Below are 1,108,394 nucleotides of genomic sequence, written 5' to 3'. Positions count from 1 at the left end.
TGTGATCATGGCTGTTTGCCCCCGATCAATAACCCGTGCCTGCCTTCTCCCCATATCCCTTGATTCCACAAGCCCCTAGAGCTCTACCTAACTCTCTCTTAAAGCCATCCAGTGATTTGGCCTCCACCGTCCTCTGTTGCAGGGAATTCCACAAATTCACAACTCTCTGGGTGAAAAAGTTTTTTCTCACCTCAATCTTAAATGGCCTCCCCTTTATTCTAAGACTGTGGCCCCCTATTTCTGGATTCACCCAACATTGGGAACACTTTTCCTGCATCTAGCTTGTCGAGTCCTTTTATAATTTTATATGTTTCTATCAGATCCCTCCCTCATCCTTCTAAACTCCAGTGAATACAAGCCTAGTCTTTTCAATCTTTCCTCATATGACAGTCCTGCCACCCCAGGGATCAATCTCGCTGCACTGCCTCAATCCCAAGGATGCCCTTCCTCAAATTAGGAGACCAAAACTGTACACAATTCTCCAGATGTGGTCTTACCAGAGCCCTATACAACTAGATCCCCACACAACATCCTCCACTCCAAGGCAAACCATCCCAACTTTTCCAGTCGATTCACATCTCATATCCCTCATTTCTGGAATAATTTCATTAAATCTCTTCTGCACCCTCTATAAAGTATTTAAATATTCCTAAAGTGTACCATCCAGAAGTGGATACAGGTACTTATCACTTTCAATCAATCAATCAATCAATTTTATTTGTATGGCACATTCAAAAACAACTCACATTGACCAAAGTGCTGTACATCAATGCAGATACTAATGTGCTACATACAATGGTACACAGACCTAACAATACATACATAAACTGTTTACAGCGTCCCCTCAGAGAGCCTCAAAAACACTAGGGAGTAGAAATAGGTTTTGAGCCTCGATTTAAAGGAGTCGATGGAGGGGGCAGTTCTAATGAGGAAAGGGATGCTGTTCCACTTACCTCACAAAACTCCTTTAAGCTTTACACCTCTCGTCTTAAATCTGTGCCGTCTGGTATTTGACGGGAAAAGACTCTCTCAATCTGTCTCCCATTATTTATATGCTTCTGTCAGATCACCACTCAACCTCCAATGCTCCAGAGAAAACAAGCCAAGTTTGTCCAATCTCTCCTTGGAGCTAATATAGTCATATAGTGTTATATGGAGTTATATAGTGCAGGCAGGTGGGACTAAGGGAAAAAAGTTGTTCGGCACGGACTTGTAGGGCCGAGATGGCCTGTTTCCGTGCTGTAATTGTTATATGGTTATATGGTTAAATATCAGTAATATAAAGATTTTTAGTAAACTGATGTGAACAGTAAATTTTTTTTGAGTTCCATCTGCAATGTTTCATGAAATTCAGGTGTGTTTATACCTGTCACTAAATAGTTCAACATTTAAAATTATATTCCTACCAACAACAGAACTTGTGCTGGGAAGCTGTTCCAGGTAGGAGTCTTTAAGTGAAAAGTTATTATTGCCCTAACTACTGCTGCAATTTAGTAACTTCCTCTACTATCTGATCATTTCAGAATGGCAGGCAGTGGCGAGTGGAGTGCCGCAAGGCTCGGTGTTGGGGCCGCAACTGTTTACTCAATTGCTATCCCAACTCTAAACTTTCAGATCCACTCCAATTCTCTGACCACAGTGTCCGACTGTACGTGTTTTCTGAAGATGGTCGAGCGATAAGAGGAAAAGTGACTTTAAACATGCAATGCCTGGGATATATATTGGGATCATGCACAATAGAACTTATGCTGGCAGTTCCCAGCATGAAATGTATTGGTTTGCCACAGACCTATGGCCCTATGCATTTGAGTATTTAATTTATAAATAGAAAATGAGAAGATACTGCTGAATGGAAAAAGATAATATGCACCCGAACAAAATAAAATGCACATTTCAACCCTTATTGGATCAGAAGAAACTACTTAATAGGAATAGGTCAGGTACCACAGAGATGGCATCATTTCAATTGGTGAATGGTGGTTATGGATTATCACGTTTCTAACATGGAAATACAGGACATCTCTAAATTCGAGGCTTGGTCAGATTTTCAATTGACGGCATTTGCACTTTATTTAAAATAATTTATAAAATGTATTTAAAATTAATGTTTTTATTACTCAAATTAAAAATGCATTTTCATGTATTACATATTAATGACTCCTAATGTGCTTTTCATTTAAAGATGTTTTGTAGCTTTAATAAGTAGTAACAGAGGGGATGTGGTGTGCTGGCCTTTATAAATCAGAGCATTGAGTATAGAAGTTGGGATGTAATGTTAAAATTGTACAGGGCATTGGTGAGGCCAATTTTGGAGTATGGTGTACAATTTTGGTCGCCTAATTATAGGAAGGATGTCAACAAAATAGAGAGAGTACAGAGGAGATTTACTAGAATATTGCCTGGGTTTCAGCAACTAAATTACAGAGAAAGGTTGAACAAGTTAGGGCTTTATTCTTTGGAGCGCAGAAGGTTAAGGGGGGACTTGATAGAGGTCTTTAAAATGATGAAAGGGATAGACAGAGTTGACGTGGATAAGCTTTTCCAATGAGAGTAGGGAAGATTCAAACAAGAGGACATGACTTGAGAATTAAGGGACAGAAGTTTAGGGGTAACATGAGGGGGAACTTCTTTACTCAGAGAGTGGTGGCTGTGTGGAATGAGCTTCCAGTGAAGGTGGTGGAGGCAGGTTCGTTTTTATCATTTAAAAATAAATTGGATAGTTATATGGACGGGAAAGGTATGGAGGGTTATGGTCTGAACGCAGGTGTATGGGACTAGGGGAGAATACGTGTTCGGCACGGACTAGAAGGGTTGAGATGGCCTGTTTCCATGCTGTAATTGATATATGGTTAGATGGTTATATGATGATTTGAGCAGATCGTTTTTGAAGATAAGAAGATATGAACCTGGTTGAAACTTTGGGAATGGGACACTGAGCATTTGATGGGTGAAATTATTGAATCAAGAAATACTTTGACTCAGAAACAAATATATATATATAACAAGAAACTGCAGATGCTAGTTTACCAAAGAAAGGCACAAAATGCTGGAGTAACTGAATGGGCCAGGCAGCATCTCTGGTGAATCTGGATAGGTGATGTTATTGGTCAGCACCATTCTTCATACAAAAAAAATGCTTGTTTTCACTTAGTCATTTGCTGATGGGATACCTTTGAAAAGATAACATCATATATAAATATTTAATCAGAATCACAAACATATTCTTTATTTTTGTTACCACAATTTTGGGCTTGCCGCCAGTTAAAACTTACAATAGACAGTAGACAATAGGTGCAGGAGTAGGCCATTCGGCCCTTCGAGCCAGCACCGCTATTCAATGTGATCATACCAAATCAGTACCCCATTCCTGCCTTCTCCCCATATCCCCTGACTCTGCTATCTTTAAGAGCCCTATCTCAACTCCTCTTGTTATGAAGGCCAACATGCCATTCGCTTTCTTCACTGCCTGCTGTACCTGCATGTTTACTTTGATTGACTGATGAACAAGGATCCCCAGATCCCGTTGTACTTCCCCTTTTCCCAACTTGACATTATTTAGATAATAATCTGCCTTCCTGTTTTTGCTACCAAAGTGAATAACCTCACATTTATCCACATTAAACTGCATCTGCCATGCATTTGCCAACTCACCCAAACTGTCCAAGTCACCCTGCGTTATCATAGCGTCCTCTACACAGTACAGACTGCCACCCAGCTTTGTGTCGTCTGCAAATTTGCTAATGTTCATTTGAATCCACTCATCTAAATCATTGATGTAAATAGCTGCAGTCCCAGCACCGAGACGTGGTATACCCTATAACAGGGCTGCCAACTCTCACGCATTGAGCGTGAGAATCACGCATTTTGCCAAATTCGCACATCCTCACACTGATCACAAATTTCTCACGCTCAACAAAAATTTCAAAACTCATATCAACTGCATGGGCCACGGGTGTTGGAGAGCCGCGGCTGAGGGAGGGATGGAAGCAGAAGCAGCGGCGGGGACAGATGTGGACGAGGAGCCGGGGCTGGGGCTGGCGAGTGTTTGGCGAGTGTTTGCCAGGCTGGCGAGTGTTTGCCGGGCTGGCGAGTCGCTCGCTGCAGCTCCGGCCATGGAGCAGCCTCAGTGAAGGAGTCCCAGGCCATCGGAAGCATTGCGTCCCTACCGTGGGAGGAGGGACACCCCCCTCCCCCCACTCGGTTGCTCTACTCCCTCGCCGGGTACCCCCAAGGCCAGTGATCAGTGATTGCTCAGCCTCCCCACATTCAAAAATGCTCCGTGGCCCCTGGTCCAGACAGAGAGCACTGCCAAATGTGAGCGGGGAACTGAGGCCAGTTGTCCGTGATGTCTGGATCCCAATGCTCAGCGCTTCGTGTTTTGGAGTTGATGAATGTCATTGATTTGTAATTAGCCTGATGTAATTAGTTGACAAAACCTTAATTTATTAATCTGGAATATCCAGGGAGGTGGGATAAGTGAAATATTAAAATGACATGCAAGGTGTCAGGCTGTCTGTCACAACATACAACCCCGACAAACCCATTATTTCCTTCAGTCAAATATTGGGAAGTTAGTACTATTGTCATTTGTCACTCAACTATTTTGTTTGTTTTCCTCACTGACTATTTCTAAACCCCCCACTCAAATTCCTTTGACAGGTTGAATAGAAATGTCCCCAATCTCGTTGTTTTATTAATTGAACACGTAGATGAACATCCTCAAAGAGTGTAATTAGATGGAAACGGATTCAGATGCGATGTTTAAGAACTTGTTCAAAGAAGACGCATATTTCAAAGGAGTGACAGAGATACTTGCAGGGGAATGTGTGAGCAGATTATTATATGTCTTTAATTTTAGCTTGAACCAGGACATCTGAAGATTCAAAGTTTAATATATTAATTGTGCTGATACTGACTACAACCGACCACGTAATGAATATCATCCATTCCGAAGGTTTTTTTTTTTTTGATACCATTTAAACTTCACTTGGATTTCAATCACTTCAATGTAAAAGTAATTGGGAATGGGGAGAATCGGAAAAAAAATTGCCCTCGGTACATATTAACTGTAATATAATAATGTATGCATGTTGCTAGGTGCAAACAAAACAAAGATCTTTTCATCATTGTTGTGTTATGAATACCACAGAAAACATGATATACTCTCAAGATCACATTTGATAGAAAAATATTGCTTCAATATATAGTTATTAGACTTTTGCATTTTGGTAATTTCCCAGCTGTGAGGAAGACTGAAAATACTGAATATACTACAAAATACTGAAAATATTGGGGGTGAAAATGACTTCAGAACAGTTTGTTAGGAAAATGAAGGAAATGGAAATAACAGAATATACAGTATAATTTTATGGATGAGAAATTGTGTTCAACCAATTGATGACTTCCTTGACAAAGTAACTTGCATGTTAGATAACAAGGAAGCCAATGGATGTAGCAAATTTTGTTATACAAAGTTTGGTCTGTGAAGTGCCCCATAAAAGATTACTGCATTAGATGACACCTTGGACTTAACATAATAGGTTAAGTCCAAGGGGTCAGATATGGGGCTTTATGTGTGGGCCAGATATATTGTCAGTGCAGAGGGGCTAGGAGCAAGGCCAAGCGTGCATCCAGAGTCAAGGTCTGGAATAGGACTGGGTGTGCAGTCAAAGCTGGGACAATGGGAGTGTTCAGCACTGGGAACCTAAGCAGGTAAGCAGCTCTGATCAGGGTAGAATAGGGGGCCAGGTGTAAGGCTGGACTCAGGGTCAGGAATGAGAGAAGGTATGCAACTGGAGTCAGGGTCAGGAGTAGTATCAGGTGTGCAGTGAGACTCAGGTTGGTCAACATGGGCCAAGTGTTTGATTATAATCTGATTTCCATACATGAATATACTAAGATCATTCATGTGCTGCACTTGTTGATCAGAGACTGGCTCTACTGTGGAATGTAATTAGGAATGTAATTTAGCCTAACCTTATTCTTCACTTGTTGTATTTCCGGTGGCGCTGGTGCTGGCTGCCTCCGCCTTCGGTCCGGTATTTTTTTTTTTGTTATGTTGAAAAGCGTTTTCTGTGTTTTTTTGTGTTTTTTTTAAATGTCTTTATGTGGGGGAAGAGGGTACAGTAAGGTGGATACCATCCTTCAGTCGCTTCCTGGAGAGGATGCGACTAACATTCGAGTCCCCCCCCCCCCCCCCCCCCCAGCGGCCTACCTACTGGATTGGCGCGGCCTTTCCTGCTGCACCAACATCGCAGAGCTGTGGTTCGCGAAGCTCCCAACGCGGGCGGCGCTGATCAACATCGCGGAGTCCTGCGACTCCGCCCGGCTCGGCCTGTGGACTTCGGGAGCCGTGGACTCCAGTGGGAGGTGGCTGATCTGGACGTCCGGGCCGCTGAGGATGTTCTCCGTCGGGGTTTGGCGTCGGTGTTCCATCATCCCGGCATGAGGGCCTTAGCATCGGGCCGCCCGTGGCGGCGATTGCGGGTGAACATCTGGGAAGATCGGCGGGGAGGCTGGCTGGACTATGGTACCTTCCTCAACTTTGGTGCCACTGTGTTGTGTTGTGGTTATGTTGTGTCGTGGACTTCTGTGTTTGTGCTTTAAAAAATATATGTTTTATTTATTTATTATTTATTTTTATGTTACTTGACTGTAAGAAAAATTCATTTCATTGTCTCTAATATGAGATAATGACAATAAATTGAATACAATACAATACAATTCATAGCTAATCCAATTTAAAGCATAAATATTGCACTCAAGTGTAAGTTAGACTCGCTAGCATATGCACCTGATTGCACAATTTCAAACTGAAAAATGCAAAAGCTCCATACCTAAATTTGAACTACAAGTTCATGTTCACATTTATTGCCACATGCAATTAAGGCACAGTGGAATTTGATTTACCATGCAGCCACACAATCAAAAGAGCACAATACACAATAGAATACAACATGAACATCCACCACAGTGGAATCAACATTCTGCACTGTGGTGGAAGGCAATAATGTTCAGTCAGTCTCCCTCCTGTGTTCATCCGTGGTCGGGGCCATAAACCCTCCGCAGTCACTGCTACGGACAGCCCGATGTACAGGCCCTCTCTTCGGGATGCTCGAAACTCCGACGTCAGAACGGACAGACAACCGCGGCTTGGAGGTCCCGATTCAGCCACTTCCTACCGGAGACCGCGGCTTCATGATGTTTTAGGCCGCAGGCCGGCAGTCGGAGCTCTTCTCTGGCGATCCCCAGCGAGGGATCCCAGACTCTGCAATGGAAAGTCCACACTGCGTCAGCGGCTAGAACCTCATCAGACCGCGGCTTCAGGATTTTATAGTCTGCTGGCCAGCAGTCGGAGCACTTCTGCTGGCCATCCCCGGCAAGGGTTAACCCTGCTCCACAATGGAAAATCCGCGCTGTGCCCGCTGCTGATGCTTTGGGCCTGACTCTGGGAGAGACCACACCAATCCAAACTGTTAGGCCGCGAGGGAGGGCGAAAATGTGACTAGGAGAAAGTGACCAAGGTAAGTGACTGAGTTTCCCCCTTCCTCCCCCCCCATTCCCCCACACTAAAACACACTTTTAAACATACTAAAAACAAAAAAATGTTGAAAGGATGAACAGCTGCTGGCGAGGCCGATTTGAAATTGAACTTGAATTTGAACTAAACCTATTCCTTACTTTCTCTCTTCTTTGCTTTGTAAACTTTTATCCCACAAACTTCTCTGAATCTTATTTTTCTCAGGTTTCCTGAGAACCTATTTCCTTTTTCCACAACATCATCAGTCATGCATTCATTTGCCAAAGGTCTAAAATTCACTCCCTGAATATCTCCATCACTCATTCCTCCTTTAAGATTAATTTAAATTCCTCCCCGATTCTCTTCTAACACCCATCAGTTTGGTTCAGTATCCTTTATTCATCAGGCATTTGTGAAGTATTAGGGATTGTTTTAATCGTGTTTTAAAATTTCATTCCTCCAATCTTCTTCCATTCTTCTTAAAATGCTTCCTCTAGTTTCACTTGCAATGAGCATAGCTTCATGCTCTTTCAACAAGGGATTGGACACTACCTCCTAAATTTTCCATTAAATATGATCTTTGGACTTAATAGAAACATAGAAAATAGGTGCAGGAGTAGGCCATTCGGCCCTTCGAGCCTGCACCGCCATTCAATATGATCATGGCTGATCATCCAACTCGGTATCCTGTACCTCCCTTCTCTCCATACCCCCTGATACCTTTAGCCACAAGGGCCACATCTAACTCCCTTCTGTGGCAGAGAATTCCACAGATTCACCACTCTCTGTGTGAAAAATGTTTTTCTCATCTCGGTCCTAAAAGATTTCCCCCTTATCCTTAAACTGTGACCCCTTGTCCTGCACTTCCTCAACATCAGGAACAATCTTACTGCATCTAGCCTGTCCAACGCCTTAAGAATTTTGTAAGTTTCTATAAGATCCCCCTCAATCTTCTAAATTCTAGTGAGTACAAGCCGAGTCTATCCAGTCTTTCTTCATATGAAAGTCCTGACATCCCAGGAATCAGTCTGGTGAACCTTATCTGTACTCCCTCTATGGCAAGAATGTCTTTCCTCAGATTAGGAGACCAAAACTGTACGCAATACTCCAGGTGTGGTATCACCAAGACTCTGTATAACTGCAGTAGAACCTCCCTGCTTCTATACTCAAATCCTTTTGCTATGAATGCTAACATACCATTCGCTTTCTTCACGGCCTGCTGCACCTGCATGCCTACTTTCAATGACTGGTTCAATGACACCCAGGTCTCGTTGCATCTCCCCTTTTCCTAAATGGCCACCGTTCAAATAATAGTCTACTTTCCTGTTTTTGCCACCAAAGTGGATAACCTCAAATTTATCCACATTATACTGCATCTGCCATGCATTTGCCCACTCACCCAGCCTATCCAAGTCACCTTGCAGCCTCCTAGCATCCTCCTCACAGCTACCACTGCCCCCCAGCTTCGTGTCATCCACAAACTTGGAGATGTTGAATTCAATTCCCTCATCCAAATCATTAATATATATTGTAAATAGCTGGGGTCCCAGTACTGAGCCTTGCGGTACCCCACTAATCACTGCCTGCCATTGTGAAAAGGACCCGTTTACTCCTACTCTTTGCTTCCTGTCTGCAAGCCTGTTCTCTATCCACCAATACTGAACCCCCAATACCGTGTGCTTTAAGTTTGTATACTAATCTCTTATGTGGGACCTTGTCGAAAGCCTTCTGAAAGTCCAGATATAACACATCCACTGGTTCTCCCTTATCCACTCTACTAGTTACATCCTCGAATGAATAATAATTTAGTTGTGCAGGTTCCTTGCTTGCATTGTTGTTCTTCCATTTTCAACCATCATTTTCGGAAAATACCCACTGAAAATCTAGGCTGCAAAGTTGAAAGGAAATATCAATATGATTCAGAATTATATATCATAATTTCAACATTACAATACTATTAACACGGCAGCAAATTCACAAATGTAAAGCGGGCAACCAAGAACATTGGGTCCAACAAAATGCAAAAAAATTGAAAGCCCACAGTCCTTTACAAAGAATGAAATAAATTTAAATTATTGTGAAAATGTGCTTTTAGTGAATCTCATCTCCTGGTCTCTATCTCCATCCTAAAGGTTTCCCATTGACAATGTCCTTTTTCTTGTTTTATTGATGGAAGAAAGGAACAATGAAGGCAAGACAAGTTGCACCCCGGCCATTCCCTCTTCTCCCCTCTCTCATCAGGCAGGAGGTAAAGAAATCCAGATTCAGGGACAGTTTCTTCCCAGCTGTTATCGGGCAATTGAACCACCCTACCAACAACTGGAGAACAGTCCTGAGCTCAGAAGACCCTCAGACTATCTTTGATCGGACTTTGCTGGACTTTATCTTGCACTAAACATTATTTCTGATATTCCCTTTATTGCATATTTGCACACTGTGGCTGGCTCGATTGTAATCATGTATTATCTTTCCCCTGACTGGTTAGCATGCAACAAAGACAATGTGACAAAACTAAACTCAACTAATCTCAACTCAACTACCACTATAGTAAACTAGAAACACCTGATTACTGCTACCCCTGCACCAGAACAGACAGGCCAAAACATGTATCTTCAGCTGAGTCGGAACAAGAGTAGTAGAGAGTCAAGAGTCAAGAGTCAATTTAATTGTCATTTGGACCCCTGGAGGTCCAAACGAAATGCCGTTTCTGCAGCCATACATTACACACAAATAGACCCCAGACACAACATAATTACATTTTTACATAAACATCCCTCCCATAGCCGTGATGGAAGGCCAAAAAAACTTATCTCTCCACTGCACTCTCCCCCCCCCCCGATGTCAGAGTCAAAGTCAAAGCCCCCGGCTGGCGATGGCGATTGTCCCGCGGCCATTGAAGCCACGCCGGGTGGTGCGAGGTCGCACACCGGGTCTTGGTGTTGGAGCCCCCGGTGTGCGCTCGCAAAGTCCCGCGGCCATTAAACCCACGCCGGGTGGTGCAAGGTCGCACACCGGATGGGACAAGGTACACACACTGCAAGATAGAAATTGTGAATAATTATTTTAATCTGAAACCTATCCCTCAGCCCACCTTCCCATGGGGACTGCGTAATAGATGTATATAAACAAGCCACAGCTTCCTGAATGTTGTTGCTACTGAGTCATTTCACTCCAATCTTCAACTGAAGATGACAACACCAGTTGAGCGTTGCTGCAATGAGTTTTGATTCAACCACCTGGGATGTCACAGAGCACGCAACTAGCATGCTGCGCCATTCATGGTTCTTTAATTTGCCTGTAATCCTCTCCCATCTACTCTGGTTAAAAACTGGCTGGAGAGGTTGGTTGCTGCAAAACTACAAATAGTTCTCAACATGGAGGCCCCAAAGAGGGCAGAGAGAATGATCCAAAGTGGCACCAACCGCCTACCAAGAATGGAAAGGAAGGCCTTTTGTCAGCCACAAGATATATTTATGTTATTTTCCTTAACAAAGATTTATTTCAGCACAACTCAGCAAAAGGCAGTAGAATAAAAAGTGAATCATGTTATAGGCAGAAGTTAATTGTTGTTCTTAAAAGATAGAGGATGAAGGGGCCAACAAATCTAATACCATGTTCACAAATGTGTATCGAATTAGTTGATATTTTCAAGTTGCAGCTTTTCAGTGATTTTAGGAAGTACTTGGAATTAGACAATAGACATTAGACAAAAAAAGTGCGGGAGTAGGCCATTCGGACCTTTGAGCCAGCACCGCCATTCAATGCGATCATGGCTGATCATCCCCAATCAGTACCCTGTTCCCGCCTTCTCCCCATATACCCTGACTCCGCTATCTTTAAGAGCCCTATCTAGCTGTCCCTTGAAAGTATCCAGAGAACCGGCCTCCACCGCCCTCTGAGGCAGAGAATTCCACAGACTCACAACTCTGTGTGGAAAAAGTGTTTCCTCATCTCCATTCTAAATTGCTTACCCCTTATTCTTAGACTGTGGCCCCTGGTTCTGGGCTCCCCCAGCATCGGGAACATTAGAAAGTATAACTGGAAACAAGCGGGAAGCCATGTTCAGAGGGGCATTTGTCATAAAGGTACCAGATGCTTTTTGTAGATTATAAACTAGACAGAAACTTTTCTTAGTTGTTGTGGAAGAACCGACTCCGGAAAAACAAGTTTTCATTGTTGCCGCTGGTAACTTTTTCCATCCTCTGTACTTTTTCTGCACAACTACAAGTGTCATTGATGTTTTTTTTCTGATTTACAATTTGTGCAGTAGCTCTAATCCTTGTTAACCATGAGTTACCACAGTTTACCACCTCTGGAAAACTGGAGAGGATACAATTGGAGTTACCTTAAAAAGTATATAACATTCTCTCATATAATCAGATGTAGGAAAGTACCAAGTAAAAAAATAAGCTTTAGTATTAAAATAACAATGCATCCTGCACAGTTTGTAACCAGTATGTACGTGCTCAGTTACACTCTTTCAGTAATTATCGCATTCTCAATCAATAAAATGGTTAAATAGACAGGGGCCAGTGATTCTACTCGGCATTTCCTTTCTTTGTGGCAGGCAATGTGGCAAAAATAAATTTGAGTGAAAAAGATATTTCAGAAGGCATCATATGCCAATTTATCTTCAAAAACAAATAAAATACACGATGACAATTGGATCCAATTCATACGTTGCATCCACAGACATATCAGTCCTGTAGTTATTGCCTTTGTTATTGTGCTTGGTAAATGTGTCATTGAAGTGGATCAAAACAAACAACTTGGTCCAACCTGAGAATGGAATATAATAGAACAAACAGTGAAAAGTGACGACCTTAGGGGAAATATTTAAACACTTCACAGAATCCTAGAGTTCTAAAATACTGTCCTCAAAGTGTGTTTCTAAAGCAGGTGAGTTTGAAAGATCAATCAAGCATTGCATACAAAGAAGAAACAGACATAAACAGAGACAGAAAAAAAGTGTTCACACCCAATTTCTACATGCAGGCACACCCAGCTGCATAGGTTGATTTTGGGTAGTTGTATCTCTAAATCTGTTAACAGTGTTAATTGTGGAGTAGCAAGCAGCACATAACTAAAAACGTGTAACCAACTTTCTGAACATGTTCTATCTACCCTGATACACAGTTGCAGTGCCAAGTGGCTCATTTATTTATTCAGCGTGGACATCGTTTGCTGGTATACCTGATCATTATTAAGGATCTTAAATACAGTTAACAAGGAATTGTGCGCTCAGAGCTCATTCTACTTCCAAATGTATTTTACCTGGCCAAGTGTCTTTTAAATGTTGTTATGGTACCTGCCTCAACTACCTCCTCTGGCAGCTCATTCCATATACCCACAATCCTCTGCGAAAAAGTTGCCCCTTGGGTTCCTGTTAAATCTTCCCCTCTCACTTTAAACATGTCCTCTGGTTTGTGGTTCCCCTACTGTGGTGAAGGAATGTGCATTCACCCCATCTATCCCCCTCGCTCCTTAAAGAAGACGTTAACTGAAAACTTGATTCATTTTCTCTGTCTGCCTGGTAATCTCCCACAACAGAGTTTGGAATAGAGTGTCTGTTTTGGGAGTGGGATGTTGGGAATGTGAATGGCAGCTCGCCCATCATTGCTACCTGAGAGTGACTCAAGCCTCAGTGTTGGAAATGCTTGCCTGAGAGAGGACACCGTTGTTGAGTGCTTTTCCTTCAAGTGAATTTGGAAAAGTTTGCAAAGACAGTGTTGGTCGTATTTTCCCTGTGCCCTGAACTGTTTGCTGTTGATAAGCAGGGATTATTACTGCCTCAAAGACCATAAAAGCGTTATGCCAGATCTGAGATGTCGATCTTCAGTGCAGTGCCCTTGCTTGAAGAACAACAGCCCAGAATTACCTTAAACAAATTTCCAACACTTCTTTTAGTCATTGTAGTATTTTATCTTACTTTCCTTTTTAGGATGTCTAGGCTGGTTTTAATTGGTCAAATAAGTTTTAATAGTCACTGCATTAAATCTGGGGATGGGCAATGAAGAGTTTAATTATCAGTTAGTGATACAGTGTGGAAACAGGCACTTCAGCCCAACATGCCCACACTGTTTAAATGTTCAACTTGCAAATGATTAAGGAATAAGGCAACAATATACTGTTCCATTTAAACATGGTCCTTGGCTCAATGATCAGATGACCAAAAGATAAGCAGGCATCAAATCATTTGATCCACTTTTTTTTAAATTCACATAATTGGTAAGAGGGTCAAATCTTTTTACAGGTTATGTCATCCCATTGTTTGAATTGAATGTATACTCAGTGTCATCATTAAAATTGTTCATGAACACCCCATGTGCTTTTCAAACTTTCATTCCAGGTGCACAATTATGCATAATCATGGCTAAGGTTGTGATATGACAGCACCAATCATTCCCCAAATGAAATTATGCAGAAAGAAATAAACAAGTGACAATACATCTTTGAACAGCAACCTTGAAAGGTCCTATTAAAAATCAAATTCTCAAACTGTGACAGCCAATGAGTGGAGTTAATTAACACTTCTCTGGAATGCTGTATTTTAAAGAAAAATAATGATTACAGAAGGGCAGGTGATGAGTATGTCTGTGGAGATCATGCACAAAATAATAGTTTGTTGTACAATAAGACAGGGTGTGCTTCCCAACAACATCAAGTCCAATTGTGCACAGTGTCTATTTGCAAATGCCCCAGGCACATTAAATGCTCTGGGTAGTTTTTTTCAAAGACATGAAATTACTATCTTGAAATGCTTACATAAGTTTTTTATTGAGTCAGATCCCATAGATTTGCTTTATTTTTCTGACGGGATCCTTGATTAAAATCCAGGCATTGAACCAGGTAAGGAGAAATTCAAATTATATGGGGATGGAATGTGGTCAAGATGGGGTTGTGGTTTAAATTCAACTGCAAACTGCACTTGCCGACCACTGATTTGATGCAAATAAAAAGACCAAATCAGCCATTTTATTCTCTAAAATAAACATATTTAATGCAATAAAATAAAACTCCAGTTAATTTGTCATTTACCCTCAAATTAATGGCTCTAATTACAAACAAATAGAATCACTGAATGAGATCTCCCAACATTTTGCTAAAAATATCAGAATTTTATTGTGAATGTTATTGAAACACTGAAGTTGTGGCGCTGGGGCGGAGCGTATATTGATGTAACTGGTTACATTCATTTATCTATTTCTTTCTGCCTCCATCTTTCTTTATCTGTTACTTATTATTTTCTGCCTGCCATTCTCCTGTTTCTTGATTTGTGTCATTTCCTTCCTTTTCATGTTAATTTTCCTGTTTATGACTTAGTTAAATTGAAATGAGGTGTCAGAACACTACAGCACTTGTGCAACTTTGTTTCATGCCCATGTTCAATGTTCGGAACTTATATAACTATAATATTCACAGGTGTCTTGAGCTAACTCTGCAGTTCACACTGCTGTAAATCTTTGTTTCCAATTCTTTTTATCAAGATAAAAGCCTCAACAAAACTTGATAATAACTTGGTGTTTCTATTTATTTTTATCAAGATAAAAGCGTCTGAACACAGATTAATAATAAGACACCAGAGGTGCAATGAGAGATCAAAGAAGTTAGATTATATATTAGAAACACACCTTCCTAAAATTCTGAAACCATTGATAAACATTATCTCCAAAATGTTTGGGATAACTGCTAATTTGGCACAGTCTCAAGCTCAGAGAGTTTCAAGTCAGCAGATTTTTCATACTTCAGTTTTGCAATAATGTTATAATAGTATTTCCTTCTGGTGTTTGCTGTTGCACTTTTGTATTGTAAAACCGTATAGATTACCTCGCTCTTGAAACAGTTGCCAAGCAAGGAGGCAAATTGCACTGGTTTTATTCCCAAATTACTGAAATTAAAAAGATGTCAGAGTAAAATCAAAAGAACTTGTGGAGCTCACAGTCCCTTGGGAGGATGCTGTGCAGGAAGCCTTCGAAAGAAAGAAACTGCGATATACAGAGCTTGCAGTGGAGGCTGAACAGCGGGGCTGGAGAGCTAAGATCTGCCCGGTAGAAGTTGGATGTCGAGGATTCGTGGCAACATCTACGTTAAGACTGATGAAGGACCTGGGGATCAGCGGACAAGCCCTATGCCAGGCCATCAAAGAAACATCACGGGTGGCAGAGGGGAGTAGCCAGTGGCTCTGGCTGAAGAGGAAAGACCCCATTTGGTCTCCCAAATAACCGACTAGACAGATGCAGAAGGGGGTGGTTCTAGGACGCCAGAATGCACCGCTGAGCCTACTGGAGACGTCGTGGGTTCAATCAGCGAAACGTCGATGAAAGTAGGTGCCCACTTGATAACCCCAATGACGTGTCTGCCTTGCCTTTCTCAACATCGGAGGAGCATAGGTGAGTGCAGAAGGCTCCCATCACCATCGGGAGTAAAATAATATTTGGCACTTTGGGCTTTTAACATTTAGTCCTGTGTATTTGTAAACATTGTAATAAAGCATTCTTGTAATAAAGAAAAACTGATAAAAATTATTCTTGTAATAAAGAAAAACTGAATCCAAACAGCAAAGACCAACATTGGGTAAAATCTGGTCTGGTCTCAGTGACCTGTGCTGGTCGATATTAGAAACCAGTGCTCAACAAACAGATGCGAATGGATAAAAAACCATTGGGGCAGAGTGAGGGAAAAAACATCACAGGGCAGACTGACCATGCTCAACTGAGAGGAGAGGGAGGGAGAGAGAGAGAGGAAAGGAAAGAGGAAGACCAGTTAAACGTGAAAATATAAATAGGAGTGTAAAAACAGCGGCACGAGAGAGTTTGAACAGAACCTCAGAGATGGTGAGAATAAACCAATAAACCAGTGACGCAGGAAGTTGGAGAAAGAACTAGAAAGAAGAGGCAAAGCTGATCTCGAATAGCTCAAGAGATAGCATATGAGATTCACTTGGAGTGAAGGAGGTCAGTGAGTAATGGACTTGGATCAATTAAATCTCAATCTAAATCAAATCCAGTATTCAGTATCTGAGCATTAATCCTTCTTTCCCATCGACAACACTCCCAATGTTCAAGATATAAATTACAGACTCTCTTTACAGTTTTATTTAGACAAATGGCAGCTTGGAGGGGATGAAGGTATTGAACGCCGAGCTGTAGTCTATAAACAGCACGTAAGTGTTTTTATTGTCCAAGTGGCCCAATGCAGAGTGGAGAGCCAGTGAGATCACAATCTCCGTTGACCTGTTGTGGCGGTAGGCGAACTGTAGTTGGCCAAGGTTCTTGATGAGGTAGTAGTTGATATGCACCATAACCAACTTCTCAAAGCACTTCATCACCACAGACGTTAGTGCCACTGGTCGATAGTCATTGAGGCATGTTACCTTACTCTTCTTGGGCACCGGTATTATGGATTCCCTCTTAAAGCAGGTGGGAACCTCAGACCTCAGAAGTGAGAGGTTGAAAATGTCCATAAAAACTCCCGCCAGTTGGTCTGCACATTTTGAGAACTCGACCGGGTATACCATCAGGTCTGGGCGCTTTCCGGGGGTTCACTTCCCTGAAGCATCTACTGACATCGGCATCTGTGACTGTGACTGTAATACCATCAGGGCGAATGGGGACTCGGGAAGGAACATCGGTGTTCTCCCTATCAAAGCGTGCGTAGAATGCATTGAGCTCTTCAGGGAGTGATACTTCGCTGTCGTTTGAGCTGCCTCCTGATTTCGCCTTGTAGGAGGTGATGGCATTCAAGCCTGCCATAGTTGCCGAACATCTGCCTTATCCTCCATCCCTTTTGGCCTTTTTGATGGCCTTGGTAAGATCGTATCTGGATTTCTTATAGACCTTTGCGTCACCAGACCTGGATGCCTGGGATCTGGTCTTCAGAAGATGCGGATCTCGTGGTTCACAAATCTTGATAATTTTCTTGATTATTTTGTGTCTAGCAATGGCTAGGTGACCTTTAGGGTCGGGTCCATTCTTCAGGCATTTTTTAAGGGGTTGTGAAAGATCGAAAATTTCATGTATTTAAATATGTTGTTACGAATATAACTATAACGAATGTGGGAGAAAATTCCATGAGCCATAATTGCCATATACATACCCAAAAGTAGAAACGTAGAAAGTTACAGTGTAAAAAAAAAAGATATTATGAGCTTTGTAGTCTCCTTGTACCAATCAAATGTTAAATTCAAAATTCTATATTTTGAAAATAGGCAAAGCAAAAAGTAGCATCTCTCGAAAGGCTTATCGGAGGGGTGTGATTTTCAGTCCGGACGTCTGTACCATTCAGTCAGTGAGCTCGCGGTCCGGTGAGCTCGCGGTCTTTATTACCCCTCTACATATAAACAAAGTGTCAATGCCTCTTCAAGGTCTACTAATCCACCTCAGTTCTTCAGTTCTTCAGTTGCAGGTACAGCTGAAGGGATTTGGCGCTCGGGCAACGCTATGAATTTATATGAATTTTAAAAATCCGATACGTTTAAATTGTTCAAAGTTACAACCACAACGTGATAAATAACACAAAACAAAACTGAACCAAATAAAGGCAAACAGAAGAACTAACCTTGAAGGAGAGAAAACAACATGCATAAACATTAAAAGAAAAATTCATATAACATCCCTAAATGACGGGTACAAATTACTAAATATTGTGGGTGGACAAAAATGCTGGAGAAACTCAGGGGGTAGATGCTGCCTCACCTGCTGAGTTTCTCCAGCATTTTTGTCTACCTTCGATTGTTCCTCATTTGCAGTTCCTCCTTAAAATAACGTGGGTGAATGACTGTGCCTGCACAGAAGAAGCCCGTGCTCGCGGTCTGGAGCCCTTAATGACAGTAAGTTTTAAGAAATTCTGCCAGGAATTTTATTCAAAGGAACGCGGCTTCATTAATACTTGGTCAAAACACAATTATATTGACTGAGGAATGCAGATCGATGTATTGGTGACACATTGTATAACTACGTGTTAACTACTGGCTGTTAACAAGTGCTAACAGTGGCAGTTAACAAATCATTTTTGTCTCAGTTGAATCAAGTGATAAGCTGGAAACTGAAAAGTAGGGGAACGCCGTCCCTCTGTGTACCCCCCCATTTCCATCACTGGTGCTGGTGACAGTATTGAGAGTTAACCACGGGGCTATGTTGTTGTCGGTGAGGAATTTCACCTACTGGGGTCGCTGCTGAGGGGATAGAGTGTGTTGCCCACCAGTCTAGCTCGGGGCCCCCTCAGGCACGGGGCCCAATTGGAAGCAATTGGAACAATTGGCTCTGGCCGGCCCTGTGTAGAAGGCAGGAGAATGGGGTTGAGAGGAAAAGATAGATCAGCCATGATTGAATGGCGGAGTAGACGCAATGGGTTGAATGGCCTAATTCTACTCCTTTGACTTATGAACATGAGTCAGGTGCCAAGCTAATCAACTGTAAACCTAGACTGGAACTACATACATTGACAGCTCAAGAAGAAGATGGATTGAAGAAACTCAAATATAGAATATTGGTCAAAATTTCAAAACCTAATTTCTCTGTTCTGGCTTTACAAAATTGACTGGCTTTGCAGGGATTATAAAGTGACTTCAGCCAAGCTGAGGGTATTGTATAATATCTTTTGTCTAAGTGGCAGAGTTTGTATTCTGAGTTGGCAGGGGCCAAGATGTTTATCATGTTAGGTGGATTTCTTGTTTTGTTACAATTAAATATGGATATAGAAAGCCAGTATTATCTAATGGTCAATATGCATAGGAGGCTTTTTCCCCCCATATATGGTTGAAGTTTATTAACTAAAGTATTTCAAACCACAATTAACAACTATTAAAAGGAATCCAATTCTATTTATGTGACAAATGAGGAGGGAAATCTCTGTAAGCTTAATGAAGTATTCAGTAAGCTCCATACATTATGCCAAGCTCCGGAAAAGTAAAATACCTTGTGAAGGAAGAGGTGGTTTATTGAGGCCTGAGGTTAGATAAAAATAATCTACCGCCCAAGAAGTGAGAGTAAGGAAGCCTGATCTACCGAAGTCCAACATTCATTTGACATTAATATCTTTTCAGGTTTCTGCCACATCTTACAATGTTGTTTACAAGTTGTTAAAGCAGGATGAATAAGGAAAGAACAGCGGGAGATATACACCCACTGCAAGACAAGTCTCACCAGTGAGTCTTATTTTGGTGTATGGTGGCACCATCTGAGCCCTGAAACCTTGTGCCATACCTCCAGTTATGGGGTTGGTACAGTGAAAAGACACCTTGTAGCAGAAGAGCCAACTCTCTTTGTGCCACTTACATTAATGACAATTGAGAACAAAATATGCCCAGATAGGTAAGGAGGCTTATTGTGCATTCTCAAAATTGTTATACAAAGATACTGACAGTAGAGGATGACTTTCCTTGAACAGTGAGACTGTTCTAGAAGGTCCCGGCTCTGAAGTGAGCATATAGTTATACTTTGAGTAGCTGGAATACAAAGCCTTTTCACCACAGATGTTGTACATTGTCAGTAAATCAGGCCACATCGATTGTGAAGTAGCTATATTGAGTATGAGGAATAATAATAGAAGAACTTCATTCACAAGATCTGGGCAATGTTAACATGAAAGCAAAAATACGGCTTTTTTTTTTTTCTGCTGGCACATCACAGATAAGAATCCAGTAAAGCTAGCAAGTATTAGAACAGATTATCAAAACTGCAGACCATGGGACTGAGAGTACCATTCCAATGGGGAAGTAGGCTACAAGATTATTCCGCTGAGTTCACATAGATTACAGTTACAGAGATGTAGATAATATATGGGTGTTAGTGGACAATAAGTGGCTCGAGGCAGAATGTGTAGGGTCATGAGATATTATGGGACATAGCAGGGGTTTAGAGGATTTTTAAATATGCATTTCAAAAATTGACGTTTTATGAGAGATTCAGAAAGGTTCATGTGGATGACTTTACCGTAAGTGCAAGAACCCTATGAAATAAAATATTTAAATTGTACTTTTGAAAAAACTCCAGAAATGGATCTATCAATAGCAGAAGAGTAGACATTGGACATAATTGAAAAGAGACCAGAATTTTCATGAGTCCTGAAATTAATGCTATATCAATAACATGTATGTTCAAAAGCAGCACAAGCACTTAACATATTTAAGAAAGTTGAAGAGTTTGAAGATCAGCAAATTAATTAAATTTGTAAATGTTGCAACATTTACATCACACTTCCTTTACTTTAAAGGGGGCAAGCAACATGATATTTATAAATTTGTGATATGATTCATTACATTATGATTACGTCAATCATTATGTGCATGAACAGAGTCTGAGAAGATTCATAACTAACCGTGACCTTTTACAGCTCATCATGTTTCCTGCCTTTCATGCTGCACACATTGCTAGTCGCTGCACTAAGAATTCACCAGAGTATATACCATAGAGGAAATGTGTTTGATGGAAGTTGGAAATGGTAGAACGATTTTGTGAATTTGGTTTTGCCCCTAAATGTGGAAACCTAACTGTCATAGAAACTCACACAAAATGATGGGTCTGGCTGGTCTATCTATCAAAATATTACTTGCTTTGTCTCCTTTTAGGAGTAAGAATGCATTGTGTTTGTATAAATGAACGTATTGAAAATAATTAAAGTGAATTATTTAGTGCTCTCAGTCATTAACTCTTGAACCCTTAGAAAAAGTTCCTTCTATGTCTTTACCCCCTAGCATTAGCATTCATCCAGAACCACCACTTTCCTTTGATGGACCAAAAATTTTTCCCTCGACACTGAGAATAGACACACGAAGATATCTACCACTTTCTTTAAGATATGATTAAGCAATTGTTTTAGTTTCTCATTTTGTCCCTAACTTTTTTTTTGAAGATTGTTCCCTCGACACATTGGCTGCACTTTATCACAACTATCCCCTTCAACTGGTCTGCTAGTAAAATTCTTAGTTTTATCTATTTCTGAGGCTTTCTGGCTATTAATCTGAAATAAAATGATTGGAAACTTGCAGTTTTCAATTGACATTTCAAGCCACATTTCTGTCAGCACAGCACCATTGATTTTGTCCCTAACTTTTGTTTTTTAAAAAAAAAGATAATTGTTATCTTGACAAAACATTGGCTGCACTTTGTTCACAACTTTCCCTCTTTTTTCCACGGTCACGTGACGCTCAATATTTTGCCCTAGTGGTCCCTGCGAGCGTTGCTACTGTCTGATAAACCTGTATGCTGCAACTTGAGCAGTTTTGTTCTTAGTTTTGCCCACTTCTATCGTTCTGATGAAGATAGTGTGTTCCCGCAGAATCGGCCAGCACGAGCAGGGCTCACCGGCCTTCAAACTGCCAGCCTTTTGGCCTGATCAACCTCAGGTGTGGTTTGCCCATGTGGAGGAACAGTTTCATCTGCATGGACACCATGTTTTTCTATTTCACACTGCAGTTGTTATGGAAATCTGAAGGCCCTGTTAATAAAAATAGGACATATTTTGGAAACATTCAGCAAGTTTATGGAGCACCGCCCCTGCTTGTTTTTCGAACAGGCGTTCTTAGAACATCTGTCAAAAGGGATTTCAAGACATTTCAAGCCACATATCCTCTGTCAGCACAGCACAGCACCATTGACTGTTCCTCTTTCTGCATCTGCTAACGAAAGCGATCGGCCCCTGATCTGTTGAGTGTCTTCAGCAAGTTCTGTTTAAAAAAAAAAAAATTGATGCAGGGTCCTTGATTCAAACACTGCCCGTTCCTCTCTGTATTGAATTTACTTAAAGTGCTTCTTACTTTATCGTTTTGGTTTCAGAGTGCCTCTTACACTTTCCACGCACATTATTGTTACAGCCAAAACAATATTTAAAAGAGTAGCAGTGCCTGCTAGTGCACGCAGATATCGAACCCGGCGTTCAGAAGCCGCGGTCACGTGACTCGGAAGGGGCTGTTGTTTTCACGCGGTTTTTCCCTTGCGAGCTAATGCGGTACCGCTCAGGCGTTTGAACGCTAAAGATCCGCAGGTTAGTCCCAACGCCACTGTGGAAGGGTACATCCCTAGGGCTCAAATCCCATCCAAACAGCCCTCACCCCTTTCGGCCTTTTGGATGCCCTTGAAGACTACAGACGTCCAGAGGCTAATGGATCGGTAGGCGCCGTTTATTTTCATCTACCCCTCTGGAGCAGCCGCTCGGGCAGCACCTCCGTACATCGCTGGGGATGTGCCGCGGTGGTCCATCGCGTTCTTCAGCATCACCTCTCAGTGAGGCAACACTGCAAGCCCCCAAAGGTAAATACAGCACTTTCGACAGGGAGTTCCTTGCGCTTTACCTAGCAATCCGCCATTTTCGTTATTTCCTGGAGGGGCCCGCTTTCACTACGTTCACTGACCACAAGCCGTAAACTTTCGCCTTGTCCAAGGTTTCGGACCCTTGGTCTGCCAGACAGCAACGGCACGTCGCCTACATTTCCGAATTCACATCTGACATTCGGCATGTGGCAGGCAAGCTGAATGTTGTGGCCGACGCATTGTCCCGTCCAGCACTGCCCGAAGTTTCAGCGCTTAGTCTCCGCGTTGATTATGAGGAGCTGGCAGCCGTTATGGAGATTTATCACAACGCTGAATCAGGACTGAAGCTGGTCAAAATGCCATGTGGAGCCTCCGGCGTGCAAGTCCTTTGTGATATTTCCAATGGTAAAGCCCGTCCTAATGTCCTGATTGCTTGGAGACATCGGATTTTCGACACCAGCCACAGCCTAGCGCACCCGTCGATTCGCGCCACCTCTGCCTTGGTCGTAGCGAAGTTCGTCTGGCACGGGTTAAGGAAGCAGGTCTCTGCATGAACTCGTTCCTGCGTCCCATGGCAGACCTCCAAAGTGCAGAGACATGTGCACGCGCCGGTCCAGGATTTTGCCGTCCCGGACGGCAGGTTCCTGCACATCCATGTAGACCTGGTTGGTCTCTTGCCATGTTCGCGCGGGGCTACCCACTTACTGACTATCGTAGACAGGTTTACCAGGTGGGCGGAGGCAATCCCGTTGGCGGATACCTCTGCTGATGCATGCGCGAGGGCCATGGTATCCCATTGGATCGCCCGTTTCGGGGTCCCCTCACATATTACCACCGATAGGAGGGCCTAGTTCACGTCTTCATTGTGGTTATGGTATGGCGCAGCTGTATGGGGCGAAGTTGCGCCAGACCACCGCTTATCACCCAGAGTCTAACGGGTTGGTTGAGCGGTTCCACCGGCACCTTAAGTCGGCGTTAAAAGCCAGACTCACCGGCCCTGATTGGGTCGACCAGTTACCTTGGGTCCTCCTTGGCATCAGAACAACGCCTAAGGAGGACCTCAAAGCCTCCTCGGCCGAGTTGGTTTATGGCTCAGTTTTGCAGGTTCCAGGGGACTTCTTGCCTGTCCCTCCGGACCAGGAGGTTCCAACCTCACAGTTGTTGTCGGACCTTCGCGAGCAGGCACGCGCTTTGGTCCCGGTTCCCCCTTCCCAGCATAGTTCCCGGGCATGTCCCTACTATGTTACGGGATTGTGCTTATGCTTTTCTCCGTAGAGACGCTCATCGCTCACCGTTACAGCGGGTGTACGAGGGTCCGTACAGGGTGCTCAGTACTGGTGTTTCGACGTTCACGTTGGACATGGGTGGCAAGGAGGAGTTCGTCTCTGTGAGCCACCTTAAGCCTGCACACATTGACGAGGATAGCCCAGTAACAGTGGTGGCTACATGGCGTTTTGCCGCCCTCTGCACCTGTTTCCTCTGGTCGCGTTTCTCCCGTCCCCTTTGTTACGCCCGTCCCTCGTTCCACGTTTTTCGCGTCCCTCCAGTCCTGTTGTACCGGTCCCAAATGTTACGCACCCCCTGCGACCTCGGACTACGCGTTCCGGTCGTACTGTCCATTTACCCACGCGTTTTCGTACTGCGGATTCTGGAGGGGGCCATGTAGCGGCGCCTACTAGCGCACGCAGATATCGAACCCGGGGTTCGGATGCCGCGGTCACGTGACTCGGGAGGGGCTGTTGTTTTCGCGCAGTTTTTCCCTTGCGTGCATTAGTTAGGTATGTTACAAAACCTACCTGAATCGTCGTTGAGAATCTGTCCCAGCCCCGTGTGCGTGATTTTGGCGCTGTTTAGAGGGGGCGGGTTTAAAACGCGATTTTTACTAGGCTGTTGCAATCGAAAATGTTCAGCCTAGTAAATCATTAACGGAAAATCGCTGAAAGACCCCGTCGCAAAAGGTATTATTAGTTTTTATGGCCTTGTATAATAGTTATAGTAGTTTAAAAATCACTCTCTCAACCCGCGACCTCTCGCAGCCCCAGGGTTTTATAAAGCAAACAATTAAAGGTATGTACCTTATTTTTACATTAAAAGGGGCTTCTTAAGAACCCTGTATATAAAGTTTTCTATAGCGAGTAGCTCATTTTGGGCTCTTTATATCCCGCAGTATTTTTCTGGGCATTTGAGGGCACAAATCCAGCGCAATGTGAACGTTCTAAACCAGCGCGTTCACAGGATCCCACTAGAAAACCGATTTAAAATGGACTTTAATTTACAGCAATTGAACACTAAATTCCTTCCATTTGGCCTATAAATTGATGTAAATGAGATTTAAAAATCATGTTTTATTGTGAATTATTTGTGAATATTATTTGGACACTTGGGCTATTTAAAAATGTTAATCATTTATTAAGAAATGGATAGATGTTTAGATCTAGTAATTGAAGTTTTGAAATTAGCTAAATTGGGTAACTAACTAGTTATATGCTTTAATTTCAGGTCATCCAAGTAAGATTATTTTACATTTTTTTGAGAATGCTTCAATCTATGATAACTGAAAATTTCATTCAGTTCTCTTAATTTTTAAGAAGGTTATGGGCTTTTGACTGTCCATGATCACAGCTTTTTTGTTATGTCCATAGAAAATCAATAGGGATCAAGATGCTCATTTCCGAGTATGAAAATGGCCATAACTTTTTTATTACTTGAGATATGAAAGTGAATTAGGTGTCAAATTAAACTTATTGTTATGCTTTATCTGATGGGATAAATTGCAGACTTGATTTTTTAAATCTCAAAATTTTGTAACATTGCTACATTAGTTCACCGCTGACCACCGATGTGGGCAGACGTGTCTGATAAACATGTATGCTGCAACTTGAGCTTTCGAATAAAGTTTTGTTGAAAACTCCAGTAGTCGTTTCTCAGACCGCTAAAAGAGCGGCATTACTAAAACAAACAATTATTGTCCCATAACATTTGATGTGTCACATATGTTGCACCTTGTTATTTTTCTTGGAAAGTTTCACGTTCAATTAAGTACAAGAGGTATTGTTCCCTCTCCTCCCTTCAGGGTTATTAATTCAGCACTTTCCATACACTTGATTGATTTACACTTCATCCCTCAGTTCAGTGCACGTCCCTGTTGCACTGCCTGCGCCTAATGATATCAATTTGTCATTTTTTGACAGTTTCAGACCGGGAGCGTTACCCATTCCTTCTCTTGCAGAGATGCATGCAGCCTGTCCCGCTGTGTTACTCCAGTATGTGTCATTGCGTCTCATTGTATCATTGTGACTGTGCGCCTGCGCTGAGCAGCTCACCGCCCCCACCCCCCCACCCATCCTGCTTTATTGCGCAGGCGCAGCAGCGGGGTGGACTACATTCCCCGGCAGGCAGCGCATGAAGGTCCCGGATGCAGCCTGTTCCGGGCAGCTTGAGGTGAGCGGCTTTGGTTGGAGTTGGGGTCGAGTCTGGTCGAGGCCTCGGAGAGAGGGAGGAGGGAAGGGAAGGAGGGAGGGAGGGGGGTGGTTACCCGCCGCCGCCTTCCTGCCCGCCAGCCCGGACGGGTACACGCGCAGACGGAGCGGACTGAGTTGAAGGTGCGTCGGGTTCCGGGGAGCGGGAAGTAAGAAATCGAAAGTAAAGTTGCAGTGAGACAAGGATGGAGGGCGACTGAAAGTTGGGTGGTGGCGAGTAAGGATGGACAAGTGGGGTTGGGTGGTGGGGGTGAGGGCTAGTGGCCGCTTGGAAGTCTCGGCTTGTGTCAGTCTCGGAGGAAGATATAGTTGATGGGTGTGGCGAAGTTATGGAGGAAGGGTTTGACCGAGTCAGGAGCAGTGGAGGATTCATGTGATTTGAGGTAAGAGAAGGAGTCGATGGAGTCAAATAGTGTATTTATTGTCATATGTCCGAAACGGAGCAATTACATTCTTGCAGCAGCGCAACAGATATGTAGACGGAGACAGTGTAAGGAAAAAGAGAGACTACATTCTGTGGGTGGATAATGTAACTGGGTGGGTGAGAAATGGAAGGGCACGAAGTACAGTAATGTGTGGGCTGGGGTAGAGAACATTAACAGAAAGGGAAGTACCTTTAGTCGTTTATGTTGCTTGGTTCCTTTGAGGCAGCTGTTCTATGTACAAACATTTTCCATGACATATAGAAATTATTCAATTCAATGAAGAAAGTTCCCGACCTGAAACATCACCCATCTTTTTTTTCCCCCCAGAGATGCCACCTGATCTGCTGAGTTACTCCAGCACTTTGTGTCTATCTTTGGAATTCAATTTGATATTTTGTTGAAATATGCACTTATCTGCTCACAAGCAAGATCTTAGTTAAAACCACTGAGTAATTGATGATTATTTCCCAAGTACAATCTAAATTGTTACTCATTTACTTCAGGTATTTATTATAATGTAATTTCACTTTTTGGGTAATTTCACTTTTTGGGTTTCCTGAGAACCCGATTGCATTGTTCCAGCAAAATAAAATCTGCTTTAATTAAGCTGATAATATTTTTATTTTCCATCTAAAGTAGCAACAGCCCATCAGAATTGCTCCAGGGAGATCTAGCAATTTCAACTTGTGTTAAAAATTTGGCCCAGTATGGTTGCCATTTTACAAACAGCAGAAGTCAGTTGCCACTCTGATTAATTAAAATTGTAAAAAGGTTGCAGAGGGTCTACAGAATTGACTTTTACTTATGATAGCTACAGGTTTGAAAGCTACATTTCTGTGAAATGTTCCATCATTTTGTCTAATTTGTTGGCCATTTGACTTTGACTCCTAATTGCTTTGCAGCTGACCTTGATTGGAAGGGAGCCATAAAGCTCAGTAGTTGGAGTGGATGTTGGATACTGAACTGTGTTTTAATGCCTGTTAATTTTTTGTTAACAGAGTGTGACCTTCATACTGCATGAATAATGCAGACTATAAAATGCGTGGTTGTTGGAGATGGTGCAGTTGGGAAGACCTGCCTTCTCATTAGTTATACAACCAATGCTTTTCCTGCAGAATATGTCCCCACTGTGTTTGACAACTATAGTGCACAGATGACTGTTGATGGAAGGACTGTAAGCCTGAACCTTTGGGATACAGCAGGGCAGGAAGAGTACGACCGACTTCGCACTCTATCTTACCCACAGAGTAACGTGTTCATCATCTGTTTCTCCGTTGCTAGCCCTTCTTCCTTTGCCAATGTTCGCCATAAATGGCAACCTGAAGTTTTGCACCACTGTCCAAACGTTCCCATACTTTTGGTTGGTACGAAGAAGGATTTAAGGAATGATTCTGAAACCATAAAAAAGCTCAAGGAGCAAAGTCTTTCCCTGACAACCATGCATCAGGGAGTGACCTTGGCCAAACAGATTAGAGCGGTTAAGTACCTGGAATGTTCAGCACTCAATCAGGAGGGCATCAGAGAGGTGTTTGTGGAGGCTGTGAGAGCAGTCCTTTATCCTCACAGAAAAAAGAAAAGCAAAAATTGTGTGCTTTTGTAGCCCGAATACACGAACATCTTGGTTGCACATGGATTGGAAGCCATGGATCAGCTGCGCTTCGGTTGCATTGTGGTGTAACGCAAGGATCTTGCACAAAACAAGTTTGTATGACTGAAACTGGAAACTGTTGAAATGCTGCTTTATTGGCTGGGTGTTATTTTTACAGAAATGCAGGCCCTTAATGAGTTATTCTGATATAATAGCACTGGACTTTCTAGCTTGCAATAATTGTCCCTGAGCGGAGCTAAACTGATTGCCTTTTAACAGCTGCTTTAAAGATCTTTTTTAAGCATCTTAATCCGTTTAAAAAAAAAAAAAAAATTATAGCTTTACTCACTGGCTTTTTTTGATATAACTGTTTGTGCACGACAAACATGTGCTGATCACTTTTTAAACAAATGGCCATTGCTTTTCTCCATTGCTCAGGTTTCAAATTGTTGATGTTGGCTTTCAGAACTCTGACTGATTAATAAGCATTGTGGCTTTCACACATTGGCACTAATCTGGAATCAAAAATGATCATGGGCAGATTTCATGTGAAATCCTGAACTAATACCTACTACTGTTTACTATTATCTTAATGAAATACAGTCCTTGTATGTGTTGGCACTGTCAAAAGACTTGGTAAAACACCTACTGCACAGTAGACAAAATGCAATGATATTTACATTTGTCACATTTAGTAGATATTGTTTTATGATGTGGTTTATTTAAATTTTATAAAACTGGCCTTGTGTCCCCAATACATTTGGTACAAAATAACTGTGTTAAAGTTCACTGGGTGTTGTAGTTTTATATACATGAGATTTCAATTGATGACCAACTTACTTTAATATGTTCCTCAACACCAAAAACAATTAAGTTTGGATAATACTCAATCAATTTTTTTCTTGTGTATAAAAGTCACTTTCTATATTGCACAGCTGCAAGGTCTGACGAGGTACGAATTCTAGAATCAATGCCATAGTGTGTGAATTTGCAGGTGTTTATTCCATTGCAGGCGGTACTGACATAGGATAAAAGGGAAAATTAGAAATTACTGACATTTGCCAATGCGTAACAAGAAGATGGCTAATATGAATTGTATTTGAGCCTGGTCTGAATTGTTGGTATTGTATTGTACACTTCTACCTATAGTGGTACATTTGTTGCACAGCGCTTATTGTTTAAGATTAACTCAGTGACTAAATACTGACAACCCCACCTCAGCCTTCAACTCTTCCATATGGAGACCTTCCAACATTTTGTTTACACCATCAAATCCCAATCCATATCATTTCAATCTGATTGTTCTTGAGAAACAGTGATACTTTATTTTCAGCTTCTGTTGTTTGAGTTTTGATACTAAGGTGTTAAAGGATTCTTTGATCTGTGTTTAGTTAGCTCTGTGGGATAAACAAAGTATACCCTGTTTGTAGTATTTAGCAGAAATGGATGACCAGAAGTGAGCTAAACTGAACAGATCAATGTAGGCATATTAGCTGTCTGACCTTTTTTGGTGAGGCGTACACAACCAATGCAAGAACATGATGGAAACGGAAAACTGACGGTGCATTTAGATTGTGTAGCATTCAACCAATCTAAAGACTGAAAGTTTGTTTTCTCCAGTCATTCAAAACTCTATTCCTCAACTGTATCATTGAAATCGTATCTCATAGTTAAATCAAACCAATTTATTCCACGTCCTATTGTAGAGGAGATTTAATGCATTTTCTCAGTACAGCATTCGGAGCCTGTATTAGATTTGCGGTTTTACAATGACCCAATCCTAATTACAGTGCTGTTTAAATGGGATCCAATAACTGACGTTTGCTATTATTATTGGTACATTGATATCGGTGAAGCAGACAAAGAAAAATCTTGCCAGTCTAAGAGTAGGATTGAGGAATGTAAAAATCCTTTGTTTTGTCATTATCATGCTTTTCACTGCGCTGTAACCACGGTGGGTAATGCCATTACTATGCACTAGAAACCTGAGTTGTGTTTTTAGAATTAAAAAAAATTAAGACTGCATTGTTTTGAAATGATTTATAAAAAAATTGTACTGCTGAAATAAAATTTAATTTTCATTCATAATTTAGTCGTCTAACTTTGTGAACTGTAAATGCATTGCAAGACTATAACAAAATTAAAATATTTTTTAAATTTTCAAAATGTTTTGCATAATTGCCATTGCAATTCAAAATCAGTTTTACAACAACACCTAGAGCTTGTTAATTTTTAGGCCAACAAAATGTGTTTACAATGCTTCGGTTCCTGAATCTGTATTTTTTTTTTTCAGTGTTACACAGATCTCAAGTTTGTGGTCATACTTGGATCAAACATTTTGCTATTAGTCAGATATTTAACTGCAAAGCAAGCTTACTGAGTTCTGATCTCGCCTACATCAGTTCCATATCTGAGAATTGGGTGCTTAACCGTCTTCAAAATTAGCAAAATTACTCAAATATCACTTTCTATTCAATCCTTGGCGTGAACATCTAAACTTCCAAATTTTTTTTTTACCCATATCTTTTACTTGGAGAAAACAAACCACATTTCTAGGTATACATAGAATCATAGAAAATAGGTGCAGGAGGAGGCCATTCGGCCCTTTGAGCTAGCACCGCCATTCATTGTGATCATGGCTGATCGTCCCCTATCAATAACCCGTGCCTGCCTTCTCCCCATATCCCTTGACTCCACTAGCCCCTAGAACTATCTAACTCTCTCTTAAATCCATCCAGTGACTTGGCCTCCACTGCCCTCTGTGGCAAGGAATTCCATAAATTCACAACTTTCTGGGTGAAAAAGTTTTTTCTCACCTCAGTCTTAAATGACCTCCGCTTTATTCTAAGACTGGCCCCTGGATCTGGACTTGCTCAACATTGGGAACATTTTTCCTGCATCTAGCTTGTCCAGTCCTTTTATAATTCTATATTTCTATAAGAACCCCCTCATCCTTCTAAACTCCAGTGAATACAAGCCTAGTCTTTTCAATCTTTCAGTTTCAGATGTTTGTAAAATGAATTCATTCCCATCTAAAACTGTTGCTTATAACTAAATCCACGAACTAACCACAAGGCAAAATTTGAAATTTTATATAAACTGCAACCCTTCAGCCTTTTACTATCTTATTACCATTATAAAACAGTTTCCAATCAAAAATTATCTAACGGTATAATGCATGTGCATTCACCACTGATTGTAAAGGTCCAAGGTTAATTATCACTTGGGTGAAATGTTGCATTTGAGCGATATTTAGCAATGATGCTCATTTCAGAGCATAATCACACAAAATTGCTTGAGCTGCATCATATTAAATGGATACAAATGTTGCATTATAATTGGCATATTTAGAAATATATTTTTGAGATTAATTGTCGTGCTCAAATATTGATTTTAAATCTTTGTGCACAAATTTGGGCCTTCAGATATATTGAAAGATTAAGTGAGAAGGTTTATAGTTTGCAGTTTAATAACCATGAAGGCACAGTAAATCACAAGACCCTTCACAGCATTGATGTACAAATGTCTCTTGAGATTCATGTCCAGAGCCCCCTGAAAGTAGCAACTAAAGTAGATGGTGGTAAGGAAGGTGTATGGTATGCTTATCTTCATGGATTGGGGCATTGAGTATAATAGTCGGGAAGTCATGTATGGGACTTTGGTTAGGCTGCATTTGTAGTATTGTGTGCTGCTCTGGTCACCCCATTTCAAAAACGACGTGGAGGCTTTGGAGAGGGTGCAGAAGAAGTTTACCAGAATGCTGCCTTGGTTGGAGAGTGTAGGAAGGGACTGCAGATGCTGGTTTAAACTGAAGATAGACAAAAAGCTGGAGTAACTCAATGGGACAGGCAGCATCTCTGGAGAGATGGAACGGGTGATGTTTCAGGTCGAGACCCTTCTACAAACTAGTCTATCATAGATGAGGCCCTCATTCGTGTCACTTCGGTACCCCGCAGCTCTGCCCCTGCTCTCCCTCCCCTTAGTTACATCAGAGACAAAGTCCACCTAGTCCTTGCCTTTCGCCCCATCAGTCGTCGCATACAACATAATCCTCTGACATTTTTTTTGCCACCTCCAACTAGATCCGAACACTAGTCGCATCTTCCCATCTCCACCCATTTCCGCCTTCCGCAGAGACCATTCCCCCGCAACTCCCTGGTTAACTCATTCCTACCGCAGGGGATGCAACACCTGTCCTTGTACGTCCTCCCTCCACTCCGTCCAGGAGCCTTTTGAGATTGGGCAGAGGTTCGCTTGCACCTCCTTCAAACTCATCTACGTATTCGTTGTTCAAGTTGTGGACTCTTGTACACCAACGAGACAAAACATAGGCTGGGCGATCATTTCGCTAAACCCTTTGCTCAGTCCGTTTGAACCTACCTGATCTCTCATAGCTGAACAGTTTAATTCTTTCTGTCCTACGCCTCATCTATTGCCAGAGTGAGGCTAAATGCAGATTGGAGGAACAACATCTCATATTTTACTTGGGTGGTTTACAGCCCAGTGGTATCAATATTAATTTCTCTAACTTCAAGTAACCCTGGCATTCACTCTCTATCCCTCCCCCACCCAAGTCGCACCGGCTCCTTGTTTTCACCCAACAAACAGCTAACAATGAATTGTTACATTTATCTTTGTTACTATTTTACATATCTTTCATTGTTCTTTATCTCTCTACATTGTCTATATCTCTTGTTTCCCTTTTCCCTGACTGGTCAAAAGAAGGGTCTGACCTGAAACATCACAATTCCATCTCTCCAGAGATGCTGCCTGTCCAGCTGAGTTACTCAAGCTTTTTGTGTCTATCTGGATTTGAAAGTATTAGCTATTCGGAGTGGTTAGGTAAACTCTCTTCTCTGGGGCATCGGAGGTTCAGAGGAGACTTGAAAGAAGTGAATAAAATTGAGGCATGAATAGGGTAACTGTCAGAACCTTTTTCCCAGGACAGAAATGTCGAAGGCTCGGGGGCATGGTTTTAAGGTGAGATGGAGGAAGTTGAAAGGAGCTGTGTGGGAATAGCTTTTTACAGTGATAGGTGCCAGAACGTGCTGCCAGGGGTGGTAGTGGCGGCAGATACAATGGGGTATTTATGAGGGTTTTACACAGGCACATGAATATGCAGGAAATGGAGGGATACGGATCACGTGCAGGCAGAGGAGATTAATTTAATGATATGTTTACATAGACAATTGAACTACATTTTTTCTCTACATAATAGACAATAGGTGCAGGGGTGGGCCATTCGAGCCAGCACCGCCATTCATTGTGATCATGGCTGATCATCCAGAATCAAAACCCCGTTCCTGCCTTCTCCCCATATCCCTTGACTCCGCTCTCTTTAAGAGCTCTGTCTAGCTCTTTCAGAAATGCATCCAGAGAACCAGCCTCCACTGCTCTCTGAGGCACAGAATTCCACAGACTCACAACTCTCTGTGTGAAAAGGTTTTTCCTCATCTCCGTTCTAAATGGCTTCCTCCTTATTCTTAAACTGTGGCCCCTGGTTCTGAACTCCCCCAACATTGGGAACATGTTTCCTGCCTCTAGCGTGTCCAAATCCTTAATAATCTTATGTTTCAGTAAGATCCGCTCTCATACTTCTAAATTCCAGAGTAAACAAGCCCAGCCGCTCCATTTTATCAACATATGACAGTCCCGCCATTCCGAGAATTAATCTGGTGAACCTATGCTGCACTCCCTTAATAAAAAGAATGTCTTTCCTCAAATTGGGAGACCAAAACTGCACACAATACTCCAGGTGTGATCTCACTAGGGCCCTGTACAACTGCAGAAAGACCTCTTTGCTCATATACTCAACTCCTCTTGTTATGAAGGCCAACATGCCATTTGCTTTCTTCACTGCCTGCTGTACCTGCATGCTTACTTTCATTGACTGATGAACAAGGATCCCCAGATCTCGTTGTACTTCCCCTTTTCCCAACTTGACTCCATTTAGATAATAATCTGCCTTCCTGTTTTTGCCACCAAAGTGGATAACCTTACATTTATCCACATTAAACTGCATCTGCCCACTCACCCAACCTGTCCAAGTCACCCTGCATCCTCATAACATTCTCTTCGCAGTTCACACTGCTACCCAACTGTGTGTCATCTGCAAATTTACTAATGTTACTTTTAATCCATTCATCTAAATCATTAATGTATATTGTAAATATCTGCAGTCCCAGCACCAAGCTTTGCGGTACCCCACTAGTCACTGCCTGCCATTCTGAAAGGGACCCGTTAATCCATACTCTTTGTTTCCTGTCTGCCAACCAATTTTCTATCCATGTCAGCACCATACACGCAATACCATGTGCTCTGATTTTGCCCACTAATCTCCTATGTGGGACCTTATCAAATGCGTTCTGAAAGTCCGGGTACACTACATCCACTGGCTCTCCCGTCCATTTTCCTAGTTACATCCTCAAAAAATTCCAGAAGATTAGTCAAGCATGATTTCCCCTTCGTAAATCCATGCTGACTCGGACCAATCCTGCTACTGCTATCTAAATATGCTGCTAATTCATCTTTTATAATTTTATAATTGCTGAAAATGATAACGCTACAGAAACACAATTCAAGTACACTTTGAGGCTGGTAATGGAAAAGATATGACATCAACCCAATCCAGTAACAGACTGTCAGCATGTGTTTTGCTGTGTTGATTATATTTCAATATAGTATCAATATAAAGAGGGATTACCTGTTTTGGCCTTGAGGCTAAGATGCAGACTGAAAGTTTTTTTTCATTTTGGGTGTTTTATAATATCCTATGTAAAAGTTTCAGTGGAAAATAATTAAGGAACTAGAACTGGTGTAATATACTATAAATAAATCAATGTTGGCTGGCAGGAAGGAGTTTGTTTCTCGATGGTAAGTGGTGATCAGTGGATTGCACCAGGATCAGGGCCTAGGTTCCAGAAACTCGCTATACAGGTGTATTCATTTGGATCAATGAACTAAATGTACACTCAATTTAGAGTTTGCAGATGGGATAAAGCTGGGGTGGGGTAAATAGAGTTGTGTAGAGGGTGCTTAGAGACACCAGTATGATTTGGACATAATGGGCAAGTGTCAAATACAGGGGAAATGTAATTTAAAGGGGATAAATGTAAGTTTGTTCACTTTTGTTATAAGTAGAAAAAAACCCATCTGAATGGCAGTAGATTGAGGGAAAGGAAGATGGAAGAAGCAGATAAGTGTTGTGCTTGATTTGTTGCAAGATGACTTGAGTGCAAGAGCAAGAATGTGCTGCAGTTGTATAGCACCTTGGTGAGATTCCAACCTGATGCTTTGAGTGCTGTTTGGGTCAACTTATCTGAGAAAGGATGTTCTTGTCATGAAGAGAATGCAACTAAGACTGATCCATGGGGTGGCAGGATTGGCATAGGAGGAGAAATTGTCGTTTGCCTCGTATTCACTGGAGTACAGAAGAATAAGAGGGAATGTCATAGAGACCTTAATATTTTGACTAGACTAGCGAGGTAGGATATGGTAAGGATGTTCCCACTGGCTGAGGCGACTGGAACCAGGGGTCAGAGTCTCAGGATATAGGGTATGCTGTTTAGAAGGGAGAACGGGAATGAAATTTTGGAATTCTCTACTATAGAAGGCAGCAGAGGCTGTCATTAGAAAAAGAGATTGATGTATTTAATGTCACAGATCAAGCATTGTTTGGAGAAGGCAGGGACAGAGTCCTAAAGTGGATGAATGGATTTTGAAATTAAATATTAATTGTTTCTTTATCCATAGATTCTTCCTGAGTTCCGGTTTGCAACATTTTTTGTTTCTAATTTCCATATGCATGTTCTTGAGTTTCATGTACTGAAGTGGATTATTTAATGATTGCGAATGATGGAGTTACCTCGAATGCCTACTTTTCCCATTTTTGGCTATTTAATTGTATAACAACTAAGTGGAGGATAGCAAAAGCATCGAGCCTACCCAGCACTGTAACCCTGAAGTACGTGTTAATTATTTTCGGAGCTTTCCAATTGAGTAAAAATTAGCACGTGATGCATAAGTGAGGAAATATCAGGGCTCTTTGGTTCTTCAACCCTGGGATAATCCCTAATCAGTATTGCTGAGTGAATGCTTCTGGGTTGGCACAGCAGGAGTGATGTTAAAAATATTGGTGTGTGTGGAAACATGGTGAAGTGGGTGCAATGATCCACAAATTTATTTCTTGTCAATCCAAAAATTCATTCACCTTGTGTACTTAACTCTAGATTTTTACATTTTTAAAATGTACTAGACCAAGTGCAGACCCGTTGGGTTTGCTCCCCCAACGCAGCCGTTCCCTACCCGTAGCCCCCACAGGAGACGTGGTCCTCCAACTGAAGATTCGAGCATTCAGCAGTGCGGCTGTTTTTAAATGGCGTCTTTGAGTCGAGAGGCGGGCGTTATGGTCGCTGGCCAGCAGGAGGTGACGAGTGGGGTGGGAGAAGGATTTTATTAAAAATGTGTACATAAACACGACAAAATTTAATGAGGAGTGGATACTTGGAATGAAAGTGAAATCTCTACCGAAATGGAAAAAATCTGGGCGTTTGTGGGTCTGGTAACGAATCAAAGGCTGGCACCCACAGGCTGGCAACCACAAGACAGGCAGAAACACGCACACACACACAGTGTTAATATTATATAGTATATAATATAATATATAACATAGAAGATATAGATATAGAAGATAGATATAGATAGACAGATATAGATAGAAGATACATAGATTTACATGAGAAGTGGACATTTCTCAACATCAGTGTTTATTGCTCTTCCTTCTAGCTCCCTGAATCCAGGGAGCCATTCAGAATCAAACATGTTCGCAATCCAATTATGTCAACAGCAAACAGCAACATACTCATACTTGGCTAATAAAGTACAACTATGTTTTGCAACATACGAGAAATTTCATTTGCCATACAACCATACTAATAAAAAGCAACTGAACACACACACAATACATTTTAACATAAACATCCACCACAGTGACTACTTCACATTCCTCACTGTGATGGTAGGCGAAAAAAATGTTCAATCACTTCCCTTTGTCCTCCAGCAGTTGGGGGCCTCTAACCTTTCGTTGACAGGACGATCTTATTCCCTTAACCGGTGGCGGGCCTCCTAGTTGGGTCGACCAAGCTCCTGCATCGGGGGGGAATCTCAGCGTCCCTGTGCCGGGTGATCTACCTCGGGTCAGGGCTTGTCCAACGTCGTGCAGTTTTGTGGCTTCCCGACTCGGTTTCTCCTGAGACTGTGGGCCCCTAATGTTAAAGACTGCAGGCCACGGTTGGAGCATCAATCCCAGGCAAGGAATCTGCTCCGATGGTAAGTCCACGCCCTGCGGTGGGGCTCAAAGTCAGTCCCGAGCAAGGCCTCCAGCTCCATGATGTTAGGCCGCTGAGTGACTGGAGATACGACCCAGAAAACAATTGCATCTTTGACAAGGTAAGAGATTGAAAAAACTTTTCCCCTAACTCCCTGCCCACCTCTCACATAAAACAAACCGGAGAACATTAACACAAACTTTTTAAACACACTAAAAATTAAAAAAAAATACAAAAAAGACAGACAGGCTATAGGCCATCGAAGCACCACCCGGTGACATACAACTCTATAGCCTGTGATCTAAATTAACTTATATTGAAAGGTTGAGACAGCAATGCAAATGCCTGTAGAAATAAACTATCTGTAACAATCTGTCTATTGGAGTATTTGATCAGTATCCCTGTCATTTACAGGCTACCCAAGTGGTATGATGTGTTCTTTATCCAATTTGCGTGCAGCCCCACTCAGGCAGTGGAAGAGGCCGAGGACAGAAAAGCTGGAATGGGAACGAGAAGGGGAATGAAAGGTTAATGAAAGGGAGCTCCAGCAGGCCCTGGCGGAATACCCTGGTGGAAGCAGATAACAATAATGGTATTTAATTTATTTTCAATAGCATGTCAATATGCAGGAAATTGAAAGATTCTGTAGATATGAATCACAAGAAGAAAAAAGGGGTTAATTTAATTTGGCATCATGGTTCAGCACAGATATTGTGGGCTGGCGGGTCTGGTCCTGTGCTGTACAGTTTTATATTCTGTCCCTATTTACATTATTCTAAATTGTTCACCTGCCTCTCTCAATTGGCACCTCCACTATTTGCACTATTTAATTTCACTTGGATCCCACTTCATTGCAATTGTTCCCTTTGCTCCATCACCCTTCTCCTCTCCTTGCAAATTAAACATGCCTGTTTTTGTAAATTTGTCTAACTGTCATCAACCAGAAATATTAATTGCTTCTATCGTCCTTGATACTGGCCGATCTGCCAAGTACCTCTAGCATTTTCTGTATTCATTACATATCAACACATATAGTTAATTTTGAATCTTAAGCTTAGTCTCCTGCGGATTAAACAAAAGGGAGAACAAAGTCACCTTTATTCCCTGAGGTTGTCAAATATATTGAGTCACTAAAGATTTCATCTGACATCCCACGGGAGTGCAGATTTGGAGCAAGGCACAGAGGAAGAAATTTAATAATGGGAAAGAATGAGAACAAAAATTATTGCAAATGGACTGTTTAATAAAGAATTAACCAAAACAGGAAATTTAGCTTGATAATTAATATTGTTTGAGAGCTATACATTTTCATTTATGGGTGTTAATATAAAATGTTGTTTTGGATATTATTTGTTTTGGAATTATGATTCCACTAATTAATTTTTTATACATTACAGAGTTAATCTTTAATAATTTATTATGTTGACCAGCCAGCAAGAATGTTCACAAACATCTTTAATCTATCCCAACAGCAAACAGTGCTTCCCACCTGCTTTAAAAAGACCAGTAACATTTTCACCATGTAGAAATTACAGCAGTGTTTATACATAGTCCCCCCATTTCAGGGCACCATATGTTTGGGACACAGCAATGTCATGTATATGAAAGTAGTCATGTTTAGTATTTTGTTGCATATCCTTTGCATGCAATGACTGCTTGAAGTTTGCGATTCGTGGACATCACCAGTTGCTGGGTGTCTTCGCTGATGATGCTCTGCCAGGCCTGTATTGCAGCCATCTTTAGCTTTTGCTTGTTTTGGGGGCTAGTCCCCTTCAGTTTTCTCTTCAGCATATAAAAGGCATGCTCAATTGGGTTCAGATCGGGTGATTGACTTGGCCACTCAAGAATTGACCATTTTTTAGCTTTGAAAAACTCCTTTGTTGCTTTAGCAGTAAGTTTGGGATGAACTGCCATGCCAGCCAATGAGTTTTGAGGCATTTGTTTGAACTTGAGCAGATAGGATGTGTCTAGACACTTCAAAATTCATTATGCTACTGCCATCAGCAATTCACGAAGGGGAAATCATGCTTGACTAATCTTCTGGAACCTTTTTGAGGATGTAGCTAGGAAAATGGACAAGGGAGAGCCAGTGGATGTAGTGTACCTGGACTTTCAGAAAGCATTTGACAAGGTCCCAACATAGGAGATTAGTGGGCAAAATTAGAGCACATGGCATTGGGGATGGGGTACTGACATGGATAGAAAATTAGTTGGCAGACAGGAAACAAACAGTAGAGATTAATGGGTCCCTTTCAGAATGCCAGGCAGTGATTAGTGGGATACCACAAGGCTCGGTGCTGGGACCGCAGCTATTTACAATCTACACTAATGATTTAGACGGAGGGATTGAAAGGAACATTAGCAAATTTGCAGATGACACAAAGCTGGGTGGCATTGTGAACTGTGAGGAGGATGCAGGGTGACTTGGACAAGTTGGGCGAGTGGTCAGATGTAAATGTATGGAATGATCTGCGTGGATAGCAAGCGAAACAAAAATTTTCACTGTCTCAGGACATACAATTATCATCCAATTAATCTGCGCCTCCTCCATGGCCAGTGTGAGTTCCACCGCAAATTGGAGTAGCAGCACCTCATATTTTGCTTGGGTAGTTTACACCCCAGCGGTATGAACATTAATAATAATAATAAATTTTATTTATGGGCGCCTTTCAAGGGTCTCAAGGACACCGTACAAACATTTAGCAGGTAGAGGAAAAACATGTAAGGGGAATGAAATAAATAGTAGAGACATGACTAGTACACAAAGTAAATACAGAATTCAATACAAAACACAGAACATTGACTTCTCCAATTTCAGGTAGTCCCTGCTTTCTCCCTCCTTCCCCTCCCCTTCCCAGCTCTCCCACAGCACACTGTTCCCGCCTCTTTCTTTCTTCTTCACGCCCCCCCCCCCCCTCCCCCCAACATCAGTCCGAAGTAGGGTCTCGACCGGAAACGTAACCTATTACTTCGCTCCATAGATGCTGCCTCACCCGCTGAGTTTCTCCAGCCTTTTTGTCTACATCCAATTATTATGGTCACTATGAAGCAGGCTTATTGTTGAAAAATTTATCTTGTTTATCATTGTTCTTTGGGGAGAGAAATTTGCTGACTTTACTCAGTCTGACATATATGTGACTCTGGGCCCACAAGAATGTTTTTGTTCTTCACTAACATTCCATAGCAAAGCTCGCTGTTGTGCCAAGAAGCAACATTCTCAAGGTCAATTAAAGAAATATCAAGGCTGGCCTTACTGACATTGTATATTTTTAAATATGAATGATTTTAATAATGATTCATGGGGGTGGCTTTCTTCAGCCAGTTCGGTGTGGTGACGCCTTGTGACAGTGGCTTGACTGCAGTCCATCCGTTTTATCTTTCTTTTTGTCCCGTTAGATGTATGTTTGTGGTTTTATTTTTTTGAAGTGTATATGTGAGGGGCGGGGTGGGAGGGGGGGGCGCGGCTGCGACCCGGCTTCGGAGCTTCGGTGGCTCCAGCTGCAGGCTCTGTGGACGGTAACATTGAGAGCTCGCAGCTATCTGGTGGGAGACCGCTTTTCGGAGCTCCCGCAATGGCAACTTCTCCCGTCCGAATCGTGGGGTTAAAATGACCCGGAGCAGGGCCTTACATCGCCCGGCGCGGCTTAAACGGCCGCGGGTCTTACCATCGCCCGCCAGGGGCTCTAACATCAAGACCCGGAGCAGGGCCTTACATTGCCCGGCGTGGTCTTGACGGCCGCGGGACTTACCATCGCCCGCCGGGGCCTTTAACATCGGGAGCCCCAATCGCCTTGATGCAGCAGTTGGACTGCTTAACCGTGGGGGAAGAATAAAGAACAGGGAAGAGACAAGACTTTTGCCTTCCATCACAGTGAGGAGGTGTTTGGAGATTCACTGTGATGGATGTTTATGTAAATTGTGTTAATTGTGTGTCTTGGTTTGTTTTTGATGTTATGACTGCAGGAACGAAATTTCGTTCGGACCATGTTTGTTTGAATGACAATAAATGGCATTCTATTCTATCAAATACTTCTCAAAAGTTAAGGCTTCTGGCTGGAGGTTATCTTTTATTCAAAGCTTCATTTGTAATATAAATGCATAGAAGATTCAGTAAACACCAGTCTGCCAACACCTTAAAGGTGCTTACCATGCCCTCCTGCAGAATACCCAATAAATTATCGAAGTAAAATTATTGTTACAAGGATGTAGATTTTCCAGCAAAAAAAAAAAACTGCTGGAGGAAATCAGCAAATCAGGCAGCGTCTGTGCAGAAAAATGGACAGCGATGTTTTGGGCCGGGGCCTTTCTTCAGCCAGCAGTTTGTTTCAGACAATGCTTTGGGTTTTTTTTTTGCTTGAAATTAGAGTATCTGCAGTCTCTTGTGGCTCCACATAGATTTTTCAAACATTTTCTTTGCAAAGGAAGCCCTTTGTGTCCACGGCAGCTGCAACTTATTTTCTCTCACATACGGAACTCCCATTTGGTTCTTTTGGTGCTTAACTACAACGTGGAGCAAATAATTGAACAACACGTCTTTGAGATGTGGGAGGAAAGGAGCCCCTAGTGACAACCTTGGGAGCCATAGAGTGAAAATGCACCCCCACACACACAGCCCCAGAGGTCAGCATTGTTACTGCTCACAGACGTGGGGTGAGAACACATTTGTTTCCAGCTGTTCCAGCTGCAACGATGCGTCTGATTCCTCTTTTTTGATTTATGCTTTAATGGATTTATGGTGCTGTTGAAAATCGTCAGGATGTTTCACAGACAAGAAATACAGAAAGAAAATGCTGGAGAAACTTAGCAGATCAGACGGCTTCTATGGGAAGAAAAACATCCCAACATGATTTAATTTCACTGATTGTATGCCTCGGTGTCACCTTCCCCTCAGGCAACAATGAGAACCAATCTACATTTCCTTGAACATTGTCTGCTTTGATCTGTCGTTTTCACACTTCCATATCTCTAGCAAAGATCTTATAGCGGAGCAAGATGGCCTACTCCTACGTAAAATATGTAGTACAGTCATGGGCAGATTCATGGGCAATTATAGGACCCATTTTAGCAACCAGCCTCCGCCATCTTGCTTCCGGCCAAAGATCGGATCTTTGCTTCCGCCTCCGCTCTGGAATCTAAAGAATCTTCACTTTGTCCATAGCGGCGTCCACATCTACTAGTGTTGCATTCTGCTCTGCTGTAAGTTGCTCCAATCGGCAATGTAGGCAACCCAACTTGTCTTTCTCCAGGTTCCCTGTTAAGGAGGAAAGGTAAGAAAACATTTATTACTTCTGTGGCATATTGAACATTTTATTTAGTCTGTTCAATCTCTCACTGTAGTTAGATCATAGAGCTCAGATAGTCGAGTCCTTGTGGCAACATCCTCTTAAAAATCTTCTCCTTGAGAGCATTTTCATTGTACCTCCTGTCTGTACTCACATACTGTATAAACACGTGGTACTCCAACTGCAACTGCTCAGACAGGAAGGCTCTGCAGAGGGTAGAGAGGGGAGCAGATAGGATCATCGGTGTCTCCCTACCTTCGGTACAAGAACTGTTCCAGAGCCGCTGTCTGAAAAAAGCTCTGAGAATAGCTAAGGACAAACTGCACCCCCTCCACACACACCTGGATCTCCTGCCATCAGGCAAGAGATACCGTAGCATCAAAACCCGGACTACCAGACTGCTAAACAGCTTCCTGCCACAGGCTGTGAGGCTGCTAAACAGTCACTCTGTACTCAGTCACCTGATTATGCGGCTTTGCACTGACCTTTTTTTTTAAATTTAAATTTTAATTTTTATTTTTTATTAGAAGTACAGTAAATTACAGTAATACACATCACATATATCTTATTGCATTTTTTTGTACCACTTCATTTTTCGTGCTTTAAAAAAGGTAGAAATAAAAGAAGTAAGGAAAGTGAGCAAGAGTCGTGAAGGTGCAGGAAAATGTTGGGAAAAGAAAGCCCCTTAGGGAAGAAGTTAGAGAAGGAAGTAAAGAAAGGAAATAGACCCTAGAAAGAAAAGAAAAAAAAAGGAGAAACAATCGCTCTATTTTAACACAAAACTCCGCAAAAAAGGATATACCAACCGTGTTTTCTTTTTTTTTACCCCCCGTTACCAGATCCTGGTACCATTTATTTTTTAAATTACTATTGCACCTTATGCTTGTAATAGTTCCATAAATGCAGACCACGTCTTTTGGAAGTGGTCTGCTTTGCCTGCTAGGAGGAGTCTCATCTCTTCCAGGTGTAATGTTTCGAACATGTTTGAAATCCACATTTTTATTGTTGGTATTGGAGTGTTTTTCCAGAATTTGAGTATAAGCTTTTTTCCCATTATTAGCCCGTAATTAAGTAAGTTCTTTTGAAACGCCTTTAGTTCGGGGTTACCTTCCGATATTCCAAAAATGATCCATTCTGCTTTTGGTAAAAGTTTTATTTTAATTAATTTTGTAAAGATTTCAAATATTTCATTCCAGAATTTTGCACTGACATTTTAATAATTCTGGCACTGGCCACTCAAATCAGCTGCCCTGGACATTTTAATGATTGTTTTTACTGTATTTTAATGTTGCTGTTTTACCTGCTTTTAACTATTTATACTGTTTCATCAGGGACTGGATTGTTTTTATTGTTATTGTGTGTGAAATGTTTTAAGTTTCATGTGCGATGCTCCGGTATTCCCTGGGAAACGTCTTCTCATTTTGCACTGTATAACTGTTGCTTTGCAAGATGACAATAAAGGTTGATTGATTGATTGATTGATTTAATGCAGAATATGAACAGATTGACTCTGTTTTGTACTGAGAATTTTATTAAGTCTGCCCGAACTTTCACTATAGTTTAGATCTTAGAGCTGGGTGCTCCCCTTTGTCTCAGGTACAGTCGGGGCCTCAATAGACAATAAGTGCAGGAGTAGGCCATTTGGCACTTCGAGCCAGCACCGCCATTCAATGTGATCATGGCTGATCATCCACAACCAGTACCTCGTTCCTGCCTTCTCCCCATATCCCCTGACTCCACTATTTTTAAGAGTCCTATCTAGCTCTCTCTTGAAAGCATCAGGAGAACCTGCCTCCACTGCCCTTTGAGGCAGAGAATTCCACAGACTCACCACTCTCTGAGAAAAAGTGTTTCCTCGTCTCCGTTCTAAATGGCTTACTCCTTATTCTTAAACTGTGGCCCCTGGTTCTGGACTCCCCCAACATCAGGAACATGTTTCCTGCCTCTAGCGTGTCCAAGCCCTTAACAATCTTATATGTTTCAATAAGATCCCCTCATCCTTCTAAACTCCAGAGTGTACAAGCCCAGCTGCTCCATTACCTGCATGCTTACTTTCATAGACTGATGTACAAGGAACCCCAGATCCCGTTGTACCACCCCTTTTGCCAACTTGACGCCATTTAGATAGTGCTGGAATAGGTGCAGGAGTACTAGTTGCCTCATGGCAACATCCTTGTAAAAATCTTCTCAAGAGCATTTTCTTTCTACCTCTCGGTTATATAATGCAGAAGAAGAACATATTGACTGCATGATATTTTCTGTAATTTCAGATGTCGACAGTGTGTCCAGAATACTCGCCGACATGATCTCCTACACTGAACCGCGGAGTATTTGTCAAGTAACTGCCATCTTATGTACATTGTGTGAAATTGTGATTTGTTAGCTGCGCAAAACAATGCAAATGGCGATTTATTTATTATTGTATCTACGTTGGACGTTTCCTCTTTGGTGTAAGCAGGGGTGGGGCTATCATTGTGTTACATATGTTGAATTGTACATCACTTTCACTGGTTAGCTGATATGTTGATCACTGCAACCCTGTATATCTCGTGCACAGAATAATGTGAATTATGTAAATCTTACAATGCATGTCAGAAATAAAGTGTTAACCATGTTAATGGATTTCTATTATGAATTATTTAAAAATGGAGTGGGTTGGTGCAATATTGGTGCCATATGCTGCTAATGTGTCGTTATCAGATATTCAGTGTTAAAAATAGAAATAAATCACAAATCCACAGCGTGACGGGAGTCTGGCCCGGATCAGCACGGCCGAGACACCAAAGTGAAGTTGCGAGGAGGTTTACAATGTTCTTAATTTAATTTTGTCCCTTGTCTAGTCTGAAATAAAGTACATCATTGGATATAAAAATCGGAAGAAATGTAAATGTGTGTGTTATATTATTATATACATCTATATTCAGATTCAGATTCAACTTTATTGTCATTGTGCAGTGTACAGTAGAGACAACGAAATCCAGTTAGCATCTCCCTAGAAGAGCGACATAAATATGAGCAATAAATAAATCTATTTACGTGCATAGTCATAGTATTTTTTTCCTGGTGGGGGGGGGGGGGGGGTTGATTGGCAATCACCGAGGTACAGTGTTGAATACTGTAACAGCTGCAGGGAAGAAGCTGTTCCTGGACCTGCTGGTCCAGCAACGGAGAGACCCGTAGCGCCTCCCGGATGGTAGGAGGGTAAACAGTCTGTGGTTGGGGTGGGAGCCGTCCTTGGCGATGCTGAGCGCCCTTCGCAGACAATGCTTGCTTTGGACAGACTCAATGGAGGGGAGTGAGGAACTGGTGATGCGTTGGGCAATTTTCACCACCCTCTGCAGTGCTTTCCGGTCGGAGACAGAGCAGTTGCCATATCATACTGTCATACAGTTGGTAAGGATGCTCTCGATGGTGCAGCGGTAGATGTTCACCAGAAGCTGAGGAGACAGATGGACCTTCTTTAGTCTCCTCAGGAAGAAGACGCTGGTGAGCCTTCTTGACCAGAGTTGAGGTATTGTGGGTCCAAGAGCGGTCATCGGAGATGTTGACCCCCAGGAACCTGAAGCTGGAAACCCGTTCTACCTCCGTTCCGTTAATGTGGATGGGGGTGTGCGTGCCGCCCCTAGACTTCCTGAAGTCTCCAATGAGCTCCTTGGTCTTCTTGGAGTTAAGGGCCAGGTTGTTGTCAGCGCACCATGCTGCTAGGAGCTGGACCTCCTCCCTATAGGCCGACTCATCGTTGTTGCTGATGAGGCCAATCACCATTGTATCATCTGCATACCTAATGATGGTGTTAGTACCATGTACAGGTGTGCAGTCATAGGTGAAGAGGGAGTAGAGGAGGGGCCTCAGCACACAGCCCTGTGGAACGCTGGTGTTCAGGGTGAGGGTTGAAGAGGTGTGCTTGTCTAACCTAACAGACTGGGGTCTGTTGGTTAGAAATTCTAGTATCCAGTTGCAGAGGAAGGGGTCGATGCCCAGGTCGCTGAATTTGGTGATCAGTTTAGAGGGCTATGACAGTGTTGAAAGCTGAGCTGTAATCGATGAACAGCATTCTTATGTAAGTGGCTCTTGTCGAGGTGGTAGAGAGCGGAGTGAAGTGCCATTGAGATGTCATCCTATATAACATTCATGTATGTGTGTTCTTTCCAGCACAATCTAATCAGTTGTATGCTCGCTGAATAAAACCATCCTTAAGTTATACATCATTTGTAAATCTTGCTTAAACAAATTTAATTTTGTGAAATACTTAATTTAGATAACCACACCATTTACAGACAGATCTCATTCCACTCTCTGGCTATTGGGAAGACCAGACCCATTTTATTGTTGAGAAACAACTGCATAGACACAAAAACATTAAGGAACATTCCAGGGCAAGAGCAACTGGAATCTTCATATTGCTATTATTTTCCCAAATGCTGCAGTTGTGAACAGTGTGATTAGATGAATGAATTACAGAGTGCAAGTGCAATACAAAATCAACTCAAACACAGCATATGAGCCATTTAAAAATACATTATTTTAAAAAACATTAAAAAATAAAATTACCGCAGTCACATTTTATTCTTTAAAAAGAACTAACAGAATTATGAATCTAACCCTATATCACACACACAAACTGTTCTCCCGCAACGTTGATTACGCTGCGAGTCGGGTCGGGTTGGTTCCGGTTACTGGAATGGACGATAAAAATGCCCACGATCCGCTCCGTAGCGTACTACACGTCAGCCCATTGCATTTCGCAGGAGTGGCCTATCTTGCTCCGCTATAAGATCTTTGATCTCTAGTGTCCCTCTCCCCTGACTCAGTCTGAAGAAGGGTCTCGACCTGAAATGTTATCCATTTTTTCTCTCCAGAGATGCTGCCTGTCCCGCTGAGTTACTCCAGTTTTTTTGTCTCACTTCAATGCGATGACTGGCTGGTCCTCCGGCGCCGCGGGGGGGGGCGCTGTGTCCCGTTCGGCGATGGGAGGACTCGCTGGTCCGCCGGCGCCGCAGGGGGCGAGGGGGCGCTGTGCCCTGTCCAGGGATGGGAGGACTCGTTTGTCCGCGGGGGGCGCTGTGCCCCGCCCGGGGATGGGAGGACTCGCTGGTCCGCCGGTGCCACGGGGGTCGCTGTGTCCTGTCCATGGATGGGAGGACTGGCTGGTCCTCCGACGCCGCGGGGGGCGCTGTGCCTCGCCCGGGGGATGGGAGGACTCGCTGGTCCTCCGGCGCCGCGGGGGGCGCTCCAGCCGGAGGTTGCTGGGGGGTTTTGTGTGGTCGTGTTGGGGAAGGAGCTGCGGGAGTGAGGTGAGATGTGATGTGTTTTGGTGGCGGTGAGAGTGGAGCAAACTGTTCGGGTGCTGCAGGGACGGGACGGGACGGGATGAGTGAGGCCTGACCACGGCGATCTACGGGGACGTGCAGGAGGCCGGGGACTGCGGCAGCGGTGCTGGGAAGGGCCGCTGCTACCCTGGTGTAAATTGCAAAGAAAAGCGGGTTCGAGCTGTGAAAATTAATGATCTGACGGGAGCCCTAACCCAGGGTCTGAGATTGAGAGAAAGATCCCGTGCAAATAATGTTTAAAAAGTCCTGTTCTATCAAACTACGAGATTTGGTAATTCGGAGAAGATAGGATTCCTAGATAGCAAATGGGTCCTGATACAATAGTCAAAGTAGGACTGATGAGGGGACCCGGGTTGGTAGGTTCTCGAAGATATACACAAAAAGCTCAGCGGGTCAGACATCATCTCTGGGTAAAAGGAATAGGTGACGTTTCGGGTCGAGACCCTTCTTCAGACTGAGAGTCAGGGGAAAGGGAAACATCTGCATGTTGCCTCCCTTCAGGTCTTTCTGTAAAAATATATATACTGTGCGCTCCATAATGTTTGGGACAAAGACCCATCATTTATTTATTTGCCTCTGTACTCCACAATTTGAGATTTGTAAGAGAAAAAAAATCACATGTGGTTAAAGTGTACATTGTCAGATTTTATTAAAGGGTATTTTTACACAATTTAGTTTCACCATGTAGAAATTACAGCTGTGCTTTTCCGTAGTCCCCGCATTTCAGGGCACCATAATCTTTGGGACACATGACTTCATTGGTGTTTGTAATTGCTCAGGTGTGTTTAATTGCCTCCTTAATGTAGGTATAAGAGAGCTCTGAGCACCTAGTCTTTCCATCACCTTTGGAAACTTTTATTGCTGTTCATCAACATGAGGACCAAAGTTGTGTTAATGAAAGTCAAATAAGCCATTAGAGACATCAGCCAAACCTTAGGCTTACCAAAATCAACTGTTTGGAACATCGTCAAGAAGAAAGAGAGCACTGGTGAGCTTACTAATCGCAAAGGGACTGGCAGGCCAAGGAAGACCTCCGCAGCTGATGACAGAAGATGACAGAAGACTTCATGAACAGAAATACAGAGGCTACACTGCAAGATGCAAACCACTGGTTAGCCGCAAAAATAGGATGGCCAGGGTACAGGTTGCCAAGAAGTACTTAAAAGAGCAACCACGGTTGTGGAAAAAGGTTGTTGTCAGATGAGACGAAGATTAACTTATATCAGAATGATGGCAAGAGCAAAGTATGGAGGAGAGAAGGAACTGCCCAAGATCCAAACCTACCACCTCATCTGTGAAACACGGTGGCGGGGGTATTATGGTCTGGGCACCTGTGGCTGCTGAAGGAACTGGCTCACTTATCTTCATTGATGATACAACTGCTGATGGTAATAGCATGATGAATTCTGAAGTGTATAGACACATCCTATCTGCTCAAGTCCAAACAAATGCCTCAAAACTCATTGGCCGGAGGTTCATTGTACGTCAAGAAATGATCCCAAACATAGGAGTTTTTCAAAGCAAAAAAATGGTAAATTCTTGAGCGGCCAAGTCAGTCACGCGATCTGAACTCAATTGAGCAAGACTTTTATATGCTGAAGAGAAAACTGAAGGGAACTAGCCCCCAAAATAGCATGCTAAAGATAGCTGCAATACAGACCTGGCAGAGCATCACCAGAGAAGACACCCAGCAACTGGTGATGTCCTTGAATCGCAGACTTCAAGCAGTCATTACATGCAAAGAATATGAAAAAAAATATTAAACATGACTACTTTCATGTACATGACATTGCTGTGTCCCAAACATTATGGTGCCCTGAAATGGGGGGAACTATATATAAACACAACTAATTTCTACATGATGAAACCAAAATGTATAAAAATGGCCTTTGTTAAAATCTGGCAATGTGCATCTGAATCACAAGTGATTTTTTATCTATTACAAATCTCAAATTGTGGAGTACAGAGGCAAATAAATAAATGATGGGTCTTTGTCTCAAACATTATGGAGGGCACTGTAGAGGGTGATGTCGAGAGAGAGATATAGAACAAATGAATGAAATATGCAAATAAATTAACTGATAAAGGATATTTCTACATCAACAAAAGTTGCAGAAGCAATCTGACAATGTTGGAAAGGAAAGTGAGATTAAAGCAGCAAAAGTTGTCTGGATACATGCGAACTGTTGGATGATTTGGCTAAATGACAACATTTAGGTGGAAAGAAAACATGGAGGACAGATCTTTTAGGGATATTGTAGATGCCCACTACTGGTGATAGTGATTGATCGGGTTGAGATTGGAAGAGACTTCCCAGTTGTGGTACATCATGAGTTTTCAAACTTAGCAATGTTACACCTTATATAATTATTCTCTACCATGCACCTCTGATTGAGCAAGTTAAAATCAATATTCATTACATTTCAAGGTAGGACATTGGAATGAATATTTGCATTTATCCTAATAATTTAAGATGATTGTGGGTCATTATGCTGAACAAATTGTGCACTCAGACACTTATTTTCTCTCCCATTCCCAGAGATAGATTGGTAGAACGTCTGAAAATGTCGGATTCAGACAGCGATGAGGACCATGAGCAACCATTTTCTCTCGCTGGTTTTCTGTTTGGAAATATCAATGAGGATGGACAATTGGAGGATGACAGTGTTCTTGACAAGGTATGCACATCATTGGGAATAATGATTGTATCATAATAGGGTAGAATATGCAGAATACCAATTATATCATGCAAACGGTTCAATCCTCTGATAGGCAGAAGTGGTTATGATTAAATCCAACCTTTTTTTATCATTAATCCTATGGAATTAATATTTAAAATGTTATCTATGTAAGTATCTTCAATCACCTTCAATCACCTTCAACTCTTATGATCAGTCTGTTTCCCATTTTTCCCATTCCATTATTAAAGTTACTTTTCGCAATTAGGCTAATGGTTTAGAGAATCCACTCACTAAGTACCACATTTTGGTTTTGAACAATATTCCAGTTTAAGTATACTTCCCTCCTGGCCGCCTATCTTTCTTTACTGCCCATTTTCTGCTTTCTGTTCTATAAATCCTTGCTTCACCTAAAAGAGGTTTTATAGAGACATGTTGCAAAGGAATTTTCGGCATGGTTCCATTATCTCTTTGTATTTTGGTATCTCTATTCGTATTTTTAATAATCTTTCTAAATTAGCCATCTGGTTTTCATATTTTGCCTGCGTTAATAACTAATCTGCAATGATTTTCATTTAATTTGTGCAGTAAAACTTTGATAATGTGGCATGGGATTGTTTGGGTATCCCGATGGTTCAGCAGATGGCTCAATCTTTAGTCTGGAATGTCACCTGTGGCTCCAGAATTGAGGATTGGGGTTCTGAGCACCAAGGGTGTGGAACGTGGGTTGGTTAGTGGCTGTAGTAGAGATCCAGAGAGTGTGCATATTTCTCGCTCATTTTTAACCTACCAGGTTCACTGTAAAATGTATTGTTCTACTGTACAATATATTGGGGAAATAAATGTTTAAATATTAAACTACATCAAGTTTTAATAGCTATAATTATATCATTTATTTTGATATTTTGAGTCTGATAAAAGGTTCCATTGAATTATACATTTACAGAGTGGCTGACAAGCCACCTCTGAATGTTCAAACACTTTTGCTGGGACAAAGTAATTCATATAGATGATCTAAAAGTTTCTGAAAACTGACAATCTGGACACCCAAAATTATTGTTGTTAATTTGAAACTAATTACTGCGTCCAATGTACGTTAGAACAGATATCTGAAGACTCATTCTTGTTGTGAAATAATGGCTGCTACTTCCACATAATTTTATAAATCCTGAATAATCTCTAACAGTAGGAGTCACATTCAGTAGTTATGAAAATCTGCTTGTTCAACATACCAGTGTCTGTAGAGTACCAGATTATCAGTTTTACTGTTTCTTTTATGATATACAGCATGAAACAGCTCTTTTGCCCTATTTATCCATGCCAATTGAGATCCCCATCTAAGCTAGTTGCGTTTGCCCGTGTTTAGTCTATATCCCTTTAAACCTGTCCGAGAGAGTTTAATTGTCGTGCACTGAGAACAGAACAATTAAATTATTGCATGCTGCAGCTTTACAGCATATTAACGCAATAACACAACAAATTACAATAATCAATAAAACAATAAATTATCAATAATATTAGGTAAACTGAGCATAACAGTGCAATCCGAAGTGCGGAGTGCAACCTAAACAAAGTCCACAGTAGATTGTTGCTGAGATAGGGTAGTGCAGTGTAGCTCAAGAGCCTGATGGGATGGGACAAAGCTGTTCTTGAACCCAGAGACCATGGTTCTCAGGCTCCTGTACCTTCTTCCTGATGGTAGCGGCAAGATGAGAATGTGGCCAGGGTGGTGTGATTCTATATTAGCTGTCTTTTGGAGATAGCATGTCCTGTAAATCCTTTCGATAGTGGGGAGGTCAATACCTGTGATAGACCGGGCATTGTCCACCACTTTCTGCAGCCTTCTTAGTCTTGGACGTTTAAATGTTGTTTTTGCCCCTGCTCCATCCACTTCCTCTGGCAGCACGTTCCATGCACCCACACACCCTCTATGTGTAAAAGTTAACCATCCAGGTTCCTATTAAATCTTTCTCTTCTCACCTTAAACCTATGCTTTCTAGTTCTTGATTTTCCCCTACCATGAGAAAAAAGACTGCATTCACTGGGTAATTGTGTAGAACAATTTGTGATTATGGAGCACTGCTTGTGAGATTTAAAAAAAAATCGATCAAGATCATCCCTGCTCCAGAGTTAAGACATTCTTCGACTAATTTGAATATTCATCTATTTTTCTTTTGCTGGATTGATCAGGGTTATATTGCCAACAGCTTTCCATTTGCAACCAAAGAATGGAACATACGATTGAAATGGAGAGAACAGGATTAAAATCTTCAAACGTTCAGTTGTTTTAGGATTTTAATCATTATCTTCATTGCGTATTTATTTTCTGCTTCTGCAAATTTTACTGATCCAAAAGAACAGTTTTGTTTTGTTGATGTACCTGTGTGCATAATTAGCTGAAACGTGCATTCAAGGTGGGCTAACGTGTACACTCTTTGTGGTCAGGAGTCAAAGAAGCATCTGGATGGCTTGGGGACATTGGGCCTCGGCACCCTAATCAAGGAAATCACAGCCAATGAAGAGGAGTCCGATGAAGAGAGCACCAATTCAGAGGGTGTGTAATGTATTTGTGTTAAAGAATGAACTTGTTGATCATCATAAACCATCTTGAAGGTATTTCAGTACTGTTGCTCATTTTATTTTTTTGCTCTTATTGGCTTGATGGTCATAAACTTTTAATTCCCGTTTGATTTAGCTCCAATTTCTGTTGAAATCTTTTCCAACTTTATCTTTTAAAGCATATTTTGTGCTCTTCCAATTGTTTTTTTTTTTGCACAAATAATTTTAAGGGGATGAGCAGATACAGTGAGTATGTTTCATGTGTTTTAGAGATGCAGGGAGATTCCAGAGCTATGGGTCATAGCCTCAAGATAGGGACAAGGAAAGGAAAGGAGTTTCTTCTCTGATGATCGTGAATCTATGGAAGGTTTAAAGCTAAAGACCTGCACGTCAGTCTAAGTTATACTGGGGGCTGAGATAATGTCATCAAAGGTTTACATATCACAATGGAAATTGAGTTATCAGGTATATCGGCCAATATTCTTGTTGAATGACAAAGTCGACATGAGAGCTAGATTATAATTTATTTAACAGTACAGATTCTCCAGCTTTATCCATATTTGAAGGTCAGTTACATAATTTACAACTCCAATGCTTTCCTTGCTTGACTTGCATTTACTTTTCCATAAACTCTAGCATGTCTAAATCTTTGTGCATGCCCTATCCCACACCAGCTTCCTTATCAGTCTGATTCATGTTGGCCAATCATGTAAAAGTTTTCATTTTGCTTTTTATAGTCATAGCCCTCTCTCTGCTTACCTTCGTACAGCTCTTTTAATCTGGGGTTTTGGGCATTTTCCATTAAAAAAAAAAAAGTATTCCACTATTAATTGTGGAATACTTCAGTCATGGGGCTCACTCTAATAAGGGTATATTGGGGGCACTCTCAAACCTTTATCTCCATCTCTTTTAAGTTTCTTCTTTAAGTCATTGGTCATTCCTCATAACCTCTCCTTAGTTCAACAACCATGATCAGGATGATGCTTCTAGTAAACAAAGGTACTATGTAAGCCACGGTCTCCAGTAGAGAGCGGCCGATTCGGAACTCCAAGCCGCCGAGAGTGTTCTTCCGAAGCCGGAGCTCCATCATCCGGCGAGAGGGCCTGAAACATCGGGCCTCCGCTGCGGCGACTGCGGAGCCTCAATAGGTCCTGACCACGGGTGAACATAGAGGAAGAGGACTGAACTTTGTTGCCTTCCCCCACAGTGGGAAACATTGATTCCGCTGTGGGGGGACGTTCATGTTAAATTCTATAGTGTGTTGTGCTTTTCTTTTTATTTGTATGGCTGTATGGCAACCCAAATTCTTCCATGTACAGCACTTTGGTCAACGTGAGTTGTTTTTAAATGTGCTATATAAATAAAATTGATTGATTGATTGATGTAAATGCCAGCCAGCATTCCAATCAAGTGTGTAAGTTGTGGCCTTTTGTATTAATCTACATGGATGCACAACTATTACCAAATCAAATGGAAAAGCTTTACTCTTTAGTGCAAAGTGTGTGTCCATTTTCATCTCTGAACATTAGCTGTATTCTACTTTTAATACCTTCTGCCGAAGCTCAGTTGTTGCTTCTGGATTCAATCATTCTAAAGCCATCTAACGCTCTCCTCATGAATCTTACCTTTCCTCTTACTCTGTTGCATGACTTGCACAATTTCCCAATTGACATTGTGATTTCAACCCATTTACCTTTAGAATTTGTGTTTATCTTCTTTTGTTGCCTGGTGCCCATGTTTTTTTGTGCTTGTGCAAAAAGCATGACACTGTATAAATGCAAAATACTTTCATGTTTTCCTGAAGACCTAGGAACAAAGCCAGAGCTGTAAAGTGTTATTCGCACATTGGGCTTGCATTTGGTTGAAGTGAGTAATAATTATCCTGTTCTATTTAGGATGGATTCAAAGTAAAGATGATGCCATTGATTACTCGGATATCAATGAGGTAGCAGAAGATGAGACCCGCAGATACCGTCAAGCGATGGGGAATCTTCAACCTCTAAGGAAATTGGGTAACTAGGATAATTCAATTAACGAATGTCTACTTTGATGACTTATTTAACTTGCAAAAATAACACTGATTATATTGTAATATATAGCAAAGGCTGCATTACTATAGCCTGGCAAGAAATTATATATATTGAACATACACTATGCATTTGGCTTGGGGTATTATGATCTTGTTTACGTAACATTATTTGTATTGTTCCGTTTAATATGTCGTAAAGAGTCATAGAGACATACGGCATGAAATGGGACCTTCGGCTCATCTTATCCATGATAACCAAGATGCCCCATCTATGCTAGTCCCATTTGCCTGTGTTGGACCAATATTCCTCTAAATCTTTCCTATTCATGTACCTGCCCAAATGTCTTTTAAATGTTGTGTTATACCTGCCTCATCTATGTCATCTGGTAGCTCATTCCATATACCCACCTATGAGTGTAAATCTTCCCACTTGTAGATCACCGTGCTGCTCCCTCTGGTGGGCAAGATATATCCTGGGGTATCCTTGTGATGGGCTTCAACAAAAATGCTTTGCTTCGTCATTGCTATAACTAGTTGCTCGCCAAATTTTAGACCTTCAACTCCATAGCTGCTCTAGTGGGATTTGAACTTGGATCTCTGGATTGATAGTTTAGGTTTTTAGGCTTCTGGTATGATAATTTAACCACAATGCCACTGCTGCACTGTGATTTTCTCTGCATCGTCAACATGATTAACTTGTAAGCCATATTGCAGTGGAATAAGAATATATTACAAAAGATTATTTTTTGACTGTTAATGATATTAATTATTCAGGAGAATTTAGGAAAGTTTTAACTTAAACACAGAAAAAGCTGGAATTGTAACTGCAGTAAAGAAAGTTACTTTTGCTTTTGATTTTTGATGAAAGGTTATCAAACTACCTTGCAATACTCAAACTGCCGTGCTGAACATTTTTAGCACCTTTTGTTTTTATTTCCAATTTCTAGTTTCAATAGTATTTTACTTTTGTATTAGAGAATACTTGAAATATGACATTTACTAATTCATTCAATCATTTTTTTCCTTCTTGGCTACAGAAGACAATGACGACGATGACTATGATGCAGACAATGAAGATGTTGACTCAAAGCTCATGCCACCCCCACCACCACCACCTCCATTAAGCAAAGAAGAGGGAGGTTCTCAGGAATCAAGTGGTGAGTACAGGTGAATGGCCCCGTAGAGAGAGAGAGAGAGAGCTAAGTAAGGAAGGAAAAATTGCTGAATACTATTTTCATAAGTCATAGGAGAAGACGTAGGCCATTCGACCCATCATGTATACTCGAGTCTATTCTATTCTGTGATGGCCCATATGTCCACTTAAATTTTTTTGATAATATGGAACTATTATGTTTTGTTATGGGTCCAGTAATTGTAGTCTAGTAACCCTGTAATCAATCTGAAGAAAGGTCCGATCCAAACCGTCACCTATCCATGTTGTTCAGAGATGCTGCCTGACCCGCTGAGATACTCCAGCATTTTGTGTGTTTTTTTTTATTGTAGAAGACCTTCCATATAGTGATGTAACAAGCTTCATGATTGTTGACAACACCTTCCAATTTATAGCAACTCCTGACAATTATATATTATCCTGACAATAACTCCTGACAGGTCTATATGCAGGATAATAATTTCGAGTTTTTTTTACTTTAAAGGAAGAACCTTTCTTAAACTTAGAACTAGCGTATAATAACATTGTAATAGAAAATTCCCAGGTGCATGAGAGTAGAGCAGTGTGAGCCATCTGCTATCTCTGCTGTGCAAAATCTGATTTGCTAATTTTCATCTTTATTTTTCTAGCAAATGGGGTAAATTCAGCATTACCCAATTCCGGCACCGTTGGAGGATCTCGTGCTTCCGACAGTCTATTCCCTAGCCCGGTAGCTGATGAGAATGATGGGATAATTTTACCTTCCATAATTGCTCCTTCATCCTCGTCGGACAAGGTTGAATTTAGCAGTTCCTCTGATTCAGAGTCTGAGACAGATCGACAGGTTTCACGAATAAGGACGAGTGAATCTCAGAAGGAGGATAAACTCACATTGCCACTCGCGGGTATCATGCAGCATGATTCAACCAAGCTGCTGCCCAACGTCACAGAACTCTTTCCAGAATTTCGGCCAGGACAGGTGAAAGATTATACATTCGGATATTGTGTAGTGAATTACATAATGACATGTAAATATTGTGTAGTGAATTACATAGTGACGTGTCTGTTAAAAAACACAGCTATGGTCTTGGATCATTGGACGGGCAAATGATTGGGTTTCAGAATATTATGAGAGGAATGCTTTGGTCCGAACTCCTTGCTGGTATACATGTTTCCATATATGCATATCTATATGAAACTTTAATAAAGCTGATATGACAATCAGGGAATCCAGAAAGTTGTAGTTCTATTACCTTCTAAGGAAAGTATCCCCTGGCATCCAATGTAGTTAAGCCAATACATCTAATGTAGTTAAGCCAACACATTTTAGTGAAGATCAGTTTTGAAAGTTCCAATAATTTATGACCATATTCTAATTTATAACCGAGAATATCGTTAATGAACACAAGAAAACAGGAACGGGCAAAGGCCGCCAGATCCCTTGAGCCTTCTTGGCTGATCAGGATGATCATGACTGTTCAATGCTGGTCTTGATTCCTTTTCTGTGCCATAAACTAATTTTCTTGCTTTTTTAAATATTTATATTTTTCCATCTTAAATATAACATGATTCCAGAGATTTACTGAGAAAGAAATTTATCAGAAAATCCCTAAGGGAAAAAAATTCTACCACCTCGGTTTTAAATGACTGGCCCCTTATTTTGTAGTGATGTTTCCTTATTCATGACTCTCCTGATCATGAAAACATCTCAACATTTACTGTTGTATATTTGAATAAGGTCAGCCATCATTCATAAATTCCAAGGAATGCAGACCTCAACTGTCTAATCTTTCTTGATAGGAAAATCCTCCAATTCCAGGAACTAGCTCCATAGATTGTGCCTCTTACTATGGAATCCCTCTTTCTAATTGGAATAAATTCCTCCTGAGTGTTGTAAACCAGTTATTTGCATATCTGCAACTGTTCATCTGACAGTGACTCTTAACTTATTTTCACAGTCCACTTCAGACAACTCTACCTTCATATCATTCGAATTTTCCTCATTTAAATTAAAGGCACTTGTTGTGGTCCTGTGATATGTATCCTCAAATTGCATCTAAAATTCTGACAAATTGTGGTCACTAACTTTGAGCGGATCTTATAACCACAAGATCTCTTGTAAATCCTTCCTCATTACTCATGAGGAATTCATGCCCATTAATACCTTACAATAAACATGGGGCATCATTGGGTACCTAGAGTTACACTATTATATATTTAATTATACAATTTAGGATCTCACTCATGATGAATGCTGATTGCTCTCATTGTGTAGGTATGTTACAAAACCTACCTGAATCGTCATTGGGAATCTGCCCACAGCCATGTCCGCGATTTTGGCGCTGTTTGGAGGGGGCGGGTTTAAAACGCGATTTTTACTAGGCTGTACTAATCGCAGATGTTCAGCCTAGTAAATCATTAACGAAAAATCGCTGCAAGACCCGGTCGCAAAAGGCATTATTAGTTTTATAGGCCTCGATAATATAGTTATAATAGTTTTAAAATTACTGTCTCATTCCGCAACCTCTCGCAGCCCCAGGGTTTTATAGAGCAAACAATTAAAGGTATGTACCTTATTTTTACATTAAATGGGGCATATATATAACCCTGTATATCAAGTTATCTATAGAGAGTAGTTCATTTCGGGCTTTTTATATCCCGCAGTATTTTTCTCGGCATTTGAGGGCACTAATCCAGCGCGATGTCAACGTTCTAAACCAGCGCGTTCACATGAACCCACTAGAAAGCCGATTTAAATGGGCATTTATTTACAGCAATTGAACACTAAATTCCTTCCATTTGGCCTATAAATTAATGTAAATTAGATATAAAAATCATGTTATATTGTGAATTATTTGTGAATAATCTTTGGACACTTAGGCTATTTAAAAATGTTAATCTTTCCTTAAGAAATGGGCTTTTGACTATCCAAGATCACAGCTTTTTTGTAATGTCCATTGAAAATCAATAGGGAACAAGATGCTAATTTCCGAGTATGAAAATGGCCATAACTATTTTAATACTTGAGATATGAAAGTGAATTTGGTGTCAAATTAAACTTATTGTTATGCTTTATCTGATGGGATAAATTGCAGACTTGATTTTTAAAATCTCAAAATTTTGTAACATTGCTACATTGTGACAATACCCAAAATTACCAATATAAATATACATACATAATTAAATTCCAATTGTGTCACAACTGTTAGTGGCTTAGACTAACAGTTCATATTTGCTATTAAACTGGAAAATATGCAAAAACATTTACAAGGATGTTACGAGCCTGGAAGCTTTGAATTATAAGGAGAAGCTGAATAGAGTTAGGTTTTCACGTAGAGGGCAATGCACATATGGAATCGACTGCCAAAGAAATGGGGAGAGGAGGATACAATTATGACATTTGAAAAATGTTTGGGCAGGTACATGGAGAGGAAAGTCTTAGATTGATATAGGCCAGGTGCAGGTAAGTAGATCAGCTTGGTTTGGCGTCATGATTGGCATGGACGCATTGGGCCTAAGAGCCTTCTTCCATGCTGTATAGTTCTGTCACTTTGTGTCCATTCATTCCCCCTTCATTTGCAAATGCTATACCAAGAAACTAGTGATGGATGATAAAGATCAACTATGTGAGTTTCTACAACTATCAGATCTCTGTTGGTGTATGGGAACATTGTGTTTCTCTCATGGATTATGGAGAGACATTTTAGTAGATAAATTAACTCCCATTGTGGACAGGTTTTCAGATGATTTTTTTGTTGCGCGTTGGGGTGTTTGTTGCAATATTAAGCAAGATTAATTTTGCAGGTGTTGCGTTTTTTGCGCCTGTTTGGACCTGGAAAGAATATTCCATCAGTTTGGCGAAGTGCTAGGAGGAAAAGAAAAAAGAAACATCGTGAACGTCTGCCGGAGGCTCCGGCGCAGGAGGGAGAAGGAGAAGAGACAGCCAGGGACCAAAAATCTGGCTGGGAGTATCATTATGCAGCGCCTCCACCGCCTGAACAGTGCCTTTCTGATGATGAAGTGTGTAATATGCAAAATAAGTAGATGTTGTAATTGGGGAAACTGTATTTTGAAAAATCTAAGACATGATTCTGCTACACTTGTACAATATACATAATTATCAATTGCAAATCTGAAATAGATACAAGTCTACCTTTTAGTGGAACCACATACACAGCACTGTGATAATTAGTGTAAAATACATCTTCAGAATACCATCCGTTCCATCCCTCCTGACTATACCTCTGAGGTGCATTCCTCAACAATGACCAGCTCTGATAATAGCAGAAGATATTACACATTTATATATTTCTCAGCCTGAAGGTATGTAAAACTATATTGCAGCACAAACAATGAATGATGTTGATATAAATTGCCAACCTACCATGCTGTAGCAGTGTTCTCTGAGCCATTGATATTGGTTGGATAAGACAGCAAGTCGTATTTCTATGCTTTTCTCTTTGGAGAGAGGCAAAAGAGTGAATGTTACAGGAATGCAAGGTGCTTGAAGGAACATGTGCTGATAAATATTTATTTAATTAAACATTGATAATACTTTAGACTTCTTACCTTTAATGCCATTTAATAATTCTGAGCCGCCAAGACTGCCATTTCTGATTATAACTTTCAGATTACCATGATGGCCCCTGTGGAGTCCAAATTCTCACAATCCGCTGGTGACACTGATAATATAATGGACATGAGACCAAAAGTTGCAGAATGGCGCTATGGACCTGCACAGCTTTGGTATGATATGCTGGGGGTGCCTGAGGATGGCGAAGGATTTGATTATGGCTTCAAATTGAAGCAAATAACAGAGCAAGAAAATGTACTGGAGGATAAATTAACCTGCCTGGTGGAGGTACAGGTGAGTAAAACAAGTGTAAATGTTTCCTAACCAGGCAAGAGCTGTATTCCAAAATATAGTTTAAATCCAGGTTTAAACAAGTACAAAATAATTTTACATTAAGGGTGCTGCAGAGACCAACTGAGCACTGTTTGTTGCCATGAACAAACTAGCATTTTATCCGAGTTATTATTAAAGATAGAATATAACAGGATCTTCATATTATATTTGAATCTGGATATTGGAGAATGACAAGATATACATTTTTCATTAGTTGCGCTGTCTTGCTCCTGCAGTTTGTTGAATAACTTGTGCACAAATATAAATATTTTTCTTGTTCATTTCAAAAATTCTGTGAATTGAAGTGAGTTCTGTCCATTATCTAATGTCAAATATGTTTATTATTAAATCTTGTGTGATAACTAATAAATTAGTATGTTTTTTTAAACAATGTTAGATAATCATGTGAGTCATAGGTTTTGAATCTGAAATAGCTTGCTGCTTAATTGTACTATCCTTCAAAAGCTTTGGTTCAACAGTTTTCAGCACATTTGCCATCAAAAGCTATTTTGACTGACCGTACATTGATGATTCAATAAACTTGTACTCATCCGTCCACAATAGACGTACTAGCAATCTTTGCATTTTTTATTATGAATTTTACCTTTTCCTTATTTTTACGTTACATTCAACCTCAACCCCATAAATCATTTAAGTATAAATCATATGGTCCTTTTGTGTCTCCGCAATCAGACGAGCTTCCTTCCCCACATTCTCAACACTTCCTGTTATTGAGTTTGTTTACATCCCTCTCATTCATATCTCTATTGTAGATGTATTGCAGGTGCACACTTAGCTCTTAGATCAAGCCCTACTCACAGATATTAAAGCAAAAACACTTGGACTGACATCCCTGGACAGCAGTGAATCAATGTGTACATTGATAGAGAGCAACTTTCAGTTGAGATATTAAACCAAGATTTATTTGTAATCTCAGAAGAACATAGGGCAGGGGAGACAAGGATAGACACAAAGTGCTGTAGTAACTCAGCGGGTCAGGCATCATCTCTGGAGAAAAGGTCTGAAAAGGGGTTCTGACCCAATATGTCACATATTCCTTCCTATCTTTGGTATAAACCAGCATCTGCATTTCCTACAGTTCCTTCCTACACAGGGAGTTCTCCTTGTCTTGGCCAATATTTATTTGTCAATCAATATCGTCACATGCTCGGACAATTAGCATATTGCAAATTGGCTGTCATATTTCCTGCATTACTACAGTCATCCACTTCTGGCATGAAAGGTTTTATTTATTTCTCATCCTGCTATCTTTGCCATTGGACATGATCACAAATATTAAATTATATATAATTTTAGCTATATTTTTGGATTATTTTCTTTCAATCATCTCGGTTTTGATGGAGAGAAGCACTTGAAAACCATAGATTCATGCTCATTTCTAGGCTATAAACTCATGGCAATACAGAGAGGGGGTGCAGCAGTATAAGATGATCTTTTCAATTATCTGATACTTCAAGGTTATGTTTTCGAGAGAAGAGCAGGGGATTTCTTCAGTAAATATAGTCTGCTCAGTTGTCAAATAAACTGAAGATAGACACAAAAAGCTGCAATAACTCAGCGTTTTCTCAAGGTCTCGAGCCAAAAGATCACCTATTCCTTTTCTCCAGAGATGCTGTCTAGCCCGCTGAGTTACTCCAGCTTTTTGAGTCTATCTTTGGTTTAAACCAGCATTTGCAGTGCCTTCCTACACATGCCACAAAAACTGATTAACTAATCACTTATCTTTATAGGATTTGTAGAGAACAAAAATACACATTGCAATTTAAACATTTATTGGGTTTAAAATGCCTTTGAATTAAATTAATTATTTGTTCATTGTTACCGTGTTTCATTATGGCACCTCCTTTTCCAAAAAAGTACTTCAGTTGATATTTCTGCAGTTGATGTCTTTGATTGTAAATATGTGCATGTGTGATCATAGGAGCCTCCTGAAGATATGGCAAAATCAACAGATGAGAAGGAGTTTGAGAATGAATTGGAGGCTCTTCTAGATGAGCACTTTCTCATGGTCACTCAGCTGCCTTGGGAAGAGGACATTATTTGGAATGGAGAGGATGTTAAACATAAGACGACAAAATCCCAGCGAGCCAGTCTAGCAGGCTGGTTGCCATCCAGTATGACTCGAAATGCCACAGCGTACAATGCACAACAAGGTATGAGATTTCCTCAGTCCCGAAAATTTTAAGGCAACTTATCAGTGAACGTTGAATAATAAAATGCAATGGATTTATTTTTTGTTTCAAATTAAATAATTTTATATTAAATTAATTTAAATAAGGCAGCAACTCTATTGGTGCACCACTGTAATATTAGTTAATATTTTTATATATTCACAATTTCTAATTTTAGAAACGATGTACTTTCCAACATCATGATGTGCAATGTTATTTTTTCCCTGTTAAGGGCTCAGTCGTGGTGGTACTTGGTTGTCGAATCCTGTACCTTCCACTCCAGTTCAGAAAACGACAATGCCAGGTCCTCCAATCCCAGCCAAAGGAAAGGACAAGCATGCACCAGAGCAGCACGGTACACCATCTCAGCAAATAATACATGTGTTTTAGTAGTGAGTGAAAAGAACATTGACTGGGAATCTGTATGGTACAGAGTGAAGCCAACAGAGCAGGGAAAGAGAATGTGTTGTTCTGGGAGTAAGTGTGTGTGTATATCACTGGATGCAGATTATTTACAACAGTCTTTTACTTGACTGAGGCTGAGGAGAAGAGTTGCACTTCGGAGGAATCGAGAAAATAACATATATATTAACGCTTGTTTAAGAAAGAACTGCAGAAGGTGGAAAAATCGAAGGTAGACAAAAATGCTGGAGAAACTCAGCGGGTGAGGCAGCATCTATGGAGTGAAGGAATAGGTGACGTTTCGGTTCGAGGCCCTTTTTCATACTTAAAGCTTGAAATGTGGTGAAGCGATGCATAATACAACTAGGGATTAAAATGGTCACAAATTTTAGAAACTGTATCGTACCATTTGTGCCAACTCCACCCCAGCCACTCCCTACGTTTGAACCACACTTTTTTTAAACCCTAATGTGAAGCTGTCTCCATAGATTCAACATCACTGAGAATACCTAATACCCAATTCAACCTTCATAACATCACATGTCTTTTCCCTATCTCCCGAGATGGGCTACTGAATTCATACTTAGTGAATTAACTATTTTGATGCTTTCCTAGACTAATTTGCACTCTTTATAAGTTAGACACAAAATGCTGGAGTAAATCAGCGGGACTGGCAGCATCTCTGGAGAGAAGAAATGCATGACATTTCAGGTCGAGGCTCTTTTTCACACCGAAACGTCACCCATTCCTTCTCTCCAGAGATTCTGCTGTCCTGCTGACTTACTCCATTTTGTGTCTATCTTCAGTGTAAACTTGCAATGTTTCTTCCTACACTCTTTATGTTGATGTTTAATATTTTATGTTGCATTAGAAGGAGTGGTTAAATCCACAAAATCAGTAATTAATATTTGTTTTGCTGTCTCTTTCTTTAAATAGTTTCCCAGGAAGATGAAAAGACATGGTATTCCATCTTTCCAATTGACAACGAGGAACTGGTGTATGGAAGATGGGAAGATAACGTCATCTGGGATGACCAGGCCATGGATAAATTTTTGGAACCACCAGTGTTGACTCTTGACCCAAATGATGAAAACATTATTCTTGGTATGGTCTAAGAAAATCATTTTACAGGAAAACAGTGCAGGATAGAAATTGACATATCAAGTTATCAAAAAATTGACATGTTGGGAGGCCATGTAGGAAGTAGAACCAGGAAAGGGATTTTTCATTACTCAAGCTTCTTTGGGGATCTTGGGTTCAGGCTGACATTTATGCTGAGTCTTCAAATGCTCAAATGCTCTTAGTATCCATGTCTATTGGTTCCCAGCCCTGAATAATAGCTCTCTTAAAGTTGAAAATTCAAAGATTTATACCAGTTTGTTTACTAAAACTTCACTTTCTCTGAGTCTGAAATGTCTGATCCCTTGTCCTGACACTATGAGGCAAGCCGTCCAATTGCAAGTACTTCCCTGACAGTTTGTGCATACAATGTGGACAGCATGGAAATGTGGGACATCTGTAAATTTGTGGATTTTTGTCATGAAGATATAGTGGAGATGTGGGTAGTGGTGTTGAGTGAACAAACTAGTGATAGATTGGCAGACAGTTTCAAGTGAAGGCCTTGGGTAGAGAGGATAAGTGGGTCAATGTTTTGGGGATGATGGAGGACCATTAACTGGATGGGAAGGTTAGGCTGATGATCAGTAGTGCTTTGGTGTGCGATTGGGCAGCAAGAGACTTTGGACAAGTAAATCACTACTGAAAAGATTAACTAATACACTATTTCCCCCCTGATAATAGATGACAAGACCCTGGGCATGTTTTATTTAACAATGTAAAATAAATATAAATTGACATTAAAATATATAAAGTATAATGGGCACCTATTAAATATGAGAGTGGGTGCATAATGAAAAGTTAGGTAATCGCTATTCTATCATATTGAAGTGTGTGGTATTGGAGATGTTTGCTTTAAGATGAGATATGTAGTCGTGGATCCATCGTTCCATTCTGATGTACATTATACAATTCAAAGAGTATTGTTGCAGTTCGTCTGGTTAATATTTGTCAATCAGCGAGCACACCAAAATAATTTACTGTAATTTTCCCTATCTCCCGAGATGTGCTACTGAATTCATACTTAGTGAATTAACTATTTTGATGCTTTCCTAGACTAATTTTGTTTGTGACCTTATTGTGAAATCAACTAGTTGCCTTGTATACTTAAATTACCACAGTAACATTGTAAACATATATTTAATTGCTTTGGAAGTGCCTTTGTTCTTTAAGTAAGTTTATAGTCTTGGAGGTTAATGTAAGAATAAAGGCAGTCATTTGTTGATGATGACGATAAGAACGCCTTTCTGATTTCTGAAATTTTAGAATCAGCAGTCGATAATGTGATGTTTTCTGTTTCATTATATGATGTTTTGCTGCATTGTCCACTTAACAATATTGCAGTCAGTTACTAAGTGTGCATTCATGTCTCCACTGCATTATTCCAGAAATTCCTGATGAGAAAGAAGAGATGACCTCTAACTCTCCTTCCAAGGAGAATAAGAAAGAATCATCAGCTCGGAAGAGTAGGATTCTGTTAGGAAAAACTGGGGTCATCAAAGATGAGCCACAACAGGTTAGTTGGAGAGGGATAAATAAAGCCTTCTATTCAGATGACCCATGATATAATAAATTCCTCATTTCAGTTGTTAATAGTTTTCAGAACCTTCTACTATGTAACACAATCTGTTTGCAATGTAAGGCTGAGAGACTGCAGCAGAATTCCAGGATTGGTCAAGGCCTTTTGCCTGATAGAAGGTAGCTATTCATAAATTGCTTACAGAGAAGGCTAGATCTATCAGTGTTTGAACCATTTGATAAACACCATTCACTGCCACCCATAGACAATAGGTGCAGGAGTAGGCCATTTGGCCCTTTGAGCCAGCCATTCAATGTGATCATGGCTGATCATCCCCAATCAGTACCCCATTCCTGCCTTCTCCCTATATCCCCTGATCGTTTAGATATCTTTTAGAGCCCTATCTAGCTCTCTCTTGAAAGTATCCAGAGAACCGGCCTCCACCGCCCTCTGAGGCAGAGAATTCCACAGACTCGCAACTCTCTGTGAGAAAAAGTGTTTCCTCGTCTCCATTCTAAATGGCTTACCCCTTATTCTTAAACTGTGGCTCGTGGTTCTGGACTCCACCAACATCGGGAACATGTTTCCTGCCTCTAGCGTGTCCAAACCCTTAACAATCTTATATGTTTCAATAAGATATCCTCTCATTCTTCTAAACTCCAGAGTGTAGCTTCACACCATTTCAAATATTTCTTCATCTGACCTCCATTTTGCATGTCTCATGGTGAGCTGTTATCTGTATACATTCCAAACATATGAACTTAATTAAAACGTAACCAATAGCTTAATCCCACCACTAGTTGCACCTTACCATCCCCACCCTTTTCTGTTTTCTGAAGAGACCATTACTCCATATTTACATGCTTCACTCATCCATTCTCTCCCAAACTGTACTCCCCCGAGGTACTTTCGCTTGTAACTGCAGGAGATGTAATACCTGTCCCTACACCTCCGCTCTCACCTCCATTCAGAGATCGCAACAGCCCTTCCAGGTGAGACTGCGATTCACATGCGGCTCTTCTAACCTCATCTACTGGATTCAGTGCTCCTCGTGTGGCCTCCTTTAAATCGGGAAGTCCAAGCATAGACAAGGCGGACCTGTGTGGGTGAACACTTGAACTCATTCCAACAAGGTCTGTTGGATTTTCCAATTGCTAACCACTTTAACTCCCCTTCCCATACCGACCTTTCTGTTCTTAGTCTCCTCCACCGTCAGAGTGAGGCCTCACTCTGACGGTGGAGGAGACTCAGAACAGGAACTGAAAACTGGAGAATAAGCACCTCATATTCCAGTTGGGTAACTTACAACCCAATGGTGTGAACAATTTTAGGTATCACCCTCCCCCCTTTTCCCATTTTTTTTCCTGTGTCCCCCTGCCCGCCCCCCCCCCCCCCCCAGCTTTTTACCAGGATCTTGACCTCCTTTCGCCCCTCCCCCATCTCCTCTCTGGCTTTACTTTTCACTCACCTGTCACTCCAGTTCTCTCTTTATCTGACATCCTTTTATCTCCTTGACATCTTTTTTCTCAGCAAGAGGCAGTTCAGAAGAAACTCACCAGGTCAGGCAGCATGGGTCAGGGTGTGGAGAACATGGATAGATTACTTTTAGTGTCAGGCCCCTTCTTCAGACTTCTTCAGTCTGCCTGACCCGCTGAGCATGTGCGTTCTATGCAAGATTCCAACATTTGGAGCTCCACATATCTCCTAATTGCTTTAGATTCTGAATGAAGTTGATGAGGGGGCCTCAGTTAAATTCAACCGTAAGATTTTGGATCCCCATTGAATATTTATGGGGGGGGGGGGGGGGGGTGAAATCCACATTTCTACAAACATAGCAGGAAGGGCATCATAGTTGGCGAGAAGACTGCATATTTTATGGAGTGAGAGAACTATACACCCATCTCAAGTTGGACATATTAAGAAATCTACCCACCCCTTGCCTGAAATGAAGTGCAATGTTAAGATCTATTGTCAGGACTGTTGATGTGGTATTATATACACTTGTGAATAACATTCACATTCACATTCACATATCTGAGTGCTCAGCTACACATGCAGATTGTCTGTACAAGGTTGTTCTTGTTTGTTCCTTTTGCTTATACTGTATATACACTGTCAACAAACACCATTCACGTCTTTGCTCTTCGTTCTAAATTATAAACTACTAAACCATGTGAACCATTGCAATGACACACAAGAATGTATTTTCCTCATTCTCCCCAATGTCTTTGGTAGAACATGTCACAACCAGAAGTCAAGGACCCATGGAACCTATCCAATGATGAGTTTTACTACCCCAAACAGCAAGGTCTGCGAGGGACATTTGGAGGGAACATCATTCAGGTGAGTGGAACTGTGTATTTGTATTCTTTTCAACTCTGGCTTCATTTTAGTCATGCTCCAGTCACAAACTCGTAAATGTGCAATAGAGATGGGGAAGTGAATGTAATTTAATGACTTTATAGTTAAGGTAGCCAAACAGTAATTAGGAAAGGAGATCCTGCCTACCTTGTAACTGGAAGTATTTGTAATGACTAGTCACCTAGTTGAGATTAGAAACCAAACATAAATTCAACCCTTGACTTCCCATGTGCAAGTAACTTTTGTCAGTGGAATCATCAGGAGATCAAGTTAGAATTGAAATTTAAAAAAGCCTTAAACATACAAGGTTTGTTCTGACAAAATATAATGAACTTATCTTTTCTCTTCCTCGTAGATATTGAGCTGTGCATTTGCAATATTTTCAGATTTTATTTCAAATTTCTAGCATCTGCGGGTTTTCTAAAATTAGCTGAGGTTAAATGCTTCCTCATCAAAGTTTTCTGCTCAAATAGAAGTCTCATTGAACTAAAAATGACTGGAGATTTCAGTTGGCCCATGATAAATTGAGCAGTAAATGATACACTTTTAGATACTTTAGATTCTTCTTCCAAAACAAGTTTGCCACATCATTTATGCCAGGGCACCAGCACAGATATATTATACTTGGTCCTAGTTATCCAAGAGGGAGAGGGGCACAAACTTTCTGTGGTTCATAAAAAGTAGGAATACCACTGAGGCCCTCTCCTATGTAACAGCATTAACATGAATAGATGTCTCCTGTTCCTAGCTCCAGAAGCTTAAAATATAATTTGGTGGTGATGGAGGAAAGATGTCTTGCTGAGATTCTCCATTATTTCCATGGCAACCCGCACCAAAATAATCTTTCTTAATTGCAGTCATCTCAAAACCTACAGGCCCAATTTATTACCATTGGCTAATTGCCACTGTTCTTTTACTTTTGGAGCCACACTGATGTTTTGTTTAAAGTTCGGAAGACTGTCAGAATCTTCAGATGTTGCAACTCTCATTCAGAGCAGAGCCCTGTTCTGACCACATAATTAGATTATGAGAAAGTCCTGTTTCCCAGGAAGTCACAAGGAGTAGTCCCCCTAAGACTCAGACACTAATGAAGAGAGCTCTGGGGCATTTTTTACCCACTCTCCCAACATTTGAGTATGCACATCTGCAGAGAGCAAATCAAGGACTGGGTGTTTAAGCTTTTGCTAATAAAGGGCCAGAAGACCAAACAACAAGGAAAACTTTGTAGTTACCATGTCTATATATGAAGAAAGCATGAAAAAAGCTTTTGTTGACATGTAGCTGATTTAGGATTAAAGTTTGGGTTTGGGTGATGCTTGGGGTATTGAACAGGACACAAGATTAGAGTTAGAATATTAGCTTGGCAAAGGAAGAAAATTCAGTCCATGGCCAGGATAAGTGATTATGGTAGAGACTGAAAATATTGACTTGGACTTTTAAAATGTTACTGGGCAAAATTCTGGCATGCTCAACAAGTTACAGACTTGGCCTGACAGCACAGACGTAACTGGGATGTTGAGGGTATGCTTGATGTTGTCAAAAGAAAGCAATGCTCAAGGTATAATTGCACAAGAGTAGTTGTGCCCAACTAGGCAGTAAAGTCAAGGCAATTCAGGAGGGTGACTGTTGAATGTTGAGGAAGTTATGATAGTTAAAGTTGCAGAGCAATATAAATACATTTTAAGTAAAATACATTATTATTTATGTACTTGGTCAGAACAATCATGGTACTGAAAACAAAATTTGATTGTAATTTTGGGCATGGTTTTGGAAATCAGTGAATTGTTAAAGAGCATCACAGTTGAAGGGTGGGAGAATGGTTTGTCAAAATGAGTGAAAGAAAGCAGAGTTCAAGCAGAGTTTTGCAAAGGGATGGGGGACAGTGCCAAAGGTAAGACGGCTATAAATGTTAACAAGCATAGGGCTTTAACAACATTACTGGGAAGGAGAACAATGAAATAAGAAGTGGATCTCAAGTGAGTGATAAATTTGGGGAGGAAGAGATGGGTGAAATAAACAGAAATAGAATTGAGATTCCTTGAGGGGGAAGAGTCAGGATTCGGCAATGCAGGAGGTTATAATATAAGGCCTCATTATTGAGGATGTCTGCAGTTTCATGTGAGAGTGAGGTATTTGAAAACATAATTAGTCTTGCAGAAAATAAGTTGGACTTTGAAAATAATTAGAGTATAGTTATTTTACTGAGTATCAATGTAATATTGATATTCAATAATAGAACTATGCTCCATTTCTTTTATATTAAGCTTTCAGCCTGTCAATTTGAATAGAACACATATTCTGTCAAGTGTATGGTATAGTGGGACAGAAGCATTTTTAAAACCAAGTTGAAGACGCAAGCTAACAATAATAGAGGTATTTCACCAAATGGAGAGTCAGAGAAGAGAACATCAAAGTTTGGGAGTAGTTTTTTTTGTTGTTCTATGAAAAGTGATGTTAGCCAGGAAAGAAAGAAGATGAGAGGGAAGCGATGAGTTTATTGATGAACAAGATCTATCATCGATACATTGAATGGGTGGTGAGATCAGTGGAGCACAGGAGAATGAGAAAAAAGCTGAAAGAGGAGAGATATGTAGTGATGGTAACCACTGGATAGTTATGCCTCTGTCCCACTTAGAAAACCTGAACGGAAACCTCTGGAGACTTTGCGCCCCACTCAAGGTTTCCGTGCGGTTCCCGGAGGTTTGTGTCAGTCTCCCTAATGGTCGAAAGTGGTTTCCGCTTCTTCTATGTTCCAGCGATTATTTCAAAAAATTCAAAACTGGCCGCAACTGAAAATAGGTTGCAGGTAGTGGAAGGTAAGACCTGCAACCTCCGGCAACCACCTTCAACGAGCATCGCAACTGGCTTCGACTAAAAAATTACCGATTTTAAAAACGGAAACCTATTTTTAGTTGCGGCCGGAAACCACTTTCGACCATTAGGGAGACTGATAAAAATCTCCGGGAACCGCACGGAAACCTTGGGTGGGGCGCAAAGTCTCCAGAGGTTTCCGTTCAGGTTTCCTAAGTGGGTCGGGCATTAGGATCAATGATGGGAGTTTGGTCAGATACCAACAAAAAAGGGAAATGGTGGAACTCACTTTGGTGTAAAACTAAAGGCGCCACTGTTTGGATTAGGAAATGTGAGAGCACTTAGTGGTGTAGAGAATCCTCAAACAGAGCCCGCGTTTCTGTTTCTTGCTTTGCAATGAGCTAATGACAAATTACATTTGAAAAATCAAAACTGGAATAATGTTTTGTACGGGTAGAATATAGAATAATACAGAAAAATAGGATTAGAGTAGATAGTTTTGGTTGATGGGCTGATTGGTCTCCTCTTCTGGTGTAATTTCTATTTCTATTTTCCTAAGATGAACATTTTGTAGAAGATCAGCTTAAGGAGAATCTTCAAATGAGTTCACCATTCGTCCCAAAGGAAGAAAGTGGGATTATTGTTTATCCAACAGACGAGATTTCTGGGTAATAGTGGGACATTGTGGAGAAGTAAATCAGTTGAAGAGAGGGAGAAAACTGATAAGGCACTGGGACAGGTCAGTTTACACCCAACAAGAATAACACCTTGCATTTATGTAGCGCCTTTACCATAGAAAATTATCCCAAGATGTTTCAAAGATTTTATATAAAATGAAATGACTATGAGCCAATAAAGAGATATTTAGAGTGAAGATATGAGAGAGGGGTTTTAACGAGGAAAGGGAATAGATGGGAAGGTGAAAATTTTGCCTAAAATTCCAAAATATAGTGTGTCCAACAAAATATGGGACTGAGTAGAAATAATACATTTAAGGTGTTTGGGGAGGTTATAGGGCTGAAAAATGATAAAGAAACATCAAGGAGTAAACGCATGGAAATATCCTCAGATGAAAGGTTGAGAGCAGTGATTATTAAGAAGGTGGACCTGCTTGCCGACTGTGCACATGTGGAAGCTGACCCAATGTCTGAGGATAATGTTGCCAAGGGGAAGTCTGCAGTTGAGGAAGAATTTTTACTTGAATTCCAGTGGTAATAAGGCAGTGACCAGAGAACATCTGATTGGAGTGATTCAAACAAATAAGTTACAGAAAAGATGTGTATAGGCTGTGGAATTCAAGACATTTCAAGGACTGAAGGGGAAAGACTGTTATAGGTGAGGACTTAATTTGTAAGATAATATGGCCATGGAGGGAAAGTGGCAAAGGCAGTTTTGGTGACAAAGAACATATTAAGGATAAAACTGGTGGGTGTAATAGATGAAGATAGTTGAGAAGGATCCAGGTAATTAAGGAGAATACTTCTGTGGGATGTATGTTCTCTAGGACCATCCTTGAGCAATCTTAGAAGAAAATTTTACTGGTATTGTTTAATGCAGTCAATTGGATTTTTGAATTGATGATATGCATATCCTAATAGAAACATAGAAAATAGGTGCAGGAGTAGGTCATTCAGCCCTTCGAGCCAGCACCGCCATTCAATGTGATCATCCAAAATCAGTTCCCCGATCCTGCTTTTTCCGCATATCCCTTGATTCCTTTAGCCCTCAGAGATAAATCTAATTATCTCTTGAAAACATCCAGTGAATTGGCCTCCACTGCCTTCTGTGGCAGAGAATTCCACAGATTCACAACTCTCTGTGTGAAAAAGTTCTTTCTTATCTCAGTCTTAAGTGGCCTACCCCTTATTCTTAAACTGTGACCCCCTGGTTCTGGACTCCCCCCAACATCAGGACCATTTTCCTGCCTCTAGCTTGTCCAATCCTTTAAGAATTGTATATGTTTCTATAAGATACCCTCTCATCCTTCTAAGTGAATACAAGCCCAGTCGACCCATTCTTTCATCATAAGATCAAGGGAAACAAAATTGATTCTTGGGAGCGAAAAATTGGAAGGCATGACTGCATTTGGTGTAGCATGGCACTGGGTAGGAATGGTTTGGAGAAAGGAGGGAAAAGCGGGAAATAAGTTTTTGGTATGCGTCAAATGTATCAATGATCGGGAAAATAAGCGGTTGTGCAGATTGACATAGTGCAAAGGTTCTGGGGAAGATAGAGAGCCAAAAACTAAGCAATTGACAATGCGAATTGAAAAGAGTTCTTCCAGTGACAATGTAGGATGTCTGAAAATGAGGTAAGTATCTAAGGAGTGGAATGTTTTTAGTGTGGTGTTAAACTTTGTATATTTAAAGTATATTTATATTTTTCTTATTTCCAAGTGAGATTATTATCATTGAATTACTTTATGGTAAGTGATATGAAATATTGGAACGTGTTTCTATTATATAGATTAAATATTGATTTCTGTTGCAGCACTCTATTCCTGCTGTGGAGCTCCGGCAGCCATTTTTCCCAACTCATATGGGCCCAATGAAACTCAGACAATATCATCGGCCGACACTCAAAAAGTATTCCTTTGGTGCTTTGTCGCAGCCTGGGCCACATTCTGTGTATCCACTTCTGAAACATATCAAGAAGAAAGCCAAGGTAAAGATTCTCGTCAGCCACATACAGTGTTTACTTTCATGTTACTGACGGTATTTTCTCTATTATGATTTGGATGTGCATTGATTGTAATAATTGGCAGACATTCTTTGTTCTGTGGTTCCATTATTTTGTGTTCTTGCCTTTCATCTTCCCATACATTTCTATTTTGGCTCTTCCTTTTCATTGAATATTCACACTCCTTTCCTGTCACAATCTACAATCCAGGTACTTTGTAGATAAGCATATTTTTAGGAATGGGTGACGTTTCGGGTCGAGACCCTTCTTCAGACTGAAGAAGGGTCTCGACCCGAAATGTCGCCCATTCCTTCTCTCCAGAGATGCTGCCTGTCCCGCTGAGTTACTCCAGCATTTTGTGTCTAACTTGGATTTAAACCAGCATCTGCAGTGCTTTCCCACACAACATATTTTTAGTTCAATTTAATTTAGAGATACAGCGCGGAAGCTAGCACTTCAACCCACCGAGTCCGCACCGCACAGTGATCCCCACACATTAACACTATCCTGTATACACGAGGAACAATTTATCATTATACCAAGCCAATTAACCTACAAACCTGTACATCTTTGGAGTGTGGAAGGAAATCGCAGATCCCGGAGAAAACCCACGCAGGTCACGGGGAGAACATACAAACTCCGTACAGACAAGCAGCCGTAGTCAGGATCTAACCCAAATTTCTGGCGCTGTAATGCAGCATCTCTACCGCTGTGCCACCGTGTCTTCATAAATGCCTACTCCCTTCCTAAATGTATGACGGCCTGTCTTTTACTCCAACCTACAGCGCTCCCCATAATGTTCCGGACAAAGACCCATCATTTATTTATTTGCCTCTGTACTCCACAATTTGAGATTTATAATAGAAAAAAATCACATGTGGTTAAAGTGTACATTGTCAGATTTTAATAAAGGCCATTTTTATAAATTTTGGTTTCACCATGTAGAAATCACAGCAATGTTTATACATAGTCCCTCCATATCAGGGCACCATAATGTTTGGGACATAGCAATGTCATGTAATTGAAAGTAGTCAAGTTTAGTATTTTGTTGCATATCCTTTGTATGCAATGATTGCCTGAAGTCTCCGATTCATGGACATCACCAGTTGCTGGGTGTCTTCACTGGTGATGCTCTGCCAGGCCTTTATTGCAACCATCTTTAGCTAATGCATGTTTTGGAGGTTAGTCCCCTTCAGTTTTCTCTTCAGCATATAAAAGGCATGCTCAATTGGGTTCAGATCGGGTGATTGACTTGGCCACTCAAGAATTTACCATTTTTTAGCTTTGAGCTAAAAAATAGTCTTTGGAGCCTACCAGGGAGAAGGCAATTCTGGATTTAATGTTGTCTAATGAACCAGGATTTGGTAAGGGAACACGAGGTAAACGAGCCATTAAGAGGTAGTGACCACAATATGATACGTTTTAATCTACAATTTGAGAGGGAGAAGGGAAAATCGGATGTGTCAATATTACAATTGAACAAAGAGGACTATGGAGCCATGAGGGAGGAGCTGGGCAAAGTTGACTGGAAAGATACCCGAGCAGGGATGACAGCGGAATAACAATGGCAGGTATTTCTGGGAATAATACAGAAGTTGCAGGAACCGTTCATTCCAAAGAGGAAGAAAGAGTCCGAGGGGTGTAAGGGGCGACCGTGGCTGACAAGGGAAGTCAATGACAGTATAAAAATATACATAAGCATAACATAGCAAAGATGAGTGGGAAGCCAGAGGATTGGGAAACTTTTAAAGAGCAACAATTTATTTGTCATTTAGATAACTAAAAAGACAATATGGGGAGAAAAGATGAGGTATGAAGGTAAGCTAGCCAGGAATATAAAAGAGGATAGTAAAAGCTTCTTTAGGTAAGTGAAGAGGAAAAAATTAGTTAAGACCAAAGTTGGACCCTTGAAGACTGAAACAGGTGAATTTACTATGGGGAACAAGGAAATGGCAGACAGGTTGAACAGGTACTTTGGATCCATCTTCACTAAGGAGGACACAAACAATCTCCCTGATGTACTAGTGGCCAAAGGATCTAGGGTGAAGGAGGAACTGAAGGAAATTCACATTAGGTAGGAAATGGTGTTGAATAGACTGATGGGACTGAAGATTAATAAATCCCCAGGGCCTGATGGGCTGCATCCCAGGGTACTTAAGGAAGTGACTCTAGAAATTGTGGACGCATTGGTGATCTTTTCCCAATGTTCTATAGATTCAGGAGCAGTTCAACTAGGAAAATTGACAACGGAGAGCCAATGGATGTAGTGTACCTGGACTTTCAGAAAGCATTTGATAAGGTGCAAATAGGAGATTAGTTGGCAAAATTAGAGCACATGGTATTGGGGGTAGGGAACTGACATGGATAGAAAATTGGTTGGCAGACAGGAAACAAAGAGTAGGGGTAAACGGGTTCCTTTCAGAATGGCAGGCAGTGATTAGTGGGGTACCGCAAGGCTCGGTGCTGGGACCACAGCTATTTACGATATACATTAATGATTTAGATGAAGGGATTAAAAGTAACATAAACAAATATCCAGATGACACAAAGCTGGGTGGCAGTGTGAACTATGAGGAGGATGCTATGAGGATGCTGGGTGACTTGGAATGGTGAGTGGGCAGATGTATGGCAGATGCAGTTTAATGTGAATAAATGTGAGGTTATCCACTTTTGTGGCAAAAACAGGAAGGCAGATTATTATCTGAATGGTGTCAAGTTGGGAAAAGGGGCAGTACAACGAGATCTGGGGGTTCTTGTTCATCAGTCACTGAAAGTAAGCATGCAGGTACAGCAGGCAGTGAATAAAGCGAATGGCATGTTGACCTTCATAACAAGAGGAGTTGAGTATAGGAGCAAAGAGGTTCTTCTGCAGTTGTGCAGGGCCCATGTGAGACCACAGCTGGAGTATTGTGTGCAGTTTTGGTCTCCAAATTTGAGGAAGGACATTCTTGTTATTGAGAAAGCGCAGCGTGGGTTCACAAGGTTAATTCCTGGGACGACAATACTGTCATATGTTGATAGAATGGAGTGGCTGGGCTTGTATTTTCTGGAATTTAGAACGATGAGAGGGGATCTTATTGAAACATATAAGAATATTAAGGGTTTGGACACACTAGAGGCAGGAAACATGTTCCCGATATTGGGGGAGTCCAGAACTAGGGGCCATAGTTTAAGAATAAGGGGTAAGCCGTTTTGAACGGAGATGAGGAAAAACTTTTTCACACAGAGGGTTGTGAATCTGTGGAATTCTCTGCCTCAGAAGGCAGTGGAGGCCAGTTCTAGGATGCTTTCAAGAGAGAGTTAGATAGAGGTCTTAAAGATAGCAGATTCAGGGGATATGGGGAGAAAGCAGGAACGGGGTTACTGAATGTGGATGATCAACCATGACCATCTAGAATGTCGGTGCTGGCTCGAAGGGCCAAATGGCCTACCCCTGCACCTATTGTCTATTGTCCTTTGGATAGGATGTCTAAACACTTCAGAATTCATTATGCTACTACCATCAGCAGTTGTATCATAGTGCAGATAAGTGAGCAGCCATACATGCCCAGGCCATAACACCCCCACCACCGTGTTTCACAGATGAGGTGGTATGCTTTGGATCTTGGGCAGTTCCTTCTCTCCTCCATACTTTGCTCTTGCCATCACTCTAATATGTTAAACTTCGTCTCATCTGCCCACAAGACCTTTCTTCAGAACTGCGGTTGCTCTTTTAAGTACTTCTTGGCAACCTGTAACCTGGCCATCCTATTTTTGCCACTAACCATTGGTTTGCATCTTGCAGCGTAGCTTCTGTATTTCTGTTCATGAAGTCTTCTGTGGACAGTGGTCATTGACAAATCCACACCTGACTCCTGAAGAGTGTTTCTGATCTGTCGGACAGGTGTTTGTTTTTTTTTTCTTTATTTGTAGAGAGAATTCTTCTGTCATCAGCTGTGGAGGTCTTCCTTGGCCTGCCAGTCCATTTGCGATTAGTAAGCTCACCAGTGCTCCCTTTCTTCTTAATGATGTTCCCAACAGTTGATTTTGGTAAGCCTAAGGTTTGGCTGATGTCTCAAAGTTTTATTCTTGTTTCTCACTCATAATGGCTTTGACTTTCATTGGCAAAACTTTGGCCCTCATGTTGAGAAACAGCAATAAAAGTTTCCAAAGGTGATGGAAAGACTGGAGGAAAGACTAGGTGCTGAGAGCTCTCTTGTACCAACATTAAGGAGGTAATTAAACACACCTGAGCAATTACAAACACCTGTGAAGCCATGTGTCCCAAACATTATTGAGGAAATATTGTACAATAAGACCGCTCAGAAAATAAAAGTAAGCTATGTCGTGGTTTTAATGTTGCAAGAGAAAGAACTTAAGGTTTTCAAAAACACATGGCCCTGTAGAAACAGAGCACAAAGACCTTCACACACACACACACACACAGGGCACAGATGGTTTATCAAAACATGAAAACGCTAATCCAAACGTGCATTGGCCAAACACATAATTCACTGTTACAGAGGGCCTCGTTTATTGCTCTGAAGCAGTTACAAAGTTGCAAGGAATTTATAATCTTGTATTGAAAAGAAGTTGTATCTTAAAAGCCAGAGCCCATTTGCTCTTTCTCGATGTCACATTCCTGTGTAGTGCTGTAACAACATGGCTCAGGGTTTATGACTGTTTATACTAAGTCAAAGACAACAAGGCTGGAAAGATAATGGATTATGTGATTCATTCTTTTGCTACATTTAATTATATTTATGTTGAGATAAGAAATAAGACGTGTGCAAGGGAGTTAGGGTCGCCTGAAGGGGAAAGGTGTTCAGGTGATGGTTATGTGACCTTTGTATAAGTTTGACCGTATGTTTATAGAAAATGGAAAAGGCGACTTTGCTCTGAGATGATAGTGATTGTGGTCTGCAGCTGTAACATTGCAATTGCTCTGTAATGCTATTAGTGAGGAACACAGTCGTAAAGAGGCCCAACAGATGAGATTGAAGCTCTTTTTTCCCCCCGAGAGATAAAAGGAGAGGGGGAGACTGTTTTAGAATGAAGCTAAATTTGAGCTTGGCAAGAAACACTTATCGTCAACAAGCTGGACAGTTATATGGCCCCAGTGTGCTTGGAGTTAGGAGGTGTGTGATTGGAATCAACTTACAAATCTTTGTAGACTTTGTAGAGATAAGGCAAACTTATATATTTAATGTTTGTAATACATAGGTAATTGTATTTTAACTATGTAATTTGTAGTGAAACCATTTGTGAAATGTATTGTGTTTTAATTAGGATTGTAAACATTAGACCTTGTTTAGATCTGTAGTTTTAAAAATAACTTTATTCCCGAGAATGGGAACATGTGTCTTGTTTGTATGAATTGTGTGATTGTTGTACTATATGTGTCTTATATTTTGAGGGGTGGTCACTGAGAATTGAGCCCACTTTTCTGTGGTTTCGCTTTGTGAAATGAAATGATTCTAAACAAAGAAGGTAAAAACCACGAGGCAAACAAGGGTTATAAAAAGAGGCCAGTGAGGGGTCTTGTGACTACAACTGTTGCAAATCACCGGAAGGACTCAGATGATTGGTAAATAGCTTGCCATCCCCTCTGTACCGCGACTGTCTAATACCTATATAATGCCTTGATTTTGTACCAGAGAGAGAGTTCTCCTGACTTGCCCCCGAGCCGTTGGCAGGTTCAGAGAATTATCGCAGCGTTGCAATAACAAAGTATTAAGCTGAGACGAGTGTTTGAGTCAAGTTTTCTTGAACTAGATTGACGTAAAATAATCCGATTCGTCATTATGATGCCTTGAAATGTGGGGACTATATATAAACACAGCTGTAATTTCTACATGGTAAAACCAAAATGTATAAAAATAGCCTTTAATAAAATCTGAAAATGTGCACTTTAACCACATGTGATTTTTTTTCTATTACAAATCTCAAATTGTGGAGCACAGAGGCAAATAAATAAATGATGGGTCTTTGGCCCAAACAATATGGAAGGCACTGTATGTTTCATGTCATTCCTTTAATAATACGTCCAGTTTCTCTAGAGCAAGAAAGATTGCTCTTATGTAACTGCAAAAAAAAACCTTGTTAAATTCAACGCTCCTCTGGGTGTAAACCACTTCAATGTTATCCCAGCTTCCTCCTCACTCCGATAATTCGGAATGGACCTCCTGTCCTCTTCTAAATTTGTCTACAAACTGACTTCACATTACAAATAAGACATTACCCATTATGTCAATCTTGGATATTTTATTGTTGACTAGACCGTTGGGTCTGCTCCCCCAATGGTGTGCGTTGGGGAGCTGATGAAACTGTTTGAAATGAGGCCCCTCCCCCTGACGTTACTGGAAGGTGGTGGTGGCAGCAGCTCGCGGGGGGACGTCACTCGCAGCGCAGACGCAGCATGCAGAGCTCGCAGAGCCATTGTGACGTAATCAGCCGAAGGTGCTCGGTTTTATTTTCAAAGAGATTTCAGATTTGTGAACATTTTCATAAATAACTCGGGAAATAAAACATGGATTTTTCAGATAAGACAATTTTGCACTCCACTGGGATAAAACTCTACAGGAATATGTAAAAATGTTCCCGTTCGCGCGTCGTTTTTTCGAATAGATGTGATCAGACATATACAAATAAAAACACACACACACACACACACACACACACACACACACACACACACACACACACACACACACCACACACACACACACACCCCCCCCCCCCCCCCCCCCCCCCCCCCCCCCCCCCCCCCCCCCATTAAGTATTATTACTTGGCCCTTTTTCAGTATCCTTTCCGTTACTGATGGGATGTTCATCCATATTCTATTCCTCTGCAAGCTTAAATTATTCCATTGATATTTTTCTGCACTGCTGTGCTATTGCTCAGTCACTGACCTTGCCTCAGCAAATGTTTACTGCGCATCCATTGACTATCTACATCAATGATATTGGATTTTCATCCTCATTTCTAAACATATAAATGATCTTATACTACTTATAACTTTTGAACTTTCTCCATCCTAATATCTTTGTGTATGTTCTCCTCAACTCCAGTTCCATTAACCATGCATTGTCCTTTTTTAGTGCGTTTATGTACAAACCATAAATAATAGAGGATGGCTAGTATTTGACAATATGCTGATAGTACCAACACTATCCGAAATACAAAGGAAATTCGGGTAAATAGATCAAATTGCAAGGATGAGCATAGCAATAGCAAGGAAGACAGAGCAATAATATTTTATGTTGATAAATGCAAGTTGGTGTACAAAATTTCAGTATCAGCTCATAAAGTTGTTTGCCTGGTCAAGGATAAACAGACCAAGGGATTTCTCAAAGTTGTTTACATTTTTGTTGTTAGGTTTCTTTATGGGGTAAAAAAAGTAAATCAAGTGAAAAGTTGAACTTTTGTAGGTCCACAAAATCACGACCCAACAACAGATGTTGGGAGAAACCTGGCCTTGTGTGAGAAAATTGAGCACAGGGAAGTGGGGAGAATACTGCTTTACTCAATGGGTTGTATGGCCTCATTTTATTTCATAAGGAAATATGAGTATCTGTGAAAATATTAGTATCTGCACTTCATTGGCACATTTGTTTGGTATTTCTTTCTATTCTGTTTGATAATATGCTCTGTGTTTTTTCAAAATTGACCAGGCTGATGTCCTCTTTCTGATTTACTTCTAGATGCGTGAGCAAGAACGTCAGGCCTCTGGCGGTGGAGAAATGTTCTTCATGAGAACTCCTCAAGATTTGACTGGTAAAGACGGTGACCTCATTCTTGCGGAGTATAGTGAAGAATACCCACCACTTATGATGCAAGTTGGAATGGCAACTAAAATCAAAAATTATTACAAACGAGTGAGTTGAAATTTATTACAGAATTATTTTACAGGAAAGGTACTATGCATATTAATGTTTACTTTATCCACTCTGAGTGTACAGATTAATGACTCAAACCGGAGAACAAGTAGAGAAACCTTTCATTGAAACTGACATTTAATTTCAGTTGACATTTAAAGTTTTGGTTTACATAAGTTTACATAAGTTTTGGTCTCCTAATCTGAGGAAATACATTCTTGCCATAGAGGAAGTACAGAGAAGGTTCACCAGACTGATTCCTGGGATGGCAGGACTTTCATATGAAGAAAGACTGGATAGACTCGGCTTGTACACGCTAGAATTTAGAAGATTGAGGGGGGATCTTATAGAAACTTACAAAATTCTTAAGGGGTTGGACAGGCTAGATGCAGGAAGATTATTCCCGATGTTGGGGAAGTCCAGAACTAGAGGTCACAGTTTAAGGATAAGAGGGAAGTCTTTTAGGACTGAGATGAGAAAATCATTTTTTACACAGAGTGGTGAATCTGTGGAATTCTCTGCCACAGAAGGTAGTTGAGGCCAGTTCATTGGCTATATTTAAGAGGGAGTTAGATGTGGCCCGTGGCTAAAGGGATCAGGAGGTATGGAGAGAAGGCAGGGATGGGATATTGAGTTGGATGATCAGCCATGATCATATCGAATGGCGGTGCAGGCTCGAAGGGCCAAATGGCCAACTGCTGCACCTATATTCTATGTTTCTAAATGTTCGAATTTTTGAAATTCTAAAATTGCTAAATATGCCATTTATGTAATTGGATTGTATTATTCTACATTCCAGAAGCCAGGCAAGGATCCTGGTGCACCTGACTGTAAATATGGAGAGACTGTTTATTGCCACACTTCTCCATTTCTGGGATCTTTACATCCAGGCCAGTTATTGCAGGTATGTATGATTCTGCATTGGATGCAAAATGATGAGCAGCTAAAATGAAATATTAGGTAATTTGAACAATACCCAAAAAGATGCAGTGCTGGAGTAACTCAGCGGGTCAGGTAGCATCTCTGTGGAGTACATGGATAGATGACGTTTCAGGACGGGGCCCTTCTTCAGACTGATTGTGGTAGGGAAATAAAGCTGCATCACACATGGAGGCAGGACATTGCCTAGCAAGTAATAGAAACAAGGAACTGCAGATGCTGGTTTACAAACAAAAGACATAAAGTTGTGAGTAGCAGCGAGTCAGACAGCTTTTCTGGGCGGGGGGGGGAAGAAAGCTGGAAGAGCAGGGGGCAGGATAAAGCCTGGTAATTAAGAGATGGGTGCAGCTGAGGGGGGAGTTTGGTGGACAGATGGTTGGAGAAAGGTCAGAGATGAGACGAGAAGGTATGAGACAAAAAGATTGAGGAGTTGCAAATTGTCAAAGCCTTTGCTATTTGTAAAAAAAATTGCTAGGGGAAGGTGGAAGGGGGTGGGGGGAGGAGAGGAAGAAATATATGGGGGGGAGGGGGAGAAATATGTGCGAGTTCAGGTGGGTCACAAGGGAGAGAGGGATGTGGGGGAAAGAAAGGGAGAAGGGGCGGGTTCTAATGAGCAAAATTAGAGAATTCAATCATGAGTCAAGAGTGTTTCATTGTCACACGTCCCGAAGTAGAACAATTAAATTCTTACTTGCAGCAGCACAACAGATATGTGTAAACAGAACTCTGTAAACACCATTATACACAACAACAAAATTAAAATAACAGTGCAAAGACAAAAACAATGTCTCCAAGTCAATTTAGTTCAGAGCTTCTCAGGCTCCAATACCTTTTTCCCCAATGGCAGGAATGAAATAAGAGCGTGACAAGGGTGGTGTGGGTCTCTGATGATGCTGGCTGCCTTTTTGAGGCAGCGACTCCTGTAGATCCCTTCGATGATGGGGAGGTCAGGACCTGTGATAAATTGTTGTTCATACTGTAAGCTATCCAAGCGGAATATGAGGTTCTGTTCCTTCAACCGGAAGATTCAGGAGGCGGGTCGAGCGCAAGCCACACATTTGCGCTCGGTTTCCCTCGGGCCACTGCATCTCCTGCATGCTAACCATTTTAACTTCATCCCATTCCCATACTAGAAACATAGAACATGGGTGCAGGAGGAGGCCATTCGGCCCTTCAAGCCAGCACCGCCATTCATTGTGATCATGGCTGATCGTCCCCAATCAAAAACCCGTGCCTACCTTCTCCCCATATCCCTTGATTCCAATAGAAACAACTGACCTTTCTATCCTGAGCCTCCTCCATTGCCAGAGTGAGGCCACACGTAAACTGGAGGAACAGCACCTCATATTCTGCTTGAGCAAATTGCAACCCAATGGTATGAACATTAAATTCTCCAATTTTAGGTAACAAAAAACGTTGGGGGTGGGGGGGGGGGGGGGTTGTTTGTCAGTTAATTACCTGAAATTGGAGAATTCAATGTTCATGCCTTTAGAAACCGACGGGGAACCATCCTCGACATATCATATTTTGCGTTTCACAGTGATCGTTGTCATTGTTCATATTTATCAGTTTGCTTATAATCACTTGAACAACTCAATGCTGGGAACATATTTTTATTGCTACTCGCCTTTCCAGTATTAAAAGGCATATTACAATCGTTTTTCAGGTTTAAGTTGAAGATTTTGGCTCATTCCACCTGCTTAATATGTCCTGCACAAATCTACTGCAAATTAGTTGATTATAGATGACATGGAATGGCATATTTACATTAAGTTAGGATAGGGTCTGGGTTTGATAGAACATCAGAAAGAAGATAATACAATACAGTTTCTGTGCTACAAGAACTAGATTTATTGTTCAGATTCCAACGTTGAGTCTTGAAGCCATAATCTCTTGATTAAAAAACGAGGCAATAGCGATGAGACTATAGACAACTCAACGAGAGACAAAGTCACCTAAACAGAGATGTCTCAAGTAGTTGCAGCAGAGGGATTTAGCATTTAATGAAATTAGAACCATGATAGTGCGAGTAGAATCCAGATATAGGACTGAACACGGTGGGTGCTGTGTCCTGGCATACATCTTTAATCCATTATTTTATTTTTAAAGACCTTTTTCAATGAAAAAAGTTTTAAAATAACCATGGTATCGTAACTTTGTGATATGAATCTTGACCGGTGATGCTTTGTCTTCAAGTTTGGTCTACATTTGAGGTTCATTGATTCCTAAATTATATTAATTTGTGAAGTTCCGAAATGTAAACAAAGTCGATAAAGAAGGGGACAGACAACACTGAACATAGGTCGTTGAAATATAAATAGAATAATTTGAGTTTTAATTGATGGCTCTTCATTTGTTTTGACAGGCATTTGAAAACAACCTCTTCCGTTGTCCAATATACCTACACAAGATGCCAGAAACTGATTTTCTGGTAATCCGAACTCGTCAAGGATATCATATTAGAGAGCTAGTTGATATATTTGTTGTAGGCCAGCAATGTCCGCTTTATGAAGTTCCTGGTCCAAATTCAAAACGTGCAAACACACATGTGCGAGATTTTCTTCAGGTAAGCATGGTGATAATATTGAATAATTCCCATATTTCAGTTTAAGGAGGCCTTTTGACCCATGAGGTCTACCCCAGCTCTCAGAACTTTCCCATGAGCCCCATTCCCCAATTTATATTCCTGAAACCTAATCTGTCCCACATGTCACAGAGCTAACTTAGCTTGTAAATTGTAACCCTTTATAAGACTGATATACAATATTTATGCTAACATTTTTATAGGTATTTATTTACCGTCTTTTCTGGAAAAGTAAGGATCGCCCACGTCGAATCCGCATGGAGGACATAAAGAAGGCATTTCCTTCCCATTCTGAGAGCAGCATCAGAAAGCGATTAAAGTTGTGTGCAGACTTTAAACGGACAGGTATAAGCTTTTGAATGTATACAGTAATGCGCTCATGCATTACTTAAACATTATTACAACATATATATATATATATTGGGGGGGATAGAGGGAGAGGAGGGGTAGGGTGGGAGGAGGAGGGAGTGTGGGGGTGGAGGGGAGGATAGAGGGTGATGATGGGGGGGAGCGGGAGAGGTAGGGAGTGGGGATAGAGGGGGAGAGGAGGGCAGTGGGGGTTGGGATAGGGGAGGAGGGGGATAGAGGGAGAGGAGGGGGTAGGGAGAGGAGAGGGGTTATGGAGGGAGGGAGTGACTGAGGGTAGGGGAAAGAAGAGGGAGGGGTGAGTGATTGAGTGGGAGGGGAGGAGGAGAGGGGAAAGAAGGGAGGGTGAAGGGGAGGGAGTGCTGGGGGATGAGGAGGAATGGAGGAGGATCGGGGTAGGAACAGAGATGGCGAGGTAATGGAGGAGGGGAGGGGAGGGAGGGGGTGAGAGGAGGAAGCAGAGGAGGGTTGGTGGAGGGTAGGGAGAGAGAGGACAATGGACGAGGCGAATAGGGACTGAAGAGGGAGAGTGAGATGCGTTCACATTGACCTTATATTTTACATTATTGCCATTTTAAACTTTAAAAATGTCATCCGTGCCTGCACAGTTTGGGCTATCGGTGAGTGGTGGAATATTGCGTTGGGGGAACGGACCCAACGGGTCCGCACTTTGGCCTAGTTGTATTATAGTAATGTAAAGCTGACTATTGTTACAGCAGTAATAGAAAGAACTTCGGTCATATGATTTCAGTATTGTAAGGCTTGTAGCCAAATTACTGTATATGTACTGAACAGGAGCCTTCTGTGTTACTTTATAAACATACTTTATTACATTACATTACTTCAATCTGCCTTTGAAGGGATGGATTCAAACTGGTGGGTGCTAAAACCAGACTTCCGATTACCAACTGAAGAAGAGATTCGAGCCATGGTATCTCCAGAGCAGTGCTGTTCATATTACAGCATGTTAGCAGCAGAGCAGCGTTTAAAGGTTAGATGAATCATAGCAATTATGAAACATTCAGTTTAGTACTCTGTGTTCCATTTATATACCATTCACGCCGGCAGGCAAAATACATTGTTCAAATGAAAACAATCTATGTTTTGCTTCTAAAATAAATCTCTGTTTGAAAGTAATTATTGGATTTTATCAAATAAACTTATCACTGAATGTTGATTGACTGCACTAAGTTACATATTCAATACTTGCAGGATGCTGGATATGGTGAAAAATCATTCTTTGCACCAGAGGAGGAGAATGAAGAAGAATTTCAGATGAAGATTGATGATGAGGTATCAAAAAGGAAACTTAATTCCTTAAAGTAAAATCTTCAACGGTTGAAATTATAATAATGCACATAAGCTCTAGACGTCACTGCATGATACTCCCATGGGTTGCAATGATCATGTGGTAACTCTGCCTCAGGATAATCATAGGCACTCAAAAACAGTTGAAGTATGGGAACAGATGTAGGACAATTGTACAATAACTGTTGTACATTCCTGTCTGACGTAAGGATACAAAATGGATCAAAAAGTCAAGGGTAGTATTAGATCCTGAGCGGTGTCATATAAGCTTGCCAGACAAAGTAGCAAACTTGATGATTGGATTAGTTTAGATATCAGTAAAGGATAAATCCTTGATTAGCTCCCGATCCATGCAATCCTCAGGCTGCTGCAGGGCCTCCAGTTGCCCACTTTATAGACACGTCGACCTACGAATGCGCTATCCCTTGTACAAGAACAGGGGGGAACCACAAATGAAATGTGTTAAAAGTGGGCTGTGTTAAAATGGAATACTTTGCTTGTTCAAAATAAAGATTTTCACTGTGACTTGTCACATGTGACAATAATGTATCATCGTCATCATCACCCCTCAGCCACCTTGCACTGGGGCGCTTCTCACAGTCAACCTCGGAACAACCACAGCACCTCCAAGGGCACGGGAGGCGAGCCTACAGTCTGCACACCAGCACAGATCCTAAGTCCTAAGTCCATAGCCATCGTTATCTTGAAGGACAAGATCAAGGGCATATTTGCTGACCTTTCCATCATCTCACCCTCTTGCAGGTCAGAACGGCACCTTGGAATACAACTCGGGCGTTCATTGCTGCAATGAAGGGCAAGTGCCTACTGGAGGTTACAGGAGTTGCTGATCCTACTGGCTGTGGTGAAGGATTTTCCTATGTCAAGGTTCCCAACAAACCACAGCAGCAGAAGGTAATATCTTGGAGTTTGAGTACTGTTCTTCTATTTCTACTGACTATTTACTGCAATGGAAACTTTATCAACCATTGCAGCAACCATTTTACTTTTCGTACTGCTTGTTATTTGTAGCATCAGTAGATGTATGGAATGCATCGTAAGTGCCTACTTGCTCATCTATTCAATTTATTTACAAAGTTTCAAATTAAAACAGTTCCATTAGTACAAGCCAGAATTACTTGGATGAAATCATTAACATAATATTACTATATTATTAGTTTGATTTGAGTGCATTTTGGTATTATTAACGGAAACCATTTTTTTGTTTTTTGACAGGGCAGTCAGTAATATCCAGTGTAGTATGCTCTAGGATTCTATTTTTGGATCAAATGTACAGACAGTTTAGTTACATTAGTCATTAATTTTCAACACCACAAGTTCGTAACTGACCTTGTGGTTATAATGTGAGGAGGAATGTATGCGGATAGTATATAATCATTGAGTACCTAAACTAGTAGGCCAGTCTTCGGATGAAGATGACAAAGAAATTGTCACCCTTCGACAGGCTACATTCAGTACCAGTAATAGACACAAAAAGCTGGAGTAACTCAGCGGGTCAGACAGCATCTCTGGAGAAATGGAATAGGTGACGTTTCGGGTCGAGTCCCTTCTTCAGACAGAGCCTCAGGGGAAAGGGAAATTAGAGATATAGACAGTAATGTAGAGAGATATAGAACAAATGAATGAAAGATATGCAAAAAAGTAACGATAATAAAGGAAACGTATTGTTAACTGTGTGTTATGTGAAAACGAGTACAGACAATGAGACTTAATAAGATGATTTTGAAGCTGGTACGACTTGGGTGGGGGAGGGATGGAGAGAGAAGGGATGTAAGCGTTTACTCGAAGTTAGAGAAATCAAGAAATCAACAATAATCATTGTAAGCTGCACAAGCGAAATATGACATGCTGTTCCTCCAATTTGTATTTGGCCTCACTCTGCCAAAGGAGGAGGCCTAGGATGGAACGGTCAGTGTGAGAATGGGAAGGTGAATTAAAGTGTTTGGCCACGGGGAGATCAGGTAGGTCCAAGCCGACTGAGCGAAGGTGTTCAGTGAAACGATCGCCCAGTCTACGTTTGGTGTTGCCGATGTATAAGAGTCCACACCTTGAACAACGATAGAGTAGATGAGGTCGGAGGAGGTGCAGGTGAACTTCTGCCTAACCTGAAAGGTCCCTGGACAGAGTATAAGGACAGATGTTGCATTTCCTGCTGGGGAAGGTACCTGGTGAGAGGGTGGTTTGGGTGGGAAGGGATAAGTTAACCAGGGAATTGCGGAGGGAACGGTCTCTGCGTAGGGCGGAAAGATTCAAGATTCAAGAGATTCAAGATTCAAGAGAGTTTATTGCCATGGGGTGGAGATGGGAAGATGTAACTAGTGGTGGGATCCCGTTGGAGGTGGCGAAAATGTCAGAGGATTATGTGTTGCATACGACAGCTGATGGGGTGAAAGGTAAGGACTTGGGGGACTCTGTCCCTGTTGCGACTAGGGGGAGGGGGAGCAGAACTGTGCGGTACCCAAGAGACACGTGTGAGGGCCTCATCTATGATGAAAGAGGGGAACCCCCCATTCCCTAAAGAATGAGGACATCTTGGATGTGCTGGTATGGAACACTGCATCTTAGGCGCAGATGCGGCATAGGCGGAGGAATTGGGAGTAGGGGATAGAGTCTTTGCAGGAAGCAGGGTGGGAAGATGTGTAGTTTAGATATGGGAGTCAGTAGGTTTATAATAGATGTCAGTCGATAGTTTATCCCCTGTGATGGATTTGTATCAAATAACATGCTCAGTGTTGGGAGCAGAGTGTGGCCAACTCTTTATTGTCTCCATCTAGGAATTTTCATGGATCTCCTCACAAAATAATTAGAGTAATATTTGATGTGGTAGCTCTGGACAAATATGGTGAACTTATTGTTACTAATCAAATGAACATTGGATAATGTAGAATACTGACACACAGAATTTGTTTAAAAGCAAGCCTGGGTGGTGGACTTTGCATTTGTTATTCTAAAGCCTGTACATGATATCAGAATAGAGAGAAAGTCTGATTATACCACAAATATCAACCTGTATTTTTTGTTTTGCTGAAGGACCTGCAGCTGCTTTTACAGAATCTTAAGATTTTATATTCCAACTTATTAAAAATTAAATTTGAGTTGCAGATTCCAATTTATCTTGCAGTTTTATTAATTTTATTAGTGAAGATAAACATTGAACCTCTTGTTTCATGTATCGCAAATTAATTTATGTTGCCTCATTAAATTCAAAATTAAAAGAAAAATTTTATTTTACATTTCTAGGATGACAACCAGCCTCAACCAGTAAAGAAGACAGTTACAGGAACAGATGCTGACCTCAGGCGACTATCTTTGAAAAATGCCAAACAGCTCCTTCGGAAGTTTGGAGTTCCAGAGGAAGAAGTAAGTTGTTCCAGTATGTAGCTTTACCAGCAATGCATCCTTCACTGGTCTCTGCTGGAACAAAAGTAACATTGATTTTTAGAACCTTTTAGATATCAGGTTATTTTAATAAAACTTTTTTTTTATTAATTATGCCAGCGCTACGATACAAAATTCGGTCTAATTTTATGCGGAAAATTTGTAAGTCTGAAATATTCAATTAAATTTTTTTTTCATTTTATGACAGATCAAAAAGCTCTCTCGATGGGAAGTGATCGATGTTGTGCGTACAATGTCAACGGAGCAAGCCAGGTCAGGGGATACTCCCATGAGCAAATTTGCCCGTGGATCACGATTTTCAGTGGCTGAACATCAGGAGCGATACAAGGAGGAATGTCAGCGCATTTTTGATCTTCAGAACAAGTAGGAAACAATTGTTATCATTATATCTTAACTTTAGGTGTAAACGTCAATCAAATATAGAATCAGATATTGGTATCTATCTTTTGATAATGCAAGTGTGTAGAAGTTATGAAGGGTATACAATGGATTTAAAATTAGCTTAAGAATTTAGTCTGAATGATTATGACTGAAGGATAATTTTTTAACTTGTTGGGTTACTCTTTTATTCAGACTGGAAACATGCTCCTATCTAACAATTTTTTGATCCTTACAGTTAGTCATATTTTCTAAAGATTGAAATGATTTGCAACTTCATAATATCTCAATTAAAAAATGGGATTAACATTCAATTTGTGTAACCATGTGGTTGATTGGTGTGGACTTGAGGGCTTGTTTTCCTGCTGTATCTCTCTCACATTATGACGTGAATACAGTATAGAAGTAGGCTGTCACTGTAAAGGATGCTAATACTTAATCTACACATTTACACCCTGGGGATCACAAGAATTCCATCCATCAACTTGTTTTCAAAAATATCTGACTACTCAATTCAAATGCTAATGTTGTGACAGGAATTCTTCATGCTAATGCCAAAGAAAGGATTTGGACTGATCTTCAGTTTGTCGAGATGACCTTTGGGCTGACTTCCGAGCAAGCTGAAGATTGCATTGTTTGACAGTCCCGTTAGTGGTTTCAAAATTGAAAAATAAATGCTTTTCACACGATTGACAAGTGTAATTCAGAATGCTGAATTCCTTTATTCACTTTTAGGGTCCTGTCTTCAACTGAGGTTCTCTCTACAGACACAGACAGCAGCTCAGCAGAAGACAGTGATTTTGAGGAAATGGGAAAAAATATTGAAAACATGTTACAGAATAAGAAAACAAGCTCACAACTTTCTCGTGAGCGTGAGGAACAGGAACGCAAAGAACTGCAGAGGATGTTAATGGGAGAAGAAATTGGAAATGATAAAGACCGTGATAAGAAGGAGAAGAAAGACAGAAAAGGTTCATGTGAGTGACACTTGCTTGGTATTGTTGCAGGAGAGATATTTGGTACCATTTAACTTATGTTATTTGTGTACTGGTGCTGGAGTAGAAAGAACTAATGCCAAGTGAGTCTGAGGGAGAACAGTGTGATGAGTCAGTACATGAGGGTAGATGGTGAAAACTGGTACGACAAGTATCACTGGTCTTAAATGGATCAAGGTGCAAATGTTGATCGAAGCTCTTGTTTCTTGTATGAAAATGCTCAAAATCTCCATGCCTATGTTATTCAAAATGCATGTTTTTAAATATCAGAGATAGGTGAACAGAACTGTACATTGTTTTTTGGTGCGAAATATGTAGAAATTATTTATATTTTTAATCTTTCATGATGTTAGAGTTTGTTTTAATAGACATAAGTCTTCGGTAAAGCCCACGGTCGTTTTTTTCAAGAGGAGGCTGTGACACCAGAGTGGCAGCCACCTGGCAGTATCACTGTGAAAAAAAAAACCCCATTATAGAGGGTTTAGCCAGGGGAAGGCGGACGAGGGTCCTGTGAGGGTGAGGGACTTGGATGCTGTTGACTACCTGGGGCCTGGCGGTGAGAAAGTCCAGGACCCAGGCACACGCTGGTGGCCATCCTCGGAGTCGCCCTAAGAGATGGTCGGGCAGGTCGCCCCAGGAGACAGCGAAGAACAGGTCCCGGGGAGGTGGTGAGAGTTGGCGACAGCGGCGGTGGTCCCGGGAAGATAGTGAAGAACGGCGACAGTGGCGTTGGCCCCAGGGAGGAGGTGAGAGTCGGCAGCCGTGGCAGTTTCGGTAGTCCAGGTCTGGGTTTAGCCTGGAAGGCGGTGAGGGTCGGAGATGCGGTGGATGCTGTTGCTGCTCCTCGTGGTGGCCATCTCAGCCCCAAGGTGGTCGGGCAGGCGGTGCAGCGGTCCAGCGGTGGAGCTCCGGGCGGGCGGGCAGTCGAGTCAAGGAGTGTCAGTGGAGGGACCGGCGAGTTGGTGCTGGGCCAGCACCTCTATAAAAATACATGATTACAGCATTTTTCTTTACTTGCTTGATAATTATATTTCATGATAATTAATGTGCAATCATGCAATATTTTGTTATATTATTAAATTATGTGTTTTATTGTACTCGTTATACACTGGGATGTAGTGATAGGCTATAATCTTGTTTGACCCTCTTTGGAGACCAGCTTGCCCCGCTGCCACAGCAAAACCTGAAATGACGCCCCTGTTTAACACAAAGAATTAGCACTGCAACACTGGACTTCGGCAAAATATAAGTTTTGTGCCAAGAATGTGGGGTAAACTGTGGGAGTTCTTGAAATGGGCTGATCAGTGATCAAGAGTGGTAAACACATTTGAATTTCCCTTAAATATTACAGAGCTTAAGCATAATACGACTGAGTGAAGGCCCATATTTCCATCCTGAATAAGATTAACAATGCTGAGTTAAGAGATTGTAACATGTATGAGTGAATTACTTCAATTTTTTTACCAATGTTGGTGTCTTAATCTTTTATGTAACAATACTTAGATTCATACATGAGTGAGATATTCGAGGGCAGTTGGTACCATGGAACTGAGTCCATATCTTCTGAGTACTGAATATCAACCAGCATTCTCCAAAATACAAAGGATATTGAACTTATTGCCATATATTTTATTGCTGTGCCATTCTTTGCATAAGGTTATTTTTATCCCTCCATCCTTTTTGTTTATATGAGATATGAGAGTCAGAGAATATATATATTTTTTAACAATTTCACCCCTGGTACTGATATCAAGCCTAAAATACACAACAATAGAACTAGCAGATTTAAGTTTGTCTATTTTGATCATATTTTACTGCATTGCAGATGAACACCACAATAGCCATCCTCTGCTCTGTTTGGTGAAACAGCATTTCAGTGCCAAATTTTCTATGTTTTGCTATGAAGTGCCATTGAAAGGAGGAACTAATTTAGGACAGCCTAAACTTGTTTCATACAGGATTTGACTGCATCATAGTAATTTGACTTTTATCTCTTTTGTCTGAACTGTTTTTGGATCCAGGGGAGAGTGGAAAAGTTCACTATTTCAGGAACTGCTTTTTATTATTTTGTTTGGATTACAAACAATAAAGCCTGGTAACATTAGCAATGTGACATCCACATTTTTTCTCTTTTTTTTAGCATGTAGCACACCCACCCCAGGAATATTTCACAAAGATGATGACACAGCCTCCATTACCAGTCTTAACTCCTCAGCTACAGGACGACGGCTGAAGATCTATCGTACATTCCGAGATGAAGATGGGAAGGAGTACGTTAGATGCGAGACTGTTAGGAAAGCTGCTGTTATCGATGCATATGTTAGAATTCGGACAACAAAGGATGACGAGTTTATGTAGGTTAAATTTTTGTTGCAATAATGTAAATTCAACTTGCACTGCATAGTAATTGTAGTTCATCGTTGTGCATGGAGCTTAAATTTACATTTGAAGCCATGTAATGTTTGGCTTGAACTTTGCAAAGGAATTTATTAGAAAATAAAACTAACTCTTTGGGTAGGTTTGTAACAACAGTTCATTGAAGGACAATTGTGTTCAGAATCAGCAGTGAATGATGCAATGGTGCACTGTTGGATGATGCTGCACTGTTGGAGATGCAATCTGTGGGGTGCGATGACAAATTGATACATTATCTCTCTTGGATGGAAGGAATAGATATATTTTGAAAATGTTTTATCACCATGTAATGGTCTAAGCAGGCAATGGACACAGAACTCAAAAACATAGGCATTTGAAAGAAAAGGACTCATTATGTTTTGTTTTAAGATTTGGTGTTTATTTTTCATAGCCGTAAATTTGCACTATTTGATGAACAACATCGTGAGGAAATGCGACGAGAACGTCGCAGAATTCAGGAGCAGCTTAGGAGACTCAAGCGAAATCAGGAGAAGGAGAAATTAAAAGGACCACCAGAAAAGAAACCCAAAAAAGTCAAAGAAAGACCTGACCTTAAGGTAACTAATTCCAGAATGTACTCTGAGTGGGGGACTTCATTGTCCATCATCAAAGAGTGTCAGAATCACTATTGAGTGTGCTGCCCAAATCCTGGCAGGGAACGGGAAAAGCAGCTGCAAAGATCAGCCTATTTAACATTCCCACCAGTGTTCCTGTGCCAGCTGCAGTGCATTGGTTGGAGTGACCACCGCTTGGTCCCAATGGAGACCATATCTTGTTTTTGATTTCAGGACATGTTATTGTGTGGATGTCCCAAAATGCTAATGAGATAGACTAATGAGCTCATGTTAAATGACATTCTTGCAGGTTTCCCTGCAAATCGGATACCACCTGATTTGGAAGTTGTTTATTGTGTGGGTGATTTTCGCACCACCTTTCCTTTAGTCACTTTTCTGGATCTATTTTCCCAGCGATTGTTCTGGGAAAATAGCACTGTCAATAGCAAATTTAAGGCAGGTTGGAATTGCATTTAGGATGTGGTCCTGAGAGCACATATATTAAGCAAAGAATAATAAGAAATGACTCTATCCTTTCTGTATGCATACACCAGATTTGTACTTGGCGCATAGAGGAACCATGTTTGGAGCTAGTTTATAAATAACCTCTGGAGTCAAAATGTGGTTTCTAAAGCCATTTGCAATTGGTGGTTCAGCATGAAACTCAAATCTCCTTGTTTCTTTCCCTTTCTAATAGTTAAAATGTGGTGCTTGTGGTGCCATTGGACACATGAGGACCAATAAATTTTGTCCTCTGTATTATCAAACGAATGCTCCACCAAGTAACCCAGTTGCTATGACAGAAGAACAAGAGGAGGAACTTGAAAAGACTGTTATACCGAATGACAACGAGGAACTTATTAAAGTAGAAGGAACCAAAATTGTTCTGGGAAAACAGTTGATTGAGAGGTAAGAAATAAATTTTGATTTTTTAATGAAAAACAGCAATTGATGAATTCAGTGTAGTTGACCTCTGCAAGGCAGTATTGAAAAAGAAAATGGGTATCTGTTTTGATAAAATTAGAACAAAAATGTGTGTGGCAGGTTTGTGGTCTCTTGATTAAAGACCGCAGGGCCTTTTTGGTGCTGAATGATCCATGAGATTTACCCCAAAGGTGGTATCATGCAAGGATTATTCTCACTTCTGTCTGTTTTTCCAGTTTACCCTCTCTCAAATACTCCCAGATCTGGAAGAGAAATTTAATCAGTATCACATCCTGAGATATTCCATCTCTCAGTCTGCAAATGGTCTTGCTTGCTCACATGTGTGGCCATGAGGCAGACCATATCACATTGTGACAATGCTGATTGCTGGCTAGGTAAATTGTTGTTTTCTTACCATGAGACAGGTTAGTTCTATCCTACTGATGATGTGTTGTCGCAACAGTAATCCAGCTCATACACGAGGAACCACAGGATCAGATATTTGGTGTATGTGTGAGCTGAGGAACCAATGGTGCAAAACAACCATTGCTGGTTTATGACTGAATGTCTCTCTGTCATAATATTGAAATAAAATAAAATTGAAATTACATGGCATGAAGTTGGATCACTTTTTAATTTCAAATTTTGTATACAGTGCCCTCCATAATATTTGGGACAAAGACCCATCATTTATTTATTTGCCTCTGTACTCCACAATTTGTGATTTATAATATAAAAAATCGCATGTGGTTAAAGTGCACATTGTCAGATTTTAATAATGCCCATTTTTATACATTTTGGTTTCACCATGTAGAAATTACAGTTGTGTTTATACAAAGTCTCCCCCATTTCAGGGCACCATAATGTTTGGGACACATGGCTTTGCAGGTGTTTTAATTGCTCAGGTGTGTTTAATTGCCTCCTTCATGCAGGTATAAGAGAGCTTTCAGCACCTAGTCTTTCCTCCAGTCTTTCCATCACGATTGGAAACTTTTATTGCTGTTTATTATCAACATGAGAACCAAAGTTGTGCCAATGAAAGTCAAAGTAACCATTATGAGACAGAGAAATAAGAATAAAACTGTTAGAGACATCAGCCAAACAGGCTTACCAAAATCAACTGTTTGGAATATCATTAAGAAGAAAGAGAGCACTGGTGAGCTTAATAATCGCAAAGTGACTGGCAGCCACAGCTGAGGACAGAAGAATTCTTTCTATAATAAAGAAAAATCCCCAAACACCTGTACGACAGATCAGAAACACTCTTCAAGAATCAGGTGTGGATTTGCCAATGACCACTGTCCGCAGAAGACTTCATGAACAGAAATGCAGAGGCTACACTACAAGATGCAAACCACTGGTTAGCCACAAAAATAGGATGGCCCGGTTACAGTTTGCCAAGAAGTACTTAAAAGAGCAACCACAGTTGTGGAAAAAGGTCTTGTGGACAGATGAGATGAAGAATTACTTACATCAGAGTGATGGCAAGAGCAAAGAATGGAGGAGGAAAGGAACTGCCCAAGATCCAAAGCATATCACCTCATCTGTGAAACACGATGGTGGGGGCGTTACGGCCTGGGCACATGTGGCTACTGAAGGAACTGGCTCACTTATCTTCATTGATGATACATCTGCTGATGGAAGTAGCATAATTAATTCTGCAGTGTATAGACACATCCTATCTGCTCAGGTTCAAACAAATGCCTCAAAACTCATTGGCCAGTGGTTCATTCTACAGCAAGACAATGATCTCAAACATACTGCTAAAGCAACAAAGCTAAAACTTTTTCAAAGCTAAAAAATTGTAAATTCTTGAGTGGCCAGGTCAATCACCTGATTCTGAACCCAATTGAGCATACCTTTTATATGCTGAAGAGAAAACTGAAGGGGACTACCCCCCAAAACAAGCATAAACTAAAGATGGCTGCAATGCAGGCCTGGCAGAGCATCATCAAAAAAATCACCTAGCAACTGCTGATGTCCAAGAATTGCAGACTTCAAGCAGTCACTGCATTGAAAGGATATGCAATATAATACTAAACATGACTACTTTCATTGACATGACATTTCTGTGTCCCAAACATTATGGTGCCCTGAAGTGGGGGGACTATGTATAAACACTACTGTAATTTCTACGTGGTGAAACCAAAATATATAAAAATGGCCTTTCTTAAAACCTGACTGTGCACTTTAACCTCGTGATTTTTTTCTATTATAAATCACAAATTGAGGAGTACAGAGGCAAATAAATAAATGATGGGTATGTGTCCCAAACATTATGGAGGGCACTGTATCTGCCTATGTTCCATTCAAAAAAATTCACAATAACTTTTGCATTGAAATTATAAAGTATAATTGTTTTTGGTGTGACAATGAGCTTGCGGCTCCTTTTGCATGGATGAGTGTTATGCAAAAGAAGGATGCTGTTTTGCATTCATCCTATAGAATTAAACTGAAGTATGTCATTACAAGGTTAATGCGTTCTTTTCAGTAGCAAACACTGTCATCATAAAAGTTTCAACTCATTTAAAATTTATGTTTATTCATGGGTTTGCATATGAAAGACATAGACAGCACAGAAAAGTGGTGCATCTCGATGAAAGCTGCCGTGGCGTTACTGAGTGGTGGAGCAGCATAAGCGCTGAATGGGCTTCTGCTTGTATTTCTTAAGTTCTTGTGCAAGTTACTTAATATACAATGGATTTAAATGTCTTGAATGCTTTGCCAGGGGCATTGCTGAAGGCAGATTCGATAGTGGCATTAGAAGTTTTTAGGTATGGATAGAATACGTTTTAGGTTAGAGTACGGATCATGTGAAGGCAGATGGGGTTAGTTTATCTTGGCATTATGTTCGGCACAAGTATTATGGGCTTCAGGGCTAATTCAATGCTGTACTTTTCTATGTTCTATGAAAAAAAGGTAAGGTACATTTACAAATAATGTGATCGGTGGTGCTGGCTGATAAATTAAACTTTTTGGAACATTGATAGTGACAGGGAGCACAGAAAATCAACTTTTGACATGTAATAGAGGGCAATAGTAAGTAAAAATATTAAGTTAATTCTGCCCACTTTATAAATAATGGATACAGGTAAAGACTACTGGTTACCACAGTACAAAAAGAATATTGCAACATTTCAAAGAATGTTATAAAATAATATTTTCTTCAGTAAAGCTTTCGACAACGTTCTTCATGGTAGGCTGCTCTGGAAGGTTAGATCACGTGGGAAGGATAGAAAATTGGCTTTATGGAAGGAAGCAGATGGTGATGGTGGAAGGTTGCTTCTCGGACTGGAGTGCCTCAGGGTTCGGTGCTGGGCCCGTTACTGTTGGTCAACTATATCAACGATTTGGATGATTAGCAAGTTTGCAGATGATATAAAAATGGGTGATTTTGCAGATAGTGAAGATAGTTGTGAAAAATTGTAGCAGGATCTTGATCCATTGGCCAAGTTGGCTGAGGATTGAGTGATGGAATTTAATGCAGAAAAATGTGAGGTGTTGCATTTTGGGAAGTCTAACCTGGTCAGGACCTACACAGTGTATGGTAGGGCTCTGGGTAGTGTTGTAGGGCAAAGGGATCTAGGAGCGCAGTTGCATAGTTCCTTAAAGTCAAGTCACGGGTAGATCGGGTGTTCAAAATGGCTTTTGACACATTGGCCTTCATCAGCCAGAGTATTGAGTATAGAAGTTGGGAGGTCATGTTGCAGTTGTATAAGACATTGGTGAGGCCACATTTAGAGTATTGTGTTCAGTTCTGGGCACCGTGTTATAGGAAAGATGTTGTCGAGCTGGAAATGGTACAGAGAAGATTTACAAAGATGTTGCCAGGCCTAGATGGTTTGAGCTGTAGGCAGAAGTTGAGTAGGCTGGGACTCTCTGCCTTGGAGCACAAGAGGATGAGGGGTGATCTTGTAGAGATGTATTAGATCATGAGAGAAATAAAACGGGTAGATCCACAGAGTTTCTTGCTCAGAGTGGGTGAATCGAGGACCAGATGGCATAGGTTTAAGGTGAAGGGGGAAAGATTTAATAGGAATCTGAGGGGTAACTTTTTCACACAAGGGTGGTGGATGTATGGATCAAGCTGCCAGAGGAGGTAGTTGAGGCTGGGACAATCCCATAGTTTAAGAAACTGTTAAACAGGTACATGGATATGACAGGTTTGGAGGGATATAAACCAGGTGGGACTAGTGTAGCTGGTACATGTTGGCTGGTGTGGGCAAGTTGGGCCAAAAGGCCTGTTTCCATACTGTATCATTCTTAGTAAAACAAATTGTGTGGAATGAATTATGGTAATTGATTGTGTTGGACACAATTCTCATGTTAAGTGAAAAAAAGAACACTGGAAATATTCAACAAGTCTGGCAGCAGCTGGGGAAACTGATGTGGTTGTTTCAAGCTGAAATGAATTCAATCTGAGACTCTGTTTCTTGATATGATAAAGCTGGCTGACCTACTGAGATTTACAGAACGTTTGTCCAAAAGATTTTATTTTTCAAGTGGCAATGTGAATACTGTTTTGGGGATTCCAAGTGGATTTATAATGTCTAGCATAAAGAGTTCACATTTTTCCAGAGCAATAGAACAGTTTCTTCATCATGAAATGCAGTAAATTGAAAACAGATTTCTGGAAACATTGCATTGAATGTGGGATAATTCTTTGGAAAAAGCTTCCTTGGGAGATGGGGAAGCAGATAACATTAATTGTCCAAATGTAAATAAGATGTTTTTCATTCCGAAAGCAATATTTGTGAACACAACTTCTCATTACTTTGAGATTTGAAATGTAACAGACTTGAGTGAAAATAATCTTTGGATTTCAGATTCACGAATACATTGTCTCCGGGATTTTCCTCCTTTGGAATTAATTTTCATGATTGTTTTTGTCCATTATTATATCAAACAACAACCAAAACATTGGAAGGCAAAATAAACAGCTATATTGTTTAGTAACTAATGCATGCCTCTGAAGATAAAATGCTACCATATCTGAACATCAATTTTTTGCGCTCTCAGTTGCATGTGAAATCTACGTAAATCTGCCTATGGCACATGGCATTGTGCAGTAGCAAAGTTTCATCTGAAATGTGACACAAATATTTCTGTATCTTAATTTCTGATGCATCCTTCAACTATATCCTTTCTCTAATTTGTACTTTACTTTATTCTTTGCTACTAAAGTGCAGATGAAGTGCGCAGGAAATCTTTGGTCCTCAAATTCCCCAAACAGCAGCTTCCTCCAAAACGCCGCAGAAGGGTAGGAACTACCGTCCACTGTGATTACCTGAATGTAAGTGTTTTCACTTGTACGGCTTTCCTTAATGCAACTATCATTGTCTGAGCTAACATTAAAACAATTTATGAATTATTAAAGGAGTTTAATGGCAGACTAGGACTTTATTCCTAGGAGTGCAGAAGACTGAGGGTGATCTTAAAGAGGTATATAAAATCATGAGAGACATAGGCAGGGTGAATGCACAGTCTTTTACCTGAGGGCAGAGGAATCAAGAACCAGGGGACATAGTTTTAAGGTGAGAGGGGCAAGATTTAATAGGAACCTGATGGGCAAATTTTGGTGGTGGGCATATGAAAAAGCACCCAGAAGAAGTAGTAGAGGTAGGTATTGTAACATAATTAAAAAAAACACTTGAATAGGCACAAAAATAGGAAAAGGTTTAGAGGGATATGGACCAAACATGGGCAAATAGACCTAGCTTAGACTATGATTTTCCTTATGTTTCATTCTTAGCACTTCATTTGTTAAAATTCAATGTTTTGCCACAGATGCTTGGTGTGAATATATTCAGAAAGATACTTTGTGTGCTAAGTTAGCATGTTTCCATTGAGAATAATAACCTTTGAGTTGGTCGCATCTGATACTGTAAAATGAGCAGTTGACATGACTGATGAATGGAGGGAATTGACTGATAAATAATAGAAACGGCGACAGTCGATTTAGATAAGTCTGAAAACATTTGTGAATGGGGCAAGGAGTAAAGTCAGGTTTTTTGTTAATTGAGGATGATAATTAAAATGAGAAAAGTTGGATGGTATGAAGTCTGCTTAGAGGTGCAGGGGAGAAGAGTGAGCCCAGAGCCCATCACTATCTTCTAAAGAAGGGTTCCAACTTGAAATGTCACCAATTCCTTTTCTCCAGAGATGCTGCCTGACCCGCTGAGTTACTCCTGCATTTTGTGTCTAGCCCAGAGATTATATAAGTGGTGATGATGATTAAATATGAGAGGCGATGGGTAATTTTCCAGAGGAATAGATTATTTTGATGAGAGGATAAAACTTTTGAACTTTAACTTTGAAACTTAGTCAAGCAGGAGACCAAGATTGCCATGGTTAGAGAAAAGACTGATGGGGATGAAGTCAGCCAAAATATACAGAGTTTGACAGGAGCCAAGTAGGATGATCTTTGTTTCAACATTATTAATTTAAAGAAAGTTTGTGCTTCTTCTTCTGCACTAGATTTTCTGGTGAGGAACAAAATGTTTATATACATGAGGAAATTATTCAGTTAAAGTTGAATTTTATTCTTGGTTTAGTCGGGGAACTGCAAAGATCTTGAATTTTGCTTTTGTTTTCTCTTAATAGAGACCTCACAAGTCCATTCATAGAAGGCGGACAGACCCGATGGTGACCCTGTCAAGCATACTGGAAGGAATTATCAATGAGATGCGAGACCTAGCAAATGTGAGAGTTTTATAGATGGAATATAATTTAACCTCATCAGGGGGAAGGCCAATTATTAGAAACATAGAACTTGCCACATCACAGCAACAGACCCTTCAGCCCACAATGTCTGTGCCGAACATGATGCCAAATTAAACTAATCTCGCCTGACTGCATGTAATACATATCTCCCGATTCCCTGTAAATTCATGTGTCTTTTTAAAAGACTCTTAAACGCCACTATAGTATCGGCTTCCACCACCAAGCACTGGCCACGATCTATGCAAAAAAACCTGCCCCGCACATCTCCTTTAAACCTTCCCCCGTTGACCTTAAAGCTATTCCCTCTAGTATTTGATATTTTCAACCTGAGAAAAAGATTGTGACTGCCTACTATTTCAATGCCTCTCATAAACCTATATACTTCAATCGTCTCCCCTCATCCTCCAACACTAGAGAAAACAGTCCAAGTTTGTCCAACCTCTCCTTATAGCTAATGCCCTCTAATACAGGTAGCCTCATGGCAAACCTCTTTTGCACCTTCTCCAAAACCTCCACCTCTTCCTGAATTGGGGTGACCTGAACGGCAATACTCCGAATGCGGCCTAACCAAAGTTTTATATAGCTGCAACATTACCTCCTGACTCTTGCACTCAATGCCCCGATTCTTGAAAGTAAGCATATCATCATATTCCTTCCCCTTACATTCGATTTTCCAAAGCGCAACGCCTCACACTTGCTCAGATTATCGTCATCTGCCATCCCCCCCCACCACCATAATTGTAACTGATATGTATCCTGCTGTATCCTTTGACAATGTTCTTTGCTATCTGCAACTCCACCAATGTCTGTGTCTTCTGCAAACTTACTAACCAATTCATCTACATTTTTGTACATGTATGTGTAATTACTAGCTTCACAGACCTCCAGCCAGAATAACACCCTTTCACCATTATCCCTTGTCCTGTGTGGGCAAGCCAGTTCTGAATCCAAACCAGCGTCATTGTGGATCCCATACATCTTGACCTTACTAATCAACCTAACAAGATGGATTTTTTTGAATCTTACTAAAATCTATGTAGTCCAAATTACTGACTTACTTTCATCAATCACCTTGATCACCTCAAAATACTCAATCAAATTTGTACGGAATGTCTTACCAATGTGAGTCAATGCTATTTTTAAGAATCCTTTCCAATAGCTTCCTTCCAACCTATGTGAGGATCACCTGTCTATAATTTCCTAGATTATCTCTAGTTCCCACTTTAAACAATGCAATAATATTGGCTACTCTCTTGTCCTCTGGAGCCTCGCCTGTGGCTCGGGAGGATACAAAGTTCTCTCTTGCCCCACTCAATAACCAATGACAGGTGCCATTAGACCCTATCCATATCCATTTTAATGCTCTATTGATAAGAAATGAAATTTGAGGTCTTGTTCCCTTGGGCCTTTATTAAGATTCATTTCAGACTGATTGGATAAAAGTTTTTCCGGGTTGTATGAGTCCAATATTGGCAGTTCAGGGAATCTTGATCCAGTTCTTCGTGGATTTTGCTGGATCACGCAAAATGTTTTAAATTGGTGCAGTGGACACCAGCTAGAGACATTAGACATAGAGGTCCCTAAAATGCAATCTTTGAACCTTCTTGGAATAGTATCTACTGGATATACAACCCTTTGGAACATTATGTTAACATGTTGCATAATAGTATTCGGTTTCAATTTTCTTATTAAATTGTTTTATGTATTTGTGTCAGCAGATAACATGTTAGTTCAGATGAGAGAGACACTTGAATTTCATTGCATTTTCTGCATTAATTTTTTCTCTTTCTCCGTCAGACTTATCCATTCCATACACCAGTTAATGCAAAGGTTGTAAAAGATTATTACAAAATTATCACTAAACCAATGGACTTGCAGACGTTGAGGGAGAATGTCCGCAAACGAATGTGTCATTCACGGGAAGAATTCCGAGAGCTTGTAGAACTCATTGTTAAAAACTGTGCTACTTATAATGGTGAGAGCAGTAACTTTGCTTAAATTCACAGTTGTAATTACATTTTAGAGTGCTTCTGTTTTTCCAATACTCCTTTTGGAATCTGCTCTGCCAAAATAGTAATTGTGGTGGTAGCGTTGTGTACCTAGTAATTGAGTAACTAATATTAGAATGGATGAGCAAACAAATAACAGCAGAAATGCTCTTTTGGGGAAAAAATTGTGGAATGAGAATGAGAAAAGGAAAATAATTGTAAAGGCTGTTTTTGTAAGTAGATCAGAAGAGCAAAAGAAACACTATAAGAATATAGAAGGACACAAAAAACTGGAGTAACTCAGCGGGTCAGGAAGCATCCATGGAAAACATGGATGGGTGACATATCGGGTCGGGATCCAAAACATCACCTATCCATGTTATTCTGGGATGCTGCCTGACTTGCTGAGTTACTCCAGCATTTTGTGTCCTTCTTTATAGCATCTGCAGTCCCTTGTTTCTACTATAAGAATATAAGAATAAGATCGTACAATATGAGGAAATGGGCTTCTTTAAAATGAAATATTTAAATTAAACAATATTTAATTAGAAATAATATGTACATTTTTGGGGACCTCAATATATGAAGGATATACAAGCACTGATATAAATATGATATTTATTTGCGAGGATACGGGGTAAAAATGTTGTTGTGAGGAATTAAAATGTGACACCGTTTTCATTAGATTGAGATGCTAAAGGGACAATCTATTGAAAAAGATGATTGTGAGCATTGTATAAAACTTCAATAATTGGTAAGACAGTAATATGAAGACACGCAATATTTGTGGCAAGGTGATCACACAGTTGAATTACTTAAATAGTCTATAAATTCTGCGAAATTAAAATTAGATAATTACTTGGAAATGGAGACTACAAGAGGAGATACAAGTTGGTGATTTTGCTTACACTGTATGACTTATGGCTTATCTGAAGAAAACCTGAGGGAGAATTCACCTGTCGCTAATTGAGCTGTAACTCCATTCAGATGAATAGTACGATATAATCATTTTATAGGAAGTAAGTATATTAGAGATTTTCCAAGTCAAGGGTGGCAGGGTGGCGTATCAGTAGAGCTGCTGCCTTACAGCGCCAGAGATCAGGGTTTGATCCTGACTGTGGAATCTGTCTGTATGAATTTGTACGTTCTCCCTGTGACCGCGTGGGTTTTCTCCGGGTATTCCAGTTTCCACCCACACTCCAAAGGCATACAAGTTTGTAGGTTAATTGGCTTAGGTAAATTTGTAAATTATCCCTAGTGTGTAGGAGTGATAGTGTACAGGGTGATCGCTGGTTGGCATGGACTCGGTGGGTCGAAGGGCCTGTTTCCATGTTGTATCTCTAAAGTCTAAATTAAAATATAAAGTCTATGGCTTGGGTGATGATGGTTGTATGAGGATGGTGCAATGGTGGGTTATATGTATCTTGGTATAATGCCATGGAAGTGATTTGTGGAGTGGCTCTACTAAGCATCTGTTTGACTCTGCAGGTGTGAAGCATCCTCTGACCCAAATTGCCCAAAGTATGGTGGACCTTTGTGACATGAAATTCAAAGAGGTGAGTTGTTAGACTTCAAAAGGTATAAAACTGCAGATGCTGTAAATTTGAAATAAAAACAGAAAATAATGGGAATAGAAACATAGAAAATAGGTGCGGAAGTAGGCCATTCGGCCCTTCGAGCCTGCAGCACCATTCAATATGATCATGGCTGATTATCCAACTGAGTATCCTGTACCTGCCTTCTCTCCATACCCCCTGATCCCTTGAGCCACAAGGGCCACATCTAACTCCCTCTTAAATATAGCCAATGAACTGGCCTCGACTACCTTCTGTGGCAGAGAATTCCAGAGATTCACCACTCTCTGTGTGAAAAATGTTTTCCTCATCTCGGTCCTAAAAGATTTCCCCCTTATCCTTAAACTGTGACCCCTTGTTCTGGAATAATTAACAGGTCAGGGAGTATCCAAGGCAAGAGAAACATTTGTCAATGACCTTTGATCAGAACTGGGAAATGTAAGAAATTCTTCTTCTAACCTTTCTCGATTCTGATGCAAGATCACTGATCCGAAATATAAACTTTTGTTTCTCAATTCACAGATGAGTATTTCCAGCATATACTGTTGTCATTTCAGATTTACTGCATCAGCTTCATTGTGCTTTTGGATTATTTAGTACCACTTCACTTTCTCATTGCAACCCATAGCAGCTGTTTTTTTTACAATTTAAGGTCAGACTTTAAAATGTGTAAAAAATTAGATAAAACAGGAAGTACATATAAAAGAAGAGTTATGTTCCATGTGTTAATTTTCTGAAATAAACTTTTCTGTCAAGCAGTTATTGTCATTTAAAATATTTCTCATGTAATGTTGGTGAGAATTCTATACAATGCGGAAGGTTTCTTTATAATAGATGATAATCAAATTGACCATTTTTCAAGCATAATTTTTTGAGATGTTGAATTACTCATTTGCTCAACATCCAGAGGTTGAATGACCCTATCTATCACTTCCAACCAAAAGCCCCTAGGAAGAGTAATCATCATTAAACGTGACTGCAACTTTATCCAAATTAAGGCAGTAAATTACGGATATTTTGTATTATATATGTTGGGTAAGAATAAATATTGACCTGGGCTTTAGCGAGAGTTACCCTCATCTCTTTTAAAATCGTACCACAGTATAACATTCACCTACATTGGTTTAATGCTGCACAGGAATGTGAGCCAAGATGTACTGCTTAAATCTCTGGCACAGTTGCCTGTCTTTTGAACATTAGGTAAGTCTGCTCTCCGCCTCTCTCCGTTCCCCTCCATTGGCTTAAATGAAGAGAATCCAGGTATGAATATCACTTAAATTAGGGCTTTAAAATTCTGTTCCTAATACCTGGCACCAACTTTAGAACTTGAAATTGTATTCACTTAGTTTGTAATATGATGCTATCAGTTGGGTAGAAGTATTATAATAAAAATATTAATTGCTTTCATTAGAAAGAAGATAAACTGGTCCGCCTGGAGAAAGCCATCAATCCTCTTCTGGATGACGATGACCAGGTTGCATTCTCCTTCATACTGGATAATATTGTCACTCAAAAGATGATGGCTGTTGCAGATGTAAGTCAGACTTTGTCTTTTGCAAAGCACACATTCAAATTAAACATGTATTGTAATGATGTGAACAATTTTCTTTCCATCTTTTAGTCCTGGCCCTTTCATCATCCCGTTAATAAGAAGTTTGTTCCTGATTATTACAAAGTAATTACAAATCCAATGGACCTTGAATCAGTGAGAAAGGTATGAAAATTAAATTGAAAATCTTTTGGCAATAGTTGTGCATAATATATGCATTTGATTGTTTCTTTTGTGTTGCAGTTATTAAAATGTTTCCTTGTTCTTGGCATTGCAGAATATTTCTAAACACAAATATCAGAATCGTGACGTTTTCCTGCAGGATGTGGAACTGGTTTTGTCAAACAGCATCAAATATAATGGTAAAACACATGGCCTGTCCTTTCATTAGTGTTCCATCAAGCAGTGAAGAAAGCTAATGGCATGTTGGCCTGCATAACGAGAGGATTTAAGTTTAGGAGCAACGAGGTCCTACTGCAGGTGTACAGGGCCCTGGTGAGACCACACCTGGATTATTGGTCTCCTAATTTGAGGATGGACATTCTTGCGACTGAGGGAGTGCAGCGTAGGTTCAGCAGGTTAATTCCCGGGATGGCGGGACTGACATATGATGAAAGAATGGGTCGATTGGGCTTATATTCACTGGAATTTAGAAGGATGAGAGGGGATCTTCTAGAAAAATATAACATTCTTAAAGGATTGTACAGGCTAGATGCAGGAAAAATTTTCCCGATGTTGGGGGAGTCCAGAACCAGGAGTCAGTTTAAGAATAAAGGGTAGGCCATTTAGGACTGAGATGAGGAAAACCTTTTTCACCCAGAGTTGTGAATCTGGAATTCTCTGCCACAGAAGGCATTGGAGGCCAATTCACTGGTAGTATTCAAGAGAGAGTTAGATATAGCTCTTATGACTAATGGAATCAAGAGATATTGGGAGAAAGCAAGAACAGGGTACTGACTTTGGATGATCAGCCATGATCATATTGAATGGCGGTGCTGGCTGGAAGGGCCGAATGGCCTACTCCTGCACCTTTTTTCTATTTCATCACTATATTGTCATGGTTTTGTTGATTTGGTGTGCATTATTTTGTGCAGCTGTAATTCGAGGCATGGATTCTTGAAGAGGTGGATGGGAGTTAACAGTGGGTGAAAAGAATATAATTTTGCAAGCAAAAATGTTCCCAAATATGACCACCAGTAAACGCTTACAGTACTGACATGTAAATGGTTATGAAATGGAAACAAAATGTAGCTGACTGCTTCCAATTTTTGCAGATCCTATCCACTTCAAGTCCTAGGGTGGCACAGCACAAGAGACCCAGATTTGATCCTGACTAAAGGATACTGTCTGTGCAGAGTTTCCACGTTCTCCCTGTGACCAAATGTTTTTTCTCCGGGTGCTCTGATTTCCTCCCACATTCCAAAGACGTAGGTTAATTGGCTTTAAATTGTCCCTCGTGTGAGCACATAGAACTAGTGTACGGGTGATCGATGGTCGCTGTTTCCATGATGTATCTCAAGCTCCTCTTGGCTTGTCCTCATTATGGATATGGTATGAACTGGAAAATGGAAAAGGATAGCCCTTTTACAATTTAATTGTTGTAAAAAGGAGAGGCTAGTCTGTTTTGGGGGATTTGTGACCACCTTGACTAGAGAAACATTTTTTGAAGGTACCACAAAATAAATCCTTTGATAAATGTTAGAGTAATAGATCACAATGGTATTTGCGTGACTGATGGTGTACAGACGAAAGGATAATCTAGTGAGAGGGAGAGTAAACATTGACAAGAACTGATTCTATGCATTGGTTCAATATGTTGCTGTCCAACAGGATAATGATTAAAAGGAAATGTTGGAAGGTTAACTGGAATGCTGTAAATGACAATATCAGTAGGCTGTTCTGAGCATTTTAAAGACCTTATTACTTTCTACTTTAACTAATCTTCTCCCCCCCCATCCAAGTACCCTAAGAGTATCTCCAAATCAGACAGTAATTCACGTAGTTCCTCCAATCTAAATAGTGCATCCAGTACTAATGGCCTCTGCTATAGAGGAGAAACAAATTGCAGATTATGTGATGGCTTTGTGGAGCACCACTGTCCAGCCGATTGGGGCAATCAATGGTGTCCAAAGCATTGGGAGAATGTGACAAATTTACTTACTTCAGAGGGAGACTGGGGCTTGATTTGACATTGAATCCCGAAGGGGTGCAACATGCCTGTCAGGATGCATTTGTTGTGGTGCCTAAATCCAGGACCTCTGCCACAGAGGCAAAATTGCTGTCAAATGGGATCTTGGGATTTTAAATATTGAGGTAAATATCTTAACTGCCTGTTCTTTTACTCAAAAGTTGGAGGGCAAGCAAGGCTGGGGTGGGGTGATGGAGGGAGGGCAGAAAAATAAGAAGCGAATCAGCAAACTTACTAACAGGCCAAAACGATGTGGCAACATATATGGAGAGTGTGGCCTGCCATTTATGGGTGTTGCCTGCCATTCGTGAAACATTTTCCAAGTGAAGGAGTGATTCAAATCTAGTGAACTGCATTTGGTGAACCCCCTACTTTATAAAAAAAACAAACACAGATTGGATACTTCTTTGCAGTACATCTGCATTCAGTATACTGGGGTAACTAGCAGCTCTATCTTTCTCTCTCATTGATGTAACTGTCCATGAACCCCTGCACTGTGACAAGGGGATCCGCTGTAAGCTTAGGAAACATCATTTCACTTTCTATCTTGGCATGTTGCGGCATTCCATACTCAATATCAAATTCTATAATTTCTGGTAATTTGCTTTCTCCGTCATCCATTTGTGATATTGGCTCCGTTTTTCACTCTCCATTAGCACAGTGACCTGCTGGGCATGTCCTACAACCGTGCACTTTGAAATTTTTATGTTTCTTTGTATTCCCACTCTCCATCTCATAGCTTTTGTTCATTTTCTTTCTCTAACTGCCCACTTTAACCCATTTACTGGATGTGTATAATGCATGCTCATGACAACCCAGGTCTTGCCCTACTCTTTGTCCTGTCAATCCCTCCCTACCCTCTGCAATATAAAACAAATGTATTTTCCCAGTCCAGGTGAGGTGTCTTTAATCTGAAACATTAAGTATGTCCAGCATTTTCAATTTTTATTTCATTTTCAGTATTTAGTTTCCCACTCCCTACAAACAATCACCTTTTAATTTTATGCACAATATTCAAAATAAATATTATTAACAAAGATACTTGTGAGCTTCATAATCTATCTGGTCATACATCCAGAATAAAGTATGAGATTCCAATCTTTACTTAAAACATACTGAAAGTTTAATATCAATTGTCATTGTGCAACTTTGTTTTTAAAAACAATCATTTATCTTTGTATAAATACTAGAATGAATCTTAGCATAAAGTACCATGTGCCAAACTTACAAAGTTAGCAGAGAGCAGTGACAAATAATAGAGCCTCTGCCTCAACATGCCAGTGATCCAGGGCCAGTCCCGACCACAGGTGCTGTGTGTGTGGTGTTGCACATTCCTCTAAGCTCTGGTTTTCTCCTGCATCTGAAAGACACATGGGTTGGTAGGTTAATTGGCTATTGTAACTTGCCCCTAGTGTGTAAATGAGAGGTAGTATCTACTGAGTGTTTGATGGGAATTTGGGCTGCAAAATATTATAATAATGGGTGCTTAATGGTTGGTGTGGACTCTGTGAGCTGAAGGACCTGTTTCCATGTGGTATCTCTCAATGATTCTATAACAATACCCTCATCTTTTCTATTTTTATAATGGAGATTACTTGTATGGTAGGTGAGTGTCCTAGGTAAACTAACCAATTGTTTCTTTTTTTTCACTTGCAGGCACAGATAGCCCATATTCAAAAACTGGCCAGGAGATTGTGAATGTCTGTCATCAGACTTTGTCTGAGGTAGAAATCTTCAAAAATCCTTAATTTAAATTCATTTTCACAGGAATAAAAATCAGTGAATTAAGAAACACAGTGCGTGGTGGGTATACACAACAAGCTGCCAGACAAGGTAGTTGAGACAAATACTATAACAATATTTAAAAAATATTTGGACAGATACACGAATAGGAAAGGGTTAAAGGAATATACGCCAAATACAGACAGGTGGGACTAGTGTGGATGGTCATCTTAGTTGGCATGATCGAATTCAGTCGAACGACCTGATCCATTCTGTATGACTAACCGTTCTGATTGTCACCTGGTTGAAATTTATTGGAAGTCCTTTCTTTTGTTTGTTAATGATGGTTTTTCCTTTCCAAATTCCGATCTTGTGATTTATCATTTAATAGTGTTTCACACATTTCCTCCCCAGTTTCCTGAAAGAGCACAGTTTAAAAGGCAGTGAGATACCTTTTGTACATGACTAAATGACTAGATCTGATACTTAACCCAAGACAGCAAATATCAACAATTTCCATTTGTCGGAAGCTAAATTGAGGCCAATCTTTTTTTTGCCTAATCTATGTAGAAATCATTTTTTTTCTTTGTATTGCATAAAATTATCAAAATCCACAATGCTGTTCAAAATAAGAATAGTTCAAGTGTGTAAAATGCATGCATGGCCACAAGAAGACACAGATTAATTTCTCTGCATACCTTTAAGTCTCTAATTCTGAAGTACACTTGGAGCAGTCAACATTGGCAGTTCAATAGAACTATTTGTAGCTAATGTAATGGTTTATAGCAGACTTCAAATTTAGTCTGCTTGAATCAAGTGGAATGGTTCTAAGTAAGTCTATATCTTAGGAGAGGGTTAATGGTGGCCGATTGGGAAAGGGGGAGATGCAGCGAGACCTGGGTGTCATGGTACACCAGTCATTGAAGGTAGGCATGCAGGTGCAGCAGGCAGTAAAGAAAGCGAATGGTGTGTTAGCTTTCATTGCAAAAGGATTTGAGTATAGGAGCAGAGAGGTTCTATTGCAGTTGTACAGGGTCTTGGTGAGACCACACCTGGAGTATTGCGTACAGTTTTGGTCTCCAAATCTGAGGAAGGACATTATTGCCATAGAGGGAGTGCAGAGACGGTTCACCAGACTGATTCCTGGGATGTCAGGACTGTCTTATGAAGAAAGACTGGATAGACTTGGTTTATACTCTCTAGAATTTAGAAGATTGAGAGGGGATCTTATAGAAACTTACAAAATTCTTAAGGGGTTGGACAGGCTAGATGCAGGAAGATTGTTCCCGATGTTGGGGAAGTCAAGGACAAGGGGTCACAGCTTAAGGATAAAGGGGAAATCCTTTAAAACCGAGATGAGAAGAACTTTTTTCACACAGAGAGTGGTGAATCTCTGGAACTCTCTGCCACAGAGGGTAGTTGAGGCCAGTTCATTGGCTATATTTAAGAGGGAGTTAGATGTGGCCCTTGTGGCTAAGGGGATCAGGGGGTATGGAGAGAAGGCAGGTACGGGATACTGAGTTGGATGATCAGCCATGATCATATTGAATGGCGGGGCAGGCTCGAAGGGCCGAATGGCCTACTCCTGCACCTAATTTCTATGTTTCTATGTTAGGTAGAAATAGTTGACACAGCTTAAATTTAGCTGATCACTATGGTTCATTTTGTTTTTGATTTTTTTTCATTAAAAAAATAGTATGATGAACACCTGACTCAACTGGAAAAAGACATTGCTTCTGCCAAGGAGGCTGCGCTTGATGCTGCAGAATTTGATGGTCTTGAACCACTGACCCCAGGGCCTCATACTCCTCAGGTCAGTCTTAAAACAAGGTGATACAACGAACTGCAGATCCGGTTTACATTTTATTTTTAAAGCACAAAGTGCTGGAGTAACTCTGTGGGTCAGGCAGAATTTCTGGATGCTCTCCAGAGATACTGGCTCACCCGCAGTTACTCCAGCACTTAGTGTCTTTTGATGTATATATGTGTTTTCTTAATTGGTTTATATTCTTGCCTGGGTAATTTCATGATTTACGATACAAAATGTTTCTCTCGTCTTCCTTTGTTCTTTCACAACGTGTAATTGTTTTCATGCCAGGGTTAAAATAGTGAAAATTTTTGGTGCTTTAACTCTGTATGGCCTTAACAATAGCAAGTTGTTTTTTGCTTTCTGCAATTCTGCTATTTTTCAGAATCATCATGATCCCCCTGGAATTCAACAGTATTTTAAGCCCAAATTATTGCATTTATAGAAATGGATTCTGTTACAGTTCTGGCCCTTAAGTCGAACTACTTGGATAATTCTGGAAATAGTACAAAACCAGGCTATATTTAGTTTGTTTGAATAATTAAAAATCAGCATGATGCGCTTTTTCACTTTCTCCAAGGCCTGAAGTACTGCTCAACTAATTCTGATTTAATCTTTGATAAAGTTACTCTATAACATTTTGTTTTGTTCACAGTACACATCATTATCTTGGGCAGAATCAAAACATTGCAGTACTATTTAATTTGAATATGGAATTAAAATACTACTATGCACTCAATGACATTGCTGTTGCTTAAAATGGCTAAAAACATAATAGATATTTCCAACTTAAATATAAATATTTACAATATATAGCCTTGAAGGACAGTCAGGCGCTTTGAGGCTGGATTGAGAACTTTATACAGCTGGGTTATTGAAATTAGGGTTTCAGTCGGGTTATATACACCGAGTGTTTATTATTTCCAAATGATTGAATTTTCACCAACTATCAAATTTCCTTCATCAAAGCTACTGCAAAGTTTCAGAAATCATCAGATGTTTTTGGATCAAGATCAATCTTCTTTAAAAAGGGTATTAATCAGATTCTATCTTCTTTAAAAAGGGTAATACTCAGCACTAACAAAATGTGTGACTAACATCAGCAATCCTGATATTGTCTGACCATTTGTACATATAACATAGCATTGGTCACTGCAGAGAAATTGTAAGGGTTTTCTTCCCCTAAATATTTTCTAAAAACACATAGTGATGCCAAAAGTAGAACTCGTTAAGTCACTGGATGAACACAATTTCCTTTGCATTGACCATGGATTGGTCCAGAGATTCTACTGGCAGAAAGTCCTTTAAAGTATTTCAAGTTTCATGTCGTCTGTTTGTTTCTTAGGGACATTTCCGTGAGGGACGCTTAAGAACAGGTGAGGAGGAATCTGATGTGGATGTCGAAGGTTTTGAGGAAGACGATGATGGCAAACCAAAAACCCCTGCCCCAGCAAGTGACTTTTACCATCCTCTGCATGTAATATTTCATTATGATTCTTGAATGTTTCATCTGATTTTGAATTACATTTTGTACATTTCTGATTTAACCATAAATATTCTGTGGTCTGTGACAGGAAGTATCTGAGGGAGTATGTGAAATGGAAGATGAGGATGAGATCTCTGTACCACAGCGTCAGGCAAGTATATTGTATGAAGATTTACTGATGTCAGATGGAGAGGATGAGGATCACAGTGAAGAGGAAGAAGGTGACAATCCATTCTCGTGTAAGTAGGATGTTCCATACTATTCCTTGATGTTTTGACAATTTAAATCAAACTTTGAACCATTTAGGAAAGCTCCAGCAGTCTGTGTTCAATCCCGACCTCTAGTGCTGTAAGCATGGAGTTTGCACATTTGTTCTGTAACCATGTAGAGGCACATGTTTCTTCTCCTGTCCCTAAGACTTATGAGATGGGATGTTAATTGGCAACTATAACCCTCGTGTACAGGTGAATGGTATGATCTGGGGGTTGATGGAAATGTAATATTTACAAATAAAATACAATTAATGGGTGCATAATAGCTGGCTCCGACTCAGTGGGCCAATGTAACAATTTCCATGCTGTTTGCCACTATGATTTCTAGATTAATAATATTCTTCCAAATAATAAATATAAATAATAATAATATTTCCTAATTGGTACCACATGTAGTAGGAATGCTACAAAATTTTGAGATTTTAATAATCAAGCCTGTAATTTATCCCATCAGATAAAGCATAAAAGGAACTTTAATTTGATACCTAATTCACTTTCATATCTTCAGTATTAAAAAAATTATGGTCATTTTCATACTCGGAAATTAGCATCTTGCACCCTATTGCTTTTCCATTGACAACACAAAAGCTGTGATCGAGGACAGTCAAAAGCTCATAACTTTCTTAAAAATTAAGAGAACTGAATGAAATTTTCAGTTATTATAGATTGAAACATTCTGAAACAAATATCAGAATCAGTGGATGATCTGAAATTAAAGCATATTATTAGTTAGTAACCTAATTGTGGCTAATTACAAAATTGACCGTTGTAACGGAAATAGTAAAAAACACCGAGACTGCCTTGAAAATTCAAAAATGTGATATTCTCAAGATCAGAACTTTAATATTATTGTATTATATGCTGTAAGTCCGTAACAGTCCATAACAGACAGGTAAAGAAATTACAATTTCTAGCAAAACACCAAGTCTTTATGGAGAAGATCAGTTGCTACTTGGAACATTGGCATATCATAATCAGTAGCATCATCATACTCCTCAGATTGTAACCAATAAGCTTGTTTTTCCTTAACTTTTCAATTTTGGCATCGTAAACTTCAGGTTTTTGCTCTTCAAACCACGCATCACATGCCTTTCTGCCCACTACTTTCCCATTATGAATGTCCTGTAGATCATCGCATTTGGAATAGTCCAAATTCGGATAATCTCTGCGAAAACTGTCTAAATCTGCCTCTTTTGCTGGGCATTTGGATTGACAATTTTGCATTTCTTCTTCGGAGACATCTGTTAAAAATGTAAAGAAAATAAATACTGAACAGCATTAACAAAAACAAGTTATTATTAGCAGTTTTAGAAAAATGGTAGAAATAATAAAGTTAAACGCTAAAACAAATAGTAAATACCCAACAAAAAAATAATATTCATCGGTTTCATCAAATCAATTAAATTCATCTAATTAAATTCATCTAAATTCAATTACTAGATCTAAACATCTATCCATTTCTTAAGAAAAGGCAAAAAAAATTAAATAGCCCAGGTATCCTAATAACAAATAAACTGATCCCATTCACATTAGAATTCAGAATATAACATGATTTTTAAATCTCACTTTGTCATGAATTTATATGCCAAATGGAAGGAATTCCCATAAATTAATCCAGAAATATCCACTCTCAAGATAATCAAAATCTTTATTTTTGCCCAATACATCTGGCTAAAACTGTACTGTGGATATTTAGTATGAAAATATTGATCATGGATAGACGATAACGTAAAATATAAATGATTTAGATGTTCTTATGACATGATTGTGCCAAAAAAGACTGAATTTGATTATCTTGACAGTGGATGTTTCTGGAATGTGATCGATTGGAATGTTGCCGTTGCCATAAATTTTAAGCCCATATCAGCAAGCAAGACACGGCCAATTCGTATGTGGGCCTAAATAAAATTTTTCGCATCATAAAATTAAAATGAAGCCACACCAAAAAGCAAGATAATATGTTAAATAAACGACATACCTTTTGTTTTGTCCTGATATTGCTATCCGTGATATTGAAGGCGTTTGAAGTCACGTTTAACTTCAATCCAGCGACTCAATCGTCCAGCAAATTTTTTGTTTTTAAACGGGGACGGAAACGTGAACAATTTTTCTTCATCAGCTAGCAGCCCAAGGAAATCCCTCTCCAACAACCAATACAAACCTGCATTTAATCGTGCCCCCCCCCCCCCCCCCCCCCAATGCCTCCGGAATCGCACGCACAGGCAGTGGCAGATCTGTAGCGCCACTGATGGTAGGTTTTGTAACAAAGCTACATGTAGAACTAGCCTTTTTGGCCTGGTCTTTATGTTTGAAATCCTTGAGGCTTGAAGATTTGAGAAGTGCCCTTTACTATTTTTTGGAACGAACGGTGTGAATCATGCTCAAGCGTCTCCCTTATGTGACACTGGTTTTCTTTCAAGTGGTCATTTCCTGTCCACTTTTTTAACCAAAGCATATTTTGGTCTTTGCCCAATATTGAATTTTTATTCCTACTTTCTCCTTTTTTCATAGTTATGCTAAATTTAACCAAATCAGGATCAAGTCAGGGGATATGGGGAGAAGGCAGGAACGGGGTACTGATTGTGGATGGTCAGCCATGATCACATTGAATGGCGATGCAGGCTCGACTGGCCGAATGGCCTACTCCTGCACCTATTGTCTCTTGTGTATTGCTCTCCCACATTCCACTTGCCCATATTCACCCCTGAGGTTCATCTCCAACACCCACACTCTTTTTGGACTTGCTACATTGAACCATAAGGTTCATTTGAAAGCATTTTAAGAATTCTGTTGCACTTATGTGCTTCTCTCTGGTATTGGCTCGTAGTGGTGCAGCTCTTCAAGTACATATCCGTTTTACTGAAATAATAATGCATTTTATTTATGGGAGCCTTTCAGAACACCCAAGGCCACCTTACAGTTAAAACAAGCAAATTACAAATATATAATTAAAATGAAACAAAAACAACATATACAGCAATAATACATAATTCGGAGAGAGAGCAGCGGCAGCTAGTCGCTCCAGCATTCACTCTCCCTTCCGGCAGACATTGTTAGTAGTCGCCATACAGCCATACGAATAATAAAGAGCACAGAACACAATAGTCTTTAACACAGACATCCCCACACAGCGGGATCAAAGTTTCCCACTGTGAGGGAAGGCTCCAAATTTAGTCATCCTCCTCCACAAATGCGGTGAGAGTTTCTGCTTCTCCCACCATGACACTGAGTTCAGGTCGCAACCACTCTCTGGAAGGTAACATTAGTGTATTGATGTTGGCATACCAAATGATTTTGAATAATATGCACTGGGGTGCTGATTTCCTATTTTATTGGCAAATAGCAGTTCCTTGTACTTTTATGTTAAATTGATCCATACATTCTTCTGTTACATATACTCCAGTTGTAGCAGAGTTTTCCAGATGCTATGAGTTTCTCTGAATATTGCAGTATTAAGAACATTTGTTGGTTTATTCAAATCCTTCCTTGTTTCATTCAGCCATTCAACTTAGTGAGAGTGGCAGTGACTCTGAGGTTGAAACAACTGCCATGCGACCAAAGAAACTTCATCTAATACCTGAGAACACATGCATGGGAATAGAAAATGAGGAGAGTATGATGTCTTATGAGGGAGATGGTGGTGAGACTTCCCAGATCATGGAAGACAGTAATATAAGGTAACATTAACCCCCCTCCCATTATTGTTTTCTGGATATGCGCATTCAGATTTGTCCATCGTCTTCTTGCATATGGCGTGCACAGCCTAAAGTTGTAATAATAATAAGAATACATTTTATTTATGGGCGTCTTTCAAGAGTCTCAAGGACACCTTACAAAAAATTAGCAAGTAGAGGAAAAACATGTAAGCGGAATGAAATAAATAGTAGAGACATGACTAGTACACAAATTAAAGACAGAATTCAATTCAAAACACAACATGAGGTAATTCAAGCACAGATGAAAAGGGAAGGGGACGTGGGGCTAAGGATAGGCAGAGATGAAGAGATGGGGCGGGACTGGAAGATGGTGAGGGACACGGAATTGCGGATCAGTTGGGGGAAGGAGTTTCAGAGCCTGGGAGCTGCCCTGGAGAAGGCTCTGTCCCCAAAACTGCGGAGGTTGAACTTGTGGATGGAGAGGAGACCGGCTGATGTGGATCTGAGGGACCATGAGGGTTGGTAGGGGGAGAGGAGGTCAGTGAGATATGGGGGGGGGCCAGATGGTGGAGGGCTTTGTAGGTGAGGACCAGGATTTTGTAGGCGATCCGGTGGGAGATGGGAAGCCAGTGAAGTTGTTTGAGGACTGGAGTGATGTGGTGTGGGTGTTGGTGTGGGTGATGAGTCCGGCGGCTGCGTTCTGGACCAGTTGGAGTCGGTTGATGTAGGTGGAGCTGATGCCAAGGAGAAGTGAGTTGCAGTAGTCCAGTCGGGAGGAGATGAAGGCATGGATGAGTCTTTCAGCAGCGGGAGGTGTGAGAGAGGGTCTGATTTTGGCGATGTTGCGGAGGTGAAAGAAGGAGGTTTTAATGACATGGCGGATGTGAGGCTCAAGGGAGAGGGTGGAATCAAAGATCACTCCAAGGTTGCGGGCCTGGGGAGACAGTGGTGCCGTCGATGGTGAGAGCGGGGTTATTCATTTTGCTGAGTGGATTTGGAGCCTATGAGGAGGAATTCTGTTTTATCGCTGTTGAGTTTAAGGAAGTTATGTTGCATCCAGGTTTTTATAGCTGACAAACGAGTTGATATGGGAGGGGGGGGTTGTGGGGGGATTTGGTGCCGAGGTAGATCTGGGTGTCATCGGCGTAACAGTGGAAGTCCAGGTTGAAGTGGCGGAGTATCTGACCAAAGGGGAGGATGTAGATGATGAAGAGGAGGGGGCCAAGTATGGAGCCTTGGGGAACGCCTTGCGTGACTGTGGCTGTAGCAGAGGTGTGGTTATGGAGAGAGATGAAGTGGGATCTGTTGGAAAGGTAAGAACAGAGCCAGCTGAGTGCAGAACCTTCAATGCCAAGGTCCCCAAGTCTGGTAAGCAGCATGTTATGGTTCACTGTATCGAAGGCTGCACTCAGGTCGAGGAGGATGAGGATGTTGAGGGAACCAGTGTCAGCAGAGGTGAGGAGGTCATTGAGGACTTTGAGGAGAGCAGTTTCTGTGCTATGGAGGGGGCGAAAGCCAGATTGGAGGGGTTCAAATAGGTTATACGCAAGGAGGTGGGAATGAAGTTGTGACGCAACGATACGCTCCAGGACAACTTGCTCTATTTGATCTTATTTGAATGTGCACACCAGGTTGATTGCATTCGTCAAAACAGAGCGGACCACGTGAAGGTTGCAATCTCCCATCCCAGATTTATCCATGAATACCATGAACTTACAAAGTTCAACAGTTGGTTTACTCTTAACTATATTACCATTAACAGACATGAGATCTCAATAATTTGACAAATCATGATGTAGCACATATTCTGCTGAGTAACAGACACACAGAAGTATGTTTTAAGGATCATTGGTAGAATATAATGTGCTGTGGGACAGCAACTACATTTAATAAAAGTAACTCATAGATTATGAGAAGCAATGAGGCAAGACAAAATGTGAAAACTGCCCAGTGGGTAAACATAAACATAGGCCAAAATACAAAAACTATAGATGCTGGATACCTGAAATAAAAATGGAAAAATGCTCGACTAGGCAGCAGCTGTGCAGAGAGGACAGAGTTAATGTTTCAGGCTGATGATGTGTGATCAGAACTGAGCTAGTGGATAAAAAGAAATAGTAAATCTAAATATTTAAAATTTGGCTACAATGTTTGAAAATGGAACAGAAAATTGTTCTGCCTTGTGAGGTATCATCTGGGCACAATTTGTAGTGAGGGAACCATTGAGAGATGGGATAAAATCGCAGATAGCTGTCGAGGATGATATCCTTCACTACAGTAGTTGAGTTTTTACCTTGTCTTTAGTAGTTGCGTTGAAACCAATCACTTCTGTGGTGTAACAAGTAGATATAAAATGGAAGAGCAGTTTTGATATTTCATATGAAATCATGCAGGTACCAAGGATGTAATCAAAATGTTTTTTGAATAGAAAATTATATTTAACAAATTACTGTACGCTAAATTAACAAGATATTTACAAATTTATGGTGTTCATTGTATGGCTTGATTAGGTCCAACTTTACTTGTTTCTTGATTTTGTCAAATCATTTTCCTCTGAAATTGAATACAGCTTTATTTTTCTCCAGTTATGAGAGCTACGAAGAAACTGAACTGAAGTCAAATACTCGGGATACGACCTTCAGCAGTGGAGGATGTGATTATGAGTTGTCAGATGAGGAGGAGGAGGAGGATGATGAACAAAGGCACGGTCCAAGTGTTCTTAACGAGGTTCAACTGAGTGAAGACGAGGATGATAGTGAAGAATTTCATTCCATTGGAGGGGACAGTGACGTGGACTCAGATATCGAGAGCTGATGATTACATTTTACTACCTGTTGGCAAGATTAAGTAGCATCAACTCCAGTGTCAATTTCATCGACATGCGGACAGATTTCATTGGAGGCAAATGTCATTATAACATTTCTTTACACATGAAAGAGAAGATACCATCGATTATTTGCTATATTCCTGCAATACATTTTTTACAATGGATAGGAATCTTCTGTAAAGTTATGAGAAAATACAAAGTCTATCACAGGTTGTTTTTGATGCCAAAACACATTAAACTGTATATATGGTGGTTCCTGGAATTTGTAAAAAGATTGTATGTAAAAAGAGTTTTTGAATTTTTATTCTCTTCATGAGGTAGCCCTAAAGAATGTTCCCGATCAGTGATGGTGTATCATAGAATATGTATCATAGACTAAATATCACTGCTTTAAATGGCTTCTCTCAATCGCTCCCAAAAACTAAAATTAATCTTGTCACTCCAGCAGAAAACATTATTTGTATCTAGCAGCTGATGAGCCTGTTATTTCCAAATCTATAGCCCCTGGTGTAATTGCAGCTGTTAAAGTACCTTTTCTTTAATGTAAGCCATTTTTTTGCTGTTATCGCAGTACTTGTTTTTTTTTAAACATGAGCAACTAAAAACTTTGCCTAATTCCAGGCTGAACACAATATTGCACTTTGAATTTACGAATACAAGGATGGATTAAGACACCAACCTATTATGGAAAAGTTGGATACTTGTCTGCCCAATGTTATGTTACTTCAAGGTTAAGCCAACGAGAAAATGGAAAGTGAATGAATATGGAAATCCAGAGTGATGTAACAATGATACTCGAGCTGTCACTCCCAGATTAAAAATACAAAGAACTGCTGGTACTGAAGTAAAAAATACTTCAGACCATAAGTAATGGTAAAGTTGATATATTTTTGGAAATATACCCTCACAGTAAAAATTTTGGTGAGCTGTAGCTATTTGTACTTGTCTTGGGTGGTTAATTGAGATTATTTGTTTGTGGAAAACATGTTGATCCTTTCTGTACATATATGTTTTTAATTTGATTTGCATTTATCATGATAGTACTCCCAATTGCCAATAAAAGTATTACCTTCTGTAATTCTAATTCTTACCAGGTTAATGATATATTATCATTCATAATTTTTTGATTATTTACCTGATTCAGTATTCTGAATCAGGAATTCCTGTTCTTCTCTCAGTATTTTCAACGAGAATTCCTGGGTAAGAACTATTTTGAACCGTGATCAACACTGCAGTGAAATATAACCTGTGAGTATTTAGTGTCTGGATTCTTATGAGAGGTCACTTGGATACGTTTTGTAGCATGGTTGGTACTTCAAAAACTGAACAAAGGGTCAGTGCCTTTGTGTGGGGGAAAAATATATCATGATTAGTGTTTTGACAATTATGATCAAACAAAACTTGATTCTACTGGTTACATTTTATGCTGTACATATTGCAATTTTGTAAATTCCTCTATTTTGTGAATGACCAACTAAAACTATTGTTTGAAATGCAGTTTTCCATTGAAATGTCAACATTTGGAGAAACACAATTTTATTTTCATAGAAAGAACCTGTGTGTTGTAAACATCTCGGGTAAAGTTACATTTGCAGAGTGTTTGGTACTTTTGATTTGAATGTTTTTCAGAAACAAGTAACATTCTCAATGTTTAAAATCAGTTTTGTGGAAATATTTTTATTTGGGGGAAGATTTTTTTAGTTTCATAATTATTCCTCAAACATTGCTGTACACAGATTTTGGGCCTTTTCAGTTAATAAATAATTCGAATGACTAACTTTTCTAAACCAAGTGTATCACCATTTAGTTCCTTCCTTTGATATTAAAACCTGGATATACATAAGCGTGTCAGCACATTAGGGTTTTATATAGGTTATGGAAAAAAGTAGTTTTAAAGATGCAATGGGACATTAAAAAATGGCAGATACTTCTGTGTGTTAGCTAGGCTTCAACGTGCTGGCTAGGCTTCTTGTAATATAGTTTACATTTTTCACCTCCATTTTCTTTGCAGCTAGTGGTTACATTGTTGAGGTTTAACAATGTAGCCACTAACATATGTAATGTGGAAGAATGTTACCTAACAAATCCTGGTAAGGCTATTACATAAAAATCAGAAGAGTTAAGGGCCTGTCCCACTTTCCCGAGTTACGAATTATCCCGAGTTTTCCCCTTGATGAAAACTCAGAGAATGTCCGTAACGAGTCCGTAGGAGGTACTCGGGGGTATTTATTTTACTCGTGGACTTTTTTCATCAGGCCGAAAAAACGTCCCGACTTACCTGATGCCCCGAGTACCCACGGCTGGCATAATGAGCCGCTACGATATATCTACAGACTCGTTATGGACATTCTACGAGTTTAAATCAAGGGGAAAACTCAGGAGAACTTGTGAGTAACTCGGGAAAGTGGGACAGGCTCTTTAAGTGGAGGCCAAAACAGTGGGGTGAGTAAATAGATTAGAAATTGAGGAATTCAACACACAAGAGAAATAACAACAGATTATAGAGTTTTTAAATTGTCATACCACACAAGAGATTCAGTAAATTTATCGTCTTGGGCAGAGAAACAAATTCAATGGCCTTTGCAATGAGGAGGGGGCCAACAAATCAATTTGGGGTTCATTTCTTCACTAGATAGTGGTGTTTGGCTTAGGAAGGTGATGTTATCAGTGGCAAAGTTAGTTTATGGGGAACCTATAGTATTACCTTGCCAGTGCTTAATTGTAGGAAACTGGAGCTCATATATGCCGTCCAATAACAAAATATAGGAATGACAGCTGAAGGTGAAGTAGAGTTAACTGTTCTAAATCTATGGAAGGTGATCATCTATGATATTACTAGACGAAGTGGGACCCATTGGTCCCATGTTCACACGGGAGGGCTGGTCCGCCAATGCAATATTCCACCTCTCCACCAATTGCAATATTGGTGGCCAGTGGTGGTGGTGAGGGGGAGGCACTAGTATGGGTATTGTGGGCTGAAGGAACTGGTTTCCAGAGGGCTAGTATGGACATTGTGGGCCAAATGGATTATTGGGGTGACAGCTCACTCACAGCTAGTGGGCGAGCAGTTGACTCACGGCTATTCCCTGAAATTCCATTTCAAGCAGGGTGCAAGGCCACGAAATTCAAGTGTAGTTTCTTACCACTTTAAGCAGGGTGCAAGGCCACCAAATTCAATTGCAGTTTCCTACCATTTCAAGCAGGGTGCAGGGCCACCAAATTCAAATGCAGTTTCATACCATTGCATGCAGGGTGCAAGGCCACCACATTCAAATACCGTTTCATACCATTTCAAGCAGGATGAAACCACCATTAAACACCACACTCACATTCAGTGTGTTCAGTTGATTCACAGCTCAGACAGAGTCGTTATCTTTCCCTCCTCCATCTTGCAGAGACAGAACCACACCCAGAATTCCGGGTTTTATAATTCCTCCCACCGGAAGGGGCGTGGCCTTCATGGCGTGATTGACAGGAGAGAGATTCTCAACATTTCTTTTAGACACTAATAACACTTTTATTTTTCATTGATGGAAAGAATCCTCTGCACCCGATAAGCGGAGGGGGCTGAGTAAGATGGCCAAAAATCACAGCCGTAAGTGGTAGCGTTTTATATAAAATCAATATACAGTGCAAACAGGAATTTGTGCAGTTACCACCACCAACAACCATTTGCAGTGCAGCATTTCAAAGCAGTTACCACCATCTTATAGAAACTTACAAAATTCTAAAGGGGTTGAACAGGCTAGATGCAGGAAGATTGTTCCCGATGTTGGGGAAGTCCAGAACAAGGGGTCACAGTTTAAGGATAAGGGGGAAATCTTTTAGCACCGAGATGAGGAAAACATTTTTCACACGGAGAGTGGTGAATCTCTGGAATTCTCTGCCACAGAAGGTAGTTGAGGCCAGTTCATTGGCTATATTTAAGAGGGAGTTAGATGTGGCCCTTGTGGCTAAAGGGATCAGGGGGTATGGAGAGAAGGCAAGTACAGGATCTGAGTTCGATGATCAGCCATGATCATATTGAATGGCAGTGCAGGCTCAAAGGGCCGAATGGCCTACTCCTGCACCTATTTTCTATCACCAACAACAACAACCATTTGCAGTGCAGCATTTCAAAGCAGTTACCACCACCACCACCAACAACAACAACCATTTGCAGTGCAGCATTTCAAAGCAACCACATTTTCATTTTCAAACCACATTAAGGGCACTCACAGTTGAGTAGACATGTGTTCAGTGTTATTCACAGCTGAGAGAGACGTGACCCAATCGCTTCCTCCATCTTGCAGAGACTGAGTGAGGCACAACACTTCCGGGTTTTATAGTACCTCCCCCTCCCACCAGCAGGGGCAGCAGAGAGAATGTCAACATTTTTTAAACATAATAACTCTTATTTTTCATCGATGGGAAAAATCCTCGTGTTCTGCACAGCGTAGGGGGTCAGATGAGTAAGATGGGCAAAAATCACAGCCGTAAGTGGCAGTGTTGTTTCAAAAATCATGAAACAGAAAAACAGGAAGTGGTCAAGATCTTACTTTTAGTAATATATAAGATTAAAAGATATGATTAGAACGAGGTAAAAGTCAACAATCCTTAAGAACATGAACCAGCAGACGAAAGAGACCCTGCCCCCTCCCTCGCATCCACCAACAGGGATTGAGCCCGGAGAAAATTGACGCCCAGCAATGGCTGGGAAACATCGGCAACTGTAAAAGTCCAGGTAAAATGACAGGTGCCAAAGATGAGCGGACGGTACGAACCCCATACGTCCAATGGAGCTGCCATTTACTGAGGTTAGAGAGGGCCCCCGCGTGCCAGAATGAGTGTTGACCCCCAATGGGGGCAAAACGCTAACATCCACACTCGTGTCAACGAGGAACTGTCGACCGAATGTCGGTCCCAAGCATAGAGGCCACAGCAACTACTGGCGGCCGGCCCCGGCGTTTCCCGGATACGAGCAGGGCGGGCGGCACTGACGGGCTGCGGAACCCCAGCGCTGATGATAGTAGCACCACTTCCCTTTACCGTCGTCGCCCGGGACCAACTGCAAAGCCGAACCCCTGGTGGATACAGGGCATGGTCGCTGGGCCTTCCAAGGCTCTGCCGACACCTGATCGATCGAAGCGCCGCCCTGCTGCTTGAACTGCCACAGATCATCCGCATGTTCCGCTAGCTGCAGGGGGTCAGCAAAATTCTCACCCGCGAGGTGCAGGCGGAGGAGCGCTTTGAGGCCCCCGTATTTGTCCTCAGCCGGCGGCGGGGGTAGATAATGGACCAGGTGACCGGCCGTCTCCTGATTCAGCACGCCGACCACATAACAGTACTTAGTGTCATCAGCCGTGATACGTCTAATGTGTAACTGGGCCTCGGCCTGCTGAAACCACACTTGGGGCTGCGATATCCTGAACACAGGCAGCTTAAGAGAGACGGCATTCTGCTGGGCTGGATTGATGCCGATTTTGTGTTGCTGGGGTAAATCGTTGGCTGCGTCCATTATGCAAATCCAAAATAACCGTTTTGGATCGTCGGTGTCACCACTATAGCGAGACATGCGTTATGAACTAAAAGTGATCTTTATTAAGTAATACAGAGAACAGCACACACATGCGACTGGGGAGGGTTCTCCCAGAGTTCTGACGATATACTAGGGCACACCCCTCAACCACGTGATGAATTCTTCCCGCCAAACACAGTTATGTGACCCTGCCAGTCCTAGTGCCAAGGGTTCGCTCAGTAAGTGGCCTAACTAACAGGTGGTGCCACATGCTTTCTTTAAAGGGCTTGTTACTGTTTGTGTTCCAGTATGTTGTTTACTATTAATATTTTATTTTTGCATATTCTCATTAGTTTACTTTGGACACCTGGCAAACTACATGCCCTTGCTTTGTTAATACTCAACCAAAATAATTTAACATGTTCATCATCGTCTTGCTTTTATTTACATTAATAGCTATTGATGATTTATACCTAATTAAAGGATTGTTTTGTTATCTTTTGGTCTTTGTACCTAACCTGCATGCATTATTTGATTTATACATTGCCCTTGCTTTGATAATTGTTGTCCCTGAGCTGTATAAACTGCTTTTGCACTGTTAACTTTGTAGTGGCCATTTGGCTTCTTTTGCGTGTCATTAATGATGGCATGTGTCTTTAAATTTTAGACTGCCCGTTATATGGGATTCATGACGTATTTTGGGGTGCGTTTGGGGCTATGAATCTTGCGCAGAAGCTTAGTTTTTAGTTTAGTTTGGAATGAGCATGGAGAAGGTTTACCCTTCGACCATGTGAAGTGTAACAATACACGAGGAGTTTTCTGTTTAATGCAATAAGCTGGAGTTCGATAAAGATTATAGTAACGAGTCGGAAGAAGTTTGGATGTAACTTATTGTTTTCATCAACAATATAGAATTTATTCATCAAAAGACTGTGTTTTGGAAGACTTATCTGTGAAGAAGCTCTGAAGGTCTCTGATGGTGAACTCGCATGCGTACGGAGACATTCCCCTTAACCATGCTGTCCATTTAGCGGCTAGAGGGACTAATCTCTTGAACGATATGAACATCTACCACTCCATTAAGTCGAAGAATACCTCCAGCAAAGGGGTAAATAGAGTCTCAGAGATTGGGACAGAAGACTGGTTCCAGCGAGGAACTGAAGAAAATACCAGTCCCAGATATTGGGACAGAAGATTTGACTAAGATCTCTGAGAGGTTTGGCCAGAATTCCGGTTCCAACCAAGGAACTGAAGACAATAGATCTCGGCCAGAGAAGGCCTTGAGGTCTATCGACAACATCAAGACTTATCTGAAGACATATCACAGAATTGTGAGTAAAGATCTACTATATTTCTTTGAATTTGAAGCTACGTTTTAGTTTAAAAAAGACTTCTGAAGAAGAGCCAGAAAGATGTTTTTTCCAGTATGTCTGGAGAAACGAGACCGACCTTGGATTGTTTTGAATCTTTTGATAAACACACATTCCTTTTAAATTATCATCATCTTTAAGCCCATGGATGTTGGAGAGATGTTCTCTACAATATCAGTTTGTTATGGTTCTGATGGAAATGTTGACAAAACTGGGACTTTAAATCTCAACCACCGGCCTGCGGCCTACACAATCTTGAAGCCGCGGTCTCCGGTGAGGAAAGACCGATCCTGGACTGGACTCTGGTCTTGTCCACGGGGGGGGGGGGGGGGGCGTAATGGAGGAGGACGGCCAAAATTTTTTGTGCCTTCCACCACAGTGATGAATGCTGTGGTGGATGTTTATGTTACATGTTGTGTCCTGTTTATGCATTTTATTATTTTGTTAACCCATCTTTATGCTTTGTATGGAACTGATTTTTAAATTATGTAAAGCACTTTGGGGTCAATGAAAATTGACTATAAATGTGCTATATAAATAAACTTATTGTTATTATTATTATAAAACAAAATTAGAACTACAAGCAGAGGACTATGTTCATTAAATTTAAAGACTTGGCAACCTGCCAAGCCCTCTTTAAAATTATGGATCCAGAAGATGAAGAAAGTGCCATGCCTGAGGGACCACGAGGTGGCGATGAAAGACCAATAAGACAACTTAAACTCATGTAGCGAGAAGAAACAGATAATTCACAAGCTGCCTGCTTGAAAGAGACCGAGAACGAGAGAAACAAATTATGGAAACAGGTTACCAGATTAATTGAGAAACAGAAGAAACTAATGGAATCAGAACAGAATGTGATCAAGGTGAAATCTAATATGGAACTATGGAACCTCTGCCAGGAGGTTAGCAAGAAACAAGATGTACTGCTGTGTTCACAGTCGTCTCGGGAAGAACGCAGAAGACAAATCCAATGGGAGGAAGACAGGTTGAAAATATTCAATGGTTTCAAGAAGGAGGCAGAGGAGTGGTTACCTGAAATTATACCATAACTTACGAGCTTAGTAGCTGGAAGTGCGAAGCAACAAGCTGTCAGAATGGAAGATGAAATTACACAACGAGATAATATCTCCAATGTATCTCCACGCCGATCAAGACATAAATCTGGTTCTTCAGCCAGTTTGGTATCAAGGGCTTCTGCTCGATTGGGAGTTGAAGCTGACCTAGCCACTCTCTCAATAGAAGGAGAGGCCATAAAGATGAAACATGAAATTGAGCGGAGGAAAGAAGAGATAAGAAGACAAGAAGAAGAGATGACGCGACAAGAAGAAGCTACTAGAAAGTGAGGGGTTAAGATGCAGTTCTAGAACATCGAAGGTGATTAACTCCGATTTGGGAAGAAAGATTGCTCGAAGTGAATTAGCAGTCGGATCAATTCCACAATCGAGGTCAACCGGATTTCATGGCTTTGAAAACCCATTGGAGCAGAGGATGATGGGTGAAACTTCATCTCAGCAAATGGGTGCTAGATCGAAACCAACTACTATTGGAGCGTCAGTGGATGCTCGGGACAAACCAATAGCGGACCACACTTTTCCGAGACCTGGTGCACAGACTCGAGCAAGGTACTTGTAGAAAGTTGTCAAAAGGAGCCAGGCAGCCAAGGCTATAAAAAGGTGAGATTACTTACCTGAACAAAGGATGAACAAAGGATTGTAAACACATACATGGAGAAGGCTCGTGCTTGGAAAGGAATCAAGCCAGAAGATGGGGAGGCATTGAGTGATTATGCAATATTTCTGAGAGATTGTTGCAGCTCAATGAGAAATCTCGGCCACATGGAGGAAATGAATCTTCCAAACAATACTAGACTCATCATTAGCAAGTTGCCCAGAAGACTGAGAGAAAGGTGGAGATATGAAGCAGGCGGAATAATGGATAAGAGGAACCAAGTAGCCAGCTACCAGACCTGGTGGAATTCTTGGACAGGGAAGTAGGGTACTTACACTACGGGACTATTGAAGATTGCAACTAACAAAGGTTCTACCTTTACCAAAACTGAAGAAATATCAGAACCTAAGAGAAGTAGTTTTGCTATCACAACCAGACCTGTGGAAAAGACTGATGGAAAGAAAGGAAATGTGTCTACTTGCAAGCAAATAGTATTTTGTTTGTTATGTGATGAAGTTGGTCACACCATAAGATGGTGTCGAAGATTCAAGATGAGAAAATATGAAGAAAAGATGGATTTCTTCAAAGAGAAGGGAATCGGTTTTGGATGTTTGGAAAAAGGACATATGGTGAGAGACTGTAAGAGTCCTATGATTTGTTATAAGTGCAGGCAATATCATCCTGAAGCACTTCACACTGAAGAAGAGCTACCAGAGTACTGGGAAGAAGAACTGGAACAAACGGATGATGAGCTATCAGAGCAAATAGAAGAGGATGAACCGGAGCAAACAGAACAGAAGAAGCCAACTACTAGTGATGCTATCACCTCGCCTCAAGTAACTGCTCATATTGGGGCCAGGGTTGAAGCTTGTAACTTTTCTATCTTACCAGTGCAGGTAAGGAACAGCAAGACGAATACAGTGTTGCAAACATATGCTTTTCTGGATCATGGACGTTCGACTACCTTTTACACAGAAAACCTGACGAGAAGGCTGAACATCACAGGAGAAGAGACTAAGATTCGATTACATACCATGACTAAAGAGAAAGAGAGCATGAGTCATTACATTACTAGTATGGAGATATCCAGTCTGGAAGATAATTTTATACCAATATCTGAATGTTTACACATGGAACCATGCCTGTTGGTCGTCAAAATATACCGAGACATGAAGACTTGAAACAATGGCTTTACCTGAAGGATGTCAAGATATCTGAAATAAATTCAAGTGTTGATCTACTTATCAGAACAAATGTTTTGAAGGCATTGGAATCTACACAGATTGTTAGGAGCCAAGGCGATGGACCGTATGCTATGAAAACCCGACTTGGATGGGTTATCTATGGCTCCTTGAAAAGGAACAACGAAAATGAGAATCAGAAGAACTATCCTAGTATTGCTGTTAATCAAATATCTACTGATGAATTAGAAAAGCCGGTGATGAAGCCATACAATCATGACTTCAAGGAAAGTACCAGCAAGGAATCTGAAGAGACGTTGAATGAAGAGTTGAAGTTCATGGATATTATGAACTATTCAATAAAGACTGACGGACACTATTGTGTGGACTTACTTTTCAAACAAGAAAGTGTTAGTTTGCCGAATAATCGTCGTATGGCAGAACAATGTACCCAGAATTTGAAACGCAAGTTTGATGAGAATACTAAATTTCATGAAATAAGAATCTCTTTGAAAAATAATTTCTACATGGATTATTGCTTAAAATCCATGTCTACTGAGCAGGAAGCAATTCTACCAGTAGAACATCTGACTTCTCTTTGCAATAAGGGAGGATACACACTTTCCAAGTGGATCAGCAACAATTGTGAAAGCATTCCACTAGTAATAGAGCCAAAGATACCAGAGAGTTAGATTTGGACAAAAACAATCTGCCAATGGAAAGATCATTGGTAGTTACTAATTTTGTACAACTGAAATATGTTAACACAGAAGAAAATTCTGCAAATGAGTTTTCCAGAGAACTGACAGTGAACCGCTTTTTAAGCGATAAGAGATGGATCAATGAACTAAAGTCTCTCTGCAAGCCAGACAGAGAAAGGCCAAAGCTCGAGCTGGGATTTGAAATCTCAGCTAATGATCCAGAAATTAAATCAAACCTAACGGTAAACTTTATTGCTAAAGATCCTGTTATTCCTTTGAAGGATTTTCACACTTCAACATTACTGTTACAACACATCCATGAGTTGATCGGACATGGGGAAGACGTTTCATGCTATCAAAGCTTTGGACTGTTACGTTTTGGACTATATACTGGGTATCATGCCTGATTTTAAGGGTTTGGTGCGCACGGTACGACTTTGAACTAAAACCAGTGTTTTAATAAGATTAATAATCAAGTTATGCTTGCTTCTAGAAGGCGAAAGTGAGGATGCAAGAGTCGATGAAGAATTTTGATTGCGGATATATAGTGCATTCTATTTTTTCCTCGTTGGTATAGTGGTTAGTATCCCCGCCTGTCATGCCGTAGACCGGGGTTCAATTTCCCGACGAGGAGCCACGGGGTTCTATTCCCTGATTTTTTACTTTTGATATATGTTAAGCCTTCATGGCTACTTTTTTTATGTTTATTAGGAATTGCCTCATTATATACTCGGAACAATTAGTGGCCATTTGTCTTGTTTTGCGTGTCATTAATGTGTCTTTAAATTTTAGACTGCCCGTTATATTGTGGGTGGGATTTATGACGTATTTTGGGACGTGTTTGGGGCTATGTATCTTGTGCAGAAGCTTAGTTTTTAGTTTAGTTTGGAACACGCATGGAGAAGGTTTATCCTTCGACCATGCGAAGTGTAATGGAGACTCGAGGAGTTTTCTAATGTTTAAAGCAATAAGCTGGAGTTCGATGAAGATTATAGTAACGAGTCGGAAGAAGTTTGGATGTACCTTATTGTTTTCATCAACAATAAAGAATTTATTAATCAAAAGACTGTTTTGGAAGACTTATCTGTGAAACATAGAAACATAGAAAATAGATGCAGGAGTAGGCCATTCGGCCCTTCGAGCCTGCACCGCCATTCAATATGATCATGGCTGATCATCCAACTCAGTATCCTGTTTCTGCCTTCTCTCCATACCCCCTGATCCCTTTAGCCATAAGAGCCACTCAGGTGAAGAAGCTCTGAAGGTCTCTGATGGTGAGCTCACATGTGTACGGAGACATTCCCCTTAACCATGCTGTCCATTTAGCGGCTTGAGGGACTAATCTCTTGAACAATATAAAAATCTGCCGCTATAAACTTCACTAACTATCCACCTATTGTTAGTTTTGTCATTAACAGCTTATCACACTTTACTGGGGAAATCTCATATCATGCTAAACTTAGTCCTGTCTTAATCTTAAATCCTGGTCGCTATTTTACGTTTCCCCAGTAGCATATAAAATTAAACTTGAACACATTTCTGCATTCATTTCACAAATGAAATGACTCCATTGGGCTGATAACTGCAACCTGGTCTTGTTAAATATTAAATGTAGTTTGTTCAATCACCACAGCTCCTAGACTTCATTGAAAGGCACTGAGAACTGGATATGCAGCTAATGTCTTAATCCACACACAAGTTAAAATACTCGACTTAAATCACTTTGCTTTAATCTCTGCATTAGAGATTCACAGCTGCAACCAAAGCTTAGTGCAAAGTTCTTAATTTTGTATTAAATTTTGTTCACCATTTTACCTCCCATCATGAAGTAATTTAATCTTTAATCAATAATACTAACTGAAAATACCAGTAAGAAACTGCACCTCCACTGACTCCCCGTCAAGCTGCTCAGGTTTGCAGATGATCATATTGAATGGCGGTGCAGGCTCGAAGGGCCGAATGGCCTACTCCTGCACCTAATTTCTATGTTTCTATGACAAAGCCCTGATTGGACTGATCCAGGATGGGGAGCTTACAGCCAGGAAGTGACACTGCTGGCATCCTGGTGCCATCGCAACAACCTGGAGCTCAATGCTCTTAAGACAGTGTAATTGATTGTAGACTTTAGGAGAGCCCCCCCCTCCCTCCCCACACCATCAACAACACCACAGTCACATCTGTGGAGTCTTTTAAGTTCCTGGGAACCATCATCTCCAAGGACCTTAAATGGTGGGCCACCATCGACTCCACAGTCAAAAAGGCACAACAGAGGATGTACTTCCTGTGGCTGTCCTACAATTATTGGCTGCCCTCTCCCCTCCCTGATGGACATTTACACCTCCCGCTGCCTTAGCAGGGCAAAGAATATCATCAAGGACAGCTCCCATCCTGCGTTTGGACTGTTCGACCTGCTGCCCTCTGGAAGGCGCTATAGGTGCATCAAATCCAGGACAAATAGACTCAGGAATAGTTGTTTTCCGAAAATTATAACTACTCTTAATTCACACATGCACTGACTTCACAGCCCAACACCCGGACTTCCATCTGTATATATGTATATAACGCCGCAGAATTGTGCACCTATCCCCCCCCCCCCCCCCCCCCCCCCCTTCTCCCTTTTGTTTTTGTTTTCTGTTTCTTGTTTTTTGTACTAAATTATATGTATGCACTGAGTACGAGCAGCTTTTAATTTCATTGTACATGTATAGTGACAATAAATGGCATATCATATCATATCAGCTGAGGAAGCACAATCTGCCGCAGGCAATAATGGTCCAATTCTATACGGCCATCGTAGAGTCTGTCCTCACCTTCTCCATCATGGTTTGGTTTGGCTCAGCCACCAAGCACGACATCCGGAGGCTGCAGCGAATCGTTCGATCAGCTGAGAAGGTTGTTGGCTGCAACCTTCCCTCCATTGAGGAACTATACACTGCAAGGGCCAGGAAACAAGCGGGTAAGATCATCTCTGACCCCTCTCACCCTGGCCACAAACTCTTTGAATAACTTCCCTCTGAAAGGCGATTCTGGACTGTCAAAGCTGCCACAGCCAGACATAAAAACAGCTTTTTTTCCACGAGTAGTAGCTCTACTCAATAATCAAAAATATGTAGCCTCCTATTGCTCTGGTATTTTATTTAATTCACATGTTTAATCGATAATGTTCATTATTAATGTTTTATGTTTCATTCCTAACTGTCACTGTATGTCATGTTGTCACTTGCAGGCGGAGCACCAAGGCAAATTCCTTGTATGTGAATACTTGGCCAATAAACTTATTCATTCATTCAAGAAATGAGAATCTAGTGGGGGGGGGGGGGGGGGGGGGGGGGGGGGGGGGGCAGAATTGTACAGAGTTCTATTTTGCAGCATTTTTTTAAGTTCTTTCAAGATGGTCTAAAACCTCTGAGCTCAGCTTAGTATTTATGGTTCAGTGCAGTTATTTTTCTGATAATAACATTGAAGCGATGTGTACAATATATTGGAGATAAACTGAAAATGTATGAAGAACTTTGGGATGACCACAGAAATATTTGATACATGCAACCTCTTTGTACATTGTAGCAACTTAAAACCAATACTTGTAACCTTTGTACTTGCTGTCAGAAGTCATTCACATCTGTAGAAGTTATCCTTCTTAATCTTATTATTTTGTACATTGTGTAAGGTTCCTTGAAACATTATGTGGATAGTCCAACATGAGTGGGTTTGAAGTAAGTCCACATCAAACAAATGGGACTCGAGGCATTGCTGATGCGGGCATCTTGCGTAGAACACAAAGTGCTGTAGTAACTCAGTGGGTCAGGCAGCGTCTCTGGAGAATGTTGATAGGCAACGTTTTGGATAGGCTCTTCACCCGAAACGTCGTCTGTCCATGTTCTCTAGAGATCAAGTCAAGTCATGTTTAGTTGTCACATACACATACGAGATGTGCAGTGAAATGAAAGTGGCAATGCTCGCGGACTTTTGTGCAAAAGACAAACAACCAAACAAACTATAAACACAATCATAACACACATATTCTTTTACATAATAAATAATGGAAGGAAAAACGTTCAGTAGAGTTAGTCCCTGGTGAGATAGGCGTTTACAGTCCGAATGGCCTCTGGGAAGAAACTCCTTCTCAACCTCTCCGTTCTCACCGCATGGCAACGGAGGCGTTTGCCTGACCGTAGCAGCTGGAACAGTCCTTTGCAGGGGTGGAAGGGGTCTCTCATGATATTGTTGGCTCTGGAGTTGCACCTCCTGATGTATAGTTCCTGCAGGGGGGCAAGTGAAGTTCCCATAGTGCGTTCAGCCGAACGCACTACTCTCTGCAGAGCCTTCTTGTCCTTGGCAGAGCAATTCCCAAACCAGATGGTAATGTTCCCGGACAAGATGCTTTCCACCGTCGCTGCGTAGAAGCACTGGAGGATCCTCGGAGACACTCAGAATTTCCTCAATTGCCTGAGGTGGTAAAGGCGCTGCCTTGCCTTACTCACGAGTGCTGAGGCGTGTGATGCCCATGTCATATCCTCGGAGATGTGAACTCCCAGATATTTAAAACAGTTCGCCCTATCCACAGGATCCCCATTTATCCACAATGGAGTGTACGTCCTCGGATGATGTGCCCTCCTAAAGTCCATGATCAGCTCCTTCGTTTTTTTGATGTTCAAGAGGAGGCTGTTATCCTGGCACCAGAGTGCTAGACCAGCCACCTCCTCCCGGTAGGCCTTCTCGTCGTTGTCTGAGATCAGGCCCACCACCACAGTGTCATCAGCAAACTTAATTATTGAGTTGGAGCTGAACCTAGCCACACATTCATGTGTGTACAGGGAGTACAATAGGGGGCTGAGGACACAACCCTGGGGCGATCCTGTGCTCAGGGTGAGGGACTTTGATGTATTCCCTCCCATCTTGACTACCTGGGGCCTGGCGGTGAGAAAGTCCAGGACCCAGGCACACAGGGAGGTGTTGAGCCCCAATTCCATTAGCTTCCCGGCCAGTCTGGTAGGGACTATCGTGTTGAAGGCTGAACTGTAGTCTATGAACAGCATCCTCACGTAGCCCCCCTTCTGGCTGTCCAGATGGGAGAGAGTGGTGTGCAAGACCTGGGAGACCGCATCGTCCGTGGATCTGTTCGGACGGTATGCGAACTGCAACGGGTCCATGTTCCGAGGGAGGAAGGCGCAGATGTGTTTCTTCACCAGCCTCTCAAAGCATTTCATGACTACCGAGGTAAGGGCCACCGGACGGTAGTCATTCAGACAGGCTGGGGAGGCATTTTTTGGTACCGGTACAATGATGGATTTTTTGAAGCAGGCAGGGTCCACGGACTTGTCCAGGGAGAGGTTGAATAATGTAGTGGGCACTGGAGCTAGCTGCGTAGCACAGGACTTGAGTACTCGCCCCGAGATGCCATCGGGGCCTGCAGCTTTTCTCGTGTTCACCCGTGTCAGAGCCCTCCTCACGTCATGCTCGGACAGCGAGAATATGTGCACATTCCTCCCTTCAGCTTCGGTAGCCAGCCCGCTGGTGGTATTGTCGATAGTCGGCAGACCTGGAGTGGTGTTGCCCCTCTTGAAACGAGCGTAAAAGGAGTTCAGGTCATCAGCTAGGGAGGTGCCGGCACTTGCGGATGAGGGAGGGGTGCTCCGGTAGTTGGTTACAATCCGTAGCCCCTGCCACAGGCTTCTGGTGTCCTGCTGCTCCATCTGTAACTCCATCTTGTCTCTGTACCTTCTCTTTGCGTCCTTCACCGCCCTTCGCAGTTGGTAGGACTCTGCCTTGTAGACGTCCATGTTTCCTAATGCCAGGCCCGAGTTGTAGGCAGCGGTGTGAGCATTCAGGGCCACACGAACAGACCTGTCTACCCAGGGTTTTTGGTTCGGAAAGGTGCTTACCCTTACCGTGGGGACGATGTTGTCGGTTACTGTTGCGATGAAGTCCGTGACTGCTTCCGCGAACTCACTGACGTCACTGGAACTTGCTTCGAACATATTCCAGTTGACATCACTCAGTGCATCTTGCAGCCGGATCCGCTGCGATACTCCAGACTTTGGTACGGCAGCTGCACCACAGCTGACAGGAAGGCACTGCAACAGGTGGTGAAAACCGCTCAGCACATCATCAGTGCCCCGCTCCCTGCCATGGATGCCCTCCACTGCAAACGGTGTCTGAGACGGGCCGGGAAAATCATCAAGGACCCCTCTCACCCTAATCCTGGACTATTTGCCCTCCTCCCATCAGGGAGGCGGTACAGGAGCCTCAGGTCTTGCACAAGCAGGCTAAGGAACAGCTTTTTCAATAACACGATTACACTGCTGAACTCAGTCCCATCGCTAGCTATCTTTTATACTCTCCCATTCGTATACATTTATTTGCCTATGTACCATTCATCCACAGTCCACACATTGTTAACCAGTATTTTTATTTCTACTATCTTGCACTATGACCAGACGCTAAACTGCATTTCGTTGTACCTGTACTCGTATTTGTGCAATGACAATAAAGTTGAATTTAATTGAATTTGTGTTCAGACATGTGGAAGTTGTTTAAATTTCAGTTGGTTGGAGGGATAAGGATGGCAAGGTGAGGGAAGCTCGGGTGACCAGAGGTGGCAAATCTTGAGAAAAAGCCTTTGAGGATTATAAAAAAGAGCAGAGTGGGTCAAGCAGGCAATTGTCATGGCCCCTCTGCCCATTCTGTTATTGACAAATCAGATTTTTTTAAATCCCAAGGCTTTTTATATATGTACATTAAAAATCAAGAGGGTAACCAGGGAGAAGGTCAAATCAGTCAAGGATAATAGAGAGAATTTATGGTTAGTCAGGATGTCAGCGATAAACTAAACAAGTACTTTGCATATGTATTCACTAAGGTGAGGGACATGGAGGATAGTGGGATCAGTGTGAGATACTAATATGCGAGGGCAGTTTGAGATTAAGAATGCTGTGTCTGTGGTGCTGTGTCCTGGAAAAACATTAAGGTGAATAAATCCCCAGGGCCTGATGGGATCTATCCCACGTTGTTTAGAGTCGAGGGTGAAGATTGCAGGATCCATGACAGAGATTCTTGAATCCTCTCTCTAGCCACAGGCCCAGAAGACTGGAGAGTAATTAATGTTTCAGGAGGGAAGTGAGGATCATCCAGGGATTATAGGATGGCGAACCTCATGTCAATGGAGGAGGGCTGCTCTTGGAGAGGATTATTTGGAAAAGGATTCACTCCCATTTGGAAGAGAATGCAATAATTATACAACATTGCTTTGTCCATGACAGTTTATGCCTTACTAACTTGATTGGGTTATTTTAGGAGGCTGAAGGGCCTGTACATGTGCTGTTCTGCCTATGTGCCATATGTTTTATATAAGCAAATAATTCAAGTATTTACAAAGTTTGCATCCGCACATCTGTCAACTGTGATGCCTCTCTATGCTAATCCTATTTGTCAGTATTGGAACCAAATTTCTCTCTGCCTTTCCTATCCAAGCACTTCAGTTCATAATGTCTGTGCCTGATTGAATGCCTTTAAAAAGTTACCATAGCATATACTTCCACCATAAGCTTTTTCCAAATGACACTGCCCTCTTTGTGGAAAATCATAGCCTACAAGGTATTTCCAAAACATTTTGATTTTTTTATTTAAATTGTCTCGTGTAGTGAAATACAGTGGAAACATTTGTTTTGTCTGCTATCCAGGAAAATCATACCATAAAATATTACATCAGGTAGACAATAGACAATAGGTGCAGGAGTAGGCCATTCGGCCCTTCGAGCCAGCACCGCCATTCAATGTGATCATGGCTGGTCATCCCCAATCAGTACTCAGTTCCTGCCTTCTCCCGATATCCCCTGACTCCGCTATGTTTATGAGCCCTATCTAGCTCTCTCTTGAAAGCATCCAGAGAACCTGCCTCCACCGCCATCTGAGGCAGAGAATTCCAGACTCACAACAGTGAGAAAAAGTTCCTCGTCTACGTTCTAAATTGCTTACTCCTTATTCTTAAACTGTGGCCCCTGGTCTGGACTTCCCCAACATCGGGAACACGTTTCCTGCCTCTAACGTGTCCAAACCTTTAACAATCTTATATGTTTCAAAACTGCACACAATACTCCAGGTGTGGTCTCACTAGGGCTCTGTACAACTGCAGAAGGGCCTCTTTGCTCCTATATTCAATTCCTCTTGTTATAAAGGCCAACATGCCATTCACTTTCTTCACTGCCTGCTGTACCTGCTGAAGAGAAAATAAACCAAGGTCAGAGTGCACCTGATAGTTGCAGAGAAAGTCCAGTTTTTTTTTAAAGTTTAATGGCCATAACAAAGGATTGGAATTGGATTGGAATATCAGGAACTTATCCAAATATGAGACATCCATTCAAGAGTGATAATAGCGGGCCCTAAATCTGGTAATACATGTTAAGTTTTTGTATCTTGTCTGACAAGAGAGGGAAGAAGAGATAATGATGTAAGGGTATTAAGTATAGATATGGGTGGGAAGGTGTGTTGTGATGGACTGAGCTGCACTCACAATTCTCTGCAATTTCTTGCGGTCTTGGACAGAGCAGTTGCCAAACCTAATTGTGATGCATTTGGATAGGATTATCTTTGATGCATCTGTAGAAATTGGTTTAAAATGCTGAATTTCCTTGAACATATCAGTGTGAGAGGAACTTATTGGGTCATGCAGCATCGGTGGAAGGAATGGACCCGTGATGTTTCAGGTTGGGACCCTTTCTCAGATTAATGGAATGGTCTCCCCCCTATTCCAGTATCAGCTTTTTGGAGTCTGCAGAATTTCTCCTTCCCCATTTGCTACCTTACTTGCTGAGTATTTGCAGATTTTTAATTTTATTTAAGAAGTGTTATATATCCTGCTTCCATTTACCTTATTCCAACGTGGTTTCATGCTCTTGGAGTTAAAGGTATACGTTCAAGGTAGACGGGGGTAAAACGCAGGAACGGGGTACTTATCACCCATGATCATATTGAATGGCGGTGCTGCTACTCCTGCACCCATTTTTGTTTTTAAGAGGAAGGGTGCTTGGAGGACGAATATTTGTTTTTCTATCAAATCAGGGCACCTTGCAGTCAAGCTCGTTTAAACCAACGTCTGCACTTCCTTCCGACACCTTATAGTTGATCCAGTGTCGCCGCAATTAATTTACAGTATTTCTGCTACATATATATTGATCCTATATTTACCATCCTCATTGGTGCATTCATTCATTTCAAAATCTCTAAAGTGGCGTGTTTAAAAATATAAAATAAAATTCAAGCGTTGGTTATTTTTGTTGTCATTGTTTTTTAAAACAAGGCCCTTGGTCGGCATCCTCCGTCACAACATGGCGACCGCGGCGGTGGCACGAACATTCTGGACTTTTCCACACAATCACCTTTGTTGCGCATGCGATGACCAGACCGTCGCAATGCTGCCGCGCAGCGATACCAACTGGTAAAGCAGTGGGAAGAGGCAACTTTCATGTTTATAATGCCAAGCCCCTTCCGCGAAAAGGTTATGAATTGTGAAATTAATTAATCCGTTCAGAACAGGAAAATCACATTGCTTGGATTCTCAGTAGTGAAAACAAATTCATCGGATAAGGGGCAGAAATTTGAACATTGGCGTTAAAGCGACGGGGTTATTGTTTCGTGAGATTGAGGACTCTTTGCTGTGAAAGTAGTCCGGAGCTAACGCCAGCTCCCCGGAGGTGACGGCGAGTTTACAGTCTCGGTGCGAGCATCATTCAGGGCCGGGCATCGGCAATGTGGCAATAGGAACAGAGAAATTGTGGTCGAAAATCGGGTTATTAGTGGACACGGGTCCGTGGTAACGGAGTGTTGGGGGAGGAAGAGTATAAAGCGAAGGCCTTTTCATAGTGTCTGGGCCCTTGGCTTCGGGCGTACCCTCTGATCGGAAGGAAAACTCTCCCCTAGTGGAAGCGGCCCGGAACGAGGAAAACCCCGGACAGGCAAATGGCGGCGTCGGTCGGCGGTGTGGCCGATAGCACAGGTGAGAAAGCACAGAGGAGATCAGTGTCAATTTGGGCCTCAATCTAATGACGAAGTTGCTTTCCTGTGTGCAACCAGGCATTCAGCTTCTGATTGCTTATACAGAGCTACGTAAATCAGAGATAGGCACAAAAAACTGGAGCACGTCCGGAGAGCAGCATCTCGAGAGAAGGAATGGGTGACGTTTCGGGTCGAGATCCTTCTTCAGAAGTAATCAGAACTACATTTCATTGTGGATAAGAGAGGCACTGGAATCAAGATCAAAACACAAAGTGTTGGGGGAAAAAAAAGCTTTTCACGGTGCATAGGTACGCGTGACACTAAACAGCGGGTTAGGTGGCATCTAAATACGATCAAATAGAACAAGTTATCCTACAACTTTAGGCTGTGCACGCCATATGCAAGAAGAAGAAGAAGGTGGCATCTGGAGAGAAAGGATATTTCATTGGTGGAATGGGAACTATTGGATAACGACAACTTTTAAGGAAGTGGGAGAATAGAACATGGGGACTATTTAAACTACATTGGAAATGGTTTCATGAGCGTGGAAACTAATTGGAAAAGGTTCATCTTGTTCTCCAATTAATTTTACAGAGTATTAGCATGTACATAAACGTCGAATCCATAAAACGTGATCTAAGATGAATGAAATCTAGACTGGTGAATAAAATGATGTATGTTTCATAAAATTAGCAGGAATTCATAAGCACAGAATAATATAACTAAACTAAAACCAGTTTTAGTTGGTCAAGCAACATCTCTGGAGAACATGGAGAGACGACCTTTGGGGTTGGGGAGGTCCCGACCCCAAACTTCATGGTCTCCAGAGATGCTGCCTGACTTGTTGAGGTACTTCAGCACTTTGTCTTTTTTTGGAAACCAGTTCCTGCAGTTACTTGCGTCTCCATTACAATATATTTGTTGATCTGTATTTGCAAATACTTTGTTTTACAACTGTGTACAGGAATCACAAAACCTTTTTTTTAATCAGTATTTCAATACATGGGGTTAATTGGAAGATGCTGCTCTAGGTCTCTTTAGAAAAATATATTGACTCAAAAATGTTTGTACTGATAAATCTCATCCTGGATCTTTGAATATTCATGTTGGATTATGTTTTACCCTTTATTTACAAATGTTCTGTGCTTCGAACTTGTGCAGGTTGCAACTAATCAAATTGTAATTTCAACTCTGCAAACCTGCCTACTTAAAAAAATCTTTAATCTCCATGTTTATTGTTAATTTATCTCATCCTTGAAAATATTCAAAGATTCTTATGTATACTATTTGGAGAACTCTGTTGGGAAGTCTCCAGAACTAGACAAGAAAAAAATTACAGTTGTAGATGAACTCCTAAATTACAATTAAAACACAAAGTACTTGGTGCTATAACTCCAGGATAAATGCTCAACTAAGAAAACCAAGCCCAAAACCAAAGTATCATCTACCTAAGTACACCAACTTACAATAAATGTCTTCAAATGCAAAAAACCCCCAGCTACCTACATTTTAATTGTTTAAACCCCACCCCCCCAACAAATCCTGTACATCATTGGGGTTATCAAGTGGGCACCTTGTTCTACATAGGGGCCGTAACGCATGTCTGAACGGATGGCGGGCCACATCTATCATATGTTCACATCATCTCGCCCCGGATGGCAGGCATCAAATCACATGTTCCCATAGTTCCCACCCCTTTGTCTGTCCTGAAGGCGATGGCTCAAATACTCCCATTCACCTGTCCCCAGCCTATTGACAAACTATCCCGACAGCGAAGCCCGGACACAGAAGGTGTGTGGCGATGCTGGCGGCTTTGCGCAGGATGTGATACAGCCAGCACTCGGCGACTCCACAATTGCAGCCACAAGCACAGGCCTCCTTGCGTCACCGCGCCTGGGCGCTTCGGGCTCGGGAGGTATCGCTTCGAGATGAAGTATGCGGGCCGGATGATTACCAGAAAAACAAAACGCCTGCGGGCCGGATGATTTTGGGTTGCGGGCCACATTCAATAGACAATAGGTGCAGGAGTAGGCCATTCGGCCCTTCGAGCCAGCACATTCAATGTGATCATGGCTGATCATCTCCTATCAGTACCCCATTCCTGCGTTCTCCCCATATCCCCTGACTCTGCTATCTTTAAGAGCCCTATCTAGCTCTCTCTTGAAAGTATCCAGAGAACTGGCCTCCACCACCCTCTGAGGCAGAGAATTCCACAGACTCACAATTCTTTGTGAGAAAAAGTGTTTCCTTGTCTCCGTTCTAAATGGCTTACTCCTTATTCTTAAACTGTGGCCCCTGGTTCTGGACTCCCCCAACATCGGGAACACGTTTCCTGCCTTTAGCGTGTCCAAACCCTTAACGATCTTATGTGTTTCAATGAGATGCCCTCTCATCCTTCTAAACTCCAGAGTGTACAAGCCCAGCTGCTCCATTCTCTCAACATATGACAGTCACGCCATCCCGGGAATTAACCTTGTAAACCTACGCTGCACTCCCTCAATAGCAAGAATGTCCTTCCTCAAATTAGGGGACCAAAACTGCACACAATACTCCAGGTGTGGTCTCACTAGGGCTCTGTACAACTGCAGAAGGACCTCTTTGCTCCTATACGCGACTCCTCTTGTTATAAAGGCCAACATGCCATTCGCTTTCTTCACTGCCTACTGTACCTGCGTGCTTACTTTCATAGACTGATGACCAAGGACCCCCCGTTCCCGTTGTACTTCCCCTTTTCCCAACGTTTAGATAGTAATCTGCCTTCCTGTTTTTGATCCCAAAGTGGATAACCTCACATTTGTCCACATTAAACTTCATCTGCCATGCATCTGCCCACTCTCCCAACCTGTCCAAGTCACCCTGCATTCTCATAGCATCCTCCTCACAGTGCCACCCAGCTTTATGTCATCTGCAAATTTGCTAATGTTACTTTGAATCCCTTCATTCAAATCATTGATGTATATTGTAAATAGCTGCGGTCCCAGCACCCACTAGTCACTGCCTGCCATTCTGAAAGGGACCCGTTAATCCTTACTCTGTGTTGCCTGTCTGCCAACCAATTTTCTATCCATGTCAGCAGTCTACCCCTAATACCATGTGCCCTGATTTTGCCCACTAATTTCGTATGTGGGACCTTATCAAATGCTTTCTGAAAGTCCAGGTACACCACATCCACTGGCTCTCCCTTGTCCATTTTCCTAGTTACATCCTCAAAAAAATCCAGAAAATTAGTTGAGCATGATTTCCCCTTCGTAAGTCTATGCAGACTCGGACCGATCCTGTTACTGCTATCCAAATATGCCACTATTTTATCTTTTATGATTGACTCCAGCATATTCCCCACCACCGATGTCAGGCTAACTGGTCTATAATTCCCTGTTTTGTCATTCCCACCTTTCTTAAACATTGGGCTAACATTAGCTACCCTCCAATCCACAGGAACTGATCCTGCATCTACAGAACATTGGAAAATGATCACCAATGCGTCCACAATTTCTAGAGCCACTTCCTTTAAATACCATGGGAATTTATCAGCATTCAGTCCCATCAGTCTACCCAACACCATTTCCTGCCTAATGTGGATTTCCTTCTGTTCCTCCGTCACCCCAGATCCTCTGACCACTAGTACATCAGGAAGATTGTTTGTGTCCTCCTTAGTGAAGACGGATCAAAGTACCTGTTCAACTCATCTGCCATTTCCTTGTTCCCCATAATAAATTCACCCGTTTCAGTCTTCAAGGTCTTTGGTCTTAACTAATTTTTTCCTCTTCACATACCTAAACAAAGCTTTTACTATCCTCCTTTATATTCTTGGCTAGCTTACCTTCGCACCTCATCTTTTCTCCCTGTATTGGCTTTTTAGTTATCTTCTGTTGCTCTTTAAACGTTACCCAATCCTCTGGCTTCCCATCTCTTTGCTATGTTGTACTTCTTCTCTTTTCTTTTTATACTGTCCCTGACTTCCTTTGTCAGCCACCATTGCCCCTTACTCCCCTTGGAATCTTTCTTCCTCTTTGGAATGAACTGATCCTGCACCTTCTGTATTATTCCCAGAAATACCTGCCATTGTTGTTCTACTATCATCCCTGCTAGGGTATCTTTCCAGTCAACTTTGGCCAGCTCCTCCCTCATGGCTCCATAGTCCCCTTTGTTCAATTGTAACACTGACCCCTCCGTTTACCCTTCTCCCTCTCAAATTGTAGATTAAAACATCATATTATGGTCACTACCTCCTTAAAGCTTCTTAACCTCAAGTTCCGTTATCAAATCTGGTTCATTACACAACACTAAATCCAGAAATGCCTTCAGCCTGGTATGCTCCAGCACAAGCTACTTTAAGAATCCATCACGGAGGCACTCCACAAACTATCTTTCTTGGGGTCCAGTACCAACCTGATTTACCCAGTCTACCTGCATGATGACATTCCCCAAAATAACCGTAGTATTACCTTCTCCAGCAAATCTACCTATTGCATTGCTCTGCTGCCGCTGACATTTGCTTTACAGCCTGACGCAAACTCTGTCCGCGAATTCCAAGTGCTCCAAACAGCGACGTGGTTGATCTCGCTATGAAACTGCTACAACCCACTTCTACTGGACGTACTCTTGCTCTTCATCCTCGCTGCTCAACTTCTGCTGCCAACTCTACATATCTAAGCCTTTTCCTTTCATAAGCATCATCCACTAAGTTCTCCCAAGGCACCGTCAGTTCTATAAAATACATTATCCGCAGACTAACTAACCATATGATATATCAGGCCTCAAACTAGTGGTAATTATTTCCTGCAACACAACAAGCTTTCCTCTTAAATCAAGATTCAAGAGTTTATTGTCATGTGTCCAAGATGAAATCTACCCACATCTCCCAATCATTGGCTCCCTGTTACTGGCCTGACTCATGCCTATCTGCAAACGTCCCTCCTCTACCTTTCTCTCCCTCACTGACAAAACAAATTGCTACACTCCCAGTCCTGATACCTACTGAATTTATCTGTACTCCTCTCAATTGCTGCAGCTATGCACTTTAATACCTAGTTATGATGCCAAGTATACCGACCCTAGTCCTACATCCTGATAAAATATGCCTCAACGTTGCCACCTCTGAACACAAGGGACACGCCGGGTCCCCACCTATCCATTGTTTAATGTTCTGCGGTGATGGCAGCACATTATAAATTGCCCGTGTAAGGAAACTTACAAGACTCGCCTCCATGCACCACAGGTCCCTCCAGCTAATCCTCTTTTCTACACTTTCCCAGTTCATCCACTGTCCCTGCTTAACCTAAGCTACTGCCCTTACACATCTCACTGCCTTCTCATGAAGACGTACCTGCTCTACAACCAATTTCCTTTTCTCTGTTGGACCTACCATACGCCACACTGGTTTCCCTGTGCTGAGCTGTGGGCTGAGCATCGAAAATGTGTCTAGAATTTAACTTTCGTGACCTATGTCTCGGAACTACATGAAATTTTGCATAGATTTAGATAAAATCTAATTGAGAAGGAAGTCATAACTCGTCAGTGCCAAAAGTTGCACATTAATTAATTATAATTATACCATATATATATATACGTCATATATATGACGTGAATATGACTGTAATCATATATAATTATGTATAATTATATTATATAAAAATAATACAATGAATATAATTGTGAGTGGGTGTTTTGAATGAGCTCCTGATCCAGTCTATTTAATGGGTGAGGACAGTTCCAGTGGTTTCCCCCGTTTACTGAACCCCGCGGACTGCCAGTGTGCCAGGCTTGGGGGTAGGCTAAGTGCTTCTTCGACTTACAGGAAAACTCGCCCCCCTTCCAGAGCTGCCCACGGCTGGAGCGGGAGCCGTTTTGGGACTGGCTGCCGCCTCCGTACGTGTGGGCCCGCAGCACGTCCACCTCGGCCAGCATGCCCTTCTCGATCATCGTGGTGGGGAGCAGCACTGCCCTGCACTGCACGCCGCCCGGGCCACCTTCAGCACCCCATAGCACCGGCTCCGTCAGTCCGCCTGCTCGCTCGCTGCAACATCAGCCTATCGACAGCCTGACTGACCACTCGCAGCCCCCACCGGCCGTCTGACCACTCGCAGCCCCCACCGGCAGTCTGACCACTCGCAGCCCCCACCGGCCATCCGACCACTCTCAGCACCCACCGGCGGCCCGACAGCCCGAACGATCCTCCACAGCATCCATCGGCCTACCAACAGACTGACTGACCGACCAACCAAAATCCTAATCCTAACCCTAGCTCTACATTTGTTATTTATCATTTTTATTTAACAGTTCACATCATAACTTTATAAAGATAAATCAATTGAAAAACAAAATAATCAGCAAGGTTAGCATTACCTTTATTCCTTGGAAACCTTGTTATTGTTTTGAGATAATTAGGAGGCAGCCATGATCCCAGGGTCCTCGCTGCCAAGCGACCATAAAACAAAGCGTGGGATTGGTCAATTTACGTCCGACCTCAATGTCAAACGTGCATTGATTGAACAATTACTACTCTGAAAATTTGTGGTTTTTCCTCATATTTTTAAAAAATGTGCAGGTTTAGGTCTTGACGAGAGTTTCAGGTATGATTTATATAATATTTTACACAATATGTTAAAAATTCAGCTAGTTCCGTGAGTTGGGTCATGAACTTGAACGAAAAAGGTCCTCGGCCCACAGCCTATTTCGCTTGCTGCACCCTACCAACAATGTCCGTATGCTTCAGAGCTTCAGAGCTTCTTGTGCTTCTTCTACTGCCTGCTTTGAGTTCCACTTCTTCCCTCTAGTTACATTTGGCACCAGATTACTAACTAAGATATCCTTACTCCCTCGATAGACACAAAAAGTTGGAGTAACTCAGCGGGACAGGTAGCATCTCTGGAGAGAAGGAATGGGTGACGTTTCGGGTCGAGACCCTTCTTCTGACTCTTACTCCCTTTCTAATCTGTCAGTAACATCCTTTCTAAGTTGCTGAACCTGTTCATTGTCATCCAACTTCCTGTTATACCACCTACCCAATCTTTTAACTGGTTTCTTCATTATAGACGGGATTTTTTCTTCATTTACACAGACCATTTTCTCTACAACTTTCCCTCTTGCCAAAGAAATACTCCGTGACTTACTAGGCTTAATCATCAATCTAGCCCATTTACGATTATCATTGAACTTCTCTAACAACGTTCTTGTACGAGCTACTGTTGCGGTCACCAAGGTCATATCATCCATATAGGCCCTGATTGGAGGGAGGCACAGTCCGTCCTTCCTGCCACTGTGATGCTCTAATCACTAGTTACATTGCCATTGTCAACGCTAACGGAGAAATAGTACACCCTGCCATAATGACCATCTCTAGTCTTTGCCATGCTGTCGCAAAGTCTGCTGTACTAAAACACATTCGGACATCTTAGAAATATGCTATCACTCAATTGCTAGAATGCTGCATTTTCTTAGACATTTATTTCACTACACAAATGTTGGATATGATGGTGGATGTAACAAGCAAATACATTTTGTGCCTGGGATCAGGCTATGCTTTAGTCATCCAAGTAGCGGGAAGAGAAACTATTGTCGAGAGAGAAAAGATTAAGTAATTTCCTTACCGCCAAATGACAGGATGGTCAGAGGAGAATGACTTACTTTTACAGTCATTTGATATTGTTGCAGATAGTTGTTCAGGGTGGACTTCTCATGCCGATGTGCAAGATAGGTGAAATATTGTGCCAATTGAAGTTATTATGTAGAATCAGATTCAGATTCAACTTTAATTGTCATTGTCAGTGTACAGTACAGAGACAACGAAATGCAGTTAGCATCTCCCTGGAAGAGCGACATAGAATATGATTTCAATAAATAAATCTATTTACATGCATACAGTCATAGTATTTTTCCTGTGGGAGGAGTGTCGGGGGGGGGGGGGGGTGATTGGCAGTCACCGAGGTACATTGTTGAGTAGTGTGACAGCCGCAGGGAAGAAGCTGTTCCTGGACCTGCTGGTCCGGTAACGGAGAGACCTGTAGCGCCTCCCGGATGGTAGGGGGGTAAACAGTCCATGGTTGGGGTGAGAGCAGTCCTTGGCGATGCTGAGCGCCCTTCGCAGACAACGCTTGCTTTGGACAGACTCAATGGAGGGGAGCGAGGAACCAGTGATGCGTTGGGCAATTTTCACCACCCTCTGCAGTGCTTTCCGGTCGGAGACAGAGCAGTTGCCATACCAAACTGTGATACAGTTGGTAAGGATGCTCTCGATGGTGCAGCGGTAGAAGTTCACCAGAATCTGAGGAGACAGATGGACCTTCTTCAGTCTCCTCAGGAAGAAGATATGCTGGTGAGCCTTCTTGACCAGAGTTGAGGTATTGTGGGTCCAAGAGAGGTAATCGGAGATGTTGACCCCCAGGAACCTGAAGCTGGAAACACGTTCCACCTCCGTCCCGTTGATGGGGGTGTGCGTGCCGCCCCTAGACTTCCTGAAGTCTACAATGAGCTCCTTGGTCTTCTTGGAGTTAAGGGCCAGGTTGTTGTCAGCGCACACCATGCTGCTAGGAGCTGGAGCTCCTCCCTATAGGCCGACTCATCGTTGTTGCTGATGAGGCCAATCACCGTTGTGTCATCTGCATACTTGATGATGGTGTTAGTACAAGGTACAGGTGTGCAATCGTAGGTGAAGAGGGAGTAGAGGAGGGGGCTCAGCACACAGCCCTGTGGAATGCCGGTGTTCAGGGTGAGGGTTGAAGAGGTGTGCTTGTCTAACCTAACAGACTAGGGTCTGTTGGTTAGAAAGTCCAGTATCCAGTTGCAGAGGGAGGAGTCGATGCCCAGGTTACCGAGTTTGGTGATCAGTTTAGAGGGTATAATGGTGTTGAATGCTGAGCTGTAATCGATGAACAGCATTCTTACGTAAGTGTCTCTGTTGTCGAGGTGGGAGAGGGCGGAGTGAAGTGCCGTTGAGATGGCATCCTCCATACTCCTGTTCTTGCGGTAGGCCAACTGATAGGGATCCAATGTGGGGGGTAGGCAGCCTTTAAGGTGTGCCAGGACCAGCCTCTCGAAGCACTTGGTGATGATGGGAGTAAGCGCAACTGGGCGGAAGTCGTTGAGGCTTGTCGCAGTGGAGTGTTTTGGCACCGGCACGATGGAGGTGGTTTTAAGGCACGTGGGGACAACTGCTTGGACAAGTGACAGGTTGAAGATGTCAGTCCAGACATCTGTCAGCTGCGCAGCACAGGCCCTGAGGACGCGCCCGGGGTTGCCGTCAGGACCAGCAGCCTTACGTGCATTAGTCCTACTCAGTGCCACGTACACGTCGTAGGGGGTGAGTGTGAGGGGTTGGTGATCAGCAGGGAGCACAGCCTTGATGGCTGTCTCTAGATTGTCCCTGTCAAAGCAGCCATAGAAGTGGTTAAGCTCCTCAAGGAAGGAGGCGTCGCTGGATGTGGGGGTGGTGTTGATTGGAATATAGTCCGTGATGGCCTGGATGCCTTGCCACATGCGTCTGGGGTCAGAGTTGTTGTTGAAGTGCTCCTCAATCCTAAGCTTATGGCAATGCATGGCCTTCTTGATGCCCCTCTTCAGGTTAGCCCTGGATGAACTGTAGGCTCGAGCATCGCCTGACCTGAAAGCGGTGTTCCGTGCTTTCAGCAGTAGCCTGACCTCGCTGTTCATCCATGGCTTCTGATTCGGGAATATATGGTCACCCGTTTGAGGGAGGTGACACTATTGATGGTGGAGTTTATAAAGTCCAGAACAGAGGATGTGTAGGAATCAATGTCCGTGTGGGAGTCAAGGGAGGAAACAAGGAACCATAGATGTTGATTTACATAAATGGGCACCAAGCGCTGTAATAACTCAGTGGGTCAGGAAACATCTTTGGGGAACATGGATAGGTGACTTTTAACCTAAACTAGACTAAGTGGGTCCCTGTCACACAGGAGGCTTGGTCCCCCAACACAATATTCTACCACTCACCCATAGCCCCCAACTGCACAGGCGCAGCTCATTTCCCCTCATCCTTAGCACTCTCTGCCCCTCCTCCACTCTCCCTTTTCTTTTCCCTCGCCTCCTCCCTACCCCCAATCCTTCCCTCACCTCTCTCTTCCTCTCCTTTCCCCTACCCTCAGTCACTCCCTCCCTCCCACCATAGCTCCTCTCCCTATCCCTCTATCCCCCATCTCCCCACTCATCACCCACTGTCCCTCCTCACCAACCCACTACCCTCCTCTCCCTCCATTCCCCACTCCCTAGCTCCCGCACTTTCCCCCTCCTCTCCCTCTATTCCCCCCTCCTACCCCATTCTCCCTCCTCGCCTCTGCCCTCTTCTTTTCTCTCTCTTCTTCCCCTCCCCAGATTCATCCCACACCTCTCCCTCTCCCTCTCCCTCTCCTTTCTCCTACCCTCAGTCACTCCCTCCCTCCATAATTCCTCTCCCTCTATCCCCTCTCCTTCCCCACTCTCCCTCCCCAGAATCTTGAGGTTGCCGCTCCTCTCCCTTCTTGCGTGCCCCGGAGGAGCATCAGCCTGGTAGCACCAGCAGCTACAGCCGCGCCCAGCGTGTGTGGGGGGGGGGGGGGGGGGGAAAGAGAGCCATGGGGTGAGGGGGGTAACACGGGGCATGGGGCAGGAGCCAGCAAGAAGGACAAGAGGGGAAAGGGGTGGAGCTGCGGGGCGTGGTGATGGCAGTGCGTTTGGGACTCACATCGGGCGCTGGATGCTCTCCTTCCCCGGGATCAGACTCTCCGTTTTCCGTTTGGCCACATTGCCGGGCTGCTTCAGATCCCTCCGAAAGTCAGGTTGGAAACCTTCGCCGGCTTTCCTCAGCTCCAGTAAAGATGCGATGGCGCAGGAATGGACGGGCCGTCCCGAGGAGTGACAGGGGAAGAGACTAATCCGCGCGGCGCAGGAAGGCAGGAGTAGAGATCGATCTGCGCACTTGCTTTTTTTATGATTTTTAAACCTTGCTAACTTTGACAACATTCAACCAATCGGAACGAAACTTGTTGGACTCGGAGCATAGGAGAACGGTGAGTGAACTGACGAAAAGTCGTAGCGCTATCGCGAATCATATTTGCGCAAATAGAATGACCGCCAAACCAGAAGATAACAAGATCAGAGTTTTAGGTATGTATAGATAACATAATTTCATCCATTCATCTTATTTATGTATACCATAGTTGACCCCTATTTTTTTAAATGATACTTGCCTGTGAGTTTATAGTTCCTTCACTGACAATTGATATGTTTTCTTGGAAACTGCACTCTTCTAGAATAACAGTGATTAATTTGAATATCAAAGGACTTTTCAAAGTGAGTTTTTTTCCAGCACATGAATGCTCTGATTGGACTGATCCAGGATGGGGAGGAATCTACCTACAGAAAGTGACTCATCTGGCGTCCTGGTGCCACCACCACAACAACATGGAACTCAATGCTCTTAAGATAGTGGAATTGATTGTAGACTTTAGGAGAGCTCCTCCTCCCATCCCCACCCACTCACCATCAACAACACCACAGTCACATCTGTGTAGTCATTTAAGTTCCTTGGAACCATCATCTCCAGGGACCTTAAATGGGAGGCCACCATCGACTCCACAGTCAAAAAGGCCCAACAGAGGATGTACTTCCTGCGGCGGCTGAGAAAACACAATCTGCCACAGGCAATGATAGTCCAGTTTTATACTGCCGTCATGGAGTCTGTCCTCACTTTCTCCCATCATGGTCTGGTTTGGCTCAGCCACCATGCATTACATTCGGAGGCTGCAGCGCATCGTTCGATCAGCCGAGAATGGTGTTGGCTGCAACCTTCCCCCCCCCTCGCCCATCGACGAACTGTACACTGCAAGGGCCAGGAAGCGAGCAGGGGGAAGAGTGGGTGGGGTGAAGCGGGGTTGTGGGGGTGGGGTGGAAGGGTGTATGGGAAGGGTGTAGGGGGTAGGGGGAAGGGTGTGTGTGGGGGGGGGGGGGGCGGGTTGTGGGGGCAGGGCAGCGAGCGTTGTTGAGCCGGAGAGGGGTGTGTATGATTGTGTGGCTGGGGGCAGGTGCAGGGGTGGGTGGGTTGTTAGGGCGGGGGAAGAGAGCACGGAGAAAAGACAAAGCAGAGGGTGGTATCACGGGGGAGGAGGGCAGGAGCCAGTGAGGGGGCTGTAGCTGACGGTGCGCTGAGACTCACCCCAGGTGCTTTTCTCTGGACGTTCTGCGCCGGGATCCGAGTCTCCGTTTTCCGCCTTGCGACATCTCCGACACCGCATCTGGTTGGAGACCAGGCCACCCAGAGCCTCCTTCAGCTCCAGTAGAGTCTCCGTTTTCCGTTTGGTGACATCGGCGACATCTCCGTGCCAGGCAGGGTTGGGCGGGGTCGCTTCAGGTCCCTCTGGACCTTCTGTCTGGTTGGAGATCTCTGCCGGCCATCCAGAGCCTCCCTCAGCTCCAGTAATGACACGATGTCGCAGGAAGTGGCGGACCATCACGTGAAGTGACAGGAGAACAGACCAATCCACGGGGCGCCGACTGGCAGGAGAGAAGATCGATTTGCGCACGTGCGATTTTTAAACCCTCGATAACTTTTACATTAGACCCCCGATCGGAACGAAACTTGGTGCACTCGCAGCAGAGGAGAACGGTGAGTATGCTGGCGAAAAATCGTAGCGCTGCCGTGTACCGTTTTTACGCAAGTAGAAATATCCCGCACACCAAAAGATAACAAGATCAGAGTTTTAGTTATGGATAGAAGATATAGATAGATAGATAAAGGAAGAGGTCACGGAGTACTTAGAAGTTCATGATAAAATAGGCTGCAGTCTCCATGGCTTTGTGAAGGGGAGGTGCTTGACAATTTTGCTGGAATTCTTTGAAGAAGTAAATAGCAGGACAGACAAACTAAAATCAGTAGATGTTGTTTAGTTAGATTTTCAGAAACGCTTGGATAAAGTGCCACATGTGAGGCTGCTAAGGAAGATGAGAGCCCACGGAACAAAGGGCAAATACTAGCATGGATAGCCGGTGATTGGCTTCATCAGCAACAACGATGAGTCGGCCTATAGGGAGGAGGTCCAGCTCTTAGCAGCATGGTGCGCTGACAACAACCTGGCCCTTAACTCCAAGAAGACCAAGGAGCTCATTGTGGACTTCAGGAAGTCTAGTGGCGGCACGCACACCCCCATCCACATTAACGGGACGGAGGTGGAACGTGTTTCCAGCTTCAGGTTCCTGGGGGTCAACATCTCCCATGACCTCTCTTGGACCCACAATACCTCAACTCTGGTCAAGAAGGCTCACCAGCGTCACTTCTTCCTGAGGAGACTAAAGAAGGTCCATCTGTCTCCTCAGATTCTGGTGAACTTCTACCGCTGCACCATCGAGAGCATCCTTACCAACTGTATCACAGTTTGGTATGGCAGCTGCTCTCTCCCCGACCGGAAAGCACTGCAGAGGGTGGTGAAAATTGCCCATTACATCACCGGTTCCTCACTCCCCTCCATTGAGTCTGTCCAAAGCAAGCGTTGTCTACGAAGGGCGCTCAGCATCGCCAAGGACTGCTCTCACCCCAACCACAGACTGTTTACCCTCCTACCATCCGGGAGGCGCTACAGGTCTCTCCGTTGCCGGACCAGCAGGCCCAGGAACAGCTTCTTCCCTGCGGCTCAACACTGTACCTCAGTGATTGCCAATCTCCCCCCCGGGACACTCCTCCCACCAGGAAAAAAATACTATGACTGTTTGCACGTAAACAGATTTATTTATTGCTCATATTTATGTCGCTCTTCTTGGGAGATGCTAACTGCATTTCATTATCTGTACTACACACTGCACAATGACAATAAAGTTGAATCTGAATCTGGTTAGCTCGATGGCAGAAGACAAAGAATAGCAATAAAGGGGTATTTTTCTGGTTGGCTGCCAGTGATTAGCGGAGTTCCGCAGGGGTCGCTACTCTTCACGTTGTATATTGATTTGGACGAGGGGATTGAAGGCTTTGTGGCCACATTTGCAGTTGATACGAAAATAGGTGGGGCGGCAGGTAGTGTAGAGAGAAAGCAAGGACTGTGCAGAAGGACTTGGACAGGTTGGGAGAGTGGGCAGAGAAGTGATAGATGGAATATAGTGTAACAAAGTGTGGAATCATGTATTTTGGTAGTAGGAATAAAGGCATAGACTATTTTCTAAATGAGGAGAGAATCCAGAAATTGGAGGTGCACAGGACTTGGGAGTGCTGTTGCAGGATTCCTAAAAAGTCAATCTGCAAGTCGAATCAGTAATATAGAAAGCAAACTCAGTGCTAGCATTTATTTCAAGAGGATTTTTAGACAAAAACAGGGATGTATTGTTGAGGGTCTATAAAGTGTTGGTAAGGCCGCATTTGGAATATTGTGAGCCGTTTTAGGCACCATATCAGACGAAGGATGTGCTGGCTCTGGAGAGGGCACAGAGGGGTTTGTAAGATTGATCTCAGGAATTAATAGGTTAACCTATGATGAACATTTGTCGGCACTGGGCCTGTCTTCGCTGGAGTTTAGAAGAATGAGGGGGACCTCATTGAAAGATACAGAATAGTGAAAGGCTTGGATAGAGTGGATATGGAGAGGATGTTTCCACTAGTGAGAGAGTCTAGAACTAGAGGTCATAGCCAAAGAATTAAAGGGTGTTCTTTTAAGAAGGAGATGAGAAATTTATTTTGTCAGAGGGTGGTGAATCTGTGGAATTCTTTGCCACAGAAGGCTGTGGAGGCCAAGTCAGTGGATATTTTTAAGGCAGAGATAGATTCTCGGCCGAAAACGTCACCCATTCCTTCTCTCCAGAAATGCTGCCTGCCCTGCTGAGTTATTCAGCTTTTTGTGTCTATCTTTGTTTTAAACCAGCATCTGCAGTTTCTTCCTACATAGATAGATTATTGATTAGTACAAGTGTCAGAGGTTAAGGGGTGAAGGCAGGTGAATTGGGTTAGGAGGGCGAGATAGATCAGCCAAGGATGAATGGTGGACTTGATGGGCTGAATGGCCTAATTCTACTCCTATCACTTATGACCTTATGTTATTGAGTTAATGTAATTTTTAGACCCATAGTAACGGTTTATTTTAAATCGTGTCACTTTTTTACAATTGCCCTCATTCTTTCTCCCCTTGTTTGTCAGTACAAACATTTTGCTTTACTTTACTTTGAGGTGATATCTCCATTTTGTTGTTCCTTTCGATCCATTTGAAATCCTTTACCATTTCTGCAAACCAGCAGCATCATGTTTTTGACAGCTTCTGGTTTGCAATCTTAGGACATGTCGTCCCTTTAATTTAAAGATTTTCTCAACTGTAGATTACATTTTCTAACTTTATATGAAAAAGTATTCTTGGTCGATTGTACAGATTGAATGCTGTTTTTGTGTGCTAACTCTTTTAAATATGCCTTTACAGTTTTATTCTTTTGGTAATTTTATCTTAATGCTTTTTATTTCTCAAATGTGCAAAATTTATCGTATGTAATCTTGAGTTTGGTGGTCAATTTTATGATAGCTGAATATAGTGAAAAAATACCGTCACATTTTGTAATATATTGAATCTATTTTACAATTGTTGGATTTATGATCTTGCCTTCTAAAGGTCTTGCAAAGCTGCAGTTTTATGGGTATTGAATTCTGTCTGCTTTCATTCAAGTTCTCTGGATGCATTTTGAATACGCATCTTAATAGCATTGTGGATAGCATTTGTGGACAGTTATTCAACAGGATTTGTTCTGTTTTTGTACATGTTTACATCCTATATCCATGGTAATCAGGAATACATTTCTCAACTCATGTTTTTTTTGTTGCTCTGCAGATGAGAATTGTGCTGAGATCAGTTGTAATACTCAGATTTCCTTATTTGATTTATGATAGCAGGGAATTAATTTAGGATCTTCTGGACTGAATGTTTTGCTGCTATAATAAGGCACTCAGCTTTTTCACCATTGAGACTACCTGTTAATCTGTAGCACAGCTACATTCATTGATTCTATGTGTAAGCTCCAGGTCACACTTCAAGATAATTTACTGACCAATTTGGGAGCAGCATCTGACATTTCACCTGATATTTCACTCTAAAAATAGTGAGTCAAATCCATTTTTTTTCATTTAGTTTTACATTCCACTTTTCAGGCAAGGCCAGCATTAATTATCTTTAAACAGTGTTATGGTTCACATTGGTCTCAGATGTATTGTTAAATCCACTGTTTAGAAGTAACAGCAAAAGAATAGAGATATGTTCAAGTCTTCTTCTTTTTCTCGCGTATGGCGTGCACAGCCTAAAGTTGTAGGACAACTTGTTCTATTTGATCTTATTTGATTGTGCACGCCGGCCGGGTTGATTGCATTCGTCAAAACAGGATGGACCACGTGAAGGTTGCAATCTCTCACCCCATGTTCAAGTTTTATTAATATATAACTTGGAAAGTGGCAGGGGTAATGTTCCCTTCTTACTGCGGCACTTCTTGATGGTTGTGGATTTGGGAGGTATTGAATGAATCGTCTTGATGGGTAACTGGAATACATTTTGTATTTGGCACTCACCTCTGCTATTGTGATAGACACAAAATTCTGGAATAACTCAGCGGGACAGGCAGCATCTCTGGATAGAAGGAATGGTTGACGTTTCTGGTCTAGACCCTTGAGACTGAGAGTCGGGAGAGGGAGTCACAGAGATAAGGAAGTGTAAGAGATCAAAAGAGATGAAGATCAAGAAAAATGTGGAATAGACCATTGTTAGCTCAGAGAAGGTGACAACAAAGCAGATAAAATGTAATCGGGGACAGTCGGACTGGTCGGAGAACTGGGAAGGGGAAGGGATGGAGAGAGGGAAAGCAAGGGTTCCGTGAAATTAGAGAAGTTAATATTCATACCGCTGGGGTATATGCTGCGAAATATGAGGTGCTGTTCCTCCAATCTTTGCTGGGCCTCACTCTGACAATGGAGGCGACCCAGGACATTGTGTGCTTGGCCCAGGGTGTGCTATTGTTATGTTGGACAGTTATAATGTTTTATGCAGTTGAGGTGGGGCCAAAGAAACTGGTTTCTATGTTTGAAAGTTGTTGAGATCTTCAGAGTTGTTGGAGTTGCATTCATTCAGGTAAATAGAGAGTTATTCTCCTGCCATAAAAACATCGAGAATATTTGTCATAGAAAAGTCAGCTTCCAATCTGGGGACAGTAACAACATTTATGGCCAGCCTAGTTCAATTTCAGATTTATGCTGACCTCCAGAATGGTGTTGGTGAGAAAACTAATGATGTTAATGCATGCAGCATCAATTGCTTTGTTTGCCGAAATGTTGCAAATGGAGATTGGACACTGCTCTTAGGAACTTGAGGGCAAGTTACCACAAGGCATTCTGAGGGGGAAGGTTACTGGAAGGGAATCTGAGCGACCGATCTGCCATCATTTGGAAAAGCAAGGATTGATTTCAGATAGTCTGCACGTCTCCGAACATAGTAAATCATGTCACTCAAATATGAGTTTTTACTTTTTGGTGATTAATAAGATTAATGCGGGCATGGTGGTAGACATTGTTAATATGGATTTTCAGCAAGATCTGGCATGGTAGGAGTACAAGGAACTGCAAATGCTGGCTTACAAAAAAAAACAGTGCTCCATCTTGGAGAGAAAGGATAGGTAATGTTTCTGGTCAGGACATTTCTTCAGACTGATTGTGGTGGGCGGGAGAGTGTGGACTGGAAGAGAGGTAGGGGACAAAGCTTGGCAAGTGATAGGTGGATACAGGTAAGGAGGGATTTCAATAGGCAGATGGTTGGACAAATGCCCAGATGAAAAGACAAAAGATGTGAGATGAGGATAGAAGAGGTATGAATTGTGATGACAAGGGAAAGAAAAACGGTAGAAGGGAAATGGATGAAATTCACGGTGGGGCACAGGGAAAAGAGGGGAGATTCAAGCTTCCCAAATGGAAAATGTGCTGTTTTCCTAGTTTTTGTGTTGCCTCAAGGATGAGAGGGAATCTAATAGAAACATAAAAATTCTTAAGGGATTGGACAGGCTGGATGCAGGAAAAATGTTCCTGATGTTGTGGGCGTCTAGAACCAGGGATCACAGTTTAAGAATAAGGGGTAGGCCATTTAGGACTGATTTGAGGAAAACTTTTTCACCCAGAGAGTTGTGAATCTGTGGAATTCTCTGCCACAGAAGGCAGTGGAGGCCAATTCACTGGATGTATTCAAGAGAGAGTTAGATATAGCTCTTCGGGTGAACGGAATCAAGGGATATGGGGAGAAAGCAGGAATGGGGTACTGACTTTGGATGATCATATTGAATGACGGTGCTGGCTCGAAGAGCCGTATGGCCTACTCCTGCACCTATTTTCTATGTTTCTATGTTAACTAAGGTGTGCAAGATGTTGGAGTATTGCATGCAGTTTTGGTCATCCAGAAGGATGTCATTAAGCTGACAAGGCTGCAGAAAAGATTTGCTAGAATGCAAGGCATATGTTAAAAGGAAAATGTGGGTGGTCTGAGTGTTTTCTAATGGAGCATCTGAGGTTGAGTGATCTTGTGGCTAATAAAATCATAAGATGGATGGTTAGTCTTTTTCCTGGGATTGTTGTTGGAGGAGGATGGGCGAGAGTGGTCAGGGGAGGCATTAAAAACTGGAGGGCATAGCTTTATGGTGAAATTGGAAAGATTTAAAATGAATGTGAGGGACATTTGTTTCACACAGGGTGGTGGATATAGCAATTAAGCTGCTAGTGGATACTCTAGAGAGCAGGGGTCATCAATCTACGGCCCCCAGGCTGAATGTGGCCCATAACGCAAAATCATCCGGCTCGCAGCGGATGTTTTTCCCCGTAATCATCCGGCCGCCGACGGCCGGGCACCCCGTGCAGCAGCGACCCGAGCAGATGCCGGGCGCCGCGAGGAGCGGACGAGCACACCGAGCAGCAGCGGCCGGGCTCTGGCTGTACTGCATCCTGCGCAAAACCGCCGGCACGGCTGTGCACCTTCTGTGAACACGTTTAAGAAAGAACTGCAGATGCTTGAAAAATCCACGGTAGACAAAATGCTGGAGAAACTCCGCAGGTGAGACATGCAAGGATTGCATGAGGCTGTTTCTCCAGCATTTTTGTTTACCTTCTGTGAACACGTGATTTGATGCCTGCCATCGGGGCGGGATCCATGTGTATCCATGATACCTGTGGCCCACCATCCGCTCACAGACATACACAGACAGGCCCCTATGCAGAACACGGATCCCGACCCCTGCTCTAGAGGTACAATTACAATATTTAGACAGGTTACATAGAAAAGGTTTAAAGTAAAAAGGGGCCAATCCCACACAAATGGGACTAGTACCCTGTAGGAAGGGACTGCAGCTGGTTTAAACTGAAGATAAATATCCCCAGTTGGTAAAATGACGAGTTGGCATGTTGGGCCTCATCCCTTGCCGCCTAACTATATACTCACCGACTATTTCCTGGATCTGGACGCTTAATCTCCAACAGACACCGTAATCGTTTATGCAAAGTTTGAGTCTAAATGTTTGGGAAAAGTTTTTCCCCTTCATGTCTGTTGATTAGTTTTATGGGGGAGGGGTGCTTGATTTGGCTCACATGATGTTTGATATGAGGAGCAGTTACAATTTGTTGGTATTTTTTGGCAAGATTGCAAGGTCTGTAACTTGGTCTGGTGCAATTGATACCAGATGTTATCCAGCTGGTAACAAAAGGAAGTGCCTCTTCATGGCATCCATGATTTTCTCATTAAAATGTAAAGGACTGCATTGACTACATAGGATTCAACTGAATTTTTCTGAATCGGACAGACCAGGCACTGTATTGTCAGGATAATCCCAGTACAGGTGCACAACCTTTTATCCGAAAGCCTTGGGACCAGACACTTGTCGGATTTCGGACATTTTCGGATTTCAGAATGGAAGATTTTTAGCGTAGATTAGGGAGGTAGCGCGGGCGGCTTGAAAAGTCTGGATCAGCTGCCTCCTCCCCGGAGACCGGGAGAATCATTGCATAAATGTTAGTCAGTTAGTTTGGAGGGATTTTATGTGGTGGTGGTGGTGTAGGGGTGAGGGGTGAAACTTTAATTCTTAGCCCCCTACCTACCTGGTCGGCGACTCCCAACCTCGCGGAGCTAATGGATACTCTAGAGAGCAGGCTCCGTCCAATCCGCCCCCGGCTGCGCCGGTTGTAGCTCCGACGCAGCCCGGCAACTCTACCCCGTAATGCATCGCTCCAAATCCCGCGCGGCCCGCGACCCCGGACGCCCCAGCTCCGAGAATGTCGGGAGTTGGCGGCGTCGCAGCGCTGGGATACCAGCGGGGAGCGAGCAATGCCTTACCGGGCTCTGGCCGTGCTGCAAGCTCCAGAGCGCTGCACGGCTGTGCACCTTCTGTCCAACACGTTCGCGGAAGAACTGGAGATGCTTGAAAAATCCACGCTCCGACAAAATGCTGGAGGCGGCGCCGGTTGGAGCTGCCGACCCCATGGCAACTCTTCCCCAGCATTTTGCGCGGCTCCAAATCCAGCGACGCTGATTTGAACGCCATCGGGGTCGGGATCCACAGCGTATCCGGATACCTGTGGCACGGCCATCCGCTAAGGCATTGCCCGCTCCAGGCCCCTATGCCCAGCACTGCGATCCCGACCCCTGCTCCCGACATTCGCGGAGCTGGGGCGTCCGGTTACATAGGCCGCGCTGGATTTGGAGCGCCTCGCACACAAAGGGGACTAGTTGCCCTGTCGGAGCTACAACCGCAGCCGCCCGCAGCCCCTGAAGATACAGCGCCCAGTTGGCTTACTGCACAGCGGCCTCATCCCTTGCCGTAAGGCATTGACCGACGCTTCCCTCCCCGCCTCTCCGACCAGGTAGGGGACTAAGAATTAAAGTTTACCCCTTCACCCCCCCTTCACATAAAAGCCCTCCAAACTAACTGACTAACATTTAAGCAATGATTTACAGATGTTGAAGCGTCTATGGGGGAGGGGTGCTTGATTTGTCTCCAGGATGTTTGATAGAGGAGCCGTTACAGTAGTACAGACAGATTGGGTCTGTAACTTGGTCTGGTTTTGGGTCAGATGTTTGGCGCCAAACGCGAGTGCTTTGGTCATGGCATCCACGACATCTCATTAAAATGTAAAGGACTGCATTGACTTTAGGATTCAACTGAATTTTCTGGAACACCGGATAGACCAACTGTATTGTGCATCCTGTATTGTTAATTTACTGAAACAGCTTGTCTGAAGTTGTGGCTTCTTGTGTGACTGCTCCTTTCTTCCCCCTCCACCCCCCCCCCACCCCCCAAATTCAGAGGTGCGCACACTTTAATATAAAAGCCTAGTGTCTTTTTGTGCTCATCATTCCAGAACTAACGGGGCACATGCTTTCATTCCAGGGCTAGCAGAGTTGGCACATCGTGAATATCAAGCAGGAGATTTTGAGGCAGCTGAGAGGCACTGTATGCAGCTTTGGAGACAGGAACCTGACAATACTGGTGTGCTACTGCTTCTCTCTTCCATTCATTTCCAATGTCGCAGACTGGACAGGTAATGTGCAAAATGCATATCTATTTCATAAGCTCTTCGGGGCCCTTTCAATAAGTGAGTTCGCTATTCCAAAAAACGCAAGGATTCATGGGATTTGTCAAAAGTAATTTGCGATAAAGAAAAAGCGAACGAAGCGCTGGCAGTATAAACTGTCTATAAATTCTTATCTTTATTGATAATTTATGTCTAAAAATATATTTGACCTGAGGAACGGGGGTGCCAGGTAGCGGGAGAGCGGATGTAACAGCGAGCAAGAGGAGGGCAGATGCGACTGGGAGATGGGGAGAGATTGGATCGATGGAGAGACATTCTCGGCAGCTGTGCTGCTGCGTGTGTACAGTTCTGCGCCACATCCGCAGCCAGGATCGAACCCAGATCCCCAGCACTGCCACTGGATCATCCGCCTGTCCCTGTGTTGTCATCGTCGTCATTTCCCCCCCCCCCCCCCCCCCCCCCCCGAGTGTCCCATCCCTGCCCAGGGGGCGGCCTGAGACGCCTGGGGCGACCCTGGACCGACGGGACACCGATCCAGAGCAGCAGCGGCCCCCAGGCCCACAGCCAGCGCGGAGAAGAGGCGCCAAACCCAGCTCAACTCTGCCTGCCCCACCGGGCCAACCTACAGCCCCGGACCGATGGAGAAGAAGCACCAACCCCGCTCCAACTCCCGAGGAACCAGCTGCCTGACGGGCCAGCGACCGCCAGCCGCGCCCCCTGCTCCACCTGACGGCTGCTGTTCAACCCCTCCCCGGCGCCGGCGAAAGCCATCAATGGGAATACAAATGCTGCAGCAACTCAGCGGGACAGGCAGCATCCCCGGAGAAAAGGAATGGGTGACGTTTCAGGTCGGGACCCTTCTCCAGAGATATTGCCTGACCCGCCGAGCCACCACAGCACCCTGCATGCATCCCCGCCAATGACTGGTGCTTGGTCCCCGCTGGTAACGAGTGGGCGAACCGACAGCCACTGGACAAGGCGTGAGGCCGGAGGGGCCGAGCCGGAGGCAGTGACCCCCCCCCCCCTGCACCGGCTGCACCGTGAGTGACCTATGACCTGGGCACGTGCAGTCGGAATACCGAACTCGCTTATTGGGAATGTAGCAGAAAATTATTTCACAAGTATCACTTGTAATTTGGTAGTGGTTTATTGCCACGTACTGAGATTCAGATGCATGTTATCCAGGCAAATGTGAGTGCAACAGGCAGTGCAAAAAGAGGAAGGAGACATTGCAGAATGCAGTGTTAAGGTTAAAGAGTTAAGGTTAAGAAATAGGTACAGTGGCCTCCATGCAAGCAGATTGGAAGATCAGGAATATTTCCTTCGTATATGAGAGTTTCTGTACTCAAATTAAGGCTAGCTATTTTGTACTTTTAAGATAAAGTTATTAATCATTGAATTTGATGACAAACATAGAAACTACATTTGATTGGAAGGGCTGAGAAATGTGGATGTAATTACAAAAAATACCCTGTTCTACCAGGATTTATTTTTTCATTTTAGGTCTGCTCACTTTAGCACGCTGGCTATTAAACAGAACCCCATGTTGGCTGAAGCCTACTCAAACTTGGGGAATGTCTACAAAGAGCGTGGCCAACTTCAGGAGGCTATTGAGCATTATCGACATGCCCTCCGGCTAAAACCAGACTTCATTGATGGATATATCAATCTGGCAGCAGCATTGGTTGCAGCGGGCGACATGGAGGGAGCTGTACAAGCCTATGTATCTGCTTTGCAGTACAATCCTGTAAGTTGCCACATGCTTTTTGTGTTGCTTAACTTAATCATATCCATTTCAGTTTCAATGCAAGTTGAATAACCCGCCACAATTTTAGGATGTATCAGAATAAGCAGATTTTATTCTACATATGGCAAGAACATTGTTCCCGATGTTGGGGAAGTCCAGAACAAGGGGTCATAGTTTAAGGATAAGGGGGAAATCTTTTAGGACCAAGATGAGGAAAACTTTTTTCACACATAGAGTGGTGAATCTCTGGAATTCTCTGCCGCAGAAGGTAGTTGAGGCCAGTTCATTGGCTATATTTAAGAGGGTTAGATGTGGCCCTTGTGGCTAAAGGGATCAGGGGGTATGGAGAGAAGGCAGGAACAGGATACTGAGTTGGATGATCAGCCATGATCATATTGAATGGCGGTGCAGGCTCGAAGGGCCGAATGGCCTACTCCTGCACCTATTTTCTATGTTTCTAATGTAACATAATAAAAACAGAAATGGGACATTTGGCCTCTCAAACCTACCCTGCCATTCAAGAAGATGGCTGTTCTCATATTGACCTCTCACTGCTATCCCACTATTTCCTGACACCCAATGACTCTCTTGTATTTAAATTTCTGTCAATCCTCACACTAATTATAGGCAGTGATTCTGCCGCCACAGCTATCTACACATTCACAACCCTATGGGAAAAGAAATGTTTCTTGAAATGATTACCCTTTAGTTTTGAATGCTCCAACAAGGCGAAGCACCTTCTCAGTATCCACCCTGCCAAACCCACTCAGAATCTTGTGCATCACTAAGATATTCTCTCTTATTTCCAAATGTTGTTTGGGCTCAGGCTGTCTTTAGACATTCAGTCTTTTTCAATAACCTTTTCAATAAATTCAATAAATAAAGTAACCTTTTCAATAAATTCCAACAATGTTATGTTTTTCCTACGCTTTGATTAAACCTTGTTAATTCTGTTTGACTGTCTAAATATATTCTAAATATCCTGTTATGACTGCAGTATATTCCCATCATTTTCCCATGACTGTGACACAAGGTGACTAACTGCCCTGTAGTTCCTATCTTGGTATCCCCCCCTTTCTTGAATAGTGGTTATATTTAAGTTTTCCGATCCTTGGACCTCTATTGAATTCAGAGAATTTTGATAACTTCTACACTTTTAATGGAAGTTGAATACAACAACTTGGTAAACTTCTGCTTGTCCATCCTGGAGTAATTGATGCATATTCATTCCACTAGTTAGAAATGGAGGATACCCCCTAACAATATGGTTTTCAGTGGTCAAGTATGTCCATCTAGTGAAGCCCAATTTTATGCCCTTTCATTTCTAGGAAGGCAAAAATGTGACGTTAATTTGACTTTTTCTGGGGAAATTGCACGTTTCTCAAATGGCATCTATATACTACTTACCAGTAACAATAGTAGCAAATGATTTTGAAATGATAGTATAAGTTATGGCAATAAAAATACAGATGCTGAAAATGTGAAGGAATAAAGATAAAGCTAGGAAAACCCAGCAGATTGGGTAACATTTGTGGAAATAGTAACGGTTACTGTTCCATCTTGAAGATTCCATGTCATGGGTATGTTGAGGAGCATCATCCCGAAACAATAAAAGAGAAAATTTTACATAAACGTAGTAAGTTGAGGGTGGCTGGGAGGCAGGTAGGTGAAGCTAGATTGAGGTTGGGTTGGGGGTTGTTATAGAACTCATCCAGTTAATGGGGTTGTACAGTGGGAATACAAACTAGGAGCATGAAAAATTGTGAAATGCATGGGTGCAGGCATGGACACGAGGTCAAGCTGAGTTGTATTTAAATATAATATCCAAATGTATGAATCTCAGAATTGAATACATTCAGTGACTCGCACTCGTTTGTCTAGAGTGGCAAATTTCTACGTTTAATGACACGGTGCCTTCATCTTAAATGTGTAGCCACTTATTCTGAATAACCTGCCACAATTTTAGGATGTGTCAGAATACATTTTGAGATTTTAAAAATCAAGTCTGCAATTTATTCCATCAGATAAAGCATAAAAAGTTTAATTTAACACCTAATTCACTTTCATATCTTCAGTATTAAAAAAGTTATGGCCATTTTCATACTCGGTAATTAGCATTTTGTTCCTTATTGCTTTTGCATTGATTTAACACAAAAGCTGTGATCGAGGACAGTCAAAAGCCCATAACTTTATTAAAAATTAAGAGAACTCGAAATTTTCAGTTATTGTAGATTGAAGCATTCTGAAACAAATACCAAACATCTTACTTGGATAACTTGAAATTAAAGCATATAATTAGTTAATTACCTAATTGTAATCACTTACAAAATTGACTGTTGTGACAAATAATAATAAATATCCAGACTGCCTTGAAAATTCAAAAATGTGATATTCTCAAGATCAGAACTTTAATATTATTATATTATATGCTGTAAGTCCGTAACAGATACAAATGACAATTTCTAGCAATAGACCAAGTCTTTATGGAGAAGATCAGTTGCTAGCTGGTACGTTGGCATATCATAATCAGTAGCATCATCATACTCCTCAGATTGTAACCATTAAGCAACTCTGTACACCTTGTTTTTCCTCAACATTTCAATTTTGGCATTGTAAACTACAAGTTTTGCCTTTCTGCCCACTACTTTCCCATTAACAATGTCCTGTAGATTCCATTTCTTAAGAAAAGGATATATTTTTTAAATAGCCTAAGTATCCAAATAACAAACTAATCCCATTCACACAAGAATTCACAATATAACATAATTTTAATATCTCAGTCATGACTTCATATGCTAGATGGAAGGAATTTGATGTTTAATTCCCATAAATTAATCTAGAAACATCCACTCAATATAATCAAATTTTTTTTTTTGCACAATACATGGGATTAAAACTGATATTTAGCATAAAAATATTGACTATGAGTAGACAATAACACAAAATCTAGACGATTTAGATGCTCTAGATGATTATCCAAAAAAAAAGAGCATTTAAATCATCTTGCGAATGGGTTTTTCTGGAACGTGATCGATTGGAACGTTGCATTTGCAGTGCATTTGAACTCCATATCGGCAGGAAAATCATTGCCGGTTCGTATGGGGCCCAAATCAAATTTTGCAACATAAAATTAGATTAAAGCCATCCCAAGAAGCAAGTTTATATGTAAAACTAGACCAAGTGCAGACCCTCCTGGGTCTGCTCCTCCAACGCAGCCGTTCGTACCCATAGCCCCCACGGGAGACGTGGTCCTCCAACTCAAGCGGCTCAGGAATCAGCAGTGCGGGCGGCTGTTTGAGGCGAGATGCGGACGCCAGCAGCCGTTATGGTCGCTGGCCAGCAGGAGGTGACAAAATGAGTGTGGGGGGAGGGGGGTGGAGAAGGATTTGATTAAAAAAGTGTACATCAACACGACGAAATTTAATGAGGAGTGGATACTTGAAATGAAAAGTGAAATCTATACCGAAATGGAAAAAATCAGGGCGTTTCTGGGTCGGGTGTTGGCATAGCAACGAATCAAAGGCTGGCAGCCACAAGTCAGGCAGAAACACACACAGCCAGCCGGCAGCCACACAGTTTTATATATAGATAGATAGACGACTTACCCTTTGTTTTGTCCCGTTCTAGCGATCCTTCACGTTGTAGGCGTTGAGGGCATTAGAAGTCGCATTTTATTTTAATCAAATTATTAAATTGTCTTGCGATTTAAAATTTAAAAAAAATAAATAAATAAAAAATCGGGACCAGAAGTCGGATTGCCACTGTATGTAATATGTTTCATCCTAATCATTTTCTTTGGCCAGCAGATTAGTTGCATTGTCTCAATTTGCAGAGTCAATTTTGAACATCAAACTGTTCAGAGGGAACATTGTGTTTTGATATAGCAAGTCATTGCATTTGAGCAAATTAGTAACTTTTAAATCTGTGCTGTTCATGCTATCCACAAAGGAATAACGGCATTATTAGACAATGAGTAGAGCCAAGGCCATTTGACAATTGCATAAAATGTTTAATTAAATCTCATAACTAAGCCATATTGTTCGGGGGTGGGGGGAATAGTAAAATTGATGTTTTGGGTATTGATTTAGTTTATTAATTCAGTTTTATAATTTAGTGTTTGGATCCAACCTAGTTTAAATGATGTATTTGAAAATATGGAACCAGGATCACTGTACGGGATAATTTTATGTATAAAACATTTGTACATATTTAAAGATTGAGGTTCTAGGTGACAGAACACAGGACATGTTGGCAGAAAATTGGTTGAAAGTCAATGGAAAACTAGAATAAGAATTGAAATAAATGCCTAAATGATTTGGTTGAGTTTTAGAAGAAATATTAGTTAAGAATGGCTTGGGTAATCACTTCAATGAATCATGAACATACCTATTGGTGTTCTCTTGCAGGATTTGTATTGTGTTCGTAGTGACCTAGGGAATCTCCTTAAAGCCCTTGGTCGCTTAGAAGAAGCCAAGGTAAGTGTTGTTTGTTGCTAATTGGACCATATCGTGAAGATAAACCTCCACATGATTCACAATAGAAATCCATTATCCTGACTGGTTAGATAACATTGACTGGATAGTAACCAGATAATCAGATATACACTTTAGCACCAGAGCTGACAGAACATTCTGACTGAACAAGTATAGGAAGAAAATAAGATTCCCCATGCTACCTGAAGACACTTCCTGAGCAAAGATCGGCTGAAATGGTCTGACTTAGTGCAGACTGATTCATCCTTTTTTTTTAGCCCTCTCTGTTACAGAGATACATTTCATCTATTTTATTATATCCACCCCTGGTGCAGACCATCAACGTGAATGGGAAGAAAGGCTGCAATAGCGCCTCAGAAGTCGAAAACCAAGTATCCAAATTTTGAGTTATGGTTTGCTTTTCCGTCACTGCTGGTTTGGTCTTTAAGTGAACCGATGTACCAGATTTGCTTAGTTAATAAGGTGGCTTGTAGTAAATTTTTTCCGATATGGTTTAGTTGTGAGTTCGAAATGGTGTTAATCACCCATGTTTTAAAGTCTCATTGTTAACGTATGTGTATGCAGATATGTGTAAATTCTATCCATATGTATGTGTGTATACACACATAGTTGTAACCTTTTTGGAGCATTAAAAGCCACCTTATGAAAAGCCACTGAGGGGCAAAGAATGGGAGGAGAAAGGGACCTTGTCCAGAGTCCCTTGACCTGCCATTCTGAGTCCCGCGCGCTTGCAAAGTGGAGTGTCTGCGCAGTGTAGCTGTCCATTTGACTTTGTGTATGTGTGCTTAAGGGGGGGAGGGGGGGGGGGGTATATACAGGGAGTGACAGATCATTGGGGTAAAGAGAATCTCAGCCCACATCTCAGTTGAATGGAGAGCTAACATTCAGTGCATTCCACTGCAGCTTCAACCTGTATAAAGTGAGACTGCGCTTGCTCCTGGATGCTGACTTTTTTATTTCAGCGGTGGAAGGTGATAGTTAGCAGTTTTGTTCGATGAAGTATAAAATTAGATTTAATTTCAAGGTCTGATCGGTACATTTAAAAGACGAAACCAGCAGACCTACAGTGTAGTTGGGTTCTAAATTAGAATGAACTCTTAAAATATATTAAGTTCCTTTCTTCCTTGAATTTGAAGCTGTCTGGCACGAAAAGGGATTTACGCATTCCCCACTTGGACACTCATGTCTAGGTGTTGTTTACAATTTGGATAGGCAAAAATTATTTACACTCTAAAAGGAAAAGGAGAAACCATACTTTTTTTTAAATTTGCTATATTTTTGTTGATTGACCAGAAGTTTTTCGACTCCCATCATGTTTCACAAAGTTGGTGTTGTGAAAATGTGATTATCAGATGCAGTTATATATTGCAGCACTTCACTTGCATGAACTGAATCTGAACACTTGGACTACATTTGAATTTCAATGTGAAATTGCATCTATTTCTTTTCTTTCAGAAGATTGCATTTTAGAACAAATCCAGGAAAATGTTGTTGGATTCTTTACTAACTATTTTGTCTTTCTTATTTGTCTTTTTCGTTTTCATGATTGATATTATACATAGAAGGTTTCAGGCGGGTGAAAGCTCTCCCTTGTAGGTGCCTCGCTGACCGGAGCTCGAGGCCTGGATCTAGGGGTGACACCGTCTGCTCTTCCCACCATCGACTACCTTGAAAATGAGATGAAATAATGGTAACGGGTTTGTAGCACTGCCACAAACAATTTGCCTCCATGCCTGAGTTCTTCTGTCTCGTGGCTTCCAAAAAAGTGTCTAAATAATTAAGTATTTTATATTTACTTTTTTTTAAATGGGAAAGATTGTAATTTGGAAGAGAGAATTTTCAATTTGATACATGTTTTTAAAATGGCCACTGTCTTAGACAAAACTAGTTTAATAAGTAAAATTGGCAATAGCTCTACAAAGTACCAGTAATGCTTCTAACTACTGATTTTGTTAATTTCTTTCCTCTTTGTTTGGTTTGCAGCATTCTGCTCTACTGATCATGCGCTGTGAGCCTGCAGTAACGCATAGGCTGCGCAGCGAAGCGCTTGCGTGCGCCAGCGTTAATCAGTGGATGGCTGGCTGAGTGTTTACCTTCGATAGTTCTGAATGAGATGTTCAGGTTGTCCTTGTCCCCGGTTAACCCTGACGAAAATCAATAGAATCATGGCTGCAGCATGGCCTTGAAGAGCTACTAAAATGCAGTGGTGTATTTTTATTTTTATTTTCCCTTTTATTTTAATGTTATTGAAATGGTAACATTTCAATTTCATGTTGATTGATTTCATCTTGGGTTCAATAAAATTGGAGTTGTGCAGTCCACGTAGTCTGGGCAAGTTAGCACCTGTATACCTAGCGATTTCTGTGGTTCTGTGCCAGAGTTTAGAGGTGCTGCTGACCACCTATGGTAAAATCTCAGTTGGCTATTTACTCTCAGCAATTTCGCGCCTGCGGATGCGGTGCGCTGTGCTGCACTTTCTTTTTTTAATTAATTATTTTTCAAATCTGCGCCTGCGAACTGCTGATGTCGCCGCTGCAACTTGTTGCAGAGCAGTGCATGGCGCATTGGCAAGTGCGCTTTGCATTACAGGGACCTTGATCTTCATCCTGCATTGTCATTTGAGGTTGTGCATTTCATTCTGCAATAGATTTTTACAGATACTGGAAATACACTTATATTAGCTACCCCACACTTGGTTGTTGATGTGTGTGGCCTAAACCTTTAAAAATCTTTAGTAAAATAAATAGTACATTCATAGGTTGGTTAAAGTTTAGGTTGGTTAAAGTGCTAAAATTTCTAAAAATAATTTCTCCTCAAAAATCTCCCAAATTCATTGGGTGTTAAAGTACTCGAATTAGGTAGCTATGTTTTAAAATTTCTGCATAGGTCCTTGCTGTAATCCATTTCTATTAAAAAATTATCTGATTATTGAAGTGGAAGAGCCATTTTTAACTTGGCACTGCATAACTGAAAAATGGCTGGCTGTATGTGGGTTGAGGTTTTATTTTGCGCATGGTCTCGGGCCAGTGAGCGAATTCAGCGCTAGCCTTTGCTGCAGGTTCACTTTTGTCTGGTTTTAGAATGAACACTAATAACGTTTTTCTTCCCCCCCCCTCCCCTCCCCTCTTTTCAATCTTTGTTACAAATCTCCCATCCCATCTTTCTGATACTCCTTCCCTCCCTTGCCCTTGTTTCAATTAAAATAATAAAGGCTTGTTACCTGAAAGCGATTGAAACTCAGCCCAACTTCGCTGTTGCCTGGAGTAATCTTGGGTGTGTGTTTAATGCCCAGGGAGAAATCTGGCTAGCTATACACCACTTTGAAAAGGTAAGGGAATACCCTTTTGATATATCACTCCACTCGAGGACAAAGCTCGAACCAATTGTATTTTGCTCCATCACTCGTTTTGAACTGCTTGTTGTGATGTTTTTCTGATGTGATAAATGAGCACAGATTGGTGGTCAGTTTAGTCATCTAGCTTGTCGTTAAGCAGATAATTAATGTGCTGCAGTTTTAGACTACTGAATGGTAACTTGGGCAACTGTCATGGAGCTAGAAAGTATGATAAAAATGTGTATTTTGGAAAATATTTTAATAATTCGAACCATTGGACAGGTGGCTAATCTTAGTTAAGAATAACTCATGGGGAATCGTCTATCTTTTGCTCATTAGTTAAATCACTAACTAGTATTTGTGTAGTATCTTATGAAGCACTTAACAAGAAATGTTAAGACTGAACTGCAGAGTAATTAAAGCTGATGCTGGAGCTTGAGGGCATAATTGAGAGAATCCTAAACCAGGTGCTGTGGGTTTTGGAAGGGAATTTTAAAGTTCCGCAGCTAGCTCGCAAAGAACTGGAGGAATACGAATGGGACTGTGGAGCTGGAAGGAGATCAAATCATGGAAGGATTTGAAAATGAGGATGAAAGATTTGAGGCATTGCTTAATTTACAGTATACATTGACAATTTTACAGTTTTTGGGAGGAGGGAGAATACTGCACTGAAATTACTGATTTACTGGAAGAAGAATCAAGGATTTACAGTGCATTCAGAAAGTATTCAGACCCCTTCACTTTTCCACATTTTGTTACGTTACAGCCTTATTTTAAAATGGATTGTTGTGCAATTTTTGGAAAAGGCGGCACCACTCTGATGTAAATCACAATGAAAGGGAGAATTTTATGTTTTGCTTGGCTAAACTAGGTTCAGTCTGCATCCCAAGCAATGCTCATAAACCCAATATAGATACTATTGTGTTTCTGTCCTACAAAACCATGAGAGGAATAAATTGGGTAGATGCACAGTCTTTTGCCCAGAGTAGGGGTCCAGAGGACATAGGTTCAAAGTGAAGGGGGAAGGATTTAATAGGAATCCACGGGGGTAACTTTTTAACACAAAGGGTGGTGGGTGTGTGGAACAAGCAGCTAGAGGAGGTAGTTGAGGCTGGGACTAAGCGCAGGCAAGTGGACTAGCAGCGCTGCCAAGTGGTATGGAATTATCGTATTTTGTGCGGAAATGCGATTAGAATACGGATGTGTGGTTTTGTGTTATTAGTTATTGATTTGTAATACAGAGTTCAGTTTGGTCTGAAGAAGGGTTTCGACCAGAAACGTCACCCATTGCTTCTCTCCAGGCTGCCTGTCCCGCTCCAGGTTTAAACGGAGCACTGTCAGTTTAACACGTGGGAATTTAAACGAAGAGCTGTCGGCTACAATGCTATGGGTTCTAAAAATAGCGCTACCAGTTGGAGCGCTATGGGCTTTACACATAGTGCTATGGCCACAGCTCTATGGGTCACATAGATTGTTCAGGAATTGGAATTATTTTTCTCAGTGGTAGTTGAGCCGTTGATTATTTTTCAGGCAGTGGTAGAATTCTGGATAAGCCTAGTGGTAAAAGGTTACCAGTGGGATTGCAGTTACATTGGGACTGGCCTTGATTTTGGGTGGGCTCAAGGGGGAAAGAGGGAGGGGTGGAGAGAGTGAGAGGATGGAGAGTGGAGGGAGAAGGCGTGAGGGACGAAGGGAATAAGAGAGGGAGGGAGAGAGAGAGAGAGAGGAGGGGGGAGAGCGAGAGAGAGGGAGCGAGGGAGGAGGGAGAGAGGGAGGGAGGGAGGGAGGGAGGGAGGGAGGGAGAGGGAGGCTTCCAAAATGGTTTCTACATCATCATCTGGTGCTAAAAGCAGGAAGCACCTGTTCAAACAGCAGTATACAAAGAGATGGCAATGAATGCACTGCCAAGTAAGGTGCGTAGAAGACATGTCAATTGGTAGCAAAGTTATGTACTCTTACATTGGTATGACTGCACATCAAAAAACTTTTTTCAGCAAAGTGGCACCGCGTAAAATTACTGATTTCCTCAGCAAAAACTGATTTTCAGGTACCAGAATACTGAAATGCTCTGACAAAATTTGGCAGCTCTGGACTAATGTAGCTGGGACATTGTTGGCCAGTGTGAGTTGGGCCGAAAGGCCTGTTTCCACACTGTATCACTCTATGACATAACCCTTAACACTCTCCACCCCCCCCCCCCCCCCCCCTGCCTATGTCAACCTAGTACCTGCCATACCTGTCAGTCTGAAGTAGGGTCTCGACCTGAAATGTCACCCATTCCTTCTCTCCAGAGATGCTGCCAGTCCTGCAAAGTTACTCCAGCATTTTGTGTCTATCTTCGATTTAAACCAGCATCTCCAGTTCTTTCCTACACATTTTGTATGCTTCTGCTTGTGCTAGTTTTCCTCCCCACCACACACAATTCGTACAAAGGATTTCTAACCAAAATGTCACCCATTTGCGTTCTCCAAGGATGTTGCCTGACCCACTCAATTACTCCAGCACATTGTGTTCTTTGGCTTTTGTAACTTCAATATCAGAAAATGTTTATCCCAACATTGAATCAATAGAAAGTCTTTGTGTAGAATTATTTTCATTGGACTTGTTAATTCAATTGCAGGCTGTTACTTTGGATCCAAACTTCTTGGATGCTTACATCAACTTGGGAAATGTTTTAAAGGAGGCACGTATTTTTGACAGGTGAGCAAATAAAAATTGCAACATTTCAATATGTTCTTTTACTTGTTGCAGGTCATCCAGTGTTAATTTCTATGGCTGAAATCCAATTGGCTATACGTAAAATGAATAGCAAGATAATTATTACACCAGGTTTTCCATTCCATTTCTGTTCATTTAGTTTTCCACTAACAAGCACTACGATTGGCTAGTAGGAAATAATCAATCTCCATCTTTCCTTGTAGAAACAAAAGAAAGCATCAGTACATAGGAACATGGTGGCTAAGCAATATAGGTAGCGGAACGTTAATAACGCAGATGGCGAAGTTTGTATAGTTACACAAAATCACCGTATCTAAAGGGTGGCCTGCTAACCCGTCCAGCACGTGTGCGGTACGAATTCGCCTCACCTCCTTTCATCGGGGAAGATACCGGGGAGGAAGGGGGAATGTGACCAGGGACCCGATGGGGCGGGGAGGGGGTGAGATAGGCAAGTTGGGCACCAAACGCCGCGGGGAGGCTGCGGTGGAAACGGTCGCTGATAGTGGAGCTACAGGACTGGTAGTGGGAGGGTATACAAAACGCGAGATATCTGGATATGGAGTCGCAGAACGCGGCTCCTTCACTGGAAGGATATGTTGACGGTTGCGTCTGTAAATGGCTCCGTCCGCTTCAACCAGATAAGAGCGCGCTTCTTTGGCAGGGCTGTAGATGTGCCCCAAACGGCCATAGCCCTTGTTGGTCTGGAGGCGAACCACCTGTCCACTGGTGAGAGGTTTAAGTGGCTTACTGGATTTGTCAAAAAAAATGTTTCTGTGCATCGCGTTTGAATTGTAGTTTCTGGACCGCAGGCGGAGAACAAACTTGTGGCTGCAAAAGCTGCTTGGACACAGGCAGGGGAGCACGGGTTTGGCGAGACATCAGTCGTTGGGCTGGGGAACCCAGTATGGGATCCCTTGCAATGTTCCCTAAGTTGAGCAGGTCTAGATTTTGCAAGATATGACAGCTCCATTAGTTGTTTTGCTGTTTGGACGGCTCGTTCGGCGAGTCCGTTGGACTGCGGGAACTCAGGGCTGCTGGTAATATGTCGGAAGTCCCATAGTTTTGCAAAGTGTTTGAAAAATTGGCTGGTGAACTGTCTGCCGTTGTCGGACAGAATACGTGCTGGTGAGCCGTGCACGGAGAGGTGACGCTGCAACTTCTCGAAAACCGCTTCAGATGTAATGTTTTGGGGTAAATCAATGTCGAACCAGCCTGAATAAGAGTCAACAAGAACCAGATAGTTTCCCGTGCCATTCGAATATATCAGTGGCTAATGTGGACCATGGGAGAAGAGGAGCCGGTTGCAGCAGTAAGGGCTGCTTATGCTGATGTGGCGTCAGGCTTTTACAGACAGCGCAGACTTCGGTTGTGTCACGTATATACTTGGTCATACCAGGCAAGTAAAACATGCTTTGTGCCCGTTGTAGGGTTGCCTCCACGCCGGGGTGGCCCCTGTGGACGGCATTGAAGTACTTGTCCCCAAGGACAGCTGGGACAACTGCCTTGTGGCCCTGAACTATAATCCCATCCTGTAACACCAGTTTGTCGCGAACCAGGAAGTATGGGCGGATTGTGAGCAGGGTGTTGTGTTTATCTGGCCAGCCACGCCGGAGGACTGCAGACAGCAATTGTAAAGTCCCGTTAGCAGCCGTGTGTTCTGCTAGGCTGCTCAAACAATCAGTAAGAACATACGATATCTTCATTACTGAGAACTGGTCCTGTACAGAGAGCTGCAACTTGAGAGTGTCAAAAGCTCGTTGGTGCTACGGACACCAGGACCATTCATCATCTTTGTGTGTCAGTTCTTGCAGGGGGGCAGATATGTCGCTGAGGTTGGGAATAAATTTCCCCAGGATCATTCCAAGGAACTTCCAAACAGCATCAGTAGGAACCGGCATTTCGGTGATAGCTGTAGTTTTTAATGGGTCTGGTCTGAAACCATCCCTTGTGAAAACGTGTCTTCATTCGTGTTATTCAGATTGCCATTATGTTCAGCCAGGTCGCTTCCGTAGACGAGAATGTCATCAACAATGATGGTGCATGGATACTCTGCAAACAATTGTTCCATCGTGCGCTGGAAAACTTTGCTGGCAGAGTTGATGCCAAAGGGCATTCTCAGAAATTTGTAGCGGCCGAAGGGGGTGCTAAACGTAGTAGGATTGGATGAGCCTGGGTTCAGTGGAATCTGCCAAGACGAGCTGTTGACATCCAGAACGGAGAACACTGTTGCCTATTTGAGCAGCAACTTCCTCTACTGTTCGCATAGGGTAGTGCGGACGTTTGATAGCAGTGTTAAGATCTCTGGGGTTTATGCAGATACGGATGTCCTTTTTTCCCGTTGCGACCACCATGGTGGAAACCCAGTCAGATGGGTCGGTAAAGGGCCTGTCCCACCAGCATGCGATTGCATGCATCTAGCGCGTCCAAACGTGGTCGCTTGAGATGTACGGTCGCGTGGGGCCAGTCCCACTTCGAACCGCGGAGGTGTATGGAGTTGTGCGGGGCTAGTCCCGACATCGCGCGGGACTCCGACAATCCTGCACTGTCCGACAAATTCCGTGCGCCAACGGCCTGTCGGCCCGCAGGCGTATTGAGGGCGTACGCAGCGTCTTGACGGCGTACGCCTAGCGTGTGGCGTTGAGCGATGACGTCACCGCCCGGCGTACCGTTGCGCGCTGACGTCACCGCCCGACGTCGTGCAACGTCCAAATTCATTCGGCCCGCCTCCTGCCCAGTTGATTGGTGAGTGTGGCGTAAATTACGTCACGCGCGAACTTTACGCGTACTTACCGCGTCCTTAGGACTTACGTTTGCGTACTTACCGCAAACTTAGCGCAAACTCCGCTTCCGTTTGGTCGCGCTAGACGCATGCAATCGCATGCTGGTGGGACAGGCCCTTAACTTCAGCTATAACACCCATGGAGACCATCCGCTTGAGTTCATTGTGTACTCTGTCACGCAAGGCATGCGGAACACTATGTGGTGCTCGGACCACAGGAGTGATGTTGGGATCAACGACAATGTGGTATTTGAGGGGCAACTTGCCAAGCTCGTTGTTAAACAGTTCTTTGTATTGAGAGGGTGCATGCTGAGTGGGTCCGTCAGTGAGAAAAAGTTGATGGACAGCGCGGCTAAAGCATACCAGGCCTAGATCGTGGCATGCATTGATACCGAGCAAAGTCTCTGAATCCCCCTTGAAGATATAAAACTTCAGGGTATGGGGCTGCGTGTCTACGGTGCATTTTTAATTAGTTTGTCCAAGTGGGTGTAGAACATCCCCGTAGGCCCGAAGCGTGGCCGAGGCCTTTTAAAAATGTTCAGCATTACGAATTTTTTAAAACTCTGATAACGAGATGACGTTGCATTTCGCGCCCGTATCAACCTTGGCGATCAAAGGTCTATTATTCACAAACATGTTTAGCTCAGGGTCAAATTGCTCGTTCTTGGTTCTTGGGTCCTCCAAAATATTCCAACTGGAATTTAAACTGGAGGTGGTGAAGGGAGGGATTAAGCCAGAAAGGGTATAAAGAACACACACTATTGAATTTAACATAAAACATCCCCACACAGCAGAATCAAAGTTTCCCACTGTGTGGGAAGGCACCAAAGTCAGTCTCTTCCTCCACTGTTCCTCATGGTCAGGGCCTCCCCAAGCCCTCTGCAGTTGCAGCTACGGGCGGCCCGATGTCCAGGACCGCTCGCCGGGGTGATACAAGTCCGACATCGGGGCTGCGGGACGTCCTCAGCGGCGTGGACACCAGTCGACCCCCTCCTACTGGAGTCGGCGGCTTCCAAAGTCCGCAGGCCGCGCCGGGTGGAGACTGCTGCTGTAGGCCCTCTGCAAGGAGCCCCAGGACTCCACGATGTTGTTCAACGCCGCCCGCGTTGGAAGCTCTCCGCACCAGAGCTCCACAATGTTGGAGCAGCGGCCCAACGCTCCAGAGCTCCAAACGGCGACCCAGGTAGGCATCGCCCACTCCGCAGTGACTCCAGCGCTGCGCCGCCGCTGTAGCAGCCCTGGTCCGGTCCTGGTCCCCGGTCCCCGGCAGGAAAGGCCGCTCCGGTCCAGCTGGTAGGCCGCGAGGTGGGGGGCGAGGACGCGACTAGGAGAAATAGTTGCCTCCCCGCCAGGAGAGAGCTGAGCGGGGGATGGCAATTCAGGCTCTTGGTGTTCGTTATCAGCAAGCTCATGTTGTAACAGGTGCAGGCTTGTCCTTGGGGCGGGTTGAGTCACACGGGAACGGCAGCATGTAGCAAAGTGGTTTAATTTCTTGCAGAAATGACAGGTTTTACCATAAGCAATACAGTACTGTCGACCTGTAGCATGAAAATAGTTGCAATTTTGACATTGAACAGCAGGTCCTCTCTGCTGCCAGGGGAGGGCTGGGAGCGGCTGTCACAAGAGGAAGTGTCTGTAAGATTGACACTTTACTGCGAACGCTGACCGGAGGGCACAGACTTAGTGTGAGAAGATGTTACCTCGGCAATCCGACAGGCGTGCTCGGCTTGATTATGGGTCAGGTCAGTGCTACGGAGCAGTTCATCCCTTAACTTGCTATCAAGCATACCTCGAACAATTTTGTCACGGATGAGTTCATCGCCCAGATCACAAAACTGGCGCCATGTGTTTCAAGCCACCGATAAAACGTTCAATCGGTTCATCAATCTGTTGCATACGAGCATAAAACATGGTACGTTCAATAATGTAGTTCGAGGTCAGGTCACACAACTGTCTGAGCTTTGCAAGTAAGACGGCAGGGTCATCAATCGTCTCTGCAGGCACTAGGACCTGTCTATTAGCATCTAAAATGGCAGGCTCAAATGTGAAATTGTCGGCACGATTCATTGCCTCTGGGCTAGCTAAGTTGAGTAATATAGAAGCATGCACATCAGGAGGGTCGTTGCGATGAATGATGCGAACATAGTGAGTGTAGTCACGTTCGAAAAGATGCCAGCGTTCAGCAATGTCAGAGTCAAAGATCAGAGGACTTAAGCGGTGAGACGAGTTTGCCATGATAGATAACCGTCACATAAACGAATAAAAACAAAAAAAACCCCCGATGAACGTGAACGGAGTAGGTAAGACTCACTCTCTGACACCATGTAATGAGTCGAGTCAAACACATGTTTATTAAATCTACTTACAGCATCGATCTGCAGGACATTACAGTTCCTAGCAACTACTCATACTGAATGGCGTAGGCAAGCTCGTGTTAATATGAAACGCATATTAGGCGGAGCAACTACTAACAAGCACTACGATTGGCTAGTAGAAAATAGCCAATCTACATTCTGTCTTTGAATATATTCAAAGATACTGCTTCCAAATGCAAACCAATCCTGTTTACGCATTCCTGAATCTATGTGTGTGTGTGATGCTGCTGTGAGCAAGATTTTCATTGTTCCTCTACATCACTATTAGTGCACATGACAACAAACTTGATTTGTCATGATAATATGCCCTTTCTGATATTAATCCAGTAAACGTCCAAAGCATTTGTATCCTTTAAAAAAGATCATTACTGTGCATAGTACATTGGATATTGTTTCACCATTCGTATGTAACTGCATTAGTTCTGTACAGGCCCATATATAATTCTGAATCAGCCATTTTTCTCATTAAATCATTTTATTAGCAATAACAAAGTGGTCCAGTGCTGTTATTTCACAGCTGTGGCCGACATAACGCTCGGGAGGTGGGTCATGCGAAAAAAACAATAGAATTTTGTCAATATTTAGTCACTCAATACTATAGGGCATTGATATTGGATGTGAAATCACCGTGTTGATTTGGTTGGCAGCCACAGCTGAGACCTTCCTTTGCCACGTCCCATTCAATATGAGCTGTCACACCCTTAACTGCAAGGCATTTTCAGTGATTTGCAAGGCCTGTAGGTTTAGGTGTTTAGGAAGTGGGGATATTAGGTGGGGGGAGGGAATGGAAGGGATTGGAGGATCAGGATTCTTGACGAAACGTGATATAGGAATTCGGCCATAATGGGTCAAAGTGAAGAAGCAGCGAAGAGAGAGATTGAGTCCACATGCAGACAGATCCTATTAGTTACAGTGCCCTCCACAATGTTTGGGACAAAGACCCATCATTTATTTATTTGCCTGTGTACTCCACAATTTGAGATTTGTAACAGGAAAAATCATGTGATTAAAGTGCACATTGTAAGATTTTATTAAAGGCCGTTTTTATACATTTTGGTATAAATGTATAAAAACATTTCCTTCTCTCCACACAGCAGAATCAAAGTTCCTTCTCTCCTCCATTCTTTGCTCTTGCCATCACTCTGATATAAGTTAATCTTCGTCTCATCTGTCCACAAGAGTTTTTTTCCACAACTGTAGTTGCTCTTTTAAGTACTTCTTGGCAAACTGTAACCTGCCCATCCTATTTTTGCGGCTAACCAGTGGTTTGCATCTTCCAGTGTAGCCTCTGTATTTCTGTTCATGAAGTCTTCTGCAGCCAGTGGTCATTGACAAATCCACACCTGATTCCTGAAGAGTATTTCTGATCTGTCGGACAAGTGTTTGGGGATTTTTCTTTATTATAGAGATAATTCATCTGTCATCAGCTGAGGAGGTCTTCCTTGGCTTGCCAGTCCCTTTGCTATTAGTAAACTCACTAGAGCTCTTTGTCTTCTTAATGATGTTTCAAACAGCTGATTTTGGTAAGGCAAAGGTTTGGCTGATGTCTCTAATAGTTTTATTCTTGTTACTCAGTCTCATAATGGCTTACGAAACAGCAGTAAAAGTTTTCAAAGGTAATGGAAAGACTAGGTGCTTAGAGCATGGGTGGAAATCCTGGGGGGGGGGGGGCACGTCCCCCCCATGCTTTGAGAGTTGGAGGACAATCCCCCCCATGTTTTGTAATCCGGACTTTATCTGAAGGCTTTCTAAGGGCTGAATCGGCCCGTTTGGGGGCCTTTCAGCGTCCGGCGCGGCTTTAAAAATAACAAGCTGGCCCCTGCACATGATGGTATTTCATGATGCTGCCGCACTGCAGGGCATGATCATTGAGGATCTTAATGGTATTTGGCACCAATTTGACAAGGGTGCAACTGTTTAGTAGTGTTATTTGTATAATGATAAGTGGTCAGCTAGTTGCTGGGGTATTAAATTGTGAACCACTATATCCTTCATTCAGTTTGTGTAGCAATGTAATTTGAATATTTAAATTGTAAAATTGTAGAGACTCGCACAACTATCTAGACTACACTTCTTCCCACCCTGCTTCCTGTAAAGAATCCCCTACTGCCAATTCCTCCATCTACGCCGCATGTGCGCCCAAGATGAAGTGTCCCATACTAATTCTTTAGTGAACGGGAGTTCCCTTCTCCCATCATAGATGATGCCCGCACTCGTGTCTCCTCAGTACCCCGCAGCTCTGACCTTGCTCCCCCTCCCCTTAGTTGTAACAGAGATAGTCCCCTCGTCCTTACCTTCCACCCCATTTGCCGTCGCATACAACACATAATCCTCTGAAAGTTCTGCCACCTCCAACGGGATCCCACCACTAGCCACATTTTCCCATCTCCATTCCTTTCCGCCTTCCGCAGAGACTGTTCCCTCCGCAACTCCTTGGTTAACTCATCCCTTCCTACCCAAACCACCCTCTCCCCAGGTACCTTCCCCTGCAACAGCAGAAAATGTTACACCTGTCGCTAAACCCCCTCCCTCGACTCTGTCCAGGGATCCTGACTGTCCTTTCAGGTTAGGCAGGTTCACTTGCAACTCCTCCAACCTCATCTACTGTATCCGTTGTTCAAGATGTGGACTTTTATGCATCAGCGAGACCAAACACAGACTGGGCAATTGTTTTGCAGAACATCTTCACTCGGCCCGCGTGAACCACCCTGATCTCCCGGTTGTTGGACACTTTAATTCTCCTTGCCATTCCTACATAGACATTTCTGTCCTTGGTCGCCTCCATTGACAAAGTGAGGCTAAACACAAATTGGAGGAACAGTATCTCATATTTCGCTTGAGCAGCTTCGGCAGTAGCATGAATATTGATTTCTCTCACTTCAGGTAGCCCCGGCATTCCCTCTATCCCTCCCCTACCCGTCGCACTAGTCTCTAATTTTCACCCTACAAACAGCTAACAATGGCCTGTTTCCTTTATCATCGTTACTTTTTAGCATATCTTTATTTCATTGTTTATCTCTCCATATCACACTATATCTCGTTTCCCTTATCCCTAACCAGTCTGAGGAAGGGTTTCGATCCGAAACATCAACCATTCCTTCTCTCCAGAGATGCTGCCTGTCCCGCTGAGTTACTCCAGCTTTTTGTGTCTATCTTAAGGATCTAACACTGTAGGTTTAAGAATGAACTGCAGATGCTGGAAAAATTGGAGATAGACAAAAAAAAGCTGGAGAAACTCAGCGGGTGGATTCCTTCGCTCCACAGATGCTGCCTCACCTGCTGAGTTTCTCCAGTTTTTTTGTCTACCTACTACTATAGGTTTTGTTGCTTATGATGTGTTTTTCTTTTTCTAGGGCAGTGGCTGCATACCTGAGAGCTTTGAGTCTAAGTCCTAATCATGCAGTTGTCCATGGAAACCTGGCTTGTGTCTACTATGAACAAGGACTCATTGATCTTGCTATTGATACATATAGAAGAGCCATTGAGCTGCAGCCTCACTTTCCAGATGCCTACTGCAATCTAGCCAATGCACTAAAGGAAAAGGGAAATGTAAGTATTTGAGAAATTTAGTGATGCGAGGTTTAACAGCCAGCTATCAGCAACTTTTTACTTCCTTATATTTAGTTTTCTTGTTGGGTGTAAAGGTGGGATACGGTGCCTGCCATGCAGAATGAAATGAGCAATTTTTTTTGCAATGTGGTGAACACAGTCCAATTCATCACAAGCCCGTCATATCCTCCATCCAGCCCATCTTTACAGTGCATTACATCCGGAAGGCTGAAAGTTTCGTCAAGGATGCTTGCCATTCTGACCATTCCTGTTTTTTCTCGTCTCTCTTCTGGGAGAAATTGCAAGAGCTTGAAGCATGGACTTCTTGACTTAAAACTGCTTCTTCCTCAATCTTCTTCCTAACTGCTGTCAAACTCTCGAAACAATCACCTCTTCCAAACCCCCTTTCCTGGGGAGACTGCCGTGTACATTCATTCTTAATCTACCTGTCTGAAGAAGGGTTTCGTCCCGAAACGTTGCCTATTTCCTTCGCTCCATAGATGCTGTCTCACCTGCTGAGTTTCTCCAGCATTTTTGTCTACCTCTTATTCAGTTATTCCATTGTGGCGCTGCAATATTTTTTTTGCGCTACAATCTTTGTGCCATTTTGTGGTATTTATTGTTGTATTTATCATTTACTATGCATCCCGTTTACACGGAGCTTCATGCAAGCATGCAATTTAATTACACCCTGGTGTATACCGCAACAATCTGATCTGTACTCCTTGCAGCTCACTTTTCCACTTATTTGTTAGCAAAATAAAGTATAAGCAAGTTATTAACATGCAATGTAAAAGCGGAGGCAGCTTATTAGTTAACAACATTTTTATGCTAAATATCTGCAAACTCAATCTGTGGTCAGGAGGCATATGAAAAGAGAAACGGTTAATGTTACAGGTCAAAGACGTGTTGTTAGCGGGATGCTATCTTGGATTTCAAGTGTTCGGCCAACTCAAAAATGTTGAATTTGCTTTTTGCACAGGTGCTGCTATAGCAGTATGCTCCAGTATTTTATTTTTATTAAGGATTAGCTATTTATCCTTGCTTTGCATTATCTATTAAGCAGTCTCAAACCTTAATTGGAATTTGCTATCTTGATTTTACAGCCATGTAAGGAACCTTGGCCATGGAATCCCACTGTATGTTTCTGGACATCCAAAGCCACACTTTATGGGCTGTACTTTAATGTATTCTAATAAAGGACACAGTTAAATATATTTTTCCTTGTCATAAAAACCATACTGCGTAATCATGTTATGGTTTTCCACTTGCTCTTGATTGCTTTGTTTAAATTCATACTTCCCCCATAACTGATACCTGCTGATCTGGTTCTTCTGTGGCAGGTTGCTGAGGCAGAAGAATGCTACAACACAGCCCTGCGTCTCTGTCCTACTCATGCTGACTCTCTGAACAATTTAGCAAATATCAAAAGGGAACAGGGTAACATTGAGGAGGCTGTACAACTGTATCGAAAGGCTCTGGAGGTAAGATGGAAATGGAGCAATTTGTGCACTCTGTCTCTGGTATGATTGTATTTCAAATGATACCAGAATAATGTGTTTTATATTTAATAAATGATCCTATATTTTTGGAATGTGAAATGTTATTTGCTGACTTTAATTTTACTTCCACATTTTACATGAACACAAGAACAAAATAATGGGAGCAATCATATTCCATTAGGCCCTTTAAGTCAATTCTTCTGTGCCAATTCCCCACAACCATCAATTCCTTAATCTAATCAAATATTTACTGTTGGAACATTGCAGCATCTTCTCTGTCAAGCTTCCTTAGAACCGTGTATGTTGAGTGAGGTCACCCTTTATTCTACTGAATGCCAAGGAATGTGGCCCCAGACTATTTGGTCTGTCTTGGTAAGACAATGTGCTCATCTCTGGAGTGCATCTCCTGGTGCATCTCTTTTAAACTGCGTCTGATTTAATAACCTTTTTAGTTGAGGGAAGTAAGCTAAATGTAGCATTCCAGATGTGTCCTAGCCAATGTGCTACAAGTGCAACCCACCCCCATTTTTAAACCTTAATCCCTTTACAATAAGGCCAAAGTGTCATTCCCCATAATTGTTTTTTTGAGATTCATGCACGAGAACACACCGATCTCTCTGAACTTCACTCATTGGCAATCTCTCTCAATTTAATTTAGATAATTTTGTCTTTTGGTTTCTTCCACTGAAGTGCATGACCTCGCACTTCACTACATTAAACTTCATTTGCCAATCTTTGATACCCTATACTTTTAATTTATGCAACAGTTTGTAAATACCTTTTGGAAATCTGAATACTATCTCTACAGGTTCTCCTCTAACAACTCGCCCTGTTACTTTCTCAAAAGTTGGAACAAATCGTGTTCACTTGGGTTTAATTGTATTTAGATCACAAGAAACTGCTGAGTTTATGGGCAATTTCATCCTATGGGTGCACTGCATCTGCTGCCACTTCCTTTACAACATATCTGGCATTTCTTTGTATTTATTAAGTCATGAATATTGTTCACACAAGGCCTTGCATTTACTTTAGCTACTCTTTCTATTTATGTATCCATAGGAACTTTATTGTATTTTTACATTAAAGTTCTTTTTTCTCAACATTCATTTTTAGTTTGTCGTGGTTATCTTTATTTTCAGTTTAACACTTTGATTGGGATAAATTCTAGCTGAGCATTGTACACACCTGTTTGAATATCTACCACTGTTCATCTACTGACCTGTGACTTGGCTCGTTGATCCAGTCCACCTTGGACAACTTCTTGCTTACACCGTTATAATTGAAGATACTGGTTATGAACCCATGGTGTTCATCCTCAAACAGCATTTTGATTTTCTATTATATTGTGGTCACTATTCCGGAAGGGATCTGTAACCACAAGATATCTTATTGAAATTAGACACAAAGTGCAGGAGTAACTTAGTGGCAGCATTTCTGGAGAGAAAAAGGGATGGGTGATGTTTCGAGTTGGAACCCTTCTTCGGTCTTGTTAATCCTTTCTCATTACTTAAGACCAAATCTAAAATAGCCCATTCCTGAATTTACTTCTAAAAAGCAATACTAGTGCACAATTCCTCTATGATGCCCTTGCTAATTTGGTTTGTCCAAACAAAATCTCGCATTTAAAATTTGTAGTTCACGTCATATGTGCCCACGATATTTACCCTTTTATTCTTTGACCTATTGAGGGGTGGCATTTTGGGGATCACTTGGCCACTTCAGTCCATTCCATTTGCACATTCTTTCTTCAGTTTCTATCCTCATCCAACAGGGAACAAAAATCTTGTACCCGATAGACAAGGGAAAGAAGGATCAAAGCTCCTTGGGACCGCCCTCTGGATATAGCTTCTTGCCTTTTCTGAGGTCACGGTGTCTTGTACTTGACTACTTCCCAATTTCGAAGGCACGTGATTGTCTTCTACAATTCTAATTATTCTCCCTGAGGTATTGCAGTGTTCTGAAGTGCTGCTGCTGCTTTAGATAGATTTCCTAGGGAATGAGGCATTTCATGGTACAAATCCTTAACTTAAAATCTGATATGTGAGGGGGATTTGGGATAGGAGTAGCACCATGAATTAGCCTGACCTTTCTTGTGTGATATCCACACATGATTAAAACATCCTGAGAGTGTAATAACAAGGTATATGTGAAAACAATGTTTCCTCTTACAGATTCTAGAGATAGGAGTAAATGCTTGAAGATTGAATGCTCAGTTAAGGCACATTAAAACATGATTTTCCATGGTGTACATTTTTTTGGAGACTCTTCCTCAAAGGGTGGTGGTAGCAGAATCGTTGAATATTTTTAGATCTAGTTTGTCGGTAAATGCTTGGTAATCAATTGAGTGGAAAGATCATAGGGAAATTATGAATTAAGATTTCATTTAGATTGTCCATAATCTTAAATGGTAGAACAGGGATGAAGAACTGAACCCTACTAGTTCCTACTTTGTATATTTGCGAGATTCCCATTCAGGAGGGATAAGCATTATCAGGTTGAACTATATGCAGCCTTCACCAAATGAATTTGTTGATGGCTGAAACTCAAAATTACTCTACGAGGAAAATGGCTAGAAAACAATCTAAAAATTTTAAACAAATTATTACAAAATTCTGCTTCAGGTTTGTGTGCATTTTTCTGATGTGCTTTGATTGCGAGTCTGTCACCTCATTTGTTTCAATATTCTGAATATAGTGCACTTGAATTTTTGTTATTGCTTAATATTTATTTGTATATCATGAAAATATTTTAATGAAAATGGAGTCATCAGGGTATTTTGGATGTTATAGGTGTTTCCAGAATTTGCAGCTGCCCATTCAAACCTCGCCAGTGTACTGCAGCAGCAAGGAAAGCTACAGGAAGCATTAATGCATTATAAGGAGGCTATCAGGTAACTACCCACTTGTTTGCCCATCATATTTGTCCTGACCCAATTTGTGTAGTATAAATTCATAGCTTAAGAATCTCTGTGTGTTGTGCTGAATAATTGTGATTCTTTGATTATTTGCCTTTGGTAGGCGTGAGAAGCAGTGACAGAGTACTCTGCTCAGTCCGCCTGAACCTATCTGATCTGCCAGTTGCTAAACACTTTAAGTTGCCTTCCCATTCCCACGTTGACCTTTCTGTCCTAGGCCTCCTCCATTGTCAAGAGTGAGGCCAAATGCAAATTGGAGGAACAGCATCTCATATTTCGCTTGGGCACCCAGTGGTATGAATATTGATTTCTCTAACTTCAAGTAACCCGTACATCCCCTCTCCATCCCTCTTCCACCCAAGTCACACCAGCTTTTCGTTCTCATCTAGCAAACATCTAACAATGACCTGTTTCCTTTATCATTGTTACTTTTTTGCATATCTTTCATTTGTTCTATCTCTCTCTACGTTATTGTCTATATCTCTCGTTTCCCTTTCCCATGACTTTCAGTGAAGAAGGATTTCAACCCGAAATGTCACCCATTCCTTCTCTCCAGAGATGCTGCCTGTCCAGCTCAGTTACTACAGCATTTTGTGTCTATCTTTGGTTTGAACCCAACATCTGCAGTTCCTTCCTACACACAACATATGTTAAGATCTATTGTTGTTAACAACATTGTTAAGAACTACTGATTGTGTGGAGTTCATTGATTATGTCACTGAGGGAATGGGGTGAATGCCATCATTATAGTCAACAAGGAGACTAATGTTTGTTAATATTCAAGTAGTATGGGTAGAGGGTTGGTATGGGGTGGATAATGAACTACGATGATGTTGAATGGTGAGCAACATGGAATAGCTGTTTACTGTTCCTATTTTCTATTTCTGTAATTTGTAGGAAAGTTGGCAATGGGACAGATTTAAATGCTTAATCGTGTTAAATTTAGTCCAAAAAAAACAAATGCATTATTGCCAATTATAAACATTTAAAAAATACTGAGATGTTATAATGAGCACTTCCCGTAATTGTAAAATGCAATTTGAGAAAACGAGTTTTTCTTAATAGAGCTATTTATCTGCACTCATTGTGGAATATCTTTAGGCCAGATGAAAATTATCAAAGGAAGATATGAAAATGCTTAATCCCTACCTGATGCGTACTGGCATTGTCCAATATCAGAAACCTAAACCGAGAGAGTGAAGTTTGTGTTCGGCTTTGTTCCACATCTGCAATGTATTTTAGTCAGCTGATCGTTTTCCTTTTTCTAAAAAAACTAATGTATTCCTAAGATGTTTTAACCTTTTTAGTTTTCTAGTGCATTTTTAGTTTGTAGTTTTGAGTTACTAATAAGGAAACAGCAAGTAATGTTCTGATAAATATGATTTGTCATCTTTAATTTGGCAGAATCAGCCCAACATTTGCTGATGCTTACTCAAACATGGGGAACACACTTAAAGAAATGCAAGATGTACAGGGTGCCCTGCAATGCTATACACGTGCAATACAGATCAATCCCGCATTTGCTGATGCTCACAGCAACCTAGCCTCAATTCATAAGGTAAGGGCTTGCAATGTTTTAAGATTGAGGAAGTTTGTACCAAACTTAATCCACAAATGGGGCAAATGATTCTTAGTATTATTTAACAAGATGTTGAATATTTTTAATAATGTTTACCGCATGCAATTATAACTACAAGAATTGCTAATTACTAATAAATGGGAATTGTGCTGTAGGCATTTAAACACATAATTTACCTTTTATTGTAGGATTCGGGTAATATTCCAGAGGCCATTGCTTCCTACAGAACGGCCCTGAAGTTGAAGCCAGATTTCCCAGATGCCTATTGCAACCTGGCACACTGTTTACAGGTAACTGATAACCCATGAAAAGAGAGCAAGTGCAGTTAAACTATATTTGGGCTTTAACAGATGCATTGACTGAAAGTGGAAGTTTTCTACCAGTTGAACTATAAAGATCTTGTGCTGGACAGAGCACCTCGGGATGGGTAGCATTAATTCTTGTCAACTCGATTCTGCTACAATATTTCCTTTGGTTATGGTTATACCAGGGAATACTCTTATTTCATGGTCATTGCCCATTGCATAAGGATAATTAAGGATAATCTTGACCTTGGGAGAAGGTACTAAGTTGGAATAAGGATTATTAAGTAGGAGCTAGGCAGAGTTATTGGGAGACATTTCAAGGCCAGCTGATCAGACTTGAGGACTGGCATGTTTCAATAAGAGGAGGGATAAGGATGGCAAAGTAAGAGAGCTTTGGATGAATTTGGTCAAACAGGAAAAGGAAGCCTATCTTAAGATTAAAAATCAGACAGGGCTTTTGAGAACCAGAGGGAAAAGGGAGTATGGAATGAGTTACCAAAGAGTTCACGAGAGCTGCCGAGGCTCGCCGCCCGCTCGCAGTTGGCCCCGTCCGCGCCATCTGCTCGCCGAGTCCAAGTCCGCCCTCTCCCTCTCTCTCCCCCCCTCCCCCCCTCCCCCCTTCCTCTCCCCCCTTCTCTCCCCCCCCTTTCCTCTCCACCGCCCCTCTCTCTCTCCCTCCCCCCATCCCTCTCTCTCTTTCTCTGCCCCACTTTCTCTGCCCCTCGAGATCGGGAGGGAATGGGGTAAAACGAACAAATGAATAATATTTGTATAATATCAAGGGGGGTAGTTAGTGTGTGTGTGTGACGCTGCAAACCGCCCTCCCTGCGCGTTGAGGGGACGGGACCCAACGGGTCCCCCTTGGTCTAGTCCTCTTTAAATCTTTAATTGGAGAAACGAAGAGAACACAAATGCATGTACTCACTTGGAAATGTTCTTATAGTCAGAGGAGCAAAGGTAACTGTCACGGCACATTGATGTTGTAATCCGATGCATGCATGATTCAAGATTTTTATAATTTAATATATAAATTGCATATCAATTCATTTCTCAGATTGTGTGTGACTGGACCGATTATGATGAGCGGATGAAGAAATTGGTCAGTATTGTTGCTGATCAGCTGGAGAAAAATAGATTACCATCTGTGCATCCACACCACAGCATGTTGTATCCACTGTCCCATGCCTTCCGTAAAGCCATAGCTGAACGACATGGAAATCTTTGCCTTGACAAGGTAGTATTTTAATTGTATATTGCATACAATTCTTGAGTTGGAATGTATTGTTTGATTCACATTACATTTATTTTCTATATTTTCCCAACTAACCTTATCAATTGAAAATGATGGCAAATTAGAGATAAGCTTTAGCTACACTTGGTCACTCTCTGACTCATCCATTTGTGCCTGTCTTTGTCTCTGCCCTATATTTAAGAGGATCCTCAGGGGCAACTTGATCGCTCAAAGGGTAGTCCATATTTGGAATTACCTATCCCTATGATCCTGTGCATCAAGTTAGTTAAACTTGATGTTTAAGAAAGAACTGCAGATGCTGGAAAAATCAAAGGTAAACTAATCTCAGTTTTAGAATCTTCGAAGGTAGACTAATCTCAGTTTTAGAATCTTCGACCCTGGGCAAAAAGATTGAATGCTCATTTATCCATCACATATAGCGTCTTACAACTTGATATCCTTCCTATAAGCTGGGTGACCAGAACAGCGCATAGTACTCAAGTGTGCTCTCACCCACGACCTATGCAGCTGCAACATGACAAGCCAACTTTTGTACTACATGGATGATAATGATATGTTGGAGGCAGAGACTCCTGGGGTGATGAGTCATAGCCTAAAAGTGAGATGAAAGAGATTTAAGAGGATCCTCAGGAGCAACTTGATCGCTCAAAGGGTAGTCCATGTTTGGAATTACCTATCCCTATGCTACCTCTCTCGTTTCTGTCCAGTAGATATTCCAGGTGATACAGAGGTCATCTTTACTGTTTAAGGAGCTCTCAATGTCGTTTCCTTTACATTGATGAGATCAAGCATAGACTAGGTTATGGTTTTGCTGAAAACTTGCAAGGTCTGCTAGAGCTCCGATTTGTTGGCTATTTTATCTTCCCTTCCCATGCTGGCCACAGACTGGAAGAACAACACCTCATATTAACATAGAAACATAGAAAATAGATGCAGGAGTAGGCCATTTGGCCCTTCGAGCCTGCACCGCCAATATGATCATGGCTGATCATCCAACTCAGTATCCTGTACCTGCTTTCTCTCCATACCCCCTGATCCCTTTAGCCACAAGGGCCACATCTAACTCCCTCTTAAATATAGCCAATGAACTGGCCCCAACTACATTCTGTGGCAGAGAATTCCAGAGATTCACCACTCTGTGTGAAAAATGTTTTTCTCATCTCAGTCCTAAAAGATTTCCCCTTTATCCTTAAACTGTGAACCCTTGTTCTGGACTTCCCCTGCATCTAGCCTGTCCAACCCCTTAAGAATTTTGTAAGTTTCTACAAGATCCCCCCTCAATCTTTTAAATTCTAACGAGTACAAGCTGAGTCTATCCAGTCTTTCTTCGTATGAAAGTCCTGACATCCCAGGAATCAGTCTGGTGAACCTTCTCTGTACTCTTGGGTAGCTAACAACCCAACGGTATGAACAATTCTCCAATTTCAAGTAAAACCCACTGACCTGGTCCCCATTTCTTCCCTTTCCCCCAGAAACTGGTGTGCACATGTTTCTCCCATCACCTCATCATGAGTAAGGGACCCGACCTGAAATATTGTCTGTACGTTTCCCTATCTTGTGCTGCCTGATCTGCTGAGTTCCACCAGCATTTTGATTTAAAACAAACAAAATATTTTTTCCTCAATATTCCTGCATCTGCAGTATCTTTGTTTCTCTGTCTTCACTAATGTTTCCTTTTGCCGATGGCTTTGGTATACTTTGCAAGTTTATATTCAAAATGTGTTTTTGCACTTAAACTCTTAGTCTTAAAACTAGCGTTGTTACTTTTTCTGGCAACTGAATACGTCTCTTACCTTCATCTACTGCTGTTCACCATTGTTGTTCTACATTTAAGATATTTGGATGTAATTGCTTTTTCATTTTGACAGCGCATTTGCATTGGATATTTATAAGTGACTGAAGAAAAGCTCAAGCTTGGATAATATCGCTTTACAGTGTTAAATTTGTCCTAATTTAATTAATTTATCTTTTGGAGGAACCTTTACAGGACTGTATGAAAAAATGTTTTGGAGTGAAGGAGAATGTAGTTTTAAGAATTGATGTGCAGCAGGAACTCAAAAGTAGATGCAATTTTTTTTTTTTAAAGTGCTGCTTAATTTTCACTGTTTGGTGATAACATTCTGAATGCTGATTTGTCCTTTTAAGTATGAATATAGTGGTGGTCCCTTTTTAGGAAAAGGGATCCAAAGGGATGTTTCATGCTTAAATTTAACATAGAAACATAGAAAATAGATGCAGGAGTCGGCCCTTCGAGCCAGCACCCATTCAATATGGTCATGGCTGATCAACGAGAATCAGTACCCGGTTCCTGCTTTTTCCCCCATATCCCTTGATTCCGTTAGCCCTAAGAGCTATATCTAACTTCAATATATCCAGTGAATTGCCATCCAGTGGCAGAGAATTCCACAGATTCACAACTCGCTGGGTGAAAAGGATTTCCTCATCTCTGTCCTAAATGGCCTACCCCTTATTCTTAAACTGTGACCCCTGGTTCTGGGCTCTCCCAACATCGGCAACATTTTTTTTGCATCTAGCCTGCCCTTAAGAATTTTATATGTTTCTATAAGATCCCCTCTAATCCTTCCAAATTCCAGTGAATATAAGCCCAGTCGATCCATTCTTTCATCATATGTCAGTCCTGCCATCCCGGGAATTAACCTGGTGAACCTACGCTGCACTCCCTCAATAGCAAGAATGTCCTTCCATAAATTGGGAGACCAAAACTGCACACAATACTCCAGGTGTGGTTTCCACAGGGCCCTGTACAACTGCAGTAGGACTGCCTTGCTCCTATACTTAAATCCTCTAGCTATGAAGGCCAACAGCATGCTTTCTTCACTGCCTGCTGTACCTTGCATGCTTGCTTTCAGAAACAGGTGTACCAGTACGCCTAGGTCAAGTTGCACCTCCCCTTTTCCTAATCTGACACCATTCAGATAATAATATGCCTTGTTCTTGCTACCAAGTGGATAACCTCACATTATACTGTATCTGCCCACCCACCCAATCTATCCAAGTCACCCTGCAGCCTCATAGCAACCTCCTCGTAGCTCACACTGCCACTCAGCTTTGTGTCATTCGCAAACTTGGATATGTTACATTTAATTCCTTCACGTAATGTGGCTAAACCAAATGTAATGGTTAGTTGTAATAATACAAGGTGCGTCCAGATGGAATTAACTTTGTTTAATGTCTATGCTTCCAAGAGACAAAGTCTACTATGAGCTGCTTTTGGGTTTCATGATGTTGGCTTCAGAAATGATCATCGTCCTTCCTCTTGCCACCCTCCCCCCGACCCGAAAGAAAATCTATGAGATTTATCCATGTAATGTAACTGACTTTTCTTTGCAGATTAATGTGCTTCACAAGCCACCGTATGAACATGCAAAAGATTTGAAGGCTAGTAATGGGCGTCTGAAAATTGGTTTTGTGAGCTCAGATTTTGGGAACCACCCTACATCTCATCTGATGCAATCAATCCCTGGGATGCATAATTCTGAAAAATTTGAGGTAATTTCAATTCCTGAATGATTAATTCCAGAACTCTGGAATTGAATGCTTTGAAATAGATACTAGTTGTGCAGCATGAATGATTTGGCCATTTGTATCTTGAAGCTGAATAACATGGAATTCAATTGTCAAGCATAGTGTTAAATTGTTTTCATGATTAAAACAAAAAAAATTTGGAACAGACATTGAGACAAGCTGTTATGTATGGGATCCTTAATTTATATATGTATGTGCTACAAATATGATTTCAGGATGCACGGTCTTTTAAGATGCTGTGTTAATCTTATATGCTCAAAATAGTCCCATGAAATCTCTGAAATACACTCACCAAAAGTTATTGGAACTTTTGAGACTATTACAGTGCGAAAGGAGAACATCCAAACATTCTCTTTTGAGGTGTGGACCTCAACCTGATAGTTAAGATGAGGACGTAATTAAGAAGGTAGAAGTGTGGGTAAAACCCATTGATTTTCAGCTTCCGGGAAAATGATCAATTATATCAGATGATATAAGCATGGTAATCATTTCATTGAAAATAAAGTTGAATTCTTTAAATATCATAAATGATACAAATTATTGACAGAATAACAGTAATCTTTAAAACTAAAGATGCTAAGTCTTTTCCTTACTTCTCCATATTATATTGGTTGTAGATTAATTGAAATTATTAAATGCTTATTAGCTAACAACATGATTTTCACTCCATGGAACTATCTGAAGTATAAAAGATAATCTTTTAGTTATCTAACTCTAATGGCAGTGGTGCTGGGTCTGCCTATGGAAAATATCAAAATTACTTGTTTCCTTGTATATTTATGGATTGGCAGATATATTTGACAAATTGTAATAGCTCCTTCAATAATGGTAATAATAAAGCACATTTGTCCCATGATTTACTTGAGTTACCAGCCTCAGAGCATTACCAATGCTCTATTTCTACCATTATGTATTGGAAATTATCTGGTCCTATGTTCTCAGTCTTTTATATTTTCATTACTGTTATTTAGCTGGAGGTCATGGCATGGCCTGATTTATGGGCAGGGACTGAATCCAATTTAAATTTGGGTGCTGCAACTTGTTAATGAACTAGTCAAGCGTATCCAGCCATCAAAGTATCGGTTGCAGATTAGGTGTAGAGCATCAGAGAAAATTTGTTTGTTGTAGCTTTTCTAGATAATAATATATTTATGCATCACTATTTGAAGTGCATCAGTTTATTTTATTTATATATATATATTTCTCTATTGGATAGGTTTTTTGCTATGCACTGAGTTCTGATGACGGCACTAATTTTCGTGTAAAGGTGGTTGCTGAAGCTAATCATTTTGTGGACCTGTCACAGGTAAGAGCCAGTGGAATGTGCAAATTGAGCACAACTTAAAACACCTTGTAGGAGTCAAAATATAATTCCAAAGCTGTTACTTACCTTGACTTGCTTGTGTCAAGCTTTTAGTCTGCTGTTGAATACACAGCTAAGATCAGAGTGCCTTTAACTTTTACAACATAAAATATCAAGCAATGTGTTCTTTGGTCTGTTTCGTATAAGCCATTTCCCTGGCTGATCGGCACATTGAATTTTCACCCGTGAGGCCATATTGTGGAATTCCGGCCCGGCCAGAGTTGGCAGATTCCTACCCTTAGCTGATTTATGCAGCTGGCTTTGTGGGCTGGTATCTCGACCTCCCTCCCCGAAAGCCTAGACACCGCAATTCCCGTACCTCTGAGGCCGTGACCTATGGTCTGGCAAAATGGATAATCCAGCATGGCTCTGGAACCAAGGGTGCCAGAAAACTGGTGGTGGATCTGTATTTTCTGGCTTTAGCACAAAATTAGTTTGGAATATAATTTGGAACAAATATTGAAAGGTCAAAATGTCTGTTAACAAGAGTGATTTAATAGTGCCAACACGAACAGGGAAAATAAAAAAATACTGGAAATCTGACTTTAAATTCAATTGTGGATAGGATACAGCGGGCCAGGCATGAGCCATGGAAAGAGGAAACATTTCAGGTTAAAGACCATTTGTCAGAATTGTTAATTTTGTTTCTCTATTAACAGATGTTGCCTAAACTGTGGAGAGCTCCCAGCATTTTCTATTTTTAATGTAAAGGTTCTAGAAATTGTTTCAGAAGTTTTTCAATAACATATAATAGCCTAATTTGTGATTTAATTGGAGCTATTTGAATATCTGTCCTTTAATGTCACCATTTTTTGTTGTTAATTATGTTTTTAATTAAGCCATGAAGGATTAAGCCAGTTAGATATTCGGTTGTAATAGAGTGCAGAACGAAGGATTGCTTTCAGTTTCATGTTCAATGTTTTTTCAGATCCCATGCAATGGCAAAGCGGCAGATCGTATTCATCAGGATGGAATTCACATTCTTGTAAACATGAATGGATACACTAAAGGAGCGCGAAATGAACTATTTGCTCTAAGGCCAGCTCCTATACAGGTTCGGAAACCTGTGAAATGCCCTATTCAATTTATGTTACTTGTCCCTTAAATCCTTGCCATCTGCTCTTAGGTTATTTCCACATTCTTTCCAGACTCTTTTTAATTTCCAACAGCCATGAATGTACCATTTACCTTTTAAAGTTTTATTGGGATTAAGAATTCTTGGATGAAAGCACAATAAATTGTAGATGCTGTAATCTTGAGCAGAAACCAAAGTGCTGGAGGAACACAGCCATTTGGGCAGCTAAGGGGAGAAATCAGGAAAGGTGAGGTGGGGCTGGGGCAAAGCCTGGCAAGTGAGAGGTGGATACAGGTGGGTGGGCGGGGGCGGTATGTGGTGATTGGAGTAAGTGATAAAGGCTATAGGTGAAAAGAAGATAGTGCCAGAAAAGGAAATAAGAGAAGTAAAAAGTAAAGCTGGAGGGAGGTTTTGTGTGTGGAAGTAGGGAGGAGTTAGGGAGGGATGGTAGGCGGTATATTACTTGAAATGGGAGAATCCATTGTTAATACCATTGGGTTGTAAGCTATGCAAGCGGAATATGAGGTGTTGTTCTTCCAGTTTACGTGTGTAATCACTAGTTGTTTCAAAGATGTAATCATTCTTATTCCCAAGTAGTATAATGAGAAAACCACAACTGACACAAGAGGCTTGAATCTTGAGCAAAATAATGCTTGGAGGAACTTGGCATATCACGTAGCACCCGATATGCTGAGTTCCTGAATGGATAGAATTGTTTCAGGTTGCGACTATTCTTGATAACAACACTTGATGTGATCTGTGTAGCTATATTTATAGGAAAAGCTGGAAATGTCAGTTTATGGAGCAGCATCATTGAATCATATATTTTGGATCTATAAAAATGAAAGAATATATATATTTTTTCTTCATAAATGTCCAATTTGTTGAGAATTTCAAGCAATATCTTTTGATTCCAGAATTCTGCCATTTAATTTTGGGGTGTAATTGTTGAATTTTTTTTAATGGTGTATTTGTTGTTTTTTCAGGCAATGTGGCTTGGTTATCCTGGAACAAGTGGAGCTCCATTCATGGATTATATTATCACTGATAAGGAAACATCACCACTTGATCTAGCAGAGCAGTACTCCGAGAAGCTAGCTTACATGCCCAACACCTTCTTTATTGGAGATCACGCCAATATGTTCCCACACCTTAAGGTGATGCATTGAATCCACTTTCTGATCGTCACTGTTCATGGCATAGTTGGGTATATAAGCCATTCTTACCTTTGCAATACAATACAATACAATACTGTTTATTATTGTCATTTGAACCTCAAATGAAGTTCAAACAAAATTTGGTTTCTGCAGTCATACAACAAGAAAAAAAACTAAGATCCACAATTAACACAATGTACGCAAACATCCATCAGAGTGAATCTCCTCCTCACTGTGATGGAAGGTAAAGTCATTGTCTCTCCCCTGCTTTTAATTCTTCTCCCGATGTTAAAGCCCCCGGCGGGCGATGGTAAGTCCCGCGGCCGTTAAAGCCGCGCGGGGCGATGTAAGACCCCGCTCCGGGTTGTTTTCAGCCCCGTAATTCGGGCGGGAGAAGTTGCCATTGCGGGAGCTCCGAAAAACGGTCTCCCACCAGGGACCTGCGAGCTCCCGATGTCACTGTCCACCGGGCCTGTGGCTGGAGCCTCCGAGCTCCGAAGTCGGGTCGCAGCCGCGCGCCACCACAGCTCTCCACGCTCCGATGGTGAGTCCGAGTCCGTGACTGTAGCCCCCAGGTCGTTCCGGCTGGTAGCTGCTCCACGTTGCTAGACCCCAACGACAACAGGGAAAAGGTCGGGTCCCCCATACGGAGCTGAGATTAAAAAGTTTCCCCGCCCCCCACATATACACAGCTAAAAACAATATATAAACTACAACCAAACTATACACTCAACCGGACAAAAAATAAAAAAAGACAGACGGACTGCAGAAGCCGCTGCCGCGAGGCGCCGCCATCATATGTACAAAATAGATTAGAGGCCATTTCAGCCTACCAGTTCAGAGAACGCCTGCATTCTCCCACTAATTTTCTGAGGTAACCTACAGTGCCTTCCATAATGTTTGGAACCCATCATTTATTTATTTGCCTCTGTACTCCACAATTTGAGATTTATAATAGAAAAAAATCACGTGGTTAAAGTGCACATGTCAGATTTTATTAAAGGCCATTTTTAAACATTTTGGTTTCACCATGTAGAAATTACAGCTGTGTTTATACATAATCCCCCCATTTTAGGGCACCATGATGCTTGGGACACATGGCTTCACAGATGTTTATAATTGCTTAGGTGTGTTTAATTGCCTCCTTCATGCAGGAATAAGAGAGCTCTCAGTACCTAGACTGAGCTCCAGTCTTTCCATCACCTTTGGGAACTTTTATTGCTGTTTATCAACATGAGGATCAAAGTTATGCCAATAAAAGTCAAATAAGTCATTATGAGACTGAGAAACAAGAATAAAACTTTTAGAGACATCAGGATCTTAGGCTTACCAAAATCTACCAAAACCAGAGACCAAACCTTAGGCTTACCAAAATCAACTGTTTGGAACATCATTAAGAACAAAGAGAGCACTGGTGAGCTTACTAATCGCAAAGGGACTGGCAGGCCAAGCTGCCAAACTGACAGGCTGCTCCACAGCTGATGACAGAGAAGAATTCTCTCTGATAATAGGAGAGAAAAATCCCCAAACATCTGTCCATGGTGGGGGTTTTTGAAATTTAAAAAATCAAATCAATTGTCGATTTATCCCCATCAGATAAAGCATAACAATAAGTTTAATTTGACACCTAATTCACTTTCATATCTCAAGTAATCATGAGTCGGGTATTGATTTTGTTAATGACCACTGTCCGCAGAAGACTCCATGAACAGAAATACAGAGGCTACACTGCAAAATGCAAACCACTGGTTAGCCGCAAAAATAGGATGGCCAGTTCGCCAAGAAGTACTTAAAGGAGCAACCACAGTTCTGGAAATAAATTATTGTGGACAGATGAGACGAAGATTAACATTTCAGAGTGATGGCAAGAGCAGGTATGGAGGAGAGAATGAATTGCCCAAGATCCAGAAAGCATACCACCTCATCTGTGAAACACAGTGGTGGGGGTTTTATGGCCTGGGCCTGTATGGCTGCTGAAGGTAATAGCTCACTTATCTTCATTGATGATACAACTGCTGATAATAGTAACATAATGAATTCTGATGTGTATAGACACATCGTATCTGTTCAAGTTCAAACAAATGCCTCAAAACTCATTGGCCAGTGGTTCTTTCATACAAGACAATGATCCCAAACATACTGCTAAAGCAACAAAGGAGATTTTCAAAGCTAAAAAATGGTAAATTCTTGAGTGGCCAAGCCTGGTCTGAATCCAATTGTGCATGCATTTTATATGCTGAAGAGAAAACTGAAGGGGACCTAGCCCCCAAAACAAGCATAAGCTAAAGATGGCTGCAATAAAAGCCTGACAGAGCATCACGAGAGAAGACACCCAGCAACTGTTGATGTCCATGAATCAGACTTCAAGCAGTCATTTCATGCAAAGGATATGCAACAAAATACTAAACATGACTACTTTCATTTACATGACATTGCTGTCCCAAACATTATGGTACCCTGAAATGGGGGGACTATGTATAAACACTGCTGAAACCAAAAAGTATAAAAATGGGCTTTATTAAAATCTGACTGCACTTCAACCACATGTGATTTTTTTTTTTCTATTACAAATCTCAAATTGTGGAGTACAGAGGCAAATAAATAAATGGGTCTTTGTCCCAAACATAATGGAGGGCACTTCTCGCATTCCCAACAACTCCCCAAGATTCAACTACGCTGGGGTAATTACTGAGGCCAATTAGCCCATCCATCCACATGTTCTTGGGATTTGAGAGAAAACTGAAGCACCACGGGAAGCCTATGTTGCAGGGAGAATGTTCAAACTCCACACAGCACCAGTGGTCAAGTTGGAACCTAGGTCACTGGAGCTCAGGGGCAGTCCCAGAAGAGTAATGGCATTTTTTCAGTCTGGAATCTTCCTAGCTTGCTACATTTTCACATCTGTCTAACATGACTGCAATTTTGTCTTTTGCTCTTGCTGTTTAGTTTGTATTTTATGGATGATCATTGTCATAGTCGTACAGCACACAAACTGTCTCACAACGCTCATGCTGGCTATTAAGTAATCACCTGCCCTCATTTTTGTTTTCCCTATTGGATCTCATCAATGTTTCCTGCCTCCAATTATCCTGAGCCACCTAATGTTTACTGAAAGACCAGGTGTCTTAATTTTTTCTTTTGGCTTTAGAAAAAGGCTGTTATCGACTTCAAGTCAAATGGACACATATATGATAACAGGATTGTTCTTAATGGTATTGATCTGAAGGCATTTCTAGACAGCCTCCCTGATGTCAAAGTAGTCAAGGTAAGAAGTGGGAAGTAGCACCATATAAAGATTATGCTGCATGGATTGTACACCTGTATTTTACTAAATTAAATGAAACAATTATGGTAATATGGATGATTTTAAGTGTTTTTTTACTATCAGTGCCAAATCTAAGAGCTGTGCATCTTGTATATCTCTTTATTAAATACTCTGAACAATTCTTCATTGGTTTCTATTTTGTCTCCTTGCTCAACCCTTCTTGGGTATATGATGCTTCCTGTATCCATACAGAATTTGTAATTCATTTCCTTTGTTACCAGTTTTCACCCAGGTTTCCTTTTAATATAACAGTTCTCATTTAAGATCTTTATATCTGTTTCAGGTGACAGGTTAACAATCAATATCGATTACAGATTCGCTGACTCCCTCAGTTACTTCAACTGCAGCACCTCCCCACCCTGTTCTTATAAGCACCCTTCCACTCATCCATTTTCTCTCTCTATCATATTGCTGTAACAAGTTTTTACATAATAGTGTTTTTAAAATGTGCCTCTTTACTTAACTGTGACTTCTACTCTCCCATAGTTTGGAGGGCTCTTGACCTTCCACCTCCACTTCCTACTAAACTAGAACAAGAATAGGGTTCCCATTTGAAGCTTCCTTCCACCATATCACCACCCAATCTCCAAAATTTCTGCCAACTTCAATGGGATTTCCATCTTTCATTCCCAACATTTTCAACATTCCAAAAGTACTATTCCATGCACTACTTCCTGATGGCAGTTTACTTTCTTTAAAAAGTGGAACAGTACACAATCTCTTAGTCCCACAATGCCCGTGTTAAACATGATGGCAAGTTAAACTAATCTCTGCCTGCATGTGATCTATATCCCTCAATTCTCTGCATAATCGATGTGCCTATCTAAAAGTCTCTTAAATACCCTAACGTATCTGCCTTCACCACCATCCTTGGTACCATGTTACAGTCATCTCCACTCTCTTTTTTAAATTGTGCTCTACATCTGCTTTCTTCTTTGCCCCTCTCGCCTTAAAGCTCGCCTTAAAGCCCTTTAGTCATTGATATTTTCACCCTGGGCAAAAGGTCCTGTCTACCCTATCTAGGTCTCTCATAATTTTACATACTTCTCTCGGCTCTCTCCTCGGCCTCTAACAATCCAAGATTGTCCAACCGCTCCTTGTAAGTAATACCCTGTAATCCAGGCAGTGTTCTGGTAAATGTCCTCGGCACCCTCTCTTAAACCTCCACATTCTTCCTGTAATGGGGTGGCTAGAACTGCACGCAATTCTCCAAATGTTGCCTTACCAACGTCCTATAAAGCTGCAGTATGATTTTGTGAGTTTTAAAACAAGTGTTCTATAAAAGTCCTGTAAAGTCTTGGCACTACTCCCAAGTAATTACTGGATGTGTAACACCTACCTTTTCATCTGTAAGAAACCTAAAAAAACCCACTCAGAACAGCTTTACAGACAAGACAGCTAATTAGTTCTAATGTAGTGTCATACCTCTTGAACATAGGAAGATGTGTGGATAAATGGAAGTTTAGTGACTGGAGCTCCACAATCCAGAGGGCACACTGAGCTCTCAGTTGCCTGTCAATTTAATACTCTGCCCTACTTCCCCTCTGGCCTTCTACCCAATGTAACTTCGAGAACTGCACCACATTCTCTCGGCTTTTTACTGCCCTTGAAACTTAATTTTGAATTTAACAATTTTGCTTAGCCACTCTTCTGTATTCACCCTCGAGGTGTGGCAGTATTGTTACTTAAATTTTTATTATTCTCTCTCTGCTTTCTTAAGCTGTTACTTTCTAAAGGTAAGTGTTTTGATTGGTGACAACTTTGTCACCTATCAAAAACACTCCATAGATTCCCACCGCTCCTTCACTCAGCAACATATGATTGCTTTCTCACTTTGTTCCTTCCGATGGAATAATTCTTGACCTGAATTGTTGATATTGACTCTTTCTAGAGATGCTATTTGTCCTGCTAAGTGCTTCGAGTTTTCTATATTATTTTGGATTTCAAGTATATTCTGAATTTCTCTTGTGCATTGACCCGTATAATTTTGTTTACAGCTCAAGTGCCCTGATGGGGGGGACAACTCTGATACAAACTCTGCGCTTTCAATGCCTGTTGTTCCAATGAACACTGCAGCTGAAGCCATTATCAACATGATCAATCAGGGGCAAATACAGGTTACAATCAATAACTTCACAGTCAGCAATGGACTGGCAACGACACAAGTAAGTGAACAGAATAGCAATGCGATTTGGGAGGGGATGTGAGGATGGGGAATAAAATTATTAATGGTAACCAAAGGAATAACATTTCCAAGCAGCTGTAGAATAATGTTTGAGCCGGAGGTACCTTGAAAGAAATGGAATTGTTGATCATACAGATTTTTCTTCTAGTATAACGTTTGGATGGGTTTGATGGATATGTCTTTCTTTATTTGGTGAAATGGGACCATTCTAGCAGTTGGCAGATTTCAGCTGAATAGAAATGTGTTGAAATTTTTCTGGCTATTGTGATACTATACTGAATGAAACTTTATCTTATCAAGTATTCAATCTTTCATCAGATTAACAACAAGGCAGCAACTGGAGAAGAGGTTCCACGTACAATTATTGTTACAACGCGATCACAGTATGGCCTACCTGAAGATGCTATTGTTTATTGTAACTTCAACCAGCTGTATAAGATTGATCCGTCTACCCTCCAAATGTGGGCTAGTGTAAGTATTATTATCTCAACAGTTTGTCATTGGTTGTAGTTGTGAAATTAATATCCATTGTTTACTGCTTAAAAGGGAAAGTTTTGCATTTTGGTTAAAAAGGATCAGTCCATATTTTCTGCCACCACCTCATTGCTTGGTTACTTTGATATCCAAAAACTGATGACTCTAGATTATATGTGGCATCTGAACATTCACAGCTATCTGGAGAAGAAAATTACAAAAATTCATTGTCCTTTGAGTTGTAAAATTTCAGTTCTTACTCTTCGACTATTTGTAGATTCTGACCTCTTTTGGGCTCCAAAAAGTACTGAATTAATTTGTGCAAAATTGAGGATTTGGTTCCTGACTTTATTCTGACATGATACATTCTTGACGTCATATTGAAAGAACTGCTTTTCTGATCTTGTTGCTCGATATTGTTCTTTCCGGTGAATGTTAAAATTGTTTTGTTACTCCATTCTATTCTATATCTGCCTCTGAAAAATAACAAGCATATTTGTTTTATACATTTCATGTCCAGTAAATAATGTTTCATAGATTGAGTTATTCTATAATGTGCAATTGTTATTTCTTAGTTCTTCCATTGCTTATTAATTATAAACTCCTCTAGAAGATTCTAGATTCAAGAGTTTATTGTCATGTGGCCCTGATAGGACAATTAAATTCTTGCTTTGCTTCAGCACAACAGAACATAGTAGGCATTGACTACAAAATCAGTGTGTCCATATACCATTATATAAAATATATACACACATGAATAAATAAACTGATCAAGTGCAAATAACAGATAATGGGCTATTAATGTTCAGAGTTTTGTCCGAGCCAAATTTAATAGCCTGATGGCTGTGGAGAAGTAGCTATTCCTGAACCTAGTTGTTGCAGTCTTCAGGCTCCTCTACCTTCTACCTGAAGGTAGTAGGGAGATGTGTGTGTGGCCAGGATGGTGTGGGTCCTTGATGATGCTGCCAGCCTTTTTGAGGCAGCGACTGCAATCGATCCCCGCAATGGAAGGGAGGTCAGAGCCGATGATGAACTGGGCAGTGTTTACTACTTTTTGTAGTCTTTTCCTCTCCAGGGTGCTCAAGTTGCCGAACCAAGCCACGATGCAACCGGTCAGCATGCTCTCTACTGTGCACCTGTAGAAGTTAGAGAGTCCTCCTTGACAAACCGACTCTCTGTAATCTTCTCAGGAAGTAGAATCGCTGATGTGCTTTCTTAATAATTGCATCAGTGTTCTCGGACCAGGAAAGATCTTCAGAGATGTGCACACCAGGAATTTGAAGCTCTTGACCCTTTCAACCATCGACCCGTTGATATAAACGGGACTGTGGGTCCCCATCCTACTCCTTCCAAAGTCCACACTCAGTTCCTTGGTTTTGCTGGTGTTGAGGGCAAGGTTATTGTGCTGGCACCATATGGACAGTCGCTCGATCTTTCTTCTATACTCTGACTCATCCCCATCAATGATACGTCCCACAACAGTGGTGTCGTCAGCGAACTTGATGATGGAGTTCGCACTATGACTGGCTGCGCAGTCATGAGTATAGAGTGAGTACAGCAGGGGGCTGAGCACACCTTGAGGTGCTCCCGAGCTGATTGCTATCGAGTCTGACACATTTCCACCAATACGAACAGACTGTGGTCTGAGAATGAGGAAGTCGAGGATCCAATTGCAGAGGGACGCGCAGAGACCCACTTCTGAGAGTTTGGTAACCAACTTGGAGGGGATGATTGTATTGAATGCCGAGCTGTAATCAATGAATGACATATGAGTTTTTGTTGTCTAAGCGGTCCAGAGCGGAGTGGAGGGCCAGCGAGATCGCACCCACCATTGATCTGTTGTGGCGGTAAGCGAACTGCAGTGGGTCCAGGTTTTTGTCGAGATAGGAGTTGATTTGCTCCATGATCAACCTCTCAAAGCACTTCATCACCACAGACGTTGGTGCCACTAGTCGATAGTCATTGAGGCACGTCACCTTACTCTTCTTGGGCACTGGTATAATTGATGCCCTTTTGAAGCAGGTGGGAACCTCAGACCTCAGAAGTGAGATGTTGAAAATGTCCGTAAAAACTCCAGCCAGTTGGTCCGCACAGGTTTTTAGAACACGACCAGGTATACCATCAGGTCCAGGCGCTTTTCGGGGGTTCACCCCTCTGAAGGATTTCCTGACCTCGGCCTCTGTGACTGAGACTGAAATACCATCACAGCGAATGGGGGCTCGGGAAGGCACATTCTCCCTATCAAAGCATGCATAAAACGCATTGAGCTCCTCAGGGAGTGATGTTTTGCTGACATCTGAGCTGCCTCCTGATTTCACCTTGTGATTGCATTCAGGCCCCGCCACAGCTTCCGAATCTATCTCTCCTCCAGTTTGGAGCAGGTCCCTTTTGGCCTTTTTGATGGCCTTACCAAGGTCGTACCTGGACTTCTTGTAGACCACTGTATCATCAGACATGAATGCCCGGTGTCTGGTCTTCAAAAGAGTGCGGATCTCAAAGTTCATCCAAGGTTTCTGATTGGGAAACACTCGGAAGGTTTTTGTCGGGATGCAGTCCTCCCCACATTTCGTAATGAAGTCTTTAACGACTGTGACGTATTCGTTCAAGTCCGTTACCGAGTCCTTGAACATTACCCAGTCTACAGACTCCAAACAGTCCTGTAGTTGTTCCTCTGCCAGTGTACGGTCCATACAGTGGATGGAGCACCCTTCAGGCTGGACCGCTGAGTCTGGGGAGCTGGGGGTTAGCCATGTCTCTGAAACATAACACAGAGCATTCCCTCAGCTCCCTTTATCACCTAGAAGACTTTGTCTGAGAGAACAGTTTTAAGATTGTTCATTTTGGTTTAGTTTTATTCTTCGTGATTGCCTTTCATGGCTGGATAGTAAAATAGAATAGCTTAAACATGTTAAACAAGCAGGATGCAAGAATTTGTAGATTGTTAATTCTTAGTGCAACTTGTGCATTTACATAATGAAGGTAATTTGAAAAGTTCATTTCTTTTACCTTGCAGATCTTAAAGCGAGTTCCTAACAGCGTACTGTGGCTCCTTCGATTCCCTGCGGTTGGCGAACCCAATATTCAGCAGTATGCCCAGGGCATGGGTCTGTCTACAAACCGTATTATCTTTTCACCTGTTGCTCCAAAAGAAGAACACGTGAGGCGAGGACAGCTGGCTGATGTATGTCTAGACACTCCACTATGTAATGGACACACCACTGGCATGGATGTACTTTGGGCTGGAACACCAATGGTGACTATGCCAGGTATGTGCAATGGTGGGTAATTTTTGTACTTATCTTTTAGTAGAATTTATATAAGTTGTCATAATTATTGATGGAAACATTTGTGTTGAGTACTCTGACCTTAAATACCATATTATTGTTGTTCTTTCCATGCTGTCAATTGCCTAATACTTGTCATGTGATTGTTGAACAGTTAACAAATAATAATTTGATTACTTTCTCCAATGTTTCAATTTATATTTGGGAAGGTGTCTATTAATTGTTTTCTGAAGCAGCTGCTTTCTGGCAGCACTAATCTTGATTTGATTATGTTGACTTTCAATACATTCAATTGATTTTTTTTGACTGCCTAGTAGAGTTAGATAAATTAACCTCTTCTGGTATGGTGCTGTTTTTCGATTTGATGTTTATCACAATGTTCATTTGTTTTGAAATTTGACAATCTATTTGTGTTGTGATGTTAATGATAATTACCACTGTACATCTGAAGGCATGTCACGAAATCACCTTTGTTAAAATATTGATAGATGGGATTCAATGCGAGAAATTATTATTTAAGAACACTTAGAACTGTTTCTTGTTCAGGGTGGATCAAGCCAGATAAATATTTTGAAATAAATCATTACTGAAGGCTTGTTTCTAAATAGCTTTGCGGAGAAGACATTTGAAAAGGGGCCACAAAATTAGATGTAGACTGTTGAAATGCTTTTGGACAAGGGCAAGTGGGGATGTGTTGATTAGTAAGCATCATAGGGAGCATTAATGTCTCAATGTTATAGATTTGGTCATGGAAGAGTGTCGTGCTAAATTCTGCAGATTGGAGAAGGAAACTACAAAGTGATTTGGATTAGAATGGCTAAACTATAGGAAAATGAATTCAAGAAGGGCAAATGTGAAGTCATTCAATTCAAAGACCAGGATAAATTTAAGATTCCTTGTAATAGGGTAATACCATGATCAGTCAAACGGTGACTGACTTTGATATTTGTCACATCTTAATGTCCTTACTTTTGTTTGAAGGGCTTTAAACATAGCGCTATGGCCACATAGCGTGGCCACAGCGCTATGGGTCACAGACTGTTCTGGAGAATTCTTGTATAACAATGAGTCTTTGGAATTCTCTTTCTCAGTGGAAGTTGAGCCTTTACTTATTTTTCAGGCAGTGGTAGAATTCTGGATAAGCATAGTGGTGAAAGGTTACCAGTGGGATTGAAGTTACATTGGGATTGGCCTTGATTTTACAGAACGGTGGGCGGGCTAAAGGGGGAGAGAGGGAGGGGTGGAGAGAGGGAGAGGATGGAGAGGGGAGGGAGAAGGAGGGAGATAGAGAGAGAGAGAGAGAGAGGAAGGGAGAAAAAAAGGAAGGAGAGAGGGAGGGTGGGAAGGAGAGAGCGAGGGCGAGAGGTATGGCGGGAGTGAGAGAGGGGGAAGGAGAGAGAGGAAGAAAGAGTGAGAGGGGGAGAGGGAGGCTTCCAAAATGGCTTCTACATCATCATCTGGTGCTAAAAGTAGGAAGCAGCCGTTCAAACAGAAGTATACAAAAAGATGGTCATGAATGCACTGTCAAGTAAGGTGCGTAGAAGACATGTCAATTGGTAGCAAAGCTATGCATTTTTGCACTCTTACATGGGTGTGACCGCACATAGAAAAATAACATTTTTTCAGCAAAATGGCACCCCATAAAAATACTGTTTTCCTCAGCAATACACTGATTTTCAGATACTAGAATACTGAAATGCTCTGATAAAACTTGGCAGCTTTGCATATGATGTCAAATGAAACTCATCGCCCCTGCTTGCACGTGATCCATATCCCTCTATTCCTTGCGCATTCACATGCCTATCTATAAGTCTCTTAAAAGCCATTGTCGTTTATGCATCCACCATCACTCCTGGCAGCGCATTCCAGGCACCCACTATCTGATGTGTATTTTTTTTTTTTAAGTCCTGTCATATCTCATATTTTATCCCTCTCACTTTAAAACTATATTGTCTAGTTTTTGGCATTTCCATCCTGAGAAAAAAACTGTGGCCATCCATCTATGTCCCTCATAATCTTGTAAACTTCTAACAGATCCCCCTTCAGTCTCCCAAGGCTCCAGAGAAAATAAGCCAAGTTTGTGAGAGGAAGCACTGAACCTTTCCCAAACTCAAAGAGCTGTTAGGTGGTTTGGGGCTATAGCATTAATGTGTCTTTATGTACCTTCAAGACCGTTGTATTGGGAAATACTGATAGTCCCACACAAAACTGACTTTTTACATTCTGTTTGACATGGACAATGTGGGCTGAAAGGCTTGTTCCTGTTTTTTTTTCTTTGTTCTTGTGGGAAATTTGGCCTAAAAAATTGTGGAAAATCACTTGTTAATACAAGCATGATTTTAAGAAAAGATGCCCAAAACAAAATTCAGCATGGGTAACAAGAGCCTTACCCTGGCTTATGATATTATGTATTTGTCTGGTATAATTTAATGATTCTTTTACATTGCTCATTTTTGCAGGGGAAACACTTGCATCTCGCGTGGCTGCTTCTCAGCTGATGTGCTTGGGATGTCCAGAACTGATAGCAAAGACGAGACAGGAGTATGAGGATGTTGCTGTCATGTTGGGCACAGATATGGAATAGTATGTTCTAATTCTGTTTTTTCACTAATGTCTGATTTGTGTATGGCTTTCCTGGCGTTACTTAATGAATAATTTGGAGAGTGCAAACATGCAATTTGTTCATGAATTAGTCCATCAGATTGGTATTGGCTTTGCTGCTTCTTCTTGGGATTGCTTAATTATACAAAATACTCATGACTTCTGTCAGCATTCAGTTACTTGAATATGTGAACATCATTGATTTTAAACTGTCAAATCATTGTGGTTGTTGAGAATTTACTGTGCACTGCTGCATACACTATCATCCTATATAGATGCCAAGGAGTTGCGCTATTATTTCTTAAATCATTTTATCTCCCTATTGAGTAGACTTGCATTTTTTGGGTTCCTTTCCTGCCCACCCACTTTCCTTGCACCTCTGTAATGTTTATTAATCTACCTCTAGAAATGGAGAAAGCTTAATGTTCTAAAACATTAATTGTCTTTCTCTCCAGGTTTTTAGGGGTTTTTGAGCATTGATCATTTTTTATCCCTAATCAGTCTAGCATTTCCTCAGCACAGCATTGAGAGTGTTGTGCTCAAGTTTCTTCAAGACTTGAATTCTCAGTCTCATCTCTCCAACTAACAACCTAACCAGAGCTGAGAATTGTAATAGAGAGCACGAGAAAATTAAATTGAAATACAAGTTTGCTCCAGATGTTTGAAATGAATTGTTGTTTGCTTTATTCATAAGCTTGCAAAATAACTGCTGTTGAGGTATTTTACTAATCTTTTTATTGTTGTGAAGTAGCATTTCTAATACTCAAGGTGAAATGGGAAATCATGATCTAGATTTATCTGAAGGTTGAATAGTATTTGAACACCAAACTAATTTTGGGAAATATAAGCATTTACAGATTGGAAAATATTTCACAGATGTTATATTGAAGGATACTTTATTATTATCCAAAGTATATACAGAAGTATGATGCACAAATTTCCATTAACCCTGAAACCATCAGCTAGTTTTAAATAAAACATATAAAGTGAAAGTGACTTGGAAATTTCACATAGGAAATTAAGGGCTTCAGCTATAGCAGCATTAGAAGTCAGATCTAGTTGAAATACTCATAACTTAAAATAGATGAATCTTGCCTTTCTGAACAATATAATACATCTGGGGAGAGAAGGCTCACATTTTGCCACTAGTTTTTCCAGGTCCTTGTACCCATTTGATTGTTTAGCTGCCAAGTGCAATAGGTAGATGTAACATTTGATCAACTTTGCTAACTAATATTTGAATGTAGAGAGATTTAATTTGAACATTACAATGTGTACAATTTTTGTGCAGTCTAAAGAAGATTCGCGGAAAGGTGTGGAAACAAAGAGTGAGTAGCCCGTTGTTCAACACCAAGCAATATACCATGGATTTGGAGCGTTTATACATGCAGATGTGGGAGCATTATGCTGCAGGCGACAAACCAGACCATATGATCAAACCACTTAAAGCTATGGAGACAAATGAACCTTCATAATACATGTTCCATTGGTCAAGCTTGGCAACAACACAAGACGACTTGCTCTAAGACTTGTCTCGCGATGATCGTTTTGGATTTATAAGATGAGAAATACTGGCAGTGGTGTAATTTCATACCAGCCCAGTGACTGAAGATTGGAGCCAGTTCATTGCAAGAATCTTGTTTTTGTTAGAACTAAACTGTGAACACAGGATTGGCCCAAGGACACGTGCGGAAATGCAACATTTGTAATATTTAACCAGGAACTCACAGTTATGATTTGATGTTAAAATTCTGATATTGGCAACTCATTGCTTTACAAATCGCAGAGGCTTCCCTTAGAATGTCAGAAAGCCTGATGGTCAGACAAGTTAAGGCCTTACATTAACAATTTAAAGAAGTGGCATTATGTTTATACCTGTCTTGTCAAATTATTTTTATAAACCAGAGATTTCCTTTTGTGGTAGCCTTTGTGATCTCTGCCTTGTTAGACCTTTTAGTTGCAATGTCTGTGTTTGTGTTGACAATTTGCTTTCCTTATGAAAAGGAAGAGTGCCAAATGGACAATTTCTTTATTGGGCTTCGCTTCAGTTCTTCAAATGTTGCAGCAGGATTACCAATTATCCTATGTGGCTCAAGTAATGCAATTGGATGAGTTTCATTGTGTGTCAGACACGAACTCGTGATGCAATGAAATGCATTTCCTGGTCTGACCCATAGTTTTTAATGAAGCTGTAGTATGTGTTTCTTTGCATGACATGCAGGTATAATAATTGTGCGGAGTAGCAGTGCTACAGCTGCTGCTGGGGTCTGGAATGAAGTTTTGAAGACTGCCAGTGCAGGAACCATTTGGAATAATTAAAAGCAATTGATCGGGAGAGTGGTTGTTCTTCTGCTTCACTGAATGGACTCATTTGATTTTTGTAGGATCATTTATGAAGGGCTAAGGATTCACTCCTTAGTCCCCAGGTAAGTATCTCATCTGTTATTTATATTGTGTAGATTTACCAACGTTCTACAGTTCTCAACACAAATAATATTTTGTAGTGATGCTTTTAACATAAGCCGGTGATGCCAACATTTTGTGAATGTGTTTAGAGGATTTTCTTTTGCTGTCAATCCACATGCTCAAAAGTATAACAGAACTGTTTTCAGGGTTTATTCTCAGGTCTGCGTCAACAGTCACTTCAACTTGACTCTCATCACTTCAACTTGATGGTTAATTGGTTTTCTGCGAGAAACCACGATTGTAAATATTAATTTTAGACTCCCTCTTGTCATCCAAAAGCTTTCTGAAGATAAAGCGAACAGAAGTTGAAACAGCTATATATATAATATATATATATATAGACACACACACACACACACGGAGAGGGGTAAAGTCTGATTCATAATGTTTGGTGGATTGATTTTTTAAAATTTAACAAAAATAAGCAGACGGCGATGTGGTTTGTACTGAAGCTGAGAGAAAGATGGCAACATGTACGGGTGAGCATATTCTGGGTATGGGGGTAATATTACAGACCAGAGGCAGATATTTTAATTAGTTTTTTTTTGTTATTCTTAAGGTTATCGGCTATTTTAACATGCATCTCATTCATATTTGTTGCTATAGAGATCTCTTCCAATTTTGGAATTATCTGTATTTCGGGCTGTTTAAGTATCAAGTTGTAAATACATGTGAATGAGAATCTAATGTACCTGTACATTAATAAAGCAGCTGGGTGCTTATCTAGTTGGCTTGTTTTTCACCTTTTGATGTTTTTTATGTGATCTTCATCATTAAAACATTTTTCTGCCATTCTTCACATAAGACAAGTGACAGCTGGTTACTTTACAAAATTGTTTTGTAAAATTTGATAACATCTTATTATCCTAGTGCCCATAAAAAGAGAAATAGTCACCTTTTCAGATTAAGGACCATTCATCAGAACACTGCTCAAGTTAATCTCAAAGTTAATTCTGATATGGAGATTGCAAATGAAATAGTTCAGTTTTGGACAGTTGCCATGATGTCTCAGGCTGGGAAAGTTGTTTGTGATGGGGACTAAAGAGCAAAATGAGCGTTTCCAATATTTGGAGGAAACCTTTTGTAAACCAGTGGATGTGTGATGAGGGGAGTAATGGTTTAGCAAGGGAAATTGAGTATTCAACAATTATGAGAACAGTTGGGATTACAGACAAATGGGAAGATTTCCATCATTTTTCAACCATTTTCTCTCCAGAACTTGTTGTTCAATTTAATTGTTGAACGCTGGCAAATGGGACCATTTAGATAGGCAGTTTGGTCACCATAGACAAGTTGGGTTGAAGGATCTGTTACATTGACGACTGCATCGGTGCTACTTCCTGTACCCATGCAGAACTCATGGACTTCATTAACTTCACCACAAATTTCCATCCTGCACTGAAATTCACTTGGACCATCTCCGACACCTTCCTCCCCTTTCTTGATCTTACAGTCTCCGTCACAGGAAATAGACTATTGACTGACATCTATTACAACCCACTAACTCCCACAACTATCTAGACTACTTCTTCGTTCAAAGACTCCATCTCCTACTCCCAATTCCTCCCGTCTACGCCATATCTGCGCCCAAGATGAGGTGTTCCATACTAGGACATCCTCATTCTTTAGGGAACGGGGGGTTTCCCTCTTCCATCATAGATGAGGCCCTCTCCTCGGTACTCCACAGCATCGCTTTTGCTCCCCCTCCCCCTCCCCCTAGTCACAACAGGACAGTCCTCCTAGTCTTTACCTTTCGCCCCATCAGCTGTCGCATACGGCACATATTCCTCTGACATTTTCACCACCTCCGATCACATCTTCCCATGTACAATACAATACAATACAATTTATTTGTCACTTGAACCTGATAGAGGCTCAAGTGAAATGTTGTTTCTGCAGTCATACATACAAGAAAAAAAAAGACCCAAGACACAACACAATTTACACAGACACAACACATTTACACAGAAGGCAAAAAAAAACGTATCTCTCCCCTGCACTTCCCTCTCCCCCCGATGTCAGAGTCAAAGTCAGAGTCAATGTCCACCACTTTCCAACTTCTGCAGAGACTGTTCCCACCTTAACGCCCTGATTAACTCAGCCACTGCAGGAGGTGCAGCACCTATCCGTATACCACCTCCCTCGACTCTGTCCAGGGACCCTGACAGTCCTTTCCGGTTAGGCAGAGGTTCACTTACACCACCTCCAACCTCATCATTGTATGCGTTCAAGGTGTGGACTCTTGTACATTGGTGAGACCAAACGTAGACTGGGCGATCGTATTGCTGAACACCTTCACTCAGTCCGCCTGGATGTACCTGATCTCCCGGTTGCCAAACACTTTAATTCCCAGTCCTTTCTGTCCTAGGCCTCCTCCATTGTTACAGTGAGACCAAATGCAAATTGGAGGAACAGCATCTCATATTTTGCTTGGGCAGCTTACAACCCAGTGGTATGAATATTGATTTCTCTAACTCCAAGTAACCTGTACATTCCCTCTCTCTCTCCAGCATCTGCAGTTCCTTCCTACACAGACCCATGCAAAACTTGTGTCATACAGTTAAGGGCTGACGGAAGTCAGGACTTTATTAATTGAAGTAGAAAGCAGATGATGACTTTAGCGAGGTATATAAATTCATGAGGGGAATAGATGGGGTGATTGCACAGTTTTTGAAGGATAGGGGAGTCAAGAACTAGAGGGTGTAGGTTCAAGGTGGGAGGAGAAAGATTTAATAGAAACCGGAGGAGCAACTTTTTATACAGGATGGGTATATGGAAGTAGCTGTCAAAGAAAGTAGTTGAGGCAAATAAAATAATACAATTTAAAATACATTTGATCATGTACATGGTAGATAAACGGGACTAGCTTAGATGGGCCAAGTTGGTTGGCTGCGGTGAATTCTGTCAAAGGGCCAGTTTCCTGTATGACTTGCACCATCCTGGCCACACTTTCATTTCACTCTTGTAATCCAGAAGTCTGCAAACTAACATCCAGGTTCAGGAGCAACTTCTTCACAACAACCATCATGCTATTAAACACTGCAACCTCCAAATAAACTCTGAACAACAGAGACTTGGGCATTACTTTTGTCTTAGCACTGTTTTTGAATATACTGAACTTTTTAAAATGTTTAATTATCGTGTTTACATATCTGTTGTGGTGCTGCAAGTAAAGATTTAATTGTTCTGTTTCATGACATCTCTACCTATAAAAGTCTCATATTTATGTATTTTTGCCAAAATGCTACGCAGTATCACTTAAATGTTTACATATTTTGACTCATTTTCCCCCTCCACGCAATGATCAGGTTCACTTAAGATTTGATCCTATATTTCACGTTATTGTTGAATAAAATTAAAAAAAAAAGACAAAACTGCCTTTTAAACTGCATTTCACATAGATTCTTCAACCAGCTTCGACTAATGGCATCACAATGAGATGGGCGGGCACCATGACTCGGGTTGGCACCCGTTTCACACATGCCCGCCCGCGGCCTCGCTCGGGTCCTTGGGTCCACGCCCTCCCGCGGCTTCCCTCCCTCCCTCAGCGCAGTGCTCCCTCCTCACCGCCCCTCCCTCCCTCCCACAGCGTCGTGCTCCCTCCTCGCTGCCCCTCCCTACCACACACTTCCCATCGCGAACCAAATATGATTTAAAAGTAATACGACTAACTCTCAACACCATGGTAAAGAAATTCAATCCCACTTACAGACCAAAAGTTATTCAAGGTAATTCTCCAACTTCACATTCCTGACAACAGCTCAGAAACCAGAGACTTCAATGCACATAGTTCTGAAATTTGCTAGCAAATTTGCAAAGCCATAAAGTTATCCCTTCCACAATAGCGAAGGATTAGCTAGAGGAGTAGAGGTCAAACACTGGCAAATGGGATGTGTAGGAAGGAACTGCAGATGCTGATTTAAACCGAAGATGATATGAAGAAGGGTCTCGACCTGAAATGTATCCCATTCCTTCTCTCCAGAGATACTGAGTTACTCCAGCTTTTTGTGTCTCTCTGGTAAAATGGGATTATTTAGATGGCAGTTTTGACACCATAGACGAGTTAGGTTGAAGGATTGGTTTCCTTGTAATATTGCTCCATGAATCAATAATAATAATAATAAAGCAGCCCTGGAAGCTAACCTTTATTACTTTTTATAACAGTGGAGAATTGAGGAATACTGGTAATCCTTCAACTGTCATGATTTGAAGTTTCTCTGTTTATTGAATGTTAGCTTCCATACCATCTCGGGTCTTCCTGAATGGCAGCAGCGTCATAGGCTTGACAGATGAGAATGACCATCTGCTCAATTGCCACAGTGCTCCACGCAGCATAATCAAGTTTGGAAATGCTAGTCTGTTGACGGGTTTTCTGGCTGGGATCTTGCCCTTGTTCTGGACTTCCCCAACCTCGTGAAACCAAAGATCTGCATTAAGGCATGTTAATTTTTAGATAATGTTTTTCACCGTATCTATATGTGACAATAAAAAACAAGTAACCATCTTTGGCTTACAAAAATGCTGGAGAAACTCAGCAGGTGAGGCAGCATCTTTGGAGCCAAGGAAATAAGTAACGTTTCGGGTCGAAACCCTTCTTCAGAACCATATTTTATATTATGTTTCAGAACCATCTTTAACCATATTTGGTTCAGAACCTCGTGGCAGATACTAAACCGGCCGTCGCTCTCATTCGAAGAGATTGCTGCGAAGATAGACGCAAAATGCTGGATAACTCCGTGGGACAGGCAGCATTAATATACCTCTATTAATATCAGATATTATAGATGCCTTAACCCGTGGTCCAAACTTTTTTTGTTTGTTTAGATACAACGTAGAAACTGTCCTTACGGCCCACCGAGATGCGCCGACCAGCCATCCTACACAAACTACTAGGGGCAATTTACAGAAGCCAATCAGAGTGGAAACAGGCTCTTCTGCCCAAATTGCCCACACATCCCAGCAACAAGATTCAAGAGAGTTTATTGTCATTATTGACACTGGTCCCAACTGCCCACGTTTGGTCTATAGGGGGGTTGTTGCACGTAAGGTCACTGGGTCAAAGGGCTTGACGCACGGAGCCGCTCAATCCATCTGGAGGACATCCGTAACTTCCGGTATATGTTATTAATGTAAGAAACGCGTACTTTCCTACCTGTTAAAAACCGCCAAAATGTTGAATTTTTGCGCTGAAAAAAATTGTGGAAGTCGGGGTAAGTGTGAGAGACATGTACCCAACTTCAGAATTCCAAAAGTGAAGCGAAATGAAGGTAAGAGAAGCGAGAACTGAAGGGACAACAGCAGCTAAAGTGCTTGGTAAACATTGGCCGTGCAGATATCGGAATTGAAAATATTGGGAATTATCGCGTTTGCTCACTGCATTTCATCAACAGTAAGACATTATTTGTGTTTTTTCTTGATTTCTTTGGTATCTAAAAGGTCTCAGAAGTGATAAATCTGGCTGTAAATTTTTCTTCAGATGTGTTTTCATTTTGTATGTAAAAACCCACTTGAGCATGGGCAATTTAAAAAATTTACAGCCAGATTTATTACTTCTGAAACTTTTTAGATGCCAAAAGAATCAAGAAAAAACACAAAATGCCTTAGTTGATGAAATGCAGTGAGCAAACGGCCAATGTTCGCCAAGCACTCTGGCTGTTGTTGTCCCTTCAGCTCTCGCTTCTATCTACCGTCATTTCTCCTCACTTTTGGAATTCTGAAGTAGGCTAAATGTCTCACACGCTTATCCAGATTTCCATAATTATTTACAGCGCAAAAATCGACAATTTCAGTGGGTTTTAACGGGCCCGCTACGCTGGAAACAATGGGAAGTGCCTACCTGCAGTTCATCGCGTGTACTCCATTTGGAGTAGCGTAGCAACAGTACGGGTCATGGGTCGTGACCCTGACTGCCGTGAAACCTCCCTATATCCCTCCAAACATATCCTTCCTGTATAGGAAGGAACAAACACAAGATAGACATAAAATGCTGGAGTAATTCAGCGGGCCATACAGCATCTCTGGAGAGAAGGAATGGGCGATGTTTCGGGTCGAGGCCCTTCAGTTATGGAAGGGTAAGGTGTGAAAAGACAAATCAAATCAGACGCTGATCAACGAAATGTAGAATGGTTCATTGTTGGCTGAGAGGGAGGAGACCACGAGGCGTACAATCAGTAAAATTAATCAGGACAGTAAAACGAGTCAGAGAAGTAGGGTGAGGGGGGTGTTTAAAAAGGAACTGCAGATGCTGGAAAATCGAAGGTACACAAAAAAGCTGGAGAAACTCAGTGGGTGCAGCAGCATCTATGGAGCGAAGGAAATAGGCAAGAGGAAGGGTTTCGGCCCGAAACATTGCCTATTTCCTTCGCTCCATAGATGCTGCTGCACCCGCTGAGTTTCTCCAGCTTTTTTTGTGTACCTAGGGTGAGGGAAAGAGGGAAAGCAAGGTTTACTTGAAGTTAGACAAATCATTGTCATACCCGTGGGTTGTAAGCAACCCAATCGAAATATGAACTGTTCGTCAATTTGCTTTGGCGAGGAGGTACAGGGCAGAGAGTTTAGTAAGAGTAAGAAGGAACTGCAGATGCTGGTTTAAATTGACGATAGACACAAAATGCTGGAGTAACTGCGGGACAGGTAGCATCTCTGGAGAGAAGGAATGGGTGTCGTTTCGGGTCATAGAAACATAGAAAATAGGTGCAGGAGTAGGCCATTCGGCCCTTCGAGCCTGAACCGCCATTCAATATGATCATGGCTGATCATCCAACTCAGTATCCTGTACCTGCCTTCTCCCCATACCCACTGATCCCCTTAGCCACAAGGGCCACATCTAACTCCCTCTTAAATTTAGCATAGGGTCGAGACACTTCTTCAGACAGGTCAGAATGGGAGGGGGAGTGTTTGGCAAACGGGTGACCGTGTAGGACTGAGCGGAGGTGTACAGCGATGCGATCGCCGACGCTGCGCTTAGGTTTTGCTCGCCGCGTTGCACGTTTCTCTTAGCAAATGCCCATCATTTAAAAGAACGGGGACCATGTGGTGTAATCGATGCCCCGCCCCCGCGTCCGTGACATCATCCACTCGCGCGACTTGTCCTGGCGCCGCAATTCAAACCAAAGATCCTATAGCAGACAGGATCTATTGATTCAAACGGCGCGGCCGTTACCGGACGGACCACGTGACGCGGCGAGTCCCACCTACAGCGGCTGAGACCGGGGACACCGGCGGCAACAACGGCAAGGTGCGTCCCAAGGCGCTGGTGGTATGTGAAGGAAGAGACTGCAGATGCTAGTTTGCACCTAAGAGAAGACGCAACGTGCTGCTGTAACTGTCTGAGCGACTCCAGCATTTTGTAACGACCCTAATTGTCGGCTTCTTCTCGAAACATCATTATTTTCTCGAGTAATTCGGCAAAACAGAAAATTCAGTAAATAATCATCACATCTGACGTTGAATGTTTCCAGCATTTCCTGTTCTCGTGTGTAGGAGGGTCTCGACCCGAAACGTCACCCATTCCTTCTTTACAAAATTCTTAAGGGGTTGGACAGGCTAGATGCAGGGAGATTGTTCCCGACAAAGATCCTATAGCAGAGCTCTGCTATAAGATCTTTGGTTCCCGATGTTGGGGAAGTCCAGAACAAGGGGCCACAGTTTAAGGATGAGGGGGAAATCCTTTAGGACCGAGATGAGAAAAATATTTTCCACACAGAGAGTGGTGAATCTCTGGAATTCTCTGCCACAGAAGGTAGTTGAGGCCAGTTCATTGGCTATATTTAAGAGGGAGTTAGATGTGGCCCTTGTGGCTAAAGGGATCAGGGGATATGGAGAGAAGGCAGGTACAGGGTACTGAGTTGGATGATCAGCCATGATCATATTGAATGGCGGTGCAGGCTCGAAGGGCCGAATGGCCTACTCCTGCACCTAATTTCTATGTTTCTTTAAAAGAGATGCTGCCTGTCCCGCTGAGTTACTCCAGCATTTTGTGTCTGTTTTCCTGTTCGCGTGTTGGATTTCCAGTACTTGTCGTTTAATCCCAGTGTCGCAGTTCAACGCCTGGTCCCGTTGTCTTGGAATAGACAGACGTGTGACGCCAGCCCTGTCCCTGAAAAAGTGTCTACTGTCTCTGGGTGATCCAGGTGATTGGGAAGTATAAGTGATTGGGAACTAAGTTATTCCATGGATTGGGTAGACGTACAGTCTCTTGCCCAGAGTAGGTTAATCGAGGACCAGAGAACGTAGGTTAGGTGAAAGGGAAAAGATTTCATAGGAATCTGAAGGGTAAAGGGCCTGTCCCATTTGGTGATTTTTTTTGGTGACTGCCGGCATCATTGACTGATGTATCAGGTCACCGAAAAAGTTGCGGCGTGACATGGCGTGATGACGTATTGACGCACGATGTTTCCTCGGGTATTGCAAATATTTTTTTTGTGTCGCTGCTGGATTTTGAAATCTTCAAAATCTATTGGCGACCCTGGTAAGATCAAAGATCCTATAGCGGATATCCTATATCAGATTCAGATTCAGATTCAATTTTATTTGTCATTGTCAGTGTACAGTACAGAGACAACGAAATGCATTTAGCATCTCCTTTGAAGAGCGACATAGCAAACGATTTTGAATAAAAAAAATAAATAATAAGTGTCCGGGGGTGGGGGTGATTGGCAGTCACCGAGATACGTTGTTTAGTAGAGTGACAGCAGCCGGAAAGAAGCTGTTCCTCGACCTGCTGGTTCGGCAACGGAGAGACCTGTAGCGCCTCCCGGATGGTAGGAGGGTAAACAGTCCATGGTTGGGGTGAGAGCAGTCCTTGGCGATGCTGAGCGCCCTCCGCAGACAGCGCTTGCTTTGGACAGACTCAATGGAGGGGAGCGTGGAACCGGTGATGCGTTGGGCAATTTTCACCACCCACTGCAATGCCTTCCGGTCCTCTGCTATAAGATATTTGGGTAAGACGCCGGCAGTTGCCGAAAAAATCGGTGGGACAGGCCCTTAACCTTTTCACACAAAGGGTGGTGGGTGTATGGAATAAACTGCCATAGGAGGTAGTTGAGGCAGGGACTGTCCCAACATTTAAGAAACAGATGGGTACAGTGCCCTCCATAATGTTTGGGACATAGACCCATCATTTATTTGTTTAAGAAAGAACTGCAGATGCTGGAAAATCGAAGGTACACAAAAAAAGCTTCTCCAGCTTTTTGTGTACCATCATTTATTTGCCTCTGTATTCCACAATTTGAGATTAGTACAGGTAATAGAAAAAAATCACATGTGGTTAAAGTGCATATTGTCAGATTTTAATAAAGGCCATTTTTATACATTGTGGTTTCACCATGTAGAAATTATAGCTGTGTTTGTACATAATCCCCCATTTCAGGGCACCATAATGTGCCAATAAAGGTCAAATAAGCCATTATGAGACTGAAAAACAAGAATAAAACTGTTAGAGACATGGTGAGCTTACTAATTGCAAAAGGACTAGCAAGCAAAGAAGACCTCCACAGCTGATGGCAGAAAAATTATCTCTATAATAAAGAAAAATAGAGCACCTGCCCGACAGATCAGAAACACTCTTCTGGAGTCAGGTGGGGATTTGCCAATGACCACTGTCCGCAGAAGACTTCATGAACTGAAATAAAGAGGCTAAACTGCAAGATGCAAACCATAGGTTAGCTGCAAAAATAGGATGGTCAGGGTACAGTTTGCCAAGAAGTACTTAAAAGAGCAACCACAGTTCTGGAAAAAGGTCTTGTGGACAAATGAGACAAAGATTAACTTGTATCAGAGTGATGGCAAGATCAAAGTATGGAGGAGAGCAGGAACTGCCTAAGATCCAAAGCGTACCACCTCATCTGTGAAACACTATGGTGGGGGTGTTATGGTCTAGGCATGTATGGCTGCAGAAGATACTGGCTCACTTCTCTTTGATGATACAATTGCTGATGGTAGTAGCATAATGAATTCTGAAGTGTATAGACACATCCTATCTGCTCAATTTCAAACAATTGGCCGGAAGTTCATTTTGCAGCAAGACAATGATCCCAAACATACTGCTAAAGCAACAAAGCTAAAAATTTGTAAATTTGTTTTTTCAAAACTAAAAAATTGTAAATTCTTGAGTGGCCGAGTCAATCAACCGATCTGAACCTAATTGAGCATGCCTTTTATTTGTTGAAGAGAAAACTGAAAGGGACTAGCCCCCAAAACAAGCATTAGCTAAAGATGGCTGCAATACAGGCCTGACCCAGATACCCAGCATCTGGTGATGTCCATGAATCGCAGACTTCAAGCAGTCATTGCCTGCAAAGGATATGCTAAAAATACTAAACATGACTACTTTCATTGACATGACATTGCTGTGTCCCAAACATTATGGTGCCCTAAAATGGGGGGACTATGTATAAACACGACTGTAATTTCTACATGGTGAAACCAAAATGTATAAAAATGGCCTTTATTAAAATCTGACAATGTGCACTTCAACAAATGTGGTTTTTTTCTATTACAAATCTCAAATTGTGGAGTACAGAGGCAAATAAATAAATGATGGTTCTTTGTCCCAAATGTTTTGGAGGGCACTACATGGATAGAAGTCTGAAGAAGGGTCTGGACCCAAAATGTCACCCATTCCTTCTATCCAGATGACTGTCCCGCTGAGTTACTCCAGCATTTTGTGTCTATCTACGGTTTAAACTAGCATCTACAGTTTCTTCCTATGCAGGTACATGGATAGGACAGGTTTGGAGGGATATGGACGAAAGGCACAATATGTTGGCCGTTGTGGGCAATTTGGGCTGAAGGGCCTATTTCTACATTGTATCACTCTAAGACTCTAACTGGCTTCTGTAAATTGTCACTAGTGTGTGTAGGATAGCGCCAGTGTTATGGGATTGCTGGTCTGCGCAACTCGGTGGGCCGAAGGGCCTATTTCTATGCTGTATCTCTAAACTAAACCTAAAAAAGTTTGGACCATGAGGCATCTTTTGTTTCCCACATTAATAGTGATATAATATTTTTTCATCTATTTATGGTTTGAGTTACATAGGGCAGTGCGATTCTGTACCAAGTCTTTTGGAAAGTGTCATTGTTAATTTACATTTTATAATCTCCATTTGGTTTCATGTGATACGTGTGAATATGGTCTGGTTAGGGAGTTTTGATTTTAACTACACGGCTTGCTTTCATAGGTCAGGCATTGAGTATTTGGCTGCATTTCGAGTATTCTGTGTAGTTCTGGTTGCCGCATTGTCGGAAAGATGTGGAGGATTTGGACTCAAGGGCCTGTACTTGTGCTGCACTGTTCAATATTCTATTTTCTATGATGTTACAGCTGATCATTGACTTGGAATGGATGAAACGTGCAACTTGTTCCAGCGCTTGGCTAATCAACTTGGTTGGTCCAAATACGATGATCTGGATGACCTTGAAACGGAGGTAAAGCTGATGCTAACATTGCTTTTGGTGAATCCTTATCCATTTTTAATCACATTTCTTGGAATCAAGGCAGCTTGTAATAAATACTGTAATAAATACTCCATAGATGCTGCTGCACCCGCTGAATTTCTCCAGCATTTTTGTGTAGCTTGTAATAAATGTCTGATTGGTAGCAAAATGACCTAGTGGTCATCCCCAAGAATACCAAATGTCAATTATAGTGAAAAACCATAGGGATTGTAACATCCAGTCCTACTAATCAATCTGAACATCTGGATCAAACCAGTGACCACTGCAAAAGGGCAGCTGACAACCAGGGAAAGACATAGTGATGGCCTGGAGAGTGCTGACCGGAGGGAATAGACCCCACCGGGGCTGGCATGGGCTAGCTCTTCATGCCAGCAGGTTCCATCGGTAATCAGCTTTGTGGATCCACCCTTATATTGCTACGGAAGGAATCAACTATGAATAAGACAACTAGCACAGCAATTGACAGAGCAGCAGCACTGGTAGGACATAAGCTACGAAGCTTCATCTGTGGCTGGGAAAACATAACATCAGAGAAGGGTCTCAAGATCCACCAGGGCAGGAAAAAGTGCCTGAGAGAGCTTGGTGAGGGGCCTCGCATTGGCCATTACTTTCTAAGAGATAGGCCAAATCTGTCGAGTAAAGCCCAGTGGAAGGTTAACCACCACAGTCCACAGGATATCAGCACCCTAGGCGAAGCTCAACCAAGTACTGTCCCACCAACGGACACAAGTCCAGAGCCCAACCAGCCACAGTTAGCGGTGGATAGGAAGATGGAAGAAAAAAAGCCGAATGGAGTAGTCACCGGCTGTGCCTGAAGAGAAAAGATGCTGTCTGGCTGCCACATGACCATCTAGAGGCTAACCATAAGACACACACCCAGGTCTGATCATCCTGCGGTGGGCATGCCTCGACTGAGGGTGTCTTGTGATAAAAGACCGAAACACCCAGTGACGTTGAGATACACAACTGAAGATGTTTCTGATTGGTAGCAAAATCACCTAGTGGTCATCCCCAAGAATACCAAATGTCAATTGTAGTGAAATACCTTGGGGATTGTAACATCTAGTCCTAATGATATCAATCTTATTGCAACCCATTTAATTTAAAGTCATGAATATACACGATTACATTATGCAAGCCGGCAGCCTTGCCAGCTGCGTGTCAGTTTTTTTCTACTTTTTACATTTTTTTAGCGTATCTTTGTGGGGAGGGGGGGAGGGGTAAGGGGGAAACCGCTTCGGTCGACGACTCCACGGAAAGGCGACTTTTTCCATGTTGCCTCCCCCGTTGCCTAACAGCAAGGATCGATGTGGCCTTTCCCGGAGACGCGCCTGGGGCTTCAGCCGCGGGCGCAGCGCGGACTCTCGGCGTGGAGCGGGCGAGGAGGGGGAACGCTCCGTTTGCTGGCAGCCTGAAGCTGCGGTCTGTGGAGCTCCAGCCGGCGCAGCGTCCGCAGCCTGGGATCCCTCGTTGGGGACCCTGGAGAAGAAGAGCTCCCACCGCCGGCCCGCGGCCAACTTCTACCGCGGGCGGGGACTTACCATCCGGAGCGGGGTCCCTCGTCAGGGATCCCTGGAGAGGAGCTCCGACCGCAGGCCCTGCAGTCTGCGGTGCTTCTGGCTGCGGCGCGGCGGAGATTTTAAATCTTCGACGGCCGGCCTGCGGCCTACACCAACTTGAAGCCGCGGTCTCCGGTGGGGGAGGCACCGTTTCAGGACTTACCTTGACTTTCACTCATCTGGAAGCCCGCAGTGGCGGCTGCGGGGGGTTGAGGTCCCGACCACGGGGGAAAATGGAGGAGGACTAGCCAAATTTTCTGCCTTCCACCACAGTGATGAATGCTGTGGTGGATGTTTGTGTTAAATTTTTATTGTGTTTTTGTATGTTTTTCATTGTACCGCTGCTGGTAAATTCATTTCACTTGCACTTTATGTGCAAGTGACGAATAAAACTGATTGTATTGTATTGATATTAAGCGATTTGATAGTTTGATTTTTTTTTTTTCAAATTGTGTAAAATAAGAGGGCAGCCTTTAGACCTGGACTGCACTGAAGTAGTAGAAATGTGGAAACGCACCTGTATTTCCATTAGAAAAAAAGGCCAAGGGAAGATCCATTTCAAAAGCTGGGTTTTTGTCAAAGATACTGAAGCGTACTGTAATATCTGTGGAAGGAAACATATACCTGCACTTTGCACAAGTGGCCTCACCAGGTGCAAATGTATGCAAGGCGATCTGCTTCAATAAAACACAAAGATAAAACTGCTTTTCTGTTTTTGTTTCACCTGAAGTAGATGAACTTTCATTATTCCACAATACGATTGTGTTAGTTTTCAGTAAAGCTGCAGCTACAATTTCATTGTTCTGTTCTTAGTACATACGGCAATTGAATACTCTTGAATCTAAAACAACAAAATGTTGCAAAAATTGTAATGCAATCTGAAGTAGTGTGGGGGAAAAAAAACTAAAATACAATAACTGAATAGCCAAATGAGGTAGAGTTAAGGGCCTGTCCCACTTGCATGCGAGTGCGTGGCAGCATATCCTGTAAGGGATTACTAAAGAGGTGATTGGTTCAACAATCTGATAACGATGGAGAAGAAGCTGCAAGTATGGATGTCTGGGCTTTCGAGCTTGTTTCTTCTAGACAACAGAAAATAAAAAAGGGAATAAGCAGGGTGGTGGGCATCATTGAGGATACTTCCAGCCTTTCTGATGCAACACACATGAAGATGGTCTGGCTGCAAGAAATGACCAGACTGTGGTGGACTGGGCTGTATTCACTACACTGCAGATCAGGAAGTCAAGAGCAGAGCATTTGCCATACAACCAGAATGAGATGCACCCATCTGAATACTTTTTTAAAGTGCATCTTCTGCAGTTTGAAAGGATCCTAGTGGACATGCTGAATCTTCTCAGACACCTCGGAAAGGAAACATGCTGATGCACTGTCTTGATCAACCGTATCAGTGTGGTGAAGGGATCAGGTTAGATTACTGATGATATCTACCTGTGAATCTCCTTTGCTTAAAAAAATATGTAAACTCTAGTCTAGATGTAACAAACAGGCGAATGAATTATTTAATCTCCAGTGGTAATATTCCTTCAATTCTGTCACTCGTTGTATGCTGGAAATGTTGTGCCTTTTCAGTACTGACAAAGGTGTGAAGTACAGTATTTATATAAAGTTCTTTATATCTCTAGCATTTCATTAAAAGTAATTAAGCACAATCTGGACCCATGTTTGTTCCTTTTTCTTGGTTGACTTGCATTCCTTTGATTAAGACTTGGAAAAATTGAGTTGATTTAATCTTTTGCAGACTAATGTGTAGTTTCTATTATTTTTTTTCAGATTTCATTTTCAAGTTGTAAAGCACCATAATTATAAGCTTTTTACATAGCTCAGTTGGATACAGGTTTCCCTTTGGTCTACTTTTAGAGACTACCATTTAGATGAAAACATGAGAATTCAATTTAGGAGGGAGCGAGCAAAATAGATCTGTGTATATTTGACATATGATTATGTTACTGAATCTTTGAAACTACTGTTTTGCTTCAACAGCTTCAGCAAAAAATCGATAAATCCAAGCAGCAGCGAGATTATTGTGAAGATGTTGCAGTAAATCTACCGTCAGAAACTGGGGAGAGCCCAAGTCCCAATGATTCATGTGTGTGCAAGCTGATACTCTCTAGCTCGGAGGATGAGGCTGATTCAAGCACAAAGGTTTCTCTGGATGATGTGCAAGAAGAACGTGGCAAATGTAAAGTGACTAAGAACAGGGCTGGAAAGCCACAAATCCACAGAGGAAGTGAAGTTGCCTCAGACTCCAGTGATGAGAATTATGAGATTTGTAAGTTTAGTCACGTGGCTTAGTGCTTTTTTTTTTGTTATCATATGTTGATGAAAACCCCAAAAGAATGTGTAATATTTAAAATCTTGAATATGCCATTAGTATTACTTTTTTAGAAGGGTGCAATTGTCTGACAATTTTATGTAGGTAGTTGAGGATGTGGGTATTTGTAAAATATAAATTACTGACTGTTTGTGCAGCATAATTCAATTAATCCACAGGCTCTATTTTTCCTTCTGCCTACACTTTATCATGTTTTGTGGATACAGGGCCAAGGGAGATGAATGATGAAATCACATGTGGATGGAATTCTTAAATGTCTAAATCTTTGGCAGACATTATTTCTGTCTCACTGTACCTACAAGACATTGGTCTCTTCATTGTGTGAAACCTTTGGTGTACAGAAATATTTAAATGTTGTTGTCTGAGTTTAAAGAGTGCATTTGTGTGACTAAGGATTTAATTGTAGAGCGAAACATGTACCTTTTTAAGTGGAATAAATTATATATCAAATGTAAAGCCCATAGGGCCATAATTCTCAACCAATTATCACTTTACTGCCCGTTGCTCTTTCCCCCTATCCATTCAAATCCATTCATGGATTTGTAAACTAATTCCCATAACTTTTTGAATCTGTGCAAAGGACTGACTGAGGAAGGTGCATGACATATCTGAAGGCAAATGTTTCTGGATTAATTTAATAGATGTAACTACCCAATCCAGTTTGCTTACTGAGAAATTCTGGAAACTGCTTACTCTTATGATTTCTCTCAGCTTTGACCCATCAGAAGACATCAAATTCAGACTTCAAATCAAGAGGAGCTTCAAGAATCCACAATAAAAGGTGAGAATGTATGCAAGACGATTTGCTTTAATAAAGCACAAAGATAAATGTTACAAATACTGGAATCTGAAATACACAGCTGGAAATACTGAGCAGATCAGGCAGCTTCTGAGGATATAGAAATTGGGAAAGGGTACAAGTAAACGGGTTTTAAGATCATGAAATTTGGGTGGGATTGGGAAGAGAGACAATGGGGGTTGGAAAGAGGTAGAAGGGAGAGATCAAAAGCATCTAAAGGCTTAGTGCAAGGTAAAAGGGTGACAACTGTTAAACAAAAATTGGCCTGAAGGAGATAGACATGGAAGAAGCTGGATCATTTTCAGAATGTATCCAAAGATGCTAGAAATAAGGGTAGGAGATGCATACTTAGTTATATGTTCTGCTCCTTGTGATTTCTTCAACATTGAGACCAACTAATGCAGATTGACTAATTTACAGAAGCACCTTTGTTCAGGTTGAAGCCATGATAGATTGAAATCATGACCATTAGCTTCCAGCCATGGGTATTTTAATTTCCTAATTGTTTTGATCTTCATAAAACTAGAGAAATAGTGTTTCAACTTATTTTTTAGTTTCATTGGTTTTACAGACTTGATGCGGGGTTCAGCAGTTTCCTCTGGTAATTTCAAATAATTGATCTGCCTTGAAATGCTCATGAAGAGGATACAGAGCTTCTTTATTAAGATGGCAGATATATTTAAGAAATTTAAGCTATCCTTTAGGATGCAAAAGAACAATGGACCAGAGAGAGGATTCAATGGTGCTGCTTGGTATTATAAATTCTATTCCGGGGGCATGAGAATGACATTTGTTTCTTTTTTTTGTCAACAGTTTTGTCAGTGCCCCTGTAATCTGTTCGGATTCCAGTGGAGATGAAGATTTTGAAAAATGTGAGTGGTATCTTAAATGTATTAACTTTTCCTCTTCAAAGGCAGCAATGAAAATCGTCTTTTAAACAGCACACCAGGGTATGCTTGAGCAGTGTCTTAATCCTAGCCACAAAAATGCAGTTGAGCAAGAAATAGATTCTAAGGCATTGTCTTTTGCATAATTTTAATGAAATTAAGATAGTCCAGTAACATGCTGGTTTTAAAAATATGAGATTAACTACAAGAGACAAGTCAAGTGTGTTTTATTGTCATTTATGGCCCAGATGGGACAATTAAATTCTTGCTTGCTGCAGCACAACAGAATATGTAAACATAGTACATAACGGGTGAAGAAAAAAAGTTCAGTGTGTGTGTGTATACACATGCACACATACTCAATCTCAGTAAATAACAAATATAGTGCAATAATAGTTATAGTCTGTTGCAGTTCAGAGCTTATTTGTTGTCGTGTAGTCTGATGGCTGTAGGGAAGAATCTATTCCTGAACCTGGACATTACAATTTTCAGACTCCTGTACCACCTTCCCGGTGGCAATGGTGAAATGAGAGTGTGGCCAGGATGATGTGGGTCTTTGATGATGTTGTCTGCCTTTTTGAGGCAATGACTTTGATATATCCCTTCGATGGTGGGGAGTCAAAGCCGGTGATGGACTGGGCAGTGGTCACAACCTTTTTGCAGTTTTTTCCGCTCCTGGACGTTCAAGTTGCCGAACCAGGCCACGATGCAACCAGTCAGTATGCACTCTGCTGTGCACCTGGAGAAGTTCAGGAGAATCCTCTTTGACATGCCGAATCTCCGTAATTTTCTCAGGAAGTAGAGTCGCTGATAATTCTTTATAATTTCATCAGTGTGCTGGGTGCAGGAAAGATGCACGCCCAGGAATTTGAAGTTTTTGACCCTCTTCATAGTTTGCGCAAAATAGTCCTTAAACTGCATCTGGAATACTGAGAATTGGCTTAACCATCATGCATACAAGAAAAATAGCAAGGAATAGAAATTGAGCCTCAGCAGGTTGATACTATTTAGCTATGAGGAAAGATTTAAGATGAGGTGGCATACCACCTCACAGATGAGGTGGTACGTTTTGGAAATGGGTAATTCGACTCCTGATTTAATTATGTTCAGCAGAACAGAGAACATAAATAGTGCTGGACAGGATGCTTAGTAAAACTAATCCCTTCTTTCTATATGTGATCCACGTTCCTCCATTCCCTGCATGTCAATTTGCCTATCCAAAAGCTTCTTAAAAGTTACTATTGCATCTACCTCCGCAATCACCTCTGGCAGGGTGTTAAGAGGCACCCACCACTCTATATTTAAAAAAAAAAATGTCCCTCATATCTCATTTAATCTTTATTTCCCCCCCACTCCCCTCAACTTAAAACCGTGCCCTCTAGTCATTGACATTTGTACCCCGAGGGAAAAGGTTCTGATTATTTACACTACCTATGCCTCTTATGATTTTATATACTCACCGTGTCCTCCATAATGTTTGGGACAAAGACCCATCATTTATTTATTTGCTTCTGTGCTCCTCATTTTGAGATTTGTTAAAGAAAAAATAGAAAATGTGGTTAAAGTGCACATTGTCAGATTTTAATAAAGGCAATTTTTATACATTTTGGTTTCACCATGTGGAAATTACAGCAGTGTTTATACATAGTCCCCCCATTTCAGGGCACCATAATGTTTGGGACACAGCAAAGTCATGTAAATGAAAGTAGTCATGTTTAGTATTTTGTTGCATATCCTTTGCATGCAATTACCGCTTGAAGTCTGCGATTCATGGACATCAGCAGTTGCTGGATGTCTTCTCTGGTGATGCTCTGCCAGGCCTGTATTGCAGCCATCTTTAGCTTATGATTGTTTTGGGGAGTAATCCCCTTCAGTTTTCTGTTCAGCATATAAAAGGCATGCTCAATTGGGTTCAGATCGTGTGATTGACTTGGCCACTCAAGAATTGTCCTTTTTTGCTTTGAAAAACTCCTTTGTTGCTTTTGCAGTATGTTTGTGATGATTGTCTTGCTGTAGAATGAATCGCTGACCAATGAGTTTTGAGGCATTTGTTTGAACTTGAGCAGATAGGATGTGTTTATACACTTCAGAATTCATTATGCTACTACCATCAGCAGTTGTCTCATCAATGAAGATAAGTGAGCCAGTACCTTCAGCAGCCATACATGCCTAGGCCACAACACCCCCACTACCGTGTTTCACAGAAAAGGTGGGAATTCCTTCTCTCCTCCATATTTTGCTCTTGCCATCATTCTGATATAAGTTAATCTTCGTCTCATCTGTCCACAAGACCTTTTTCCACAACTGTGGTTGCTCTTTTAAGAACTTCTTGGCAAACTGTAACCTGGTCATCCTATTTTTGCGGCTAACCAGTGGTTTGCATCTGGCAGTGTAGCCTCTGTATTTCTGTTCATGAAGTCTTTTGCAGACAGTAGACATTGACAAATCCACACCTGAGGAGCGTTTCTGATCTGTTGAACAGGTATTTGGGGATTTTTCTTTATTATAGAGAGAATTCTTCTGTCATCAGCTGTGGAGGTCTTCCTTTGACTGCTAGTCCCTTTGCGATCAGTAAGCTCACCAGTGCTCTGTTCTTAATGATGTTCCCAACAATTGATTTTGATAAGCCTAAGGTTTAGCTGATGCCTCTAACAGTTTTATTCTTGTTTCTCAGTCTCATAATGGCTTCTTTGACTTTCATTGGCACAACTTTGGTCCTCGTATTGATAAACAGCAATACAAGTTTCCAAAGGTGATGGAAAGACTGGAGGAAAGACTAGGTGCTGAGAGCTCTCTTATACCTGTATTAAGGAGATAATTAAACACACCTGAGCAATTACAAATGCATCTGAAACCACGTGTCCCTAAGATTATGGTGCCCTGAAATGGGGGGGGGACTATGTATAAACGCAGCTGTAATTTCTACATGGTGAAACCAAAATGTATAAAAATGGCCTTTAATAAAATCTGACATTGTGCACTTTAACCACGTGTCGTTTTTTCTATTGCAATTTTAAAATTGGGGAGTACAGAGGCAAATAACTAAATGATGGGTCTTTGTCCAAACATTATGGAGGGCACTGTATATACCCCAACCTCTAATGTTCTTGAGAAAACAATCCAAGTTTGTACAACCTTTGCTTGTAGCTAAGACCCTCTAATGCAGGGAGTGTTTTGGTAAATCTCTTCTGTACCCTCTTTAAAGCCTCCACATCCTTCCTGTTATGGGGCAACCAGATTGCATACAATACTCCAAATGTGGCCAACACAAAGTCCTACTTTGCAATTTGACTCTTCCTGATGTTTGTACTCAACACCCCAACTGATAAAGGCAAGCATACCATATCTCTCTTGCCATTCTATCTAATTATGTTACCACTCTTGGCGAGCTACGGACTTGAACCCTAAGATCCCTCTGAACATCAATGCTGTTTAGGGCCTTACCATTAATTGTATATTTTTGCCTCTTGCATTCGACCTACCAAAATGCAACATCTCACAATGTCTTGGATTAAACTCCATCTGCCTTTTCTCCACCCATTTCTGCTGTTGAACTATATCCTGCTGTACACTTTGACAGTCCTCCTCACTGTTCCAACTCCCAAACTACTAACCTACCCATTTATATCAGTTGTAAGGCATATATGGTGCAGAATATGAACTAAAACAAAAAATTGCATTGATGTATTTTTTAATGAACTTTAAATGTTGCTGCGGAAGTCCTCGTGAAGATTGGTTATCAAGTATTAAACTTTTATGTTTAATGTTTATTAAACTATTATGCTATCCTTGGATATATCTGTTATAACTGCAGGTAAAGATTTTCTATAATCCTAGAATATTTAATGTGATTCAAATCGATAGGAAGAAATCTATGTGTATTTGTTAACCAACAATCTCTTTCCATCAGTTCTAACACTGACAAAGAAATCCTGTTCAAATTCACAAAAATACAGAACTTCGAAGAACAATGATGACAGGTAAGTTTCTGAAAGTTGAAAATAGAGATTCCAGATCACTATAAATAATACAATATCCAGCGACGACTGGAGAAAGTCATATTTGACAGAAAGATAATTTCTGTCTCCTGCAATAGAAATGTATGTTGTTAAAATGGGTGTACTCCATATTCCAATTTTATCCCAAAATATATTTTTTTCTGTTGTGATCTCTTCAGTGCCAAATGATATTTGATGAATGATTAGCAGTCGTTATCAAAATGTAATGTTATATTTTGGCTTTGAGGCATTTCACTGCAGGTTTAGGTACTATATTTCATATAGATTCTGAAGATTGGCGGGTAGCAAACGTAACCCCACTTTTTAAGAAGGGAGGGAGAGAGAAAATGGGGAATTACAGACCAGTTAGTCTAACATCGGTAGTGGGGAAACTGCTAGAGTCAGTTATTAAAGATGGGATAGCAGCACATTTGGAAAGTGGTGAAATCATTGGACAAAGTCAGCATGGATTTACGAAAGGTAAATCATGTCTGACGAATCTTATAGAATTTTTCGAGGATGTAACTAGTAGCGTGAGTTATCCCTGGGAGAACCAGTGGATGTGGTGTATCTGGACTTCCAGAAGGCTTTCGACAAGGTCCCACATAAAAAATTAGTATACAAACTTAAAGCACAAGGCATGGGGGGGTTCAGTATTGATGTGGATAGAGAACTGGCTGGCAAACAGGAAGCAAAGAGTAGTAGGAGTAAACGGGTCCTTTTCACAATGGCAGGCAGTGACTAGTGGGGTACCCCAAGGCTCAGTACTGGGACCCAAGCTATTTACAATATATATTAATGATCTGGATGAGGGAATTGAAGGCAATATCTCCAAGTTTGCGGATGACACTAAGCTGGGGGGCAGTGTTAGCTGTGAGGAGGATGCTAGGAGACTGCAGGGTGACTTGGATAGGCTGGGTGAGTGGGCAAATGTTTGGCAGATGCAGTATAATGTGGATAAATGTGAGGTTATCCATTTTGGTGGCAAAAACAGGACAGAAGACTATTATCTAAAAGGTGGCCGCTTGGTGAAGGGGGAGATGCAGCGAGGACTGGGTGTCATGGTACACCAGTCATGAAGGTAGGCATGCAGGTGGTGCAGGCAGTAAAGAAAGCGAATGGTATGTTAGCTTTCATTGCAAAAGGATTTGAGTATAGGAGCAGAGAGGTTCTACTGCAGTTGTACAGGGTCTTGGTGAGACCACACCTGGAGTATTGCGTACAGTTTTGGTCTCCAAATCTGAGGAAGGACATTATTGCCATAGAGGGAGTGCAGAGACGGTTCACCAGACTGATTCCTGGGATGTCAGGACTGTCTTATGAAGAAAGACTGGATAGACTTGGTTTATACTCTCTAGAATTTAGAAGATTGAGAGGGGATCTTATAGAAACTTGCAAAATTCTTAAGGGGTTGGACAGGCTAGATGCAGGAAGATTGTTCCCGATGTTAGGGAAGTCCAGGACAAGGGGTCACAGCTTAAGGATAAAAGGGGAAATCCTTTAAAACCGAGATGAGAAGAACTTTTTTCACGCAGAGAGTGGTGAATCTCTGGAACTCTCTGCCCCAGAGGGTAGTTGAGGCCACTTCATTGGCTATATTTAAGAGGGAGTGAGATGTGGCCCTTGTGGCTAAGGGGATCAGGGGGTATGGAGAGAAGGCAGGTACGGGATACTGAGTTGGATGATCAGCCATTATCATATTGAATGGCGGTGCAGGCTCGAAGGGCCGAATGGCCTACTCCTGCACCTAATTTCTATGTTTCTATATCCTTTAATTTCGATTTTGTAATACAATTTTCTACACAGCCTTAAATACTTTATAGTAAGTGACTCATCTCTAGATGAAGTGGATATAAAGGACATTGTGGAACCTGAACGCAGTGCGGAAACTGGTATGTTCCATCAAGATTAATTGACCACCTTTTTGTTGTAACATTTTTATGATAAAATTAATGATTTAAGATTAATTCTCTGATCTGGAAACATTGGTTGTTAAGAAAAGCAATGGGAAGGCTATATGTTTCTGCTATAATATGTGTTGAGAGAAAGATGTCACATGGAAGCAAGCCCTTTGACCCACCAAGTCCGCACCAACCATCAGCTATGCATTTACACTCAACCTATTTTGTTTCCATTTTGTTTGTTCTCCTCATCTTCTTACCAACTCTTCTCCCTAATTTAATTACTCACATTTAGACTGAGAATAATCTAGAATGGCAGTTAAACGATATTTCTTTGAAATGCGAGCTGAAACTGGAGCACCTGGTGAAAATCCAGTCACAGAGAGAATGTGCAAACTCTGCACTGTGAGGCAGCAGCTCTTCTCGCTATGCTACTTTGCCACCTAATTTTTTTTATCCATGTACCAAATGCAGCTCTCCCTATCTCCCTACCTCCCATACAGTTGTATAGAAACTTCCCATACCTAATTCCTCATTCCAATATTTTCTAGCCTAATTTGAGTATTAAAAATTCATTTGATAAAAGCTGGTGTTGGATCTGCATGTGACTCTATTTTTATATATTGGGCCTAACTTAGTAGTGCTTATTATTACTCTATTTGTACAGTACTGAGGGGTGACTTTGATTAGGTAATTGATTGCAAAGAAGTATATGAGCAAGCGTTTATATTTTGATACCTATTGTCTGTGGAAAGTAGACTACTTTCCTGTTGGTAAAAGGAATGTTAGTAGACTTCGAGGGGTAAGGAGATGAATATTTGGAAGAATGGACAAATGTTAACGCTAGAGAAATCTCACAGCTCCTACCATGTTCCTCTTGCGTTTCCCAGGCTTCACTAGCACCGTGTATGACTTATGCCGTAATAAATATTTTAGGTCTGCAGAATCTATAACAACTCCTGCAGGTTCTACCTTTGAACAGATTCTACCAACAGCAGATACTGGGGTACCAGATTTTTCCACCCTATCCACCCCATCATTGATAGTGGCTTATGGCACCTGGAGTAGAACAAAGAGGTTAGCTCTGGTGTTTAAAGAAAAGGAAGGAATAGACAAGAGACAATAGGTGCAGGAGTAGGCCATTCGGCCCTTCGAGCCAGCACCGCCATTCAATGTGATCATGGCTGATCATCCACAATCAGTACCCCCTTGCTGCCTTCTCCCCATATCCCCTGACTCCGCTATTTTTAAGAGCCATATCTAGTTCTCTCTTGAGAGTATCCAGAGAACCTGCCTCCACCACCCACTGAGGCAGAGAATTCCTCAGACTCACCACTCTCTGAGAAAAAGTCTTTCCTCGTCTCCGTTCTAAATGGCTTACTCCTTATTCTTAAACTGTAGCCCCTGGTTCTGGAACATGTTTCAACATCGGGAACATGTTTCCTGCTTCTAGCGTGTCCAAACCCTTAACAATCTTATGTGTTTCAATGAGATTCCCTCTCATCCTTCTAAACTCCAGAGTGTGCAAGCCCAGATGCTCCATTCTCTCAGCATATGACAGTCCCGCCATCCCGGGAATTAACCTTGTAAACCTACGCTGCACTCCCTCAGTAGCAAGAATGTCCTTCCTCAAATTAGGGGACCAAAACTGCACACAATACTCCAGGTGTGGTCTCACTAGGGCTCTGCTAACTGCAGAAGGACCTCTTTACACCTATATTTGATTCCTCTTGTTATAAAGGCCAACATGGCAGGATAATGAAGAGGATTTCCAAAGTCTACAGAGTGATTTAGGCCATTTGGGAAAAATGGGCTGAAAGATGGCAGATGGAGTTTAATGCTGATAAATGTGAGGTGCTACACCTTGGCAGGACAAATCAAAATAGGACGTACATGGTAAATGGTAGGGAATTGAAGAATACAGTTGAACAGAGGGATCTGGGTATAACCGTGCATAGTTCCTTGAAGGTGGAATCTCGTATAGATAGGGTGGTAAAGAAAGCTTTTGGTATGCTAGCCTTTATAAATCAGAGCATTGAGTATAGAAGCTGGGATGTAATGTTAAAATTGTACAAGGCATTGGTGAGACCAAATCTGGAGTATGGTGTACAATTTTGGTCGCCCAATTATAGGAAGGATGTCAACAAAATAGAGAGAGTACAGAGGAGATTTACTAGAATGTTGCCTGGGTTTCAACAACTAAGTTACAGAGATAGGTTGAATAAGTTAGGTCTTTATTCTCTGGAGCGCAGAAGGTTAAGGGGGGACTTGATAGCGGTCTTTAAAATGATGAGAGGGATAGACAGAGTTGATGTGGACAAGCTTTTCCCTTTGAGAATAGGGAAGATTTAAACAAGAGGACATGACTTCAGAATTAAGGGACAGAAGTTTAGGGGTAATATGAGGGGGAACTTCTTTACTCAGAGAGTGGTAGTGGTATGGAATGAGCTTCCAGTGGAAGTGGTGGAGGCAGGTTCATTGGTATCATTAAAAAATAAATTGGATAGGCATATGGATGAGAAGGGAATGGAGGGTTATGGTATGAGTGCAGGCAAGTGGGACTAAGGGAAAAAAAAGTTGTTCGGCATGGACTTGTAGGGCCGAGATGGCCTGTTTCCGTGCTGTAATTGTTATATGGTTATATTATATAACATGCCATTCGATTTCTTCACTGCCTGCTGTACCTGCATGCTTACTTTCATAGACTGATGTACAAGGACCCCCAGATCCTGTTGTACTTCCCCTTTTCCCAACGTGACTCCGTTTAGATAGTAATCTGCCTTCCTGTTTTTGCTACCAAAGCGGATAACCTCACATTTATCCGCATTAAACTTCATCTGCCATGCATCTGCCCACTCCCCCAACCTGTCCAAGTCATCCTGCATTCTCATAGCATCCTCCTCGCAGTTCACACTGCCACCCAGCTTTGTGTCATCTTCAAATTTGCTAATGTTACTTTGAATCCCTTCATCCAAATCATTGATGTATATTGTAAATAACTGCGGCCCCAGCACCGAGCCTTGCGGTACCCCACTAGTCACTGCCTGCCATTCTGAAAGGGGCCTGTTAATCCCTACTCTTTGTTTCCTGTCTGTCAACCACTGGCCATGTCATCACCCAAAATACCATGTGCCCTTATTTTCCCCACTAATCTCCTATGTGGGACCTTATCAAATGCTTTCTGAAAGTCCAGGTACGCTACATCCACTGGCTCTCCCTTGTCCATTTTCCTAGTTACATCTTCAAAAAATTCCATAAGATTAGTCAAGCATGATTTCCCCTTCGTGAATCCATGCTGACTCGGACCGATCCTGTTACTGCTATCCAAATGTTCGGCTATCTCATCTTTTATAATTGACTCCAGCATCTTCCCCACCACCATCAGACTAACTGGTCTATAATTCCCTGTTTTCTCTCTCCCGCCTTTCTTAAAACGTGGGATAACATTAGCTACCCTCCAATCCACAGGAACTGATCCTGAGTCTATAGAACATTGAAAAATTATCACCAATGCATCCACAATTTCTAGAGCCACTTCCTTAAGTACCCTGGGATGCAGACCATCAGGCCCTGGGGATTTATCAGCATTCAGTCCCATCGGTCTATCCAACACCATTTCCTGCCTAATGTGGATTTCCTTCAGTTCCTCCGGTACCCCAGATCCTTTGGCCACTACTATATCAGGAAGATTGTTTGTGTCCTCCTTAGTGAAGACAGATCCAAAGTACCTGTTCAACTCATCTGCCATTTCCTTGTTCCCCTTAATAAATTCGCCTTTTTCGGTCTTCAAGGGTCCAACTTTGGTCTTAACTAATTTTTTCCTCTTCACATACCGAAAGAAGCTTTTACTATCCTGCTTTAAATTCTTGGCTAGCTGCCCCTCGTACCTTTTCTTCCCGTATTGTCTTTTTGGTTTCTTCTGTTGTTCTTTAAACATTATCTCTTGCTTCCCGCTCATCTTTGCTACGTTGTACTTCTTCGCTTTAATTTTTATGCTGTCCCTGACGTCCATTGTCAGCCATGGTTGTCCCTTTCTCCCCTTGGAATCTTTCTTCCTCCTAGGAATTAACTGATCCTGCACCTTCTGTATTATTCCTAGAAATACCTGCCAATTTTGTTCCACTTTCATCCCTGCTAGTGTATCTTTCCAGTCAACTTTGGCCAAATCCTCCCTCGTGGCCCCATAGTCCCCTTTATTCAACTGTGACACTGACACCTCCGATCTACGCTTCTCCCTCTCCAATTGTAGATTAAACCTGACCATATTATGGTTACTGCCTCCTAATGGCTCCTTAATCTCGAGGTCCTTTATCAAATCCGGTTCTTTACATAACACTAAATCCAGAATTGCCTTCTGTCTGGTAGGTTCCAATACAAGCTGTTCTAAGAATCCATCACGAAGGCACTCTACAAAGTCCCAGTACCAACCTGATTTTCCCAGTCTACCTGCATGTTGAAATCTCCCATAACAACCACAACATTACTTTTGCTACATGCCAATTTGAACTCCTGATTCAACTTGCACCCTATGTCCAGGCTACTGTTTGGGGGCCTGTAGATTAGTCCCATTAGGGTATTTTTACCCTTACAATTCCTTAGTACGTTTCTGACAAGTGTCTCATCACCTATATCTTTTTTTTAAAAATTGGGTTTTGTTTTAGGTTCATTTGTTCCTACGTTACTGAGAAGTATTTGAACAACATATTGTGGAAAAGTGTAGTATTTGGGGGAAAAAAATGTTTGCATTTGACAATAGACAATAGGTACAGGAGTAGGCCATTTGGCCCTTCGAGCCAGCACCGTTTGCTTATTACTTAAAAATTGTATTTTATTTAATTTTAATTTAATTTAATTTAAATATTTTCACTTCTCTGCTAGAACGACATGAATCAACATGTCAAAACCTTGAGTCAGCAAATGAATCTACCCTGGAGCAAGTGTACAGTACATCCTCTGTAACAAGATCAATGTCGCCAGTGTTGAACAACAGTGTAACTGATTTTGTTATTGATACTAAACCGAGAAGTCTGACCCTGGACAAATGGAGAAAAAAATCTGAGCAATCTAATCCTCACACTTGTGACAGAAAAAATACCCTATCTTATCCTGTGCATTCCGAGGTATTGAATAAAATCTCAAATACATCTGATACATCAAGTGATGAATTTGAGTCTCTAATCGATAGGATAAAGTGTATCACCCAAAGAACACCAGCTGCAACTTCTGGTAACTTGAAAGGAAAAAGAATGCCTGTTACTGGTGAGTGTTCTCATTTATTTCAGTTATTTACCAGCTGGCCACCAGCTACCAATATATCAATAAAATTGAAACCCTCAAAGGTCGCGACATGTTTTGATTTTTTGAATATAGTCTTTTTTACTGCTATCCTGGTAATCCATCTGAATAACTATCAATCTATCTCAAACAGTCTTGATTTGAGATTAACCTGGCCAAAAGATGTTTTTTAAGCAAATGCACAAATTGAAGATAATATGACTTCAATTGTTCCCCAATATTCTGAGCTACAGAAATGATGTAACTATGCTATCTTGAGTTAGGTTAGTGCTGTACCATCTTAATTTCCAGACCACGTTTAAGCTCATGGAGAAATTCATGGTTTTTATTCTCTGTTGGATGTCCTTCTTTGTTCTGCCATCCTAGCTGATGGCACATCCTCCAAGTTTGTGCATGTTTATTAATGCAATTGCATTCCAGTCTGATGAATGCGGTTAAAGTCTCAGTCTTTGAAGTTCATGCCCTTGTCGTCCTAAGTGTTTTATTACATTATGCAGAATAAATATCTAGACTGTGCAGCAATATTTTGTGAAAACCTGCATGCACTTTTCTGAGAACACTATCTACTGCCTCTGATGTGTAACATTATATAATATCTTGCTCAGGACAGTCAACATTGGAGTTAAAGTGGCAATTGTTAAATTGTCATGTGTTCTTGGGTATGTTCACAGTAAACCCCATAGGTCTGCAAATCTAATACTTTTTCCTTAGCTGCTTTACTTATTCCTTATATTCCTTTTTCCTTATTTCCTTATCAGGCTGACCTTGAATAGAGAGGCCATGAGTTAACCATGACAAGTTCAAGATTAAAGTTATCCATTGCATGGACTATCCCTTGCTCTTTCCCTTCAGATTTTTATGATTGTTTGGTATGTCTGTAATGTCAAGGCCTATGTACCCATTTGCTTCCTTTATTGGCTTCCTATTTAGCTGTACTTTAATATCTCTGTCTATTACATTTATTGTTCTTTGAGTGTTCGTGAACAAGATAAGATACAAGATAAGATAAGATACAATTTATTGTCATTTGGACCCCTTGAGGTCCAAACGAAATGACGTTTCTGCAGCCATACATTACAAACAAATAGACCCAAGACAACATAATTTACATAACCATCCATCACATTGCTGTGATGGAAGGCCAAAAAAACTTATCTCTCCACTGCACTCACCCCCCCCCCTCCGATGTCAAAGTCAAAGCCCCCGGCTGGCGATGGCGATTGTCCCGCGGCCATTAAAGCCACGCCGGGTGATGCAAGGTCGCACACCGGGTTCTTGATGTTAGAGCCCCCGGCGTGCGCTCGCAGAGTCCCGCAGCCATTCCAAGCCGCGCGGGGCGGTGCTGTAAGGCTCTGCTCAAGGAGCTCTTCGACCCCGCAACTCGGGCGGGAGAAGTCGCCGTTGCGGGAGCCCTGAAAAGCGGTCTCCCTCCAGGGACCCGCGGGCTCCCGGTGCCGCCGTCCGCCAGACCCGCAGTTGCAGCCTCCGAATCTCCGGAGGTCGGGCCGCAGCAGCGCTCCACCACCGCTCCACCCGCTCTGGACTCGGCCAGCTCAGCAACGGTGAGGTGAGTAGTCGGCACCAGAGCCCCCGGTCTTCCTGTTGGAGGCCGCTCCTCGTTGCAGCCCCAACGACAACGGAGACCCGACAAAGAAAAGGTCGGGTCTCCCGTGCAGGGAGAGATTTAAAATTACACCCTTCCTCCCACCCCACCCCACCCCCCCACACACACACCCCAACAAAAAATAACAAAAACTACATAAAAACATAGACAAAAAATAATAAAAACGCAGAAGGGCTGCAGAGGCCGCTGCTGACGAGAGTCGCGCCGCCCGCCCAACGGCCTTGATGTGTCTGAATGTATTTGATTTGATTGCCATTTGCTGCACTTAAACTGATTATCTGACAACTGTATCCTCTGCTGGTGTTATTGTATAATCAACGTAGGCTTTTATGTGTTTTGAGCCTGGTCTGCTTTGTTGTACTGCTTGTGGTAACTACCTTTTAACCTAATTTGGTATCCTTCAGAACTTTTTTTCGCGGTTTGTCTGTTATCTGTGAATTCCGTCTATATATCAATTTCACTGTTGTTCATAGATTAATACCACTTGTTCCACTTCATTACCTTAAATGTTTATACTCTATGATTTTGATTTTTACCTGCCGCTGAAGTTTTACTAACCGCCCTTTCATTAAATTATCCTCCCTTTTCAAATAATCAATGCAATTTAGCACTCCACCAATCGTCGGGCACCACTGCTGTTGCCAGGGAAGGTTTTGCATTTTTTCTACAATGCTCCTGTGCTTCTTCCAAGCTTTGATCTATATCAGAGGAGCTCTGATTTGCCAGCTCAAATGACAGAACGTGATAATCCGAAGAATGTTTATTTGCTTATGTTTGACCTGGTGCCATGACCCTTCATTGAGTCTGGAGTTGATTTTTGAAGACATCCCACTTGTAAATCACTGTGTGGTTGAGTCTGTCCTATTGATGGGTAGGACATAATTGGTGGCAATGGGGTGGAAACGTTTGGCTCTAAGCAATAATTCTGTGAGTATAACTTTGTCAGGCTGATGCATGACTAATCTGTGGACAGTTCTATCAGAATAGACCCCTATCCCATCAAGTACATGAAAACGACTTTTCAATTCAACTGTGTGAGAAGTGACTTTGTTGTCTGAATTTGGTGTTTAGGTTAATGCCACGTGGTCTATCTGCATTTATTATTTCTGTGTATAAAAAAAGGCAGTAATGCCATGATAGATCATTTCAGTAACCACATGGGATGCGTCTTGGGTCATGTAAAGGTAGGATTAGGCCATAATGGCAGATTTTCTCCTTGAAAGGACATGAATGAATCTGATGGATCCTGTCATAGCCTGGGTACTGGTATGTTGAAAAATGCAGAGAAATGAGTTTATATTCTAAGAGCTGCAAAATATCTGAATTTAATGGGTAGAAATTGTTTATTTTGTGTGTGACATTCATATTCATTATTATACTTTTGTTTAGAGCCAGTGAAGCGAAAAACAAAAAGTAAAATTCAAGGAATCAAGCATTTAACTGAAGATGAGAGTTTTGTTCCAGTCTTTATCCAACCAACTAAACCAAAGAAAAGTATACTATCTGATTCTACATCAGTAAACCAAGTACCAGCCTTCAACACTTCAAGTTATTCTGAGTCCCAATCCCAACGTGGAGTTCAGCGACTGTAAGTAACTAGATAAATTTTGCTCTAATTATTTCCATTATTACTTTCTGTCCTTCCTATCTCATTCTTAACTCTCGATCTGAGAAGTTGATCGGACATCGTGGTACGACATTGAGCAAAGTGAGATGCTTTTATTTCATTTTTCATGTGCCATTTGCTTCCTGTGCCTGTACTCACTTGAATATCTGCTCTTTTATCCTTTCCCCTTCCACTGAGAATCCCTGCACCTTCCTAATACCTCTATCCCTTACATGTGCAACCCACTCTAATGGCTTGCCATCCAGCTTTGATGCCTAATTTGGTTAATTTACTCATGTTTATACTAAGCTCACCCATATGATTTGAATCTGTCGACTTTCAACATGTTTTCTAACATAAATTCTTATTTCTTTCTAGCTCTAAGATTTTCTCCTATAATTTCTAGATTGTTTTTGTATTCCTGCCTAGCTCTAATAATTTCTTTCCTACTTTGCTCGTTGGAGGTTCTGCCTTGTCCCTCACCTATTCGTTTTTATGCTTTTGATTTTCTAAGAATACACTCTTTAATTTTTTTTTTGCATTGTGCAGCATTTTCCCTTTTTATCTGCAGTTTAAAAAAAAAATCTCAATTTCACATCTGTCACCATACATTCATTTCCCCTCACTCTCTATTAATATTCAGTTTGAATGCTTCTTTCTTATCTTGCTCACCCACTCTGGGGTATTGATATGAAACCGCGATCTCTTGGTTCTAGAGACCAGAGTATTTTTAGAGGTAATATTGAGAGATGCTCTAGTATTTTGAAGTGTACATTTGCAGATATTTTATTGAAGACATTGTGGGATATATGCATTAACTCTTATACCAGACAGCTGAGGATGCTGCGACAGATGAATTCCCTTTTTGCAGATACTGTCAAGTCTGTAACTAATCTTTGGGATTATAGATCAAGGGCCAAACGGCTGTTGATGTACGACAGTCTCAGACTGTGAAAAGTTCCATAATAAACAGGGTGTTTTTTTTGTTCTTAATATATAGTCTGGCGAAATGCAATAATTATTATTAATTTATCTCCAGATTTAAACTTGTCAAATACTTTTCTTTGTGATATTTTCTGTCTAATCGAAGAACAGTTTTTAGAACACATTTCTGGCACTGTTTTGTCCCTCTCTGGTTATGTTCATTAAAGTGTCCATTTTCCTTCTAATTAGATGCAAAGTACCTGGTTGTTTCCTTCAGGACCTGATTCTGAGCTCATCAAAATATGTAAGGAATTTCAAGCAAAACCGGGAACAATTAACACAGGAACTCTATAATTTATACAATAAAACTGTCTTTCAACAGAAGGTAAAACTTTATTAATCAATTATTGGCTAGCCATGCAATGAGATACTGCTGATTCAAATGTGATTGGCTTTCTGTTGTACAATTTGCAGCTTCCAGAGAAGCTGGAAATCAAGTGGAATAAAAAAATGACAAAAACAGCTGGATATTGCATCACTGGACTGAAAAAGGATGAAAGTTTGCTTCGGTATGCTAGAATTGAATTATCAGAGAAGGTGTGCGATTCGGCTGGTAAGAAGAAAACAATATATAATTGGACAAATGTGCCTTTTTGATTTAGTTTACATGCCTTAAAAGTAAGTTTTAAAACTCCATTGACAGATCTACATCATTAGCAGTCAGTAAACCAATCCCTTTCTAATGTCTTTCTGCACAGTTTTTGGGTTTCATTAGGTTTACCTTTTTTTTTACTTTTTTACTGACAACAGCATTCATTTTAAATTTCCTTATTTTCCCCATTCGATCTGGATTGCTTCCTTGTACAATTTTACTTGATAGACCTTGACAATATACAAGTATTAAAGTGTCATCTGTAAACTTGCTAATTATGCCGTGCATTCTCATCCAGATTGTTATCATTGATGACAAACAGCAATAAGGCCACACCAATCCTTGAGGCACATCTTTAATCCTAAAGCCTAAATCCGATAACCAATCTTTTCACCACCACCACCCTCTGCTTCCTACCTGAAGCCAATTCTGTATCCAGTTAGTTAGCTCACCCTGAATTCCATGCGATCTAACCTACCATGCAGAATGATATCAAAGCAACCTACCATTCAGAATGTTATCGAAGGCCATACTGAGGTCCATATATATTATGTCTACAATCCTGCCCTCATTCTTGACTACCTCTTCAAAAAACACAATCGCACTCAAAAGACTTTGTGTGGGGCATATTTTTAGTGTTGGGTGCCTGGAATGCACTGCCAGGATTTATGGTAAAAGCTGATGTGGTAGAGGTGTTTAAGAGGCTTTTAGATAGGTGCATGAATAGTCAGAGAGAGGAGGGATATGGATCTGGAAGAGGGGATTATTTTAACTTGTACTGTACTGTTTTATGTTCTGGATCTTCTGAACATAAGGATTAGTAAAAATTGAATAAACATTTAAAACAACTATCATTATTCACCAGAAAAATTAATTTTATTGTTTTGCAGAACGTCTAAGGGACACACTGATTCATGAACTGTGCCACGCTGCCACCTGGCTTATTAATAATATTCGTGATGGGCATGGAACAATCTGGAAGCATTATGCGCACAAATCTAAATTGATCCATCCTGAATTACCTGTGGTGCAACGGTGTCACACTTATCAAATCAATTACAAATACACCTACCAGTGTAGCAGATGCAAAAACATGTGAGTCTTTGTGAGAATTTATGCTTCTGTACCAACTTCTAGCCTCCGAACTGCCACACTACTATCGATTGAACTTTCTTTCATCACCTTTACCTTTCATCCAGCTTCTCACCCGCCTCAGTCTTGTATTGACCCTGCACCCCCACCATTCTAGTTTAAACCAACCCGTGAGAGAGAGGAATTTCAGACAAGTTTTCTTTTCATGTGGTTGATAACTGGAATTCGTTGTTATATGTGGTTGTGGAGTCAAATTTGATCAAGTTTAAAATACATTTAGACAGGCATTTAAACAGGTAAGGGAATGAGGAACATGCATCTAATGCAGGCAAATGGGTTGGAGTGGAAGAACAAAAGGCTTGGCATGCACATGATGGGCCATAGGGTCCCTGTCCGCTGTACAGCTCTATGAATCTACGATTAAAGTAAATGCTGCAATTGAGAAGCTTTGCTACTTGTGCCATGTATTCATGCTTGTAATTTCTTTACAGGATTGGCCGACACTCCAAGTCACTGGACACACAGCGTTTTGTTTGTGGCATATGCAAAGGGTCCATGGAGCTATTATCAAACTCTAAGTACACCACTCCTGCAAAAAGGGAGCTAGCACCATTTGCTAAGTTTGTGAAAGAAAACTATAGTTCAACCAAGAAGGAAAATGAAGGACTTAAACATGCTGAGGTTATGCGGAAATTAAGTATAGACTTTGGCAATAAGGCACAGATATCTGACCTCTAACACCTTCTTCCTAAATCAAGAAACATCTTTTTGTTGAAGATTCGTATCCTACCTTCTCAGACAATGAGCAATACAAAGATTACCTTACTTTGTTCTGACCAAGCTTAGAAATTCTCTCAGGTATTTTTCCCTTTTGCCAAGGAAATATTCCAGTTTGAAATACCGAGTATTTCATTTTAAATATAAGATCAGTCACAATTGACCATTTTCTTTAAATTCACTGGGACGGTCTAATTGTTTTCATTGATTATGAAATTAATTTCAGTTGTTTTGTGTGATAATGTGTGATAATGTGATAACCAAGTTATGGATAGTTGAATTTCTGTTTGCTGATATAAATTTTGGATCTCTCACAGCTTCGGTCCTAATATCAAGCAGTTGTTATTAAACTGATGATAACCATTTATTTCTGTAATGATAAGAATCCACTTGAAAATAGGTTCTACAATCATTGCTGTAATCCTACAGGAACATAGTTTTAATACTACAATATTTCCATGATGTGACAAGGTGAACAGGAGCGTCCTCTGTAGCATTGTTATGCTTAAAAATGGGATGTATTTTGTTTAGCAAGCTTTTGTTTCCTGATGCTGATCTTGCTCAGCTTTATTAAGAACAAAACTTGGATATTCCATCCCGCATTTGAATGTCCTGTATTTGCATAAACATTTCCTTGCACCTTTCCAAGAGGAATTTATTCTGGGGGACATTTTCGTTCTACTTGCCAGGTCAATTTCTGATTGCGAAATGACTGGAAAAATAAGAAATTAACAATTAAAAAATTACGTCATAATTTACTTAATAAAATTCATAAATCACCACTCAAAAACAGTTCAATCACTGTTCTTGCGCAAGAAAATACAGCTGTCATTTGGTGCAAAGTAATGCGCTACAATTTATCCATTCTAAACCACTGGCATACTGTGCCAAGTTTGTAATTTTCCTTTTAATTCTGATTGTTAATTGCAGTTGTTTAGCATTGATCTTTTTTACAAATTTTCAGTAGTGGTGCAAAATATATAATTTTCAGAATGGGTAGTTTTAATTTTGTTCCTGTATAATGCCACTCATTGCTCTTATAAGACCGTGGTGCACAGATGGTAGCTTCCAGGATATGGATTATGATGAAAGTGTTCACTTTAAGGCACCTTATGCAAGACCAGCAGATTTGACCAGATTTGTTAGTCCAATATAAATTATCAGAAAAATAAATGTATTTGAGATGATAATCAAGACATCCTTTCATTGCAGTACAGAATTGTATGTATATCAAAATGTTGCCGATCAAAGTGTAAATTGACAGGGAGAACCCACCTGAAATTAGCTAATGAAAGTATATGAAAGTAGTTTATGAAATCTTGTAGAAATTAGATGTGTACATGGTTGTAATTGACCATGGTTGATATTTGAGTGTTGGAAGAACTGCTGCAATATTTTTTTCTCAGCAAGATCAGTTCAAGTAATTTACACATTAGGCTTTAAAAGTGTCATTGGGTTAGTTGAAAGGGTAAAGGGAATTAAGGAGTACATTGGGATAGTTTGAGAGTCTAAACAATTAAACTATGCCTTTGAGTGGTTAAATTAGTAACTGAAATTCAGTTTGATCCTAATGCATTATGCCTAATCTATGTTAATTGTTTTTTTTAAAATAAAAGTTCTGTAATATGTTGTCTGGTTGTATTAAATAAAGTTTAACAAGAATGCTGCTTTTTTCCCCTTTATTAGTGCATCTTTGTCTAAAATTTAAAATTTGTTGGCAAAATCAAACTTGGAAGACCATTTTTATATAGAGCAGATAAATCAAATTATTTAAAAATAGAATATGTATGGAAAGCTTTAAAATAAAGTATTTTAAAGGTCACCTTACAATGGAGGTAAGATGATGACTTGTAGAAAGTTCAGAAAGAAAAAGTAAATAACAGCAAATAACATTGGTAGATTTTAGTTTTCCCAAAATGAACTAGAATAAAAAATAATCAATATAATTTAGATGGGACACGTATCCAGGTCTGCTTACTTGATTGATATTATCTTGTTCAATAAAGAAGCATTTATTATAGTTTTGGGGAAATAATAAAAGAATAGAAAAATAATCAATTAACTTTAATGGACACTTAATGGTGGTGCAGCAGTAGAATTGCTGCCTTACAATGCCAGAGACCCAGGTTCAATCCTGATTACGGGTGCAGTCTGTACAGGGTTTGTACGTTCTCCCTGTGACTTGCGTGGGTTTTCACCGAGAACTTCAGTTTCCTCCCACCATCCAAAGACATACAGGTTTGTAGGTTAATTGGCTTGGTATAATTGTAAATTGTCTCTAATGTGTAGAATCGTGTTAATGTGTGGAAATCGCTGGTCGGTGTGGGCTGAAGGGCTGTTTCCGTGCTCTATCTCTAAACTAAACTTGTTGGGAGCTACTGGGGTAACTGGTGAAATGTTGAATTTTAACAGTGGAAGAAATCTCCACAGATGGGATGATGCTAGTGGCCATGTTACATTGTAGAAATTTTAGGAGAACACATGTCCGTGGTATCCAAGTATACTAGAGATGTTAAATTAATAGGTGGGAATGTCAATGTAAATTCAATTGTAGAAAATTATCTTTTGTGTACTGGAAGAAAGAGGAGGAAGCCAGTCTGGAAATGGAAATAGACATTGGCTGAGAAGCACTCTAGACAATTTGAAGTCATGCCAGTGTGTAAAACTCGAAATGTGGTCAATGTGACACTATGAGAAGGATGGCCAAAGTTGCTGCCACTTGGTGCAATGTCATTTGTAAACAAAATCTCCAAACTCGTAATAATGCTAAAAGTAATGCTCATTTCATGATGCATCACTTAGACTAGATGAATGTCTAAGTTGCGTCACCAAACCATGTTGCAATTTTGCTTAGTTTAGTGATGGGAATGCTCAAAAACAAGGGAATGTAGAGAAGTGGAGTCTACAGAATAGGCAGCACAGTGGTAGAGTTGCTGCCTTTACAGTGCTAGAGACCCGGATTCGATCCTGACCACGGGCGCTTGTCCTGTGTGCATTTTCTCCGGGTTCTCCGCTTCCTCCCACACTCCAAAGATGTACAGGTTGTAGGTTAATTAGCTTGTTATAACTAAATTGTCCCTTGTGTGTATCAGATAGTGGGTGTGAACTCTGGGTTGAAGGGGCTGTTTCCACTCTATCTCTAAACTAAACGTGGTGGCCCAGTCATCAAGTGTTTTGATCTTCCTACCATCAAAGGGATTTACAGCACTGCTTCAAGAAGACAGCCAATATCAACAAACACAAATACCACCCTTGCCATGTTATCTTGCTGCTACAATAGCTCAGAAGGTATAGGAGCCTGAGATTTCTTATCTCCAGGTTTAAGAACAGTCAACCCCACCTTGGCACCAAATTACTATGGACAGTGCAACTTAGTAGCACAATGTACTTTGGCTTGCGTTATTGTATTGTATATCTTTATTGTCATTTCCTGAGTATTCACATACCCAGAGGAAACAAAAAAAAACGTTGCTCAACCAGTGTCCATTCAGTGTGCATTAAAAATAAATAGAAATAAAAATACATATATCATGAACAAATTTAACACTCTACTAAACATTCAACAGGCGTTCCGATCGGCAGCATTTATTATTTGTTTTACCTAATATAACTGATAATTTGTTGTATTTTTAATATGTATTGTTGGATTTAATGTGCCGGTAAAGCTGCAGCAAAGAAGAATTTCTTTGAGCTGGTCCCAATGCATTATGGCAATTAAATGTGGGTACTCTTGCCTGTCACGCACATAGTTTCGTTTTTTGTAGTTTAGAGATGCAGTTGGAAATAGGCCTTTTGGTCCACACGGACCAACGATCATCCATACCACAGAGGGCAGTGGAGGCCAAATCACTGGATGGATTTAAGAGTGTTAGATAGAGCTCTATGGGCTCATGGAATTTGCCTTCAAATTTGGAATTTGTCTATCAAGGGATATGGGGAGAAGGCAGGCATAGGTTATTGATTGGGGACGATCAGCCATGATCACAATGAATGGCGGTGTAGGCTTGAAGGGCCGAATGGCCACCTGCACCTATTTTCTATGTTTCTATTTGGGTCTGACACACTAGGAACAAATTACAGAAGTCAATAAACCTGCACATCTTTTGAATATTGGAAGAAACCCACATGATCACAGAGAGAAAGTACAAAGGTACATCAGCACCTGTAGTCAGTATCGAACGTGGGTCTCTGGTGCTGTAAGGAAGTAATTCTACTGCTGCGCCACTGGGGCCCAACCAATATAACCACCTGCATTGCTTTTCTCTCAGTTCACTTCATATCTTCCCCAAATATTTGCACCCGTTCATCATCCCAAACATATTTGGTTCCACCCATCATCCTCTGCCTCACCTTTCCTCTCTTTAATATACAGCTGACCCCCACATTATGTGGGGTTACTTTCAATTGTTTCTAACTTGAACCCCGTGTCATCAGCACAACTGTGAAATGCAAGTTGAAAAAAGGTTTATGTGAAATAACTAAATAAATTATGGAAGAACTAACTTTATTTCATCAACATTTTGGGTAGTGATTTGTGAATTCTCTAAGGGTGAATTACAGTAACCTGAAAGACCTTGATGTGGGGGTCGCCCGTACAATATTGACAATTTTCCTTTTACACTTTCACTCTTGATATAGGGTCTTAACCAGAAAAGTTAATCATTTCTTTGCTTCTTCAGGTGCTGCCCACTACTGCGCCTGGCTCCTTATTTATTGCAGATGGCACTCTGGGAGAAACGTGAGGAGAAAGGGTGTGTCTTGCCTCATTCTGCCTCTCACTGTTTTCTTACAACACTCTCCCCTCTTCTCTTTCAGTTTGAAGTAGAATCTGACCACAAATGTCGTCTGTCCATCCCTTGCCTGACCTGTTAAGTTACTCCAGAACTTTGTTTTTTTTGGGTGCTTGGTGCTTGGGTGTTACCGTATGTCTCCACTGAGCATCAGCTTCCTGATTTCCACCACGTGTGATGCGGGGAGTGATTACTTGTTATCTCTGTAATGGTCAGTTTTAATATCTCCACAATTATAAAAGCAAATCTAGGGTTTATTTTTCAAAACTACTTGATCTTGGCTTCTCCAATAAATACAGCCATTCCGTTTAAAATGGCTGCAATTTCAAGTTAAACTCGATGCCACAAGTAATTACATAATTGTGAACATCCGTCTGAGGTATGAAATAAGTTGTGCACCTTTGCGTCAGACGTACGTTTCCTTTGGTGAGTGACTGCCAGCGTCTGGCGACCTCAGCCAACAATGAAATATTCTAAGGTACACACAAAAGCTGGAGAAACTCAGCGGGTGCAGCAGCATCTATGGAGCGAAGGAAATTGGCAATGTTTCGGGCCGAAATCCAATCTAAATTTCCTTGAGCGACTGCTGCTTAGAGCTCAAGAAGGAACTGCAGATGCTGGAAAATCGAAGGTACACAAAAATGCTGGAGAAACTCAGCAGGTGCATCTATGGAGCGAAGGAAATAGGTAACGTTTCGGGCCGAAACCCTTCTTCAGACTTCTGCTTTGAGCTGTCGTTTTCACACCTTACCCTTCCATAAGTTTTTTTGGCCTTCCATCACAGCTATGTGATGGATGTTTATGTAAAATGTAAATTATGCTGTGTCTGGGGTCTATTTGTTTGTAATGTATGGCTGCAGAAACGGCATTTCGTTTGGACCTCAAGGGGTTCAAATGACAATTAAATTGACTCTTGACATAGCTCTAGTCAATGAAATATATAATTTTTTGCATGCCTTTCGTTAATTTGTTCTATATCTCTCTCTACATCATCGTTTATATCTCTCGTTTCCCTTTCCCCTAACCAGTCTGAAGAAGGGTCTCGACCCGAAACGTCACCCGTTCCTTCGCTCCATAGATGCTGCTGCACCCGCTGAGTTTCTCCAGCATTTTTGTGTACCTCTGCTGTAAGATCTTTGGTTGTTTCGACCTGCTGCGTGATGACGTCGGCCGGGCTGCGAGGCGCTGCCGCGGGTGTGCGCGCGCACGAAGGGTTCCGTGCTGGAAGGCGCGAAGACGTGCGCTCGCGCGGTGCGAGAGAGACGTGTTTGTCGGGGTTGGCGCCGGGCGGGGCGGACATCTCTCCCTCCACACACGTTATTAACAGCGGCGCTTTACAGACGTCGTCCTTCAACGACATTCTGTTTTTTTACCAAAAAAATATTCCCACACTTGCAAAGTATTCTCTTGGAGCTTGTTAGTCGTTTCACGTTTGAACACTTTGGGTAAGGGGAAACTCTACATTTTGTTTGTAAGCGTGTCAGTCACTTTATGCATTGGTGTACTCAGTCCTCCTTTCAAATACTAGAAGTTAGCTAATGCATTAAATAAGCAACACATTTATACACAAGATTCGCAGACCTTTTATCTCTGTACCTTTTTGTTACACTAACCCTCATATCGCTTAATTCCTATAATATCTGCCTTGATATATTTATTCAGTAATTGGCAACCACAGTTATCTTGGGTTGAAAATTCCCAAGTTTCACCAACCTTTTTTTTCACTTCTGCCTGAATGGCTAACCACTTCATTCTAGATACCGTAGCGGAATTAACTTTAACTCTGCATTTTTCCTGTCAAACCCTGTCAGAATTCTGTGTTTCATTGAGTTTGCAACTCATTCTTCCAAATTCGAGACACATAGGTATGCTTAATCACGCCTTACAAGACAAACTTGGGTTTCCAGGAATCAAACTGGCGAGCCTTCCTTGCACCCAAAGGGGAGAGGGAAGCAAGATATTGGGGGGAAATTGCTGTGTGTCTGTGAGGCACAGGGAACCGTGGGGGAAGAAAGGGGGAGATTGAGGGTTGGGTTGTTACCTAAAATTGGAGAATTCAACATTCATGCCATTGGGTTTATAAGTAAGAAGGAACTTCAGATGTTTAAGAGGGAACTGCAGATGCTGGAGAATCGAAGGTTACACAGAAAAGCTGGAGAAACTCAGCGGGTGCAGCAGCATCTATGGAACGAAGGAAATAGGCAACGTTTCGGGCCGAAACCCTTCTTCAGACGGGTTCTTCAGATGATGGTTTGCACTGACGATAGACACAAAATGCTGGAGTGGGACAGACAACATCTCTGGAGTGACAGAATGGTGTTTCGGGTGGAGACCGAGTCTGAAGAAGGGTCTCAACCCAAAATGTCACCTATTCCTTCTCTCCAGAGATGCTGCCTGTCCTGCTGAGTTACTCCAGCAATTGTGTCTCAGTTGGGTTATAAGCTTCCCAAGCTGAATAGTGCTGATCCCCCAATTTTCATATGGCCTCGCTTTGGCAATGGAGGTGGTCCAGTGGTGGTGTCAGTATAGGGAGGTTGCATGGCAGTCGGGTCACGACCCATGATCCGTACTGTTGCTACGCTACGCCAAATGGAGTACACGCGATGAACCGCAGGTAAGCACTTCCCATTGTTTCCAGCGTAGCGGGCCAGTTAAAACCTGCCGAAATTGTCAATTTTAGCGCTGTAAATAATTATGGAAATTGGGATAAGCGTGAGAGACATTTAGCCTACTTCAGAATTCCAAAAGTGAGGAGAAATTACGGTAGATAGAAGCGAGAGCTGAAGGGCCAACAACAGCCAAAGTGCTTGGCGAACATTGGCTGTTTGCTCACTGCATTTCATCAACTAAGGCATTATTTGTGCTTTTTCTTGATTCCTTTGACATCTAAAAAGTTTCAGAAGTGATAAATCTGGCTGTAAAATTTTAAAATCGCCCATAGTTCTCAAGTGGGTTTTTACATACTAAAAGAAAACGCCTCTGAAACAAAATTTACAGCCAGATTTTTCACTTCTGAGACTTTTTAGATATCAAAGGAATCAAGAAAAACCACATATAATGCCTTACTGTTGATAAAATGCAGTGAGCAAATGCGATAATTCCCAATATTTTCAATTCCGATATCTGCACGGCCAATGTTCGCCAAGCACTTTAGTTGCTGTTGTCCCTTCAGCTCTTGCTTCTCTTTACCTTCATTTCGCTTCACGTTTGGAATTCTGAAGTTGGGTACATGTCTCTCACGCTTTCCCCGACTTCCACAATTTTTTACAATGCAAAAATTCAACATTTTGGCATTTTTTAACAGGTAGGAAAGTACACGTTTCTTGCATTAATAACATATACCGGAAGTTACGGATGTCCTCCAGATGGATTGAGCGGCTCTGTGCATCAAGCCCTTTGACCTGGTGACCTTGCGTGCAACCCCCCTATAGGAAGAGGAGTGTAAATAGTTAGCAACTGGGCTGGTTGCTTTCCATGAATTCACTCTTTTATTGAATGCTGACCTTGTGTCTGCCATGATAACTATTGGTGCAGGTGCAACCCAGACTAGTCGGACGTGTGATGTAGTACAAACAGCCCAAGCGAAGTATGTTTGTGCCCAAGCGAAGTATGTTTGTACCCCAGCGGCATGAACATTGACTTCTCTAATTTCAGGTAGTCCCAACTGTCTCCTCCCCTTCTCAGCTCTCCCTCAGCCCTCTAGCTTCTCATCTTCCTTTCTTCTTCCTCCCCCCCCCCGCCGCACATCAGTCTGAAGAAGAGTTTTGTCCCGAAACATTGCCTATTTCTTTTGCTCCATAGATGCTGCTGCACCCGCTGAGTTTCTCCTGCATTTTTGTCTACCTTTAATAAATATGTGTTGTATCTTAAAAAAAAAGGATGATGATGCAGCTGCAGTGTTTTGATTTCAATATTGTCTGCAAAAAAGGAAAGGACATGCACATAGTTGACACCTCTATCAAGGGCCCCACGCAAAACTAGCGAACAACAGCCCTCTGAACAGGACCAGTTCTCAGTAATTAAGGTATCGTATGTTCCTACTGATTGCCTATGCACACTGGCAGAGCACACGGCTGCTGACGAGACTTTACAATTGCTGTCCGCAGTCATCCGGGACAAGTACCTTGACGCCGTCCACAGGGGCCACCCCGGTGTGGAGGTAACCCCACAACGGGCACAGAGCATGTTTTACTGGTTTGGTATGACCAAGTACATACGTGACAAAACTGAAGTCTGCGCCATCTGCAAAAGCCTGAAGCCACACCAGCAGAAGCAGCCCTTACTGCCGCACCCGGTTCCTCCTCTACCGTGGTCCACGGTACCCACCGACATATACGAAGGGCATGGGAAACACTATCTGGTTCTTGTCGACTATTATTCGGGCTGGTTTGACATTGATCTACTCCAAACCATCACATCTGAAGCAGTTATCCAGAAGTTGCAACGTCATTTCTCTGCACGGTTCCCCTGGTCTTCCTGGACCTGCTCAATTTAAGGAACATTGCCAGGGATCCCATACTGGGTTCCCCAGCCCAACGACTGATGTCTCGTCAAACCCGTGCTGCCCTGCCTGTACCCCCAGCAACTTCTGCAGCCACAGGTCCGTTCTCCGCCCGCAGTCCAGAAACAACTACAATTCAAGCGCGATGCACAAAAACGTTTTTTTGGATATGTTCAGTTAGCTACTTAAACCTCCAGTGGACAGGTAGTTTGCCTCCAGACCAACAAGGGCTATGGCCGTCAGGGTCACATCCACAGCCCTGCCAAAGAACCGCGCTCCTACCTGGTTAGTGCGAAAGGGGCCATTTACAGACGCAATTGTCAACATCTTCCTGTGATGGAACCGCGTCCTGCGACTCCGTATCCAGAGGTCTCGCGTTTTGTGTACCCACTCACTTCTGGGCTGGCTGCTCCACTACCAGAGACTGTGTCCCCCGCGGCCTCTCCATGGCGTTCAGCATCCAGCTCGCCTATTTCACCACCTCTACCCGCAGGGTCTCTGGTGCCGCCCCGGTCATATCTCTCGTCCCCTCCCCAGTCACTTCGGTGAAAGGAGGTGATGCGGATTTGTATCGCACATATGCTGGACGGGTCACCCATTAGATACGGGGATTTTGTGTAACCATTTATACTTCCCCATATGCGTTATTAACGTTTCGGCTACTGTATTGTTTAGCCACTATGTTTCCACGTATCTATGCTTTATTTTGTTTCTACAAGGAAAGACGTAAATTGGTTATTTCCTATTAACCAATTGTCGTGCTTGTTAGTAGTTGCACCGCCTAATATGCGATTTATATTACGAAGAGCTTGCTTACGTAAGTCAGTCTGAGTAGTTGCTAGTTACTGTAATGTCCTGCAGACCAATGTTGTAAGTGGACTTTAATAAATATGTGTTGTATCTTGACTTGTTTACGACTCGACTCATTAAAAACTGCCAAATAAAATGTGATTGCTTTTTAGAGTAGAGCAGTTAAGAAGGGCACTGAAGGCAATGTTTAAATTCCTGTGCTTTTTAAATTTATGTAAATAAAGATAAAATGTTTTAAGTGCATTTGGGCCACCAGTGAACACAGATGTGAGATTTAACTTCTTCAATTTAGCATTACCCCAATCCTGGCCTCACTGTCAGATATATTCCCTTTGTCCTGTCCAACCCTTCCCACTAGTTTTCCTCCTTTCACAGTTCTGATAAAGTGTTTTAGACTTGAAATATTAATTATGTTTCTTTGCCTGAGATGCTATCTGACATGTTGAGTGTTTCCAGCTTTTTCTGTTTTTATTCAAGCAATTGGCAAAGGAATTGGAGATGACATAAGAAACTGTACTTCAAATAACTATGGATTTTCTGATCCGTCAGTTAATGAAACTTCTGTTTACATCCTGTGAACCACAGGATACCCCCAGTTTATGAAGGCACAAGATACTGCAGATACTGTAATCTGGAAGTCAAGTACACCCGAAACATGATTATCCCTTTGCCTCCACAGATGCTGCCTGACCTGCTGGGCTCCACTAGCGGAGTGTTTTATCCCCAATTTATGTCTAATTTCATTGAAAGTTGAAAATGGTCAAACTGAATAAAGTAAGTATCTATTAGAAATGAGACAGAAGGTGCGATTGTTTATTCTTTCATTTTAAAGTTGCTGAATGTTTATTGAATTCACTCTAATATTGTTATTTAGCAGATAAATAATGGTGTGATTGTTTTATATTGTTAACTATGCATATTTTTGTTTTAGAAAGAAATGGATGTAACATTTATCTTCACAGAGATACAAGGTAAAACACCATGTTATTGTACATAATGTTTTGGGCATCCTTTTATTTTCTTTTATCTGAATAATTTGTGAGTGGCACCTGAGCACAACATTTTTGTTGTGGAGGGTAGATAATTTGGAACACACAACAGTTCCTTTAATTGCTTTGTTAATCAGTGGGTTTGCTCTTTTTTTTAATAAGTTTTGGAGATGGTTTGTGGTTGAGTTTGCAACTCAGTAAGAATAAGCACTCTTTATATTTCACAGAGGGCATAGATTTGGCTGACAGGGATTCAGCTTGTTTTACAGGAGATTAGTGTGCAAAATTAGAGCACATAGTAATGGGGATAGGGCATTGACATGGATAGAGAACTGGTTGGCAGACAGGAAGCAAAGAGTAGGAATTAATGGGTCCTTTTCAGAAGGGCAGGCAGTGACTAGTGAGGTGCCGCAAGGGTGGGTGCTGAGACCCCAGTTGTTTACAATATATATTAACGATTTAGACGAGGGAATTAAACGTAACATCTCTGAGTTTGCGGATGACACAAAGCTGGGTGGCAGTGTGAACTGCGAGGAGGGTGCAGGGTGACTTGGATAGGTTGGGTGAGTGGGCAGATGCAGTATAATGTGGATAAATGTGAGATTATCCATTTTGGTGGCAAGAACAGGAAGGCAGATTATTATCTGAATGGTGTCAGATTAGGAAAAGGGGAAGTACAATGACACCTGGGTGTGCTTGTACATCAGTCACTGAAAGTAAGCATGCAGGTACAGCAGGCAGTGAAGAAAGCCAATGGCATGTTGGCTTTCATCGCGAGAGCATTTGAGTTTAGGAGCAAGGAAGTCCTACTGCAGTTGTATAGGGCCCAGGTGAGACTGCTCCTGGAGTATTGTGTGCAATTTTGGTCTCCTAATATGAGGAAGGACGTTATTGCTATTGAGGGAGTGCAGCGAAGGTTCACCAGGTTAATTCACCAGGATGGCGGGACTGATGAAATAATGGGTCGACTGGGCTTGTATTCGCTGACATTTAGAAGGATGAGAGGGAATCTTATAGAAACATATAAAATTCTTAGAGGATTCGACAGGGTAGATGCAGGAAAAATGTTCCCAATGTTGGGGGAGTCCAGAACCAGGGGTCACAGTTTATGAATAAGGGGTAGGCCATTTAGGACTGAGATGAGGAAAAACCTTTTCACCCAGAGAGTTGTGAATCTGTGGAATTTTCTACCACAGAAGGCAGTGGAGGCCAATTCACTGGATGTTTTCAAGAGAGAGTTAGATTTAGTTCTTAGGGTGAAGGGAATCAAGGGATATGGGGAAAAAGCCCGAACGGGGTACTGATTTTGGATGATCAGCCATGATCATATTGAATGGCGGTGCTGGCTCGAAGGGCCGAATGGCCGACTCCTGCACCTATTTTCTGTTTCTACGTCTATGTTAGGTCTTTTACATTGCGTTGCAGATGTATTATAATTTGTTCCTAATGTGTTGTCATTCATTATTATCATTGCTCGATAAAGGCTGGTAAATTGTGCTGCCTACTGATGTAATGTTATTGTTCTGTTAAATAATTTATTTGTTTTCATAATCCATAATCTGTGTTTCTCACCACCCTCACCCCCACCTTTCTCACAATAAGCCATGTGTATATACTTAGCTAACATGCAAGTAAATGTCATGAAGACCAAGAATTGAGCAGTAATCAGATTCTTGATTTAAATAGTAAATAAATACATCCATATTTTATTCAACTGATATAAAATGCATCTGTTACTTTCTTAAATACTTAAAATCCAGGCAATTGAAAACTGTTCGCATCCCTATATCGCTTTGTTTATCACTTCACCAGCCAACAATATGCCATTATGAGCTCCCCCCTGCCTTGTTTATCTGTTGCCGGCCCTGATTTGTCCTGGCCTTTTCCTACCTCCAGATCCCCTCCTTCTACTTTTAGTCTGAAGAAGGGTTTCGACTCAAGATGTCACCCATCCCCTTTTCTCCTGAGATGCTGCTTGACCAGCTGAGTTACTTCAGCACTTTGTGTCTATCCCAGACATTCAGTCATAGGGTCACCTTTGTTCGATAGTTATTGGTTCAAGTCCCACTTCTATAAACTTTAATGCAAAAAGTTAGAAACAAAAAACTGCAGATACTGGTTAATACACAAAAGGACACAAAATGCTAGAGTAACTCAGCAGGTCAGGCAGTGTCATTCGATACCTATTTATAGGTGATGTTTCGGGTGGAACTGGAACTATGTTGGTACCTCAGTGCAATATGAAGTATGTTGGACTGTTGAAGGTGCCATACTGTGGATGAGATCCTAAATTGATACCAAAATGTTTGCTGGCTCAAGAAGATACGATGGCCCTATTTTGCAAAGGTGCAGGGAAATAGTGGCCAATATTTATCCCTCAATCAGCATCAAGCTTAAAAAAAGGTTAAATCAACTTTATCACATTGTCAGCTTAGGAGCTATTTTATTGCTATCTATGCAATGCAATCTTATATCATTGAATACAGTGTGTGTGCAGTAAAGTTGGAATACTCTGAGGTGCTTCAAGGAAAGGCACATTATAATTGAAAACCTTTCATTGTTTATCTTTTAAAGGGTTCGCTGAGGAGCTATTGAAACAACAGTCAGTTAGAAATGTAGACGAAGTGATTGACACACTGTTTGATAAAGTTGCAGTTTTGGATGAAGTAGAAATTAACAAAATCAAGGATGCACAGGTTTGTAAAACTCGTGATATCTTTGCCCAGAAGCCTACGTTGATTGATTGTCTTGTGGAGATGATGTGTATCAAGCATTTGGCATAATTTTGGAAGGAAATTAGTGCAATTTATTTAATTTACAGTTAAAGCTGGTAACTAGATTGATACTAAATCAATATCATAAATTGAAAAGGGGACTTGTAATAGCAATTTCAAACGTTTCCAATGTCCAACTTTCCGTTGCCATTACTACACGGATGGTGGGAGTGATCGTATGCAGACAAGAAAAAACTGATCTTCCAGTCGTTAATTCCAGCATATTGTTTCTTTATTTTTTATTTTTACTAAACAAAAAATGAAGATACCAGATCCTCTTTATTCTTAGACAAATTGTAGCTTTCCGTTCTTACTATCTGGTAAGAACTATTTTCTCTCCAAATCCCGTGGCTGGTCTGATCTGGTCAGTCCCTCTATCATTTATGTCACGCCCATCTACCTATCAAATGCTCACCCCCAAGCATTCAAAATAATTCTGCTAGAAATATTGAGACAAAATAATATAATATGCTAACAGTAACTAGCCTAAGCATGAATGGCTCCTACAGGACTAATACCATTTATGCAGACAGTTGTTTTTCGGATTCCCTGTTTATAAAACATTAGTACCAGTTACATAGTCACCACTGCCAACACAAATGGTATTAGTTCCTATTTCAGTTTATGATATTGAGTTAGTACCAGTCTAGTGAAATGAAAAATTGACCTGATCATTTTTGGAAGTGGTAGATCTAACAAACCAGTTGTATACAGTCTACATAAAGAAATATTATTGTGGTATGAATTGGACATAATTTGTAATAGGTTGTAGCCTTCATCTATAAAATGGAAGGACGTGGATATTGAGAATTTATGGCATGTTAATGAGTCAGTAACACAATATAGAAAAGGGCCTTTTGGCTCAACTCGACCAAGATGACCAACTATGGTGGTCCCTTTTACCCACGTTTCATCCATATTCCTCTCCACCTTTCCTATCCAGGTACTTGTTCAAATGTCTTAAATGTTATTGTACCCATCTCAGCCATTTATCTGGCATCTTGTTCTATATAGATACCACTTCCTGTGTGGAAAACGTTGCCTCTCGGGTTCCTATTAAATCTAGCTCTTGATCCCCCTACCCTTGACCAGTCTATGACCAGTGTTTTTTTGCAGTTGTAGGTGCTCAGATGTTTGTAACATATTATTTTAATGAAAAGTTTAATTAGTTTAAAAGAAGTTGGAAAAATGTGGATTGTTTTTTCCGGAGCATTGAAGGCTGAGTGATGACCTGATAGAGTTATATAAAATTGTGAGATGCATAAATTGGGGTGATATTTTTTTTTCCCCAGGATGGAAATGTTAAATACAGGAGGGCATTGGTTTAAGGTGAGAGGGGAGAAGTTCAAATGAGATTTGCAGGGCAAGTTTAACACAGCAGTAGTTTCCAAGGTAGGTGGTAGAAGCAGAAACAATAGCAATGTCTAAAAGGCATTTAGAGAGACACATTATCGAGCATGGAATAGAGGGGTACAAACCATGTGCAGGCAGATGGGGTTAGCTTAGATTGGCCTCGTGGTCAGTGCAGGATTGATGGGCTAAATATGTTGTTCCTATTCGATGTCAATATTATGTTGTTCATTTGCTGATTTTGCAAAGTTCTTTGAGAATAATAAATTATTGGCTATTTTGTATAATTTGTGCTGCTCGGTTCCACTACAATTATCAGCTAAATTTTCATAATGAATAATCAAAATGCATGTTCTGATAGAGAAGTCAAAAAATGTTTTCTTCGACTAAAGATGGAAGAGTGTGCCATTAATCTGTGGAACTGGGCAGTAACTAAAAGACTGGAATCTTCAATTAATGATGAACAAAGAACAAAATGTAAGTATATTTTTCCATTGCTGCATATTTATTTTTCTTTTACTGTTGGCATACTGTGACCTGTGACTAGCTGGCCTTCTCCCTCTTCTAAGCTAGTCTTTGCAGAAACCCTTTTTTGAATCAACATGAAGATGACGCATATGTGATATAGATCTCTGTGATGTATGATGATTTAGGCCCATTCTTAGTCACTTGTGTGTGACCAAAAATGTGGAATAATTGTGAAATACATGTCCTGTAATTCTGAAAGCATTACAGGTATATTCTTTTGTACTGTATATATACTGTAAATATATACTGTAAAAGCTAGAATGTTCATATCCTTAGCAGACGCATTATAGTTCTGTAGGTAGGAAAATAGCAATGAATAAGATTAATCTCTTACAATCATTTTTTAATGTATTACTTTATGTGATGCCATTTGGTAACGTGTGTGTGACATTTTTGGTTCTCTTTCCAAAGAATGGCCCTTTAGGACCTGCATCTGCCTCCTTAATGAGCTGTGTTGCTTTTCTTGCACATGCTGCTCCTGAAGGCCATTTCGTATTGTATTGTATTGTAATCAAATTTATTGTCATTGTTTCAATTTGAGACAACGAAATGAATTTCCCTTACAGTCAGTATCATAAAAAAAAAATCAAAAAAAAAAATAAATAAATAATAAATAAATAATAAAACATATTAAAAATAAAATTGAAATTGAATTAAAAAAAAGCACAAACACAGAAAGTCCACGACACAACATAACATAAATGGCACCAAGGTGAGGAAGGCACCATAGTCCAGCCAGCCTCCCTTCCGTGTTCATCCGTGGTCGGGGCCTTCCGAGCACCCGCAGTCGCCTCCCCGAGTGGCCCGATGTTCAGGCCCTCACGCCGGGCTGGTGGAACGCCGACGCCGAACCCCAACGATGAGCATCCTCCTCCTCAGCAGCCCGGACCTCCTGATCAGCCGCCTCCCGCTGCCAGAGTCTGCAGCTCCTGAGTCCGCAGGCCGAGCCGGACAGAGTCGCAGGACCCCGCGCTGTCCATCAGCGCCGCCCGCGTTGGGAGCTCCGCAAACCGCAGCTCCAGGATGTTGGTGCAGCAGGTCCAGCACTCCAGGCTCCAGACGGCGACCCCCGGTAAGGCATCGCCAGCCCCACGATGTTTCAGCGCTGTCCTGCCGCTGCTGGAGCTCCAGTCAATCCCGGCAGGAAAGGCCGCGCCAATCCAGGTAGGTAGGCCGCTGTGGGGGGAGGGGGGGGGGCGAGGACGCGACTCAAATAATAGTCGCGTCCTCACCAGGAAGCGGCTGAAGGACGGTATCCCCCGCACCGTGCCCTCTTCCCCCACATTAAAAACACCAAAAAAACACAAAAAAACACACTTTTACATAACTAAATAAACAAAAAAACAAAAAGATACCGGGCTGTAGGTGGAGGCTGCTGGCACCAGCGCCACCGGAAGTACAACACTTTCAATAATTATGTTCTTTATGTGATTAATTAACGTCAATTTATGATTGATGTCATTTAAAAAAACGTTGTTTTTCGACCAAAGTAAATATCTCTCCCCCGCAATAAATTCAATCTCACATTTTCATGTACACATATTTAATGAGGTCATATTGCTTTACACACTCTTTGTGCTCTCATCACAGGTTTTTACAAAGCTAGATGAGAAAGAGACTAAACAATTGTCCCAAACATTATGGAGGGCACTATACTTAGTGGAGACGCAGGAGACTGCAATTGTTCTGAGCTAAAAGCAATGCTGGAGGAACTCAGGCCAGGCAGTATACATGGAGGTAATTGGACCGATGATGCTTTGTATTTCTGAAGTCTGAAGATCAGTCTGAAGAATGGTCCCGACCCAAAATGTTGTCTGTCCATTTAGTAACATGGATGCTGCCTGACCCATTGAGTTCCTTCAGCAGATATTTAGTGCACAGTTTCTAACAATATTTTCTGTACCTTTTTAATTTTCAGTGCGTCATGTGGCTTGTAAGCTGGTCTATTTGAGTGGCTGTGCTGATCCCACTGAGGTGTCACTGCAAAGACAAATACTGGTGAGTTGAAATGTATTTGATAGATTATTATATGTTTTTAAACAGTAGAATATATGGGTTTAACTTTGCAGTAATTTCAGATTGATCATTTTTGTATCTTGTGTGGACATTATGAGTACTGTTAATTTCATTACAACTAGAATACAAAATAATTGTATATTAAGCAAATTGAACATTATCTGATAACATGAAAACCTATGTGATTGCAAATAAATGCTTATCATCTATATCATACACATTTATTTTATAAAAATAATTTATATTACCATTTGATGTTATGTTTCATATCATAGGCTGTTAATTGAATCAACATAAGTAAATATTAATCCGAAAAATAGTTTTCTATGCCATCCTTCTTACTGCCATCCAATGGCTGACCACATAACCTGAGACAAAGGCAAATTCCAGATACTCCCATCAGTGGACCTATCAACTTTTAGTTCCATTCATTTTACTAGTATCTTTTCTACTTTTTATTCTTTTGGCATGCTTTTCAATTAGGAAGACATACAAATTACTTGGTTAACATCTCTACCCTTTGTTGCCAATATTAATGTCCTAGTCTCTGGAACAAAGTGATTATCATTTACTCTTTTGTTATTCCTTTTTCACATTTTCAGAAACTTCAAAGATAAATATGTTTAATATTTCTTGCTATTGTACTTTCATATATTGCCTTCTACTTTTTCATTGCAGTTGTTTTTTTTAGTGATCCTTAGCTGGTTTCTAAAAAAATATCCCAATCTTCAGGTCCCCCTGCTGCTCTTTTTAAATTTTAATTGTAATTTCCCCCCTAGTTTAGTAGCTTCCTAGCATTCAAAAAATCATGACTGCAATCGCAACAGCATTAGCACCTGCACATGGTTATCATTCATTTCCTTGGTTATTAAGAATCTGTCTTGAAGGTTAATCTATACCTGGCCTTTGGGGAACGGTTACAAAAACAAGGGTTATAAATGGGTGAAGCATATGATAATTGACCCTTTATTCCTAGATTCTTCCATAAGAAATTGAATCCACCCTCTCAAGATCACTTGGAATCTCGCTATGTTTCATTGTCGTAGAGTAATAAAGCACTGAAGTGGGCCTTCAGCTGTGACCATGAAGATCCCATTTACACTAGTCCTACACTAATCCCGCCTTATTCTCCACCATCCCATCACATTTCCCCAGGTTCTATCACCCACCTATACACCTATGGGCCAATTTAGTGTGACAATTTAAGTTGTCTTTGCGATGAGAACCTGAGCACCCAGGACAAACCGATGCAGTCACAGGGAGAATGTACAAATGCCACAAAGTGGTAGGATTAAACCTGGGTCACTGGAGATGTGAGGTTACACTTCTACCATCATCAGTAAACTGAAAAAACAATCTATAGCTGTTTTAGTGCATTGGAAAGATTAAAGTCACTCACCATTTTGTAGTTGATACTTTGACCAATAGTAAAGGGGCCACCATGTTACACCCACAAATATGATTGTACCTTCTTATTTATCTCCATCCAAACTAATTCTACCTCCTATTCTACTGAGGCAAGATTCATTCTTAATACTGTTCCAACAGCTATTATTATCTGAGCTATCACTTCTGTCTTTTCAATTTTCCTATTTTCCTGAATAGTCAATTACTGGAATATTCAATTCCTAGCTTGCAACCTCTTTTATAACAGTCGTTGGGTTATATCCATTTTTTCATTTGTGCTGCTAATTAATTTATTTAATTATGAGTGTTTCCATGATTCAGAGGTAAAGAAACTTTAAATTTGACATGATTTCTCCCTACTCGGATTGTTTTACTGTGTACAGTATCGGTATCTGTTCTGTACCCTCGTGTGACACTCCATATTTATTTAAACAGCTACACCCGGCGACTTTCTCCATTCCATTTAACCTTTTGAAATTTGCTCTTGCTGCAATCTTATTTAACTTAAATCTTATTCATCTGCCACCTTGGCTATTTCATTCACCAGAATATTTGTCTCAGCCGTGGAATTCATTGCCACAATGAATTCCACAACGAGGCCAAGTCAATGGATATTTTTTTAAACCGAGATTGACAAATTCTTGATTAGTAAGGATGTCAGGGGTTATGGGGAGAAGGCAGGAGAATGGGGTTCAGAGGGAAAAATAGATCAGTCATGATTGAATGGTGGGTGGACTTGATGGGCCGAATGGCCTAATTCTATACATAGAATTTATGAACTTATGAAGTGAAGCCGTCAAAATGATGCCATGATGAATTGAAAAACATTGCTTGGGACCCTAATTTGAATATATTATTCCCTCCCTTTACAATTAGTAATTTTGGCTGTCATCCAAAGGCCCTGACTAGCTAGAACCCCAGTACACTTAAAGGTTTCAGATGCCATTTTAGAATCTGAAGTCTTTTAGTCTTTTTGCACCAGATGGCCTTTAACATTTTTTAAAACAGCGCTCATGCATTCATAAATGATTCAATAGAAGTCCATTTAATTTATGAATGTATAACATTAATAATGATTCTTACTTTCTATTCCAGATGTTTACAAAAACCGGACGAAGCTGGCTTGACTGTACGAAGCCACTGCTGGCAAATGAATTTCTGGACTTGGCTGTGACAGTATTTTACTTTTATATATTTGTTTACTAACTTTAATTGCATTCCTTGATTTACCTACAATAGCCATTCAATTAATAATATGTGCTCAAAACATAAATTTGTGGTTTATTTTTAAATAACAGAATATTAACTTGAAATAACAAGGTTGTACTTATTGTTTGTTTCTTTTCATCAAACTTATGTAATAACTTGGTTTTGTTTTTTAACTTTCAATTCACTTTGAGTTTGGTAAAGAGATTTCAAAGCTAGGTTACCTATATGTTAGATGCAATGTACAGCGGGATTTCCAAGAGTGGGAGAGTTATGGTTTGATTTGGGGATTCAAAGCAATGGGAGTTTAACTGTTATGGAAGCAACAGAGGTTATGGCCTGCTATGTGTTTTTGCTGTGGAAATAATGACCAAATTGGCATGCAAGGTTTCAGGATTGGGGGTGACTACAACCCTACAAACTAAAGCAGGGTAATTAGGTCGTAATGATGGGTGGGGGATAGCAGGAAAATTTGAATGGTTTTGGTCAGAATATTTTTTAGGGTGTTGGTTGCTACTCCTGGAGTGCAAGTATTTGACAAAATAGTTCCCTAGTCTATGCTTGGCCTCACCGAGATGTAAAGGAGACACCTCTACCCCATCTCTCACATCTAACCAAGGATCCCAGCAGCCCTTCCAGGTGATACCGAGGTTCACATGTACCACTTCGACCCCATCTACTGCATTCAGTGCTTCTGATGTGGCTTCCTTTACACTGGTCTCCAGCCTAGATGGCTGTAAGACTGGTATGGCAAATCAAATTGATTCCGGAAGTGGCGGCGCTGTTAACAGCTGCGGCTCGCCTGCAGTCCGTCTGTCTTTACTTTTTTTTGTTGTTTTTTTTGTCTTGTTTTGGCTACGTTTTAGTTTGTTGGGTTGTGTTATGGGGGGGGGGGGGTGGTGAAACATGTTTTTTTGTCTCTTCCTTCGGGGGAATGCGACTTTCTCTTGTCGTATCCCCCTTCTCTGCCTCCGTCTGCGCTGAGGCCTAATGGCGGAGCTGGCGGTCTCCAACCTGCGACCGACCTTGAGGCTCCGGAGGCAGAGCCAGCCAGGACTTACCAACGCGAGGCTGGCCGACTTCGGGGCCGAGGCAGCGGTGGCCCGACTCGCTGATGCAGCGTTCCAGCTTTCGGCAGCGGCCCGGAGCTGAGACTGCGGGACTCGGAGCTGATGCAGCAGCCCGGGGCTGAGGCTGCGGGACTCGGAGCTGATGCAGCGGCCCGGGGCTGAGGCTGCGGGACTCGGAGCTGATGCAGCGGGACGTGGAGCTGAGGCAGCGGCCCGGAGCTGTTGCAGCGGGACTCGGAGCTGATGCAGCGGCCCGGGGCTGGGGTTGCGGGACTCGGAGCTGATGCAGCGGGACTCGGAGCTGATGCAGCGGGACTCGGAGCTGATGCAGCAGGGCTCGGAGCGTTGCAGCGGGGCTCGGAGCTGTTGCAGCGGGACTCGGAGCTGATGCAGCGGGACTCGGAGCTGAGGCTGTGGTGGGCCGACTCGGTGCGGAGCGGAGCGGAGACGGCGTTCCGGCTTTCGGCAGCGGCGACATCACCACGGAGGTCCGCTGGACTGGAGAGCAGCATCTTCGGCCTGGATTGATCGCCTCAGCGCAGAGGGAGAACAAGGAGGGAAGAGACAGAGACTAAGACTTTTGCCTCCATCACAGTGAGGAGGTGCTTGGTGAACTCACTGTGGTGGATGTTAATTTGTGTTTATTGTATGTTTTGTCATTTATTGTTACTGAGTATGACTGCAGGCAACGTAATTTTGTTCAGACCGAAAGGTCTGAATGACAATAAAGGAATCAAATTCAAATTCAAATACCTCGTATCTTGCAAACCATACTTGGCTAATAAATTATTATTATGATTATGGTTAGTCTAGGCAATACTAGGATTCACTGACCACGTGCTCGGTCTGCCAGGGCATACAGGATCTCCTGTTTGCTAACCATTTTAACTCCCCTTCCCATTCCTATACTGACCTTTCTGTCCTGGGAATTTGATGATCGTCAATGGTGAGCCATAAAAGGCGGGCTATTATACCTGGAAAAATAAAGGTGTTTTACTCTTAGTTCTGGCAAACAGGGAACTGTTGACCTGATTTATGTTTTGTTAGCAGAAAATATAAATTTGAAAGTGGTACTTTGCACAGCTCCTGATGCGTAATGATGAGTGTCGTGGATACTCTGTGCTCTTTATAGATACGGTTATTGACCACTTGTTAAAGTGGGGGGTGAGGGGGGGGGGGGGGATGTGGGGAGGTGGAGGTGTGATTAGGTTTCATTTCTCTTCAAATTTCAATTCCATAATCTGGTGCTGACAAGCAAATTACTTTATTGCCTCACTTTTCAAATTTCATTTTTTTGATCCTGACTGTTGTTTTGATGCTGATTAATTTTGTTGTTGTCTAGTGGTTGGAAAAATTGCCAGAAATCATTTTCAAGTTTGATATATGCTGCAGATGAAATAGTTCGATAATTTCTTGTTTAAAAATTATATTCCACCTGTTCTAAGAAAGTTAATAACTTATATATGTTTTCCTTGTGTCGACACTTCCTCCACAGAGTTTGGAGATGTTATATGCAAAGCTAACGGCTGGATCTGATGGGATATCAGATGTAAATGTTCATAAGAATGATGTGGAAAAGGACCTTTTCAAAGTGCATTCCTATCAAGCAGAATCAGTATGTGGACATTTTGAGACACTACATTAAGATTATAAGAGTTAATAATTTGTATAAATGTCACCATTTCCAGTGGAACTTTATTATAACAGTCATTCCCAGGTGGATTTACCAGGGCATACTGAAAACATTGGTAGATTCTTGAGAAGTGTGCCAAACAAGTTACACTGTTTTCATCTAAAGCCTTACAAAACCTCAATTTTGTAAATGGCCTTGCATTGACTGAGATTTCATCCCCCATGGACTGCTACATAAATGCCCAATAATCAACTTCCTTATGCATTTAAACTTGCTGTTGCCCCACATATATTAATAATACTCCTTGAGAAAAGCTTCAGATATCGCTTTTCACGAGCTTCCATATTTGAATCTACCATACCAGTTGATAGCAGCTATTATGTGTAGGAAAAAACAGCAGATGCTGGTTTACATCGAAGATAGACCCAAAATGCTGGATTAACTCAGCGGGACAGGCAGCATCTGTGCAGAGTAGGAATGGATGACGTTTCGGGTTGAGACCCTTCTCTCGACCCGAAACGTCATCCATTCCTTCTCTCCAGAGATGCTGCCAGTCCCGCTGAGTTACTCCAGCATTTTGCGTCTTTCTTGTAGCAGCTATTAGTTGAGTGCTGTCTGGAATAAAACAAGACAAAAATTGTAACAGAAATTATGAATTATGTATGCATGAAATTCAAATCATGTGCTAGACTTCTTAATATTATGTTTCTAGCATACATTATAGATTACCTTGTAACTACTAGAGAGAAGATAGATGGAATGTACAGGGTGAGCTGAATTAGTATCCAAGAAACATACTGTCCCCAGAGTGAAAAAAAAATACAATTCTGTTGCTTCAGCAAGAATGTTACATTTAACAAATTGTAATCCATAATTCAGATTTGCGGATCTTCCCAGCTCACTGGTTAATTTAGCTTTGGGTGATTTTTGCTGAAGGAGGAAGTATCTTGTGGTTTCATGGGAGTCAATATTCTGTTTTAATTTATAGGTTCTATTGACTTTTCCCTCTGTTGTTAGGCTGTGATTCAGTGCGATCATAAGAATGCAGTGAATTGCATCCAGCGCTGCAAAGATATGCTGCTCAGAATGCCCAAAGAGGTTTGCTAGCGTATTTTATATTTATACACTAATTATGATCACTGTAAAATGCAAATTGTGGCATGATTGAAATCGTATATTCTGTGGATTTTGCATAGAGTACTACTAATCCGTGGGGTGTTGGATTTGATTCAAAGTTGAGTCATCAGTATAACACAAAACAAAGCCTACCTGATCAAGGGCCTTTGGCCAGAAATGTTATTTTAGTTTATTTTTCCACAGATAGTGCCTGACTTGCTGACTGTTCTTTTTTTTTTATACCTCAAAGAAAACATACATACAGTTTTCATCTTATAATTGTGATACTAGACTAAGTGGGACCGGTTGGGTCCCGGTCACACAGGAGGCCTGGTCCCCCCAACACAACCCATTCCCCAACGCAATATTCCCCCACTCAGGGGAGGGGAGGTGTGGGGGAGGGGTGTGTGTGGGGGAGGGGTGTGTGTGGGGGAGGGGGTGTGTGAGGGAGGGGGGGTGTGTGTGAGGGAGGGGGGTGTGTGTGGGGGAGGGGGATGTGGGGGAGGGGAGGTGGGGGGGGGAGGGAGGTGTGGGGGAAGGGGGGGTGTGGGGAAAGGGGCATCGGTGGTCGCAGCAGAAGCAGCTCGCACTGCGCTCACACCGCACTTTCGGCCTCACGCAGCATCTTCCGGTTTAACTCAGCTGGTTGTGTTGGTCGCCGCAGAAGCTGTCCGCAGGCTGCTCACTCCCCGCGGACTGTGCACTCCCCCGCGGGCTGCACACTGCACGGTCTGCATTGCACACTCTGCATGGTCTACTCTGCATGGGCTACTCTGCACACTGCGCCCCTTCAGCTTTTTATTCTCCTCGCCGCGATATTGACATCGGGTTCCGGAAGGGGAGTTTTTTCCAATTTTTAAACATTCATAACTTTTGTACTATTTGATCGATCGGAACAAAACTTATTTGACTTGCAGCAGAGCAGAATGGTGAGTAAGGTGGTGAAAAATCGTAGCGCTACGGGGGATTGTTTTTGCGCAAATGTAATTACAACGCAGACCGAAGTGGTCAAGATGAGGGTTTTAGTAATAGTATATATATTTTGTCATCTTCGTGCATGTTGGGAAACACCCCACAAAAGGCATGCATTTTCTATATGGTGTAATACACAGGGCTTCTTCTGAAAGTATTAAGCATTTAGTTTGCACACACATTTATAAATCAAGTCGTCAAGTTTATTCGTCACATACACATACGAGATGTGCAGTGAAATGAAAAGTGGCAATGCTCGCGGACTTTGTGCAAAAAGACAAACAAACTACAAACAGAATCACATATTATTTTACATATTGTGGGCGGAAGGAAAAAGGGAAAAAAAATAATCGCAATATATATCCAGCAAAATGAGTACAGGAAGAAGATAGATAATTTAGCAACATGGCATCAAGATAACACGCTCCCCCTCAATATCAGCAAGACAAAGGAGGTAGTTATTGACCATGAAAGGAGATGGTATATGCACCCCAGTCAGCATCAATGGTGCCAAAGCGAAGATTGTTGAGAGCTTCAAGTTCCTAGGCGTAACCACATAGAAACATAGAAATTAGGTGCAGGAGTAGGCCATTCGGCCCTTCGAGCCTGCACCGCGATTCAATATGATCATGGCTGATCATTGAAGCTACCACATTGACCCGACCAGATTGAAGCTACAACCTAGCAAGCATAGCAATACCTCCACTTCCTCAGAAGACTAAGGAAGTTCAGCATGTCTCCAATGACTCTTACCAACTACTACAGTTGCACGGTAGAAAGTATCTGATCAGGGTGCATCACAGCTTGGTTTGTCAATGTAATCAAAGACCATTTGTTCCCCGGTCATTTTCTCTTCTCCCCAAACTTGTTGGGCAGAAGATACTGTCACCCCAGCAAATTCAGGAACGGCTTCTTCCATGCTACTAGATGGTCACCTACTGGGCGGTCCGTAAGTTCTGGTTGTAGTCCCAATCTACTTCATTCTGACCCTTGTGCAATTTGTATCTGCACTTTCTCCATAATTGTAACACTATATTCTATACTCGGGTATTTTTCTCTTTGCACTTGTATACAGCTTGATTGTACTTGTGTATAGTAAGATTTGACTGGATAGAACCAAAGCTTTTCACTGTATATCGATATATGTGACAATAATATACCAATGCCAGTTATTATAAGTTAGCAGTTAGAAATAAATCGGACATGTTACTTCCAAAAGATCTAGGAAGCTGCCATAGAGAAAAGTTGTTGTACCAAATTCACACTTAGAGTCACACTACTATCAATTGGTGAAAAGAATACTTGGAACAGAACTGTGCAGCACAGGAACAGGCTCTTTGGCACACAATGTCTTTGCTGAACATGATGCCAAGTTAACCTAATTTCCTCTATCTGCACACGATCCATATCTCTCCATCACCTGCATATCCATGTTTCTACATAAATGCCTTTGAAATGCTAATATCATATCTGCCTCCACTACCACACTCCACTACCTCCACTACCACTGTACACTATGTATACAAAAACTTGCCCCAAACATCTCCTTTAAACTTTGCCCCTTTCATCTTAAAGTTATGCCATCTAACCCTCAACATTTCCACTCTAGGAAAATCGTTGTGACTATCTATGCTCTCTAAATGCATCTCAAATGTTATATACTTCTATCATCTCATCTCATCCTCCGACATTCCAGAAAACAATAAAATCTAGTTTGTCCCACCTCCCCTTCTTACCACTCGGTCAACTTGTGTTGCCACTTTCCGGGTGGTATGAACTTGGACCCCAAGATCCCTTAGTACATCTATGCTGTTAAAGATCATACCTTTAACTGTATCCTTTCTCCTTGCATTTGAGCTCCCAAATTGCAATACTTCACACTTGCTCGGATTAAACTCCATCTGCCTTTTCTCCTTCCATTTCTATAACTATATCTGATCTATATACTTTGACAACTTTCCTCAATGTCTACAACTGCGCTAATTTGGTGTTTCTGTAAACTTGCTAACTAACCCATTCATATTTATGTAAAAATCTTAATTATAGCACAGACAATATAGATTCCAGCACAGATTCCTGTGGAACTCCACTAATCACAGACCTCCAACCGTTTGAATAACTGCTTTAACTAAATGCTTAATTGTAAAAATAACATAAAATTACTTGCATCTTGGCGAACATTCTACCTATCCAAGTGTAAGATGATCAGTCTCAGACAGGCTTGTGGTTTTACTTTATTTCCTGAGTCCCAGAATCAGGATTCCTCCTCGTGACTGTTATTCCGAAGGTCTCTCTGTGATCCTGGGTTTTCATACTCTTACAGGTATGGTAAGGAATTGGTAAAGGGCCTGTTTCCGCGTTGTATCTCTAAACTAAACTAAATTTGGAGATTCATTTCTGTATTTAATTCATTATCAATCGCCTTGCATATAATTTCTTAATATTGTCAAACTTCAAAGGACCATAGATTCACAGAACTATTAATGTATTTGACAACCATCAAATATTTGTTCAAACTGAAAACAGTCTATTTTTAGTTTTGAGATTGCTGTTTTAACTCTGACTAGCATTGTGTTCAAGTGGCTAGGTGAATGTTTCTTGGCTTGTGAGACACAAAGAATATAAAATTTGCTCTACTAATTTCTTCTGGAAAAGAAATTGGTATTTTTATTAATTTTATTTTCTGCATGGTTCTTTTTTTTTAGACAGGTTATTTGTCCCTGCTGTGTTACAACTTTGGAGTAGAAACCTATCAGCAGAAGAAATATGAAGAAAGTGCTTTCTGGCTGAGGTAAAGTCAATTTATTTAATAATTTGATGGATTCCTAAACAAGGCTGTTGTGATAAAGTTATTAACCTTCAACCTTTAAAAATAACAACATAACAAGTGCACAGATAGGTCATAAGTTTTGGCACTCAGTAAGAACTTCAACATTTAGTTCATTTTCGTGCACTTTTCTCCTTTGATGCGTCCAGTGCCCCAAAATCCATCATTGCAAATCATATGTGTACTTAGAGTATCAACAGATTTTGTAATGTAATAGTTGCTCTCAGTCACAGGATCCTACCTTTAGCTTTCTCTATTATACTTTCAGAATTAGAAAGAAAATAAGAAATTAAATGTTATCACACAACCTTGATGTGTGACCATGGACATAGAATATAGAACAGTACAGCGCAGGAATAGGCCCTTCATCCTACCAGGTCCTTGCCGAACATGATACCAGGTTAAACTAATCTCCTCTGCCTGCACATGATCCATATTCCTGCATATTTATGTGTCTATTTAAAAGCCCCCTTTAGTGCCATTATTATCTGCCTTCACTCTTCTCTCCTTAAAGCTATGCCCCATTGTCTTTGACATTTCCACCCTGGGGAAAAAGGTGCCGATTGTCTACCTTAACTATGCCTCTCATAATTTTACATATATGCATCAGTTCTCCCCTCAATGTCTGACGTTCCAGAGAAAACAATCCAAGTTTGTTGAACCTCTCCTTTTAGTTAATACCTTCTAATCCAGGCAGCTTTCTGGTAAACATATTATGCACCCTTTCCAAAGGCTATACATCCCTCCTATAATGGCACACCTAGAACTGCACATTATCCAAATGTGGCTTAACCAAAGTCCCATAAAACTGGAATATGACTTACCTTTATTTTAATGCCCGATTGATGAAGACAAGGATATCATATACCTTCATTAACATTCTATCTACTTGTGTTGCCATTTTATGGGAGCTATGGAAGCTATACACCAATGCTGCTAAGGTCTTGCTGTCTATCTCATCAACCAACCCACAAGATCCTCAAGTGCCTTGATTCCCTGGGAATCCAGAATATCAATTTCATTTTTTAATGTACTCAATGATTGGGGATCCAATGGCCATGAAAGCAGAGAAATTCAAGGATTTGTATCTTTCCCTATTTAATGCTGAAATAGTTTCAGAATAATTAGTTATCTAACATTGTCCAACCAGGAAAAGTTCACTCTTGGTCTACCCCTTTATTTAATTTCGGAATCTATGATTTCACCTTTTTCTACCAATCTTCTCACTATTTTCAGTTGCTGTGATCAGAACGATGATTGTCTAGTGTTTATATATGTTTGAAATAAGCAGCTCCTGCTATCCTATCTAAAATGGACATTTGGCAAATACCTTTGTGCTTACTTTGACAGGATCTTTGACCTAAAACATTACAAGTTAATGTTACATACAACTTAGCTAATTCTTTGACGAAATTTCTAATAAGTGATTGTTAAAAATGCATTTTTTGTTGTTGCTATTAATAGAAGTCTGAAATAGCTATAGTTTGGAAGTGCATAAAACTTAAATCACTTAAACTCTATTTGATGACTTTAGCTCTTCCGTATTTTGGGGCGGCACAGTGGTAGAATTGTTGCCTTGCAGCTCCAGATACCCGGGTTCAATCTTGAGTATGGCTGCTGTCTGTACAAGTTTGTATGAACTCCCTGTGACCGCATGGAGTTTCTCTGGGTGCTCCCGTTTCTTTATACATTCCAAAGAAGTGCAGTTTTGTGGATTAATTGCCTTCTGTAAATTGTCCCTAGTGTGTAGGATAGCGCCAATGTACAGGGATTGCTGGTGGTGCAGACTTGATGGGCCGAAGGGGCTGTTTCCACCCTGTATTTCTAAACTAAACTTGAACTTTATTTCTTGACTTGAGGCATACATTAAACAAATTGCATCAGAGATTTTTTAACTGGTGTTACCTTCCAGTTATAGTTCTGAATCTATGCACTAATTATTCTTTAACTGCAAGGATGTGATTAGCCGGATGATGAAAGGAGGTTGCTCAGCACTTTAACTTCCCGTCCCATTCCCAATCTGACCTTTCTGTCCTGGGCCTCCTCCATTATCAGAGCGAGGCCCAGTGCAAATTGGAGGAACAGCACCTCATATTTCGCTTGGGTAGCTTACACCCCAGCGGTATGAACATTGACTTCTCTAACTTCAAATAGTCCTTGCTTTCCCCTCTCTCTCCATCCCCTTCCCTTTCCCAGTTCTCCCACCATTCTTACTGTCTGCGACGACATTCTATCTCTGTCCCGCCTGCTCCCCTGACATCAGTCTCAAGAATGGTGATGACCCAAAACATCACCCATTCCTTCTCTCCAGAGATGCTGCTTGTCCAGCTGAGTTACTCCAGCATTTTGTATCTACCTTTGATGAAAGGAGGATGTGATCTTGTTGGATGGATTTTGTTAATATTGTTAATGTAACTAAAGCTGTATTTTCTACCAACAGTCAGAGCTATGACATTGGAAAAGTGGATAAAAGATATTCCCCAGGTTCTCCTGTGCAGGTATGTACAGTTTATATGTTACATAGAAACATAGAAAATAAGTGCAGGAGAAGGCTATTCAGCCCTTCGAGCCGAGTTCATTTTGATCATGGCTGAATGCAGAAACAGAGGTGGTCCTTGCGGTCTATCAAACCTGTCCAAAAATGTACCAGTCTCAGTCTCATTTCATTGTGTGGTATCTCAGCTGCACAGAGGCGGAGAGGAAAGCTCCACAGAGCGCAGAAGATTATTGGGACACCGCTACCAGCCTTGGAGGGCATCTACCACACACGGTGCCTCAGGAAGGCCGTCAGCATCCATAAAGACTCCTCACACCCTTGTAATGGACTACTTCCCTCCGGCAGACGTTACAAGGCCTTCTGCGCCCGCACCTCCAGACTCAGGAACAGCTTCATTCCCAGAGCTATAGCGGCTCTGAACCGGCCCTGCTCAGTGCCCCCACCCCCACGGACTGTCTCCCTCAGATGGTCACGTCGCACAGACACATCTGCACTTTAGTCTGTTTGAACTGTTTTGACTATTTACTGTTGTAATGTTCTGTAATATTCTTTTTACAAACCATGTTCTCGGGGTATCTAAATCTAAATTTTATTAGTTATTTAAGTTATGACATCGGATGGAAGCTGCATACCAAATCTCGTTGCACTTATGTGCAATGACAATAAAATATATTATTATTATTATTATTATTAACACAGAATGACTGAATACATTCAAGCCTGCTCTACCAGATAATTAGATCATGACTAAAATTGCTTTACAAGTTCCTTTCTCATCTCCACTTTTGTTTTATTCCTGTGGACATAGATTAGATTAGATCCTTTATTTGTCATTCAGACCTTTCAGTCTGAACGAAATGTTGTTGCCTTCAGCCATACATATAATAATAAACAACAAAACACAAAATAAACAGTTTCTACAGCTATATTAATAGCAAAAGGATAACGAGGGATAAAATTGGTCCATTAGAGAGACAGAGTGGACAGTTATCTGCAGAGCCAAAAGAGATGGGGGAGATATTGAACAATTTTTTTTCTTCGGTATTCACCAAGGAGAAGGATATTGAATTATGTGAGGTAAGGGAAACTAGTAGAGTAGCTATGGATACTATGAGGTTCAAAGTAAAAGAAGTACTTACACTTTTAAAAAATATAAAAGTGGATAAGTCTCCAGGTCCTGGCAGGATAATCCCTAGGACATTGAGGGAAGTTAGTGTAGAAATAGCCGGGGCTATGACAGAAATATTTCAAATGTCATTAGAAACGGGAATAGTCCCCGAGGATTGGCGTACTGCGCATGTTGTTCCATTGTTTAAAAAGGGTTCTAAGAGTAAACCTAGCAATTATAGATCTGTTAGTTGGACTTCAGTGGTGGGCAAATTAATGGAAAAGATACTTAGAGATAATATATATAAGCATCTAGATAAACAGGGTCTGATTAGGAACAGTCAACATGGATTTGTGCCTGGAAGGTCATGTTTGACTAATCTTCTTGAATTTTTTGAAGAGGTTACTAGGGAAATTGACGAGGGTAAAGCAGTGGATATTGTCTATATGGACTTTAGTAAGGCCTTTGACAAGGTTCCTCATGGAAGGTTGGTTAAAAAGGTTCAACTGTTGGGTATAAATGCAGGAATAGCAAGATGGATTCAACAGTGGCTGAATGGGAGAAGCCAGAGGGTAATGGTGGATGGCTGTTTATCGGGTTGGAGGCAGGTGACTAGTGGGGTGCCTCAGGGATCTGTGTTGGGTCCTTTGTTGTTTGTCATGTACATCAATGATCTGGATGAAGGTGTGGTAAATTGGATTAGTAAGTATGCAGATGATACCAAGATAGGGGGTGTTGTGGATAATGAAGAGGATTTCCAAAGTCTACAGAGTGATTTAGGCCATTTGGAAAAATGGGCTGAAAGATGGCAGATGGAGTTTAATGCTGATAAATGTGAGGTGCTACACCTTGGCAGGACAAATCAAAATTGGACGTACATGGTAAATGGTAGGGAATTGAAGAATACAGTTGAACAGAGGGATCTGGGTATAACCGTGCATAGTTTCTTGAAGGTGGAGTCTCATATAGATAGGGTGGTAAAGAAAGCTTTTGGTATGCTAGCCTTTATAAATCAGAGCATTGAGTATAGAAGCTGGGATGTAATGTTAAAATTGTACAAGGCATTGGTGAGACCAAATCTGGAGTATGGTGTACAATTTTGGTCGCCCAATTATAGGAAGGATGTCAACAAAATAGAGAGAGTACAGAGGAGATTTACTAGAATGGTGCCTGGGTTTCAACAACTAAGTTACAGAGATAGGTTGAATAAGTTAGGTCTTTATTCTCTGGAGCGCAGAAGGTTAAGGGGGGACTTGATAGAGGTCTTTAAAATGATGAGAGGGATAGACAGAGTTGATGTGGACAAGCTTTTCCCTTTGAGAATAGGGAAGATTCAAACAAGAGGACATGACTTCAGAATTAAGGGACAGAAGTTTATGGGTAATATGAGGGGGAACTTCTTTACTCAGAGAGTGGTAGCGGTGTGGAATGAGCTTCCAGTGGAAGTGGTGGAGGCAGGTTCATTGGTATAATTTAAAAATAAATTGGATAGGCATATGGATGAGAAGGGAATGGAGGGTTATGGTATGAGTGCAGGCAGGTGGGACTAAGGGGAAAAAAATTTGTTCGGCACGGACTTGTAGGGCCGAGATGGCCTGTTTCCGTGCTGTAATTGTTATATGGTTATATGGTTAAAACAAATTAACATCCACCGCAGTGAGTTCACCAGGCACCTCCTCACTGTGATGGAGGCAAAATGTTAAAGTTACTGTCTCTTCCTTCCTCACTCTCCCTCTGCGCTGAGGCGATACCCCACCTGGCGATGGTAGTCAGTCCCACGGCTCAACCGAGCTCCGCGAACGGGCCCGTTCAAGCTCTGCGTCCCGGGGTGGTCGAAGCTTCCACCCTCCAGTTCAGCGGACGCAGCTGTTGCCGCGGGAGCTCCGGAAAACAGGCACCAGCTCCCGACGATGTCGTCCACTGGCCCGCGGCCGAGCCCCGGATTCAGGTCGCTGCCGGAATGCCGCCTCAGCCACTGGAGCACCGTCTCAGCTCCGCGCCGGGCCGCCCTCACCGTAGCGCCGTCTCAGCCCCGTGCCGGGCCACCCTCACCGTAACGCCGTCTCAGCCCCGCGCCGGGCCGCCCTCACCGGAGTGCCGTCTCAGCCCCGAGCCAGGCCGCCCTCACCGGAGTGCCGTCTCAGCCCCGAGTCCTGCTGCTGCCACTGGAACGCCGGAACGCAGCCACCGCAGCTCAAAGACGGCCAGCCTCGCGCTGGTGAGTCTTGGCTGGCTCTGTTTCCGAAGCCTCGAGGTCGGTCACAGTTGGAGGCCGCCAGCTCCGCCATTAGGCCTCAACGCAGGTCATGTTAAAGGTATAGTGATAGGAATTTGTCTGGTAGGCATCTATATTAACGATGCAATATGATAACAGCACTCATTTGACTCCTGTAATGAAATTCAATTTCATTAAAGGCAATCAAATTTTGGAGTTGGGATACCGAGTACATCTCTTGTGTTATGCATTTAGTGAATCGTCTAAAGGTAGCTTTCTATTCAAATATATTGAAACAAAATGAAGAATTATAGGAGATATAATTCATAACCTGCTGACATTTCTCTGTTTTAGGCAAAAGTTTTGCGTTTATTAGCTAATGTTTACCTGGAGTGGGACATCAGGCAACATCAGGAGAGAGCTCTCAATGCTGTTGTTTTGGCAAATGAAGTAAGGCATATTACACAATTCTATAAATGCACTTGCCACATGTTATGCCTGTTAATTTTGCATAAACATCTGTTTGCTCTCAATTGTGGTGTTATTATTCTGTTCGCTGCCTTTTCACACAGTTACAAGTATTTGTCTCCCTGAATGCCAGTCTTTCAGAGTGCTTCTCATATTTGCAAAATGGCATAATTTTTGATTATCTGGATTGTCAGTTTTACTATAACTGAGAATTCTATCCTTCACTTGTTCCTTTTCTTTGTGATTAGCTCCCATTGCATCATCAAAAAGCTTGTGTTCAATTACTATATTGGTGACAACAGTCTATATATCTGCACTGTCCATTAACCCAATGCTGTTGTTAAATTCTCCAATTATCCATTCAGCATTTGAGCTAAAACTAGTTAACTACTGTCAAATCTATTTGCATCATCTTTAACCATGAGGAGGAACCAGAACACTGGATGGTGGCTCGTATGTTTATTTAATCAGAGCTGTGGGCTCGACATCAGTGATGGGTAAATTACGGGAGGGAGCTGTAGAGGTGGTATAATTGTGACATTTAAAAGACATTTAGACAAGTACATAAATAGGAAAAGTAGTGGGATATGGTCCAAATGCAAGCAAATGGAACTAACGCAGTCATAAAGCCTGGTCAGCACGGATGAATTGGACCAAAGGTCGTCTACAGCTTGCTCTGGCAGCTCATTTCATCATCTTCTGTGTGTGAGGAAATTGTTGTAATATTTCCCATCCAATCTAAAACCAATGCCTTCTAGCTCTTCAGAAAAAGACTGATCATTCGCCTTATCTATTCCTCTCGTGATTTTCTAAACTTCTTTCAGGTCACCCATCAGCTTCCTATTCTATGATTCTAGAGCTAGGGATATTATACTCAGGAAGTCTTTAACAGTGAAGAGCAATAGCTATATTTGGGGACATAACATGCAAGGCTATGTGTAATAAAAAGGAAGTGCAGATGCTGGTTTATACCAAATATAGATACAAAATGTTGGAGCAACTCAACAGGTCAGGCAGCATCTCTGGAGAAAATGGATAGGTGACGTTTTGGCTCAGGATCCTTATTTGGGCTGATTGTAGTAGGGTGTGGGAGGGAGATTGGAAGCGAGGATAAAAACAGGACAAATTTAGCCCAAAAGGGATACATCTTCGTGAACTGTGAAACTGGTTAATGGACTTTTTTTAGTGGAGGGAGGGGATGGGGAAAGGGGTGGGAGGTGTTTGAAGACGTTACTTGAAATTAGAAAATTCAACATTCATACCGCTGGGTTGTAAGCTACTGAAGCGAAACATAAGATGCCATTCCTCCACTTTGCATGTGGTCTCACTCTGGCCATAGAGGAGACCCACGATAGAAAAGCCAGTATGGAAATACTGGCACCATCTTTGAGGAGGTCGGCCCTGGCCCTGGCCCTCCCCCGGGTGAAATGTGGACCGGATGCGGCGCCCGCGGACCGGACTTCCCCGAAGCCAGAGCGGGCTGCAGCTGGCCCCGCTGCCAGATCGGGCCACGGATTTTGAAATTGGGGGGAAAAAAGTCTCCGCTATAACATTTCTCTGCTATCATTTATAGTGGAGAAATTTTATAGCGGAGATTTTTTTTCCCGAATTTCAAAATCCATGGAAATCCTTTTGTATTCACATAAATTTTCTTTGTGCTCTTGTTTCAAAGCTTAGAGGAAACACTGCTGGGGAGTGGGTGGTTTGGGTGGGAAGGGATGTGAACCAAGGAGTTGTGGAGGGAGTGGTCTCTGCGAAATGTTGAAAGGGGTGGAGATGGGAAGATGTGATTAGTGGTGGGAATCAGAAGGTGGAGGGTTTTTTCTCGCTTCCAGTCCCCCCCACCTCCAGTACAAGTAGTCTGAACATGGGGCCCCTATTTATTTTCTCCAGAGAGTTACTTCAACATTTTATGTCTGTCTTTGCATGGCAACATTCCTGATTGAGATATGCTGTGAAGATATATTTCTATAGCACTAGACCAGTTGCGGACCCGTTGGGCCTGTCTCCCAAGGCAATATTCCACCACTGACCCATAGATCCCAACTGCGCAGGTGTGGCTGAGGGGTTCCCGTTGTGACGCCAGAGATCCCCGTTGTGACGCGAGTCATGGCAACCCTCCATCAACTGCACCTCGCGATCCCTCTTCCTACCTCTATCCTCCATTCCTCCTCATCCCCCAGCACCCTCCCCCTCCTCTTCGCCCTCCCTATTTTTTAAAGCTTTAATCGTGAATAATGTCAAATATAGGATGAAATCTTCAGTGAAACTGATCACTGTTAGCCAAGCCATTGTGATGTCATCAGTTGAAGCTGGTCGTTTTAAATTCAAAGTGTTTTGACCTTTTTTAAAGTTTACTCAGTAATAAGTCGAGAAATAACGCATGAAAAAAAACATAATATGTTCAGTGAAGATGTTCTCTGCCTCGAGGGGGAAAAATGTCAATCAGAATATGTAAAAATGTAAAAGAAATAATGTAATCGTTACCACGTGGTGTTTTTGCGAGGATGTAAAGACAACCACACACACATATACACATACATATACACACAAACAAGATCAGAGTTTTAATAAGTATATGATATGAAGATGATGATATGATATATGATGATAGATAGATAATTGGGTATTGAGTAATGAGGAAGGGTTAGTTAGCAGTCTTGTGTGTGGCCCCTTGGGCAAGAGTAACCATAATATGGTTGAGTTCTTCATTAGGATGGAGAGTGACATTGTTAATTCAGAAACAAGGGTCCTGAACTTAAAGAAAGGTAACTTTGAGGGTATGAGACGTGAATTACCAAGATTGACTGGCAATTGATTCTTAACGGGTTGACGGTGGATATGAAATGGAAGGCATTTAAAGACCGCATGGATGAACTACAACAATTGTTCATCCCAGTTTGGCAAACAAATAAATCAGGGAAGGTAGTGCATCCGTGGATAACAAGGGAAATCAGGGATAGTATCAAAACAAAAGATGAAGCATACAAATTAGCCAGAAAAAGCAGCCTACCAGAGGACTGGGCAAAATTCAGATCCAGCAGAGGAGGACAAAGGGCTTAATTAGGAAAGGGAAAATAGATTATGAAAGAAAACTGGCAGGGAACATAAAAACTGACTGCAAAAGTTTTTATAGGTATGTGAAGAGAAAGAGATTAGTTAAAACAAATGTAGGTCCCTTGCAGTCAGAAACAGGTAAATTGATCATGGGGAACAAGGACATGGCAGACCAATTGAATAACTACTTTGGTTCCGTCTTCACTAAGGAAGACATAAATAATCTGCTGGAAATAGCAGGGGACCGCGGGTCAAATGAGATGGAGGAACTGAGTGAAATCCAGGTTAGCCGGGAAGTGGTGTTAGGTAAATTGAATGGATTAAAGGCCGATAAATCCCCAGGGCCAGATAGGCTGCATCCCAGAGTACTTAAGGAAGTAGCCCCAGAAATAGTGGATGCATTAGTGATAATTTTTCAAAACTCTTTAGATTCTGGAGTAGTTCCTGAGGATTGGAGGGTAGCTAATGTAACCCCACTTTTTAAAAAGGGAGGGAGAGAGAAAACGGGGAATTACAGACCAGTTAGTTTAACATCGGTAGTGGGGAAACTGCTGGAGTCAGTTATTAAAGATGGGATAGCAGCACATTTGGAAAGTGGTGAAATCATTGGACAAAGTCAGCATGGATTTATGAAAGGTAAATCATGTCTGACGAATCTCATAGAATTTTTCGCGGATGTAACTAGTAGAGTGGATAAGGGAGAACCAGTGGATGTGTTATATCTGGACTTTCAGAAGGCTTTCAACAAGGTCCCACATAAGAGATTAGTATACAAACTTAAAGCACACGGTATTGGGGGTTCAGTACTGATGTGGATAGAGAACTGGCTGGCAGACAGGAAGCAAAGAGTAGGAGTTAACGGGTCCTTTTCAGAATGGCAGGCAGTGACTAGTGGGGTACCGCAAGGCTCAGTGCTGAGACCCCAGCTATTTACAATATATATTAATGATTTGGACGAGGGACTTGAATGCAACATCTCCAAGTTTGCGAATGACACGAAGCTGGGGGGCAGTGTTAGCTGTGAGGAGGATGCTAGGAGGCTGCAAGGTGACTTGGATAGACTGGGTGAGTGGGTAAATGCATGGCAGATGCAGTATAATGTGGATAAATGTGAGGTTATCCTCTTTGGTGGCAAAAACAGGAAAGTAGACTATTATCTAAATGGTGGCCGATTAGGAAAAGGGGAGATGCAACGAGACCTGGGTGTCATGGTACACCAGTCATTGAAAATAGGCATGCGGGTGCAGCAGGCAGTGAAGAAAGCGAATGGTATGTTAGCATTAATAGCAAAAGGATTTGAGTATAGGAGCAGGGAGGTTCTACTGCAGTTGTACAGGGCCTTGGTGAGACCACACCTGGAGTATTGCGTACAGTTTTGGTCTCCAAATCTGAGGAAAGACATTCTTGCCATAGAGAGAGTACAGAGAAGGTTCACCAGACTGATTCCTGGGATGTCAGGACTTTCATATGAGGAAAGACTGGATAGACTCGGCTTGTACTCGCTAGAATTTAGGAGATTGAGGGGGGATCTTATAGAAACTTACAAAATTCTTAAGGGGTTGGACAGGCTAGATGCAGGAAGATTGTTCCCGATGTTGGGGAAGTCCAGGACAAGGGGTCACAGTTTGAGGATAGAGGGGAAATCCTTTAGGACCGAGATGAGAAAAAACATTTTTCACACAGAGAGTGGTGAATCTCTGGAACCTCTGCCACAGAAGGTAGTTGAGGCCAGTTCATTGGCTATATTTAAGAGGGAGTTGGATGTGGCCCTTGTGGCTAAAGGGAACAGGGGGTATGGAGAGAAGGCAGGTACAGGATGCTGAGTTGGATGATCAGCCATGCAGGCTCGAAGGGCCGAATGGCCTACTCCTGCACCTATTTTTCTATGTTTCTATAAGGCATAGGTTTGCTGTGAGTTATGGGATCCAGAGAGCATCATCATTTGAGTTGGGGAGACAGGAAATATTGTCATCAATGTAAGACATAGCTAAAACAAAGTAAATGAATGGAAACGCACGATTTAGAATTTAAGAGAAAACGTTTGCTGTTATCTGATGAGGTTCTGGTTACTTAATCCAACAGGAAAATCCCCATCCAGCTGGACTGTTCTTAAAGATAAAAATCCTATTGAGCTGTGCTTTTCCTGATGAAGCTGTTTCAGCAGGTAAGAATCAGAAATGTATTTGAGCTCAACATGGACCACCAGAATGAACATTAATTAATGGAAGAAGATTATGGCATCATGATATTTAACTCTGGCAGTACAATACTGGCATGGTAATATTGACACAATTAAGTATTTCAGTTGTTTGTGTTAATGTTATTCTTTTCATGTTTTGATCATGTAATATTTTGTACAGCAAAAACTTATGAAGCCCAGTAGGTATGTCACCCAGACTATTGTTAACACTGTGACTGAATGTGTGGTGAATATAACTTGCTGCATCCTTGGTGTTATTACAGAAAGCTTTGGAACCCTAAAAGTCTGCACACCTCCATCGCACTTAGAAAATCATGAATTTGCACATTTTCCATAATAAACAAGTCCTTACAAGATTAATTTTCTGTGTTCTGGCGACATGGAAGAATGTTCTCTCCTTGCCTTTATGAGTGCAGTTCAGAAGACTTAGTAAAATGCTTTCTAATTATTTCTATTAATGAAGCACTTTGGACAGTGAATAAGTTGTAACTCGTTGAGAACAAAGCTAATGCATTTAATGTGGTCTAACATTTATGTGAAACATGCATTGTGTGCTCTCAACAGAATGAATGGCTACTACCCTTCAAAACATCCTCTCTGACCGATATATCTTCTTAAAAGTCTAGGAAAGCTGTTTAAACTTTAAAGCCAGCAAGGTGGATTCTAAATCGTATATCATCATTGCTTGGCTTATATTCCTGCTCCTGCGATTACCAATTCACACTGATGCCCCTTCTTCAATAATAGCACTGCTGAGCTCCTTCTCAGATAGTACTGTAATGGACCAGGAAGATGCTTCCTCACCATTTTTAATGGCATTTACAGGTAATCAATATCTCCCACCCATGTTAAACCCAAATCCTTAAATGACAATTCCCACATTGTCACATCTGTTAATAATTATCCCATTAACATCCTGCCTCCCACAAAATATGAAAGTAAAAATTAACTATTTCTATATGCCAAATATTGATATGCCTAGTTAATAGAATAAACAGAATAACTGAATCCAGAACCACAATAGCTGAAGGTAGAATGTGCATGATGATGTACTGATTCTGGATAACAGGTTAGAAAGTAGAACGTAGCAGCATCGGGAACATGCTCATCCTCTCAAGATGTCGGTGCCGAATGCGATGCCAAATTAAACAAATCTCCTCTGCCTGCATGTGATCCATAACTCTCTATACCTTACATTTTCATGTTCTAAAATTCACTATTGTATCTGCTTCCATGGACACCCATGGCAGTGCGTCCAAGCATCTACACTTAAAAGAAAAAACTTCATCCACACATCTTAAATCCACCCCCTCTTTAATCTTTGGGATTTGATATTTTCATCATGGGAAAACAATTCTTGCATTATTCCTATTTCTCCTCTTAAACAAGAGAAAAACATTGATTATTTTCCTATCCTCGTGGATATCTTGGTTGGCAATGATCTGACCAATATTTTCATGCAGGATATATTGCAATATATATACAATATTTTCTGTGCGTTGATCACTTTGGCTCATATTATCACGAGTAATATATTTCGTACTCTATTCTTTCTGTATTTTCATCGTGCATCATTCTATCAAAATGGAGCAAGTAAATTTAAAACATTTTTACATAATCTTGTTTAAAAGTTTTGATGTTTCTAATTCTAATTGACCTTTATGTTTTCCATTTTGGTATTTATGTTAGCTGTTAGAGATCTTCTTGGAAAGTGTCCCTTAGTGAAGTGCAAAACCTTACTGTAAAAATTTGTCTTGAAGCTGGTTGTATGTAAAACTACTTTCTTTTAGCCTCAACTTAGGTGATGCCGGACAGTGAAAAATCAATCCACTATTTGCAATGTTACAAAATTTGAGATTTAAAAAAAATGCAATTTATTCATAACAATAAGTTTTTTGGTTTTACTTCATATCTCAAGTGTTAAAAAAGTTATGGTTCATATGAAATTAGATGTGTGATATTGCTTGGCTATTTTCCATTTTTATAGCCTCAGTCTAAAGATTGATGCATGGACAGTGAAAAATCAATACCTTAATTATATGGAAGGAATATTTATTGCTGTAAATTGCAAGACTTTCTGGGTTTTACGCGCCTGCAGGTAGTGCCCCAAGTGCCGAGAAAAATACTGCGGGATATAAAAGCTGAGAATAGGAATCAGAGCTGCCAAGGTAAAAAAAGGTACTCTGAGAAGTTGAGGAGCAATTTTTCTATCAGAACTAGTCGACTCTTCTAATCACCTTTTGGAGGGCTTGCAGCGAGTTAATGAAATCACCAGCTACAAGAAGAAATGCCCCCCAGCTCTGGCTTGGACAATCGATCAGCTGACCAACGCAAGACTTATTTACTACAGGTGTACAATGAGTTCTACTGCAAGGAAAGGTTTGACTAGACTCTTCTTCAGTTTGGAAACGTAATCCCTGATACCCCTGACCAACCCCCCCCACCCTGATACCCCCCACCCCCCCCCCCCCCCCACACACAGCCAGACCCCAGTCTGCAAAGAATGGACCCTTCTGCACCCTCTCCACCACTTCACACCTACTTGAAACAAGACTCCAGTCTGTAAAGACGGAACCCTTTCCCACCCCAACCAACACTTCACACCCACTCACAGCCTGACCCCAGTCTGCAAAGACTAGGCCCTTCTACACCCACTCCTCCCCATTCACCACTTCACACATATTTAAAGCAAGATTCCAGTCTAAAAAGACTGGACCCTTTCCCACCCACCCCATCTCCAATCACCACTTCACACCCACACCCTCCGTGCTGCACAACATCACTTCTCCATCATCAACAATAAAAATAGAGGAGGTGGAGAGTCTTTTCAGAAGGCAGAAAAGCCGGAAATCTCCAGGACCGGACAATGCTTCCCCCTCTACTCTGACATTTTCAACCAGTCCCTGCAAACTTGTACTGTCCCTGCCTGCTTCAGTCTCTACCATGTCCCTGTACCCAAAAAGGCAAGGATTACTGGTCGACTACAGGCCTGTCGCACTGACCTCTATAGTCATGAAGACCCTTGAAAGGCTTGTACTGGCCAAGCTGAAAAATATCACGAACCCCCTGCCGGACCTTCTGTAGTTTTCATATTGGGCCAATAGATCTGTGGATTACGCAGTCAACCTGGGCCTGCACTTTATCCTCCAGCACATCGACCGCCAGGGGACCTATGCGAGCATTCTGTTTATTGATTTTAGCTCTGCATTCAACACCATTGTGCCAGAGTTACTACACTCCAAACTTTCAGAGTTGACTGTGCCTGAACCCCTCTGTCGGTGGATCACCAGCTACCTGACAGACAGGAAGCAGCATGTGAGGCTGGGAAAGCACATCTCGGACCCTCAAACCATCAGCATAGGAGCACCGCAAGGCTGCGTACTCTCCCCTCTCCTCTACTCTCTACACCAATGACTGCACCTCCACTGACTCCTCTGTCAAGCTTCTCAAGTTTGCGGACGACACAACCCTGATTGGACTGATCCAGGATGGGGGAGGAATCTACTTACAGACAGGAAGGGTCACAGCTGGCGTCCTGGTGCAGTTGCATCAACCTGGAGCTCAATGCTCTTAAGACACTGGAAATAATTGTAGACTTTAGGAGAGCTCCCCCTCCCCTCACCCCACTCACCATCAACAACACTACAGTCACATCTGTGGTGTCTTTTAAGTTCCTGGGAACCATCATCTCCAAGGACCTTAAGTAGAGGGCTACCATCGACTCCACAGTCAAAAAGGCACAACAATGGATGTACTTCCTGCAGCAGCTGAGGAAGCACAATCTGCCACAGGCAATGATGGTCCAATTTTATACAGCCATCATAGAGTCTGTCCTCACCTTCTCCATCATGGTTTGGTTTGGCTCAGCCACCAAGCCCGACACCCGGAGGCTGCAGTGAATCGTCCGATCAGCTGAGAAGGTTATTGGCTGCAACCTTCCCTCCATTGACGAACTACATTGCAAGGGCCAGGAAGCGAGCGGGTAAGATCATCTCTGACCCCTCTCACCCTGGCCACAAACTCTTTGAATCACTTCCCTCTGGAAGATTGTCAAAGCTGCCACAGACAGACATAAAAACAGCTTTTTTTCCACGAGTAGTGGCTCTACTCAATAACCAAAAATCTGTAGCCTCCTTTTGCTCTGGTATTTTATTTAATTCACATGTTTAATCAATAATGTTTTATTATTATTAATGTTTAATGTTTTATGTATCATTCTTAACTGTCGCTGTATGTCATGTTGTCATTTGTGGGCGGAGCACCAAGGCAAATTCTTTGTATGTGAATACTTGGCCAATAAACTTATTCATTCATTCACTCTTTCATTCATTGTCACATTTTCTGATTAGATTTGTGGGAAACCATACCATTTAAGCAAACTATTTAGTTAAAATATGTATTTATTGTGCTTGTATCAGTTTTGTGCTTTCTTGATGAACCAATCCTTTTTCCTAATGGTTTAAAACCTGTAAATACCCAGACAAAATTTAAAGCAAATGAAAAGGCAAAATCAATGGATTTTACCTTTTTTTTTTAAAATGTGATCATATTTTCCATGTATTTACCATACAATATTAATTATCATTAGGTTTGTGTTCTTATGCCATACTTTTACAAAGTCTGTGACCCATATTTTCCTCAATAATTGTGTTAGAGTTATGCTGTGTCCATTGCATTGTCCATTATTCCAGTGCAGACATTCCAGAAAAGGATAGCATGAGTTTACAAGAGTTAATCATCAGTGGTTCATTTTTGAAATTCTTACTGAAACGGGTAAAAGTTAATTAAAACAGCCCACCTTTCAGCATTCATGATAATTTTTCTTGATTCACTTTTTTTTTGGCCAGTTGCAAACAAGGTTATTATGAAACATTTATTATAATTAAAAGAGAATTCCGAGCAGAGATTTTCTTGGTAATCGGTTGTACTAACTCTAATAAATATTTTTTACCAAAGCCATAAATGTAATGCTGACTCAATAACTAATGCTTAATATTTCACAGAGATGTACTGTCCTTTGAATTTCTCACAACTCTGTCCAAGCAGTTTGAAACCTGTCATGATATTGGGAAAATTTTGCTGTTGCATTTCATGCAACTTTTGCAGAGAGGCAAAGAGCATCTTGCCAAGCAAAAAATAGAAGACATTATTACAGGTAAGAAATAATCAACTGGATTGGTAGTCCTCAAATTAGCAGTATTTGGGTAACATATGTCATAAACTTTTCTGATCTGTGGTTTTCACTTATTTATATTTTTTGATGAGCATCTGTTACATTTGGGCACATTCTATCATTATTTTGAAAGAAGACATATGGTATGCTTGCCTTTGTTGGTTGGTCATTGTGTAGGAGAGTCAGGAAATGATGCAACTCTATAAGACTTTGGTTAGGCATTAGTAATGCCTAACCAAAGTGGATGCAGTACTGGTCGCCCCATTACAGGAAGGAGGTTGACGCTTTGGAGAGGGTGCAGACGAGGTGGTGGTGGATGTAGATACGTTTGTGGTGTTTATGAGGTTTTTTGGATAGACACATGGATATGCAGAGAATTGAGGATGTTGATCATGTACAGGCAGATGAACTTAGTTTATCTTAGCATCAAGTTCAGCATTGACATTATGGGCCTATAGACTTGTTCCTATGGACTGGTTCTATGTTTCATGATGTTGCAGCTGAAAACAGTGCAAATTCCATGTTAGTTAGTTCAATTTGGTAATGTGGTAATGTTTCCAGGTTTTCTACCCACCTTCAGGGATGCTAGGACCTTTACATTAAGGTCGTTCTGTTCCTCAATACTTTCCAGGGTCGTAATTTTCATTGTGTATGTCTAATCTGTATTAGTCCCCTCAAAAAGCATCACCTCACACCTATCAGGATTCAATTCAGTCTGTCATGTTACTAGTTGAAATTTTACATTACTAGCTATGTAACCTAAGAATGTCCTCATTATCAACAACACACCAATTTTCATGTGAATTTGCAAATCATAATTTGAAGTTTAGGAAACCTGAACGGACACCTCTGGAGACTTTGTGCCCCGCCCACGGTTTCTGTGTGGTTCCCGGAGGTTTTTGTCAGTCTCCCTACCTGCTTCCACTACCTGCAACCTCCGGCAACCACCTGCCACCTCCGGGAACCGCACGGAAACCTTGGGTGGGGCGCAAAGTCTCCAGAGGTTTCCGTTCAGGTTTCCTAAGTGGGACAGGGGCAAACATAACTTTCTCATAGTCTTCTTTCAAGAGCAAGGGAATCAAATTTCTTCAGGCTATTTTCACAAATCATTTCTCTGTCAGCTATTAGCCTTTGAGCTTTTTATTTGTCTTCCTGCAATGGTTGAATATCTTTCTTACCTCTAATCTCATTTGGAACAGGACTCAAAAAGAGGGTCAACCAGGACCAGGATTAAATAGCATTTAGCTTATTTTGGACTTCTACCCTTGTTTGGCCAAATACAGAGCTCCAAGATGAATTGGAGCTCAGATGCCAATAATGATTGACTTGCCATTGAGCCCAGTGATAGATAACAGATGTGCTAGGGAGAGTTTAGATGCCCTTTGCACAAGGTATCATCTTTACATTATGGTTGGCTGGTATACACATAACAACTCTTTTGTTTGAATGAAATTACTGACACTGCAGAGTGAGAGTGCTTGAATAATTGTAATGTTGTATTTTTATTTATTTGCTTGTGTTTTCTTACATTAATTTTGATTGTGGAGAGCCATCAGAGGTTGTCAGGGTGTACATGGGTAGGGTCTTCAATAGAAGACAATCCTGGAATGTTCCTGTTTTACATGAGACCTCTCGAATGCAGATATCAGTTTGTTCATTCTCCATATCTGGGAAATGTTTCTGTGTGTGGGTAGTTGCCTGGGTGCAGTTTGAGTGGATCCACTTTTCTAAAATGACTTGGCTCAACAATTTGCTTCATTAATTGTGGCTCCAAAGTCTGTTTTCTACATTCAGTATCATGAAGAATTTGTTTGTTAAAATCAAATAAGCTTGTACAAAAGTTACCACTTCATGAATATTTCCAGATGGTTGTAAGACATGGGTTGGTTTGCTGGGAATTTAATGTTTGGCAAACATATTTTTCATTGAAAATTATTGAACAGTACCGAGCTTTAAAGGTTTTGTTCCATTAACCAGGTATTTCAGTTTACTTACATTGTGGTCAATTCTTTTGATGACAATTTTAGGTCATTACACTGGGAAAAGGCTGTCATCGGATATTCTGACCCAATTTCACATTGTTCTCTGGGAAAGAGCTGCCAAGTATTTTGAGGTGAGATATATTAGAATCCTCATGAAATCCAACCAAATGTTAAGTCATGCAACCTGGACTTGGGATCTTGGGATTCTGAGATCACTTTTATACTGGTCACGTTTATGCTAAATTCACATTTATACCGTGGCCATTTGTTGGTTGCATTCATTTTTCGTGAGGTCTGATATTTTTTACCATTGATGTCAGTGTCAATGGAGGGATATGGATCACATGCATGTCGTGGAGGTTAACTTAACTTGACATGATTTTCAGTACAGACGTTGTGGTTAACAGCCTGTTCCTGTGCTGTTCTTTTCTATGTTTTATGTTTATTATCCGTTTTTGCACACTGTGGGGTAGAATTTTAACCTCGTGCACAAATGATGACAAGGTAACCATTGCGAAAGGGACAATTTTAAACGTTTTTTTCTCTATTGAGTTCTAGCTCTAACTCCCTTTCATGTAAGCATATACAGAATCTCCCATGAACTTGAAGCATCAGGCCGTGTCATTCTAACATGTCATAGAGTCATAGAAATCTATGGCACAGATGACAACCATTCAGCCCAAGGATTCCATGCAGGCCAAAAAAATGACTTGAGGTTAACCCCACCTACAATGAAACGTGTTTTTAATGACGGCATGTAACTCTTGGAAATACATAGACTGTTTCTCGTTATACAGGACACAGCACTTTGGCATTTCCCTGCATGCAGGGGGAGGTGATTTGTTTGACTTGGTATCATGTATGGCGCAGACATTGTGGACAGAGGGCCTGTTCCTCTGCTGTACTGTTCTATGTTTATATTCTATCTGCTATCTGCATTTTGGATGAGGAAAATGGGAAAATCAATGCATATTTATGAGTACCAGCATCCTTGTTAGAATGGAGTATCTTTTTCTTCACGCTCTTTACCTTTCCCAGTATCAATATGTGCAGAAGGCATTTTAGATTTATTTTGGCCCAGTTGTCAGCAGGGAAGCCATGGTACAGTATAAACACGGAACAGCTGCTTTGCATGAGGTATTGAGTGAGATACTGTAAAATCCCAGGTTTCGATAAGATTCCACTCCTGAGAACTGTTCGTAAGTTGAAAATATGTGTGGGAGAGGATCACGAGCAGTTGTGATGAGAGAGTGAGCGCACACGGGAAGAGTAGCCACAAGCTGGCCTCACTGACTAGGTGAATGAATCTGCTCAGCTTGATATAACTGCCAATTTTTGCGTCAATGGTGTGCAGAGAGAGAGAGAGTACACACAAATGATCTGTTCCCACCTGACATAAAATGCTTCCATAGCAGCCGACATATCCATCACCATCAATTCTGCTGGTCTCCCAAGTGACCATTCATTATGTGCGGGGTGTTCATAAGTTATAAGACCAGAAGACATTGGAGTAGGAGTAGGCATTTCGGCCCATCAAGCCTACTCCGCTATTCAATCACGATTGATCTAGTTTTCCCTCTCAACCCCATTCATCTGCATATTCCCCGTAATCTTTGGCACCCTTACTAATTAATCCCTGCTTTTTATATACATAATGTCTTGACCTCCACAGTCGTCTGTGACAATGAATTCCATAGATTCACCCTCTTCTGGCTAAATAAACTCCTCCTTATCTCTATTCTAAAGATATATCCTTATATTCTGAGTCTTTGCCCTCTGATTCTAGATTCTCCCATTACCGGAAATATCCTTTCCATGTCCACTCCTGGCCATTCATTATACGACAGGTTTCAAAAAGATCTCCCCTCATCCTTCTAAACTCTAGCGAGTACAGGCTCAGAGCATTCAAATGTTCCTGACGTTAACCTAAAGTTGGGTGTCCAAGGAGGGCATAGCTATGAAGGCATTAGTATTTACATTTCAGTTAAGAATGTAAAATGTCTTGCAAAACAATGGATGTGAAAGATAAGCTGGTTGACTCCTTAACAAATTGAAAAACAGATGTTTAAACCTTTGTAGTTCGCAATGTGTAATCATAGAAAGTATGGTTCACTCTGGTCAACTCATTAAGTTCCTTCCGTGGTTGAGTAGAGCATTTACAGCCAGCCTTTTTCTTTTTCAGTGAAACTAGATGGTTCCTTGGTCGCTCTCTTCCCAGTTTTCAAAACAGATCATTTTTCTTCATTCTAATTTGTTTTGGCATAAGTTTAATTGTGTGTTCTGAAAAATGCAAACATTTTTTAAGTTTTGGAGAGTCGGGGATTCTTTAATGGCCAAGTTTTTCCTCCTAATTAGATGCAGAATTATACTGAGGCACTCCAATGGTACAATTATTCATCAAGTTTTTTTTCTGCTGGACAAATGGATCAGAATCTAGCTAGACTGCAGAGAAACAGAACATCGTGCTATCTACATCTGAATCAGAAGGAAAAGGTAAATTTACTCTATATTGCTCTGTTCTTGCAGGTGATTATAGCAACGTTTGTACTGACAGTTTTCTCGTGGCGTAGATCAAAATAAATTTTGGGTTATGGCATTAGAAAAGTGACTATTTGGTTATCATAAATGATGGGTTATAATATATGATAAATAGGAAGGAATGTTAATCCTAGTCAATTTGGAGAGGCCAGGACCCTAAAACTGAGTAAAGGCTTCTGGGCTGCTAGGCCATTTGGTCAATTTAAAAGTGCTTTCTGTAGAAATGGGACAAGCTGCAGAGTGATGCCAGTTTGTCTAGAGCCTAGATCAGAGCTGCAGGAAGAGAATGGGAACATCTGCAGACCCTGACAATTAGGTGCAAAATGCATAGAATGGATTGGATGAATGCAAACCAGACATGAATTAATGAATGAATAGTTTATTTCAGTCATACATTAAAACTGGGAAAGCGCTTAGGACTGCGTGATCTTCTGCAGTGTCTCTGTTTGAGAGAGGCCAAGAGGGCTTGATCAGGCAGATACGAGGATCGAACCCGCAGAGGTTAGGTACAGTATTGACAGGTGCACAACCTTTTATCCGAAAGCCTTGGGACCAGACACTTTTCGTAATTCAGAATTTTTCGGCTTTCGGAATGGAAGATTTTTAGCGTAGTGGTAGAGTGCTCGGCTCATATCCGCAAGGTCGCAAGTTTGCGCCACGATCCCAGCAGTTACTCAATCGCGAGTTTGAGCCTTCAATGTAGTTTTTTCTTGCAGAATAGGAGAGAATAGGGAGGGTTAGGCTGGGATCATTCTCTGCGAGATGATCTTAGTGCGGGAGACAAGTGTAGGAGAGGTGTACTGACTGTGTGGGCAGAACTTTGGAAGTGATTGCCCACCATTCTCAAAAGCCGCTGTGTCTCCCTGTCCCTCCAACTCCAGAGGAATTCATTCCCCGATGGGCCGCAACGGCGACAAGTGGCAGTTCGCCCACAGCCCGGAAGCGCCCCCTCATCCGCAACCCGGGTTCCTCTGGAGTTGGAGCGGGGCTGGGCTAGAGTGTGTTGCTGGCTGTGAGTCTCTGGGATCTCCGTGCTTGCAGTGGGCCTGGGGGTCGATGTCCCGATGAGGGGGTGCAGCTCGGGCTGTGGGCGAACTGCCACTTGTCGCCGTAGCGGCCCATCGGGGAGCGGCTTCTGGTGGTCCTGGCGTCTCTCAGCTCCTGTCCAGGGGGATGGCTGGAGACATCAGGACCAACAAGAACCCACTCCCCGATGGGCCGCTACAGCGACAAGTGCCAGTTCGCCCACAGCCCGAGCTGCGCCCCTCATCCGCAACCCGGGTTCCTCTGGACTTGGAGCGGGGCTGGGCTAGAGTTGCTGCTGGCTGGGAGTCTCTGGGATCTCCGTGCTTGCAATCAGTGTCCCGTTGGTCCTGACGTCTCCGGCCACCCCCCTGGAATGGAGCTGAGACTGGGAACTGTACCGCCCTTGCCCCCTCCCTCTGCAACTGCAAACAACCCCATTCTCCTGCTCACCTGCAAGGGCGGTACAGTTCCCAGCCTCAGCTCCTGTACAGGGGGGTGGCCGGAGACGTCACAGCCCGAGCTGCGCCCCCTCATCTGCAACCCGGTTTCCTCTGGAGTTGGAGCGGGGCTGGGCTAGAGTTGCTGCTGGCTGTGAGTCTCTGGGATCTCCGTGCTTGCAGTCGGTGTCCCGTTGGTCCTGACGTCTCCGGTCACCCCCTAGAATGGAGCTGAGACTGGGAACTGTACCGCCCTTACCCCCTCCCTCTGCAACTGCAAACAACCCCACAGTTCCCAGTCTCAGCTCCTGCACAGGGGGGTGGCCGGAGACGTCACAGCCCGAGCTGCGCCCCCTCATCCGCAACCTCAAGACCAAGACGTATTTTGCACACCATCAGCTTCTGTCCCTACGGGGAGCGTGTTCCTCTGTAGTTGGAGCGGGGCTGGGCTGCTGCTGGCTGTGGGTCTCTGGGATCTCCGTGCTTGCAGTGGGCCTGGGGGCCGGTGTCCCGTTGGTCCTGACGTCTCCGGTGACTGGCACTGGCTCCGACGTGAAGACAGTGCAAAGCCCCCACGCCGGTGCAATGGGCGGGGAGCTGGAGAGGGGAGGGAAGGGGTCACACACATGGCCGGGAAGCAGAGGGGCGTAGGTGGGGTGAAACTGAAGGGAGCGACAATCTTAAAAAGTTCCCACGCAAGACTCACGATACACTGTGTATCGTGAGTCTACCGTGGGAACTTTTTTAACTCAACGGGCAGGCAGCAGCAGATTGTCAATTATTAACCCTCCCGCGCAATATACCCTCACCTTCTCTTTTATGAATGGGGATTTAGTTCCCCTTACTTCGAGGACCGACCGGAGGTTCCGCTGTCACCTCTGCGGGCCGCCCTCGGTGAACGTCTTCAAGGACCTTTTTTCAAGGACCGAAAAAATGTCGCTATTCAGAGCTTTTCGTTATTTGGATCGTCGGATAAAAGGTTGTGCACCTGTATTGAGAACTGTAATTGTGTTTTTTCAAAATAAAGTTTAGATGCGCAAGAGCTTGACTGAACTGAAAATAGACTGGGGAGAAGCTTAGAACAAGCAATTTACAACTGGACTGCAAAATAACTGTGGAAGTCCCAGGCTCTAAAAGTCTCTGATATAAGGTGAACTGGGAGCAGAGCTATGCTTCCTAAATTTGTACCTTGCATATCTCATTGAAAATAGTGGTGTCTTGGGTCATTAATCTGCCTGAATTTGACTGCCAATACTTTGGTATATCCCATTCCACTTGCCAAACACATGTAACAGAAGTGGTAGCAAAGTGATATACAGTTGGGAGGAAGTAATCCTTGGAGTAACCTGGTGAGTAATTGCTGTATACTTAATTGATGGTGTGTGCTGGTGCTAAAAATAATCAATATTTGTCTTTACGGTGCTGAGTTTCTTATGTTAATGGAGTTATATTAATCAATGCAGTTGGAGAATATTCTCTCAAGCCTCGGACTTGTACCTTGTTGATGGTGGAAAGATTTTGGGGCATCGATAAGTGACGCATTCACAGGAGCAGAACGAGCCATTGAGTTGCTTCTGCAGCCAGGTGTTTGTAGGTGGTCCATATGAGTTTTTGGGTCAATTGTAAGCCGCAAGATATCAATAACAATGTTTTGTGGAGATAATGCCATTAAGTGCTAATCACGCTTATTGGACCTGGTTTCTGTCAAAAGCCTTTATGGCACTAATGTAATTACCATATTATAGATTTTGCAACATGCAAACTTAGGCTGCTTTATCTTATGATGAGATATAAACAGAATTAAACATCGTGTGCTCATCAGATGTAACAGCTAATTGTTGTTAAGGAACTCCTTATATTTCTTGTTCGTTTTACTATATGTCTTTTGTGGCAGCTGTGTGTCAGACAAATATAAATTTAGTCAATAGTCTCTGCTCAGTGTTGTTTTATTAATGTAAATCATCAAATTGCAGATGCTGGAAATGCTCAGCAGGTTAGATAGCAAGATAGTTAACATTTCAAGTAAAAGACTGGCTTACCCAACAGTTCTGATGAAGGGATTTTGACCAATATTTTAATATACATATACACACACGCACACACGCACACTCGCACACTCGCACACTCACACACAGGCACAGGCACACAAGCACAGACACATTCACACTTGCCCTTATAATATTTACAAATCATCATTCAAATATTTAAGATAAAGAATAAAATCCGTTCTTTTCGAATTTATGCGGAAAAAATGTAAATAAATCAACACAACCGTATTTTTCAATTTGTTTCTTGACGCATGCACAAATGAAGCAGTTTTTGTGTTCTGGAAAACCATGTTATGGATTTATTTTCATGAGCACAACCCATCCCCTACCTCACCCCAGTCACATGGTGGTTCCCTGTAGTTATTTTACCTGTTTTATGTCTGATTTTCTTTATTACACATTTATTCTGTTAGTTTTAAAGTGGTGTCATATATAAGATTCTCCTACTATAACAACATTTTGTTTAGGAAAGTGCCTCGAATGAAGCATCCTTTGACAGCTTCTTCAGCAGAATATTTTTATTAACTGTGTGAAATAATCACGCTAAGATGAGAAACCAGACTTTTTTAGGTTATGGATTATTTAAGTTTCATAATTAGTCTCTTTTTGTCTTTAGGCAAAAGAGGCCATAAAAGAAGCAGAACAAATTGACCCCGATAATATCTTCACACAGTTTAGTGTCTTCAAAATTGCCATTTTGGAAAATGATGTACCAAAAGGTATTTATTGCAAGAACTGAAAATGTTAGACATACTGAGCAGGCCAATCAATTTACATGATGAAGAGAACTTGAGTTAATGTTTTAGGTCTATGACCTTTTATTTCCGATTTCCAATATCTGTAGATTTTGCTTTTTGAAGCCATTTGTTTGACTCAGATCTAACAACACGGAACGGATCCTTTGGCGCAACTCATCTCTGCCGACCAAATTGCTTAACTGAGCTAGTTCCACTTACTTGCTCCTGGTCCACATATCTCCAAACCTATCCTATCCATGTACCCGTCTAAGTCTCTTTTAATTATCACTACTGCACCTGCCTTTATCACTTCCTCTGGCAGCTTGTTCCATATATGCAGCTCCCCCTTGTAAAAAAAAAAGCCCCAATTTGTGAAGGTCAGTAAGCTTTTGTCTTCATTACCGACCAAGATCCATCTGTATGTCACTGATCCTAAGCCCCCTACCATCTACTGTATACATCCCTTTTACTTTTGACCTTCCTTGTGTAGAATAAATCCACTTCCTGATCAGGGATAGTATGATAAGGAAATGTGAAGGATGATGAATACACGACAATGCAATTGTACTTTTACTTTTTGAGTGGAGTTACGTTAAATAATGTATGTATGTGTAAAATTTTCACAAATTTAACCATATATCACTGCAGAAGGAAAATGTGTACTCTAAGTTAAATAATAGTTATTTCAGTGCAATGATAATAAAATATGACTGGAAAGATTAAAATATTGTGTTTCAGCTGTGCAGGCAATTAAAACAATAGGGAAACTTGCCGAAAAACCAAAAGGACATGAGGATAATATGCTAACCAGCGGAATCCCAGTGACTGATATTTTGAGTCTCGCTACACAAGTTGCTCTAGAGGTAATGAAGATTAGTTTTGAAAGATCGGAATAATGAAAATAAATTAGATTTTCAAAAATAATTTGTCAGGAAGAAATGTTCTAAATTGTAAACGCCTTCTACAAACAATGTACACTGCATGTTAATGTAAACAGTACGTATTCCCAAATTTATTTATGAAAAGTTAATTCCATACTACTGGGAAACTGGCATACTTTCCATATTTTGTACATTGTGCTACATTAAACTTTACCATAACACTGTGATATAGATCTGTTTACATATATTTGATAGAACTGATTGATAGAAAAAAATACATATTGAGTATCAGGGTAGATCTAATGGTCTATTAAATTGAAGTTCTTTGGTGGAGTCAATGCAGAGGGAATGTTTCCATTTGTGGGAGAGCACATAGGTCATCAAGAATTCCAATAGGAAATTCAGAAGAAATGTCTCTGTGAAGAATGTAAGAATATGAAACTCAATACCACATGGAACAGTTGAAATTAATACATTTTGTTGAGAAAAGAATGGATGAGCACAGGGTTGCACTAATAGAATGAAATAACAAAAGCATTCAAGAGAATGACCAAGATCAGAATTTTTTTCACCCTGCGCTCACTGACCATAGAAAAGTTCGACCACTTCTCATACCTTGCGGCAAAGGCAAATGTCTATATTGAAATTCACTACTTCTTCAATGTGTCATCACAGCCTTATGTCCCTGTCCCACTTAGGAAACCTGAATAGAAACATCTGGTGACCCTGCCTGCGACCCAAGGTGTCCATGAGGTCGCCGGAGGTTTTGGTCATTCTCCCTAATGGTCGAAAGTGGTTTCCGCTGGTCGAGGCATCTTCTAGGTTGCTTCGATTATTTCAACATAATCAAAACCGGCCTTGACTAAAAATAGGATGCCGTTTGGCTGAAGTCAGTGGAGTGAGGTCGCTATTTACTTACAGGCAGTCGAAGGGCATCTCCTTCGCTGACCGGCCATTTTGATTGGCTCATTGGAGTTTCACGACCTAGAAGACCCACCGGAAGGTAAAATGCCCACTAAACTTTATTAAACTTCTTAAAACTGTCTCCACTCTTTCTCTCCCCTTCTCCCTACTTCTCTCTCCACTTCTCTCTCCCCTCTCTCTCTCCCCTCCCCTTCTCCACCTTCTCCTCCCCCCTCCCCCCCCGCGTTCTCTAAAGGACTTACCGTGCTCTGTCGCAGCCGTTTACCTTCCTCTTCATCGCGCAGACAGCGCTCCTCCGCTCTCCATGGCCTCCACCTTCGCGATGTGTTTGTGTGCGTGTGCAGTCGGTAGCAAAGATCCTATCGAATCTTTGGTCGGTAGATGCAGCTCACGCTTCGGTCGATCCAGCTCGAGGCTTTCCAGGCGAGTGATCAAAACCTCCGGCAACCTCATGGAAACCTTGGGTCGCGACAAGGTCACCAGGGGTGTCCGTTCAGGTTTCCTAATTGGGACAGGAGCATTGGGTTGAATGATGTAAAAGATATTTGAAAATCAAGACCTCAGACCTGACAAAAAAAACCCCAGGATCTACCTGTAAAAATATAAACATATTTTGAGAATTCGGATCAGTTATGGTAAAAGAACACCAACCATTTAAAATAATATATACAAAAAGTATTAAAGCAACAATAAAACAGCAATAAAACAATGAGTTTGACACGTCCTTCTAATGATATGTCGGGATCTCCTGCCTATACTGGCTTGACCTGGAGAACTTGTGGGTCACGACTCCGTTCTGGAACCTGGCCCAAGGAGCGGCCAGTGCGCTTGCTTGCAGTATGCAGTCGTATAATCAATAAGCCTCTGGTTCTTTCTTAATCTACAAACAATAAATGCCAGCTACATTTGAAAAAAAATAGCAAGTCACCCTAACACAGAAACAAAGTTATTTACAATATAAAGCTATTTACTGCATGAGGCATCAAGTCAATCCAAATCACCTTTTTTCATAAATAACTTGATCGTATCCCACTTCCTTATTACATGTTGTTATAGCTGCAGGCCTCACGGTCTCATTAATTATTTGTTTTCTCCTAAACAAGCTTGCTCAGCTTGGTATTATTAGCTGACCACTAACTCGATTTCAGTCACAGACATGTTTTAACCCAGCTAAGATGACAGGAGGGACGCAGCACCCATACAGCCCATCTACTTGCCCCATCAAGCACTTTCTTCCCAGCTTATGTCATAGTCTGCTAATCCCACGTTGACCTGATTAGCCACCTCAAAACCCAAAGACCAGGAGTGGAAGCTAGTCATCCTTCACTCTAAGGTACCACCCATGAAGAAAGGTCATTGATGTGTTGTCATTTCAAGAAAATATCTTCATCCTATTCAATGCTCAGTTATTGTACAAAGAATGACCTGATGGGAATGGTGCTTAGAGATCGGCCTTAATGGCACTCTAAATGTTTGATAAATGGGTTGTATTGATAAAAGCATTTCCTAGAGGTGATTAAACAAGCTCTTACTTTACAAACATTGTGATTACCTGCTGTGCTTAATTTGAAACTCCATTAAACTCCTAATTCCGCAGTTCAGCAGACAGTACAGTCAGCTATTTCGAACACTTGAGTGTAACTGATAATGTTTAGGATATGTAAAAGGATAAAAATTAATCTGGTTGCATGCACTAAACTATATAAAGTAGAAAATTTGCATTGAGCTTCTTTTGAACCTGGTCCCAAGTGGAAATCAACTGTATTTCCAGGTTTCACTAGAGAACTAATTTCTATCCTTTAACGGTTTGCAGACAATTCCCAGTGAACATCCTTTTGCATAAATATTATTATCATCAACAAATACAATGTTAAAAGTACCATTACAACGCACAGTTAAAATGAGTATTATTAATAATGAATGTTCTGAATTAACTGATGTTTCGCTTTTGTAATTATCTAAATACATCATAATATTTTACAATGTGATCAATGACACTTGTACTTGTTTATCTTTAGAATGAACAGGAGGATGTTGCCAGAAAAGCATTTGAATATTTATGCGAATATTCCCAAGACAGCACTCAATTATTCACAGCTCTCAGGTACAGAACTAGCATTAATGTGGTTTGGTAAATAAGATATCCTGTTGGTCATTCAGATAAATCTATAACTGAATTATCTTTGCAACTTTATCCTGGAATTCTACAAGTAAGAATTTAATTTTTGGCACATATGACAATTAAATGCTTTTGACTTGACTATTGACACCTCAATTCAGAGTCTTGTGGTGGCCCCTGGTGGTGAGCCACGCTCAATGCGAAGCTCTGAGGGGGGTCACGTGTCTCGGTGACGGGAGGTGGAGGTCACGGGCTGGTCACGGGCTCCCATGGGGAGTATTTAAGGTGGGGATCGCGTGCGCACCTTGGTGGTTAGTAGGGAGTTGTTAGAATAGTATTAAAGAATCATTGGTTTGGACAAACTCCGTGTCCCGCCTCGTTCTTCGCCGGGCAGTCTCAAGTAAATTTTAGATATAACTTCCTTGCAATGTTCATTTTTGACTCGCAGCACACAGAGTGGATGGATGGGAAGTTATTTTAGGATGTAAATTGGCATCAGGGTAATTCTGTCTAATTATTGTCCATGCTCTACTCTCATATCATTACAGAGTATGACAATATGATATTCACGAAGCTTCTGGGAGGTGGTTTCCGTCAGCTGCAGAAGCTTCAAGTGAATATTATATTGTCATATTACTATACTGTACCCATTCCTACACTGAGCTTTCTGTCCTGGGTTCATTGCCAGAGTGAGGCCACACGCAAACGAGAGGAACAGATCTTATTTTCCTCTTGGGTAGTTTACGATCTAATGATATAAATGAATCGTCCGATTTTAGATAGGTAATCTACAAACACCCATCACCTCCCCCCTCTCCACTTTTGTTCCCATCTCCTCCGTGTGCCCACCTAGATGTACACAGATTTCCCTTTTCCAATCCCCCCCCCCCCCCCTCCCCCCTCCCTTCCACCTATATTCCATCCACTGGCTTCACAATTTGTGCCTCTTCTTTCCTTATCCATCATCTCACATTTTGTATTTTTATCATTGTCCAACCATTTGCCAATCAACCACCTGCAGTTCCTTGTGTCTACATATTCTATGGTATAACAGTTTTTGATTATTCCTGGATCAATTGTTCTCACATTGAGATACTTGACTTAAAGTGGTGCTTTTTAATGCTAGATTCTTAATGGAGAATCCTGACTATGACCACCAATCACCACAGGCTCCAATCCCCACTGTTTTTTTACTCTCTAGGTGCATCTGAGATCCTAATCACCACACCTCTCTTTCTCCCAGGACCCAACATCAGCTCTGCATTCATCATAGTTTCAGTTGTGTGTATTTCACAGCATGCAAATGCAAACTTGCAATCAGTGATAATTCACTTTTAATGCCATAGATGTTGAATACCACTGAATTTTGCAACTGTGGCTCTTGATAACAAGTTATTGGCGCCATGGCTAGTAATCTTGTGGAGAGCTCTTCGGGATGCATATGAATTTCTAGGCATTATATATTAATGCCTGTAGATGAAAGAATATAGCTGAAGAAAACCACTTAGTTCCTCAAACCTATTCCAATATTCAGTAAGAACCTGTCTGATTTAAAGTTGACCTGATCTCCTTTCCTTCCTGTTCCCATAAACTCTTGTCCATTTCAGCCTTGAATATATTTAGTGTTTCAGCTACTCTGTGATAGGGAATTCCGAAGTTTCATGATCTTCTGATATAAGAAATCCTTGCTGTTAAATGGCTGAACCTTATTCCAAGTTGTAAGAACATTGCTTTCTCAGTATTTGAACAATTTTTTATATGGAGAAATTCTGAATGTTTCCATAATTTGTTTTAAGCAGAAGTTTAATTCGCCTTGTGCCTTCTATTTCGGACACTGATGTTAAAAACGTAAGGTAATTTCCTTATCTTTATTCTGATGGTAACTTTGTTCCAGTGATTTTGTTTCTCTTTAAGAGCTGTGTTAAAGATGGTTGCAATGTTACTGATTTGGGTGAATACAGCTTTGAATGCTTACCACTGAAGGACAACATTGTTTTGAATTTTGTGCCACTGAGACCTTAATGTAGTGTTATTGAGATCATTTTGCGACACTTTATTTTCAGTAACCAAAATTAAAAAGTACAGTTGCTTCACTTTTTATTGAGGCTTTCCACCTGAGGGCACTGTTCAGCAAGATTCAGCAATACCTGGTAATAGTGCTCATTGGTGAAAGATATTGATTTTCTTCATGCTGGTTCCCATACATTTATATTTATGCATCAATAGAAATTTGAATCAAGATTTTTTTTTTTCATTGTTGATCTCGCCACCAACATTTTTGCCAGTAACAACTAAAGCAAACATCCAAATTCTGCAAATCTTGAAAATCTTTAATTATTCAAGTATATTCAAGAATGAACGTAGTAGGTATGTCAGATCTTGGGGACGTCTCTTAGCGCTAACGGCACGTACTCGGGATGACTCGCTAACGGCAGGTAAGCATGGGAAGACTCGTGAAGATTTTTCAACATGATGAAAAATGTCCACGAGAGCCCTGAGTACCGACAAGTGGCCATTACCGTAAATCTCCGAGTTCGAATCAGGGCAAACTCGTGAGAACTCTTGGAATGAACTCGTACCGTGGGACAGGGGTTTTACTCGCTCTTTATCCATGACTGTGTGGCCGGACATATTACCAACTCTGTCTTCAAATTTGCTGATGACACCACCTTTGTTGAATGAATTATGAATGTGTAGGATCTACTGAATCCCACGACAAAAAAAGCAAAGAACAAATAATACTTAGCTGAGCCAGACACCTTGCGTCACGTTTATTCCAGAAGCACCTTTTACCTACATTCTCATCAATCATAACCCCTGGGCAGATAAGGCCAATTAGTGCGACTGACCTTGGAGTTGTTATTAAGCTCTTGTGCTGGACATTCTCGTGGGGCTGCTGGTGAGTTGCCAGCGATGACAGGCTGTATACAAAACCAACGTGGGCATGAAGGCGCCACAGCTACCCCCTCAGCCACCGAGTCATACAAGGTGGCTACTGCCTGGTTTTGTCCTGCCCTGTACCGGTCTGCCGGGTTGATTTTATGGCCTGATCTTGTTTGGTAACACAGTGTGAGATGTATTTGACAGGAAGTGTTGGGGTCTTGTGACTTTACCGGTTCGGTGGATGAGTTAGTCGGTTGGTTCTCGACATATGCTGGCTTTAATCGGTCGACAAATACGGTGTCAGTTTTTCCGTTCCGATAGATAATTAAACTTTTGGGAGGCATTGGATGACGGTATTCGTATGCTTGCTGAAGAGGACGGCGTCATGTGTGTGTAGCGTTGGGGGTCAGTCGACACAGACCATTGCAGGTGTTCGCCGCATCGGTGTTGGCCTGAGTGGCTGCATAGTTCGCCGTAATCGATCAACATACCTGCTTGGATCATAGGATCTGACTGTGGCGATTGGTTCGGCAAATTCGCCTTGCAGCTTCAGAGTTGTGCTGTAAACCATTTCCACCGACGAACATCCTCGGTCTGCTGTCACCACCATGTGAATGCCAAGCAGAACCAGAGGTAACCGTTCACTCCAGTTTGACGCGTCTCCTCCGGCTGCCAGAGGGGCTTTCATTTTCCATATTCCTGTACACACTTTCATAAATCATAATTCCTTTCAAATCTATAAATCTATTAATCTTTGTTTTGAGTAAACTCAAAGACTGAGGGCTACTGGGTAGAGAGGTTGAAGGATCACCTTCAAGTAAATAAGTAAAATGATCCGCACTACAGTTAATAGCCGACTTGTGATGGTGATTTAACAAAATCTCTCCTTGTTCTAAATTTGCGTTGTAGGCCTCGTCTTAATCGTTCCTCATACAGGAAACTTTCTGGAAACCATATAACCATATAACAATTCCAGCATGGAAACAGGCCATCTCTGCCCTTCAAGTCCGTGCCGAACAATGATTTTCCCCTAGTCCCATCTGCCTGCACTCAAACCATAACCCTCCATTCCTTTCCCATCCATATACCTATCCAATTTATTTTTAAATGATAAAATCGAACCTGACTCCACCACTTCCACTGGAAGCTCATTCCACACAGCTACCACTCTCTGAGTAAAGAAGTTCCCCCTCATGTTACCCCTAAACTTCTGTCCCTTATTTCTGAAGTCATGTCCTCATGGTTGAATCTTCCCTACTCTCAATGGGAAAAGCTTTTCCACGTCAACTCTGTCTATCCCTCTCATCATTTTAAAGACCTCTATCAAGTCCCCCCTTCTTAACCTTCTGCGCTCCAGAGAATAAAGACCTAACTTATTCAACCTTTCTCTGTAACTTAGTTGCTGAAACCCAGGCAACATTCTAGTAAATCTCCTCTGTACTCTCTCTATTTTGTTGACATCCTTCCTATAATTGGGCGACCAAAACTACTCTGGTAAACCCTATCCTGAAAATGTTTTGGGGGTAAAAAATAATTTCTAACTTATTTTAAACTTGCAGCACCTAACCATGAATAATTATTTACTTTGGCAGATATGAGCGACTGGATTCTCTGTTAACGTATTTGAAGACTGGTAGGCACAATAATATCATTTGTGTTCAGAGGTTATTACAGTGGTATTGTAACTTCTCAGCCATTTAAATTATATTATTAAAGTTCTTAATTTATTCATCAATATTAAAAAGTGAACATAGCTCTTTATAACAAAAAACAGAAATGATTTTATAATAGAGGCTGTCAGCTTCTTCAAAAAATTTCAATATTATTCCAACAGGCAGTTCTTGTTTTTTTTTTTGTGGGGTGTTTTTTAAACGTTCATTAAGTTGGTAGTACCCTTTCTCCTATCCGACAGTTGTGGGCACAAGCCTCAAATAAGTAATATGCAGTATTAAGGGAGTGCTACATTGTAGAAAAAATTGTTGAATGAGACTTTAAACAAGGGGTCAGTGACCTATTAGATAGTTATAAAAGGTGATACCATTTGGAGATAAAAATTCTGATATATACTCTGGAAATGTGTTTAGACAATAGACAATAGGTTCAGTAGTTGGCCATTCGGCCCTTTGAGCCAGTACCGCCATTCAATGTAATCATGGCTGATCATCCCGAATCAGTACCCCGTTCCTGCCTACTCCCCATATCCCCTGACTCCGCTATCTTTAAGAGCCCTATCTAGCTCTCTCTTGAAAGTATCCAGAGAACTGAACTCCACCGTCCTCTGAGCCAGAGTCACACTCACAACTCTCTGTATGAAAAAGTGTTTCCTTGTCTCCTTTCTAAATGGCTTACCCCTTATTCTTAAACCGTGGCCACTGGTTCTGGACTCCCCCAACATCCGGAACATGTTTCCTACCTCTAGCGTGTCCAAACCCTTAATAATCTTTTATGTTTCAATAAAATCCCTTCTCATCCTTTTAAACTCCAGAGAAAACAAGTATATGGAGTATATATTACCAGTTTAAATTCTGGTAATATTAGCAATTTGCTATTTTTCATCTTCTGCTTTTACCGAGTAGTATTTTGTTTCAATTTTATATTTTCAACATGTATCTGTTTTCTAAAACTACTTATCAAGAGGATAGTGTGTGTAGGAAACAACTCCAGATGCTGGTTTAAATCAAAGGTAGACACAAAATGCTGGAGTAACTCAGCGGGTCAGGCAGCATCTCTGGAGAGAAGGAATGGGTGATGTTTCAGGTTGAGACCCCGTCTTCGGAAGAGGCGAACAAAGATAGAAAGTAGTCGGAGACAGTAAGACTAATGGGAGAACTGGGAAGGGGGAGGGATGGAGAGAGAAAGCAAGGGTTATCTGAAGTTCGAGAAGTCAATGTTAATATCGCTGTGGTGTAAACTACCCAAGTGAAATATAAGGTGCTGCTCCTCCAATTTGCGCTGGGCCTCACTCTGACAATGGAGTAGGCCCAGGACAGAAAGGTCAGATTGTGAATGGAGGGGGAGTTGAAGTGCTGAGCCACTGGGAGATCAGGTAGGTTAAGACGAACTGAGCGGAGGTGTTCAGTGAAATGATCGCCGCGCCTGCGCTTGATCACGCCAATGTAGAGAAGTTGACACCTGGAACAGCAGATACGGTAGATGAGGTTGGAGGAGGTGCAAGTGAACCTCTGCCTCACCTGGAAAGACTGTTTGGATCCTTGGATGGAGTCGAGGGGGGAGGTAAAGGGGCAGGTGTTGCATCTCCTGTGGTTGCAGGGAAAAGTACCTGGGGAGGGGGTGGTTTGGGTGGGAAGGGCCGAGTTGACCAGGGAGTTTTGGCGGAACTCTGCGGAAAGCAGAGAGGGGTGGAGATGGGAAGATGTGGCCAGTAGTGGGATCCTGTTGGAGGTGACGAAAATGTTGGAGGATTATATGCTTTATGCGACGGTTGATGGGGTGGAAAGTGAGGACAAGGGGGACTCTCCTTGTTATGAATGTGGGGAGGGAGGGGTAAGAGCGGAGCTGCGGGATATCGAGGAGATCCAAGTGAGAACCTCATCTGTAATGGCAGAGGGGAACCCCCCGTTCCCTAAAGAATGAGGACATCTCCGATGCCCTGGTATGGAACACCTCATCCTGGGCGCAGATGTGGCGTAGACGGAGGAATTAGGAGTCTTCTTCTTGCATATGGCGTGCACAGCCTAAAGTTGTAGGTCAAGGTTGACATCCAGGCTAGGACAATATCAGTTGCTGGGTGGATGGCTTTGAAGCCACCAGGGGAAAGCCTCAGTGAGCAGTCATTGATGTGTGGGACGGTCTGGTCCAGATGTCTGCAGTCGCAAGCAGGGCTGTCTGTCATCCCCCATTTGTGCACGTGGTGGCTGTTTTTGCATGGAGGGTGCAGATTCTGTTCAGGGTTAGCCATTGCTTGCATTGGAGGTCAAATTTGATTCAATTCCGGTGGTTTCACTGTGAGGTCTGTGATGATCTCTCTGTTGTTGGTGTTGGCATCTTTCCAGGCTCTGTGCCACTCAGTCTTGAAGTCAAAGTCTTCCAGGGATTTGACTGAAGACCAGAAGGGTTTGTGGGACTTCAGGCGCATGTTGGGCAGATTGTTCAAATCAGCATGGATGGGAAGGTCAGGGTTAGGCTCGATGGTGCACCAATCTTTCAACATCTTCTCCCTTCTGCGTATGCTGGGAGGGGCGTTATGAGAGAGGACAGGGAGCCACTGCAAAGGTGTTGACTTAAGCGTCCCTGTGATGACCCGCATTGCAGAGTTAAGTGTCAACTCTAATGGGGTGGCAGCTATGAGCCCAAGCTGTTGAGCAAAATTTGGCTGTTGAGTAGACTAGGGCTAAGCTTGCGGTAGGGAGGGTGTGTGCATTGGATCCCCAGCTGTTGCCTGCAAGTTTCCTGATGATGTTGACCCTTGCTTTCAGTTTATCAGCCTCCCTCTTCAAGTGTTCACAATAGGTGAGGGTGCGAGAAAGAAAAGGGGAGAAGAAAATTCGGAGCTTTGCATTGGCGAGCCGATTGCTGAGGTGAAAGGCAGTGACAGTTGTCTTAGATGGGTTGGGGTGAAGTCACCAGAAGGTGAAGCACTCCTCCATCCTCTTCAAGTCTTGGCTGAGCACTCTGCTGATATCCTCAAAGGCATCTCCCTGGTAGGTAAGGGCAAGGTTATCTGTATATGCAAACTTCCTGGACGAGGTAGTTGGCATGTCACTCACATAAATGTTGACGAGTAGGGGAGCTAGGACAGAGCCCTGGGGGAGACCATCCTTCAGGGTCCTGACAGAGCTGGTCTGGTTCCCAAGTGAGACCCTAAATCTATGGTTGCTGAGGATGGATGAGAGGGCACACATAGTGGTTTGACACTTCAAGATTCTGGAAGCTTTGAGCAACAGACCATGTCTCCACATGGTGTCATAAGCTGATGGCAGATCGATGAGAGCAACACCAATTTTCAGGGCACGTTGGAAGGTAAGCCTCTATATTGGTCGTGAGGGCAAAAACTTGATCTGCGCAGCTTCTATCAGGTCTAAAGCCGCCTTGCTCTCTGGGACAAACAGGTTCTACCAATGGTGAAATATGGCAAGCAGGTGGAGTTCAAACAGGTTGTAGGATGTACATAAGAGGGAGATGGGTCGGTAACTAACTGGATCATCAGCAGAATTCCCAGGCTTGCGGATGACGATGACTTTAGACTCTCTCCAGGCCTTAGGGATGAATCCCTACAGTGGACATGAGTGAAAAAAGCAACAGCCAGTTGCGTCGATGGGGGCCAAGGTTCTTCAGAAATTCCGGGTAGATCCCATCAATTCCTACTGCTTTCCCAACTTTAGTGGAGGACAAACCTTTGTCTACATCAACTGGAGTGTATGGATTAGAAAGGGGGCCTGAGAATGGTGGAGGAGATGGACTTTGTCAGGCTCCGCCTCACTTCTTGTCGGGCTTCTTTGGTAGTGGAGACCTTCGAGTTTGCCAGCAGGCGAGAGGCTCCAGCATTTGCTGACACCTTGGGGGGGATTGTATCGGGCAGGAGCAGCAGAACCAAGATGACGATTATGTGCTCATTCAACATGGGAAAGCTTCCTGGACACTCAGTACAGTTTGAACAGCCATTGGGTCTCTGCTTCCAGACAGATCAGCTGTCAGAACTATCTTTGAAATTCATAAACATTCAGCAATACTTGGAACCTATTGGAAAAATAGTAATTACAAAATGAAGTTGTGTTCAATGATGTAACTTTTTTTGGCAGTCGCTTGGGATTCAGGGTGACTTACTTTCATTCCAATTTTGTAGGTTCTGAGGTGGTTCAGGAACCACAGTCTCTTCTGCTGATGGAGCATATTGTGGCTGTTAAACAGCTTGTATACTGTACATAAAGGGTTCTCAGCGCCATTCAAAATATTGATGCTCCACTTTGAAGTCTTAGGCTTGCGGCTGCAATTCTTTTGTGAGGCTCTTGAGGCACATTAGGGATCTTTCCCACAGTCTACGTAAGTGAAAAAAGCAACAGCCAGTTTGCGTCGATGGGGGCCAAGGTTCTTCAGAAATTCCGGGTAGATCCCATCAATTCCTACTGCTTTCCAACTTTAGAAGGGTCTCGACCTGAGGACAAACCTTTGTCTACATCAACTGATCGCTTGTGTATGGATTTACAAATGGGGGCCTGAGACATGGTGAGGAGGAAATGGACTTTGTCTGCTCCGCCTATCTTCTTGTCGGGCTTCTTTGAGTAGTGGAGACCTTCAGTTTGCCATTTTTCTCGAGAGGCTCCAAGCTTTGCTGACACCTTGGAGGGATTGTATCGGGCAGGAGCAGCAAACCAAGATGACGAGATGTCTGTCATTCAACATGGGAAAGCTTCCTGGACACTCAGTACAGTTTCCTGGGGCCATTGGGTCTTCAAAACCAGACAGATCAGCTGTTAGAACTATCTTTGAAATTCATAAATAATTCAGCAATATTGGATCCTTTTCTGGAAAAATAGTAATTACAAAATGAAGTTGTGTTCAATGATGTAACTTTTTTTGGCAGTCGCTTGGGATTCAGGGTGACTTACTTTCATTCCAATTTTGTAGGTTCTGAGGTGGTTCAGGAACCACAGTCTCTTCTGCTGATGGAGCATATTGTGGCTGATAATCAGCTATACTGTTCCCAAAGCTGTTCTCAGCGCCATTCCAAAATATTGCTGCTCCACTTTGAAGTCACGGGAGAAACGCTGCATTTCTTTTGTGAGGCTTTGAGCACATTCATGAATCTTTCCCATTGTCTACGTAAATGATCTCCTCCAACGATGATGTTTAAAATTAATCACTCGTGTCCCTTGACTCTCAGTCTGAAGAAGGGTCTCGACCTGAAACATCACCTAGTCCTTTTCTCCAGATATGCTGTCTGACCCGCTGAGTTACTTCAGCTTTTTATGTCGATCGCTTGTTTTAGATGTCTGGTGTCGGATTTACAAATGATACGACCTGAAACATAGGAGGACAAAATTCACTGTTATCTGGTAGACTATCAGTTTTGTGGCCAATGTGAGAGGTCTTATCCCTCAAATACCATTTTTCTCCATAACCCACAAGCTGTGTTGGTGCACTGAAGGTGATGGTGAAATTGATCATAGATGTCTGTCATTACCTTGTGGTTTGCCAAAGACACACAATAAATTATGTTTTCCTGGGGCACATTTAAAATACTTCAAAACATACACAGTAAAGCTCAATTTAAAACATTGAAAATAACTTAAATAATTGCCTAACCCCCATTTATCATTTTCTTGACAATTGATAATACTATAATGTTATTTAATATTTATTTCTGTTTATTATAGCTCATAAGAAACTGATAAGTCAGTTAGCTGAAGGGAGGATGAGTGTTGAGCTGAAAAGTAGTGAAGCCAATTGGTTCCGAAAGATAGGTGAGAATGTACGGCTGAATATTAAACATGTACCTTCAAATATTGCTGAAATATCAATGTCTAAGGCTATCCTTCTCAAACTTCCTGCATCCTTTGATACTTTAACTGCTTTTTATTTTCAGTGAATCTCCTATCTTTTAGAGATAACCAGTAAATCTTACTGGGTCCAGATTCTTATTTTTATATGCAGTGGCAAATCACCTCAATGCATATTAGTACCAATCACCTTTTTAAAAAAACACTTGGATGAATGCACAGGCAACTAAATTCCCATTTTATTGCCAGAGATAAAGATGTGCAAATGCCACTGATGTACTTACAACTGCACATTCACTTTAATAGAACTGTATGGGTTGGATGTGGATTTATCTGTTAAGCATTGCTGACCAAAGCTGAATATTTTCCCACTGCATTGTAAAATTCAACATTTAAATGTACTGTAATTCTACCCCACACCCGCATAAAAATTGTCTGAAGCGTATATTGTGTCCATGCATTCAGGAACAAAGGATTTATTGTTGGAATGTTTTCAGACAAAGGGGCCGCAATCCTATTCCAGAAACAATAAATGATTATGGGAATGGGAAGAGGTGAAAGACATCCAATTGAATTTTTTAAAAAGAAAGCTGAATAAATGACATGTATAATTTTTGTAGCCAATCATGTCTAATTCATTATTCTAAATTTCAACCCTAAATAACTTTATAGAAGAAAACCAAATATTCTACATTTTAATTCTATAAAATTACACTTCTGTGAATCGAAAAGCAAGTATAAACTTAATGTAAATATGTTTATTAACAATGAAAGGTTCAGACATGAATTCATGTTATAACATACAACAGTTTTTGTATACATTCAGATTTTGTGCCCTTAGAGCTGTTGGCAATGCTGCTAAGTGAGTAGATCACTTTGTATGGAATAGAAACAGCATAAGCGGACAGAATTTGGAATAAATGAAACATTTAAAAATTAATCCATTAAATTATCAGTTTGTTTTTATTACAGTAACCTAAAACAAAATTGTTTTTTTTAAATTATTACAAATAAAATCAATGTGTTTTATTTCTATAAGCATGGAATTCAGCACTGCAGTGCGAAGATTGCCCAGCAAGAATGAGGGAATTTTTCACTCTTTCTTATCAGGTGTGTATTAACCTTACAATTTGTAATGTTCCTTTCAAGCAATGTAATTTTCTTATTACTCTATATAAATAATTTATCTAACTTTATAAAATGAGTTATGGCATTTAGGAAGTGTATCTTTTTTTTATTTTTAAATATTAATTTAACGGGATGTGGATTTCATTGGTAATGCTATCATTTGTATCTATCCCCAATCATCAAAAAGAGTAATTTCTAGATATGTGAACAACAAGCTACCTTCACTGTACAGGGAGCTCCTCAATAGGTGCAGTTTATAACTTTAATGCTGCAGATATCACTTTACAGGGCAGGTCCATTAATTGCAAGGGAATCATGTTTTATGTACCCGAGAACCTGGGTCAAGGGGTGAAGCCAAAATCTTCTCAATCAAGATTAAAGCTGAACTAAATCGATTAAAGGTTGTAATCACAACTTCAGCCCATTCGACTCTCATTCATGAGAGGATGCATATGTATCTGGAAATAAATAATTGTTTCTCCGAGTTGCAACTAATACATAATGAACTGAATCAACCTGGCTCTGCCCCTTGTTTAGATTTACTGTCTGCAGCCCTACCTGCCAAAACACCCCTGATCCAGATGTTGGTGAGATATACTCCCAGAGTTGAGTGGTAAGGAATGGAATGACTTCATTGGCAATTAGGGCCAGCAGGCAGATACCACTGAGGCCCTATCCACAGAATATATGACAGCTTGACAGCAGGCAAGGCTGGGGTAACGGCATTGATTCTGTCAAAGCAGAGTGACATTTTAAAACTACAAAATGTTGTAAATAATGTATTTAAAATTAGCTTTATGACTTCAAGGGAATATACCTGAGCAGGTCCCAGGTCTGTATTGGAACCCGACTCAGATGAATGCCCTTTGAGATAGTAACCTAACTAGCTTTCTTTTGGGCCCCAGTCCCACAATCTCCCCCACACCCAGCCCTCCACTTCAGTGGAATTAACCTAAACTACTTGATCCCGTGATGAGCCAAAACCAACTCACCTACATGTCAACCTGATCCTTATGAATTTGAAATAAAAATCATATATTTTCTCCTGCCCATTTTGCATCCAACACCAAAACAATGTTTTAGATATAAATCAGTTGCTAATAGTTAATCAACGTATATTGTATATGTCTTTAGTTTTCACAGATGCTGTCAGTTGACAAGACCATTTTGGTTGGTCAAAAGACTTGTTTATTAATGGCCGCAGCAGCTAGTCTGGAGATTGGTCGAAAAGCAACAAATACGTCGGAGCAGGTGAGGTGGCTTATGTTTATCAGTGTAATGGTATTAACTCAGTATAAATTGAAATCTATATTAATTCACTATCAACCAAACTACAATGCGGTTGCAAAGGAAAGTCAATTGATGCCGAAAAAAGTTAGGGAGTTAAGCGGGTCTTTGCAAAGATGTAATGGGAAATGGCACGATTCACTCTGTACGGTGATTAGTGTGCACCTACATAACCTGATTTATGAATTTGGAATTCAAAGTATCCAACCAAAACAAATCTTTAGAATAAACTGCTAAACGTCACCCATACCTTTAGTTTTCACAGATGCTGCTGCCTGTCAAAAGCTGAGTTACTGGCCCAGCATATTGTGTCTAGACCAAGGCTAACAGTGTAATGGTATTTATGTATAAATTGAAATCTATATTAATTCACTATCAACCAAACTAATCATCTACATCAATTGATGCCAAAAAAAGTTATGCTAATCTTGCAAAGATGTAATAATCACGATTCACTCTGTAGTGAAGCTGTACATAAATGATTTAGATTTGGGATTCAAAGTACAATGTACAAATCTGCAAATACTGCAAACGTCACCCATTCCTTCTCTCCAGAGATGCTGCCTGTCCCGCTGAGTTACTCCAGCATATTGTGTCTGCCAAGGCTAGTGGAGAGAATGGTTAGGGGACATTCTGGGTCACATCCCTTCTTCAGACTGGTTCTGGTTCAGGTTGATTACTGCGCAAACACCTCATCAGTGGTTATCTCGCGCAGGTCGGAGTGAGTAGAGTAGCGATTAAAATTTGAAGTGGGCTTTTTTGACCAAGTTGAGGAGATCTAGTTGCTCAATCCCCTTTTTAAATGACTTAACATCAGGAGCAGCATGTGTGATGGGTGGTAACATATTCCATTCCCTTATCGTCTTTGGGTAAAGGGGTAGCAAATATTGAAATTTAGCAAGTTGGATTGAAAGAGAAGGGTCCCATCCTGAAACAACACCTGCCCTCTGAGTTACTCCAACACTTTGTGTTTTACTGAAGATATCAGCATATGCCTTCTTCATGTGTCTGGAATACTTGTATAGGTTTTGACTGACTATGTAAGGAAGATATATGTGCAATGTAGAGAGCACAACAAAGGTTCAATCAGGTTTGGGGGTTTGAGAGGAGGTTATGTGCATTAGGCTTAGGCTCTCTTGAATTGAGAAGAATGGGAGGTAGTCTCCTGAAAACGCCTAAAATTTGTACCAAGCCTGATCGATCCCTGAAATGCAGGCAACACTTTATTCTGGAGGACAGTCTGGTACTGGGGAAGAATCTCAAAATAAGTGGTTGGTCATTTGAGGTGGATATAAGAATAATTTCCTCACCCTGCGGTTAGTACATTTTTGCAGAAATGTAGTCAGTGAGTATATTCATGATTAATATGTTTTTTTACATATTAAGGCAATCAAGGGATATCGTATTAGTGTAGAAAATGTTGTGCTGAGGTAAAAGATCTGTCATGATTTTATTGAATCATAAAATCATTGACATTTCTTATGACAACTGCAGTTAAGTGGATATTTATATATGTGCACAAAAATGTTTTATGGTTTTCTTGTGACAAATTATTGTTATTGTGAGTTCAGAGAGTTCTCAGTAGTGCACACACAGCAGCACACCTGCAATATATAATGGTGTGTAGGTTGGAAATTGCCAGTCATCGTTATTCTCATCTCTTAGATAGGAAGTCTGACTCAAGCACGGGATGATATTCAAGTTTGTTGGGAAATTTGGACCACAATGAAATCCACAGCTGCAGGTCAGTGAGTAAGGACAATTTGGATCTACCTCAATGAATGGCTAATTTCTGTGCTTGCATGGTGATGAGAGACATAGGCTGATGGGGTTAAAGGGACTCTAACATTTCTGAATCCATTAACTGAATTTGTTTTACTTCAAAAGTTTAAATATGCAAAAAAAAAATTACTGGTAAAATTCCAGTTCCTGTATGAAATTTGTAGGTCCTTATCTGTATTGCTGAGCAACCAGAGTTCAGAATATTTGTTTGTTGGATTATATTTATGCAAGATAATCAGTGGGAATGGGACTATATTTTTGATTGGTTCCCACATGAACAGATTTTTAAATAATTCTGCGGAGATGTTATATAATCTTGACCTGCACATGTCCAACTTTTGAATTGACAGTGAGGAAACACGAGGTAAACCGTTGCCTTCAAAATATAGGTAATGATCTGGCGGTGTGGATTATTTCCTGTTATTGAACCTTTGCTATTGAGCTCTTTTCATTCCAGTAATTACAATATGATGAAAATTGGGTGAATTCTACGACAGGCAAGCAATCCACTCCATCAGAGTACCACTCATGATAAAGAACAATTTACCCAAGTGACATTACTGAGCTATATTTCACAAGTTCAAGCAATATAATGAAAATTGAACGACAAACAGTATAGAAAATCAGCATTTTTAACCTGATGGATAATGTGGAGGGGTACTTGAATATGTTTGGTGTCACTGGCTTCCAGTACAGTAATATCTGCTGAGTATTTCTTATGATTGCAACATTTTTGTTTTACAGATTGCATGTAATATAATCTAATATATAGTTCTGCTTAGGTACACAAAAAAGCTGGAGAAACTCAGCGGGTGCAGCAGCATCTATGGAGCGAAGGAAAAAGGCAACGTTTCTTGTCGAAACCCTTCTTCAGACTGCTGCTGCACCCGCTGAGTTTCTCCAGCTTTTTTGTGTACCTTCGATTTTCCAGCATCTGCAGTTCCTTCTTAAACACAACATATAATTCTGCTTTATTGTTAAAGTATCGTTGTTGTGAAATTATTTAGAGCGCTATTCCATAAATATTGGTTAATATTTTCAAATGTAAGAATCAAAATATATGTAGTGTAATCATTTTGTTGTATCACCAGTCACCCTCTCTGTGTCTGTAGGTGACATTTCAAAAGACCCTACAGAGACACTGCTACTACTTTATGAATTTGAAGCAAGAGCTAAATTGAATGATCCAGAATTAGAGAATGTATTAGAGAGAGTATTACAACTAAAGCAAATAGAACCTAAAACACTGGAAACGCTAGCTGGTAAGCATCAACCTTTTAACAAAAAGACAAACTGCTGCAATAACTTAGTGGGTCAATTAACTTTTATGGAGGCAGAGGGAATGTCGCTGTTTCAGGTTGAGGCACTGCATCACATCACCCCGAAACATTGATCATCCTTCAGCCTCCACAGATCTGCTTAACCTGACGAGTTCCTCCAGAAATAATTTTTTTCTTGAAATGACAGCATCTGCCATCTCTTGTGACTCAGTTAATTTTTTAGCCCTGATCATCTTATCTACATTACTTATAGATACCCAGTTAACTGTTAATTTGCAAGACAGGATTGGTGCAAAGTTGACAATTAATGTCACCTTAATATCAGACACTTGTTTTTAATCCATAAAATGGCCATTAAAGTCAGTATCAGGTGTTTTTTAGTTGTCATATTGTAAATAGTCAGACATTACTTGTTATATTTATCCAGGTAACAACTCTACCATTCAGAGTAATTCAGTATTACTTTGGGAAGTATTTTGAGGGATTTCTTTCTGACAAGGATCTGCATTATTATTTGAATGTTAGCAGCTTGCAAACAGATTATGTCTCTTATAAGCACAAAGGAAATTCTCCCTTTCATTACCCTTCTATTTTGCTTGCTGTTCGGCTTCACTTGGCAGTCAGTCTGCAAATTCTGTGTTGCCTGTAGTAATGTATGTAGAATCCTGTAAGATTATGTTTCGGAGAAATGTTTAATTTTAAAGTTTAAAAAAAAAAATAAGTTGTGACACTTAATAGACTGCTATAAATTATTTTAACAAATATTTTTAGATTGTTGTGAAATATTATTTGAATTATAATCATTGTTGTGAAATATTTCAATGTCAACTTAGTTAATTATTTTTGAGCAACTCTTGCAGGTAACTGGAGGCAGTAACAGGGAAAAAGTATAACTTTTGTTGTAAGCTGACAGACTTTGATATTCTTAAATTATTCATTTATCTTGGCCTTTGTTGTCTTTCACTATTAATTGAATTGAATAATGGAGAAATTAACTTTAAAAAATAGCTGTAAATGTGACCAATTCAGAAGGACCATTATGCACATATGTTTGTTATTGAGTAATGTGTCAAAAGCAAACAGGATAAACATGTTTCTGATGAAAGAGCGTATGAAGAGATATATGATGAGAATGTAAGATTGATAGCATGGTCATCTTCCTGAGTTTCCTGTTTCTACCCATAATTTGCTTATATTTAATATTTCTTTGCTATGAAAAGATATTGCATATCTAATATTGCTGGAGTTCCTCTATTTCTAGTCCAGCCACAGAATGAATAATATGTTATTAAATGAATTGAATGCCACTCTACTACATTGAGGATAATATAAATTGTGTTTTCTTGTAACTGAAGCCTTATCCATGGAATCTCCTGCTCATTACCCATCACTCTGTAAAAAACTCTTGAAGATTGCGTTATCTCTGCAAAAGAAGCAGCCTCGTATGGATGTCATACGGTGCAGGTCAGTAACCAAGCTCGAGGGAGCACCTCTCAAATACCCAATGATCCAAAGTTAGCGAGTTCACACGTTCACTCGTTCACACCAGCCCCCAAAGAGTCATAATACACGGTGTTTTCTACAGCTATCCATGAGGCCAATCACACATTGGAGGAACAAAACCTCATATTTTACTTGGGCAGTTTACAGCCCTGCAGAATCGATATTGGTTTATCTAACATCAAGTAACCCTTGCATCCTCTCTCTCTCTCTGTCCCTCCCCCACCCTAGTCATTGTACTAGTTTCACTGTCGACCTGGTGAGTTTCATTGTATAACTTGTTAACACCTAGTCCACATCAACAATGGACCATTTCCTTGATCATCATTACTCGTTTGCATAACTTTCCTTCATCTATATTACTAAAAGTAAGATCTTGACCGCATCCTGTTTTTCTGTTTCATGATTTTTGAAAAAACGCTGCCACTTGATTTTTGTGATTTTTGGCCATCTTACTGAGAGCCCCCCTCTGCTGCGCAGGAAAAGAGGATTTTTCCCATTGATAAAAAATAAAAGAATTATTAATGTTTAAAAAATGTTGACATTCTCTCTGCTGCCCCTGCTGGTGGGAGGGAGGGGGGCTATAACACCCGGAAGTGTTGTGCCTCACTCAGTATCTGCAAGATGGAGGAAGCGAGAGGGTCACGTCTCTCTGAGCTGTGAATAACACTGAACACATGTCTACTCAACTGTGAGTGCCCTTAATATGGTTTGAAAATGAAAATGTGGTTGCTTTGAAATGCTGCACTACAGATGGTTGTTGGTGGTGGTAACTGCTTTGAAATGCTGCACTGCAAGTGGTTGTTGGTGGTGGTAACTGCTTTGAAATGCTGCACTGCAAATGGTTGCTGGTGTTGGTAACTTGACAATTTCCTGTTTGCACTGTATAATGATTTTAGATAAAATGCTACCACTTACGGCTGTTATTTTTGGCCATCTTAGTCAGTCCCCCTCCGCTCATCAGATGCAGAGGATTCTTCCTATCAATGAAAAATAAATGTGTTATTAGTGTTTAAAAAAATGTTGAGAATCTCTCTCCTGTCAATCTCGTCATCAGATTCAGATTCAATTTTAATTGTCATTGTCAGTGTACAGTACAGAACCAACGAAATGCATTTAGCATCTCCCTGGAAGAGCGACATAGCAAACGATTTGAATAAATAATAATAAGTGTCCGGGGGGGGGGTTGGTGATTGGCAGTCACCGAGGTACGTTGTTGAGTAGAGTGACAGCCGCCGGAAAGAAGCTGTTCCTCGACCTGCTGGTTCGGCAACGGAGAGACCTGTTGCGCCTCCCGGATGGTAGGAGGGTAAACAGTCCATGGAGGCCACGCCCATTCCGGTGGGAGGGGGAGGGGTCATAAAACCCGGAAGTGTGGGTGTGGATCTATCTCTGCAAGATGGGGGAGGGAGAGGTCACGACTGTCTGAGCTGTGAATCAAGTAAACACACTGAATGTCTACTGAACTGTGTGTGGTGTTTATGTGATTTTATGGTGGTCTCACCCTGTTTGAAATGGTATGAAACTGCATTTGAATGTGGTGGCCTTGCACCCTGCATGAAATGGTATGAAACTGCAATTGAACCTGGTTGTCTTGCACCCTGCTTGAAGTGGTATGAAACTGCACTTGAATTCGGTGGCCTTGCACCCTGCTTGAAGTGGTCGGAAACTGCACTTGAATTTGGTGGCCTTGCACCCTGCTTGAAGTGGCATGAAACTGCACTTGAATTTGGTGGCCCTGCACCTTGCTTGAAGTGGTATGAAACTGCACTTGAATTCGGTGGCCTTGCACCTTGCTTGAAGTGGTCGGAAACTGTACTTGAATTTGGTAGCCTTGCACCCTGCTTGAAGTGGTAGGAAACTGCACTTGAATTCGGTGGCCTTGGTGGAGAAGTGGAATATTGCGGATGGGGACCAGCCCTCCCATGTGAACATGGGACCCAACGGGTCCCACTTAGTCTAGTTTGTTCTATATCTCTCTATCACCATTTATATCTCTCATTTCCCTTTCCCCTGACTCGGTCTGAAGAATGGTCTCGACCCGAAAAGTCACATTCCTCTTCTCCAGAGATGCTGCTTGACCCGCTGATTTACTCCAGCTTTTTGTATCTATTTTCAGTTTAAACCAGCATTTGCAGTTCCTTCTTACACAATATTATTACAACTTGATCTGCAGGCTAAGCCTAGCTATCAGCGACATGATAGAGACAAAAAAGCATATTCACCCTTAACTTCCACAGATTCACAGAAAGACATTCTTGCCATAGAGAGAGTACAGAGAAGGTTCACCAGACTGATTCCTGGGATGGCAGGACTTTCATATGAAGAAAGACTGGATAGACGCGGCTTGTACACGCTAGAATTTAGACGATTGAGGGGGAATCTTATAGAAATGTACAACATTCTTAAGGGGTTGGACAGGCTAGATGCAGGAAGATTATTCCCGATGTTGGGGAAAGTCCAGAACTAGGGGTCACAGTTTAAGGATAAGAGGGAAGTCTTTTAGGACCGAGATGAGAAAATCATTTTTTACACAGAGAGTGGTGAATCTGTGGAATTCTCTTCCACAGAAGGTAGTTAAAGCCAGTTAATTGGCTATATTTAAGAGGGAGTTAGATGTGGCCCTTGTGGCTAAAGGGATCAGGAGGTATGGAGAGAAGGCAGGGATGGGATACTGAGTTGAATGATCAGCCATGATCATATCGAATGGTGGTGCAGGCTCGAATGGTGGTGCCTACTCCTGCACCTATTTTCTATGTTTCCTCCATGAATCCTTTTGGCCAGACGACTCATCCCCATGACAGGGCTGGTATAGGGATGGGGCTGATAGAGGCTCTGCCTCAGTGCCGGAGACCCGGGTTTGATCCTGATCTCGGGTGCTACCTGTATGGAGTTTGTACGTTTTTTCAATAACTATATGGGTCACCTCGGAATACTTCAGTTTCCTCCCATATCCTAAAGATATGCAGATTTGTAGATTAATTGGTCTCGGCAAATTGCCCCTAGTGTGCAGGGAGTGGATACGGAAGTAGGATAACAAAGAACTAGTGTAAGCAGGTGATTGATGGCTGCGTGGACTCAGTGGACTGAAGGGCTTGTTTATATGCTGTATCTTTCAATCAATCAATCAATTACATCCCTTGCCTTATCCCATAACAGATATTCACCATTTCCCTTCATTAGCAATATCTTTCAGTTAGCAGAAGTACTGTCTTTTCTTTAATGCGAGTTGAAACATAACAGAGCAAAATTAAATGCGTCATGAGATTCTGTGTTCTAGTGTCGAATTTCACTAGATTTTGGATGAGCTGTGAACTCTTCTGTGCAATTTAACACTGTTTAATGGTATAGACCATTAATGGTATAATCTTATCCACTCTCCCCATGTAACTGGAAGCCTTATGGAATCATCAATCTTGACTACACAGGATTGGCCTCATTAATCTGGGTATCTGAGTAGATTGCCTGAAGTCAAAGGTTGATATTATTGATTATTTTTTTCAGAACCGTTTCCAATGTATATTTACAAAAAGATACGGTAAAAATATAAAATTATTAAGGGATTGGACACGCTAGATGAAGAAAACATGTTCCCGATGTTGGGGGAGTCCAGAACCAAGGGCCACAGTTTAAGACTAAGGGGTAGGCCATTTAGAACTGAGATGAGGAAAAACCTTTTCACCCAGAGAGTTGTGAATTTGTGGAATTCTCTGCCTCAGAAGGCAGTGGAGGCTGATTCATTGGATGCATTCAACAGAGAGTTAGATAGAGCTCTTAGGGCGAGCAGAATCAAGGGATATGGGGAGAAGGCAGGGATGGGGTACTGATTGTGGATGATCACATTGAATAGCGGTGCTGGCTCGTAGGGCCGAATGGCCTACTCCTGCACCTATTTTCTGTGTATCTATGTAAATAGTATAACTTAATGCTGAAATTTAATGGTTTTTGTGCAAATTTAAAGGTTATTCCCATTTTTGAAATTTAATGGGAATAACATGGCAAGAAGAATATAACATGGAGAAATGAATAGAATAGAATTTCCTTTATTGTCATTCAGACCTTACGGTCTGAACGAAATTTTGTGCCTGCAGTCATACATACAATGATACAATAATAATAACAACAATAAACACAAATTAACATCCACCACAGTGAGTCCTCCAAACACCTCCTCACTGTGGTGGAGGCAAAAATCTTAGGGTTGCAGTCTCTCCCTCTGCTCCCTCTGCGCTGAGGCGATTCCCCACCGGGCGATGGTATAAACAGTCCCGCAGCTCACCGAACCCCGCGAACGGGCCGGTTCAAACACTGCGGCCCGGGGTGGTCGAAGCCGCCGCACCTCCAGTCCAGCACACGCAGCCGCCGGCCCGCGGCTGAACCCAGGACTCCGGACACCGCCGCCAGAACGTCGTCCCAGCCACCGGAGCACCGTCCCAGCCCCCAGACCGGATCGCCCTCACGTGAGTACCGTTCCACCCTCGGGCTGGGCCACTCCGACGGGAGTGCCGTTCCTCCCTCGGGCCGGGCCACTCCGACGGGAGTGCCGTTCCTCCCTCGGGCCGGGCCACTCCGACGGGAGTGCCGTTCCTCCCTCGGGCTGGGCCACTCCGGGGAGTGCCACTCCCCGGGCTGGGCCACTCCGACGGGAGTGCCGTTCCTCCCTCGGGCTGGGCCACTCCGACGGGAGTGCCGTTCCTCCCTCGGGCTGGGCCACTCCGACGGGAGTGCCGTTCCTCCCTCGGGCTGGGCCACTCCGACGGGAGTGCCGTTCCTCCCTCGGGCTGGGCCACTCCAGCCCCTCACCATGCCGCTCTCACGGGAGCACCGTTCCATCCCGGGCTGGGCCGGGAGCGAGCCCAGGACGAGTCCTGTCAGCTGCCTCCAGAGTCCCGAGGTCGCCGGCTCCGCTAGGCCTCAGTGTAGACGGAGGCAAAGAAGGGGGATACGACAAAAAGGTCGTATTCCCCCGAAGGGAGTGACAGCAGCCCCCGTTTCACCCCCCACCCCCCTCCCCACATAAACACAGCCTAAAAAAACAAAAACATAACTACACAAAACGAAAAAAACAACACAAAAAAGTAAAAGACAAACGGACTGCAGGCGAGCCGCAGCCGTTCACAGCGCCGCCACTTCCGGAGTGCCATCCATCTTCATAGGAAAAGAAAGATCATGTTTTTTATGATGAAAAATTAAAAATTGTTGGTATTTGGGGGCATCCTGGTATCCTTATACAAAAAAAAACAATGAAAGTTACTTTGCAGATATAGCAAGCAATTAGGAAGGCAAACAATATGTTGACCTTTAATAAATGATGAAAAATATTTTACTAGAATTGTATAAGGCCCTGATGAGAATGCACCTGGAATACTGTGAAGAACCTATTTCCTTATCGAAGAAAGGATTTATTTATGATAGTGGGAATGCGATAAATATTAATTACTGGGATGGGGAAATTGCACAATGAGAAGAAATTAAAAAACAATTTATACTACCTGGAGTTTCAAAAAATGGAAAATTAATCATAGAAACATTCTTATTTGAATTTACAAGATATATACAGTTATTATTTTTCATGGCAAGGATGACTAGAACTGAGTTCCCTGTCATATTAAAGCCTTTTGGAGCTAGACTGCTGTCAGGGGAGCTGAAGTGAATTCCCATGGCAGGTAATAGGGATGACACTTCACTGTAGGACATTCCAGTTTTGGGGAGCAGGAGCTCGTCAGGACCTTAACGTCTGAACGCCATGCGAAGTTCATTAGAAAACAGACATTTTCACCCTCAACGTTGCTCGAGGACTCTGCACCCATAGGTTGAATGGGATTCACCTGGGATCCACCCAGTGTAGCGAGAAGCCCTCAGGTTGAATGGCAAAGTGTGGCATGGGGAAGATATGTCTATGTAAAACAGTGCACATAGCAGTCCCTCTCTTCTCTAAGGTAGGTAAGTCTACCTTTAAGTCCATCCAACTCTCAATCCTTTGTCAGTTGATTACTGCATTGCACCCTATTACAAATGATTCTGTTTCTATCCTTTTATTATCTGTAGATTGTCAATAAACATTTGTAATTATTTCCCCACAGCAAGTTTCTGCACAGTCTGATCCAGATCTCACTCCCCACAGGAGTGACTGAAATTGAGCCTCTGATTCTGGAGGAGGTTTGGTCTTTCTATGAGGAAGTATTAATAATTACTGAGAGCTCGGTGAGTAATTGGGATTATTAAGAGAAAATGTAAAGTGGTTAAAAATGGAAGAAAAGGTCATGTTAATGTCACTTCGGGAAAAAGCATTAGGGGCCTGTCCCACTTAGGCGATTTTCCAGGCGACTGCCGTCGACTGTCAAGTAGACACACGCACACACACACACACACACACACACACCCCCCTTCCTTCACCAGCCCTTATGCAGGCGGGGACAGGGCAAGCGGGGTGCGCTGTCTGAGTGAAATTCACACGGTCCAAAGGCAAGGTGATACAGACACACAGGAAGGCTGGCACTGTAATTAAGATGGCTAATGGGCCTGTCCCACTTAGGCTACTTGTTTGGTTACTGCAGTCGCCACATGTTCGCGGGTGGTTGCCAGGTAGTCGCCTTCATGGTCGTGAGGAGTTCCCGCATTCTGTGAACTAGTCGTGGCTTCCTTATGGTCGCTTTCCTTTCAAATTAGCATGGTTTTGGTCCGACTTGAATGGTGCTCCTTTTGGATATGAGTGGCGGTGCAGCCTTGAAGGGCCGAATGGCCTACTCCTGCACCTATTTTCTATGTTTCTATGTCTGGCTATGCAGATTGGCAAGAAGGGATGAGAGTGGAAGTTTGGGAAATGGAGGACATTAGAATGAAGACTCCATCAACTATGGTAGTCCTCATTCAAGAGAAGGTGGTATCCATGAGGAAGAAGGGGTCGTCAGTGGGAGGTGTGGACTTGTTGCCGAAGAGGTAGGTATGGAGGTAGAGGCAACAAAAGAAGAACTAGGCATCATGAAGGGTCTGTAACTCATTAACATGTGGGTACAGTGAGTTCTTTGAGCATTTCATTAAAGCTTAATAGGTTGCTTCACCCTCTCAATTCCAGATCCTTGTCTTTGTGTTGCTAGATAAACCTAGTGTGTTGCTCGTTGGAGTCAGACCACAGAATGTGTTTTATTTCCCCACCTCCCACCCGTGTATTCCATCCATGTCAAAGTGCAGATACTCCCAGACTTATGTAAGGGTTCTGATCCGTGGACCCTAGGGTAAGTCGGATGTTACATAAGTCGTAAATGAAAGTGCTATTGTGCAAACGTAAATTTACTGTTCAAAGTGGAGACCGTGTGGGACGTCCCACACGGAGACCACATGGAAGCACATGACACAGAGACCACAAGGGCATCAGCGGGCTTAAAAATTGTTTATGTAAGTGTGAATTTACGTACGTTGCAGATCAAGTAAGTCAGGGAATGTCTGCATTGGACTTCCTGTAGCTTCAGCTTCTGACAGCATCCAGAGAAACAATGGACAGATGTGGCTTTAAGCTTATCAAAAATAAGCGAAACTTCCGGAGGTTAGAAACTGTGCTTATCGTGTACTTTGGGGTAGGATAAATTTAGGCCCGTTATTTTATAAATTTTTCTGTGTATAGCAGGAGGAATACCCAGAAATAGAGATCCTGTGGCTGATGACTCGTGCTTGGAACACTGGAGCTGCCTTGTATAGTTTTGGGAAATATTCTGAAGCAGAACAATGGTGTGGACTGGGAATGAGGTTTCTGAAACATCTGGGTTCTCTTCGGGCCAGCTATGAAAGTCAGGTATGAGAGCTGTCACAATAACATTGCTCAATGTTATGATAAATTACGAAACCTTATTCTCAATTAATCTTCCCGTTTAACAATTACATTTTGAATTCATATTATAGATAACATTTTCAGGGTAATTCACAAGCATAATTGAGAAAATTACAATAACCCAATGAAAGGAATTTTAGCAGAAGGTGAGGAAAAACATGATTAAAAGGAAATTTAAAATAGGCTGCTCATAGAAAACATGGATTAAAGATGAGAAAAATGAGATGCCAGTGGCAATGTTGATAGATGTTGACAGTACAGTAATTAATGCCCTTTTCAGGTTGTCGAGATCAACCTCATGGAGTTGGAGTCACATGTATGACCAATCAGTTATCAATTCCTTCCTTAACTGAGGACTCTGTTCTGTGGAGTCTCACTAATAACTGTTACAATCACAAAAACATTTGTAAACCACAAACATTAGCTTCCTGCATTGAATCAATTTTGGATACAGTTTTTACGGGCTGTTTTACCGGCCTCAGGAACTGGCTATAACCCGAACTGTACATAAATTAGAGAAGAGCAAAAAAAGTTTGTGGGGAAGGATTACATTAACAACTATGACAGGAGAGCAAGCAAGTGAGGGAAGATTGGCCATAGTGAGTGAGCGAGTGAGTCTGGTTAGTGCTGCAGCATTGCTCAGCTCAACTCAGCCTGCCAAATGTTGCAGCTTGTGGGAACAGGAGGGGTGGCTGGAGAGAGAAGGCATACAGAAATTTCCCTGTTCCCACCTGGCAGAAGATGCCTGCACCCCTGCAACAGCAGAAGAATCTATCCCCATCCATCCCGCCTGTCACCCAAACACGCTTTGGTATATATGGTATGTCCATATGTCGGCCGTTCATAACCCAGGGAGGACCGGTACTCTCATTTGGACTTTGTGGAATCATACTGTTTTGACTGACTTGCCATAAGGGACCTTGTTGAAAACCTCACTGAAATCCATGTAGCCTATATTAAATGCATCACCCTCACCAATCCTCCATGTTACTCCAAAAAAAATGCCACGTAAGGCAGACAAATCCATGCTGATTATCCTTTTTAAAGGTAAATTATACTGTACCTAAGAATTAGCCACTTTTGAAATAAAAACCAACTGGTTTTCAATTGGTTGATTTATCCCTTCCTCACATTTCAAACAACAAGTTTGCAGATGATACAAAAGTTTGTGGTTTTGCAGATAGTGGAGATGGTTGTGAAAAATTGCAGCAGGGTCTTGATTGGTTGGCTAGTTGGGCTGAGGAATGGTTGATGGATTTTAATACAGAGAAATGTGAGTGAGGTGTGGCATTTTGGGAAATCTAACGTGGGCAGGGCCTACACAGTCAATGGTAGGGCTCTGATGAATGTTATAAAGCAGAGGGATCTAGGAGTGCAGGTACATAGTTCCTTGAAGGTTGAGTCGCAGATAGACGGGGTAGTTAAAACGGCCATCATCAGTCAGAATTGAGTATAGATGTTGGGAGATAATGATGCAGCTATATAAGATGTTGTTGAGGCCGCATTTAGAGTATTATGTTCAGTTCTGGAAAGATGTGGTCAAGCTGGAAAAGGGTACAGGGAAGACTTACGAGGATGTTGCCAGGACTCGAGGGCCTGAGCTATAGGGAGAGATTGAGTAGGCTGGGACTCTATTCCTTGGAGCGCAGGAGGATGAGGGGTAATCTTATAGAGGTGTATAAAATCATGAGTGGAATAGGGTTGGCGCTCAGAGTCGCTTGCCCAGAGTAGGGGAATCAAGGACTAAAAGACATAGGTATAAGGTGAAGGGGATAAGATTCAATAGGAATCTGAGGGGTAACTTTTTCACATAAAGAGTGGTACGTGTATGGAACGAGCTGCCAGAAGAGGTAGTTGAGGCAGAGACTATTAAAACATTTAAGAAACAATTAGACGGGTACATGGATAGGACCGGTTTAGAGGATAAGGGCCAACCGCAGGCAAGTGGGACTAGTGGAGTTGGGACATGTTGGCCGGTGTGGGAAAGTTGGGCCGATGGGCCCTTTCTTCCCCTTCCCACCCCCCCCCCCCCCCCCATCTTACACCAAGAAGGGGATATATATATATATATATATATATATATATCTATAGATATATATAGAGATATATATATAGATAGATATATAGATAGATATATATATATATATAGGGGATATATAGATATATATATATATATATATATATATATATATGTGATATATATATAGATATATATATATATATATATATATATATATATATATATATATATAGATATATAGATATATATATATATATATATATCTATATATATATATATATATATATATATATATATATCTATATATATATCTATATATATATATATATATATATATATATATATATATATATATATATATATATATATATAGATAGATATATATATATATATATATATATATATATATCTATATAGATATAGATAGATAGATAGATAGATAGATAGATAGATAGATAGATAGATAGATAGATAGATAGATGATATGTTGTATTCAATTCCATTCATGTTGCAGCAAGATTTGGACAAATTGCGGAAAGAAGCTCAGATCAAGATATGCTAAATGTGCATTGGTTCACCTCCCAGTATTGGGATCCAGGGCTATCTACAAGATACAAGATACATTTAATTGTCATTTGGACCCCTTGAGGTCCAAACGAAATGCCGTTTCTGCAGCCATACATTACAAACACATAGACCCAAGACACAACATAATTTACATAAACATCCATCACATCGCTGTGATGGAAGGCCAAATAAACTTCTCTCCACTGCCCCTCTCCCCCCCCCCCCCCCCCCCCCCCCATATCCCCCTCAGAGTCATAAGTCATAGCCCCCGGCTGGCGATGGCGATTGTCCCGCGGCCATTAAAGCCACGCCGGGTGGTGCGAGGTCGCACACCGGGTCTTGGTGTTACGGTGTGCGCTCGCAGAGTCCCGCGGCCATTCCAAGCCGCGCGGGGCGGTGATGTAGGCCCCGCTCCAGGAGCTCTTCAACCCCGCAACTCGGGCGGGGGAAGTCGCCGTTGCGAGAGCCCTGACAAGCGGTCTCCCTCCAGGGACCCGCGGGCTCCCGGTGCCGCCGTCCACAGACCCGCAGTTGCAGCCTCCGACTCTCCGGTCGGGCCGCAGCAGCAGCGCTCCTCCACCGCTCCACCCGCTCCGGACTCGGCCAGCCCCGCGACGGTGACGGTGAGTCGTAGCACCAGAGTCCCCGGTCTCTTCCTGTTGGAGGCCGCTCCTCGTTGCGGCCCCAACGACAACGGAAACCCGACGAGAAAAGGTCGGGTCTCCCGTGCAGGGAGAGAGATTTCCCCCCCCCCCCCCCCCCCCCCCCCACCCCCCCCCCCCCCCCCCCCACACACACCCAACAAAAAATACAAAAAAAACTACATAAAAATAAAGACAGACAAAAAATAATAAAACGCGGACAGACTGCAGAGGCCGCTGCTGACCAGAGTCGCGCCGCCCACACCATCTCCTCTCCCTCTTAACCTACCCCACTTTCCCCTCCCTCTCCCTCCCCCTCCCTACCCTCTCTCAATTCCCCGTCTCCTTCACCTTCCCAGAATCTCTATGTAAACCGCCACCAGCCCCATTTTGTCCACCACGTCGGCGATGAAGTTGTACTTTAGGCGGGGGCTGTGGAGGGGGGGGTGGGCCGAGCGGTCTGCAACCGTTGGAGGGGGAGGTTGAGGCTGTGGCCTAGTCCTTTCCCTGGGTCCCGCTCCTCCCCGCAGGCCCGGAGAAGCAGTGCCGCCGCCCCCAGACCTAGCTCCAGCGCCCAGGCCCCGACGTGGCCTCTCCCCGCCCCCAGATCCACCACTGCGTGGATACCGGGCCCACTGCGCACGAGCGGGGCTGACGGGCCTCCCCCAACTACGCAGGCGCGGCCGGCAAGTGGGGGTCTGTTGATCGAAACTTGTTTCATTTACATCGCAAGACAATGGTGAGTAAAGTGGGCCTAAAATTGCAGCGCTCTGGGGTACCGTTTTTGCAGAGTTTTGGGAACAAACAAACAAATACACAAACAAATATACAAAGATGAGAGTTTTAGAAATATTTATTTATTATTTACTTGACCAGGGGTCCCTTTGGGTCCCTGTCACTCGGGAGGCCTGGTCCCCCAACGCAATTTTCCACCACTCACCCATAGCCCCCAACTGCACTGACAAGGCAATAACGTCACCAAATTCAAGTGCAGTTTCATGCAATTTCAAGCAGGGTGCAAGGCCACCAAATTCAAGTGCAGTTTCATTCCACTTCAAGTAGGGTGCAAGGACACCAAATTCAAGTGCAGTTTCATGCCATTTCAAGCAGGGTGCAAGGCCACCAAATTCAAGTGCAGATTCATGCCATTTCAAGCAGGGTGCAAGGCCACCAAATTCAAGTGCAGTCTCAAACCATTTCAAGGAGAGTGCAAGGCCACCAAATTCAAATGTGGTTTCATACAATTTCATGCAGGGTGCAAGGCCACCAAATTCAAATGCAGTTTCGTACCATTTCAAGCACGGTGAAACCACCATAAAACACCACAAAACATCACATAAACACCACACTCACAGTTCAGTAGACATTCAGTGTGTTCAGTTGATGCACAGCTCAGACAAAGTCGTGACCTCTCCCTCCTCCATCTTGCAGAGACTGAGCCCCACCCACACTTCCGGGTTTTATAATCCCTCTCCCCTCCCACCGGAAGAGGCGTGGCCTTCATGGCATGATTGACAGGAGAGAGGTTCTCAACATTTTTTAAACACTAATAACAGTTTTATTTTTCATTGATGGGAAGAATCCTCTGCACCTGATGAGCTGAGAGTGGCTGAGTAAAATGGCCAAAAATCTTAGCCGTAAGTGGTAACGTTTTATCTAAAATCAATATACAGTGCAAACAGGAAGTTGTCAAGTTTAGACTTTTAATAATTTGCCATTTCAAACCAACCACCATCTCCAACAACCATTTGCTGTACTTTATTTCAAACCAACCACCACCACCAACAACCATTTGCTGTGCTTTATTCCCCTCCTGTCCTGCCAAGAGCTATGGTGGCAACATTGTTGCAAATGTCGGGTGCACTTGCTGTAAAATGCCATTGAGCTGAAAAGTTTAGTGTTCCTGCCAGTTTTCCTGTCTTGCAACTTTGTATCAACGTGTGTTGGAATCTGATTTTAAAGTAAAAACCATTTAAAATTCAAAGTATTTTTAAACATTTTCAGTAATAAGTCGAGAAATAAAGCCTGATATTTTCAGGTAAGTAGACTTTTGGACACCACGGAAAAAATCTCTACTGGAATATGTAAAAATGTTAACGTTACCGCGTTATTTTTTCGTGAAGATGTGATTACACACGAACAAAGAAACACACACACGAACAAACACATCCACATCCAAGATCAGGCATGTAATAGTTACTAGACAAAGTGCAGGCCCGTTGGGTTTGCTCCCCCAACACACCCGTCCCCTCCCCGTAGCCCCCACGGGAGGCGTGGTCCTCCAACTCAACCCATTGCCGAAGGTAAGATTCGAGCACTCCTCAGCAAAGATCATAGCTTGTGAGCCTCCCCCAGCACTGGAGTTGGGAAAAAAATTGCAATACCAATTGACCCTACCCCTCCTGCCTGCCAGGAGCTATGATGGCAACATTGTTGCAAATGTTGGGTGCACTTGCTGTGAAATGCCATTGAGCTAAAAAGTTCAGTGTTCCTGCCAGTGTTCCTATCTTGCAACTTTGAATCAAAGTGTGTTGGAATCTGATTTTAAAGTAAAAACCATTTAAAATTCAAAGTATTTTTAAACATTTTCAGTAATAAGTCGAGAAATAAAGCCTGAAATTTTCAGATGTAGATTTTGGACTCCACAGGACAAATCTTTACCGGAATATGTAAAAATGTTACCGTTAGCGCGTCGTTTTAGACAATTGACAATAGGTGCAGGAGTAGGCCATTCGGCCTTTCGAGCCAGCACCGCCATTCAATGTGATCACGGCTGATCATCCCCAATCAGTACCCCGTTCCTGCCTTCTCCCCTTATTCCCTGACTCCGCTATTTTTAAGAGCCCTATCTTGAAAGCTCTCTCTTGAAAGCATCCAGAGAATCTGCCTCCACCACCCTCTGAGGCAGAGAATTCCACTCTCTGTGAGAAGTGTTTCCTCGTCTCCATTCTAAATGGCTTATTCCTTATTCTTAAACTGTGGCCCCTGGTTCTGGACTCCCCCCAACATCGGGAACGTTTCCTGCCTCTAGCGTGTCCAAGCCCTTAACAATCTTATATGTTGCAATGAGATCCCCTCTCATTCTTCTAAACTCCAGAGTGTACACGCCCAGCTGCTCCATTCTCTGAGCATATGACAGTCCCGCCATCCCGGGAATTAACCTTGTAAACCTATGCTGCACTCCCTCAATAGCAAGAATGTCCCTCAATAGTTTTTTCAAGAAGATGTGATTACACACGAACAAACAAACACACACACGAACAAATACACATCCAAGATCAGACTTTTAATAGTTACTAGACCAATTGCAGACCTGTCAGGTCTGCTCCCACAACGCAGCCCCCACAGAGAGGGAGGAGGGTAGAGTTTGAGGGGGGGGGGCGTCGTCAGAGGGGAGGGCTGTTTCCCGAACGCATTACTCTCTCGCTCATAGCTGCAGGCCCCAATGCACCCGTCCCCTTCCCGTAGCCCCCACAGGAGGCTGGCTCCAGGTAGGGCCCGAGTACAGGGGGGGGGGGCTGACGTCACTTGCAGCGCGAGCAAGAAGTCCTGCCCCCCTTCATCGCGGTGATTGACAGGCGAGAGGACCAATCAGCTGATCTCAAGGTTTTTTAAACGCTCATAACTTTTATATTTTTCATCGATGGGAAAAATCCCCAGGGCTGGCTCAGCGAAGGAGGATTGTGAGTAAGATGGCCAAAAATCACAACGATACAGGGTAGCGCTTTTTCTATAATCAATATTCAGCGCAGACAGGAAGTGGTCAAGATGAGACTTTTAATTATATAGATATGATATGATAATACATCGATCTAAGTCACAAAGATGCAGTCAGCTTAAGCTTCACTGTTTGCTGGAAACATTTGAAAAAAAGGCTGCAGTAGTTTTGTTTAAGATCAATAGGCATGAAGGATACATTTTATAGATGCATTTTAACTTAAAAAAACTCTTGGTTTATGAAAGAGGATAAAATGTGGTGGTATTGTTGATTTATTATTTAAAATATCTGATAAAGTAGATTTTTGGCTACCCCAAAGTATCGTATTCAGTCTTGATTTAAGTAATAGTCAAATAGTGAGGTGGTTTATGGTGAGTTATAACTCATAACAAATGTTACTATTACTATGGGAGGGAGACATAATTACAGGCTTTAATCTCCTAAATATCACAATTTTATATTCCTTTATGGTTTCTGCAAGAAACATCAGGGCCTGTCCCACTGAACAAGCTAATTCAAGATTTCTCCCGAGTTTCCCCGATTCGAACTCGGAGAATTACGGTAATAGCCGCTCGTAGGTACTCAGGGCACTCGTTGACATTTTTCAATGTTGAAAAATTTCCACGAGTCTTCACGAGCTTATTGGGTTTCCGAGTACCTGCCGTTACCGTTACGAGCCGCTAAGAGACGTCCCGAGCTCCGACGTACCCGCTACGTACATTCTACGTGCTTACCACGAGTTTGATTTTTTTTTTACTCGGGAGAGCTTGTGAATTACCACGTACAGTGGGACAGGCCCTTAAGTGTAAGTGATTTTAGATGACTGACAGTTCAATTAAGTGCAGCTTTTTGATGAATGAGAATTCCTTAAAACCACAAATAGAACAGATGAGAGATAAATAAATTTTGACTGCCTATCTTGTCTATGATTTGACTGGCGCGCTACTTGATTGTTTCAACAGATGATGGGGCTCTACACTGAAATTTTGGATAGAATGGATAGAGAAAAGAAGATTCTCCCTATTGAAGAGTAACAGAATTTCTATTCACTGGACATGGGACATTTCAGGAATATAGAATGGTGGTTCTCTGGAACAGTAAACCTATCTAAATGATCTATTCTATTTGTTATTTTTCATAAGAAATGTTTGTGTTAAGATTAATTTTATATTTGTCCCAAACAATAAGACCAATGAGGAAAACGTTAAAAAAGGATATGTTTTGCTTTGTAGCTTATTTGAATTTCATTGAAGTTTAAAATAAAATATAAGGTGATATCCAATCCTAAACTACATGACAAATTTAGTATTTCAAGAATAGTATTCCATATTCTGGGTTGCAAATATCAAATTTGTGAATAATATACTGGCTTGCCAGATGTACTTTAAGAAGAATGTTTAAGAAGAAAACACAGTAATTTATTAGGATACAAACCTGTCAGCATATTTCATTTGCTCCGCTTTGTGAATGTTTTGTTGCTAGACTGTCAAGAGTATGAGACAATTGTTGTAGATAACATGCAAACAGCACGTATATTTAAAATAAACTGTGACTTTCCAGGGAATGAAGGACAGTTGTTTGAACATTAATTACCCCCTGTTAAAAAAGCATTATAAATTATCAAATCCCCATTAATATATAGAAAGAGATTCAGGGTAATGGCTTTTGCTTGAATTTCTTTGAAACAAATCAGGAGTATTATGATCATGAAATTTGATCATGAAATTTGAGTTGTCAATTTCCCTGTTTGGATTTGACCACAAGCAAATTCAAATGCATCATCTATTTCAGTTGCCATGCAGATTGTGATGTCACTGCTCTATTTAGTTTATTTAGCTGTGCTACACGTTTTTGATTAATCTAAGAAAATTATTTTGTGTGTAATCTAAATGTAAAGGTACAGCTTGTTGACATTTATCTTCTACCTGTAAATTCAGTATTATATGTTAATCGTGTAAAAGTTCTTAGGTAATTCATCAGGATGGAGGATGACTTGCTTTCATGCTGTTTTGGGGGTTTTGGAGGTAACAGATAAGCCATTGTAATTCCCATTGTAGCTCCCATGTCTCACGAATGATAGGTAGGCAGTTTGAAGGATGGACAGGTAGATGCTTCTTAACATAACAGAACCAAGGGATATGGGGAGAAAGCAGGAACGGGGTATTGATTTTGGATGATCAGCCATGATCATACTGAATGGCGATGCTAGCTCGAAGGGCCGAATGGCCTACTCCTGTACCTATTTTCCATGTTTCTAACATTGTGAACTCTGTACCCTTGTGTCATTGTGGATTTTGTATTTTTTGAAGATAGCTGTGAGAACATTCTTGAGTCATTTCCTTTATCCAGAAGATAATTTCTTATCATGAAAGAGCTCAGAATCAAGTGTTTTTATAATCTTGTGTTGAAAATACGAGCAATGAGGCTTGCCCAACAGTGCTGACTAAGTGAAGTCAGGAGTCTTTTTCTGGGAATGCTGGTATGAGAGTGGAGTCTGTTGTTGGTTTTCATATCCATCCTGTAGATTTGGAAGCATTTGTGATGATAGCATTAGAGGTATCTCTCCAATGTTTAGGTTTAGGTTTACAATTGTCACATGTATTGAGGTACAATGAAAAGGTTTGTTTTGCATGCAATCTTATCAAATCAGGTTATACTATACATAAATTCCATCAAGCCAAACTATTATATTAACGATTTAGATGAGGGAATTAAATGTAACATCTCCAAATTTGCGGATGACACAAAGCTGGGTGGCAGTGTGAGCTGCGAGGAGGAAGCTGTGAGGCTGCAGGGTGACTTGGATAGGTTGGGTAAGTGGGCAGATGCATGGCAGTTGCAGTAAAATGTGGATACATGTGAGGTATCCACTTTGGTGGCAAGAACATGAAGATTATAATCTGAATTATATCATTAGGAATAGGGCAGATGCAACGATACTTGGGTGTGCTTGTACATCAGTCACTGAAAGTAAGCATGCAGGTACAGCAGGCAGTGAAGAAAGTTAATGGCATGTTGGCTTTCAATGCAAGAGAATTTTAGTTTACGAGCAAGGAGGTCCCACTGCAGTTGTGCAGGGCCTTAGTGAGACTGCACTTGGAGCATTGTGTGCAATTTTAGTCTCTTAATTTGAGGAAATATATTATTGCTATTGAGGGTGCAGCGTAGGTTCACGAGGTTGGGACTGACATATGACGAAAGAATGGGTCGACTGGGCTTGTATTCACTGGAATTTATAAGGATGAGATGGGATATTATAAAATTCTTAAAGGATTGGACAGGCTAGATGCAGAAGAAATGTTCCCAATGTTGGGGGAGTCCAGAACCAGGGGTCACAGTTTAAGAATAATCTGTGGAATTCTTTGCCACAGAACTTCTGTGACAGAAGGCAGTGGAGGTTAATTCACTGGATGTTTTCAAGAGAGTTAGATTTAGCTCTTAGGGCTAAAGGAATCAGGGGATATGAGGAAAAAGCAGGAACAGGGTACTGATTTTAGATGATCAGCCATGATCATATTGAATGGCAGTGCTGGCTTGAAAGGCCGAAGGGCCGAATGGCCTACTCCTGCACCTATGTTTCTAAATACAGTACAATAGGTAGAGCGAAGGGAAAGAAAGTGTGCAGAATATCAGCATTACAGCGCAACAGTTCCAGAGACAAAGTCCAATGTCTGCAGTGGCAGAGGAGAATTGGACTCTACCCAAAAGTTACTCCAGCACTTTGTGGGGTTTTTTTGTAAACCAGCATCTGCAGTTAGTTGTTTCTCTATATTGAAGGATATAGCCATTCAGATACCTGATAAGAGGGGGAAAAGTCTGCTGGTGCGCACTTTCAAGCTTTTGTATGTTCTGTCTGATGGGAGCAGGGAAAAGAAGGAATGGCTGAGGTGAGAAAAATCTTTGATTATGTTGGCTGCTTCCCCGGGACAGTGTGAAGTATAGATGGCATCAATGGTGGGAATTCTGGTTTATGTGATAGACTGGACTACATCCACAACTTTCCGCAATTTCTTGCCGTCTCGGGCAGAGATACATGCATTCAGAAAGTATTCAGACCCCTTCACTTTTTCCACATTCTGTTACGTTACAACCTTATTTTAAAATGGATTAAATTCATTTTTTTAATTATCTACACACAATACTCCAGAATGAAGAAGTGAAAACAGGTGTTTAAAATTTTTTGCAAAATAATTAAAAATAAATAATGGAAATATCACATTTACATTAGTATTCAGACCCTTTGCTATGACACTCAAAATTGTGCTTCGGTTCATCCTGTTTCCATTGATTATCCTTGAGACGTTTCTACAACTTGATTGGAGTCCACCAGTCGTACATTAAATTGATTGGACATGATTTGGAAAGGCACACACCTGTCTATTTAAGGTCCCACGGTTGACATTGCATGTCAGAGCAAAAACCAAGCCATGAAGACGAAGGAATTGTCCTTAGACCTCCGAAACAGGATTGTGTCGAGAAACAGATCTGGGGAAGGGTATAGAACAATTTCTGCAGCATTGCAGGTCCCGAAGAGCACAGTGGCCTCCGTCATTATTAAATGGAAGAACTTTGGAACCACCAGGACTCTACATAAAGCGGGCTGCCCAGCCAAACTGAGCAATCCGGGGAGAAGGGCCTTGGTCAGGGAGGTGACCAAGACCCGATTGTCACTCTTACAGAGCTACAGAGTTCCTCTGTGGAGATGGGAGAACCTTCCAGAAGGACAACTATATCTGCAGCACTCCACCAATCAGGCCTTTATGGTAGAGTGGCCTGACGGAAGGCACATGACAGCCCGCTTGGAGTTTGCCAAAAGGCATGGGAAACAAGATTCTCTGGTCTGATGAAACCAAGATTGAATGGATTGAATGAAAGATTGAATGAAACCAAGACTTGCCTGAATGCCAGGTGTCACGTCTGCAGGAAACCAGGCACCGCTCATCACCTGGCCAATACCATACCTACAATGAAGCATGGTGGTGGCAGCATCATGCTGTGGGATGTTTTTCAGTGGCAAGAACTGGGAGACTAGTTAGGATTGAGGGAAAGATGAATGGAGCAAAGTGCAGAGAGATCCTTGATGAAAACTTGCTCCAGAGCATTCTGGACCTCGGACTGGGGCAGAGGTTCACCTTCCAACAGGACAATGACCCTAAGCACACAGATTGCATTCTCTGGTGCATCTTAGACATTTTGTAAGAGTCATGCCAAATTTCCTGTCTCCCGAGGAAAAAGAGATGTTTCTTGTCTCAATTCAGTATGGCTAGTTCACATCAGATCGTTGGTACCAAAAAACTTAAAGCTCTCAACTTTTTCTATTTCTGCACTATTAATGCTGACTTTGGTATGTACTCCAGCATGCTTCCTGAAGTTGTGAATTAGCTCATTCGTCTTACTGAGGGAGATGTTAATGCCCTGACACCATGGCACTAAGTTGTTTACCTTATCATTTGTTGTGATTCAACCCATCAACTCACCAGTGGTATCATCTGTAAACTTGTAGATGAAATTAGAGCCAAATTTGGTCACACAGTCATGAGTGTATAGGGAGTATGGTAGAGGACTGAGAACGCCTCCTTACAGGGCACCAGTGTGGGGAATTATTGTGGATGAGGTGGTGTCACCTATCTTCTGGGATTCTAGACTGTGAATTGGAAAGTTGAGGAATCAGTAGTGGAGGACAGTGCCCTAAGGTATAGGAGTTTGGAGATGTTTGGATGAAATTATGGGGTTGAAGGCAGAGTTATAACAGTGCCCTCCATAATGTTTGGGATAAAGGCCCATCATTTATTTATTTACCTCTGTACTCCACAATTTGAGATTTGTAATAGAAAAAAATCACATGCGGTTAAAGTGCATTGTCAGATTTTAATAAAGGCCATTTTTGCACATTTTGGTTTCACCATGTAGAAATTACAGCAGTGTTTATACATACCCCCCCCCCCCCCCCCCCCCCCCCCCCCCCCCCCCCCCCACACACACATTTTCAGGGCACCATAATGTTTGGGACACAGCAATGTAATGTAAATGAAAGTAGTCATGTTTAGTATTTTGTTGCATATCCTTTGTATGCAATGATTGCCTGAAGTCTGCGATTCATGGACATCACCAGTTCCTGGGTGGCTTCTCTAGTGATGCTCTGTCAGGCCTGTATTGCAGCCATCTTTAACTTATGCTTGTTTTGGGGGCTAGTCTCCTTCAGTTTTCTCTTCAGCTTATAAAAGGCATGCTCAATTAGGTTCAGATTGAGTGATTGACTTGGCCACTCTTGAAAAACTCCTTTGTTGCTTTAGCAGTATGTTTGGGATCATTGTCTAGCTGTAGAATGAACCGCCAGCCAATGAGTTTTGAGGCATTTGTTTGAATTTGAGCAAATAGGATGTGTCTATACACTTCAGAATTCATTATGCTACAACCATCAGCAGATGTATCATCAATGAAGATAAGTGAGCCAGTTCCTTCAGCAGCTATACATGCCCAGGCCATAACACCCCCACCACCGTGCTTCACAGATGAGGTGGTATGTTTTGGATCGTGGGCAGTTCCTTCTCTCCTCCATACTTTGCTCTTGCCATCATTCAGGTATGTTAATGTTCGTCTCAATAGTCCACAAGGCCTTTTTCCAGAACTGTGGTTGCTCTTTTATTGGCAAACTAACCTGGCCATCCTATTTTTGTGGCTAACCATTGGTTTACATCTTGCAGTGTAGCCTCTGTATTTCTGTTCATGAAGTCATCTGCGGACAGTGGCCATTGACAAATCCACATCTGACTCCTGAAGAGTGTTTCCGATTTGTCAGACAGGTGTTTGGGGATTTTTCTTTATTGTAGAGAGAATTCTTCTGTCATCAGCTGTGGGTGTCTTCCTTGGCCTGCCAGTCCCTTTGCGATTAATAAGCTGACTGGTGCTCTTTCTTCTTAATGATGTTCCAAACAATTGATTTTGGTAAGCCGAAGGTTTGGTTGATGTCTCTAAAAGTTTTATTCTTGTTTCTCAGTCTCATAATGGCTTCTTTCACTTCATTGGCACAACTTTGGTCCTCGTGTTGATAAACAGCAATACAAGTTTCCAAGGGTGATGGAAAGATTGGAGGAAAGGCTAGGTGCTGAGAGCTCTCTTATACTTGCATTAAGGAGGCAATTAAACACACCTGAGTAATTACAAACACCCGTGAAGCCATGTGTCCCAAACATTATGGTGCCCTGAAATGGGGGGATTATGTATAAACACAGCTGTAATTTCTACATGATGAAACCAAAATGTATAAAAGTGGCCTTTAATAAAATCTGACAATGTGCACTTTAACCACGTGATTTTTTTCTATTATAGATCTCAAATTGTGGAGTACAGAGGCAAATAAATAAATGATGGGTCTTTGTCCCAAACATTATGGAGGAACTGTAGTTGATAAATAGGAGTCTGACATTCTTGTTCTTGTTATCTAGGTGTTCTAGGGCGTCTGCTGTGTTGTTGATGGTAAGCAAACTGCATTGGATTAAGGCTGTCATTAACTCATGAGTATCATGAGTTAATATGCATCATCACTAGTGTCTCAAAGTACTTCATCATGCTGGATGTCAGAGCCACTGGATGGTGGTTATTTAGGCACACTAGTCTGCTTTTCTGTGGCACTGGGATGATGGTGGTCTTCTTAAAGCAGGTTGGGACCTCGGAATGTGGTAGCGAAAGGTTAAAAATGTCTGTGAATTTTTATGCGTTGGGCCGCACAGGTCCTGATGATGCAGACTGGGGTTTTCTGTGGATTCACTCTCAGGAAGGCCGATCTTACATCTGTAAAGTAATTGTTGGTACAGGCATACCAACAGTGTTTTGTGCTGTTCACTGTAGGTTGTATAGTGTAATGAGTATAATGGCACACTGAGATTTAATATGGTCAGTAGTTTAGGAAAATATGGCTAAGATGGTTTTTGAAATGCTTTCTCAAAGGATAACCCAGTTTGACCATGGATGAAAGTTACAATGCAAAATGGCCAAGTTGGTATGAAATGGTGGAACGCCTTTCTGGATAATGCTGAGTTTTTCTTTCTGCAACACAGAATTTAGTTCAATTATATGCAAAATAAACCCAGCCATGAGGTAGTTCATGTCCAACCTTTGGGACTAGATAGCCACAGGATTGCAAACACCGATTTATTTTTTGTTATTTAACTTATCTGCAAAAAGTTTGATAGCACCTGTAGAGATGGTCAAGGAATGAAGTCTGATGAGTAAATGTATAAAGCTGAGCATTTTCGGCATGTGTAAAAAAAGTTGAGAGTATTTAATTGTTATATCTACTGACAATGGAACAATGAAATTCTTACTTGCAGCAGCTTAATAGGCCTATAAACACAATACACATAAATAAATATAAGAAATAAAAGCAATCAATTAATAACCGTACTGCTAGTGCAAGAAAGCCGAATTCTATAGTACAACCAGAGACACAGTCCATAGAACTCCATAGTTGCTGAGGTCAGTGTTGTGTGGTGTTAAACAGTTTGATGCTTGTTGGGAAGATGCTATTATTGAATCTTGTGTTCATGGTTTTCAGGCTCCTGTACCATCTTCCCGATGGTTGGAGCGAATTGAGAGCATGGCCCAAGGTGGTGTGTATCTTTGACGGTGCTGCCTGCCTGTTTGAGGCAGCTCCTATTATGTGGGGGTGTCAGTACCTGTGTTGGATCCTCTACATCACTTGCCGCTCCTACACAGTGTTGGATATCTGCTAACACCCCTATAAGCGTTGGGGCTTTTAAGTTAAAGGCATTATATAAATGCATTTAAATTTCACTGATATGAGATAGGTGGTCAAAATGGCTGTATGGGAAGTCATTGATCGACACACGTTATATAGATTGTGTTGTTTCTTTTTCCAGATTTCTCTGTCAAATATACTAATTTCTGATGACACACAGATACCTTACAAATGTTGCATTGGCCCAACCTGAACCTCTGCTATTTCGCATGAGGCCGTTTAATCATGGGAAGTTATTACAAACCAGTCTTGACCTTGTCCAATGTATCCAATCAAGCAACTCAATGTGGATGAATGACATTTTACCTTTTTAAAAAACATGTTCTCATTTCTGCATTGCGGAACTTCCTACCAATATTTTTGTCGATGAGTGAGTTTGTCATTCAGTCAAAATGTTTTTGGCTTTATATACCAAGAGGAAACAGAAATAGTAATATCCATACGTTCATAATTCACAAAATTGAAACAGATTCAGACAATGAATTTGGAATGAATGTCCATGTGACACTAACAAATACATTGGCAGCAACAAAAAGGTAAGGGACTGAGCACGACTGCTGATGGAGGTTACTGGTTATTCTGCATGATTGATTGTGATTTAGGTAGGTTGGACAGCAATAAGGAAAGAACAAACCTATTTGTGTAAATAATAACAGGTAAAACTTGATTCAGTAATCTTTGGGGTGGCTTTGAAATTAGAGACAACCACAATTTAATTTGATTTTAATTAAAGTAAACAGGTTTTATTTTTATAGCCTATATTATTTTTAAATAATCTAGAATAAAACAGTATTCCTTTCAATTTGCCATTATTCCAATATTTGGAACCCTAAAGTTATTTCACACATGTAATCAGGGATTGTTATGCATTAAAGGGTTTATAAAAACTCTTCTACGGTTGTAGCCAGGAGACTTCTCATTGTAATTCCTGGATTGCAGAACCAATTCCAAATTGGAGATTTTTTTTGTAAAAAAACTTTCCAACCATTCGCATATAACTGCAGAGCTGAGAGAAAGAATGGCTTCATTACTATTTACTACTGAAAATCCCCAACAACAGCTATGTTTTCTTAAACAGAATATACAACATTTATGACCCAAGGGACAGAAACCCAAAGCTGCAGTTTTCATTTGGGCAGCTTTTATTTTGCAGGGCATAAAATGAACATCAGTGAAATGATCCTACACCAACAAATTTAATTGAGCTGTGCTTCAGATTGCCAGTCAGATCAAGAGTATGTGTATTGAATGATCAGCAGGGAAGGCTCCTGCAGATCAATCAACACTTTCAAAAATATGCATGTGTAACACACTAATCCATTTGAGTATTATTTTTTCTGTTCATATTCCAATAAAGCTAAAGATGTGATTCCACCTGGATACCACGTGAATTTTCATTACATCAGGGACTAAAGGTAAGTAATACATCACAGTTACGAAGAAGAGTTGTTACTAATAAATGCTGTTTGCCCACATAGTACGTTCATACTCTTGGTGATTCATTGATCTCACCTGCACATTATATTCAGTGCTTTTCCCAGTAGCATGATAGCCTTGACCAAGTTTGCCTGCTCACTTTATGCCCATGTGAATTTATTATGCCTAGATTATACTAGTAACATTCCCTGTGCAATATTTCCTCCCAATTCCAACCTTAAATTACATCATTTCTGCACACGGAGCATAGCAGAAGATAATTGTTATTTAGTGACAAAGTGCAAACATCAGATTAATATTCCTAAGTATTTCACCGTTAAGAGTTCAAATGGCTACATTTTTTCAAATTCTCCTTCTCTGACAATGCATTGATAATGCAGAATTTAGCCCTTTGTAGCAATTGTAACACATTGTTAGCTGGCAAAAACTATAGAGCAGGGATGAAATCTCTAGTATCTTTCTAATAGCTACAGACTATGGAAATTGTTTATTTGTAATTCGCCAATGTAGTAAGTAGGTCTTGATAAATGATAAAGATTCTCCATTTAAAAATAAAAATTGCAATCATGCGTAAACATCAGTTAAAACAATTTAGCACCCATTCTGAATGCCGTTTCAAACCTACTAAAATATTCTGCAGCTTGTACTTTACTGTATGGTGCACATAAAAGATGTCCAGCTTCATAACTTCAGATAGAAAACATTTTTGTCTCAGTTTGTCGTATATTCATTTTGTTATGAAATTGGGCAGAATTGGAAATACTAACTGAAAAAGATATCTTGTTTTAAAGGCCAGAATTTTTCTTTCAACCTGATACCATGTACTGCAAATAGTGAATAAGAAAAATAAATTGCAGATGGTTAGCCCTCTAATTATACTAAAGTTCAGATTTAAACTTACATTTTTTAAACTTTAAACTTTTTTTTAAGTATTCCCCACCTAAAATCACAATTGCCACCTTGGACTACGTTGTGCAGGCTGATTTCAAATACATATAACTGCACAATAATCAACTGGAACAGCACAGCAGGTACACAGCACATTTTACCTTGGAAATCATACTATCTCACTTTTTAAAACAATGGATAAAGTAATTTAAAGGACCTTAAACACAGTGCAACATCAAGGACTTAGTTTTCGCATAACAAACCCGACTGTAGAATTAACATTTGGATATTAAAGGAGCAGAAGAGGCAAATACCACTAACTTCAGTAACTATTACATTGTAGACAATTTGTAGATCAAAATGTCTTGCCAAATAGAAGTCACCACAGGAACTTCCACAGCCTGGCTTGTAATATGCAGAAAAATGATAATGTGGGTCTTATGGCACTGAGGACAACTAGTGAAATGAAACATTTAATTGTTTTAATGTGGCAAAATAATTTTTAAACATGTTCTTCATAAATGAACATAGGCCACAATTATTTAAAAATAAAATGACAATGCAGATATCAAAATTAAAAATTAAAAAATGAATTGGGATAACTAAGCAAAATCAAAGGAAGTCCAATAAAAAACGACTAATGAGCTTATTTTAAATCAACTTTCTCTCAATGTAAAACAAAAGTTCTAAATTCAGAACTCACATTGCAACATTAAACCTTTTGGATGTTTCCATTTGACAAATTGCATAACACTTCTCTGAGGTCTGCCACATTGGTCTTAAGTATATTTGTTAATTTTACTAAGAGCATCTTTAATTTTGCCCAATTGACAATTGCTAATCACTTAATAATATTGTGTACGGTAATTGTCAACTGTGAAAATGTGAATATAACAGTGTAGAAATCTAGGGGTAATAGACCAAAATAGTAATCTATTTAAATGATACTGCTTAGTTGCTGATATACTTCGGACATTTTGTGAGGGAAGTGAAATATTCACCCTATCAGAAAAATAGGAAATTGGATAGGCGTCCACCTGCTGTATAATGGTAAGTATCCTTCCACTGCATGCAAGTCAACATTCCAGTCTTATGTCATTCCTATTACTATATACAATAACGCTGCCTAGTTAGACAGGCATACAAGCCCCAGTCTAATGAACATGGTTTAGGCCAATTATCAAAGTTACTTCACTGAAACCCCTGAGAATTAAAAATGTTTAATTAAAAATAAAACTTCATAGCCTGTTATTTGCAGATCTGGAAGGAAGCAAAACCCTACCACAAAAGTGGAACATTTGAAAACTATTCCTGTGGCACAGGGAAGAGGGGAAATGAATCCAATGCAGAATGTCCTTCTGTGTTACAACATAGGCACTTGATCTCCCTTTCTGCCCAAAACTATGAATTATTTACTGCACATTGGTCTAAGCCTGTCATTATATAAAGTTGGACGAAATAAAATAGAAGCCACCAAGGCTTCATCTCTGTCAATTTAGCAATGCTTTCTATCTATCTATCCATTTGTTGCTGTGTGAACTGTTGCAATTACCATTAGAAAATAAATTTTACATTATAGGTAACAACAGTTGAACATAAAACAGTAGTCCACATAAATGGCCTGGAATAACTGCACTTTCGTGTTAACACAGTCATCTTCTGGGGATATCTAATGATTACTTTGTTGATCAAAGTTTCAGTTTTATTTACACTAGAAATGTATAAATAATTGAGTTTACATGCAAGGTTGATATCTTATGGATTGCAAAATGATAATGTGTTTAAATTTAAAACCAATGTCAGTGATAGATAGGTGTCAGTCATATGCTCCAAAGATGGATAAACTAACTAACCTATTGCAAGGGGAGGTGTGACAGCCAGAGCTCTCTGAACTCTCATACTTGCTTTTCTATTTAAAATGATTGCCCTACCCAAAGATGCACCTTATTCAAGGGATTGGCACATATTTCAAAAATTACACCTTGCATTTCAAACATCAATATCATTTCTAATAACCTTGTTATTTGTCCCCTGCTTACATCCCACCCCCAATAAAATACCAAAACTCTGAGTAAAAATAGGCAGAGTGCTTTAAAAAGAATGCACTCGGTCTGCCCAATTTAGATACCAGTTCCCAAAAAAATCTAAAACTACCTTTGACAAAGCCAAACTATCTGTCCTTCATGCTTTTTAGGTAAAACAACTGGCTCAGTTGTTTACACAGAGTTTCTATTAGGTCATTCTACTTTTATTTGGGAGAACCTCAAAGCAGATGATTTATCTTGGTTCCCTTACTTTGTGCAACAATTGTATATAAATACATTAAAAGATCTAAGTACTTACATTATGTATTGACAGAAAAGTTAGATCAGATTTGTAGTTATTTTTTGTTGGGTAATGATATAGTAGATTTCCTCACGACCACAAATTCAAATTAAATCCAATTGATTTTACAAAAGGGCATTTCGGACAAAGACACAATACATTTCCACTATTTCATTCGTACAAAGCCATTTGAGAACAGCAGTCAGAGCAACTTACATTTTCTTTATCATCGGTCAGCTTTTACTCAAATCACTTTTTTAAAAAACAGCAAAAAAAAAGTAACATGTCCATGCAGACAACCATGGTTTGATGTGTAAAACAATGTGCAATTTAATATGTTGAAAATTATCACTTTATATTTTCATCTAAAGTACCACAATGATTTAAATTCTAGTTTTCATTCTCTTCCTCCTCCTCCAGGATGAGGAATTGTATACAATGTGTGTCTTTAAAAGCACTGCTATATGTTATCACCGAGGAGTAGAGTGGTTTTCTTTTCTCCTTTCAAACCCATCTCCATTAGGAAATTTCAGAAAGATCATTTTTAAGGATTTGTACTGATAACCCTGTGAACACTGGTTCCTTAAAACCACTACTTAGTTCATATGAAACTTTCGTAGCTGATCTTCAGGTAATACAAACATACAAAGTCAATGCAATCCTGGTCCCCTTTCCTGAAGATGTTCTTTAAAATACTCAGGTGTGCATTTCCATGTCGTTGATGGAATTCCATAAAACCATGCAGTATGGAAACAGCCACAGCGACGGTGAGGATTCATAATAACATAATGAGAAAGATAAAACTTGATATGCAACATATCTTAAAAGGGGGTACTTTTCCCCCACAACATCTTCTCTCTAAACATTAGGGCATGCTTAGAGTTTTTCAGATGAAGGAATCCAGATGTAGGGACCAGACTGTTCTTCAATGACCTGCTTAATTTTGTTGTATATCTCCTCTAATGAATCTCCCTGTACAATAGCTGTGGAAAACAAAAAGTACAACTGTATAAAATGTAAAATACTAATGTCAGCAAAAATGTTGGCTGCAAAAATAAACAGCAAGAAATGTATGAACAGGATACAGGGGGTGGGGGAAATACAAATGTATGCAGACAGGAAGTATCAGGAATGATCGAACAACTCAACTGAACCAAGAAACAGAATTAAATGAAACGATGAACAATAGAAATGCCAGGCAAAAATTAAACTGAAATCGGCCATTCAGTCAGAAAAGACACTTTGGTATTTATTCTTCCACAGCGATAGTAGCCTTAGTTTTATTTCAACTGCCCTCTACCCTAAATCTTGACAACTTGTAAAGTCTTAACTTAATTCAATTCAACGTTAAATCTATGCACCATTGCTCTTGATCATTCAAGCATGACAAAAATTGTTCCTGTCTAGTTTGTGTCGTTCCTTCCTAATTTTAAACAACATAAACTTACTTGTTATCCTCTATAATAGAAACAATTCAATTTTCCCAAGTTTTAATATTTCATAGAATAGTGCAGCACAGGAAAAGGTCCTTTGGACCACAATGTGTTGACAACCAACATGTTGGCTCCTTTTTAAATTGTCCCGCTGCTGCTTTGTGTAACCTCTGAGCTCAAAACTGACAACCAAAGTTATTCAGGTATATATCTCCTCTATTACCTCAATATTCTTAATGGATTGTGAAGCCTACTACTATATTTGTTAGATTAATACAGTGTGGAAACAGGCCCTAAACCAGCGGTTCTTAACCTGGGGGTCGTGATCCCCATGGGGGTCGTTTGTAGTTTTTCCGGGGGTCATGAGGGGGGTTATAAATAACATATCAATTTGTTGAGCCCATTTTTAGGAACCTAACAAAGGTACATACCACACAGTATTTTCTTTGCGTATGTGTGTACGTATATGCACACGAACCGTGTCTGCCAAGAAGCGAACGTATAGTGAAGCATTTCTCAAGTTCGGCTTCACAAGCATTGTTCACAAATTCATGGTCAAGCCGCAATGTGTTATCAATGCCAAGGTTTTGAGCCACGAGTGCCTGAAGCCCAGCAAACTGAAGATCCATTTGGAGTCGTCACAGCGACAGGGCGGGGAAGGGCATGGATAAACAAAAAGCCGCACTCAAGGGTTCCCGCATCGATTCGACAGGTCACTGCGCTGGTCATAATGAAGCAGCGCTGGAGGTTTCATACCGGATTGCTTATCAAATCGCACGGACTAAGAAACTTCACACCATCGGTGAAGAGCTTATCAAGCCATGCCTTCTCAAAGCAGCTAAGTTGGTTCTGGGGGAACAGCAGTCATACAAGTTCAGGTAGATATCCCTTTCGGATGACACAGTCAAAAGTCGAATCTCGATTATGAGTAATGATATTCTGCTGCAAGTAGTGAGCGCTGTGAAGAGCAGTCCAGTGTGTTCACTGCAACTGGACGAGTCAACAGATCTTGCCTCATGCTCCCAACTGCTAGTCTACGTTCGTTACCTCGACAGAGAAGCCATGAAGGAGGAGTACCTGTTCTCGGAGCCATTGGCCACTACCACTCGGGTAGAAGATGTGTTCAGAATGCTGATCGCCCTCATCAAACATGAGCTTAACTGGGAACGACTTGTCGGGGTGTGTCCAGATGGGGCACCTTCCATGGTCGGAAGCAGATATGGCCTCAAAGCTTTCGTGAAGGATGTCACTCCCCATGTCTCCTTTACCCACTGCATGATACATTGCCATGCTTTAGCAATGAAGACTCTCCCTCCTGATCTTCCAGAAGTGCTTTCAGATGTGGTGAAGATTGTGAACCACATCCGAGGGAGCGCAACAAACTCAAGAATCTTCAGAGCGATGTGTGAAGAAATGGGCACTGATTTCACTGTTCTGATATTCCACACAGGTGTAATGGCTTTCGCATGATAAAGTTATCAATTGTGTGATTCAACTTCGAGAGGAAATAGCGCGGCTCTTGGAGAGAGGGTGTACCGAGAAGGAGAATCAGCTTCATGCAAAGATGCAGGATGAACTGTTCGTGATGAAGGTTGCTACTTGGCTGACTTTTTCGCCGAGGTGAATTCCTTGAAACTGTCACTTCAAGGAAACCTCCCAATGCTACACACGGCTCGTGACAAAGTGGCAGCATTTAGGAGGAAGATTCCTGGGAAGATCTTTACCAGAGAAGAGTCCAGGATGGTGACATGACTATCTTCCCTCAGATGACTACTCTCCTGGATGCTACGCCAGATGCTGAATGCCACTTCCACGAGGAGATCACAACCCACCTTCTGGCAGTTAGCGAAGCCATCGAATGTTACTTCCCCGGACTGGACGACCGCTCTCGTGATGAGTGGATCGTCCAACACTTTTCCGTTGAAGACGGTGCTATCAGCAATACTGACGTGGCTGTGAAGGTTGAATTTTACTGAATTAGTGAAGATGCGCAGATCCAAGAGTGATTTCATGGAACAAGATCTTGCCACATTTTGGTTGAAAGTGAAGGACTGTCCTGATCTTTCGAAGAGGGCTCTGACCCTATTGGCCCAGTCCCCCTCAACCTATCGCTGTGAGGCTGGATTCTCAACCATGGTAACTCTGAAAACGAAGGCACGCAATAGGTTTGTGATCAACACTGACATGAGGTGCTGCCTGTCGAGCATTCCTCCTCGTTTTGATCGCCTGCTGGCTGCGAAGCAAGTTCAGCCATCCCATTGACTGAGCATTGGCAGACATGTTTTAATAAATCGGGCTGGTTTTATTTCAATTTTTGTTTCGCAGGTCACGGTTCTGACCAAGAATATCTGATGGGGTCGTGGGGCCAAAAAGGTTAAGAACCCATTGCCTTAAACCTATCATATCCATGTAACTAAATGTTCTTAAATGCTGCGATAGTATCTGCCTCAACTACCTCCTCCAGTAGCTCATTCCATATATTCATCACCTTTTGTGTAAAAAAGGTTACTCCTCGGGTTCCTATTACATTTTTCACCTCTCATCTTAAACCTATGTTCTTTGGTTCTCGATTCCCCTGGGCCAGAGATGCTGTATAGCTCATGATTTTGTACACTTCAATAGATCACCCTACTGTGGTGCTCCCAAGGAATAGAGTCCTAGCCTGTTCAACCTCTCGTTATAGCTCATGCCCTTGAATCCTAGAGCCATCATCTTCTTTGCACCTATTCCAGCTTGAAAACATATTTCCTGTAACATATTTCCATGGTGCCCAAAACTGAACACAATACTCTAAATGTGGCCTCGCCAACATCTTACACAACATGACCCCCCCCAACTTCTATACTCAATACTCTGATGAAGGCCAAAGTGCCAAAGATGTTTTTGACCACCCTATCTACCTACGACGCCACATTTAAGAAACTATGTACCTGTACTCCTAGATCTCTCTGCTCTACAACACCCCCCAGAGCGCTACCATTCACTGTGTATGTCCTGCCCATGTTGGATTTCCCAAAATGCAATACTTCACACCTAAATTTCATCAACTATTCCTCAGCTCACCTGCCTAACAGATCGAGATCCCGCTGCAATTTTTGACAACCATAATAATGTTGATGATGCTACATTGATTTTTGGCAAGATGAACGGAAGTAGATCTCCCTTTATACCCCATCCATTCTACAGCAAAAGAGGTCCATTAATTCCAAGTTACAGATAACATTTCTCTTTGCTTGATTCCTGTTTCACCCAAAATGTAAAGTGGAAATTTGGATTTGGTTTAAATTTCTCACACCTTTCGTATGTTTTCCTACCACTCAACTATATATTAAAATGATTGTTAAATCTTTCAAGTGATAACAAAATATATAATATTGTAGGGAATACACCAACCTGTGAAGAATTCTCCAAATTCCTGCTCCAGCTTCAATGCTTTCTCAAAGGTTTTGGCTGCCTGTTCTTCAGTTTGTCGTTTATTCATTTCCCTAGTGAAACAAAACCTGAAGATTTAGCTATTTTGGATCTTTAACATTCACAGGGTCCTTAAATGGGTTTACAATATAAAACTCCTCTTCATTACTAGCCTGAAAATTGGATCATGTTCTGAAATCGGCAAATACTGGGAGGGCATGTGCCTGTTTGTGGACCATAAGAAATTTGTATTGGAAGAGATGAGATTCCTCTTAGCAGGCAGACCAGACCACTTCCAAAAGACGTGGTCTACGTTTTTGGAACTATTACAAGCATAAGGTGCAATAGTAATATATAAAAAATAAACAAATAAATAAATAAATAAAAGGTGCCAGGATCTGGCAACGGGGGGGCAAAACAACAAAGACAGACTTGGTTGGTAGTCATCCTTTCTGCGGAGTTTAATGTTATAATAGAGCGATTGTTTCTCCTTTCTTTTTCTTTCTTTTCTAGGGTCTATTTTCTTTCTTTACTTCCTTCTCTAACTCCTTTTCTAAGGGGCTTTCTTTTCTCAACATTCTCCTGCACCTTCACGACTCTTGCGCACTTTCTTTACTTTCTTTACTTCTATCTTTTTCTTAAAGCTCAAAAAATGAAGCGGTACAAAAAATGTATTAAGACATATGTGTTGTGTATTATTGTAATTTACCGTACTTCTAATAAAAATTAAATTAAAAAAAAAAATTTTTTTTTAATTTGTATTGGATCCAATAATGTACGCACTGAGCTAACAGAACACATATGAACGTTTTTAAAGAGGGAAACGGGATTACTGAACTAATTTAAACAACCAGTGCCTTTTAAAAATGTACCCTGTTTAAGAATAAAAGGAAACAGAACAGTCAAGCACAGGAACTGACCCTTCAGCCCACAATATAACCATATAACCATATAACAATTACAGCACGGAAACAGGCCATCTCGGCCCTACAAGTCCATGCCGAACAATTCATTTCGTTGTCTCAAATTGAGACAATGACAATAAATTTGAATACAATACAATACAATAACTGTGTCGAACAAGATGCTGTTAAATTAATATTCTCAGTGATCTACATCCATCCATTCCCTGCATATTTATATGCCTATTTAAAAGCCTCCCACATGTCACAATCTTCCTTTTTAGCCAATGAACCGGCCTCAACTACCCTCTGTGGCAGAGAGTTCCAGAGACTCACCACTCTCTGCGTGAAAAAAGTTCTTCTCATCTCGGTTTTAAAGGATTTCCCCTTTATCCTTAAGCTGTGACCCCTTGTCCTGGAACGTCCTAAAGCCATCCCTCTATTCTTTGACATTTCTAACCTGGGAAGGTGGTTCTGACTGTCTACCCTAAAGATGCCTCCCATAATTTTAGATTTTTTTTTTTTATCAGGTTATCCTTCAGACTGATACTCCGATGAAAATAATCCAAGTGTGTGCAATCTATCATAGCTAATACCTTCTAATCCAGGCAGCGTCCTGATAAATTCTTGCTATTGAGAAATTGCAGTGTAGGTTCACCAGGTTAGTTCCCGAATGGCGGGACTGACATCGTCCAAGTGAGTTTATTGTCATATGTCCCTGATAGGACAATGATGAAAGAATGTCGACTGGGATTGTATTCACTGGAATTTAGGATAGACGATAGGTGCAGGAGTAGGCCATTCGGCCCTTCGAGCAGCCATTCAATGTGATCATGGCTGATCATCCACAATCAGTACCACGTTCCTGCCTTCTCCCCATATCCCCCGACTCCACTATCTTTAAGATCCCTATCTACCTCTCTCTTCAAAGTATCCAGAGAATCGACCTCATCCGCCCTCCAAGGCAGAGAATTCCACAGACTCACAACTCTCTGTGTGAAAGAGTATTTCCTCATCTCTGTTGTAAATTACTTACCCCTTATTCTTAAACTGTGGCCCCTGGTTCTGGACTCCCCCAACATCAGAAACACGTTTCCTGCCTCTAGCGTATCCAAACCTTTAATAATCTTATATGGTTCAATGAGATCCCCGCATCCTTCTAAATTCCAGAGTGTACAAGCCCAGCTGCTCCATTCTATCGACATAAGACAGTCCCGGAATCCCGGGAATTAACCATGTGAATCTACGCTGCACTCCTTCAATAGCAAGAATGTCCTTCTTCAAATTTGGAGACGAAAACGGCACACAATACTCCAGGTGTGGTCCCACTAGAGCCCTGTACATCTGTAGAAGGACCTCTTTACTCCTATACTCAACTACTCTTGTTATGAAGGCCAACATGCCACTCGCTTTCTTCACCGCCTGCTGCACCTGCATGCTTACTTTCAGTGACTGATGAACCTCACATTTATCCACACTAAACTGCATCTGCCATGCATCTGCCCAGTGCTTATGTGGATCTTGGACAAGCAGCTATCAAAGAGAAGCAGGGAGAAGAGTTTATTGGCTGAAACCCGTGGGAAAGGTGAGTAAGTCACAGGGGAAAAACAGTTTAAAACTGAGGAATTTGGTTTGTAAATTGGTAAATTAGGCAATTTATCAGTCAATATAAGCAAGGCTGCTCTCAGCGAGCGGCATTGTGAGTAAAGTGTGAGTATTTGGCTTGAGAGTCTTCGGCGAGGACGAGGAAAGGAGGCTACGCGAAAAGCTTGTGAAGACGGGACGCTGTGAAAACATGACAGGACAGATGAGATGGTGGATGCTTGCAGAATGTGGGAGCCCAGGGACACGGATGCAGCCTCTGGCTGCTACAACTGTGGAAAGTACGTCCAGCTTCAGCTCCTAAAGGACCGTGTTGGGGCACTGGAGAAGCGGCTGGATGACATCAGGGCCATCCGGGAAAACGAGAGTTGCCTGGACAGGACCTGCAGTGAGGTTGTCACGCTGAGAATACGGGAAGAACGAAGGCGTGTGACTGAGAGAAAGGGTGGTAACAGTGGAGTGCAGGAAACCCAGGTGGCTGTGCCTAATGCAAACAGGTACGCCCTCTTGGGAACTGTCAGGGGAGATAATGTTTCCAGTCCGAGTGGCGGACACGTCGGTGGCTCCAATCCTAGAGATGGGACTCGACTAGCAAGACCAACGTTGGGCAGAGCCATAGTGGTGGGTGACCTCATTATCCGAGGAGCAGACAGGAGATTCAGTGGCGGCAGACGAGACGCGAGGATGGTCTGTTGCCTTCCTGGTGTCAGGGTTCAGGATGTCACGAGCCGAATTCAGAACATCCTCGAGAGAGAAGGTGAACAGCCAGCAGTAGTTGTGCACGTAGGCACAAACAACATCGGGAAGAAGAGGAACGAGGTTCTCCAAAGTGAGTTCAGAGAGTTAAGAAGAAGACTGAAAAGCAAGGCTTCTAGGGTGGTTATCTCTGGATTGCTTCCAGTATCTCGTGCTAGTGAGGACAGGAACAGGGAGATAGGGCATCTGAATGTGTGGCTGAGGGGCTGGTGCAGGGAGCAAGAATTGAGATTTATAGACCACTGGGATCTCTTCTGGGGTAGGGATGACCTGTACAAAAGGGACGGGTTACACCTTAACTGGAGGGGGACTGACATTCTGGCAGGCAGGTTTGCTAGGGCTACACGTGTGGGTTTAAACTAAATAGTGGGGGGGAGGGATTGACAAATTGGGAGTATAAAGATGGAGTTGAAGGGGAAGTGAGTACTGAAAAAATTACAAAAGATTCTCAAATTAATGGGAAGGAAAGCTCGAGAAGGGATAAAAGAGTAAGCTCAGGGCCAATTGCGAGCGGCGCGAGGGGGGACGTGAATACCGAGGTCAAAGTGTTGTATATGAATGTGCGATGTATAAGAAATAAAGTGGACGAGTTAGCAATTGGCAAGTATGATGTGGGAATTACAGAGACATGGCTGCAAGAGGGCCAGGGCTGGGAACTGAATATTCAAGGGTATACCTCCTATCGAAAAGACAGACAGCTGGGCAGAGGGGGTGGGGTAGCTCTGTTGGTGAGGAATTAAATTCAGTCCCTTGCAAGGGGTGACATTGAAACAGGAGATGTGGAGTCAGTATGGATAGAACTAAGGAATTGTAAGGATAAAAATACCCTAATGGGACTTATCTACAGGCCCTCAAACAGTAGCCTGGACATAGGGTGCTAGATGAATCAGGAGTTAAAATTGTCACATAGCAAAGGTAATGCTGTGATTGTTATCGGAGATTTTAACATGCAGGTAGACTGGGAAAATCACATTGGTACTGGACCTCAAGAAAGGCACTTTGTAGAGTGCCTTCGTGATGGATTCTTAGAGCAGCTTGTATTGGAGCCTACCAGGGAGAAGGCAATTCTGGATTTAGTGTTATGTAATGAACTGGATTTGATAAAGGAACTTGAGGTTAAGGAGCCATTAGGAGGTAGTGACCATAATATGGTCAGGTTTAATCTACAATTGGAGAGGGAGAAGAGTAGATCGATGGTGTCAGTGTTACAGTTCAATAAAGGGGACTATGGGGCCATGAAGGAGGAGTTGGCCAAAGTTGACTGGAAAGATACACTAGCAGGGATGACTGTGGAACAACAATAGCAGGTATTTCGAGGAATAATACAGAAGGTGCAGGATCAGTTCATTCCTAGGAGGAAGAAAGATTCCAAGGGGAGACCGTGGCTGACAAGGGACATCAGGGACAGTATAAAAATAAAAGAGATGAAGTACAACGTAGCAAAAATGAGCGGGAAGCAAGACGATTGGGTAATGTTTAAAGAGCAACAGAAGATAACTAAAAAGACAATACGGGAGAAAAGATGAGGTACGAAGGTAAGCTAGCCAAGAATATAAAGGAGGATAGTAAAAGCTTCTTTAGGTATGTGAAGAGGAAAGAATTAGTTTAGACCAAAGTTGGACCCTTGAAGACCGAAAAAGGTGAATTTATTATGGGGAACAAGGAAATGGCAGATGAGTTGAACAGTTACTTTGGATCCGTCTTCACTAAGGAAGACACAAACAATCTTCCTGATATAGTAGTGGCCAGAGGATCTGCGGTGACGGAGGAACATAAGGAAATCCACATTGGGCAGGAAATGGTGTTAGGTAGACTGATGGGACTGAAGGCTGATAAATCCCCAGGGCCTGCTGGTCTGCATCCCAGGGTACTTAAGGAAGTGGCTCTAAAAATCGTGGATGCATTGGTGATAATTTTCCAATGTTCTATAGACTCAAAATCAGTTCCTGTGGATTGGAGGGTAGCTAATGTTATCCCACTTTTTAAGAAAGGCGGGAGAGAGAAAACAGGGAATAATAGACCAGTTAGTTTGACATCGGTGATGGGGAAGATGCTGGAGTCAATTATAAAAGATGAAACAGCCGCACATTTGCATAGCAGTAACAGGATCGGTCCGAGTCTGCATGGATTTACAAAGGGGAAATCATGCTTGACTAATCTTCTGGAATTTTTGGAGGATGTAACTAGGAAAATGGACAAGGGAGAGCCAGTGGATGTAGTGTACCTGGACTTTCAGAAAACATTTGATAAGGACCCACATAGGAGATTAGTGGGCAAAATTAGGGCACATGTTATTGGGGGTAGAGTGCTGACATGGATAGAAAATTGGTTGGCAGACAGGAAACAAAGAGAAGGGATTAACGGGTCCCTTTCAGAATGGCAAGCAGTGACTAGTGGGGTACTGCAAGGCTCGGTGCTGGGACCGCAGCCATTTATAATATACATCAATGATTTGGATGAAGGGATTCAAAGTAACATTAGCAAATTTGCAGATGACACAAAGCTAGGTGGCAGTGAGAACTGTGAGGAGGATGCTATGAGAATGCAGGGTGACTTGGACAGGTTGGGGGAGTGGGCAGATGCATGGCAGATGAAGTTTAATGTGGATAAATGTGAGGTTATCCACTTTGGTATAAAAAAAGGAAAGCAGATTACTATCTAAATGGCGTCAAGTTGGGAAAAGGGGAAGTACAACAGGATCTGGGGGTCCTTGTTCATCAGTCTATGAAAATAAGCATGCAGGTACAGCAGGCAGTGAAGAAAGCGAATAGCATGTTGGCCTTTATAACAAGAGGAGTTGAGTATAGGAGCAAAGAGGTCCTGCAGTTGTACAGAGCCCTAGTGAGACCACACCTGGAGTATTGTGTGCAGTTTTGATCCCCTAATTTGCCGAAGGACATTCTTGCCATTGAGGGAGTGCAGCGTAGTTTTACAAGGTTAATTCCCGGGATGGCGGGACTGTCATATGCTGAAAGAATGGCTGGGCTTGTACACTCTGGAGTTTAGAAGGATAAGAGGGAATCTTATTGAAACATATAAGATTGTTAAGGGTTTGGACATGCTAGACATGTTCCCGATGTTGGGGGAGTCCAGAACCAGGTGCCACAGTTTAAGAATAAGGGGTAAGCCATTTAGAACGGAGACGAGGAAACACTTTTTCTCACAGAGAGTTGTGAGTCTGTGGAATTCTCTGCCTCAGAGGGCGGTGGTGGCCGGTTCTCTGGATACTTTCAAGAGAGCTAGATAGGGCTCTTAAAGATAGCAGAGTCAGGGAATATGGGGAGAAGGCTGGAACGGGGTACTGATTCTGGACGATCAGCCATGATCACATTGAATGGCGGTGCTGGCTCTAAGGGCCGAATGGCCTACTCCTTCACTTATTGTCTATTGTCACCCAACCTGTCCAAGTCACCTGCATCCTCATAGCATCCTCCTCACAGCTCACACTGCCACCCTGCTTTGTGTCATCTGCAAATTTGCTAATGTTGCTTTTAATCCCTTCATCTAAATCATTAATATATATTGTAAATAGATGCGGTCCCAGCACAGAGCTTTGCGGTAGCCCACTAGTCACTGCCTGCCACTCTGAAAGGCCCGTTAATGAGAGGATCTTATGGAAACATATAAAATTCTTAAGGGATTGGACAGGGTAGATGCAGGAAAAATGTTCCTCATGTTGGGGGTGTCCAGAACCAGGGGGTCATGGTTTAAGAATAAGGGGTAGGCCAATTTGGGACTGAGATGATGAAAAACATTTTCACCCAGAGAGTTGTAAATCTGTGGAATTAGCTGCCACAGAAGGCAGTGGAGGCCAATTCACTGGATGGTTTCAAGAGAAAGTTAGATTTAGTTCTTAGGGCAACGGAATTGAGGGATATGGGGGGGGGAAAAGCAGGAACGGGGTACTGATTTTGGATGATCAGCCATGATCACATTGAATGGCTTGAAGGGCCGAATGGCCTACTCCTGCACCTATTTTCCATGTAAACCTGATCTGCACCTTCTCCTCCCCTCTGCATTTTCACTGACAATATCTGTAACTGATCTATATTGTGTTTTATCCTTTAATGTCCTTCAGTGTCTGCAATTAATGCAAACATGTTAACCAGTCCAAATACATTTATTCCAAGCTGTTTATATAGGTCCCTGCACACAGATCCCTAAAGAATACCACTTGTCATCAACCTCTAGTCAGAATAACACCCTTGAGTAAGCCAATTCTGAGGGTACCTATGGTGTTTATTTTATATACTTATATCAGGTCTCCTCTCAGCTTCCAATATTCCAGAGAAAATAATCCCAAATTTGTCCAACCCATCTCAGAGCGAATACCCTCTTATCCAAGCAGCAATCTGGGAAGCCTCCTCTGCACACTTTCCAAAGCCTCCACATCCGTCTTGTAATGTAACACAACCAGAACCTCACACAATACTCCAAATGGAGCTTAACCAAAGTCATATAAAGGTGCAACATGACTTCCTGACTTTTATATTCAATGTCCGACCAAAGAAGAGATGATACTATATGCCTTCTTTACCATTCTATATACTTGTGTTGCCACTTTTAGGGAGCTATGGACTTTAACCTCAGGATCTCTCAATGCTTTGAAGGGTTTTGCCATTAACTGAATACATTCCCTTTACATTCAACCTCAAGAAGTGCAACAACCCCACACTTGCTCAGATTAAAGTTCACCTGCCATTTTGCCACACATTTCTGTAGCTTTCTTCACTGCCTGCCTATATATCTATTATATATTAAAACTGTGTGGCTGCAGCCAGCCGTGCGGCGTCCGGCTGCCTTTCTGCCTTTTGATTCGTTGACGGCTGCTCCTTCCTATCAGCTTCCAACACACTTCAAAACAAAGACAGGAACACTGAACTTTTCACTGCTGCAGCAGGCAGGAGAGGTGCAATTGGATTTTTTTTTTAATCCACTGCTGAGGGAGGCAGGGAACTGCTCTGGTTTCCACCCTTCTCCCCCCCCCCCCCACCCACGAGTATAGAATTAGTGCTGACCACCTGCGGCATATTAGATATTTAGTACCAATTTTGAAATTGAAATTGAAAGTAACTGATCTAGGAACTCGTCAAGAAGTGTTCTTGAAGGAGATAATTTGTAAAGGCGGAATTGAAATTAAGTACATTTTCTTTCCTTGCTGTGAAGATAAGTTGGCTGGAAGCTCACCTGCTGGCATTTGAGTGAATGTCATTTATAGATGCAGTCAGTGACTTCCAGGTGGTCCTAATTACTACTCACACAGGTTTAAAGCAATCAAACATATTCAAACATTTCCAGTAACTACTGTACGTCTCAACAAGAAACTAAATTTCCAATGAGGAACGAATAGTGAAAGTTTAATTTATTTTAAGTCTAACGGGAAGCCTCTTCAGCAAGGAATATATAAAGTTCTATCAACTCTAATTCCTTAGGACTGAATTTATTAAATTTTACATTAAGGAATACCAAGCCACAGGGAAAACCTTAATAACCACTGAATACAACTCACCCTCATACCCCAAAGAGTAGGAGTAAACGGGTCCTTTTCACAATGGCAGGCAGTGACTAGTGGGGTACCGCAAGGCTCAGTGCTGGGACCCCAGCTATTTATGATGTTATTATATTTATAATGATCTGGATGAGGGAATTGAAGGCAATATCTCCAAGTTTGCAGATGACACTAAGCTGGGGGGCAGTGTTAGCTGTGAGGAGGATGCTAGGAGACTGCAAGATGACTTGGATAGGCTGTGTGAGTGGGCAAATGTTTGGCAGATGCAGTATAATGTGGATAAATATGAGGTTATCCATTTTGGTGGCAAAAACAGGAAAGCAGACTATTATCTAAATGGTGGCCAACTAGGAAAAGGGGAGATGCAGCAAGACCTGGGTGTCATGGTACACCAGTCATTGAAAGTAGGCATGCAGGTGCAGCAGGCAGTGAAGAAAGCGAATGGTATGTTAGCTTTCATAGCAAAAGGAGCAGGGAGGTTCTACTGCAGTTGTACAGGGTCTTGGTGAGACCACACCTGGAGTATTGTGTACAGTTTTGGTCTCCAAATCTGAGGAAGGACATTATTGCCATAGAGGGAGTGCAGAGAAGGTTCACCAGACTGATTCCTGGGATGTCAGGACTGTCTTATGAAGAAAGACTGGATAGACTTGGTTTATACTCTAGAATTTAGGAGATTGAGAGAGGATCTTATAGAAACTCACAAAATTCTTAAGGAGTTAGACAGGCTAGATGCAGGAAGATTGCTCCCGATGTTGGGGAAGTCCAGGACAAGGGGTCACAGCTTAAGGATAAGGGGGAAACCCTTTAAAACCAAGATGAGAAGAACTTTTTTCACACAGAGAGTGGTGAATCTCTGGAACTCTCTGCCACAGATGGTAGTTGAGGCCAGTTCATTGGCTATATTCAAGAGGGAGTTAGATGGCCCTTGTGGCTAAGGGGATCAGAGGGTATGGAGAGAAGGCAGGTACGGGATACTGAGTTGGATGATCAGCCATGATCATATTGAATGGCAGTGCAGGCTCGAAGGGCCGAATGGCCTACTCCTGCACCTAATTTCTATGTTTCTATGTAACAGTGACTGGTTGAAAGCTTCACGTCAAGGCATTATTCAAGAGGACAATATTCAGTAAACCTACCTACTTTACTTTTCTTTACAACTTTGGTCCCAGGAGCCAGATAAATGAAATGTAATATTAGAATACATGATACTAGAATTAAAATGGTCTTTCTTCGAGCCACAGAGAGAAAATTGCATACTTACATGAGGGATTGCACAGATCTGGGTTTGATGAAAATGGCAATGGAATAAAGTAGTGCAAGCTGTAACCTCTTAATCGCATTCCCAGACACATCAAGGATGCAGTGTTTTCCCTATACAGAAGAAAGTGACAACGTCAATTGTGTGAAGTCAATGAAATGGGTTGCAATTCAAAAATTAAGATTACAAGGCTAGATAATCAATATATTATTTGGCTATCCTCTCCTGAAGTTAATTAAACATACGCATCCTGATGGTGAGCTCTAAAAGCAAAACTAATTAACAAGGTCATAATGGCTGAATACGATAGTCTATCACAAAAAAACACACATTTTTGGCTCGCATGTGAAAACAGAAGACATGTTTGATTCTAAATGAATACTTTGTTTGTCTGATTACAAACAATGAAATTAAACATTGTATTACAAATACTGGAATTGAAAAACATAGGACATTAAATAGCTCTTGTAAAATGTATCATTATGATAGTGGCATTGAAGAGGATTTTAGATAGGCACATGACACGTGCAGGCAGAGATTAGTTTAACTTGGCATCATGTATTGTGGGTGGAGTGGGCCTCTTCCAAGAACTACGGTTCTGTATATCCTACATTCCATAAAGAAGCAATTGATAAAATGCTATTAGCTCCAACAATCATTTTCCAATCCATTTTGATTGATTGTATTGATTGAAAATACCGCATGGAAACAGGCCCTTCAGCCATCGAGTCCATGCTGACTATCAAGTATCTGTTTACACTAGGTGTTTTTGTTATCCCACTTTCACATCCACTCCCTACAGAGAAGAAGCAATTTACAAAGGCCAATTAACCTAGAAATCCACGTGTTTTAGGTTGAGAGAGAAAGCACGGCCACAGGGAGAATGTGCAAACTCCACACAGACTGCACAGAAGGTCATGATCGAACCCTGTAAAATTGGGGGGATAGCTCAGTATTTAGAGACACACAGGGCAACCTGCATGGGTTAACCAAGGCAAGGTAATATTTGATAATCAATGAATAAAGAGAGACAGCGAGGTAAGTGCATTTAAACATTTCCCTTCAAGAATCCTAGCAAGGTAGGATTGCAAGGTAATCCCAGCAAGGTAAGTCTCACATTGGATATAGATAAGGCAAGTAAAAGCCTATGGAATTCATTGAAAAATGCAATAAATCAGAACATTTTAAAAGATTAATATTCAACACAAGTTGTAATGGCTTAGAGGACTGTGTGCAATGAGCTTCCAAGGTGCTTTGCACCAGACCCCGTGTATTTTAATAACATTAATCAGTTGAACTAAAATATAAAGCTTAACAATTTTGGTTTCATTGACAATCTCGGTGATATTGAGAAAGAAAATGCAAGGTTACAGAAACGTATCAATGGATTGTTTAGGTGGCAACCATAGTAACCAAGGAGTTTATTCTGGAAAAGTGAGAGGTAATGCAAATGAGAAGGGCAAACAATCAAGGAAATACCTTGTTGTTAAATGGTAAAATGCTACAAAGTACATTAAAACAGATCTTGAAGTGTGTGAATACACATCTCTGAGTGCAGCAAGATGAGTAGTTAAGATGGTTAAGGTGGTATACTGGATACTTTTATTGGTTGAAACAAATACAGAAGCAGGGACATCATGCTAGAACCACAATATAAAGCACAAGGACATAGCCAGAATGCCGTGTGCAATTTTGGTCACAACACAACAGATGCAATCAGACAAGAATGCGTAGAGGAAATGTAAGTGCATGTTGCTGAGTATCCAACTCAATGAGACAAGACAGATGATACAGGGATTATGAGAGAAAAAATGAAGATGAAGGTTCAATTTCCTTGGCTGGGAGACCAATAGCTAGGGGACATAAAAGTTAACTGAAACAATTAGCATAGAAATTATGATAACATTTACACTGAAAATGATGGGATTCTGGCACTCACTGTCTGAAGGAGTAATGGTGGCAAGAATCATTGGTCATTTATAATATACCCAGATGGCACTTGAAGAGCTATTACTAAAAGACTACAGACCAACAGATGGGGAGTGGGAGTTGCTCACATGGTTCCACTTTTCACTGGCACAGATGACAATTGTCTCCTGTGCTGTTAATTTCTACGATTGGTGAGCAGATATAGCTGACTCAAATATTCTTTCTGGCACTACCTCACACCCAAACTAAGACCACAAAGCATGTGAAGCAGTGGTAACTGATTTGGTTAACATGATGACAAGAAATCAAACCAAACTTATAGAGGCATATAAAATCGTGAGGAAATAGATCTGGTAAACACACCGAGTCTCTCGTGTAAGAAGGAACAACAGATGCTGGTTTAAACCGAAGATAAACACAAAAAACTGGACTAACTCAGCGGGACAGGCAGCATCTCTGGAGAGAAGGAATGGGTGATATTTCAGAAGGGTCTTGACCCGAAACATCACCCATTCCTTCTCTCCAGAGATACTGCCTGTCCCGCTGAGTTATTCCAGCTTTTTGTGTCTAACACTGAGTCTCTTGCCCAGAGTAGGGGAATTGAAAACCAGAGGACATAGGTTTAGGTTTAAGATGAGAGGGGATAGATTTACCATTTGTTTTTGTTTTTTTACACAAAGGGTGGTGGGTGTATGGAAGGAACTGCCAGAGGAGGTAGCCGAGGCAGGTACCATTGCAAAGGTTAAGAATAATTTGGACAGGTACATGGATAGAATAGACTGAGAGGGATATGGGCCAAATGCAGGCAGGTGGGACTAGTGTAGATGAGACATGTTGGTTGGTGTGGGCAGGTTGGACCCAAGGGCCTGTTTCCACACTGTATGATTCTATGACTCACTATGACTCTGGCTTTTTGTTGTGCAGCATACTTATCAACGTGAAAATCTCAAGAATAGAAGATCAGCAGGAAGGTACAGAATGTGCAGAAAAAAAGTGCTCAAAGAACAGCAAAAGCTTTGATGTCTGGCATTTTACAATCCAGAATGCTCTGATAACTGGCGCTTCTGAGGGAACAGTCCAGGCTGCCAATGTGCAGCACCAAGGGAGCAGACTGGGCCAGCTGATAATTAGCAGCATATTGATTGCCTGGATAATAGAGCCTTTGCATTATGCAGGTAATTTACCTTTGGAACCATCGCAGACATCAACAAGTATATTTTTAGTGAAAACAGTTGCCAGTGGTGATAATTTTTTCATGGTGCCAGGTGTATCATTTTGTATGGGTCTGTCTATGGTCACTAGAAAATATCCTAAAGACTATTTATTTTGATGCTTTTACCGGAAACACAAATTTAATCTTGCATCTATTTATTTTTTCTACCATTGTTATTGCTGCTATGTGTTTTTTTATTCAATGACAAAATGAATCTGTATTTTTATGGTGAAGTGAATATGGTGAAAGGCTAGATTTTCTTTTTACTGGGAGCTTCCCATACTATTTCCCTTGTAGTTCATGGGCAGTATCTTATCGTATGATTAAAGTAAACTTCAATTACAAGGCTTTCCTTTGTAAACAGTCAATAAAAACATTTTAATATCCCTCAACCGTACTCACCCTCTCTGCTACAGCTCGAACAGACTGAATGCTAGTCCCATAAAGATTGTCATTATATTGCCCAGCTTCAATGAACTTATTGTCTTGAATGTCTTTTTCCATCTGTTCCCGAGAAGTTACAAAATGGTAATCTTGCCCATCAATTTCATTTTCACGTCTTGATCTGGTGGTATCTGAAAGGCAGCAAAACAAGTTGATTAATGTGATTAGTTATTTAATTTAATTAATTGCATAAAATATACATAAAGAAAATGGGCTATATGGTCCAATATGCCCATGCCAATGTTAATGCTTCTTCCAAATGCTTCACCATAAAAACTCTTTTTGCTCTTCCTTATCTAAGTTTCATCGTTATCCCTCTACTACCTTCTCCCCTCCACAAAATTTGGCATTGAGTGAGAAGTAGGTTTAAAGTAGTACCTTGGGAAAGAGAGACACGCAGGCAGGTTTAAGGAGGGCATTCCAGAATTTACATGGCAAAAGAAGGCACAGCCACTATTGATGGGCTAACTAAATTGATGGCCAACTAAAACTGGAGATGCACAGGTAGTTCCAACAGAGGACGCTTATCTCAGAGCTATTGGCTTGGAAATGGTGCCAGATAAGGAGGGGGGAAAAAACAAATAGATTTTAAAATGAAGGTGCTACTTTGATAAAATTGCAATGGGAGAGGATAGGAAAATGGGGCTAAATAGATTTTCATCCAAACGTGGCACCTGGTACAAGGAGCAAAACAGACCATCTCATAAGATGTGTAATTAAAATCCAATACAGTCTACTCTTGTTATCACATACCTCTTTATAACAGATTTTGGTTACAGCGGATGGAACGTCCCCACAGTAATCTCACACTACTATCTCTTTAAGAACACAGGCTGCTAGTTACACTACAGGAGATCATTGAAATTCACAAGCAATTGCTTTGATCAACATTTGTTCAATGACTCTATTTAACAATGTAACAAACAACCATTAGTATTTTTATCTTCAAAAATATTTTTTTAGCTGTTGCAAAATAACTTTGTCTTTGAAAACAACCTGTAATTTCACGTAGTGAACCAAGTGTGGTGGAGCGAATCCCTTACTTGGTTATAGCAGATAATCGGCAATAACGGACACCCACCCACCCATGATCCTCCATAACTAGGGTTTACACTACAACACTGACATTGGGCATCAAATTATGGCCACTAGAGGTCCCCCTTTATACGTTTTTTGCAGGACTATGTTTTCATCTTGGACCATTTTCTCTTCTTTTCCAGTCTTTGGCCAGAATTTCCTTGGAGCTGCATCTGCTCTTACATTAATCTCATCAGAAGCACAGTGGAAGACCCATTGACTATTATAACAGTCAGCAATTACATGTCCTCCCAGTAGATTCAGTTTATTCACGATAAATGAACAGAGAAATTATACTTCCCTCAGATTCAGATTCACATTTTAACCCATTCATGTTTTGTGAATAGAAAATAAATGTTCATCTAAAACTAAATATGCAGATGTGGAAAGTTCCATGATAACAGATTCAAAAAAGATGAGTTTAATGTCATTTACAATATCAAATTTCAGTAGTACTTACGAGGTACACAAGAACCAAACTTATTTGGGAATTCGGAGATAAGATCGTCATTGACTCTGTCCTTCATTGGTCCCAGAATTATTATTGGTCGAGCATAGTGAACTGAAATTTAAAAACAAAAATTAGAGACCGACATTTACACTGACAACCTTAAAACAACATAGCGAACAGGATCAAACAGGTAAAGTTCCACTCAATGTATGCAGTGCAGGGCTGCAGTGTATACCAAATACCTTGCATAACTGTCCAAACTTTTTAATGAGAATCTTTCACGAACCTGCAACCTCTTCAATGAGTACAAGGTCTGGAGATGCATTAGGAAAACATGAGTTCAAATTCAGGGCCTGTCCCACAAGCATGCGACAAGCGCGACCTAACATGGTCACTTGAGCCGTACGGCCTCGCGGGGCCTTATAGTGGAGTTGTGCGGAGCTGGTCCCGACATCACGCGGGGCTCCGGAAAACTGACCGTGTTCAAAGATTCCGCATGGCAATGGCCTGCCGACCCGCAGCCGCCTCGATGCCGTACACACCGCCTCGACGGGCGTGCGCAGCGTCTCGACGCCTTACGTCACGCGCGAACTTCCCGCGGACTTCGCTCGAACTTCACGTCACTCATTCGACCTCCGCGCGGTCCCCGTTTCCGGTTTGGTTGCGCTCGCCACATGCAGGCGCATGATGGTGGGACCGGCCCTGCACGGGGATCACTCGACCTCCGCGCGGCCCACGCTTCCGGTTTGGGTCGCGCTTGCCCCATGCAGGTCGCATGCTCGTGGGACAGGCCCTTTACTCTTCAACTATTTGGCATATTTTCTCATAGAATCTCAATATGAATGTGTTTCTTTCAGATACATAGCCAAAAGGTGCAGGAGTAGGCCATTCGGCTTTTAGAGCCGGCACTGCCGTCCAATGTGATCATGGCTGATCATCCACAATCAGTACCCAGTTCCTGCCTTCTCCCCATATCCCTTGATTACGCTACCCCAAAGAGCTCTATCCAACTCTCTTTTGAATGCATCCAGTGAATCGGCCTCCACTGCCTTCTGAGGCAGAGAACTTCACAAATTCACAACTCTGTAAAAAAGTTTTTCCTCGTCTCAGTTCTAAATGGTTTACCCCTTATTCTTAAACTGTGGCCCCTGGTTCTGGACCACCCCCAACATTGGGAACGTTTTTCGAATCTAACGTGTCTAAACGCTTAATTTTATATGTTTCTATTCTATAAGATCCTCTCTCATCCTTCTAAATTCCAGTGAAAACAAGCCCAGTCGCTCCATTCTTTCATCATATAACAGTCCTGCCATCCCAGGAATTAACCTTGTGAACCTACGTTGCACTCCCTCAATAGCAAGAATGTTTTTCCTCAAATTAGGAAACCAAAACTGCATTCAATACTCCAGGTGTGATCTCACCAGCGCCTTGTGCCACTGCAGAAGGACCTCTTTCATTTATTATTCAGATAATGATCTGTCTTCCCATTCTTGCCTCCAAAGGTGATAACCTCACATTTATCCACATTATACTGCATCTGCCCACTCACCCAACCTGTCCAAGTCACCCTGCATCCTCATGGCATCCTCCTCACACTCATACTACCACCCAGCTTTGTGTCATCTGCAAATTTGCTAATGTTACTTTGAATTCATTAATCTAAATCATTAATGTATATTGTAAATAGCTGCGGTCCCAGCACCAAGCCTTGTGGCATCCCACTAGTCACTGCCTGCCATTCTGAAAGGGACCCATTAATCCCTACTCCTTGTTTCCTGTCTGCCAACCGATTTTCTATCCATGTCAATACCCTACCCCCGATACCATGTGCTCTAATTTTGCCCACTAATCTCCTGTGAGGGATTTTATCAAAGGCTTTCTGAAAGTCTAGGTGCACAACATCCACTGGCTCTCCCTTGTCCATTTTACTTGTTACATCCTCAAAAAATTCCAGAAGATTTGTCAAGCATGATTTCTCTTTTGTAAATCCATACTGACTTGGACCGATCGGTTACTGCTATCCAAATGTGATGCTATTACATCTTTGATAATCAAATCCAGCAACTTCCCCACCACCGATGTCAGGCTAACTAGTCTATAGTTCCCTGCTTTCTCTCTCCCTCCTTTCTTGAAAAGTGGGATAACATTAGCTACCCTCCAATCCATAGGAACTGATCCAGAATCTATAGAACATTGGAAAATGATCGCCAATGCGTCCCGGGTGCACCACTTTCTTCTTTCATCCCAAAATATGTTACTTGGTGCACACATGTTGATTGGTCAACGTAAATTGCCCCAATGTATGATGTTGTGGTAGAATTTAATATCAAATTGAGGAGAAAATAATGGGATTAGTGTAAAAGGGTGCTTAAAGGTTGACAAGGTAGTTGGGCCGAAAGACCTGTATCTGTGCTTTCCAATTCTCTAACTGTGATTAAGGAAAAGGCAGCCAGCCATCTTCTTAGGATAACTGAGGAAAAGCAATAAATGTTCTTTTTGCCATTGACGCTCAAAGTCCAAGGTTGAATGCTACTGCTGGTGAGAATAGTTTGGGCAATAAACAACTCATCACAAGCAGCACTTATTAAATAAATCATATAATTAATGCCAAAGAACAGGATATGGAAGTACCATCGAAACTCATGGTGCACTGACCCAGATACACAACGTTAAATCCCATCATGATAGTTGAGGAATTTGAATTCAAGTAATAGGGCAACGTTTTTTAAAGGCTGTATCAATAAAAGTTACCGTGAAAGTACGCGACTGTCGTAAAGACATATCCGATTTACAAATTTATTTAGGGAATTAAATCTACCATCCCTATCTGGCATGAACTATATGCAACTACTGACGCACCAATGTCATTGACTCTTAACTGCCCGCAGAGTTAAATTTACATGTTCAGTTGTACTCACATCCCATGACTTAATATGTAAAAAAATTTATTGCGAGAATTTTCAAAACAATAAAGGCCATCTGTTCAAAACCTGCCTGTTTGATAAAATCAGGTCTTTTAGACTCAACACCCTAAAGAGCGAACTTCCCATCTTATGTAAGCCTTGAAAGGCTGTACTTGGAAGGTCTCAGTAAAGTGAGAGTTGGGTGACTTTCTTCCTTTTTTACTTCCTCTGGAGTTTGCACAGATTTTCTTGTCTGTAGCAATGTGCAACTATATAAGCAAACTTTACATTCACATTAGATACAATAGTGGTGTTTAAGTAGCTTTTAGATAGGCACATGGAAATGCTGGGAATGGAGGTGTATTGATAATCCACAGGCAGATAAGATTAGTTTGGCACAGACATTGTGGGCTGATGGGCCTGTTCCTGCACCATGTGGTTCTATGTTCTATATCATTTTAAATCAATGTAAATGCAGATGCCCTTGAAATTGTAGATTTCTTGTACGTTGAGTTGACCTCATTCAATTATTTTAAAAGACATTAAAGAACAATCTGTTTATCACCTGAAGTGATTCCTTTCAGAGGCTGTGCTATTCATCTGTTTTTGCAGCCATTCACATGCAAGGGCAAGGTCTATTTTTGCAACATCTCTCTCACCGAATGTAACAAATATCACAATTGAATTGATGCCAGCAATAAACAGGTGGTAAATGTGACACCCTTGATCATAAAGCAGTGCAACGGCATACCTAATAACTACATGCTGATTTACATGCTTGGTGTTGGGGATGCTTTTTGAAATAATAATTAAATAAAAAAAAACAATAGACAGTGGAAATGGCTGATTCATTAAAGATTCCTAAAGACAAATTCTACTTTTAACTAACCCATGTATTTTTTTTTAAGTGGTAACAAAGTTGGTGAAGACATTATTGGCAGTAGGATAGAGAGGAAATTATGAAAATTGCAGAAGGATAGAAAGCAAAGATTTGTAATGGGTGATTAATTTTCATCCCCAGGGATAGCTGCAGAGACATCCATTTTTTGATGTGTAACTATTAACTGAATGTTAGTGTGCAAGGTAAAAACGACATTGACTTGAAGATGTCATAAGTAATGTACTTATATTCATGCAGAATGTGACAAATCTTTGGAATTCTCTGCCCCGGAGGTTTGTGAATGTTCAATCATTTAGCTTCGTTCAACATACGGGTTGATGGATTTCCAGATAAGGAAATCAAGAAGAGTGGTGAAAATGCAGGGAAATTACACTGACATTGAAGGTCAGCCATGATCTTAATGAATAGTAGCAAAGACTTGAAGGACAAGATGGCCTGTCTGGCAACAGCAAAAGAGGAAAGGCCTCATTCTATTATGAAGGCAGTTACACAGGTAGCTGTTTCAAGCAAAACTGGAGCTCTAAGGACAAGACTGCAATTTCACAGAATGTTCACAACAGTCAGTTTCCAGGCTAGTTCAGAAAATTACTATTTCATTCTGAGAACATTATTAAGGCCAACAATTCCTTTCAGCCCTAGTTGTCTTTGAGGAGATGCTGATCATTTGCCTTCTAGAGCCACTGCAGACTTGAGCATCCTCTTGTTAAATTATAACAACATTTACATCAGATCTAAAATCACATTCCATCACTTTATTAGACCTACCCAAATAATGACACTATTTTTGGTGCATAATATTACAACCTCCTGCAATTTAAAATAATGAAAAGATCTACTTACTCTCTAGGCGTGTCACTGCCTCATAGGACAGAACTGCATCATCCTGGCCCTCTGTAAAATAATAGGAACACATTACAAATGGTTCTCTTCTCATTAATTTGTCATCCCTTCCTCATCCTTCCATTTTCCCATCTAACAGTCAATAATTTTCTGTACTGCCTGCTTGCACAGTAGAAATTTAGTTTCTACCTATTTAGCTCGTAGTAATTGGAATACTCAAAAGAGTTATTAATGGACGTGCTCATGAGAATTTGTCGTTTAAAAAACCCGAAAGATATAGATTGAGTCTCTGGTAAATATCTCATGCAAGGCAAATTGAAGGTGGAACAAATTAAAAACAATAAAGTGCTCCTTCTTCAACTTCTGGGCTGAACTGCTTATTCCAGCACAGAATTTATTGGTTGCTCAATGTTGGAGGAATACATCAAAATAAATGGTCCAGGTCAACTGTTCGTTGAAAACCTGTCTCTATTCAGCTCCAATAACACTAAGTAAAACCTCTTTAGTTCAGATCAAGGCAGCCTGGACTGATGGCATAATTTCAGTTTCAACCATCAAATGTTAAGTAGTTTCCACATCATGTGTGCATCATTAATTTTTGGAGTGGCCGTCTCATCCAAGGACAAAACTTGTAGGTACAGTGCCCTCCATAATGTTTGGGACAAAACAACATCATTTATTTAATTGCCTCTGTACTTCACAGTTTGAGGATTTATAATAGAAAAAAATCACGTGGATAAAGTGCATATTGTCAGATTTTATTAAAGGCCATTTTAATACATTTTGGTTTCACCGTGTAGAAATTACAGCTGTGTTTATACATAGTCCCTCCATTTCAGGGCACCACAATGTTTGGGACCCATGGCTTCACAGGCGTTTGTAATTGTTCAGTTGTGTTTAATTGTCTCCTTAATGCAAGTATAAGAGAGCTCTCAGCACCAAGTCTTTCCTCCAGTCTTTTCACAACCTTTTATCAACATGAGGGCCAAAGTTGTGCCAATGAAAGTCAAAGAAGCCATTATGACACTGAGAAACAAGAATAAAACTGTTAGAGTCATCAGCCAAACCTTAGGCTTACCAAGATCAACTGTTTGGAACATCATTAAGAAGAAAGAGAGCACTGGTGAGCTTACGAAACTCACAGGGACTGGCAGGCCAAGGAAGACCTCCACAGCTGATGACAGAAGAATTCTCCCTATAATAAAGAAAAATCCCCAAACACCTGTCTGACAGATCAGAAACATTCTTCAGGAGTCAGTGGATTTGTCAATGACCACTGTCCATAGAAGATTTCATGAACATAAATACAGAAGCTACTCTGCAAGATGCAAACCACTGGTTAGCCGCAAGAATAGGAAGGCCAGGTTAGTTTGCCAAGAAGTACTAAAAAGAGCAACTACAGTTCTGGAAAAGGGTCTTGTGGACAGATGAAGATTAATTTATATCAGAGTGATGGAAAGAGAAGGAACTGCCCAAGATCCAAAGCATACCACCTCATCTGTGAAACACGGTGGTTGGGGTGTTACGGCCTGGGCATGTATGGCTGCTGAAGGTACTGGCTCATTTATCTTCATTGATGATACAATTGCTGATGGTAGTAACATAATGAATTCTGAAGGGTATAGACATATCCTATCTGCTCAAGTTCAAACAAAGGCCTCAAACCTCATTGGCCGGCAGTTCATTCTACAGCAAGACATTGATCCCAAACATACTGCTAAAGCACCAATGGAGTTTTTCAAAGCTACAAAATGGTACATTGTTGAGTGGCCAGGTCAATCACCCAATCTGAACCCAATTGTGCATACCTTTTATATGCTGAAGAGAAAACTGAAGGGGACTACACCCGAAAACAAGCAAAAATTAAATATGGCTGCAATACAGGCCTGGCAGAGCATCACCAGAGAAGACACCCAGCAACTGGTGATGTCCATGAATCGAAGACTTCAAGCACTCATTGCATGCAAAAGATATGCAACAAAATACTAAACATGACTATTTCCTTTACATGACATTGCTGTGTCCCAAACATAATGGTGCCCTGAAATGGGACGGGGACTATGTATAAACACTGCTGTAATTTCTACATGGTGACACCAACATTTATAAAAATGGCCTTTATTAAAATCTGATAAGTGCACTTTAACCACATGTGTTTTTTTCTATTACAAATCTCAAATTGTGGAGTACAGAGGCAAATAAATAAATGATGGGATTTCATGATGTATAACCGAATTCTAATAAAGGATGGGAAATAGATGAAGAATACCTTAGGAGTTACTTACTGGAGCTGCTTTCACTGTCACTGGTGTTGGACGTCATACACTCTGTAAAAATAAAAGGCAAATTGTCAGTATTACAGATTACGAAGGAGCAAATGACAGATGGCCAGATCGTCCTTTGAGCACATTTCTGAATAAATTGTGACATGGTCGGTTCCTGCACAATCCTCACACTGAATATTTTCACGTGGACTTGAAGAACATTCAGATCAAAGATCAACACCTGGTTTTTAATATTGCAAAACTACAGTTGTTTGGGACAAAGACCCATCATTTATTTATTTGTCTCTGTACTCCACAATTTGAGATTTGTAATAGAAAAAAAATCACATGTGGTTAAAGTGCACATTGTCAGATTTTAATAAAGGCCATTTTTATACATTTTGATTTCACCATGTAGAAATTATATAGTCCCCCCATTTCAGGGCACCATAATGTTTGGGACACAGCAATGTCATGTAAATGAAAGTAGTCATGTTGCTACTACAGAATTCATTATGCTACTACCGTCAACAATTGTATCATCAATGAAGATAAGTGAGCCAGTACCTTCAACAGCCATACATGCCCAGCCATAACACCCCTGTTTCCCAGATGAGGTGGTATGCTTTGGATCTTGGGCAGTTCCTTCTCTCCTCCATACTTTGCTCTTGCCATCACTCTGATACAAGTTAATCTTAATCTCATCAGTCCACAAGACCTTTTTCCAGAACTCTTTTAAGTACTTCTTGGCAAACTGTAACCTGGCCATCCTATTTTTGCAGCTAACCAGTGGTTTGCATCTTGCAGTGTAGTCTCTGTATTTCTGTTCGTGAAATCTTCTGAGGACAAATCCACACCTGACTCCTGAAGAGTGTTTCTGATCGGTCGAACAGGTGTTTGGGGATTTTGCTTTATTATAGAGAATTCTTCGGTCATCAGCTGTGGAGGTCTTCAATGGCCTGCCAGTCCCTTTGCAATTAGTAATCTCACCAGTGCTCTCTTTCTTCTTATTGATGTTCCAAACAGTTGATTTTGGTAAGCCTGAGGTTTGACTGATGTCTCTAACAGTTTTATTCTCGTTTCCCAGTCTCAAAATGGCTTCTTTGACTTTCATTGGCACAACTTTGGTCCTCATGTTGATAAACAGCAATAGAAGTTTCCAAAGGTGATGGAAAGACTGGAGGAAAGACTTGGTGCTGCGAGCTCTCTTATACCTGCATTAAGGAGCATTTAAACACACCTGAGCAATTACAAACACCAGTAAAGCCATGTGTCCCATAAATTATGGTGCCCTGAAATGGGGGGGGGGGGGGGGGACTATGCATAAACACAGTTGTAATTTCTACATGATTAAACTAAAATGTATAAAAAATACCCTTTAATAAAATCTGACAATGTGCACTTTAATCACATGTGATTGTTTCTATTCCAAATTGTGGAGTACAGAGGCAAATAAATAAATGATAGGTCTTTGTCCCAAACATTATGGAGGACACTTTATCTGTTGCCCTTTACCTGGTGTCAGTTGTGGGCCCAAAATATTTTTTAAATGGATCTAGGCTATTCCTAGTTTAGTGTGAATATAGCAGTGTCCCTCTAGGGGTCACAGCATGGAATTAGGCCCTTTTGCCAAACTTGCCCATGACGACCAAGGTGCCCCATCGATACTAGTCTCACCTGCCTGCATTTCAGCCATATCCCTCTAAATGTATATCCATGTACCCATCCAAATGTCTTTTAAACGTTGTACAATATAGTACCTGCCTTAACTACCTCCTCTGGCAGCTTGTTCCATATACCTACCACACTCTGCATTTTAAAAAATTGCCACTCCGATTTCTATTAAATATTTTCCCACTCACAAACCTATGTCCTCTGCTTCTTGATTCCACTACTCATTACTGAAAAATTAATTTGTTCTGCGATGCCACCCATACTTAGACGATGTTCATTTTATTCTTGCAAATCTGCCCTGGCCTGGTGTTTGGTGTCCAGCTGTAACTGTTCTTATGGCAGGGTAAGCATCACTCCCTGTGTGACCCATCCAGCACATGCAAGTACCACAGCAAGTAGTCTGCAAGTGCCTGTCAAGCATATCCACAAAACTTTAAACAGCGACGCTTGTTCACTTTTCAATTCTCATTTTATAAACTGCATACAAACTACACTGTCACTAAAACTTATATTTTTACAGAAACTATTCATACATTTTTCAACTAAAAACTCAAGGACATTGTTCTCTCTTTTATGATCTAGGTTGCACTAATATAATATGTATATAGTGCAATATGGTTTTGTAGAATGAAACAGCGAATAAAACCCAGAATTTTTAACTAGCTAAATTGCAATGTTGTCTCTATATAATGAAGATGATATAATAAAGGAAGACTGGCCTAAAGGACGTATGGCATTGGGAGAATTAATTAAATCACTTGAGGTGACGGTGGAAGCAAGAAAATGAAGTGTGGCATTAACACAGATTTTAAACTCAGATGTTTGTGATTTTACATTCACAAATACTAGTCTCTCACTTACTCAGGTTCTTCATCCCGTAATAGTCATCACTCAATCCAGGGAACTCCTGGATCCAATCACCGGATAGCAAAAAATTAGAAATAATACAGAAACAGAGATACAGAAAGAGAGGAGAGCAGTGAATTAGCAGCTGGACCTGCAGTGAAAGAGCAGTATAGAGACAGAGATCAGGACCACTGCAGTTAGTAATAAGGATGTCAGTGCTCTTAATTGGTACACAATGGGCTTTCATATTGAATTGCAAGGATGTCAAATTTAAATTGTGTGTTCGTTTTGAAATAGATTGGACAAATATAATTTTGCCTCTATGGTGACAATTTTTGTACAAATTAATAAAATAAAGCAATTTTTTTTAATGTGAAAATACAATGTCTCAATCTGCTCATTGTAAAATTTTTGTAAATCCATTCAAGTGTGAAACTGCTGGGGCCCCGATGAGAACACTGGAACCTTAGTACAGACATGTTACTTTAATGGCTACAGCACCCTGTTCCTTCCAATCAGAATTCATGTAAACCTACACAGTTACTTACGGTCATGGTCACCTGTGTGCTCCTGCACAATATTCTCTTTGCTCTTGTAGAATGCAAGCTTTCGAGACAAGAGGAAGCTCTTTTTACGCTTGGCTCTGGATGACTGTGAAGGAGAAGAGGATGGAGGACACAGGAGGACAAATGGATGTATCATTCATGCAAAACATGTTGTAAATATGGAAAAGCAGTGACTTGGTAAGTGACCTTCTAGATACAAGTGAACTTTGGCTTCTGCACTGCATCTCATCTTTTGGAGATAGCCATCCAAATTTGACTTTAACATAGCCAGGCAGTCACATTTTAATAAATGAATGTTCCCCATTACTCATTTAGGCTCTTTAGAAACACTGAAGCATTGATTAAATTTCAAGCATATGTGCACCCTCCATTTCCAGCATTTCATGTAGGATCGATCTGCACTGAAACATCATGTCCCTATAAGGTGTTTGGGATACTTGTATAAAATGAATGCTGTCTTTCTATTATATTGTACGAATGAAATCCATGACCATTGAATGGTTCATAATGTCAACAGATAGCCATGCCAACCAGTAGAACAGTCCAGTACATGTTGACCGGGATTTTCCAACCATAGTCAGATAATTAGCAATTCTCGTGGTCCAATTGGTATGTACCTTCAAATTATTTAAATGGACACATGTGGTCTCAATCTTCTAAATTGGACCATTGCAGAAACAAAGGTAATTTCAATATAAGAGAGTATTTAATTGTTGCATGTAGTTACAAGATATTAAAAAGCACCAAGGTGGACAAAGAGCAGATTTTTTAAGTCAATAGCTTGATATTAATGATCTCTGTCACTCTGTAGAGATCCCAACCTACATAGCATCAACTCACTCCAGAGACCTACCCAGCTAATCCCCTTTATCTGCCTCCATCCCCATTCATTATTACTATTACTTAACATCTGATATCTGCTTGTGGCATCGACCGAAGAAGTATTTAAAAAATCTCAATTTAAAGTCACTGCATCACCAGGTTTACAAGATTTAACTAAAGAGGAATGTTTGAAATGATAACATTATAGAAAAAAAAGTAATAGATGAAACCATTCCAGACCAGCCGCAGGATTAAGCAATTGAGCTGCACTGCACGGGCACTTTGGTTGCACTGAACCAATTCAAATGAAGCACAAGTGTAGCCAATTGCAAATGTTCCCTTCCTAGTTAGTCTGAATCACTTCAAATTTCACTTCAAGATCACAACTAAACCTGCAGTCAGAGGAAGTCATTAATCTTTTTCATACTCCTGTTGAAGTTAAGTACCATGACAGGAGTACCAAAGGCTTTGGTAGTGAAACTCAAGAAAAAAAAATCCATTTAATGTAGATCCAAAGTAGCCATGACGTATCACAGCCAGAAGAGCAGCAAAAGATTTTGATTTCAGTAGCTTCTGCCATTCCAAAAAATCACCTTGCTAATTAATCACCATTTGGGTGGCGCAGTGGCTTAGCGATAGAGTTGTGTAGAAAAGAACTGCAGATACCGGTTTAAACCGATCATAAGACACAAAAAGCTGGAGTAACTCAGCAGAACAGGCAGCATCTCTGGAGAAGGACTGAAGAAGGGTTTGAAGAAGGGTCTCAACCCGAAACGTCATCCATTCCTTCTTTCCAGAGATGCTGCCTGTCCAGCAGAGTTATTCCAACCTTTTGTGTCTACTGCGACCGAGTTGCTGCCTTACAGCGACTGACCCAGGTTCAATCCTGACTACGGGTGCTGCATGCACGGAGTTTGTACATTCTCCTTGTGACCATGAAGGTTTTCTCCGGGTGCTCTGGTTTCCTCCCACATTTCAAAGACATGCAGGTTTGTTGACTAATTGACCTGTAAATTGTCCCAAGTATGTAGGATGGAACTAGTGTAAGGGGCGGTCACTAGTTGGCGCTGACTTGGTGGGCTGATGGGCCTGTTTCCGTAAAACTAAAACAAACCTAAAACAAACCAAAGTTCTAACTTAACAAGCTTATGATCTATTACTTAAAAAGACTCCTCCCAGGATAATATTACAATGAGATAAAAGATGCAAATAATACTACCCATCTACTTCCAACCCAGGGATAACCGCTTCTATGCCGTAACATGAACCATGAGTGATGCTCCCCACTACAATGTATCAACATTCCCCGAATAGTACACACCACATAGTTAGCACCAGCTTGTACATTTCTCTGCAGCCTTTCAAGGGGAATATCCCCCATTTGGTACCACATATAAACTCCCCCCTAAAGTTACATCTCTCCTCCCTCATTTCCAAGGTCTACGATAAACAAAGAATAGGATGATTTTGATGCGTCTCCTCACACACCCAAAGATAATGTTGGAAATGAAATAAAACAGATAAATGCTGGAAATACCGAGGTCAGGCAACACCCATGACAGAGAAAAAAACATTTTCTCCAGAGTTCTCCACATACAATGCTGCGTACTTCCTACATCTTCTGCTTTCATTTCAGATTACTAAAAAAACAAAAATAGTATCTTGCTTTTTCAAATTTATAGAATGTTGGTCTGGAATGAAACAGATACTTTAAAATCATATTGCGATAAAAACCTCAAAAGTCAGATGCATCAAAAGACAATATTGGAAATCATGACTATTAGATGACATGCAGGCATGAGCAGATACTAGATGGATGGGGATGTGTCATCAACAAGAATCTGAAAATATGCAATTCTGCTAAAGGAGTTTTTCTGTTCACAATAAATATTTAAAGAGCTTAGAGCAGCTGTACACCATTGCCAAGAACTTGCGTTTACACACCACCTAGAATATAATATCTCAAGGCATTTTGCAATTACGTAATCAGTCAACAACAGATGCAGTAATAAAAGACATGGGGGTGGGGGGAATGTGTTCATGATAATGGTGAATAAAGGGAACATCAAAGGAAACGGGGAATGGAAAAGCAGAGGTACTTAAGGAGGTATTAAAACATAGTTGAACCCAGTTAGCCAATCTAGGCAACAATGGAAAGGGTACAAAATGATGTTTCCAATGGAGATGGGAGAGAGAATGGAAAAACAGGTTTCTTAGAAGTTTTATGGGGCTGAAGATGGTTTAATCTTGAGATTTCAAGGCCATTAAATCATAAAAAAAATTAGGATGTGAATTTTAAATTTGAGTCTCTGAGGACCAGGCGGCAGCAAAACTGTCACTGAATGATAGACCACTTCCTTTTTTCCAAACCTAATCTTTTCTTTTATTGAAAGCAAAGGTCACATTAGCCAGGGTTTGCAAAACCACGTGTTAGAGTTAATACAGAGACTATGTTCCCATATTCAGTCTGATCTCAGCTAAAGAACTGACATCACTATTTGAATGGGTCTGAGAAATGAGAAATGAGAAATAAAATAATTAATTTTGGGATCGGTGCATGCTAAAACAGCAAGGTAGTACGTTTTTGGATATGTCAAGGCTTGCATCCGAACTTTTAATAGGTGCAAATAGATTTTAGATTGAGCAATGTTAATGGTTGAAAAAGTGCAGTCCTGAAAGATCTCATAGGTAAGAGAGATGTATTCATTTATAATAAAATGGTCATACACATGCAGGTTAAAATACACTATGACTTTTTATCTCTGAAAAGCAAGTTTGAAAACAGAAATGGGAGAAGATTCTTTATCTTTAAATGACAATGTTAGCTGTAAGATTGGAGTAAAAATCAGTGCACTCAAAATGCCCCTGGATGTTAGGCTAAGTGAATGGTGCACTACAAGGCCACCCACCTAGTTGAGTGGAGTTGTCTGGTGAAGGATCTGTGCATCTGCCAGAAAGGGTCAGCTCAAAGCTACACTCCCATCCATTTGGTTGCTCTTGCCCTTGTGACGAATTATCTTGTTATAATTTCCATTATCTGGGATTCTCTCTTTAATCTATGAGGGTGATGTATCTCATTTGTTAGAAGAAGAGTCAGATCTGAGAATTAGTGACTGCAAGGGAGAACTCAACCGGGGGCTTATGTGATGTGTTAGAGTGGGAATGAGTGCATCCGAGAAAAGAGCAAGACAAGGCACGAATATGATAATGTGGATAAATGCGAGCACATATAGACAAGACATTTCACTGACTCAAGTCATAGAGCCATAGAGCATTGAAACAGGCCCTTCAGCCCAACTTCCCCATATCGATCAACATGTCCCATCTAAATTAGTCCCACCTGCCTGTGTTTGGCCCATATCCCTCTAGTCCTATCCCATGCATGTACCTGTTTAAAGGTTTCTTAAACATTGCGATGGTACCCGCCTCAACTACCTCTTCCGGCAGCTCGTTCCATACACCCACCAGCCTTTATGTAAAAAGGTTACATCTCAGGTCCCTTTTAAATTTTTCTTCCTATTAAATCAGGACTACGATCTCTTGTCTCTTTGGTCTCAACCGCTCAATAACCAGATACTGAAACAGAACACTTTTTATGAACTTGGAGGTTTCATTTTATTTTGTTTTTGTTGCAGGAATGAAAGTACAGAATGAAGAACTGTTTCCAAGCGGGAGCACGAGACCATGTGTCAAATTTAAGGTGAAGCCTGGGACAAATCAGAAGATTTACAGGCTACCAAAAGGTTATCAATGAACTTTATCATGATAGAACAATGCATTCATGCAACCGCAATCAGACAAGGCTTGTCAGTCCATGCTTACTCCCTTGGTGCTCGTCACCCAGAGAAGTGGCTTCAACTGGTCCCATCTGCAAAGCTACTCTAACATCTGCTCATTCCATCCACACATCACAACAATGAACAACACCTTTGCAGACCTTATGGATTATTATTAATTGATCTTTCTCCTGGTACTTCAGTTCCGTATAATACAAATTTACCAATCAGCATACAGTTGTGAAACGTGAATGGATCTCGGAAATGATGATGCGATTGGAAGATGACACACAATCGAGCAAAAAAAGGTCACAAACTTCTGAAATCTCCCAAATACTGGTTATCTGTGTTTGAGTTCAACTTACCCCTTTCATTTCAATTACTCCAGGACGGGCATGGAATTTCACCGTTTTTAATCTTGCCCTCTCTTTTTTTTCAACTCTATAAAAACACAAAATATTAGATATTTCCAACTGGAACTTGATTAAACATTCCTACTAATGTCAAGAACAACCGGATAACTGGTCTCAAGGCCATACAAAAATATATGCAATGCAAAATGGCCAGAATCCTGTACATTGACTTCAGCTCAGCATTTAACACCAATCATCCCAGAGACTTGTGGAGAAACTAACCCTGCTGGGCCTCAACACCACCCTGTGTCACTGGATCTTGGACTTTCTGACAGAGAGACCGCAGTCAGTCCGTGTTGGCAAGAACACTTCAGGTTCGACACTTTAATAACTGGCACTGGCCACTCAAATCAGCTGCCCTGGACATTTTTATGATTGGTTTATTGTATTTTAACGTTGTGTTTTACCTGCTTTAACTATTTATACTGTTCCATCAGGGACTGGATTGCTTTTAGTGTTATTACGTGTGAAATGTTTTAAATTTCATGTTTGATGCTCCGCTATTCCCTGGGAAACGTCTTCTCATTTTGCACTGTACAACTGTTGCTTGCAAGATGACAATAAAGGTTGATTGATTGATTGGACAGCCTTTCTAATTCGGTAACCATTTAGCATTCGCGTTGATATGGACCAAGGAACGAAAGTATGAAAATCAAAGTAAAACAACACAGTGAAAATCTGAACTATTAATGCAAAATGCTGGGAACACTCAATATTTGTAGAAATAGACAATCGATGATTGGTCTGTAACATTGGAACATAAACGGACTGCCTTTTGAGGCCGACAAGAGCAGAAAGAACACTTCATATTGCACTTGGGCAGCTTACAACCCAATGGTATGAACATTGAATTTAGGCAATCTCTACAAAATTCTCCCTCTTCCTTTCTCTTGCACAACGCCCCCACTTTTCATTCATCAATAGCCCCCTCTCCTGCTCGCTGACCTTGTACCAATCCCTTAATCTACATTCCTAAACAATTCAAACTTCATCAATCACCATATCTTCTCAATTCGCAACTCTCTAATAATTTTGTCTCACACCGGGTGTTTGTTCAACCATCTACCTATCAACCCCTCACCTGCCTTTGTTTTTCTGCCCTCTATTCTTCTAGCTTTCTTCCTGCCCCCTCACCCCTCCAATCAGTCTGAAGAAGGATCCAAACCCAAAACTTCACCTATCCATCTTATCCAGCGATGCTGCCTGACCCACTGAGTTACACCAGTATTTGGTGTGCTTCCTTTTGTAAACCAGCATTTGCAGTCTTGTTCTTATAAGAAAATAATTATCCAATTCCTGTTAGATGGTGGACTGTAACGGTGCCCCTTTTAAGCCAAAATTTGTGATTGGATACCTAAAACATTTCTTGGAAGCTTTACCTCTAGTGTGCTTGGCAAAATTTAAAAGTTAGTAGAAAACAATAAGTTAAGGGAAATAATTCTTATGCTTTGTTTTTTCTTGTAAATGAAAACTGATGAGGTATTAAAAGATGGCAACAAATAATTAAGGCAGGACAAGTTGATGCCATGCTCACTTCCCTTAAAAATCAAAAAACAAAAAGAGCCTGTTTCAAGTGTTAAGATTGCATTTCTTCTTTAACTTGGGCTACTTGTCTACCTTTTGAAACAAATTCAACACATTTTCTCATCGTGTTTTCCACATTAAAAAACACGCATCATAAAGTATATAAATAATCTGTCACGCCCAGACATTAGCAAAGAACATTATGAAGAAACAGGTTTAAAATATTAACCATGCTTGTGAATTAAATCAGATATATTTTTAATTTTAAGTTTCTGGAAAAGAAATCAATGTTTTGTTTGATTTTTTTTAGCTCTGTTATTATGGAATATCATCTGAAGATTGGAGCATTGTACAGATTCAATGTTCACTCCAAGAAAGAAAGCACAAATCCATAGTTCACAGTGGCTTGAGTCAATCTTGACTTCATTCTTGTTATGTACATGCACACCTAAATATAGCACCTAAAGAGTTTGAAACAAATTTCCTCAAGTGCAAGCAAGACCAATTCAACTATGATTGCGCACACAAAAAGTTGCAGATACTCATTTAAATTCTGTAGATTTTGCTATCCTATGTGAAGGCTGCTGCTTTGGGAGGCAAGAAAATAGATTGCCAAGGTTACAACCGATTTTTAAATCTGGTGAGGTGATGTGTCAAGTCACTGGAGAACAGTAAATGTGATACTTTTATTCAAGAGGGCAGCAGGGATAAGGTTGGTAACTCCAAGGAGAAGAGCACTAGCTGTGGCGAACATGATGCCAAGACCAACTGACGACAGAATTATTCTACACCAGAAAAGTCAGGGATTAGTCAAAAACAGTTGGCATGATTTCTTTGATCGGAGGGCTTAGATTTTAGGTAAGCAGTATAAGGTTTAGAGGGGATCAGGTCAAATTTTTTGATTCATACAGGTGTCAGAGGTTATGAGGAGAAGGCAGGAGAATGGGGTTAGAAGGGAGATATAGATCAGCCATGATTGAATGGCAGAGTAGACTTGCGAATGGCCTAATTCTACTCGTATCAATTATGACATGATCAGGAAGAGGGTGATTGAATCTGGAATGCACTGCCTGAAGGTGTGGCATCGCTGGGCTGAAAGACTGGTTTCCATACTTGCATCTATCTCTATGACTATCTCTGTCTCTATGACTAAAGGAATAGTGGAAGCAAGTATTGTGATTATCTTTTCATATCTGGTCAAGCTCTTAAATTACCAAGGCATGGAAAGTCATGTGCCAAGTGCTGGGAAATGGGATTAGTATAAATGAGTTATCAATGGTCGGCAGGGATGTGATCAACTGAAAGGTCTGTTCTGTGCTGTGTGACTCATCATAGGACAGAGCAGATTAACTCGTCAGATATTCTACCTGGTTACGGGAGCAGTTGGTGTTCAATAAACAGGCCAGAATTAATCTTAAAAGAAACATAGTTTGTTTGTTATATTAAACAGTGAATGCAGAAATCACAGAATCATAGTACAATTCAGATGTACAATCATATGTACTTCAGTTGTTCAGTTTGGCTGATAAAATAGTAAATATGAGATATTTGAGTATGGAATTTAAGGAGAGGGTAACATTTATATTTAAAAACTGGATAGAAGTAAGGAAGATGGATGGGAGTAAAGGTATTATCAGTCTGGTTGGAAGAAAATATGGTATCCTGAGGGCATTTTTTTTGCCCAACTGCAAACACCTGTTAATTTAGATCCTTTAAATAATGATGAACAGTGAAGAGCCTCTTCAAATTATAGAATCATGCAGTTTGGAAATAGTGCCTTTGGCCTAACTCATCCATGCCAACCGAGATACCCTAACTTAGCTAGCCCCATCTACCTGTATTTGGCCCTTATCAGTCTCAACCTTTTCTATCCTTGTACCTGTCCAAATATCTTTCATTGGTCTTATCATACCTCCCTTCGGCAGCTCAATCAACATACTCATCACCCTCTGTGAAAAAGTTGCCCTTCAGTTTCCTATTAAATCTTCCCCCTCTTACCTTAAATCCATCCCCTCTAGTTCTTCATTCTCTTACCCTGTGAAAACAAACTCTGTGCTTTTACCCAATCAATTTCCCTCATGATTTTATGCATTCGATAAGATCACCTCTCAGCCTCTTGCGCTCCAAGAAATAAAGCCCTATTCTCTCCTTGTAGCTCAGGCCCTCAAATACTGGTACCTGTACATAAATCTTCTCTGCACTTTTTCCGGCTTAATGCCGTATTTCCTATTGCAGGGTGACCAAAACTGAACACATTGCTCTAAGTGCAGTCTCGCCATCAGTACAACTGTAACCCAACAGCCCAGTTTCTATACTCTATTCCCTGACTGATGAAGGCTAATGTACTAAAAAACCTTCTTCATCCTTTCTTACTGCGATGCCACTTTTGGGGAACTGTGTACCTGTACTCCTAGATCGCTCTGCTTTACAACAAAGTAACTAGGGCCTGATCATTCACTGGGAAGTTCTTGCCCTAGCTTGACTCCCCAAATGCAACACCTCACACTTATCTGAATTATTAGAATTTCCTACCACAAATGTTAAGCATTACTGGTCTGTAGTTCCAGATTTTTTCTTCCAGCCCTTCATAAAATCGAGGCAGAACATTATTCATTTTCCTGTCTTCCAGCACCTCACCCGTGTCTAATAATGATTCATAAAAGTCAGTGATGACTCCTGCAACTTCTTCTCTAGCTTTCCACAGTGTCCTTGGATATATCTAATCAATCCCAGAAGATTTATCCATGTGTATTACTATGGAGGGTCATATTTCTGTAGTCGTAAACCACCAAAACATTTTTATGTGCCTTTATTGTATATGCCTGCATTAGGATTATATGTAAAGCCTGTTGGCAGTATAGTTTTTTATCTTAGTGTCCTGGACTTTGGAAGCTTGCCAGGCGATAAAAATGCTCTTCATTTAGTGTTATCTTTCCATGAGGGAAAGTGTCAAACACATCTCGGTCATATGCTTTATTCACAAATGGTCTTGTTTGACAAATGTCTTCTCCAGAGGCCCAGAAAGAAAATGTTATATGAAAAGCTCAATGCTGTTTGACCTTCAGAATTAAAGGGCCTCATGGCTGTTGGCAAGTCAGTTTGTAGCAGTTGGCACAGCTCAGACTGTTTGTTTGCAGGGAAGCAGAGCTGACAATGACAGATCTCTAGTCTGGAGGTGTCATATTCTGTAAAGGCAGGTGCTCGGTCGAGCAAAGAGAGTTGTAAATGGGTTGAAGATGTCTGACTTTGCTCATTGTGGATTCTTGCAATCTGCTTTTTGCCTGGTTAACACAATAGTGGAAACAGTGAAAAGGATTTCCATTTGCATAATTGTGTTAGCTGTAAACAGCAATTCAGAAATAACTGGCAACACTTAAGGAAAAAATGCTTAACATAAAGGTACAAGAATACAGGACAAAAGAATATGCAAAAAGGTTCAATGCTGAAATAGGTAAATGCACAATCCACAAAAATGTATACATTTACTACTAACAATCATGTTTCAATAATTGGATAAAGACTGGCAGTGCTACTCGATAGGATTTTACATGGGTGAAAAATAAGATGCTCATACAAACTTATTCAAAATGTCATGGACAATAGTTTGAGACTTTACCTGATTAAGTTTACAACAGAACTTGCATACAGTGGTATATTTTCTTCTGCCCTAAAAATTGTCAGTAGGAATTTGGAAACTTGTAGGTTGGAAATCTATATGTTCGCATGATGTATGCCATCAGCCAGAGTTGAAGGAATACAATTTGGAGGTGGGTGCACTGGTTAGGATCTCATTGATGAAGTAATCAATCTTTATGATGAAGAGGAGAAAATAGGATTGGTAGTTATGTTTGTAGATGGTGTGAACATTCATGTTTCAAATAATCTGGCTCAGCATGAAGAGGTGGAGGGGAATAAAATCCAAGAAATGGGATTTGAGTTTGTTGTTATGTGATCACTAATAGGATTGGGAACCTGGGATCAATGACTGGAGGATATATTGGACAGGAACCAGAAATAAATAGTTGTCACTTTCAGGTTGGTAGGGTAATTTCTGGTAATCTGCCACAGGAAACAGTATCTGGCTCTCAGCCAAGGACAACCTGTGGCAATGGTATAGATGAACGGGTAGAGTTTAATTTGGTGATAATACAAAGCCATGTAGTAAAATGAGTTGTGAAGATAACTTAGAAATATATCCATAAAAAGATGCAGTCAGGTTATGAGAGTGAACAAGAATAAAACAGATGGAAAATTATGGAGACAGTAAAAAACAAGATGATTCACTGCTAGGGTGAGAGCAGAAGAGAATATTTTTAGGTGGTGAGGAACTTGTTTCATGGTAGCACAGAGGGATTTCCAATAATTAACCTGGCGATGCAACTGGCAAGTTAAAGGACAATTAATATGTGGTCTTTATTTTGAGGTTAGGATGAGATAAAAAATAAATCATATGCAATTGCACATTGTTTTATTGAGTATGTGCGGCTTTGCTGTTCATATCACAGGAAGAAGAAATTTGCCTTAGAAGTGCTGCAGCACAGATTCATTGGAGTAATTTATGGCACTGGAGGCTAGTGCAGGGTGAGATGAGGTGGGGTAGCTGGTATTTAGTGGCGTTTAGAAAAACGAGGGGTAATCTCATGAAATGTCTGACAGCATGACCATATCAATCTCCAAGGCTTTTTCCACCAGCTGGAGCAGCTAGAATTTGGCAGCATAGCCTCAGGAATAAAGAGTTGACTATTAAGACAAGAACCGAGGCAAGAAATGTAATCTCAGAAACCTGTGAATCTTTGGTATTTAGATCAATTTCTGGCATGAGGGCCAAAGCAGGGTGAGATGATGTAAGGTATGCCAGTCCTCAGTGGAGTTTAGAAGAAAGTTCAGAAAAATAATGGAAATTCTGCTATGCAACTGTTCTACTGAGGAGCAGGACTATTCAAGATTGTTTGCTGGGAACTGCAGAGGCAAACTGTTATTTAGATGTAATTAGAAAGTATTCTTTTTATCAGAAAGTCATACATGTCCAATTATTGACTATATTCAGAGCTGACAAATATAGATTTTTAGGCATTCGATGACACAAGGGGATTGGGCAGCAAGCGGGTAGACAATAGACAATTGGTGCAGGAGGAGGCCATTACGCCCTTCGAGCCAGCACTCGCCATTCAATGTGATCATGGCTGATCATCCCCAAACAGTACCCATTCCTGCCTTCTCCCCATATCCCCTGACTCCGTTATTTTTAGGACCCTATCTAGCTTTCTCTTGAGAGCATCCAGAGAACCTGCCTCCACCGCCCTCTGAGGCAGAGAATTCCACAGACTCACAACTCTCTGTGAGAAAATGTGTTTCCTCGTCTCCATTCTAAATGGCTTACTCCTTATTCTTATGTTGGCCTCTGGTTCTGGACTCCCCCAACATCGGGAACATGTTTCCTGCCTCTAGCGTGTCCAAACCTTTAACAATCTTATATGTTTCAATGAGATTCCCTCTCATCCTTCTAAACACCAGCGTGTACAAGCCCAGCTGCTCCATTCTCTCAGCATACGACAGTCCCGCCATCCCGGGAATTAACTTGGTGAACCTACGCCTCACTCCCTCATTAGCAAGAATGTCCTTCCTCAAATTAGGAGACCAAAACTGCACACAATACTCCAGGTGTGGTCTCACTAGGGCTCTGTACAACTGCAGAAGTAAAAGATTGTTCTGAATGATGGAGGAGACTCAGGGAACCCCAAGCTTGATTTTCACCAACATTATTGCCGTATGTATACATATAAGATGGCTTCAGCGCCCTTTGGTGAGAGGGAAGCAAATTGAAAAGTCACATGATTCAATTCATTGACATATGATTGGAATGATTTTTCACTTACCGTTTCTTGCTGGGTATGACACCGATCTGCTCGCTTTCACCACGAGGTGTAACAAGTCGGGCTTGCCACCATTCATCATCAGAGGCGTTAATGACATGTAAAATATCACCATACAAGAAGCTCAGTCCTTGGCTCGGCAGACAACTATCCTTGGTTCGATCATAGTCAAAGAGAGCTCTGAGAAAAGATACAAGAGATGTCACAAGTTCAGAACAGGTGCATAAAAATATGCAACAGTTACCAGGGAAATTAGCTGACACCTATAAACGTGGAACAATACTACAGTGAGTTCAGGGAACAATGTCCTTGGACCCTGGAGGTCGGCTCCACTGAAAAGTAATTACTGCCGCCAGTCTCTGTGAGGGAGAGAGTTATATAGCATGGTAACAGGCCTTTCAGCACAACTTGTTGACGAAGATGCACTATCTACAATAGTCCCACCTGGCCGCACATGGCTTATATCCCTCCAAACTTTTCCTATCTGTGTACCTGACCATATGTTTAAGATCACCATATTCTCCAAAGTTTTGAACAAAAACAGCAAGAAAGTATACTGCAGCAGGATTCTGAGCAGGCAAGGTACAGAGCAGCCACCACTCCTCACCCCAAGATATGCAAGCATTTCCTTAATATTTCCTGAAGGGAACAGTATGAAGCATTTCTCAGAATAAAAGAAAGCAATGCTTCACTGTATCAACGCCTAACTATAACTTCTAATACATTTCAATAATAACTTCCTTCCACAAGCTCCCAGAGAGCAATGCTGATGAGCTGTGCTTCACACTAGCAGAGGTGGATTGCAGAGATTCCCACCTTGTTCTGAGCAGTGTATTCATGTAAAGCAGAATATGGGTTAAACCAAAATAAAGCTCCCTCCAGGAGACACGTCGAGCATTGAAGGTTGATTACAGTGAAACTAGGGGGGTGGAAGATTGCAACCTTCACGTGGTCCGCCCTGTTTCGACTAATGCAATCAACTCGACGTGCACAAACGGAAGATCAAATAGAACAAGTTGTCCAACAACTTTAGGCTGTGCACGCCACATGAAAGAAGAAGAGTGAAACTAGGAATACAGAATACAATGTTAGATGATAGACCAGTGTGACCTTTTTATGATTCCCATTTCGGAGAATTACTACCGAAGAACATTACAGGATGAGGGGACAGGAAAACGTCATTAAGCTTGGCGCATAGGGCAGGAAGAACAGGAGCAAATTATTCACCCTTTTACAGATAGTTCCATCATTCAATTACACCCCAATGTTCTGTTATCCTATCCATGTATCTTGGACTCCATACGTCTGACTATCCTTCTCCAAAAAAAATATATCAGACAAATTTCAATTGATCAAGTGCGCATATCAATCATCAAAATAGAATTGCTTTCTAACATTACCTCCCAACAGATCAGCTCTAATTCTCAGAGAAGTTTCAGCCAGTTCTGGACAGTCTCCAAGAAGAAATAAACTTTCCTTAAAAACATCTTCAATCTTCTCAATCTGATCACTCCTTGAACTTGTATGTTTTAGGAATCTTTAGCTTAATATTCAAAATACACAATTTTTCAACTCAACTGTCCTTATCAGTTACGCATTTTGCCTTTATAATTCAACACTAGAATACTTCCATTGTAAGGCAATTTTTCTGAGGAATAGTGTTCAGAACTGAGCAGAATAGCCCAAAGCTGACAAAACACACCCCCACGTGTTTGTTCATCTTTTTGTACATCTTTTGAAATAAAAGTTAGCATTCCATTTTGGGAGATTTTTAAACGTATATGTCCACAAACTTTGAATGATTTACTTTCTTGGACCCTGATTATTGTTCAGATTCCAACTTCACACAATTTAGAAACCAGTCACAAAGAGACACAGCATGGAAACATGTTATTCCCACCCACTGGGCCATCAACCTGCATAAATATCCCTGCATTCACATCAATTCCGCTAGATTCTTTCACTCATCTACACCTAATTTATATTGGCCAATTTCCCTACCCGCCTATAAGATGTGGGAGGAAACCAGAGCACCTGGAGGAACCCACAAAGTTACCCGCAAATTCTTCATAGAGAGCAAGCTGCGTCCTGGGTTTCTGAGGCTGTGAGGCAGAACCTCTACCAGCTGGGCCACAATGCTGTCCCTGATACATGATTGTGGCCTGGATCACATGTGCCCAGACATGAAGCACTTATCAGCTATCCTATTACCATACACTTAATCATAAGACCATAGGAGCAAGAGTAGACTATGCAATTCCATGATCTTAATGAAGACCGTGAATTTCTAGAGACCCAGTGATAGGAACTTCTAAGAGTCACATCCCCGAGTGAAGGAATTTCACATCTCATCCCAATATTCGGAAAAGATGACTCCTAATCTGAGATAATGCCTCCAAGTAAGTTTGTAACAGCCACATGTAAGTTTTGTAAGTTTGTAACAGCCACATCAACAGTGCGGCAGCTGGTGAAGAAAGAAAGGCTCATTGCTGACCCTTGCGAGTCAGAGATGGTGTTGGCAGCCGTTGGTAGGCCTGTCTGCTATAACCGACATCCGTTAAAACGAGGATTTAGTATAATTTCAAAGCAGACTGTATGAAAATGTGCAATGATATAATATGATCTCTGAGGAGATGCGCAGCAGAATTAGGCTTGAATAAACTGGTCGCATATGATCCAGAAACACATTGTGTTTCTCTGTCTTCCCTGCACTTCTTGGATTCAAAATAAGAAGGGATGCACTGAGAACAATATCATTAGCAATGTTACAAAATTTTGAGATTTAAAAAATCAAGTCTGTAATTTATCCCATCAGATAAAGCATAAAAAGAAGTTTAATTTGACACTTAATTCACTTTCATATCTCAAGTATTTAAAAGTTATGGCCATTTTCATACTCGGAAATTAGCATCTTGTTCCCTATTGATTTTCTATGGACATAACAAAAAAGCTGTGATCGTGTGCAGTCAAAAGCTCATAACCTTCTTAAAAATTAAGAGAACTGAATGAAATTTTCAGTTATCGTAGATTGAAGCATTCTGAAACAAATACAAAATAATCTTACTTGGATGACCTGAAATTAAAGCATATAATTAGTTAGTTACCCAATTGTAGCTAATTTCAAACTTCAATTACTAGATCTAAACACCTATCCTTCTTAATAAATGATTAACATTTTTAAATAGCCTAAGTGTCCAAATATTCATAAATAATTCACAATAAAACATGATTTTTAAATCTCATTAACATTAATTTATAGGCCAAATAGAAGGAATTTAGTGTTCAATTGCTGTAAATTAAAGTCAATTTAAATCAGCTTTCTAGTGGGATCCTGTGAACGCGCTGGTTTAGAACGTTCACATTGCGGTGGATTTGTGCCCTCAAATGCCCAGAAAAATACTGCGGGATATAATGGGCCAAACATGAGCTACTCGCAATATTAAACTTTGTATAAAGGGATCTTAAGAAGCCCTTTTTAATGTAAAAATAAACAGCCTACCTTCTGTTGTCTGCTCTATGCGACCCTGACGGCTGCCGGTGGTCGCGGGTTTAGAGATTGATTTTTAAACTACTAAAACTATTATACAAGGCCTTTAAAACTGATAATAGCTTTTGCGATGGGGTCTTCCAGCGATTTTTCGTTAATAATTAACTAGGCTGAACATCTTCGATTGGAACAGCCTAGAGAAAATCGCGTTTTAAACCCGCCCCCCTCTAAACGGCGCCACAATCGTGCACACGGGCTGGGACAGATTTTCAGCGACGCTTTAGGTACGCTTTGCAACATACCTAATATCATGGCACTTTATTCAATCCTATACAAAAACACAAGAAAACTATGCTCACTGATTTCTTGTTACCAGTCTTTCCAAATAGACTGAAACCATTTGCTTAAATTATTTGCTTATCATTAAAACTCTACTTCAGCATAGACCATTGAGATAGCCGCCACAATCTTATAAGAGATCAAGTGAAGGCAGAAACTAATTAATGAATTGCCATCAACAGGTGATTTGTGTGATTTTAGAAAAGTTAGGGGAGAGAGAAACAGTATTAAAGGATGTAACAGTAAAAAACATTTACAACCAGATTGCTGATTCCTATATTTAAAAAAAAAGTAAAGCAAACCCAAGTAACTATAGACCAATTAAGTTGTCTGGGGCAGAAACATTATGAATTCCTGGCTTAAAGATATCACAGAGAAATACTTAGAGGATGAAAATACAATGTCACAGAATTCAAAAGGGAAGGCCAGGTTTGATATCATACAATGTTTTTTGAAGTAACAACAAGGTAGGCAAAGGCTACACAGTAGATACAATGCTGTTGAATGTTCAAAAAATCTTTGATAGATGTATCAATATTATGGATTGTTGGGAGGACAAGGCAAAGTGATTAGCCACCTGGCTACAACACAGAAAACAGTGGTCTGCGGCATTAAAGGGAGTAGTTCAGATGCAAAAGGTGGGAAGTAGTATCAATGAGTAAACAATATTCATTGTCGTCACAGATTGACTACCATTTCAAAATTTGGAAAGTTCTGAATAAGACATGCAACAAGGTACAAAAAGCGGAAATGTAGTTGTGTAAAATAGCCTGAGATTATAAAAGATCAATGCAGAAATAATGTTCAGGGATCACGTTTTAGCATTAAAATTAAGGCCATATATTCACGATCTGCACAAGTAAAAACAGCATGGTGGTTCGATGCACAAATCAGTAAATGTGGTAATGCACATAACAGTGGAATTCATTCCGAGAACAATGATATGGAAAGTAAATATGTTATATTAAATATATTGATGTTGAAAAATAAATAGATAAATTACATAGTCGAATTTCATTGTTGTGTTGTCAGTGCATATGACAATGAAACATTCTTGTCTCTGAAGAATATTTGGTAAATTATATTGGACTGAGGTTGGATCAGTAAAGTTTGAATAGCTCGAGTCTCTGCTCTAGAGAAGATGTGACATAACTAAAAAATTAAGATTATCAAAAGGTACATGCAGTGACAATGGCATGTACACATACAAGGAGTCACAAACATAAAATACTTCAATGCAAATGAGAATTCACTGGAATTTTACTGGAATAGTGACTAAAATGTGGAATTCATTACCACAAAGAATAAATTAATTTGAAGAGAAGCTAGATAAATAGAGGGTGATGGAAATAGAATGAACCTCACTGTTTTTTATGTGCATTACTTTAAGAATTTAGAGAAATTGCAAGGACACAGGGACTACGGCCTATTGGGTCCACACCAACCAGCAATCACCCCATACACTAGCGCTATCATACACACTAGGGACGATTTACGGAAGACAATTAATCTACAAACCTGTACATCTTTGGTGTGATCCAGAGCACCCAGAGAAAACCCACGCTGTCATAGGGAGAATGTACAAACTCCGTACAGTTAGCACCCGTAATCTGGATCAAACCAGGTTCTCTGGCTCTGTAGGACAGCAACTCTACCACTGTGCCAGCCTATACTATTTCTATTAAATTAGACAGAGGCTGGGAGAAAGCTCATGTGTAGCGCAAATACCAGCATGATAAATTGGTCAGTTCTACACAATTCTACATCTGCTTACAATGCGTGATGTGGCAGACTCAGTGTGTCATTACAAGGTTAACAGCGTTGAGGAGATTTGGGGTTCACCATTTAGCTCGATTCTAAAATTACCCAAATAGTCTGGCTCAGCCTTGGATATTGGACTAGGAGATGGAATTTGTGATAAGAGAATGATTTGGCAGGTGCACAAAACAATGGATTTGATCTTCACCTAATTGGATATTCATACATTAATCATTTTTTGTCCTTTAACATGTATATATTATTGTTGTACACTAAAACTGTTCTTGCAGAACCCAGATTTCTTCAGTTGAAGAAACCTGTCGGAGCCATTTATGTTTAGGCTAGCTACTATTGGCATATTATATTATTTTGTCTAGATATATCTTGCAGTATTATTTTGGACATTTGGGATATATATATATATATATATATATATATAGGCACAGGGAACAGGAAGGGACAGACACAGGGAGGGAGAGCATACAGTTTTCACCAGATCGGGGAGAACAGCCAGCTACAACTTGTATGCAGAATAAGGAAAACCGGGTACGTTCATCTCTTTGTACAACTACTTCAATAAACAACCAATGAAACTGGAAATAACGACTAGAAGATCTGGCCTATTTGGTCTGCGTAAGATCACTCCTACTTACCAGTGTAGTAATGGCAACTGAAAAGAGGACACTGGAAGAGTCGGAAATTTGCCATTACCAAACCGAAAGTGGGTAATTCAAATTGTTAGAATGGCAAGTCATCAGAGTGAAGCTACATTGCATAATGCCACACAGACAATTCAAAGGCAATTTCATTTCATGACAAAAAAAGACACAACGTGCTGGAGTAACTCAGTGGGTCAGGCAGAACCTTTGGAGAACATAGATAGATGATGTTTTGGGTTGGGTGCCTTCATCAAACCAGAGCGTTACCTACCCATGTTCTCCAGAGATCGTGCCTGACTCACTGAGTTACTCCAGCAATTTGGGTCTTTTTTTTGGTAAACCAGCATCTGCAGTTCCTTCTGTCTTCTTATGACACTTGTGATAACACCAGCAGATAAATTAACCGATAATTAACGTTCAATTTTCCTCATTTAATAAATTTCTTCTTACCATTTGTCCCCAATTGCACTGCCTTTTATTGTAACAATGTGTAGCATTCTGTGCTTTCGCCAAGATAAATCCACAATAAGATAAATGATCAGCTGGTCTTTTTATTGATTAGTGGTGACTATAAACCTTGTCCGCCGGGATCTTTCAAGTATATATCCAAGAGAAATTAACCATCGCTGAACTTACCGAACATAAAGTGATCGTTTCTCACTGGTCCGCAGGGAGCCAGATCCAGAGCTCATACTGCTGTTCATCATCTGTTCTCTAAGGTCATGGATTTTGGACTCAAAGCGGCTGTATTCTGCGATAAATTAGAAGAAGAAGAAGAGAATATATTATGGTTTTGCAGTAGAACTGAAGCAACTTAAGTTGACTGGGCCAGAGAGCAGAATATTTAAATAAGCTACCCACAATTCTCTCATTGGGACTTTGTTCCCAAATGCTTGAAGGCAGCCGAGTCATTGCCAAAAGATAAGAAAGGAAAATAAAGTAAAAAATACATTTATGATGAAGAACCAGTTCTTCAGAGGCTGTGGAGGCCAAGTTAATGGATATTTTTAAGGCAGAGATGGATAGATTCTTGATTAGTACGAGTGTTAGGGGTTATAGGGAGCAGGCAGGAGAATGGGGTTGCGAGGGAAAGATAGATAAGCCATGATTGAATGGCAGAGTAGACAATGGGTCAAATGGCCTAATTCTGCTCCTGTCACTTATGAATTTATGATTACCAGATGGCAACAATGATCTCCCCAAGACAGTTGTAGGTATCTTCAGCTACACCTTAATTGTTATATTCATATTCAGGATCTGGGTGTCACTGCACAAGGCAGGCATCATTTACTGACCCCTAAATGCCCTTGAGAAGTGGTGTGCCAACTTCCTAAACGCACAAAAGATTTGTGGTACTGCCATGGTGGTAGGTGCGTGTGCGTGTGCATGTGCGTGTGCGTGTGCATGCGCGCTGGAGCCCATTATGGCCCATTGTTGCGAAGGGTGTGATAACAAGAGGGGAACAAGGATGTGACCAGTGGAGCTGGTAGGATGACTAGGGGTGGGGGGTAGAGGGGAGGGGAGGAAATGCAGGAGTTACTAGTTTAGATCTTCATTTGGGCAGGCAAGGATTTGCAATTGAACATTGTGCAATCATGAGTACACATCTCTCAAACTTCATACTTTCTGATCCAAAGAAAATCACTGATGAAGCATTTGAAGATGTTTCGGCCTAGGACAGATTGATGAATGTCAAGAATGTTCTGGGACTGGGATGGTTCACCTCCAACAGCTTTAACCAGCTCAATCTCTGTGTAGTATAATTGCAGACATTGGAATGCTTTTGCTTTGATGCCCAATTGACTCCAGTTTTACCAGGGATCACTGATGTCATGCTTGGTCAAATGCCATGCTTGGTCAAATGTCTCAGCATCAAGGGAAGTCATTCTCCCCTCCAAAATTCAGCTAAGGCCTGGTGCCAAGTAGTCCTGGTAAAACCTAAGCTAGTTATTTGTAAGGTCCACTTGATATCTGTCAACAATGGTTTCTCTCACTTTGCTGATGATTGAGAAAAGATTGATTGACAGTAATTAGCTCAATTATAAATGTACTTTTTTTGTTAACAAGACATAACTGGGTAATTTTCCACATTGTTGGGTAGAGGCCAGTGTATATGCAACACCCTGGCTCCAGGCACAACTAGGTTTGGAGCACTCGTCTTCGGTACTACAGCTGGGATGTTGTTCAGTTCTGAGTCTTTTGATTTATTTGGCTCTCAATGCCATGTGGAATGAATCACTTTGGTTGGAGATCAAACTCTTTGATCGCACGGATCTCAGGATGAATGAGAAATAGACCATTTATTTAGCACTTCTGGCTGAATGGTTGCGAATGGTGCAACTTTCTCTTCAGTATTCACTTGGGTAGCTCGTAATGCCTGCTCCACCCATTAGCTGTTCACCATCATTTTTGACCATGTGCTAGAAGTGCATAATTTTGATCTGATCCGTTGCAAGATCACTTAGCTCCATTCATTGCACGATTCCTTTGTTGTTTAGTCGGTAAATATACAACATAGAAAATATGTTATATGGTGCAACGGTCCCTGTTGAAGCATTGCTAGGTTGGCACCTAAATAATTTGTGTATACCCAGTGCTGCTACCAGTATGTTCTTCAGCACTTGCGATTGATTTAGGATTGATTCATTGGCTCGACAGTAACGGTAAAGTGGTGGATACACAGGATCATAATGTTACAGATTGTAATAGCGTATATATCTGCAGCCAATAGTACCCGATGGATGCCCAGTTTTGCTCTGAATCAATTCCTCTTAGCATGCTTACAATTCCAGAATACAGAGTGCAGATTATCTTAGTGTGAAGAATTTCTCTACACAGGGACTGCACTGTGGTCACCTGCACTCATGCCATCACCCATAGCCATCACCGGTCAAGATACTTTATCCATTCTGTTGGTTCACTTACTATCATTCTGGCAAACATATCTTTCAGGATTCTGCAATTTAACTCTGGTAATGTTGCCAAGCCAGTCTTGTCAATAGACAGATTTATGACTAGTTTAGAGATACAGCATGGAAACAGGCCCTTCGGCTAAACGAGTCTACGCCAACCATCAACCTACTCTTCATGTTCATTTTATGTTAACCCACTTGTTTATGTACTCCCTACAGATTTAGACCAATTTTTACAGAGGCCAACTAATCTACAAACCTGCATGTCTTTGGGACATGGGAGGAAACCGGAGCACCTGGAGGAAACCCACGTGGTCACAGGGTGAACGTACAGAATCCACACAGACAGCTCAAACTTGACTCAGGATCAAACTCAGGTCTCTGGCGCCATGAGACAGTAGTGAGCTGCGACACTATGCTCTAGTGTGAGGCTTTGCAAAGAACAGCACAGACCAGGAACAGGCCCCTTAGCCCACAATGTCTGCACCAAACATGACCCCAGGGTAAACTAATTTAATCTGTCAGTACATGATCTATATCCTGCTATTCTCTGCATATTCATGTGTCTATCTAAAAATGTCACTATCGTGACTGCCTCAACCACCACCCCTGGCAGTGCATTTCATAGACTCTCTTGGGTCCCTCAGGCACTGTGGTTACATGCTTGTTATTTCACAAAGCTGCTGATGACCAGGCATCTGAAATATTTGTGACCTTCTTCTTTAGGAATCTGCCTGAACAGACAGGTAATTTTTCTGTAGCCATCAGCAAGTATATAAAAAAAATAAAGTGGATGATATGAGCTTGAGGCTCAGTTACAAATTGATAAGTATGATGTTGTGGGATCTACAGAGACATGGCTGCAAGAGGACCAGGGCTGGGAACTGAATATTCAGGGGTGTCCGTCCTATCGAAAAGACAGACAGGTGGGCAGAGGGGGAGGGGTAGCTCTGTTGATAAGGAATGGAATTCAGTCCCTTGCGAGAGGCGACATAGAATCAGGACATGTAGAGTCAGTTGGATAGAACTGAGGAATTGTAAGGGTAAAAATACCCTAATAGGAGTTATCTACAGGCCCCCAAACAGTAGCCTGGATATAGGGTGCAAGTTGAATCAAGAGTTAAAATTGGCATGTAGGAAAGGTAATGCTACAGTGGTTATGGGAGGTTTCAACATGCAGGTAGACTGGGAAAATCAGGTTGGTACTGGACCCTAAGAAAGGGAGTTTGTGCAGTGCCTCCGAGATGGATTCTTACCGCAGCTTGTACTGGAGCTTACCAGGGAGAAGGCAATTCTGGATTTAGTGTTGTGTACTGAACTGGATTTGATAAGGGAACTCAAGGTAAAGGAGCCATTAGGAGGTAGTGACCATAATATGATAAAATTTAATCTACAATTTGAGAGGGAGAAGGGAAAATCAGAAGTGTCAGTATTGCAGTTGAGCGGAGGGGACTATGGAGGCATGAGGGAGGAGCTGGCCAAAGTTGACTGGAAAGAGACCCGAGCAGGGATGACAGTGGAACAACAATGGTAGGTATTTCTGGGTATAATACAGAAGGTGCAGGATCAGATCATTCCAAAGAGGAAGAAAGATTCTATGGGGAGTAAGAGGCGACCGTGGCTGACAAGGGAAGTCAAGGACAGTATAAAAATAAAAGAGAAGTATAACATAGCAAAGATGAGCAGGAAGCCAGAGGATTGGGAAACTTTTAAAGAGCAAAAGAAGATAACTAAAAAGGCAATATGGGGAGAAAAGATGAGGTACGAAGCTAAGCTAGCCATAAATATAAAGGAGGATAGTAAAAGCTTCTTTAGAAACATAGAAACATAGAAAATAGGTGCAGGAGTAAGCCATTCGGTCCTTCAAGCCTGCACCGCCATTCAATATGATCATGACTGATCATCCAACTCAGTATCCTGTACCTGCCTGCTCTCCATACCCCCTGATCCCTTTAGCCACAAGGGTCACATCTAACTCCCTCTTAAATACAGCCAATGAACTGGCCTCAACTACCTTCTGTGGCAGAGATTTCCAGAGATTCACCACTCTCTGTGTGAAAAATGTTTTCCTCATCTCGGTCCTAAAAGATTTCCCCCTTATCCTTAAACTGTGACCCCTGTTCTGGACTTCCCCAACATCGGGAACAATCTTCCTGCATCTAGCTTGTCCAACCTCTTAAGAATTTTGTAAGTTTCTATAAGATCCCTCCTCAATCTTCTTAATTCTAGCGAGTACAAGGCGAGTCTATCCAGTCTTTCTTCGTATGAAAGTTTTAAAATCCCAGGAATCAGTCTGGTTAGGTACGTGAAGAGGGAAAAAAATAGTTAAGACACATGTGGGTCCCAGAAGACAGAAACAGGTGACTTTATTATGGGAAACAAGGAAATGTCAGAGGAGTTGAACCGGTAATTTGGATCTGTCTTCACGAAGGAAGACACAATCTCCCAGATGTACTAGTGGCCAGAGGACCTAGGATGACGGAGGAACTGAAGGAAATTCACATTAGGCACAAAATGGTGTTGGGTAGACTGATGGGACTGAAGGCTGATAAATCCCCAGGGCCTGATGTCTGCATCCCAGGGTACTTAAGCAGGTGGCTCTAGAAATTGTGTACGCATTGATATTTATTTTCCAATGTTCTATAGATTCACGATCAGTTCCATGTTATCCCACTTTTTAAGAAAGCAGAATGGGAGAGAGAAAACAGGGAATTATAGACCAGTTAGCCTGACATCGGTGGTGGGGAAGATGCTGGAGTCAATTATAAAAGATGAAATAGCGGCACATTTGGATTGCAGTAACAGGATCAGTCCGAGTCAGCATGGATTTATGAAGGGTAAATCATGCTTGACTAATCTTCTGGAATTTTTGAGGATGTAACTTGGAAAATGGACAAGGGAAAGCCAGTGGATGTTGTGTACCTGGACTTTCAGAAAGCCTTTGATAGAGTCCCACATAGGAGATTAGTGGGCAAAATTAGAGAACATGGTATTGGGGGTAAAGTGCTGACATGGATAGAAAATTGGTTGGCAGACAGGAAACAAAGAGTAGGGATAAAGGGGTCCCTTTCAGAATGGCAGGCAATGACTAGTGGTGTACCACAAGGCTGGGTGGTTGCATCAGCAGCTCTTTACAATCTACATTAATGATTTAGATGAAGGTATTAAAAGCAACATTAGCAAATTTGCAGATGACACAAAGCTGGGTGGCAGTGTAAACTGTGAGGAGGATGCTGTGAGGATGCAGGGTGAATTGGACAGGTTTGGTGAGTGGGCAGATGCAGTTTAATGTGGATAAATGTGAGGTTATCCATTTTGCCGGCAAGAACAGGAAGGCAGATTATTATCTGAATGGTGTCAAGTTAGGAAAAAGGGAAGTATGACGAGATCTGGTGTCCTTGTACATCAGTCACTGAAAGTAAGCATGCAGCACAGCAGGCAGTGAAGAAAGCAAATGGCATGTTGACCTTCATAACAGGAGGAGTTGAGTAGAGGAGCAAAGAGGTCCTTCTGCAGTTGTACAGGGCCCTGGTGAAACTACACCTGGACTATTGTGTGCAGTTTTGGTCTCCAAATTTGAGGAAGGACATTCTTGCTTTTGAGAAGTGCAGGGTAGGTTCACCAGGTTAATTCCCAGGATGGCGGGACTGTCATACTTTGTAAGAATGGAGCGATTGGGCTTGTTTACACTGGAATTTAGAAGGAGGAGTGGGAATTTTATTGAAACGTATAAGATTATTAAGGAATTGGACACGATAGAGGTAAGAAACTTGTTCCCAACGTTGGGGGAGTCCAGATCCAGGGGCCACAGTTTAAGAATAAGGGCTAGGCCATTTAGAATGGAGATGAGGAAAAACATTTACACCCAGAGAGTTGTGAATCTGTGGAATTCTCTGCCTCAGAAGGCAGTGGAGGCTGATTCTCTGGATGCTTTCAAGAGAGAGTTAGATAGATCTCTTAAATATAGCGGAGTCAAGGGATATGGAGAGAAGGCAGGAACGGGATACTGATTGTGGATGATCAGCCATGATCACAGTGAATGGCGGTGCTGGCTCGAAGAGCCGAATGGCCTACTCCTGCACCTCTTGTCTATTGTCTAAGACATGCAATGGCTGGAGAAAAGGAACAACATCAGATTATGATAGAAATAGCTTTCTTATTTGCAAACTGCTCGTGCGGAAGGAAAGTTATGGAATTTAAGGGATATTTAATGTAGAATATCTCAACATTTCATGCAAAGCCAACTTTATTTTGTGAGAATTAAACAGGGAATTGTGAGGGGATTCCCTGCAGGTTTTTCTACACGCCGGCACTAAAGCTTACAATTCTTTCCAGCGCCCAGTCCATAATCCTATTAATGCAGAAATTCATGTTCCTCGTCTCTCTCCATATGTTTACCATCTCCTTACCAGCCTTTACATAACTCTGTCTTGACTCACTGCATATATATTAGTTTAGTTTAACATGGCAACTGGTCCCTCGGCCCACCAAGTCCCCTGGCCATTCATCACCTAGTTCTAGCTTATCCAACTTTTGGATCCTCTACTCTGTGGGCAATGTACATAACCAACATAACCAACTAACCTACAATCCTGCATGTCTTTGGAATGTGGGAGGATGTTGATGCAGGTGGAGGCATAGCCTCTGTTTAATGTCTTGTTCACATGATGCCATTGCCAGCAGTATTTCCCTGGCCAAGTACTGCACTGTTGTGTTTGTTGGAGATTTCTTGTTCGGGTCCCTGAGTAGGGCCCTGAACCTACAACTATCTGACTGCAAGTGCAGCCGTTCTGCGTCTCATTTCCCAAAGCAGAATAAACAGAGTTCATCAAAGTTAAAGGATATTCTTTGTCATCAATAAAAACTAAAGAAACCTGAGAGAATCTCCATGCATCTCCATGCACATATGGAGCGATTGAACACTCATTATTGAGTCTTGCTAGACTTCAAATCTAATTAATCTGCCAAACAATAAAACTACTTTCCATGTAAACTGATGTTGATCATACAATAGACATACAATGGTATTTAGTTTTTCCAATGTCAAACCTTTTAGCAACAATGGGAGGCGATTTCTCTATCCAATTTTGTTTACCTTGGAAATGATCATTGATACTAACTCAACCCTAGTATAATGGCTACTTTAAAATACAGCATTCTCTTCGCCTGGTGCAACCATACAAATAATGTGAAATTTGACCTTTGAGCAAATTAAAAAAACATAATGCAATAGTAGGTGGATATTGGGTCCTTCATGACTGCTCCACCCTTCAATAAAATGATGATTGATCTTTTGCTTCTGTATATTTCTCCTGGTCTGACCTTCCATCCCTCAATCCCTTGATACTGAAAACATTAATGAGTTTTGATTCAAATATACTCAGTTACTCTTTGATAGAGAATTACAAAAATTCTCTACTCAATAGTACCTTGGAAAGTCAGTACCCTCCACGTCAAGATATTTCTCTTCATCCTAGTCTTAATCACCCAACACCTTACTTTAAGGCTTGAGCCCCTGGTTCCAATCGCCCAGGTCAGGAGAAACAATGTCACCTCAACTATCCTGTTAAAAATTGTTATAAATATATCCATTTCGGTGAGAACACCTCTTATTCTTAACTCAAACATAGGCCTAATCAGCTTAATCTCTCCTTGTACAAAAAACCCGTCAGCCCAAGATTCAAACTGGTGAACCGTCAATGCATTCACTCTATTGAAAGTGTTTCCTCCCTCATACAGGGAGAGCAGACATGTACACAATATTCCAAATGCAGTCTGAACCTGGAGCTTACTTACAGCCCTACTCTCAAATTACCTTGCGACGAAGGCCAACATAACAATTGTTTTACCAACTACTTGCCAGTTTACCAACTACATATTAACTTTCAATGATGGGTATACATGCACCCAGGATCCTCCAAACACAAATCAACCTCTCAATAGAGGTTTCCTGGCAGTGTCTGAAAGGTTTAGTGGCCAGACAACGCTTAAGAGTTGTAACATTAACTGCTCCCTCCAAAAGGTGGTTTTATCTTGAAACATACTAATGTGGAATTAGTGTTCTGGGTGAAGAGCATGGAACAAAGATGTAGCAGCAATATATACAATCAACTTTCAAGGCAATACATGAGCACATACTCAGCAACTGCGTCCTAGATTCATCCTCAAAGCACAATGACTAGCAGGAGGAATGTGACTTTGTACAGGAGATTTCACAATCACGGGACATCCCTGGGTTTTATAGCCAACTAAGTACTTTGGGATACATAGATGCTGCCAAATGTGGCAGGCAGTTACCACAGAATTACATCTTGTAAACAGTGGTGAATGAAATAAATAGATCACCATTATGACAAATAATGCTGGACCCTGTGTGGCCACTCAGTTGCCCCCACCGGCAATACTGCAGCCCCTCTAATCATCTGCAGATCTACAACTCCCAATGCTGAGGCCTTGCTGCTACAGCTGTGCTGTAAAACAGCGAGCACGGTGAATGGCAGACAGACCTCAGGCAGTGCAACCAAAGGCTGGCCCCAACCATTAACTGTTTCCTGACATCTCTTAAAAAGGTTTCTAAAAAAAAATAACACATTTACTTAAAAACTCATTAAATAACCACTGCTTCATTAAAAGCAGAAATAACTCCATTCAAACACAGATGACCCTTGCTCTATGAGCTGTGACGGGGGGGGGGGGACCACGTCACAATTTTCCATCACGCTAATCCACATCATCTGCACACGTGGCAATAAGCGCGAGTTGAAAAAAAATCTATTGGTTTATTTTAATTTTTTCTCACAGATTCTGAGGGCAAATGTTATTGTGTATCTCATATTTTTGGTAATGATCTGTGAATTCTGTAAGGGTGTATTTCCGTAACCTGTACTGTCATAATGCGGGGTTGCCTGTAAATGCAACGGCCAGCACCAGCACTGAAAAGCTGTGTGCATCTGATGTCCAACAAATGACTTATCTCTGTGTTGCAGTACATAGGCATGGAAATTCAGACACAAAGTGCTGGAGTAATTCAACGGGTCAGGTAACATCCCAGGAAAACAGGGATAAGTGACGTTTCGGGTCAGTATCCTTCCTCAGACCCGCCAAGTTACTCCAGCACTTTGTCTTTTTTTTTGTATTGCAGTTCCTTGCTTCTACAAGGAAATTCAGAATGCTCTGACAAATGCAACATATCCACCTACTAGTCATCAGCAGTTTGACAATGTCTTCATTGTTGTTGGTTGAGGATGACATTAGCCGTGGTATTGCTCTTTCTCAGAACACCTGGAAATTTAAATGTGCACGAGCAAGGGTAGATAAGACCTTATTTAGTTTAGAGAGATACAGCACAGAAACAGGACCTTCGGCCCATCGAGTCCATGCTGACCATCGATCCTTGTACACTTGCATTATCCTACATACTAGGGAAATTTACAATTTTACCAAAGCCAATTATCGTACAAACCTGTACGTCTTTGGAGTATGGGAGGAGACTGGCGCACCCAGGGAAAACCCTGTCACGGGGAGAACGTACAAGCTCCATACAGACAGCACTTGTGATCAGGATTGAACCTGGGTCTCTGGCACTGTAAAGCAGCAACTCTACCACTGCACCACCATGTCGCCCTTGCATCACCCAAGAGACAGCATCTGTGACAGTGCAATGCTTCCCCTTTATTACACTAAAGGATATTACAATTCAAAACCTTGTTAAGCAGTGTGAGCTACAGCCAAGAACCTCAGAAACAGCAAGGGAAATAACAAAGTGTTATAACAGCACACGTTGTAATCAAGAACATTATAATACAGCAGGGGTTATAATTAACACCGTCAGGATACAGCATGAGTTATAACCGAGCACTTATAATGGCAATAAATGTATGCAGAGGTTATAGTAAAGCATAGCTTGATTAATGACAGAGAATTTACTACGGTGAGAGTTATACCTTGGGGCCACATAACAGATCATAATACAGTGCAAATGTCTTGTTAAGAGATGGATATTTTTTCTTACATAAGGATTTGTTAAAGTTCTATATTTCGATATTGAGTTCTAAACGCAAATTTATCCTCAAAAGTCTACTTTAAAAGTTAATTCATAGCAATTTTCAGTATAGGTGACTCTTTGGTCTGTTGCGTTTGCTATGGTTCTTCAGAGGAAATATGCATTTAATCGGTACCCAAGCTTCCCAACCCTACAAATTATTTAATTACATTTCCTATTGTCTTTTGGAAATCCTTAACTATCCGTATACTTTTACATAGAAACATAGAAAATAGGTGCAGGAGTAGGCCATTCGGCCCTTTGAGCCTGCACCGACATTCAATATGATCATGGCTGATCATCCAACTCAGTATCCTGTACCTGTGTTCTCTCCATACCCCCTGATCCCTTTAGCCACAAAGGCAACATCTAACTCCCTCTTAAATATAGCCAATGAACTGGCCTCAATTGCTGTGTTTTCCAGATCTTGGCAACTCTTTGCATGAAAGTTTTCTTCATTTATTTTGCCACCCACCCATTAGTCAGAGGGAACAAATTACACTGTGCTGCCCACACTCAATCATTCAGCACAAGTCCCTCATTCCCGTTATCATCCCGGTGAACCTCTTCTATATCTTCTCTCTTTCCCAAATGTGTCCGAAATTACATTAATTTTGTTCTCTGGAGGATTTTAATTAAAACTGCCAAGTGACCGCCATTTCACCAATGTGCCACAAAAATCCCCTGATATCCTTACCATTTTCCACTATATTCTGAAATATTTTGTCAAAACCATACTCCTAATACTCAAGCCAAATTAATTTGTGCATATTGGTCCAAGAAAACAAATCACTCTTCTCTCTGGTCATAGAAACACTCATTCACTAGTTTAAAAAAAGGCAAAGTGCTCAGTGGGTCAGGAAGCATCCCTGGAGAACATGATCGGTGAAGTTTCGGGTTGGGACCTTCCTTCAGTCTGATTGAAGCGGGAGAAAACTGGAAGTGAGGAGGGACAGGACAAAGCCTGGCAGGTAATATGTTGACAAGTGAGGGGGGTTTTGAAGGAAGATGATCAGACGAAGGTCAGAGATGAAAAGACAGAAGGTGTGAGACAAAAAGATTGAAGAGTTGCGAATTGTGAAAGAATGTAGGTGGAAGGGGAGAAGTAGTTCTAGTCCAAATGGGGAGGAAGAAAGGAGGAGCAACAGCAAGATCCAGAAGGCCTTGAGGCAATGTGTTTAGCGAAACAGTCGCCGAATCTATGCTCAATTTCACCAAGGTACAGGAGGTCATATTGGGAGAACGCCAGCTGCAATATGCTAGGCAAAGTAGGTGCCGGGACCTTCTGGTTCACCGAACACTAGCACTTAGCCTGCGAAGGCCTTTTGGATCACCACCTATAAGCTCATCTACTGCATTTGGTGTTCCCAATGTGGCCTCCTGTACATCAGCAAGACCACGCACAGACTTGAAGACCCGTTTCACTGAACACTTGCTCTTAACCCGCCAAGGCTTTCTGGATCTCACGATTGCTAATCATTTTAACCCCCCCCCCCTTGCAACTACAGCCATGTTTCCCCTCTGAATATATATCTACTGCATTATTTTCCATTAGCACTCTCAGCTACATTGATGAATTTAATTAGACTTAGATTAGTTTAGAGATACAGCATGGAAACAGGACCTTCAACCCAGCGCCAACTAGTTAGCTTAGAGATACAGCATGGAAACAGGACCTTCGAGTCAGCGCCAACCACCGATCACATACACTATCTACGCGAGGAACTATTAATGTACGACTTTGGAATGTAGGAGGAAACCGGAGCACCTGACGAAAACCAACATGGTCACGGGGAGAACGCACAAACTCCGTACAGACAGCACCTGTAGTCAGGATCGAACCTGGGTCTCTGCCACTGTGAGGCAGAACTCTACCGCTGCACCACTGTGCCGCCCCACAATTAACTATGGTTGCATTTTTATCATGTGAGAATTAGCTATACTTGACTACTTTACCTAGGTCTAATCCTATCATTACCCGAGTTGATCCCTTTTAATAAACACCTGTTGTATCTGTACACTATGGATGGCTCGATTGTAATCATACATTGTCTTTCCTCTGACTGGTGAGCACCCAGCAGAAGCTTTTCACTGTACCATGGTAAAACATGACAATAAAGTAAACTAATATTTGGTGTCCTCTGTTATCACTTCCATGCACAAGGAGAATGACAGATCACAGTCAGAGATTGCTCTATAACTGCCCTGGATTCAACCTTGACCAGATGACCGACTAAAAGATAGCTATTGCATGCCATGGAATTTGTTCCTCCTCACAGACCAAAGACAATAAATATCATGTTAGACCATATCAGCAAAAGTAACCACCTCAATAACATAGACCCTTCCTTGCAGATGTAAACCAAAGGAAGTTAAAATAGAAGCATTCAGTTATTTTAAATGGTAACTCATTGGCTCGGGCTTTTTGAAGCTTAAAATGTTGGAGGACGACTAAAAGTTGCTAGCCCTTAGTTTACAGGTGTAGTGCAGTTTACAGGTGTAGTGCAGTTTACAGGTGTGGTGCAGTTTACAGTTTACAGGTGTGGTGCAGTTTACAGGTGTGGTGCAGTTTACAGGTGTGGTGCAGTTTACAGGTGTGGCGCAGTTTACAGGTGTGGTGCAGTTTACAGGTGTGGTGCAGTTTACAGGTGTGGTGCAGTTTACAGTTTACAGGTGTGGTGCAGTTTACATGTGTGGTGCAGTTTACAGTTTACAGGTGTGGTGCAGTTTACAGGTGTGGTGCAGTTTACAGGTGTAGTGCAGTTTACAGGTGTAGTGCAGCAGTTTACAGGTGTAGTGCAGTTTACAGGTGTAGTGCAGTTTACAGGTGTGGTGCAGTTTACATGTGTTGTTTCGCAACACTGAAGTTGTTAGCAACATCTCGAGGCGACACAGAAATTCAGAAGCGACTGCCTATGATTCCCTGCTCCTCTACTGGGCGTTTGATTTTGCAGCCTTTCCCACTATAATCCATGAACTGATGATGTATTTTCACTCTGAAAAAGCCTTGAAAACCCATCTTTGTTGAGTGCAAGATAATTATTAGATTGGGCATAATCTAGATCCAGTTTTGCCTGAATGGCTGAATTTGATGGGTCACATGGACTAATTCTGGATATGTATATAATTCTCAGACGTATATGTAGTTTCTCATTCAGATAACTGTATATATTTATTTTTTTTTAAGTGATTTTTATTCTAAAAAGTTGATGGTGTCTTAACTTTTATTTTAACCCAATGGGAGGGCTTTGGACATTCTCATTTTCTCTAAAAATGATAAAAACGGAATGATATGTGCATATCCTGGTTTACTGGCTTGTAAAAATGAGTTTAAACTAGTTTGACAACTTATTGATGGTGGACACCAAGGTTGTCCCTGACCTGATTCTTGACAGCAACAAATGTTAGAAAAGGACAAGTTCATGCTAGTGCTGGCAAGAACATTTTGGCCAACTTTATTCAGGGTTTGCAAATCTTGGTGAATTTGCTTAAATCGAGACAACTCAGTGAAGAAAGCAAGGAAAACTCTGAAGTATGTACATATCATTCTAATTGCAATGTCTGTATGTTTGCTCACTGGGGTGTGACATGGCTCCTTGTCTAGTTTCGCTCCCTGTACCTAATTTGAATTTGGCAAGTGGAAGCACACCCTTAAATGTAACCATTTCCAGAACTGATATGAGAAAATATCTAAGATCTAACCAGGCTCCCGAGAATGCTACAAACAACACTTTATACCAACGCCTTCAACTAGTGTCAAGCCTGTACTACTAAGGTTGTGAGCTTTACAACAGGATAAAGGTCTTCGATAACTGGATAAAACTGATCATATTTAGGCATTCTCACTCGTTCACTGAACTGCATTCACTGGTTGACAGTATTACAATCAAACTTCATGACTGGTCAATGAGAATGTCAGCAGATTATCTACCTCTTCAATGAACAAAAACAGAATAAAGGTGCTTGCAAATTTGTGGAATTCCCTGCCAGAGTGCAGTGGAGGCCAACTCACTGAGTGGATTTCAGAGAGATCAAGCTCTTGGGGCTAGTGGAATCAAGGGATACGGGGAGAGAACGCAGGCACGTTATTGATTGGGGACGATCAGCCATGATCACAATAAATGGCGGTGCTGGCTCGAAGGGCCGAATGGCCTCCTCCTGCACCTATTTTCTATGTGTCTATGTCTAGAAGAAGGGTTTCGGCCCGAAACGTTGCCTCTTTCTTTCGCTCCATAGATGCTGCCTCGCCCGCTGAGTTTCTCCAGCATTTTTGTCTACCTTAGATGAAAGGTCATCTCCTCAGACACTGCCTGACGCGCTGTCGTTCCAGGATTGACTCTTTTTATTTCAGATTTACTGCCTCCGCATGTTTTGTTTTCCTTTGCGGAACCCGTCTTCCTTCTCTCTCTCTCTCACACACACACACGTGTTTAGATACGTCCCATTCTTTAGATGCGGTTGTGAATTTATTTCTGTTTTGTGGTAGAGTTGACTGCACAAGGACAAACAGGTGCCGCTCCCAGTACCCCTAAACAGGCTGCGGAGGGTCGGCGCTCTAGAATCTCAGGGGAACCCCAAAGTGACTGGTTTTCCTTCCCTCGGGCACCTGCCAGAGATCGGCACCCACAAGCCGTGCCAACTAACCCGCTGGAGGTGCGTGCAATAATTTAGTAACTCGAAGCAACGTTTCGTATGAGAGGAATCGCATGAGGTTGCACTGAATGGAAAGTCTGCCATTCATTAAGTATCCAAATCTGAAATCATTGTCGGCATAAAATGCTGGAGTAACTCAGTGGGCCAGGCAGCGTCTATGGAGAGAAGGAATGGGTGATATTTCGGGTAGCGACCTTAGTCTGAAGAAGGGTCTCGACCCGAAAAGTTACCCGTTCCTTCCCTCTAGAGATGTTGCCTTTCCCGTTGAGTTACTCCAGTATTCTGTGTCTCTTTGGTTTAAACAAGCATCTGCAGCTCCTTCCTACACATCTCGGCTGGAATTATTGTGATCATGTTGGTAAATGACACGTCTTTAATGTGTTCTGGGCTCAGCCAAACGATTCCCCCACCACCGACATCTCCCAAAACATCTCGTGGCCAGCCGCTTCCAAGAGGCAAATCCCTAAAACAAAGGCCCCACCAGCTGCTGCAGAATTAAACGTTGCTGAAAAAAGGATCTTCAGCCTCCACACCACACTTCCCCCACAGGATTAGCGAGAAAACACCCACCTCTTCAAGTGTCAGCAACGCTCAGGTTACTGTGGAACTGCCTGCAAGTTTGAATTGCGCTGGGACAGCACCGTGGGAGGATGAAGAGACTCCCACATCCACGCACACATCACCCCAGATTGGGCTCCCGGCTTCTGCGATCACTTCCTTCTCCCTCCCCCTGCTTCTGCCCGCGGGCGGCTGGAATTTGAGCTGCTCAGGGAAGGATAAAAAGCTGGGCTGTTTGCGACTTTGTTCTGCCTCGGCTGTGACCTGCCCACTCAATAAGACTGCGGTGACGCAAACAGCAACTCAGCACAAGGCTTGAAGCCTCGGTCCGATGCAGGCAGAGTCCAGCTGAAGGTTGAACAGCTTCCCCCAACAACCCGCTCAGAGGCAGGGGAGCAGCCGGATACCCCGTAGCCCCTGCCCGCTCCACTCCGTGGTGTCTATGTGGGTATCATACCGTGGGTTCCACTGCGCGCTGTGGTTGCAAGAGATCCACTTCAGCCTCCACCTTGGGTGAACCAGGCGAGGCCGCGCAAGTCAATCATTGACTTTCCTGCTCGGCGAAGTGCAAACTGGTTTGTGAGAATCAAAAAAAGGTAAAAACACAACCTGGCTCTCTACACAGCCAGCCAATGTAATCCACGCCTTGAACAGCTCCTCCCAATACCTCAGGAAGTCTCTCATTGCTGACAATTCACGGCGGCTGCACCAATGTCACATCGATTCCTACACTTCATACACTCTGGCAGGACATTTGCACCTAAAACCCCGCCCCGGGTGCTCCAGAACCCAGACACAGGTGCTCTAGAACCCCGACACAGGTGATCTAGAACCCAGACACAGTGCACTAGAACCCAGACACAGGTGCTCTAGAACCCCGACACAGGTGCTCTAGAACCCAGCCCTGGGTGCACCAGAACCCTGCCCCAGGTGCTCTAGAACCCCGCCCCGGGTGCACCAGAACCCCGACACAGGTGATCTAGAACCCCGACACAGGTGATCTAGAACCCCGACACAGGTGATCTAGAACCCCGACACAGGTGATCTAGAACCCAGACACAGGTGCACTAGAACCCAGACACAGGTGCACTAGAACCCCGACACAGGTGCTCTAGAACCCAGACACCGGTGTTCTAGAACCCCGACACAGGTGTTCTAGAACCACGACACAGGTGCTCTAGAACCCCAACACAGGTGCTCTAGAACCCAGCCCCGGGTGCACCAGAACCCTGCCCCAGGTGCTCTAGAACCGGTGCTGTTGGTTCACATGGCCCAGAGAGCCGCGTGTTTACGGGTAAAACACAAGAACATATGAGGGCAGCCAGCGTTCTGCCATCCATCACGATCTTCCACCTCACCTGGGAAAATCAAAAACATGAAGCTGCTGGAAATCTGAAGTAAAAATGGGGGGGGGGGGTTGAACGTAAGGTCATCAGGTCAAAGGGCGTGACGCACGGAGCAGCTCACTCCGTCTGGAGGACATGGCAGCCTCCGGCATACACTGTTAACACATGAAACGTGTACTTTCTTACCTGTTTAAAAACCGCCGAGATGGCCAATTTTTGCGCTGTAAATAATTGTGGAGGGTGACTGAGAAACAAATGCTCAAGTATCTGCTCTGAACCCGAGCACCAAGGTGTAAGCGGCCAAAGGAGCGCATCCCTCGGGACAGCCCCCACTCTCCCCCCGGGGTCAGCGCTGTCTGGCCACGACTGCCCTCCGCCCCGTCTCCCCCCAATGGGCCGCACTGTCACGGGCTGTGGGTCAGCAGCTGCCACACACGAGGCCGGGTGGAGCGGGGCCGCAGCTCCAGGCAGCGGACACACGGGGACGAAAACCCCGCAACGTCCCCGTCAGCTGCAGCATTGTTGGGGACAGTCTGGTCACTCCGCCCACTCAGGGTTACTGACTGCACTGCACTGACACCCCAAACTCCTCCTCCTCCTCCTCCCCCCCCAACACCCGGCCACGGGGATAGATGGCCCGGGATCCACGAGTGTGGAACCAGTCAGCGTGGTCCGGATGCTGGGACAGAAGAAGGGCCCGCTGTGCTGGCAGCCATAGTAAATGCTTATCTGCAGTTCACCTCGTGTACTCCAGTTGGCGTTGCATGGCAACAGTACGGGTCACTCGACTGCCATGTAACCTCCCTATAGTGTATGCTGGAAACACTCAGAAGGTCACGCAGCACATGAAAGAGAGTTAAGGGCCTGTCCCACGAGCATGCGACTGCATGCGGCAAGCGCGACCAAACCGGAAGCGGGGGTTGCGCGGAGGTCGAGTGATTCCCCGTAGAGAGCCTGTCCCACCAGCATGCGATTGCATACGGCGAGCGTGACCAATCCAGAAGCGGGGGCCGCGCGGAGGTCGAGTGAGTGACGTGAAGTTCGAGCGAAGTCCGCGGGAAGTTCGCGCGTGACGGACTGCGTCAAGACATTGCGTATGGTGTCGAGGTGGCTGCGGGCCGGCAGGCCGTTGCCGTGCGGAATATTTGAACACTCAATTTTCTGGAGCCCCGCGCAATGTCGGGACCAGCTCCGCACAACTCTATACGGCTTCAGCGATCGAAGTGGGACCGGCCCCGCGAGGTCATACGGCTCAAGCGACCACGTTAGGTCATGCTTGCCGCATGCAGTGTTCATGGGACAGGCCCTTTAGTTTCAGCATGATGTTAGATAGATGAACTGTGACTGAATGGCAATGAAGACTCTGGCAGTCTGAAGAAGGGTTTCGGCCCAAAACGTCGCCTATTTCCTTCGCTCCATAGATGCTGCTGCACTCGCATGAGTTTCTCCAGCAATTTTGTGTACCGGCAATGAAGACTCGATGGGCCGAATGGCCTAATTCTGCTCCTATGATTTATGAACTTATATCACATTGCAAACACTTTAAGGCGGGAGGGGCAAAGTTTAAAGGAGATGTGTGGGATCATGTTTTTTTTACAGAGAGGGTGGGGAGTGCCTGGAATACACTGCGGGAGGTGGTAGTTGATGCGAACATGATAGTGGCATTTAAGAGACTTTTAGATAGGCATGTGGACATGCAGGGAATAGAGGTTTATGGGTTATGTGTGGTATTGCCATCATATTTGGCACAGGCACTGTCATTTTGTACTCGTGCACAATATTTAGAAATGGGAAGAACATTACCCAAAGTATTCAAAAACAGCTGGTGGCTTTCTGAAAGTTAATCAAGATGTGGTTTTATTGAACGATGAATGGGTTTGAGGGGCCAATATTCCTATTCCTCATACAGTTATAAATAAATTGCATAGAATTACAAAATGGGTGATTTTATCATTGGCTGCCTGTCTTGTAATCTGTTGGGCAATTAAATCCACCTGCTAATGTCCAGCATTATTCCTGCAGGATACAATTTCTGAGTGGCAACATCTGAAAAATATATCTGCAAAATATATCTGCGAAATCTGCAGAGGCACAGTTAAGGCTCGGTGGACTTATCAGTGCTTGTCTGTTATCTGTGGGTCTGAGTGGGGAAGTGTTTGTGGCTTTCCCACCAGACGAACCTTGAGGGTGAAGGTTAATGCCAGGGTCAGAAAAGGTGAAATCCTCTGGCAAGATGTGATAAGGCAAGGAGTAGGAAAATCAAACTTCATTGATTCTCGTTCTGAGAAAATCCTTATTATAACCACGCACTATTTTATCAGAAACACAGAGAGATGGCCTCATGGCAGCACCTCTTAAATAACAGCATAATTCAAGAACGTTGGAATGTGGCTGTCCATATATTCATCATTTGTCACGGTCATAAAGTCGTAAGTAATAGGAGCAGAAATAGGCCATTCAGCCCATCAAGTCTACTCCGGCATTCAATCATGGCTGATCTATCTCTCCCTGCGAACACCATTCTCCTGCCTTCTCCCCATAACTCCTGACACCCATACTAATCAAGAATCTATCTATCTCTGCCTTTAAAATATCCATGGATGGCCTCCACAGCTTTCTGAGACACAGATTCACCACCCTCTGACTAAATAACTTTCTCCTCATCTTCTTAAAGGAACGTTCTTTAATCTGAGGCTATGGCCTCTAGTCCTAGACTCTCCTACTAGTGGAAACATCTTCTCCACATCCACTCTATCCAAGCACTCTTGTCAAGTGAAAAGGGTGGGCCGAAGGGCCTGTTCCTGTGCTGTTCTGTTCTTGCAATAATCTCTTCTACAATTCCTGATAGAAGTATATAAAATTATGAGAAGCATAGATAAGATAGACAGTCAAAATCTTTGTCACAGGATGGAAAAATCAAATACTAGAGGGCATAGTTTTAAGGTGAGAGGAGCGGTGTAGATTGGTTTATGCATGACAACCATGACTTTGTTCCTACAAAACAACTGCGTCGCCTAGCCGAACATACAGCTGCCGACGCAACCCTCCAGATACTTTCATCCCTGATCAAAAGAGGTTGGCCAGACAGACAATCCAACGTACCAACAGAGGTGCAGTCGTTCTTCTTAGTCCACGATGAACTGGTAATACAGGACGGTGTCATAGTTAAGGGCCACAGGGCCGTGATCCCCTCATTGTTACGTGACGAATATTACAAAGAGGCACACAGTGGTCACCCAGGAGTTGATGTCACGCTGGCCCACGCACAGAACCTGTTCTACTGGCCTGGGATGACCAAGGACATATGGGACAGTACAGCCTCCTGCCCAGCCTTGCACCACACCAGCAGAGACAGCCCTTACTGCAGCAACCTCCACCAGCTCTGCCCTGGACATCGCTGGCGGCAGACATTTTCCAATGGCACGGTAAACACTATCTTGTCCTGGTCGACTCTTATTCTAACTGGTTCGAACTCGACCTACTGACCTCCCATCACATCAGAAATGGTAATTCAAAAGCTAAAGAAACACTTTTTCACATTTGGCGCACCCGTCCGTTTGCAGACCGACAACGGAAGACAATTTACCAGCCACGCTCTCAAGCTCTTTGCCAACCGATGGAATTTCCACCATGTCACGAGCAGCCCTGAATACCCACAGAGCAACGGGCTCGCTGAACGAACTGTCAGAAGCGCAAAGCATCTAACGGAACGCGCACACCTCGCCACTTCAGACGTGTACCTCGATCTCTTAAATCTCAGGAACATTGCTAGAGATGGAACCCTGGGCTCGTCGGCCCAGCGACTGATGTCCAGAACAACGAGACCTCCAATTCCGATTGCCCAGCAGAAGCTGATACCACAGGTGCTGAAGCCAGCTACAATCCAAAAGTGTATCCAGGAGAGAAACACGACATTCAGAAACAGTCGCATGATAAGTCCAGCAAACCACTCAAGCCTCTACTACCGGGCCAAGTCATTCGTTTACAAGCTTCCATGCGACAATCCCATCTGGGTAGTGTTGTTGGCATTGTTGAAAAACCTCAATCCTACCTTGTGGACTATGATGGTACCATATACCGCAGGAGCCGCCAACACTTGCTTGCCGTGAAGGAACCACGTCCGCCACCAGTCGGTCCCTATGCTCCACCACTTCAGTTGCAGCCGTTTGCTGCCATACCTTCCACCAGCCCCAGCACGTCCCGTACCCCTCCACAACCAGCGGCTATGACTAGCCACAGAATTATCTCTCCTGCATGCTCCCCCGGTCGGTCACCACGGGTGTCCCCTGCTGTGTTCTCGCTTCCGGGTTCACCACCTCCCTTTAATCTTTCTGGCGAAGGGGGAGAGGGCTTGGTCCGTACACTTTCGGGCCATATTAGTAAATCGCCTGATAGATACGAATATATTTAAATTCTTATGACGTGTGCTCACTATACTCACTCTTTAAGGGGAAGGATGTAGGTTGTCATGCATAATCCATAATTGGATTATGCATGACAACCAATCATAGTAGAATAGCATCACTAACCCCACCCAACTGTACGATTTATATTAACACCCACTTCCTGTACTGCTCAGTCTTGGAAGCGGTTCTGATGCTCTGACGACTAACAATCTGCTGTACCGCTGTATTTTGAATGCTGATTAAAGATGATCTTGGATTTTAGATTGTATGACTCAGTTGTTTACATACGGGACAAGTTTTTTTATGCAGAGGGTGGTGAGTGCCTGGAACACTATGCAGGGGGTGGTGGTTGAGGCAGATATGATAGTGGTATTTAAGAAACATTTGAATAGGCACATGGATATGAATGGATAATGTTAATGGAAGGATATAGATTATGTGCAGGCAGATAAGAATTGCTCTTGGCATCATGTTCGGCACGGACATTGTAGGCTGAAGGGCCTGTTCTTGTGCTGCACTGTTCTACGTTCTAATTACACTATCTGATTAATGAATTCAATCTGAATCTATTGTATTCCTATTTACACTTTTTCTACACAGATTAGTTACAGATTACAGATTACAGGTTGCCTTTATTGTCAGACTGAAGTCTGAACGAAATTTCGTGCCTGCAGTCATACATACAATACAATAAAAAACAACAATAAACACATATTAACATCCACCACAGTGAGTCCACCCAGCATCTCCTCACTGTGATGGAGGCAAAAGTCTTAGGTCTGCAGTCTCTTCCCTCCTCTTCTCACTCTGCGCTGAGGCGATACCCCACCGGGCGATATTAAAAACAGTCCCGCGGCTCAATCACCGCGCCCCGGGGTGGTCGAAGCTGCCGCCCACCAGTCCTGCTGACGCAGCCGCTGGCTCATGGCCGAACCCCGGACTCAGGTCACCGCCGCCAGAACGCCGTCCCAGCCCCGAGCCGGATCGCCCTCACGTAAGTACCGTTACCATCTCAGCCTCGCGCCAGGCCGCCCCGGCATGGGCGCCGCTCCTCACTCGGGCTGGGAGCGCCGTACCTCCCCGAGCTCGGCCACTCCGACGGGAGCACTGTTCCTCCCTCGTGCTGGCCGCCCTCACAGCCCCTCACGGAAGCACTGTTCCAGCCCCGAGCCGGACCGTCCTCACGGGAGCGAGCTCAGGGCGAGCCCTGGCGGGCTCTGCCACCTGAGCCTCGAGGTCGCCAGCTCCGCCATTAGGCCTCAGCGCAGACGGAGGCAGAGAAGGGGAATACGACAAAAAAAGTCGCATTCCCCCCGCAGGGAGAGACAGCAAGCCCTGTTTCAACCCCCCCCCCCCCCAAAACACAAACTAAAAACTAAAAACTAGATTAACCAAAACGAAAAAAAACCTGTAATCTTTGCATTGCCACGTGGCTTTCATCTCCAACCAATCTAAAATCTATACTGTCACATGCCATGGATCATTATACTTCATCTTCACAGACAATTCTGACAATGTTGGAGCGACTCAAACAAGAAACCTGCATTTCTATGAACATATGCTCTCTCTGTCTCTCTCTCTCCGTCAATGATTGGGATGTAGGGCTAGTGGCCAGATTTATATGTCTGCAAATAGAAGGCAAAAATATAATGCTTTGCCAATAACCTTAAGTGTTCTCAGAAGCTGCAAGGAAATATTGATGATAGTGGTGTCAGAGAAGAGGGACTCTATTTGGTTCATCATACCTATATGATTAGCTGCCCTCCTATAATCATTTCCAGTATTTTATTCTTCTAGCACTTATGAATTCGCTCAGAGTCACAGAGTGATACAACGTGGGAACAGCCCCTTCAGCCCAACTTGCTCACATCAGCCAACACGTCCCAGCTACACTAGTCCCACCTGTTTGTGTTTGGTCCATATCGCTCCAAACCTGTCCTATCCATGTACCTGTCTAAATGATTCTCAAACATGAGGATAGTCCCAGCCTCAACTACCTCCTCTGGCAATTTGTTCCTTACAACCACTGCCCTTTGTGTGAAGTACTTACCCCTGAAATTCCTATAAAATCTTTTCCCCTTCACTTTAAACCTTGCTCCTCTGGTCTTTGATTCATCTACTCTGGGCACGAGACTCTGTGCATCTACCCAATCTATCCGTCTCATGATTTTATACACCTATATAAGATCACCCCTCATCCTCCTGCACTCCAATTAAAATAGAATCCCAGCCTACTCAATCCCTCCCTATAGTTCCCTCTAGTCCTGGCAACATCCTTGTAAATCTTCTCTGTGTCCTTTCAAGCTAGACAACATCTTTCCTACAACACGGAGCACAGAACTGAACGCAATATTCTAAATGTGGTCTCACCAACGTCTTATACAACTATAACATGACCTCCCAACTTTTATACTCAATACTTTGACTGGTAGAGGCTAATGTGATAAAAAGCCTTTTTGACCACCTTATGTACCTGCGACTCGACTTTCAAGGAACCATACACCTGCACTTCTAGATACCTCTGCTCTACAACACTTCCCAGAGCCCTACTATTCACTGTCTAGGTCCTGCCCATGTTAGACTTCCCAAAATGCAACGACTCACATTTCTATGAAAGTTATTATTGAGTCTACTGTCACCACTCTTTCCAACAGTCCATTCTAGTTCATAAACCCGAGTAAGATAATTGTTTCCTTATTGAAAATAAATAAAAACCGCACAAAAATGCTCAACGTGTTAGGCAGCATCTGTGGAATTATTGTTTTCGGTCAATGACCCTTAATCAGAACAATTTCATCACATTGCCCTTGTCTATTTTCCAGCATCTTCCATTTCTATTTTCTTGTTAGTCTTCAGTCACAGGAAATTGTTTATTTTATGTACTCTAAAGAAACGCATGACTTAAAACATCTGCATCAAAGAAGAACTGAAGTCCCTTATCTTGGTAACCACCCACCTTCTCCCCTCCCATCCCATCTCATTTCCCTGTATCCCATCTGGACATGCACGAATGTCTTCCCTTCCCTATTCCTTCCACCAATATTCCTTCCTCTGGCTTCACAATTTGCTCTTCCTCTATCCTTATCTCAAACACTTTGTTTTTTTAATCTCTGGCCTTTGTCCAACCATTTGTCTATTAAAACCACCTCTTCATATGTATCTACTTATCCCTCATCAAGCTTTCTCCTGCCTCTCCTCTCTTCCAGCTTTCTCCCCTACCCGCCTTCCACCACAATTAGTCTGAAGAAGGGTCCCGACCAAAATGTTCCATGTTTCTCTATCTTGAAATACTGTTGGAAATCCAAGTGAGAGAGTAGCTTGCAATCTGTCTACAGATGGAATATTTATCCTGGAAATAATGAATTAGGGCAAAGGTACTTAGATGCATGATCCAAATATTGTAATACATTAATTCTGGAAGTTGTCCATTTTTCCTCAGTTCCAACAGCACAGAGGTACTTCATGACTGTGTGCTCAATACCCTGCTCTACTCACTCTATACTCATGAATGTGTAGCCAGACACAGTTCCAACTCCATCCTTAAATTCGCCAATGACACCGCTGTTGTTGGATGAATTACGGACAATGATGAGAGTGTACAAACTCTGTACTGACAGCACCTGTAGTCAGGATCGACCCAGGGTCTCTAGTGTTGTCAGGCAGCAGCTCTACTGCTGAGCCACTGTGCCGCCCATACTGCAGAGAAACCTGAACAAATCTCTTCCTAAGAGGAGCTGGAGCTCCTAGTTGAGGAAGTGCATGAGAGAAGGCTCAAGCTATTTGGGGTTGATTATTTTAGAAAACAGGTGCAATCTGTATGGAAAGTTGTTTAATTATCTATTATCATTCACAATTAGAACGTGCTTGCTCTTCAGAGCTGATCTGCTGGGTATTGGATCACTTAGCATTCTATAGTGGTGCACCTGATTTCAGTGTAGCTGGAGCAAGATCTTTTAAAGGCACACTTTCAGCATTTCTGAAAATTCAACAGAAGCAATAGATCTATATTCATCATTAATCTGATAACTTCCTCTGCACACACAGCAGCAAACATTTGGTTTCAAAGTCAAAGCTGATATTTTTTCCTTGGGGTTATGTCACAATTCCTCAAAGGCTAGAGCATACATGTGCCTGCTGCATATTTGATAATGTCTGTGTTTTATGTTTTATATTTATGCATGCAGTGTTTGGTCTTTGATTCCACACTATGCCTTTAGTACTTTCTTCTGCAGCTGAACAAATATGTCCTGGAATTAAAGCTGCAATGATCATTTTAAATGATTTTGGTAAAGAAATCATGTTCCAATTGTCCAAAACTACAAACAATATTAAATTCAGAGCAGTGGTAAATACTGAAAAATATTGTTCAAAAAGATTGTGTCAAGCTCGGTCTGTGGCAGATCAAATTAATAAAAGGAAACAAAAGGTTAGGAGAATAAACAGAAGAAAGTTGATGTGGATTATTTGCTAAATTGGATTGTAGAAAAACATAATCCATGGTCTATTGTGCGTATGATCAGAATAAGAAAGAGATCTTGGGATTTAACTGGACATCATTAAAATCATCAACACAATATTTCTGGTCTGTTAAAGTAAACAAAATTATTATAAAGGATAGGAGTAGAATTAGGCCATTTGGCCTATCAAGTCTACTCTGCCATTTAATCATGGCTGATCTAACTCTCCCTCCTAACTCCATTCTCCTGCTTTCTCCCTCTGACACCTGTACTAATCAAGAATCTATCAATCGATCTCTGCCTTAAAAACATCCACTGATTTGGCCTCTGTGATGTTAGGCTCTAGCATATCATTTCAGAAAATGTGTATTCTAAAGCTTTGAGAGGTCTGGGAGTCCAAACCAAGAGGACTGTGTGCAGTTTTGGTTACTTTATTCAAAAAGGGTACTCAGTTCATTGATAGGAGACTGCATGGATTAATTTAGGGAATGACAAACAAAGAAAGATTGATCACGGAGGATTTTATTAAATCAAAAAGACATGGAGGAGATGGAACTATTTAAAATTAGGTAAGGCTTGGATATATATTTAAGTGTACCTTTCTATTGTGTACGGTGTTTAATCACGGGGAAAAGGTAAGGTAGATATGGGTGACTGATTGCAAATCCCAATGATGCAGCTAGAGAGTTTATTAGATTTTGTGAAAGAACTAATTAGATTCCTGTCAACAAATGAGATTGAGGGTTATTAGCAATGCACCTGGGGAATACTGTGGACAGATGAGCTAAGGTTTTCTCCTGGCTGAAACTTTTATCTTGTAAATTGAACACTAGAGGGCCTCCCGGTGGGAGCAAGAAAACTACTGCAATTAACACTCTAGGTTCCATTGTTTGTAATATCTAAAGGGAATGCTCCAGAACGCCTATAATTTAAAAAAAAAGCTGCCATTATATTAGCACATCAGCTTCACGGGTAACACCTGTGGTTACCAGGAATGCACCAGTACCAGCACAATGCTGTGTTGACAAGCAGTCTCCTGGAGGGTAGATCAAGTTGGACATCAGTAAATAAAGCACAGAATGCAAAGAAGCCAGCTGGATCTCTGCCCCAATTATCTAAAAATACCTGTTTAGTTTATCTATGAACATTTGAGAAAGGGCAAGAAAAGATCATGGTGCCTATCAATGGTTACCCCACCTGCTAGCTTTTACCTCCCCGTGCATGCTCTAATCAACTCCGGCAGCTGCAAACACTGGGTAGGCAAACAAAAGGAAGGAAAAATATGGTCTGGGAAATATAATGTATGAAACCACGAGACAGATTTATGTAATTCAGGATTGGAATGCAGCTTACACTATTCTTGGTTCTGAGTGTTTTAAAATGTTCTCTTTAGTTATTGATTCATTATCATTTATTCAGACAGCGTGCCACTTGTCATGTACCATGTATTACAAGTTCTTTAAGAATCCTTTCTGCTGCATCAGTTAGTCAGAGCGTTCACCAACAATGCTGCTGTAAGGAGCAGAGTTAATCCTTTCAGTACCTCAGATCACTGTAAATTTCTTACAAAAATCCATATCGTCATGGTAATGGAGGTTGGAAATTTGACCTTGGGAAAATAGCAAGGAGACTTAATCTGCTGCTCTGCTTCTCCGAGAAGTCAGCAGAATTGAGGCAAGCTAGGCACAGTTAATCTGCACCTATCCTCTCAACTGCAGATGCTCATCTAGAAATACTAATCTGCAAAGATTTTTTGTACATGTAGCACAAAGCCTGCTGTATCACACATGATGGTTTGGCCTTTAAAGGCAGGAGAATTGTGCTGCTGGCAGCAGCTTCAACGCAACTGGTATCTGTATATTAGACAACAAAGCCCAGTGTCCCAGTAAAACCTTCTCCATCTATTCCCTGTCATCGTATTCCTACACAATAGTTTAGTTCTCCTTCCTGTTTCCTCTTATTCACAGAAAATAAATTATCCACATTACGTGCATGACATCGCCTAGTATTACAGTAATACTCTGATATTCCCACACCCTTTAGACCATGTTAGTGTTGACTATTGGATGTTCTCCCTATTCATATCCAAATATTCTGCTATTTCATTTATTTATTTTATACAATAATACAATACATATCCCAGTGAACCTGGGGTGAGTACAGAAGGATCAGGACATATAGAAGCTCTCCAGACCCGAGTTCTGGCCACAAACCTACCCATGTTCTTGACACCTGATATTCCGATCACAACCCTGGCTCAGGCTGTATACTGATCGATAATCTGGATGCGGCTGGTTGCACCCTGGACTGCCAGCTCTGGCTCCAAACCCATTTAGCACCGTGAACCTCCACATACATTCTAAACTAATGAGTGATCTGTATGTTACACCGTCAATATCTTCGTACAAACGGATGCTGGATCGATTTTAACTGTTAACATTTCTCCTGCAAAATGTTGCAGCTCTTTTCTTCCCTTAGTCCTTCCTATTAATATAAGAACCAAACGATAGATCCTGGCAGGCCTGGATCATTAGATACCTCCCAGCAGATTGATAGTTATCCATACCATCCACTCATTAGCCTGTAAAAAAAATCCAAACCAGAAGGAGAAACAAGGGACTGCAGATGCTGGTTTACCAAGGAAAAACCCAAAATGCTGGAGTTATTCAGGAAGTAGGGTCTCGAACCTAAATGTTACATATCCATATTCTCCAGTAATGCTGCCTAGCCCATTGAGTTACTCCAGCATTTTGTTTAAGAAAGAACTGCAGATGCTGGAAAACTCCAAGGTAGACAAAATGCTGGAGAAAGTCAGCGGGTGAGGCAGCATCTATGGAGTGAAGGAATAGGTGACGTTTCAGGTCGAAACCCTTCACACTGATGTGAAGGTGGGGGGGGGGGGGGCAAGAAGAAAGGAATATGCAGAGACAGTGGGCTGTGGGAGAGGTGGGAAGGGGAGAGGAAGGAGGAAGAAAACAAGGAATACCTGAAATTGGAGAAGTCAATATTCATACCGCTGGGGTGTAAACTGCCCAAGTGAAATATGAGGTGCTGCTCCTCCAATTTGCGGTGGGACTCGCTCTGGCCATGGAGGAGGCCCAGGATAGAAAGGTCGGATTCGGAATGGGAGGGGGAGCTGAAGTGCTGGGCCATCAGGTTGGTTACTGCAAACCGAGCGGAGGAGTGGGGCGAAGCGATCGGTCTCACTGATGTAGGGCAGCTGACATCTAGAGCAGTGGATGCAATAGATGAGGTTGGAGGAGGTGCAGGTGAACCTCTACCTCACCTGGAAAGACTGCTTGGGTCCTTGGATGGAGTCAAGGGGGGACGGTAAAGCGACAAGTGTAGCATTTCCTGCGGTTGCAAGGGAAAGTGGTTTGGGTGGGAAGGGACGAATTGACGATTTTCTCCAGCATTTTGTTTCTTTACAAACTAGAAGGAATCTTACACTCCTGCAGATATATTTAAGTGCAACGTATCTGCAAAGTACAAAAGCAGAATGATTGTTTTAATGAAAATACTTATCCTAGGTAAACTAAAGCTGTAATGCAGGTTGGAATCATATGTGGACATTAATAGAGACAGATAAATTATGCTGTAATACAGATGAGAAAGAACGTCTCCTGGTGCTGCTTTTGGTAATGCTGCAAGTACTTGGTGTACTTGTAGCAAAACAGTTGGAAAGAATTGGCTCACAGTTTTATCAGAATACTACCAGAATTAATATTTATGAATATATTTTTGATATTAAGTGTCTGCGTAGCTCAGTCGGTGGGATTTGTATGAATACAGGTAATGAGCTGTCTTTCACCAGAACCAAATGAATTTATGAACAAATGAACCTTGCGCATTAAAACCCAGAATCCTTGACACCTTGGTAATGTTGATTAGTAGATTTTCCAGACTATTACATTTTACTTCTATCAATTTGCAAACACTTTTTTATTTCACTTTTTTTTTTAACGTTAAGCAGCGTTACAATAAATTTTCAAGTAAACTAGAAGAAAATATGAGACTGAAGAAGGGTCCCGAACTGAAACGTCAAGGAATAGACAAAGCGATGGATACAGGAAGAAGCAGCAGCTGGTGAGAAGGGAGGGAGCCCCAAGGCGACCAAAAGCATCCTGTTGGTGGCAGTGGCCTGATGAAAGCGTTGCAGCCTAGGAGCTACAATGTGAGCCACAACTCCAGCCACATCAGCCGGCCAGTGCGGCAGCTGGCGAAGGAGGGTTTGCTAGTGTAGACCAGTGGCATCGCCATCTCGTTTAGTTTAAAGGTACAGCGTGGAAACAGGCCCTTCGGCCCGCTGAGTCCGCACTGACCAGCAATACCCACACATTAACATACTAGGGACAATTTAACATTTATACCAAGCTAATTAACCTGTACATCTTCGGAAACCGAAGATCCCGGAACAAAACCCATGCAGGTCATGGGAAGAATGTACAAACTCCGTACAGACAAACTCCGTCACCTATCCATGTTCTCCAGAGATGCTGCCTAACCCGCTGAGTTACAACTACATTTTGTGTCCCTTTAAGGGAATAGGAAAATGTGCAATAGTTCTTGATCCCTGCCTGCCTGCTCTGACAGCAAACTACCCACATCCCTGACCCTAAGTGTTCTGAACGCTGGCTCTGGCTGCACAACATAGCCCACAGTTCAGACTGCAACCCTGGCCATGTTCTCGCCTCCTGGCTCACAGTGAGTTAGCCAGTTGCCAGACCATAAGAATCTCCTAAAATCAGAGCTGGCAATCCTGAGTGCAGCTGGAAATCAGGTTACAGCAACAGGCAGGGTTTTACTGAAACTGGTAAACTAGGTTAGTAATGCTTGTCTTGGAAAGCGTGAAATTCCCATCCTACCCTGCTTAAATCCACATGCGTTTTCAATCCACCTTGTGCGTTTAAGCCCTGATGCTGAAGAAGAGCTACTTTAAGGCGAGAAGAGGTATTATCACGGTAAGTGCAGCTGTCAGATCAGAAGCTGCATGCTGCTTTTTACCAGACATCTAACAGGATCGGCTTGCAGAGAAGCAAGTAACTGACATTGAACATATCATCAATGGGTTGCATATTGTGGCTTTACATCAATAGTGCCTGAATTTGCTGTTCAAAGTATTCGTCTTCAAACTTGCCACAGACACAAATCTCTAACCCCCTCAAATCCCAGTCGTGCTCCTGCTGTCCTACCACAGTCCATGCCCCCCACCGCCTGCCCACCCACCACATCTAATGTCAAACAACACCCACTTCATAACCCACAAAGCAAATCATGCAGTAGTGATTCAGCTCTCTCCACCACCGTCTATCCCCCATCCCCCTCACTCTTGTTAAAGAATGCATGGCATATCCAAAGAAGCAAGAAATTCATCACATATCCTGATCAGCGTTGTATGCCAGACATCACAAAAAACAAAAACATTGCCCATTTTAATTTTTGCCCTTGTTTTTCATTTACGATGCCGTATGCATTTAAGTCACAACAATGACACCCCATTAAAGATTTTTTTTGTAAATGATGTGTCTGTGAATTAAAAAAAAGAAGAAATAAGTACATATGAATGAGAATCACATTGGTGCTCTACCAGTTCCAGTTTTCACCTCATCATATCAATCCCTATTTCAAGTCATGTACTTGCTTTATAATTGCCTCACTGATATCCATTGGTGTTATCTTATCTTTTGGCTACAGAAGATGTATTATCTTTCCTTTGAGTTTCCTGTGGTTCATAGTTCTCCGAGACCATTCACCATTTGTAAAGGGGAAAAGGGCATGCATTAGGATATCGCACCTTTCCTCGCTCTAATCATTTTACAATCAATAAAGTACTTTGGAAGTTTAGGTACTGATATAATAATGGAGTAGCCAAGGGCCCAGAACATTCAGCCCATTCAACAGTTTCCTATTTGCTTTCTTGAGTGAGAAAGTGGATTAGAACATGGTGCACTGGCAATGGTATAAAAACACATTTATTAACATTGCCTTTGGAGACTTACCTTGAGCTGTTGTTTGGTCATATATAATACTCCTTGGGGTTATTTTCCTAATCCAGTATTATAACTAAACAGTATTGCATTTTAGATTAAAAGTTGAAATGGATCAACTAACAATGTGGGACACAATGTAAAATAGACTACTGTTGAATCGGAGCACGTCACAAGTAACACATGGATCTCGTATGGAATAAGTCAAATTATTTCATATATCCTACCTTCTGGTCGGTACTGAGCTACGATGGTCACAGTCTGACCAGCCCTTTTGAGTGCAGCTGCTGCCTGCTCATGTGTAGCACTCCGAAGGTTAACGCCATTTACCTGAAACAAACAGACAGAATTAGTTATAACATGTGTAGGAAAGAACTGCAGATGCTGGTTTAAACTGAAGGTAACAAAAGGATTTGAGTATAGGAGCAGGGAGGTTCTACTGCAGTTGTACAGGGTCTTGGTGAGACCACATCTGGAGTATTGCGTACAGTTTTGGTCTCCAAATCTGCGGAAGGACATTATTGCCATAGAGGGAGTGCAGAGAAGGTTCACTAGACTGATTCCTGGGATGTCAGGACTGTCTTATGAAGAAAGACTGGATAGACTTAGTTTATACTCTCTAGAATTTAGGAGATTGAGAGGGGATCTTATAGAAACTTACAAGTGGTAAGTGGAGAGTGGTGAATCTCTGGAACTCTCTGCCACAGAGGGTAGTTGAGGCCAGTTCATTGGCTATATTTAAGAGGGTTAGATGTGGCCCTTGTGGCCAAGGGGATCACAGGGTATGGAGAGAAGGCAGGTACGGGATACTGAGTTGGATGATCAGCCATGATCATATTGAATGGCGGTGCAGGCTCGAAGGGCCAAATGGCCTACTCCTGCACCTAATTTCTATGTTTCTATGTAGACACAAAATGCTGGAGTAACTCAGCACGACAGGCGGCATCTCTGGAGAAATGGAATGGGCAACATTTCGAGTCGAGACCCTTCTTCAATCAGATTAACTCAGCCCCTCAAGTCCTGGCAATATCCTCATGAATGTTCTCCCCATGCTTGAACACTGTACTCCAAGTGTAGCCTTACGAATGTAACATAACGTCACAACTTTTATGCTCAATGTTTATGCTCCCTGACTGAGGATGGCCAATTTACCAAAGCCTTCTTGATCTATCTCTCAATTTTCGCAGGTCTGCAGATTAGTTTGTCTGTCATCCTGTGCCTTGTCACCATCAAGGTGCAGGATGAGAAACTTGTCATCCTGCACCTTGTCCAAAAACAATGCTCTGTGGATTTCTTCCAAAACATTTTGGATACAGTATATTATAAATTTGGGACATGAAATATGAGTGCTGTAGGCTCAGGAGGAACATGACTTTCGATGAAAGGTTCTGAAAGTTCTCAACCAGAGGAACTTTTTTTCCTTTAATCTGAGTTTAATTGCTACAATTTGTCAATGTCCATTTGTATTAAACAACTCCCAATCTGTTGGAAGGTAATTGGGATAGACCTTGGTCTTTTCTGTGAAGCGGTTCCATGATCCAACAGCATCTCTGCTTGAACAATATGAGTGTAGTTCAGATGAACCTTGGCGTTGTATCCAAATTAAGCACTGAAATAAGGAGGTTAATGTCCCTACAAATTTTTCATGCTGGAATAAAACTTTATTTTTTCAATGTTGGACTGTTCTAAGTTCCCTTATGCCGCAGCAGATGCAAGATCTAATGAATTGCACTGGGGAGGTGAACAGCTTGGTGAGAAATAGTTTATGATATGAATGCAATAACAAATTATTAATGATGAATGCAAGCACCCTCATGGACATTCTTTTGGTAAAGGGACTGCAGCGACCGAATTTGCGAGTTTAGAAGAGTTTGCTTTCGACTCAAACTCGCAGCATGGTCGACACGTGGTCCTATGAGGTCCTCGGAGGTCACTGGAACTCCCCTTCATGCTTGAGGGAAGTTCCCGCATACTCTTGACCTCAGTTTGGTCGAGGAAATGTTTTCATAATGCTGAAAATTTTTCCGCGAGTAAAAATTGGTCGGCACGGTCCTTTTGAACTCGTGGTGCAGTGGATTGGGGTTGCTAGGCAGTCGAAGTAGCCATAGGCAATCCCCTTTGCTGACCGAGCATTTTAATTGGTTCATTGGAGTTTTCAGGGCCAAGGAAAACCAACCGGTAATGTTAAATGCCCGCTAAACTTTATTAAAAGTTGTCTGGCTTCTTAAAAGTGTCTCCACTCCTTCTCTCCCCCTCTCTCCCCTTCCCTCCCCCCTCCATGCTCTCTAGTTTAATATGAATAACAGATCATTCTTAGATTTTGAATAAATGCAAGACTGGGGATATAGAGGCAGGATAATAATCTCAAACAGAGCTGTTACCATAACAACTCCATCCTAATTCTGAATCACAAACGGTCAAAGCAGCTGGCAGCCTCTCTGCAACATGTGCAATGGTCAGGGTTTTGAAATAAAAAATTTATAGAGAAATATCTACAGCAGCACCTGTTAACTGTGCAGAATTGACACACAACAAATTCAATGCAACTCTACATGATTTTTAAAAATGCGGAGAAGTAACTGCCCCCATCAGGAAGGTGTTGCTGTTTTCCTCCTAAGCAACCTGCATGATACAGGCGTTGGAGGGAAAACTGAGTCATGCACACCTTAATCAAAGTACTATAATTGTAAAATCAGAATTTGTTAATAATCCGTGAAATGTAGACAATATGAAACAATATAAGGGAAAGCCAACCTAAGCTCACCCCATTAGACTTTGTTGTGGAGACAAGAATTGACTTTCACATAGGGGAAATTCTTCAATGTCTTGTTTGGCTCCTTCATAAATAGAATAAGTTCAGAAACAGATCTGGTACTTAGTATGATATGGTATTTATTTGTCACATAAACTGAGGTACAGTGAAAATCATTTCTGTATAGAGTTCAATACAGGAATCACGATACATAAGCACTTAGATGGGGTGGAAGATTGCAACCTTCACGTGGTCCACCCTGTTTTGACTAATGTAATCAACCTAGCGTGCACAAACAGAAGATCAAACAGAACAAGTTGTCTTACAACTTTCGGCTGTGCACGCCCTACGCAAGAAGAAGAAGCACTTAGACACATATTAGATAAGCATCTCAGATACAATACAAGTGTATCGTAGTGGTACACTGAGACTGGATACAGCATCGGCAGTTTGGCAGCATTTTCAAGTCCCAGTTGTTGTAAGTGCATCTGACCATGAAGACCCATTGTCCTGACAGCGTTAAAAGGTCAGCCTGGCCAAGCGTCGCCGTGGTGTCCTCCACTACTCCACCGCTGTAGGCTGCGTCCGGTCCACGTGCTCGGCCTCTTGAAGTGGCGCCTGGTCCGGTCGACCCTCAGGGCTTGCAGCGGCCCACTCCCCTCTGAATGGCTGTCCTGGCCTTCGCCAAGAGCAGAGCTTTTTATTCCACCAGTCTGTAGTGTCATAGCCTGTTCCACCCCTCTCCCTAACATTGCAGTCAAGCCATCGTGAGAAACATTGCTTCAATGAGGAGTGTAGAGCATGCATGATGTATTTACACCATGATGTAAAAACAAAGTGCAAACCTGTTGAAGCCACACACAGGATTACATACACGGTATGCAAAAGATGTGTATGGATATAGGTAGAACTGATATAGGTAGAACTATGCAATTGACAAGTTAGATCAGTTCTATTAAAGGCTTTTCCTTTCCACAGATGTCAACTGAAAGTTAATAGTGTTTCCTATTTTAATTTTAGATTTTTAGTACCAGCAGTTATTTTGGGTTTTAAGGTCAGATTGAAGATCTAAAGTCTTGTCCCATCCAGTTATGGAGTATGGAGTTGGGAAGATCATGTGAAAATCTCTTTCCTCAATATTGATGTATCCCAGCATATCAATATAAAAGGCAAGACTGCAGAATTTGAAATCCTCTTTGGACTGTAATACAGAAGTCAGCAGATGCATCGCAGTTAGTGACATTTTCTCTTTAGGCAATTCTTTGGAATCGAGGAAGACTTGCTTCAACTCTGGTTCAGTGGTTTTTGAGATGACTAATGTGGAAAGACGTGCTTGATCAGACAGACAGGTTGGGAGTTTGTGAGGAAGTAATTCTGTTGCTCATGCAGAGCTTCCGTGTACTCATAACGCATTGTTCGGAGGTTCTCAGTCCATCTTGAACGATTTTCCACTTTGAATAGTCATGGGCTAGAGATTTCCAAGAGTCAGTGGGAAATGTTGTATTTCTTCAAGGTTCCTTTCATCAAATCAACCACTTTTTCTTTAGTGTTGCTTGCAGTTCTGGTCTCCCCTTTTCAGGAAAGATGTGGAGATGATCAGCCATGATCACAATGAATGGCGGTGTTGGCTCGAAGGGCCGAATAGCCTCCTCCTGCACATATTTTCGATGTTTCTATGCAGGCTTTGGAGAGGGTATAGAGAAGTTTTACCAGTATATTGCCTGGATTGGAAGGTTTCAGTTACAGGGAGAGTTTGGATAGAATTTGATTGTTTTCTTTGGAACATTGGAAGTTGAGGGGAGACTTGATAGAAGTATGTAAAATTATGAGTGGCATAGATTGGTTAGACAGTCAGAACTTTTTTTCCCCAGGGTGGAAATGTCCAACACCAGAGGGCATAGCTATAAGATGAGAGGGAGAAAGTTTAATAGAGGAATTGCAGGGAGTAGAGGGATATGGATCATGTAAACATAGAAACATACAAAAATAGGCGCAGGAGTAGGCCATTTGGTCCTTCGAGCTGGCACCGCCATTCTATATGATCATTTAAAATCAGTACCCCATTCTTGCTTTTTCCCCATATCCCTTGATTCCTTTAGCCCAAAGAGCTAAATCTAATTATCTCTTGAAAACATCCAGTGAACAGGCATCTGCTGCCTTCTGTGGCAAAGAATTCCAGATTCACAACTCTCTGGGTGAAGTTTTTCCTCATCTCAATCCTAAATGGCCTTTATTCTTAAATCATGATCCCTGGTTCTGGACTCCCCCAATATCGGAAACATTTTTCCTGCATCTAGCCTGCCAATCCTTTTAAGAATTGTATATGTTTCTTTAAGATCCCCTCTCATCCTTCTATATTCCAGTGACTACAAGACCGTTCCGCCCATTTTGTTTCATCATATGTGAGTCCCGCCTCCCGGGAATTAACCTTGTGAACCTACGCTGTACTCCCTCAATAGCATTAATGTCCTTCCTCAAATTAGGAGACCAAAATTGCACACAATACTCCTTTTGCTGTCTCACCAGGACCCTGTACAACTGCAGTAGGACGTCCTTATTCCTAAACTCAAATCCTCTCGCAAATGAAGGCCAATTTGTCATTAGCTTTCTTCACTGCCTGCTGTACCTGCATGCTTACTTTCAGTGTCTGATGTAGATGCACACCCAGGTCTTGTTGCACCTCCACTTTTCCTTAACTGACGCCATTCAGATAATAGACATAAAAGCTCCCTGATCCTTTTTTGCGCAAATAGAAAGACCGGCAAACCAGTCAGAGTTAGTTATGTACAGATAAGAAAGAATTGCATATGTTGGTTGAAGATCGAAGGTAGACACAAAATGGTGGGTGGCAGTGTGAACTGTGAGGAGGATGCTATGAGAACGCAGGTGACTTGGACAGGTTGGGTGAGTGGGCAGATGCAATTTAATGTGGATAAATGTGAGGTTATCCACATTGGCTGCAAAAAAACAAGAAGGCAGATTTTCATCTAAATAGAAACATAGAAATTAGGTGCAGGAGTAGGCCATTCGGCCCTTCGAGCCTGCAATGCCATTCAATATAATCATGGCTGATCATCCAACTCAGTATCCCGTACCTGCCTTCTCTCCATACCCCCTGATCCCCTTAGCCACAAGGGCCACATCTAACTCCCTCTTAAATATAGCCAATGAACTGGCCTCAACTACCCTCTGTGGCAGAGAGTTCCAGAGATTCACCACTCTCTGTGTGAAAAAAGTTCTTCTCATCTCGGTTTTAAAGGATTTCCCCCTTATCCTTAAGCTGTGACCCCTTGTCCTGGACTTCCCCAACATCGGGAACAATTTTCCTGCATCTAGCCTGTCCAACCCCTTAAGAATTTTGTAAGTTTATAAATGGTGTCAAGTTGGGAAAAGGGGAAGTACAATGGGATCTGGGGGTCCTTGTTCATCAGTCAATTAAAGTAAGCATGCAGGTACAGCAGGCAGTAAAGAAAGTGAATGGCATGTTGGCCTTTACAACAACAGGAGTTGAGTATAGGAGCAAATAGGTCCTTCTGCAGTTGTACAGGGCCCTAGTGAGACCACACCTGGAGTATTGTGTGAAGTTTTGGACCCCTAATTTGAGGAAGGACATTCTTGCTATTGAGGGAGTGCAGCGTAGGTTTACAAGGTTAATTCCCAGGGTGGCGGGACTGTTATATGCTGAGAGTGGCTGGGCTTATATACTGGAATTTAGAAGGATGAGAGGGTATCTTATTGAAACATATATTATAAAAGGTTTGGACACGCTAGAGGCAGGAAACATGTTCCTGATGTTGGGGGAATCCAGAACCCGGGGCCACAGTTTAAGAATAAGGGGTAAGCTATTTAGAATAAGGATACACTTTTTCACACAGAGAGTTGTGAGTGTGGAATTCTCTGCCTCAGAGGGTGGTGAAGGCTGGTTCTCTGGATACTTTCAAGAGATAGCTAGATAGGGCTCTTAAAGATAGTGGAGTCAGGGGATATGGGGAGAAGGCAGGAAAGGGGTGCTGATTGGGGATGATCAGCCATGATCACATTGAATGGTGGTGCTGGCTCGAAGGGCCGAATGGCCTACGCCTGCACCTATTGTCTATTGTAACTCAGCAGGACAGGCGGCATCCCTGGAGAGAAGGAATGGGTGGCATTTCGGGTCGAGACGCTTCTTCAGGCTGATGTCAGGGTAGTGGGTGGGTCAAAGATAGAATATAGTCGGAGATAGGTGGGAGAACTGGGAAGGGGGAGTGGATAGAGAGGGAAAGGAAGGGCTATTGTAACTTCTAATAATGCTGTGCAAGTACTTTCACCACATCGACTGCAGTGATTCAAGAAGGTTATCAATCATGTCCTTTGCAAGAGAAATTATGGATGGAAAATAAATGCAGGTTTTATCAGTGAAGTCCACATTCTGTGAATGCATAAAAGAAACAGTGAGTCAGAGCCAATAATCTTGTTATTTCATGAGAATACCCTACAAGGGTTGCTGTATAAATAGAACAGCAAGAGTCATCTTGCAGGCGACTTTGTATGCCCAAAGATTCAAAAGAATTCTGGGAATATTTGTTGAATAACAACATGGAATATCGGCAATGAGAAAGGAAGCTCTGTCCAACCTCAGCTAGTGTGGTTATCATCCGGCCTGCTACAGTCAGACAAAAGACAAGGACAAAGTCCATTCAGGTAAGCTCAGATCAAGAATGGTACTGTCAAAATGCAAAATCATATTCTCCTCGCAATGCTCTCCCAGCAAACATTCCAGGATTAAAGAGAACACAAGATAGCTCGGTATAAAGTTCTCTCTGCTCTTTGTCAAAAAGCATGGTTGGGAGAGTAGTAATATGTAAAGTTTATTCTATTTTCCAGTTACTGGTTTCAGCAGACATTTACAACTCATGTTGTAAACATTTTCCTCCACCTTGTACTATAAATCAATCGGGCTAATATACATATATGTGAGGTTATCCACTTTGGCGGCAAAAACAAGGGGGCACATTATTATCTCAAACGGGTTGGGTTAGGTAAGGGGGAGGTGCAGCGAGACCTGAGTGTCCTTGTACACCGGTCACTGAAAGTTGGCGTGCAGGTACAGCAGGCAGTGAAGAAAGCTAATAGAATGTTGGGCTTCATAACAAGAGGATTTCAGTATAGGAGTAACGAGGTTCTTCTGCAGTTGTATAGGGCTCTGGTGAGACCACACCTGGTGTATTGTGTACAGTTTTGGTCTCCTAATTTGAGAAAGGACATCCTTGTGATTGAGGCAGTGCAGCGTAGGTTCACGAGATTGATCCCTTGGATGGCGGGACTGTCGTATGAGGAAAGATCGAAAAGACTAGGCTTGTGTTCACTGGAGTTTAGAAGGATGAGGGGGAATCTTATAAAAACATATAAAATTATAAAAGGACTGGACAAGCTGGATGCAGGAAAAATGTTCCCAATGTTGGGCAAGTCCAGAACCAGGGGCCACAGTCTTAGAATAAAGGGGAGGCCATTTAAGACTGAGATAAGAAAAAACTTTTTCACCCAGAGACTTGTGAATTTATGGAATTCCCTACCACAGAGGGCAGTGGAGGCCAAATCACTGAATGGATTTAAGAGAGAGTTAGATAGAGCTCTAGGGGCTAGTGGAATCAAGGGATATGGGGAGAAGGCACGCACGGGTTAGTGATTGGGGATGACCAGCCATGATCGCAATGAATGGCTGGCTCAAAGGGCCGAATGGCCTCCTCCTGCACCTATTTTCTATGTTTCTAGATTAAGAGAAAAATATGTTAGATAGAAAGTGACTGTCCCTAGACTCTGCACAACATAATTTTCTCAAGCTCAGAAATGCACCCAATTTGCAGCGTTCACTTTCAGTTGTGACAATTTGAATGAACTACTTCCTGTAGGTTGACTTAAAACCTACACGTTCAACAACAGACATTTGAAGTTGTACCAATGACTCAAGTCCCACTTGTGAATGTATTTGCTTCACCTCATGTATGTTTCGGTTACATGTGACAGTATTTGTGTAAGTATGTGCACACGGTAGGCGTAAATGTGGTAATCATTTAGAAATAATTCTTCACTCACTCCATCATATAGAGGTGCAGTCACCGACACAGACACAAACATTGTTTCCTCTCTATTATGTACAGTCCATGTCTAACTGTTGAACCAAATAAAGGTTCAGCCACATTCCCCCCACTAAAAGGAAAAGTAGGTCCATCTACACACCTCTCCTCGCCCACCCCACCTCCTGTGTATTAGTAATTTTTTCTGATTTGGGCATATTCCCTAATAATCAAGGCAATACAGCAGCAGAGAAGTGTTTACATTTGAAAGTTGATGGGTGATTGTGTGCTGTTATTTCACACCGTTCTTCCATCGTTCTGCACTTGGCAAAGCCATATTGATCAATACTTTTTATCTTAGGCAAGGCAAAATCTAGTTTTGTTAAGCCAGTTGGTTTCAATTGGGATTGTTGCAAGTGCAGTTGCTCTATTTTGATATGATTTTATTGATATAAGGATATCTTTTCTTCTTCAATAAATATAGTCATCACTCACAGATAAAATCCGATCTCCTCTCCGTAGTTCTCCACTGAGGTCTGCTGGTCCCCCTGCCAGAATGAATGAAACGAAGATCCCTTCACCATCTTCACCACCGACAATGTTAAAGCCTAAACCCGTTGATCCTTTGTGGAGAGTGATCTTCCTTGGTTCTCTGAAATAGACAGCATTAGAAAGAAGCAAGTTAACCAAACAAGATAACTCCAGGATCCTGATACTTTAAGTTAATTCCATTCAATTAATGATCATTAATGTGGATATGCCCACTTAACAGGAATTAACAATTTTGTTAAACGTGTTCAATTACATGGATTTTTAAAGTGAGGAAACTCTCAATTAAACTGATCATAGTTAATGTGAACGTATAGATGTAGCCCTAAGAACCTAAGATGTAGCCATAGATAACTAAGAACGCTTTAAATCATCATAAGATCAGTCCATGTTCCATCAAAAAGAATGGTTTGATTTGCTGTACCTCTTGCTTAATAATTTAATTGATTTTACTTCCCATTGGGTCATGCTTGTAACCAATTGTAAGCATTGACTGTGATATTAAAAAGTGACACCTTATCTTTGACCCAACTGAAAGATCCCTGGAGCTGAACCTCACTGTACGCCATTGGTTGCCAGGAATTCTGCCTGCCTAAGTCTATGAATACTTTGCTCATCAGATAGGAAGGCAATGCTGCCCCCAAAAACATCAATTTTAACTCAGCAGGACAGGCAGTATCTGTGGAGAGAATGAATAGGTGACATTTCAGGTCGAGACCCTACTTCAGAAGAAGGATTTTGATTCGAAATGTCACCCATTTCTTCTCTCCAGTGATACTGCCTGTCCCACTGAGTTACTCCAACTTTTTTGTGTCTATCTTCTGTTTAGACCAGCATCTGTAGTTCCTTCCTACACAATCACAAGCATCACTTTTAGACAGCCTCGGCCTCTTACCCCAAGGTCTCAACCTACTTTGGGTTAGTATCCATAGCCAACAAAGCACCTCCAGTCCTGGCATGTTGATTGCGGAGTCACTATTGACATATTTGTTAAATGGGAAGCTCGGAAACAGAAAAAGCAGAACAAATACAATCAGTCTACTTTCAATGATCAGCAAAATAATGGAAGATGTTGTCACAAGGCACTTACTCACCAATAACCTATTCATCAACGTTGAGAATTAATTTTGACAGGACAATTTTGACATCCCAGCCCTAGCCCAAACATGGACCAAAGAGTTACATTTTATAGGTGAAATGAAAGTGACTGCCCTTGAGATCAAAGGAGCATTTTAGGAAGCATGATGTCAAGGTGCCTTGGTGAACTGAATTCAATAGGCTTCAAATGAAAAATACTCCAATGATTGAAGAGTCATATTGTGCACAAACAAATTGGTTGTTGAGGTCAATATCCCAGGCCTAGGATATTTCCACAGGAGTTACTCAGGGCAGTATCGTATGTTCAAACACCTTCAGGTGCTTCATCGAGGACCTTCTTTCCATCATAACATTGGAAATAGGGATGTTTGCTGATGACAAAAAGACAACTCCTCAGCAAATGAAGCAATCAAGCATGCAGCATGACCTTGATAACATCAATGATAAATGGCAAGTTGCATTCCTGCCACGAAAGTGCAAAGGAATGAGCATTTCCAGTTTTAGTGAGTCCAACCGCCACCCTTGTGTGAAGGTTTGACATATTAACGTGGAGCGTGCCTGGTCCAGTTTCACAATCTTGAGTTAGGAAGGGACCTATGATACCTTTATAAATCCTTTTCTTACTCCTTAATTCTAACCCAAACTCACTCCATCATTGTTGAAAAAAACAGTGGCCTGAAAGCCTCAACATTTATGCTCCCAGTGTGGAAGGTTGGTACCTCAAAGAGCAGGTACAAATAATGTGCACAATGCTGCAAGTGGTCTCTCACATTGAATACAAACATTCTGACAGGTCTGTGCTATGATTACAATGAAAAGCATATTTGCTCCTGACCTCAGAATTTTTGTATTCAATTACCACCAAGTTTAGGGGCCAGTCAGTGTAACTGCATTTACTTGGTCAATCAATTTCCTCCATTCAGCAAGCACGGATTTTAACTGTAAGATGATTTTATGCATTTGGAATTTCATGACAACTTGTAGAGCCAATATGAACAATAGTTCTCCTGTGAAAAATCAGTCTACCATTTGCCTTTTGCAACCAACTGTTTAATAGACCCAGTAGAACTGTAAGTATAAAGTATTGTAGATACCTTCGCAAAGGAGGCAACACATCTACCTCATTGACTGACCATAATGATTCATATTTAGAAGGGCATCCATCACAAAAATAAGTATATCATGCCTCATAAATTGTAGCTGTAGTTACGTCAGCATCACAGCCAAAATCTTTGTTATTTTTCCACAGTCCATGTTCATGTGTGGATATCAAGAGAGAATAATTTCATGCACAGGGCAAAAGGATTAAGCATCTGCACTGCTCTCATTTAAATTTTTTATAGGGCTGAGGATGAGTCGTGAGAAAATCATACAAGTAGGAGTTGGAGAGAACGAACAGCAATGGGTATTTTAGAGCATCATAATGTAAGGTTACGTGTTCACAGAAGAGGAGCTTGTAAAGTGTATGATTACTGCAGCAGGTGGTCAGGAAGAGTGGCAAATAAATGTGATTAAGTCAATGGACCCTGACTTTTATCAGAGCATCGAAGTGCAGAATGATACATGGGTGGGAACAAGCTACAGTTTTCAGTCGCATTTCTTCATCTTCCCTCATGGCCTTCCAAAATCAAAGACTTTCTATAAAAAAAATGTACAATGGTCATTGTGACAAATTGTGAAGTGAGGCTGTCATAGACCAGCAGACTGACAATGAAACAATTGACAATCAGTCAACTTTTGCACACCTGCCAGAGAGCCTTACGGCTATTGTTCTCTTTTTTTCTGCTACTTTGACTTTGATACAATGGTTGGAATCACATTTCAGTCATGCACTGGTCCACAAACATAAAGTACATAAACTAAGCCTAGGCTTAAACCCTCAAAGTTCATGAATGAACATTAGAAGAGATGAAATCTGCCAGGCTATGAACCAAGAGTTGAGAATTGCCCTAAAGTTAGCTTGCACATGGTGGCCGAAATAGTCTCCTTCTGCAGTGCAAGGGACTTTGCAATGCCCAGTCTGGAAGATGTAATCTTATATTTAATTTCATTCAAATTCATGAAGGGAAAAAGTAGGCAAAATGTATCGCACTATACTAAGAACAGCAACTTTCTTCTAGTATCCCGACCAATCCTTCAACCAACACCATTAATACATACTATCCAACCATGTATCTCGGGGTAGAATGTGAGTAAATTAGCTGCTATATTTCCCCACATTTCAACAGTGATTGCATGTCAAAAGAAATGATTTTGCTGTGAAGTCTTTTGGGTGATCCTGAGATTTAAAAAGAGCATGTAAAAACTTTAAGGTAGACAAAAATGCCGGACAAACTCAGTGGGTGAGGCAGCATCTATGGAGCGAAGGAGTAGGTGACGTTTCAGGTCGAGACCCTTCTTCAGACTGATGTGGGGGCGGGGGGAGAGGGGTGCGGATGATGAAGAAAGGAAGAGAGGAGGAGAACTTCTTTAAAGTAGGCATACCTTTGCTGTAGCCGCCTCTTCTTTTCTTCTTCCCCCCCTCCCACATCAGTCTGAAGAAGGGTTTTGACCCGAAACGTCACCTATTCCTTCGCTCCATAGATGCTGCCTGGCCCGCTGAGTTTCTCCAGCATTTTTGTCTACCTTCGATTTTTCCAGCATCTGCAGTTCTTTCTCAAACGTGTAAAAACTTTACTCTCTTTTGCACCAGATAATATCACTCTGCCAGAAGCTTCAAAACATTGATTGGTGTTTCAAGTATTTCTGGAGTCAGTATGGAATAAACATTTCCATGGCACTTAAGGATGACAGTCAGTATAAATAAGATCACCTATTGGCATCAACACTTTGTATTGTAGTGCCCGTGTTCCAAATTGGCACCCAATTTCACATTCTAAAGCCAGACAGTGAGTAAACTGTACAGGGCCTAATGATGAAGAACCATGACAAGGGATCTGAGCTTGCGATGATTGAATAACCAACTCATATTGATTGTAACACTAATTTCGTACTCTCAGATTATATATCTGTAACTATATTATTCATTGGCTGGAGGCACCAGAAGGATGCCAATATCCAGAACGTGTAGCTACAGTTAGCGGTAGTTAATGACTAAACTAGTCTGAACCTGTTAAAGGGGAGATGTAGTACAACTGAACCAAGTTCTGACAGTAGATCTAGCAGTGAACTGGAAACACCACAGTAACAGAGAAACTGGTGGGTTTTCCCACAGTAAAACAGCATTATAACCATTCTTAGCTACTACAAGCCTTAGATTCAATCAATGGTTGACCAAACTGAGGCCATTTAAAAAAAAGTTGTTTCACTGTAACAAATAAGCAACGATGACACTGACTTTCATGATTCAACCCATTTTGAGGAAGTGAGACATTTGATCACTTTATTAAATAATAAATTGTTTCTGACAACAGAGTTATGGTACAGCAGGCAAGACGCTGTTCATATTAATTCAGAGTGCTACCTGAAGGAGTCCCACCTGATGATAATTATTCAGACATGGCTTCATCATGTTATAATTATACAATCATATATAATTATACTTTTGTGCAGCTGGCCGTTCAGCCATATGGATGGCACCAATACCTGCATTTTCCTTCTTCTGCAGAGAATGACTGTGTAGCCAGGCTTTACTCTCTCCACCACTCTTAAAAAAAACTGAAGGCTCTACCGTTCACAGAGGTATCAGGCCGACACAGTGCCACAGTTAATAGAACCATTGCCTCCCTCATTGGAGAAAACCACAACACCTGGAGGAACATCACAGAGAGAACATGCAAACTCCACACAGACACCACCTGAGTTCAGGATTGAATCCAGGTCTCTGACACTGTGCAGTGGATCGACTAACTGCCCCTGAGCAGTGCATTATGTTCTATTTATGTTTCTATTTCTATTTTATATTTCTAGTTTATTATGGAAACCTGACGTTTTTTTCCATGTAAATTCCATGAATGCGCTATTCTTTTCCAACAAGTGATGAACATGTCAAACTGGGTGAGTGCTAAACAGAAACAAAATAAACATTTGAGATTCAGGCTGATCTAAATCTGAAAGAAAAGACATTTTAATAGAGTAGTTAGAAACACACAACAACATTCTGGTTCAAGTGATGCCTCTAACATAAAACATCGTTCTTGTTACTCTTCTTATAGTTGCTGATATACTTGTCATATGATTTTGGCAATTGCTTTTGTATTTCAGATGTCTAGCATATACTTCATATTTTATACAGGAGAGTGTTTGGTTGTCACTGTTGTTGTGTCTGACTTCAGTGAATCGTTATATTTTTCCATCATGCTCAAGTGCGATTGGCATCCTAACTGCTCGCAGTCACTTCATCAAAAGGGATTCTGGTAACTTTTCAAGTTCCATTTAGCATATTCAAAAATGTTCAAAAACACATTCCTCCATCTATTTATTTACAAAGCTTTTGTTAAAAACACAGATCAGCCACCCATTGCTTCTGATGAAGGATCTTTGAGTAAGCGTGAAGAATTGCTTTTACAAAGAGGTAACAACATAGAACGTAAAATGCTGGTTGAATGAAACAGTGGAAAGAGGTCAGGATCATTCAAAGATTCCAGCTGAGGTTTGAAATGGGGTCTCGGGCATCCCGCCAACTACTTGCCACCGCTTCAACATCACTGAGAGAATGCAAGAGTATTATCATTCCCATGTGGCAGATGAGGAAATGACGGGATGAGGGGAAGATGTGGGAAATTTTTCTTGGGTTATGTGCCAACATGGCAGGCATGAAATACTAGCCCAATGGTGGTCGCAGCCGGGATTGTGGTGCTGGTGGGGCTGCTGGTGAAAGGAAAACTCAGCTGGGTTAGTGAATTTGCTGAAACAGCACACTGCCCATTTCATTATTTTCCATTACGATCCTGTCTCATAAAGGTGGGATTATAGAGGAGAATGAGGCCCATATCTCATGTAATTTATCAGCTGCGCATTTACCAGTGAACCATATATGGAGCACATTGTATTTTAATTATTGCATCTGAACAAGTGATAAAACTGAATGTGATCTTGGTGCTGTTGATTGTATTTGTAATGAATACTTCTCAAGGCCCATAAACATTCAAGCTCAGCCAGTTAACTGATCTTTCCTGAAACAAATAGTTCTACAGAGAACATTGATAGTTCTACATGTACATTTCAAAATGTCACATGTTCTTGGGGAATTGCCAAATTTGTAATTAGTGGGGTGTGGGCAGGTAGAGGCCACCAGAGTGAAAACCAAGATCACAGTCAGAAGCAATCAGGCGAATCTCTGCACAGATGGGATTGAGGGATTTGGTGAAAATATAGATTAACACATTTAATTTTGGGACCTAATGTTCCTTTTCTAGTTTCTACAGCTTCATAAGTTCTAATAGCAAATTGTAGGCCAAACAAACTGTCTTGAAATAAATTACAAGAAACTTTCCCTCATTAACAATTAAAAAGGAACAAGGTCATGATCTAATAAAACTTCTACACTTCTTCCAGTCCTGAGTAACTGTAAATTGAGGTAATCACTTTGACAGCGTCTAAAGGTTTGTGCCATTTTTACGCAAATAATATCTTTCTTGCAATCTCAAATTATCCCAAATACATTGTATCGGGCCTATAAGTCAGGCCTCTGCAAGAAATTGCGGAAAATTGTGGACGCAGCTGAGACCATCACACAAACCAACCTCACTCAACTCCATTTGCACTTCACACTGCCTTTGCAGGGTCACCAGCATAATCAAGGACGAGTCTCACCCAGTCACTCCCTCTTATCCCCTCACCCATCATGGTGTGAAAATGCACAGGGACAGTGTCTTCCCAGTGGTCATTAGGCAACTAAACCATCCGACCAACAGCCGTCTTGAGCTACCATCTACCTCACTGGTGATCCTCGGACTACCTTTAATCAGATTTTACTGCACTAAACATTATTCCCTTTATCCTGTACCTGTGTACTGTGGATGGCTTGATTGTAATCATGTGCAGTCTTTCCACTGACTGGTTAGCATGCAACAAAAGCTTTTCACTGTATCCCAGTACACGTGACAATAAACAAAACTGAACTAAATTAAACTAACTAAATAAGTATCTACTTAAAGTGACTTGGTTCCCAATCTATCCTCATAATTCATCCCTCTCGTATCAGAGACGAGAACATCTGTGTGTGGTCTCACTCTGCCGTGAGTCTGATACTTGGACCAGTACCCTTGAAGGTTTCTTTTGTCAACTAATTTTTAAAATGGGGTAATAATGGCAAAAGTGCATGAGATCAGACTAACAACAGTAATGCTGAGCATTCATCAGTAGCTGGTTGTGCCAGAGAGTGGCAGGCTTTGCCAGAATATCTGAGGCAGACATTATTGCATTTTTAAGGGAAGCTAGTCAAGGAAGTCAGAAGACCACACTGCTTACTGGGGTGGCTTTGATGTAGCAAGCATTTCCCTCTATCCATTCTGCTCACTGACACCGTATACAATCAATCATTTCATTCAGCCTTTGATTTCGTTGGTCTAACTAGTTCAAGCCCTTTTGTGTCTATCACAGCACTTAAAAGGAAAATCTGGATAAATAATTGAAGCTACGCAGAAGCATTGGAATAAGCAGAGAGCTGACACAAACAATCTGGGTAAAATATCCGGCTCCCTATTATAAAGTAATTGTTCAATGTTTAAAGGTGATATTTCAGATAGAGGTATTTCAGATAAAGGTGTTATTTCAGATATTTCAGATATATGGAAACATGCCCTTTGGCCCAATTCATCCATATTGACCAAGATGCCCCATCTAAGCGAGTCCAATTTGCCTGCATTTGACCCATATATCCCTATAAATCTTTCCTATCTGTGTAGCTACTACTAAATCCTGATTCTTCTCCCCTGGGAAAAAGACTGTGCATCCAACCTTTCTATTCCCCTCATGATTTGATGTACCTCTAAACGATTACCCCGTCAGCATCCTGCTAAATCCTAACCTGCTCAATCTCCCCCTATAGTTCAGGCTCTAGAGTCCTGGCAATATTTTCCTAAATCTTCCCTGCGTTTTTTTCAGTTTAATGGGAGCTTTTCTATAGCAGGGTGACCAAAATTGAACACAATGCTCTACGTGCAGCCTCTAAAACATCCTAACGTGCTAGGTTCTATACTCAATTCCCTGACTGATGAAGGCTAACATGCCAAAAGCCTCCTTCACCAGAACTCAAACCTGAGCTGGGAAACCCAATGGATTTCCAGTCCATCACCTTCACCACCTGGCCACAACTTCTGTGCTATATGGATGCATCCTGCATTATCAAACATAACTTTGAAAGGGTCTTAATATAGTCTTTAATAACAATGGCTGGAAATCAAAGGTAAATTATATCCTGAATGCACCTGGTCACTGAGCAAATACCTGAATACATGTCATAGAATTATACAGCACAAAAATAGGCCCTTCAGCCTGACTTGACAATGCTGCTGCTGTTCTGACATTATACAACACGTACTGACATAATACAAAATAATGATAAGACCAAATAGCTTTCAAGAAAGGCAAGCAAAGTGATTCATAGTTTTGGAGGATTAACTGATGACGAGGAATTGCACATGATTAATCTTAATATCCATTGCAGAACAAAACTGAGAATGAAACACAATGCAACTCCTTAAATAGTGAAAAGCTATGAATGTGATTGAAATAAATACAAAACAAAACTTGGACAAAGAGTGCCAAATGCAATCATTTCAGCAGTGACTGAAAAAACAAGGATAAACAACAATGGTAAAGTATTTACATCTAACCCATTATATCAAAAATTGTTTAAGGAAGGTTACTTCTAAAGCAGAAACAAGGAACTGCAGTTGTTAGTTTATACCAAAGATAGACACAAAGCATCAGCTGCCTGGCTCGCTGAGTTACTCCAGCACTTTGTGCCTATCTTTACTTCTAAAGCATTTATTCATGCTTTTGTTACACCAAGACACTTCTCATTGGTCTTTTTGCATTCTCTTTGCATAGACAGTAAATTGTTCAGAACACAATCACTCTCCTCCTGCATGATGCCTTGTACCACCCACATTACATTCAATGTTAGACAAAATGTTATTTATATTTTTCTTACAACATAGTAGGCAGCCATTTGGCTTATTAAGTGCATGCCTGCTATCAGCACAATTGCATCATTTCTATTCTCCTACATATTTACCAATAACCTATTCTTTTTTACCTACTCATTGGTTCCTCTCCATTTTCCTATTACCCAGCTATGCAAGTTGTACCAAACAGTGGCCAACTAACCTCTCGACTAACACTTGTTTGGGACATGGGGGATATGCACACAGTCACAGGATGAATATGCAAATTTCACACATATATGAATGAAGGTCAGGATTGAACCCCAGCTTGTTGGAGTTGTGAGGCAGCAGAGCTACCTGCAGTGCCATAGTGATACTCATGATCTTTAGTTTGGTTGGTCTTCAATTACCTCCCTATCATTAACATTAATTCCACTTTATTTTGCTCTACAGACAAATTATGATCCTTCGATCTCATAATGGTCTGCGCTCTCTTTGGTTTTCTGATACAAACTTTCAACTGCTTGGGTCCTGTTTCAGAACTCTCTACATCAACCACACTCAGTTTCCATCTTTTTCTCTGCCTTGAGGACCTTTTCCAGTGTTTATCTTTCCATCGAGTCTTCAATCACCACCTAAATATCTCCTTTTGGCTAGATGTACCATTCTTCTTCAATTACATGAACTATTTAGAACACATTGCATGTTACAATTACTATTACTGTTGTATAGAATGGATTGGATATCATTAAGAGGAACGTCCAAGGCCTACTCAGCTTCAGTTATTTCATTAATAATTTTATTTTCAACATAACGCTAGATGTGGTAAGTTGTTGGATGATTGCTCTTTGCTCCATTCTTTTCTCAACTTCTATGGAAGTGAAACAGTGCACACCTGCATGAGCGAAGACCCAACCAACATTCAGACATGGCTGTAACCTGCACTCGTGACATACAAAAGTAACATTTCCAAAAAGGAAGAGTCTAACATTCTACTTTTGTCATTTAATTACATTAACATAGCATTGCTGCATATCACACCCACCCTTCCCACTCTCCTGTCCCCCATCAACATCCTCGACTCATCATGTACCTGAAACTCAGCTGGATCTATTGTACTAATACAGTGGCTACAGGAGCAGATTTGAGACTGGTTATTTTATGGCTCACCCTTGTCATCCGAAAGCCCTTTCAACATCTTCAAAGAACAACTAAGACAAGTGATAGAATTCTCTCCACTTAATTGGAGCATGTAGGCCCATCAATTATCAATTTTCACCATCCAGAATAAAGCATCTTACTTGATTGATGTCCCATCCACCACCTTAAATATTTATTCCCTCTTCCACCAGCAAACTATTGTAGTAGTATATGTTATCTACACAAGGCACTGCAGTTACATGTCTAGACTCCTCTCACTGACAGCACCTTCAAAACTGTGAAGAATAAGGGGGGGGGGGGGGGGGGGGGGGGGGGGGGGGGGGGGGGGGGGGGGGGGGGGGGGGGGGGGGGGGGGGGGGGGGGGGGGGGGGGGGAATCATTACTGCTTATGGGTTCTCTTCCAAGGGCACACACCATCCTAACATGGAATATATTTCAGTTCATTTAACATCATTGTGTTTAAATCCTGGAACTCCCTGGATAAAATGAGAGTACTTTCACTAGAAGATTACTCCAATTCATGAAGGTGGTTCACCACCAACAACTCAACAGCAATTAGGGATGGCCACTAAATGGTTGCCTTCCTGTGGCAGCAGAGTGGTAGAGTTGCTGCCTTACAGTGCTAGAGACCTGGGTCAATCCTGACTACAGGTGCTGTCTGTATGGAGCTTGTGCGTTCTCCTTAAGACTGAGTGGGTTTTCACCGGGTGCTACGGTTTCCTCCCACACTCCAAGAACGTGCAGGTTTGTAGGTTAATTGGCTTCTGTAAATTGTCCCTAGTGTGTACGATAGAACTAGTGTATAAATAATTGCTGGTTGATGTGGATTTGGTGGGCAGAACGGCCTGTTTCCACGCTGTGTCTCTAAACTAAACTAAACTAATGCAAACATTCCAAATAAATGAATTTTAAAAAACGTAATCACAAATTCACCCTTAAAACTCACTATGCTTTTAACAACATTAGTTTAATTTCACTGTGACAATAACAAGGAGTCGATTGGGAGCTGCATGCCAATTTCTCCACATACAATAGGTCTACAAAGGTCTACATGGTTTATGTGAATACAAATATTTTTTATAGAAAAAACATTCTACCAAGCAGCACATAATATACCACCTTATTGTTCATGTAGTTCCTAACTGTCTTGGAATCAAAATCCAGCTCTTTTGTAGCTGGAAATACTTAGACCAGTAAATTGTTCTGTCAAAGGATTATGGGGCACACAATACAATAGATATATAATGGCAAAGAAAATCTGGGAATTTCTGTGAAGTCCATAACGTCTATGATTTCCCATCCTGTTCTTACATCTGGCTATTGAAGCACAGAACTACCTTGATACACACCAAGTAATAAGGGGGGTGGGGTGTCAAATGGGATAGTCAAGGACGGAGTTAAAGGGAAAGAGAGTAAAGGGATAGACATAGACATAGAAAATAGGTGCAGGAGTAGGCCATTCGGCCCTTCGAGCCTGCACCGCCATTCAATATGATCATGGCTGATCACCCAACTCAGTATCCTGTACCTGTCTTCTCTCCATACCCCCTGATCCCTTTAGCCACAAGGGCCACATCTAACTCCCTCTTAAATATAGCCAATGAACTGGCCTCAACTACCTTCTGTGGCAGAGAATTCCACAGATTCATCTGTGTAAAAAATGATTTTCTCATCTCGGTCCTAAAAGACTTCCCCCTTATCCTTAAAATAGTTATTGACCCCAGAATTAATGGGAAAGAAAGCTCCCACAGGGATAGGAGAGTATGGCCAAGTGTAATAGGGATCGATGTGAAAGGTGAGATGCGTAAGGAATTAAAAGTATTGTATATGAATGCATGAAGTATAAGAAGTAAAGTAGATGAGCTTGAGGCTCAGATCGAGGTTGGTAGATACGAAATTGTGGGGATTACCGAGACGTGGCTGCAGGAGGATCGGATCTGGGAATTTAATATTCAGGGATATACATCCTATAGAAAAGACAGACTGGTGGGCAGAGGAGGGGGGAGTAGCTCTGCTGGTGAGGGATGGAATTCAGTCCCTTGCGAGGGAAGACATAGGGACTGACGAGGTAGAGTCACTGTGGATTGAGTTGAGGAATTGTAAAGGCAAGAAGACACTAATTGGTGTTATCTACAGATCCCCAAATAGTAGTCCGGATGTAGGGTGTAAGTTGCAGCAGGAGTTAAAACTGGCATGTAACAAAGGTAATGCCACTGTGGTGATGGGGGATTTCAATATGCAGGTAGACTGGGAAAATCAGGTTGGTTCAGGACCCAAGAAGGAGAGTTTGTAGAGTGCCTCCGAGATGGATTCTTAGAGCAGCTTGTAATGGAGCCGACCAGAGAAAAGGCAATTCTGGATTTAGTGTTGTCCAATGAACCAGATATGATAAGAGAACTCGAGATAAAGGAACCGCTTGGAGGTAGTGATCATAATATGATTAGTTTTAATCTGCAATTTGAGAAGGAGAAGGTTAAATCGGAAGTGTCAGTGATGCAGTTGAACAAAGGGGACTCTGAAGGCATGAGAGAGGAGCTGGCCAAGGTCGACTGGAAAGAGATCCTAGCAGGAATGACCATGGAACAGCAATGGCAGGAATTTCTGGGCATAATCCGGAAGACGTAGGATCATTTCATTCCAAAAAGGAAGAAAGATTCTAAGGGGAGTAGGAGGCAACCGTGGCTGACAAGAGAAGTTAGGGATAGAATAAAACTAAAAGAAAAGATGTATAACACAGCAAAGAGTAGCCGGGAGCCAGCGGATTGGAAAACTTTCATGGGACAAGAAGGAAACAAAACGGGCAATACGGGTTGAAAAGATGAACAAGGAAATGGCAGAAGAGTTGAACAGGTACTTCGGATCTGTCTTCACTTAGGAAAACACAAACAATCTCTGAAATGTACTGGAGGACAGAGGATCTAAGGGGGTAGAGGAACTGAAATAAATTTTCATTAGGCGAGAAATAGTATTGGGTAGGCTAATGGGACTGAAGGATGATAAATCCCCTAGGCCTGATGGTCTGCATCCCAGGGTCCTCAGGGAGGTGGCTCTAGAAATAGTGGATGCCTTGGTGATCATTTTCCAATGTTCAATAGATTCAGGATCAGTTCCTGTGGATTGGAAGATAGCTAATGTTATCCCACTTTTCAAGAAAGGAGCGAGAGAGAAAACGTAGAATTACAGACCAGTTAGCCTGACTTTGGTGGTGGGAAAGATGCTGGAATCAATTATTAAAGAGGTAATAATGGGTCATTTGGATAGCAGTAAAGGGATTAGTCCAAGTCAACATGGATTTATGAAATGGAAATCATGCTTGACTAATCTTCTGGAATTTTTGGAGGCTGTGACAAGTAAAATGGATAAAGGGGTGCCAGTGGATATAGTGTATCTAGACTTTCAGAAAGCCTTTGATAAGGTCCCGCACGGGAGACTGGTGACTAAAATTAGAGCACATGGTATTGGGGGTACGGTGTTGACAGGGATAGAAAATTGGTTGGCAGACAGGAAGCAAAGAGTAGGAGTGAACGGGTCCTTTCAGAATGGCAGGCAGTGGCTAGTGGAGTGCCGCAAGGCTCGGTGTTGGGGCCGCAACTGTTTACCATATATATTAATGATTTGGAAGAGGGAATTAGGAGCAACACTAGCAAGTTTGCGGTTGACACAAAGCTGGGTGGCAGTGTGAACTGTGAAATGGATGTTAGGAGGTTGCAGGGTGACCTGGATAGGTTGAGTGAGTGGGTAGATGCGTGGCAGATGCAGTATAATATAGATAAATGTGAGGTTATCCACTTTGGCGGCAAAAACAAGGGGGCAGATTATTATCTCAATCGGGTTAGGTTAGGTAAGGGGGAGTTGCAGCGAAACCTGGGTGTCCTTGTATACTGGTCTAAACTCCAGTGAATACAAGCCTAGTCTTTTCAATCTTTCCTCATATGACAGTCCCGCCATCCCAGAGATCAACCCCGTGAACCTACGCTGCACTGCCTCAATCACAAGGATGTCCTTCCTAACATTAGGAGACCAAAACTGTACACAATACTCTAGATGCGGTCTCACCAGAGCCATATACAACTGCAGAAGAACATCTTTACTCCTAGAATGAAATCCTCTTGTTATGAAGGCCAACATTCCATTAGCTTTCTTCACTGCCTGCTGTACCTGTAAGCCAACTTTCAGTGACCGGTGTACAAGGATGCCCAGGTCTCGCTGCACCCCCCCCCTTACCTAACCCAACCCCATTGAGATAATAATCTGCCCCCTTGTTTTTTCCGCTAAAGTAGATAACCTCACACTTATCTATATTATACTGCTGCATCTGCCACGCATCTGCCCACTCACTCAACCTGTCCAGGTCACCCTGCAACCTCCTAACATCCTCTTCACAGTTCACACTGCCACCCAGCTTTGTGTCATCCACTTGTCCGATTAGGTGTGGGCGCTATCCTAGATGGACACCTGAGGTGGAAAAGCCATCCCTCAACCTCACCCGCAATCTACCCTTCCTACCAAATCCTAACCTTCACATACCACATATAGCTGAACTCGCCCACTGCACCCACGCATTCTGAAGCCCTGTCCTATCCTTACCCCATAGCTCCAACCTACCTCTCTAGTTCCTCCAATAATTATAATCCATCAACAACACTGTACCCTTCCTTCATTCCTCAATTATTATCTTCTTTTCACCCATTATCAGCACCCACTGCCATCCCTGCCAATGATCCAGTCTGTTGCTTAATGTCCCATAGACACCTGATTCTTACTTACTGGGTTTCTTTCTATCACAACTCCCTCTCCTCCAGAATTTTGATCTGCAAACTTCGCTCCAACTTTTCTTTGGAGTGCACACAGAACTTATGAATTAACATGGTACCAAATTCTTGGGGAATACCTGGGAATCTTCTCACATTTCCAAATATGAACAGAAGACAATTATGTGATATAAATCAAAAATGGGGCAGATAGGATTACAAGAGATATACCAAGATGGCTGTAATAACATACATTTTTTTAACTCTAGCTAGTCTCCCCTTGTAGATAAAAAATCTCCATCCTTATGTTTCTGTACTCTCACTAACGCCATTAGTTATTTTCTGTAATATAGTGAACTGACTGTATGTAATCAGCAGGTACACAAAAATGTTGGAGAAACTCAGCGGGTGCAGCAGCACCTATGGAGCGAAGGAAATAGGCAATGTTTTGGGCCAAAACCCTTCTTAAACACGTAATTAATCAGCACTTTAGTGTGGCCACACATTACTTGAATAACTTTAATTAAGACAGGAAAAAAATGTCATATGTTTTCATAAATATCTTATTTATCTACCCTAGCACCTTCAAGACTGCTATCTCTGTTCCTCTGCATCTTTCCGTATCCTATCATATACTATGCATTGTATCCTCTTGTTTGTTCTCTGGAAATTCATTACCTTACAGTACATTTGAATTCCATCTGCCACTTTTATTGCCCTCCCAGCAACTGATTTCTTCCTTAGTTTTCTGCCTCACTGTTATGTTTCATCTGAAAGACCTAAATATTTGAAGCTTCATAAAATACAGGAGAAAACATTTAGTGGAGTTTCATTCTCAAATGGCTTTACAATGACACCACCAATCACCATTGGTTATTGCTTCCTGACTACTGAGTCAATCTGCAATCCAACATCTAACTTTCAAATAGAACCTCTACTTTCCTGATCAGTCTGCCATTTAGGAATATGACAAAAATCGTTAAAATTCTAGAGGTTACATCTAACATGTTACTTTTATCAAAACTATTTATGTTGTTTATAATGTGTAATCCTACAAATTATACCTAGATGGCTTTATTTGCATTTATGAAGACAATGCAAAATGACTTCAGTATTCTATTTTTGCCTGCTTTGTGTGGAACTAAATCTCACTCTGGGGCAGAAGAAATCTTGATATCCCCAGCTGGAACAGTACACACTATTTTATGTGGATGAAAGATATCCTGTTCAGCACCAAACAGTGACGCAGGGTTAAAAATTAATAGCCACTCCACAATCTGTTCTCATTGACAATTACTACCACAATTACAATGGAACTAGATAACATTTTACAGGCAATAGGCTTTTTGTCAGGTGGAACCTAGGTTTATGCAAACAGAACAGAGAGCAAAGATAGGCCAGATATATTTTGAAATAGACAAATGGGCAATACTCTCAAAAATCTACTTCATTAAGCGCTGAAGAGATTTGGATATTATTCAAAAAGCACTCCAAATGAAGATGAATAACTGCACTAATACTACTTGAATGAAAGAACCCTTTAAGAGAGAAAGTAATTATTAACAAGTTTATAAAGACTAGATAGTCAAAATGAATTAGAAAGGTTTACCGGCACAAAATCTGACTAAACTATAGCATGAGGATAATGAAGAGCAGGCAGCCAAGGAAAAGATACTTGGAGTATGCAAAAAAACAGATGTCTAATGATAGAATAATAACAACCAATAATGCACAATGAAACATTGACACAAGAAACTGCAGATACTGGTTTATAAAGAAAGACACAAATTGCTGTAGTAACTTAGTGGGTCAGGCAACATCTCTGGAGAACAAGGGTTTTGGGTTAGACAATAGACGGGGTCATGCAGCATTCATAGAAGGAAATGGTCAGATGACATCTTGGGCAGGGACCTTTCTACTGACTGATAAATTAGGGGGGAGAAAATTGGTAAAGCCAATAGACAATAGGTGCAGGAGTAGGCCATTCGGCCCTTCGAGCCAGCACCACCATTCAATGTGATCATGGCTGATCATCCCCAATCAGTACCCTGTTCCTGCCTTCTCCCCAGATCCCCTGGGTTGGGACCCTTCTTCAGATAAAGAATGCACAAAGAATGGTGTTTATGAATTTAGTGATTTTTTTGGTGTCATGGAAGGACTGAAACAATGAGCTATAGCAGATATGGACATGGAAATACGAAACACCAATTTATACACGAAAATAGTAATGAAGGGATATTGGAGATAGAGCAGTGATTTTTTATTGACAAAAGTCATGGATAACATTGTGGTTTTGAAAAGAATAAATTGTTCCTGAGGTGACATGAATGTTTACAGGGCTACCCTGTGTGGAGAGTTGGTGGTTATGGACTAGTGATAATCGGTTTCAGTGAGCAATGGATGGGTCCCATGTAGTGAACTTGGAGAGGGAATGGGAAAAGAATAAGAGAGTTTGATGGTTTGGAGTAGGTATTTGAAGAGTATATTGAGAGATTTGGTTTGATTAACAATGGGAATTGGGAATAGTAGCTGGACATCCAAGTTCCTGGTGGTGGAAAGGGGGACAGGGAATAGGCATTTTAGGATGCCTTTGGCCGTGGTGTAATTGGACCCAGGGTTTACAAACTTTACAAGTTTTTTTTGTCTCCGATTTGAAACGTTGACTCAGTTGTGACCTCCTATGGATGCAGCAAGACCCGTAAATTTTTTTAGAACTAAACCGTTTTAAATTTTCAGCATCTGCAGTTTTATTGAATAAAGCCAAATGATAGATATGGAGATAGTTTCATTTACAATCAAGACCAACATTAAAGGAAATAAATATAAGAAGGTCAGTAATAAATCTAATGGAGAATTTAAGGGAAACTGCTTTTTCCAGAAATGGTTGCAATGTTGATTTCTCTACCACAATTGGTTAAGACAGATAACATGGAGATATCGGTGAGGATGCTGAATGACCACAGGTGCGAGAAAGTAAAACATTGATGGAGTTAGAGAGAGAAAGGTGTTCAGTGAAATACATGAAACAAGTACTGTCACAGACTTATGGCTTAATGGTCTGTTTCTGGACTGTGAGTACTTTGTAATATTGAAGCTGAAACCAGCTGAGTATTGTAGATCAGTCAGTATTAGTTGACCTGATCCATGTCATGTTTTACTGCATACCACTGTACATTCAAACAGCTATCTGGTTGAGTGTGTCATATTATCTAACCTGCTACTCCAGCCTCTAGTTAGATTCATCGTTGAGCTTGAGCAGACAACACCTATGTATTTGAACACTGTGTGCTTTCTTAAATAAACAACATACTGATGTATGGATTCTGAGTTATTACGCGTTCCTATATGGTGTCGGAAGTGGGAAGGCTACTGCGTTCTCTGTGTTTGATGCCATGAGCTCGTTCTGGCAAATTCCTCTTGACAATCCTTCATTGCTACTCACTACTTTCAGCACAGCCTTCGGTTGCTACAGATTTCTGCGCGTGCCGTTCGGCATCAATTCAGCCAGCGAAGTATTCCACAGCTCAATGAAGCAAATTTTTGACAGATACCCCTGCGCGATCATTGCGGATGATATTATCGTAGTGGGTAAAGACCTGCAGGAGCACGATGACAATTTGAAAAAGGTGCTCGACCACATCAGGGAGGAATTTACAGGCACATTAGAAAACATATTCTGCTGGTGAGTGCACCAAGACCATCTCAGCAGTTCTCGTATGGCTACGTCAGTGTCCCAGACTTTGTGCCAAAGACGAATGGAGAGACTGTGGGTTCAAACCGTAATGGCTCCCCAATGGCCAAAGAGCCACCGGCACTATACTGATTACAGGTTTCCATTACTTAGGCCACATTGTACGCCTCGTTACTCATATTCTTCACGGCTTTGTCGCGATTTATAAAGCACTGTATCTTCCTACTACACATTGGAAGTTTTAGTTGTATGCTTATTTAGTTGCATGATTTATTATACTTAAGAAGGAGGATGTAGATCAGTCAGTACTGGTTGATCTGATCCATGTCATGTTTTACTGCATACCACGGTACACTCAAACAGCTATCTGGTTGAGTGTGTCATATTATCTAGCCTGCTAGTCCAGCCTCTAGTTAGATGCGTCATTGAGCTTGAGTTTACAGCACCTATGTATCTGAGCTCTGTGGCTTCTGAGCTCTGTGTCTTAAATAAACAACTTATACTCATGCATGGATTCTGAGTAATTACACATTCCTATAAGTATAACTTCTGCAGAAGAGATGGGATGTGTGAGAAGTTTGAGAGATGAGTAAAAAACCTGACTGGACTAGACGAAAGATGATTTTAGAGGAAAGGTGAATATAATAATATATGTACTGATATGTACTGATAAGTGAAAATTGAATGATTACAGATTCTATATCTCATATTTTAGAACGTGAAATAAAATGTACCACAAAAGATATTTGAATCGATCAAGTACCCTTTCTCAACTTGCTAATGAGAAACTTAGACCATATATAGCAAGACACATGGATAAGCAACTCATTTTATTTGTCTTTCTTTTAATGCAAATATTGACCAGGCACAAATATTTTAACAGGAGTCAGGGGGTGTCAAGATACTAAGAAGAGTTAGGAAAATAAAATCTGGAAGGTTAGGGCTGCCTCAGGATAGTGGCAAAGACTGGGTATGGATCACTATTATTAGGGGCCTTCCATGAAGGGCACGAATTGAAGAGTGAAGGATGCATGCAATGTACCTGCATAGCCTGTGCATCCTACACACTCCTCTTTTCTTCCAACAACAGAAAAAGAAAAGCTTTTATTTGTACAAAGTCTTACACTGTCAGATCATGCCACAATGCCCAACAATAATCAACTTTGTAGTTTAGTCACTGCTGGAACATACAAAACACAGCAGTCAATTTGAATAAAGAATTATCAAGGTATAATGATAATAACCAGATGATTTGTTTTATTGATGTTTGCTGAGGGATAGGCATTAGACTGAAATCCTACTGTTTTTGCCATGGGGTATTCTGTGCCCACCTGAGCAGGCTTTGGTTTAAAATAATACATCAGAGACAGCAGCTGTTGCAGTAACGAACTGAAGTCTAGACTTCATGCCTAGGTCTCTGTTATTCAACAGAACCGCAATTATCTGACTCAGAAGTGAAAGTGCCACTCACTCAGCTGCATCAATACAGAATGATTGCCAATGGTCACAGACAAAAAAACAGCCATTCACCATTTCTCTTAAATTACTGTTAAACCCACAATTCAAAATCTTCTCATTTGCTATGTTTGTACACACCTTAGTGTCTTTGGGAAAAATTCTCAGATTTCAGTCTGACCAAGTGCCTTAAGCATGATTTCCTCATTTTGAACTTTGACTCGTTAAAAATCAGCACTTACTTTTATTTTCTAATATCCTTTCATTTAAATCATCAGCGACTCTAATAAAGTTTTATTCAGGGTAACTCCAGACACTGATGACCAGTATTATTCCATCTTTTAGTAACGCCGTGTTCAATAACATCTAAGGAGCCAGGAATGTTGGACACTTGATTGACACAAGGCATAGAAACTCTGCATAAATTGATTCCCCTTGTTTTGTTCTTCTCTGCACTTTACGAGACAGAGTTTCTGATTATATTTAAACATTCTACCGGCTTCAACGGAGTAGCTGCAAAAAGACACAAAACAGTTTGCAGTCGATCGCAGCATCAGAAAAATGTTACTCAGAAATAGCAGGCTGTCTAAAGGCATGAGATGTGGAGAAAAATGCCCCACAGTGCCTTACCTGAACGTACAATCGTTTGCAGTATGTCCTGTGTTCTGAACAAAATGTGAAACCCATTGAGCCTTTCACATTATTCCAGTGTTCTTGCAGAATAAAAACAACTTCTCATAATAACAAGTATAGATTTGCTTTTGATTCTGATTCCTTGGTGCAAGAGGTTTCTGACAATTGGCGGGCCATCAGAAATGTTACTAAAATCGAAATTAGCTCCGCTTTTTTCCACTACATGATTCCTTCATCCTGTCTCATGTAATAATTTTACATAGGTTGATTAATGTCATTTGTTTAAAAAAAATCCCTACTGATTTGCATGTGTTCTTTGCATGTGAAAACATTCTTGGCACACATCTGAAGTTAATTTTGTTTTCAAAAACATTTCCAAAATCAGAGATGTTATGGCAATAAGATCAAATGTGAAGATTCATTTTTAAGACAATGCAACTATGGCAAATTCGAACGTCATTGAAATTAGCATCAACTTTCACTCGAAAATTTAAACAGAGCAATCTACTCTAAGTTTATGCAAAATCGTGCAGCGAGTTATATTTTCAGGTCTGATAAAATATATCGATCCTCCAGGACAATATAAATTGCATGTGCATATACAAGAAAATGTATATTTTGAAGGTGAATCAAATCAAACATTTCTTTGAGTGAATATTTATCACTTGAATAAAATGGTAACATTACCTTCTAGGATGTATCTTTCTTTGTGCTTTCGGACATCCTTGCCACTTTATTGTCCGATTTGGTGAGATTGTCATGGATGAAGATACGTTGACGGTGAACATGGCTATTTACTGAAAACCCTCACTGGTGCTCAAGATCTTTTCCTTGCTGTTCTTTGCTGCGTGCATGGTATGTCATGAATGCGTTTGCAGGCTCCACACATAGCAGCCTTATCCAAACTCATGTTTAGAAAAATGTCATGACATTTAATTGCTCCATAACTCTCTGCATCTCAAGCAGCCTCTCGAAGCCAGTGCTAAATTAAACTCGGGTCTGCCTTTTTTACTGCAACGCAAATGCATTTAATCACAGGTTTGGTAAGTGCTGGGTATTGGCATGACAAAATCTTCCAATTCATTCTTGACAATTCTGTGAGCATGTCGATCAATTGCCACATCTTTTTTTAAATATTTATTTTATTGGGAGCAATTGTACAAAAAACTTGACAATGTTAAAACTTTGTGAACAGCTTCAATTTTAACATTTTCCAAACAGAATATTAAATTAAAAAGAGATGAAGGAGAAGAGCGAGAGAAAAGAAAGAAAGAAGAAAAGAGAGGAGATATATCCGTCGATCCACCCATGCGCCCATTCACCCAGCTCTATGATCAGTTACGGATTTGTGATTGGCACATCTTGATTAGGTTTCTCAAACAAATGGATCGCCTTGTATTAGCAATTTATGGATATTGATATTATGACCAAAATAAAGCAGCTGAAAATGTTACTTCCAAGTTGCACCTCTGTGCTAACATTTTCCTATGTAGAGAGATTCTTTAATTTACACCTGGGATGTTGTCAGCTCATTTTCAGGTGCCGTTTACCAGATGGAAACTGCTTTCCAGTATCCGTAGTTATGCTTGAGAGTTTCACCAGTCTGGCCTGGATCCCTAAACACCAAAGGCTATGGACTCCGAAACTCTAATAGCGTAAGAAGGCAAATGTATCGGATTTTTGTTCTCAGATGCCAACTAAATGTGGCTTCTTTACTTCAGGAAAAACTGGAAGAGAGCGTGAAATGTTCACATAAGTACAACAGCCAAAGGATAGAAAGTTCATGATATAAGAACAGTAGGTGTCATAGTAAAACAGGGGCATTTCATAGGGACTGTTGAGGTAAGCTGATGTAATCTTGATCAAAGCCTGCTTTGCTTCAATGTACGTTGAGAAAACGTAAAATATTACTTTTTGATTGTTCTTCCATTACTATACACTGTGCCTGTTTATTTTGATGTTTCTACTACCAAATTTGTGTATGTTGCCACAAATGGTAATGTGACAATGACCATATCGTTTATTTAAGAAGTGTCAGTGAAGGTATAAATATTAGTAAGTACACCAAGCATCACTCCATCATCTTCTGATTTTTTAGACCCTTCTGAAAAATTAAAGAGCTTCAAGGCCAGCCTCAAACAACAAAACATCCATAATCCTCTCTCAAATATTCAGACCAGTTAAATGCATAGATTTTCAGAATATTTTTTTAATATACCCCTGCAGATATGAACAAGCATGCATACTCTAGTGCAGAAACTGTTAACGAGCTTATAGGAAACTGAACAAACTTTATCCCTTTTCTCCAGAGTTGCTGCCTGACCTGCTGAGTTACTCCAACCTTTTGTGTCCGTCTTCAAACTGTATCAAGAACTGGGTCAAGGATTAAAAAGCCACCATGCCACTTAAATTCCTAGCCAAAAGATTACAAAGGGGGAAGGGCAAATTCTTCCAGACAACCTGTTTGCTGCCCATTCTTCAAGTTACATTTGGCAGCTCAAGGGGCTCAGCAAAGTTGATTACATACCAGGCAGAAGCCAAACAAATGGCTAGAGCATGCTATTATCATTTATCTGATTTCAGGAATTCTGAAAGCTTGGAACAGTGGTTTGCACTCAAGTAGTCACATTAATAGCGATTGTCAATCCCCATATAGTAATTTATCTTCTTCAGACCTGGTTAACATCAAAGATCCTATAGCAAGCAAGATAGACCACTCCTTCTAAATGCAATGGGCTGACGTGTAGTACGCAACGGAGCGGAATGTGGGCCTTTTTTTCATCCATTTCTGTAACCCGACTCGCAGGGTAATCAGCGTTGCGGGGGAACAGTTTGTGTTAATAAATTATAATTCATAAAATACTTAAAATAAAATTGAACCCCGACACAGAATTGATTACGCTAGGTACGTCAGAAACCTGTTCCAAGCTAACATTATTTCAAAGACGTTTCCTTAACCATGGCCTGATAACGGCAAAAAAACTAATGCTTAAATTTTGGAAACACACATCAGTCCCTACTGTGAAGATGTGGATTACAAACATATCCGCGACACTACATTTGAAAAATATTAGGCTTGTCTTGGCAGAAAAACCAGATCAATTTTTCAAGACATGGACACCATTCACTGAATTCTTACAAGGATTGTATGGAATGGGGCTCAACAACTCCCTGTGTGCCTGGGTCCTGGACTTTCTCACTGCCAGGCCCCAGGTAGTCAAGATGGGAGGGAATACATCGGATTCCCTCACCCTGAGCACAGGATCGCCCCAGGGTTGTGTCCTCAGCCCCCTATTGTACTCCCTGTACACACATGACTGTGTGGGTAGGTTCAGCTCCAATTCAATAATTAAGTTTGCTGATGACACTGTGGTGGTGGGCCTGATCTCAGACAACGATGAGAAGGCCTACCGGGAGGAGGTGGCTGATCTAGCACTCTGGTGCCAGGATAACAGCCTCCTCTTGAACATCAAAAAAACAAAGGAGCTGATCATGGACTTTAGGAGGGCACATCATCTGAGGACGTACACTCCATTGAGGATAAATGGGGATCCTGTGGATAGGGTGAACTGTTTTAAATGTCTGGGAGTCCACATCTCCGAGGATATGACATGGGCATCACACGCCTTAGCACTCGTGAGTAAGGCAAGGCAGCGCCTTTACCACCTCAGGCAATTGAGGAAATTCAGAGTGTCTCCGAGGATCCTCCAGTGCTTCTACGCAGCGGCGGTGGAAAGCATCTTGTCCGGGAACATTACCATCTGGTTTGGGAATTGCTCTGCCAAGGACAAGAAGGCTCTGCAGAGAGTAGTGTGTTCGGCCGAACGCACTATGGGAACTTCACTCGCCCCCCTACAGGAACTATACAACAGGAGGTGAAACTCCAGAGCAAATAAAATCATGGGAGACCCCTTCCACCCCTGCAACGGACTGTTCCAGCTGCTACGGTCAAGCAAACGCCTCCGTTGCCATGCGGTGAGAACGGAGAGATTGAGGATGAGTTTCTTCCCAGAGGCCATTCGGACTGTAAACGCCTATCTCACCAGGGACTAACTCTACTGAACGTTTTTCCTTCCATTATTTAATATGTAAAAGAATATGTGTGTTATGATTGTGTTTATAATTTGTTTGGTTGTTTTGTTGTTTGTCTTTTGCACAAATGTCCGCGAGCATTGCCACTTTCATTTCACTGCACATCTCGTATGTGTATGTGACAAATAAACTTGACTTGACTTGAGTTGACTTGGCGCAACCCAAATTTAGTTTTAAATCCGATTCTGGGTTGGGTGAGGTGGGCAGGAGGACGAAGGGCAGGTATATCTCCACTTTCTTTTTTTCTCTTATATCTTTATTTACTTTTTGGCCACACTACTTTGGGTAGTCTAGGGGTCTTTTCTATGTGCTTTTTCTAGCTATCTTTTCACCTCACTTTTTCCCTTTCTTGTTCTCTCTCTTTTCTTTTCTCTCATTTTCAGGTTAAAAGGTTAAAATTGAAGCTGTACAATAATTGTATAATTTTAGATGTCGAATGTTTTATCCTTCTACAATTGCTTCTAATAAAAATAATTTAAAATAAATAAATAAACAAACAAATAAATAAATAAATCATAATTCTGAAAATTAGAAGATTTTTCCCAAATAACTTTGATTTTTACAAGGATGCTTCCGTAACTGGCTTCCGTCTCCGCACTAGTATCCTATGGGATCTTTGGTGCGGAGCCGGAAGCCGGCTACGGAAATGGGGTCGAAAATTACCGATGAATCTGCCCATGACCGTACTACGTCTTTTTCGTCGAGTGATCTATCTTGCTTGCTATAGGATCTTTGGTTAACATTACTGCAAAGGACCCCTGTATAATGCGAGAAGACTGCAGCTGAGCTGCTACCTTGTATTAAGTTAACATTACAATTGCTTTGCATCTATTCTGAACTTTACAAATTACATATGGAGCCTTTCACACTCTCAGTATGGGCCAAGAGACAAAACATTTCATCAATCACCTTCCAATTGGAATAATGGTTATTATGTGGGATAAACTGTAATCCAAGTTACCCACAAAAAAGGAGTTAAGTAAATCAACAAAGGTGCAAACTGGGATATGAAAGTTATTGAGTGTACCAGAAGAACTCCTTTGATATTTTTTGAACAGTACTATTAAATTCTTAATACCCATTGGAAAAAGGGTGATGAACTTCCATTTAATATTTTATTTGAGTGACATATCTGGAGGAGTGGCATTTACCCTGTCCATGTTCTGAGGTCAATCAGGACCATGTGATGACATTTTGGAATGAGGTTTGAACAATGTCTTCCTGAGGTAGAAGTGAACTCTGAATATTGGACAAACCACCAGCATGCTCAGAGAAGTCCTGAGTTATCTCCAAAGAGCCCCCAGCACTCTTGATTCTTGATTAGTACAGGTGTCAGAGGTTATGAGGAGAAGGCAGGAGAATGGGGTTAGGAGGGAGAGATAGATCAGCCATGATTGAATGACAGAGTAGACTTGATGGGCCGAACAGCCTAATTCTACTATTCCTTATGACCTTATAACATTGGCATGGGACTTGAGAATCACAGTGTCGTCCACAATTTGGGTTTTCAGAAAGGACCAGAATTGAGGTTCCTGAGCCACAAGCAGACATGGGATCTGAGAGAGAAGGTTTTGAATTAGAGGAATTCACAAAGACATGCAGAGCTGCTGGGAGAAAGTTTCAACAATATCTGATTGTATTGCAGTTGTACCAGATTTATAGTAAAATAGAATCTAATATATATTCCCAATCTATACCTCTTCAGAACAATGCTTTCAGCATTGAAACTCTGCAAAGATTTAAAAGTAATCAAATGCTCTTTATAATTTCTACTTTTCATGCTGCCTCAGAAAAGCAGCCAACATCATCAGATTTATCACTCCAACGTCATTCTTTCTTCTCTCTGCTCCTGCTGAGCAGAAGATGTAGAAGCTTGAAGGTGTGCACCACCTGACACAGGAACAGCTTCTTCTTCTCTGTTATCCTGCTTCTGAACAGTCCCTCCGTAAACTAAGGTACTGTCTGATTCACTTCGACCCAATTGCGGATATCAGACTAAGGGTCTCTGGAACTGTTGTGCTACAATGTTGAGAATTATATTCTGTACTCTGTATCTTTTCCTTTGCTCAACCTATTGTACTTGAGTTTAGCTTGATTGAATGGAGTATTATCTGCATTTGATCGGATAGCATGCAAAACATACCTTTTCACTGTTTCTTGCTACACATGACAATAATAAATCTAAGCCTAAATCTACTGAAATTAGGCTTCTAACAACACAATCATGAACGCTGATTCGCTCTGGATGTTTGCTCTGGATCGGACAGGCTAGATACAGGAAAAATGTTCCCGATATTGGGGGAGTCCAGAACCAGGGGTCACAGTTTAAGAATTTAGGACTGAGATGAGGAAAAACGTTTTCACCAAGAGAGTTGTGAATCTGTGGAATTCTCGCCACAGAAGGCAATGGATGCCAATTCACTGGATGTTTTCAAGAGAGAGTTAGATTTAGCTCTAAGGGGGCTAAAGGAGTCACGGGATATTGGGAAAAAGCAGGAATGGGGTACTGATTTTAGATGATCAGCCATGATCATACTGAATGACAGTGCTGGCTCGAAGGGACGAATGGCCTACTCCTGCACCTATTTTTCTATGTTTCTAATATTGGGATTTATCTTTTTTGTCAGCCATTTTAAATACCAATCGTCTGAAACAAATTATTCGTAGTTTCCCTCAACGAACCATCTCCAATTCAGTATAATTTAGCGTTGTTACAAAATCCTACCATCAGTGGTGCTCCAGAACTGCCCAACGCCTACGCGTGTGATTCCGGAGGCTGTGTGTTGGGGGTGGGTTGAAGCGGGATTAAAATGCAGGTTTGTATTGGTTGTCGGAGAGGTATTTACTAGTTCCCATATTTTTTTTTTAAGTTGCGGGTCGATTGCATCGCTGATTGAAGTTAAGCGCGACTTCTAACACCTTCAACATCACGAATCGCAAGTGCATGACAAAACAAAAGGTATGTCGTTTATTTAACATTTTATCCTGCTTTTTGGTGTGGTTTCATTTTAATCTGATGATGCAAAATAAATTGTTTAGGCCCCTATATCGGCCGTGTCTTGCCTGCCGATATTGCGGGGCTTAAATCATGGCAGCGGCCACATTCCAATCTATTACACTCCAGAAACATCCACTCTCAAAATGAACAAATTCTTTTTTTTTGCACAATCATGTCTTAAGAACATCTAAATCATCTATATTTTGTGTTATTGTCTATCCATGATCAATATTTTCAAACCAAATATCTGACTGAAAACTTAGTCATGAAAATTAGTATGAAAATATTGATCATGGGGATAGACAATAACACAAAATATAGATAATTTAGATGTTCTTATGACATGTTTGTGCAAAAAATAATGATTTTGATTATCTTGAGAGTGGATGTGTGTGGATCTTGAATAAATGCTGTGTAAAACTACCCTTGCCTGCAGCAGTGTTATAAACCAACAGAGTAAAGTTTATTGGAATTAAACATTCAATTCCTTCCATTTGGCTTGAAATTCATGACAAAGTGAGATTAAAAAATCATGTTATATTGTGAATTCTAGTGTGAATGTGATCAGTTTGTTATTTAGATACTTAGGCTATTTTTAGCCTTTTCTTAAGAATGGGATAGATGTTTAGATCTAGTAATTGAATTTAGAAGAATTTAATTGATTTGATGAGACTGATGATTATGATTTTTTTACTATTTGTATTTACTATTTATTTTAACGTTACAAAAATATTAATGTTCTGATCTTGAGAATATCACGTTTTTGAATTTTCAAGGCAGTCTGGGTGTTTATTACTATTTCCGTCACAACGGTCAATTTTGTAACTATCTTCAATTTCAGATCATCCAAGTAAGATGTATCATATTTGTTTCAGAATGCTTCAATCTATAATAACTGAAAATGTCATTCAGTTCTCTTATTTTTTAAGAAAGTTATGGGCTTTTATGTCAATTGACTGTCCTCGATCACAGCTTTTGTGTTAAGTTAATTGAAAAGCAATAAGGAACAAGATGCTAATTTCCGAGTATAAAAATGACCATAACTTTTTTAATATTGAAGATATGAATGTGAATTAGGTACCAAATTTAAGTTATTTTTATGCTTTATTTGATGGGATAAATTACAGGCTTGATTTTTTAAATCTCAAAATGTTGTAACATTCCTACATAATTGAAGCAGCAAAACATATACCATGATTGTCATGTAATCTAAACAACATCCATACCTCTATCTAGATAATTGGATCTACACACCTCCCTGACCCCACTGCCAGTAAATTGAAACACTTCTGAGATGCTCAGTATAAATAATCTCAGTCAAAAGTGAAAAACATTTGGAAGACAATTTCTGTGTGGCTTTCCTTTCATTAATTCAAAGTCAGTATTTTATTCTGTAATTAGCTAATCATAGTATTCCAAATAGAACCAATAACATCTTAAGCTGCAATAATTATTCACATTTTAACCAAATATTAATTTGCTTAAATTTGAATAATGATTTCATTATTGACAATTTAACATCAGAGAAGGTAGACAGAAAATGCTGGAGTAACTCAGCGGGTGAGGCAGCATCTATGGAGAGAAGGAACCCGCAGAGTTACTCCAGCATTTTGTGTTTACCTTTGATTTACCAGCATCTGCAGTTCTTTCGTGGGGTTTTAAGGCAGCTAATGAAGATACATCTATGCTGCACAATGTATACTAGCAAATCTCCCCCTGGGTAAGTGGTCTTTATGGCAGTATGTATCTTAACTCTCTGTTTTGGTTACAACCAATGCTGTCATAAAACATCTATACAACTTTCCTCCAAAACATCAGTGAAACTGGTTATAAGATTTAAAATTAACATAAACTTAGTAATCCTGAATCTATATAACTAAAAGTCGCATCTTGACCACTTCCTGTCTGCACTTATTGATTTTAGAAAAAACGCTACCATACATCGCTATGATTTTTGGCCATCTTACTCGCAGTCCTCCTCTGCTGAGGCAGCCCCGAGGATTTTTCAGATCGATGAATAATAAAAAAAGTTATGAATGTTTAAAGAATTTTGAGATCAGCTGAATGGTCCTCTCGCCTGTCAATCACCATGATGAAGGTAACGTCCATTCCTGGGGGAGGGGGGGGGGGGCAGGACTATAAAACCCCGGATGCCTGGACGTGAGTCAATCACTCTGGAAGATGGCGAGGGAGAGGCCACAACTCTGATTCTGCTGTGAGCCTACTGAGTCTACGCTTTCTGTGGTTTATGTGGTTATGTGGTTTATGTGGTTAACCCTTCATATGCTTGCAATAAATGATTTGTTAGCCCCTAATAAAATGAAATGAGTTGTTTGGTCTGCCCTGTGCTTTTGCTTTTTTTGCTTTGCTTTGCTTGACCACACCTGAAATGAAAGCAAATGGATTGTATTGTTGGCCAGCCCCGCCTGCCCTGTGTTTGACTTGACATAAAATGGATTGAAATGGATTGTTGGCCCTGCACTTACTATGCTTGACTTGACGATGCACAACACCTATGCTGGCGCTCCCAAATCAGCACCCCGTTCCTGCCTTCTCCCAATATCCTCTGACTCCGCTATTTTTAAGAGCCCTATCTAGCTCTCTCTTGAAAGTATCCAGAGAACCCGCCTCCACCGCCCTGAGGCAGAGATTTCCACAGACTCACCACTCTGTGAGAAAAAGTTTCCTCGTCTCCGTTCTAAATGGCTTGCCCCTTATTCTTAAACTGTGGCCCCTGGTTCTGGATTCCCCCAACATCGGGAACATGTTTCCTGCCTCTAGCGTGTCCAAGCCCTTAATAAACTTATATGTTTCAATGAGGGATGGATCAGAGACCAAATCTTGGGAGATGGATCAATATTGGAAATTGTGGGTATGACATAAAAATAGAAAATGGTGCAAACATGCAGCATGTCAGGCAACAGCTGTGGAAAAATAATAACTTTAGAGGCCAAAACCCTTTAATCAGAATTGGAAAAGAGGGAAGACAGGTTGGTTTAAAATTGCAGAGAAGGTGGGTTTGGGATTAATTGGACAAAGGGAATATTTCTGATAGGATGGGATCAGTTTTGCCAGGGGATGTTGTAGGTCATCTTGCCGATGGTTTAATGGGAGCAGTTAGAGAGAAAGTAATGGAACAAAACTATGAATTAGGGGCAGCCAGAGAATCAGAATACAAACAAAAGAATGTAAACAGTAGCAAAATGCAGGACTAGCACAGCAGGCAAAACTGTGCTAACAGAGAGAAAAAAACAGAGTCAATATCACAGATGGTTGGCTTGCAGCAGAAATAACAATTCTGACAGACTGGGAAAGCAATTTTCTTAAATTATGGAAGTTGATATGCAGTCCGGAAGTCTGTAACATGCCTAGGTGGGGGGGAGAGCTAGATAGGGCTAGAGAGCTAGATAGGGCTCTTAAAACATAGCAGAGTCAGAGGATATGGGATATGGGGAGAAGGCAGGAACGGGGTACTGATTTGGGATGATCAGCCATGATCACATTGAATGGCAGTGCTGGCTCAAAGGGCCGAATGGCCTACTCCTGCACCTATTGTCTATTGCCTATTGTCTTTACCAATTTTATTCAGAAGAAAGTGTAGGTGGAAATGGTAAGCAATTATTTGAATGGGGAAAATAATGGGTTCTGGGTTCATGGGAAGTGGAGGTAAGGACACTGCAGGAATTGTGTCGGATGGTGGTGTGTATTCTAGCATGGAAAACTTCAAAGAGTGCCCAATCATAATTCAATCAAGCTACAAGGTTGACTCATGCCTGGAAGAGTTTGTTCAAATATCTGCAGTGATCTGAAATGAACCTGAAAAGGTTATTTTGCATTTTTATATAATTTTCATTTACAAAATGCTAAGAAGAGTTGCAGTACACAATTGAAATGCAACAAGCATTCCTACTTTGGACAATAACATCCAAAACAGATTAATTGATAATTTATGTTGTTCATATTGTTTTCTGTTTGTATGATCCTGCCTGCATGCCTATACAAAACCGATAACATTTCAGAATTATTTCTTTGGGTTTGCCTTCAGGAAATGGGAAGTCTATCAGTTGTCATTCACCGGAAACAAACTACAACAAAATGCTAAGATCGTGAAACTGGATATCTGGAACAAACCACAGAGGCCATTTTTATAATAACATAGACTTGAACATCCTCATTTTATTGAAAAGAACATTTGTGTTGGGATTGTAAGTAAATATCTGGGCTATATTAATAATTGAAAGCCTGCAGGGCCGGATTTAGATGAAGAGAGGCCCTAAGCTGTTCCACTTGTGAGGCCCCCTCCGCGTTGGTTTTCAGCGCTGGCGACGAGGCAGCGACCGGACAGCGATGGCGGCCAAATCTCCCACAATTCAAAGCGAGGGAGAAAGTGCCCAACACCGACCAGTTGCCGTTGCAGTGCGCATGCGCAGGGCAGCTGATGATGTGCTTGCCGTGGTTGTGCGCATGTGCAGGGGGGAGGACGTGCAGGCAGCAGCAATGCACATGTGCAAGGCGGCCTGCCGTGCCGGCGGATGAGGAGCGAGCGGAGCCCGGCGGCCCAGACACGGATAGCAGGGGTAGATGGAGAGAGGGAGATAGAGAGGGGGGCCCCGCCCAGAGTTGAACGGTAGGTGTCCTGCCTTGGCCGGAGGCCCCTAGATTTCGAGGCCCTAGGCTTCAGCCTATGAAGCCTAGTGGTAAATCCGGCTCTGCGAGGCCCCCCTAGATCTCAAGGCCCTAAGCTTAAGCTTGTCTCGCTTATAGGTAAATCCGGCCCTGAAAGCCTGCACTAAATGATACAATTCAAATTTGAATTCAAACATGCAGTGTTGTAGTTAATAAGAATTGATCTACATAGGAAGAAATATTTATGGATTATTGTTTTGCAAGTGTAGTCATTTATGTAGTACAGGAAATATGAATGTCAAACAAAAATTAATGTTGTAGAGAAGCCTAAGAAGGTTACTATTTAGAAATATCTAAGACAGTTAACTATTACATGGGTTCTATATTTGTTTACCATTTCAAGGGAATGATCAATTAAAGTAAATTTATGCAGCCCACTTTCATGTCATATGGAAATGGGAGAAATATGCTAAGTTTATCTGACAGTTATAGAGAGCTGAGGTTGCAAATATTCCAATTCAGTTTGGGGCATAGAGTTCAAGAATATATTAGAAAGTTCTGTGTAAATTGTAAATTGCAGCAACCCAGAATAATGGATTTCTTGAATGTGCTAAATTGCACAACTGGTTTAAGGATTAGTTCTTCTTCTACGAGATAGACACTTGTCCAACTGTAGTCATTGGTCTCGATTGGTTTCTTAGAGTAGCAGGTTGTGGAATCTGATAGCAGGAACAAGCTGTGATCACGTGAAAGTTCGAGGTTAACTGGCTGCACCTGCAGATACACCTGCTTGTCCTGACAAAGAACAGTGCTGTGAATGTACTGACTTCATTAATTCAGCCTTAGCACCTACTTTCATCCGCTGAGTTTCCCAGAAGCTGGGCAACATAACCCTCTATGTTTATCTAGAAAGATACACGGTGCTGGAGTAACTCAGCATCTCTGGAGAACATGGATAGATGAAGTTTCCTGTTGAGACTCTTCTTCAGACAATTTATCTGGAAACTGGATTGTGCTTCACTCACACAATAAAATCCATGAAATATCATAAAATCCAGTTTGAAATGGCATGTGGTTACAAGCATTAAAATGGGATCTCCATGATTCCCAATGGGATCCTGCTGATTTTGCACATCTCACAAACCGTTTCCCCACATCAGAGATAGAATCAGTCCTTAAAAATAGGACCAGTCCTTAAAAGCTCACCTTGCAAGTCCTGATCAATAAGATATATCCCACCCATGAGATAGTGCTGTGCATCAACATTCATCGTCCACCTTAAGAATAATCTGGCAAAAGGTGGCTGCATTCGTTTCTTCCACATAATGGATCAATGCTGAAGTAAACTTCATGCTTCATAAGATATGCTATGAAGATCTGAAACCAAGGCTTAGTGCGATAAATGTTATTTTACCTGAAGACCTGATGGAATGGAAACAAATGATGCTTTCCACAACCATCCAGGATACTTGCATATCTGTGCTTGTCTGCTGTTGTTGGGGAGTGGCCTGGTCTGAGAAACCAGGAAAGTAAAGAGCTTCTATTCTCCAGATCCATTCCTTTGAGCGATGCATGCTTCAGAAAATATTTGGCCGTGTAATCAACTCAGGATGAACTCTTGTTTGCTTCCCAGAAATATACAAGAGCTTTACTTGAGTTTTCAGTATGAGGGTAAATGGGAGAAAAGAGAGATATCGGTTGTCTTTAGTCAATGTGAAACACCTTCTTCTATTAAATAGGTGTTGTAGTTTCTACTCAAGTAAGTACATTTCAACATCCATTCAATGGACGAACAAGTCATAAACATATACGATCCACTCTTATTCTGATCCTGTTTAATAGTGGTCATGGTATGGCACTTCATGTTATGTTGGTACTGAACTAAACTCTGTTATTTTGTGTGCACCTGATGTCAGGGAAATGCTCAATCCAACTTCATGTCTGGTGTAACTTCACCCTGAAATGATCTACAGTGTTCTCAACTTAAGGAAAATTGAAATTGGACTGCAATATGCTTCTTATTGTAGTTCGATGTAGCCTAATATTTGATAAAAATGAAAGCAAGCAATCTCTTTGAAACACTCAAGGCACCAATTCACTTCCTGTGTGCAGATTAGCTGTCCTTCTGTCTTCCTGCCTCCTTTGAAATATGAAATGGGTGCACTCAAGGCATATTCAGTTATTCTGCATTTTAACCCCAACCTCTCCAAAACTTTCAGAATCTTCTTTGTGTCCTAAAAATAGTGGCTATATTGACCCTGCTACTTTGAAAAATATTAATTTGTTTTAACGCAGATTTTTATCAATACAAGAAGATAACCAAACACATTGGGAAGTTCATCCACATAATGAGTTTAGCTTGAATATTGAAAAGAAAAGATGGGGGGAAACTACAGAATGAAACAGGTTCAGTATGGGAGTAAATAGGGGAGAAGAGAAACATGTGTTTTCTTTAGACAGTGAAACACCAAAGGCAACAGAAGTGTTCTGTAAGATCTCTTTTCACTGTCAGTTTGGAGCAACCTGATTGCACTCAAACTATAATTAGAAGATCATGAGACTGATATAGTCATTTTGTTCAACAGCTATCGGCTCAAGATGTTCTATGAATCGAATAGAATTTATTTGGAGACTATTATAATTGAATGCCAGAGTGAGATTAAAATATGGGGCTTTGCATGAAGTGATGATTATTTAAATGGAGCTGTAAACTTGCTGATCATTGATAGTTATAATTTTCCCTGCACTGAATTTTTGCTTCAACATGATTAGCAGCAAGACTGTGATAACAAGGAAAAAGGAAATTTTATTTAGTGATTTAAATCAAATTATATAATTTTAGCTTCATGAATTTTTATTTCTCAAGTTTAATTTCAGCTTTCAGTCTGGTAAGCGATCTTGACAATGATAGTACCAACAGCATTAATTTTAAGGAAACAATAAGAAACAAAAGTAATGGACATGATAACATTAAATTAATATTAATTCCAAATGATAATCAGACGTTATCTCAATAATCGGCATTCATGACAGTTTTTTTTCATTACAAATCATGTCCCAACTGAAGTATTTGCTCTTTTGGATATTTCTTTTAAATATTCTTGTCACTGAGGTGCTGATGTTGGATAAATTCTCAATTTAAGTGTTTTGTTTGCAAATTGTAAGAAGTATGAACATGGATAACACAATTACTGGCACGTCCTCCTGTATTCTGCTTTCGCCTTTGTTAATCCCAGTCTGCCTGACACTGGGATCTACACATGTTTCCTAATCAATTGTGCATGGCAGCAGTATTAATTTGTACAGCATGGCAGCAGTATTAATTTGTCATTCAAGCACTACTTAAAGCTTTATAGTTTTAAGATGCTTTCGCTACCACACTAACTAGTGTGGGAACCTTTCATAGTATCTTCTTTCATTTTCTCTGCAGCAGGAACAAAACACTGACATTTATCAACATTTGATACAAGGGTGGGATCACATGCGATGTGTGGCATTGATATGGAACAAATTAACTTTGTATGATAATTTTAAACTGTTTTTGATCATTGCCTGATCATGATGTTTTTAATGTATTTTCCTTGCAGTAGAAGGTGGGTGTGAAAAAAAAAGTTAATTTAAATGCCCGGATGTTATTCTCATTGCAGCCTGCTCCTTAATTAACTCTGTGAACCATTTGGGAGATATTTTTTATGCTGCACCCACTTCACAATTTGCAAGGGAAATATATCGATGTCAGGTTGTTTGGTTGAAATGTGCTAATTTCCTGCATTGTGAATGGTCTGGGAGGCACACTTCTGTAACATTCATCTTTGCACTTTTTATTTGTTAATTACTCCATTGTTCTGAACTGAAGAGTGAAGGCATGCTAGTTTTTAACAGCAGGCTAGACTGCAGCCATGTTGCAGGTATTAATCAGCACATCAATCTCTGTTAGGCACAAGCAGCTTGCATATGCTGAAGCTTTTGAAGCGGCGTTAGTACCTGCTGGAGATAATATCAATTCCCTGGCTGACACAGTTGCGAGTGGGACCAGATGACAGACAAGGATGCATGTTACGAATTATACTGGTATAGCCTTTAGGAGATGGAGGTGGCTCACGTTGGCCACTTTGTTTGATCACCGTGCTGTAAACAGGTTCAGGCCTAGTGAATACAGAAAGAATCACTGAGATCAGATGGTGATGTACAAGGAAGACTGAACATGACAATGGAAACACCTGCAGCCATGGAGGTCACCAAACAGAACAAGTAACGATAAAAGTTATTTAGAAATTACATCATGGAGAAGATAATATGAGACAAAGTGCTGGAGTAAATCAGCGGGTCTGGCATCATCTCTGAAAGACATGGATAGGCGATGTTGTGGGTTGGGACCCTTCTTCACATATTAGTAGGGCACAAAAGCTGGAAAGGGCGTGGGGACAGGATAAAGCCAGGCAAGTGATAGATGAATACAGGGTGGAGGAGGAGGGGGGGGGAGATGATTGGCAAATGGTTGGACAAAGGCAAGAGATGAAAAGACAGCAGGCTGTGAGATGAGGAGGTAATACAAGAAGAGGTGGAGCCAGAGGAAGGAATATAGATGGAAGGGGACAGGCGTGAGGAAAGTGAGGGGGCGGGGGGTGGATTGTGGGAGAAAGGGATGACTGAAAAATCAGTTTGAAGAAGTGGCCCAACATAAAATGTTGTCTATTCATGTCCTCCAGAAATGCTGCCTGACCCCTGAGTTTACCCAACACTTTTTTTTCCATAAACTAGCATCTACAGTCCCTTGTGTCCATGAGAAGAGTACATGGTTGTGGTGGCTTTGGCAAAAATGCTCCAGTGTTACCCTTCTTTTTAAATTTCACATGATGTTCATCATAACCTTACTTATTATTCTTTGAGTGTTTATATAATACCATATTAAATACTATGATTGAAATAGTTTCAATAGTCATCTGCAATAATATATGCTTTCTTGTAATAATCCTTTACATAACAATTTCCTTTCTACATCACACTTTAATATTAATAGTAAAGTTATAAGAGTAATAGAAATAATCATTCATTACTTCTACTCAGACATCTTATAAGTCTTCAGGATGATTCTCAATGAATACAATTACACCATTATACGTCCCGGGAGATCAATGTTCACAGCACTACAACTCAGTCTGAATGGTACCTTCAAAATTATTATTTTATTTTTAGATTTAATGCCCCTTTGCCAGAAACCCATTTCCGCTTTTACAATCTACAATCTCATCTTTAAATATCTGTTCAATAGTAACTCTTCCTATTAATCTTCTTCGTAACTTAATATATATTTAATTACCGACTCCTGTTAGCAAAACATACAACTTCACCTTACCCTTAATTGTCCATATCCTCTATATTCTCCATCAGATATGTTACCTTGGCCCTGATTTGGTACCATCATCTTTCCATGTGTATCTCCAAATATTATTTTAATGAAGAATAGGACAGAACCCAACATCTGTCTTTGAACCAGCTAAGTTTTGTCGGTTGAGAGATACACCTATTTATTCCACAAAAGTGCGAGAGTAATTTAGCAGATCAGGCAACATCTCTGGAGAATATTTCAGGTCAAGAATGATTGCAGAGGTTGGAGAAGAAAGAGGGAGGCCAACTGCAAACTGGACGAACAGCACCTCATATTCCACGTGGGTAGCTTTGAATGATTGAAAGAATACATTACAACCCTATGGTATGAACATTAAATTCTCCAATTTTGGATAGCCATCTACTAAACCCCCCAACCCCCCCCCCCCCTTCTCCAGCACACACCTCCCTTTTACTTTCCCCCTCCCCATCCTCTCCCCTGTACCCCACCTAGACTCCCACCTATTTCTCCCCTTCCCCCCTCCTCTCCTGCTTCTTTCCTTGCTCTTGCTTCACAATTCACAACTCTTCAAGCCTGAATCACACCTCCTGGTTTTATTTCCGAACTTTGTTCCAACCATCTGCCTATCAATCCTCCCCTCAGCTGCGTCCACCTATTACCTGCCATGCTTTTGTCTTGCCTCTCTTCTCTTCTAGGTCTCTTCAGCCACCTACAATCAGTCTGAAGAAGTCTCGGTCTGAAACGTCACCTATCCATGTTCTCCAGACATGCTGCCTGACCTGCTGAGTTACTCCAGCACTTTGAGGCCTTTTGTGTACTAACAATCATCTGCAGTTCCTTGTTGATTCCTGTTTATTCCAATACATTGAATATGCACTGATCTTTGTCATCAGTGCATTCCTATTCAATAAGCTTCAAACTGTAAAATAGTTCATGCATAATAAAACTTCTTGAATGTTCACATATATGTATAATACAATCCTATATTTTCGATAGTTTCTTAAAAGAAACATTAGGTCAAACATATCTAAATGTCTTTCTGTATTCCAGAATATTGGTTATTACAGCCTCTCATCTCTACATTGTACATTATGGCTGAAATTGAAGGTATCAACTTGGATGCTAAAACAAAATACAATTCAAATTGCTCTGACGTGCAAAGTCTTTGTAATTACACAGGTTGAGGGAAGGCCAAAGGGTGAATGGAATGCCCTTTTAATAATGTTTCAAGTGAATTAACTGTCACCTTATAGAGTTAATCAATTCAGAGGTGATTAATCAGTTTTAGCTGGTGCAGGTCCTGGACCCTTACTACATCCCAAATTATACTCATATCATCTCTCCACTAATGAGAATTTGGTGAGGTTTTACAGACAGATTCAGATCAAATCCCAAAGTCGCCCAGAAAATCACCACTCGTATATCAATGATGTTGAGGGGATATTGATGGAGCAAGGTGACCAAATATGGGAGCTTCATCAATAACACCCAGTGACCATTAAATTATAAATAGAACAGGAACGTGGCAGATCTGAGCACTGCCTAAATTCTAGCACTCCAAATCTTCTCTACACTCCAGCATATTGATAATTTGGTCCTTTCTTCTAAGGTTAATTGGTATTCCTCAGACTATCTCATCTCATTGCACAGTATTAATTGTAGCAACTATCCAAGAACATTAACTTTTTATTGACTTAGTAAAGGCTTTAAGACAAACTAAATCCATCACATCTCTATATTTGTTTTTGCATTAATATTGTGTTTTTGCACAGTCCCTTTTAGATATTTTATGTGTTATTCATGTATAGTTTATGTGTAATTTTCTTTTTGTGCATTTGTTCTTATGTCCCATCAATGTTGCTATGTGTAAGATTTTCATTGCATCTGTAGCTCATAGTGTGGGCATGTAACTTGCTTTGAAATGTAACTCCTGGAATACAATAACCATTCTCATTCTGGAATCAGATTAATGCTATACATGGGCTAGTTTACTTGAACTGAGTGTAACTAAAATCAGTTTTATTCTGTCATACGTATCTTATTTATAGTTACATTAGGAAATAATATATTTGCAAAATAAGGTCATTATATTTAGTATTGTTGAATATTATGAGAGAATATGTGGAAACATGATGGGAGAAGAGTGCTTGAGCAAGACTGGTTCCATTTTATTTAAGAATTGTTAAACTTAATTATTAACACTTATTCAATTAAGTCACAAGAACCTGACAGTTTAAAATAAAACAAATACAATATAAAGCTGTAGCAGCCTTGCAGAATTCTGTATTTTGTGACCAGCAGAAGAAAATTATACTAACGCCCAGTGTGCAGTTATAGATCACTTGGATGCAAACAGCACAAAGGACGTTCACACAATGTGCTACTATACACGTCTAAGGAACATTACATGCTGCACAAGCACGTAGCCAAGGGGCAGTGCACAATGTGCAGCCACAAAGCCAAGGCGCACAATACAATAATGAACAACATATAGTCAAGGAGCATTATATGCTACATTGCCAGAGGACTGCACAATGCGGATTTATCTAACCTAGAAAAATACAGTAGAACCAATTAGCAAAATAGTGGGAGGGCAAGAAAATCCATACCGAATGAGAAATAAATGAGGTGCTTTTATCATTCTTGCTTGCATTGTGCACAGCTCCAATGGAACAAATTACTTGCAAACAGGAGAATTCATGGAAGGAGAAAGGGCCATTCAACTAATTCAATCAAGCAGGAAGTATTAACAATAAATCCCAACTCTCAGAGAAACACCTGTGCAGTAATATCTCAGGACAATGATGGATCAGATTAACACTGGCTGGATTGATTAGTACAGGTGTCAGAGGTTATGGGCAGAAGGCAGGAGAATGGGGTTAGGAGGTAGAGATAGATCAGCCATGATTGAAAGACGAAGTAGACTTGATGGGCCGAATAGCCTTATCCTACTATTCTTTATGACCTTATGTTGGGGAAGTATTGTGGAACGGATGTTTTCCCAGAACTAATGCCTTTCGTCCATGACTTGCTTTTTGTAATGCTGGGAGAAGGTTAAAAAGGATATCTGCATATATTCACAAAATACATCCATTTCATTTATTCAACTGGTGGCACTGCTTCCCATAATTTATATATAAATTTCTACACTTAAAATATGTTCACCGAGCACGGGATTTGCACCATGTTCACTGTATTAAAATACTATTTAAGCCAAATCAATGGAAAGAGATATGTCAGGAAAAAATGAGGATTTCTGCACTGAGTGTGCAAAACTGGGGAATATGCAGTAAAACCGTGCTTGAAATTCATTTAGTAGAATCTATCAGAAGTTGATTTATTTTTAGAATCTAATGCTATGAACTAAACCGAATTGTAAATCAGTCTAATGTTAAGTATTAGGATTATCTAGAACATTAGCTGCAACACATTGTTAGTGCTATATTGTATCATATCAATATTCACCAGCCATGGCTACAATTGATAATGTATATATTAGTTAATCATTGTACATGATAATCACTATGCTGGTCCTAAACTATCATATAGGACACGAGCAGAACAGCAGAAAAAGATTATAATTTCATGTAAGAGGGTATTAAATTAAAGGAGCTCTTGAATAGGCTCAAAAGACCAATGAAGCCATGATCAAGGCTGCAGGAAATTCTATTTTTCATCATAGACATGTAATTATGATCAGGGAAACAAATGGAGGAAATGTTTTTTTACGTGACTTCTCCAAAGGCACTCCATCAACATTTCACTTACTTCTTTGTTCCATTTGCCCTCTCCTTTCCCAGTTTGTCTTGTAATTTAGAAACATAGAAAATAGGTGGAGTAGGCCATTCTGCCCTTCGAGCCAGCACTGCCATTCAATATGATCATGGCTTGTTCTCTCTCACAGCCTATTGACTCCTCTTTGATTCCCTTACCACCCACCTGCACTAAGGAATAATTTACAGTGGCTAAATTAACTCATGCTGGGCAGAAACTCATGCGTCACAGTGATTGAAGATGACTTGCTGCTACTCTAGGTTTTATGGCAGATGAGTACAACATGGGAACTAAGAACTGTCACAGATGGGATGTAATTTTCCTCATCACTTCGAGTGTTTAAGGGCCAAGGATTGCCAGAGGTCATTGGGAATGTTGCATTTTATCAAAGAATATGTGAGTATATTTTCAGAACTTTGCCTTTGTCTTCCTGCAAATCTCTTCCCATGACTTTCAGAATAGTGTGAAAATATTTTTTTTTAAAACTGCAGATGCTGAAAATCTGAAATAAAAACAGAACGAGCTGGAATTATTTTCAGCATTTTCTGTTTATATTTTAACTCGGTGTCTTTTGTGTCTTTTTTTCCAGAGCCGGTAGTTGAGCATGTAAACAGTATGGGCTGCCCATTGTAACTGCCTGAGTGAGACCAGATCCTCAATGCTGGGGAAAATGGCTCAAGAGACAATACTGACATTGGTGTGCTTATCCTTCTATGGATTTAGAAAATTCTACCATGACGGCATTCATGGTATTCTTCCAATAGACCTGACATATAAGAGGGAAGCTATTACTCTAGTCTGTGATTTTGTGCCAGGTCTGAGATCTTGAATTCAAACATCCTTTTCCCCAAATGAGCAAACACTGCTAATGCACTGAAAGAGATGGTGACTTTCACCCTCTGTGCCTTCCTTTGACGAGAGATGGCTCCCTGGATCCATGTTTTCTAACATCTTGTTGTGAATCTTTATTACCAGAGGACAGTGTACTCCCGTAAAGTCAGGTTGGTACGGGATCTTTGTCGTGTGGATGTGCAGTGTAAGGCCCATTCTCTAGTATATTTCAGTAAACAGGCTGATGCTGACTTGAAGATCAGCTTTGGAGTGCACACAACTGCAAATACTGACTGCACATTCAGTTCAACTGCTGACTTTGGCTGACTGTGCCACCTCTATCATTTCGCAACAAACGTATTGCAGAATTTTCATACAACTACCTACGTGCTGGATTGGGTGACAGAGCACTAACTGGGAGTCCAGAAGGAATTTTTCTCACTCTATTCATTTTTCAGAAACTGCATTTCTCATCTTTTGCAGTGGGTTGTGGTTGCTGACTGCATCTTCCTCCCTGCAAATGTTTCATGGTGATACGCTTCTCAATGAGTAACAATGTAATTTCATTCGCCATTACGTTTTTGATGAAAACATTGACCAACAAGTTCCAGCTGATAGTAAAAAACCTACGATTCAGGGGAACCCAGGACCCACAGGTGTTTCTGTTGAATTTTACAACACCCCATTTTATCATCATAGGCAGCAATTTCTGTTCCAAATGCAGGAAAAATCATTTTGCCTGACAGTTTTAAGGTAGCTACATTTTAATGGATAATGTAGCTTGCATTCACCCTGTCAGATTGCCAACCCTACGTCCCTACTGTAATTCTTACAGATTCACAATCCTGCGAAATCTTGACTATAAAACTCTTATCAAATTCCTGACTTCCAGATTCAATGTTGGCTAATTCACGCAGACAAAACAACGCTACAATAGCTCCAACACATCTGTGGCTAAACTGGGAAAATATATTTCTTGAGAAACTCGAGAATTCTTTTTTATGACCAGCGAAGCGATAAATTAAAATCCTGTGAATTCCCTATCAATCGAGCAACTGAACAACAAAGGGCCCTGTCATCTGCCCTTTCAGCCAAGCCGTGGAATCATGGCAACATACATTATGGGTCTGATAAGAAGAGCAAAAGTGTGAAGAATCCCTTTTTTGCAATGAGACTATTTACCTGTAAGGTGCTTCGAATGTATAACTCCCTACCGTACACTAAATACCTGTGACAAATAGCACAGTTACATTACATGAAGGGGAAGACAACATTAGCTTATGCATGAAGAAGGGTTCCGACCCGAAACGCCACCCATTCTATTTCTCCAGAGATGCTGCCTGTCCTGCTGAATTACTCCAGCATTTTGTGTCTATCTTTGGTGTAAACCAGTCTGCAGTTCCTTCCTACACATTAGCATAAGTTGATAGGGATAGATGACAAAGGAAGGATAAGGATTATGTGCTCCATAAATGGCAGTCTGATTAAATAAATAATAATCGAGTGAATGCAGCAGTGTGTCTAATAATGCAATTTTGTTAAGAACAGCTGTCGAAAACTGACGGAAACACTCCAGTTTCTATGCATTAAGAACACTGTGTAATTTTTGCAGATTTAATTCAGTTAGTATAGACCACAGTCTCAATTAGAAGAGCACGGCTGGCTGAGAGAAATACAATGACGAGTAACATTTCCTCCTGCATCTTTTACCAGTTTGAGTACACAGCTGAAGTTGTGCTCAGTGAACCTGGCTCTGCGAGATCAGAACAGGATGCTGGTCATGTTGGGGATCAGTGAAGTTGAATTCAATTGAACCTGAAAACGGATGTGGAGATCAACAGACAATTAATCCACACCTGCTGATTACAATGCAGGCAGCAGGCCAACTTCATGCTGCCTGCTCGTCTAAATGACTACTGCATTCTGTCAATGCCAACCACACTGTTCAATGGCTGGATGTGTCAGCACTTTTAGTGGTTAGTGCCAGTGAATACTAGATTGCACTACTTATAGCTGAACCATATTTCTTTAAAAGGGGATGCATTGTGGATGCAGCTGGAGGTAGCATTTGTGCTTGAAGTGAATGGTGTGAAAAATAATGAAAGGTGGCAAACCATGAATGAGGCCTTGATAGAGAGGCGGTAAGTGGAAGAGATGTAGCATATCCACAAAGAACCAAAAAGATCTCTAGATACAATGGGAACTAAATATAACAGAGATGGATGCTGTGAATAAAATTAGAGTAATTGAGCCATAAAGCACAGAAATAGATCCTTCAGCCCAAAGTGCCCATATCTACAAAAACACTTACGCTTGTCCCACCTGCCCCATTTGAACCATATACCTCTAAACCTTTTTATTCATGCACCTGTCCAAATCTCTTAAATGTTCTTACAGTATTTGCCTCAACTATTTCCTCTGGCAGCTTGAATCATATACCCATATATGTGAAAAAGTCGCCTCTCAGTTTCCTATTAAATCTTTTCCCTCCTACTTTAAACCTATGTTCTCTAGCTCTTGATTCACCTACTTTGGGTAAAAGACAATGCATTCACCTTATCTGTCCCCTTATGATTTTATACGGTCTATAAGATCAGCCCTCAATCTCATGTGTTCCAAGGAATAAAGATCTTGCCTACCCAACCTTTCCCTCTAGCTCAGCACCTCGATTGTTGGACACATCCTTATGCCCCTGTCCCACTTAGGAAACCTGAACGGCAACCTCTGGAGACTTTGCGCCCCACACAAGGTTTCCGTGCGGTTCCCGGAGGCTGCAGGTGGTTGCAGGTAGTGGAAGCAGGTAGGGAGACTGACAAAAACCTCCGGGAACCGCACAGAAACCTTGGGTGGGGCGCAAAGTCTCCAGAGGTTTCCGTTCAGGTTTCCTAAGTGGGACAGGGGCATTATAAATCGTCTCTGCATTCTTTCCAGCTTTCTCTGAGGAAAAGATACATTATGACAATTTACTGATCGGTGACTTTGATCAGTATTAGTGAATCCATCTTCATATGCCACATTTTATCTGCTGCATCAATGGACGGGCATTTCTCATCTGAACATGCCCTCACTGCTCATCTACCAACAATGTTCTTGTCAATGTAGAAGGAATGGGTGACATTTCGAGACCCTTCTAAAGAGATTGAATATGAACCTCAGGGCAAGCTTTTCACCCAGAGGGTGATTGAATTCTGAAACACAGGGTGGGAGTGGGTGGTGGAGGCAAGGCCTCTCAAAACATGTAAGATTGATCTAGATGAACAACTTGATCGACAAGGCTAGAAGGTTGTGAGGAAATTATATCCTTCTTTGCTTCAATATGAGGCAGAGTGGTCACACAGTTTGCAAAATAATCTGAATGCAGACCCATAACTTGGAGAAACGAGAGATCCTGTCTAAGATGTGTTGCCTCTCTTTACAGGTCTCCCTGCAGTGAGAGAATGAAATGCCGTTAACTCTCATGAATAATGGTGTTAGTGACTTTATTTACACAATAAATATCTTCAACTCCAGCCTAGACGTGCAAATGTTCATGGCCTTAGTGACCTTGACAGCTACTGGCAATGTAGTAGTTGCTTGTTATGGGACGACAGCTGTGGCTTTAAGCGGCAAATTTCAGTGACATACATTTGCATGTAAATACTGTACATAAATGAGCAACATGTGCATGGGGGATGATTATGTTTACATATAACATAAGCAGAAGTGTTAGATATTGTCAGTCTGCAATAAAGTGTACTATTGTTTTTTTTGATTATGTGTGCATGTGTGTGTATATATATATATATATATATTAGACCAAGTGCAGACCCATTGGGTCTGCTCCCCCAACGCACCCGTTCTCTACCCGTAACCCCCAACGGGAGGCATGGTCTTCCAACTCAAGCCGTTTCCGAACGTAAGATTCCAGCACTCCCCTTGCCTTCCTCAGTAGTGCTCTTTAAAAAAAATTTCAATTGCACTTGCCCCGCGTGTTGCAATAGCAATTCGCCCTCCCCCTGATAGTCGAGCCATTGTGACGTCAATAAATTCCAATTGCACTAGGACTGCGTGTTGCAATAGCAATTCGCCCTTCCCCCTCTAGTCGAGCCATTGTGATGTCATCAGCTGAACCTGGTCAGTTTGAAATTCAAAGACGTCATCATTTGAAGCTGGTCGGCTTGAAATTCAAGGTAATTAATCAGTAATGTCGAGAAATAAAACATAAAATGTTCAGTGAAAGTGATCTCCGCCTCGAAGGGAAAAATGTGAATCAGAATATGTAAAAATCTCGTGAAAGTTGGCATTTTTCATGTGTACCGAGGTACAGTCAAAAGCTTTTGTTAAGTGCTAACCAGTCAGTGGAAAGACAATCCATGATTACAATTGAGCTATCCACACTGTACAGATACAGATAAAGGGAATCTCCACTGAAGCTTGTCTCTGCTAGCTGAGCCATTGTGATGTCATCATTTGAAGCTGGTGGTTTTAATTTCAAAGTCTTTTATTATAATCAGCAATGAGTCGAGAAATAAAGCATGAAATGTTCAGATAGGGTGACCCCGGCATCGACGGGAAAAATGGCAACCGGAATATGTAAAAATGTAATTGTTACCGCGTAGTGTTTTTGTGAAGATGTAAAGACAACCACATATACACACACATATACAGACTAACAAGATCAGAGTTTTAATAAGTATATATATATATATATATGTGTGTGTGTGTGGTACACAAAAATGCTGGAGAAACTCAGCGGGTGCAGCAGCATCTCGGAGCGAAGGAAATAGGCAACGTTTCGGGCCGAAACCTTCTTCAGACTGATGAGGGTTTGGGGGGGGGGGGCGGGGAGAAGAAAGGAAAAAGGAGGAGGAGCCCGAGAGCTGAGGGTGAGATAGGAAGGGGAGGAGACAGCAAGGGCTAACAAAATTGGGAGAATTCAATGTTCATGCCACCAGGATGCAGACTCCCCAAGGTCTGAGGTGCTGTTCCTCCAATTTCCGGTGGTGCTCGCTCTGGCCATGGAGGAGGCCCAGGACAGAGAGGTCGGATACGGAATGGGAGGGGGAGTTGCTGTGCTGAGCCACCAGGAGATCAGGTTGGTTAATGCGGACCGAGCGGAGGTGTTTGGCAAAACGATCGCCAAGCCTACGCTTGGTCTCACCAATGTAGATCAGCTGACATCTAGAGCAGCGGATGCAATAGATGAAGTTGGAGGAGGTGCAGGTGAATGGAGTCAAGGGGGGAGGTAAAGCGACAAGTGTAGCATCTCTTGCGGTTGTGAGGGAAAGTGCCCGGAGAGGGGGTGGTTTGGGTGGGAAGGGACGAATTGACCAGGGAGTTCCGGAGGGAGTGGTCTCTGCGGAAAGCAGACAGGGGAGGAGATGGGAAGATGTGGCACCTGGTGGGATCATGAAATGAAATGAAAATGAAATGAAATGAAATGAAATGAAATGAAATGAAATGATTCAATTAATTGTCATTGTCAGTGTACAGTACAGAGACAACGAAATGCATTTTTAGCATCTCCCTTGAAAGGGAGACACAGGGCGTCACGGTGTGCCCGCGCCTGCCGCCGTAATCATGTTGGAGGTGGCGAAAATGTCGGAGGATTATTTGTTATATGTGACAACTGGTAGGGTGGAAGGTGAGGACAAGGAGGACTCGGCCCTTGTTGCGAGTGGGGGGATGGGGAGTGAGAGCAGCAGTCGCTACTAATCAATCATAGAAATCAGTAGCAAAAGCTCCACCAGGAATAAAGCTAATGCTTAAGTGTAATAGTACAGATTCTTGTTACAGAAGCAATATCACTGCTGGTCTGTTCCGTGAAGGAAACAAAGTGTTGTATGTCAGACAAAGGGACTTTTCTCAAATGTCATGTAGATCCAAATTAAAATAACTAGCCAGAGCATTGTTACTAAATTAACTGCTGTAGGAAATGTGTGCAACAGGAATATATTAAGAGAAGTCTGCAAACCATCCAAGGTGGTTCAGAAAGAAATGACCCACATCAGAATGAAATGTGTTCAGTGGAAATGGTTGGAAGCAGCAATATTAAAACACAAAATAAATGTCTAGTCGGCTCAAATGAATAAATATACAGTAATAGTTTAGGAAGGAACTGCAGATGCTGATTTAAACCAAAGGTAGACACAAAATGCTGGAGTAACTCAGCGGGACAGGCAGCATCTCTGGAGAGAAGGAATGGGTGATGTTTTGGGTCGAGACCCTTCTTCAGACTAGTTAGGGATAAGGGAAACAAGAGATATAGGCGGTGATGTGGGGAGATAAAGAACAATGCATGAAAGATATGCAAAAATGTAACGATGATAAATGACCCAGAACATCTCAAACCATCTCGAAGGGTCTCGATCCGAAACTTCACCCATTCCTTCTCTCCAGAGATGTTGCCTGTCCCGCTGAGTTACTCTGTCATTTTGTGTCTCTCTACAGCAATCATTTGTTCTATCATGGATAGAAATGTTCAAAATTCAGCCAACCACTATTCACAAGAAGTAGAGTAGGCTCAAGATGTTCTTCCTGAAGTACTATAAGTGGATGTTAATTTGTGTTTATTGTATGTTTTGCTATTTATTATTATATGTATGACTGCAGGCAACGACAATTTGTTCAGACCGAAAGGTCTGAATGGCAAATATAGGAATCTAATCTAATCTAAATCTACCATGATAATTAAAATGTATTATGTGTTATGGTGTTTAGTGACCATGATTGTCAATAGTCATGGTTGGCCATGTAGAGCATCTGATATTACATGAAGGATTCGAGATGTATTAGTAAAATGTGTTCAGTATCCATCCAAATACTGCCAAATAACACTATTGCAGAAATATGAATGACTTTCTATGGATGCATTACTAACTACAAGGCAACTGGGCAACTGGTCTTATAGAAATAACTAAGGCCAACAGATTGTTCAGATTATGTTACAACTATGTGACTCTCAAACAAAAGTTCAGTAATGAGCAAAATGCATTGTGGCATCTCAAGGTACTTGTGCAACATTGACAAGAGCCAAGTTATTCATGCAGATAGACCGACCATTCATATATAATCAATTAAATACAGACAAAAAGATTCAATGTTATATCAGCGTAAATATACAATAGAATGTGACCTCGAGAGGAGGATACCCTTCACATTGTAAAGGAGGGTCTCAAGGAATTGCATCACATTAATGTAAAACTTAAAGTCCCTGTGGTTATTCAAATTGAAGTTATTCACCTCTGATTAAAGATGGATGCCAAATGTTTACAACCATCAAATACAGTCATTGTAAAAATGAAGAGGGCAGAAAATGTGACAAAACATGTCTCCTTTCTTAGATGTGAATCAATGTTACTCCAATTTATTAGGTTAAGCAATGCTTATACACTGCTTATGACATGACAACAGGTTTGCATGTGGTGCTTCATACCATGGAGTCAGTGCTATTAATAAGTTAAACCTCAGACGATGGACAGGAGAAGCTAATATCTTGAGTAATAATTTGTACTTTGTACTCTGTATAAAAGTGAATAGGATTATGCAAAAAAGAGAGTACATTGTGAGCTGCAGATGTCATTTACAGACCTCAATTCACATTATATCTGTTTGAGAGGGCCAACAGTATCTGTCATGTATTCATTCATTCATTTCCTCATACCATCCAGCCTAATATGGCCAAAGGTTGCATGTAATCTCAGAGAAATGTTGAAGAGACACGTTTTCCAAGGTTATTCATGTTTATTCGTGAATCATTGTTTAGTTAACTTCCTATTCAAGCACTGCACCACAATTCACCACAGAATTCATAGCAGAACAGTTGTTGGTTTGTCTACAGTCACCAATGTACTTCAGTTCATTTAGGATAGAGTGCAGAGATAGTAGTGGAAATTATGATTCATATAATCTATCAACTCATTGGGAGAAGCAAAAAGAAGAATTTTAGATCACACAAGACAGTCATAGTTTTGAATTTGACAATATGAATATGGAGACATGCGAAACTCAGCGGGTGATGCAGCATCTATGGTGTTTATCTGTGGTACAGTTTTGCAGAGAAAGAAAGCATTGTATGTTTGAATCTAAATATGTAAATGAGTCGTGTAAATCTGCCAAAATGGCATCATCATATGTGTGAAATATACAGTCTTCAGTATGTTATGCATCTTCTGAAGCACCTAGTGCAGCATTCTCAACAGCTCCCCGGGACACTTGGGTTCCGCGAGAGGTCGCTAGGGGTTCCGAGAGAAATAGTGATAAATAGGCTAATCATGTGTAAATGCATTTTTGAGTCATTTTTGTGTTAGTGAATTCTCGTGATGTTAACAGGGCTTATGTCATCCTTTGGTAATGATAAATGGTAGCAAGGCGCTCATCCATTCCACATACAATACACAAAACAGATTGCAGCAAAACCGCCTTGGAATATTACATTTTTAAAAAGCTCTCGGGTTTAATGAGTACGATTGGAGTCGTGTATTCCTCTGAGCCGAAAATTATTTGTTAACTGCCACTGTTAACATCGTATTAACACTGTTGTACGATGTGTCACCAATACATCGATATACATTCCTCAGTAAATATAATTGTGTTTTGACCTTCAAGTATTACTGATGCTTTCCTTAGAATAAAATTCACGGGAGAATTACTTAAAACTGTCTGATGCGGGTACGATTACCATTTGAACTTTGGATGTATTGGTGGATGGGAAAGATTTAAACAGGTATTGGACGGTCACTAAAGGCTCCGGTGGTCGAGCACGGGCATCCTGGCGTGCAGGTATAGTCCTTCATTCACCCACGTTATTTAGTAATTGTTACCTATCATTTAGTTATTTTACAAGGTTTTTATAAAAATAAGTATATTTATGTTTATTTTTGTAAGTTTATCAAAAGTTTTTTTATGTATGTTTTTGTTAGTTTGTGAGAAGTTTGCAAAAAAGTTGTGTGTTGTTTTCTCTCTCTCTCTCTCACTCTCTCTCTCTCACACACACTCTCCTCCAAGGTTAGTTCTGTTTGCCTTCATTTGCTTCAGTTTTATTTGTTTAAGTGTTATTTATCAAGTTATTTATCTTTTTAACATGTTTTTCTTTTTTCTTTTTACAGATATGGTTGATTTTTTTGTGTGAATGAAAACCTCTTCATGAGGTCTCTTGAACAAGCAGTTTGATTTCAGGTTTTTTATTGCAATGTCAATAAACGAGAAAAAAGTTTTTTTTTGCTGAAACCAGTTATCAGAAAAATATATTATGATTGCCTTATGCCTTATGAAGTTTATGAAAGAGAAAGAAAGAGATTAATAAAGAAAAATATTATTTTTTATGTAGGGGTTCCCTTATTTCAAGGGTTCCGCAAGGGTCAAAAGGTTGAGAAATGCTGTCCCAGTGTCTCCTGGAGATTATCAAAGAAAGCAATTACCAGTGTGACTGAGTTAAAGATGACCTCCAACTACGATGAGGAGTAACCTAAAAAGGTAACCAAAAGGTTGAGCACAAAGCATAGACTTTGGAGCTATGAACTTCAGCAAGGCATACGATGATTCTGCATGGTAGGTTGCTCTGGAAAGTTAGTTCATATGGGATCCGAGAAGAGAGAGCCGACTGGATAGAGAATTGGCCTCACGAGGGTGATGGTGGAAGGTTGTTTTTCAGACTGCTGGTCTGTGACTGGTGGTGTGCCTCAGATGCCTCAATACATAGTTGTATAAAATTATGAGGGGAATAAATTGGGTAAATGCATGGAGTCTTTACCTAGAGTATGGGGAATCAAGAACCAGAGGGCATAGATTTAAGGTGAGAGAGGAAAGATTTAATAGGAACCCAAGGGGCAAGCAACCTCTTAGAAATATGGAAGATGGTGCAGGAGTGGGCCATTCGGCCCTTCGAGCCAGCACCGCCATTCAATGTGATTATGTACCGCGTTCCTGCTTTCTGCGCATATCCATTGATTCCGTTAGCCCTAAGAGCTATTTCTAACTCTCTCTTGAATACATCACAGAGGATGGTGGGTATACAGAACGAGCTGCCAGAAGAAGCAGTTGAGGCTGGTAATGTAACAGCACTTTAAAGATATTTGAACAGGTACAGTACATGCATTGGAACGGTTTAGAGGGATATGGGCCAAACAAGGGCAAATGGGACTAAATGGTTAAATATGTAAGAAGGAACTGCAGATACTGGTTTAAAACAGAAGATAGACACAAAAAGCTGGAGTAACTCAGTGGGACAGGCAGCACCTCTGGAGAGGAGGAATGAGTGATGTTTTGGGTCGAGATCCTTCTTCAAACTGGTTAGGGATAAGGGAAACAAGCGATATAGGCGGTGATGTGGAGAGATGAAATGAATGATAGATATGCAAAAAAGTGACGATGATAAAAAAAAACATGCTATTGTTAACTGTTTTTTATGGGTGAAAACAAGAAACTAGCGTAAATGTTTCATCTTGGTCAGCATGGACGTTGGGCTGAAGGGCCTGTTTCCACGCTGTATGACTATGACACTGGAATTTTACAACTTGAGCCAAGAAGTTTTAAGGGCATGTCCCACTTACGTGTCCTTGGCAAATTTACGCGACCTCATGGTCGCGTTGAGCCGAGACGGTCCCGCGAAGGTCGGGCGCGATTCCAAGAGTACGCACAGCGGTCTGGAGCGCGTGATGTCATTTGAAGATGGACACAAAGCTGGAGTAACTCAGCGGGATCAGCAGCATCTCTGGAAAGAAGCAATGGGTGACGTTTTGTGTCGAAACTTCTTCAGTCTGAAAAGAAGGGTCTAGACCCGAAACGTCATCCATTGCTTCTCTCCAGAGATGCTGCTGGTCCCACTTAGTTACTCCTGCATTTTGTGTCTATCTTCAATTTTCTTGGCCCCGCTCTGGGAGTAGAAGTGGGGGCGGATCCGGACCGCAACGGTCGTGAGCCCCAGGCCGAGTTCGGCGATCGTTTGCCAGTTTCTGCTGCTGTTAAAGGTGAGACGTTGCATTGCGCCAGGGACTTGGGCCTGTCCCACTTTGGCCGTCAGTTCCGCGACAGGCCGTTGGCGTGCAAAGATTTTGTTCACTACAAAAATTTCGGAGTCTCGCACTGTCGCGCACAACTACATCCCCTCCACGCTTCTAAGTGGGACCGGCCCCGCGCGGCCATACGATGCCCGTGTACCTCAACGCGACCACGAGGTCACGTAACTTGCGTGCCAAGGATACGTAAGAATAATCACAACAGTCAGAAAAATAGAACAATCAGCAACTGACCTGCGAATTGCCTACTAATTATGTAAACAAGCTGGCGATGGAGTGTGAATGGCCAGGCTGGGAAGAGTTGTCTGGGTTGGAAACTTTCCTAGTGTTGTGCCATGAGAAGTTACTGGAGGTTAAATGCTGGAAAACCGAGCTCCAAAATGCAGCACAGGACTCAGATCAGCATTGGACAATCTCTACCATTGTGATTGGTCTGCTCTGCAAGCTGGTGCTGGACATTCACCCCACGTGCATTCATAACATCATGGACAAGGTGTCTGCTGTATTTTGCCATATATGCGCTGCCAAATACATTTTTCAGTTTCTGGAAACTCAAAATGCCCAAAATAAGAGCACCAACAAACTAATATCTTATCTGTCATAGATTAAAAAGAGTTTATGGCTAAGTTTAAGAACAAATATCTCACATCTCCTTTGCAAGATATCACTCTACAATATCACAACATGCACACACCAGCATGATGGTGCTTTGAGTTCCTTTAAATAACTGCAATTTAAAAACTATTTACAACATTTGTTTCTCAGGACTCTCTGAACCAAAGAGTAAATGTTCCAAGGGTGTGATATTGCTGATGCACTTTTCAGGACTGAGACACAAAATTAATCATTTTCTGACAGTGAATATTCCCTTTTAAGTTAATTTGTCTCTCACTCTCAAAATCTCAGCTCAGAATGCAGTTCGCCAGCTTCAGGTTGTGGATTAGAGTTGTACATTAGCACTTTAGCTATACAGGGGTAAAATTCGCATGCAACAAGTAAACTTTGTAAAAGTACAAATATACTTAAATAGTCAGAGTGCAATGAAGTCAATAAATTGAAAACTACATGCACCATGACAGTCATTCTTTAATACATGCTGGCTGTGTGCAAGGCCCAGAGGTGATGTGAGGCCTTGCAAGGGTTACATTATAAAGGTTTTAGTAAAGTACTGAAGTACTACTGCATTGGAACAAGTTCTGATAATCCCACTTCACTATTTGATATCACTGGTCATTTTTCCCGATTTGGACATTCAAATTGCTTGAAATTTCATGTGAAATTATGAATGTGAACTTTCGAGTTTTACAGGATTAAAACTCAAGTTTCAACATATATTTACATGCCTCAAATCAGTTTGTAATACTGGCTCTAGAATTATAGGAGATAATGCTAAATACCTTGATTGCCTAGAGTCTGAACACTAAGTCTCAGAGAAAAGTATTCCTACCGAGGAGTGACTGATAAGTACCTTTTATGCTTTGCTAGTTTCTGTATAGAATGCTGCCCAACTGTTTGAAACCTGCAAGCTGCTCCATGACCAGGAAGTACATTCCTAAAGATGCAAATGAAGTAATCTCTAGTTGTTGCTTCAACTTTACTACATTTGTAAGCCTCAGACAGCTTATTGTTCATTTAAAGAATATCACAAAATATCCTGCTACTCACACAGCCTCTTGGTATTGAATATCTCGAGACATAATAGCTCCGATTTCCAGCCGACGTCGTGAATTTGATTATAACTCCTGTAGCACAGTGGTTATTGCATAATCCATCACTCCACCTACAGGCACACAACAATCCAATCCTATATCACGCTGGCTAGAATACCTAAATGCACTGGCTCAGAGAGATTGAAGATATTTAAATTCAACAGTGCAGTTGGGAGCAAAGATCTTAGAGCAGAGATCTGCTCTAAGATCTTTGGTTGGGAGGGGATTGAAGTTCTAGTGAGAGGGCAGAGATGGGGAGATGGAAAGGGAGGGAGTGAGAGAGAGAATAAGAATGAAGTATCCTGGTGCAGAGTTCGAAGGTGAACAAGTGGTTATTTGTATTTCTGGATACCTGAATGGGGCTATAGAATTAGCTGCCTGGTTTCCACAGGAACCTCATCACCATTTTACTCAGGAATACGGTAAAGCAGTTTAGGTGCACACTTGAAACAACAGGGAGCACCATTAAAGTATTTAATGTGGTGATGTTGTGGTTTTAATAAAACCTAGTGCTCTACCCTGCAACTTAGCAAAACTTGTACAAAGACGGTTTGGACAGCACTATTTAAAGAAACAGTTACATGCGAGTAATCAGAATATCAATGTCGAACCATAATTGGCTTGATTTGTTCTCAGTGAAGAAGTAACCAAGAGGGTTGAGGAAAGCAGGGTGGTGGTCCGTCTAAATAGACTTTAGTAAGGCTTTTGAAAAGTTTCTGCATGGCAAGCTGGTTTGAAAGGGTACATTGCATGAGATTCAGGGAGAGCTAGCTCAGTGGATAAATAATTGGCTTGATGGTAGGAAAGAGGATGATGATGAAAAGATGTTTATCGGTCTGGAGTCCTGTGATGAGTGGTATGCCACAGGGGTCAATGCTGGACCAATGGTTGTTCATCATTCACTTCAATGATTTGGATGAGAAGGCAAGGTTATTAAGTTTGAAGATGACACTAAAATAAGAGATATCACTGACAGTGAAGAAGGTTGACAAAAATTGCAGCAGATTACAGCAAATTGGCCCAGAATTGCAACGTGTCGTTCAATTCAGGTAAGTATGAGTTGTTGCATTTTGGGAAATCAAATCAGGGTAGGTGTTACTCTGTGATTGTTAAAGCCCTGGGGAGTGGTGTAGAGCTGTGGCAAGCTCGCCTTCAACAGTCAGGACACCGAGTATATACTGGGACATTATGTTGCAGTCATACAAGACATTGGTGGTGCTGCATTTGGAATATTGTGTAGAGTTTTGTTTACCCTGTTATAGGAAAGAAGTCTTTAAGTGGGAAAGTGAGAGGGGAAGGATTTAAAAGTATCCTGAAGTGCAACTTCTTCACACAGAGGAAGGGGCGGATATGAAGTGAGCGGGTACAACGATAGAAATTACATGGGATTGGGATTTAACTTGGGGAAATGGGACCAACTTTGATGGACATCTTGATCGACAGGGATGAGTTAGGCCAGGGGGTCCATTTCAGTACTGTATTACTCTTTTATCTCTGTGGCAAAGTGTGTGGCCCTGGAAGTTGTTGCAGCTTTGTAAATTTCAAGAAATATGCTTAGTTGGTAAGGTGCCCTCACAGCTGGACCATGGCTGCCCCTTTCAGCAGAGGAATGGGGCAGAGTGGGCTATAACAGGAATGTGCAAATCAGCAAAGGCATCATGTAACCCCAGCATGTCCTGCTTCCACTCTTTCTCATTACAGTGTAAATAACATGGTCTGCCAATTTTGCCATAGACTTGCTTGAGATTGCAGAAGGTGATCATTGATCACCAAGTTGGTGACACCTTTTTTTGCCAAGGCCAGTATAATTAAAAATATTCCTCATGGCCACTAGGAAATGCATGGCTGTTGTGCCACAACTTCTGGATACCCTAAATTCAGACCATGACTGACTACAGCCACAGTGTTCATGGCACCTTACATTAACTTGGCTCCTAAAAATAACATACACAAAGTACTGGAAGAACTCAGCAGATCAATTAGCATCTCTGGAGAACATGGATGGGTGAGTTGAGGAGAACTTCTTCAATGTAGGCATAACTTGAGGAGAACTTCTTCAAAGTAGGCACAACTCACCTATCCATGTTCTCCAGAGATGCTGACCGACCCGCTGAGTTACTCCAGCACTTTGTGTCTTTTTTGTAAACCAGCGTCTGCTGTTTCTTCTTTCCACAGTAACTTGGCACCTCCTGACCATCCTAATCCTCTTGGTGTGATCGCTACTATCTCATCATAGTGATACATGACAATTTACTTGAGAGTTGTTAAGTGCATATGATTCATGGATAGCATGCAAAACAAAACTTTTCACTTTACCTCGGTACATGTAACAATAATAAATCTATACCCTAACCTAAACTTTAGATACAGATACAGTGCGGACGTAAGCCCCTTCAGCCCACCGAGTTCACGCCGACCAGTGATCGCCCGTACACTAGCCCTATCCCACACACTAGGAACAATTTACAATTTTACAGAAGCCAATTAACCTACAAAACCTGTACGTGGGAGGAAACTGGAGCACCCGGAGAAAACCCACGCAGTCACAGGGAAAATGAACAAACTCCGTACAGACAGCGCCAATAGTTAGGATCAAACCTAGGTCTCTGGCGCTGTAAGGCAGCAACTCTACTGTGCCACCCCAAACCATTTCAGAACTAATTGACATGGCAAGTCAAAGGCTGACTGTTAATCTCACAGTTTGGGTTCAATTTGCTTCTGGCTGATGAGCATGGAATTTGTAGTGTCATATAACATTACAGCACAAGAACAGGCCCTTCAGCACCCGATATCTGTACTGAACATGATGTCACGGCCATCACTTATCTACCTGCACATAACCCATATTCCTTGCAGTTCCATATACCTATCCAAAAGTATTTTAAATGCCACAGTTGTAACTGCTTCCACCAACACCACTGGCAGCGTTTCCCAGAACTCACCACCCTCTGTGTAAAATACTTGCCCTGCGTATCTCCTTTAAACTTTGCCCCGTCACCTTAAAACCATGCCCACAAGTATATGGCTTTTCTATCCAAGGAAACATTTTTGATTATCTACCAAATGAGGTCTCTAAAGCGGGCTATATTACCAAAGTCCTGTAAAGCTGGTTCATGATTTCCAAACCCTTATACTCAATGCCACAATCTTTGAAAGCAAGTATACCATATGCCATCTTTACCACTGTCCTCCATATCCTGCTCCTTTCTGAAAAAAGATGCAAAGTACTCGTTTAGTACCTCGGCTACATTCTCAGACTCCAAGCACAAATTCCTTCCTTTATCCTTGAGCGGTCCTACCTTCTCCCTGGTTATCCTCTTGTTTTAATATAGATATAAAAAACAGTGGGATTTTCTTTCATCTGACTTGCCAAAGCCATATCGTGGCCCCTTTTGGCCTTTCAAATTGCCCGCTTGAATTCTTTCCTCCTTTCTTTACATCCCTCAATGTCATGGTGAGTCAGCGAAAAATACTAAATTCTGACCCCAACAATTGCCTTTGATTTGCTGCACATCAAAAGAAAATATTCAGTCATCAGATGGGGAAGATCTTGATGAGGGTAAATATGGACAGCTGTTCGCTACCTGCAATGACAGTTGCTTAAACAAAGCTTCAGCTAATCCAAATCCTCCCTTTTATCCAATGTTTTCAGCTGTTTGTAGCCCAGTGTTCTTATCTTTGACACTAATCTTATGCAGCTTCAGCATGGCTGATGGATGCCATTGATATTTATGAGAACCCCAGAAATATTTATTTGTGGTAATTGCCCCACAGGTGCCCAACAGCAGGCTTTTGGCATATTGCCGGATATTGGTTGACGTGGAGACAAGAGAGGAGATGTGCTCACAGCATGCTTTGTTGAGCTTGCGGGCTGGCAGGGAGAATGAGCATGTTGTGAACAGGATAGGAGCTGGTCATAAATGAAAACCTATCAAACACTGGTGTAAGGGCTGTAAATGAAGATGTAATTTGAAAGAGAAGTAGCATTGTCCCATTGGAATAGAGAAGCATATAATGTATTCGAGGAAAATACCTAAAAAGCCAGGAAGCAGAGGTAGTGCCGTGGCACGTCTAAAGACAAATAGAGAAGGATCATATTTTTATCGGGACAGGCAGCCTCTATGGATAGAAGGAATGGGGTTAGGTTGACACCCTTCTTCAAACATTCAGATTTCTCAACCCAAAACATCCTCCATTCCTTCTCCCCAGAGATACTGCCAGTCCCGCTGAGTTACTCCTGTATTCTATGTCTATCTCTGGTGTAAACCAGCATCTAAAGGTCCTTCCTACACATAATATTTTCATATTTGATATTCACAAATGGCTACGGAGAAGATGGAGAAGTCTGAAGAAGTGTCCTGAGATGAATTGCCATCTATCCATTCCTTCAACAGAATTTGCCTGACCCGCTGAGTTACTCTAGCACTTTGTGTTTTCCTCAAGATTTCAGCATCTGCTGTTCCTTGTATTGGCAGCACTCATCCCCAGATGCCAATCGCAATCCATTCCACCTTGCAGTACAGACGAGGGACAGAAAGACATGAGCTAAGAGTTTTTCAGAGGCCTCCAAACCATAATCAAGGACCAGTCTCACCCCAGTCACTCCATCTCCCCCCCCCCCCACTCCCACCAGGTAAGAGGTACATAGATTTGAAAACGCATACCTCAAGATTCAGGGACAGTTCTTTCCCAGCTGTTATCATCCCACTGAAGTTAAAGTCAAAGTCAATTTTATTCATCACATACCAATACTGTCCTCTCACCAGCTAGAGTGGGATCTTGACCTTCCATCTTCCTGATTGGAGAAGTTTGAACTATCATTAATGGGCATTATCTTGAACTAAATGTTATACCCTGTATCCTGTATCTGTACACTGTGAACGACTTGATTGTGTAATCTATGTAATCTAGATTTTTCAATGATGATGGCACACAACAAAAAACTTTTTACTGTACCTCAGTACAGGTGACAATAATAAACTAAACTAACCTATAAACTAAACTAAAGGAAGAAATATACACCACTATTATAATTGTTTACTTCACCTTCTAACAGTGCAAGGTAACATGCTAAAAAAATCAGTACAAGGTTCCTGCTTGTCATCTAGTCAGACAAGTAGGCAGAATAAAAAACTCTTTCATGGCACAAGCTTTCTCTCTCATTCTGCTTTTCACCATGCGTCTCTTTTTCATCTGCTTCTATTAAGATACAAAAATCAATAGGAGACTATTCCTCCCGGTATTGCACGGAAACCTTGGGTGGGGCACAAAGTCTCCAGAGGTTTCCGTTGAGATTTCCTAAGTGGGACAGGGGCATAAGGGAGCATCCAAACCGCTGTCCTCATAATGCTGGTGCCCTAAAAAAATAGGCGATGATCAAAGGGGGTAGAAAGAGGTTTGGGTGGAGGTACTCCTTTCTGATGGCTACAGCCATTCTCAGTTTTTCATTCTTTATTTCTTCATTTATTTATTTATTCACATAAGCATACCTGATGGCAGTACAACATCATATCCGATCATTTCTCTGCCATAAGCTCTGCTTCCTTGCAATCATTCTAAAATATTTTTGCTCTGCTTCTGCAGCTGTCGCTGGAAGTGGAAAAATCCAACGTATTTACACATCCTAGAATTAATTATGTCTTGAAACATCTGTGGATAACTCCCTAGGAAATGCTACATATTCTCCTGCTGCAACTTGAATAATGACGTTAAAAATATAGTGTTTTAACAGCAGTGCATTGGATATTTCCTTGCATGTGACAATCCCAGTAAAATATTTACAGCCAGAGAGGAGCTTGGGGTTCTCATGGAAACATATTTATTATGTTTGCCCTCACCTTCACCTTCACCTCACAGGCTTGACATTAACAAGCTTTAACAAACACACATTGAGTTTTTTTTAAAAAGGCTTTTGTTAACTATCATCCTAATATTATGGAAATTATAAATTGTTTTATAAATTACACTCAGGATCGAAATTCTGTTTTTATGAATCAATTCCTGGTTTCTAATCTCAAAGATACCATGATAATTATTTTTCCTTTGTGCTAATATTTCATATGGCACACTATTTTCTCTTTATTATTTAAACTCAGTAGTTTACTCCATTCCACATCTTTCAATCTTGTGAACCAATCTTCTTTGGTGCAACATCAAATTTTGAGACATAAATTTTAGATTTTAATCCACTTCAAAGAAATGAACAAAAGCATTGCTTTACAAAAGATATTTCTTCCATCGCAAGAGCTGCCAGAGCAATTTGAACCACTCATAGAATTTGTGCACACTCACAGCCTGCATGCCATTGCACTGTATTAGCAGGGACTGACCTTGTGAAGTCGTCATCGCCCATTACGTGCCGAGGCACTGGAGAGTAACGGCCTGAAGTGATTGCTGGCAATGGATATGTGGGTTTGTTCTCAACTCCACCCATGTAACCCATACCAGAGTTCACATGATTATCAGTGAGGGTTGAAAATGCTGCAACATAAAGATAAATGGATTGAGTTAATGAGGAACAACAGTTTAAATTCAAATGTTATTTATTAGCCAGAATAAATGTGATCCTTTTCATGTTGCCCTATGCTCGTGTATAGGAGCAGCAAAATGTTGCTTGTTTGGAATGTGAAATGCCTTGATCCTCACGGTCTCTACACTAAGCTTCCAGCCATTTAAGCAAATAATTTCAGGGTGATATACTGATGCACTGCTGAAAGATTTCTACATTATTGGAAGTGATGTCTTTAGGAGATGATGCTGAAATCACCTGCTGTCTGAACCAGATATAAACGCTCTAATGGCAATACTTCCAAGAAGAGAACAGGCCTCATCCTTGGTATTCAATATTTATTCCTTAATTGACGCAAATCAAAATCAATTATCTGTTAATTATTATATTGATCTCAGCTGGAGCTTGCTATGCACAAATTGGCTAAGGCCTTTTTAACAGTGTTTTTTATTTAAAAACTTCATGATCAATTGGAAATTATCCTGTGATTGAAAGGTAATGCACGAATAACAAGCCTTTATATTTTTCTCTGATCTAGAAGAGCGCAGATTTCCTTCTGAATGTACAGTAAGAATTACCCTGATTTTGTACAAACAGTTGTGAGGGTGGTCAGCTATGCACCATATCTAGTCAAAGGTAGACTGGGCCAGAATGGAGACCAGGGAAGCAAAAATGCCAATAATGACACATTGGAATGTGATGTTGGTCAGACTGAGTGCATGTCTTTGAGAGTATGAAATGCACCATGGGTATGTAGGGGGTAAGGCTGTAGAAAATGTCTATGCTTAATGGATCAGGCAGAGAAATATGGAATTAAGGTGAGTGCCACCAGGTTTAGCAACTTTCAACTGATAAAGCAATCATTGGGCTAGTTTGGGGCTAATGGGTGGTGGTATGAATTAGATACTCACCCACTGTATTGTAGAACTGACTTCCAATTACAGATATGAAACTAACCTATTGGCAATCTCCAGCCAAAGACTTTCTTATGCAAGTTTTCATCTCCTACTGTGAGAAATGTAATGCTAAAATATAACTAATACACTGTAAATACTTACTGCTGGCATAGTCAGGAGGTGCATATACATCATTAAGATGACTACCACCAGGTTTAGCAACTTTCAAATAGACCATATCCGAAGTGTTCTTGAGAGCCGCCACAGCTTCTTCGTGCCGTACCTCCTGCAGGCTGATGTTATTGACCTGCCCGGCACAAATAGTGAGTGAGGTCTTTGCATTTACTCCATCCAAATATGCATCCCCACAATTCACACTTTCCCCTTGTGGTTGTCCTATCTCTTTGAGAGATAACAGATGAGATCCACTCTCTTGCTTTTACAAAAAATCACCACAAACTTTCACTTTTGAAAGTTATGATCAAATCTGCTACCACAACCCTTGGAAACACGTTATTAATTACATAATATTATTTCATCTTAAGTTCTTTTGCCAAATATTACTTTTAACTATTGAAACTTGTGGAAGTAAGTTTTCCCCAATTCTTTCAAGTTGCCATAAAGCTTTGAATATCTCTATATCCCCCCAACATTCATTGTTCAAAAGAAAACAATCACAGTTTCCTTAATTTTACTTCTGGAGTTCTTCATTTGTATTACAATTCCATAAGTGACTAATGCAACTTGTGCAAGGCAACATTCTTCCTAAAGAGTGGTGATAAAATACTCGATAGACACAAAATGCTGGAGTAACTCAGCGGGACAGGCAGCATCTCTGGAGAGAAGTTTCTGGGTGACGTTTCGGGTCGAGACCCTTCTTCAGGCAAAATACTCTGTATAAGATCCCATTGTTGATTTCTAGAAGTGCAGCATAATGACTTCCCTCTTGCACCCTTTTAGCTACATATCTATAAATCAAGGGACGCCATGTCAGTTTTTTTTTAACCATCCTTCTCAACTAGTCTGGCTATCATCAGAATTTTGAGTATGCATGCCCCCAGGTCTCATTATCAGTCCACCCACATTAGAATGCTACAATGCTTCTCATTATCTTTCCAAAATGTATCATTACTCCAAACTTGCTTTCTTGAGATGCAGGTAGACAAAAATGCTGGAGTGGGTGAGGCAGCATCTATGGAGCGAAAGAAATAGGTAACGTTTCGGGTTGAGACTCTTCTTCTTGAGATGCAGTGTACTGTCAAAATACTTTCAGTTTCACATCTGAAAGGACAAAAGGGGATCAAATGCCTTAAAGTTCGGACATATAAAATAGTGCTTACAGCAAGTAGCCGGTCCCCTGTTTGCAGTCTACCATCTTTTTGTGCTGCTCCACCTTCAATAATTTTGGTAATATAGATACTGTTATCTCCAGGAATGTGTTGATTTCCAATCCCTCCAGCAATACTGAACCCGAGGCCTAAAAGAGAAAGAATGTAAAATACAACAATATTTACTTTGTTACAGTGCAAAGCTAGTGAGGGAGATTCAAATTAAGATTCAGGCTATGATTAACAGGTGCTAATTTTTAAGGTTCTAAGGGACCCATCGGATTCTTGTATTTGTTGGTTTTCAAAGAAACAAGATTGTCACAGAATTTGAAAGAAACAAGACTGTTTAGGATTTTTATAAATAAAGCAGCTCGCAACAATTATTATTGCAGGCTAATGTAAACCAATATTTCTGGGAGCCAGACACACTTTATGCATGAACACAAACAAATTCAGAGTGGCTGAGTAAATGACATTTGTAGATATTCATTTGACATTGTTTTTCTCAATGTCATGCTATTAAAAATGACATTTACTGGATGAAATATTGTCTTCCTGAAAATTTGAGGGAGTGATTCCAGGCAGGAATCATCTTCATATTCCTGATGCAATTTCCACAATGGGGCATACTGGATTACATAATACTTTGAAGCAATTCTTTATATGAAGCGATGTGTTGGAGGTAGACCACATTATCGGAGAATCACTCGGTGATTGTCACAATTCTTTAGATTCTTCTAAAGCATCGGTGGACTTGTTGTATGAATTCCACATTTACCTTTAATCTCTCTGTTCATTCTCTAATGCTGCAATAATAATTCTCAATCCCACTACTCCCCAGTGCAACTAATTCCCACCCCGGAAGGCCCCGCTCGCCCGCTGCAGACTAAGGACCCGCGTCACGGACTGGGAACCCATCTAGAAGGTCCGTTCGCAGGAGCCGGATGGAGAGCTGGTAAGCAGACCGGCTGCGAGAGGCAGTGCACTGCCTTGATGGTGGAGTGGATCGCTGGAGACCCTGCAACAGCCTGGGGCTCGGCTGAACTGTGCGCTGCTCCAAGAGGCCGAGCGCATGGACCGTATGCAGCTTGCAGCAGTGGAGGAGCGGCAGAGGACCCCACAACTATGCTTAGCCAGGCCAATCCTGCAATGTCACCAGGACAACAGGCACTCATGGTCAGGTCAAAAACCCTGCACTTACAACTGGGACTTGAAAATTGTGCCAAATCTGGAGATTCTGTATACTGTCTCAGTGAACTACTACTATACACTTGCATTGTACCTGAGATGATAATCTAAGATTAATCTAAGTGTTTACCTATAGTGATTTTTGTACTGGACTGTATACAAAAATGAATTTCACAGTACCCCGGTGACAACACATGACAATAAAGTACCATTGAACCATCAAATCACCATCCAGACCAACCCCATGATTTTCTGATCCTCTGATACACTAACACCCTTATGTCTTGACACTGTGATCATGCAAGGCTTTTCATGGATGCACTGATCACCAACCCCATTCCTACGCACCTTTTTTTGGTCATCATCCCATTCCACAAGATAATTCTTCCCTCCACAAACACCTCCTCCACTGGTTTTTAGGCAATCATTGATCCCACACAACCTAAGCAATGGGATCTGATCCCTCTCCACAACACGTGAGCCGGCGCACATAGGTTTAAGGTGAGGGGGGGAACATTTAAGCATTTTATATCAAGCCTGCCAGGGTTAGATAATGTAGAAACTGAATGTTCATTGCTGGCTGGCATCGAACATACCAGCTCTTGTACTTTGTAGCAAATCCAACATATATATGGGGCACCACACACATTTGCTAATAAAACAGATATACAATATTGTGGAAATCATCTGATGATTGTAATCCTGAAAACTTCAAATTGTTATATTCCTTCTTGATAGGTTTATAAAAAATAATGCATGTTTGAGCATGTGGTGCCTATTTTTTCTAAGAGGAAAGTAGATTACAGTTACTACACTGATTAACGTTCGTAGACCGAAAAAAACATTTATTTGCAATCCTTGTGAACTTGACATCCATTGGATAACAATTTTTGTTTGCGAAACATCAGTTGTTTGATAAATAAAATTTCAAATTGTTCTACGAAACTGGTTTATTAGTTATCTCAGAGATAAGTATAAAAATAATTTCCTGCTTGTCAGTAAGCAACAGTTAAGAAGCATGCCCATAGTTTATATATATACAGTGGCTTGCAAAAGTTTTCACACCCCTTGAACTTTTCCACATTTTGTCACGTTACAACCCCAAACGTAAATGTATTTTATTGGGATTTTATGTGATAGACCAACACAAAGTGGTGCATAATTGTGAAGTGGAAGGAAAATTATACATGGTTTTCAAATCTTTTTACAACATTTTTTTACAAATGAAAAACTGAAAAGTGTGGTGTGCAAAAGTATTCATATATAATTTTTATATATATATATATATATATATATATATATATTAATATTGATTTTTTGTACATCCCAGTTTGTCCAATCTCTGGGTCTTCTTCTTTGCTCCTCTAACACATCTGTTGCCTAAAGATGACGTACAAAGCTGGAAAGTGCTTTTTATGAATGTGAGATTTGCTATTATGCCCTCCCAGTAGGGTACCCCTGCGAATGACAGGTTCCATAGGACATCAAATTTGCATCAGTGGTATCCAACTGGCTGTATTCAATGTTAATACAGGTGTTTAAAATGTGGTAAGGACCAGTTACTGTGTGATGGGCATCACACTTTTTCTTCTCATTTCTTAGATCAGCAGGATTCATGGACAATCAGTGACCCTATTCTTCTCATCCCACTCTAACCCAAACTGCTGGGTTTGTTCTTTCACCCCAACAAGCTAAGTAAGTATTTATGAATTAAGCCACTGTGTTGAGGCTGCAATTCCACTCTCAAGAACTAGTGCCAAACAATGCGCCAGCTGGGTTTGTTCTTCAGGCAGTAATGATTTCTCTCAACCACATGCCTGAGAACCTAACAAGGCACTAAGTACAAAACCTACCTGAATCGTCATTTATGTCGGCGATTTTGGCGCTGTTTGGAGGGGGCCGATTTTTACTGCTGTACTAATGATGTTCAGCCTAGTAAATCATTAACGAAAAATCGCTGCAAGACCCGGTCGCAAAAAGGTATTATTAGTTTTTATAGGCCTCGAGGACTAGATTTCGAAAACCTCTCGCAGCCCCAGGGTTTTTAAAGCAAACAATTAAAGGTATGTACCCTATTTTTACATTAAATGGGGCATATATATAACCCTGTCAATGAATAGTTCATTTTGGGCTTTTTAACATTTTTCTCGGTCTGAGGGCACTAATCCAGCGCGCCAGCACAGATTTTGCGTCACATAAATAGAAAGCCGACCATTGCAAGATCAATTGACCTTATCCTTCCTTGCACAGAGTTCATGTAAATTTTATCAGGCAGTAATGAATTTCTCTCCTGAATAATCTTTGGACACTTAGGCTATTTAAAAATGTTAATCTTTCCTTAAGAAATGGGCGTTTGACTATCCAAGATCACAGCTTTTTTGTAATGTCCATTGAAAATCAATAGGGAACAAGATGCTAATTTCCGAGTATGAAAATGGTCATAACTTTTTTAATACTTGAGATATGAAAGTGAATTTGGTGTCAAATTAAACTTATTGTTATGCTTTATCTGATGGGATAAATTGCAGACTTGATTTTTTAAATCTCAAAATTTTGTAACATTGCTACTGTAGTCAAATACAGTGTGAAAACAGGGCCTCTGGCCCAACTTGCTCACATACCCCATCTACACTAGTCCCACCTGCCTGCATTTGGCCCATTTCCCGCTAAACATAACTTATCCATGTCTGAATGTTTCTTCAATGTGGCGATAGTACCTGCCTCATCTACCTCCTCTGCCTGGTCGTTCCATACACCCACCACCCTTTGTGTAAAAAAGTTACCTCTCAGGTTCCTATTAAATTTTTCCCCCTCATCTTAAACGTATGTGCTCCGGTTCTCTGGGGATGGAACCACAGTCTAAGGTCCCGCTGCAACTGGACACTAAGGGGGTGAACCTACCAACAGCCTATCGAATGCAAATTGAGCGCATCATTTAAGGAGGAAAGGGTTCTCAATTCCCCTACTCTGGGCAAGAGACTTTTACCTGATATATTCCTCTCGTGATTTTATGCACTCTAAAAAGCTAGAGTTGAAAGGGAGACAAAAGGGTGATGAAAGGTTCTAGAGGAGACAAAATGGTGTTGAGAAGGAGAGAAGTGAAAGGGTGAAAAAAGGGAGTTGTTATCAGGCAACGGAATCATCCTACCACAACCAAAGAGCAGTCCTGAACTACTATCTACTTCATTGGTGACCCTCAGACTATCTATGATTGGATGTTACTGGCTTTACCTTGCACTAAACGCTATTCCCTATACGCTGGAAATGGCTCGATTGTAATCGTGTATTGCCTTTCCGTTGACTGGTTTCACACAACAAGAGCTTTTCACTAAACCTCGGTACATGTGACAATTCACTAAACTAAATCTTTGGTATAAGCATCTGCATTCCTTGTTTCCACAATGTATAGTACAACCTGGAAGTAACATGGAATTTGTGCAACAGAAATTGAGATTGCCTGGTCTTGTATCTGGAGAAAATGCAGGCGTTGCAGATGGGTCTGAGAATGTTTTTGTTAGGAAGAATATGAAAGCCCAGGTGCTGTTTGTGTTAGTGAAGCACAGAACGACGAGCTACTATTTTTGTTATGTGTGCAAAATTCATTGGTAATATTTTGGAAGAAGTCCAATACCATAATAGCACAGAGTAGACTCTGAAAGTGTATTATCAGTGGAGCTTTTAAAGTAATGTTACTACATTTCTCTAGAGATTTTACTTTAGGAAAATAACAAGGAAGCCATTTCTTTGTTTCGGCAGATAGATGAAGTCAGTGAAAGCATATTTTTGTTCCTTTACATATTTGTAAAACCACTGATCACATCAGCATCTCCAGATGCACTCAGCAATATAAATGTTACCTTTGGGTCCTTTTAAAAGATTCACTTCTAATATAGCCTCAGCAGCTGGCTGCCTTCTGCGGACTAATAGTCGAACAACTGGCCCTGCGTCTTTCAGTGCCTCCACTGCTTTACTGTGAACCACTTCAGAAACATCCACATCATTGACTCGTAGTACACAGTCATTGACCCTGAAAGTACAAACAAAAATCAATAATCTGATTCAACAGAATAAACATTCCCCATGAGTGGAGTCATAAAACAGTGCAGATACCAGAATCTGGAGCAAAAAAACAAACCGCTGGAGGAACTAAATGGGTCGGGCAGCATCTGTGGAAATAAATAGACATTCAACATTTCAGGGTGAGAGTCGATTGTCCATAAACATCGATTGTCCATTTCTCTCAATTGATGCTATCTGACCCAACCAGTCCCTCCAAGATTTGTTTTTTTCTATTTCTCATGAGTGGTCCTGATTCAACTATCATGAATATCAAGGTTTAATTGTGAAATTATTTGGCAAGAATGCAGAATTACAAAGTTAGTCATAATGCATAAATGAAACTGAGGTGATAAAAATTAAGAGACACAGACATAATCAAGATTACATTTGTGCAACAAATAGGTCCAGATTCAGGCATAACAAGACAGTGTGCACAGGCTTCTCAGAGACTGTTTTTTCAGAGGCTGCACAAAGATTGTGAGTTCTCAGTGTTTCATATTGTTCACTTCAAGAACGTAAAAAATATGGATACACTTCTTTGTTGTGGGGCCAGATAATCAGGTGCTCCATAAACTGGTGCCTCGATTTTGGTGCTATGCACAACTGGCTATGGGTTTGCTAATGGGCCAAATAAGTCAAAACACTTATAACTGTTCCTGAGGGACCGCTGAACTCAAAACACTGATCACTGGGAACAAAACATTTCCTTTCTTCTCCTCTTTATTCATAGGCAGTGCAGACGGGGGGAAAAAAATCTCCCACACTGTGATTCTAACAAGACAAAACAACCATTTAAAATGTAAGATTACTGGAATTTTAAGATTCCAGTATCTTATTGACAAAAAAACTATGCAGTTTTCATAAGGTATTTGGAGTTATACATTCCTGTTAGCGCTCTGGGGGATCACAATCTAAGGTCCTGCTGCATATTGAGCATATCATTTAAGGAAACCTAAGTGTTGTATACGCATTATAAGATAATGTATTGAATTGATTGGAAAACTAATGTTTGAAAGACATGTCCTGAATGCATTTACTGTATATATTATGAATAAAGCATACTTTTGAACTAAATAGAAATATTTATTGAAACCATAAATGGAATGCCGATAAATGCTAAGAGTTCCTGCAAATCAACAAAGGTAGAATTCCTCTGTTCAGTTTGCACTAACCAACCTGATTGTAGTGGCCATTTGGCTAATTTTGCATGTCATTGATGATGGCATGTGCCTTTAAATTTTACTGCCCGTTATATTGTGGGCGGGATTTATGACATATTTTTGGGCGTGATTTGGACTATGTAGCTTGCGCAGAAGTTTAGTTTTTAGATTAGCTTGGAGAGACCATGGAGAAAGTTTACCCTTCGACCATGCGAGGTGTAAAGGAGATCATGCGAAGTGTAATGGAGACACGAGGAGTTCTCTAATGTTTAAAGTGATAAGCTGGAGTTCGATGAAGATTACAGTAACGAGTCGGAAGAAGTTTGGATGTATCTTACTGTTTTCTATCAACAATAAAGCATTTATTCATCAAAAGACTGTGTTTTGAAGACTTATCTGTGAAGAAGTTCTGAAGGTCTCTGTGGATGAGCTCGCATGCGTTTTGAAGACATTCCCCTTAACCATGCTTGTCCATTTAGTGGCTAGTGGGTTAATTTCTCGAACGATATAAAAATCGGCCACTGCATTAAGTCAAAGGGCACCTCCGCTAGGGGGGTAAATACCAGTCCCAGAGATTGGGGCAGAAGATTTGGCTAAGATTCTTGGAGAGGTTTAGCCAGATGTCTGGTTTCAGCTGTGGGACTGAAGTAAATACATCTCGGCCAGAGAAGGCCTTGAGGTCTATCGACAGCAATGAGACTTATCTGAAGACAATATCACAGGAATTGTGAGTAGAAATCGATTATTATTCTTTGAATTTGAAGCTGCAAAGCTTTAATTTCAAATGACTTCTTTAACAGAGGCAGTAAAGTGTTTTTTTCCAAATTTGTCTGGAGAAAGGAGATTCCAGCCAGGCCAACCTTGGATTGTTTTGAACCGTTTGATAAACACGCATTCCATTTGAATAACCGTCGTCCTTTAGCCCATGGATGTTGGAGAGATGTTTAAGAAGGAACTGCAGATGCTGGAAAATCGAAGGTACACAAAAATGCTGAAAAAACTCAGTGGGTGCAGCAGCATCTATGGAGCGAAGGAAATAGGCAACGTTTCGGGCCGAAACTCTTCTTCAGACTGATGGGGGGTGGCGGGGAGAAGAAAGGAAAAAGGAGGAGGAGGAGCCTGAGGGCTGAGGGATGGGAGGAGACAGCAGGAGGGCTGAGGAAGGGGAGGAGACAGCAAGGGCTAACAAAATTGGGAGAATTCAATGTTCATCCCCGCAGGATGAGTTGGAGGGCAGGGGGGATCACAGAGAGGGGGGCAGTTAGAGAGGAGATTGTGAAACTGTCTCCGGAGAGAGGAGGAGAACTCCTTCAAAGTAGGCATACCTTGAGGAGATTTCGCAGTGGAGTAGCTTCAAAGTAGGCATACCCTACTTGGAGAGATGTTCTCTACAATATCGGTTTGTTTTGGTTCTGATGTTGACTAAACAAAGCCAGACCTACTAGCAGAACAGTCTGTTCACTTAATTTAAAGAATTGGCAATCTGCCAAGACCTCTTTAAAATCATGGATCCTGAAGATCAAGAAAGAGCAACGCCAGATGAACAACGAGGTGGTAATGAAAGACCAATTAGGCAACTTAAAGAAACTAAGAAAGAGGAAAACTCGATATGGCAGCAAGCTAATTAGTCCATTGATAGCTACAGAAAACTCCTGTATCGAGAAGGAACAGGTAATTCACATGCTGCCTGCTTGAAAGAAACCAAGAAGGAGAGAAACGAAGTATGGAAAGAGGTTGCCAGATTAATTGAGAAACAGATGAAACTAATGGAATCAGAACAGAACGTGATCAAGGTGAAATCTAATATGAGCCAACTATTGAACCTCAGCCAGGAGGTTGGCAAGAAACAAGATGTACTGCTGTGTTCACAGCCATCTCGGGAAGAACGCAGAAGACACACCCAGTGGGAAGAAGACAAGAAAAAGATATTCAATGGTTTCATGAAAAAGGCAGAGAAGTGATTATCTGAAATTATACTACAACTTACGAGCTTAGTAGCTGGAAGTGCGAAGCAACAAGGTGCTAGAATGGAAGATGAGATTGCACCTGGGGATAGTATCTCAAACGTATCTTCAAGAAGAACAGACTATAGACCTGGTTTAACAGCCAGTTCGGTTTCGAGGGCTTCTGCTCGATTGGGAGTTAAAGCTGAGCTGACTGCTCTCTCACTAGATGTGGATGCCATGAAGAAGAAACATGAGATCGAGCGAGAGAGATGAGACGACATAAGCGACGAGATGACGTGACAGCAGCAAGAAGTGATGACGTGACAGCAAGAAGAGCTGAGGCAACGAAAGGAACAACTGGAAATGAACACAAAGATGGTGGTGGCTAAAACAAAAAGTCAAGTCAAGTCAAGTCAAGTCAAGTTTATTTGTCACATACACATACGAGATGTGCAGTGAAATGAAAGTGGCAATGCTCGCGGACTTTTGTGCAAAAGACAAACAACAAAACAACCAAACAAATTATAAACACAATCATAACACACATATTCTTTTACATAATAAATAATGGAAGGAAAAACGTTCAGTAGAGAACGAGCTACTGGAAAGTGAGGGTTCAAGACGATGAGCTCTGGACCAAGAAGAAAAACTACTCAAAGTGAATTAGCAGTTGGATCAATTCCACAATCGAGGTCCATCAGATTTCTAGGCTTTGAAAACCCATTGGAGCAGAGGATGATGGGTGAAACTTCATCTCAGCAAATGGGTGCTAGATCAAAACCAACTATTATTGGAGCGTCTGTGGATGCTCGAGACAAACCAATAGCAGACCACGCTTTTTCGAGGCCTGGTGCACAGGCTCGAGTAAGCCAATTTGAATCACAGAGGCCTGTGTATCAACAGATGGTGCCAAACCAAGGTTATCATGATGGGTCATGGCATTGGTGAAAAGTCAAACTGAATTCACAGCTCGACAAAATACCTCTCTCATTCTACCACCAGCAGAAATTCCTATGTATGGTGGAGATCCTTTGCAGTATGAAGCTTTCATAAGGGCATTAGAAGAAGTATTAGAAACAAAAGTTACGGATGAAAAGGAGCGCTTACGATTTCTGGTGAAGTACACAAATGTAGTGTTAAAGTACTTGTAGAAAGTTGTCAAAACGAACCTGGTAGCCATGGCTATAAAAAGGCGAGAAGATTACTTGAAGAACGTTTTGGTGATGGACAGAGGATTGCTAACGCATACATGGAGAAGGCCCATGCTTGGAAAGAAATCAAGCCGGAAGATGGGGAAACATTGAGTGATTATGCAATATTCTGGGAGATTGTTGCAGCTTGATGAGAAATCTCGACCACATGGAGGAAATTAATCTTGCAAGTAATACTGGAATCATCAATAGCAAGATGCCCGGAAGATTGAGAGAAAGGTGGAGAGATGAAGCAGGCAAAATAAGAGATGAAAGGAAGCAAGTAGCCAGCCAGAAAAGAAGGAGAAGCCAACTACTAGTGATGCTATCACCTCGCCTCAAGTAACTGCTCATATTGGGGCCAGGGTTGAAGCCTGTATCTTCTCTATCTTACCAGTACAGGTAAGGAACAGCAAGACGAATACAGTGTTGCAAACATATGCTTTTCTTGATCACGGGAGTTCGACTACCTTTTGCACAGAAAACCTGATGAGAGGACTGAACATCACAGGAGAAGAGACTAAGATTCGATTACGTACCATGACTAAAGATGAAGAGAGCAGGAGTCATTACATTACGAGTATGGAGATATCCAGTTTGTATGAGGATATTTTCATACCAATATCTGAAGTGTTTACACGTGGAACCACGCCTGTTGGTCGTCAAAATATACCAACACATGAAGACTTAAAACAATGGCTTTACCTGAAGGATTTTAAGATATCTGAAATAAATTCTAGTGTTGATCTACTTATCGGAACAAATGTTTTGAAGGCATTGGAACCTATACAGATTATTAGGAGCCAAGGCGATGGACCGTCATGCTATGAAAACCCGACTTGGATGGATTATCTATGGCTCCTTGAAAAGGAACCATGAAAACAAGAATCAGAGGAAGAACTATCTTACCATTGCCAATAATCAAATATCTACTGATGAAGTAAGAAAGCCGGTGATGAAGAAATACCACCATGACTCTAATGAAAGTACCAGCAAGGAATCTGAAGAGATGTCGAATCAAGAGTTGAAGTTCATGGGCACTATGAACTACTCAATAAAGACTGACGGACACTATTGTGTGGACTTACCTTTCAAACAAGAAAGTGTTAGTCTGCCGAATAATTGTCATAAGACAGAGCAACGTACCCAGACTTTGAAACGCAAGTTTGATGAAAATACTAAATTTCATGAAATAAGTATCTCTTTGAAGAATAATTTCTACATGGATGATTGTTTAAAATCCATGTCTACTGAGCAGGAAGCAATTTTACCAGTAGAACATCCGACTTCTCTTTGCAATAAGGGAGGATACACTCTTTCCAAGTGGATCAGCGACAATTGTGAAAGCATTCCACTAGTAATAGAGCCAAAGAAACCAGAGAGTTGGATTTGGACAGAGACAATCTGCCAATGGAAAGAGCATTGGGATGTTACTAATGTTGTACAACTGAAATGTGTTTACACAGAAGAAAATTCTGCGAATGAAGTTTCCAGAGAACTGACAGTGAACCGTTTCTTCAGCAATAAGAGATGGATCAATTAACTAAAATCTCTCTTTTTTTTGATATATGTTAAGCCTTTAAGGCCAGTTTTTGACGTTTATTAACAATTGCCTCGTTATATACTCGGAACAATTAGGAGCCGGTATATAGTGGCCATTTGGCTTGTTTTGCATGTCATTGATGATGGCATGTGCCTTTAAATTTTAGGCTGCCCGTTATATTGTGGTTGGGATTTATGACATATTTTTGGGCGTGTTTTGGGCTATGTAGTTTGCGCAGAAGTTTAAGTGTTAGATTCGTTTGGAGAGACCATGGAGAAGCTTTACCCTTCGACCGTGCGAGGTGTAAAGGAGATCATGCGAAGTGTAATGGAGACACGAGGAGTTTTCTAATGTTTAAAGTGATAAGCTGGAGTTCGATGAAGATTATAGCAACGAGTTGGAAGAAGTTTGGATGTATCTTGCTGTTTTCTATCAACAATAAAGGTTTTATTCATCTGTGTTTTGAAGACCTATCTGTGAAGAAGTTCTGAAGGTCTGTGGGTGAGCTTGCATGCATTTCGAAGACATTCCCCTTAACCATGCTGTCCATTTAGTAGCTAGAGGGTTAATTTCTTGAACGATATAAAAATCGGCCGCTACACTGATCTCTCGGTGGCTCAGCAATTCAACTCCCCCTCCCATTCTGAATCTGATCTTTCTGTCCTGGGCCACCTCCATTGACAGAGTGAGGCCAAGCGCAAATTGGAGAAACAGCATCTCATATTTCGCTTGGGTAGTTTACACCCCAGTGGTATGGACATTGACTTCTCCAATTTAGGATAGTCCTTGCTTTCTCCCTCCTTCCCCTGCCCCTTCCCAGCTCTCCCACAAGCCTACTGTCTCTGCCTCTTTCTTTCTTTTTCCTGACCCCCCCCGACATCAGTCTGAAGAAGGGTCTCAACCCAAAACCTCGCCTACTCCTTCTCTCCATAGATGCTGCCTCACTCGCTGAGTTTTTCAGCATTTTTGTCTAAGGTAGAAATGTCAGATTGTTCGCTATGCTAGGCTGCAACAAATATCCAATAGAACGAAGACAGCAGAGAGCATGCGCCTTATTTCAACAATTCTGAATGTTTCTAACTCTCATCAACAAAGATGAAAAGATAAATTTATATAGTAATTATCTGGCAAACAAGAAACTCCAATATAACGTGAAATATAACTGGAGTTAAAGTGCACACTGAAAGTGGGAGGACTCAAGTAATAGAAGTAAATCAACTACATTGCAGTAACCTTCAAAGCACATGGAGAAGTATGTTCTCCAATCTGATTCTTTTAAGTTCTGGCAGGCTAAGGTAATTGTCTGCTCTATCACTTTAGCTGGGTCATCCTCCAATGCCATTAGGCTGTGGGCTGAGCATCATAAATGTATCTAGAAATCAACTTTCCTGACCCATGTCTCGGAACTACATGAAATTTTGCACAGATTTAGATAAAACATAATTGAGAAGGAAGTCATAACTCGTCAATGCAAAAATTGCACATTAATTAATTAAACTAATTAGAAAATGAGATCAAAAAAGTAAGCGCCATCTAGTGTCCAATGCCCATATTACACCATGGGGAGCCTACTTCCGTGTTGCAGTCTATTTAAACCATATATATATATTACATCATATATATATTACATCATATATATATATATATATAAATATATATGACGTGAATATGACTGTAATCATATTTAATTATGTATAATTTTGAATGAGACTGCCACAGAGGTCCGGCTCCTGAACCAGCCTAATTAATGAATGAGGGGTTCCTGTGGGTTGCCCCATTTACTGAACCCCACTGACCCCAGTGTGCAGAGTGGGGGCTACGGGCATGGTGGGACTGGGCAGCACCAGGATGGGGGAAAGCTAAGGCATCTTCCACTGACAGGAAAATGCCTAACCCTAACCCTAACCCTAACTCGTCCCCTTTCCAGTGCTGCCCACAGCTGGAGCTGGAGCCGCTTTGGGACCGGCTGCGGGCTCCGTACAGCTCGTGCACCTCGGCCAGCATGCCCTACTGGATCATTGTGGTGATCCATGGTGGGAAGCAGCACTGCACCTGTACGCCGCCCGGGCTGCCTTCAACACCATGATAGCGCCAGCTTCGTCAGACCGCCCGCTTGCTCGCTGCAGCACCGACCTACTGACTGCCCGACCGACCCATCGCAGCACCCACCAGCGGACCGACCACTCTCACAACCCCTCGGCGGCCCGACAGCCCGACCGATCCTTCACAGCATCCATCGGCCTACCGACAAGCCTGACCAACAGACTGATGACTGACAGACCGACTAACACACCCTGACCCTGACCCTGACCCTGACCCTAACCCTAATCCTAACCCAAACCCAAGTTCTACATTTGTTATTTATCATTTTTATTTAGCAGTTCACATCATAACTTTATAAAGATAAATCAATTGAAAAACAAAGTTATCAGCAAGGTTAGCATTACCTTTATTCCTTGGAAGCCTTGTTAAGGGCCTGTCCCACTCGCATGCGTCTGGCGCCACCAAACGTGGTCGCTTGAGGCGTACGGGCCGCGCGGGGCCGGTCCCACTTCGAAGCGCGGAGGCTTATGGAGTTGTGCGGGACTGGTCCCAACATCGCATAGGGCTCCGAAAATCCTGCACTGTCCGAACATTTTGCGCGTCAACGGCCTGTCGGCCCGCAGGCGCATTGAGGGCGTACTCAGCATCTTGACGGCGTACGCAGCATCCCGACATCGTACGCAACGTCTTGACGACGTACGCCTAGCGCGTGGCATTGCGCGATGACGTCAACGCCCGGCGTGGCGTTGTGTGATGACGTCACCGCCCGACACCGTGCGACGCCCAAATTCAGTCCGCCCGCCTCCTGCCCAGCTGATTGGTAAGTATGACGCAAATTACGTTACGCGCGAATTTAGCATGTACTTACCGCGAACTTAGCGCGAACTCCGCTTCCGTTTGGTCGCGCCAAACGCATGCAATCGCATGCAAGTGGGACAGGCCCTTTATTGTTTTGATGTAATGACGAGGCAGCCATGATCCCAGGGTCCTCGCTGCCTAGCGACCATAAAACAAAGTGCGGGATTGGTCAATTTGCGTCCGACCTCAATGTCAAGCGTGCATTGATTGGAAAATTTGAAGTTTTTGTCATCTATATTACTAAAAGTCTGTTCTTGACAGGTTTTGGCGATCTGTGCTGCGATTTCCGAGAGAACGCCATCACCTACGGCCGTCATTTTTGGCCACCTCGCTCAGAGCCCCCCTCCGCCGCATGTGTGCCGAGGATTTTTCCAGTCGATGAAAAATGACAGATATTAATGATTTTACAAAATTCCCCATTCTCTCTGCTTCCCCCGCTGGCGGCAGGGAGGATGGACTATAAAACCAGGAAGTGGAGTGCCTCAATTAGTCTGCAAGCTGGAGGAAGGCAGAGGGTCACGTTTCTCTGAACTGTGAATAACACTGAACACATGTCCACACAACTGTGAGTAAGTACCCTTAATGTGATTTGAAAATGAAAATATGGTTACAGTAAAAAAGCACTGCCTGCAAATGGTTGTTTGGGGGGTTTGGGTTGAAATAAAAAGGCACTCTCTCTCCCCCCCCCTCTCCTTTCCCCCTCTCCTCTCCCCCCCCTCTCCTCTCCTCTCCTCTCCTCTCCTCCCCCCCTCTCCTCTCTCCCCTCTCTTTCTCTCCCCCTATCCCCCTCCTCCCCTCCATCCCCTCCCCACCCTCCCTCCCCTAAACCCCCCTCCCCTCCACACACCCCTAACCCCTTCCCTCCAACCCCCCTCCCCACCTCCCCCCCCCCCTCCCCTCACCTCACCCCCCTCTCAGCACACCCCCTCACTCCCCCCCCTCCTCTCTCTCTCCCCCCACTCCTCTCCCTCTCTCTCTTCCCCCATCTCCTCCCCCCCGCCTCAACCCCCTCTCCCCCCCCCCTCTCCTCTCCCCCCCTCTCCTCGCCCCCCCTCTCCTCTTTCTCCCCTCTTTTTCTCCCACTCCTCCCCTCCATCCCCTCCCCCACCATCCCTCCCCTAACCCCCCCTCCCCTCCACACACCCCTACCCCCTTCCCTCCACCCTCCCTGCTCCCCACCTCTCCCCCTGCCCTCACCCTCTCCCCCTCCCCTTTCCCCCCCTCCCCTCACCTCTCTCCCCCCTCTCTCCCCCTCACTCTCTCACCCTCTCTCTCTCTCCTCCCCTCCGCCCCCACCTTTCCCCTCTCACCCCCACCCTCCCTCTTCTCCTCCTCGCCCCCCCCTCTCCCTCTTGCCCCTCTCTCTGTGTCTCTGCCCCTTCTCTCTCTGTCCCTGCTCCTTCTCTCTCTGCCCTCACTCTCTAACCCCGCCCCCCGTCCCTCTCTGACTGCACGTTGGGGGCTATGCATCAGTAGATAGGTTGGTTATGGGGTAAAAGGAGCCAATTAATAATATTAATATAATATCAAGGGGGGTAATTAGCGTGCGTGCGGGGGGGGGGGGGATAGTTAGTGTGAGTGACGCTGCATGCCGCCTCCCCCCCCCCCACAACTGCACGTTGGGGGAACAGACCCAACGGGTCTGCACTTGGACTAGTATTTTTTTTTAAATGTACAGGTTTTGGTCTTGGCGAGTTTCAGGTATGATTTATACATTTTTACACAATATGTTAAAAATTCAGGTAGTTCCATGAGGGGTCATGAACTTGAACGAAAAAGCTCCTCGCCCACAGCCTACAATGAACATTATGATTGAACCCTGCTATATATCAACTACTTGTCACTACCAATTAACCTGCTTCACAAAGGGGCAATACAGAAAGCCAGCCACCAACAGTGGAGATACCTCACAATGCTCAGCCGGTGTGGTATCTTATTCAACAATAAATATACTTGAACAATGCTTTTTTGAAAGTTACTAATTTGTTACCCAAGTCGTCCATCCATCGCGGCGGCCCCACCAGGGATAATTTTGGTAATAAAAATCCCTGGATCATCTGGAATATGGGGATTGTCGATTCCTCCAGCAATGCTAAACCCCAGGCCTGAATTACCCTGCAAAAGGACAGAATTTATCAATTGTTGATTTCAACCAAAAAATAAATCAATGAACTGGCAACAGAACACATCACTCAGTTAAAATTAAATTCAAGTCCTGGTAACTAAGGCCAGCTGAGGCTCAGGATTCAATTCATAGCATCACAGCGGAGCTCAAGGTTTTCTACAATTTTTTATGACCCAGTCCCTGTGACTGAAGATTAGTCGAGAGTTCAGCCCTATTAAACAAGGACTGACAATATTGGCTATCCTTTATTACATTGTGGCACAGACCTTGATTACGTATTGGAAGGCAGTGTCCCACACCATAATGTATTATTGCTAATTCATAGATGGGGGCAAATACATTTATTCCCCATAATCATACGGTATGTTCATTCCACCATTATCATATACACTCGTACTAAGTCAGAAACATTTATACTCGCTAGACACTTGGGTTTACAAAATCATTTTTAGAAAAGGATATAGCCGTACAAAGATTCTCAAACCTACAAATTAATTACTTGGATGGCATTTGGTTTATTTTGAATTAACTTATACTTGGAACATCGTTTAAAAAAACCATCTCTAGAATAAAAACAGCAAATGGGTAAAAAAATACTTAAATTGTTCTCAGTTTATGTAACCTTTAATGTTCATAAATATAAATGACTGTCTGGCATGTTGCATAAACCGAAGAATGTGTAATACTGTGCTGTAATCTGTTTTTGTAAACCTTCTGTAAGCCCTGAAGGTGCTCTTTGCAACAATTAGCAAAAGGGGTACCTGAGCACGATACCTGCTGAGCACTGACTTGTTGAGTCAACATTGAAGTTTCTATATAAAGCAACAGCACATAGATCAAGGAAATGCAGTTTGAAGTGAACTAGGTTGGGATAAATGCCAACTGTGACTTTTAAGTTAGTGACCACATTTAAGCCAGCCACCACATGATGGCTTTGAGATAAATTATTTTGATTTAAGGATTGCTAAGCATCAGATTCAAGATAATTTTCAGTTGCAATGTAGCATTGGGGTTACATTATAACAAAATGCTCTATTATCAGCTCTTTTATATATTTTCCATGGTACAGACTAGGAAAATATGCATTTTCCATAAGGTCTGCTTCTTTACCTTGCTGTTGCAGAGTATATACACACAATATTTAATGTTAGACATGTTCCTGAAATTACTATTGGATGTTCCAGATTACTAAATGACAATGCTGTATGTTTTTTATCCTCGAAATGTGAACTGGTGGACCGTCACTGCAATTATACACAGTGAGATACATGTCTTTCATTACAATTGGGATCTTTTTGCTGGATTGGGATTCAACTCTGATGGAATACGACATATTTTCCACAGATGGAAGCAGTGTGTACGTAATAAAGAAAATACACATCTATTTCCTTCTCTAGCCATAAACTTTGCCTGGGGAATTCCTGGTGCAGATCTGCCACTTAGTTGGGTTCAGTGTAAAAATATAAAATTCAGGTACAGGTGCTAACCTCATAAGCTGAAAAGGAGTGTAACATACTGACGAGAATGTTGCCAGGACTAGAGGGTCAGAGCTACAGGCAGAGCTTGAGTAGGCTGGGATTTCTTGGAGCGCAGGAGGGTGAGGGGTGATCTTATAGAGGTGTATAAGATCATGAGAGGAATAGATCCGGTAGTTGCACAGAGTCTCTTGTCCAGAGTAGGTGAATCGAGGACCAGAGGACATAGGTTTAAGGTGAATGGGTAAAGATTTTATAGGAATCTGAGGGGTGACTTTTTCACACAAAGGTTGGTGGATTCGAGAAGAAATTCTGATTTCACCTGACCAACTGTGGAAGTTATAATATTTCAAATATATTTTGTTTCGCAGTTTGAAATGTTTTACTTTTTTAATGGCAGTTTTATTGTCACCTTGGAAATTTCAAATCTGAATGACAAATGGTTTACTAATCATGAAAGATCGCTACTAAGCCATATAAGATATGGGAAAAGAAAGCCTGCGTTGAAAACGAAACCTGTGAACCTACTGGTAATGGGAAAACATGTGCAAACAATTATAATGTTGAGCCATAAAGAAAATAACCATTGCAAATATATGGGCAGAATGAGTGCAAAGATTCAATAATAACTGCAAGGGCTGGTGATGTCCCTGTTTCTCCAACCTGCAGCACTTGACATGTGAGCATTTGACAAGTGAGAGCCATTCCTAAAATGCATCTTTCCTCTTGCTCTTGGAAATAATCCATTAATCTCTGTAGGTGAGCCTTCCCAGACAGCATGGCATATAGCCAATTTTAAAAGATACAGTGTGATTCCTCCCGCAGAATCTGTTTCAGTTTGCATTGATAGGACTGTAAATCTAAGCATATACCCACAGATGAGAACACTCTCTGAATACTAAGCTCTGGCTGAAGGGTCCAGGTTTGAGTTACTTTGCCACTACGTTTGACATTTAGGAATTGAACAATAGATCTAATCTCCACTAGACCATGAGTATTTCTTTTGCGACTACTATAAGGGGAGAATAGAGGATCTATTTCCCTTGTCAAAATCAATAGGTCAGCAAATGAATGCGTGTGGCAATATTGATTATATCTAAGAGTCAGAAACATGCTTCCATCTATCAATAAAGGCACATATTAGTGGTCACTATGCCCTAACGATTGTGTACTTTCATTTACAACGGAACCATTAATGAACAAAACAGATCTAGAGACAAGAGAGTTGCCTGTGCATCATCCATCTGAGCAGAGCTCTGCAAAGCATTGTTCTTCATTAATCCCATGAATTGTTATATTAAAATTGAATCAGGATATTTGTCTAATACGTGAAAATACACTTTTCAAATAATCAGTAAATGGGCGACTAAATTTGGAGGATTGCTTTCAATCTAGGCGTGAACTTTGTTGTATTTTCATCCTTGAACTCGTTTATATGCCGTGGTCTATTTCCATTTGGATTCAACGTGTAAATGTTCAGTGTGTCCGCCAGCCATTGGGCGGCTCCTGTCTGTCTACCAGTTCGTAGCTAAATGGTGGGAGTTATGTTTTAATGATGTTATCTGTCTGCAAAAGCTTACAGGGTGAACCTGGGGATAGCTGAGTGGCAGGTAAACTGGTTATCTTCAACTGCCCATTGGGTTAAATTTCTGCCAGATGGGCAACAAAAAAAACGCTCCTATAAGAAAGCACTACTATAATCCCATGTGAAAGAAGTGTAACCATTATTATCCAATCACTTGAAGAGCCAAATTACACTACTCACACGTTCCAGGATTATCTCTTCATATTTGTACATTCCATCGCTTCCATTAGCCTAGGAAGGAAATAAATAAATAAGTTTCAACCTTTCAAACAACTAGTCAGTCACATTCCTGAATGTTTTTGAACCGTGGCCATTGTCTGCTGAAAAAAAAAATCAGAATACATTTAAAACTATATGCATTCATCAAATTACAATTATTTTAATTCCTTGTAAATAGGTACCTATCAATTGGGGGGTGGATATTCTTCCAATTGTATTTTTTAGAACATAACATCATAAGAAGAAGCACCAATAAGCCATTTGGCCTCTAGCGTCTGTTCCCCTTTCAATAGCCTCATAGCTGATCTTTTAGTTAAATGCAATTTTCTGCACTAACTCTATATTCCTTGAGTTCCTTAATATTAAAAAAAAACTATTATCTCTGTCTTGAATATGTTCAGTCACTAGTCTCTAAAGCCTTCTTGCAAAAACAATTGCAAGGATTCACTTGTTTTTTCTTATTACCATTCTGTACTGCCAACCATTTACTTTAAGCAAAATGTCCAAACCAAAATAGGCTAGCCATGATCATTATCCATGTGTTTAGCCCAGGGGTGGGGAACCTGCGGTCTCAAGGCCGTATGTGGCCTTCTTGGACATTAAGAGCGGCCTTTTGAATGCATCCAAATTTTGTAGATCAAATCCTTTTATTTTTATTTAAATGTTTTTGTTCATCTTTTATTATTTTTTATTTTAATCTTAAAATGAACGTATTTAAAATACCAAAGAGTAAAAGAAGATTCAACAAAATACGTGCTTTTCAACTATGTACTGCTGCAAATCTACATTCTCCTACCTAACTCAAATCAAGACGCCCTTAAGGTCACAAATGGCGGATACCCATCTAGAAGATCAGCTGAAACTGCGTACCTCCATGTTGCAACCAAATATTCAAATGCTTTCCCACATAAAGCAGTCACAACAAAGTCATTAAAAGCTTAGTTAACTTTAGAATTAACAAAATGTTTTCATTTTCTTGAAGTTAGTACATAGTCGTTAGATTTTTACAAAATAATGTACATTTTGAAGTATATCTAATTGAGGTTTCTTGGATGCGGCCTTATTAGATTACATAGAAACATAGAAAATAGGTGCAGGATGAGGCCATTCGGCTCTTCGAGCCAGCACCGCCTTTCATTGTAATCATGGCTGATCATCCCCTATCAATAACCCGTGCCTGCCTTCTCTCCATATCCTTTGACTCCACTAGCCCCTAGAGCTCTATCTAACTCTCTCTTAAATCCATCCAGTGACTTGGCCTCCACTGCCCTCTGTGGCAGGGAGGCCAAGTCACTAATGCCACATTACAGCTAACGTAATGTGGCATTCCTACACAAAAAGGTTCCCCACCCCGGGTTTAGCCTTTTCAGTCCTGCAAGAATATTGTAAATATCAATGAGATCAATCTTTTCTTATAGCTAACTTTGTTCACCAGACCAGGATCACTTCTCCTGTTTTTTTGTGCCTAAAAAGGAATACTATTTATTCATAATCTATTCTATTAATTCTTTAAATGTTAGCCATTGTTTACCATCAAACCTTTACCATATTTTCCAGACTACCATGGCAAAGCTATATCTCATACCAATATTGTATGCTTTGTTTCGATTTAAGACAGTAGTTTCATATTAGTATGGTGGCGCAGCAGTAGAGTTGCTGCCTTACAGTCCAGAGAGCCACATTCGATCCTGACTATGGATCAGGATCATGGAGAAAACGTGTTCGGCACGGACTAGAAGGGTCGAGATGGCCTGTTTCTGTGCTGTAGTTGTTATATGTTATATGGTTATATATGGATGCTGTCTGTACTTGCACTATGCACTAGTGCACTATGTAGGCACAATGTTTGTGTTAATCCTGGCCAGATTGGACAGGCTAGGACTTTAAAATGGGCTAAAAGCTTCAGGGCTGCTGGGAATTTTGGTCAGTTTGGAAGTGCTCTCTGCAGAACTGGGACAAGCTGTGGAGTGGTGCCAGTTTGTCTAGAGCCCAGATCCAAGCAGCAGGAAAAGAATAAGAACATCTGCAGACCCTGTCAATTAGGTGCAAAATGTATAAAATGGATTGGATGACTGCAAACCAGCCATACACCTTGTAAATACACCTTGTAAATAATGTTGCAGAGTTCTACTTTGCCGAGTGTTGATTGGATGAGGTATTGAGCCTTGTCTGGTTTTCTTGCAGATCAGGGTAAATGTTGCTATGTTTGCTTCCTTGAGAAGCCCTATTTGAATACAATGTATTAGCTGCTGTATTATTGGGTTAGGGAAATGTCTGTTATGTATGGGGTTAATCGATATCCATAATTGGATTGTTAAGAGACCACCCCCATGTGGTTCGGACCCTCAAGGTCCCGGGACCTATAAAAGTCCGCTGCTGCGAGGTCCCGCATCGATCTTCTGGGAGAGCGCTTAGGACTGCGTGACCTTCTGGAGTCTCTCTGTTTGAGCGAGGCCTAGAGGGCTTGATCAGGCAAATACAAAGATTGAACCCGTGTTGGTTAGGTACAGCGGTGGGAACTGTAATTGTGGTTTGTTAACATAAAGATTAGTTGATCAAGTGCTTGATTCAGTGGTTTTTGACTGAAACTAGACTGGGGGATAGCTTAGAATGAGCAATTTACAATTGTATGTTCTCCCGGTGATTTTGTAGGTTTTGCTCCCGCACTGAAAGAAGTACAGGTTTGTAGGTTAATTGGCTTTGGTAAAGATTGTAATTGTCCCTATTGTGAATATAGTGCTAGTGTAAGTTATTCGCTGGTCTGCGCAGACTCGGTCGGCCAAAGGGCCCGTTTCCACGCTGTATCTCTAAACTAAATTATTTTCAGTAAAATTCTATCATGTGATGGCCATGTTTCCCAAAAGGCCTCTTAACCTCTAGATTATTAACAAACCTTTTATTATCACACATCAGACTTAGCCTGTTGGTTCCTCTACATATTAATCTAGGAACAATTTCATACACACTATAAATTCATTCATTACATTATTATTACTAATTCGCTTTGTGTAATCAACATGTAGATTACAATCTTTCGTGATTATAAAAGTACATTAATGTTTATTTCTTGATTTATACTATGCCCTACATTATGAATTCTGCTTGGGGGAGTTGATCATTGCAAGTACAAAAGATAATGTGAGTTGACATTGACCTAGTTGACTTTTCCTTGGTCAGATTGACAGCCAGAGCAAACTCTAGACACTATTGTCGGGGAAGAAAAAGAGTGTGGAATTATGTACTTTACGTAAAACAATTGGGAATTATTGTTACAAAGTCCAACAAAGAAATGAAATAAGATTTGGATCCACCAACATTTTCTTACTTCTGTAGAGGTACAATTATTCAAAATAAGACATATAAAATATATATATGTATGGTATCAATGTATAATGGTCATGTTACTGGACCTTTTACCTGGAGACATGAGTTTGTATTCCACCAGCACGGCCAGTGAATTTAACTAAAAGCAAGTACAGTAACCTTCGTTATCACAGATCTTGGTGGAGGTGGGGCAAATGGTATTCGTTATTATCGATTGTCCGCTATAATCGAGAGTAATAATTTTTATTGTATATGTAGCGGGGGGAAAAACAATTGCAGTTGCTGGTTAATACACAAAAGGACACAAAGTGCTGGAGTAACTCAGCATGTCAGGGAGCATCTCTGGAGAACATGGATAGGTAATCAGTCACTGAAAGTAAGCATGGCAGTCACTGAAAGTAAGCTTGCAGGTACGGTAGGCAGTGAAGAAAGCCAATGGCTTTCATTGCAAGAGGATTTGAGTTTAGGAACAAGGAGGTCATACTGTAATTGTACAGGGCCCTGGTGAGACCGCACCTGGAGTATTGTGTGCAATTTTGGTCTCCTAATTTGAGGAAGGACATTACTGCTATAGAGGGAGTGCAGCGTAGGTTCACCAGGTTAATTCCCAGGATGGTGGAACTGATGTATGATGAAAGAATGGGTTGACTGGACTTGTATTCGCTGGAATTTATAAGGATGAGAGAAACATAAAATTCTTAAACGATTGGACAGGCTAAATGCAGGAAAAATGTTCCCAGCGTTGGGGGAGTCCAGAACCAGGGGTCACAGTTTAAGAATAAGGGGTAGGCCATTTAGGACTGAGATGAGGAAAACCTTTTCACTCAGAGAGTTGTGAATCTGTGGAATTATCTGCCATAGAAGGCAGTGGAGGCCAATTCACTGAATGTTTTCAAGCAGAGTTAGAATTAGCTCTTAGGGTTAAGGGAATCAAGGGATATGGGGACAAAGCCGGAACAGGGTATTGATTTTGGATGATCAGCCATGATCATGATGAATGGCGGTGCCGGCTCGAAGGGCCAAATGGCCTACTCCTGCACCTATTTTCTATGTTTCTAGATAACGTTTCACGTCTAGATCCTTCTTCAGTCTCAATCCGGAACTGGGTCTGGATTCCAGGTGAGTTGACAGCCCTAGTCCTTTGACAGCCAGGGGAGAGGCGAGGATCAGCGGAGTCAATGGTCATGGCCCATGGGCGGCCACAGTGCAGGTAAGGGTCGAGGGTGGTGGTAGCAGAATGGTAGTGGCAAGTCTACCAAGGAAGCAGTGTAGGCCGGCGGTGGCGGCAGAATGCCCGGCTGGGGAGGCGGTGTGGAGGCACCCGGCGTTGCAAGCAGCCGGGTGACATGGGGGCAGTTGTTGGTAGGTTGTCCAATAGAACTGAAAACCATTATAAAGAAGTCTGTTACAACAAAGGTTTGTTGTAATTGTTAGAAATGCTGGTATCACATGTAGTGACTGTAAAACCACAGGATCATTGTAAAAGCGTGTCTGATTCACTAATGTCCTGCAAGGGAGAATACCTAACGTTGGTTAGCGCTTTGCGACTCAGGCTCACACCATTGTTATTGACTTTTAATAGCTCCGTGAAATGCCCTAACCAGCCACTCACTTAATAATCGAGGAGGGACGAATAATAAATGCTTAATAATACCCACGTCCTTTGGTAGTGACAGAAGGAGCCTAATCTACGATTTGCTGCAAGATATTGGTGTTGGCAATGGTGCCACCACAGTGACCCCCCCTAGTAATTTAATAACATCATCAAGTAAGCCACAGCACAAGGAGACCACTACAGGTTGAAACATCTATATTTCACATTTTGACTGACCTTAACCTTCTGATGAGCAATAGCACGATCGTGACATAAATAGTCAGAAGATACTACAACATTCTTAACACCCTTTTCTTCTACTAAAAACATAATCTAGAAATGATTGACAAAAATTGTATCGATTTTCATCCTATATCAGTTACACACATTGAAGCATTAATTTTCAGTCATATTTCATAATACAGGATATTTATACTTCTGTTTATTCTTTAAAGATATGTTTCCAGAATCATCAAAGATGAACTACCAAAAGAAAAGGTAGTCTCCGCCTCTGATCTCTTAACCCTCACACCAGGGAGCTCCAGGTGTTAACCACGTAGAAACTAATGGAAAGAGTAATGCCCCTGTCCCACTTAGGAAACCTGAATGGAAACCTCTGGAGACTTTGCGCCCCACCCAAGGTTTCCGTGCGTTTCCCGGAGGTTGCAGGTGGTTTCTGGAGGTTGCAGGTAGTGGAAGCAGGTAGGGAGACTGACAAAAACCTCCGGGAACCGCACGGAAACCACAGTCTCCAGTCTCTAAAGGTTTCCGTTCAGGTTTCCTAAGTGAGACAGGGGCATTATTTAGGATAAACAGAAAATTCCACCTTTCATGTTTGTTTGGTTCCCGATTCAACTGAGGTCCATGACTATAACGTATTAGGATGCTTCATTCTAAAGCACCAAATCCACTGAGTCTTTTCTTTTTCTATACTTTCTTTTGTTGTAACACATCAGAAAATGACAGAGGAGCCTGGCCTCTTTTCTTCATTCTTGTACCTTTCCAACAGGTCTCTCCTTCCCTCCGAACCTCCAGCCCATAGTTATCCAACTCGTGAAATGTAGAAAGGGTGCACATAATGTGTGGGGTGAATCCATTATAAAGGGTGTTGAGAAGATCTGGGGTGAAGCTGAGGAATCAGTTGCTGCTGTCTTCTGAATCAGGAGATCCCCTGCACAGGTGAGATGTCTCCTGTGACAGATCCGAGTCATCTGGCATTTAAAATGCATCAAACATATGTTCGGCACTGGGGATGCTGACTCAGAATGTGCTGTGCATGGCGGGTTTCAAGAGTTCACAACACCGTTTGCAGGCCTAGGTAGGTGCGTGTAATAAAGATCATCTTGCAATGAAATGCCATGGAAAAACAATTCACAGCTGAATGTCTTCCATTGGAACAAAATGGAACCAAGGTTAAGCACAACATACCGGCCATCGCTGAACAATTGGATTTGGGCAGTCTCATGTATTCATCATCCTGAATAGTATTATTTGGTTGCTTTCTTGTCTATCATACTCATGAAGAGAGTTCACTGTGGTCTAACCACAGCTTTATACACTTGCAGGTGCCTCACAGATACAAAGGACTTTCTTGAAAGGAGTGCAGGTTGAACTTACATTAGGGGAAAACTAGCCATGTGACACATGAGATTGAAGATAGACCCAAACAGCTGGAGTGGGGACAAGGAAAGAGTGTTTCCACTAATCTTGCCACCACAAGAAGCACAATAAGCGCATGGCAAACACCATTGCATGCAGATGCCGAGACGTGTGTTGTGTTCAATCTTGTGGACTCGACTAGAACAAGAAGAAGCTGGAGTAACTCAGCGGGCCAGGCAGCAGTTACTTCAGCTTTTTGTGTCTATCTTCGGTTTAAACCAGCACCTGCCGTTCCTTCTGACACCTGAGATATACAGCCAGGGTGGTTGTTATGTAAGTATGATGCAGCCTTCAAGACAGGAGAATTAATCCTGTCACTCGGATGCCTCAGGAAAATTGGGTTTTGGACTGAGGAAAACAGTAGGTATACGAGGAAAGCACATCCTTCTTACGCATGTTTGATTAATATACTTTGGCCTGTAAAGACAGGCCCGGAAACCTGCCCATACACCTATAACGCTTGAACTGTGAGGCATCCTAACTTTCGTTGTATTTTCAAAAATGGTCTAAAGAAGGATATGATGAATGATGGATGCTTCTGCTGGGAATGAAGCACCCAAAAATCTTATCAGGGAAATGAAAACGAAAGTATGAAAGAGTACGAATTACAAAAGAATGTGATGAAGTTAGGATCAAGATCCTACAAAGTGTGAGAAAATGTTGCTATCTTCGATTGGAAATCTGTCATATTGCAAAATTGTTTATATTGCAAAAAAAAAAGAGAATTTCATTTATATAGAGTGAAAACAAAGTGCAGGAGGAATTCAGCGAGACACGCAGTATCTTTGGAGGAAATGGACAGTCTGAAGAATGGGCCCATCCAAAGCGGCACCTTTCCACTCGCTCCATAGTTAACACCTGACCCACTGAGTTCCTCCAGCACTTTGCGTTTTGCTCAAGTATCCATCATCTGCAGTTCTTTGTATTTTCATTTAAATAATTCCTTTCATGTTCAGGAAATATTCTGAAATACTTCCGGGCCATGAAATCTTTTTGAATTGAAGCCACCAATGTAATACAAGCAAGCCAGCAGCAAGTTTGCCATTGTGATAGGAGCCCCTTTCACAAGTGGCACCTGCACCCATGGCACATTCACATAGTACTTGGCTGAGGTGTCTGGTATTTTACACACACAGACATGTGGAGTAGAGATTTACTTCAACCCCCTGCGTCTGATGTGAGAACACACTTACTGCACTATAGCACAGTATCAATCAGCAAAGCAATGCTCAGCAGTTTATTACATTGAAACTGTCATGCTGAAATGGTTGGTTCAGATACTCTGAGTATCTCAGTTCTGGTTACTGAAGCAAAAAGGAATTTTTAATCCCTGGAAGAAGTGTAGAGAAGTGTAACTAGGTTAATCTCCAAAGACTAGGAAGGTTATGAGAAAATATCACACAACTCCCAGTCTTGAAGAAAGTGAACAAGACAGGACCTCACAAGGATGTTAAGTGGAAAGGTACAGTATTTCAAAAAAAGCCAAGTCAGTAGAATAAGTGGTATAAAAATAAATTGATAAAAACTGTGTCTAATATGAGTCTGCAATTCTTTATACAAAGCACAATCCATAACAGGAATTGCTATCTGGGTAAGATGGGAGAACTTGAGTCAGCCCTAGACTTTAACTTCGTGGAGCTCACCGTCCCTGGTTAGAGACCGACTTCAGGAGCTCCAAGCCGCAGGAGCAGAGCTGCCAAGTTTTGTCAGAGCATTTCAGTGTTTTAGTACCTGAAAATCAGTATTTTGCTGAGGAAATTAGTATTCGTAGCAAAAGGATTTGAGTATAAGAGCAGGGAGGTTCTACTGCAGTTGAACAGGGTCTTGGTGAGACCACACCTGGAGTATTGTGTACAGTTTTGGTCTCCTAATCTGAGGAAAGGCATTCTTGCCATAGAGGGAGTACAGAGAAGGTTCACCAGACTGATTCCTGGGAAGGCAGGACTTTCATATGAAGAAAGACTGGATAGACTCGGCTTGAACACGCTAGAATTTAGAAGGATCTCATAGAAACTTAAAAAATTCTTAAGGGGTTGGACAGGCTAGATGCAGGAAGATTATTCCCGATGTTGGGGAAGTCCAGAACTAGGGGTCACAGTTTAAGGATAAGTGGGAAGTCTTTTAGGACCGAGATGAGAAAATCATTTTTTACACAGAGAGTGGTGAATCTATGGAATTCTCTGCCACAGAAGGTAGTTGAGGCCAGTTCACTGGCTATATTTAAGAGGGAGTTAGATGTAGCCCTTGTGGCTAAAGGGATTAGGGGGTATGGAGAGAAGGCATGGATGGGATACTGAATTGGATGATCAGCCATGATCATATCGGATGGCGGTGCAGGCTCGAAGGGCCAAATGGCCTACTCCTGCACCTATTTTCTATGTTTCTATGTTTATACACGGTGCCATTTTGCTGAAAAAAAAGTTTTTTATGTGTGGTTATGTAAGAGTACAAGAGTGCATAACTTTGCTACCAATTGACATGTCTTCTAAGCACCTTACTTGACAGTGCATTAATTGCCATTTCTTTGTATACTTCTGTTTGAACGGCTGCTTCCTGCTTTTAGCACCAGATGCTGATGTAGAAGCCATTTTGGAAACCTCCCTCCCTCCCTCGCTCTCTCTCCCTCCTTCCTCTCTTTCCATCCCTCTCCCTCCCTCCCTCCCTCTCTCCCTCCCTCCCTCTCTCCCTCCCTCCCTCCCTTCCTCCCCTTTCCCTCCCTTTTTTCTCCCTCCCTCTCTTATTCCCTCACTCCCTCTCTCCTTCTCCCTCTCTCCTTCCATAGCGCTATGTGTAAAGCCCATAGAACTGTCTGTGACCCATAGTGCTGTGGCCATAGCACTGTGTGTAAAGCCCATAGTGCTATGTGTAAAGGCAATAGCGCTCCAGCTGGTAGCGCTATAATTAGAGCCCATAGCACTAAACTGACAGTGCTGTATAAACCTGTAGGCGGGACAGGCAGATCAATGCTTACAAAAATAATCATCCAGATCTTGAAATTTAAAATACTAATAGATTTAATCTGCCATGATTTTTTAGAGTTACAGTATGACTTTTTATATCCTTGCATTTTTTAAGCAACAAAATGAAATAGGAAGTCGGCCCGATGTAAAAAAAATCCGTATTATACGAAGCAAATTCGTACATCCGTATTCTTATCGCCTTTCCGTACAAAAAATGGAAAATCCGTACTACTTGGCAGCTCTGCACGAGCTTCGATCGCCCCGTCTGCGGTCTTCGATTGCCCCGACCACAGGAGAATAAAGAGGAAGAAGATAAGAGTTTTTTGCCTTCCATCACAGTGGGGAATGTGGGGAATCTGCTGTGGTGGATGTTTATGTTCACTTTTATTTAGTTGTGTGTCTTGTTGCTTTTTTTTTGGCATGAATGAATGGTAATTCGAGTTTCACTGTGCCTTAATTGGTACACGTGACAATAAACTGACCTTTGAACATTTGAACTTTGGGAATTGTTGTTCACAGAGCAATATTAAACCATTGGCAAATGTAGCACGAGTGCAGCTGTTACATCTCTAGTTGATATTCCGTTATAATATTCTACTATGTAATTGTGTGGAATAGAATTGGTCATGTGTACTTTGTGTGCAAAATGGACATTTTCCTCTACTGGAATATATTGACTGGTCTACCAATTAGGAAAGATTAGGAGCTATAGTGAGGGAGGAGATGTGGGATGTTGGAAATGATAAGGACTGGCTTGGTGAGACCATGGGGTTGTGAGGGGTGGGTGTGGAGGTGTGGCGAGAGGAAGAAGGGGTGTTGGGCAATGCTAGATTGGAGGAGCTTGTTAAAATTAAAAAGAGATCCGCTGCAAAAGGATTAGGGTCTCAAACTCTGTGCAGCCAGAGCAGGAAAGGCAGCATCCCTTTAACTTGTTGAGAAAGTAACCTCATTATAAAAACCTGCTTTTGCTTAAGCATTCCGTACGGTTGGTAAATCGATCTTAACTGAGTGACGTCCAAACCTACGTTGTACCCTGTTGCTGCCACTGCACATTTTTAGGCACCTTCATGTGTGAGCAGATTACATGCATGGTGAATCCAGACCAAAAATAGCAACCCATACAACCTACACAATCAGCTTTTCACTTAAATTTTAATAGTTCTGTATAGCATTAAAAACATTGCATTATGTGAATGGAATGAATAAACTCCTGATCTTACGGCCTTCTACCTGATGGAAAAAGAAGGTTTTAGAGACCAAAATCTCAGTACATTATTTTCTCCAGGTTAAAAATGACTTGTGGCATATGAGTGCTTTTGGGCGAAATGTGTAACCCTTGGTCCGGGAAGGCAATCACCTCATTGAACTGAATATGTTGAGGTTAATGATATAATTCACACGCCAGTGGGATTTGACCATGCAATTATTCTGTACCCGTTGCCAACGTAACCACAGCAAACAAGCACCATGCATGAAGTTGGCCAGAGGAAAACTTTGCCTCCTGAGAAAATTCATAAATACACAGGTTCTGGAGATATGTCATAATATGTATCAGCATTTCTGTAAGAAATGAATGTGCCATATAACTGCTCTCTGTCAGAAGTTGCCATGGATTTTACTTCCTTCAATGAAGGGTGATCTATTAATAATGATACCTCTGATATTTGTCGTTGCAAGCAGAAATACAAAAGGAGACATTTATACTGGTATCAAGTTTCTGATGTCACTTGTTTTAGTGTGGGGGAGGGAGGGGGGGGGGCAACAGGACTGTGATGCAACGTGAAGGCAATTTAGAATGCAGTTCTTAAAGTTGAGCAGTGAAAATGTTTGTATTTGTGACAGATACATTGACAAGCATGTGAGATACAAACTTACTCAACTGTCTATCCTGTACATTGAATGAGAGGAAAAGCTCCTGAGGGTGGACGACACTGTTGAAACTTGAGGTGAGGACACAGAATGGAAAAAGATAGCTATATACAAGAAGGGGAAGGCAATATTGTTGCTGGTGGTAGGATAACAGATATAGGAAATGCTGGTGAATTACAAACTCAGATAAGAGCATAATGAAAATCTAGAGTAAACTTTCCCATGTTCGATACGTACAACAAATAACACAGAAAACAGTTTAAGCTGCATTTTCTATACTTTTGTTACGGGAACAATTGGACTGGAAATGAGAAAAACAGGCAAAACTATCTGATATGTTTCAGTAATTGTTTAGGGGAGGCATGTTAAATATCTATCAGTAGCAAGATGGCACTTAAAAGAATGTGGCCATTCCAGCCAGGATACGACTGTAAAGTGTAAACAAAGCCCAAGCCCATAGCTATGACAAAGGCTTATAAATGTCCATTAACCATATAACATATAACCATATAACAATTACAGCACAGAAACAGGCCATCTCGACCCTTCTAGTCCGTGCCGAACACATAATCTCCCCTAGTCCCATATACCTGCGCTCAGACCATAACCCTCCATTCCCTTCCCATCCATATAACTATCCAATTTATTTTTAAATGATAAAAACGAACCTGCCTCCACCACCTTCACTGGAAGCTCATTACACACAGCTACCACTCTCTGAGTAAAGAAGTTCCCCCTCATGTTACCCCTAAACTTCAGTCCCTTAATTCTCATGTCATGTTCCCTTGTTTGAATCTTCCCTACTCTCAGTGGGAAAAGCTTTTCCACGTCAACTCTGTCTATCCTTCTCATCATTTTAAAAACCTCTATCAAGTCCCCCCTTAACCTTCTGCGCTCCAAAGAATAAAGCCCTAACTTGTTCAACCTTTCTCTGTAACTTAGTTGCTGAAACCCAGGCAACATTCTAGTAAATCTCCTCTGTACTCTCTCTATTGAAGATGGCCCTGTACCTAAAATGTCAAGGAGTAGGATATATTTTATTGAATGCTAGTCTATGAAATAAATAACTCTGGTAAAGATTACAAATGGAAATGCTGAATGTTATTCATTGCGTGTCGAGGAAAATTATAATGGTACATGTAAGATCATTCTATAGATGGAGGAAGCAACTGTGAGTATATGCTTCAATGATGAGTCATCAGTCTGTCAGAGGTCGGAATGCGCAGCTGAAACATTGCAACCATTTTCCAATGAGATGGAGCAAAACAGGATTGGGCACATGTGCAGGACACCCATATGCAGGAATAAAATCTTCCTATTATCATGATAAGAGCCTGTCTCCTGTTGGATTGCTCCCATCACGATAATGGGAAGATTTTATCCCATTGTGGAAAATAAATTTGTGCAAGAATAAAATGGGCTATAACTGTGTATCTTTTATTAATTATTAGTCAATTATTAGTCAATAGTCAATTATTAAAGGGGTAATAATGGGGCATTTGGATAGCAGTAAAAGGATTAGTCCAAGTCAACATGGATTTATGAAAGGGAAATCATGCTTGACTAATCTTCTGGAATTTTTTGAGGATGTGGCAAGTAAAATGGATGAAGGGGAGCCAGTGGTTGTAGTGTATCTAGACTTTCAGATAACGTCCCGCACGGGGGACTGGTGACTAAAATTAGAGCACATGGTATTGGGGGTAGGGTGTTTACATGGATAGAAAATTGGTTGGCAGACCGGAAGCAAAGAGTAGGAGTGAACGGGTCCTTTTCAGAATGGCAGGCAGTGGTGAGTGGAGTGCCACAAGGCTTGGTGTTGGGGCCGCAACTGTTTACCATATATATTAATGATTTGTAAGAGGGAATTAGGAGCAACACTAGCAAGTTTGCAGATGACACAAAGCTGGGTGGCAGTGTGAACTGTGAAGAGGATGTTAGGAGGTTGCAGGGTGACCTGGACAGGTTGAGTGAGTGGGCAGATGCATGGCAGATGCAGTATAATATAGATAAATGTGAGGTTATCCACTTTGGCGGCAAAAACAAGGGGGCAGATTATTATCTCAATGGGGTTAGGTTAGGTAAGGGGGAGGGGCAGCGAGACCTGGGCGTCCTTGTACACCGGTCACTGAAAGTTGGCTTACAGGTACAGCAGGCAGTGAAGAAAGCTAATGGAATGTTGGCCTTCATAACAAGAGGATTTCAGTATATAAAGAGGTTCTTCTGCAGTTGTGTAGGGCTCTGGTGAGACCACATCTAGAGTATTGTGTACAGTTTTGGTCTCCTAATTTGAGGAAGGACATCCTTGTGATTGAGGCAGTGCAGCGTAGGTTCACAAGAATGATCCCTGGGATGGCGGGACTGTCATATGAGGAAAAATTGAAAAGACTAGACTTGTATTCACTGGAGTTTAGAAGGATGAGGGGAGATCTTATAGAAACGTATAAAATTATAAAACGACTGGACAAGCTAGATACAGGAAAAATGTTCCCAATGTTGGGCGAGTCCAGAACCAGGGGCCACAGTCTTAGAATAAAGGGGAGGTCATTTAAGAATAAGGTGAGATAAAACTTTTTCACCCAGAGAGTTGTGAATTTATGGAATTCCCTGCCACAGAGGGCAGTGGAGGCCAAGTCACTGGATGAAGAGAGAGTTACATAGAGCTCTCAGGGCTAGTGGAGTCAAGGGATATGAGGAGAAGGCAGGCACGGGTTATTGATAGGGGACGATCAGCCATGATCACAATGAATGGCGGTACTGGCTCGAAGGGCTGAATGGCCTCCTCCTGCACCTATTTTCTATGTTTCTATGTTTTCTGGAACCCTAGGCCCTTTTCTAATCATCTATATCCGTAGGAGTAACACTATCTCTGGGACGGTTTACTGGAAAAAAGGCATATCTGTGTTTTGGAAATCCATTTTTGACCTAAGGTTTCCGTCAGCAAATGGGTATGCAATTGATTGAAGTCAACATTGAGTTAATATTTTGTAAAACATCCGTTGCACTCAAACACACGAGTTTCAACTTAATCAATTAAAAATGTTTCAGTATTGAGTTAGTAAGACAGACTTTTTTCTTCAGTCTGAAGGAGGTAACTGAGAAGAGAAATGATCTTATCGGTTTAAAAAAAATAATCAATTGCATTGTATTATTAAATCTAGAAAACGTTTAAAATTGACAGAGAATTTAAAGATCACAGAATCAAACTAGTGAAAAGCAAAATTAGCACTGACACAGGATGTTATTATTTGTATGGCAGGATGGGGGGGGGGGGGGGGGGGGGGGGGGGGGGGGGGGGGGGGGGGGGATACAGCAAAGTCCTGGAATTGTTTAAGAAATGATTGGATCCAGTATTATGGAAAACTGATGTAATATATGCAGAATGGCTTTCCTCACTTACATGTATATTATGGACCTGTGATTTCAGAACACCTTTTTCCACCTGCCATCTGTTAGCAATCTCTATTCATATAATAAAAACAATGCAGAAAGCCATTTCCCTGTATTCCTACACACAAAGCATTAGTGTATTCCAAATCCTCAAATGTACTTGACCTCAAGTTCAAGTGAGTTTATTGTCATGTGTCCCAGATAGGACAATGAAATTCTTGCTTTGCTTCAGCACACAGAACATAGTAGGCATTTACTACAAAACAGATCAGTGTGTCCATATACCATTATATAAATATAAACACATGACCTGCCAGGAAGGATAAGCATTGCACACCCCTTAGCCATCCTGACTGGTTCATAATTTGAATGTCTCAAGTATCAGGTAGCCATGGAACGCTTCACAAATGTGTGTGTCATCCTTGCGCAGGGGCCATGCTAATTTTCTCTGCATCGTTCCAATTCTGGTATATATGCTGCTGAAGCAAGCACTCTGTGGGGGAGGACCATAGTCCAGGGTCCTTCTGCTGCTGGACAGGGTGTGGTGGAGGCGCCCCTCAAAAATAAGGGAAGGGATTCCACGCCAGTGGGCCACATGAGTGGGGGATAAATTTGTGTAATTTGTGTTAACGGTATTGAATGGATGTATAGCCTCCGAGAATGTTGGATGGAGTCTTGTAAGGATCATGTATTGGATATATTTATTTCTCGAATAAAGTATATTTTGAAATTTTAAATAAAATCTGGTAGCCATATAACTGATATTCAACATGTGCATCATCTATACAGGGCAGCAAGATCAAAACTTGTTGAACTTGTTAAAGCACACGGTATTGGGGGTTCGGTATTGATGTGGATAGAGAACTGGCTGGTAGACAGGACGCAAAGAGTAGGCAAAAACGGGTCCTTTTCAGAATGGCAGGCAGTGACTAGTGGGGTACCGCAAGGCTCAGTGCTGGGACCCCAGCTATTTACAATATATATTAATGATTTGAATGAGGGAATTGAATGCGACATCTCCAAGTTTGCGGATGACATGAAGCTGGAGGGCAGTGTTAGCTGTGAGGAGGATGCTAGGAGGCTGCAAGGTGACTTAGATAGGTTGGGTGAGTGGGCAAATGCATGGCAGATGCAGTATAATGTGGATAAATGTGAGGTTATCCACTTTGGTGGCAAGAACAGGAAACATAGAAACATAGAAACATAGAGATTAGGTGCAGGAGTAGGCCATTCGGCCCTTCGAGCCTGCACCGCCATTCAATATGATCATGGCTGATCATCCAACTCAGTATCCCGTACCTGCCTTCTCTCCATACCCCCTGATCCCCTTAGCCACAAGGGCCACATCTAACTCCCTCTTAAATATAGCCAATGAACTGGCCTCAACTACCCTCTGTGGCAGAGAGTTCCAGAGATTCACCACTCTCTGCGTGAAAAAAGTTCTTCTCATCTCGGTTTTAAAGGATTTCCCCTTTATCCTTAAGCTGTGAGTAGACAGTATCCTTAAGCTGTAAGTAGACTATTATCTGAATGGTGGCCGATTAGGAAAAGGGGAGGTGCAACGAGACCTGGGTGTCATGGTACACCGGTCATTGAAAGTAGGCATGCAGGTGCAGCAGGCAGTGAAGAAAGCGAATGGTATGTTAGCATTCATAACAAAAGGATTTGAGTATAGGAGCAGGGAGGTTCTACTGCAGTGCCTTGGTGTGACCACACCTGGAGTATTGTGTACAGTTTTGGTCTCCTAATCTGAGGAAAGACATTCTTGCCATAGAGGTAGTACAGAGAAGGTTCACCAGACTGTTTCCTGGGATGGCAGGATTTTCATATGAAAAATGACTGGATAGACTCGGCTTGTACTCGCTAGAATTTAGAAGATTGAGGGGGGATCTTATGGAAACGTCCAAAATTGTTAAGGGGTTGGACAGGCTAGATGCAGGAAGATTGTTCCCGATGTTGGGGAAGTCCAGAACAAGGGGTCACAGTTTAAGGATAAGGGGGAAGTCTTTTAGGACCGAGATGAAAAAAAAAAAATTCACACAGAGAGTGGTGAATCTGTGGAATTCTCTGCCACAGAAGGTAGTTGAGGCCAGTTCATTGGCTATATTTAAGAGGGAGTTGGATGTGGCCCTTGTGGCTAGAGGGATCTGGGGGTATGGAGAGAAGGCAGGTACAGGATATTGAGTTGGATGATCAGCCATTATCATATTGAATGGTGGTGCAGGCTCGAAGGGCCGAATGGCCTACTCCTGCACCTATTTTCTATGTTTCTATGAACTGAATTGATTGCTTAAATATTATCACAAAGCTTGTTGTCAGAAATGTAAACTTTATGGCAGCCTTTATTTCTTATTTTGAATGGATTCTGGGATGGATAAAGGGTCAGGGATCAGCACAGTGCAAAAACTGCTGTAGGAAACCAAACAAGGATAGGAAAATGTTCACTCCTCAACCTGTCCAAGAGTTACTTAGCTCAATCACTTCTGCTCAATCTATAACTAATCAATCTTCTTGCCCAGTTGCATCACTGATTCTCACGTAACCAGTTCCAATCTTCAATCTTCTCAATCTCAATCTTCTTTGACCAGTTATTTACTTGCTGAATTATGTTACAATGGGTAGATGTACCTGCTCCTCTACAGGGTCTCCCCACACTGGTGACAGGCAGATTCCTATTCGTATCTGAAGCATAATAAATCAATAAATGTGCATATAATATTGGGCCACCACAATTTCTATTGAATACTTTTTTTTAGAGCTTTTCTATTCTAGTGAGCAGCAGATGCACAATAATGCAGTGATCTACAGATGACCGTTCATGAGTGCCAATGCAGTCAATTTTTCTCGGAACACATTTTGTGGTAATAATTAAGAAAACATTGCAAAGATTCAGATTAACGTGGTTTCACCATGTTACAGGTCATAATACTCACCAGTAGTACCATCATAAGAAATGTATTGTGAATACAATGTGAAGAAAATGACTGTCTGAGCCTCACCATTCTCAAGTGTCGTCAGCCCATTTCCATCAGTTTACAGTGATTTCTAAACAATATAGGCAATAAAGGCAAACTACTTACATAAGGCCCAGTATCCATGGAGTCAGCATTCACAATAATGGGAGGAGGGTTTGCCTGTAAAAACACAAAATAAAATTTGATTCCACTGTAATTGACTATCAGTTTATAGACTCTAAAAAACATCTAAAAAAGTAATGACACTAGTGTAGTGTTTAATGCTGAAATGTACAGCAAATGGGTGTAACCTAACACCATGGGACACACCAACCTAACCAGCACGGACAAGCAATCAGGCGTAGAGAAGTGTGGAAATATCTGTCAACAGACTAGCAGATTCAACTTTCACACACTAACAATGAATCACGCCAACAAAATCTTTAAACAAATTTGCATCTCATATTTGAAAACTAAAACTTAAATTGCTAATTTTTACATTTCTATGAGGTCCAGCACTTGGAAGTTGAAACTGATGGGAGAAACAATGGTGCAGCAGTTAATGCAGCTGCCTCGCAGCTCCACATATGATGACCTTGAATGCAGTCGTGCAAAATGTGCATATTGCCCCTGTGACCATATGGGTTTCCACTTGATCCTCCAGTTTCCTCCCATGTGCCAAAAAACATGTTGGTTGTTGGGTTGTTAGAGGTCTGAAGAAGGATTTCGGCCTGAAACGTTGCCTATTTCCTTCGCTCCATAGATGCTGCTGCACCCGCTGCGTTTCTCCAGCTTTTTTGTGTACCTTTGCTTGTTAGGCTAATTGGCTACTGTAAACCGTTCTTTGTGCAAATGGATGACAAGAAAGTCAGTTTGTGGTAGGCAGGACTTCATGGGGAAGCAAGAGTTAAACTGGGATCAGGATAGGTAAGTGCATGATGTTGTTGTGGATATGGTGGGCCAATATTCATGCTTTCGGACTTTGACGGGGGAAAAAAAGTATTATTTTGCTGGCTTCATAGCCCAATGCAAAATGTTTAGTTTAGTTTAGAGATACAGCGCGGAAACAGGTCCTTCGGTCAACTGCGTCCACACTGCGTCCACACTGACCAGCTCCATAATCAAGGACATCACTGACAACAAGAGCAGCCCCGCCTGCCCCCACGGTGATATCACACTGGCCAACAAACTGAACACCTTCTTTGCCCAGTTCGAAACTGGCAACACCGCCAGGAGTAGAATAACCCCGGCCATGGCGGAGGGACAGGCCTTAACACTGAGCACTCAGGAGGTACAGTGCGCTCTGCGTAGGATCAATCCACGCAAGGCTGCAGGCCCGGATGGAGTCCAGGGAAGGGTACTAAAGGACTGTGCTGTACAGCTGGCGGAGGTATTCACGAGAATCTTCAATCTATCTCTCTCAGGCAACGGTCCCCAAGTGCCTGAAAACAGCCACCATAGTGGCGGTGCCGAAAAAATGTCCAAAGTCACCAACCTGAACGACTACCGCCCAGTTGCCCTAACTCCAATCCCAATGAAGTGCTTCGAAAGGCTTGTCCTTTCCCATATCAAATCCAGCATCCCTGCCTCACTGGACTCTCATCAATTTGCATACAGGGCAAATAGATCAACAGAGGATGCCATCTCTCTGGCTCTTCACACTGTCCTGACTCACCTGGACAGACAGGGCACGTACGTGAGGACGCTCTTCATTGACTATAGCTCTGCATTCAATACGGTCATCCCACCAAGCTCACCACCAAACTCCACCAGCTAGGCCTCAGCTCGCCGGTATGCAATTGGATCCTGAACTTTCTGACGGAGTGACCACAGGCAGTCAGACTGGGCCCGCACCTGTCCTCCACTATCACCCTGAGCATCGGCACACCACAGGGCTGTGTACTAAGCCCCATGCTCTACTCCCTCTTCACTCACGACTGTGTTCCTGCATTCGACACCAACACCATCGTGAAGTTTGCAGACGACACAACAGTGATTGGGCTGATCACCAACGGTGATGAAACAAAATACAGAGAGGAGGTGCAGAACCTGGCGGACTGGTGCACGCGTAACAACTTGCCACTAAACACCTCCAAGACCAAGGAGCTGATTATTGACTTCAGGAGGTCCCATAATGGAGAATACGCCCCAATCTCCATTTACGGGGAAAGTGTGGAGAGAGTGTCCAGCTTTAAGTTTCTGGGCACTCACATTTCAGAGGACCTCACATGGTCCACCAACACCGCTGCGCTGGTCAAGAAGGCACAGCAACGACTGTTCTTCCTGAGGACATTAAAAAAGACTGACCTGCCTCAACAGGTGCTGACAACATTCTACCGCTGCACCACAGAGAGCATATTAACGTATGGCATCTCTATGTGGTATCTCAGCTGCACGGAGGCGGAGAGGAGAGCTCTTCAGCGCGTCGTCCACAGAGCGCAGAGGATCATTGGGACAGAGTTACCAGCCTTGGAGGGCATCTACCACACACGGTGCCTCAGGAAGGCCGTCAGCATCCATAAAGTCTCATCACACCCCTGTAATGGACTGTTTGAACTATTTCCCTCCGGCAGACGTTACAAGGCCTTCTACGCCCGTACCTCCAGTCTCAGAAACAGCTTTATTCCCAGAGCTATAGCGGCTCTGAACCGGCCCTGCTGAGTGCCCCCCACTCCCCCTGGACTGTCTCCCTCGGATGGTCACGAAACACAGCTTATTTATTTATTTTACTTTTCTTTTTCATCGGTTGGAGCTGCATACTAAATCTCGTTGCACTGACATGCAATGACAATAAAAGATATTATTATTATTATTATATTAATCTGTTCCTCACAACCTTAGCCTTCCGTGTAGATTAAAGATTTGCTTGTTTCTGTCTTTAATAGGTATGGCTTTTTGGGGTATGGAATTCCAAAGATTCACAATCCTTTATGAAATCCTTCTTCAATTCTATCTTCAATGCATCATCGCTACTGAAACCTTGCCCCCTTGTTTGATTTTCCCACAAGGGGAAATATTCCCTCAGCATCAACTTTATTAGGAAAACTGTTCAAAATGTGATATGCATCTAAACAAACAGCTCAAAACCCTCAAAAAAGTAAGCCCTCCATCCCAGGAGACACTATGGCACTCTTTATTTCTTATTCTGAATAGGTTATTTAAATGGACCATTAGAATGATGTGTGTACACAATCGATGCCACCTTCCTACAAGACTTTCTCTTACAGTGAATTCTACTCCAGGAGTTAGCAAGTGGCGCACAGTGGTGCAGCAGTGGAGGTGCTGCCTTACAGCACCAGAGACTTGAGTTTGATCCTGAATGCTGTTTGTACGGAGTTTGTATGTTCTTTCTGTTTCCACGTGAAGTTTCCTCCAGATGCTCAGGTTTCCTCCCACATTCCAAGGACGTGCTGGATTGTAGGTTAATTGCCTTCTGTAAATTGCCCCTAGTGGGCAAAACTGGGATAACATAGAACTAGTATATGGGTGACCAGGGTACACAGAAATGCTGGAGAAACTCAGCGGGTGCAACAGCATCCATGGAGCGAAGGAGATGGGTAACGTTTCGGGCCGAAACCCTGTATGGGTGATCCTTGGTCAGCACTGACTCAGTGGGCCGAAGGGCTTGATTCAACACAATATCTCTAAAACTATAACAAAATAATCTCAGAATGCTTGACTGGGGCCCCACAGCTAGCTTGATTGACAGGTCCTTATTAGCATGCAGATTGCTGAGATGCCAACCAGACCTTTTTGTAAATGAGTCAGAAGAAGGGATTCGATCTGAAACATCACCCATTCCTTCTCTCCAGAGATGATGCCCGTCCCACTGAGTTACTCCAGCATTTTGTGTCTATCTTTGGTTTAAACCAGCATCTGCAGTTCCTTCCTACACAATTCATCTGGAATCATTGTGATCCTGTTGGTACATGTGTGGTGGGGGGGGGGGGTAATTATAATTACACTAAGAATAATTCATTTGGCAAAGTGAGGACAGAATGGGCCCTCAAATGAAGTAGCAAATAGATTTAGACTAGTGGGAACGCCACCACTCCCTCTGAGTTGGAGCTTCAGATAAAATCAGCATTTAGATCCTGATATTAATTGCCTCATCTGCACACTTAATAAATTCCAATGTATTAGCATTCTACAGTTTTAAATTCTACACAACTAGATTGGGGTGGGAATAGCGTACGGAAGTCTGTTCCTTCATTTTAATAACCCATGTTTCAATTCTAAGTGATTTAAAAATCTACCTGATCGAATTTGACTACCGTCAGATGCAAATGTGCATTGAATTCTTAGTAATGAACCTTGATATCTTGCCCATATCTGGTATAATTACAATTTTATGCTGATGTAACCTTGTTGCAAATATTGCCTTAAGGATATGTTTGTTTTTGACAATGGAATCTAGTGTAATAAAAAAATACCTTTCTTTCCAATACCTTCTCATCTGTGTGACACTGGATATTGCACAAAATACTGTACATAACACCCTTCTCCTACATTTTAAATCTGTTAATTGCCTTTTGGATTGGATAGTTGTCTTCCTCCTTTTGCTGTTTAAGTCATACTCTTCGAAATGCCGTACTGCATGACCATGTCCATTTATTTCTTCCACTTCCACTAAACTTTCTCTTTGACTGCCCTTTTGTAGAATTATCTGTTCTGTTATTTAAGAACTGAACAGTTATCTATTACTTTGAGCAGTTACCTCTCATACAGATGAGCAAACAAACTTACACAGAGGTATAGGTTGAATTAAAAAAAAGACATCATCTTGCACACAATTTCCAGCTGAGAAGATGTGTGACTAATGTTTTACCTTTGTCAGCTCATCTCTGCAAAGCTCCTTGTAGAGGGTGAGAAAACAGTCATAACAGCTTTCTGTTCCTGAAATTCTTCAGTTCCCACAGGTTTAACTTAATAGTTTGCCAGAAGTTCTTATCCAGAACTGACCATGTGAGGAATCACGATGCTAATCCTGGGTTCCTTTGACTCCTGTGCGAACTTGGTGCAGCAATCATTTATTTATTTTTCTTCCAAGCTTGGTAGGGATCATTGAGAAAGTCCAACTTTATTGCCCAGATTTAATTTCTTTGAAAAGGAGATGATGATTTATCTTCTCGAACTGCTGCAGTCCTTCTGGTGATGGCATTTTTAAGGAGGTAAGTTTAGTTTAGTTTAAAGATACAGCGTGGAAACAGGCCCTTCGGCCCACCAAGTCTACGCCGACCAGTAATCCCACACCCCAACATTACCCTAAGGACAATTTTTGCAAGCTAGCCAACCTCCAAATCAGTACATCTCTTGGATTATGGGAGGAAACCAGAGCACCAGGGGAAAACCCACATAGGTCACGGGGGGAATTAATAAACACTGTTCGACAACACCCGTAGTCAGGATCGAATCCGGTCTCTGGTGCTGAAAGGCAGCAACTCTACCGCTGCCCCATCATGCCATTATGCAGTTCCAGAATTTAGAATTAGTGAGAATGAAGTAATGGTGAAAGACTTCCACATCTCCGTCAAGATGGTCCATGACATGAAGTGAGAACTTAGTGGCAGAGGTTGCAGTTTTGGGATGCTGTTTGAAGAAGCTTGAGCGGGTAATTATGATGTATTTTGTAGTTGGTACACAGAGTGCAGCCACAGTCCTCTAGTGGTGGATGGAGTTAATATTTAGTATGTCGGATAGGGTGCCAAGGATGTTAGCAAGGGTGTGGTTTGTCTTGGATGACGTCAACACCATAAACTACTGTTGACTTTGCTCATTCAAGCAACTGGAGAGTATCTATGCAACTCATGACCCCTGCTGTACATAGAAGCAAGAAATTAATCACTTGTTGTAGGCTTGCCAGCACTGACTTGCTGATGATGGTGAAGTTTCTGTTGCTCTGAAGATGATGATTGTGTGGTACTCAGCAAAGTTATTGCCAATTAATGTTAAACTGAGATGGTCATATTCACTCTTGTTAGCGACAATGGCACAGGTTAATGATACCTTTAGAATTTCTTGACATACAAGTTAGCACCAGGCACCATCTTTCCTTTGTTGCTGTTCATGACTTATTTACAACATTCTGCATGATTACACATATTAAAAATTGATTTGTAATATCCTCTACTATCATTCCCTAACAAAGGTTTTCACGTTTAGTAATAGAAACATTGATACCGTCCACTAGTCTGTTCATTAACAGTGGATTATTATTAACTTGTGTTATGGATGTTCATTAACAACACTAATATCCAAGATTGCATCTATTAGTCAAAGCTTTCTATCATCTCACTCTCCTAAAGTGGCTTTGATGAATTTTATGGTCTGCTTGGTTTGCTTTCTATAGTTTGTGTTGCATCCTGTATCAAATTATTCAGTTTAAGAAAGGATGTATTTATTGGGTTTAAACGATTTTCCGTATCTTAAATATTTGTCTTCTCATGATAACGTCTCTGCAAAAAATTGATTTTGAAATAATGTGCAAACCTAAAACAGTGTCTTTCTCATAGTTCTAATACTATTTACAGCACAAATTTTCCTGAAGTAATTTATATTTGTGAAAATTATGAGATGCATTGTGACACCACGTTCCGCTCTTATTTGTAAATCGATATGTTCATGACCTTCCAAACACCCAATTCCTCAGATTTTGTCCCCTTTGTGAATCTCTCTTTTCATTCTCTTGCTTTACCATTAGTATGAGGGCATTCAGCTACGTGAGATGTGCTATTTGAAACATCCTCTCCAAATGCATTTAGCATTTTAAGGACCTAGCTCCACAATCAAACTTTAAATCCTACTCCTAATTCATATCGTAGTAAACCTCTTAATAAAAATCAGAAGGATTCAGTTTTTGGAAGAGAGCTTTGAGCTTAAGCAAATTGGGGAAATAAGGTAATGCGGACAAAGATTGATAAATTATGACAAAATTAGGGTCACAAGACATTTCATAATTTTCACAAATATATCCTACTTTGAGGGAAGGCTGTTGTAAATAGCTTGGAACTATAGATATGAGTAAAAATCTGAATTTGGGTTTGTAAAATAATTATGTTGCAAATAAAACCATATATGAAAGTGTTTTTGTCAGTATGTTTATTACAAGATAGATATAGAGAACGTTGTTCATATATACTTAGAAAGTATTTACTACAACATGGAGAGAGGCCATTCAGTGCATGCCAGCTTCCAGCAGAACAATCCCATCCTTGCCAATCCTCACTTCACTTTCCATTCAGCCTCTCCTCATTTACATGTACATAACTCCCCTGTGATTCTTTTGTTACTTACTTGGATTAAGGGGTAATTTAAAGTAGCCAATTAATTGATTAATTAATTAGGGCGGCATGGTGGCACAGTAATAGAGCTGCTGCTTTACAGCGCTTGCAGCACCCAAGACCTGGGTTCGATCCCGACAATGGGTGCTGTCTGTATCCAACTATAGGTTCTCCCCGTGACTGCGTGGGGTTTCTCCGAGATCTTCGGTTTCCTTCCACACTACAAAGACGTACAGGTATGTAGGTAAGAAAGAATTGCAGATGCTGGTAGACACAAAATGCTGGAGTAACTCAGCGGGTGAGGCAGCATCTCTGGAGAGAAGGAAGGGGCAACGTTTCATGTCAGACTTCTTCTTCTGAAGAAGAAGGGTCTTGACCTGAAACGTCACCCATTCCTTCTCTCCAGAGATGCTGCCTCACCCGCTGAGTTACTCCAGCATTTTGTGTCTACCAGGTATGTAAGTAAATTGGCTTGGTATAAATGTCATTTGTCCCTAGTGTGCGTAGGATAGTGTCAATGTGCGGGGATCGCTGGTTGGTGCGCTCGTTAGACCGAAGGCCTATTTCCCCGTTGTATCTCTAAACTAAACTAAACTAATTTCTCAGCACATTTAGGAACATGGAAGAAAACCTGAGCAGAATCTCATACAATCATTGGGAGAAGGTTCAAAGTCCACATAGAGCTCAGGATGAAACTGTGTCTGGAACTGCAAAACAGAGGAGTTATCCACTATTTTACCGTCTGAGATTTCTCACTGGATCCCCAGAGATAAAGCAAATTGAATTCAAAATTTAGAGGCAAGAGAATTAATTAACACCATTAATCTAGATAATAAATAAAAACAGTATTTTTGAACTTTTTTTGAAAATATAAACCTTATTTTTCGGGATTGCTTTCTGTAGCCTTAGCCGTTGAGCAATGAGTACATTTGCATCTATGGCCTACTCTTCAGATGTGTTCATCGTTGAATTGGACATGATAAGACTGCCAGAGAATATAGTTGTAATTGCTTGGGGAGTGTGGGTATGAACATTCCAAGCCTCAGAGATTACTGCATCACAAATGCAAATTCACATCATCTTTTGACGGTCACAAGGTCGTGTAATTATAGCTTCTGCTTTTCTTTCCAGATTGTCTTGTCATTATATGCTTTTAAAAAGACAGCTAGAACCTCCCACAACTAACCTTACCTGATGTGGGATGCCAGCAGAATGAATTCATTCGCAAGCACTTGTGTTACTTAACCCATCCAGCACCAGGATTAAGAAATGAATTCTATACATTTTTTTCCCATACAGTATCTATCGTTCAAAGAGGTAAGAAAGATTGATGGGTTTAGAAAAATTTGTTTAAGAAGGAACTGCAGATGCTGTAAAATCGAAGGTACACAAAAATGCTGGAGAAACTCAGCGGGTGCAGCAGCATCTATGGAGCGAAGGAAATAGGCAACGTTTCGGGCCGAAACCTTTCATCAGACTGATGGGGGGGGTGGGGGGAGGCGGGGAGAAGAAAGGAAAAAGGAGGAGGAGCCCGAGGGTTGAGGGAGAGGTAGGAAGGGGAGGACAGCAAGGGTTAACAGAATTGTGAGAATTCAATGTTCATGCCACCAGGATGCAGACTCCCCAAGCGGAATATGAGGTGCTGTCCTTCCAATTACCGGTGTTGCTCACTCTGGCCGTGGAGGAGGCCCAGGACAGAGAGGTCGGATACGGAATGGGAGGGGGAGTTGAAGTGCTGAGCCACCGGGAGGTCAGGTTGGTTAATGCGGACCGAGCTGATGTGTTCGGCGAAACGATCGCCAAGCCTACGCCTGGTCTCACCGATATAGATCTGCTGACATCTAGAGCAGTGGATGCAATAGATGAGGTTGGAGGAGGTGCAGGTGAACCTCTGTTGCACCTGGAACGATTGCTTGGGTCCTTGAATGGAGTCGAGGGGGGAGATAAAGCGACAAGTGTAGCATCGTTTAGAAGAAAGTCAGGTTGAGCTCTAATAAATATCCAATGGAAATAAAGGCCTCAATAATATCATTGAATGTTAACATGTTAAAAGAAAAATATACAGGTTTTACACTATTATTCGAGTCGCGTCGTCTCCCCCCCCCCCCCCACAGCGGCCTACCTACCTGGATTAGGACACTGGAACATCGCGGGGCTGGTGATGCCTTACCGGGGGTGCCCTAGTGTGGACCTGCTGTCATGGAGCTGCGGTTTAGCTCCAACGCGGGCGGCGCTGATGGGACAACGCGGGGTCCTTTTTTTTATTGTACTCCGGGAGCGGGATGAAGGAGGTCCGGGCCGCTGAGGAGGAGGTGCTCACCGTCGGGGTTCGGCGTCTTATGTACAAAACTAGGATTTGCATTCGGGTGCTTGGAAGGCCCGACCCACGGGAGGGGAATCCCTTATGTGCCGTCCTCACCTGGGTGCCATTTATGTTATGTTGTGTCGTGGACTTCTGTATTTGTGCTTTTTAAAAATTTTTTAATTCAATTTCAATTTTATTTTTAATATGTTTTATTATTTATTTATTATTTATTTTTATAATTTCTTTGTGATTTTTTTTAATGATACTGCCTGTAAGGAAAATTCATTTCGTTGTCTCAAATTGAGACAATGACAATAAATTGAATACAATACAATACAATACAAGACTCAATGCATGGTGGAAAAGGGTGCAGGGAGATGAGAAATTAATGTGTAATTGGAGAAGACAATATGAACGACAGAGAAAGAGAGAGACAGACATAGATATAGACAGTGACAGAGAAAAAAGAGATCATTTTCACTGAGCAGGAGTCTGAAACAGATGATAGCAAAAAGGCAGCCATTTTAAATCTAGGTTCATGTTTATTTCAATTGTCATTCATGTAAATAAAATTAGGAGAAATCTAAACGACACCACAACTTTGCTACTCCTGTCTTTTTACCACTGTACAATCAAAAATTAACCCCAGGCAGAGATAGAAGAGATCAATCAAATGTTATTTATTAGAAAGATAAAAAGAGGCATGAAGACACTAATTATAAGAGTAACTATTGTGAAACAAAATACCAAATGAACAGTCGTGGATGGTATTTAAAATAGCAGGGAACATGATGAGAAAATGGAGAAACTCCATACACTCAGTTCCCTTCCTTCCCCAAATTTGGGAAGCAACGATTATGTTGATTGAGGATTAGGTCTAATTATTTAGCACAAATTTACTCCAATAATTGATACTTTTTTCCAATTTTCATACAAAAGATTTGTAAATATTGCAATATTTACAAATATTGAGGAATAAACTAGTGAGAAGAGATCCTAATCCTCCCAAGGTTCCTGCCCCTTAAAAATAAATCTTGGGATCACAATATGTATCTGGGTTTATATGGCCTTGCATCCTAACCCTAATACTTGTCTGCGAAATAGATTAATTCGTGCTCCTCCTCTATTTTTGCCTACTGCATACAGCGTTCTTGATGTGGCCTCCTATATATCAACGAGACTAAGCGTAGACTCGGCGACTATTTCTCTGAACACTGGTGGTCAGTCCGCCAAGGTCTACTGGATCTCCTGTTTGCCAACCATTTTAATCGCCATTCCAATTCCCATACTGGCCTTTCTGTTCTGGGCCTCTTCCATTGCCAGAGTGAGGCCACATGAAAATTGGAGGAACAGCACCTGATATTCCAGTGGTATGAACATTAAATTCTCTAAATTTAAGTAACCTCTACCAGACTACATTCCCACTCCCATTTCTCTCTCTCCCCCCCCCCCCCCCCCCCCACTCCCTTTTGCCCAACCTGGACTTGCACCTATTTCTCCTCTCCACCTCTCCCTCCACCTATATTCTTTCCTCTGGTTTCACAATTCGCAACTCGTCAGTCCTTTTGTCTCACAGCGTCTGTTTTTTCAACTCTGGTCTTTGTTCAACCACCTGCCTATCACCCCCCCCCCCCTCCACCCCAACTGCATTCACCTATTGCCAGCCACGCATTTTCATGCCCCATCTCTATTCCAGCATTCTCCCCCCACCCACAATCAGCCTGAAGAAGGGTTTTGACCCAAAATGTCACTTATCCATGCTCTCCAGGGATGCTGCCTGACCCACTGAGTTACTGCAGCACTTTGTGTCTTTTTGCCTAGCTATCTTCCACAGATCCTGCACATAAATTGTTTGTTCAATTTTCACTGCACTAGTGAATATTTCCAGATTAAAATAAGTCAATTAGGAAACTGGCACTGGCATGTCTATGTGCAATTCATTCTATGAGTCATAAATTAGCATACCCTAGGGTTACTTGTTACTGTGTTATGTGAGCAAATAATGACTGACAATTATCTGCAGGTGCCCATATATAATGAAGATCACCATGTCCTCCTTCCCTTGTACAGTATTTCTTCTCACATCTGTGGTAGCCTATTATGCAGCTATCCTGGGAGAGACATAGAAACATAGAAATTAGGTGCGGGAGTAGGCCATTCGGCCCTTCGAGCCTGCACCGCCATTCAATATGATCATGGCTGATCATCCAACTCAGTATCCTGTACCTGCCTTCTCTCCATACCCTCTGATCCCCTTAACCACAAGGGCCACATCTAACTCCCTCTTAAATATAGCCAATGAACTGGCCTCAACTACCCTCTGTGGCAGAGAGTTCCAGAGATTCACCACACTCTGTGTGAAAAATGTTTTTCTCATCTCGGTTTTAAAGGATTTCCCCCTTATCCTTAAGCTGTGACCCCTTGTCCTGGACTTCCCCAACATCGGGAACAATCTTCCTGCATCTAGCCTGTCCAACCCCTTAAGAATTTTGTAAGTTTCTATAAGATCCCCTCTCAATCTCCTAAATTCTAGAGAGTATAAACCAAGTCTATCCAGTCTTTCTTCATAAGACAGTCCTGACATCCCAGGAATCAGTCTGGTGAACCTTCTCTGCACTCCCCCTCTATGGCAATAATGTCCTTCCTCAGATTTGGAGACCAAAACTGTACGCAATACTCCAGGTGTGGTCTCACCAAGAACCTGTACAACTGCAGTAGAGCCTCCCTGCTCCTATACTCAAATCATTTTGCTATGAAAGCTAACATACCATTTGCTTTCTTCACTGCCTGCTGCACCTGCATGCCTACTTTCAATGACTGGTGTACCATGACATCCAGGTCTCGCTGCATCTCCCCTTTTCCTAATCGGCCACCATTTAGATAATAGTCTGCTTTCCTGTTTTTGTCACCAATATGGATAACCTCACATTTATCCACATTATACTGCATCTGCCAAACATTTGCCCACTCACCCAGCCTATCCAAGTCACTTTGCAGTCTCCTAGCATCCTCCTCACAGCTAACACTGCCCCCCAGCTTAGTGTCATCCGCAAACTTGGAGATATTGCCTTCAATTCCCTCATCCAGATCATTAATATATATTGTAAATAGCTGGGGTACCAGCACTGAGCCTTGCAGTACCCCACTAGTCACTGCCCGCCATTGTGAAAAGGACCCGTTTACTCCTACTCTTTGCTTCCTGTTTGTCAGCCAGTTCTCTATCCACATCAATACTGAACCCCCAATGCCGTATGCTTTAAGTTTGTATACTAATCTCTTATGTGGGACCTTATCGAAAGCCTTCTGGAAGTCCAGATACACCACATCCACTGGTTCTCCCCTATCCACGCTACTAGTTACATCCTCGAAAAATTCTATAAGATTCGTCAGACATGATTTACCTTTCGTAAATCCATGCTGACTTTGTCCAATGATTTCATCACTTTCCAAATGTGCTGCTATCCCATCTTTAATAACTGACTCTAGCAGTTTCCCCACTACCGATGTTAGACTAACTGGTCTGTAATTCCCCGTTTTCTCTCTCCCTCCCTTCTTAAAAAGTGGGGTTACGTTTGCTATCCGCCAATCCTCAGGAACTACTCCAGAATCTAAAGAGTTCTGAAAGATTATTACTAATGCATCCACTATTTCTGGAGCTACTTCCTTAAGTACTCTGGGATGCAGCCTATCTGGCCCTGGGGATTTATCGGCCTTTAATCCATTCAATTTACCCAACACCACTTCCTGACTAACCTGGATTTCACTCAATTCCTCCAATTCCTGCTATTTCCGGCAGATTATTTATGTCTTCCTTAGTGAAGACGGAACCAAAGTAGTTATTCAATTGGTCCGCCATATCCTTGTTCCCCATGATCAACTCACCTGTTTCTGACTGCAAGGGACCTACATTTGTTTTAACTAATCTCTTTCTTTTCACATATCTATAAAAACCTTTGCAGTCAGTTTTTATGTTCCCTGCCGGTTTTCTTTCATAATATTTTTTTCCTTTCCTAATTAAGCCCTTTGTCCTCCTCTGTTGTAATGTGACATGTTGTAAACGCTCGTGTCTTGTGTGATTAGTGTGCCAAAGACATGCAGCTGAATGCCTTTCATGTAGTTCCTCGTATGGGCCTGTTCCACTTAGGCGACTCTTTAGGCGACTGCCAGGGGCTAGTTTTAATGGAATTCACCTACGACATCTGGCGATAACCTACGACAGCACCTACGACAACCTACAACAGCAAATATTGTCGCACATGTTGAAAATTTTATGGCAATCGCCTGTAGTCGCCCAAAAAATCACCTAAGTGGGACAGGCCCATTCGGAACCACGTGGCTCCCATTTTGGTTACTAATTTTGGGTGTGAACTAGCCTGGCTGTTTTTAGTGCATATTTAATTTTCTGGTTGTTTTAAAGGAATATTTAGCAATTTTTTAAGGTATATTTAGCAATTTTAGCAATCAATTGGATATGAGAGCTAAATGGAGGACATATTTCGTGCACATAAAAACTGAATAAAATCCACTTTTAAGGCAATCTGAAATTCCTCTTTCCATTACTTTAGTGGAGACATAATCTGTGTATTTTAGATTAATGATCAATTCCACTACTACACCAAAGTATGATTTGCTAGTGACTGATAGCATAATTACAGGGTGTAAGAACTTATTTAAAGGTTTCATGAGAATTATTCTCAAATCTGTAATTGCAATTAAGTGTTCCACATATATGGCATTTTGCAGTTTAGTTCTAGGTAGGTTATATGTTATATGATTTACTATAGTTTCCATGAACTTCATCTTGAGATGTAAAGCATGACAAAAACAATCACATCCCTTCTTCAGTTCCATAAAGAGTAAGAAAGAAGCAAGAGTGGACGTTGGACCACTGGAAAATAATGCAGAAGTGATAATGGGGAGCAAGGGAATGGCAGAGGAGTTGAATAACTTTTTTTGCATCAGTCTTCACAGTGGAGGACAGCAGCAATGTGCTTGAAATTCAAGAGAGTCAGGGGGTGAAAGTTAGTGGAGTGGCTATTATTAGGGAGAAGTTTGCTTTGGAAGCTGAAAGGGCTGAAGTAGGGTGAGTCACGTGGACCAGATGGACTGCACCCTATGGTCTGAAAGAGGTGGCTTTAGAGATTGTGGATGCATTGATAGTGATATTTCAAGAATCACTAGAGTCAGGAGTGGTCCCAGATGATTGAAAAATTACCACTATCACCCTGCTGCACAAGAAGAGAACAAAGCAGAATAGTGGGAACTATTGGCCGGTTAGTCTGGCTTCGGTGGTTGGTAAGATTTTAGAGTCCATTATAAAGGATGAGATTACGCAGTGCTTAGAAGTTCACGATAAAATAGGCCAAAGTCAGCATGGCTTTGGGAAAGGGAGGTCTTGCCTGAAAAATTTGCTGGAATTCTAAGAAGTAAATAACAGGACAGACAAAGGAGACTCAATTGATGTTGTTTACCTAGATTTTCAGAAAGCCTTTGATAAGGTGCCACATGTGAGGCTGCCAAAGAAGTAGAGAGCCCATGATATCAAAGGGCAGATACTTGCATGGATATCAGGTTGGCTGGATCGCAGAAGGCAAAGGGTGGCAATAAAGAGGGCTTTTTCTGGTTGGCTGCCAGTGACTAGCGGAGTTCCGCAGGGCTTGGTGCTGGGTCCGCTGCTCTTCACGTTGTATATTAATGATTTGGATGAGAGGATTGAAGGCTTTGTGGCCAAGTTTGTGGATGATACAAAAATAGATAGAGAGGCAGGTAGGACAGAGAAAGCAGGGACTCTGCAGAAGGACTTGGATAGGTTGGGAGAATGAGCAGAGTAGTGGCAGATGGAATATAGCATAGCAAAGTGTGGTTCCATGCATTTTGGTAATAGGAATAAAGACATAGGTTATTTTTTAAATGGGAAGAGAATCCAGAAATTGGAGATGCAAAGGGACTTGGGAGTGCTGGTGCAGTTCCCAAAAAGTTAATTTGCAAGTGAAATCGGTAATAAAGAAAGCAAACACTATGCTAGCATTTATTTCGAGAGGGCTTGTATACAAAAAGAGGGATGTAATGCTGAGGTTCCATAAGGCGCTGGTCAGGCTGCATTTCGAATATTGTGAGCAATTGTGGGCACCATATCAGAGGAAGGATGTGCTGGCTCTGGAGAGGGTCCAGAGGAGGTTTGCAAGATTGATCCCAGGAATGAGTAGGTTAACATATGATGAATGACGGCACTGGGTCTGTACTCGCTGGAGAATGAGATGGGACCTCATTGAAACATACAGAATAGTGAAAGGCTTGGATAGAGTGGATATGGAGAGGATGGATGTCTTGGACTAGAGGTCATACACTCAGAATTAAAAGACATTCTTTTACGAAGAAGATGAGGATGAATTTCTTTAGTCAGAGGGCGGTGAATCTGTGGAATTCTTTGCCCCAGAAAGCTATGGAGGCCATGTCAGTGGATATATTTAAGATTAGTATGTGTGTCAGAAGTTATGGGGAGAAGGCAGGTGAATGGGGTTAGGAGGGAGAGATAGATCAACCATGATTGAATGGCAGAGTAGATTTGATGGGCTGAATGGTCTAATTCTGCTCCTATCACATATGATCTCCCTCCAAAATAAGTATCTGAGCTGGTAGTATACGAGGCTTATTACTAAAATGTGTTTTGTGATGAAGTGAGAAACGTGACTGCTCTCACCCCAACCATGGACTGTTTACCCTCCTACCATCTGGGAGGCGCTACAGGTCTCTCCGTTGCCGAACCAGCAGGTCGAGGAACAGCTTCTTCCCGGCGGCTGTCACTCTACTCAACAACGTACCTCGGTGACTGCCAATCACCACCCCCCCCGGACACTTATTATTATTTATTCAAATCATTTGCTATGTCGCTCTTCCAGGGAGATGCTAAATGCATTTCGTTGTCTCTGTACTGTACACTGACAATGACAATTAAAATTGAATCTGAATCTGAATCTGATCTGAATACGTGTCTTCACTACTTATACCGTTTTTACCATCATTTTATCCATCCTTTACAAAATATATCAGGATTGCTAAAATCCAGACATCCGATGATACTATGTCCAGTGGCCATTAATCAGTGAGCTCTTCAAGCATGAGGCTTATCATTGCCAACTTGATTCTGTCCTCCTTTGAGGTATTGTAGACCAAATGTAATACTCCATTGCCTGATCTGAGCTGAAATAGTTTCAAGTAACTAACTCAATGCAGGCCAGGAATCAGATTTTAATGCTGCTCTTTACTGCTCAACCATTGGTAGCATCAGTGTCTCATGACACTTTCAGCGCAACTAGCAATATACCATCAACTATAAAGACAGCAGGAACCATTGCTGCTCAGTGTCAGGGAAAAGTTAAATACAGAATATACAAGACAAGATGAGAAAGTCATAACATAGAGAAACAGATAGGAAAATCACCATCCCATTCACAGGCAATCATTGCTGAAACATGCTAACAATATGCAGGAGAAACTAGAAGACACTTCATGTCCGTCACCAGTGTGTTCCTTGACTCATGCAAAGCATGCAAGGAGGTAGTGAAAGACCCAGCTGAAATGTGCCTTATTTCTAGCACCTGCTCTCACCCACAACGAACAGTGCACCGTGATGCTTGGATTGTGTGCGACGTGATAGCATGCTGAGAACCAGGAAGTGAAGCACATGGCTGTATGGAATTGTCACCTCGATCCCCCAGGGTGCTGCTACAAAGCAAGAAAACCACAGTTGAAGAAGACTTCTGGCAGGTCAACAGTGGGTACCAAGGATAGGCACAGGATTCCCAAATTTAATTTCATTATGTTGTTTACGTATTTTCATGAACTGTGCAGATATGCTGCTGAAAGGTGGGGATTGTTTTTAACCAGAACAATATTTCCCAAATGGAGGTCTGAGCATGAGGTTAAATTATTTGTGTATTGTTTGTATGGCGTATAATTATTTAAAGTACTTTAAGCATAAATTTATTTAATTGGTTTAATTTCTTAAAATATAATTGGTCAATTGTTTAAATTGTGTACGGTATTAAATAATCTTTGGATGCTTCTGACAGTGAAATCTGTGCTGCAATTCTGTCAATAGTTTCGCAGCAGATTTATGATGGGCTTCCTTTGACGTATGCACACAACAGGATTATATCACATATGGTCCTGGTGCAATGCAAATTTCAGAGGAATATGGGTCAATTGGAGCACATGGGACCACCATAGATGGGCATCTAGGTAGACATTGATTGATTGATTGATATAATTTAATTGCCACACAACCAGGGTCGGTGGAATTTTGGGTTGTCAGCAGCGGTACAATAATAAAGAACACACAACCACAATAAAAATATAACACAAACATCCACCACAGCATTCATCACTGTGGTGGAAGGCACAGAACTTGGCCAGACCTCCTCCATTTTCCCCCGTGGTCGGGACCTCCACCCTCCGCAGCCGTTGCTGCGGGCGTCCAGATGGTAAGGGACAAAGTCAAAGGCAAGGTAAATCCAGGATCAGCTCTTCCCCACCAGAGACCGCAGCTTCAGGCTGGTGTAGGCCGCAGGCCGGCGGTCGAAGATTTAAGGTTCCCGCCGCGCCGCAGCCAGAAGCACCGCAGACCGCAGTCCCGGTGGTCGAAGCTCCCCTCCAGGGGTGATGGTAAGTCCATGCCGGTCCCGCGGTAGAAGTTGGCCGCGGGCCGGCAGTGATGGCTTCTTCTTCCCCCGGGTCCCCCACGAGGGATCCCGGGCTGCGGACGCCGCGACAGCTGGAGCTGTGTAGACCGTGGCTTCAAGCTGCCGGCTGCCCCGGGCCAGCGAAACGGAGCGCTCCCCTCCAGCGAGCCCTAGCGAGGGCTCACCCGCTCCACGCCGAGAGTCCACGCTGCGCCCGCCGCTGAAGCCCCGGGCGCGTCTCCGGGAAAGGCCGCGCCGATCCTTGCTGTTAGGCCACGGGGGAGGCGACCTGGAAAAAGTCGCCTCTCCGTGGAGGAGGCGGCCGAAACGGTTTCCCCCTTACCCCCCCACACCACCCCCCACACAAAACACACCGAGAAACATCAAAAACATACTTTAAAACATACTAAAAAAATAAAAAAAAGTTGAAAAAACTAACGCGCTGCTGACAGGCTGCTGCCACTGCAGCGCCCCCTACCTACCTACATAAATGAGTTGGGACAAAAGGCATGTTTATCTGGTGTATGACTCTATGACTGTAAGCCCTCGCTAAAATGTTATGGCCAAAATCAATATTTGGATACATCTAATGCACACATGAGCCTCTTTAGCACTGTATAGAGTAGAAGTAACTTGGCAGTGGGCACAATAGCAGAGGTACCAGCAGATAGGGCCAAATAACATCTATGAATCCCAATAACTCAGGTTTGTGTTCCGTGCTCCTCTTGTACCTCCATTTTTGTTTCCTGTGAAGTAAATTATCCAAATAATTTGCTTCACTGGACTGATTCCAGAGATGGCACAGATTGAGTGAGCTAGCTTTTGGAATTCAAATAAATGACCTCACTGAAACAAGCAAAATTCTTAGAAGGTTCAATGAGGTTGTTATGGGGAGGATGTTTCTCTTGGTTTAGGAATTAAGCACTTGGGGGGGGGGGGGGGGGGGGGGTCACAGTCGCTATAAGGTGTAGACAGAAAGGACTGAGCTCAGGAGAAACATTTGCACTGAAAGGATGGTGAACCTTTGGAATTCTCTATTATGAAAAGCTGGAGATGTTTGGTCAATAGAGAAGACCCAGCTGCTCCTGAAGGAGCCAAATTGAAACATAGAAACATAGAAATTAGGTGCAGGAGTAGGCCATTCGGCCCTTCGAGCCTGCACCGCCATTTAATATGATCATGGCTGATCATCCAACTCAGTATCCCGTACCTGCCTTCTCTCCATACCCTCTGATCCCCTTGGCCACAAGGGCCACATCTAACTCCCTCTTAAATATAGCCAATGAACTGGCCTCAACTACCCTCTGTGGCAGAGAGTTCCAGAGATTCACCACTCTCTGTGTGAAAAAAGTTCTCCTCATCTCGGTTTTAAAGGATTTCCCCCTTATCCTTAAGAAATGGCCCAGTCCTCCTCAAATTTTTTAGGTCGGTATCTATCTCTGCTCATATCTTTCATCAAGTATCAGCTTTGTCAACATTTGCTTGGACTGGAAAAGCACGTGGCCATAATAATACAAATATCCAGTTTACATTATGGAAATGAATCTTTAAGGTTTATTTTCGTAAAGCTATGTATTGTGCCCATTGTTAAAACGATCAGACTATTTATGAAAATCTAAAACTAACAGCATTGGAGAATTGTAACCATATTGTGCCTTTGATACCGTAAACGTGTTTTGCAAACATTAATATGGCGAGCTGCCTGCACTCACTGCTAAAAAACACAATTGTCATTAGCAAATACTACCTGTACCAAAAATTAATTAAATGCCTGATGGACTGAAAAAATATTTAAAAACAAATTAAATCACCTGAAAGCACAAATAATTAAAACCACTAAATAAAATAAATAATTTAAAAATATGTAACTTATCTTGATCTTAACTTTCTTTCTCATTGGCGTAAAATGCCCCAGGCTGGTAGATACTGCACCAGGGCTAACTAGTCCAGGATCCACTTGGAGATAGTGTGCAGGAAGGAACTGCAGATGGTGGTTTACACCAAAGATAGACATAAATTGCAGTAGTAACTCAGCAAGTCAGAAAGCATCTCTGGAGAAAAGGAATAGGTGATGAAAGGTCACGACCCAAAAATCACCTGGTCCTTTCCTGTTCTCAAGTGTAACCTCTGGGAAAGTCCAGCAAGTGCACGTTCCATCGCTGAACCCCATGTGGCACAGCCATGTCACATTTGCCCACCAGAATATGTCATCAAATGTGGGACTGTGGTACCAAGAGATATTTGTTGAAGTCCTGGACTTGATAGCATTTGTACAGATAAAGGCAGCAGTTCAGTTGATGTGTTATTATTGAAAATTGTTAATACAAACAATTTTACCCTTATGATCAAAGGGTTTAGCAAATTGGGAAGCTCTATAGTTTGAGCGACAATAGTTTAAGGAACCGCAGAGCAGTACTCACTCTTTTGGGGCAATCCTTAAATTTAGCTTAGATCTTTGTACAGATTTGTGATGTCAGGTCACTGCCAAAATGAGCCACATGGGTTTTGTAGAACAGTGTTCAACACTGATTAATTTAAATTGTAGGCACTGCTAAACACATGGGGGATTTAGCGATTTCAGTTTTGACAGGATATCTATCTTTCTCTGCCGAAATGATAGTTTTTTTTGAACCAATCAAATGCTGATAATCAAGTTCAGGTTACTAAAACAATGCAAATTAAAAAAAAATGCAAATGCCCGTGATTCTAAAATAAAAACAGAGCCTCTGGAAAGTCTGCATTTGTAGAAAGCGTTAATGTTTCAAGTTGAAGACCCTTCGTCAGAACTGGGGAGGAGAGAAAGTTGAAGTGAGGGGTGAGGATGTGGGGGGGAAAAGAGGTGATGTCTCTGATGTGAAACATGATTTTCAACTTTCAGAGAGAAATAAGGGGGGAAACACACACAAGCTGAGTCAATGTCACAGATGGATGACTGATCCAGACACAGTAATCACCTTTCTTGAAGTTGTAGAATTCAAATCCAGAACGATGCAACACGCCCATACAGACGATGAGGTTCTTTCCTCAAGCTTGCATTAGACCTCATTGTTATAGAACAGGAGGCCACAGACTGATAGGTCAGAGTAGGGAGAATTAAAATGGTAAGAAACAGGAAGTTCGGGGTTGCCTCAGTGGACTGAGCACCGGTCAGATCTACGTTTGGATCGGCAGTGTAGAGGAAAGCACATTGTGAAACGCAAATGCAGTATGTGAAATTGGAAAACATTTAAGTGAATTCTGCTTCACCTGGAAAGACTGTATGCAGTAGCAAGTGAAACTGCCATCAGAAGGAGGGTAGTTGGTGGGAATGGAAGAGTGTTCCACAAAATGAAAGGCATAGTTTGGGGCCATAGGAGTACTCATTGCTACACTTTTAACAAAGCCCTTGGCTGCACCTCATCCATTTCCCATACCTCTGTTCTCATCCCTTCTCCTCTGGGACAGAAAAAGGTGACGATTTCACAGTCAATATCAGCCGTCATTCATTATATCAGCTCAGCTCATTTATTTATATTTTTATTCCTTTGGAAGTGGAGGACATGCACAGCCCATCATCTTCCTGCTCTGCATTTCACAACTCCAACATTCCTTTCTCTATATTTCTTTGCCGATGCTCCCACTCGTTACTGTTTTCATTCACTCATTGACTAGTTAACCATGTTTATGGCTTATCCCCAGTTTTATCCTATTAGAGACATCTATCTCTCCCAGATAGACACAAGATGCTGGAGTAACTCAGCGGGACAGGCAGCATCTCTGGAGAGAAGGATTGGGTGACGTTTCTGGTCGAGACCCTTCTTCAGACTTCTCTCTCCCACCCTCCTTGCAGCTTCATGGGCTTCTTTTCTGTCCATCGCAGTTTTGACGAAAGGTTTTCAGGCTGAAACATTAACTCTGTTTATTTTCCGACAGACAAGGCTTGATCTGCAGTGCATTTCCAGCATTTTCAGCTTTTACTACGAAGGCAATACGTGACCACTGTCATTAGTCAAAGCATATTTGCTGTGCCTACTGTTACGTTAGAAATTTATGTTTGGAAATTAATCTTGGTAAGCTTAGTGGACAAATATGGTTTGTAACATTACATTGAAATGAATGGGCTAATAGCTATGTTAAAATATCTGTCAAGAGAATGTTTTAAGAATGTACTAAGTGTTTGTTAAAGCAACCGACAATCCTATTAAGGCCACCGACAAAACAGAGTTAACCAGCATTCATATGCTTTTGATTAAAAAAAAAGTAGAAACTACCCCTCTGCTTCGACTACCAGTAAAGTAGCGCAGCATGAGGTTTGGACTTTGTTTTCTGACGTATCAGTGTTGTCAGGATCTTCTAATATAACCATTATTAAATACAAGCATTAAAAGCATTGTTGGGTTCAGCATCAACCTATTTTCAACTGCACTAAAGTGTTTCTTTCTGTGTTTTGAGAATAAATTTGTCAGTCAAAGTAACCGTAGGGCATTAAGGCCCTGAAATTTCCTGCAATCAGTTGTACCCACTTGGACCAATATCTCCTCTCCTTCCCCAGCCCCTAGTGATCCTACAGTTCATATTCTTGTATCCCTCTTATCACACCTCCCCCAGTTAACAATGGGCCATTATGGGCTCCACCCTTCCTGAGGTCATCTGCTGAAGAAGGGTTCCGACCCTTTCTTTTTCTCCAGAGATGCTGTCTGACCCACTGAGTTATTCCAGCATTTTGTGTCTATCTTCGGTATTAACCAGCATCTGCAGTTCTTTCCTACACAATAAGAATGTGTCAGCTCACTGTCTATTTGCACAACATTTGGAAGATCAGCTCATTTGCACAGCGTTGAAGAAGTCATTGGTAGTAACTTTACGTAGAATAGGAGTAATGTGCTAAAGATGAGATTGAACTCTTTAAAAGCAATCTCAATGCAGGCTGGGAAACAGAAGGTAAATAACAACGTGCTTGGATTTGTCAATTAAGTCATCTAACATGAAGTCCCATGAGTATTTTGTGTCATTTTTCTTGAATGTCAAGAGCAGCTAACAAAACAGGCAAAAAAAATACAAGGGCACAGCACACAAACATCAAAGAAGTATGCTGAATTTCAATAGGCTAGACTTAAAAATCTTTCAGTCAAAAATTGCACACCACCGACAGCTTGCAGCTAACCTCCAAAATAAAACTCGCTTATGCCATGTGAAGAGACAAGAGTATTTATCCTCTCACCTCCATGGCTGCAGACAGATAAATACTACGATTAATTCAATAACATGACCAGGTTATGCAAGGCAGTATTCCCTCCTGAGATCCCCAGCATCATAGACACTGGAATTCAGCCAATTCATTCATCAACGTAATATCAAGAAATGGCCTAGAGTACCGGATATAGTAAAGGCTTACGAGACCAGACAATAACTCAGGTATGACACAGAAAACCTGTGTTCCAAAAATAACAATGTCCCTGGGAAAGTTGCTGCAGTGTAATATTGATACTGGCATCCGTCAGTAACCTAGCTGATTTCCAATTAATCAGTATATTCTCAATCATTTGGAAGATAATTGAAGGTGACGTGCACAGTGCAATCAAGCAGCAGCCACTCATCAATTACCTGCTGTCACAGAAAAATGTAGACGCTGGAATCTTGAGCAAAACACCAAGTGTTGGAGTCTGAAGAATGGTCTTGACCCAAAAGTTCGCCTGCTCATTCCTTCCCCTGATGTCGCCTGAACCGCTGAGGTCCTCCAGCAGTTTGTGTTTTGCAGAATTACCAGTGTTACCTGGGCCCTTACAAGCCTGTCTTTGAGTCCACTGCAGCACCTCTGAACTTCTAATCACTCCACTTTTTACTTGTTCAAAGCATTGCTTGCAGAACCCTCTCCCCTCCTGCAGTTACTATGACATAAATACTGTTATTGTTGGCTTGTTTGTTTAATTCACTAGTTTAGAGATACAGTGCGGAAACAGGCCCTTTGGCCCACCGACTCCGCACCGACCAGCGATCACCTCTTGCACTAACTCTATCCGACACACTAGGGACATTTTACAATTATTTTACCAAAGCCAATTAACCTACAAACCTGTACGTCTTTGGAATGTGGGAGGAAACTAGAGCATCCGGGGAAAACCCACGCGGTCACAGGGAGGCGTATGGACAACACCAATGGTCAGCATTGACCCCATGTCTCTGGTGCTGTAAGGCAGCAGCCCTATCGCTGCGCCACCGTGGTTTGCAATTATTATCATGTGTACCAAGATACAGTGAAAAGTTTTGTTTTTCATGCTTTCCATGTACAACATCCAGACATGAAAGTATCCATACAATCAAAGTATGCCTAACATAGTGTTACAGCTACAGAGAAGGTGCTGATAAAAACAAAGCATACAATGAGATATATTGGGGGGGTTCAGGAATTCATCCTTAGCTTATAAGGCGTCCAGTCAACAGTCTGCTGTCAGCGGGGTAGAAGCTGCTCTTGATTCTGATAGTATGTGCTTTTAATCTTTTATATCTTCTGCCCGACAGGAGAGGGGGGAAAGAAGGAGTGACTGGGGTGAGAGTGGTCCTTGATTATGTTGGCTGCTTTCCCGGGGCAGTGTGGTGTAGATACAGTCAATGCGGGAGAGGCTGTTTTGTCTGATGTGATGGGCTGATTCCACAACTCTGCAATTTCTTGCAGCCTTGCACAGAGCAGCTGCCAAACCAATCTATGATGCATCTTACTAAAATGCATTTTATGGTGCATCTATAGGAATTGACAAGAGTCGTTTGAGACATGCTGAAACCCTTCAGCCTTCTGACAAAGTAGAGGCATGTGACATCCAGTTACTCACAGCACATGAGAGAGTGGGCAGATTAAGGATGTTCCCACCAATGCTTAGAGGGATACTGGTGCCTTCAGAATTATATGCGTATTCATCAGAAACGAAAAATGTTCAAGGAACATAATACTTGCCAGATGTGATCCTTCAAAATTAAACTTCAATTTTTAACATCATTAGTGTTTTCTTTGTTGCAGACAGAATCTTCTAATCTCTATTCAATGGCTTTTCCCACCTCTCTTTATGTAACCCTATCCTTCAACCCATCTTGGATGTGTCTATGCTCGATATGGCAATTGTATTTTGGTGGCAGAACATTCCATATTATTTTTGCTCTTTGGATCAAGAAGTTGCCTCTGAATTCACAAGTATCTTAATGCTAAGAAAAGACACAAAGTACTGGAGTAACTCAGTGGATCCGGAAGTATTTCTGAAGAACATGGATGGATGATGTTTTGGCTCTGATCAGTCTGAAGAAGGGTCCCGACCCAAAACGTCCATCTGTCCTATCCATGTTCTCCGAGAGATGCTGCCTGATTCGCTGAGTTACTCTGGCGCTTGGTCTTTTTTTGTAAATCGGCGTCCTTGTGTCTACATTAATGATGAACTTATGATCTCTAACTTTGAACTCTCTTACAAGTGGAAACATTCCCATTTATCTTTATCAAATTCTTTCCTCATCATAATGACCTGTATTGGGGTACCATTGTGAGTTCTCTTCTGCAGAAAAGATATTCAGTTTGTTATGTATTTATTGATCAGTAAACCCTTTCACTGTGGAATCACCCCCATGAATTCTTACATCTTCTCCTTTGCCTCAGAATTTTTTAATGACATGATAACTAGAACGGTACACAATTTGCTAAGTGCTATTTCATCAAGTACAGGTCGAAAATAACTTTTCTGCTTTTCAATTTACTTCTTTGGAAATACACTAAGTGTGTCTGGCTAGGTTCTTTAAATAACATATGCATCCACTCGCTTTGTACCCACCATTTTCTGCTAATTCCTTTGTTATTTTAAACTACACGGGCTATTTTTTCCAAGTTGTCTGTGTCTGCAAGCTTTTTATTTTTATGACCAAAATAGGCACATTACATTTAACCATACAGGAATTCATATGCCAAAAGCATACAAATTCTGCAGGTTTATTAATTCAATTGGCATTTTGTTGAATTCTTCCAGAGTAATAACCAAACCTGCAATTTGCTACCATCCATGAATTTTGAAATGTTTCCTCCAATTCCCATGCCCGATGTTCACATATTTGGGAACAACAATAGTCCCATCATGGATTCTTCTGGAACACTGCCTTCCACCTTAATCCCTCCTCTCTATTTTCTGTTTTGTAGCTACTTGATATCCATTTTGCTATTTGTCCCAAGGCTCCACATGGTCTGAGATGAGCCATAAACCTTCTCTGGAGTAGCTTACCTAAAGGCTTTCAAATAAATTATAATAGCTTCACTAACATGGGCTGTTTGTTCTATTACTTCTTTAAATAATTAAACAAGGTTGATCATGCTAGACATTCCCTTTGAAAAGCTGTCAGCATTCTTTATTATTGATTAAATATATCGGGTTTTCTGTCTTAATCAAGATTATGTCCGTGTTTCAAATGTAAAGATTCTATTTTTTATCCAACCACAAATATTTAGCTAACTGGTCTGAAGTTTTTGTGTGTTCAATATAGAAATAAAATTAACATCCTGTCAGTCCTTTGGCAATATTGCATTTTCTAATTAATTTTTATGTACGTCTAATAGCCCCTTTGCAATCTTTTCCCTAACCTCTCTTAATACCACAAGCACAATCCTTCCACAATTTAACTTCTCTCTGCTTGGTTGGTTTATCAATTTTCTTTTTCCTTTTTATCATAGAGGTTGTTCTATTATTTTTATCTCTTCTTCTTCTTATGCCACGTCAACCTCGTTAAATTCCTTGGTATGCTGGGAGGCAATTCAATATTTTTGCCATTTCATTGGGTGCAACAGTCGTGATCTATGGCTGCAAATGCATATCTTTGGCCCTCCGATAACCGCCTCTGGAGATAAATAATGCTGGCACCATTGACAGTGCAGGATGAAGGAATTCTACAGCTGCTATGGCAACAAGCACTGATGTACATGATTCTATTTTCAAGGTTCTAGACCATCTGCATTTTCAAGGAATTGCTGCCCTTTACATGAATAGAATTAAATTGGCAGTAGGAGGACATAGGACACAAGTGTGCAGTCGGATTGGAACAGCATAGTTAATTTGTTCTACACATGTAGCACAGATGTTTCCTTCACTGTCCTCTGGCTCACGACAATTGAGAACTGCAACGCGACAGAAGTAGGAAGCTCTTTTTTTTGCTTCCTATTAAATAAAAAGATTGAATTCACAGGTCCTGGAAAACAACATACCTATGATCGGATTGGTATGCCCCTACAACAAAAGCTATAATGAAGTTGCCCTTGTGATAGATTGGATCTTTAAGACCAGTTACATGAACGTGCATTGTTCTGCCCCAGTTAATTTTGGCAATCTTAGTCAATATAAGTAGACATCTTCACATACATGCTTTTTCTGACATTTTCTACTTATCTTCAGACTGATCCAGTCCCAAGAAGCACATGAGCGTTGGCATAAGGCCATGGCAGAAAGGTACAAACTAGTTTATTTGGTAAGTCGCGTCTGCTCCTCCTCCTCTGCTCCACCTAGAGAATCTGACTGAAATTCCCAATTGAAGTGTTCCCACACTAACAGCTAGACAAATAGCTACACTTCTCACTTTAAGAAGTGGTCAGAACCAGTGGTCAACTACATGTGCTGGTGGAATGGAATGGTTAAATTGAAGGTTTAAAAAAATATATTAATTTCATCAAGATGTTCACCAATGAAATGAAAGAAATACACTACAAGTGTATTAGACACCCATCAAATTTAGTCACACCTTTGGCACACCTATAAGATATATTTAGACATGTGTTTTATCATGTTTTGAAAGTTACTAACAAAACATGGAAGTTTCAGACAACTAGAATCCCTGAGGCATACAACTGGCTTGAATATGGCACTAGAAGCCATTCTGAGAATTGGAAACACACGTACAGATATAATAATATTCCCTACAGCCATCAGACTATTAAATACTACAACAACAAATAAGCTCTGAACAACAATAGACTATTATTTTTTATTATTGCACTATTATTGTTAGTTTTGTCTGTGTACGTATGTGTGTGTGTATATATATATATATATATATATATATGTAGGTAGACACAAAATGCTGGAGTAACTCAACGGGACAGGCAACATCTCTGGAGAGAAGGAATGGGTGACGTTTCGGGTCGAGACCCTTCTTATATATATATATATATATATATATATGTATGTATATATATATGTATGTATATATATGTGTGTATATATATATATATATATACACACACACTCACAGTATATGTGTGTGTACCTGTGAGCAGTCCGTAAATCACAGAGTCCTCTGTGACGGAGCTGTTCGGGATAGACAGGGACCCTTGCAGACCTCTCCAGACTCTCTTTGCGAATCCACATTCTGCAAGGGGGTGGGCAACCATCTCCTCTCCATAGCAGTCGTCCCGAGGGCAGCTGTGCTGGTAGTGAGGTTCTGACGGTGCAGGAAGGATCTGACTGGGAGGGCTCCCCTCACCCCCAGCCAAGCCAGGTCTTGGTGCTTGTTGGTGAGTTCTGGCAATGAGGCATTTTGCCAGACAAGCTGGGTAGTCTGCTCTGGGAACCACGCCACCGGATCCATCGAGTCCTTTCCCTGCAGTGCCTGAAAGGACGTTCCGTGCTGACCACTGCCCGATGGAATTGTGGTCAAAGGTGTTGGTCCAGAAGAACCTTTCCACAAATGACAGATGGGGCGTCAATGTCCAGCTGATTGCGTGGCATCTGCGCCAGGCCCATCCTTCGCAACACCGGGAACAGGTAGAACCTCAGCAGGTAGTGACACTTGGTGCCCACGTGCCTTGGCTCTACGCTCCGCCTGATGCAGCCACACACAAAGGTGGCCATCAGGGTGAGGGCGACGTTAGGCATGCTTTTATCCCCTTTGTCTGCCGACTTGTGTATTGTGGCCCATTGCACCCGGTCTATCCTCGACCCCCAGATGAACTGGAAGACGGCCCGGGTGATCTCTGTGGCGTAGGAGGGAGGGACAGGCCACACTTGCGCCAAGTACAGCAGCCCAGAGAGCACCTCACACCTGATAACCAAATATTTTCCCGCTATGGAGAGGGAGCTTTGTTTCCACAGCTCCAGCTTCCTCCCCACCTTGGCTATCCACTCCACCCAATTCTTGTCACACGCCTCAGCCCCCCCCGAACCAGATCCCCAGCACCTTCAAGAAGTCAGGTTTGATTGTGAAGGGGACGGAAGATCAGTCGGGCCAGTTGCCAAAGAGCTTGGCCTCGCTCTTCCTGCGGTTCACCCTGGCGCCCGTGGCCGACTCAAACTGGTCACAGATACTGATCAATCTGCGGACCGACCCTGGATCCGAGCAGAAGACGTCGACATCGTCCATGTACAGGGAGGTTTTCACCTGAGTGCCCCCACTGCCTGGCAATGTCACTCCGCTTATGCTCGCGTCCTTCCTGATGGACTCGGCAAAAGGTTCAATACAACAGACGAACAGGACAGGGGAGAGAGGGAAACCCTGCCTGACTCCAGACCTGACGGGGAAGCTATCTGATTCCCACCTATTGATTTGGACTGCACTACAGATATCGGTGTAGAGCAGTTTGATCCAATTTCTGATTCCCTCCCCAAATCCCATTTTGGAGAGCACGTCCCTCATGTACGTGTGCGATATCCTGTCGAAGGCCTTCTCCTGGTCCAAGCTGACTAGGCAGGGATCCACCTGTCTGTCCTGCACGGAGGCAATGGTATCTCTCTTTAAGTTCTTCAAGGAAACAAAGATATTGGACTGCAGAGAAACACTAGTGAAATGTCAAAAAGATTTGTAGTGGAGTTATGAATGTATACTCTGTACATAAAGTACTAGGGATTGTGAATGAAAACAAAACAAGTTATAACCTACTCATCTTCCTTATAATTCTCAAACTTCCCAACAACATGGGGTTTTGAGAATTCCCAAACAAAAGGTAATAGCTAAATATCTTCAAATGGATAGGAATTGGCTCTCAAATGTTCCCTAATGTGGTAAATGCAAATAACTAAGGTGGAAGAAGGGAAGTAACCAATAGGAACTTAAACTGCAGCTGCGGAAAAAAACCACATAACAGTGGATTTGTGTGAGTAAGACCAAGGGTAAAACAGTATCTATAGAAAGGTGTCTAATGCAACTTGCATCATAGTAGGCTGATGTTTAAATTCTCCTCCAAAAGAGGAGCATATGTAACCAAATACAGCTGGACCTGAGTATTGTCTGCAATTTAATTCATAGCAATACAATAATGATATCTATAGCTCTAGTGAGCCGGGTTCAATCTCTGGTGCCATCTGAAGTATGCACTTTCTCCCTGTGAACTCACCAGATGCTCCAATTTCCTCCCAAAACCCCCAAAATGTGAGGGCCAATTGGCCACTGTAAATTGCCATGAGAGTAGATCAGTAATAGAATCAGTGGCGAATTTATGAGAATTTAAAGAAAAAAGCTAAAGGGAAAATGAGTGGGGAATGGGATTGCTCTGTGAGCTGGCATAGACACGATGGGCAGTGGCTTCCTTCCATGTCGAAAGGAAATGTTAATATTACCTGAAGCGAAACAGGAAAGGACAATCAAATTGAAATCTTGTGGTGGATGAACGTGAGAGATAAAAAAAAAAAGAAATTGTTTACGCTGGCGAGGAATTGGAGTGCGGAGATGCACATGATAGGTATTCTATCCTGATAACTATTGATAAAGTGCCTCAGAAATGTAGTGTTTGTTGTTGCACATATGAAAAGCAGATGCTCTTAGCAAAGAATAGCAGGTATCATCTTATTTTTAACAACATACAGGGTTGATAAATATATGGAATGGATTTCTAAAGGAGGCATATAATGTCACTAAAAATCCTAAAAGCTGGATTGGAAAGATGACAAAGAAGACTAGCAACGAAGAGGTCAGTTCCCCTTTTAATGTGAGTCTTTTAACACTGAATTGGAAAGTGCTCATGCGCATTTATGATATTAAAAAATGGCTAATTCTAATGACTCTGTTAGTAATGCTGTCTGTCATTCAACCAACTGAAATGGTCAAGGATTTGTTGAATCTGTTGCCCCAATCATTAAAATGCATACCTTTTGAAGCAAGAGGATAAGGTAAGATTCACTAACCAACCCTTATTTGAGGTCTGTTTTTTAATATGTGAAAAATTATTGTTTTAAACTTAACTCAGTTTCAATATGTTTTCCATGAAATTTCTAAATTCATGGTGACAGGATTATTCAGTGTTTACCATTTATCTTACTTTTTTTGCTACCTGAATCTCTTAATATTGCATTTTAAGTTTCAAAACTGCTTGGGAAGCACCTTCTATTCATGGTTTATTTTGTTTGAAACCTCTGATGAGATTATTAACTCATAATCCTTCTGGGATATACATACCTCCCAGGACATTGATTAATGTCTGTTACTAGGAAGTAACACATCAGGTGCATAAACTGTGATTCAAAATGTAAGCAATTCAGCAATGTCATGCATTCAAGTATCAACGCTTCTCGTGCATGCCGATCAACATTATTCTTTACAATATGCACAGCTGGATTTCAAGGGGAGAGTAGTCTGTTTGTTTTTAATATCATTTTCAGTGTGCAGTCTCCGAGTCAAATGCATATGAAATACCTCAAGTGAAATCACAGCTGTTTTTTTTTCGATACAGGAAGTTGTCTCAAAATGTTTTTAACTTAAGAATGAAACAAATGCTAATACACTTTAAATAGTAAGACTTTAAAAGGAGCAAAAGTAGGCTATAGCAAAATAAACATAATTCTACTTTTTGTATTCAGAGGCTGAGGTAATAAAATAATGTAAAAACAATGAACTGCACATGCTGGCTTACTAAGGAAAGACATAAAATGCTGGAGTAACTCAGCAGGCCAGGAGAAAATGGAAAGGTGATATTTCAGATCAGAACCCTACTTCAAACTGTAACAAAGTAATAATGAACTTGTACAAAATTCTGATCATTTTCAAATATTGTGCCTGGTTTTGTTAACTCTAATATATGATATTCAGGAAAAGAATATCATATATAGAATATTAATGGGAACAAAGGATTACAGTTATGAAATGAGATAACATTTAGAGCTTTATTCATTGAAACTGAAGAGACTAAGACATGATCTGATTATGGTCTTATCATGGTAAACAAAAATTTCATACTAAATAATAATTAGTTTGAACAGTTGTAAGAAGAGGAGGCCTCCTCATACATAACATACTTCACACTTCATGCAGTTCATACATAAAATATGAAAATACTTTTCATTTAGGACCTTTACTGAGTACCTTTTTTAAGGTACCCAATAAAGGCCCAAAATGAAAAGTAACAAAGCACAAACAAAACATGCTGTTATAAGTTGAAAGGTTCCTTCCCAAAACATTTCCTGTCCATGTTCTCCAGAGATGATGCCTGACCAGTTGAGTTGTTCCAGCACTTGGTTTCTTTTTTTACACTCTTAGCATCTTCACTAAACACATTGTTCAAGCAGAATCTATAAATTCCATTCAACAGTTTTGGTGTTCAAGAAATCATAAAAGAACTGTACAATTGCACGTTCATTTTTTTCCTCACAAAAACAAGCTAACTTTTAATGAAGAAATATTGAAGAATTATTATCACAAATTGCGTACTCAGTTATTGAGTATTTTATGACTTTGCAGTACATTGTCGATAAAGCAAACCCCAAGGACTTTGTGAACAATCTTGTCTGATAAAAACAGGAAACACAGATGAACAGACTAAGAACCTCAAGGTTTTTTTCCTGAAAAAGGAGTACCTACTAATATATCAGATGGTTAAAGAAGGAACTGCAGATGCTGGAAAATCGAAGGTAGACAAAAGTGCTGGAGAAACTCAGCGGGTGCAGCAGCATCTATGGAGCGAAGGAAATAGGCAACGTTTTCGGCCGAAACATCAGATGGCTTGATTGTGCGTAATTAGTGGGTCTGCCTCTTCAATGCTTATCTGCAAATATTGTGCAGTTAAATCCCACTGTGCTGGGAGCACCAATTAATAGAAATATACATAAGTTATCATTGTCATTTGACCCTGACTGTTAATATAGTTGTTACTGATATGGGCAAAGTAGGTAGGGGATACTAACACCTCACCTTAACAACCGAGGCAATAGTCCATTACCTAGAAGGGCCATGTTGATCAAGTTTCACATTATATATAAAGTTAATGTGAGTTCAAGCTTAACTGTTCTGTCAGGTAGCAGCACCAAAGGAGTTTTGTATGGACCATCTGCCAGGTAAATTGTTAACCACTGCTATGTCTGCTTGTTTAGTTGAATGTAAAATATCTTACAGAATAATTGGAATAAAACCAGGGGATTTTTCCTGGTCTATGTAGCAACATTTATCCAAAACTCAAAATAACCTAAGGGTGGCATAGTACTGCAGTCGTAGAGCTGTTGCCTCACAGCGCTTGAAAAATAGGTTTGATCCTGATCTCAGGTGCTGTCTGTGCAGGGTTTGTACGCTCTTCCTGTGACCATGTGGGTTTTCTCCGGATGATCTGGCTTCCTCCCACATCCCAAAGACGTGAGGGTTTCATGTTTAATTGGCTTCTTTAAATTGCCCCTAATGTGTAGGAAGTGGGATAACCTTTATCATGTTCATGTTAGAATGTGTTTTGGGTGATCTGTTGCTTTTTATTTGTATGGCTGACTTGGCAAATGAAATTCCTCGTATGTTGCAAAATATACTTGGTAAATAAAGTACTATTCTGATTCAGATTCTGATTCTGTTTCTATTCTGATCTTATATATATGTGTGATCAATGGTCAGCTTGGGCTTGGTGGGCTGAAGGGCCTGTTTACATGTTGTATCTCTGAACTTAATTAACTAATATAGATATCTGGTTGTGGATTGTCCAATGTGTTTTCTGCATTAAAACAGTGACCGCATATCAAATATTAACTGGCTGTGATTCACTTTGAGACATCTACAAGAGCTGGAAGCACCATATAAATGGAAGATCTGCATTTCTTTAAAAATCCTTTTCTTTGTAAGCACTTAAATTGTTAAGTATCTAATTAGTGTAAGATTGCACAAAGGTGTAATGAGTAAATATTCACCGCATAACAAAAGACATTCAAAAGCGCCTGAAGGCATTTCAAATATAAATGCTGGAAATACAAGTTAATTACACAGTTGTCTTATAAGGAAGGCAAGGAGGTTAAACAGACTGTCCTATAGTTTACAAAGGGGGTATGACAGATGCTACAATGGATCTGGTGCTGTGAGTCCTTGTTGTGAAATGGAAGAATCGTGCAAAATTGAAGGGGAACCATGCTGGGTGTCCTGGTAAAACTGGAGAAACATAGCTAACATAAGCTGAGGTGCAAGCATGCAGACAGTCAGTAGATCATGCAGCATCATGGGTAGAGAAAAATGCTTTGCCAAACAATTTCCAAAGTGAAATAGAATATGCAGACAATACAATGAATTTCTAACAATTTGTTTTCTTTTTTAGGCTGTATAGAAAACAAGTTATAATGCAAAACACAAAGTACTGGAAGAACTCAGTGGGCCAGCAGGACCTGAAGAAGGAATGGATAAGGGACCCTTCTTCAGTCTGAAACATTGTATGTCCATTCCCATCACACATGCTACCTGACCCATTCAGTTCTTCCAGCACTTTGTGATTTGTTCAAAATTCCAGCATCTGTAGCTTCTTGTGTCTCTAAGTTATTATTATTATAATTAACAATAATAAATACTAATTAATAATCACATGGGACTACAAATGGTATAAAACCTCATTTTAATATGTTGCCAGGACAAGACACTGAATTTATTGATTCCTGTAGCTGATCCTGTCACCCACTTCAGATTTAAAGAATTCTTTGGTCCTGTATGCAGAGTGGAGCTGCTGTTCATCATCTACTAACCTGTGGCTGAGTCTGAATAAATTACTTATTCATCACTCAACTGTATTGTGTTGCATCCAACTCTTCTCTGGGGAAAAGGAACAGGCTGATCCACATGGCACGGTTACAGCTGTCTCTCAGAGAATTATTGGCTTCTAATTCACTGCCAGGATCTTATTGCATTGGTGTGAATTCTTGTTACTTTATAGATGCTCAATCACTCGATGTCCAAGTTTCAGTTCTAACTCTTTTGTGGTGACATCCAGTCACTGCATTATGAGAAATTCAGGTCTCTCTTCTACAATATCCATGGATTTTGTGGTGAGGAGTTCATACTTAACTTAAATGCATGTTAAACATTTTAGGTCATACTCAATTACATAGTTAAAATGTGTCATCCATCAGGTGGTGGCAGTCCCTGTAACACAGGTACATATGCATTGTTGCATTTGTTTTCCTTTGGTGTCAAAGGAATTTGACATACAAGCATTTGTCTACTCATTCTCTGGAGATGGGCATCAGTGACAAAGTGATATTTGTTGCCTTTCCCAATTGCAGAGGATGGATTCATAGATCTCTCCCTTGAACTGCAGCAGTCCATGTGGCAAAGGTTCTCCCAGAACCTGTCTAGGGTTATAAAAGTGATGTAAAAAATAGCAAGACAATTCCAAGCTAGTGCGGTACAAGGAGCATAGATGTGATGACTGAGCCATGCACCAGCTCTCTTGTCCTGGTTGCTGGGTTTGTGAGTTTGGAGAGTACTGCTGTAAAAGTCTTGGCTATTTGCTACAGTGCATCCATAGGCAATGGGTTGGTATGGAACTGAACAGTTTCACTCATACAGGCAAGTGGTCAGTGTTCCATCATAGTACTGAACTGTACCTTGCAGGCCATATAAAGACTTTGGGATGTCCTGTGTTGAACCACCTATATCACATATCTGTCTTTCAACTTGCTCTATTCCCCATGATATTTATTCTGATGGTCCAAGCTCAGCTTCTGGTTAATAGTAATCCCTGAAATGTTGCTGGTGGGTGATTTGGCTATTGTAAAAGCATTTGAACATGTAAGAAAACAGAAACATAGAAAATAGGTGCAGGAGTAGGCCATTCGGCCCTTTGAGCCTGCACCGCCATTCAATATGATCATGGCTGATCATCACCAAAAGTGGATAGTCTATCTCCTATTGGAAAAGTTATTTGCCTGACACTTATCTAGTGTGGCGGTTATTTCTTCATTAATCAGCCAAGCCTGGATTTTTTCTGGAGCGTCAACAGTCATTGGAACAACAAGTTGAGCTGAGGACAACTGCAATTATTAACAAACTGTACTACAAATGATTTTATAATGAGGTCAAAGGTTGTTGGGCTGAGGACTTTGGATGAAGAATGTCCTGTTGCCTTTCTTGAGGATTGAGATGAATGGTCCACACCAACCACATCCAATAGGGAGTTTTCCTGCATTTTTATAACATTGCTCTGACTAGGTTTGTTGGTTCCATTGTTGCTTTATTGTTAACTTGATGTTAAGGGTAGCTACTCTTATACCCTCACACTCAGTACTCACATGTGAACCAAAGTTTTAATGAAGTCTAGCATCACTGTCTTGACAGGAACCAAACGATGGATTAGTGTAAACAGTAAAGGTTAATAAATGCTACCATGGTAGCAATTTGTCAAATCCTGTAAGCACCTTCCTATGTACTTTTCTTAACAAAGGGTTAAGGTTGCATAATGTAATTTGTTCTTGGTAGGAAGATGCATTATTTCTATGGATCAAGAGTACCAGATAATTTTATTTCCCCAGCTTGAGCATCAACTGGACTGTCGGAAATAGAAACATAGAAAATAGGCGCAGGAGTAGGATATTCGGCCCTTCGAGCCTGCACCGCCATTCAATATGATCATGGCTGATCATCCAACTCAGTATCCTGTACCTGCTTTCAAGTCAAGTCAAGTCAAGTCAAGTCAAGTCAAGTTTATTTGTCACATACACATACGAGATGTGCAGTGAAATGAAAGTGGCAATGCTCGCGGAACAACAAAACATCCAAACAAATTATAAACACAATCATAACACACATATTATTTTACATAATAAATAATAGAAGGAAAAACGTTCTGTACAGTTAGTCCCTGGTGAGAAAGGCGTTTACAGTCCGAATTGCCTCTGGGAAGAAACTCCTTCTCAACCTCTCCGTTCTCACCGCATGGCAACGGAGGCGTTTGCCTGACCGTAGCGGCTGGAACAGTCCGTTGCAGGGGTGGAAGAGGTCTCTCATGATTTTGTTTGCTCTGGAGTTGCACCTCCTGTTGTATAGTTCCTGCAGGGGGGTGAGTGAAGTTCCCATAGTGCGTTCGGCCGAACGCACTATGCGTTCTCTCCATATCATCTGATCCCTTTAGCCACAAAGGCCACATTTAACTCCCTCTTAAATATAGCCAATAAACTGGCCTCGACTACATTCTGTGGCAGAGAATTCCAGAGATTCACCACTCTCTGTGTAAAAGATATTTTTCTCATCTCAGTCCTAAAAGATTTCCCCTTCCTTAAACTTTGACCCCTTGTTCTGGACTCCCCCAGCATCGGGAACAATCTTCCTGCATCTAGCCTGTCCAACCCCTTAAGAATTTTGTAAGTTTCTATAAGATCCCCCCTCAATCTTCTAAATTCTAGCGAGTACAAACCAAATGAAGCACACATATGTGTGACCGGACAAGTGTGCCATATATTGTCCTTCCGCTGACTGGTTAGCACGCAACCAAATCTTTTCACTGTATCTCGGTAGACATGACAATAAACTAAACTAAAACTAGACTGAACAATTGTGGAGATAAAGGAAAATAAGAAAAGAGGAATTGGGAGGAATGGGATAGCTCACCTGGAAGTGGCCATGGACCAGGTAAACTGAATGGCCTCCTTCTTCTGTGTGATGATGAATGTATATACATATATCACTGTAGGATATGTGGTCTAGAACCACTTTTATTCTTCGATCACTTTTGGCCAGTCCTGGTTCAACGGGAAGTACATAACTGTTCGCAGGAAGCAACAGTTAATCTGGAGAAGCTGCAAAAGAGGATTACTTGGATACTGGACTGTGAAATCAACAACAGTCTCTGTGGGATAGTTCCCAGATCCCAGCTACATTATCCTCAGTCCTGTAAGCCAGCAGCCAATCTGTGTAATGGATTTTACTATTTCAAATCTTTAGGGATCCAGTCCACTAAGCACTTGGGAAACTGATGTGGGCCTGTTGTTGGGAGGATTTTCTCGGGCAATACCATTATAAATGCAAATACACACAATAATTGTGGAATACAGGTAGTTCAAAGCATGGAGAGAAAATTATCCTTTGTAAACACAATGCACATAGTAAGTCTGCCTTCATTGGGCATCCACAAATGTACAATGTTTAATTGTTCTGAAAAGGAGGAGGTGTGAGAGCTCAGATTGTACCTCTGACAGCCTCAGCTACTGCAGCGATAAGGAAGCACTGACCAATATTGCAGCCAATATTCATAGCAATTTGGTTAGGTTATCTACTAGAGCGTAAAGAAGTGTTTGACTAATTTTCCAACATGCCGCACATTTGCCGCAATGGTACCATTGACTATCAGAGGGGACTGTGTAGAGAGGGTGGCGGATTTCCGCTTCCTGGGAATCCATATTGAGGAGGACCTGACGTGGAGCGTGAACACCACTGCGCTGCTGAAAAAGGTCCAGCAGAGACTGCACTTCCTGAGGGTGCTCAGGAAGAACAACATCACTCAGAGACTGCTGCTGTCCTTTTTTCGGTGCTCCATTGAGAGCATACTAACATACTGTGTATGCGTGTGGTACACCAGCTGCACACAGGCTCAGAGGAAAGCGCTCCAGAGGGCCAGCTACAACGCAGTCCTGTTGTCGGCTGCCCCTCTGTACCTTGGAGGACTTACACTATTCCCGCTCAAATCTTTAAAAATCCAGAATATCATAAAGGACATTTGGGAAACCCCTGACACTCCCTGTTTGAACTGTTGCCGTCAGGCAGACGGTACAGATCTACAAGGACAAGGACGAACAGACTAAAAAACAGTTTTTACCCCACGGCTATAAAAGCACTAAATGTAGCCGCCAAGGAACGCAGGGGCGATACAGACTAAGGGACTGTGGTAACTGTGAAATCAACAGAAGGATGGAGGGTTGGGTGTGTATGCGTGCTTTGTTCGTGATATTTATTTAGTTGTTTATCTTTATTATTTTACCGTGTATGTATCGTTAGCTTTTAGAAATGTTTGAATGCTGCACTGACTGGCTGACATTTTAAATTTCGTTGTACATGGTCCATGTTACAATGACAATAAAGAAACTATTCTATTCTATTCCGCACATTTAGCTATTAACCTTTTTCAATTCTGAGTGAGAACGTTTCTACATAGACATTTCTGTGCAGCACTGAGGGAGATCTGCATTGCATGAGATGCTGTCTATCAAAACAAATTGTTAAAACCAGGCCATGTCTGATGACTGTTCAGATGCATATAAAATATCCCATAATATCCCATAGCTTCCAGGGCAGCTATCCATTCCTCCTGTTTCCCCTCTCCTTATTTTCCTTTATCTCTACAACTTATTCTCTTTCACAAAGTCCATCATCTCCCGTTTGATTTTTTTTTGTAACTAACCTCACACCAAGCACCAATTTAGTGTAGCCAATTATCCTATCAGTGCGTCATTGGGCAGTGGGAGGAAACTGGAGCAAACCGACTCAGTCATCAAGAAATGCAAACTCAACACAGGCAGCATCTAAGGTCAGGATCCAACGTGGGTCCCCAGAGCTGTGACATACCAAACGCTAAATGCTATGCCACTGTACTTCTCTATTTACAATAAGAGTATTTGGTGAATAACAGGTTCTCCTAGAGAACCAACCAACCTCTATTCCGCAATCAATACTACCAAATTAAAATATGGCCATTTGTTTCAAGTGCTGTGTGTAAACTAGCTGCAGTGTTTCACAGTATAAGGAACTACATGCCAAAATGGTTTAGAGTTTCAACCACAGACAGACTTCTGACCTCCGTATTATTGTCTGTCGCTGGGTTTTGCCAAGAAGCCTTTGAACATCCTTATGTATGTGTAAATGTAGATGAAAAATGAATAAACTTTATTACTGCTACCAGCATTTTCAACCCCGCAATTTAATTTTAACGTCCCCATCAAATGTTATTAACGTACGTTATCGCATGGTGGTAAAATATTGTTGTTCATTTTACGTTAAATGTGTGATGTAGCAAAATAAATGCATTAAATTCCACTTCTGAAATTAATAAGTAATATGAAGCATAGTTCAACATGCATATATAATACTCCTCCGTATCATACATTTAGTTCATAATCTATAAAATACATTTTGGAAGACAAGGAACAGCAGATGCTGGTTTACACAAAAATACACAAATATTGAAGTAACTCAGTGGGTCAGGCAGCATCTCTAGAGAAAATACATTTTTGATCCCCGTTTCATGACTTAGACAAGCACTATTTTAAGGTTTGTGGAAGAAGATTCAATAATAAATGTTGCAAGAACATTGGATAAATATTCAAAAAGAAAGTTGGCTGGACAGTGGTGGAAGCAAGGAGTGGGAGAAATTGAAAGAGCAGGCACAGAAGATACTATGGGATCAATAATTCCATGAACTTAACACCAAGCAAGATTTACTCAGAAGCCTAACTTGAGAAATTTTGTGTGAGGAATTCATCTCTTTCTGCTGATGCTGAATGTAAGCATTAGCATCTGCCAATGATTTGAGCCACCTCCTCATACTGAGTTCCTATGAAACTATATGCTTAAACTTTAGCAAAACTGGCAGCTTATAAAGGGCTGGCCCACTTGGCAATTTTTTCGGCGACTGCCAGCATCATTGACTGACGTATCAGGTCACCGAAAAGTACGTGGCGTGATGATGTATGGCGCGGCGGTGACGCGGCGTGATGACGTATGACGCGCGTTGTTTTTTCAAGTGTCGCACCATTTTCTTTGTCGCCGCTTGATTTTGAAATGTTCAAAATCTTTTGGTGACACTGATATGACACCGGCAGTCACCGAAAATATCACCAAGTGGGACAGGCCCTTCAAGGTTTACTCAGGATCTCCTTCCCACGTTTAGTTAGAATGTACCAGGACAAGGGGTCGCAGCTTAAGGATAAAGGGGAAATCCTTTAAAACCGAGATGAGAAGAACTTTTTTCACCCAGAGAGTGGTGAATCTCTGGAACTCTCTGCCACAGAGGGTAGTTGAGGCCAGTTCATGGCTATATTTAAGAGGGAGTTAGATCTGGCCCTTGTGGCTAAGGGTATCAGAGGGTATGGAGAGAAGGCAGGTACAGGATACTGAGTTGGATGATCAGCCATGATCATATTGAATGGCGGTGTCGAAGGGCCGAATGGCCTACTCCTGCACCTAATTTCTATGTTTCTATGTAGAGATACAACATGGAAACAGGCCGTTAAGCCTACTGTGGCCATGCCAACCATCAGTTATATGTTCACACTAGTTCTCTGTTATCTCACTTCTTCATCCACTTCCTACTCACTAGGGACAATTTACAGTGGCCAATTAACCCACAATCCTGTTTGTCTTTGGGATGTGGGAGGAAACCAGAGCACTCGGAAGAAACCCATGTGGTCATAGGGAGAAATGCAAACTCCACACAGACAGTACCCAAGGTCAGGATCAAACCTGGATCTCTGGCGCTGTGAGGCAGCAGCTCTATCTGCCGCATAATGTGTCATCCCCTTGTATTGATTAAAGGAGTGACATGTCCAGTATTCTTCAGATGGGGCTCCATTTGTTGAATGCTTTAAATTTCATGACTTGCAATAAACACATCAAGGAAATTTGCAAACTAGGGACATTTATGTTTACTTGATTCATGTATTACATTAAATACAAGGAGGTTTCCAGATCAACTTTGCCCTTAAACTGATTACTCAGTCACCTAAAATGTAAGCAGAAAATACTGGAAATGCTCAGCAGGTCAGGTCAGGCAGTATAGGCAAAGAAACAAAATTAATATTTCAGGTCCAAGATCTTTCATCAGAATAACCATATAACCATATAACAATTACAGCACGGAAACAGGCCATCTCGGCCCTACAAGTCAGTGCTGAACAACTTTTTTCCCTTAGTCCCACATGCCTGCACTCATACCATAACCCTCCATTCCCTTCTCATCCATATGCCTATCCAATTTATTTTTAAATGATACCAACGAACCTGCCTCCACCACTTCCACTGGAAGCTCATTCCACACCGCTACCACTCTCTGAAATCATGAAAAAAAATGGAAATCAAACACTTGAATTATTTAAAGATGTAATCTCAGTAGCTTTGCTTTGCTATTTGTTCACCTCGGTGCTGTTTCAGCAGAATGGTACAGATTGCTGCAAGTCACCAGATCCTGGAAATATAGCAAAAGGCTTACTTTCCATAAACAGTGCAATTTAGCCAGCAGAGAGTTAATGTTTATTAATAGCAGTCTCCATTTTGGATCTGACATGGTCATCTGTGAGAGACCACTCAATGAGTTAAGGTTTGGTTTCTGTGTGTGCATGATGTGCTCAGCAGTGACGTCATACTCATCACAGATGAGCGACTCCATGTCTCACATCAGCGCTATGTCGTCTCTTTATTTTTTAAAGAACTCAGGATGCTGCGTAATTATTTTTTTTAATGTGGGGAGCGCTGAAATGCACAGAGTGAATAATAGAAAAGGTCAAATTGCTTTTTGTGCATTGAACATGTATGACATTATTGAACTCTAATCAGCAGCAGCAGCAGCAGCAGCTCTCTAAACCAGAATGCTGATTAACCACTGCTTCGTTCCCCACTCTCTGCTGGATGGTGCAGCCCTGCACAAACACTTCACTTGATGTAAGTCTAATATAATCAGCAGTGTTGGTTGTTTGGGGGAGGGGGACTGGAACAACACCCAAAGCATGTAGTCTATTCTGATAAAAATAATGAAGCATCAGATGTATCCTAAATATTAATAAAACAACAACATAATAATTTACTGAAATTACAGCAAAAAAAAAAAAATCTCTGCTCAGAATTATTTTGCAATAAATTCAACAGGCTACAAATAAACACTGCAACATGTTTTGAATAAAAACCCAGTGTATCCTTGTAGCAGCCCCAATGAAAATGTTTTTAGGCACTTGCTGTTAATAGATCCTATTCATATAGCATTGTGAATAATTTTCCAGTCTCCATTTTATTTTGTACTCCATAGAGTTTACTATATCTTGTTTATTACACTTATTCAGATTAGATTCTGGAAAAAACTCAAGATGCGGTTCGAATTTTCCCTAAAACATCAATGAACCATACAGATTGTTTGTATTGAAATGGCAAATGAGAATACAAAAGAAGATGAAACTACAGCACCTTAGTGATTTACAGTCAGATTCTGCATACCATTGCAGCATCTACATAATAAAAATCCAACTTAATCATTCATTGCAAACATTCACGTCTGGCATGTACCTAGTGGAGGGATATATCACAGATTGTATCATAAAAACCATTCAAGCAGATAAATGCACCAAACCCTAGTGCTGCAGCGAACAGCAGCCCTCAGCCTACAGATCTCAAAAGGGTTTGAAAGAACATAATATCACTTTCCATACCTGTTCATACCAGTCACGTGTAGAACAAGTACACTCCGGCCACCATCCCCCACTGTTGCCATTCACCTTAGGTACGCTCTTATTTTGGCTTTTAATCGGCCCGCTGTCACGGGAGGTTGGGATGAGCTTGGATTTATTCCTGCCGGCAGCTCCTGTTGAAGATGGCAGTGTCTGGGAACTGAAGCCTCCATATCCATACGGTTCGTGCTGCCATTCAGTGTAATTCTGTGGTTCCATACGTCGGAGTGCTGCCATCCTGGTTGCCTCATAGCACTCTGGGCACTTGCAGCAGTGATGGTTCTTGTGCAGATTAGCTTTCATGACTGACACTATCGTTCAAATCAAATTTTATTATTTTCCACCTTGGCGTCGAAAGGAAACAAAAAAATCAAATGCTTTCTTTTTATTTTCAATCCGGAAGAAAATAGTCCCTCTTCTTTGTCCCTTCTTCTTTCTGCTTCTTGCTGTTAATGGCAGACCTTGTCAGCGGAGGCGAAAGCTGGAACTGCAGAGCGCTCGATGTTGGCAAGTGTAAGACTTGAGGATGCGAGCATCCCTCCAGCAACCTTTTCTCAGGCAGCACCAATCAATGCGCAGCACAGGATATCATTCAGATACCCAGCTCTGTCAGTAGCAGCAGCATCCACAGTCTGCATTACTTCAGTGCATCCTGCTGTTAGAAACCCAGCAAAATTACTCTGCGAAATTTCAGCACCAACATTAAGCTGCATTATCATGACGACTCTGGGGACTGCAACTGTTGCCCGAGTCTCGTGGTTGCCATGACAAGCCATCTGCACTGGTGAATGTGTTGTGATGGGTAACTCGGGACTTGATTAGTAAATCCTAGCCACTCAGCATCAGGACCTTTTAACTGCTTGCTACAGCTATTGTAATGGTATGACAGATGAAGGGAGAGAGCGAGGTCTAATTTGAACCAAAATGACAAAAATCTCTCCGCAGACTAATTCTCAAAAGGTAGAAATCTTGAATTGTTCCTTGAGTTCTCATGTGTGAGCCTTCAATTGCCCGGCTACGCTCATTTTATTCAGAAACGTCACATTTGCTTTTTTATAGATCTCTTTTTTTTAATTACTAGGTAACCAGTTGCCAATGGATTTCACTAAACATGACATGTCTGTTAAATGCACAAAGGGAGTAATTTTGTCTGTTCACTAGGTTGAAACAGGTGATATATAACAAACAGCTCATTTTATATCAGTCCCGGTGTTTTTTTCCATTGACTTCAGCGGGAGTAAAAATTGGTAAAGATATTGTGGTTTGCTGATTTGCCATCACTTGTTTTCGTAACTCAAGATTACTCAATATTTTCTAAGCAAACCTATAGAGCAGCACTTAGATATATTTTGAGGTTTTGTAGCAGCTAATACAGACAGTGCACAATTAATCCAGCATTAGAATGAAAATCAAGACACTGTTTATGCTTCATCATTTACATCTTTACTAGGCTGTTTCTTAAAAATAAATTAAATAAAAATAACAACCCTCATTATTACCATAAATGTTTTAATTAATAAATGCTAAAATCTTCCAAGGATGACTATATAATTTGATATCAGCAATATTTTCATCGTCTCTGTGGAGTGCGTGAAAATTATATTTAAACCGCACTTAGGTTGGCTGTTATACATCTTAGTTTTCCATGTTAAGAAATGACATTGATGAGAACTTGTTATGGTTGCTTGTTTAATATTCACCATGGGAGAATATTTATCAGAATAATATTGCATGTTTCATGATTCAAAATATAATGTTATCTACATCAGTAGAAAGTACCTGCTTCAAATTGATCGAATAGACTCAGACAATCATATATGGTGTACAGGATTGGCAACTGACAAGTTAAGGAGAATAGTATGACTGGCGAGGAATTAAGAAGACATCTGATTTTCAGATTAGCACTGATACTAATAATTTGCCCTCTGAAATAACTGAGCAAGCTAATTTGTTTCAAGGGCAATTTGGGATGGGCAATAAATTCTGCCCTACCCAGCAATGCTTATCAACTCTGAACAAATTAATAAATTGCAAGGTCCAAATAAATTGCGATGACCAAATAATTCTGTAGCCAATGTATAAAAATGTTAATAAATGCTTTCATTAACAGCTCAACATTGCTCAAAATAGTTACTTTAAAAAGGTGAATAAGGCCTTCATGTGGCACAGGTTATATGAATTGGCAACAATGTGGCAGAAGATATTAAAAAAATGGAAAAATGTAAGGCCATCTTGGTTAGTTGAAAAAGAATAGAGAAGTGAAGTATTTTATAAATGAATGAATAGATGAATTAGGAGCAGTAATGGGCCACTCAACCTCTCTAGCCTGCTTCACCAAATATTGAGATAATTCCTGATGCAATTGTGAATTCAACTCCACAATTCCATCTACCTGCAGCAACTTGCCATGCCCATGCTCATCAGCCATCTGAGAGAGAAACAAAGACTGCCTCATACAATTTTAAATGGGTGACATCGTCTCACACAATTAAACTTAGATATGGATTCTTGTAAGTGGAATCATCATGTCCACATTCAACCTGTCAAGTCCCCCAGCTTCTTATTGGTTTCAATCAAGTCCCTTCCGAAATCCGAAGATAGACGCAAAAAGCTGGAGTAACTCAGCGGGCCAAGCAGCATCTCTGGAGAGAAGGAATTGGTGATGTTTCGGGTCAAGACCCTTCTTCAGAAACTTCTTCTTCAACCTGAAACGTCATCCATTCCTTCTCTCCAGAGATGCTGCCTGTCCTGCTGAGTTACTCCAGCTTTTTGTGTCTATCTTCAGTTTAAACCAGCATCTGCAGTTCCTTCTTACACCCTTCCGAAATCCAGCAGGTACAAGAATAGTCCATCCAACCTGTAGGCCAATCTGCCCTTTCCAGATATTAGTCCAGTAAACCTGCTTTGAACTGCTTCCAATGCATCAATATTCTTCCTTAAATAAGAGACAATCCCTGTGCATAGTATTTCAGATGTAGTTGCACATAAACTCTGTATAATTGAATCATGTTTGCATTCTATTACCCCGGCAACAAACAATAACATTCGGTTAGCTTCTGTAATTATTTGCTGGATGTGCATACTAGCCTTTTACAAATGATATTCTTGGACACCCAGATCCCTCTGTACCTCAGTCTTCTCCATCCCCTCATCGTTTAGTATCATGTTAGAGCTCAGAGCGGATTTTTTCATCCAAAGATTTTTTTTAAATGCTATTGGAATGGATAATTAAAAATGGATTGAAGACGCCATTATACGTTTCCATAAAGAGAGTGAATGGTAAAGAGAGGCTGAGTAGTTGAGTAGATCCATAAAAGGCTTTTCCGGTCTAAATTTTCTTCCTGTTACTGAAAATTCTAATGTTCTTATGTAAGTATATCTAAATTGAATAATTGTCCGTTGCTATGGCAACTTTTCAGGCCTGCCATGGAAGGTAGCATATTAATATGCATTTAGAGATGTTTGTAACCAGGACATGTGTCTCATAAAATTGTTTCAAGCAGAGATGCCTAGGTGTGAAATTGGACTGGGATAGCAATGGCAAGCCATGGGTCTACTTCAGATGAGGTTAAACTATGAAGGAATTCTGCATTTATGTGGATGATAAGAAATGAAAGACAAATTCCTTGGCAGGGTAATGGTGTCTGTTGTAGCTTTACTGATTGCTTCCTCTGCAGACTTTTTTAAATGACACTAAATGCTGGCTGCAGCCTTAACCTTCTGCAGTAGGCGTTCCACTCATTATATTCCAGAAGACTGACAGGCAGGCTGCACCTCTGGCTATTGTAGTTGATGAACCCTAGAATGAAGAGGGCCTACCTTATCTAATCAAATGCTTGTATGTCCTAATTTTATACATAGGAGGAGGGTGTCTTTACTCAAGCCATATTCCTGCAGTTTTAGAAATAATTGTCTCAAATGTTCATTATGGTAACATTCTCCCTATTTATTCAAATATATTTACATATGTTTAGAAAATCAACCAGGTGAAACCTTCATGAAATACATATTATGACCAAGAAATTCTACTATCTTAAAAAGCAAAATTAATTGTAGCCTGTCTTTCACCTGTGCTGGCGCAGTGGCAAATATTCAATATAAAGTCTCACTGTTGCTTCAAACGGTATAAACCTTTGTACTACATTGCTCACCAGGTTTTTTTCAGCTAAATTAAATACATGGGCCTACAGTTTCCTGACATGCTGTTGCTGGGAATGGCTGCTTCTTGCCAGAAGAGTTTAATCAATGAATCAGCCTTCACACCATCTTTACGTGACATGGATAAACTGAGTGAAACGGTGCCATGAAATTCAATATTTGTCCACAAATGCCAAGACAACATAGTAAAATTCAGTTTAATGTGTTAGACGAGCTTTAATAACTTAAGTGTCACACAGTTAATGATGCATTTTGTAGAACATCTGCGATACGGAGTTACATACTACATCAGACCTTAGGGACATTTCTGAGGGGTTTTCCCCACTCTCTAGCTGTGGTGGAAGAACCAATGAATTCTGAGAGAAAAAAATGCTACATTTGTTTGCACCATTTTTAATTCCCCAGCTCTCTATCAAAGTTGTGGCAAGCCATGACTGCGTGGGTTTCCCCCGGGTGCTCTGGTTTCCTCCCACACTCCAAAGACATATGGGTGGGTTTGTAGGTTAATTGGCTTCGGTAAAAATAGTAAATTGGCCCTAGTGTGTAGGATAGTGTTAGTGTAAGGGGATCGCTGGTTGGTGCGGATATTGCTTTGAAATATTGGCAATATATTAAAATATCACATTTTAAACTGGAGTTTAAATGGCAATAGTTTAAAATATAACTTTTTTAACTAGAGTTTCCTGACTTGGGAACTTCTAGTCTGTGCTAGGTCTCACAGGAGGCCACATTGAAAGCACTAAATACAATAGACTATGCGACTACTTTGCTGAGCACCTGTGCTCTGTCTGCTATGGCCACCTGGATCTCTTGGTTGTTTGCCGAATTCCCCTTTCTATTCCCACATCAACCTGCCTGTCCTTGACCTCCTCCATTGCCAGATGGGTTCAATGGAAAATAAAGGAGCAGCACATGTTCCACCTGGGTAGTCTATAGCCCAATGACTTGAATGATGAATTCTCCAATTTCAGGTAACTTGTACCCATTTTGTCCCCTTTCCCCTTCTACCATCTACACATAGCCCCACAGCTGCCAATCACCCTGTTTCTTGCCCCTTCCTGCACCTAGCCCATCTGTCCATCACCTACATACTCCTCCCACTGTCCCCTGCACCCTACCCATTGCTCAGCCCTCTGTTGTATCCACCTGAATACCAAACCTTCTTTGATTCTATTCTTCACCTTCCTTTTTTTATATCAGATTCTAGAATCTGCTGCTTTTTTGTTCTCCATTTATCACCCATCCTCTGCCGCAATCTCCACCTTTCCTTCGCCAACCTGATTCTTGTCTGCCAATCAACCCCATCTCAACTGTGGCCCCATAACAGAAGCGTCCACTTCGTGGGGCTGGAAACTGGAAGGATCCTGAGCTAATTCCGCTAACACCATCATCTATTGCGACAAGTGATGGCTTCCACTGATTGTCGCCGGAAGCTTGCGTCCCTTTCAGGACAGACGAAGACAGCGAGGTCAACATTTATAACAAGATAGACACGAAAAGAAGAAGATCTCAACTGTATTAATCCATTGGTTTCTTGCTCTTGTTCCACAACCCTCCCCCACTTCTTTATACTGGCCATTTCCCCTCTACTCTTTCAGATGAAGAGCCTCAATCTAAAACGATGACTGTCCATTTCCATTTACAGATGCTGCTTGACTTGCTGAGTTCCATCTCAGCAGCTCTCCTTTTTTGATGTTCTAGATTCAGGCATCTGCAGCCTCTTGTGCCTCCAAGTAAAGAAACCTCCGTGACTCACGTTCTTAGGCCTAGTCTGGTCCTGCTTAAGGAACATTTAACTATTAACTCATGGTTATTCTGGGAACACCTATTGATAGGTACATCTCCAAACAATCTGTCCCAATTTCTGAAGTAAAGCTGGTACAATTCATGATAGGATGTGCCCAGTTCGTCTTTGTATTGGCATGCTTCCATATGGCATCCCTGTTCCATTCCAGAAATGACACGTATTAATACACGTACTGTTTAAATAAACAGTGCCATGTGTGTGTATTTCTGTGTACCTGAAAATCTTTCAAAGAAAATTTAAATATTTCTGAAGATTACCCAAGGGATAAGGAAGACAATTTAAGGTAAATGAATGCACGTGCCTTTAAAACATTCTAACTGAATAATGAAAGTCATGGCCACTTTGACCTTGATACTAAACACGCCACCATAGGCTGGAGAGGATTAAATAATACAAATGCATCCCCAACCTATTACATATTCATCCCTTGGTATTTTTAGAGACATAGAGTCAAACAGTATGTAAACGTGTTCACTATTTCTATGCAGACTATCAAGTAACTACACTAATCCCATTTTTCAGCACTTGGTATTCATCTTCTCTGCCTTCGTGATTCAAGTGCTTGTCTAAACATTTCTTAATTTTGTGAGAGTCTCTGCTTCCACCACGCCCTCAGGTATCATGTTGCAGTTTCCAACCATCCTGTGGGCGAAACATTGTTCCTTAGATCCCCTCTAAACCTTCTATGCTTCACTGTAAATCCATGTCTTCTGGTTTCATAAATCTCTGCCATGGGGAAACGCTTCTTACCATCTACCCTATCCATGCCCCTCGTAATTATGTACACCTTAATCAGGTCCTGTCTCAACCTTCTCTGCTCCATTTAAACAAACACAGCCTACCTGCTCTTTTCTCATAATTGAAACACTCCATTCCATTGTGAATCTCCTCTGCATCCTATCCAATGCAAGAATGTATTTCCTCCAATATGGTGACCAAAAATGCACACAATATTTCAGGTGTGGCCCAGCAGTGTATTATAAAGTTGCACCACAATCTCGCTGGTTTTATATTCTATTCCCTGGCAAATGGAGGTAAATATCTATGCATCTATTAGCCATATGATCTACTTGTGCTGCCACGTTTAGGGATCTTGAACGTACACTAAATTCCCTCTGTTCTTCAAAACATCTGAAGGCCCCATCATTCATTGTGTTTGCCTTAGACTCCTACCCTCACCCACTCTCTCCCTCACCTCTCCCTCCCTCTCCTTTCCCCTACCCCCAGTCGGCGCTCCCTGTAGCCAATCAATTGTCCCCACGCTGGGGAAGAGGAATGGGGCGCTCACCTCCCCACCATCCCAACACCCCAAAAGGAAAATTCTGGAATTTTTTTTGTAAATGAAATCTCTCCCATATTCCACCCCCCACAATGAAAACCGCGATGTTTTTTTCTAAATTAAACCTCCCCCCAAGAATTAGATTAAAACTGATTTTTTTTAAATCTCCCTCCCTCCATTACCGCCCCCCCCCCACTCCACTTGAGGTGTAAGCCGCTGATCCCATTGTGATGTAATTGTAGATGGAACACAGCTCATGGGCAGTTTATGTAAATGAGATTCCATTGTGACATCATAGCTGCCAACTGCCACTGTGATTTTTCTCAAACTGGATTTTGTAATTTAAAAAATGTGAATAACATTTCCAATAACTTTTTCTGGTTCCAATAACTTCTCCACCACTGATGCTGGACTCACTGGGCTGTAATTACTTGGCTATCCCTATTAGTCATAGAGTCATAAAGTGATGCAGTGTGGAAACAGACCCTTCAGCCCAACTTGCCCACACCGGCCAACATTTGGTTCATATCCTTCCAAACCTGTCCTATCCATGTACCTGCTTAACTGTTTCTTAAATGTTGGGATAGTCCCTGCCTCAACTATCTCCTCTAGCAGCTTGTTCCATACACCCAGCTCAGATTCCTACTAAATCTTTTCCCCTTCAATTCATACCCAAGTCCTCCGGTCCTCGATTCACCTACTCTGGGCAAGAGACTTTGTGCATCTACCCGCTCTATTCCTCTCATGATTCCACCCTGGCTACATCCTTGTAAATCTTCTCTGTACCCTTTTCAGCTTGACAACATTTTTCCTACAACATGGTGCCCAGAACTGAAAACAATACTCTAACTAGGGTCTCACCAATGTCTTATACAACTGCAACATGACCTCCTAATGATTTTTAAAATGTTGCCATATTTGCTATCCTCTGGTCACCTCACCCTAAACAGCAAATGCAGTGCCGGAGACCCGGGTTTGATCCTGACTACGGGTGCTGTCTGTATGGAGTTTGTACGTTCTCCTCATGATCTGCGTGATTCTCCTCAGAGAACTTCGGTTTCCTCCCACACTCCAAAGACGTACAGGTTTGTAGGTTAATTGGCTTGGTAAATGTAAAAATTATCCCTGGTGGGTGTAGGATAGTGTTAATGTGCGCTGGTCAGCGTGGACCCGGCGGGCCGAAGGGCCTGTTTCCGCGCTGTATCTCTAAACTAAACAAAGTCCTTTCTTTAGTCAATACACATACCAAGTATTTAGTGTATTCATTTAAGATCTCACCTACATAAAAATGTTCCATGCACTTTGGTCTCTAATGCCCGTATTCTTTCCCAAGCTCCCCTTTTGCCCTTAGTTAATATACTTACAAAATACTTCTGGATCCTTTTAGATCAAGTCCTCCGATATTTCATTTATAGTAAGGGGTTTTATATTGTGCAAATACCCTGTTTGTGAGCAGTGGAATGTTTCATTAACATATTTCAACAGGCTTGCTGAGTGAAAATGGAGCACTATTTCAATTTAAAGATGCCACATGGATTTTTAAGTGGCTGAGATGTCTAGCAATAGGTGGGGGCTAGACTTGCAGTGTTCAGATCTTTTATGACGCTATTATAATCCTTGCGGAGTGGCAGAGCATTCCCTCTTCTGGCACGTCTCCTCACCATCCATGTGATGGCTGGTGGTCTCTGTCCTTTGAAGCAATCCCAGTTGGTCCTAGCCACACTAAACTGAATGCCGATTTCCATTTTGGAATAGCCCCAACCTCCTCACTTATCTCTGTCCCATTTTGCAATCTTTCACTGCTATTACAATTCATGGCAATTCGTGACTTTTCCCCTGTGGCCTTCTGTCACTAGTTTCTGTCCATTAGCTGATTGTCACGTCCCCTTGGTTGATTGTGGGATGGGGAATGCAGGAAAGTTCTCCGATTAAATCTTGCAGCAGCTCCGGATACCTAGTCTTGTGAGATTTCTCATAGTTCCTGTATCAGGGCCTTACCCCTCACTGCTCCCTCTCTGCTGGCAGCTGGCTGTAACTACTGAGCTCATGTTCCATTTGACCCTGTACTTCTGTGTTAGGCAGGTGGAGTGCCTCAGAACTCAATCTGTTTCCAACAACATAAGTCCAGCTTTATTTCTGGACGTAGGCAATTTACATGGCAGCGTATTGATTCTAGAGGGAGCAAGAGCAACCTGATATATTATGTTGGTGACTTGTTTTGTTGATGGGTGGGGAGGGAATTGGTGGGGGAGGAATAGGGAAAGAAAGGATGAAAGAGGATGCCATGCAGGTTTTACACAGGGCATTTGTTTCTTCAAAATTCATGTGCATGTAAGTAAGAGCTTTATAAATACCTACTAAGAAACATCATTCAGTCACTCTGAGGATTGCAACAAATGCCTGTTGTTGTGGGATTTTCACAGGCAAACCTCATAAGCAAGACTTTGAAATTAAAAGGGCAATAAAAATCTGAGCAGGAAATCAAGGTTTACAAATAGATAAACCTTGCACAGGTTGAATGAGATGCCAATCAATCTTTTCTTAGTGCTGCACATGTCAAGTCAAAGGGCATGTTGGCTTGATGAATGAGTGAAAGCAAGCTCTAAATGAATGCTGTGTTAATAAGATGAACTTGTCCGAAAGTCTGGATTTAATAAGTAATTTTGCTCCTAATTGCTGATTAACATAATTACCTGAACTTGCCTGGGGTGGGGAACCTGAAAGGTTAGCACTTGAGTGCTGATGAAATACAATTTTCAGAGAGAATATTTGTGGGCACACACTTACTTACACTGAAGACATCCAGTGGAATGTTTCTGCAAGGCTAATGGACCCAAAGGAGAGGGTTCACCCATTGTGATAGTGGTTCCTGGTGGAGAAGGAGCAGAGATGGCAAGACATGCCCAGGAAGGGTGAGATGGGAGGGGAAATAGAGCACCTTTCTTCAACTTTTTTGGTGAAGTTCTTGGGGAGTTTTCAGGCATGAATGGGTACAAATGACTAATGGCCAGTGATTCCCTTTGGAACCACTCACAATCAGCCAGGGAGATACAGGCTTTCATACTCACTTGCTAAGAAAATGAGAAATAGTAGTAGAACTAAGACATCTCTTGAGAAATGGCCTTTCCTGCCCTATAATTCCTCAATTTATTTTGTCTCCAAAAATCTATGCATCTTTGTTTTGATTCTGGTATGGAAAATTCAAAAGATTCACTATCATCCGAGATGAAAATTCTGACACTTTATTTTCATCTCATAAATGGCAGCCTCTCTTTTGTCTTGAGATAATAGGCTTTGGTTTTACACATTCGATATCTACCATATCAGGCCCACTGACAATTCTATATGCTTCAATCCCATTCTTTTAAATCTAGATGAAACAAGCCCTTGCTAATCAGTCCACTTCCTAAGACAAATATATTAACACACTAGTATTTTCCACTGATATCTCCTAAACTGTATTTACCTTTTGCCCCTCTCAGATACTTGGTGGAAGGCTCTGGAGTGTTGCACTGTATGAGAAATCTTGAAATGGTTCCAGACTACAATCCTGTTGATGGGTGAGGACAAAATCGCTACCTCTCCTCCTATCATTTTCCCAATCATCTATACATAACTAAAGCTCTAATCTTGTTATCTTCCGGTTGCCCGGTCATTCTATTTGTGCAAAAACGTTACGAGATAACGCTACGATTTTTTGCCAGCTTACTCACCGTTCCCCTGCGCTGCGATTGCTCAAAGTTTCGTTCTGATTGGTGGTCTAATGTAAACTTTAGCAAGGTTTAAAAATCTTAAAAACCATGCGCACGTAGATCGATCTCGTGACCTGCTGTTCGGGGCGGCGTGGATTGGTCTTTTCTCCTGTCGCTCCACGGGATGGTCCGCCCATTCCTGCGCCTTTGCGTCTTTACTTGAGCGGTGGATGGCCGGCGGAGGTTTCCAACCGGACACAATTTTCGGAGGGACTGGGAACGGCCAGGCCCGGCCCAGCACGGGAAATGTCACCAAACGGAAAGCGGAGAATCTGATCTCGGCGGAGGAGAACGGCCAGTGACCAGCGACCGCTGTGAGTCTGCTCGAGCCCCTTCCCCTCTGGTCCCCCTCGCTGGCTCCTGCCCCCCTCCCTCGTGATACCCCCACAACCCCCGTATTTTCTCCTAGCTCTCTCCCCCCCCCCCCCTGCCCCCCAACCCCCTTGCCCACACAGCCCCCTCCCCCCCATCCACTCCTCCCCCCCCACACCCCCCTCCCTCCCTGCCCACCCCCCCTACCTCCTCCCCGCCCACACCGCCCTCCCCTCCCCAAAACCTGCAGACCAGCGACCACTGTGAGTCTGCTCCAGCCCCTTCCCCTCTGGCCCCCCTCGCTAGCTCCTGCCCCCCTCTCCCGTGATACCCCCCCAAAACCCCCGTATTTTCTCCGAGGGGGGGTGAGGGGGCGTCACAATGGGAAGCGCGTCTGGGTATTTAGGGGCTATGGGTGAGTGGTGAAAGAATGCATTGGGGCAACGGGTTGCGTTGGGGGAATGGGTGAGTGGTGGAATATTGCGTTGAGGAACCAGGCCTCCCATATGACTGGGACCCAACGGGTCCCACTTAGTCTAGTTTATATTACCGTCGCCCTTCATTCTAATCACATCAGCTTTAGAAACATAGTAAATAGGTGCAGAAGTAGGCCATTCGGCCCTTCGAGCTAGCACCACCATTCAATATAATCATGGCTGATCATCCAAAATCAGGACCCCGATCCTCCTTTTCCCCCATATCCCTTGATTCCATTAGCCCTAAGAGCTATATCCAACTCTCGCTTGAAAACACCCAGTGAATTGATCTCCACTGCCTTCAGAGAGTGGCAGAGAATTCCACAGATTCACAACTCTCTGGGTGAAAACCTCATCTCAGTCCTAATTGGCTTACCCCTTATTCTTAAACTGTGACCCCTGGTTCTGGACTCCTCCAAAATCGGGAACATTTTTCCTGCATCTAGCCTGTCCAATCCCTTATGAATTGTATATGTTTCTATAAGATCCCCTCACATCCTTTTAAATTCCAGTGAATATGTCCATTCGACCCATTCTTTCATCATGTGTCATTCCCAACATCCCGGGAATTAACCTGGTGAACCTACGCTGCACTCCCTCAATAGCAAGAATGTCCTTCCTCAAATTAAAAGAGCAAAACTGCACACAATACTCCAGGTGTGGTCTCACCAGGGTCCTGTGCAACTGTAGTAGGACCTCCTTGCTCCTAAACTCAAATCCTCTCACAATTAAGGCCAACATGTCATTAGCTTTCTTCACTGCCTGTTGTACCTGCATGATTACTTTCAGTGACTGATGTACTAGGACATCCAGGTCTCAATGCACCTCCCCTTTTCCAAATCTGGCATAATTCAGTTAATAATCTGCCTTCTTGTTCTTGCCACCAAAGTGGCAAAACTCACATTTATCCACATCATACTGCATCTGCCATGCATCTTCCCACTCACCCAACCTATCCACGTAACCCTGCAGCCTCATAGCATTCTCCTCGCAGCTCACACTGTCATCCAGCTTTGTGTCATCTGCAAAGTTGGGGATGTTACATTTAATTCCCTCGTCTAAATCATTAATATATATTGTAAATATCTGGGGTCCCAGCACTGAGCCTTGCGGCACCCCACTCGTCACTGCCTGCCATTCTGAAAAGGACCTGTTGATTCCTACTCTTTGCTTCCTGCCTGCCAACCAGTTTTCCATCCATGTCATTACCCTACTCCCAATAACATGTGCTCTAATTTTGCACAATAATCTCTTGTGTGGGACCTTGTCAAAGGCTTTTTGAAAGTCCAGATACACCACATCCACTGGCTCTCCGTTATCCATTCTACTTGTTACATTCTCAAAAAATTCCAGAAGATTAGTAGAGCATGATTTCCCCTTCATAAATCCATGCTGACTTTGACTGCTTTCCAAATGCGCTGCTATTGCATCTTTAATAATCGACTCAAGCATCTTCCCCACTACCGATGTCAAGTTAACTGGTCTATAAATACCTGTTTTCTCTCTCCCTCCTTTCTTAAAAAGTGGGGTTACATTAGCTACCCTCTAGTCCAAAAGAACTGATCCAGAGTCTATAGAAAATTATCTCCAATGCAGCCATGATTTCTTGGGCTCTTTTTGTAGGTTTGTAGATTAATTGGCTTTGGTAAAAATTGTAAATTGTCCCTAGTGTGTTGGATAGTGCTAGTGTAAGGGGATTGCTTGTCGGCGCAGAGTCTGTGGGCTGATGGGCCTGTTTCCATGCAGTATCTCTAAATTAAGCTAAACTAAATCAGCTGCCCTTTCAATTCCCTTAGGCTAATAGTATCTGTTTCTTTCACCGGGGATCAACAGGAGACGACTGGTTGTGATCCAGGCAGTAATTTAAATCACCGCTTTTAATTGGTTGCAGATTGAAGATGCCATCAGGGTGGAACCATATGGCTCTGGATTTACATTTCTTCACATGGAGTTGAAAATATAGTTTAATTTGTCCTGGAATAACCATTTTGTTTGTCACTGGCTCCAGTACCTTGCCTCAGGATGCACTGCTGCTGATACTTGCATCATGTAACCGACACAGGAGCATAGTTTTAGCCAGAGTCAGGGCACCGTTTGCATTTCATGTGAAAAGGAAAGCTGTAGAGAGCTGTAAAGCAGCAGTGAGTGGGCTCATTACAAGGAGGTGGTGTTTGCTTTCTGGCTGTTTCCATAGCATCAGAAGGTTGATGGCAATGGAGTCGCAGGAATCCATCTGATTTATGTTTGGTAGGTGGGCAAAGCATGTACTCACAGAAAATGCGAGGGCGGTGAGAGCTACTTGAAACAGTACCACAAGATTATGTGTTGAGATGTTTGGCAATAGCGTGATCTCAAGCGCACCAGGGTGCACACTATTGACAAGGTCATGAACAAATCTTCTTGGATTTAACATTAGTGTTCATGTGTGTTAGGTGAGTCAATTCTGGGTCTGGAAACATACATGTGCCGGTTAAATGTACCCATTAAAGAGTGGAGGTTAATCTTCATTCAGAAATTAAGAACAGTTCTATTTGCCATTGGGGAGATAGATCATGAAATTCTGCCAGTACTCCTGAGCTTCTCAAGTGAAATTAAGGACTAATCTAGCCATTTGATCATTTAACAAAATATCGTAACAACATAAAATTAAAAATTTACAAATGAAACATATTTACAATTACCTGAATGGTGTGAAACAGGGTGCTATCATTTGGATCTGATTTTTGCTTCAAGTACATATATTAAATTCATTTTGAAAAACAGCATTGGCGAGTCAGTGTAGCTGTATAGTTAGCAATCCATGTCTGTAAATCCAGCATATTCTCTCTCCTAAAATGAACAATTAATTCTCTTTCCAACGACCCGAAGTTAGGTTTATATGAACCAAATGTGTGATTCTAAACAATTGCAGTAACATAATTTTTACCATGCAGCTGCTGTGCATACACAGGAGGCAGTTTGAATATTAAACAGCATTCAGACAGAAAAAGATCAAACACTCAGTAATCTCTGATCATTCCAATCCAACCACAGCTTGCAAACACAGACACGTGTACAACACCTCCGTGCACAGGCGACCTGCTGTTAACATTGTACCCAACTACGAGCAACAGAATAAGACATACATTTTCAGAGCCAAAGGGAGAAATACAAGGCTAATCAGAGAGGAATGAACAGTGAAAGAGAGGGAAACCCGGGCAGAGACACTCACAGAGGCAGACGATGAGAAATTAATTGTATTTAAAGAAATCGGCTTGTAATGGGGGGAGGGGTGTTTGTGTGGTCAGAGGAATCACTGTGCATTGTGGTACCAATTCATTATCATAAGCAGGCATTGGGCCAGCACTACATGCCCTGCTGATTGACTATGCTTCTGTTTGCAGGGGTGGAAGATTTAGCTTCACTGACCCCACTTAAGGCAGCCTGCACCTTTCAGAAAAGCTGCACTGTATGCAGCGAAACCACTCTATAAGGTCTAAAATGTCAAGAAAATATCCAGATAGGACACTCAGGTTTTTTGGATACATTCTTTAAAAAACCATTGATACTTAATGCTTTGGGGGTCAAGCAAAGTTTTCTTCGGGATTGCACGACAAAAGCAAATAGGAAGGAGTAGATGAGGAGAAAAGTAGACAGAATTTACTTTTGGCATGACTTCAAACCTGAAAAATATTCAGTGACTTTACCACTCGTTACTTCTTGATCCATAAGTACTTACACAATCCCCCCCACCCCGATGTTGCTTTTCACCGTTTTATCACCGATCGCACTTCGTGCCACCTCACTCTTTTTTAAATTCAGTTATGAGATTACAGTGTTGTCAGCAAGACTGCATTTGTTGCTATGTATAATTACCTTTGTGAGAATTGGTGAGACACTGCTTTGAATGGTTGCTGCCTGTGTGATGAAGGCACCCTTTGGTAGTGAGCCCAGGATTTTTTATTAAATGATACTGAAGGAATGATGATGTACATCTGAATCAGAAAGCGTGTGGCTTGGAAGAAACTCGATATGGTGGTGTGGCCAAACTGAGCACAGTTATTGTTGTAGTCAGGTTCGGTTGCGGGAATGGAAGGTGCTATGTCGAAGCCTCGATGAGTCACTATAGTGCATTTTGGAGATGGTACGTGCAGTTGCCACGGGGTTGCAGGTTTGTGGTGGATAGGATACTGAGAGATTTGATTTATCTCTCCTTGAAGGTATCGGTTTTGCTGATCACTGTTGGAACTGCACTCACCAAAGCTAGCAAAGTTGGTGGAAGATCTTTGTGAAATCATTCACAGAATCACAGAGCACAGAATCATGCTCTTCAGCCCAATTTGCCCATTCTGATCAAGATGCCTCATCTATGCTCGTCATATTTTCCTATATCTTCTAAACCTATTCCATCCATGCACTTGTCCAAGTATCCCTTAAGTTGTTATAATACCTGCCTCGACTACCTCCTCTGGCAACTCATTCCACATACCCACCATCCTCTTTGTGGAAAGGTTGCCCTCAGGTTCCTATTAAATCTTTCTCCATTCACCTTGAATCTATGTCCTCTGGTTCCTGATACCCCTAGACTTGATTTACCCTATCTATTCTGCCTATGATTTTATAATTCTCTACAAGATCACCCCACAGCCTCCTGATCTTCAAAAAAATAAAGTCTTAGCCCACCCAAACTCTCACCATAGTTCATGCCCCCAAGTCCTTGTAAATCTTCAATGCATTTATTTCAGCTTGCCAACATCCTTTCTATAGCAGAGTGACCAAAAGTGAACATTCCAACTTTGACACTCAGTACACTGACTGATGAAAGCTAATGCAGCAAATGCCTTCTTGACCATCCTATCTACATGTGGTGTCACTTTCAGGGAACCAAGTACTTGTACTCCTAGATCCCTCTGCTCTAGTGCCCTGCCATTCACTGGTAGCACCTGCTCCGGTTTGATTTCCCAAATTGCAATACTTCGCACTTATCTACATTAAACTCATTAACCATTCGTCAGCCCACTTGCCCAGCTGTTGAAGATTCTGCTTTAAATTTTGATAACCATCTTCACTATCTACGATACCACCCAGTTTAGTGTCATCTGCAACTTCTGATCCTATTCTGGATGAACAATATTTCTTGCATATCACGCCTAAATATCTTCCCTCTTTCCTTAAGCCCATGCCCTTTTATTTAATCTCTCTCTGATATAGAGAAAGATATCCTGAAGTCTATCTTATCTATACAACTCGTTATTTTGTATGAAGATAAACACAAAATGCTGGAGTAACTCAGCGGGACAGGCAGCATCTCTGAAGAGAAGGAATGGGTGACGTTTCACACACTTAGCTTCCCCAGTCTCTCCTCATAACTGATTTGCTCCATCCCAGGCAACATTCTAGTGAATCTCATCTGCACGCACTCCAGTGCTGTCCGTTTTTGAGTCTGACAAAAGTTTTATAAAGTTGGAGCACAACCTCCTTGCTTCTGTATTCATTGCCTTGTCTCATGAAGACCAGTTTCCCGTTGCCTTCCTAACCACATTATTGACCCATGTTGCCATGTTCAAGGATATATGGATTTGTTCTCCATGTTGTTCAATTCTCCTTGAGACCCTACCATCCATGATGTATGTCCCAGTCTTAGTTAGTATTCCCAAAATGAATCAACACGTTTGTCTAAATTAAGTTCCATCTGATATTTTCTAGCCCATTTCACCAAAACATTGAGATCTCTGCAGCCTAACTCCACAACCTTTATGTCATCTACAAACTTATTCATTGTGCATTCCACGTCCACATCCAATTCATTGATGTATAACTTGCTATCTATACTATTACTAAAACTCCCATCTTGTCCTCTTCTGGTTTGCATTGATTTTAAATTTGCGCAAAAATGGTACCCTATGTCGCTAGGATTTTTTCGCCACCTTACACACCGTTCTCCTCTGCTCCAACTTTTCTTCCGATCGGTGAAATATTACAAAAGTTATTGGTCTGTTATTCGCCGGGATGGCAACGCCCCTTCCGGCACCCGCTGTCAATCACCGTCGTCGAGAATAAAGCTGAAGGAGCGGAGTGTGGGCTGTGTTCCTCGGGCGGGGGCTGAGTGAGTCCGGAGCTGGGTCCTGGAGCCGGTGAGTGCGGTTGGAGCTGGGCCGGGAACCGGTGAGCCCACACCCCCTCTCCCCACATCCCCCCTCTCCTCTACACCCCCCTGCCCCAGCCCCCCCCCACCCCCTCTCCCCACACCCCCCTCCCCCTCCCCCCCCTACACCCCCCTCTCTCCCACAGCCCCCTCCCCCACATCCCCCCCACCCCCCCCCACACACCCCCTTCCCCACACCCCCCCACACCTCCCTCCCACACAGCCCCCACCCCACACCCTCTCCCCCACAACCCCCCCCCCACAACCCCTCACCCACACTCCGCCCTACCACCCACACCCCTCCCCCCTCTCCCACATACACCTCCTCTCCTACCCCAGAATGCTCCCGCCGTTGCGTTGGGGGAACAGGTGAGTGGTGGCAAATTGCCAAGGTCATCCCTTCTCAAGATTATCCCCTTTATTGTAGAAGGTCATGAACGATGGGCTACAGGAGGGAGTGACCAGAAGATGCTGAGCCTGCCCTGGTTTACTGTCTTCTGTGCAAATGCATGTGCTATCTATTACAGGAACGAGAGCTTTATAGGTGGCAATGCTAGAAGAGATGTCACAAAACACATTATTCACTTTTCTCTTTCTTGCCACAGTCTCACTCTACACCCTCTGCATAACAACCTAGGGCTCCAGTTGGCACCCACTCATCTCTTTCTGCTTTCCCTTCATGTTTGTATATTATCATTTATTTTTGGCATTGAACAGCATCATTTGATTTGACCACACCAAGCACCAGCTCAAACCCTATCCCAGTCTTCTGCACTGCTGCTCATTGAACTACACTCAAAAGGCAGACCTTCTCAATCATTTATATTTGCAAGGAAGCTGCCTTGAAAATACAGGCCTGTTGTAGTGTGAGAAAAGTCAGCAATAAACACCTAGAAATTAACCAGCAAGGTAAAACGAAAACAATCAATCTTACAATGAATGACACAAACCCTTCAAATGCCACTGCCAGGGAATACTTGTTCGCACCTCGACAGTGTCGATAGCAACACTGACACATTTCTTCAAAAGGTCCTGCAAGTAACTAATCCATCGCACTAATGTGTGTTTATGGATTAAATTTATTCGTTAGAGAGGAGGGGGAGGTCAGGAAAAACAGAATTAATGACAAGAGAAAGAGATACCCAATGAGTGCCTGTTACTGGAAAAAAAACTGATTATTAAGCAAAAAAATATAGGAGAAAGCTGGACTGAGAAATGAAAGGCAGAGACATACAAAGATAGAGAGAGGGAGAGAGATAAAACGGGTTAAGGGAGATGGGAAATTTATGGATTAAAATGGTGAGTGAGGCAGACAGAATCACAAGATAGTAAAAACAATGGAGCCACAGGAAGGCCGACAAACTGATTTTAAATTACGTTCAAGGTCAATACAAGATGTGAAAGAAAAGGAAATTGCTTTATTAGCTTCACACATGTTGACTCCTTGAGAATCAAAGTCATTTATATTATTTATCAACAAGCCAAGAACTTCAGTTTGGTTCACAGTCCTGAGGGTAAAGCCACGGGAATTTTAATGCAGTACTCACAAAATTAATGATCAATCTATAATATGGTGATTTCTCATGTTCTGCTGAACAAAAATCATGACTTTTAAATATTTGACAGAATTTTCCATTTAAATAGATGCAGAGACACATATTCAAAAGGGTCAAGTTTGATTATTTCCTACTTACCTCTGTGCTCTCCTTGGTGGCTTTAAACATCTCCCAATCACATCCCCTCTCTCTAATAACTTCCTTCCATCTGTCTGTGGACCTACCTATAAGATCCTGCTAAAACCACTTCAGTAGCAAGTTCAATCTCTGAGCAAACTTGTGATGGTGACCTGTGAACATGGATAGCCCCATGCCCCAGGGGTATCAGGGGTTATGGAGAGAAAGCAGGAGAATGGGGTTAGGAGGGAGAGATAGGTCAGCCATGATTGAATGGTGGAGTAGACTAGATGGGCCGAATGGCTTAATTCTGCTCCTATCACTTATGACCCCAATGATCAGTTGCAGATCAGTCCATGGAAGAATAGATCTGTGAGACACACATATTAGCTCATAGACAGTCCATTCTTTACTGGTTATTTTCTTTAAAATATTTGAGAATTTCTTGAATGTAAAATTATATTGTGCACACGTTGAAACAATATTATTTTCAGTTTATTGCACACTTTATTTAATTTATTTATTATTAATGTAATTTAATAAGTCATGTCTTTTGGATCCAGTTTCTGTCATTATTTAATTAAAATTAGCAGTGTAAATTAAAATGTCATCATATGTAGTATATGAGTAGGAGCCAAATTGCGATAGAAAGCACATGGTCACATTTCCATGGTAGACGGACTTCAACAGGATATGGTCGCAGGCACTTGAAAACAAAAAATATACTATTTATGTGCACTTTATGCATGAAAAATGTCTAACTATTCGGGTGGGCAAGAAGTATCTGACTTTCAACCAAATCATTCTTAAAGTCTTAAAGCAGCTGAAATAAAAACTGAAAACTCAGAAGATTAAATGGCAACTGTTGAAAGAAAAACTGCATTAATGTTTCAAGTCAAATACCCTTCATCAGGAAGAACTTTCAACATCTTCCACAGCAAGTTCCCAGTTCAGATAAAGGGTCTTTAAGCTGAAATGTTAATTGTGTTTTTCTTTCCACAGATGCTGCCTGATCTGCTGAGTGTTCCTAGCATTTTGTTTTTATTTCAGATTTCCAGCGACTGCAGTCTTTGATCTTTGCGTACTGCATGGCACTGTTTGCCCAAGGCAGCTTAATGGAAGCCAACCCTTATTGGCTCTGGGTTTCTCTTTAAGGCAGGGCTACCAACTCTCACGCATTGAGTGTGAGAATCACGCATTTCACCAAATTCTTACGCTCTCACGCTGATCACAAATTTCTCACGCTCTGTCGTGTGAAATCCTGTGATCAACGAAAATTTCAAAACTCATATCAACTGCATGGGCCGCGGGTGTTGGAGAGTCGGAGCTGAGGGAGGGATGGAAGCAGAAGCAGCGGTGAGATCAGATGTGGATGGGGAGCCGGGGGTGGCGAGTGTTTGCCGGACTGGCGATTCGTTCGCTGCAGCTCCAGCCTTAGTGCAGCCTCAGTCCCGGGCTATCGGAGGCGTCGGAAGCGATGCGCCGCTGCCGTAAGAGTCTCTGTGCCAAATTCGCCCAGGTGACCGGCATGGATCAGGCTGCGGCTCGGTGCATCCTGGAGGACAACCAGTGGCTACTGGAAGTAGGTACCATGCATTGGGTAGAAACAGTGGAGGATAATGGCCTTCAAATGGGGGTGGTTGGAGAAAGCATCCTGCTTGCCTGCTAGATTTTCACTTACTGCAACTGCAGGAAAAATGTTCCCGATGTTGGGGGAGTTCAGAACCAGGGGTCACAGTTTAAGAATAAAGGGTAGGCCAGTTAGGACTGAGATGAGGACAAACTTTCTTCACGCGGAGTGTTGTGAATCTGTGGAATTCTCTGCCACAGAAGGTAGTGGAGGCCAATCTACTGGATGTTTTCAAGAGAGACATTTAGCACTTGGGGCTAGCAAAATCAAGGGATATGGGGGAAAATCAGGAAAGAGGTACTGTTTTAGATGAACAGCCATGATCATATTGAATGGTAGTGCTGGCTCGAAGGGCCGAATGGTCTATTCCTGCACCTATGTTCTATGTTTCTATGCTTGAGTATATGGCAATAAAACTCGACCACTTGATTTTGAAGCGTTCATGCATGATGGAGATATAATGTAGTCATTGAGTAATGTCGTCACAGTGTGAAAACAGGCCCTTCGGCGCAATTTGCCCTCACCCGCCAACATGTCCCAGCTGCACCACCTGCTTTTGGTCCATATCCCTCCTAACCTGTCCTATCCATGTATCAGTCTAACTGTTTCTTAGATGTTGGGATAGTCCCTGCCTCAACTACCTCCTCTGACAGCTTGTTCCATACCCCCAACACCCTTTGTGTGGAAAAAGTTACCCCTTAAAAAGCTACCTCTTAAAAATAAGAAACATTGAAATCATACATCTACAATGCACTAAAACATGATTTTACTACATCAAATTTCAAAAAGTCTCTACCGTGGGAGGGGGAACCCCCCTCTCCCACTCGCTTGTTCCACTCCCTCACTGGGTACCTACAAGGCCAGTGATTACTAAGTCCCCCCCCCCACTTTCAAAAAAAGCTGATTCAGACCGAGAGCACTGCCTGATGTGAGCCGGGAACTGAGGCCAGTTGTCCATGATGTCTGGATCCCAATGCTCAGCGCTTCATGTTTCGGAGTTGGCTAATGTTATTGGTTTGTAATTAGCCTGATTTGTAGTTAGTTGACAAAACCTTAATTTATTCATCCGGAATATCCAGGGGGATGGGATAAGTGTAATATTAAAATGACATGCAAGATGTCAGGCTGTCTGTCACAACATACAGCCCCAATAACCCGTTATTTCCTTCAGTAAAATATTGGGAAGGTAGCACTATTACATAGATACATAGAAAATAGGTGCAGGAGTAGGACATTCGGCCCTTCGAGCCTGCACCGCCATTCAATATGATCATGGCTGATCATCCAACTCAGTATCCCGTACCTGCCTTCTCTCCATACGCCCTGATCCCTTTAGCCACAAGGGCCACATCTAACTCCCTCTTAAATATATCCAATGAACTGGCCTCAACTACCTTCTGTGACAGAGAGTTCCAGAGATTCACCACTCTCTGTGTGAAAAATGTTTTTCTCATCTCGGTCTTAAAGGATTTCCCCTCTATCCTTAAGCTGCGACCCCTTGTCCTGGACTTCCCCAACATCGGAAACAATCTTCCTGCATCAAGCCTGTCCAACCCCTTAACAATTTTGTAAGTTTCTATAAGATCCCCCCTCAATCTCCTAAATTCTAGCGAGTACAAGCCGAGTCTATCTAGTCTTTCTTCATATGACAGTCCTGACATCCCAGGAATCAGTCTGGTGAACCTTCTCTGCACTCTCCCTCTATGGCAATAATGTCCTTCCTCAGATTTGGAGACCAAAACTGTACGCAATACTCCAGGTGTGGTCTCACCAAGACCCTGTACAACTGCAGTAGAACCTCCCTGCTCCTATACTCAAATCCTTTTGCTATGAATGCTAACATACCATTCGCTTTCTTCACTGCCTGCTGCACCTGCATGCCTACTTTCAATGACCGGTGTACCATGACACCCAGGTCTCGTTGCATCTCCCCTTTTCCTAATCGGCCACCATTTAGATAATAGTCTGCTTTCCTGTTTTTGCCACCAAAGTGGATAACCTCACATTTATCCACATTATACTGCATCTGCCATACATTTGCCCACTCACCCAGCCTATCCAAGTCACCTTGCAGCCTCCTAGCATCCTCCTCACAGCTAACACTGCCCCCCAGCTTAGTGTCATCCGCAAACTTGGAGATGTTGCATTCAATTCCCTCATCCAAATCATTAATATATATTGTAAATAGCTGGGGCCCCAGCACTGAGCCTTGCAGTACCCCACTAGTCACTGCCTGCCATTGTGAAAAGGGCCCGTTTACTCCTACTCTTTGCTTCCTGCTTGTCAGCTAGTTCTCTATCCACATCAATACTGAACCCCCATTTGTCATTTGCCACTCAACTATTCTGTTTGTTTACCTCATTGACTATTTCTAACCCCCAACCCCCACCCCACCCACCCCCCCCAAATTCCTTTGACAGGTTGAATAGAAATGTCCCCAATCTCGTTGTTTTATTAATTGAACACGTAGATGAACATCTTCAAGGAGTGTAATCAGATGGAACCTGATTCAGATGCGATGTTTGAGCGCTTGTTCAAAGAAGGGGCATATTTTAAAGGAGTGACAGAGATACTTGCAGGGGAATGTGTGAGGAGATTATTATTTGTCTTTAGTTTTAGTTTGAACCAGGACATCTGAAGATTCAAAGTTTAATATAGTAATTGTGCTGATACCAACTCCAACCAATCACGTAATGAATATCATCCATTCCGGAGGTTTTATTTTTCTGATGCCATTTAAACTTCACTTGGATTTCAATCACATCAATGTAAAATAAATTGGGAATATTTGCCCTCGGTACATATTAACTGTAATATAATAATGTATGCATGTTGGTAGGTGCAATCAAAACAAAAATCTTTTTATCATTGTTGTGGTACAAATACCACAGAAATTATTATGTACTCTCAAGATCACATTTAATAGAATAATATTGCTTAAATATATAGTTATTGGAGTTTGCATTTCGATAAAGTCCCAGCTGAGAGAAAGACAGCAAAATACTGAAAATATTGGGGCTGAAAATGACCAGGCCAGTTTGTTAGGGAAATGAAGGAAATGGTAACAGAATACTTATACAGCTGAATGAGTATAATTTTATGGATGAGAAATTGTGTTCAACCAATTGATGACTTCTTTGACAAAGTAACTAGCATGTTAGATAACAAGGAAGCCAATGGATGTAGCAAATGTTGTTATTGTCAGTGCAGAGGGGCTAGGAGCAAGGCCAAGTTGCATCCAGAGTCAAGGTCTGGAATAGTACTAGGTTTGGAATAGTACTCGCAATTTCTCACTCCCAACTCTCACCCAATGTTGGCAGCCCTGCTTTAAGGGGAACACTAAGATATCATCTGCACTAACTGGGGATGTACAAAGCAAGGAATTAAAGAGTTATCAACCTGATCTGCTTGGCATATGGAGAAATAGGGAGTGGCCAGGAATGTAAGGCAGTTCCTAATAGTTTTTTTTTGCCATAATGGCCCTATAATTTCAGCCTGGTTCCAAAAATGACCTGAAAGATTTTGAGTGGGTTCATGAGGTTTTCTGAACCCATTATGACGAATCTTGGCAGGTCTCACCAGAATTTAGGCTCCAATATTCCACAAATACTAGGAGCCTCTGCCAAAGACTTTCTGTATATCCTAAAATGCATACCCTCCCAATAGGTCACATCCTCTTCTTCCATTCCATACAAATTATATCCAATGTTCCCAAACCCGTAGCTACCATATAACTAAAAAGGGAGCAGAGATGGGAGAAAGGGCAGAAAGATGGCTGCCATTGGTCCACTCATTCAATCAGAGAACAAACCTCTTAGTTCTGCTCACTCAACTTTTTATCCTCATCACCCACTTTTGTCCTTCATGTTCATTAAATGTTACCTCAATGTGTGCCTTCAATAGTCTGTCTTAATATTTCTTTATTTGACTCTGCATCAAAATCTGTTTGTTAATGCTTTTCTGCAGTGCATGAGAATGCTTTACTATCTAAAACATGCAAGTGTTTTTCTGCGCAGTAATCTAAATGTTATAATCCTCCTCTGCAATGTTGCCAGAACCATTTTTCAATGCTTTCAAAGCCCTTCACATCTCCACCACCAAAACTGCTTCTAAACTCCTACTCTTCACTGCACCTCTTCTCCGCCCACCTGCCTGTTTCCTGCCGTCTACTATCCTCCATTAGTATTATGAGCTTTGTAAAGCAAAAAAAACACCAAAAATTAAATATGCAGGATGAAGATTATGCAAATACTAATATACAAGTCATCCCAATCCCAGGGATATCACGAGTAGGAAGGTAACTAAGGAAAGAGTAGGTCCACTCAGGGACCAAGGAGGTAATCATTAGGGGTAAGCTAGTGAGCCTTTCATGAGAGGCAGGAACGTTATAAAAGAAAATCTGAGGGATAGGATTTATATATGTAAGAAAAGTCTGGAGCTGATAGCATGACCTTTTGTAGGGGGAAATACTGGCCCAATAATATGTTTTTTTTAGGAGAAAATTAAGAAGATCTATGAAAGAAGGGAGGTAGATGTTGCCTATATGCCTATCTGGACTTCAGTAAATATTTGGCAAATTGTCACATGTTGGGCTTGGCAGAATGTTTCAGCACATGGAATCAAAAGCAAGGTGGTTAATTGGATTGAAACTGGCTTATGATAGAAGGCAAAAGGGAGAAGGGAAGACTGCGTTTCTGACTGAAAGTCTGTGACCAGTGGTGTATCACGGGGATCAGTGCTAGGAATCTTGTTGTTTTGTAAAATGTATTAATGATTGCTTGTGAATGTAGGAGTAAGTTTGAGAATGATGTGACTTTTGGTGATGCTGTGGATAATGAGGAAGTATGTCTGAGGCTACAGCAGGATATAGATCAGATGGAAGTTGGGTGGAGTATTGACAGATGAGATTTAATTCTAACAAGTGTGAGGTGATGCGTTTTGGGAAGTCAAGGAGGGGTAGAGCATGTACTTTAAATTTTTAGGTAAAGAGGAATGTTGTTGAGCTGAGGAACCTTAGAGGTAAAGTTTGTATTTTCATCAAAGCATTGTGCTTTTCAAATTAGCCTACTGTCAAGTTTTTTGATGGTTTGTTCTAAGATGTTGAAAGATGTATATTGAAAGTGTATGGTAGGCCTGCAGAAAAACTATGGACAGCCAAACCTTGGATGGAAAATGCATTGATTTCCACCATTCTATTGACAGCTATCAGGGAGAAATTGCAGAATATTGATAAAGTTAACATAACCATATAATAACCATATAACCATATAACAATTACAGCACGGAAACAGGCCATCTCGACCCTTCTAGTCCGTGCCAAACACATAATCTCCCCTAGTCCCATATACCTGCGCTCAGACCATAACCCTCCATTCCCTTCCCATCCATATAACTATCCAATTTATTTTTAAATGATAAAAACGAACCTGCCTCCACCACCTTCACTGGAAGCTCATTCCACACAGCTACCACTCTCTGAGTAAAGAAGTTCCCCCTCATGTTACCCCTAAACTTCAGTCCCTTAATTCTCATGTCATGTCCCCTTGTTTGAATCTTCCCTACTCTCAGTGGGAAAAGCTTTTCCACGTCAACTCTGTCTATCCCTCTCATCATTTTAAAAACCTCTATCAAGTCCCCCCTTAACCTTCTGCGCTCCAAAGAATAAAGCCCTAACTTGTTCAACCTTTCTCTGTAACTTAGTTGTTGAAACCCAGGCAACATTCTAGTAAATCTCCTCTGTACTCTCTCTATTTTGTTGACATCCTTCCTATAATTAAGTGACCAAAATTGTACACCATACTCCAGAATTGGCCTCACCAATGCCTTATACAATTTTAACATTACATCCCAACTTCTATACTCAATGCTCTGATTTATAAAGGCCAGCACACCAAAAGCTTTCTTTACCACCCTATCTACATGAGATTCCACTTTCAGGGAACTGTGCACAGTTATTCCCAGATCCCTCTGTTCACCTACATTCTTCAATTCCCTACCATTTACCATGTACGTCCTATTTTGATTTGTCCTGCCAAGATGTAGCACCTCACACTTATCAGCATTAAACTCCATCTGCCATCTTTCAGCCCACTCTTCCAACTGGCATAAATCTCTCTGTAGACTTTGAAACTCTACTTCATTACCCGCAACCCCACCTATCTTAGTATCATCTGCATACTTACTAATCCAATTTACCACACCATCATCCAGATCATTGATGTACATGACAAACAACAGTGGACCCAACACAGATCCCTGTGGCACCCCACTCGTCACTGGCCTCCAACCTGACAAACAACCATCCACCATTACTCTCTGGCATCTCCCATTCAGCCACTGTTGAATCCATCTTGCTACTCCACCATTAATACCCAACCATTGAACCTTCTTAACCAACCTTCCATGAGGAACCTTGTCAAAGGCCTTACTGAAGTCCATATACACAACATCCACTGCGTTACCCTCATCAATTTCCCGAGTAACATCTTCAAAAAATTCAAGAGGATTAGTTAAACAAGACCGTCCAGGCACAAATCCATGTTGACTGTTCCTAATCAGACCCTGTTTATCCAGATGCTTATATATATTATCTCTAAGTATTCTTTCCATTAATTTGCCCACCACTGACGTCAAACTAACAGGTCTATAATTGCTAGGTTTACTCTTAGACCCCTTTTTAAACAATGGAACAAACATGCGCAGTACGCCAATCCTCCGGCACTATTCCCGTTTCTAATGACATTTGAAATATTTCTGCCATAGCCCCTGCTATTTCTACACTAACTTCCCTCAATGTCCTAGGGAATATCCTGTCCGGACCTGGAGACTTATCCACTTTTATATTTCTCAAAAGTGTCAGTACTTCCTCTTCTTTGATCCTCATAGTTTCCATAGCTACTCTACTTGTTTCCCTTACCTCACATAATTCAATATCCTTCTCCTTGGTGAATACCGAAGAAAAGAAACTGTTCAATATCTCCCCCATCTCTTTTGGCTCTGCAGATAGTTGTCCACTCTGACTCTCTAATGGACCAATTTTATCCCTCGTTATCCATAGCTTTGGTGGAAAATGTTCTCCTATTCTAATCTATAATATCATTTATTATGATAAATGTTGCTTTCTTTAAGGTGAAAAGTGTTCATTTTCTTAATGGGATTCAGTGTTAATGTTGAGCAATAGTATAGTGATTTTACACTATCCCATCAAACATTCCCAGACTAGGAATGGTGTGAATTACATTTTATTTTAATGATAAAGTTGCTTCTTATGGGTCATCTCTGAGATTTCTAAGTGAAGCTGACATTTTATTCATCATTTGAATTATAGATGCCCTTGATTGTAACTAAGTGGAGAACCACCCTTTTTTTTGCTCCCCCATAAGTTGTGAAAATATGAATAGAATGACAGAAAAAAAAGTTAAAGGATTAGCAGTTAGGAAACATAAATTGCAATTGGAAGAAGATTGAACGGTTCCAGGAATAAATTCAGATAAAGTTGATTCAATGCTGTGTGAAACATAATGATTCCTGAGCTGTTGGCACTTTAGAAATGTCAAGTCAAGGAAACTGACAAGTTAAGGTTGAATAATGTAACGCAAGAGTTTTTGATAGATTTTCTGAGGATTCACTTCGCAGCACTTTACTTCAGGAAATTCAATGGCTTAGTCAAAGTAAATAAAATAACCTTTTCTAGTGGCATGCTTTGGTTTTAAATTTGTAAACCCATTTGATTTCTAACCTTTAGAAAGCAGGGAGAGAAAAATGGACTACAAATTTGTTCATGTACTCCAAATAAAAATGGTGCTGAGCAGTTGAAAATCATATTGACTTGCGGTAGGGCAATTTTGCACACATTTGTAGGTGCCGTCACACCCATCAAGACGACATATGTCTCCACGTTTCTTGATAGCATTTTCATTCTCCATCGCATCTTTTTTTGAGTGTGAACTTCTCAAAAGCAGGGCAGTACACAAAATTCGGCTGAAGTGATACTTTGAACTTCACTCAGAAAAGCAATTATTCTTATTTACTCAGAGAACAAGCTGCTTTTTTTTTAATGAACCTCATCCCTTGTGAAACCAGCTATTTAAAGGGCCAAACGGCTTTCATTATTCTCACTGAAATATGTAATTTTTACCACCTTAAATAAAGGGTGTCATATGTGCTTTGACTGCTTTGACCATGACAGTCAAGGTCATTTTCTGCTTTCTTCCTCAAGATGATTCCAGACTGGGTGGTGCAGTGGTGCAGCAGGTAGACCTGTTACCTGACAATAATTGAGACCCGTGTTTGATCCTGTCCTTGGGTACAGTCTGTGTGGAGTTTGTGTGTCTCCCCATAACCCCATGGGTTTCCTCTGGGTGCTCCAGTTTCCTCCTACATCCCAACGGGTATGAGTTTGTAGGTTAATTGGCCACTGCAAAGTGTGTAGGGAATGGGTGAGAAAGTGGGATAACATGGAACTAGTGTGATGGGGTGATGATGGTTAGCTTGGACTCGGTGGGCTGAACAGCCTGTTTTCATGCTGTAACACTAAACTAAACTAAACTAAAGACTGTTTTTTTCTGGAATGCTGGAGGATGCAGGGAGACCAGCTTGATGTATATAAAAATATGAGAGGCATTATAGAATGGACAGCCTGAATCTTTTTCCCAGGATGGAAAAGTAAAATACTGGAGGTCAAAGCTTTAAGGTGAAAGGGGAAATTTAAAGGAGATATGTGGGGTAAGTTTTTTAACACAGAGGGTGGTGAATGCCTGGAAAGCGCTGCCAGGAGTTGTGGTTGTGGCAGATACAATAGTGACATTTAAGAGATTGTAGGATAGGCATATGGATTTGCAGGGAAGGGAAGGATAATGATTATGTACAGGCAAATAAGAGTTGGTCTCGACATCATGTTTGGCACAAATATTGTGGGTCAAAAGGCCTGTTTTTGTGCTGTACTGTTTATGTTCTATATTCTAATTTCTTCTGATTTCCAAACTGTAAATGAAGTATCCATGCAGTTCAGAGAGGTCATTGATGATAAACATTAACATTACGATACGATAAAAGTGTATTCATCCCCGGTCTGCCAACAGTCACAACGCACAAGGTAGACAAAAACTTGAAATTGAAAGAGCAAAAAGAAAAGGACAAGCGACTGTTGGCTGGGTGCCGTGTGCACAGCGCCTAAACCGGAACGCACAACAACAAACAAACAAATGCAGGCTTATCCCCTGGGCAGAGGATTCTAAAACTAATGCCCTCCCCTCCCCCACACCGAGTCCCCCTTTGTTCTCCCACTGTCCATCATGGCGGTCCCACCACGCCAGGACCCCATTGTTCTTCATGGTTGTCCCCCTACGCCGGGACCCTATTGTCTTCCTCCAGTGGTGGGATGTGGCGAAAATGTCGGAGGATTATCTGTTGTATGTGATGGCTGGTAGGGTGGAAGGTGAGGTGAAGGGGGCCACATCTTCCCATCTCCTCCCCTTTCGGCTTTCCGCAGAGACCGCTCCCTCCTTAACTCCCTGGTCAATTCGCCCCTTCCCACCCAAACCACCCCCTCCCCTGGTACTTTCCCTTGCAACCGCAGGAAATGCTACACTTGTCGCTTTACCTCCCCCCTTGACTCCATCCAAGGACCAAAGCAATCTTTCCAGGTGCAGCAGAGGTTCACCTGCACCTCCTCCAACCTCATCTATTGCAGCCGCTGCTCTAGGTGACAGCTGCTCTACATCGGTGAGACCAAGCGTAGGCTTGGCGATTGCATCGCCCAATACCTCCGCTCAGTTCGCAATAACCAACCTGATCTCCAGGTGACTCAGCACTTCAACTCCCCCTCCCATTCCGAATCCGACCTTTCTGTCCTGGGCTTCCTCCATGGTCAGAGTGAGTCCCACAGTAAATTGGAGGAGCAGCAACTCATATTTCGCTTGGGTAGTTTACACCCCAGCAGCATGAACATTGACTTCTCCAATTTCAGGTAGTCCTTGCTTTCTCCCTCTTCCCCTCCCCTTCCCAGCTCTTCCACAGCCCACTGTCTTTGCCTCTTCCTTTCTTCTTCCCTCCCACAGCACCCTCACTTCGACCCGAAACGTCACCTATTCCTTCGCTCCAAAGATGCTGCCTCACTTGCTGAGTTTCTCCGGCATTTTTATCTACCTTTATATTTGGTCTGTGGCAGGTGAGGAGAGAACAGGCATGACGGAAAAACCTATCTGATCTTGTTTTACATGGTCACAGTTGCATCAGTCTACGACAGTGGTAGTAGGAATGATAGAATTTATTTTCTGAGAGCCAGCATGGATTGGATGGGCCAAATGGTATTTTGCTGTGTGGCAATAAGCAAGAAGATCAGTGAAAATCAAAAGGTCAGTGAAATAGGCTCTCTAAATCGTGAATGACTATCTGAATGGCCCAGTGGTGTCTTGAAGAATCATTATAGATCATAAAGATAACGTGATATTTTATAATATATTTTATTTTAACTTCATTAATTCCAAACATGAAAAAATTGCATTGTATGAAAGGGTGTTTTCAATAAATCTTCAGACCTGAAACCTCACAACCCACCAGCTTGGAGAAAACAAAAGCATGTTGGGTTAGATTAGAATTGCCACTGTACATCTTAACACAAGAGGGTTGTGCAACCCTGCACGACTCTGACTATGGACTTGTGCATTAATTGCAGCTTCATTTGTGCTGGTTTAAGTACATCTGGACTGAAGCATAACGGGTTCGTAATGACATCAGCATTTTTTATTTGGGGGAGTTACCAATGTTCTGTGCAGTCCAGGGGGAAAGAAAAGTGACTGCTGAGGGTTTGATTCTATTTTCAGTTCAGTAGCATGTTACATGGGGTGGGGGTTGCACAGGAACAGAAATGATTGTTCATGGTTTGACTAATAATTATCTCTGCTGGTAACTTCCACTGGAAGACACATTTAGAAAATCAGTAAGAAATAAGATAAAAAACCTTTCCTGAATGGTTAAAATCTTTTGTTGACAGCAATATATGGATCAAAAGTGCTGAAGCTTGACAAATCAGAATAGACCTCATTATGATCCAATAAATCACTGGAAAATGGCCCTTTGTGTGATCAGTGAGTGAGCTACCTCGTTACATTCAGCCTTAAGTCTAAAATGGAAAAACAGACTAATCAAATGAATTCTGCAGAATTAGTGTTGGCGAACAGTGCAGGTATCCTTGGCCTTCAATAAATCTCAACACAGTTCAAAAACAGCAACACGGTGGCGCAACGGTAGAGTTGCTGCCTTACAGCGCTTGCAGTGCCAGAGACGCGGGTTCGATCCTGACTACGGGTGCTATCTGTACGGAGTTTGTACGTTCTCCTTGTGACCGCGTGGGTTTTCTCCAAGATCTTTGGTTTCCTCCCGCACTACAAAGGTAATTGGCTTGGTTAAATTGTAAATTGCCCCTAGTGTGTGTAGGATAGTGCTAATGCGTGGGGATCATTGGTCGGCGTGGCCAAAGGGCCTGTTTCAGCTCTGTATCTCTAAACTAAACTAAACTGCACCTCATTTTCCAAGGAAGCATATTTACAGCTTTCTGGACTCAGCGCTGAGCTCAACAATTTCAGGTCATCACCATTAGATTTCCAGCATTCACACTATTTTCTTCTGCAAGATGAAGACACAAGTGACCCCAGATGCTGGAACCTTGGGCAAGAAACAAACTGCTGGAGGAATTCAGCAACTCAGGGAGCATCAGTGGAGGTATTTCAGGATGGTCGACATTTCAGGTCAGTAAGTTCAGATAAAGACTCAGGTTCTCTTAGACTACTCTTCAACATTTGCCTTGTGTTTAATTACTCATCTAATTCACTTTGCATCATCATCCCTTTGCAGTTTAATTGCTCAAACCTTCCACCCTAAAACAAAACTTCAATTTTTTATTCGGCTTTTCCCTCCTCCTTTCTCTGCATCTTAAAATCTGATTTTCTTTGTTCTTTCCAGATTACAAAACCAAGCTCATGTGAAGGAATACTTTGTGTGGCTCCTTGTGTGGTGCCTTTTGAAAATCCAAATATATTACATCTGGTGGTAGGTGGTGTTTCCCACTATCCACTCTGGGTAATACCTACTCAAAGTATGTTGTTAAATTGGCTGCACAGACCATGACTGTGTGATCAGATCATGGTCCTCCAAATATTCTGCTATGACCTCTGCAAAAATTGATCCTAATATTTTCCAAAAGTAGATGCAAGGCAAGTGGACCATTTCTTACCTGTTTTTTGCCTTCCGTCTTTTTCAGAATAAGTGTATCAGATTGGAAATCCTTTTGTACCTCTCCAGAATCTAAGTACTTTTACTGTACATCCGGTGTGCCTCTTTTTTTACCTCTTTTAGGATCCTAAATTACAAAGCATCCATTCCAGGAAATCATTCCGCCTTTGGTCATTCGTTGGGTTGATATCAATTCTCTTGAGATGCCAATAGTACTCATTAATTAGAACAGTGCAGTGGTGCAGTAATAGAGCTGCTGCCCAACTGTGCCAGAAGTTTTGATCCTGACCGCGGGTGCTGTCAATGCACAATTTGTACATTCTCCTTGTGACTGCGTGGGTTTCATCCGGGTACTCCGGTTTCCTCCCACATTCCAAAGGCATGTAGGTTAATTGGCTTCTATAAATTGCTCCTAGTGCATAGGATAAGAAAGTGGGATACATAGACCCTGTGTACAGGAGATTGATGATCAGTGTGGAGCCAGTGGGCTCACAGGAGACAGAAAAGGAGGAAATCTCCAGGACTGGACAATGTTTCCCCTTCTACCCTCAAGCTCTGTGCCGAACAACTGGCACCAGTCTACACAGACATTTTCAATCGGTCCCTGCAAACCTGCACTGTACCTGCCTGCTTCAAAGTCTCCACTATTGTTCCCGTGCCCAAAAAGACAAGGATTATTGACTACAGGCCTGTCGCACTGACCTCTGTAATCATGAAGACCCTTGAAAGATGTGCTGGCCCATCTGAAAAGTATCACAAACCCCTTGCAGTTTGCATACTGGAAACATGAGATGGACACTGAAATTTAAAAGTATAAATTGAAGGCTGAGACTGAATTTGGTTGAATTGGAACATTTATCATGGTTTGCTTTAAATTAGAGTCACGCCTGTAGGGAAATCTGGACTGAACCCAGCTGAAATTATATGAGGACCCATCATCAGTTATACATATTATACTATCGTGTGAATATGGAGAGAGCGGATTAGTGTTGATCCTAGGATAGTAAAGAGTATATTAGGGAATAGAATAGCGATAGGAATCAGTGATATAGAAGAATATAATAGACCAGAATAGTGAAATGGAAAAGGCAGAATTATAGTGAATGTATGGGAAAGCATGGGTGCATGATGGTAACTTGCTTTGTCCCAAGTTTTTCAGGAATTTTAGGTTATAGGTTCGACTATGGAAAGGGATGGAAGAAATGGGCAACAACACAAATGGAGGGAATTCGCACCCATGAAAACTCGGGAGGTGAACTCATCAGACTGAAATTGTGAAGCTACGCCCACGAAAACTCGGGAAGCTTGATAAGATTCTGGGAAGAAACATCATCATCTTGTGTTGCTGATAGATGGAACATGTAATGGACACACTGATGTATATCTGGTTAGCTGATTATTGGACTATTTGGTTATCATAAATGATGGGTTATCATATATGATAAAAAAGAACGAATGTTAATCCTGGCCAGATTGGAGAGGCTAGGACTTTAAAATTGGGTAAAGGCTTTAGGGCTGCTGGGATATTTGGTCAATTTGAAAGTGCTCTCTGTGGAACTGGAACAAGCTGCAGAGTGGTGCCAGTCTGTCTAGATCCCAGATCCAAGCTGCAGGAAGGGAATGGGAACTTCTGCAGACCCTGTCAATTAGGTGCAAAATGCAGAGAATGGATTTGATGACTGCAAACCAGACATACACCTTGAAAATAATTGTAAATAATGTGGCAAAGTTTTATGTTACTGAATGTTGATTGGATGGGGTATTGAGCCTTGTCTGGTTTTCTTGCAGATCAGGGTAAATGTTGCAAGGTTAGCTTCCTCCGAAAAACACTGTTTGAATACAATGTATTAGCCACTGTATTATTGGGTTAGCGAAATGTCTGTTATGTATGGGGTTAATCGATTTCTGAAATTGGATTGTAAAGAGACCACCCCCATGTGGCTTGGCCCCTCGAGGTCCGGGAACCTATAAAAGTCCGCTGCCACGAGGTCCTGTGTCGATCTTCTGGGATAGCGCTTAGGACTGCGTGACCTTCTGGAGTGTCTCTGTTTGAGCGAGGCCTAGAGGGCTTGATCAGGCAGATACGAGGATCGAACCCGCGGTGGTTAGGTATAGTGATTGAATTGTAATTGTGTTTTGTCAAAATAAAGATTAGTTGTGCATGTGCTTGATTCAGGGTTTTTTGACTGAAACTTGACTGGGGGGAAGCTTAGAATGAACAATTTACAACTGCACCTCCACAGACTCCTCTGTCAAGCTTCTCAAGTTTGCGGACGACACAACCCTGATTGGACTGATCCAGGATGAGGAGGAATCTGCCTACAGACAGGAAGTGACACAGCTGGCGTCTTGGTGCCATAGCAACAACCTGGAACTCAATGCTCTTAAGACGTTGGAATTGATTGTAGACTTTAGGAGAGCTCCCCCTCCCCTCCCCCCACTCACCATTAAGAACACCACAGTCACATCTGTGGAGTAATTTAAGGTACTTGGAACCATCATCTCCAGGAACCTTAAATGGGAGGCACCACCGAACAGTCAAAAAGGCCCAACAGAGGATGTACTTCCTGCGGCAGCTGAGAAAAAACAATCTGCCACAGGCAATGATGGTCCAATTTTATACGGCCATCATAGGGTCTGTCCTCACTTTCTCCATCATGGTCTGGTTTGGCTCAGCCACCAAGCATGATATCCGGAGGCTGCAGCGCATCATTCGATCAGCCGAGAAGGTTGTTGGCTGCAACAATGTTTCCTCCCATCGATGAACTGTACACTGGAAGGGCAAGATAATCTCTGACCCTGCTCCCCTGGCCACAAATTCTTTGAACCACTTCCCTCTGGAAGGCGACACGGACTGTCAGCCACCACAGCCAGTCATAAAAACACCTTTTTTTCCACAAGCAGTAGCTATACTCAACAGCCAAAAGTCAGTAGCCTCCATGTGCTCTGCTATTTTATTTCATTCTTCACATGTTTAAATAATGTTTTATTTTTAATTGTCTACTGTATATCATGTTGTTACTTGAGAACAAAGTACAGGTGCACAACCTTTTATCTAAAATTCCAAATAACGAAAAGCTCCGAATAGCGGACATTTTTTCGGTCCTTGAAGAAAGGTCCTTGAAGACGTTCACCGAGGGCGGCCCGCAGAGGTGACAGCGGAACCTCCGGTCGGTCCTCGAAGAAAGGGGAACTAAATCGCCATTCATAAAAGAGAAGGTGAGGATATATTGCGCGGGAGGGTTAATAATTGACAATCTGCTGCTGCCTGCCCGCTGAGTTAAAAAGTTCCCATGGTAGACTCACGATATACAGTGTATCGTGAGTCTTGCGTGGGAACTTTTTAACTCAGCAGGCAGGCAGTAGCAGATTGTCGCTCCCTTCAGTTTCACCCCAACTACACCCCTCTGCTTCCCGGCCATGTGCGTGACCTCTTCCCTCCCCTCTCCAGCTCCCCGCCCATTGCACCGGCGCGGGGGCTTTGCACTGTCTTCACGTCGGCGATGCCAGCAGGTCAGTGCCAGTCACCGGAGACGTCAGGACCAACGGGACACCGACCCCCAGGCCCACTGCAAGCACGGAGATCCCAGTGACCCACAGCCAGCAGCAGCCCAGCCCCGTTCCAACTCCAGAGGAACATGCACCCCGTAGGGACAGAAGCTGATGGTGTGCAAGGTACGTCTTGTTCTTGGAGTTGCGGATGAGGGGGCGCAGCTCGGGCTGTGACGTCTCTGGCCATCCCCCTGTACAGGAGCTGAGACTGGGAACTGTACCGCCCTTGCAGGTGAGCAGGAGAGTGGGGTTGTTTGCAGTTGCAGAGGGAGGGGGCAAGGGCGGTACAGTGCCCAGTCTCAGCTCCTGTCCAGGGGGGTGGCCGGAGACGTCAGGACCAACGGGGCACCAACTGCAAGCACGGAGATCCCAGAGACTCACAGCCAGCAGCAACTATAGCCCAGCCGCGTTCCAACTCCAGAGGAACCCGGGTTGTGGATGAGGGGGCACAGCTCGGGCTGTGGACGAACTGCCACTTGTCGCTGTAGCGGCCCATCGTGGAGCGGGTACCTGTTGGTCCTGACGTCTTTGGCCACCCCCCTGTACAGGAGCTGAGACTGGGAACTGTACCACCCTTGCCCCTCCCTCTGCAACTGCAAACAACCCCACTCTCCTGCTCACCTGCAAGGGCGGTACAGTGTAGTCTCAGCTCCTGTACAGGGGGGTGGCCAGAGACGTCAGGACCACCAGAAGTTGGAGGGGGGAGGGGGGTATTGTGCTGTTTGATCGCCCCCTGCTATCCCAGGGACAGGGAGACACAGCGGCTTTTGAGAATGGTGGGCAATCACTTCCAAAGTTCTGCCCACACAGTCAGTACACCTCTCCTACACTTGTCTCCCGCACTAAGATAATCTCGCAGAGAATGAATCCAGCCTAACCCTTCCTATTCTCTCCTATTCTGCAAGAAAAAACTACATTGAAGACTCAAACTCGCGATCAAATAACTGCCGGGATCGAGGCGCAAACTTGCGACCTTGCGGATATGAGCCGAGCACTCTACCACTGAGCCAGCCGTTAAAATCTACGCTAAAAATCTTCCATTCCGAAAGCCGAAAAATTCCGAATTACAAAAAGTGTCTGGTCCCAAGGCTTTTGAATAAATGGTTGTGCACCTGTACCAAGGCAAATTACTTGTAAGTATACATATTTGGCTAATAAAATGTATTCAATTCAATTCAAACTTTATTAAATTCAATTCAAAGGGCCTGATTCCACACTGTATCTCCGTATTTGTATCTATAATATAATGTACTTTTTAGTATTGGTGGGATGTACATAGCATCGTCTGCCAGAAGGAGTATCCTCTTAACTCCTCCATTGTTGGATTCTGAATTTATCCCAATTTTCAGACTTAACATTAATTTTTACCACCTTGTAAATGTTCTCTTTCAACTTAATCATTTTCCTAACTTCTAATCAGGTTGTTTCCTCTCTCCTTCGAATCTTTGGTCTTCAATGGGGTATGCGTTTGCTGGGAGTGATTATTTATACACTACTACTAGTTTAATTTCCCCTTGCCTTGACATTGTTTAACCTTCACCCAAATTAACTCTATATTTTTACATGTCTCTCATAACTGTAATTACTTCATCTCTAATTACCAGAACTACACAACCACCTTTTTCTTCCTGGTTATCCTTCCTAGAAGCCAAAGGTATTGAGTTCCCAGATTTGATCTCCATGTAACTGTGTCTCTATAATGGCTATCAGATTATGTCTGTTACCTCTATTTGTGCTGTTAGGTCATTGATTTTGTTTCAGATGCTACTTGCACTTAAATATAGAGCTTTTAAATTTGTCTATTTATCAACTTCCCTGACATTAACCCTATCTTTTGGCTTAATGTTACTCTGTTTTGGTAAGTAAGTAAGTAAGTTGATTGGCCAAGTATTCACATATATGGACTTTGCTATCCTTCCCCATTAACGCTTCTATTGGTATTACAGCAAACTCCCATTTGTTGTGAATGTTCACCCCAAAATGTCACCTTATGCTGGTGAAGGAGGAAAGGTAGTGTAGGCAACATATAACCTGACTCTGTCCCCAGAAAAACACAAGAAGCACAAAGAAGAGTTGTATACAGGAATACCCAGGCTTATGCAAGTAACATAGCCACAACTTCCTAAAGAAATGACTGTTAGCCTGATCTACCCTAATTAAATTAGTTTTATGCATAACTTCCACAGGAGATGAGGGCACCAACCGTTCAAATTTCAGGGCTCGTGTAAGTATTTGGTAAAAGCCAAATACTCAATATATTGAAAGACAAAAGAGTGGATAAAGTTAAAATATGGATATTAAGCGCTTGAAGGAGGAAAGGTGGTGAAACAAAGTCTCAGAGAAATATTGCATTCTAACTATTACAGCTGTAGAACAAATTAGATGTTGAACCAGCCTGTGGGGAAATATTCAAAATAATTGAATGCAATTCTAGCAATACAGAAAAGGGATCGAGGGATATGGTTACAAAAGGAAGTTAAATCCCTAAAGAGGGGACAGATACATTATGTTACAAACATGTCTCCTCGTGCATACCTAATTAAGTATGCCATCAATTCAAGAAGGCACCAGTGATATGCTCTGAGTAATTAAAAGCTTCCTGGCACACTGAATTCACAATCAGTCTAATCAAGCTGCTTGGACTGAACAAGGTTCCATTTCATTCACAGAAAACTACAGATCTGATCTGCTTATCTCCCCCTCTTGGTAAAAAGGCTGAATTGTCTTGTAAACAACTGAATTCTTGTATGCCTATATTGCAATTTTGCTCAATGTCCAAATGATTATGAATTGCTGATTTATTGTTTCTCCATATGCATCAAATGATTGTTACCTTTGACTATAATGGTTGAAGCATTTTGTTCAATTCCCCTCACATTCAAATAACAAAATAGAAATAAACAAGTATTTTTTGCTGAAATAAAGAACTGCAGATGCTAGTTGATACACAATAGGATACAAAGTGTTGGAGGAACTCAGCAGGTCAGGCAACATCTCTGGAGAATGTGGATATGTGACGTTTTTGGGTTGAGATACTTCTCCAGACGCATTGTACGTGGGAGAAGAAAGCTGGAAATGGGGAGAGGCAGGACAAAGATTGGCAGGTAAGAGGTGGACATAGGCAAGGGTGGGTTTGGCTAGGCAGATGGTTCAAACAAAGGCCAGTGATAAGAGCATCAGGTGTGAGACAGGTTTGAAGTCAAAGGGGAAATAAGTAGCAGAGAGGGGTGCCGGGGCGTGGTGGGGGAGAGGAGTGGAGGGAAGAAATAGGTGGGTGTCAAGGTGGGGCACAGGGGATGGGAGAAGGGGGAAATAAAGGAGGGGGGTATGTGTGCGGGAGAGAGGGGTGGGTGGTTTGGGGGTGGGTAAGTTAAAGGTTACCTAAAATTGGGGAATTCAATGTTCATGCCAAGGGGTTGTAAGCTACCCAAGTGGAATATGAGGTGCTGTTCCTCCAGTTTGTGTTTGGTCTCATTCTGGCAATACAGGAGGCCCAGGACACAAAGGTCAGTGTGGGAACAGGAAGGGGAGATTTGCTATATGACTAACCTACTATAAGGACCAGTATAGTTTGAAAAAAACAAATGGTTTTTTGTTCACTTTCTTTCATCAATGTTGTCCTTTAAACATGGTTTAAAAACAACTAATTTGCATGGTGGGGAATTTAATTTCTTCTTTCTAATTTTCAAGGTGTGAAAAAAGAGACAGGAAACCAGCTGTATTGACAGAATGTTAAATGCTGAAAGCTTAGGAATAGACTGTACTGTAAAATTCATCAATAAAACTGTTCCAGATTTGAGAATTAGTGAAAATTAATTACGTAGGCACAATATAAATCTGTTGCTTATTTCAAATCAAACTCTCCAGCATGGTTGGACACACGCTCCCCATTCACTAAATGTCAAAGATCCGTGATCTCTGAATGATGGAAATTTCCAGTGACTTCATCTCCCATCGTCAAATGACAAAGGTGCCACATTTCACAACTCTTGGTACTTCTAAAAAAGGAAAAGTTGTGCATTTCCCAAACTTGTGAGAAACCAAAAAAAGACACTATATAAATGCATGAAACGGAGAAGCTTCTATATCGGTAAAAATCAATTAAACAAAAAAAACTGCAAACTAATCTGTAGCCAATTTATTTTTGAAGAAGAAAATTAGCTATTCTGAAATATTATTTAAAGAAAAAAACATCCAATATAAAACTGCATTTAATGTGAAGCTTGAATAATAAAGATATGCGAGTGGTGTAGTCAAGTAAAAGATACCGATTCATACTTGCGGATTTTGGAAGCTGTTCATAGATCAAGAATTACAGTTGTCAGGTACCGTTCTGAAGAAGTGTCTCAACCCAAAACGTCATCTATTCCTTCTCTCCAGATGCTGCCTGTCCCGCTGAGTTACTCCAGCATTTTGTGTCTATCTACCTTTCTAATACTATTGGAAGGTATGTTAAAATTACTTTCAAAAAGAGTTCCAAGAATTAGAATAACAAGAACAAGAATACATAAAAAGGTGCTATTGTCCAGAAAGCGAAGCAAAAGTCAATTTGTACAGGAGAAGAAAAGTGGTGTGACAGCATGTAAGAAAGGAACTATGGGCTGAGAGAATCATCATTCCATAAATAGTCAATTGATTTTCGTTGCCTACTTGTCAATTAGAAGGATACTTAGATAGAACTGAGCCTTCATCAGGACAGACATTCAGGATTCAAATTCAATTCCACCAAGCTACTAATCTTTGATTTTCACTGTGGGACAAGGGATCTATTTGGAGATGAAACACAATCAGAATCACAGAAGCACCATCAGAAAAACGAAGTTTCTCAGGAGCGGCATTAAAATTGATCCTATTATCTGCTGAAGCAGGATGCCAAATATTTATAATGAATAAATATCTAAATGTCTAAACTCTACAGTCTGATTTGTTCTGTTATGCAGTAATTGCAATGATACTACAATATTAAAATGATAATTCTTAATGAATTTCTACATGTAACACTGTTACTGCTTGTTGTGGGTGTAACACAATACACAACACAATTTATTTGTCACTTGAACCTCATAGAAATGTCACTTGAACCTCATAGAACCTCAAATGAAATGTTGTTTCTGCAGTCATACACACATGACTCAAGACACAACACAATTTACACAGATATCCATCACAGCGCATCTCCTCCTCGCTGTGATGGAAGGCAAAAAAACTTATCTCTCCCCTGCACTCTCCATTCCCCTCCTGATGTCCGAGTCAAGGTCCCCCGGCGGGCGATGGCAATTGTCCCGCGGCCATTAAAGCCACGCTGGGTGATGCAAGGCCACGCTCCGGGTCTTGTTGTTGGAGTCCCCGGCGGTTGCTAGCAAAGTCCCGCAGCCGTTGAAGCCACGCCGGGCGATGTGTAAGGCCCCGCTCCAGGTCATCCTCGACCCCGCTACTCGGGCGGGAGAAGTCGCCGTTGCGGAAGCCCCGAAAAGCGGTCTCCCAGCAGAGACCCGCGGGCTCCCGATATTACTGTCTGCCAGACCTGCGGTTGGAGCCTCCGAATCTCCGGGGGTCGGGTCACAGCAGCGCGCCACCACCGCTCCTCCCGCTCCGGACTTGGCCAGCTCCATGATGGTGAGTAGCTCCGCAGCTCCGCGACTGGAGCCCCAGGTCATTCCTGCTGGAGGCCGCTCCACGTTGCAGCCCCAACGACAACGGAGACCCGACAGGGAAAAGGTCGGGTTCTCCATGCAGGGGAAAGATTTTTAAAAGTCCCCCCCCCCCCCCACCACACACACACACACACACACCCCATCAAAACACAACACAAAACAAAAATACCCCATCAAAAATAAAAATAAAACGGGACAAAAATAACAAAAAAAAAAAACAGACGGATTGCAGAGGCCGCTGCGACGTGAGTCGCGCCGCCCACCGGGGATAACACTTATGGGATAGAGAATCTCATCTCAATAGGTCATATAGTAGAAATTTTTTTACATGTGGCATATGTACAAATGCATCACAGGGATGCATCACAGCTTGGTTTGGGAACAGCTTCATTCAAGACCTCAAGAAACTGCAGCGAATTGTGGATGAAGCCTAGACCATGACACAAACCAACCTCCCTTCCATTAACTCGATTTATACCTCACGCTTCCATGGCAAGGCCAGCATCGTAATCAAGAACGAGCCGCAACCTGGCAACTCTCTTCACTCCTCTCCCACCGGGCAAATGGTTTAGAAGTGTGAAAATGTACACCTCCAGATTCAGGGACAGTTTCTTCCCAGCTGTTATCAGGCAGCTGAACTATCCAACCACAACGAGAAAGCAGTCCTGAACTACTATCAGACTATATTTGATTGGATTTAGCTGGCTTTCCCTTGCACTAAATGTTATATACAGCACCATATATGGTATACATAATATATGATATACATTACATATTCTATTCCGCAGGCAAAATTGAACCCATTTAAATCGCATGGAGTCGCTACAATAATGTATCATTAATCTTAATGATCAAATAGGCATGAATTTCTAAGTCTGTATATTTACACCACTGTTCCGTTATATTGTGGTGCAATATGCACAGTTCCTGTTCCAGGCAGTAAGGCTGGGATAATTTGTTTAACTTCTCTTCAGTCTCATTTTACAGACTTCTGCTACATCATAATCATACTTTATTAGCCAAGTATGGTTTTGCACCATACAATGAATTTGATTTACCATACAGTCATACCAATAAAAAGCAACAAAATACACAAAATACATTTTAATATAAACATCCACCACAGTGACTCCTCCACATTCCTCACTGCGATGGAAGGCGAAAAAAAAGTTCAATCTCTTCCCTTCTTTGGTCTCCTGCGGTCGAGGGCCTCGAGCCTCCCGTTGACAGGACGATCTTGGCTCCCGTAGCCAGCGGTCGAGCCCTTCGCATCGGGGAGATCAAGCTCCAGCATCGGGGGGATCTCAGCTCCCCCGCGCCTGGGCAATCGGACCCCGGGTCGGGGCTAGTCAAATCTCTAATACATGTGAGCATTAAGCATAAATTATTTGTTCCTTCAATAGGAAACAAAATTTGTTTGTAGAAATTAACAACGAGTTGTGATCTCCATCAGATGATTGCCTTGAAAAGTTGGAGATGCCATTGATCTGTCTTTTAATTAAGTCCTTAATGCTGGGGCATTGGACTGCCAAAACAGATACTCATTTCTGAGCTGAGTCCCTGACTGCTCAAAGTGTACAAGGAGCATTTGGGAGAAAACTGAGAGGTTTGAGTCCATGCATCAGGAACATGCAAACAGTTTGCCCAATGCAAACAGTGGAAGCAGTACACCATCTCACAAACTACCCACACCTTTATCCCACCAGGTATCCCCTGTCCCATGCAGAAGAGTCCATGGGTTACACATTATTCTCATCAATTACTGCAGATTCAACAGAACCGGGATGGAAGCAAGGTGACATGAAGGTAGTGGTGTAAGGAGGAGGAGAATGAGGTAAGGACCAACAGTCGATGAGAAGAAGAACAACAATGACTACCTCTTATAAAGTAGATGGTAAATAACAGGGGACACACATGACCATGAAATATCTGCACAGGGCTACCACCTTGATGATGGATTGGGTAATTCAAAGGGATATAAATATGCACTTCAAATAGTAGAGAAAGGATGACTTTAACTTAACTGGTCCTTAGAAGTGCCAAATGGTTTCCTTAATAGATAAAATTCACAGCTCGTGCACCTTTCCCTCTACCTTATGGGCAGTGGGAATTGAACAACACCACTGGAGTAACTTAGCGGGTCAGCCAACATCTCTGGAGAATATGGATAGGTGATATTCAGACTTCACTCTGAGGAAGGGTCCCAACCCGAAATGTCACCTCTCCATGTTCTCCAGAGATGCTCCCTGACCCACTGAGTTACTCCAGCCCATCATTTCCTTTTATTGCAAACCAGCATCCTTGTTTCTACCAGTGGGAATTGAACTCAGATTGAGATGCGAATCTCCTGTTCATGGGACAGCACACCACTGTCGGACTGCAGCATATTTTCTAAATGGGGCCAAGATCCAGAAATCCAGGACTTGGACAGGTTATGAGAGTGGGCAGAGAAGTGGCAGATGGAATATAGTGTCGCGAAGTGTGGAGTCATGCATTTTTGTAGTAGGAATAAAGGCGTAGACTATTTTCTAAATGGGGAGATAATCCAGAAATCAGAGGTGCAAAGGGACTTGGGAGTGCTGGTGCAGGATTCCCAAAATGTTAATCTGCAAGTTGAACCGGTAGTAAAGAAAGCAAACACAATGTTAGCATTTATTCCTAGAGGGCTTGTAGGCAAAAACAGGAATGTAATGCTGTGGCTCTATTAGGCGCTGGTACAGCTGGATTTGGAATATTGTGAGCAATTCTGGGCACCGTATCTGAGGAAGAATGTGCTGGCTCTGGAGATGGTCCAGAGGAAGTTTACAAAGGTTTAAGAATAATCCCAGGAATGAGTAGGTTCGATGATGAGCATTTGACGGCACTGGACCTGTACTTGCTGGAGTTTGTAAGAATGAGGGGGGATCTAATTGAAACTTACAGAATAGTGAAAGGCTTGGATAGAGTGGATGTGAAAAGGATGTTTCCAATAGTGGGTGAGTCCAGGACTAGGGGTCATAGCCTCAGAATTAAAGGATGTTCTTTTAGGAAGGAGTTGAGGAGGAATTTCTTTAGTCAGAGGGGTGGTGAATCTGTGGAATTTTTTGCCACAAAGGCTGTGGAGGCCGTTGGATATATTTAACGCAGTGATAGATAAATTCTTGATTAATTCAGGTGTCAGAGGTTATGAGAAGGCAGGAGAATGGGGTCAGGAAAAGGATAGATCAGCCACGATTGAAGAATGTTGGAGTAGATGATGGGCTGAATGGCCTATTTCTGCTCCTATCACTTATGATCTTATGATATGTGGAGGAAAGACTGCAGGGGGCATCAGTCAAGTAAATCATGGGAGGTGGTGCAGGCCCTAGAGGAAGACTTCTATTCACCCTGACCTGACAAAGCAAGTTGGAAAAGACAGAATGCTTAGTCTTTTTTTAGATTCTTCCCATGGACTGGTCCTTGGTGGAAAAGCCATTTTTGCTTCCCTTCTCATTATCTGAGCCCTCTTCTCATCATCTGCATATTTAAAGAAGGATCCCGCTAGTTTCTGCCAGATGGCCTTGACGCTGCCCAAATGAGCAGGGTAAACTCAGTGCCCATGAGTCTGCTGCTGACAAGTGAATCATATGAGCAATTTCAACTTCCTGCTTGCCCGTGATTCATGAGTTGGACAGGGTTAAAATCCCCTGTGAATGTTTTTTTGTTGAGACTATGTATCCCTTTGTTAACTGGGTAATCTGCTTGCTCACCTGAGGGTAAAACAGCAGAGGGTGACTGCTTCAAGACCTCTGCTACTGCTGTTCAAAATCTGTTGCTGCATGGCGTACTGAAGCAGTTCACAGATTGCTTTCCCTTTGAATTTCTCTTCCTTCACGGCAGACGCCTCCCCATATCAACCTGGCTAAGAATAACGGGGAATTGCAGAAGATTTGGGTGGAAACGTGCTTTGGCAAGACTCCATGTTTCACAGCTTTGAAATGGTCTGACTGTCTGCTCATTTCGTTGTACATGGCCCTACAATGACCATTCCTTTCCTTCACGCCTCCCCATATCAAATAAGGATGCAAAGTTTGTGGCACTCCACACAATGGTCTGGTCTGATACACAACATTCCTTTCCTTCACCTCCCAAAATAAGGATGTTTGTCACAACACAAGATACAACCACGTCTGCTGAGAAGAATGGATAAATAAAGAAATTATATTAAAAAGATAAATAAACTACAAGAGCTAGAAACAAATAGTATGTCATGTTGGAGATGAATCGAAAGGTTAGTATTTTGAGGAGGAATTCTTCTTTATAATCGGCACAATCAGCCCATTGTAAGGAATGGTTAAAGAGAGAAATTACGAGCAAAAGACAGAAGCCGAGAGTTGTTAAATAAATGCCATGAAGTACATTTTGAGCAAATGGGGCGTAAGTAATTGTTGTTTATGAAAAAGAAACATCTGAATTAAATGCATGACAGAATTAAATACAAATGAAAAATTGGACACGATTGTAAAATTGGAAGACAAGGTAAGGACAATAATAATAAAAATAGTCACAGCAGACTGTCAGGGCGATGTTTGAAGCTAGCAATGGAAATGTTGAGAGTCAAGATTCATGTGACCTGACTCGCAATGTGAGAATAAAACTTGCAGTTAATCGAGAGAATATACAAGCAGAGGCAGGTTGTTTATTTCTTCAGATCTATTCTATCTCTTTTCCATTCAATCATATCAGCTGTGCCTCAAGGTATGGCTACTTTGAAGAAGTTCTCCTCCTCTCTCTGATGAGAGTTCTGCAACGCCCTCTTTCGCTGCCAACCCTCTGTGATTCCTCTTGCTCTCTGGCTTATATTTGTTCTTTTCATACCTTTCATTCAATTGTTCCTTGTTCCTTTTCAAACCTCTAGTTTCCCCCTCCCCTGACCCTGTCTGAAGAAGGATCTCGACCCGAACCTTTTCTCCAAAGATGTTGTCTGGTCCACTGAGTTACTCCCAGTATCTTGTGTCTATCTCTGGTGCAAACCAGCCTCTGCAGTTCCTTCCTTTGCCTCATTTTTATTTACATGGTTCCACCCATATCACTTGATACTCTCCCCCTATCTATCTGTCTAAATCGTGAACATTTCAATTGCCCCAACTTTTGTAAGCTGGAATTGTGTTCCTGAGCAAAGTAAAACACGCGATGGTCAGAATTGAGATTTATTTAGTTAGGTAAATTATTTGTAAATTAATTACGGATTCAAGTGAAAACTTAGAGAGGGCAAAAGATCTAAAATATTATTTTAGGTGAGTAATAAAACCAAAATATAATTCAATCTGATTAATTCATAATTCGATTTTCTCCCTAAAAAGAGTTAAGAATTGTCTGATGAGTTTTCAAGAAAGCGGAATGAGATAAATGTAAGCACGGCATTGTTCTTCCTTTATTCAGATTGGTGATGAACTGCTGGCAATCTCTGCATGACTGGGTCATAACAATGTACGCTGAGAGACAGATTCAAGTACCCTTGATCGACTATCAGTCCCCTGCGTTTCTTCACGCATTATGGAGAGATAGTTAATTCAGCAGCAGGCCGGCATACGGCCGAAGTATTTTTGTCTTCACAATTTGTTATCAACCTGCCAAGAACCATGTACAAACAAAATACAAAGGGACTGCTCAATCTCTTAAATTAAAGACTGCATAAAAGGCAGCACTTTGTTAGTCTTCAAAATAGAAGCAGCTCGTTGCTGTTTCACATTTACACACACAATGAATGACTCCGAATGAAAGGTCTAAGCTATAATTACAGTCTTGTGTCAGTCTTCAATATTTCAGCTCTGCTGAGCCTTGGTTTTTGCACACAGCAAAACACATCACCATATGCTTAGTTTCTTTATTTATTTGACATCTTTGCGAGCGTCCTCAACAGTTACATTTTCAATTAGTGACAAAGTTATTGCCTCTAATTTACAGGGATTAACAGAGGAACAAATTGGAATCTCAAATGTCATGATGTTCAGATGCAAGATGGAGACTGGCCTATGTACGGTCCTGCTGAGAAACATTTGCATTGATCTGTATTAAGTAGATCGGTACCACCAGCAGATGAATTACAATTATAAAACTGGAAAGGACATTGTATAAAGTCAACAAGCAGATAACTGTGCATAACTGTTCATTTGTGACATTATTTAGCATATATTTTCTGTCTATTACACTCTCCATCCCCGTTTCCCCGATCCTTAATTTGTGCAATTTTCTTGCAGTCTAATTCATTATAATGCAAATTTAATTGTATCTGAATCACACAAAACAATTTGATCATAAACATCAGAATCTAGCAGGTCGACTGCGCAAACATGACACTGCACCATATGCTTTCAGTCTGCAACATGCTTTGAAACTTATTCTGATCTGTCATCTCTCTCTGTGGAAACACGTGCGTGCATGTTTACAGCTATCCTACCTCTTGACAGCCATTGCTCTAGTGGAAGACGTGCAGAAACCTTAATGTTTTTATTTCAATCCTATCTCTTAAACCCAAGTAGACAATGTGATTTTATACACTGTTATATTTCTAATTTTTCCTTTTCCATGGGAAGTCTTTAATATGAAGCAGATTTCTGCATACAGGCTCCGTCAGATTATTTAACTTTCAACAATCACAAATGGGAGGCTTTCAGCAATTGTAACCTGCTCTTACTTAAATACCCCAGAAAAGTCCACAAAATAATTCAAGAATAGGGTCCACCAGTTTGCCAGCAGGTGGAGGGAAGGGTGAGTCTTACTTTGAGGAAGGGGATAAAGATCCAGGAAAAGAGAGACTACTTTTCATGGGAAAACTATTTTGTTTTACCTGGTTCAACAAAATTAAAATTTCTGTCATAGAAACATAGAAAATAGATGCAGGAGTAGGCCATTCGGCCCTTCGAGCCTGCACCGCCATTCAATATGATCATGGCTGATCATCCAACTCAGTATCCTGTACCTGCCTTCTCTCCATACCCCCTGATCCCTTTAGCCACAAGGGCCATATCTAACTCCCTCTTAAATATAGCCAATTAACTGGCCTCAACTACCTTCTGTGGCAGAGAATTCCAGAAATTCACCACTCTCTGTGTGAAAAATGTTTTCCTCATCTCGGTCCTAAAAGATTTCCCCCTTATCCTTAAACTGTGACCCCTTGTTCTGGACTTCCCCAACATCGGGAACAATCTTCCTGCATCTAGCCTTTCCAACCACTATCCTTTTGGACTACATCTTCCTTCCTGGCAAGATTACCAAGTTGATTTTCCTGCTCATACTCTTTGGTAAAATCCACTATGGGTCTGTTAACTACCAGTCAGTGAGCTTCCTTGTGTATCTGTAGCATTTGTAAATGAGTGTAATGGTTAATTCAAATTAAGCCTGCTCTTTATGCAATTTTAACAATTATAGGTTTTACTGCAATATTTGGAAGTGACAAATTTGGGCACTTTGCTGCTATTTATCATGACTAGAGCCAGAATTTTGCCATAAATGCCATGTGCCTTTTCATGCCTTTTTTTGATGATTTCAACAGGATTTTTCATGATCGAGTGTCTAAATCAGCGTTTTTTGCCGTCTTGCTAAAAGGTAGTGCTATTTTCTCCAGTTGTTCCATGATTAACGTTTTCTATGTTAACACATTAATATTAATGTTATTATTGATGTGTTAACATAGTATAACGTACAAGAAAGGGACATCAGGGCGAAACCGGGGACGCCATTGTCGGTCGTTCATTCGTTCGTGCCGTTGCCCGCTGGTTCAATCTTCTCCAAGATTTATTTATGAAAGGACTGCAGATGCTGGAAAAATCGAAGGTACACAAAAAATGCCGGAGAAAATCAGCGGGTGAGGCAGCAACTATGGAGAGAAGGAATAGGCGATGTTTCGAGTCGTGACCCTTCTTCAAACTGATGTAGGGTGGGGGTGGGGGGGCGGGGAAAAGAAAGGAAGAGGCAGAGACACTAGGACTTGAAGGAGAGCTGGGTAGGGGAGGAGGAAGAAGACAAGGGCTATCTAAAATTAGAGAAGTCAATGTTGCTGCCGCTGGGTGTAGACTACCCTAGCGAAATACCCATGCTTGTCTCCTCACTACATTTACTGCTGGCTCCAGTCGCTATTCCGAGTTTTCGAGTGGTCTGTGCAAGGCAGTCATTGATGCTGGAATTTCACTGTGGAAATTAGAAAACAAACCTCTCAGAGGTTTTTTTTAGAGAAATAGACCAAACTAGTCATCATTATGGAAAAACTATGTTGACAGCAACTTTAACATTGTTGTGCAGAAAATTAGAGATGAAGTTGCATGCAACAAAATATGGATCTCAATAGATGAGACAACCGATGCTGTGGGGAGATATGTTGCCAATGTTGTCATCAGTACACTGGAGGCAGGTCAACCATCAAAGGAGTATTTGTTGACATCGGAAATATTGGAGAAGTCAAACAGCACAACTATTGCTCAGTTGTTTACATCTTCACTTGCTGTACTTTGGCCAGAAGGTATAAAAACGCAAATGTTCTTTTGTTTGTGACATAAAGTTTTATTCCCCAAAATGTTGCATTTGACATGCTTAGCTCAAGGACTTCATAGAATTGTCAAGCACATACGTAGCTTGTTTCCAAATGTCATTCGCCTAGTTTCATCTGAGACACTACAACCTCTTCCTCTGAGACACTACAACCTCTTTCTCAAAGCACCTTCACGTGTGCAGTTCAAGGAAATGGCACCCGAGATTCCGTTACCTCCTCAGCCCGTTTTGACCAGGTGGGGTACATTGCTCTCTGCTGTACTCTACTGTGCTGCAAATTTTGAAAAGATAAAATAAATCGTCAACTGTTTTGAAGAAGAAGAATCTGCTGCAGTCAGGATCGTCAGTGAAACAATGCAGAAGAAGTCCCTCCAGCGCGATCTTGTGTTTATTGCTTCCAATTTTGCAAACTTCCCACAAGTTATCACTTCCCTTGAAAAATGTGGCGAAACATTAGTGAATAACTTGAAGGTTTTCAACGAACTGACGATATTCATAAAGTTCCTGGCGATGTAGGTAAAGACAAACATGGAAAATATGAGAGAGTGATTTTAGCTAACAAAGAAAGATCTTGAAGAAATAGAAAACATAGCCAAAGTTCCCAAAGGTAGTTGTAATGATAGATATCAACATGAATATAGAGTATGTAGCTTGTTTCAGGTATGCACCAGTGACCTCAGCTGAGGTAGTAAGACATTTTTCATAACTGAAACATATTCTGTATGACAGATGGCATAGTTTAACACCAGATTATTTGAAAAAAATGCTAGTAATTATGTGCAACCAGACAACGTGGTCATTTAATGTAGTATACCTTTATATTATTATTTTTAACCATATTTTGGTGGTAGAAATAATTGCTTTTATGCCTTTTTTTGTCAATAAATGCCTTTTTCGTACCTTTTTTGTCATTTTATTATGGCTTTTTGCCTGCCTATTTCAGTTTTTTAGTGCCGAAACATCCTGGCTCTAACTTCCTTCTTCACTGAGAAAACCATTGTCAGGAAGGGGTAGAACTTTTCTATTTAAAGTAATTGTGTAGATGGCAACGTCTCCCAAACCCAGACCTCATTGCAGCAAGCATTGATATTCTTAAAATCAAATCAGAATGCCAATATTGAGATAGATTTATAGATAGATGAATAGATAAATGTAACAAATAGAATGTGTACAGCCATGGAACACTCTGGCCATAATATGGTTAAAGGGAAACAAGACAGCAGCATTCATATATAGTAGCCATTCATCTCAGCTCTGAGACACTACAACCTCAGCAGATAGAAGGTGTCAATTATTTCCTTCAAGCATACAGTTACACTTTTCATCAACTTGTTACACCGTTTATATATTATCCACTGTTTTTACATCGAGTATTAGTGCTTATACTGCGTAATCACATCTGGACCTCTAGGTTAGAAACATATGCTTTGGTCATTCCGATCCATTCTCAATGCCTTCTGCAACCAATAACAGTTTGCATTTGTTTTATGATGTTGATATACAGAACATCCCAAATTGCTTTACAGGAATGTTAGCAATTTAGCAAAATTTGAGACATAAATAGATATTAGGGTTGCAAGAACACACAGATCTTGAACGGTTGCACTAAGTTCCAGAGATGGTGTGGCTGAGACCATGGAGTGATTGGACAAAGTGATGGAAAATATTAATTTGAATCGTTAAGTATTTTTCTCTCTCCACAGATACAGTCTGAACTGCTAAGTTATTCAAGCAATTTATATTTTTATTACCGATTTCCAGCATCCAAAGTATTTTACTTATCATGAAATAATAAATGAGCACTGTGCCCTTTCCAGACCCGATGATGCCGCATTCTGTTTAATCAAGTGCACTTGATTGGCAGTAATTGGCATCAGGGCAAAGGAATTCTAGGGTTATGCAAATGCATGTCCATTAAAACCCACACCTACTCATGCCATTCATTTGCTAATACCTTTACTCGCCTCTCAGACTACCATAATCTACCTGAGCTCTTTATTGTTTTGAAAAGTCTCAAATGCAGGTTTAAAAGCCCACATCTTATGGTCTGATCTAAAATGTGGTGATTAATTCATGAGTGACGTAGACCCTGACCTTATTTATTTTTATGTTGCAAGGAAACCAATCTGTTAATTCTTTCAGAAAAACAATTGGATTGCTATCCTTTTAAGGTTTCAGCTAATTTTCAATCAATCCACTGTCATGTCATCACATATTCTTCCTGGCAATATGTGAGGAAATAATATTTGCCATAAATCCTGAAATTTACCCTCTAACCTGCATTTGCTGTTCTTGTCACTGTCCAGATGATGCATCTATGGTTTTAGATTATTTTCTACCTACTATTATGAGTTGGCTGATGTTCTGCAAATAACATTCCTGCCTTTAAATGGGAAGGCTGTGGATTAAAGTCTAACTGTTGAACAGGCTGATTCTCCTGTGCAATGCTGAGGCAGGCCTACACTGTTAAAGGAAATCCCTGCCATAGACTCTAATTTCTATCAAATGTAAAGAATAAAAATTTAGCAAGCCGGGGGAATTGTGAGAGGATGATTTAATTCTAAAATCAGGTCAAAAGTTTCACTGTTAGAATTTCTTAACCTTAGTTTGCGTAGTCATAGTGGGAAATAAGTTGCCATCTGTCTCATAAATAATTTGGTGGCTAGCTAAAACTGTCTCCCCGAAATTACTGTCAACTGACATCCCAATAGCAAAAGATGTTTTAACACAAGGTTTTATTTAACACATAACGAGATGGCAGCAGATTAAGTTGGAGCATGAAGAATACAAGAACAGGCTTAAACATAAAAAGGCAGAGAAATGTTGTTTTAGTCATTGATATTGTATTGTGTGTAAGTCTAATGTTGCTTGTGAAAGCTGCATAAGGAACTTCAAACACCAAGTTCACAGAACAGCAATGTTGCATTTTCCTGTAGAATCCTAACTTGAAACTGACATTGCCAGCTTGAAAGGAATGTTCCCTATTGATGTTTGTCAAATCCTCAGTATGACGCACTCAAGGTGCAAACTTTGATGTCGGCTTTTAAATGGACCAATCGCACTTTAATCAAGTCTGTTCAGACTCTGAAGAAGGGTCTTGACTGAAAACGTCACCCATTCCTTCTATCCAGAGATGCTGCCTGGCCCGCTGAGTTACCTCAGCGTTTTGTGTCCACTTGCACTTTAATCAACACTCCTCCAGCTACAGGCAAGAATTACTGCTGAATAAATTGATATTGCAATGGTGCAAGAGGGTGGAAAAGTGATCCCAAGGAGGCTAAAGGGAAAGGTTGGTGGCGAAGAATATCTACATGAGATATTTTATTTGTTCAAGAAATTTATCACTGCTGTGAAACTATATTTCATGAATTTAAATGATTTTTTTTTTAAAGAGGCAACAAGGAGGATTAACACTGACAGGTGATTGACATGAACTTTAGCAAGGCCTTTGACAAGGTTCCACATGATATAGCAAGGCCTTTGACAAGGTTCCACATGATAGGCATGATGGTTTGGAAGTTCACTTCACTTGGCATCCAAGGTGAACCAGCCAATGGGATAAAAATATATTCATGGTGATAGGAATCAAAGGGTGGTAATGGAGATTTTTTTCCAGATTGGATGCTTGTGACCAATGCTATGCCGCAGTGATCGATGCTGGGTCCACTGCTGTTTGACATTTCTATTAATAATTTGGATGAGATTGTAGTTGGCAGGATTGGTAAATTTGGAAATTACATGAAAATTGGCGATGCACTGGACAATGAAGGTTATCTAAAATTAGTAAAGTATCAAGATCAACAGGGAAAGTGAGTCTCGGAATGGCAGATGAAATTTCATTTTGACGGGGACAAGTGCTACATTTTGGTAAGCTAAACGAGGGCAAAACAGAAAGACAGTTACAAAGTAGTAACACGGGTGACAGGAGGATGAAAACGATATTTGGCCACGCTTGCCTTAAATAAGTCAGGGCAATGAGTACAAAAGTTTGGATGTCAAGTTACAGATGTGCAAATGGTAGGAGTTTCTTCCCAGAGGCCATTAGGACTGTAAACTCCTATCTCACCAAGGACTAACTTTTACTGTACCACTCTACTGTTTTTTTTTATGTGCTGTTTTTTTCCCTTTTTCCTTCCGCCCACAATATTTTATATGTAAAATAATATATGATTCTGCTCCATTCTGTTTGTAGTATGTTTGGATGTTTGTTTGTTTGTCTTTTTGCACAAAGTCTGCGAGCATTGCCACTTTTCATTTCACTGCACATCTCGTATGTGTATGTGACGAATAGACTTGACTTGACTTGACTTGATGGTAGGTGACAGCAGAGATGGAGCGTTAAACACTAAAAACACTAAACACTAAAAACAGTAAACCAAAGGGAGTCTAAAGAAGGGTCTCTATCCGAAACGTCACCCAATTTCTTCTATCCAGAGATGCTGTCTGCTCCATGGAGTTCCCTCGCACAATTAAAGCATGGAATAGTCTTCACCCTACCATAGTTACCCAACCAGACGCAACTAAATTTAAGGTAGCTATTATTTCTCCAAGAACCCTTTTTTTCTTAAGTCCACCCTCCACCACCTCCAGTTTAAATTCCATTTGGAATATTTTTGGAGGACCAGAAAACCAAGAGGCAAGAGTTACTCCAGGAAGTTACTCCAGCTCCAGGGAGTGATTCTGCGTTGGGTTTCAACGGCTACGGCGAGGCAGCGACCGGACAGCAATGGCGGCCAGATCTCCCACACTGCAAAGGGAGGGAGAAAGCGGCCGGCGCCGACCAGTGGCAGTGTGCATGTGCAGGGCGACCGATGATGTGCTGGCCGTGGCAGTGTGCATGTGCAAGGCGGCCGGTCGTGCCAACGGATGAGGAGAGGCCGGAGAGCGGACACAGATGGCAGGCGGAGACAGAGGGTGACAGAGAGAGAGAGATAGAGAGGGGGGTCAAGCCGGGCAAAATGACAGGGCTTGCTTTTAGGTTGCCCGGCGGGACTTTAGATGGACATTGGCAACCGGGCAACCGTTAATTTCAAGCCCATCATTTATTTATTTGCCTCTGTACTGTACAATTTGAGATTTATAACTTTAAAAAATCGGCTGTGGTTAAAGTGCACATTGTCAGATTTTATTAAAGGGTATTTTTATACATTTTGGTTTCACCATGTAGAAATTACAGCTGTGTTTATACATAGTCCCCCCATTTCAGGGCACCATAATGTTAAGGACTCAGGGCTTCACAGGCATTTGTAATTGTTCAGATGTGTTTAATTGCCTCCTAAATGCAGGTGCAAGGGAGCTCTCAGCACCTAGTCTTTCCTTCAGTCTTTCCATCACCTTTGGAAACTTTTATTGCTGTTTATCAACATGAGGACCAAAGTTGTGCCAATGAAAGTCAAATAAGCCATTATGAAACTGAGAAACAAGAATAAAACTGTTAGAGACATCAGCCAAACCTTGGGCTTACCAAAATCAACTGTTTGGAACAATATTAAGAAGAAAGAGAGCACTGGTGAGCTTACTAATTGCAAACGGACTGGCAGGCCAAGGAAGACCTCCACAGCTGATGACAGAAGAATTTTCTCTATAATAAAGAAAAATCCCCAAACACCTGTCCGACAGATCAGAAACACTCTTCAGGAGATAGGTGTGGATTTGTCAATGACCACTGCCCGTAGAAGACTTCATGAACAGAAATACAGAGGCTACACTATATGATGCAAACCACTGGTTAGCCGCAAAAATAGGATGGGTACTGTACTTTTAAAAGTCACATCTAGGATGTTTTGACCAATGCAGATGATCATACAGATCACTGTGGACTTCTTTATTGCTGCATATTTCTACCCTTAAGAATATTGCTGATGCAATCACAGTCAGAGATGTTGCTGTATGTCACCTAACCTATTTAAGCCTTAATTTATGTTGGGTTAATGTGTTCTGTCAGCAGATGGTTGTAAAAGACAATAGTGCAGTAGCTAATTGGTAAGTTCCTGACTTTGAATATTAAATTCTACAGTTTTTAAATAAAGAACAAATGTAAGGCCATGAATATTATGGATTTACATACATGAGAACAGTACATACACAGAACTATGGAACATTTATGACTTTAGAGGAAAATCATTGAGACTACAGTGTGGCACAGTGGTGCAGTGGTTGAGCTGCTGCTTCACAACGCCAGTGATCCAGGTACGATCCCAACCTTTGATGCTATCTTTGTGCCGTTTGCACATTCTCCCTGTAACTGCATGGGTTTCCCTTGGGTGCTCCAGTTTCCTCCCACATCCCAAAGATGTTGGGGTTTGTAGGTTAATTGGCCTCTGTAAATTGCCCCTAACGTGTAGATCACAACAGCCAATAGGCGCAGGAGTAGGCCATTCAGCCCTTCGAGCCAGTCACCGCCATGCATGGCAGATTATCCACAATCAGAACCATGTTCCCGCCTTCTCCCCATATCGCTTGAGTCTGCTATCTGTAAGAGGTCTACGAACTCTCTCTTGAAAGCAAACAGAGAATTGGCCTCCATTGCCTTCTGGGGCAGAGAATTCCACAAATTCACAACCCTCTGTGTGAAAATGTTTTTCCTCACCTCCGTTCTAAATGGTTTACCCCTTATTCTTAAACTGTGGCCCCTGGTTCTGGACTCCCCCAACATCAGGAACATGTTTCCTGCCTCTAGCGTGTCCAAACCTTTAATAATCTTATATGTTTCAATAAGATATCCTCTCATCCTTCTAAATTCCAGAGTATACAAGCCCAGCTGCTCCATTCTATCAACATATGACGGTCCCGCCATCCCAGGAATTAACCTCGTGAACCTACGCTGTTCTCCCTCAATAGCAAGAATGTCCTTCCTCAAATTTGGAGATCAAAACTGCACACAATACACCAGGTGTGGTCTCACTAGGACCCTGTACAACTGCAGAAGGACCTCTTTGCTCCTATTCTCAACTCCTCTTGTTATGAAGGCCAAAATGCCATTTGCTTTCTTCACTGCCTGCTGTACCTGCATGCTTACCTACAGTGACTGATGAACAAGGATCCCCAAATCTCATTGTACTTCCCCTTTTCCCAACTTGACACCCATTCAGATAATAATCTGCCTTCCTGTTTTTGCCACCAAAGTGGATAACATCACATTTATCCACATCTGCCCAATCACCCAACCTATCCAAGTCACCCTGCATCCTCATAGCATCCTCCTCACAGTTTACACTGCCACCCAGCTTTGTGTCATCTGCAAATTTGCTAATGTTACTTTTAATTCCTTCATTAATATATATTGGAAATAGCTGTGGTCCCAGCATCGAGCCTTGCAGTATCCCACTAGTCACTGCCTGCAATACTGAAAGGGACCCATTAATCCCTGCCCTTTGTTTTCTGTCTGCCAACCAATTTTCTATCCATGTCAGTACCCTACTCCCAATACCTTGTGCTCTAATTTTTGCCCACTAATATCCTATCAAATGTTTTTTGAAAGTCCAGGTACACTACATCCGCTGGCTCTCCCTTGTCCATTTTCCTAGTTACATCCTAAAAAAATGTCCAGAAGATTAGTCAAGCATGACTTCCCCTTCGTAATTCCATGCTGACTCCATCCTGTTATTGCAATCCAAATGTGCTGCTATGTCATCTTTTATAATTGACTCCAGCATCCTCCCCACCATCGATGTCAGGCTAACTGGTCTAAAATTCCCTGTTTTCTCTCTCCAGCCTTTCTTAAAATGTAACATTAGCTACCCTCGAATGCACAGGAACTGATCCTGAATCTATAGAACATTGCGAAATGATCACCAATGCGTCCACGATTTCCAGAGCCACTCCCTTAATAGGATAAAATTCCTTAATAGTCAAAAATAGAATAACATAAAACTAGTGTGAACAGGTGATCAATGGTCAGCGTGGACATGATGGGCAGAAGGGCCATTTCCATACGGTATCTCTAAACTAAACTAAACCAAACCAATTTGGGGGTAAATGTTATCCTTGATTATCATTCCATTAATATATTTTTCTGTACTCCCACCATTAAATTCTTTATTAAGTGACAGCTAAAACACAGTTAATGAATGTGGATTAAAAATATTCAATACCAATTCTGCATTACAGTTTGTAATCCGAACAATATTGTCTGTTTTCAAGATTTCTATGCAAGATTTCTATTATTCTCCCATGCCAAGGTTTGTGAGCCAAGTATCATGTTTGTAATCAGGAAGGTATTTTATTTTAACTATTTCTCATTGGCATGATGCTTTCATTTTCAATAGCAAAAGATTTTGATTAAACATCACATACTGTAAATTAAAAATAATGCAGGGTTGTATTATCAGATTCAATTTAAATTAGTAAAAACAGTAGTATTTTAAAGACTAAAATGTGGAATAAACTGCAAGTTGCTAACGTGCAGGCATACAGTTAACAATAATGATTCAAGCTCCATTTATATTGACCGACTAAGGACTGACACTGATGTGCAGCTCAGACAGACCCGATGTAATGATGAATCTTCTCCAATAAACAACACTATTTCACATGGTAGCAATATAACATCCTTCCACTCCATTGGTAAGATTCCTATTTTCAATCACATTTTAGAAAGCAGGTCAAAACTATAATATACCTATTTTATGCATGATTTCCAGTGGTGAAGTGAAACTATATCACACTAAATACATTCTCATATGCCATGTTCCACATTATTCTCTGACTTTTGACAATGCCATATATAATCAGAAATGAATAAATGTTACTGACCTTTGGATAGGATGTATGCACCTGTGATACATAGCCACAAATGTTTCTAACTTCAGACATCCTTTTTTCCTTGATGTGTACGAGCTCTGGCATATCCTTGATGCTATTCTGGTAAAAAGGATAATGATTGATCAGCAGATTGTCTTCATCTTGATGATTATATCTCTGCACAAGAATACAAATACAGGAAATTGATGACTGCATCCAGTAAATACAATACCCATAAAGTATAAATTAGCCCACACGTTTCTAATCTAAATAGCTCCAATTAGGATACCAAAATGCATTGGCAAAATTACATTTGAACAAAAAAGTTGATATTCAAAAGAAAAGAAATCAGGCCTTCATTTTCCAACTATTGGCTTTAGTTATCATTACAGCAAAAAGTTGAAACCACCTTCTTAATGCTGTGGATGTAAAATAGTTTTCTTTCTGTCCAATATCTGTGAGAAGGGGAACAAGCTCTTCCGACTTTCACATCTTAGATGGAGCTTTAAAGGAAACACCAGTATTGCAGAGACTTCCAGCTATTTCAGATGTGCTCATCAACCTCAGCACCTGGTATTCTACCGGTGCAGGCACTTGTACAGAATCAGGAGCAAGGAGAGACCACAATGATGCACACAAAGTAGAATCTAACAGAACCAGATACGAGTGATTTAAAAGTAAAAGCTTAATGATTTGAGATCCTCCATCCCATGTGGAGATTGCTAACACAAATATAGTTAGGACGAGATTGCAAATAAGTTGATTACCATATATGCACAAAGATTCATACAGAACACCTTGGGAAGTGTAAGTCTAGGGTCCTTGTATATGCATTGCATGACTTCTATGAGATGTAGTATAAACCTATGCATGTTTTAATATCCAGCTCCGTGTCAGCAACACCTCTCTTGACCTTCCAGTATTGCCAAATTGTCTTCCCCTGGCACATAGCTGAGACTAAACCAGAATGCTTGCAACCATGGAGTCATATTTGAGCTTGCCATGAGCTTCTGATAACATATTCAAGTGTCCATGTCATCACCATGTCCATTCCACCTCTTGATCCAACTCCTTTCCTGGCTTATACTGTATCGTCTTCTTCCAAGCTTTCATCCATTTGTTTCCTTTAGATAACTTTCTGCTCAGTTTAGATGAACTAACACACAGTTGACCAAATCTCAATTCTCATCAAGTCCTCAATTTAAAAAAAAAATCCTGTTTTTTCAAAGCCCATCATGGCTGAAATCTCTTCTAGCTCTTGAACGTTCTGCTATATGTGGGCTTTCCCAATACTGGCCTTAAATTCACACTGGATTTTATTTGCTTCATAATTGACAGATGTGCTTTCATCTAAACCCAACAAACATCATCCTATATCACTTGCATCACACTGTTTACATCATATTCCTTCTAAACTATCACTTGGACAATTTTTGGTCAGATATACAGTTCAGTATCAGTTTTAATAACGTTCCTTGTAATGCTTTATTGGATTAGGAATGTTATATTGATATCAATTTTTATTGTTGCCATAGTAAGGAGCTTGATCTGTACACACAGAAAGCTCTCTGAACAATCTTAGCCTTGTCAGCTGCTGAAAATATCAAAAAAAAACAAGAAAGTGGGACCAGAGTGAGCAATGACACTATGTAATCAGATCAGGTGCCTGCACTCATGCAGCAAGCTTATCTGCAACCATGTGCTGTCCCACTAAAGCCTATGGAACTTTGTTGTCTAGTCCTGGTGTTCAGGTACAAGATGTAATATATATCAGTCTGAAGAGGGTTCCCAATGTGAAAAGTTACCTGTCAATTTCTTTCAATAGATGCTGTCTGACCCGCTGAGTTCCTCCAGCAGTTTGTGTTTTGCTCAAGATTCCATGATCTGCTGTTACTTGTGCCTTTAAATCCATGTAATAATTCTATATTATTTTAGTCAACTGATGGTTCATTTTGTGTAGGAAGGGACTGCAGATGCTGGTTTGAACCAAAGTTAGAGACAAAATGCTGGAGTAACACAGCAGGACAGGCAGCATCTATGGAGAGAAGGAATGTGTGACGTTTTGGGTCGAGACCCTTCTTCAGACTAGAGTCTGGGGAAAGGGAAACGAGAGATATAGATGATGATGTAGAGCGATATATAGAGAGATATCTCTCTACATCACCATATACATCACTCGTTTCCCTTACCCCAGACTAGCCTGAAGAAGGGTCTCAACCCAAAACATCGCCCATCCCTTCTCTCCAGAGATGTTGCCTGTCTCGCTAAGTTACTCCAGCATTTTGTGGCTATCTGATGGGTCATTTTGATCCATTAAAATCACAGATACAACTTCCAACAATGTTTCTTCCTTTTGGGGCATATTTCACTCAGAAGCTGAAAGGAATCCTCCCTCTCTCAATACTGATATTATATGTCACAGTCTAAAAATGCTATGTTAGTGATAATAATTATATTTATATATGGTTTAGAACCAGAATGTGCTGCAAAATAGTCAACAATTAATGTGCTCTACTCCAGATCACTTTGCAAATAATTAATGGTCAGGATCTCATCTCAGATTGTGTGTAAACTAACTATTTTGGAGTAGTTATCTCATCTGGCTGATTATTACCAGCTCTTCTAGATGATGGTTGCACAGTGGTGCAGTTTGTAGAACTGCTGCCTCATAGTGCCAGTGACCAGGGTTTGATCCTGACCTTGGGTGCTGTCTGTGTGGTTTGCATGTTCTCTCTGTGATCGTGTGGGTTTCAACTGGGTGCTCTAGTTTCCTCCCACATCCCAAAGATGTGCGTGTTTGTAGATCAATTGGCCTCTGTAAATTGTCCCCTAGTGTGTAGAGAGTGGACGCTGAAGTGGGATAACATGAAACTAGTGTGAAAGGGTGATCGATGATCGGCGTGGGCTCGGTGGGCTGAATGCCTGTTTCCATGCTGTATCTCTAAACCAAATGCTTTCTTAACTTTGATACTGCCAGAACACTTGGTTCTGTCCACTCAACGCGCGGTTGCGAGGGGGGAGGGGCAGCCTGCGGCTTCTCACACACACACTAACCACCTCACACACACACACACTAACTACCCCCCGCACAGACACACTTGTCTCCTTTTACCCCATACCCACCCTATGTACTGACAAATTGCTCATCATATAGGAGACCAAAGATAACTATTTCAAAGATATAGTGCAATTCCCATTTCATGATCTTGAGCTTTTCTGATTTAACAGCCGGGACAACTGAGTTCAGAAATATCAATTTGTGCTTATTTAGTTGCCATAGACACTCATATCCTGTGAATGAAAAACTATATAATTACGGCATTTGACAATCCATCAATCATTTTTTTTACAATTACAGATTATGTAAGCTTTTATGTAATGTATCACCATTTTGTTTGTGTTCTCGGTAACATTCCTCCAAAGATCCATAGCTCTGCATTTCTTTCAAAGACACATTAGCCTCTTTCTGAAGACCATACGTAAAGTTGCTTTCATTGAAGGTTTGCAGAAAGTTCAGTGAATAAAAGCTCTTCAGAACATTACCTTATTTAATAGCATTCTCTAATCAGAATGATATTCATTAAGTTGATCACAGAATTAATTATTGACCATGGCAATAAATGGACAGATTAACTTAATAACTATCACTGCATTAATTATGTGACTTAAGTTCATTCTCCTGCCAACAGCTATCGATACGAATATAGATCAATTTTGTAATCTGACCCCATTCTCATATGCCAACACTATTCATCCTTCTTTTGTTAAATGGTCAATGCATCACTCAGAAGCAAGTGCCATAGGCAATTGATTTTAATAGTTTCTGTAGCTATTTAATTTTAGTTCAGTTTCTCTCAACCAATTTGCAAAGCGAGTTTAGTAGCTGAATAGGAAATTGCATAAATATGATAAGGAAATTTTAAATGAAATGCCATTCGTCTTCTTTATATGATGCCAAGGTTGAAAATTTGCAATATTTTCAGAGATTGGCAAAGACTGTATAACAATGCCTTCTAATGTGGTGCTTGTTTGTCTCCATGGGAAGCACCACACAAAAAGAAAGAGAATGACAGTGAGCATAGGCACTTCCAGCTGCACCCAATTATATTGTCTGTGAGCAGATACTTCTAACTCCAAGTATTTATTTTACTGCAATCCTCCAATCTTCAGCATACAGGATTGTATGTTCAATGACTTTACATTCTGCTGTAATATCTACAGCTGCTTTAGAAAAACATCCCAAGTCAAACAGATCTTGATCACACATTAATATCCAGCCCTGATGCAGGGCCTCCATCTGAAAGGTTGAATGTTGGCTATCCATCTACCTCCGCAGATGCTGTCTGACCTGCCGTTTATATTTGCTCTACAATCCTCTACAATCTTCCTTTAAACTCATCATCACAATGGACAAATTATGTTATTTGTCATTTAAGTCCTGCACTTGAAAAGGCATTAGAAGGCCAAGACATTAAGGCCATGCAAACATTCAAGGGTTGACATTTCCAATTGAATCCACACAGAAAATGGAAAAAAACCTGGGTCTTGTTTTCCCCATTGTAGCCAGTCAGATTGGTGTGGTGGCTTGCTGGCCTACTGCTGCTCTGGGGAGTTTTTGTGACATTTGGAAGGAAGAGATGGAGGGGTTGATGATGGTTGAAATGGCAGGGAAGTAATGACTGTAGCAGTAATGATTGATGACAATCAGCAGAAACCCTGTTTGACAGACCACAAAAATCCACTAAATTGGTTTTATATTTTGCTGCCAGCAACTGGTCAGTTTTCAAGACCAGGAGAATCCAACTCACAACTGTTAAAATAAAAATTGGATCCAAAAGGACTGAAGAAGCCCAAGTTGAATATGCAAAAAAAATCCCAAGAATGATGGGGGGGGGGGGGGGGGGGGGGGGGGGGGGGGGGGGGTCAGTGAAATGTTTCCAATGCAGAATGCCAGATTCCTGATTTTTAATTGGTAACATCTTCATCCAGCCCTCACTGAATATTAATACTGCACATAATATCAAATACAATTTCAGTAAATTCACCAATGCTGAATAGAGTTACAGAGCTATACAGGACTGAAACAAGCACTTCGGCACAACTTGTTCATGCCAATCAAGTCCCATATCTCTCCAAACCCTTCTACCTGTTCATTCTACCTGTCCAAGTATTTTTAAATGTCATACTTGTGCCTATCTCTACCACTTTCTATTGCTGCTTGTTCCATTCATGCACCGTTCTCTGTGTGAACAAATTGCCCCTCAGGTCCCTTTTAAATCTTTCACCTCTCATCTTAATATCAATGCCATCCACTACACTTTTAATTCTTTCCCCTCTCACCTTAATATCAATGTCAAGAAACCACCCTAGGGAAAAGGCTGAAGCCCTTCTCCTTATCAAAGCCCCTCATGATTTTATAAACCTCTATAGGGTCACCTCAGCCTCTGACATTTTAGGGAATAACGACCCAGTCTATCTACTTTCCTTATTGCTCAAACCTTTCAGACCTGGTAACATCCTTGTAGATACTGTATTTTCAATTTAAAAGCATCCTTCAAAAAGCAAATGGAGCAGTACACACTGCTCCATATATATCCTTACCAACTTCTTCCACAACTGTAACATGACATTGCACTCCCTGTTCTCATACTGAATTTAATTTAGTTTAGTTTATGATCATGTGTATCGAGGTACAGGGAAAAGCTATTTTGTTGTATGCTATGCATTCAGTGGAAAGACAATACATGAATATAATCAAGACGTCCACAATGTACAGATACAGGATAAAGGGAATAATGTTTAACACAAGGTAAAGTTCATTTAACAATAGTCCAAGGGTCTCCAATTAAGATAAACCAGGATAGATTAAGGTAGGTCAGGACCACTCTCTAGTTGCCTGATAACAGTTAGGGAGAAACTGTCTCTGAATCTGGTGGTATGCGTTTTCACACTTCTGTACCTCTTGAGCGATGGGAGAGGGGAGAAGAGGGAGTGTCCGTGGGGGAGACTCATCCTTGATTATGCTGGTGGCCGAGAAGTATATAGCATGAAGTATAGATGGAGTCAATGGAAGTGAGGTTGGTTTGCGTGATGGTCTGGGCTGCATCCACAATTCTCTATAATTTCTTGCGGCCTTGAATGGAGCTGTTTCCATACCATGCTGTGATGCATCCTGATAAAATGCTTTCTACATCATCTGTATGGCATGCAGAACTTCCTTAGCCTTCTAAGGTAGCAGAAGCATCGGTGTGCTTTCTTGGCCATTGCTTTGATTTGGCTGGTCGAAGCCAAGTTGGTGGTAATATTTACACCTACGAACTTGAAGCTTTCAACCATCTCTACTTCAACACCATAAATGTATACCGAGACTCCTTCCTCAAGTCAATCACTATCTCCTTTGTCATACTGACATTGAGGGAAAGGTTGTTGTTTTGGCACCAGGTTACACGGTTCTTTATCTCTTTTCTGTACTCCATCTCATCGTTATTTGATATCTGGCCCAATACGGCAGTCTCGTCTGCGTCTACTGAATACTCATATTAAAATCCTCTTCTTTAAAGGATTAACTGCAGGCTTTACTGATTCAATCACATCCACTTGACTGTTTAAGCTAGCTTGTAATGAATAAAGGATTCAGAAATTAAACACTTCATCGAGTTTGGTTCTTGTTCATTAAATATTTACATCCATCTATACCATATCAGATTTTGTATTAAACTCTGCCATTCTGTGGGCTTCATTTTTACTTTTGTTGCTTCAACCAATGAACCTTAATTCAAGCCAGCAAGTGTACATTAGTTCTCCTTGACACAGGGCTCAATTAAAAACATTTTCAGTGGTTCCATTTATTCACATTAATGTCAGCATCTTAAAAACTTTTGTAAATTAAACCTGCTTCTAAATGTTCTGCCATTACCAAGAGTACAGTTTGGTCCTGCTCTATTAGACAGGGTGAGTTGTTCCGTGAGCAATATACCCCTAAGCAACTCACTGTGAAGTAATAAATGGCTTGGCTCCTTCAACAATGAAAAGCAAGTCCCAAAATACATAATTTTCTTAAATATATACATTTCGCTCATTTTACTCACTATATTGTAAAATTTACAGGCAGGTGATATTTTTCATTTACTATTTAAATTAAGGAAATGTATAGGAAAAAAAATTCCATAACATCCCAGTGAATATTCTCACCACTCTTCGACCCACCACAGAACCAAATACGGCAGGATAGTATTGGTGGGACAAGGAATTTTACAGAGGTACAGGAATGAGCTGACTGTTAAAAACAATACTGTCACCCAGCCATTTCTTGGTTCAATAAAATAATTTGCAATAACCTTAAAAGTTAAAGCCTTTACAATATTTTACAGTTTCTGTTTGGTTGCCTCTTCCTTGGGAAGAGACAGTAGAACTGCTGAAATGTATTAAAAACAGCTTGTCTTCTAATCAGCCTTTTGTCTCTCAACTGTGCTCAGTCAAAACTAATATTGTTACATTATTTAGCATAATTACACAGAGGTTTCAATCTCCGGGTCTCTCAGGTACGAGGCAGCATTGAGGTACATTGGATGGTAGGAATGACATGCTGCAATGGACATGAAGCTCTGGAGAAAGTCTGCCCATTTGTATCCACTTCAAACATCTACATTTGGCAACTTAGTAATAAGCTGTTTAATTAATCATGGTGTTACAGTTTGCACCATGTCAATATTTCTTCAGTTACTGTCAGCAATTATGTAATTTTACCTTCTTCTCTATAGTGTTATTCCTAAAGCCATCGGAAGCCATATCTAGCTGAAAATCAAAGACAAGCAAAACATCAGTCAGTCAAACTCTCATGTCTCAATTGTTTCTTCCATTATCATATGTGATGAATTATTAGATGCAGAGATGTAAGTCTGCAAATTAAGCATGAGATTTCTAAAACAAAGCGAACAATGCAAACTAAATCAATGCATTAGTGCAAACCACAATTAGAAAAAGTTCAAGTTCAAGTGAGTTTATTGTCATGTGTCCCTGTATAGGACAATTAAATTCTTGCTTTGCTTAAGCACACAGAAAATAGTAGGCATTTACTACAAAACAGATAAATGTGTCCATATACCATGATATAAATATATACACACATGAATAAATAAACTGATAAAGTGCAAATAACAGAAAGTGGTTATTAATAATCAGAATTTTGTCCGAGCCAGGTTTAATAGCCTGATGGTTGTGGGGAAGTAGCTATTCCTGAACCTGGTTGTTGCAGTCTTCAGGCTCCTGTACTTTCTACCTGAAGGTAGCAGGGAGATGAGTGTGTGGCCAGGATGGTGTGGGTCTTTGATGATACTGCCAGCCTTTTTGAGGCAGCGACTGCTATAAATCCCCTCGATGGAAGGAAGGTCAGAGCCGATGATGGACTGGGCAGTGTTTACTACTTTTTGTAGTCTTTTCCTCTCCAGGGCGCTCAAATTGCCGAAACAAGCCATGATGCAACCGGTCAGTATGCTCTCGACTGTGCACCTGTAGAAGTTAGAGAGAGTCTTCCTTGACAATCCGACTCTCCGTAATCTTCTCAGGAAGTAGAGGCGCTGATGAGCTTTTTTGATAATTGCGTTAGTGTTCTCGGACCAGGAAAGATCTTCAGAGATGTGCACGCCCAGGAATTTGAAGTTCTTGACCCTTTCAACCATCGACCCATTGATATAAATGGGGCTGTGGGTCCCCCTCCTACTCCTTCCAAAGTCCACAATCAGTTCCTTGGTTTTGCTGGTGTTGAGGGCCAGGTTATTGCGCTGGCACCATATTGGCAAGATGGCGCCTGCCTGCGGTGACTTTTGCGGAGCTCCGGAAAAGAAAAGGCTCAACTACAACTTCCAACAACTTACCTGGATCAGAAAAACGGCAGAAATCGGTGCCGTTTCAGACAAGCTGCTTGAGCGCCTCAAGGCTCTCGCAATTTTGCGATCTCCCGCAGCTGCGGGAACCCCGGACTTTAAATTTTCCCACGCTGGCTGTGGAACTCCCGACCCGACTGAGGATCACAGGTACTGTACCTTGAAACCCCGGGATGACCCCCAGAGCCGACGGGCTGGATCTTCCAGGAACAACGGAGCTGGAGCTGCCGTCTGTGAGGGATTCCCCGTTCCAGCGCAGGTCCGCAGAAACAGCAGGTACAGCAAGTACAGTACCTGGAAACAAAGGGGAAGCCTGCATTGTGTCCGGAAACGTGGCCGTCGGGCAGGACTTCAGGTCAGAATGAAGCGCAGGGGCCTTCGGAAGAACAACTCCAGGACTGTTTGGAGTCTGTAGACTAGGCAATGTTCAAGGACTTGGCAACGGACTTGAACGAATATGCCACAGTCGTTACAGACTTCATAAAGAAATGTGTGGAGGACTGCATCCCTACAAAAACCTTCCGAGTGTTTCCCAATCAGAAACCTTGGATGAACTTTGAGATCCGCACTCTCCTGAAGTTCAGACACAGGGCATTCACCTCCAATGATACAGTGGCCTACATGAAGACCAGATACGACCTTGGTAAGGCCATCAAAAAGGCCGAAAGGGACCTGCTCCAAACTGGAGGACGAGACAGATGTTCGGCAGCTGTGGCAGGGCCTGAATGCAATCACCTCCTACAAGGTAAAACCAGGAGGCAGCTTGAATGTCGGTGTAACATCACTCCCTGACGAGCTCAATGCATTTTACGCACGCTTTGACAGGGAGAATACTGATGTGCCTTCCCAATCCCCCATTCGCTGTGATGGCATTTCAGTCTCAGTCACAGAGGCCGATGCCAGGAACTCCTTCAGAGGGGTGAACCCCCGGAAAGCACCTGGTCCTGATGGTATACCCGGTCGTGTTCTAAAAACCTGTGCGGACCAACTGGCGAGAGTTTTTACGGACATTTTCAACCTCTCATTTATGAGGTCAGAGGTCCCCACCTGCTTTAAAAGGGCATCAATCATACCTGTGCCCAAGAAGGGTAAGGTGATGTGCCTCAATGACTATCGACCAGTGGCACTAACGCCGGTGGTGATGAAGTGCTTTGAGAGGTTGATCATGGAGCAAATCAACTCCTACCTCGACAAAAACCTGGACCCACTGCAGTTCGCTTACCGCCACAACAGATCAACGGTGGATGCGATCTCGCTGGCCCTCCACTCCGCACTAGACCACTTGGACAACAAAAACTCATGTCAGGCTGTTATTCATTGATTACAGCTCGGCATTTAACACAATCATCCCCTCCAAACTGGTTACCAAACTCGCAGAACTGGGTCTCTGCGCATCCCTCTGCAACTGAAAAAGTAACAGATCCATGATAGTGCAAAAGGTCCAAGGTGTTCGTTTTGGTAAACTGAGTTACAAAGAAGCCGATTTGAATATTTATTGTTTAGCTGTCCATCATCAGAAATTCCTCTTTAACTAATTCCAACAAAAATACATCTTTAAAGTCATAATGGTTTGTTCCTGATGGTGTTTTGCACTTTGATTCCTAGTTTATTTGTTTTTTAACAATAAATCACTGAATTGGTACAAATGTTGAAGCAAGAATCTGGTAGTTTAACCAAACTGCTATTTTTATTTCTCAGTATGTTCACTCCTTCCATTTGAACACTATAAAAGATAGTCTATGAATGATGAACCATCAGTGTAAGTGCCAGCTACAATTTTTTTCTATCTTCATATCTATTTACTTGAATGGGAGATGATCCTCCAATATTTATCCGTTAATCTATCTTCTATATTACTAAAAGCCTGATCTTGATCACTTCCTGTTGTTCTGTATATTGATTTTAGAAAAAACGCTGCCACTTACGCCTGTGATTTTTGGCCATCTTACTCAAGAGTTCCCCTCTGCTGAGCAGGACAAGAGGAATTTTCTCATGGATGAAAAATAAAAGAGTTATTAGTGTTTAAAAAATGTTGAGATTCTCTCTCCCGAAGGCCACGCCCTTTCCGGAGGGACTATAAAACCCGGAAGTGTTGAGTGCCTCAGTCAGTCTCTGCAAGATGGGGGAGCGAGAGGGTCATGTCTCTCAGACTGAGCTGTGAATAACACTGAACACATGTCTACTAAACTGCGAGTGGTTTTACTGACCTGTCAGTGCCCTTAATGTGGTTTGAAATTATAGTTTGGAAATGCTAAAGCTGTGTTGCCTTTGGTATGGAAATGCTAAAGCTGTGTTGCCTTTGTTTTGGAAATGCTAAAGCTGTGTTGACTTTGTATTGGAAATGCTAAAGCTGTGTTGTCTTTGTTTTGGAAATGCTAAAGCTGTGTTGTCTAATTAAAGTTGCCTTGCCTAATTAAAGATGCCATGCCTAATTAAAGTCGCCTTGCCTAATTAAAGTGCCTTGTATAATTAAATTTGCCTTGCCTAATTAAAGTTGCCTTGCCCTCTTTATAATTAAATGTCTAATTTTGACCACTTCCTGTTTGCGCTTTATATTGATTTTAGTAAAAATGCTACCTCGTACGGCTGCGATTTTTGGCCATCTTACTCAGAGTCCCCCTCCGCTCATCGGATGCTGAGGATTTCTCCCATTGATGAAAAATAAAAGAGTTATTAGTGTTTAAAAAATGCTGAGATTCTCTCTCCTGTCAATCATGCCATGAAAGCCACACCCCTTCTGGTGAGAGGGGGAGGGACTAAAAAACCCAGAAGTGTGGGCGTGGCTCAGTCTCTGCAAGATGGAAGAGGGAGAGGTCACAACTCGCTGTCTTTAGTGGCCTTGCACCCTGCTTGAAATGGTATGAAACTGCACTTGAATTTGGTGGCCTTGCACCCTGCTTGAAATGGAATTTCAAGGAATAGCCATGAGTCAACTGCCAGCCCACCAGCCATGAGTGAGCTGCCAGCACAACAGGCTTGAGTGACTGAGCCGTCAGCTCAAGAATCCATTTGGCCCACAATGTCCATACTAGCCCTCTGGAAACCAGTCCCTTCAGCCCACAACACCCATACTAGCGCTCCAGAAAGCAACCCTCCCCACCCCCACTGGCCACCAATAGTGGAATTGGTGGAGAGGTGGAATATTGCATTGGGGGACCAGCCCTCCCGTGTGATGCTGGGACCCAACGGGTCCCACTTAGTCTAGTATATTTATAAAACTCTGATCTGATCTTTTGTTTGATCGCTTGTGAACCACTTCTCCAAAACCCGACGCGCTAATGGTGAAATTTTTACATATTCCGGTAGAGATTTACCTCATGATGTCGAAAATCTCATCTGAAAATTTGATTTATTATTTCCCATGTTTTTTTACTAAAATTGTTCACCAATCTGAGATCTTTTTAAAATCTAACATGCTGAAGTGAGCTGGATGATATCACAATGACTCTGCTCCTCGCGGCAAACTGCGCAGAATTTTCAACGCGCTGCCTGCTGGGCACTGTTTTTCAGGAGTTACGTCACCACCGGTTCTTCAAAAAGAAGAAAGAGCAAGTGGGCTCTGTTCTGCAAATCCCAAGTTCTTCCGAGGTCATGGGCGCTCACGAGCTTCCTGGCTTCCTTTTCAAGAAATTTCTCCTTGCGGCCTGCTGCGCTATGTTCCACGCTCAGCGAGTGAAGTCAACCCCTCCCCCGCCCCCACCCTCCCGCTGCTAACGGCTCCAACCCGCTGCTACCCGCTCCCACTCGCGTCCCACTCTACCTCCCGCTGCTATCCGCCTCGACTCGCGTTTCCCCAGAGATGCCGAGCGTTGGGCCCTGTACTAGAGCTCTCTCTCTCACTTCCCGGGCTCTCTCCACTTTTCGCAGCCTGCTCGCTCGCCCGGCTCCCCTCCCTTAAGTAGATTTGATCGGTTATGGTTAAGTAGATTTGATCGGTTTTTGGGCTTCAGGGGGAGATACAGTTGTGTATCGTCTGTGTAGCAATGGAAGGAAATGCCGTGTCTTTGAATGACTTGGCCTAAGCGGAGCATATACACGGAGAAGAGAATGGGGCCAAGGATGGAACCTTGTGGAACCCCGCAGCAGAGGCTAGCTGGGGAGGAGAAAGAGTTGCCTATGCTAGTAGAGAAACTCCTACCTTTGAGTACACTACACCCATCCCCCCCTCCCTTCCCCCCACTCTTCCCCCCTCCTTTCCCCCCCCCTCCCCTCCCCCCCCCTCTCTACCCCCCTCTCTACCCCCCTCTCTACCCCCCCCTCTCTACCCCCTACCCTCTCTCCCTACCCCCTCCCTCTCTCCCTACCCCCTCTCTCTCTACTCCCCTCTCTCCCCTCCCCTCCTCTCACTCCGCATTTCACCCACGCTCCCCCTCCTCTCTCTCTCCTCTCCTCCTCCCCACTCCACCTCCCCCTCCCTTATCCCCTCCCCCCCTCTCCCCACACTATCTCCCCCCTCTCTCTCCACCCCTCCCCCACCCCTTTCTCACTCCCCCCCTCGCCCCCTCCTCTCTCTCCCCCTCCTCCCTCCCCCCTCCTGCTCCCTCCCCCTCCCTTTCCTCCTGCTCCCTCCACCTCTCACCCCCCTCCCCGTCTCCCCCTCTCCACATCCACTCTATCCAAGCCTTTAACTATTCTGTATGTTTCAATGAGGTCCCCCCTCATTCTTTTACACTCTAGTGTATACAGGCCCAGTGCCAACAAATGCTCATCATAGGCTAAGCGACTCATTCCTGGGATCATTCTTGTAAACCTCCTCTGGACCCTCTCCAGAACTTCATTAGATATGGTGCCCAGAATTGCTCACAATATTCCAAATGTGGCCTTACCAGCACCATCACCATTACATCCTTGTTTTTTGTATACAAGCCCTAAGCAAGCTAGCATTGAGTTTGCTTTCTTTACTACCAATTCGACTTGCAGATTAACTTTTTGGGAATCCTGCACCAGCACTCCCGAGTCAGGTTGCACCTCCAATTTCTGGATTTCTCTCCCATCAGAAAATAGTCTTCGCCTTTATTCCTACTACCAAAATGCATGAGACCACACTTTGCTACACTATATTCCATCTGCCACTTCTCTGCCCACTGTTCCCACCTGTCCAAGTCCTTCTGCAGAATCCCCAGCTTTCTCTACACTACCTGCCCTTCCACCTACATTCATATCATCTGCAAACTTGGCCACAAAGCCTTTAATCCCCTTGTCCAAATAATTAATATACAATGTGAAAAGTAGCAGCCCCAGCATTGTCCCATGGTGTAGCTTTATGCCTTTCAAAGCACGTCCTTCTTCCAGCAGTCTGCAGTAGGGTAGATTTTGCATGGTCAGTAGAGGAATAAGATTGAAAAGCTTTTCTTTTCCATGTTCTGATGAATTAAATGAGCCCGGAAAGTGCTCCGAATCGTGAATTAGATAGCACTGTATTACAGATGTTCTTGCATAATTCAGACAGCTGAATGGCTCATTAAGTTAAATGTTTATCTCTTCATCTATTCAAATTAATCAATTTATTTTGGGAGCACCTTCTCACTTGGTAAAGCCTACAAGTTATTCATATTAGCACATGCAAATATATAAGCCTTGACATTATATATTCAATTGTTATTTCTATGTAATGAGAAAATGCACCCTGTACAACCTATAAAAATACAACAACCTGGCCACACTGTAGTCCATGGGTTCATAGATCCATAGATCTGGGATATGTCTATATTTTGGGAAGGACACATGGATATGGGCTTTTTAAAAATGCATTAGAGCATTGCAAAGGCCTTAATGAACAAGTATAACATTGTTATTCATTGTTTCAATTAGATTCTGTAATTGTAACCAAAAAGAAAGAAGCTGAAATTCAGATATCAGTGTTCTAAACTTGTGAGCGCTGCAAAACATTGCTTCTGTAAGCAATTTGATACTTTGTATGTTTTTAATAATATGATCTATTGCTGACTAGCAATGATTGGCAGATGGTTGGACAAAGGCCAGAGATGAAAAGTCAAAAAGTGGAGATAAGGTGATTAAGATAGAAGAGGCGCAAAATGTGAAATCAGTAGAAGAAATAGGTTTCTTTCAGACAACAATTTTTGAAATAGTCCTTCCTTAAATGTCTGATTTTAGTTTAGTTTAGAGATACAGCATGGCAATAGACCTTTGGCCCATCGAGTCCACGCCAACCATTGATCACAACTATATAACTAAAGGTCTCATTTTGACCACTTCCTGTCTGCGCTGTATATTGATTTTAGAAAATAAAACGCTACGATATATCGCTATGATTTTTGGCCATCTTACTCACAGTCCTCCGCTGAGCCAGCCCCAAGGATTTTTCCGATTGATGAAAAATAAAAAAAGTTATGAATGTTTAAAACATCTTGAGATCAACTGATTGGTCCTCTCGCCTGTCAATCACCATGTTGAAGGTAACGCCCAAAATGGTATGAAATTACATTTGAATTTGGTGGCCTGCACTCTGCTTGAAATGGTACAAAAATGAATTTGGTGGCCTGCACTCTGCTTTAAATGGAATTTCAAGGAATAGTCACGTGTGAATTGCCAGCCCACCAGCTGTGAGTCAATCAACTGCCAGCCCACCAACCGTGAGTCAGCTGCCAGCCCAACAGCCATGGGTCAGTCAACTGCCAGCCCACCAGCCATGAGTCAGTCAACTTCCAGCCCACCAGCCATGATTGAGTGAACTGCCAGCCCACCAGCCATGAGTGAGTGAACTGCCAGCCCTCCAGCCATGAATGAGTAAGTGAACTGCCAGCTCACCAGTCATGAGTGAGTGAGTGAGCTGTCAGCCCACTTTGGCCTACCTGAAACCACTCTTTCCGGCCCACAAGGCCCCTGTTAGCCCAGAAACCAGTCGCTTTTGCCCAAAATGCCCGTATTAGCACAGGAGGAGCATTTTGGCCCAACAGGCCCATGCCAGGCCAGGAAAAGTTCACAAAAAGTGCCTTTCACTGAGATTTAACTCTTTTTGTTTTAAAGTCCCTTCCACCATCAGGCATGTACTAGCCCAGGAGGAGAACCTTCGGCCCATCAGTAAGTATTGCCCCTGTAAGTATTAAACCGCACCCCAGTATTTTTCTCCCTACATTGGCTCTCTGTGAGATCCAGGCCAGGATAGACTTTCATCCTTCATTGCTGTGATCTGTAGAAAAAGATGAAAATGACCAGCCCTGGGTAACTGAGCTGGCAGCACACCAGAACCTGAGTAACTGAGCTGGCAGCCTACCAGATCCGAGTGACTGAGCTGCCAGCCTACCAGGCGTGAGTGTCTGACGTGCCAGCCCAATGTCCATACTAACCCTCTGGAAACCAGTCCCTTCGGCCCACAACACCCATACTAGCGATCCAGAAAGCAAACCCCCCTCCACTGGCCCCCAATATTGGAATTGGTGGAGAGGTGGAAAATTGCGTTGGGGAACCAGCCCTCCCGTGTGAACATGGGACCCGATGGGTCCCACTTAGTCTAGTATATACTAGTTCTACGTTATCCCACTTTCACATTTTACACACTAGGGGCAATTTACATAAGCTAATCAACTTACAAACCTGCATATCTTTGGAATGTGGGAGGAAACCGGAGCAGCCAGAGAACACCCACACAGTCACAGGGAGAACATATGAACTCCGCACAGATAGCACCTGCAGTCAGGATTGAACCTGGGTCTCCGGTGCTGTTAGGCAACAGCTCCACTGCTGCACCACTGTCCTGCCATTCTGCCTCAATGGAGAATGAGAGAGAGCAAAGAGGATTTACTGGAATTATGTTTGTACTGCAAGTATTAATATAATGACAGATTTCACAAACTTGTATCTAGAAGGGGAAATTTGAATAAACTTTTAAATGTAGTAGTTGACCAAGTGCAGACCCGCGGCATCACACTCACATTAACCACCCCCCCAAACACACAGGTGGGGTGAGTGAGAAGAGGGGAGGGACGGGAGAGGAGGAGGAAATGGGACAGAAGGAATAGGAGAGTGGGTAGGGGGTGAGAGAGGGGGATGGGGAGAGAGATGTGGGGGAGTGAGGGAGGGAGGAGGGAGGGGGGGAGGGGGACAGGGGTGGGGGGAGAGAGGGGGGAGAAGAGTGGGGAGGGAGAGTGGAGGGAGAAGGGGGGAGAGAAGTGGAAGAGTGGGGGGGAGGGAGGGGTAGATGGAGTGGTGGAAGAGGGAGAGAGGGGTAGGGGGAAGGGGGAGGGGGGGCGGGTGGAGAGGGAAGGGGGGTGGGGGAGAGAGGGATGGGTGGGAGAGGGAGAGGGGTGAGGAGAGGGAAACATAGAAACATAAGATTCTATAAGATCCCCCCTCAGTCTTCTAAATTCGAGCGAGTACAAACCGAGTCTATCCAGTCTTTCTTCATATTAAAGTCCTGACATCCCAGGAATCAGTCTGGTGAACCTTCTCTGTACTCCCTCTATGGCAACAATGTCTTTGGGCATTGGGCATTGTGACATCACACAATGGAACGTTCACCATGCGGCTGGGGCTGGTGCAAAGGCATATGTAAAAGTATCAATTCCGAATGGACATCTGCGAGCATTGGGCATTGTTACATCACACGATGAAATTAATCAAAAGGCAGAAAGGCAGCCGGACGGAACGCAGGCGACAGGCACAGACTTTTATATATTAACCAGACCAAGTGCAGACCCGTTGGGTCTGTTTCCCCAACGCGCGTTTGGGGCAGGGGGCTGGGGGGTGAGGCGTCACACTAACCCCATGGGAGACGTGGTCCTCCAGGGTGGGAATCTGGCTGGGGCTGGTGCACAGCCATACATGTAAATGGATCCATTCCGATTGGACATCTGTTAGCATTGTGCATTGTGACATCACACGATGGAACGTTCACCAGTGGCTGGGGCTGGTGCAAAGGCATATGTAAATGGATCCATCCCGGTTGGACATATGTGAGCATTGGGCATTGTGACATCACACGATGGAAAACAAATCAAAAGGCAGACAGGCAGCCGGACGGACGCCGGACGCTGGATGGCGGCAGCCAGAGTGTTTTATATAATAACTAAACCAAGTGCAGACCCGTTGGGTCTGTATCTCCAACGGCGTTTGCGGGGGGGGGGGGGGGGGGTGGGGGGCTGTGGCATCACACTCACATTAACCACCCCCCAAACACACAGGGGGGGGGGGGGGGGGGAGAAGAGGGGAGGGAGGGGAGAGGAGGAGGAGGAAACGGGACAAAGTTTGGGGAAAGGAGAGCGGAGTAGGGGGTGCGAGAGGGGGATGGGGAGAGAGATGTGGGGGAGGGGGGGATGGGGAGGGAGGGTAGAAGGGAGGGATAGAGGGGGAGAGGGGTGGGGGGAGAGAGGGGAAAGAGTGGGGAGGGGAGAGAGTGGAGGGGAAAGGTGGGAAGAGTGGGGAGGGAGGAGGAGGGGGGTAGAGGGAGTGATGGAAGAGGGACAGAGGGGTAGGAGGAAGGGGGCGGGTGGAGAGAGGGAAGGGGGTGGGGTAGAGAGGGAAGGGGTGGGGGGAGAGGATGGGTGGGAGAGGGAGAGGGGTGAGGAGAGGGAAACATAGAAACATAGAAATTAAGTGCAGGAGTAGTCCATTCGGCCCTTCGAGGCTGCACAACCATTCAATATGATCATGGCTGATCATCCAACTCAGTATCCTGTACCTGCCTTCTCTCCATACCCCCTGATCCCTTTAGCCACAAGTGCCACATCTAACTCCCTCGTAAATATAGCCAATGAACTGGCCTCAACTACCTTCTGTGCCAGTGAATTCCAGAGATTCACCACTCTCTGTGTGAAAAATGTTTTTCTCATCTCGGTCATAAAAGATTTACCCCTTATCCTTAAATTGTGACCCCTTGTTCTGGACTTCCCCAACATCTGGAACAATCTTCCTGCATCTAGCCTGTCCAACCCCTTAACAATTTTGTAAGTTTCTATAAGATACCCCCTCAATCTTCTAAAATCTAGCGAGTACAAGCCGAGTCTATCCAATCTTTATTCATATGAAAGTCCTGACATCCCAGGAATCAGTCTGGTGAACCTTCTCTGTACTCCCTCTATGGCAACAATGTCTTTGAGCATTGGGCATTGTGACATCACACGATGGAACGTTCACCAACTGCTGGGGCTCCTGCAAAGGCATATATAAATGAATCCATTCCGATTGGACATCTGTGAGCATCAGGCATTGTGACATCACACGATGGAACGTTCACCAGGGGCTGGGGCTGGTGCTGCTTCTATGGGTGAGAAGCCAGTTTATTTTTGAAATATTGGGGTGGGGGGGGGAGAAGGATTTGATTAAAAACGTGTACTTAAACACGACAAAATGTAATGAGGAGCGGATACTTAGAAAGAAAAGTGAAATCTCTACCGAAATGGAAAAGATGTCGGCGATTCTGCGTCTGGTTTCGGAGTTGCAGGGAATCAAAGGAAGAAAGGCGGCCGGCAGCCGTCCATGTAAATGGATCCATTCCGATTGGACATCTGCGAGTATTGGGCATTGTGACATCACACGATGGAACGAATCAAAAGGCAGAAAGGCAGCCGGACGGACGGCAGGCGGCAGCCACAGACTTTTATATATTAGACTAGACCAAGTGCAGACCCGTTGGGTCTGCTCCCCCAATGGTGTGATCCCCCAACCCAATATTCCACCATGCACCCGTCTCCTCCAACGGAACTGAACCCGTTCCCAAATGTAAGATTCCAGCACTCCCCTGCCTCCCTCAGCAGTGGATTGAAAAAAAATTCCAATTGCACCTACCCTGCCTGCTGCAGCAGTTCCAATTGCAATACCAATTGGCCCTCCCCCTCCTGTTGAAGCACTTGCTGTGATATCCCATTGAGGTGAAAAGTTCAGAGTGTTCCTGTCTTGCAACTTTGTTTTGAAGTGTGTTGGAAGCTGATAGGAAGGAGTGTATTGGGCATTGTGACATCACACGATGGAACGAATCTAAAGGCAGAAAGGCAGCCGGACGCCGGACGGCAGGCGGCAGCCACACTGTTTTAATATGATAGATAGATAGATAGATAGATAGATAGATAGATAGATAGATAGATAGATAGATAGATAGATAGATCGAAAGAAAATATGTTAGGTATAATCCATTTCTATTGGTTTGAAAATCCAGGCAAAGGGAGAAAAATAAAAAATGTAGAGTTGGGACTTTTAGATCGTAGGTTGTAGAAATGTGGTAAACTCCTCATCAATTGGCAACTGCTGCTTGATAGGTTTCTCAGATTTGTTATATCTGCAATTTAACTTTTGGCTTGCTAAATAATTAATTTTGGATCAAAAATTGATGGGACTTTTGTTAGTGTATGCCGCGAAGAGATGTGGAATATGACAGGTATGTGAGGAATGTCACAAAACAGTCAGGTTGTAACTGGGTATACAACAGGCCGTGATACTGTTGACATACAATTTAACCCTTATTGGAAATAATCAAATACGAGGGAGAACAGCTGTTGGGGGAAGAAATCGACAACCCAGCAGTAATGTACAAATTCTTGTGGGGGAAGGAAAAGGATTTGTCTGAAAATGAAGTCTGATAGATCTGGGGTAACCAACAATAGGAGTTTTTCTGTTCACTGTAAACAGAGTGATAGGCAGAAAAATGTTATCTTGGATACATGCCTTTACCTTCCAAAGGACACAAGAAAAATGCCACAGTCTTGCAATGGCAACACAGAAACCAATCCCAGGCAACATGGGGTCTGTTTCACTCCTCCATATGTTTATAGAGTGTGATTAGCAGCTCAACCATCTTCATCTGCTTCATCAATGACCTTTCTTCCATTGTAAAGTCAGAAGTAGGGATGTTTGCTGATCATTGCATGCTCAATACCGTTCATGACTCCTCAGATAATGCAGCTGTCCACATCCAATTGTAGCAAAATCCAGACCTGGTTTGATAGGCGGCAAGTAACATTCATTGCACTCGCTGACATTCAAAAGCATTACTCTGCTGAATCTCACACTGGAAATATCCTGTGAGCTACCAATGAACAAATACTGAACTGGAGGAACCTTCTAAACAGTAGACGGACGTCAGAATTCTAGAGTGACTCACCTCCTTACTCCCCAAGCCTGGAAACAAGTGACAAGGTTCAAGTCAGCAGTGTGATGAAATAATTTCCACTTGCCTGGATAAGTGCAGCTTCAGCAATAATCAAGACGCTCAATACCATACAGCCCGCTTTGTAGGAGCCCCATTCATAACCATCAAAGCACTCCATCTCTGAAGCATAGCAGCAGCAGCAGCAGCAGCAGCAGCAGCAGCAGCAGCAGCAGCAGCAGCAGCAGCAGCAGCAGCAACAGTTTGAACCATCTACAGGGTGAACTGCAACTCACCAAGAATCCTTAGACAGCACTTTCCAAACTCACAACCTCTACCAGCAAGGAAGTCAAGGGCAGCAAATGCATGGGAACATCACCATCTGGAAGTTGGCACCAAGCCATACACAATCATGGAAATATATTGATGTTCCTTTATTGTTTCTAGGTCCTACAACTCTATCCCTAACAGGATTGAGGGTATACCCACACCCAAAGGCCTGTAGTAGTTCAAGAGGGCAGCTTACCACCACCTTCTAAAGAGCAATCAGGAATGGGTAATTAAATGCTGGTTCAGCTTGCGAATAATAAAATAAATTATTAAAAAAATAAACATGACTTAACTGAATCTGGACAAATGCAGAATCAAATGTTCTTACAGCTTTTGGTTATTAGCATTTGTGAAAGAAAGCTACAGATGGATTCCCCAAAAGTTTCAAAACTGTGACTCACAAAGTTCCTCAAACTTGTTTCCACTAAACTATTGCTTTTTATAGATTTTCATTGAGGTATTGAAACAGAGGAACAGGGATCTACACATCTGCAGATCCCTGAAAGTAGCAGGACAAGCAGGTAAGGAGTCTTGAAGGCATATAGGCATGAAGGAACGCATATGCCTATAGTTCTTAGAATTTAAGAGTAAGGATGTCATAATAGGCTTCATAGATGAAGTGGGAGTATAGGATAACAGGGAATCTCACTGTGACATGTCACAAATGATAATAAAGTGTCATTCATTCACTCATTCAGTTCACCAGCACAATAGTGTGAGAAGGATAGAAATGTAAGAAATCACATGTAGGAGACAGCTTCCTGCGTCTGAGGCAAAATGCTGTAAGTTAGGGAGGTGGGGGGGGGTGGGGGGGGGGGGGGGGGAGAGGGAGGGGGAAGGGGTGCAGTCTGATGGGGGTTATTTTGAAGGAAGAAAGATGGGAATGTAGAGGGATCACAAAGAAGCTATGTGGTAGGCAGGTTCATGCCTAATATTATGCTGTTGTTCGGCCTTTCACCTAGATAATGTCTTCAGTGCTAGGTCTCTACTTAATATTCTACTTAATCTTTTGGAAACCAATGCCCTGGGATCTTTTATTCAACTGGGTGATATAATATTCCTGGTTGTCTGGTTGAACTGACATGAGCCTAACGGCTTTCTTTGTCAGTACTTACCTTTGGATGTTGGAATAATTAATTTTATTATGTTATTCATTTGCAGGTAATCCAATCTTATTAAAATTACTGCATTTGCATTCCACCCAACATATGGCCGTGTCAGCAATTTATCTGAATACAATTAAAACATTTGGTCTTCAGACAATCTCTGAGGCTCAAGGAAATGTTTAATTTGAAAGATTCATGTCCACAGCAAAGCACTTCAGGGTAATTTACATGTAAATTATTTTATAAATATGCTCTGCCTATCAAATGTTCCACGCAAATGACTATATCTCCATATGAGCATATGAAACCAAAAAGGCTAATTACAGAAGCAGTGTAGTGATTCAGCTTTGAAACCCATGGCCCACAAAATGCTAATAAGTGTGCAACAACCCTTATTAGTGGCTGTTCTGGTTTTGGAAGTAGTGATGGTTTTGTTGACTCAGCCAAAAGTATTTTACAAGTACACCAATAAGACAGCCGGTCAGACAGTATTTATGAGACGACAGAGCGAATGTTTCAGGTTGAAGAATCTTTGTCTGACTTGGGAAGGAGAGGAAAGTGATTCATTAAGCTGCAGGGAGGGTGGTGGATGGGCCTGATAAGGTAAAACCAGGCATGGTAAAGCCTTGGGCTTATGCTGTAAGCAACGTTACCTGGTCGATACATAAATGGGAGCAGTTGGAGAGTGAAAACATGGACACAAGAACATTGTCAAAATAATAACGGAGAAATGGCAAAAAGCAGAGAAAGAAGATGTCCAGCAGGTTCTCAAGTTACGGAAAAAAATAAAGAAAAAAGGAGAAATATCAACAGCAACTTGTCCTGGACAAGCCATATCTTGGCAGTAGCCAAGAAAGCACAAAGCACACCAACGTCTCTACTTCCTTAGAAGGCTGAGGAAGTTTGCGATGTCCCAACAACTCTCACCAATTTCTACAGTTGCACCATAGGAAGCATTTTATCGGCATGTATCACAGCAGGGTTGGAAACGGCTCCATTCAAAACCACAATAAAATGCAGAGAAATGTGGATGCAGTGCAGACCATCACACAAATCAACGACCCTTCCATTGACTCCATCTATAGTCCATGCTGCCTTGGCAAGGTCACCAGCATAATCAAGGACGGAAGTCAAAGACAATGCAACCCTCAATTTTTATCCTTCAAGGTACTATCAAGTTAACATCGAAGTACATTTTCAGTCAAGCTTAAAATCCTGCAGAAGTGTCAGTGAGGTCACCATGTAATTCTCGGCAAACCAGCAATATTATTATTTTTGTCTCAGCAGCGAGTAAGCACATAATCATTGTGTTTGTTGACTTTCCAAACAAAACATGTGATAACGATGGACAGAAGAAAGTCAACTGCTCCAATCATTCTACAACCAAACCATCAGAATCCACATAATATTCTGTCAGCACAAAACCGTCTCATAGAAAACATAATTCTAGAAGCGTCACTTGATCCAACCCTTTCTATTCCTTTTCCTATTAAGGATCGTACAATAATTCCAGGAAATAAAAATGACCATACTAACTTTTATGTGGGAAACAGATGGTAAATTTCAGGGATAAAAGCAGAACTTCAATTCTCATCATTTAGGCTGAATAGGAAAATGAAGAACAATAAATGTTTGCAACTGAGACAACAATTTTTAACATTTTGTGTACAAGTCATCGGGTTCGGTAGTGTCCATTTATTGGCTGCCACAAATGGCATTATGAATCAAAGCAAGCTTTCAGGAAACTGCTTGGCTCAATTTTCACAAAAGCAACGTCGTATATTGTTAGTAATGGATGAAAATATATTTGCATTACTCAAATTAACAAGAGTAATATGTTTTGCAAGTCTTGGCAGAAAGGTTTGTGGGATAAATCAGATGTGGAGTTGATTTAGCTTTCAATGAATGGATCCATAGTGCAGAACACAGCAATGGGCACTGGTTGTTCCACTAGCAGTCAATAAATATAAAAATCCTGTTTTGATAGAGCATCAGGCATACCTCTTCATCACTAGCTAGCCCTTGGCTGCTTTGGATTAGGTGTAACCTTGAGTTGTGAGAAACAGGGTAAGTATATTGGTGAGTGTCATGTAACGTGTTTGGTGATCAGTAAGAGCTCAGTGATACTGTTTGCTAAATCGTGGCAGCAGGCAAAATCTAAAAAAATATGACGTGAGACTTGCTTTGGGGTTATAAGAGTATGATCAAACTGTGTGTTTCATTTATGAGATTTGGTGGATGAGTGATGGGGCTTCAGAGCATAGGTTATAGCATTTCAGGTACTTTCAGCGATTGCCGAAGCGTTGCCCGTGTTCAGGTAATTACAACCCCATTTGAATTCCATTGTCTTCTTCACTTCTTCCTGTCACATTTTACCTCCCTTTAGGGAATACTAGAATAAGTCACACGGGAGGCCTGGTCCCCCCCAACGCAACACATTCCCCAACGCAATATTCTACCACTCACCTGTTCCCCCAACACGTGGGGGGGTTTGTGGGGGATGGGGGGTGGGGGGGGGAGAAGGGGGGGGGGGGGGGATGGGGGGGGGGGGTAGGGGGGGGGGGTGTGTGGGGGAGGGTGTTGGGGGGGCGGGGGGAAAGGGGGGGAGGAAGGGGGTGGGGGGGGGGAATGGGGTGGGTGGGAGGGGGGGGGGGTGGTGGGGGTGGGGGATTGTGGGGCAGCTCATAGGGGGCTTACCCGGGGAAAGCAGGGGGGGAAAGGGGGCTCTCGGGGGGCCTCACGCAGCAGATGCAGGTACTCCTTACCCCCACCTTCGGCTCTCGGCCTCAGCAGTAGATCCCGGTCCCACTCCCACTCCGGCTTCACTCAGAGGCTTCCGCTTCAACTCAGCAGCTTCCGGCTGGTCGTACTGGTTGCCGCAGAAGCAGCCCACAGGATGCTTAGTCTTTGCGGGCTGCTGACTCTCCGCAAGCTGCTCAACACACTGCGCCCCTTCAGCTTTTTTATTCTCCTCGCCGCGTTAGTGACAGCGGGCTCCGGAAGGTGCTGTTTTTATGATTTTTAAACCTTCATAACTTTTGTACTATTTCACCGATTGGAACAAAATTTACTTGACTTGCAGCAGAGAAGAATGGTGAGTAAGGTGGCGAAAAATCGTAGTGCTATGAGGGATCGTTTTTGCGCAAATTTAAATACCACGCAGACCGGAAGTGGTCAATATGAGAGTTTTAGTAATAGTATAGAGAGAAAGGTGGTTTAAGTCTTGGTTGCTTCTCATAATTTTAGACCCTTGTTGAGAAATGCAGCCAATGAACAGGCACTATCTACTCACTGCCCTGATCCTGTTCCTACCATACTTAACTCCTACTTCTGCCCCCTACTAGCCCCAGCTCTTATTCAATTTATGTTAATCAAATCTGACTAACGTCATCCCAAACTGCAACTATAACACACTCTTTAGTTTCCTGCATAAAACATTATAGATTTTGGAGTGATATTTTCGAAATATTTACAAAATTATTCAAGATAAGAATAGAACCTAATGCTGAAATTATTATATTTGGCGTAATGGAAGATGGGAATAAATTGAACACATCTCAAATTTTATTTTCTAACTATGGTTTAATAATAGCAAAAAAAAGTAATACTTAAATTTTGGAAAAATACATCAATACCAACGCTTAAAATGTGGATTGCAAGTATGTTGGACACCGCACATCTTGAGGAAATGCGATTCCTCCTAATGGATAAATCAGACCAATTCATAACGAGTTGGTCTCCATTTGTTGTCTTTTTGGAATCATATGGTGCAACACAATTGTAAAAAATAACTGTTTCAGGACTGGACGAGGGTTGGTCAAGATTATAAATAATGATCTCCTTACTTTTTTAAAAAAACTTTTTTTTTTTTTTAATGTTTTATTCTCTTTTTTCTATTTTCTTTTTCTCAACTTTCTTCACTCATTCGTCTTTTTTTATTTTTCTTCACACACTATATATCTCACGTCTTTCTATCCTTTACTATCTAACTTCTTTTTCTTATTCTAATCTTTCTTTAATATAACAAAAAAAAAAAAGAAGCTGTACATAAAATGTATTATGAAAATATATATTAGGCACTTCGGTGCCATATGATTGTACTTACTTCTAATAAAATAAAATAATAAAATTTAAAAAAATCTGACTAAAGTTGTTTGTTGGTCTCTAAAGGGCCTGTCCCACTTAGGCGATTTGTCAGCGGACTGCCGGCGACTGTCAAGCTCGCAGCACTCGCCAGAAAAAACGGGAACTGGAACAGCGACTGTCAGAGTAGAACACACACACACACCCACACACACACAAACACACACACACACACACACACACACACACACACACACACACACACACACACACACACACACACACACACACACACACACACACACACAAACACACACACACACACACACAAACACATCACAAAGGCGTGCGCCAGGGAAAGCGGGGGAGCATTGTCTGAAATTCACATGGTGCAAAGCCAAGGTGATAGAGACGCACAGCACGATGAACAGGAAGGTTCAGTTGGCTAGCACAGTGTGCGGTAAGTGGTTTAAAAGAAGGTGGGATGGGGGGAGGGAAGGGGGGAGAAGAGGGGAGAAAGAATGGAGCCAATTTTAAGAAGCCAGACAACTTTTAATAAGCCAGAGATACACAGATGTGAAGTTTGGGCATTTAACATTACCGGTCGGTTTTCGTTGGTTCTGAAAACTCGTACTAACATTTTTTTTCCCTAATGAGCCCATGAAAATGACCTGTCAGCAAAGGTGATTAACTAAAACTACCTACGACTATATCGATCACCCATAACTACATGGCGACCCCAGTACAACTGAACCTACGACTACAGGATTATCGATTTTCTCCACTGCGACCAATCTGTTGAAAAATTTGCGGCGACCATAATGAGGCTGCGACTAGTTCCCAGAATGCGGGAACACCTCGCGACAATGAAGGAGACTTACCAGAGACCACCAGCGAACATGTGGGGACCGTGTGGCGATCATGAGGCGAGCGCAGAGTCTCCTGCACTCGCCTAAAAAATCGCCGAAGTGGGACAGGCCCTTAATATTTCTCCTCTTTCAATCCTCATCTACTTTTCCTCAATGTTTCTTCATGAAGAAATCACAGGGAAGTAGTTGGCTTCTACTTTTCAGCAGGTATTTTTGGTGAATTTCATGTAAGCGGAGAACAAAATTAAGGACCTTTTTCCAACTATATAATTGCAAGGAAAGCCTCGGTCAAATTAAAAAAAAAAGTTCTGGCTAAAGGTATCAGGGGGTATGGAGAGAAGGCAGGTACAGGATACTGAGTTGGATGATCAGCCATGATCAAGTTAAATGGCGGTGCAGGCTCATAGGGCCGAATGGCCTACTCGTGCATCTATTTTCTATGTAAGTAGAACCTACATGAGAACACAGCATTTGTCCTGACAGCAGGTATTTTTGGCTGCATAGGTAAAATATGATACATCATTGATGGCAATTGTATTTCCATATTATGTCAGAGTAGAACACATTTGGATGGAGCAAAGCAGCACTGTTGTCAACATTAATGAAGATACTTTGTGAAAGGGAGGGAGGATTAGAAAGGAGGAAAAGGACTATATTAACAAGTTACTGGGAGATTAATAGAATTAGTCTTGACCGTAGCTCATGTCTTCTTGGGGTTGAGCCTGCCTTGACATTCCTGGAACCTGGCTGCTGCCTCTTGAGACTGGCCCAGCTGACATCCCTTCATTAAATTACAAATGTGCACGTGAACATGCGCAAAACACCAGTTTATCATATATACTCTTAATCAGAGCAACTATGCCATAAAGTCGATCACTGAGGAAAACTACTCTGCAGGTCTTTTCTCACAATAATAATTGTAAACATATTAAATCATATATTATGCAAACCAATATTTTTTCCCCTCATTGGGCTTATTACGTCCTTAATTATTTTCTTCCTCAGAAGTTAGAGGAGGCAAGGATTTTCAATCAAGCCTTTTTTCTACCCATTGCTGTCCACCCATTCTACATCTTTCAGCTTGTGAAGATTCTAGTTGATGAGTTAATTTTCCATGGATTTCCAATGTCCACACAAATGCATGTGAAGGATGGTAGGGTTGGCAGAAGCCCAAGTAAGAACTGAAAAGGGAGAAGTATTAGGAAGGAAAAGTCTGCACATGAATATTAATATTGATATTAATGTTCATTTGGCACTGTTGAGCTTTCTGTTTGAATAAAAGTAACTTGCAAACACCCAATTTGGATTGGTCACCAGTCTCTCCTTCCCATTAATGAACCTGCAAGTGAAAGTAAAGTTCACTACTTCTTTTCCTGGCTTTGTGCTCCATCTGCTATGTTCCTCTATTATTTTCCACAGACTTTCCCTGCAGAAAACGAGGGCAAGGGTGATTTTTTTTTTCGAGGAAGTGAGTTGAAACGTGTCAGGTTTTCATAAATAATGGAGGTGGTGAATCTGCAGAGTTGCAATAAGAATGCAAAGACAATCCTTACACAATATTAAAATGGATGTGTACAAAATAAGTAGAGGAAGAGATGTCAGGAGCAGATGGAGGGTGAATAACTATTTATAATTGAGGAAAGAATGTTTGTGGAGCGAAGAGAAGAATTGAAAGTGGAGTTTTGAAACAAACAAGAGTTTGAATGAGATTAATGTAGAGATGACAAGGAAGCCTTATTCTTGCTTAGTCATCTGGTCATTCACTCATAATTCAACATCTTCCTAGCTACACAATATCCAGCTGGTTGTCTTATTGTATACAATCTTAATAACCACCTTCATTGCAAATTGCCTGATAAGAACCTTGGGAATGCCTTGACAAGGTGTTGGAGAGAGAAAACATTCCTTCAGGTCTCATAACCTCCACAGGTCGTCAGAGAAACATCTGGAAAAGTGGGAAGTGGGTCCTAGATTCAATCCTACCTCAATCTTTTGCACTTTGGGAGCTGCATGACAACTTAAAAGTCCAATTGCCAATCATAATTGAAATTGAATGGTTCATGTATTTGATTCTGCAGTTAAACTGGGATGGTAGTCCATCCTGATTTCTTGATTAGTACTGGTATCAGATGTTATGGGGAGAAGGCAGGAGAATCGGGGTTAAGAGGGAGAGATAGACCAACCATGATTGGATGTGGATTAGACTATATGGGCCGAATGGCCTAATTCTAAACTTATTCCTTATGATCCTTATGAGATCCAGAAGTTAAAATAGCCCTTTACAGCCAATGGAATCATGGAGATGCATGTTAAAGGCGGTTGATAATATTACACACATTTACGACACAGATCCATAATGAGCATACATCACCGAAGTTGATTTCTGTGTCCCATAATTTATGCAGGCTTAATAAAGATGGGGAAGGAATACAAGTGGAAATAATTTATTTTTATCTTTGGTTAAAAAACAAACGGTGTTTATCTGCCTCTATACCCACAAAATCAAATCCTTAAAAGCTACTATTCACATCCACGTCAACACAATATCAGGACACAGTAATCTCTGAGGCAGGAAAGTTACAGTCAGCTCTGTCCATGGTCATAGAATACATGTGTTTACCAATCACTTCTAAAATGTAGTTAACTGTTCCTTATGTAGTTTACAATATTAGATAGTTCAATGGATTGAAACAAACAATATCAAACCTCTTAAATCTGGTGCAGTGACATATTTACTTTAATTTAATTTGCTCCCCAAACCTGCTCATGTTCAGTCTGTAAGCTGTTTCAGAATGATGGAACATAGCAATCCAATAAGTGTGAGATGTGCTTTGCCAGAAATTGAGGATTTAGATTGAGCTTTGCTCTCCTTCTTTATATTCACCCAGAGTGCCAGTGGCCAGTCAACTTTAATCAGTACAGCACCAGCACAACACATTCATACAAATGCAGTGGGTGTGATACCTAATGCCTTTGTCACTACTTTGTAACAATTAGGAACAGAATTCTTTGCTGCACTGCGGTGGCGATCAGTGTTGGAATTCAAAGTATGTTCAATTCTGCCTCCAGAAGACAACGTGCACCATTTTGCATCTCAGCTGAGCTTTACAACCTGCAGCTAGAACATTCAAATATGGCACTTGAATTTTGCTGGCAGAGGAACAGAAAATCCAGTCACGCTGAGAGCATTTTAATGCAATACATTGTCAAATTCAGGATTGTCAAAATAGCTCCTGAATCAGGCATTTTAGAAATTATGAAAATAACCTCCATCTGTAAGTATGTGAATAAAATGCCTGCAGCCATGAGAAAAATTCCAGGCATCACATGGCAATATTTATAACAGTGTATCTGGTTCTAAAGGAATTGAATGTGGGGTGAGTGATGTTCTCTAACCTTCCATCAACATTACTATTGGCAATATGTTAATACAGTACATTCCATTTTAATCTTTTTATACTGAAATATATAAGATTAGGTATAAAGAGTGAAAACAGTAATGCACTGATGCTTTTGTCCTGTTGTAGTTCTAATCCAATCACAGTTCTGGTAAAGTAACCAAGACACTTATTGTTTTATTGCATAAAATGTACAGCATAAGTGCTTCCAATGGTTTACATATGATGGACTCTCTTTCATTATGTGGTTGGATGGGATCTTCCTATCTTCCTTTCCCACACTACTGTGTCAAGGGGACATGCTCTGAACTCCTGCCCTCCCACTCCCCACTCTCACTCCAACACTTTTCCGCTGAAACATTCCTGGCATGTTAAGAGAAAATACCCCAGGTCTGAATCTTAAGCCATCCACTGAATATTGTTCACAGACCACCCACCCAACAGTTACTACAGTCTAAAACTAACCCTTAAACACTAAATTAATCCAGCATTATTTCTATTTAATTCCTGGGATTGTTTAATTTAGTTTAGTTACGTTTAGAGACACAGCGTGGAAACAGGCTCCTCAGCTAACAGATTCCGAATTGACCAGTGATCACCCATGCACCAGCTCCATCCTACATAGTAGGGACAATTTTTACATAAGCCAATTAACCTACAAACGTGCACATCTTTGGGATGTGGGAGGACACCGGAGCACTCATAGACAAACCATGCAATCACAGGGGGAACCTACAAACTCTGTACAGACAGCGCCCCTAGTCAGGATTGAACACAGGTCTCTGACGTTGTAGAGTACAACTCCACCACTGCACCACTGTGCCGCCAAATTGTCTAGTGATGATATTTCTAGCACTGAAAATATTCCTTCCAAACTCTGCAGTTCCAGCGAGATTCCTTGATAGGCTTGGCGATCGCTTCGCCCAACACCTCTGCTAGGTTCGCAATAACCAACCTAATCTCCCGGTGGCTCAACACTTCAACTCCTCCCATTCCAAATCCGACATTTCTGTCTGGGCCTCCTCCATGGCCAGAGTGAGTCCCACCACAAATTGGAGGAACAGCACCCCATATTTCGCTAGGGTAGTTTACACCCCAGCAGTATGAACGTTGACTTCTCCAATTTCAGGTAGTCCTTGCTTTCTCCCTCCTTCCCCTCTCCTTCCCAGTTCTCGCACAGCCCACTGTCTCCGCCTCTTCCTTTTTTTTCCCCACACCCCCCAGACATCAGTTTGAAGAAGGGTCTCGACCCGAAATGTCGCCTATTCCTTCACTCAATAGATGCTGCCTCACCCACTGAGTTTCTCCAGCTTTTTTGTCTTCCTTGATAGAAGAGTTTGATTAAAAAGCTGCAATATTCCTGTGCTGTGAATGGCTGTTGTTATCTAAATATTCTTTCTGTAGCTGTGAAACACCAGTCTCAGTAGGTCACCGTCCATTCTCCATTGACCTTGGCAAGGTAACCTTATAAGGGGCATTGAAAGCAGTTTCTTCTTGTTTTTTTAAGTAGTGGGAAAATAAATCCAATGATTTTCCATTTGAAACTACATTACTGTCAAAGCTCACAAAGTTTACATTTCATCTTTATTTATCCAAGTGTTTAAATTAACCAGACCTGAGCTGAGTGCAATGATACAATTTTGGGATCCTATGTAAGAGAACACCAGATTGATCCAAACAGTCAATGTGTTATTGACATGTCAAATTGTCATTAAACATTCTTCCTGATTCAGATGCTACTATTTGGATCACCCAGGTTAAAAAATATAATTGTATGTTTTTGAAGGATAAAAATTGGGATTTGCATTCATCAAAGCACGTGGGAATACCAAAAACAAACAATATCATAACCAAATGAAGGCAAAAGCATCGGGCTACAGTAATTAATTATTGAGGTATGTTTTAAAATAATAGATAAAAAAAGTATGGGGCACCAAAATAGAAAACATATATGATAATTCCCACAATAGAAAAGCCTTGAAGATAATTCCCAACTGCATGCACTAGAATTCAATATTAAAATTCTTAAGTCTTTGTCAATTTGCAATTTATCACATGTATCATTGATTTATCAACAGTGTATATTGCTGCTATGGAACAGCTTTTCAAGTCATCCTTTTTGTTGCCACTTCAAAAAGCACTGCTGGAAAGAGCAGTAAATGTTCAGAACTATATATTTAAAATATTTTTCTATCTCTTACCTCTTTATCAAAACATAAAATGCTAGAGGAACTCAGCGGGTCAGGCAGCATCTGGGGAGGGCATGGACAGACGAGGTTTGAGTCATGATCCTGCTTACCTCTGTATCCTACTTCTCTAAGCAATTATATGCGATCCATTCACAAATAAACATGCTCGAATAATTTCAGTATGACATTCTGGAGAATAGTTGTTGATCCTTAACATCAGTTCTATTTTTCTATCTACAGATGCTGCCTAACCTGCTGGGGATTTCCTGTATTTTTTCTTTTTATTTCATATTTGATATATATGTGGTATTTTATTTTTGGATCAGTGCTGTGCTATTGCAAAATCTGTATGGATAATAAAAACATGGAATTAAATTATTTACAGTCTTTCTTGCAGGAAAACCAATTCTTAATGATTACATGATATGAGGCACTGCTTACCGTTTTTGATTCATTACTTTTCATCTCTCCACTGTTAAACGCATCCAAGGAGGAATTTGGACCAACAGATGAGGAATTCTGTGTTACAAACAGAAACAATATTTGTGCTATGTGTAACTTTTCTGTCATTACCAAATATAACATGCACCACTTGCAGTTGTACTGTCAACGTTTCCCTTTTGGTCTGAGCTATTAGATGACGATCCGTTTCTTCTGGAAGTTTCCTTTCGTCATTTCTATTTCCTGTAGTCTCAATCTATTTTTCACGTTGCGTGGATTCACATCACAAAACCTATTGGCATTTTAATGATCTATGTACAAGTATCTCTGAATCTCAAAATCTAAAATGTTTCTAACATCACACTTTAGAAAATATTCTGGCCTGAAAACATTGCAGAATCTGAAGGTGTGAGAGAAATGTGACTTTCTATCCATAACTTGTTTATAAATATTTTCAAGATTAGCAGTCCCAATGATATCCGTGGAATGCTATTGGTCATGTCCTGTCAGTTAGAGTACCCGTTCATTCATCTTATTCTCTCTCCTGCTGCTCATCATTTTCCTATGCAGTTCAATGTCTTAGACATAGCCTTTAATTCTATGAGCTTCAAATTTATGTCATATCTCTCGGAAGCAATTTTATAAAATACTTACCAGAGGTCTGTATAAAAATCTACCCACAGACATTCTGCTGTCCTTTATTTAATTCTTCAAAAAATTCATTGGTTTTGCCACGTGTGACATCCTCTGTCTGAAGTGAACATTTTCATGATTTTCTCTCAATCGTTATATATTCTAATAATTTATTGGTAACTAATGTTAGATTCTCTCACTTCAGTTTCCTGGGTTTCTTACATTAAAAGAGTACTGCGTATATTTCTAATCTATAGAGATATTTCCAGAATCAAAATAATTTTAGGAATTTACAGTTAGGGTACTTGCAATGTTTACAGGTGTTTCATTTAAGATCCAGTGACATAAACCATCTTGTCCATGAAGTTAGTTTCATTAGCATTATTGTCATCATTATTATCTTGCCAAAATACCTATTGATGAATCCTGAATATGCAATCTGCTGAGCTTTTTCTTCATTGGAAATACTGCAGCTTTTCCATTTATCAACTTATTTTAATTTACAATATGATACTGCCAATTTTCAAAGGGCCCTTAATGCTTCTGACTCATGTTTCTTCCTAACAACCTTAAATTTTTTTTCGCATGGTTTGAATAAACATAGCATGACTTATTCTGTGCTCCCTTTTTGTAACGTTTACCATCTGTGAACGTTTTTGTTGTTCCTCGTTCTCTCCCAGTCACTAGGATCTGGCATTAGAATGTAAACACATAATGCTGGAGTAACTCAGTGGGACAGGCAGCATCTCTGGAGAGAAGGAATGGGCGACGTTTTGGGTCGGGACCCTTCTTCAGACATTCCCTCTGGCATGAGAATGTTGGTTTACTTTTATACTGTTCCTTAACCCTTCAGTATTTTTTCGGACCTGCAGTTATTGCCTTTTAAGGATATAAACGAAATCTCTCAAAACGCTTGACAAATTGGCCCGACAGGCCGAATAAACCTTTTTTGTGTCGTTATAAAAATATGTTTGACTTCTTTGAAGAAGTAACATATACTTTGGAGAAAGGAAGTAGTGTATTGATTTCCAGGAGACTTTTTTTTAAATAAGGTGTCACATCAAAGGTTTTTGTGGAAAATAAAATTTCATGTTTGGGCGATAACAAGTTGGCATGGTTAGAAGGTTGACTGACTAACGGTGAGCAGAAAGTAGGTATCAATTGATGAAAATAAACAAAACTGCAGATGATGGAAATCTGAAACAGAACCAGAAAATGCTGGAAATACTTAACAGGTCAGGCCGCATCATTGGGAAGAGAAACAGAGTCACTGCTTCCAGTCAGAGATCGTTCATCAGAACTGAAAAGCGACTAAAGAAGCTTGTTAAGCAGCTTGTAAACAGCTGTTTCTGTTTCCAGTTAGCAAGATGGAATGAGTTGTGTGCCACAAGCATAATTTCTCTTTGATTCCACTTGAAACTTTGCCTAGTTATCTTAAATCTTTCCATGTGCCCTATTATAGCATTTAAAAAAAGATCCTCATGATGTCAAGGTAATTGGCCAATAATTTCGCACTTTCTGTCTCCGTCATTTTTTAATGCAACAGTTTCCCAAATTTTGGAATTGCTGCAATTCTAGAGAAATAAAAGCTACTCACCAATTAACTCACTAAATACCTTTTAAATCATTGGGACCATGCTATAGTTTTCCATATATCTTATAACCTAACATTTTTATCTAAAGTAGATCAATTTAAGATACATTTCCATTAAATCAGATTTTTACAATCTTACTAATCATTAAATTTGATCAGTTTTATTAATCATAAATTCATTCCATTTAAATTGTCCAGTTCATAATTTATATCTTGAATTCAGTTGCAAGTATTTCAGAACTAATGCGTCCCTAATTTACAGAAGTGCAACACAAAATCTAAATATGCTTCTCAATCCTGGAATGTTCTAACTATGCAAATACTTCTATAAATGGCCATCAATTGAAGCTCTGCAAAATTAGTTGATCTTTTCCAGTTACCCTTTAAGGTAAGGCTCTTGCAGTAAAATTTTACTGATCTCACTGGCAAGAAGTTACATAAACACTGACTGGGTTCTCCAACCATACTCTAAAATATGACATTGCACACTCCTGCTTTTACTTATTTGCTATTTATAGTCTTCAGCCTAATATCAGATGGTACTAAAGCCCCTGTCCCACTTTCACGACCTAAATCGCGACCTCTGATGACCTTAAACGACCTAAAAAAAAATTCAAGGTCACGGTAACCTACGACCTCCTACGACCTTCCACGACTATGTGTACGACCTCCCACGACTATGAAGAAGACCTCCTTCGACTATGTTGAAGGCTGGATTCGGCTATGTACGTATGACTGCTGTTTGCAGTAGCCCTTTTGCTTCAGCAGCCTTTTAAGAAAGGCAGAAGGGGAACAGCAAGGGTGAAGAGGAAGCACCAGAAGAGGTCTCAATGGGTGAACGGAGATGATGTGATGGACTGTCCCAGTACACCAGATGACTGGAAGAGAGTGGCGCTAGGCTTTGACAAAAGATGGAATTTTAAGCACACGTGTGGGGCAGTGGATGGCAAGCATGCCATTCTTTTCCCTGTCCCTGTACCCCTCATTTTCCTTTTCATACAGGAGAACATTCTGCTGGTCCCCCTCCTGCTGCCTGGTGAAGGTGTAGGGCATAACCTTCCCCCAACCCTCCCTCCCTCACCACCAATGGGGCATCTGCTTCTGATGCTGTGTCAGACACAGGAGAAAGGGCTGCTTTGCTGCCTTCAAATGAGGCATTGAAGGATGGGGGGTGGTGGGGACATACTACCACCCTGGTCTACTCCTCCAGGGGTCTCTCATGCAGAGTCCCAGCCTACTCAACCTCTCCCTATAGCTCTGGCCCTCTAGTCCTGGCAACATCCTTGTAAATCTTCACTGTACCCTTTCCAGTTTGATGACATCTTTCCTATAACATGGTGCCCAGAACTGAATACAATACTCTGAATGCGGCCACACCACCTTCTTATGCAACTGCAACATGACCTCCCAACCTCTATACTCAGCCTGACCCGCTGAGTTACTCCAGCACTCTGTGAAACGTCACAGAACAGGGCAAGATTTGCAAGTTTGCTGATGATACAGGCTTTCCTCTTATAGCTGGTGATTTCTTGCATGCCCTTCCAAACTGAAGAAGAGTCACTAGCTGAGAGCTCTATCCTGGTTTTAAGATGCATTTTTGGCTAGGACAGGTTTAGATGGATAGGGCCAAACGCGTGGGTCACACCAAACAAACACAGCATTAGATTTACATGCTCCTCAACTTTTCAGAGTACCTTTTCCATTTCCATTTCAAGATCGGGGGGGGCGCAAATATGCGTCGCCGATAGCCTAATCGTTAAAGAGTTAAAAGATAACCTAATCGATAAAGAGCTGAGAAGAGGAATTCTCAGTATTTCAGTATTGTTATCAAGGAAAAGAAAGCAGTTCCAATTGTTTGATATTATTTGATATTGTTTAAAATTATTATATTAAAATCATATGGAGCAGAAATTATAATAGCTCTAAAACCTACCTTAATTTTGCAATCTCACTAAAGATAATCCCCCTTTCCCTCTTCCCTCCCCCATCTCTCGCTCCCCTCCCTTCCTCTCTCTCTCTCCCCCTCCCACATCCCCCCTCTTTCTGGCGGGGGGGGGCCCAACGGGGGGGGAAGATGCCCAGCGGGGGTGGCGTGGGCCCAGTGGGGGTGGCGTGGGCCCAGCGGGGGTCAGCGGGAGTGGCGTGGGCCCAGCGGGAGTGGCATGGGCCGGATCCGATAATATGCTTTCCGCCGTCTCACATGCTGCTTCCTGTCTGTCAGAAAGCTGGTGATCCCCGACAGAGGGTTCAAGCACAGTATCTGGCCATGGTTTGAATGCAGAGCTAAATCAACAAACAAAATCCTCTCATTAGGTCGGGGTGGCGGGGGTGACGTGGGCCCAGCGGGAGTGGCATGGGCCCGGCGGGGGTGGATTGGGCCCAGCGGGGTTGGCGTGGGCCCAGCGGGGGTGGCGTGGGCGTGGGCCAGGGGGGGTGGCGTGGGCCCAGCATAGGGGGGTGGCATGGGCCCAGTGGGGGGGGGGGGCGTGGGCCCAGCTGGGGATTGGGTGAGCCTTTCGGATCCAGCAGGGGTGACATGGGCCAGCGGGCGTGGCGTGGGCCCAGCGGGAGTGGCGTGGGCCAGCTGGATTTTTTATTTTTCCGAATTTTTATTTTTTCGATTTTTTTCCTCCCCGGGATTTTTTCCTACCCCGGGGGAAAAAGTGGGGTGCGGTCGCACCCAACGCACCCCCCCTTCGGACGGCCATGAATATACCTAAGAATCAACCATGGAACAATCATCAGAATTGGAGGAACAGCACCTCATAATTCATTCGGGGAGCTTATAACCCAGCGGTATGAATATTGACCTCCAACTTCAAGTAACCCTTGCTTTCCCTCTCTCTCCATCACTCCCAATCCTACTTCTCCGACCAGTCTGACTGCCCTCCTGATTAAATTTTACAATTTATGCCTCGTGGTCACCTTCCCCTAGCTGACAATGATCTATTCTACATATTCCTTGATGTTCATCCCCTTTAATCTCTAGTTTTCAAACCTTACCGTTCCATATCTCTCGTTTCCCTCTCCCCTGACTCTCAGTGTGAAGAAGGGTCTCGACTCGAAACATCAACCATTCCTTCTTTCAGAGATGCTAGCTGTCTTGCTGAGTTACTCCAGGATTTAGTGTCTATCTTCAGTGTAAACCAACATCTGCAGTTCCTTCCTAAACAGAATTCATGTGATATGTGGGGTAAATCTAAGATGTAGTGGGCAGTGATTGTAAAAATTGATTACCAGCTTGCACTATTCCCTTGTGCCATTTCTTAAATCTTTCTTGCAGAGGTTAATTTGGTCTGAGAAAGGATTGCTATCACATCTAAGTGCATAATCCATCTTCCTTCTTTAATTGGACATTTTCACATGGCTGTCTTGCAGTACTAATTTCAAAGAGCTGCAATGCGTTTGCTGGCACACAAAGAATCAAAAAACCTTGACATCGACAAAAAGTCTCAATGTGTTTTAAATAATTAATTATTTATGGGCAACCATATTCTAAAAATGATCAGTTAATCTATTGTGTTTGGCAATTTGGGTTAAATAATATTTATACTTGATATTTCTGATAGGTGAGCAACTGGAATTGGAGACTGGGGTTAATCTGATGAATTACAATCACAACAGTAGCATTCCATGGAATTGGAGACTCCAGCGTGGCAATGCACTGTCAGCAGAAATTGTATACATATATTGTATGTCAAGTTAAGTCAAGTCACATTAATTTATATAGCGCATTTAAAAAACAACTCTCGTTGGCCAAAGTACTTTACATTTGTTATAAGAATAGTATAAAACAAACCACATACATATATACATATAGCCCTCGCTCAGTGGACGTCAGGAAAGGCTTGGGAGTTTAGATAAGTTTTTAGTCTTGACTTAAAGGAGTTGATGGAGGGGACAGTTCTGATGGGAAGGGGGATGCTGTTCCACAGTCTAGGAGTTGCAACCGCAAAGGCGCGGTCACATATATACACATAAGCATCTGCACATACATCTATATTACTAAATCTCGGATCTTGGCTGCGATTTCCGACAGAACGGCGCCATCATTTTTGGCCACCTCGCCCAGAGCCCCCCTCCGCCTTACGGGTGCGGAGGATTTTTCCCATCAATGACAAACCAGAGAGATATTAATGTTTAAAAAACATTCACCATTCTCTCTGCTGCCCCTGCTGGAGGGAGGGGGAGGGACTATAAAACCAGGAAGTGGTGTGCCTCACTCATTCTCTGCAAGATGGATGAAGCCAAGGGTAACGTCTCTCTGAGCTCTGAATAACACTGAACAAATGTCTACACAACTGTGAGTCCCCTTAATGTGGTTTGAAAATGAAAATATGGTTTGTTTGAAGTAAAAAGGCACTGCCTGCAAATGGTTGTTTGGGAGCTATGGCTTGAAGTTGAAAGGCACTACTTACTGCAAATGATGTGGCTTGGGAGCTTTGGCTTGAAGTTGAAAGGCACTACTTACTGCAAATGGTGGCATGAGGTTGAAAGGCACTACTTACTGCAAATGGTGGTTTGGGTGCTTTGGCTTGAAGTTGAAATGCACTATTTACTGCAAATAGTGGCTTGGGAGCTTTGGTTTAAATTTGAAAGGAACTACTTACTGCAAATGGTGGCTTGGGTGTTTTGGCTTGAAGTTGAAAGGCACTACTTACTGCAAATGGTGGCTTGGGTGCTTTGGCTTGAAGTTGAAGGCACTACTTAGGCAGTTACTTACTGCAAATGGTGGCTTGGGAGCTTTGGCTTGAAGTTGAAAGGCACTACTTACTGCAAATGGTGGCTTGGGTGCTTTGGCTTGGAGTTGAAAGGCACTACTTACTGCAAATGGTGGCTTGGGTGTTTTGGCTTGAAGTTGAAAGGCACTACTTACTGCAAATGGTGCCTTGGGGCTTGGCGGAGTTTAAAAAAAAATCAATGGCACTACTGACTATAAAACCAGGAAATGCTGCAAGATGGATGAACTTACGTCTCTGTTTGAATAACACACTGTATATTGATTTGAAGTATGAAATGGTTTGTTTGAATTAAAAAGGCACTGCCTGCAAATGGTTGTTTGGGTGCTTTGGCTTGAAGTTGAAAAGCACTACTTACTGCAAATGGTGGCTTGGGTGTTTTGGCTTTAGGTTGAAAGGCACTACTTACTGCAAATGGCAGCTTGGGTGCTTTGGCTTGAAGTTAAATGGCACTACTGCAAATGCACTTACTTCCTGTTTGCACTGTATATTGATTTTAGATAAAACGCTACTTACGGCTGTGATTTTTGGCCATCTTACTCAGTCCCCCCTCCGCTGAGCAGGCGCAGAGAATTCTTCCCATCAATGAAAAATAAAAGTGTTATTAGTGTTTAAAATATGTTGAGAATCTCTCTCCTGTCAATCACGCCCTGAAAGCCACACCTTTTGCGGTGGGAGGGTGAGGGGTTATAAAACTCGGAAGTGTCGGTGTGGCTCAGTCTCTGCATGATGGGGAGGGAGAGGTCATGACTCTGTCTGAGCTGTGAATCAACTGAACACACTGAATGTCTACTGAACTGTGAGTTTGGTGTTTTGTGTGGTTTTATGGTGGTTTCACCCTGCATGAAATGGTATGAAGCTGCATTTGAATTTGGTGGCCTTGAACCCTGCTTGAAGTGGAATAAACTGCACTGAATTTGGTGGCCTTGCATCCTGCTGAAAGTGGTATGAAACTGCACTTGAATTCGGTGGCCTTGCACCCTGCTTGAAGTGGTATGAAACTGCACTTGAATTCGGTGGCCTTGCGCCCTGCTCATAGTGGTAAGAAACTGCACTTGAATTTGGTGGCCTTGAACCCTGCTTGAAATGGTAGGAAAATGGATTTGAATTTGGTGGACTTGCACCCTGCTTGAAATGGAATTTCAAGGAATAGTCATGAGTCAAACTGCCAGCCCACCAGCCGTGAGTGAGCTGCCAGCAGATCAGGCTTGAGGGACTGAGCTGCCACCCCAAGAACCCATACCAGCACTCCAGAAAGCCCCCCCACTGGCCACCAATATTGGAATTGGTGGAGAGGTGGAATATTGCGTCGGGGGACCAGCCCTCCCATGTGAACATGGGACCCAACGGGTCCCACTTAGTCTAGTAATAAATGTTTTTTGATGTTTGTTATGGTGTTTACAGGGTACTATATATATATATATATATATATATATATATATTGTGCTGCTGAATTTTGATGCCCTGTTTCAGGACATATGACAATAAGACACTCTTAACTCTCGAAGTAAGGGGCATACTGCATGATCAAAGCTGAGGCAAATTAATGTTTGGCCACTCATTTCTTATAACATGTGGATCAAGTGCTGCATGCGAGTAAACAAAATACTCCAAGTACTGTGTAGGAAGGAACTGCAGGTGCTGGCTTACACCGAAGATAGACACAAAAAGCTGGAGTAACTCAGCGGGCCAGGCAGCATCTCTAGAGAGAAGGAACGGGTAACGTTTCGGGTCGAGACCTTTCATCAGACCGATGAAGAGTCTTGACCTGAAACGTCACCCGTTCATTCTCTCCAGAGATACTACATGTTTTACTGAGTTACTCCAGCTTTGTGCGTCTAACTGTGCTGCTGAAACTTGCAGTTGTGCATCCCTAAAAGATTTAATGCTGCAAGTAGGTATTGACCTAGATTTTACTGAATGGGGACCACTCCCACATTCACTGTTCTCATTTGCCATAGTCCTGAAATTACCTGGTTCAGCTCCTCAAGGCTGATCATACAGCCATGACCATTTTAGAGTTAAATTGTGACTCTCTGTGTGGCGTGTGGTCCTCAAACAATATAACTTGATCATCTGGATTGATCAGGACATAACTCTCCATGAAACGCCTCTGGAAAGCTGTGAGATGGTAAAGCTGCACTCCAGCCGTGATGTCTAGCAAAGTTATCTTGCTTTCTTTAATGCTTCTGAATGTCTTTGGGATTCACAAACATTAAAACCTATTCAAAATGAAACAACCCAAAATAATTCAAAATTATTCAAATTTAAGCAATCTAAAAATGTGAAAACATAATTAATTAAATAAATAATCACTCACAGCGAGTGCAAGTAGTTCAATTTATAACTTAGCATACTCTCAGTTCTCTTCCTTGTAGGTGTGCAATCATCATTGAAATGAATGGGCCTATTGATTTCACAGCAGGTTTCCAGCCAAGGTACAGAAGGATCTCAGCAAGCTCCTGTCCCAATGTGAGATTACAGATGGAGATCAGTGACAGAATGCAATCTGAAAATACCCACAAGGGTAAATACGGAGCTATGTCTGAGCCATTGTTCTGAAAGCAACCAGCAACTTCATTCTAATGATGGCTGTAAGCAATAATGCAGCATCACTCAGAGTTGGCAGTGCTCCCAACAGGATGATGCCACACCTATTAAAAACTGCAGGTCATAGAATGCAGACTAGGATTATTTTCCCCAAACCATGTCTAATAAAGCTCTCAGTTTCTTGCATGTTTGATGTAATTACTGATCAGTGGTTTATTAATATCCTTTTTTCATATTTTTCCATCAATATTTCAGCCAATGCAGCATTTTAGAATTTTACCTTGATGATCAATTAATTCTAGGTTTATAATTTTCAGTTGGTCATGGTTCTACAACAATCTGAGTTATCTCAGAAGGTCAATACTTCCTTGCGACATTGTAATGACACTGGGTGGTAATATGCAGAATTCACTGAACAATACTCTCTGAAAAATAATAGGTCTCAAGTGGAAAATAAATTCACCATATTTGGTTCCTTCTATTTTGGATCTGCTAAATGTAGTAAACTATATAACATCCCAGGAAATAATAAGTTAAAAGATCAATTCATTCCTATGCAGTCTAGCTATAGAAATGTAATTATTTGTTTGTGAAATAGAAGAACAGGTCCTTCTATTAAACTCAGCTAGGAACACATCTCCTAATGAAATGTCCAATTCAAGAAAGCCCTTGCAATCAAAGAGGTCTGATTCAAGCACTCATCCCCTAAATTCCCATGCTATTGCACATGCTTCTATATAGGAATTTACACTGGAAAATCTTTACAGGTATTGTTTTACAGGTATTCTCTCTCCAGCTAATCTGTGCTCCACTGCTAAATGCAATGAGTCCAGAGGCCCAATAGAAAGTCCAATTAAACAACATCTGATCCACAGTTTATCTGGGACTTCCACACTTCAGGAAACATAAATACAAGTACAAAATTCACCAGTCATCCAATAGCTGAAAGCCAATAACTTCCTGAATAAATGCTGGATGAAAGTTAGCACAATCCAGCCCTGTAACCTGTCCATTCTTACCGTCAAAGTTGATTGACCAGTTGTGTTTCCATCATTTTTTATTTCTATAAATAAATATGAAAGGCCTATAGGTCCTCTCAATTGCAACTTGCAAAGGCAAATAGTGAAGGTGATGCTAAAGTGGTAAACTTTGAACCAACAACAATATCTGGTGCACTATATCAAAATCGTATCTCAAAGTGCACTCATTTTTTACACTACTGTTTCTCCTTTGGATAAAAAAAAAACCTGCCCAAACCATTAGGTATGTACAACCAGTCAACTATTCATATCAATATACAGTTGCAAATTCTACAAACTATAAATTCACTTCATCCCTTGTGTCTCCATTCACTGAACTCTTAACTTCTAGCTGCACGCCATCTCTGAAATATCCACGGCAGGCACGTTTAACTTCAGTAAATCACTTGGCTTCAAATATGTGGGTTCATGCCCTGTTCTGCAATTATTATTTTAATGTAATTGTTTCATAACTTTGAAGATGTATTACATATCTTTGACCACCATCCTACACGTCACCTTTATAAGGTAATTTCACATAAGCTATAGCAAAGAGTGTAATAATTCTTATCAATAAGTACACTGAACACAATTATACATTTAATTTGATTCATTACTGGATTCTGTGAAGTCAGTCATCACCATGTCTAAGGTACACAAAAATGCTGGAGAAACTCAGCGGGTGCAGCAGCATCTATGGAGCAAAGGAAATAGGCAACGTTTCGGGCCAAAACACTTCATCAGTCTGAAGAAGGGTTTCGGCCCGAAACGTTGCCTATTTCCTTCGTTCCATAGATGCTGCTGCACCCGCTGAATTTCTCCAGCATTTTTGTGTACCTTTGATTTTCCAGCATCTGCAGTTCCTTCTTAAACACATCACCATGTCTACTTTGGTTACTTTTTACGACTCTTAATGTTGTGTCTTCACATTGTCTTACATCCTATCTTCCATGCCGATTCCCTGCAGGTACTGGACCTTTCTTCAATCCAGCTATGTGTTTGAAGTAACAAAGTCACCTCCAGTGATTTTCCTCATGGATTGTCGCCAAGTTTACACGTCTGCCACGGCTGTTTTCAGTTGATCTTGCCAGAACCTGACTACAATGTTTTGAGCTGATGTAAATAGATCTATATTTGTTGTGACACCCCATGTAGGATCCTCATAGCAATGTACTGCTGTCACATCACAAAGCAATTGCCTCTTAAAGCATCTAGCTCAACCTACACTTGGTTCAGGATAATAGGCAGTGGAGCAATCAAAACTAGTCTTGTAGATGCTGACTTCTTCCCCAGAAGTCACAGTCCCAATTTCTCCATCAGAATTATCAATGCCAGATTACATTGATATTCCCTCGATGCAGCACCTTGTGCTGAACCTTTTGATTTTCCCTTCATGGTCCAGCTGTTGTCCTGAAACGTCAGTGAACTGACTTACTCCTGTTAGCCTGACAGGCCTCTTGCTCTGAAATACATTGCATTGAAGATTCCAAATAGTCTCATTGTTCTGTGATCACCACGTCAATCTTCAAAATAATTCCTTTGACATGAGCAAACCATAATGAACTGTCTTTCACTTGTCCTGGTTAGAACCTAGAAATCTCATCCTGGATTATATTTCCTTTCACTGTCACGGGAAATTGCAAAGCCGTCAATTAAATAATGTTTTCTACATCTACTTTGTTGGAGCCTCACTCAAGACCATCTGATCAATAGTTTGTTTGGGTAAAGCCATGAACCCAAAGTGTGAGCATTTACAGGATCTCCACGTTGTCCAAAGCTCTGAACCTTTCAGAATCATTCTGAATAATTCAATAAAATGTATGACCATGATTACTGGTTCTTAACCGTGAAAGCTAATTGGACTCGTCTAAATCTCGGAGCAACCAAACATTATACATTCTTCACATTGCATTTGCCCTGGCCTACAAACTGACTTGCTGCTTGCACCTCAGAATCATGCACTGAGAGACAATGCTATCTCTATCCTGTCAACTATTCTACATCTTCCCTCGTACAAGAAGTCCAATGCATCTCACAATTTCAGCTACATTTTCTCATTTGCCATTGCTCCCGTTTTGGGAATCTGCATTGTCCAATCTACATAGATCTGGAGATTGCACCATTCTGGCAATTCTCCTGCCTGATTATATGTTTGTCAATTATTCCCTCTGCTCACTAGGATGCATGTACCTCACTTTTATTACTAGTTCAAGTTCAAGTTCAAGTGAGTTTAATGTCATGTATCCCTGATAGGGCAATAAAATTCTTGCTTTGCTTCAGCACACAGAACTTAGTAGGAATTTACTACAAAACAGATCAGTGTGTCCATATACCATTATATAAATATATACACACATTAATAAATACACTGATAAAGTGCAAATAACAGATAATGGGTTATTAATGATCAGAGTTTTGTCCGAGCCAGGTTTAATAGCCTGATAGCTGTGGGGAAGTAGCTATTCCTGAACCTGGTCGTTGCAGTCTTCAGGCTCCTGTACTAGGTGGTGGCAGATTAGAATGCCCCTAGACTGACCTTATATGGGACCTTGATTTTCTGCCAAAAAACTCAACAATATCTCATTTATCTGCAGCCCTACCACTAGCAACAATTTGTTTTCTGGTTCTCACTTACAGCCGTGCTGCACTCTTCAGGTTCATCTTCTAGGACATCTATGTTATTTTCATTTCCACCAACTTTCCACCTTTTCCCCACATAGGGCAAATGGGTGAGCCCACTCATACCCACCATGTCTGCTATCTGCTGATAAGATGTTTGGCTTAGAGGACTTCATTATTTATTTCCTTTGTTGACCATCTCTATGTTGACCATCTCTCAAGCGGTAACATTGAACACTAAATAATAATGCCGTACCCATAGCCTCTTTAATATTTCTACTTGCACAGGCATGAAATAGCTACAAAACATCCATCAATGAAGATGGCGAACTCTCAACTAGTAGCTGCATCTTTTACAACAATTTATCGGTCATAACACATGATACACAAAGTTCTTAAAGCTACACTTAACCTAAACAAGCTGTAGTTTCATTTTTGAATTTCCAACACCTATCATTTTGCTCTGATGGGGATAATTGAATTGCTCACCTCTGGATTGATAAGTTCAATGCTTGTTTCTGATGATGTCCTCCCCATCTGAGCTGAAAATTGATTGCTTGCTACAGGCTTCTGATCAGTAAGTACAGCAACTAAGGTCGCTTCATAAAATTCCTTGATGTCTATGGAAAGAAAACAGACAATATAAATCATGAAGAAGAAATTAACTCCCTTCAAACACACAATTTGTAATTTTACTGAATTGAGTTTCATCACTCTAAACCAACAATAAAACTCATGAACCCAAACTGAGTTACACTCTATCATCAATGTAACATATCCCCAAACCTAATCAACTTGCAATGTTATGGTGCAATGTTTGGTGGCATTAATATCCCATTTTGATAGTATGTGTCTTGGATTTGTGAGTGGTATGGAGAGGGGGGTAAGATGCAGAATAGACAAAAAAATGGAAACACTGATTTGAGTCCAGTGTTGCCATGTTCATGAGCGGAAATCCCAGGGGGATGCGGGGGGAGGACATGCCCCTCCCATGCTTTGAGAGATGGGGACAATCCTCTCCCCCCACATGTTTTGTAATCTGGATTTTGAAATTCGGTGAAAAAAAATCTATTAAAATCTCCGCTTTCCGCGAGACAGTGGGGGGTGTCATTGTTAAGCGCTTGTTAAATGTCTCTATTAACATCGTATTAACATGATGTGTCACCAATTGTGTTTTGACTTTCATTTATTACTGAAGGTATTCACGGAGAATTTCTTAAAGCTGTTTGATGCGGGTACAATTACCATTTGAACCAATTGGATGTATTGGTGGATGGAAAAGATTTTAACAGGTATTGCATTTAATTGGGTCAGGTCATTAAGGGCTCCAGTCGAACGGGTTTCCTAGCTGGCTTGCAGGTATGTCCCTCATTCACGGGCACTCACATTATTTAGTATTTTTTCCCCATCTCTCTCTCTCTCCCCCTCCAAGATTGGTTCTTCTGTTTGCCTTTATTTGCTTCAGTTTAATTTGTTTAAGTGTTATCTAGCACATTGTAGCTTTTGAAAGATTCAAGCAGGTATCAGACACTTTCAGGTATAGTCAAGCAGGTATCAGTCTATAGCAAATCACTTGGACCATCTCCGACACCTTCCTCCCCTTTCTTGATCTCACAGTCTCCATTAAAGGAGATAGACTATCGACTGACTCCCACAACTATCTCGACCACACTTCTTCCCATCCTACTTCCTGCAATGACTCTATCCCCTAATGCCAATTCCTCCATCTATGCCACATCTGCGCACAAGATGAGGTGTTCCATGCCAGGACATCCGAGATCCGAGAAGCAGCCGTCTGCACAACTCCAGCTGATGCGGCGGCTACAGCCCGGGATCCCTCGTGGAGGACCCGGGGGAAGAAGAAGCTTCCACCGCCGGCCCGCGGCCGTCTTCTACCGCGGGCGCGGTATGGACTTACCATCTCCCCATGAGGGGAGCTTCGACCGCCGGCCCTGCAGACTGCGGTGCTTCCGGCTGCGGCACGGCAGGTACTTTAAAACTTTGACCGCCGGCCTGCGGCCTACACCAGCCTGAAGCCGCGGTCTCTGGTTGGGAAGAGCCGATCCTGGACTCACTTTGACATTGTCCCTTACCATCTGGACACCCGCAGCAACGGCTGTGGAGGGTGGAGGTCTCGACCACGGGGGAAAATGGAGGAGGACTGGCCAAGTTCTGTGCCTTCCACCACAGTGATGAATGCTGTGGTGGATGTTTGTGTAAAATGTTTATTGTGGTTGTGTGTTCTTTATTACTGTACCGCTGCTGGCAACCCAAATTCCACCGACTTTGGTTGTGTGGCAATTAAATTATATCTAATCTAATTTAATCTAATGTCCTAATTCTTTAAGGAACGGGGGTTCCCCTCTCCCATCATAGACAAGGCCCTCACACTTGTCTCCTTGGTACCCTGCAGCTCCACCCTTGCTCCCCCTCTCCCTAGTCGCAACAGAGGCAGAGTCCCCCTAGTCCTTACCTTTCACCCCATCAGCCCGCACATACAACACATAATCCTCCAACGTTTTCGGCACCACCAACGGGATCCTACCACTAGTCACACCTTCTCATCGTCATCCTTTTTCGCCTGCTGCAGAGACCGTTCCCTTCGCAACTCCCTGGTTAACTCATCCCTTCCAACAAAACCACCCCCTCGCCAGGTACCTTCCCCTGCAACTGCAGAAGATGCAACACATGTCCCAATACCTCCTCCCTCGACTCTGTCCAGGGACCCCGACAGTCCCTTCAGGTTAGGCAGAGGTTCACTTGCACCTCTTCCAACCTCATCTACTGTATCTGTTGTTCAAGATGTGGACTCGTACATCAGCGAGTCCAAACGTAGACTGGACGATCGTTTTGCTGAATACCTCAGTCCGCCTGGAGCTATCTGATCTCCCGGTTGCTAATCACTTTAATTCTCCTTCCCATTCCCACACAGACCTTTCTGTCCTAGGCCCCCTCCATTGGCAGAGTGAGGCAAAACACAAATTGGAGGAACAGCATCTCATATTTTGTTTGTGTAGCTTACAGCCCAGTGGTATAAATATTGATTTCTCCAACTTCAAGTAACCCCAGCATTCCCTCTCACTCCATCCCTCCCCCACCCAAGTCGCAGCCGCTTCTCGTTTTCATCCAATAAACAGCTAACAATGGCCTGTTTCCTTTATCATCATTACCTTTTTGCATATCTTTCATTCATTGTTTTATATCTCTTTACATCATCGTCTGCATCTCTCATTTCCCTTTCCAGTGACTTTCAGGCTGAAGGGTCTCTACCCGAAACATCACCCATTCCTTCCCCACCCCCCTCCCAGAGATGCTGCTTGTCCTGCTGGGTTACTCCAGCTTTTTGTGTTTATCTTCGGTTTAAACCAGCCTCTGCAGTTCCTTCCTACACATAGTCATACAAGTGTTGTTTAAAGGAAGCATTCATCATTTCCAGTGGTTAATGTTTGCTGTCCACTTCGTGATATCACAGCTTTAGGCTAAATTCTAAATTATCCTGCATAACAGCATGTGAGGTAGTGGTCAGGATACTAATCCAAGAGACACCATATCTTCATCGTGTGTAGGAGGGAACTGCAGAAGCTGGTTTAAACAAAATGCTGGAGTAATTGAGCGGGACAGGCAGAAGGGGTGACTTTTCGGGAATGGGCGCCATTTCAGTCTGAAGAAGGCTCTCGACCTGAAATGTCACCCATTCCTTCTTTCCAGAGATGCTGCCTGGCCCGCTGAGTTACTCCAGTATTTTGTGGATATCTTCATCTTCCTTCCCTTGTTCTTCTACCACAAGCTGATCATGTTGAAGTTCGAAGCTATGTGGAGAGTGGGACAAAGGTGACACAAAAGTGTCATTCATTCACTGACCACGTGCTTTGCAATATCCATTCCAGTAACAGTCTTAAGTGAAGGAGTCAACTCTGGTGAGAATGAGTCAGCCAAGGTGAATCAGCTGCATGTGTTCTTCCTTGGCTAACTGTTATTGTGTACAAGTATGGATTCTCATGTCTTGCGAGATAATTCAAGTTATGCAAGTGGGAGATACACGAGTATGCTACAGTGATGGAGTTGTTATGGATAAATTGTTGGCTGTTCATGCAAATTACGAGGCTTACAGCACTGCTAACTGTCTTAGATGTTAGATAGAGAGATACTGTTGAAAGGTGAATAGTAGGTATGTTACAAAACCTACCTGAATCGTCGATGAGAATCTGCCCCCAGGCCGTGTGCGTGATTTTGCCGCTGTTTAGAGGGGGCGGGTTTAAAACGCGATTTTTACTAGGCTGTTGCAATCGAAAATGTTCAGCCTAGTAAATCATTAACGGAAAATCGCTGAAAGACCCCGTCGCAAAAGGTATTATTAGTTTTTATGGCCTAGTATAATAGTTATAGTAATTTAAAAATCACTCTCTCAACCCGCGACCTCTCGCAGCCCCAGGGTTTTATAAAGCAAACAATTAAAGGTATGTACCTTATTTTTACATTAAAAGGGGCTTGTATATAACCCTGTGTATAAAGTTTTCTATAGCGAGTAGCTCATTTTGGGCTCTTTATATCCCGCAGTATTTTTCTGGGCATTTGAGGCACAAATCCACTGCAATGTGAACGTTCTAAACCAGCGCGTTCACAGGAACCCACTAGAAAGCCGATTTAAAATAGACTTTAATTCACAGCAATTGAACACTAAATTCCTTCCATTTGGCCTATAAATTGATGTAAATGAGATTTAAAAATCATGTTTTATTGTGAATTATTTATGAATATTATTTGGACACTTGGGCTATTTAAAAATGTTAATCATTTATTAAGAAATGGATAGATGTTTAGATCTAGTAATTGAAGTTTGAAATTAACTACAATTGGGTAAATAACGAATTATATGCTTTCATATCAGGTCAACCAAGTAAGATTATTTTATATTTGTTTCAGAATGCTTCAATCTATGATAACTGAAAATTTCATTCAGTTCTCTTAATTTTTAAGAAGGTTATGGGCTTTTGACTGTCCTTGATCACAGCTTTTTTGTTATGTCCATAGAAAATCAATAGGGAACAAGATGCTAATTTCCGAGTATGCAAATGGCCATAACTTTTTTATTACTTGAGATATGAAAGTGAATTAGGTGTCAAATTAAACTTATTGTTATGCTTTATCTGATGGGATAAATTGCAGACTTGATTTTTTAAATCTCAAAATTTTGTAACATTGCTATGAATACAGGTGCACAACCTTTTATCCGAAAGCCTTCGGACCAGACACTTGTCGGATTTCGGACATTTTCGGATTTCAGAATGGAAGATTTTTAGCGTAGATTAGGTAGGTAGCGCGGGCGGCTTGAAAAGTCTGGAGCTGCTGCCTCCTCCCCGGTGACCGGGAGAATCATTGCATAAATGTTAGTCAGTTAGTTTGGAGGGATTTTATGTGGTGGCGGTGGTGGAGTCGGGGTGAAGGGGGAAACTTTAATTCTTAGTCCCCTACCTGGTCGGCGACTCCCAACCTCGCGGAGCTGGGGGCTCCGTCCGGCCGCGGGCGGCGCCGGTTGTAGCTCCGACCCCGGCAACTCTACCCCTGGCTGCGCGGCTCCAAATCCAGCGCGGCCCGCGGCCGGACGTCCCAGCTCCGGGAATGTCGGGAGTCGGCGGCGTCGCGCTGGGATACCAGCGGGGAGCGGGCAATGCCTTACCGGGTCGCCGTGCGGCAAGCTCCGGAACGCTGTGGCCGCCGACACACAACATCGCGGAGCGTCGCTGGATTTGGAGCCGCGGAGCTGGGGGCTCCGTCCGGCCGCGGGCGGCGCCGGTTGGAGCTCCCACCCCGGCAACTCTACCCCTGGCTGCGCGGCTCCAAATCCAGCGACGCTCCGCGATGTTGTGTGTCGGCGGCCACAGCGCTCCGGAGCTTGCCGCACGGCGACCCGGTTAGGCATTGCCCGCTCCCCGCTGGTATCCCAGCGCTGCGATGCCGCCGACTCCCGACATTCGTGGAGCTGGGGCGCGCTGGATTTGGAGCGCCACGCAGCCAGGGGTAGAGTTGCCGGGGTCGGAGCTTCAACCGGCGTCGCCCGCAGCCCCACCGGCCACAGCGCTGCGGAGCTTACTGCACGGCGACCCGGTAATGCATTGACCGCTCCCCGCCTCTCCGACCAGGTAGGGGACTAAGAATTAAAGTTTACCCCTTCACCCCCCTTCACATAAAAGCCCTCCAAACTAACTGACTAACATTTAAGCAATGATTTACAGATGTTTAAGCGTCTCCCGGTCTCCAGGGAGGAGGCAGCCCCTACAGTAGTACAGACCTGGGTTGACCGTGGGTCGTTTTGGGTCAAGTTTGGCGCCAAACGCGAGCTTTGGTGCGCAGACGACATCTGGAAAAAATGGCCGGTTTTCGGAGCTTTTCGGTTTCTGGAACACCGGATAAAAGGTTGTGCACCTGTAGTAGTATCTTAGTGCATTGAGTAGTGAAGTGGGATGTGACATTTGAAGGCATCTTTCTGGACGACCAGATGCATAGGGTCATTGAACTTTTTTGCATCACTTCATAAAAATCCTTAGGATTTATCCCAGCATTAACCTTCAGGGCCCCTGCCCCCAAATATATAAGTAGGTGTCGTCTGAAGGGCCCTATGGATCACTGCTGATGCATGAACTCACTTATTTTGGAGAATTCTAATACATTTGCCATGCACTATTTCTCTTTCATAAAACCTTGTTGACTCTCTTTATCTGTACTGTGATTTTCTAAATGTCTTGCCACTGTTCCCTTAATAATGAATTCCAGCAATAACTTCCTAAATAATACATTTCAGACTATGACTCTCTATTTCGCTGTGTGCATCAACAACTGGCAAAAGCCCTTAACACCCCACCCCCGCTCCCCAGCCACCAGCACTCTGATCAATTCTCACCACTGTAATACATCTATCAACAGCAATCAAGGACACACTTTACTGCCTCTCATTCTCATTCCAAACACAATTTCACCTCCTGCAGCAACCTCTTGCTTGCTGCCTTCACAGTAGCCACTAATAGCATTCTGATGGCAATTTCAGAATCAGAATCTGCTCTTGTGATCGCTCCTCAGTTCACATTCCACTCACTAACTTCCAGTTCGCACAGACGTAGCTTCTTCTCCCCCCACACCTCCTCAACCTGCAAATACGTGCATTACAAAGAGAAATACCCTGAATATTGCATTTTGCTGTTATTGGTTACTGGTTAATACTCACTGGTTGAAATTCTAACCAGCACAAATGAAGATGATCGAATGATTGGAGGGCAATCATCTCAGCCACAAGACATCTCTGAGGAGTTCAGGGTAGCGTGAGGGTTTGGAACTGCACAATAAAGCAGTTCACAACCACATGCTGCAAGGGATGGACAACATCCAGGCCTGTGTTGATAGCTGACAAGTAAAATGTGCACCATGCAAATCCCAAGCAATGATGATATCAAACAAACAAAAATCCAGTTATCATCCCCCGACACTGCACGGCATTACCATCACTGAATCCCCCACTATCAATGTCCTGGAGATGACCACTGAGCATAAACTGAACTAGAGTAGTCACATACAAAATGCGGCTACAAGAGGCACGGTGGTGCAGCAGGAGAGTTGCTCCCTTAAGGACCTGTCCCACTAACACGACTTTTCAGCGACTGTTTTCGACCTTCAAGCTCGAGGGCACTCGCCTGATGAAACCGCGAGCTGGATCGACCGTCAACACACACACAAACACATCGCAAAGGCGGGGGCCAGGGAAAGTGGGGGGGAGCGCTGTCTGAAATTCACACCCGCGATGAACAGGAAGGTAAAAGTCGGCTGGCAGGGTTTACGGTAAGTCCTTTAGAGAGCGCGGGGGGGGGGAGGGGGAGCGAGGGGTGGGGGGTGGAAGGGGGGGGGAGGAAAGGGGGGGGGGGGGGGAAGCGAAGGGGGGGGAGAGAAAGGGAAGGGGGGGGGGGAGAAAGGGGGGGGGGAGAGGGAGGGGGGAGAGGGGGAGGGGGGAGGGGGGAGAGGGAGGGAGAGGGGGGGGGGGGGGGGAGAAAGGGGGGGGAAAGGGGGGGGAGAAAGGGGGAAAGAAAGGGGGGGGGGGGAAAGGGGGGGGAGAAAGGGGGGGGGAAAGGGGGGGGGAGAAAAGAAAAGGAGGGGAGGAGAAAGGGGGGGGGGAGAAAGGGAGGGGGGGAAAGGGAGAAAGGGGGGGGGGAGAAAAGGGGGGAAAGAAAGGGGGAGGGAGAAAAGGGGGGGGGGAGAAAGGGGGGGGGGGAGAAAGGGGGGGGGAAAGAAAGAAAGAGGGGGGGGGGAGAAAAGAGAAAGGGGGGAGGAAAGGGAGGGGGGGAAAAGGGGAGGGGGGGGGGGAGAAAGGGGGGGGGGGGAGAAAGGGGGGGGGGGGGGGGGGAAAGAGAGGGGAGAAAAAAGGGGGGGGGAGAAAGGGGGGGGGAGAAAGGAGGGGAGAAGGAGTGGAGACATTTTTAAGAAGCCAGACAACTTTTAATAAAGTTTAGCGGGCATTTAACATTACCGGTCGGTTTGCCTTGGTTCTGAATACTCCAATGAGCCAATTAAAATGCCAGGTCAGCAAAGGAGATTGCCTACAGCTACCTCGACTGCCTAGCGACCCCACTCCACTGCACTACGAGTCTAAAAGAACCGTGCCGACCAATTTTTACTCGCGGAAAGTTTTTCAGCATGGTGAAAAATTTTCCTCAACCAAACCGACCATGCTGCGAGCGTTAGTCAAGCGCAAACTCTTCTAAACTCGCAAATTAGGTTGCAGCAGTGGAACAGGCCCTTTACAGCGCTTGCAGTGCCAGAGATCCGTGTTCGATCCCAACTACGAGTGCTGTCTGTACGGAGTTTATACGTTCTCCCCGTGACCGCATGGGTTTTCGTCGAGATCTTCGGTTTCTTCCCACACTCCAAAGATGTACAGGTAGGTAGGTTAATTGGCTTGGTATATGTGTAAATTGTCCCCAGTGTGTGTAGGATAGTATTAAAGTGCGGGGATTGCTGGTCGGCATGGACTTGGAGGGCCGAAGGGCCTGTTTCTGCGCTGTATCTCTAAAAACTTAGAGGAAATTAAAGACTGGGAACTCTGCATAGAATAACTCGCCTCCTAACTCCACAAAGCCGAGGCCTACTAACTGCAAGTCTCAAGTCAGGAGTTTGATAGAATACTCTCGATTTGCCTGGATGATTTAAGTTTAACAGCTTGACACCATGCAGGACACAGCCGCCCGCTTTATATTAATTCCACCAACAACCAATTCTCTAACCAGTATACAGTTGTAACAGTTTGTACTATCCACACTGGATGCACTGGAACAACTCACCAAGTCTCCTTAGATAGCACCTTTCAATCCAAGGACCTCTATCAGGTAGATGAATAAGGGCAACCACAAACCACCCTGGCTTGGAAATATATAAAAACATTATTTCACCGCCATTGGGTCAATTTCCTGGAATTCCATCACTGACAATATTATGGGTATACCCACATCTCAAGAACTGTAGCAGTTCAAGAAGGCAAACCAACACCCAATCCCTTCTTAAGAGCAACTAGGAATGGACAATTACATGCTGGCTCAGAATATGAGACCCATATTCCATGAATGATTAAAAAAAAAACTTTGCCTCCAGGCAAAATAGCCCATGTAAACACATACAGATGGGGACAAACACTCATGTAGGGATAAGGCATGGAGCAACCCAATCCACATGCAGATGAAGTAGTAAGTTCAGTGAGACAGTTAAGTAGTGTTTGGAGTCAGTAGTTGCACAACTTCTGTGAACAAAAGAAAAAATTCACAGCCACCTTCACAGAATCTAGCGTTAGGCATTTGTCCCTTCTATGAACATATAATGGAGAAGGACATACCTGGTGTCTATGCAGTACCATCTATGCTATCCCTCCCAAGCACCAACAGTCCACGTGGATAAGACAGCAAGGTCTGCATCTGGGGAGTGTCTGACACAAGTAGGGTTTGGTAAAGACTGAGCCTGAGACCTGAAGACAGCTCACAGCAGGCAAGATCATTCCTATGGAGCATGCCAGAGAAGATAATGAAGGGCTCAACCAACAAGATCAACCTACAAGATGTTTGACATAAACGCAAATGTAACGTCGTATGGCCATAAGTGATAGGAGAAAAATTAGGCCATTCGGCCCATCTAGTCTACTTCGACATTCAATCATGGCTGATCTATCTCTCCCTCCTAACTCCATTCTCCTACCTTCACTCCATGATCCCCGACACCCGTACTGATCAAGATTCTATCTATCTCTGCCTTAAAAATATCAATTGACAACCTCCACAGCCTGTGTGTGTGTGTGTGTGTGTGTGTGTGTGTGTGTGTGTGTGTGTGTGTGTGTGTGTGTGTGTGTGTGTGTGTGTGTGTGTGTGTGTGTGTGTGTGTGCGCGCGTGCGTGTTTGTTTGGTGGAGTCTGATGGGAGAAGCGCCGGCACCAAGAGCGAGGGAACACGCGGACAGACGGACGAATGCAACGACCATATAGCGGAATTGGTGACATTTCGGGCCGAGACCCTTCTGCAAATTGACAGTCAAGGGAAGGGGAAACAGGAGGGATAGGCATATCTTCCATTCATTTGTCCTTAGTACCGTCTATATATCTCTTGTTCCTCTTTCCTCTGACTCGGTCTGAAGAAGGGTCTCGACCCGAAACGTCATATATTACACTCTATGATCGTTCCTTTTGTTCATCTGTCCGCTCGTTCGCTCGCCCTTGGATTAAGTAGCGCAGGATAAAGCTGCGAATTTACGCACAGGATGGAAACTGGAAGCTGAAAACTACGGGAACGTTGTCCCCCTGGGTACCCCCCCCCCCCCATTTCCATCACTGATCCCAACAATGCAGTGGGATGTGCTTGGACATTATACTGTAATTGTTCCCACTTGAGCTGAATAAGTCCATCATTTTTTTGATTTTTGCTTTAAAATCGCTACACCACTTCCGTCATTCTCACTCCACTCAATGGGGAACTTCTATCTTCACCAAAAGTGCTATTTGAAAGGAATGCTTGGCCTTCTTTCTGTGCGCTCATACTTGGCAGCACAAAATCAGCATGATGTTCGAATACAAAATTACACGCCTAAGTTCACAAGTAATTACAAACACAAAAGAAAATCAGGACAATTGTCTCAGGCCTTGTAGAATAAAAAGCTGCATTCTTATTTCCATTCAACATAGTGCCTGAACTGTATTTCCCTGTTCCTCCAGTGTTGTGAGAGTGAATGGCACGCCAGAGTACAACCACAGGTCGTTTTAGTGAATGAAGCTGAACAATACTCTTGCTACTTCCTGAAATCCGAAGTGGAATTATCTCACAAAATCATAATGCTGGCTAAAAATGGATGAAAGGGCGACAATGTCAATTGACCACATTCATAATAAATTACTCTTTTGTCCAGTCATAACTCAGGTTTTGTCTGATAACAATATTGCCTACATGTTTCCCTGCTGTTTGCTTCTAAAAGAGAACAATGTCAAATAAATAGAGGATTATAGCTGCATACTTTTATACAGGTTGCGAGGCTGGACACATTGATAACTGCTACACTCAGTGGGCAAATTAAAGACCTTTATATCTACAAAGCCTATACATTGGCATCTATGGCCTTGGGCTGTGCCCAGGGGTGGGGGCTTGCGGCGTCACTCGCACACTAACCATCCCCCTCACACACCACTAACCCCCTCCCCTTGATATTATATTAATATTATTCATTTGCTCCTTTGCCCCCCATCCCCTGTCCTATCCACTCACGCATAGCCCCCAACTGTGCAGGCGTGGTTTGAGAGGGTAGAGAGGTGGAGAGGGTGTAGAGAGGACAGAGGGAGGGGGAGGGGAGTAGGGATTGAGCGGTGGGGAGGGGGGGGGGGGGGGGGTGCGGGCGTCACGGGGGACGTCATAATTTGAAGCTGGTGCTTTTAATTTCAAAGTCGTTCCATGTTTTTAAACTTTAATCAGTAATAAGTCGAGAAATAAAGCATGAAATATTCAGATAAGGCGTTCACGGCCTCGACGGGAAAAATTTCAACCAGAAAATGATATCGTTACTGCGTAGTTTTTCGCGAAGATATAAAGACAACCACATATACACATACATATACACACTAACAAGATCAGAGTTTTAATATGTATATGGTAGATAATGTTTACATTTTATTGTCATATATGTGGCACAGTTTCTGATTTTCATCAGATTATCATTTTTTAGATCTTTATTCTGGACATCTTTACTTTGGACGTCTTTATTCTGAATATTCCGAATTCTTTTTTAAAATTCAGTCACTTAGAAAAGTATGGCAGATGACAATTTTTCTTAGCAATTTAAAACATCAATATAGCATACCAACTCTTGGATAGCAATCGAATGCTGTGATTTTCGTAAGGGTTTTCCATTATAAATGTGGACATAGGAATTGATATCGTGGAGAAAGTTGACACACAACTTGCCAACGATATCACTTTCCCCAAAAGAAAAAAAATCACATTAAGTTTGATAACAGGAATAATGTTGAATATCTTACACTAAAGAACTGCCTTCTTTCACCGTCTTAATAAATCAACTTAAAATGGCCAACTACTGTTGGCAATCAGGAACATTGCTGAGCCCTACTAAATCAATAGAAGTGCTCAATGAGTGGCTATTGTATCAGCTCTATATTTAGAACTAGCGACTAGATATTTGAAAATTATGCAAAATGGGTACATTTCATCCACATTAAATCCATACTCCAGTGCTAATATGACTGTGATTCTTCTTCATGAAAATAACTTTTATTAAGATTCTCCCATTTCTTTTTCATAAGGTTAAATATGGTGAGAAATGTAAATGCCGCCATGTTCGATTATTAAAATAGCTGCCTGTTTCTCCTTGTCACGCTCTGCTGGTTCATGTTTCCCTTCCCATTGCTTTTATTCGTCATTATTATTATTATTATTATTATTATTATAATTATTATTAATAACCTGCTTTTACCTCTCCCTTTCCATTTTCTTTGTTCTCCCACTCACTCTCTCTACCCCACAGAAGCTAACCAACTAGGATAAAATCAAAATTTCAAATGTTAGTAACATGATGCTTAGTTTATCAAATATGTCTAACGCCGTGTGCTTAAAGAATAAATGCTCTCTTGCTGATTAATGCACTGTGCAGTGACCCAGTCAAGTTCAGAATAATGAAAATAAATATTAGCTTCTCACTGATTAAAATTTTATCTTTGGACAAGCAATTTATTTCAACATCAGCTAAGCAGCAAACACCAATTTTGGTAGCAGGATGCTGATAAAAAATATTAAAAATAATGTAGTTATAATTTAAAAACCCAAATTACTTGTGAGGTTCAATAAACACAATGTATTCATTCTGCACTTGAATGTGTCCCATTGAAGCAATGTACTGTCATCTGGCACCATCCTGTGGAGAAGAGGTGTAACAATAGCAAACTGCACATTTTGAAATATGCATGAGAAGCACATTGGATGCTCAAATAACAAAATGCATACTCAGGCAAATATATCTTGAAGGTAATAAAAGCAGGAAACATCTATGGAGCATTATGTACAAAATCTTAGATGGAACCACGAGAGGATTCTAAACCAAATGACTAAAGGATTGATGAAGAGGTAGATTTTAAGGAGGGCAAAGGAGTGAGGAGCAGAAGAAAGGCAGAATCATTTAGGGAGGGAGTTATGGAGCTAAGAGCACTGATAGCTGATGGCTCAGGCATTAACAATGGAGCATCAGTGGCTGGCTCAAGATGTAAGAATTCGAGGAGTGCATATGTCATGTCAGGTTATGCAGAGAGGAGATAAGAGAAATTGATGGTGGTGGTTGTGGGGGAGGTGGGTGAAGGGGGTTGGTGGATGGTGTGATTGAAGACAAAAATGACATTGAAAATGAGGCATTAATTAACCTGGAAATGGAGGTCAGCAAGCACTAGGGTGATGAATGAACTGAAAGCTCATGAAAGGATGGAAATGGAAGAGGCATGATGTTTTATTTGACCTAGAGTTAATGAAGGTTAGAGGAATGGAAGTCATCCAGATGTGCAAAGGAATTTTCAAGTCAATAGTATCTAAGTGATGGATGAGGTTTTCAGGTATACTTGGGCAAAGGCAAGGGTGGCATCGAGTGCTTATTAATGTGAAAAGATGCTGATTCTATGAGATATGCACGTGGAGTTGGAAACTCATTTGGACATAATAGAAATGCCCAAAGCTCAACTTGTCACATAATTTAAAATATCGCATTTTGAATAGCCAATGTGCAAGACCAAGGTACAATAGATTTCATCTCTTTTAACATTGATACAAAAGACCTGTCAAAAATCACTTTGGAAGTAAAAAGGGTAAAGGTTAATTAGAATTGTGTAAGCACGACTGTGAAGCTGATTAATTGCCCTGCGAAGGAAGCTAAGCTTTCCTGATACTTCTTTCCTTAAATTCCATAGCTTAGACTTATAAAGCAATGTGGTTTATTATTCACAGCTTAACTGGCCTTTTATGATGCTTTGGCAGACAAAAGTATTGGCCAGTATTCCAGTGTGCAGTTAGACATAAATTATATTCATTTTTTAATCTGCAGAAGACCACGAAATGCCACAAAATGCATTTTGTTGTCTCTGTACTGTACACTGACAATGACAATTAAATTAAATTAATTGAATCTGACCACACCATATAACATGTGCAAAAATGAACATTTCTTGTAAAGGTTCATTGAATATAGAAACATAGAAAATAGGTGCAGGAGGAGGCACTTCGGCCCTTCGAGCCAGCACCGCCATTCATTGTGATCATGGCTGATAGTCCCCTGTCAATAACCCGTGCCTGCCTTCTCCCCATATCCCTTGACTCCACTAGCCCCTAGAGCTCTATCTAACTCTCTCTTAAATTCATCCAGTGACTTGGCCTCCACTGCCCTCTGTGGCAGGGAATTCCATAAATTCATAACTCTCTGGGTGAAAAAGTTTTTTCTCACCTCAGTCTTAAATGACCTCCCCTTTATTCTAAGACTGTGGCCCCTGGTTCTGGACTCGCCCAACATTGGGAACATTTTTCCTGCATCTAGCTTGTCCAGTCCTTTTATAATTTTATATGTTTCTATGAGATCCCCTCTTGTTTCTATAATAGGCTGTGTCTGGCCAATGAGCCTTTGGTTCAAGCCACCGTGAGAAAAATCTTCAGACAAATCTGGGACTAGATCAAGGATCTATGATGATGGTTGGCACCCAACAAAATGCTTTTCACTGTACCTCGGTACAAGTGACAATAAACTCTACTTAAACTGAATAGAACCGTATAGGTTTAAAATCAATATGAAAAGTATGGGGATGCACCAATCAGAGCAGATGGGTTGCAATGGTTTGATGGAGGGTTAGCTGCCAAGGTTCAAGGTGTAGGCTTGGAATTCAGGGGAGCAGTAGCGGTGCTGTTGCTTGTGATGGGGGGGAAACGTGGAAAGGTGAAGTGCCTTGGGATCATTCTTGTAAACCTCCTTGGAACCCTCTCCAGAGCCAGGACACCCTTCCTCAGATATGGTGCCCATAATTGCTCACAATATTCCAAACGCAGCCTTACCAGCACCTTATAGAGCCTCAGCATTACATCCCTGTTTTTTGTATATGCCAACATTGAGATTCCTACCATTTACTAGTAAAAGAGCAGTCCCCTCTGTTCCTTCAGTTAGTGTAAGTGAAGTCATAATAGTTTCACTGGTCACCATATCAAGTTGATATTTTCATAACATGAAATACGACTGAAATCCTATTTGTAAACCAAGGAGGTTTACAAGAATGATCCCAAGGTACTTCACCTTTCCACGTTTCCCCCCCATCACAAGCAACAGCACCGCTACTGCTCCCCTGAATTCCAAGCCTACATCTTGAACCTTGGCAGCTAACCCTCCATCAAACCATTGCAACCCATTTGCTCTGATTGGTGCATCCCCATACCTTTCATATTTTGTGTCATAATGCTGCATTCTATTTATTACAAAACTCTTTTCATCACCAACTGCATTGCAGATAGATCTATACAAAAGAACACTATGAAGTTATACAATATTTAACTTTGTGGAAAAGTACATTACTAAATAATCTCATTATACTTTCCACACTAAAGATAGCTTTTCTGGCAGATCATTGGAGTCATATTCATAAAAGGGACCAAACAACACAGCACAAAGGCAAGGGAAGAATGCTTTAACAGATGATATCTTAATAGTGTCCACTCTGTCTTTTCCCAGATGCACTTTTGCTTCCATACCCATGTATTCTTATTGTTTGAATAAACTTAAATAGCAATGATTGCTTTCTTCTGTAAAACCCGAAATAATTTAGTTTGCTGAGAATCTGGATGCTTGCCAGATTCCCTAGTAAAAAATTCAGGAGACCTTCATTTTACTTCCAACCAAAAACGTTGTGACTTATCAAAAGGTTATCTCCGTACAGATTTTGCAGAGGGAGCACTGAACTATGTCTGATCAATAGCATGTTTTGTTTAAATTTCGCTTTTCTGGATGCTGCTATGTGAGTGTTAATATTGGCCAAATTAAAGAAACCACATATTGGAGGATCCCTGCACTTGTCAGAATTGCTTAACCCTTGTCAGCTGAGATTTACAGGCTTTGAATGGCGCCAGCCAGTCTAGGCTCAGACTGGTATGCAGGATGGTCAGGGATCTAGGTGTTCTTGTTTCTCCTAAATTGATAAAATGTATAGCAGTTTTGCAAACAAGCCCTAAATGCATCATTTCGATTGGATTGCTGCAAAAGCATTGTAAATAGTATAAATAATGATGCAAGACGGTCATCCAGTTAATAGATGATTGGTCGAACTGTTGAGCCTTGGAGAAACTTTTTGAATCTCAGGGCACATGTTTCGATGTTTATTCTTGTTTGCTTCATTCTAGAACTTTCTTTCAAATACATTGTATTTGTCACTGTATAGTGGGTTAGGGAACTGTCTATCATATACTGTGTTAATCGATATCTGTTATTGGACTGTAAAGAGACCACCCCTATGTGGTTTGGCCCCTAGAGGTCCGGGGACCTATAAAAGGCCGCTCCCACGAGGTCCTGTGTCGATCTTCTGGGAGAACGCTTAGGACTGCGTGACCTTCTGGAGTGTCTCTGCTCGAGAGAGGCTAAAGAGGGCTTGATCAGGCAGATGCGACGATTGAACCTGTGGTGGTTAGGTATAGTAGTGAAACTATAACTGTGTTTTGTCAAAATAAAGTTTAGATGCGCAAGTGCTTGACTCAGTGGTTTTTAACTGAAACTAGACTGGGGGGGGGGGGAAGCTTAGAACAAGCTATTTACATGGGACAAGACATTCAGAGCACAGTCACAAAATACTCTTGTCGTGCCTATCCACTCAGATAATGGCAATGTTGTAATGCAACAGAAGACTTTGCAATGTCTGCAAGATAAAAGATACATTTATTTGTCACGTGTACCAATTGGTACAGTGAAATGTGTGGTCACCATACAGCTATACGAATAAAAAAGAGCACAGAACACGATCACTTTAACATAAACATCCCCACACCGCGGAATCAAAGTTTCCCACTGAGGGAAGGCTCCAAAGTTCAGTCATCCTCCGCTGTTGTCCTCTGTTGTTCACCCGTGGTCGGGGAGCTCCCAAACCCCTCACTGTCGTCCCTGCGGGCGGCCCAATGTTCAGGCCCTCTCGCCAGGATGATGGAACTCCGACGTCGGACTGGGAGAACAACCTCAGCGGCTTGGACATCCGAATCGGCCACTTCCTACTGGAGTCCGCGGCTCCCAAAGTCCACAGGCCGCGCTGGGCGGAGATTCATGCTGGCGGCCCTCTGCAAAAGGTCCCAGGACTCCGCGATGTTGAAGTCAGCGCCGCCCGCGCTGGAATCTCTACGAACCACAGCTCCACTATGTTGAAGCAGCAGGCCCAACACTCCGGAGCTTCAAACGGCGATCCAGGTAAGGCATCGCCTGCTCTGCGGTGAATCCAGTGCTGCACCGCTGCTGAAGCTTTGGTCCGGTCCCCGGCAGGAAAGACCGCGCCAATCTAGTTTGTAGGCCGCGAGTAGGCCTCACAATCTTTAATCGCTCCTCGGTGCAATCTGCATCAATTTTTTTTCCAGCTGTAAATATGGATCGTTCTTTCATCGAAAGTAGTTTGCTTTCCATATCTATTTCTTTTGCAAAAGGATCCTGGCTGAATAATCAATAACCAGAGGATGGAGATTCAAGGTTGCTGGTAACTGAATCAGAGCTGACTAGCGGTATTACACACAGTTAAGTTTTAGAATGCATAGCCATACTGGTTAGAGAAAACAAATTCCATAGAAGCATTTAAAGACAATATGACAAACATCTGAAATAAAAATATTGCAACAAAGTGTGGAAAAATTTAGGACAGAACTATATGAATAGATCTTCAAGGTAGTTGATGGACGATGAGCCAAATAGCCTCCTGGTTTGCAGTTCAGTTCAATAATTCAATACAGTAGACAACTGTGATATCTACAATGAACACCTAATAGCAGTATATCAAATTATGAGAGGCATAGATAAGGCATACGGACAGAACCTTTATCCTAAAGCAAAATGTAAAGGATTTGCGCTGGGTTAAGTTTTTTTTAAAACACAGTGAGTGGTGGGTGCCTGGAAAGCAATGCCAGGGGATGATTGTGGAAACGGATATGATAGTGGTATTTAAGAGGTTTTGAGATAGGCACATGGATATGCTGGGATATGCAAGCAGAGGAGTTTTGTTTACATTGGTATCATGTTGAGCACAGTCATTTTGAGCTGACAAGCTTGTTCACGCACTGTACTGTTCTATTCTGTGGCACATTGTCAAATATTTCAAGATATATGCCTTTGACTAATATTTCTATCCACATATTCTCAATAAAAGGGTTCAGAAATTGTCCCTGAACTTGTCCACTGCTTTATATGTCACTCTTGATTACATCTTAATGAACATCGCAACCTTATTTGGCATAATAAGAACATTTTTATACCCAAAACTATTAAAGTTCCTACAATTTATTCTTACCGGGCATGAAATCTATCTGAATACAAGTATTGTGAATGGCCATATGATCAGGGTGGGATCTGACAGGATTAAGGGGACACTTAGAACAGAGCTAGAACGGTCATTTTAAAGTGATTAAAAAAGTTACTTGATATATCAGACCACATAAATGTAAACTACAGCTTAATTGTGTGTTCAATGTTCATTTGTGTTGAGCAATCTAATAGCCGTAAGACTGTACCTATCCTCAATCTAATTATCTGCTAAGCATTACTGGAACAAAGCCGTGCAGAGGTTTCTTAAATACTTTTGGGGATTTTCTTCCATATCTATTTGTAGACATAATGGTAAAAATAAACTTAACGTGTATGTTATGCATTTTCACTATGCCACACGTTAGGAGGACAATTTGTCTCCTCTGGTGGACTGCTAATTTCTCAGAAATTCCAGTGGGCTGGATGAAATTTGTCTTTTCTATACTAGTGGCTGCTGCAATCTTGGAAATACTGCAGTCTTGGAAGATACGATGCATTCTTAATTCTCATGGGTGAATGTAAAGTATTCCACTATTTGAGGAAGAACAAGGAGTTCACGAGTATGCTTGCCAGTACTTTTTCATCAACCAACATCACTGAAACCGATCATATATCCCAAAGGAATTTACTGAGCTTTCAAGAGTGCAAGATGATTGGCATGAATCTCTACTTTCCACACTGATTACATCTGTTCTGGCTATGAAAGGCTGAGATTATGAAAACAAGTTTCTTTATCTATACTATTCATTTACTTCACCAAATAGTTACTGAGTTACTGGTGGGGCAGAATAACAAAAGGGAAGAATGCTGTTTATTTTGTGTCATTAGTTAAGCCTTCAGATGTTGGGATGAGAATTTAATTGGGGAACAATATGGACATAGGTAGAGATGTCACAAATGTATGTGCCTATACATGAAGCCATAGGGGACTTCTACTGCAATCTTGGAAAAATGCTGGTCCACATCCTAAGAGAGGCAAATTGATCCCCTGGGCGACCTGAATGTCTCCTCGAATAGCGACATGTTTTCAGTCAGTTTTTTAACTCAGATCGGGCAGGAGCAATCAAATTGTGTCGCTCCCTCATTTTTTTCACCCCACCTAAGCCCTCTCCCTTTCCCCTTCCTCCAGCTTTGGGAAGTGACACAACTTTCTGGCAAGGCATGACTGGCAAAGAAGGAGTAGCGATCAATGAGGTCCTTCACCATCAAAATGTTTGTTCATATTCAACAACCTGATTTATCAGCGGGACGAGCACAAGACCAAATCGCATTAGTTCTGGTCCAGGACTCCTATCACAGTCTGATCAAATGACTTTAAAAATGTTAGTATAACCTTACCAATATACAAATATTACACCAGTGTATGAATAGTAACTGGACAGACCACAAACCCTCACTATTACTTCCAATAACTTGACCCCAAAATGTCTGTCAACAGAAAGGTTGCTGCAAGGTCAACATCAATGTACTCAGCGGTCTCACAAGGATCTTTTTTTTTCAGGTAGCGTTTCACAGATAACTTGTCCACACCCAGCCAACAAGAGATTGTGCCCACAGCACATGGGCTATCCTGAAGTCTGTCATAACTAGTATCTGGGAAGAACAGCTGTAGTCTAGGTGTAACATCTATGGTATGTTAGAAATTAATACAAAAGGAGAACCATTCTTTGTGAGCTATTTCAAAATGTAAAATACGAGTGTAATCATTTTTGTAATTATAAGGATAACTTGTAAACAAACAGGACTGTCTGCAGTGCACTCCACTGGCTTTCAGCAGGGGACCACGTAAGAGATGTGGCTTGAAAAATGATCGTAAGACATTCTCATATGCATAGGCCGTGTACAAGACTATGGGGCCATATTAATTGGACTATATCAAACCAGGCATCAGACAAATTCAGCTAAAATATTTTGCACCATTGTGGTCAAGATCAAGGAAGAATCCTAGCTAGTTATTTGTCATTTACAGTAGCAGATCAAATATAGCCATAGAGATGTTTGTTTTATCAATCAGTAATTGGGATATTTATGTATCCAAAGAGTCAACTCTCACAACAGTAACTTTGAATGTTTGTTATTTTTGGCCTCAGAAGCCATTATGTGAAACACTTTGTTTCAAAAAAGGTGTTTGACAGTCTTGTCATTTAACTTGAGCTCTCATTGTAAATATGTAATTCAATTGAACCATTTGTCTACACTCACAACATTGATGTAAATCATACTATTTTAATGGTTAAAATTGTATTCAATCATCTGCTGCTACTTCAGTTTTTAAGAATATAATAACAATGTATTTTGAGTTCAGGAGAACTCTTCTGAGGGAATGGTATTGGTATTGGTTTGGAGGAAACTGGAAGATGCTAATTAAGTGCAAATGTTATTGTTGCATTGGATGCTCCATGTTTCCTGCTTCACAGTCCCCAGATTGTAGAGGGCAATCAGAAACCCACGATTTAAAAAACAGACAAAACAGAACAGTAAATCATGGGACCAGGCCCTTCGGTCCACAATGATATGCCGAACATGATGCCAGGTGAAACCATTCTGCGTACATATGATCCATATCCCTCTGTGCCCTGCATGTCATGTGCCCATCTCAAAGCATCTTAAATGCCATCACCACATCATTTTGCACTGTACTTGTTGCTTGCAAGATGACAATAAAGGTTGATTGATTGATTGATTGATTGGTAGCATCTGCTCGGACATTCTCTGTGTAAAAAAATTAACTTGCCTCACACATCTCCTTTAAATTTTGCCCCTCTCACCTTGAAGCAAGGCCATCTAGTCTTTGACATTTCCACCCTCTCATCATTTTATATACTTCTATCAGGGTCTCCCCTCAGCTTCCGATACTCCAGAGAAAACTATCCAACTTTGTCCAACTTCTCCCTATAGCTAATTAAGTAGTAAGCAGAAAGACAGCAACTCAATTACAGTTATGAAGTGCACAGTTTTTACAGCACTGCCAGTGCCATCAATGTCCCAACCACTCAAACCCCAGTCCACTTACATAGAAACATAGAAACATAGAAATTAGGTGCAGGAGTAGGCCATTCGGCCCTTCGAGCCTGCACCGCCATTCAATATGATCATGGCTGATCATCCAACTCAGTATCCCGTACCTGCCTTCTCTCCATACCCCCTGATCCCCTTAGCCAGAAGGGTCACATCTAACTCCCTCTTAAATATAGCCAATGAACTGGCCTCAACTACCCTCTGTGGCAGAGAGTTCCAGAGATTCACCACTCTCTGTGTGAAAAAAGTTCTTCTCATCTCGGTTTTAAAGGATTTCCCCCTTATCCTTAAGCTGTGACCCCTTGTCCTTGACTTCCCCAACATCGGGAACAATCTTCCTGCATCTAGCCTGTCCAACCCCTTAAGAATAGCCCCTTAAGAATTACTGATCAGCTGTTGGAAAGACAAAATCCCAATTGATATACATCAGGACCTCAACAATCGATGAACTTGCTGAAGTTCTATATCTCAGCAATGAAGTGCTTCACGAACTCACAATCTCATTGTCTACATCTGGGAAGAGGAGGCTATACTAGGTGATCTCAGACATGCTGCAATCAGGATTATCTTAAATTAAAGAGTAAAATACAACTGCAGCAAGCACACAGATGTCTCATCACACAGATGTCTCATCACTGTCTGCTTAATCCTGGTGATTGAAGAGCTGCTCCCTGAATCATTGTGTTGACTCTATTTGGAGGCATGTTACATATGATTTTCAAATTAATGCTCCAACTCCAAATGAAATATTGGGAGTAGCATCAAACATAATAATGCTGCCTTTTAAAAACTTATTATGGAAACCTTTGACTCCATCGTTTGGAGAGACTGTGGAACACTCTCCTCAAATTTGACTACCTGTAAACATTTTTCCTCAAGTCATCATTAAGTCCTTCATTGAAATATATGAGAGGATGGGCCATATACCAAATGTCTTCTGGAAGATGCTAATTAAGTGCAAATGTTATTGTTGCATTGGATGCTCCATGTTTCCTGTCTTCAAGACAGAAGTCCTCTAACAAGTTTCCCCTGCCCAACAATGCTGTCTTATACAATATGGCAATACCCTGAGGAACATAGACCATTTCCTATACCCTGGAAGTTACCTCTAGGTGAGGACAGGCATCAATAATGAGTTTCATCACCATCTTCAATGTGGCAGGAAAGCCTTTGATGAGGAAAAACATTTTGAAAGCCTTTGATGAGAAAAAACGTCAAATCTGACAAAACTTTTGGGCTAGATAAGGGTCCAGAGCCGAAATATTGTTGGTCCATTCCCTTCACAGATGCTGCCTGACCCACTGAGTTTCTCCGGCATTTTGCATTTGGAATGGAAGCATGTTATCCTGATCCCACTGTCTATGTAAACATTAATTGATTAGTCCTCCTACTTAATGAAATAATTTGATAGAGAGTCAACTGTCAAACTAATGGTTATGCAGAATTCTTTAACTGACTCCCATATTTCAGTTTGGAAGACAAGCCAGCTCTGCCTTAGGAGCCATAACAATGGTATCTGGCTCATCGATTAGCAAACCAGTTGTTGGTCTTCTACATTACTCTGGCATCTGGCTTACTCAGCAATGCATTATTCTATTTGTCTATGAGGATATGAGTACAATAGCAAGGCATGTTAGGAATCCCCAACCCTAACTTTTATTTTTTTTTCACATGGCTACGCTCAAGGGCACACGATTCAATTAGCACAAACATTCTTCACCACTTTTCATTACTAATGCTAGGTTTTATCTGCTTTGTCACCAAGTCGTAAGTAGATGTGGACTAGATTCAATCATGTGACATTATGACCACATGAAGACCACAAATGTTACTGCATTTACCTTTAAAGCACCCTGAATTTGCATCCCTTTGTTTATGATTTCGAACCACAATTGTGCAGAAGGCCACTATGGCTGCTCAAGCAAAAAAGTGGAATCTGCTTTTTCATGAGCTGACCTTCTCGCATCTGAAACAGTATTCTAACCCACCCTCCCACCTTCCCCAATGTCCCAACCCCCAGTCTTATGCTAAGGGCCACTGTGATAAATCCTGAGCTCACGCAAGTTTGCATCTTACCCATGCTATCATTATCCCCTTTCCTCACTCACACGGATTGTTTTCACAGTTGCTGAGGTCACAAATTCCTGCTTATGAAAACAATGAACAGAAATAACTGGAAAATAAATGTTCACTTCAGTGTAGGAGAACTTTAAAGTGATGAAATGAACACCTATTGTATTACGAGATTAATTTTAATTAAAAAAAACAAAACTTTAAACTGTCCAATAATTTCTGACAAAGTGACAAACTATCCAAAATATATAAAACTATTCAAATTACAGCAATGACCACAGCAGAAAGAAGCATTACATCCAATTTGTTGACTTGTCCGATTGTTATATATAGTTTATTCCAAAATGTTGCAATTTAAAGAATATCCAAATTCTGCTTGTCTTTTAGGCTGAAAATATGAATTATGTATGTATGTATAATTCATGGTATACATGCTGTGCATCACATATAAACTAAGATTAAAATTTATCTTGATGTATACACATCACCTCGCCTGACATTCTTAACTGATTTCTTCATAAATAATTAAATTAATGATTCAAGTTAGAAACATAGAAATAGGTGCAGGAGACGGCCATTTGGCCCTTTGAGCCAGCACCGCTATTCATTGGACTCATGGCTGATCATCCACAATCAGTAGCTCATGCCTGTCCTCTCCCTATATTCCTTGATTCCGCCAACCCCCTGGAGCTCTATCTAACTCTCTTTTAAATTCATCCAGTGAATTGGCCTCCACTGCCCTCTGTGGCAGAGAATTCCACAAATTCACAACTCTCTGGGTGAAAACGTTTTTTCTCATCTCAGTTTTAAATGGCCTCCCCTTTATTCTTAGACTGTGGCCCCTGGTTCTGGACTCCCCCAACATTGGGCACATTTTTCCTACATCCAGCTTCTCCAGTCCTTTTATAATTTTATATGTTTCTTTAAGAATTCCCTCTCATCCTTCTAAATTCCAGTGAATACAAGCCCAGTCTTTTCAATCTTTCCTCATATGACAATCCCGCCATCCTGGGGATTAACCTCGTGAGCCTACGCTGCACTACCTCGATAGCAAGGAAGTCCTTCCTCAAAGTTAAATTTACAAATTTCATCCAGACAAATAAATATTTTTTTTTAATGAGGAATAACTGATCTAATGTTTGGTCATGTAGGTTCTTGTATACAATTCTCACTATTTCCATTAATAATCAAAGTCAAACATTGTTGTCCATTAGCTCTATTTATTGATCCTTTTAATTTCTGAAGGTGCCTTTTGTACGTGGTATTTTCATATAATGAAAACCTTTTTGCATTGAAGAAACTACTTTCACAAAAGCTGGGTTAGAGAACAGAAAATATTCTCCCATGAGTTTTTTATGAGCCTGAAGAAACATGCCAAAATAATGCTGTGTCGAGGTCCAACACCAATTTCATGTCGGTGGAAGGAGTGGGGAGCAGGGGAGAAATCGGGCTGGGGGAGGCTCCTTGGAGTCAAAGTGCATGTAAACATCCAAACATCCTGAATGTCTGGCCTCCTGCACCATTACCTGTTTAACTACTTGCGGTTTTTCAACGTTTCATGACGCAAAGTGTGGATTTTGAGAATGAGCGCACTGATTCTCCAATTGGAGAATGGGACATCATGCAAACATGTACACCAAGGGATTGGTGTGCTTGGGATCTTCCTCCTCACTCCCAAAGAAAGTAAAACTCTTCACCTCAACTAACATTGGATATGCTTTACAGAAATCTTCAGATTGTCTTTACAAGCAGATCTCCTGATTACAGCCCAGCCTAGAACTCCCTGATAGTCCCTTTCCACCCAAACCAACCCCTTCCCAGGTACTTTTCCCTGCAACAATAGGAGATGCAACACCTGTCCCTATACCTCCCCCCTCGACTCCATCCAACAGTCTTTTCAGGTGAGGCAGAGGTTCACTTGCACCTCCTCAAACCTCATCTACTGTATCCACTGTTCCAGGTGTGGACTCGTATATATCAGCGAGACCAAGAGCAGGCTTGACAATTGTTTTGCTAAACACCTCCGTTCAGTCTGTCTAAATCTACCTGATCTTCCGGTTGCTAAACACTTTTGCTCCCCCTCCCATTCCTACGTTGACCTTTCTGTCCTGGGCCTCCTCCATTGTCAGAGTGAGGCCCAGATCAAATTGGAGGAACAGCACCTCATATTTTGTTTGGGCAGATTACACCCCTACGGTATGAACATTGATATCTCTAACTTCAAGTAATCCTTGCTTTCCCTCTCTCTCCATCCATCCCCCTTCCCAGTTTCACGACCACACTGAACTTTTATCTCCTGTTCTGTATTATGTTTATATATTCTGTTGTGCTGCAGCAAGCAAGAATTTCATAGTCCTATCTGGGACACATGGCAATAAAACTCTCTTGACTCTTGACTTGGACTTAAGCAAAAAAGGGTTATTGGGAAAAACGAGCTACCTTAAATTTAGTTGCATCTGGTTGGGTAACTATGGTAGGGTGAAAACTATTCCATGGAGCAGCCAACATCTCTGGATAGAAGAAATTGGGTGACGTTTCGGGTAGGGACTCTTCTTTAGATTTCCACTGTGTAAAGGAGCTTAGACGTAGTCCTTAGTCCGTCACTAAGTCTTTATTAAGACACTACATCCACACGTCCCCGCACTGACCACAACTGGTCTACACACATACTGGAACCTACAGGGGGAGGGTGCATGCAGATACTACAGTTATACTACATAAGGTGGGAGTGTCAATATGGTAATGAGGTAGCTACATATTTGGTTGCATGCATAACCATCTACACACTGGTTTTAGTGTTTTTAGTTTAATTTAGATACAGCATGGAAACAGGCCCTTTGGCCCACCGAGTCCACGCCAACCACCAATCACCCGTACACTAGTTCTATCCCACACATTAGTGACGTAAGTCAAGAATGATTTATTCTCTCATGCCCCAGTTAAATCCTTACTTGCAGCAGCACAACAGAATATGTAAACATAGTACTCTGTAAACAATGTTATAAACGAGAAAACAAAACAGTGTATATACATATATATGAATATATAACTATACATATATATATATATATATATACCGACACACACACAATTTCCCTCCTGTGATTAATAAAGTTCTATTGTCTATTATCGTGTGTGTAGGAAGGAACTGCAGATGCTGGTTTAAACTGAAGATAGACACAAAAAGCTGGAGTAACTCAACAGGTCAGACAGAATCTCTGGACAAAAGGAAAATATTACGTTTTGGGTTGGGTCTGTTAAAGGTTCCTGCACACCTTTGGAATGTGGAAGAAACAAGAGCACCCGGAGAAAACCCGTTATCAAAAGGAAAAGGAGCAAACTCCATACACAGCACCCAGATTCAGGATCAATTTGGGTCTCTGGCACTTTTCGGCAGCAACTTTATAGCCAATGTGCTGCCCCATAGTCTTGAACTGAATTAAAACATACAGTAGCTGTAAAGGGGGACATAGCGTCACTTAGAAATTTAAGACTGAAAATGGATAGGCTGTTTTTAGTAACCAAAGTTATCAGCGTATAATTTTTTGTGTGTTGGAAAACAAAATATAGTGGCACAGCTAGTGGGCTTGCTGCCTCACATGCCAGACTGTGTTCGATCCGGTCCTCAGGCACTGTCTGTGTTGAATTTGCACAGGCTAATGTTGGGGAATGGGGGGGGGGGGGGGGGGGGGGGGATGGCGAAAAAAGAAAGGAAGAGGCGGTGACAGTCGGCTGTGGGAGAGGTGGGAATGGAAGGGGAAGGAGGGAGAAGCAAGGACTACCTGAAATTAGAGAAGCCAATGTTCATGGACCTCACATGGTCCACCAACACCGCTGCGCTGGTCAAGAAGGCACAGCAACGACTGTTCTTCCTGAGAACATTGAAAAAGACTGGTCTGCCCCAACAGCTGCTGCCAACCTTCTACCGCTGCACCACAGAGAGCATACTAACGTATGGCATCTCTGAGTGGTATCTCAGCTGCATGGAGGCAGAGAGGAGAGCTCTTCAGCGAGTCATCCACAGAGCGCAGAAGATTATTGGGACACAGCTACCAGCCTTGGAGGGCATCTACTACACACGGTGCCTCAGGAAGGCCGTCAGCATCCACAAAGACTCCTCAGACCATTGTAATGGACTGTTTGAACTCCTACCTTCCGGCAGACGTTACAAGGCCTTCTACGCCCGCACCTCCAGACTCAGGAACAGCTTCATCCCCAGAGCTATAGCTGCTCTGAACCGGCCCTGCTGAGTGCCCCCACCCCCATGAACTGTCTCCATCGGATGGTCACGTCGCACATCGACCCGGCACAGACACATTTGCACTTTAGACTGTTTTGACTGTTTTACTGTTCTTTTTATAAATCATGTTTCTCGGGGTATCTATATCTAAATCTAAATTTTATTAGTTGTTTAAGTTATGACATCGGATGGAAGCTGCATACCAAATCTCGTTGCACATATGTGCAATGACAATAAAATATATTATTATTATTATACCACTGGGGTGTAAACTACCCAAGCGAAATATGAGGTGCTGATCCTCCAATTTGCGGTGGGCCTCACTCTGGCCATGGAGGTGGCCCATGGCAGAAAGGTCGGATTCGGAATGGAAGGGGGAGTTGAAGTGCTGAGCCACCAGGATATCAGGTTGGTTATTGTGAACTGAGTGGAGGTGATGTGCGAAGCGATCGCCAAGCCTGCGCTTGGTCTCACCGAGGTTGATCATACGCTGAATAATCCAACCACATTTTGTTTGGAAGTGGAAAGAAATAATAGAAAGGTATATATCATGTCTCGATTGGTGAATATCTTTTTAGTTTGTGACTTTATTTGAAGCAGAAATAATATGTGAATGCTTAATTGAGCATAATTCTGACTGGTAACTACGCACTTCGTCCGAGCACATTATCGCATGCGTCATGCAAGCCGTCTTAAATGACCACCTAAACTGTCATTTGGCAACTCAAAAAGCTGCCAAGGTTGCCCGGCTGGAAACAGAGAAAAAGGTTGTGAGAGCCCTGCAAATGCACATTTAAATGTACTAGTGACATCAAATGGGATGCATGTAATGCATGGATGACTATGACTAGTTTCCCAGTGCACATTTTGGAAGAGTTGACCGTAATTACGTTTCCAATATGTTACAAGGCATATAAAGACATGCTAGGTGAGAATTCCTGGCCCATTAAATTTCACTTCACAGAAATGCTTGGCTTCGTTTTGGAATAGATTTGCAGTCCCATCTGAAGACCATCTGGCTTTGCCAACAGCTGAGTCTACTTTAAAAACTTATACAAGAAAACCCTTTGTTTTCTGGCATCTAATTATGTTCCAAATTTTTTTATATCGATTTTTTCCCCCACAGTTACAGTACCTGGTTGTTGACAGAAATCAGATTTGCTTTTTTTTTCCTGTTGGGTTTTAACACAAAATATAGAAAAATTTAAACAATAATCACCCCTGCCATCTCACCCCAAGCCCTGCTCCTACATTTGACTGATGGATCTTCACAAGTATATATAGCGTCATACAGGATCAAAACACACCCCTCAGCTCTCTGAGTCTGCACCAACAACCAAACACTTATTGACAGTATTCCCACATTAATCTTTTTCTTATTCTCCCCATCAACTCCCACCCCAATTCTCTTCCTCATCCACATGAGTAATTTGTAGAATTAAGCTACCAACCCACACGTCCTTGGGATGCAGGAGGAAAATGGAGAATCCAGGAGAAACACACATGCTCAAAGAGGAAAAGTGCAAACTCCACAAACAGCACCCAGGATAAGGGTTGAATATGAATCTCTGCCACTGTGTAACAACAGCTCCACCAGCTGTGCCACTGTACTATCCCTAGGCTAGGGCCCTCTCAGGTACTACCTTTCATATCCCACAACTAAATCTCATTATACCAAAGACTTACTTTCCTAATTACTGAAAGCGCACCAGACCAGCCACTTCACCAGTTCACTTAGTGATTTCCAACGCTTGTCAAAACCGGCCAATGAAAGTCACAAAATCATATTACTATTGAGAAGTTAAATGCAGTTTGGAAGATCATTTCATCTTCAGTATTTATATGTACAATGTAATATTTAATAGCAGCATTATATTAATCTATCAGAATTGTATATGTAGTACAACATGCTAATTCATTTAATCAAAATAGGCCAATACCACAACATAAATTAAATTTCATGATACGGCAATAAAAGGAAGTTGTGCAAAATCCAATTAATGATTAAAGATGGCAATAATACAGAATCATTTTATCTCCTAAATGATCCCAGGATTTGGCTCAGCAGCTATATATGATACCTCTTGCCACTTTTCTTTAGCTCATTAATAACTACATTTCAAAATAATACCTACCATGCAGATAGTTCATCACAACTCCATATAAAACCATCTCATTGGTTGCAAAGCATCTGAAGGGATAGACTGGTATGGTACTCTGGTTTACTGTTTTAAATTTTGCCAATTTAGTAGATTTATCTTAAGAGAAACCTAACTGAACTTGGTAAATTTATTAACATAAGAAATATTTAAGGCCCGCCATTTCAATAAAAGTAGTAAACATCATAAGATCACAGATCATAGAATAGTGAAAGACATGGATAGAGTGGATGTGGAGAGGATGTTTCCACCAGTGGGAGAATCTAGGACCAAAGGTCAAAGTCTTAGAAGTAAAGGACATTCTTTTAGGAAGGAGATGAGGAGGAATTTCTTTAGTCAGAGGGTGGTGAATCTGTGGAATTCTTTGCCACAGAAGTCAGTGGATATATTTAAGGCAGATAGATAGATTCTTCATTAGTATGGGTGTCAGAGGTTATGGGAAGAAGACAGGAGGATGGGGTTAGGAGCAGGGGCAGAAATCACGAAAACCCGGGGGGGGACACACACGTCACCCCCATATTTTGAGAAGTAGGGGACAATCCCCCCCCCCCCCCCCAATCCTTTGTAATTTTTGAATTTGGTGGAAAAAAATCTATTAAAAATCTCCGCTTTCCGTGAGACGGTGGGGATGGGACTGATGATCGAGGGCGCTGATTGGACGAGAGACAAGCCGGTCAGCAGGCAGTGGGGGGGGCGGCGGGAAATGATGATTCAGCGTGATGATTGGTGGAGGGAGGTGTCAGTGAGAGGCGGATGTAGGGGGGTGGGATTGAGGATAGGGCGCGGTGATTGGAGGAGGGAGACGTCCTGGTGGAGCAAAGATCACAGAGTGGTGCTTGAATCGGCCCGTTCGCGGGGCCTATCATCGCCCGGCCCGGCGTGGCTTAAAATCGGCCGCGGGATCTTCCACTGCCCCACGGTCAAATTGCTACGTCAAGGCGATCGAGGCTCCCGATATTGAAACCCCTGCCGGGCGATCACGTGGCCGGTTTTAAGCCACGCCGGGCGATGAAAGGCCCCGCGAATGGGCTGATTGAAGCCCGATTCGGGGCGGACGAAGCTGCTGTTGATGGAGTTGGGAGTCGGTCACCAACCAGGTCAGCTCCCGATATTACCGTGTGTGCTCGCCCACGGCCAAAGCCTTAAAGTTTCGCGCATGTGTGCTCGCGTGTGTGTGTGTGTGTGTGTGTGTTGTGTGTGTCTGTGTGTCTGTGTCCGTCCCATGGTTTGACAGGGATTTCCGCCCCTGGTTAGGAGAGAGATAGATCAGCCATGATTGAATGGTGGAGTATTGATGGGCCGAATGGCCTAATTCTACTACTATCACTTCTAATCTTATGATTAGCAATATCAGTCCAACCCACAAAAAACCTCCACATCTGTCGGGAATAACGGCCATGGCACTAAGTTCAACAAGCACAAAAAAGAGCATTACTTTCAGTTTATTCTGTCAATGCAGATAACAAGAAATAAATCAGTTTTGGCAAGACAAACACAACTTCATTGGATGATTATATATTTGAAATATGACAAGTAGTAAACGATCTACAATACAATTTGCAAGTTATGTTTTAATCAAAACAACTTGTTTAATACCATTAAAAAAGCAGATCGAAGAATCGCAAATTAAATTCAAATGTTACAGCCAACAACATCAATTTCAAACTGTTCCCATTTTACGCTATGGGAAACATCAAAATAATTCCTGTATATCATTATAAAATTGATTTATTAAAATGAAAAATGCAATTTTACAAAGCATTGGTTAGCCTGCAGTGGGAGTATTATGTGCTGTTCTGGTCACTGCATGATAAGAAGGATGTGACTGGGCTAGAGAGAGCGCAGAGAAAGTTGCCTGGATAGGAGGACTCTAGTTATGGGGAGAACTCCAACCAGTGCTGCCGCCAGGACAACAGACCTTTATGGCAAAGTTAAAACTCTATACCACCTTTTCATATTGGAATGCTGCATTAAGTTAGCTGTAATCTAATAAGGTCGCATCCAAGAAACTTCAATTAGACATACATCAAAATGTACATTATTTTGTTAAAATAGCCCTCATGACTTACTTTTTTTTATTGTGGCCGTCAGTCGGGGAGGATTATTTTGTTGAATCTTCTTTTAGTCTTTAGTATTTTAAATACGTTCATTTTAAGATTAAAATAAAAATAATAAAAGACAAACAAAAACATACTAATAAAAATAAAAGGATTTGTTCTACAAAATTTGGATTAATTCAAAAGGCCGCACTAAATGGACTGGAAGGCCGCAGGTTTCCCCACCCCTGCACAGTATATACAGTATTGTTAACAATGTTTGACTGTAATCACACAAAATGACGCTGGAAACATGGCGACTCTTGCGTACTGTCTCATTATAATTGACTATTCTTGTACTTTTGTTGTACATAATTTATAATTTACTTTTCTTGTACTATTCTTGTACTTTAGTACTCAAGTATGATTGTGCCTATGTACAGTAAGATTTTTTTTTACTGAACTGTATGAAGGTACATGTGACATTAAAGTACCACTAAACCCATTAGGTACCACTGATCCCCAGCATTCCTTCTTCTTACTGCTCCCATCAGTCAGAAGGTGCAGAAGCTTGAAAACATGCACCACCAGACTCGGGAACAGCTTCTTCCCCTCTCTTACCAAGCATCTGAATGGTCCTTCCATAAATGAGGGTATTAGGAATTGGCCATTAAACTTTCCCTATGGATCTGATTTCCAATGCCGAGAATTATATTTTGCGCTTTATATCTTCCCCTTTGCTTTACTTATGGTAATTGAGTTAGAATTCATTGCATTTATGTATAGTATTATCTGATCTGTTTGGATAGCATGCAAAACCATGCTTTTAACTATACCTTAGTATACAGGACATGACAATAATGAACCCAAAACTAAAAATAGAGAGAGAGAGCTGCAAATACTCAGTGGGTTAGTTCACATTTTCCGGGAAGACAACAAAGCTAATGTTTCAGAATGAAAACCCTTCATCAGAAGTGTATGGCCTCAAGCTTCTCAATACCATCCCAAATGATCCCACTCTATTTTGATGAAGGATCTTCAACCTGAAACATTAAACATAGAAAATAGGTGCAGGAGTAGGCCATTCGGTCATTCGAGCCTTCACCGCCATTCAATACGATCATGGCTGATCATCCAACTCACCACTCTCTGTGTGAAAAATGTTTTTCTCATCTCAGTCCTAAAAGATTTCCCCTTTATCCTTAAACTGTGACCCCTTGTCCTGGACTTCCCCAACATCGGGAACAATCTTCCTGCATCTAGCCTGTCCAACCCCTTAAGAATTTTGTAAGTTTTTATAAGATCCCCCCTCAATCTTCTAAATTCTAGTGAGTACAAGCCAAGTCTATCCAGTCTTTCTTCATATGAAAGTCCTGACATCCCAGGAATCAGTCTGGTGAACCTTCTCTGTACTCCCTCTATGGCAAGAATGTCTTTCCTCAGATTTGGAGACCAAAACTGTACGCAATACTTCAGGTGTGGTCTCACCAAGACCCTGTACAACTGCAGTAGAACCTCCCTGCTCCTATACTCAAATCCGTTTGCTATGAATGCTAACATACCATTCGCTTTCTTCACTGCCTGCTGCACCTGCATGCCTACTTTCAATGACTGGTGTACCATGACACCCAGGTCTCGTTGCATCTCCCCTTTTCCTAATCGGCCACCATTCATTCAGATATTAGTTCTGTTTCTCTTCATAAGTTCATAAGTTATAGTAGCAGAATTGGGCCATTCGTCCCATCGAGTCCACCATTCAATCATGGCTGATCTATCCTTTGTTCTCAACCCCATTCTCCTGCCTTCCTCCCATAAGCCCTGACCCCGGTACAAATCAAGAATCTGTCAATTTCCGCCTTAAAAATATCCATTGACTCCTTTCACAGATGCACCCTGATTGGCTGAGTATTTCCAGAATTTCCTGGTTTTATTTCACAGAGTTTTCACACGGTAAATCAGTTTTTGTTTTTAAAAATTGATCACTTACATTTTTCAATACAGTTCACAGGAAAGCTGGAAATTCTAAGTGTTCAGTAGCTTTCCAACCAACAGTTACTGCACAGCCTTCTATCAATCACAGTTGTTATTCATCATCATTCTTTCCTATCCTACTAAATATTTCCAATTTTTTCGAAGTCAAACCAGCCAACATACGTGGACCCAGACTTCCTTCCACCTTAAAGCTATTAACTGAATAATTCTTCAGGCTTGAATATTCTCCACATTACACAAACCACTCCAGTAAAACTGCCACATAGAGTGTTAATATTTTCAATGCCAGCTTGGAGGCAGTTTAAATTTCTTATTTCTTTTTAAGCGGTTTGTTGTAAACTCATCAGCTAAAGTCAGATAATATAGTAGTTACACTTGCCTTTAATTTTCAAGGATTATGTACTGAGGCAAGATTTTAATTACTGGTAAATAAAAGACGACACAAAATACTGGAGTAACTCAGAGGGTCAAACCTGGAGAACATTTCACTGCATGGATCTAGAATTACAGTTGTACAGCTGGGATACAGGCCCTCGGCCCCACTCATCCATGCTGACCAAGATGCCCCATCTATGCTATTCTAGGTTTATATTGCCACACGTACAATGAAAAGCTCTATTTTGCATAAGATTCAATCAAGACAGGTAATGTTATACATTAATCCAATCAAACCAACACTCAGGAACAATAATAATAACATTTGCCTCAGTTTGGCCCATATCTCTCTAAACTTTTCCTATCAATATACCTGTCCAAATGTCTTTTATATGTTGTTATAGTACCGGTCTCAACCTACTTCCTCTGGCAGTACGTTTCATAAACCAACACCATTTGTGTAATAAAAGTTGCCCCTCAGATTGCTATTAAATCTTTCCCCTCTACCTATGCCCTCTAGTTCTTGAATCCCTTACGCTGAGAAAGAGACTCTGTGCATTCATCCTATCTATTCCCCTCATAATTGTATGCACATCTATAACATCACCCACAAGTGTGCAGCTCTGGTCACCTAGCTGTATGATGGATGCCATTAAGTCTTCGGAAGTAGAAGGTAGTGTAGCCTTATTGAGGTGTATCCTTTTTCCTAGGGTAGGGTATTCTAAAATGAGAGGGTAGAGGATTCTAAAACATAAGGAAAGAAGGGAGAGATTTAAGAAGGATGTTAGGGACAGCTTTTTCTCTCAAAGGCAGGGTGCAACTTTTTCCCTCAGGGCAGCTTTTTCCTCAATGTATATGGAACAAGCTTTCAGAGGAAGCTATAGAAGCATATATAATGACTTTTAAAAGACATTTGGATGGATATATGGATAGAAATATTAGAGAGCTGAGGGCCAAATGCAGGTAAATAGAACCAGCCCAATGCACTGGCATGATCGTCATGGACGAGGTGGCCTAAAGGGCTGTATCCAAACTGTACAGCTCTGCAACTCTACGACTAGGACATCCCTCAGCCTTCTGTGCTCCAGGGAATAAAGTACTAGCTTACCCTAACTCTCCCTGTAATTCAGACCCTCGAGCCAGGACAACATCCTCATAAATCTTCTCTGCACTCTTTCCAACTTAATAGCCACTTTCCTATAGTAGGGTGAGCAAAACCAAACACAAAGCTCCAAATGTGGTCTCACTAACTTTGCATACAACAGTAACAAAATGTTCCAACTTCTATACTCAATTGCCTGAATGATGAAGGCCAGTGAGCCAAAAGCCTTCTTCACCACCCCATTTGCCATGCCATGTTCAGGAAACGATGTACCTGTACTCTGAGATCCTTCTGCTCTACAAGACTTCCTGGGGCCCTACTATTCACTGTGAAGTTCCTACCCTGGTTTGACTTTCGTAAATGCAACACCTGCAGTTATCTGCATTAAACTCCATTACCCATTCCTCCGTCCATTTGCCCAACTAATCAAAATCCTGTTGCAAATTTTTGATAACCATCTTCACTATCTGTGGTACCAACTATTGTATTGTAACTTGCAAACTTATTAATTATGCCTTATTAATCATGCCAAAGATCAAATTGTGAATTTTGCAAGAAAGCACAGTGTGTGCTAACAGCAGCTAAGGTTCACATACCAGGTTTAAAATGGCCGATCCTAGGAAAGATTAACGTAGCAAAGTCAGAATAATGGAGGTATTGCACTAGGACGCAAAGAGGAAGCAGCAGCAGTAACGAGTCTCAAGAGTCAGAACAACCAGTTCCTCATCTGATCTTCTAACATCATGTTTTAATCCTCACACATAACAGGGTGAATATACAAGTGAAACGGACATAACAGTAAGTAAATATATCACTTTCTCACTCATCCAGATAAATAAATTGCACTGAATCGTGGAAAGGTTTGACAATAATTAATAAATCCGTACATTGCATTTAAATTCTAATTTGAAAGTAACATTTAAACATGTAGCAAGAAGTGTTACCTAACAGTGCTTGGAACAAGTCACTACTGAAAATGTTGGAGACTTTCCCAATTGCTGCTCGAAGCTGCCCTTCCTCTGGGTCTGGAAGAGTACTGTAGTACTCCCTCAGTAGTTCCACTGCACGCTCAGTGTCTACAAAACAAAAATCAATGGATATTCCATCTTATTCCATTTATTCAATATATGTACAGGATTTTCATTGGTGAAGGCTATTAAAATAACTTTTCAATATATCTTTTAATAGAATAAACAGTATTACAACATCCATTTAGTAACAAGACATTCTGGAAATGTGAAATAAAATGATTTTTTGGAAGAAATTACCCTGTATTTATCAGTGTCCAGAAGAAGAGAAGGATTGTGTCTCATAAGTTCATGTGTTCCTTGATTTACAAATGGTTTCTTGTAAAACATTGCATTAAAAGAAAGTAAAAATTCTTAAATGAACAGTATGCTTCCAATTATTTCCAATGTAAAAATTCTGATTGTATTCCAGACTCAACAATCACAATAAAATACCCAAAATATTCAAATATACATCAACACAAGAAATCAAATTATATCATTTGTCTTAATATCAGGTAAATCTTAAATTAAGACACTAAATACATAATAATGTGTATAATGCACCCTTACAGAGTAATCTTGGAAGAACTATACTGTCATCCAGGCTTTTTTGTTCAGCCTTATCACAAAGATTGGAATTTGCAGTCCCTGCTAGATAATGAAAGATTTAAGCTTAGTTACTCTCAGTTTTACCACCAAGGTGAAGAGCGTCATTCTTTAACTGCCTTAAAGCCTCAAGATTAACTTGCATGAAGAGCCCCATTTCGTCCATTTTAAACACTTGTTCAGAAGGGTAGGAATCTTCTTTGATGGTTCATTACAAATGATATGTCACCAAAGGAACTGCATTTGCTACCTACCCCAAAGGACATAGTGCAGGTTTGCATCCTTATTGAAACATTTAATCTGGCCAGGGCTGGCTTTGAACATACGCCCCCCTTCAAAAAATACAGCACACTCTCTTCCTCTTTCAAGTCGACGTACTGATTTCCCCAAGATCACCAGGGGCACCAAACCAACTCTGGGGCACATGCACTTGATTCAGATCTTCTAATCACATACTTTGAATATCTTTGCTTTTCGGAGCACATGATGCACTTCCAAAGGTAACTATTTTATTTTGCCTGAATTGTTAAAGATTGTTTGTAAAAGTAAAGATTTGAAAAACCATGGACCCATATCCAGAGAGTCAATTGTTTTAAAACAAAACATTGTAAATAGTACAAGGAATAGTTCCTTACAAATGTTCGATTTATAATATTTTGCTATCATATGACTGGTGCGCTTTTAATTTATGAAGCTATTTTGTGCTATTATGAATAGGCACTCGATTGATGGGAAAGACTGCACAGAAAGCATTTTGCTCAATGTTTTTGATTGATGGCATTTTGCTTAACAAAAACATTTTCCAGGAATTCATCCTTTATGCATGTCAAGGAATTGCTGCACGTTTCTGAGGAATGTGAACTGGATAGATTCTGTGAGGATGTTTCCCCGGGTGAAACAGTCCAGAACTATGGGTCAACATCTTTCTCTGAGGTTTGTTGATCCTTGAAATTCTTTGCACACATGGGAGTGAATGCTGAGTCATTAAACACATTCAAAACTTGGTCTTTCATGCTGTTATCAAACTGAAATGCTTGACAAGTTGAGATAGTCCTCAAAAAAATTACGGAGGCCAGATAATGGAGATCTTTAAGATGATGAAAGCTTATAGGATAAATTGTATTAAATTGCTTTCACTGGTTACTGATAAAAAAACATCAGCTTCTATCAACCTCTTCCCCATCGCTTCTTTTAAGAAAATGACAGATCTGCTGTTCATTTACACTTTACTTTTTATTTATATCACAATATTATATTTAACATAGTTAATGTGGAAAAAACTGAGAACAGTAACATCACATTCAAGTTAAAAATAAGAGGATACTCATGACGGGTAGTGTTCACAACTCTCTTAACGAGCTAAGACACCTACGCATGAAGCTATTTTTCTACCCCAGCAATTCACAATACAAGTCCTCTGAACACGTGAAGGTTTTCACGCAACTCAATTATGTATGTGGACTTTGGTTCCAAAGCAACCTACCCATTAACCTGTATACAATTAAAGGGCCTGTCCCACTTAGGCGACTTTTTCGGCGACAGCTGGAAAATAGGCTGTCGCCACATGGTCGCGGGGTGAAGCGGCGTGACGCCTGCATTGTCGAGAGCTGTTGCCTCAAGTGTCGTGGCCTTTTTGTTGTCGCCGCATGGTTTTGAAAAGTTCAAAACCTCTCAGCGACAGTTAGCTTGATGTTGCGTGACTTCTCCTGGCATAGGTTGCTGTAGGCTGTTGCCAGGTTGACAGTCTGATGTTGGCTGTCGCTGGGTACTGACTTCGGTAAATTCAAGTGGTGGCAGCCTACATCATGCTACGTCAACCGGCGACAGTATCGGCGTCTCGAGAAGTCACGTTGCGTCATTTGAAAAAAAGTGCACCTTTCCGCCTGACTTCAGTTGACGCTGTCAGGGTCATAGCTTGTCACGGGCTGACGTAGGTTGACGTAGGCTGTCGTCTATATCATCGTAGGCTGGCGTGGGTGTTGTCGTGGGTTGATGTTGCATGTCGCAAAGAATTGGGACGCCGGTTGACGTAGCTTGTCGTAGCTTGACGTCGACTAGATGGCAGCATGTCGTAGACATTGTCGAAGGGGGCCGGTTTCTCTTCATCACACCATGACAGTGACTGTCGCTGAAAAAGTCGTCTAAGTGGGACAGGCCCTTTAGGGGCATGAAAATGAAGTTGTGGAGCTAAAAGTAACATTGTGTCAAGGTTCCTGGGGCTGGCATTTCAACGTTCATTTCTGGTCTCACATTCATGGTAATTAAGAAATGGTCATGGATGGGCTGAAATTGCCCCTTTCTATGCTGCCTGGAAATATGGGAGCATTCTAAAATGTTTTCCAGACTGGGTTTAGGTGAAGGGGTAAAGGTTTGATAGGAACCTAAGGGATAACTTTGTACATGGAGGTTGGGGGGTGTATGTAACGAGCTGCCGGAGGAGGTAATAAAGGCAGGAGGTGTCACACTTTTAAGAAACATTTGGACAGGTACATGGATAGGTTTAGAAAAATATGGGCCAAGCCCAGGCAAGTGGGACTAATGGAGATAGGAAATGTTGGTAGGTGGGGGCAAGTTTGGGCCGAAGGGCTTGTTTCCACACTTATAACTCTATGACTAAACATTTGTATAGAATTAAATACTTTTAAAAGATAAAATCATGTACAAATCCACTGCATTTCTTAACTTTTTCTCAAATACTTAAGAATAGTATTCATAAGGAATAGGGGTGGAAGTAGGCCATTTGGCCTATCAATACTCCACCATTCAATTGTGGCTGATCTATCTCTCCCTTCTAACCCTGTCTTCTCCCCAGAACCTCTGACACCTGTACTAATCAAGAATCTCTCTATCTCTGCCTTAATAATATATCCACTGACTTGACCTCTACAGCCTTCTGTGGCCAGGAACTCCACAGATTCACCACCCTCTGACTGAAGCAATTTCTCCTCACCTTCTTACAAGAATGTCCTTTAATTCTGAGGCTATGACATCTAGTTCTAAACTCTCCCACTAATGGAAACATTGTGCATTATTAGATCACTAAGAAGTGATAAGAATCTGTCAGGGTATCTTATATTGACATCGAGGCAAGCTGTAGTGCAGTGAGAATACCATTTTCCTCAAATATTTTTACTCATCCACATTTTTTCTTAATTTTTTTATTCACTTTGGCTTACACTATGATGGAATCCCTTTTTACGCTTTCAATTCCATCTCCCCTTCCCTTTTTCTCTTCTCAGCAATGATGATTAATAACCGTCGAGGACACTTCGAATAAAGCTACATTTCTATTAAAACTACCACTCCAAGAAGTTATTAATGGTTCTTCTCGTTTCGAATTTGGCATTAAATGCCCTGTAGAGTTACTTGCAAAGCAGTCATTTTGGAACATTGTTTTATCGACCTAGTTTAGTACCATGGCCTTTACTAAAAACCTTAACAATCATTTATTTATACCCATTTACACAAAAAATAAATACATTTATAAATGCAGATTTAAATCTGTTAAAAATAACTCCTGTTATTATCTTAGAAAATGTCAGATTTAGAGAGCAATCGTCATATTTGTTACCTGCACAAACACAAAATGCGTGCTATCTTAAGATCGCTTATGCAACGTCCAAGGCTTTCTAGATCCAATTTACAGCAGCCAAAGAAGCAAAGTCAAATATGGGTCCTGGGCTGATCTGAAACAACTTTCAGAAGGGAAACGTGAAACAAAAATTTTATAGTGGAGAAAGTATTCACCTTTCTCTCCTGCATACATTTCATTTATAAATTTAGTAAATAAGAACAACTACAACAGAATTCAAGGGAAACGTGAAACATAAATTTTACAGTGGAGAAAATATTTTCCTTTCTTTCTTGCATACATTTAATTTATAAATTTCAGAATTCCAATTGAACAAAGACTCCCATTTTCAGCCTGAGAAACCTTACACTTTACTACTTACCCTTCATCTTCCTATCTCTGTCACCATAACCTCCTTAAGAAGTCACTTATTAAGTAAAAGCTGAACTACTCAGAAAGCCAAACAGCATCTGGGAAGCCAAACAAGGTAATTCGGTTATTGAAACGTGGAGCCAAAGGAAGAGCAAAATGTAAGGTGGCTGCAATCAGGTTTCAGGTAGGGGAAAATAAAGGATAAAAGGGATGATTGTGCAAGGCAAAAGTGGGTGAGACCAATGAACATATCACAAAAGTGAAAATGGGAACAGTAAAAATGATTACAGAAGTTGTTAAACTCAAAGTTGACTACAGAAGACCTGGTGATGATAAAGCTTGTTTCAGAAACTATTGGTGGGCTTTATTAGAACAGTGTAGGTATAGATGAGATCAGAGTGGAAAAAGGATGGAAGATATAAGTAACAGGCAGAAAATTCTGAAACACGCATGTAAATTGAGCAGAAATATTCCGCAAACTGGTTTCGCTGATGAGCATTTGATCTTTACAATGTAATGGAGACTACAAGCTGAGTAGTAAACTAGTATATGAAATTGAAGATAGTAAAAGTAAATTGTTGTCTCACTTGAAACTTCAGCTTTGAGCCCAGCACCATCGAAGTGATAAAATGAAGATTGCAACAAAGGTGACAAGGCAAGTGAAGAATGGCAAATATAATGATGTTGATGACTGGGGGAAAGTTGTCCAACGTGTCTCAGAAGTTATATCCAACATTTGATGCTTTTATTTTAGATTTCCGACACGCACAGTATGTCCTGGTGTATTCGATGAAATGCATTTTTTGTGAAATGCCACTGAGTGTTCAAAATTAACATTCAATGCTTGCTAGTTTCTACCTGCACTATCAACTCCACCAACAGATTACACAAAAACACTCACTACAAGATAGACCTTGACCAATAAGGTTCTATAAATCAGCAATTGAATAATGAACCAAAATGATGATTCACATTAAACCAATTTCCATGTTGAGGGGATGGAGGGGTACATTTACGCCTTGAAATTGGATCCTGTTGTACAGAAATGTCAAAACATATGGGTATATATAAAATTATAGTGACATATGCTATTTTGATGGATGACTGGAAAGTGTAGCCAGACATTCCAACCCATATTCAGAAATTATTAAACTTTTCAAATATGCTGTATTTTAGGTGAGACACTACGCCAAGGTTTAACTTCTTTCATGGGTTGAAATCAAACATCTCTTGTACTATTATTTGGACCATGGGGCAAATCTTATTGCCCTGACCAATATCTATTTTTCAATCAACGTCATTCTAAAAGACCATTGGACGCTTTACTTTGCTGCTCTGTGCGTTAATTGGCTTCCACGTTCGTATATTTCATGATAACATTTCAAAAAAGTACTTCATTAGCAGTAAAGCGCTTTGAAACGTCCTTAACTGGAGAAAGGTACACGTTTTCATTACACCCACATAAGGTCTACTTGCAGTGCTCCAGCTGCCTGCTCTGCATGTTTTTCACATTAAAAAAAAACATATTTGTGCAGGCTGCTGGAAAATAACCCCGGGACCACATGGCCTTTCAAATTTAAGAAAGACAAAAACTTGGCTTTAATTGCGAGTTGTTTCTTCGTCCTCACACATGTTGACAGCTAGGTGAAACTTTAAAATCGATTCTGCCCCGGAGCATTGTCCAGCAATGCGCGTGCACGCATACTTCAACCAAAACCTGAAACGCAGCATATTAAAAACACACCATATATATATATTATATATATATAGTCAGTGTAACCTTAACGTCTGTGTTTGGAGCTAGAGGGGTGCTCTGGCGATTCCGTCACTAAGCATACTGCAGTCTTGGTTAGAGGATTTCAGTCCGAGACCGATGTTTTGTTTACATGAAGTAAAAACAAAGTACAACAAACTCGCCAGTTGCACTCGGGGAACACATCTTATCGAAGATAACAAGCATGCGTGGCACGGAGAGCGTTCACGACAGGTATTATATAAGCATGCTGCACTGCACCGCACCTCGTCTGTGAACCATTGTTGAGTGGCAATCCTTTCTTTACACTCGATGCCTCTGCTGCCCCATTACCGCCAGTCACAGAGCGAGCGAGCGAGCGAGCCAGCGACTGCGAGCCCAGGGCACTCGGCTCAGCACGGCCACTGTGCGAGCTTCGTGAAGTGCTCCCCGTTGGCGCGTTGCTCCGAATGGCGCTACTCCGCCTGGGCTGCTCTCCTAGTTCTTCAGCGATTTGGCCGAACCCGCGATTGCCGCACTGAGAGGAGCTCCAGCGAAAACAACACCAGACTAGGAAATATCAGGCCAGGCGCAAGGCAGATAACATGAAGATAAACCGAGAGGGGTTCAGCAGGTAAGTAAGTGTGCATTAATTCTGAGGCACAGATTGGGAAAGGATGGTCTAGTGTAAGAATGAGCAATCATTGAAAAGTAACTACCCAATGAGCGAAACAAAAACAGTGAGAGTGCACTCGCATATCACACGGACTAGTTGAGTCAGTAGCATAGATGTGATTGCGATACACGGCAAAGAGTAGATACATATATCGATGGGGTGAGACTAACCACAATGAGTTTTGGAACATAATCACCAGGATGAGCTGCAAATAAAACTCCGTAAAAGAAATGAAGTAAAGAGTGCCATACAAATAGACAATGACAGTGGGCAATGAAACAAACTGAGACTGCGAAATATAATGTCAAAAGGACACGGATGAAAAGGAAGCCAGTGAACCATTGTCAACCAGTGAATCTCACACTCCGAATAACCCTAAACAATGGATTGTTATTTCCATGGAGAACATCAACTATTGGATCTCGCACAGACTTATATACAGCAGTGCACCAAGCAGTCTTGGATGTTCCAGAAGATGGACATATTAATATATCACAATCAAATAAATTATATAATTTATTTACATTTACTATATGATACATTTATGTGCTACATTTAACACAAATATGTAATCACTAATATGTAACACAAAACGCATTGGTAATGGAAAGCAGGAGGAATTGAATTATCTCTGACAATATTGGATGACCCAAAGGCAGTCAGTCGTGAGGAACAAACCTGGCTCAGGCATGATGGAGCCGAGATAAGAAGACAAACAAATGAAAAGAACATTGGTTGATCTGATACCGAAACATTTGTTTTGGTAAAGATAAAACAATAATCATAATGAATATACTTTGGGGCAAAATTAAAATGGAAGAATTGATTCAGAGGAAGAGTTTACAGAAAAGATTCCGACCAAATTTTTATATATATGTCATGAAAAATATGCCATGTAGCCAACTGGGGAACAAGCTGCCCTGGATATTTATCTTGCAATTTCCTGGTCTACTTTGCCAATTCACCGGAAAATAGATGGGAAAGCCAGAAGGAAAGGATTTATACAGTTAAAGAATCATGAGCACATGAATAAATATTCAGATGTTATTTAGAAACATAGAAATTAGGTGCAGGAGTAGGCCATTCGGCCCTTTGAGCCTGCACCGCCACTCAATATGATCATGGCTGATCATCCAACTCAGTATCCCGTACCTGCCTTCTCTCCATACCCTCTGATCCCCTTAGCCACAAGGGCCACATCTAACTCCCTCTTAAATATAGCCAATGAACTGGCCTCGACTACCTCGATTTGAAATTTTAATTAATTAATTAAAAGTTCAAGGAAAAAATGTCCATCCATTGCCAACCAAGGAGCCTGGAGTAAAAGAGGTGTGTCATGTTGTGAGAAAGATAGGAAGCCAGGAGATGGAAATATTTTAAAAAGCAACAATAAAGGGTGCAGCATAATGGCACATCTGGTATAGCTACTGCCTCTGTGTCCGAGAGCCGACTGCTATCCTGACCTCTGGTGTTGTCTGTGTGAGGTTTACTCGTTTTGACTGTGACTGCATGGGTTTTCTCTGGGTGCTCTGGTTTTCTCCAATATCTCAAAAACATGTGGGTTTGTAGGCTAATTGCCTTCTGTAAATTGCTCCTAGTGTGTAGAGAGTGGATGTGAAAGTGGGCCAACATAGAACCGGTGTGAATGGGTGATTGATGGTCAGCATAGACTCAGTGGGCCAATGGGACTATTTATATGATGTACCATTCAATCAATTCATAAGAGCACTAGGATAGATTATTGGAATAAATTAGCAAGGAATGTAAAAAAAAAAAGTGTTTCTTCATCTTTGTAAACAGAACAAATATAAATTGATGTTTACACCCTGTCCTAGAAAAGCAATGGCAAGATAAATTACTATGTAGAATAAAGATACAAATGATGCATTAAACAAATATTTGGGATTACATTGTTGGATTGAATGTCCATCCATGACTTACCCATTCATGTGCTATTCCCTGTGGCGGACTGGGTCTAAAAATATTGGTTGCCAGGAGACAAAGGGGGCCACTTCATCAGGGGCCCACTTGAAAGGGGGCCCACATCATCAGGGGCCCACTTGCCATCGGGCAAGCTGACACCCTGGCCAGTCCGCCACTGGCTATTCCTGAAACCTTTGGTGACCCTGCTGGACTTCTGATTGTTTTGCAGAGTACTCATTGAAACATACAAATGGCTTACAGGTCCAAGTAAATTTGATTTGTCTTTTGATTGAGGTCTATAGAACCAGGGAATAGTTTCAAAATAAGATGTCAGCCATTAAGGGCTGGGTTGAATAGACGTTTCTACACCCAGAGAGCAATCGTCTTTGGAGTTTTCTGCCCAACCATTTATTCTTCATGCAATTTCAGGTTTAATTCAGCTCCTCTGCAATATGTTATATTTTAGCATTTATCAGCTTTTGGCTGACTTGGACTGCCGCCCGCTCTTTCCCTGAAAGGTTAAATGTTCATTTCTAACTTTTCTCAGTTCTAATGAAAGGTTAATGTTCTGAAACACTAACTCTATTTCTCTCTCCACAGATGCTGAATGTCATGCTGGGTATTTCCAGCATTTGGTCATGTGACTACCCCCACACATACTGCACACATACTACACATACCCCCACACATACCTGATACTTTGAAATTCTTGCAGTCTAGTTTGCTCACTATGAAAATGTGTCGATATACTTTGACCAAGAGGGAAAAGCTAAGCACAATATTTCCTACCCACTATTATCCCCACATTGCAGTCAAAGACAAATTCCATGTACTTCCCAGACACTCATTCAGTTAGAATCCTCTCAGTACTTAGTGGTCCTGGTGTACCATAGTCTTGTTATACACGGATCACTGAAAGAGGAGGCTATTGCTGATGCATATATCACAAAGATGAAGCTCCTGCAATGTGACAAAGGATTGATGAGGATCCTCCATCAGCAAGCCACTGATTAGAAGGTAAACTGCTCATCGATCTCAGTTTGATTTTGGCAAATGGCAGCCGAAAATATCTGGTCACTGTATCTGAATTTGCTGCAGACTACAGAATAAATATAGCAGAATTGGAAGGGACCAAATAATTCAATCACATGGATTTAAAGTATTTGCCTGCCCCCTGCCTCAAATTGATGAAAATATTGGAGAAATAAGCGAGTTTGGTATATCAACTGCGCGTGCCCAGGTCATAGGTCATTTGCGAATATCATTCTCGCCAGGTGAGCTGCTGCGTGTATACAGACCTGCGTTTCATCTGTATTTTCTAGTTTTGCTTCTTCGAGGTAAGAAAATACTGCTTTCAAAACTATTAACTAGGTGTACTTATGGTTCATTTGTACAAAACTACGATGATTTTGTTGGTTTTATTGCTTTATGCTTCGGAAAGTATAATGGTTATACCAGTGTCTCAAACTAACTGTTATGTTCAGTGTACATAATATTGCTTCAAATAATATTATGTCTACTGAACATAGTGGTTAGTTTGAGACACTGGTATAACAGTTATACGCTCATTGCAGTCATTGGTGTGCCTAGTAAAAACTTCGGCAAACAAACTTTTACAGTTTTCCGTGATATATTTGGATTTGTTCACTCCTTGCGGTATAGTAATGCAACTTTATCATTGGCAGTATGTAGGACATCAGCAGTAAGTGCGGTGATCATTCAGGTCGCATCGTGTTTTATTTTTTTAACTCGGCTGAAAATAAACAAACTGTTGGAAGAGACTCGCTCTCGCTACTGCTGTTGCATTATATACCCTTGTGGGTCCATCATTTACATGCCGCTGGAAAGTAAATCTCGCCCCACACTTCTCCACTCTCTCTCTCTTTCTCTCACACACTCCTCACGAATAGCCACCCACTACAATAGGCGGAATGGTCTTTTCTTTTGTTAATCCTGCCCGCAGTCTCTGATGGGGCCGGTTTCACAGACTTAACCGTGACCAGCCGCATTTAACCAGGGCTCTGAAAACTCGGCATCTGATGGGGACGAGGAGGGTTCCAGAGGGAATGCAGGGACAACTTAGAAACAACTTAGCAGCAGAGTGGCTCTCTGTTAATGGATTCATTCCACAGTGAGTTCAGTTCGGAAAGAACACACGCTGGTAGATCCGCGGTCACTGGTTCAGGAGATCGATCTAATTATTGACCAACAGGCGGTGGAATCCATCTGTGACAGACTCCACAGTGAGACATGTCCACAGGAGTAGGCCATTCGGGTGTTCCTGCACCGCCATCAATGATCATGGCTGATCATCCACGGTGAACTTCATACCCCCTGATGTTAAAAGGGCCACATCATCCCAGTAGCCAAAACTGGCCCAAGCAGAGTTCCAGAGATTCACCACTCTCTGTGTGAAAAAAGTTCTTTCTCATCTCAAGGTCCCACCCCTTGATGGACTTCCCTAACATCGGGAACAATCTTCCTGTTACTGATGGGCAAGAAAAATTCTTGTTATTAAAATGCCTGCGGGCTGGATGATTTCGGGTTACGGACCGAAGCCGGCCTGTGGGTCGTAGGTTGCTGACCCCCCTGCCTCAAAGGTACATTCACACCGCCTGTAGGTAAATCAACAGCCCACATCACACTGATGCCTGCCTCAGATTAAATATTTTTACACATAAATTATGAATAAAGATAAGAAAATGTTTCAAACACAAGTAATATTTTCTTATTCCAGTAGCAAACACATTAAGGATTAAATGAAAATAATAAATTCTTTAACTTTTTGAAAATCTCATAATTGCAGATTAATGAACTGAACTTGAACTGGGACTGTGTAGTATGAACAGCAGAACAAGAAAGGAAGCTATTGAGTTGATAGAATTCTAGATTAATTAATTGATAGAATAGTTAACAATTTATACACAGTTTATACAGCGCTTCATTCGCTTTTTTTCCCCGAATGATCTTTGACAAATCTAATGATTCCTCGTGTTTATCAGAATACCGAACTTGCTTATTGATGAAACTGCAATCTAGGGTAAATCACCTGGACCTGATAATCTGCATCCATGGGTTCTGAGAAATAGATGTCATGTTAGTGAGTGCACTAATGATCTTTGACTAAATTTGCCCATATTTTTGAAGTCCCAGTAAATAGAAAGTCACCATTAAGTCAGAAAGGAGGGACTGCAAAAACTATGAATGTCGCAGACTAGTTAGGCTCTTGTTGGCAAAATATTTAATCATTAAGAACATGGTGACAGCACCTGGAAATTAATAATATTGCGTAATGAACATAATTAGAAAGAAACATTTTTTTCAAGGTTGTAACAGGCAGAATTAGTAAATGGATTTGGAAAAAGGAATTTTGAATAAACAGAACCCTTACTGTCTTCAGGGGTTAGGCTTGGGGGAAGCAGTAACATATTAAAATGAATTAATGGATTGGTTAAAATGCAGAAAACAGTGGATTGATTTTTGTCGTTAGATTGGCAGACTGTTACTAGTGTGGTGTTAAAGGGATTAGTCTTGAGTCCACCACAGCTGTTTTAAATTTTATATTAATGATTTGCAGAAAATACTAACATCCATGTTTGCTAATTATACAGAGGAAGATGGAAAAATCAGCACGGTAGGAGGGCAGAAACAGTCTGCAAATATGTAAAATAAGGTTGAGTGAGTGAGCAAAAAGATGGCCGACAATTGAAAATGGGTAAATGCAAGATTGGTCTGATATGAGGAAGAGAAAAGCAGTATTTTTTAAACACTGCAAGACAAGTAAATACTGATTAGTGAGGGATCTTGATGTCCAAGGCAAAGTAAATTGTGCAGCTAGAGCAAGCAATTAGTAAATCGTGATATACTCACCACTGAAGTGGGAATGTATTGTCTGAGATTAAACAGTACATTCTGTGAACATTTATGACAGTGCTATTGAAATACATTTGATTTATTTCATGAGTTATTATTGTATAAAAGCCCCTTAAACTTGCTCTGCCAATGGATGACATCATGACTGAACTGATCAAGCAATCTTTAGTTCTTTCTATTAAACAATATACTTACAAAAAATAAAAAAATTAATTGAAAGTGAACCATCTCACATTTTCTCACATTATACAGGTTTTGGCCTATTTACTTGACCTAAAAACATACCTTTTATATAAAAAAATACCAGACGTGCTCAGCAAGTGAGGCAGCATCCATGTACTGAGAAAGAGTCGACGTTTTAGGCAAATTACCCTTCGTCAAAGGAAACAAAATGAACAGCCACCAAGAATCAAAGGAGGAAAAAAAATAGGGCTCTTTAGCCAGTTCATCCTCATTAAATAATTAATTGTAAAGAACGTGAGGTTGGGACACTCCTAATATGCTGCAGTATTATCATGATTTTATGAAGTGCATCTAGCAGGATCAATAAGGAGGATCAAGTAAATCTAGTTTATCTGGATTTTAAAAGGCAAGGCACCACACAATGGTAATCCATAAGATAAAGGCTTACGGACTTGATTGATTGAAAGATACCGCATGGAAACGGGCCCTTCGGCCCACCCAGTCCATGCCAACCATCAATCACCCGTTCACACTAGTCCTGTTATCCCAGTTTCACATCTACTCCCTGTGCACTAGGCAATTTACAGAGGCCAATTAACCTACCAAGTTGCATGTCAGTGGAATGTGTTAGGAAACCGGAGCATCCGGACACAGGGAGAACATACAAACGCCACAAAGACAACACCGTGTGTCAGGATCAAACTCGTCTCCCTGGTACTGTGAAGCAACAGCTGCACCACTGCTGTCTTGGTAACATATTAATAAGGCTAATGGTTAAACAGCTTCTGTTTTATTTGCATCGCTTTGCAAACTCAGTGTGCCTCACAATTTCCTTTCTTTGTATGTGAGCAATTTTGGCTATGATAAATATGATCTCATCTATATTTAGTTTAGTTTAGAGATACAGCGCGGAAACAGGCCCTTCCACCCACCGAGTCCTCACCGACCAGCGATCCCCACATATTACAATTTACAATTAAACCAACCCATTAACCTACAAAACCTGTACGTCTTTGGAGTGTGGGAGGAAAGCGAAGATCTTTGAGAAAACGCATGCATTCACAGGGTGAATGTACAAACTCTGTACAGACAGCACCCTTAGTAAGGATCGAACCTGGGTCTCTGGTGCTGTAAAGCAGCAACTCAACCGATATACCACCGAGCCGCCCCAATGTTATTAAAAATAGACGGCAAATTGTTAATATTCCAATGCTGAACTTTGTGGCATCCTATTAGTTACAGCTATCCAACTTGAAAATGAACCATTTATCTTGACTGCTTTCTGTATTTAAGCAATTATCTGTCCAAAGTAATATATTGTGTCTGACTCCATGAGGTTTTAGCTTGTGCAGGAACCTTTTGTTACTCATCAATTACCCTTTCAAAGCCAAATGCATGGCATCCACGGTTTCCCATTTATCTACCTTGCAAATTACATTCACAAATTTGTCAAAGATTATTTTAATTTCATAAAGCCATGTTCATTCTTCAGAAATATAACTCCGTATTCTGCTATTTTCATATGAGAGTGTGAGGAAGACTGGCGACAATTAGAAAGCCATATGTCTTCATCGAACGGTACAATATTCTGAGGAGTGTAAGGGGAACAAAGTTATGATATCCAACTATAAATGGGTAAATTGGTATGTGCAGAGTAGCATCTACAGCTGCATGAATTTCGTTTTAGCGGCAATGCTCACGGACTTTGTGCAAAAAGACAAACAAACAAACAACCAAACAAACTATAAACACAACCATAAACACACACATATTCTTTTACGTATCAAATATTGGAAGGAAAAACGTTCAGTAAAGTTAGCCCCTGGTGAGATAGGAGTTTACAGTCCGAATGGCCTCTGGGAAGAAACTCCTTCTCAACCTCTCCGTTCTCACAGCATGGCAACGGAGGCGTTTGCCTGCCGTAGCAGCTGGAACAGCCCGTTGCAGGGGTGGAAGGAGTCTCCAAAGATTTTATTGGCCATGGAGTTGCACCTCCTTATGTATAGTTCCTGCAGGGGGGCAAGTGAAGTTCCCATAGTGCATTCGGCCGAACGCACTACTCTCTGCAGAGCCTTCTTGTCCTGGGCAGAGCAATTCTCAAACCAGATGGTAATATTTCCGGACAAGATGCTTTCCACAGCCGCTGAGTAGAAGCACTGGAGGATCCTCGGAGACACTCTGAATTTCCTCAATTGCCTGAAGAGGTAAAGGCGCTGCCTTGCGTTACTCGCGAGTGCTGCGGCGTGTGATGTACCTGCCTTCTCTCCATACCCCCTGATCCCTTTAGCCACAAGGGCCACAACTAACTTCCTCTTAAATATAGCCAATGAACTGGCCTCAACTACCTTCTGTGACAGTGAATTCCAGAGATTCACCACTCTCTGTGTGAAAAATGTTTTTCGCATCTGGGTCCTAAAAGATTTCCCCCTTATCCTTAAACTGTGACCCCTTGTTCTGGACTTCCCCAACATCGGGAACAATCTTCCTGCAACCAGCCTGTCCAACCCCTTAAGAATTTTGTAAGTTTCTATAAGATCCCCCCTCAATCTTCTAAATTCTAGTGAGTACAAGCCAAGTCTATCCAGTCTTTCTTCATATTAAAGTCCTGCCATCCCAGGAGTCAGTCTGGTGAACCTTCTCTGTACTCCCTCTATACTCCCACTGAACTCCCGCAACAACAGCTGCGTCCGCTGGACTGGAGGGCCCGCAGCCTCATCAGCTTCGCCCACCCCGGGCTGCGGAGTTTGAACCGGCCCGTTCGCGGCGCTTGGATTCAGCCGCGGGACTGACATTACTTTACATCGCCCGGCGGGGTTACAACATACGAAGCCTGGATCGCCTTGGTGCAGAGGGAGAACAAGGAGGGAAGAGCCAAAGACTTAAGACTTTTGCCTTCCATCACAGTGAGGAGGTGCCTGGTGAACTCACTGTGGTGGATGTTAAATTTGTGTTTATTGTGTGTTTTTGTCATTTTTATTATATGTATGACTGCAAGGCAACAAAATTTCGTTCAGACCGAAAGGTCTGAAGGACAAATAAATTCAATTCAATTCTATGGCAAGAATGTCTTTCCTCAGATTAGGAAAACAATGTGAGGTTATCCCCTTTGGTGGCAAAAACAGGAACGTAGACTATTATCTGAATGGTGGTTGATTAGGAAAAGGGGAGATGCAACGAGACCTGGGTGTCATGGTACACCAGTCATTGAAAGTAGGAATGCAGGTGCAGCAGGCAGTGAAGAAAGCAAATGGTATGTTAGCATTCATATCAAAAGGATTTGAGTATAAGAGCAGGGAGGTTCTACTGCAGTTGTACAGGGTCTTGGTGAAACCACACCTGGAGTATTGCGTACAGTTTTGCTCTCCTAATCTGAGGAAAGACATTCTTGCCATAGAGGGAGTGCAGATAAGGTTCACCAGACTGATTCCTGGGATGGCAGGACTTTCATATGAAGAAAGACTGGATAGACTCAGCTTGTACACGCTAGAATTTAGAAGATTGAGGGGGGATCTTATAGAAACTTACAAAATTCTTAAGGGGTTGGACAGGCTAGATGCAGGAAGATTATTCCCGATGTTGGGGAAGTCCAGAACTAGGGGTCACACACAGTTTAAGGATAAGAGGGAAGTCTTTTAGGACCAAGATGAGAAAATCATTTTTTACACAGAGTGGTGAATCTGTGGAATTCTCTGCCACAGAAGGTAGTTGAGGCCAGTTCATTGGCTATACTTAAGAGGGAGTTAGATGTGGCCCTTGTGGCTAAAAGGATCAGGGGGTATGGAGAGAAGGCAGGGATGGGATACTGAGTTGGATGATCAGCCATGATCATATCGAATGGCGGTGCAGGCCTACTCCTGCACCTATTTTCTATGTTTCTATACTCCAGGTGTGGTCTCACCAAGGCCCTGTACAACTGCAGTAGAACCTCCCTGCTCCTATACTCAAATTTGCTATAGAAACATAGAAAATAGGTGCAGAAGTAGGCTATTCAAGCCTATGAATGCTAACATACCATTCGCTTTGCAATGAATGCTAATAGGGAAGGGAGAGGGGTTATGGAGGGAGAGGGGTTATGGAGGGAGGGAGGGAGGGACTGAGGGTAGGGGAAAGGGGAGGGAAGAGGAGAGGGAGAAGGGAGGAGGGGGTGCAGGGAGGGGGGGGGGGGGGGGTGTGGGGGAAATGAGCCAGGCCTGCACAGTTGGGGTCAATGGTTGAGTGGTGGAATATTGCGTTGGGGGAACAGGTGAGTGGTGGAAACGGGTTGCGTTTGGGGAATGGGTGAGTGGTGGAATATTGCGTTGGGGAACGGGTTGTGTTGGGGGACAAGACCTCTTGTGGGGGCTATGGGTGAGTGGTGAAATATTGAGTTGGGGGAATGGGTTAGGTTGGGGGACCAGGCCAGACCAGGCCTCCCAACGGGTCCCACTTGGTCTAGTATTTTATATATATTTTAAATTCTTGCGTCACATTCAAATTCATCTTTGTTGTACGATAACTCTTTGGACTTCATTGGACCAGGAACCAACGTACCTGATACAGTACTCTTGACCGGCCTTTGTTCAAGCGGAATCCTTGATGGATAGAAGTGCGCGAGTCTCATTGGCATCGGCCACTCGTATCAGTGGAGTCCACAAAGGGATACTTGTGACTTTATTAATCTTTTCCTGTATTTCATTATACTTTAATAAACAGTTTCATTGTAACCTTGAAGTGTTCTTGGTTGCATCATTGTTCCAAATCTTCAAAACTTGATTTTGTTACAAGGAGTGATATTGCAGATCAAAAAAGGCTGCTCCCTTCAGCTAGAAATCTAGAATTAGGCAACCGAGCCTCAAATAAGTGACTTGACATTTAGGACCAAGATGGAAATATTTTTATACTGGTTCTTGTCCTTGGACATAAGATACACTTCTCCAACTTGTGTATTGCAACGCACAGGTGTGGAAGTCAAAGTAACGAATAGCAACGGGCTATGGACAATGGTTCCTGAAGACCTATGTTATCACTAATGGCCCTGTCCCACGGTGCGTGTCCACCCACGAGTGATCCCAAGTTTAAAACAAATCAAACACGTGGTAATCACGTAGAATTAACGTAGCAGGAACGTCGGAACTCGTAACGCTAACGGCAGGTACTCGGGAAACTTGTTAACTCGTGAAAATCTTTCAACATGATGAAAGATTTCCACGAGTCAAATTTACTCTTGAAGTAAAAATTTTAAACTTTTAAACACGTTGTAAGAACGTAGTAGCCCATGAGTTTACCGTAGTGACCAAAGATCCTATAGGATCTTTGGTAGTGACTTGTGAGTCTACTCTTTAACTAAGCGGGACAGGCATGGGGGGGGGGGGGGGGGGGGGGGGGGGGGGGGGGGGGGGGGGGGGGGGGGGGGGGGGGGGGGGGGGGGGGGGGGGGGGGGGGGGGGAGGAGGAGCAGAGATGTCTTTGCTATACCGCTATAATAATCGGACTATTGGTACGCTGCTGTTTCCTTGACTAGTCATGTGAAACGACTCTTGTACATTTAATATACCGATGATGTCTGGCAGTGAATCTCACTCTCTCAAATCCGTAGAGACACGAAAAGCTGGAGTAACTCAGCGGGTCAGACAGCATCTCTGGAGAAATGGTCTAGGCGACTGCAGACTGAAGAAGGGTCTCGACCTGAAATCTTGCCCATTCCTTTTCTCCAGAGATGTTGCCTGTCCCGCTGAGTTACCCCCAGCTTTTTGATCTTCGGTTTAAACCAGCATACGCAGTTCCTTCCTGCACCTCTCAAATCTGTGCCATTATTCACTACTCCAATTTTTTGTTTTATTTTACTAATTCTGGATAAGATTGTTGATCGTACACCTTCATCCCACCCCTGGTGCTTTAAGTGCATTTGTTTTCTCTTTTACCCCCGGGAGGATAAAAAAATCAAATCCAAGAGTTCATCTGGAGCAGTTCTCGGATATAACAGCGAATGAAGATAAATTGGCGGGTTATTTAGAAATTAATCCTTAAAGAGAGCGTAACTCGTTGGATAAATGAGATTGTCACTAGGCAGCATCTCCCCCCTCCCTCACCCCCTGGGAAACTGAAGGGAGCGACAATCAACTGCCACGGATACAAATAATGTCATAAACAAGAAAGGGCAGATGCTGGTTGACAAAAAGTGAACACACAGTGCTGGAGTAACACAAAGACGCAGCAGAATTTTGGAAACGTCATCCTGTCACCCATTCCTTCTCTCCAGAGATGCTGCCTGTCCCGCTGAGTTAAAGAGTGCCCACGGTAGACTCACGAATCACTACGGTAAACACACGGGCTAGAACGTTCTCAACGAGTATAAAAGTTTAAAATTTTTACTTCAAGAGTAAATTTGACTCATGGAAATCTTTCATCATGCCTTGTTTTCACTAAGTTCTATTCATTTTGGTTTCCCATTGACAACGCCTACTTTCCCTTAATACATTTACATAAATTCCATTCTAATCAATGGGTAAAATGTTTTGCTTTTCAATACTATCCTTTGAGAAATAAATTCCAAAATGTTTATGGTAGTGCTGCTGCTTTTAATGATGTGTTCCTGAACACTTATTTGTCCACTTCTTGTCCATGATACATAATTGTAATGCTTTTATTAGGCTCCATATGTAAACCTTTTACTACTAATTCCCATGTCCATATAAAGAGCTTTGTTAACACATACCACAACCTTCTATCACCTATACCAAATTCTAGACTTTATTTTGATATTTTACTTCACTTGTATTTGGATTGTGAAGGATTGTGCAGCTGAACACATTTTCAGGATTTTTAAGGGACCACATTACTCTTTTTTCCCCCTTAAATTTCTATGTATAGTTTAGAAATATAGAAAATAGGTGCAGGAGTAGGCCATTCGGCCCTTCGAGCCTGCACCGCCATTCAATATGATCATGGCTGATCATGCAGGTACAGGATACTGTACCTGTCTTCTCTCCATACCCCCTGATCCCTTTAGCCACAAGGGCCACATCTAACTCCCTCTTAAATATAGCCAATGATCTGGCCTCAACTACGTTCTGCGGGAGAGAATTCCAGAGATTCACCACTCTCTGTGTGAAAAAAGTTTCCCTCATCTAGTAAAAAAAACTGATATTTATTTGTAGGCTACAAATCGATTTTGTTTATAGATAGCAGATGTATTCAGACTATGGTGCATTTATATTTTACAGACTCTACAATGAAAGGATTGGTGCAATTTCTTGCTATTCTCATTTATGCCCACACAATTAATATATTCTTCCCCTTAAACACTGTTGAAAGTTTAATTCTTAGACCACATCTACAGACTATTTCACAAAATAGAATGCCAAAGCAGTTGCATTTTTTGAAAAAGTAATTCTGAAATTATTAACCACAAACAACTGAAAGGGAATGCAGTCTCAAATTGCTGATGAACTCCGAGTATTAAATTGCAATTGCAAAAGATGGGATTGCATTTTCTGCTTGAGTTTCAGTTTGAGACTTTTTTTTCCCCGTTGGCTGAAATCCAAGAGCACTCAGTTCCATATAGAGGGTACATTATAACTGGATCAATTGCTTCTTTTTTTGACAAACAGATGAATATACAAACAAACCAGACACAAAGGGACTGTGGTGAAATGGCTTATTTTATTGTGTGATACAAGGATGTTACTTTACAACAGGTGGTACCTTAATACAAATAATCTAATAACTAGCTGTAATGAGACGACTTTTATTACTCGAAATATGAAGACAGTTTCTTTATTAAACAGTTGGTGTCAGTGAATTGTTTGAGTGATGTGACATTAATCTTTGCAAAAGACTTCAGACACAGGTACACAGGCTGAGCTAATCTAAGTGATAAGGGCATAAACTTCAGTACAGATGAGTGGGTTAGTGTCTTACTGCTTTTCCAAAGATTTTAAACTGGCAAATGCATACATAGACATGAGAACAATACAATTGTTAAGTATTTACAACAAAAAAGACAACTGTTCTAAATATTCAAAAAATACACAACTGATGGAGGATGCTCAGGTACTACTAGCCCGCAGATATTGTCATTGTTATAGGCTGTTTTCAAATTATTCAAGAGAATGTCCTTCATCACTGGCCTCCACAGGCTGCATTAGAATACCAACAATCATTGTCATGACGAACAGGAAAGCCATATTTTGTATCTCATTTGCAACTTCAACCTTGCATATCTTCACCATCAAATGAAGCTGATTAGATATGGTAAAGTTCAAATGGAGTATTTCACTGAGTGACACAATTAACTCACTCACTCGTGTTCCTATCCTTCCAGAAAAGGGCACGCTGCTTATTTCAAGTGTGATTGGAGATACAAATTTAAAGTGAGACAAAGTGGATCACTACTACGTTTTAATGGTATACTCGTTTCAAAGGATTCTGTCACAATATTTGTGCACAACACATCACTATTTCCAGGTTCCTAAATCCCACTATTTATAACCCATTTTTTTCCTCAAGCTATTCATGCAGTTTCATGATAGGGTTTGATACAGAAATGATAGGGTTTTCTGAAACCAAAGAGCTGTAATCATCAGTGGTTAAATGTTATGAAGGGGGACAATGATATCCCATGCTCTCTAGTTACAGGTACAAAAATGTATAACAAAACAATGTTAATTTGGAGTCTGCTGAGAGTTCAAACCAACCATCACATGTTAATACCTTCCTACGTGGTTAAAATAGGTTTAAAAATGGATGCTCAATTGAAGAATATTGGCCAGAATCCGTTTAATCTGCACTTCTGTTAGGTCTCTAACATAAAATGTTAAATTAGCTTTAACATAGCATCTCAATGTGTAGTGATCTAATACACAGCATCACATGAATATTTATAGTGGAGGGAATATGGAAACATCAGGAGTACGCAGCACACAATCTTATAGGGTGAACGAGTCAATAGTTGAGATTTAGGATTAGTTGAAAACTGTAAATTCATTAAAATATTGTCCATAAATCCATTTGAGTCTGCAAATCTCATAAAAACCAAAAGGATTACAAATTAACGTGCATACGTTGTTGTGGAATTAAACTTCCTAATGGGCAGATTTCAGTTGTTCACAAAGCAATAAATGTTAGACTCGCCCAAATCAAGCAGTTGCATATCACTGCCTTTTGGTATTACAGGCATAGACGCTGTGTGCAGACCAAGAGACTTTAAAAACTGTAATTGTGGCTCATCTTGAGAATGTTTTCTGGTAAATTGGTAACTTGCAAACAAACTGGTGTACAGAGCTGTAAATTCAAGTAATATTAATTCCACTTGATTCCACTAATTACACTGATCTTGTACTAAAACATTCTTTCAACCCTATTCAGAAAGATTCTAATTAGTCTCAAACAATGCAGTGTGGGTCAATACATACATTTGCAACCAAGCACCTGGTTACTTGGACATTCAAATTAACAAATAAAATTATTGTATCCCTTTTCAGAAAACCCAATCAGAAAAATACCGACAAATGCAAACTACCTGGGAACGGGATTTTAGTCTAGAATATTAAAGCAGATTTGGAAAATGAAACTTGAGACTTTTGAAAAGAATGCTCTTTATTAGAATATTATCTAGAAGATTAAGGAAATAGCAGTAAGAAATGCCTCCTGTTCAACTGTTTCAGCCCATATCACAAACTTAATTTATATAGCATGATCTTGTTTTAAGGGTACCAAAAGCCATAATCACTGCCTACTTTGGAAGGAATAATCAGAGGGAAATCTTTAATTACTTAATCAAAGACAATAATCTGTCATTAAACTTTTAAATAAGCAGCTATCACACCACTGCATTCCTCTTCTGCACTTGAACTCCATATGCTTATGCACAAAAGCTGATAAGCCATATTCAGAGGAGGCAAGTAATTAATGCAGCATTGTGAATTTCCTCAAAGGTAGAAAAATCAACTCTGGTCTGCTATTGGAATGTATCCATCACAAATCACCCAAGACAGCATACCAGATCAATCAGACACCAAGAGTCTTTCAGAACACGTTTGTTGCTTCCACACCCTCCCCTCATCTATTGCCAAACCAACACCCGCAACTCAGCTCAGCTCATACTCACATCAGGACTTCATCACAGACAATTTTTCCTTTTTGAAAATCTGATACAGCAACATCTTTGCATATTCACACAAACTCATCGTGCACACATTTCTCATACTCACATCAGGACTGCAATCATCACAGACAATTTTTTTTCCTTTTTGAAAATCTGATACAGCAACATCTTTGCATATTCACACAAACATTTTACATCGTGCACACATTTCTGTACAATGTAGAGGACTGCATCGCTCAGTGTTAGAGTGCAATACATAACATAAAATCAAACTCGATCTCAGATCTTAAATAAACCATGCAGCTGAAGGAAATGAAATTGAATTTTCTGAATGAAGCTCCTGGTGTGTTTGACACCTTGGCGGCAGCAGCACGCTCACACATTACCAAGCCAGCACACCATCAAGAGGGAGAAAGGTGGCTAGTCAATGACTAATGTGATTGGTGATGCTGGCCAATAAGGAAGAGTTTGATTGTGCCAGTATTAGCAGGAGCAGCCACCCTCATTGATTGGTGGTTCAGGTGGTTTCTCCAGCTTGATATCAATCACTGTGTAGTTGAAATTAAGGAAATGTTCATCTTAAAAATGCACCTATACAAAGGGCAAATGCAGAAAAATACCCTGACGAGGAAAGCACACGATAAGCCTGAAGAATGACAATAAACTAATCTAATCTAATCTAAGAGAGATGCAATGCCAATTCATACCACGTATAAAAACGTTCTAATTGTTAGCAGAATATTAGGAGTTTCACGTACTTCCTTTGACTGCGTGGGTTGCCTCATATTTTTTCCAACATCCCAAAGATGTGTGTTGTAGGATAACTGGCTGCTGTAAATTGTCCCTGCTGTGTAGGTAGTGGATGCGAAAGCGGATGACATGGATCTAGTGGGAATGGGTGATCAGTGTGGACTCGGTGGGCCGAAGGTCCTGATTCAATGCTGTCTATTAACTCAACTGTAATTTTAAGGTCAGCATTACCGATTGATTTACATGCATTTTCCCTACTATTGTAATTTAATCTGTATCAGAGGAACACGTTTGAAGAGGAGTTTCCTCAAAACAGCCCTAGCATTTCTTTGAATTGATTTTTATGCTCGAGTTCCTTGAAAAAGCAGCAAACTACTCTACGACATTATTAACTACACTGCAAGCTCAATAGTATTCACCCAGCTTGGGTAACACTGTGGCATCTTGTATAAAAATATCATATTATTTGTTTACATCAATATATTCCATTAGATGTTGGGTCAGGATAGGCCTGCAATTAAGTTTGAGAGGAGCATGTTGGGGCATAAAGAATATGGAGGGCTTCTCCTGTCCCTAATACGATATATGCCAAGTTAAAAGTGATCTGATGAATGTCGATCTCCATTCATGAGCTGTGACCCACTTTACTGAAATGAAACAAACCCCTTGTTATTGAATGAGCGGCTTGTTCCTGACTCTCATTGCTATTCTTCCTGCACAAGCAACAAATTCAACCATTTGTTCACCCCAATTCTATCCCAATCCTTTAACTGACATTACTGGCCATTAGGACGATAATTAAACTGCTGCACCATCAGCCACTTAATAATTCTCAACAAAAACCTAGCAAATAGGATGTCAATTTTAAAAATATCAACATCAAATGTCAACAAATTACTGGGTCTCTGTTTTAAAAAAACCCTTAAGGGACTGTCCCACTTGAGCGACCTAATTAGAAGAGTTTGAAAAAATTGACATGTAGAAGACCTCCTTCAACTATGTTGAAGACTAGCTTTGACAAGCTACGACTACTTTCGGGAAAATTGGACACCGAATAGTGGAGAGTGAAGACGACCTCCTTCGATCTCCCTTCGACTATGATGAAGACCATCTACAACTACCTTAGACTCCCTTCGACTACCCTCGATTACCTACGACTAACATGCCGACCTACTACGACTAAACCTACGAGTAAAAAAAGTATCGATTTTTCCCATGGCGACCTTTTTTTACTCGCAGGCAATTTTTAACATATAGAAAAAACGCCGCGACCTAGCTGAGGCCTTGAACACGCGGAGACCACTCTCGAGCATGAAGGAGAGTTATGAAGAACTCCTATGACCTCATGTCAACCATGCTGCGAGTGCGAGTCGAGGGCAAACTCGCAGATTAGGTCGCCCAAGTGTGACAGGTCCTTTATTCATAACATTTGAAATGACGACATTTCACAAACCCTGCATTGCCAATCATCTTTCCCAAATATATGAACTCCTTCTTTGCGACGTGGTTTTTCCATATTCACCTCCTCTTGGGACACATCTGTGTATATTCTGTGCAATCCATGCATTTGTACTGGGCTATCTAACAGAACCCAATGTCTTCTTATTCCTGAATGGTGTTAGTTCAAATTTGAAGTTTAATTAAAAAATATTTAGTTTATTTGTCTGGAGGGAGTGGCTGGATAATCATCAGGTGTCCAAGCAAATTTACTGTTCCTGCAATTTGCGGTGGGCATCACTCTGGCCATGGAGGAGGCCCAGGACAGAAAGGTCAGATTCAGAATGGGAGGGGGACTTGAAGTACTGAGCCACCGGGAGATCAGGTTGGTTATTGCGAACTGAGCGGGGGTGATGTGCAAAGCGATCGCCAAGCCTGTGCTTGGTCTCACCGAGGTTGATCATACTCTGAATAATCCAACCACATTTTTGTTTGGAAGTGGAAAGAAATAATAGAAATTGCATTCATTGCAACGTGTAAAAAGAGTTGAGATACTAGATTATAATTTTGCTGCATGTCATTGTGGTATAATATCATGTCTTGATTGGTGAATATGTTTAGTTTGTGAGACTTTATTTGAAGCAGAAATAACATGTGAATGCTTCATTGAGCATAATTCCGACTGGTAATTACGCACTTCGAGCACATTATCGCACGCGTCATGCAAGCCGTCTTAAATGACCACCTAAACTGTGATTTGGCAACCTAAAAAGCTGCTTCGGTTGCCCGACTGGAAACAGAGAAAAAAAAGTTAAGTGAGAGCCCTGTATATACTTTTAATTCGATATTCACCTCCCCTCTCACACCAGTTCCTATTTCACCTGACCTTACTCTCTTATACCGTCTTGAACTTACCATCCCTGAACGTTCTATTCTGACAGATAGCAAAAAAACAAAAACATAACCACTCTGGTTTTGACCTACAAGTAGATTTTCTTTTAAGGATACTGTCTTCTTTGCTCTTTTCAGGTGCATTATCCATTCCAGGGAGAGCAGCTGCTACACGCCGGAAAAGCTGGAAGATAAGAATCAGAACAATTAGATCATGATCAACAGAAGTCAAACCTGTTTTTGGAATGCACAAGCAGTGTTTACAACCTACACTTGTCATAACCTGTCATAATTTTGCCTTAAAATTTATTCCATTAACAAGCTTGCACGGATTGAAGGGGAAATGAGGAGATAGGAAAGAGGATGGCGTGCAGAAAAAGACCACGTATGGAACTTTGAAGAATAGGATTTGATGTTTGAACTCATCTTTCAATTGACTAAACCATCAAAGCTACATGTAACTTAATTGATCAAGTGATAACTAGGAAAGCAATTAACTTTTGAAAGAAGTTGGAGATCAGTGGAAAATAAAATTGCAAATGCAGGAAGAACTCAGCCAGTTATGCAGTACCCATGGGAATAAAAGCTGTTAACATTTCAGGCCAAGAGCCCTTTTTGAGAACTGGGGAAGAATGGAAGGCTCTGGTTTTTATTTATTTATCATTATTATCGTTATTTATCTCTCTTTATTTATTTATTTATTTATCCATCCATTTATCTATTTATTTATTTTTTTATTTTTTAATATATATTTTTTTATTTTTTTTAAAAGAGCCGAGGTACCAGGAAGGATCCGTCCCAAAAACATTTTTTTTTTCCTTTTTACAGATACTGTTAGACTGGCTGTGTAGCATTTTTGTTTCAGATCAAGTCTGAAACAAGCGTTTGGTTCTTTTAACTGAAACAAATATATTGTATCTAAAAATTAGATCTGTTGCTACTTTACACAAGACATGAAACATTGTTGCAGGTTGAGATATATACAAGTCAATTCTTAATTATTTATCGTGTTTAAGAAGGAACTGTAGATGCTGGAAAATCGAAGGTACACAAAAAAGCTGGAGAAACTCACTGGGTGCAGCAGCATCTATGGAGCGAAGGAAATAGGCAATGTTTCGGGCCGAAACACTTCTTCAGTCTGAAGAAGGGTTTCGGCCCGAAACGTTGCCCATTTTTTTTGTGTACCTTAATTATTTATCAATGAGTTCAACATTATGTTCTTTATTGTAACTATTGTAACTAGTTTATTATTCCAGTTGAATATCCTGCTGATCAGATCTGATCATTCTTCCATCGGAAAATATTTTATGAACTATACAAAATGAGCTTATGCTAACGGTACATGGATATCAGCTAACATGCAGGTATGAAGGGAGCTGGTGGGCGGACATACAAGAGCCACGACGGAAGAGGATAGGAGCAGGCAACATGAGATGGGAGCAGAGCAAAATGAGACATGTGCATACATACAATCAATAAGAGCCAAGGGGAAAAAAAAAAAGGTAATCCAAACAAGCTGGAAAACCATGGGAATTTGGTCTCTGGGCAATAAGCAATTCTACTACTTTTTTTCTTTAAAATGGTTGATTTTATTTCGGGGAACTATTACAGCTCAAGTTTATTGAGCAATAATAAGACCACCCTTTGAGCAGATCATTCTTAAACTTGTAATTTATTCATAATATCAATGCAAAATTTGGATAAATTAATAGAATCGTGAACAGTTTTAGTCTGAGGTTGCAAAATGTGGCACACCTGAACTGCACTCTTGGGATATACATTTTAGAGGAAAAGTACAATTCAGCCAATAGCCATTTACAAAAATATTTTTCATATTAAAGCAATATTTGGATAGATTAATTTCAGAGATCAGCTCCGCCTATTTCACAAAAAATAGTTTGTAAATTCAGACAGTCAAGTCAAGTGAGTTCCCAGATTCTTGCAGCTGTTTGGTACAGTTAAATTCTAAATTCCCTGGACATACCTGCTTGACATTATATCCTGCTTTAGCACTGGTTTCAATGTACATAACGTTCACCTCCCTGGCTTTCCTCTCACCTTCTTCCATCGAAACCTGCCTACAACAATGTTAATGCAACAAAATATTAGCAATCTTATTGAAAGCAGGAGCTGCAGCATAGTAACATTTTTCTTTAGAAATATTAAAAGGAACAAAAATCATCCCTTACCTATTTGCGCAAGACATCAGGACTGATAAACAGTTACTATTCTCCTGCAATGTACTCTGATTTAAAAGACTGTTGGCGAAATTGATTCTACTAATTTCAACACAATGAGTTTTGATGTTGCACAATATAGCGCATTTAGTGCTTCTAATCAAGGATCAAATTATAGTATACGATTTAGTTGATCGTAAATTAATCTGCAGTAATATGAAATAAATCTCTTTCAATATCAGGGAATTGGAAGTTAATTAGCAATATCTATAACATTTGCATAAACAGTAAATATATTTATAATTTAATTTCCGAAGAGCATGAAATCACAATCTGCAAGACAATAGCTCATCATTGCTTAACATGCAAGCTCACTTTCTAATCCTTGTATCTGATTGTGCTGTTAAATATGGATTGCAGAGTCACTATTGTCTCATGTCAGTATTTTTCGAATACCTTAGAACACAAGATTTTCCAATAATCCTGGAGCCTCATCCTCAAGAATATGATATTTTATTAAATTGGTCTGTGCTCACACTTCATCAGGCATATGGATCAAGTTGTACCTAACTACAAATCCAGCCTGCAGCCATCATGAATCACTGTCAACTTTTATTAAAACATGAAAATACTAAATATCACACAGAAGGTGGGTTCACAATTTTGGATCAGGTTCCACTTAAGTCTGCCTCTGAGGATGCTATTTTGAAGATCTGAAGTTTGACAAATAGTACATCAAAACGTACATTTTACAAATATCAAGGTGTAGATTTGATGAGAAAAATACCTATAACTAAATTACCAAGCTTAATAGTAGGATTATTAAAAATATTTTAAAAAACAGCTCATTTTAAATAATCTCATAATTATCAATTAAAGAGTGGAGCATGCGAAATCAATATCAAAAGCACATCCAATAATCCTAAAGGTTGTTACCTTTTATCTGCCAGATCGGTTTTATTCCCAACTAACATAATGATGACATCGCTTCCTCTTTCTATCCGTACATCATCAATCCATTTTGAAGTCTGTTGGAATGAGTTCAGATCTAGAGGTTGGAGGGGAAAATGAAAAGAAAGACAATTAAGAATATATCAATGCAACCACGTCATGATAAGTGTTACCACTGGATGTTAGCATCTGTGGTTCTTTCTGAAACATTTTGTCTAATCCACTGCAAAATCTCCTCACGGTATGCCTACTTTGAAGAAGTTCTCCTCTCTCCAAATCAGTCTGAAGAAGGTCTCGACCCGAAACGTCACCTATGCCTCACCCGCTGAGTTTCTCCAGTATTTTTGTCTACCTTTGCTTAATGTGGGATTCATTTCCATTATACCCATGCAAGGTGTTCATTCTCCTCCAAAATGAATAAAACTAATGTATACAAAATGAAAGATTTTATGAAAAGCTCATTCCCCAATGATCAGAAGCAAGCAGATATTAAATCATATACAGAAATAAACTTCTTGGATCAGCTGTTAAAGAAGGAACTGCAGATGCTGGAAAATCGAAGGTAGACAAAAATACTGGAGAATCGCAACAGGTGAGGCAGCATGTATGGTGACAAATATGCTGGAGAAATCCATAGATGCTGAGTTTCTCCAGTATTTTTGTCTACCTTGTTGGATCAGCTACCATTTTAAACAGGCTGCTGTTTTGAGAAAAAGTTTGAAGAATTTTTTATTGTTCTACATACCAAGTGTGAAAAACATTGAATATTGATACCGATGAAGGCAATACACACAATAATAAATGGTTTCAAAAGCCAATATGGTATGTTCTTGAATGAGATGAAGTTCAGGGTAAAATATTAAGATTGCCAAAAAACAAACAAAAAAAAAAACAAAAAAAAGGCTCGCTGGCTGCAATGTGATTCATTTGCTGGTTAATTTGTTAATTTGTATACAAGATGATATTCATGAAGTGCAAGATAACGTGGTTTAGGCCCAGGTACACAATGGACCAAAAATTTGTAAATGGAAAATGAATTAACAATCCGATCATACAAACTCCATTGTATTTTTGTGAAGCTTACTTTTAAACACTGGCATTCTTTGGATTAGAAAAGGCTCAATATGATTAATTCTTGGAAAAACACGAGCACTGCGAAGGCTGCAGTTACAATTGCATCATCGCCTTTGGGGTTCAGAGGAACGTGCACACAAACGTTCTACATTATTTGAAGTAATTGCATTACTATCATATGGGGGGAGTATACTGTGGTGCCACTAGCTATTTATTATGACTATTAGTGGAGCACAAGGACATTAACCACACTCTATGACACAAGGTTATTAATAAGCACACCAGCTGTGTGATAAACAGAAGAATGTCATGCACAAGAACATAGTGGAGTAATGGAAAGAATTAGCAGGAACTTGCACTCACTTGTAATATCATAGACTACAACAGCAATAGTGGAGTCACGGATGTAGCTGGGAATCAGGCTGCGGAATCGCTCCTGGCCGGCTGTATCCCATAGCTGCAGTCGAACCTGCAGAGACCAGGTCCAGGACAGCAAAGACAGAGAAAAGGCAAGGGGAAAACGACAGGATCAAGGACCAATCTCATTCACCACAGTAGAACGCCACCCACTAGTAGGTAAGAGCTCAACTCTCATTTCAGAATAAGAGTCTCCACTATTGTGTTTCATGATAATTGGATTTAGTTGCAAAATAAAGCAGTTAGAAAGATTGAAAAGCTCAACCACAAGCATTATATATCAATCTCATCTGAGGCCTGCACAATGAAATGTGCTGTACCCCATAACAATGCCATGCTTTTTGCAAAATCACTGATAACTTTTCTGATGCATAGAGAATTGACTTATCGGGTGCCAAATTATTAAGAATTACATTTTGTATGGATCATTGTGAAAATGTAAAACACTAAATTTGCTTTGTAAATTGAACTTGAAATCGCCTGCAATTTATACAAATATTTTGAATGTTCAGGCATAGTAACAGTTACAAGCTAGCTCAACACCCAATACAAATTCTGAAGACTCCGATACAGCTTCCTTTGAACCTCTCAACTGTATAAGTGCTTTGCATCTCCTTAGCACATGTCTATTTTAAACAGTTCACCTGATAAGATCACATTCCCATCAATTTGTCTTGTGGATGACTTAAACTGGTTATCTTTTCATAAAATGCAACTTCTAATGTAATGACCCTTACACAGCTGTTTCATTTGACAGCACAAATGAGTCCATCAAATATTCAATCTTTTCTATCACAGGCCTCAGAAAGATTGCCGAGTTAAGACAATCTGAATGCAATTATCAGAGCAAGACAAAGATGAAAAATAGCAGTTCTCAAACAAAGCAGCTCCATCAATGTGATTCAGGGTATGCAGGTGGTAGAGCCATTTCTCTTTAGCAACTGGTAAGTATTGTTTAAGAGATATACACCTGGCAATACCTGAATATTGTACAGCTAGATCCATAAACACACAAACTTTCAATTTCAGGATAACCAAATCATCAGTGGTTAGCTATTGCAAAAGAGCCATCACATAACAGAGCAAGTTCCCTTAGTTACTGCAGTAGGTATCACAGTTGTACAGTGGTTATAGTCAGTTGTATAGAAGCGAGTGAAAGCAATAATTCTACATCTAATCTGACCGTAAAAAAGTTAGTGTTTAAAAAATATATTGCAGAGGAGTAGAAAGCTTTCAAGGGCTGCCTGATGCTGTTAATGAAAGCAAAAAAGGAAAATCTCAGGATGTTTTACCCTTCACTTCAGGTCAATAAATTTTGTTTGGTACATTGCATGAATATCTAGTCCCAGAGCAAGGTATTTTATTGAAGGTGATGGTTCAAATCCCCTTAAACAGAGCAAGTCTTTTTGGGGAAAAGTGCGTTAATTGCCAGATAGTCCACAAATTGTTTATATTGTACTGGAATCAATGCGCACATACTGAATACCTACTTGTAATATCAAACACTACAACAGCAGCAGCCGAATCACGGATGTAGCTGGGAATGAGGCTGCGGAATCGTTCCTGGCCTGCAGTGTCCCACAGCTGGAGTCTGATCTGGGGTGGAGGAGCAAAGGGGAAAAACCAAATGGAAAAACAACATAGGAAAAATACACTAAACGATAAAATAAACAAAATAAAGAATGCAGGGAACCTATAAAGCTGAAAAGCAGATTGATGTCTTTCAAAACAATCAGAAACCTCAAGCACGGTATTAATCCCAGATTCAGATATGTATGAAACCTTTTAGATAATATACCGTATTTCCCGGCAATGAAGACGCTATTTTTTACCCTAAAATACGACCAAACAATTTACCTGTGTCTTGGAGATCAAAGGTTAGATTGTTAGCCAAGAAAGATAGACTTTGGCCAAATCGCTTTTAAACATGGGGACACACACAATGAGGCCTAACACAGGGGTCAGCAACCTACGGCCCAGATCCAGCCGTAACCCAAACTCATTAGGCCCGCAGGCAAAATTTTTTTCAATTTGTTTTCGCGACCCGGGAACTGCAGCCAGACCTGGGGCAAGCGAGCCGACCTGAGAACTGCGCTACAGCCAGACCCGAGGCACGCAGGCAACCTGGGAACTGCAGCCAGCTGGGGCAACAGACCTGGGAACTGCGCTACAGCCAGACCTGGGGCACGCAGGCGACCTGCGAACTGCAGCCAGACCTGGGGCAAGCGAGTCGACCTGGGCGCAACAGCCAGACCTGGGGCAAGCGAGCCAACCTGGGTGCTACTGCCAGACCTGCCAGCTTTTTTTTCCAAAATTTAGCAACTCAAAATGGGGGTTTGTGTCTTCATTGCTGGGAAATACGGTATATTAAATCAAAGCCCTGTACTTAGTCATCTCATTAATGTACTGAAACAGAATTAGGACCCAATCTGCCACATATACTCAATGAGCCCCTTATAACCTTGTGATTTTATTCTTCATTGTTTTATATGTGATTTCTTCATATCTTCTTATGGCAATTCACGCAGAGGTGCTGGTCCACAGATGCCAACCACTCTGATAATTCACCCTAATAGACACTCATGGCATAATGCTAGATAGTAAACGCTGACATGTTATTCAACTACTAAGTTATCACAGTTGAGGCCAAATCACTTGGTCAAAAGCTGGAATCACTAGATAATAACCAGGATAAGTTCCTTAACTGATTTTAGCTAGTCTCTGAAAATAGTTGTATGGTACTTTCGAAGACTTCTGCTTTTCCCCACAAATACACCTCAGGCCAATAAAGCTGAATTCACTTTTTGTCATGAATAAGCTGAAAATCAGCTTTTACCTCTATCTTTCCTTGGATACATTTTAAGTTCTCTAAACTGATACCAGAAATTTAGATGGATCGAGACTTTTGCAAACGCTCTGTAGCACTTCGTATTCCTTACTATCCATGCATTGGCTGACAACATAATAAAGATACAGTGCTAATTATCTTTTTAGGCATGCCTCAGACTGGAAATGTGATGCAAGAAGTTGTACTGTATTCCATCATACATTATTCCAAAAACTGGTGACGAGGTAATTTTAAACAATATTGTTGCTAGGCTCCTGTTCGTGCAAATGCAGCAAGCTCGTTTACAGGACTTGTATTATGATGCATGACTAGATGGCCATCTGAAAGGCCGATCATACTTATCTATAATCTGCAGCATGCAACAGTGACATAAAGGAAAAAAATAATTACACTTGAACGAATGCAGAAAAGATTCAAAAGTATGTTGCCTGGAATAGAGCATTTCAGCTACAAGGCGTGGTTTGTTTCCCTTGGAACAAAGGTGGTAGGAGGAAAATAAAGTTACGAGGGGAAAATAGTGAGACGCTATTCTCTTTAGCGGGGTTATGTATCAGCAGAGCGCACAAGGTAAGGAGGTAGGGGATTTTTTAGGGGATTTGAGGAACATTCTTCACCCAACATTTAGTTGAAATTTCAGACACAACACCCGATAAACAGGCTGTAGAAGACCAAGGACAGCACTAGAAAACAGTGTTAACACAGACAGGTATGTAATGGCCAGCAAGGACACATAAAGCGGAAGGGCCCGTTTCCTTGCTGTATGGCTCTTGACAAATTGTGGTTTTGATGAGGAGGCAGAAGAGGTTTGCTTAGATTATTTGGGTTTCTACCGCTATATTAATAGCAAAAGGATAACGAGGGATAAAATTGGTCCATTAGAGAGTCAGAGTGGACAACTATCTGCAGAGCCAAAAGAGATGGGGGAGATATTGAACAGTTTCTTTTCTTCGGTATTCACCAAGGAGAAGGATATTGAATTATGTGAGGTAAGGGAAACAAGTAGAGTAGCTATGGAAACTATGAGGATCAAAGAAGAGGAAGTACTGACACTTTTGAGAAATATAAAAGTGGATAAGTCTCCAGGTCCGGACAGGATATTCCCTAGGACATTGAGGGAAGTTAGTGTAGAAATAGCAGGGGCTATGGCAGAAATATTTCAAATGTCATTAGAAACGGGAATAGTGCCGGAGGATTGGCGTACTGCGCATGGTGTTCCATTGTTTAAAAAGGGGTCTAAGAGTAAACCTAGCAATTATAGACCTGTTAGTTTGACGTCAGTGGTGGGCAAATTAATGGAAAGAATACTTAGAGATATATATATAAGCATCTGGATAAACGGGGTCTGATTAGGAACAGTCAACATGGATTTGTGCCTGGAAGGTCTTGGTTAACTAATCTTCTTGAATTTTTTGAAGATGTTACACGGGAAATTGATGAGGGTAACGCAGTGGATGTTGTGTATATGGACTTCAGTAAGGCCTTTGACAAGGTTCCTCATGGAAGGTTGGTTAAGAAGGTTCAATGGTTGGGTATTAATGGTGGAGTAGCAAGATGGATTCAACAGTGGCTGAATGGGAGATGCCAGAGAGTAATGGTGGATGGTTGTTTGTCAGGTTGGAGGCCAGTGACGAGTGGGGTGCCACAGGGATCTGTGTTGGGTCCACTGTTGTTTGTCATGTACATCAATGATCTGGATGATGGTGTGGTAAATTGGATTAGTAAGTATGCAGATGATATTAAGATAGGTGGGGTTGCGGGTAATGAAGTAGAGTTTCAAAGTCTACAGAGAGATTTATGCCAGTTGGAAGAGTGGGCTGAAAGATGGCAGATGGAGTTTAATGCTGATAAGTGTGAGGTGCTACATCTTGGCAGGACAAATCAAAATAGGACGTACATGGTAAATGGTAGGGAATTGAAGAATGTAGGTGAACAGAGGGATCTGGGAATAACTGTGCACAGTTCCCTGAAAGTGGAATCTCATGTAGATAGGGTGGTAAAGAAAGCTTTTGGTGTGCTGGCCTTTATAAATCAGAGCATTGAGTATAGAAGTTGGGATGTAATGTTAAAATTGTACAAGGCATTGGTGAGGCCAATTCTGGAGTATGGTGTACAATTTTGGTCGCCTAATTATAGGAAGGATGTCAACAAAATAGAGAGAGTACAGAGGAGATTTACTAGAATGGTGCCTGGGTTTCAGCAACTAAGTTACAGAGAAAGGTTGAACAAGTTAGGGCTTTATTCTTTGGAGCGCAGAAGGTTAAGGGGGGACTTGATAGAGGTTTTTAAAATGATGAGAGGGATAGACAGAGTTGACGTGGAAAAGCTTTTCCCACTGAGAGTAGGGAAGATTCAAACAAGGGGACATGACATGAGAATTAAGGGACTGAAGTTTAGGGGTAACATGAGGGGGAACTTCTTTACTCAGAGAGTGGTAGCTGTGTGGAATGAGCTTCCAGTGAAGGTGGTGGAGGCAGGTTCGTTTTTATCATTTAAAAATAAATTGGATAGTTTTATGGATGGGAAGGGAATGGAGGGTTATGGTCTGAGCGCAGGTATATGGGACTAGGGGAATTTGTGTTCGGCACGGACTAGAGGTCGAGATGGCCAGTTTCCGTGCTGTAATTGTTATATGGTTATATGGTTTGGCTTTGAAGAGTTGGAGATCGAAGGGAGTCCTGATGCAAGTATATAAAATTATCAAGAAGCATAGGTAGGATAGCCAAAACCTTATTCTACCAGGGTAGAAATGTCAAAGACAGAGAGGGCATAGTTTTAAAGATTAGATAGAGAAAGGAGACGTGCAGGAGAATTAAAAAAAAAAGATTATTATACACAAGAGTGGTGGGTGCCTTGAACATGCTGCCAGGAATGGTGCTTAAGAGACTTTTAGATGGGCACATGGATATGCAAGTAATGGAGAGATATAGATCACATGTAGTCTATGGAGATCAGTTTAACTTGGTACAGAAATGGTGGACCAATGGGCTCTGTTCCTGTGTTGTATGTTCTATGTATTTAAGGAATCACATTAATTTACAAGATAGGATGCCCAATTTCAGCATGGTGAGCGGGTTCCCTCTCAAAGATAAACACAAAAAGCTGGAGTAACTTAGCTGCCCAGGCAGCATCTCTAGAGAAAAGTAGGTGACGTTTCGGGTTGAAACACTTCTTCAGTCTCGACCCGAAACGTCACCTATTCCTTTTCTCCAGAGATGCTGCAGACCCGCTGAGTTACTCCAGCTTTTTGTGTCTATCTTCAGTTTAAACTAACATCTGCAGTTCCTTCCTACAGGAACTAACTTTTATATCCAGAGAGTTATGAATCTGTGGAATTCTCTGCCACAGAAGATCTGGAGGCCAATTCACTGGATGTTTTCAAGAGAGTTAGATTTAGCTCTTCAGGCTAACAGAATCAAGGGATTATGGGGAAAAAGCAGGAACAGGGTACTGATTTTGGATGTTCAGTCATGATCATATTGAATGGCGGTGCCGGCTCGAAGGGCCGAATAGCCTACTCCTGCACCTATTTTCTATGATTCTATGTTTACACATTCCCTCTCAAAATGTTTATTGATACTGTAAATCCGTTCAATTGAATTTTGTACAATTTGTTAAAAGGTTTTATTATGAGCTTCTGGATTATCAGTTTGCAAGGTAGTTTGTCTTTATAGAAGGCACTTTGCAAGTTCAGTTACTAAACTACTAATGAAGTATAGGGGATCATGTAACCTGCATGCAACAAATGCTGCACTGAAGGAACGGGATAAATTTCAACACTGACGGGAAAGAAAGTGGATGAAAGCACAATAAAAGGCATCAGCAGAAATTAAGAATTGATTGGCTACATAAAATTAATCAAGGAAAAGTAGAACCTCAAGAGAGACCATAACCTTCACTAAGCAAGTAGAGAAGGAAACCAAATTTAACCCTGCCATATTTAATCAGAATTACATAGCAGCCTACAAGTAGTGAATGAGAAGTAAAGAGTAGAATACAATTATTGAACAGGAAGCTATCAATCCCTTAACATCATTGTGGAACAATTTATTTAGTCCAAATCCCCCATTTTTCCCCACAGCTCATCAAATTATTTTTCTTAATAAACTGTTTCCTTTTGGAGTATCCAGAGAATAATTCCCATTGCTTTGTTAAAGGCAGAGTTAAGGGCCTGTCCCACTGTATGAGATAATTCAAGAGCTCTACCGAGTTTAAAAACCCCCCCAAAAAAACAAAAAACAAACTCATGGTGAGCACGTAGAATGTACGTAGTGGCTACGTCGGAGCTCGGGACGATTCTTAGTGGCTCGTAATGAGGAAATATATTTTAAAATTGTTCAAATGATAAGTTCTTAAGGAACTTGTGTTAAGTTGCAAGAGAAGGGTTTGGAGTTGGGGCTTTCAGAAATACATGCCTCCACAAAGAAATAAAGAACAAAGAACACACACATGAGAACAGATGGCTTATCATAACATGGAAAGGGTGATCTGGATAGGCATATCTATTCTTTATTGCTTTGGAGCAACAATCATGTTGTGAGAAGGTGTAGTTGGTTTAGGTTGGTGTTTATAATAGATTGTTAATGGGGTCTTTCTCCATGACATGGGCACCATCCTTCTTCCTTTGTGACACATCTCAGAGCTTGGGTGTAGCATTAAGGCGATTTATGATTGTCTATGTTGGATTGTAGGCACCAAGGGTAGATACTAGTCTGTGAGATGGTTTGTGCTGTTTAGATGTGTTTATGTTGGGATAAAAGATAAGGCATAGATGATGGTTGTGTGACCTTTGTATAAGGATAATTTCTTATGTGTATAAAAAACTGAGAAAGTAACTCTGTTTTAATCTAAGCCAAACGATTGGGGTCTGCATATAGTAATCTTCCATTTGCTGTGTGGAATGCTATTAGTGGGGGGGTCGTAAAGAGACCTTACATTCCTTTCCTCCACTGATAGTAGGAGGTTGTAATTCAGAATGAAACTAGACCCGAGCTTGGAAGGAGGAATTATAATTTATCAAGTGTGACAAGTATATGGCCTTTGTGAGCTTGGAGGTGGGAATTGTGTGATTAGAACTTTGTCTTTACCACTTTGTAAGAATGGGGTAAAACTCATCTTTAATCTTTGTAATCCATAAGTAACTGTATTTTAACTAAGTGGTTGTAAGGAAATTAATTGTGAAGTGTATTGTGTTTAATTACGATTGTAAGTATTAGACTTTGTTTAAATCGGAAGTTTTAGAAATAACTTTCTTTTCCAAAAGTGAAAATATGTTTTGTATGTATGTGTTGTGTGATTGCTATATTATGTGTATATTCTGAGAAGTATTCTGTGAGAATTAGTTTTATATCTGTGGTTTTACTTTAATGAAATAAAGTGATTTTGAGCAAAGAGGTTGAAGAAACCACAGAGGGGATGAAGGTTGTAAAGGGGCTGGAAAAGGGAAAATCATGTGACTATACGTGTTGTCAATCAATGGAAAGGATTTAGTTGATTGGTTAATGCAAATAAGTTAAATGTATGGTAAACCATAATGATTGGTTAATAGTTTGCCACTCCTTTTGTACTATCCTTGTCTTTTACCTATATAATGTGTTACATTTATGCCAAAGTTGTAGTTCTTTCAACCTGCCCCAGAGTTTCTAACTCTGTGTTGGAAGGTTTAAAGAATTATCCAGCGCTGTCAGAATAAAGAATCGATTCCAGCAACAAGGGTTTGAATCAAGTTTTCTTGAATTAGACTGGCAAAAATAACTCATTTTAACATTAACACTAACGGCAGGTACTCGGGAAACGCGGTAAGCTTGTAAAGATTTTTCAACATGTTGAAAAATGTCCACGAGAGCCCCGAGTACCTACGAGCGGTTATTACTGTAATTCTCTGAGTTCGAATCAGGGGAAACTCGGGAGAACTCCTGAATTAGCTGATACAGTGGGACAGGCCCTTAATGAATCTTCTTCATACTTTCCTAATGCCTCTCACCAACGTTTTAAAATTTTCAAACCAGCTTGTAATTCTAGCTTTCTTCTAAATACCCTTTCCAGTAATCTCCCCATGACCTTATATCTTCTTTACATGTGAGGACCAGAATTACATATGTTTCATTTGTGCTCCAAATACAGTATTATAGTGTTCAACATTTAGACTATGTCTGCCTATGAAGCCCAGGACCCTCATGTTCACTCTACATACTCTGCCACATGCCAAGAGCCAGATTCATGAGCTCCTGCATCTATCTATCTATACAACTAAAAGTCTCATCTTGACCACTTCCTGTCTGCGCTGTATATTGATTTTAGAAAAAACGCTACCATATCTCGCAATGATTTTTGGCCATCTTACTCGCAGTCCTCCTCCGCTGAGGCAGCCCCAAGGAATTTACCGACCAATGAAAAAAAAGTTATGAGTGTTTAAAAAAAATCTTGAGATCAGCTGATTGGTCCACTCGCCTGTCAATCACCACGATGAAGGTAACGTCCCTTCCGTGGGGAGGGGAAAGAAGTACTATAAAATCCCGGATGCCTGGATTCGAGTCTGTCACTGGAAGATCACGAAGGAGAGTCCACAACTGTGATTCTAAGCTGTGAATCAACTGAGCTGTGAGTCTGCAATGTACTTGCAATAAATGATTTGTTAGCCCTTAATGACAATGCAATAAGTTGTTTGGCAATTTGGTGACCTGCACTCTGCTTGAAATGGAATTTCAAGGAATAGCCGTGAGTGAACTGCCAGCCCACCAGCCCCGAGTGACTGATCTGTCAGCCCACCAGCCCCGATCTGCCAGCCCACCAGCCCCGAGCTGCCAGCCCACCAGCCCCGAGCTGCCAGCCCACCAGCTCTGAGTGACTGAGCTGCCAGCCTACCAGGCCCGAGTGACTGAGCTGCCAGCCCAAGAATCCATTCGGCCCACAATGTCCATACTAGCCCTCTGGAAACCAGTCCCTTCAGCCCACAACACCCATACTAGCGCTCCAGAAAGCCCCACCCCCCCCCCCCCCCCCCCCCCCCACCGGCCACCAATATTGGAATTGGTGGAGAGGTGGAATATTGCGTTGGGGGACCAGCCCTCCTGTGTGAACATGGGACCCAACGGGTCCCATTTGGTCTAGTATCATTTAAAAGCATGCAAATACTTTTCTCATTTTCCCCCAACAAAATGCATTACAGGTGCACAACCTTTTATCCGAAGATCCAAATAACGAAAACCTCCGAATAGCGGACATTTTTTCAGTCCTTGAAGAAAGATCCTTGAAAACGTTCACCGAGGGCGGCCCGCAGAGGTGACAGCAGAACCTCTGGTCGGTCCTCGAAGAAAGGGGAACTAAATCCCCATTCATAAAAGAGAAGGTGAGGGTATATTGCGCGGGAGGGTTAATAATTGACAATCTGCTGCTACCTGCCCGCTGAGTTAAAAACTTCCCATGGTAGACATGATACACAGTGTGTCGTGAGTCTTGCGTGGGAACTTTTTAAACTCAGCGTGCAGGCAGCAGTAGATTGTCGCTCCCTTCAGTTTCACCCCACCTACACCCCTCTGCTTCCCGGCCATGTGTGTGACCCCTTCCCTCCCCTCTCCAGCTCCCCGCGCATTGCACCGGCGCGGGGGCTTTGCACTGTCTTCACGTTGGAGCCAGTGCCAGTCACCGGAGACGTCAGGACCAACGGGACACCGACCCCCAGGCCCACTGCAAGCACGGAGATCCCAGACACCCACAGTCAGCAGCAGCCCAGCCCCGTTCCAATTCCAGAGGAACACGCTCTCCGCTGTCCCCGTAGGGACAGAAGCTGATGGCTCGGGCTGTGACGTCTCCGGCCACCCCCCTGTACAGGAGCTGAGACTGGGAACTGTGGGGTTGTTTGCAGTTGCAGAGGGAGGGGGCAAGGGCGGTACAGTTCCCGGTCTCAGCTCCATTCCAGGTGGGGGGGGTGACCGGAGACGTCAGGACCAACGGGACACCGACTGCAAGCACGGAGATCCTGGAGACTCACAGCCAGCAGCAACTCTAGCCCAGCCCCGCTCCAACTCCAAAGGAACCCGGGTTGCGGATGAGGGGCCGCAGCTCGGGCTGTGGGCGAACTGCCACTTGTCGCTGTAGCGGCGCATCGGGCAGCGGGTTCCTGTTGGTCCTGACGTCTCCAGCCACCCCCCTGGACAGGAGCTGAGCGACGTCAGGACCACCAGAAGCCGCTCCCCGATGCGCCGCTACATCGACAAGTGGCAGTTCGCCCACAGCCCGAGCTGCGCCCCCTCATCGGGACACCGACCTCCAGGCCCACTGCAAGCACGGAGATCCCAGAGACTCACAGCCAGCAACAACTCTAGCCCAGCCCCGCTCCAACTCCAGAGGAACCCGGGTTGCGGATGAGGGGGCGCAGCTCGGGCTGTGGGCGAACTGCCACTTGTCGCCGTAGCGGCCCATCGGGGAGCGGATTCCTCTGGAGTTGGAGGGACAGGGAGACACAGCGGCTTTTGAGAATGGTGGGCAATCACTTCCAAAGTTCTGCCCACACAGTCAGTACACCTCTCCTACACTTGTCTCCCACACTAAGATCATCTAGCAGAGAATGATCCCAGTCTAACCCTCCCTATTCTCTCCTATTCTGCAAGAAAAAACTACATTGAAGAATCAAACTCGCGATCGAGTAACTGCCAGGATCGAGGCGCAAACTCGCGACCTTGCGGATACGAGCCGAGCACTCTACCACTGAGCCAGCCGTTAAAATCTACGCTAAAAATCTTCCATTCCGAAAGCCGAAAAATTCTGAATTACGAAAAGTGTCTGGTCCCAAGGCTTTCGGATAAAAGGTTGTGCACCTGTATACATTAAACGTTATACTTAGTCTGTTATTTTTCCGCACATTTTTCCAGCCAATGTATTCTTATATTCTTTTACTATTCCAGGTTGACTGCAAATTCTGAAATTATATGTTGTGCATTAATTTCCAATTAGAAATCTCCAATGAAATCATGCTTGACTAATCTTCTGCAATGTTTTGAGGATGCAACTAGGAAAATGGACAAGCGAGAGCCAGTGGATGTAGTGTAGCTGGACTTTCAGAAAGCATTTGATAAGGTCCCACATAGGAGATTAGTGGACAAAATTAGAGCACATGGTATTGGGGGTAGGGTACTGACATGGATAGGAAATTAATTGGCAGACAGGAAACAAAGAGTAGGGATTAGCGGGTCCCTTTCAGAATGGCAGGCAGTGACTAATGGGGTACCGCAAGGCTCGGTGCTGGGATCGCAGCTATTTACTATATACATTAATGATTTAGCTGAAGTGATTAAAAGTAACATTTGCAAACTTGCAGAAGACACAAAGCTGGGTGGCAGTGTGAACTGTGAGGAGGATGCTATGAGGATGCAGAATGACTTGGACAGGTTGGGTGAGTGCGCAGGTGCAGTTTAATGTGGATAACTGTGAAGTTATCCACTTTGGTGGCAAAATCAGGAAGACAGATTATTATCCGAATGGTTTCAAGTTGGGAAAAGGGGAAGTACAACAAAATCTGGGGTCCTTGTCAGTCACTGAAAGCATGCAGGTACACCAGGCAGTGAAGGAAGTTGGCTTTCATAACAAGATGATACGAGTGTCGGAGCAAAAAGATCCTTCTGGAGTTGTACAGGGCCCGTGTGAGACCACACCTGGAGTATTGTGTGCAGTTTTGGGTCTCCAACTTTGAGGAAGGACATTCTTACTATTGAGGGAGTACAGCGTAGGTTCACGTGGTTAATTCCCAGGACGGCGGGACTGTCATATGTTGATAGAATGGAGCGGCTGGGCTTGCATACTCTGAAATTTTGAAGAATGAGAGGGGATTTTATTGAAACATTTAACATTGTTAAGGGTTAGGACACGCTAGAGGCAGGAAACATGTTCCCGATGTTGGGGGAGTCCAGAACCAGGGGCCACAGTTTAAGAATAAGGAGTAAGCCATTTAGAACGGAGACAATGAAACACTTTTCTTCACAGAGAGTGGTGACAATAGACAATAGGTGCAGAAGTAGGCCATTTGGCCCTTCGAGCCAGCACGACCATTCAATGTGATCATGGCTGATCATCCCCAATCAGTACCCCGTTCCTGCCTTCTCCCCATATCCCCCGATTCCGCTATTTTTAAGAGCCCTATCCAGCTCTCTCTTTAAACCATCCAGAGAACTTGCCTCCACCGCCCTCTGAGGCAGATAATTCCAGACTCACCACTCACACAACTGATTGGGGATGATCAGCCATGACCACATTGAATGAATGGCGGTGCTGGCTCGAGGGCCGAATGGCCTACTCCTGCATCTATTGTCTATTGACATTAATAGACAATAGGAGGAGTAGGCCATTCGGCCCATCGAGCCAGCACCGCATTCTGCTTTTAGCTTGAGCCAATGTTAATTATGCTTACGATGACCCTTCAAATTAAATGGCCTTAAGTTTTACTAATCCATTTTCTGGTGACACTTTTGATAAATGCCTTTTGAAAATCCACATGATTGACATCTATATATTGTCATCTATTGCAGGTTGTGCTTACATTTCAACCACCTTCTGTCAGCTCCGCGCATTGGAATATATAATAAAGTTATCTAGCATGTCAATTTTCACTCCTTTGTCACTTCCACTGTAATTGGATTAAAAGATGGCAGTAAATGTTTCTGGGTGTTTCCGTAAATACAGCAGTCAGTAGTGAAACTGTAGGTCGCCAAATGTCCAGGTTATTTTCCTGTTTTTTTTTTTAAAGGTAATATTCCCATTGTTTCATATCCTGTATTTTATGCAGTATAGATAATGGTGTAAAACCGAAATAATGAGATGAAGCGAAGATAAATAAATCTGCTTTGACAAAGAAAACTCAGTTGTGTCCCTGTGTTTACTTGCCTTTTGCAGTGACATTTTTCAAGCTGGATTTCATCAAATGCTTAGGCTAGTTTATACCAGAAAGATTACATTAATTTTGCAATTATATAACAGAATAAAAGCCAAATTCTGATTATGCTTATGATTTTTATCATTTATCACCCAGTGAGATGGTTTTCTGATGCCCCAAGTTGTTGCAGTACAGTGCAAGTCCATTTCTTCAGGTGTGAAATGTGAGTAAAAAGTAGAGTAGCCACATTTTATATTTATTGTTTCTTTTCTGTTGTTTCTACTTTGTTTAAGCTTTCCATGGAAATACATAATGACGAATAGAGCTTAAATGTCTCATTTTGGAGTCCCTCCTATTGTCTGACATCATTAAAGCTATAACTTTTTTATTGCACTCGTCTCAAATTATTTTGAATGAAAACTATGCGACTGTAATGACGCTGACGTGAACTGTGAGCTATGAAATCAAGAGGGACAGTGTCCCAGTGGTTATACTGTGGTTACGCTGTGCTCTGCATAACACTGTGGTCACTGTTTTATGCTTGTTCTCACTGGTAAGTCTTTTTTTGTTGTTGCACTTTTTGTTATTTTTTTCGTAAATGTTGCTTGCTCACTATAGTATTGAATTGATTAAATTTGTTTAAATTCCGTAAATCTTTCATTGCTTGTTACTATGTGGCTGTAATGTGTGTGCACTGCAGTGAAGGGAATCGAAGAAAATAATTTGGTCCCAGATAACGCAGTGTCTCATGAAAAGTATGCTCCTGTCCACACAGATGCACTTGTTTCTGGCCAAATTTCTAGTAAATTAACATCAAATTCGATGTAAGGCTATATATACTTTCTCATTTATGCATATATTTAAAAGAAATTGTAAAAAACTTTATTCTCTCGTTTTTTTATCTTCAAATTTTGAAAGTATTCAACGTTGGTTGATTTTGATCACAAATTAGCTCAAAAGGTTCATAGGTAGACCTATTTTTAATGCTGTGGTATATCATTATGATTTAATAACTTTCAAATTTGGCCACCCACATCACAGGTTGGTACCCTTATTTACAGAAACACCCTTCTGCAAATTCCCAATCCTACCTCCTTCAGCTGCCTAGCATGCATCCCACTCAGATCAATTGACTTATTTAAGCAAAGTCAACATTATGAGTGTCTTTATTGATCTTCACCTCATTTGTTACTCGCGTTTCTATATCCCGGTCCTTGTTAAAGATTCAATAAGTATACCAATCATTGTCACATGGAGTTGCTGTTTAGGATGGAGTGTCAGGATGCAACAAAGTTGATTAAAAACATTAATTCAGCCCCGAGCATTACTGGGATATGAAGATTTCTGCCCCTATAAATCCAGAAAGTCACCATGACCCAAGTGGCAGTTATCCCAGGATTCTAATAGCCAGAAGGCTAAAGTCCTGACAAATAACAAACTCATTCAATAAAGTGATGAGATAAAAGATGCAGCAAATTAGGTCTTAATTGTGATGACAGGCCAATTATTGGGAATAAAATTTATTCCATTGCCACAGTTCTATATTTCCATTGCTAATTCACACTCATGTCAAGAGAACTTTAGCAGTGGGGTCTTACTGATTAACATCTAATTGCTAAAAAGAATGGTCATCATGGATCAGTAAAATGAAAGCTGTGTTTGATTAACTGAACATATATTTTTTCTTTGTGGAAATCAGTGAATAGATAAATGGAACATGGATATTGGATTTTCAGAAGTCGTTTAATGTGCTGGCATGGCACCTCATGAAAGTGAAATTTAAGTTAAAGGATATTCGAAGGAATTACATGGGAACAAAGGCATACTAGTTTAAACAAATATGCTATAGACTGAAAGATTGGGGTGATTCCTTAGGATTTCTGCTGGGAACTCACTTATTCACTAAAACAAGCTGACAATGTTAGTGATGAAACAATGGTCTACAAACGGTACTTTTCTTTTTCTTTACTGTGCCAGGTATAAGTTAGATTCATTTTTAGCCAAGGTGTTTTTAAATTTTGAAATGCAAGCTTAACTGGACATTCTGTGGACTCCAGCACATTAATCTTTCGTTTATCCAAAGCTAAAAACTAAATAATCAATTTTTTTTGGTATATGATGGTCAGTTTGTACCTTAATATTGTTGATAATTTAGATCCCATTTTGCTGCACATTGTAACTTTTACACAGCATTGTTGGATAATAAGATCAACTTAAAACACACCATCGCTTAATCAATCAATTTCAACTGTACAAAAGGACTTCTCAGTCTCTCACTGAGATGTCCACTGTGGTCTCATTCCTGACTGATAAATGTTAAACATGACCTGGCAAGAAAGTAATGAATAGTTTCAGCAGAGATTCAACCCTCGAAAGATGTCATTTGCGTTTTCCAACATTTACAAGGAATAAAACTATTCCTTGTAAACTACTATGAATAATTTTAATATCTCTTCTCTATACTGGTTAACAGCTGCAGATGACCGTGGAAGGTGGTACAGAGACTTAAGTTTTCAATTTTAACCCTGTATTTCAGAACAAGATCTGATCACTATTATTTTTTTTTTAATCAAATGAAATGCAGATGGTGTTTTCTACAACTGGGTTAGACATATATGCACCATGTAATGGGGCATTGACTAATGGATCAATTTAAATGAACTGATTCTGTGGTGGTAGAGAGGAAAATACGAAACCAGCTGAAGCCCATCCTCTTATTACTAGAAACTTACTTGTGCTGGAAATTAAATTTCAATATTAGGTGAAGACAGAATGTGATTTCTATCATGAGCGAATAGGAATTCACCATTTAGGTTCAGACATGAAATATGACAAATTGTACAAGTTTGAATAAGATCACACACCAATGTGAGGAGGAAGATGCAAGGACATCGTGGAAAATTAGCAATCTAATAATTTCAGCACTACAACACTGTTAAATAGACTTAAGCATGTGGACTTTTCATGCGAGGATCTCATAGTAAATAATTAACCAATTCATATAGTATTTATTGGTTATCAATCAGCAAAGGCACCTTACTTTCATTGAACATTAGCTCATATTAGCTGTAAAGATCTTAATTAAAAAAAAATACAGATAAGTCAGCACACCTTTGCAGAATAATAAAACGTTATTTCTTCAGTGTACAATTTTTTCTGTGATTGACAAGTTTGTTTCATTTTACTTTTTATTCCGTTGATTGATAGATGTTCTTCAGCATGGCAAATGAACAACCTCCACAGAGCAACCAATACCCTTCAACCAAACTTCAGCAAGAATAAAATGTATATATATATATGAAATTAAGGCAATTGTTTGAGACAGGAAATTCTTATTGGATGTAAATGAAATGATACTCACCGTCCGATCTTCCAAATACATAGTTTTCGACAAAAAATCAATTCCAATTGTTGCCTGGGAAGAAATATCAGAGCAGAAATATCAAAGGCGCCGATCACAAGATAAGAGGTCATAAATTTACGCGGCTTGAGAACAAGACGAAGCAAGTAAACTCATCTTTTATTGAGAGAGGCTTAATCCAACCTATCCTATTTTATCTATGAATGCCCAGCAGAAGCATTTCCAATTCATGAGCAACTGAAAACAGAGATGTGACTAAAACATTCTTATGAAGCACTTACAGGCCAACAATGAGCATATTAGAATATCAAGAATTAGGCATATACAGCAGCTAATTTTAATCAAAAATAAATGGATTATTAAAGAGTCCCCAACAACAAATCTGACCCCCCCCCCAAACAATTTAACCATGGCGGAGATTGCTTCCTAATAATAAATCAAGGAACCTGTCTGATGAAATTTACAAAGTGTTCAAGAAGGAACTGCAGATGCTGGAAAATCGAAGGTACACAAAAATGCTGGAGAAACTCAACGGGTGCAGCAGCATCTATGGGGCGAAGGAAATAGGTAACGTTTCAGGCCGAAACCCTTCTTCAGGACTGATAGGGGGTGGCGGGGAGAAGGAAGGAAAAAGGAGGAGGAGCCCGAGGGCTGGGGGATGGGAGGAGACAGCCCGAGGGCTGAGGAAGGGGAGGAGACAGCAAGGGCTAACAAAATTGGGAGAATTCAATGTTCATGCCCGCAGGATGCAGACTCCCCAAGCGGAATATGTGGTGCTGTTCCTCCAATTTCCAGTGTTGCTCACTCTGGCAATGGAGGAGACCCAGGACAGAGAGGCCGGATTGGGAATGGGAGGGGAAGTTGAAGTGCTGAGCCACCGGGAGGTCAGGTAGGTTCTTGCGGACCGAGCGGAGGTGTTCGGCGAAACGATCCCCCAACCTCCGCTTAGTGTCACCGATATAGATTAGTAGATCGATTAGTAGATCTTAGTCTCACCGATGTAGATCGGTGAGACTAAGCGGATGTTGGGCGATCGTTTCGCCGAACACCGCCGCTTTAACATCGATTTTATATTTTGGATTCTAGCATCTTAAAGGTTCTTCAAGATATCCTGAACTAATCACCTACACTACCCAGAAGTACAAGAAAAATCCATTTAAAACAGTGCTTGCAACACCGGAGACCCAGGTTCGATCCTGACGACAGGTGCTGTCTATACAGAATTTGTACGTTCTACCCGTGACCTGTGTGGGTTTTTCTCCGAGATCTTCGGTTTCCTCCCACACTCCAAAGAAGTACAGGTATGTAGGTAAATTGGCTTGGTAAATGTAAAAATTGTCCCTAGTATGTGTGGAATAGTGTTAATGTGCGGAGATCGCTTTTCGGCATGGAACCGGTAGGTCGAAGAGTCTGTTTCCATACTGTGTTTCTAAAGTAAACTGAACATATACTAAACTGATTTGGACATGTCTTTTCCTCCATCAAATCTCCTCTTGATTCTTTTGTAACTAACCTACACTGGGGTAACTTGTAGTTGCCAGCTACCTATCGGTACAGCTGTGAAATGTGGGAGGAAGTTCGAACATCCAAGGGAAATCCATGCAATCATAGCAGAATGTGTGAAGTTCACTCAGTCTGCATCAAGGTCAGGATCAAACTCTGGTACTCAATCAACTAGAGGTAATTCTTCATGTTTCTTTCTTCACTTGTCTTTATAAGCAAACTGAACAGATTCTTGATAGAAATTAAACATTAAATGCTCGTAAATGGAAGCAAAAATATGCTGAATAAAGATTGAACTGTCAACGTGCCTAGGAATACAATTCATGCAAGAGTTGCATTAGAAATCCTTCCCCCCCCCCTCTTTCCCCCCCCGAATATTACTAATAGGGGCCACCATGTAAGCAGTTGAGCATTACAACATATGGCACCCTGACATCAAAAGATTATTTATAGTCGCTGTATGACTGTCCCACTAACCTGGTAAGTATTGTCAAAACTGTCATACATAAACCTGGTTATCAGCGATGTCTTTCCAACTGCAACACAAACAAAATTTCATGAATTAGGAACCATACTTTTGTAGATAAAGCAAAATAATTCATAGTGAAATATCAAGCAAACTTAAGAGAAACAAATGCAGCCATTTCCCTATATACATAAACACGCACACACATTTGCTCTACAATGCCATTTTATTGAACTGTAGCACACCATTCTCTATCCACAACAAAGGGCTACAACAAAATATCCATAACCTATTTTAGCTTTTATGATTTCTGAAGTTTTGCTTTTAAATATATTGTACAGAAACATACCATTTTCATAAATGGAAAATGACTTTACCAGAACAATTTAAGTATAAGTGGAAAGGACAAAGACATTAGCAGTTGCAAAGGCAAAAGTTCTTTTGAATACTTTTAAGAAACATAAAATCAGTGAAAAATGTAAAGGCCGTTGAAAGATTACAATGTGAATTTATGTGGACTCCTTAAGTATTTCAGTTATCTTATATATCTATCTATATCTATCTATTAATATATAAAACTCAAATCCATCCGACGTCCGCCTGCAGTACGGATCCCTTCCTGCCTTTTGATTCGTTGACAGCTGCTCCTTCCTATCAGCTTCCAACACACTTCGAAACAAAGTTGCAAGACAGGAACACTGAACTTTTCACTGCTGCAGCAGGCAGGGGAGGTGCCATTGAGGGAGGCAGGGGAGTGCTGGAAACTTACATTTGGGAACGGGCTCAGTTCCATTGGAGGAGACGGGTGCATGGTGGAATATTGGGTTGAGGGATCACCCCAACGGGTCTGCACTTGGTCTAGTATATATATAAAACTCTCGCCCCATCCGACCGCCTGCCGTCCGGAGCCCTTCCTGCCTTTCGATTCGTTCCCGCCGTGCGATGTCACAATGCCCAATGCTCGCGGACGTCCAATCGCGATGCCCGACGCTCGCAGACGTCTAATCGGAATGGATCCATTTGCATGTACGGCTTCCGGCCGCGTTTCTTCCTTTGATTCACTGCGACTCCGAAACCGGACGCAGAATCGCCGACATCTTTTCCATTTCGGTAGAGATTTCGCTTTTCTCATTACATTTCGTCATGTTTAAGTACACGTTTTTAATCAAATCCTTCACCCCCCCCCCCCCCCCCCCCCCCACCTCAATATTTCAAAAATAAACTGGCTTCTCACCCATAGAAGCAGCACCAGCCCCAGCCCCTGGTGAACGTTCCATCGTGTGATGTCACAATGCCCGATGCTCACAGATGTCCAATCGGAATTGATTCATTTACATATGCCTTTGCAGGAGCCCAGCCCATGGTGAACGTTCCATCGTGTGATGTCACAATGCCCAATGCTCAAATACATTGTTGCCATAGAGAACGCTCAGCGATTATTCGAATTCTTCACTAACTGTGCTTGTGAAGAGAAAAGTCCTGAATTGCATTTGTCTGATGCAGGAAGATTGTTCCAGATGTTGGGGAAGTCCAGGACAAGCGGGACACAGTTTAAGGATAAAGGGGAAATCCTTTAGTACTGAGATGAGGAAAACATTTTTCGCACAGATAGTGGTGAGTCTCTGGAACTCTCTGCCACAGAAGGTAGTTGAGGCCAGTTCATTGGCTATATTTAAGAGGGAGTTAGATGTGGCCCTTGTGGCTAAAGGGATCAGGGGGTATGGAGAGAAGAAGGCAGGTACGGGATACTGAGTTGGATGATCAGCCATGATCATATTGAATGGTGGTTCAAGCTCGAAGGGCCGATTGGCCTACTCCTGCACTTAATTTCTATGTTTCCCTCTCCTCACCCCTCTCCCCTCTCTCCCCACCCCCCTTCCCTCTCTACCACCACCCCCTTCCCCCTACCCCTCTGTCCCTCTTCCACCACTCCCCCGTCCCTCTTCCACCACTCCCGCTACCCCTACCTCCCTCCCCACTCTTCCACCTCTCCTCCTCACCCCTCCCCTCTCCCCCCCACCCCTTCCCTCTCTACCCCACCCTGTTCCCTCTCTCCCCCCGCCCCCCGCCCCTATCCCTCTTCCATCACTCCCCCTACCCCTCTCCTCCCTCCCCACTCTTCCACTTCTCTCCCCTTCCCCTCCACTCTCCCTCCCCACTCTCTCCCCCCTACCCCTCTCCTCCTCCCCTCCCCCCTCCCTCCCATCCCGTCCCCCACATCTCTCTCACCCCCTACCCCGCTCTCCTTTCCCTCCCAAATCGATCCCGTTTCCTCCTCCTCCTCCCTCCTCTCCCCTCCCCCTCTTCTCACCCCCCCCCCCCCCGCAAACGCCCCTTTGTCCTGCTTCTGTACACATTTTTAATCAAATCCTTCTCCCCCTCCCAATATTTCAAAATAAACTGGCATCTCACCCATAGAATCAGCCCCAGCCCCAGCCCCTGGTGAACGTTCCATCGTGTGATGTCACAATGCCCAATGTTCACATATGTCCAATCGGAATGGATCCATTTACATATGCCTTTGCAGGAGCCCCAGCACCTGGTGAACGTTCCATCGTGTGATGTCACAATGTCCAATGCTCAAAGACATTCTTGCCATAGAGGGAGTACAGAGAAGGTTCACCAGACTAATTCCTGGGATGTCAGGACTTTCATATGAAGAAAGACTAGATAGACTCGGCTTGTACTCGCTAGAATTTAGAAGATTGAGGGCAGATCTTATAGAAACGTACAAAATTCTTAAGGGGTTGGACAGGCTAGATGCAGGAAGATTGTTCCAGATGTTGGGGGAATTCCAGAACAAGGGGTCACAGTTTAAAGATAAGGGGGAAATCCTTTAGGACAGAGATGAGAAAAACATTTTTCACACAGAGAGTGGTGAATCTCTGGAATTCTCTGCCACAGAAGGTAGTTGAGGCCAGTTCATTGGCTACATTTAAGAGGGAGTTAGATGTGGCCCTTGTGGCTAAAGGGATCAGGGGGTATGGAGAGAAGGCAGGTACAGGATACCGAGTTGGATGATCAGCCATGATCATATTGAATGGCGGTGCAGGCTCGAAGGGCCGAATGGCCTACTACTGCACTTAATTTCTGTTTCCCTCTCCTCACCCCTCTCCCTCACCCCCCTCTCTACCCCACCCCCTTCCCTCTCTCCACCCGCCCCCTTCCCCCCCCCTCTCCTCCACCCACCCCCACTCTTCCATGTCTCCCCCTCCACTCTCCCTCCCCACTCTTTCCCGTCTCTCCTCTCCCCCCTACCCCCCTCCCTCCTTTCCTCCCCATCTGTCCTCTCCTCACCCCCTCCCCCCACCCCCCTTTCCCCCCCAAATCTGTCAGTTTTCCTCCTCCTCCTCTCTCCTCCTCTCCCCTCCCTCCCCCTCCCCCCCCCCCCCCCCCCCGCAAACGCTGTTGGGGAAACAGACCCAACGGGTCTGCACTTGGTCTAGTATATTACTAAAACTCTGTTCTTGACCGGTTTAGGCTTTCTGTGCTACGGTTTCCGAGAGTACGCCGCTACCTATGGCCGTCATTTTTGGCCACCTCGCTCAGAGCCCCCTCCGCCGCGTGTGTGCCGAGGATTTTTTCCCGTCGATGAAAATTGACAGATATTAATGTTTTTACAACATTCCCCATTCTCTCTGCTGCCCCTGCTGGAGGGGGAGCAACTATAAAACCAGGAAGTGGTGTGCCTCAATCAGTCTCTGCAAGTGGTGTGCCTCAATCCGTCCTGCAATCAGAGCTTTGAATGACACTGCCAAATGTCTACAGCACTGTGAGTACCCTTAATTTGGTTTGAAAATGAAAATATGGTTAGAGGTAAAAAAGCACTGCCTGCAAATAGTTGTTTGTGTTTGGGTTGAAGTAAAAAGGCACTCTCTCTTCCCCCCCCCCCCCCCCCCCCCCCCCTCCCCCCCCCCCCCCCCCCCCCCCCCCCCCCCCCCCCCCCCCCCCCCCCCCCCCCCCCCCCCCCCCCCCCCCCCCCCCCCCCCCCCCCCCCCCCCCCCCCCCCCCCCCCTCCCCCCCCCCCCCCCCCCCCCCCCCTCTCCCCCCCCCTCCTTCCCCCCCCCCCCCACCTCTCTCACCCCTCCTCCCCTCCATTAGCGTGTGCGGGAGGGGTAGTTAGTGTGTGACGCTGCATGCCGCGTTGGAACATTGACACGTTGGGGGAACAGACCCAACGGGTCTGCACTTGGTCTAGTAGTAAATTATATTTTTCTATCCACATTTCCTGCAATGAGCAATGCCTAAAAAATAACTAAGGAAACATTAAACAAGTTAGGAAGTTCGATTGTAGTTTCACAACAGCAATTTCTTTAGTCACGGTCAAGATAGAGTTCCTACAAGGTGGATTCCTTTCTAATTAACAAGGAAGGAATCCCAGTAAGAATTTGAAACAATCTAATCAGTCTTTTTGCACATGTCTATTTGAACAACAGGTTTGTGGTAACGTCAAGAATTCTCCGAGTCATTTAGTGGTGGTGCCACATCTCATTCAGGCACATGCCGTGAGGAATTACTCATGGTAGGCAGTCAGTCGACTTTAAAAGAAAAAAATCTTAAACCGCGCATGCGCAGATTGCTCTCTCCGTATAAAATAAAAATAAGTATACCAAAAATTAAGACCAATGCAGAAGCTGTAATTTAGCTAAATTAAACTACTTCCAAAGAAAGGCCAAATAGTAGATTAAAGAATGAGGCACAAGTAACAGGATAAGTGGGTGACACAATAGGTAGTTAAAGGCCCTTAGAGCAAATACAAAAATCACTAGCATTAGTGCACATTAAAAAAGCCAAAACCATCACACCAATTATTATAGGTACACAAAAATGCTGGAGAAACTCAGAGGGTACAGCAGCATCCATGGAGCGAAGGAAATAGGCGACATTTCGGGCCGAAACCCTTCTTCAGACTGGTGGGGGGTGGGGGAAAGAAGCTGGCCGAACCATCGGCACCGACTGGCTATCCACCGGCATACCCAGCAATTCTCCAACCGGGCACTGAGATCCACCCTGGTCGCGATGCGCTGGCACCAGCAGGACCTCACATCATCCTCTCTCCAGACCAATTATTATGTTTGTTTTGACAGACAAAATGGAAAAGCAGGGAATTTATGAAATGCTTGTAATTGAACTTTGATTTGACTACATTAGAGGATTGTGTAAAGATTTGGTTGACAAATTATAAAACGAATATATCAAGTTCAAAGCAGTTTTAAGATACTAGAATTGAAAAATTATACCCTCCAGTAAAGAATGGGAAGACTGGGTCATAAAATAATAAATCGATAAAGAAAGCAGATATTCAAATAGGCCTCAAGATGGGTTTCCATCAGAAATCTATCACAGTATTTAGAATCAGTTCAGTCAATGGCATGCATAGCAAGTAATAACTTCCATTTATGGAGCCCTCATTTATGGGTACTGGTATAAAGTAGTATTATTTTCTGGAAGAAACATTAGGAAATATAATTCCTTGATAAGCAGCTCAGATTTTAGAAAATCCTTGAATCATGATTTGAGTACAAACAGCTCAAGATAAAATTGATGCATATCCCCCCCCCCCCCCACCTCTAGATAATTCAATGGTTTCTCTACCACATTAATGAAACTTGTGGAGGGTGGAGCATGATAGCTAACAAAACAATCCGCAAACACGAATATCCGTAATATCCAATAATTGGGCAATTGACATTTTATTCTATAAATCTGAAATGAATTTGATATACTTCCAAGATTGATTTCCCCTTTCAGAGGTGCAGCACGCCTTGCCAATAGATTTTTGTTAATTAAGAAACAGAAAAGGGATTTTAACTAATACCCTTGTGAAAAGGGTATTGGGAGAGGATTAATCCAACCTATCCTATTTCATGTATGATTGCCCATTTAGGATGGTTTGGGGTTTACCAGATCGACATCTGCTGTGGTATGTTTATCATGAAGTGCGATTAAGAAGACACCTGCACTCTAATGAATTTAGGGCGAGAGATAATATTCAAACCAAAATTCTACAGAGCTTGACAGGGTAGGATCTTGATTTAGGATGATCTTGGGTTTAACTTTATTATTAAATTGCACAAACTAGTTACTTTAAACAAACTATTTTCAATAGCATATATAATTTTTCAATTTTAATATCTTGGAACGGTTTTGAACTTGATATATACTTTTTATAATTAGTCAACCAGATAATATGTTTAAGTCCACCACGGCATTGATGGTGCTACTCAAGTTTGGAAAATACTCAGGGATAGACAGAACTAGTAATGAACAGGTAATATTATATTCAGGTTAAAATAACCATCAAGCCAGGAAAAGATAATTGGCAGCACTTTAATGGTCATTCAAAGTATAAAAAATGATGTTATCAACTGAGAACTCATAGTGGGTTTTATACTAAAGAAATATACAAAGATGAAGCATGTCGTGCAAATCCATGAGCCACAAATTAAGTGGTAAACACTTAAATATGGTGGTGGGATGGGTGCACAACACCAACATTTGAAGGCAACTTAACAGTATGATTAAGTATAAAAAAGGGGGGAAAAAATCAATTTGGACACGAACAAGCTTGCTCATTGCACACAATGATGTCAACTAAAATTTAGAGAAAAATAAACAACATTTCAGTTTTGTAAGGAAAAGCAAGAGAAAATATAAAAAATGATTAAACAACAAGAGCTCGTTGATGGTGGTGTATTCAGATGCACGTAATATTTCTAATCTGCAAGGGCAACTTCATAAACATATATTCAAGTACTTCTAGCTTTAGTATATATAGTTTACATCCAGTTTACATCATTGTTTACAGTTCTAACTTTACCAAATTTGTTATCGGAAACACAAATGTAATAGACAGGTCTGATCTTTTTCCTGAATATGTGGGCCTAAATGCAATCGTTAACAAAAAACAGCAATTTTTAAAAATATTTTTATTGTGAGCCAGTGTCCAATTGAATAATTTAAATTAATGTGTATGTGGACAATGATTTATGAAGATAAATCACAAACACGCTCTTCCATGAATCAGCTGATGTCACTGCGAAAATATGAGGATGTTTCATTTCACCAGCTAAGATTACTAAAGTCAATTATCTCATCCACATATCAAAACATTAAATATATTATTATTTTTCAAAAGCGAAACCAAACTTTCCAGAGATCAAAAATGTCTCAGTGCAGTCTGCCACCATTGTAATCTCTTGAATATTGTTGGTAGTATGCAGTTGTGGGTATCAATTGGAATATTCATTTAGCAATAGCAGTGCACGTAGCATGAAGCATAATGTACACTTTGCATGGATAATACAGGACTGTTATCATCAGTATTATCAAAAGACCAGTGGTCAAATTTCTAAAGGAGTGATTTAAAATGTTGCTAGGGAAAGCCCATGGAGCGTTTGGGTATACATGGTACATTGGCTACAATTTCAAAACGATCAAGTGGAGAGAGTACCAACTGATAGTTGCAGAAATTGAGATGGGAGCCAAAGGATGCATGGAACCTTGGAAACCATGGCTCAAAATTAGTGTTGCGGTACTATTGTAGAAATTCTGGCACTTGCAGGTGTATACAACATTCAGGATGCTTAAAAAAATGACACATTACTTTAATCATCTACACATAACCAGAGAGACAGACTGAGAAAAAAAAACCTGACAAGTTTCTGAAATACAAAACCAGACTGTTGAACTCAACAAGACAAAAGAATATATTCAAATTTTAATTTTGGGGTAGAAATGTCACAAATTGGGTTTATAACCTCACATCTCTCAACTTTGCAGCTCCAAGATCATCCAGCCCTTTGGGTCTGCTCATGATCATAGCTGATCTTTTATCCCAGCGGCATTTTCTTTATGTAACCCCATGTCCTTCAGTTCCTTTAATAGCCATACATCCATTGATCTTGTATCTTGCATATACTTAGCTACAGAGCCTCTACAGTTCACTTGGGCAGTACATTCTAAAGACTCACTCTTTTGAGTGAAGGAATTTCTCCTAGTCTTTCCTGAAAGGTCAAACCCTCACTTTGAGAATTTGACCTCTAATTCTACATTTCCTATCCAGTGGAAACATCAACTTTGCAGCTACCCTGTCAAGCTCTGTAGAATTTATTTGTTTGAATATTATCTCTCGCTCCAAATTCATTAGAATGCAGGTGTCTTCTTGATCGCACTTCACGATAAACACACCACAGCAGAAGTCGATCTGGTAAACCCTTTTTGTAGGTATGTTACAAAACCTACCTGAATCGTGGCTGAGCATCTGCCCTACCCCGTGTGCGCGATTTTGGCGCTGTTTAGAGGGGGCGGGTTTAAAACGCGATTTTTACTAGGCTGTTCCATTCGAAAATGTTCAGCCTAGTAAATCATTAACGGAAAATCGCTGAAAGACCCCGTCGCAAAAGGTATTATTAGTTTTTATGGCCTTGTATAATAGTTATAGTAGTTTAAAAATCGCTCTTTCATCCCGCAACCTCTCGCAGCCCCAGGGTTTTATAAAGCAAACAATTAAAGGTATGTACCTTATTTTTACATTAAATGGGGCGTGTATATAACCCTGCATATAAAGTTTTCTATAGCGAGTAGTTCATTTTGGGCTCTTTATATCCCGCAGTATTTTTCTGGGCACTTGAGGGCACAAATCCAGCGCAATGTGAACGTTCTAAACCAGCGCGTTCACAGGAACCCACTAGAAAGCTGATTTAAATTGACTTTAATTTACAGCAATTGAACACTAAATTCCTTCCATTTGGCCTATAAATTGATGTAAATGAGATTTTAAAATCATGTTTTATTGTGAATTATTTGTGAATATTATTTGGACACGGGCTATTTAAAAATGTTAATCATTTATTAAGAAATGGATAGATGTTTAGATCTAGTAATTGAAGTTTGAAATTAGCTACAATTGGGTAACTAACTAATTATATGCTTTAATTTCAGGTCATCCAAGTAAGATTATTTTATATTTGTTTCAGAATACTTCAATCTACGATAACTGAAAATTTCATTCAGTTCTCTTAATTTTTAAGAAGGTTATGGGCTTTTGACTGTCCACGATCACAGCTTTTTTGTTATGTCCATAGAAAATCAATAGGGAACAAGATGCTAATTTCCGAGTATGAAAATGGCCATAATTTTTTTATTACTTGAGATATGAAAGTGAATTAGGTGTCAAATTAAACTTATTGTTATGCTTTATCTGATGGGATAAATTGCAGACTTGATTTTTTAAATCTCAAAATTTTGTAACATTGCTACATTTTGCACTCTATTGCAAGTAAATCTTATGTTAGATTGAGAAACTAAACCTGCGCATAATCTAACAGAATCAACTTCAGTAGGGTTTTATATAATTGGAGCAAGATGTCCTTACTCTTGCACTCAAACCCTCTTGCCATAAAGGCCTTTATATTGTTTGCTTTCAAGCTTGCTGAACCTATTAACTTTCATTGATTCGAGTGCAAGGACCTGCCCCCTCTGAGTAGCAACATCATTAAATCTCTCAAATACTTAAAAAGTACCCCTGAAAAAGGGTCTCGACCCAAAACATTGCCCATTTCCTTCGTTCCATAGATGCGGTCTCACCCGCTGAGTTTCTCCAGCATTTTTGTCCACCTTGGATGTCCTCGCTTGAACTTCTATATCATGAACCATTTTGAAATTCTCTACTGGAACAATCCAAAAAATTGCTTGTGTGGCATCTATCTTAATTTACATCTAATATTTGTTTCTCTTCTCTTAAAAGCAAACAGGAGATTACTGGTGGCTCTACAGTGAAATGATTTAGATGCTTCAGGTACATGTAAAGGTTCCATTGTAGGAACCATTAATACAAGATGTTATAGATAGCAAATAGATCTCTAGGAAAATGAAAATGTCACACAAACACTTTTAACAAAAGTAACATTTTTAGGATGTCTTAAATTACCAGTTGATCAATCAAAGATGGCAAGGAAAAGAGCAAGATCGAACCAATGGTTTCAAACTTTCCAAATCATCCACTGCCAACCAACCCCCACCTTACAAGTTGAACATCAAGAAATCCCACAAATAATAACCCCAAAGCCATCCAGGTAGTGGCAATTTCCATAGAAAAATAAAAAATCAAGAATGGATATGCTATGACAGCTTGTCTAAAATCTGCTTTTTAGAAAAAACAGAAATTGGTTGGAGGATAATTTGTGGGATCTGGCATTTCTTCACTAACGGCTTGTAGAACAAGAGAGCCTCTTTAGAGGGCATGATTCAAATCCCACACGAGTTGATTGCCAAAGACGAAGCAGTCAAACACAAGACAGGAAAGGTAAAGCAAATTGCATGATGGAATATTATCATTTATTATGCATAATCTTTGTTTCTTTTAGATTTATTTTTAGGTGTCAGATGACTACAGCACACACCACAGATAAGACAAGCATATATTTTAGGACTTCTAAACATTAAGTATTTAGAACCTGGTACCTTAAGATTATAAAAGGGGTTCTATTTGAAATTATCATTATCTTTTTCGAATGTGTTTATTATTTACTCCAGTAGATTCATGTAGAAAAAAGAATCACATTGAATCCTGGTGACAATAAACTAAACTGAATCTGAGATCCAGGGCCAGTTGAGGGCTAAATTCCCTTTCCATTCATAAATTTGATGGCAAAGTTTGCTTCAGCAGACAGGAACTCATATGAAATTAAATCTTGCATGAAGATGATAAATAATGCCAACACTTCACCTGAAACTGGACTGGAATTTGACAAGCACATATTACTCAATCACAATTTGTTTTTGCCACTTGTTCAACTTGGTGGCCAAAACATTAATTGAAGAAGCCTGAAGAAGGGTCTCGACCCAAAACGTCACTCATTCCTTCTGTCCAGCTGTTACTCCAACATTTTGTGTCTATCTTGGTGTAAGGCAACATCTGCAGTTCCTTCCAACGCATTAATTGATCCTTTGTAGGAATAGGGAAAGATGTCTTATGTGGGGTTAACTGAATAAGTCTTTGGAAACATGGAACAGAAATAACAACTAGGGTCGCTGACTTCTGAAGCACACTGAGAAGGGAAGGGAAAGAGCAAGGGCGGATGAACCGTTAAAAGTAAACAAAAAGAAAAACATGATGGAAAGGGAGACACATACGAGGGAAGCTCCCCCTGCATTATTACGGGATCAATTTGATCACTGAAGTTTCCAGGTGGGAGAAAGGAGTCTCCTTCAGTGAGGTCATTGGTACCAGACTCAAGGCTGGATGGCGTCAGTTGCCAGGCCTGTCTGGAGAAGCGGCTCGACCCTATTCCTTTTATCCAGAGATGCTGCCTGACCCGCTGAGTCACTCCATCTTCAGTGTACAGCAGCAGGATCCGCAGTTCCTCCCCACCCCCTCACACACACACACACACCTCCACACCACACACTCGCTGTAACCGAACCCTGCAGCGGTCGCAGCGGTCCCAGCCGCCCAGAGGCCCGGATGCTGCCGCCCTGCGCTCTGCCACCGCCCGCTTCGCCCACCGCAACCCCAGGCTCATCTCCGGGCCTAGGGCCAGCCACCACTCACTCACCGCTCTGTTCGCCCAGGAAGACGAGCTTAAACTTGCGCAAGGGGTTGCCGAACTCTCCGCCGCCGCCGGACATAATGATCGTGCTTTAAAAAGCCAAACGAGATGAGCGAAACGGAGCGGACCGAGCGCCAGGGCAGACCCGTCACCGCAGCAACAAGTGCGTCACTTCCGCCGGCGACCCCACCCCACCCTGCGCGCTGCTGATGAAGCGGTGACAGGCGCCACGTTGCCGTGACGACATGTTGTCTGGGCCTCACAGCTTCAGATGGACGCAAAATGCTGGAGTAACTCAGCGGGTTAAGCAGCATCTCTACATAGTAGGAAGATGGGCACAATAATGCTGGAGTAACTCAGCAGGTTAAGCAGCATCTAGATAGAAGGAAGATGAACACAATAATGCTGGAGTAACTCAGCAGGTTAAGCAGCATCTAGATAGAAGGAAGATGAACACAATAATGCTGGAGTAACTCAGCAGGTTAAGCAGCATCTCTAGACAGAAGGAAGATGGACACAAAATGATGGGGTAACAGTGGTTCAGGCAGCATCTCTAGACAGAAGGAAGATGGACACAAAATGATGGGGTAACAGCGGGTCAGGGAGCATCTCTAGATAGAAGGAAGATGAACACAAAATGATGGGGTAACTCAGCGGGATAAGCAGCATCTCTAGATAGGAAGATGAACACAATAATGCTGGAGTAACTCAGCGGGTCAGGCAGCATCTCCGGAGAAAGAATCTCTAGATAGATGGAATAGGTGACGTTTCTTTGGGTCGAGACCCTTCTTCAGACAGAGAGTTGGGTGGAGAGGGCTGAGTAATGTATAGGAAGGAACTGTAGATGAGGGGTTACACTGAAGATAGACACAAAATGCTGGAGTAACTCAGCGGGACAGGCAGAATCTCTGGATAGAAGGAGTGGGTGACGCTTCGGGTCGAGACCCTTCTTCAGACAGAGAGTCAAGGGAAGAGAGAGACACAAAGATAAGGAAGGGTAAGGTGAGAAGAAATATCAAAATAGATGTAGGTCAAGAAAAATGTAGAATCGATTTGGTAAAGTCAGATGGCAACCGTGAGGGACAATTTGGGTTGTGACCGGGCGGCACAGTGGTGCATCGGTAGAGCTGCTGCCTGAGACCCGGGTTCGATCCCGATTACGGGTGCTGTCCCTGTGACCTGCGTGGGGTTTCTCCAGGTGCTCTGCTTTCTTCCCACACTCTAAAGAAATACAGGTTTGTAGGTTAATTGGCTTCGGTAAAATTATAAATTGCTCCTAGCCTGTGTGTAGGATAGTGTTAGTGTGAGTGGATTGCTGGTCAGCACAGACTTGGTGGGCTGAAGGGGCCTGTTTCAGTGCTGATTCTCTAAACTAAACTAAACTAGAGATATGGAATAGTAAGGTGTGAAAATGACAGATCAAAGCAAATGATGATCAAGGAAATGTAGAATGGTTCATTGTTGGCTGAGGGGAAGATATTCAACCTATGGTGACTATATGCCAGAGAATGTGTCTTTTGCTTCACATATGTAGGACAAAGGGCTTCTCTCAACCTCTCCTTGCTGCTCATATTGCTGTTCAACAGTAAAGGTTCACTTGACATCCTGAAAATGTGGACTACTTTGCATATCGCTAGAGCCACCTCTGGGTGAAGGCAAGCATAAGGCTTTGAATGCATCAGCATATCTTTTTGGGAAAAAAGGTACTTGATGGTTAGGACCTCAGACCTGACACAAAACCTATGTTATCCCAAGGCCATTGTGATAATTGCCCTCTAATGCTTCAGAGACCTGGACTACCAACATCAAGCATCTTAAAACATTGGGAAACAGCCATCAAAGATGTCTTTGCAAATTTCCCCAAATTCACGGGCAAGATAGGTGGATTTGTGTCCTCACCCAGGCCAACATCTCCAGTGTTGAAACCCAAGATTCACTTGGTTGTCTAAATTGGGCAGGCTAAGACACGCAACACCGAACTTCAGAAAAAATGATAAAGAAATTAACAGATGGTTGGAGGAAAAGGTTCAAAAATGTGCCTGGGTGAGGACGCAAATTTCTGTTCCATAACCTCAAAATGGGCGAGTAGCGAGTAATAGAACTTAAAGGCTGTGCAAAAGAGGGAGCAAAAAGAGACCATTGTAAGCAGCAGCAAGAGTGGATCAGCTCACAAACGACCCTCCCACCAGTAAATCCACTGTGAAAATGTTTATAATTCTCAAATTTGATTTGTGTCTCCTTAGAACTCACAAAATTGGAAAGAAATTAAGTAATCTTCTGTCCATAGGAACTGACTCAGAGGAAGTGTTGCAAGATTTAATACAATTCAAAATCTGGTTGCAAGAGTTCTTGAATAAACCACACATACTTTCTTTGTGCTCTTCAGGTTTCTTGCAGAAAGCCTGTACCATTCTATTTTGTTGGATGTTGAGACTCTCAAAACACATAAACACAAAACACATCTCAAAACACATCCAACTGCTGAAAGACTCATCCATGCCTTCATCTCCTCCCGACTGGACTATTGCATCTCACTTCTCCTTGGCATCAGCTCCACTTACATCAACCGACTCCAACTGGTCCAGAACGCAGCCGCCCGACTCATCACCCACACCAAATCCTGGCATCACATCACTCCAGTCCTCAACTTCACTGGCTTCCCATCTCCCACCGGATCACCTACAAAATCCTTATCCTCACCTACAAAGCCCTCCACCATCTGGCCCCCCCATACTCACTAACCTCCTCTCCCCCTACCAACCCTCACGGTCCCTCAGATCCACATCAGGCGTTTTCCTCTCCATCCACAAGTCCAACCTCCGCAGTTTTGGGGACAGAGCCTTCTCCAGGGCAGCTCCCAGGCTCTGGAACTCCCTCCCGCAACTGATCCGCAATTCCGTGTCCCTCACCATCTTCCAGTCCCGCCTCAAGACCCATCTCTTCACCTCTGCCTATCCTTAGCCCCACGTCCCCCTCCCTTTTCATCTGTGCATTAATTGCCTCATATTGTGTTTTGAATTGAATTCTGTCTTTACTTTGTGTACTAGTCATGTCTCTACTATTTATTTCATTCCTCTTACATGTTTTTCCTCTACCTGCTTAATTTTTGTAAGGTGTCCTTGAGACTCTTGAAAGGCGCCCATAAATAAAATGTATTATTATTATTTCCAATCGCAATAAGAATAAACAGATTAAAAGTGAGAAAAGTCATTGAGGATGTGGAGTCGCTATTTTACTGTATAGGGTGAATATGTGAAGCTTAGAATTACTTGTGAAGGTGCTGCTGACTTGGTAATGAGGGGGTAAACAAAATTGGTAATAATACTAAGTGCAGCTTAAAAGGCAATGCTGAAGAAGGTTGACTTCTACCCGAAACATCACGTGTGTCCATTTTCTCCTGAGGTGCTGCATGACCTGCTGAATTACTCCAGCACTTTGTGCTCTTTTGTGTATTAGCCAGCACCAGTTATTTGTTTCTACATTAAAAGTCAAGCCTGACTTGTGAAATGATTGACAATACAAAATGGCAAGTCAGTCCCACCATAAATTATTTTGTTTAAAAAGGAACTGCAGATGCTGGAAAATCGAAGGTACACCTATTACGTCGGAATGCTGTGTGGTTATGATAAGGTAGGGGAGCTCTTCAATTTGTACATTGAGAAGATGAAAATATATTTACCAGCAAATGTTATGGAAGTAGAACATGGAGAAAATAATCAGAAATATATAAGTATATTTTTAAATAGTAATGTACCAGATATCTATCTTCTATCTATCTATATATATATAAAACTCAAATCCGTCCGTCCGCCTGCAGTACGGATCCCTTCCTGCCTTTTGATTCGTTGACGGCTGCTCCTTCCTATCAGCTTCCAACACACTTCGAAACAATGTTGCAAGACAGGAACACTGAACTTTTCACTGCTGCAGCAGGCAGGGGAGGTGCAATTGAGGGAGGCAGGGGAGTGCTGGAAACTTACATTTGGCAACGGCTTCAGTTCCATTGGAGGAGACGGGTGCATGGTGGAATATTGGGTTGGGGGAATCACACCATTGGGGGAGCAGACCCAACGGGTCTGCACTTGGTCTAGTATATCTATAAAACTCTGGGGCCATCCGACCGACTGCCGACCGGCGCCCTTCCTGCCTTTCGATTCGTGCCCGATACTCGCAGATGTCCAATCGGAATGGCCGATGCTCGCAGATGTCCAATCGGAATGGATTCATTTGCATGTACGGCTGCCGGCTGCATTTCTTCCTTTGATTCATTGCCACGCCCAATCCAGACGCTCAATCTCCGAGATATTTTCCATTTCGGTAGAGATTTCGCTTTTCTTTCTAAGTATCCGCTCCTCATTTCATTTCGTCGTGTTGAAGTGCACGTTTTTTTAATCAAATCCTTCTCCCCCCCCCCCCCCCCCCCCCCCCACCCCCCCCCCCCCCCCCCCCCCCCACCCCCCCCCCCCCCCCCCCCCCCCCCCCCCCCCCCCCCCCCCCCCCCCCCCCCCCCCCCCCCCCCTCCCAGGCAGGGGAGGTGCCATTGGATTTTTTTTTTTTTTTTTAAAGAGGCAGGGCAGTGCTGGAATCTTACTTTTGAGAACGGCTTCAATTCCATTGGAGGAGACGGGTGCATGGTGGAATATTGGGTTGGGGGATCACACCATTGGGGAGCAGACCCAACGGGTCTGCACTTGGTCTAGTTTAAGATAAATGCTAACTTATCAGCATCCCATAGGGCAATCAGATTTATAATCTATCAAATCAATCAGAGACTGGAATATTTGGAACTTATTACTAGAAGTGAAGTGAGATGATTAGTTACTCTACACAGATGATCCCCGCTTTACAAGGGCTTTTTAGCATTCCTAGAACTATTCTGTATCGCAATTTTCATAACACAAAGGTGCATCATCCGTACATGCTTCTAGAAATGTGTTGAAAAAAAATCTTTTATTTCTTTCTTTTTTCACATATTAATTCCAAGCAAATTTTGATCTTTGTCTCAATATTCGGTACAGTGATGTGTGAATTCTGTAAGGGTGATTCGAAGTGTCAAATGGCCGTAACATGGGGTTGCTTCTACCTGTTCGAAAAGTTCTGCTGTGGCACCTGATCAGAAAGTTCTAACAGGGCACACTATCAGGCAATGCAGCTTCAATGTAATGCCTGTTTCTATACGGCCATCGTAGAGTCTGTCCTCACCTTCTCCATCATGGTCTGGTTTGGCTCAGCCACCAAACACGACATTCGGAGGCTGCAATGGATCGTCCGATCAGCTGAGAAGATTATTGGCTGCAACCTTCCCTCCATTGACTAACTGTACACTGCAAGGGCCAGGAAGCAAGCGCTTAGATCATCTCTGACCCCTCTCACCCTGGCCACAAACTCTTTGAATCACTTCCCTCTGGAAGGCGACTTCGGACTGTTAAATCTGCGACAGCCAGACATAAAAACAGCTTTTTTCCACGAGTCGTAGCTCTACTCAATAAACAAAAATCTGTAACCTCCTTTGCTCTGGTACTTCACATGTTTAATCGATAATTTTTTATTATTAATGTTTACTGTTTTATGCGTCATTCCTAACTGTCACTGTATGTCATGTTGTCACTGGCGAGCGGAGCACCAAGACAAATTCCTTGTATGTGATTATACTTGGCCAATAAACTTATGCATTCATTCATTCATTCATTCATTGTGTGCCACGAGATGAGTTTGCGCATGGACTAAAAGATGAGCATATCCAGTCCAAGTTCCTTAACATTTAAGGTTTAGCATTCAAACAGCAGCCAACATAATTTTTTCCAAAAAAAATGGTCTCTAAAAATGAAGAGAGATTTTGGCTGTGATAAAACATAGTGGCGGAATACTTGACGTCAAATGCATATCACATGAGCGTGAAGTGTGTTTTTAGCAACTCTGATGGGAAGCTCTAATATTGTTGCATAGGGAATACTTCAGCACATGTGTGTCAGCTCAGAGCCGTCATATGTTTCTATTTTAAAAAACAAAGCCACACCGCTTTTATATATAAATGTTATCAAAGGATGCCATTCAAGGTCAAACAAAACAAATGATGGCATATGTTTGGCATTTCAACTGTGCCCCACCAAAAATGGAACAGTTGCTGGCAAAAAAATCACAGAGAGGATGTTTGCATGTCATTGATAAACAACATTGTATTTTCACTGAAAATGGTGATGGATAAAAATAACAATTTCAAAATTAGAGATTAATACCAATCAGTACAATTAACCAGGACAGCAAAACTAGTCAGAGAACTAGGGTGGGGGAAGGATGGAGAGAGAGGGTTAATTGAAGTTGGGGAAATCAATTGTCATACTGCTGGGTTGTAAGCACCCCAAACAAAATTTGAGATGCTGTTCCTCCAATTTGTGTTGGGTCCCACTCTGGCAGTGGAGAAGGCCCATGACGGAAAGGTCAGTGTGTGGATGAGAGGGGGAGTTAAAGTGTAAAGCAGCCGGGAGATCACATAGGCCTAAGCAGATTGAGCGGAGGTGTTACAGTGAATGTGATAGTTTAGTTTATCAATTGTCACGTGTAGAGGTTTGAAAGGTTCACATGAATCTCTATCTCACCTGCTGGGGTCTCTGGATGGAAGTGAGAGAGGAGGTGTCAGGACAGGTGTAATATCTCCCGCGGATGCAGGACCTAGGGAGGGGTCAGTTTGAGTGGGAAGTCATGAGAGAGCAAAGGAGCTTTGGAGGGAGTAGTCTGAATGGAAAGCAGTAAGAGGTGGAGACATGACTAGAACTGGAATCACACTGAAGGTAGTGGAAATGTCAGGAGATAATGACATTTCCACCACTCCCTCAGCGAATATGATCTTCTATGTACTGTGTCTTTGTTTGCACAACATAGTTTGGTTTCACACTATTATAGTTACCTAGTATTATTGTTATTAATTCATTGATCGGTATATATTTATCTGTGTACTATTGCATGAACCTGTCTGTTAAGCTACAGCATCAGGGCTGGATTTACGTATAAGCTTCACAAGCTTAAGCCTAGGGCCTCGAGATCTAGGGGGACCTTGGCAGAGACAGGTTTACCTATAGGCTTTATAGGCTTCATAGGCTGAAGCCTAGGGCCTCAAAATCTAGGGGGCCTCCGTCCAAGGTGTTTTTTTTCCACAGAGTAAAAAAAATCCACAGAAAAAAAATAATTGGAGCGCAATCAGAGTTTCTACTTTGACGGAAATTACCTAAAATTCTGGTTCAGGCCCGCTGGAAGTTTTGGGGAAAAAAATTACGACTATCCGTGCCTGCACAGTTGGGGGAAGCCTGTGAAGCAGTAGTGACGCAAAATGACGCTGTCTCTCCGCTCGTGCGCAGTTTGCCCGGGCGAGTTCGGGCTTTTGCACTCCACAATCACCTCGATGCCTCATGTCTACTCCAGGTATGTAGTGGAATATTGTGTTGCGGGAGTACCCGTTTCTCTGGGCCGGGGGGGGGGGGGGGGGGCTGCGGTGTCTGCAGCGCAGATAGTCGGAGTCTCGCGCTGGGATGGGATGGAGAGAGAGGGGGAGGGAGAGAGCGGCGGAGGGAGAGGGAGGGGGAAGAAGGAGGGGGAGAGGGAAAGGGGGATTTTCTTTAGTGAGATTGCAAAATTAAGGTAGGTTTTAGAGCAATTATATTTCCTCCATATATAACAATTGGAACTGCTTTCTTTTCCTTGATAACAATACTGAAAAATATGAATTCCATAGTTTGCGACTTTCATTTTGCATCATATTTTTAATGTGCACACACTAACACAGTCAAACAGTAACAGGCAATCAAATCAACACACAAAACATTTTCTAAAAAAAGGTGTTATTTACTGCAAAAACTTACATTATTTTATTTGCAGTGTTTGCATGCTCCTTTATAACATTTTACATAACATTTTACATTTTACTTGATTATTAAAACAAGGCCAGTTTCAATTCTTGATTTAAAAAAATGTATACAACAATGACCACAATCATCCCATTTCAACCACTCATCACTCTTGACTCAACCAAAATTATTTCTGAAATATTGGTCATAAATTTGGTGCAAAAATAAGGCTCAGAATGCACCAGAGAGCATCTAAAACCCCAGAGCTTCCAGGGCCCTTAAGTGGGCCCTGGACCCCGCCCACAAGGGTATTTGAGCTTTGCGCTTGTGATATCCACTGCGTGCACTTATTTCACATAAAATTTTGTAATCTTGCCATGCCACCCCCCTTTTTGAAAAGCTTTGTGCCTGGTGTATAATATTTTTGACACTGTCATAGGCCTTTATTACATATGCTGTCACAACACATAGTAGTCTCTAAACAACACTTCAGTAATTTTCCTTGCCCTCCATTTCAGAATAATAGTGTTTTAAGCCGATAACTTGACACTAGCACTGGCAATAAATAAAAAGCGCAGCTTTCCAGCCCTTATCTCATTTACCACGCTCACTGCACATCTGTGTCAATCTGGTAGACTCTTCCATCTTCCTCTCGTCGTGGGGGTGGGGGATTGGGAGGGGCCTCACAAGTGGAATAGTCTAGGGCCTCTCTTCATCTAAATCCGGCCCTGTGTAGCATGTAAGGATTTCATTGTTACTGGCACATATGACAATTAAAAACTCTTGACTCTCTTGACTTGACTCTTGTATAACGCTACAGCAGGTGTTAAACCTGGAAGGTGCATTGTCATTTGGAATTTAGTGGCTGGAAGTGTCAAACAGGGGTAGAACATATAGAGTAAATGGTCAGTCACTAAGGAACGGTGATGATTAGAGAGATCCAAGTCAATCGTAGCCTGAAAGTGGCAGCACAGATCTACACGGTAATGAAGTAGGCATATAGCATCCATGTCTTCATTGGTTGGGGCATACAGTACATAGAAGAGTTGGGATGTTATGCTCTAATTTTACAAAACATCATTTAGGCTGCTCCTGGTGTATTGTCTGCAGTTCTGGTCAGCACACTACAGGAGGAATGCAATTGTGCTGCAGAGAGTACAGAGAAGATTCACATGGATGTTACCTGGATCGGGGGGCTTTAATTATGGGGAGAGATTGGATAAGCTAGGCTTGTTTTCCTTGCGGCAAAGAAAGCTGGGGGGTGACCTGAAATAAATATATACAAGAAAGGGCAAACAAAAAAAGAGGATGGTAAAGATACCCCAAAGGCACAGTATAAGGTCTAAAGGGGAACCCTCCCAGTTTCCCACAGCCTTCGGGCTCCTCCTTTTCCCTTTCTTGTTACCGCCCCCGATCAGTCTGAAGAAGGGTTTCGGCGCCGTTTAAAACGATTTTTACTATTTACTTCGCGTTCTCCTATAAATCATTGAAAACCCGCTGCAAGACCCGGTCGCAAAAGGTATTTTAGTGTATAGGCCTCGATAATATGTTATCATAGTTTGGGTCTCATTCCGCAACCTCTCGCAGCCCCAGGTTTTTATAAAGCAAACAATTAAAGGGATGTACCTTATTTTTACATTAAATGGGGTATATATAACCCTATATAAACAGTCATCTATAGCGAGTAGTTCATTTTGGGCTTTTTTATCTGCAGTTTTTGGTCTCAGCATTTGAGGGCACTAATCCAGCGATGTCAACGTTCTAAACCAGCGCGTTCTACATGAACCCACTAGAAAGCCGATTCACATGGGCATTTATTTACAGCAATGGAACACTAAATTCCTTCCAATTGGCCTGGGGATGTAGATTAGATATAAAAATCATGTTATATTGTGAATTATTTGTGAAAATCTTTGAAAGCTTAGGGGTGACCTATTAAAAATGTTAATCTATCCTTAAGAAATGGGCTTTTGATTATCCAAGATCACAGCTTTTTTGTAATGTCCATTGAAAATCAATAAGGAACAAGATGCTAATTTCCGAGTATGAAAATGGCCATAACTTTTTTAATACTTGAGATATGAAAGTGAATTTGGTGTCAAATTAAACTTATTGTTATGCTTTATCTGATGGGATAAATTGCAGACTTGATTTTTAAAATCCCTAAATTTTGTAACATTGCTATAGAGATGGTGGAATTAGTTTCAGTTACTACATTTAATAACCAGTAAGACTTATGCAGGTATAGGCAAGGCACGGAAGGATACGTTTTAAAAATACGGGCAAATTGGTCTTGATAGGCAAAAATCAGCTTGGATGTGGTGGACTGAAGGATCCATTTCTGTGTTGTACAAAGCTATAACTCTATGACTCTATAACTCTATGAATTAACATTGGTGCTTGATATCTTACAGGCAAGTAACTAGACTAAGTGGGACCAGTTGGGTCCCATGTTCACACGGGAGGGCTGGTTCCCCCAACGCAATATTCCACCTCTTCACCAATTCCAATAAAGCTGGCCAGTGTGGGGGGGGGGGGGGGCTTTCTGGAGCGCTAGTATGGGTGTTGTGGGCCGAAGGGACTGGGTTCCAGAGGGCTAGTATGGACTGTGGGCCAAATGAATAAGCCACGCAGGCCTGGTGGGCTGGCAGCTCAGTCACTCAGGCCTGGTGGGCTGGCAGCTGAGTCACTCAGGCCTGGTGGGCTGGCAGCTGTTAGAAACTCTGCCCAAAACAGGTGAGAGACTGTGAGAGAGAAGAGGGGGAGGATGGATAATCAATTTTAGACATTTTTCATCTTTTTCTGCAGGTCACAGCAATGAAGGAGGAAAGTCTATCCTGGCCTGGATCTCACAGGGAGCAAATAAAGGGAGGGAGAAAAATACTGGGGAAAGGTTTAATACTTGCAGAGGGAAATACTTACTGATGGCCCAGGGACTCCTGGGCTAGTACAGGCCTGATGGGCCGAAGGGACTCTTAAAAAAAAAAAATCTGAGTGAAATCTCAGTGAAAGGCACTTTTTCTGGACTTTTCCTGGCTTGGCACGGGCCTTTTGGGCCAAAATGCTTCTCCTAACACAGGCTAATACAGGCATTTTGGGCAAAATGTTTTAACGGCTAATAGAGGCCTTGTGGACTAAAATTAGTGGTTTCAGGCAGGCCAAACAACTCCATTTAATTTCCAATTACATTGCAGTTTCAAGCACAGGGCAGGCCGAATAGCTCATTGCATTTTCATTTCACTTCCATTGCCATTGCAGTTTCAAGCACAGGGCAGGCCAAGCCAAACAGCTGATTGCATTTTCACTTCATTTCCATTGCCATTGCACTTTCAAGCACAGGGAAGGCTCAAGCCAAACAGCTGATTGCATTTTCACTTCATTTCCATTGCCATTGCACTTTCAACCACAGGGCAGGCTCAAGCCAAACAGCTGATTGTATTTTCTCTTCATTTCCATTGCCATTGCACTTTCAAACACAGGGCAGGCTCAAGCTAAGCAGCTGATTGCATTTTCATTTCATTTCCATTGCCATTGCAGTTTCAAGCAGAGGGCAGGTCAAACAACTCATTTCATTTGCATTAAGGGCCAACAAATCATTTATTCAAGTACATTGCATACTCACAGTGTTTTGTAGTTTCCCAGCCCAGACAGAGAGTTGTGACCTCTCCCTCGCCATCTTGCAGACAGATTGAGCCACGCCCACACTTCCGGGTTTTATATTCCCTCCTCCCTCCCACCAGAAGGGGTGTGGCCTTCATGGCAGTAATTGACAAGAGAGAGAATCTCAAGATTTTTTAAACACTAATAAGTCTTTTATTTTTCATCGATGGGAAAAATCCTCGGGGCCTGTGCAGCGGAGGAGGACTCTGAGTAAGATGGCCAAATAAATCACAGCCATATGTGGTACCGTTTTTTCTAAAATCAAAGCACAGTGCAAACAGGAAGTGGTGCAAGATGAGACTTTTAAATATATAGATGAAATAACCTATCAGCTTCAGATTCTCCATCCTATACTCTGGAGAAATGCTTATTCAGCTAAAGTGTGATTTAGTTTTCCTAAAGCAGGGAATTAGCATGCACTTTGGAAATGAAATCCATTAGTTATCTCCATTTGGTCAGTTTTTCACAGAATCAAACTCAGGAGGAAATTCACCTCATTATGTGTGTGTGTTGACTCCAAAGTACTTTGTAAATTAATCCAATTCCCCTACCAGGTGATTTAGTGTGATAAGTAACCTGAGGTTTATCTGGAATTCTTTTATGTAGCCTTTATTTTTACTAAGTATTTCCAGCAAAGCATTTCCAGACACAGCTCAAATACAGATATATAGTATTGATTTGACTATATTAGTTATTTGAGTAAATTTGTACATACAATAAGAAATATTGACCTGTACCCATTTGTATATGGACAGCGAATGCACATAATTTTAATAATTAGATTTGTTGGTTCTTAAATTCTCAAGTTGCCAATCATGGCGGATAGAGCTTTATTAATTTCTTTGTATTGAATACAAATCTTCTTTCTTGTTATTCCACAGCCTCTGCATAGTTTTATTTCACTGCCATGACTGCAGTCTGTGGTGGATGGTTTCATATAACACAGTAAACGATGAGAAAACATAAAAAGGTGACCACTAGCAATATAATATGGGAACCTATGAACCTGAGAATGTACAGGAAAAAAGATTAAATCATCTATGACATGCTATTTTAACCTGTTATGCAATCATTATGTACCAATTCTGTGTGCGCAGTGAATAAGGAGAATATGGGGATCAAGCAGAAAGAAGTCGTCAAATCAATTTTATTTCTATAGCACATTTAAAAACAACTCTCGTTGACCAAAGTGCTTTACATCAGTGCAGGTACTAACGTTCTACAAACAGTGGTACATAGATCTAACAATACATACATAAATACATACATACAGCGCTCCCTCAGAGGACCTCAAGAAACGCTTGTGAGTAAAAATAAGTTTTAAGTCTAGACTTAAAAGAGTTGATGGAGGGGGCAGTTCTGATGGGCAGTTCTAGGTGTTGCAACCGCAAAAGCGCGGTCGCCTCTGAGCTTATGCCTGGACTGCAGGATGGTCAGTAATCCCAAGTCGGCTGACCTGAGGGACCTGGAGGTAGTATGGTTGGTTTGCAAATTTCTGATGTAGGTGGGGGCAAGCCCATTAAGGGCATTGTATACATAGAGGAGGAGCTTGAAATTGATTCTGAACTGCAATGGGAGCCAGTGGAGTGCATAGGAAGAAGAAGGGCATAGGATAAGATGTTTTCTTATTGAAAATTAGAGTTAACCTGCATGGTCATATGTCATAATTCTGCTTCTAATGTTCCTATGTTCTCAAAATATACATGGAACATGGGCGGTAGCAGCGTGACTTTGGTATTTCAGATTAAAAAGGAGCACTTGGAATATACTGGGGCAGAAATCCATAGGGTAGTGATGTAACATTGTGAGTAAATGTGCTCTTGGTTTAACTACTGCAATGGAGGCATGCATAACGGATATTGCTGCATTCAGTTAGCAAAACAACCAGTGGTGAACTAGTGCTTCGTTATCGTGGAAACCAATAAAACTTAAAAACCAACAGGACCTAAGGGCTCCATGAGATGTTTGCTTACTGTCTGGAAACTATCATCTCAAAGTTATTTCTGTCAAGATTACAGTAAATGCTACAAGAACATTGTGGAGAAATGTATACACAAATGTTAAACAGAGATGAATTACACAAATACGTCCTGATATAAACATACTTAATCATTCAGGAATTCTGCAGAGAAATGCATTCCTAAATAAATATATTAAACATTCAGAAATTGAATGAGGCAATGAATTCCAACTGGGCGTGTACCGATTACATGGGATTACTCTGATGTAGAAATATCCTTATGTAAATTTAATAATTAGTGTAAAATTGAAATGTGGAAAATCTACTTATAATTATACAAAAGCGTGAAAAAGTTCAAGGGCACAGGCACTGCATAAGAAAGTAAACATCTGAGGATTAGGGAAGACAAATATCCAAATAGATCTCTTGATACATTTTATTTTATAAATTGAATTGTTGGCTAAATATTCCAATGTGAGCATAGTTTATTGCTAAATGATTAGAAATTTACCCAAATAGAAGCAATCAAAATTGAACTGGATAGTAATGAAATTCAAATTGAGAAAACTATTGTAGTTATATGATAACAGTTCTGAAAGCCTTTGGAAATGCACCAAATGTTTTAAAATCCATAAGCATACTTTGCCAAGGCTGAAGGGACAGACAGATAAAAAAGTGACCACCAGAAATCAAGGCAAATGTAAATGAAAGCCAAAATGTAAGCACAAATCTTATTAATTGGCTGCTAACAATATATAGGGGCCATAGTTAGAAAAAATAACCTTTTTTCCATATCAGTTAATGCACCATCTCCAAGGTTTAGAAATGTCAGAAATAGAACCCAGTTTCAGGTGCAGATTACAATTTCCCTTACTTATAGTCGCACATGGTAAAAGTAATTAATTGTCCTTTTATGATGGTTTGTTTACTATGTGTTTAGTTCTTTGATGATCAAATGTTTTAGAGAGATTGTCAGAAATGTGACATGCCAATAGAAATAATTCTTGCTAAAACTGTACTTAGTTCCAATATTGCACTCACAAGTAAGCTCTGAGGTTCTTGGGCCAATTCTAATAGACCTGAAACATGGTGCATCAGTTCTTCATCTCTGCATAACCTTGGTGCTCAGGAAAGTGAGCATTATCCATCTGTAATCGTTAGGTGAATTAACCATCAGGTTGGTGGCTTTGGGGTTCTATCAGGTTCTGCTGATTTTTCATCCATCCTGAAAGTCTTTTAAAGAGTACCCAAGGAAATATGAAACACTGTAATCGGGTTGCCCTGATAAAACATCCATGGTTAGTGTTAAATAAAACATTTGCATATAATTGTGATGGCATTGACTCTGCCATCACACTTTCTTTGCAACATGTTCTTCAACATCCACTGATCAGTTCTCTAAGTAATAGATGTTTGCCTTTGATTATGAATATGCAATTGGGCAGAGTATTGGCAATTGGGCTTTTGGCAATGTGCAGTACAGCCTTGATGGCAGACTGCTAAAAGTTTATCTATTTTTTCAACATGCCGTACCTTCATTGAACCAACTTAAAATCTCCTGCTAAATCTCTATCCTGCAATTATTATTATTTTGCTTCTTAGCTGTTTATAGGATGGAACCTGAACAGATATGGTCAATAAAAATTTGGTTGCCTGGTTTTAAGCAAATAAATTGAATGTTCTTAATTAAAAAATCTTATTATTGAAACTGATTTATCAACGATTTATTCTTTGAAATTGGTCCTGCAATTATTCATTCTGTATTTTTTGAGGTGATGTTCAAATATGAATTAATAGTGAAATAATCCATTTCCAAGGGGTGTGATTTCTTCATACCTTATTCGCAAAACATCATTATCATAATATTGGCAATAAGTTATCCGTCCACATTTACGATCCCACTGGTGCTGTCAAAAATTGCCCCCAAAAGGATAGGGATAGGAAAAAAACCTGTAAAAAAAAGAATAACATAGAAATGAACTAAACTATCATTGATTGTGGAATTAAATGTGCCGCACAGTGCTTTTTAACCATGTATAAACATTCTTCTGCCCTTACAAGTGAATGAAAAGAAAACATGAATGCTCTAATGAGAATCTCTGCATTTTCGGCTCTTGATATGGCCTTCCCAACATTTGGAAAAACAAAACACATTGTAGCCCAATAAAGTGGATAAATCCCCAGGGCATGATGAATTGCATTCTGTGGGAAGATAGGGAAGAACTGTGAAGGCGCTACAAAGATATTTTGCACCATCCTTAGCCTTAAGTGAAGTAAAAGAAGATGGACAGTGGCTAATGTTGTACCATTATTTAAGAAGGACAGCAAGAATAAGCCAAGGAATTACAGGTTGGTGACCTGGACATCAGTAGTGAGACAGGTGTTGGAGGGGAATTTTACGGACATGATCTACCAACATTTAGACATGCAAGGACTGATTACGCTTTACGCGTAAGAAATCATGACTCACTAACTTTATTGAAGGGGTTACCAATAGGATTGATGAGGGCAGGGCAGTGAATGTTTTCTATGTGGACCTTAGTAAGGTCTTTGACTCAGTTCCACATGGTAGGATAGCCTGGAAGGTTAAATTACATGGAATCCAAGATGAACTTGCCAATTGGATTCCAAATTGGCTCGAAGTCAAGGGTAGATGTGGAGGGTGTTTTTTCTGACTAGAGGCCTGCGACCAGTGTTGTTCCATAGAAATCAGTGCTGGGTTCACTGTTGTTTGTTATCCACATTCATAATTTGGATGACGGTGTAGTTAACATTTTTAGTCAATTTGCAGTTGATACCAAAATTGGTGGTATAGGATGAGGAACGATGAGGAAGGTTAACTTATTTTACAACAAGATCAAGATTAATTGAGAAAGTGGGACAATGAATGATAAATGTAATTTAATGCTGACAAATGTGAGGTATTGCACTTTGGTATTCTAAACAGGTGCAGAACTTACACAATAAATTATAGAGCCCAAGAGAGTGATAACAGAGAGATCTAGAAGTACAGTACATAGTTCCCTGAATGGACAAATTGGTGAAGAAGGCATTTAGCATGCATGTCTTCATTGGAAGGGTATTAAGTACAAAGGTTGGGACATCATGATACAGCTAAAAAATCGTGATTGAGACCATACTTGGAGAACAGTGTGCAGTTCTGGTCATCTTGCAATAAATAGGAAGTTGGAAAGGATTCAGACGAGATGGGCTAGGATGTTACCTGGACTTGTGGGCTTGAGTTATATGGTGAGGTTGGATAGGCTGGGACTTTTTTCTTTGTAATGTATGAGGATGACTTTATTGAAGTATAGAAAATCAAGAGGGGTATAGATGAAGTGAATGCTTGCAGTCTTTTTCCTGGAGTAGATAATTCAAAAACTAGAGGGCATAGGCTTAAGGTGAGAGGAGAGGGAATTAAGAGGGACCTCAGGGACATCTTTTTCGCTCAGAAAGTAGTATTTTTCTTGGAATGAAATTCCTTAAGAAGCTATCAAAGCGGATGCAATTATGACATTTAAAAGACATTTGGATAAAAACCGTTATAGGTCAAATTGAGGCAAATAGGATAGTCTAGAATGCAAACTTGGTCGGCATGGACAAGTTAAGCTGAAGGGTCTGTTTCAACATTTTATAGTTCTATGACTCCATAAATCTAGAAGTAAACAGATAACAGGTTATTATCTAACTTTAAATAACATTCTCTTTCTCCCTGGCTACATAAGGACTATTTCTGCCTGCTATCTTTTTTTTCCTTTTCCTCTAATTGCACAGTCTCGTCTATTGGACATGATGCAGCGTGCCAGTAGCCATCAGCAACATATAGTAGCTCCACCTGATCCCACCTGCCATTCATGTCTTCACTCTTTCAAAGTATTTGCTTTATTCCACTCACATTTTGCTGATACTCAGACTAACTTATTTCTCTCTCAGGTCTGATGAAAGGTAAGTCATCTGAAAAAAAAAAAATTCCCCACATTTTGTCTGACCTGCTGAGTTTTCTAGCCTTTTCCATTTTCTTTTTTTTTGCTTCATATTGGCTCAGTTTTTCTTAATCAACCCTTAAGAGTTTAGATAATAGACAATAGGAGCAGGAGTAGGCCATTCGGCCCTTCGAGCCAGCATTGCCATTCACTGTGATCATGGCTGATCATCCACAATCAGTACCCCGTTCCTGCCTTCTCCCCATATCCCTTGACTCCGCTATCTTTAAGAGCTCTATCTACTCTCTTGAAAGCATCCAGAAAATCGGCCTCCACTGCCTTCCGAGGCAGAGAATTCCACAGATGCACAACTCTCTGGGTGAAAAAGGTTTTGCTCATCTCCGTTCTAAATGGCCAACCCCTTATTCTTAAACTGTAGCCCCTGATTCTGCACTCCCCCAACACCGGGAACATGTTTCCTGCCTCGAGCGTGTCCAATCCCTTAATAATCTTATATGTTTCAATAAGATTCCCTCTCATCCTAAATTCCAGTGTATACAAACCCAGTCGCTCCATTCTTTCACCATATGACAGCCCAGCCATCCCGGGAAATAACCTCGTGAACCTATGCTGCACTCTCTCAGTAGTTTAGGTTGCCAGGCAGGGGCTGCCACCTGACCATTAATAACTCATTGCACAGACTTAAAAGCTTACTGTGCTCTTAACTGCTCCCATTAAACCAATCTGAATTATTCTATCACAGCCGTTCTCTTCTTTTCTGACAAATGATTGGTGTTTTATTTCCACAGTGGCTTCCTGAAATTTTACAATATTTTTTGTTTTGGTTTCAGATTTCCAGCATCTGCAGTCTTTTTGATTTTCATAAACAGATCAGGTTTTCTTTATTCAGTCTGCAAACTCTGAGCTATTTATTTAATTATCTACCTCACCTACATTCTTACCATTTTTTTCTGGCTGCTGCCCTGGTTTAATGAATACCAATATAAGACTGGGGATCAGAATTTCATCCTCTGTGGTCACATTATACCCATTAGGATTATCAATTTCAGATAACTAGTCTTTCCACAGCGCAAATTTTGAGTTCTAATGAAACATCATTAAGCTGAAGCATTACCTATGTTTTCCTGTTTCTATCTTTTATTACTGCCTGACCTGCAGATATTTCTGGTATTCTTTGTTTTTGCTTCAAACTTCTAGCATCTTCATTGTTTTCCTTCTCTAAATAATTGTTTTCTTTTGTTTGTTTTCTTTTGTCTTCTCCTCTCTACATCTCCTTTTCTCGGGTGGAAAATCTTCAACTTGCAACTATTTGGCTGTTCTAAGATATCCACTGTCCTGCTGGGTATTGTCAGATTCCAGTATTTCCTGTTTTGCTGAATATGTGCAAATATAGAATTTCAGAATTAAAGTGGGCAAATACGATGTGGCATCGATGAAAAATGTTGTTTTGCTTTTTATTCCAGTGACATTTTAAAAGGCAATTGTTACCCAATGCTTGAATGATGAGAGATTGAATCCCAATAGCGAATTATGTAGTTTCCTTGGGCACTGCTCTATAATAGATGAGAAAACAGATGATGTAAAAAGTACATAATTTGTCTCCTATCATTACTATTCATTGATTATTAATAATGGAATAGCACTGTATGTTAAGGGCCATGCAACGCAAGTTCCGAACACCAGCTACAAGAATATCTTTGGATTTTGGCATTTTAAAATTATCTAGACCATTGGGTCCCGTCCCCTCCCATTGCAGGGGGGAGGGGGGGGGAGGCTGCGGCATCACACACACTCTAACCACCCCCCACCACACACACACGGGGGGGAGGGGGAGGGAGGAGTAGTGGAGAGGGGGAGGGGGAGAGTGAGAGTGGGGGGCGGGGGGGGAGAGGGAGAGGGGGGGAAGGGGGAGGGGAGAGGGGGAGGGGGAGGGGGGGGGGGAGGAGAGGGGGGGGGGGGAGAGAGAGTGGAGGAGGAGAGAGCAGGGGAGAGAGAGCAGGGTGAGAGGGAGAGGGAGGGAGGAGAGAGAGAGGAGGGGGGAGAGGAGGGTAGAGAGGGGGGTGAGAGGGGGTGGTAGAGGGGGGGGAGGGAAAGTAGAGGGGAGAGAAGAGTGTGGAGAGAGGAGTGTGGCGGAGGAGGGTGGGCCACGAGCAAAGGCATTGTGACGTCATCAGCTGGCGAGAGGTTAGATTTGAAAAAAAAAAGTCAGTTTGATGGACAATTTTAGTAAAAACACGGGAAATAATTAACCAAATTTACAGAGGAGTGGAGTTTTGAAATCATAAGGTAAATCTCTACCGCAAAATGAAATTTCATCGTTTCAGCGTCGGGTTTTCGAGGAGTTGTGAATCAAAGGCGAAATCACACACACACACACACACACACACACACACACATTTGGGGGGGGGGGGGGGGGGGGGGGGATGGGGTGTGGCCTGCGGCATATCACACACACACTAACTAACTAACCCCCACACACACACACTATCCTTCCCCCTTGATATTATATTAATATTATTAATTTGCTCCTTTCCCCCATCTACCACCCTATCCACTCACACATAGCCCCCAACTGCGCAGGCGGAGCTAGAGAGGGAGGGGGAGGAGGTAGAGAGGGAGAGGTAGGGGTGTAGAAAGTGAGACGTAGGGGTGCGAGCAGCTTCACAGGGGTGGGCTGGTCCCCGAACACAATACTCCACCACTCTCCCATCGGTCCCAATACTCACCACTCCCTAGAGAGGGAGGGGGTTAGAGAGGGAGAGGTGGTAGAGAGGGAAGGAGGGGTAGAGAGGGAAGGGGGGGGGGGAGTAGAGAGGGAGGGGTGGCAGAGAGAGAGGACAGAGACAGAGAGAGAGGGCAGAGACAGAGAGAGGGCAGACAGAGACAGTAGAGGCAGAGAGAGGGTAGAGGCAGAGAGAAGGTAGAGGCAGGGAGAGGGAGGGCAGGGAGATGGAGGGCAGAGAGAGGATAGAGAGAGAGAGGGTAGAGACAGAGAGGGGCAGAGAGAGGGGCAGAGAGAGAGAGAGCGAGGCAGAGAGAGATGCAGAGAGAGAGGCAGAGAGAGGCACAGAGAGGCTCAGAGAGAGAGAGAGGCAGAGAGAGAGAAGCAGAGGCAGAGAGAGAGAGAGATGCAGATGCAGAGAGGAGAGAGGCAGAGAGGAATGATCGCACTTTATTATGCGCCGCCGACCCATTCTGACCTATGCCGCCGAAAATGTGAGTAGCGTGTATGAAAATGGGAAGGCCGTGGCCACCTGTTTGGGAGAAGATACAAATTAAGGAGATTAAAAGAAAGCCAACACAACCCTGGCTCACACAGACATTACGGATGTTGAGAACAAAGGGAAGAGTTTTAGTATAATAGAGATACATATGATGTGTGAAGGAGGGGGAAAGTTTTGCATCTAATCCTCAGAACCTTATGAATTTAATGGCAAGTCTTGATATACGTTTTATAGTGTAGCTTTCCTGTTGCAGCCAACCATACTGACAGTCTGGGTAATCAATCATAAAGGCAGTCAAGGAGAAATTTAGAGTATTACTTGGCAGCATGCAGCTCTTAATGGTGATATGTGGTTAGTTTATTGGGGTAGGTATATACAGTCTGCTTTTTTGTTCTTTACGTCATGCTGGAAAAGTAATTCTTTAATATATCTGTTCCTTCATCCCTCCATTCAGAATACTCAGCATTTACAACACGTATTGGAGTTGAGAGTTTAAAATGGAGGCATGCACCCTTAAAATATTTTAATGACTGATCTACCTCCTGAGAGCAGGCTGGTTGAGCATTCCCCAGCTCAATTCCACTAGACATGTTAACAGTTGAATTGCAAGTGGGTAGAAGATGTTTTTATTATTTTAATATTCAACTACAGGGAGGGGCCTGTAATGGGATTTTTTTTAATGTTGATGCCACTGTTATCCTTGAGTCCCCTGATATGTGTATGTTAGTACCTGTAGTACAGGTAGGTATAAGGAAAAGTGAATCAGAAGAACATTTGAATTGCATTCATGTCAAAAGTACCAACAGAAAAAAAAAATCCTATTAGGCAGCTGTTCTGTGGATGGACAATTTTGCCAAACTCATGTTTTAGTGGGTTTGGCTCTGGTTGCCATTTTTAAACCAATCTGTTCTGAGTGAGAGAGTGGATTGTTTAAACGAATTGCACTGCTGCTACTTAGAAACATAGAAGCATAGAAATTAGGTGCAGGAATAGGCCATTCGGCCCTTCGAGCCTGCACCGCCATTCAATATGATCATGGCTGATCATCCAACTCAGTATCCCGTACCTGCCTTCTCTCCATACCCTCTGATCCCCTTAGCCACACGGGCCACATCTAACTCCCTCTTAAATATAGCCAATGAACTGGAAAGTTTTTCTCATCTTTTTATAGGATTTCCCCCTTATCCTTAAGCTGTGACCCCTTGTCCTGGACTTCCCCAACATCGGGAACAATCTTCCTGCATCTAGCCTGTCCAACCCCTTAAGAACATTGTAAGATCCCCTCTCAATCTCCTAAATTCTAGCGAGTATAAACCAAGTCTATCCCGTCTTTCTTCATAAGACAGTCCTGACATCCCAGGAATCAGTCTGGTGAACCTTCTCTGCACTCCCTCTATGGCAATAATGTCCTTCCTCAGATTTGGAGACCAAAACTGTACGCAATACTCCAGGTGTGGTCTCACCAAGACCCTGTACAACTGCAGTAGAACCTCCCTGCTCCTATACTCAAATCCTTTTGCTATGAAAGCTAACATACCATTCGCTTTCTTCACTGCCTGCTGCACCTGCATGCCTACTTTCAATGACTGGTGTACCATGACACCCAGGTCTTGCTGCATCTCCCCTTTTCCTAGTCTGCTTTCCTGTTTTTGCCACCAAAATGGATAACCTCACAATTATCCACATTATACTGCATCTGCCAAACATTTGCCTACTCATCCAGCCTATCCAAGTCACCTTGCAGTCTCCTAGCATCCTCCTCACAGCTAACACTGCCCCCCCAGCTTAGTGGCATCCGCAAACTTGGAGATATTGCCTTCAATTCCCTCATCCAGATCATTAATATATATTGTAAATAGCTGGGGTCCCAGCACTGAGCCTTGCGGTACCCCACTAGTCACTGCCCGCCATTGTGAAAAGGACCCGTTTACTCCTACTCTTTGCTTCCTGTTTGCCAGCCAGTTCTCTATCCACATCAATACTGAACCCCCAATGCCGTGTGCTTTAAGTTTGTATACTAATCTCTTATGTGGGACCTTGTCGAAAGCCTTCTGGAAGTCTAGATACACCACATGCACTGGTTCTCCCCTATCCACGCTACTAGTTACATCCTCGAAAAATTCTATAAGATTCGTCAGACATGATTTACCTTTCGTAAATCCATGCTGACTTTGTCCAATGATTTCACCACTTTCCAAATGTGCTGCTATCCCATCTTTAATAACTGACTCTAGCAGTTTCCCCAATACCGATGTTAGACTAACTGGTCTGTAATTCCCCGTTTTCTCGCTCCCTCCCTTCTTAAAAAGTGGGGTTACATTTGCTACCCGCCAATCCTCAGGAACTACTCTAGAATCTAAAGAGTTTTGAAAGATTATTACTAATGCATCCACTATTTCTGGAGCTACTTCCTTAAGTACTCTGAGATGCAGCCTATCTGGCCCTGGGGATTTATCGGCCTTTAATCCATTCAATTTACCCAACACCACTTCCCGACTAACCTGGATTTCACTCAATTCCGCCCAGCTATTTCCGGCAGATTATTTATGTCTTCCTTAGTGAAGACGGAACCAAAGTAGTTATTCAATTGGTCCGCCATATCCTTGTTCCCCATGATCAACTCACCTGTTTCTGACTGCAAGGGAGTTTTTATGTTCCCTGCCAGTTTTCTTTCATAATCTATTTTTCCTTTCCTAATTAAACCCTTTGTCCTCCTCTGCTGGTCTCTGAATTTCTCCCAGTCCTCTGGTATGCTGCTTTTTTCGGGCTAATTTGTACGCATCATCCTTCGCTTTGATACTATCCCTGAGTTCCCTTCCACGGATGCACTACCTTCCCTGATTTATTCTTTTGCCAAACTGGGATGAACAATTTTTGTAGTTCATCCATGCAGTCTTTAAATGTCTTCCATTGCATATCCACCGTCAACCCTTTTAGAATTAATTGCCAGGCAATCTTGGCCAATTCACGTCTCATACCCTCAAAGTTACCTTTCTTTAAGTTCAGAACCATTGTTTCTGAATTAACAATGTCACTCTCCATCCTAATGAAGAACTCAACCATATTATGGTCACTCTTGCCCAAGGGGGCACATACAACAAGACTGCTAACTAACCCTTCCTCATTACTCAATACCCAGTCTAAAATAGCCTGCTCTCTCGTTGGTTCCTCTACATTTTGATTTAGATAACTATCCCGCATACATTCCAAGAAATCCTCTTCCTCAGCACCCCTGCCAATTTGATTCACCCAATCTATAAATCTTAGATATATTTATAGTCTGAAGAAGGGTCTCGATCTGAAACGTCACCCATTCCTTTTCTCCAGAGATGCTGCCTGTCCCGTTGAGTTACTTCAGCTTTTTGTGTTTATCTTAGACTTATATTTATGATGATTAGTAGCTTGCACAAGCTTATTTATTTTTTCAGAATTTTAGTATTATTGAAAACAAAATACTGATAGTAGGAGCCATTTATGTTTAGGCTAGATACTGTTGGTATATTATATTATTTTGTCTAGATATATCTTGTAGTATTATTTTGGATAGTTGGGGCAGTCATTAGATGCACAGAGTGACGTATATATATCTGGGCATAGGGGACAGTTAGTGACAGACACAGAGATGGAGAGCATACAGTTCTCACCAGACCAGGGAGAACAGCCTGGGGATTAAGGAAAACCTGGTACGTTCATCTCTTTGTTTGCACAACTATTTCAATAACCAACCACTGGAAATAACGACTGGAAGATCTGTTCAATTTGGTCTGCGTAAGATCACTCCTACTTACCTAATGGCAACGCAAAAAAGGACACTGGAAAAGTTGGAAATTTGCCATTACACTGAGAACATTGGGATCATATACTGTAGCTTATCATTTAACAAATGTCTCTGATTGTTCCTAATCAGCTGCTCTTCAAGATCCTTTCAAAAATAGCTCACAGAAAGGCAGCAAGTACAGTAATCCCATCAAGTTTCACATGCCATATAATGACTATTAACCAGAAATAATGGAGAAAATGCAGAAGAAATAATTATTTTTATTGTGGTACCTGAGAACCAATATAAATGATGGCGTGTGACACAGACAGCCGATCATCAGAATTAATCCAAGGAGTGAAATTAATGAAATTAAATAATGGTAGCATGAAAAACGACATGGCCCTGGTTCTGCAAAGTCACTGCATGCACAATCGGTGTAATTCTGTTGAAAAAGGAAAAATATATTTGAACATCAATTACTACAATTACACAATAATTGAACTGTACATATAATAATCTGTATACACTCTCATTCACTGATTTCACAGAGACCTTTTGATGTCTCTTTACAAAATTGTTCTAATTTATTTCAATGACTCTTACTATTTCCTTCTCTTTCCTTTCCCTCCTATAAAATCCTAAAGTATAAAGTTACTAGACTGTACAAGCCATCCATGTGGTATGAATGTGTTCCATTTATACAATGTCCATAAGTTGATTTTGTCCGTAAGTTAAAAAATATACAAAATCGGTTGATATTGAAACCATATCACCACAGTATTTTAATGAATGACATTCAAATCACATAAAACTGATAAAAAATAATAATTGCAAAAAGTGGAGCGAGAGAGAGGAATCTAGTTCAGCTGTTCAAGGAAACACCCATATGTGTAGGACTTTTGATATCTGTAGGACTTTTGATTTTACTAATATATTGGGAGTTTTGCTTTTATGTAGAAAATGGATTATTTGGATCAAGTATTTTTTGGAGAAATAGTTATTGGGATGGTGTTGGTTGTCAGTTTAGAGAGGAATGAGTAGGATTTGGGAATTGGGAAAAATCATTGGTTCCTGAAGTGTGGGAATATTGATGGGAAGCAGATGGGAATATTTTATAATACATATATTGGAATTATTGAAGAAAAGCTAAACAATATGTTTTATTCATTTGATATTTTTATAAAGTAATGAGAGAATAGAAAAAATACCCACCTCCCTTCTCTCCCTCTACCCCCATTCCCCCCCCCACTCACCTCCCCCCTATCCCACCCTCCAACAATGAAAATGGTGTTTTTTTTTAAATGAAACTTTCCCCCCTATCCCACACTCCCTCCCCCCCCCCATGAAAAGCACATCAGAGTATATTGATGTGATAAATTACAGACAGCCTCACCTGGTCCAGGAACACCACTGGGAGCGTCAAACGGGCCCATCAGCGACTGCACTTCCTGAGGAAACTAAAACAGGCCTCACTCCCCACCAACATCCTCAGGACTTTCTACAGGGGTACGGTGGAGTCTGTACTCACGTACTGCATAAATACGTGGTACTCCACCTGCAACTGCTCAGACAGGAAGGCTCTGCAAAGGGTAGTGAGGGGAGCAGAGAGGATCGTTGGCGTCTCCCTACCCTCGGTACAAGAACTGTTCCAGAGCCGCTGTCTGAAAAAAGCTCAGAGAATTGCTAAGGACTAACTGTACCCCCTTCACATACACCTGGATCTCCTGCCATCAGGCAAGAGATATCGAAGCATCAAAGCCTGCTAAACAGCTTCCTGCCACAGGCTGTGAGGCTGCTAAACAGTCACTGTGTACTCACAGTCACTTGATTCTGCGGCTGGCACGGACACTTTAATAACTGGCACTGGCCACTTCAATAACTGGCACTGGCCACTCAAATCAGCTGCCCCGGACATTTTTATGATTGGTTTATTGTATTTTAACGTTGTGTTTTACCTGCTTTTAACTATTTATTTATACTGTTCCATCAGGGACTGGATTGTTTTTAGTGTTATTATGTGTGAAATGTTCTAAATTTCATGTGCGATGCTCCGCTATTCCCTGAGAAACGTCTTTTCATTTTGCATTGTACAACTGTTGCTTGCAAGATGACAATAAAGGTTGATTGATTGATTGATTGATTGATAATGGTGAGTAAGGTGGTGCAAAAATTGTAGCACTATCGTGTACCGTTTTTGCACAAATGTAGGTACGCACAAATATAGAAATATAGAAACAAGATGTGAGTTTTAGTAATATACTAGACTAAGTGGGACCAGTTGGGTCCTAACCACACAGAAGCCTGGTCCCCCAATGCAACCCAATCCGCAAAGCAATATTCCACCACTCACCCGTCCCCCAACGCAATATTCCACCACACGGGGGTGTGGGGGCAGGGGGTGTGGGGGCGGGGGGTTTTGGGGCGGGGGTGTGTGAGGGCGGGGTTGTGGGGGGCGGAGGGGGTTGCACCACCTTACTCACCATTCTCCTGTGATGTCAATTAAACAAATTTCATTCACATTGATTGTATATTTTAAGTTATTGACATTTTAAACACTAGAAAAACTTTATTTATCACTTGCGCTGCTGTTAGCAGTGTTCCATTCCACAATGACATCACAATGGGATTTCATTTTCATAAACTGCCCTTCAGCAGTGTTCCACCCAACAATAACATCACAATGGGATCTCAAAACTCCTTTTTAAAAAACACAGCAGCATTCCACATCACAATGACGTCAAGGGGGGTAGGGAGGGGAGAGGGGTTATGGTGGGAGGGAGGGAGTGACTGAGGGTAGGGGAAAGGAGAGGGAGGGAGAGGTATGGGAGGGAGTGGGGGAGGGGAGGAGGAGAGGGCAAAGAAGAGGGAGGGTGAAGAGGAGGAGGAGGAAGTGCTGGGAATGGAGGAGGATAGGGAAGAGGGATGGCGAGGCACACTTTGGGAGGCTTGCCATGAGTCGCATCACAACGGGGATCTCTGGCATCACAACGGAAACCTGTCAGTCACGCCTGCGCAGTTGGGGGCTATTGGTGTGTGGTGGAATATTGCGTTGGGGGACCAACCCTCCTGTGTCATAGGGACCCAACGGGTCCCACTTGTTTATTTCTAAATTTGTCATATGTTTTCATGTTACCTGAATTTTATTAGCAGTGATGTTGAAGAAATACATTTTACAACCAGCATGGCACGGGGACACATATTCAACTCCGTCTGTGCCGCACACTGGATTGAAGGTTGTGGCCAGACATCGGCAGTTCATGTTGCAAGGGGAACCAAGACTTGAGGTTGTGTTTCTGAAACACAAATATGATTTTCATAGAATTAAATATAAATTATATAATGGAAACCTTTCTTGGCCCAACCAATTTATATTTTTATATTCCACGAGTGCTCATCTAATTTCTTTTGTAAACTTTGATGTAGGCTTTGCTTCACAACTTCGTTACTCAGATAATACAAAAATATTTTTGCTGGTCACAATTTCTGATGAGATTATCTACATATAAGATTATTAAGGGATTGGAAACGCTAGATGCAGGAAACATGTTCCCGATGTTGGGGAGTCCAGAAACAAGGGCCACAGTTTAAGAATTAGGTGAAGGACATTTAGAACTGAGATGAGGAAAAAATGTTCACACAGAAAATTGTGAATTTGTGAAATTCTCTGCCTCAGAAGGCATTGGAGGCCGATTCAGTGGATGCATGCAAAAAGAGTTAGATAGAGTTCTTAGGGCTAGCGGGATCAAGGAGTGTGGGGTGAAGGTGGGAACGGGGTACTGATTGTGGATGATCAGCCATGATCCCATTGAATGACGGTGCTGGCTCGAAGGGCCGAATGGTTTACTCGTGCACCTCTTGTCTATGTATCTATGTAATTTAAGAACATTTTTCAGTAGAACAGTAAAACCATAAGAGAAACAGCATTTACCTTGAAATCCAAGTTCACTTTTAAATGATTAACAATTAGCATTAATATCTAGTTTGGGGACCCCCAAAGACTTCGGAAAAGGACAAAAAGTGCTGGAGCAATTCAGTGGGTCGGGCGGCATCTCTGGAGAACAAGGATAGGTGATGTTTCGGGTCTGGAGGCTTTTGGTCCAGAGGTTTGTGGCCTTTTGTGTAAACCAGCATTTGCAGTTGCTTGTTTCTTCAATTTGTCTGCTGCACTGTGAAAGGTATGGTTCTGACGAAGGGTCCCGACCCGAAACGTCACCTATCCATGTTCTCCAGAGATGCTGCCTGATCCTCTGAGTTACTCCAGCACCTTGTGTCCTTTTGTGTAAACCAGTATCTGCAGTTCCTTTTTTTCTACGACTTGGGAAAAGAAATGGGAATGCAATTGGGAAAATTAACATTTGACCAATATTAAGGTACTTTTCATCCTGCTTGTTGCACGGGCATTCTCTATCTGTTTTTTGATGACAGATGCCTACAGAGGCCGCAACTGTTGTGCATTTGCCACTTAGAATCATGGGAGGCAGTTTTCAGCTTTGAAGAGCTCTCCATAGTAGCCTTAGTATAGCAGCCATCGTGCCTTGAAGGTGAGATCAAATGCAGGGATGGATGCACATCTCTTTAGTGTGTATGGTCACACCTTGAGGTGCAGATTGAGTCCTATGTTGTCAATATCTCCAAGGTACTGCAAGGCACACGCTCACCATTCTGCATAATTGCATGTAATTATGTTGTACATAGCTTCAATGAATACTGTGAGACCCTGCAATGATGTGAGAAATATTCAGAGCATTTAAAACTCAGTGAAGCAGATGTAACCAGCTGCACACCGGTGTCCCAATGGGGACCTTTCAATTAATCTCTTTACGCTGAAGAGTTTCCTCCTTATTTTACTGGGAGTTTAAAATAATGTCTTTTCATTTCAATTCTGTCACTAAGACAATGATAAATATTGTGCACATTGATGACCTCATAACTTGAGGAAATACATTGGAAAACATATCAATCATGCTAAAGTGAATCACACCAGGAGTGTGCCATTCAAATTGGAATGTGTGGGATTTAAATAGTCACATTTCTGTGAAGGAATGCATAAATTGGCTTTCATGCCTCATTTGTGCACTGAACAAAACAGATGCAAATGGATATTGTTTCTCCAAGTATGCTGATTTCATTCTAGAATTGTATGAGACAAAAACAACTTCCATGGAAAACCAAAGCTAATAACCATTTTACTCTTGTTCTAAAATGTCATGATTGATTGATTGAAATAAAGACTACACAAACTCAAAAATGTAATAAGAAACATTGAATAAAAGCAGAATATGGGTGCCAACTGATATTCAATTTGAAATGTCTTAATTATATGGAATATTCATGAGAGTGATGAGAACATTGCATGAAATGATATGCTTGCTCTGTGAATAATACCATATAGGCTGCACGAATACCGTATGATACCTATTGGAAGGAATATGCATGCTATGTGTTAGTCAATAGACAATAGGTGCAGGAGTAGGCTATTCGGACCTTCAAGCCAGCATCGCCATTCAATGTGATGATGACTGATCATCCATAATCAGTGCCCCGTTCCTGCCTTCTCCCCATATCCCCTGACTCCACTATCTTTAAGAGCCCTATCTAACTATCTCTTGAAAGTATCCAGAGAATCGGCCTCCACCGCTTTCTGAGGCAGAGAATTCCACTGATTCGAGCTCGTGTAATGTCCGTAGCGGGTACGTAGGAGCTCATGGATGTCACGTTGCGGCTCGTACGAGTAATGGTAGTTACTTGGGAAATCCAGTAAACTCGTGACGTTTTTTCAACGCTGTGAAAAATGTCCACGAGTAAAAAAATACTCGTGATGAAAAAAATGATTACTTTTTATTCGTACGAGCCCCTACGTACCCTCTACATACATTACACAAGCTCGAATCAGGGGAGAACTCGGGAGAACTCTTGAATTACCTCGTACAGTGGGACAGGCCCTTATTGGCTCCTTAACCTCAAGTTCCCTTATTAAATCCGGTTCATTACACAACACTAAATCCAGAATTGCCTTCTCTCTGGTAGGCTCCAGTACAAGCTGCTCTAAGAATCCATCACAGAGGCACACTACAAACTCCCTTTCTTGGGATCCAGTACCAACCTGATTTCCCAGTCTACCTGCAAGTTGAAATCTCCCATAACAACTGTAGCATTACGTTTACGGCATGCCAATTTTAACTCTTGATTCAACTTGCACCCTATATCCAGGCTGCTGTGCATTGGTGGCATCATGATTCATTTGTGATGTACATTGGAAGCTGTTTATATGATGTAGGTGCATCTATGCTCTGTTGAATAACATGAAAGATGGCTTGAAAATTATGAAATCTGTACCATGAACTATGCAGACTCAAAGGATTTTGTTTAACATTTGCCCAGAAATTGGATTAAAAAAAAATTTGGTGCAGTAAAACATTGTTACATTTGTTGTTATTGCCAAATCTTCAAAAATCAAATTAGGAATGGTATTGGGGGAATTACAGGCACAATGATGCACAGCAACTTGACCTGTGTACTAACCAGTGGGATAAGACACAAATGAATGCAGCTTTTAAAATATGCTGCAATTAATTTGACCTCAAAGGCACATTCTCCATTGCAGCAACACATGGGGGAGAGAGAAGTTGCAGGAGAGCTCTCATTTACTTTTTACACCCGTAGAATGGAATCCATTTCAGAAAAAAAATATCACAGAGATCAGAGTTCTTTAACTGTTGCCAAGTCAGGAAACAGTTGTAGCCAGATTTGCAGATAAGTACATCAAGGACTTATTACAATCTTATGGGTCGACGGTGCTGGCTCGAAGGGCCTCCTCCTGCACCTATTTTCTAAAGCAACGTATGAGGGAACATTATTTGTCATCTGGGTCTCCCCATCAGATTACAGGTGTATTATATTGATGACAATGGTTGTACTGTGAATAGGGCCATTTGGTTTGCACCATAAACTATAATTTAAGGAGAAGCATCTATTAGAGAGCACATAAAAGCCAGGGTCTGTTCTGTGGCTCCTCTCATTCTGCTTTCATCCTCCACCCCTCTACAATCAATCTGAAGAAGGCTCCTGGGCTGAAACGTCACCTATCCCATGTTCTCCAAAGATGCTGCCTGAGATGTTGAGTTACTCCAACACTTGAGTATTTTTTTGTAAACTAGCATTTACAGTTCATTATTTCCACATTTTGACAAACTTGAAACTATAAATATCACCTACGAGGTCCAAGTAGAACATTATAACTCTGAAAATTATAAGAGCAGGCATTTTGCAATTGGGCATATTGTTACCTGCTGCTGTGGGACTCCCATGTCACCCTCATCTTTTGTGATGTCTCAATTACTGTAGTCTTGCCAGTCTTGTCCCCACTGAGGCACCATTAGAATAAGTATCTCAAGAGCTAAGTCCTTGAGAAACTACTACTTGCAGTTATCTCTGAGGCTGCCTGGTCAGATCTACAATGTCCATTTAGATAGTGTGGAAAGTAACAAAGTAATGTGAATTGCTCCTAGAATAAGTGGGGTTGTTCCACAATTATTATGTTGAGCTTTGAGCTTCAATTTATGTTGGTGTGAGTAGAAACTGGAGGACAGGAATGATAACATAACTACATTAATCAGAATTGAACTGATATCAGTTCATCAGATACTGAGTGACTGTCAGAAATAGCATTGAGGATTGTGATAGCAAGTGCATGGCGCACTTTCATGAATGCTGCAATTTAACCTAGATTTGTGTTAGAATCAAAATTGAACCCTGATAGCACTGTTTTCTAACATAACCTTCTATGCTCGATACCCTGACCGATGAGCCTTCTTATGTACCAAAAGCCTTCTTGACCACCCTATATAGGCTGTGACTCCACTTTCAGGGAACTATCTACATATAGTCCTAGATCCATCTGCTCTACAGTCCACAGCACCCTACCAGTCACTGTGAGGGATCTGTCCGGGTTGGACTTCCCAAAATGCAACGCTTCACACTTATTTGTATTAAACTCCATTCGCCATTCCTCAACCCATTTACCCAGCTGATCAAGAGCCTGCTGCAATTTTTGATAACCATCTTCACTATTTCTATGATGGGGTCAAGGAAAGAACGTTCATGTCGCGGTCCTGTTTCCACCAATCTTTCCACCACTATGCACAAGAAGCACAAAAAGCGCAAGACGCCATTGTATGCAGATCTGGCTGAACAATTTCTAATCTTGTGATGTAGACACGATAAGAAGATTATCCATGATACCACCTACTTTATTGTCATCTGCAAACTAACTAATCATGCCTTGTACATTCTCATCCAAATTGTTGATATAAACCACAAACAGGACTGAGCCCAGAACTGATCCCTGAGGCACACCACTCACCACAGGACTTACAGTCCAAGAAACAACATTCTACCATAACTGTCTGCTTCCTTCCATGAATCCTTGGGACCTAGGACTAGGGGACTTGGGAGTGCTGGTGCAGGATTCCCAAAAAGTTAATCTGCATGTCGAATCAGTAGTAAAAAAGGCAAACGCATTTATTTCAAGAGGGCTAGTACACAAAAACAGGGATGTAATGCTGAGGCTCTATAAAGCGATGGTCAACCGCATTTGGAGTATTGTGAGCAATTTTGGGCACGATATCTGAGGAAGGATGTGCTGGTCCTGGAGAGGGTCCAGAGGAGGTTTACAAGAATGATCCCAGGAATGAGTGGGCTAACATATGATGAGCGTATGACAGCACTGGGCCTGTACTCGCTGGAGTTCAGAAGAATGAAGGGGAACCTCATTGAAACCTACCCAATCGTGAAAGGCTTGGATAGAGTGGATGTGGAGAGGATGTTTCCACTGGCAGGAGAATCCAGGACTAGAGGTCATAGCCTCAGAATTAAAGGACGTTCCTTTAGGAAGGAGATGAGAAGGAATTTATTTAGTCAGAGAGTGGTGAATCTGTGTAATTATTTGCCACAGAAGGCTGTGGAGACCAAGTTAATTGATATTGTTAAAGCAGCGATAGATAGATTCTTGATTAGTACGGGTGTCAGGGGTTATGGGGAGAAGACAGGAGAATGGGTTTATGGGGAGAGATAGATCAGCCACGATTGAATGGCGGAGTAGACTTGATGGGCCAAATGGCCTAATTCTGCTCCTATCACTTATGACCTTACAACCTAAGCCAATTCTGTATCCTGTTTGCTAGCTCTCCCTGGATGCTATGCAATCTAACTTCCAGAGCAGCCCACCATGAGGAACCTTAAGGGGCTGACCCACTGCGTTGACCTAATCTGGGAGTTTAGAAGAGTTTGCCCTCGACTCCAACTCGCAGATTGGTCGACACGTTGTCCTAGGAGGTCCTGTGAGGTCACTGGAACTCTCCTTCATGCTCGAGGGAAATTCCCGCATACTTGCGGCCTCAGTTTGGTTGAGGAAAAATTTCTGTGAGTAAAAATTGGTCGGCATGGCTCTTTTGAACTCGTAGTACAGTGGAGTGGGGTCGCTATGTAGTTACAGGCAGTCGAGGGCAGCCGTAGGCAATCTCCTTCACTGACTGGGAATTTTAATTAGCTCATTGGAGTTTTCAGGACCAAGGAAAACTGACCTGTAATGTAAAATGCCTGCTAAACTTTATTAAACGTTGTCTGACTTCTTAAAAGTGTCTCCACTCCATCTCCCCCCCTTCTCTCCTCTCCCCTCTCTCCCCTCTCTCTCACCCCCCTCCCCCCTCCCTCCCCCTCCCCCCCCTCCCCCCCCCCCCCCCCCCCCCCCCCCCCCCCCCCCCCTCCATGCTCTGTAAAGGACTTACCGTACACTGTGTGGCCGTCTTTTACCTTTCTGTTCATTGCGGGTGTGAATTTCAGACAGCGCTCCCCCGCTTTCCCTGACCCCCGCCTTTGCGATGTGTGTGTGTGTGTGTGCGCGGTCGGTCGATCCAGCTCGTGGTTTCATCGCTGACGGTCGATCCAGCTCGAGGTTTATCAGGTGAGTGCCCTCGAGTTTGAAGGTCGAAGACAGTCGCTGAAAGGTCGCCGCGGTGGGACAGCCCCTTTACCAAAGGCCTCGCTGAAATCCACATAGACAAAGTCTAAGACTTCGACCTCATCAACTTTTTTGAAAACCTCGTCAAAATAAAAAGTTAAATATAGTTTTGCAAATTAGGCAAGTTCTAAAATGCATCAGTGGTGCGACATTGATGATTTACAACATATTCTCTAGCCATTACGATACACGGATTACCTGCTGATGCCGTTGACATTGATGCCTGCAAATCTTCATGTCGAGCACCCCAGAAACAATGTTGGGATAGCCACAATGATTGAAATGAAGATACCAACACAGCAGAAACAAGCAGTTTTTTTTTGTGTGAAATTATATTTCTTCATCACAACACTACCAAGGATAATTCCAGTTGCGGTAATAGGTATAATAAAGGACCCTGAAAAACACAAGATGAATATTAATACACAGATTAATATTATTTCACATCAAAGATTTGTATTTGTAGGTTGGTTTCTCATTAATATCTCTAAATTAATGACTGTAATTAGATTAGCCATTGACACGATCAGATATGTATTGGAATTGGTTTATTATATGTTCTAACAAAATAATATTTTATTATCCATTGTTGGCTGTAAGATTCTTAGTTTCACATTAGCGTCTACAACACAGTCAGAGAATTGCTTAGAGTCTCCAAATGTTAATATAGTTATCATAATTTTTGATCAAACCGCATTACTGCTTATCATTGGATAAAAGAATGATACAATGCAAAAGGATCCCATATGTCTGTTCTGGATATATGGTGAATCGTTTTCAAGTTTGAAGAGGATTCTGGCCCAAAATATTACCCGAGCTGCTGCCTGGCCCGCTGAATTTCTCCTGCAGCTTGTACTTTTGTTGGTGAATCTATCAGTTGCATTTCCCTACAACCCAGAGAATCATCTTCCTCCATGATGAGTGGGAAGGAAGTATGGGGACTGCGGCCCTGGTGGGTGGCAATGGAGCACGAGGACTCAGGCCCCATTGTGTAGAAGGATAGTTTCTGGACATATTATAGGCATATTGTGGTGATTCAGATGCTGAACATTGGAATCCTGATTAGACAGGATAACAGATTACCAAAGCGATATTGCTTTAAAGTAATATTTCAAAAATTACTATGGAAGCTATTCCCATCATTTTTCTAACAGCATTTCCAGATTCTGTTGCAAGATACAGTAAACCTTCGCAATTACGGACCTCTATGTAATGGATTTTGGTCATAGTGGACCGCGGTGTCTGTTCATGGTGGTGGTTAGCGAACAGCGCGCAGCGCAGCATTGGGCAGTGGAGAGGTGGTGGTGGGGAGAGGGCAAACAGGAACACACTCTTCCATTGGGCACAGGTTTCCTGCGGCCACTGGTTTCCAGCGGCTGTGAGATCTTGGGGTGTTGGCTGCAGACCTGGCATGAACCACTGCACCTGCATCGCCCTGGCAACGCATGCCTCGGTTTCCTGGTAATGGCGCAAGGGTCCTAGTACACCGACCCCGCTTCTTTCAGGTTACCCAATGAGCTGGCGCAACGAGGTATGCTTCCAGTTGCTGGAGCAGAATGAGCAAGCAGCATAAAGGCGGCGTGAGAACTGGGCCCATCCCTGGCACAACATGTGTGGGGCCAGAGTCTCTGTGGCTCCCAGCTTTTAAATTACCGCTGGTGTAACTCCCCCCTGCAATGATGGTACATTTCTTCTCACCTGGCCTTGGTTATAGAAGACAATCTGCAATAATGGACACCACCATTTTTTTTTGTTCCTGCAACCTCATTCTCACACCAGTTACTTTGTATTTGTGCCCTCATGTGACTCTATCAAGATTTCATGATTCTGAACATTTTAGCATATTCCTTCATCGTATAAAATCACATCTCTGCAGTCTTTCAATGTAAGCAGACCCTTAATTTTGATTCCAACATAATAACCTCTTCATTTTATCTGGTCTTAAGATTGTTCAGTCCAGTCCGGATCTTCATCTCTACCCCGGATTATAGATAACAGTACTTCACCATCTCACGGTCAGACTTGATTCTGACTACGGAGATGATAGCATGTAATGTTTCCTCCGCTTGTGTTACAATAAAGGACTATGAGTTGTTACTCCCGTGTATGGGTCTCATTACACAACATGGTGTCAGAAAGTTTTGACTCCTTATTCGCCTAGTTTGGTTCCAGTTTGTTTTAGTTTGTTTTCTGTTTGTTATTTCGCTACGGCTGCTATGAGTCGTAAGCCTGACCTGCTTATGTTTGATGGCGACCTCGCTGAGCGTTGGCGCATCTTCACCGAGGACTTCACCGTGTATATCCGTGCAGCACATCATGCTACGGCGCCAGATATTTGTGCATCTATTTTCCTCAATTTAGCTGGTACAGAAACCATTCGACGTGCACGCCGATTCCATTACGCTCCAGCTCAGGTTAATCCGGCGGGTGTTCAGGTCGTCCCTGCGGAATCTATAGACGATCCCGTCTGCCTACTGAACAAGTTCAGCCAACTGTGTGAGTTACGCACCAATCTCGTAATGGAGCGCCACAGATTTTTTTGCACGCAGTCAGAGGTAAGGTGAGCCAGTCGAAGCCTATATCAGTTCTTTAAAGCACATCGCTAGCCGAAGTGAGTTTGAAAACTTGTGTGATAGTCTCATTTATGATGGACTGGTATATGGTATTCTCAATGACAAGGTGCGACCTGCACGTGTACGGTACAGTCCTGCATTTCCCTATGACAAAGTGAGCAGACCACTTCCACCACTAGCCAAGGGACAAGTAGTCTGTCTGCAAACAAAAAAGGGTCACGACCGTCTCGGTGTAATATCTGGAACTGCTCCCGAACTGCATTCATATCTGGTCAATGTTGATGGCGGCACCTACCGATATAATATAAAGTATATCCTGCCTGTGAGTGAACCAGCACCACCTCTGTATCATCCCAACCACACAAGCATACTTTCATCCCCATCCAATGGCCCTGGCCCGATCATACCACCGTTGCCAGCCACTCCTGATCCGATGGCCTCACCTACGACCACGCCACCTCGACCCCTGCCAAGGTCTCGCTGCCGACGATGCTGCTTCATTCTCCTGCTCCTGTTCTACCACTGATCTCATCTTCGGTGAAGGGAGGAAATACACTACTGTACCGTACATGTGCAGGTCACATCTGCAAGCCCAACCCCAAAGTATCAGGATTACGTTTGAACTGCCTTTGGTGCTATTCTCTTCAGCTTACTTATACTTACCACATGTAATCAGTGCCACATATATTTGCATTTGATTATTATATCCATTTTATTATGAGTCAATTCCTTAAGAGGAAGGATGTAGATTAACCATATTAGCCTACCTTTACTATATCACCACACATATTATGCATGCTGCACATTTCATATGTAGTCCGGTACAGATCTTCATCCTTACCCTGGACTATTGATAACAGTACTTCACCATCTCACGGTCAGACTTGATGCTGACTTTGGAGACGATGGCATGTAATGTTTGCTCCGCTTATGCTACAATAAAGGACTATATTGTTACTCCTGTGTATGGGCCTCATTACACAACAGTAACCTCCTTTACATTTGACTTTGTTTTTCTATTTACCCATCAATGATTTTCTTTATATTTACCCACACAATGAGGTGTCACAAAAAAGCTTTCTCTATAGCGTAAAATGCATAAAACCCTTCTTCACTGAAAGCTGGGTTGTCAACAGTGTCGCAATTCTTTTATTAATCTCCTTTCAGTAATTAGTACATACAATATCGTGACCAATGGGAAGGCAGTATATGTAACAGGTGTCTCCTCCTCAGCCCTTACCCATCAGAATGTTTGCAAATGGAGTGGCAATTGAGAATTGTATTTCCATATATATTTGGTTAGGAATGTTGATTGCCCAGCTAGCACGGCGTGAAGGTTACATCTCGCAAGGACCGTAAAAAGAAAAACAGGATTCTTGAGCATTCCAAACAAAGTGACAGGGAAATCTAGAAACAATCATACACAATCACATGAGGAGGAAAATTGTTCAATACCATCTTACCCTAAATTTAATAGGAGTTTCAACCTGTGACAAGAATGGTGACCCTATCTTTAATTTCAGGTAAGTATTCCCTGCCTTCCCATTGGTCACGATATTGTATGTACTAATTACTGAAAGGAATGATTAATAAAAGAATTGTGAATTAAAAATAAAACACATGATATGATACAGCCCAGCTTTCAGTCTGAGGTGCAAACTGATACCAACAAATAATAATTAAGTATCTTAGTCAAGAAACAACAACAGTTCAAACAATTAAGGGGTAGAGAGTTTGTGTTTCTGTACACCTAGGCTGCAAAAATGTCAGACGTATTTAACATTCTTATAGTAGATTGCGAATTCTATATAGTAGAATGAGAATCTACTAGCCGCTGAAAATGTTCTCCCGTTCCGACGTCGGTTCCATCATGCCGGCGAGAGGGCCTGAACGTAGCGGCGACAGCGGGGGGGGGGCTCGGGAGGCCCCGACCATGGGTGAACAATTGCGGAGGACGACTGAACTTTAGTGCCTTCCCTCACAGTGGGAAACTTTGATTCCGCTGTATGGGGATGTTTATGTTAAAGACTATAATGTTCTGTGTTCTTTTTTTTATTCGTATGGCTGTAAGGTGACCACAAATTTCACTGTACCAATTGGTGCATGTGACAATAAATGTCTCTTGTCTGGCCTCTTGTCTTGTATGAGAACCCGAGATGCATATGGCCTTTGCTGGTGCAGTTCATGTGCGAACCTTATATAAGCTCCCCATTTGCAGCAAATAAGGAGGAGCCATGGTTGACATCAGTTTATTGCCAAATTCAAATTGATTGTGTTTTTTTTGTATCGACTATAATTCTTCTGGAATCCTGCCCTCTGGTCAGCTGTCTGCATGGTGCAAGGGAGATAGCCTTGGTAATATGCTACTTGCTTCATTCATATCTCCAAATTGTGTCATTAATGAGGATTACACCCCCTCTGCTGGTGAAGGTTACTACTGTCAAGTTTATCAGACAATTATGCCTTGCTTGACATCGACCAGTCAATGGTTCAGTAATGCAGCAGGCAACTCTCAATTTTTTGAAGGAATGACAAAGTTCACAGTAGTTAGATACCGCCTAAGAATTCCTCACATGAATGATAGAAAACGAGACCTCATATGTCTTCTTTTCTATTAGCAAAATAAATTCTGAACATCATAAGCACATTGGAATAGAAGGATTAAAAATGGGAGTAAACCACATGGCCTCTCCAGCCAGCCCTGCCATTCAACATAGAAACATAGAAAATAGGTGTAGGAGTAGGAATTTCACTACACCAATTGGTGTATGTGACAATATATGAACATATCTCTGCCTTATAAATACCACTGACTTGGCTTCGACAGCCTTCTGTGACAAAGAATTCCACAATCTTATCACTTATGAATTTATGCAAACAGGAAACGAAGTACAAAGAGGGAATAAATTATACCTGGTGCTAATACGTAGAACACAAAAATACAGCCAAGTTTCAATAAACAAAATATTATTACTTACCCCTTCCTGGGGCATTGCTCTTGGAAAGAAAAAATATGGAATAGAACTGATAGTCACCAGTGAGCAATAATTAGGAACCCAAGCCACCAGGCACCAACCCAGCGTGGGTCTGAAGGTGTTAACTCATCTGTAATTAATGGCACAATTAATTAACAGCAGTAAATTCAATTAATCTTTTTAGTGATTAATCATTCATAGTTTCCTGTGCAGCTTTGGCTTTGAGCAGGGAGCAAGCATAATGTGTGATGTCAAAATGTGGTCAAAAGCCAAATTAAATGATAATGCTTTGTGCATGGAAAATCATCATGAATTTGGAGGTAATCAAAGGATTGATCCCCTCTCATCCTTCTAAGTTCCAGAGTATATAAGCCCAGTCGCTCCATTCTATCAACATATGAGAGTCCTGCCATCCCGGGAATTAACCTTGTGAACCTATGCTGCACTCCCTCAAGTACAACTGCAGAAGGACCTCTTTGCTCCTATACCCAACTTGCCCCCACCGGCTAAGTTACAGCTGCACTAGTCCCACCTGCCTGCGTTTGGTCCATATCCATCCAAACCTGTCCTATCCATGTACCTCTCCAATTGTTTCTTAAACTTTGGGATAGTCCCTGCCTCAAATACCTCCTAGAAACATCGAAACATAGAAAATAGGTGTAGGAGTAGGCCATTCAGCCCTTCGAGCCTGCACCTCCATTCAATATGATCATGGCTGATCACCCAACTCAGTATCCTGTACCTGCCTTCTCTCCATAAAGATCCCTTTAGCCACAAGGGCCACATCTAACTCACTCTTAAATATAGCCAATGAACTGGCCTCAACTATCTGCCAAGGTGCCAAAAGCCGTTTTGACCACCCTATCTACCAGCGACTCCATCTTTAAAGAACCATGCACCTGCACTCCTAGATCCCTCTGCTCTACAACGCTCCTCGGAGCCCTACCATTCACTGCATAGGACCTGCACATGTTAGACTTCCCAAAATGCAACACCTAATATTTCCCTGTATTAAATGTCATCAGCCATTCTACAGCCAACCTGACTAATCGAACAAGATTCTGCTGCAATTTTTCACAACCATCTTCACTATCTGCAAAACCACACACTTTTGTATCATCTGCAAACTTGCTAATCTTGCCATGTATGTTCTCGTCCAAATCATTTATATTGATGACATTGATATAAATGGCCCAGCACCGAACCCTGATCCACACCACCAGTCACAGTGTGTTATATTTCAATATTTCATAAATTTATGTTCTTTCTCTGTTATCTGCTTCTTAACTTGTTAAAATACACTCTACTGTCTTCAGTTCTAAAATACACAATTTATTTTCAAATCATTATATGTCTTTTCCCACTTTACCTCTGTAACCTTGTTCAACTTTTGAACTTTCTGTGTTCCACTAATTCTGATTTCTAGCATTTCCATAATTGGAACATATGTATAAAAATTTGTGAGACCCTAAGATAGCAGTTTCATTGACCAATGAGCAAAAGTCCTATAATTGTGTATCAGTACTCATTACTAATTACTAATTAGAAATGAATTCCATCCACCGAGAGAAACTACTACCCAGCAGATAATGGAAATACTTGTCAGTATGTAACACCGGGAAACCAATGTTGATTACCAAAGTGGCCTCAGCTCATACATTGGTGAGACATAGCACCATTCACCAAATGGAGACAACAGTATTGACCAGTGAGACTCGAGAACCATGTATTAATGAATACTTACAGTTTAAAGACTTCTCAAAGTCCACATAGAATTGCAATACAGCTGAACTGAGTAGGAAGGCCAAAGCTGGCCCTACAATACCGATGGTGTTAATTAACCCTGAAATAGAAGAAACTGACAGTGAAGTATAAAAACAAAGTGAAGGCAATGTTTGCTGCTCATCCATGTTCATGTTGTCTGTACTTACTTGGCTTAATATAATAATAATTATATGCTATCCTGTAAATTATTCACTTTGTGCATATCTATATTACTAAAACTCTGATCTTGACCACTTTTGGCCCACTTTGCTGCGATTTCCGACAGAATGCCGCTACCTATGGCTGTCATTTTTGGCCACCTCGCTCAGAGCCCCCCTCCGCCTTGCGGGTGCAGAGGATTTTTCCCATCGATGACAAATCAGAGAGATATTAATGTTTTTTAAAAATTCACCATAATCTTTGCTGCCCCTGCTGGAGGGAGGGAGAGGGACTATAAAACCAGGAAGTGGTGTGCCCCACTCAGTCTCTGCAAGATGGATGACGTCAAGGGTAACGCCTCTCTGAGCTCTGAATAACACTGAACAAATGTCTACACAACTGTGAGTCCCCTTAATGTGGTTTGAAAATAAAAATATGGTTTGTTTGAAGTAAAAAGGCACTGCCTGCAAATGTTTGTTTGGGAGCTATGGCTTGAAGTTGAAAGGCACTACTTGCTGCAAATGGTGGCGTGGGTGCATTGGCTTGAAGTTGAAAGGGACTACTTACTGCAAATGGTGGCTTGGGTGCTTTGGCTTGAAGTTGAAAGGCACTACTTACTGTAAATGGCAGCGGTATATAAAACCCAGAAGTGTTGGTGTGGCTCAGTATCTCCATGATGGGGGAGGGAGAAGTCACGACTGTCTGAGCTGTGAATCAACTGAACACACTGAATGTCTACTGAAATGTGTGTTTGGTGTTTTGTGTGGTTTTATGGTGGTTTCATCCTGCATGAAATGGTATGAAGCTGCATTTGAATTTGCTGGCCTTGCACCCTGCTTGAATTGGAATTTCAAGGAATAGTCATGAGTCAACTGCCAGCCCACTAGCCGTGAGTGAGCTGCCAGCAGATCAGGCTTGAGACTGAGCTGCCACCCCAAGAACCCATACCAGCACTCCAGAAAGCCCCCCCACTGGCCACCAATATTGGAATTGGTAGAGAGGTGGAATATCGCGATGGGGGACCAGCCCTCCCATGTGAACATGGGACCCAACGGGCCCCACTTAGTCTAGTTATATATACGTGCGGTTGTGGGGGAGGAGGCGGCATGCAGCGTCACACACAGAGAGATGGAGATGGGGAGAGGGGGGGGGGGAGGTGGTGAGGGGAGGGGGAGAGGTGGGGGTGGGGAGGAGGGAGGGGGGTAAGGGATGGAGGGAAGGGGGTAGGGGTGTGTGGAGGAGGGAGGGGGGGGGGTTTAGGGGAGGGACGGTAGACAGGGGGGGGATGGAGGGGAGGAGGGGGGGAGAAAAAGAGGGGGAGAGAGAGAGGGGGGGAGTGGAGAGGAGAGGAGAGGGGTGAGGAGAGGAGAGGAGAGGGGGAGAGGGGGAAGGAGGAGGGGGGGAAGGAGAGGAGAGGAGAGGAGAGGGGAAGTGAGGAGGGGGGGGGAGGAGGGGGGGGGGAGGAGGGGGGGGGGGGGAGTGGGGGGGGGGGGGTGGGGGGGAGAGGGGGGGGGGGGGGAGGGAGGGAGAGGGGGAGGAGAGGGAGGGAGAGAGAGGGAGGGAGAGAGAGGGAGAGAGAGAGAGAGAGAGGGAGAGAGAGGGAGAGGAGAGAGAGGGAGAGAGAGAGAGGGAGAGAGAGAGGAGAGAGAGAGAGAGAGAGAGAGAGCGGGAGAGAGAGAGAGAGAGCGAGAGAGAAACTTTACGAAAGTTAGTGAGAGTTTAGATAAACTTCTCTCCAGATAGACAGCTTTACAGTTGGTATCATTGCCTATATGTTGAGGGAGAGAGAGAGAGGGAGAGAGAGAGAGAGAGAGAGAGTTTTTTTATTTCAACCCAAACCCCCCAAACAACCATTTGCAGGCAGTGCTTTTTTACTTTAACCATATTTTCATTTTCAAACCACATTAAGGGTACCTACTCACAGTAGTGTGGATATGTGTTCAGTGTTATTCACAGCTCAGAGAAACGTGGCCCTCTGCCTTCCTCCATCTTGAAGAGACTGAGTGAGGCACACCACTTCCTGGTTTTATAGTCCCTCCCCCCTGCCCCAACGGGGGCAGCAGAGAGAATGGAGAATTATGTAAAATCATTAATATCTCTGTCATTTTTCATCGACTGAAAAAATCCTCGGCACCCATGCGGCGGAGGGGGGCTCTGAGCGAGGTGGCCAAAAATGACGGCCGTAGGTGATGGCGTTCTCTCGGAAATCACAGCACAGATCGCCAAAACCGGTCAAGAACAGACGTTTAGTAATATAGAAGATAACGGACATAAATATACAGTAGATGGGGTGCTTGCAGAAGAGACCAAGATTGCTTGAGTTACGGACTGTGAAGTAGGTTGTCAAAGTATACAACAGGATATAGATCAGCTACAGAAATGGGTAGAGGAATGCACTTTGGAAAGTGGAATGTAAGGAGAAACTATGCAGCTAATGGAAAGGTCCTTAACAGCATTAATGAAAAGAGGGCTCATGCTTTTGAAGTCCATAGATGCATGAAAATGGCAACGCAAGTAGATATAGTGGAAAGAAGGCATATGGTATGCTTGCCTTTATGGGTCAGGGCATTGTGTAAGAGTTAGAATGTCATGATAGACTTTTATAGGAATTTGGTAAGCCCGCATTTGGAGTATTGCACACAATTCTGGTCGCCCCATTACAGGAAGGATGCAGCTTTGGAAGGAGTGCAGAAGATGCTTACCAGAATGCTACATGGATTAGATGGTATTCGATATAAGGAGAGGTTAGACAAAATTGAATTGTTTTGTCTGGGGTGTCTGAGGCTGATAGGAGAAGTGTTAGAAGTATAAAAATTATGAGAGTCATAGATAGGGCACACAGTCAAAATCCTTTCACAGGATTAAAATGTCAAGACTAGACATCCGCCTTCCGGAGGTGCCGTTGAGAAGTCGAGGTCGGAGCCTCGCGGATTAGAGCCTAGTGGGTCAGAGCCTGGGCCTGGTGGGCTGGAGCCTTGCAGGTTGGAAGTGGAGCCTCGCAAGTCGACAAAGCCTGTGGCCAATGGCCCCTGGGTCTATGGAGCCTGTGGCTGGGGCCTGAGTTGGTGCCATGGAGGCATCCGGAGAGGATCCGGTGGTGATATTGGGGAGGTTGGTGCGGTGGTCGACAAATGGACGTAGCCGGACATGTGGAAGTGAGGACGCTGCTGCTGAGGGAAGGCACAAAGGAGGACTGGGCGTGAGGGGACCGCTGTGAGGGAGGGGGAAGAACAATGGACAATGGAGGACCCAGCATGGGGAGACCGCTGTGAGGAGGGTGAGGGGTATAAAAAAGGGGACCTGGTGCTGGGGTATTTTGTACCTTTGTAAGCACACTTTATGGGTGACTGCATACATTGGGTACGCAAGCAAAGGATTTCATTGTGACAATAAAGTCAATTCAATTCAATGGAGGGCATAACTTTAAGATGAAGGCAACGTTTATAGGAGATGTGCATGGAAACATTTGTTTACACAGAGAATGGTGGGTGCCTGTAATGCAGTGCTACGGGTGGTGGAAGATGCAGATATGATAGTGGCATTTAAGAAACTTTTAGATGGGTATGCGGATGTGCAGGGAATTAATGGGTATGGATCATGTGCATGCAGATGAGACTAGTTTAGCTTGGCTTTGTGTTTGGCACAGTGAGCAGACAGTGTGAAACCACTTTAAGATGATTGTATTAGTTATGATGAATGAACCTTTCAAAATGTTTTTGGCTTCATTTTGGGCAAAATAAATGGAAGATAGAATGCCTGGTGTGAAGAGAATGTGCTTCTCTACATCCATTGCCTTTGGTCAAATATCATTCTTCTGCTTGCATTTCTCTAGCAGTATTTCCAATGTTCATTCAGGCAAGCATCTAATCTATCAACAGCTTATTCAATCTTTTATAAAATGTTTCTTCGACAGATCATAACACCAATTATCTGTGCCACAAGATGCATCTATCCTATTTTTGCTAACATACAACAGTGTGTTTTATGACACCTATTTTCATATAGTTTTTATTTTTACAGTGTTTTCTCAACTGGCCCACTCATTGTTATCCTCCAGATTTGTCATTCTACCGAGGTTCTTTGAATGCAGCACCGGAGACCTGGGTTTGATCCCAACGACGGGTGCTGTCTGTACGGAATTTGTACGTTCTCGCTGTGACCTGCGTGGGTTTTCTCTAAGATCTTCAGTTTCCTCCCACCCTCCAAAGACGTACAGGTATGTAGGTTAATTGGCTATGTAAATGTAAAAAATGTCCCCAGTGGGTTTAGGATAGTGTTAAAATGCAGGGGTCGCTGGTTGGTGCGGACCCGGTGGGCCAAAGGGCCTGTTTCTGCGCTGTATCTCTAAACTAAACTAAATTAATGTTATTTGACTGTAATATATTGATTATAACGAAAAAAAGCAAAACATTGTTCTATGTAAACAGAGGTAAAAATAAGGCACATTGTCTGACAATGCTCATCATCAGGACTCCACATTCGCACCCTGTGTTTTTATTTTTCTGGTTGTTTGGCAGTGTAAAGCTTCAGGATTTTCCTCAACCAAAGACTACATCTAGTCAATTTACCTCCTTAGTTTTGCCCTCTGTAGTCTCCTATCCCAAACTGCTGACCATGGTGGTGCAATTATTCCCGTCTTGAAAACTAAATTGAAAGATTTTACCAATTAATATCTGAAAGGTAAATAGGAAAACTAAGGATTTAGCAAGAATGAGGATGTAAATGAAATTAGTTTTACTAAAAAAATCTAGAGACGTTGATGATATTGAAAGCTGATAAATCCCTTAGACATGATAAATGACATCCAGAATTTTGGAAAGGGTTATCATAGAGATAGTAGATAGAAACATAGAAATAGAACATAGAAACATTGAAAAATATGTGTAGACCACTCAGCCCTTTGAGCCAGCATCGCCATTCAATATGATCATGGCTGATCATCTAAAATCAGTATCACGTTCCTGCTTTTTTCCCCACATCCCTTGATTCCTTTAGCCCTAACAGTTAAATCTAATTATCTCTTGAAAACATCCAGTAAATTGGCCTACACTATCTTCTGTGACAGAGAATTCCACAGATTCACAACTCTCTGGATGAAAAAGTTTTTCCTCAACTAAATGGCCTACCACATATTCTTAAATCATTATCCCTGGTTCTGGACTCCCCAACATTGGGAGCCTTTTTCTGTCCAATCCTTTAAGAATTTTATATGTTTCTATAAGATACCCTCTCATCCTTCTAAATTCCAGTGAATATGAGCCCAGTCGACCCATAGCTCAGTCCCTCAAGTCCTGGCAACATCCTGGAAAATCTTCACTGAACCCTTTCAAGCGTGACAAAGTATTTCCTATAACATGGTGACCAAAACTGAACACATTACTCTAAATGTCGCCTTACAACATCTTATATAACTGTAACATGATCTCCCTACTTCTATACTGAATACTCTGACTGATGAAGGCCACTGTGTTGAAAGCCTTCCTGACTACTCTATCCACCTGTGATGCCACTTTCATGGAAATATGCACCTGCACTCCTGGATCCCTTTGCTTCACAACACTCCCCAGAGCCCTACCATTCACTGTGTAGGTCCTGTCCATGTTAGACTTCTGAAATTGCAACGCCTCACATTCCATTAATAATTCCTCAGCCCATCTGCCCAACTGATGAAGATCCAGCTGTAATCTTTGACAACCATCTTCACTACCTGCAATCCCATCCTCTTTAGTGCCACCTGCCAACTTGCTAATCATGCGATATACATTCTCATCCAAATCATTGAAATAGATGACAAAAAGTATTGGGGCTAGCACCAACCCCTGAGGCACACCAATAGTGACAGGCCTAGTCAGAAAAACATCCTTCCACCATCTGTTTCCTTCCAAGAAGCCAATTTTCTATCCATTCAGCTTTGATCTCTTGCGAATAAACCTTCCAGAGTAGCTACCATGCGGAACCATGCCGAATGCTTTGCTGAAATCCAAATATACAACATGTACAGCCCTGCCCTCATCAACCTTTTCAGTCACACCTTCAAAAAACTCAATTAGGTTCGTGAGACACATCCTCCCATGAACAAAACCGTGCTCATTATGCCTAATCAGCTCTTGTCCAAATGCATATATATCTTATAGACTACTCTCTAGTATATGTAGTGGCCATTTGGCTTTATTTTGTGTGTCATAAATTATGGCATTTGCCTTTAAATGTTGCCAGCCTGTGATTATGTGGGTTGGATTTATTACGTAGTCGGAGGTGTGTTTGCGCAGTAGCTAGTAATTTTTTTGTTTAGTTTTGGAGCCAACATGGGAGGAAGGAATATCTTTCGACCATGTGGATCTAGGCTGAGACATGAAGAGTTTTATAATGTTTAAAAGCGATATGCTGGAGTTTGACGAAGATTAAAGTGTACGAGTCAAAGAAGAAGTTTGGACGAATAGCTTACTGTTTTTCTTCAACAATAAAGAAACTATTAATCAAAAGACTGTGTTATGAAGATTTATTTTTCAAAAAGCTCTGAAAGTCTCGTGGAGAGCTCACATGCGTAAAACGACATTCTCCTAACCCCATGCTGTCTCCTAAGTGGCTTAGAGGGAGCGATCTCTTGAATTATATAATAATCTGCCACTATATCGAGTCGAAGGACACCTCACAGACAGGAGGTGAAAGCCACGTTCCAAAGAAGAGGGACAGAAGACTTGGCCTGGATCGCTGGAGAGGTTCAGCCAGAAGAACCGGTTCCAGAAGAGAAACTGAAGACAATAGATCTCAGCCAGAGATTGGCTTAAAGATTTATCGACAGCCACATGACGCATCTGAAGATTGATGACTTTATCATGGAATCGTGAGTAGAACAGCTTTTATAATACTTCTGAATTTGAAAGCTGGAATGCTTTAATTCGAACACCTTCTGAATAGTGATTTATAAGCTAATTTTGCTAAGATTAGGATATAGCCAAGAAGCTTGTTTTTTCAGTTCAGCCTGGATGGACATCCAGGTGCCCATCCTCGAGTTGTTTTGAAGCCGAGATAAGACACATTATTTCGGAACTGGTCATCAATAACTTCAAAAATATTTTGGATGTTGTTTGAAAGTCCAGTTTGTTATAGTTTCATATCTAATGTTTTGGAACATTCTGCTTAATGTTTATCAATGAGATTGAAGTAATTTGACGAAGTCCTTGTTCGTCCAATTTAAAGATTTGGCAATCTGCCAAGACCTGTTTAAATCCATGGAGCAAGAAAGAGCAGGTGAGTCAGAAGAGCCACAAGGTGGCAGAGTGAGGCTAAAGTATCTAGAAGATGCAGATAAGGCCCAAGCTGCCAACCTGAAAGAAACCCAGAGGGAGAGAAACAAGTTATGGAAACAGGTTACCAAATCAATTGAAAAACAGAAGAAACGAATGGAATCAGAAAAGAACGTGAAGAAAGTGGAATCTAATCTGAGCCAACTATTCAACCTCTGCCATGAGGTTGGAGAGAAACAAAGTGTACTGCTGTGTTCACAGCCGCCTCAGGAAGAATGCGAAAAATACACCCAGTGGTGGGAAGAAAGGCTGAAGTTATTCAATGGATTTTATGGATGAGGTGGGGGAGTGGTTATCTGAAATTATACCACAACTTACGCACTCAACAGTTGAAAGAGCTATGCAACAAGGTGCTGAATTTGAAGAGGAGATTATACCACGAGATAGTATCTCAAATATATCTACACAAAGATCAAGACATAAATCTGGTTCAATAGCCAGTTCAGCGTCAAGGGCCTCTGCTCGAATGGAATTAGAGATGAGGCAACGAGAATTGGAACAACTGAAAGTAGAGATGAGGCAGCGAAAAGAACAGCTGGAACTAGCCACAAAGTCGAAGAAGGAGATAATGGAAAGTGAGGGTTCAAGATGCAGCTCTAGAGCATCGGATGCGATGAACTCTTATTTGAGAAAAGGAACTGCTCAAAAGGAAACAACAACTAAATCAAATCTACAGCAGAGGATATCCGTCCTTGTGACTCAGAACTAGCACATAGCCAAAAGATGGGTAAAACTTCATTTCAGCAAATGGGTGCTAGACTGAAACAAACTACTTATGGGGCCAATGTAGAGGCTCTAACTAACTAACAAACTAACAGTTGAGTATGCTTTTCTGAGGCCTGATGCACAGGCTCGAGCAAGCCAAGGACATCAGGATGAATTATTTGCATTGGAGAATAGGCAAGCTGAATTCATCAGGATCATAGCTCAACAAAATCTCTCTTTCACTCTACCACCAATAGAAATTCCTACATATAATTGTGATCCTTTGTGGTATGAAGCTTTCATAAGGGCATTGGACGAAGTAGTAGAAATTAAAATTACTGATGCAAAAGAACGCTTACGATTTCTGGTGCATTACACAAGCGGAAGTGCTAAGATACTTGTAGAAAGTTGTCAAAATGAGCCTGGCAGCCAAGGCTATAAAAAGGCAAGAAGGTTACTTAAAGAATGTTTTGGTAATGAACAGAGGATTCCTAACACATACATGGAGAAGGCCCATGCTTGAAAAGATATCAAACCAGAAGATGTGGATGCATTGAGAAATTATATTTCTTAGAGGTTGTTGCAGCTCGATGAAGAAGCTCGGCCACATGGAGGAATTGAATCTTGTTAGTAATACTAGAGCCATCATTAAAAAGCTGGCCACAAGACTTAGAGAAAAGTGGAGAGATAAAGCAGGACGAATATTGGATAAGAAGAAGCGAGTCGCCGTGTTACCAGACTTGGTGGATTTCTTGGAAAAACAAGTACGGTATATGATTAGAAAAGCTTTTGATCAAGCAATACAATCATGACTTCAATGAAAGTACCAGTAAGGAATCTGAAGAAATGTCCAGAGAAGAGTTAAAGTTCTTGGATATTAGGAACTACTCAGTAAAGATGATTGATGGACACTATTGTCTGGACTTACCTTTCAAACAAGAAAGTCTGCCGAATAATAAACTAAAAACAATGTTTTAATACGACCAATAACCAAGTTATGCTTGCTGCTAGAAGGCGATGATGAGGATGGAAGAATCGCTGAAGAAGTCTGAACGCGGATATATAATGCATGCTATTTTTTGCTTTTTATATGTTAAGCCTTCATGGCTACTTTTTTGATGTTTATTAATAATTGCCTCATTATATACTCAGAACAATTAGGGGCTGGTATGTAGTGGCCATTTGGCTTTATTTTGTGTGTCATAAATTATGGCATTTGCCTTTAAATTTTGCCAGCCTGTGATTATGTGGGTGGGATTTATGACGTAGTCGGAGGCGTGTTTGCTGCTAGGTTTATCGCGCAGAAACTAGTAATTTTTTTGGGTTAGTTTTGAATATCCTTCGACCATATAGAGCTGTGCTGAGATGAGGAGTTTTCTAACTTTTAAAAGCAATTTGCTGGAGTTTGACAAAGATTAAAGTGTACGAGTCGAAGAAGAAGGTTGGATGAATATCTTACTGTGTATCTTCAACAATAAAGAAACTATTAATCAAAATGTGTTATGAAGATTTATCTTTCGAAAAGCTCTGAAAGTCTTGCGGAGAGCTCACATTCATAAAACGACATTCTCCTAACCCCATGCTGTCTCCTAAGTGGTGTAGAGGGAGTGATCTCTTGAACGATATAATAATCTGCCACTATAGTATCTTTCTGACCACAGATGTTAGGCTCACTAGTCTGTAGTTCCCTAGCTTTTCCCTGCAGTTCTTTTTGAATAGAAGCACACCATTTGCCACCCTCCTGTCTTCTGGCACCTCACCTGTATTTAATGACGACTCGTAAATCTTAGCCAGGGCAGCTGCAATCTCCTCTCTAGCTTCCTAAGTGTCCTCGGATTTATCTGAACATGCCCGGGAGATTTGTTTACCATCATGTGCATCAGGGCATTCAGCAACTCTTCGATCGTAATACTGACTTCGCTCAAGATACTGCCATTGACTGCTCCAAGTTCACCAATCCTCATATCTTTATCCACAGTGAAAACAGAGGAAAAATACTGATTAAAGACCTTGCCCATCTCCTGTGTCTTTACACAGAGTTGACTGCTTTGATTCCTTAGGGGTCCTATTCTCACTCTGGTTACCCTTTTCCCCCTTTATGTACTCATAATAAATTAGCAGCAATATTTGCCATGAAAATTGTTGGAAAAATCCAACTTTTTTATTAATGAGCTACTGTATATAAGATAATGTGCAATGTAACTGATTAATTGCTTAATGTAGTTATTGGGTGTCATGCTTTGCAGAAAAACTCTGGCAGTTCCATGAGCCGCTATCGGTATTTCACAGAGATTATGCGGGAAGTCTATCCACTGAACCTCTGCCAAATGAAACCTTTGATTGAAACAGTAATTCAGTTCATTTCTGTAGCAAGGAACAGCTGCAATATAATTTTCAAATAACTTAGATATTTTTAAATGAAGTGTTCTTAAGAGATTTTGTGTTTTAAATTGTTTATTTTTTAAGTAATGGTTGCTTATTTTTGAAGATTTTAGACTGTTTCAGAGTTCACAGACATTTCAAGATACTGATAGACTTTTATAAGTTTGACAGCTAGACATGCTAGGAATTTATGACAGTGTCAAATAGACAAATCTTGACAAAGTAATATGTTATATATGGTGTATTTGTACATTTTCCATGGGAAGAAATCGCGTTTGTGTCTCATAGCTTTATAGTAGTGTGAAACTCTTGTATCAAAGATGTAGAATCAAAAAATACAAAGTCTCCATAATCTACTTACTAATAGTCGTTTGGTCGAAAACATATGGTCCCTTGATAAAGTGTGGCACGGTGGTGAGGAATCCAGCCATTGCCACTAGGAAGCCTCCAAGACTAATAACACAAGGTCGATGCACCTTCATCCCAAAGTAACTGACAAACAGCACTAATATTGTGTTAAAGAGGGAACTGCAGATGCTGGAGAATCGAAGGTTACACAGAAAAGCTGGAGAAACTCAGCGGGTGCAGCAGCATCTATGGAGCGAAGGAAATAGGCAACGTTTCGGGCCGAAACCCTTCTTCAGACTGATCAGGGGTGGGGGTGGGTGGGGACAAGAAAGGGAAAAGGAGGAGTAGCCGGAAGGCTGGAGGGTGGGAGGAGACAGCAGGGGAGCTGAGGAAGGGGAGGAGACAGCAAGGACTAACAGAATTGGGAGAAGTCGATGTTCATGCCCCCGGGATGCAGACTCCCCAAACGGAATATGAGGTGCTGTTCCTCCAATTTCCGGTGCTGCTCGCTGTGGCCATGGAGGAGACCCAGGACAGAGAGGTCGGAGATGGAGTGGGAGGGGGGAGTTGAAGTGCTGAGCCACCGGGAGGTCAGCTTGGTTATTGCGGACCGAGCGGAGGTGTTCGGCGAAACGATCGCCCAACCTCCGCTTTGTCTCACCGATATAGATCTGCTGACATCTAGAGCAGCGGACGCAATAGATGAGGTTGGAAGAGATGCAGGTAAACCTCTGTCGCACCTGGAACGATTGCTTGGGTCCCTGAAAGGAGTTGAGGGGGGAGGTAAAGGGACAAGTGTTGCATCTGCTGCGGCCGCAAGGGAAAGTGCCCGGGGAGGGGGTGGACCGAGAGGGAAGGGAAGAATTGACAAGGTGTGTTGGTAACCTGCATATATATGTGATGAAGCTGGTTAGAGAAATAATAACAAACCTAAATAACCATTTCCCATAAATGATTATTAAAGTGGCATTGACTTATTAAGCAAAACATCAAGCAGCATGTTTAGTGGATCGCTGAGCAATCAGTCAAATAAGACAAAAAAATGATTATTGAAAGCATGATAAATGCTCTTAGGGAATGGAGATTCCAAGTTAGTGACATGGTGAGCAGACTGATTAAAGGAAATATAAACCAAATTAGTGAATGGAAATCTAAAAGTGCAAATGATTTAAATCTGAAACATGACTTGAAAATACAAAAAATACTCAACAGAGTAGGGGAATCGAGGACCAGAGGACATAGTTTCAAAATGAAGGGGGAAATATTTAATAGAAATCTGAAGAGTAACTTTTTCACACTAAGGATGGTGGGTGCTTGGAACAAGCTGCCAGAGGAGGTCGTTGAGGCTAGGACTATCTCAACGTTTAAGAAACGGTTAGACAGGTACACGGATAGGACAAGTTTGGAGGGATATGGACCAATAGCAAGTATTTCTGGGACATGTTGGCTGTTGTAGGCAGGTTGGGCCGAAGAGCCTGTTTCCACACCGTATCACTCTATGACTATGAATCTATGAGTGGATTAGGCTGAAACCCAATGGGTAAAATTGGTCAGTTCATGCAGGTGGGTACATCATTTCCAATATATTGAGCAGCTCAGCTAATCAGATCTCATTGAGTTAATTCAATGAAATGATAAATATCTTCAATTTTCTCTCCTGGTAAGAAATAGCTTCAAAGACATGTTATTTTCTGTTATTTGTGACCTTTTCGAAGTTTATAAAATTGTGTGAGAAGCGCAGATAGGATCGAAATTCAGTCTTTTTCCCAAGGTGGGAATACCGAGTATGGAGATAGCTTTAAGGAGAGAGTGGAAAATTTGAAAGAGATGTTTTTTACACAGAGCATGGAATGTGCTGTCTGGGAATGTTGTGGAAGCAGATCTGATAGCAACTGTTTAGAAATATTAAACAAGCAAATTAATAGATAGTGAACAGAGGGATGGTGACCATGTGTAGGCCCATTGGGATTGGTTTAGATTAGCATCATGATCATTTTATAGTGGGCTGACGGGTCTGTTCTTGTTCTGTACTGTCTTATGTTCTATGTTTTGTGTTTGCTCAGTGGTAAAACTTGCGTTAATAGCTATGACTGGTTCAGTCCAACAAACTTAAATTTGCTGCCCGACTTCATCGTTTTGGGTGCATCAAATAAGAATGGTTGCTGCATCATTTTTGTTTACTTTATACATGTTTCCTTGTGATTGCTAATGAAACCGGGTGCTCTCAGAAGTGCACATTTGAAACAGGGGACAAGATGGTCAGGTATTCGCCAGCTGAAGATATACAAGAAGACATGAACACTGAACCAGGGGCCACAGTCTTCCAGAACCAGGGGGCAAACTTAGAATAAAGGGGAGACCATTTAAGACTGAGGTGAGAAAAAACTTTTTCACCCAGAGAGTTGTGAATTTATGGAATTCCCTGCCACAGAGGGCAGTGGAGGCCAAATCACTGGATGGATTCAAGAGAGACTTAGATAGAGCTCTAGGGGCTAGTAGAATCAAGGGATATGGGGAGAAGGCAGGCACGGGTTATTGATTTGGGATGATCAGCCATGATCACAATGAATGGCGGTGCTGGCTCGAAGTGCCGAATGCCCTCCTCCTGCACCTTATGTTTCTATATTTCTAAAATGGAATCGGGCATTGGCCACTAGGCTCCATAAGCATACCCCACCATTCAATATTGATTATGTCTGATCTAGCCTGTCCTCAACTTTACTTTTGTGCCAGATCCCCATCTCTATCTTTCAAGTATTGATCTACCTCCACTTTGAAAATACTAATTATCTGGTCTCGAGCACCCTTGTGGGTAGGGAATTACAGAGCTTCACTCTGGTGAGAAAAAAAATTCAACGCATATTAGTTTTAAATAAACTGCTCCTTATTTTAAACTATGCTCGTGACTCCTCGACATTGACCCTGTCAAGCCCCCGTATGAATTCTTCTAAACTCCAAAAGAAATACAAATCAAGAAATATTTAACCTGTAAGATGAATTACACTGAGAACATCCTGTTTGATTAAAGGTATCATCTCTTTAGGCAATTCAAAGACTTTAGGGTAAGTAAGAATGGCCTTTTAAATTGTGATAGAAAATACTTTCATACTCCAGTTAAGATAGATGTAATGTTTGAGCCCAGCACTCTTCACAACAATGATGCTACAAATATATTATGCATCAATTGATGTCACTGGGCACATGCAGCCACCTTTGTGGATTTGCTATATATTCGTGTGGAGGATGGCTCACAAATCTTGAAGCATGCGGCATCTGAATGGCGGAATTGGTAAAATAACGCATCAAAATGTTGTACTACATGACAGAATTTCTCAGCTATAGGTATTTAGTCCACTCATACATAATTCCACATGCCTGATGGATGTGTTAATAGTAAGATTAAAGGAGTACTTACCAGTATGAAGTTTGATCTGTATTTTATGAGGAGTTACGATGAGGGATTACGTGAAGACCCCAGCCCAGTGCGCAGGTGCGGCATACTTCGAAGCAGCGGTGTGAAATCACAGGATAGACACAATATTTGAAGTAAGATAGTAAAGATCATGAGACATCAGTTTATTAGTTTGATCTATATATTGAGGGTGGGAGCGGAGGGCACGTAATCCCTCATCGTAACTCCTCATAAAATACAGATCAAACTTCATACTGGTAAGTACTCCTTTAATCTTACTATTTTACTTCGGAGTCACGTGAGTGATTCCGTGAAGACTTCAAAGGTCTGATTTCAAACCGTGTAACAGTTTTTATTTCACTCACTGCCGAAGTTTTTGAGGGAGGAAGTGTTATCGTAATCAACCAATGGATCTGCTTTCACAAGAAACAGAAAGGTATTTGTTAACAATAACAACATAAAGAGCTCCCCTGAGCTTAAATTAATATTGCAGTTTGTAATATTCTTTCTGCAATTAAATCAGGCTTATCAACGGTTTACAATAAAAAATGTTCTGAACGTCGTTCCCTTGACCATTCTGCCGTATTGAGAATGTGGTCAACCGGGATGTCCATTCGTTCAGCCGCTGATATGAATGCTGCCCTAGTGGAATGGGATTAAAATATTATTATCTATTCCACAGCTATCAGTACCTGTTTGAGCCACCTTGGAGTGGTTTGGCTCGTACCCCGTCTTGGGGTTTCTGTGGTTGACCCATAGGCTTTCCTCTCCCTCTAAGATTGTGGGTTGTGTCTATATATTGTAGTAGATGGGTCACCACACTCAACCTGGACTCTGGTGGGTAGGCCCGGAATCCCACCAGTGAATAGGGCGTTCCTGGTCCATATAACCATATAACAATTGCAGCACGGAAAACACAGGCCATCTCGACCCTACTAGTCCGTGCCGAACTCATAATCTCGCCTAGTCCCATATACCTGCGAGTTAGGTTTTTACCAGACCTAGAATGATGAACGTGATGCGTCTGGGGTAATCACCATGTTATCCAGCCTAGTTTTATGGAGTGACTGGACTCTGTGAGCGTATACAAGAGCCATAAGCATGAGCGTTTTTAACATAGATTGAGCAAGAGAGGGATCTGGCTGGTGCCATTCTTTGAGATATGTCAATATCACACCGATATCCCATACATGGGTATACGTGGGTTTTTGGGGCTTATTATTATAGTTGCCCTTCATAAGTTTATCTTCAGTGGATGGGATCCCATGCTCTGCTGTCCTGCTGTTTTAGATAAGCAGACAAGGCGCTCCATGCTGTATTTACGGCACTGTAACTCACCTTTTAGTCATGGTGTAGCTATTCCAGGAACTCCAATACGTCAGTGGTTGAATAGTTTGGTATGTTGTCCCTGCGTCGTGGCAGTATTTTACCCATGTTAGCTCTTGGTGTCTGTTCGCAGGGATGCCGACATGGTGGTAATGGTTCCTTTGGATAATCCCAGTCCCTGGTAAGGTCTATTCAAAACCTGTACCCAGGAGTTTGATGTTTTTCTGGCATGGGTGGCTTATGCCTGATACTGGGTTGAGTCAGCAACCATGGTCCACTAGGGAAATCCATAGGTGACTCGCCCACCATGTCGTGATGAACTGGGAACCATGGCTGTGTAGGCCGGTCGGGCACGTTCAATATCTCGGAGACAGATTCCATCTGTATTGCGAAGTGCCCGACTGATGAGGCAGAAGGGAGGAAGGCAAAGCAGAAATTTCCCCTTCCAGCGTGTAGGCATCTATCGCTGCTGCCTCTGATCTGGTTGCTAAGTCACATACATAGGTTACTGGTGATTCCGTCTTGTGCAACCAAATTGATATCTGGCTTTCAAACTGCTTAATACCTTTAGCAGATATTTTGGGTTTGACATCTATTCAATGTTATCATAAATTTTTACCCGTGACGTGGTGTCTCCCACTGTGTTCTAGCTTCCTAGGAAATAGGCAGCTGATAGTTAAAATGTCTTTTGACACACCATTGCCAGATCTGTTTGACCAATTTGTTGCACAATAATGATTTTATGCTCCCCATATGGTTGATATAAGCCACCACCATAGTATTATCAATCCGTAACCACATATGTACGTGCTGCATTTGAAATGCATATGCTTTTTAGCCCAATAGGCGATCACCAATCCCAAGTAGTTGATGCCCGGTGTGTGTAGTAACGATGATTCTGAATTGGTCCATCTGTTACCTGTGCTGGATATGGAGTTTAGTTGCTCCCCAGCCTAAAGTACTGGCATCGGTTTTTAATAACCAAGTTGGGATTGGTGATGATAATAGGGCTGAAAACTATGCCAAATATATGTCTGCCCACCACTGTAATTGTGATATAGCTTCAGTGGGTACATTCATGATTTGATTATAGTGACCCAAGTACCTTGGCAAAGTAACAGTCATATGGATGGAATTGTTATTGAAGCCCAGATAATCCATGGTAGTTAACGGCTTCAATTCTGGTTTATCTGGGCGTGGGATGAACCTCAGAGCTTTAGGGAGCTGTTTCGTAGCTAGAACTGCTGCCACAGCTAATTCCTTTGTTTCCCCTAATATGAGGATATCATCCAATATATGCCATGATTATGCTTGTTTTCTTAATATTTTCATGGCCATTTTTAATATTTATAATAGTTTAGGGCTGAGGTTAGACCATTGGGAATGCTCTATACTGCCATAGTTGCCCTAACCGGGATATCCATTATCCAGGTAAAAAATTTTTAGGTATCTACAATGATCCTAGTGTATGGGTATAAGATAGTTAGCATCTTCCATATCAATGCTCGCCATAAGGTATCGTTTGGAGATCAGATGTCTGGCAGTGACAAAACCCGTCTCCATCTTAAAGTGTATATACTCAACAGATTTATTTAGTGATATTAGATCAATGATGATGCTACATTCACCATCTTTTGTAGTTGTGGTGAATATATTCGATTCAAATTCCAATGGTTCATGTTTACTCCCATGATCCGTTTAGTAATGAGCCTTTCTAGTTCAGCTTGACCTTCTCACTTCTCTTTTTTAGAGGGAGAAAATGCCCTTTGGGCGCATTGCTGAACTGGCAGTAATGTGCCCAATTTGAATTCAAGTTTTTATCCACTAATACTGTTGAGTATATATTAGTTATTTGTGACAGCACCCCATGCTTTATCAACAAGTGCAAATGCCCCCCCCCCGCAGTTAGTAGAACACCCTTATTTAGTGTAAACTGGGAGGAACCAGACTACCTACCTCCATGTTTATTGTTTTTTCATGAAGGCTTAGTTTTGCTGGTATGCTGGTGCTGTCGGTGGGGCGGCGCATTTTCCCACGGCTCCGCTCTGGGCCCCTGTCTAAAAAGAACTTTGGGGGTAATGTGAAGCGGTCGCCAGGCTTTCACCAGTCCTTGTTCGATATTTGCTGGTGGATGCCGAGGGGTGCTGCCAGCTGGGTGTTGGATGCGATGTCCTGCTCGTTCCATGGCCTGCCCTCATGAGGCGCACAGGTTTAGCTGCCTCTCTTCCCGCAGCAGCGGTTTGCATAGCCCCGTATATTTGGGGTTGCGGGCAGGTCTTATATGCACAAATATCAGTCGAGTATCCCAAATTTGGGAACATCTTAGGCGTCAGCACACTCGTGGTGCAACGGGATAGTCTCATCCTGGGAGAACCATCTTGGTGATCATGGCGTCTCGCCTGCCAGGTGAGTATGATCCGTGGAAAAAACGAGCAAAGGCGGTGACATCTTGACCCTCTGTTAGGAGCTTCAAAGTTCGCTGCTTTTAGCTCTTGTCTGCGAGTCTGCTGACCCAGCTGCCTGCGGATTTGCCTCTAGAAAGGCCTACTCCTGCAGGGCTTTGTTTGGGAAGATGGTCGCGTGGAGGAGCCATGTAGTGGCCCACGACACCCAGTAGCTCTTCCTGATCCTGCTCCCCTGGCATACTGCTGTTCTCGTCCGCCTGCCCAGCGTTTAAGCCAGCCCAGCCCTGGCCTCCTTAGCTAGCCTCAAAAGAGGGAGCAAAAGGGTGTGCTATAAATTGGAGGAGGCATAGCTCAAACTCCGTTGTTGCATCAATCCCTCGACAAGGGAGATGGCTAGTGCAATAGCACTGGGGTAGGAGTGTCAGCTCCCTTGGCATTCAGCCAGTGACCCCTCGTTTTCCCTGGAGGTTTTGAACTCCATGACCTCCTCTGGCTTGGGGAGACAGACATACTTATTTTTGCTGTCTCCAGCCTATTCCAGTGTTGGAGGAAGTTGATTCCTGTAGAACCTGTAATTTTGGTAAGGTTTTTGTCTTACCTGTAGTTAGAGGCTGCCTGCCGTTTTTCAGGCGGCATTGTAGCGGTTCCCGGGCGGCGATTCTCCTTGTCAGGAGTCTGCAGGGCTGCCGGTCGGGTTTTTAAATTTCCCTCCGGTCCGCTGCTGTTACCAAACAGCTGTTCAGCGGACCGGCATCAGCGCAGCTCCCTGTCAGCGGTCCGCAGCGTGTGCGGTCCCGTTTGCGCCTATCCCCCTCCACTGTCTGCTCCTTCGCTGGAGTCGAACGGGGGCCGCTTCGTCTGCTGCTTTGCTCCCCCTGGAGCAAAAACCACAAGGCCCGATTAAGGTAAGTACTTACCTCACGTTCCTTGGTTGCGGGAGCGCCCGACTCCCGCTGGCCGCGTGTTGCACAGCTGTGCGATTATGCCGCACCTGCGCACTGGGCTGGGGTCTTCACGGAATCACTCACGTGACTCCGAAGTAAAATCATACCCTTACAATAACACTGGTCATTATCACTGACAGTAATCTCCAACCTTGCTCTCTGTTTTATGTCTAACTTGAGGAATTTAGCACCATGAAATTTGGTCAAGTACCTGGATTTCTCAATAATAAAATGAAAAAAAATATCAATTATATTGCATTCAAAGCTCAAATGTATACAGGAATCAAATGATTGTAGAAAAGAATGAACTTTGAAATGACCCAGTACTTATTGACAATTGTTTTCCATGTTAGATTCATGAAATCAGACAATGAAATAACTTCAGAAGGAGAACATTTGATTGACTTTATCTGGGAAGGCACTATGCCAACTTACCCTTTCTCATATTTCATAGATTTTTAAATATCATCTAAAAATTACTATAGGATGTGTTTCCATTGTTCTTTCAGGCAGTGCATTCCAAATCCTTCTCAAAATAAATCATTGCTTAATTAATTTCCCACCCACATAGCCTGTGGTTCTTTTGCCCATTGCCTTGAATCAGTTGCTGGCCCACTCTACCAATAATAACCAATTCTCGTCTTTCATATATCAACCTGCATTATGATCTGACCATTTTTATAAACTACAATTGACAATGTTATTAATGTTAACATAATTCACTGTGTCAACTCTGAAAGACCACTGTGCTTCTTACCTCATGTACTACTGCTAGGATCCCTGACATCTTGCTGGAGAAACCAAATTGTTTCTCGATGTTGGAAATGCTGGCTCTGAGGAAAATGGAGAAAAGCAGCAGGGACAGATGCAAAATTCCATGGCAGAAGACGAAAAACTGTAAACCAAATTACAGGATGAACAAATTAATGCATTCACCTTCTTAATCAATTACAAATCATAATCAATTGAAGACATTGAGTTCCAGAATGTGCAGAACTTTGCAGTGGATAAATTACGCTTTAGGACATCGGATTTCACAATATGGCATCTTGAAATATAAGAGCTTGGTTGTGGTTATTTTTCATTGGTGTATATTCCTGCTTAATGGAGTTTTGTTTTATTGAATTTGCCGATGTATGTGGCTGATAGCAGCAGGAATTAAAGCCTTGTTTCGGAATTGATGTTCCCACAGTGAGAACCTTAAGGGAAGTGGCTGCTCCAAAATGTAGGTCTCACTTCAAAGAACAAAGAATTTTTCATATTATCAGCCCTGCTGTGTTACATCTTAAGTAAAAGCATGTTTTACAGTGGGATGTTCCATTTCCTAATGGACATTGCATATAGTGTTGTAAGGTATAGAGTATGGGGTATGGTGTTTGCAACACACTGCACTCTTCAGCAAAGTTGCCAACATCTCAGCACTAAATAAGAATGGTTTTCATTCAATTCCTCAGGTGATGTGTGAGAAAAGAAATGTTGCTGGGAAAGTGGAAAATACAAGTTAAATGAATTAAATTCATTTTCTTCCTTTTTATGACCATTGCATGTCTACATTTGGGGGGCATGCTGTGAGGTAGCTTTCAATCCATAACTCCACCCAATTGCTAACATTCTTCTCTTAAGTTAGAATTAGCTGTTGGACATGAAAGGCACTGAATGCTGTCTGATCAAACAGCAGCTTCAAATCTGCATTGCATCCAGGAATTCGGGTTAGAATGAAGCAGGAATCATCCATGCTGCTTTTGTGTGTAGCAGATGTAGCACATCAGAGATTGACCTTGAATGACCTTGAATGAGATAAAAGTCAAGTGACAAAAATGAATGGCAAAAAAAACTCCTAAATACAAACCTAACTAAAAATGTTGCTCACTGTTTCTAAATCATGTCTAAAGATTGATTTTGTGGAATAATGTGATTGTATTTTTGCGTAGAAAAAAATTGCAACAGGTGTGAAACACAGCAGCTGGAAACATTTGAGTCTTATGTTAAATATTCAAATCTAACTTTAAAGTTAGCAACGAGTTACTCTTGGAAAAGTTTAGGCTCTACAATACACCATTTATTCCCCATTCTGCAATAATAAGATCTTTCTAAAAGTCTTCCCAATGGGTGCTTAAGGCCATTCATTTTATTCACTCATGGCCACCCACATTTTGTGTGACGAACTGTTTCAACCTGCAGTCCTGCCGCCACCTTCTTCTAATTTGAACAGAACTTTGCTGACTAGCCTGAGGAGTTTAAAGGTCCTGACCCAAATTACCAAGAATAGAATTGTTGCCATCATATCTTCATTCCATACAATCCCCAACACCTTACTACAATCAAGGTTAAGATGCCTAGACTTACAAGCTTATTAATGCAAGCAATTTTGTGCAATGATTAAAAGACTGAAAACATGTGGTATCCTATGATAGGAATCTGTCACGTAGAAGGGGGCCATTTGGCCCATACTGCCCATGCCTGCCAAAAGGTGAACTTTTAGTTAACCACATTTCCAATCAATTGGTTTATTGCCATTCCTCATAAGCACATTTTTCTTAATTACCTTGTTGAATAATCCATTTTCTTTGCTGCTTTATATATAATCATCGATGCCAATGAATCTACCAAAGTAAAAGGAAGAATAGTTCTCAAATTTAATCTATCAAAATAACATTTGACATCCTTGAGAATCTGCTGGAAATAATTGGCAATTAATTACAAAGAAACAGAATGAATGGTGTTGATATTTATTGGCATTTTTATGCTGAGGCTGAAATTGCATTCTGTGGATCAGGTGATTACAAAGCAATGGCAAGGGATGGGGTTGGGTGGGGGAGTGGAAGCAGGGAGGAGTGGAGTGGAGTGTTGGGGTTGGGTTAGGGTTAGCAGAGTTTAGTAGAAAGCTGCTTTCACGGTTGAGAGTAGGAAGAGTGCTTCCCCCCCCACACCCTCCCCATGGCCTGTTATAATGAGGGGTTACTGTATTTGACCCATATAATTTGCCAGATGACTGATATTAGTGGGAACTTGCTTTAGATAAATTCCAGAGGTGCTGCTGAGGCAGACACCCTCCAGAGTTGCCGCTGAGAAGCCGTGGCCAGACCTTTGAGGTAGGAGCTCAGGGTCTCGCGGGACAGAGCTTCATGGGCCTGAGCCCGGGCCTCGTGGGGCTGAGCCCGCGGCCATACGGTGCCTGGGTCGGGGGAGCCCGCGGCTGGGGCCCGGGTTGCAGCCACGGAGGCGTCTGGAGAGGAACCGGCGGCGATAGTGGAGAGGTCGGCGCGGCAGTTGATGATGGCATCGACCGACAGACAAGGACGGACACGTGGAAGTGAGGACGCCGTTGCCGAGGGAAGGAACAAAGGAGGACCCGGTGTGTGGGGGTGGGGGAAGAACAATGGACAATGGAGCAGCCAGCATGAGGAGCGGGAGAACAAAGGCGGAGAAAATCAATGTGCATTGTAGCCACTCAGATATTAAATAGTCCACCAGCACTTTTTGAATGATTGGTTAGCACTCCAGCGATGATTTATGATGTCTCTGGCAGACTTTCTCTTTTAAGAGCACCAATGGATATTGCTAACTACAATGGATGTAATCATAATGAAACATTTCTCTGACTTTAGAAGATTATTTGGTATGTTGATGAATACACTCTTGAATTTCTATCGGGGTATGCTGGAAATCATATTGGCTGATTGCATCACAGCCTGGTTTGGCAACTTGAACATTCAGGAATGAAGGGGATTACAGAGATGCTGCTGCATCCATCACAGGTACTGACCTTCCCAGCATCGGAGATATCTACAAGAGATGCTACTTCAGGAAGGCAGCCAGTATCATCAAAGACCCACTCCACCCTTGCCATGCTTTTTTTCGCTCTAAGGCTGAAGGTATTGGAGTCTGAAACCCTTGACCGCCAGGTTCAAGAATAACTTCTTTCCAACAACCATCAGACCCTTGAATACTGCACAATACTGGACAGTCTTTGGTTACATGAACGACTTTGTTTCCCCCCCCCACTAGTATTGGGGTTATTAATTTATTAAATTGTTGTTTATTATTCTGTGTTTTGTGTATTCTGTGTAAATGTTCTGTGTGTATTGTGTTTACAGATCTGTTACGCTGCTGCAAGTAACAATTTAATTGTTCCGTTAGTGGTACATATGACAATTCAACACTCCCAGTTCTTGAGAGTAACACTGTATACAGTGCATCTACCTCAGCTGAGTTCCTAAATTCCTGGCTTCTTAATGCAGATCTCTTTTGGGACTGAATCTATCATGTTTGCTTTTGTCACAATAATGTTTCAAAATCATCTTGAAAGAATTCAAGATGAAACACATTTTATTGTCACTAGAATCTGTTCTCAGTTGGATTTTGAAGCAGTTTAACGAAGTACTCAGCAACAGTGAATTTGCAAGAACTTATATAAATTGTAGAGATGGCAGGTTTGTAAAAGCAAACAATGAACTCAAATGCTGTTTAAAATGTCATTAATTGGTAAATAACTCATTTGATACTGCATCGGTACTCATGTCACCTGCATGTGTTAGAAGGGCAGTTTTACTCTTACAAGCAGATGCTGAGAGCTTTCAGAAATAAACTTTTAGCTGTGGAGCAAAACAGCAAGTTATGAAAGTAGTGAAGCAACTATTCAGCAAACTTGTTTAGAAACGTACTGCACCTAGATGATGAAATCATTTAAAGTATTTAAACTTCATATTAACCTCTACTGTATAATAGCCTTTGTTTTATTTTAGGATTAAGTATTTGGAACACAATTCAGGCACTCTGGGCAATGGCATGTTTGCCCTAATACAGTTTAATATTGAACAATGTACAATATTTACACAGGCTTTGGATGCTTCAAGTACACAGAACTCTGTATCACATAGCATAGCAGCAGAATGGCTCCCAAACAAAATATTATTAATCCATGTATTTCATACTCAAGAGATGACGTGCTTAATGGAACAGGAAATAATGCCAATGTACTGCAGTATGTGGAGAGTAGAGGGAGGAGGGTGGTGGTGTGTGCTTTGGGTAAGATAAAGGGCGGTAGGTCTTCAGTAGAATTTGATGGGAAGAGGAAGCATATCATATCAATATTCATTCCAGTGGGTTGTAAGCTATCCAATTAAAATATGAGATATTGTTCTCCTAATTTACATTTAATCTCATCTGTGGGTACAACAGAAACTTGGGGCCATTGGAATTAGTCACCTCTCTGGGAAGTCACCTTTTTGGAAAGACTAGGTTAGTATAAAACATACAAAATTCCTAAAGAGCTTGATAGATTAGAACGAAGGAGGATGTTTTCCCTGTATGAGGAGACGAGAACCAGGAGACAGCATTTTAGAATAATTGGTAACTCAATTTGTAATGAGATGAGAAGAAAAACCTTTATTCAGAAATTCCCTACCACAGTGTGGTAGGTTCTGTCATTATGTTCATTCAAAAGACAGTTCAATAGATTACTGGATATGACGCGAATCACAGGTTCTGGGGAAAGTGCTGGAAAATTGTGCTATGGCGGAAAATCAATCATGATTTTAATTAATTTTGAATCGGGCTCAAGGGGGCAGAAAGAATATTCCTGCTCCTATTTCTTTTGTTCTTATATTCTTCAGGGAACTTTTTATTTAAACTGCAAGTTTATCATTTAGAAAACTTCGTATAAAATGTGTTGAAAGGAGATTCAAAGGTAACATTCAAAAGTGAACTAGATAATTACTTGATGGGAATGAAGTAATGGGCGATATGTAAAGAGCAAATGAGGCGGTTTTAATCAGAGAGAAAGCCAAATGGCTGAATAGTTTGCTTTACTGTGTAATTTCATTATTTTTTTTCGATTTGTCACACAATGTGTCATTCAGTCATACAATCATAGAAGCCTAAAATCTGTGGTAGAAAGGTTACTGGAGAGGATTCTGAGGAATATGATGAACTTGCATTTGGATGGATGGGTTGATTAGGGATAGTTCACATGTTTTTGCACATGGCAGATCATGTCTGAAGAATTTGAATTCGTTTTTTTGAAGAGGTAACCAAGAAGGTTCACAATTCAAGGTATACATAATCTATATATAGACTTCAGCAAAAACTTTGATAACATTTCGCGTTTATAGGCTGCTCCAGAAGATTAGATTGTATGGGATCCAGGGAGGGCTAGCTAATTGGATACAGGATTGGCTTCATGGTAGGAAGCAGACGGGTGATGGTGGAAGGTGTGGGAAAGAAGTGCCGATGCTGGAATAAACCAAAGATAGACACAAAAAGCTGGAATGTCAGCGGGTCGGACAGCATCTGTGGAGAAAAGGAATAGGTGATGTTTCCGGTCGAGACCCGTCTTCAAACTGAGAGTCAGGGAAAAGGGGAATGAGAGATATAGAGACGGTGATAAAGAGAGATATAGAACAAATGAATGAAAGATGCGCAAAAAAAAACAATGATAAAGGAAACAGCCATTGTTAGCAGCCACGAGTTACAGGCAATGAAACTTCCCAGGAAGACAAAGAAACTAGTACAATGACTAGGGTGGGGGAGGGACAGAGAGAGAGGGGATGCAGGGGTTACTTGAAGTTAGAGAAATCCAAAATCATACCACTGCGTTGTAAGCTGCTCTGGCAAAATATGAGGTGCTGTTCCTCCAATTTACGTTTGGCGTCACTCTGACAATGGAGAAGGCCCAGGACAGAAAGGTCAATGTGGGAATGGGAGTTAATGTTTTGGCAACCGAGAGATGTGGTCGGCCCAGATGGAGTGAGCAAAAATTTTCAGCGAAACGATCGCCCAGTCTACGTTTGGTCTCGTGTTTGAAACTATATTGAATGTAGTTGTAGGGAGAAAAGTGAGGTGGGAGCGGCAGGAACCGGGTGATAGGTGGATACAGCTGAGGGGAGTTTGATTGGCAGAGAGACACTTGGCTTCAACTTTCATGTGATTTTTTAAGTACCTCCAACTCTTCTCTCCTTTTGTAATTTCCCAATTATTACTTGACAAACAGACTTTTTTAAAGAGAGGGTGAAAATCTTTAAAAATTGTATCTTTTCATCAAACAACTATCCCAGACAAAATGCCTGGAAAGGGGTAAGGCTTTTAAAAGCAATAAATCTATTTGCACCATTCTTACAATCATGTTGTGTGGGACAGAAATTAAGTACAAATGATGCCAATGTAAATGTAATTTGTTAGTGTGTCTCCACATATAAAGACCGAATGTACTTCTGAATGTCTTGTTGAATTTTCACATGTTTCCACCTCCCTGCTTTTGATAAGTAATCCCATGGTCATCCACTTAGTCTGTCAGTACCTCTTCCCTTACTCCTTCCTTACTCGTTCATCTAATCTGGGAATGCAAACCAACTCCATAATTTCTTAGTTCTCAAAGTTTCAAGGTCAATCTCAGTTTATTGCCACGTGTACTAATTAAGGTACAGTGAAATTTGAGTTACCATACAGCCATACTAAGTGAAACGTTACAAGATACCCAACCATATAAAAGTTAACATATCACAATGGATTCCACATTCCTTACTGTGATGGAAAGCAATAAAGTTCAATCTTCTTCGTCTTGTTCTCCCGCAGTTGGTGCGGTCAAAACATCCACAGTCGGGCAATCAAAGCCCCCGCAGCCGACGATCGAAGCCCTCGTCGGGACGATCGAAACTCCTGTGTTGAGGCGGTTGATACTGTCTCGGCGCCATGGAGCTCCTGAGTCCGCCTCTTCTGACCAGAGACCGCGGGCTTCACGATCTTAAAGTCCACAGGTCCCGCGGTTGGAGTTTCGATCCCCGGCAAATGTTAAACTCCCGTAGACTCCTGCGGCTTGGAGCGCCCGTCGGTCTCCAGGAAAGGCAGCGCCACTCCACGATGTTAGGCCGCAGTGGGGACGGAGATGCGATACGGAAAATAAATTTGCATCTCCGTCGAGGTAAGTGATTGAAAAAAAGTTTCCCCCAATCCCCCACATAAAACAAACCAAGGAACATTCAAACATGCTTTTTAACACATACTAAAACTAACAAAAAGATGAAAGGACAGACTGTTGGCAAGGCAGCCACTGTTGGTGGCACTGTTCTGATGAAGAGTCCTAAACCTGACACCTTTTTTTGTTTCCACTGATGTGGCCTGATGTGCTGAGCTTGTCCTCATATTTTCTGATTTTATTTCCGATTTCCCACATCTGCAATTTAAAAAATAAATGTATGTAACTCCATTCCCGTAGCTTGCAGATCATTGTCTGCCTACATAATATGCTGCACTCCCTTGGGCAGAACTGAAGATCTAAGGCAGACATCACCTCACCTAAGATAAAAGAAAATTTACGCAATCAATTCTGTCAGATTTTCTTGGATATTCTCTGTGTTCTAACTTCTGAAATATTGCTGTTGGTAGCTGTCGTTTTTAGAATTGCAACACTTTCCTTTATCCTGAATTTCCCCAGAAGGTGAAAGATGGCATAAGATTTTTGAGAGTTAAAGGTTATTGTTTACACGTTACAGGTTTATTGAAGAGTCTAAAGGCAAGCGTGTTTAATTGACATATGAATCAGGACAGGACTGGATGTCCGCGTTTTATTATTCTTTGTCTGTGTTTTTATGTAGTTTTTGTTATTTTATGTTGGGGTGTGTGTGGGGGGGGATGGGGGTGGGGTGGGAGGGGGGGGGGGAAACTTTTGAATCTCTCCCTGCACTGGAGACCCGACCTTTTCTCGTCGGGTCTCAGTTGTCGTTGAGGCCGCAACGAGGAGTGGCCTCCAACGGGAATAAGCCGGGGACTCTGGTGCCGACTCACCGTTGCCGTCGCGGAGCTGGCCGAGACCGGAGCGGGTGGAGCGGTGGAGGAGCGCTGCTGCTGCTGCTGCCGCTGCTGCGCTGCTGCCGCTGCTGCTGCTGCTGCCGATGCCGCTGCTGCTGCTGATGCGAAGGCTGCTACTGCGGGTCTGCGGACGGCGGCACCGGGAGCCCGCGGATCTCCGGGGGGAGACCGCGTTTCGGGGCTCCTGCAACGGCGAATTCTCCCGCCCGTGTTGCGGGGTTGAAGAGCTCCTGGAGCGGGGCCTGACACCACTGCCCCGCGCGGCTGGAATGGCCGCGGGACTTTGCGAGCGCACGCCGGGGTCTCCAACACCAAGACCCGGTGTGCGACCTCGCACCACCCGGCGTGGCTTTAATGGCCGCGGGACAATCGCCATCGCCAGCCGGGGGCTTTGACTTTGACTCTGTTGGGGTAGCTTTGTCTGACATCGGGGGGGGGGGAGAGTGCAGTGGAGAGACACTTTTTTTTTGGCCTTCCATCACAGCTATGTGATGGATGTTTATGTGAAATGATGGCATAAGTTGTGTTTTGTCTAGTTAAAGTGTATTGTTGGCACAGAAACAGGTTTATTGAAGACCTCCAGGGGTCCAAATGACAATTTAATTGACTCTTGACTCAGGACTCTGGAACAATGCAATTTCTACTTGTCCAGCTTCACAGGCACATTATTGCAACAATACAAAGAATTAATGTACAATAAATAATAATACAATAAATTGTCAGTTATGGAATGCAACAAAACCAAAACAGTGCAAGTCAAATTATGTGGTGCAACCATACATAAAATCCATCGTAGTTTATTGCTGAGGTAGGGTTGTGGTTAGGGTTGTGCATGGTGGTTAAAGAACCTTATGGTGATGGGAAGAAGCTGTAAGCAATGGCTCTCAGGCTCCTGTGCCTTCTTCCTGAAGGTAGGAACAAGATGAGAGGGTGGCCAGGGTGATGTGGGTCTTTGATGATATTAGCTGCCTTCTCGAGACACCGTGACCAGTAGATCACTTTGATGGTGGCGAGGTCAAAACCTGAATTGGACAGGATCATGCCCACCGTTTTTCACAGCCTCCTTCTTTCTCGGGCATTCAAGTTACTGAATCAGGCCATGGTAGAACCAGTCAGTAAGGTCTCCACCTGTAGAAGCTCGATAGAATATTAAGCAAAATGCTGAATATTGATAAATTACGACTCAAACTCTTTATTCTTTATTTGTCACGACCGCCTTCATGTTGGACGTGTTCTGAAAATTCTTCATCATAAGATTATGCCATCTGTTTGTATTGAAAGCTTCAAGGTTGATGGTACCTTAATTGTAAAGACAACAGCCTTTCATTTGATCAGAGTGACCATTTAATCAGAGCTTCAGAATTGTGAACCAATTTCATGTATGTTACTTCCTACCGGCAGTGAACCCAGATTTATTTTTTTGCAATTGAAAACTTTCTTCTTATGGTAAAGCTTTGAGGAGGGCAACTAACAATAGTATAGCTTACTGATCACAAAGTTCACTGATCAGAGCACCGGAGAGGTGATACAATGTGTGTGGAAGGTGCCTCAGAAACGGCTTTGTGTGAGGTGGCAGCAGGTCACTGGCCTGCTGTAAAACCTGTCACAACTCAGCAAAGAGCAGGTACAGGTTCTGAAGAAGGGTTTCGGCCCGAAACGTCGCCTATTTCCTTCGCTCCATAGATGCTGCTGTACCCGCTGAGTTTCTCCAGCATTTTTGTGTACCTAAAGAGCAGGTACAGTTCTGTTTCCTTCTCTTGTAGTTAGACAGAGGGATGCAAGCAGAAGCCTCCACGTGGCGGATCTCGGGCAATGCTGACGACAGAAACTGTATACACAGTGACTGACTGAAGTAGCCAATTCTGCAAACCTGGTATTTCATCCCAAAGTTTCCTATTATACAGGAAAGGAAAAAAAAACACCTAACTTCCAGTCTACTCCCAATATTTGGAAGGAATGGACAGATGACATTTCAATAGATAACAGACAATAGGTGCAGGACTCGGCCATTCAGGCCTTTGAGCCTGCACCACCATGCACTGTGATCATGGCTGACCAAAACTGCACACAATACTCCAGGTGTGGACTCACCAGTACAATTGCAGAAGGACCTCTTTGCTCCTATACTTAACTCCTCTTGATATAAAGGCCAACATGCCAGTAGCTTTCTTCACTGCCTGCTGTACTTGCATGCTTTCAGTGACTGATGAACAAGGACACCCAGATCTTGTTGTACTTCCCCTTTTCCCAACGACGCCATTTAGATAGTAATCTGCCATCCTGTTTTTGATACCAAAGTGGATAACCTCACATTTATCCACATTAAATTTCATCTGCCATGCATCTGCCCACTCCCCCAACTTGTCCAAGTCACCCTGCATTCTCATAGCATCCTCCTCACAGTTCACACTGTCACCCAGCTTTGTGTCATCTGCAAATTTGCTAATGTTACTCCAAATCCCTTCATCTAAATCATTAATGTATATTGTAAATAGCTGCGTTCCCAGCACAGAGCCTTGCAGTACACCACATGCCTGCCATTCTGAAAGTGACCCATTAATCCCTACTCTTTGTTTCCTGTCTGCCAACCAATTTCTATCCATGTCAGTACCCTACCCTCAATACCATGTGCTCTAATTTTGCCCACTAGTCTCCTTTGTGGGACCTTATCAAAGGCTTTCATTTTCCTAGTTACAGCCTCAAAATATTCCAAACAATAGTCAAGCACGATTGCCCCTTAAATCCATGCCGACTCGGACCGACCCTTTTACTCCTATTCAAATGTGTCGCCATTTCATCTTTTATAATTGACTCCAGCATCTTCCCCACCACCGATGTCAGGCTAACTGGTCTATAATTCCGTTTTCTCTCTCCCTCCTTTCTTAAAAAGTGGGATAACATTAGCTACCCTCCAATCCAGAGGGAGTTTGCTTTGTTAGTTTACTTTGTTTACTTTGTTAGTAGGTAAATTGAATTATGCATTTTGCTTTGGTTTGTCATTCCTGTATTTCCGTGAAGCTGACCTTGGTGTGAAACTTTACTCGGTGCAGATAAAATATGCCATAATTTCTAAACCTCAGCTTTTGATTGGAAGCGCCATTGACCAGCCTTAGATTGAAATCAAAACAAGTAATAAAACTTCAGAAGGAGCCCAGCTAGTAGTTTTGGTGTGCAGAACACTTTTTCTCCTTCCTCTAAATTAATTGGCCGAAGTCCAACTATTATTACACTAGCTAGCAAACTGCAAATCACTAATTCCTCTTTATTTACTCTTTTGAAAGTTGCTTCTGTTGGGCGCAATTTAGATCTGGACAACATACCAGGTCCACTCTGCTGCGGGACTAATTAACAGCCAGCCAGCATAATTTGCTTCTTATTCAATGTGGACGTGATATCTGTTTTATGGAATTACAGTATTATCAATGAAGGCATCTAGGACTCGCAGTTATTTCACTTCTCTTATCAAGAGACAAAGCTGCCTGGTGAGTATGGTATTCAATGTGCTTGTTCCTTTTTTTTATGATTAGTATGGAACTAATTTAAACCATTCTCGACCAAATAAGTGAGCATCCCACATACGAAAGGGAAAGAAAGACATTACAAAACTCTTTGGAGCAAAGAATTACTGCTAAATGTGGTTATGAAATGAGTCAAAGACACAACAGTAAGTTTGTTTCACAATGTAAAGAGATAAAAGACCAATGAACCTGGAAGGGTGACGTTGATTTGCCCATTTTGAGAGTTTGAGAACTTCTTTGGTCTTCATTGAATTGTGCCATTGAATCGGATGTACTTCTGAGACGGTAGACCTATTCTTTATTTAATATTTTATCTGAAAGATAGCTTCTTTGATGGTTTTGTATTCTTTCCTTACTCTGATGTGCTTCAATATTATTTGTATAAATGCTTTAAAATGTTTTCAGAAGGTGATCACTGTATGAGAGACCAAAGGCAGTGTCAAATTGCTGAGTTGGGATTGAGGTTAGCTAAATTCAGAGTGTGATTGATAATATTCTGTGTGAATATTTCTGTGGACACATTGGGGTTCAGCACCAGTTATCTGGCTCTGGCAGCATCAAAGACATGTGAAATTCTTATAAGCCAGTCGAATTGAAAATCTCAATATTTAAGAAATGAATAAAAATGGATTCCATGTTACAGTTTCCTTGTTGCTATTTGAAAAAAGTAAATTAATTTCAATGTAATTCCTTCATAACAAGGAAGGAAAATAATATGTTTGATAGAAAACAGCAAATGCCCAAATTAATTTTGTTAACACATTCTGCAGTTTGCCTGAATCACATTTAGACTGAATCTAACTAAAAAGTTACTGCTGTAAACTATCGCCAAACTAATTCCACAGAGGCCCTTACTGTTTTTGCTGTGGTGAATTTGTGATTAGTGAGGTTTTGAAGTGCAAATCAATTGGAATTCTGTATAAGAACTCAACATTTATCAATAATTTATATAGATTGCTATCAGTAATTTATCCTGAAATTTATTTTCTGGAAGTTCCTTTGCTTTGATCTGTATTACTTAGCATTGCTCGTTCACATTGGAGAAAAGTCAGTAATATCAACTAACGAACAATTATTTACAGCTGTTTAACTCGAAAAATGACACATTTTTTAAAGCAGCATTCTTTATAGTGGCTTCCTTTGCTGAGACAGACTTTCTTAGAGAAACATACAGAAAAATATACAAACCCCAACATTTAAACATTTGTACTATCAATTGAAACAAGGAAATGGCAGAACAGTAAAATTAGTACTTTGGTTCTGTCTTCACTAAGGAAAACACAAATAATTTCCCAGAAATACTAGGGGACCGATGATCTCGTGGTAGGGAGGAACTGAAGGGAATCCACATTAGTCAGGAAATGGTGTTAGGTAAACTGTTGGGACTGAAGGCAGATATATGCCCTGGGCCTGCTGGTCTGCATCCCAGAGTACTCAAAGAGGTGACCCTAGAAATTGTGGGTACATTAGTGATCATTTTTGAATCTTCTCTCAAGTCTGGATCAGTTCCTGTGAACTGGAGGACAGCCAATGTAACTGCACATTTGAAGAAAGGAGGGAGAGAGAAAATGGGGAATTATAGACCAGTTAGCCTTACATCGGTAGTGGGGAAGATGCTTGAGTTGATTATTAAAGATATTAGCGCAGCGCATTTGGAAAGCAGTGACAAGGTCGGTCAAAGTCAGAATGGATTTATGAAGGGGAAATCATGCTTGATTAATCTTCTGGAATTTTTTGAGGATTGAACAAGTAGAATGGATAAAAGAGAGCCAGTGGATGTGGTGTATCTGGACTTTCAAAAAACCTTAGACAAGGTCCCACACAAGAGATTAATGTGCAAAATTAGAGCACATGGTATTGGGGGTAGGGTATTGAAATGGATAGAGATCTTCTCTCCTTCTCCCCAGAGATGCTGCCTGTCCCACTGAGTTACTCCAGCATTTTGTGTCTGCCTTGGATAGAGAACTGGTTGGCAGGCAGGAAGTAAAGAATTAGGAATTAACGGGTCTTTTCCAGAGTGACAGGCAATGACCAGTGGGGTGCCGCAAATATATACAATATATATTAACGATTTAGATGAGGGAATTTGAGGAAGGACATTATTGCTATTGAGGGAGTAGGTTCACCAGGTTAATTCCCGTGATGGCGGGACTGACATATGATGAAAGAATGGGCCGACTGGGCTTGTATTCACTGAAATTTAGAAGGGATCTTAAAGGATTGGACAGGCTAGATGCAGAAAAAATGTGCTCCAAAAATGGGAAATTTTCTCCGTCATTGTTCTCGGTACGTTTTGCATGGCGAGTGACTTCATTATGTGGGTGTCTGACAGGGGAAATATATTATCTATGCAAGTTCAATTATTGCAGTAATGTTACACTTGAGGAAAAGTTGTTTACTTTGCACATAATGCTGAAAGAAACCATGTTATGTAATCAAATATCTGAGCTTTGCCTCCCTGACACTGACAGTTTCTACCTCCCCGACACTGCCAGTTTCCTTTGTTAGTAGGTAAATTGGATTATGCATTTTGCTCTGGTTTGTCATTCCTGTATTTCTGTGAAGCTGACCTTTGTGTGAAACTTTACTCGGTGCAGACAGAAGAAGTCATACTTTTTAAACCTCAGCTTTTGATTGGAAGAGCCATTGACCAGCCTTAGATTGAAATTGAAACGTAAGTAATAAAACTTCAGAAGGAGCCCAGCGTGTAGTTGTAGTGGGCAGAACACTTTTTCTCCTTCCTCTAAATTAATTGGTTGGAGTCCAACTATTTTTATATCAACTAGCAAACTGCAAATCACTAATTCCTCTTTTATTTTACTCTTCTGAAAGTTGCTTCTGTTGGGTGCAATATAGATCTGGACAACATACTTTCGGTTCACTTTGCTGTTGGACTAATTAACAGCCAGCCAGCAAAATTTGCTTCTAATTCAATGTGGACATGATATCTGTTTTATGGAATTACAGCATTATCAGTGACGGCTTCTAGGACTCGCAGTTACATCACTTCTCTTATCAAGTGACAGCTGCCTGGTGAGTATGGTATTCAATGTGCTTGTTTCTTTTTTATGATTAGAGATGTACTAATTTAAACCATTCTCAATCAATAAGTGAGCACCCCACATACGAAAGAGAAAGAAAGACATAGCAAAACTTTTTTGAGCAAAGAATTGCTAAATATAGTCATGAAATAAGTTAAAGGCACAACAGTGAGTTTGTCTCACAATGTAATGAAGTATAAGACCAATGAATCTGGAAAGGTGATCTGTTGATTTGCCTAGTTTGAGAGTTTGAGAACTTCTTATGTCTTCACTGAATTGTGCCTTTGAATCAGACATGTACTTCTGAGACGGTAGACTTATTACTGATTTAATCTTTTATCTGAAAGGTAGCTTCTTTGAGTGTCTGGTATTCTTTCCTTACTCTGATGTGCTTGAATATTATTTGTATAAATGCTTTAAATTTTTTTCAGAAGGTGATCACTGTAAATTTCACTGATGACTATGATAGACCGAAAGCAGTGTCAAATTGCAGAGTTGGGATTGAGGTTAGCTAAATTCAGGATGTGTTTAATAATATTCTGTGGGAATATATCTATGGACACATTGGGGTTCAGCATCAGTTATCTGGCGCTGGCAGCATCAAAGACATGTGAAATTCTTAATAAGCTAGTTGAATTGAAAATCTCAATACTTAAGAAATGAATAAAAATGGATTCCTTGTTACTGATTGAAAATTTCAATTAATTTTGATATAATTCCATCATAACAAGGTAAAAGTAATTTGTTTGATAGAAAACAGAAAATGTCCAAACCAATTTTGTTGACACATTCTGCAGTTTCCCTGAATCACATTTACACTGATTATAACAAAAAAGTTGCTGCCGTGAACTATTGCCAAACTGATTCCATATAGACCCTAAATGGCACATCCCACTTAGGCAATCTTTTATGTGACTTCAGAAGAGTATGGGGTCACCCCATAGTCGCCACATGTTCGCTGGTGTTTACTGGGATGTCGCCTGCATGGTCGTGAGTAGTTTCCTCAGTTTTGCAACAAGTCATAACGTCATTCTGGTCGCCGCTAATTTTTCAACATTAGCGGCGACATCTGTTTTGACCCCATGGATCGTAGCTTGTAATCTTGTGACATAGGTGGTAGCAGGTCGCCAGGATGACGTAGGTTGTCGCAGGTGACGTAGGTTATCGCTGGTGCTGACCGCGGTGAATTCCATTGGCGACTACCTACATCAACCTACGTCAACCATCTTCAGTTGTCTTCAGCTGTCGCCGACAGGGTCGTTGCTTGTCGTAGCTTGTCGTGGATGGACGTAGGTTGACTTTGGTTGTCGTAGGTTGTCACCTGTGTGGTTGTAGGTGGACGTCCTAATGGGTCGCCGATTGTCTGTAGCTTGCCGTAGCTTGACGTTGACTAGGTGGTAAGTTGTTGTAGCTTATCGTAGACATTGTCGTAGGACGGTCGACTATGACAGTTGCCGGCAGTTGCCTAAAAAATTGCCGAAGTGGGACAGGCCGTTACTATTTTTGCTGTGGTGAATTTGTGATTAGTGAGGTTTTGAAGTGCAAATCAATTGGACTTCTGTATAAGAACTCAACATTTATCAATAATTTATATAGATTGCTGTCAGCAATTTATCCTGAAATTTATTTTCTGGAAGTTCATTTGCTTTGATGTTATCATAGCTCGTTTGCATTGGAGAAAAGTCAGTAATATCAACTAACAAATAATTATTTACAGCTATTTAACTTGAAAAATAACTTACATTTTTAAAGCAGCATTCTTTATAGTGGCTTCCTGAGACAGACTATTTCCTATCGAAACATACAGAAAAATATACAAACCCTTACATTGAAACCTTTGTACTATCAATTGAAACAATGAAATGGCAGACCAGTTAAATTAGTACTTTGGTTCTATCTTCACTAAGAAAAACACAAACAATTTCCCTGAAATATTAGGGGACCGAGGATCTTGTGGTAAAGAGGAACTGAAGGGAATCCACATTAGACAGGAAATGGTGTTGGGTAAACTGTTGGGACTGAAGGCAGATAAATCCCCAGGACCTGATGATCTGCATCCCAGAGTACTCAAGGAGGTGGCCCTAGAACTTGTGGATACATTGGTGATCATTTTCGAATATTCTCTCGACTCTGGATCAGTTCCTGTGGACTGGGGGGTAGCCAATGTAACTCCACTTTTTAAGAAAAGAGGGAGAGAGAAAATGGGGAATTATGGACCAATTAGCCTGACATCAGTAGTGGGGAAGACGCTTGAGTTGAGGGGAAATCATGCTTAATTAATCTTCTGGGATTTTTTGAGGGTGTAGCAAGTAGAATGGATAAAGGGAGAGCCAGTGGATGTGGTGTATCTGGACTTTGATAATGTCCCACACAGGAGATTAGTGTGCAAAATGAGAGCACATGGTATTGTGGGTAGGGAATTGACATGGATAGAAAACTGGTTGGCAGACAGGAAGCAAAGAGTCGGAATTAACGGGTCCTTTTTTAAATGGCAGGCAATGACTAGTGGGGTTCCGCAAGGCTCAGTGCTGGGACCCCAGTTATTTACGATATATATTAGCGATGAGGGAATTAAATGTGACTTCTCCAAGTTTGCAGAAGACACAAAGTCCAGTGGCAGTGTGAGCTGTAAGGAGGATACTATGAGGTTGCAGGGTGACGGATAGGTTGGGTGAGTGGACAGATGCATGGCAGATGCAGTATAATGTGGATAAATGTAAGGTTATCACTTTGGTGGCAAGAACAAGAAGGCAGATTATTATCTGAATGGTGTCAGATTAGGAAAAGGGGAAGTGCATCGAGATCTGTGTGTGCTTGTGCATAAGTCACTGGAGTATTGTGTGCAATTTTGGTCATATTCTTTTAGCAGAGGAAACTTGAACAGGTGATGGCTCCCAAAAGGCAGACTCGCAGGGGTAGGGCACAATCCTTCAAAAAGCCTGCCATGCATGTGTTGCACACCCAGGAGGAGGAGTGGCAGTAGGACATGCCACAGGAGTTGATAGCCCTGCATGAGCGACCCCTGGAAGAGGAGAACAGGGAGGTAGTCAATGTCCCCACCACCACCCCTCCATCCTTCACTGCCACATTTGAAGGCAGCAAAAGTGTAAAGGTTTTAAATGCAGACAAATCCTCCTCTTGCAGCACATTCATCAGGTGATCATACTATCCAAGCCTCAATCTTCTTTGCAAGAGGGGCTTCACCCTCTTGTGCTTCCTCTTCACCCTTGTCCTTTCCCTTCTGCCTTTCTTGAAAGGCTGATGAAGCAAAAAGGCTGCTGCTGACAGCAGTAGATGTACTTTTTGTCACATCCACCTAACTAGTTCCTTCCCTGCTCGCATGGTTCAGAATGATTTTAAAAAACAACCTGGGTGGCTTTTATTGTTAGAAACAAAATCCATTCATGACATAATTTTATCATGTGATCATCTGAGCTGTAACCAGTCAACGCTGGTCGTTGTTGGTTTTCAGTTTGGTTGTTTGAGGTCGAAGGGGTTGTAGTTCAATAGCTGAACAATTTAACAGAGACCATCCTCAAGTAAAACGTGCATGGTCGAAGCCAGTCTTTAACATAGTCGACAGAGGTCGCTGTAGGTTGAAGGAGGTTTTCTTCATAGTCGAGTAAGGTTTTCAACATATGCTTGGGAGGTGGTAGGAGATTGCAGGTCACCTCAACCTTGATTTTTTTTGGGTGGCGGGCAAGATCACCAGAGGTTGCTGTTTAGGTCTCCTTAGTGGGACAGGCCCTTGAGATTTAGTTCTTAGGTCTAATGGAATCAAGGGATATAGGGAAAAAGCAGGAACGGGGTACTGATTTTAGATGATCAGCCATGATCATATTGAATGACAGTGCTGGTTCGAAGGACTAAATGGCCGACTCCTGCACCTGTTTTTCTATGTTTCTTTGTTTCTTATTCCTTAAAGCATATGCAACCAATATTTCTTAACCAAATGTGTTATAGGAGCTGTAATTGTTTTATTGCAGGCACATACAACCACTGAATAATGTAACAAAATAAATTTGCCACAATCAATATCCAAACATTCACAGCCGAATGAACATTAGACTTAAGTCAAAGTGTGCAGATATCTGCAGTAGTCATTGGTGTTCCAGTACAAAATACTGCACCATTTATTCATCACAATATCATTGCATAGAACTTCATTCTGAACCCTGCGAAAGGCACACAACTCCCGATGTCTTACATAGCTCCTTTGCATCATCTCCTTTCATCATTATCATCATACTCATAATCATACTTTATTAGCCAAGCATGTTTTGCAACATACGAGGAATTTGATTTGCCATAGTCATACCAATAATTGGTATCATTGTTTTAAATGTAGAAACAGATGTTGGTTTGCACAAAAGGACAATAAGCGTGGGAGTAGCTCAGTGGGTCAGCCAGCATCTCTAGAGAACATGGATAGGTGACCTTTTGGGGTAGGACATTTCTTCAGGCTGTTGCCTGTTTTAAATGCCTATGAGGAACCTAATTGGGCCTCTGTACTTTTATGTATTGGCTACCAGCTCTTATTGGTTAAAATCCTGCAGGTGTGCTTCAAAGTTTCTGGTATGCTGTGTAACTCTTTATCAAGGTTTCCTATGTTTGTTTTTCTTCCATTAACTCACTATCTCTGCAAAAGAAATGATAAGAATAAGAGCTAAACTATAATCACTTAACCTGCTAGTAAATCTAATGAAATAATTTGACATGATCAAGTTCAACATGGGCTGTGGCTCCGATTGGCATCCATGCTAATACCTGGCTACACATAGTTGCTGTAGTACCTGTACTCACAGGATCAACTTACTGGAATGCTCCACTCCTTGGGAATGTGGGAGGAGATGTAGATAAATATTTTTCATTTAATTTCACTGTGGAAAAGGAGTAGTAGTTCGAGATTTCAGGGAGAGGTACACTGGGGTGCTAGGACAAATTGTCATAAAAAGGAAGGAGCTATTAGATATCTCAAGGAACTAAAAGTGAATACATTTACTGGGCCTGATCAGATGTTTCCCAGGCTGCTATGAGATGTGAGGAAGGAGACTGCCGACGATTGCACTAAATCTAATGGGTACTTCCTATCTGCATGAGTCTCCCATGTAGGGCATCACCAAATGTGTTACTGAAGTCAATCTGGACCATAATTACTACACTTTTTGCCTCATCCTTGCAAAATTCAGTCACGTTAGTTAGACAGGTTATCTCCATAACACACCCATATTCACTCTCCCTGCTCAACCATCGCCTCTTGAATTGAAGGACAGTTCTGTCCCTCAGAATTTGTTATAATAATTTCCCTATCATTTATGCTACACTAAATAGCCTGTAATTACTTGGATTATCCCTGCTGCTCGTGAATAAAAGTTTCCACATACTCTCTCCATATATAAGAGGACGGAGTTGACAAAAATGGATCAAGCACAATTAATTAATTGGCAAATAAACCCATATGCAACTAGAGAGAGACATTAAAAAGTGAAATAACAAGAGGTCACAGCCAACATGTTCTAGTATCGGGTGAAAGGTAAGGCCACCAAGTTCAAGGACAGTTTGGTAAATTGGATCCAAAACTATCTTTACGATAAAAAACACCAGCAGTTATTGAGGGGCTGCTTTTCTGGATGAAGACCTGTGACCAGTGGTGAAAAAACTAAGATAGATGCTGGGACTCTTAATGTTTATGATATACATTGACATATAACAATTACAGCACGGAAACAGGCCATCTCGGCCCTACAAGTCCATGCCGAACAAATTTTTTTTCCCCTTAGTCCCACCTGCCTGCACTCGTACCATAACCCTCCATTCCCTTCTCATCTTGGACGTGAATATAAGAGCTATAATAAATACAAACATTGGTGATATTGTTGATTGTGAGTAAGTTTATTCTAAGGCTAAGCCTTGACATGGATTAACCGGAGAAACGGGCAGAGCAACGGCAAATAAAAATGAATCCAGGCAAGTGCAAGGTGATGCAATTTTGGGAGGAGAAACAAGGGTGAAACATACACAAATGGTACAGCCCCAGAGAGTGTTCATGAATAGAAGGTCCTTGGTGTACAAGTCCAAGGATCTCTGAAAGTAGCAGCACCGATGGATAAAATGGTGAAGAAAGAATGTGGATATTTATTCTCATAGAATATAAAAGCTGGGACGTCGTGATGCAACTTCATGAAACATTGGTTAGGCACACATGGATTACACCTGCACACCTGCAGTTCTGGTCGACACACTAAAGGAATGATGTATTTGCACCCGAGAGGAGCTTCACCAGGATGCTGCTGGAACTGGAGCACTTTAGTTATAAAACCAACTTGATAGGCTGAGTTGATTCTCCCTGTTAAATCCTTGGTACAGTAAATAAAAAATATGAGGTGGATAGATAGGGTAGATAGTAAAAATCTTCTTCCTACGGTGAGTGTTTTCAAGACAAGCAAATATTAGCATTAAGTTAATAAGTATGCAGGAAGTTTAGAGGGGATCTGAGGGGGGAATTTGTTAATGCAGAGGGTGGTTGACATCTGGAATGTGTGGCCTGAAGTGATGGTGAAGGCAGAACCACTCTTGACATTCAAGAAGCACCTAGACAAGTACTTGGATCACCGTGGCATAGAAGATTATGGACCTAACATGTGGAAATGGGATTTCTGTAGATAGATACGATGAATGGCATGGATGTAGTAAGCTGAAGGGTCTATTTCTGTTCTGTATATTTCTGTGGCTCTGACATAGGGCAATGAGCGAAGATTGTATTTGCAATTGGAAGCCTGTGAGCAATGGTGTACTTCAGAGATTGGTACTGGGGCCAGTACACGCATTAATGATTTGATGCGAATGTAGGAGGTACTGAGGTTTAGGTTTATCATTGTCACATATACCAAGGTGCAGTGAAAATCTTTTGTTTATCATGCTATCCATGCAAATCAGATAATACATCCATAAATACAATCAAGCCTAATCAAATACAAAAGGTAGAACAAAGGGGAGATACAGTGCAGAATATAGTTCTCGGCATTGTAATGCACCAGTTCCACAGACAAAGTATTTTGTCCACAATGAGGTAAAGGTGAATCAGACAGTACTCTAGCTTATGGAAGAACTGTTCAGAAGTCTGATAACAGAGATGAAAGAGCTATTCGTCTGGTGGTGCATATCTTCAAGCACCTTCTGCCCAACAGGAGCAGGGAGAAGAAGGAATGATTGGCATGGGACGAGTCTTTAATTATGTTGGCTGCTTTTCCCAGGCAGTGTGATGTAAATGGAGTCCATGATGCGAAGTGTGTAGTTTGTGTGATGGACTGTGTAATCCCCAAACTCTCTGTCATTCTTTGTGGTCTTGGGCAAGCTGTTCCCAAACTAAGCTGTTTAACAAAAAATTGCAGATGCTGGAAAAATTGAAGGTAGACAAAAATGCTGGAGAAACTCAACGGGTCAGGCAGCATCTATGGAGCGAAGGAATAGTTGAAGTTTCGGATCGAGACCCCACTTCAGTCTGAAGAAGGGTCTCAACCCGAAATGTCAGCTATTCCTTTGCTCCATAGATGCTGCCTCACCTGCTGAGTTTCCCCAGCATTTACGTCTATCCAAACCAAGCTGTGCTGCATCCTGGCAATATGCTTTCTATGGTACACATGTAGAAGCTTGTAAGACTCACTGGAGACATGCTGGATTTCCTCAGTCTCCTCAAACAGTGGAAAAGTTGGTGTGCCTTCTTAGCTGTTGCTTTAAAGTGGTTGGTCCACAACTAGTCATTGGTAATATTAGCACCAAGCTCTCAGCCACTTTGGCACCATTGTTGCCGACTAGGGCATACACTCCACCATGCATCCTGAAATTGACAACTAGCTCCTTCGTCTTGCTGACATTGAGAGAAAGGTTGTTGTCCTGACAACATGTTAATAAGTTCTCTATTTCCTTCATACTCCATTTCTTCATAAGACAAAATCATCAGTTTTCCATAGCTACAGGTATCATATCGCTCTGCACAGACTTGATATAATTCATTCATTTTACTGAATAATCATCCTAACTACGTGTAATTAAAATAATGGAATATATACTGCTTCCAGTCATTAATGAATATTATGTAGCAATTTATTATTATTATTATTATGACTAGCTTGAAAAGTCTTTAAAATGTATGGGAGAATTTGCATAAATTTAGATTTCTGTAAGTCAGATCATTTACAAGCAGGGGAGTGTGTGTGTTTGAAGACTGTTGCCAAAATGCATTTAAAAGATAGCTTAGAAATGTATTCCCACTTTGCCTTCCTGTCCGAGTATTGTGCTCTGCCTCTACTGACAGATTGGTTCCATTGACTTCAGTGGAATCAATTACTGAGCCAGACAGTAATGTCCTGAAGTGACTATATGTTGCATTTACAACTACAGATTGAGATAAATGTATTGATAGCAATGTTACAAAATTTTGAGATTTAAAAAATCAAGCCTGCAATTTACCCCATCAGATAAAGCATAAAAATAAGTTTAATTTGACATCTAATTTGCTTTCATATCTTCAGTATTAAAAATGTTATGGCCATTTTTATACTCGGAAATTAGCATCTTGTTCCCTATTGCTTTTCCATTGACTTAACACACAAGCTGTGATTGAGGACAGTCAAAAGCCCATAACTTTCTTAAAAATTAAGATAACTGAATTAATTTTTTAGTTATTATAGATTGAAGCATTCTGAAACTAATATAAAGTATCTTAATTGGATGACCTGAAATTAAAGCATATAATTGGTCAATTGCCTAATTGTAGTTAATTACAAAATTGACCGTTGTGACAGAAATAGTAATAAACACCTAGACTGCCTTGAAAATTCAAAAATGCGATATTCTCAACTTTAACATTATTGTATTATATGCTGTAAGTCAGTAACAGATAGGTAAACAGATAGGTAAATAAATTACAATTTCTTGCAATAGACCAAATCTTTATGGAGAAGATCAGTTGCTAGCTGGTACATTGGCATATCATAATCAGTAGCATCATCACACTCCTCAGATTGTAACCAATAAGCAACTCTGTTTTTCCTCAATTTTTCAATTTTGGCATTGTAAACTACAAGTTTTTGCTCTTCAAACCACGCATGACATGCCTTTCTGCCCACTACTTTCCCATTAAGAATGTCCTGTAGATTCCATTTCTTAAGAAAAGGATATTTTTTTTAAATAGCCTAAGTATCCAAATAACAAACTAATCCCATTCACACAAGAATTCACAATATAACATAATTTTTAAATCACACTGTCACAAATTTATATGCCAGATGGAAGGAATTTAATGTTTAATTCCCATAAATTAATCTAGAAACATCCACTCAATATAATCAAAATTATTATTTTTTTGCACAATACATGGGACTAAAACTGATATTTAGTATGAAAGTATTGACTATGGATAGAAAATAAATCAAAATATAAATGATTTACTTATGACTTGATGGTCCAAATAAAAGAGTATTTAAATCATCTTGCGAGTGGGTTTTTCTGGAACGCAATTGATTGGAACGTTGCATTTGCGGTGAATTTGAACTCCATATCGGCAGGAAAAACACTGCCGGTTCGTATGGGACCCAAATCACATTTTCGCAACATTTTCGTAAAATTAGATTAAAATTAGATCGATTTTTCTTCAGCAGCAAGCAGCCCGAGGAAATCTACCTCTGACAGGCAGTAGAAAACTGGATTTTAATCCCGCTCTCCCTCTCAAAGGCGCCAAAGTCACGCACACAGCCAGTGGCAGAACTGCAGTGCCACTGAAGTCTTATAACATTGCTATTATTGATGGCAAGGCTAATTCTGAAGGTTGTTTCCATTTTCCAACTTGCTTCTCTTTTCAGCTGGACATCTTTGCCATATGGTCAAAATCATAAATGGAGTAAATGAGTAATAATAATGAGGAAGTCGATAAAGAATATTTGCTGTGTGAAATGCTGTGAAATTTATGAAAAACATTGAAAAATTAACTTCCTGAATTTCTCACACTTTATATTCACTTTCGATTTCAGGTTCGATTTCAGCAATGCATTGATCAAAATTTCCATCCCTGTGCTTGTGAGAGTCCTGTTCTTAATGTACAAATATAGAGCATTTCTCTTGGAATTGTGAGGAGGAATAGGGACTGATATATCTCATTAGCCACAAATAGGGACTGATATATCCCAATAGACAATAGGTGCAGGAGTAGGCCATTCGGCCCTCCGAGCCAGCACCGCCATTCAATGTGATCATGGCTGATCATCCCCAATTAGTACCCCATTCCCACCCTCTCCCTATATCCCCTGACTTTGCTATCTTTAAGAGCCCTATCCAGCTCTCTCTTGAAAGTATCCAGAGAACCGGCCTCCACCGCCCTCTAACCATATAACATATAACAATTACAGCACTGAAACAGGCCATCTCGGCCCTACAGGTCCGTGCCGAACAACTTTTTTTTCCCTTAGTCCCACCTGCCTGCACTCATACCATAACCCTCCATTCCCTTCTCATCCATATGCCTATCCAATTTATTTTTAAATTATACCAATGAACCTGCCTCCACCACTTCCACTGGAAGCTCATTCCACACCGCTACCACTCTCTGAGTAAAGAAGTTCCCCCTCATATTACCCCTAAACTTCTGTCCCTTAATTCTGAAGTCATGTCCTCTTGTTTGAATCTTCCCTATTCTCAAAGGGAAAAGCTTGCCCACATCAACTCTGTCTATCCCTCTCATCATTTTAAAGACCTATATCAAGTCCCCCCTTAACCTTCTGCACTCCAGAGAATAAAGACCTAACTTATTCAACCTGATCCTGAGTCTATAGAACATTGGAAAATTATTACCAATGCATCCACGATTTCTAGAGCCACTTCCTTAAGTACCCTGGGATGCAGACCACCAGGCCCTGGGGATTTATCAGCCTTCAGTCCCATCAGTCTACCCAACATCATTTCCTGCCTAATGTGGATTTCCTTCAGTTCCACCGTCACCCCAGATCCTCTGGCCACTACTATATCAGGAAGATTGTTTGTGTCCTCCTTAGTGAAGATGCATCCAAAGCACCTGTTCAACTCATCTGCCATTTCCTTGTTCCACATAATAAATTCAACTTTTTCGGCCTTCAAGGGTCCAACTTTGGTCTTAACTAATTTTTTCCTCTTCACATACCTAAAGAAGCTTTTACTATCCTCCTTTATATTCTTGGCTAGCTTACCTTCGTACCTCATCTTTTCTCCCCGTATTGTCTTTTTAGTTATCTTCTGTTGCTCTTTAAACATTACCCAATCCTCTTGCTTCCCACTCATCTTTGCTACGTTGCACTTCATCTCTTTTATTTTTACACTGTCCCTGACGTCCCTTGTCAGCCACGGTCGCCCCTTACTCCCCTTGGAATCTTTCTTCCTCCTAGGAATGAACTGATCCTGCACCTTCTGCATTATCCTAGAAATACCTGCCATTGTTGTTCCACTGTCATCTCTGCTAGGGTATTGTTACAGTCAACTTTGGCCAGCTCCTCCCTCATGGCCCCATAGTCCCCTTTATTCAACTGTAACAGTGACATCTCTGATATACCCTTCTCCCTCTCCAATTGTAGATTAAACCTGACCATATTATGGTCACTGCTTCCTAATGGCTCATTATCCTCGAGGTCCTTTATCAAATCCAGTTCATTACATAACACTAAATCCAGAATTGCCTTCTCCCTGGTAGGCTCCAATACAAGCTGCTCTAAGAATCCATTACGAAGGCACTCTACAAAGTCCCTTTCTTGGGGTCCAGTAACAACCTGATTTTCCCAGTCTACCTGCATGTTCAAATCTCCCGTAACAGCCCCAGCATTACTTTTGCTACATGCCAATTTTAACTCCTGATTCAACTTGCACCCTATGTCCTGGCTACTGTTTGGGGGCCTGTAGATCAGTCCCATTAGGGTATTTTAACCCTTACAATTCCTTAGTCCTATCTATACTGACTCCACATCTCCTGTTTCAATGTGACCCCTTGAAAGGGGCTGAATTTCATTCCTCACCAACAAAGCTACCCCACTACCTCTGCCCACCTGTCTGGCTTTTCGATAGGAGTGAATAACCTTGGATATTCAGTTCCCAGCCCAGGCCCTCTTGCAGCCACGTCTCTGTAATTTCCACAACATCATACTTGCCAATTTCTAACTGAACCTCAAGCTCGACCACTTTATTTATTATACTTCTCGCATTCATATACAACACTTTGACCTCCATATTCACGTATACTCCATATTCGGCTTACAATTGGCCCTGACTTTATTCTTTTATTGCTTCTCGAACTTTCCTTCCCATTAATTCGAGAATCTTTTCTAATTGGTCCTGTACTCACTTCCCCTTCCACTCCATCTTTATACTCCCAATTTGTCAATTCCCCCCCCCCACTATTTAGTTTAAACCCACACGTGTAGCCCTAGCAAACCTGCCTGCCAGAATGTCGGTCCCCCTCCAGTTAAGGTGTAACCCGTCCCTTTTGTGCATGTCATCTCTACCCCAGAAGAGATCCCAGTGGTCTCTAAATCTAAATCCTTGTTCCCTGCACCAGCCCCTCAGTCACACATTCAGAGCCCCTATCTCTGTTCCTGTCCTCACTAGCACGAGGTACTGGAAGCAATCCAGAGATAACTGCCCTAAAAGTCCTGCTTTTAAGTCTTCATCCTAACTCTCTGAACTCACGTTGGTGAACCTCCTTCCTCTTCTTCCCATTAGCCACAAGGAAGGGATTCAAGGAAGTTGCAAAATAATTGCAAAAATCATTTGGCGCTGATTTCACATTTGATAGTTGGATATATCAGTAACCCATGAAGGTCCTATGGAGGCAAATATGGCTTGCACCAATACATATCTTTCTCACTCAGTTAACATTAAAAAATAGATTCAAAAGTAGATTAGGAATCGGAAAGCTGGCATCATTAACAGCTACAATACTTACGCAGAAAACAATTTTGAAATAATAGGGTTGTGTTTAATTATTATAAAGTTCTGAATGCTCTTACAAAAAAGGAATTTGAGGGTGTGGTGCAAACATTTTATAGACATTTACAATAGCTGAATACCTTTGCTGTGACAGGAAACATAATGTTCATAGATCTATTGAATTGCATCCAATGAAATAAAACTGTTTATCCATGAGTCAGTTTGTAGGCTTAGGCAAAAGCCTTGTCCATCAATGATTGATTGGAAATGAAGATTAAAAACCAACATGTGCTGAAAGTCAGAATTAAAATCAACAACATTTGGAAACACTCAGCAGACATTATCCGTGGAAAGAGAAGCAAGTGTAAGGTCAGAGATCTGTTGCCACAACTGGGAAAGTGAAAAAACAAGTTATAGAGAAACAGTGTAGAAACAGGCCCTTCGGCCCACTGAGTCCATGCCAACCACGGTCACCTACACACTAGGGACAATTTGCAGAAGCCAATTAACCTACAAACTTGTACATCTTTGGAGCATGGGAGGAAACCGCAGTACCCGGAGAAAACCCACACGGTCACAGAGAGAAAGAACTCCATACAGACAGCATCCATAGTCAGGATCAAACCCAGGTCTTTGGTGCTGTAAGGCAGCAGCTCTACTGCTGCACCACTGGGCCATCTAATTTTGTTATAGTGAAGGCAGGGGTGTGAGTTGGGGATGAATGAAGCCATGGATGAACAGCGAGGTCAGGCTACTGCTGAAAGCACGGGACACCGCTTTCAGGTCAGGCGATGCTCGAGCCTACAGTTCATCCAGGGCTAACCTGAAGAGGGGCATCAGGAAGGCCAAGCACTGCCATAAGCTCAGGATTGAGGAGCACTTCAACAACAACTCCGACCCCCGACGCATGTGGCAAGGCATCCAGGCCATCACGGACTACAGACCCTCCAACATCACCCCCACATCCAGCGACGCCTCCTTCCTTGAGGAGCTTAACCACTTCTATGGCTGCTTTGACAGGGACAATCTAGAGACAGCCATCAAGGCTGTGCTACCTGCCGATCACCAACCCCTCACACTCACCCCCTACGACGTGTACGTGGCACTGAGTAGGACTAATGCACGTAAGGCTGCTGGCCCTGACGGCATCCCCGGGCGCGTGCTCAGGGCCTGTGCTGCGCAGCTGACAGACGTCTGGACTGACATCTTCAACCTGTCACTTGCCCAAGCAGTTGTCCCCACTTGCCTTAAAGCCACCTCCATCGTGCCAGTGCCAAAACACTCCACTGCGGTAAGCCTCAACGACTTCCGCCCAGTTGCACTTACCCCCATCATCACCAAGTGCTTCGAGCGGCTGGTCCTGGCACACCTCAAAAGCTGCCTGCCCCCCACACTGGATCCCTATCAGTTTGCCTACCGCAAGAACAGGAGTACGGAGGATGCCATCTCAACGGCACTTCACTCCGCCCTCTCCCACCTCGACAACAGAGACACTTACGTAAGAATGCTGTTCATCGATTACAGCTCAGCATTCAACACCATTATTCCATCAAAACTGATCACCAAACTCGGTAACCTGGGCATCGACCCCTCCCTCTGCAACTGGATACTGGACTTTCTAACCAACAGACCCCAGTCTGTGAGGTTAGACAAGCACACCTCTTCAACCCTCACCCTGAACACCGGCGTTCCTCAGGGCTGTGTGCTGAGCCCCCTCCTCTACTCCCTCTTCACCTATGACTGCACACCTGTACATGGTACTAACACCATCATCAAGTATGCAGATGATACAACGGTGATTGGCCTCATCAGCAACAACGATGAGCTGGCCTACAGGGAGGAGGTCCAGCACTTAGCAGCATGGTGCGCTGACAACAACCTGGCCCTTAACTCCAAGAAGACCAAGGAGCTCATTGTAGACTTCAGGAAGTCCAGAGGCGGCACGCACACCCCCATCCACATTAACGGGACGGAGGTGGAACGTGTTTCTAGCTTCAGGTTCCTGGGAGTCAACATCTCCGATGACCTCTCTTGGACCCACAATACCTCTACTCTGATCAAGAAGGCTCATCAGCGTCTCTTCTTCCTGAGGAGACTGAAGAAGGTCCATCTGTCTCCTCAGATCCTGGTGAACTTCTACCGCTGCACCATCGAGAGCATCCTTACCAACTGCATCACAGTATGGTATGGCAACTGCTCTGTCTCCGACCGGAAGGCATTGCAGAGGGTGGTGAAAATTGCCCAACGCATCACCGGTTCCACGCTCCCCTCCATTGAGTCTGTCCAAAGCAAGCGCTGTCTGTGGAGGGCGCTCAGCATCGCCAAGGACTGCTCTCACCCCAACCATGGACTGTTTACCCTCCTACCATCCGGGAGGCGCTACAGGTCTCTCCGTTGCCGAACCAGCAGGTCGAGGAACAGCTTCTTCCCGGCGGCTGTCACTCTACTCAACAACATACCTCGGTGACTGCCAATCACCACCCCCCGGACACTTATTATTATTTATTCAAAATCGTTTGCTATGTCGCTCTTCAAGGGAGATGCTAAATGCATTTTGTTGTCTCTGTACTGTACACTGACAATGACAATTAAATTGAATCTGAATCTGAATCTGGATCTGAATTTCGTGTGGATAAATTGCTGACAAAACCATTTGTTTGTGAGATTATCGAGGGCAGTCGAAGAAAGAAACAAGAAACCAAAAGTCTTGTAAAAGCTGTGAATTACATGTAAAGATATACAAAATACCCATTAGATGCGGCATTATAAATGGAGATTGAGAACTGAATTAATATTAAAATATATGAATCAGAACTAGCCAGTGTTGCTACAAACAGGGAAGCAAGTTATCTGAAATAGTTCAATTTCATATTCAAAATAATAATGGGCAGCACAGTGGCACAGCTGATAGAGAATGCTGCCTCACAATGCCAGAGTCCTAGGTTTGATCCCAACCTCTACAGCTGTCTATGTGGAAGTTTGCATGTTCACTCTGTGTCCGTATGGGTTTCCTCCAGGAGTTCCAATTTCCTCCCACATTCCAAAGTGTGCAGGTTTGTAGATGAATTGGCCTCTGTAAATTCATACGCAATGACCACGAGCAGGTTTTTATTCATGGCCTCCTAGTACATGAGATGCTGGCAATGAGGATTTTACAATATTCAGTTAACAGGTGGTTCTCATGCAGTCTTATTTACCTTGCTTTGGATTAATATTTACAAACAATTAATTTGTCCAAAGCTTTAAGCCTAAGAGTAATATATTTTATAAACATACACTCCCCCTCCTCAATTATACCAATAAAATTCACAACATGCAGTGTATGAGCATTTTACAGCCCTATTGCAGCACATGCCTTATCATGTGGCGCAGAACTCAGACCTAACTTGATTTTTTTTCTTATGAAGTTATGAGGTACATTAACTTTGACACTTATTTCAAGGCTAAGCATAAAATTAACTGATTTCTGTACATGTTTGTATTCTGCATAATTTAAACCGTCAGTTGAACATCTTTCTACCGTTCACATTGGAATAATGTTGTACTCACCCATCTAACAATTAAAACAGCAAACAATGGCTCATATTTTGCAAGGATTGGGCATCACTCAGAATGCTCTTAAAGTTAAGTGTGTTTTCACATGCTTAGGTTTTAATATTTTGTCCTCAAAGTTGTTGGAAGTGAAAATTGATAATGAGAACCAGAATGACAGGGCATTTTGATGAATTTTCTGACTAATACAATAAATAAGATATCTCTAATAAATTTGTAAAGTAAGCAAATTAAGAGGAGAGTACATCAGTATGGGTGAATCGGGTAGTGAATGAAAAATAATTTGAAGAAAAGAAAGATTAAACTAAGAGTGAGAAGAGAAAGAAAAATAAGGAAACGGTATGAAATAAATTAAATATTTTTTTCAAAACCTCGAACACCAATTTATAAATTGAAGAATGGTGACCGCATTTTTTATTATTCTCTTTCTGGGCAAAGTACTTCAATTGGCTGACCATAAAAAAAAACCTTTCTATTAAAATAAGATTTTTATTACTAGTCTTTTTGGTGAATGTGATTGAAAATTAATGTAGTAATGAAGTAATTCCATTAAAGTCATGGCAAAGTTAAAGGTGAGATCATGTTTCTGAAGCCAGTTGTAGAATAGCAAATCGATAATAAAGTGTGATTCATTTCAATGTATGGTACATGTCTTTCTCACCTAAAACGTTGACAGTTTTGTACATGAATAATGGTGTCAGACTGGTGCAGATGCTGGAAACGAGCAAAAAACTGATAAATGTCCTAGCCTCATTAGGGCTCCCAAACTGCTCACCTCACGCTTGTGACGATTAAACTCTACCTGACATTTTTCAGTACAGTTCACTAACACCTGCAACTTTTACACCATCCTCTTGCAAAATACATAGGGACTGGCATGATGTAAGATGTCAACTTACCACTAGTTTCTCGTGAGAAAGTTGGGTTCAGGATGAAATATTGGTCTTGCTGGCCATGCCCACATCCTTTAGAGAGCAAAACTCTAATGACATATTGACAGAGTGGATTTCATTTGTTTGCAGGATTTATCATTTATGTGTCTTTGGATGCAAAAGTATAAACATGTCACACTTCATTGATTATCTTAATGCTGCTTTAGTCCTGATCAACATCTGTCACACAAACATATGCCTCTACATTTCATTCTCACGGTACCTTTATTTGTTCCTTGTCTATTTGAGGTATGGCGTACTATAGAAGAAAACGATCATCACATGTATATTTCCATTATGCCACATAACCTTAATCTTTGAGACACTCTGTTTGAAAAGCAATTGGGTGTGCCAAGCAAATGGCACCATAGTAACTAACTAAGCTACAGAAAATATTTGTTTTTGTTGAATCAGACATAAGAAATAGTGGACTATATATGTGATCTCAAAGCAATAAAAAATCTGAAATATGCTTAAAACATCTGACAACAATGTAAAAATTGAAGGGATATCTTACAGTATTCTCACCTAACAGAAGGCCAAATATTCCTCCAGAGTTTCTAATCACACAAGATGAATTTAGATTTTCAAGGAATCTGAAGGAGAAAATAAGTAGGGTCATATCTCACTCTCCACTCTCCTCACCTCCACTCTCCTCACCTCCACATTGGATGCATCAGATGGATCAAGTGTGGAGTACCCTGTTGAAGTATTTCACTCATATTGAAGCTGTACCCAACATTGGGCCCGAGAGAAAGGGCTGGCTGTCCGCACACACCTTTCTTGCAGTCTGACTTCTGGCTGTCCATCACGGTTGCAGTCTCAGATCTGCCTACAATTGCAATGAATCCCCAGATACACTCAGTTCCTCTTGACATGAAATTTGCCATTGTGTATGCCAGCGACAGTGCAACACAGCACCCACTAGTATCATAGCCAGTTCTATAATCAACCTCTAAATTAAATTGTGACCCAACACACATGTCTGAATTAAGTTAGATATAGCAACTCTTACCAACAGCATTTCCATGTATGTCAAACACATCGATCTGCTATAAGATTGAGTTTTAAAACCTCTTAGTGTATGGGGTGTACTTATTTCTACTGCAAGATTCATATGGAATTTGATACCATTATATTCCATGCAAGGGATTTCTGAGCATTGCTTATTCTTTATTCCAGGTTTGTCTTTAACGTTGAAGAGTTTTGAATGGCAGCGAGAATACTTCTGAACTATCATCCGCGCTCTACTGATTCAACAACCTCAATCACAAGACCTCCTGAATATGAGTCCCTAAAAACAGCTTCTGGTAATGCTAGTGGCTCTGGTGGTAACAATTACAGTTGTCATTTTAATGAGGAGTTCAAATTCATCTTATTGCCAGTGTCCTATGGAACAGTGTGTGTGCTGGGCCTAATTCTTAATACAACAGCACTTTGGATGTTTGTGTGTAAGATGAGGCCATGGACTGCCAGTATAATCTACATGTTTAACCTGGCCATATCAGATCTTCTATATGTGTTATCTCTGCCACTCCTTACATATTACTATGCCAATCGTAACGATTGGCCATTTGGGGTAGTCCTTTGTAAATTAACCCGCTTCCTCTTTTATGCCAACCTGTACTCCAGCATCCTTTTTCTTACCTGCATCAGTGTCCACAGGTACCTGGGTGTGTGCTACCCCATTCAATCACTCATGTGGATGAAAGCGAGACGTGCCTGGACTGTGAGTATGCTGGTCTGGATATCTGTCATCATCTGCCTCATCCCCAATTTAATGTTTGTCACAACAAGCAAACGAGGTGATGACATACTCTGTCACGACACAACCCGCAGGGAGGATTTTCCACGGTACGTTTTGTACAGTTCTGCCATTATGGTGATTCTTTTTGTTATTCCCTTCTTCACCATTACCGTCTGTTACAGCTTGATGGCCAGAAAGTTGAGCAAAGCACATGGATCCAACTACAGCACAGCCTCATCCATTGTCAAGAACAAGGCCATTAAACTTATTATCATCGTGTTGCTGGTCTTTTTTCTGTGTTTTGTACCTTTCCACATCACAAGAACAATGTATTACACCTTCCGGGTACTCAAGAAGAACTGCCATGCACTTAATATTGTGAATTTCACATATAAAATCACAAGACCACTGGCCAGCATCAACTGCTGCATTGACCCTATTTTGTACTTCCTGGCTGGAGACAATTATCGAGGAAAATTTGTGCATGCTACATGGAGACGAAAAGCTCGCGTTCAACGATCAGTTCCAAACAAAATGCGTGAGCGCAAATTTCCCAAGCAATCAGTGGTCAAAAGTGCCTCTGTCTATTCTGTCACCTTGGACCAGGGATCTGTTTAAGTTAAGGGCCTGTCCCAGTTGGACGACCTAATCCACGAGTTTAGAAGACCCTAGAAGACTTAAAAAAAATGTCCAGGTCGTGTTGACTCGCTGAAGTAAAAGACCACCTACCACCTCCTACAACTATGTCTACGACCTCCTACGACTATGTCTATGACCTCCTAAGACCCCGCTCGACCTCAGTCTTCCACACCTAAGACCAACTACGACTAGCTTCGAGTGGAAATGATTACATGATAAAATGGTCATGTTTGCATTTTTTTTCTCAGGCCAGTTACCGACCAACGACTACCTACGACTACCTACGAATATCTACGACTACCATCACAACCTACTACCACCTACCTACGACCTACTTATGAGTAAAAAGTATCAATTTTTTCCATGCCGACCATTTTTTTACATGTGGACATTTTTTATCAGGCTGGAAAAAACGCCGCAACCTACTTGAGGCCACGAGTACGCGGAGACCACTCACGAGCATGAGGAAGAGTTACGAAGACCTCCTACGTCCTCGTGGCGACCATGCTGCGAGTATGAGTCAAGGGCAAACTCGGCAGAGTTCGCCAATTAGGTCGTGAAAGTGAGACAGAGGCTTTACAGTGTCAAGTTTCACTTATTTTTTAGTTCAGTGATCCATTCAGATAGAATCATATTATTGGTTCAGAGGATCTGCCAAAGCATAGTGATAGATTTTGGGCAGAACTGATATCCACATTGAAACAATGACTGCCCAAACCCACCTTGCTAACTTAGGCGGCCAGTGACTGTCGTAACCAGACAGTACACTGTGCAGCTGAGAAAAGGAAATCAGTGGCATTGGGAGTCCTTTGTGAGACTTGTATCCTACATTTGAACCAATTCCTTGCATATCTGGGCTGCTTTGCCCAATTGACATGGAATCCAAAATATGAAAAGGCTGGAAGAAAATGCAAATGAAATTGAATGAAAGCACATATCTTCAGTCATTACCCTCTTTTAGGGGAAACAATTATTTTTTCTATTTCACCCTTTGAGAATATTTTTTCTGTTAATGGTGTAATATTAAATGCAGTGTTTCAAGGTTACAGCAATGCCTAAAATATTTTAATTAAGTATTGTGTTAAGATTTGCACCATATTTTGGTACATATTTCAAACTATATTTGGATTCATATCTTGTGATATTTATTTAGATTGTTAAGTTAGACTTTTGTACTTTAGAACACCTGATTCAGTTATTTATTTATGTGCTTATAGCATGGTATTTTATTTTGCAATTGACTTGTTTGCTTTACGAATATGAAATAATCATTCGTAAGTGGAGTAAAATCAATAAAAATACTTTGTGTCTGCCATTTTACCATTGCAAAAATGAAATCTGGTGGCCTGTTTAAGAAATCTGATGCACAGCAATTGGATGCTACTGTATGGAGCTATTTCCATTCCCTGAAATTCTACTGCCGGAATAAGACCATTAACTCTAGATGTCTAATCAGGCCAAATTCTTGCTAGGTCAAAGACAGTATAAACCTGAAGCTGAGCTGGATCTTTGTCATTCAATCATTATGGCCTATATTTGCACTGAGCACAATATTGAAATTAGATCATTATCTTACCTGATATAAAATTTATAGGGAAAGAATTATCTGTGAAGTGTTTGTTGATTGTTTGAGGCTAACACGACCTTCCAGAAACATAGAAACATAGAAAATAGGTGCAGGAGTAGGCCATTTGGCCCTTCGAGCATGCACCGCTATTCAATATGATCATGGCTGATCATCCAACTCAGTATCCCATACCTGCCTTCTCTTCATACCCCCTGATTCCTTTAGCCACAAGGGCCACATCTAACTCCCTCTTAAATATAGCAAGTAGTAATATAGAAACTAATATAGAAATTGCTACTCAACAACGTACCTCGGTACTCAACAACGTACCTCGGTGACTGCCAATCACCACCCCCTCCCCCCGGACACTTATTATTATTTATTCAAATCATTTGCTATGTCGCTCTTCCAGGGAGATACTAAATGCATTTCGTTGTGTCTGTACTGTACACTGACAATGACAATTAAAATTGAATCTGAATCTGAGAAAGTAGTAATATAGAAACAAGAATAGTAATATAGAAACTGTACTTCTCAAAATTATGTAACGATGTTATTCAGAGTGGCTACGTAGCTTCACTTTATAATTTTGAAAGAAAATGGATAATGTTTCTAGACATTCAGCTCATGCTGTAAATGATCATTAATGTGGGTCTTAAAGATAATTGCTATTAGGAATTTCGGTTGAGCAAAAGCATTGATACAATATTGATCTTGTGTAGTAGAGTAGAGGCTCTTATATGGTTGGAGAATGAGATTAATCTTTAAAAAAATCTGAATTATTTCTAAATGTTATTGAAGTAAGCTTGTTAATGTATTCCAATGGATTTTTTGTATATTTGTGAAATGATAAATATAAAATTATAAAAGCTGAAGAAAATCAGACATGATTAAAGCAAACGTCCACGATGAGTCATTTTGGAGATGAGCAACTGAAGACAAAGTAAAAGTTGATGTTCAAAATGAAAAAAAATTCTTCAAAGGACAGTTGATCACCAAACGATGATCTGAAAATAGACCAAACCAAGTCAATGTAGCGAAGGAGATGGTAAGTCTAACAGATGTTGCAGGAGTACAATATGCAACCATTGCGATAAAGTTACTAAGATGGGTGAGTCACTCTGCCAGCTGACCAAAAAGGATGTAGCTTGCTGTAGATTGCATGCTGAAGAGCAAGTGATTGAATGAATGAAGGAGGCAATCACAACGGAGACTATGTTAAGATATTTTTTATGACAAGAGGGAGCTGACACTGCAGGCAGATGTTTCAGAAATGCATCTTACAGCAATGATCTTGCAATAAGATAAGTTGATAAGAAGCTCTGACAGATGCAATGATACATTATGTGAGAATTGAGAAAAAGCTACTTGCTGAGATCCTTGGGCTATGGAGGTTTCACCAGTACATCACTTGTCACTTGAAGTCCCTTCCATTGAACATCAGGAATTCGGGCAGGACAATTAGTAAATATGTAGATGACATAAAAAATTGAGGTGTCGTAGAAGATGAGGAAGATTATTTTAGGATGATATTGATTAGGGCAAGGATATTGATTATGAAAATTGGCTGATGTGGAAAGTAATGGACTTTGAAAGGTCAAATAAGAGGAGGGTTAATCTATTCTTGGAGGATAGGAGCCTAGGGAGTGTGTTAAAGATACGGTCATTGGGTACAAGTCCATAGATGCCTAAAACTGGCATCACAGCGGGATAGAGTGGTGAAGAAGACACCTATGAATGCTTGCCTTTGTCACGTGGCATAAAGCATTAGAATAGATATATTGTGTTACAACTTTATAAAATACTGGTCATGCCGCACCTGGAGTACACATTTGTGATTGCCACTATATAGAAAGGATGTGATTGCTTGGGAGAAAGTGCAGAGGAGATTTATCAGGATGTTGTCTGGATTAGAACATTTCCGTTACAAAAGGAAAATGGATCGGCAGGGGTTAGTTTCCTTGGAGCAGAGGAGGATGGGAAAGATGTGGAGGGTAATAACTTTTTTCTCATGGTGAGTGTTTAAAATATAGAGGGGATTGGTATAAAGTGAAAGGCAGGGGGATTTTTATTTTACACTGAGTAACATGAATCTGGCAGTGAAGGGATCAAGATAAAAATATATAAGAACAATTCACAGAAGGTAAATAGTAAGAGCAGCATTAGAAATCAATGGTAGACGAAAAAGCTGGAGAAACTCAGCGGGTGAGGCAGCATCTATGGAGCGAATGAATAGGCGATGTTTCGGGTTGAAGTCAGAAGGATCTTGACCTGAAACTTCGCCTATTCCTTTGCTCCATAGATGCTGTCTCACCCGCTGAGTTTCTCCAGCTTTTTCGTCTATCTACAATTTTTCCAGCATCTGCAGTTCTTTCTTAAACATTATAAATCAATGGTAGCTTGGAGCAAAAATGTAAAATGTTGGGGGAACTCGGCAAGTAAGGCAGCAATTATTAAGGCAAAGGTTTAGTCCATGTTTCAAGTGGAGACTGCCTTAGGACTGAGAGTGCAGAGGGAGGATAGCCAGTATATAAGCGAAAAGGAGGCACAGTGGGCAAAGGCAGGCACGAACAATATCAATGCAGCCCTGTTTGTGGATCTCGGGGAAGAGGTAGAAGCAGGCAATGTAGGGTTGCAGCACTATCAGGTTGGAGGCTATGGAGGGAAGATCTGATGTACTGAGATCTGAAACAGTCCGGAGGTTAATTATGTGTTGTAGTGTTTGTTAGTGGGGTCAAAGTCCAGGGGTGGGTTTGGGAAGATATCTGAGAGCTGACATTTGGTCTTTTCACAGCAGTGGATAGTCTGCCAGACCACAATGGAGCCATCCTTGTCTGTGGCTTTGATGACGAGGCCAGGGTGGATGTGAAATGATCAGTGAACTGTGAATGTAGAGGGGGTGAGGTTGGAGTGGGTGAGTGGAGTCAATTTTACATTGGCAATTGAAAACAAAAAAATCAAGATAATGTAAAAAGCCAAAAGAGGGTGTCCAAGTGGATGGGGAGCGCTGGATACATGAGAAAAGATTGTGGTAGCTTGATGTTTCAAAATGCCACAGGAATGTAATTACCAACAGTGACATTTCCCTTTTTAAGTATGCAGACGTTATATGGCCCTGGTGGCCCACATCAAGGATCACACTTCTCTGGCTGCCTACTATCAGCAGGTCAACACCCTGATGCTGTGGATCAAAGAGAGCTCTCTGGAGCTTAACATCTCCAAGACCAAGGAGCTGTGTTGTGGGGGGAGGCGAACATCTTCCCCCCAACCTCTCTTTGAAGCTCTGAGGCTGAATGGGCAGACAGTTGAGCAGGTAGAGGCCTTTAGTTACCTGGGCACAGAGATTGACACCCGCCTGTCCTTCTCAGGAGCTCTGATGTACAAGAGACAGGACATTTTGAGGAAACAGCTGTCTTTGATGTCAAACAGGACATTTTAACAGCTGTCTATAAATCACTTGTAGAATCTGTACTCACCTTTAACATCACATCCTGGTTCACCCTCACCTCTGTCAAAGACAAATCAAAGCTTTCCCGGATCATCAATCAGGCAAGCAAAATAACTGGCAAAACTCAAAATCAATTATCAGTACTCCACACCCAGGCAGTTAAAAGGAAAGCCAATCTCATTACACAGGATCCCACCCACCCCCTACACAAGTCTTTCCAACTTCTGCCATCAGGCCGCCGATATAAAGTCCCCCTATCCAAGAAAAACATCCACAAAAACTCATTCATACCCATTGCCATAAACAGCTTAAATAAAAAATGAACAATGGACAAATTAACCCTGACGCATTGTCACTTTACACGTATCCACAACTTTTATCTTGTCTATTTTTACAGTTTTTAATCTTATTTTTGCTTTTAAGATCGATACACACTGTGTGTGCTCGCAGAAATCTGTGTTGTATGACTGCTTATCAGTACATTGTCCTGTCTGTATGTTGAGCCACGTCAAAGAAGATTTTCTGTTACGACAGACAATAAAGTTTTCTGAATCTGAATCTGAATCTGAACACAATCATCTACAGCTGCCACTTTTCCAGCACCAACTCCATCACTGTCTGTGGAAGTGTTTTACTATCCCAACTATTTGACAGCTCTTTAAATGCAGCAAACTTAATCAAATCCAAGATTTTGCCATTGATTCATTACCTCTGCCTCGAGTGTTTTCTCTAGTAACGATGAGTTAGCATCATGAAACTCCCTCCAGTGGTGACAAACAGGCTGCTACCAACAGTGTTAAGGAGGACATTACAGCAACTTATTTCCCCAAGGATCATGAAGTGATTTTTCTTCCATAAAATCACACAAAGAAGAGTCTCTAAGTTCACATTAGATTTACCTTTTAGTCTACCATACTTGCCTGAGGCCTTTCCTTGTGATCCTGCATGATATGACACCATGAAATCCTTAGAATACGGAGGCAGTACTTCGGTTAAAAAAAAATCTCATGTGTTGAACAATCTTGCTGAAGGTCGGCAGCGAAAAACACCATTTATGTGCCTTGTCCCTGGAAAGCTGCAGTCACATATGAACATACACATTGGGAGCAGTAGGTCACATGGCCCCAGGCACTTACTAAGATCATGCCTGATTTGATAGTAACCTCAGCTTTACATTCCCTTCTCACCCAAATAACCTTACTCCCTTACTTATCAACCTTATTTGTACTGTCTAAAAAATATTCAGCAATTGCAAAATTGAAAAACTTGAAAAGGTGAGTTCTAAAGACTCGTGAACCATAGTGAGAAAAACATTTATCTTGTCTCTTTTTTAAATGGCCCCTTATTTTTTTCAACAATGACTCCTAGTTCTGGATTTTCACACAAGATTTCACACCTCATCCACCAGTTTAAGAACTCTTAATACGTTTTCTGTTTAAATCTCCTTTTAACTACCTGTAAATCCTACCATAAAATATTCATTTTCTATTTCCCAAACAAATCACTTTCATATTTCAGGGGACTGTACTTCTGATTGCTCAGTAAACAAGATGATACATTACTGCTATAAATTCTATCAGCACCAGTGGCACACTTTACCAGTGGATAGAAGTCTTGCTTGCAAGGGTTATGACAGCATCTCCTACCCCAACATATATGTTGGCCATATTTTTAGTGGAATAATGGAAAATATAATTTAATGCAGGTTGATGTAAAGTATTGCAAATATGGAAATATAATAATTAAATACTTCATATAGAGAAGGTCAAGGTGGCAAATGAAATGGGGATTAAGGACTAAGCAGATTTGATATTTTACAAGTTGAACCAATGTAGAGCAGCATTGAACCATTCCAATATAATATAATACATCCAGAAAATTAAAATACAAATATGAGAGATGTGCCTGCAAACTCTGTGGTCTAAACTCTAATCAATTTACATGCCATGCAATAGATGCAGTTTTACTTGATATTTGTTCGTCAATCATCAGCAGTACTGGGAATTGTTATTCATTACTGGTTGCACTTCAGCATGTGGAGAGTGCATCACATTCTTGACTTGAGCCTTATCACAAGGATGGCTTTGGAGCTTCAGTACACGAGCAACTCTAGTAGCTCTAGCAGTGAAACAAGATAGGTTAATCTTGTTGTGCTTCTGTTCAATGGTGACCCAAAGGAGGTGGAATTGATCATGATGGTATTGTCATTGAATGTATAATTCCCCTATTTGTTGGAGACAAGTTTGCTTTTGGTTACTGAAACATACGTAATCCTTGAGGTCTACGCAAACATTGAAGCCGATCTCCGATATCAAACAGCCTAGCAATGAAGAACTTCTGGAGAAATTTGGCTAGAAAGGAAATGTATGAGAGGTGGCTTTATATGATAGCCAAAGGCATGTAAAAGGCAAACATTGAACAGAATTCTTTGAATACAAAATATTGAGAGATATGTGATTTAAATATTGTTGCTCGAGTAGAAGAGATGCTGAAGTTAATAAAACATAAGTGTAGCTTGCGGTCATGAGGTTCTTCACATGGTTGGTCATGGAAGGAATCAATTCCAAAGAAACTAATGGAGGTGATATTTGTGGAATCTGTCAAAAATAACCATTTATTAATATAGGTCCGTAAATTTATGTGGGTAGAGGGAGTAAAATGTTCTGAGTAGCTATTTTGATCTAGAATTATCCTACGATCACATCATATTTGAGATGCTTGTAAACCCTGCCTCTCTTCATGACTGCTTAGTTTGGAATATCATAACAAGAAATTGTATTTACTCAACATGCTTAACAAAAGAAAACCCCATAGAGGATTAATTGAACGTTAGATGATGAGGAAAAGCAGGAGTATTTGGAAGGTTGATCAGATTTGGAAGGTTGATCAGATGCTTGGTCAAAAAGACGCATTTTAAGGAAGATCTTAAAGAAGAAGAGATGTGGAGAGGCAGAGAGGCTAATGGAGGTAATTCCAAATGTGGATCCAAGACTACTGAAAGTACAGTCACTAGTGGTGGGGCTGTGGGGTAGGAGATGAAGCAAAATCAGTATTAGGGAAAGAAGGAGTTTGCTATAGGAAGTGACAGGGAGACGTCCATGCGGCACTTAAGTTAAATTCACCTCCCACGGTTACTACTGAATGTACCATGAGGTCAATGAGAAAGAAGACAAAAGAAACTGCAGATGTTGAAATGTGGAACAAAAAACAAAACACAAGAAGAACTCAGCAGGTTAAGCAGCATCTGTGCAGGCAAAAAGGTGTATTGGTGTTTCGGCTCAAGGCCCTGTATGGGTTTAATGCAGAGTACTAACCCAAAGTGTTTACTCATCCCTTTTGCCTCCACAGTTGATGCTTGGCCCACCAGGTTCCTCAAGCAATTTACTTTTGGTTCCATGGGAAATAATTTTGTAAGCTGAGTAAAACGCAGAGCTGTTATTATGTAGTGCATTTAGTGCTACCAACGGGATTGGATTTTGAGTCCATTGTTCTTTTATCCAGACTGGTGCATAATGAATCCATTTGTTTTGCCCTGTGATATTGCAGAATTTGCTCTGTGTTACTGGTGGTAATTCACAGACTGCTAACCTCGAGGAGCATTAACAAATGAATCATGCATCATTCAACATTCAGCTTGAATGAAGAGGTTCAATATTAAACAGTCAGCACCTAATCTTTGACATTAATTAAATGATTTAGATGCCGGTCAGTGTCAAAGGCACATAAAGGAACAAGAGAAACATTAAGAAACAGACATGCTCCCTCCAGTTACAGTATTTCACCAGCAAAGTACAACAGGAAAGGAGATCACAACCGTTGCTGTATTCCTAATGGAATGATCACACTACTCAGTAAAAACACTCTCTTGGGTTACATGGCGTACTGTTCATAAATATATTAACTGGACTTGCTGTGTGTGTGTTGAAATTGCAGCCTTTTGTGTCCTTGTGCAGTGGCAAGGTAATAATAAACTTTTGAATAGTGGGATTAATAAAACAAAGTCTGCAACTAAACTTCTTAAGAAAGCTCCAATGCAAATTGTACCAAGCATACCAAGATTTCAGTGCTGGTATATTAGTAGCACGATTAAAATTATAGAAATAACTCTTTTTCTTGTTAAACAAATTCCTGAAAACAATTAAGAAACAGAACTAGGCAAAATAGTTTGTGTGCTATTGATACATTAAAAGGTGTCAAGTTGGAAAATTGCCAAGTCTCCTAAATATGATGTGAAAATGAATATCATGAATGTTAATCCTGGAGGATGGAGGACAGCTGTAAGCAAAGGTTGAAAAAGTTGGTGAATGGATAGATCCACCCAAATAATATTATCATCCAGAGGGAGAGCAATTAAAGTATTCCTAATAAATGGCAAGAACAAGATATCCACAGAGGATAGCAACACAGCAACACAGAAAATACATTAACAATGAACAAAGTCGTAGAAGTTGTTCTATCAGAATTAACTATAAGGATCAAGCTTGTATGAAATCTGTATACAGAAAAAAAGGGGACAGCGTTGAACAATATTTTCCGAATTACTTTCCATGCCAAGTTTTTTAGGAGATTTAGTCCTTCCCAACTCCTCTCTTGGTTCATGCTGAGATGTAGTTCTCTGGTTTGACAGCATACTGTTGTCCTGCCAAAATTGGACAAGTATCCAAACTGTGAATATATTTGACAAAGGAGGGAGCATTGTCTTTATCTTCATCTGATCAAATGACCACACATGAGTTGTGTGGGGAATCATTGGTTGTTGACCAGGAGTGGAAGCCTAGTTCCCTCTGCCCCATTTCCCACATTGGGTGAAGCTACGGCAACTGAAGTGAAGTAACAGGTTAGAGATTACGTTCATATTGCAGAGATTTAGTCCTGGGTCTGTTGCTTGGTACAATGAGTGGCAACTGAATGGAATATTAGGAAAAGAGGGTAACATTTGGAGATTAAGATTTAGAATGTTAGCATACTAGGATTGGACTATCAGAATAAAGTTGTTCTGCAACCAATAGAGTGAATTACAGATAGCAGGGGACAGCTGTATAGAAAATCATATCTTCTTGAGTGTTTGAGGACAAAATCATTTATAAGGAACATTGAGACATCAGATTTATTTGATCTGTCTGAGGGGAGAAACGTGTTCAATTATTGTCCCTGCTCTCTCCCTCTTTCCCCTCCCCTTCCCAGCTCACCCAGAGCCCGCTGTCTCTGCCTCTTCCTTCCTTCTTCCCGCCCCCCCACCCCCACATCAGTCTGAAGAAGGGTCTCGAACCGAAACGTTGCCTTTTTCCTTTGCTCCATAGATGCTGCCTCACCCAGCTGAGTTTCTCCAGCGTTTTTGTCCACCTTCAATTATTATTTGGTCACTTCATAAAATAGAGAAATGAACTGGGCTCAGTTGTTATAATTCATTGCCATAGACAGCTGGGGTGTCCAAGACACTGCGTATTTTTAAGGCAGAGATTGATAGGTTCTTGATCATCCAAGATTACAGGAAGAAGGTAGGAGAATAGGGTTGAGAGGGAAAAATATATTAGCCGTAATTGAAAGGCGGAATAGATTTGTTAGGCTGCGTGGCCTAATTCTATTCCTATGTCTGGTATTATGGTTTTATTTCAGGATTTTAAGGACAGACAGTTCTTCTTGCAAGTGGTCAATGTAAAGATTACTTGAACACAAGAGGGCACTGCAGCATAGTGAAAAGGAAATAGTACGTTGTTTTGCTGCAGTAGGTGAATTAAAGATCTCTTCTCACATTATCACTGACAAAGTGAGGAAGAGGCACAGATATTTCTTTGGGAGATTTTCAGTGTCAACATGGTGCTGATGGTCTCCAGATGGCACTGCTGTTACCTGAGAAAGGTGTGTGACTACTTTGCCATGGCAAGTGTGCATGCCACATTAAGGTAATAATTGCTCGGTTTAGAGTGCGCTTTTCACAATCTGAACAACACCTTTTCAAAAACATTTGTACAGGAGGTGATGAGGATACATCTAAATGGTGGTATTATCTAAATGGTGGCCGATTAGGAAAAGGGGAGATGCAATGAGACCTGTGTGTCATGGTACACCAGTCATTGAAAGTAGGCATGCAGGTGCAGCAGGCAGTGAAGAAAGCGAATGGTATGTTAGCATTCATAGCAAAAGGATTTGAGTATAGGAGCAGGGAGGTTCTACTGCAGTTGTACAGGGTCTTGGTGAGACCACACCTGGAGTATTGCGTACAGTTTTGGTCTCCAAATCTGAGGAAGGACATTATTGCCATAGAGGGAGTGCAGAGAAGGTTCACCAGACTGATTCCTGGGATGTCAGGACTTTCATATGAAGAAAAACTGGATAGACTCGGCTTGTACTCGCTAGAATTTAGGAGATTGAGGGGAGATCTTATAGAAATTCTTAAGGGGTTGGACAGGTTAGATGCAGGAAGATTGTTCCCGATGTTGGGGAAGTCCAGGACAAGGGGTCACAGCTTAAGGATAGAGGGGAAATCCTTTAAGACCGAGATGAGAAAAACATTTTTCACACAGAGAGTGGTGAATCTCTGGAACTCTTGCCACAGAAGGTGGTTGAGGCCAGTTCATTGGCTATATTTAAGAGGGAGTTAGATGTGGCCCTTGTGGCTAAAGGGATCAGGGGGTATGGAGAGAAGGCAGGTACGGGATACTGAGTTGGATGATCAGCCATGGTCATATTGAATGGCGGTGCAGGCTTGAAAGGCCAAATGGCCTACTCCTGCACCTATTTTCTATGTTTCTATGTATCTATTATTTACCTCTTCCTGAAATTTTATGGGGGTACAACTTGATTTTTCAGGAATGTTGGACACACCAGGCCTTTGTTAAAATGGATTTCAGCCCTGTTGCAGCAGTGCAGAAGAATCTCAGTATAATTATGGTATTGTTGGTTATCAAAAGAAATGTATTGCCCTGTCATTGTAATAAGACAAAAACATTTCAGGAGTAAAATTGTCTTTGTAATAAGACAAAAAAATTTCAGGAGTAAAATTATCTTCCTTTTTGTTTTTTTTTTGGTAATTGAAAGGTGCACGGATAAAAATTTTTGTGTTTTGTGATGAAATTTCAATGCATCATTTGCAAAGAAAAAGCGTGGACTTACTGCGAGTTTCATGCTCTCTGTAATCTTTCAAACAGATTTGTAAAAGGTTGTTACGAAGAAGGAAGGCACGTCCATCAAGTCAATGTATTCTTCCTCATCCATTTCCACACTCTTTCCCACTTCTCTGCAAATAATGTTCCTTAAAATCTGGAGACTGCCCAAACACGTCCAAAAGGAAGCAGCATGTGTGCAAACTAGCAAAGAGTATATTTGGGACAATTTAACACTAGAACCTATATACTGGGTACCTAATGGTCTTTCTCTGCCCTTCAGGATCAGGACCTCCTCCAATTTGGTACGGTATGGTCCCTTAGAGTGGTTCCTTCCCATCTGATTGGCTTTGTGTGGAGAGCAACTGCCTTAATGGAGGTTATGAATGAAATAACCATTTTTATTATACATTTATAGGCCTTATATATATCTGAAATTGTAAGGGCAACATATTATGTTGTGTGACTGTGTTTTTGCATTCACATTGTACTGTTGGGGTCACCTTGACATTTCTAATGATGTCATATTTCTTCTGGCATTGCTCCTTTGAACATGGGTTAACCTCACATTTTACCTTGATGGTATTGCATGTCGTCAAAGACCTCTCTGCCCCAGGGGCACTGGTAACTATGGTAATGATCTACAGAAAACCATCAACTAGAAACATAGAAACATAGAAAATAGGTGCAGGATTAGGCCATTCGGCCCTTCGAGCCTGCACCGCCATTCAATATGATCACGGCTGATCATCCAACTCAGTATCCTGTACCTGCCATCTCCCTTTAGCCCCTGATCCCTTTAGCAACAAGGGCCACATCTAACTCCCTCTTAAATATAGCCAATATAGCCAACTACCTTCTGTGGCAGAGAATTCCAGAGATTCACCACTCTCTGTGTGAAAAATGTTTTTCTCATCTTGGTCCTAAAAGATTTTCCCCCTTATCCTTAAACTGTGACCCCCTTGTTCTGGACTTCCCCAACATCGGGAACAATCTTTCTGCATTTAGCCTGTCCAACCCCTTAAGAATTTTGTAAGTTTCTATAAGATCCCCCCTCAATCTTCTAAATTCTAGCGAGTACAAGCCGAGTCTATCCAGTCTTTCTTCATATGAAAGTCCTGACATCCCAGGAATCAGTCTGGTGAACCTTCTCTGTACTCCCTCTACGGCAAGAATGTCTCTAGAGCTCTAGAGTGCGGAATATCTCTGCATTTGCATGCCAGTGCACTGGAGTGTGGAGGCTGGAAGTCAAATGAACACATATCACTTTTCTCATCCTGCCCTCAGACTCAATGTTTGCATCACCTGCCCACTCAGTTTTATGCCAGCATTACTGGTGATGCTAGCTTGGTGCCAGTCATTTGAATAGAGTCACTGATTTTCATTTCAATGGGAAGTTTACATAAGTTTTGTTTATTTTTCTTAAACTTTCCAGTATATTTATGTTCTTAATTAACAATTGCTCCCTGTGGTTTAACATTTATTAAATGCTAATGTCCTTTTCAATTAGTTAATTTCCAGCACTTCTCTGGTCATCAGAGGCATGTGGAAGCAGTGAAATGTTTCAGAGAGTAGGAACTGCCAAAAGGGCATTAGGGCTGTTCATAGATAAAGCTTTGGCTCTTGCTGTCTGCAGCCCACACATTGTTGCAGCCTGCTGTGCTCCAAAGTGACGCCAGCAGTACATTGAGAACCGCGCAGCTGCAAAAGTACAGTGCAGCTGCAGGTTGAAACTGGACAGCCACCATGAAGCATGCGCCAACATCTGCACAATCCTATGATAGTTCCGGACTGCTCCCATTAGAACCTGTGGAGAGCATCTCTTTGCAATGAAAACAACACATGCAGCCAATTTTAGCACCTGATCCTGTGCTAGTCACAATGATGTTGCAGTATTCAAGAGAAGTTCTATGAACATTTCCCACCATCCATTTCTACATTCTGAATCTAGCTACCAACTACCCCCTTTACCACAATGTAATGGCATAATTGAAATACAACCAGAAAAGCTTGAAATATTCAGCAGGTGATGCAGTATCTTTGGGAAGAGACACAGAGTTAATATTTCTGGTCTACATCAGAACACTATTTGTCCAGTTGATTGTGGACTATGTTTATGTCTCATCATATTAAAGTGAACCTTGCCTACATCTGGAAAATTAATCACTGTGCCACACAACTCCTTTTCAAACGCCTCTAATTTCAATCATTTTACAGTCCCCATTACACAAATGTTCACGCATCATTAGGTTGTTAACCATATCTGGGTCATTAGTCATTATGAAATCTGATAGAGCCTGCTCTGTTATTGGTTCTATGGCATGTTGTTGTAGAAGACCCATCCCGAACAAATAATTCATTATCTTTCTCGTAGGGTTGAGTCCATTCATGTCAATCCACATTAATGTTAACATCCCCCATTAAAATTACTTGCCTTTTCTGCATGGTTGTCTAATCTATGTTGTTCAATGCTCATGACATTGTAGCCTACAACTTTGAAGGTACGTTAGCCAGTTGGTATGTGTTTGCTTGTGAACTTGATGTTGAGAAGGGTAGTATCTCCTGAGGAACAAGTTATTGTAGTTTGCTAAATGGCCCTTACCCACAAAATATGGTAAACAATCAGAGATTTGTGAGGGAGCTGCCCAGGTGAGAATCAAGAATCAGAAGACTAAAAGTGGATGTACCAACAAAGATCAAGTCAAGTCAAGTCTCTTAGCTGTGTCTAGCAAGTCAAATTAGCTGTGGTTTTGAGAGGTAGGGATACTGGGAGATGGCTAGCTACTGGGGTTGGATAGAGATTGGTGAATTTGTAATTGGGGGAAGCTGAGTAATTGGAAAATAATGATCTGTAGTTGAGGGGGGATATCTGTTAAGTCGGGAAGAGTTCAATCGTTGATAGGAGAATTATGGTTGAGGGCTTGGTGATGAATTATTGGAGGTAGTGTTTGATTCTCACAAACTTGGGATAGTGGACATGGTTTAAGTCCTGCTGAAGCATGTTTGATTGATGTTGTGAAGGCCTCCTTCTAGATGAATGGTTTGTGAACATGGACATATAAATCCACACAGACAGTTTACGATTTTCTATTCCATTTTTTCTTTACCTTGAAATTGTGTCAATAGCGCACAAAAATGGTCAAGAACAAATGCTAATGTGCTTCATGCTATTCTGCATGGACAACAAAATGCATTCTTAGATCACTTCTGGACTTCCAGCTATTTACTCGACATCTCTCATTAGCAATTCTATTCATCGCCATTTGTTGTCCTTTTGTCTCCTCACCTGTGTCCCTCACTTGCCCCAAGAATGAGTCAAATTGTTTGTCACCATGACCTTACTAATTTGCTTTCATCTCATGCCTGAAACTTCTAATCTGCACACAATCCCTGATTTACTGAAATGGGTGAAAAATGAGAATATACTTTGAAGCCCTCTCCCTTGAAGATGGAGGCATATATAAGGTGTTCGAGCCTGAGGAATATAAAGACAAAATGCAAGGAATAAAGAAGGCTGGAAGGGGCCATGAAATACTAATGACTAGTCAGATCAAAGAGAATCCCAGAAGATTTTATACATAAGCTTAAAACGAGAGAGTAGCCAACAAGAGGGTAGGACCACCCACAGATAAAGGACGGGAATTTATACTGTAGGATGTAGGTGAGATACTAACTGAGTACTTCCCATCTGTATTCACCAAGGAAAAAGACATGGAGATCAGTGTGGGGTATTCTAATATGCTAGAGTATTTTGAACCACAAAAAAGATGGTGTTGGGTATCTTGAACAGTATGTCCCAGGGCCTGATGGGATTTACTGAGAGAGGTGATTGCTGGGGTATTGTTGTATTATCCCTCACCATAATCGGGGAGGATTCCATTGGGGAGGATTTGAGGGATAGGAATTAAAAACACAGTTTGGTGGTGGGGCTGGTATGTCTTACAGCCTTAAGGGATTATTTTGAGGAGGGACAAATGCACTAATGAGAGAGAGTGGATGTGATCTATAGGGACCTTAGTAAGGGTATTAGACACCAATTGTCATTCTGGTGGAGGCCTTGATGAGTGGATTTCCTGGTGGAGGCCTCACCATAATCGGGGAGGATTCCATTGGGGAGGATTCTGAGGGATAGGAATTATTTGCATTTTGAAGTAAGTGGGCTAATTGGGGACAGTTTGGTGGTGGGGCTGGTTATGTCTTACAGCCTTAAGTGATTATTTTGAGGAGGTGACAAATGCACTTAATGAGAGTAGGACAGTGGATGGTATCTATAGGGACCTTAGTAAGGTTACTTATCCAGAGAAGATAGAGGGTAGTGGTAGAAGGGTGTCATTCTGGCTGGAGGCCTTGACGAGTGGTGTTCTGCAAGTGATCAGTGTTGGGACCACCATTGTGATATAAATATAAATTACTTGGATGATGGGTGGGTAGTAAGTTTGCAGAAGACACAAAAAAATGATGGAGTTGTGGACAATCAAAATGGCTGTCAAAGGATATGCAGAATATGGATCAGTTATGAATATGGGCGGATAAATGGTTGATGGTATTGAATCTGGAAAAATGTGAGGTCTTCCACTTTGGGAGACCAAACGTAAGGGCAAAGTAATGGCAGGACCATTATCAGCATTGATATACAAAAGGATCTTGGCGTCAAAGTCCATAGCTCCCTAAAAGAGGCAACACAAATAGAGTGGTAAATATGGCATATTATGTGCCTACTTTCATCAATCAGGGCATTGAGTTAAGAACCAGGAAGTCATGTTACAGGTAGGCTGTGAAGGTTTTGGAGGGGATGCCTGGATTAGTTTGGCGTCATGTTTGGCATAGACATCATGGGCATAAGGACCTGTTCCTGTGCTGTACTGTTGTATATGTTCTGTGTTCTGCTTTGGCATCTTGAACATTCCCAGCAAAATGGGAATAGAGTTGAATAATTCACTACAGGTCACCGCACTGGAGGAGAGAAAACGTTTCTCGAGATGACATCTGGCTTAGTGTGGGGGGTTGGGTAGGGGGGGGGGGGGGGGGGGTGTGCACAGTCACAATCTATCATAGCTTGAACTTGGGGAAGCCTGTAGTGATACTGCAGGCTGATGCAGAGACTGACTGATAGGACTGCCAGCATCAAATACATCCTGGTGAGCACTCAAGATCAATGAAACAGGAATCACAGCAATTTTCACTGCTGCATGGAATGCATGGTCAGCTGGGACAGTAGGCTGTAATTCACTGTGTAAAAATATCACTGACTGCCTAGTGAAGCACAACCTCCTGATGTGGGAAGTAGGCAGATCTGGGCTCTCAGGCCTAGTGAGGGAAGATATCTGCAATTAGACCTTTAGCTTCCCAGTGGCCCAACTACAGCCTCCTGAGACTCCCCATCATGAGTTCCAATGCTGTTTCATTCCTGCACCACCAAGTGATTCTGCTTTTCCATTCACTACTCGAATCCTATTGATGTCACTGAATTTCAACGTAAATAATCTAAGGTCACTGATCTTTCCAGGTGAACGCTTCAAGCCAATTCACAAGAAGTGAAAAATAGATGTAAAAATGTAGTAAATACAGGGAATTGATATGAATTAGATAAGGCAGAATGACTTGAAATCAGTCCTTGAAATGTGCCCCCAAATTAATCCACAATTACTCTGTTTATCATTTCCGTCTTTCTTGAGGAGGGCTGTTACATCAGTTACTCAGCAGAATGATGGCAATGCAGACTGAAACTCTGGTTTGGAAATTATGGACTGCCAACTGCCAAGATCTGGTATGATTTAAATCTCTCGTAATGATCTGTAACAATTAGCTAATTCTAACTAAGATCTAATTAGGATCTCAAATTAATGAAGATCTGTATTAACCTGTACCTAATTAACCTACCACTGCAACTATTGTGATATTACCCAACAGCAATCTCAGCTGACAATCCTTACGATTTAGCAGAAACTTTGGGTTACAAACAGTTCCCAGGAAAATAATATTCACGTATCCCAGGAGGGAAATTGACCGGCTAACAGTCATAAAACACAAGATACAGGAAACAAACTGAAATCAAAGTGACGAGTGAAAAGGATTGGGGATGTGCAAAGATTAGGGAGGGGAGGATGGGGGGGGGGGGGGGGGGGGGGGGGGGGGGGGGGGGGGGGAGGGGGGGGGGGGGGGGGAGGGGGGGGGGGGGGGGAGGGGGGGGGGGAGGGGGGGGGGGGGGGGAGGGGGGGGGGGGAGGGAGGGGGGGGGGGGGGGGGAGGGGGGGGGAGGGAGGGAGGGAGGGAGGGGGGAGTCAGTCTACCCCAAGACAGAAGGGGGAGGAGTTGTACAGTTTGATAGCCACAGGGAAGAAGGATCCCCTGTGGCATTCTGTATTGCATCTTGGTGGAACCAATCCGTTGTTTAAGGCATTCCTCAGGTTGACCAGTGTGTAAAGACCAGATCTCCTGCTCAGAGGAGGACAATCAGGTATAATTTCTGTGTTCCAGCATTTACTGTGGCCCTGCACTGGTTGGGTCCAAAGAGTGCTGGATTAGAGAGTTTCATCCCTCATTTAGATAGTGAGGCAGTATTGAAAAATGAACTGCAGCCTCTATTAGCCCCTAACATATTTTCTTTAACAGCCAAATGTGTATGTCATCAGAGGCCAATTTCTTATTTAATTCTTTGCAGAAAATTATTTTGTTCCAGTTAGCTACCTCCATCCTTCCAGTTCCTCCCATATTTCTCAGTGACACCATAATTTGCAAAGAACAATTGATATGTTATTTATTTAAATCTTTCGCTATAACTTTATCTTCCAAAATTAATTCAACCTCAAATGCTCACTCTTTCTTCAACAATTCTGGTTATTTTCCGATGTTTATTAAAGCTGTGGAGAAACAAGGAACTATTTACAAAAAACAACTGGACACTGGTTTACAAAAAAAGACACAAAGTGCGAAGTAACTCAGTGGTCGGGCAGCATCTCTGGAGAACAGGGATAAGTGCAGAACAAGCCCAGAACAAGGGGGTCACAGTTTAAGGATCCAGAACAAGGGGTCACAGTTTAAGCATAAGGGGGAAATCTTTAGGACCGAGATGAGGAAAACATTTTTCACACAGAGAGTGGTGAATCTCTGGAATTCTCTGCCACAGAAGGTAGTTGAGGCCAGTTCATTGGCTATATTTAAGAGGGAGTTAGATGTGGCCCTTGTGGCTAAAGGGATCAGGGGGTATGGAGAGAAGGCAGGTACAGGATACTGAGTTGGATGATCAGTCATGATCATATTGAATGGCGGTGCAGGCTCGAAGGGCCGAATGGCCTACTCCTGCACCTATTTTCTGTTTCTATGTAAGTGACACTTCGGGTCAGTACCATTTTTGAGACATTGTGGTGGTGGGACAGGGGTGGCGAGGAGAAAGCTGAAAGGTGAGGGGAGGGGAGAAATGGGGACACGTCCAAGTAGGGCAGAGGGAAGAAAAGAGAGATTATGGCTGAGCATCCTTGTCTCGTCTTTTTGTTTACATCTCGCTGGCCTTCTTCCATCTGCATATGAATCCCCTCCCCCCTTTCACCTGCCTCTCTTTTCTCCCAGCTTTTTTCACCCCCTTCGCCCCCAACTACAATCAGTCTGAAGAAGTGTCCCAACTTGAAACGCCACTGATCCACATTCTCCAGAGATAGAAAATAGGTGCAGGAGGAGACCATTTGGCCCTTCGAGCCTGCACCGCCATTCATTGTGATTATGGCTGATCATCCACAATCAGTAGCCCGTGCCTGCTTTCTCCCCATACCCCTTGATGCTGCCTGACCCTCTGAATTATTCTTGCATTTTGTGTCCTATATTTTTTTTTAAATCCATGGTCATTTGCATTTGCCTGCCATTTTCTATTAAACATCCTAACTTTCCACTTTATGGTCCCAATGTGATCTTTAATATGCTCAGCCTTAAGTTTATTGGAAGCCTCTTTTCATTTTTAGTTTAGTTGTAATGTCTTTATTTAATCATATAAAGTTCTGATGTTTAGTTTAGTTTAGCGATACCCAGCGGAAACAGGCACTTTGGTTCACCGGGTCCGCGACGCCAAGCGATCCCTGCATATTAAGACTATCCTACACACACTAGGGACAATTTTTACATTTACCAGGCCAATTTACCTACATACCTCTGCGTCTTTGGAGTGTGGGAGGAAACCGAAGTTCTCGGAGAAAACTCAAGGTCATGGGGAGAACGTACAAACTCCATACAGACTGCACCACCTTGCTGCCCATCATATGATGCAACATATTTAAGTTACTTGCCATTACTTATTTGGCATCCTGTAGATCGTATATTTAAGTATTACACTTTCCAGTGTTAATGTGCAGCTTATTAGGGTGGTGCCCACCAAAACTGTAAAGGGCCTGTCCCACTTACACTTTTTTCAGTGACTGCCGACAACTGTCACAGTCGTATCAGGTTGCCGAAAAAGCGGCGACTAGACCCCCCCCATGACAATGTTTACGACAAGCAATGACAACCAACCACCTAGTCGACGTCAAGCTACGGCAAGCTACCGCCAACCGGCGACCCATTAGGACTTCCACCTACGACCGCACCAACGACAACTGGCGACCACACAGGCGACAACCAAAGTCAACCTACGTCTACCCGTGACAAGCCACGACAAGCAACGACCCTGTCGGCGACAACTGAAGACAATTCAGTCGCCGGTACCTGTCGCCGGTTGACATAGGTTGACGTAGGTAGTCCCAGTGGAATTCACCAAAGTCAGCACCTGGCGACAACTAACGCCACCTAGCAGCAACCTGCATTATCCTGGCGACAACCTACGACAGCATCTACCACAAGCTACGTCAAGCCCACAGTAACCGAAAAGTTTTGAACATTTCAAAATCCAGCGGCAATCAGAAAAACATTATGTCTCTTTAGACGATTTGAGGAGACTACTCATGACCATACAGGCGTCATCCCGCGACCATGTGGCGCCAACCTAGTCACCGGTAGTCACCGAAAAAATTGCGTAAGTGGGACAGGGGCTTAAGGCTAAGAAATCTCGTGGAGTCGAGTTCTGGCTCTTCCAATATCGTCTCTGTTCTCTGTTCCCAAGATCCACTTGATCCTTTATTGCAGCTCCATCCAGAAATCTGAAGTATGTTTTTCATGTGAGATACTTAAAAATGCTTCTTTTTTATTATGAAATTTCCAGTTTTACCTTTTACATGGTAAGGTGAGATGAATGATCTTAACTATTTATTCTATTGATCTTAAGAACAGAAAACTTAGTTTTTAGTCAGAATCCTTTTTGGGTGATAAATTTGAAAGAAATACAAAGCTGGCTGGAAGGTAAGTTTGAATCATAGATTTCTTGCTGATTAGGTACATTGGCATAGGAGTCAGGAAGGCCGATTCCTTCTGGATTTTGGCTTCAAATTTATTTTAGAAATGTTCAAAACTGGAATACTCTTGTGATCTCCTGTTTTATCCTTGTACCTTTAATGAACAATGATTAATCATTACGCATTAAAGAAAACTCCCTCTGCTTCTTAACGGATAAATTCTGGAAGTTGGGTAGAGCCAAGGGAAGGGTCTTTGGTATTTGAAATTTTATTTTTGCTAGTTCAGTCGGGACCTAGTGTATAAAAAATAGTTGGTTTGCTGAGTGAGTTAAGACATATCTTGCTGCTTAGAGACACATTTGAGGAAAAAATAATGCATGGACGCATGAGAGAAAGAAATTCTTGACAAAATATTTCAAAGATCCACCTTCTTACTCATAAAGCTCCAAGAACCAAGGCATTAATGTTAACAGGGAATGTGGAGCAGATTCAAACAATTGCCCCAATAGATAAGGTTCTCCACAAACTGGGGAGTTTTAATTTCACTGCATGATAGATCCAAAATTTTAGATCCAAAAGATTCCTCACCTAGAAAGAAGCTGAACAGATAGTTTCAGCCGATGGAATGCACCCTGGAACATGTTTCGGAATCTTTGGTCTAATCCTTGACACCATCGAGTCTGCACAAGATTCTACTGCATGCTTCTGGCCCATAAATATGAAAATAATTGTAATTTTGCAAAGGGTTGTCTTCCTGTAACTTGAGGAGTGTGTTCCATGTAGGTGCCTGCAAACATTTAGCTCTACCTCAATAGAAAGTGGTGGAGGTATTTCAGATTCAATCTTTATTGTCATTGTGCAGTGTACAGTACAGAGACAACGAAATGCAGTAGACAACGAAATGTAGTTCCAAAGCACGTCCTGGCTTATAGCCGACCAACTTGCTGTAAGGATACCGTTGCTTTCCCAATCACTCTTGTGGTTGTCTAGATACCATTACAATGAGTTACTCCAGCAATTTGTATTCTGCTCAGGATTCCAGCATCTGCAGTTTCTTGTGTTACACAATCTGTTTTTCTATCCAATTCCGTGTTTTCTGATTTGATTATGTTTGCAGTAGCCCAGCTGGGCTGATCTATACCTGCACTCCCATTCTGTCTCAGGTTTACCTGATTAGTTTCTTCATGGACCTGTACACTGTGCCATGTGTTGTACCCTTTGCCAACTTACCTTGACAATCATTCTAAGACTAAGTAGTTTCCAGAATATCCATGACAAGGTTTCCTGTATTTTGCACATAACTTGCATCCTCCATGCCTTTTGCACTCACATGAACTCCTAGTTTGCCTTCCCACCAGTTGTAATGTTCATGTGATTTTACTGAAAAAAACCTATGTCACTCTGCATTTCCGCATAAGTTCATTTTTATGTCATAGGACCAGAATTAGGCCATTCAGCCCATCGTGTCTACTCCACAATTCAATCTTGGCTGATCTTTCCCTCTCAATCCCATTCTCCTGCCTTCTCCCCATAACCCTTGACGCCCTCACTAATCAAGTATCTGTTAAGCTCCGCATTAAAAAATACCCAATGAAATGGGTAGCTGTTCTATTTGTTTTTTTCCTCTGGTCTCTTGCTGGATGTACCAAGATTTGAAGTCTTTGAGAAAGCTGGGTTAAAATGCTCTCTCAAAGTGTTTGCGTTGACCTTGAAAGAGATCGTGTCTATGGTTTGCACCATTGAAGTCTTGTATGTGTCTGCCCCACACACTCGTAACAAGTTTGCATTCTCAGTACATGTGGTCACATTTCTCTGTACTGTATCCTAATCTAGGGATTTCATGTTATATTATTCACCCTCGGGAACGTTTCTATTTGTTCTGTGTACAGGACAAATATTTGAATTCAGTTGTATTTCTTAAGCTCGCTAACTTGGTCATCCAAATAGCAAACGATATTCTCCATTAACTTTGCTTCTTATTACTGCCCTACACCTCCCTCAGGCAGCAACTTATTTTGCATATCTGCTCAATAAGGCAAATAACAAGGATAGCTTTAAGAATTGACCAAGCTACAGTATATTGTTACAATCTCTGGCACAACAATGTATTGGGAATATTTCTAAATATTTCTAAAAGTACACTGGCCCTCATATGTACATCTTCACAGTTATATTCTGGAGTTCTCAAACCCACACGGACGTCCAATTCAAGGCCCTGACCTCAGCCAGTCATGGAGTTTGGAGGACTGTTACTCAGCAGGTAAGGGCTGGAAATTCAAGGTTGGATAAACAGATTGGGAGATTAGAGCCTGACAGTCATGTAAATACTGGGTCACGAGCTGCAAAACCAGATGAGGAGATGGGAGCAAGATCAGTGGAGTGGTTAAGTGTAGGTACAGTACAGGGTGTGCACTTTTAGGATCCACATGGATCAAATTTCCAACAATAATCCAAAAAAAACCTTTGCACAGATATTGGTATCATCCCATGTAGCTCAATGGGGAAATTACATTAGCAGTTCACTCATCAAGTTTACTCATTCACAAAAAGTTCCTGTTTTTCTTTTCCTGTCAAGATGCAAAACACCTCTCAATTAGTCCTTCTCATGCTTCAATTTGAAGAAAAAATTATTCATTAGTTGCACAACGTTGAAGCAACAGCCTTATACGGTAGAATTTCTCATCAATGTTTCCTCCATTGTGTGATGTGGGTACCTACTTCATTGCATTTCTTGACGATCAGATCATGTCATTAGTTAAATACAATTGCTGATAAAACGAGAGACTACGAGAAAATGAGAGAAACTTGAAAATAATCATATTTTTTAAATATTTGATAAAACAGTTTGTGCATTTAATAAATCCACATTTGAAGGGTAGAAACATAATTTAAAATATTCTCAGTGTTTGTGTGCTCAGTGTTGCAGTTTCCCTTTGCACGTATTGGTGTGCTTGTAAGTGTTCACAAATTATATTTATTTGCGTAGACAAGATTTAAAAATAAGAATAAAGATTGCCAAAGATGAAGGCAGAATCATTTATGTCAGTTGACTCTTGCACCTGAGCTCAGTGGGAAAAGCCACTCAATTTCCATGTGAAAGTGGCTGTGTTTAATTCCAAGATAACCTTTTTTCATGCTTTGGGTGAAAATAACATTACAATCAGGTATTTTAATCTGAACTTGTGATGGATTCATATGGATTTAAAGCTGGGGTTAAGTGATTGCTTGAGTTTGGATGAGTATGGCTCCTGTGTACCGCCAAAGCAGTAATTTAGATTTCATTCCCAGCAACAACCTCTTTCTAATCTGTGGAGGATCACATTAATACCTTGCTGGCTGGGAGATTCTTTCAATTTTTCAGAGCATGTGATGTCCATTTCCCTCACTTAAGTAATGTGTTATATGGCTGAGGCGATTTTATTGATTTTCCATTAACTACAGAATACCCTTTAAAACAGCTGAATTATTTTCTCCCTGTGGTCCATGGAGGATATTGACTAAAATGATTCTCAAGTGAAAGTTGATATTTCAATTAAAAAATGAAATGTATTTATGAAGTCATTCAGATATTCAGCTACTTATGATTTTAATTCACAGTGGTGGTAGGCTGGCTTAGTGTTAGTTTCCTCAGGTTCTGGGGAATACGACACACAGTCAAGTGTACCATGCTGCCTGCCCACAATCCCAGCTCAGAAACAGCAACATGGAACAGTTGCAGGCTGAAACTGCCTCTGTGCTGCCCCATCAAATATGTGCAGGTCAGGTATGACATGCCATAGGTGCTGAATAAAACCACATTAATCTCCATTCCCTGTGTTTGCCATGTGCACTCTAGAGTAATATTTTTCAATAAACATTGCAATTGTGCTTTGCTGAAACAGAGCCTTGCTTGTTAGGGGAAGACATAAATAAATTGTGCACCCATGATGCTCAATCTACAAAATATAATCGATGTAGACTCAGCTTATACTCGCTAGAATTTAGGAGATTGAGGGGGGATCTTATAGAAACTTACAAAATTCTTAAGGGGTTGGACAGGCTAGATGTAGGAAGATTGTTCCCGATGTTGGGGAAGTCCAGGACAAGGGGTCACAATTTAAGGATAAGGGGGAAATCCTTTAAGACCGAGATGAGAAAAACATTTTTCACACAGAGAGTGGTGAATCTCTGGAACTCTCTGCCGCAGAGGGTAGTTAAGGCCAGTTCATTGGCTATATTTAAGAGGGAGTTAGGTGTGGCCCTTGTGGCTAAAGGGATCAGGGGGTATGGAGAGAAGGCAGGTACGGGATACTGAGTTGGATGATCAGCCATGATCATATTGATCGAAGGGCTGAATGGCCTACTCCTGCACCTATTTTCTATGTATATATGTATCTATGATGGAAAAGCAATATTTCCCAAATGAGTGATTTCTTAATTTACATTCTGGCATTTGAAGCCAATGTTAAGAGCATTTAACTTTTCTTCTAACTCTCCAGGATATTAGATTCACAAAGAAATTCAGAACAGGTGTTTGGAATATCATTTGCAGTAAAGACATTAGGTAAACTATGGAGCAGAGTCTCTTTAATAAAAAAAGATAACCATACAGAGGCAGTGTTGTGTATTGTGAATTCTATGTACCATATGTATATCTGCAAAGTGAAGAGAAAACAGGCATAATAAAGTTAAAGATTTCTGGATCAGCCATGATCCCATTGAATGGCGGTGCTGGCTCGGAGGGCCGAATGGCCTACTCCTGCACCTATTGTCTATTGCCTATTGGATGATTTGGTCTATAATGAGTTAACCTGATCTCCTACTTTGAAGGTAGCGATGATTGCCAATCACTGCCAGTCACGGAGTTGCCACTCATCTGCTTGTTAGAGCATCACGGTTTACATTAAGTTGGCAGCTCTCAGTACAATAGTGTAATAATGCTGGACTGAAATCAATAGCAGGTATTGAATCCTCTAAGGGATAACAGAGATGCACAGTATCCATTCCAACAGAGACAAAACAGCTGTTGTTCCTCCTAAAGTGGAATCGACTGTAGGAGAATGTGCTACTAACTAGCTCCACAGGATTTGGTCCATTTCGGTGTTGTTGTCAATACATTTGATATTATGTACATGGGAAGAGAATGCCTCCAGGTCAGAGTAAACTATATTCATGTGTCTGATGTTGGCAGAACTCCCTTGCGCACAATCCACTCAAGCAAAGAAAACTAGAGATACGAAGACATGTCAGTCACAGAGAAACATAAATCACACTAAAATATCAATCTCATTCCAGAACACTGGGGACAGAGAGTATCTGTAACAGAACATCAGAAGAGAGAACAATAGTGGATGGATATGAAAGGACATAACAACATTGGTGAGGCAGAAATATGCTATTCACTCAAATGTATTTTCTCTACTTCCATACCTGACAAGGTTGCAATATATTAGAGGCAAATATATATATTTTGAAATAAATTAATTCTTCAAAACAGGCATTGACATTAATTAGATGAGCACAGTGACAATATCCTAGAGGTTATCCGAGGCAACAATTGACCAGCCAACTTTCCCTGCCGAAATGGTTTGTTGCTATTTTTGAGATCAGAATTATATATCTACTAATGTGAAGTATTAATTTTAATTTGGGAGCCTTTCGCACAATTCATTGAGAAAGGTCTAGTTTGTGTGGTAAAGAATCATAAAGGTCTCAGGTATAAGACTTGTTTTTTGCTGAGTTAATTATACTCAGCCAGGACAGCAGTTTAGGTACCACAACTGCCCTCGGCATCCTTGAACGAAAGGGAACATATGCCAGGTTTTGCTGCTACTCATCCATGCTGGATGAATAGAATTGAACATGTCTTTATTTAGTTAGTTAGTATCCTGGAAACTACATAGCCTGACTGATGGATATTTTCACATAGTCACAAAGGCTGTTTCTGTCCAGTGAAATCGGTACACTTAATTAGCCTGCAATAGAATTCAGTTGTGCTGTGTAAATATTCTGTCTGTAATTAACCCTTCCACTGGTCTCCCAACATAATTCAGTCCCAAACAATTCAAATTCATTCCCTGACATTGAAAATTAATAAATCAAATAAACATGAGGCAAGTGGGTGTTGGAAACCAAGCTTCCAGCTCAACAGAGAAGCAAATTACCCAGGAGCATGATGCCAGGGTCAGGGAACTCATCCATCCATCCATCCATCTCAGAATGAGATGATCTACTTTCCGTCACTTCACTGCCTTCGCATGCAGCATAGTTTTATTCACAGTTGTAAATTAATTTACTCATCAAAGCGTAAAGCAAATACTAAACTAATTGACTACACTATAAACTCAATGAATTATCATTATACCATTCTATATTACCAGGAACCCTTTCAAGTACATACAATTACAACCTTGTCTAAGTTGAATTGAAGATTTGTAACACCACTTCTAATTCTCTATGTCCAACATATTCTAACACAATTTTAATAAACCCATGCCTGACTGTGAAATACACATTACTTTTTTTCACGTGTTCCTGTTCTCTATAATCCAAGTGTGATATCACTTAACTACCACATTTACAAATGTGAAGAAAGCAGAATTCTCATCTTGTCAGAGTAGTCTTTTGAAGTCGTTGTTAACCAGTTCTAAAATTGTCTGTACATTTTCTAACAGAAGCTGAGCTTCCTTCTATCCACGAGTTTATGATGTCATGAACAGTTAGACTGCATGCCCACACTGGAACTTATCTTAAAGTTTCTTAAAGTTTCATAGAAACATAGAAACATAGACAATAGGTGCAGGAGCCTGCACCGCCATTCAATATGATCATGGCTGATCATCCAACTCAGTATCCCGTACCTGCCTTCTCTCCATACCCCCTGATCCCCTTAGCCACAAGGGCCACATCTAACTCCCTCTTAAATATAGCCAATGAACTGGACCCTGGTGGAGGCTTGTGTTAATATATTATAAACATATGGAAACACTCGTCAGACCTGCCAGCATCTGTGGTGCAGGAAACAGTGGGTTTGCAACAGAATATTCATCTAATTATTTTGTGCCGATCACCTTTGTCTAATATCTATCAAGACTGGAGGAGATTAAATTGAGGGAAAAAGTCAATGCACTATTTTATATTAAAGATTTTGGGGAACCAGAGGACCAAACTTATGAGACAGATTTAGTGCATGACAGGATATTCTTTTAACAAGATGAAATTTATGAAGTGCAAAGGGCAGTAATGCACAGCAAAAGGATTCAAATAATCAAAATTAAAGTTGGATGATGGTATTGACAGATAAATTGACTGAGGTGGGAGGTGGGCAGTCTTACAGAGATCGAAATAGAGGACTTTTGAAATGGATACTAAGTACAAAGTTTTTAAGTTCAGAGAAAATGGGGGTTATTGTCTATTTATCTGTCTAGGCAGTAATCTGGCAATGAAACTTGGGAAGATTTTACAATTGCAAATAATCCTTCTGCCATGAAACTATATGTTGTCATTATTATCTGTTCTAACATTTGGAAGAAACATTATAATAATTTCTCAACCAATTTCAAAATACAGTTGTCGGTTGTGTTAATGACGGTTTTAGCTGTATTCCATTTTGCCGATGCTGTTCCTTTAGGCCATTTTATCGGTAAGCATAGCTGGGTAATAACCTAGCTTGCACAGGGTAGACTTAAGGCATAGCTGTTTTATTATTAGAGTTGACAGTAGAAATTTCAGACTACCACATCCAGGAGAATAACCTACAAACCTTCACTTCTACACTCTGCTGTTGGCCTCTCACCCCACCTCCTCCCCACCCATTATTACACTTAAACAGGCTGAATGAAACTTGTTGCTTGAAGGTTCCTTGAAACCTGTTAGTTCCAACTACTTCCAGTGAAGTAAGTTTCAGACATACGGATTTGCTGTGAGATCCCCAGGATCCCCAGGTCATATGTGCCACTCCTCTCCATTGCTTGACTACACTTTAGAATCTGGTGATGGAGCTTAATCATACTGGGATTCTCCTGTATTACACTGTGGAATCCGTCATTGATCCTGTACCACTCAGGGATGGTACATGATTGGCAACCCTATTGATTTGAACGATGGTTCATAGATTTATTGGATTACTTTGGATTAATCTTACTGTTAAATAGGCTTCAGACTTTGGCAGAATTTTGAGTTCAACTGTGTGCCTTGCCACCTGCAAAAGGCATTGGATAGTCCAGAAGATATACAACGTGGCATCAATTCACTGTTGGTCCCTTGCTACACCTCATGAATGCTTCTCAGGTCTGGGACAGTGGTGCAATTGTGGGAGGTGGGGAGATGGTGTCAACTTGTCTATCTTAAGATAAAAGTAGTAATTCCAGTCTGCAAGTTAAATCTGGGTCAATTTGGTCCACTACTTCTCAAAAAATGGCACAATTTTAGCTTTAATTGAAACATTTTTTTCTGGATTCTCCACCCAAAGAAGGGAGTATCAAGGGAGAAGAATGGAGGGTAATGGAGAGAAATCACCGTACTAGTGGATTGGTTGGCGAACTGGAGCTTAAGATTTTTTTCAGAGGCAAACTGAATAATTTATTAGATCTGTCTGATTGTTTTCTCAACTTGGTTGGTCTTGATCAGGTCTTGCATAAGAAGTTAATCAATAAAACTGGAGTAACTCAGCGTGACAGGCAACATTTCTGGAGAGACTGGTTGGGGATAAGGGAAACGAGAGATATAGGCGATGATGTAGAGTGATAAAGAACAAAGAATGAAAGATATGTAAAAAGGTAACAATGATAAAGGAAACAGGCCATTTTTAGCTGTTTGTTAGAGAAGCTAGTGCGACTTCGGTGGGGAAGGAATAGAGGGAGATGAAATGCCGAGGCTACTTGAAGTGAGAGAAATCAATGTTCATACCACTGGGCTGTAAGCTGCCCAAGCGAAATATGAGATGCTGTTCCTCCAAATTGCGTTTAGCTTCACTGACAATGGAGGAGACCAAGGACCAAGGACCAAGGTCTGTGTAGGGATGGGAAGGAGAAATAAAGTGTTTAGCAACCGGAGATCAGGTTTGTTCGTGCGGGCTGAGCGAAGGTGTTCTGCGAAACGATCGCCCAGTCTGCGTTTGGTTTCGCCGATGGATAAGGGTCCACATCTTGAACAATAGATGAGGTTGGAGGAGGTGCAAGGGAACCTCTGCCTAACCTGAAAGGACTGTCGGGGTTCCTGGACAGAGTCGTAGGAGGAGGTATAGGAACAGGTGTTGTATCTTCTGTGTTTGCAGGTGAAGGTACCTGGGGTTTTGGTGGGAAGGGATGATTTATTCAGGGAGTTGTGTTGGGAACGGTCTCTGCAGAAGGCGATAGAGGTGGAGATGGGAAAATGTGGCTGGTGATGGGATCCCATGGTAGGTGGTGGAAATTTTGGTGGATTATGTGTTGTATGTGATGGCTGATGGGGTAAAAAGTAAGGACTAGGGAGACTCTGTCTCTGTTGCGACTAGGGTGAGGGGGAGCAAGGGTGGAGCAGCGGGGTACCGAGGAGACACTAGTGAGGGCCTCATCTATGATGAGAGAGGGGAAACCCGTTCCCTAAAGAATGAGGACATCTCGGATGTCCTGATATGGAACACGTCATCTTGGGTGCAGATACAGCGTAGACGGAGGAATTGGGAGTAGGGGTTGCAGGAAGCAGGGTGGGAAGAAGTGTAGTCTAGATAGTTGTGGGAGTCAGTGGGTTTGTAATAGAATAAGAAGAGACAGATTACAGAATGAAATGATTGTAACTTTATCTGCTGTTACTGCACTAGAAGTAATTATAAAATTAAAGCTGATAACGCAAATATTCAATCATTGAATGTGTTATAAAAACTCATCACATTTTGCACCTATTAAACCTGATATGAAAATGATGCTGCAATCTTGCTGGAATTTATGTCTACAAATTCAAAGGATTTACCCAGCCACGATAACTGATTATATCCTCTTTCTACAAAGCTCTTCTAGCCTTTCTGTTTGCAATAGGCTGATGTGGCATTGGCTGAAAGCAGGAATGGCCAGTGGAGTCAATGACCTGGTGTCATCCTGGGCTTCCAAATAAAAGACGTAATTCCAAAACCAATAATGAATACACATTGAATTTCCATCTTGGAGACACCCAACACTCCCAGAGCTAGAAACCTTCAACACAACTCAGTTTGTATGTAAGGCAGGCACACACAAAATGTCATTAATTAGATTATGGTTAAAAAACACTGAAGCTGCTGAAAATCTGAAATAAAATCTGTGATGCTGAAAGTCGTTCTCCAGATTGTGCAGGCTCTTCTGGTTTCTAGACTCAATATTGAATTCCCCAACTTTGGGTAACTCTCTCTTTCTTTATGGTCAGATCTCACCAGTTAGTACTGTCATGAATTCAACGCAGTTCTCCCAGTATAGCCTGGCCCATTGTTCGTGTCTCATAGGCCTAGTATTAGGAACACACAACACAGACAAAGAAACATAATCTGCTTCTGTCACATAAACCAATTTAATCTCACCATGCAGAGCTATTCCGTGTTCTATCCCTCCTCATACTCTGTGCACAGTTTAGGTCCCACATGATTTGGCAGCATTGAAGGCTGTCCAAAAGAGATTTACCAAGCTAAATATGTGCTCAACGGTTCAGGCAGCATCTGTGGGCGAATGAACAGGCTACTTTTCAGTTAGGGACCCTCCTTCAGACTCCTGACCCAGTAGGCGGCTCGACTCTCGTCAGCAGCGGCCTCTGCAGCCCGTCTGAGTTTTTATTATTTTTTGTCTATGTTTTTATGTAGTTTTTGTTATTTTTTGTTGGGTTGTGTGTGTGTGGGGGGGGGTGGGGGTGGGGTGGGAGGGAGGGGGTAACTTTTAAATCTCTCCCTGCACGGGAGACCCGACCTTTTCTTGTCGGGTCTCCGTTGTCGTTGGGGCTGCAACGTGGAGCGGCCTCCAACATGAAGACCGGGGGCTCTGGTGCCGACTACTCACCTCACCGTCGCGGAGCTGGCCGAGTCCAGAGCGGGTGGAGCGGTGGTGGAGCGCTGCTGCGGCCCGACCTCCGGAGATTCGGAGGCTGCAACTGCGGGTCTGGCGGACGGTGGCACCGGGAGCCCGCGGGTCACTGGAGGGAGACTGCTTTTCAGGGCTCCTGCAACGGCGACTTCTCCCGCCCGAGTTGCGGGGTCGAAGAGCTCCTGGAGCGGGGCCTTACATCATCGCCCTGCGCGGCTTGGAATGGCCGCGGGACTCTGCGAGCGCACGCCGGGGGCTCCAACATCAAGAACCCGGTGTGCGACCTTGCATCACCCAGCGTGGCTTTAATGGCCGTGGGACAATCGCCATCGCCAGCCGGGCGCTTTGACGTTGACTGACATCGGGGGGGGGGGGGGAGAGTGCAGTGGAGAGATAAGTTTTTTTGGTCTTCCATCACAGCGATGTGATGGATGTTTATGTAAATTATGTTGTGTCTTGGGTCTATTTGTTTGTAATGTATGGCCGCAGATACGGCATTTCGTTTGGACCTCAAGGGGTCCAAATGACAAATAAATTGAATCTTGAATCTTGAATCTTGAATCTTGACCCAAAATGTTGCCCTACAAATGCCAATTGACTTACAGAGTTTCTCCAGTTTTTTTTTGTTCAAGATTCAAGCATCTGCAGTTCCTTGTACCTTAATTCTTGGGATTAGTGGGTTGTCCTATCAAGAGACATTAAACAGGTTGGGTCTGTTTTCTTTGGAGTTTTTTAGAATGGTGGACGATCTTATTGAAACATTTAAGATCCTGAGGAGATACAACAAATAGATGCCACGATGTTTTCACTAGTGGGAGAATCTCAAACAAAGAGTTTCTGGATGTAGAGCCAGTCATTTTTAACTGAGGAAAGCAGACATTTCTTCTCAGTGAGTTAGTGAATCTCTAGTGTTCCCAACTCCATTATAGAAGCCTGCCCATTGTAATGATTTAATGTGGAGGTAGATGCGTTTTGGTTTGATTGGGGAATAGAAGGAAGAATTGAAGCCTTGAGTAGATTATATTGAATGAATTGGCAATATTTAGGGGCCAGGTACCCTACTGCTGTGTCTATTTTCTTGTGTTCTTGCATTCTCTGCAACTGAATACTCTTTATTTCCTTTCCCAGGTCTGCTGAAATGTGTTGCATCTGAAACATTGACTTTCTTTGTCCTTACACAAGCTGCCTAACGTGCTGAGTGTTTCTAGTGATACAGATACAGCAGATACAGTTTAGAGATACAGAGATACAGCGCAGAAACATGCCCTTTGGCCCACCAGGTGTGCGTCGACCAGCGATCCCAACATATTAACACCATCCTACGCAAACTAGGGACAATTTTTACATTTACCAAGCCTCAATTGTCCGTGATTATTGATTAAGCAGCAATGAGAAGCGCCCAGAGATTATTTTGTTCAGTGGAATATTTATGTGAACTACATGATAACCTTTTAGAATAAAATTAGTTGTATTATATTTACTGCAAAATGGCAGAGTGAATAGAGAAAAGGCCTTTCTGTGTGCATTAATAGTGCAAGAACTGGTCTATTGTGTTTTGAGTGACAAGGGCCTTGGATGTTCAATGACATTTCAAAAATAGGTAAGTTCTTGATGGATTGGTAGTTGCCAAGGAAGACAGCTCAGAAAATACAGAAAATACTGTGAGTGGTATTGAAAGATGAGTGACAGTAAATGAGAAGAGAGGAACATCTACAAATCAACTGAGATTGTGAACAGGAAAGGAAGGTAGGTAATGAAGACTTTATTGGAAAAGATAACGGCAAAGGAGGTATGTACCATTGATTAGCTACTCCTGGACTCTCTGTGGAGTGGTAGAGAGAGGTAAATTCATGGCCAATGGTTCAGGTAGGCAAACAATGAAAATGGGCAAAACTCACATTGGAGACTGATGTGTGGGTGGGGAGGGGGGGGGGGGGGAAGAAGAAAGGAAGATGCGGAGGCAGTGGGCTGTGGGAGAGCTGGGAAGGGGAGGGGAGAGGGAGAGAAAGCAAGGACTACACTTATAATTACAGATCAATATGGAAAAGGCAGTAAGGGATATACGAAGGTTGAGAATGATAAAGTAATCAATGGTTCAATGGTACTTTATTGTCACGTGTACCAAGGTACAGTGAAATTTGATTTGCCATACAGTCGTACAATCTGGAATTAAATGTGTTTTTCAGAAAGATCCTTATATGATGGGCCATTATGAATTTTAGTAAGATTTTGTGTGATTAATAGTTGGGTGGGTTGTGTGTCCAGTTTGCCTGTTTGGAATCCTGATAACTGTAATCCTGATAACTCCCAGTGGAAACTCCCAGTGAAGCAACGTTGAAGCTTAGTGGTCTCTGGAAGTCAAACGTCATGCTAAGTGATAGAAGGCAAATTCCAAGCATTGTTTAACAATATACGTTAGATTTCTTGGGAAGTCCTGAAAATAAAGTGAAGGGCCTGTTCCACTGTCACGACCTAATTTACGACCTTGTTTACTCGTGGGCATTTTTCATCATGCTAGAAAAAACGCCCCGACCTACTTGATGCCACGAGTACCTACAACTAGCATCACGGCCTGCTACGACCTACCTACGACCTCCTATGACCACCTTCGACCTCCTACGACCTCCTACGACCTCGTGATGACCATGCTGCGAGTATGAGTCAAGGGCAAACTCGTCAGAGGTCGTGAGTTAGGTCGTGAAAGTGGGTCAGGCCCTTAAAAGACACACAGAGCAACTTTGTCTGCAGATTGATTTCGATTACAGCAAAAAGATATCGGTCTCTTTAAACCTTCAATCATACAATTACAGCTCATGAGAATCATTTTTACACAATTTGTCAGGTAGATGATGCCCTCTCTCAGCACAGAGAGATATGTATGTTTTACGTGTTGGCAAAATTAAAATTATTTCATTTTTATGGCCGTTGATGGGATTAGAGTGATTGCTGTCAAGTGTTAACCTCTGGAAGCTATGTTCAACAGTTTAATTGACTGACTGCTTTATAGGCAACTGTCCGAACCATTGAGAGCTGTATGATCTCATAATCCCTTTGGGAAACAGCGGAATCAAAAAAGCGAGGACATTCATTTGTGATTCTGGAAATAGATGCCTATTAAGTAGAAGGATTATTTTTAATTAGGAGGGAGATCATTTGTTGATCTAACTTCCCATTGTTGATGTGTTTTTGAAGGTCTTTCATATGTCAAATCATAGCTAAGGCATTTCAAAAGTTGATGGATTGTTCGCTGAAGGTCATGACTATTGTTACAGTCTGATCACAGAATCAAAACTTCTCAGGAGGCCAAGAACATGGCATTTGTTTGTTTCAAGCAGAAGACAGGTCTTTCAACTAATTTTCAACTTTAATTTTAAACTTAGACTGGTTGTTAACCTTCTCACTTATTGGATGATAATACTGGATTGGTGAGAATTTCATTGTCTGATTCGGGACATTTGACAATCAAACACTCTTGACCTTCTCCCTTAGCTCCTGCCCCAAAACCCAACTTCTCTAGTTGAAAATACCTGTTCTCTATTGTTTATAACTTCTGTCTCATTGTTGTAGTCCTCCTTTTACAACAGGCTCCATTGAGGTATATCTCTTATTTTTCTACATTATAGTACTAAATGCAATTAGATGTAATTAATTATGTGACGGTCTTTGAGAGGTTTAAAAGGAGTGTAATAAGGTGTGCTGTAAATCCTTTAATTTCCCTTATTACTGTAATATCCTCAAACAAGAACAAACAATTCTGCCCATCCACACCCACTGTCTCCAATGGGCTCTGTACAAGCTGCATTCTTATTCATTTAATCTACATGGGAAAGTAAATAGCCACAAGTAAAGATGACAGAAAGGGGGAAAAAAAGGTGAGATAAACCTCTACGAGTATCAGGCTCACCACACTTCCAGTTTCCGTGCCTGGGCTGTCAGGAGTCAAAGATCAATCTCATCAAAGATAGACACAAAATGTCGGCGTAACTCAGCCAGACAGGCAACATCTCTGGAGAAAAGGTGATGTTTTGGGTTGAGACTCATCAGTCCGAAGAACTGAACCTGAAACATCACACATTCCTTCTCTCCAGACATGCTGCCTGTCCTGCTGAGTTACTCCAGCATAATGCTACACAATAATCTCATCAAATTTGGAAGATGCCATGTGTCAGAATCCCAGTCAATAAAGTCCATATGTGGCTCAGTGGACACTAGTTGACCATTATCAAATGAGTATCATGGTCAGCATAGACATTGTAGGTCATTGTAGCTCCCGCTGCCTTAGCAGGGCAAAGAAGATCACCAAAGACAGCTCCCATCCTGCGTTTGGACTGTTCGACCTGCTGCCCTCTGGAAGGCGCTATAGGTGCATCAAATCCAGGACAAACAGACTCAGGAATAGCTGCTTCCCGAGAATTATATCTACCATAAATTCAAATCCACACATGCACTGACTACACCGCCCAACACGGACTTCCATCTGTATATATGTATATATGTATGTAGCGCCGTAGAATTTGTGCACCTATTCCCCCCCCCACCATCTCCCTTCTGTTTTGTTTTTCTGTTTCTTGTTTTTTGTGTAAAATTGTATGTATGCACTGAGTACGAGCAGCTTTCAGTTTCACTGTACATGTATAGTGACAATAAATGGCATATCTATCTATATCTATCTATATATCTATATATCTATCAAAGGGTCTATCCCTGTGCTGTACTTCTCTGGGTTCAATGTTCCAAGCCTTTGCCCTTTCAGACAGAACCCGAGTTGGCCCTCAGGATCCAGCATTTGGGTACTGTGCTGCCTTCCACACTACATGGAGAGGTCATGAGGTATGGCCTGTTGATGGAATATATTACAGCATCTGCAAAAGGATTAGGTAGAAGGTATGGATGAGGATGACCTGAAAGTGGTAGAGGAAGTGGAGGAAGAGTTTGGAAATGAGGAGGTGGATGAGCAGGTGGAAGAAGTGGATGTGGAGGCAGAGGATGTAGGAGGAAATGGAATAGGTGGAGGTGCTGAAGGAAAAGGAGTTGGAAAGGGGTGTAGTGGAAAAGCAGAGAAAGAGGATATAGGAAGAGGGAGAGCAGAAGATCAAATAAAATACAGCGGTGGATGGTGCAGATGGAGGAGAAGATGACAGAGAAGATGGATGAAGGTTGCAGAAAATGTCAAGAAGGGCACAGAATGGACAGTGGAAGCTAAAGCAGGAGGAGGTCCGAGAAGTGAACAAGGAAGAAGAAGTAGTGGGGAGGAGCAGGTGGGTGAGTATATAGAGATGGAGATGGAGAAGGAAGAGGAGAAAGTGGAAGCAGAAGAGGTGAAGGAGGAGGAGTTGGTGCAGGAGGTGGAGAAAATGGAGAAAGGGAAGAAGCCTCAGAAAAGCCGTCGACATAATCAAAGTCTTGTCCCATCCCAGTCATTCCTTCCTCTCCGCGCTTCTGTCAGGCAGATGATACACACATCAGACTCAAGAACAACTTCTTTCCCTCTGTCATCAGACTTCAGAATGGTTGTTCCGTAGGCTAGGTTACTGACCGATTCATCTCTACCAATTGTGGACATTGGACTTTGTCTGTGGAACTGATGTGCTACAATGCTGAGAACTATATTCTAGACTCTGTATATTCCACTTTGCTCTAACTGTCGTGCTTGACTTAGGCTTGATTGTATTTTGGTATAGTGTTATTTGATTTGATTGGATAATATGCAAAACAAAGCTTTTCACAGGCCCTCAGTGCACGTGACAATAAAAAAGGTAAACAAGACCTAAACCGTTGTTCATGTTCTTGCTGATGTATTCGCTAGAATTTAGAAGATTTGGAAGATTGAGGGGGGATCTTATAGAAACTTATAGAATTCTTAAGGTTGGACAGGCTAGATGCAGGAAGATTGTTCCCAATGTTGGGGAAGTCCAGAACAAGGGGTCATTGTTTAAGGATAAGGGGGAAATCTTTTAGGACCGATGTGAGAAAAACATTTTTCACACAGAGAGTGGTGAATCTCTGGAATTCTCTGCCACAAGGTAGTTGAGGCCAGTTCATTGGCTATATTTAAGAGGGAGTTAGATGTGGCCCTTGTGGCTAAAGGGATCAAGGGGTATGGTGAGAAGGCAGGTACAGGATACTGAGTTGGATGATCAGCCATGATCATATTGAATGGCGGTGCAGGCGCGAAGGGCCGAATGGCCTCCTCCTGCACCTACGTTCTATGTTTCTATGTTTCTACAATGAAATATTCAATATTCCTTGTTTGCAGCTGATGGTGCCTCAGTGTTGAAACCCTGTGAGAAGCTGCCAGAGATTTCTGAACGTCACAGAATAACAGAATGGTTTACATCATATGTGATGGAGGAGACCACGTTCTATCAAACTGTCCTACTATGGTGCTACATGGCACAATCCAGCCAATCCCACACCCTTTCGCCCTCTCCAAACCCATATAACTTTCACCTACGCAGGGGAGGAATTGATTATTAGGGCGCATGTTGAGTAATCACAGTGTGGTTGTACGGGGTGAAGAAAGGAATATTTGATTGGGATCCCAACTTGCGTGTAAAGGGCACTTTAGATAGACATTGCAGGCTTCAAAACATTCAGCCGATAAATATCACATGAGAAGAAGAAAAAAATTCAGTCACATTACTGATGAACGCATGATCAGATATTTGCTATCAGTAACGCTTCATTTGTGATTGCTATAAACTACAGATATTTAATAACCTTTCTACCATAACAAGTGTTTAATGAGCAAGCAATAAGATTACCAGAAATAATGAATGGCCCTCTTGTGAGACCTTCCAGCGAGGCAGTTTTATACAAATGGGACCAGCATTAAACTGACTAGTAATTATAGGGCAACCATTCCCTTTGTGTATCGTGTGTAAGGACAATGTAAATCGATTGTTTAGCCATAGATTTAATAATAAAACCAATCGTGCAAGGAAGAGCTGGAAAATGGTATTGTTTATTGGCCTTCCCTAATTACTGCTGAACTGAGTTCAAACATGTAGATGGTTTATGCATGCAACCTATAATGTAGCTACCCCAATACCACTAACCACGCCCAGTCATCTCAGTATAACTGTGATATCTTCCCCTTGCTCCTCCCTTGGTTCCAGTACGTCTGAAGACTAGATGCAGTCAGTACTGGGACGTGTTTGACATGTGCCTTTATTAAAGACTCAGTAAAGTTACAGTGTGTCAGACTGGACTCCTTTACATGGTGTCAGCAAGTTAAACGCGCGCCTCCTGTTTATCGGGTTTTATTTGCTCCTAGTTTTACTAGTGTTTAATCCCCTATTTACCATGGCATTCTCGTGCCGCAAGCCCTCTCCCCTTGTCTTTGACGCTGACATTGCGGAGCGATGGGCTACTTTCGTGATGGACTACAACCACTTCATCAACATCGTGCACCGAAATGACCCTGATGCGGTCAAAGCCTCACTCCTGCTGAACCTTGCCGGTCCCGATGCTATGAAGCGTGCTCAGGCTTTCACTTACAATCCAGCGGTCCTGGATGACAACGACCAGGTCGTCGAGCCGGCGGAATCTGCCAACGACCCGGTATGTCTCTTACGCAAGTTTGCGGAGATTTGTGACTTGCCCTACAACCGTATATTGGAGCGAGCTAGATTCTTTACAAGGAAACAGCAGCCTGATGAACCTGTTGAATGTTTTATCGCTGACCTGCGCTACCTTGCTCAGCGGTGCCGTTTCGAGAACATGCGTGATCAGCTCACCAGAGATATTTTGGTCACCGGCATGCTAGATCACAAGCTACGAGCGGAGCTGCTGCGAAGACCGGATCTCACCCTGACTGAGGCTATGCTTGCATGCCGAATAGCTGAGGTGGTTGCCCCGCTACATGGCCAGAGGGGATCTGACAATCGGGCTATTAATCTGACTGGTGTTGCTATGCCCTGTCGCAAGCAAGACAACGTTCGCCCTGCACCGCGGCTGACTTATGCCGCTCGGGTCCCGCTTGTCAAGAAGTGCCCCAACTGCAACTATGTCCACTCTATGCAGTCGCAGTGCCCAGCATTTGGTAAAGCTTGTAATTTCTGTAAGAAGATGAACCATTTCTCAGCTGCCTGTCGCTCCTGTGGGAACGTTCCTCCAGCTCCCAGACAAGTTTTAAACAACCTTCAACAAGTTGATAACGAATTTGGTTCCCAGTCTTCTGTCGACACTGCCCTCGACTCTGAGCCCAGTATATCCATGGGAGATGCCAGTGTTTATTCTCTCCTTCATAATCAATCTCGCCTCCCCGATCCTTCTGTGCTTGTCACTGTCAACAACAAGTCCTTCACTGCTAAGCTGGACACGGGGGCGAAGGTGAATGTTATGTCAACATCCATGTTCAGGAAGATAAGGAATAATGAGCTGTTAACTGCTGATCGCTCCATATTGCGTGCTTATGGGGGAGAGGAGCTAAAACCTGTGGGGAGGGCCACCTTCCACTGTGTGCTGAAGAAATCTTCGCGTGACCTGTCGTTTTTCATTTTTGACTGTGACTGTGTGACTCTGTTGAGCAATCAGGCGTGTCAGGATCTCGGGCTGGTGTCCTTTGACCGTACTGTCCACGAAGTGCGGGTGATGCTGAATCCACTCTCCGAGTACCCTGACCTATTCGATGATGATCTGGGTAAGCTGCCCCTTGTATACAAGATCGCAACTGACCCGTCGGTTGTACCAGTGGTCCGTGCTCCACACAGGGTGTCATTTGCCATGAAGGGCAAGGTCGAAGCCATGCTGAAGAACATGGTTGACATGGGAGTGCTTGAAGCTGTCAGCGAACCCACCGAGTGGGTCTCCACCATGGTCGCCACCATGAAGAAGGGTAAGAGCGAGATATGGGTGTGCATCAACCCCAAAGACTTAAATCTGGCAATAAGGCGTCCTCATTACCCCATGAGGACTGTAGAAGATGTTGCTGCCCAGGTCGGTCAGGCCACGGTGTTCTCTGTCCTTGATGCCAGGAGCTCATTCTGGCAAATACCTCTAGACAAACACTCCTCAGACTTAACCACTTTTGGCACCCCCTTCGGAAGATTCAAATTTTTGCGGATGCCGTTCGGCATCAACTCTGCTAGCGAAGTGTTTCAACGCTCCATGGAGCAACTGTTTGCTGGCCTGCCGTGTGCCATTATCGTGGATGACATCCTGGTTTATGGGAAAGATGCTGCTGAGCACGACCACAACCTCCGACGGATTCTAGACCGCGCTCGCCAGATCAACTTAAAACTCAACCTGTCAAAGTGCAAGTTCCGTGTAGCTGAAGTACCCTATGTTGGCCACATCTTCACAGCCCACGGGCTGAAACCTGATCCGCAGAAGACCAACGCTATCTCCGAGCTGCGTGCCCCGACCGACGTGACCAGCCTGCAGCGTTTCCTGGGCATGGTCAACTATTTGGGAAAGTTCATCCCCGACCTCAGTGAGTTGAGCACACCCCTGAGGCAACTGATGAAAAAAGACATTGCCTGGTCCTGGTTTCCCCAACACCAGCAGGCTTTCGACCTTCTCAAAACAAAGCTGATTAGCACACCGACTCTCAAGTTTTTCGATCTGCAACGTCCAATTGTAGTTACGTGTGATGCTTCCCGCTTCGGACTCGGTGCTGCCTGCCTGCAACTCCATGATGACGGCTCGCTGCAGCCCATTTCTTATGCCTCGCGTACCATGACAGACACTGAGCAGCGCTATGCACAAATCGAGAAGGAGCTTCTTGCGGTTGTGTTCGCCTGCTCCAAGTTCAAGGACTTCCTTTTCGGTACCAGGTTCACCGTCGAGACGGATCATCAACCCTTGGTGACCATCCTCAATAAGCCTATCCACATCGCTCCAACTAGACTCCAGCGCATGATGTTACAGCTCCAGCGGTTCGACTTTCTGATCGTGTACAAGAGGGGCACCGAGATGCATGTGGCCGACGCGCTGTCCCGGGCCCCCCGGTCCTCCTGTGACAGGCACCCCTACGAGCAGGAGGATCTGCAGGTACTAAATGTCAACTTTGTTCCCTCTAAGCAGCTGCAGTGCCTGGTTGAGCACACCGCCAGTGACCCCGACCTGCAACAGCTTGCAGCTGTCATCCAGCGGGGGTGGCCCAGCAGACGCACCTCACTGCCTGCGGGCACCCACCCCTTCTTTCTGGTCCGCGACGAGCTTGTGCTCCGGGACGGCATCATCATCAAGGGTCACAAGGTGGTCGTCCCTGCCTCCCTATACGACTTGTACTACAATGCTGCCCACATGGGGCATCCCGGAGCTGATGCCACCGTCTCACATGCCCAAGAACAATACTATTGGCCCGGCATGGCCAAGTACATTAAAGCCTGAGTAGCCTCCTGTCCTGATTGCAACACTCTTGCCCCACATCAGCAGCGCCAGCCACTTCTGCAGCAGCCTGCGCCTGCCATGCCCTGGACCTCGCTGGCTGCTGACATATTCGAATGGCGAGGCAAGCACTACCTGGTGTTGGTTGATTCATACTCCAACTGGTTCGAGGTGGATCTTCTCCCTGCTATCACCTCTGAAATGGTTATCAGTAAGCTGCGCAGACACTTTGCTACCTTTGGGTCCCCGGTCCGCTTGCAGACCGACAACGGCCGTCAGTTCACCAGTGCAGAATTCCAGGCTTTCGCTGTGAAGTGGAACTTCACTCACTATACCAGCAGCCCCGAATACCCGCAGAGCAACGGCCTGGCCGAGCGAGCTGTCCGCAGTGCCAAGAATTTGCTCGAGCAGTCTCGTCTCTCCAATGGTGACTTCTACCTGGGTCTACTGAACCTTCGCAACATCTCACGGGACCCTACCATGCGATCCCCTGCCCAGCGTCTGATGTCCCGCGTGCTTCGCCCACCGATGCCGATCGCCCAACAATCCCTGGTGCCCAAGGTCCTCCAGCCTGCTGCCGTCCAGCAACGGATTGCTCACAAGCATGAGGTACAGCGCCGCTCTCACGACAAGTCCTGCCGCCCGCTCTCACCACTACTGCCTGGCCAGGTCGTCCGCATGCAGACAGCCACCGGATTCTCCCGACTCGCAACCGTTGTTGGTGTGGACGATTCCCCGAGATCTTACCTGGTGGACTTTGATGGAACTGTCTACCGCCGGAGCCGCCAGCACCTGTTGGCCGTTAACGAGCCTCAGCCTCCTCCTGCGGATCCCTACGCTCCTCCGTTGCGTTTCGAGCCTGTCATTACTAATTACCCCACAGCTCCCTGCATGCCCCGGTCAGTTCGCTTGCCGCGTTCTCCCTCTGCGCTTCCTGCTTTCGGGCAGATGATCTCCTCCCCTGCTCCTTCTCCTCCTTCTCCCCCGTCTCCTCCTCCTGGATCACCTGTGCCGGTTGGGTCACCTTCCGCATTCCCGGTTGGGACTCCGCCGACTTTCTCCTTCCCGGCTGCTACTGCTCCGCCTCCTCTTCTTTCTGGTGGGGAGGATGATGGTGCTATACGCACACGCTCGGGTCGGGTTGTCAAACCTGTCCGCTACGGTGATTTCGGTTAAATTTGCATGTGTTGTACAATCACACTGCCACTGTTATAACTTCAATTTTAGATTTCTAAGGGAAAGGATGTAGATGGTTTATGCATGCAACCTATAATGTAGCTACCTCAATACCACTAACCACGCCCAGTCATCTCAGTATAAATGATATCTTCCCCTTGCTCCTCCCTTGGTTCCAGTATGCCTGAAGACTAGATGCAGTCAGTACTGGGACGTGTTTGACATGTGCCTTTATTAAAGACTCAGTAAAGTTACAGTGTCAGACTGGACACCTTTACAAAACACACTGGAGAAGAGTCAATAAAAGCTTTGCAAAGAACAGAAAAAAATAGAGATTGGAGCTGTTAGGAAAGATTTCAACTCTTCAGAAATAGAGAATACCAAGTGATAACCTGGTAGGATTTTTAAGGGATTGGTCGGGGTAGATGTGGAGAGGATATTTCCATGTGACAGATGATTCCTAAACTTGAATATGGATATACTAAATCCAAAAGGTAAATAATGAGCCATTTTTTTCACTCAGAGAATATTCGACTGTGGAACCAAATACCACAGGAAGTGGTTGAGTTAAAGAATTTAGATAATTGGTAAATGAGTATATGAGAAAAAAAAACAAACAGAAAGGTGTACTGAAAGTGGGTGAAATAAGGAAAATGGAATGGAGTATAAACATTATCAGAGATGAGCTAGGCTGGCTGTATGCATTCTATATTGAATCAAGGAGCAAAATTAGGCCATTCAGTCTCATTGAGTCCCCTCCACCATTCATTCATGGCTGATCCAGTTGTGCCTATCAATCCCATTCACTTGCTTTGTCCTCGTAATCTTGTACACCCTTCCTAATCTAGACCATATAAATCTCTGTAAAATGGAAATTAGGTCATTCTACCTCTGCCGTTGTTTGTGTCTCATATTAAATTGGATTAAGCCTTAAATATCTATAGAAAACTAATATCTTGGGCTTGCGATTTTGTACCTCCTTGCCTAAATATTTTAACTATTTTAGCTTCCTTCCTTTAAGTCAGCCTTTAACACTAAATTCCTCAGCCACACCATTCCTTTGGCCTTAACATTATTTTATACGGTTCGGTGTCAGATTATCTGCTGCTGCTCCCAGGCTGCTTATTATGTAAATGTCAATTATTATTATTAATGATTGTGCAAAAGAGAGATAATGTAGAATGTACTGCCTGAAATTGTCAGGAATAAATGATGATTACCGGAATATTTCCCTCCTATCTGATGCCAGGAACTGGCTCCTGCCCTTTGAGGTGAATCTGTCATTCACCAATTATCTGATTGTGTCAAATACACATGTTTAGTCACTCACAGGGTGAATCTATCCTCAGCCTCAACAAATTCTTCCCCTCTGTGATTTATGTGTCAGCTTTTATTCACTCCTTTCTCTGTCATTCTTTTCTTCAATTAATCCCACTGCCTTTGGCTCACATCTCCTTCCAATATGCTATTTCTCAAGTATCTAACTGTTTCCTTGCCATTTATTTTATAAACAATGTCTCACATTTGTCAATCTCTGAAAGGTGGCTGCTCTACGCATTATGAAATTCTTTTCTCCCTTGTCGCACAGAAACCAGATTGCGCCCAGCTATTAGGGCCAGAGATAATTTTCTTAATCGGTCTCTGCAACAGAACTGTTTTTCCAGTGCATGCCTTGGACATTTAATTGCTCACAGCTCTGACAATCACTACAAATCTGTGCAAGCATATAGTGCAAATTAAACTAACATTTTAATTGTCTTTATACCATCAGGCCTCTATCCTCTGGAGGAAATCATTCCACATAATTACAATGAAGTCAACTAATTGGCAAGAGTAAAGAAAAAAAACACTAATCTCCTGCATGATTGCTATAAACCGTCCTCCGGGATTGCAGCAAAGCCAGTTATGAACAACAGACACACAAACTTGTTCACCTGAAGAATTTATTAGATCTTCTATATTTTCTGTAGAGCACTGGGAGGTGGTTTGTGACCCATTATGGTAGAATGGCTGAAGATTGCATATAATAATCTTGAGGAATCGCCGAGAGTTTCACGTCTTATGCTACATCTTTATTGAAGTACATGTTGGCAGGCAATTTTGTCATGCACGTACAGCAATTGGTGGTTCTTTCTACTAATTGGTTTTCTGAGATGTTTGGATGTTCTTAACTGGATTTGGGCCTCTGGTGTGCAGTTATGTTTTTATCTGATTAATTCATGACCTTCTGACATATCGCTAATGACCTGTATCTCCCTTCCTGGATAGCACTTGGAGCAGAAAGCAGGTATATCTCATGTTGCTATCATTGGAATAATGTGGACACTTCTGACCTTTCTTACAATTTGAACTAGTTATCTCTTAGCATTGCAGACTTGTTTGACCTTATCAGTTCAATATTGTACCTGATCGTTGGTCCTAATGTTCTCATTGTCTCATGTTGCACATACCAGCTCTCTTTGCCATTTCCCAAAAGGTTGTCAGCATACTTGTGATTTTGCTTCTGTTTCGTGTAGTAAACTATAGAGTGTCTGAAGTCTGTGACATATCAGTAGCACCAATTTACAAGCTATTTGTGCAGCTGAGGAAGAGCCTGCAGTTCCCACATTGCCCTCAACAGCCACCAACATCTTAGAAAACTCGTGAAAGTAAGTTATCTTTGATCCTGAGGGACTGCCTAAGCCGAAACCACATTCTCATTTCTACTATCTAATCCACAACTTTATATCTCTTGACCTATCGATCGAAATCCCTTCCGACTATTGCAAATTGACGAACATTGGCAATGACACATAATTTGATAACTGAAAATATAATTCAACATTCCTCCTTCGAAGCCACATAAAAGTTATAATCTTGTGCCATCACTGAAACCGCAATCCTGTGGTTTTGCAGCAATCAGATTGTTAATGAGGATATAATTTAATACCTGCTCTAAAAGCGGAGAAGCAGGCTGCTGTGACAGTAGCTGCCTATTCTTTAAATTACAAATTTAAAATTTGTGATTTTTGAAAAATATTTACGAAGAAAGAGGCAAAACCAAATGGACGTGGCATTGGAACGAAAAAACACATGAATTTAACACCTCAAAGGAAAACAAACGAAATAATGCATTTGTATTGTAACTTTTCCACAGAAGTAGAGTTATATAGGAAGGAGGCAGTAGTTGAACTTGGATAAGATCTGGAATTCTGGATTTAATTTTTGTTGGTGCAGACATGATAATAATTTAGGAACTACAGAACAGGGAGGCAATAATCCATAAACATTTGGTTTTAGCAGTGTGTGAGAGAATTTATTAGCTTTGCGAGAAGAATTATTTTGTAGCTACATCATGAGTAATTTGCAACTTTTTTGACTATTATATAACAAATATTTTGTATGTTTTGCATCTTCGAAAGGGCAAACGCCATAAACAATGGAGATCTAAAATGACTCAGAAGTCTGTGTGCATGGATTGCTAAAAAAAATCATGAACAAGTCACAAACACTCAAGTTTGCTGGCATTTGTATTTAGAATACATGAGGGAAAAGTGCATGTCTCTCAAAATCCTGCCTAGTATTCAGATTAGCAGTGTTATTCACATTGGTGGTCTGGCAGTTGTTAAAGACAGCTTCACCTTTTCTGGTGGAGATGAACTGTAGTGGTGCACTGCAAGAATTTGTGGGAGATGTTGAAAAGTGCATCTGGTGGAGATACCTTGAGGAACAGTTAGACAAGATACAACATGGTAACATTTTCCAACAATGGATTGAAAATTATATATTCTCAATCATCAGCCTTAAATATGTAATATGTACCTTCCTACAGACGAATCTGCAAACTTACGCTCAGAGAGTGGTAGGGAGTGGTTACAGTAGAGCTGTATCACTGCAATCATGTGTGTGGTGCAGAATGTGGTTTAATGATCGTAATGCACCACCCACCAAATCCACTGCTCAATTCACTGCAAGTACATCTCCCACCTAACTCTCAACACACAGCCTTCAGTTCACCTGCTTCACCTCCTTGTCACACACTTGATTACAAGTTTCATACAGAGACTGGGACACAATGGCAACTATTCAGCCGTCACAGCAATAGTAAGTAAGTAAGTTTATTGGCCAAGTATTCACATACAAGGAATTTGCCTTGGTGCTCCGCCCACAAGTAACAACGTGACATACAGTGACAGTTACGAATGACTCAGAAAACACTAAACAGTAATAATAACAAAACATTAATGATAATACACCATAGATCAAGCATGTGAACCAACAAAATAGCATGTGAACATATTGCACTGATACACTCACTCTTCTCCCAGAGTTGGTAGCAGTAAGGAACTGTAGGAGAGAGGAGTATCTGTTTCATTTATACCCATAGCAAAGATGGTGCCTATTGCCATGTGAAAGAGCCTGAGGTCTAGTATTTGGCTTGGCTTATTTAGACAGATCGAGTAATAGTGCAACTGTATACAATCCTCCTTCGCTCAATGCACTTGCTCGTTTTCTCAAATCTCTTTTCACTCACGTAACAAATGGTGCAGGTGTGCTGCACAAGTCATTGAGTCAATGAGAAGTCAGGGCACAGACTCTTCAGTATTCCTTTGGCATGTAAAACATACTCCTGACAGCAAAACACAACCTTCTAAAAGCAATCAAATTCACATTCCTGTTCTTGCCACTGAGTAAATTTAAACGTACCATATAATTTATTCTCCCATTACCTCAACCCGCTTCTGCCACTTTTTCCTTTCCCTATAAGTTCTTCCCTGCTGCCAACCATTCCATACTATCCTCTTGTGGAAAAAGAGGGAGTGTGCCAGTGGAATATGTCCAAATGCTTTTGCTGCTGCAGCTGAACCATTGCCAGGGCATCCCATAGGGACATACAACTGGGACCCGAGTAATTAGAATCCACTAAATCAAAGGAAGAAGTGGTAGGAGGGAATGTAGATCAATGTGATTGTTTAATCCATAGCCACAATTGCAGAGTCAGTGGGAACAAATGTGTGGAAGCTGAGATGAGCGTGAAAGGAAGGAAGAATAACAGACAGCTGCTATTGCTGTGCAGGATACAACTGTTTGCTGCGATTCCAGAGTTTCAATTGACCATTAATCTGCTGTCGAGTACATTATAAAGATTGGCAGACTAACACCTCAGCCAGTGCAAGTGCCTCCAAGAAGCTAAACCTTTTCATAATGGCAGCATTTGTACTTTCAATCCCACTGGTACCAGGCAGTGTCAGCCCAGAATACTGTTGTAATATGAAACCATATCCGGTCTGTCAAGTCCATTTAAGTTTATTGTCATTTGCACATGTATGCAAGTGAGGTACAGATGCAATGAAAATATTACTTGCATTAACATCACAAGCACACAGCGAAAAGACAAAGACTGTAAAAATACAAAATTAGATATTAGTGTAAAATACATGGTTAGAAAACAAGTCCAAGATAGAACAAGAGGTGATCAATAGAGTTCCATTGCTGAGGTAGGATTAGGGTTGTGCAGATCAGCTAAGAACTAACTAGTTGTAGGAAAGTAGCTGTTCCTAAACCTGGGGGTGGTGCAGGTTTCTTTACACCTTGCCCAACAGTAGCAACAAGAAGAGGGGATGGCCTGGCTGTTGGTGATCCTTGATGATAGATGCCACCTTCTTGAGGCAGCATCACGTCCAGAGCAAGCACTCAAGTATTACTTGAAATAAATCCTCCAAGGTCATTCAGTGTCTCATCAAAGTTAAACATCTGTTGGCCACTCATGCATGCACAGGCATATGTACACATACACATAGGTGCATGGGCGCCTGGACAATCACAAACACACTCACACTCACACTCACACAAACACTCACACTCACACTCAAATTCACATTCACACTCATACTGACACTCACACTCACACATTATCACAATTATGTTTCTTTGGCAGTCCTCAGGATCAGGAATTAATTGTTGCTTTCAAGGGTTCCAAGCTGATTGGTAAGGATAATGAAGGAACCTCAGACTTCCACATGATTGACTGACCTGCCACATTGGTCATTTGTGAGATGGTAGCAGCTTCTGTTCCGAACAAATGGATTCTGTGTGATCGTGACTGATGGAATCGAGCTTTTCAATTCCATCCTCTTTGCTCCTTCTTCACTTTGTGGGTTGTTGTCCCAAAATGTGATATTCAAAAGTCAGCGAGGATGTTGCATTTTATCAAGAAAGCTTTGAGCATATCTTGAACCTTGTCTCTCATAGAGTCATAGAGAATTACAGCAAGGAACAGCAACAGCCCCATTGGCTCATCTCGTTCATGACAATCGTTGCCTTATCGAGCTAGTTCCATTTACTGGGGGCAGGCCTATATTCCTTCGCATCTATGAATCTGTCAAATGTCTTTTAAATATCATAGTTGTACCTGCCACTACCATTTCCTCTGGTAGCTCATTCCACATAAACACCAAGCTCTGTGAGAAAAAGTTACCACTCTGGTTTCTTTTAAATCTTATTCCTTTCACTTTAAACTATTGCCTCTAATTCTAAATAATGTAACTATTCACCTTATCTATGTCCATGATTTTATAAATCTCTCTAAGGTCGACCTTCAGCCCACTAGGGTCAAAGGAAAAATGAACAACACTATCTAGCCTCTCGTAACTCAACCATCCAGACCCAGTGATATCCTCATAGCTCTCCTCTGCGCTCTTTCCTCTTTAATAACCTCCACCCTAGAGCTCGACAACTGGAACTGTGCATAGTACTCCAAATGTGGCAATACCAATATTTTGTAACATAATGTACCAACTCCTGTACTCAATTTGCATACTAATGAAGGCAAGCATGTCTTCACCACACTATTTAGGGGATTAAGGCCCATTTTGGCCTATTGTTGCGGAAGAGCTGAAAGGGCATGCAAGTGATTTAGGTGTAAGATTGCAGCAGTACTGCATGCTTGAGGGTGCGGCAGATCATGCGAATGCAAAAGATATGTCCTGTTTGAGACTTTTGGAGAGTAAAGGGCCTGTCACACGAGCATGCGACTCCATGCGGCAAGCGCGACCTAACATGGTCGCTTGAGCCATACGGCCTCGCGGGGCCGGTCCAACTTCGATCGCCGGAGCCGTATGGAGTTGTGCGGGGCTGGTCCCAACATCGCGCGGGGCTCTGAAAAACTGACCGTGTTCAAAAATTCCGTGCGGCAACGGCCTGCCGGCCCGCAGCTGCCTCGACGCCATACGCACCGCCTCGACGGGCATGCGCAGCGTCTCGACGCAGTACGCAGCGTTTTGACACCGTACATCACTCACGAACTTCCCGCGGACTTCGCTCGAACTTCACGTCACTCACTCGACTTCCGCATGGCCCCCGCTTCCAGTTTGGTCACGCTCGCCGCATGCAGGTCGCATGCTGGAGGGACCGGTCCTGTACGGGGATCACTCGACCTCCGCGCGGCCCCCGCTTCAGTTTTGGTCGCGCTTGCCGCATGCAGGTCGCATGCTCGTGGGACAGGCCCTTTACTGCTACGTCCGTGGTGGACAGAATCAAAATATGATAGAATTGATGACATTTAAAACAAATATAATAGAATTGATGACATTGATGACAATTGATGACATTTGTTCTTTGATCTTGAGCGAATGCCTTATCAGAACAATAGCCTTGGGTCTAGACTCCAAGCATTAATTGATACAGCTTTCTTCACCACTGCTTTTTGATTCTTTTTCATGAGAACCTTGAAGAAGAAGGAATTATCTCCTTAATCAAGACCCACACATTTCAACACTGAAATCCAAAGACCTCTTCTATATGAATGAGTATTTTGTCAAATTGCAATGATCGCCACATTAATTTCTACGAATGTAGCAAGGCATTGTGGAGGTTTCCATTCAAGCCGAGTCACTAACATAACTAGGGCCAATTAGACACTAAATTCATTCTAACTAGTTGGCAACACAAATTTGTTTTGTGGTCTGCATCTGGTCAAATAGCTCAAATTAATTGTGCATTATGAACCCTGTGCCTTTTCAAATTTTATCCAGATTAGTTTATTTTTTGTGGAAGCATCATATATAGAAACATGAAGTAGTATTTCCAATTTTATATTTCAGAAATGATTGTGTCTCAGAAGACAAAAAGCAATTTACTTGATGTGCAGAGAAAAGTATTAGATATAACACAGTGTATGTGTTATTTGCAAAATATTACTCAATATTTTTGACATGTCTGTTATTGAACATAATTTAAAAAAAGGTATTTTTCTATTTATTTCACTGTTTGGAATAAATGGTCTCATTTTGTAAGATTTGACAATTAATGATTTCAGTGATTCAACTATGAAGGACATCTCATGTAAACACAATTTTACTTTCGTAAAATAAAAATAACAATCATTCAATCTAGACCTTGTCCTGAGCGTCCATCAAGGCTAATACAACCCCTTTATGTCACCAGATAAAAATCAGTTTTGTTTTGTTTAGAGATACAGCGTGGAAACAGTCCCTTCAGCCCACCGAGTTCATGCTGACCAACCATCACCCATACACTAGGTCTATCCTGTGCACTAGTGGCAATTTACAGAAGCCACTTATCCTTCAAATCTGCACGTCTTTGGAATGTGGAAGGAAACTAGAGCACCCAGAGAAAACCCATGCGGCCACAGGGAGATCGTACAAACTCCGCCCAGGCAGCACTTGTCGTCAGGATCAAATCTGGGTCTCTGGCACTGTAACATAGAAACATAGAAACATAGGAAATAGGTGCAGGAGTAGGCCATTCGGCCCTTCGAGCCTGCACCGCCATTCAATATGATCATGGCTGTTCATCCAACTCCGTATCCTGTACCTGCCTTCTCTCCATACCCCCTGATCCCTTTAGCCACAAGGGCCACATCTAACTCTCTCTTAAATATAGTCAATGAACTGGCCTCAACTACCTTCTGCGGGAGAGAATTCCAGAGATTCACCACTCTCTGTGTAAGGCAGCAACTCTATTGCTACACCACTGTGCTAAAACAGTTGTTAAACATATTCAGTGGTTTACATAAACTTAGAATGAAAAATCCTTTGGTGAAGATAATTTATCATCCTTAGCCTGATCTATAGCCTTTTGGATATCCTCCTTGTGGTTGACTCTTAACTGTTTTCTGAAACGGCCTCGCTAGCCTTTCAGTTTAGAGTGCAATTAAGAATGGATAATAAATATTGATCTTTCCATATCCCCATGAATGAATAATAAAAATATAGCTGAACAGAGAAGCAGAATAAACTTATGATCATCCAGCTCCGTGTATGTATGCTGCTGACTCAGTAATCCTGTTATCTCCCTTCCTGTGAGTTACTTTTTATATTATTACCTGCTTGAATAGCATAACAAAAGGAGAGGACATCTCAGGAGCTTTATAGTGCCATATAAGATCACTTCAGAGCCAGGTATCTGCTTATCCTTTCAGTATGTGATTTTTATTATGCACTGTTTAGATCCCTGGTGCTTCCCCATTTGCTCAGAATCTCTCGTGAGGAATTACTGATCTTTATGCAGCCATCAGAATAATTTGGAATTGTTACGGCCAGCAGCTTGTTGTAGGTGCTCAACCAGATCAAATTTCCTTTATTAGGGTTTATTTTTCTCTGCGCATTTATTTTAAACCAGTTAAAACTGTGTTAAATGACGCAGTCAGGGACTGAATTAAAACATATTAACCAGTGCACTAAAAATAGCACTACAGAAAATTGAATTGCTTACATTTAACCAGTGGGTAAATTCCATATACATGCTGCAGATAGCAATTCAAATAACAAATGTATGCCTACTACCATCATTTTTTTGAGGAATTGGAATTTGTTTGACAGTTAGCTTCTCAATTACTATATATCAAAATATTACGACTAACTGCAGCAGCAAGGTGGATGCTAGTGAGATGATAATGGTATATATGTCACTAGCAGCTATGTCCTTGTGATAATTTCATCTCCAACTGCACAGCAAGAATCTCATTAACTAGAAGAGCCACTTGAGAACTGAGTTCTCTCTATTTTGACTATGAATGTGATTTTGCAGAAACAACTGCAAAAAGTATTTTATATACGTTGTTGATGTTGAAAATGTAAATGTGTGTGATGTTTGTTGGACTGTGTGGGGTGGGAGGACCCGTTGCTCCTCCCGTGCAGCAGGTGGTGCTGCACAGCACAAAGGGAGATGTTTTGTACATAGTTTATCCTGTCTGTAGACAGTGTGTGTGTGCAGCCATTTTGAGTAGTCTTGCTGCCAGCATTGAGTAAAGCATTAAAGACTTCTTGTAGACACACCGAGTATTAAAGTGCTCGGTGTGTCTACGATCACCAACAAGGCGAGGATATGGACGACAGCCCATTCCCACGAAAGGCAAATGCACTGTCTCTGTTTCCTGTAATGGACTTTTTTTTTTTTTTTTTTTCATTTGACAGGCAACTTTTAATACCAAGGAAATTACAACAGCCACTTCCTTATAAAAATGGCTTTGATGTTGACTTTTCCGTGTACTTCTTTCACAGTACATTCATTTTTTTATTTTATTTATTTTTTAATTAGAAGTACAGTAAATTACAGTAATACACATCACATATATCTTATTACATTTTGTTGTACCAATTCGTTTTTCAAGCTTTAAAAAAGGTAGAAATAAAAGAAGTAAGGAAAGTGAGCAAGAATCGTGAAGGTGCAGGAAAGTGTTGGGAGAAGAAAGCCCCTTGGGGATGAAATTAGAGAAGGAAGTAAAGAAAGGAAATAAGACCCTAGAAAGAAAAGGGAAAAAAAGGAAAAACAATCGCTCTATTGTAACACAAAACTCCACAAAAAAGGATATACCAACCGTGTTTTAAAAAAAATATATATTTTATACCCCCCGTTACCAGATCCTGGTACCATTTATATTTTAAATTACTATTCAAACAAGAGGACATGACTTCAGAATTAAGGGACAGAAGTTTAGGGGTAATATGAGGGGGAACTTCTTTACGCAGAGAGTGGTGGCGGTGTGGAATGAGCTCCCAGTGGAAGTGGTGGAGTCAGGTTCATTGGTATCATTTAAAAATAAATTGGATAGGCATATGGATGAGAAGGGAATGGAGGGTTATGGTATGAGTGCAGGCAGGTGGGACTAAGGGGAAAAAAAAATTTGTTCGGCATGGACTTGTAGGTCCGAGATGGCCTGTTTCCGTGCTGTAATTGTTATATGGTTATTGTTATATGGTTATTGCACCTTATGCTTGTAATAGTTCCGTAAATGCAGACCACGTCTTTTTGAAGTGGTCTGCTTTGCCTGCTAGGAGGAGTCTCATCTCTTCCAAGTGTAGTCTTTCGAACATGTTTGAAATCCACATTTTTATTGTTGGTATTGGAGCATTTTTCCAAAATTTGAGTATAAGCTTTTTTCCCATTATTAGCCCATAATTAAGTAAGTTCTTTTGAAACACATTTAATTCTGGGTTACCTTCCGATATTCCAAAAATGATCCATTCTGCTTTTGGTACAAGTTTTATTTTAAATAATTTTGTGAAGATTTCAAATATTTCGTTCCAGAATTTTTAAATTTTTATACAGAAAACAAAAGAGTGCGCTATGTTAGCTCCTTGTGACTGACATTTGTCACAAATGGGTGAGACATTGGGGAAAAGTTTATTTATTTTAGTTTTTGAAGAATATAGTCTATGTAATGTTTTATATTGAATTAGAGTATGTCGTACGTTGATCGAGCATTTATGCACATATAGTTAGTGTTTATCCCAGCTCTCTTTTGAAATTTTTATAGCTAGTTCTTGTTCCCAGTCTCTTCTAATACCATCGGTTGTAGGTATTTCTATATTTAAAATAATGTTGTATAAGTATGATATTAGATTTACTGATTCAGCCTTTGTCTTCATGGCTTCATCCAATAAGTCTGGGGGCATGTTATTTGTCTTTTGTGTATTTTTTCAGATAGTCACAGATTTGAAGATATTTAAAATATTGATTATTTTTCAAATTATATTTCAGTTGTAATTGTTGAAATGATAATAATTTTCCTAATTCATACAAGTCTCCGAGCGTTTTGATTCCCATTCTTTCCCATTGTGTAAATGATTTATCTATAATTGAGGTTTTAAACGACGGGTTATTGACTATTGGCATTAAAAGAGATAGATTTCTTAATTTTAGATTTTGTTTTATTTGTTTCCAAGTTCTAATTGTGCTATGTATCATTGGATTTTTATTATAATTTTTGTTATTCAGATTCATTGGTGAGAGGAGAGTCGCTCCTGTATTACACAGAGAGCAGTCCTCTCTCTCCATTACAATCCAATCCACCTGCTGGGCAGAGTTGTCCAGCAGGTGAATCATATGTAATGGTCTGACGCAGATGTTGCCGCTAATCGTCATTGGCAAAGAAGGTACATCCCTGTGCGCCATCGACTGGGTCCATGCTTTTAAGCTTGACATGAATGCCTTGATCTACGATGGATCAACTATGGCATTATCATCTACCACGGACTGCAACATGGTCAATAAATGCGTGAACAACCTGCAAAAACAGGACGTCGAATGGCACTGGTCCAAAGAGTGTGACCATGCATTCACCAGGTTGAAGGAGATGCTCACCCAGAACAGGCGTTTGGTCCACTATGACCCATCGAAGCCGATCTCGCTGGCCACCGATGCAACGCCGTCTGGTCTTGGAGCAGTAATCTCACAAACGGCGCCGAACGGCAAGGAAGAACCAATCGCGTTTGCATCTAAAACGCTGACGACCACCGAGAAAAACTACAATCAAGTCGAAAAAGAACAGCGTCCAGATAAAGCAAATACTGATATCTCTTCAAAAGAGAACACTGAGGAAAACTTTGTTGATTCTGAGCCTTTAGCAAGGGTTGTGAAATGCAAAAAAGGCTGGGGAAAAAGAGTGAAGCGAGGTCCAAATGGAGACGTTCAAACTGGAAAGGGGGAATGTGATATTTGGTGGACTGTGTGGGGTGGGAGGACCCGTTGCTCCTCCTGTGCAGCAGGTGGCGCTGCACAGGCAAAGGGAGAAGTTTTGTATATAGTTTATCCTGTCTGTAGACAGTGTGTGTTTGCAGCTATTTTGAGTAGTCTTGGTGCCAGCATTGAGTAAAGCATTAAAGACTTCTGTTGTAAATTAAAGACTCAAGTTTTCTGCAGAACTAGAAAATGAACACGAAAATGTGAAAAGGAAAAAGTGTCAATGCTGCAGTCCGATTTTTGGCATTTCCTTTGTTCACATAAATGCCATGCACTGTTAGGCAGCATATTCCACAGACAGCAGTCGTACTTCAGCATCCATCTCGTGTGACTGCTTTTCAAGATAAGAAAGGTGAGAATAAGATGATGCGATAATGAGGACATTAGAACTGCACTTAAACCAACAGGCTACTCCCTGTGCACTCCTTCCAGTTGCGATCGCTGGATAAATTAAAAAACTGCATTTATGTAGCCTCAGGACAATCAAACTGCTAACAAGTCAATTGACAAGAAATATGGCAAAATGGAGACAATTTTCCTATATCCCTTCCTCTGGCTTTACATTTCACTTCTCTTCTTTCATTATCCCTTTTGTCTATTTTCCATCTGTAGCCTTTATCATATACTCCACCCATCTGCTAATCAACCCCCACTCACAAGTATACACATATCGCTTGCCAGGCTTTGTTTTGCACGTCTGAAGAAGGGTCTTGACTCGAAACGTCACCCATTCTTTCGCTCCAGGGATGCTGCCTCACCCACTGAGTTACTCCAGCATGTTGTGTCTACTTGCCAGGCTTTGTTCTGCCCCCACCTCTCTTTTCCAGCTCCCCCCTCCAATTATAATCAGTCTGAGGAAGAGACCCTGTCCGAAATGTCACCTCCATGGATGTTGCTTGACCTGCTAAATTACGCCAGCATTTTGTGTTTGCTTAAAAAATACAGCAGCCATTTTTTGTACAGGCAGGCCCCTTAAACACCATTATGATAATATTCTCATAATCTCATTGAGTAATATTACTGAGGGATAACAACCGTTAAATCTCCAGGATATCAACTTTGAGAGAGGGGGTGAGGATCTATTATTATACCCTGCATGGTGGCCAAAATTGAAAGTCCTGGCTTTGTATGTGTATTCACCTTGCTTCTGTAATCTTCCACAATGTTGGGAGGAAGATTGTAGTGGGAGAGGGAGGATTAACTGGTGGGACTGGGATTGTTTGTGGTGGAGTTATTATGGAGCTGGAAAGGGCTGAGATGAAGACTAAGGTGGCAGTAAGGTTGTGCCAGGGTTGGGAGACAAGGTGGAAGGGTCAGGTAGTGAGAAATCAGGAGGTACTGTGAAAAAAAGATTTTAGGAGGAGGATAGGAGATGACTGATTGCGTGGAGGAGGCAAAAGATTTGGTAAAGACCCAAGAGAGATCAGAGGACATGAGATGGAGTGGAGATCAAATGTGGGGATTAGTAGTCACGAAAAGTGTTGATCAAGCTGCAACATTTAGAATGAACAATTCATCCTGTAAGCTTTTCTCCAGTGAAGTATAGGCTGTGCGTACCGTTTGCGTTACGGTCTCTAGTTGAGACGATTTTTCATTGAAGGATTTTGCAGTTCATAATTCATGTTAGCATAGTTCCAAAAGTAATGTTTTATGGTGTATGAGTTTGATGCACTGCCCAGCAGCTTTTGTGTACACATTTGTCCTATTCCCAAATGGTAACATTATAACTTATGGAGTGGACTGGGTGATCAAACCTGCTAACAAGGAAGGTGCCGTGGTAGTCTGGCGCACTGATCTCTACAAGGTTGAGGCCACGCGCCAACTCACAGACACCTCCGCCTACTTATCCTTGGACCATGACCCCACAGACGAGCACCAGGCCACTATCTCTAGCACCATCACTGACTTCATCAACTCCTGCTCCCTGCCCTCCCAAGTATCCAACCTCATCGTTACCCAGCCCCGCATGGCCCGATTTTACCTTCTCCCCAAAATCCACAAACCTGACTGTCCTGGCAGACCCATTGTTTCTGGCTGTTCGTGTCCTACCGAACTTATTTCCACATATCTCAATTCCATCCTATCCCCCCTGGTTAAATTCCTCCCTACCTATGTTCAAGACACCTTGCATGCTCTTCGTCAACTTCAGGACTTCCATTTTCTAGGCCCCCATTCCCTCATCTTCACCATGGATGTCCAATCACTCGACACCTCCGTCCCCCACCAGGAGGGTCTCAAAGCCTTACGTTCCTTCCTTGAGCGGAGAACCAACCAATCCCCATCTACTGATACACTCCTCCGCCTAGTGGAGCTGGTCCTTACCCTTAACAACTTTTCATTTGACTTCTCCCATTTCCTCCAAATACAAGGTGTAGCTATGGGTACGCGTATGGACCCCAGCTATGCCCGCCTCTGTGTAGGGTACGTCGAACAATCCTTGTTCAAGACGTACTGTGGCCCTTATCCCCAAACTCTATTTCTGCTACATCGACAACTGCATTGGTGCCACCTCCTGCACCCACACACAACTCACTGACTTTATCCATTTCACCACTAACTTCCATCCGGCATTCAAATACACCTGGACCATTTCTGACATTTCCCTACCATTTCTTGACCTCACTATCGCCATCGCAGGTGATAGTCTCCTGACCGACATCCACTATAAACCCACTGACTCCCATGGCTATCTGGACTACACTTCTTCCCACCCTGGTTCCTCAAAGGACTCCATCCCCTAATCCCAATTCCTTCATCTACGCTGCATCTGCACCCAGGATGAGGTGTTCCACACAAGGGCATTGGAGATGTCCTCATTCTTCAGGGAATGGGGGTTCCCCTCTGCTACCATAGATGAGGCTCTCACCAGGGTCTCTTCTATATCCCGTGGCTCTACTCTCACTCCCCATCCCCCCACTCGTAATAAGGGCAGTCCCCCTTTGTCCTCACCTTCCACCCTATCAGCTGTCATGTACAACAAATAATCCTCCGTGATTTTCGCCACCTCCAATGTGACCCCACCACTTGCCACATCTTCCCATCTCCTCCCCTGTCTGCTTTCCACAGAGGCCGCTCCCTCCGTACCTCCCTGGTCAATTAGTTCCTTCCCACCCGAACCACCCCCTCTCTGGGCACTTTCCCTTGCAACTGCAAGAAATGCTACACTTGTCACTTTAATTCCGCCCTGGACTCCATTCAAGGATCCAAGCAATCTTTCCAGATGTGGCAGAGGTTCACCTGCACCTCCTCCAACCTCATCTATTGCATCTGCTGCTCTACATCGGTAAGACCAAGCGCAGGCTTGGCGATCGCTTCGCCCAACACCTCCGCTCGGTTCGCAATAACCAACCTGATCTCCCGGTGGCTCAGCACTTCAACTCTCCCTCCCATTCCGAATACGACCTTTCTGTCCTGGGCCTCCTCCATGGCCAGAGTGAGGACCACCGTAAATTGGAGGAGCAACATCTCATATTTCATTTGGGCAATTTGCACCCCAGCGGTATGAACATTGATTTCTCTCATTTGAGGTAGTCCTTACTTTCTCCTCCCCTTTTCCGCTCTCCGTCAGCCCACTGGCTCCTCCTCTTCCTTTCTTCTTCCCCCCCCCCCAACACCCTCACATCGGGGTGAAGAAGGATCTTGGCCCGAAACGTTGCCTATTTCCTTCGCTCCATAGATGCTGCCTCACCTGCTGAGTTCCTCCACCAGTTGTGTCCATTTACAACTTAAGGAAATCTGTTATGTTGGCACAGGTTACTCAATGCTACTTAGTTTTTCCAATAAAACTCTATTGAGTAGTGTGTAAAATCATTGTTCTCCACAATAAAATTTCCAAGCAGGTAGATTTGGTCTAAGTTTTGAAAGATAACCATTGATTAAAATGGTGCCCTTCACATTCCTTCTTGGACATCCGCACCTTAGAATTGGTTTATTATTGCCATGTGCACATAAATACGGTGAAAATCTTAGATTCTAAAGGTGTTCAATGCTACTCTGAAGAAATGTAGCTTCCTGCTGATTCCTGGGATCCTTTGGTGCATGACCACTCCGTTGAGAACAAACATTCAGTATGGTGTCGAAAAATCAGAGGATAAGCATTGAGTCCATATTGAGGTTCTTTTGAATCAGTGAAAGATGTGGACCACCTCACAAACCTGTCCCATCTGCCAGGACCCGCTCCATATGTGGAGAGTGCATAGTTATGAGTGCATGGAGTGCTGTGGCTATCAAACTGTTCAACTCCTCCCCCTTCTGTTGTGAGATAAACTGACTCCCCTCTCCCTCCTCCCCAAATCTTTGCACATCCCTAATCCTTTCCACTCGTCACTTTAATTTAACGTTTCATCATGTATCTTGAGTTTTTATTTCTGTTGGCAGATCAATTTCCCTCCTGGGATAAATAAAGTTCTATCGTATCAGATTATTTCATATTGTTACCACATGAACCTCATTAACCAGCTCAGCTAATTTTTCCATTCTCTGGCAAGATCCTTCTTCTAAATTTAGAAAATACTATTTGGAGTATATTGTTGTCCTTGGAAACTGTTTACCGCATTGGCATTAAAAGGAAGAGGAAAAGCAACCTGGAATAATCTACTCTACATTCACAATATGTAGACACCAATAACCCATAGATTCAGATTCAACTTTATGTGTCATTGTGCAGTGTACAGTACAGAGACAACGGAATGCAGTGTTGCCACACTGGTAATTGCACATCCTGGATTAATGCACTAATGGGATGAGGCAACACCAGATTTTCCTTTGTTCTCTGGCCAGAATGAGGGAGTGGTTGAACAATAATTGGTGGAACTCAAGATAAAACAGGAATTTGTGCGGGTGCTGAAGCAAGCATCCCGTGCTTCTGCGTGAAATAAGCAGATGAATATAGAAAGTGTAGATTAGTGTGTCAATACAATATATATGTTACCACACAGATTATGCTTGCCGCACATTCCTTATGTCACTCATACTACTGGTCCGCCCACAGGCTTATTAGTGAGCTCTCTCTCTCTCTCTCCAGTTAGACTAGCTGAATGCATGGAGACGAAAGCACCTTGTGTTTCCTCCGCAGAGTTACTAATGAAAGACTATGGATTCTAATCACTATGTTTGAGTCTGATCATTGCCTACAGAAGGTGGGATGCTATGCTCCAAGCACTAACTTCAACCTAATTTCTGGTGCAGACTTATTGTTAACCAGTCATAATCCAGGTTTATTTTGGCAAGAATATGGAGCAACATCTCATAGAAACATAGAACATAGAAATTAGGTGCAGGAGTAGGCCATTCGGCCCTTCGAGCCTGCACCGCCATTCAATATGATCATGGCTGATCATCCAACTCAGTATCCCGTACCTGCCTTCTCTCCATACCCCCTGATCCCCTTAGCCACAAGGGCCACATCTAACTCCCTCTTAAATATAGCCAATGAACTGGCCTCAACTACCCTCTGTGGCAGAGAGTTCCAGAGATTCACCACTCTCTGTGTGAAAAAAAGTTCTTCTCATCTCGGTTTTAAAGGATTTCCCCCTTATCCTTAAGCTGTGACCCCTTGTCCTGGACTTCCCTAACATCGGGAACAATCTTCCTGCATCTAGCCTGTCCAACCCCTTAAGAATTTTGTAAGTTTCTATAAGATCCCCTCTCAATCTCCTAAATTCTAGAGAGTATAAACCAAGTCTATCCAGTCTTTCTTCATAGGACAGTCCTGACATCCCAGGAATCAGTCTGGTGAACCGTCTCTGCACTCCCTCTATGGCAATAATGTCCTTCCTCAGATTTGAGACCAAAACTGTACGCAATACTCCACGTGTGGTCTCAACAATACTCTGTACAACTGCAGTACCACCTCCCTGCTCCTATACTCAATACCTTTTGCAATGAAAGCTAACATACCATTCGCTTTCTTTACTGCCTGCTGCACCTGCATTCCTACCTTCAATGACTGGTGTACCATGACACCCAGGTCTCGCTGCATCTCCCCCTTTCCCATTCTGCCACCATTTAGATAATAGTCTGCTTTCCCGTTTTTGCCACCAAAATGGATAACCTCACATTTATCACATTATACTGCATCTGCCAAACATTTGCCCACTCACCCAGCCTATCCAAGTCACCTTGCTGTCTCCTAGCATCCTCAGTTACCGATCTCATCGGTAATTTAAATAAATAATTTGGAAAGACTTCTCTTTGCTGTTAGGATGGAGTTTTATTTTCAAGAGCCATCAGCATTCTAGATGCAAACTGCATTCAAAATCATGCAAGTTTCTTGAAATTAAATTGTTCTCAGTTATTTGCATACTGAAAATGATAAATTCATCCTTGAACCGGTGCGACCTGGTAATACCTTCCTACCTTAACATTTGAAGTGGTACAAAAAATGGTAATCTAACAGTTTATTTAATGCAGTCGAAATTGCAGTCGAAATTGCTCTTCCAGAAAGAGTAAACTATTTTTAATGAGTGTTTAATTCATTATCTGTTGCTAATAGCTAAAAATCACAAAATTTTATGCAGTGTCATTTTCTGGTTTCATTGTTGGTAAATTAAACTTTCTTAATGAACAAAAACATTCAGAAGATGCTTATTAAAGTCATTATGCTCAAAACAATGTAATTTTAACGAGAATCTCAATGACCTGTAATGGATACAATTAACTAAGACATGTTTGATTATTTTGATCTGGGATCTCTTGCAATGTTGTGGGTGTGTGTCCAGTGCATTTTTTTAAAATTATGCAATTTGCAAATTAAGTTAACTTTGGATTGTTTGGCCAATTTTAGACAGATTACACTGCACTTCAACCTATAGGAAGCAATGCCCCAGAGCAATGCCCCTGTGCCTGTTGCCATTGTTAGGATAGACTCTGGAGTTTAGTGTGCAAAATGTGTGTCGCTCACACCATCAGCTTTCAGAGCAGCAGTATGTGAGGGACTTTTTTATTGAGGAATTGTCTAACAGCTGACGTGCTCTTGATCTCATGGTCTGCACTGTCTAAAAGGAAGTGGCTAGAGATAAAATAAATGCATTAGTTACCATCTACCAAATTTCCATGGATTCTCGAGATGTTCCAGATCATTGGAACATTTCAAATGTAGCAAAATTATTCAAGAAAGGAGAGGGAAAGAGGGAGAGAGGGAACGAGGGAGCAAGAGAGAGAGAGAGAGAGGGGGAGGGAGGGAGAGAGAGAGAGAGAGGGAGAGCGAGAGTGGGAGAGAGAGGGAGAGAGGGAAAGAGAGAGAGAGAGAGAGAATGAGAGAGAAAGAGAGAGAGATGCACCAGTTAGACTGCCATTTGTCATTGAAAAAGATTGGAAGTCTTTATTAAGGAAATTGAGTCAGAATATATAGAATATTGTAAGAAAATCAAGTAAAGTAAAGATGGTTATATGAAGTGTAAATTGTGCTTGACAAATTTAATAGTCACAGAGATCTTGAGACCTCAGCTTTTTATCATCTGTGTTAATGATTTAGGTAAAGAGGCCCAGTGTACTGTAACCAAATGTGCTGATGATGCAAAGGTAGGTCGGTTAGCAAGTTGTGAAGAGAGCACAAGAGCTTGCTGAGCCACATAGAAAAAGTAAGTGAGTATGCAAGAAACTGGCAATAGAATATAATGTAGAGAAATGTGAGATTATCTACCTTGGAAGGTAGAATGAAAAAGCACATTATTTAAATTAAATATGACTATAAAATGTTGCAGCACAGTGGAAACTGGAGAACCCAGGAGCCCTAATGAATGAAGTATAATGAATGTCAAGTTGGAAAGGATTCAGAGAAGATTTATGAGGATGTTGCCTGGACTAGAGTGTTTGAGCTTTAGGCAGAGGTTGAGTAGGTTGGGATCCTATTCCTTGAAGTGCAGGAGGATGATGTTTGTGAATGATCCACGCCAACACACATAGTGAAAGATCAATCTTTATTCCATAAGTAATCTGGAAAATTTAAACTGCCAGCCTTTCATATCCAGCTCAGCTTTTACAAATCCAGATTGTAAACTTGGGACGCTAGATGGCATTGTAATGTGACCTTACCAACCAGTTGCTACTCCCCCTCACCAAATGGATGTAATGTGGAGTTTGTTTTCATGACAGTTTCGTTGTTGTGAATTATTTGGAAGTCTGATAAGGACAGGACATTGCATTGTGCCCCGGTATCTATCTTTGCAGCGACTTTGGTATTGTTGATACTGAGCGTTGTCATGGGATCGCTGTTTTGAGACGGTGGGTCGGGTATACAGGTATGTATATATGTATGTTTTGGCTGTCTTCTTGCAGGTGCTGCGGTCGTGGTTCTGCTGTTTCAGTCGGTGGCTCGTGGGAAAGTGTGGGCTCGAGCGCATAGTGAGATTGTTGTGGCTGGGCCCTGTTGCCACGAGCGCGGCAGCACCGGACAGAGTGGTTTTTCTTTTTACAGTAATGGCAAGTTTTGCCATAAGCGAAGTATTGCTCACGAAATTTCGAGTGTGAGCCACCACAATTACCACAGTTATGGACTAGAGGGTTGGCTACCGTTCCTGGGGCTGTAGGTGGTTGTCGAGGGGTTGTTAATGTTTGCCCCGGGGTCCTATAGAAGGCATGGACATCGTATGCAGAGTGGGGTCCCGGTCCCAGGGCTTTAGTATGGGTGTCAGTGTATTCTGCTACTCTGCAGGCACGTTCAACCTTATCCAGTGTAAGCTCCTCATCCCGGAGTAATTCATTTTTCCCCTTGTCATTCAGGATGCCATATACGAGTCTGCCGTGGATGAGTATGTCGCGGTCTTGGAAGTGGCATCTTGCAGCGATGCTCTTTAGGGCGCCAATGTAGGATTCGACCATTCCGCCCTCTTGTTGGCCACGGAAAAATAACTTGTGGTGCTCCATGATAATGTTAGTGCGAAGTTGGCACAGGTCTCAGAACTTTCAGAGAAGGCAGGTGGGGTCTCTGATGGACTCTGCCAGGGTCACAACCTGTGTTACTGCATCGCTATGTTCTGGGAGAAATCCTGTGCCCGCAGAGCAGCCTCTGTGCCTGCTATGTTGAGGAGAATTTATGCCACGGTGTGGGGAGCAGCTCCCGGGTGGGCAGCGTCTATGAAAATTCAGAATTCCACCTCTAAGATGCATCAGTGTTCGGCAAGTTCACTGTCAAATACCAAAGGATCGGGTTTACGAAACGATCCTGCCTTGATAACAGAGCAATGGTTCATTGTCAAAAAAAGAAACTAAAATAAATTCAGGCAAAAGAGTTGGAGATGTGGCTCAAGATTCTGACACCATGTTTGTGAATAATCCACAACAACACACATAGTGAAAGATCAATCTTTATTCCATAAGACATCAGGAATATTTAAACTGCCAGCCTTTCATATCCAGCTCGCTGTGGCTTGTGTGAGAGCGGGCTGACCTTGTTAGTGTAAAGCTGATTATGTGTAGTGGAGATTATAAATAGCATGGATTCATAAGATGAGAAGTGATCTTATACTGTATAAGATCATGAGAGGAGTAGCTCGGGTAGATAGACAATAGGTAATAGGCGGAGGAGTAGGCCATTTGGCCCTTCGAGCCAGCATCGCCATTCAATGTGATCATGGCTGATTATCCCCAATCAGTACCCCGTTCCTGCCTTCTCCCCATATCCCCTGACTACACTATCTTTAAGATCCCTATCTAGCTCTCTCTTGAAAGTATCCAGAGAACCGGCCTCCACCGCACTCTGAGGCAGAGAATTCCACAGACTCACAACTCTCTATGAGAAAAAGTGTTTTATCGTTAGATAGATAGAGTTCTAGGGGCTAGTGGAGTCAAGGGATATGGGGAGAAGGCAGGCACGGGTTATTGATAGGGGACGATCAGCCATGATCACAATGAATGACGGTGCTGGCTCGAAGGGCCGAATGGCCTCCTCCTGCACCTATTTTCTATGTTTCTATCGTCTCCGTTCTAAATGGTTTACCCCTTATTCTTAAACTGTGACCCCTGGTTCTGGACTACTCCAACATCGGGAACATGTTTCCTGCCTCTAACGTGTCCAAACCCTTAATAATCTTATATGTTTCAATAAGATTCCCTTTCATCCTTCTAAACTCCGGTGTATACAAGCCCAGCCGCTCCATTCTGTCAGTGTATGACAGTCCCGCCATCCCGGGAATTAACCTTGTAAACCTACGCTGCACTCCTTCAATAGCAAGAATGTCCTTCCTCAAATTAGGGGACCAAAGCTGCACACAATACCCCAGATGTGATCTCACTCGGGCCCTAAACAACTGCAGAAGGACCTCTTTGGTCCTATGCTCAACTCCTCTTGTTATAAAGGCCAACATGCCATTCGCTTTCTTCACTGCCTGCTGTACCTGCATGCTTACTTTCATTGACTGATGAACAAGGTGCCCCAGATCTCGTTGTACTTCCCCTTTTCGCAACTTGACACCATTTAGATAATAGAGTTTCTAGGTGATTCGAGGACCAGAGGACATACAGTAGGTTTAAGGTGAAGGGGAAAAGATTTAACAAGAATCTGAGGGGTAACTTTTTCACACAAAAGGTGGTGGATGTATGGAACAAGCTGCCAGAGGAGGTAGTTGAGGCAGGGAACATCCCAACATTTAAGAAGCAGTTAGACAGGTACATGGATAGGACAGGTTTGGAGGGATATGGAACCAAATGGTGGCAGGTAGGGCTGGCGTAGCTGGGATATGTTGGCCAGTGTGGGCAAATTGGGGTCGAAGGGCCTGTTTCCACACTGTATGACGCCATGACTATGTATCTTAAATAACACAAGCACAAATTTAAATGTCTTAAATTCTTATATTTTCAAAAGTAAACATAATCTTACTGGCAATCCTCTAAACCATATCTCCTATGCTTTTGGCTGTTCTAGTGCTGTTTTGTAGTACTTCTCCAGTCCTTTAGATGGAAGACTGCTGAACATTAAGTAGGGGTTTGTTAAATTATGTTCATATACTACAGGTTATGGCTATCTTAATAACTGTTGCAATCAGTCTTAGGCAGCTTCCAATGCACAAGTAGTTTCACTGGCTATTCATTGAAAGGCTAGCCATTAGCTTTCAGAAATCCATGGGATTTAATGCTGATCAATATATTGGTAGTGTCATTCTTTACAGGATTATCTGATTCTTAGTGATAAAGGAGACCGGAGCAGTGAATAGCTAACACATTCAGGGAAGAACATCAAGTGGCTCTGGAAGACCATCAACTCAGTGAAAGATGCTCTTTGTTCTGCCCGAAGCCTGCTGATTTCACAGCACAGTGATATGTCTGTCAGGGAATGTTGCCAAATGGCCCATTCCAGCCTGCAGCCAACATGAAGGCTCTGTGGGAGTGCACCACAATAGAGGATCCTTCTGCTGCTGAACATTGAGGGGCAGAGTCCAATGGGAACACCCGTCAAACAAGGGTAGGGATATCACCCCAGGGGCAAATTTCTGAATGAAGTTCATTTTTAGGTTAAAAAAATATCACTGACACGTTTTGAACATGATGTTGGTGATTTATTCAAGGAAAAGCTACCTCATTCCACTACTGCTTTACATTTTGCCTGGACAGCTGATGGCCATGGAAAGACCATCCCTTCCGCTGTAAACTTGCTAGATAAGCACTCCTCCTTTATCACATACAAACCTTGGCCCCCTGCCCACATTCATCTAACAATGGAGATACTGTTCCAAAGCTGAGCTATAAAAATCTGTGCCTGCTATTTAAAATGGTGTAGACAACCGTTAAATAACAGGAACCCCATCAGAATCCCATCTTCCAACAAGGATAGACAGACTGACAGCTTGTCTTTGATATTAAAATGATTCTGGCTCCACGAAAATTACTCAGGCTTTCCCTTGTTACTAGTAAAGTGCTGCTGATGCTCTAGTTGCTGCATGCCTTTTATACATGGAAAATTGGCCCCTGATATTTTAATGATGTATTTTTTAATGCAAGGAAATCCTTTAGCTTAATTACGTTATGGAAATGTTTAATGAAAAGTATTTAACTAAATAAACTCATAAATACATGCCTAGACATTCTTTGTCCATGCTTTCAATAGAGGCCTTAACTCACTTGAAACAAAAAGGTTAACATCTGCATTAAAATGGAGGATAAATGAATGGAATACAGATGAGTTAAGTGCTTCTGCACTTGTAGTTTGCTCTTGGACGGTATTTGGTTTCAGAAACATGTAATTCAAGAAATAAACTTCTCAACTTCTAATATTTTAGTCCTTATGATATCTAGGGAGTTAATAAAATGCGTCCTAAATATTCCTTTTCTGAAAGACCTTTATTTAAATTAATGAATCAAAGAGAGCTTCTTTTAATCAAGGCGGACGGCTTTGATGCATTTATTTTCCACGAGGAATGTGCAATAGCTACCAGGCTGTCCTTTCATCTCAATGTTTTTGATTGAACAGATTGAAAGATCATCATATTGCATCTTCAATGGCAATTCAATTCATCCCTCTCTCATTACTAAATGCTCATATTCTCAAGATTTCAACCAGGCAGCAGAATATCAAAGCAAGTTATTTACTTTAATCAAAACCTATAGATAATATAAAAATAATACAAAGATTCTAGTCTTCCACGTCTGTTCAACCAGTCCAGTCAGGGAACCTATCTATTTTGATATTGTTACTTGTAATGTTTGCTTTTTCCTTTGTTTTGTTATCGTAAGCTATCTTATCAATCTCCAATCCCCACTGTCGCATCAAAATGTAGCTTCACACCAGTCCTTTGCTCAGAAAAATTCAGTCAATATTTTCAACAATTATCAGTGCTACTGCCTGGTTGTGATTCCATTGAATGGAAAAAGAAGCTTGTCACCTTGCAATATTGTTCCTCATTCAATAGCTCAAAACTGGCTCGGTAGCGACCAAAGGGAGAGTGAGATTCCTGTGACTGTTTTTCGAGAAACAAGTTCTCGCATTTTGTATCTATTAGGCTACCCTTGAAGGGGATTCCAAATTATCCACATTAATGTTCACACTCTTCAATCTAGATTTCTTACTCAGGATGAAATCATCCAACGCATTGGCCAGAAATCACTTATACTAAAAAATGTAAGGGCACTGAAAATCTTGGAAATATTAAGGAACTTTAAGAGCAAATACTAATCAGATTCCTTCTGCAGATTGCCAGGAGAGGCGAAGGAAACATGTTCTTGGTTCAGAATGTGAGCTTCAATTTAGTGCAATCTAGAAAATTGTATTTGAACTAAGCACTAAAAAGTATGACATTAATGTACAGGTGACAAAGAGTTTGACATGGGAATGGTGCCCCAGTTGGTTTACATTTTTGTGTTGGGAAATATGCTTATTTATTTTACACAATTCTATAACTCAGTATTTTTGTTGATTACTGAAATAAATGTGCAAGAAGTGAAGGGGTGGGGGATGCATTTGGCATCATACTGATCCCTATTACAATCAAATTTAGAATGGGGAGGCTGAGATCTATGTGGCTGAGATGCTGGGTTAGAACAGAGGGTACAGGTCCAAAGAGCCAGCACACTCAGGACCTTGGTAGTGCCAGGTTGACAGATTTTCTGAATAATTAGACATTTATCCGTGTTAAAATCTGAATGCTTATTTTTCACTTATCTTTTTGAAGTTTTATGGTATTATAATACAATTGTCAGTGACCCCAGCATGTTTAAAGGGAACCTACAGCGTTTAATAGGAGCATGGGATTCAGGAACACGATATGTTTAAAGAAAGTGTCAGAAACATCGCCGTGTGAACTAGATGGCTGAACCATCGGGTTTCTGAATGATAGGATCACAGATTATCAGAGCTTCGCTGTATTAGATCATTAGGAAATGCCACCAGAGATTTAATATTTGTTCCATGAGACCCAAATCTATCCAAAACCAGATAGAGCAGTGTGCCAAATATTCTCATGGTTCTGTTTCTGGGCGACTTGCCAATCACCAGTCTGCAAGATGGCCATAAATGTTAATAATTTATCTTAATGGGGAGTGAAACAATGCAGGCTGTTGCTGTCTAGCCACATTAAGCCCCTTTTCCATTTACACCCAGATCACTATGTCCTTCTGAAATTATCTTCACAAAGGCTCTGCATCAGAATTAGTCAAACTGACCAGGGCTTTCATGGCAAGCAGAGTGAAGCTATTTAATTAGTGTTCAAACCTGCTCAGAACCATAGCATTTAAAACAATTTATTTTATGGTTTGTTTCTTTGCACGGCCAGCATTTAGTGCCCTTGGTTCTTGGTTCTTGGTTTCTTTGTCCTCCAAAACATTCTAAATGGAATTTAAACTGGAGGTGGTGAAGGGAGGGCTTAAGCCAGAAAGGGCTATTGGGAAGAAAGAGCTACTTTAAATTTAGTTGCATCTGGTTGGATAACTATAGTTGGGTGGAGATTATTCCATGCTTTAATTGTGCGGGGGAAGAACGAATTGCTGTATACATCTGTCTTTGTAGCTGGGATCGCAAGTTGGATCGAATGCCCTCGTCTGCTCCTAATTGGTTTGGGTTTGGTGTAGGTCTTATAGTCTATGTTGAGCTGACCATTTAACATTTTGTAAAAACAGGTCAAACGGTGAGCTTCAGAGAATTCAGAAGTTTGGTGACATTCGCTTCTCTCTCATAGGTGTTAGTAACAAATCGAGCGGCCTGTCTTTGGACACGTTCGATGGAAGAAATGTTTTTATTTGTGTATGGGTCCCATGCTGCAACTGCGTAGTTCAAATGAGGTCTAACGAGGGTGAACTACAGCTTCTCCTTGACAGAAGTTGAACAATGATGAAAGTTGCGCCTCAGAAAGTTTAGGACACCTGTTGCTTTCACCGTTGCATGATGAGTCTGACCATTCCAACGCAGATCATTCTGCAATTTGATGCCAAGACACTTGGTTTGTTTGGATTCTTCAAGGGTGGTACCAAGTATATTGTAAGATGTTTCGCCTGGATTCCTCTTTCTGGTGACACGCATAGTTTCACATTTCTAATTCTGTAATTGCCTTTACAAAGGTGAATTTTCTTCTTGAGCAACGGCAATGTATTACATTTCCAAGAGAATATTGTGTGTCATTTGGAGGAGAACCTGCAGGTGCAGTACTCCTGGCAACAGGAATAGGAATACTTTATTGTCACATGTGATTAAGCACAGTGACATTCTTTGCTTGCACACACAATGTGAAGAGAGAGAAGGGGACTCGACGACTACCAAACACCACCAGTCTCCACTGCCCACGTTGCACCAAGATGTGTGGATCGCGGATCGGCCTCTATAGACATCTGCAGACCCACAAATAGACGACCCTACGGAGAGGAGAGGTCAGTCATACTCGTTTTGAGAGACTGCCGATGATGATGACAAATAGCAGCCACCTATGGTGCTGACAAAGTTTCAAAGCACTCTGGCCCCCCTTTTTGTCCCCCAGCCCCCCCCCCCCCCCCACACAACAGTTCCCCCACGACGGGTTCCCATTGTCCTTTGTTCCAAACCCCCCCCCCCCCCCCCCCCCCCCCCCTTATTGTCCATTGTTCTTCTTCCCCTCCCCCCTCACGGCAGTCCCCCCACGCCGGGTCCTCCATTGTTATTCCCCTCTCCCCTCACTGTCCTCCACTCTCTCATCGACCATCGACCGCGGTGGTGCCGACCCGGGCCCCAGCCGCAGGCTCTGCCGGCCGCTCCGTTGACCCAGACTCAGATCCGCGAGGTCCCCACCGGGCACCGACCCGGGCTTCCACGCGGCGATCTGGTAAGCATCGAGACTGCGGCGCCTCAATAAAGGCCTCCGTCTGTGTGCCCAGTCCACAGCCACGGCCCATCGGTAAACCTTCTGGCTGCGCGGCGGAAGCCTCAAGCCAGCTTTCAGCAATCCTCAGGCCTTCAGTTTTGGGCTAGTGTTGCAGAAACATTATCCATTTTTCATCAGATTGTGGAGAATAATTCCCAATTATCAGGGTTATTTATTATTCGAGCCTTAGCAGGAGAACCTGTCGGAATCAAATTGATTTTTTGGATGATGTTTTCATCATCCAGGAGCATTAAGAAAAGCAGTACACACATGGGTTTATCTTCAGCTCCCCATCGATTGGTGCATGCTGGAATTACTTCAAGTTTACAGGAAACTATATGCCTACAAATTACTCCAGTGGGTTCTCGAAATCAGCCAGCTCCTCAGTCCATGGAGAGAACTTTGCACAATGGAATGAAACAACAACGTTTTTTTTAATGTGCTCACATACATTATTGCTGATCTATTTTTCCTACACGAGTGTTTATTAAATGCTGCTGGTTTAAAACTTTCTTAATATAGTACAAAGAACCTTAGGGAAAAAAACTAGAAGCTATGCTGTGGAACCAAAACAGTACTAACAATTAATGCAGAATTCAGTAGGCTCCAGGACGTGACACTTTGTTGGTATTTGTTGTTACAATGCTGCTGTTTTCCTCTTCCATTCTGACGAGCACATGATTCCTATTTTCTGCTGAATGGGTAGACAATTATGTGAATTAAGCTGTTGATGGTTAAACTGATATCTATGTAGGATTTATAGATAGTGTCTAGACAGGATTGTGGATGAACCAGCTGTTCATTTCAAAGCTATATTAATATATGAGGACCAGTACCCAACAGGTAAATAAGCCTTACAAGAGCAATGTATACAATGAAGGGATAGATGCATTAGACAATGAAAGCACAAATGGTAACGCAAGTTGGGGCACTAAATGATCCTTCAATAGATTAGCTTTTGAATGGTTGATGAGAAAAATTGGTGGATGCCTTAATATGTAGTAAATGGGTGAACTGATCTGTAGTGAAGTTGATAGATTATCGAGCGAGTAATAATAGTCATAGTCAAAGGGCTATATAGCACAAAAACAGACCTCACGACCACTTGGAGAGTCCCCTGACTCTCAGTCTGAAGAAGTGTCTCAACCCGAAACGTCACATATTCCTTTTCTCCATAGATGCTGTCCGATCCGCTGAGTTACTACAGGCTTTTTTTACTATCTTTGCAACTTGGCCATGTAATCAAACTAGGCCTATTTGTTCCTAACCCATATCCTCCAAACCTTTCTTACCCTGTCTAAGTGTCTTTTAAATATTACACTACCACTTTCCCTGTCAGTTCATTCCATATACACACCAACAGCTGTGTGAAATAGAAGAGAGGATACGAAATTGACAGGAAAAAGATGATCTGATGATTTGATCAACTAAGTAATTGACAGATTGGATTGCATGACAAGCAAATGTCCTGGAGGTGGATGAATGGTGGAATGGACAGATCTGTGGATGGGGGGAATTGGCAGACAGCTAGTTAATGCCTGGATAACATTATTTTGTTATGGAAACATAGAAAATAGGTGCAGGAGGCCATTTGGCCCTTCGAGCCAGCACCGCCATTCATTGTGATCATGGCTAATCATCCCCTCCCCATATCCCTTGACTCCACTAGCCCCTTGAGCTCTATCTAATTCTCTCTTAAATCCATCCAGTGACTTGGCCTCCACTGCCCTCTGTGGCAGGGAATTCCATAAATTCACAACTCTCTGGGTGGAAAATGTTTTTTCTCACCTCATTCTTAAATGACCTCCCCTTTATTCTAAGATTGTAAAACTATTCTAAGTTATAATTTATGACAATTGAACTAGAGAAGGAAAAAAATTGTAGAGTGTTGGATTTGTTAATATTTGAATGTATGGGTGGGTGGTTGAATGGAAGGCTCCATTGATGGAATGGTAGACATCTCGATTAATGGGAGATTGCTAGATAGTCCTATGGGCAGATACATGAAGACAAAAAAAACTACATGTAGCATCCATTTATGCTTGTCAGAATATTATAGTAATGTCTAGATATTTATAGTTCTTATCTGTACATACCCTGGTAGGTGGGATTTGCTATGTAGAGGGGTGTGTCTTCATCTGGAGAGGCTTATATGAGTTTAATTTGACTAGAGGGATGGTGTGGACAACAGTTTTTACCACGATCACGATCACGTTCACATTCATGTTCAAGAGACGCCACATGGAAGAAACAGTTAGTAAGAACGAAAAGTTATGAATTATTTCTTTGTTTGTATTACTTCAATAAAAGACCAATTAATCAAAAAACAACGACTGGAAGATTATTTTTTTCTTATCGACAAGTGCGTAAACTATATCTCCACCACATCCCCGAGTAGTATCGGTAATTAAAAGTTGGACATTGAAAAGTTTAGAAATTGCCGTTACTCTACATTTTTGCCAGTTTCTATACTTTTGCTCATCTTATAGCACAGCTGTGGTCTACAGGTTCTGATTTCTGTGGTTAATTGCAACAGGATCCACTATTTTGACAGTCACTGCTCCCACTGAGAGAGAATGTTATGTCTAGCTGGTGAAGCATATTCTCAAATGCCCAGTGTGAATTACTAATCTGTCTGCTGAAAACTGTTTAACTTTCATACCATGGCAGAGAATGTTCCCAGAGGCATTGTGAGCTGGAGCATCATAATATTAAATTCTGATGAAGGTGCTTTTACTCAGAAACAATTAATATTAATCTGGGACTTCGAATATAAATATTAAAACAATATTAAATTGCTACTTCTGATTTACTCTCTGTAGCATGTGAATATTCTGGAATTATTATTTTGACTGTAATGTGCAAAATATTATCAGTTCCGATGCCAAATTCTGCAGTTCTTACTTGATATTAGCAGAAGGCCATACGACTGCATTGTCCTTGAAAAATGCAATTTTTCACTGTGCCAGCGTGTGTGAGCCGTCCCAGCCTTTCAAAGGTTTCAAAGATCTTTTATTGTCACATGTGCTAATTAAGGTACAGTGATATTTGAATTATCATACAGCCATATAAAAAAAAAGCAACAAGTCACACAACTACCTAAATGTTAACATAACCATCCACAACTACATAAATGTTAACATAAACAATTCCCGACATTCCTCACTGTGCTGCAAGGCAAAAAAGTCCAATCTTCTTCCTCTTTATTCTCCCAGTGTCGGGGCAGTCGAACCATCTATCGGGCCGATCGAAGCTCCCAAAGCCCCTGAGTCGTGGGCGACCGAAACTCCCGTGTCGGGGCGGTCGAAATTCCCGTGGCTTGGAGTTCCCGAAGCCAGTCTCTCTCCAGAGACTGCAGGCTCCGTGATGTTAAGTCCACAAGCACCTACGGTTGGAGCTCCGCGGTCGACCCCTGCCAAAGGGATTCTGAGTTCCGCGATAGTAAGTCCGCAAGCACCTATGGTTGGAGCAGTGTGGTGTTAGTGTTAGATAGTGTTAACAGATTAATTGGTAAATTGCTCCTAATGTGTAGGATGTGGAAGTGGGATAACATGGAACTAGTATGCGGGTGATCAAAGACTTGGTGGGCCGAAGGGCCTGTTTCACGCTGTATCTCTAAAATTAACAGGTTTAGGTTTATAATTGTCACATGTGCTGTGGTTCAGTGAGAAGCTTTCTTTTGCAGTCTATTCAATTATATATGATAAAACTACATAAAAATAAAATCTAGTCAAACTCAAGTACAATAGGTAGAGCAAAAGGGAAGATACAGAGTGCAGAATATAGTTCTCCATTGTAGCGCCCCAGTTCCACGGACAACATCCAATTCCGCAATGGGGTAGAGATGAATCCAACAGTACCCTAGCCAATGGAAGAACCGTTCAGAAGCCTGATAACATAAGGGAAGAGCTGTTCCTGAGTCTGGCAGTGTGTGCTTTCAAGCCTCTGCACCTTCTGCAGGACAGGATCGGGGAGACAAATAAATGACCAGAGTGGAATGTCTGATAATGTTAGCTGATTTTCAGAGGCAACCTGAATTGTGGATGGAGTTAATGGTGGGAAGTCTGGTCTGTTTGATGGACTGAGTTACGTAACTCTCTGCAATTTCTTGTGGTCTTGGGCAGCGGTGTTCATAAACCAAGTCGTGATGCGACCCAACAGTCTGCTTTCGATCGGCATCAGTAAAGTTTGTTAGAGTTATTGGAGATATTGAATTTCCTCCCCCTCCTCAGGAAGTAGATGTGTTGGTGTGCCTTTTTGGTGCAACATCAAAGTTTTGAAGATACAATTATTTTGCTGGTTGAGATAAAAATATTGCCTAAATCCCGACTTTAATGCCCTTTATGGGAAAAATTTAACTTGCCAAATCAGTGTTACTGAGCCAGTACTAGTTGCTCAATTGGTTGGGAGTGTGGCCAAGCATATTAAATCTTTAGAGATTTTCTCAATATTTTCATCTCAATCAGCAAGACTATCATCTCGCCATCATTTCCTCGACATGCTGTTTGTTGGATCTCCCAGAGATTACTTAATAACATTGATTACTCTTCAGATGTAAGTATCAATTGGCTGTGAACCATTGGCCTTGAATATACATTTATTGTGGTGGACACAAAATGCTGGAGTAACTCAGCGGGTGAAGCAGCACCTCTGAAGAGTTGGAATGGGCGACGTTTCGGGTCGAGACTCTTCTTCAGACTGATGTCAGGGGAGGAGGCAGGACAAAGATAGAATGTAGTTGGAGACTGTAAGTCTAGTGGGAGAACTAAGAAGGGGAAGGGGATGGAGAGAGAAAGCAAGGGCTATCTGAAGTTAGAGGTCAATGTTCATACCGCTGGGGTCTAAGCTGCCCAAGCGAAATATGAGGTCCTGCTCCTCCAATTTGCACTGGGCCTCACTCTGACAATGGAGGAGGCCCAGGGCAGAAAGAATATTCAGATTGAGAATGGGAGGGGGAGTTGAAGTGCTGAGCCACTGGGTGATCAGGAAGGTTAAGACAGACTGAGCAGAGGTGTTCAGTGAAATGATCGGCAAGCCTGCGCTTGGTCACACTGATGTAGAGAAGTTGACACCTGGAACAGTGGATACAGTAGATGAGGTTGGAGGAGGTGCAAATGAAACTCTGCCACACCTGGCAAGACTGTTTGGGTCCTTGGATGGAGTCGAGGGAAGAGGTAAAGCGATTGCAGGGGAAAGCACCTGGGGAGGGGGTGGTTTGGGTGGGATGGGACGAGTTGACCAAGACGTTTTGGAGGGATCGGTCTCTGTGGAAAGCAGAAAGGGGTGGAGATGGGAAGAAGTGGGGATCCCGTTGGAGGTAGCAAAAATGTTGGATGTGGTGGTGTCTTCCTCATCAGTTTCTTTGTGATCCTCAACTGCTGTTTGTCCAGGCAGATTAATTCAATGAATCCAAGAATAAGTTGCCGATGGCGCGCCGGAGGTTCCCTGGTAATATTTAACTGCTGTACACAAATGATGATATTGGTGCAGCCTTTGTGAGATTTTCTGACTCTGGATCCAACTTCAGCTGCGGGTATCTGAAGAATAACTTAAGTTTATTGGCGGCACTTCTACCTGCCAAGCGAGCAAATAAATCCTTTGTATTGGGCAATGATATGTTTCAGCCTTTACATAGTGATTTACCATTACATTGTGTGTAGACAAAAATGCTGGAGAAACTCAGCGGGTGAGGCAGCATCCATGGAGATGACATTTTGGGTTGAGACCCTTCTTCAGACCATTACATTGTAGTCGTTTCACTGTCTTACTGATGCAGATGGCCCAGTATCCTGCTACATGCTCACAATTTGTCCTGTAAGGTCCATCTGGTGGTAAATTCTGACTCTACTTCTTCAAGTTGCGAAGATCTTTAATAACACTAATGATATTTCCTAAAGTTCATTGGTTCCCTTGGTCTTAATCACATGCTGTGCACATAGTACATTGTGCGCTTTTGGATTCTCTCTATAAGTTTCCTTTTTGCATGATTGTGCATCTTGCCTGATAAAGTCTGCAGGAAATGCAATTAGGGTGTTTCATCGCAATGGTAACATACTTGTTTGTGTTGCCAAGCAATTGTTTGAGGAGCATGCATTTAAAGATCTTGCATTCATTGATGAAATGGAGTGGGTTCACTTTGTGTGTTGACAAAGTGAGCACCCCTCCATTTCATCAATGGATGCAAGATCCTTAAATGCATGTGTTGCTGTGTGGACTCTTTAACAGCTCTTCTGGTTTGGTCAGAATGGTGTGCTAATTCTTTGGTAATTTTCAAAACCATGGCAATATCACAGGCTGACTTAAAAGACAAATCCTCTTATGACAACAGACATTTGTGTTAAGCTTCCCCTTGGAGATCATGTACAAACTGATGTCTGATGGTAATATCTACGGATGCTCAAAAAACACATGTGCCTGTCAGATGCATTGATATCACCAGAGAACAATTTTCACCCCTCTCTGACAATGAAATCTGACAATGAGGTTGTGCTTTGAAGATTGTCTTGGGTTTGAAAGGTTGTAACAATAAGTCTGTAAATGACAAATCCATGAATTTATTTGGCGTAGCTAGGTTTTGATTAAATAGAAAGGAATACATGTGCCTTTTTTTCTCATCCACAATGTGATTTGCCCCAAAAAAAGACACAAAGCGGTGGAGTAAATGATCAGGTCAGGCAATGTCCCCAGAGAACATGGATAGTTGACGTTTCAGATCGGGACCCTTCTTCAAGCTGATTATAGTGGGGGAACACCAGGGGCGCCGGGGAGATGGCAACCATGTCGGCAGTCTGTTCATTTTTTCATCTTTTTGTTATTTTTAGTATTTGTTAAAAGTTTGTTTTAATGTAGTTCGGTTTGTTTTATGTGGGGGAGGTGGGAGGGGATCGGGGGCAACTTTATTTTCAAGTTCCTACCTTCCCGGAGATGTGATCAATATTTGGATCACATTCTCCGGGCTCTGCGGCCTATCATCGCTGGAGCTGGAGGCCTCCTCAGACTGTCGTGAGCCCTACTGCAGGGCGCGGACTTACCATCAAAGGCTCGCAGTCTCAGGAGAGGCTAGTCGTTAGCTCCAACGCCGCAGAAGGTTCGACCAGCCCCGACGCGAGGTTTGATAGCCCGGCGCGGGGGAGCTAACAACCCTCCGATGCAGGAGCTGCACGCCTCGATGTGGAGGGCCCGAACGCCACTGGCTACGGGAGTCAAGACCGTCCCGTCAACGGAGGGCTCGAGGCCCCCGACCGAGGAAGAGAAAAAGGAAGGACTTGAACCTTATTTCGCCTTCCATCACAGTGAGGAATGTGTAGGAGTCACTGTGGTTGATTTTCATGTTAAAATATGTTTTTCAGTTAGGGTTAGTGTTAGGTTGCTTTTAATTGTATGACTGACCTGGCCAGTGAAATTCCTCGTATGTTGCAAAACATACTTGGCGACTAAAATCTGATTCTGATTATGAAGAAAGCTGGAAGAGAGGTGGAGGTTGGACAAAGCTTGGCAAGTGATAGGTGAATACAAGTGAGTGGGATTTTAATTTGCAGATGGGTGGACAAAGGCCAGAGAAAAGGCTGTGGGATAAGGAGAGAAGAGGTGCAAATATGAAGCCAGAGGAAGGGATAGAGGGGAAAGGGGAAATGGGGAGAAGGATAGTGGGAGTAATGGGTACGCATCAAGGTGGGGCACAGGGGGGAGAGGGTGATAAAAGTGGAGGGGAGGGGGGGGGGGGGGTTATTGTTGGTAAATTGGACAGTTCAATGTTCATTTTTGTAAACCAGCACCTGCAGTTCCTAGTGTGTATAATTTGCCACTAATTACTTTAAAAATGTGCAAAAGATAAATCAAGCACTTATTTTGAACTCTTAATCTGCCCAATTGTTGCTATTTAATTGCTGCATTTTCTTGAATTATGGAGATTCAATTGTAAGAACTAAATGTTTGGTATCCAGACAGAGCAAATATATCATACATAATACAATTAAGGCAAACTCAAATACAATAGAGAGATAGATAGATAGAAAAATAGATAGATAGAGCGAAAGAGAAGATAGAGAGGGCAGAAAATAGTACTTAGCATTGTAATGCATCAGCTCCATGGTCGATGTCCAATGTCCTCGATGCAGTAGAGGTGGGGTTTCTAGCTTATAGGATGGCTGTTCAGAAACCTGATAACATAGGGGAAGGGGCTTTGGGTCAATGGAGAAAGCGGTTGCAGTTGGAATGGAGTGCTAATTTAGTTGTGGAATTGTTATATTTGGTCAGGGAGGGTTTCAAATTGGGCAGTTGTAATCATTGGTCAGGCTGTGTGCCGGCATTAGGATGGAGTTAGTAGTTGGTGGGGTATGATCAATGATCAGTGGCATCGTAAGTATTGAGGTTGGATGCCAGGTTGAGTCAGATTATTGTATTTTTTTGTGTGATTTGGTCAAGGGATGCACATTTAGAGGCTGGGTAGGTTTTTGCTCATGTGAACTGGGGATAGATAAGCAAATAAGTTACTTACGGGGATGTATCTGAGTCTGCTCTCAGTATTGGGCTGCAAATCTCTTGGGGTAATTCCCTGTAATTCATGCAACAATTATGTTCAGAGGCACATTGGAAGTTCACTTTTATGGGGGTGGCCTGCATACATACATAGATGCAAATACTAGAAACAGCATTCAAACATGCTATTAACCACCACACTCAGGTCCAGGAGCTTCTGACTTTAAGTGTCAAATGAATGAGAGATCTTGGGAGGAAAACCACAAATCTTGTGGTCAATGCGTAGTATCCCTGATTATTAATGATACATTATTTTTCACAAAAATTGTATTGTGTTAGTGAACAAAATCTTGATGTTATGCAACCTGATATTTTAAGCATGTATTGGGAGTAATATTTAAGAATTGGAAGCACAAATAGACAAAGATGTGACTTTGTGAGCTAAACATGCCTTGTTACAAATATACAAAACGGTTCAAATAAGGGAGAAAAGGCAGGATTAAACATTCCATTACAATGCTGGCTCATAAGGGTGATATAGGGGGTGGGTGTAAAAGTTGTTTATTTAGAAGTATGGAATGACATTATTCTATCGAGAGTACGCAGGCAGCCAAGTAATAAAAAGGAGGTGAAGAGATATGTGACCGAATTAAAGTAAATCCAGGAAGAAAAGAACAATGATGTGATGTAATTTTAATTATACACAGATAAACTATGTGCAAGTAATATAAATGCCAAAGCGAAGAAGTTTGCACGTTGTACTACTGCTGATTTCCTGATTCATTCATCTTGCTTTTCTAATATTCATTGATGTGGAAAAATGTAAGAGGGCTGGAAGATTGCCAAGAGGATAAAACAAGTTACTGCAGACATGTATATCAGCATAATATCAGTAAAGGCAGAGAAAAAAACAGGTCATAATATAGGATATGATTAATACTCAGCTAGATAAATGGGTTAAGTGAGAGAAGCCAACATAGAATTTGCTGAAGAAATACAACCTATATTTGATGAAATGCAATGCATTTCTTGTGCATGGTTTTTCATAAGTCATTTCCTCAGGCGCTCTATAGATGTATTTGTTAAATTTATGGGTAAATTGTTTCATTTGTAGATAGTAGTTTGTGAAAGATTAAAAGCCAATCGTGGTGAATAAACGTTTTTTAGATCAGTGGTATATTAACTGATAGGTTGCTCTTGGGCCCGATGTTGGTATCATGGGTTTTCTCTATATATAACTTTCTACAGTTTGGGTGTTTCACAATATACAGGGAACACAAAACAAAGATCAAACGTGCGTGAAAAAGTTAGAATTCAATGACAATGAAGCTGTGAATAATAGGTGATATTCACCTTCCAAATTCCACGGATTCTCGAGTGGTCCATACAATTGGAGGTTGAGCAAATGTAACCCTACTCTTTATGGACATGGCAATACTGAACTGCTTGGGAAAACTAACCTGCTAGTTTGACATTAGCAGTTGAAAAATGGATTGAAACCTATACCAAAGGATCAAAATGGCACTGAGAAAATAATAATATGATCATGTGGAGTCAACATTAATTTATTGAAAGGAATTTGGGTTTGAATAACCCTGTAAGATGTATCTAGTAGGATTGATGAGGGTGATTCAGTGGATATGGTGTACGGGCACCCTTATGTCAATTCCATAAGGGTGAATTTCTGTTTCCTGAACTGCAGTAATCTGGGGTTGATCTTCTTCAGCCCATCCTAAACCTTTCATGTTTTCCATATCTCCTAGTGTAATTAAGCATTTGATGGTGAGTTTCCATGATGACTTTCCTGGCAATATTTAAATGTGCCGTCTTAGAATTTAGGGACGATCAGAGATGAGCTGAGTGGATATACAAGGTTTCTGTTCCACTTTTTTTTAGGGAAGTAGTTAGTAACAGCTGGAATTTTTAAGCCATTATTTTAGTTAAAATACTACCTCCCGTCGGGCATTTCTGCAGAAATGTAAGAAATTGTACATTTCCTTAAAGTGTCCCTGCCGGCAACAATTGTGTAGATTTGACACACATGTTTGCAATCTGCTGCAGCTTTCCAACATTCAATCCAGAATGACAATTCATTCAAGGGTCCTCCACCCTGTTTCTGCAATATTTATTGCAGAATATTGCATTCAAATATTGTAACATTGCAATAATCGTACAATGGTGTGGTCTTATTTTTCAACTGGGTGATGCTTTGACTTTCTACTGGGTTGCCTGATCTGCTCTACTCTACCTCACCTCAATCATTGCTTCATTTAGAATTAAATGAATCCTAACTGTTGTATTTCAGATAATATCTCCTTGAGTCATAGGTATCATTTTTCCAATTGATAATGATTTTGTCATGCACAAGACAACAGTTGGAAAGCTTACATAGAGTATAAGCCTGTTGTAATATTTCTGAAACAAATTCTTCTTATCCTCTTTGAATGATATTGGTTACTTCAAACATTGCATTTCTAAATCCACTTTCATACATATATCATCATTCTTTGGTAGTTGACATAAAACGTTACACCTTTTTAACATATGTGTGTTCATCTTATTTAGTTTCACTCTCTTATATAATCGTGAAATAATTCCAAAACTTGAGATTTTCAAAGTCGGGATGCCAATCTAAAAGAGATATGAAATTAACTTTGCTTGGTGGGTGTTCTCTATACACTTGGAATCTTTTGATCTCTTCATGGATTTTGTCCTCTTAAAGTTTTTCTCCTAATAAGCTTGTTCTCTGCCCATCATTAATTTTCAAAGGATTCTTTACACAGAGAAACACCAATAACTCCATGATGCTTATTGAATGGATTTATATCAGATAATGATACCTGTATATTTTCCTGAGGCTTTCAAGCTTGCAGCTACCTTCCAAGCAGAACAGAAAATCATTATAACTGTGCAATTCTCAAGTGTAAACCCGATTAGATACAACGCGGTTGATGTATTTTGCTTTCAATGCACATTATTTAGATACGTCTAAAAGTAATTAAGGTAGGAGGGTGGCTTGTGCATGTGATACCAGCTAATATGATGCTGTCCATGTGGACTTCATATTTTCTCTCTGTGACCACGTAGGTTTCACCTGATTTCCTCACACATCTCCAAAAAAAGCACAGGTTGGTTGGTTAATTTGCAATAACAATGACCCCTTGTGCAGATGAGTGATTGAATCTGGGGAGAATTCTGGGGGAGTGTGGGGAGAATAAAATGGGTCAGGGCAAGTTTGGTGACAAAAATGGGCACATTCTCCGTGGGCTGAAGGGCCTGTTTCCATGTTGTGTCTCTCTGTGACTCCATGATTGGATGAGTACAGCTTCAACAACACTCCAGATGCTTGACACCTTGCAGGACATAACAGCCTGCTTGACAAGCACACCCATTCACACGCAGTCATTCATTCCACCACCTGAGCACCATAGCAGCAGTTTGTGCCATCACATGAGTTCATGCAGTTCATTGAGTTGGATGCAGCTCAGCAACTCACCAAGACTGTTTTGATAGCATCATTCAAACCCATGGCCTTTACCAGCTAGAAGGACAAGGGCAGAAAAAGCATAGGAATACCACCACCTGGCAGTTTCCTTCCAAGCCACACACCAAGCTGACTTGGAACTATATTGCCATTCTGACACCATCGCTGGATCAAAATCCTGGGACACACTCCCTAACAGCATTGTGCGTGTGCGTACACCTCGGGGACTGCTGTAGTTCAAGAGGGCAGATTGCCACCACCTTCACAAGGACAATTAGGGATGGGCAGTTACATTAAGTCTAATTCCCTTGAACTGAATTTAAAATCATGACACCGAAACTAGTGGTGCTGGAGGGGTGTTCCTGCACAACTCCGGTTTAATGCATCTTTTTTGAGACTGGAGGATTAACAGCCCTGCCATTTGTCCCTGCTTCTTGCTTTTGGTGGGAGTGTATTGTGAGAACTCATTGTGAGGAGCTTTATCAGATATTTTGTCTACTTAACTCCACAAGACCAATCCAAATGTTGCTGTTACCATGGAAATACAAAGTGAAAAGAGACTGCAATATTTCAGGAATCGATGTTGCTATGGAGATATAATCAATGGGGTTATTGGATTGTGTTAGAAGTTTGAATCCGCCACAAATGCAGTGAGCCATGCCCCTTGACTTTCTATTTTTGAGTCAATGCTACAGATAATTTTCACCAGAAAGCAAAAGCCTTATGTTTCTGTTTAAAAAAAATGTAATTGTAAATATAGATTAAAAATCATAATCTCACTTTCCTTCCTGTAAACTGTGTCCATTGGCTCTCTATTTTCAGAGATTGGTACAGAGATTTTTTTACCAGAAACCAAAACCCTGATGTTCTGTTTCTGGTAGAAATTCACAATTGTAATTATAGATTAAAAATTATGATCTCACTTCCCTTCCTGTGGAACTGGCTAAAATGTAAAACAAGTTTTCCCACTGGCCAGCACCAAAGTAAGGCACAAAGACTGTTGACAACAAAATAGAAAACAATTACTACAATTTTTATAAAAAGCATAAACCAACCTTCATAAAACCTATGCATGCATGGAAGGAAATTAATGAAAGCATCTCATGTAATTATACAGATCAACAACAAAATATCAGTAGTCATGGTCATGTGACCTGCGTGGGATTTCTCCAAGATCTTCAGTTTCCTCCCACACTCCAAAGATGTGTAGGTTTATAGGTTAATTGGCTTGGTAAATATAAAAATTGTCCCCGGTGTATGTAGAATTGTGTTAATGTGCGGGGATCGCTGGTCGGTGTGGACCCCCCTGGTGGGACGAAGGGCCTGTTTCCGCAATGTATTTCTTAACTAAACTAAACTAAAGTAGTAATGAACTCTGTGACAAACTATGAAGGTTTCGGTGAACAATTGAACAACTCCATGCATGGTTGCCCTCTGGAGTTGCATTTTCTGAAGATCTCTGCAGATCATCCATCTGCCCTTTGGCCAGTGCATTTTGAGAAATATCCTTTGTGACAACAGATGATTCATGTTGTTTCTAACAGTGTAAATACATTCAAAACCAAACCTTGGGTCAAAATATTTAATTACTGGGCCAGGATACAAAGGAGGACCCTTTGCATAAAATTATAGAATTTCATATGATTCAATCTGTAGGCTAAATGTACTAAATCATGCTTCAAACAGCCTGAATTGCATTTGTGCTACAAAACATAGAAAGAGTCCACATAATTTTCGAAAGACAAAAGTGATTGCAGATACTGGAAGTTTGAAGTGAAAAAACAGTATGCTGGAAGAACTCAGTGGAGTAAGCAGCATCCTTGGAGACAAAGAGAGTAAGATGATGCTTTGGGTTGAGACACTGCATCAGGACTGAGAGGGAAGGGGGATGATTGCCAGTATATAGCAGTATGAGGGAAAGATGGGACGGAGGCTGGTAGATGAGGGGTGCAATGAAATGGGCAGGAGATGATGGCAGATAGAACCACATGGGTGAGGGGGAAGGGGTACTCATTGGGAAAGGTAAACAAAGGGAGAGGTAAACGGGGTGGACAGACAGACAGGAGTGAGGGAGAACTCCAGGGTTAGCTCAAGTTGGACAATTCCATACTCAAACATTCAATGCTCATAAGCGACCCAAACAGAGATGTTAATTTTCATATTTGCATTTGACCTATTCATTGGTTTGGAGAAGTCAAATGATATTCAGATGATAGAAATGATTCGGAGAAACCTACTTGAAATTTGCACAAACAATGGGAAAATACTTCTGTGAAATCAAACATGTTATGTTGATGGAGTGGGAGAGCTCATTACTCTGGCAACACTCAAAGGATTACGGCAAGAGTATATCTATATCTAAAAACATAATACACTCAGTCCAATTATATGTGTTCTTGCTGTGATCCTGTTGCATGGAACAATCATGTGGTGTGATTGTTTTGTAACAATATTGACTGGAATAAGTACTCTCTACCTGAGTAGCCAGTGTGTGCGGATTAATTTCTGCTGTGTAAATAAAATAATGCAGTGAAGAAAGAGATCAGGATAAGCATGTACCCACAGGAATAAGGGTGACATGCCAAATCTTGGATGACAAGGTGCATATGGCAATAAATGAAAGCTGATGCCAGAAACCAAGAGAAACCAAGAGCTCAACACTGCAGACAGTGTGGAGAACTACAACATCCAGGGGCAAAATTACATAAGACAAAATAAGAAAGGAATAGCAGAATATGATAAATCACTGGCAAAGAAAATCAAAGAAAATTTAATGATGTTTTATAATTATATCAAGTGCAATTATATCAAAATCAAGTAGGGTGGATTTGGAATCAAGGCAGACTTCTATGTGTGGAGTGAAGGACCAGGGTAAGGTTTTCAGTGAAAAACACTGCAGTTGTCTGAACATAAAGAAATTGAAAATGTCAATATTGAAAGGAAGTGTAGTAAGAAATACTGGACAGAAAATATGTTAAAAGAGGAATAATTAAGGTGTAGTGACATTTTCGGGTTAGTCAGCGGTCTGGGGCAAGTGCAACTCCCAGGCAATTAAAGGAAGAAATTGTAGCATTATTTTTCAATCATTCCTTGCTACAGGACTGATGCCAGAAGAGAATGAAAGATGTAACGTTATATATATTAAACATTATATATAATTGTTTAAAAAAGTAGGAACATATAATGCAAAGTATTTACAGGTTGTTTAGATTAACAATTGTGATGGGTGATTTTTGGAATCAAATCTGGACTGTTTCTATTTTAGAGAGGCTCAGATTAATGAAGGAGAATGAACATGGATTTATTAAGAGAAGGCTTTATTTGACTCACTTAATGGGTTTTTTTTGAGGTGGTGACATGTCCAGTGTATTAGGGGAATTTTGTTTGATGTACTTTACTGTGATTTTTCATGTAGTTTTACAAGATCCCACATGCAGGCTGACCAAACTGATCCATGGACTTTAGACTTTAGAAATACAACATTGAAAGCTGGCACATGGATTCCACCCCGACCAACAATCAGCCCGTACACAAGCACTATCCTACCCACCAGGGACAATGTACACTTTACAGAAGCCAATTAACCTACAAACCTACGCCTTTGGAGTGTGGGCAGAAATCAGAGCACCTGGAGAAAACCCACGCGGTCACAAAGAGAATGTACAAACTCCATACAGACAGCACCTGTAGTCAGGATCAAATCTGGGTCTCTGGTGCTGTAAGGGTAGCAACTCTACCACTATGCCATCCCATGGAATTCATTGGGGATTGGAGAATTGGCTCTATGATGTAAAGGGCACTACAATGGTTGATCAATGCTTTAGTGACTAGAAAGCTGTTTGCAATGAGTTTCCCAGGGTTCAGTATTTAGACTGGGTACTTGTGGTTGCCATTCATCGACCATTTGTGTTTCCCATTTCCCTACTCCCTTTTTTCTCCACTTAATCTTCTTTCATTTGTATATGCAGCCTGCTGAGGAGCATGTAGGAGCAGGTCAGATACAACATCACTCAGACTACATAACAGCAGCACCATCTTACATGAGAAAGGAGCTTGACTGGCCATTCGATGGCTATATCATGTTAACCTATTGCAGACATTACTTTTGTTCCACCCATTAACGACATTCCTTCAGGGTCGGCAGAGGAGTGGCAGGAGAAGGAGTAGGTGCGGGGGATTGGCTGAAAAATGTACAGTAATTAGCAAATCAGTAAGTTCTCGAATTAGTCAATTTATCAGCAAGGTTTACTCTAGGGGAGAGGCATGTCTGGGAGTGGCCTTGTCGAGGGAAGGGTCTTGTGAAAAAAGTGCGAGTCTTTGGCTCGAAAGTCATTGGCTGTTTTAAAGTGCTTAACAAATAAAGTTGGATTGGATTGGATTGGAGGCAGAGGGAGGAGACTATGCCAAAAGTTGGAGAGGGTGAGAAGCAGTGAAGAACCGACAGGTAAGCAGATTCAGTGTGAGGCTTGCAGGATGTGGGAGGTCAGGGACACTGCTGGTGCCTCTGGCTGCTACAACTGTGCAAAATGTGTCCAGGTTCAGCTCCTGGAGGACCGTGTTGGGGCACTGGAGAAGCAACTGGATGACCTCAGGATCATCCTGGAAAACGAGTTTCCTGGACAGGACCTACAGCGAGATCGTTACACTGAAGGTACTGGAAGGGAGAAGTTGGGTGACGATGAGGAATGGAAGGAGATTGGAGTACAGGAGACCCCGGGGGATGTACCTCTTGAAAACAGGTTCACCCTCTTGGAAGCTGTCAGGACAGAAGACACTGCCAGTCTGAGCAGCGGACAGGGCTGCGAGTCAAAACATGGCGCTGAAGCAAAGGCAGATGTCAGGCGGAGCGGTGGTAGTTGGGGACTCCATCGTGCGAGGTACAGACAGAGGTTTCTGCGGCAACAGGCGGGATTCAAGGATGGTGTGTTGCCTCCCTGATGCCAGGATCCAGGACGTCACGGACCGATTGCAGGGCATCCACAAGGGTGAAGGTGAGCAGCTGGAAGTGGTAGTGCATGTCAGCACAAATGACATCGGGAAGAAGAGGAAAGAGATTCTGCAGCGTGACTTTAGACAGCTCGGAAGATGGCTGAAAAACAGGACCTCCAGGGTGGTTATCTCCGGTTTGCTTCCAGTTCCTCGTGCTGGTAAATGCAGAAACAGGGAGATAGTGGATCTGAATCTGTGGCTGAGGAGCTGCTGCAGGGCGCAGGGATTTAGATTTTTAGACCACTGGGATTTGTTTTGGGGTAAGAATGAATTGTACAAAAGTGACGGGTTGCACCTTAACAAGCGGGGGTCCAGCATTCTGGCAGGCAGGTTTGGCACTGCTACACGGGTGGGTTTAAACTAAATAGTGGGGGGGAGGAGACAAATTGGAGATATAAGGATGGAGTTAAAGGGAAAGAGAGTATAGGAAAAGTTAAGAAAGACACCAGAATTAATGGGGCAGAAAGCTCACGAAGGGATAGGAGAGTAGTGCCAAGTGAAATAGGAATCGATGTGAAAGGTGCGGTGAGTAATGGATTTAAATTATTATTGCGAATGCACGATATATAGGAAGTAAAGTGGATGAACTTGAGGCTTAGTTCGAGATTGGTAGATATGACATTGTGGGGATTACTGAGACATGGCTGCAGGAGGATCGGGTTAGGAATATTCAGGGTTATACGTCCTATAGAAAGGACTGACAGGTAGGCAGAGGAGGTGGGGTAGCTCTGTTGGTGAGGGATGAAATTCAGTCCCTTGCGAGGGGTGACATAAGGACGGATGATGTAGTCGCTGTGGATAAAATTGAGGAATTGTAAAGGTAAGAAGTCACTAATGGGAGTTATCGACAGGCCCTCAAACAGTAGCCTGGATATAGGGTGCAAGTTGCAGCAGGAGTTAAAATTGGCATGTAACATAGGTAATGCCACTGTGCTTACGGGAAATTTCAATATGCAGGTCGACTGGGCATATCAGGTTGGTTCTGGTCCCCAAGAAAGGGTATTTGTAGAGTGACTCAGAGATGGATTCTTAGAGCAGCTTGTACTGGACCTACCAGAGAGAAAGCAATTATGGATTTAGTGTTGTCTAATGAACCAGATTTAATAAGGGAACTCGAGGTAAAGGAACCACTTGGAGGTAGTGACCATAACATGATAAGTTTTAATCTGCAATTTGCGAGGGAGAAGGTTAAATCGGAAATGTCAGTGTTGCAGTTAAACAAAGGAGAATATGAAGGCATGAGAGAGGAGCAGGCCAAGGCCAAGGCGTAATAAATGGATATGGGGAGAAGGCAGGCACGGGTTACTGATTGTGGATGATCAGCCAATGAATCAACATAATGAATGGCGGTGCTGGCTTGAAGGGCCAAATGGCCTCCTGCATCTATTTTCTATGTTTCTATGTTTCTTATGTTATCTTTCCCCCCCAGTAAAAATGCAGATTCAAGAAGTGCATGGGTTGAAAGTGGAAGAAGAAAATATTTATCAGCTGGATGGTGACTGGAGTCAGGACCTGGATGAATAAGGGGTGAAGGTAGAATCCATCACCACATTTACAAGGTACTTGGATGTTCACTTGGTGATAGGAACTTGCATTGGAGTGTGGATTTAGCCTGGGTGGTCCATTTTCAATTGACGTGGATATAATTGCCACTTTAATTGTCAGAAGTTTTGTATGATACTGTGTTTCTCTTTTGGTCTATACATACATTACTGTAATGCATTTATGAAGAGTTTGCAAATTGATGACAGATTTTGGGTAACTTTTCTACAACATTAAGAAGTGATGTTAATGATCCTTTCCTGGCCAGCTTTAGGTGAGTTTGCAACACCAACACTGAATTTTTGCAGTGTCTTCCACGTACGGAAATGGAAACTCATTGTCCAAGGCCTACTTGTTTATCCATCACTATTAGATGCACATAAAATGTTGGAGTAACTCAGCGGGACAGGCAGCATCTCTGGAATGGGTGACGTTTTGGGTTGAGATGGGAAATGCAGAGATGCTGCCTGTCCCACTGAGTTACTCCAGCATTTTGTGTCTGTCTTCTGTTTTAACCAGCATCTGCAGTTCCTTCCTACACTATTAGATGCACATGCCACAAATGGCCAGACTGTAGGACAACATGGTATTCCAGTTGGTTATATTGGGGGCTTTAGCATGTGTAGCATATACTGAAAGCTCAAGAATCAATCCAAGCATTATCATGAAGGCAAAAAAAGAAAATAACACTGAAAAGATCTAAAATAATGAGATTCACACAATCTAGTGACAGTATCTTCAAACACCCCAAAGGCAAAATATATATGCCAAAAGCACAACAATCATTTTATCTGAAGCTGTTAGAAATTGCTGAAAGTTATTAGTGTTGAATAAGGAGCCAGCAAGAAGTTGACATAACTAGTGAGTGCATTGCTTCATTCCATTTCAGTTGTCTTTTTAGATTGGACCTTACGTAATGGGTTTGTGTATGAATTAGGGAATGAATGACTTAGTCAATGCAACTGTGACAAGATACAGATGAAGGATGTGAGAAGGTTTTGTTCATTACCTGCACAGTGAGAGATTTAAGGAAAACTTGAAGGCGACAAAACTGAGACCATTTTGCTCAGTTGCCATCACTGTAATAGCCGCTACCTTCTACAATCTCGTCAATTTACAATAGTCAAAAGTTTCAATTGCCAAAAAAGATGCATTTAGACAACCTGCAGATGGCCAAAAAAATGAAAGTAATTTCAGTGGCAAATTGAGATGACAATGGACAGATGGACCATAATTTTAAAGTTAAAAAAACTGCAGAAGCTGGACAACTAAAATAAAAACAGAAATTTTTGAAACACTGGAGCTGTTCCGGCTCCATCTGTTGCAGATGGACATTTACCTGAGGCACTAACTCGCTTTCTTATTGCACCCTGACCCACTGAGTGTTTCCAGCCTTGTCTGTTTTTGTTGCATGGAAGTTAATTCAATGAGGAGCTGAGATTGTACTGTTATGGAGGAGAGAGAAATAGAGAGAGGTGGAGGGAGTTGAAACCTGGTGATTAGTTAAGAGCGGGGCGGCATGGTGGCGCAGCGGTAAAGTTGTTGCTTTACAGTGCCAGAGATCCAGGTTCAGTCCTGACTACGGGTGCTTCTGTACGGAGTTTGTACGTTCTCCCTGTGACCTGCGTTGGTTTTCTCCACGATTTTTGGTTTCCTCCCACACTCCAAAGACGTATAGGTTTGTAGGTTAATTGGCTTGGTATAAATATAAATTGTCCTTACGGGATAGTGTTAATGTGCGGGGATCACTGGCTCACTCAGTGGGCTGAAGGGGCTGTTTCCGCGCTGTATCTCTAAGCTATAAACTAAACTAAAAAATACATTGATAATAAGGAGTACAAGATTTCAGACTATTTCTGCGATTTCAATGACAACTAAGTCATTAAAATCACTGGATGATAGGATCTCAGGTATTCCTTCCTTTGGTATTATTGGAGGACATTGGTGATACGTGTTTGGCACAATTTTAGATGAATTTGCATCAAAGTCAGTAAAGACAGCCACAAATTACAATGAGACATTCTGGCATTCTTGGCCAAAGGAATGAGTTTACAGGATTCCACCTGCAGGTTGACAAGCGCATCAGAGTTCCGAGCCAAAGATGAAATGAGGAGAAAAGGAGCAAAATGCAAAATGTATAATAGTGCTGAAAATTACTTAGACTCAGTGGCTGATAATAGCTATCAGCTCAGAGCAGTAAAGATACAGAGAAGACAAGTTTTAAGGACAGAATGAAGGTACCAAGCACCATTTTAGCATGTGATTATCAAGGGGGCCGTCTGTCTCAGGTTTAAGCATCGTACCATGAGAGATGCCAGATAGCTACCTGAAACAAAAATAGTCATGGCATCACCAAAAATAGTCATGGCCACATCTGATGTGATATCAATTATCTTCACACCTTGTCAGAAAGTAGAAAAACATGCTGTATTTTGATTCCCATAGAGCGCCTCTTTCTTATCTCCGCTGCATATATGCTTGTGTTAAGAGAGAGTAAAGGCTCTGCTTCACCAGCTTCATTCTCCGACTGGTTGTTCATCCACAACAGTACAGTAACTATGCAATACGCCACTAGCACCCTTCGAGCTTAGGTGTTGATCAAAAGCCAAGCCACTGACATGTGAACTAATACTTCTGCAGACTGTTCAATAATAAGCCATGACACCCTTGCAAGTTCAGATAGAGACTGTTGACAGAAAACAGTATCAGAGTGTAAACCTACTCAGCTTGCGTGAATGCCATTAGTGGCATGATACTATCAAAGAAATTCAGACTGCTGATGAAAAATCAATGACTTGTTCAACTGATTATTACTTACCACAGGATAAATGATGGTGTTTCCAATAGCAAATGTAGACTTTGAACATCAGTGATGATTTGGCACATTTAAGTTCCTATCTACTTCTTCGCATTAGAAGCAGAACTGGAGAAGAACGTTTCTAGCCCTTGATTCTTTCATACAAATATCGATGAAAGAATTTGGATTTGCAAATTGACCAACCAGCTTCCCTGAAGGGAGCTGTCAACTATAGGGAAATTAGCCTAGCTGACCTGAGGCTAGTGTAGGAGCCAAACCCACAACACTGATGGGCACAGGAAGACTTGTTTTGTAAACCAGCATCTGCAGTCTCTTGTGATTCCATTTCAGTTTAGTTTAGTTTCTTGTTGTCATGTGTACCAAGGCACAGTGAAAGGTTTTTATTTTGTGTGCGATCCAGTTCAAGAAAAGACTAGATGTGTAGACAATCAAGATGTCGAATAGTGCATAAGTGAAGGACAAAAGGTACAAACTTCAGTGCAATATATAACAATTGAAGTCTGATTAAAGCCGATTCAAAGATGTCCAATGAGGTAGATGGGAGGTCAGGACTATGTTCTAGCTGATGAGCGGACTGTTCAGTTGCCTGATGCCAGCTGAAAACAAACTGTTCCTGAATCTAGAAGAAGCTGTTCCTGAACCTGGAGTGGGAGGTCACTTCAAAATTAATGAGCTCACAGCTAATTATACTATGGCCATCATTTAGTGATTATAGATGTTGTTCACCCCTACGTCATTTGGAGGATTGCATTCAAAGCTCCTCCAACATTATTCTTTGAGGCACAAGCAACTACAGATGCTGGTTTATACCAGCTACAGACACCATACTACAATCAATCTGAAGAAGGGTCCTGGGCTGAAACGTCACCTATCCACATTCAGAATTACCCGCTGAGTGACTCCAACACTTTGTTACATTTTTTTTAATTGACCTTGTGGTGGCGCTCTCACCTTGACATCCATTTGGTTGAACTGAGGGAAGTTTCTGAAAGGTCACCACCAGGATGTCATTACCTCCCCACCAGCTACTCCTGACGGTCAACAGTAAAGAACCTCGAAAGCAGCCAGCAAAGGCTTACTTTGAGGGAACCAGACATGGGAATGAAGACAGTGCTGCCAATGTCTAAGGCAGGAGACCAACTTAAAATGATATCAGACAAAATAGGACAAACAACAATATTGCGTCTTATAGACTTTAGAAATACGGCGGCCTACTGAGTCCGTGCTGACCAACAATCACCACATACACTACCATCCTACACACCAGGAACAGTTTGCAATTTTTAACCAAAGCCAATTAACCTAGGAACCTGCTTGTCTTTGGAGTGTGGGAGGACACCGGAGCACCCGGGGAAAACCTAAGTGGTCACAGAGAGAACATACAAACTCTCTATAGGCAGCACCAGAGTCAGGATAAAATCTGGGTGTCTGGCACTGTAAGATGGCAACCCTTCCGCTTCGCCCAGTCCCAATTTACATTGCATAAAACTATTATATTTGTCTGTGAGGATCTCAGCTTGATAAAAGCCAGCATTCAATGGCGGTCCCGGTGCATAAAATTATAGAATTTTAAACTATTCAATCTGTAGGCCAAATTTACTCAATCATGCCTGAATTGCATGAACGTCGCAAAAACTAGAAACAGTCCACATCGTTTGCAAAAGACAAAAGAGATTGCTGATGCTGGAAGTAAAAAAACAGAATGCTGGATGAACTCAGTGGAGTAAGCAGCATCCCTGGAGACAGAGAGAGTAAGTTGATGTTTTGGGTTGATACACTGCATCAGGACTGAGAGGGAAGGGGAATGGCAATAGACAATAGACAAGAGGTGCAGGAGTAGGCCATTCGGTCCTTCGAGCCAGCACCGCCATTCAATGTGATCATGGCTGATCATCCTCAATCAGTACTCCATTCCGGCCTTCTTACCATATCTCTTGACTCCACCATTTTTAAGAGCTTTATTTAACTCTCTCTTGAAAGCATCCAGATAATGCATCCAGATAATTTTTCACACAGAGAGTGGTGAATCTCTGGAACTCTCTGCCACAGAGGGTAGTTGAGGCCAGTTCATTGGCTATATTTAAGAGGGAGTTAGATGTGGCCCTTGTGGCTAAGGGGATCAGGGGGTATGGAGAGAAGGCAGGTACGGGATACTGAGTTGGATGATCAGCCATGATCATATTGAATGGCGGTGCAGGCTCGAAGGGCCGAATGGCCTACTCCTGCACCTAATTTCTATGTTTCTATGTTTCTATAATTGTCCTCCACTGAGGCAGAGAATCCCTCAGATTCCTCTGGGTGAAAATGTTTTTCCTCATCTCTGTTCTAAATTGTCTACCCCTTATTCTTAAACTGTGGCCCCAGGTTCTGGATTCCTCCAACATCGGGACATGTTTCCTGCCACTAGCGTGTCCAATCCCTTAATAATCTTATATGTTTCAATTATCTCATCCTTTCAATTATCCATTCAATTATCCTCTCATCCTTCTAAATTCCAGAGTATACAAGCCCAGCCGCTCCATTCTATCAACATTTGACAGTCCCGCCATCCTGGGAATTAACCTCATGAACCTACGCTGCACTCCCTCAATTGCAAGAATGTTCTTCCTCAAATTTGGAGAAAATAACTGCACACAATACTCCAGGTGTGGTCTCACTAGGGCCCTGTACAACTGCAGAAGGACCTTTTTGCTTTTATACTCTTCTTGTTATGAAGGCCAACATGCCATTTGCTTTCTTCACTGCCTGCTGTACCTGCATGCTTACTTTCAGTGACTGATGAACAAGGACCCACAGACCTTGTAGTACTTCCCCTTTTCCCAACTTTCCCAATGATTGCCAGTATATAGCAGTATGAGGGAAAGATGGGACAGAGGCTGGTAGATGTGGGGTGCAACGAGATGAGTAAGAGATGATGGTAGATAGAACCACATGAGTGAGGGGGAAGGGATTGGGAAAGGTGAACAAAGGGAGAGGTGGACAGACGAATGTGAGAAGGAGAAGAACTCCACGGTTAGCACAAGTTGGAAAATTCCATACTCACACATTCCATGCTCATAAGCGACCCACCAGAATATGAGATGTTGATTATCTGCTTTGCATTTGACCTATTCATTGGTTTGGAGAAGTCAAATGCTATTCAGATGATAAAAATGATTCAGAGAAACCTGCTTGAAATTTGCACAAACAATGGGAAAATACTTCTGTGAAATCAAGCATGTTATGTTGATGGAGTGGGAGAGCTCATTACTCTGGCAACACTCAAAGGATGATGCCAAGAGTATATCTATATGTAAAAACATAATACACTCAGTCCAATTATATGTGTTCTTGCTGTGATCCTGTTGCATGGAACAATCATGTGGTGTGTTTGTTTTGTAACAATATTGACTGGAATAAGTACTCTCTACCTGAGTAGCCAGTGTGTGCGGATTAATTTCTGCTGTGTAAATAAAATAATGCAGTGAAGAAAGAGATCAGGATAAGCATGTACCCACAGGAATAAGGGTGACATGCCAAATCTTGGATGACAAGGTGCATATGGTAATAAATGAAAGCTGATGCCAGAAACCAATAGAGCTCAACACTGCAGACAGTGTGGAGAACTACAACATCCAGGGGCAAAATTACATCAGACAAAATAAGAAAGGAAAAGCAAAATATGATAAATCACTGGCAAAGAAAATCAAAGAAAATGTAATGATGTTTTATAATTATATCAAGTGCAATTATATCAAAATCAAGTAGGGTGGATTTGGAATCAAGGTAAACTTCTATGTGTGGAGGTGAAGGACCAGGGTAAGGTTTTCAGTGAAAAACACTGCAGTTGTCTGAACATAAAGAAATTGAAAATGTCAATATTGAAAGGAAGAGGAGTAAGAAATACTGGACAGAAAATATGTTAAAAGAGGAATAATTAAGGGGTAGTGCCATTTTCGGATTAGTCAGCGGTCCGGGGCAAATACAACTCCCAGGCAATTAAAGGAAGAAATTGTACCATTATTTTTCAATCATTCCTTGCAACAGGACTGATGCCAGAAGAGAATTAAAGACTGTAACATTATGTAATTGTTTACAAAATAGGAAGATACAATGCAAAGTAATTACAGGTTGTTTAAGGGCCTGTCCCACTTAGGTGATCTCTTAGGCGAGTTTAGGAGGCTCTGCGCTTGCCACAAGCTCACCACATGTTCATCACATGGTCGCAGGTGGTCTCCTTCATGGTCGAGAGGAGTTCCTGCATTCTGGAAACTAGTAGCGGCCTCAGTATGGTCGCAGCATTTTTTTCAACATGTTGAAAATTAGTCGCCATGGAGAAAATCGATGCTTTTGAAGTCGTAGTGCAGTGGTAGTGGGGTCGCCATGTCGTTGTAGGTAGTCGAGGTAGCCGTAGGTAGTTTTAGTTAATCTCCTTTGCTGACCAGGCATTTTCATTGGCTCAATGGGGGAAAAAAAACGTAAACACAAGTTTTCAGAACCAAGGTAAACCAACCGGTGATGTTAAATGCCCGCCAAACTTCATAGCTGTGTATCTCTGGCTTATTAAAAGGTGTCTGGCTTCTTAAAAGTGTCTCCATTCCTTCTCGCCCCCTTCTCCCCCCCCCTCCCCTGGCTCTTTTAAAGGACATATTGTACACTGTGCTAGCCATCTTTAACCTTCCTGTTCATCGCGGGTACCACCTTGGCTTTGCACCGTGTGAATTTCAGACAGCGCTCCCCCGCTTTCCCTGGCCCCCGCCTTTGCGATGTGTTTGTTTGTGTTCCACTCTGACAGTCGTTCCAGCTCGTGGTTTTTCAGGCTTGAAGGTCGCAGACAGTCCGCTGAAAAGTGTTTAGACGGAGAGCTGCCAGAGATGAGCGGGGGCCGGCAGAAGGCGCTGAGGTGGCACTGAGGTGGCGGCTGGTTCCGTTGTCCGGCCCGGCGGCTGCTCGCAGCCACCCAAGCTACTCCTCCCTACCCCCCGCCCCCCGGCCACAAGGCGGTGGCTCCGTGCAAGGAGCATCGCAAGTGGTATGATCCAGATCCCCTCCTTCTCAACGCTCCTACCCTCCCCACAACTTTATCCCGGGCCAGACTCCCCAAACACTGTGAGAGGAGCTCTCCCCACACCCCTACAGCCTGGGAAATACGGTATTTAAAAACATCACCAAGAAATGTACTTACCACATCATTGGTAAACGAGCTCCATTCTTCTCTCTCTGTTTCCTAAGATACACTTAAAATAATGACAATCCATATTTGAAAACCCCACCAAGAAACTAGCGCTGCGCATGCGCAGTAAGCTGCTGTGCCTGCGCAATGCTGCAAAGGCAGAGTTTCAGCTGCCTTCAACCCCGCTTGAAATTGACGGCTTCCAGCAGCGCTGACGGCACGTGGGCTGCACAGACCTTCGCGTGTTACAAGCGCTGCGGATGAAAGGCACGGAGAATTATGCCTACCTAAGAGATCGATCTCTTAGATAGGCATAATTCTCCCATGCCTTTACTATTTATATTTAGTAATTACCATGTTATAATTTTAGTCAGGGTAGGCAGTGCCTACCTTGCCGACCCTGACGGCACGTGCCTGGGTATAAACTACCCATGCGAAATATGAGGTGCTGCTCAGATGGACTGAGCAGAGGTGTTCAGTGAAACAATCGCCGAGCCTGTGCTTGGTCTCGCCGATTAGAGAAGTTGACATCTGGAACAGCGGATACAGTAGATGAGGTTGGAGGAGGTGCAAGTTGGAGGAGGTGCAAACCTCTGCCTCACCTGGAAAGACTGTTTGGGTCCTTGGATGGAGTTGAGGGAGGAGGTAAAGGGACAGGTATTGCATGTCCTGCGGTTGCAGGGGAAAGTGCCTGGGGAGGGACTAGTTGACCAGGGAGTTTCGGAAGGAACGGTCTCTGCGGAAAGCAGAAATGGGCGGAGATGGGAAGATGTGGCCAGTACTGGGAGGTGGCAAAAGTGTTGGAGGATTATATGCTGTATGCGACGGCTGATAGAGTGGAAGGTGAGGACAAGGGGGACTCTGTCCTTGATACGAATGGGGGGAGGGGGGGGAGTAAGAGCGGAGCTGCAGGATATCGAGGAGATCCTAATGAGAGCCTCATCTATAATAGAAGAGGGGAAACCCCCATTTCCTAATGAATGAGGTGTACAGACTTGAGTCCACCCCAATGTGGTATACAACCCTTGAAGTGGATTGAAACAGCTTTAACAGCATAACCTCATTACTTCTGTCAAAAGATACATGCAGGTTGGCAAGCAGTAAAAGTTAAGATTGTGACATGTTGCAAAATGGAGGTTTTGAAAGATACAAGAGCTTGAACCCATGTACCACCAGACTCAGGAAATGCTACTTCTGCTCTGCTATCAGACTTCTGAATGGCTCTCCCATGAGCTCGGATGTTGTGCCAATTTTCTAACCTTCCTCATTGTGGACATGGACATTTATTGTGGAACTTGAATGCTACAATGCTGAACAGTATATCGGCACACTGGTATTTTCCTCTTTGCTATAACTATATAATTGCATAGTATTATGTGATTTAATTAGATAGCAGGTAAACAAAAGCTTTTCACTGTACCTCAGAACACATGACAATAATAAACCAATGATAATAGTAAGCCTTAATTTACCTCAAGGTAAATGCGGAGAGGTGTTTATGAATGTGGGAACTAGTGAATGAGGTAATATTTGTTGACTGCGCTGGAAAGATCTGCAGATGCTGGTTTAAATCAAAGATCAACATAAATTGCTGTAGTAACTGCTGTTGGTGCTCTTTTCCTCATAGAAACATAGAAAATAGGTGCAGGAGGAGGCCATTCGGCCCTTCGAGCCAGCACCGCCATTCATTGTGATCATGGCTGATCGTCCCCTATCAATAACCCGTGCCTGCCTTCTCCCCATATACCTTGACTCCACTAGCCCCTAGAGCTCTATCTAACTCTCTCTTAAATCCATCCAGTGATGTGGCCTCCACTGCCCTCTGTGGCAGGGAATTCCATAAATTCACAATTCTCTGGATGAAAAAGTTTTTTCTCACCTCAGTCTTAAATGACCTCCCCTTTATTCATGTAACACGTTGTTCCGGGAACAGCACCCCAAAATTTACAGCCTTCTGATGTTTTATGGCCGTAAGCGGCAGGAACAATCTGGCAGATTGTAAAGTGTAGGAAAGTACTGCAGATACTGGTTTAAAGGGAAGGTAGGCACAAAATGCTGGAGTAACTCAGCGGGACAGACAGCATCTCTGGAAAGAAGGAATGGGTGACATTTTGGGTGGAGACCCTTCTTCAAACTATTCGAGGAAAGAGAAAATGAGAGATATAAACAGTGATGTAAAGAGAGATATAGAACAAAAGAATGAAAGATTTGTAGAAATGTAACGATGATAAACAAAACAGACCATTGTTAGCGGTTAGCTAGGTGAGAACGGGAAGCTGGTGCGACGAGTGGAGGAGGGATGAAGAGACAGGGAGTGCAGGAGTTACTTGAAGTTAGAGTAAGGGCTATAAGCTGCCTTTACGAAATATGAGATGCTGTTCCTCCAATTTGCAATTAGCCTCCCTCTGTCAATGGAGGAGGCATAGGACATAAAGATTAGCATGGGAAGGGAAAACTGTTTGGCTTGTGAGATTGTAACAGTCTCAAGAGAATTACATCCAGTTTTATTCATGGAAGTTGAGATGGGATAGCTGCCAAAACCCTCATTAAACAACAAAAAACAAAATTGGACAATGGTGCGCTTAAGTTTCTCCCACCACTCCCATCGCCCTCCTTTTCCCTGCTCCTTTTACTTATCTCACCTCTTCCTACTCTGAGTGCCCTCTTTCCCTTTCAACCTCTTTTCCCCTCCTACCTGTCTCCTGCAATCCATATCCTTCCTTCCAGCTTTACATTTCACTCCTTTTCTTTCCATATCTTACAGTCTATTGTCCTTTTGTCCACCTCCAGCCTTTGTCACCATCTCCAGCACCACACCACCCCTGCCACCAGCTTCCACCTAACTCTTGTCTGGCTTTGCTCAACCCCAACCTCTGTGCTGATCAATCAACAGAAAACAGCTCAGCAACACTGCATCGGCATCTGATGCAGCTGCCTGTCTGGATGTGTTTCTTCTTCAGCATTCTTAGTGAGATTCAGGATGAGCAGAGCTTTGACCTGCACCTCAAGAGCAGCTGAGGAAGCAGCAAAGAGTTCATGATTAGAAGGACAGCAACGAGGGCAGATTGCCACTTCCAGAAATCTTGATGCGCTTCTTAAAATAACCATTTTTGTTAGGAAACAGATTTTTTGTTGTGAATATTTTATAGAGTCCACGATTGTGCAAAAGGCTCATGAAAATTACATTGTGGACCCATTAAAGGACTAAAGAAAGATGGGATTTTTCATGCCGGTGTTGAAGTAGTGCTCTGTTCATGCGGGGATGGTGTTACCAGCTACTCGTGGCCCCTTTTCATGCAGAATACAAAACAATATGCTTCTTGAACAATTGCCTCGGTTCAACAAACTTGCCCCCAACCGATGGAATCTGAATAAACCTCCCCACTCGACCATGGAGAGCAACAACATCAGTTCACTGAGAGATATTGGACATTGAATATATTAATCTGACTGGGATTGCAAACTACTCTGAGGAATTGAGTAAGCTGAGGTATAGACGGTGGTGCAGAGGTAGAATTGCTGCCTTACAGCGCCAGAGACCCTGGTTCGATCCTGATTATGGTTGCTGTCTGTATAGAGTTTGTACATTCTTCCTGTGACCACGTGGGTTTTCTCCAGGTGCTCCGGTTTCCTTCCACACTCCAAAGTCGTACAGGTTTGTTGATTAATTTACTTGGTAAAATTGTAAATTGTCCCTAGTGTGTGTAAGATAGAGTTAGTGTGTGGGGATCGCTGGTCGGCTTGGACCTGATGGGCCAAAGGGCCTGTTTCTGCACTGTATCTCAAATCTAAACCAAGCATTCACACGTATAGGACAGATTACGCAAATGTCACAGCTCTGGCATAAAAGGTGGTTCTCTTCACTGGTTTGACCCTTAATTTAGGAGTCTGAAATCTGCTGGCCCAGCCAAGTTTCTAGGATAATCTGTCACTGACCAAAATCTTCATCTGCCTTTCATATAGTTTCTTATTCTCCCCTAGCTTTCCCCAGGTAATCTACTGACATATTGTGGTAGAGAATATGCAGTTGCTCAACCCACGGATATATATCCTCCTGTATTAATCCAAACCTTCTGGGGTAATCTGGGAGAGCTCAGTGACCAATTTCTGTCCATTTCCTTTTTTTTAAAACCTACTTAAACCGCGGTTTACATTTTACAGTGTCAGCGTACAGGATAAAACAATTTGTTTCATACAGCCTCACCAGGTCACCAATTCCCATTATTACAATCCAGTGACCCCCCTCAAGCAGTCCTATATCACTATTGGATAGGTTGTCCTTTTCACTATCTTTGTAAGGCTTTTATTCCCCAGAACTGTAAGGAACAGTCAGTTTTATTTTTGTCCCTAACTCTTTTTCTAGGCCTATACTGGTTTTCCATGTGCTTAATCATGCTGATTCTTTGTTTATTTTGCACCCTCTCTGACATTTAGTATTTCACCAGTTTGCTTTATCCTATTATACTTTCCCTTGCATTTTGCTCTTGACTTTTTTTCTTATCTCTGATTTAATGGCCCTCACTACCTTTCCCATCACATTATTGTTTGTTCAGATCTGTGTGCACATATATAGTTTTACCAATTCTTTCCCTTTTTGAACAGTTTGTTTTCTTCTGGTGAACTGTTCATTAATATCTGTTTATGTCTTTTGCCTTTTCCTGTTTCTATGACTATATTGTATCAGATTATATCAGCCAAAATGGAGTTGCCAGCTAAATTAGCAGCACAGCATTCCAAACTGTTCGAAAACAAGTAGAAGATATTTTTGAACATGTCCCCAAACAACTCTGGGGATATTTGTGTTTGCTGAACAAAAACACTGCAATAGTTGTGCGGACCAGCCAGGCCCCCTATCGCTAGTAGTGCAGAAACATTGCGCTCAATAGGCTTATGATTGGCTAAGGGAGGGGGTATGGCACGGTTTGAACGGATGAGAAATGCCATAAAAGACCGTGTTGGGCGCCCCTCCAGAAAAAGGGAGAACCCCGGCCTTGGACCATGTCGCCAGGTGATCTACAACAGGATACGATCCGGCGGCGTGCTCTGCTGTGTACTCGTGGTTTGCGTGCGTGCGTGGATTTGTGAGCCCTATTTGGTAGTATAATAAATACCTTGTTATTCAAACTCTATTGTCTGAATCTGGTGATTTATCGAACCCAACAGACATGAGCATACATGTCATGGTGTGAGAGTGTATGTGCTTGAGTGTGCATTGTGTCTGTATATTTTTGTGTGTGTTTTGTGTATGTATGTGTGTATCTCCACATGTGCTTGCATATGCACGTCATTTCGTACATGTGCATTTCATTCGCTAGTGTGTCAGACGACATTCTGCCATTGCTTTGCCACAGCCAGTGTTACATCTGTGCCTCTGCATGGATCCTCCGCAGTGCATGCCTCTCCGCTGCAAGTCAGTAGGTGGGCCATTGTCTGTACCTCTCTACTGTTGCACTTGTCAGAGTTCGAGAGGCCCCACTTCTTCAAGTTGAGTTCGCAGCGTCCCACTCCAGTGCGGAGGCGGTTTTGGGCTTTCCAGGTAGTATAAGGCAGGTACACAAAAATGCTGAAGAAACTCAGCGGGTGCAGCAGCATCTATGGAGCCCCATAGATGCTGCTGCACCCACTGAGTTTCTCCAGCAATTTTGTGTACCTTCGATCTTCCAGCATCTGCAGTTCCTTCTTGAACAGTATAAGGCAGGTGGTGTCCTGGTGCCATCTGTTGTTTGGTTTTGGTGCCTGGTATGGTTGGCTCTAGTTCCATGAAGCTGTTCCGACTCTTCAAGTGTTTCTTGGCATGTTGGTGATTGTGCAAAGGGTGACGGGGGTCTGTGTCCGCATTGAAGCAGCTGCCCGATCACGTCTACGAGATGGGTCATCGATGCCTGCCAGCTCGTACAGATGTTCAACCTTTGTCAGCTTCAGGCATCATGTGGTGTTCTTGCAGGCAGTGTTCAATGCAGAATGTTCACCCGACACCGATGATCCAGCTTCGCGGCACGAGGGCCTGAAAACACCGGGTTGGCTGAGGAGGCCACATATAGACCCCGACCTCGGGTGGACTATGAGGAGAACTGGATATTTTTGGTGCCTTCCCTCACAGTGAATTCTGCTGTGGGGGGACGTTTCTTGTTGATTTCTATAGTGTACTGTTCTGTGTCTTTTTTCTTTTTTACTTTATATGGATTTATGGACATTTAATCTATTCAATTAATTTAATCAATCTCTGTAAAGCACTTTGGTTCAAAGTGATTTTGATTTAAAAGTGCTATATAAATAAATATTACTTACTTACTTGCGTGCATGTTTAGAGTGGCTCCAGACGGGGCTTGCATATTCTGCCTCTGAGAAACAGAGTGTCAGGGCTGCAGTGCGGATTGTTGTTGGGTCACTTCCAAATGCCTGGTTTTGGTAAAGCACCAACGCCAGACTCATAGAATGGAGTTGGTTGCTCTGCAGATGTTAAACATCTCCAGCAACCATTCTCGTGCTCTGGGACCCAGATATTGCAACATCTCAGTTCTGATGTTGTCCAAGCCGGCTGCCTTAAGCACCTCTGTCTCCGAGGAAGGAGGTATTGAGACCATCACATTAAGCTTCACATCGGTGGCCATCACATCAGTATGCAAACCAACGCAAAAGCAACTGAATCTGCCATCTCCAGTGAATGTCTCAACTGCTGCATCCCAAATCTGGATTGGTGACTTTAACTGCCACCACACCCAATGGGGCTACAATGAAAACAATGAAGATGGTGAGGCAGCTTGCATGTGGGCGGAAACTGGCGGACTGACGTTGTTTAATGATGCTAAACTACCAACATCGTTCAACAGCTGTGTAAAGAGGAGTCATAACACACTGTGTCTTTACTACTGTTTATTCATGATACACATACGTTGCTGCCCTAGCTGTTTGTGGTCTGTCACCGGAACTAGAGAGAGGGATCAATGGGTGGGAAGGTTGTAATTATACTTGTGATGTGGGGAGTGGTTAGTAGTGGTGAGGTCACTATGTTAAAGGTACATGCACATGTCATCTACATCTTTCCCCTTGGAAATGAAAAGCAATACAGTAGTGACAGGGCGACCACGTCTCATACGCTACGAGCAGGTAAGCAAACAGTTAAGCAAAATCACCATAACGGACAGGCGGCTTGACCACCCGCCCGGACCGGGTACGCAGCTCGCCATCTCCCCCCTCTGCAGGAAGAACAGGAGTAGGAGCAGGTGCGGGTGAGCGAACCGGGGACTCGGGAGGAGAACGAGAAGACGGAGACGGAGGAGGGGAAGCAGGCGCAGCAGTGGGAAGACGGGCAGGTGAGGGAGGACTGGCTGTTGGAGATAGATAGTGGGGTTGATAGAGCTGAGAAGGCAGGGACCAAGGCAGGGTGGAGGGTCAGTCGACCATGAGGGATCAACTCTGCCAGCGAGGTCTTCCAGCGGACGATGGGGCAGCTGTTCGCCGGTCTGCCGTGCGCCATCATCGTTGACGACATCCTGGTCTACGGTAAGGACGTTGCTGAGCACGACCTCCACCTCCGTCAAGTCCTGGACCGGGCCCGTGAAATCAACCTCAAACTCAACCCAAAGAAGTGCCGTTTCCGCGTCCCGGAGGTCACCTATGTGGGCCACGTCTTTACAGCCTCGGGGCTGAAGCCTGACCCGCAGAAGACGGCTGCGGTCTCCGGGATGTCTTTGCCCACCGACATGCCCAGCCTGCAGCGTTTATTGGGCATGGTTAATTACCTGGGGAAGTTCATCCCCAACCTCAGCGAGCTGAGCGCGCCCCTGAGGGAGTTGATCAAGAAGGACACTGCCTGGGCCTGGTTCCCGCATCACCAGAAAGCTTTTGACGTTCTGAAGTCCAGGCTGGTCAGTACACCCACTCTCCAATTCTTCGATCTGCAGCGTCCCATTGTTCTTACCTGCGACGCCTCCAAGTTCGGTCTTGGCGCTGTTTGCCTGCAGCTCCACGATGGCCTGCAGCTGCCTGTTTCCTACGCATCCCGCACCATGACCCCTGCCGAGCAGCGCTATGCTCAGATAGAGAAGGAGCTGCTTGTTGTGGTGTTTGCCTGCCCCAAGTTCAAGGACTATATTCTGGGCAACAGCTTCACGATCGAGACCGACCACCAGCCGCTGGTCTCTATCCTCAACAAGCCGATCCATGTTGCCTCGTCCCGTTTGCAGCGCATGATGCTGCGGCTCCAGCATTTACGTTCAGAATTGTATATCACAAAGGCAAGGACATGTTCGTGGCCGACACGCTGTCCCGCGCACCGCTAACGTCCACCGATCGCCATCCATATGAATCGTCTGACCTGATGGTGCTTAACGTTAACATTTGTGCCTTCCCAGCAGATGCAGTCCCTGGTCAGCAACACTGCCAAGGATCCTGCCCTGCAGCAGCTTGCCGATGTCAACCGGCAGGGCTGGCCAGACCGTCGTTCATCCTTGCCGGCCGGTGCCGTGCCCTACTTCCTGGTCCGTGACGAGCTCGTGCTGCACGACGGCGTGGTCGTGAAGGGACACAAGGTCGTTGTGCCTGCTGCGCTGCGGGACCAATACTTTCAGACCGTCCACCGCGGTCATCCTGGGGCCGAGGCCACTCTGTCTCAGGCCCAGAGTCTGTTCTACTGGCCCGGCATGGCCCAAGACATCCGGGAGAGGGTCTCCGCCTGCTCTATCTGCAATAGCCTCGATCCCCATCAGCAACGGCAGCCGCTTCTGCAACAGCCTGCCCCCGAGCTGCCCTGGATGGCCGTCGCCACTGACATTTTCGAGTGGCGTGGCAAGCACTTCCTGGTCCTTGTTGACTCGTACTCCAGCTGGTTCGAGGTTGACCAGCTGCACTCCCTCACCTCTTCGGCCGTTATCGGGAAGCTGCGCCGCCACTTCGCAACCTTTGGCTCCCCGGCAAGTCTTCAATCGGACAACGGCAGCCAGTTCTCAAGTGCCGAATTTCGGAGTTTCGCTGCCAGCTGGAACTTCCGACACTATACCAGCAGCCCAGAGTACCCGCAAAGCAACGGCCTGGCAGAGCGCGCTGTCCGCAGTGCTAAGGGCTTGCTGGAACATTGTAGACTGTCCCATTCTGACTTTTACCTGGCCCTCCTCAACCTTCGAAACATCTCCCGCGACCCTGCCTTGGGCTCGCCAGCACAGCGGCTGATGTCTCGCACTACGAGACCTCCGATCCCGGTGACCCAGCGGTCCCTCGTGCCCTCTGTTCTCCAGCCCGCTGCCGTCCAGGAGCGCATTGCCCTCAAGCAAGAAATCCAAAAGCGCTCCCACGACAAGTCCTGCCGTCCCCTCCCGCGTCTGTTCCCTGGCCAAGTCATCCGGATGCAGTCCCCCTCCGGTCACTCCAGGCTTGACATCGTCGCCGGTACTGCTGGTTCGCCGCGGTCCTATCTAGTTGACCATGATGGTACCATTTACCGCCGGTCCCGCCAACATCTGCGGCTTGTCAACGAGCCCCCACCACCGCCTGCCGACCCCTTTGCCCCCCCCGCATAGATGGAAGAAAAGCTACAATCTTGACCTGACCTTCACAAGAAATATCACCAATTGCCACAAAACGCTTGAACAGCCAATTCCAGGGTCACAGCATTGACCAATTGGGATTTGCATCACACACAAAACACCCTCTCGTATTCCAACATCGATTCAATTTCAGAAAGGCGGACTGGGAGGCTTTTGCTAAGGCTACTGATGAACTTATGGAATATATCGAAAGTTCATCACACAACTACAACCAGTTTGTTGATGCGACTCACACAGCAGCATGCAAGACCATTCCGCGGGGCTGCCGGCTTAACTACATTGCAGGCGTGGACGCTGAAACTGCTGACTTACTCTCTATGTACGAAGAGATTTTCGATGAAGACCCATTCGCAGACAAAACAGCTAAGATGGGGAATCAGCTCACAGATGCACTCAATGAGGCAAAACGCAGATAATGGCAGGAGCTAATAGAAACCCTAATCTGAGGAATGACATTCTTGCCATAGAGGGAGTACAGAGAAGGTTCACCAGACTGATTCCTGGGATGTCAGGACTTTCATATGAAGAAAGACTGGATAGACTCGGCTTGTACTCGCTAGAATTTAGAAGATTGAAACTTACAAAATTCTTAAGGGGTTGGACAGGCTAGATGCAGGAAGATTGTTCCTGATGTTGGGGAAGTCCAGAACAAGTGGTCACAGTTTAAGGATACGGGGGAAATCTTTTAGGACCGAGTTGAGAAAAACATTTTTCACACAGAGAGTGGTGAACCTGTGGAATTCTCTGCCACGGTAGTTGAGGCCAGTTCATTGGCTATATTTAAGAGGGAGTTAGATGTGGCCCTTGTGGCTAAAGGTATCAGGGGGTATGGAGAGAAGGCAGGTACAGGATACTGAGTTGGATGATCAGCCATGATCATATTTAATGGCGGTGCAGGCTCGAAGGGCCGAATGACCTACTCCTGCACCTATTTTCTATGTTTCTATGTTTCTGTGAAACAACAGACCTACGACACAGCAGCAGGAAGGCATGGGCGACACTGAGACGTCTCGGTGGCTTTCAGGGGACTGTCCTATGTCCACAACAACCCAAAGATGAAGATTATTGTACAATGCATCCACCGTTCAAAATTTGCCTGACCTGCTGAGTTACTCCAGCACTTTGTATTTTATGAATGATTCCAGCATTTGCAATTCCTTGTGTCTCTGTCTTTGGTTCATGTTGTTATTGCAAGGAGAAGTACCCAGTCACATTTTTGGAGAGGTTTTTATGTCCCACTTCAGCAAAAATAACTATGCTTCATTTAAAATGCACCATTAAAAAAATGCCATGCACTCAGTTCCCAGGCCACAAGTTGACACCCTCTACATACTCGCTTCTTTTCCCTCGCTTATTGCTATTTGGCTACAGACTTTGGGTTTTTTTGCTTCAGGAGGTATCTCGAATGTCGGCGTAGCATCACTCCCTGACGAGCTCAATGCGTTTTACGCACGCTTTGATAGGGATAACACTGATGTGCCTTCCCGAGCCCCCATTCGCTGTGATGGTATTTAGTCACAGTCACAGACGCACGGCGTCAGAAAATCCTTCAGAGGGGTGAACCCTCGAAAAGCGCCTGGACCTGATGGTATACCCGGTCGTGTTCTAAAATCCTGAGCGGACCAACTGGCTGGAGTTTTTACGGACATTTTCAACCTCTCACTTCTGAGGTCCGATGTTCCCACCTGCTTCAAAAGGGCATCAATTATACCAGTGCCCAAGAAGAGCAAGGTGACGTGCCTCAAGGACGATCTACCATTGGCACTAATGTCGGTGGTGATGAAATGACTCGAGAGGTTGATCATGGCGCAAATCAACACCTACCTCGAGAAAAACATGGACCCACTGCAGTTCGCTTACCGCCACAACAGATCAATGGTGGATGCGATCTCGCTGGCTCTCCACTTCGCTCTGGACCACTTGGACAACAAAAATTCATATGGCAGGCTGTTATTCATTGATTACAACTTGGCATTAAATACATTCACCCCCTCCAAGCAGGTTACCAAACTCGCAGAACTGGGTCTCTGCGCATCCCTCTGCAATTGACTTCCTCATTCACAGACCACAGACTGTTCGAATTGGTGGAAAAGTGCCAGCCTCGATAACAATCAGCACGGGAGCACCTCAAGGCTGCGTGCTCAGCCCCTGCTGTACTCATTCTATACTCATGACTGCGTAGCCGGTCATAGCGCGAACTCCATCATCAAGTTCGCAGACGACACCACTGTTGTGGGACGTACCACTGATGGGGATGAGTCAGTGTATAGAAGTGAGATCGACCGACTAACCAAATGTTGCCAGCACAATAACCTGGCCCTCAACACCAGCAAAACCAAGGAACTGATTGTGGACTTTGGAAGGGATAGGATGGGGACCCACAGTCCCGTTTATATCAATGGGTCGATGGTGGAAAGTGTCAAGAGCTTCATATTCCTGGGCGTGCACATCTCTGAAGATCTCTCCTGGTGCGAGAACACTGTGCTATTATAAAGAAAGCACATCAGCGACTCTACTTCCTGAGAAGATTAGGGAGATTCGGTATGTCAAGGAGGACTCTCTCTAACTTCTACAGGTGCACAGTAGAGAGCATGCTGACCGGTTGCATTGTGGCTTGGTTCGGCAACTTGAGTGCCCAGGAACGAAAAAGACTACAAAAAATAGTAAACACTGCCCAGTCCATCATCGGCTCTGACCTCCCTACCATCGAGGGGATCTATCGCAGTCGCTGCCTCAAAAAGGCTGGCAGCATCATCAAGGACCCACATCATCCTGGCCACACACTCGTCTCCCCTCTATCTTCAGGTAGAAGGTACAGGAGACTGAAGACTGCAACGTCCAGGTTCAGAAACAGCTTCTTCCCCACAGCCATCAGGTTATTGAACTCAACTCAAACAAAACTCTGAACATTAATATCTCATTATCTGTTTATTTGCACTTTATCTGTTTTATTTCTTCATGTGTGTATATATTTATACAATGGTATATGGACACACTGATCTGTTCTGTATTCATGCCTTCTATATTCTGTTGTGCTGAAGCAAAGCAAGAATTCCATTGTCCTATCTGGGACACATGACAATAAACTCTCTTGAACTCTCTCTTGATCTTGAATTCAAGCTCACATCAACCTGTGCTTTTTATAGGGATCTTTAGTTACTAGTTGATTTTCAGTTGATTGATTTCTGGCGTGTTAATTGGAATAAGTTATGTATTTGCCTTTCCCCTGACTTTCTGGCAGCTCCAGTGTCTACATTGACTGGTTTTATAGATGAAAGGGAATGTGTATTGACCAGTTTTCAGTAGAATGCTCTTGCTGACAGACAAGGTTGCCCTGGTGACAATTCCCCTCAGAGTGCAACATTATTAAAGAGAGGACAGATGGAACAAGAGTGAACTACCAAAAGGCTAGGACGTTCGAGAAAAAGGCTCACAAAGAAAACTATGTTCAGCAAGAGTGTTTGTGAGGACATCTTTACCTTTGCAATGATAGATGGATTTGGAGGCTCTGCTTCACTTGAGATGCTTACCTCTGATAGAGCAACAATTCCTGTTGGAGCGTAGAGTCAAAACCTTATGTTACTGGTTAGAAAAGTCATAGTTACTTTTATGTTATTTGATCTTTTGGAGGACACAACTTTGCAGCACACCACTGTATTAGGGAGGCCACACAAGCACTCAAATGCAAAGGGGCTTTTATCTCCTTCTCACTTGGCAGATAGCAGAAGCACACAGATTCAGGGATGTGGACTTCCTAAAGGTACATGGTGCCAATAACCTTACTCATGTAAAGTTGAAGGCACCAGATTTGAATACTAAGGAGTTCCACAAGCTGCCCGAAATGAATATTTCTGCTTTGTTTTTTACCATGGAGATACACATGAAGGCTTGGTCACTTCAAACAGTTAATGGAGATGACTTGAGGACAGTCCCTATTACAATCAAAGAGGTACTGGACATTCTGGAATATATGAAGGTAGACAAATCAGTTAGGTAGCAGTCATGCTCTCTTTATTTTACAATAGTTCACTGTGCCATCCACCTTTGAGGCGCCTACTGGCTATTGGAAGACCACCTGCCTCCACTAGGCTCCTCTGTAGTTGACTCTTGACTGCACTGTGAAACCCACTTACAAGAGCAAACTAGGTGTACAGTGAGAGTTGCTGACCATTTGTGCACTCTAACAACATTTTAATCTGGACAACTCTGGAAGACCCTTGTACTATACAGAAGCGGTGGTCTCCATTTCTGTGGATATCATTATTGTTCCACAAACAACTTTAGGCACAAGTAAAACAACAGGAGGTAAAGGAACACAAGTACTGGTGTAAATTGCTCGTTCTAAGCTTCCCCACAGTCTAGTTTCAGTCAAATATCACTGAGTCAAGCGCTTGCGCATCTAAACTTTATTTTGACAAAACACAATTACAGTTTCAACTACTGTACCTAACAACTGCGGTTCGATCCTCGTATCTGCCTGATCAAGCCCTCTTGGCCTCGCTCAAACAGAGACACTCCAGAAGGTCACGCAGTCCTAAGCGCTCGCCCAGAAGATCGATGCAGGACCTCGTGGCAGCGGACTTTTATAGCTCCCCAGACCTCGAGGGGCCGAACCACATGGAGGTGGTCTCTTTACAATCCAATTACAGATATCGATTAACCCCATACATGACAGACATTTCCCTAACCCAATAATACAGTAGCTAATACATTGTATTTGAAAGAAAGCTCCAAAAGGAAGCAAACATGAACAAACATTGAAACACGTTGCCTGAGATTCAAACAGTTTCTCCAAGGCTCAACAGTTCGACCAATCATCGATTAACAGGATGACCGTCTTGCCACATTATTTTTACTATTTACAATGCTTTTGCAGTAATCCAATCGAAATGTTGCAATTAAGGTTCGTTTGCAAAACTGCTATACATGTTATCAATTTAGGAGAAACAGGGAGAACACCTGGACCCCTCACCATCCTGCATACCCCAGTCTGAGCCTAGACTGGCTGGCACCAGTCAAAGCCTGTAAAGTTCAGCTGACAAGGGTTAAACAATTCTGACAAGTGCAGGGATCCTCCATTTTATGGTGCATTTAATTTAGCCAATATTAACACTGGTTGGTGAGAGGAAGATGTCAAAGTCGAGTTCTCCCCTGCTGGACTGTCGTTGGCTAAATAATCATCCTGCAATCTCATAGGAAGGTCAGTGGCGCACACAGATGAGACCTAAAGATAGATTCAGTGACCACACATGTGATGACACACTGAGACACACTCCTGGCCACTGTAGGCAGAGGCGTTCTGTCCTCCTCTTGATCTCCTACAGTGGCCTACAGTGATGGACTGGAATGTCTATGTGCCCATCCTCAACAATGTTTCAATTATCCCTCACAGGGAGCCGCTTGGGTCTTCAGAATAACGGTGGCGCAGGGGCGGTCATGGTGGCACAGCGGTAGAGTCGCTGCCTTACAGCGCTTGCAGCGCCGGAGACCCGGGCTTGATCCCGACCACGGGTGCTGTCTGTACGGAGTTTGTACGTTCTCCCTGTGACCGTGTGGGCTTTCTCCAAGATCTCCGGTTTCCTCCCACACTCCAAAGACATACAGGCTTGCAGGGTAATTGGTTTGGTATAAGTGTAAATAGTCCCTAGTGGGTGTGGGACAGTGTCAATGTGTGGGGATTGCTGATCTGTGCAGACTCAGTGGGCTGAAGGGCCTGTTTCCGTGCTGTATCTCTGAACTAAACAAAACTAACCTAAACTTCCCAGGTTCTCTCAGTTTCACTTCAATTAAAAGGCATTGTATTATTCAGTGTTAGCTTGAACCTTGATAGCTCTTACCAAAGCTGGTGATGCACTGAGGCAATTAAATAACATGTTGACATCATGATATTGACCAGTCAGCATAAATTTTGTACGGGTCAAATCGATAGAAGGTTAAACACATATTGTAATCTGAGCATATGTTTTAAAACCTCTTTATGTCTTTGTTTCTATTTGATTCATAGAAACATAGAAACATAGAAATTAGGTGCAGGAGTAGGCCATTCGGCCCTTCGAACCTGCACCGCCATTCAATATGATCATGGCTGATTATCCAACTCAGTATCCCGTACCTGCCTTCTCTCCATACACTCTGATCCCCTTAGCCACAAGGGCCACATCTAACTCCCTCTTAAATATAGCCAATGAACTGGCCTCGACTACCCTCTGTGGCAGAGAGTTCCAGAGATTCACCACTCTCTGTGTGAAAAAAGTTCTTCTCATCTCGGTTTTAAAGGATTTCCCCTTTATCCTTAAGCTGTGACCCCTTGTCCTGGATTCACATCCTTTATTAATTCTCCCTGAATGTTTCACTGCCCCCACATTTACTGAATCTTTGCCCTGGCCTGCATCGGTTGTTGTTTTCTACTTATCGTACCCTTGAGGTCTCTCCCTTTATCTTTTTTCATTTATGATCCCTCTGCCTTCTGCTAGAAATGGTTAGAGGTGATTGTTTTGTTTCATTGTGCCTTTCGTGAATATTTGTTCCTTGCCCTCTTCATCCTTGTTTCGTTTTCTGCTATTGGTGTTCCTTTGTTTACAAGGCAATAGGGACAAACCAGGAAAATGAGCCTCTCCTCAGGATTTTGTAGTTGTTCGCCACCTGATCTCGAGTAAGGCCATGACGTTTAATCTATTATTTCATAATGTGTAATGTGATGGCTGATTAGACTAATCTGGGCTTGGATGTTCTTTCCAAACAGATGACAGAGATACAAGGATGCTGTGTAAGAAGGAACTGCAGGTGCTGGTTTAAACCGAAGAAAAAGCTGGAGTAACTCAGCAGGACAGGCAGTATCTTTGGAATGAAGGAATGGGTGACGTTTTGGGTGGAGATCCTTCTTGCCGTAGCATTACGTTTTATGTGGGTACGCCAAACAGAATGATGCAATGCTTGGTTTAAGAAAGGACTACAGATGCTGGACAAATCGAAGATAGATAAAAATGCTGGGGAAACTCATCAGGTGAGGCGGCGCCTATGGAAAGAAGGAATAGGCGAAGTTTTGGGTCGAGACCCTTCTTCAGACCCAATGCTTGGTGTGTGTCAATGTTGAAACTCTTCAGGGATGTTTTAAGAGATCCTTTGAATCACTACTTCTGATCATTTGCCTTCATTCAGCCCTCCATAAAGTGACTACTTGGATATTCTGTCATCAAACAATCTTTTGACATATCCTGCTCACCTGATCTATGATACTTTCAGCAAAATATACACGCTAACGATATTTGTCCGAGACACAATATGTGTGCTTGGAATCTTGCCTTGCCACTTGACAAGTGCCCTAGGCTGGCAGGTTATGTGGAAGTGGTTAAACTGTTTGGTATGTCTGCTGTACAATGTCCATGTCTCACAAACATTGAGTAAGGTGGGTATGACAAAGCATGGTACACTTTCAGGACAAGATTTACTCCCATTTGGAAAAGCACAGACGTATTATGGAAAATCAGCATGAGTTTGTGCAGGGAAGATCTTGTCTCATAAGTTTTATTGAAGTTTGTGAGGAAGTGGTAAAGAAGAATGATTAGGGTAGGGGCAGTGGATATTGTCTGTATGGATTTTGTTAAAGCATTTGACAAGGTCCTTCGTCATAGGCTGTTCAGAAGATTAAGTCACATGGGGTTAATGGTGATCTGGTAAGTTGGATACAAAATTTGCTGGGTCATTGAAGGGCAGTGGTGGAGAAGTGTTTATCAGTGGTCTGTGAAAACATAATATAAATATAAAAGATAAACATGAAAATGGAGGTGGACTAATGAATTTACAGATGACTGTATAAAATCATGAGAGGAATAGATCGGGTAGATACACAGAATCTCTTGCCCGGAGTAGGGAATCGAGGACCAGAGGACATACTGTAGGTTCAAGGTGAAGGGGGAAATATTTAATAGGAATCTGAGGGATATCCTTTTCACACAAAGGGTGGTGGGTGTATGGAACAAGCTGCCAGAGGAGGTAATTGAGGCTGGAACTATCCCAACTGTTTAAGAAACAGTTAGACAGGTACATGGATAGGACAAGTTTGGAGGGATGTGGACCAGGCACAGGCAGATGGGATTAGTGTAGCTGGGACATACATGTTGGCCAGTGTGGGCAAGTTGGGCTGAAGCGCCTGTTTCCACACTGTATCACTCTGTGACTCTATGGCTCTATGACTTCAACATTGGTGAAATTGTGGATAGTGAAGAAGGTTGTCAAATGTTACAGCAGGATATAGATCAGCTGGAAGTATGTGGTTTTGCATTTTGAGATGTCAAACACAAGAGAAAAGCACACTGTGGTCGACAGGACCCTTAGGAGCACTGATATACAGAGGGATATTGGGGTTCATGTCCACAATAGGCAAGTCATGTGGAGCTGTTAAAACTTTAGTTAGGCCACATTTGGAGTACTATGTGCAGTTCTGGTCACCACATTATAGAAAGGATGTGTTGGCTTTGGAAAACGTGCAGAAGATGTTTACCAGCATGTTGTCTGGATTGGAGTGTATTAGCTGCAAGGAGAAGTTGGACACATTTGCATTGGTTTTGCTGGCAGATTGGAAGTTGAGGAAAGACCTGATAGAAGTTTATAAACTTAAGAGAGACATAGATAGAATACAGTTTAGCTAGGGTGGAAATGTCAAATATGAGAGGACATGTGTTTAAGGAGACGGGAGGAAAGTACACAGAGATGTGCAAGGCAAAATGTTCCACACACAGAGGGGTAGGTTCCTTGAAAATGCTGTTAGGGAGGGGATGGGGGCAGATACAAATGCAATGTTTAAGAGGCATTTAGACAGGGAATATAAGGATCCAGACCACGTGTAGGCATATAAGATTAGTTAGACTGGCATCATGGTTAGTGCAGACAGAGGGCTGAAGGGTCTGTTCATATGCTGTACACTTCTATGTTCTACGTTCAATATCTTTCTCTGTTTTTCTTTCTGTCTCTGCTTATTTTCTCTCTGTTTCAGTATGCTTGACGCCTAGTTGTTACTGATGTTTACCTGACAGGCTATGGTATGTTGTTTACAAATGTGAAACAAATCAATCGGGCAACTCAGCTTTTCGCTACTAATGGAGTAACTGGTCTTAGAGAGGGGGAATACTTTCCACTTGTACCATTTGCACTCTCTGCATCTCAAGTAATATCCAACGATATTAAAGATATTACTTAAGTGTGAGGTACAATAACAAGGAATGTAACAGAAATAACTGATTGACCACTTTCTTTGCAGTAAGTTCGCACCGTGTAACATTTCAGCAGTGGCTGCTTATTGCAGTATTAATCAGATGGTATAAAGCCTGTTATTAAAGTATCACACGGTGACATGTTTAGCACTTTGCAATGTTTGTGCCACAGAAATATTCATAGTAAATCCAAAGGATTGAGAGTCAAAAGTGTTTAAATGTCATATGTACCGGCAACGGAACAATGGAATTCTTACTTGCTGCGGATTAACAGGCCCATAAATGCAAAAACACATAGATAAATATATAATAATTCATAATACAATAAATCAATAACCAAATACAAGGTAACCATAACAGTAAAGAACTGAAGTCCTAGTGTAACCATAGACATAGTGCATAGAAGATCATAATTGCTGAGCTTAGTGGTATATAGCGTTCAAGAGCCTTCAAGCTCCTGTACCTTCTTCTCCATGGTAATAGCATGGCCAGGTATGATGTGGATCTTTGATGATATTGGCTGCTTTTTTGTTATGTAATGCTGAACAGACTGAGCTTGGCTTTGCTTGATGGTGGACAAACCCAGATATTCACAGCTTTCAATTCAATCCTGGAAAATACAAACTTATTTGTGATACACAAAAAATGGTTAAATCGTGGAACCAGAATCACTACTGACATATATTGTAATAAACTAGTAAATAATTAAATTGTAGCAGAAAGAGAAGATGGTTTCTGACCAAGATGATTATTTTATTAAGGGTATTATCTTTCTAACTGGTGATACATTATGTGGTTACGTAAGTTTCCATAGTTCACGTGACAAAGTTAATTTGACAATGCCATTGTATTATGTAGAAAAATGGAATTAAAAACAAGTTCCATGTCATTTTCAGCTTATGTGCCCAATTTATGAACAGACTGTACATACAATTAAACGTTTGGGTGACTGGCGGGATGGATTTGTTGGCTGCCACAGGGCTGCAGGCAAATGTTATTCACACCAGCTAGAATTGTGCCACAACGAATCCAGGAAGAATACTAATTAATACATTGATGTCCATTTTGAGAATCCTGTCCTGAGAAATGGTGTCCAAGCAGTGTCCTTTTTAAAACTGGTAACAACATTTAAAATTTCATCTGCAGAAACATCTTTTGAAAGAGAAAGGTTCAGGCTAAATTTGTTAATATCGACTTTATTATTTAGAATGGTAAAAGAAGATTGAAATCCTTCTCTAGACTATCTATGGGAGTATTGGACAACCTACCCATGTTATTATCTTTAGTAGTGTGAGAATTTGTTTCATAGCGATATTTTTGACTTGCAAACTGTTTAGAGCAGGAACATAACCGTGCAGTAACCCAGGGAGGTCCTTATAGAGACACATTACGCACATGCTCAAAATTAATGACAAGATAAATATGTGTAGTGTTGTTTTGAATGTTCCAATGATTGCCATTCTTAATCTATATTGAAAGCTCCAGTGCAGGAACTTAATGTGATTGTGTTCGAATTGGAATGGTTAGCAAGTCGGATGCTGAAATATCTACGAGGAAACAATATATATGACCTAAAATAAAGATTATTTATTCATGATCTTCCCCAAGGATGAAATAAAATCTACGAATATTTAGGAAAACAGAATTTAAAGTGTGCCAAAATGGAAGAAAAAGAGATGTACATCCACAAATGGCATGGAAATAGCTGGGGGTAAGGATGAAAGATTGAAGGAGAATGGGGAGTGATAAGAAATTCAATGCTCAGGATTTCCCAATGAATATTGCATGCATTTAGACAGTGATCAGGAGAGCTGAGACAAGAGTGACCTGCTGCCATTACATCCTGGGGAGTGCAAAGCACCAACTCAATATTAAAGCTGTGATATCTTACATCTAAATTTTTCTGTCATTTCTGCTGTACATGCAGCAATTATGCACATATATAGTAGTTGCTAACATGGCTAAGCACTGCAGGAAAAATGCAAGTGAATAAAAGGAAGAGCGGTGCTTCTTAAGAACTGACTGGAAGCTTATTTCCCAAGTGCCTTGAGTTTATTTTTACTCCTGACATTTGCTTTAGTTTGGTACCATTTGCTGTGGGGCTGCCATTTAATCCTGCTTTCCCAATTCTAAGCTGTTGAAACTCCTCACATTTGCAGCAGATTCCTAATGTCAGGCAATATAAAGCTGTCCATACCCATGACAATTTACTCACTTACTTGCCATGAAATACAATTTGTAAAAATAGAAAACCACTCACAGTTAACCTACTGTTATTGGAGAAAGGGTGCTACGTAAACAGTGCACGGAACCATCTGTACCTTGCTTGTGAATGGACATTTATGTCAGGCATGACATCAAGGTTGCGTTGAGTTTGGATTCTGGGACATTGTTTAGTTAGATTATTATTCTCTGGTGTACCAAGGTACAGTGAAAAGCTTTATATTGTGTGCTATACAGTCTGTGCAAAGACTATGCATGATTAAAGGGAAAGGATGCTTTAAATTACACAGGGATGAAAATAGAAATGGGATTTTTTTTTTCTCCACAATATTCCATGGAAGCAAATTTTTCTTCATACCATACTAGATGTCTGTCTGCAGTTTCAACATTTGTTTACAAAAGTCAATGGCACCAACTGTTATTTGATGAAGACATGCTACAATTTATTTGCATGATTAATCCTTTTTCTTTTGCACTAGAATGAATTTTGATTCAATTCAACTTGCACAGAAATACTAATCACGGATGAAGCAGAGACCAGCTCTGCTTCTGAAGAGTAGATTATCGGAAGCGGAATGATCTGCACAGGTCAAATCCATACTATACATCCGGATGGATAACAGTTTTGTGCAAGCCAGATGGATCAGATTGATTTTAGTTCTGATAATAATGTCAGTTGATCCATATTCACTTCAAAACACTTTGGACTTACTGAAAGATGTAAAAAAACCCTGCATGAATGATATAATTATTTTATGGTTATCATCTTAACCACGAACAATATAAATAAATTCCACAATTTTATGTATAGACACTTCACCAACTTGCTATTTTATATTTCTTTAAATATATATATGGCCCTTTTAATACAAACCCAAACTTTCATCTTTTCAAATTTTTTAACAGTCTTCTTATACCATGCTGTAAGCCAGAGTAATTTTACAATATGATACGATAAAACTTTATTTGATCGCTGGAGGGAAATTGGTCTGCCAACAGTCACAACACATAACAAGGTACACGAAAACTTGAAATTAGAAGTGAATACAAAAAGAAAAAGACAAGTGACTGTTGTCTGACTGCCGTGTGCACAGCGCCTTCACCGGAACAAATGAACAAACAAACAAACAAACACAAACTTATCCCCTGGGCAGAGATTGTAAACTAGCGTACCTCCCCCACACTGGGCCCCCCTTTGTTCTCCCACCGTCCCTCACGGCGGCCCCCCCACGCCGGGTCCCCATTGTCTTCCCCTTCCCCCCTCACGCTCATTGACCGCTGATCATGGGTCAATCGCAAGGCCCCACCGCCCCAGAGGTTCCCGTCACTGCCGAGGCCCCTGTTGCTGTCAAGGCTCCCGTACCCACCCCCGCTGAGGCTCCCACCACCGCCAGTGCTCCTGTTGCCATCGAGACTCATTCTGCTACCGAGGCACCCGCTGCCGCCACTGGGGCTCCCATCGTTGCCGCCATTGGGACTCCTCGTCATCTGGTTTTGCCGCAATCCCCTGGGAGGCCTGTGGGGTGAGTCGGGCCTACCAGGGTGAATTCTGGTTGGCAGCGTGGTTGTTCTGAGGGTGGATCGGGCCTGTGCGGCTCTCCAGGACACTCCCGCCGCGCGCGCGCGGCTCCCCGGGACTTTTAATAAGAAAACCAGCTTTAAAATCTTTCTTTGTACAGGTATTGGTATAATTTTACCTTCTTTAAAACTTCAATGTTCTTATGGTAGACTTGGCTTCATTCAAAAATATTACCTTAAAATGTGTAAAGCTTAAAACAGTTTCATCATTACCTTGTGGTATATTTGTACAAAATATTCTTATTTGTTGTACTAGAAATATAGGAGAATGCAATTGTGTCGGCTTTTGAGAGATCCGCAACAATTGAACCCCCTGCTTGATGGCTAATAAATTGGATATGGGGCTATATGTAGACAAAATGTACAAGGGTCACTCTCAAAAAAGCTCTGACCCATTGTACAGCAGGGAAAGATGCAGAATGTGGCAGTCATGCTCAGTGTTGCTTTCACGACCTACAAAACCTGGAATCAGAAAAGGAAGAAAATGGCACAACCGAAAATATGCCAAGTGGGTGAAGATCAAGCTCTGTACCTGAATTCTGGGCTGAAATCCAGCTGATGGCACATCTTGAAGGATAATCCATCCCAATGGCAGGTATAAATGTGGCCAGAATTATGTTGCTTCATTGCTTTTCATTCCAAAAAATAGTATCAAGCTTGGAGAAACTCATTTATTTCACATATTTTGATACACCAATGAACGTAAGGCAAGCTTTTTCACATGTACCCAAAATATGTTCAGAGGTCGTTATACTTATCAATTAGTTTTTCAAAATGAAAAACCCTCTTTTTCACTGTACTGTTTAACAATACTCAAATGTCAAACATGAAACAATATGAATGTTAATCCTAACTGAGTAAGGATGTGATAATGGCACATTAGTCAACATGGGTCATGTTATTTCAATGGATCATGGTGGATGAGGTTAGTATGACGCAGTTATAAAGATCTTGTGGTAATATGAGGTAGACCGAAGAAGTATCTTGATCCGAAACGTCACCCATCTATGTTTTCCACAGATGCTGCCTAACCTGTTGAGTTACTCCAGGTTACTCTAAAGTTCAGTCTAAGTTCAAATCCATAAGTCCTCTTTTACAAATTTTATTAATGTTAGTTGACAGTTGAAATGTAAGAAGCAGAGCAGTAAAACTGGGTGTCAGTTCAATACCTCTCACAGACAGTTTGTTATAGACATGTTAAGACATTTTGGGGGAAAAAAACTGTCCATTCCACAACTTCCTATCACGGCTGCTGGATGGAAACGTACCCAGACTAATTGTATATATATTATGATTGATCTACAATGACAGTAGTATTAGTATAAGAGACCAAGGTGTGCAAGGTTTGCTGTAGTTTGTAGTGCATTCAATTGATGTTGATATTTTTGTAATGTTCCTTAATATGAGAGATGTCAGTTCCATCAGACGGAAGATTTTCTGCAGCTTTATTTAGTAGCAGCTGTGGTGTCTAATCAGAGCTGTAGCCTCAGAAAGCAGACTGACACATCTCTTTTAGACAATTTCACTGCTGATCATTGCCAGACTCGGGAAGATACAGATGGGGTAAAAATGTCTCTTTGATAGTTGTGCAAAACAGGCAGTGGAGAATAGGTTGATGTGTTTACACTCAGCCCAATCTTCCTTCAATTAAATGAAAATCGGGAGAGCAGTAAAATGGGTTGCTGACTTGCTATGGCCTGTTTTGTACAACTGCTGAAATTGAATTTCACTCCTGTTCAGCACAAAATAACATGATTCAATGGCTTGCAACGACCTCAACCCAACAATGCCTTTTATAGCTGCCTTCACATGAAGAACATGTCAGGGAAACGTACAAGCTGAAGGAAGAAAGGTCAACATATTCCTCTTCAGCAGCCCTGCTGCTGTCAGTATGATGAATCAAGCATGCCACCTGCTTGACAATCACACCACTGACCCCTAACAGATTTATCTCAGTCATCCTAATTAAAGTATTTTTAATACTTTTGCTCCCAATAGTGTTTTTCACTACAGTTTTGAGGAACTGTGGCATTATTTAAAATGTTGAGGATTATATTGGATATCACTTCAATTGCATTCTGAGAATGAGATGTATTATTGACCCATATTGTTTTGAATTGGCATCACACAAACATGAAATTTGTGCTTCTGTCTGATTGCTCTCAAAGCATTTAGTCGCTGCAAACTCCATGCTTGTGCATCATATTGTCTTTCCTCAGGGTCCAATTTTGTGAGGGCTAGAACCAGTGAAAGATGACTGGCACCAGTTGACGACGTGCTGACACTGCATGGAGGCTCATTTCTTATAACTCTTACCGGAAATCACAGGAAAGTTTTAGGGAACATGATAGCAGCGGTGATGATGCAAAAGGTAAGTCCATCAAGCTCGATTTTGTACCAAAGCTTGAGAGATAGTCATGAATGAAGAAAAAGATAAGAGCAACCCTGTAACTGGATGGACCGAGACGATAGACAAAAGTGCTGGAGAAACTCAGCGCTATGGAGCGAAGGAAATAGGCAATGTTTCGGGCCGAAACCCTTCTACACACTGACATAGATATGACATAGAAACACAGAAAACATAAATCATTCAGTTCTAAATGACCTACCCCCTATTCTTAAACTGCAACTCCTGGTTCTGGACTCCCCTAACATTGGCAACACTTTTCCCGCATCTAGCCTGTCCAATCCTTTAAAAATGTTATATGTATCTATAAGATCCCCTTTCATCCTACATTCCAGTGAATACAAGCCAAGTCAACCCATTCTGTCATCATATGTCAGCCCTGCCATCCCAGGAATTAACCTGGTGAACCTACGCTGCACTCCCTCAATAGCATTAATGTTCTTCCTTAAATTAGGAGACCAAAATTGCACACTATATTCAAGGTGCAGTCTCACCAGGGCCATGTACAACTGCAGTAGGACCTCCTTGCTCCTAAACTCAAATCCTTTCGTAATGGCCAACATGCCATTTCTTCACTGCCTGCTGTACTTACATGCTTACTTTCAGTGACTGATGTACAAGCACACCCAGATCTCGTTGCACCTCCCCTTTTCCTAATCCCTTCCAGTTCTTGCCACCAAAGTGGATAACCTCACATTTATCCACATTATACTGCATCTGCCATGCATCTGCCCACTCACCCAACTTATCCAAGTCACCCTGCAGCCTCATAGCATCCTCCTCGCAGTTCACATTGCCACCTAGCTTTGTGTCATCCACAAACATAGAAATGTGACATTTAATTCCCTTTTCTAAATTGTTAATATATATTGTAAGTAACTGGGGTCCCACCACTGAGCCTTGCGGCACCCTACTAGTCTGCCATTCTGAAAAGGTCCCGTTAATTCCTACTCTTTGCTTCCTGTCTGGCAACCAGTTCTCTATCCATGTCAGTCCCCTACCCCCAATACCATGTGCTCTAATTTTGCGCACTAATCTCTTGTGTGGGACTTTGTCAAAGGCTTTTTAAAAGTCCAGATACACCACATCCACTGGCTCTCCCATATCCATTCCATTTGTTACATTCTTTAAAAAAATCTAGATTAGTCAAGCATGATTTCCCCTTCATAAATCCATGCTGACTTTGACTGATCCTGTCACTGCTTTCCAAATGCGCTGCTATAACATATTTAATAATCGATGCAAGCATCTTCCCCACTACCGATGTTAGGCTACCTGGTCTATAATTCTCCCTTTTCCCATTCCTTCCTTTCTTAAAAAGTGCAGCTGCCAATGGCAATCAATGGACATCCTGGAGGATCCTGTCATAGATTTGTTTCACTGAAATGACATTGAGGACATTAGATTTTATTGTTACATTAAGAAAAAGAGGGTAATTAGAAATAGAACAGGGTTCCTCAAAAACTAAGGCGGACATCTTTATGAGAAGTTGCTTGAGATGAGCAAGGTCCTCAATGAATATTTCTGCTATTTTTAACGTGGAGAAAAAAATTAAGGACAGGCAACTTGAGTCTGCTAATGAAGACAGCTTGAGGACAGTCCCTATTACAATCAAGAGTATATCAAGGTAGCAAATCACCTGATCAGATATATCTGAGGATGCTGTGGGATATATGTGGAAAGAAATTGTGGGAGCTCTGGCTGAGATATATGAATCACTGTCGGACACTGGTGAGGTGCCGGATGATATTTATGCATTTGGATAAACACAGGTTGATTAGGGATTGGCAGCTAGATAGAGTCATAGAGTGACACAGTGTGGAAACAGGCCCTTTGGCCCAATTTGCCCACAATGGCCGACATGTCTCAGCTAAACTAATCCCACCTGTCTGCTTTTGGTCCATATCCCTCCAAACTTGTCCTGTCCATGTACTTGTCTAACTGTTTCCTAAATGTTGGGATAGTCCCTGCCTCAACTACCTCCTCTGGCAGCTTGTTCCATACACCAACCATCCTTTGTGTGAAAAAGTTACCCCTCAGATTCCTATTAAATCTTTTTCCCTTCACCTTAAACCCATGTCTTCTGGTCCTCAATTCACCTACTCTGGGCAAGAGACTGTGCATTTACCCAATCTTTTCCGCTGATGATTTTAAACACCTCCATAAGATCACCCTTATCCTCCTGTGCTCCAAGGAATATCCTAGCCTACTCAACCTCTCCCTATAACTCAACCTCTCCCTATAGTCCTCGCATCATCATCAAAAAACCTCTCTGTACCTTATGAATTTGACTGAAATGTGTTTGAAGAGTTAACCAAAAGGTTTCACAAGGACAAGGCCATCGCTGTCCATTAGGGCTTCAGCCAGGCAATTGATAAGGCTTCACATGGTGGGCTCCTCTGGAAGGTTCGATTACATGGGGTCCAAGGAGGGCTAGCAAAATGGGTACAGAATTGGCATCATGAAAGGAAGGAGGTGGTGGTGGTGGAAGGATGTTTTACTGAGTGGAGGACTGTGACATGTGGTGTGCCTTAGGAACTGGAGCTGAGCCCATTTCTGTGTGTAGTTTATAACAATGAATTGGATGAGTATGTACAAGGCATGATTAATAAGTTTGCAGATCACAACCAGCCTTGATGTGGTGACATTAACAAAGTAAAACATCTCAAGCTAATTAAAGCCAAAAACTGGCAAAAAATAATGTTTTTCACTGGGCAACATGAGAAATTGATAGGAGCAGCGACCAGAGGCTTGGTTGAAGAGCAAATAAATGACTGAACTGCAGCAAATGCTGTAGCCATGTTGAAGAATAGGGAAAAGGACATTGCCCAAATGATGGGCCAGTTAGTCTTACATTGGTTGAGACAAGCTTCCCAGAATCCATATTTACTGAAACTAGTGACTGTTTAACAAAAGCATGGGTTAATCAGGGAGAAGTCAGAATGGATTTGCAAAAGAAAGGTCGTTCATCACCAATTTAATTGAATTTTCCGTAATGTGTGACTAAATGGAGTTCAAAATATATTGTATGAATGAATTTTCAGAAGGAATTTGTTAAGGTGTCAAATAAACGATGTTCATAAATATATGTAAATTGTATTGAAGGCATTGTACACGGTACACGGATAGAGAAGTAATGATGACAGAAAATAGAGAAAGTAAATGATCTTTTTCATACTGATTGGATTTGCATAGCGATTTGACCCACAAAAGTGCAGTCTTTTATTTTCCACTTATTTTAATGGCTGATGCTACCAAATGGTGGATTATTGTTAGGAAACTGAAAAGACGGAAGACTTACAGAAGTATTAGATGGCTGACAAGTATATTGAGATACAATAAAGAAAGAACTTGGTTTTACTAAGTGCTTCTGTGAATAACCTTAGGGTCTTTTGTTATGTAGAACAGCAGTGGATGTTATCAATATTGGATTTTTACACTTGCATGAATCACTTCTTTAACTGCAAATGCCTTGTTGAATATCATTAATTTATGAAGAGATCAGGCTTTCCATTACAGAATAATATCTCACACCAATAAATCAGATGAGTTGGGTTTGCACACACCCTCCCTGTTAACCCCACTGCCATCTTTAAATTCCTAGACATGATTGTACTGCTGACTGGCAAAATACTGAGTATCCTATTGGTGTTCAGAGGATAGAAATTTAAAAGAATTCAAGCTGGTGGTTTTGGGAGTGTGGCTGCAGTTTCTCCTGCAGAAGGTCTACAGCTCCCTGAATAGTTTTTGTTCCTCAGTGAGCTAGAGAAATATTCTGCAACACTATCTACACAGATGTCTCTGCCCCTAGCATTGTAAGTGCACTTGCCTTCGCTCTTCTTCCATTCCATAAAATCAGGACAAGAAAAATCATAAATTCCAAATCACAGAGGCATAGATGAGGTGAATTGGGCATAGGATGAATAGCCACAGCCATTACCCCAGGGCAGGGGAGGCTAAAACTAGATTTAAAGTAAGACGGGAAAGTTTTAGATGGGATTGAAGGCAACGTTTTCATGCAGAGGGTGGCACGAACATGGAATGAGCTGCTAGTGAAAGTGGTAGAGAACAATTATTACATTTAAAATACACTCAGAAAGATACAATGATAGGAAAGGTTTGGAGGAATATGTTTAGCCACAGGCAAATGGAACTAACTTAGTTAGACAATTGTTTAAGAAGGAACTGCAGATGTTGGAAAATCGAATGTTGACAAAAATGCCTGAGAAACTCAGCAGGTGAGGTAGCATCTATGGAGCGAAGGAAATAGACAATAGACAATAGACAATAGGAGCAGGATCTCACTTGATCAAGGGAAATATGAGGTGCTGCTCCTCCAATTTACGGTGGGCCTCACTCTGGCCATGGAGGAGGCCCAGGACAGAAAGGTCGGATTCAGAATGGGAGGGGGAGTTGAAGTGCTGAGCCACCGGGAGATCAGGTTGGTTATTGCGAACCGAGCAGAGGTGTTGGGCGAAGCGATCGAGAAAGCCTACACTTGGTCTCATCGATGTAGAGCAGCTGACACCTAGAGCAGCGGATGCAATATTTGAGGTTGGAGGAGGTGCAGGTGAATCTCTGCCACACCTGGAACAACTGCTTGGGTCCTTGAATGGAATCAAGAGGGGAGATAAAGCGACAAGTGTAGCATTTTCTGCTGCTGCAAGGGTAAGTGCCAGCAGAAAGGGTGGTTTGAATGGGAAGGGACAAATTGACCAGGTAGTTACGGAGGGAGCGGTCTCTGCGGAAAGCAGACGAGAGGAGATGGGAGGATGTGGCCAGTGGTGAGATCCCGTTGGAGGTGGTGAAAATGTCGGAGGATTATTTGTTGTATATGACGGCTGGTGGTGTGGAAGGTGAGGACAAGGGAGACTCTGCCCTTGTTACGAGTGGGGGGATGGGGAGTGAGAGCAGAGTCATGGGGTATAGAAGAGACCCTGGTGAGAGCCTCATCTATAGTGGAAGAGGGGAACCCCCGTTCCCTGAAGAATTAGGACATCTCCGATGCCCTGGTCTGGAACACCTCATCCTGGTGGTAGATGCGGCGTAGACGGAGGAATTGGGATTAGGGGATGGAGTCCTTACAGGAAGCAGGGTGGGAAGAAGTGTAGTCCAGATAGACATGGGAGTCAGTGGGTTTATAGAGGATGTCGGTCAGAAGTCTATCACCTGCGATGGAGATAGTGAGGTCAATAAACTCTCTTGACTCTTGACTTGTCCAGAAATGGTAGGGAAATGTTGGAAATGGTCCAGATGTAGATAGATAGATAGATAGATAGATAGCCTAGATAGATAGATAGATAGATAGATAGATAGATAGATAGATAGATAGATAGATAGATAGATAGATAGATTATTGTCATTCAGACCGAAGTCTGAACGAAATTTCAGCAGTCATACATATAATACAATAAAAACAACAAAAACAACAATAAACACACATTAACATCCACCACAGTGAGTCCACCCAACACCTCCTCACTGTGATGGAGGCAAAAGTCTTAGGTCTGCAGTCTCTTCCCTCCTCTTCTCCCTCTGCGCTGAGGCGATACCCCACCAGGCGATGTTAAAAACTTGAGTGCCGGATGGAAGTTAGTGGTGAAATGGATGAGGTCAGTGAGTTGTGTGTGTGTACAGGAGGAAGCACCAATGCTGTCGTCAATGTACAGAGCCCTAGTGAGACCACACCTGGAGTATTGTGTGCAGTTTTGGTCCCCTTATTTGAGGAAGGACATTCTTGCGATTGAGGGAGTGCAGCGTAGGTTCACAAGGTTAATTCCCGGGATGGCGGGACTGTCATATGCTGAGAGAATGGAGCAGCTGGGCTTGTACACTCTGGAGTTTAGAAGGATGAGAGGGTATCTCATTGAAACATGTAAGATTGTTAAGGGCTTGGACACGCAAGAAGCAGGAAACATGTTCCAGATGTTGGGGGAGTTCAGAACCAGGGGCCACAGTTTAAGAATAAGGAGTTAGCCATTTAGAACGGAGACGAGGAAACACTTTTTCACACAGAGAGTGGTGAGTCTGTGAAATTCTCTGCCTTAGAGGGTAGTGGAGGCAGGTTCTATGGATGCTTTCAAGAGAGAGCTGGATAGGGCTCTTAAAAATAGCGGTCAGGGGATATGGGGGTACTGATTGGGGATGATCAGCCATGATCACATTGCATGGTGGTGCTGGCTCGAAGGGCCGAATGGCCTATTGTCTATTGACTATTGTCTATACCTTATTTCAAACATGGTGGTGCAGTTACAAATGGCATCTGCAAACACATTAAAGAATGAGGCCAACTTGCAGCCAGACAAGCCAGTAATTTCCTTCGGGGCAGCAAATTCCGCCATGTTCTTCCATGGTGTCTCAAATGTTTTTGTCAAGCCAATGGAAATGGAAAGATTTCTGAAGCTGAGGAGTTACAACTACCATGAAGCCATACTAACTTGCAGGTTGTAATAGTATTAAAATATTTTGATGATTCTGTAGCATTCTGGCTTGGGTTTTGCTGCCTAAACGCTTTGGATAAGACCTAATATTTTTTATAAGATTGTTGTTGCCTTTTGGTTTACATAATTGGGCAATGACTGCAGCATTTTAAATTTGGGCATAATCTACAATGACTGTGAGAGTTTTGCTTCTCACAGCTATTGGTAATATTTGGCCTTGTCTAATCTTGCTGGTGTAATATCTGCTCCAAGTGTTTTGAAATCTGACAGAATGTCAATTGCTTCCTTCTTCATTCAGTGATGGAGGATTAACATCATGGGAGATATTAGCTTATGTCTCCTCACCAATAGATGATTATCGATTGTAGATGTAAGATTATTTTGTTCTTGTTTGTTGTTTTTACTGCCAATGAATAATGCACTACTATTACTCCTCAGTACTGGAGGTCTTCCTGAAGACTGTGCCCTGCAGATTGCATCAAAGAATCATAGATGTCCTTCATCTCAAATATCTTATTGCTCGGCCAGAAATTTGGAACCCCTTTAGTTTGTGTGGAGAGTCCTTTTGATGTTGTAAACTGTCTTCGTTGATGATGAGATACTTCTTCTAAACAGGCCTTATTATTTATTCAGTGATATCCTTATGCGAGTACAAACGGTTCCTAGATTATGTAAGAGTTCTGTTCCCGAGAACTGCCCATAAGCTGATTTTTTTCTGTAAGTCAGAAATATCTGTTTTCTATATTTAACCACATTATATTATTCCACAAATATGGCAATAATTCTTTCATTTCAATGAATATTCACCCCCAACACTATCCATAATACATACTGTATTTAGTCATTAATGAATACTATGAAACACTTTATTATTATCACTATTTAAATGCTTTAAAAATGTATCGGAGAATTTGTATAAAATCAATTTTTTGTAAATCACATCGAATATAACCCGGGATGTGCCTGTATTGGTTTTGTCAAACAGTTCTTGATAACTTTGTACCTTCTTGACCACGTGGGATATTGGAAGTAGCTAACTTCAGAGATTATTTCAGATCCACGATCAACTTCAAGACTGAACTGTTGCATTAGCTGCACCAATAGAGTCTTAGATAAAGTTTACCAAAAGCAAGCTAACTAATTTATTTATATGTGGTGAGTGGACCTGGGCAAAATGTGTCACATGCAGTTCACATTGTTAAGATCATTGTCACAAATATGTGGGCTTTGGAAGTACATACTGTATGCAGCTGCCAATAAACAAAACAAAAAATCTAGAAAAGTTATGTTTCACATTATCTTTTGTGAGTCTTGATATGTGCTTGTAAATGAAGAAACATAAAATGGCACTGTGAAAAGAGCAAAAGTTCCGGTAGCGGCGCGGCTCACAGCAGCGGCCTTGCACTGTCCGCGTTGTTAAGATCTGTCTGTTGTGTTTTAATGTAATTTTTTGTTGGGTGTGTGTGTGTGGGGGGGGGTTTGGAGGGGGGGGGGGAACTTTTTAAATCTCTCCCTGCACTTTTTCTCGTGCTCCGTTGTCGTTGAGGCCGCAACGAGGAGCGGCCTCCAACAAAAGCCGGGGAATCTAGAAACCGTTGCCGTCGCGGAGCTGGCCGAGACCGGAGCGGTTGGAGCGGTGGAGGAATGCTGCTGCTGCTGCTGCTGCTGCTGCTGCCGATGCCGTGCTGAGTCGGAGGCTGCTGCTGCGGGTCTGCGGACAGCGGCGCCGGGAGCCCGCGGCTCCCTGGAGAGAGAAAACGGCGAATTCTCCCGCCCGTGTTGCGGGGTCGAAGAGCTCCTGGAACACCGCCCGCGCGGCAGCCGCGGGTACTTGCGAGCGCACACCGGGGAAACAAGACCCGGTGTGCAACCTCGCAACCCGGCGTGGCTTCAATGGCCGCGGGACAATCGCCATCGCCAGCCGGGGGCTTTGACTTTGACTCTGACATCGGGGGGGGGGGGGGAGAGTGCAGTGGAGAGATAAGTTTTTTTTGGCCTTCCATCACAGCTATGTGATGGATGTTTATGTAAAATTGTAATTATGTTGTGTCTGGGTCTATTTGTGTGTAATGTATGGCTGCAGAAACGGCATTTCGTTTGGACCTCTAGGGGTCCAAATGACAATTAAATTGACTCTTGACTCTCTTGACTCTTGACTCTCTTGACTCTTGAGTTAAGGTTTCAAGTCAAAGACCCTTCAACAGATCTGGCGAAGAGGGTAAACAAGGATGTTTTAACTTGCAGAGAAGGTAGGGGAGACATGGACAGGACAAAGGGGATATCTTTGAATGGACTAGCTAGGGTTGCCATATGGATAAATTGTTGATGAATTAGTGTTATTGATGATTTACTGAAGGCAGTTAGGTGGAAATGAAATGAACAAAGAAACATAAAAGCTAGATTTGCAGATTTGGCAGTGGGATTGGTGTAGATGGGCATCTCGGTCGGCATGGATGAATTGGACTGAAGGGCCTATTCTCATGCTGTAAGACTCTCTGATGACTGATATTTCTGGATTTCACCCATTTTGAGTGTGTAAAATGTAACCTAACGTGCAAATGAGGAACTGCAAACATTAAATCATCCAACACAATGGTCAACTGATGACAATATATATTAGGAGCACCATTTGGGATCAAAATTGTCATAGAAATGGAACCCGCTATGATTAAAGAGGTAAGTCTTTTAGAGTAAAATCATGAGTTGTTAAATCATGGTTAATGGAAGAATCCAAAGAGCTACAGAGGATAACAAAGCATTCAGGATATTCAAACAGATATCAAAAGCAGAAGAGAAAACAATTCATTTTATTCAATAGATAAAAACAATATTTTTAAAATTAATGGTGTTGTCATATATCTAAATAAGGATATGACAGACATGTGAAGTAATTGATTTATATTAGTATTACCATAGAGGAAGAGAAAAGCATCACAAGGAACTAACATTCAATCAGTGTAGTAAACCATAAACCATACTTAAAATTTTATTAGCAAATTAACCATGTGGGAAAAATTACTGGCACTAAAAAGTGGCAAATCCCCAGCTTCATGGATATGTTAATGGTAATAAAAGTACACATGCTCTCTGATCTTGCAAAGTTTAATTATTTAGGAACAATTCCTTGAGATGGTACTGCATGTCATCCTGTTTTTTCAGAAAAGTAAGAGAGGGAAACATCTCTGTAAAAGTATTAGCCTGTAATACTCTGTAAAATATGTTGTGGGCAATTGTATTTAATGATTGAACGTCTGATCATTAAATGATTGAATGTTTGAACATTTTCAGCTGATCAGAGAACTGAACCATCGTACCACAACTAGAGAGCAGTCCAGAACTACTATCTACCTCATTGGAGACCCTCAAACTATCTTTGATCGGACTTTGCTGGCTTTGTCTTGCATTAAACGTTATTCCCGTTATTCCCTTTCCCATGGATCTGTACATTGTGAATGGCTTGATTGTAATCATGTATTATTTTGCCGATGACTGGTTAACATGCAACAAAAGCTTTTCACTGTACCTCAGTACATGTGACAATAAACTGAATTGAACTAGGATAGATCTGTAAAGGACAAAACATGGATGGGGAAGCTAGTTGCATGTTACGAAGAACTAACCAAAGTAGTTTTTTTCAATGGATATTATTAATATACACTTCTCCAGAACACTCCAGAAGACATCTGATCATATCTCTCAGAAGATATTGTCAGCTAATTGAAATTGAAGGCAAGTGATTGAGCTAGATTTGTTTGCCAGGGTGACAGAAGACCTATGCACCTCATATTCCATTTACCAAATTTACCAAATTATCTATATATTCTTGCAGTCTAAACTTATTCTGCTCATTGTCAATCACACTGATAATGTTTGTATCAACTGCAAACTTTTTATCATGCTTCCTAATTTACATTACAGAAAGCAAAGCACTGACTACTGAGCCCTGTGGAACATCGCTTGATTTCCAATCATGGTAGCACCTCTGCAAATTGGAGCTAATTTAAGATCCAATTTGCCATCTCTCTTGGACCCCATGGGCTTTTGCTATTTGTACAGCCCGCTGTGTGGGATCTTATAAATTACAGGTAAAAATCAATGTAAATTACATCAAATTACTCTCCATGTTACATTCTCAAAGAATTTAATTATTAGTCAGGCACAAACTCCCTTAAACAAATCCATGCTGATTGTTCATGTGTCTTTCCAAATGAGAGTCCCTTGGAATGAATTCCAATAATTTGCATACCCTTAAATTAACTGTATTGTAATTACTTGGTTTACCTCTTCTTCCCTTGTTAAACAATAGTACAACATTGGTGGGGCGCTGAACCTTTGGATCCTGCACACAGGGAGAATGCAAAATTGCTGTCAGAACATTTTTAATTACACCTCTTGCATTTATTTAATAAGCTTGAGGTATATTTCAGTGGGGCTTTACAATTTTTGCAATTTCAAAGATGTGACACACCTTAATTATTCTTATTTTATAATCCGATCCCATATTTCACAACTGTTCATCTGAACTATATGATTGGCATCATTATCTTCATTTCAAAATATAGTCATAAAATATCCTGCAAGAACCTACCCTGCATCTACACTTGGTTACCTTTTTGATTCCTTAAAAACTCCACTCGTTCCTTGGTTATTCTCTTTCCCTTCTAGTACTGATAAAATATATTTGGATTTTCTTTGATTATTCTTGTCAAAATTGTTGCCAATCTGTGCTTTCCTGATTCCTTTACTGTACTTCCGATGCCCTTTTAGTCTACCCTCTGTATAATAATGTCAGTGCCTGACATAATGTGTAGGAAGGAACTGCAGATGCTTGTTTGTATCAAAGGTAGACACAAAAAGCTGGAGTAACTCAGCTGGACAGGCAGCATCTCTGGAGAGAACCAATGGGTGACATTTTGGGTCAAGACTCTTCTTCAGACTCCATTCCTTCTCTCCAGAGATGCTCCCTGTCCCGTTGAGTTACTCCAGAATTTTGGGTCTATCTTCGGTGTAAACCAGCATCTGCAGTGCCTTCCTGCACAGAAGGACTACAAGATATCGGCTAAAGATTAGAAGTGAAATTAGGAAACATTTCTACACTCAAGGATTTATAGAAGTTTGCAACATTCTACCACAAACTGCAGTTTACAACAAGGTCAATTTTTAAATGGGTTTTATGTTATGAAAAATACTTTCCACAGTAATACAAAGATGAAAGATGTGGAGTCCAAGGTTGGACTTATCCAATTGTCTACTTTGAATAAAAGAACATAATAAAAGCAGTAAGCCACTCGCTCTTCAGGCCTGCTCTGCTTTTTATCCACATGATTGATCTTCCATACCAAACATCATTTCCCCAAGTTTCAGTCCATGATTTAGAGATAGGGCATGGAAACACACTCTTCAGCCCACTGAGTCCACATTGATCATTCATTCACACCAGTGTGGATCAGGAACTGCTCGAGCCCCACAGAGGTTGGATGACCACATGTATCTGATGTGGCCTGCAGCGGCAGACTAACGGTGGAGGACATCGCCAGTATCACAGGCCAAACCGACCACTGCAACAGTGACCCGGTGCCACCACTAGGAACATGGGCCTTTAAGGCCTAGGTAAGAGTCTATATTTTTAAGAACTTTAAAACTCAAATGATTTAAAATGTCACTGGAAACGTGGATACTTTATGCACTTCCTCAGTATAACCTACTGTTCTTACACTACAATAGTTTCATTCTTGCACTTGTGTGATTGTGCTTTGGTATGGCAGGGTTTTACTGAATTATATAAAAAAAACAAAAAACGTCACTGTGTCTAGGTACATGTGACAATAAAATAATGGGCCTGATCCACTTAGGCGATTTTTCAGCGGACTGCCAGCGACTGTCAAGTTGCCGGCAGTCACCTGAAAAACCGGGAATTGGAACGGCGACTGTCAGAGTGGAACACACACACACACAAACACATCGCAAAGGCGGGGGCCAGGGCAAGCGGGGGGTGCACTGTCTGAAATTCACATGGTGCAAAGCCAAGGTGATGCATACACACACCGCGATGAACAGGAAGGTTGGCGCTGTAATTAAGGCGGCTAGCGCAGTGTACGGTAAGTCCTTTAAAAAGAGCGGGGGGGGGGGGGGGGGGGGGTGGAAGAAGGGGGGAGAAGGAGTGGAGACAACTTTTAAGAAGCCAGACAACTTTTAATAAGCCAGAGATACACAGCTGTGAAGTTTGGCGGGCATTTAACATTACCGATCGGTTATCCTTGGTTCTGAAAACTCCTGCTTAGTTTTTTTCCCCCAATGAATCAATGAAAATGACCAGTCAGCAAAGGCGATTAAGTAAAACTCCCACAACTGCCTCGACTACCCATAACTACATGGCGACCCCACTACAACTGCACCTACGACTACAGGATTACCGATTATCTCCATGCCATCCAATTTTTGGCCGCAGAAACATTTTCAACATGTTGACCATACTAAGTTGCGACTAGTTCCCAGAATGCGGGAACTTCTCACGACCATGAAGGAGACTCACCAGAGACCACCAGCAAACATGTGGCGACCATGAGTCTCCTGCACCCGCCTAAAAAGTCACTTAAGTGGGACAGGCCCTTAACATTGAACCGCCAATGAACCATTGAACTCTTATTTCCCTTGATTACATTAATATTCAAAAATCTATTGATCTGTTGTGCGAAAGAATGCAATGATATAACTCCCACAGCCTGCATTGTGAGAATTCCATTGATTTTTTTATTCTGTACTAAATGAAATCTTTCTTCATCTCTGTCCTAAATTACCACCCCACAATTTGAGATATGGCACCTGATTTTAAATTCCATAACTAGAGGAAACACTCCACTATCATTCTTCTAAACTAGAGACTACATACCTAATCTGCTGAATCTCTCTTCTTCCAGCAAACCCCCCATCTCTGGAATTAGTCTTGTGAATCTCCTCCACACTCTCTTTCCCAGATTCATTTTTTTTTTGGGAAGGAGACCACAACTTTACGCAATACTCCAGATGCAGTCTGACAAATCCCCTGTCAATTATAATACAGCAACTTTACTCCTGTACCTAAATTCTCTCATAATAAAGGCGTCTATATTATTTGGTTTTCTAACCACTTGTTATATGTGCAGGTTGGCCTTCAGTGAATTTCAGTACATACACTTAAGTTCCTTTGAATACAAGATTACCCAAACTCTGACCATTTAAAAATATTATGCCTTTTCGTTTTGTACACCCAAGTGGATAATTTCACATGTTTTCATTGCTCACTTACTGTGCTTGCATACCCACTAGAAACCTCTCCACATCCTCCACTCCACTCACAATCGCACCTAGTTTAGTATCAACAAATTTGGAAATATGACATTTGTTCCCATCAGCCAAATTATTGTTGTAGATTATGATTAGCTATTAACCATTGTGGTACTCCATTAAAGGCCTTTTGCCAATCATTTGGAACATAGAACATTGAACATAAACCAGTGTAGCACAGGAACAGACCAATATATGAGGAAGGATGTACTGGCATTGGAAAAGGTCCAGAGATGGTTTACGAGAATGATCCCTGGAATAACTGGGTTAACTTATGATGGCACTGGGCCTATACTCGCTGGAGTTTAGATGGATGAGAGAGGACCTCATTGAAAGTTACCGAACAGTGAAAGGCCTGGATAGAATGGATGTGGAGAGGATGTTTTCACTAGTAGAAGAGTCTGGAACCAGAGGGTATAGCCTCAGAATAAAATAATGTACCTTTATAATGGAGATGAGGAAGAATTTCTTTAGTCGGAGGGTGGTAAAACTATGGCATTTATTGGCACAGATTGCTATGGAGGCCAAGTCATTATGTATTTTTAAGGCAGAGGTTGACAAATATTGGATAGGTAAGGGTGTTGAGGGTTATTGAGAGGGAAAGATAGATCAGCCATAATAGAATGGGAGAGTAGACTCAATGGGTCGAAAGGCCTACTTCTGCTCCTATGACTTATGAACCCTTCAGTCCACAATGTTGGTGTTAAATATGGTGCCTATTTAAACTAATCCCTGCTGCCTGCACATGCTCCATATCCCTCCATTCCCTTTATGTCCATGTGTCTATCTAAAACTCTCTTTGATGCCACTGTCTTATCTGCTTCCTACTCTGTTATCTCCTCCACGATTAATGTTTGCCTCTATGGCACCCTGCTGGGCGGGAGCTTTTCAAAAGTCATCTAAAAGTCAAAATATACCATACCCACTGGTTCTTCCTTATCTATTCCATCAATCACATCCTCAAAGAACTTTAGCAGGTCAGTCAAACATGACCTTCTTTTCATAAATCTGCATTGACTCTGCACACGGTTATTTCTATTTTATTATATTAATCGTTATAAATTCTAACGTTTCCCATTAGGTTACTGCAGCTAATGGGTTGGTAGTTCCTGTTTTCCATCTCATTCCTTTCTTGAATGGTGGGATTACGTTTGATACCTTTCAATTCTCAAGAATGATTCCAGTATCCATGAAGTCTTGCAAAATAGTGACAAGACGATTTACTATCTTCACAACTACATGTGTACGAATTTCTTCCCCCAGAGAGTGGTCTTTTCTACCTCCCTGGGCTATAAGGTCATACAACGTGTATGACCATTTATTGCACTGAGCCCCCATTAACCATTAAGCAGCTATTACATTATTCTTACACTAATCTCGTTTCATTTTTCAACTTTCCCATCAAATCCCACCATTTATCTGCACACTTGGGACAATATATTCTGGACAATTAACATGCCAACTCATACGTCTTTGGGACATGGGTGGGAATTGGAATATTCAAAAGAAACCCACACAATTACAGGGAGAATATGCAAACTTCACACGTCCTACACTGGAAAGATGAGGGAATTAATGACTATGTGAAACTGGCATTGAAGTGGAGTGATATCTGGGACAGGACAGTCATGATCAGATTGTATGGTGGGGCAGATTTTATGGGCCTACGGTCTACTTTTACTCTCCTGTGTGCTTGTGCGGGTATTTTCAACAATTTAGAAGAATTAGGAAAGACCTAATTGAAATTTTCAAAATCATTGTGAAGCTTAATATTCTGGTTGCAGTCAGGATATTTGGTGGCGAAAAAACTTACAAAGTATCTGAAACAAAACCATTTCATTGATACGTCAATCCAAAAGGCTGGCATAGCAGGCTTCTCGGGATGCCTTGAACATACCAGCATCATATGGCATCAAATCCAGACTGCTAAGAAAGAACAAAATGATCTGCATAATGTTCCTCGATCTGGCCAATGCCTATGGATCCGTTCCTCATTCGCTACTGTGGACTGCTTTTGAATTATTTCAGGTGCCTGCAATAGAAACATAGAAACATAGAAATTAGGTGCAGGAGTAGGCCATTCGGCCCTTCGAGCCTGCACCGCCATTTAATATGATCATGGCTGATCATCCAACTCAGTATCCCGTACCTGCCTTCTCTCCATACCCTCAATAACAAATCTGGTAAAAAACGACTTCCAGGATCTGCAATTTTGTCTCACAACATCAGACTTCACCACAGCTTGGCAACCACTGGAAGTAGGCATCGTGGCGGGGTGCACCATCTCCCCATTGACCTTCACTATGGCAATGGCGCTCATTATCAGAGCATCAAAATGGGTTGTGGGAGGAAAACAGCTACAGTGTGGTCAGCGATTGCCACCGATACGAGCCTATATGGACGATATAACAACACTAAAAACAACTATCCCCTGCACCAAGAGACTTCTGGAAAAACTTCATCAAAACATCACATGGGCAAGGCTGAAGATTAAACCCAGAGCAGAAGCATCTCCTTTGTCAAAGGTCAAGTCAAGGATCAAAGATTTCATATTGACAGAATACCTGTTCCAACTGTTTCAGAAATGCCAGTGAAGAGTTTGGGCCGATGGTATGATGCAAGGACACCGAGCAGTTTGAACAACTGAAAAAGAGCTTGCATCAACAAAACTCAAGCTGTGGTGCTTCCAATTTAGCATACTACCAAGAATCATCTGGCCTTTAACTATGTATGAAATCCCCATCAACAAAGTGGAAAAGCTGGAAAGAATGATCAGCACACATGTGGAACAGTGGCTTGGACTTCCACGATGCTTAAGTGCTGTCGGACTGTGTGGGAGTGGAAAATTGGAATTGCCCATAGCAGGACTTGTGGAAGAGTTGAAATGCACTAAAGCAAGGTTGGTCATGACCTTCACTGAATCTGAAGATACTGTTATTCGAACAGCGGCCCCCCGTGTGGCAACGGGGAGGAAGTGGACCCCATCTGAAGCCGTTCAGAGTGCTACCTCTGCTCTTCGTTCCCGGGATGTGGTTGGCCAAGTCCAACACGGGAGAGCCGGGCTCGGGCTTGTCTCAAAAGCTCCTCAATGGCACAAGGCAACATCAGTGCAGAAAAAAACGCTCGTGGTGGAGGAGGTGAGATGACAGGTGGAGGCAGAGCGATACGCCAAGGCCGTCTCAATGGCCAAGCAGGGCCAATGGACTAACTGGGAGAGCCTGGAAAAGAGGAAACTCAGCTGGGCTGACATCTGGCAAATGGACGGATCTCGGCTAAGTTCTGTCATCAGAGCCACTTATGATGTTCTACCATCACCCCAGAACCTGAAGCAGTGGTTCGGAGAAGACCCTGATTGCTCCCTTTGCCAAGCACCTGCATCACTAAGGCAGATTTTAACAGGATGCACTATGAGCCTCGGCCAAGGGTGTTACACTTGGCGGCATAACCAAGTTCTCAGACAGCTGGCATCAATCCTTGAACAGAGGCGAATTATCACAAATGCTTCCCCACCAACATCGGCAGGAATTGTCCACTTCACAACATTTGTACCAGCAAGCCAACCTCCAGAGCACCAGATAACATTAATGGATGCAAGCATTCTGCAGCCTGCTCGGGATTGGAAAATGGAATTGGAATTAGAAAAAAGGCTTGTGTTTCCCCCAGACATTGTGGCCACAACACTCCGGCCAGACATGGTCCTGTGGTCCACACCAGCCAAGTTGGCATACGTTGTGGAATTGACAGTTCCAATGGGAAGATGGTGTTGAAGAAGCTTATGAGAGGAAAAAGACCAAGTACTCTGAACTGGCAAATTAAGCTTCCCAGAATGGCTCGAAGACCAAGGCTTTCCCTGTCGAAGTGGGATGCAGGGGATTTGTTGCTACATCTATGACCAGGCTATTAAAGAAAATGGGGGTGAGGGGTTGCTCCCTCCAACAAGCAATCAAGTCATTATCAAATTCTGCAGAAAAAAGCATCAATTGGATTTGGATCAAAAGGAGACAACAATTGGGCTGCAAGATGAAGACAGGAGGGTATGGAATTGACGGGGGTGTAACTGGGATGCCAGGTATCATCGTTGAGCCCTCTGGAGATGTTGTGGGTTTATCAATGAAACATCAAAGAAGGAGGGTGCCCACCTGATGATCCCGATGATGTACCTACCCTACCTTTCACCACTCCAATCCCACTGCAAATAGCAAGAGTGCCGACTTATTACAGGGATTGAAACATCAAGTCCTATTAGCTCTACCTCCTCACTAAATAGTCTGACACCAGAGGGCATAGTCTCAGAATAAGGGATTGGCTATTTAGGAGTGAGTTGAGCAAAGATTTTTCAACTCAGTTGTGTGGTGGTAGATTTGCAGCCTTAAAAGTGCCAGACACCCGGGTTTGTTCCTGACTATGGGTGCGTGTCTGTATGGAGTTTGTACATTCTCCCTGTGACTGTGTGGGTTTTCTCCGGGCGCTCCGGTTTCCTCCCACATTCCAAAGACGTGCAGGTTTGTAACTTAATTAGCTTCTGTAAATTGTCCCTGGTGTGTAGGATAGAACAGGGTTCACTGGCTGGTGTGAACATGGTGGGCCGAAGGGCCTCTTTCTGCACTGTATCTCTAAAATTAGACAATAGACAATAGACAATAGGTGCAGGAGTAGGCCATTTGGCCCTTTGAGCCAGCACCGCCATTCAATGTGATCATGGCTGATCATCCCCAATCAGTACCCCTTTCCTGCTTTCTCCCCATATCCCCTGACTCTGCTATTTTTAAGAGCACCATCTAGCTCTCTCTTGAAAACATCCAGAGAACCTGCCTCCACCGCCCTCTGAGGCAGAGAATTCCACAGACTCACCACTTTCTCTGAAAATTCAAACAAAAAACGACACAAGATGCATGCACAAATTTTGGTTGACGTCGATCAGCTCTGGGGTCATCTAGATATACCTTTTAAGCATTCTATCCAGGGTGATTGAATTTCTTAGTCTCAACATTTATGTTCTTTATTGCCTTCACCAGAATAAATAGGCTTTCTTTTAACAACCAACTAAATTAGATCAACTTTTTTGAACTGCATCAGTCTATACCATTCATTGCTCCTTGCTCCTTAGATCATTACATCTAACCTCACTTATGCGACCTGGGTGCTGGGGATTACCTTATATGAAGAACTACTTTACTTGTGTTTAATATACCCAATGGTTTGTGGCTACTGAAGATCTTTCCATTCAAATGAAATGAGTAATGAATGAGGATTGAGATTAAAGTAGTCAAAGACTAACAGAAAGAAGTATTGTAGAAAGAGAAACAGGAGTATGTCATTTGACCCACAGTCTTTTGATAAGATTACAACTGATCCTTTACTTCAAGACCACTTTCTCACAATTATCAGCTGAAAATTTTCTTGGAAATTGAAAGCACAGAAAATCCATCATCTACTTAGTTGCAACTGTTTGCCTCTTTAAATGTAGCTTTAGTAATTCTTAGAGACTAATCCAAATAGATTTTACTGAGTAAAATGAGCTCTGGGTAGGATTCCGTGCTCAAAGGCAAAAGAAGCATTAGGCAGTTTGATGGACCTTTGGGGCCATAGTCCATAAACATTCACAAAGTGAGCAAGCAACAAAAAAGGTTTTCACTGTACCTCGGTACACGTAGCAATAAATAAACTAAACTAAACTAAAGTTCTTGCCTATTCCTGTCTCAGCTCAGAAAATATATAGTAATGTTGGTGGGTGGTTGGAGAGGAGCTGTATGTATTCTGCTAGTAATTCAATAGATATTCACCTGTCTCATTCCCAGAAGGCACAGTACCTAACATCACATTATGTTTCTCTTTCCAAGATCAGTTATCTTTGAGTGTCATTTAAATAAAATTGTCATTTTAGACCTGGGGATAGCATACATGCAAAACACCAAAACTTGGAAAGACTGATAGTTTGTAAAAAGCTGTCAGTTCAAAAAGTTACAAACAGCTGAAAATCGACCCAGAATACAAACAATGGACCATGACCATTCCTTTAAGATGCCTGAATAAATAACATCCCTTTTTCATTTTGGAATCATTCTCCAGAGATTACAATTCGCAATGACATTCTACATTTCACTTTGTTTTCCGGGGAAAATTGAAACTGAAATCCAATGGCTTTATAGATGTGAGATGAGAAGAAATGCTTACAACAGGGGGCATGAACAGCAGGGACGCCAATAGTCCTTCAGATTAATGCATAGTTTTCAAGTGACTTGGGTGCCCTGACAATGCCAGGATTAGTCCAGTACAAGAAGGGTCGGCCAACCAAGGGCAAGGTCAAATGGTGAGTCAGTAAGATTGGGAAGACTTCAGAAATAGGGATAAGGAATCTACGACTGCTGCAGATTTTTGTGACATTAAGAAATGTACACCTGCGTCTTCGAATCTCATCAAAACAAGTTTCTTGTTTGCCTTGGAGAGCCTGCTGCCGTTTCTGGGTTAAAATTGCTTTGGCTCACATCGATATAATCATTTTATTTGGTGCCTATTAGAATTGGGTCAAGAAAGCATTTGAGCAAGTTATGTTGTGGAAAGAAAAGTTTTCATTGACCTTGATTTTGATTTCTGTAGTATCCATTTTTGATTGGGTAGAGGGAAGAACAAAGTGAAGTGATGCAGCGAGACCTGGGTGTCATGGTACACCAGTCATTGAAGGTAGGCATGCAGGTGCAGCAGGCAGTAAAGAAAGCGAATGGTATATTAGCTTTCATTGCAAAAGGATTTGAGTATAGGAGCAGAGAGGTTCTACTGCAGTTGTACAGGGTCTTGGTGAGACCACACCTGGAGTATTGCGTACAGTTTTGGTCTCCAAATCTGAGGAAGGACATTATTGCCATAGAGGGAGTGCAGAGACGGTTCACCAGACTGATTCCTGGGATGTCAGGACTGTCTTATGAAGAAAGACTGGATAGACTTGGTTTATACTCTCTAGAATTTAGAAGATTGAGAGGGGATCTTATAGAAACTTACAAAATTCTTAAGGGGTTGGACAGGCTAGATGCAGGAAGATTGTTCCCGATGTTGGGGAAGTCCAGGACAAGGGGTCACAGCTTAAGGATAAAGGGGAAATCCTTTAAAACCGAGATGAGAAGAACTTTTTTCACGCAGAGAGTGGTGAATCTCTGGAACTCTCTGCCACAGAGGGTAGTTGAGGCCAGATTTTCATTGGCTATATTTAAGAGGGAGTTAGATGTGGCCCTTGTGGCCAGGGGGATCAGAGGGTATGGAGAGAAGGCAGGTACGGGATACTGAGTTGGATGATCAGCCATGATCATATTGAATGGCGGTGCTGGCTCGAAGGGCCGAATGACCTACTCCTGCACCTAATTTCTATGTTTCTATTTTTTTTCTAAAAGGTCCAGCCTTTAAAGTTTGGAGAAGAACTTTGTCATGGATTTAATTGTCTTGCAAGTTGAGAATTCAATTGTGTATCGATGGGTCTCGGCCCAAAATGTCACTAATTCCTTTTCTGCAGAGATGATGCCTGGCCCGTTGAGTTACTCCAGCACTTTGTGTCTTTTTTCGCATATAAACTGGAATTGAACTGCTATTTCATTTCTCTGTAACAGAGGAAGGTTGATTTTTGCCCAAAGTTAAACACAATAGTCACTATTTCCAGGTCATTTCAAGCTAATCCAGAAATCCAACCTTGCAGATCCCAGAGTGATTCTGTCTCCTGCAACAAACTCATTTTTTACATCAGGTGTGAATTTGTTTAAACAGTAGTAAACATTTGAACGGTTCGATATGCTGATGCATACATGGAAAAATGGAAGACATACTTTGCCTAGCTCTCGGTCAGATGGTTTGTCCCTCAAAGGCTGAGCGATTTGCATGGTCGACGTGAATATGAGTTGCCAGTAATTACTCATCTGGAACACCCTTTGTGAAAAGTTGACAGTGATGTTACAATAACTCCATGCTGCTCTGATAACAAAGGGAGGCCCAGCAAGTTCTGAAGAAACTTCAAATCTTCAGTTCCCAGTTGAGCAAATTATCCTCAATGTGAATGTTATCAAGCCTTCAGGTCTGGATTGCTGTGAAAGGTTAGGGTCCTATCTAAAACCTAAATGGGACTCATCACCACTGCCAGCAGCAGTTCTGTTCTTGTGAGAGAGTCTAGGACCAGAGGTCATAGCCTCAGAATTAAAGGATGTTCCTTTAGGAAGGAGATGATGGAATTTATTTGTTCCGAGGGTGGTGAATCTGTGGAATTCATTGCCGCAGAAAGCTGTGGAGGCCAAGTCAATGGATATTTTTAAGGCAGAGATGGATAGATTCTTCATTAGTTTGGATGTCAGGGGTTATGGGGAGAAGACAGGAAAATGGGGTTAGAAGGGCTATGATTGAATGACGGAATAGACTTGATGGGCCAAATGGCCTAATTCTGCTCCTATCACTTATGAACATGAATAGAGAAGAAACAAAGAACTGCAAAGCTATACGCAAAGTTCTGAAGTAACTCAGCAGGTCAGGTAGCATCTCTGTAGAAAAAGAACCATTGACGTTTTGTGTTTGTGTCTGAAAAAGGGTCCCGACCTGAAACATCACCTGCCTGAGATGCTGCCTGAGTTATTCCAGCACTCTGTGTCTATCATTCCTATATGATTAACTTGATTACATTTTTTGAACAGGCAACAGAGAGGTCAAATTTTATTTCATCTGCAGGGATTTTGATAAAATTGTAAAAAATTACGGCATTCAAGAAAGAATGGAAACATGGATCTTAAGAATAGCAATAATTGTCAGGGGGTTCTGTATAAGTTTTTCAATAAACGATGCCACACTGTGATCACTCTACTACATAGAATGCCAACACATCTACCAATTTATTTCTCTCATTAGCTGCATTCAGTTTCAGGAAGTAAAGTTGATGGGTGCTCTCATGGTGGCAAAGTTGCTTACACTGGTGTTCCCAAGGCCTCATGATACAGTCTCTTGTTTTTGTTCTTTCATCTGTGCTTTTCTGGCAAAGCTAATGTATTCCTAATTGCCCTTGAGAAGGTGGTGGTGAGCTGCAGTCTTAAAGTGCTGCTCCTGAAGCCATGCCCACCATTTAGTTGAGTCGAGAATTCCAGGATTTAAACTGGCCAACAATGGGATGCAAAGAGATGATGAGGAAGCAATGGAGTGGCAGTGAGTGGAGCAACTATATAAAGATGAAGGTGCAACAAGAAATATGGCATAGGTATCTTTAAACATAACTAAAAATATCCAGTAATGGGGGCATTAAATAAAATATGATTTTCGTAGGTGGCCCATGAACTTTTTTTGATTTTACGTTTGTCCTGCCTGCAAATGGATAAATAAACTGATATAGGTGGTCTGCTCAGCTGCGTAGAATCATAATAAATACAATATAATCTAGGGAAATGCATGGCAATATATTTATGAAGGTAATACAAGGCAAGTGAATGTGCAATGACACAATGAGTGGTGTGACAATGAGTGGTGTGAGAGAATAGTGGGTCAAAAAGGTGGTTACAATGCATGGAGATAGTTTTCCTTTATTAGGTCAGTTATAGAAAGTATAAACAGAAGAGACAAGTGAGACACTAGGAACTGGTTTATTAAGAAAGACTGGAGTAGTTTAGCGGATCAGGCAGCATCTCTGGAGAATGTTGATAAGTGACATTTTGGGTCAAGTCTCTTATTCAGACGGAAGAAGGATCCTGAGCTGAAAGGTGGTTTATCCATGTTCTCCAGAGATGCTGCCAGACCCGCTGAGCTACACCAGCACTTGGTGTCATTCAAGGTTGTGTGTGAATTGTCTACAACACTAATTAGACCACAGCCTGCATATTTCTATTCACCCCACTATAGAAACAATATGGTTGCATTGGCAGGGGGAGCTGATGAGAGTTATGAGGATGCAGGCAGGTAGGGAATACTGTAGCCACGAGGAAAGATGAGATAATTAGGGTTTTCTTTGGAGAGAATGAGGCTGAGGCAAATTGAAACAATGAGGGGCATAGATAAGGTAAATGGGAGGAATCAACAAGCACTTGCCATAGAATTAAAGGTGAGATTAGAAAATATTCTACCCCTACAGGATATTAGGTTCTGGAACTCTCTGTCTGATAAAATGGTAGAGGCAGGAACCGTACTCACATTTAAAAGTAATGGAATGTTAACTTTGAGAACCATAACTTGCAGGGTAACACAGCTAATCCTGGAAGAGGTGGGATGGGTTTTATTCATCTGACATGGACATTATAATCACAATGGCCTCCATCTGTGTGGTAGATATTCTTTGCTTATGTGATTCTACCTCAATCTTCATTGCCCAGGGAGAAGAATTAGATTTGGATATGTGAATGCATTAATTCATTGTCGGACACTTTTAAGGATATCTCTTTGGGTTAAATACCCTAACTGGCATGAAACACTTTTTCATTTTTGGTTCCTATAATGCATATAAATGGCCTATTGGGGGGTTACACCTGTGGTTTGGATGTTTTTGAGCATTGTAGTATTGTATCTGTTTTCTAGAGCAGAAATAAACATGTGGTGTAATACCCATGATTTACTAGCCTAATTACTAATGTTGAGCAAAGTGTTTTAACTGCCCAAGCAGTTGTTTTGAAGACTACAACAGCAATGGGCAACAAAGAGCATTTGTTTTAGTAGCAATGTTCTTAACACTGGGCAGTTAAAGAATCAAGTGCTAGTCTTTGGTGCTGGAAATTCTACTGGAAGAGATGGAAGAGAGAAAAGAGGTGGGAAAATCCATGGAATGGATGGTTGCCTGGATTGCGAAAAGAGGGAATGGCTGGTATAGAACCTGTAGGGTGGGAATGAACGTTTACATTTATTTAATGCCTTCCATGTTCCTTTCAATTAGTTACTTTTGAAGTGAAATTAATGGTGTTGTGTAGGAACCACCAGGGGGCGCCGCACAATGGCAGCCTCGCCAACAGTCTGTCTGTCTTTTCATCTTCTTTTTGTTATTTTTAGTGTGTTTTAAAAATTTGTGTTAATGTTCTCTGGTTTGTTTTATGTGGGGGGTCGGGTCAGGGGTAACTTTTTTTCAATCTCTTACCTTGCCGGAGATGCGATTGTTTTCTGGATTGTATCTCCAGTTGCTCTGGGGCCTAACATCATGGAGCTGGAAGCGTTGCTCAAGACTGACTTTGAACCCTACCGTGGGGACGTGGACTTGCCATCGGAGCCGATGACTTGCCTGGGATCGACGCTCCAACCGCAGCCATCGGATTTCACCTTCGAGGAGCTCGCAGTCTCGGGTAGAGACCGATGTCGTGAAGCTCCAAACAACATAGAAGGTTTCGACCAGCCCCGACCCAGAGTCAGATCTCCCGGTGCAGGGGAGCTGAGATTCCCCACTGATGCAGGAGCTTGATCGCCCTGACGCGAGGGCCCAAACGCCGACAGTTACCTGAGCGAAGATCGCCTCGTCAATGGAAGGCTTGAGGCCCCCGACCACGGGAGAACAAAGAAGGGAAGAGATTGAATTTTTTTTCGTCTTCCATCACAGTGAGGAATGTGGAGGAGTCACTGTGGTGAATTTTTATGTTAAAATGTATTTTGTGTGTACTGTTGCTTTTATTGGTATGACTATGGCAAATCAAATTCCTCTTATGTTGCAAAACTTGGCTAATAAAGTACGATTATAATGATAATTATGATGGGAAATCTGGATCTGAAACTTGATTTGTTCAAACTGAAGAGCAATGTGGTAATGACCTGATAATCTTTTTTTAACATTGATGATTGAGAGATAAATATTGGTCAGAATTCTGCAGAGAGTTCTTGTGCACATCTTCAAAATAGTGCTGTGGGAACTTTAATGTCCACCTTAAATTTACAAACTGGATCTGAAACGTTTGAAGAAAAATATCAGACCAGAAGCAATTTGTTAAAGGTGTTCAGCACTGCTGCTATCCAAACAAACATCTGCCACAAGTAGACAGCAATAAGCATCTGCCTTTTACTCCAGCATTCGACAAATCCTTTTCTGTTGAATCATTCTAACCAGAATCAGAAGGTCAAACAAAGCAACTTCAGTGTGAGCGAATCAGGCCAATCGATATTTTGATAAATGGGACCTTTTTGTGTGGAAAAGATAGAATGAGCAAAGATGTTTGTCACCCCATGGGAAAATAACAATTCTTAGGAAGGGTTCTGCAAAGAAATATCAGCTCGCATGACCAGACTGCATGAACATTATGGTTCCAGCGAACTACAAACTTAGGCAACCTGAGTTTACATTTGGTTGAATGCCCTTGAAGCTGGTCAGTTGTCAAACATGGTGTACATTCTGTTACTTTATAAAGACTGACAATATTTTTTTAGAAACAAGAAACTGCAGATGCTTGTGTAAATTCCAGTATCTAGACTTACCCCCTTAGTCTGGTTTAGTCAAACACTAACTTAAACTCTGGTTCCAAAACCTTACTTTATCGAAGAACAAACTGCAGGGATGGTTGCTGATCCACCCACGCAAGACAACAATATCTCGTGCAAACAGAACAGAAGTTACATTCAACCGACAAACCTCAAAGAATTACACATCCTCTTATACCCCTCCAAACTAAGGGCGTGACATTACTTGGAGAAGGCAACCCCAACAAACCAATCACACATATTAATTATAACAGTACATAATTGACAGTTCCCTAATCCAATAATATAATCTTATATACATTGTAGTTGAAAGAAACTTCTAAAAGGAAGCAAACATAGCAACATGTGCCCTGAGATTCAGACAGTTCCTCCAAGGCTCAACAGTTTGACCAATCATCAATTAGCAAAGTAAAGCTTTGCAACAATATTTACAATGTGTATGTCTGGTTTGCATTCACCCAATCCGTTTCATGCAATTTACACCTAATTGTAAGATTCTGCAGATGTTCCATTCTTTCCCTGCAACTTTTTATCTATGCTCTAGTCAAGCTGGTACCATTCTGCAGCTTGTCCAATTTCTGCAGAAGGCCCATTTAAATTGACCAAGCAGCCCAGAAGCCTTTACTCAATTTTAGTGTCCTGGCATCTCCAACTTGGCCAGAATTAACACTCGTTTACAAAAAAAGTGCTGGAGTTTTTTTGTGTAAAAAACACATTTGCTAATTTTATTTAATTTTAAAGACATTTTAGTTGGGTGGTCCTAGCAATGAGTTTTGTTTAGGTTCGAGATACAGTGCGGAAACAGGCCCTAACAGAAAAAAAAAACCTTTTTCAGACTGGCTCTAGCCAAATAGAAAGTCTCCCTGGAACTATAACACTAATACCTAGGGTAGACAGCCAGAACCTTTTTCCCGGGATGGAAATATCCAATGCAAGAGGGTCAGGCTTTAAGGTGTGAGGGGCAAAGTTTAAAGGAGATGTGGGTGGCCACCTTTTTACATAAATCATGGTGGATGCCTGGAACATGCTGGATGCAGATATGATAATGGAATTTAAAAGACCTCAATAGGTACATGGATACGCAGGGAATGGAGGGACATAGATTATGTGTATGCAGATAATAGTTACTCTTGACATTATGTTCGGCATTGACATTGTGGGCTGAAGGGCCTGTTCATGAGCAGTACTATTCTGTGTTTTAGGTTCTATTAATGCCAAGTTGCAATTGAATTTCCAAACTGAGCCTTCAGAGTGGTATTAAGTAAATCTCACAGCAATTAGTTGCTTCAATGAGCACCTAAAGCTCTTATTCATGCTAGGCCATTACTCCCAGTGTTAGCTGCAACACAGTTAGTTAACTTCTTCTCTGGGTTGGACGATTCTAAATTAAATTCCCACTCCAGTGGTTTGGGCACAAGGCAGTCCAACCCCTATTACTTTCTTAGAAGCTTAAAAGAGATTTGTCATTTCACCGAATACTCTAACAAATTGTAATAGATGCAATGTAAAAATGATGACACAAAGTGCTGGAGTAACTCAATGGGTCAGGCAGCATTTCTGGAGAAAAAAAGATTGGTGGCATTTCTGATTTGTGTCTGAAGAAGGTCCCAACTTGTTATGTCACCCATCCTGTTTCTCCAGCGACTCATTGAGTTAATCCAGAACTTTGTGTTTATCTTTGGTATGGGACAGCATCTGTGGTTCCTTATTTCTACACTATAATAAGTATCCTAATTGGAACAGGAACACTAGAGATTGCAGAGAATGGAGGACTTAGCCTCGTCCATCATGGGAACAGCCCTCCACACCCTTAAAGGCATTGACATGTGGTGCTGCCTCAAGAAGAGTCTACTGTATTATCAAGGATCTCTACCATTTGAGCTATAGACCCTTCTCATTGCTACAATTGGGCAGGAGGTACAGAGACTTGAAGTCCTACGCCACCAGGTTCAGTACAACATTGAAACTTGCACTGCCCTAATCCTACCTCAGCAATGAAACACAATGGACTACTATTTGCACTACGATGGACTTGTTTCCTAATTGTGTATTTTTGCACTAAAGTCTTTTTCTCTGCTCATTCTTTTTCTATTCAGTCTTGTAGAATGTATGTACAATTTATGCATAGTTTACGTATAATGTATGTTTTGTGTGTTGTCTGAGTCTATGTGCCTGTGAAGTTGCTGCAAGACTTTTATTGTGCCTGTACTTCAGATTACTTGCGACTGTAAACTCGATTTGAGTTGACTTGACATCAATTCATTTCATGGGAGCATTAACAAATTGAATTTGGCACCAAATCACACAGGAGATATTGGAGCAGATGGCCAAAGTTAGATATTTTAAAGAATGTTTGAGAGGAGGAGAGAGGCAAAGAAAGGTGCAAATCCTGGTTGTGACCATAGAGAAACCAGCTATAAATGCTGGGCGCAGGTCCGAGCAGCTCTGAAAAAACATTAAAACCATCAGTTACATGCTGAACCATCTCTTAAATCCAAATTCTGAATAATTTATAAAACACATCACAAATTAAGTCTAAAGAAATACATTGACATATCAGTGATATATGATATCAATATAGATCAGGGTGTCCTATATTGTTTAATTTAGTTTAGAAATACAATGTGGAAACAGGCCCACACTGACTAATTCTAGAACCTACAAACTTGCACATCTTTGAAATGTGGGAGGAAACCGGAGCACCTGGAGAAAACGCACATAGTCACAGGAAGAATGTGCAGGTTGCACAACAATACAAGGTCAGGATCGAACCTGGGCCTCTGGCGCTGTGTAGCAGCAATACTACCACTGTACCGCTTATAGGTAAAGCAGCACAGGAAAAGGCTTTCCGGCCTTCAATTTTTGTGCCGATCATGATGCCAAGTTAAACTAATCTCCTCCGCCTGCATTTGATCCATATCCCTCCACTCCCTGCATTTCTATGTGTTTATCCAATAGCCTCTTAAAAGCCACTATCATAGCTGCATCTCCCACCACCTCGAACTGTGTGTTCTAGGACTGAGTGGGGGTATGTGCCATTATCTGCTGGCCCAGGCAGACAACGATGGGTACCTAACGGGTTGATCATTCTCAGATGTGAGTTAGGTTCAGATTGCTATGGTTGAGTTGTGTTCTGGCCATGTTTTATTTTTATCCGCGGGCAGAGCTTTAGAGGGGCGTAGATGTTTAGGGCAGAAATTTGAAAGCTTAGGGTTTCATGGACACAGCCACCTGTTGTAGTACAGCTACTATTTAGGACACAGAAAATAACGGAAATGTAGGAAGGAGGTCACTAGTCTAATTTAAGAATAAAAATAACTAGAGCATGGCAGCTTTGCTAATGGGCAACAAAGTCTTTAGTGATCTCACGTTTATGAGTAGATGATGCAGGGTCACCAAGGAAGCTTTCAGAATAGTACGGGTATCAAGGGTTATAAAGAGAATGAGGTTAGGAGGGAGAGATAGATCAGCCATGATTGAATGGCAGATGGGCCGAATGGCCTAATTCTTTGTTCACTTATGACCTTAGACTTTATTAGTACAGTAAGTGACAACAAACACAGGCAAAGTAAAGGGAGGTAGAAATAAATAGTCATGGTGGTGGCATGTTGTAAGAAACGTATTGCTGAATCAAATACAAAATCAGGTTTGCTGACTGGTTGAACTCTGTGAGTTAAAGGAGGGTTAACAAGGCGAGGACAGCTGGAGAATAGAGTTTCTGTGGGGCATGAATGCAATGTAAGAGATAAAGTCAAAATCAAGGATATGGGGGTCCTTTTCATCAGTCTATGAAAGTAAGCATGCAGGTACAGCAGGCTGTGAAGAAAGCGAATGGCATGTTGGCCTTTCTAATAAGAGGAGTCGAGGCAAAGAGGTCCTTCTGCAGCTGTACAGAGCCCTAGTGTGACCACACCTGGAGTATTGTGTGCAGTTTTGGTTCCCTAATTTGAGGAAGGACATTCTTGCTATTGAGGGAGTGCAGCGTCGGTTTACAAGGTTAATTCCCGGGATGGCGGGACTGTCATATGCTGAGAGAATGGAGTAGCTGGGCTTGTACACTCTGGATTTTAGAAGGATGAGAGGGGATCTTATTGAAACATAGTTAAAGGTTTGGAGAAGCTTGAGGCAGGAAACACGTTCCCGATGTTGGGGGAGTCCAGAACCAGGGGCCACAGTTTACGAATAAGAGGTAAGCCATTTAGAACGGTGACGAGGAAACACTTTTTCTCTCAGTTGTGAGTCTCTGGAATTCTCTGCCTCGAAGGGCGGTGGAGACCGTTCTCTGGATACTTTCACGAGAGTGCTTGATAGGGCTCTTAAAGATAGCAGAGTCAGGGGATATGGGGAGAAGGCAGGAACGGGGTACTGATTGGGGGATGATCAGCCATGATCACATTGAATGGCGGTGCAGGCTCGAAGGGCTGAAGGCCTACTCCTGCACCAATTGTCTATTGTCTATTGTCTAATTTTACAATAGTTCATTCAAATTTGTCAATCATCCACCAAAGTATTTGAGTCTGTTCAGACAAGAAATTGTATTTTTTACAGTGACCCTAATGTAAAATAGCATTGACCTCAATATTAAAACACTCTAGGATAGATTATTCGAGGTCGTACAAATGCTGAGGAGCTTTGACCATTTGCCACCAAGAATGTCCGCATACAATTTTCAATCCATTAAGGTTATGGGCAGCAGTCTGCAATTTCTCAACAGCTATCCTCCACTAACTAGTGTGATTTTATAAAACTACCCCCAGATAATCCTTTCCATTTTCATTCTGAATGAAATCTAAGAGATTTTGATGCCCACGCTGAGCCTAACTCTCTCAAACCTTCTTCCTCAAAGGCCTACAGATAGCAATCAAATACAATTGGATCATTCAATACGGTCATTGACAAGAGATAAAGCTGAATCCGGAGCATCACCTCCTGCCAAAGATGTGAGACATTTTAACAATTATTAAATGTATTTGACATTATGCCATTTAAAAAATATTAAAGGTTATAGAAATAATCCAGTAAGTGGCACTAGGGTCGGCACAGTTGCATGGTGGTGGAGTTGCTGCTTACAGCACCAGAGACATGGGTTTAATCCTAACTACGGGTGCAGTTTGTACGGAGTTACCATACAATGCCATCCGATACGATAGAACTTTATTTATCCCAGGAGGGAAATCGGTCTGCCAACAGTTATAAAACACAACAAGAAATATGAAACGCAAAATTAAAGTAACGAGTGGAAAGTCCAGGATTGGGGATGTGCAGAGATTGGGGAGGGGGAGGAGGGGGGAGGGTAGTCAGTCTACCCCACAACGGAAGGGGGAGGAGTTGTACAGTTTGATAGCCACAGGGTAAAAGGATCGCCTGTGGTATTCTGCGTTTCATCTTGGTGGAGCCAGTCTGTTGCTGAAGGTGCTCCTCAGGACCAAGGGACATAGATTTAAGGTGAAGGGGATAAGATTCAATAGGAATCTGAGGAGTAACTTTTTCACAAAAAGAGTGGTGGGTATATGGAACAAGCTACCAGTGGAAGTAGTTGAGGCAGGGACTATCCCAACATTTAAGTAACAGACAGATACATGGATAGGACAGGTTTGGAGGAATAGGGACCAAATGCGGGCAGGTGGGACTAGTGTAGCTGAGACATATTGGCCAGTGTAGGCAAGTTGGGGCTGAAGGGCCTGTTGCCACACTCTATGACTCCATGACATCTGGAATAATTGCTAAAATAGGTGAAAATTGGATTGTATTCAGACTGTATTCAATTTATTGTCATTATCTCATAAGAGACAACAAAATGGATTTTCCTTACAATCAAGTAACATAAAATAAATAATAAATAAATAAAACATTTTTTTTTTTAAAGCACAAACACAGTAGCCCATGACATAGCACAACCCCACAGCGGCACCAAAGTTGAGGAAGGTACCATAGTCCAGCTAGCCTCCCCGCCGATCTTCCCAGATGTTCACCCATGGTCGGGGCCTCCCGAGCACCAGCAATCGCCACCATGGGCGGCCCGATGCTCAGGACCTCAGGATGATGGAACACCGATGGCGAAACCTCGACGGAGAACATCCTCAGCGGCCTGGACCACCAGATCAGCCGCCTCCCACCGGAGTCCGTTGCTCCCGAAGTCCACAGGCCGAGCCGGGCGGAGTCGCAGGACTCCGCGTTGTTGATCAGCGCCGCCCGCGTGGGGAGCTCCGCGAACCACAGCTCCACGATGTCGGTGCTGCAGACCCAGCACTCCGGGGCTCCAAACGGCATCGCCAGCCCCGATGTATCAGCGCTGCCCGCCGCTGCTGGAGTTCTGGTCGTTCCCGGCAGGAAAGGCCGTGCCAATTCAGTAGGTAGGCCGCTGGGGGGAGGGCGAGGACTCGACTCGAATAATAGTCGCGTCCTCTCCAGGAAGCGACTGAAGGACGGTATCCCCGTTACCGTACCCTCTTCCCCCACAAAATACATTAAAAATAAACACAAAAAACACACTTCAACATAACAAAAAAAAAAAAAAAAACGGCCTGAAGGCGGAGGCAGCTAGCAACACCGCCACCGGATGTCCAAGACAATTGTCAATTACAATTGAATTTATGTATAAAACATGTGAAACAAATGATATTGATCTCATGTTTACAGCCCAACAGAATGAATTACTGTGAATGGTTGTTTGTCTTCTTGATTCCTGATCAATCCCTAATGGTTAGTTTGACTTGGCAATGTTATTTACTTACAGCACTTAGTCCAATGTGTCCAACACTTTCTTGGAGTCCAATTAAAAAGAAGTTGACTGCTCCCTCAAAGCATCTTTGATGCTCAAAAGTGGAGGTTGACACATACATAGAATGGTGGAAGCCACGATAGACACAAAAAGCTCGAGTAACTCAGCGGGACAGGCAGCATCTCTGGAGAGAAGGAATGGGTGGTGTTTCGGGTCGAGACCCTTCTTCAGAAGTCTGAAGACAGTTCTGCCGAGGCTGCCACACTCGATAGTCCACCACTCAAGGTGTATCTCTGGCTTCTTAACAGCAGCCCTAAGTTAGGGAAACAGCAGCCCTAAGTTAGGGTTATTGTTTTACTTTATGTTAACGCTCTAATTCTTTTTAAATGTTTAAATGTGCTTTAAGCTGTAAAAAGGCATATTTATGGACATATCTCTTTTTGATCATATTTCTCCAACAATAATGAAAAGTTGCCAAACTGTTTTTACGAAGAGTATGCCATTTTAAACTCTAGCCGTGTCATTCTTGTTCCTATGGTTTCAAACACCAGTGTCTATTAGCAATAGAACAAAAAACAAGACCTTTCTGAGACAGTGACCTTCCTGCTTATCTATAGTTATGGTTTAGGTCTGAAACACAAGAACATTGATAAAATATTTGCTGACATTAGGTGTGTTGTATTGGGGCTTCTAGTCGAAGAGTAATATCTCACTGATGATGTTTCTGTCAGGTTCATTTGCTCATTTGTGGACTGTTCTTCTCTTCCTGAATACTGTGATAGATGGGCCTTGTGGAGAAATTACTTTATCACACAGCTGAGATGACAGATATTAGCGAGGAAGCATATTTGTGATATTCAGTCTCTAACACCCACAGTGCTACTTCAACCTGTTCTTTAATATATTGGCAGAGTTACTTGAACTTGAGGATATATTATTCTTTTAATGACTCAATCAAGCAGTGAAATAAAATTAAATAATTTAACACTTGCACCTCTCTTACAATCTACGGTGGATTTATACATTACAATAGCTTTCATTATTATTGCCAATGCTTTGGGCAGAAATTGTAAAATTTACTTAAGATCAATCTAGAATTTTTTTTATGCTCCTTAAAACTGGAATACTTTGATTAAATTCCATTCATTCTCAGGATGTGGGCATAGCTGGCAAGACCAATGTTTATTGCCCATTCTTAATTGTCTTCGATACTCGGTGGTGAGACATTTGCTTTAAGCACTGCAATTTATATGGTGAAAGTACTCCTTTAGTGAGTGGTCATTTTGCTTAAACTGAATTCTAAGCTATTTAAAAGCCAAACACATTGTATAGGATCCAAACTCACTGTGACATCTGACTCAAGGCAGCTGGCTTCCTTTGTTCAATGAGACCAGTAGATCAGATGGTATTTATGACAATCTGATAGTTCCAAGGGCATTTGGATTCAGTTCTCGTGTCGAGAACTGTCTTCAGATTTCTGAAGAAGGGTCTCGGCCCGAAACATCACCCATTCCTTCTCTCCAGAGATGCTGCCTGTTCCGCTGAGTTACTCCAGCTTTTTGTGTCTAGCATGACTTCCACCATTCTATGTATGTGTCAACCTCCACTTTGCTGTCTCGGGTTGTATCTGGGGGGTGAAATTCCCGATGTTTTGTGTTCAGTGAAGAATCCTGTGTTGGTTAATAGTTATACCTGGTCTTTTCCACATGATTCAAATAGAAAGCAATAGCAGTCAGAGGATAAACATTTGCTATTGTAGGTTTTTAGTTTCAAACTGATTCTAATGTTTCCAACATATTTTAAAACCTGTGAATTGTTGATGAGCAATTTTTCATTGTGTTTAAAAGTAATTGGAAATCTTTTAATGGTTTTCCAGTATTTTAGATTTTTCATTTTTAGTATTGTGTTATTTTCATTTAAATTCTGATAGTCTTTGCAGTTTCAGCTAAATTGAAAACTTGATTAAGGTCACTGTCAAAACATTTCCTTTTTGTGAATTTGAAATAATTTGGTCACCCCATTTGACCCTTTATTTTGCAAGGGCCTCATTGCTATATGCAGGGTCTGATCACAAAATACTTCTCCAGCAGTTTTCAAGAGTAAAGAGTGTTTTATTGTCATTTGTCCTGAAATGGAATAATGAAATTCTTTCTTGCTGAAGTAACTCAGTGGGACAGGCAGCATCTCAGGAGAGAAGGATTGGGTGACGTTTTGTGTCGAGACCCTTATTATATAATGTTTTATATAATAAAACAAACAATAGTAGTGCAAAGACAAAAACAATGCCCCCCAAGTTTGCATAGTTCTGAGCTTCTTTGGAGGTTGGTGTGGTTAGTTGTAGTGATTTGTAGTGAAGGTTGGAGTTTGATGGTTGTATGGAAGAAGCTGCTCCTGAACCTGGACATCACAATTTTCAGGCTCCTATACCTTCTTCCCAATTGCAGGATTGAAATGTGAGCATGACCAGGGTGGTGTGCATGTTTGGCAATGCTGGCTGCCTTTCAGAAGTCACTGCAGAAATAAAAAGGTCAATCCAGATTTGCTTTGGAAGTCAGCAGTCAGCCACCAGTGCTCGCTACTGACAACTGAGTCTGGCTATGTTTTGCAAATGCTCCAATTTCTCAATCTACCTCAAGGAAATTACAGATGCTCAGTATCCACAATATTTTGTAGAAGCAAGCAAGGATGCTGGCTTGTATGTAGGGCCACAAAGTGCTGGAATAACTCAGGGGGTCTGGCAGCATCTCAAACAAACGGAGAAGGGTGACGTTTCGGGTTGGGACCTTGCTTCAAACTCTTTGTCAATATTTTCCATTGGTATTGAGGTTCTTCTTGATGTTAATAACATTTAAACCAGATTTTCCTTCACTCTTCGCTCAACTGCAGTGAAATACCTGATCTTCAAGACACAGTTTCCAACCAAAGCACGGGTGTCATTGCTAGATTATGCAGAATATATAATCTATACAATACACACCCTTTACATATCATTATTTAAAGGATGTTTCCTTATCCCAAGAGCAATCTCCCTCAAATACGGCAGCAGAGTGATTGAGTTGCTTACCTACAAGAGACCTGCTTTGGTGATACAGAGACCTGAATTTTAAATATAGATATTTTTAATTCTAGAAATTAAAAATCCAATATCAATAATGGGATTGTTGTATAAACACTTTGTCTCATTTTGTCATGGAGTACAGGCTGCTGACTTTATTTGGTCAGGCTTACATAGAATTGTAGACCAACAATGTCATCTTCTTCTCTGTCATGTGCTGGGGCAGCAGGGCGAAGGCCTCGGACACCAATAGGATCAACAAACTCATCAGGAAAGCAAGCTCTGTCCTGGGGGCGGAGTTGGATTCATAGGAGGTGGTCTTGGAGAGGAGGATGCTCCTCAAACTGCGGAGCATCTTGGACAATACAGCTCACCCCCTCCATGACACTGATCAACCTGCGGAGCACCTTCAGCAACAGACTGGTTCCACCAAGATGCAGTACAGAACGCCACAGGAGATCCTTCTTCCCTGTGGTTATCAAACTATACAAAGTCTCCCCCTTCTGTCATGGGGTAGACTGACTCCCCTCCCCCCGCAATCTTTGCACATCTCCAACCTTTCCACTCATCACTTTAATTTCATGTTTCATGTATTTTGTGTTTTATGACTGTTGGCAAATCAATTTCCCTCCTGGGATAAATCAAGTTCTATTGTATCGTATAGTATCATATGTCGTTGACATGGCCTTTGTCGTTATCGTCTTCGATGTTATCGTGGACATTATCAAGCTGCACTGTTAAAGGACAATTGGGGTAGACCATAAATGCTCAATGTGCCTGTAATACTCACATCCCGCAAATGGTCATCAGTTACTGGATCTATTCTGTAACTGACTATAAACAAATTGTTTACTGCTTCTTCCAAACAAGTATGAAACCTCTTTTCAGTGAGAATTCACACAGGCTGCAGGGGTGATCTCCTGATTGAGAATATTGAGAGGTGATCACCTGATTGAGAATATGATAAGGCCTAATGCATTTAAACGTGAACTTGATTGATTGAATTGATTGAAAGGGCAAGGAACAGGCCCTTTTGCCGACCAAGTCCATATCGACCATTGAACACATATTAACACTGGTTCTGTGTTTACCCACATTCACATTCATTCTCTGCACACTAGAGGGAATTTACAGTGGCCAATGAACTTACAAACCCACACATCTTTGGTAAGTGGGAGGAAACTGTAGCATCCAGAGGAAACGCACATGGTCACATGGAGAACACGCAAACTCCACACAGACAGCACCTAAAGTCAGGATTAAATCCAGTTCTCAGCTGGTCTACTTAAAGGCAAATATTCAGTTTTGCTGCCTGAACTTTCTTAGATTTTTTAAATTTCCACTCTACAGGTTTGACATACTATTCTAATCTAATTTCCACACTATATTCTTTAATACTATTTTGTCTGATTTATCTCTTCCTCATCACTTCCATCTAAGTGTCAGTGCTGCATCAATGTATAAGTTCCATGCCATCACTTACCTGCACTAAAGTTAAATCGCCATCCACTCTTGTGCACTGCTGGATACTTGTTACTGATCGTAGTTACTTAACCACAGGTCTAAAACTTTCTTCCCAATTACCTCTCTGTTTGCTTTCCTAGGGGAAACCCCAAATAATCAAGCCCATGGTTCTAATATGTGCTGAATTCCTCTGCCTTATCTCTCTCATCTCTATTCTACATTTTCCATATGGTTTATTACATCTCCCTTCCACTTGTTCTTGGAGAATGTCTCGCCTGTATCATTAAAAAAAATCTGCTCATATTATGCAGGACTACATATACTCCTGGTTTATTTCCTACTATCCACACAATGAATAAATCACAGGAACCACCCACATTCCCCGTCCCAATATGTTGCTGTTAATATTCACATGTGACTTCACTAACTGATCACCCAACTGTTTTACTTTGCCATTTTAATTATATTCACTATTACCATCCACACATCCATGCAGCATGTAAGTAATTACGTCTTTTTCTTTATCATGTTTCCATTTTTATTGTATACAGATGTGTGGGGTGCACATTATTCCTTCCCTTCAGCTGTTGTTTTGCTGCAACCAGGATGCACACAGAGATTGATGCTTCTTTCCTTCAAACAAATGCCTATTATACACCTATAAACACACTCACACACATGTCCTTAATGCATGGCGTGAGTATTGGGCAAACACGGCAGCTCTCAGCAACCTCCCATAACCCTGGGTATGCTTCTGTCTGTATCTGAGAAGCTTTCAATTATTTCCTATTTCTGCACCCTCGCCTTCTGAGTTTTTGTTGCTTTTTTTTGTGATGCACAGTCTCTGTTCTTTAACCTTTTGAAGAGTTTGAGCTTGGAAGTCTTCCACTTGCCCTTGTAGCCTTTGAATGCATTTCCTGGACTTGGCACACTTTTCCATTAGCATTTCCTGTGCTTTCACTGCCTTCTCTGCTGATTCCTTATTCTCACACTTTGCCCTCTCCAGTTCTCCAGTTAACTCGTTCATTACTCAATGCCGTTCTTCTTCCTGATTTTTTTCGTTCTCATACACTGCTCTCTCCAGTCTTCCACTTAACTCCTCCATGGCCAGATGTACTACCCTTCTGGTGACTAAGGATCTTTGCTTGACATATGAAGCTTTGAGACAAAAAGGAAGACAAATGATATACTTATACATCCTGATTAGTCAATGAAAGGCTTTTGTACAGTGAACTAATTAATATGCAATTATTTTAGTTGGGCCCTTGGGATCATAGATGACCAGCTTCCACTCTGGTTCTGTGATGATATGGCCACTGTCTTTGCCAATGGTAAGTTAGTGGGAATTTGAGAGAGCGGAAAGACTGTTAGATTGTGAAGAGGAGTGTTCCTTCCATTATTTCCATTGTATTCTCCTGTGCTCCTGCCAAACACTCATCAAAAAGCCCCTTTGCCACTTTGAACAGTCATGGGTCAGGGCTTCTCAGAAGGGACTCTTGGCAATCTACTGCAGACTACTGCTACATGCTAGTGTGGAGTTTTGGTATTTGACAGGGTGCCTACACTTCATAACCCCAATCACAGTAATAACTGCAACATTCTTACTTGGTGTCAGAAAGGAATGAGATTATTTCATTGGAGGAGGTAGGAGGCCATCTTATACACAGAACCTTTACTGCAGTATGTAGCTGGCATAATGGGTCAAACCGTGTTGTCTAATTGTTGAAGGATTCCAAGGGAGCAACTGACTCTCTGTTTTTGCACCTCATGATAGCTTGGACTTCCATACGTGAACGGTCGCCATGGAAATCCACGATAAGCTGCAGGTCATTTGGAGTTGCCTCTGACTAGCTGTTTCTTTACAGGACTCATTATTGACCAGTGATTTGTTGAGGCTAGTGGCTGGGTGCCTTCCACATCCTCAGCTCTATGCAGGCAGGGATTGGAGTACAAGTGCTGACCCATTATATTTCAATAGAACTGTGAACCATGTGCACAAATGTAAGTGGTGGTAAGCGCTTTATTTTATTATAATTGTGCTAATTTGTGTTTTGATGTGTTGTAATCATATTTATTTTTTATTTTTTTTTTAAACAGTCTACTTTTTAATTTTTTTTATTGTATTAGTTATTTTAAATCAGAGTTACTAACAAAATTGATCAGTTGCCTTTAAAAGCAGGTGTTCTATGTTCCTAGCGACTACAGGATACAGGATGACATCTGAGGTTTATTCACCACTTGAACCTTGCTCTGGGTTGCCGGAAGCCTGTTGGCTTCAGAAGATCAGCCAACATGTGAAGATGGTGGTGCTGTGCGTGTTAAATCCAGACAACTTGTTGAGCCCATTGCCAAGGCAACTATTCAGTCATAAACAATTGTTCCAAAATTCTATTATGTGAAGAAAAGTGAACAGAGCTATAATCCATGACCTTGGCGTAGAGTCAGGGCCAGAGTTAAGTCATCTTTGTAAACTTCCACTCATCAATGACAGTAGACTAATGCTCAGCTTGAAAGCACTGGCTTAGTCAAAGACAGAATTAAATACATTTTCAAGTTACCAGTTAATTCATGCATTACCGTTAAATATATATGGGTCTATCACTGATGGGTCTCAATAAACTAGGGGTGACTCTGAATATGCTTGACTTTATTTCTGAATTCTGTAAAGCTTCATGGCCTTGGGTGAGTTTCGGAAACATTCTGCTGAACACATGACGTTGGCCAGCTGCCACATGCAACTAACTGTTCATTGACAATTTTCTCCATTCATAAATCCTCCAAGAATGAGATCAGAGCAGGACTTGGATGGCATTCAGCTCGGGTGATATGTGTAATGTGGCAACCATGCCAGATAAGTGGCAGGCATCTCCAACAAGTAAAACCCAGCTCTTGTTGTCTGGAACTGACACCTGCTTTGCCATCTTCACAGTGATTGTCTGGGACAGGCGGAGCAACGGTTTGTATAAAAGAGAAGCTGAGAGGCTCAGTACTCTGCACCTACCAAGCTCTGATCTGGATGGAATACTATTTTTTTCTTGTCAGTTGCAGCTATGTATGACATTCATTTCAACGAGCATGCAATCAATATCAGTCTCGGCATTGGTTTGGGTTACTACATGCCCTACTTTTTTGACACGAAGCTTCAGATGAATTAATTATTATAATGTGCATCTTAGCTTAATGAATTTCATTGGAGCAAGTGAATTCCATTTAGGTCCAGTCATTCAGTCATAAGATTATAACATTATTAATGACTGATGCTGAATAAACATTACTCAGGAAATGAAGAGGAAACCGCTTCAAATGTCCAGAGAAGCACTAACCTTGTCTAATAGTTTCAGTTGCTACTAAGTTGCATTTCATAAACACATTGCTGGTGAAGTACATTTGAAATAAGCACTGATAAATATAACCAGCCTCTAACAACAAAAGGGAATTAATTAATTCAACTATTTTGGTGCTTGTGTTTAGAGGATAAAACGGTCACCCAGTTATTGGTCTTGTAATTCATCACAGAGAGCAGTGAGTATAGTACTTTACTGTGAAGAGCAACACGCCTACTGATCCATTCTAGGATTGTGCTCTCAAATTTCTGGAGTGGGGTTTCAACCTTTAATTTTTAATTCAGGGGGTGATTTCATGGACCCATGCTTGCTTGCACACTTGCACCAGTGGGTCTGATAAGCTGGTGGTGGATGGGGTTAAAGAGAGGACTAATTGGGGACACTAGTGAGGGGAATAAATTCAGAATGTAAAAACAAGGAACTACAGATGCTGGTTTACAAGAAAAGACACAAAGTGTGGAGTAACTCAACAGGTGGGGCAGCACCCTGGAGAACATGAATAGGTGGCGCTTTGGATCGGGACTCTTCTTGAGGCTAAAGAAGGGTGCCGACCTGATACTTCATCTGTCCATGTTCTCCAGGGATGCTGCATGATCCAATGAGTTACTCTAGGACTTTGCATTGTTTTTTAGGGCAGTCAATTCATACATGCTGGCATGGCACATAGACTTACAATAAGTCAAAAGCAGAAGCAGGATAAAGTGTTTGTAGCAGTAATGGCAACTTGACACTTCATATTTATAGTAATTTTGTCTTCAGGAAGGAATGAAATCAACTTGTGAGACTTTGCAATTTTAAATGAAATACAATGGTTTTGAACTTTAAGTCAGCAGAAATGCATCACAGTCACTCTTATATATAGAAATTGCAGGCATTTGAAAAAAACCTTCTCTATCTCTCTCTCTCTCTCTCTCTCTCTTGTACAAACTCTGTAGAAATAGCACCCATAGTTGGGATCGAACCCGGGTCTCCGGCGCTGCAATCGCTGTAAGGCAGCAACTCTCCCGCTGTGCTACCGTGCTGTGTCTCCATGAAACTGTGACCCTTAGTTCTGGACTCCCCCAACATCGGGAACATTTTTCCTGCATCTAGCCTGCCCAATCCCTTAATCTATATTACTAAAAGTCTGATCTTGACCATTTCCTGTTGTTCTGTATATTGATTTTAGAAAAAATGCTGCCACTTACGGCTGTGATTTTTGGCCATCTTGGCCCCTCCGCTGTGCAGGACAAGAGGATTTTTCCCATTGAAGAAAAATAAAAGAGTTATTATTGTTTAAAAAATTCTCTCTCCTGAAGGCCACACCCCTTACAGACGGATTATAAAACCAGGAAGTGTTGAGTGCCTCAGTCAGTCTCTTCAAGATGGGGGAGTGAGAGGGTCACGTCTCTCAGTCTGAACTATAAATAACACTGAACACATGTCTATTAAATTGTGAATGTGGTTTTACTGACCTTGAGTGCCCTTAATGTGGTTTGAAATTGAAAATGAAAATGTGGTTGGTTTGAAATAAAGCACAGCAAATGGTTGGTGGTGGATGGTTTGAAATAAAGCACAGAAAATGGTTAGTGGTGGTTGGTTTGAAAGAAAGCACAGCAAATGGTAGGTGGTGGTTGGTTTGAAATGGCAAATGATTAAAAGTCTAAACTTGACAACTTCCTGTTTGCACTGTATATTGATTTTAGATAAAAACACTACCACTTATGGCTGTGATTTTTGGCCATCTTACTCAGTCCCCCTCTGCTCATCAGGTGCAAAGGATTCTTCCCATCAATAAAAATGTTATTTGTGTTTAAAAAATATTCAGAATCTCGCTCCTGTCAATCACGCCATGAAGGCCACGCCCTTTCTGGTGGGAGGGGGGGAGGGATTATAAAATTCGGAAGTGTGGGTGTGGCTCAGTCTCTGCAAGATGGGGGAGGGAGAGGTCACGACTGTGGGAGAGGTCACGACTGTCTGAGCTGTGAATCTACCGAACTGAATGTCTACTGAACTGTGAGTGTGGTGTTTTTGTGGTGTTTTGTACGGTTTTATGATGGTTTCACCCTGGATGAAATGGTATAAAACTGCATTTGAATATGGTGGCCTTGCACCCTGCATGAAATGGTATGAAACTGCACTTGAATTTGTTTGCCTTGCACCCATCTTTAAGTGGTTTCAAACTGCACTTGAATTTGGTGGCCTTGCATCCTGCTTGAAGTGGTAAGAAACTGCACTTGAATTTGGTGGCCTTGCACCCTGCTTGAAGTGGTAGGAAACTACACCTGAATTTGGTGGCCTTGCATCCTGCTTGAAGTGGTAAGAAACTGCACTTGAATTTGGTGGCCTTGCACCCAGCTTGAAATGGAATTTCAAGGAATAGCCGTGAGTCAACTGCCAGCCCACCAGCCGTGAGTGAGCTGCCAGCACATCAGGCTTGAGTAACTGAGCTGCCAACACAAGAATCCATTTGGCCTACAATATCCATACTAGCCCACTGGAAACAGTCACTTCAGCCCACAACACCCATACAAGCACTCCAGACCCCCCCCCCCCCCCCCCCACTGGTCACCAATATTGGAATTGGTGGAGAGCTGGAATATTCCGTTGGGGGACCAGCCATCCCGTGTGAACATGGGACCCAACGGGTCCCACTTAGTCTAGTAATTTTATATGTTTCTATATGAACCCTTTCATCCTTCTAAATTCCAGTGAATATACTGTAACCCCAATCGATCCATTCTTTCATCATATGTAACCAAAAGCAGGGGGACAAGGTCCACACACACCAGGCATCCTTGCACACATTTATCACCTGTGGTCAAAGATAAAACTTACCCCGTTAAATTAGTTTTGTGAGCTAGATTATTTTGAGCAGCTAAAATTGACAGGCCTGGAAAGTACCGGCTTTAGTCTGTGCTACTGAACCAAAATCAGAGGCAAGAGCACAGTTGGGAATTGTGTCAGGCATTTAGATTTACAGTTCAGCCTCTCAAATTCCCAGCATCTCGGGCAAAAGTAAGTGATAAACGAGAAAGCACCATATCTTCCTAGTTCAGCACAATTCATCAAGTGCCGCTGGCTGTCCTTGGAGAAACTCAAGAGTGACTTTCAAACTCTACTAAAGGTTAAAGATTTATAAAATCCTATGAGTTTACCACAGGGCTGATTATTATTTTTATTCTTCTGTATTATTTATGGCGACAAAAGCAATAACAGATCCAGCAATCAGACTTTCTTCTCAGGGCTGCCATTCCCCAAGGACTTATGAGCTTTGCTGCATGGCACTCATTCCATTTACTCTGGTAATAAATCAGGCCCGGGCCTTTCAACTGCAGATTCACTGGCTTCTTGTCTGCCCTGTGCAGTGACATGCTAATCTGGGTCATTAACCCTTTGGGGCCAACAGATTTCACACATGCTTGAATAGAAATGCTTTGTTGTAATCTCAGCAATATTTCAGAATGTAAGTAAGTAATGTGGACAGAGAGCTTTAAGGCAAATGGCAGAGCAAACAAAGCACATTCACCTCACAGAATCAAGGTTAGTACCAAGGTATTGGATGTAATGCTTCCTACTTGTTCTTACATCCAGGCACAGGGTAAGTATCATGCTTGCTATTAATCAGGCTCTTTATCCTATTGTAGTAATGGGATACGCATTATCCTTTGTGGATCCCAATGGATGCTAGAATGGGATACAAAGCCAGACAATATCCAAGGTGGATGTCAATCTGTTAGGATTGGATGTTGTGCTTTGCAGAAGGTAGTAGGATGCCAAGGGGAAAGCATGGAGAACATGCATGTAAAATTCAATGACCTGACATGAATAGCAAGGGCAATAACCTCTTACGTCAAGAAAAAAAATGTTAGAAAAAATGTTATTGTTAAAGATATAGTTAAAGATATTGGAGTAGGGATCTTGGGAAAAAATCAAGATAATCAGACAAAGTCAATGTGGTTTTGTGAAAAGGAAATAATTTTTGACCAATTCAATTGATTTTTTTGGTGAATTAGCAGGTGCTATGGATAAAGATGAAAGGTGGGGGATGCCATGTTTCAATTTCGATAAGGCATTTAATAATATTACAGAGGAAAATAAATGTTCTCTTTGTAGGAAGTAACATAGGAAGCAAGATGTTCCAATGGTGGTCCACAGGGATTGGTGCTGGGACCTCGACGTTATACAGTTTAGATAAACAACTTGGACTGAAGATATGGTTGCTAAATTTACTGATGACAAAAAGGTAAGTAACAAAATAGATTGTGAAGAGGATGGGGCACCAATCAATAGATCAAATGATTCTAACTGATAATTAGCAAAGTCTGAATTCACACTAGATTATGATGGAAAACTAGTTTGCCCAAATGATACAATACAATGACACATAGAGATTCTGCAGAATGTTCCTCTTCTTCCCACTTGTTGTGTGGGATCTCCACCCACATTAGTACCCACCTAATTTAGCATCATTCACATCGAATGACAGAAACAGATTATCTGGTGGTGCAAACATTGAGGAGGCATACAGTACATCCCAATTCATGCAGCAACATTTTCAAGTATATTAATTGATCAACATGTCCACATACAATACACATCTAGAATTGCTCAGGTGAAAGTTCATTTGCTCCCAATTTACTTTGCTCCTAATTTAATTTTTATTTAGCTCTTGCCAACTACCTTGACCACCATTTTACCTATTTGCAATAGTGCAGCTCCCACTTTTTAGCTGGAAAAATCATACACCGTTTTACTTCTTCACTAGAATATTGAGGAGTCAAGACGGGTCCCCGGAGGAAGGTTGTTGAATCAAGAAGATGCAGAGGCCATTTATGAGAATGATATCAGGGCTAGTGAATTATATTGTTGAGGAGAAAATCCCAGTTTAATCTGGGATTATTTTCCTTAGAATAAAGTAGAGTAAAGTGGAGATTTAATTAATGTGCACAAAATTATAGGAGGCCCAGGCAGGATGCACCATAAAGATCTATTTCCCTTATGGAGGTCAGTAACTCAGGGCGCAGATTTAAATGAACTGGTAGAAGGATTAGAAGGGAGTCAAGTGATGGGAGTCTGATCTCAATCCCTGAGGTGGTGATGGATACAGAAGCAATCAGCAGATTTGTGAAAATATATAAGAAGGAATACTTGAAAAATAAAACAGAACACACAGGGTTTCAGAGCAGGAGCTGAGATGTGCAATTTACTTAAAATGTGTTGTGTGAATATGAGGATATGCTGGGCTGATAGCCACATCCTGTGCCATGCATTCCTGATTTGGTGATCGGACATAATCACTGATCATAATATCTCATTCATTCAGGTACTGCTGGAAGTATAAGCAGTGGGAGATGATGATCAATTTGGTAACATTTAAACTTCCTCTGAGCAGGAGTCCCTCAGATAGAATTGTATTATCCCTTTTAATGAAGCATTATGAGGGTGATGTCTGTTCAGATGCATTGGACATCCCTCCGCCATTCACAGATTGGCAAGGGAATTCCTGTATGGAACCTAAGCAACATTGAGCTAGATTTTGCCTTGGAAAAGATATAATGCAGAAGCTCGAGCCCACAAGAGTGCACCATGGCAACGGATAAAGGCAGAGGGAAATGAATGTCTCTTGTGTAAGTCCAGTGATTGAGCAGTGTATCTCATCAAAGACAGGCCCTGTTCACTCTATAAATGAGCTCTCATGACTTTGAATGTTAAATGACCATGTGAAACTCCACAGATATTTGAATGCAACAGCAGATGCCAGTAAAACGGAGAAGCAGAAAACCCAAATCAAAGGTTGAAATGCATACAGTTATGCGTAGCTTGCTCCGAGATTGAGTGTCTGCACCACTCAGCCACAAAGTCAGGAGCAGTAGCGTGCATTAACAATAATCACTTTTGCAGTATTAAGAATTCATGATGATGAGTATCTTTGTGGTTTACATGCATCTTCACAGAGCGCTGGAAATGTTCGCAGCAAAGAAACATTTGCAGAAGCCATTTCTGAGACCACCACATCTTAACATGATTTTGTGCAAACTTCCTGGTAGATCTAGAACTCTCTTAGGAGGTAATCATATTATACCACCCAAAGTGCTTGGATTCTTAAAATCTTCTTGTCATTAAATCAACACATTGGAGTGATAGGAAAGTAAGAACCAAAGATAAGTGAACATGGTGTAGAACGATTAAGATGATGCAGAAGGCTGTAAGAACTCTGGCTGTACTCAGGTTGATATGGATGCTGGGACAACAGAGTAGAGAGACAATAAAGGATGGATATCAAGTTTACTCACCGAAAGATTAAACATTAAATCACTGCAACGCTTCTTCAATTGATTTAACAAATCTTACTCCCTATAATCTATGATCAAATTGAACTCTGAAATCTTAAACAAGTAGGTAATTACTCTGGAAATTGAATTTATAAGTGTATGACAAGCACAGTAATACCACCTTGTGATTGTTCTCTGTGTTGAATTTTATATTGCTTTTCTTGCACTTGTTCACTTTGTAGAAATACCTTTCCAATCAAAACATTCTAATTCAGAGAAGCAGGCTTCATAGCCACTCGCTTTCAGAGCAGTTATCCACCACTTCATTCAAGAGATAGCTTTTCTTCTGTCTTAGAGTCACATCATAGAGTCATACAACATGGAAACAGTCCCCTTGGCCCAACTTGTCCATGCCAACCAAGATGCCTCATCTACACTAGTTCCTCCTGCCTGCATTTGGCCGATATCCCTCTAAACCTTTCCTATCCACGCACCTGTCCAAATGTATTTTAAATGTTGTTACAATACCTGCTCAATTACCTCGTCTGGCAGCTTGTTCCATATTACCCACCACCCACTGTGTGAAAATGTTGCTCTTCAGATTCCTATTAAACTTTTCCCTCTAACCTTAAACCGATGTTGTCAAGTTCTTGATTCCCTTACTCTGGGTAAAAGACAATGCATTCATCCTATCAATTCCCCTCATGATATTATATACTTCTAAAAGACCACCCCTCATCCTCCTGCATTCCAAGGAATTAATTCATAGCCTGCGCAAGCTCCACCTCTAGCTCAGGCCCTCAAGTCCTGGCAAAATCCTTGTAAATCCTATTTGCACTCTTTCCAGCTGAACACCATCTTTCCTATAGCAGGGTGACCAAAACTAGCACACTACCTGAAATATACACCAGCACCAACACTCCACAATACACCAACATGTACAACTGTGATATAACATCTCAATGTTTATACTCATTACCCTGACAGATGAAGGCCAATGTGTCAAAGGCCTTCTTGTCTACCCTATCTACCTGTGATGCCATTTCACTGAACTATGAACCTGCACCCCTAGATCCCTCTATTCTGCACATTCCCCAGATACCTGCTATTCACTGTCAAGAGTCCACCCTGGTTTAACTTCCCAAAATACAACCCCTTGCATTTATCTGCATTAAACTCCAATAACCATTCCTCAGCCCACTTGCTCAACATATCAAGGTCCTGCTGTATTTTTTGATAACCATTTTCACTATCTACAATACCATCCACTTTAGTGTTATCTGCAAATTTACTTATCATACCTTGCACATTCTCATCCAAAAACCACATACAGCTATGAGCCCAACACTGATCCCTGAGGCACACACTAGTCATGGGCTTCCAGTCTGAAAAACAATCTTTCATCCTCACTCCCTGCTTCCTTTCATGAAGCCAATTTTCTGTCTTTTTGTGTAGGAAGGAACTGCAGATGCTGAAGATAGACACAAAATGCTGGAGTAATTCAGCAGAACAGGCAGCATCTCTGGAAAGAAGAAATGGGTGATGTTTTGGGCTGAGACCTTTCAGTGTGTCATGGAGGGGGTGAGCTGTGTTGTCCAGGATGCTCCGTAGTTTGACGAGCATCCTCCCCTCCAAGACAACTTCCATGAATCCAACTCCTCCCCCAGGAGGGAGCCAGCCTTTCTGATGAGTTTGTAAATCCTATTGGCGTCTGCAGCCTTCGCCCTGCTGCCCCAGCACATAGCAGCAAAGAAGATGGCACTGGCTACCACTGATGGTAGAACATCTGTAGCATCTTATAGCAGAGGTCGAAGGAGCGGAGCCTTCTCAAAAGGTACAGGCAGCTCTGTCCCTTCTCTTTAGGTGACACTACAAGCTATTTGTAGTCCCTGGTAAACTGAACATCAACACCATTGATGGAGACAGAGGAATAGATGGTTCTCATTGCACACTGTACTATGCTAATTTTATTGCCGATTTTTATCTCTTTATTCCTCCTCAACTGACAGGGATACATATCCTTTCCCATTCCTTGGTCTCTCTGTAGGGCATTACTCTTTGAATTTCATTCCATGGAATAGAAGGGTAAGAATGATATTATAGGGAAACTTAGGATTTTGAAGAAGTGAGTGGGTACATCTAGAGAAGATAAACACAAGGAATTGAAAAAAACAAAAATGCTGGAGTATCTCAGCAGGTCAGGCATCATCTCTGAAAAACATGATAGCCAACGTAGACAAATGCTGGAGTATCTCAGCAGGTCAGGCATCATCTCTGGAGAGAAAGAATGGGTGATGTTTCGGGTCGAGACCCTTCTTCAGACTCAATACCTATTGAGTAGTTTGTGATGCATTGGGCATGGTGGCTACTGAATATTGCTGCAATGGATCCTTGAAGGAACTGCTTATAGACTTTGAGCTCCAGCCTATTCATTGATTCTTTACTGGAACCATCTAATTACTCATCTAATGGAGCCAATGGTGATCAAGTTATGATATGGATAGTCATAATTTCACAGAATTGTAAGGCTCAAGGGATTGAACAACTTGTTGCCACTCTAACGCTCCTAGTTCTTGGCTATAAATCCTTTCCTTTAAGCCTACTCCCTGACTCACAATGATTACTTACTACCTGTACACCATGGCAAGACCTATTTTCACAAAAGAACCTCTTCAATCAAATATGAATTCAGCTTACCTCTACACTATCATCTTGCTGTGGTACATTTTATCTACTTGTCCCTGCATGCTCCTGCAATGGTTTTCTGGAGCTGAAGCATTAGCTTTGTTAGTCTTTCTCTTTTTGTGCAATCTGCCATTACATGCTCAGCGGGCAACACATGAATTTTAATTTCACTGTGAACTCCGTGCCTTTTCTGCAGTTCGACTTTGTGTCCTAGGCACTCAGATATGTTCGTCTTGGTCATTCACAGTCGTTTTTTTAATCCTGGAACACTCAGTCCAAAAGTCTCTTTGCTATTCCATTTTCCTTCTTTGCTCTCTGCCTTGCAGCTGTTCCTTGTATAATATGTTGTCCCTCTGTTTACCTAGAGCCATACATCACAAACACATGTCCTTCAGCCCAACTTGTCCATGCCGACCAAGATTCCCCATCTTAGGTCTGTGTTTGTCTCGTCTCCCTCTAAATTCTTTCTATCCATATATTTGTCCAAGTGTCTTTTAAATACTGTTATAGTACCCGGCTCGGCTACCTCTCCTGGCAGCTCATTCCACATACCCACCTCCTTTCCTGGTATGGATTTCCCTTTCTCTACTTTTGCTTGTTCGATTCATTACTTCTCTTTGTCCCAGTCTTAATGTCTGATGCTTATTGTTTCTTCCTTATGCCAGAACATTGCTGCTGCTCCGACAAAGAAAGCTTTAAAATACAAACCCTAGACAGTTCAGATCACTTAATGACTAGCAGCACTTCCCAAACTGTGTCTAGAGCTGTGTCTACCAGCACCCAAATGGCTTGCATATATTGCAGTCCCATCCTTGTTTTTAGAATTTTTGGATGGCACAGCGGTAGAGTTGTTGCCTTACAACACCAGAGATTCAGGTTCGAGTCTAACTATGGGTGCTGTCTGTATGGAGTTTGCACGTTCTCCCTGTGACTGCATGGATTTTCTCCGGACTCTCCAGTTTCTTCCCGCATGCAGGTTTTTAGGTTAATTGACTTCTGTAAATTGCCTCTAATGTGTAGGATGCAAAATTGGGATAACATAGAATGATTGTAGGGTGATTGTTTTTCGGTGTGGACCTGGTGGATCGATGGGCCGGTTTCCATGCTGTTTCACTAAACTAAACTACATTTCTCCACTGCTTATGCTTTGGTACTAGTGCAAATTTTCCTTGAGCCATTTGGTTAGAATTTACTTCATGGACAACAAAATCTGTGAAATTAATCTCTGCCCACAATACCGGCCACTAAATCTGCCACACAAGTGGAACAACTCAGTAGAACTGGAGATGGGACTGGACGTGAGGGGGTGCATTGGAGGCATTGGAGGTCATGAACCTTGGGGCAGTCAGTCATCTGTTGCAGTAAGCATTCATACTGAAACTGCACCAGTTGATTTCCGACACAAGTGATGTTTGTATTTACGGTTCATTGCCTGCCTACTCTGCTGGACAGGTCACAACAGTGGATAGGCCTGCCAAGGCGGCAGTGTGGGAATTATCATCTTTTGCTCCGGTTTCCATTTACAAAGACAAAATGAACTGACTTGTGATTGGATCTTATTTGTTACCATAGCATTTCTGATTATTTTCAAATAGCAATCTCATGATGGTTTTTGAGTTGTCATGGCGATTTTGTATTATTTTCATTGCTTTTTACCTGAGCTTCTTATTGGGCAATTTATGGTATTGTTATGCTTCTAAAGGAATATTTAAATTTTCATTTTTCTCTGAAGGAAATTCCTAAAAATGCACCACAATAATCTAGTGTTAAACTAGTTTATTCTTTGAATTCACTGACCATGTTGCCCAAGATGTAAGTCTGGCTGTGACCTGGCAGTGAGACGGGGTGATTACTTCCATAATTAATCGTTGTCTGATTGATGCCAGCGGTTCATCGAAGTGTAGGAAGGAACTGTAGAGGCTGGTTTACACCGAAGATAGACACAAAAAGCTGGAGTAAAAAGAATAGGTGATGTTACCGGTCGAGACCCTTCTTCAGACTGAGAGTCAGGAGAGAAGGAAACGAGAGATGTGAAAAAGTAAATAGAAAAAATGAATTCAAAAGGGCAAATCAAAGCCAGCACAATGATCAAGGAAAGGTGGAGCCCACAATGGGCCATTGTTGGCTGTGGAGAAGGTGATAACGCGTTATACAAAGAGTGAAACTCAGTAGGACAACAGTAAAACTAGTACAGGTACAATGACTTGGGTAGGGGAGAAACAGAGAGAGATACCCTCAGCCCGGGTAATCTATGTGTGTATTTTAGTCTCTTGTGCAAAAATATTTATTACATCCTGATAAATTATATTTGTAACTAAGTAAATACAGGTAGCAGGAAAATTTAATGGGATTATTGTATTGAAATTGGAATGCCATATTTCTAATCATTTTCTTTGTAAAATCACATTACATTTAGTGACAGAAAAAGATTTTGACCAAATTAGATTGCCCATCTTTCGATCTCTACACTACTCTCCTCCAAAGAAAGTTATATACCTGGCTTTCAAATTAGTTTATGTTAATCACATATTCCACAGCATCTATGTTACTATTTGAATAAAATCATTTATTTGATTCATGTCCTTATCCCCAGTCCCTGAGCACTTTAGTCTAATGTACAATCTTGCTTCCGAACAAAAGCCATGGTGGTGACATTCTGCTTCCATACAATTCAATTTTAACAATGTAAAATTCTGATCACATGGATATGCAGGGACTGGAGGGATATGGATCACGTGCAGGCTGAGGAGAATAATTTAACCCTGCATCATGTTTGGCATGGACCAAGGGGTCTGTCCCTGTGCCACACTCTTCTACAGATAGGCACAAAATGCTGGTGTAACTCAGCGGGACAGGCAGCATCACAAGAGAGAATGGTGACGGGTCTGAAGAAGGGTCTCGACCCAAAATGTCACCCATTCCTTCTCTCCAGAGATGCTGCCTGTCCCGCTGAGTTACTACAGCATTTTGTGTCTATCTTCGGTTTAAACCAGCATCTGCAGTTCCTTCCTGCACTGTTCTATGTTCTATGATATCCACAATGATTCTCCATATTTACGTGACCAGTCATATAACATATAACATATAACAATTACAGCACGGAAACAGGCCATCTCGACCCTTCTAGTCTGTGCCGAACACGTATTCTCCCCTACAAAATGTTGTAGGGGGGGGATATATATGTTGTATCGTAATTTCCGCTGAGCATGAGTACTGGTAATAATATAATAAAAAAGGATCTTCAGCTGCTGGAATATACCAAATATAGGCACAAAATGCTGGAGAAACTCAGTGGGTCAAGTAGCATCACTGGAGAAAATGGATGGGTAACCTTTCAGGTCTGAAGAAATATCCTGATTCGAAATGTCACCTATCCATTTTCTGCTGTGGTGCTGCCTGACCCATTGAGCTATTCCACAATTTTGTGTCTATTACTGACTGGTAGGAATAAGTTGATTCGAACAACACAATGCTACATGTGAGAATAAATTAAATCAGCTTATCCACCGAGAATGAATCGTTTAAGCATTATAAGAGAATGATCCTCCATCATCATTGACTTTTCTTAGGCTTTCTGCTCTTAGTGATGCATGTGACTAACTAGGACAGTAAGTGTAGGATAACGGTCATAAATCCCATGAGGTATGCATCAGGGCACAAGATTTGATACATTATTGAAATAATTCATTAAAAGAGGAAACCATGGAGAACTAAAACCGCTTGCCTGAAATTCTGGATATCAAAACCCTGAATTGCAAACCACAGAATATAAAGGACTACAGAAACATAGAAACATAGAAAATAGATGCAGGAGTAGACCATTCGGCCCTTTGAGCCTGCACCGCCATTCAATATGATCATGGCTGATCATCCAACTCGGTATCTTGTACCTGCCTTCTCTCCGGACCCCCTGATCCCTTTAGCCACAACTCCCTCTTAAATATAGCCAATGAACTCGCCTCAATTACCTTCTGTAGCAGAGAATTCCAGAGATTCACCACTCTCTGTGTGAAAAATGTTTTTCTCATCTCGGTCCTAAAAGATTTCCCCCTTATCCTTAAACTGTGACCCCTTGTTCTGGACTTCCCCAACATCGGGAACAATCTTCCTGCATCTAACCTGTCCAACCCCTTAAGAATTTTGTAAGTTTCTATAAGATCCCCCCTCAATCTTCTAAATTCTAGCGAGTACAAGCCGAGTCTATCCAGTCTTTCTTCATATGAAAGTCCCGTCATCCCAGTAAAAAAAGGGAAAATGTGCCGGAGTAACTCAGTGGGTCAGACGGCATCTGTGGAGAATATGAAGAGGTGATGTTTTGGGTCAGGACAATAGAATGTGTTTCCAGAATTTCAAACTAACGATAAAAGTAACGATGCACGCTGTCAAAGTTCACGGTACTCAGCTGTACAGACTATGACATTTTAAGCAAAACACAAATTGCTGGATGAACTCACCAGGTCAACCAACAGTTGTGAAGGGATGGGCAATTTTGTGTCCAGCAATTTTGTGTACCTTCCATAGATGCTCCAGCAATTTTGTGTACCTTCCATAGACACCTGCTGAGTTTCTCCAGCAATTTTGTGTACCTTCGGGCAATAATTGGGCTTGTAACTCTTCTTCCCAAACCAAAACAGTGTCTGTTTATTCCCTCCATAGATTCTGCCTGATCCACTGAATTCCTCCAGCAATTTCACGTTCACAAGGCCCACATTCGGCCCATCGAGTCCACTCCGCCATTCAATCATGGCTGATGTCTGCCTCCTAATCCCATTTTCCTGCCTTCTCCCCATAACACTTGACACTTGTTTTAATCAAGAATTTGTCTATCTCTGCCTTAAAAATATCCACTGACTTGGCCTCCACAGCCCTCTGTGGCATTGAGTTCCACAGATTAACTGCCCTCTGACTAATGAAGTTCCTCCTCACCTCCTTTCTAAAAGAGCACCCTTTAATTCTGAGGCTATGACTTCTGATTCCTGGACTCTCCCACCAGTGAAAAAAATCCTTTCCACATCCACTCTATCTATGCCTTTCATTATTCTGTAGGTTTCAGAGATCGTCCCTCAACCTTCTAAACTCCAGCGAGTAGAGGCCCAGTGCTGTCAAACGCTCATCATATGCCAACCCATTCATTCCTGGAATCATTCTTGTAAACCTCCTCTGGACCCTCTCCAGTGCCACCACATCCATCCTCCGATATGAGGCCCAAATTTGCTCACAGTAATCCAAATGCGGCCTGACCAGCGCCTTATAGAGCCTCATTTATTTCTTTATTTTTGCACAAGATTCCAGTGTATTGTGTCTCCTGACATTTTGTGGCACGTTCCCACATTGAGTTAGCTCATCTTTGATACATAAAAAAATACTTCCATCAGTGGTCTTTTTTATTTTTAAAAGACTTGAACTTGTGTAAAGCTGTTCATGTCTTCAGGACCTCACAAAGCACTTCCCAACTGTTGAAATAATTTTGAAAGGTAGTAACTGGTGTGCCAGAGAAGATGCAAAACACAACTTGTCAGAGTTAGAGTCAGGACTTCCGGTGGCGCCATGCTGGACTAGCAGTCACAACTGCTGCTCCGCTGCTGCCGCTCGCGATGCCGCTGTTAAAATCGGGTCTGCTGCTGCGGGACCGTCTGCTCACCAGGCGGGCGTCCGCTGAGCCGTCATCAGTAAGCGCTGTGATTTAAAACCGCTTTTAAAGGCTCCTTAAATGAAAAAAAACTGTCTCCAGCTCCGAGTTGCGGGGTTGAAGATCTCAAAACTGCTGGGCCTAACACCATTGAAGAACGCGGCTGGAAGTTGATTTTGGAATTTACAAGAGCGCAGACTGAGATGGCTCTAACAGAAAAATGAAATGGAGGAGATAAAGAACTCGGTAAGAGAACTGAGGCTTCAATGGCCGGATATTGAGGCTGGAAACTCAAAAATTATGGAAAATATTAATGTTAAATTGATGGAAAATATGATCGCCATCGAACATCTGACATCGGGGTGGGGAGAGTAATCAGAAAAGTTTTTATTGACTGCATTGTTTATGTAAAATTGTAATTGAGGTTGTGTGAAGAGCTATTTGTTAATAATGTATGGCTGCAGAAACGGTTTGAGCCTGTGGACGTCTTGTTTCCAATGTAACAAATAAAAGACATTGAAACAATTCTTGATCTCTTGAAATTTGCAGGGACAGTAGCTCCAAATGCGGGGCCTCAACCAGCGCAATTTGTAAGTCTCATTTAAATGTCTATTTTCTCGAAGCCCGATTCCATGTATTGTGTCTCCTACATTTTATGGCACGTTCCCACATTGAGTTAACTCATCTTGGTTCACTAAAAAACTACTAATCAAACATGTACTCAATTTACCTGTGGAACCGGAAATTGAAGTGGCACATCGAATACCTAGATTTAAGCCAAGATCACAAGCAGATCCAGCCCGCCCACGACAGATCATAGTCAAACTTCGGGACATTTCAGCACTTGAAGAGCTGATGAAAAAAATCAAATATGGAGTGAAGATGACCTTTGGAAACGACACTATCAAACTCCTCCGGGATTATCCCTATGAGATCGTGCAAAAGAGAAGAAAGTTCGAACAGACAAGACAGATTCTCCATGGAGTTAAAAATTCTGGAACGAAAGATTTGAAATCTTCACAAAATTATTTAAAATAAAACTTGTACCAAAAGCAGAATAGATCATTTTTGGAATATCGGAAGGTAACCCCGAATTAAATGTGTTTCAAAAGAACTTACTTAATTACGGGCTAATAATGGGAAAAAAGCTTGGAAAAATGCTCCAATACCAACAATAAAAAAAACTCTCAAACAGCTCAGAACACCTCTGAGATGAGACTCCTCCTAGCAGGCAAAGCAGACCACTTCCAAAAGACGTGGTCTGCATTTACGGAACTATTACAAGCATAAGGTGCAATAGTAATTTAAAATATAAATGGTACCAGGATCTGGTAACAGGGGGTATAAAATATATATATTTTTTTAAAACACGGTTGGTATATCCTTTTTTGCGGAGTTTTGTGTTACAATAGAGCGATTGTTTTTCCTTTTTTTTTTCTTTTCTTTCTAGGGTCTTATTTCCTTTCTTTACTTCCTTCTCTAATTTCTTCCCCAAGGGACTTTCTTCTCCCAACACTTTCCTGCACCTTCACGATTCTTGCTCACTTTCCTTACTTCTTTTATTTCTACCTTTTTTAAAGCTCGAAAAACGAAGTGGTACAACAAAATGTAATAAGATATATGTGAGGTGTATTACTGTAATTTACTGTACTTCTAATAAAAATAAAATTTAAAAAAAAGAGTTAGAGTCAGAGTTACACAGCACGAAAACAGCCCCTTTAACCCAACTCGACCATGCCGATTGAGATACCCCATCTAAGCTCGACTCATTTGCCAGTGTTTGGCTAAATATCTCTTCACCACCTTTCCTATTCATGTATCTTTCAAATGCTGTTATAGAAGAGAGGGTCAAGAGTGTTTTATAGTCATATGTCCCAGATAGAACAATGAAATTCTTATTCGAGTCAGCACAACAGAATATGTAAACATAATACTGTGAACAATATAGAGAGGAAGAAAAGTTATATGTAGTTCAGTGCTTATTTGAGGTTACAGTGTTTATTAGCCAAATGACTGTAGGAAAGAAACTGGTCCTAAACCTGGACGTTCCCGCTTTCAGGCTCTTGTACTTTCCTCCTGATGGCAGGGGTGAAATGAATGTGAGGTCATGGTGGTGTGAGTCTCCGATTATGCTGGCTGCCTTTTTGAGGCAGCGATTCCGATAAATCCCATTGATGGTGGGGAGGTCAGAGCCGGTGATGGACTGGGCAGTGTTCATAACTTTTTACAGTCTTCTTCGCTCCTGGGCATTCAAGTTGCCGAACCAGACCATGATGCAACCAGTCAATACACCTGTAGAAGTTCAAGAGAACCCTCTTTGACACAAATCTCCGTAATCTTCTCAGGAAGTAGAGGCGTTGATGTGCTTTCTTTATAATTGCATCAGTCTGCTGGGTCCAGGACAGATCTTCGGAAATATGCACGTCCAGGAATTTTAAGTTTTCCAGTACCCGCTTCAACAGCCTCCTCTGACAGCTTGTTCCATATACTTACCAGCGTCTGAGTGAAAAGGTTGCCCCTCAGGCTCCTATTAAATTATGTCCATATCACCTGAAACCTAAGTCTTCTGGTTCTAGATTATCCTATCCTGGGTAAAGAACTCGCTATTCTGTACACAGAAAGAACTTTCTATTCTGTACACAGCCTCTCTATTCTTCTCATGTGTATGGGGACGTTCAGAACAGAGCAGCAATCTTATCTTGACTAGATAATCTGTCTTTTCCAGCTATTAGATGCAGGGTAAATAATGATCCTGAAAACGGATTATCTCCCACTTTTCTTTGAGCTACATCGTTGAGTCCATTTAACATTGAATTCCTTCAAAACACAACACTCTGCTACGGAGTTTGTCTGTGAGGATGTTGGCTGAGGCAAGAGCACTTCAGGCTGGGTTTGATTACTCTGCATCATTGCTTGGGGATATCTGCTGAAAATTTGCACCACTGCCAAATCCCTCACTCCCAGGACAGCAAAACGGTCAAAAGAAGTTCAGTGTTTTGACTAAGACTGACACTAGAGCAACTCACCATGTTTCCCTTTCATCACCATTCAACTCAGCCTCAGTGATTCATTGGAATCAATCTCACCCCTGGCTGAATGTTGTGTATTCAATTCCCACTCCAATCATTAGCACATAATCCTCGCTGATACCCAGTACTGCGCTGAGATAGTGCTACATGAAATGTTAAACCGAAGGCCTGTCTACCCTCTCAGGCAAATGTAAAAAAATCCCATGGCACTGTTTTAAAGAAGAACGATGGAGGATCTCAGCTCCCCTGTCGTAGATCTGTTCCTTAACTAAGCAGATCATCTGGTAATTACTGCATTACTGCTTGACAGCTACTCCAATTTTAGAAATACCGAAATGATTGTAAAACATTTTAGATATCCTGATAGAAGAATAGAAAATTATGAGAGGCATCGGGAGGATAAACTGTGAGAAGTTTTTTTCCCAGTGATGAAGTATCAGACCAAAGAGCATAGCTTTGAGGTGAGAGCGACAAAGTTTTAAAGGTGATGTGTGGGGCAAATATGTTACATAGAGTGTGGTGCGTGCCTGGAAAGCGCTCCCAGGGGTGGTGGTGGAAGCAGATACAATAGTGGCATTTAAGAGGCTTGCAGATAAGTACTTGAATATGCAGGTAATGTTGAGAAATAACATGCACGCAAAGATTACTTTAACGACATTGTGTCCAAAACGGACATTGTGGGCCAAAGTGCCTGTTCCTGTGCTGTAATGTTTTATGTCCCATGTATAGGACAACGCTGTAAAATGAACTATATTAATGCTTCCTTCCCTTTGCAACACATTTAACTACTAGATTCTTCATCAAACAGTGCATGGTAATATTAATGATGCCATAATGTTTCCTGACCTAGTAATCCAGAGCCTGAGCTAATGCCTACACGATAATCACACACAGCCTTTGAATTGTAGAACCTCAAAACTTTATCTGTCACAACGATATCCCATTTATCATTTAATTTGTAACCTGCCACATGCCACACTTTTTTTAATGACTGCTCCCTTTCTAACTCCCATTTCAGAGAGAGGAACAATTATAGTGGAGGCTGGAATTAGATTGCTTCAAGCTCTGAATGTGACAGAGGCAAACCTCTTGTGCATTTGCTGTGAAGGATAATATTGAGGAACATCAGGCATGTTACAGGCCCTGTGGACAAGGAAGTGTGGCAACTAGCTTGCATGCTTTCAGATCTCCTTTGTGGCAATACCTCAGATATTTTGTCTTCCTCGTCGACTAATTCTGCAACTAGCAGCTGGAATGAAATCTGCAGCAGGTCTCGGTGCCTGTTAGTGTCAGTTCCTCTGTGGAAGTGAGCACTGTTACACTGGAGGCAATCGAAACAGATTTCAGATTGTTACAGCTGATCTGTCTTGGGGCTTTACAGGATCAGGCAATACCATCAAACCAGCCAATTCCAGCAGGCCCATAGTTCCAGGCCTAATGGAACAATAATGGTTGAATTGCGACTGTCCTCTCAGGTGGATTTAATCTTTCCCTTCTGCAGTCACGTCAGCAGGGAGGTGAGACCAGATTGCCTGGTTGGGCTCTCTGGTCAAAGTCAGCACTGGCTCCATGCCAGGAGCCAGCTGGCTCTCAGATCTCAATGAGGAAGAACCTTGGAATAGAAGGGAGAAAGATGCATGCATATACCTAATGGGTGTTAGGAAAGAATGGGGTAAGCAGTTGTAATTTATCATATTACAATAGATTATGCTCTGATTCTATGCTTTGTTATTTGAGCAGATTACAGCCAAGCGGAGTTCTTTAGGGAGGTTCCCATAATACCTATGCTGCCTTTAAATTATTTCTTTATTAAAGTGAAATCTTGTAAAATTTGCCATGTTGATTCACCTCTTCAAAAGCTGCTGCATTTCCTCTGCCTGTGTTATTATGTAGAATTGCACCAGAAAAACAGAAAGTAACTAAACATTAGGCCCAGCCAGCCAACAATCTGCCCTGTATAATATAATAATAATAATAATAATAATAACAACTTTATTTATAAAGCACTTTAAACAACTGCAGTTGCCACAAAGTGCTGTACATGAGAACTCATGGACAAGAAGTTATTACAAACCATTAAAAACCATAAAACAAAGAACTATAAAACAGTAAAAATTAAAAGACATTAAAAGCATTAAAAACAGGAGCAATGTTTCAGCCAGTGTCGAAAGCCAGAGAATAAAAATGAGTTTTTAGGGTGGATTTGAAGATGGACAGTGAGGGGGCCTGTCTGATGTGCAACGGCAAGTGTATACTGTATGATACCAGAGCTGCAGCAATGAAAGTGACTCTTAAGTGCCTTCTAAAATGGCAACAAAAGCTACTCAGCTGGATATTGTCATTATTAAAATAGAACATAGAATCTAGAACACAGAACAGTACAGGGCTTTAACAGGCCCTTCAGTCCACAACATGATGTCAAGACCGACCCTTATATGCCTGTTCATAATCCATATCCCTCCATTCCCTGCCTACCCAAATGTCTATTGTAGTATTTTCCTCAACCACCATCCCTGGCAGCGCGCTCCAGGCACTCACCATACTCCTTAAAATGTTGCCCCCTCACCTTAAAGCTATGCCCTCTAGTATTGATTTGTACATCCTGATATGGGGTACTGACTGTCTACCTTACCTATGCCTCTCATAATTTTATATGCTTCATCCAGATCTCCTGGCAACCTCCAGCGTTTCAGAGAAAATGATCCAAATCTGTCCAACCTCTCCCTGTAGCTAATACCCCCTAATCCAGGCATCATTCTGGTAAACCTCCACAGCACCCTCTCCAAAGCCACCACATATTTCATGTAATGGGGGCGACCAGAACTGCACGTAATACTACAAATACGGCCTGACTATAAAGCTCCATCATAACTTCCTGACATACCTAATGCCCCCGACCTATGAAATCAAACATACTATATATATGCCTTCTTTACCATTCTATCGACCTGTGCAGACACTTTCAGGGAGTTATGGACTTGGACCTCAGAATTCTTCTATACATCAATGCTGTTAAATGCTATGCCATTAATGGTATGTTTACCCCTTACCTTTGACCTACCAGTGTGCAAGACCTCAGACTTACACGGATTAAACTTGCTGCCATTTCCCCACCCATTTCCGTATCCCGCACCATATTTTGACAGCTTTCCTCACAGTCCATGACCCCAGCAATCTTGTTGTAATCCGCAAACTTACTAACCAACATTTACATCCAAATTATTTATAACTAGAACTAGGATAAGGCAAAATGTCCACCTGGCACTGAGCTATGCACCGAGTCCATACATAGCAAAGTCAATCACAGACTAGCCAAACTTCCCAAGTCTTATTCATGAACACCTGGGCACAAAAATCCATCCACAAAATTCTCTTCACAGTTACTTAAATGCATCTAGGCTATTCCCTGAAACTACTAAGTTAATTGTCAATTTCAATGTTCCATATTCCCATCTCTCTCTACTTGCACAGAGTGGGTATCGTGGAATTACAGTAGTATGATGGGTAGAGAGAGAATTGCAGGTGACAAAGAATAACTCAAGACAATTATGGGGAGGGAGGGGTTGGCAATAAAATATTTGTGGAATGAAGGTCAGAAAATGAATTGCACACAGGGCTGGTGAAGATTCTGGAAGGGATCTGCAGAGATTATATTTGGGGTGAATTTGGAGAGATGATTATATGGGGATGGTGATAGGATCATGTGGATGGAGTGTCAAATCTAAGAGATGTTCAGAGGGAATCCAGTAGATGAAATTACCAATCAGTAGCAGGAGTAGGCCTCCTGACCCCACAATTAAACGCCAACATTAAGTAAAACCACACAGTTAAAATATAGTCATCCACTTAAGGCAAAGGTCAGGAGGGATCTGTTTGTAATCATAGTTCCACTTAGCCATCTATCCACAGTAATCTGGTTCCATCAGATGCTGCTGTTTCACAATGCCAGATACCCAGGTTTGATCCTGACCTCAGGTGCAATCTGTGTGGAGTTTGCACACGACCGTGTGGGTTTTCTCCAGGTGCTCTGGTTTCCTCCCACATCATAACGTGCAGGTTTATAGATTAATTGGCCTCTGTAAATTGCCCATAGTGTGTAGGGATTAGATGTGAACGTGAGATAACAAAATTAGTATGAACTAATTTGGTTGGCGTGGACTCGGTGGACCGAAGGGTCTGAGAGCGTGCTGTATCTCTAAACTAAATTAAACTAAATTAAACATCACCCTTTAAAGAAGAAAGTTCCAAAGGCTCATATTTCTCTAAGAGAATTGAAAAAATTCTGCTTTTAAGGGAACACATACATAGTATTCTAAATGCCCGATATAACTGAAGCATAACCTCACAACTTAGGTATTCAATTCCCCTTGCAGTAAAGAATAACATTCTAATAGGTTTTCTTATTACTTGCTGAACCTGCATATTGCCTTTAACAAATCATGGAATGGACACCAAGACTCCTTCACATCTATTAGAACTATTATTTCTGTGAAAATGAACAACTTCATATTTTCCACATTACACTCTCAACCTTTTTCCACTCACATAAATTTGCCGACATTTCTCTTCCGCCTCTTTACATCCTCATCATATCTTACATTCCTACCTTTCTTTCTGCCATCAGCAAATTATAAATTATAAAAGGCTGAGCCCCCGTACAGATCCCTACAGATTGTCTTCAGTTCCTCCCTCCCACTAGATCATCAGTCCCCTCGTATTTCTGGCAGATTGTTTATGTCTTCCTTAGTGAAGACAGAACCAAAGTACTCGTTTAACTTTTCTGCCATTTCTTTGTTTCCCATTATAAATATATAAGGGCGATTGGCAGAAAATGAGACAAATGCAGCAGATGGTCGAGTGATCATTAACACTGGAGGCATCTGATGTCTCAGGCTCTCTAGCAGGAGAGAGAAACATAGAAACATAGAAAAATAGGTGCAGGAGTAGGCCATTTGGCCTTTCGAGCCAGCACCGCCATTCAACATGATCATAGCTGTTCATATAAAATCAGTACCCCGTTCCTGCCCTTTTCCCATATCCCTTGAAGAGCTAGATATAACTCTCTCTTGAAAACATCCAGTGAATTGGCCTTCTGTGGCAGTGAATTCCACAGATTCACAACTCTCTGGTGAAAATGTTTTTTCTCATCTCAGTCCTAAATGGGCTACCCCTTATTCTTAAACTGTGATCCCTGGTTCTGGACTCCCCCGACATTGGAAACATTTCCCCTGCATCTTCTGTCATCATATGTCAGTCCCGCCATCCCGGGAATTAACATGGTGAACCTACACTGCACTCTCTCAATAGCAAGAATGCCCTTCCTCAAATTAGGGGACCCACCAGGGTATTTTATGCCACCTTACTCACTGCCCTCCTCTGCTCCAAGTCACCTAGTTTTGTTCCGATTGGTGAAATATGAGAAAAGTTATGAAGGTCTAAAAATCGCGAGATCAGCAGATTGGTCTTATCGCCTGTCAATCACCATGAAGGTAACGCCCCTTCTGGCATCCGCTGGAGAATAAAGCCCGAGAGGCGGGGCTGAGTAAACAAGCCTTGCTGATTGTGTCCGTAAGAGTGTAGTCGGGAAAGCCGCTGTGTGGAGTCGGGAAAGCCGCTGTGTGGAGTCGGGAAAGCCGCTGTGTGAAGTCAGGAAAGCTGCTGTGTGGAGTCGGGTAAGTTGCCGAACATCCGTCTCATCCTCCAGCTTGGAGCAGGTCTCTTTTGGCCTTTATAATGGCATTACCAAGGTCGTATCTGGACTTCTTGTAGACCTCTGTATCTCCAGACCTGAATGCCCGGGATCTGGTCGTCAGTAGATTGCGGATCTCATGGTTCATCCAAGCTTCTGGTTAGGAAACACTCGGAAGGTTTTTGTTGGGATGCAGTGATCCACATATTACTTTATGAAGTCTGTAGCAACTGTGGCATATTAATTCAGGTCCGTTGCCGAGTCCCTTAACATTGCCCAGTCTACTGACTCCAAACAGTCCTGTTGTTCCTCTACCCCCCTCGACCAGCTCTGTACAGTCCTCAACTCTGGGGGTGTGTGTGCCTGTATTGCTGCCTGTAGGCAGGAAGAAGCAGCACCGCGGTATGGTCGGATTTACCAAAGTGAGGGGGAGGGATAGAGCGATAGGCATTCTTGATGGTCGTGTAGCAGTGGTCGATAGGGTTTGGTCCTCTGGTGCTGCAGGAGACATGTTGGTGGAAGTTAGGAAGCAATTTCTTAAGGTTGGCTTTTTGAAGTCCCCGGCTACGGTGATAAAAGCCTCGGGGTAAGCTGTCTGATGCTTGTTGACCATGGCGTGCAGCTCCTCCAGTGCCAGACGGACGTCTGCCTGGGTTGGGATGTAGACCGCGGTCAGGATGGTGGAGGAGAATTCCCATGGTAGGTAGAAGGGAGGACACTTCACCGCCAGATGTTCAAGATGTGGAGAGCAGGAGTTGGATAGGACTGGAATGTCTGAGCACCACACAGAGTTGACCATGAGGCAGACGCCCCCTCCTCTCCCTTTCTCAGATGCCTGCTTATGGTCCACACGGTGGATGGAGAATCCTTCAGGCTGGACCGCTGGGTCTGGGGAGCTGGGGGTGAGCCATGTCTCTGTGAAACAGAACACAGAGTATTCCCTCAGCTCACTTTGGTAAAGCAGCCTCGCCCTTAAGTCCTCCACTTTGTTTTCTAGTGACTGTATGTTGGCCAGTAGGATGGTAGGAAGAGGGGGCCAAAGTCTCCTACGCTTCAGCCTTCCAAAGAGGAAGAAAGATTCCAAGGGGAGTAATGGGCGATTGTGGCTGACAAAGCAAGTCAGGGACAGTATCAAAATAAAAGTGAAGAAGCACAACATAGCAAAGATGAGCGGGAAGCCAGAGGATTGTATAACTTTTAAAGAGCAACAGAAGATAACTAAAAAGGCAATACGTGGAGAAAAGATGAGGTACAAAGGTAAGCTAGCCAAGAATATAAAGGAGGATTGTAAAAGCTTCTTTAGGTATGTGAAGAGGAGAAAATTAGTAAAGACCAAGTTTGGACCGTTGAAGACTGAAGCCGGTGGATTTATTATGGGGAACAAGGAAATGGCAGACGAGTTGAACAGGTACTTTGGATCTGTCTTCACTAAGGGAGACAAAAAGTATTTCCCTAGTGGCCAGAGGATCTAGAGTGGAATTCTCTGCCTCAGAAGGCAGTGGAGGCCAATTCTCTGGATGCTTTCAAGAGAGAGTTAGATAGAGCTCTTAAAGTAGTGGAATCAGGGGATATGGTGAGATGGTAGGAACGGGGTACTGAATGTGGATGATCAGCCATGATCACAGTGAATGGTGGTGCTGGCTCGAAGGGCCGAATGGTCTACTCCTGCACCTATTGTTTATTGTCTATTGGCTGATCATCTAATATCCCCATATCCCTTGACTCCTTTAGCCCTAAGAGTTAAATCTACCTCTCTCTTGAAAACATCCAGTGAATTGGCCTCCACTGCCTTCTGTGGCAGAGAATTCCACAGATTCACAACTCTCTGGGTGAAAAAGTTTTTTCTCATCTCAGTCCTAAATGGCCTACCGCTTATTCTTAAACTGTGACCCTGGGTTCTGGACTCCCCCAACATCGGGAAAATGGTTCCTGCGTCTGGCCTGTTCAATCCTTTAAGAATTTTATGTTTCTATAAGATATCCTCTCATCCTTCTAAATTCCAGTGAATACAAGCCCAGTCGACCCATTCTGTCATCTTATGTCAGTCCTGCCATCCGGAAATTAAACTGGTGAACCTACACTGCACTCCATCAATAGCAATAATGTCCTTCCTCAAATTAGGAGACCAAAATTGCACACAATACTCCAGGTGCGGCCTCACCAGGGCCCTGTATAACTGCGATAGGACCTCCATGCTGCTAAACTTGTTGCTAAACTCAAAGTAGACCTCAATACTATAATATTCCTGCAGACTTTGTTGGTGCAGTGGTATATTGTCATGACATCAAATGAATGTTTTACATTGTTTGCTTTCACTGTTGAATATCCTACACCCAGGCATTAATACATTATGTGGAAATTACCATTATGTACCAGAGAAAATTCTGCTGCACTGACTTTTACATGCCCTTCCAAACATAAAGATTTTATGCATCCCTATTCTAGGAATAAATCTTATCTATTCATCATGTTATTCTTGGTTCCTAATATTACACGTTTATCATAGTTATTGATGTGGATCCTCCCCCCAAACATCAATGTAGCATCTATTTACTACCCATTAGAGGCACTGATGAACTACCGAGCAACTGCCTCCTCATTTTAATCTGGATCCATTGAAGAGGGAATCCTAATGACCCTTCTTTCTGGTGTAAATGATACAGTGATGAAGTGATACATTTGTTTTCCTAATTACAGAGATGCTCAGGAGTCTTGGTCCCACAGCATCTTGTCTGATGTATAATTGTGCTTCACAGCCCAATTCTTTACATTCTGACCCATTTCTGGAGTGTTATGAAATATTTATAGTTTACCTGGGCGCAAGCGTTTAAGATGATCAATCTTCCAGGACGAGGCAGGTGAATGTGTTCACAGTCGATCATCAGACTCAAAATGTATTCTTCCCACCATTAATACTCTGTGACTCTGGGGTATACAGCCTCCATTAAGTACTGCAACAATCTTCCTAGCCATGAACGGCATCACCCGACCTGTCTTTTTCCACTGCGAAAACTGAAAGTAATATAATTATGAGGAACATGATCATCTCCCATCGCCCCTAAATGTTGTATGACATCTTGACCTAGTCCTCTTCACTGAGTCCAATCCTGGAATTCCTTACCTGGCCATCAGTGTGGTGTTGTCAATATCATTGCAGTATTCATGTAAAACCAACACCTCATTAAAACAACTAGGGACAAACAATAAGTGCCCCAAGCCATTACCGATCAAATCTGGGAGTAAAATATACAGCAAGCAATCATCTCTGTACGACAGGATACATAGAGACCCAATAAAACTGGTTAAACTATTTAGTAGAATGATGAAGTGTAACTCTGCTAACAATCTATCAGTCATCAATTTATATGCCCGTCAGCAGAAAATTAGCTGCCACTGCAAATATTCTGTGAGGGGCTGGAGTGTTGGTAATCTTGGGAACTGTTGTCATTGCCAATCTTTTGGTGGAGGTTGAAGTAAACAACACACTGTAATCAATTCTTGTTGCTGAATCTTTGCCTCCAGGGTAATTCTCTCCATCACTGTCAGATGACTGTACCTAACAGATAGATACAGTTCTTCGTGTGATGGGGGATTTGGTCTGACCATGTCTGGCGCTTGAAATTCTTATTACTTCTTCTGCCCTTTTTTCCTGAGGAAAAATAGTGGTTAGGATATAGTTAATTTTCTTGAAAGATGTTGCATGTTGTCATTTTCACAAGTACTCAAACTATTTTCACATAACAAAGAGCATTGGAAAGAATAACACAGCAATCTGTTCTTGCTCATAAGGCTTTTTGAAAAAAGAACATGACAATATCGCCATGGAAAACCCTGGGCAGGCATTTGGAGGAACCAAATGAATAGTACCATCATAATATATCATGACCTAATCCCTTGGAGATTAAGAGTCCACTGAGAACTCATGCCTCACAATAATGGCAAGACAAGTACTGCAGAAGCTAGTTTACAAAAAAGCACAACGTGCTAGAGTAACTCAGATGGTCAGGCAGCATCTCTGCAGGACATGGATATGCATGGATAGGTTTTGGGTTGGAACACTTCTTCAGACAATCCTCACAATAAAGAAGTGGCTATCTGGATAATGTATTCAAGTCTAAACGTGCCATGTCAACCCCACAGGTCTAGGCAAGGAATGTTCCCACCTATTCTAATTTGACAATTTTTTATGTATTCAGGAAGATTAAACATTTATTAACTAAGTTAATATCTAATTAATTATAAGTGCTATTATTTATGCTATTCTAAAAGTCATGGCGCTCTCCATACATGCGTCTCACCTCATGAAATATTAATTATCAACATTGCAAATTCTACACATTAAAAAGTTTGCTAATTTGTTGGAATGTATTACAACAATTCCAAGGACAGGCAGATTAGAGTGCCCGGTAACTGAAAATCACATTGTCTTTAATTGGGATGGTTTTAGGGAAATGACATCCGGTAATGTTTCTACTGGCAAATAATCTAACTAATGTTGATGCAAATCTTCAGTTTGGGACATCCTAGAAGGATAGTGATTTACAAAGAATCAGAATAGTAGTGAAAATAAGAGCTGAAGATACAAAATAACATGCTAAACTTGTACGTTTTTTTTTCTAGAACTCATGATTCCATCTTTTGAATGAAACATGAAATGCCAGCACACCTTTGTGCAAGTCTGAGGGATGGAGAACTAAAATGTTGCCATTTGCTGCAGAACGCCAATCTATTTCAACTATCTGGGCCATTGAGATTAACATTAGTCTATTTTAGACAGTGGTTTCCATGGAAACACTTATGCCTTCAGCCATGCATGCACTTTTCATTGAGCACTATCAGATATTCTTAAGCAGTACATTCTTCTAACTCACTGGTGTCCAAGCTAACAGTAAATGTTTATAAATCCCCCCTCCCTGCAGGTAGACAAGGATGAAGTGCTCCAGCCCTACCAAGCCTCTACATGTTCTGATGAGACTGCCATTTATGAGGAGCTTCATCATGTATTGTTCCCATTAATGGAGAGTTAATATCAGCTCTGGAATATAGACATCAATTGCATTGAGATAGAAAAATGTCCACCAGCTTTCATTGGCTGTGTATCAAGTTTGCTCAGGTTCTCCAGAATAATAGCAGGATATCAAGCAGCCACCTTCAGTTTCCAAGGAATTATTTTTATACTTTAATGGAGTGAAAGTAGTGTAATACTGTATATACTGTTGAAATTTAATGCAGTGATACCATATACTTGTACTGTATAATGGCATAATAGTACTGATAATCTCTGAAAGAAACTACCATGATGGATTTGGGGGCTCAACTACCTGTTGGAGATGAGAGTTCTTGCAAGGAGCAAATTTAGGCCATAGAAAAAATAAACTGAGAAGGCCTTTAAAATTATGTTCAAACTATTTTAACAAGGAATCTTTCCTCTATTTAACCCCACAGCCCCAAATCCATCATCTTCTATTTGGCTTCTTGAAAATATATTTAGCACACTTGTTCTTACATTCAAATATAAATTAAACAAAACTTTAGAAGGCTTTATTAACAATGTACCATGATTTTATATTCTGAAATAGTAAAGTTCTCCTGGCAGCATTGCACTTATGAAGGTAATTAATAAGATACAGAAAATTCGGAACACTTGACATCTGGGTCACTAACAAATCACTTAGCAGCAAAAAAAAACACACTAGCTCTTTTGCAGTGTTGCAATGCTGATGGCTAATGCATGGCTCATCCCACAAAATATTGTGAATTTATCACTTGTTCAATCTTTCAGCCTTCTTTTCCTTTGCCTCGTTGGCAAACATTTTAACAAGTTGCAGCAATATATGTCCTGAGCTGTGCAAACATATTTAGTCAAGGTGAGTACTCATTACTGGTTAGCAGGTTATTTATGATTGTGCTTATTTTGTTTGAGCCTTTTTAGTACAACAATCCCTAGAAAAATGTAGGGAGCACGACATAATAAGAAAACAAAGACTAATTCTCTTATATTTGGAAACTTTACTTGGCAAAGGTAGTAATTCATGATGAAATTCACACTACTTTTAATGTACCAGCACAGCCTTTGGTCGATTGAAGAAAAGACAATTTGAAGATCAAGACCACAGAATTAGTACAAAACTCAATGTCTATCACATATAGTGCCCGCCATAATGTTTGGGACATCATTTATTTATTTCCCTCTGTACTCCACAGTCCCTTTGCGATTAGTAAGCTCACCAGTGCTCTCTTTCTTCGTAATTATGTTACAAACAGTTGATTTTGGTAAGCCTAAGGTTTGGCTGATGTCTCTAACAGTTCTATTCTTGTTTCTCAGTCTCATAATGGCTTATTTGACTTTCATTGGCACAACTTTGGTCCTCATGTTGATAAACAGCAATAAAAGTTTCCAACGGTGATGGAAAGACTGAAGGAAAGACTTGGTGCTGAGAGCTCACTTATACCTGCATTAAGGAGGCATTGGAGCACACAGCGATTACAAACACCTGTGAAGCCAAGTGTCCCAAACATTATGGTGCCCTGAAATGAGGGGGACTATGTAATTTCTACATGGTGAAACCAAAATGTATAAAAATACCCTTTAACAAAATCTGAAAATGTGCACTTTAACCACATGTCATTTTTTCTCTTACATCTCAAATTGTAAAGTCCAGAGGCAAATAAATAAATGATGGGTCTTTGTCCCAAACATTATGGAGGGCACTGCAGTAGCATTTTTGACCCTCGTGTGTATCTGAGATCTCTCAGCACAGGAAAGATAAACCACCTGTGTCTCTGCAAACTTCTCCACAGTCAGTGTAATGATCAGTGAGCCTATGTCCAGGTCCACTGCCGAGCCAAAATCCCTGGCACGGAAGCACACCAAAATATGTGTACGCCCAGCATCCAACACATTGCGCAAGACCAAACTCTGACATTGGAAGGAATTATAAGGCGGATAGAAGAAAAGGTTGAACAATGTTTTCATTGCTTCCTTAGAAAATTGCAAAATCCTCATTGACTCTTAGGAAGACCTGACCCAAGACCAATCAGAGTAGAGAAAGAGGGTTCAAGATGGTATCGTGAAACCTCAAATCAAAATGTATGCAGAAGTTTTGTGAAACCAGCAGGAGTAGTTCACTGCTTCTTAAACCATCCACCTAGCTATACAATACTTTCTATCTCCTTATTTCTTGCTTTTCTTACCTTTTTTTCTACTATTAAATTAAAAATAAGAAGTTGTACATGAAATGTAATATGTTATTCATGTGTTATATTATTATTATTGTACATCACCTAATAAAAATATTTAAAAAAATAAAAAAATAAAAAAATAAACCACCCACCTACCTACCTGTCAGATGACCTCTCTCCCTTCCGTGGAAGGATTTCCAATTCCATATTGATTTAGTAAGTCATTTCAGAACCCACAGCATTGAAGTGAGTCATCTTTAATCTCAAGGGCCTGTCTAAAAAAAAAGAAGAAACATATTTGTTGTTTTTCACTATTGACTTTTGTATTACACTGTTTGCACTTTAATTTCTTTCCTGATATATTTTGTTTCTGTCTGCAAAATCATATAAAACAATCAAAGTGGGAGGATGGGGTGAGTATTTTACCTGGTTCTGGAACAGTACTGGTGATTGCAATTGTAACATAAACATTAAGTTAATGGTGATTCTTGGCATAGGCATCACATCCTAGACCAGTGGTTCCCAACCTTTTTCGTTGCGTTTACTCGTGGCAACTTTAATAGCACATAACAATGTTATTTCACTTATTTATGAACAACTAATGATGAACAGATACCAGAACCAAACACAATCAGTCAATGAGAAAAAAATATGTACAAATCCAGAATCAACAAATTTACCCCCTGGGTGGGCGAAATTTATCCCCTGGTTGGGAACCCTTGACCTAGACTATCCAATGGCTCCTCAGGTATTAAATGATCCTAATGTCTGAATTCAGAAATTGAGGTAGGAATTTGGTATGCATAGACCCTTATGGCCTGTTCCACTTAAGGGCCTGTCCCACTTAGATGACTTTTTAGGCGAGTGCAGGAGAATCTGCGCTCGCCTCATGATCGCCACATGGTCACCACATGGTCGCTGGTGGTCTCTGGTGAGTCTCCTTCATGGTCGCGAGGAGTTCCCGCATTCTGGGAACTAGTTGGTCTCAGTTTGGTCGCAGCCAATTCTTCAACATGAAAAGTTTTCTGCAACCAAAAATTGGTCGCCATAGAGAAAATCAGTAATCCTGTAGTCGTAGGTGCAGTGGTAGTGGGGTCGCCATGTAGCCGTAGGTAGTTTTATTCAATCTCCTTTGCTGACCGGGCATTTTCATTGGCTCATTGGGGGGAAAAAAACGTAAGCACGAGTTTTCAGAACCAAGGAAAACCGACCGGTAATGTTAAATGCCCGCTAAACTTCATAGTTGTGTATCTCTGGCTTATTAAATGTTGTCTGGCTTCTTAAAAGTGTCTCCATCCTACTTCCCCCTTCCCCCCCCCCTTCTCTCCCCCTCTCTCCCCCCTTCTCTCCCCCCTTCTCCTCCCCCCCTTCTCTCCCCCCCCCCCTCCCCCCCCCTTCTCTCCCCCCCTTTCTCCCCCCCCCCTCTCTCTCCCCCCCCCCCCCCCCTCTCCCCCCCCTCTCTCTTCCCCCCCCTTCTCTCCCCCCCCTTCTCTCCCCCCCCCCCCCCCCCCCCCCCTCTCTCCCCCCCTTTCTCTCCCCCCCTTCTCTCCCCCCCCCCCCCCCTCCTCTCTCCCCCCCTCTCCCCCCTTCTCTCCCCCCCTTCTCTCCCCCCTTCTCCCCCCTTCTCTCTCCCCCCTTCTCTCTCCCCCCCCTTCCCCCATTCTCCCGCTCTCCCCCCCTTCTCTCCCTCCCCCCCCTCTTCTCCCCCCCCCCCCCTCCTCCCCCCCCCCCCTCCCCCTCTTACTGTGCTCCCCCCCTTAACCTTCATGTTCATCCGGTGTGTGTGTCTGTATCACCATGTTTATACTCTCCAATTTCAGACAGCGCTCCCCCCTTTCCTGACCCCCCTTTGCGATATGTTTTTGTGTGTGTTCCACTCTTGACCCGCTGTTCCACTTCCCGGATTTTCAGCGAGTGTCCGAGCTTGACACTCACTGGCAGTCCGCCCGCCTAAGTGGGACAGGCCCTTTAGGCGATTGCCATTGACTGTCAAGTTGCCGGCAGCCGCCTGAAAAGCCGGCAACTTAAAGGACTTACTGCCTAGTTGAACTTTCACACACATCGCGGTGTGTGTCTGTATCACCATGTTTGCACCACACACATTTCAGACAGCGCTCCCCCGCTTTCCCCTGACCCCCCGCCTTGCGATATGTTTTTGTGTGTGTTCCACTCTTGACACTCGCTGTTCCACTTCCTGGATTTTCAGCGAGTGCTGCAAGCTTGACACTCACTGGCAGTCCGCTGAAAAATCACCTAAGTGGGACAGGCCCTTTAGGCGACTGCCGTTGACTGTCAAGTTGCCGGCAGCCGCCTGAAAAGTTGAACACACACACACACACACACACACACACACACACACACACACACACACACACACACACACACACACACACACACACACACACACACACACACACACACACACACACACACACACACACACACACACACACACACATCATCACTTCCTTCACCAGCCCGTTATGCAGGCAGGAGGCAAGGCGAGCGGGGAGAGCGCTGTCTGAGTGAAATTCACGGTGCAAAGCCAAGGTGATACAGACACACACCGTAATGAACAAGCTAAAAAGCACAGTGTACGGTAAGTCCTTTAAAAGGGGGGGAGAGGGGGGAGAGGTGGCGGGAGAAGGGGGAGAGAGGGGGTAGTAGAGGGGAGAAGGAGTGGAGAAACCAAAGATACACGGCTGTGAAACTCGGCGGACATTTAACATTACCAGTCAGTTATCCTTGGTTCTGAAAACTACTGCTTACGGTTTTTTTTCCCAATGAGCCAATGAAATTCACCGTTCTACACCGGCTATAACCTACGAGAACCTAAGACAACCTTCAACCTTCTGGCAACCCATTAGGACCTCCTGGTGACCCAGCTAAGGCACGAGAATTCTCGCTACTCTCCATGGCGGCTTCGTTCTAGTCGCTGCTAATTTTTAAACATGTTGAAAAATTTGCGACGGCCATAATGAGGCCGCAACTAGTTCCCAGAATGTGGGAACTCCTCACGGCCATGAAGGCGACTCCCCGGCAACCACCCACGAACATGTGGCGACCATGTGGCGACTGCATAGTCTCCTGCAGTCGCCTAAAAAGTCGCCTAAGTGGGACAGGCCCATTACTAACTTTTCACAATCCTGGTTCTTAACATCCTTTATGCTTGGCTCCACTGGGTATCCTAAAGTGGGCAGCAGCTTTTAGTTAAGGTATTAATAATGAATGATGAATTTCAATGCATATGGAAAACCTTTTACCTGCTGTAAGAGTACTTTGGGTCAGTGTAATATTGAGAACATCACTTAGCCATCACATCTGGGCAAAACAACATCAGCTTTGCTTACATATTTCGTCTATTCTACACAATATAACAATTTGAAGATAGTAAGTGGTGTGGGAAAGAAGATTTAAGGAAATTATTTCGCACTAAGTTGCAAGACAAGGTGAGGTTTTTATGTTCAACTGAAACAGGGAAAACTTTATATATGAGGGACTAATGTGAAGACTGTTTCATTCTGTTCAGCATGTCTTGGCCTGACAGGCTATGAAACAGTTGAGAAATGAGAAATAATTTCATAGTCAAACCTCATTAACAAAGAATTGCCAATTTTATCACACCTTTCCATTATCAACAAACAGTTTATCAATTTGGCCAGCTCTGTTCAACTGCAAAAGTCCCTGAATATGGAGAACCTAATCAAAGGGGTGGAGTGAAGAACTGAAGCAATGGAAAGGAAGAGTGCAATTTAGAGGATGTTTTGAGGAGAAACAGGACGTATGATGAGGAGGGTGTGGATACAGGCAGGAGAAACCAATAATCAGAGGCGGAGTGGACTCAGGCAATGTTATGGAAATGGAAATAAAGGTTTTGTGGTGATAGAGAGGTATGGGTTGGAAGCTGATTGTTTCATGGTTATAAAGTTCCTACATCCTATTATCAGGTACCCCGATGTCCATTAAACAGTCCATTGCAAGAAGATAAGAAAACAATTGCAATATTAATTATGCTCCGTCACAAAATCCACTGAAAAACAGAAAATAATTCTGACCTTTTTATGGTTTTCTAACCTGCTCATGGGTGCAGGTGCTTTGGCAGCAACCACGTTGCTGCGAATTCAAAAAGCATTTAGTTTCCTTCAGCATGAATGATATTCACATGCTCTGATGGTCTATAAAATCCTAAAATTAAAGATTAAATGTTCTTCCAAAAAACCCTCTGCCATTCTAACAGTTCCTTTGTTGCATGTAGTTTCCCTCTTCATGGGACTTCCATTCTAAACAAACAGGAATCAGTGCAGATTATCTCCCTTCATTTAGATGTTATTACTAAACTATTTCTCAGAATGTGCAGAAGATTTTTTTTAAGCAAGTTTAAAAATCAATTCAATTAAATATAGAAAATAGAACAGTACAGGAAGGAATAGGCTCTTCACCTCACAATATCTGTGCTGAACATGATGCCAAATTAAATTAATTCTTTCTACTTGCACATAATTCATGTCATCCCAATCTCTGCATGTCATATCCATGTACCTATCCAAAAGACTCTTAAAGGTCACTATAGATATCTGCATCTACCACCACCTCTATTCTATCTATACCTCCCATAACATCAGCTCCCCCCTTAGCCTCTGAGGCTCCAGAGAAAACAATCCAAGTTTGCCCAACCTCTCTTTAGATTTCCAAAATACAAAGTGGAAACAGGCTCTTCGACCCACTGAGTCCGTGCCGACCAGCAATCACCACACGCCAGCACTACAATAGAGACAATTTATAATTTACAGAAGCTAATTAACCTACAAACCTGTACGTCTTTTGAGTATGGAAGGAAACCGGATCACCCGGAGAAAAACCAAGCTGTCACAGGGAGAACGTAAATACTCCATACAGACGGCACCCATTGTCAGGACCGAACCTGGGTCTCTGGCAATGTAAGGCAGCATCTCTACCACAGCGACACTGCTGCTCTCCTTCTTGCTAATACCTTCTAATCCAGGCAGCATCCTGGTAAACCTCTCTTCCCTCTCTCCTAAGGTTGCCATATCCTTCCTGTAATAGGTCGGCCAGAAATGCACACAATACTCCGAATGCTTTTTAAAGCAGGTGGGGACTTTGGACCTTGAGAGGTTGTGAGAATTTACTATATACATGTACTATGATATATGGAGTTTCCACCTTACCATGCTACGTTTTCAGTGTGAATTATGCAGTCTATTCAAAAGGTTTAGTCTGGTGTGGAAAATCATAAGTCGTTAATGGGCGAGTGCTAATGCTTTACTCAGTTTACATTCTCAATTGTCTGCTGATGCTCTTTATCATTTACATTAGCTTGAAGATTAGCATATCACCTGCTGATCTTTTATTGTTTACAACCAATTAAATGTGTTAGAAATTCGATTCACAGCATTCATTGCAATTTAACAAGATCTAGGACTCTGGCGTAGCCAGGGAGGCCAAGGTGTGTGTTAATTGATTTGCAATAACCAATAAACCACTTGACATGAGCAGATTTTTAATGTTTGTTCAGGGTTGTATGTAAATAATTGATATTTCTTAATATCTTGAATGTGATGATTTCATCATGTTAAATGGTTAATGTGCTGAGGCTAAATTCAAATGAATCTTACTGAGTAGCCATTACAATATGATATTGGGAGCGTTAATATAAGCTACATTCTAGTAGTGCTCGGACTTCGTGGAATTCATTGCCACAGACGCTGTGGAGGCCAGTGGATATTTTTAAGGCGGAGATTGACAGATTCTTGATTGGTAAGGATGTCAGGGGTTATGGGGCGAAGGGTCTTCTTCCTGTACACCGTCTTTATTTGAGATCTGGCCCACCACAGTGATATCATCCACAAACCTGTAGATGGAGTTAGAGCACAATTTGGGTGTACAGTCGCTAGTGTGTAGGGAGTATAGCATGGGGCTGAGAACGCATCCCTGTGGGGCACCAGAGTGTTTAGAATTATTCTGGAGGAGGTGCTGTCACCTATCCTCACTTATTATGGTCTTTAGGTCAGAAAGTTTCAAAGGTTGCAAAGCTCTTTTATTGTATCAAGTACCAATTAATAATACAGTGATACTCGAATTACCATACAGCTATATGAAAAAAAGCAACAAGCCAAACAACTACATAAAAGTTAACATAAACATCCACCACAGCGGATTCCCCACCTTCCTCACTGTGATGGAAGGCAAAAAGATCAAATCTTCTTCCACTTTATTCTCCCGCGGCTGAGGCAGTCGAACCATCTGTTGGTGCGATTGAAGCTCCCGTGCCGGGGAAGTCGAAGCTCCTGCGGCTTGACGTTCCCAGAGTCGGTCTCTAACAAGAGACCGCATGTTCCGTGATTCCAAGTCTGCAAGCACCCTCGGTTGGAGCTCTCAAAAGTTGGTCTCCAGCAAAGGCTGCCAACTCCTCGATGTTGGGCTGCAGTGCGGACGTAGATATAATATGGAAAAAATTGCATCTCCGTTGAGGTAAGAGATTAGAAAAAGTCTAATCTAAAGGATTATGATATTGAGCACGGAGTTATCGCCAATAAATAAGGAACTGATGTCGGTATCCTTGTTGTCTAGGTGTTCTGGAGATGAGTTTAGGGAAAGGGAGATGGCATCGGCTGTGGACCTGGTTGTGATGGTAAGCAAACTGCTGTGGAAAAGTCTCTCTGGAAAACCATTACTCGATGATGGTGGGTGTTAGAGCCACTGGATAGTTGACATTGAGGCATGTTACCGTGTTTTCTTTGGCACTAGTGGCCTTTTTAAAGTAGACAGGGAAATGGAATATTGAGAGGTTACAGATGTTTGTGAATACTTCTGCCGACTGATCTGTACAGGTCCTGAGGATGCAGCCAGGAATAATCCAGGCCAATTGCTTTCTGCAGATTCACTCTCAGGAAGTCCGATCCTACATCTGTCACAGTGACTGTTCGTACAGATGGATCTGAGGCTAATGGAGTGGGTGGCATCTTTCCACTGACCTTCTGTTCAAAGTGGGTGCAGAATGCGTTGAGATGATCGGGTAGCGACACGTTGTAGCCAATGCTAGTACACAAATTCACCTTGTAGGCCTTTATATCATGCAAACCTTGCTACAATTGGTGTGTGCCTGTGTCATTGCCTCAGGACAGCTTGATCTGGAACTCTCTCTTGGCATCCTTGATGACTTTGCAAAGGTTAGAAATCGATTTCTTGCACTGATTGGGATGATTCGACTTGAACATTACAGACTTCACCTGCGAGTGGACCTCACGGTTCATCGATGGCTGGGGAACACACATTTTGTCTTCTTTGATATCCATTCCTCTGCACACTTACACCCATAGTTTTGTTAAAATGGGCATGAACTCAGCAAGTTGGCGTGTCATGCCACGGCATTCTGCTGATTAGAAGCATCCTTTCTGTCCTGCTTCAGCCTCTTTAAGAATGATCTTTGAGAAACTCAATGTTATTCATCATCATTGAGCAGTCCTCAGTTCTCTGAGAATGAGTTGCTGAATCTGCCAATCTCCACATCTAAAGAGTTAACGTAGCACTTGCAGAATAAGGTAGCAGCCGGTTTCAGCTTCATGTTAATGACAGCACTGGCTAATTACAATGATGAATGGTTCCCAGATGTAGCGGTGAGACTGCCACCTGGTTAACATTAACTTGGAGTCCATTTACATCACTTGCTTCCCTTACAGCATTATTGATAACAGATACCAGCTGTGTGTATTGTATTGAGAGATTTGGTGAATACAGACACAGATTATGCATGTACAATTATGCATAGCCACACCTATAAATTCACCAGACACATCTATTCCGGACGTGCAATTTACCTTGGGTAATGGTCGACAATAGGGAGTTGTCTTCTGCAGCAAGCCTTTAAGCTTGTACTCCCCAAACCACCTTCAGACTACTCTTGATGAGTGAAGGGTTGTTACCCCACTTCCATCAATGTGCTGAATCTAGTGCAGAAAAGCAATTTGGAGAAGCAATTGTATTCTGCACCGAAAGAAGACGAGCAGACAGAGGCAGTCATGGTGTCTAAGTCAATTTGCACCTTTGAAATGCCACAGTACTGGTAATGTCTTCTCCTTACTTAGTTGAATGTCCCAAATAGTGGTGTACAAACTTTGCTTTCAGTGACCACCTAGATGACATGTATTCCCAATAACCTGCTGCTCAAAATCCATGTGCTCTTCCATACATGGTCACTTCATCTTTGTCTCTAATGGATTGTACACCAGATTGACATGGAAGAGCATCAGATGAAGGTGGATGATAAGTGACAACAGAGAGCAGATATGATGGAAAGGGATCCAATGGCATGAGACTGTTTAGTTTAAAGTTTTTGCATGCTTGTGGGCTTAGTTGTTTAGTTTTGAGATACAGCACGGAAACAGGCCCTTCAGCCCACCGAGTCGGCACCAACCAGTGGCCAGTTAATCTACTAACTCTGTGATGTCTTTGTGATGTGGGAGGAAATCATAACACCCAGAAGATGTCCACATATTCATAGGGAGAATGTGCAAACTCTACTGTGATAACCCTCGGGGTCAGATTGAACCCATGTCTCTGACACAATGAGGCAGAGGCTTTACTAGCTGTTTACTTGCCAGTTCATTGTTCCATCATTAGCCTGCTGCAATGTTGAGAATACTGCTGCTTAGCAGCACAGTCCATTCCTCTGCCTGTTTCTGTTTGGTATCTGTGTGAGCTAAATTGTGCGCTCCAGCAAATCTCATGCAGGAGGGTCTGTACATCAGCATCTGAGAACACATTGGCTCTGCTCTGTCAGCCACCACTTTCATTGATCCCTTTAATTGCCAGTTTAAGCCATGGTGAAGTCTAGGGGAATGACATAGAAACAGAAACATAGAAAATAGGTGCAGGAGTAGGCCATTCGGCCCTTCGAGCCTGCACCGCCATTCAATATGATCATGGCTGATCATCCAACTCAGTATCCTGTACCTGCCTTTGCTCCATACCACCTGATCCCTTTAGCCACAAGGCCCACATCTAACTCCCTCTTAAATATAGCCAATGAACTGGCCTCAACTACCTCCTGTGGCAGAGAATTCCAGAGATTCACCACTCTCTCTGTGAAAAATGTTTTTCTCATCTCGGTCCTAAAAGATTTCCCCCTTATCCTTAAACTGTGACCCCTTGTTCTGGACCCCCCCGCCCCCTCCCCCCCAACATCGGGAACAATCTTCCTGCATCTAGCCTGTCCAACCCCTTAAGAATTTTGTAACTTTCTATAAGATCCCCCCTTAGATAAGATGACAATAAGATGACAAATAATTGCAGCAAAGCACTCCAACTAAAGCTAAGAGAGAGATCATATCAATTTATGTTGCGGCAGCAGAAATTCACTTGAATCCTTAATTTGCAGTGGTTTTTAAGATGGTGCACCTCCCCCGCCCCTCTCCTAACAGAACAACATATTATTCCTCTGGCCCACTTCTGGCTACCCACTCAATATGGTAATGAACCGATACTGTGAATTATGGAAGGGTCAGTAATGCAATACATCAGTAGGCAGAAATTCCTCTCTACCTATATAACTGAAGTGTCAACAGCCTGATGGATTCTGGTGCCCATGAGGTCAAGCAGAAGGCAATTGTAACGGCTTACAAATTTTTGGCTGCAGACCAGTAAAACCCATTATGAAATAACTTGATTTCTTCTTCTCCTTATTTTTAAATTTCTTTGACTCTGTGTCCTGTTTGTCAAGTGAATGACTGGAGCGCGACGGAGCAAATAGATTCAAGACTTTTATTTATATAATAGATTCCAAGTAAGATGATTTGAGGAGACCTGGCGGCAGCATTCAGGTCTGATGAGTGCTTCTAAGCTCACAGACTAGGCAGCTCTTTGAAGGTGGCACAGCAGTGTAGCTGGTAGGGTTACTGCTTCACAGCACCAGAGACAATAGACAATAGGTGCCGGAGTAGGCCATTCGACCCTTCAAGCCAGCACGGCCATTCACTGTGATCATGGCTGATCATCCACAGTTAGTAACCCGTTCCTGCTTTCTCTCCATATCCCTTGACTCCGCTATCTCTAAAAGCTCTATCTAACTCTCTCTTGAAAGCATCCAGAGAATTGGCTTCCACTGCCTTCTGAGGCAGAGAATTCCACCGATTCACAACTCTCTGGGTAAAAAGTTTTTCCTCCTCTCCTTTATGAATGGCCTAGCCCTTATTCTTAAACTGTGGCCCCTGGTTCTCGACTCCCCCAACATCGGCAACATGTTTCCTGCTTCGAGTGTGTTCAATCCCTTAATAATCTTATATGTTTCAATAAGATCCTCTCTCATCCTTGTAAATTCCAGAGTATACAAGCCCAGCTGCTCCATTCTATCAAAATATGACAGTCCTGCAAAATCCCGGGAATTAACCTTGTGAACCTATTCTGCACTCCTTCAATAGCAAGAATGTCCGTCCTCAAATTGGGAGACCAAAATTGCACTCAATACTCCAGGTGTGGTCTCACTAGGGCCCTATACAACTGCAGAAGGACCTGTTTGCTCCTATACTCAACTCCTCTTGTTATGAAGACCAACATGCCATTAGCTTTCTTCACTGCCTGCTGTATCTGCATGCTTACTTTCTGTGACTGATGAACAAGGACTCCCAGATCTCATTGTACTTCAGATAATTGTACCATTCAGCTAATAACCCTTCCTGTTTTTCCCACCTAAGTGGAGAACCTCACATTTATCCACATTAAACTGCATCTGCTATGCATCTGCCCACTCATCCAACCTGTCCAAGTCACCCTGCATCCTCATAGCATCCTCCTCACAGTTCACACTGGCACCCATCTTTGTGTGATCTGCACGTTTGCTAATGTTACTTTTAATCCCTTCATCTAAATCAATAATATATATTGTAAATAGCTGCGGTCCCAGCACCAAGCCTTGCAGTACCCCACTAAACATTGGGTACTGTCTGTGAAGAATTTGGACATTCTCCCTGTGACTGAGTAGGTTTCCTCCAGGTGCTCCAGTTTCCTTTCACATCACAAAGATGTGCTGTTTTATAAATTAATTGGCCTCTGTAAATTGGCCCTAGCGTGCAAGGAATGGATGAGGAAGTAGGATAACATAGAAGTAGTGTGAACTAGTGATCAAAATGGTCACCATGGACTCAGCGGGGTGAAGGGCCTGTTTCCACGCTGTATCTCTAAACTCCTGGGCCCCTGTTACACTGTATTTGCTGCCGGATCATTGGATACCATAGATAACCTATTTTAAATTACTGGTGGACAAAATTGCTGGAGAATCTCAATGGGTGAGGCAGCATCTATGGAAATCTATAAGGAAATACGCAATGTTTCGGGTCGAGACCCTTCTTCAGACAGATGTGAGGGTGGGAGGGGAGAAAGGAAGAAGCAGAGACACTGGGTTGAGGGAGAGCTGAGAAGGGGAGGAGAAAGCAGGGACTACCTGAAATTAGAGCAGTCAATGTTCATACCGCTGGGGTGTAAACTGCCCAAGCGAAATATGAGGGGCTGCTCCTCCAATTTACGGTGGTCCTCACTCTGGCCAGGACAGGACAGAAAGGTTGGATTCGGAATGGGAGGGGGAGTTGAAGTCCTGAGCCGAGCAGAGCTGTTGGGCAAAGCGATCGCCAAGCCTGCTCTTGGTCGCACCGATGTAGAGCAGCTGACACCTATAGCAGTGGATGCAATAGATGAGGTTGGAGGAGGTGCAGGTGAATCTCTGTTGCACCTGGAAAGATTGCTAGGGTCCTTGAATGGAGTCAAAGGGGGAGGCCAAGTACCCCAATCAGTACCCCGTTCCTGCCTTCTCCCCATATCCCCTCACACAGCTATTTTTAAGAGCCCTATCTAGCTCTCTCATAAAAGCATCCAGAGAACCTGCCTCCACTGCCCCGCAGAGAATTCCACACTCACAAATCTCTGTGAGAAAAAGTGTTTCGTCGTCTCCGTTCTAAATGGCTTACACCTTATTCTTAAACTGTGGACACTGGTTCTGGATTCCCCCAACATCGGGAACATGTTTCCTGCCTCTAGCGTGTCCAAGCCCTTAACAATCTTATATGTTTCATAGAGATTCACTCTCATCCTTCTAAACTCCAGAGTGTACAAGCCCAGCTGCTCCATTCTCTCAGCATATGACAGTCCTGCCATCCCAGGAATTAACTTTGTAATGGTTAATGTGGGTGGATGGGGAGTGAGAGCAGAGTTACGGGGTATAGAAGAGACCCTGGTGAGAGCCTCATCTACAGTAGAAGAAGGGAACACCCGTTCCCTGAAGAATTAGGACATCTCCGATGCCCTGGTGTGGAACACCTCATCCTGGGTGCAGATGCAGCGTAGACTGGTGGGCCATTTTAATATTTAAGTTGTGCTGTTTGTGCTTCCAAGAATACAGAAGGAACATCTGACTTACATGGTTCAATTCACAGAATCACAGAATGGCTACATCACAGTAAGAGGCCATTGATTATACCGAGTCTGTAACTGCTTCTAGATATAAAGTCTGGTTCATCCCACTCTGCTGCCCCCACCTGTACACTGCTGCAAATTCTTTATTTTCAGTTAATTATTCAGGCACCTTGTGCTTGAGGTTTATAGGCTGCATTTCACAAGCACAATAATTCTGACAGGTTTTTACTACCAATGAAATACTTTTCTGAGACCACAGATATATTGAACTTGTGAAAGATTAGTCTGCACAACTAGTGCTCCTGCAGTCTAGCTGTAAAAAACTGCTGGTTGGTAACTCTTTTATCACATAGCTTTATTAGATTTTTTTTTTCCTTTCACTTATCTGGTGGACATTGAATTACTTCTTGACAAGATTTCCTTCTGACACTTTTGGTTCCTACATTCTGAGGGTGGAACTTTCTGATGGTGTGATGATTGATAAAGTTTGGTCATTATGCTTCAGGTTTGTTTGCTTGAGAAATGAACAATGCTCTGCCTCCGAATGCAGAAAGATATGTGTCTAACCCATTAAATCATGGGAGACCCCTTCCACCCCTGCAACGGACTGTTCCAGCTGCTACAGTCAGGCAAACGCCTCCGTTGCCATGCGGTGAGAACGGAGAGGTTGAGAAGGAGTTTCTTCCCAGAGGCCATTCGGACTGTAAACGCCTATCTCCCCAGGGACTAACTCTACTGCATGTTTTTCCTTCCATTATTTATTATGTAAAAGAATATGTGTGTTATGATTGTGTTTATAATTTGTTTGGTTGTTTGGTTGTTTGTCTTTTGCACAAAATTCCGCGAGCATTGCCACTTTCATTTCACTGCACATCTCGTATGTGTATGTGACAAATAAACTTGACTTGACTTGACGACTAGATAACACTAAAGCTTGCAACATTAAGATAATTTGTTTCTTCTCTGACTGAGCAACTCGAGTTGTTATTTAAACCAGGTAAATAATGTTAGAGCTAAAGAAAATCTCACACCAAAAAGACCATATGTTATCAACATCTGACGGTAACTGCCAAAGCATGAGCAGAATTCCTTAAAACTGTATAAATGCAATTTTTGTCTTGACAGAATCTGTTTCTCTGATGTTACACAAACAAATTTCTATCGCATCATTTGTCTGTTGGATTAAATATGTTGTTGGCTCCTCACTCCATCCTTTTTACATCAGTGATGATCCTTCATTCTAAAAGCAATCCACAAATACACCTAACAGGATATAAAGATATCAAGTCTGATGCAATTGATGATTGCTTCCAACGTTGTTTTCGTTGGTGCTAGTTATCTCGTGCTGGGACATAAATATTCAGTGTAGGCTTGGCACAGAGTCATTATTCGATTACTTTCAATAAATAAAGGCAGGATCCTGATTAGCAAACTCCAAGGACAAAGGGAATGATAAAGCATTCAGTGAGATTTAGCAGTAGTCGTTTTCACAAACAGCAACTGGAAGGAAAATAGCATAGATGCCAGCAATTCACCCAGCCCAAAAACTGGGCTGGAAATGTTCTGGCTTATTCAACATCTACAATAATTTACTAACCGGATGAATACTGAAAATGATTCATGATAATGTCCATTTTCAGAAAGGAAGAACTAAATGAGCTAAATTGCATGGTGCTAGAAAATACAAGCTGTGACCCTGACGCAGGAGTGACCCATGCCTGAACCTGGCGCTTAGATAATCTGTATAATCTGCTCATTATCATGATATCACTGCAGCATCAGATCATTTGATTGCTTTAACACACCACCGGCGGAACAATTTTGTGAGTGACCAGCACTGGAACAAATTAGCTGGACTGATTAAAGACGGGATACATTTCTTAATAATGAGGTGCATTTGGCTGGAATGACTGGTGGATGTCATTACCGAGTCCTTACAGCTTGCTGTAAGTGATGGTAGAGCATGAATGAAAGAGGGCACCTGATTAGCATTGACCCTGTTAGATGAGATGCACAGGAGGTAGGTTACAACCCTCTGGTTGGAGACCATCCAACGTTAAAGTGCTGACTGACATTTGCAACCAGTGTGCGATGTGTCAATTTGCAACCAATCATGCAGTGTGTGATGTGTAAATTTGCATTCCAGCAGTTGTGTCGTACAAGGTCAGACATCTGCCCAAGACTGTTCCCAGCTTTAGATATCAGTCTGGTTCAAAGGGCTTTTGACGGTACCACGAAAGTGTACCAATCTGTTTTCTAGATTCATGCCGTGTTGCCCCAGGGTTCTGGCTGTGGTGGGTGGAGCACAATCTGCTTCCCCTTTCCAGGATCAATATTGATGATCTCCCCATCACCTTTCCTTGCTGTTATAGAATGCTAGAAAGCAGAGGTTTAATGGCCAGAACTGGTCTGTGTGTGTGTGTGTGTGTGTCCGTCTCCCTGCCCCCGTGTGTGTGTGTGTGTCCGTCTCCCTGTGTGTGTGTGTGTGTCTGTCTGTCTGTATGTCTTCCTTTGTGTATGTGTCTCCCATACGTTTCAAGCAGGAATTTGATAACCTTTGTTCATAAAACAAGTGCAGCCTAATGCCCCTGTTCCACTTAGGAAACCTGAATGGAAACCTCTGGAGACTTTGCGCCCACCCAAGGTTTCTGTGCGGCTCCCGGAGGTTCCCGGAGGTTTTTGTCAGTCTCACTACCTGCGTCCACTACCTGCAACCTCCGGCAACCACCTGCAACCTCCGGGAACCGCACGGAAACCTTGGGTGGGGCGCAAAGTCTCCAGATGTTTCCGTTCAGGTTTCCTAAGTGGGACAGGGGCATTATACATCGAGGAATAGTGACCTGCTACACTCCTATTGAGGTAGCATATTGATCTTGGTAACGTTAATCGTTAACATTTGCATCATCTGTACTATTGGTTCATGGACAAGATTATTTCTCCAAAACTCACAACTTTTAAAGTTATTAATTAATTATTCAGTTACTAATTAATTCATATTTTGGAATAGTCTATGGAGGATAGAAAGTTCCAGAAGGAGGCTGTTGCAAAGGAGCCAAATGCTAAGATACCTGTTGGCTCTGTAAGTTGTTTTATGAGTAAAGTACCTTTTTTGGTAGTTAAATTATTGGCTAATTCCAATATCTTGTGTAGCAAATAAGAAAAACACTGAAACATGGTGTCAGACGAGATGAGATTACAGCAATCAGATGCTGACCCTGAACTGAAATAATGAATGCCAGGTGTGAGCTCTCCCAGTGGAGAATGTGTCAACGTGCATTCGAGGCAGTGTGATTCAGGAAATAAATTACACAAAGGAACGATTCAAGCTGCCCAAAATGCTTGCATCATAAAAATGGAGAGAGTGGAACAAAGAGTTTATATTGAATATGAAAGATAGACACAAAGCGCTGGAATAACTCAACTGGTCATGCAGCATCTCTGGAGAAAAGGGACGGGTGATGTTTCGGGTCAGCTCCCTTCTTCAGACAGACTGACCCGCTGAATTGCTCCAGCACTCTGTCCATATTTGGTATATACCAGCATCTGCAGATCCTTATTTCGACAGTATATATAGGTATGTTACAAAACTTACTTTCAGCGGCGCTGCAGTTCTGCCACTGGCCGTGTGCGCGACTTTGGCGCCTTTGAGGGAGGGGGCGGGATTAAAATGCCGTTTTCCCTGCCTGTCGAAGTCGATCTTTCTCAGGCTGTTAAGCTGCTGAAGAATAATCGATCCGACTAGCGTTCATGGGTGTGGGTACATGGAATGAGCTGCCAAATGAGGTAGTTGAGGCAGATACTAAAACAACATTTAAAATAATTTGCACAGTTACATGGATAAGAAAGATTTAGAGGGGCATGGGCCAAAGGCAGGACAGTGGAACTAGTGTAGATGGGACATCTTGGTCAGAATCGGAAGTTTAAAAAAAAAATTGCGAGACAATTTAATCCCTGGAGTAAAATAAAAAAGCTACTTCTAACGCCGTGAACTCCGACAACAGGACAGATCTCACGTAGGGGACAAAACATAAGGTAAGTCGTCTATTTTACAGATAAACTTGCTTCTTAGGGTTACTTTAATCCAAATTTCAGTGGCAAAAATGTGATTATGGCCCCATACAAACCGGCAGTGTTTTTCCTGCCGATATGGGGTTTAAATTCACCGTAACCGCAACGTTCCAAACGATCGCGTTCCATAAAATCTCACTCGCAAGATGATTTAATTGCCCATTAATTTACGGGAATTAAACACTAAATTCCTTCCATTTGGCCTATAAATTCGTGACAATGAGAATTAAAAATCATGTTATATTGTGAAATCTTGTGTGAATGTTATTTGGACACTTAGGTTATTTAAAAATGTTAACCTTTTCTTAAGAAATGGATAGATGTTTAGTTATAGTAATTTTGTAATTAGCTACAATTCGGTAACTAACTAATTATAAGCTTTAATTTCAGGTCATCCAAGTAAGGTTGTTTCATATTTGTTTCATAATGCTTCAATCTATAATAACTGAACATTTCATTCAGTTCTCTTAATTGTTAAGAAAGTTATGGGCATAACAGCAGGATTTCAGTATAGTAGTAAAGAGGTTCTTCTGCAGTTGTATAGGACACTGGTGAGACCACATCCAGAGTATTGTGTTCAGTTTTGGTCTCCTAATTTGAGGAAGGACATCCTTGTGATTGAGGCAGTGCAGCGTAGGTTCACGAGATTGATCCCTGGGATGGTGGGACTGTCATATGAGGAAAGATTGAAAAGACTAGGCTTGTATTCACTGGAGTTTAGAAGGATGAGGGGGATCTTATAGAAACATAGAAAATTATAAAAGGACTGGACAAGCTAGGTGCAGGAAAAAATGTTCCCAATGTTGGGCGAGTCCAGAACCAGGGGCCACAGTCTTAGAATAAAGGGGAGGTCATTTAAGACTGAGGTGAGTAAAAACTTTTTCACCCAGAGAGTTGTGAATTTATGAAATTCCCTGCCACAGAGGGCAGTGGAGGCCAAGTCACTGGATGGATTTAAGAGAGAGTTAGATAGAGCTCTAGGGGCTAGTGGAGTCAAGGGATATGGGGAGAAGGCAGGCACGAGTTATTGATAGGGGACGATCAGCCATGATCACAATGACTGGCTGTGCTGGCTCGAAGGGCCGAATGGCCTCCTCCTGCACATATTTTCTATGTTTCTATGGAACTCTAATCCACCCCTCCATCCCCATTCTTAGACTGACTCACTTACACTTACAAGTACATATTTCCCTGGAAGCGGTGTCACAGGCGCATAAGGTGCTCAAGAGGATCATCAGTCAAGGTATTGAGTACAGAAGTTTAGATGTTATGTTGCAGTTGGATATTCAGAGGGTGTGGGTACATGGAATGAGCTGCCAAATGAGATAGTTGAGGCAGATACTAAAACAACATTTAAAATAATTTGCACAGTTACATGGATTAGAAAGATTTAGAGGGGTATGGGCCAAAGGCAGGACATCTGAATCTGGAACTAGTGTAGATGGGACATCTTGGTCAGAATGGGCAAGTTGATCTTACAGACCTGTTTCTTGTGGACTTTATGACTTATGACTGAATGACTATTCATACAATCAAAATTGAACACAATGGCATGTGTTCCCAATCTCCTCTTCCAATTTCAATCTCAAAGCCCTCCAGTTCTTCCTCAACCAGAGAAGCAATATACCCAGCCACTGACACTCTCCTCCGCCTAGCGGAGCTGGTCCTTACCCTCAATAACTTCACGTTCGACTCCTCCCATTTCCTCCAAATACAAGGCGTAGCTATGGGCACACGCATGGGCCCCAGCTACGCCTGCCTATTTGTCGGTTACGTTGAGCAATCCTTGTTCAATACATACCAGGGCCCCATCCCCGACCTCTACCTCCGCTACATCGACGACTGCTTTGGTGCCACCTCCTGCACCCGCACACAACTGATTGACTTCATCCACTTCACCACTAACTTCCATCCGGCACTCAAATACACCTGGACCATTTCCGACACTTCCCTACCATTCCTTGACCTCACTATCTCCATTGCAGGTGATAGACTTCTGACCGACATCCACTATAAACCCACTGACTCCCATGGCTATCTGGACTACACTTCTTCCCAACCTGCTTCCTGTAAGGACTCCATCCCCTACTCCCAATTCCTCCATCTACGCCGCATCTGCTCCACGGATGAGGCGTTCCACACCAGGACATCTGAAATGTCCTCATTATTCAGGGAACGGGGGTTCACCTCCTCCACCATAGATGAGGCTCGCACCAGGGTCCCTTCCATACCCCGCAACACTGCTCTCTCTCCCCATCCCCCCACTAGCAACAAGGGCAGAGTCCCCCTAGTCCTCACCTTTCACCCCACCAGCCGTCACATACAAAAAGTAATCCTCCATCAGTTTCGCCACCTCCAACGTGACCCCACCACTCGCCACATCTTCCCATCTCCCCCCATATCTGCCTTCCGCAAAGACCGCTCCCTCCATAACTCCCTTGTCAATTCTTCCCTTCCCTCTCGTACCACCCCCTCCCCGGGCACTTTCCCTTGCAACCACAAGAGATGCAACACTTGTCCCTTTACCTCCCCCCTCGACTCCGTTCAAGGACCCAAGCAGTCGTTCCAGGTGCGACAGAGGTTTACCTGCATCTCCTCCAACCTCATCTATTGCATCCGCTGCTCTAGATGTCAGCAGATCTATATCGGTGAGACCAAGCGGAGGTTGGGCGATCGTTTCGCCGAACACGCCTCCGCTCGGTCCGCAATAACCAAGCTGACCTCCCGGTGGCTCAGCACTTCAACTCCCCCTCCCACTCCGTCTCTGACCTCTCTGTTCTGGGTCTCCTCCATGGCCACAGCGAGCAAAACTGGAAATTGGAGGAACAGCACCTCATATTCTGCTTGGGGAGTCTGCCCATCGAATTCTCCCAATTTTGTTAGTCCTTGCTATCTCTCCTCCCCTTCCTCAGTCCCCCTGCTGTCTCCTCCCATCCCCCAGCCTTCGGGCTCCTCCTCCTTTTTCCTTTCTTGTCCCCGCCCCCCCCCCCCCCGATCAGTCTGAAGAAGGGTTTTGGCCCGAAACGTTGCCTATTTCCTTCGCTCCATAGGTGCTGCTGCACCCGCTGAGTTTCTCCAGCTTTTTTGTGTACCTCCTCTTCCAATTGTTTTTCTTATGCAGAGGAAGATCAACAAGAAAACTTTGAAGAATGGTATGAATGGGGATTCAGACCCAAAACGTCACCTATCCATGTTCTCCAGAGATGTTGCCCGACCCACTGAATTACTCCAGCACTTTGTGTCTTTCTTTGTAAACCAGAATCAGCAATTCTTTGTTTCTACAGGAAAACATTTGAGGTGAGGGAGTCGGACCTGATGAGTGACAGGGTAGATGATCCCCAGATACATAACTTTGCTTGTCCCAGATCTGCCAGATATGATTCCCTTCCACTTTAGTATAACTACAGTCATCAGGACCTGCATCATTACATGCAGAGACTGTACCTATATCAATAGGTTAATTCTCACTTAAAGAAGCCTTTGTATTTTTCAAAAGGCATTGGATAGTATGATGGGGATACAGCAAGCTTGACTGGACTGAACTACAGAGATTGTTCTTGGTTCCAATGGCCAGAATTGTCATCTTTTCTGTTGTTTTAACTCCCTAAGGTTCAAGGATAACTTGCGTCCATTCCAGATTGTGGATTCTGAAGAGGTTGATAAAGACTCTCGAGGATGCAGACTCTGCTTGTGACATGGTGGACGTTTGATAGGATGTGCAGGTGGAGTAGTTTGTTGGTATCTACAAGGTATAAGTCAGGAACAATATGGAATATTCTCCACTAGGCTGGCAGAGTGCAGCTCAACTAATTCTCAAGAAGATTAACATCATCATGAACAAAACAACGCACCTGCCCGTTAATCCATGTCCCACCCTAAACCTCTGTATACGTCATCACCAGAAAACAGCGACTTTCACAAACTGAACAACAATTACCTGTTTACATTATTGTGTCAGTACTTCTCAAATCTATAAAATCTATAATTGAAAAGACAAATGGGAGCACTACCACCTAGACATTACCCATTAAGTTATATGCCATCTTGATGGGGAAATATATCACCAGCTCTTTGGCTTTTTATAAATCTTGAAGCTCCCTTTCCAACAGCATAGCAGTAGAATACTACAAAATCATGAGAGGAATATATCGGGTACATGCACAGAGTCTTTTACCCAGAGTAGGGGAATTAAGGACCAAAGGACATAGATTCGAGGTGAAGGGGAAAAGATTTAATAGGAATCCGAGGGGTAATTTTTTCACACAGAGGGTGGTGGGTGTTGTAGTGGCCATTTGGCTTTATTTTCTGTGTCATTAATTATGGCATTTGCCTTTAAATTTTAGTCTGCCCACGATTATGTGGGTGGGATTTATTAGGTAGTCAGTGGCGCGTTTGCTGCTGGGTTCTCTTGCGCAGACGCTTAGTTTGTTAGTTTAGTTTTAGAGCTCACATGGCTAGAAGGAAAACCCTTTGAGCATGTGGAGTTTTGCTGAGACATGAGAAGTTTTCTAATGTTTAAAAGCAATATGCTGGAGTTTGATGAAGATTAAAGTGTATGTGGCAGAGAAGGTCGGATGAATATCTTATTGTTTTTCTTCAACAATAAAAAAACTATTAATCAAAAGACTGTTATGAAGTTTTATCTTTTGAGAAGCTCTAAAAGTCTCACGGAGAGCTCACATGCGTAATACAACATTCTCCTAACACCATATTGTCTCTTAAGTGGCTAGAGGGAGTAATCTCTTGAACAATATAATAATCTGCCGTTACAGGTGTATGGAACAAGCTGTCAGAGGAGGTAGTTGAGGCTGGAACCAACCCATTGTTTAATAAATAGTTGGACAGGTACATGAATAGGACAGGTTTTGGAGGGTTATGGAACAAGCGCAGGCAAGTGGGACTAGGGCATGTCTCCACACTGTATCACTATATGATTGTATAACCCTAATATATCAAATGGATACATTAACCAGAAGCAAACAATGCCCCAAAACAATTGGCACACTTGCAAATTACCTCTGAAATGACCTGGCAAACCATTTAGTTGTGTTATAACCATTGCTTTGAAATTGAAAGAATAAAGCCAAACGATCCACCTGGCATTGATCTTGCACTGAATTTGGTTATGGGAGCAAGACTAGTTAGTTACCAGGGCCCCATCCCCAACCTCTACCTCCGCTACATCGACGACTATCTTTGTGCCACACCTTGCAAAGTCTCTTCACAAAATCGACGACTGCTTTGGTGCCACTCCTGCACCCGCAGACAACTGACTGACTTCATCCACTTCACTACTAATTTCCATCCGGCACTGAAATACACCTGGACCGTTTCCGTTTCTGATTAAGTAAGGAGAGATTCATCAAGCAACAGTTAAATGAAGGGTTATTCATGTCACATGTACTGGGGTAGAGTGAGAAGTTTTGAATGGCATCTTATCCAAACAGATCAGATATATCACATATAAATACAATTAAGTCAAATTCAAGGACAATAAACAGTGCAAAGGGGAAGATACAGAAAGTAGAATGTAGTTCTCAGCATTGTATTGCGTCACTTCCATGGACGAAAGTCCAATGTCAACAATGGAGTAGAAAGTAATTAGATAGCACCCTAGCTTCTAGAAAGACCATTCAGAAGGCTGATAACACAGGGTTGGAAGCTGTTCCTGAGTCTGGTGGTGCGCTCTTTCAAGCTTCTGTATCCTCTGCTGGATGGGAGCAGGGAGAAGAAGAATAACCGCAGTGGGACAAGTCTTTGATTATGTTGGCTGCTTTTCAGTGACAGCATGAAGTATAGATATATTCAATTTTGGGGAGTCTGTCTGTGTGATGAGGGGTAGCATATGGCACAAAAAGGACTACAGTGGTTAAAAAAATAATTTGTCGTAACTTTCTCGAGGAAAATTAACAATGGTCAATGCATGTTGGCCTTGCCTAGGATCCTGATAAATAAATCAGGACAAATAACTAAATAAGCAATAAGAATATACTAATGGCACGCATTCAGACAAGAACAAAAATCACTCTAAATGTGTCAAAAGTTTACATTTTCCAGTATTACAACAAGGCTACACTTTGGCACTTCCTTCAAAATCTAGTGCAACATCTGAAGTGGTAAGTAATGCACATAAATACTGCACACCCAGACATATTTTCATCTGCATACAATATAAGGTAAACATATTTAACATAGACAATAAGATAGACAATAATCCACTCACTCTGGCCACAAACTCTTTGAATCACTTCCCTCTGGAAGGCAACTCCGGACTGCCACAGCCAGACATAAAAATAGCTTTTGTTCCACGAGTAGTAGCTCTACTCAATAACCAAAAATATGTAGCCACCTTTTGCTCTGGTATTTTATTGAATGCACTTGTTTAATCAATAATGTTTTATTATTAATGTTTAATGTTTTATGTATCATTCCTAATTTTTTATGTATCATGTATCATGTTGTCACTTGCGGATGGAGCACCAAGGCAAATTCCTTGTATGTGAATACTTGGCCAATAAACTTATTCATAAATGTATTCATTCATTCATTCATGCATTCATTCATTCATCAATTCATTCAATAAGATCATTAGACATAAGAGCGGAATTAGGCCAGTTGGCCCATCGAATTTGCTCTGTCATTTGATCATGGCTGATCTATTTTTCCCTCTCGACCCCATTTTTCAGCCTTCTCACCGTGAGCTTTATGTCCTTATTAATCAAGAACCGTATAATCTCTGCTTTAAAAATATTCAATAACATTGAATTACGCAGATTCACCTCCTGTGGTTCACATGACCAATGCACATGTACTCAGATATAACTTCCTAGTTTTTTATCATTTGGCAGCATAACTTGTGGTAAACCAAAGCCGTTACTCTTTCAACAAATGCTGCCTACTGAGTGTAGCCAGCGGAGAGGAACAAACACACCTCTCTCAGTTTGTCAGCATCTCCCCTACTGTCATCGGTTCTCAAGCAGTGTCTCTTTTTAGTTTAGAGATACAGCGTGGAAACTGGCCCTTCAGTCCACAAAAGTCCATCCATACACTAGATCTATCCTAGACACTAGAGACGATTTACAGAAGCCAATTATCCGAGAAACCTTCATGTTTTTGGAGTGTGGGAGGAAACCGGAGCACCAGGAGAAAACCCACGCGGTCACAGAGAGAATGTACGAGCTCCGTACAGACAGCACCCGTAGTCAGGATCAAACCCCGGTCTCTGGTGCTGTAAGGCAGCAACTCTACCACTGCACCACTGTGCAGTCCTACATCCCCAGGCTACATCCCCAGGCTAAGGGCATGGTTGTCAGTGCCTCACAGGCAGGACACAGCCCATCTTTGCAAAGGCCCGTCATTGTTATCCTGAAAGAACATTTGTGTCTCAGAGCCAAGAAGAGAGACAACCTTCCAGGCGCCAGGCAGTAGCCAGAGTGAAGGCTCCATGACATAGTGATAACGTTTCTAAACCAGCATGGAAAAGGATAAATACTGGCAGTGAGTAGATTTTAATTCTTTTTTTAAGTAGGTTTCCTTCACAACCAAACATTTTGTTCAATTAAAGTTGTTGATGTCCCATTAGTGCAGCTCATGTTGAGTGAAGCCATTTAATTTAACTGACTGTAGATTTTGCTTATGCTTTTTACCCTTCAGTCTTTACTCTTACTTAGTCAAGGCATGTCAGCTAAATGCATTGGAGTGTCTGTGCAACAGTCATTTCAAAGCACTAAATGCACATTTATATCAATGAATTGAATTATTGCCCTGTGGTTAAATGCTGCAGCAGCATTGACTCCTTTTGTTGGATAAGCAAAATGGGACCTTGCAAAGGGCAAGATAGATTATAGCTGTATGAAGTAATATAGGATGCCCTTTCACGATACCACATGAAGTTACTCAGATGACCTCATGGTGTACCTCAAAGAGAAACCATAGTTATCTGTGGCATTCCACTGTTGGTAAAATCCCCCCCCCCCCCCCCCCCCCCCCCCCATCCCCCCCCCCAACCCCCATGTCAACAGTAATAGCGGGGTCATGTAAATGGTTCAATGTTTATTTACTGTGAAAGATAGAATCTTTTCTGAAATTGTACATGATACTTTAATAAAAGGATGCCTTAATAATGCGGTTCAGAGCTAGAGGCCAGTATGTTTGGGCGGCATGGTGGTGCAGCTGGTGGAGTTGCTGTCTCACAGCCCCAGAGACCTGGGTTCGATCCTGACCTCAGGCGCTGTTTGTGTGTAGTTTGCACGTTCTTTCCGTGAGCATTCGGGTTTTCTCTAGCTGCTCCGGTTTCCTCCCACATCTCAAAGATGTGCAGGTCTGTAAAAATTGTTTTGATTGTGTACTGAATGGATGAGAAAGAGAAATACATAGAACTAGTGTGAACGGGTGGACTCAGTGGGCTGAAGGGCCTGTTTCCATGCTGTATAGCTGAACTAAAGTAAACAAATAAACATTTTGTTCAATTAAAGTTGTTGATGACGCATTAGTGCAGCTCACGTTGAGTGAAGCCATTTAATTTAACTGACTGTAGATTTTGCTTATGCTTTTTAACCTTCAGTCCTTACTCTTACTTAGTCAAATGTTATCGTAGGCAGAAGGGACTAAATAACCTGCTCCTGCTATGTTCTTCCTGCATAATGCTGCAAAATTGTAAAGATTATAATTGTGCTAAGAATTAATTAATTCATTTTGATCTTGAAAATATGTTATCCACCTTTCTTCATTGCACCATACAAAGTCTAAAACTACTTTTTTCCTTTGCTTAAGAGGGAACTGCAGATGCCGGAAAATCGATTTTAGACAAAAATGCTGGAGAAACTCAGCGGGTAGGGCAG

At 41.9% G+C, this 1,108,394-nt stretch overlaps 9 protein-coding genes, 3 long non-coding RNA genes and 1 other non-coding gene across 31 annotated transcripts; 9 read left to right on the top strand and 4 right to left on the bottom strand.

Moving 5' to 3' along the window:
- Positions 1-26,105: 26,105 nt before the first annotated feature.
- On the top strand, positions 26,106-30,347 carry LOC129702108 (rho-related GTP-binding protein RhoG-like). Of its 3 annotated transcripts, none has more exons than XM_055643677.1 (2): positions 26,106-26,208; positions 27,670-30,347. In XM_055643677.1, exon 2 carries the CDS (start codon positions 27,696-27,698, stop codon positions 28,269-28,271), a length of 576 nt encoding a protein of 191 aa, XP_055499652.1. In that variant the 5' UTR covers positions 26,106-26,208; positions 27,670-27,695; the 3' UTR covers positions 28,272-30,347. The 3 variants fall into 3 exon arrangements, with proteins under 3 accessions (XP_055499652.1, XP_055499651.1, XP_055499650.1); XM_055643676.1 differs by having other exon boundaries at positions 26,208-26,629; XM_055643675.1 differs by lacking the exon at positions 26,106-26,208 and adding an exon at positions 26,222-26,369.
- A 2,649-nt stretch (positions 30,348-32,996) lies between these two features.
- Positions 32,997-45,485, top strand: LOC129702107 (uncharacterized). The gene is made up of 2 exons (XR_008724324.1): positions 32,997-38,177; positions 45,138-45,485. It is a non-coding gene; the product is annotated as an uncharacterized LOC129702107 (long non-coding RNA).
- LOC129702106 (uncharacterized) lies at positions 41,633-45,141 on the bottom strand. Its single transcript, XR_008724323.1, has 2 exons — positions 44,124-45,141; positions 41,633-43,352 (listed from the first exon to the last, which is right to left on the bottom strand). It is a non-coding gene; the product is annotated as an uncharacterized LOC129702106 (long non-coding RNA).
- A 2,572-nt stretch (positions 45,486-48,057) lies between the features above and the next one.
- On the top strand, positions 48,058-123,915 carry taf1 (TAF1 RNA polymerase II, TATA box binding protein (TBP)-associated factor). Of its 2 annotated transcripts, none has more exons than XM_055643674.1 (40): positions 48,058-48,161; positions 50,737-50,875; positions 53,321-53,429; positions 55,330-55,446; positions 56,501-56,620; positions 57,264-57,592; positions 60,418-60,633; positions 61,244-61,480; positions 63,462-63,693; positions 63,944-64,066; positions 65,050-65,217; positions 66,618-66,745; positions 68,984-69,091; positions 74,411-74,584; positions 82,283-82,456; positions 83,256-83,360; positions 85,761-85,961; positions 86,183-86,324; positions 87,206-87,336; positions 87,558-87,638; positions 88,416-88,565; positions 90,912-91,031; positions 91,258-91,433; positions 92,184-92,425; positions 94,584-94,797; positions 95,250-95,415; positions 96,110-96,321; positions 101,521-101,629; positions 102,940-103,038; positions 104,857-105,034; positions 106,536-106,603; positions 108,033-108,155; positions 108,243-108,335; positions 108,448-108,532; positions 112,015-112,082; positions 113,777-113,893; positions 115,233-115,337; positions 115,462-115,612; positions 119,145-119,322; positions 121,887-123,915. In XM_055643674.1, exons 2-40 carry the CDS (start codon positions 50,762-50,764, stop codon positions 122,113-122,115), a joined length of 5,892 nt encoding a protein of 1,963 aa, XP_055499649.1. In that variant the 5' UTR covers positions 48,058-48,161; positions 50,737-50,761; the 3' UTR covers positions 122,116-123,915. The 2 variants fall into 2 exon arrangements, with proteins under 2 accessions (XP_055499649.1, XP_055499648.1); XM_055643673.1 differs by having other exon boundaries at positions 115,233-115,364.
- Positions 123,916-142,194: 18,279 nt separating this feature from the next.
- Positions 142,195-214,803, top strand: LOC129702103 (UDP-N-acetylglucosamine--peptide N-acetylglucosaminyltransferase 110 kDa subunit). 3 transcript variants are annotated; one of them, XM_055643671.1, is made up of 22 exons: positions 142,195-142,539; positions 163,890-164,040; positions 165,538-165,781; positions 170,188-170,256; positions 173,486-173,602; positions 176,229-176,308; positions 184,834-185,029; positions 186,373-186,513; positions 189,321-189,421; positions 190,850-191,003; positions 191,213-191,314; positions 192,384-192,563; positions 195,933-196,091; positions 197,344-197,433; positions 198,419-198,544; positions 199,552-199,722; positions 202,871-202,987; positions 205,045-205,212; positions 205,551-205,703; positions 208,720-208,972; positions 211,450-211,573; positions 212,883-214,803. In XM_055643671.1, the coding sequence occupies exons 1-22, from the start codon at positions 142,503-142,505 to the stop codon at positions 213,064-213,066; spliced, it is 3,117 nt and encodes a 1,038-aa protein (XP_055499646.1). In that variant the 5' UTR covers positions 142,195-142,502; the 3' UTR covers positions 213,067-214,803. The 3 variants fall into 3 exon arrangements, with proteins under 3 accessions (XP_055499646.1, XP_055499645.1, XP_055499647.1); XM_055643670.1 differs by having other exon boundaries at positions 208,720-208,984; XM_055643672.1 differs by lacking the exons at positions 142,195-142,539; positions 163,890-164,040; positions 165,538-165,781; positions 170,188-170,256 and adding an exon at positions 171,835-171,964 and having other exon boundaries at positions 208,720-208,984.
- A 6,340-nt stretch (positions 214,804-221,143) lies between these two features.
- Positions 221,144-250,331, top strand: gcna (germ cell nuclear acidic peptidase). 3 transcript variants are annotated; one of them, XM_055643669.1, is made up of 13 exons: positions 221,144-221,294; positions 225,381-225,484; positions 229,075-229,363; positions 230,138-230,207; positions 231,048-231,097; positions 235,023-235,092; positions 236,917-237,002; positions 241,890-242,270; positions 245,320-245,518; positions 246,710-246,845; positions 246,935-247,073; positions 248,003-248,207; positions 248,696-250,331. In XM_055643669.1, exons 2-13 carry the CDS (start codon positions 225,398-225,400, stop codon positions 248,940-248,942), a joined length of 1,959 nt encoding a protein of 652 aa, XP_055499644.1. In that variant the 5' UTR covers positions 221,144-221,294; positions 225,381-225,397; the 3' UTR covers positions 248,943-250,331. The 3 variants fall into 3 exon arrangements, with proteins under 3 accessions (XP_055499644.1, XP_055499642.1, XP_055499643.1); XM_055643667.1 differs by having other exon boundaries at positions 221,145-221,294; positions 231,039-231,097; XM_055643668.1 differs by having other exon boundaries at positions 221,159-221,315; positions 231,039-231,097.
- Positions 250,332-254,771: 4,440 nt separating this feature from the next.
- Positions 254,772-340,930, top strand: tex11 (testis expressed 11). The gene is made up of 31 exons (XM_055644193.1): positions 254,772-255,216; positions 259,762-259,856; positions 260,014-260,053; positions 262,646-262,767; positions 264,588-264,672; positions 266,642-266,721; positions 269,242-269,322; positions 271,918-272,037; positions 273,073-273,153; positions 276,849-276,934; positions 279,411-279,468; positions 283,145-283,240; positions 288,398-288,499; positions 288,676-288,698; positions 293,519-293,670; positions 295,716-295,801; positions 298,026-298,163; positions 302,336-302,438; positions 303,195-303,319; positions 306,280-306,365; positions 308,180-308,233; positions 310,856-310,896; positions 316,598-316,684; positions 317,760-317,830; positions 318,983-319,099; positions 320,801-320,879; positions 322,030-322,179; positions 323,553-323,661; positions 329,781-329,901; positions 331,319-331,486; positions 339,431-340,930. Exons 2-31 carry the CDS (start codon positions 259,839-259,841, stop codon positions 339,500-339,502), a joined length of 2,751 nt encoding a protein of 916 aa, XP_055500168.1. The 5' UTR covers positions 254,772-255,216; positions 259,762-259,838; the 3' UTR covers positions 339,503-340,930.
- A 7,155-nt stretch (positions 340,931-348,085) lies between these two features.
- dlg3 (discs, large homolog 3 (Drosophila)) lies at positions 348,086-737,325 on the bottom strand. Of its 9 annotated transcripts, none has more exons than XM_055643654.1 (26): positions 737,167-737,325; positions 730,533-730,664; positions 694,012-694,142; positions 680,369-680,446; positions 654,780-654,827; positions 647,046-647,210; positions 543,434-543,487; positions 525,522-525,572; positions 522,147-522,271; positions 511,215-511,384; positions 506,182-506,318; positions 505,004-505,148; positions 503,767-503,917; positions 442,170-442,326; positions 433,097-433,199; positions 401,146-401,260; positions 394,270-394,446; positions 386,822-386,897; positions 381,841-381,943; positions 378,794-378,835; positions 376,509-376,559; positions 371,874-371,975; positions 370,295-370,467; positions 366,754-366,863; positions 356,703-356,794; positions 348,086-352,859 (listed from the first exon to the last, which is right to left on the bottom strand). In XM_055643654.1, exons 1-26 carry the CDS (start codon positions 737,180-737,182, stop codon positions 352,753-352,755), a joined length of 2,811 nt encoding a protein of 936 aa, XP_055499629.1. In that variant the 5' UTR covers positions 737,183-737,325; the 3' UTR covers positions 348,086-352,752. The 9 variants fall into 9 exon arrangements, with proteins under 9 accessions (XP_055499629.1, XP_055499634.1, XP_055499631.1 ...); XM_055643659.1 differs by lacking the exon at positions 737,167-737,325 and adding an exon at positions 734,776-734,794; XM_055643656.1 differs by lacking the exon at positions 378,794-378,835.
- LOC129702100 (uncharacterized) lies at positions 417,136-423,419 on the top strand. 3 transcript variants are annotated; one of them, XR_008724320.1, is made up of 2 exons: positions 417,136-417,269; positions 420,042-423,419. XR_008724320.1 is itself a non-coding variant. In XM_055643666.1 (2 exons), the coding sequence occupies exon 2, from the start codon at positions 421,523-421,525 to the stop codon at positions 422,126-422,128; it is 606 nt and encodes a 201-aa protein (XP_055499641.1). In that variant the 5' UTR covers positions 417,136-417,269; positions 421,038-421,522; the 3' UTR covers positions 422,129-423,391. The 3 variants fall into 3 exon arrangements, 2 of the variants coding, with proteins under 2 accessions (XP_055499641.1, XP_055499639.1); XM_055643666.1 differs by having other exon boundaries at positions 421,038-423,391; XM_055643664.1 differs by having other exon boundaries at positions 420,694-423,391.
- LOC129702441 (U6 spliceosomal RNA) lies at positions 540,739-540,845 on the bottom strand. The gene has a single exon (XR_008724383.1). It is a non-coding gene; the product is annotated as a U6 spliceosomal RNA (small nuclear RNA).
- Positions 737,326-737,379: 54 nt separating the features above from the next.
- Positions 737,380-741,259, top strand: LOC129702101 (uncharacterized). Its single transcript, XR_008724321.1, has 2 exons — positions 737,380-737,513; positions 740,079-741,259. It is a non-coding gene; the product is annotated as an uncharacterized LOC129702101 (long non-coding RNA).
- Positions 741,260-753,742: 12,483 nt separating this feature from the next.
- On the bottom strand, positions 753,743-792,102 carry rab41 (RAB41, member RAS oncogene family). Of its 2 annotated transcripts, none has more exons than XM_055643652.1 (8): positions 791,912-792,102; positions 780,365-780,423; positions 778,385-778,438; positions 762,805-762,910; positions 759,809-759,920; positions 758,680-758,773; positions 756,813-756,879; positions 753,743-754,165 (listed from the first exon to the last, which is right to left on the bottom strand). In XM_055643652.1, exons 1-8 carry the CDS (start codon positions 791,982-791,984, stop codon positions 754,101-754,103), a joined length of 630 nt encoding a protein of 209 aa, XP_055499627.1. In that variant the 5' UTR covers positions 791,985-792,102; the 3' UTR covers positions 753,743-754,100. The 2 variants fall into 2 exon arrangements, with proteins under 2 accessions (XP_055499627.1, XP_055499628.1); XM_055643653.1 differs by lacking the exon at positions 762,805-762,910 and adding an exon at positions 761,261-761,366.
- Positions 792,103-866,258: 74,156 nt separating this feature from the next.
- On the top strand, positions 866,259-890,090 carry LOC129702097 (P2Y purinoceptor 4-like). The gene is made up of 2 exons (XM_055643651.1): positions 866,259-867,965; positions 886,582-890,090. Exon 2 carries the CDS (start codon positions 886,610-886,612, stop codon positions 887,762-887,764), a length of 1,155 nt encoding a protein of 384 aa, XP_055499626.1. The 5' UTR covers positions 866,259-867,965; positions 886,582-886,609; the 3' UTR covers positions 887,765-890,090.
- Positions 890,091-1,108,394: the final 218,304 nt, after the last annotated feature.

Source organism: Leucoraja erinacea, chromosome 12, assembly GCF_028641065.1.
Source record: "Leucoraja erinacea ecotype New England chromosome 12, Leri_hhj_1, whole genome shotgun sequence".
Classification (NCBI taxonomy): domain Eukaryota; kingdom Metazoa; phylum Chordata; class Chondrichthyes; order Rajiformes; family Rajidae; genus Leucoraja; species Leucoraja erinaceus.
Note: the sequence above shows the minus strand (reverse complement) of the source record. Positions and strands in the feature narration are given on the sequence as shown.

Excerpts from the sequence above, each read along its gene's own strand:
- LOC129702108 (XM_055643677.1), top strand. The coding sequence starts at position 27,696 with ATGCAGACTATAAAATGCGTGGTTGTTGGAGATGGTGCAGTTGGGAAG.
- taf1 (XM_055643673.1), top strand. The coding sequence starts at position 50,762 with ATGTCGGATTCAGACAGCGATGAGGACCATGAGCAACCATTTTCTCTC. Across the intron at positions 61,481-63,461 it reads CCTGCCTGGTGGAGGTACAG|GAGCCTCCTGAAGATATGGC; the intron begins GTGAGTAAAACA and ends GTGTGATCATAG. Across the intron at positions 94,798-95,249 it reads ACAAAGGATGACGAGTTTAT|CCGTAAATTTGCACTATTTG; the intron begins GTAGGTTAAATT and ends TATTTTTCATAG.
- LOC129702103 (XM_055643670.1), top strand. The coding sequence starts at position 142,503 with ATGGCGGCGTCGGTCGGCGGTGTGGCCGATAGCACAG. Across the intron at positions 170,257-173,485 it reads GTCGCTTAGAAGAAGCCAAG|GCTTGTTACCTGAAAGCGAT; the intron begins GTAAGTGTTGTT and ends AAAATAATAAAG. Across the intron at positions 191,004-191,212 it reads ACCTAGCCTCAATTCATAAG|GATTCGGGTAATATTCCAGA; the intron begins GTAAGGGCTTGC and ends CTTTTATTGTAG.
- gcna (XM_055643667.1), top strand. The coding sequence starts at position 225,398 with ATGGATGAAACGTGCAACTTGTTCCAGCGCTTGGCTAATCAACTTGGT. Across the intron at positions 230,208-231,038 it reads TCAAGAATCCACAATAAAAG|TTTTGTCAGTGCCCCTGTAA; the intron begins GTGAGAATGTAT and ends TTTTGTCAACAG. Across the intron at positions 235,093-236,916 it reads TCGAAGAACAATGATGACAG|CCTTAAATACTTTATAGTAA; the intron begins GTAAGTTTCTGA and ends TTTTCTACACAG.
- tex11 (XM_055644193.1), top strand. Across the intron at positions 264,673-266,641 it reads TGATGAACAAAGAACAAAAT|TGCGTCATGTGGCTTGTAAG; the intron begins GTAAGTATATTT and ends TTTAATTTTCAG. Across the intron at positions 302,439-303,194 it reads GGAAAATGATGTACCAAAAG|CTGTGCAGGCAATTAAAACA; the intron begins GTATTTATTGCA and ends ATTGTGTTTCAG.
- LOC129702100 (XM_055643666.1), top strand. The coding sequence starts at position 421,523 with ATGGTAATTCAAAAGCTAAAGAAACACTTTTTCACATTTGGCGCACCC.
- dlg3 (XM_055643654.1), bottom strand. Across the intron at positions 525,573-543,433 it reads CCATGGATACTGGGCCTTAT|GCTAATGGAAGCGATGGAAT; the intron begins GTAAGTAGTTTG and ends TTTCCTTCCTAG. Across the intron at positions 506,319-511,214 it reads TCTTTTAAAAGGACCCAAAG|GCCTCGGGTTCAGTATTGCT; the intron begins GTAACATTTATA and ends TTTCTCTTTTAG.
- rab41 (XM_055643652.1), bottom strand. The coding sequence starts at position 791,984 with ATGTCCGGCGGCGGCGGAGAGTTCGGCAACCCCTTGCGCAAGTTTAAG. Across the intron at positions 762,911-778,384 it reads TGTATTTGGAAGATCGGACG|ATCAGACTCCAGCTGTGGGA; the intron begins GTGAGTATCATT and ends CCTCCACCCCAG. Across the intron at positions 754,166-756,812 it reads TGAAAAGAGCAAAGAAGACA|TGATTGATATCAAGCTGGAG; the intron begins GTATCCTTAAAA and ends TCAACTACACAG.
- LOC129702097 (XM_055643651.1), top strand. The coding sequence starts at position 886,610 with ATGGCAGCGAGAATACTTCTGAACTATCATCCGCGCTCTACTGATTCA.